This window comes from Penicillium cataractarum, assembly GCF_028827025.1.
Source record: "Penicillium cataractarum strain IBT 29864 chromosome Unknown utg000001l, whole genome shotgun sequence".
Taxonomy (NCBI): Eukaryota; Fungi; Ascomycota; class Eurotiomycetes; order Eurotiales; family Aspergillaceae; genus Penicillium; species Penicillium cataractarum.
Window position 1 is genome coordinate 2,789,755 of NW_026622737.1, and position 1,080,071 is coordinate 3,869,825.

The 1,080,071-nt window shown below is 50.5% G+C and overlaps 361 protein-coding genes across 361 annotated transcripts; 188 read left to right on the forward strand and 173 right to left on the reverse strand.

Annotated features, from left to right (window-relative positions):
* Nucleotides 1–1,328: 1,328 nt before the first annotated feature.
* N7496_000961 (phosphatase PAP2 family protein) lies at nt 1,329–2,663 on the reverse strand (the record flags this gene model as incomplete). Its single annotated transcript, XM_056693892.1, has 3 exons — nt 1,329–1,950; nt 2,017–2,531; nt 2,598–2,663. 3 exons carry the CDS (start codon nt 2,661–2,663, stop codon nt 1,329–1,331), a joined length of 1,203 nt encoding a protein of 400 aa, XP_056560621.1.
* A 2,333-nt stretch (nt 2,664–4,996) lies between these two features.
* Nucleotides 4,997–6,236, reverse strand: N7496_000962 (protein MEMO1; the record flags this gene model as incomplete). The annotated part of the gene is made up of 3 exons (XM_056693893.1): nt 4,997–5,876; nt 5,946–6,014; nt 6,082–6,236. 3 exons carry the CDS (start codon nt 6,234–6,236, stop codon nt 4,997–4,999), a joined length of 1,104 nt encoding a protein of 367 aa, XP_056560622.1.
* Nucleotides 6,237–7,090: 854 nt separating this feature from the next.
* On the forward strand, nt 7,091–7,791 carry N7496_000963 (uncharacterized protein; the record flags this gene model as incomplete). Its single annotated transcript, XM_056693894.1, has 2 exons — nt 7,091–7,247; nt 7,364–7,791. The coding sequence occupies 2 exons, from the start codon at nt 7,091–7,093 to the stop codon at nt 7,789–7,791; spliced, it is 585 nt and encodes a 194-aa protein (XP_056560623.1).
* A 1,375-nt stretch (nt 7,792–9,166) lies between these two features.
* Nucleotides 9,167–9,598, forward strand: N7496_000964 (LSM domain-containing protein; the record flags this gene model as incomplete). The annotated part of the gene is made up of 2 exons (XM_056693895.1): nt 9,167–9,277; nt 9,398–9,598. The coding sequence occupies 2 exons, from the start codon at nt 9,167–9,169 to the stop codon at nt 9,596–9,598; spliced, it is 312 nt and encodes a 103-aa protein (XP_056560624.1).
* Nucleotides 9,599–11,874: 2,276 nt separating this feature from the next.
* Nucleotides 11,875–13,625, forward strand: phzA (putative serine/threonine protein phosphatase; the record flags this gene model as incomplete). The annotated part of the gene is made up of 3 exons (XM_056693896.1): nt 11,875–13,218; nt 13,293–13,445; nt 13,596–13,625. 3 exons carry the CDS (start codon nt 11,875–11,877, stop codon nt 13,623–13,625), a joined length of 1,527 nt encoding a protein of 508 aa, XP_056560625.1.
* Nucleotides 13,626–14,665: 1,040 nt separating this feature from the next.
* On the reverse strand, nt 14,666–16,198 carry N7496_000966 (uncharacterized protein; the record flags this gene model as incomplete). The annotated part of the gene is made up of 1 exon (XM_056693897.1): nt 14,666–16,198. The coding sequence occupies one exon, from the start codon at nt 16,196–16,198 to the stop codon at nt 14,666–14,668; it is 1,533 nt and encodes a 510-aa protein (XP_056560626.1).
* Nucleotides 16,199–16,438: 240 nt separating this feature from the next.
* On the forward strand, nt 16,439–18,953 carry N7496_000967 (GTPase-activating protein GYP6; the record flags this gene model as incomplete). The annotated part of the gene is made up of 6 exons (XM_056693898.1): nt 16,439–16,461; nt 16,540–16,657; nt 16,716–16,874; nt 16,965–17,473; nt 17,530–17,672; nt 17,740–18,953. The coding sequence occupies 6 exons, from the start codon at nt 16,439–16,441 to the stop codon at nt 18,951–18,953; spliced, it is 2,166 nt and encodes a 721-aa protein (XP_056560627.1).
* A 1,548-nt stretch (nt 18,954–20,501) lies between these two features.
* On the forward strand, nt 20,502–24,208 carry N7496_000968 (serine/threonine-protein kinase; the record flags this gene model as incomplete). The annotated part of the gene is made up of 2 exons (XM_056693899.1): nt 20,502–20,815; nt 20,866–24,208. 2 exons carry the CDS (start codon nt 20,502–20,504, stop codon nt 24,206–24,208), a joined length of 3,657 nt encoding a protein of 1,218 aa, XP_056560628.1.
* A 751-nt stretch (nt 24,209–24,959) lies between these two features.
* On the reverse strand, nt 24,960–26,682 carry N7496_000969 (uncharacterized protein; the record flags this gene model as incomplete). The annotated part of the gene is made up of 2 exons (XM_056693900.1): nt 24,960–26,100; nt 26,174–26,682. The coding sequence occupies 2 exons, from the start codon at nt 26,680–26,682 to the stop codon at nt 24,960–24,962; spliced, it is 1,650 nt and encodes a 549-aa protein (XP_056560629.1).
* A 2,268-nt stretch (nt 26,683–28,950) lies between these two features.
* Nucleotides 28,951–31,143, forward strand: N7496_000970 (F-box domain protein; the record flags this gene model as incomplete). Its single annotated transcript, XM_056693901.1, has 1 exon — nt 28,951–31,143. The coding sequence occupies one exon, from the start codon at nt 28,951–28,953 to the stop codon at nt 31,141–31,143; it is 2,193 nt and encodes a 730-aa protein (XP_056560630.1).
* A 1,079-nt stretch (nt 31,144–32,222) lies between these two features.
* N7496_000971 (uncharacterized protein) lies at nt 32,223–33,887 on the reverse strand (the record flags this gene model as incomplete). Its single annotated transcript, XM_056693902.1, has 1 exon — nt 32,223–33,887. One exon carries the CDS (start codon nt 33,885–33,887, stop codon nt 32,223–32,225), a length of 1,665 nt encoding a protein of 554 aa, XP_056560631.1.
* A 1,563-nt stretch (nt 33,888–35,450) lies between these two features.
* On the reverse strand, nt 35,451–36,480 carry N7496_000972 (Efg1 domain-containing protein; the record flags this gene model as incomplete). The annotated part of the gene is made up of 2 exons (XM_056693903.1): nt 35,451–36,025; nt 36,087–36,480. 2 exons carry the CDS (start codon nt 36,478–36,480, stop codon nt 35,451–35,453), a joined length of 969 nt encoding a protein of 322 aa, XP_056560632.1.
* Nucleotides 36,481–36,729: 249 nt separating this feature from the next.
* Nucleotides 36,730–39,823, forward strand: N7496_000973 (uncharacterized protein; the record flags this gene model as incomplete). The annotated part of the gene is made up of 2 exons (XM_056693904.1): nt 36,730–37,285; nt 37,347–39,823. 2 exons carry the CDS (start codon nt 36,730–36,732, stop codon nt 39,821–39,823), a joined length of 3,033 nt encoding a protein of 1,010 aa, XP_056560633.1.
* Nucleotides 39,824–40,358: 535 nt separating this feature from the next.
* On the forward strand, nt 40,359–41,496 carry N7496_000974 (tRNA 2'-phosphotransferase; the record flags this gene model as incomplete). The annotated part of the gene is made up of 2 exons (XM_056693905.1): nt 40,359–40,541; nt 40,618–41,496. The coding sequence occupies 2 exons, from the start codon at nt 40,359–40,361 to the stop codon at nt 41,494–41,496; spliced, it is 1,062 nt and encodes a 353-aa protein (XP_056560634.1).
* A 662-nt stretch (nt 41,497–42,158) lies between these two features.
* Nucleotides 42,159–43,216, forward strand: N7496_000975 (intradiol ring-cleavage dioxygenase; the record flags this gene model as incomplete). The annotated part of the gene is made up of 4 exons (XM_056693906.1): nt 42,159–42,406; nt 42,458–42,825; nt 42,897–42,964; nt 43,022–43,216. The coding sequence occupies 4 exons, from the start codon at nt 42,159–42,161 to the stop codon at nt 43,214–43,216; spliced, it is 879 nt and encodes a 292-aa protein (XP_056560635.1).
* A 252-nt stretch (nt 43,217–43,468) lies between these two features.
* On the reverse strand, nt 43,469–44,374 carry N7496_000976 (alpha/beta fold hydrolase; the record flags this gene model as incomplete). The annotated part of the gene is made up of 2 exons (XM_056693907.1): nt 43,469–43,836; nt 43,939–44,374. The coding sequence occupies 2 exons, from the start codon at nt 44,372–44,374 to the stop codon at nt 43,469–43,471; spliced, it is 804 nt and encodes a 267-aa protein (XP_056560636.1).
* A 514-nt stretch (nt 44,375–44,888) lies between these two features.
* N7496_000977 (uncharacterized protein) lies at nt 44,889–45,803 on the reverse strand (the record flags this gene model as incomplete). Its single annotated transcript, XM_056693908.1, has 1 exon — nt 44,889–45,803. The coding sequence occupies one exon, from the start codon at nt 45,801–45,803 to the stop codon at nt 44,889–44,891; it is 915 nt and encodes a 304-aa protein (XP_056560637.1).
* A 319-nt stretch (nt 45,804–46,122) lies between these two features.
* Nucleotides 46,123–46,705, reverse strand: N7496_000978 (aldo/keto reductase family protein; the record flags this gene model as incomplete). The annotated part of the gene is made up of 2 exons (XM_056693909.1): nt 46,123–46,221; nt 46,337–46,705. 2 exons carry the CDS (start codon nt 46,703–46,705, stop codon nt 46,123–46,125), a joined length of 468 nt encoding a protein of 155 aa, XP_056560638.1.
* A 39-nt stretch (nt 46,706–46,744) lies between these two features.
* On the reverse strand, nt 46,745–47,263 carry N7496_000979 (uncharacterized protein; the record flags this gene model as incomplete). Its single annotated transcript, XM_056693910.1, has 4 exons — nt 46,745–46,945; nt 47,005–47,062; nt 47,117–47,127; nt 47,192–47,263. 4 exons carry the CDS (start codon nt 47,261–47,263, stop codon nt 46,745–46,747), a joined length of 342 nt encoding a protein of 113 aa, XP_056560639.1.
* A 1,030-nt stretch (nt 47,264–48,293) lies between these two features.
* On the forward strand, nt 48,294–49,644 carry N7496_000980 (putative translation factor pelota; the record flags this gene model as incomplete). The annotated part of the gene is made up of 3 exons (XM_056693911.1): nt 48,294–48,371; nt 48,440–48,928; nt 48,985–49,644. The coding sequence occupies 3 exons, from the start codon at nt 48,294–48,296 to the stop codon at nt 49,642–49,644; spliced, it is 1,227 nt and encodes a 408-aa protein (XP_056560640.1).
* Nucleotides 49,645–50,899: 1,255 nt separating this feature from the next.
* N7496_000981 (uncharacterized protein) lies at nt 50,900–52,203 on the reverse strand (the record flags this gene model as incomplete). Its single annotated transcript, XM_056693912.1, has 4 exons — nt 50,900–51,091; nt 51,158–51,223; nt 51,313–52,002; nt 52,114–52,203. The coding sequence occupies 4 exons, from the start codon at nt 52,201–52,203 to the stop codon at nt 50,900–50,902; spliced, it is 1,038 nt and encodes a 345-aa protein (XP_056560641.1).
* Nucleotides 52,204–54,850: 2,647 nt separating this feature from the next.
* On the reverse strand, nt 54,851–62,260 carry N7496_000982 (type I polyketide synthase; the record flags this gene model as incomplete). Its single annotated transcript, XM_056693913.1, has 7 exons — nt 54,851–56,885; nt 56,936–57,696; nt 57,758–58,120; nt 58,169–61,018; nt 61,070–61,180; nt 61,247–62,079; nt 62,206–62,260. The coding sequence occupies 7 exons, from the start codon at nt 62,258–62,260 to the stop codon at nt 54,851–54,853; spliced, it is 7,008 nt and encodes a 2,335-aa protein (XP_056560642.1).
* A 767-nt stretch (nt 62,261–63,027) lies between these two features.
* On the forward strand, nt 63,028–63,825 carry N7496_000983 (uncharacterized protein; the record flags this gene model as incomplete). Its single annotated transcript, XM_056693914.1, has 2 exons — nt 63,028–63,088; nt 63,152–63,825. The coding sequence occupies 2 exons, from the start codon at nt 63,028–63,030 to the stop codon at nt 63,823–63,825; spliced, it is 735 nt and encodes a 244-aa protein (XP_056560643.1).
* A 659-nt stretch (nt 63,826–64,484) lies between these two features.
* Nucleotides 64,485–67,791, forward strand: N7496_000984 (uncharacterized protein; the record flags this gene model as incomplete). The annotated part of the gene is made up of 3 exons (XM_056693915.1): nt 64,485–64,733; nt 64,785–65,066; nt 65,311–67,791. The coding sequence occupies 3 exons, from the start codon at nt 64,485–64,487 to the stop codon at nt 67,789–67,791; spliced, it is 3,012 nt and encodes a 1,003-aa protein (XP_056560644.1).
* A 322-nt stretch (nt 67,792–68,113) lies between these two features.
* N7496_000985 (ER lumen protein-retaining receptor) lies at nt 68,114–69,288 on the reverse strand (the record flags this gene model as incomplete). Its single annotated transcript, XM_056693916.1, has 3 exons — nt 68,114–68,695; nt 68,790–69,097; nt 69,192–69,288. 3 exons carry the CDS (start codon nt 69,286–69,288, stop codon nt 68,114–68,116), a joined length of 987 nt encoding a protein of 328 aa, XP_056560645.1.
* A 3,491-nt stretch (nt 69,289–72,779) lies between these two features.
* On the forward strand, nt 72,780–73,941 carry N7496_000986 (SANT/Myb-like DNA-binding domain-containing protein; the record flags this gene model as incomplete). Its single annotated transcript, XM_056693917.1, has 6 exons — nt 72,780–72,784; nt 73,010–73,454; nt 73,520–73,567; nt 73,639–73,671; nt 73,743–73,826; nt 73,900–73,941. The coding sequence occupies 6 exons, from the start codon at nt 72,780–72,782 to the stop codon at nt 73,939–73,941; spliced, it is 657 nt and encodes a 218-aa protein (XP_056560646.1).
* Nucleotides 73,942–75,118: 1,177 nt separating this feature from the next.
* On the forward strand, nt 75,119–76,895 carry N7496_000987 (purine-cytosine permease family protein; the record flags this gene model as incomplete). The annotated part of the gene is made up of 4 exons (XM_056693918.1): nt 75,119–75,740; nt 75,808–75,880; nt 75,937–76,050; nt 76,109–76,895. The coding sequence occupies 4 exons, from the start codon at nt 75,119–75,121 to the stop codon at nt 76,893–76,895; spliced, it is 1,596 nt and encodes a 531-aa protein (XP_056560647.1).
* Nucleotides 76,896–77,662: 767 nt separating this feature from the next.
* cox5b (cytochrome c oxidase subunit IV) lies at nt 77,663–78,844 on the reverse strand (the record flags this gene model as incomplete). The annotated part of the gene is made up of 5 exons (XM_056693919.1): nt 77,663–77,839; nt 77,906–78,006; nt 78,130–78,288; nt 78,530–78,583; nt 78,748–78,844. 5 exons carry the CDS (start codon nt 78,842–78,844, stop codon nt 77,663–77,665), a joined length of 588 nt encoding a protein of 195 aa, XP_056560648.1.
* Nucleotides 78,845–79,548: 704 nt separating this feature from the next.
* Nucleotides 79,549–80,619, forward strand: N7496_000989 (uncharacterized protein; the record flags this gene model as incomplete). The annotated part of the gene is made up of 2 exons (XM_056693920.1): nt 79,549–79,995; nt 80,053–80,619. 2 exons carry the CDS (start codon nt 79,549–79,551, stop codon nt 80,617–80,619), a joined length of 1,014 nt encoding a protein of 337 aa, XP_056560649.1.
* A 479-nt stretch (nt 80,620–81,098) lies between these two features.
* N7496_000990 (T6SS phospholipase effector Tle1-like catalytic domain-containing protein) lies at nt 81,099–82,986 on the forward strand (the record flags this gene model as incomplete). The annotated part of the gene is made up of 6 exons (XM_056693921.1): nt 81,099–81,359; nt 81,418–81,522; nt 81,584–81,768; nt 81,827–81,972; nt 82,087–82,879; nt 82,929–82,986. The coding sequence occupies 6 exons, from the start codon at nt 81,099–81,101 to the stop codon at nt 82,984–82,986; spliced, it is 1,548 nt and encodes a 515-aa protein (XP_056560650.1).
* Nucleotides 82,987–83,221: 235 nt separating this feature from the next.
* On the reverse strand, nt 83,222–84,338 carry N7496_000991 (SANT/Myb-like DNA-binding domain-containing protein; the record flags this gene model as incomplete). Its single annotated transcript, XM_056693922.1, has 2 exons — nt 83,222–83,449; nt 83,511–84,338. The coding sequence occupies 2 exons, from the start codon at nt 84,336–84,338 to the stop codon at nt 83,222–83,224; spliced, it is 1,056 nt and encodes a 351-aa protein (XP_056560651.1).
* Nucleotides 84,339–87,596: 3,258 nt separating this feature from the next.
* prp8 (U4/U6-U5 snRNP complex subunit PRP8) lies at nt 87,597–94,730 on the reverse strand (the record flags this gene model as incomplete). The annotated part of the gene is made up of 2 exons (XM_056693923.1): nt 87,597–90,071; nt 90,147–94,730. 2 exons carry the CDS (start codon nt 94,728–94,730, stop codon nt 87,597–87,599), a joined length of 7,059 nt encoding a protein of 2,352 aa, XP_056560652.1.
* Nucleotides 94,731–95,141: 411 nt separating this feature from the next.
* N7496_000993 (60S ribosomal protein eL34) lies at nt 95,142–95,931 on the forward strand (the record flags this gene model as incomplete). Its single annotated transcript, XM_056693924.1, has 4 exons — nt 95,142–95,165; nt 95,233–95,246; nt 95,388–95,511; nt 95,740–95,931. The coding sequence occupies 4 exons, from the start codon at nt 95,142–95,144 to the stop codon at nt 95,929–95,931; spliced, it is 354 nt and encodes a 117-aa protein (XP_056560653.1).
* A 6,130-nt stretch (nt 95,932–102,061) lies between these two features.
* Nucleotides 102,062–103,692, reverse strand: N7496_000994 (uncharacterized protein; the record flags this gene model as incomplete). Its single annotated transcript, XM_056693925.1, has 2 exons — nt 102,062–102,715; nt 102,799–103,692. The coding sequence occupies 2 exons, from the start codon at nt 103,690–103,692 to the stop codon at nt 102,062–102,064; spliced, it is 1,548 nt and encodes a 515-aa protein (XP_056560654.1).
* Nucleotides 103,693–105,229: 1,537 nt separating this feature from the next.
* Nucleotides 105,230–107,168, reverse strand: N7496_000995 (splicing factor cactin; the record flags this gene model as incomplete). Its single annotated transcript, XM_056693926.1, has 5 exons — nt 105,230–105,247; nt 105,323–105,355; nt 105,422–106,051; nt 106,110–106,586; nt 106,653–107,168. 5 exons carry the CDS (start codon nt 107,166–107,168, stop codon nt 105,230–105,232), a joined length of 1,674 nt encoding a protein of 557 aa, XP_056560655.1.
* Nucleotides 107,169–107,425: 257 nt separating this feature from the next.
* Nucleotides 107,426–109,145, forward strand: N7496_000996 (uncharacterized protein; the record flags this gene model as incomplete). The annotated part of the gene is made up of 2 exons (XM_056693927.1): nt 107,426–108,340; nt 108,402–109,145. The coding sequence occupies 2 exons, from the start codon at nt 107,426–107,428 to the stop codon at nt 109,143–109,145; spliced, it is 1,659 nt and encodes a 552-aa protein (XP_056560656.1).
* A 226-nt stretch (nt 109,146–109,371) lies between these two features.
* Nucleotides 109,372–113,579, reverse strand: N7496_000997 (WD repeat protein; the record flags this gene model as incomplete). Its single annotated transcript, XM_056693928.1, has 2 exons — nt 109,372–113,179; nt 113,398–113,579. The coding sequence occupies 2 exons, from the start codon at nt 113,577–113,579 to the stop codon at nt 109,372–109,374; spliced, it is 3,990 nt and encodes a 1,329-aa protein (XP_056560657.1).
* Nucleotides 113,580–114,097: 518 nt separating this feature from the next.
* Nucleotides 114,098–114,376, reverse strand: N7496_000998 (uncharacterized protein; the record flags this gene model as incomplete). Its single annotated transcript, XM_056693929.1, has 1 exon — nt 114,098–114,376. The coding sequence occupies one exon, from the start codon at nt 114,374–114,376 to the stop codon at nt 114,098–114,100; it is 279 nt and encodes a 92-aa protein (XP_056560658.1).
* A 2,231-nt stretch (nt 114,377–116,607) lies between these two features.
* On the forward strand, nt 116,608–119,511 carry hmt1 (putative vacuolar ABC heavy metal transporter (Hmt1); the record flags this gene model as incomplete). The annotated part of the gene is made up of 3 exons (XM_056693930.1): nt 116,608–116,955; nt 117,046–118,190; nt 118,257–119,511. 3 exons carry the CDS (start codon nt 116,608–116,610, stop codon nt 119,509–119,511), a joined length of 2,748 nt encoding a protein of 915 aa, XP_056560659.1.
* An 896-nt stretch (nt 119,512–120,407) lies between these two features.
* Nucleotides 120,408–121,329, forward strand: N7496_001000 (Mth938-like domain-containing protein; the record flags this gene model as incomplete). The annotated part of the gene is made up of 2 exons (XM_056693931.1): nt 120,408–120,927; nt 121,130–121,329. 2 exons carry the CDS (start codon nt 120,408–120,410, stop codon nt 121,327–121,329), a joined length of 720 nt encoding a protein of 239 aa, XP_056560660.1.
* A 287-nt stretch (nt 121,330–121,616) lies between these two features.
* Nucleotides 121,617–123,505, forward strand: N7496_001001 (alkaline phosphatase; the record flags this gene model as incomplete). The annotated part of the gene is made up of 2 exons (XM_056693932.1): nt 121,617–123,138; nt 123,201–123,505. The coding sequence occupies 2 exons, from the start codon at nt 121,617–121,619 to the stop codon at nt 123,503–123,505; spliced, it is 1,827 nt and encodes a 608-aa protein (XP_056560661.1).
* Nucleotides 123,506–124,666: 1,161 nt separating this feature from the next.
* Nucleotides 124,667–124,954, reverse strand: N7496_001002 (uncharacterized protein; the record flags this gene model as incomplete). Its single annotated transcript, XM_056693933.1, has 1 exon — nt 124,667–124,954. The coding sequence occupies one exon, from the start codon at nt 124,952–124,954 to the stop codon at nt 124,667–124,669; it is 288 nt and encodes a 95-aa protein (XP_056560662.1).
* Nucleotides 124,955–125,025: 71 nt separating this feature from the next.
* N7496_001003 (uncharacterized protein) lies at nt 125,026–125,316 on the reverse strand (the record flags this gene model as incomplete). Its single annotated transcript, XM_056693934.1, has 1 exon — nt 125,026–125,316. One exon carries the CDS (start codon nt 125,314–125,316, stop codon nt 125,026–125,028), a length of 291 nt encoding a protein of 96 aa, XP_056560663.1.
* Nucleotides 125,317–126,547: 1,231 nt separating this feature from the next.
* On the reverse strand, nt 126,548–127,945 carry utr2 (putative cell wall glucanase (Utr2); the record flags this gene model as incomplete). The annotated part of the gene is made up of 2 exons (XM_056693935.1): nt 126,548–127,743; nt 127,825–127,945. The coding sequence occupies 2 exons, from the start codon at nt 127,943–127,945 to the stop codon at nt 126,548–126,550; spliced, it is 1,317 nt and encodes a 438-aa protein (XP_056560664.1).
* Nucleotides 127,946–131,409: 3,464 nt separating this feature from the next.
* On the reverse strand, nt 131,410–132,891 carry N7496_001005 (uncharacterized protein; the record flags this gene model as incomplete). The annotated part of the gene is made up of 1 exon (XM_056693936.1): nt 131,410–132,891. The coding sequence occupies one exon, from the start codon at nt 132,889–132,891 to the stop codon at nt 131,410–131,412; it is 1,482 nt and encodes a 493-aa protein (XP_056560665.1).
* An 827-nt stretch (nt 132,892–133,718) lies between these two features.
* N7496_001006 (acyltransferase family protein) lies at nt 133,719–135,023 on the reverse strand (the record flags this gene model as incomplete). Its single annotated transcript, XM_056693937.1, has 1 exon — nt 133,719–135,023. The coding sequence occupies one exon, from the start codon at nt 135,021–135,023 to the stop codon at nt 133,719–133,721; it is 1,305 nt and encodes a 434-aa protein (XP_056560666.1).
* A 455-nt stretch (nt 135,024–135,478) lies between these two features.
* N7496_001007 (uncharacterized protein) lies at nt 135,479–137,023 on the reverse strand (the record flags this gene model as incomplete). Its single annotated transcript, XM_056693938.1, has 2 exons — nt 135,479–135,853; nt 135,905–137,023. 2 exons carry the CDS (start codon nt 137,021–137,023, stop codon nt 135,479–135,481), a joined length of 1,494 nt encoding a protein of 497 aa, XP_056560667.1.
* Nucleotides 137,024–137,724: 701 nt separating this feature from the next.
* Nucleotides 137,725–139,547, forward strand: N7496_001008 (uncharacterized protein; the record flags this gene model as incomplete). Its single annotated transcript, XM_056693939.1, has 2 exons — nt 137,725–138,186; nt 138,237–139,547. 2 exons carry the CDS (start codon nt 137,725–137,727, stop codon nt 139,545–139,547), a joined length of 1,773 nt encoding a protein of 590 aa, XP_056560668.1.
* A 158-nt stretch (nt 139,548–139,705) lies between these two features.
* On the reverse strand, nt 139,706–141,274 carry N7496_001009 (uncharacterized protein; the record flags this gene model as incomplete). Its single annotated transcript, XM_056693940.1, has 1 exon — nt 139,706–141,274. One exon carries the CDS (start codon nt 141,272–141,274, stop codon nt 139,706–139,708), a length of 1,569 nt encoding a protein of 522 aa, XP_056560669.1.
* Nucleotides 141,275–141,900: 626 nt separating this feature from the next.
* On the reverse strand, nt 141,901–142,709 carry N7496_001010 (peptide-methionine-S-sulfoxide reductase; the record flags this gene model as incomplete). The annotated part of the gene is made up of 3 exons (XM_056693941.1): nt 141,901–141,934; nt 142,015–142,333; nt 142,427–142,709. 3 exons carry the CDS (start codon nt 142,707–142,709, stop codon nt 141,901–141,903), a joined length of 636 nt encoding a protein of 211 aa, XP_056560670.1.
* A 670-nt stretch (nt 142,710–143,379) lies between these two features.
* Nucleotides 143,380–146,476, reverse strand: N7496_001011 (kinesin family protein; the record flags this gene model as incomplete). The annotated part of the gene is made up of 2 exons (XM_056693942.1): nt 143,380–146,215; nt 146,277–146,476. The coding sequence occupies 2 exons, from the start codon at nt 146,474–146,476 to the stop codon at nt 143,380–143,382; spliced, it is 3,036 nt and encodes a 1,011-aa protein (XP_056560671.1).
* An 854-nt stretch (nt 146,477–147,330) lies between these two features.
* On the reverse strand, nt 147,331–147,856 carry N7496_001012 (uncharacterized protein; the record flags this gene model as incomplete). Its single annotated transcript, XM_056693943.1, has 2 exons — nt 147,331–147,792; nt 147,854–147,856. The coding sequence occupies 2 exons, from the start codon at nt 147,854–147,856 to the stop codon at nt 147,331–147,333; spliced, it is 465 nt and encodes a 154-aa protein (XP_056560672.1).
* A 186-nt stretch (nt 147,857–148,042) lies between these two features.
* Nucleotides 148,043–148,735, forward strand: N7496_001013 (uncharacterized protein; the record flags this gene model as incomplete). The annotated part of the gene is made up of 2 exons (XM_056693944.1): nt 148,043–148,499; nt 148,563–148,735. 2 exons carry the CDS (start codon nt 148,043–148,045, stop codon nt 148,733–148,735), a joined length of 630 nt encoding a protein of 209 aa, XP_056560673.1.
* Nucleotides 148,736–150,281: 1,546 nt separating this feature from the next.
* Nucleotides 150,282–153,108, forward strand: N7496_001014 (uncharacterized protein; the record flags this gene model as incomplete). Its single annotated transcript, XM_056693945.1, has 2 exons — nt 150,282–152,705; nt 152,764–153,108. The coding sequence occupies 2 exons, from the start codon at nt 150,282–150,284 to the stop codon at nt 153,106–153,108; spliced, it is 2,769 nt and encodes a 922-aa protein (XP_056560674.1).
* Nucleotides 153,109–154,554: 1,446 nt separating this feature from the next.
* N7496_001015 (putative C6 finger domain protein) lies at nt 154,555–155,542 on the forward strand (the record flags this gene model as incomplete). Its single annotated transcript, XM_056693946.1, has 2 exons — nt 154,555–155,037; nt 155,126–155,542. 2 exons carry the CDS (start codon nt 154,555–154,557, stop codon nt 155,540–155,542), a joined length of 900 nt encoding a protein of 299 aa, XP_056560675.1.
* A 1,011-nt stretch (nt 155,543–156,553) lies between these two features.
* Nucleotides 156,554–157,542, forward strand: N7496_001016 (uncharacterized protein; the record flags this gene model as incomplete). Its single annotated transcript, XM_056693947.1, has 4 exons — nt 156,554–156,934; nt 157,022–157,276; nt 157,322–157,444; nt 157,501–157,542. 4 exons carry the CDS (start codon nt 156,554–156,556, stop codon nt 157,540–157,542), a joined length of 801 nt encoding a protein of 266 aa, XP_056560676.1.
* Nucleotides 157,543–158,428: 886 nt separating this feature from the next.
* On the forward strand, nt 158,429–159,244 carry N7496_001017 (uncharacterized protein; the record flags this gene model as incomplete). The annotated part of the gene is made up of 2 exons (XM_056693948.1): nt 158,429–158,926; nt 159,032–159,244. 2 exons carry the CDS (start codon nt 158,429–158,431, stop codon nt 159,242–159,244), a joined length of 711 nt encoding a protein of 236 aa, XP_056560677.1.
* Nucleotides 159,245–161,211: 1,967 nt separating this feature from the next.
* slx4 lies at nt 161,212–163,791 on the reverse strand (the record flags this gene model as incomplete). Its single annotated transcript, XM_056693949.1, has 1 exon — nt 161,212–163,791. One exon carries the CDS (start codon nt 163,789–163,791, stop codon nt 161,212–161,214), a length of 2,580 nt encoding a protein of 859 aa, XP_056560678.1.
* An 882-nt stretch (nt 163,792–164,673) lies between these two features.
* Nucleotides 164,674–165,382, reverse strand: N7496_001019 (EKC/KEOPS complex subunit CGI121/TPRKB; the record flags this gene model as incomplete). The annotated part of the gene is made up of 3 exons (XM_056693950.1): nt 164,674–164,985; nt 165,038–165,160; nt 165,224–165,382. The coding sequence occupies 3 exons, from the start codon at nt 165,380–165,382 to the stop codon at nt 164,674–164,676; spliced, it is 594 nt and encodes a 197-aa protein (XP_056560679.1).
* Nucleotides 165,383–165,608: 226 nt separating this feature from the next.
* Nucleotides 165,609–166,690, forward strand: N7496_001020 (Bax Inhibitor family protein; the record flags this gene model as incomplete). The annotated part of the gene is made up of 2 exons (XM_056693951.1): nt 165,609–166,135; nt 166,207–166,690. 2 exons carry the CDS (start codon nt 165,609–165,611, stop codon nt 166,688–166,690), a joined length of 1,011 nt encoding a protein of 336 aa, XP_056560680.1.
* A 939-nt stretch (nt 166,691–167,629) lies between these two features.
* On the forward strand, nt 167,630–168,230 carry N7496_001021 (RBM8 family RNA-binding protein; the record flags this gene model as incomplete). The annotated part of the gene is made up of 2 exons (XM_056693952.1): nt 167,630–167,875; nt 168,000–168,230. The coding sequence occupies 2 exons, from the start codon at nt 167,630–167,632 to the stop codon at nt 168,228–168,230; spliced, it is 477 nt and encodes a 158-aa protein (XP_056560681.1).
* Nucleotides 168,231–169,406: 1,176 nt separating this feature from the next.
* N7496_001022 (uncharacterized protein) lies at nt 169,407–169,994 on the reverse strand (the record flags this gene model as incomplete). Its single annotated transcript, XM_056693953.1, has 4 exons — nt 169,407–169,446; nt 169,516–169,581; nt 169,641–169,706; nt 169,861–169,994. 4 exons carry the CDS (start codon nt 169,992–169,994, stop codon nt 169,407–169,409), a joined length of 306 nt encoding a protein of 101 aa, XP_056560682.1.
* Nucleotides 169,995–171,685: 1,691 nt separating this feature from the next.
* Nucleotides 171,686–172,725, forward strand: artA (14-3-3 adaptor artA; the record flags this gene model as incomplete). The annotated part of the gene is made up of 4 exons (XM_056693954.1): nt 171,686–171,768; nt 171,870–172,418; nt 172,494–172,564; nt 172,627–172,725. Exons 1-4 carry the CDS (start codon nt 171,708–171,710, stop codon nt 172,723–172,725), a joined length of 780 nt encoding a protein of 259 aa, XP_056560683.1. The 5' UTR covers nt 171,686–171,707.
* Nucleotides 172,726–177,159: 4,434 nt separating this feature from the next.
* Nucleotides 177,160–177,753, reverse strand: N7496_001024 (short coiled-coil protein; the record flags this gene model as incomplete). The annotated part of the gene is made up of 2 exons (XM_056693955.1): nt 177,160–177,343; nt 177,434–177,753. The coding sequence occupies 2 exons, from the start codon at nt 177,751–177,753 to the stop codon at nt 177,160–177,162; spliced, it is 504 nt and encodes a 167-aa protein (XP_056560684.1).
* A 7,595-nt stretch (nt 177,754–185,348) lies between these two features.
* Nucleotides 185,349–185,668, reverse strand: N7496_001025 (uncharacterized protein; the record flags this gene model as incomplete). Its single annotated transcript, XM_056693956.1, has 2 exons — nt 185,349–185,609; nt 185,630–185,668. The coding sequence occupies 2 exons, from the start codon at nt 185,666–185,668 to the stop codon at nt 185,349–185,351; spliced, it is 300 nt and encodes a 99-aa protein (XP_056560685.1).
* Nucleotides 185,669–186,243: 575 nt separating this feature from the next.
* Nucleotides 186,244–187,998, reverse strand: N7496_001026 (putative glycosyl hydrolase; the record flags this gene model as incomplete). The annotated part of the gene is made up of 1 exon (XM_056693957.1): nt 186,244–187,998. One exon carries the CDS (start codon nt 187,996–187,998, stop codon nt 186,244–186,246), a length of 1,755 nt encoding a protein of 584 aa, XP_056560686.1.
* A 2,955-nt stretch (nt 187,999–190,953) lies between these two features.
* N7496_001027 (putative nucleoporin Nsp1) lies at nt 190,954–193,125 on the reverse strand (the record flags this gene model as incomplete). Its single annotated transcript, XM_056693958.1, has 3 exons — nt 190,954–191,163; nt 191,220–191,343; nt 191,408–193,125. 3 exons carry the CDS (start codon nt 193,123–193,125, stop codon nt 190,954–190,956), a joined length of 2,052 nt encoding a protein of 683 aa, XP_056560687.1.
* A 477-nt stretch (nt 193,126–193,602) lies between these two features.
* Nucleotides 193,603–195,354, forward strand: N7496_001028 (DUF5102 domain-containing protein; the record flags this gene model as incomplete). Its single annotated transcript, XM_056693959.1, has 3 exons — nt 193,603–193,648; nt 193,765–194,609; nt 194,668–195,354. 3 exons carry the CDS (start codon nt 193,603–193,605, stop codon nt 195,352–195,354), a joined length of 1,578 nt encoding a protein of 525 aa, XP_056560688.1.
* A 740-nt stretch (nt 195,355–196,094) lies between these two features.
* On the reverse strand, nt 196,095–199,541 carry N7496_001029 (MIZ zinc finger domain protein; the record flags this gene model as incomplete). Its single annotated transcript, XM_056693960.1, has 1 exon — nt 196,095–199,541. One exon carries the CDS (start codon nt 199,539–199,541, stop codon nt 196,095–196,097), a length of 3,447 nt encoding a protein of 1,148 aa, XP_056560689.1.
* A 2,149-nt stretch (nt 199,542–201,690) lies between these two features.
* Nucleotides 201,691–204,943, forward strand: N7496_001030 (putative polarized growth protein (Boi2); the record flags this gene model as incomplete). The annotated part of the gene is made up of 3 exons (XM_056693961.1): nt 201,691–201,763; nt 201,868–202,011; nt 202,101–204,943. The coding sequence occupies 3 exons, from the start codon at nt 201,691–201,693 to the stop codon at nt 204,941–204,943; spliced, it is 3,060 nt and encodes a 1,019-aa protein (XP_056560690.1).
* A 1,117-nt stretch (nt 204,944–206,060) lies between these two features.
* N7496_001031 (uncharacterized protein) lies at nt 206,061–207,905 on the forward strand (the record flags this gene model as incomplete). Its single annotated transcript, XM_056693962.1, has 1 exon — nt 206,061–207,905. One exon carries the CDS (start codon nt 206,061–206,063, stop codon nt 207,903–207,905), a length of 1,845 nt encoding a protein of 614 aa, XP_056560691.1.
* A 668-nt stretch (nt 207,906–208,573) lies between these two features.
* On the reverse strand, nt 208,574–209,678 carry N7496_001032 (60S ribosomal protein uL14; the record flags this gene model as incomplete). The annotated part of the gene is made up of 4 exons (XM_056693963.1): nt 208,574–208,684; nt 208,870–209,116; nt 209,414–209,464; nt 209,665–209,678. The coding sequence occupies 4 exons, from the start codon at nt 209,676–209,678 to the stop codon at nt 208,574–208,576; spliced, it is 423 nt and encodes a 140-aa protein (XP_056560692.1).
* Nucleotides 209,679–210,464: 786 nt separating this feature from the next.
* rpdA (histone deacetylase RPD3) lies at nt 210,465–212,589 on the reverse strand (the record flags this gene model as incomplete). Its single annotated transcript, XM_056693964.1, has 4 exons — nt 210,465–211,370; nt 211,433–211,974; nt 212,038–212,338; nt 212,410–212,589. 4 exons carry the CDS (start codon nt 212,587–212,589, stop codon nt 210,465–210,467), a joined length of 1,929 nt encoding a protein of 642 aa, XP_056560693.1.
* A 575-nt stretch (nt 212,590–213,164) lies between these two features.
* N7496_001034 (proteasome regulatory particle lid subunit RPN11) lies at nt 213,165–214,444 on the forward strand (the record flags this gene model as incomplete). Its single annotated transcript, XM_056693965.1, has 4 exons — nt 213,165–213,233; nt 213,368–213,621; nt 213,689–214,224; nt 214,296–214,444. The coding sequence occupies 4 exons, from the start codon at nt 213,165–213,167 to the stop codon at nt 214,442–214,444; spliced, it is 1,008 nt and encodes a 335-aa protein (XP_056560694.1).
* A 362-nt stretch (nt 214,445–214,806) lies between these two features.
* On the reverse strand, nt 214,807–215,691 carry N7496_001035 (uncharacterized protein; the record flags this gene model as incomplete). Its single annotated transcript, XM_056693966.1, has 1 exon — nt 214,807–215,691. One exon carries the CDS (start codon nt 215,689–215,691, stop codon nt 214,807–214,809), a length of 885 nt encoding a protein of 294 aa, XP_056560695.1.
* Nucleotides 215,692–216,310: 619 nt separating this feature from the next.
* Nucleotides 216,311–218,012, forward strand: N7496_001036 (protein translocase subunit TIM50; the record flags this gene model as incomplete). Its single annotated transcript, XM_056693967.1, has 3 exons — nt 216,311–216,571; nt 216,646–217,359; nt 217,422–218,012. 3 exons carry the CDS (start codon nt 216,311–216,313, stop codon nt 218,010–218,012), a joined length of 1,566 nt encoding a protein of 521 aa, XP_056560696.1.
* Nucleotides 218,013–218,506: 494 nt separating this feature from the next.
* On the reverse strand, nt 218,507–220,819 carry N7496_001037 (putative C6 transcription factor; the record flags this gene model as incomplete). The annotated part of the gene is made up of 5 exons (XM_056693968.1): nt 218,507–218,934; nt 218,992–219,127; nt 219,186–219,567; nt 219,626–220,063; nt 220,128–220,819. 5 exons carry the CDS (start codon nt 220,817–220,819, stop codon nt 218,507–218,509), a joined length of 2,076 nt encoding a protein of 691 aa, XP_056560697.1.
* A 543-nt stretch (nt 220,820–221,362) lies between these two features.
* N7496_001038 (F-box domain protein) lies at nt 221,363–224,267 on the forward strand (the record flags this gene model as incomplete). The annotated part of the gene is made up of 2 exons (XM_056693969.1): nt 221,363–221,433; nt 221,531–224,267. The coding sequence occupies 2 exons, from the start codon at nt 221,363–221,365 to the stop codon at nt 224,265–224,267; spliced, it is 2,808 nt and encodes a 935-aa protein (XP_056560698.1).
* Nucleotides 224,268–225,050: 783 nt separating this feature from the next.
* Nucleotides 225,051–227,435, reverse strand: N7496_001039 (uncharacterized protein; the record flags this gene model as incomplete). The annotated part of the gene is made up of 1 exon (XM_056693970.1): nt 225,051–227,435. The coding sequence occupies one exon, from the start codon at nt 227,433–227,435 to the stop codon at nt 225,051–225,053; it is 2,385 nt and encodes a 794-aa protein (XP_056560699.1).
* Nucleotides 227,436–228,796: 1,361 nt separating this feature from the next.
* On the forward strand, nt 228,797–229,159 carry N7496_001040 (uncharacterized protein; the record flags this gene model as incomplete). The annotated part of the gene is made up of 1 exon (XM_056693971.1): nt 228,797–229,159. The coding sequence occupies one exon, from the start codon at nt 228,797–228,799 to the stop codon at nt 229,157–229,159; it is 363 nt and encodes a 120-aa protein (XP_056560700.1).
* Nucleotides 229,160–231,106: 1,947 nt separating this feature from the next.
* N7496_001041 (putative C6 transcription factor (Leu3)) lies at nt 231,107–233,618 on the forward strand (the record flags this gene model as incomplete). Its single annotated transcript, XM_056693972.1, has 6 exons — nt 231,107–231,295; nt 231,402–231,844; nt 231,903–232,340; nt 232,402–232,667; nt 232,721–233,251; nt 233,305–233,618. 6 exons carry the CDS (start codon nt 231,107–231,109, stop codon nt 233,616–233,618), a joined length of 2,181 nt encoding a protein of 726 aa, XP_056560701.1.
* A 935-nt stretch (nt 233,619–234,553) lies between these two features.
* Nucleotides 234,554–236,715, forward strand: N7496_001042 (cytochrome P450; the record flags this gene model as incomplete). The annotated part of the gene is made up of 9 exons (XM_056693973.1): nt 234,554–234,799; nt 234,866–235,046; nt 235,121–235,298; nt 235,361–235,538; nt 235,604–235,720; nt 235,801–235,975; nt 236,040–236,084; nt 236,174–236,366; nt 236,511–236,715. 9 exons carry the CDS (start codon nt 234,554–234,556, stop codon nt 236,713–236,715), a joined length of 1,518 nt encoding a protein of 505 aa, XP_056560702.1.
* Nucleotides 236,716–236,914: 199 nt separating this feature from the next.
* On the forward strand, nt 236,915–237,433 carry N7496_001043 (uncharacterized protein; the record flags this gene model as incomplete). The annotated part of the gene is made up of 1 exon (XM_056693974.1): nt 236,915–237,433. One exon carries the CDS (start codon nt 236,915–236,917, stop codon nt 237,431–237,433), a length of 519 nt encoding a protein of 172 aa, XP_056560703.1.
* A 549-nt stretch (nt 237,434–237,982) lies between these two features.
* N7496_001044 (uncharacterized protein) lies at nt 237,983–240,619 on the reverse strand (the record flags this gene model as incomplete). The annotated part of the gene is made up of 1 exon (XM_056693975.1): nt 237,983–240,619. One exon carries the CDS (start codon nt 240,617–240,619, stop codon nt 237,983–237,985), a length of 2,637 nt encoding a protein of 878 aa, XP_056560704.1.
* A 2,832-nt stretch (nt 240,620–243,451) lies between these two features.
* Nucleotides 243,452–245,749, forward strand: N7496_001045 (serine/threonine-protein kinase; the record flags this gene model as incomplete). The annotated part of the gene is made up of 4 exons (XM_056693976.1): nt 243,452–243,883; nt 244,055–244,102; nt 244,267–244,511; nt 244,570–245,749. 4 exons carry the CDS (start codon nt 243,452–243,454, stop codon nt 245,747–245,749), a joined length of 1,905 nt encoding a protein of 634 aa, XP_056560705.1.
* A 1,200-nt stretch (nt 245,750–246,949) lies between these two features.
* On the reverse strand, nt 246,950–248,961 carry N7496_001046 (MFS transporter; the record flags this gene model as incomplete). The annotated part of the gene is made up of 5 exons (XM_056693977.1): nt 246,950–248,063; nt 248,120–248,337; nt 248,393–248,405; nt 248,479–248,578; nt 248,706–248,961. 5 exons carry the CDS (start codon nt 248,959–248,961, stop codon nt 246,950–246,952), a joined length of 1,701 nt encoding a protein of 566 aa, XP_056560706.1.
* Nucleotides 248,962–250,606: 1,645 nt separating this feature from the next.
* N7496_001047 (uncharacterized protein) lies at nt 250,607–250,918 on the reverse strand (the record flags this gene model as incomplete). Its single annotated transcript, XM_056693978.1, has 1 exon — nt 250,607–250,918. One exon carries the CDS (start codon nt 250,916–250,918, stop codon nt 250,607–250,609), a length of 312 nt encoding a protein of 103 aa, XP_056560707.1.
* A 1,419-nt stretch (nt 250,919–252,337) lies between these two features.
* On the reverse strand, nt 252,338–254,016 carry sxa2 (putative pheromone processing carboxypeptidase (Sxa2); the record flags this gene model as incomplete). Its single annotated transcript, XM_056693979.1, has 2 exons — nt 252,338–253,457; nt 253,535–254,016. The coding sequence occupies 2 exons, from the start codon at nt 254,014–254,016 to the stop codon at nt 252,338–252,340; spliced, it is 1,602 nt and encodes a 533-aa protein (XP_056560708.1).
* A 2,893-nt stretch (nt 254,017–256,909) lies between these two features.
* Nucleotides 256,910–258,547, forward strand: N7496_001049 (MCT family MFS transporter; the record flags this gene model as incomplete). The annotated part of the gene is made up of 2 exons (XM_056693980.1): nt 256,910–258,312; nt 258,382–258,547. The coding sequence occupies 2 exons, from the start codon at nt 256,910–256,912 to the stop codon at nt 258,545–258,547; spliced, it is 1,569 nt and encodes a 522-aa protein (XP_056560709.1).
* A 1,074-nt stretch (nt 258,548–259,621) lies between these two features.
* N7496_001050 (uncharacterized protein) lies at nt 259,622–260,710 on the forward strand (the record flags this gene model as incomplete). Its single annotated transcript, XM_056693981.1, has 1 exon — nt 259,622–260,710. The coding sequence occupies one exon, from the start codon at nt 259,622–259,624 to the stop codon at nt 260,708–260,710; it is 1,089 nt and encodes a 362-aa protein (XP_056560710.1).
* Nucleotides 260,711–262,296: 1,586 nt separating this feature from the next.
* Nucleotides 262,297–263,363, forward strand: N7496_001051 (sulfotransferase family protein; the record flags this gene model as incomplete). The annotated part of the gene is made up of 4 exons (XM_056693982.1): nt 262,297–262,373; nt 262,443–262,638; nt 262,701–263,002; nt 263,066–263,363. 4 exons carry the CDS (start codon nt 262,297–262,299, stop codon nt 263,361–263,363), a joined length of 873 nt encoding a protein of 290 aa, XP_056560711.1.
* A 152-nt stretch (nt 263,364–263,515) lies between these two features.
* N7496_001052 (kinesin family protein) lies at nt 263,516–264,865 on the reverse strand (the record flags this gene model as incomplete). The annotated part of the gene is made up of 1 exon (XM_056693983.1): nt 263,516–264,865. One exon carries the CDS (start codon nt 264,863–264,865, stop codon nt 263,516–263,518), a length of 1,350 nt encoding a protein of 449 aa, XP_056560712.1.
* Nucleotides 264,866–265,901: 1,036 nt separating this feature from the next.
* On the reverse strand, nt 265,902–270,101 carry tcsC (putative two-component osmosensing histidine kinase (Bos1); the record flags this gene model as incomplete). Its single annotated transcript, XM_056693984.1, has 2 exons — nt 265,902–265,928; nt 266,004–270,101. The coding sequence occupies 2 exons, from the start codon at nt 270,099–270,101 to the stop codon at nt 265,902–265,904; spliced, it is 4,125 nt and encodes a 1,374-aa protein (XP_056560713.1).
* Nucleotides 270,102–272,893: 2,792 nt separating this feature from the next.
* On the forward strand, nt 272,894–274,509 carry N7496_001054 (phenylalanine--tRNA ligase subunit alpha; the record flags this gene model as incomplete). Its single annotated transcript, XM_056693985.1, has 2 exons — nt 272,894–274,359; nt 274,416–274,509. The coding sequence occupies 2 exons, from the start codon at nt 272,894–272,896 to the stop codon at nt 274,507–274,509; spliced, it is 1,560 nt and encodes a 519-aa protein (XP_056560714.1).
* Nucleotides 274,510–275,691: 1,182 nt separating this feature from the next.
* On the reverse strand, nt 275,692–276,250 carry rps21 (40S ribosomal protein eS21; the record flags this gene model as incomplete). Its single annotated transcript, XM_056693986.1, has 2 exons — nt 275,692–275,926; nt 276,219–276,250. 2 exons carry the CDS (start codon nt 276,248–276,250, stop codon nt 275,692–275,694), a joined length of 267 nt encoding a protein of 88 aa, XP_056560715.1.
* Nucleotides 276,251–276,560: 310 nt separating this feature from the next.
* Nucleotides 276,561–277,761, reverse strand: N7496_001056 (uncharacterized protein; the record flags this gene model as incomplete). Its single annotated transcript, XM_056693987.1, has 3 exons — nt 276,561–277,162; nt 277,218–277,570; nt 277,697–277,761. The coding sequence occupies 3 exons, from the start codon at nt 277,759–277,761 to the stop codon at nt 276,561–276,563; spliced, it is 1,020 nt and encodes a 339-aa protein (XP_056560716.1).
* Nucleotides 277,762–278,357: 596 nt separating this feature from the next.
* On the reverse strand, nt 278,358–280,279 carry N7496_001057 (putative IMP dehydrogenase; the record flags this gene model as incomplete). Its single annotated transcript, XM_056693988.1, has 3 exons — nt 278,358–279,508; nt 279,721–280,029; nt 280,090–280,279. The coding sequence occupies 3 exons, from the start codon at nt 280,277–280,279 to the stop codon at nt 278,358–278,360; spliced, it is 1,650 nt and encodes a 549-aa protein (XP_056560717.1).
* A 785-nt stretch (nt 280,280–281,064) lies between these two features.
* Nucleotides 281,065–282,349, forward strand: N7496_001058 (oxidoreductase, short-chain dehydrogenase/reductase family; the record flags this gene model as incomplete). The annotated part of the gene is made up of 7 exons (XM_056693989.1): nt 281,065–281,135; nt 281,192–281,311; nt 281,373–281,573; nt 281,636–281,800; nt 281,856–281,999; nt 282,060–282,214; nt 282,312–282,349. 7 exons carry the CDS (start codon nt 281,065–281,067, stop codon nt 282,347–282,349), a joined length of 894 nt encoding a protein of 297 aa, XP_056560718.1.
* A 143-nt stretch (nt 282,350–282,492) lies between these two features.
* Nucleotides 282,493–282,969, reverse strand: N7496_001059 (DUF952 domain-containing protein; the record flags this gene model as incomplete). The annotated part of the gene is made up of 2 exons (XM_056693990.1): nt 282,493–282,584; nt 282,678–282,969. 2 exons carry the CDS (start codon nt 282,967–282,969, stop codon nt 282,493–282,495), a joined length of 384 nt encoding a protein of 127 aa, XP_056560719.1.
* Nucleotides 282,970–284,203: 1,234 nt separating this feature from the next.
* Nucleotides 284,204–289,554, forward strand: N7496_001060 (putative Ras GTPase activating protein; the record flags this gene model as incomplete). The annotated part of the gene is made up of 3 exons (XM_056693991.1): nt 284,204–288,263; nt 288,322–288,600; nt 288,665–289,554. 3 exons carry the CDS (start codon nt 284,204–284,206, stop codon nt 289,552–289,554), a joined length of 5,229 nt encoding a protein of 1,742 aa, XP_056560720.1.
* A 526-nt stretch (nt 289,555–290,080) lies between these two features.
* N7496_001061 (ENTH domain-containing protein) lies at nt 290,081–292,023 on the forward strand (the record flags this gene model as incomplete). Its single annotated transcript, XM_056693992.1, has 5 exons — nt 290,081–290,187; nt 290,285–290,316; nt 290,430–290,509; nt 290,574–290,655; nt 290,725–292,023. Exons 1-5 carry the CDS (start codon nt 290,106–290,108, stop codon nt 292,021–292,023), a joined length of 1,575 nt encoding a protein of 524 aa, XP_056560721.1. The 5' UTR covers nt 290,081–290,105.
* Nucleotides 292,024–293,564: 1,541 nt separating this feature from the next.
* N7496_001062 (adaptor protein NBP2) lies at nt 293,565–294,803 on the reverse strand (the record flags this gene model as incomplete). Its single annotated transcript, XM_056693993.1, has 1 exon — nt 293,565–294,803. The coding sequence occupies one exon, from the start codon at nt 294,801–294,803 to the stop codon at nt 293,565–293,567; it is 1,239 nt and encodes a 412-aa protein (XP_056560722.1).
* A 1,391-nt stretch (nt 294,804–296,194) lies between these two features.
* On the reverse strand, nt 296,195–297,316 carry N7496_001063 (uncharacterized protein; the record flags this gene model as incomplete). Its single annotated transcript, XM_056693994.1, has 1 exon — nt 296,195–297,316. The coding sequence occupies one exon, from the start codon at nt 297,314–297,316 to the stop codon at nt 296,195–296,197; it is 1,122 nt and encodes a 373-aa protein (XP_056560723.1).
* Nucleotides 297,317–300,615: 3,299 nt separating this feature from the next.
* On the forward strand, nt 300,616–304,158 carry hmg1 (HMG-CoA reductase; the record flags this gene model as incomplete). The annotated part of the gene is made up of 2 exons (XM_056693995.1): nt 300,616–303,749; nt 303,822–304,158. 2 exons carry the CDS (start codon nt 300,616–300,618, stop codon nt 304,156–304,158), a joined length of 3,471 nt encoding a protein of 1,156 aa, XP_056560724.1.
* A 1,805-nt stretch (nt 304,159–305,963) lies between these two features.
* N7496_001065 (putative cell polarity protein) lies at nt 305,964–308,642 on the forward strand (the record flags this gene model as incomplete). Its single annotated transcript, XM_056693996.1, has 2 exons — nt 305,964–308,177; nt 308,241–308,642. 2 exons carry the CDS (start codon nt 305,964–305,966, stop codon nt 308,640–308,642), a joined length of 2,616 nt encoding a protein of 871 aa, XP_056560725.1.
* An 836-nt stretch (nt 308,643–309,478) lies between these two features.
* N7496_001066 (glycosyltransferase family 8 protein) lies at nt 309,479–310,554 on the reverse strand (the record flags this gene model as incomplete). Its single annotated transcript, XM_056693997.1, has 3 exons — nt 309,479–309,962; nt 310,028–310,463; nt 310,518–310,554. The coding sequence occupies 3 exons, from the start codon at nt 310,552–310,554 to the stop codon at nt 309,479–309,481; spliced, it is 957 nt and encodes a 318-aa protein (XP_056560726.1).
* Nucleotides 310,555–312,022: 1,468 nt separating this feature from the next.
* Nucleotides 312,023–312,936, forward strand: cyp4 (peptidyl-prolyl cis-trans isomerase; the record flags this gene model as incomplete). Its single annotated transcript, XM_056693998.1, has 4 exons — nt 312,023–312,083; nt 312,276–312,445; nt 312,552–312,658; nt 312,750–312,936. The coding sequence occupies 4 exons, from the start codon at nt 312,023–312,025 to the stop codon at nt 312,934–312,936; spliced, it is 525 nt and encodes a 174-aa protein (XP_056560727.1).
* Nucleotides 312,937–314,317: 1,381 nt separating this feature from the next.
* N7496_001068 (fungal specific transcription factor domain-containing protein) lies at nt 314,318–316,394 on the forward strand (the record flags this gene model as incomplete). The annotated part of the gene is made up of 3 exons (XM_056693999.1): nt 314,318–314,483; nt 314,541–315,343; nt 315,417–316,394. Coding segments are annotated over 3 exons (1,947 nt in total), but the record flags the coding sequence as incomplete, so codon positions are not given.
* Nucleotides 316,395–316,533: 139 nt separating this feature from the next.
* Nucleotides 316,534–317,580, reverse strand: N7496_001069 (high-affinity Cu transporter CTR3; the record flags this gene model as incomplete). The annotated part of the gene is made up of 3 exons (XM_056694000.1): nt 316,534–316,570; nt 316,658–317,246; nt 317,442–317,580. 3 exons carry the CDS (start codon nt 317,578–317,580, stop codon nt 316,534–316,536), a joined length of 765 nt encoding a protein of 254 aa, XP_056560729.1.
* A 407-nt stretch (nt 317,581–317,987) lies between these two features.
* Nucleotides 317,988–318,890, reverse strand: N7496_001070 (exosome non-catalytic core subunit SKI6; the record flags this gene model as incomplete). Its single annotated transcript, XM_056694001.1, has 2 exons — nt 317,988–318,495; nt 318,595–318,890. 2 exons carry the CDS (start codon nt 318,888–318,890, stop codon nt 317,988–317,990), a joined length of 804 nt encoding a protein of 267 aa, XP_056560730.1.
* Nucleotides 318,891–319,193: 303 nt separating this feature from the next.
* On the forward strand, nt 319,194–322,423 carry N7496_001071 (putative DNA excision repair protein (Rad26L); the record flags this gene model as incomplete). Its single annotated transcript, XM_056694002.1, has 2 exons — nt 319,194–319,383; nt 319,512–322,423. 2 exons carry the CDS (start codon nt 319,194–319,196, stop codon nt 322,421–322,423), a joined length of 3,102 nt encoding a protein of 1,033 aa, XP_056560731.1.
* Nucleotides 322,424–322,783: 360 nt separating this feature from the next.
* ssuA (RNA polymerase II subunit A C-terminal domain phosphatase) lies at nt 322,784–323,676 on the reverse strand (the record flags this gene model as incomplete). Its single annotated transcript, XM_056694003.1, has 2 exons — nt 322,784–323,097; nt 323,157–323,676. The coding sequence occupies 2 exons, from the start codon at nt 323,674–323,676 to the stop codon at nt 322,784–322,786; spliced, it is 834 nt and encodes a 277-aa protein (XP_056560732.1).
* Nucleotides 323,677–324,293: 617 nt separating this feature from the next.
* Nucleotides 324,294–325,124, forward strand: N7496_001073 (nicotinamidase; the record flags this gene model as incomplete). Its single annotated transcript, XM_056694004.1, has 2 exons — nt 324,294–324,374; nt 324,465–325,124. The coding sequence occupies 2 exons, from the start codon at nt 324,294–324,296 to the stop codon at nt 325,122–325,124; spliced, it is 741 nt and encodes a 246-aa protein (XP_056560733.1).
* Nucleotides 325,125–325,494: 370 nt separating this feature from the next.
* Nucleotides 325,495–326,473, forward strand: N7496_001074 (GIG1 family protein; the record flags this gene model as incomplete). Its single annotated transcript, XM_056694005.1, has 3 exons — nt 325,495–325,774; nt 325,885–326,067; nt 326,154–326,473. 3 exons carry the CDS (start codon nt 325,495–325,497, stop codon nt 326,471–326,473), a joined length of 783 nt encoding a protein of 260 aa, XP_056560734.1.
* A 920-nt stretch (nt 326,474–327,393) lies between these two features.
* On the forward strand, nt 327,394–329,345 carry N7496_001075 (OSBP family protein; the record flags this gene model as incomplete). Its single annotated transcript, XM_056694006.1, has 8 exons — nt 327,394–327,430; nt 327,496–327,564; nt 327,647–327,752; nt 327,819–327,929; nt 328,025–328,303; nt 328,386–328,635; nt 328,693–329,006; nt 329,069–329,345. The coding sequence occupies 8 exons, from the start codon at nt 327,394–327,396 to the stop codon at nt 329,343–329,345; spliced, it is 1,443 nt and encodes a 480-aa protein (XP_056560735.1).
* An 899-nt stretch (nt 329,346–330,244) lies between these two features.
* On the reverse strand, nt 330,245–331,750 carry hosA (histone deacetylase HOS2; the record flags this gene model as incomplete). Its single annotated transcript, XM_056694007.1, has 1 exon — nt 330,245–331,750. One exon carries the CDS (start codon nt 331,748–331,750, stop codon nt 330,245–330,247), a length of 1,506 nt encoding a protein of 501 aa, XP_056560736.1.
* A 347-nt stretch (nt 331,751–332,097) lies between these two features.
* N7496_001077 (Zn(II)2Cys6 transcription factor) lies at nt 332,098–334,155 on the forward strand (the record flags this gene model as incomplete). The annotated part of the gene is made up of 3 exons (XM_056694008.1): nt 332,098–332,463; nt 332,513–333,645; nt 333,720–334,155. 3 exons carry the CDS (start codon nt 332,098–332,100, stop codon nt 334,153–334,155), a joined length of 1,935 nt encoding a protein of 644 aa, XP_056560737.1.
* A 1,343-nt stretch (nt 334,156–335,498) lies between these two features.
* On the forward strand, nt 335,499–337,577 carry N7496_001078 (Zn(II)2Cys6 transcription factor domain-containing protein; the record flags this gene model as incomplete). The annotated part of the gene is made up of 4 exons (XM_056694009.1): nt 335,499–335,558; nt 335,623–336,228; nt 336,294–336,434; nt 336,489–337,577. 4 exons carry the CDS (start codon nt 335,499–335,501, stop codon nt 337,575–337,577), a joined length of 1,896 nt encoding a protein of 631 aa, XP_056560738.1.
* Nucleotides 337,578–337,731: 154 nt separating this feature from the next.
* On the reverse strand, nt 337,732–338,822 carry N7496_001079 (Short-chain dehydrogenase/reductase SDR; the record flags this gene model as incomplete). Its single annotated transcript, XM_056694010.1, has 2 exons — nt 337,732–337,843; nt 337,945–338,822. The coding sequence occupies 2 exons, from the start codon at nt 338,820–338,822 to the stop codon at nt 337,732–337,734; spliced, it is 990 nt and encodes a 329-aa protein (XP_056560739.1).
* Nucleotides 338,823–339,788: 966 nt separating this feature from the next.
* N7496_001080 (isocitrate lyase/PEP mutase family protein) lies at nt 339,789–340,768 on the forward strand (the record flags this gene model as incomplete). Its single annotated transcript, XM_056694011.1, has 2 exons — nt 339,789–339,923; nt 339,986–340,768. 2 exons carry the CDS (start codon nt 339,789–339,791, stop codon nt 340,766–340,768), a joined length of 918 nt encoding a protein of 305 aa, XP_056560740.1.
* A 2,460-nt stretch (nt 340,769–343,228) lies between these two features.
* aspf4 (allergen Asp F4) lies at nt 343,229–344,212 on the forward strand (the record flags this gene model as incomplete). Its single annotated transcript, XM_056694012.1, has 1 exon — nt 343,229–344,212. One exon carries the CDS (start codon nt 343,229–343,231, stop codon nt 344,210–344,212), a length of 984 nt encoding a protein of 327 aa, XP_056560741.1.
* Nucleotides 344,213–345,846: 1,634 nt separating this feature from the next.
* N7496_001082 (DUF3433 domain-containing protein) lies at nt 345,847–350,236 on the forward strand (the record flags this gene model as incomplete). Its single annotated transcript, XM_056694013.1, has 3 exons — nt 345,847–348,193; nt 348,246–349,308; nt 349,378–350,236. The coding sequence occupies 3 exons, from the start codon at nt 345,847–345,849 to the stop codon at nt 350,234–350,236; spliced, it is 4,269 nt and encodes a 1,422-aa protein (XP_056560742.1).
* Nucleotides 350,237–350,463: 227 nt separating this feature from the next.
* N7496_001083 (glutathione S-transferase family protein) lies at nt 350,464–352,006 on the reverse strand (the record flags this gene model as incomplete). The annotated part of the gene is made up of 3 exons (XM_056694014.1): nt 350,464–351,514; nt 351,613–351,751; nt 351,856–352,006. The coding sequence occupies 3 exons, from the start codon at nt 352,004–352,006 to the stop codon at nt 350,464–350,466; spliced, it is 1,341 nt and encodes a 446-aa protein (XP_056560743.1).
* A 364-nt stretch (nt 352,007–352,370) lies between these two features.
* N7496_001084 (SGNH/GDSL hydrolase family protein) lies at nt 352,371–353,324 on the reverse strand (the record flags this gene model as incomplete). The annotated part of the gene is made up of 2 exons (XM_056694015.1): nt 352,371–353,157; nt 353,218–353,324. 2 exons carry the CDS (start codon nt 353,322–353,324, stop codon nt 352,371–352,373), a joined length of 894 nt encoding a protein of 297 aa, XP_056560744.1.
* A 1,144-nt stretch (nt 353,325–354,468) lies between these two features.
* N7496_001085 (SGNH/GDSL hydrolase family protein) lies at nt 354,469–355,631 on the reverse strand (the record flags this gene model as incomplete). Its single annotated transcript, XM_056694016.1, has 3 exons — nt 354,469–354,705; nt 354,762–355,385; nt 355,449–355,631. 3 exons carry the CDS (start codon nt 355,629–355,631, stop codon nt 354,469–354,471), a joined length of 1,044 nt encoding a protein of 347 aa, XP_056560745.1.
* A 563-nt stretch (nt 355,632–356,194) lies between these two features.
* On the reverse strand, nt 356,195–357,781 carry N7496_001086 (Pyridoxal phosphate-dependent transferase major region subdomain 2; the record flags this gene model as incomplete). The annotated part of the gene is made up of 7 exons (XM_056694017.1): nt 356,195–356,607; nt 356,676–356,715; nt 356,766–356,983; nt 357,034–357,172; nt 357,229–357,252; nt 357,560–357,601; nt 357,650–357,781. 7 exons carry the CDS (start codon nt 357,779–357,781, stop codon nt 356,195–356,197), a joined length of 1,008 nt encoding a protein of 335 aa, XP_056560746.1.
* A 281-nt stretch (nt 357,782–358,062) lies between these two features.
* Nucleotides 358,063–359,277, forward strand: N7496_001087 (Major facilitator superfamily domain general substrate transporter; the record flags this gene model as incomplete). Its single annotated transcript, XM_056694018.1, has 1 exon — nt 358,063–359,277. The coding sequence occupies one exon, from the start codon at nt 358,063–358,065 to the stop codon at nt 359,275–359,277; it is 1,215 nt and encodes a 404-aa protein (XP_056560747.1).
* A 10,123-nt stretch (nt 359,278–369,400) lies between these two features.
* N7496_001088 (uncharacterized protein) lies at nt 369,401–370,190 on the reverse strand (the record flags this gene model as incomplete). Its single annotated transcript, XM_056694019.1, has 2 exons — nt 369,401–369,900; nt 369,962–370,190. 2 exons carry the CDS (start codon nt 370,188–370,190, stop codon nt 369,401–369,403), a joined length of 729 nt encoding a protein of 242 aa, XP_056560748.1.
* Nucleotides 370,191–371,378: 1,188 nt separating this feature from the next.
* Nucleotides 371,379–372,452, forward strand: zrfB (low-affinity Zn(2+) transporter ZRT2; the record flags this gene model as incomplete). Its single annotated transcript, XM_056694020.1, has 1 exon — nt 371,379–372,452. The coding sequence occupies one exon, from the start codon at nt 371,379–371,381 to the stop codon at nt 372,450–372,452; it is 1,074 nt and encodes a 357-aa protein (XP_056560749.1).
* A 778-nt stretch (nt 372,453–373,230) lies between these two features.
* N7496_001090 (Glycerophosphoinositol permease 1) lies at nt 373,231–375,051 on the forward strand (the record flags this gene model as incomplete). Its single annotated transcript, XM_056694021.1, has 6 exons — nt 373,231–373,371; nt 373,443–373,492; nt 373,551–373,667; nt 373,730–373,881; nt 373,939–374,307; nt 374,372–375,051. The coding sequence occupies 6 exons, from the start codon at nt 373,231–373,233 to the stop codon at nt 375,049–375,051; spliced, it is 1,509 nt and encodes a 502-aa protein (XP_056560750.1).
* Nucleotides 375,052–375,467: 416 nt separating this feature from the next.
* Nucleotides 375,468–376,082, forward strand: fkbp3 (peptidylprolyl isomerase family protein FPR2; the record flags this gene model as incomplete). The annotated part of the gene is made up of 2 exons (XM_056694022.1): nt 375,468–375,694; nt 375,914–376,082. The coding sequence occupies 2 exons, from the start codon at nt 375,468–375,470 to the stop codon at nt 376,080–376,082; spliced, it is 396 nt and encodes a 131-aa protein (XP_056560751.1).
* A 300-nt stretch (nt 376,083–376,382) lies between these two features.
* Nucleotides 376,383–377,471, reverse strand: N7496_001092 (cytochrome b5-like heme/steroid binding domain-containing protein; the record flags this gene model as incomplete). Its single annotated transcript, XM_056694023.1, has 1 exon — nt 376,383–377,471. One exon carries the CDS (start codon nt 377,469–377,471, stop codon nt 376,383–376,385), a length of 1,089 nt encoding a protein of 362 aa, XP_056560752.1.
* A 564-nt stretch (nt 377,472–378,035) lies between these two features.
* N7496_001093 (PP2C family serine/threonine-protein phosphatase) lies at nt 378,036–379,296 on the forward strand (the record flags this gene model as incomplete). Its single annotated transcript, XM_056694024.1, has 5 exons — nt 378,036–378,101; nt 378,157–378,266; nt 378,319–378,613; nt 378,674–378,776; nt 378,917–379,296. 5 exons carry the CDS (start codon nt 378,036–378,038, stop codon nt 379,294–379,296), a joined length of 954 nt encoding a protein of 317 aa, XP_056560753.1.
* A 1,720-nt stretch (nt 379,297–381,016) lies between these two features.
* On the forward strand, nt 381,017–381,976 carry N7496_001094 (acetamidase/formamidase family protein; the record flags this gene model as incomplete). Its single annotated transcript, XM_056694025.1, has 1 exon — nt 381,017–381,976. The coding sequence occupies one exon, from the start codon at nt 381,017–381,019 to the stop codon at nt 381,974–381,976; it is 960 nt and encodes a 319-aa protein (XP_056560754.1).
* Nucleotides 381,977–384,489: 2,513 nt separating this feature from the next.
* N7496_001095 (ATP-dependent helicase) lies at nt 384,490–387,560 on the forward strand (the record flags this gene model as incomplete). Its single annotated transcript, XM_056694026.1, has 2 exons — nt 384,490–384,858; nt 384,915–387,560. 2 exons carry the CDS (start codon nt 384,490–384,492, stop codon nt 387,558–387,560), a joined length of 3,015 nt encoding a protein of 1,004 aa, XP_056560755.1.
* Nucleotides 387,561–389,185: 1,625 nt separating this feature from the next.
* On the forward strand, nt 389,186–389,469 carry N7496_001096 (uncharacterized protein; the record flags this gene model as incomplete). The annotated part of the gene is made up of 2 exons (XM_056694027.1): nt 389,186–389,273; nt 389,366–389,469. 2 exons carry the CDS (start codon nt 389,186–389,188, stop codon nt 389,467–389,469), a joined length of 192 nt encoding a protein of 63 aa, XP_056560756.1.
* A 3,223-nt stretch (nt 389,470–392,692) lies between these two features.
* On the reverse strand, nt 392,693–394,061 carry N7496_001097 (uncharacterized protein; the record flags this gene model as incomplete). The annotated part of the gene is made up of 2 exons (XM_056694028.1): nt 392,693–393,784; nt 393,852–394,061. 2 exons carry the CDS (start codon nt 394,059–394,061, stop codon nt 392,693–392,695), a joined length of 1,302 nt encoding a protein of 433 aa, XP_056560757.1.
* A 12,681-nt stretch (nt 394,062–406,742) lies between these two features.
* Nucleotides 406,743–409,740, forward strand: ura7 (small subunit rRNA maturation protein UTP4; the record flags this gene model as incomplete). The annotated part of the gene is made up of 3 exons (XM_056694029.1): nt 406,743–407,799; nt 407,865–408,097; nt 408,169–409,740. 3 exons carry the CDS (start codon nt 406,743–406,745, stop codon nt 409,738–409,740), a joined length of 2,862 nt encoding a protein of 953 aa, XP_056560758.1.
* A 939-nt stretch (nt 409,741–410,679) lies between these two features.
* On the forward strand, nt 410,680–411,105 carry N7496_001099 (putative Yippee zinc-binding protein Moh1; the record flags this gene model as incomplete). Its single annotated transcript, XM_056694030.1, has 2 exons — nt 410,680–410,778; nt 410,872–411,105. The coding sequence occupies 2 exons, from the start codon at nt 410,680–410,682 to the stop codon at nt 411,103–411,105; spliced, it is 333 nt and encodes a 110-aa protein (XP_056560759.1).
* Nucleotides 411,106–412,079: 974 nt separating this feature from the next.
* On the forward strand, nt 412,080–413,487 carry N7496_001100 (alcohol dehydrogenase family protein; the record flags this gene model as incomplete). Its single annotated transcript, XM_056694031.1, has 6 exons — nt 412,080–412,216; nt 412,274–412,420; nt 412,494–412,590; nt 412,649–413,113; nt 413,187–413,308; nt 413,385–413,487. 6 exons carry the CDS (start codon nt 412,080–412,082, stop codon nt 413,485–413,487), a joined length of 1,071 nt encoding a protein of 356 aa, XP_056560760.1.
* Nucleotides 413,488–414,370: 883 nt separating this feature from the next.
* Nucleotides 414,371–415,638, forward strand: N7496_001101 (KH domain-containing protein; the record flags this gene model as incomplete). The annotated part of the gene is made up of 2 exons (XM_056694032.1): nt 414,371–414,767; nt 414,923–415,638. 2 exons carry the CDS (start codon nt 414,371–414,373, stop codon nt 415,636–415,638), a joined length of 1,113 nt encoding a protein of 370 aa, XP_056560761.1.
* A 1,074-nt stretch (nt 415,639–416,712) lies between these two features.
* N7496_001102 (fungal specific transcription factor domain-containing protein) lies at nt 416,713–419,270 on the reverse strand (the record flags this gene model as incomplete). Its single annotated transcript, XM_056694033.1, has 9 exons — nt 416,713–417,301; nt 417,370–417,842; nt 417,892–418,077; nt 418,129–418,143; nt 418,210–418,475; nt 418,543–418,783; nt 418,841–419,001; nt 419,061–419,127; nt 419,187–419,270. 9 exons carry the CDS (start codon nt 419,268–419,270, stop codon nt 416,713–416,715), a joined length of 2,082 nt encoding a protein of 693 aa, XP_056560762.1.
* Nucleotides 419,271–419,818: 548 nt separating this feature from the next.
* On the forward strand, nt 419,819–424,874 carry N7496_001103 (uncharacterized protein; the record flags this gene model as incomplete). The annotated part of the gene is made up of 9 exons (XM_056694034.1): nt 419,819–420,381; nt 420,444–421,035; nt 421,093–421,436; nt 421,485–421,728; nt 421,788–422,383; nt 422,443–422,815; nt 422,872–423,804; nt 423,873–424,336; nt 424,397–424,874. The coding sequence occupies 9 exons, from the start codon at nt 419,819–419,821 to the stop codon at nt 424,872–424,874; spliced, it is 4,587 nt and encodes a 1,528-aa protein (XP_056560763.1).
* Nucleotides 424,875–426,032: 1,158 nt separating this feature from the next.
* Nucleotides 426,033–428,742, forward strand: N7496_001104 (ankyrin repeat domain-containing protein; the record flags this gene model as incomplete). Its single annotated transcript, XM_056694035.1, has 7 exons — nt 426,033–426,159; nt 426,235–426,570; nt 426,623–426,721; nt 426,773–426,927; nt 426,992–427,110; nt 427,725–428,323; nt 428,381–428,742. 7 exons carry the CDS (start codon nt 426,033–426,035, stop codon nt 428,740–428,742), a joined length of 1,797 nt encoding a protein of 598 aa, XP_056560764.1.
* Nucleotides 428,743–429,288: 546 nt separating this feature from the next.
* Nucleotides 429,289–432,419, forward strand: N7496_001105 (2-oxoglutarate dehydrogenase family protein; the record flags this gene model as incomplete). The annotated part of the gene is made up of 3 exons (XM_056694036.1): nt 429,289–429,405; nt 429,460–431,842; nt 431,902–432,419. 3 exons carry the CDS (start codon nt 429,289–429,291, stop codon nt 432,417–432,419), a joined length of 3,018 nt encoding a protein of 1,005 aa, XP_056560765.1.
* A 591-nt stretch (nt 432,420–433,010) lies between these two features.
* N7496_001106 (Zn(II)2Cys6 transcription factor) lies at nt 433,011–435,050 on the forward strand (the record flags this gene model as incomplete). The annotated part of the gene is made up of 3 exons (XM_056694037.1): nt 433,011–433,056; nt 433,115–433,698; nt 434,004–435,050. The coding sequence occupies 3 exons, from the start codon at nt 433,011–433,013 to the stop codon at nt 435,048–435,050; spliced, it is 1,677 nt and encodes a 558-aa protein (XP_056560766.1).
* Nucleotides 435,051–435,323: 273 nt separating this feature from the next.
* On the forward strand, nt 435,324–435,741 carry N7496_001107 (uncharacterized protein; the record flags this gene model as incomplete). Its single annotated transcript, XM_056694038.1, has 2 exons — nt 435,324–435,399; nt 435,464–435,741. 2 exons carry the CDS (start codon nt 435,324–435,326, stop codon nt 435,739–435,741), a joined length of 354 nt encoding a protein of 117 aa, XP_056560767.1.
* Nucleotides 435,742–436,590: 849 nt separating this feature from the next.
* Nucleotides 436,591–439,215, reverse strand: N7496_001108 (putative LPXTG-motif cell wall anchor domain protein; the record flags this gene model as incomplete). The annotated part of the gene is made up of 1 exon (XM_056694039.1): nt 436,591–439,215. The coding sequence occupies one exon, from the start codon at nt 439,213–439,215 to the stop codon at nt 436,591–436,593; it is 2,625 nt and encodes an 874-aa protein (XP_056560768.1).
* Nucleotides 439,216–444,954: 5,739 nt separating this feature from the next.
* Nucleotides 444,955–447,078, forward strand: dspD (putative protein-tyrosine phosphatase; the record flags this gene model as incomplete). The annotated part of the gene is made up of 1 exon (XM_056694040.1): nt 444,955–447,078. One exon carries the CDS (start codon nt 444,955–444,957, stop codon nt 447,076–447,078), a length of 2,124 nt encoding a protein of 707 aa, XP_056560769.1.
* A 939-nt stretch (nt 447,079–448,017) lies between these two features.
* Nucleotides 448,018–449,582, forward strand: N7496_001110 (putative S-adenosylmethionine-dependent methyltransferase; the record flags this gene model as incomplete). Its single annotated transcript, XM_056694041.1, has 3 exons — nt 448,018–448,076; nt 448,337–449,219; nt 449,547–449,582. 3 exons carry the CDS (start codon nt 448,018–448,020, stop codon nt 449,580–449,582), a joined length of 978 nt encoding a protein of 325 aa, XP_056560770.1.
* Nucleotides 449,583–452,817: 3,235 nt separating this feature from the next.
* On the forward strand, nt 452,818–454,519 carry N7496_001111 (putative C2H2 finger domain protein; the record flags this gene model as incomplete). The annotated part of the gene is made up of 3 exons (XM_056694042.1): nt 452,818–452,832; nt 452,968–453,461; nt 453,673–454,519. 3 exons carry the CDS (start codon nt 452,818–452,820, stop codon nt 454,517–454,519), a joined length of 1,356 nt encoding a protein of 451 aa, XP_056560771.1.
* A 2,133-nt stretch (nt 454,520–456,652) lies between these two features.
* On the reverse strand, nt 456,653–456,994 carry N7496_001112 (uncharacterized protein; the record flags this gene model as incomplete). Its single annotated transcript, XM_056694043.1, has 1 exon — nt 456,653–456,994. The coding sequence occupies one exon, from the start codon at nt 456,992–456,994 to the stop codon at nt 456,653–456,655; it is 342 nt and encodes a 113-aa protein (XP_056560772.1).
* A 1,530-nt stretch (nt 456,995–458,524) lies between these two features.
* On the forward strand, nt 458,525–460,054 carry N7496_001113 (cytochrome and DOMON domain-containing protein; the record flags this gene model as incomplete). The annotated part of the gene is made up of 4 exons (XM_056694044.1): nt 458,525–458,576; nt 458,682–458,924; nt 458,999–459,271; nt 459,342–460,054. 4 exons carry the CDS (start codon nt 458,525–458,527, stop codon nt 460,052–460,054), a joined length of 1,281 nt encoding a protein of 426 aa, XP_056560773.1.
* A 466-nt stretch (nt 460,055–460,520) lies between these two features.
* N7496_001114 (Ribosome biogenesis protein RLP24) lies at nt 460,521–461,180 on the reverse strand (the record flags this gene model as incomplete). The annotated part of the gene is made up of 2 exons (XM_056694045.1): nt 461,156–461,180; nt 460,521–461,091 (listed from the first exon to the last, which is right to left on the reverse strand). Exons 1-2 carry the CDS (start codon nt 461,158–461,160, stop codon nt 460,521–460,523), a joined length of 576 nt encoding a protein of 191 aa, XP_056560774.1. The 5' UTR covers nt 461,161–461,180.
* Nucleotides 461,181–461,365: 185 nt separating this feature from the next.
* Nucleotides 461,366–461,857, forward strand: pam18 (putative mitochondrial DnaJ chaperone (Tim14); the record flags this gene model as incomplete). The annotated part of the gene is made up of 4 exons (XM_056694046.1): nt 461,366–461,416; nt 461,475–461,548; nt 461,601–461,654; nt 461,719–461,857. The coding sequence occupies 4 exons, from the start codon at nt 461,366–461,368 to the stop codon at nt 461,855–461,857; spliced, it is 318 nt and encodes a 105-aa protein (XP_056560775.1).
* A 1,183-nt stretch (nt 461,858–463,040) lies between these two features.
* atrR (transcription factor atrR) lies at nt 463,041–466,037 on the forward strand (the record flags this gene model as incomplete). The annotated part of the gene is made up of 7 exons (XM_056694047.1): nt 463,041–463,247; nt 463,310–463,437; nt 463,496–463,860; nt 463,920–464,416; nt 464,472–464,647; nt 464,704–465,267; nt 465,323–466,037. 7 exons carry the CDS (start codon nt 463,041–463,043, stop codon nt 466,035–466,037), a joined length of 2,652 nt encoding a protein of 883 aa, XP_056560776.1.
* A 608-nt stretch (nt 466,038–466,645) lies between these two features.
* N7496_001117 (ATP-dependent metallopeptidase FtsH/Yme1/Tma family protein) lies at nt 466,646–469,352 on the forward strand (the record flags this gene model as incomplete). The annotated part of the gene is made up of 2 exons (XM_056694048.1): nt 466,646–468,506; nt 468,559–469,352. 2 exons carry the CDS (start codon nt 466,646–466,648, stop codon nt 469,350–469,352), a joined length of 2,655 nt encoding a protein of 884 aa, XP_056560777.1.
* Nucleotides 469,353–470,677: 1,325 nt separating this feature from the next.
* On the reverse strand, nt 470,678–471,852 carry N7496_001118 (DUF1295 domain protein; the record flags this gene model as incomplete). Its single annotated transcript, XM_056694049.1, has 2 exons — nt 470,678–471,418; nt 471,484–471,852. 2 exons carry the CDS (start codon nt 471,850–471,852, stop codon nt 470,678–470,680), a joined length of 1,110 nt encoding a protein of 369 aa, XP_056560778.1.
* A 516-nt stretch (nt 471,853–472,368) lies between these two features.
* N7496_001119 (DNA topoisomerase 3) lies at nt 472,369–474,304 on the forward strand (the record flags this gene model as incomplete). The annotated part of the gene is made up of 5 exons (XM_056694050.1): nt 472,369–472,485; nt 472,538–472,695; nt 472,781–472,950; nt 473,000–473,459; nt 473,515–474,304. The coding sequence occupies 5 exons, from the start codon at nt 472,369–472,371 to the stop codon at nt 474,302–474,304; spliced, it is 1,695 nt and encodes a 564-aa protein (XP_056560779.1).
* Nucleotides 474,305–474,706: 402 nt separating this feature from the next.
* On the reverse strand, nt 474,707–475,594 carry N7496_001120 (uncharacterized protein; the record flags this gene model as incomplete). Its single annotated transcript, XM_056694051.1, has 1 exon — nt 474,707–475,594. One exon carries the CDS (start codon nt 475,592–475,594, stop codon nt 474,707–474,709), a length of 888 nt encoding a protein of 295 aa, XP_056560780.1.
* Nucleotides 475,595–480,371: 4,777 nt separating this feature from the next.
* N7496_001121 (uncharacterized protein) lies at nt 480,372–483,311 on the forward strand (the record flags this gene model as incomplete). The annotated part of the gene is made up of 4 exons (XM_056694052.1): nt 480,372–480,691; nt 480,819–481,795; nt 481,997–483,197; nt 483,260–483,311. 4 exons carry the CDS (start codon nt 480,372–480,374, stop codon nt 483,309–483,311), a joined length of 2,550 nt encoding a protein of 849 aa, XP_056560781.1.
* A 301-nt stretch (nt 483,312–483,612) lies between these two features.
* N7496_001122 (ATP-dependent DNA helicase 2 subunit KU80) lies at nt 483,613–486,284 on the reverse strand (the record flags this gene model as incomplete). Its single annotated transcript, XM_056694053.1, has 11 exons — nt 483,613–483,630; nt 483,686–484,155; nt 484,223–484,419; nt 484,471–484,847; nt 484,903–485,418; nt 485,473–485,533; nt 485,587–485,755; nt 485,810–485,877; nt 485,927–485,993; nt 486,045–486,099; nt 486,156–486,284. The coding sequence occupies 11 exons, from the start codon at nt 486,282–486,284 to the stop codon at nt 483,613–483,615; spliced, it is 2,127 nt and encodes a 708-aa protein (XP_056560782.1).
* A 330-nt stretch (nt 486,285–486,614) lies between these two features.
* N7496_001123 (DUF4149 domain-containing protein) lies at nt 486,615–487,335 on the forward strand (the record flags this gene model as incomplete). The annotated part of the gene is made up of 4 exons (XM_056694054.1): nt 486,615–486,646; nt 486,727–486,760; nt 486,822–487,110; nt 487,169–487,335. 4 exons carry the CDS (start codon nt 486,615–486,617, stop codon nt 487,333–487,335), a joined length of 522 nt encoding a protein of 173 aa, XP_056560783.1.
* Nucleotides 487,336–487,580: 245 nt separating this feature from the next.
* On the reverse strand, nt 487,581–489,316 carry dps1 (putative aspartyl-tRNA synthetase Dps1; the record flags this gene model as incomplete). Its single annotated transcript, XM_056694055.1, has 2 exons — nt 487,581–488,258; nt 488,315–489,316. 2 exons carry the CDS (start codon nt 489,314–489,316, stop codon nt 487,581–487,583), a joined length of 1,680 nt encoding a protein of 559 aa, XP_056560784.1.
* Nucleotides 489,317–489,719: 403 nt separating this feature from the next.
* Nucleotides 489,720–491,047, reverse strand: N7496_001125 (putative HAD superfamily hydrolase; the record flags this gene model as incomplete). Its single annotated transcript, XM_056694056.1, has 3 exons — nt 489,720–490,491; nt 490,551–490,853; nt 490,920–491,047. The coding sequence occupies 3 exons, from the start codon at nt 491,045–491,047 to the stop codon at nt 489,720–489,722; spliced, it is 1,203 nt and encodes a 400-aa protein (XP_056560785.1).
* Nucleotides 491,048–491,389: 342 nt separating this feature from the next.
* N7496_001126 (F-box domain protein) lies at nt 491,390–492,635 on the forward strand (the record flags this gene model as incomplete). The annotated part of the gene is made up of 2 exons (XM_056694057.1): nt 491,390–491,790; nt 491,846–492,635. 2 exons carry the CDS (start codon nt 491,390–491,392, stop codon nt 492,633–492,635), a joined length of 1,191 nt encoding a protein of 396 aa, XP_056560786.1.
* A 371-nt stretch (nt 492,636–493,006) lies between these two features.
* N7496_001127 (uncharacterized protein) lies at nt 493,007–493,240 on the reverse strand (the record flags this gene model as incomplete). The annotated part of the gene is made up of 1 exon (XM_056694058.1): nt 493,007–493,240. The coding sequence occupies one exon, from the start codon at nt 493,238–493,240 to the stop codon at nt 493,007–493,009; it is 234 nt and encodes a 77-aa protein (XP_056560787.1).
* Nucleotides 493,241–494,720: 1,480 nt separating this feature from the next.
* Nucleotides 494,721–497,669, reverse strand: N7496_001128 (coatomer subunit gamma; the record flags this gene model as incomplete). The annotated part of the gene is made up of 4 exons (XM_056694059.1): nt 494,721–494,953; nt 495,016–495,831; nt 495,883–497,508; nt 497,594–497,669. The coding sequence occupies 4 exons, from the start codon at nt 497,667–497,669 to the stop codon at nt 494,721–494,723; spliced, it is 2,751 nt and encodes a 916-aa protein (XP_056560788.1).
* A 435-nt stretch (nt 497,670–498,104) lies between these two features.
* N7496_001129 (phosducin family protein) lies at nt 498,105–498,983 on the forward strand (the record flags this gene model as incomplete). The annotated part of the gene is made up of 3 exons (XM_056694060.1): nt 498,105–498,142; nt 498,248–498,430; nt 498,491–498,983. The coding sequence occupies 3 exons, from the start codon at nt 498,105–498,107 to the stop codon at nt 498,981–498,983; spliced, it is 714 nt and encodes a 237-aa protein (XP_056560789.1).
* Nucleotides 498,984–499,645: 662 nt separating this feature from the next.
* rsmA (putative bZIP transcription factor (Fcr3)) lies at nt 499,646–500,758 on the reverse strand (the record flags this gene model as incomplete). Its single annotated transcript, XM_056694061.1, has 3 exons — nt 499,646–500,183; nt 500,300–500,571; nt 500,636–500,758. 3 exons carry the CDS (start codon nt 500,756–500,758, stop codon nt 499,646–499,648), a joined length of 933 nt encoding a protein of 310 aa, XP_056560790.1.
* Nucleotides 500,759–502,469: 1,711 nt separating this feature from the next.
* N7496_001131 (casein kinase 1 family protein) lies at nt 502,470–504,065 on the reverse strand. The gene is made up of 4 exons (XM_056694062.1): nt 504,012–504,065; nt 503,782–503,854; nt 502,712–503,726; nt 502,470–502,571 (listed from the first exon to the last, which is right to left on the reverse strand). The coding sequence occupies exons 1-4, from the start codon at nt 504,021–504,023 to the stop codon at nt 502,478–502,480; spliced, it is 1,194 nt and encodes a 397-aa protein (XP_056560791.1). The 5' UTR covers nt 504,024–504,065; the 3' UTR covers nt 502,470–502,477.
* A 2,067-nt stretch (nt 504,066–506,132) lies between these two features.
* N7496_001132 (putative cell polarity protein (Tea1)) lies at nt 506,133–510,784 on the reverse strand (the record flags this gene model as incomplete). The annotated part of the gene is made up of 4 exons (XM_056694063.1): nt 506,133–509,649; nt 509,711–509,993; nt 510,052–510,448; nt 510,527–510,784. 4 exons carry the CDS (start codon nt 510,782–510,784, stop codon nt 506,133–506,135), a joined length of 4,455 nt encoding a protein of 1,484 aa, XP_056560792.1.
* A 2,888-nt stretch (nt 510,785–513,672) lies between these two features.
* Nucleotides 513,673–518,303, forward strand: N7496_001133 (ubiquitin-binding TORC1 subunit KOG1; the record flags this gene model as incomplete). Its single annotated transcript, XM_056694064.1, has 5 exons — nt 513,673–514,131; nt 514,199–517,257; nt 517,321–517,654; nt 517,717–518,054; nt 518,114–518,303. 5 exons carry the CDS (start codon nt 513,673–513,675, stop codon nt 518,301–518,303), a joined length of 4,380 nt encoding a protein of 1,459 aa, XP_056560793.1.
* A 1,158-nt stretch (nt 518,304–519,461) lies between these two features.
* Nucleotides 519,462–523,176, reverse strand: N7496_001134 (uncharacterized protein; the record flags this gene model as incomplete). Its single annotated transcript, XM_056694065.1, has 2 exons — nt 519,462–522,947; nt 523,135–523,176. 2 exons carry the CDS (start codon nt 523,174–523,176, stop codon nt 519,462–519,464), a joined length of 3,528 nt encoding a protein of 1,175 aa, XP_056560794.1.
* A 1,468-nt stretch (nt 523,177–524,644) lies between these two features.
* N7496_001135 (Short-chain dehydrogenase/reductase SDR) lies at nt 524,645–525,596 on the forward strand (the record flags this gene model as incomplete). Its single annotated transcript, XM_056694066.1, has 2 exons — nt 524,645–525,146; nt 525,208–525,596. 2 exons carry the CDS (start codon nt 524,645–524,647, stop codon nt 525,594–525,596), a joined length of 891 nt encoding a protein of 296 aa, XP_056560795.1.
* Nucleotides 525,597–526,108: 512 nt separating this feature from the next.
* Nucleotides 526,109–528,819, reverse strand: N7496_001136 (PA and RING finger domain protein; the record flags this gene model as incomplete). Its single annotated transcript, XM_056694067.1, has 2 exons — nt 526,109–526,436; nt 526,496–528,819. The coding sequence occupies 2 exons, from the start codon at nt 528,817–528,819 to the stop codon at nt 526,109–526,111; spliced, it is 2,652 nt and encodes an 883-aa protein (XP_056560796.1).
* Nucleotides 528,820–531,036: 2,217 nt separating this feature from the next.
* Nucleotides 531,037–532,006, forward strand: N7496_001137 (uncharacterized protein; the record flags this gene model as incomplete). Its single annotated transcript, XM_056694068.1, has 4 exons — nt 531,037–531,055; nt 531,110–531,286; nt 531,333–531,614; nt 531,672–532,006. The coding sequence occupies 4 exons, from the start codon at nt 531,037–531,039 to the stop codon at nt 532,004–532,006; spliced, it is 813 nt and encodes a 270-aa protein (XP_056560797.1).
* Nucleotides 532,007–532,372: 366 nt separating this feature from the next.
* Nucleotides 532,373–532,993, reverse strand: N7496_001138 (MARVEL domain-containing protein; the record flags this gene model as incomplete). Its single annotated transcript, XM_056694069.1, has 3 exons — nt 532,373–532,612; nt 532,669–532,890; nt 532,958–532,993. The coding sequence occupies 3 exons, from the start codon at nt 532,991–532,993 to the stop codon at nt 532,373–532,375; spliced, it is 498 nt and encodes a 165-aa protein (XP_056560798.1).
* A 1,672-nt stretch (nt 532,994–534,665) lies between these two features.
* Nucleotides 534,666–537,009, reverse strand: N7496_001139 (uncharacterized protein; the record flags this gene model as incomplete). Its single annotated transcript, XM_056694070.1, has 2 exons — nt 534,666–535,823; nt 535,882–537,009. The coding sequence occupies 2 exons, from the start codon at nt 537,007–537,009 to the stop codon at nt 534,666–534,668; spliced, it is 2,286 nt and encodes a 761-aa protein (XP_056560799.1).
* An 856-nt stretch (nt 537,010–537,865) lies between these two features.
* On the forward strand, nt 537,866–538,495 carry N7496_001140 (MGR2/ROMO1 family protein; the record flags this gene model as incomplete). The annotated part of the gene is made up of 5 exons (XM_056694071.1): nt 537,866–537,926; nt 538,003–538,029; nt 538,111–538,140; nt 538,205–538,295; nt 538,372–538,495. 5 exons carry the CDS (start codon nt 537,866–537,868, stop codon nt 538,493–538,495), a joined length of 333 nt encoding a protein of 110 aa, XP_056560800.1.
* A 4,390-nt stretch (nt 538,496–542,885) lies between these two features.
* On the forward strand, nt 542,886–543,206 carry N7496_001141 (uncharacterized protein; the record flags this gene model as incomplete). The annotated part of the gene is made up of 1 exon (XM_056694072.1): nt 542,886–543,206. One exon carries the CDS (start codon nt 542,886–542,888, stop codon nt 543,204–543,206), a length of 321 nt encoding a protein of 106 aa, XP_056560801.1.
* Nucleotides 543,207–544,228: 1,022 nt separating this feature from the next.
* Nucleotides 544,229–545,872, forward strand: N7496_001142 (leucine-rich repeat domain-containing protein; the record flags this gene model as incomplete). The annotated part of the gene is made up of 3 exons (XM_056694073.1): nt 544,229–544,275; nt 544,328–544,831; nt 544,900–545,872. 3 exons carry the CDS (start codon nt 544,229–544,231, stop codon nt 545,870–545,872), a joined length of 1,524 nt encoding a protein of 507 aa, XP_056560802.1.
* A 557-nt stretch (nt 545,873–546,429) lies between these two features.
* N7496_001143 (ribonuclease P subunit p20 family protein) lies at nt 546,430–547,216 on the reverse strand (the record flags this gene model as incomplete). Its single annotated transcript, XM_056694074.1, has 2 exons — nt 546,430–547,049; nt 547,144–547,216. The coding sequence occupies 2 exons, from the start codon at nt 547,214–547,216 to the stop codon at nt 546,430–546,432; spliced, it is 693 nt and encodes a 230-aa protein (XP_056560803.1).
* A 724-nt stretch (nt 547,217–547,940) lies between these two features.
* Nucleotides 547,941–549,428, reverse strand: N7496_001144 (uncharacterized protein; the record flags this gene model as incomplete). Its single annotated transcript, XM_056694075.1, has 3 exons — nt 547,941–548,840; nt 548,899–549,039; nt 549,099–549,428. The coding sequence occupies 3 exons, from the start codon at nt 549,426–549,428 to the stop codon at nt 547,941–547,943; spliced, it is 1,371 nt and encodes a 456-aa protein (XP_056560804.1).
* A 1,642-nt stretch (nt 549,429–551,070) lies between these two features.
* N7496_001145 (MFS general substrate transporter) lies at nt 551,071–553,179 on the forward strand (the record flags this gene model as incomplete). The annotated part of the gene is made up of 7 exons (XM_056694076.1): nt 551,071–551,213; nt 551,277–551,410; nt 551,497–551,620; nt 551,681–551,887; nt 551,959–552,327; nt 552,425–552,792; nt 552,872–553,179. 7 exons carry the CDS (start codon nt 551,071–551,073, stop codon nt 553,177–553,179), a joined length of 1,653 nt encoding a protein of 550 aa, XP_056560805.1.
* A 3,155-nt stretch (nt 553,180–556,334) lies between these two features.
* On the forward strand, nt 556,335–557,381 carry N7496_001146 (fungal specific transcription factor domain-containing protein; the record flags this gene model as incomplete). Its single annotated transcript, XM_056694077.1, has 1 exon — nt 556,335–557,381. One exon carries the CDS (start codon nt 556,335–556,337, stop codon nt 557,379–557,381), a length of 1,047 nt encoding a protein of 348 aa, XP_056560806.1.
* A 25-nt stretch (nt 557,382–557,406) lies between these two features.
* Nucleotides 557,407–559,302, reverse strand: N7496_001147 (sugar porter family MFS transporter; the record flags this gene model as incomplete). The annotated part of the gene is made up of 5 exons (XM_056694078.1): nt 557,407–557,830; nt 557,883–558,277; nt 558,330–558,820; nt 558,884–558,964; nt 559,020–559,302. 5 exons carry the CDS (start codon nt 559,300–559,302, stop codon nt 557,407–557,409), a joined length of 1,674 nt encoding a protein of 557 aa, XP_056560807.1.
* Nucleotides 559,303–559,870: 568 nt separating this feature from the next.
* Nucleotides 559,871–561,627, forward strand: N7496_001148 (putative beta-galactosidase; the record flags this gene model as incomplete). The annotated part of the gene is made up of 2 exons (XM_056694079.1): nt 559,871–560,183; nt 560,243–561,627. 2 exons carry the CDS (start codon nt 559,871–559,873, stop codon nt 561,625–561,627), a joined length of 1,698 nt encoding a protein of 565 aa, XP_056560808.1.
* Nucleotides 561,628–561,781: 154 nt separating this feature from the next.
* N7496_001149 (NACHT domain protein) lies at nt 561,782–566,119 on the reverse strand (the record flags this gene model as incomplete). Its single annotated transcript, XM_056694080.1, has 1 exon — nt 561,782–566,119. The coding sequence occupies one exon, from the start codon at nt 566,117–566,119 to the stop codon at nt 561,782–561,784; it is 4,338 nt and encodes a 1,445-aa protein (XP_056560809.1).
* A 2,304-nt stretch (nt 566,120–568,423) lies between these two features.
* Nucleotides 568,424–568,780, reverse strand: N7496_001150 (uncharacterized protein; the record flags this gene model as incomplete). Its single annotated transcript, XM_056694081.1, has 1 exon — nt 568,424–568,780. The coding sequence occupies one exon, from the start codon at nt 568,778–568,780 to the stop codon at nt 568,424–568,426; it is 357 nt and encodes a 118-aa protein (XP_056560810.1).
* Nucleotides 568,781–570,342: 1,562 nt separating this feature from the next.
* On the reverse strand, nt 570,343–572,171 carry N7496_001151 (uncharacterized protein; the record flags this gene model as incomplete). Its single annotated transcript, XM_056694082.1, has 4 exons — nt 570,343–570,907; nt 570,961–571,674; nt 571,752–571,854; nt 571,919–572,171. The coding sequence occupies 4 exons, from the start codon at nt 572,169–572,171 to the stop codon at nt 570,343–570,345; spliced, it is 1,635 nt and encodes a 544-aa protein (XP_056560811.1).
* A 287-nt stretch (nt 572,172–572,458) lies between these two features.
* On the forward strand, nt 572,459–573,130 carry N7496_001152 (uncharacterized protein; the record flags this gene model as incomplete). The annotated part of the gene is made up of 1 exon (XM_056694083.1): nt 572,459–573,130. One exon carries the CDS (start codon nt 572,459–572,461, stop codon nt 573,128–573,130), a length of 672 nt encoding a protein of 223 aa, XP_056560812.1.
* A 1,622-nt stretch (nt 573,131–574,752) lies between these two features.
* Nucleotides 574,753–576,486, forward strand: N7496_001153 (uncharacterized protein; the record flags this gene model as incomplete). Its single annotated transcript, XM_056694084.1, has 1 exon — nt 574,753–576,486. The coding sequence occupies one exon, from the start codon at nt 574,753–574,755 to the stop codon at nt 576,484–576,486; it is 1,734 nt and encodes a 577-aa protein (XP_056560813.1).
* A 2,283-nt stretch (nt 576,487–578,769) lies between these two features.
* Nucleotides 578,770–580,890, reverse strand: N7496_001154 (FAD binding domain-containing protein; the record flags this gene model as incomplete). Its single annotated transcript, XM_056694085.1, has 8 exons — nt 578,770–579,587; nt 579,626–579,630; nt 579,696–579,853; nt 579,906–580,060; nt 580,117–580,261; nt 580,314–580,424; nt 580,479–580,720; nt 580,779–580,890. 8 exons carry the CDS (start codon nt 580,888–580,890, stop codon nt 578,770–578,772), a joined length of 1,746 nt encoding a protein of 581 aa, XP_056560814.1.
* Nucleotides 580,891–581,427: 537 nt separating this feature from the next.
* On the forward strand, nt 581,428–581,800 carry N7496_001155 (uncharacterized protein; the record flags this gene model as incomplete). The annotated part of the gene is made up of 2 exons (XM_056694086.1): nt 581,428–581,451; nt 581,528–581,800. The coding sequence occupies 2 exons, from the start codon at nt 581,428–581,430 to the stop codon at nt 581,798–581,800; spliced, it is 297 nt and encodes a 98-aa protein (XP_056560815.1).
* Nucleotides 581,801–585,406: 3,606 nt separating this feature from the next.
* On the forward strand, nt 585,407–586,768 carry N7496_001156 (uncharacterized protein; the record flags this gene model as incomplete). Its single annotated transcript, XM_056694087.1, has 1 exon — nt 585,407–586,768. One exon carries the CDS (start codon nt 585,407–585,409, stop codon nt 586,766–586,768), a length of 1,362 nt encoding a protein of 453 aa, XP_056560816.1.
* Nucleotides 586,769–587,782: 1,014 nt separating this feature from the next.
* N7496_001157 (putative UDP-glucose:glycoprotein glucosyltransferase) lies at nt 587,783–592,453 on the forward strand (the record flags this gene model as incomplete). Its single annotated transcript, XM_056694088.1, has 4 exons — nt 587,783–587,931; nt 588,008–588,361; nt 588,418–589,255; nt 589,307–592,453. The coding sequence occupies 4 exons, from the start codon at nt 587,783–587,785 to the stop codon at nt 592,451–592,453; spliced, it is 4,488 nt and encodes a 1,495-aa protein (XP_056560817.1).
* Nucleotides 592,454–592,705: 252 nt separating this feature from the next.
* On the reverse strand, nt 592,706–594,584 carry N7496_001158 (MYB DNA-binding domain protein; the record flags this gene model as incomplete). The annotated part of the gene is made up of 2 exons (XM_056694089.1): nt 592,706–594,501; nt 594,563–594,584. The coding sequence occupies 2 exons, from the start codon at nt 594,582–594,584 to the stop codon at nt 592,706–592,708; spliced, it is 1,818 nt and encodes a 605-aa protein (XP_056560818.1).
* A 441-nt stretch (nt 594,585–595,025) lies between these two features.
* On the reverse strand, nt 595,026–595,853 carry N7496_001159 (exosome non-catalytic core subunit RRP40; the record flags this gene model as incomplete). The annotated part of the gene is made up of 1 exon (XM_056694090.1): nt 595,026–595,853. One exon carries the CDS (start codon nt 595,851–595,853, stop codon nt 595,026–595,028), a length of 828 nt encoding a protein of 275 aa, XP_056560819.1.
* A 557-nt stretch (nt 595,854–596,410) lies between these two features.
* Nucleotides 596,411–598,293, forward strand: N7496_001160 (ribosome-associated complex protein SSZ1; the record flags this gene model as incomplete). The annotated part of the gene is made up of 4 exons (XM_056694091.1): nt 596,411–596,506; nt 596,566–596,602; nt 596,668–597,566; nt 597,634–598,293. 4 exons carry the CDS (start codon nt 596,411–596,413, stop codon nt 598,291–598,293), a joined length of 1,692 nt encoding a protein of 563 aa, XP_056560820.1.
* An 856-nt stretch (nt 598,294–599,149) lies between these two features.
* N7496_001161 (SUR7/PalI family protein) lies at nt 599,150–600,091 on the reverse strand (the record flags this gene model as incomplete). Its single annotated transcript, XM_056694092.1, has 4 exons — nt 599,150–599,405; nt 599,469–599,651; nt 599,718–600,015; nt 600,079–600,091. 4 exons carry the CDS (start codon nt 600,089–600,091, stop codon nt 599,150–599,152), a joined length of 750 nt encoding a protein of 249 aa, XP_056560821.1.
* A 677-nt stretch (nt 600,092–600,768) lies between these two features.
* N7496_001162 (uncharacterized protein) lies at nt 600,769–601,991 on the forward strand (the record flags this gene model as incomplete). Its single annotated transcript, XM_056694093.1, has 4 exons — nt 600,769–600,834; nt 600,968–601,153; nt 601,251–601,553; nt 601,614–601,991. 4 exons carry the CDS (start codon nt 600,769–600,771, stop codon nt 601,989–601,991), a joined length of 933 nt encoding a protein of 310 aa, XP_056560822.1.
* A 450-nt stretch (nt 601,992–602,441) lies between these two features.
* Nucleotides 602,442–604,955, forward strand: N7496_001163 (tRNA methyltransferase RSM22; the record flags this gene model as incomplete). Its single annotated transcript, XM_056694094.1, has 1 exon — nt 602,442–604,955. The coding sequence occupies one exon, from the start codon at nt 602,442–602,444 to the stop codon at nt 604,953–604,955; it is 2,514 nt and encodes an 837-aa protein (XP_056560823.1).
* A 686-nt stretch (nt 604,956–605,641) lies between these two features.
* Nucleotides 605,642–606,240, reverse strand: N7496_001164 (DASH complex subunit SPC19; the record flags this gene model as incomplete). Its single annotated transcript, XM_056694095.1, has 2 exons — nt 605,642–606,049; nt 606,109–606,240. 2 exons carry the CDS (start codon nt 606,238–606,240, stop codon nt 605,642–605,644), a joined length of 540 nt encoding a protein of 179 aa, XP_056560824.1.
* A 244-nt stretch (nt 606,241–606,484) lies between these two features.
* N7496_001165 (F1F0 ATP synthase subunit i) lies at nt 606,485–607,021 on the forward strand (the record flags this gene model as incomplete). Its single annotated transcript, XM_056694096.1, has 3 exons — nt 606,485–606,521; nt 606,765–606,815; nt 606,843–607,021. The coding sequence occupies 3 exons, from the start codon at nt 606,485–606,487 to the stop codon at nt 607,019–607,021; spliced, it is 267 nt and encodes an 88-aa protein (XP_056560825.1).
* Nucleotides 607,022–607,725: 704 nt separating this feature from the next.
* N7496_001166 (mitochondrial 37S ribosomal protein uS14m) lies at nt 607,726–608,263 on the forward strand (the record flags this gene model as incomplete). The annotated part of the gene is made up of 3 exons (XM_056694097.1): nt 607,726–607,844; nt 607,947–608,118; nt 608,201–608,263. 3 exons carry the CDS (start codon nt 607,726–607,728, stop codon nt 608,261–608,263), a joined length of 354 nt encoding a protein of 117 aa, XP_056560826.1.
* Nucleotides 608,264–608,660: 397 nt separating this feature from the next.
* On the forward strand, nt 608,661–610,068 carry N7496_001167 (uncharacterized protein; the record flags this gene model as incomplete). Its single annotated transcript, XM_056694098.1, has 4 exons — nt 608,661–608,728; nt 608,791–608,906; nt 608,966–609,541; nt 609,605–610,068. 4 exons carry the CDS (start codon nt 608,661–608,663, stop codon nt 610,066–610,068), a joined length of 1,224 nt encoding a protein of 407 aa, XP_056560827.1.
* Nucleotides 610,069–610,613: 545 nt separating this feature from the next.
* N7496_001168 (NAD(P)/FAD-dependent oxidoreductase) lies at nt 610,614–612,096 on the reverse strand (the record flags this gene model as incomplete). The annotated part of the gene is made up of 2 exons (XM_056694099.1): nt 610,614–611,462; nt 611,521–612,096. The coding sequence occupies 2 exons, from the start codon at nt 612,094–612,096 to the stop codon at nt 610,614–610,616; spliced, it is 1,425 nt and encodes a 474-aa protein (XP_056560828.1).
* Nucleotides 612,097–612,650: 554 nt separating this feature from the next.
* N7496_001169 (aromatic amino acid and leucine permease) lies at nt 612,651–614,315 on the forward strand (the record flags this gene model as incomplete). Its single annotated transcript, XM_056694100.1, has 1 exon — nt 612,651–614,315. One exon carries the CDS (start codon nt 612,651–612,653, stop codon nt 614,313–614,315), a length of 1,665 nt encoding a protein of 554 aa, XP_056560829.1.
* Nucleotides 614,316–615,096: 781 nt separating this feature from the next.
* On the forward strand, nt 615,097–615,819 carry N7496_001170 (putative 2-haloalkanoic acid dehalogenase; the record flags this gene model as incomplete). Its single annotated transcript, XM_056694101.1, has 1 exon — nt 615,097–615,819. One exon carries the CDS (start codon nt 615,097–615,099, stop codon nt 615,817–615,819), a length of 723 nt encoding a protein of 240 aa, XP_056560830.1.
* Nucleotides 615,820–615,905: 86 nt separating this feature from the next.
* On the reverse strand, nt 615,906–618,533 carry N7496_001171 (transcription factor domain-containing protein; the record flags this gene model as incomplete). Its single annotated transcript, XM_056694102.1, has 7 exons — nt 615,906–616,950; nt 616,999–617,169; nt 617,219–617,835; nt 617,896–617,978; nt 618,030–618,271; nt 618,322–618,453; nt 618,505–618,533. The coding sequence occupies 7 exons, from the start codon at nt 618,531–618,533 to the stop codon at nt 615,906–615,908; spliced, it is 2,319 nt and encodes a 772-aa protein (XP_056560831.1).
* Nucleotides 618,534–619,431: 898 nt separating this feature from the next.
* Nucleotides 619,432–621,321, reverse strand: N7496_001172 (uncharacterized protein; the record flags this gene model as incomplete). The annotated part of the gene is made up of 7 exons (XM_056694103.1): nt 619,432–619,528; nt 619,581–619,652; nt 619,708–620,352; nt 620,403–620,580; nt 620,630–620,745; nt 620,795–621,195; nt 621,265–621,321. 7 exons carry the CDS (start codon nt 621,319–621,321, stop codon nt 619,432–619,434), a joined length of 1,566 nt encoding a protein of 521 aa, XP_056560832.1.
* A 1,050-nt stretch (nt 621,322–622,371) lies between these two features.
* On the forward strand, nt 622,372–625,713 carry N7496_001173 (Sec23/Sec24 family protein; the record flags this gene model as incomplete). The annotated part of the gene is made up of 6 exons (XM_056694104.1): nt 622,372–623,715; nt 623,770–623,867; nt 623,926–624,269; nt 624,329–624,766; nt 624,829–625,020; nt 625,079–625,713. The coding sequence occupies 6 exons, from the start codon at nt 622,372–622,374 to the stop codon at nt 625,711–625,713; spliced, it is 3,051 nt and encodes a 1,016-aa protein (XP_056560833.1).
* Nucleotides 625,714–628,487: 2,774 nt separating this feature from the next.
* Nucleotides 628,488–629,033, forward strand: N7496_001174 (putative extracellular thaumatin domain protein; the record flags this gene model as incomplete). Its single annotated transcript, XM_056694105.1, has 1 exon — nt 628,488–629,033. One exon carries the CDS (start codon nt 628,488–628,490, stop codon nt 629,031–629,033), a length of 546 nt encoding a protein of 181 aa, XP_056560834.1.
* Nucleotides 629,034–631,287: 2,254 nt separating this feature from the next.
* Nucleotides 631,288–635,255, reverse strand: N7496_001175 (putative ABC efflux transporter; the record flags this gene model as incomplete). Its single annotated transcript, XM_056694106.1, has 2 exons — nt 631,288–631,961; nt 632,018–635,255. The coding sequence occupies 2 exons, from the start codon at nt 635,253–635,255 to the stop codon at nt 631,288–631,290; spliced, it is 3,912 nt and encodes a 1,303-aa protein (XP_056560835.1).
* Nucleotides 635,256–636,808: 1,553 nt separating this feature from the next.
* Nucleotides 636,809–637,342, reverse strand: N7496_001176 (uncharacterized protein; the record flags this gene model as incomplete). The annotated part of the gene is made up of 1 exon (XM_056694107.1): nt 636,809–637,342. One exon carries the CDS (start codon nt 637,340–637,342, stop codon nt 636,809–636,811), a length of 534 nt encoding a protein of 177 aa, XP_056560836.1.
* A 595-nt stretch (nt 637,343–637,937) lies between these two features.
* On the forward strand, nt 637,938–639,294 carry N7496_001177 (glucan 1-3-beta-glucosidase; the record flags this gene model as incomplete). The annotated part of the gene is made up of 7 exons (XM_056694108.1): nt 637,938–638,093; nt 638,148–638,169; nt 638,216–638,336; nt 638,406–638,533; nt 638,601–638,626; nt 638,694–638,769; nt 638,960–639,294. 7 exons carry the CDS (start codon nt 637,938–637,940, stop codon nt 639,292–639,294), a joined length of 864 nt encoding a protein of 287 aa, XP_056560837.1.
* Nucleotides 639,295–639,967: 673 nt separating this feature from the next.
* On the reverse strand, nt 639,968–640,879 carry N7496_001178 (uncharacterized protein; the record flags this gene model as incomplete). The annotated part of the gene is made up of 2 exons (XM_056694109.1): nt 639,968–640,613; nt 640,668–640,879. The coding sequence occupies 2 exons, from the start codon at nt 640,877–640,879 to the stop codon at nt 639,968–639,970; spliced, it is 858 nt and encodes a 285-aa protein (XP_056560838.1).
* A 665-nt stretch (nt 640,880–641,544) lies between these two features.
* Nucleotides 641,545–642,676, reverse strand: N7496_001179 (HpcH/HpaI aldolase family protein; the record flags this gene model as incomplete). Its single annotated transcript, XM_056694110.1, has 5 exons — nt 641,545–641,699; nt 641,768–642,110; nt 642,184–642,312; nt 642,373–642,493; nt 642,609–642,676. The coding sequence occupies 5 exons, from the start codon at nt 642,674–642,676 to the stop codon at nt 641,545–641,547; spliced, it is 816 nt and encodes a 271-aa protein (XP_056560839.1).
* A 419-nt stretch (nt 642,677–643,095) lies between these two features.
* Nucleotides 643,096–644,975, reverse strand: N7496_001180 (uncharacterized protein; the record flags this gene model as incomplete). Its single annotated transcript, XM_056694111.1, has 3 exons — nt 643,096–643,967; nt 644,041–644,453; nt 644,530–644,975. The coding sequence occupies 3 exons, from the start codon at nt 644,973–644,975 to the stop codon at nt 643,096–643,098; spliced, it is 1,731 nt and encodes a 576-aa protein (XP_056560840.1).
* A 1,682-nt stretch (nt 644,976–646,657) lies between these two features.
* N7496_001181 (uncharacterized protein) lies at nt 646,658–647,354 on the reverse strand (the record flags this gene model as incomplete). The annotated part of the gene is made up of 2 exons (XM_056694112.1): nt 646,658–647,163; nt 647,231–647,354. 2 exons carry the CDS (start codon nt 647,352–647,354, stop codon nt 646,658–646,660), a joined length of 630 nt encoding a protein of 209 aa, XP_056560841.1.
* Nucleotides 647,355–649,120: 1,766 nt separating this feature from the next.
* On the reverse strand, nt 649,121–651,211 carry N7496_001182 (Zn(II)2Cys6 transcription factor; the record flags this gene model as incomplete). The annotated part of the gene is made up of 3 exons (XM_056694113.1): nt 649,121–650,349; nt 650,460–650,548; nt 650,628–651,211. 3 exons carry the CDS (start codon nt 651,209–651,211, stop codon nt 649,121–649,123), a joined length of 1,902 nt encoding a protein of 633 aa, XP_056560842.1.
* A 7,582-nt stretch (nt 651,212–658,793) lies between these two features.
* On the reverse strand, nt 658,794–659,844 carry N7496_001183 (uncharacterized protein; the record flags this gene model as incomplete). The annotated part of the gene is made up of 2 exons (XM_056694114.1): nt 658,794–659,166; nt 659,222–659,844. 2 exons carry the CDS (start codon nt 659,842–659,844, stop codon nt 658,794–658,796), a joined length of 996 nt encoding a protein of 331 aa, XP_056560843.1.
* A 320-nt stretch (nt 659,845–660,164) lies between these two features.
* Nucleotides 660,165–661,262, forward strand: N7496_001184 (uncharacterized protein; the record flags this gene model as incomplete). The annotated part of the gene is made up of 1 exon (XM_056694115.1): nt 660,165–661,262. One exon carries the CDS (start codon nt 660,165–660,167, stop codon nt 661,260–661,262), a length of 1,098 nt encoding a protein of 365 aa, XP_056560844.1.
* A 72-nt stretch (nt 661,263–661,334) lies between these two features.
* N7496_001185 (ankyrin repeat domain-containing protein) lies at nt 661,335–663,002 on the forward strand (the record flags this gene model as incomplete). Its single annotated transcript, XM_056694116.1, has 1 exon — nt 661,335–663,002. The coding sequence occupies one exon, from the start codon at nt 661,335–661,337 to the stop codon at nt 663,000–663,002; it is 1,668 nt and encodes a 555-aa protein (XP_056560845.1).
* A 717-nt stretch (nt 663,003–663,719) lies between these two features.
* On the reverse strand, nt 663,720–665,096 carry N7496_001186 (camp independent regulatory protein; the record flags this gene model as incomplete). The annotated part of the gene is made up of 1 exon (XM_056694117.1): nt 663,720–665,096. One exon carries the CDS (start codon nt 665,094–665,096, stop codon nt 663,720–663,722), a length of 1,377 nt encoding a protein of 458 aa, XP_056560846.1.
* Nucleotides 665,097–674,957: 9,861 nt separating this feature from the next.
* On the reverse strand, nt 674,958–676,711 carry N7496_001187 (asparagine--tRNA ligase SLM5; the record flags this gene model as incomplete). Its single annotated transcript, XM_056694118.1, has 2 exons — nt 674,958–676,365; nt 676,443–676,711. The coding sequence occupies 2 exons, from the start codon at nt 676,709–676,711 to the stop codon at nt 674,958–674,960; spliced, it is 1,677 nt and encodes a 558-aa protein (XP_056560847.1).
* Nucleotides 676,712–677,220: 509 nt separating this feature from the next.
* Nucleotides 677,221–680,125, reverse strand: N7496_001188 (uncharacterized protein; the record flags this gene model as incomplete). Its single annotated transcript, XM_056694119.1, has 3 exons — nt 677,221–678,860; nt 678,883–679,876; nt 679,937–680,125. 3 exons carry the CDS (start codon nt 680,123–680,125, stop codon nt 677,221–677,223), a joined length of 2,823 nt encoding a protein of 940 aa, XP_056560848.1.
* A 607-nt stretch (nt 680,126–680,732) lies between these two features.
* N7496_001189 (putative histone acetyltransferase (MysT1)) lies at nt 680,733–681,800 on the forward strand (the record flags this gene model as incomplete). Its single annotated transcript, XM_056694120.1, has 1 exon — nt 680,733–681,800. One exon carries the CDS (start codon nt 680,733–680,735, stop codon nt 681,798–681,800), a length of 1,068 nt encoding a protein of 355 aa, XP_056560849.1.
* A 383-nt stretch (nt 681,801–682,183) lies between these two features.
* Nucleotides 682,184–684,161, reverse strand: N7496_001190 (chaperonin-containing T-complex subunit CCT6; the record flags this gene model as incomplete). Its single annotated transcript, XM_056694121.1, has 7 exons — nt 682,184–683,410; nt 683,465–683,638; nt 683,694–683,714; nt 683,776–683,817; nt 683,889–683,910; nt 683,966–684,060; nt 684,120–684,161. The coding sequence occupies 7 exons, from the start codon at nt 684,159–684,161 to the stop codon at nt 682,184–682,186; spliced, it is 1,623 nt and encodes a 540-aa protein (XP_056560850.1).
* Nucleotides 684,162–684,506: 345 nt separating this feature from the next.
* sik1 (snoRNP complex protein NOP56) lies at nt 684,507–686,180 on the forward strand (the record flags this gene model as incomplete). Its single annotated transcript, XM_056694122.1, has 3 exons — nt 684,507–684,670; nt 684,743–685,862; nt 685,923–686,180. The coding sequence occupies 3 exons, from the start codon at nt 684,507–684,509 to the stop codon at nt 686,178–686,180; spliced, it is 1,542 nt and encodes a 513-aa protein (XP_056560851.1).
* Nucleotides 686,181–686,851: 671 nt separating this feature from the next.
* On the forward strand, nt 686,852–687,739 carry N7496_001192 (uncharacterized protein; the record flags this gene model as incomplete). The annotated part of the gene is made up of 1 exon (XM_056694123.1): nt 686,852–687,739. One exon carries the CDS (start codon nt 686,852–686,854, stop codon nt 687,737–687,739), a length of 888 nt encoding a protein of 295 aa, XP_056560852.1.
* Nucleotides 687,740–687,975: 236 nt separating this feature from the next.
* On the reverse strand, nt 687,976–688,635 carry N7496_001193 (COX20 family protein; the record flags this gene model as incomplete). Its single annotated transcript, XM_056694124.1, has 2 exons — nt 687,976–688,232; nt 688,287–688,635. 2 exons carry the CDS (start codon nt 688,633–688,635, stop codon nt 687,976–687,978), a joined length of 606 nt encoding a protein of 201 aa, XP_056560853.1.
* A 410-nt stretch (nt 688,636–689,045) lies between these two features.
* Nucleotides 689,046–695,858, forward strand: N7496_001194 (DNA polymerase epsilon catalytic subunit POL2; the record flags this gene model as incomplete). Its single annotated transcript, XM_056694125.1, has 3 exons — nt 689,046–689,653; nt 689,710–689,849; nt 689,911–695,858. The coding sequence occupies 3 exons, from the start codon at nt 689,046–689,048 to the stop codon at nt 695,856–695,858; spliced, it is 6,696 nt and encodes a 2,231-aa protein (XP_056560854.1).
* A 595-nt stretch (nt 695,859–696,453) lies between these two features.
* On the forward strand, nt 696,454–697,865 carry N7496_001195 (serine/threonine-protein kinase; the record flags this gene model as incomplete). The annotated part of the gene is made up of 4 exons (XM_056694126.1): nt 696,454–696,621; nt 696,694–696,784; nt 696,865–697,195; nt 697,256–697,865. The coding sequence occupies 4 exons, from the start codon at nt 696,454–696,456 to the stop codon at nt 697,863–697,865; spliced, it is 1,200 nt and encodes a 399-aa protein (XP_056560855.1).
* A 415-nt stretch (nt 697,866–698,280) lies between these two features.
* N7496_001196 (AMMECR1 domain-containing protein) lies at nt 698,281–699,395 on the reverse strand (the record flags this gene model as incomplete). Its single annotated transcript, XM_056694127.1, has 2 exons — nt 698,281–698,737; nt 698,827–699,395. 2 exons carry the CDS (start codon nt 699,393–699,395, stop codon nt 698,281–698,283), a joined length of 1,026 nt encoding a protein of 341 aa, XP_056560856.1.
* Nucleotides 699,396–700,541: 1,146 nt separating this feature from the next.
* On the reverse strand, nt 700,542–702,183 carry N7496_001197 (glycine hydroxymethyltransferase SHM2; the record flags this gene model as incomplete). The annotated part of the gene is made up of 4 exons (XM_056694128.1): nt 700,542–701,502; nt 701,568–701,932; nt 702,033–702,083; nt 702,148–702,183. 4 exons carry the CDS (start codon nt 702,181–702,183, stop codon nt 700,542–700,544), a joined length of 1,413 nt encoding a protein of 470 aa, XP_056560857.1.
* A 546-nt stretch (nt 702,184–702,729) lies between these two features.
* Nucleotides 702,730–703,311, reverse strand: N7496_001198 (mediator of RNA polymerase II transcription subunit 9; the record flags this gene model as incomplete). The annotated part of the gene is made up of 1 exon (XM_056694129.1): nt 702,730–703,311. The coding sequence occupies one exon, from the start codon at nt 703,309–703,311 to the stop codon at nt 702,730–702,732; it is 582 nt and encodes a 193-aa protein (XP_056560858.1).
* A 314-nt stretch (nt 703,312–703,625) lies between these two features.
* Nucleotides 703,626–705,371, forward strand: N7496_001199 (phosphoglycerate mutase, 2,3-bisphosphoglycerate-independent; the record flags this gene model as incomplete). The annotated part of the gene is made up of 4 exons (XM_056694130.1): nt 703,626–703,656; nt 703,716–704,453; nt 704,518–705,100; nt 705,161–705,371. 4 exons carry the CDS (start codon nt 703,626–703,628, stop codon nt 705,369–705,371), a joined length of 1,563 nt encoding a protein of 520 aa, XP_056560859.1.
* A 464-nt stretch (nt 705,372–705,835) lies between these two features.
* On the reverse strand, nt 705,836–706,388 carry N7496_001200 (tubulin-binding prefolding complex subunit YKE2; the record flags this gene model as incomplete). The annotated part of the gene is made up of 4 exons (XM_056694131.1): nt 705,836–705,889; nt 705,953–706,013; nt 706,069–706,264; nt 706,331–706,388. The coding sequence occupies 4 exons, from the start codon at nt 706,386–706,388 to the stop codon at nt 705,836–705,838; spliced, it is 369 nt and encodes a 122-aa protein (XP_056560860.1).
* Nucleotides 706,389–706,717: 329 nt separating this feature from the next.
* N7496_001201 (AAA family ATPase VPS4) lies at nt 706,718–708,278 on the forward strand (the record flags this gene model as incomplete). Its single annotated transcript, XM_056694132.1, has 4 exons — nt 706,718–707,016; nt 707,097–707,483; nt 707,546–707,996; nt 708,057–708,278. 4 exons carry the CDS (start codon nt 706,718–706,720, stop codon nt 708,276–708,278), a joined length of 1,359 nt encoding a protein of 452 aa, XP_056560861.1.
* Nucleotides 708,279–709,059: 781 nt separating this feature from the next.
* Nucleotides 709,060–712,870, reverse strand: N7496_001202 (putative spindle-pole body protein (Pcp1); the record flags this gene model as incomplete). Its single annotated transcript, XM_056694133.1, has 3 exons — nt 709,060–709,300; nt 709,371–712,216; nt 712,271–712,870. The coding sequence occupies 3 exons, from the start codon at nt 712,868–712,870 to the stop codon at nt 709,060–709,062; spliced, it is 3,687 nt and encodes a 1,228-aa protein (XP_056560862.1).
* A 272-nt stretch (nt 712,871–713,142) lies between these two features.
* Nucleotides 713,143–715,101, forward strand: N7496_001203 (putative regulatory factor Sgt1; the record flags this gene model as incomplete). Its single annotated transcript, XM_056694134.1, has 3 exons — nt 713,143–713,398; nt 713,462–713,661; nt 713,734–715,101. 3 exons carry the CDS (start codon nt 713,143–713,145, stop codon nt 715,099–715,101), a joined length of 1,824 nt encoding a protein of 607 aa, XP_056560863.1.
* Nucleotides 715,102–716,041: 940 nt separating this feature from the next.
* N7496_001204 (uncharacterized protein) lies at nt 716,042–722,272 on the forward strand (the record flags this gene model as incomplete). The annotated part of the gene is made up of 3 exons (XM_056694135.1): nt 716,042–716,064; nt 716,151–716,433; nt 716,519–722,272. The coding sequence occupies 3 exons, from the start codon at nt 716,042–716,044 to the stop codon at nt 722,270–722,272; spliced, it is 6,060 nt and encodes a 2,019-aa protein (XP_056560864.1).
* Nucleotides 722,273–729,152: 6,880 nt separating this feature from the next.
* Nucleotides 729,153–730,514, forward strand: N7496_001205 (folliculin domain-containing protein; the record flags this gene model as incomplete). The annotated part of the gene is made up of 1 exon (XM_056694136.1): nt 729,153–730,514. One exon carries the CDS (start codon nt 729,153–729,155, stop codon nt 730,512–730,514), a length of 1,362 nt encoding a protein of 453 aa, XP_056560865.1.
* Nucleotides 730,515–731,741: 1,227 nt separating this feature from the next.
* N7496_001206 (CSN8/PSMD8/EIF3K family protein) lies at nt 731,742–732,766 on the forward strand (the record flags this gene model as incomplete). The annotated part of the gene is made up of 2 exons (XM_056694137.1): nt 731,742–731,908; nt 732,196–732,766. 2 exons carry the CDS (start codon nt 731,742–731,744, stop codon nt 732,764–732,766), a joined length of 738 nt encoding a protein of 245 aa, XP_056560866.1.
* Nucleotides 732,767–733,837: 1,071 nt separating this feature from the next.
* On the forward strand, nt 733,838–735,454 carry N7496_001207 (fungal specific transcription factor domain-containing protein; the record flags this gene model as incomplete). Its single annotated transcript, XM_056694138.1, has 3 exons — nt 733,838–733,935; nt 733,997–735,032; nt 735,095–735,454. 3 exons carry the CDS (start codon nt 733,838–733,840, stop codon nt 735,452–735,454), a joined length of 1,494 nt encoding a protein of 497 aa, XP_056560867.1.
* Nucleotides 735,455–735,537: 83 nt separating this feature from the next.
* Nucleotides 735,538–737,267, reverse strand: N7496_001208 (hexose carrier protein; the record flags this gene model as incomplete). The annotated part of the gene is made up of 5 exons (XM_056694139.1): nt 735,538–736,415; nt 736,481–736,807; nt 736,911–736,985; nt 737,055–737,135; nt 737,195–737,267. 5 exons carry the CDS (start codon nt 737,265–737,267, stop codon nt 735,538–735,540), a joined length of 1,434 nt encoding a protein of 477 aa, XP_056560868.1.
* Nucleotides 737,268–737,802: 535 nt separating this feature from the next.
* N7496_001209 (glycoside hydrolase family 78 protein) lies at nt 737,803–740,553 on the forward strand (the record flags this gene model as incomplete). The annotated part of the gene is made up of 1 exon (XM_056694140.1): nt 737,803–740,553. The coding sequence occupies one exon, from the start codon at nt 737,803–737,805 to the stop codon at nt 740,551–740,553; it is 2,751 nt and encodes a 916-aa protein (XP_056560869.1).
* Nucleotides 740,554–741,497: 944 nt separating this feature from the next.
* N7496_001210 (uncharacterized protein) lies at nt 741,498–743,273 on the reverse strand (the record flags this gene model as incomplete). Its single annotated transcript, XM_056694141.1, has 4 exons — nt 741,498–741,904; nt 742,392–742,488; nt 742,550–742,872; nt 743,042–743,273. The coding sequence occupies 4 exons, from the start codon at nt 743,271–743,273 to the stop codon at nt 741,498–741,500; spliced, it is 1,059 nt and encodes a 352-aa protein (XP_056560870.1).
* A 1,809-nt stretch (nt 743,274–745,082) lies between these two features.
* Nucleotides 745,083–746,004, forward strand: N7496_001211 (VIT1/CCC1 transporter family protein; the record flags this gene model as incomplete). Its single annotated transcript, XM_056694142.1, has 3 exons — nt 745,083–745,508; nt 745,568–745,658; nt 745,733–746,004. 3 exons carry the CDS (start codon nt 745,083–745,085, stop codon nt 746,002–746,004), a joined length of 789 nt encoding a protein of 262 aa, XP_056560871.1.
* Nucleotides 746,005–749,389: 3,385 nt separating this feature from the next.
* N7496_001212 (Hsp20/alpha crystallin family protein) lies at nt 749,390–749,824 on the forward strand (the record flags this gene model as incomplete). Its single annotated transcript, XM_056694143.1, has 1 exon — nt 749,390–749,824. The coding sequence occupies one exon, from the start codon at nt 749,390–749,392 to the stop codon at nt 749,822–749,824; it is 435 nt and encodes a 144-aa protein (XP_056560872.1).
* A 4,451-nt stretch (nt 749,825–754,275) lies between these two features.
* On the forward strand, nt 754,276–754,989 carry N7496_001213 (uncharacterized protein; the record flags this gene model as incomplete). The annotated part of the gene is made up of 1 exon (XM_056694144.1): nt 754,276–754,989. One exon carries the CDS (start codon nt 754,276–754,278, stop codon nt 754,987–754,989), a length of 714 nt encoding a protein of 237 aa, XP_056560873.1.
* Nucleotides 754,990–758,391: 3,402 nt separating this feature from the next.
* N7496_001214 (Benzoate 4-monooxygenase) lies at nt 758,392–760,170 on the forward strand (the record flags this gene model as incomplete). The annotated part of the gene is given in 5 exon segments (XM_056694145.1): nt 758,392–758,790; nt 758,861–759,399; nt 759,459–759,747; nt 759,814–759,990; nt 760,003–760,170. 5 exon segments carry the CDS (start codon nt 758,392–758,394, stop codon nt 760,168–760,170), a joined length of 1,572 nt encoding a protein of 523 aa, XP_056560874.1.
* Nucleotides 760,171–761,097: 927 nt separating this feature from the next.
* N7496_001215 (uncharacterized protein) lies at nt 761,098–762,995 on the forward strand (the record flags this gene model as incomplete). Its single annotated transcript, XM_056694146.1, has 3 exons — nt 761,098–762,139; nt 762,220–762,545; nt 762,606–762,995. 3 exons carry the CDS (start codon nt 761,098–761,100, stop codon nt 762,993–762,995), a joined length of 1,758 nt encoding a protein of 585 aa, XP_056560875.1.
* A 761-nt stretch (nt 762,996–763,756) lies between these two features.
* Nucleotides 763,757–764,378, forward strand: N7496_001216 (oligoribonuclease; the record flags this gene model as incomplete). The annotated part of the gene is made up of 2 exons (XM_056694147.1): nt 763,757–763,804; nt 763,863–764,378. The coding sequence occupies 2 exons, from the start codon at nt 763,757–763,759 to the stop codon at nt 764,376–764,378; spliced, it is 564 nt and encodes a 187-aa protein (XP_056560876.1).
* Nucleotides 764,379–764,843: 465 nt separating this feature from the next.
* On the forward strand, nt 764,844–766,661 carry pgmA (phosphoglucomutase PGM2; the record flags this gene model as incomplete). The annotated part of the gene is made up of 3 exons (XM_056694148.1): nt 764,844–764,896; nt 764,964–765,265; nt 765,352–766,661. The coding sequence occupies 3 exons, from the start codon at nt 764,844–764,846 to the stop codon at nt 766,659–766,661; spliced, it is 1,665 nt and encodes a 554-aa protein (XP_056560877.1).
* Nucleotides 766,662–767,622: 961 nt separating this feature from the next.
* On the reverse strand, nt 767,623–769,272 carry N7496_001218 (Gfo/Idh/MocA family protein; the record flags this gene model as incomplete). Its single annotated transcript, XM_056694149.1, has 1 exon — nt 767,623–769,272. One exon carries the CDS (start codon nt 769,270–769,272, stop codon nt 767,623–767,625), a length of 1,650 nt encoding a protein of 549 aa, XP_056560878.1.
* Nucleotides 769,273–770,037: 765 nt separating this feature from the next.
* Nucleotides 770,038–770,855, forward strand: N7496_001219 (peroxiredoxin-like family protein; the record flags this gene model as incomplete). The annotated part of the gene is made up of 2 exons (XM_056694150.1): nt 770,038–770,200; nt 770,257–770,855. The coding sequence occupies 2 exons, from the start codon at nt 770,038–770,040 to the stop codon at nt 770,853–770,855; spliced, it is 762 nt and encodes a 253-aa protein (XP_056560879.1).
* A 175-nt stretch (nt 770,856–771,030) lies between these two features.
* N7496_001220 (uncharacterized protein) lies at nt 771,031–772,642 on the reverse strand (the record flags this gene model as incomplete). The annotated part of the gene is made up of 3 exons (XM_056694151.1): nt 771,031–771,638; nt 771,690–772,397; nt 772,453–772,642. 3 exons carry the CDS (start codon nt 772,640–772,642, stop codon nt 771,031–771,033), a joined length of 1,506 nt encoding a protein of 501 aa, XP_056560880.1.
* Nucleotides 772,643–773,109: 467 nt separating this feature from the next.
* N7496_001221 (FAD binding domain protein) lies at nt 773,110–775,071 on the reverse strand (the record flags this gene model as incomplete). Its single annotated transcript, XM_056694152.1, has 4 exons — nt 773,110–773,657; nt 773,731–773,817; nt 773,882–774,396; nt 774,479–775,071. 4 exons carry the CDS (start codon nt 775,069–775,071, stop codon nt 773,110–773,112), a joined length of 1,743 nt encoding a protein of 580 aa, XP_056560881.1.
* A 759-nt stretch (nt 775,072–775,830) lies between these two features.
* On the reverse strand, nt 775,831–777,786 carry N7496_001222 (uncharacterized protein; the record flags this gene model as incomplete). Its single annotated transcript, XM_056694153.1, has 1 exon — nt 775,831–777,786. One exon carries the CDS (start codon nt 777,784–777,786, stop codon nt 775,831–775,833), a length of 1,956 nt encoding a protein of 651 aa, XP_056560882.1.
* Nucleotides 777,787–779,282: 1,496 nt separating this feature from the next.
* Nucleotides 779,283–780,808, reverse strand: erg13 (hydroxymethylglutaryl-CoA synthase; the record flags this gene model as incomplete). Its single annotated transcript, XM_056694154.1, has 3 exons — nt 779,283–780,496; nt 780,575–780,677; nt 780,749–780,808. The coding sequence occupies 3 exons, from the start codon at nt 780,806–780,808 to the stop codon at nt 779,283–779,285; spliced, it is 1,377 nt and encodes a 458-aa protein (XP_056560883.1).
* Nucleotides 780,809–782,845: 2,037 nt separating this feature from the next.
* Nucleotides 782,846–785,494, forward strand: N7496_001224 (M28 family metallopeptidase; the record flags this gene model as incomplete). The annotated part of the gene is made up of 2 exons (XM_056694155.1): nt 782,846–785,242; nt 785,312–785,494. 2 exons carry the CDS (start codon nt 782,846–782,848, stop codon nt 785,492–785,494), a joined length of 2,580 nt encoding a protein of 859 aa, XP_056560884.1.
* Nucleotides 785,495–786,921: 1,427 nt separating this feature from the next.
* On the forward strand, nt 786,922–788,103 carry N7496_001225 (carbohydrate esterase family 5 protein; the record flags this gene model as incomplete). The annotated part of the gene is made up of 2 exons (XM_056694156.1): nt 786,922–787,635; nt 787,741–788,103. 2 exons carry the CDS (start codon nt 786,922–786,924, stop codon nt 788,101–788,103), a joined length of 1,077 nt encoding a protein of 358 aa, XP_056560885.1.
* A 916-nt stretch (nt 788,104–789,019) lies between these two features.
* Nucleotides 789,020–790,826, forward strand: N7496_001226 (MFS transporter; the record flags this gene model as incomplete). The annotated part of the gene is made up of 2 exons (XM_056694157.1): nt 789,020–789,845; nt 789,907–790,826. The coding sequence occupies 2 exons, from the start codon at nt 789,020–789,022 to the stop codon at nt 790,824–790,826; spliced, it is 1,746 nt and encodes a 581-aa protein (XP_056560886.1).
* Nucleotides 790,827–791,357: 531 nt separating this feature from the next.
* N7496_001227 (GFA family protein) lies at nt 791,358–791,837 on the forward strand (the record flags this gene model as incomplete). The annotated part of the gene is made up of 2 exons (XM_056694158.1): nt 791,358–791,602; nt 791,654–791,837. The coding sequence occupies 2 exons, from the start codon at nt 791,358–791,360 to the stop codon at nt 791,835–791,837; spliced, it is 429 nt and encodes a 142-aa protein (XP_056560887.1).
* A 296-nt stretch (nt 791,838–792,133) lies between these two features.
* N7496_001228 (zinc-binding alcohol dehydrogenase family protein) lies at nt 792,134–793,225 on the reverse strand (the record flags this gene model as incomplete). Its single annotated transcript, XM_056694159.1, has 2 exons — nt 792,134–793,022; nt 793,080–793,225. 2 exons carry the CDS (start codon nt 793,223–793,225, stop codon nt 792,134–792,136), a joined length of 1,035 nt encoding a protein of 344 aa, XP_056560888.1.
* A 664-nt stretch (nt 793,226–793,889) lies between these two features.
* N7496_001229 (uncharacterized protein) lies at nt 793,890–794,903 on the reverse strand (the record flags this gene model as incomplete). Its single annotated transcript, XM_056694160.1, has 2 exons — nt 793,890–794,620; nt 794,675–794,903. The coding sequence occupies 2 exons, from the start codon at nt 794,901–794,903 to the stop codon at nt 793,890–793,892; spliced, it is 960 nt and encodes a 319-aa protein (XP_056560889.1).
* A 1,638-nt stretch (nt 794,904–796,541) lies between these two features.
* On the reverse strand, nt 796,542–798,771 carry N7496_001230 (uncharacterized protein; the record flags this gene model as incomplete). The annotated part of the gene is made up of 5 exons (XM_056694161.1): nt 796,542–796,925; nt 796,988–797,276; nt 797,354–797,738; nt 797,799–798,514; nt 798,620–798,771. 5 exons carry the CDS (start codon nt 798,769–798,771, stop codon nt 796,542–796,544), a joined length of 1,926 nt encoding a protein of 641 aa, XP_056560890.1.
* A 249-nt stretch (nt 798,772–799,020) lies between these two features.
* N7496_001231 (alpha-keto acid decarboxylase family protein) lies at nt 799,021–800,742 on the forward strand (the record flags this gene model as incomplete). The annotated part of the gene is made up of 1 exon (XM_056694162.1): nt 799,021–800,742. The coding sequence occupies one exon, from the start codon at nt 799,021–799,023 to the stop codon at nt 800,740–800,742; it is 1,722 nt and encodes a 573-aa protein (XP_056560891.1).
* Nucleotides 800,743–801,393: 651 nt separating this feature from the next.
* On the reverse strand, nt 801,394–804,914 carry N7496_001232 (DUF1765 domain-containing protein; the record flags this gene model as incomplete). Its single annotated transcript, XM_056694163.1, has 3 exons — nt 801,394–802,357; nt 802,415–803,992; nt 804,055–804,914. The coding sequence occupies 3 exons, from the start codon at nt 804,912–804,914 to the stop codon at nt 801,394–801,396; spliced, it is 3,402 nt and encodes a 1,133-aa protein (XP_056560892.1).
* Nucleotides 804,915–808,512: 3,598 nt separating this feature from the next.
* Nucleotides 808,513–809,565, reverse strand: N7496_001233 (transcription factor SUA7; the record flags this gene model as incomplete). The annotated part of the gene is made up of 1 exon (XM_056694164.1): nt 808,513–809,565. One exon carries the CDS (start codon nt 809,563–809,565, stop codon nt 808,513–808,515), a length of 1,053 nt encoding a protein of 350 aa, XP_056560893.1.
* Nucleotides 809,566–810,509: 944 nt separating this feature from the next.
* Nucleotides 810,510–811,039, forward strand: N7496_001234 (ATP synthase subunit H; the record flags this gene model as incomplete). The annotated part of the gene is made up of 3 exons (XM_056694165.1): nt 810,510–810,536; nt 810,596–810,677; nt 810,774–811,039. The coding sequence occupies 3 exons, from the start codon at nt 810,510–810,512 to the stop codon at nt 811,037–811,039; spliced, it is 375 nt and encodes a 124-aa protein (XP_056560894.1).
* Nucleotides 811,040–812,201: 1,162 nt separating this feature from the next.
* Nucleotides 812,202–815,095, reverse strand: N7496_001235 (Aim21 family protein; the record flags this gene model as incomplete). The annotated part of the gene is given in 3 exon segments (XM_056694166.1): nt 812,202–812,608; nt 812,628–814,109; nt 814,171–815,095. 3 exon segments carry the CDS (start codon nt 815,093–815,095, stop codon nt 812,202–812,204), a joined length of 2,814 nt encoding a protein of 937 aa, XP_056560895.1.
* A 3,163-nt stretch (nt 815,096–818,258) lies between these two features.
* Nucleotides 818,259–819,035, reverse strand: N7496_001236 (Tvp18 family protein; the record flags this gene model as incomplete). Its single annotated transcript, XM_056694167.1, has 4 exons — nt 818,259–818,559; nt 818,613–818,705; nt 818,790–818,847; nt 818,999–819,035. 4 exons carry the CDS (start codon nt 819,033–819,035, stop codon nt 818,259–818,261), a joined length of 489 nt encoding a protein of 162 aa, XP_056560896.1.
* Nucleotides 819,036–820,153: 1,118 nt separating this feature from the next.
* N7496_001237 (GNAT family N-acetyltransferase) lies at nt 820,154–821,021 on the forward strand (the record flags this gene model as incomplete). The annotated part of the gene is made up of 2 exons (XM_056694168.1): nt 820,154–820,691; nt 820,753–821,021. 2 exons carry the CDS (start codon nt 820,154–820,156, stop codon nt 821,019–821,021), a joined length of 807 nt encoding a protein of 268 aa, XP_056560897.1.
* A 109-nt stretch (nt 821,022–821,130) lies between these two features.
* On the reverse strand, nt 821,131–822,747 carry N7496_001238 (uncharacterized protein; the record flags this gene model as incomplete). Its single annotated transcript, XM_056694169.1, has 4 exons — nt 821,131–821,627; nt 821,699–821,715; nt 821,778–822,225; nt 822,279–822,747. 4 exons carry the CDS (start codon nt 822,745–822,747, stop codon nt 821,131–821,133), a joined length of 1,431 nt encoding a protein of 476 aa, XP_056560898.1.
* A 3,586-nt stretch (nt 822,748–826,333) lies between these two features.
* Nucleotides 826,334–827,857, forward strand: atfA (bZIP transcription factor atfA; the record flags this gene model as incomplete). The annotated part of the gene is made up of 3 exons (XM_056694170.1): nt 826,334–826,361; nt 826,430–827,483; nt 827,548–827,857. The coding sequence occupies 3 exons, from the start codon at nt 826,334–826,336 to the stop codon at nt 827,855–827,857; spliced, it is 1,392 nt and encodes a 463-aa protein (XP_056560899.1).
* Nucleotides 827,858–829,193: 1,336 nt separating this feature from the next.
* N7496_001240 (uncharacterized protein) lies at nt 829,194–830,988 on the forward strand (the record flags this gene model as incomplete). The annotated part of the gene is made up of 4 exons (XM_056694171.1): nt 829,194–829,587; nt 829,655–829,740; nt 830,034–830,149; nt 830,214–830,988. 4 exons carry the CDS (start codon nt 829,194–829,196, stop codon nt 830,986–830,988), a joined length of 1,371 nt encoding a protein of 456 aa, XP_056560900.1.
* An 854-nt stretch (nt 830,989–831,842) lies between these two features.
* N7496_001241 (tubulin gamma complex associated family protein) lies at nt 831,843–834,954 on the forward strand (the record flags this gene model as incomplete). The annotated part of the gene is made up of 2 exons (XM_056694172.1): nt 831,843–833,037; nt 833,102–834,954. 2 exons carry the CDS (start codon nt 831,843–831,845, stop codon nt 834,952–834,954), a joined length of 3,048 nt encoding a protein of 1,015 aa, XP_056560901.1.
* Nucleotides 834,955–835,320: 366 nt separating this feature from the next.
* On the forward strand, nt 835,321–836,664 carry N7496_001242 (WKF domain-containing protein; the record flags this gene model as incomplete). The annotated part of the gene is made up of 1 exon (XM_056694173.1): nt 835,321–836,664. The coding sequence occupies one exon, from the start codon at nt 835,321–835,323 to the stop codon at nt 836,662–836,664; it is 1,344 nt and encodes a 447-aa protein (XP_056560902.1).
* A 669-nt stretch (nt 836,665–837,333) lies between these two features.
* prs2 (proteasome core particle subunit alpha 1) lies at nt 837,334–838,470 on the forward strand (the record flags this gene model as incomplete). Its single annotated transcript, XM_056694174.1, has 5 exons — nt 837,334–837,340; nt 837,432–837,494; nt 837,589–837,683; nt 837,760–837,972; nt 838,084–838,470. The coding sequence occupies 5 exons, from the start codon at nt 837,334–837,336 to the stop codon at nt 838,468–838,470; spliced, it is 765 nt and encodes a 254-aa protein (XP_056560903.1).
* Nucleotides 838,471–840,576: 2,106 nt separating this feature from the next.
* On the forward strand, nt 840,577–841,285 carry N7496_001244 (uncharacterized protein; the record flags this gene model as incomplete). Its single annotated transcript, XM_056694175.1, has 3 exons — nt 840,577–840,589; nt 840,671–840,902; nt 840,994–841,285. 3 exons carry the CDS (start codon nt 840,577–840,579, stop codon nt 841,283–841,285), a joined length of 537 nt encoding a protein of 178 aa, XP_056560904.1.
* A 3,183-nt stretch (nt 841,286–844,468) lies between these two features.
* On the forward strand, nt 844,469–846,160 carry N7496_001245 (glycoside hydrolase family 18 protein; the record flags this gene model as incomplete). The annotated part of the gene is made up of 7 exons (XM_056694176.1): nt 844,469–844,510; nt 844,638–844,738; nt 844,798–845,051; nt 845,103–845,132; nt 845,315–845,364; nt 845,434–845,984; nt 846,040–846,160. The coding sequence occupies 7 exons, from the start codon at nt 844,469–844,471 to the stop codon at nt 846,158–846,160; spliced, it is 1,149 nt and encodes a 382-aa protein (XP_056560905.1).
* Nucleotides 846,161–848,339: 2,179 nt separating this feature from the next.
* On the forward strand, nt 848,340–850,507 carry ace2 (putative C2H2 transcription factor (Swi5); the record flags this gene model as incomplete). Its single annotated transcript, XM_056694177.1, has 2 exons — nt 848,340–848,973; nt 849,030–850,507. 2 exons carry the CDS (start codon nt 848,340–848,342, stop codon nt 850,505–850,507), a joined length of 2,112 nt encoding a protein of 703 aa, XP_056560906.1.
* A 910-nt stretch (nt 850,508–851,417) lies between these two features.
* Nucleotides 851,418–852,308, reverse strand: N7496_001247 (DUF1115 domain protein; the record flags this gene model as incomplete). The annotated part of the gene is made up of 1 exon (XM_056694178.1): nt 851,418–852,308. One exon carries the CDS (start codon nt 852,306–852,308, stop codon nt 851,418–851,420), a length of 891 nt encoding a protein of 296 aa, XP_056560907.1.
* Nucleotides 852,309–853,097: 789 nt separating this feature from the next.
* Nucleotides 853,098–854,377, forward strand: N7496_001248 (Gfo/Idh/MocA family protein; the record flags this gene model as incomplete). Its single annotated transcript, XM_056694179.1, has 5 exons — nt 853,098–853,154; nt 853,209–853,384; nt 853,428–853,723; nt 853,783–854,234; nt 854,300–854,377. The coding sequence occupies 5 exons, from the start codon at nt 853,098–853,100 to the stop codon at nt 854,375–854,377; spliced, it is 1,059 nt and encodes a 352-aa protein (XP_056560908.1).
* A 379-nt stretch (nt 854,378–854,756) lies between these two features.
* Nucleotides 854,757–856,303, reverse strand: N7496_001249 (T2 family ribonuclease; the record flags this gene model as incomplete). Its single annotated transcript, XM_056694180.1, has 6 exons — nt 854,757–854,906; nt 854,971–855,068; nt 855,140–855,253; nt 855,427–855,619; nt 855,671–855,965; nt 856,026–856,303. The coding sequence occupies 6 exons, from the start codon at nt 856,301–856,303 to the stop codon at nt 854,757–854,759; spliced, it is 1,128 nt and encodes a 375-aa protein (XP_056560909.1).
* A 284-nt stretch (nt 856,304–856,587) lies between these two features.
* On the reverse strand, nt 856,588–858,044 carry N7496_001250 (RMD1 family protein; the record flags this gene model as incomplete). The annotated part of the gene is made up of 2 exons (XM_056694181.1): nt 856,588–857,568; nt 857,631–858,044. The coding sequence occupies 2 exons, from the start codon at nt 858,042–858,044 to the stop codon at nt 856,588–856,590; spliced, it is 1,395 nt and encodes a 464-aa protein (XP_056560910.1).
* Nucleotides 858,045–858,162: 118 nt separating this feature from the next.
* Nucleotides 858,163–862,277, forward strand: N7496_001251 (uncharacterized protein; the record flags this gene model as incomplete). Its single annotated transcript, XM_056694182.1, has 5 exons — nt 858,163–858,480; nt 858,533–858,559; nt 858,619–859,583; nt 859,640–861,918; nt 861,991–862,277. The coding sequence occupies 5 exons, from the start codon at nt 858,163–858,165 to the stop codon at nt 862,275–862,277; spliced, it is 3,876 nt and encodes a 1,291-aa protein (XP_056560911.1).
* An 868-nt stretch (nt 862,278–863,145) lies between these two features.
* On the forward strand, nt 863,146–866,802 carry N7496_001252 (uncharacterized protein; the record flags this gene model as incomplete). Its single annotated transcript, XM_056694183.1, has 1 exon — nt 863,146–866,802. The coding sequence occupies one exon, from the start codon at nt 863,146–863,148 to the stop codon at nt 866,800–866,802; it is 3,657 nt and encodes a 1,218-aa protein (XP_056560912.1).
* Nucleotides 866,803–867,654: 852 nt separating this feature from the next.
* N7496_001253 (uncharacterized protein) lies at nt 867,655–868,848 on the reverse strand (the record flags this gene model as incomplete). Its single annotated transcript, XM_056694184.1, has 4 exons — nt 867,655–868,472; nt 868,537–868,587; nt 868,661–868,714; nt 868,773–868,848. The coding sequence occupies 4 exons, from the start codon at nt 868,846–868,848 to the stop codon at nt 867,655–867,657; spliced, it is 999 nt and encodes a 332-aa protein (XP_056560913.1).
* A 4,259-nt stretch (nt 868,849–873,107) lies between these two features.
* On the reverse strand, nt 873,108–875,584 carry N7496_001254 (grainyhead-like protein; the record flags this gene model as incomplete). The annotated part of the gene is made up of 4 exons (XM_056694185.1): nt 873,108–873,421; nt 873,475–874,679; nt 874,742–875,482; nt 875,571–875,584. 4 exons carry the CDS (start codon nt 875,582–875,584, stop codon nt 873,108–873,110), a joined length of 2,274 nt encoding a protein of 757 aa, XP_056560914.1.
* Nucleotides 875,585–882,256: 6,672 nt separating this feature from the next.
* N7496_001255 (zinc metalloproteinase family protein) lies at nt 882,257–884,881 on the reverse strand (the record flags this gene model as incomplete). The annotated part of the gene is made up of 5 exons (XM_056694186.1): nt 882,257–882,353; nt 882,434–882,560; nt 882,610–884,350; nt 884,411–884,506; nt 884,588–884,881. 5 exons carry the CDS (start codon nt 884,879–884,881, stop codon nt 882,257–882,259), a joined length of 2,355 nt encoding a protein of 784 aa, XP_056560915.1.
* Nucleotides 884,882–887,300: 2,419 nt separating this feature from the next.
* On the forward strand, nt 887,301–888,555 carry N7496_001256 (uncharacterized protein; the record flags this gene model as incomplete). The annotated part of the gene is made up of 2 exons (XM_056694187.1): nt 887,301–887,363; nt 887,590–888,555. The coding sequence occupies 2 exons, from the start codon at nt 887,301–887,303 to the stop codon at nt 888,553–888,555; spliced, it is 1,029 nt and encodes a 342-aa protein (XP_056560916.1).
* Nucleotides 888,556–889,559: 1,004 nt separating this feature from the next.
* On the reverse strand, nt 889,560–891,176 carry N7496_001257 (F-box domain protein; the record flags this gene model as incomplete). Its single annotated transcript, XM_056694188.1, has 2 exons — nt 889,560–889,994; nt 890,058–891,176. The coding sequence occupies 2 exons, from the start codon at nt 891,174–891,176 to the stop codon at nt 889,560–889,562; spliced, it is 1,554 nt and encodes a 517-aa protein (XP_056560917.1).
* Nucleotides 891,177–891,654: 478 nt separating this feature from the next.
* N7496_001258 (putative DNA ligase I) lies at nt 891,655–894,198 on the reverse strand (the record flags this gene model as incomplete). Its single annotated transcript, XM_056694189.1, has 1 exon — nt 891,655–894,198. The coding sequence occupies one exon, from the start codon at nt 894,196–894,198 to the stop codon at nt 891,655–891,657; it is 2,544 nt and encodes an 847-aa protein (XP_056560918.1).
* Nucleotides 894,199–894,351: 153 nt separating this feature from the next.
* On the forward strand, nt 894,352–897,061 carry N7496_001259 (RINT-1 family protein; the record flags this gene model as incomplete). Its single annotated transcript, XM_056694190.1, has 5 exons — nt 894,352–894,498; nt 894,575–894,822; nt 894,882–895,187; nt 895,251–895,395; nt 895,451–897,061. The coding sequence occupies 5 exons, from the start codon at nt 894,352–894,354 to the stop codon at nt 897,059–897,061; spliced, it is 2,457 nt and encodes an 818-aa protein (XP_056560919.1).
* A 211-nt stretch (nt 897,062–897,272) lies between these two features.
* Nucleotides 897,273–899,025, reverse strand: N7496_001260 (pyridoxal phosphate-dependent decarboxylase family protein; the record flags this gene model as incomplete). Its single annotated transcript, XM_056694191.1, has 2 exons — nt 897,273–898,913; nt 898,981–899,025. The coding sequence occupies 2 exons, from the start codon at nt 899,023–899,025 to the stop codon at nt 897,273–897,275; spliced, it is 1,686 nt and encodes a 561-aa protein (XP_056560920.1).
* Nucleotides 899,026–900,463: 1,438 nt separating this feature from the next.
* On the reverse strand, nt 900,464–901,666 carry N7496_001261 (general substrate transporter; the record flags this gene model as incomplete). The annotated part of the gene is made up of 2 exons (XM_056694192.1): nt 900,464–901,285; nt 901,505–901,666. 2 exons carry the CDS (start codon nt 901,664–901,666, stop codon nt 900,464–900,466), a joined length of 984 nt encoding a protein of 327 aa, XP_056560921.1.
* Nucleotides 901,667–903,374: 1,708 nt separating this feature from the next.
* On the forward strand, nt 903,375–904,505 carry N7496_001262 (alpha-galactosidase; the record flags this gene model as incomplete). The annotated part of the gene is made up of 1 exon (XM_056694193.1): nt 903,375–904,505. One exon carries the CDS (start codon nt 903,375–903,377, stop codon nt 904,503–904,505), a length of 1,131 nt encoding a protein of 376 aa, XP_056560922.1.
* Nucleotides 904,506–904,593: 88 nt separating this feature from the next.
* On the reverse strand, nt 904,594–906,735 carry nop9 (RNA-binding RNA processing protein NOP9; the record flags this gene model as incomplete). The annotated part of the gene is made up of 1 exon (XM_056694194.1): nt 904,594–906,735. One exon carries the CDS (start codon nt 906,733–906,735, stop codon nt 904,594–904,596), a length of 2,142 nt encoding a protein of 713 aa, XP_056560923.1.
* Nucleotides 906,736–907,029: 294 nt separating this feature from the next.
* N7496_001264 (uncharacterized protein) lies at nt 907,030–908,520 on the reverse strand (the record flags this gene model as incomplete). The annotated part of the gene is made up of 1 exon (XM_056694195.1): nt 907,030–908,520. One exon carries the CDS (start codon nt 908,518–908,520, stop codon nt 907,030–907,032), a length of 1,491 nt encoding a protein of 496 aa, XP_056560924.1.
* A 728-nt stretch (nt 908,521–909,248) lies between these two features.
* On the reverse strand, nt 909,249–910,375 carry N7496_001265 (uncharacterized protein; the record flags this gene model as incomplete). The annotated part of the gene is made up of 2 exons (XM_056694196.1): nt 909,249–909,851; nt 909,923–910,375. 2 exons carry the CDS (start codon nt 910,373–910,375, stop codon nt 909,249–909,251), a joined length of 1,056 nt encoding a protein of 351 aa, XP_056560925.1.
* Nucleotides 910,376–910,665: 290 nt separating this feature from the next.
* N7496_001266 (RCC1 domain-containing protein) lies at nt 910,666–912,402 on the reverse strand (the record flags this gene model as incomplete). The annotated part of the gene is made up of 1 exon (XM_056694197.1): nt 910,666–912,402. The coding sequence occupies one exon, from the start codon at nt 912,400–912,402 to the stop codon at nt 910,666–910,668; it is 1,737 nt and encodes a 578-aa protein (XP_056560926.1).
* A 246-nt stretch (nt 912,403–912,648) lies between these two features.
* On the forward strand, nt 912,649–915,200 carry N7496_001267 (Golgi transport complex subunit COG3; the record flags this gene model as incomplete). The annotated part of the gene is made up of 4 exons (XM_056694198.1): nt 912,649–912,869; nt 912,937–913,276; nt 913,332–914,354; nt 914,409–915,200. The coding sequence occupies 4 exons, from the start codon at nt 912,649–912,651 to the stop codon at nt 915,198–915,200; spliced, it is 2,376 nt and encodes a 791-aa protein (XP_056560927.1).
* Nucleotides 915,201–915,936: 736 nt separating this feature from the next.
* N7496_001268 (uncharacterized protein) lies at nt 915,937–917,736 on the forward strand (the record flags this gene model as incomplete). The annotated part of the gene is made up of 3 exons (XM_056694199.1): nt 915,937–916,116; nt 916,176–917,098; nt 917,157–917,736. 3 exons carry the CDS (start codon nt 915,937–915,939, stop codon nt 917,734–917,736), a joined length of 1,683 nt encoding a protein of 560 aa, XP_056560928.1.
* Nucleotides 917,737–918,003: 267 nt separating this feature from the next.
* Nucleotides 918,004–922,935, reverse strand: bck1 (uncharacterized protein; the record flags this gene model as incomplete). The annotated part of the gene is made up of 2 exons (XM_056694200.1): nt 918,004–918,124; nt 918,185–922,935. 2 exons carry the CDS (start codon nt 922,933–922,935, stop codon nt 918,004–918,006), a joined length of 4,872 nt encoding a protein of 1,623 aa, XP_056560929.1.
* A 109-nt stretch (nt 922,936–923,044) lies between these two features.
* Nucleotides 923,045–923,356, reverse strand: N7496_001270 (uncharacterized protein; the record flags this gene model as incomplete). The annotated part of the gene is made up of 1 exon (XM_056694201.1): nt 923,045–923,356. The coding sequence occupies one exon, from the start codon at nt 923,354–923,356 to the stop codon at nt 923,045–923,047; it is 312 nt and encodes a 103-aa protein (XP_056560930.1).
* A 958-nt stretch (nt 923,357–924,314) lies between these two features.
* On the reverse strand, nt 924,315–926,236 carry N7496_001271 (alpha-keto acid decarboxylase family protein; the record flags this gene model as incomplete). The annotated part of the gene is made up of 4 exons (XM_056694202.1): nt 924,315–924,398; nt 924,467–924,674; nt 924,751–925,975; nt 926,044–926,236. The coding sequence occupies 4 exons, from the start codon at nt 926,234–926,236 to the stop codon at nt 924,315–924,317; spliced, it is 1,710 nt and encodes a 569-aa protein (XP_056560931.1).
* A 631-nt stretch (nt 926,237–926,867) lies between these two features.
* Nucleotides 926,868–928,214, forward strand: N7496_001272 (THUMP domain-containing protein; the record flags this gene model as incomplete). The annotated part of the gene is made up of 7 exons (XM_056694203.1): nt 926,868–926,927; nt 927,011–927,142; nt 927,217–927,409; nt 927,495–927,709; nt 927,778–927,819; nt 927,885–928,025; nt 928,089–928,214. The coding sequence occupies 7 exons, from the start codon at nt 926,868–926,870 to the stop codon at nt 928,212–928,214; spliced, it is 909 nt and encodes a 302-aa protein (XP_056560932.1).
* Nucleotides 928,215–930,081: 1,867 nt separating this feature from the next.
* Nucleotides 930,082–930,987, forward strand: N7496_001273 (phosphotransferase family protein; the record flags this gene model as incomplete). The annotated part of the gene is made up of 1 exon (XM_056694204.1): nt 930,082–930,987. One exon carries the CDS (start codon nt 930,082–930,084, stop codon nt 930,985–930,987), a length of 906 nt encoding a protein of 301 aa, XP_056560933.1.
* A 734-nt stretch (nt 930,988–931,721) lies between these two features.
* Nucleotides 931,722–935,109, forward strand: N7496_001274 (uncharacterized protein; the record flags this gene model as incomplete). The annotated part of the gene is made up of 6 exons (XM_056694205.1): nt 931,722–932,220; nt 932,277–933,854; nt 933,920–934,475; nt 934,528–934,649; nt 934,721–935,002; nt 935,084–935,109. 6 exons carry the CDS (start codon nt 931,722–931,724, stop codon nt 935,107–935,109), a joined length of 3,063 nt encoding a protein of 1,020 aa, XP_056560934.1.
* Nucleotides 935,110–935,813: 704 nt separating this feature from the next.
* On the reverse strand, nt 935,814–936,844 carry asf1 (nucleosome assembly factor ASF1; the record flags this gene model as incomplete). Its single annotated transcript, XM_056694206.1, has 4 exons — nt 935,814–936,192; nt 936,266–936,574; nt 936,634–936,673; nt 936,736–936,844. The coding sequence occupies 4 exons, from the start codon at nt 936,842–936,844 to the stop codon at nt 935,814–935,816; spliced, it is 837 nt and encodes a 278-aa protein (XP_056560935.1).
* Nucleotides 936,845–937,377: 533 nt separating this feature from the next.
* Nucleotides 937,378–940,727, forward strand: rna14 (cleavage polyadenylation factor subunit RNA14; the record flags this gene model as incomplete). Its single annotated transcript, XM_056694207.1, has 5 exons — nt 937,378–938,319; nt 938,373–938,804; nt 938,864–939,866; nt 939,923–940,636; nt 940,714–940,727. 5 exons carry the CDS (start codon nt 937,378–937,380, stop codon nt 940,725–940,727), a joined length of 3,105 nt encoding a protein of 1,034 aa, XP_056560936.1.
* Nucleotides 940,728–942,075: 1,348 nt separating this feature from the next.
* On the forward strand, nt 942,076–945,245 carry N7496_001277 (putative eukaryotic translation initiation factor eIF-2C4; the record flags this gene model as incomplete). The annotated part of the gene is made up of 6 exons (XM_056694208.1): nt 942,076–942,357; nt 942,420–942,568; nt 942,619–942,866; nt 942,927–943,114; nt 943,177–944,838; nt 944,892–945,245. 6 exons carry the CDS (start codon nt 942,076–942,078, stop codon nt 945,243–945,245), a joined length of 2,883 nt encoding a protein of 960 aa, XP_056560937.1.
* Nucleotides 945,246–946,204: 959 nt separating this feature from the next.
* N7496_001278 (uncharacterized protein) lies at nt 946,205–947,964 on the reverse strand (the record flags this gene model as incomplete). The annotated part of the gene is made up of 2 exons (XM_056694209.1): nt 946,205–947,359; nt 947,443–947,964. 2 exons carry the CDS (start codon nt 947,962–947,964, stop codon nt 946,205–946,207), a joined length of 1,677 nt encoding a protein of 558 aa, XP_056560938.1.
* A 1,145-nt stretch (nt 947,965–949,109) lies between these two features.
* ptpB (tyrosine protein phosphatase PTP1) lies at nt 949,110–950,617 on the forward strand (the record flags this gene model as incomplete). The annotated part of the gene is made up of 3 exons (XM_056694210.1): nt 949,110–949,272; nt 949,406–949,671; nt 949,769–950,617. The coding sequence occupies 3 exons, from the start codon at nt 949,110–949,112 to the stop codon at nt 950,615–950,617; spliced, it is 1,278 nt and encodes a 425-aa protein (XP_056560939.1).
* Nucleotides 950,618–951,654: 1,037 nt separating this feature from the next.
* Nucleotides 951,655–952,375, reverse strand: N7496_001280 (VanZ family protein; the record flags this gene model as incomplete). The annotated part of the gene is made up of 2 exons (XM_056694211.1): nt 951,655–952,277; nt 952,351–952,375. The coding sequence occupies 2 exons, from the start codon at nt 952,373–952,375 to the stop codon at nt 951,655–951,657; spliced, it is 648 nt and encodes a 215-aa protein (XP_056560940.1).
* A 616-nt stretch (nt 952,376–952,991) lies between these two features.
* On the forward strand, nt 952,992–956,548 carry N7496_001281 (SAGA histone acetyltransferase complex subunit SPT7; the record flags this gene model as incomplete). Its single annotated transcript, XM_056694212.1, has 3 exons — nt 952,992–954,075; nt 954,133–955,280; nt 955,346–956,548. The coding sequence occupies 3 exons, from the start codon at nt 952,992–952,994 to the stop codon at nt 956,546–956,548; spliced, it is 3,435 nt and encodes a 1,144-aa protein (XP_056560941.1).
* Nucleotides 956,549–957,262: 714 nt separating this feature from the next.
* On the reverse strand, nt 957,263–958,888 carry N7496_001282 (putative serine--tRNA ligase DIA4; the record flags this gene model as incomplete). Its single annotated transcript, XM_056694213.1, has 1 exon — nt 957,263–958,888. The coding sequence occupies one exon, from the start codon at nt 958,886–958,888 to the stop codon at nt 957,263–957,265; it is 1,626 nt and encodes a 541-aa protein (XP_056560942.1).
* Nucleotides 958,889–959,177: 289 nt separating this feature from the next.
* On the reverse strand, nt 959,178–960,105 carry N7496_001283 (cytochrome b561 domain-containing protein; the record flags this gene model as incomplete). Its single annotated transcript, XM_056694214.1, has 4 exons — nt 959,178–959,681; nt 959,752–959,814; nt 959,899–959,933; nt 960,000–960,105. 4 exons carry the CDS (start codon nt 960,103–960,105, stop codon nt 959,178–959,180), a joined length of 708 nt encoding a protein of 235 aa, XP_056560943.1.
* A 944-nt stretch (nt 960,106–961,049) lies between these two features.
* N7496_001284 (uncharacterized protein) lies at nt 961,050–961,277 on the forward strand (the record flags this gene model as incomplete). The annotated part of the gene is made up of 1 exon (XM_056694215.1): nt 961,050–961,277. The coding sequence occupies one exon, from the start codon at nt 961,050–961,052 to the stop codon at nt 961,275–961,277; it is 228 nt and encodes a 75-aa protein (XP_056560944.1).
* Nucleotides 961,278–961,839: 562 nt separating this feature from the next.
* Nucleotides 961,840–968,553, reverse strand: N7496_001285 (uncharacterized protein; the record flags this gene model as incomplete). The annotated part of the gene is made up of 5 exons (XM_056694216.1): nt 961,840–962,472; nt 962,538–962,942; nt 967,008–967,029; nt 967,052–967,154; nt 967,221–968,553. The coding sequence occupies 5 exons, from the start codon at nt 968,551–968,553 to the stop codon at nt 961,840–961,842; spliced, it is 2,496 nt and encodes an 831-aa protein (XP_056560945.1).
* Nucleotides 968,554–969,417: 864 nt separating this feature from the next.
* N7496_001286 (glycoside hydrolase family 95 protein) lies at nt 969,418–971,655 on the reverse strand (the record flags this gene model as incomplete). Its single annotated transcript, XM_056694217.1, has 1 exon — nt 969,418–971,655. The coding sequence occupies one exon, from the start codon at nt 971,653–971,655 to the stop codon at nt 969,418–969,420; it is 2,238 nt and encodes a 745-aa protein (XP_056560946.1).
* A 901-nt stretch (nt 971,656–972,556) lies between these two features.
* N7496_001287 (putative MFS sugar transporter protein) lies at nt 972,557–974,243 on the forward strand (the record flags this gene model as incomplete). The annotated part of the gene is made up of 2 exons (XM_056694218.1): nt 972,557–973,537; nt 973,605–974,243. The coding sequence occupies 2 exons, from the start codon at nt 972,557–972,559 to the stop codon at nt 974,241–974,243; spliced, it is 1,620 nt and encodes a 539-aa protein (XP_056560947.1).
* A 2,508-nt stretch (nt 974,244–976,751) lies between these two features.
* On the forward strand, nt 976,752–977,093 carry N7496_001288 (uncharacterized protein; the record flags this gene model as incomplete). The annotated part of the gene is made up of 1 exon (XM_056694219.1): nt 976,752–977,093. The coding sequence occupies one exon, from the start codon at nt 976,752–976,754 to the stop codon at nt 977,091–977,093; it is 342 nt and encodes a 113-aa protein (XP_056560948.1).
* Nucleotides 977,094–978,375: 1,282 nt separating this feature from the next.
* On the reverse strand, nt 978,376–985,534 carry N7496_001289 (putative sensor histidine kinase/response regulator; the record flags this gene model as incomplete). The annotated part of the gene is made up of 2 exons (XM_056694220.1): nt 978,376–982,447; nt 982,509–985,534. The coding sequence occupies 2 exons, from the start codon at nt 985,532–985,534 to the stop codon at nt 978,376–978,378; spliced, it is 7,098 nt and encodes a 2,365-aa protein (XP_056560949.1).
* A 4,958-nt stretch (nt 985,535–990,492) lies between these two features.
* Nucleotides 990,493–996,286, forward strand: pkhB (putative sensor histidine kinase/response regulator; the record flags this gene model as incomplete). Its single annotated transcript, XM_056694221.1, has 3 exons — nt 990,493–995,760; nt 995,817–995,930; nt 995,993–996,286. The coding sequence occupies 3 exons, from the start codon at nt 990,493–990,495 to the stop codon at nt 996,284–996,286; spliced, it is 5,676 nt and encodes a 1,891-aa protein (XP_056560950.1).
* Nucleotides 996,287–1,000,794: 4,508 nt separating this feature from the next.
* On the forward strand, nt 1,000,795–1,001,693 carry N7496_001291 (KxDL motif-containing protein; the record flags this gene model as incomplete). Its single annotated transcript, XM_056694222.1, has 3 exons — nt 1,000,795–1,001,108; nt 1,001,255–1,001,407; nt 1,001,612–1,001,693. The coding sequence occupies 3 exons, from the start codon at nt 1,000,795–1,000,797 to the stop codon at nt 1,001,691–1,001,693; spliced, it is 549 nt and encodes a 182-aa protein (XP_056560951.1).
* A 957-nt stretch (nt 1,001,694–1,002,650) lies between these two features.
* On the reverse strand, nt 1,002,651–1,005,301 carry N7496_001292 (AAA family ATPase SEC18; the record flags this gene model as incomplete). The annotated part of the gene is made up of 3 exons (XM_056694223.1): nt 1,002,651–1,004,522; nt 1,004,575–1,004,890; nt 1,004,940–1,005,301. The coding sequence occupies 3 exons, from the start codon at nt 1,005,299–1,005,301 to the stop codon at nt 1,002,651–1,002,653; spliced, it is 2,550 nt and encodes an 849-aa protein (XP_056560952.1).
* Nucleotides 1,005,302–1,005,481: 180 nt separating this feature from the next.
* On the reverse strand, nt 1,005,482–1,005,813 carry N7496_001293 (uncharacterized protein; the record flags this gene model as incomplete). Its single annotated transcript, XM_056694224.1, has 2 exons — nt 1,005,482–1,005,499; nt 1,005,619–1,005,813. 2 exons carry the CDS (start codon nt 1,005,811–1,005,813, stop codon nt 1,005,482–1,005,484), a joined length of 213 nt encoding a protein of 70 aa, XP_056560953.1.
* Nucleotides 1,005,814–1,005,894: 81 nt separating this feature from the next.
* N7496_001294 (uncharacterized protein) lies at nt 1,005,895–1,006,742 on the reverse strand (the record flags this gene model as incomplete). Its single annotated transcript, XM_056694225.1, has 2 exons — nt 1,005,895–1,006,684; nt 1,006,735–1,006,742. The coding sequence occupies 2 exons, from the start codon at nt 1,006,740–1,006,742 to the stop codon at nt 1,005,895–1,005,897; spliced, it is 798 nt and encodes a 265-aa protein (XP_056560954.1).
* A 359-nt stretch (nt 1,006,743–1,007,101) lies between these two features.
* On the reverse strand, nt 1,007,102–1,008,998 carry N7496_001295 (protein arginine methyltransferase RmtB; the record flags this gene model as incomplete). Its single annotated transcript, XM_056694226.1, has 4 exons — nt 1,007,102–1,007,852; nt 1,007,911–1,008,148; nt 1,008,216–1,008,626; nt 1,008,755–1,008,998. 4 exons carry the CDS (start codon nt 1,008,996–1,008,998, stop codon nt 1,007,102–1,007,104), a joined length of 1,644 nt encoding a protein of 547 aa, XP_056560955.1.
* Nucleotides 1,008,999–1,009,243: 245 nt separating this feature from the next.
* On the forward strand, nt 1,009,244–1,010,685 carry N7496_001296 (Mo25 family protein; the record flags this gene model as incomplete). The annotated part of the gene is made up of 5 exons (XM_056694227.1): nt 1,009,244–1,009,348; nt 1,009,399–1,009,459; nt 1,009,564–1,010,042; nt 1,010,100–1,010,372; nt 1,010,455–1,010,685. 5 exons carry the CDS (start codon nt 1,009,244–1,009,246, stop codon nt 1,010,683–1,010,685), a joined length of 1,149 nt encoding a protein of 382 aa, XP_056560956.1.
* A 1,027-nt stretch (nt 1,010,686–1,011,712) lies between these two features.
* Nucleotides 1,011,713–1,014,326, forward strand: N7496_001297 (putative TBC domain protein; the record flags this gene model as incomplete). Its single annotated transcript, XM_056694228.1, has 2 exons — nt 1,011,713–1,013,869; nt 1,013,928–1,014,326. 2 exons carry the CDS (start codon nt 1,011,713–1,011,715, stop codon nt 1,014,324–1,014,326), a joined length of 2,556 nt encoding a protein of 851 aa, XP_056560957.1.
* Nucleotides 1,014,327–1,015,099: 773 nt separating this feature from the next.
* Nucleotides 1,015,100–1,015,960, reverse strand: N7496_001298 (3-hydroxyacyl-CoA dehydrogenase family protein; the record flags this gene model as incomplete). The annotated part of the gene is made up of 1 exon (XM_056694229.1): nt 1,015,100–1,015,960. The coding sequence occupies one exon, from the start codon at nt 1,015,958–1,015,960 to the stop codon at nt 1,015,100–1,015,102; it is 861 nt and encodes a 286-aa protein (XP_056560958.1).
* A 1,196-nt stretch (nt 1,015,961–1,017,156) lies between these two features.
* Nucleotides 1,017,157–1,019,100, forward strand: N7496_001299 (allantoate permease family MFS transporter; the record flags this gene model as incomplete). The annotated part of the gene is made up of 8 exons (XM_056694230.1): nt 1,017,157–1,017,454; nt 1,017,520–1,017,635; nt 1,017,700–1,017,766; nt 1,017,825–1,017,964; nt 1,018,020–1,018,296; nt 1,018,355–1,018,455; nt 1,018,515–1,018,704; nt 1,018,766–1,019,100. 8 exons carry the CDS (start codon nt 1,017,157–1,017,159, stop codon nt 1,019,098–1,019,100), a joined length of 1,524 nt encoding a protein of 507 aa, XP_056560959.1.
* Nucleotides 1,019,101–1,019,629: 529 nt separating this feature from the next.
* N7496_001300 (uncharacterized protein) lies at nt 1,019,630–1,020,931 on the reverse strand (the record flags this gene model as incomplete). The annotated part of the gene is made up of 1 exon (XM_056694231.1): nt 1,019,630–1,020,931. One exon carries the CDS (start codon nt 1,020,929–1,020,931, stop codon nt 1,019,630–1,019,632), a length of 1,302 nt encoding a protein of 433 aa, XP_056560960.1.
* Nucleotides 1,020,932–1,021,450: 519 nt separating this feature from the next.
* N7496_001301 (uncharacterized protein) lies at nt 1,021,451–1,021,645 on the forward strand (the record flags this gene model as incomplete). The annotated part of the gene is made up of 1 exon (XM_056694232.1): nt 1,021,451–1,021,645. The coding sequence occupies one exon, from the start codon at nt 1,021,451–1,021,453 to the stop codon at nt 1,021,643–1,021,645; it is 195 nt and encodes a 64-aa protein (XP_056560961.1).
* Nucleotides 1,021,646–1,021,832: 187 nt separating this feature from the next.
* N7496_001302 (uncharacterized protein) lies at nt 1,021,833–1,022,363 on the reverse strand (the record flags this gene model as incomplete). The annotated part of the gene is made up of 1 exon (XM_056694233.1): nt 1,021,833–1,022,363. One exon carries the CDS (start codon nt 1,022,361–1,022,363, stop codon nt 1,021,833–1,021,835), a length of 531 nt encoding a protein of 176 aa, XP_056560962.1.
* Nucleotides 1,022,364–1,025,056: 2,693 nt separating this feature from the next.
* On the forward strand, nt 1,025,057–1,025,527 carry N7496_001303 (uncharacterized protein; the record flags this gene model as incomplete). Its single annotated transcript, XM_056694234.1, has 1 exon — nt 1,025,057–1,025,527. The coding sequence occupies one exon, from the start codon at nt 1,025,057–1,025,059 to the stop codon at nt 1,025,525–1,025,527; it is 471 nt and encodes a 156-aa protein (XP_056560963.1).
* Nucleotides 1,025,528–1,026,389: 862 nt separating this feature from the next.
* Nucleotides 1,026,390–1,029,198, reverse strand: N7496_001304 (uncharacterized protein; the record flags this gene model as incomplete). Its single annotated transcript, XM_056694235.1, has 4 exons — nt 1,026,390–1,027,937; nt 1,027,999–1,028,403; nt 1,028,498–1,028,883; nt 1,029,024–1,029,198. 4 exons carry the CDS (start codon nt 1,029,196–1,029,198, stop codon nt 1,026,390–1,026,392), a joined length of 2,514 nt encoding a protein of 837 aa, XP_056560964.1.
* Nucleotides 1,029,199–1,029,885: 687 nt separating this feature from the next.
* On the reverse strand, nt 1,029,886–1,035,036 carry N7496_001305 (mitotic regulator LTE1; the record flags this gene model as incomplete). Its single annotated transcript, XM_056694236.1, has 3 exons — nt 1,029,886–1,030,133; nt 1,030,208–1,034,550; nt 1,034,645–1,035,036. The coding sequence occupies 3 exons, from the start codon at nt 1,035,034–1,035,036 to the stop codon at nt 1,029,886–1,029,888; spliced, it is 4,983 nt and encodes a 1,660-aa protein (XP_056560965.1).
* Nucleotides 1,035,037–1,036,714: 1,678 nt separating this feature from the next.
* N7496_001306 (M13 family metallopeptidase) lies at nt 1,036,715–1,039,357 on the reverse strand (the record flags this gene model as incomplete). Its single annotated transcript, XM_056694237.1, has 6 exons — nt 1,036,715–1,036,792; nt 1,036,853–1,037,253; nt 1,037,320–1,038,412; nt 1,038,480–1,038,997; nt 1,039,059–1,039,282; nt 1,039,338–1,039,357. The coding sequence occupies 6 exons, from the start codon at nt 1,039,355–1,039,357 to the stop codon at nt 1,036,715–1,036,717; spliced, it is 2,334 nt and encodes a 777-aa protein (XP_056560966.1).
* Nucleotides 1,039,358–1,046,150: 6,793 nt separating this feature from the next.
* N7496_001307 (guanine nucleotide-binding protein subunit alpha) lies at nt 1,046,151–1,047,483 on the forward strand (the record flags this gene model as incomplete). Its single annotated transcript, XM_056694238.1, has 5 exons — nt 1,046,151–1,046,277; nt 1,046,340–1,046,524; nt 1,046,588–1,046,751; nt 1,046,812–1,047,070; nt 1,047,142–1,047,483. The coding sequence occupies 5 exons, from the start codon at nt 1,046,151–1,046,153 to the stop codon at nt 1,047,481–1,047,483; spliced, it is 1,077 nt and encodes a 358-aa protein (XP_056560967.1).
* A 796-nt stretch (nt 1,047,484–1,048,279) lies between these two features.
* On the forward strand, nt 1,048,280–1,049,424 carry N7496_001308 (mitochondrial 37S ribosomal protein mS38; the record flags this gene model as incomplete). The annotated part of the gene is made up of 2 exons (XM_056694239.1): nt 1,048,280–1,048,657; nt 1,048,736–1,049,424. The coding sequence occupies exons 1-2, from the start codon at nt 1,048,312–1,048,314 to the stop codon at nt 1,049,422–1,049,424; spliced, it is 1,035 nt and encodes a 344-aa protein (XP_056560968.1). The 5' UTR covers nt 1,048,280–1,048,311.
* Nucleotides 1,049,425–1,050,515: 1,091 nt separating this feature from the next.
* N7496_001309 (H(+)-transporting V0 sector ATPase subunit c) lies at nt 1,050,516–1,051,490 on the reverse strand (the record flags this gene model as incomplete). The annotated part of the gene is made up of 6 exons (XM_056694240.1): nt 1,050,516–1,050,574; nt 1,050,640–1,050,743; nt 1,050,821–1,050,977; nt 1,051,058–1,051,187; nt 1,051,334–1,051,346; nt 1,051,474–1,051,490. The coding sequence occupies 6 exons, from the start codon at nt 1,051,488–1,051,490 to the stop codon at nt 1,050,516–1,050,518; spliced, it is 480 nt and encodes a 159-aa protein (XP_056560969.1).
* Nucleotides 1,051,491–1,051,804: 314 nt separating this feature from the next.
* On the reverse strand, nt 1,051,805–1,053,043 carry N7496_001310 (uncharacterized protein; the record flags this gene model as incomplete). Its single annotated transcript, XM_056694241.1, has 1 exon — nt 1,051,805–1,053,043. The coding sequence occupies one exon, from the start codon at nt 1,053,041–1,053,043 to the stop codon at nt 1,051,805–1,051,807; it is 1,239 nt and encodes a 412-aa protein (XP_056560970.1).
* Nucleotides 1,053,044–1,053,842: 799 nt separating this feature from the next.
* Nucleotides 1,053,843–1,056,070, forward strand: N7496_001311 (uncharacterized protein; the record flags this gene model as incomplete). Its single annotated transcript, XM_056694242.1, has 4 exons — nt 1,053,843–1,054,111; nt 1,054,164–1,054,281; nt 1,054,339–1,054,985; nt 1,055,038–1,056,070. The coding sequence occupies 4 exons, from the start codon at nt 1,053,843–1,053,845 to the stop codon at nt 1,056,068–1,056,070; spliced, it is 2,067 nt and encodes a 688-aa protein (XP_056560971.1).
* A 1,408-nt stretch (nt 1,056,071–1,057,478) lies between these two features.
* On the forward strand, nt 1,057,479–1,058,075 carry N7496_001312 (YqaE/Pmp3 family membrane protein; the record flags this gene model as incomplete). The annotated part of the gene is made up of 3 exons (XM_056694243.1): nt 1,057,479–1,057,521; nt 1,057,692–1,057,810; nt 1,057,927–1,058,075. Exons 1-3 carry the CDS (start codon nt 1,057,505–1,057,507, stop codon nt 1,058,073–1,058,075), a joined length of 285 nt encoding a protein of 94 aa, XP_056560972.1. The 5' UTR covers nt 1,057,479–1,057,504.
* A 1,332-nt stretch (nt 1,058,076–1,059,407) lies between these two features.
* On the forward strand, nt 1,059,408–1,061,399 carry N7496_001313 (uncharacterized protein; the record flags this gene model as incomplete). Its single annotated transcript, XM_056694244.1, has 1 exon — nt 1,059,408–1,061,399. One exon carries the CDS (start codon nt 1,059,408–1,059,410, stop codon nt 1,061,397–1,061,399), a length of 1,992 nt encoding a protein of 663 aa, XP_056560973.1.
* Nucleotides 1,061,400–1,062,066: 667 nt separating this feature from the next.
* On the reverse strand, nt 1,062,067–1,062,423 carry N7496_001314 (uncharacterized protein; the record flags this gene model as incomplete). The annotated part of the gene is made up of 1 exon (XM_056694245.1): nt 1,062,067–1,062,423. One exon carries the CDS (start codon nt 1,062,421–1,062,423, stop codon nt 1,062,067–1,062,069), a length of 357 nt encoding a protein of 118 aa, XP_056560974.1.
* A 2,042-nt stretch (nt 1,062,424–1,064,465) lies between these two features.
* Nucleotides 1,064,466–1,064,978, forward strand: N7496_001315 (uncharacterized protein; the record flags this gene model as incomplete). Its single annotated transcript, XM_056694246.1, has 3 exons — nt 1,064,466–1,064,627; nt 1,064,693–1,064,845; nt 1,064,904–1,064,978. 3 exons carry the CDS (start codon nt 1,064,466–1,064,468, stop codon nt 1,064,976–1,064,978), a joined length of 390 nt encoding a protein of 129 aa, XP_056560975.1.
* A 2,103-nt stretch (nt 1,064,979–1,067,081) lies between these two features.
* On the forward strand, nt 1,067,082–1,068,673 carry N7496_001316 (uncharacterized protein; the record flags this gene model as incomplete). Its single annotated transcript, XM_056694247.1, has 2 exons — nt 1,067,082–1,067,141; nt 1,067,459–1,068,673. The coding sequence occupies 2 exons, from the start codon at nt 1,067,082–1,067,084 to the stop codon at nt 1,068,671–1,068,673; spliced, it is 1,275 nt and encodes a 424-aa protein (XP_056560976.1).
* A 1,998-nt stretch (nt 1,068,674–1,070,671) lies between these two features.
* Nucleotides 1,070,672–1,072,056, forward strand: N7496_001317 (phosphatidyl synthase; the record flags this gene model as incomplete). The annotated part of the gene is made up of 2 exons (XM_056694248.1): nt 1,070,672–1,071,042; nt 1,071,102–1,072,056. The coding sequence occupies 2 exons, from the start codon at nt 1,070,672–1,070,674 to the stop codon at nt 1,072,054–1,072,056; spliced, it is 1,326 nt and encodes a 441-aa protein (XP_056560977.1).
* A 1,344-nt stretch (nt 1,072,057–1,073,400) lies between these two features.
* Nucleotides 1,073,401–1,074,227, forward strand: N7496_001318 (uncharacterized protein; the record flags this gene model as incomplete). The annotated part of the gene is made up of 2 exons (XM_056694249.1): nt 1,073,401–1,073,403; nt 1,073,457–1,074,227. 2 exons carry the CDS (start codon nt 1,073,401–1,073,403, stop codon nt 1,074,225–1,074,227), a joined length of 774 nt encoding a protein of 257 aa, XP_056560978.1.
* Nucleotides 1,074,228–1,074,418: 191 nt separating this feature from the next.
* N7496_001319 (lipase ROG1 family protein) lies at nt 1,074,419–1,075,858 on the reverse strand (the record flags this gene model as incomplete). The annotated part of the gene is made up of 2 exons (XM_056694250.1): nt 1,074,419–1,075,736; nt 1,075,809–1,075,858. The coding sequence occupies 2 exons, from the start codon at nt 1,075,856–1,075,858 to the stop codon at nt 1,074,419–1,074,421; spliced, it is 1,368 nt and encodes a 455-aa protein (XP_056560979.1).
* A 640-nt stretch (nt 1,075,859–1,076,498) lies between these two features.
* Nucleotides 1,076,499–1,078,538, forward strand: rex3 (putative RNA exonuclease Rex3; the record flags this gene model as incomplete). Its single annotated transcript, XM_056694251.1, has 1 exon — nt 1,076,499–1,078,538. One exon carries the CDS (start codon nt 1,076,499–1,076,501, stop codon nt 1,078,536–1,078,538), a length of 2,040 nt encoding a protein of 679 aa, XP_056560980.1.
* Nucleotides 1,078,539–1,079,065: 527 nt separating this feature from the next.
* Nucleotides 1,079,066–1,079,813, reverse strand: N7496_001321 (60S ribosomal protein eL22; the record flags this gene model as incomplete). Its single annotated transcript, XM_056694252.1, has 4 exons — nt 1,079,066–1,079,192; nt 1,079,274–1,079,470; nt 1,079,546–1,079,581; nt 1,079,799–1,079,813. The coding sequence occupies 4 exons, from the start codon at nt 1,079,811–1,079,813 to the stop codon at nt 1,079,066–1,079,068; spliced, it is 375 nt and encodes a 124-aa protein (XP_056560981.1).
* Between the last annotated feature and the right edge of the window lie 258 nt (nt 1,079,814–1,080,071).

Genomic DNA, 1,080,071 nt, shown 5'->3' on the forward strand with positions numbered 1-1,080,071 from the left:
CGACGTATGATCGATGCCGATTCGACGTCTATCTCGGTGGCTGTCACAAGTTCTCGGTTGTTGCGACAAAGCCTTAGGCCCCTGGATCAGGGTTCGATAAGGCTTAAGGGGTCCAGGGGTAGACAAAGAATCTACCAATCGTGATACGATGATTGGGCTGTCTAGGACGAGGGGCTCAGTACTCAATATTGTACATTCTACCAATTTTTTTCTTTTTCTTTTTTTTAATTTCCCTAATCTTTTTGAGCTGTCTACTGCGCTTATATCACCTCGTCATCGGGCATCGGACTGGAACCCTGCATGGACGGGACGATAGGATCAAAGTTTGGGTGTACAAAACGACACAGAGTACAACCTTGAGAGTTAATGAATAGGTGAAACCGGCACTGACAAGGAAGGGAACACCCGAGGATGGGCTGGTCTAAACTTTATTGTCCATTCGTCACCATATGTCTGCCCTTCTTGATTCCTTTCTTGCTTTGGCCAGGGTCAATCTCGACAAACCAATCCCGTCTATCTCGGAGGCATAAACTATAAGCATGAAGAAGGAATAATCCCCTAAATGTGTCAGGTGCATGCTGCCTCCATTTCCCCGGTTTGTATAAAAGATAATTGGATGCTGATCTTGTGATGGAGGGATACCGTTGGAATAGCAGCGGCCGAAGGGATACTACTTTGATATGCGGGTTGACATATTGGCTGGAAGCACATGTCAAAACCCCATGGCCCAGCAGAGTTTACACCAGACAAAAGAAAATACGGATAGGATCGACTAGATGATCATTTGCAAAGTGGAGATCCGGGGAAATATGACTGCTGACCCACAACTACTGAAGGAACAAGGTTGACGCGTAGATCATCACAAGTTCAGGTTGTCTCGTTCCACAGAATGGCACTTAATGCGCCATTTTTCAATTCAAAGGGCCGTCCCCAGGTATGAAAGTATCCCGGTTCAAGTCCATGACCTTGCTATATCGGTATGCAACACTAGATCACATCAGAGAATAACCTCCCAAATACGCTGCAAGAAGATGATCATCACACATCATTGGGGTATCAGTTTCAAGTCTACCGAAAAAAAAGTTTCTTTTCGGATCCCATCCGAACCGAGATTGAGCTTCACGCTAAAATGTAGATCACGAGGTATGAAAATGGTGGCGTGCGGGGCAGGGGCCAAAAGTGTCTCCCAACGAGGGTCAATAAGCACATTGGCTTTTTATATAGTTGAATTAAAACAAAAACGATGCAAAATGCAAATTGTCGTATGCAAATGTATGGTGAGAAAACGGGTAGAAGCGCCATGGAGAAATATTAAGAGTTTATATAGATCACACGACATCGTAGCCCGGCACAGACCGGTATCTGGGTGATTCGGTACCGCTCTGGGCGTCCGACTTGTTCCCGCCGACGTGGGGAGGTGGCTTGGCCAGTCGCAGGATCCAGCAGAGGCAGTACTCGACTGGCAACAGTAGCAAGAATACGCGGTTAATCATGAAGCACACGGTGACCGAGATCATGGCCATGACAGCGTCCAGCCAATAGTGGTTTGCAGTCGCGACGATAACGCTGAGAACCAGCAGCGAGTATGCGAATGCGAGAACCGTGTAGATGATTTGAGTGATGGTGGACTTGCGGACGGGCTTGCCGCGAAGTCGGCGGAAGATTTCAGAGTGATAGAGGAATGTGCTGCTGATCACGAAGGCGTAGGTAAAGTGTAGACTGGGCATGGCGGCGAATTGGTTCACGGATTTGCTGTCGACCCAGACACTCTCGGCATGCTCTTGACGGACGGTGTCGAAGAAGTGGTAGGACTCGGGGAGGAGACGGGGTGGCATGCATGGGTATACGCAAAAGGTTGCAAAAGCGAAGAAGTTGCCGAGGGTCATGGTGCGGCGGACGAGGGCGAAAGTGTTTGCATTGGGGGCTTCGTGGTAGTACCAGGAGATGAAGCTTGAAAGGAAGTTAGTTTTGCTTTCTTTTTTGACTTATGAATGTACTTAAGGAATGATCACTCACAGTACGGTTCCTGGGATATGCACGAGCGAGTAAATCCGGTTGAAAAAGGTCATGATGCCCGGGTGACTACCCAGGAAATAACCTTGAAAGTCCGATTCCAAAATCGGGAACAACCATCTGAAGATCGACTCATGCTCGAACCAAAGGATATCCTCGCCATGTCGCTGAGCGACTTCAACCACACCCACCTGAGCGGGAGCCAACCATTGTGCCGTCGCCTTGGTGACGGAGTAGAACAGATAGTTGACAGCCCAATAGAACATCTCGACCAAGAAGGGGAATTTGTACAAGATGCGGCTGTGGATATGGTTGGACCAACGCGATGAGTCTGGTGTGCTGATAGGAATGCCACAAACGCGCTCTGCTTTGTTCGGGTTGGGCGACTGTCCGCGGTCATCTTCTACAGAGTCAAAATACCCGCGGGGATTGCGCTCGTCAGTGGTTCTGCTGCCGAATATGCTGTAGTTTTTGCGCCGATTAAGCACGAGAGAGCCAATCATGATGCTAACGACCACCTATCATTCACCATGTTTATTAGGAATTGTCCAACGAGAATGGTCTGACCGAGGAAAGCAACTTACCAGTGGTTCCAGCCATGAGTGTGAGGAGAACTGGGGTTTCCCCATGTCCGGCGTGGTCGCCGACATTTTGAGAAAGATGAGGCCGAAAACAGACTCTCCAGTGAATATATTATGTTGACTTTGAACAGAAATCCCAGAACAAGGGTGGTTCAAACAATAATAACAAAAAAATAAGACAGCGAGAGAGCAAGGGATGGGGAAAGGGAAAAGGACCAAGAGAGGGAGCGGAAAGCGGAGGGCGGAAATCGACCACCACGAGCGAGAGTTAAAAGAGGATTATGATTATATAAACGAGATCGACAAAAGTAGGGAGCCCCCTTAGGGATTTGGGGGGAAGGAAAAACAGGGTTAAGATCTGGAAGGAACCCTTTCAGCTCTAAACGATGGGGACGTTGGACAGAATAGTCGGACGCGTGTCTTGGCCCAGGGGTGGCTTAACGAAGTACATGACTACATGTAACTAATCTGATGTGCGCCCCCTCCTCCTCCTCGGGGGAACCCAATCGCCGGTCTATAATCATCATAGAAGGCCGAAATGTGGTTATGCATGGAGAGAGAGGGGGGCGGTCTCATAATTGACCGATCCGGCTTTGGGTCGTGTGCTCGATGCGATTGGGCATTCCTTGGCATCGACTCCATAGTTGGACGGGGAAACACTGAAACTACTAGGGAATATGGAGTCCTGCGGCATAGTTTTTGGTTAGTACCGTTGATAAGGGGGATAAAAGAGTCCCCTAGGAGAATTATCTTTTCATCCGAAACTGATGGGACCAAAAAGGGAGATTATGGAGGCAATTACGTATACGGCTGGCTCGGAGAATGGAAGGCGCTTACTTCCGCGTACTCTCGTTCGGATGTTCGCCCACCCGTATTCGTATCTGGCCTTATGTGTACGGAGTAGAACTAGCTCGTGAATTACCTGACAAGGCTATGTCGATCGATCACTGACCGGAGATACGCTGACCTTTTGCTACGGCCGTACGAAGGAGATAGCATAGCATATAGATTCAAAGCATAGGGACTCCGTAGTAGAAACCCAGTTGATGACGAGTATCCTCCTATGGAACCATCCGTCCTGCACGAATGACCAGATTCCGAATTTGATTTGATTCAAAATCCTTGCAATTTTTTGCCAGCGCCCCACATCGTCACCTTCCCCTGATCAATTTATTGGTCTCCAGGTCGGACAACTTCCCCCCTCTTGGCGCAGTGATCTCCCCATTTGGACCGGGCCCAGAGAGAAACAAGAAAAACCCAGCGCCTCGATGTGCGATACATCATGCATCTAATACGGAGTACGAAGTACGAAGTACCACTGTCCACTGTCCTGCCCCTAAAATAATAATATCCTGCATAGCCACAAGAGACAAGCCACGGCGCTGCCATCAACGCCATTCATTGAACCACCACGTCAGCCCTCGCAATCTGATCCGAACACCAAGCAACGAAGACCTGACCGAATCTGGGCCGTGGCGGGTGAGGCGTCCAGGCTGGCGTTGACTGAGGCTCAGCCCTCATGTCCTGTTTCCCGTTTCTACACTGTACCGTTGGGCATCCACTCATTCCTCTTTTTCTCCGCTTACATGATTCCCAAGAAAAAAAAATTCCTTATTTAAGAAAAAGACCCAGGCGAGTCTGCGACGAATGGGCGTATTGTGAGAAATGCATAATACTCGCGAATAACTCCCCAATAGTGCACCGAAGATTCTCCCGAGCTCCACTCTTCTTCTGCTCCACTGGGAAAAATCGGTATTCGGTGCTTGGCGCCGGCCGGACTCCGAACCCATCGTACAGATTCCCCGTTCTGCGAGATAGAAAAGTATGCTTAAACATGTCAAATACCGAGGCACGAGAAAAGGTTGGTTTATTCATCATGCTCGCAATTCGCAAGGTTTGATGAAAACTTGCTATCGCCGTAATTAAAGTTCTAAGTTTCTAATTTTGACTATCCGCGCGCATCCGGCGGAGATCTAGTGGTTTTATGTCGAATTTATGAACGCCCTAAACCTTGACACTCGCCGTTTAAGTATGTACAATGCTGGACAAGTCGACGTAGACTATGCCGGTTCTCCCTATTCACTCCCGTTTATTGGTCTATCATCAGAGATAGAGTTATTCAGAGTTATAAATACATACCCACTTTGGTCCGGTCAAACCCTTCGTGCCTCACATGTAAGGACCCTGTTGCCCCATCACCTCTGGGCCGGGTCGGCCGACGCTGTCATAAGCCCGGCCAATCAATGAAGTGAACTGGTGGAAATCATGTGCAACTTCTTATGTAGACAAGTACCTCCCTGTTCTAGCCTATTATACGAGTCGCCTACAGTTTCTGAACAGTCATTGAATTGGTCATCGTTCATTCCATCATAAGAAAGAAGTCAAAAAAAAACCCTACGGGTTTAGAGAACCGCCACAGCAGAAACGTAGCTAACAGAACTGTCGGCCACATCCACTACATCCGAGCTGCGCTCATAGCGGAGGAAATGGAAAAGACCCTTCTTGCTCTCCGGTTGAGTCTCCATCACAACCTCGAGCGCAGCCATGATAACTCCAATCGGATGCCGGCCACAGACCGTATTCCCAGTGCGGTCAATAGTATCGAGGAACGTGGCGGCAGATCCAGTCGTAATGGCCGTCATCGTCGCAATATCAAATGCGGAGATACTCTCGTGAATAGTAGGCGCCGTCCTCGGGACCCTATCACGTTGCCGCAAGGCATGTCCCGCGCAGACCGAGTTGATGCTCTCCAGGACATCATCGGGATCCTGTCCTGGCTGGGGGAGCTCTTCACCCGATAATGGGAGTACCGGACCTGGCATCGGAGCGTCCGGCACGTAGTACGTGTAGCGGAAGCGGAGACCCCAGTGACAAAAGTCCGAGCTGATCACAAAAGCATTGGATGGATCTGCCAGATACGGAGCCAACAAGGCTCCGAATGCCTGCTCTGTCGCGGCAGAGGTACTTCCCACCATAATGGGAACGAGCGGTGGGTACTCTGCCGTCGGGGTGTTTGGGAACTGTAGCTGCAGTAGGCGATGGATGTATGGGAGGTGCATCTCGATGCTATGCTCATCCTCGTCGACAGACTGGCTCATGGTTGTGAATCGCATCTTGGATCCATTTGGCTTGGTTGCCTGGGTCGTTAGTAGCTTACTGATAAGCTCTGTGTCGAGTGGCAGAGGGTCGCTGGACAGCGGGGTCTCGTACGAGGTGACTTGGGGTAGAGCCAGTGTTGAGAGTGCATAGTGGTGCGATGGACCCAGGATAAAGATGCGCTTTCTAGAATTTCAAGCTCTGTATGAGACACATCGGGCTCTGGTATAGTATAAAGCGGGGTGGTAAACTCACGCCTTTGATAGATCAAGGGCCTTGTATGCAAAGGCTGCGCAGGGTCCTGAGTAGGAATACCCCGCATGTCTGTTTCATTAGTCCTTCTAGTCTTTTTAAAAGAGGCTTGGTGGGCTTGGCTGGTCAATATACATACGGGGCAATGATAACTCGAGCTCCAGGCACAGGCAGCGGTCCAACCTTATCTAAGGACTCCGGCACTTGGGCCAGCCAGTCGTCCAGCTGGCGAGTCAGGGTTCCAGTACTACCAGAGTACCAAGATCCGGCGTGAGAGGCTTGTCTGGTTGACATGATGACAGGGATCGTTGTTTTGGATGGGGTTCCGAGTGAGGTTCAAGAGTCGAATGTTTTAGGTTGGGGGAAGCTCCGACTGAGGAGAAGCGGGGGAGGAAACCGTCATCAAGTGGAGCACAATGCGGGATGCCGAATGCTCTGGACTACGGTATCCCGGATTATTTAGAGTAATAATAGGTGTTTTGGCTTTGAGCGATCCGTTTAGACGTATTTCAGACCTTGTATATGTTTACTGGTGTGAAATCAACTAATAAATTGGTTAACTCTGACTGTCCAATCATCAACATATAATGACGTCGTCACGGGATGGGAAGTATACCGTTTTCAGCCAACCTACCATTCGAGTAGGGATTCGTAGCGCCAAATGGGTTTAAATTCTCGAAGTATGCGCGTGAACATGTCTGCCCGTTGCTGATAGTTACTAGTTAATGTCATCCTATCTTTAAAGTGATTAATCAATCTCGAGCATTCCACTAATTAGTCCCTGCACGATCGGACGGTACAATTCCCGACCAGCCAACCACGAGTATTTCTTGGTAGTAGCAAGAGAGTTAATTCCTCATATATACTCAGACAGTCGATTTCTACCCACTATAGCCCCATATCAGCACCTCAGCATCCACACTCGCAGCGTTGTGTGCAATGTTGCCCATTCCGGACTAGCGTGTCCCGGTCAACGCGAATCCGCCGAACCAAAGACGCGCCCAGCCAATTAGCATGCGCGCTCCGCTCCAGCCTTTTCCTCTCGTCCAGATGCAACTCTGCTTCTTACACTGCCGGCCTGGGCTTTAAACCTGCAATTGCCCCCTCAGAGTTTCTCTGGAACATCTTATAATCATATTACCACCGCAATGTCCCTCAAGCGCAAAGCCTCCTTCTCTGGCCTCCCGTCGAGCATGGCGATGCCCATGCCTAGCGGATGGGGCGTGTCCGATAGCTCCAAGGACCTTCCCAGCCGGACCCGAAAGCGCTTCCGGAACGGCCGTCCAGATGACGACGTGGTATATGGTACGTGACACTCCTCTATATGGAGATATCTCCAATGGAGAACAGTGCTCCACGCATATCACCCCAATCCTACCCTGTACAGACAGCAGAGCAGCTTGCTGACGGCTCACGAGCAGAGAAAACCCTACGCTGGATCTTCTCTGCACAACAGCAACAGCAACAACAGCCCATTACTCCCATGGACACCGCAGACGACGCCATGATGGACGCCGAGACCAGTATCCCTTCTCCCGAAACCGTCGACCCGCGCCAACAGACCTTGCTACGATTCTTCCAGCCCCGTGCAGAGGCATTGTCGCCCTTCCGACCCTCCCGCGAAGCCCTTGCAGCTCGTGCCAATGAAACGGCTATGGACCAGGAAGAGATTATGCGCCGCCAGGCCTTTTCGCAGATGAATATGGCCGGAAGCACGAGCGGAAGCGAGATCACGAGCCCGGGTTTTTTCCAGACCGAGACGGATGTTGATATGGATATGGATGGCGGGGAGAGTAGCGATAGCTCGAATCCCGTTTCTAAGTGGGGATTCTGGAATGGAGGTGTTTAGTTGATTGTGGACAGGGCAGCGGTGGAGCTGTCAAGGTTCTCCGTTGAATCGCGCGCTGGTCGCTCGATGGGGAGAGGATGTCCGTTCATCTCGTGATATCCTTCGCATTTTTGGGGGATTTTGGGAAGGTGTTTGAGTTTCTGGTCGCTTTTATCTTGTTTACGCATTGGTTCTCGGGGAGGACTAGGCGTTATATGGACTCGGTGTTGGTGTGTCTGTTTTGGCTGAGTTCCTAGAAGGACGTAATAGGGTACCTATCAAAGGTATAATTTTGAATGAACATATTCAGCTTCTGAAGTCTTATGGCTTTGGTAAAAGTGTAGAATGCCTAGATGTGGTCAGAGGCAATTTTTAGAAATGACCTTGATATATCAGTTCTTGGACAAACGAATGAGATTTAGCCTACACTGTAGAAACAGCAACATTGGCCTCACTGTCTCGAGAGATATTCGTATGGTTAATAAGATTCGTATGGTTGATAAGAGAGAATGCGAGAAATGAAAAAAGAATAAGAGTTGAGGCAAGTTTCAAGTTCTGGGGACTTGATACCCAATGAGCCTTTTAGGCACACGAGCTTAGGTATCGCTTGCTAGCCCAGTCACATCCCAAGGCGGAGCTATATTATGCTAGTTAGTACATACAACTCTCTACTCAGGAGGAAGGAGATTGAACCCGAGGCTGAGATGAAATTAAGCTAAACAAATCACTAGTCCCGGGCTTTCTGAGTATGCTTGGCCCTTTGAATCATTATTTGATCAAATCCACGGTTCTCCTTGGGGGTCTTTCCCACGACTCAGTTGTCATGCGAAGAAAGAGGGCAAATATATTAGAGCCTAAGCAGTATTAACTATAGACATATTATCTAAGTCTTCTCCTATGAATCGTCACTTTATACTCGTTGCGTGAAAGCTCACTGAATCAGATAGAGCAGGCAGTGTGTACGTGGTGAATGGAGAAGGCAAAGCAACTTGCATTCTTCAAATAGGCGAGAAATAGACGCCTAGTAGATCAATTTAGCTCTTCTTCTTTGCTTTAGACTGCCCGCGCAGTCCTTCTCTTCGAATATAGATCGTTTCAGCGAGGTGGGCCCATTGATGGCCTCAGGCACCAAGAAGCTGGTTCCCGAGGTGTTTGCTGTCAGGCAATGACGACCATCCCCTCCAAAACACCCGCGAGCGATTAGTGACGAGACTGCAGTTGCTCGACTTTTGACAATCACAAACCTTGACACCTACATCTGCTGCCTCTCTGTCCCGGCCTGCCATTTGAGTCACCAGTGAGGCTTGCAAATCGTCGACTACCCCCGCTCTCGATCTTGCTTGCGCCGACCCCTCGGACCCTCACATTAATTGAGACGCCATTCTCTACAGCGACAATGGAGAGTGAAAAGGCAGTCGAGTACCTGAATGGCCTGCTAGGCCGAACCCTGCGTATTCATGCTACTGATGGCCGCATGTTTGTTGGCCTCTTCAAGTGCACTGATGCGGTAAGCAACCTCCGTGTGATCGTTGATCGCAGTCGAAGAGCGAGAATACAGTTGGAAGATTACGCTTTGTGATACCTATTCTTTCGGGCAGTGCTAATGTTAATTATTCTCGTATTCTAGGAGCGCAACATTATTCTTGCCAATTCTTTCGAGTACCGCTTGCCTACTGCCTCCGCCATCCAAGAAGCCGCTGCAAAGGAGACCGAGTCGTGGGACAAGACCGAACCCAAAGCCGCCACCGTTAAAGTCAATATGAGTAGTCGACTCATTGGACTCATCGTGATCCCCGGCCGGCATATTACGAAGATTGAGCTGGAGTAATCGGTTGAACTCGGGCAGCGCCTATGATCACGAGACGTTTCAGCTTGTTGCTTTTCCCATGAGACGCACCTTGGAAACCGGGGAACCCAGGATTATGAGCGCTTCCGCGGAGCCAAGCCTGTGGGATTAAAGCCAATCCAAATCCCGAATCGGACATGTTCACCCGGTATCTGCCCCTTACACTACCTCTACAATCTCAGCACACCACCTGGGTTGCCTCTCCGCAGGCACGAGGGTTGAAGGTGGGGCTGCCAAGAACCCGTTGTCCTGGCGGATGTGATGCTTGCTACTGCTCAATCAACGTGGTCCGGGGGACACAGCAGGATTCTCGCAGAATCATGGAGGCTTGGCCAGCATGTCCGCTGCCACGAGGTCTTCGTTTTGGGGAATTCCTTTTGCTGGTCTGGCTGGGGAGTGGACGATGTGATGGAGGGGGGAGAAATGGCGGTGTCTCCGCCACTGGGATACCTTGGCACTCATGCAGTGGCTGTTGTGCAGGACTAAGACGCCCTGCGGCTCTCGATCCACTCAAGTCGCAATCTTTTGCCAGGTCAAGCCACCCCTCGAATGGAGCTGAAGTTTACCTATTGTTTCTCGGAAACCGTGGTGCTGGCTAGTGGTTCATGGCACCGAGATCTCGAACCTTCTTACCGCTGCAGACACCACGTGAGGACTCTAAAGCCCCCTTCAACTGTATTTCTCGATGTAATTTGTGGATGATCGATTATGGTCTGGTAGAGGGGTACATCAGGCCGTCTCCCCCGCTGTTCGTGATAGGAGAGTTGGGCGGAGGCCTAAGCTCCATGATCACTTAGCTGTTACTGGCTAAGAGGCTCGGAAAAGTCAGTCGGAACAGACTATATCTGCAATATTGTTTCGCACTGTCCTTTTCTATCAGACCGAATTCAAATCGAGGGAGCATCTTCACGAGATCAGATAGATTTCGCTTATCAAAGAGAAATAGCCAGGGCCTAGAAGGATGCAGTAGCGGACAGACCCGCATTTTCTTGTTATCATGATGATGCTACAATGTAGATGGATTCTTTTTTTCTCCTACATTTCTATTTTGGGGCCTAGAGGTTCTGTTTTGCTTAAATACATCAGTAGACTTTGGTTTGTAGAAGCTAGTTATCAAAGTCATGAACGCATCAAAGACCCAAGGACTATAAATACTTACAGCGGGCCCAGACTCTCCACGGGCCGGCGATGATCCGGCGGCAACGCTTACGTAAGTTGAGTGGCCAGAACCGGACTTCAGCTGATCCTCCAAAAGTACGGCAAAAGTAGTCCAAGTCCGCCTTCTCCGGTAACTGCGAGGTACCTTCTCATAGCATAGCGGTGGCGGAGTACCTCCTCCCTACATCTAGCCCTTCCCTTCCCCTCCTTCCTTTCCACTTCCCTTTTACGATAATCAATTCAATCTCCAATCTTCAAGACACATACCCACCCCCCTCCCTACCCATCGTGAGTTTCTCTTGTCTCTTTTCTGTTCCCCTCCTCCGACTCTCCACTTCAGGTGGGATACCATCACCCTGGCCCACGATCCCCATACATAATGACGCATTCCTCTCTACCCGCTCATCCTCCACAACCCACACCACTTCCAACTTCCTTCAACCCTCCCTTGCTTTTTCTCTCCAACCTCCACATACCCCGTTGAAGCTCCAGCTTTGGTGGAGTTCAGCCCTGTCGATTCAACTCCCTTCGGCGCCTGACTGGATCACCCCCGTTAGGCAGAGACTAATCCCGCGTGCAGGAGCTTCCTGTCCGTGCAGCCTCGGAGCTACGCCTCTCATCTCTTCCTTCCTCTCGGACCGAGCTACATCCAGCTTTTTCGTCCAGCTTACTCCGGACTTCCCCTTCGGACCATCGTAGTCTCTCGCTTCGACTGAACACCCGCCCTACTCATCTCTCTGCTTGACACTGCCAGGTCGCTTCATCGCCTTGCCTACCGTTGCCCCCAGCTCATCCTTTTAACTTTTTTTCCCTCACCTGCGTGGCTGTTCTTGGCTAGATTTCACGTTCCAAAACACCGCATCCTGTGGTGAACAATCGCAGAAAACCCTCGCATTCGCATTGCCCACGCCGTGTCGGGTATCTGCAAGGTTAATATACTGGTGATTGGAAACATTGCACCCTCCCCGGCGCAAGGAAGCCAAGACATTCCAACGCCCAGGGGAACCTTTCTCGGCGTCGCTCTTGGAACCTTCGTTGTTCGTGCGATCACTCTGCGCGCCCCTCGTTCCTAGCTTGGCAGTTATCCTAGCCTTGCAGTGATGGGTCAATCGCATTCCAAGGGCAACGCCAGCTCGGGCGACCCGTTGCAGTCGTACCCGTCCTTTTCGAAATCCGACACCAAAGAATCCATCCGCTCGTTCCGCGGCTCTATTCGCTCAAAAATCCGCAGCACCGACAGCCCTCGTGCCTCGACAACCGCCCTCTCCCAGACCGAAAGCCAGGGTGACAAGTCCGATGCAGGCTCAGTCAGATCCAGTCGCCCGGGCTCCGTCGCCGGCCTCTCAGCCCCAGGATCTGAGAATGTCTCACGCACAGGCACACCGGAGCCCCCACCATCGCCCTCGCTGTCCTCCAGTCTCAAGCGCGGCCATAAGGATGTGAATGCGATGCAGCAGAGTGGCGAGGTGGACCTTGTGTCCGATGGCCCTCCATCTGGCGGTCCACCTGCCGGAACTGCTTTGAAGGCTGGCGAATCGATCTTGATCAAGCGTGAAAATCAGCTGAACCCTATCTTGGATTTCATTCTCAACGCCCCGCTCGAAACCTCCGGGTCTCCCGGAATGGGTATGGGTGCTCTGAAGTCGATCGACTTGGACGACATGATCTCGAGACTGTTGGATGCTGGTTATTCCACCAAGGTCACCAAGACCGTTTGTCTCAAGAATGCCGAGATCACCGCTATCTGTTCGGCCGCTCGGGAGCTCTTCCTTTCCCAGCCAGCCCTCTTGGAGCTGTCTGCTCCGGTCAAGATCGTTGGTGACGTCCACGGTCAGTATACCGATCTGATTCGCCTCTTCGAGATGTGCGGTTTCCCGCCCGCATCGAACTACCTCTTCCTGGGTGATTACGTCGATCGAGGCAAGCAGAGCCTGGAGACGATTCTCCTGCTGATGTGCTATAAGCTCAAATATCCGGAGAACTTCTTCCTGCTCCGTGGTAATCACGAGTGTGCTAACGTCACACGGGTATATGGTTTCTATGACGAGTGTAAGCGACGTTGCAACATCAAGATCTGGAAGGGCTTCATCGATACCTTCAACTGCCTTCCTATTGCCTCCATCGTGGCCGGCAAGATTTTCTGTGTGCACGGTGGATTGTCGCCCAGTCTGTCGCATATGGACGATATTAGGGGTATCGCCCGCCCAACCGACGTTCCCGACTATGGTCTACTGAATGATCTCTTGTGGAGTGATCCGGCAGACATGGAGGAGGATTGGGAGCCGAATGAACGTGGTGTTAGTTATTGCTTCGGCAAGAAGGTGATCATGAACTTTTTGCAACGTCATGACTTTGATTTGGTGTGCCGTGCGCACATGGTAGTCGAGGATGGATATGAGTTCTACCAGGACCGGATTCTGGTGACCGTCTTCTCAGCACCTAACGTAAGTTTTGTTGACCTTTTTCTTGGAGTTTGTAAGAGTATTTCTGGAATGATTGCTGATGTTTTTGTTTCCAGTACTGTGGCGAGTTCGACAACTGGGGTGCTATCATGTCAGTCTCTGGGGAGCTCCTCTGTAGCTTCGAGCTCTTGAAGCCTCTGGATTCGACCGCCCTTAAGAATCACATCAAGAAGGGCCGTAACAAGAGGAACAGCATGCTGAGCAGTCCTGTAAGACGCCCAAACCCAAAGCCCCCTTGCTTTTTCTCGCTTTTCCGTGCCAAGCGAGTCCCATGGAGTCGAAGAAGGATGCCAAGGATCCCATTTTCGTTTGCGATGGTGCTACGTTCAATAACTAACGCGTTACGCTCCTTATTTTAGCCGGCACTGCCCTCCGCTCAGAGTTTCTAGTTTGCATGATCGACAATCTACGAGTCCCGATTTCGGGATCCGGTATACGCTTCCCTCGCCCTTGGCGCAGATCCTTCTGCAGAACCCGACAGAAATTGAAATCCGATCTTCACCTCCCCCTCACCAGCCGTATGGTTGCAGCTTCGTTGCTGCAGTGTGGTTGAAGAATGAAATTAACTCCCCTGGGATCTGCCACAACTCAGTCCACCGAGGGTCTTTTCAGACTCTTATGTTTTTTCTGACCGACCAGATTAGTCGCGTCAATGCCCGTGGTGCCAAGCCAAACCATTCAATCTGGTTCGATTCAAGCCGAAAGCTCCAGACTCTATTCCACGCGCGGGCGGATCCCACTTATGACCAGAAACACAGAGGAAGGTAGGCTTGGGGTCGCCATTCGTGGATAATCCCTTGCCCGCGCCCCGGCTTTTAGGCTCGTGCCTTTGGGCATGCATGCTGATCATATCCAGACAGGCCCGGGCCCCCGATGCCGCCGGACAGCTCTCTTCTCTTGCCTTTGGCTCATTTTCTCTGCCCTCTGTGTATCTATCTACTCTCTTCTCTCTATCTCTAGAAATTGGCGTTTGGAGGGGTCGTTCATCCTTATCCAATTCAAGTTACTACCCGGTGATGGTAGTTTTACACTGATCATTGATCTTCTTTCCTTGTACGTTTAGAGTGTTTTAAGACACTCTCTATGTAGACAGTAGACCGCTAGGGTAGATTGGTTGATAGGCTGAACCTATTGACTAACTAGCATCATTTACTTGGCATGGTGCCAAGTACCACAACTCTTGCTAGACTCGAGATAACCTACTCAATCTGATCAATAAACCGTCTAACAGCTATCTATACACACTCAGAACATCCCGCTAGTAATCAAATCAACCAGGAATTCACTCTCCATCATCGCTGCATCAATAACCCCCGATTCTCCTCCCAAAACACCTTACACCCAGTATGCCCCCAATGCTCCGTCCACCACTCCCCAAAACTATCCTGCACATCATCCTCATCAACCCTAACAACCCTCTCATCCCTCCTCAACGCACAAAGCGCACAAGCATGACCAGCCTTAATCCCCCCTGCTCCGCCTTAACAGTAACAACCCTCAACGCCGCCGGGCCGGCCACAACAGGAATAGGTTTCTTCCCCACAGCCTGAACGATAGAGTTAAACAGCGACGCGCGCTCGCGCCATAGCGCTAGCACGTCGACGGCGTCTTGCGCTTCTTTCACGTCTTCGTGTTTATTCACCGCGCTGAGTTTCATGCCGCCCGTTTTGCCGGCGCGGGCGGGTCCTATGCGCATGCTTTGGGCGAGGAGGGTGTCGCGTTTCCAGCGGTGGGTGCGGCCGGCGATTATGCGGGCTGTTGTGTGTAGGGTGTTTTGGATTTTTGTGGCTGTTGGGAGCTTTTGATCGGTGGGTAGGGGTTGGGCTGTTTGGGCGGTTTTTTGGAGGGTTGTTAGTTGGGTTAGGAGGTGTTCGAGGAGGATGGAGGGGGGTGGGATGTTGGTTGGTCGGACTGTTGGAGGTGTGGTTGGTGTGTTTGTGGTGAAACTTTGTGGGGAGGGGGTTGTTTTTGTTGTGGATGGTGATGGGGTTGGTCGTGTTGATAAGGTTGGCTGGGGGTTTGAAGGTGCTGGGCCATCGTCGAAGTCGCCCCAGTTTTCGAAGGTGTCGTCTTCCCAGGTTGGTTGTTGAGGTTTGGATTTGGCGAGAGGCTTGGTTTGAGTAGGGGCTTTTGGTTTTATAGTGGATGTAGCCTTGGTTGATATACTGGCCTTGGCGGGGACGGCGGATGTCTGCTTCTTGGCAGAGGAGGCCTTTGGTGGTAGGTTGGTGGATGGCCCATCTGTAAAGTCGCCCCAGTCTCCAAAGGAATCATCCTCGAGCAATGAGTTTCCTGGTGTGTTTCTTTGGATTGGCTGCCGGAGAGGCTTTGGTGGAAGTGGTTTTGCGGATTGAGCTTCAGTGAACTCACCCCAGTCTCCGAACGAGTCGTCATCCCATCCTGGTTGAGACGGAGGATTCCCAGTTGGATGTTGAGATTGTTGGTGGGGAACTGAGGTATTTTCATCCATTGAAAGTCCTCCAAGCAAGTCGACCGTTTGATTGAGTCCGATATCTCGGGAAGCTTGGGCCGGTGGTGCTGGCGCCGATGTGCGCGCATATGATGCCATGGCCGTTGATTGCTGGGACTGACTCTGTTGAGAGGCTTCCGGTCCTTCAAATTCACCCCAGTCATCATCATCACCCTCGCTGGTTGGCGTGTCCTCTGTGGCGTCGAAGAGCACATCACTGTGATGCGGCCGGGGTAGATCAAATGCCTGATAGGCAGCAGGTTGGCGGGGAGCTGCGGCCGTAGGCGCATATTGACTTTGTTGTGAGTTTATCTGAGGACCTTGCTGATACCTTTGCGAGGTCTTGGAGGCATCGCCAAAGAATATATCATCTGATTGGTTGAATCCGTCGATCAGGGAGTTTGTAGGTGGTTGTGCTGTCCGAATTGGGTGTTCGGAGCTTTGGGCAGAACCAGAACCCTGGCCGAACTCTGCTAATAAGTCTGCGGACATTGGGAATCCACGGTCAAGAACCGATGTAAAAGGGCATGAGGTCGTGGCAAGGGCACTATCGTCGCACAAAATTATGTACCTCGTTCCTCGTGTATCACTGGAATCCTGGGGTCGGGGGATGTTGCAATGCTCCGGGCGAGTGACAACAGGGCGATAAGAGCTCGTGCGGCGGGATTACATTATCGCCGCCCTCACCTTACCTCCCCCTCCACCTTTTCCCTCCAACTACCAACAGGTGAAATGAGAACCATTGAGGAGACAAGGTATTTATCCATACAGGATGAGCGAGATGAAGGTGTAAAATTTGACAGAAGCTAACATGTCCCGTCTTACCTCTACAGAAAGAGATGGGAGACACTCTTCCTTGGCCATGACACCCCCTCCGACCTGCGGGCGGCATTGCGTGCGGAGCAAGGAACAAAGCTGTGCACCGACGGACTGAGATCGATCTGCTGGAAGGTCTGTGGATGCAACTAAACCAGCTTGGATATAATTTCAACACTCATCCCGCCTGCAGGTGTTCCTGCTATTTGACAGTGCCGAGCGCGAACAATGGTCTCAGAAACTTGCCGAGTCGCGAGATGCGTACAGCGCCTTGCGTGCCCATTTTCTGAAATATATCGAGCACCCCGATGACCTGGAGTCGACAGTCGATCCGCTGGCGGACGATGAGGAGGTATGCCAGTATTCCTTTTGACGTTGACACTGGGCGAGAAAGAGACTCGAGGAATGATCGGTCTGACCAAGCTTTTTACCCAATCACTAGTCTCCCTGGCAAACGCTCCGTAACGATGAAAAACTACGGGCCGAAATTGTACAAGATGTCGACCGTTGCCTACAAGAGAATTTCTTCTTCCAAGAGCCCTCAACGAAACAGAAGTTGACCGATGTCTTGTTTGTTTACTCGAAACTCAATCCGGATGTCGGCTATAGACAAGGGATGCACGAACTACTGGCCCCCATTCTATGGGTTATTGATCGGGACTCGGTCGAGCGTCCAGCTCAGGGTGCACCTGTGAAAGAGGACAGCCTTATGCTGGATCTTCTCGATACTAGATTTGTGGAGCATGACTCCTTTACCCTATTTCTGTCTGTCATGCAGACAGCTCGCATATATTATGAACATGGCGAGACCAAATCAGCAAATGGAACGGTGGATGTCATTCCGATTGTAAACAGGTGCCAATATCTTCACCAAGAGGCTCTGACAATCATCGATCACGAATTGGCAGATCACCTCCATGCGGTGGAGGTGCTACCACAGATTTTCCTGACGTGAGTTGATCCATGACATCGGCTTATCAGATAAACTTTGCTAAATGCATGCGCAGTCGTTGGATGCGCCTGCTGTTTGGACGAGAATTCCCTTTCGATGATGTCCTTGAGATGTGGGATCTACTGTTTGCACATGGGCTACGATCTGATCTTGTTGATTTCACGTGCATTGCAATGCTGCTCCGCATCCGCTGGCAATGTAGGTGTCTACACAGATGAAGGAAACAGTTGGTTTCGAACGAGCTCGGCTAATCATCTGCATATAGTACTCGAAGCAGATTACTCTGGCGCACTGTCAATGTTACTACGCTATCCGCCTTCCGAACCCCATTCACCTCAAGCTTTCGTGCATGATGCGCTATATCTCGAACAGAATCCCACAGCGGAGCGGGGCACTTGCCTCATTTCTAAGTATTCGGGCAGAGCTCCAGAATCATCCAAGCCTCGCAGCCGCTCCGGAATTCGGCCTGCCATGAAGGCCCAGCTGTGGGAGGACTTCAAGGGTCGCAGCGAAAGCAGCTCCCCAGGTTCTTCGCCCGCAAGGAATAGTTCCAAGAGTTTGGAGGCACTCTTTCAAGACGTTTCCCAAGGCATCCAACGCCGTACCGAATCTTGGGGTGTGGCTAAAGCAGTCCGAGGGGCGGTGACTGAAGCTCGCAAGAATATGCAGACCATGCATTATGAACCAGGTCTTCGATCTGCTGCCACGCGTCCAAAGCCCGTCTCTACCATGGCCTTCAGAGGTGCACCACCGCACAGGCCAACGCCCACCGAGCTTGGGTTACAGACAAAGATCGATCGGCTGGAAGAAAGGAACCAACAACTAGCGACTACCTTGAGCGAGGCTTTGAAGGATCTCCGTACGCAGCTAGACACGGTGAAGGATATGGACCCAGCTACCAACGATACGGTCAAACACGCTCTCGATCGAGTGCAGTCCGTGCAGAACTGCCTCGAGGACTCCATGCTCGCTCCTCCAGTAGGGGCTACCTTGCATTCCGCTACTGTGGATGAGGTAACATCTCAATCGGAACCATCGGTCTCCAAACCAGTCAACAATCTCGAACCCCCAGAAGTGGCTGAGAAGCCGGAGCAGCAAGGCGCACGACCGCCCTCTCCCGCGGAAACTCCCAGCCCAAGCATAAAAAGTGGGACTACAAAGGCTGCCAGCATCGCCACAACGAGTGCGACGACCACCGACGGGCACGCCGATGCTGGGCGGGGAGGCCCACGGGCAACAGTACGACCATCCCTATCTGATGCTGGGTTCTCATGGATGTTGGGAGGCAACCGGAATCTTTCGACTTTTGTCAGTCCGGCCTCGGTTCCTCCGGAGCAGACTCGACATCAGGACCAACCTCGCAGCAAAGGCAGCAGTCCTATTTTCGGCAGTCATGGAGATGACCATCCCAGGACGGATAAAGCCGAGCACGATGAACTGGCGCTACACAGTCTGTCCGGTGCTCGAGGCCCGCTGTAAGGGGGATGGAGGGGGGAAATAATAATCCTGGTCCAGATCGCATTATGCAGGCAGAGATAGGCACACTGCAAGATGCAGGATTTTGACTGATTCCCATTTGCCCTTGTTGGAACCACCATTCAGTGCTGGCCATGGTCAGTGTGATAGTGGTGGGGGTGAGCAGAAAGCGAGGTCCACCGGAGCGAACACCTTCGGATCTATCGGCGCAGAGCAGCGAGCCACCAAAGCCGCTTTGTAGGTGGCTGAACTATAGAAAAGAATGGTCTTTGTTGGACAAAGAAATTCCCGAAAGCCTTATAGTTGAAGCATTTCCCTCCGAACAGTGGCAGACCAGCAAAAGTGGACGAGGTGGGGAAGAGGAATGTGCACTGCACCAGTGCGTTGTATGGTTGCTTTAGTCCGAAGAATTAATTGAGCTGCCCAAATTGGGCCCTGACTGGTTCTCTCGCATCTAATTAGTTGGAATACTCCATAGTTCCCCCCTCTTTGAAAACCTTGGAAGGAGATGTCGATATTAGTAGTAGTATCTATCAGTGGTAGTGGTTTAGGATACTTGTCCTGCCCTATACTCCCTTAATAGGTACGGAGGAATAACTCAGGCGCAACAAGGAAAAAAACCACAAAGCATATTCCACATGGTGGCCCAACTACCGTGCCGATCGGTCGATCAGAATTCCCGTCATTCTTCTTATTCCTACCACAAAAGTCCAGAGTAGTGACCTGATAGGGAGCACGGAAGACGGGGAGAAAGGAAGTATCAAATGTGAACAGAAACTAACTTCTCACCTCCATCCTTCAACCACCAACCAACGATACCAATAGACCACGCCCATTACATCACCCGCGCCCCCCCTTTCAGACTAAGAGACTACGCTCCCTCCCCACCAAACCCCGCTGGGCCTCGTTTTTCTCTTCTCTTCCTCTTCTTCCTCTTCCTCCCTCTGACAACTTCAACATCCGCGTGCTTTGCCCGCGACGCCACATATGCCGGGCGCGTTACGAGGCAGCTGCCCTCTCCTCTCCCCGGTCGCTGCCCGCTGACTCGAGCGAATGACCGTTCCGCCTTTCATTCATTCCATGTCGCATTCGACTCGACACTCCCTTTAAGCCTCGTTCTTTTTTTTTTGCTTCCTAAACCTCCCGGTCACTAGTCCTGAGGACTAGGGAGGACAGAGAAAGAGAGTGAATTACACCCCCCGCACAGAAGAATGGGGTCAGCACACCACCCCGATGGTAAGTCATACGCACATGCTTTTTTTCCCCCAACCTCATCCGTGTTCTGGTTTCACATGCCACGGGCCACAACCTTCCAAAAAAGTGATGGTAAGTTGGCTGGAGGAGTACGAGAAAAGGGAAAATACAGATGCGCCTGGCCCTTCCCGGTGTCGGCCAGCCCCAAATCAGAATCGACAATCGGGGTTATGACGGCAGAGCAAACGTCCCCCGGGCATCCGAAGACTGGACCTCGTCGACCCATGATAGCTTCACGAGTCTACCAAGTACCCCAGCAGCGCAACGAGCAACTTAGAGCACGCTTTTTTCTGCAGCATGCGTCTGACGAAGATCAACGGCCCCTCCTCTCCCTTCCCACCATCACTTGAGGAGATCACATTTCCCAAAGGGCCCGTGGAATGGAAATCCAGACACGCGCCGATTGAATTGAAAAGAAATGAACAAACGGTGCAGACCGCTGATCTCAATCCACCTTTAGGCGAACCGAGTCCTCTGTCGTCTCCCTTGGGGCCCCTCTCCGAATCGCCCGAGTCCGAGACGTCGGGCTTTCGAAAGCTTTCCTTGCAGACCGATCAACCCTTGCGAGGTTCGGTAGACAGTCTCTCCTCGGGATATGACCCTCTTCCAAGGTCCGTAGTCACTTCTCTTTTCTTTCACTCCCCACATGGCTTAGCTTTAGTCAAGAAGCTGACGATTTCACCCCATTTCCCAGTAGATCCCCGCTATTCGAGAATGATCATGGACTCGGTCCGTCCGGGCTGGATCGCATACGCCAGCAACCATCACGCGTTCTGACCCTTCCAAACCTGTCGTCCTCCTCTCTTGCTCCCATGGCCACCACATCCACCCGTCCTACTCCGTCGAGTCGCTCGAGCTCTTCGTCCCGAGCGCATACCGGTCACATGTCGATGAGCCAGAACTTCGGTGAGCTGGAGGACTTGCATCGATTCCCGTTGGAATCACTGCACTCCTTTTCTTTCGCACAACAATCGGAGGAGCTGCTGCACAGTCGACAAAATATCTTGAAAAGATCGATCGACTTTATGCGTGACCGCATGGGGTGGGCGGCCAGCAACAACGCCATCGCGAGTGCACAGGCCAACATGAGTGGGGATGCGGATATCCAGGGTATGATGGATCTCTTGACTCGGGCCCATGTTCTGGATGAGGATAACGGTGCGCACCCGCGGGGACCCACGACGGGACCTGCAGATGTCAATGGAGACAACATCTTCGACAGGGCATTTTCAGATCGTGGTCCGTCCCCCATTAGTACCCGCGATGCATCCCAGGAATTTTCCGTCCCTCCAGGTTCCCAGGCAACCTCCGAAGGCGTCCAACTCTTGAGTCCGGTGCCTAGTGAACGTATCCCTCAATCCCGGAAGGATCTCTATTCGGCACCGACATCCCGGCGCGTAAGCTTAAAACGTACATACACGGACCTCACCTATGCATCACTCAAAAGCAAGCTGATGGACACTCTAGCGCAACCATACGCCTCTACGGATCCCTTCGCCTCCATGGCGTCCTCTACAGCTGGATTGGGATTCCCCTTCCCTTCGGCCTTGCACACCCATAGCAGCAAATGGACCCCCGTCTCGCAGGCCGTCTTCCGAACTGAAGCCAAAGCACCATGGACAATCCTCGCGGCCAACGATCTCTCATGTCTTATTTTTGGAGTCACCCAAGCCGAGGTCCGGCGGCTCAGTATTCTAGAGGTCGTACAAACGGAGCATAGGCAGTGGCTGGAGGCCAAGCTTCGGGACCCTAGTACCGATGCCGCCGCCCGCACGCCACTTCAGCCGGAGAGGCCCAATATCCGTGCAGTGAACCCCAAGTTCCGCGGACTGGGGAATGGGGTGACGGCCCAGCTGCTCAGTAAACCATCCTCGCGCGAAAAGTCGCGGAGGGCACAGACCGATGATGGGTACGGCTCGAGCACGCGAAACAATCGCAACCCTAACCATCCGGCAAACAAGTCTCGGGGCGTTCTCCTGTGTGGTGATGTTGTGCCAATTCAGAAGCGGAATGGTGCCAAAGGTTCTGCAAGCATCTGGGTGATGGAGAAGCGCGGTGGTCTGATCTGGGTGTTAGAAGAAATCACGGAGAATATCGCCTCTGTTCGCTGTGATGACGCTTGGAACGTGGTTGAGGCAAAGGGTGACCTTGACAAGATCTGGGGTTCACATGTAGTTCGCACGGGTCAGCCGATAACCGAACTTTTACCTCGTTTGCCGTCCGAGTCGCTCGAGACTTCCCCCGAGAAGGGACTAGACAGGATTGTCGCGTTGAAGCATTTTGCGGCCCGCACCGCAGCTGGGGTGTGCATTCCGGTGACTATCGGAAGGGTGGACGAAGGTCGAACCTTGCAAGTGTCAAGTTTCCCCCACGTTGCAGGCATGATGGTGCTGTCTTCCTCTACGCTGAAGGTGATCAGCTCAAACTCTGTATTTTCTTCAGCCCTGTTCGGCCAAGAACGGCCTGAAGGCTGCCACATCACGAAACTGGTGCCTGGATTCGACGAGATCTTGGATGTGTTGACCGAGGAGGACAATGTACCGCTGGTGGATGGTATTGTAATTCCTGAACACAGTTTCCGCCGCGCTCGAACACTCTCCATTCTTCGTGACGGCAAAGCAAACGCAGCATCTGTTTTCACCGAACCCAGTGGTTTGCTTGCCAAACATCGGGACGGCTCCACTATTGTTGTTGACGTGCAGTTGCGCGTGGTGAAGAGTGGCACCTTTTTCTCCAAAGAACAAGTGGAGAGGCTTGAGGAGCGCTCAAGTGACTCGGAAGATAGCGAAGACACAATCGCTGTGACTGAACTTGTTTACGCGTTGTGGATCACCTACTCGCGACAAATCCACGCTGCCGGACCTGCAGCCCATCTCTCACCTTCAATGTTGCCCACCTCCAACCCCACCTCCCCCTCATCCGGAGCAACTCCCAGCTCCGAAAATCCCTCTACCGCTGCCACCAGCAGGGAAACTCCCGATGTCAGCAAGAGTTCCGTGGAAATTCAAAAGCCGAGCTCCACACTGAGCCAACAGCTCAGTGAGGCCGCCTCAGAGCCCTTGACCGATCGACCTGTGCAGCCGGTTGCCGAAGTGAAGGCGGCTGGCACCAAGGAAATGCCACAGAAACGGACGATTAACGACTACGTGATCCTAGAAGAGATGGGACAGGGTGCTTACGGACAGGTCAAGCTGGCACGGCTGAAGAAGCAGCCGACCAAGAAGATGGTTCTGAAGTACGTCACCAAGAAGCGAATCCTAGTGGATACGTGGACTCGCGATCGACGACTTGGCACTGTGCCCCTGGAGATTCACGTTTTGGACTTCCTGCGCCGCGATGGATACAAGCATCCCAACATTGTTGAGATGGAAGGTTTCTTTGAAGATGACATCAACTACTACATCGAGATGATCCCTCACGGGCTTCCTGGCATGGACCTGTTCGACTACATCGAACTCAAGGCCAACATGGACGAGTCGGAGTGTCGGAATATCTTCAAGCAGGTTGTCAGTGCTATCCATCATCTGCACACCAAGGCACTGGTCGTGCATCGTGATATCAAGGACGAGAATGTAGTGCTGGACGGGGAAGGCCGGATCAAGCTGATCGACTTTGGTAGTGCGGCCTACATCAAGAATGGGCCGTTTGATGTCTTTGTTGGAACTATTGGTAAGACTTTCTCAGGATTCTTGGGGATGGTTTGGATGCTGACCGCGATCGTGCTATCTCTAGATTACGCTGCCCCCGAAGTCCTCCAGGGCAAGTCCTACCGCGGCAAGGAGCAGGACATCTGGGCCCTGGGCATCCTCCTTTACACCATTGTCTACAAGGAGAACCCGTTCTACAACGTCGACGAAATCCTCGACCACCCCCTTCGCATCCCCTTCCTTCCCTTCTCGGAAGCCTGTATCGATCTGGTCCGCAAGATGCTGGATCGTGATGTCGACAACCGTTTGACTATCACTGAAGTCCTCGAACACCCCTGGATGACCGAGAGTGACTGAGACACATAGAAACTACACCGCCATCTCCCCGAAATGAAACCTCTTCCTACATGCCCGTGACATCCCACATCATACACGTTCCCCCCTCTACGCCCCCTTCTTGATGACCGAAAAAAGAAAAACACGATACCCCACGACGTTTTGATTGTCTTTGCTTGATGACGATGATGTGCTGCAGAATTTGGGAAGGTTTCTTCCGGGGATCATGGTTTTTGCTTTCCGTTTCCTTTCTTTTTTGTTATTAACTTAGTATTTTTCAGACCCTTCAGAGAGGGTGAGAAATGACAATGGGGTCTGTTTTTTTTTAATTTCTTTTGGTACAAAAATCATCATTCATATCATAGGTGTCATACTCATATTGTGTTTTTCTTTACGCATATCCATGGACTCGTTTATCTATTATGGCTATCAATTTGCTCTTTGTTCATGGCTGTCGTTTTTTTATTGCAATTCGCTCGGGGATACCTCTCTGCATCACACATATATCTGCTTCTCCTAACTTTTTGTGTCCTTGCTGCCCTCGGTGGATGATGACGATGTACTTAGAAACAAGATATGTATGACATATGGAGATCTACACATGCTCTTGTGACTATACTATACTTGCCCTATAACCTAGAACAGTCTTGACCCATTACGATGTTGTATCTACGTCGTACTAATACCTGGTATTATATGTAGTATGAATACAAGGCCTTAAAGCCAGAACGCACTGTTTTATGTAAGTTTAACCCCTTCTATGAATATCTTATTAGTAGTCAGAAAATCCTACCTCCTCCAAAGACCACAATAAATGGTCATTTTCATCCGGATTTTCAATATGGTAACCATTCGGAATAATCTCATTTACCCCCTTGATCTCCTTCAACCGTAAAGAACCCGAGTCAAATTGGGCCATTAACGCAGCCACTTCCTTATCGTGTGCTTCGTTTGCTCCCCTTTTATAGCCTCGAATAGACAGATACTCCAGGCTATCTGGCAGAGAGTCCACTAGTCTGACACTTCCTCTTTTCGCATCATCGATCTCAACGCCCTGGGCGAAGTAAATCAAAAATCCAATGCCAATGCGCAGTTCTTCCAGTGCCACAAAGTCTTTCAATGACGCATCGCGGTCCCAAATCGATGTCAAGTATCGGTGCATCTTGAGATCGGGGTCATCTTCACCGAGTTCATCGGGGTCGTATGCGTCAAACTCGAATTCACCGGGGCCTCCATATTTTTCCCAGTCCGTGGAATAGGAGTGTTGCGACGTCACTGCATCAGGGTATTTCCAAGGGAAGTCTTCGGTATCGATGTCGAGAACTTGTAGCGTTTTTTTGTGTGCTGATAGCCCTTTGATAAAGGCTTTGGGATTGAACATATGATATCCCCCATCAAGACTTGCCCTTCCTCCGAGGGTATATTGGAGTTCGGTTAGGGTTTTGCTTGAAGCCATCACGCACAAGAGATAGCTCGAGGGTAGAGAGGAGTGGTTGATTTTGATTTTGCTGATATTCGAGCTTGCCTGCTCGCATGTCTGTTTTCCGTTGTTCTCGTCTGGCTCAAACACATCGATACCGAATGACTCGATGGATGGGAGTTTGTTGAAGAGCTCGAGGCAAGCAATCAGATCTGCCTGCATATAGAATCGGCTATCACTAGTATAACAGTCTCCTCGATTGATCAAGTAGACCTCGCGTAGTTTCTGAAGAAAGCGAGTTCCCTCTGGGCGGGAATTGGCAGATCGGAAAACTTGAACGAGCGGCAATTCTCTAGCCCACTCTCCCTCTTCCTCGAGTTCGCTGTAGTGATAGAAAGGCTGTGTCATTGCCATAGTCTCAATATTTGGTGACATGGACACGATAAGGGCGACAATAGCTTGTGTGATGTAGGTGGGTGTAATGCCAAATCTCCTAGATGCTGGAGGTCAGATTTCTGTGCTGAAAATCACCCGATGGCAATGCCCAAGAAAGGCCTCTCTCTTACCAGACTCTACAACCATCAGGGTTATTGTAGCCCAAGTCATGGTCTAATTTGGTTTGCATAAGCATATTGATGATTCTCTCTTCCTTGTTACCCAGAAAGCCCGCATTTTGCACCGCACGTCTGAGAAGGTGCATATCGTCCGCGCTTAGATTGCGTTGATATGGTAATTCAGGGTAGTCACCACCATCGCTAGGCGTGAGCACATACTCAATCCGCTCCACGAAGTGGCCAAGGCAGGGTCGCTTAACAATATCCATGAGTAGCTGAAATGTATGCTCGAGATTGTGTTGATCGTCATTGATAAAGATTTTCCGGTATGCTTCACGATCGGCCTTTTCACACGAGCGGCCAAAACTAGGACCGGATAGTTCGGACGCATGGCAATCGGACAAGGAGCGTAACACAGAATTGGATAGTAGATTGGGAAACCTTTGATAGAGCCCGGGTGTTCGACAGCGTACGGATTTCATGACAGAACCTAGTGGTGGGGGGCGAAAGGTGAACAGCATGGCGACAACGGCAACAAGCACGGAGAGTATGAATTTTATGTGACGAGACATTGATGTTTTCCATATAGAAAGGTTGTCAAAGTTCGCATGTTCAAGAAGATCCTCCCCCTTTAAGGCCTCTCTCATATTGATCTAGCCGGAGAGGGACTAGAACAAGATCAATATTTAGGCGGAAAAATTGGCCCGAGGTAGCACTAAACCTGAAAGGGGTAGGGTGGGAAGCGGCCCAAGTTTAATACTAGATAACGATAGTAGTATATTCAACTAATCCTCTAGGAAGATAGATATCTCTTCGATATATAGGGTAGGATGTTCGCGGAGGTAGTTATGGAGGGCGTCGAGTATAATAGGGGCGATATTTGGTTATCGACTGACCGAGACGGAGGAGATCTAACGCTACCGAGTAATCGCAAGTTCTTTCGTATATTAGTGATCGAGCGCTCACTATACTACGTTACCTTCGGTATTTACGTTAGAGTAAGTCTGTTCTTGCTATATATATATATATAAAGAATCATCTTACGCTACTTTTTGTAAGTTGCTTAGGTAACTTTAGCGTATCCCGTGACTGGATCTCTATGTTTCTGGATATAGAAGGCAATTACGGTCGGCACTGTATTACTTCCCGAGGATGGTAATCATACCTTGAGATCTCAAATCTACAAATCACTTTATTTCTCCGCATTCTCTGTCAAATTAACCGAATTAAGTGGGCGGAACACTAGACACTAGACACTAAACACTAGACTAGCGGCTCCGTCCTTGGCGAAACCGGTCTAGCCTCAACGGGCGTTGGATTTTAGATCTTGCGGTAGTCCTCCCGGACCGACGGGAAGGACGAATTAGAATCTGCGGTGAATACTGGGGTTTAGGATTACTCCCGGAGTAGTGCCGCTTTGGAAGAGTTAGCGGGTTCTGGGGTTTAGTGGTGATGGCCGATAGAGGGTTACATACTTGAGGGTTTGGCGGTGGGGTAATGGAGAAGAGAGAGGATGGAAACCCGGGTACATACTGTTTGTACAGTATGTACAGTAGGTTTATGTGGTTGTGTGTGTGTGGATTAGAGTTTCTCGTGGTGGCGAGGAATAGAGGCTGTTACCTTGAAAAGGACTCGTGTCTGTTAGGGTCTAGGTAAGTATTGTACACACTAATTAAGTATTATAGGTGATTATATTCTATGATTCTATGATTCTATGATTCTAGTACTCTTTCCAACTCCATTAAAGTCCGATTACGAAGATATTCGATGTACATTTTCACGAGTGCGCGGGGTTAAACCCACGGATCCACTAGCCCCGCTCGGAGAGACAGAGAGCCCAAGTATTATCATTGGTATTGTCGAGATAGTCAGGAACCAGTTCCTGGATATAGGGATCCACCAGAGGAAGAAATTGATCGTCTATACGATGTATTCTCCTTGACTACTAGGTGGTCGTGATCGTGATAATTCGGGCGTCGTCAGCCGATGAGTCGCGTGGGGACGGGTCTGTGTGTCTGTGCCCCGGGCTGATAAGCTGAGGAAGTTCGAAAGAAGGAGTGGAACTGTAGTCAAGTAAGGTTGTCGTAACGAATAGCAAAAGAGCACAGATGCAATCCTCCAGAAATGGGCGGGGTACTTGCCAGGTACTTGACTGGAAACTATTCACGATACCGATTGCCAAGTCTCTCCAGAGTATCTCCATCACGCATTCCACTTGTCTCGCCATCCAACGCATTCCGCTCTTATCGGACGGTTCCCCTCGACCGTTCTTGTGATCTTTTGATCATTTACTCTTCCCCCTCATTCTCATCCTCATCTTCTTACTCTACTCTCCTCCCACTTCCTTCAACAACTCCATCTCATTCCCTCGGTTCCTCGCACGTCACCCAACTTTCGTCCGGTCCAACTCGGCGAGTGCCACGGTTCGCTCGCCGTGGGCCCCGAAAAATAAACGAATCCAACGGCCAACGACAAACAAGTTCTCCAGACCTCACTCCCCCACCACCGGTCTCGGGCCTCTTCTTTACACCTCACCCTCTTCCTCTTCCTGGTCGAAGTCCGAGGGCGAACACACAGTCTCACCCGCCCAATTTCAGGTCTCGTGAATCAGGCAATCCATCATGCTCTTTATGCTCTTCTAGGGTGCGCAGGATCGTCCTCCTCTCTCGTTCTTCTCTTTCTCGCCGGGTTCGACAAGATCCCGAACTTTTTTTATACACTTCCACCGATTATCCCGATTTCCCGTTCCGACCGATCGATCACCTTCATACTTCTCCCCCGCTTTCACCATGGCTACCTCTGTCCCCGACGAGATTCTCCCCTCGCCCGAGGCCTCGCCGGCGAGTCCGACGTCCTCGACGGGTCAAATTCCGCTCGAACAACCTCCTAAAATCAAGGGTCGTCAGAAGTTGTTGCAGAACCTCCAGCGCATGTCGTCTAGTCCGACGCTAACCCGCCGCGGGCGATCGGCATCGACTGGTTATCGGCGGGACCACAAGGCTTCCTTATCGTGTGTCTCGTTATCGTCCGCCGCATACTCACCGTGTCTGGGTAATGGGAGTACCTCACAACTTTATGGAGGCCTGAATCCCCGACCGGCTACCCCGGGGCCATCCGGACCGCTGGATGATTTGGAGGATAACAATGCTCGCATTCGCCTCGTGGGAACGGAGACCCCCAATGCATCGCGAACAGTTCCATTACCTTTTGACTTGAGGCCGGTCTCTCCACGAAGCGGGACTCCCTTTGAGGGCGATGTGCTGCCCGCAGAATTGATTCTGCCTGAGGCAAAACCAGCCCGCACAATTGACTTTTGGGCCGACATGCCACGGGAGTTGCAGGTGGAGATCTTCCGGTACCTGACGCCTCGCGAGATCGTGCGCTGCTCGGCAGTGTCGAAGATGTGGCATGACATGTGCTACGACGGACAATTGTGGTGCAGATTGGACGCTGCGGAATACTACTCGAAGATTCCGAGCGACGTTCTGATCAAACTCATTACATCCGGTGGACCGTTCGTTCGCGATTTGAACTTGCGAGGCTGTATCCAGCTAAAGAACAAGTGGTCCTCTGATGGAGAGCGGATTTCGGACATGTGCCGGAACTTGGTTAATCTTTCGCTGGAAGGATGCATTATCGACAAGTCTTCTATGCACTACTTCCTGATGCGCAACCCCCGGTTGGAGTATATCAACATCTCCGGTCTCAAGAGCGTGACCAACTCCGCCATGAAGACTATCGCTCAATCATGCCCACTGTTGGAGACTCTGAACGTCTCCTGGTGCAACAATGTCAACACGAATGGACTCCTTCGTGTCATCGAGTCTTGTGAGCGTCTGAAGGATCTTCGCGCTAGCGAGATTCATGGTTTCGACAACGAAGACTTTGCTCAGGCTTTGTTTGAACGTAATACTCTGGAGCGGCTGCTCATAAGTCGTACCGATCTGACCGACCGCAGCCTGAAAGTTTTGATGCACGGTGTCGACCCTACCATCGACCTCCTCACTGATCGCCCCGTTGTCCCGCCTCGATGCTTCAAACACTTGGATTTACACCATTGCTCAGACATTACCGACGCTGGTCTGAAGAGCCTGGCTTTCAATGTGCCTGATTTGGAGGGCCTGCAAGTCTCGCAATGCTCGGAATTGACTGATGATGCGGTTATCGACGTTATTCGTACCACACCCAAGCTCTCCCACTTGGAATTGGAGGACCTGGAGAATATAACGAACAACGTTCTTGTCGAGCTTGCCCGATCCCCCTGTGCTCAGTACCTCGAGCACCTAAACATCAGCTACTGCGAGAACCTTGGCGATACGGGTATGCTGCAAATCATGAAGCACTGCCCGAAGATGCGCTCCGTCGAAATGGACAATACCCGCGTCTCCGACTTGACCCTGATGGAAGCTAGCTTCCGGGTTCGCAAGCGAGGTTATGGCGAGGACATTCCTAAGATTGGTTTGCGCCTAGTTGTCTTTGACTGTGCCAACGTCACCTGGGCTGGTATCAAGGAAGTCCTATCGAGCAATGCCTACATTCCACGCGCACGCAAGCCCGGCGCCTCGGTCAATGCTATTGTGACGGTCGCCCAAACGAGCTCAGACAGCGACTCGATGACGACTACCACCTTTGTCACGCCAAATTCGTCCCCATCACCGTCGCCCACTTTCCCCGCTGAGATTATCCAGCTCAAGTGTTTCTACGGCTGGCAAATGACCGTTGATGAACACACGAAGCGCGTTCTGCGCGGTGACCTCAACGCTGCGAGTCGTCTTGATCGTAAGTGGGCGGACTATATGATGGCTACTGAAGAAGCCGGTGCCGCCGGGGCTGGTGCGCGACGTCGACGTCGTCGTGCCCGCGAGGCGGAGAGACTCTACAATGCTGATGAGGACGAGGATGATAGTTACGGCGTAGGTGGAGTCTCTGCACTCGGTGGTCGGCGTCGTCGTGCTCAAAGTGGCGGCTGCACTGTGATGTGAGGGTTCTTTGATAGAACCTCGTCAAGCGCTGCGAGCTAGGCTTCGCGCGTTTTGTTTCTTTTCCTTCTATCTTCTTCCTCATCGTGTTCTGGAAACACCCGTCAGCGCTGGATCGCTGACACGCAATCGACTTGCCTCCCAATTTTCAACTTGCTACGTGATATACACGACCACCATCTCCAGAGAAAATCAAGAGAATCCTTGACTCTGTTCAGAACAGGCCTAGGGCTTGTTGTTCACTCCTCTACGACTCACGCGCCCGCCCCCTCTCCTTTCTTCCTACCTCTCCAACCAAGCAAACGCATTCCTTCAATCTTCTTTTCCATGTTTTCGTTAAACACCCATCTTCGGCGCCAAGACCGTCAAGACCTGCATTCCAATGGATGCGATTTGACTTTCGTCTTTGCCCTTTTCTTTTCTTTTCTTCTCTTATCTGCCAACTTATCCTGCTCATCAGCCTTACCTAGCATATGTAGAACGGGGGTATTCTGGAGTTGAATCTGTCTTTGTCTTTTTTCCTTTGACAACCTTGCTCTTGCTTAACTGGCTATCTATCTCCGCATCGGCCTGAGATTTAGGCCATGGCCGATTTTGACTAGGCTGTGGCTAGGCCCTTTTGGATTTTCCTTTCCTCCTCACTTCTTCTGGTTTCCTATCACCTATTTCCTTACACAGGTTGAGTTTATCTCTTTGTTAGGTTGAATCAGAATCAGAACCAAGGAATGCGAACTAAATCAAACATCATATTTTTTGGAGTATTTTTTTCGAATATCTGATTAAAGATAGCATAAAAGATCAAAAACGCCACTGCAAGGTCAAAACACTCAGGTATGTAAATGCCCATGACAGCCCGACAAGACTTTGGAACTTGACACGAGTTGATAGGGCCATCAAAAGACATCCACAAGCAAATAAAGATACATGTGCACGGGGGGAAATACAAACAGAGGCAGGTGCTAGGAATGTGCAGATAGAACGAGGAAAATAAAAATAGAAAGCAAACTGCAAAAGGACACGAGGAAGACCAGATGCACCGACCACCCGGCGTACCGTATCCGCGCCAGCATCCTATCAACCGTTCAGTCTTCCAGTATGTCCGTGTCCGCGTGCTGGGGGACTTCCCTGAGAGATGGGTCGATGTTGGAATCGTCGGTCTGGGTGTTGTAAGCGCTGAGGAGTGGGTCTCGGTTCTCTTTGTCCTCGTCCTCGTCGAAGGTATTGATGCGGTGGAGAACATTTTCGGTGTGGTGGGTTGCGCGCTCGTTGACATTGGTGAGGTCCCCGTTGCCATGGACAGTGTCGCGGACTAGAGTGATGTTGATATCGCCCGTGCTGCTGAAATGCTCGATGACAGTGCCTGGCACGATGGGCGTGGTCTGGATGGCTTGGTCTCTGTAGGCAGGGCCGGCGGTTACGCTTTCAGGGCTGCTGTTGGTATCGGTGGCGGAGCGAGGATTGATGATCGTTGTAGCTTCGCTGTGGCACTCGACGGCGAGGGAGTCACCTTGAGACTCGGAATGCTGGTAGCTCTCATCACTAATGGAAGCCATGAGCGCATCGAGATTCTGCACGGCTCCGGCAGCACTGAAGTCATTGGAGGAGTGCGCGGTCTGCTCGTATGCCGGGGGCTGCATCTCAGTCTGGGTAGAGGCAGTGACATCCTTCTTGAGCTTCTTCTTTGGAGGCTCCTCGACGATATCGCCAGCCTCGGAACTCTCCTCTGAAGAGAGGACAAACGAGGCATTGTCACGACCGTCTTCACCATCGCCCTCTTCCATGCCGCTCATCGCCTCTGTATCGTCCGAGTCTTCCTCTTCCTCGGTGTCATCACTGGTATCCGAGTGCATAGCCGCGGGGTTCTCCTCGTTGACATAGGGTTTCTTCAGCGAGGCATCGTAGTCGAAATCCTTCACTCCGTGATTCGACAAAGTACGCCGTCCAATTTCCAGACCTTTCCCACCGTGAATACTCTTCGGTCCACAGCGCACATGGTACCCATCAACATGATAGATAGGAGCGAGAATGAATCCCTTCGACGGAGTCTTGGGCACGACAGACAACATATGATGAGCCGTCGAGACAACGTCACGGGCAGTATCAATCTTCTCCCACTTCTTCTCCACCTCCTTCGCACTCTTGGGCACATGCAGCTGCATCTGGCGGTTCACAGTGCGAGGCAGATTCACAGCCGAACCAGGCGCCACGACTGGCCCAATCGTCCACATGGGGTACACAACCGTAGTCCGGTGCTCCTTCTTATTCAGAAGCCATCCGATCCAGCGTGCATTCTCACGTCCACAGAGAATGTAATAGCCCTTGAAAACAGGGAAGAAGGGCAACCCGTGAGCCCATGCAATCGGCGAGACACCGGAAGGAACACGCTCCTCGCGGATATCACCGCGTTCATTGAAATCATACGGATAGTTGGCTGCTCGCTCGCTGACCTTCAAGAACTTGGTTGCCAGGTAGACGAGTTCGTCACCCAGGCGCGTGAATTTCGGGGGCCAGACGAGTTTGCCGTTCTCGTAGGTCACGGTCATGACGAGCTTGAATTTGGCCTTGTCTCCCGCAGAGAAGGGCTCGTGACCTTCTCCGTCTTTGGGCTCCCAGATCACGTCTGGAGTTCGCTGGTTGTGTTCGGTGAGGAGGTTGGCACATGCGTTCTTGCGCTGGATGAGCTCGGCTTTGAATCTGCCCTCGTTTGCTCTGGCGCAGGCCATTGGTCCTTCTTTGAGGATGGCCATGTTGATTGGGTTTGGTTTGTGTCGGTGAAGATATGTATGTGACTGTGATGGAAATGGAGGAAATGGGCAAGAGAGGTTATGTGTGAGGTTGATATGCGGGAAGTCAGAGAAGGGAGGTGCCAGAGGTATGATGAGAAGGTTATGAATGGGTGGAAGGTGGGTGATATTGAGTGACGAGGGAGAGAGAAGAGGGTGGGAGAGGGAGAGATGTGAGAAATAAGCAGATATCCCGTGGGTTCGCAGATATTGACGACTGCAAACCCAAGAGTAAATGTTGGGGATCGAGGGAAGAGTGTCAGTCAGCATGAACTTGAGGCAGTTCTCGGGCGTAGAAATATCTTTGAGGGCCTTGGAGAGACTGTGAGATATGAGTTAGTTGATGAAAAATAGGAGACACGTGAAGCTGGAGGATGATGTTGATAGAAATGGGGGAAGGGACGTGGATGGGAAGGGCAAAGGACACGCACGAGGCGTGTCAAAACACGCACCTTGGGATATCGAAGCTAGAACCGCGAGTGTGAGTAACGTGGAAAAGCGAAGAGAGTGAGAGAAGAATAAATTCTTCGAAAGGAAAACAGAGGGAGGATTGAGGAACTTACGCCAAAGGTGTTGTCAGATGTTGGACGGTGTGTATCCTCGAGGAAGAGATGCAGAAGAGTGATGGGAAGGAAAATGAGAAAATAGCACCCAAAGATCTTCCACTGTTGTAGATTCTTGAGAAAAAGTTTGGCCTTCAAATCTTAGTATACAGCGATGTGCATCGTAGAACCTTGCAACAGCACGAGGGCATCATACCTCCTATCAATCCTAGATAGCATTGATATCAACATTAGCTAAGTGCTAACATTTCCATATTGTCTGTTCATCGGGGAGACAGCAGGTCTCCATTGATATTGAACTCTCGATGTTAGCGCTCTGTCTAAGCATGTTCATCGCACTGTTTCCCCATCAACATTTCTGTGTATATGCTTTCTTTCCTCACTACCATCTCGGTCTAAATAACATCAAGCCCTCAGCCTATGACTAACATACTGCACAATCAAGGCCCAAAATCACGCCCTCTATAATTTTCAGTATCGGTGAATACCATCTGAATCTCTCGAAGTGGATATCAAGCATAATGTTGGATCTACGGTAGTTGGTCTATATGCAGCTGATACCTAACGAGACTATGCAATGATTTCAAGTCCCTATTGATAGATGATCATGTATTAGTATTACGAGGTGTCTACAAAAGGCATGCAAATGTACCTCGGTAACTTATTCGAAACGCCATGTGTACATAATATTCGAATCACTGGACTGGAGGTTTAGGTTGATAGATTGCCCTTATTTGCTTGGGAGATGCCCCCGAGGCAAACGTTATACAGACAAAATTACCATTCTGCAACCTAATATTGCCTCACCTGCGTGTATGTTGAGAGATGCATGGCATTTGCAGCATATAATCATCTTTGATGGCAAAAGTTGTCACATAATGCATATTGGATATCAGCTAGAGATACAAGAAGAGAAAAAGAAGACACCAAACACCAGGTTTTCCATGCCCTTGTATGCATATGTTTACATTTCAAAGAATCCACCATCGCTGTCACCTTCAGCAGCCTGTTGGGCAGCCAATTCGCGGGCCTTTTGCTGCTCCTTGCGGCGCTCTCTCCGGTTGAGCCGGTCCAAAGCACTTTCTTGGGCAAGCTTTTCCTTCTTTGCAGCTTCCTTGGACTCCTTGTGTGTCTTTTCCTTGGCCTTCTTCTCGCTTTCACGGGCAATAGGCTTCTTAGTAGGTGCTGAGGTCTGCTGTCCATCAGGGCCAATGTTCAACTTGCCCTCTCGTAGATCATCAAGAGTGCCTTCTTCCATGGATTTCTCAATGAAGGACCACATAGGCGGCTTGGATGCTTCAGCCGTCTTATTGTTCTCTTTGGACTCAGCCCCGGGTCCAGATTTCTCATCGGGGTTGCTGTCAGACTTGGGGTAGAGAGAGATGTACTTTTCGGTGAGAGGGTAGTAGATTGTATAGTTGAGGTTGACACGGGCATCGTGAATCTTCTGGGAGAGCTCAGACTTCTGCTCAGTCGTGAGGTCTTTCTCCTTTTCACGGCGTTGGAGGCGGTTCAGTTGCTTAGTAGCCGTCTTGCGGTCTAATTGAGACGTGGATTAGCCTTTGATAGAACCCAGTCGTGGAATTTGCCCATCTCTTACCCAAAAACCGAACGAAGTGATACTTCTTGATCATATTTGAACGCTCTCGGCGGGCTGTTTCCTCCACAAGGTCCTGCTCGTAGCCTGCGAGCGCACGCTCTTGCACGATTCGCGCATCTGCGGGCAAATCTTTGTTGAGGAGGCGCTTTACACCACGAATGCGACTCTTCAGCTCATTGATTGACGGGTATTCCTTCTCATTCCGGGGCGCCGACTTGTTCTTCGAGCCTCTCACTGCCTTCGACGAGACCTGGTCCCCATCGCTGCCATTATCTTCGGATTCACTGTTGTTCTGGCGGGCCACAACCTGTCGGTGCTGTTTTTTCCGAGGAAGCACATCCTCCGAGCCATCTCGGGCTCTTCGCTTTGAGCTGCGTTCACGAGTGTCTGCCATTGTGGTGCTGAAGACAAAATGTTGGAGGTTGCGCGCAAGAAAAAAGAAAAGTGGTCGGGGCATCATCGGGCCGACCCCAGATCGGCGGAGCCAATAAGCGGCCAGCCGATCGCATTGTCGATACCGCGTTCCTCCTCGTGCCCACCGTCCCTCCTAAACCAGCAGCTTAATTATCTGTCCATATCTCCTGATAAGAGGCTGCGGCCTCGAAAACAGCTCAGACCCCTCCTCGAGGAGGGAATCAGCAACATGGAGTCCGCCATTCGTTGGTCTCCAAGCTCCACTACTACCGAGCAGCGCTTCCTCTCCGTCGACGTCACAGGCAAGGCATTTCGTCTATGCAAGGTGACAGGGTATAACGCTTCCGATAAGACCCTCCGACACGAAGTACTGTCTACCCTTGTCGATGTCCCCTCCTTTCGCGCATTTGACTGGTCTACATCCAACGAGAATCTCATCGCCGTGGGGCAGTCATCCGGCGAAGCCACGATCCTGCGACTCGATGCCAGTGTGAAGGAGTCGCTCTCCTTCCCCGTTCGAAACCAGCGATACTGTAATGCAGTAGCGTTCAGCACACACGGGCTCGTGGCTTCAGGTCTTGATCGCGTGCGAAACGACTTTTGCTTGAATATCTGGGATGTCAACCAGCGACTCAGCCCCGCAGGTGGGAGCAAAGGGTTTCCAGAACCCTTGCGAAAGCTAGCGAGTTCGGAGCCGATCACGAGTATCAAGTTCTTTAGGGATCAGCCAGATACCTTGGTAACGGGTGTCAAGGGCCAATTCGTCCGCATTTACGATCTTCGAGGTATGTTTCTCCCGCTTATCTCTGCAATTTACGTTTCACTAATGGTCATATTTCACTGCAGAGGGCCCAGGCAATCCTTCCTTGCAATTCCAAACCCGTTGTGTCCACAACCTAGCCATCGACTGGCTCGACGAGAATTACATCGCGTCTTGTCAGCCCACTAACGAAAGCACCGTTTGCGTCTGGGATCGTCGCGTAGGCGCTCGACTCGTATCGCCATCGGTTGGTTCTTCAGCAAGCAGTCCAGACTCTAATCAATCCATCGCCGCACTTCAGTTCAAGAGTGTGTTCGACTCCAAGTCCTCGATCTGGAGCTTGCGCTTCTCCAAGACCACCCGAGGTTATCTGGGAGCACTTTCCAGCACTGGCCATTTCAAAGCCTTTGAGATCGCTAAAGACTACCAGTCTGAGGAATATCGAGCTTCAATCGACGAAACCTTTGGACAAGGCTCTTTCAAGAATTATCCAGAGCCGGTCTACGCGAGACATATCCGGGATGTGTGTCTTCCTTTCGACCATCCAACTCGTGGGTGTGAGGAGAAAGACCGTGTGGTGACATTCGACTTCTTGAACTTGAATATGTCACCCCAGCCTAGTGCTATCGCTCTCGATGGCCACGGACAACCGCGGATCGTTACCGCGCGGCCACCTTGTGCGCCCGTTAGCCTGTCGTCGCGAGGAGGGCTGGCGTTTGGCATCGCGTCCGGTGACTCGGACATCAGGACTATCCATCCTCTATCCGAACTAATCTCCCCGATTTCCGGGCTGGTCGAGAATATCAGAGCACGTGTGCTGTCAAGCTCAAAGTATCCGTCACCGGATGCAGACAAAAAGTCGGCCGAGTCCGGAGGACTGAATACAGACCCCATTTCAAGCCGAGAAATGCGGGAACGTGCGATGTCACTCGGAACTTTGGGTGTACTTCTCACTGCTAAAGAGGCGTTGACCCTGTCTACTCTTGCCCAGTCACGGTGCAGAGAGGGCTACCTCTTCAATGAGGCTCGAAACCGGTCAATTGTCAAGGACGATCCTGCTCTCCAGGACTTATGGACCTGGATTCAACGTAAGTCTGAAGGCTATGAATTCCTGGATTCAATCAGCGCTAATAACTCTTCAGGTGCCCGATCCGATTCTTCGGGAACGACAATGGTTGTGAACGGCCTGGATATGAATTACATTGGCGTTAGCAATGTCTGGACTAACGATATGGGTTTGTTCTCCCTGGCATATACTTTGAAACAATTTCGACTGACTGTCATCATAGGTCATGACTTTGAACAACGCCGCATCAGCACGAAGGCTGACGACCCGAAGAGCGTTGCTGAAGCGATCGCCCACCTCGTTGAGCAGTTGAACCTGCCCGAAACCAAAGGCTGTGAAACAGCTTACCCCGAGCATCGACGTCTCTGTCTTCACATATGTGGGGCGACATCATCATACAAAGAGCTTGTGGAGACAGTGAAGACCCTCTCTTCTGAGAACCAGCATACCAAGGCGGCCGCATTGGCGGTCTTCCAGGACGAGGCCAAATTGGCATATCTCGCACTTCGGAGTAACGAACCTGCTCAAGCACATAAACTACTTGCGATGGCCATCGCTGGCGCCGCAAAGGGCGATAACAACTCTGACTGGGAAGAGACCTGCGCCGAGATCTCCAAAGAACTGACAGACCCCTATGCACGAGCAATCCTAGCCCTCGTGAGCAAAGGTGACTGGCACGCTGTCATTCAAGAGACCACACTCCCGTTGAAGTATCGCGTGGAGGTCGCACTACGATGGCTCCCCGATGACGAGTTAACTGACTATTTGGAAGACGCCACTTCCGAGGCCATACGTGAAGGAGACATCGAGGGTGTGGTACTCACAGGCTTAGGCCATCTCGCCATGGGCCTGTTCCGCTCATACATCGAGAAGTTCAACGACGTCCAGACCCCGGTTCTGGCCATGAGCCACACTGTCCCGCGCATTATCAGCCATCCACCCTTCGTCACCCAATTCAATGCCTGGCGTGAGACTTATCGCCAGCAGATGAATTCCTGGAAGATGCAGCTTGACCGTGCTCGGTTTGATGTCGAGTCTCGTCGCTTCGCTGTGACCGTGGATGGACGCAAGCTTATTCCTCCACCACCACAACAAGTCAGCCTGACTTGCAACTATTGTACGCGCCCGCTTACCCAGCACGACGCCTCTTCTCAAGTCTCTCCCTCTGCCACCGTCGAAACAGTGCACCCGACAATGGGTAATCCGCTGGGATCTGCGACCATGTCGGGGACCGTGTGCCCGCGATGCGGTCGCCATATGCCTCGCTGTGGCGTCTGCACCATGTGGCTAGGAACCCCTGATCCAATGTCGAAGGGAATGACGGCCGCCGATGCGGAAGCCGATCCACGCAAGGCCACCGAAGACGAAGTCATGAAGCGATTCGTGGTCTTCTGTATCAATTGCAACCATGGACATCATGCGCACCATGCTCGAGATTGGTTTGCGCGACACAAAGTCTGCCCAGTCGCCGAGTGTAATTGCATCTGCGATCGGTGAAAGAAAATACTTTCCGGTCGTTTCTTGGTAGTTCTGTTACTGCCTACATAGCATAGCCCAGGTACATTCTAGGGGGCGACCTTTTCTGTTTTATTGTTGATTGTTGTTTTGTACTCTATACCCATCGGTCCATAGGTCATGAAATGTATTTGTTTCGGAGAACTGAAAGAGTTCTAAGTACTTTCATAAGCGATGATGTCAACTCTTTCAACTAACTAGCTAAATAAATCCCCCACTTCTTATCGTGGTTATCGCTGAATTTCTGCAAACCTCAATTTTCCCCTTCGTACTGCTCCTTTCTTCCTCTAGCAAGAAGTGTTATCAATTAGTGTCCTCGTACTCCTGTCTCGCTTTCTGTGAGTCACTCTGACTCGCTCACTAGGCCACTTTCTCAATACGGACCCCGATTCTGACGCACAACTGCCCCGCCCGAACATTTTAAAGTTCCGCGGACTTTTTGACGATCCCCCACTTTACGCGCCGCAAAGTGCAGCTCCTCTACAGCACATCAACTACACTTCCACGAATTTCTACCATGGGGCAACAGGGAAAAGAGGGAAAGGATAGACGTGGCGGTGGACGCGGCGGTGGTGGTCGCGGCCAAGGACAGTCTCGAGATGTGCAAGTCTCTAAAGCTCTGAGCTTGCTTTTGCGCCACGCTGCCGAAAAGGAAGGGGTGAAGATGAACGCCCAAGGTTACGCGAATGTTGCAGACGTGGTATGCCTCTACTAGCTCCAGGACCTCCATAAGGAGACTCTGAAGTGATGACCACTGACAATTGATCGACCCGCAGCTGGCCTGGCGAAAGCTCAAGTCCATCAAAGCCACCTTTGATGAAATCAAGCACGCCGTCGAGTCTTCCGACAAGAAGCGCTTCGCTCTCCTCCACATTCCCTCCGCACAGCCGACCGAATCTACAACAAGGGCTACTCTGACACCCACAACCGTTCCCGGGTCTGAGGAACATCCAGACGGAGAGGTCGCAGCGGGCGGCGACCAGCCAGCTACGTCGGTGGTCGAGGCGCCGTCCAGCAATGAAGAACAAGCAAATGCGACACAGACAGCTCTGGCTTCAAAAGATTCCGAGCCGTCAAATTACATGATTCGAGCTACACAGGGCCATACCATTCAAAGTGTGGATGCGGCATCCTTCCTTGAACCACTCACACTAGAAGACGAATCAAAGCTCCCCAAGACCGTTGTCCACGGCACGTTCCACGGCGCATGGCCTCTGATTCTACAGTCCGGTGGACTGCGGGCGATGGGTCGACACCACGTCCACTTTGCGACGGGCCCTTCTCGCGAAGCTACACTAGCCGCCGGAAGCACGACATCTCAAGACAAAGGAAAAGAATCCAAGCAGGAAAACCAGGTCATCTCCGGTATGCGGCGGGATGCTCAGATTCTGATTTATCTGGATATCAAAAAGGCACTGGCGGCTGGGTGTCCATTCTGGCGCAGCGAGAATGGGGTTATTCTCAGCGAGGGATTGCCTGTGCCCAATGGCAAGACTGATGCAGAGGGGAATCCGGAGAAGGTTGTTTCGATAGACTTTTTTGAGTTTGTGTTTGAGCGCAAGCTTGGTCTTGGTCAGCTTTGGCCGAAGGGTGAAGGGGTGAAGGAGCTTCCGGAGAGTGCGACCAAAAAGGGAACGCCTAAGAATCGGCGGTGATGGACCATGAGCTCTCTATGTAAATGAGGATATCAAATGTTACCGGCAGTGAATCAATAAATGAGGCCAGTCAAACCTGATATGCAACCGAAATTCTTTTAGAAAGCATAGGGGCTATAGTATCTAGAGGTTCCTTAATAGCAGATTGACGATGCTATCCGATGGACCAGAACAAGAAGCCCGACTCTGGCCGCCCCAGGTATAGTTCAATGCATAGAACAAGGATCGAATCAACTAAAGCCTTAGTAATAAATCCCACCGACATCCGAACCAGTTGCGGGGAAATCGGAAGCGACCCCAACCAACCGATCCGACTCGAGCCAAAAGGTGCACTTCCGACAAGCTGCACCCGAACCCAATCAGCCCACCAAACGGCACGCCTTTTTGCGGGGTTGTCCTCGAATAAGCATCGACGCGTTGGTCAACTCGCTGGCTCAATGAATAACGTGGCAAGGATCCGCTGATTGCCGCTCGAGCAATAAAAAAAGTCCCGTCGGAACTGAGTAAGATATATAACCATTGGGGGAGCTATCTTGGTCTTGTCGCATAGTTCCAGTTCTTCCCCGCGTCTTGACCTTGTCATACTCGATTCTCCTTTACTCTTTAAATTTCCTCTCTACCATCCTCCAAAGCTTGTCATCCACCCTCGCATATACTTCAAAATGGCAACTCACAGATTCGACCCCAAATTCACCGACAATGTCATCAACGCGATGGGCCCCAAGACCTCGCCGCGCATGCGCCAGCTCATGGCCGGTCTGATTCGCCATGTGCACGACTTTGCGCGCGAGAACGAGCTCACGGTCGACGAGTGGATGGCCGGAGTGAAGATGCTCAACTGGGCCGGCCAGATGAGCGACGATAAGCGGAACGAGGGCCAACTGGTGTGCGATGTGATTGGCCTGGAGTCGTAAGTAATAACTATACATCACGAATCAATGAACTAACTCACAATCCACAGCCTGGTCGACGAAATCACCTTCACTCTCGCCGAAGAAGCCAAGGACGCACCCACCGCCACCGCCATCCTGGGCCCATTCTTCCGCGCCGACACACCCTACCGTGAGAACGGCGCCGACATCGTCGTTACTAAGCCCAAGGAGGGTGGTGAAATGGCCTTTATGCACGGCCGGGTTGTTGACTTTGAGACCAAGAAGCCCCTCGTCGGCGCAGATGTTGAGGTCTGGCAGGCTTCTACGAATGGCCTGTATGAGCAGCAGGATCCGGAGCAGGTTGAGTTTAATCTGCGTGGAAAGTTTAAGACGGATGATGAGGGACGTTATTACTTTTACTGCCTGCGGCCGACGCCGTATCCCGTTCCGGATGATGGTAAGAACGAACCTTTCGACTATGTGATGATATTCGTTGAAGAAGGATACTAATTCTTGGATTTGGTATAGGTCCCGCTGGCATGTTGCTGAACCTTATGGATCGCCACCCCTTCCGTCCTGCTCACATTCACATTATTGTAAGCTCTCATCTCTGGTTGTCTTGAATCGTTTCTCAAGCTAACAAATTCACACAGGCTACCAAGGAAGGCTACCGCCCTCTGACTACCCAGATCTTCGACCGCGAGGACAAGTACCTGGACAACGACTCCGTCTTCGCCGTCAAGGACTCCCTGGTTGTGGACTTTGTTCCCCGAAAGGACGACCCCCAGGCTGCTCTTGAGTTGGAGTACGACGTTAAGCTGGTTGCTGACACCAAGGCGAGCGCATAGAGCGCCGTCGAAGCGGTAGCATGCCATTCTTTGCATATAGTTCTGGGCTCGGATATGTTTCTTGTCACGATAGCGTTTTTTTCTTTTCATATGTTTATAACCAACTTGGGACTGCGGAATATCCAAATTCATTTCTTCAAAATACTTCTTCAAACCAGTCATCCATCCATACAACTCTACACTCCAGAGATTAACCTTAATCATATCATAATGCAAGTATTTTATTCCATTCCGCAAACTAAACCAATGGAGCTAAGCGCTAATCCCCTCAGCAAACCGCGCAATCAACCTCCCAACCTCATCAGGAGCCTCAATACAATGCCAATGCCCAACCCCCTCCAAAACTTCCATAGCCTTGCTCTGACTCGACACATGCTCAAAAATAAACTTACACCCCTCCATAGACGCGGACTTATCCTCTTCACCCGCAATAAGCAAGAATGGCGCACGAACCGCAGCGTAATCCGGAGCCTGCGCACTCGCAATAGCACGACAGAGAGCCGCATAGCCCTTGGGGTTCTGGCCCAGAAGCAATTCGCGGATAAAGGCGCGCTGTAGAGGGGTACTCCGGGAGCCGACGGCGGCGGAGGGGATGGTGTTGGCCATCGGTTCCATTCCAGCTATAGCAGAGGATGGATGGTTAGCATTTTGTTTACACAATTAACACACCCTCCTTGAAGAAAGTGTTTTGAATACAGTTCTGTAGAAAATGGTAAGCATACCTTCCAGCACCGTCTCGGCCCTCTTCCCCATAACCGACACCAACATTTCCGACGGATGGGTCGGCCCAATGGGTACAACGCCCAGCACGCGGTCCGGATACCTGGCGCCCAGCTCGATAACGACTAACCCGCCCATCGAGTGGCCGACTGCCACGGCCTTGGCTACGTTCAGCGCGTCCAACACGCCAACGACATCGTCTGCGATACTAGGGATCGTGACCGTGTCGCCGGTGTACGGGGAGCGCGCGGCGCCGTAGGTATCGATGGTGATGCAGCGGTGATTCGGGGTGAGGTGTGGGATGACGGGGAAATAGTAGTTTTGCGAGGAGCCTAGGCCATGGACGAAAATGAATGTTAGGCCGGAAGGTGTTGGTGCACCGGTTGGGTGGGAGTCTGTGTAGTGTAGGCTATGGGAGCCTGCTTGTACGAATGGCATAACGAGAATGTGCTGAGAATGACAATGACACGGGGAAAAGAGGGTATGTCAAGAATTGAATTGGATATGGGGTCCTAGCAGTGAAAGGATCTATGTAAAGTGTGCCGTCGGCCGAGTTGGAACTATATGTCCAGGTGTGACCCGCCCGCGCGTGTCGTCATTCCCGATAAGAAATCAGCGCCAGTCAATTTGTGCTTCATGCTTGTGCCCCCTGCAGAAAGAAGAGGATCCCCCGCTATTTCATCCGTCGGAATTAACGAATTCTGCTAAGTGCGTTGACCCCGATGGATCTGCCCAGAATCCGAATGAGGGGCATAGGCCCTGCGGCATCCGAAGCCTGCGCGGATGTGCCCTTGCCGACCGTCGGACCGCAGCCGATCAGTCTGAAGTGCCAAGCCTTGCATACTGGATCTCCAATTTCATCCAATAAAGTGTGGGTTCATGTCCAGTACTCGTTCAATTATGCTCGTTGCTTTCGTTCAATCGTGGATTATGTAAAATGAGCTGAATAACTTCAGTCTATTCGTGTGCCCGAGCCCAGCTGGACTAACTCGCCAAATGAGTCGCCACAACCGCGCGAAAAGACGTCTTCAAGATAGTCGGCCGTTTCGTCGCGAAAAGAGTCTCCAAGTGAGGGTATCGAAGTGGTCATGGATTTGGGGTGCCCACTCGATGGCGGTGGGCCCATTGTAGATGCTAGAGGAGCGTGAGATGGGGTAGGAAGAGGAATTGGGTTATGTGGTTGAGATGGTCGCGACGCTGCAATAGCATCTGCTTCTTTCAGAATTTCGGCGTCGTCAAATACTGAACAATCAGAGAACTCGTCATCGTCGTTGTCATCTTTCAGAGAGCATAGTGACTCCGCGCTGATATCGTTGCCAACACCGGGATTCTCGGGGAAATCAGGGGCATCAGGGATCTCAGAGTCCTCTGGGATGCCTCTGTCTTGAAGACGTGAAAACTCTTGCTCGATTATCTCCTCGTCCAAGTCGTCAAATATATCCGAGTCTGCCTCGGTGTCTCCCCCCGCACTATCCACTTCCGTATCCCCTCCTTCATCATTATCCGTAGTTGTAGGATCGATGGTTGTATCGACAGGCTGCTCTTCGACTGGTTGCTTGTGCTTCGCACCCATAAACACGGAGAGCAACTGTTGACTGGCGGGGATCTTGGGCGCATTGGGATCCGGCAATCCGAGCCTCTTTCGCTCCTCACGGTCCTTCGCCTCCTTCTCAGCCTTTTTCTTCTTGTTGGCTCGTCTCTTCTCCTCCTTTTCTTTGATAGCTTTCGCCCGACGCTCGAGCTCTTCCTCGCGTTCAATCCGTCGTAACTGCGAGGCGGTGAATTTGAATCGCTTGTTGCTACGCTGGTACCGGCGTCGGACCGTGCTGGATTTTTCGATGATGATGCGCCGCGGCTCGTCTGGCATGGTGTAGGCCGTCACGGCGACTGCCTGCCGAACGGGAGCTCATGGATCAAGGGACCTTGTGGAGGGTCATGGGGGGTTTGAGATGACCGGGGTCGAGATGGAGTCTTTGGGTTGATGTTACTCCCGGCTCTCGTTGACGGCGATACGTTGTGCCGACCGTCAACAAACTGCCTGATTGGGTGGCGAAGGGACTTCCTCCTCCTTCAACAATAATCCCTTATTCCTGCTTGTTCTTTCTCTGTTACATGCATTCCATTTTGTAACTGCTTAATTTTACATCCTCTGCTCTTTCCTACTTTCTTCAAAGCCCCTCATCTACTTAGATCTTGCAGTCCCGAACCGGGTCCCAGCACACGGGCGCATACTCATTCAGCTTCAGTGTGGCCATATCCTCCTCCGACAAGCTAAAGTCGAAGACCTGGGAGTTATCCAGGATACGCGATTCGGTCACTGACTTGGGCAGGGGCACATAACCCTGCGAAAATAATAATAAGCGTCATTCGATCAAAACCACAACCGAGAAAACCACATACCTTCTGCAAGCTCCAGCGGATCAGGATCTGAGCGGGGGTCTTGCCGTGCTTCTGAGCCAGCTTCTCCAGAACGGGCTCCTTCATGCGAGTGGCCTGCACGAGGGGCGAGTACGCTTCAACAATGACATTGTGCTTCTTGAGCCACTCGGCGATATCCTCGCGCGGGCACCAGGGGTGAATCTCGTACTGGCCAACGGTGATCTGACCGCCGGCTCCGCTCTTGATGTACTCGTCCAGCTCCTCCAAGTGCTGAATACCAAAGTTGGACACACCCAGGGAGCGGACCTTGCCCTCTTTTTGCGCCTCCACCAGGGCGCGCCAGGTGCCCAGGCGGGCCTCCTTGCCGCCGTAGGGGGCGTGAATTAGCATACTGGTAGAAGTGTGAGTGCTATGCAATTTCGACCCTGATCAAGAGGAGATTGCGTACAGGTCAATGTATCCAATGTTGGCAGCAGCAATACTCTCCTCGATGGCCTGCTTGGCCTTCTCGTAGCCCATGCATGACCGTGGGACCTTGCTGGTGTAGAAAATCTGCGACCGATCAAGGCCAGAGTTGCGGATCGCCGTGGCGCTCTCCTTCTCATTCTGGTAGACTTTGGCACAGTCAACCTGGAGGAGTATGGTTAATATTTGGCCATGAGTATCTTGGTTCTCTGGCCGTGGCTTACATGGCGGTATCCTAGTTCCAGAGCCTTCAAAGTGACTTTTTCAGTGACATCGGCAGGTCTAAAGGGCAATGGTCAATTTATTCCTGCGGAAAGCATGACGATTCCAACTCACGTCTGGTAAACCTAAAGGGACAAGGGAATGTTAGCTCGTGAAATGCCGTTCTCACATTTCAAGTGCTAGACTTACACCAAAACCAACAACTGGAATCTCAAACCCAGACACCAACTTATAAGTTGACTGGAGCGTGAGTCCGGCCATTTCTGCGATTGTGGCAAGTGCGGTTTCGAAATCCGAAGGTTAAAAGCGGGGAGTTGAAGCGAAGAACAGACGGAAGATGTTGGGGAATTGGAGAAATCCCTCTGTCCATGTAGTCATCTCCCAGTAGAAAAACCGGGCCCACTTCCCTTCAGAGCTTGATTGATAATAAATTCACAGACCACCCCGGGCCCGTGGTTTCCTTTCTTTCCCTCGCCGTCGGAGTCCTCGTTTGGTCAAATTGACGCCATTCAGTGGGGTATCAGAGCGGCCTGGGCCGGGTTGACTGGTTGATCAATTGATACGACGTGGGGCGTGTTCCCCTTATACGGAAGGTCGAATCCATAGCTTGTAATGGGACTTTCAAAGCTAGGAGTCTTCATGGAAGCTGTGATATCTTATTGAACAGACTGGAGAAGACTGTTTAAAATTTCCTCTGGGAGCTCAAGCTCTCCTTTATCGATAAGGGCGGGGTAGCAGGGTGCTACGTACCGGGTGCATTTGAAGGACATCTTTGATGATTGTAATTTTTTTTTTCGCTTGGTTACAATTTCTGCTAGGGGAATTGAAGCAGAAGTAAGGAATATATGAGCTCGAAAGCCCCATATCTCTCTTTCTAACAAAATCGTGTCCCATTCGGAAAGACCCTCTATGAAGACCTTCAATCCATAGATCCATATAATTCGAAAGCGAAGAATTAGAACAATAGCAGTGCTCAAGATACACGGAACAGTCAATTTAATTGCTATCACACTATAATAGAAGGGTGCTATAAAGCTGCAAGGTACTTTGTACCACTCTGCAGACAAAGGCGGTCCCTGGTGGCAGTATAGTGCGGGGCGTCAGGACGCGGCGGGCAGGGCAGGACTCGATCAAGTCACTTTTTACTCCTATCAGTCAGTATCAGAGACTGCCGTGGCCGTGGTCTCGTCCTGATCACATACGAAGTCTGACGGAGCTGTAACCTTATTTTCGAAACCTACCTTACCCTCACTCCCAGCGTCTTGGTCTCGACGAACTCACAGCTCCCACAATGCGCCTGATCAAGAACAAGATTGAGCACAATGGCTCGGGGACAGTCACTCTATGTCCCGAGGAGCCTGAGGATATGGTATCAACCGCATTTCTCACCTTGCCATACAACATTCCTCTCCAATCTAACACAATGTCTTCATCCAGTGGCACGCATACAACCTGATCCGTCCAGGCGATCTCCTCCGCGCCAGCGCAATCCGACGCGTAACAACAGTCCAAGATACAGGCTCCACATCCTCCGCCCGAGTCCATCTGACTCTGTTGATTAAAGTGAAGAGTCTCGACTTCGACCCGCAAAGCTCGCAGCTGCACGTATCCGGTCAGATTATGAACGAGACGGCGCACACCAAAATTGGACAATTCCATACGCTCGATCTGGAGTTGAACCGGAACTTTACTCTAGAGAAGGAGGTGGGCGCTGATGGGGAGGGTGTTGGATGGGATAGTGTCGCGGTGGAACAGTTGAAGGATGCAGTGGATGAGGGTGGCAACCGGCGTGCGGAGGCTGTGGCTGTTGTGATGCAAGAGGGACTGGCACATATCTGCTTTATCGGCCAGTTCCAGACGATATTGAAGCAAAAGGTAGAGATGTCGGTGCCGAGGAAGAGGCAAGGTGGCGGAGATCATGATAAGGTGAGTTACCCCGAGTTGATACGAGACATGGGATGAAAACTAATTAATTGATGAAGGGTATGGGCAAGTTCTTCCGTGTGACGCTGGAGACACTTCTGCGTCAAATGGACTTCAACACCAGCCTTACGTCCGGAGCCAATAACGAAGCTGTGCGCCCTGTTCTACTCGCCTCCCCGGGTTTCGTTGCAGCGGGTTTCCACAAGTTCATTCAGTCCGAAGCATCTACGACAACACCTGGTCTAAAGCGATTACTCCCCAGCATCATGGTCGTGCACTCAGCCTCCGGCTATCTCAACTCATTATCAGAGGTCCTCCAATCGCCTGCCGTCAAAACTCTCCTAGCCGATACCAAGTACGCCCGGGAGACGAAACTGATGGACGACTTCCTGGACCAGCTACGCAAAGAGACGAATAAGGCTACATACGGTCCTCGCGAGGTAGAATCGGCAGTCGACCAAGGAGCCGTCGGCCGCGGTGGTGGTGTATTGATCATGTCGAACAGACTGTTCCGGTCGCAAGACGTCGCCGAGCGTAAGCGGTGGGTTTCTTTGGTAGACCGCGTTCGGGACGTCGAAGGCGGCGAGGTACGAGTTCTCAGCTCGGACCATGAAAGTGGAAAGCGTCTGGAGGGGCTTGGAGGCATCGCGGCGCTTCTGACATTCCCCGTTGTTGAGGAAGACCTGGATTCGGAAGATGACGCCGCCGATACTCATTGAATAGATATTGGCGCTTCATAATGAGACATACGATGCATGAATAGAAGTGAATTGTTTAAAGAGACTTTGTATTTCATTCTATTTTCTCTCATCAGGACTACTTCAGCTGCTTGCGTACTTACACCTTCATGTACAAGATACATAGCAGGGAGCCCTACCCATCATGGAACCGGTGTTTCCGATTCCTTGAAGTAGATAATACAATCTACGATCTATGATCGTTCATCCCATTCACCTACCTACCCAGATCGGATAGTCCTAACTCCGAGTCCAATTTAGCAACATTGAATATCAGCGTGATATCCAAGGCGACCTGCGCTATAAACCTACCTCCTCAAAATCAGCCCTGCCGGACGTTTCATAAAGTCCCCAATTTAGATTCCTACAACGAACAACCTCGCTCAACCCATCTAGATCTGCATGACGGGATCCACTCATACATTTTTAGCGTTGATTCTAGTCAAAACATGACCACTACGAAAACACCTCGATGAAACAAATCTTGGATCGGGGGCCGAATGTAGGCGAACCTGCGGGTGGCGCAGAACTGCTTAAATTAAACAATGGCCTTTGGAGTCCATGTGGGGAGGAGATGTTGCACGGGTAGGGCCCGAAGTTCCCGAGGCTGCGGACTCTGTCAATGGGGCTGTGGTCGGCGTGCGATGCAGGTCGTTGTGGCGCTTTGGGGGCAGGATTACATTTGGCCCGCAGATGCTATTTTCGGGTTTCCTTAGATTAGTTACTGATCGGGGCTGTGTGTTTGACAGATGCTAGAGAGCTAGAGTATAGCGTAATGTTTATTTCGAGTACGTTTGTGCTTGGTGTTTTACCTTGTTTGTGGTAGACTTGTCGCGGATTATATGCAGGTCCTTCTTAGCTTGTATTGGAGACTATTTGGGGGTCGTGTGACAGTCTTAGATTCTACATGCTTACTGTTCCTACTACATGCAATCTTATCTACAATTTCAATACGTTTCGCGCTTGAGTTGTTTACTTGATGTCTCTGCGAATGTAGTGCGATGCTAGTTTTGTGATTCTATGTCTCATTTAAATTTTGAAGCTATGATTTCAAACGCGGTCCTAAGAAGAAAACAATGCAAATAGTCAAGAAACAAAAAAAACTCCATCCAACGCCAAAGCTATTCATGAAGGATCGTAAAATGTGCAAATGCAAGTATTTGCCATGGAAAGCGCCCGCCAAAGAAGAAGTGTAGATGCAAACAATACAGTCGAAATTCTCCACTTCGGGTTGGATTCAATCTTCCAATTCCTGACGGGCTCGCTTTCGTGATGTTGGTGGGTGATTAATGGGTGATTCCTCTGCGTCGGATATTACTGAAGGAGATATGCTACCGGGGTGTGCTTGACGTTGTTTGATTTCGAGATATCGTAGTTGAGCCCTGCATTGATCGGGCGTATACTCTTTCGTGGAGCCCAATTCTTTCATCTATAGAGAGTCAATCATTGTAAATTCATATAAACGGGTTAATCTCCACGAGATCGCTGAGCTCACCTTATTAGCGATGAATTGGTACCTCTCGATCTCCCACATATCGGAAGCGGAGAGGAGCAGCTGAACCTGAAGCAAATCAATGATCCGTTAGCCTCTAAATTTCGAAGCAATCCAATTACTCAACCTCACAACAAATAACGAGGCCACATACTCACATCATGCTCTTCCCAGCGCGCAACTCGTTCCTTGCGCCGACGAGTCAACCGCATTTGCAATCGAGCCTCGGTGACATCCTTGTTGAATCGCTCACAGAACATTTCACGTACTCTCTTCCACGCCAGATTCTGCTCACGCAAGTCTTCAACAAAAGCATCTTCCTCCTCTGCTTTGGGGTCTCGGCGACCACGGCCTGGTGCACGAGGCTTTGGCAGCATTGGTGTTGGAGCTGGCGTACTTTGGCTACGCTCGCGCTCCAGACGTTCGACGCCTTCCGGGTCGGGCAGAATGCTGAGAGGAGTGCGGGTGTCGCGGGATGGAGTCCTCATATCCGAGGAAGTTCGCTTCATCCGCTTAGGTGCCGGAGCTGCAGGCGACATGTTAGGCGTATAGCCCATAGCATATGGGGGTTCATTTGGAGCGTAGGCATAGCTAGCGAGTGGGGCTGACGTCCGTGGATATTCACTGGGGAATTGTGCGGTGATACCCAGACCCTGTGCTTGGACTGGGTTTATGTTGTAACTATAATCTTGAGCTGGATACTCTTGGGAGTGGCGGCTGAGTGCTGGGCTCGGATGGAATGAACTATCTGGCAGGGAGATGGGCGTAAGGATGGCAGGATGCGGGACCATAGGCTCTGTGCAATAAGGAGATGGTGTTACCCCCATGAAAGAGGCTTGGAATGCAGGCTGTAGAACATTAAAAAAAAATAGCAACTATAATTAGCCCATCTGAAAATTGACGTTGTTCGTCGGCACCCTCGGGGGCCAACGAGGCTAGGGCTGGATAGCGGGCCTTACTGTTTCCACACCCGTCCAGTTGGGGTCAACGGACTCATAGTAGCCCTGCAATTCTTCTCTCGAGTGAGAGTTCCCTGGACAGCGCGACATGATCTTCACTAGGTATGTAGATAAAAATATCTAGCACGTAGTAGCGATCGTGGTCCAGCGAGCACTTGATTGGAACAAGCGCTAAAGGTGGCAGAAGATGAAACACGGTCAGACAGTTCCGTGCAGGAGCAGGAGTAAGAGGCGGCGGTTGGGAGAGGAAAATGGTTTGCCGAGCACGGCGTTAAACAAGTACAGCGAGTAATGTATCGTTCAAGAATTATGAAAAAGGCCAAACCGTCAAGAAGAATAATAATTAGGGTCAAGGAGCTTTTGATCGTGTAGAAAGAAGCACGGAATCCGGCAAGGTGAACATCCAGATTCTTATAGATGAACCCAGCCCCAGAGGAGAGAGGGGTCAAAAGCAACAAGATATAGCAGACAATGCCCGCAGCACATTCTCTAGACTCAATTTGAGAGATATCACAGCCCACGGCCGGAATGCCTCGCGAGGCAGGGACGAACAAGCAGCGTCGGTTCGTCAACTATAGGCTCAGAGTGCACTAGAATCGAAGGATAGTACCGCCGATGACCGCCGTGCTGCATTGGAGCGCTCAAAGACAGAAGTGTAGACTCGATGAGAGCCTATATTTAAGCGCCAGCAGATTCAATAGTGCGGATTGTGGTCTTGATATCCTAGCGGTTCCCGGCCCCCATGTTCTACCCCCAACAAGGTTATGGGGGGTGTGGATAGTGTCGGCGGGCACAGACTTTCTTTGCATCTCAATAAGAAAAAAAAATGCAAGGAAACCGAATATGGGTGAGAAAAATTTAAGGAGGGCCTTTTGATTTTTGGATTTGAAATTAAATTATTCGGTGGGGGACAACTAATGTTATTTTTTTTTTTAATTTTTTCTTCTGTCGCTCTTCTCGGGCATGGCCATTCCCGTTCTAGAAAACCGGGTCTCGAACTGGATGGCAGTGTGGGGTGGGAGAAAGTGGTACTGGATTGAATTATGATTTAAGAAATAGAGGGGTTGTAAATGGGTCAAGAGGGCCAAAATGACCAGAATGACAGCTTCTGATTAGCGCTGATGGGGAATAAATGGTGTGGCATCCATGCTAGTTGCTAGCCAAGCAGGCAGTGCACAGTCATAATCGGATCGTCCAACGGGATGATCTAGTTCTCCTATCGTCATTTTGCATCGATTGTAAGTCTTGCATAGATATCCTGCGGATTGTCGAGAACGATCCTCTATCTAGATAATAAATTGATGAGATGATAGACTGGATTCCGTACGATTCCTACTTGTCACATATAGCTCATGTGCCGAACTATCCAATCTCTGTGCTCCCTTGGTCTACGTTAGCTATGGGGGCGGCCTCTATGCCAAAACCAAAAACAAACCAAATCAGATGAAAAAGAATGAGGGTGGGCTAGCCGGGGGGTAAGCCTGTCCTACCTTCCGACCTTCCCACCTGCAGGAAAAATTGACGGGCGGCGGCTCTTGACTGGACCAGAGGCCCCCAGCGAGGCCGGCAAGGGACCGGTGGGGGCTGCTGAGGCTGCTGAGGCTGAAAGGCTACCCGCGCGCCGCTCGTGGCTTTTTTGCTCCGGAGAATTCACAGCCGGTAGTTAAGCGCCGAGGGTGAACGGGGCCCCCGCCCAGGCCCCCTAGGATCATTCCTGGCACTTTTGGGAACAAAGGAAAGAAAAAGCAGATAGATTCGATCATTCTCGATGCTTGTGTTCTTCTTCTGCTGCTTCCATATAGGTATCGACTCTCTGCCCTGCCATTAACCAGCGAAGCATGAGGGAAGCCGTGGGGTGCCTCGCCCAGGAATGGAAGGTGGAAAGTAGTCTTGATATGTAGGTAGACGGGGGGCCAAGGCCACCTCATCTGGCAGACACTTTGTCTGGCCCGTTTTCCATAAAGTCGAAGTCTCCTCTTCGTATACCCCCCCACCTTCGACCGACTACATATGATCCCACTCTCTGACTACGTGGAAGCCTCCCATAGACTACTCACAAGTCTGCATTTTAAGCGCCCCCTAAATCCCCTAAACCGGTCGTAGTGCACACATCCCGGATACCACCTGCCTATCCCTCGTGAGCCTTACTGAATACGTACAACGGCATATCTTATCCGTAGTCCAGACTGGTCACATACTGCAGCCGCTAGTTCCCGCTATATTGTGAGCAGTCGTTTATGTTCATTTAGTCTCAGTATGTGGTCATGCATCCGAGAAATTTAAGAATGGGAGTGAACCATGGGAGCGGTGTACCCAGTACCTCGGTCACTCTCCGTACCATATTCCTTCTGCTGGGTATCAGCACAATCACGTGACAAATGCTCACCGTCACACAGAGGCCTGGTCACCCCTTGTCTTTCCTCCATCTCCCTCCCTCGAACGCATCACTCATGACACAGTTCTTCATGATACTGTACTACGTACAATGGATCCCTCAAATATCAGAGTTATTTGCTCAGCAGTAACTGAAATATACGGATTGAATTTGGTACCGAGTCATGCTCATCAACCGAATTTCTACAGAATTGCAGCCAAAAGGTTATCTCATTTCGTTCGTGTCGTTCATGTCAAGATTAGTCCCTTAATTTCCATCCAGTCCAATGACATCATCTTTCTGTTCCAAAGTTCTTTCCTTTTCCTCCAATCCTCTCCAGACGTCAATCTGAAGGAAACGCTTCTATAAATCACTGGGAACAGCCTTAGAAATACCAGCAATGCGACCTGCGGGAGCTTGAATACTGCCACCACCCAAAACATCAAACAGACCTAGTTCTGCTTGCAAATTCACCAAGATCCATGTACGAATCTCCACAGCGAGCAAGGAGTCAATACCGTAGCTGTGCAAGGGCTGGCTGGCATCAATGTTCTCAACTGGAGTCTGCAACTCCCGAGCAAGTCGCTGTTTCAAGCATTCAACAATGAGATCAGCGGCCTCGCGTTTTGATTGCACTTTATCCAGCTGTGACACCAATGCCACTATGGTACTACCTTTTTGTCCACCGGTCACCGTCATTGCTCTTGTCTGGTCGAGGTCTTTCTTCTTCAAGTACGCAAATCGCGGGTCGTCGAAATAGAACGGCCGTTCCAGACCCTCGGATTCGAGAATACCTCCCGTGGGGAGACCTGAAATGACCTGCGTAGGCACCGTTGAGCCACTCCATGTCCCCGTCATCGCCGCTGTCAGCAGAGCGTGAAACTCCGCCTCGCGAATTCCCACTGCCTCCCATTTCTTCAAGTTCGTTGCGCCACCGCGTTCAGCGATGAGACCGATACCCAACATCAAGCCGAGGTCGATACTAACGGCCGGAAGACCCTGGCTGCGTCGGTAGTGAGCGAGTGCATCCTGGAAAGTATTGCCCGCTGCATAATTGGCTTGGCTCCGGTTACCAACCACACCAGCGATCGAGCTGAGCATGACGAAGAATTGCAGCTCGCACTGCAGCAACAGCCGATGCAGAATCATCGAGCCGTGCATCTTAGGCCGAGTGGCAGTCCGCCATTGCGCATGTGTCATGTTATGGTAGATCGAGTCTTCGAGGACGGCGGCACATTGCAGAACGCCGCGGATGGGTGGCATTTCGCTGGCACATTGTCCTAACACATGTTGCATGGCTGCCTCGTCCGATATATCTGCTGCGTAGAATCGGACCTGCACGCCCATCGACGTCAAATCACGAGTGACTGAGATGGCACTTGCGGCGGATGAGCCAGATCGAGATACGATGGCAAGATTTTTGGCACCCTTGCGGGCGAGGAATTTCGCTAAGTTCGCCCCTAGCCCTCCTGTGCCACCTGCCAGGAGGTACGTAGCATCTCCGTTGAGGATCAGTGGGTTTGCAAGTTCTGGTGTGACGGGGATGTGGCCATCCAAGTCAAACGTGATAATTGCGCTGCCTTCACGGGCAGGTGTTTGTGCACATTGAATGGCTTCGATGGACTTTGATGAAGGCCACACACGTCTGGACGGTGGTAGCCGGAAGCTTAGATTGTGCTGAACCCTAGACACCTGCTTCAGGATTTCCAAAGCACGAGCTGGATCATCGCGAAGCAGCTTTCCAGCGTTGTAGGAAGTGTATGTAGCTCCTCGACGGAACGGGGCAATAGATAGCATTGGTCCATTGTCCGCGTGGCCATTCACAGTCACGCTCTCGGCATCAAGGTCCACGAGGACACCTCCAGCGGCCATACAGCGCCAAATGAGCGGAAGTAATGTACGCTCTGCGGCCTGGTGTAATACCATGTTCAACCCGGTTCCGTTGCACAGGTGAGAAATGGCTAGCTCAAGATCTGGATCGCTTTCCTCAACAATATGCTTCGAGTCGATCCCCAGAGCTTCCATCTGAAGGCGCTCCTCCTCGCTGCGGACAGTCACGATGAAGATTTCCGGTGTCAGACGCTGGGCGATTTGAATCGCGAATTGACCCACAGAACTTGCTCCGGCTTGAATGAGAATTGCTTTACCGGCTTGCAGCTGCGCGATTTCAATCAAGGCCGTATACGCAGTACCAAATGAGATCGCCCAGACGGCTGCTTCTTCAAAGGATGTACTTTCAGGAATGACTTGACACCAGGACTCTTGAACCCGGATTTGTGTCTGTGGAGATGTTAGAGGGACATAGGTCCAGACATGGTCACCGGGTTTCCGGCGTGAGCAGCTGTTGCCAACTTCAGTGACCACACCACTAAATCCGATTGCGGCTACTCCAGCATGACTACCGAGCGTTAGTTCTCAGAGGCATGGAAAGAATCGGAGATAACGTACTGTATATCCATGGCCATCACCTGGACATTGACTTCGTCGTCAGCTAAACAATCTCCAATGCGATCCTTAACGGCTGAGTAGATAGAACCCTCGAGCCGCAGCGGGACCCTCGCATCGCCCACGCGTATCAAGTCTGACATAGAAGAGGTGCCATCTGCCGCCATGATGCTAGAAAGATCATCTTCATCTACCCATCGGTTGATTTGGATACATCCCTCGAGCTCCATATACTCTCGGTCAGTCGTTGGCGAGCTGGCCATTGCTGCCACAGTCTGCGCAATATTTTCTGGAGAACGAGCCGCGTCTCCTTCATTGTTCAGCAATAGGTATCTTAGATCGAGATCCACGTTTTCGTTCTGGAGGACCCTTAGGTAGCCCACTGCTGCTTGCATTGCTGGATCCTTTCCCATAGCCACCCAAAGCACGCGCTTGCTATGAAGCATGAGTGTTTGAAGAGCTGCAAAGTCATCAGCACAGAGGTCTTGCAGGAATGGAGAATCTAGTTCCATCAAGGATATCAGCATCGCTCCTCGGAGGTCAGCGAGATCCGTAGACCAGCGGGCGGTTTCTGGGCGTAGTCCATGGGCAGTGAGTTGAAGCGAAAGTTGAGCAGATATCTCCATCAATCGTGATGAAGCATGTGCCGGCTCGATCAGAACGACTGTCTGATTTTCCCAAGAGACTGAAGTTGGTGCTTTTCCATCGATATACCAGGCCGAATTTGGCGAGATATTGAACCCAGTGTTCAATATGGAGTCTCCCTGGTCATTGAGTCTGATATTTAGGTCAGTCTTTAATTCACAAGGTAATCGGCAGGGGTACTTGCTCTGGATCGATCTGCAAGATTGAATGCCCTCCAGGGCGGACACAATCCTGTACGCGTTGGACTTGCTCGCTGGTGATTGCATCACTGCACACAATGGCCACATCTACGGATTTCTCCGTCCAATCTGCAGTATCCCAATCGAGGCTGCCGAATGAGACGGTATCTGCCCATTTTTGGAACAGATCTTTGCCCATCATGACTTTCTCGGGATCTACGTCGAGAACTGTATAGCTGGAGCAGCGTGTTGTTTTGCCAGGACTGGTTCCCAACGCAGAGAGCAACGACTCGATGAGCGTGTCTGAATAACCGACTTGCATGATAGTGAGATCCGGATTCTTGTGAGCTGCAAGATCGACAATCTACTTCAGTCAGTGAGAGGTACATAGAAGGACTGCCTAACTACTCACTTTCCCGATTTCAGTTCCATTTTTGCTGTGGCCGGCCACATATCTCTGCATCTGTGTTTCATCCAGCCACGCAAGATCAGGCTTCCACAACAGTGTTCCTATAGGTGCCTTGACTGGTGCGGACGAGGAGCTTGCGGCTCCATTGATACCCGTAAGCTCTCGACACCGCAAGTTATTGATGATAACCTTGGGCTCATCATGCTCGTCTGTGACCCAAATATCTGCCACAAGGTCTCGCTCTCCCTCGCGCCGGGCACGACAACGTGTTTTGACAGTCGAACCCGCCGCAGAAGACAGATTCGGATAGATGATGAGACCGTCAAGTGCAATGGGTACAGCCGCGCTCGACATGTCTAGATGGTTACCACCCAAGGCCGCGAACATGGAATGGAATATCACGTCTAACGTGGTAGGATGAACCAGGTGCGGACTCTGGGCACCAGCAGGCATTGACGCCTGTGTGTCGGGAACTTGAACCACACTGGTGCAGCAGTCTACCCCGGCTGTGATCTCTTTGAGCCCCTGGAACAGAGGACCATATTGGAGACCAGCTGTGTGAGTGGCTTTGTAGAATGTGACTGGCTCTATAGTTCTCGTGCATTGCTCGGCAATGTCAGCAGAGTCCTCTCGGACAGTCTGCCATAGCAGCTGCTTTCCAGTTGTTCTATTGGTAAAACCGTCTCTTGTCTCTGTATTATATCGCACTCGCACACGACCTGAGCTGTTCTGCTCTAATGAAAGGCCATCCGAACAGCTCATCACGTCGAATTGCCAACAATCTTCTTGAAGCTGGGAACCAGAGGTTTCCATTTGACTATTGCGAATAAGTTGAAGCACTACTTCAATTCCAGTTGCATCGTCTGGAACAACGATAGCTTTGGTAATCCGCGTTTGCTCGATATGTATACTTGCCACATCCTGATCTGCGGTCATAAGCTGAAGAATAGCCTCGATAACCATTGCAAAGATACCCGCAGCGGGATATAGGATTAGCCCATCTACAACGTGATCTCGTAGCCAAGGTTGCTCTTGAACACGCAGAATATTCCGCCAGCGTGGCTGTGTCGAGCTGGCATCCGCAGCTGGTGCTCCGAGCAGATCATGGCGGCCAAATTGCCGCAGTCTGTAGTTGCGACTTAGACGAGACTCGGCCCAGTACCGACGTGAATGATCCCATGGATACGAGGGCCAGTTGATCAGCGGTGTTAAGGAGGATGCCTGCCGGTTCACAGCGTGAACGCAAACGGCCACTCCGTGAATGTACAACTCGCCAGCGGCTAAGATAGCAGACCGGATTGCATCCTCGCCCCGTTTCAAGACAGAGGCATAGGAAACCCGAGAGAGATCGTGGTGCTGCAAGATTTGACGCAGCGGACCCCGCAGAGCAGCGTGTGGTCCAATTTCGAGCATCATATCCACCGCTGACTCGCCATGACGAGGGCGCCGGCGCCGTCGAGATGGATCATTTTGTAATAGTGTCGATACGGCATCGAGGAAGAGTACTGGTGACACCAAATTCTGGATCCAGTAGGCCGGGCCAAGCTGATCTGAACTGATCTGCTTTCCAGCCACACTTGAGAACATTTGGACAGAACTGGTGGTAGCAACGGGGCTTATGTCTGCAATGTGCTTCACATAGAGCTCAGCCACGCGCTGCATATGATGCGAGTGGTAGGCCAAATCCACTTTCAGCCGGCGACAAAATACCCCGGTAGAACTCAAGATGTGCTGCAGCTCATCGATGCCGGCAGCATCACCAGATATGGTGACCGAGGCCGGTGAGTTAATGCAGGCAACAACGATGGTGCCGTTCTGGACACTGCGTATATGCTCCTGCACAGTCTCTACAGAGAGACCAACGGCCATCATAGCTCCTGCACCTGGGCCCAAATCACACATCAATGAGGCACAGACCTGTCCGCGATAGTAAGCAACTCTCCAAGCGTCTTCTCGAGTGAGAGCGCCGTAGCAATACGCAGCCGCGATCTCGCCACTGGAATGGCCCACCACCGAATCGGGAGTTACCTCCCATGAGCGCAGGAGGTCGATCAAAGCAATCTGGAGCACGGTGCAGAGCGGCTGGCTGAGATGGGCTTGGTTGATCTGCGAAGCTGTTTCATTCGCCGTCAACTCTGCCACTACAGACCACCCACTTCCCAGTTCGGTCCCAAGATACAGGTCTGCTGCCTCAATACTCGCGCGGAAGACCGGGTATTTCCAAAGTTCAATGCCCATTTGAGCGTACTGAGCACCCTGTCCCGTAAAGACGAACGTTAGGCGAGCGCGCTGTGGCGCGTGGACAGGTTGCTGCTGCTGCTTCTGCTGAACAGCTGGAGACAGACTTTCTGCGAGCTCATTGGTGCTACTAGCAACTGAAAAGGCTTTCCACTGAAATTTGGACCGGCGATCACTTAATGTGAATGCTAGCTGGTCGAAGGGGATCGGCATATTCTGAGCAAGCTTTGTCCGAATGAAGTTCCCGCTACGGTCCATCATCCGGTACAACGCCGATTCAGCTGGGGCACTGAGGACAAAAAGCTTAGGGTTCACATCCTGGCCTTCGTTGACTTTCAGTGGACCTAGCCCTCTGGCAGCCATCCACTCTTCGGGATGATCGAGGATGACATGGGCGTTAGTCCCACCATAGCCAAATGAGTTGATGCTCACCCGCTTAGGCTGATGACGTGGCCAAGGTGTGAGTTCAGTTGGCACAGCAATATGCCAGTCAGCGAATGGGATGCGCTTGTTTGGCTCCTCAAAATGGATGTTAGGGGCGATAGCACCATGTTCCATCATCAGGATGCACTTGATCATCCCTGCAAGTCCGGCGGCGCCCTCTAGGTGGCCGATCTACATAATCAGCCGGTCTGTTCGGTTTTGGTTCAGACATGATTAACTCACATTGGACTTCACCGACCCAACATATAGTGGGCTTCCCGCGGTCCGTTTGATACTTATAGCCTGTGCCACAGCTCCCAACTCGAGTGGGTCGCCTACTGCTGTACCTGTACCCTGTTCGGTTGTTAGTCATTCTGCTTCCATACTGAAAGTATAGAACCAAAGGGACTGATCTCTTACATGTGCCTCAAAGTATGCAGTCTGGCCAACATCCAGGCCCGCAGAAAGGTAGGTAGAGCGAATCAGGTCAGCCTGGGCCTCACGACTTGGAACAGTAATTCCCGTGGTATGACCATCCTGGTTTGCACCTGTGCCACGGATGATGGCTCTGATCGGATCCCCGTCTCGGAGGGCATCTCTTGCCGGCTTCAGTATAAGTGTTGCAATGCCCTCCCCGCGGCCATAGCCCGTGACCCCCTCGGCAAAGGAACGTGAGAGGCCATCGGTTGATGTCATACGCAGATTCGCCAGCCACATGGCTAGATCCGGGCTGAGAATCAAGTTGGAGCCGCACACTATGGCCGTGGTAGCTTCACCGTTTCGTAAGCCTTGACAGGCAAAATGCAAACCAACCAAGCTAGATGAGCAAGCTGTATCGAGTGTCATACTCGCGCCGCGCAAGTCATAAAACCAAGAAATACGGTTTGCCAGCAACGAAAACCCCGTTCCCGTGCCAGCATACATCGGGGCTGTCTCCGCATCACGCATCAACATTTCATGATAGTCACGTGTAAAACAACCTACATGGCAGCTGGTCTGACTTCCTACAAGGCTCTCCATAGGAAGCCCAGCAGCTTCCATCGCCTCGTAAGTCACCTCTAGAAGGAGGCGAGCGGTAGGATCCATCGCGGTGGCTTCTTGCGCTGTGATACTGAAAAACGGCGCATCAAACGCCGCGACATCTTCGTCGAGGAAATGTCCATTGCGCGTGCTGAGTGTGTTGAGCTTCTCGCTTGCTGGATGATGGAACGCGTCTACGTTGTAGCGATCTTGGGGGACAGTCCTCGCAGCCGCTATGAGGAATTAGCAATGACCACACCTTCTAAGGAAACTGAGGCTCATCCTATATCGTTTGTTTGATAGTAGCTCCCAAAACCTTTGTGGGTCTGAGGCACCACCAGGAAATCGACAGGCCAAACCAATGATGGCGACATCGCCAACCCCGTCCACAGGGTCATAGTTAAAGTCGCCCATCTTCGAGTGTAGAGAGCAATTAGTGATTCTTTTTTTTCAGTCCATAGTCAGATGGTATATTTTCTTTTCTTTTGAGACTGACAAACTTTGCCAGCAATCGACTGTTTCGGGCAGTCCGATGCTAACCCGCACTGCGTCCATGTTGTCTGGGGACAACGCAGACTCAATTCTTCCACAGAACCCATCTGCTAGTCACGATTGGTACATATCTCTAGCGCAGTTTGTGGCAGACTAAGTGAAGAGAGGGGTGGTAGCGAATATCAAGTTACAGAGGGTATTTGCTCCAGCCAGCCACCATACTTAAAAAGTGGCACTGGACCATTCAGAAAAGTGCTGCAGACAGTTATTCTCCCAATCACCCACGATCATTCGCCCGATTTAGCGCCGAGTGGTTCGTACAAATGGCATGGCAGTGGAGAGTTGGCATCGTTCCCTGTCAGATTTTAGGCCATCCGTAGCGACGGATACTGACAGTGCTAAATGCGGGGGCGACTAGTAATGTCAATACGGAGCTCCTTCTAAAGAAACCGCTTAAAATCGCAGGATTACGTATTGAGCATGCTTTTAGTTTGCATGTATCTGCGCCTGTCCAATTCAGCTTCAAGTGTGGCCCACCGTTCATCGGAACGATGTACTATAAAGAACTAATTTAATTTATCAACGGCCGGGAACCACCGTTGGGCGCACCAACTACCGACGATAAGCCACACTTAAAGGGCAAGAAGAGCTGAACGAGCGCTCAGATCAGAAAACTTTTCGTTCCCACTATGCGATTCTTATGTTTACACGGACGAGGGACCAACTCGGATATACTCGAGGCTCAACTCGGTATGAGAGACTTACACTCTCAGAGCATCCATCCTCTTTTAGACAGAACAGCTAACTCTTTAGCACCACTACGTCGTCGCCTGGCACAGCATACGCTGGAATTTTTTGACGCCCAAAGTGCATGTGCCCCGGCCCCGGAGATATCGGATCTATATCCGCCGCCATATCTGTGCTGGTACGAACACGGCCGCCCCGACGAGGTCTCGATCGCACTAGACGAGCTGTGTGCTGTGCTCGATGAAGATGGACCATACGATGGCCTGATTGGGTTCTCAGAGGGCGCGGCGCTGATAGCCAGTCTTTTGTTATTCGATGAACTGGCCGGGCGCCGTCCTCGTATCCAATTGGCTGTACTATTCAACAGCGTAGTGCCGCTCACTGCCCACCCCGCAGGCGTGCAGCACACATCCTCCTTACTTAGCGAGCTCGTGCATGGGCATCACGATCACTATCTGGCTCTTCTCAAGACAGATGAACAGGTGGATGATCCTTTGGCTCAAGCATGGGGTTTCAGCCCAGCCGGGCCTCTCCGCATTGCCGTCTCAACCGTCCATATCATTGGTGATCAGGATCCGTTTGCCCCCTCGTCACAGCTGGTAGTCAAGATGTGCCAACCTGAACGGGCACAGGTGCTTCGACATGGGGGTAGTCATGCATTACCGCAAGCTGGAGACGTGCTTGACCAATGTGCAGAGCTTATTGAGACCAGTATTATGCTTTCTTCATTGAAAATCTAAGTCTGAAGTATGTCTACAAAGACCTTATCCTGTGATACAGTATCCGTTCCACTAGAGGAGTTTTGAAGGAGCAACAGTTGTTGTCTGAATAACATTTGCAAACAATAAAGATTTATCGGGTTATCAGCAGCAATTGAAGTGTATATAGCGTCCCACATGGAGCCTCTCCACAAGACTTCCGTTCATAACTCCACCCATCCAGCCAAGGGGAGAAAGTTCAGGTCAGCAACTTAGTGGGTTCGCGATAACTGCCCCAATACCTAGAATGCTAGGTTTAAAATACGTGTGCATGACATGACTCGGGTAGCTCGAGTCAGCCAGCCACAGACTAAAACAAAGCAGGTCAACGGCTGACGAATTCAATCATCTCCCGAGAAAGAAGTCCGCAACCAGCTGCAGATGGTTCTCGCAATTCAATTACTCTAACCCATACCTAGACCAGTATTTTCCACCGCATACTTTGTTCCTAGACATGCCTTTTTCGGGTACGAGTCTTTCTGTATATGAACTTTTTATTTCCTTCGCAATAGTTCTGCACCACAATCGTCCATATTTACCACTATCTCAACAATACTGCGCGAGCTCCAAGTATATTTCTACTACTCTTGTTATTTCTCAGCTAGTACTTCAAAATGTCTGAGCTACTTCCAATACCCACAATGCTTGACTGCCGAGCAGAAGCCGGCCCAAACCGCGTATGGGCCAAATATCCAGTCTCGGCCACTTCATATACGGAAGGCTTCCAAGCGGCGACTTACAGCGAGATGCGTACTGCTGTTAATCGCGCTGCCCACCTTTTGTGCGATGCGCTTGGTGAGAGCGAGACATTCGAAACCTTGGCCTATCTCGGCCCCAATGATCTGCGCTACCACATTTTTCTCGTGGCTGCTATCAAAACGGGATATAAGGTCCGGAAATGCATGCTTGGAGTTTTACAATCCAACTAATCTCTGTGGTAGATGTTCTTTCCTTCACCTCGTAATAGTATTGTAGCTCAAAAGGAGCTTCTAGCACGCACCGAATGCAAAACTCTCTTAACGCCCGACCCGGAACCACCGATGGTGACCAGTCTCTTACGTGAGAGTCCCATGAATACGATACGAATTCCGTCACTCGAAGAGTTATTCATGAATGATGCCTCACTCGTCCCCTATCCCTATATTCACGGGCAGAAATCCCTCGACGTGGTTCGAGATCAGCCCGTCCTCGTCCTGCATACTTCAGGGTCCACAGGTCAGCGAGTTAGGTTGGGTTCATAAATTGGTATATTCTAACACTCAAAGCAGGAATTCCAAAGCCAATCATCTATACACATGACTTCTTTTGGCGCATCGTCAGAGCCAATACTCTACCCACTCCTGAAGGAATAGCTCGAATTGATGATCTCTTCTTGCACGGAGAGTTTTTTCTTTCCTCCCAGCGTTCCATGTTAGTCAACCAAGCTATAATCCGCTTTCTTGTTTCAACTATTAATTTGCGCAATAGATTGCCGGCATCGGATGGGGCTTTGTTCTCCCCTTGTTCAAAGACAGCATCCCGGTACTCCCTCTGCCTGGTCGACCACCATCGACTGATGGTTTCTTGGAAGCTGTACGATACGGCCACTTTGCATGGGCTTTCGTCTTACCCATCATCATTGATGAGCTCACCAGTAGTCCGGAGGCGCGGGTTCTGGTCTCAGAAAAATTGAAGTACCTCTTCTACACTGGTGGTGCTCTGCCCCCAAGCGCCGGAGAGCGTGCTGTCGCTGCAGGAATCCAAGTCTATTCAGGCTTGGGGTCAAGTGAGTGTGGAGCTTTGCCTCAAGTCCGGAGCGTTGACGACCATCTCCATCCGCCATCCGAAACATGGCGGTATCTGCATTTCAATCCAGCGATGCTAGCAGAATTTCGGCATCGTATGGATGACTTGCATGAGCTGGTAGTACGTCGATCCTCCACGCATGCTGATGCCCAACCGGTGTTTGCCCTCTTTCCAGATCTTGAAGAATTTGAGACGCACGACTTGTTCAGTCCACATCCAGACTTACCAGACCTGTGGATGCATCGTGGTCGTCGAGACGACCTTATTGTCCTGCTCAATGGCGAGAAGACGAACCCCATTTCCTTCGAGGCTGAGATCACTGCCCATCCCGACGTGCGTGGTGCGCTAGTAGCTGGCAATAAGCGTATTGAGGCTTGTCTCATCGTGGAGCCGGTTCCAGAAGCACTGCAACAGGCGACAGATGATACTCCAGCCAAGGACTATTTTATTAATAAGATCTGGCCTACCGTTGAGGAATCGAATCACCATTGCCCAGCGCATGCTCGGATCGCCCGATCCATGATCCTTATACTTGATCCAGACATGCCCATGTTGCGAGCTGGAAAAGGCACTATACAACGCGCCGGGACTCTACAATTATACGCAGAGCATATTGAGGCGCTCTATATAGAGAAGGAATTACCAACTCCGCCTGCTATACCACTTAGTCGTGAATCCGTTACTTCCACCCTGCGATCAATAGTGGCCGACATCACAGGATGGTCTGAACTCCAGGACGACGTCGACTTTTTCGATCAAGGTATGGACTCGCTTCAGCTGTTGCGACTAAGTCCCGCTATTCGCTCACGTCTCGGTGTTTCCATCTCTCCTTCCGTCATTTATAGCAACCCTTCAGTTGCTCTCTTGATCACGAAGATCTGCCAGGATACTATGGCAGATACCGAACAAGATCAAACAATCCTAATCCAAGAGATACTGCAGCAATATAAGCAGCAGATTGATCATCTTGCGTCAGAGCCTACAAAGGCATCACCTGAGCCTAATCGTCCAGCCACAAAGACTGTCATTCTCACTGGCTCTACCGGCACAGTGGGGTCCTTTGTGCTAGGGCAGCTGTTGAATGATCCTGAAGTCGCGCATATATACTGCCTCAACCGATCAACCGATTCCGAATCATTGCAGATAACCAGAAATCTCAAGCGAGGAATTCATACCCCTCTCGACGCAGACCGGGTGACTTTCCTCACAGTCGATCTTACAGGTTCATCCTATGGTCTGGACACCTCCGCACTCGAAACCTTGGTGGGCGAAACAACACAAATTATCCACAGCGCCTGGCCAGTCGACTTCAACCAACCACTATCCTTCTTCCAGCCTAGTCTTCAAGCCCTAGTAAACCTCATCACATTCGCCAGCCAGGCAAAACACAACCCACCGCTCCTCTTTCTCTCATCAATCAGCGCCGTCAGCTCTGCTACCGGTCTGATCCCAGAAGAGACTCTTCCAGATCTGACCTCTCCCGCTCCAATGGGCTATGGCCAAAGCAAGTACCTCGCAGAACGGATTCTTGCCCACGCAGCAACAGCCTTGCCACACCTACGTCTAGGTGTAGCGCGCATCGGCCAAGTCTCAGGTCGAGCTCGCGGCCCAGAAGGAGCCTGGGCACGAACTGACTGGTTGCCCAGTTTGGTCGTTAGCTCACGATATCTGGGCGCTCTGCCGGATTCACTGGGTGGTGGCCGGATGGAAGCAATTGACTGGGTTCCTGTTGATGACCTTGCTGTGATTCTGGTCGAGCTCTCCGAAGCTTTGAGCACAGGATCGGGTGCGTTGTCCGTCTTTCATTGTGTCAACCCGGAGGCCATTACCTGGCAAGATTTAGTCCCGGCTACTGTTGAGGAATTATCGACCCCGGAGAAGAACCTGGTGACTGTCACCTTTGAGGAGTGGTTGGAGCGACTGCAAAATAGCGCCGCTGAGCTTGATCGGGACGAAGTGAAGTTAGACGAGTTCTTTGCTCATAATCCTGCGGTGAAGTTACTAGATTTTTATCAGCAGCTTCTTGTCGACAGTGGGGATAAAGGAAATGGTGGCAGATTGGCACTTGATAAATCTGTGTGCGTGAGCCAAGCTCTGTCTGGTCTGCGTCCTGTCCAGCCGGAGTGGATGCACAGGTGGATTGGCGAATGGGTCGACAATTGAGATAACTCGGAGATTGATATAGCCACTGCATCAGACGATATACTCCTGCCTGTTCCATTAGGCACCTCTCTATACAAAGTCTACTTTAAACTCTAGAAGCATGAACACTCGATTCATAAACATCCATTGCTTGCTCCATAAATGCAACCACGATGGTATCAACACCAGGTACATTGTACCCGGAAGAAAAGGAAAGGTGATGCCCGAATCAAACAGCTAAATATATCGAAAAACTAGCCCGACTCCACCCTCCAAGCAGCCCCACTCCGCTCCGCTCCGCCGCCACTCCAGCCATAATCCCATCATTGGTCCAGCCGACAGATCAACCAGTCGTGCGAGTGCGCGGTGCGTGTTCACGATCATCCAGATAATCATCGGCCAACACACCCTCGGTACCATCCTCATCGTCATCATGATCACCATGGCGACCCTGATTCTCCAACGTATCATCCGCCGCAATCGAGATCCCCCGCGCACCCCACCGGTTGTTGCTAACCCGACCATCGCCACGCTCCTCGTCCTCACGCAGATGCTGCTCCTCATCCGTCGATGCACGGCCCGCGCGGAAATTCACCACACGGTTAACCAACCAGCTCTTGTTGAAGTCGTCCGAGTCCACGACGCCGCCGTTGCGCAGCTTCACCCGCTGTCGCGAGTAGTACACCCATGCGAAATCGACGTAGAAGGCTGTTTGCACGATGCCGAAGACGAAGGCGATCGGGTCCCAGTAGTGCTCCTTTCCAAAGCCGCGCACAAGCCAGTTGATGATGTAGAAGGCACGGTATGAGCCCAGTGCGGCGAGGTAGTAGGAGTCAATTACGGTGGGGACGGTGGTTTGTCGGAGGAGTAGGAGCTGCGGGAGGACGCAGACGGACTCGAGAACGATGGAGAAGGCCCAGAAGAGCTAGTGATCAAAGGTCTCTTGTTAGCAATCTCCTTTTCCGTAAAAACCAGAGCAGTTCGTAGTGAACAGCAGTAGGGAACTGCCTATTACTTACCTCCAGGAACCAGTGAGATGGGAATCCCTTTTCCAAAATGACGATGGACAGCGGCGACAACACGATGGAGGCAAGCACGGAGTAAATCCCGAGTTTCCAAGCGCGCTCACGCTCCCTCGTGCGCGGGAAGACCTTCATCATGATGAAGATGGTATAAAAGGCCGAGGAAATGAAGAACAGCTTGAACGAGATATTCCAGATGACCGCTCCGCCGTACGTTCGTACCGACCACGTATCCGGATTCAATAGATCGAGATATCGCGTCACAAATACTACTGCATAGAGAAGCTGTGTGAGGAGCGAGACGCCTGTACCGTAAAGAAGAGTATTGGTTTCAGTCTGGATCTCCATTTGCTATGTTTGGTCCAATCTCTGTGGATCCATCGCGGAAAGACAGCTTACCCTCGGCGCTCTTGTTCTTATGAATCGCCCAGATCAGTAGACAGATCGAGGCAAGATGGGATAAATCCGCCAATACTCGAAACACGTTCCACCCCATCGTGGGCAGTGGGAATGGGGGGTTGGGAGGGTGTGTTGTGTTGGCTTTGTTACGGGGTGAGTGAATGGCGAGATAGCTATTTAGTTGGATGTAGGTGTGGTCTGGTCAATCAATAGAAAACCCCAGTTATATGTCGTTCCAATCTTTTCAGCAAGTTGAGTTCGTAAGTCGTGGTGAGTGAGGGCGTTGGTCTTGAATCGTGTCCGTTGCCTGGCGTTAGAGCCTCGAAGGGGAGCTCTCCCCGGCCTCTCGTTATCTGCAATCTGAGCTTGGACCACTCCTCACGTGAGCGATGACGTTAGCCTTTGGAATCCACACGTACTTCCGGTCGCATTACGATCATTGTCTCTTTTGTGTGCCTCGTTTGGGGGTAGATAGCTTCTCTATGGAGCCCTTACTTCCTTAAAATGGGCTGTTTCAAATTTGATACTCTGTTTCGAGTCCTGGTTTCAAGCTTACGGTCATAATGTATCTTGTGGGGCTATGATGTGAACGGAATGATTCATGCCCTGGGCCATTGTACGTAGATGAGAGATACCTCACTAAAGCTAGAGGCTTCTTCTGAGCAAGAAGTTCTGACTTAAAACTGACGGTCTAAGGCTATCCTTCAAAGTTGAGCCTAAAGTATCTATAAAAAACGATCTGGCTCTTAGTATATTTCTAATATGGTTGAGCCGAGTGGAGCTGTCGAGTATCTCCTCACGATTTTCATCCTAAATAGACTTTCATTCGTTGTTGAACCGGGTTCCCGTCGATACCTATGTATCCTACTTGATACGGCTACCGGACATGAGGATAATGAAAGTTGTTTCTGGTGACATCGAGGGACCAAAAGATAAAGTGCGGAAACTCACACTGGAAACGAATATATATGGCATTTCTTTGCTTACCCATCTCAGATTTAGCATCCCGTCTGTCAAAGACACAGACTGATTGGCTGATAAATAAGACAAGCTCATTCTGCTCAGGTTCCATTGTACTTTGCTGAACAGCACCAAGAATGAGTTCCTTACTTAAAGTCCTGTTCTTACCCCGGGCAGAGGCTCAAGACATCCATGTCCTTCAAGATCAATGGCCCAAGGCTCACACATAGCTAACGCAGATATTTTCTAAACGCTATGTTCGCTTCTGCTCCCAGTTAAACTGGTATGAAGACAGACATTGCAAAACGGTCCTGATCCCACGGACCGATCTGAATCATTCGAGAGAGAGAGATACCACCAAAACGCTATTTCTCTCCTAATTACAAAACAGGCCTCGGCCATATGAGAATCCATTCCCATTGCGTTGCCAACCCTGACAACCTGCAAGAAATCCTCGAAAATATGCCCCACGGCGTCGATAACTGTTCAAAAATACACACGGACCCTGGACCCCCTCAATGGAGCTGCAGATGGCAGCCACATTGTTTCGAGAGGATGCAATGCACGATCCCTGCGGGTGCCATCCCCAATGAATGCAGGATGGCGCTGGCCATGCGCGGTTCTCATTGGGGCGTTGATGATGAATCGCTGGCTTGAGCCCCGCGTCTTCTTTCCTTGATTAGGGCTCTCTGGGCTGACCTGAGTGCTTTGCAGGAGACAAGACTTGATTCGGGGATGGGTAGAGAATTAGAAAGGAACGGGGTATTGTTGCCTGTTTCCCCATGAATTATATTAGCCCACGAATCCTAGAATTCGAAGGGGAATGTCTGACTACGGCTGGTCTTAGGTTTTGGTCCCGTTTCTTAGAAGATCATACCCTATTGGTATGGCCGATAGAGAGAAGAGGAGGGGTATCGTGGCTGGATGCGCAACTGTCGTGTGGCTTGACCTAGCCAAGCCCAGTCGTGGTATTAACAGGAGCAGCGTGCTGCTACTACTACCACTAATACCGAGGACGACTGCTCCAGAAGCGTATCTCTCCAGCTGAGGAGTCCATTAGAACAAAGTATGGACATAATAGGCGCAGGACATACGGGACGATATGTACGCAATGCGGCTCGAGCAGATAGGCCGACCGGCAGGGGGGTTTTACTGCTGGACCGGTAACCATAAAAGGCCTGGGGGAAGACAAGAGTGCTTCATGGGTAGCTCTGGACTGGGTCAACGTCCCTTCCCTCGTTGCTGTTCGTCGTTGTTATCCTCGCACTGTGAGAGCTCGCCGGGTCACCGAATTATAGAGCAGTCCACTCGCGGGCGGTTTTTGGTCCAAATATTTCATGGAAAAGGTCGGACGTGGCCCATCCTGCTTCTGCAGCGACATTGCGGTCGGTCGAATTGGAGTGCAGCACGAGCCATTTGTGACAGGGCCCCCGGCCATCGGGTTCCTAGGACGAACGGTGGGGAGTGGAATGCACCGGAGAGGACGAGAGAGGGAAGTCTTAGGAACAAGGAGGTGCGAAAATAGTAATTGGGATAGGAGGATTGGGGGACATTGGAAGATCAGGCCATTGGGGCGTTAGAATAGTCAAGCTTGAGAAAAGGTGGCAAGGGAAGGTTTAGAGCTAGGATCATAATCATGGCGGGTTGTATTATTTTGTGTTTTTGTGTATAGCTTCGGTGGAGACTTGCCGTCGCAAAGGGCCTAGAACCCGCCTTTAACCCCTCCACGCGCTCTCTTAGCATTTTCGAGGGAAATGTCCAAGTAAATAATCATCATCGTGAATGGAAATCTAGACTCCATAGAAGAATATCTATCGCATCTTAAGTTGAATCGCGCGACTCTACTGGGACGCCCGACGCTCCTTATTACCAGCGTGATATGAGGTGACTCCCCGCTTCTCCCGCCTCTCCTCCTTCTCCTCTTCCCTTCTCCCCTTCTTCCGTCCGCGATCCTCTTGACTCGATTCCCTGTTCCTTCTCTTGAATCCCTCCTCATCCGTTTCATCCCTTCTCACTCTTTGTTCCTATCCTCTCTCTTCAACTCTTCAACTTTCCCCCCTTCTCCCCTCCTCCTTCCCTTTTAACCCCCCCCCCCCCTCTCTTACTACCTTAACACCTCCTAACCAACCACTATCTCCTCTTCCAGCCTCATGTTCTCCCCGTACTCGGAAGAATTTGAGGTGCCCGATTCGACTCTCCGACCATGCGATTTTGATCTGTGAGCTAAATTCCTTCTCTTCCTCTATTATCTCTCCTCCTTGGCCCCGCCGCCAGCTCTCTTTTTGGCCGAAAACAAACGGAGAAAGCTGAGCGCGCATCCACCCCGGTCGGGTTCACTGGACTGCCCCCAACCCCTGCGACTCCTCTGGACTCTCAATTCCCGACCATCTGCTATCTTGCTATCGTTCTATTATTGTACAATTCTGCCACCTCGCCCTTTTGTTATCGCGTTGGCTTCCCCCTCTCCGATCGGGTTCTGCCTGGGATGCGCCTGTGTCATCGTCGTTAGTGTAACGAAGCCCACTTTCCTAGAAGTTGACTCAAGGCGCCCCTGTAGCAGTTCTGCTAACCCCCTACGCGCGTTATCGCGTGTACAGATGAATCGACGTGTGATTGAAATCTTTCACCATGTCGTAAGTCCCTCGTCTATGATCTCCGTTCGGCTCCTGTGCTGCGGGAGGGAGACTACTTGCGAAGACAAGCTGCCAGATCAGGCATCCTATACTTGAGAGAGAACATGAGATAGCCCGTGATTCGCGTTCCACCTTTTCGTCCGATGTTTACTTCACCATTTATATTGCGCATTTACTACTATTCGTCTGGCCTCGGAGCTACTTTGCTAACGCGACACGAATCAGGTCACCTCCGAATTCCAAGCGGATCAAGACTTCGGCCACAACTAGCGCCCCGCCGCATCTTCTCGCTCAACAGCAGATCCATCCTTTCCATCGGGTCCCGACCTTCGACGGCATTCCTATTCCTACGGCCCCAATCCCCCATCCACAACAGCAGCAACCGCCGCAGCAACACCAGCAGCAGGTGCAGCAACAACATCAACAATCCCAACAGCAAGCCCAGTCTCGCAAGCGTCCCCAATCTCCCACAGTGGGATCCTCCACGATGATGGCTGCACAGATGAGCTCGACGGGTGGGCCAGTCGAGGGTGACCCAACCGCTCTGCCACCTGCCCCGGAGCCTGCTCCCAAGAAGAAGGGTCGCACCAACACCCCGTGGACCGCCGAGGAGGAACAACGGCTCAAGACTATGCGCGACGCCGGACGTAGTTGGAGCGAAATCGCAAAGGTGCGCCCTTCAAAATCAGGCCTTCCAATTGACTTCATAATGCTTGATAATCTAATGCGACGTAGACATTCCCTACACGAACTGAGGGCAGTGTGAAGAAGCACTGGTATAAGGTATGGAATAGACGATGTTCCCCAAGATCGGATTTCCGCTATAGTATGGTCACCTGATATGTTTTGTCTAGGATATGCATTACGCTGAATTCGCCGAAGATGAGGTATGATTTTCTGATGGTCAAATCGAAGAGGTTTCGCGCCTCCCTCGAGTTCCTCTCCTAACTTTTTACAGTCTATAAAACTCCGTGACGCAATCAAGGAGTACGAGGCAAACAAGTGGAAGGTTATCGGACAGAAAGTCGGCAAGCCTGCTAAGGTAGGTTGTACCCGTATCCCATTTGGTCCCATCAAGGTTGGATTTTCGTCTGATGTTTTCGCGCTATCTACAGGCTTGCGAGCAATATGCCAAGGAACATTTCAAGAATCTTTGAGCTCTTATACTTGATGACCCTCTCTCCCCCGACCCCACTCATGAAGTGACGATTTAACTTGTTTTATTTCTTTTTCTGGATTTTCTTTATGCATCTAACGAATTTGGCATTTCCCATCCCCCCGGATTCTGCAATTCCATAGCGATGCAATTGTCATAATGGCTGACGGGGGCCACTGATAATACAAGGCTGATGGAGTTGGTGATCTGATCTCTTTTTCTCTTCTTATTTTTTTTCCCTTTTCGATCTTACTACCATGTGATGCTTTTATCTATGTCTCTGATGTTGCCTGGAATATCTGATATTGATCTTTATAACTGCTCTGGCGTTTGCCCTCTCTGGCGCCATACGGGCTGTCTTTTGTGATGTCTTTTTTTTTCCCCTTATATTTCCTTCTATCTATGCTTTTCTCTGATTTCTTGGCCAATACTATGTGGATGATTCCTCCAATCAATTTAGTAGCTGCACTAATTAGCTTCGGCGCAAATAAGCCCCAGAGTCGGCGGGCCTGTCCATTCGGCGTACATCTCGTACTCCCGCTGCGGAAGCGGAAAACCGCCGATAAGCGCGGGCGATCTAGATTTTTCTTCCCCGCGGCGACCTTTTCCCTTCCCCCCACACATTACTCCCTTGACTCTTGAAACTGTTGACCTCATTGTCACTTTTTCCCTTCAGTTGTGGCCTCGAGTCCCGTCTATATTGGCGAATCTTCCTGCCTGGTAAATACGCTCCAACCTGCTAAGAATGCTGAGCCTTTCCCCACCAGCCATCCTCCCACTAACCCTCGATTGCTTCATAGTGACTCATCCACATTGAAAAGTGACAAACTGCGCTCTGTTCTCCCAAAACAGTTGCAAGTCTCGAGTACAGATCCCGACTCCTACATTGGCTCTATCCTGGAGACGGCTATCATGAAGACGAGTAGTTTGGGATTGTCTAGTGATCAAGGATTCAAGGTACCCTTTCTAGAACCTGCGTGAAGACCGGTGTTCGGTTCGCGGGCAAAGGAACCTGACATTTATTTTTATCTGATCGGCCCTTTGCCCGCAACCGTTCTGAGATCATACGGTTGAACTTGATCTGGATAATTCCAGCGAAAGGACTCATGCGCTTTTCTGCTCCTCCCGGTTTCACCTGTTTGGAAAAGTGCGCGTATACTGACAAGTTGGTTTCCAGCATGGCCCCGGAACATGAAATCGCCACCGTAGCGGTGCGCAATGAACGAGACGATGATATCAAGACTGTTCGTTCGACTGAACAACCGATCGATTACGAGAATAAGAAGGATGCGACATATCCTCCCGAGAATACTAGTCGGGCTAACCCCTCTGGCTCGCGCATCGGCTCCCTGCTGAGAGCATTCGAGCAGCAGCTTGTCGAGTATAACCTGGAGGCGCGAGGAATTGAGCGAGTTGCTCCTGATGAGCGCATGAAGCGCTTGTCGTGGGTATCCTACCTGCAGACATTGCTGCTGTGGGTGTCGATCAACCTGGCTGCGAACAATATTACCCTGGGTATGCTGGGCCCGGCTGTGTATGGACTGAGCTTCAAAGACTCGGCGCTATGTGCGGTTTTCGGTGCAATCGCCGGCTCGCTGGTTTCCTCCTGGGTGGCTACTTGGGGCCCTGTGTCGGGTATCCGGACTATGGCGTTTGGCCGGTACTCGATGGGTTGGTGGCCGAGCAAAATTATTGTTCTGCTGAACTTGATCCAAATGATCGGATACTGCCTGATTGACTGTGTCGTGGGAGGGCAGATTTTGTCTGCTGTCTCGCCGGGAGGCTTGTCGGTTGCTGTGGGTATGTAATATCTGGTGTACAAGCTCATGATAGTTATTTGGACTTTGCCTAACTTCGCTTGAATTAGGTATTGTCATTATTGCAATCATCAGTTGGGTTGTTGCTACATTTGGCATTCAGGTCTTCCACTACTATGAACGGTCAGTCATCTCATCTCCTCTCCTGTCTATACTCGCCGCTGACCATTGAGGATCAGATTTGCGTTCTTGCCTCAGCTCATTGTTGTTTGCATTCTCTTCGGCGTCTCATCTGCCAAGTTCGATCTGTCTACAGTGTCTCAAGGCGATGCCCGAACGGTAGCCGGTAACAGGTCAGTTTAGAACCGATCTCGCACCATACTCCGAGTTCCCAACTAATTCCAATATCAGGCTATCATTCTTTTCCATCTGCCTCAGTGCAGCAATCACCTACGCCCCTCTAGCCGCAGACTTCTTCGTCTACTACCCCGAGCACACCTCCCGCCTCACAATCTTCTCCCTGACCCTAACCGGCCTTGTCTTCTCATTCACCATGGCACTAGTCTGCGGCATCGGTCTCGCCTCCGGAATCAGCACCTACCCTGAATACGCCGCGGCTTATGATCTCGGCCAAGGCGCCCTAATCGTAGAAGGCCTGGGACCCCTCCACGGCTTCGGCAAATTCTGCTCCGTGATCATCGCCCTAGGACTCATCGCCAACACCGTCGCCCCAACCTACTCCGCGGGCGTCGACTTCCAAATCCTCGGCCGGTACGCCGAAAAAGTGCCCCGCGTGATCTGGAACACTGTCGGTGTGATCATCTTCACCGTCTGCGCATTGGCTGGTCGCAGCAATCTCTCGGAGATTTTCACCAATTTCCTCGCTCTCATGGGTTACTGGGTTGCCATCTGGTTTGCCATTCTAATCGAGGAGTTTATCTTCCGCTGGCGCACGGGATATAACTGGGCTGCGTGGCGCGATCCGTCAAAGTTGCCCATCGGTATTGCAGCCTTTACCGCTTTCGTCATTGGCTGGGTCGGTGCTATCCTGTGCATGGCGCAGGTGTGGTATATCGGCCCCTTGGCGAAACTCGTCGGCGAGTACGGCGCCGATATGGGTAATTATGTCGGTTTCTCGTGGGCTGCGCTTGTGTACCCGCCTCTCCGGCTGCTGGAGCTACACTTTGTTGGACGCTAGGTGTTTTACGTTAATGGTAATGGCATAGCGCTTAATACTGGAGCGTGTGGAGAAGGGTCGACCCTTCTGAGATCAGTTCAACCTTGTTCGCCTTTTGGCGGTTTGCTTTGGGGTTAGTTTGGTGTGATGGTGGTACGATGTCGTTCAACACATTACCCTCGCACACAGGGATAATACGCAGATTTTTTGCTCTGGATCTGGATAGTATCGGGAGAGCGATATCAAAAGTGATTTACACGGTGTACATTTGTATGTCGTACGTTGTACGCGTACATTTTTAATAAAATGCTTCGAGCAAATTCCCCTTCTAGATCTCGAAGAAGATGATGTTTGCCCTTGTTATGAACCATATCGTACCACCTCCAGAAGTATTCCCCCAGAATGGTACTAACTAGCCCAGAAAAAAGCACTAGTCTCTCCTAGAACTCGATAGCCGAACCATGATGGTTGCCAAAGCTCAGAAGTTTCCAGGAAGGAGTAAAATAGAACCATAACGACATCTCGAAGACAGCAAAAGAGGAAAAAAATATTAATCAAAAGTACATCCCCTGGACAACTCTCATTTTCATCCACTAAGAGAACTATTCTACAAAAGAGATCGATGAACGGCAAGCCAAAGCCACGCAGACAGGAACAGATACAGGAATAGACAGACAGAATTGCATGATGGCTCTCTCCCACGGACAAAAGGAGGGGCCGCCATTCACACTGTATCAGTATCAAAGGGTTTTCAAAACGCTAGGGTACGCAGGATCGAGTCCCCGGATTTACCGGTACCAGTAGTCGGGCTTAACGTAGTCGGCAAAGGTCTTGGGCTCCTCGGGGGCGGGGTGGCCGTGGCCGTGGTCGTGGTGGGCGTGGGGGTCCTCCTCGGGTCCGATGTAGTTCAACTTGACGACGTTGCCGCACTCGTTGCAGCGCTCGATGGGGCGCTCACGGGAGACCTGCAAGGAAAGAGTTAGGTTTCATATATTCTATAGTTGGCGGATGAGTCCTTGGGTCCGACGTACGGTCAGCCAGTTGACCTGGTGGGAGTCGGCGGGGAAGCCAGTGCAACCGGCGTACTGCTCATCACCGGCACCGTTGACGATGATGGGGTTCTCAAGTGTTCCTGCTCGCGCACAGAGCTCCGGTTAGCTAGCTTTATCCTCGCGTGCTGTGCATAAACAAGCCGATTATCGCGAACGAAGTGACGCGCGATATCATGCAAGTAGCAGGGAAATTGTACACATACCCTTGCGGGAGGCATCCAGAGGACGCATGTCGAAGATGTCGATGCCCTGCATCTTACCGATGAGCTCGAGACGCTCAAGACCGGTAGCCTGGAGGTAGTCGGTAGGGATGGTACCGGGCTTGGCACCGGGGGGGATCAGGTCATCCTCAGACTTGATCTCTATAGTCGTCAAAGAAGACCGTATTAGTGCATTATTCTCATGACAAGGTTTGCGAGCAAGTTGCGTCCGATATATGACCCGGTCTCGGAGGGATCCTCGGCCCACGTTTCGGCTTCTCGCGCAGCGAAAGTAGCTCAATTGCTTCGCCAAAACAGACAACATGGCTGAATTGAACCCCTCATCGATGTCGGATGCATTGTCGGAGCAATTGGTCGCCGCATAGTCGGGTAGGGTACTAACCGTCGAAGGAAAGGATCTTGCCCTCCTTCTCAACAGCCCACTTCTTCTCGTTGCCTATCGAGAGACAATTCGCGTTAGCCGACAGTTCATCCATATTGATTTCCAATTGTCGTTTCATGCATTGGTCCTGCCGTGACCCAATTGACTTGGAGGGGGAAGGAAAACGGCGAAGGTCGGGGGAGGTCGGATCAGGCCACTGGGGGTTGAGGATCACGTACGACGGACGATCGAGGAAGAGAACGGGCGCTGAGCAAGAGTGAAAGCACGGGCGGGCGAGCGCCTGGCGATGGCGGAGGCGGTGCGTTGGAGGAACATCGCGGTCGCTGGATGGATGGGGGTGGAGGAGGGGAGTTTGGGGGATGAGCGAGAGTTTGGAGTGCTGAGGTTTGGGCGAGGTTTGAAGCCGCTTCGACCCGTCATCGCCTCTGATTGGCTGCATTCTGTGTGCCAATGGGCCGCGGGTAATGCCGATGACTCAGCGTCCGATTGGCTGATATCACGGGATGCGACAAAGACCAAAAGCGTACAGGCCGGATTTGGAAGGTTAGGGCTTAGGGCTGAGCGAAGTATACAAAGAAGTCCATCTTCATCCTGATAACAAGTGACTGTAAATGCACTGGCTTATTTGGAAAATGTGTCATGAGACGAGACCTCCATGCACGCTATATGAAACATTTTGATCGCTGGCGACGAAGAACAATCTTACCAGGAATGATTGTCGATGCAGTTCCCTCGTCGGCCTTTGTGCTCTTTGTTGACTGACTTGGTGTCTATAGCCAATCATTTGTGACGTGCTTTCAGTATATCATATGAATCTAGAGTTTCAGAGTCATGCTGATAATGAAATGCAGGTTATTAATATTCTACCAAGTTCCAAACTAGGCCTCGAGTGTACCAATGAAACTGATACATGAATCAGTCGATGACAAGCATGTGCTTGAATAAGAAAGGTATATATAGATGAAGGAGATGTATCATTCAAGAGCCATAGACATTTGCAATCTGCAGACAATATCAAAATGGCAATCTTCCGTCAGAGCAAATACAGTCTTCTGGCCTTATGCGGGCTGTTCTTGATCACCACTACAGCTGCCGTCATCGAGCCCGACCAGCCTCAATCTCGGATTGTCGGGCGTGGAGCTGTTCTTGATCATGATGAAACACCTCTAATTGGGAGAGGCACTGCTGCCTGCAAGACATACGTCACCCAGGCCCTGGATACCTGCAAGACTATCACGAAGGCTCATGATATCACCATGGCGCAGCTCCAAATGTACAACTCTTACACGTGGAGATTTGACTGCCAGAACATGCCGCAGGGTTCAATAATTTGCATTGGTCCTGGATCACCTCCAATGCCAACAGCTCGTTCTAACGCGACTTGTGGCCCTTTGGTCCCGGGAACTCCCAGACCGGCCAATTGGTCTGACCTTGCTTCCTTGAACCCGTGTCCTTCGAACGAATGCGTAAGTTTCTCTCACTTATCAAATTCCGGATTCTCTTTGTAGCTAACAAATGTCTAGTGTACCGGAGATGGCATGTGTAAAGCTTTTGGAGATTACTGGTGCTCTCCACGAGACGACACATGTATGTCAAATTGCAAGTCTACCACGACCACGGTAAAGGCTGCAACGAAGACAACCACTACCACCAAAGCGAAGACAACTTCGACAACTACAAAAGCGAAAACGACGGCAACAACCACAAGTCAAGGTCCCGCATGGACGCTCGTCGCCTATACGGGCACAACCTGCAATGAAGATTACTATCTGCTGAAAGCGCATAAAGACCAGGACTCAAAATGCATTGATTTGCCTGGGGATTATAAAGCTGGATTAGACGATCAGACAGGTGTCTACTGTAGGTATTTCACCGACGGTGGGTTCAGCTCAAGTTCTTGTGCTTCTGCTCCCGTGGAGAAATTGCTCTCATGGTCATTGACTAGGGGTGTCTGTACGGCGTATGACAAGCCTTGCAGTGACTCTGGGGGCCAGGCTATCAGTATTGATTCCGATAGTGGCTGTCAGGCTGATATTATGGGTAAACATGTTGAGAGGAAATGGCGCTCTGTTCGATGTATGGTACATTGATTTGATAAGGGTTGTTTCTGGTGGTTTTTTAGTATAGCAAGGAAGGGCAGGCTAAATTGATATCTCGTGTTTGTTGTTTCATATATCTTTCATATAGACGCATTCATATTATTGTAATATATGGATATAGTGATATCAATATCTAAAGCAAGTAAGAAAGCTTACGAAAGACAATCGTCACGGGGTCTTTCATCACGAGGAAGTCACGGGTTGAGGTGAGGCTGAGGCGGGGTAAGTTTAAGTCCGCGTAAGGCCCGATGGTTTAATATCCACATCCTTGGAAATGAACGATCGGTCCTGCATCTGTAGTTCATTCTAGACTCGTTTCATATTAGCCCGCAACATCACTTGTTTGGTTACACAACAAATCCTTGCCACCTCATTCCCCGATCATCTGCACTCCCCGTGCGCGGACCCGACGCAGGTACCGTGATTGGCCCCGCTGGATCGGGTTTGAAAACCAGTTCGAGTTGCACATCATGCCGCCCCAGGGGAAACGCCTCGTGGTATGTCTCGATGGCACATGGGTCAACAGCGATCAGGGTTATAATCGCCCCACCGTTCATGACCCAAATTACACTCTCCAAGTACCTTCCAACGTGACTCGGCTCTATCGCGCACTGCGAAAGAAGGGTCTAGATGGAATGAGCCAAGTTGTATACTATCACCCCGGCGTCGGTTCCTCTGGGTCTCTCTCGGATGAAATTGCGGGAGGAGTCTTTGGTGCTGGGGTTGGCGAGGTGGGTGCAAGACTTGCTTTCACATCTATTTAGAGTATTATCTGATGATCAGTGGCAGAATATTAGAGAAGCTTACAGCTTCATCGCAACAAATTATGAGCCTGGCGATGAGATCATGCTCATCGGATTCTCCCGGGGTGCATTTACTGCTCGTAGCGTGGCTGTAAGCTTACTTTAGGAATCAGATCCGAGGACTGTTGTGCCGTCGCTGATGATCAATCTAGGGACTAATCACTGAGATCGGTCTACTCACATCCAGAGGAATGGAATATCTTTATCCTATATTCAAGGATACAGAAAACTTCAGGAACCTTGACTACAAGGACAAGTTTCCCACAATACCATTCCCTAACAAGCCCCTTGACCAAAGAGAATACAAGTTGCGCCTTGAGGATGTTTGTGTCCCTCTGTCTATACTCATCCCTCTGTCTAGATTTATTGCTCCGTATTCGCTAACATGGTGATAGGAGGGACTCACCCGCCTTTATGATCCTGATGGTCACCGCATCAAGGTCCGCTGCGTCGCAGTCTTTGAAACAGTTGGAAGTCTGGGCATTCCAGATACAAATCTATCCAATTCGCTCAAAATTCCTCGCTCCACCAAAGAATAAGTGTACCTCTTGGCCAACTCATCCGCAAACAAAAAGCTGACTATTCAATACATGCAAGTGGTACGACACGGCTCTTTCCAACACGATCGAGCACGCCTTCCAAGCACTTGCTCTAGATGAAGTTCGCACATCATTCGCCCCGGCCGTTTGGGAACGACCGCGCGGTGTCCATACCGATCTTCGACAAGTCTGGTTTTGCGGCGCCCACTCCAATGTCGGTGGTGGTCTGCCAGATCAAGAGCTCGCCAACGTCTCCATGGCCTGGATGATGGACCAACTGGCTGACCTTGGCGTATCCTTTGAGGAGGATACAATCGATAGGATTTTCCGAGAGAGCGTCTTATACTATTACGACCAAGATCAAGACGGAAGACAGACCAATGACAGTCCCAAACACGATCGGTGGAAACAATGGGCAGTTGATTCCATCTACGAGGAGCATAGACCCGTACGGCCGTGGGGTCTGGGTGAGATGATTCAACCTGATATCGGATTCTACAAGCTGGCCGGCAAAACAACGCGCACGCCAGGCATGTATCGTCGTACAGATCCGGATACTGCACTTCCAACGAGAGAATATTTGGAACATACGAATGAGCGCATCCATCGATCTGTACGGATTCGACTCGCCCTCGAGGGATTAAACTACGATGACGTCGGGTTGTACAAATGCCGTGCCCTCCTGAGGAAAGGACCGTGGCTACTTCAGAAAGCGCGGGTTCGGACTCGCAGAGAGATACGTGATCGAGACTCTTATGGGGACGAAGAGGACGATATTCAATTTAAGGAGGAATATCGGTGGGAATGGGTGTATGATGGACCTCCAGAGGAGACGCCTGCAAGTGTGATCATGCCGGAAGAGGCATTGGGTCCATATGAGAAGAAGCTTCTTGGCATGAACAAGGGTACGTCTTCGCTTTTTGCGTGTTGAATTCCGAAAAGATTGAACTAATTATAGATCGCTGTCTGTAGGTCGGCCATTCTACAGAGCAATCTTGAGAGAAAACAGACGGTGAATGTGAACGAGAACGACGCATGCAGTTATACCGGAGCTAATCATATTCAATACTCTCCAACCCGATGAAATCGTCGTTGGTTTATCCCCTGACACGTACTCGTTTATTTCATGTCAAGACTAGATAAAGTAGATTCACTGTACTCCTGTCCAACTCTGCCCGCTACCCAAGGCGTATTGACGATATAGGCAAAGGGAAAAAAAAACTATACATCACATCTTATTCCAAACCGTAGTCATAGAGCATCTCCACTAGTAATCGAACCCGGGGCGTCAACATCCTGAGAATCCTGTACCCTTTGAAGTTCTTGACCCTGTTGCAATCCCTCGACAGTCTCATACGGCTGAAAATGAGCAGCTCGCTCACGACACGCGGCTGGCGTAAACCCATTCCCGACTTTCCCAGCAATGATTCGCCACTTGTCATGCTCATAGTCACTCAGTGCGCGTTGAAGTCTCGATAGCTGGCGGAATTAGCTGATTTAACTCCCTTTGAGTCTCTAGTGAAAATGGGGATGCGCTTACCATCTCATCTGTCCAGACCACGTCCTTTGCCTTCAATTTCGTGCAGTACCTCACCTGCAACGTCCCACTAGTTCGACCAGGAAAGAAGTCCGCGATTTGCTTCCATGTCAGATTCTTTTCCTCTTTCAAGTCCACCAGTAGCGCATCCTCCTCGGGCGTAAACTTGAGCTTGGGGCCTCGGGGTCGAGGTGCTGGGTCTGGCATCCCCGGCTGGCCCACCACGCTCGGAGGGCCACCGGAGGTTGTTGGCGACGTTTCATGAGCACCTAGGAGCTGAGCGGGAAGACGGTGGTGATGGTGCTGTTGTGGAACTGGGAGTGAAATTGGAGATGGGTACGCATTTACCGAGGGCGGGAGCGTCGTAGAATGGTCAGTGTGGCTAGCAAACAACGTGCTATCTGACTGTTCAGTAACAGTCGTGCTATCGATTGACAGCGCTGGTAAAGGCTCTCGAGGTCCGAAGGTGTGGGCCATATGACGATCATCCTCTCCTTCGCCGTCGGATCCAGAGCGTTTCCGCTTCCCAGTATCATGGGGCGGCGTGAGCTCGTAGCCATAGTGCGGTAGAGGTGGGAGCATTTGGTGCGTGGGGAGATAGGTCGACTGCGGGTCATGATAGCCGTTGGTCTGAGGCGCGGGATGAGGCAGCAGGGGTGCTGCCGCATGATGGTGTGGGTCATACGGAGGATGGGAGCTGTCGGATTGGAAGGGAAGCCCGCTCAACTTATTCCTAGCATCGTAGGCAATCAAATCATTATCATCTGGCTTGTCTGCGTGCGAAAAGTTGATCGCGAAGCCTCGATACGGGTCCGCTAGTGATACGGACATGCATCGACCTTGCCAGGGGAAACCCCGGCTGGTGGCTCTTCTTGTTCGAGGTAATAGCCCAGAACCAACAAATTGTCGCTCCCGAAGAGGGACGAGGGACGGCTAAGCGTCCCAGGTTTTCACATAAGAAGCGAGTTATAGATAAGATAGGGGGGAGAAGAGAAGAGCAGTATAATCAGTTCTCAGCGTCCAGATAGGAAAAGATCCTATTGAAAAGGGGGCGTGGGCTAGGTAATATCCAATTTCAACGGAAAAGAGGGACTCGACGCCCAATGGACTGAATAAGCATAGTTGGGGTATACGAAGAGGCAAGCTGGCGACATCTGGAGCAGGGGAGGAATGGGAGATGCAACCTGCGGATGAAGTCGCATATATAATGTCTTCACCGAGGACGCGTCTGGCTTCGGAGAAGTTTGCATGGCGGGCTGGGTGAGAATATCCAGCTCAAGCAAAGTTCATCAGCAGGGTCGTGCGTGACCAGGGTTGAATTGGCCGGTCTTCCAATTGAAAGGAATGTAAAAGAAGGTGTATGTCGCCAAAAGGGACGACTTGATTCGAATCAATATCAAAAATGGTTCAAAGCGCGCGGCTTTTTTGCTTCTACCAATAATTGTAATCCCTTCTTATCCAGGACCCCCCTCAAAACCGTTATATTATCGAGAAGGATCTTCCTAGCTTGTCACGACCACTGAACCCCCACGACAACCCGCAAGACGAGAACTGGACGGGTTGTCGGCCTGGCGGGAAAGCGGAGGGACTGATGGGGACCTCTGCACCAGGATGAAAATTGTCATGGTAAGTCTCAGAATCGAGGTCTCTCACGGATTACCAAGAGTCCGACAAGAGCCGAAAGTTGAGAGGAAACGCCCGTCAGATTGACTTCGGGGGGCAAGCGGACCGTCCCCGACAGGGGTCCCATTCGCCGGGTGATACACCCCTGCTAGTTCTCCGTGTTGAGGAGGGTGTAGCAGGAGTAGGATTTGACAAGGCTCGGCCAATAGCTACCGCCTGGGATTAGCCAAAGAAGCAAGCTGGCGGGCTTTACGCCCTTGAGCGGGCCTGTCCAGGAGCGCCAAGGGGGATGCGAGGGTCAATCACAACCGACCCATAGGAAGCCGAAAAGGGCCGGACAGGGGATGAAACAATGAATTTGGGCGACCCTTCAGATAGGGGGACAGTCTTGTCTTTGTGTTGATTTCTTGTCGCGAGTTTGGACAGCAATGTTCGTTAGGAGCGGGGCAGAGACCTGAAGAGTCCTTATCCGAAACACGAAACACCCAACAGCAATAATGGTGGTAATGCCGGGCCGTCAGTTGTCATGTCGATTCAGGGACAATGGCGGCCTGAGTCATGGCCATGCTTGATTGGCAATGACTGTCGTCATGGATTGGTTATCGAATAGCATTTTCGCCTGAAATCGGTGGAGAGGCCCACTAGAAGAGGAAAGATCCGGGTGGGTGGCCGATTTGCGCTGGGAAGTGCAACTGGTATGCGACCCATATCTCATCCCTCGTCTCTTGTTCCTCGTAGTGTAAGAGCTTGGGGCATGGCGTTGGCTTGCCTGTGCCATGCACCTCCACGGGCCACTCGGGCAGATCCCTGTTCAATAGTCTCGTTGGCCCCGTTAGCCTCGCGGAGCATGGGGGTGACAATGCATTGACGTGCTGTGGATTTCCTTCTTGCATGAGGAGGAACGCCCTCCTGGGTCTGCCGGGATATCACCTTTTTCTGTGATTGTCGACGCCAGCTCACGCATGAAGGACAGGGTTGGGCAGCTGGCCGAGGATGCTGGGTGGCGTAAGACCCGATGACCCGCTTTCTTTGCGGTCTTAAGCGCGCAATCACTTCACAGTCTGGTCTTCGGAGGTCATGGAACCTTCCTTCTCTTTGGCGTTGAGTGGTGGTGCGATGGAAGGGAGAGGATCCGCGCTGTCGGGTACTCTCTGATCAAATCTCGCATTGCAATTTCAATTTCAACTGTCTTTGCCCAGCCTCATACCCACCCCTCGTATAAGTCGTCCATCAATCACCTAATTTTTATTATCAAAATGAAAGAATGCCTAGAAATTGCAACTAATACGGTCTAAAGCGCTTCTCTTGCCGGAATGAGTTGGACTCGTCACGCCGTATGCGGTCCTGTATGCAAAGGGAAAATGCAACCGGAACGTCGTGCTTGGACGCCTTATTATCAAGCTCATGTTTGCGAGGAACCATATTTGCAAGCCTTTTCTTAATTCTATAGGTTCTTGAGCTCTTGTTCTTCAAGTGGCCCTGTCTAAGCCTAGCACACGCACATAGTTTATGAGCTGCAGCAACGGTTCCAAAGACTCCCAAAACCCGAGACACCATCCAATCAGATATGCATTAAGCTCAACTCCTTTTGGAAAGTCTTTCAAAATGTATTTTAAAATCACCTTTTCTTGTTCATGACACATGCATCGTCGCTTGGTCTATCATTCAACTCGTGATAAATATGATAATTTTGAACCTTTGTCAGGGTTTCGCATGGAATGTGACCAATTTGAACAACGTGTAAATTGTCTGCCATGGAAAGCATGATTATTACTCGGGCCTCCTATATCAAACTAACTAAGGCAAGGGCTACTCATGTGTAGGGCGTGTGGAAGATTACCTTCCAGCTCAGTACCTATACGGAAGGCTGTCGAGTGATCAATGTATACAAGATGGACATATGCCTGGAAAGGATCCACCATAGCTCGATACCTAGAGTAATATTGGTTGCCTCCAGGGGTTTCTCCGGAAGATCTAATCCCCCATCCACGAAATGGATGTTGAAAAAGAAAAATGGAGAAACCGGCTGTGCCTTTGAGACCCCCCGGACGTACCACTTGGGAGTATCCATGTCCAACCCTCTTTCCAGTCCTTGATCCTACGATTTGGCAAACCAGGATTTCAAGCCTATTCTCCACATGTTTAAACGCTCCGTCAGGGATCTATGGGATCTATGTTTACCGGGGCAGCTCCCATACTTGCAATACGCATATCAAACAATCCATGTCCTTACCCAAGTCTCTACCGACCCTTCAGAACGAATCGATTTTAATACAGAGGTATTCATTGCTTGTTGAGCTAAAAATTCGCTTAATACATAAATTATGATTGTCATCATACACAAAAAGGGTGCGCAAGATACATAAATAATACAAAGAGACGGACGCCCCGGAAACTTGAAAGTAAAGCATGGCTTTTTAAACGCCCACCGAGACCCATGAAAACCATGATGGATGAGAACATCTCTTACTCAAAGTTGTCCGTCCGATCAACCCAGATATCCTCCAACTCAGCGAAGTTCTGGAAGTGCAGAGGGCGGTGCTGGTCATCGTAGAAGCGCAGCGGGGTGTCGATCTTGACATAGATAGGTCGCTTCTCGACGCTACCGAAGGAACTTCCCATGAAGCTGTAATTCCACAAGTTGTCCTCGGGAACCAGGAAGTAACCACGGATACGGTCACTGAGCAACAGCTGGCACTTTTCACCCATGCTGGTGGAGAAGCCCTGCGGCTGGTCGGAACTCATATCCTTGTTCTCAGCACCCCACTTGTAGCCATCGGGAGTCAGACCCCAGGCAGCAAGTGACACGGAGCCGGGCGTGAAAGACACGGTCATAGTCACAGTCTTCTTGTCCCACGAGGGGTGAGCGTTCATCAGACGAGCATGCTGCGTCACATCCGCCGCCGACATGTAGGATGGCTCATTGCCGGAGACAGTGTGAATGACACCCAACGGCTCCAGACCATTCAGGTAGTCATGCTGAGGCAACTCGTGTGGCAGTTGAACATCCCGGGTGTTACCGACCTGAGGAACCATGACAATCGTACGGACCTCCTTGACTTGATCGTTGTCGGGGGGTGAGCTACCGTAGATGTAGCCGGTGACCTGGACACGAAGATCAGCGATGGTGATGAATCGCTTGAGAATGTTCTTCGGCATGATGTAGGTGTAGCCATCATCGCGGATGTCATCCGAAGAAACATAGATGTTGTTTGACCTGGTCCGCAAGTTCGAAGTCGCGATGGCACGAGTGCGCCATTCGGTCTTGGAGGCAAAGGACTGCTGTTCGTACTGCGAAGTTGTCGTGACGATGATATCCTCGCCGCGCACATTCTGAGTCTTGGTCGTGACGGCAGTCAATTGCTTGGCCTCTTCCTGCTGCTTCTCAATCTCGGCTGCCTGCTGGCGCTGCAGCGAAGGTGCACTGATCTCCATACCCAGGATAATATCCCGAACTTCAGAGCTAGTGAGACTCTGCACGTTGACGTTGTTCTTCTTGCCATAGTCGTTCAAGATAAGATCACGAAGCTGGACTTCGACCTTGATCCAGTCCTCGTCAGAGAGCGAGGGCCAGATGTGGTGTTCTTGAGTGATCACACTCTTGTCGGGGCGAAGAATGATCTTGGCCTTGTCGATGTTGACATGGAGGGCACGAAGGATCAGGATCAAACGAGAGAAGGCAGTGTAAGGAGAGATGGACTTGAGCCATTCATCGTAGAGGTTGAACAGAACCATCTGAGGCTCAGTAGCCCGAAGAATCATATCGGCAAGCTTCTCAACCTTCATAGCAGCCTGGAAGGGCAGCTGAAGCTCAGAGGCACGGATAGAGATGTTGGGGAAGTCGAGCAGATGAACCTCGAGGGGATCCAAGAGACCCTTGCGAGTGACGATAAGCTGCTTCGGTTGTTCTTCCACGGGGAGAGATCGGATGAGGGCGGCAACTTCTTCGGCTGTCTTCCACTTCGCGAGCTGACCCAAACGCTTCTGGCCAGCCCAGACACTGGTGTGGATGATCTTCAAGAACAGTTGCCCAGTGCGAGGATTGAAAATAAAGATGGCACCGTTGATGGGCTTGGTGGTCAAGTTACCCTCAAAGGTCTTGTGAATGGTGACACGGTAGACATTAGTGTCATCAATGAACAGCTGAATCTGGGGACTGAAAAGCTCGGAATAGTTCTGGGAGTTGAGGAACTCCTGGTTGCTCTCCGAGGCGTACAGCTGGAGACCCTTGCGGATACGCTCACGGAGAACGTATAGGGCAGGATTGGCCTTCATGATCTTGGCCATAGCTTGCTGGATCAGAGTCTTCAGACCAGGGAAGTACTGACCGTAAGCAGAGTACAGGTTGTAGGCAAGGTCAATGCCGATCATCAGACCAGTAGCCGACGGGTAGATACTCATACTGTCGGTGGTGTAGTCGAGATACTTGGCACGAACATAACGCTCAATGTCGTGGGAGTCATAGTCACCGTATCTCAATTGCACATCGAGCCAGAACTTGTTCGTCGTTGTGGGCTCATAGACATCCTTGGTGTCGAAGCACAGAGAAGGTCTAGTGACGTTCCACTTGTTTGTCGCGAAGAGCAGGATATCGGCGCAGGAGCTGTTCATCTTGTAAGACTTACGAGGATGGATGGTCTCCTTCTGAACAGCCTCAATGCCAAGCTGCTCCAACTCCTGATCGAACACTTGACACAAATCCATGACCACGGACTCGTGAATCTTCTGCCACAAATGGGCACGGAAGATCTGGATCAAAGAAATCTTCAGAGTGGGAATTTTGCCGTGCAAGAAAATACCAGTCAAGTCAAGCTGAACTTGGAAACCAACGTAGACATTAGCACGATTGATAGTGGGGGACCACCACAAGGTGAAACGACGGTTAGGAATCTGGTTCAAACCAGACCTCTGGGCGTTGGTGAGTTTCTTGAATTTCATGCTCTGCGGTTAACAAAAGTTAGCATATGTGAACGAAAATGGGGAAATTGAAGTAATAATAGTAAAAAAATTGCATACTTCTTCGAATCCAGATGCCCTCTCCCAAAACAAGCCCTCCCAGGATGGGAATGCCGTTGCCTTGAAGAGTGTGTGCTCAAGAATAGTTTCGACACCACCCAGGGCTTGGATGACATCGGTTCGGTAGGCGTTCAGGTTCCAGAGTTTACCGTCATGTCGCTGACTAGTCCACCAGAAAGGATTGCTCTTCATCAACTGGTACTGCTTGAACTCGGCACGGAGACGGAAACCCTTGTCGAAGCTGAGGGTGCTGCGGTCCTTCTGGAACAGGGTGTTGATACGGGGAAGACCACGGTCCCAGCTGTCCTCAAGATCCTCAAGCGTCAAACGGCGGTTCTGCTGCTGAGCCTCCATGCGCTTCTGCGAGTACTCCATCCACACACGCTGGGAATCGATGAACTCGGCCTCCCAGGGAATGATGTATCGGAAGATGTTGGGGATCAACGTTTCCTCGTCATGTGACATACCCGCACGGAAGTGAGTAATGCCGGTGTCGGTCTGCTTGGACCAGCGCTTGTCGCTGGTGGGGATGAGGATGTGGGAACCAGAGATCATACCCAGACCTCCCAATTCCTTAGGCGTGTAGAAGACAGCCGGAGGGAAACGGGAAGGCATCTTGGAGTTCAGACCGATCTTGACACGGGTCTGAATCTTGGTCTCACACTTGACAATGGTGTCGAGGAGGTTGACAGTCGACACGGCAGCCTCACGGTAGTAAGTGAAGAGGGCAATCAGTGCCGTGTTCCACTTGTTGGCAATCTTGGTGAAGGTTGTCGATCCAGAGGACATGAGAATTTGACGAATGCGGTTATTGAACTTCTGAATGTCCTCCTCCGTAACCTGCAGGAATGCATGGGCAGTTCGTTCCTTGGTGGAGCCGTCGACCAAAGACCAGACACTGTCCTTGACCGAGAACTCTTCATTCTGGTTACGGATCTTGGGGAGAATGCGAACTTCGAATCCACTCATGGAGAACAGCAGGTTGGGGTTGTCCTTGCTGTAGACGCTCGCGAAGGTATCATCCCACTCAATGGTGGTGATGGACCGGGGAAGACGGTTCTTCATGTCCCAGAAGACAGCACGACCCAGGTTAACATCGTGACGCATCAAGCGCATACGACAATCGCGAGGCCAGCACTTCTTGTTCTTGTATCCGATGACGTTCTCGAAGTTAGGATCGGGATTTTCGGTCAAGAATCGCTGAATCAGGTCACGAGACTCATCGGCTTGGAACCGGAAGAAGACCCAAATCTTGTCGACGTAACGAGTGTAGAGACGGATAGGGTGGCGAGTCTCGGTGGCCTTGTCACGGAATTGCAAGAAGTCATTGGGGCTCTGGGGAGGGCCAGCCATCTCACTGGCTCGCTGCAAGCCGAGGAGCAAAAGGTCAATCATCAGACCATAGTACTGGAACACGAAGCCAGAGAACTGCAGACCGCGGATTAGACCATAGCTGTTGGTGTGGTTCATGTCCTTGTAGCTGAGCTGGACGTTGTTCTTAGAGGTGATATAGTCCGCCAAGTTGTGGTCCATGATGAGGCGGAGCATGCGGTTCAACAGAGTAAGATCAATCTTCTCGTAAACCTTGGAAAGCTCGGTCTCAATCATGACGTTAGTCTCGCCATCAGCGGTCTCCCAGACATTCGACAAGTTGTTGATACCCTGGGTCCACTTGTAGGTCAAAAGCGGAGGCACCTCAGAGTCGGAGGGCTTAATCCAAGCGGGGAAGAGGTGGCGTTGCTCAGCCTGGTACCATAGGTATTGATCCAGATAAGCATCGGTAATCTTCTCAATGGGCTCGATGTCGTAGACAGGGTTGATGTTGTTGTAGTTGTCATTCATGTCAATTCCGACTTCCTTAAAAGCACGCTGAGTGAGGAGGAAGCGCTTGATTCTAGCAAGGGTTGTACCAGGGGAATCATAGGCCTGCTCGATCAAGGCAAGTTCCTCACGTTGACTCTGGTTGAGACGACCCTTCACAGAGTAGGACTCACGAAGGCGCTCAAGGGCCAGAATGAGAATCTTAGTGTCATGCTTGTATGAGACACTGGGGAAGGGAATGGGCGAGAACTTGCGAGATTCGAGCCAGTGGACCATCGTGGTATAGATAGCCACAGCTTCCTCGGATGACACGTAGGGACCGTCCTTGAGATAGTTGTGCTGACGCTCTTGCTCGGACTTGAGCCAGAGTCGAGTGAGACGACCCAGGTTCTTCTTAGCCACTGTCTTATCAACGGTCGCACCGCGGCGAATTCGCTCACGGTTGTAGTGAGCGACGGAAATCCACCAGTCAGCCTTGCTCTTCACATATCGAAGAATGATATTCTCAATAGGTGCAGGCAGGCCGGGGACCTTCCAAGGAATGTTACTCTTCCAGCATCTCCAAGCTTCGGAGAGATGCTGCAACACAACATTGACCTTGTTCTGCTTGATACCCTCGGGCATCATGTCCATCAGATCAGCCATGACGGAAGCACGCAGCTCAAGATCAAAGTGAGACTCCACACGCTGCTTGGTAACAGTCTTGGCAACACCCTTGCTGTGACGGCCCTCGAACTGACGAGAGAGCAAGTTTCCAAGCCATCTCTCAAGCAGAGGAATGATACCGCGCATGAAGAACAGCCAGACACGCCAGGCGGGGGCCCAGAAACCGCAACCAGGACCCTTACCGACAGGACCAGAGTTGAAGCGGTAGTAGATCAAATGCTTCAAGTCCTTGCAGGAACGGATCTGGTGCATCAGCTTGTACTTGTAACGGTACATACCGGTGAGCTGACCGACGTGATTGAAAGCATACAAGATACCATCAGCCAGCTGAAAGGCATCAATGTTGCCGAGGCGGTACTGAACCTGAGCATCAACGATCAACTTGGTCAGGCGGAGAATTTCACGCATGAGATGGAAAGCATTTCCGAAGCGAGACTTCTTGCGCTCCTTGGTTGTCAATGTCTTGACAGGCTTCAAGTTGAAGTTGTAATCAAGGTGCAGGTAGGTCAAGTTCTTCCGGTGAATCAACAAGTTCAGCATGTTGAAGCCTTGACGGCAGACTTGCAAACCAGCCTCAACCCAGTCAATAGTAGTCTGCTGGAAGAACTTGGTTGTCTTCAAAGTCTTCAACAGATTCTGCTTGCTCTGGGCCTTCGGCTTGCTCTTGTGCAGCTCATTAAGCACGTAGGTCTTGAGCAGCTTCTGATATGAGACGCGAACCTTGACGGGCTGACCCTGAGGGCAGTGCTCCAGGTACCACTGTTTGACAAGCGGCACATCCTGAGCACGAACCATCTTTCCGGACCGCTTATCGAAGGGATGAGGGGCCCACCACAAAGCAATCGCAGAGGCAGTATCAGGTGTGTAGAGCTCCTCATCGTCAAAGAACGGCTCGACCTCTCCGGGAAGTTCGAACTCATCTTCGTCGTTGCCCGGGCCAAAGATTTCATCCTCGTGACTAACAGTGATGTTCTTCGGAGCGACGGAGCGGGAGGAAATAGGATTAATGACAGGGTCGAAATAGAATGCGGGGAGGTTGTGATCTTCGGTGCGGACATAGACCACCTGGGGGTGAGAGTACCAGGCAACCTTGACGCTGCGGGGAAGGGTATTATACAGGAAAGGGAAGGTCACGCGATATTCGGTTCGGATCGGGGCGCGGAAAATGATGCGATCGATTGCGTTGAACTCGCTGAAATCCTCGTCGTTCGGATCAATGTCCTTGTACAAGGGCTCGAATCGGGGACCACCAGGGATGGCAACGTTCAGGGCCTTTGCTGTGAAGAAGCTGTTGAGATCAAACATGTGGAAGTAATTCTCGTCCACGACGTCACTAAGCAGCTGGTGACTCAGACGATGAAGAGTAGCCATCTGCGGCAACGACAGATTCCATGTCTTGTAGCTAGGACCGTTGACGTGGGGGGTATCAAGAAGGGGTCGGTGGTCGTAGAACCATTCGTAGACAGCTCCATCTTCGTCCTCATCAAGCTCCATTTGAATGGGTTCCAAAGGCTCAACATCTTCGATATTTTCTGACCAAGAAAGGGGAGGCTCTTCGTCGTCGAACGGAGGGAAGCGCATTCGCTTGAAGTGTCGTCGATCACTCTTCTCGCGACGCATGGACATCCACATAGTGGCCCACTGAGCATGGAAGACGGGTTCGATGACGCGCGGGGTCTCGTTCACGATGGTCAAGCAACCGTTGACATGGTAGAGCACCTTGACTTCGCGAGCTGACTCCCAGGGCATCGGCATGTTCTCCAGGAGCTTCAGAACAGCATGGGGCATGAACTTCAACGCGCCGAGGTAGCTGCGCTTCTCGTTGGTGAACTTCCGTTGCGAAACATCGCCAATATCCTTGACAATCTTCCGCAAATGCTCAGGAGGCATGTCTGCCTTCTGTGTCTCGACAAATCCAGCCTTTCGTTTCTCGCCGAAGCGGCTTCGTTGCGTTCGCAACCATTCATGCTTCTTCTGCGCAAATTTTGCGACGTTCGGGTCGGCCGGCGGCTGATAGCCAGGAGGCGGCGGTGCCATCGTGATGGACGGAGGAGCTGCACCCCATCCCGGAGGAGGGGGAGGAGGCAAAGATGCCATGGTGGTGGTTGTTGATGGGGGCAGTACACCCACCCTCCCTTAGACGTGAGTTGGGCTCAGAGTCGCGTCCACGTCACGTCCAAAATCATCGACTCGGGGCGCGATTGTTGGTGAATGGGGTAAAGGACGCTTATCGCAGGCGCGTAGAATAGCTGAGATCAAGCAGATCGATGGAAAAGAGCACCAACAACCGGTGATCCCTCTGCTAGATGAAACTTGCTCCTTTCGCTCGAAGTTTGAGGTGGCGGCTGTCCGGATGGCGCTAGTCCTGATTGGGGTTAGCGTGGACTCGCCAAAAGTGCGCTAGAGCGAAACCCACACAAATCCGTCCGCTCTGGACATTTTACCGTCTACAACCCGACGAACGACAACCGCCGCTCTTGACCATAGCAGAGGTTCAAGCACGCCAAAATGCCTAACAACAGACTGCAATACGTGAGTTGCCTCGACTGCGATGAAACGAACTCAATCGAAAATACTGACCGTGATTTCCATCCTGCAGCGCCGCCGGAACCCGTACGTTCGATAAAAAAATTCCCTTCTCCCGCACAATGCCTCCTCTACGCTTGAATCGATATTCGCTACGATCAGGATCGACGAGTTGCATGACTAAATGATTTTTCGAACGACATATTGACGGATTCCCTCGTTTTCTAGGTACAACACGCGGTCCAACAAGGTTCGCATCATCAAGACTCCTGGTGGTGAGCTCCGGTACCTTCACCTGAAGAAGAAGGGTACCGCTCCCAAGTGCGGTGACTGTGGCATCAAGCTCCCCGGTGTGAGTGCTTCCTGAACGATTTTTTATCGTCGAGTGTGTGGTTTTGTGTGGGGTTGTGCGTGGAGGGCGACCATCGAGGAACCGAGTGAAGGGCACTTGAAAAATTCTCTTCCCCGATACACTGGCGGGATTCTCGATTTTGACCAAGCCACCACAACTCCTCCCAATGCCGCATTCCGCCTTCGTTCTCGCACAGAACTGTATGAATTGACCATTCTGGCCCTCTAGGTCCCCGCTCTCCGCCCCCGCGAGTATGCTCAGATCTCCCGCCCCAAGAAGAACGTCAGCCGTGCCTACGGTGGTTCCCGCTGCGCTGGCTGCGTCAAGGACCGCATCGTCCGCGCCTTCCTGATTGAGGAGCAGAAGATCGTCAAGAAGGTCCTCAAGGAGTCCCAGGAGAAGGCTGCTGGCAAGCGCTAAGCAACGTTTGTTTTCGTCGGTGTTGGTCTTTTGGGGAGCGAACGTTATGGAAAAACGGGAACGGTTCTCTTAGAATCTAAAAAAGGATGAACAGGAACCGCTAGCACGCGAGCCCACCCTTATATGGGCCGTGGCTAAGCAAATGAAACCCAACCTTATTACCTTCATGAGATTTCCACGAAATGTGTTCAACATGATTCCGTTGTCGGTGTATTCTGGCACTGCAATTGTTTCTAGTCCTACGAAGGATGTCTTCCGAGAGTACTGCTTCCCCGGTTTCTCACCCATTGACTACTCCCTTCATACCTATAGAATGTAGATGAAGCCCTCCAATCGAGGCATCTTGAGCGACCTGCATCTACACCCATTCCACACTTTCTAATTGTCAATGCCCTTGCGTCCTTTTCTTAATTACTCTGCCTATGGGTGTGCATTGAGTCCAAGTACTCAACCTCCAGGTCCCGATACGCATGCTCTCACTGCACCTCTTCGAGATTTGCATATGTCTCCTCGCACGCCGGCCTAACATTCTAGGCATGATTCTAGCGGTCTACACTATCAACCACGTCAACCAGAGGACAATTCCTCGCCTCACAAGGCACAATGGTGCCTGGTGACTATCGCCATCACACCGCAACACGTAACGTATAATTGATACCCTTGTCTACGCAGTTGGTCGACAACCAGCCAGCACAGCAGCAAGGTCAAATTCAACCCAGGCTGGAACCCTAGCCGCATGATATCTGAAAGGTACGGATAACATCATCAGGCTGGAAAAGGCGGAGCGAGCAAAGGGAGGGTATATCAAGTTCAAGTTATAGACTAGGGCCGGACTCTGGCTGTCAGGGCTATGGATTGATCCAATCTATCGAGTAGGTACTGGTTTCCGACGTCGGCCGTGATTTTGAATCCGGCCGAGTGAGTGCAGCGAGCCATTCCCGGATGGCGGACTTTGTGAAAATCTTTTCTAAGATCGATCGATCGATCATGTACCCCTGGTGACCGCTTCATCGGTCTAGTCTTACTTTTCATCGTAGATAGTCGATTCTTCAAGGGTCATCCGGGGTGATCCACTATAGTAGCGCCGGATGTAGGTACGTGCTAGGATGGACGTGTTCAAGGTGTGCCTGACGTGGTTTTGCAGCTGTCATATTGTCAGACTCAAATGTCCACTTGAATGGCATGTGAATGGATACTCGAGGCCAACATATTCTACAATCAAAGGTCCTGTCATGGCTGGAGGCAGGTAAAATTTCTTCTGCGGGCACGAGAGCGCTGGGGGCCTGAAATTCCTGCCATCCACCATCCACCATCCACCATGTGTGCCCGTATACCCTGGCAGGCACGCTTGTCATGACTCGCGAAATCAAATCTAGCAACCTTACTATGGTTCTCAACTGGTCTAGATTAGTGCCACTCGATAGTTCATGGCTAGCTTTGATCCATCCATCTCGTGCTACTAGATCTCCAGTGTACTTTTGAAAAGGACCTGTCTTTGGTGATGTAGGAAGTTGTCCGTGGATATATATTGGCAGATGGACGGGGAAAGTGGATCGAAACTCCCCGATTCAACCGCAGATCAAATTTCTATTTTCTAATTCCTATGGACTATGATTATGACCATGTTCTATGCAGTGCCATTCACACGCCTGATAGCAGCTGGTCCTATTAGCTTCCTGATCCGAATCCCCCGAGTGCTAGTTTGGGTAGGAGTTCCACCCCGAGGGTCATAGTACTCGGTACTTTTGTCTTGCGAAGGCTGCAGATAACCATTCAGTAGAGTTTGAAGGCGCTTGCAGAATACGAAGGGAAAAAGAAACAGAAGATATGGACAGATTTAACAAAGGGCAAAAAAGGGTACCTTTCGTTCACGGAGGCTGGCTGTTTAAGGATGCGATTATGTAACTATCATAGTTAAATTTCCTTTTTAAGGTTAGACGGCCGGAAGCATCAAGCACGGGATCTTCGAACTCAAAAAAACGCTTATCTATAGAGTAGAGAAAGCCATGCACAAAGATATAGGTTACAGCAGCAAAAGAGAGAAAAAAAATGAGCATTGTATATGTATGACATAAATGATTAAAGCCGACCGTTTCCCGTGTCACCCATAATATTGAATCTCCGTGCTTGTCAAGGACAAGGAAAAAATCCCTTGCACCGGGTACCAATGGACAGCGATCCCTTCACTTCCATCCTCCGCAGCTAATGCAAGTACACATTTCCCCTACGTGGCAGCCGATAACCTTCGTATCCATCTCCAAACCCCTGGACCCTCGATGACTGGCCAATTAATCAATGCGATGTAATTACCGACCTGGATCGGCAAAGCCTTCCTCGTTAACCTGGTTCTTGGCTTTCCCATTCTCCCTCCATACTCCATTTCAAGCTGTCATCTCGACGCCAACGTTGACAAATTTATGCACGACATTCAGACGAACCATACCGAGGAGCGGTCAGCCAGGTACCTTCTATTGTACTATTCCTGGGTCCCGGGGCTACGGCACATCGTTCCAGCTACCTGGCTAGACTCGGTGGCTCCAGAATGAAATTTTAGCGTCTATGCCTCTGTGGAAAGTGTGGGATGTCGAGGCTGGGACAAAAATTCCGCCAGCGACGTTATAGTCCTCTTGACAACCACAATATTGGGTCCGTTCCACCCCGCAAGCGCTTAACGGACGGGGCTCGTGCCACGCAATGGGCTAATCGAGAAACGAAACGAAGTAAATATGTCCCACTTTATCCAGAGAGAAAAGAGGGGAAGTCTCGTCTCTGATTCTGTGCAGGCATTCTCCGCACAGAAGAAGCCCAAAGTGAGTCTGGAGCTCTGCGTCTGCGAATTCTTGCATAGCATCTAGTCGCACAGTCCATCAGCCCAAAAAGTGAAATTATCGCCGCTAGCCACTTGACAGCTTAGGAGATGCTGAGAGGAACCACCTTCATCGATCCGCATAGGATTGGAGAACGGGAGATCTTGAGGTGTTCCCATTGATTCCACTTTCTATATGATTTACCTCTATCGAACGGCGTGGCATTGGATCTGTCACATCGTCCTTAATTTAGGAATGGAATTGACCCGGTTCGGGGATTGGATGCTCTTCCGCCAACTCCACTGTGATCATTTCGATCGTTAGGCTATTGATTCTGCCTTCCAGTCCTGCATATGTAAATACCCGAACGATATCGAGCTTGCATGAAAGAGAACAGAAAAAAAAGAAATGATGAAGCATGGCAGCTGAAGATGATCATGAAATAAGTACGGAGTATAGCATGCGAGTCGGTACAAAAGGAGAAATAGAAAAAAAAGCAACCTCTATTCCAACGTGCCTGTTAGCCCCAAATCTCTTGCGAGGGCATGGTCCAAAATGGGGAGGGACGATGGTCTGCCCTAGCCATGGCTGTCTTGATCCTGGTCATTTGCTCATCCTATTCCTTAATAAAGATCCATCATTGGTCCTTGATTAGACCCGGCAATTGGGAGCCGAATTTGGGGGTTGGGACGATCCCACACGCAAGGAGAAGCCATGACACTAGGTATAATTCTATTGATGATAGATTCCAAAGAAAACAAGGTCATATATCCCCGGCAAAGTTTCCCAGTCTCTAGACGCCAGAATCAACCGCGATGCACTACGGATGTACATCTGTGGAGCCGCCGCACGTCTTTGGCGATCACTCAAATGGAGCATGTGCACAATAGAGAGTCGACCCCTCAAAAGTACGACGTACCAAACCCCGAACATTATACGAAGTTGTAAGCCAATGGATAAGTTTCTGTCGGTAGCGGAGCCTCATAAGTACGAGTACCGTACACAATAGAGAGACAGACCGCCTCAGCCTTTAACAAGATGCATAATCTGCGACGAGCGATAATTGTACTAACTTGTAAGATGTCACAAGAAAAGAGGAATTAAAAAGAGGGTTTGTATTTAAGAATAACGACCTGCAAGTGCCCTTGAAGGTTCTTTGCTTGACAGGCTCTAAGCTCCAAGGAACGGCACGACCCGTCACAGGTAGAAAACGGGAATGTACCAGAATGCCGGCCTCGGGTCATTAAGGGAGCGACGTGCAGTTGTCACCGGAGTATAGATGGTGGCACAGATACTCCCCGTTCCCCCACGCCGTAAAAACAGCACATTCCTAGGTAGGTTTATGGAGGTATGAATGAATAGATGTACCTGTCAAATAGACAGACCTATAGTCCAAAAATTCAATAATGAGTGAGAAAAAACATCGACAAAATCTCTGTAAACAGCTAATTAGCCGGCAGCCAATTATAAAAGCTCCTGGGCCACCATTTCATCCAATCCCTGCACCTCCACCTCTGCTTCTTAGCACCCCGGAGCCCCTGCTAGCGACTCTTGATCTGCCTCAGGTCATGAACACCTCGTATTTTAGATATAGTAGTGAATAAATGCCATCCCCTCTAGCCGCCAGTGCCACCGCCGATCTGATCACACGAGCCATCCGTGACGCTCAACGGTAGGACGATGAGCTCGAACCTGCGTCGTTATTGGGGGTGGGGGGTGTAGATCGCCATTGACAGATCGAAAGTACTTTGACAGCGATCACCATCCGTTTCCATGGTCTTTATTCTGCTCCACTATTATACAGCGGCCGGCGTCTAGCATTATCAAGTCGTGGAATGATATGGCTTATCAAGATTTCCCACTACCCAGGTCTAGATCTAGTCCCACTAGATCTGTAAAGATCTCATCGCTGATGAGCCAGGGTATCGAGCGGGGAAATTTGCTCAGAACAGAAAGAGTCAGACGCTTGCAATTGAGCAATATCGCACTAATCATGTTATCTGGAAAACCTGGGTAGTGCTAAGACACTGTCCGCGTCACCCGATGAAGGCAAGCTGCAGGCTTGTCATTAAGACCGAGCTTAAGAACGAGGGAGAGCCGGAGAGGAGAGGAGGTGTATCTGTGGTGGTCAGTCATTGGAGGAGCGCCTTAACGGAGGTGGGGGTGGGAGGCCCCAAACGCCTCTGTCAATAGCTAAGGCACTTGCACGTACCTCTAGCGGGAAAATGTACCATTCATTGGATTGGGGGGAAAAGACGTTGAGGACTTGTAAGTTTGGAAATGGCGGCTTGACGACTTTCTTACCCTGTATTTGGTTGGTCACTATGTCCGTAAGTAGGCAATAGGTTGCAACTGCGGATAATGTAGCTGGGTCCTGACACGCTCCAGGCAAAGTACGGAAAATTAGAAAGCGAGTGAGGGAAATCAGGACTCTCGAAGGATCGAGCATGTATTAATTCACCTTGTTGCTTGTAGAGATGGTTTCAAATTGAGAATATAGAACCCATCAAGTATCAACGGATAGTCGGGGAGGATTCCGACCTCACGAAGTATACTTGTCATCTTCATCATGCTTAACGACCCCAGTGGAACTGTGGAACCGAGGCTTTGCGGCGGGCCGCCCCGTTGAAACTACTGTATGGGAACTATGGCTCGTTGTCATGTCATGTTTTTTATACCTGGAAATTCTCAGCTGAGGGAACGAATAGACAAGTCTCGGTTTTCAAGCCTAAATTTTCCACTCTGCGTATGCCACTAAGAGGGCCCCGAGACCTGACGAGCTAGTAGCTTATGGTACATTTCAACCTCCCCGATCCAATCCAATGAAAAAAAGGGGGAAAGGCAAATAAATCTCAGTAAAGTAAATCAGAAGTCTGCAACTTAATACCGCTCCTTCTGAACACCCAGAGCTTCCAAAATATCCCCAAAATCCCGACTAGCAATGCATGAGTGATGCAACGACTTCCTCTAATTGGAATCAGCGCCAAAGGGCCAGATCGGCCCCCAAAGAAGAGACCCAAAGAAAAAGAGGGGGAGAAACGCGAAAAATAATTCACAAGGAAAGAAGAGAAGGCAAATCATTAAAGAGAGAAAGAAAAAACAATTATGCAGTCAGCGGGAGGCCGGCGCGCCCACAAGTCCGCCACTAACTCGAAGTATGGCCCATTATCCCACACCATTCCAGTGACTCCACCCCTTTTTGTTATTCGATCCTGCGAGATTGGGATCTATTCCCCACCTTTTTGTAATGGGAACAACCCCCGACAGGGTACTTGCACCTCAAGCTGAAGATGATCTGATGCAATTTTGGGAGATGCCTGTCATCAGTCCATGATGATTGGACCCTGGGCCTGAGGCATTCCAACCCAGGGCCCCACGAATGCAGCGCAGTCGGGGGCCACTTCCGCTGTATCGCAGAACACCATGTTGTTGGCTGGCGGCTGGTTGGTGGTGCCAATCACGCTGCTTAGGTCGAACTGCTGCCAGTTTTCGCGAGGCACTTGAGGCAGGCCGTTTAGCCCGTGTAGTCCCGCGTACTGCGGCAATTCAACGGACGGTGTAGTCAAGTATGTGTGGTTGTAGTGTTGGAAATGGTGAATATCGGCATCAGTTGACGCCGGAGGCTGAAGTTGAGGTTGAGGTTGAGGTTGATGTTGAGGCTGAGAGTGAGAGTGAGACTGGGAATAGAATGGAGGAGATCGGTTCTGTCGGACATTTCGATAATGTAACGTTGATCCTGGGCGAGATTCCTCGTCTTCAGTAGCATGGCGCTTGAGCCCGGCACTCTTCTTTCCACCTTTGGACCCTGGTCGCTGGTGACGAGGATCGGGGGGATCCGAGCTCATGGCCTTCTTAGCGGTTAATTTGCGATAGCGGGTTGTTGATTGAACCCCGCCATTTCGAATAGCCTCTTCGGTCAAGCGCCAGTAGTTTACAGCCTTTTTGCCAGGGGCCTCGACCTTGATAGCTTCGAATCCCTGAGCAATAGAAGTTGATTAGTTAACAAAGATACTCTCAATCAGAAACCAAAGACTGTAGGTAGAGTGAGGAGCGCACGTACTGCATTCATTGAAAGATTATGCCGAATGCTGTTTTGCCAGCCCTTTGATTCCTCATTCTTTCCCTTGGTTGTGTTCTTCTCAAACCATTGGTAGATGCCTTGAAGCGGAAGCATCTTGTCATCAGTGGACATGAGGGCTTCCCAAATCAGGCGGGAGTATGGGGGTTCTCCAGTCTGCTCTTGATCACTGGAATCTGCGAGACTGACGCGTGGGGAGGGGCTATCAACCGCAGTCATAGTCAAGGCAGGACTCATACTGTCATGAAGGTGACGTGGGCCACTAGACTGGGGTCTGGAGTGATCTGAGGAGATGGAAATGGGTGGTGATGGAGGTGTTTCGCGCATCACACGTTCAAAACTTTGAGGAGTGCTCGAGTGTTGAGGAGAGTGATTCAAGTGTTCCTGACTTAAGAAAGCAGTGACTGGTGCTGTTTGCCGGTTGATTAAATCATTGTTGTCACCGCGTCTCGGCGCGTGAGTGTTTGGTTGGTGCATGTTGGTGGTAGACGAGGCGAACGTGGAAGGCACGTTGGCAGTATGAGGGGTAGCGTAAAGTGATGCGAGATAAGTGTCGTCAGGCATCTGGGCCCGAGTGAGAGAAGAAGAAGTACCAAAATCGTATGGCTCCAGCGTGGCGCCCCACGGGTTACTAAACCCAGTATGATGAAGGGACATCAGAGCTTGCGGTATCAGGTTAGATCTGAATGCCGGCCAGTTTTCGACTGGGGGACCGGGGTGGTAAGACTGGGGGCTAGTATCGCTGGTAGTCGTCACCTGGAAGAGACCATCGGCACCGGCAGGTCCCGTTTGTACCAAGACACGATGTTGCTCGTGCTCTCGCTGGTCAGTTGGCATCTGAGCCAGAGGCTGGTGATATGGGAACGAGTGGTCCATGGCGTCGGGGATTGGGGAAGGTGGCCCTGAAACTGGGGCAGGATAAGGTGCTGAGGGTGTGCTCTGGAGGGGAAGTGAGAAGCTTGAAACATGCACTTGTATAGAAAGAGAAACGAGGAGAGTTGGGGGGGGGGGGTTGGAGGTGTTCGCGAGTTCGATCTCAAGGTGGAGAATGATAGAGGAAGCGCCAGCATACAAGTAACCAGGGTGACTGTCATGCCCCCATCACCAAAGACATGCAAAAATTGGAGCTGTAAGCTTCAATGATCTTGGGTCGCCAGAATTATTTTTTTGGCCAGCACACATGGCACAAGCCTCTTCTCCCTGTACATAGCCAGATCTTCTTGCAGAGCAAACAAGAGATCGTTGAAGCCCAAGGACTTTGTTTTTTCTCTCCCCTATGGATTTTTAAGGAAGCAATTTAAGAAGTGCTAGGAGTAGGAGTGGTAACTAGGATGACGGGACTAATGACTAGAAGAAAACCAAAAAAAAGAGCGGGAACGAGAGAAGACGGCAATAGTAGAAAGGGCTACAGATGACTAGCATCAATCTACTGCATTTCCTGCATTCCAGCACTCGTTTTGCATGACGAGAAATCGCCTCCTTCCAGATGGCTAGGCTGTGGAACGGGCTTTTCATAGTACAGAGGTTGGCCAATGATCTCATAGAGGGTCAAGGCGGGTCCAGTGTGACAGCGGGATGTACAAGTAGGCATTGAATGGATGCAAGATAGCCTTGAGGGACCTCAACTGGGCTTAAGGGGCCGACGGGAAGCAGAGAGAAGAGGGGGAGATGGTCTGCTGGTGACGGAGAGCTGCAGAACTTATCGCCATTCAGAGGCCTGGTAGTCTGAGGCCCGGGCGCTGGTCTTCTGGAAGTTGAAACCCGGACTAGAGGCCATTCTGGAAGATGAAGGCTGTCCAAGTAAAAAAAAGACACAAATATAATATAGATATCTGGACAAAAGCACCGCCTCGCTGGAATTGTCGTTCCGTCCAGCATTGCGGGTGTTTCTTTCTGGTTCGCCTGCTTCTAGCCATCCGGAAGTCACCAATGGACCTGCAAGCTGCAGGCCAGTAAGGTGTCACCACAGTTTTCAACGTCCGCCGTTCCGCAAAAATAAGAACAGTGCTGATCCCTCCTCACTAGGAGTACATTGAGGGGAGGCGAAGTAGTGGTTGTATGGGGGTTCTGAATACTCCCCTGTCCTCGGGGAGAGAGAACAAAGTCCCCAAGGTTGTGGAAACGGGGGCCTCGGAATGGTAATAAGTGGTCGTATTAAGCATTTTTTTGATATAGGGATCCACACGTGGACAGTGCGGACAGATCACGAGCTTATTGAATGTGAGATCTTTTGAGAAAAGAGAGAGGAAAAGGTTAAGGTTTCCGGCCCAATCAATCGTGGAGGAACTGGATTCACAGGCAGTCGGCGCTCTGGAAAATACACCCCGAATCCTCATCCTGCATACACCACAACAACCCAATATCCACTTGCCCTCCCGATATCAATGCCCATGTGGACATGATTCATCCCACGCTACTTCCGGTAATAGATCTAAGACAATGTCAGCGATGTTCTTGCGGTAGGAGAATTCTTCCAGCCTCTGAAATGCCTTTGAGATCGACTTACCCTCTTGAACTGGAAGTGGAGTTGGAGAATACCCTGTATGACACAGACAAGTCAGGATATTGTCGAGACTAAGTAGACAGTGGAACGCAGAAGACTTACCTTGTCAAAGGTGCTCTTGAACCCTCGTTCGCGCTTCGCACTATAGTCCCATTCCTTGTCGACAATGCGGAAGGCGATATCTTCGTAAGGGGCTCCAGCCACAAATCGAATCAAGCAAGTATCCTCTTCTCCGGCTTCTGCATTAGACTGTCCTCGCTTCCGACCATCCTCTCGCTCAATGCGATACGTCGGGGCCTTGGTTTTATCAATAAGGTCCGGGTAGAAGATGTTGAACTTGTAGCCCTGCACAACCTTTGGTGGCGGGTTGTCATGGTCATAATGGGTCTGATTGTACTTGTTCCACTCGTAGCCCATTTGAACACGGTTGAAGTATCGGGGCTTTCGGGGTCGGTGCTTGCCCGCCCATTGTGATTGGGAAGCAGTAGTCACTGCCTCTTCGCTAGTAAAGATCTCCTCATTCTCACTAATACCCTTGGCCAGCTCTCTTTCGTACAAGGCCTTGGTAGCTTGCGAGAAATCGTCATTGGGGATCGCAGAGAACCGACCGGGCACCCCTGATGTGGCCGTGCTAGTGGACACCGCACTAGTGGTAACCGCACTGGGCCTCTCGGCACCTCGTTGTCGAAGAGGAACATATCCCATGCGAAGAATCTTTTGACGCTCTCGAGCCTACATACCGAGTTAATAATAGGAATCCCGCCAGTGTTACCAAAAAAGAGGGACTCACCACTTGACGAAGAAATACGGCCTCGTCCATAATCTCCAGACCTTTGTCTTCCTGGCGCACATGCAGTAACGGATCGGGATCCAAGCCCTTGAATTCGGCAGAATCCACCGATGCTTGGGACTGGTCGCCTCCAGACACAATGGGTGCAAGAGGAGCAAGCTTCTCCCGGATAGATTCCGCCTCCGCTTTCTGTTGTTTCCTTAGATCGCGAACGCGTTCGTCAATCACATCTTGATATACATTTCGCAGTCTTGCCCGGGCCTTCCACACTGTCAAGCTGCGTAGAAGCTCTTCCCAGTAGTCTGTATCGATGGGTTCGTTGGAATTCAATTTCCTCTTGACTTGGACCTCTAGCGTTTGAAGTTGTTCGTAAGTTTTCGGGCTAAGTAGTCGGTTGATATCGGCGGCCACTGAGCTGAGAGCTCGTCCTTGAGGTGCAGAGGTCTTCTGGCGATCACGGCAGATGATCTTCATTGTCTGTAGAAAGGGAATCCTTGTCAGTAGAGTGTCACATTCGGATTTTAGACTAAAGGAAGCACGTACCTGCCAAAAGTCCCGGTTCTGCGGGTTTGACTCCAACTTCAGGAAGGTATCAATATCATGCTCCAAATCTTCCAACTGTGACTGCGACAGTCCCTCGAAGACACCATCAGGGTCCACCACATCGAGCTCGGAATCCGCAATCTCATCGTCCAAGGGGTCGCGGGTGGGATCAATAACACGCAGTGTGACCGTCAGCCAGTCGATAGGCTTTGCGCGCCCTTCCTTGACTCGAATCTCTGCCTTTTTCTTGGCCTGCTTAAGCACAAAGATGTCCTCCTGCGCGACCCACTCACGAGCTTGTTCGTCCTCTTGAAGCTGGTTGAGGCGAACTTGGTCACGCATATCCCGCGATGGACCCGGGCCGCGCGAATTTCCATTATCCCACCTCCGATTTGAATCTTGTCGGTCGCGATAGTCTCGTTCATTGCGGGGGCGATTCTGGGGTTGACGCCAGGACGACGGGGATCGCGACCGGTTGCGCCGCGGACCTGAGCGGTCCGGGATTCGCGAGGACATCCTATCGGGCTTTTGAATAGCAACCGTTCAGATAATAGAAGAATTCACGGTAGCTGTAGCGTGTCGAACAAGGCGGTGGTTGGGTTGACGTCGCGTGGAAAAGTGATTCGGGAGATCGGCGGAAAGTCAAGCGTGCGGCTAACTTGCCTCTGCGGCTCCAAACCAGGCAGCTCTCCGCATCCGCAAGAGCTCCTCCTCATAACAACACGGGGTAATCTCGAAGTGAGCTCGAACAGAGGAGATAAACTCTTCAAGCCATGTCCTCAGAATGGCGTAGACTACGTCTATCGCAAGAATCTCTGCCCCCGCTGCTCTGTCAGTACACATGGACCCGCCAAGGCTATGAGCTGTACGTGACAGACCTGACCTCCATCTGGTCTGAACGACTATCTCGTAAAGAGATTTTGAAACGAGCGGATGATTGCGCCACTACGATCGATCCTAGCGAGGATTTGGACCAGCTTGATCTTCTACTCACCAAGATCGGAGAAGCTCTCCGTGGCGACGGGGGCACTACTACAACGATAAACACTAGTACTACTTCGGATTCTCTCGAACTCAACACGAGCACCAAATTGCCCGCTCCTTTAAGACCGCTCAAATGGACTCTTTATCTGTCCAAAGAGCCTGCTTCCTCTACGACGTCTCATTTGGTTCTGCCGCTGTTACGAGGGGAGGCGTCCTGGGAATCCCGTCAGCGATCCTTATTGGATCAGCTCAAGCAGAAGGACTGGGTGCTAGGGAAGCTGTTTGACAGATTCGAAGCTCTAGGAGCAGATCTTGGAACTGTTTTCCCCGGTGCAGCTGGTCTGCGCACCACTCGAAAGGGCAGCTCGAGACCCGAGGCTGCCAAGTTCATCAAAGGTGTTGCGCCGTTTAATGAGCAAAGCTGGCTCGCCGAATCTGTAGGCTCTTCCTCCAGCTCCAAGGTAGCTTTCAACCTAGTCCATGAGCTCGCAGGATCTGGCACTAGTCTCGATATTGAGAGACTCCGCCCGTCGCAAGACAAGTGGTGGAGCAGTCTGCAAAGGCACCCTGAGACCCTTTCTTTCCAAGAGGAGGAAACGAAGAAGCCTTCTACATCCCAGAGCAGAGCCAAGCCTATTGAATCACAGGGCGATGTAGATCTGGATGAGGAGACGGCATCGGAAAGTGACCTTGATGAGTTTGAGGTTCGTTGAAAACTACCCTCCCGTCTCTAGCATAGAGTGCCTATTCTCACCGAATCTCCAGCAACAAGAAGTCGTTCCTCGACATAGGGCACAAGACACTAAACCCGCGATATCTCCCCCAAAGCCAAAGGCTAAAAAGAAGAGTCTATCGCCATCGCCCCAAACAGCGCATACAAACGATGGGACGGCAACCGAATCCGAGCATGAACTTGAACCCGAGCTTTTGCCTCCACCTCGACGAAGACGTACACCTACACCGACAGCTTCACCTCCCCCAAAACCCACCGTGCCAGATACACCACCGAAAGAGCCTATCAAGAAGCCCAAAAAGGGCCTCGGCGTGATCGGAGGCAAGAAGAAAATACCAGAACCAGAGCCCCAACCAGAGCGTGTACCTTCACCACCGCCCAAAGAACCTTCCATGCAACCCGAGGATCATGCACCAGCCATCGCATCACCGCCCAAAACTAAAAAGCCCACAAGGCTGGGCATGATAGGCGGCAAGACGAAAACGAAAGCAGCGCCTCCCACGGAGACACACCCCGCTCAACAGGAGTCTCCAGCTCTGGTCCCTTCACCTGAGCGAAAGCCTCGTGGACAATCTCCAGCGCCCATGCAACCAGTCACAGACAGTGTGTCGCCGGAGATGGAATCTCGGGAGCCTTCACTGCCAGTCAAAGCCCCAAGTGCAGCACCGGCTCCGGAAGAAACTGAGGCGCAAAGAGCTGATCGTAAGCGGGAAGAGTTAAAGCGACAGTTGGAAGCGAAGAGTAAGGTGCCTGCGAAGAAGAAGCGGAGGTTTTGAGGGATCTACCTTGCAGATACCTTTTCCTGGATATATGGTTGTCTAGATAAACTATAACGAGCTACGAAATTTGACTCAGGGATGGATTTAACTTTAACATTGGGGAATCATATTTGGGTACCAAAACACCCGCTAAACAGCACATAGATGACACCGAGTGCCATTCAATAAAAATAAGAAAGAGTTGTACAAGATTGAACGAGCAAGACGTCATGCAGGCCTTCATCTACTCTGGCGCAGTACCAGACCGACTAGCCGCACCCTTTCGCCGACCCTGCTCAACAGGGGTAACAAGCCGCACTTTCTTCGGCGACACCGCCCCAGATGCTTGACCAGCGCCAGCGCCTCCACCGCCAGTCGCGGCCGCAACGCCCGCAGCGCCTAGCATTCCGCGCACCTTCTGCACGGCCTTGCTCTCGCCCTTGGTCCACGGATCGTGCTTCACGACGCCGACGCCTGCAGAGCGACTGACCGAGTCGCGGCGTTTGGTCTCGACCATGAGCATCTGCCGGTTGAGTTCGCGGCGCGGGCCGGGGCCGCAGTCGTGTGAGCAGCCTGGAGTAGCGCAGCCGCCTTCGCTCATGGACAAGTCGCCCAGCCATGTTGACATGCAGGCCACATGGCCGCCGTGACCGCAGCCTTGGCACCAGCTCCATAGCGAGGCACCTTTAGGTCTGGGTGTTGTGAAGCAGTCGAGCTCAGATGTTGGAACGGGCTCTGTTGCTGCGGATTGGTCTGAAAGGCGGGATACTGTTTCAGCGTCCAAGTCCGGGCTTGTGTGGCTAGGAGAAGAGGGCGTGTCACGCTGTGCGGCGACCCATTCTGGGGGTGGATCGAGGCTCATACATATCGAGCAGGGTGCTTGAGGTGTGTTGCAGCGGTGGCAGCGGGTGTTGTCGCGGCGAGGGTTTTCAAAGGGTCGTTGGCATGTGTAGCAAAAGACATTGATAAAGGTATCTGCTTGGGCGTAGTCGTAGACGCCGGGATAGTTCGGCACGCAAGATAGACGGAGCTCTGCAGCTTCCAAGTCCATCGAGTGTCTAATAAGTTGTTCGTTGTAGGCTTTGAGAACTAGTTCACACTCCTCGTATGGGAGGATATCCTCGCAATCCTGGAAGAGGACATGCAGTTTCTGAAGTAGGTGTGCGGCTGTTTGAATATCGACAGAGCTGCTGGTACTGTGATAGTATCGAACTGCTTCTTTCATGAGAGCCTCTATGCTCCATGGCGTGAGATCTGTTGCGTCCGGAATAAGAGGGATCTTGACCTGAGATAGGTCTTCGTAGATGCCTGCTATCCCCGGGTAGGCTGACAAACGGGCAACCTCATTGGCAGAAGAGGGGTTCAACCCATTCTCCGAGCCTGGCTGCTCAAGCGGAGTTGATTCTTTAAGCAATGGAGGTGGGGTCGAGGGTCGTTCGAGATGGACTTCTTGATCAGATTCAAGAATCGACTCTTCAAGATCCAAATCATCCTCTGGTTCCTCTAGGGAGGGTTCCAGATTGGATTCTCGCCGTGCAGCCGTAGCAAGTCGACCCGTAGTATATGAGCCAGCCTGGCCACCATCCGACATGCGAGCATCTGAAAGCCGCCTATTCGACGAGTATGACGCTGCGACTGACTTGGAAGGATGAGAACTGTCTGTGGACGCAGAGAACATGGGGAAACTTTCGGTAGAATCGTGCCGATTGTAGCGGTCAATAGGAGGACGATGAGACTCCATTGGAGACTCCAGCGTCAAGACCTTCTTCGGGGTCTGTTTGTAATTACTAATGGCAGCCCGCTTATCTTCCAGCTTTTGGTCGTAATCATCCTCAGAAGCCCCTGGAGGAAAGTCTGGGTGACTGCGAGTGCGCCAGTCAGATCGGCCAGCAATCGCCCGAGGTGCTGATCTCTGCTCATCATCGAGATCCAGCTGCAATGGATCCCGCAATCGCTGAGGCAGAGCAGCCGTGGACATATGGGTATCATTGCTCGATGCTGATTGCTCCTGGGTCAAGCGCAAGGGATGGTGAATAGAACGAACTTCGGATACATCTGACGACATACTCCAGCCATTTTGCGAGCTCAGAACCGAGGGTGGAAGGGGATCAAGATCGATCGCATTCTCGTTGACCGAGGGAATCTGCGAGTCTGTGCTACTTCCCCAAGACTCCTGCGGGGAATCAGGCAAGGGCTGCGCAAGTGGCGTGGTCATGTTCGACGTGCTCTCGGCTTCGTGGATAAGCCCTCTTGGACCCTCGGTCTCCATGACTCCCTTAAACAACCTGCTCTTCACCTTGCCCGAGCGACCCTCCTCCGCGACACGCAGTTTATCTGACAACAAGCCATCCTTGGAAGCTTTGCCTTTGGGCCCTTCCTTGCCAGTTACATTCTCCCTTGACCTTCGTTGGAGTTCTTGGAGGATGGCAAATTTCACAATCCGCCACGTCTGTGCCAGCTTTGTCAGGGACAAGTTGTCTGCACATTCAGCGTTCTGGTCGAGGGAATCCATCAATGAACCTAGAACTTCGGCGTAACTTCGCGTTTGAGCATTTTCATCCATCAACGGTGAGTAATGGCTTGCCAAGAACCGGAACACAGACGCATCGTTGGTAGCACCGGGTATAGCCCCGGTTGCTCCCAACTGACTAGAAGTAGGGAGAGCAATCTTGGCCAGGGCTTCATCCAGTGGTAAAACCGGAATGATATCAATTCCACCAGGCGGGGTGCTACCCAAGGATTTTGATGGTCGGATAGTCGTCGACTTGGTCTGTCGCGGCCGGAACGACGAAGCTAGGACCACTTCATCGAGGATATCGTCGGCTGGGCTTTGGCTAAGGGACTTATCACCAGTACTACTCCGGTCTTCGTCCACCCGGAGGAACTCTGAGGCATTTGGCCCCAAAGCACGTCGTCTGGGTCGTGGCTGGGCGAATGCTACGAATTCTCCATTGGGACTCCAGGCAACGGCGCACATGGGCCGGCGGTTAATCACAGCTGGAGCATAGCGGACATCGGTCTGAGTGAATGCCCCGGCCTCGCCAACCGTCCAGAGTAGATCCTTAGAATGCCAGAGCAGATCGCTTGCCGGCACATCGTACCGATCAAACTCACGAAAGGGGATATGGGGTCGTCTAAGATCCCAGAGATGAATCCGAGGATCCTCTTTATCATAGGTGGTGACGACCTGGGATGACTGCCACTGACCCGAACTGGGGGAGTCACCCACCCATGACGGCGGCCGCCACCGAACATTGGTGATGGCCTGGGGAGTTCGGAACACGAACGCAGGTTTCTGCCGTCGCTCTGCAGAAGGCGAAAAATCCCAGACCTTGACCAGCCGGTCTGTGCCTCCGCTCACGATGTGTTTCCCGTCCGGGTGCCAGTCAACGGCGAAACAAGGCCGCTCATGAGCCGCAAGACGTAACAGGGGGGCGTTGGTTTTACGCGAATCCCACATCTGGATGGCGCCGCTGTCCGAGGCGGTCGCAAACACGACACCGTCAGTGGGAGACCACCGGACGTCCCGGATCGCATCACTGTTGCCCTGATATACATGCTTGCTGCCGCACGTGGAAGGGCTCCGATTCGCGGAAGCGGAACGCAGATCCCACATTCGAATCGAGCCATCTTGACTGCCGGACAACAACCACGATGCGAGATGAGGGTTAAAGGCAAGTTTGTGAACCTGGCGATTGTGGCCCTGGAAGCGACATAATTGGAGGCCGGGCCGCTGCAGGTCGTAGACGACAATCCGACCATTGGCGACCGCCGTTGCGATTATCCGGTCGTAATTGCCATGTGACCACTTGACATCCCTCACGTTCAACTGGTCCTTGTGCGGCATCGATGCGCCGGACTCGTGATGAGTGGACGCATAGCTGATGACCGCATTGCGAATATTGAATTCCTCCGAGGAATGATCTGGTGAAACTCGGATGGTTTTGAGTATCTCCTTGCCTCCGATGACCGCGTGCGTTCTCTGGGGCGAGATATCTAGAGCAGTAATAGGGATGCCGGTCCGGTGGGTGACGGTCTGCGGTTCACCAGGCCTGGTGACGTTAGAAGGAGGTGTGTCATTGGGGGCCCGATCTGGGATTATCGACCGATCTGGGGTAATGGACAGGGAGGGGGATGAATTAAGGTGGAGGGGGTGAAAGGGCAGTATGTAGTAACCATGAAGAATATTCCAAATGGCCTTACTTTGCTTCCTTGATATCTTTTGACTATTTCAAAGTTGAAGCGGTGTGAGAGGATATGCAGTACATACAGTGATTTGGACCTGATCGGCCGGGGGCCATCGACCCGGCTATTTTGCGGACTGGGGGGTCTCGACCCGGAGAAGAAGGGCTGGGCGAAGCGGGCGAACGCGTTGGCAGCCCGATGTGAGTACTTGGTGGGTGGTGGGGGGGGAGGAGGGATGGGAGAGCGTGACCCAGATAGGTCCGACATGGTTTCTCACTCCATTGCGAGCACACGACCAGTTGACCGAATAGTGTAAAGGTGGTGGGGGGTGGAGAGTTTGCTCGTGTCGTGGGGGGGGGGGGCTGCTGTGGGTTGGGCTTTGTGAGGTGCTTCTCCGGAGTAAAGGTTGTTTGGGTGGTTACGCAAGCGGTGAAGACGGGTTGGGTTCCTGAGGCAGCCACTACATCTGATATACGAAGGAGTATGCATAGATGAGCAAGGAGTGGTCCAAAGTAGATAGAGTATAGGAAATATAGACATGGTGATAGTAACTGTAGCTCAGATGGCAATCAGGTACATAAAGAGAAGTTTGCTAGGTAACTGATGAGCCAGTCCAGTCCATCATGGTCTTGCGGATTCAAGTCCCTCTTCCGAGGACATATACTCCGGACAAGACAACGGACGAGGCTATCGGACATACTAAGGACTGATCGGATAACCTTATAGGGTTCGGACAAATGCAAGGCCTAACCTTAGTACTGTACGTGAATCTAGGTTCACTCTTCTTACCCCCGATCGACATCGACACCTCCACCGCCCATGTACTCCGTACTTTGTTCCGGAGGACCTGTCTCCTCCATCTTCAACTCTTCAAAGAACCCGACTTGTCCACATGTCAAGAGCGGTCTGGACGCCAACACACCATGAGAGATCAGATTTTGAAATTGCACAGTCCACTGCAGATTGGGCTTTCCGGCACTCCGAATGGGAATCATCCTATCCTCACCGGTCGCTGGGAGGTTCGAGAAAGCAAGCAACGCAAAGTAGATTTCCTGGTGAGGCATAAAAATGAAGAAAGTATAGGCCCACCCCTCCACAAGAAGAAACCAAAAAAAAGAAAGCCATGTCTCACGTTTAGCCGGAAAGACGGGAGTCCAATCGAATTGTTATGACCCTGCCCACAGTTGACTACCAAATAGAGAACTAAAACTTGACCTACAAGTCGCGAGGCCTCGAATGGGGGGAGGCGACCTGAACTTGAAAGCTCGAAAAGGTCTCGACTCGAACTCAGACGGCCCAAGCGATGCGCTGAGTCGTCCCTGAGACTCATCAGCGTCGAAGCTAAAAGACCAGGTTTTTAGGGGGGGGGGGGTTCGGGCGCAGCTAATTAGGTTATCAAGTAAGCTAATCGCAGCTCTGGGGTGGTCGCTAAAAGAAGGAGGTGGAGGGGAGGGTCGCACATCCTAGACGTCTTAGCGTGTAGAGAGGACAATCTAAAAGCAATCGAAGACAATCTAGATCGTTGACCGAGGGGGTCCGCGCCCCCATCCATGGAAAAGAAATCCATCTGATCCTCGACCGTGCGTTAGAAATATGAGATCAAAGAGAATCCGTCGGTCGGTGCACTAGACCATCGTCCGTTATACATATATATCTGGTAAAATTATGATAGTCATTAGATAATTTTCCAGAATCTGACTGTACCGTGGTTAAGTGATCGGTCTTCTCGTGTCTCGAATGGGCCGGGATGACGATGACAATCTTTATGTGATGCACTCTAGTACAAGATGGAATATGATTTACATACAATAAGTGATACCTACCCTATCACCTTCTGTAGATTGATACAACAAATTGGATTGTAATTATATTTATAGAGTAATATACCATCATTCTATTCGCAAACACTCGATATTATTCGTCTATTGCATGGGAGTTCTATATATATGATCAACTAAGTGCCCCTCCCCCCCCACACCTCTTGTGAAGATTGACGGCCATACCTGTCATTTTATTAGCTTCTGGACCATAGGTACAGTACTTTTTTTGTTTTCCCTTTTCGATCTGTCATGTAGTCATTTCTAATCGAGGTTGGCCTTGGCTGAAGCATGGCCATGCGTGTGGGACCAGCCTAACAGGGTATACATACTTTTCCTATACGGATAGGTCTGTGACTATCGATCTCTCATGTCCTTACCAACGTTTATATAACTGGAAGCTGCCCAAGAGGAAGTGAGGTCAACTGGATGCATTTCAATTCCAAACTCTCGTCCTAGGCCTGATCCCTGTTGCTTTGGCCCCTTTCCAATCTACGCACCCTGGTCGGGCACGAACCACTCTTTATTTCGGGACTTCCAGATACTCTGCACCGCCAGTTTGCCAGGCAAACATCACGATTCGATCGGCATATTAAGCTTGAGATCAGCTAGATATCCAAATATTGAGATAGCTGCCGGGCCTGGTTTGTGTCTAGGGGAGAACGAGCCTCGATATAAGACTCACCAGTTTTCCTACTCCTCCTCCATCCACCCTGCACTAATCGACTAGTCTGCTTTGAAGATCCGTACGGTTCTCGCAAACTCCGAAGCAGTGGATCCCGTTTTAGCTGCAGCACTGTGCATCCACCACACCGTCATTCTATCATCCCATTTCCAGCTTTTTCTCATCTCCGATCTCCGTTCTTACCCATTGCCTACTCCCGAGGCAGCTGAAATTCTTCGGAGTACCCGAAATCTTGTTCGTAGGTCATGCCCTATCCTCATGTCTTTTTTAGGCGCATGATTTGCCACTGGGAGGGTCAGTTGGGGCTGTGAACTTCCCCAAAAACCTTCTCCGCTGCGCGTTTTTGCCTCCCCTCCGGTCTCGATTGTCTCTATTGCCGCTCGATCGGAGCACTCCAGAAAACCCCTCCCCTCTGATCAGTGGGCAACAACAAAAAGCAATTTATTCTTGGTGTTGATTTGTCAAAGCTTAGATCTCCTATGATCCCCTAGAGCAGGATATTCTAAAGCTCCGATCCTCGTGGACAGACCGTACATCCCCCCCGCGTCCGGCCGCTTGATCATTCCTCAACGTCGATCACTACTGGGCCACACCCGTTCAACTGTCGTTTCCGCACTTCCCTCCAGTTCTCGCTCAATCTCTCTCTCCACCTCCTCTCCCTCCGCCTCTGCCACCTCTCTCACCCTCGCTTTCTTCCCTCCTCTTGCGGTTCGTCGGGGACACACCGCCGTGTCATGGAAATTGATTGATTCCTCCTCTTGGCCGGATATTCGTGGGAGGACCCTGGTTCATCATGGATCCCCACGCAGCTCGCGAGCTGCTGGAGTACCTGCGCACATGCTACCCGATCTTCCTGCTATGCCTCTTTGCCGTGGCCTTCGTAGTCAATACGATGATCACTGCGAGTAGGTCGAGCAACAATGAATCCGTTCGCATGGGTCCTGGGGGACGACCACTCCCCAAGCGATGCCGCAGTGCAGCTCCCGCTCGGAAGCCCAAGGAGTTTTCTCCCACCGTCAAACGCTTCTTCAATTGGTTTTCGGTGGCCGTACTCGTCACCTACCTGATTGATGCGACGATCTACATTCTCCATGTCATGCTGGCCCGATCCGAGCATTGGTGGCGAGGTCAGTCTGCAGTTGTACGTATTTCCTAGGAAAATGGTGGAGTTGGATCGTCAAGTGGTGGCCATTGCAAGGCTCGTAGTAGCTAATTAGCGGGGGGACTCTAGATCTATATCGTCGCTTCATTCTTCTTCTACGCCGTCTTATTGATGACACTGCTCGACACCAGCCCGTCTCCGACAGCCGCTCAATTCGTGTGTTGGCTCGCCGCCATTCCTCTCGAACTCGTTATTCTTAGCACCTCTCTCTCCCTTTACACTTCGCCTCACCATGAGCCCGTCGTTGGTGATCCCGAAGGCGGCAAGCTTCGCAAAACTATTACTCCCTGGGAATACTCTGAAGTGGCGTCGAACAGCCTCCGCGTGATGATTCTGCTGGCTCTCGTTGTTCTGTACGCCAGCAAGTCAATCACGTGGAAGAGCCAGGACTCGAAGGACGGGCACCGTGCAAACGGCGGCGTCAGCGAGTCCACTGGACTCCTGGATGCCGCAGCTGCAGAGAACGGCAACGGAAATGCCAATGGCCATGCCTATGGCGCGACCAATGGTTCGTCGGGCGAAAGGACCAAGCCACAACCAGATCCTTGGGTTCGCCCGACGACCATGCCTTCCACGAGCTGGTGGGAGTATCTGAGCGGCTACTCGCTCTTTTTCCCCTACTTGTGGCCATCCAAGTCCCGCCGCCTGCAAATTGTTGTGGTCTTTTGCTTCATTTTGCTCATTCTCCAGCGAATTGTGAACGTAATGGTGCCCAACAAGGTGGGAGACATCATCACTATTTTGGCCAACGAGGAAGGGAAGGATTTCCGTGTCCCTTGGCTCGAAATTCTGATGTATGTGATTCTCCGGTGGCTGCAGGGTGGCCAGGGCTTGCTCAGTTCGATGCGCTCTAGCCTGTGGATTCCGGTCAGTCAGTATTCTTACATGGAGCTGTCTAATGCCGCCTTTGAGCATGTGCACGGCCTCAGCTTGGATTTCCACCTCGGAAAGAAGACTGGTGAAGTGCTTTCTGCTCTAAGCAAAGGTAGCTCTATCAATACATTCCTGGAGCAGGTAACTTTCCAGGTGGTTCCGATGTTAATCGATCTGGTCATTGCATTTGGATACTTCGTTATTGCATTCGATGCATACTACGCACTCGTTGTTGGTATCTCGACTTTCGGCTATCTTTACGTTACTATTCGAATGGCTCAGTGGAGAGCTGAGATCAGAAGACAGATGGTGAATGCATCGCGCCAAGAAGACGCGGTCAAGTAAGTGGCTCAAAAAGTGATGCTGAAGGCTATGACCAATATAACTAATCGGTATTTTTTTTCTAGGAACGACTCGATGGTCTCATATGAGACGGTCAAATATTTCAATGCCGAACAATACGAGTTCCAACGCTACCGCGATGCCGTGGGCGAGTTCCAAAAGGCCGAGTACCATGTTCTCTTCTCTTTGACGCTTCTCAACACCTGTCAGAATACAGTATTTATGATGGGCCTGCTACTCACCTGTTTCATTGCCGCGTACCAAGTTTCCACCGGCCAGCGCCAAGTCGGTCAATTTGTTACTTTGTTGACTTACATGGCCCAGCTTCAGGGCCCGTTGAACTTCTTCGGCACCTTCTACCGTTCGATTCAATCTGCACTGATCAATGCCGAGCGTATGCTCGAATTGTTCCGGGAGCAGCCTACGGTGGTTGACAGCCCTTACGCCACTCCTCTGACCACGTGCAAGGGCGACATCAAGTTCCAGGGCGTGGATTTCTCGTATGATAAGCGCAAACCAGCCCTGAACGGGCTTACTTTCCGCTGTGAACCCGGTACCACGACTGCCTTGGTTGGCGAATCAGGTGGTGGCAAATCAACAGTCTTCCGGCTGCTCTTCCGATTCTATAATGCCGAGAAGGGATGTCTCACCGTTGATGGCCGTGACGTTCAAGATATCACAATTGACTCTCTGCGGAGGCACATTGGTGTGGTTCCTCAAGATACCGTACTCTTCAACGAGACATTAATGTACAACTTGAAGTACGCGAACCAGTCAGCCACGGATGAGGATGTCTACGAGGCCTGCCGGGCTGCCAGTATCCACGACAAGATTCTGGCGTTCCCTGACGGGTACAACACGAAGGTTGGTGAGCGCGGGTTACGTTTGAGTGGTGGCGAGAAACAGCGTGTCGCAATTGCACGCACCATCCTGAAGAACCCTCGAATTATACTTCTTGACGAGGCCACCGCCGCTCTGGATACTGACACGGAAGAGCACATTCAGGGGGCTCTCTCGACCCTCTCGCACGGCCGTACTATGCTCGTGATTGCCCATCGCCTCAGTACCATCACAACTGCTGACCGAATCCTGGTTTTGGCTGACGGTCAGGTGGCCGAGAGCGGCACCCACGAGGAACTACTGCTTCTCAAGGGCCGCTATGCCAGCATGTGGCGCAAGCAGATCCGAGCCCAGAAGGCTGCTGCTGAAGCTCAAGTTTTGCAAGACCGCGCCGAGCGTATCCGCAACGCCACCCACAGCGATGACAGCTCTAGTCAATCCGACGAGGACGGCAAACGCACTCGTCGTGCCGCTCACTAAACCCTCTTCAGTCTTGGACGCCCTGTACAGGCAAACTCTAATTCCCGCCAGCAAGCATGGTTCTCTCCCAATTTTTCATCTCCCGACGTGTGCATAAGCTCTCTCATATCTTTCTATTCTTCAACACCGACGCCAAAAGCAAGTGGGGGGTTTAATGTGAAATGGAGGACAGCAGGGACGGCAAGAGATGTGGATTTTTCATTTTTGCCTTTGCGTTCTTTTCTTTTTCCCTCTTGTCTCCCCTCTCGTTTATATTTTCGGGTCCCTTCTGCTTCTTCTTTTCCTCCTTACTGGGGCAGGGTCTGCTTTCTCCCCCACATTTCCTCCTTTCCAGCATTCGTTTTTCTGTCGCATTGTTTTCATTGCGTTTATAGGCGTTTGGGGCTTTACGATGCGTACGAGTGAAGTTCATTTTTGCCTTGTCCTTGTTTCATAAGGAACCCGAGGTGCACTTGGTCGCGGTTTGGGTTTTCCGGAAATAAAACACTAGATTAATCACTAGGGCCGCCGACACGGATTATATTTAATACAAAAGGACTTTTTTGAACAGAGCAGTGTGTGCATCGTCGAAGAGGTTGTTTAGGTGCTTAGACTTGTCCAGAATGGATGTGATTGAATGTGTCTTCGACATGAACTTAGTAGAATATGCTTGCTCTTGGACCAATAGTACCGAGCACATGGATCTGTTAAAGCTGTAATAGACTAAACTGTGCCTGATCTTCAGAGTCGGGCGATAATTGTACTTCGGAGAGTATGTACAATGATGTAGCTCGACATGCCAAGACCGCGGCAAGCTTATCGATTATCACCGACATCTTCACTCGAATCCTTCTTTCATCGCCTACTTGAACGCGCCAACTCACCACCCTTCACATCAGACATCCTCTCTCCCTACAATGCATTCACCATCACCTCAACTTCTCCGCGCCATGCGCTCCTCTCTCCTGAGCGCCCCGGCTCCCCGCGCTCTGCGCAGCGCCACCCGCTTCCCGCGCGCCCTCACAGCTCTCAACACCCTATCAACACAGCGCAGCTACAGCACCCCAATTCGCCCGACTCGCATGATCCCTCGCTCCCATACACACAAGCCTACCAGCCATGACCGAGGCCCCGAGTCAAAGGAAGACACCCAGACAGACTTTGGCGCACTGGACGTCCTCGGTAACACACCCGTACCGAGCACGGCCATCGACGCCTGCCTGGACTCGGGGTTCCACCTGAACAGCGGTGTTAAAATTACCGGTGGCGATGCACTATTGCTCGTCGGTGGAGAGGCGTTCTCCTGGCGGCCTTGGAAGGCCTTTGAGGGTGCAGAGGATGACCGCCCGGCCAAGGCGTCTATGATTAACGCCAAGGGCCAATTTGAGCTGGATGAGCAGGCTTGGGGATTGTTGAGCATGGTGTGGCCCCGTCCTGGTACGTAATCTGTTTCTCCTTTCCCCTCCCTCTTTTTGCTTGTTCTTGTTTTTTTTGCCCTTTCCTTTTTTGTGCCGTGGTCATGAGTCCTCGTGGAATGGGGTAATGGGTCATATGGTCGTTGCACTACACTAGAAACTACTTGTTTTGGGAGGCAAATTTTGGGGTCGGTTCAGCTTGCTAATGAATTTGTCTCGGGTAGACATGCTCATTCTCGGTCTGGGTGGCGGCATGTATCCCCTCTCACCAGCGACCAAGCGCCATATCAACTCGCTAGGCATCCGCGTGGAGATTCAGGATACTCGGAATGCGGCGGCGCAGTTTAACCTGTTGGCCACAGAGCGCGGAGTCTCCGAGATTGCGGCAGCGCTAATTCCTATCGGGTGGAAAGGTCGGTCGTAATTTCGGGCAGTGCTACTAGTTGCACAACTAGGACGATGCAAAGAAATGAAGAGTTGAGGCTCTTTTAGTGTACATTATCATATACTCTACATTCTTATTATCTCACTCAAAATGTACGATTACTACTTTTGGACATCTCAGGGTCCTGGTCATGTGAACTCCCTATCTTATCTTACCTCAGCTCAGCCCCGTCCCCTCTTCCGGTTCCGACTCCACCAACCACTCGGGGAAGCTCAGTTACGTACGTACCTGAGCTCATCTCGATTCGATTCACATCAATACAAACCATGGCGGGAAATGAGCAACTTCTGGCTCCACGCCCTTCCTCCGACCGCTCCTCTATTCGAAACGCCGAAGAAGAAGATGCCCTCCTGACCGGCGAGCGGACGACTCGCCGTGATGAACCACGCCGGGGATTGGGCTTCTGGGGACAGGTCGGGACATTTGCTTGGGCGGTTATCGCAACCATCTTGGTAATCGTCCTCGCCGTGGTGTATCAGCATGAGGCCGCCAAGAATCAACGTGTTCCTCACAAGGGTGTCTGGGGCCCTGACGGGAAGCCGACTGGCAAGCGCAATCTGATCTTCATGGTGTCTGATGGTATGGGGCCGACCAGTTTGTCGATGACGAGAAGCTTCCGGCAATTGACAGAGGGTCTACCGATCGATGATGTCTTGGTATTGGATAAGCACCACATTGGCCAGTCCCGGACACGGTCAAGCAACAGCCTGGTGACGGACTCGGCGGCCGGTGCAACGGCGTTCTCCTGCGCGCACAAGAGCTACAATGGAGCCATTTCCGTGCTCCCAGACCACTCCCCCTGCGGCACTGTTCTCGAGGCCGCTAAATTGGCTGGGTATCATACTGGACTGGTCGTCACGACTCGCATCACGGATGCAACTCCGGCGTGCTTTGCTTCGCATGCCAATCTGCGTCAGTACGAGGATAGCATTGCGGAGCAAGAGGCTGGTGAGCACCCCCTGGGTCGGGTTGTTGACCTGATCCTGGGTGGTGGACGATGCCATTTCCTGCCCAATTCTACAGAGGGTAGCTGCCGTGCCGATGACCGCGATATTGTTGAACTTGCGTCAGAGAATGGATTCAATTACTTGCAGGACCGAGCTGCCTTTGATGCCCTGAACGGCGGTACCGCGGCCAAGCTCCCTCTGATGGGTCTTTTCGCCGAAAAGGATATTCCTTTTGAGATTGACCGTCGCTCGCAGAACGACGTTTATCCTTCTTTGGAGGAGATGGCTCGTACTGCTTTGACTACCCTTAGCGAGGCTACTCGGGACAGCGAGCAGGGCTTCTTCCTCATGATCGAAGGTTCCCGCATTGACCATGCTGGTCATGGAAATGACCCTGCCGCGCAGGTTCACGAAGTCATTGCCTTTGACAAGGCCTTTGCCGCCGTTCTTGAGTTCCTTGAGAACGACGAGACGCCGGGTGTGCTTGTCAGTACATCTGACCATGAGACCGGCGGTCTGGCCGCTGCTCGCCAGCTCCATACTTCCTACCCCGAGTATCTCTGGCTGCCCCGTGTCCTGGCCAATGCCGAGCACTCTAGCGAGTATGTCGCCGCCAAGCTGAGCAATCATCTTGCGGAAGCTGGCAAGCACGATGATGACTCGAAGAAGAAGGCGTACATTCGCAAGACCCTGCTGGAGAAGGATCTTGGTATCAGTGATGCCACGGACGAGGAGGTCAATGCCTTGCTCCACCCCGAGGCCGGCGTGGCTCCTCAGTATGTCTTTGCAGACATGATCAGCCGCCGTGCACAGATTGGCTGGTCCACTCACGGACATTCCGGTTAGTCAATCCCTCTCCACCATACTGCATAATGTGAAGTCATATTAACAATGTTCATGTAGCTGCCGATGTCAACATCTACGCATCATCCAGCAAGGATGCCTGGCCCTTGGTCGGAAATAACGAGAACACAGACGTAGGTGCCTTCCTGGCCAACTACCTGGATCTCGACGTCGATGCTGTCACCAAGCGCCTGCAGTCCGCCGCCTACTGGACTGTATCCGGCGAGGAGTCCGCCATCCAGGAGAAGTACAGCTGGATGGGTGATCCTCTCGGCGCCTCCGTGCGGGTCGAGGGCCTTGACGCCTACCATGGTGATTTCAAGAAGCGATCCCTCGATGACTGCGGCTGTGGTGCAGCCCACTAATCCATTTGGGTTATCTTGCATATCCTGCATGTTCTTTATACCCTGATTTTGGGGTCATTATCTCTCGGGTTACCCTCTATGTTGTATCACATTGGCGTTGTGGCTGATTTGGCGCTATCACATACTCACTTTACATACTCATATCATATTGTTTTGATCTTGTTAAGACTGTGGCATTCTGTACTGATGGTCTATAGTCTATGGGAAACCAATCAATCTATATCTTCTGAACTCCCGAATCTCTTGGAAGTTCCATCGTCATGCTAAATAGACCAGAGTCTACCAAAAAGCCAAAGTCTGCAAAACGACCAAAGTGCGGAAAATAACTAAAGACTGCCAAAAGACCATTTTATCCTCAACCACCAAAGCACGTCCAAAACCAAAAACTTCGAAAATAAACCAAATAACACTTCAACAGCGAAACACGCGGAAAAAAAACCATTTTGTACAAAAACCGACGCATTGTAAAACAAAAGCTCATCCGCATGTAAGTTTGCATGTCCAGTCTATTTCACAAGAATAACGGCCTGGAGCGATTGGAAGAAGGGATTCGGAATGACACCGGCGAATGTAAATATCTGGCTGCTTTCGAGATTTCGAGAATGGAGAAATGGGTAGCTTCAAAGTGGTCCCGAAGCCGATTTTCAGCTCTAGCCATTCGTCATGGCTGATGATTCCATCGAGCATCCAAGTCACGACGGAATTGATGACCCATTTTTGGGCGATGTCATGTCCTTCAGTCGGCATTTTGAGACTCAATCTTTGAGCTTGAGAGTCCCAGAGTTCCCTATAAAGATCAGCCTCTAGTCTTCGAAGAGTCAAATCTGGGGTCAAAGAGGTCAACTCGCTGTACCTGGAATTCCTTGTCGAGTGCCTGAAAAAGAGCGTCTAACATTCACGACGTATGTCCGTGAATCCAGACTCGACCGCGAGGGGGGAGCATAAGATGAGGGACATTGGAAAAGGCACCGGGCTGCTTTCGAGAGCTTAAAGACTTCCCAAAGCCCAAAGCATGTTGCAAAACCGAACCCTACCCGAAACAGCAGAGCACCAGAAACCCCAATCCTCCCGGCAGCATAACAATCTATCTTCTCCCCACACGCCTCTTCAGTCCCCCCTCACGCCCTATTTCCCCAAGTTCCCATTCTCCCCCTGCTCCTCCTAGGCCCTGACGTCCTCACATCCGGGACACTGCTCCGAAAGATTGAACACCCACCACAACACATTCCCCGAACCAGGCCCGTATCTTGTCTCGGGGCGGCCGTTCTCGTCAAAGAGAGCGTACGGCTCGCACTGGGCCTGGTCGGGGTCGAAGGGCAGGGCATGTTGCTCCTGCTCTTCGGGTTCGTTGATGCGTTGTAGTTGGGTGAGCATCTGTTGGCAGAAGCAGTGTAGTTGGAAGCGGACGTGGCCGCATTCCACGTATGAGATGCCGACGTATTGGCACATTGTGGGCTGGATGGATGGGTTGATAGGTGGATGGATGAGGGAGGGCCTGTTGCTGTGGTGTGCATGGAAGGTTACTTGATAGACATGGTGAAGGTGAGGGGGATGAGGTTGATAGAGGGCAGAGAGGACAGAGGGCGTACCGTATGAGTTGCGTCTTGCGTCGAATGAATAGAGTCGATGACTCGCGATGGTGGTCTGCAGAAGATTTGAATATCTGCGAGGAAGGTGTGGATGTTGACGTTGAGGTGGAAGGAAATGTTGTGAAGAGTGAAGAGTGGTGAGATATCAGAGTGACGTGAAGCTCTGGCAAGTTCCTTTCCTGGACATTTGCCTGGAGAATTCCAGGCTATCGATACTGCCATTTCTACTCCGGAAGACTCTCACATGATCCATGATCTATGATCCTGGTGAGCTCCCTATATGCCGCCTTCTCAGACTATAGCGATCTCGGAATTATGAGGTTATACAGAAGCTATACGAGTACCCTTCACCACATACCTTTCATGAGCCTACAAACCAAGAACACAAAACTTGAATATTCCAATCTACATCTAAACAATCTTGCCCCTCTAAAAAGCACAATATCAAATCCATACCCTTGGATAGATCTATACATACCACGGCGGTGGCGTCTAGATCTAGAACACGCCCTGTCCGAGCCATCCCCCATTCCCAACATAACCTCCACCGATCTAATTCTACACCAAAGTACTTCCCACATTCTAAAGCCCCTCCCCCTATTCAATCCACGTGGAAAGAATGAAAACCCAGTGAAACTGTAAGCAATAGTGGAGACTATAAGGTAGGTAGGGTTCCTGCAGGGGGTTTTAGATTTCATGCCGAACCCGTGACGGGCCGTCCGTTGCAGAATCCACCAACCGAATGAACCAACGGAAACCCCTGCATGAATACGAGAGCTTGAGTAGACGTCTTGCCAAGAGGATTAGTATGGAATGGGAGGGGGGAAATCTAGATCTACATCTACCCGAAGTTATAGAAATATTGTTGTGTACACTTCCGAACTAAGAAACCAGGTCTTGAGAATAAGAGATAAATTATGAGAGACTATGAGCGGTGACCCATTATCACACCTAGAGTAGAGCTAGATATTTCCAAACATGTGCAGGGAAGAGCGTTGCATCGCAGTGACAAACGGGGCATACAAAGACGAACATGAAGACAGCTGGACCGCGAAAAAAATGGCGAAAGATAAGCGTAATCATCCATTAGGTGAAGAAAGAAAACGCCGAGCATGAAGTAGACGCAGGGTAGTTCGGACATGTGGACGGCGTTAAAGGGAATCGATAGATCCAAAAGGATGTAGAACATAACAGAGCAATGGAACGAGAAACAGTACACAAGATACAAAGATGTGTTTTCTTCATTGTGAGGGATCAAGGAGTCAGTCAGAGACAGTCGAGAAGCGAAAATAGGATCAAACATCCAAAATGGGGGGTTTTACTCATGAAAGAGCAGTAGAAAGTTTGGCGGGAAAAATAAGAAATCTTAAAAGATAAGATATTCTTGTATGGCAAAAGTATTCTGAAACACAAATAGACACAAAAAAACACAAAGTCCCATATGAGGGTACATTTACAGCGTCACCAGAACAACCACAGCCACAAGGACTGCGAAGAGCGAGCCACGGAGGACACGCTCACCCTGAGCAGGGGCGCCGTTGCCCTTGGTAGTGGTCTCAGTGCCCTGGCTGAAGCCAGTGCTGGAAGCAGAAGAGGAGCTGGTGCTGCCGCTGCCGCTGCTAGAGTCAGAGCCAGAGCTGGTAGTGCTGTTGCTGGCCATACCACCGGAACCACCGTGGCTGGTGGGAACGCTGTCGCTGCCGGTGGAGGTGGCACTGCTGCTGTTGGCGCCGAGGGTCATGTCCAGACCGGTAGCACCGAGGGAGCCGAGAACGGTAGAGTTATTAGTGATGGCGACGTTGGCCTCCATGGCAGCCTCGGAGGTGTAGATGTAAGAGTTGTTGCCGGTCTGCTCAGTGCCAGAGGGGGGACTGTAGCAAGTGACATCGACCTGACCAATGGTAGCGTAGTAGTAACCCTTCTCCTTGATGTCCGTGCTGTCCCAGTCAATCTCACCACCGGCCCAGTCGATGGTACCCTGGGCGTTGCTGGCCTGGCCGGCGGGCCACAGCGACATCTGCAGGCGAGAGGGGGTCTGCGGGTACTGGTAGCGGTTGGCAGTGGAGTTCCAGGTGTCGGACTTCTTCAGGGTGCGCATGACGGTGCCGTCGATGATCCACTGGGTTTGGTCGGGCTGCCAGTCAATCTCGTAGGTGTGCCAGTTGTCAAAGGTATCCTGGTCGCTGACCGAGGCGTTGGCGCTGTTGTGCCAGTCGAGAACACCCTGCCAGTAGTAGTTGGTCTGAACCGCAGTCAAGTCGGCACCGACCCACTCGTAATCGATCTCATCCTTGACGTCGGAGAGCAGGATGAAAGCAGTGACGACACCCTTGCCGCGGGAAGACTTGATCTTGCCGCTGATCTTGCCGTACCAGATGTAGTGGTTGTTGGCGAAAAGAGTACCGACGGAGTTCTTGGGCATGGTCATGAGCAGGTTGCCATCCTCGGTCTTGGGGTAACCGCTGTAGGTCCAGTCGGCGGCGCTGGCATTGCCCAGGTACTTGGTGTTCAGGGCGGTGTTGTCGAGGTTATCCCAAGTGTAGCTCTTGTTCTCACAGATGGGCATAGGGGCGCAAGAGCCGATGGAGAAGGAGGATTGGGGGTCGCAACCACCGAGACAGTATGCGCCGGTACCACACTCGCCATACTCTGTAACGCGAGACGAAAAAGGTTAGCCATTGACTCGGTCGCGTGGGTCAGAGACTCCACGAAAAGTAGAATTGAACATACGAGAGCAGCAAGGCTTGTCCTCGGGGCACTGGCTGCTGGTGCTGCAAGTAGTGGTGGTGGCCGCAAGTGCGGTGGCCGAGAGGGCCGACAGGGCCAGGAGCGGAGTCACGAAACGGACCATTGTGTGAGATTATGTACGGGGGTGGAGGGTGGGTATGTGCGAAATCAGAATATACAAGAAAAAAAGTAAAAGGATAGAGAGAAGACCACAGACAAACGAGCGAACTGTGGGAAAAGATTAGAAAAATAGAGTAGGGGGGAGGAGGAACGAGAGGCAGCAAGTGAAGGTGTAAAGAGCAACCAAGTTCACTGCTTTTGGATGTTGAGGAGAGAGAAGGAGAAAGAGGAGGAGGAGGGGGGGGGATGTATGGAGTATTTCACGGGTCTTACGAACAGAAGACCAGAGCAGCATCAGTCAATTGAACCCTCGATCAATGACAGGCCTAGGGGTATGGTATCTCAAGGGTCTCCAAGGGTGTAATGCCGCGTCATAAAGAACGGCTAGAGGTAAACAACCAGGGAATACAGTTCAATACTAACCCTTTTAGGAGTGGCCACGCTTCTGACCGGCCCAAATAGATTACAGCCCAGAGCCATGGCTCGGTATGGTGTAATACAGTGATCGTTCGGGGACTTAAGGGACCAAGGGACTTGGAGATGCTCTCCATCAAGTGGAGTCGTCCCTGGAAAAAAGGCGGAGTCGTCTGTGCACGTTTTTTTTTTCGCCGTGCAAACTGGTATTTTTGACCCTAAGGGGGTTGTTGACTGACTACACGATGCTCAATGCAAGTAACAAATTTCATGCTTAACTATTAGTTACCGTAAGTAGTTGATCAATTGCTATACATTTGAATTGTAAACGATATTCGAGGTATAGAGAAACTGGCCGGTCCAACCCGGAACACTATACAGACAGTACTGCAATCTCGTGCACTACAAATGAGACATCTACCTTGGTGCATTTCCAGGCCTCGTCATGGGGTCTCATTTGCTAGAGATTAGAAGTTCATTTGACTGGGTGAAGGGGATTAATTGGGTGGACTCTGGGGGCCAGTAACCAGTTAGCCGTTGGGCCACCTGAGACATTTTTTTCTGCCCCAGGCGTTTGTCTTTGATAAGGAGTGTAATCACAATACAATATATTATACTCCGTACTGTATTTGATTGGAGATTTATTCCTCTACACAGATTCGAACTCGATTTCATCTGCTGTTCCCCACGTCTAAACTCCCTTGTATGTCGCTTCATGCGCCTATAGTGGCATCTCTACATAATTCCCCCGTTGCTCATCTTACTCGTCCTCTCGTGCCACGTATTTGGACTGTATGTCCAACCTCGCCACCACCAATAACAGTACTTAGCTAACCCTGTCTGGATCAGGAGTGCACAACCGGTCAACCCCGACCAGGCTGCAGAAAAAAAAGAACCACCTTCCTTTAGAAAACCCGTGGGACGTACCCAAGCCCAATAGTTAGTCTCGGCGCCAAACTCAACCCCCCCCCCGATTTGCCCAGTCTACAGAAACCGGTTAAAAGTGGCCCCCAACTTGTTGCCAAAGTTGCCCAAAAACTAGGTACTCGGCACCAAGAATCCCCCAAGAATCTTCCAGGATGCCCAGCGGTGCCTGCCAAGTAACTGCCCAGAAGCACATACGTACAGTGACTACGCAAAAGTATTTGGACCCCCGCCCCACACCCCTATATTACATAATATATTGCCGGTCGCAAAACCTCCGTCAAAACTCCATGAATTGCATATTAACTACTAAATACACATAGAAGTCTACCTAGTAAGGCGTATACCATCCTTCTGATTCCATGATTGCCAGTACCCTATCAGGCATAGATTGAGCGTGTTCTCTTACTAAGCGTTTCTAGTAGGCGGTAGGAAATTAGCATGGGCGGTCAGCAAAGTGGGGCCCGGGGGGTCCAAATACTTTTGCGTAGTCACTGTACATACCGACATGACATACTGTTACCTGTACTCCGTACCTGGCATGGATAGACAGGGGGAGAATACTCGAAGTTTATACATCATACCGTCCTGCACATAATTGCATGCACATCAACGTGCTTATCTTCCCGGTCAGGAATACTGTCACGTCGCTCAGGAACGAACATCCGTCCAGTACAACCGGAAACCTTGACCAATTAACCCGCCGTACTCCGTACACTCCTAACCACTCGGCGCCCGCTGCAAGAGGGGGGGCATCCACTTTGAAGCTAAGGGGAGCTAAGGGAGCTAATGAGCGAACGAATGAGCTACCGTGGAGTAACTTTTTTTGCTGATCGCCTGAGCACGCAGTGGCAGGGCAGTCAGGGGCGTGTGTTTACTTTAGGAACATCCAGTCCAACTTCACCATTCTTCTGTATCTACGTCGATATCCAGTTTTAATGATAAACAACCAGTACTTTGGACCAGCAACCACTGCTATGCTTTCCAGAAGGAATGTCGGGGGAGTTAGGTTGAAATCGTCTATTTACCTCTTTAGGGGTGGCTTGATTCCAACTGTTCAAGCCCAGGAATGTGTCATCCCCCTCGAGGTAAGGGGTTGCAAAACATCTTGCTCCCAAGTCTCATAGCTCACTACAATTGATACGATAAGATCAAATCAATTCACACTCCCCGAACAAAACAAATGTGACCTCGCTACACAATCCATATCCTGCTCAACCCGGTATTCTAAAAAGCCTTGCTTCTCCGTATTCCTTTGCCAAATCGCGCCCAACCCCAGCGTGGCGTCCCACGCGCGCATACTGTGCCCTTGACGGCGTCGAGCCGTCGACGCCCGTATCACGTATTGTGTATGGTACACAAGTGCATAGAACATCGCATGGTTTCCCCGTCCTTTGCCCGTTTACTCCGTTGGGCTGTGCCCCGATTCCCGCTTGTAGACTAGTGCTGGGCCCGTTGACAACGAAATAAGCCCGCCACCACGCGGGTTGGCGTGTCAGTCGGGAGATTACTTTACGCGAGGGGACGAGAGTTGCCATTTTTGGGATTACAGGCAGAGAGAGAACTTGCTATTCACTACGCTACCCTTCACTAACAAAATCCTAATTTCTCCGCTTAATGCTTAGCTGGCCAGGTGACTCGTCTAGCCTCCTAGGGTTGTATGCACGGGCAGTGAGCTTGGATCTGGATTTCGTGAGCACATACGCTATTTTTACTACACAGACCAGCGTCGATGGCAAGTTATCCCTTATCTCAAGCCCCGAACTCCGTGAATGAGGCTCCGGGTGGGGTGTTTTTTTCATTTCGCGAATGCCCGATCAAGGTTGGGCGGAGGCTGGGGTTGGATTGATCCCGTTAATTATGTGATACCTCTCGGGAGAGAGCCCTTGGATCCGGCTTTGTTTGAGATCACTCCTATCGAGGGAGCCCCGAGTGACGACGGAAAAAAAGACAGGAAATCAATCTAGTGGTGTTGAGATTGGTTCAATGTAAAGATGGAACACGGATCGCGAATCATTGGGCATGCACGTGTATGTATATGTACAAATCTCTCATGCAGTAGATGCTTCAGTCTCGGTCATGACAGCCAACAGGTAATTTCAACATATGGTAGTTGACAAGACACTATAATCAATATTTGAGATCCATGGGGATGTATTCACGAACCATCCGCCAGCTATCACTGCCTTCATCGCGCTCGTTTCGCCAGAATCCCAGAAACGTCCGATCAGGACGGAGGTTCCATTTTGCCATGATTTCTTCTGTGATGTCAGGAGGAAGTCCTCTCTCTGGTTGGAAGACATCAAAATGTCCGATACGCGCTTCTTCCGGGATAGGATGTATTAACGGTGTACCTGCATCAGAGCCTGTAGACTCGGGAGACAGGCTCGAGCTGGACCCCGGGCTGTATTGATATCCGACAAGCGATTCTGTGGTCGAGAAATGCGGCGTGTCTGGATTGGTACTCATCACCTCCCCATTCATTTCTTCAAGCAGCATGATCCTTTCGCCAAATGTGACGGCAGACATACAGCTGTAGAATCCCTGTACTCGCGAAGACCGGAGCATGAGGGCAAGTGCCTCGCGTCGAATTGTAGGATCTCGACATCTCAGGCAGGTGAACCATAGTGCAACTCCCGGGTTGATATCGAATGTGAACGGTGGTTGTGTGCCATCTGATCGCATTGACGCGTCTAGGGAGATTCGAGACTGCTCCACGATTCTTTGGAAATTTGGTAGAAACGCGTCAGTGATGACCTCTGATGAAGATGCGGATACCTCTAGCATGATGAAGAGCGCTTCGTAAATTGCAGAGAAAAGGGCGATAGTGCCAATGTCCTCCGTCGTCAAGGATGTAGTATGTAATGATTCCACCAGGTTCACAAAGGCAGTGTGCCAGTCTCTCAACTGGACTGACAGATCTGCTTGTAGATCCAGCAGATCCTGGGGTATGCGAGAGTCATCGGGACTCAAGAGATGCTCTCCACAGGCGTGTTGGAAAAACTGAATCTCTGCGCCTAGGCGGGTAATTTCTTCTCGAGCAGCCCTCAAAGAAATGAATATTTGCGTCGGTCTGTGTTTGATACCCCGCAAGAGAAGCCCAATCTGTGGTCGAGAAAAGGTGAATCCAATCAGACCCAACCGAATGAATATGGGAACAATCGTGTCCTCCAACGAGGCAGCCTTGGCCGCCGGAACCAGCCCGCTGGCTATTTGAGTGCGCAAAGCAAGAATCAAATGCACACCCTGGCAATAAAGTTGGATAGCTTCGTCCACGCCGCCTTGAAGTGCCTCAATGCAGATAAAAAGCACACAACTAATCAATCCAACAAAGGTATCCACACTGCCACGCTCAATTTGCTGACGAACAGCGGAGACCGAGCGCGAGTACCAGCCTAGCGCGTCCCGGTGATTTTGAATGCGATCTGGATCTGAAATCGGCTCGGGGCTTTCAAATAAAGCACTGACGGAGATGATGGCATCCCAAACAGCAGGTTCACTCCGGCATACTTGTGGGACAATCGTGCGCCAGAAGTCAACATCCAACCCACCGCCAACAGCTGATGCGGCGTTCTGGAAGTAGTAGGCGAAAGCGCGCCGTTCTCGCCACATCGTATTTGGCGACATTGACAATGAGTTTGCGAGTATGGGTTGCGTCGAGGCTGTGACGGAGAATTTAATAGACTTTCTATCATCATAGTCGCACTTGCGGCCTGTACTGGTGCATCGCACACAGTGAGGCTTTTCTTCGCCGCATTTGACCCTTCGAATTCTAGAAGGAAATTAGTATAACTGAATTTTAGGAGATAGAGGGGTGTGACTTACTTGCATGTTTTACATCCTGACTTGGATCGCAAGAGCCCAAGTGTAGTGCCCTTGAGATTAGCTGATGAGCGGCCCGGCATTTTGGCAAGTTCTATGCTAGTGGGGCTTCAGGATGCCGTTGCGGCCATGAAGCCGTATGAAAAGATCAGTGGCCTGGAACGAGCCCCGGTGCGAGCAAATAACAGGCCGGTGTGCCAGGTAGGGGGGAAATTTGCATGTTCTATGGGAGATGCAGAGGGAAATAGTGCTGATAGGGGATGAAGTGGTTTTATCTTAGGTTGATCTTGGGGGCGACGCTAGCGATTACGCATCGAAGATCGTGTGATGATTGGCTGAAACTCGTTCCATCTAGCCCTCGCACGTGACACATGGAGTATACAAGCCATGAAATGTCGACCATAAGAGACATAAGAGATAGCAAGAGACTTCAGGATGAGTCATATCTAAAGCTGCTTTTTATTGGGGGCAGTTGACATACCTGAGAGTATATGCCTCCAAGCCCGCGCGAATGCTACTTGGGAAAGCGGTGGTGCAAAAGATGCAGGAGGAGAGGAATCAATATAAAGTCGAGATAAAACGCCATATTATTGATACTTATACATGTATACAAATGATCATTTTCTAGTAAGCCACCTGTCGATCCTTTTCGCCATATCTACACAGCGTTCGTCCACATGCCTCGTATACAGGTGTGCCGCGTATAGATTGAACACAGCCATGACCGCATACCCCACCAACCATGTAAATGCAAAAGGTATCGTGAATTGATTGGCATTCTCCGTACCAGGGTACGGCTCCCTGGTTGCAATGTACCACAAAAAGTTCCTCACGGGGTCACGGACAAGGTGATAAACAGACTGGTGTACGAGGTAGAGCGAGAATGATATCTTGCCCAGATACTGCATCGGTCTTGAAGTTAGAGGCCATTGTAGACGTGGCAATTGGCTGATGGCGTAGACCACAAGAACAGACCCTGCCGTCTTCCAGCATTTGCTGAGTACTGCCCAGTCATTCTCCCAGCGTGATGACTCGACCAGTTTGAGAAATAGGTAGCCGGGTGGCAATTCACCATCGTCGCTTAGACAGAGAAGGTAGATTCCGAAAATGAAGCAGAAATAACTCCAGATTGCTGAGAAATTGATGGACTTTATGTTTGATGTCCATCTTCCCAAAGAGTGATAAGGCAGTTTTAGCTCCTCGTCTGCTGTTGACCCCGAGAGAAGTCGCATCTCAGCCAAGTACAGACCAGCTAGGAAGCCAAAGACATCCCAAAGACCAAAGTAGAACCAATAGCTCATCAGACACCCTAGCGCTATGCGTCGAAGCTGAGGCCGCCAGAATGCCAGTCCCAATACCACAGTGTAGACGATGCATGAGCCCCGGAACTCCATAGGCATCGTCCAAAGTTGGCCATTCAAGCCAGGATTGCCCTGGAAATTGATAATATTCGTGATGTCGAGCATATAGCGAAAGACATAGGTAATGTGCAACCATGGTGCAGTCCAAGGCTTCCTGCCCCAGACAACCTCATCGCCAAAGTTCCATTGGTAAATATTACAAAAATAAAGAAGCTGTGAGATAATGGCGATAACAAAGACCGGTAAATAGATGCGGAAAATTCGCCTGCTAACTGCAGAAGACAGACGACGCACGAAATCGCCGTCGTCGCCGTTTCTTAGCCGTAGAAGGTTGATCGAAATCGCATAGCCCGAGATCACGAGGAATAACGGGACCATAGCATGTGCGGCGAAAAGGAGGCGAATCGGAGGCAGTTGGATAAGCCTCCGATTTTCTTCGGGTGGATCAGCCCAGAACGAGAGGAAGGCATTGTCCAGAACGCCGCCCATGAAATAGTGATCCGTCGCGACGATGGCCGCCGCGATGCCTCGAAGGCCGTCGAGCCAGGTGGTGCGGTCCATGGTCCTTGGTAAAAGGGATGAAGAAGGGGCATTTCAATCCATTATTTGATGGATGCATTTTAGCAGCAGATTTGAATGTAACAATATCCTCTGGTCCACAATGATTATTTTTGGGGGCCGTCAATTAATGTGTTAGCGTTGTCTTAGCGGGCCCAATTTTTCTTAAACAGGGTCCCTATTTCCGTACAAATTCAACAGGATCGACCCACTAACTACGCAGATCCTTGAGTCATGGAACCGTGGCATAGAGTAACGTAGTACAACGCGTTAGGCATCCGAACACAGTTTTTTTTTCTTCAAAGACAAGCCTCGGGAGTGGGATGGTCACCACGATTTAACCTCTAAGACATGGTGAGGGGCTCACGGGATTGTGGCTTGCGGCTGCTTATTATTTATGATGATCGTCTTATTTCTATGTACAGTACAACTCCATCTTGATTTCTTGGTCTCTTGGATTATTCTTGGCAAGTCCAGTTTTCAATCCGACGTGGCAGCCATCCGCTGACCCAAGGGAGGCTAGTCTGTCGCCTGGAGTCACCTTCCGGAATACCGTTGCCCAATAAAACCATGCTGTCCATCTTACAGCGGTCTTCGTAGAATGACCACTGCACGCAGTCAGCCCAAGATATGCAGGCCGCCTCACAGGCCTCCACCGACTTCCAGGCGCTGCGCCATGTCTCAGTAGACTTGACCTTGCTTGGTGGCTCGGCACTTGCAGCCATGCTGGATTTGATCTCATACTTGCCAGACCAATTATCCCACCACTCTGCACGAGGTCGCAGATACGGGGCGACCAGCGCCTCGTAGATGTCGCGATATCTCAGAGGGCCCTATTTAGAATTAGCTTTGTGATGAATCCACTAGGGCGCAATAGTGCTGACCTTCTCAAAGTCCCAGGACTGCTCGAGCTTGTAGAATCGGGCTACGTCTTTTCCATGTGTGTGATGCCAGCTATACACCGGCTTGCACCAGTTAGCAGGCTCATACCACGTCGACCAGTGAGATTCGGGGTTGAATCCATAACGGAATCGATTATCATCCGTGGTTTCGCCGAATTGTACACCGTATTCATGTAGTACATGGCCCAGGATGTGATCTCCGCAACCATGCTCTTCGGTAAATTCTTCAAACTTCTCCACGATACGCGGGTCTTTTCCGAAACTCTTTTCCCAAGCCCCCCGAGATAGCGCAAAGCCGGAGCCACCGTGAGCAAAGTAGTCTCCATGGATCCAGGCCAGACTGCCCAGGTACCATGGGTCTTTATGGTCGAATTTCTCCAAATGGCGGAGGAGATTAGGAAGGAAGATGTAGGAGTCGTCTTCCATGAAGATATACCATTTCGTATTGGGCTTGTTCAGGCCTGCATGCTGTATGATAGGCAAGAATTTGTATTTATCGAGCTTCCATCCTCCGGGAGGCCCAGCAGCATCGCCGGGCATGTTTGACATCTCAGCATAGTTCTGGCGCGATTCGTAGTCCTCCTGCTGGAGATATGGCTTGAAGGTCTCCGATTTGCGCACTTTATCAGTGGTGTTTGAAAGAACATCGATGATCTCCCATTGTCCTATGCTCTCGGGATAATCGGAGTAAATGATGATGTTCTCGGTACTGATGCGTTGGGGTGAGAATGTAGTCGCCATGTGGATGGGCACACGCTTCCATAGAACGGTAGCTCCGGTTTTGAACATAAGAATCACGTCGTCGGTACTTAGGCCTTTCGGCTGGTGGAGCGAATGAGTTGAAGAGCTTGGTGGTTTAGCGGAAGGAATTGGGGAGGGAATGGCATGGTGAACGGGCTGGTCAACAGCTTCATCCACAAAGTTGGTGGTAGCTTTCGGATTTGAATTTGACGATTCAACAACGGATGTATTTGGAACGACTGTCGCGGGGATCTCGCCCAATGGGCCCTGACGATCCAATTCAAAATGATAGACAAAGATAAAAAATGTCAACAACATAATCCCCAAGGGGACTATGCGGTTGTCCTTGTAGAATGGCATCGTTGTAGATGAAGAAGACGCTCCGCCATCACAGTCGCATTTACACTTGATCGGAATGTCGGCATCTCTCCTTTTTAACACCAAAAAACCACAGCAACTAAAATCCGCAAATCTTCGACAAACTCTCGAACTAAACCAGATAGTCATCCTGCCTAAGCCCCGCCGGGCTTCTCTGCAGGATCCATGTGATGGAACTCCACTACTAAGCCCACCATTTGACTCTCTGCTGTCTTGGAGTTGTTTCTCAATTAGCTTGGCTTCTAAACCTCTTTGGGGATAGCGCTGACCTATTACCGAGTATGCGGCTCAGAAGAACGGGCTTTCTATTCGTTGTCGCCAACCTATACGAGAACGGTCTCAAATACACGTCGGCATGGTCGGTGTATGACCGGAGGATGCCCCTGAGTGAGTGCGAGCAGTCATTCGAAGTTTTGCACTAGCACGCTGAGTATGACTCGAATCAGGCTCCAAGGTCATGGACACATGGAGCCTCAATATGCGGTGTTATTTTTGGACTGTGAAAAAAAAGTGGAAAGCGGGTTGTTGGACGCCTCCAAAAAAAATTAACTTATTCACACTCGTTCTTATTTATCTGATTCTCTTTCTGAAGATCTCTTCCCCAGGTCCCTCGTTATTATCCCTAATAGTTCATATTTTTCATTCGTCACTCGTTACTATTCGCCTGAGTGAGTACCATTAAAATGGACTCATTCAATGAAAAAAACCTGTATACTGGGTTCTCCATGTTCCAACAAAGGGGTCCCGATGTCTCTCGCTTGCGCCAATTTCTTAATCTCTTGGGATGCATTATTGTCATTCCTATTTACTCTTTCATCACCGGCTATACACGGCACCCGTTGACACTAGATATCTTGCTGACGATCTTCTCGGCGGAATATAATCGCTTTGCAAATGAGCGCAGACGGCGACGGCTGAACGCCCCATCGCAGGGTGGTCAAGATTTGGAGAAAGCTAGCTATCTGCTCACGGGCACGAAAAGGGCCACAGAATGCATGGCTGCCATTGTTGGATACCGTGAAGACCCGGAGCTTTTTGCTCGCGCTCTAGACAGCTACAAAACTGCGGCGGAATGCCGCTTCGTCCTGGTGGGCGTTGATGGTGATGACACTCCAGACAAGGAGATGGTTCGAGTTTTCCAAGAAGTAAGTAGCTTCAAACGGGTCTGTTAAAACTTGCCTAACGTGATATCCAGGTTTTTCCTGAAAAGTCAGCCGTTATTCATATTGATGAGCCGCTGGGTGAAGTTGCTATGAAGACCTTCGAGAAGCTCTCCAAGCTCGATGGTAACACCCAGGCTCCCCAGGTCTATATGGAAGCTACCATTGCCCACTGCTGCCAGCTCGCACGCGAGATTCTCTCTGAACATGACCTTGATCTTGGCGAGGCTGGTGGTATCACAAGACTGTGTCTCTTCCAGCCCCATCTGCACAAGAAGGGAATCATGTTTTCGGCTTTCATTTTCTCTATTGTGATCTCCGAGATGCTCGGTATTGAGTACCTGTGGTCCTCCGACTCTGATACCATCATCATGCCTGACTCATTGCGGAGTACCATTGAAACTATTGCTGGTGACCCTCATGTTGGTGGTGGTAGCTCAGGCTTGATTGTGCACAATGAAAATGACACTATCACGACCAAACTCGGCAGTGTGGTCTATTGGTCTGAGCTTTATATGACCCGGTCAACCTCAACTGCTTCTGGAACCAGTGACTGCCAATCAGGCCCCAGTACAGCATTCCGAGTCTGCTCGCTCCCAGCCGTCTTGTATCCCTGGTATACACAGACCGTGCTTGGACATCGAATGGTCGTCAACGAGGATCGCCATCTTACTACCAATCTACTCATGCGCGGGTGGACCGTCACATATGTGTCTGACACTTTGACTGCGACTGACACACCGACAACTCTGAGCCGCTGGATCATGCAACAAGTTCGCTGGAGCCGAGCTGGTCACATCGAGTCCTTCCAACAGCCTCAAATCTACGTCCTCAACAACCCGCTCTTCTTCTGGGCTGCCATCAAGCGAGAGGCCGGACCCCTGCTTGGATTTGGTTACATCCTCTACTATCTCATCACTGGTCGCTGCTTTGCTTATTTCAACTGGTACGACGTCGGCATTCGTATTGCTTACACATTGCTCTACAACTTCTTCCGAAACCCTGACAGAGGCCCAACGAACTATTGGCTCTGGATTGGACCGGGTCTTTTGTTCTACAATATTCCTCTTCCCATGATCCATCTTTGGAGCTTGATCACAGTGTTCCAGGATGGATGGGGCACGTCTATGCGATCAACTAGTGAACTATCTAAGAGAGGCCAGGCATGGAAACGCTGGAATGATTTGGGATTCTTTGTTGTGTGGATGGGTATTGTTGGCGGCACTTTGGCAAGGATGTTCGCCAACATGGCTGGTTGGAATGGTACTAGTGTGTTCCAAGCCATCGTGCTGGGAATGATTGTCCCTTCCGCGGTGTCGTTCTATGGCCTGGTGATCCGTGAATGATTTAGAAGGACGAAACTTAGACTTATACACATCCCTCTGCTAAGACTATATAATTTCAATACCTTCGTGTTCAAAGAAAACCTCGAGTACTGGTGCAAAATGGTGAATGATTACTCTGCGCTGCGTATATCGTACCCTGTTTATTTCCATTACCCACTTCACCATCCAGGGGGAATCCAATAATCCTTCCAATAACCGTAGTCCGCTTCTTGAAACCGGTCAATACCACCCTTGACACCATTCTTCCCAACTTTCCAAACGCCACTCTCCACCAATTCCCGCCACCGATCCAACAACCTCTCGAATCTCTGAGCCCGCCATTCACCCCCAAATGGGAAATAGCCATGCTGGAAGAGCTCAGACACCGAACCCCTAGGCACCAAACTTCCATCGCTCTTTTTAGCACTGTTTTCATCCCAAAGCTCCACGCGGAATTCGAATGGCAGCAACAGACGGAATCCTTCCTCTGCAAGATCGGACTCCCCTCGACGTGCAAACTCGGAGTATAGTCCCACGGGAATAAGATCACGATCATCATATGGAATTGGGTCGTGAGGGTCGAAGAATAAGTACCTTATCTCCTTATTGAAGTTGATCGTACGTTTTTGGTTTGCGAAAATTAACACTGGTGGTATAACCGTGGGTGATTCAGGGTGGCGAGTCAGACCGGTAAACTTCTGACGTGCTGCAAACGCCGCAGCATCGTGCGGTACTTCCAGACCCGGTGCGATGTATTTGAAGCGGGGAGTTTTCACTTTGGATAGAACCGAGCGAATGAAACAATTCTCCGGAACGGACGCTGCATCTAGCTCGGAATCGGTCAAAAGAGGGGATTCTCGAGAGACCGACAGATGGGATTTGGAAGGCATCCTAGCTTCAATGGCAGCCGAGAGTCGATTCATGGCATCCACGGCGCTGTCCACTTGAGCAGGACTATAAGGTTGCCATACCCACGACCCTAGCCGGGCAACGCGAGGTGGATACTCCTCCTCTTCTGGTGGACTAGCAGTCACTTTGCCAATGCGAAGCATGTGAATCCAGTTGGTCAGCATCGTCTCGAGTGGGAACCACATATCCAAATGGTCCTTGACGGGACTAATGCTGTCAAGATTCTCTATCACGAGGGGTATCGCTACACGATTCCGCTTCTGATCAAATAAGAGGCCGATATTATGAGAGCCAAGGTCAACCCAGGAGACATGAAGGTTGACGAAGCGCTCGCGGTTGCGCAGCTTGTTCTCCTGATCAAAGAAGTAAAGATCAGCAGGGAGTACGCCCATGCTGTCCACCCAGTAAAATAATCCTTCACGATCACCTGGCAGAATGATAGACTGCAGGAATGAAACCATCTCTGGATTGAGACGGTGCATAGGAACCCCCAAGTCGTAGCCCTCAAGTTCAAAAAAGGAGGGCCGGCTCAGCAATTCTTGGAGGTCGTCCACTTCTCGCTCGTGATGCGCCATCCATCCATACGCAACGAGGTAATTGTGCAGTCTTGCACAGCGTTCATAATCAAAGGTGCCATCTTCTCGTGCTGGATTGGATTCTGATACAAGGGCGTCATCGATGTCTAGAAGCGTCTGCGGAGTGCTTGTCAAGAGGAGAGAGCTTCTGTTATTGGCCAGAATGAATTCGCCGGGATTGTCATTTTCTCGACGGATAAGAATCAAGCCCAGCCAGGCTATGAGGATGGGTACCAACCACACCGTTGCCCGTGAAGGCGACATACTCGCGGTTGTCTGTCACACGTCGAGGGTTGGTGTAGGTTAGTTGAAGGTGCGATAGGAAGCTAACCACAAGTAGTTAGCCCCATTTGTATGACATGGATTGCAAGTCGTCAGCAAATATGAAGCTGAAAATCAGAGATATATTTCGATTAGATGGAGGTGTCTGTCAGAGGTGCAATCACAGAGTCAGTGGGGAGGTTATGAGAGGATGAATGTGATGTGGGAGGTTGACGCTGCGCGGCTCTCCAGGTATAACCCCGGATTCAAGCAACAGTAGTCTAAATTTCAGCGTGATCAGTTTCCTTCGGGAGAGGCTGCAGGAGGTGGCTTATGGCAAAAATGTCGAGTATGGCAGGTCTTAATTTTACCATCACACCCCAATTCTAGTTCACTTCTTCGTGTATCATCTGCCTACCAAGGTTTCAGGCTACCGACCTAAGACGAAGGAGCCTCATTTCACAATAAAATTTGGGTTCGAGAACGTAATTATGTATAACGAAAGAAAATTGACCCCTTTTTTCACACCCCGGGCCTACATATGTCATTTCACATACCATGTTATATATGTCATGGTGTTCAATTATTCCCTAAAGGAATAGCCCCTACCCTCAGATTTTGGATCCGAGTCACTCCGAAAGAGGGGGGAAGGTTCGCACGAAACTAAGGGAATGAACAGTTATTAGTTCTTCGAGGTTTGATAAAATGAAAGAGCCCTCCAAGGACAAACAAGGTTCACATACTGAGCAGGGCACTCGTATCCAGCGGGGTTCTTGTTCAGGTACAGCTGGTGGTACTCCTCGGCATCCCACCACTGACCAGCAGGCAGGACCTGGGTCGACACAGGCTGCTTGAACCACTCCTTGCTGACCTTATCCGTAACCTCCTCCGCAACCTTCTGCTGTTCCTCGCCGTGCGTGAAGATCGCGCTGCGGTACTGGGTGCCGACGTCAGGGCCCTGACGGTTCATCGTCGTCGCATCGTGCATACGATAGAAGAACTCGAGGAGCTGGCGGTACGTCACGACGGAGGGATCAAAGGAGATCTGGAGAGCTTCGGCATCTGCGGGGCCACACAAGAGAAAGTTAGCAACGTATTCGCGCGTGGCTTGGGAGCTCCTCGTCGAAGATCGGAAAGCTTCGGAATATCACTTACGGCCAGTGTCACCGCTGCACACGGCGCGGTAGGATGGCGAAGAGGTCTGGCCACCACAGTAACCGACCTTTGCATCGAGAAGACCCTTGCCGTTGCCAAAGTGCTTGCGGAACAGGTGCTCGACGCCCCAGAAGCAGCCCGCGGCGACGGTGGCCTTCTCAGTGGTGGTGGACATATTCCGCGCTTGCGACTCAGGGGTCACGGAGAGGATTGGCGAGCTGGTTGAGAAGGGACGGAAGAGGCGAGAGAAGAGGGTTGAGGCAATCGGCGCGGCAAAAGACATCTGCCAGAATAATTTCTGGGTTCGAGTGGGGACGTTGAAGTGGGGGAGAACGGGATACGCTGACGCGATCGATTCTTCTGCACGAGCGGATTGCGAGATCGAGTATTAGAATGCAATTCCAAAGAAATATCGCGAGCTTTCTGGACCGGAGATGGTGGAAGAAAGTAGGAGAATAGTCAGTCCCGATCTGGAAGCTGTCGACCTCGCAGAGTGGCGTCATCCAAGTTTCTGACAAATCGAAGCTCCCCGCATTCTCCAAGCCAAGCCCTAACGCTAACTACGGTTGAGGTAGTTCTTCAGCCCTGAAGAGTCCCTCGATCGCCGATATCTGCTTACAGAGGCACACAATTATAAAGACAACAATGCGTTGGAATGAACCAGATCAATGTCATTAATGTACAAATCAAGAAAAGAATATGTCGAGCGAAAAGAGAAGATACACAAATGAAACATCGACACAAGACCGTAGTAAGTCCCTGGACCCGAATAATGTAGACAACGACAAGAGAGAAATGATCAAGGAGACAAAAACACCGTAGAATCCCCGGAAGGCAAAACAAAAGAGAACAAAAAAAGAAAGGGTGGTATCTAGTACGCCAATGCCAACGCCAGATGCCGAGTTCCGATAGTCCATACAAAGCACAATAGTAACATTAAATCAGATGGTCATTCACCGGAGTCCACTGGATGTGAAATCGGGTGTGTGGTTAACGGTGGGTGCCGCGATAGTGCTGAGGCGCAGTGCGTCCCTGCTAGACAGGCTAGCATGCCGAGGTCGGATTTCACCTCCCAGAGTGGTTCGCCGCCCAGTGTGCTTCATCACCGGAAGAGTGTGGGGGCTGAGGACATTAGGCTTCGCCTCGCCTTCGCGCTCGCTCTTGACCATGCGTCGGGCTTGTGATGCGGTGAACATGGTACCATCGCTGGGAGAACTGCTGTATGTTGCAGAGCTTGGGCTGCGACGGCGATGGATCCGCAGCGAGTTGCTACCGGAGATGCTACCAACGTGACTGCTGGAGATGCGACGCATTGCGGAATTGATCTTCATAGCCTCGTCTTTGTCAGTCTTCCAGTTGTCCTTGCTATCGGACACCGGGCTGCTCGAGAAGTTCCCACTGGGAGAGCGGACGGCAATCCGGGACGGCTTCTCTGACGAAGCACGATTCAAGAAACTGCTTCCCTCAATATCACGTAGGGGAGATTTCTCATTGTCGGAGATAGGAAGGGTAGTAGACGGAGGTGGGCCGAGAGGAGAGCTGCCGGATTTCTTGGACAGGAACCCGGCCTTGAATCGGCTGCCGTTCTTCTGAACGTTCAGGGTTGGTTCAGCCGGCCCTGGAACAGGGGAGATTGAATAGGCTGGGCTGACTTTTCGGGGAATGTTTCGTGGAATGGGTGATACACCCCTGGGGAGAGGCGGTTCAGAGGGTTCTGTCTCAGAGCTGGTATCGTCCGAGGACTCGACAGGAGCTTTCTGAGGAGTCTTCTGGAACTCGGTGAGGGGACCATCCTCCTCGTCATCCTTCCAGCGGACGGATCGCTTGGAAGCCTTGGCCTGCGTCTTCTTGGGTGTAAAGCTGACAGTCTTACGGCCAGCAGCAACCTTGCGACGGCGAGGGGAGCTCTTTGTTGGGGAAGCAGGGGCCACCGGGGCGAGCTGAACGGAAGGAGTAATCGAAAGTCGTGGTGCCGGCATGCCGACCAAGCTGAATCTCTTTCTCGGCTTTGGTGGGCTGGCAGATTTGGCAGGACTCTGCAGATTGAAGCTTGGGACAGTAGGCAGATTGCCGTCGGGCTTGACAAGGTTGGTAACGGCGTCGGTGCAGCCTTCCAACATCTTCATTAGAATGAGACGCCCCTTCTGAATAGCTTCGGTAGCATTGAGTTGCATGATTTCCTCAATGGAGGTCATCGTTTCGAACTGGGCTTGGAGCAGCAATTGCACCGCTGCGGCCTCGCCAGCCTTGTCCTGATCAACCACCGCAGACAATGCCTCACATTCGGCATTGGAGCGCAGAAGCTCGGCTTCTCTGTCTAGGTTTGCGTAGTCGCTGGCGTCGCTGATCTCAAACTCCTGCAGCTGCTTGGTCGCGTTCTCGACTGCAGAGATCATGGCCCGATCCCATGTATTCTTCGACAAGCGTTGGTTGTAATGGTGTCGACTACCCTCGAGCTCGAGAAGAATACCTTGGGCGGTTTTCCGGACGGCATGGAGGTTGGATAAGCCCTCTTGATTCTCATGCGACTCGCAGACACTGTCAAATGCAGCAATCCATGATGAAAGGATACCGATGCGGCGGCTAATTTGTCTTAGCTTGAGCATGTTGTTCGCCTTCTCCTGTCGTTCAGGAAGACTGTGTTCATAGGCACTGCGAATTCGAGCAACACCTTCGCGGACAACAAGGTCCTTCTTTTCAGTTTGCTTCTTGAATTTAGCAAAGGCGACGTTCTCCGAATCCTTTGCTTGTGCCTTGAGCTCGTTGATCAAGTTCATCTGCTCATCGATCTTGACCAGGAAGTCCTTGACGTGGCGGTTGACATTAAACACGTTCCTGGTAACCTTAGTCTGGATGTTCTTGGCTCGGTTGGCATATCGTAGAGTGTTCTGCGTCTCGTCAAAGTGTTGGCTCGAGGGACTGACACAGACGATCATGACAGTCTTGCAGTTTCCGCCTAGGGCAAACTTCAGAAGTCGAGTGAGTTTAGAGTTTCGGTAGGGGATGTGGTTGCGCTTTCGGGGGTCGCAGAGGGCATTGATGCAGCTTCCAAGGGCCAGCAAGGACTTGTTGATGTTGGCACCCTCAAAAAGTCTTTCGCCACGGTTTTTGGTAGCACTAGCTCGCTCACTTCCAGCCAAGTCAATGATACTGAGGGTCGCCATGGTGTGAGGTTCGTTTTGTCCGGCATTTCGATCCTTTTGTGCGATGTTGATTTGGAGGACGGCGTGCGATCGAGACGAAGTGGCATTGGCTTCGGTTGGTGACATAGTGCGGCACTCATTACCTCGAACAATCATATCCATAACCTGTTCCACATTCTGGGGATGGTGACTTGACAGACCTGCCACCGAAACAGACTGGTTGACATCCTCTCGGAGCATGAGACCGCCCTTGGGGTTGCCTGGGACAAGCAAGTCGCGAATGGTTTCGTTATAGATCTCGAGGTAAGAGAGTGAGATCTCCGTTGATTTCTCCCCCGATCTCTCGTCAATCCTCTCGAAGAGCTCCTGCATTGTCATGAAAATGATGCCTGGTTGTTGCGCTGTTCCCGTGATGGTGTGTGTCTTTCCGCAGCCTGTGGCACCGTAGGCGAAAACCGTTGCGTTGTAACCGTCGAGGACACTATCGAGAAGACCACGAGTGGTGGATTCGTAAACCTCTCCCTGAGAGGCATTCTGGTCGAAGATACGATCGAAGGCGAATGTTTGGTCCTTGACGCGTTTGCCATTGGGGACGACGCTTCGGGAGAACTTCTGGACTGGGTTGTCCTCGGGAGGATCAAACACACTGGAGCTAGTTAGTATATCTTGATCTTGATGATGATCCAATGTAGCTTGTTTGTACTCACAGGCACCGGTCGTCAATAACCTTGACAATGGACCGAATTCCCTTCTGGTTCAGCTTGGGGGTTGGGACGCCAGCCAGGGACCCATCACCGAGGAACAGAGGACCATCATCGGTTCTAGAGATTTGGGCCGCCTCACGGATAGTAAAGGGCCTCACGCGGACCGTGACTGTGATCGAAGAGGCGCCTTCGGAGGAGGCCATGATGGAATTCGGGGCGTGTTTATTCCCGCCAAGTCTCGATAATGCGGGGCCGTGGTCGAGGCAGTTGGCGACACCCTGCGGTCGGCAAGGGCAGGTGCTGATGGGCGTCTTTGTCGAATATGTTGAAAGTAACGATGGAAGATGAAGAATGTGTGGAGCTAAAGGTGTATGGGGTACGGGATGCAGTATTCTCCGAGAGTCTCCTGAATGTGATTTGATTTGTTGATGGGGGTGCGTGTTGTCCACTCCTGGTTGCTCCGAGCAACGGTTACAGAGTGGCGATTAGCCTGGAGAGGCCGTGGCAGTTGTTGAGCCGCCACACCTCCACCACCAATCTGACGCCATTGAAGCATGTTTCACCTGTCTGCCACGCCCACTAGTATAATACTACGCACCACCGTGTCTCATCTGTGTGCCAGCTGTGGGGACTCTTTCAGATGATCATTCGAATGACGGCTATGGACGATATGACAGAAGGAGCTTGCCTTATGATATCATCTGGGAGACCCTAGGGCAATCTAGTTGTCTGGGGTATCACTTAATTAGTAGTAGTTTGTAGCCTCCCAGAGAGCAAGCTAGTATGATATCAAAACTCGTTAATGTCGGGTAATTTTCTCAGCAACTGCATAAGATTGCGATACAATTGTATTGTACAATGTATGATGGATGGATTGTAGAGGTCGACATTCCCTTCCTTTTGTTGTTCGTGCTTAATTCATAACCGCCAGTAAACTCCGTGAGAAAGACATGAAGCAAGAAGCCACCCTTGTCCACATGCGCCGGGACCCTCGCAATCCCCAAACGTTCTCAGTAGTATGCAATCCATCATTCGTAAAGTTCGACGCCGACGCAAGTTATTCCTCCTCATCTTCGAAGCTGGGAATAACCACATCCCAGCCAGGATCGTTCAAGTCAACATCTGCATCGACCTCGTCGCTTCCTTGAACATCACCCGGGCTGCGGAAACGGAATGCAACTAGATGGCCATTGTCGAGACCTGCAGCTAGCAAAGTGCCGGAAGAGGCTCTCTTTCCCGCAGTTGTCTTCGTTGCATCTTCTCCATCCGTCGGTAGGAGTCTCCATCCTTTCTCAAGATCACTTCGGTCCACGGGTACGCCAAACTCGATGAGTGCCGAGTCAGAAGGAACAGGCTCTCCGTTTATTTCAGTCATGTTGCGCGATCGGAAAGCTTCGAGTAGCTTCTCTTTAACGGCCGTGAGGGGTTCATGTGGTTGGAGGGAGAGGAGGACGGTGCTCTTATGCTTCTTGAAGAGGAGGGTCGTTGCCCGCGAGTCGGGCTTTGCTTGTTTGGGGGGCTGAACACCAAAAGTCAATAAGAAAGGAGGCAATCCAAACAATTCAAACGTTTTCACATACCATTTTGCAGGGTTGTGGATAGGACTTGGTGAAGTTGCTTGTCAGGGCGAAGGTCGCTCTGATAGAGGTGAGCAAGGCGGAGAGTCGGGGCGGGACCAGGCCGCGCTCCGATTTTCTGGCGCGGCGTTCACCTCCATTGACACCGGCCGATGCTCAAAGTGCTTCCACTCTGGCACACATCCCTCCAGAATGGATAACCAACAATCAAAGAATGACTCCGCCAGGGAGTCTTCGCTCCTGTTGAAGCTTCTCTATTGGCACAAGCTCTTCGAATCGGATACTCCTCCTCGGCTCGGCATCGATGTCGACCGACGCATACCCTACGCTTTCATGTCCGCATTCACAACTGGAATGGCCCTGGGATACTATCACGGAAGCAAGAAAGCTGGCCTCGTGTTCCGCGCCGAAAATGCCCATCGGTTCCCAACGACTTCGTCCGGATGGTTCCAATACCACAAGACCAAGAACTACATCTCAGTGGTGGGCGGAGTGAAGGATGGGTTTAAGATGGGATCGAAGCTAGGAGCTGGTGCACTTGCATTCTGCTTCTTTGAAGAGACGGTGGACTATGCTCGACATGACGAGCGGGACTTTTTGTCAACCGTCACGGCCGGATTGTCCTGCTCGGGAATCTACAGTCTGCTAGGTAAGGCCTGTCCCGATCCTCCGTTTCTGGACTAAATAACTAATATGATCCTCTTCTCACCAGCCCGCCACGATGTCTACACAGCTGCGCGAACTGCCAAGCTTGGCTTGAAGATGAGCTTAGTCTACGGGCTGTTGCAAGACACCTTGGAAACCATGAAGGGCAATCGCCCGGCCTATATCGGTTTCATCACGGGAAATCGACGATCCAAGCATGCCAACGAGGGCTCGATCTGATATGAACTCGTTCATGCTTGCATTCATTTGCTTCCTCCATTCGGGCTGTGACTGGTCAGCCTAGTCAATTATGAGTCCGAGGGCCTTAATGGCCTCAAGAGTCTGCCACATTTGGAGGTATCCCACCATTCCTCGGAATCGAGTTGAATTGTAGCGGCCTACAATCCAGAGCAAGCAGATATCTATCGCATGAGCGGTGTACACATGTCCACTTTCGGGGTTCCCCCCGAGGGCCCAGACTGCCGAACTGGGCCATGACATCCCCAACCAAGTTTCACCTGAGGTCTGCTGGTCAATTGGCGCCGCCGGATGGCACGGATGAACGAATTGGACATAGGAGCTCCGGAAAGTAGCCGATAAAGCTCTTGATCTCTCTGTTTCTGGCTCCTGTTCTGGGAGATGTGATGTGGGCGCCAGTTCATACACCTCAGGCTGCACACTGTACTATTTGATGTTATATCCGCATTTTTGATACCCCGCTGTACCATTATATATGAAAGCCTCTACTCGCTCCTTTCCACCACAATACCACACCATCTGGCCATCCTTCAATTGGCCATGGCTTCTCAGGCTGACCGCGCGACCTATTGTAGTCTCTTCGGGCACGTGATGATATACGCCCAGGAATCCAGCGGCCACAAAGGAAATGGCGATACTAGATGAGTAAGTACAGTAGTATTTCAAGTCCATCTACTACCAAAACTATGGCGCAGAAGATCGCGACCGTTAAATAATTGCTACGGTCTACAGGGGAGTGTGGACTGGAGAGAGTCCGTGGGTTGACACGGTCACAGCGCCCTCGCCCGCATTGGGATCGGCGTATGAGTGCGAATTCCCTGGGCTCTTGGGCCTGCTGTCCGGGCAAAAGTAGTTACATCTCATGTCAAACTCTTCAGAGCTCGTGACCAGTTACTCATTTCATAGTCATAATCATCCGTACTCTCGTAAAAAATTATTCTCTTTGAGAACCGACTCTCGGACCAATAAATCGGCTTCTGCAGCCACAAAAAAAGAAAGAAAAAAAAATGCGACGATCCGATTGATGATTGACCGCTTTGTGCCGCCCCCACCAGCAATGCGAACATCCAGACGAAGGGGATGGAGGAACAGTGGAATGTCCTGATGAGAGAAATTGAAGCTTTGGCGAAATAGCAGAAGTGGAGCTCAGGCAGAGGAGCTTTGGCGGGTTCTCTCATAGAGTTTCCGAAGGTTGCCAGAAGATCGGTGGAGCTCAACCGCATTTGACGTCGCTGAGTCGACTCCTTCCACCCCACCTTCACACCTGAAGGGACTCTCTTCCCGTGAGCTTTGACATCCTCACTTCCTTTGACCCCTCCAGCTCCTCCCCCCATCTTCGTCCCCTGCAGATGTTGCTCTGCTAGCGTCGCGAATCTACCCATTGGGTGTGGAAGAATGCCCACGGGAAGCTCGACTTTGGTGCTGCTTTCGTCGACGTCATCGTTCTATTGATGCTCCCACGCCTTTATACCTGCGATCTTGCCGACAAATCTTTCTATCCCGATCCTCCTCCGTTCTGCTTGAGATCATGCGTCGCCATGGCAGGGCCAGCGGAGGCCCGACCAAGGCCGTCTCGCCCTTGTCTGATACAGTGTCGCTCATCCATTCCTTCGATTCCGTCCTCAACCCCAACCGACCCGCACGACCCTCGCCATTAGCCTCCTCCCATATAAAAGCATTGCCGCTCGAACTCATCGACCGTCTGCGCTCATTTCCCCTGTTCCAGGCCACGCCCGAATCCTTCTTGATCGAGGTCGGCCAGCACCTGCGACCGCAGCTTCATGCCCCCAACGACTATATCCTGACAGAAGGCGACGATGCCAAGGCAATATATTGGTTGGTGCGGGGCGCCGTCTCGGTCACATCACGCGATGGCGAGAGTATATATGCTGAACTCAACCCTGGGGCGTTCTTCGGAGAAATCGGCGTGCTGATGGATCGGCCACGCACAGCGACGATCATCGCTCGTACGAGATGCATGCTGGTCGTGCTCACAAAAGAAGATTTTCGAAATATCTTGCCACGTTTCCCAGAAGTGGAGCGGGCAATCAGAGAAGAAGCGCAAGAGCGTTTAATGATCTTGGAGAAGAAGAAAAAAGAAACTTCGGCTCCTGTCGTGGATGAGCCCAGCCCCAGTCCGGTGCGAAGGGGTTCCAAGCGCTTGAGAGAGAGCTTTTCCAAAGACTTGGCTGTGGCCGAGGAGGACTTCACTGTCAACTCGATCCACAAGAAACGAAAGTCCCCGAGCCCAGGGCGTCGAGACCCTTCGAGCGCGCTGGCCAATGGTTTGGTGAATGTTCGTCTGTTGCTCAAAGAGCTTCCGCTGTTCAATGGATTGCCAGCCGACATCCTCCACTTCCTGGGACTCAACGCTCAGCCAAGCTCCTTCCCACCATTCACCGATATTATCAAGCAAGATTCTCAAGGCCGAGAACTGTATTTTATTGTACGTGGTGAGGTTGAAGTTGTCACTGAAAGAAATGGACACAGTCGTGCGCACCACGGCCAACAAAATGGCATTGATCGCGCCGAGGTCGAGATCAAGGCTCGACTGAGGCAAGGCCAATATTTCGGAGAAGTGGTTAGTCTGTCACTGGCGCCGCGTAGGACCGCTACTGTTCGATCCGTTACGTCGGTCGAGTGCCTCATGCTGAGCGGGGAGGTGCTTTCAAAATTCTGGGAAATGTGCCCCCATGATATTCGCGAGCAAGTTGAGCGTACTGCACAAGAGAGACTCCAAGCTGCCGCAGACGGCGATGTGATCATGTCGGACGCAACGGACGAACAGTCTCCCCTAGGTGACCTTGATATGGATGAACGTGTCAGCATAAGGGCTGCTCGGAGACGCTCAATGCCATTGTTGACATTGACTGAGACCGAGCTGGACGGGCCACATCAATCCTCACCCGTCAAGGACCAGGAAGAAGCTGTCCTGAGACCTTCAGACCCTGACCCCTACCTCAGCCTGGGATTGGACAAGGTTCGGCTTCGAAGCCGGCGCGGCTCGTTGGCGCCATTGACTCCGGAAGAACTTACTGGAGAGCAACAGCGTCCATCCCCCACCGAATCTCGTTCTGTAGGCTCCTCGTCTGATCTTGCTCTTCCTGAGACCGTTGGTCTCTCAAAACCCCACCAGAAACCACGTCCACTTGGTGATGCTCAACACGGTATCTTCCCTGACAGCGTACTGTTGAACATCTTCCAATTCATGGAGCTTCACGAACTTATTCGGCTCCGTGGTGTCTCCTCTCATTGGTCTGAGATCTTGAACACATCAAACGAGATTGTCCGTGACTTGGACCTCAGCATATACAATCGCTGCGTGACGGACGACGTGCTTTTGAAGGTCATCTGCCCATTCGTCGGTAATAGACCTCGGTCTGTCAACATCAACAACTGCTTCCATATCACCGATGAGGGTTTCAATGCGCTAGTAAAAACTTGCGCACCCACGTCGACCACGTGGAGAATGAAGAGTGTCTGGGATGTTACCGCATCTGCGATCCTCGAGATGTCTAGCAAAGCTGTTAGTCTCGAAGAAGTGGAGCTTAGCAATTGCCGCAAAGTGGGAGACACACTCATGGCGCGGATCCTTGGATGGGTCGTTCACGGGAATCAGAAGCCTGAGGGGAAAACATCCTCTATCAAGCCGACTCTCCAAACAGCTGACGGCACGGTATATGGCTGTCCCAAGCTGAAAAAGCTCACCCTTTCCTACTGCAAACACGTCACGGATCGGTCAATGCACCACATTGCCTCTCATGCTGCTAGCCGCATCGAAGAGATGGACTTGACACGTTGCACTACCATCACAGACCAAGGGTTCCAGTATTGGGGCAATGCACGATTCACCAATTTGCGCAGACTCTGTTTGGCGGACTGCACATACCTGACTGACAATGCTATTGTTCATCTGACAAATGCTGCCAAGCAGCTGCAAAAGTTGGATCTGGTAAGCTCATCAACTTTCAAGCTTACTATACCCATTTCCACTAATCATTACTCCATAGTCCTTCTGCTGCGCTCTCTCCGATACGGCCACCGAAGTCCTTGCTCTCCAATGTTCCCAACTACAATACCTCAACATGTCATTCTGTGGCTCGGCTATTTCTGATCCGTCTCTGCGAAGCATTGGTCTTCACCTCCTGTCCCTCAAACACCTGTCAGTGCGTGGTTGTGTCCGTGTTACTGGAGTTGGTGTCGAGGCTGTCGCAGAGGGCTGCCATCAACTACAATCCTTTGACGTGAGCCAGTGCAAAAACCTGATGCCATGGTTTGAAGATAACGGGCCCATGCGGTACCAACCACGGATCGAGTTTGAGACTGTGGCTTCCAATGGGCGGAACTTTAGGTGACCCGAGCACTTGCCGTTGCTGAGTGTCTTTGGTCTCAATCAGCGCCCATATCACGGGTCCCTATGGCCCAAGCTCTCAACCTTGATATAACACGCCTACGGCAGTGCATACTTTTCTCGTTCCTACCCTCCCCGCCGCTATTCAAACTGTTATAGCCGACTACATTCTGTATGCACTTTTTTTCGCTACTTTCAAGTTCTGTTCCCAAGTCTACCCGTATCATCATTCAGTTCATCTGTTTTTACCACCGTCGAACAAGCAACAACTGCTTCTCATACCGTGGGAGTTCGGGGGCTTTTAGGGTTACTTTCATTCTTTTGTTGTCTTTGCCCCGTATAGATTGGGCTTCTGACGCGTTTCTGGAATTGGGATTTGGGGGTCACAGATTTCTCTGGTTCTAGGGGCTGGTCGAGCATGGCAGGAGTTCTAAGACTGACAGCATCCTTTCGCGTGGTGAGGTTTGATATTGATTAATTTTTGATGGTCTGCGCCTGCAATTTCGTCTTACTCTGTTACCATCTACTTACGAGATAATGTTTTGCCCTCGTTCATCGTTTTGTTTGGTCTCTGTGGTCTTTTTTGGTTGGGTTCGTGGTGTCACTGTACTCTAATTATCTTGGTACTGTTTACTCAAATTTCCATGTCTTTAAATACTGTGCAGTCATCTTTCTGTGGTTTATTGTTGCCCGTTAGCTTTATATGAATAGCCTGTCAACTGGTTGTTCTTCCTTTGGATTTTCCATTGCATCCTTTATACAATCTTTGAACAAGGCATTCTCTAACAACGCCTGGATCGTTGAAAGGGCTGAAAGGCTTTGTATATAAGACCGTGACAAAACATCTGCCCATATAGGTATTCTCTAGGCCTCAATATCAAGGGCTTGAGCGATGTGAGAGCCTCTCTAAGCTCCGGACTCTGGATGGTATGCCCGTTAAAGATGTCCGGGGCCTATAATGCCATTGTGGCGTATTCCTACAAAAAGGCAGTATGCCAGTTGGAAAGCATAGGTAACAAAAGAGCTCAAAAAGTGTCTGTCTGGTATGCACTATTATATTAAGGGGGGCTATGGGTGAGTCGGCATACAACGAATGTTCTTGAATGGACACGTACTAGCAACATATGGGAACGACTGCCCTTCTTCATCAAGTCTTGTTTGCTTGCTTGGAAGCTATAACTTCCCTCTTCTCCCCTTCTCAACTCTCACCCTTAACCTCTCGGCCTTCATCAAACACTTCCATCTTCCCGGGAAAGTTCCGCCTCCCACTCAGTTGTCAACAACATAGTACGTCAAGGTGAGTACACTTCATCCCGTATCTGATATCTCAACGGGCCTACGTCGAGGTATTCAAAGGGTATCCTTACCATTTCACTCCTCCAATACCTGCAAGTTAACATCGGCTTCTCACACACCTACTGTTCATCCAGCTTCTCCGTATCTACGAACAATGAGTGATCGAAATCCATTCCATGGGGGCGGCAATGAAGCCATGCCCTGGGCATTGGGCTTCGGCCTCGACAGCTCCCAACACAACGACTGCCCAGACATGAATACCGACTTCTTCTCGGATCTGATCAACCCCGACGGACTGGCGAACACTCATCATACCCATTTACCTATCGACCCATCTGCGGAACCATCGTCCTATGTCTCGCCGAACCGCGACCCAGAGGCATCCACAACTACCACGACTCCGAACAGCATCCAGGATACCGAACACGCGCTTCCAAGCGGTGTTTTTGAGCCGGAGCGTGATGAGATCAAGCATACTCCGGCCACAGAGAGCACCAATGGGGATGTGGGTGAGCAAAAGCCCCGCGAGAAGAAGCGCCGTCGAAGTCGGAACTCGCCAGAACCCGATTACTCCCAGATAATCCTGGAACTCAACAAGAAGCGGAAACGCACTGGACAGGCCTGTGATCGGTGCAGGGTATGTTGATATATTAATACCTTGTTTATGGCGTGTCGTACTCACTACAGTGCCTCGCGGATACGCTAACTACTCTGTTTTCCTGTAGGTGCGCCGATACAGGTGCGACCCAAGCCGCAATGGATGTGTCAATTGCCGAGTCGCTGGCCGGATGTGTGAAGTGACCGACTGCGTCACTGGAGAGACCTATGTCCGCGGTGCTGCTGGCCGAATGGCGGCCGAGGTTGACAGACTGAAGGCCCGCATTGCTGAATTGGAGCGCGAGAACGATGATCTCCAACGCAACACCAAGCCCTACTATGGCTACAGACCTCCCAATGCTCTCCCGGGCACTACATTTGCATCTGCCGCCATTCTGCACCGACAGCAACAGCAGCGGCAATATCAAGGCAACTTGCAAGAGCAGCAAATCAACCGTCATCGGATTGAGAATACTAAGCTGCTGAAACGGGTTGCTATCCTCAAGGGAAACCCCGAGACTCTCCAGAAGCAAATTAAAGAATAGGAGGAACTTCTCGGACCGACAGAGGTATGTCCCAGAAGTCTCTTATCTGGCCACGGAAGTTGTACTAAGAAAAAACCAGAGGACATGACCCCTTTACAACAAGAAGTTCACCCACGCCCGTTAGGTTCGTCCAGCACGCTGAGCCATTGGCCCAATCTGGTTTGTATTTCTTTCATCACTGTTAGAACATATATCATCTGTCTAATCACTGTCCTTTTGGACATTCTTCAATAGGTCTTTACCTTCCGGTCATCTATGTCTCTTCTTCAAATTTAGCCGATCCAGTTCTTCATCAAGTTGCGTGCCCGATGTCTGCAGGTGATACCATTCGCCAGTCCCACGCCATTTCCTCTTCTCTGCCTACTCCCCCGAGTGGGCCAGCCCACTGATTCATTCCGGTTCCATTGGTCAACCCAGGCTCTCTTCAGTGTTTTCTTCGTTCTTGAAAATCATTGAACTATCTAGTGGCACCGTAACCCATGGTTCTCCAGAAGGAGACAACAGAGGTGGAAATTGAGCCAGACAGCTTACCAGATGATGTTACTTAAATAATCGAAATTTTTGACACTCTCGCCGTCGCGCCTATCCTAGTGGTAACCCTGTATTATATAACTTGTATCAACACTCTCTTCCTTGTTCAGTTCGCAATCCACATACGTGCAAATAAATGGGGTTCAAAATAAGCACATCCATCCATGATGTTTGATTTATCTTAGCTACTCGTGGGACTGACAACGTAGGATACCTCTTATGACCTCTTCTCAACTCCCATCCTCTCCCCATCTCCTTTTCACGAACTCTCTGTCTTGCGGAAAATCCCCTTTCACTCGCCTAGACACCCCTACAGCATATCTATCAGTAAGTTTGAGTTCATGCTCCACTACTAAATCCACAAATATCAGAGATAGCTGAGAGATCCTCTTCCTACGTCTCTCATTAAGTTCCTCTGAGCTGACATTGACCTTCCTCTGGTCTAGCCGTCAATCTCCCGCCTCATACCGCAAAGAAAAGATGGGGGACCTTGACCCATTCGAGGGAGATGTGAGCATGTTCGCCGATCTCATCGCCTTCAATGGAGTTCAGGACGCCCATCAAGGCAGTTCACTGTTCGACCCTGCCACTACCTTGCCGACAGAAACCTCCTCCAATCCATATCAGGTCGCCGCGAAGGACTCAAATGACGGCCAGCTTGCAACAGCCCCCAACCCCACATCCTTGCCCGCCGATAACATCCAGTCCAACCCGGCACCAGAGAGTACAGCTGGCGATGATGGTGGTCAATCGAAGAAAAGGCGCCGGAGCCGAAATTCGCCTGAGCCAGATTACTCAGAAATGATCGTCCAGATCAACAAGAAGCGCAAGCGAACCGGACAGGCCTGTGACCGGTGTAAGGTATGTTATTTACTGCACTGATGCTTCAGGCCTCTATCTTGATATATCGTACCTAGCAGATGCGCTAACGATCTAAATGCAATGCAGATCCGGCAGTTCAAGTGTGACCCAGGCCGTGCCGGCTGTGGAAGCTGTCTTAACGCCGGGCTCGATTGTAAGTTGACGGATTCTGTTACGGGAGAAACTTACGTTCGTGGTGCTTCCGGTCGAATGACCGCTGAGATTGAGGGGCTGAGGGGCCATTTTGCGGCTCTACAACAGGAAAACAACGATCTCAAGCGAGCGAATGAGCCACGACTGGACCTACGCGCCACGAATCATCTCCCTACTCCCGACTTCCTAGTAGCCATGACCAGCATGCAGAATCAGCATCTGGTGTAGCAACAGCAAATTGTTGCTCTGCAACAAGCTAACGACAAGCTGCGACAGAAGAATCGAATGCTCCGCGAGGATATACGTGCGCTTAACACACTGGTCGAGGAACAGGAAGAGTTGCTCCGTCTGACGGAAGTAGGTACCTTGTACATTCTGCTTCCCTGGAAGTGCTCGCTAACAAGTTTGAAAAGGACGTGCTATTGGTCGACAAGAAGGTTAATCAGATGCTCTAGTCTGCGCAGACCTCCCTACCCTCGACCAAGCTAGGTCTTGACCACGGTCTACGATCGATGTTCCTATGTTATGAGGTGCTTGAATTGTTTCTATCGGCGCGAATACCCGGTCTCAGTGCTATTCTCAATTGTCTCTCCTTGCGTGCTTCTCTGGTTGAGCAAGTTGTTTCTTCACACGGCTTCATTCACAGGCATAGATCTCCTTGTGCATACTCTTAGTAATTCGACGCCAATTGAGCCTTTGTACCACACATTGTTTCATAAAACGTCAGTAGAAGATATTGGACACGGATATCTTGTAAGGTACTGTGTCCCTCCTTTTGCTGTACCCTAGGTCTACACCCACCTCTGATGATTTGTATAAAAGCTAGCTCTGTGCGATGGCCCTATTCATGTAGCAGCTTAGCCATTTGAAAACGGAGAAGACATAGAATAAGTGGCTTCATGCTGAGTGAGTGCCCGGAATTCATTTTCTCTAGCCTCACGGAAGAACCGTAAGGAAAGCAAGTGCCTCTATCGTCTGTTCGAATGATCCCCGATCGCCAACAATATATGAGAGCTCTTCTCCTTGGTTTACACTTACCTCGTCGTCTTCCCTGACGCCTTCAACCATTCGAAGGGTTTCTTTTGCTTCCCACCTCTCTCTTCATCTTCCTGTTGCATCCATCCTGATTTCTTTAACAAGCTTCATCTGGATTTACGTTCCACATCCCTGAATATTCGAGAACAACCTCGATCCTGTGGGTGCCTCTCATGTCTGTTCCTACCATCAGTGTTATCAAAGTGCTTGAACCTTCACGCCTCTAGGTTGATGTCTCTTAAATACTTCTGAGATTAACGTATCTTCTGACTTCACTCTAGATCTTCACCCCCACACTCCGTCGTCATGGAAGATAAAAACAACTTCCGTGGTAATAAGGGCATCAGGCCTGGGACACAGCCCTCCTCTACCCCTATGCCTTTCCCACCATCTTCCATGGGAAGCTTTGCTGGATGGTACCACGCTTCGAGTCATTCTATTACCTATTTCGATCCTTACAACACCCCTAGCCAATTTTCAACACAATCTACCTCGCCCTTCTCCCCCGTCTGTCCCTCATGTTCTGCTACTGGTCTCCTCGATGCTAGCCCGGATTCAGGTGATCAAGTTGTTCCAAACAAAACACTGAAGAGTCACAGCGCCGCTCTATCCCCTTCGACTATCAGCAATATGTCGCCCACTACAAAGGTGGAGGGTCCCAGCTCGCCGGGAGAGGGTGATGCTCTAGCTAGCGGAAACGCAAAGCGTCGACGCCGCTGGTCTCCAGAACCCGATTACTCGGAGCAAATTCGAGAGCGGAATAAGAAGCGTAAGAGAACAGGCCAAGCCTGTGACCGCTGCCGAGTACGTATCTTCATTTATTCTATCACTCTTATCATAATCTCCTTCCCTTGCTTCTTACCTCGCTCTCACATACAACTAACAACTTTTTGCGTTTGCATAATACAGATCCGCCGGTCTGCATGCGATCCGAACCCTAAGGGGTGCGGTAACTGCTCGGACGCGGGCTTGGAATGCAAAGTGACTGATAGCGTCACTGGAGAGACTATCGTTCGAGGGGCTACTGGGAGAATGATTGCAGAGATTGAAACTCTGAAGGCGCGAGTCGCAGCCTTAGAGAATGAGAATGCGCAGCTCCGCACCATTCATTTCTTGTCTTGAGTTGGCTACCGCCAAAATTTCTACTGAGCCCAGAGAAACAAGCATATATCTGTTTTTAACAAAGCACTGAGCTAGTGCAGTCTCGCATAAGTAATCCACGTTCTTAAGGCTGATGGGAAACTCACGAGTAGACCTCATCTCGTGCATCACACTAGTCATATTCAAGTCATGTCGCTTTCTATGGCTTGACTCTGATCTCTTGGTCATGAATGATATGCACTGCCGAGCAATGAAAACTACAGTACACTTCATGTTCCTTATGGTTATTGTCTTCACTAGAACCCCCCTAGATTCCTAGGTGGCTGCTTTATCGTTTCCGGTCTTGGAGATGACGCCGCGCAAGTTCATAGCTCACTTTATCTCATTAAGCCATATTGACTATTTGTCTACATCCCTTTCATGATAACCTGAATCTTCCGTGGTTCTTTCCCGTGCAAATGGGAATTTCCGGCATAAATACTCATATCTGTTATGAATGAAACACATTTTCCAAAAATATGAACTTCTCCAGCCCATGATCATCATACGATTCCAGGCCAACTTTCGGGGTATACATTACTATTATTTTAGAGGTGTCAGCTTATACCACTACTTCTTGATATTTATAATCTTTGAGCTGCTCTATATTCTCTCGCTTCCTCAGCATCAGATGCGCTCACTATCTTAAGCACACATAACTCTTCAACTGGCCTTTTGATCTGCTAGATCCTCGATAAGTGATTACGGCCTGGAAAACGATAGTCGAGTCATGGTCACAAGAAGAGGCTAACTCTGGTGTGTCACCGAAGGACAAAATATTGTCTACTCCGCTTACCGACCTTCTCTAGGCCTTCGTGTTTCGGGGTTCTAAGGTTGTTCCTAGACCAAATTATCAGCGTGCAGCTAGAGGACACTAAACTGCGTTAACAAGCTACTATCTTCTGAGGGAACAACCAGATCTCACGAAGGGGGGTCAAATCTCAAAATTCCACCCACACTCACAGATTCCTGTACCATGATATGCCTCTTTTAACGCCGAGTACTATTGAGCGGTCTCTGTAGGTGCGCCACCACCCCAGGCTAACCCAGCCCCGGCCCAGCTGGGATAAGTCTACAATCTGTAGGCTTGCCTCCCCTCCGCAACATTTGGATCTTATACTTTGGGTCTTCTTCTAACTAGTACGACTTTTGCAACTTCTAGGCAGCTCCATACTTGTGGCAAATTGAGGCATGTTGTCAACGGTGATCTCTTCTACCCAGTTCGAGACGACGATGAGTGATCATAATCCGGGAATTTGAGGTAGAGGCGAACGTATGCACCCGGCTCATTACGTTTGATGGGCTGCAAACCACGTATAGAGGATGTCTCTCGTTCATCTCTGCAGGTGCCTCACCCATCGATCCTCTGGCGATCGATCCTGTTGAAGTCAACGTACACCACAGAGACTCGGCCACACTGGGTCTACTCGGGCCGGAAGGTTTCAACGGAGATTGCATCGCCCCTTCGCTGCATGGGAAGAAGCTTTGTCGATGGCATATCTCGCCTGAGCCAGATTACTCCTAGATAATCGTGGGAACTAAACAAGAAGCGTCATACACAAACTCATTAGGTCGCTCATACTTTTTGAATGGATAGATCTTTTGTCTACGTTATCTCAATCAAGATAACATATCATAGGTCCTTTGGCGCGACTCTAAAGCGAACTTGGGTTGGCTCGCTAACTTATTTTGTAGCTTCTTCATCACTGTTTCGCAGAACTACATATTGATCTGTGCTTATTATACGGATGTGCCCAGTTTTTCAGTGCCTTCTCTGTACACTATTTCACTGCTCAAAGGACAACGAGTGAAAACTTTACTCCCACAACTTAGTTCAGTTGTCTTCATAGAATAAAATCGTTTATTTCGTAAACCCCGGGTATCTCCAACTAATACAATTCCACCATCTAAGCCCGGAAGTAGTATTAACAGAATAATATGACTTTACATTACCAGCTTGCATTCTTCTTCCAGCAGCAACAGATCCCCTTGCCCTCGCACCAGTCTCTCACAACCGCAGTGCCAACCTCACGATCCTCACCAATGAGACCGAGCCCTTCGACATTCAACCAAGACGTGAAGTCTTCAAGGACGATGGGGTCGTACATGAGAATCTTCTCATGCCAGGTTGGCCGACTTCGGCTGCTGGGGGCCAAGAGCTGGGGCTGAGCGCGAACCGCCTTGGTGATCTGGATGGATATGTCCAGCAAGCTAGTGCACTCGGGGGTTGACAATTCATCTTTCTTGGAGGCTGCGCCAGATGACGATGGTTTTTTACTGCGTGAAGTCTTCGAGGCAGTTGCTTTGCGTTTGGTGGGGGTTTGCGGCCGGTCTTTGGTCATGATTTCCAACGAGGGGACTTGACCTGAAGTAGTGGCGTTGGAGAAGATTTCGGTATAGTGATTTTGTACCTGGCTCGGGGATAGAAAAACCTCATCCTCCGAGTCTTGTATTTCTTCAATATCTATGTATGAAGAGGGTGGGGGGCGTCCAACTTTTGGCGAGGATTGCTGGTTCCTTTTTGGGCTGGTTATCATGATAGTCTCCCTTCGTGTGACAGCATCCGTTGAGGTGGATGTGGACATGGACGCAGCCTTTTTAGGTTTCGTCTTTCCCTTGGACTTGGCCTTGGGATTCGTTGTGGTTTTAGAAGGCGCAACGGTTGCAATCTCAGCATGTGATACTAATTGGGGTTGAGAAGAGACATCCACAGTTTGGCTAGCCTTGCCATGCTTGGACTCCCAGCACTTCTGAAGCAGGTCGATCATCTTCTTCCGTCCTTTTACAGACTTGAAACCGTATGCAGCAACCTGCCTTGAAAGCTCGGCATCTGTGAATCCACTATACTGTGGCATAGAGGCCGGTTGCGAAGCATCCGTCGCTTGCTGACTTTTAGCTGCTGTCAGCTGGACATCTTGCACAGGTGATGCAAGCACGGCAGTGGTTGGAGAATTGGAGTCGGCTGGTGGCTCCAAGGGTTTCGTTGATGACGAAAGTTTGCCTCGTGAAGTATCAGCCTTCTCATTGTCAAGTTCCAACCACTCATCATCGGAGAGGTCTAGTCTTGAGGTTGTTTTAGGCGCATCCTTCTTCTTGTAGACATGGGATGGCTCTGTCAGATCAATGTTGTCCACAGTTTCGGCCTGAACCAAGGACCCTGCTGCGTCTCGGCCAGCAACGCTCCATAAGTTTCTGTCGCCAGTAAATCGAGACATGGAACTTGATGTGGATTGGCTTCTTGCAGTTTGCTCAAGGACTGACGAAGAGCTGAGACCTCGTTCCCCAAAGGCCAAGTTTTCCGATGCCCGGATAGCCCGCTGTATTTCTCGTAACGTCTCCGGTGAATCGTCTCTTTCAAGCTGGCTACAAGTACCGAAGACAACATCCTGCTGGTCCAAAGCCTTAAAAGCTGCATCTGGAGAAAGCACAATCAATTCCGGGTCATTGCCGGTTGTTTTGGTTTTGCTCACTCGGGGCTTTGATTTAGTGATGTATTGCGTGATGTCGTCTGCCGAAAGATCTTCCTCTACATCGTTCGATGTATACTGAGCAGTCATCCGAGCTGTCAGGGTCGTGAACCGCTTCTGGGTTTTTGGTTTCCGTTTTGGCTGTCGTCCAGATGATGATGACGTATCTCCTTGGTCAAGGGTGTCCTCTTTTGAATTGCGGTTGTGCAGGGGTTGACATTGAGGGTCCACGAGCTCGATTCTCCTTCGTTTTGTTGGACCTCCTTCATTTGCACTGACTTCTCGGGCATCCGAGCCGGATGTGGAGTAGTTGTAATCTGTGAGGATACTCCCAAATCCACCTTTCGCGCTGAATTCGCGGCTCTCCTTAGGACTCGTCCCGTTATCCATCGTGTCGACTGGCTGCGGAGACGTCTCTCTGGGTGGTGTCCAGTCCCGACGTCTTGTCATAGCTTCGTCCAGATGCAAAACCTCATCTTTGCCCAGCGAATTAGACGGTTTCTTTGGTTCAGATGTGTCTGTTAGATCGACAGGAGTATTTTGCACCGTCGCCGTCTTCTGACCAGTCTTCGTTTGAGGATCGTTACTCTTGCTCGCCTTGGTAACCTTGCCAGCCAGTTTCAAATTTCCCGTCTCTTTCTTGGCTCTCGGCTTTGCGCGACCTTTCTGAGACACCGCGGTCTTCTTCGCAACGGTTTTGTCGGAATCAAGGGATTGGGGCTCTAAGTCTTCCACAACGTCGTGCGTCGGCTCATTGGTAACCTTCCTCGCCTTCTGTCGCGTTTTTTTCGGAATATCCTTCTCTTTGGACTCCGAAGGAGCGGTCGTTTTCGTTGCGGGGCGTTTCTTCTTGGACGCGTCGTCCTTCCTTGTGGGTACGTCGAAGAACCGAGAGCGCGATGGGGGTAGGAACGGCTCCGATGGAGATGGGGTAGAAGGTGTCTTCGTGGCTTCTGGTAGTATCCTAGACTCTCTCACGGTGTTGCTGGCGAGTCTTGTCGGAATACACGGCGAAGTACTCGGAGACGAGGACAAGATAATCACGTCCGCAAAGCTCGTCATTGTGGCGAGCGGCGCGTTTTGCTGCCGAGTGGTTGTGTTTGTGGCGTTGCAGGCTAGATCTCCTCATAGCCAGTCGTCTTCAATGAATCCAATCACTTCTGATTGGAATTTGACGGCTGGAAGCCCGCGCCGTGGGCGTTGCTTAGTTCTGGAAGGTCGCGACAAGGTCTACTTGGAGGGATGACGATCGGGTCTTGGCAAAGTTGCAGGATTGCCCTTTTGGGCCGAGGAAAACAGTCTGGCCCAGCAACGCATACCACATGTAGATTTTCAGACCACTACAATTGAAATAAGGGGAAGCATATAGATTGACTAAAAAATATCAACAGCAATTAGATATTGAGAAACCGTGGTCAGGATTGACGTGGCTGGCTCAATCTTTTGAATGCATGTGATTGTCTCGGTTCCACCTAGTATGTTAGGTAGACAGGTCTATTTTTGAATAAGGTCACTACTCTCTGAGGGAAAATATGCATTCTCGTTCTAACGTGAACTTCATAATGTCATTATTTTTGCGATTTAGCTATCATAGAGCATGATCCATTTTGCAAGACCAAGCTCCTTTGAGGGCAGTCCATCCTTTGTTCTTCCCAGATTATTGTCTGGTCACATGGAATCCTCAGGTCACTGTACGATGTGCTCCCACGAGTGATATTGCTGTATATGGAGGCCATCCATAATCCACAATATGTGACGGTATCAACAGACATTGTGCCCAAATAATACGTCACTCGTGGGCAAGGGATCGATAGACGGCGAGATTCATAGCCATACGAAAGGCAAAGGATGGACGACAAGTCATGACCACCGCTGATACCTTTATCTCACACCTTGTTGGCCAATTTCAAGGTGAGACCGGTCGATTGGTCTCCATCAATCCTATCATGATCCCCGGAGAGCAATGGCTCCCAGCATTGAAAGCTCCAATCGTCTTTTGGCGTCGTCAGGTTGACTAGCATCTGGCTTGGCCGCTGGAGAAGGCAAGGCACCGAGCTTGTAAAGCTTTTTAATCTTGCTGATGTCGGAGATCTCAGACAATGTCAGGTCGTCGAAAGGTACGGATGTTCCTTCGACGGAACTTTCTAGATGTGCGGCAACGGAGTCATGTGTTATCTCCGGGGTCACGGAGACTTTAACAATCAACAAGTCCTTGGTGGAGTCGGCAATGCCGAGCTTGCGGAAGGACTCAGCAATCTAAGCTAGTTAGCTTTGGTCAATTGTGGCGCAGTTTTAAGAGTCACCATACATTGTTGGTCGGGTTGAAGGAGAACACAATCTCCGAGTGCACATTGTGGGATCTGAGTCGATTATTCATGTAGTCATTCATTGCACGAAAGATGGCTGCTAATGCGTGCGCTCTGGAAAGCACCTATACTACTTAGTTAGCTTTCTCATATCCCTTCACGTAAGATACAAGTTTATATGTTCTCACCAAGCTTGCATCGATCAACGCATATTCAAACTCTGCATTGCCGGCTAGCAGCTGCTGCCGCAGAAAGGCCGAGTTCTGGACATTGCGATACAGCGCAACATGGACTGGCAGCGAACCTGGCAGGTGGGGAATATTGACCGTCTCTAGCTTCAACGCCATTGTTAAAAATAAGAACAGGACCTCGATCAGAGCATGACGTATCTCGAAAGTGCTCGTCCCCTCGTCGGTGCTTCTTCACCCCGCCAGTCACGTGTTGTTCTGGAACATTCGGACTTAAGAGCTGCCGACTTCCGTCGTGAGTAAGCGCCCTGATATCACCGGTCCAGCCGCCCGCATATAAACGTTTCATCGCCATCTCTTTCCTTCCCTCGACATCATTGTCGTCATGGCTTTCTTCCTTCGGCGCCCGTTCGCCGTATCATCGGCCCTCACTCAAGCTCCAAAGCTTTCGAATACTGCCCGCTTCATCCACAACTCTCCATTCAAGCCTTCTCAGGCTGCTAAGCCGTTCGGTGCCCAGCCCTCGTTCTTCACCAAGTCTCACCAGACCTTCCACAATGCCTTCCGCCGCAGCTATATGCAGCAGACCTACAACACACAGGGTGGCAACTTCACCCAGAAGCTGCTATACGGCGGTGCCATCGTCGGTGGTACCATTTTGGCCACCAACTTCATCTTCAACCGTGAGACCCGTGAGGATGGCGGCATGCCCGCTTACGAGCGGAGCTTCCTGAACGAGACTTTCATGCACACTGGACTTGGTATTGGTATTATCGCTATTGCTGCCCGCGCTCTGCACACCAGCGGCTGGTCTTACCGTCTTATGGCCATGAACCCGTGGTTGGTTATGGGTGTTGGTCTCGTTGGCAGCATTGGCTCGATGTACGCCACCTTTGCTACTTCCCCGGATAAGTAAGTATTTCAATCAACCTCTTGCGCTTTTTACCCCAATCAAAACTGGCAATACTAACAGTTTTCAATAGCTACGTCTTGAAGTATGGCTGCTGGACTTTGTTCAACCTGACCCAGGCTGCGCTCCTCTCCCCCTTGATGTTCATGCACCCTGCTATTCTCGCTCGCGCTGGTCTCTACACTGTCGGTATGATGGGCTCCATTGCCTTCGTTGGTGCTACCGCCAAGCAAGAGAAGTACCTTTACCTCGGTGGTCCCCTCCTTGCTGGTGTTGCCATTGTCGCTCTCTCTGGTCTTGCCCCTATGGTTCTTCCCGCCACTGCTGCCCGCACCCTGATGTGGTCTGAGCGCATCTGGCTGTATGGTGGCCTGGCTGTCTTTGGTGGCTTCACCCTATACGATGTGCAGAAGATCCTGCACCACGCCCGCCTTGCTGAGCGTGGTTACATGAAGCGTGACGTTGTCAACGAGAGTGTCAGTCTCGAACTTGACTTCATCAACATCTTCATCCGCATGGTCCAGATCCTCGGCATGCGGAGCAACAACCGGAAGTAAAGTCTTCCCTACCTATGGAGGTGATCTCATTTGATCTCCTTCCCTCGATTCATCACAAATCCTGTATTCTTAACGACCTGTCCTACCTTGTTTCCCCTTATTCCAAATCCTCATGCTTCTGAACACGAGGTGGCAATTCGCATAGTTTTGTCTCTCACATACAATATCCGGGGATTAAATCTCCACTCCATAGTCCTTTGTTCGTAATTAGAGCAATATGCAATCTGCCATTTGCCATCTCTTTCGAATATGAATAATGTCATTCAAATCTCACCTGATTTTCAAATGATATGTCTCACTTGTTTCCAGGCATTCGCGCTCCTTCCATGAGCCTTCAAAACAAAAGGCTACTTCCACCTCAGAGCATCGGTCCACTCGGGTCGTCCAGCTCTAAGCGACCTTCAAATCCCGCATTGATGCTTCTAGGCGGCGGACCACAGAAGATCGCACAGCAGGCTCGTTGTTGTGTATGATAGCTACGGCCAATATTCCCTTGAATGGTTCGGTCGCAGAACTTCCTTAGTAGATATATTTTTCATGTAATTTAATTTCGACTACGCTAAGAACCATGATACTTCTGGAATAAGCTGATAGAAATGGTAGTCTGTTGGTTATGATGGTTTTGCAACAACCCTATCCCCGAGAAAATATACAGTCCTATTCCCAATTTTACAGCATGATATTTTAACAAAGAATGCTTGAAAAGATCCCAATGAATCAATCATGAAATACCTAAAGCCCGCCTTGATATAGTTCGTGTCGGCCCAGCAAAAGGCGGAGCCATGCTAACCGAAAGGGGCTCTCCACGGCCAAAGCTTTTCCCAATCCGCGCTCACCTGCACAGACGTCAGTCCGCACTCTCCTCCATTCCTCCCCACCAACGAGCCAATTCGCCTCAAGAATTCAGCGAACTCCTCCATCTATCCATACCCAGCCAAAATGTCCAACGAAATGGAAGTCGACCCGCCCATCGCCCAAGATGATGGCGCCGAGGAGTCTGGCCGCGGAGTTGAGCCTCGAACTCAGACTGGCGCTGTCGCGGTGCGCAGTATTGAAGGATGGATTGTGATGGTCTCCAATATCCATGAGGAAGCCTCAGAGGAGGATATCACCGATATCTTTGCGGAGTATGGCGAAATTAAGAACTTCAGTCTCAACCTGGACCGGCGGACGGGTTATGTCAAGGTGTGTCGTGGCTCTCGTGACCTCACAGGCATTTTCAGCAGCAGACTTTCAATCTATATTACTGGATTGAGCTGCTGGGCCAACTGTGGTATAGGAGCTTTTTGTTAACAACTTTAAACGCTAGGGATACGCCTTGATCGAGTACTCGACCCTTCCCGAAGCCTCCGAGGCAATCAAGAACCTGAACGGCAGCAAGCTCCTTGAACAGACTCTCAGTGTCGACTACGCTTTCGTCCGCCCTCCCCCGTCGAGCAAGGGCAAGGGGCCAGCCCAGAAGAATATTCGTGGCGCCGCTGCCCGGGGCCGCAGCCGCAGTCCTAATCGCAGTCGCAGCCCTGGAGGTGACCGAGACTAAAGCCGTCGACTCTTTCCTGCACAAACCACGTTCTTGACAAGGTGTCCGACCTGTGCCTTTTTCTATTGATACCTGAACTTGTTGATTTTGGCCATCTTGGTCCGCGGCGTACCCGATTTCTATCGCCGATTCTCCTCCTACCGCCGAATTTCTCTTAGCGAATTACCGAATACCACGGATGTTCTCTCTCTCGCCGGCTGTATCTTTCCCTTGATGCCGTTCATAAACCAAGGCTTCTAAGAATGCGAATTCCAGCACATTCGTGGGAAGATATGCGCCGGCGCCATAATACATTGTTCTCTTGGGTATGATGGCTCGTCTCATTAGCTTGTGTCTAGCATACGCTGACTGGATCTTTAGAACTTAAGAATGCTTATAACACTTTATCTCGACCCCAAGAAAGCTATGAAACCCTCTTCTTTGACATGGGGATTTGTCTGCTCTGTACGTAGAGATCTATAATTGCAATTTTGGAACAGCCCCTAGCGTCTGAATGCTGAAATGACTTTTTTCCCCCTACCTACTGGTTCTCGGCGATGGGCTTCATAGGACTTGACTGCGCAAGGAATACGCACTGGATTGTTTCAGGTCATGGCAAGCTAGTAGTGAGAGGGGCTCCTTTAGCTAGGTTGTTTCGAGTAAGAACTGCAATGCCGCGTGATATTATCAATGCGCGGTCTAGACCTTTCGAGATAGCCATGGCTACTGTAGTGCTCTATATTTCCAGTAAACGATTCAAGCAACTGTAACTCGGACATATCTATCGACTTCCCTAACGCAACCCCTCCCATGCTTCATACAAGTCCTTCCTGTCGACCGTATGTTTTCTTCGAGAATGCATATTATCACTGCCAAGACAGATGGAAGGCCAGTTTACGACAGCAAATTCAACTCTGGCGTGACGCCACAGTGTCATAGCTTTCTATAGTACTATAAATGCCGCAAGACGTTGGAACATATTGAATCGAGAAACTCCAGGTATGTATGCTATGGCTGTCTGTCTTATCTAACAACATGCCGGTTGCACCGCCCACAGACAAATCCCGAGCCTCGAATCAAAGATCATTGGGCGTATCAATAAGAGGGGAGATCATAATGGTACGGTACACAGCAATTAGAGGAGCGCGCTCTTCGCTGGAAATGAACAAGGGCCGAGGCAATTGGCATGCGGTATATTTAGTTCTTGCCTCCGGAGTGGTCCTTGGTCAACTTGTTGCTAGAGGAAAGTTAGCGTTGGAGTTCCTGGAGAGTACGAGTCGCGAGACAAAGAAGTAATGAGACGTACATGTGACCCTCAAGCTCGTCGAGGTGTGCGCGCTGGTCGTTGATCTTCTTGCGGAGCTGGGCAAGCCTGGTTCGAACTATGGTTAGTAATGGCCTCAAGGAAGGGAAGTAGACATGTAAACGTACTTCTCAAGCTCCTTCTCGCGGATGTAGAGAGCCTCCTGGGCAGCCTCGCGCTTGGTGAACGAGTCACTATTCGAACCGTGTCAGCAATTGATGATGTCATACAGCTACAACAAGGCAGACACGCTGTGCACAGCTGCCATGCAAGCCTCCAGGGCACAGACACGCTGATTGTAGCATGGTACACGATGCAGGGGAGGGGTAATGAAGAGGGATTACGAACCCAGCAGCAGCGCCTCCAGAGCGAGGGGCGCCAGTGTCTCCTTCGCCCATTCGGGGCGCAGCAATGGAGAAGGACCGGGTCAGCAGAGCCCGGTTGGCCGTGACGGCAGGTCGGATGATGGTGTTACGAAGCATTTTGAGTAGGTATGTGAAGAGATGACTGGAAGAGTGGGAGAAAAGCAAGTTTAAAGCTTACGAGGCAGAAGGACCAAAGGAAGCTGAGGGAAGCTGCCGGGGGTATGGCATGACGACAGGGTGCCAAGACCACATCATGTGATTTTGCGTCGGGTCCGGGGAATACCTCCAGGGCGATCAGCTCAAGGTCACGGGCCTGATTATCTAAGTGGCTTATCTAAGTGGCTTATGTCAGCTCGTGGAAATCTCGGCTGCGATAAGTCGATGCGTTCTCATTCGACCTGGACGGAGATCATGAGGGAGGGGCCACCTCTGATCATAGGGTGCAGAATACTGTAGAGTGATTAGTTCTTGGAGTTGGCTACGAAGATTGGCTTGTCTGTGCTCGCACAGCCTTTTTCGTCATCATGGGATATCAGCCTCGTACACTCCTACATATAAACAGTACTGTAAGTACTACTGTAGTATAGATATGTAGCCCTATTAGTTCTAGCGGTCTAGACTAACAAAGGAGGGGTTAACCAGCGAAAGAATATCCGTGGGAAATGTTATGGATGTGTTTCAAAGAAATGGGCCAGATGGGCAGTAGTCTGCCTTGGAACGAGTACAACAAGCGCTTTTCCAGCATGAGGCGCAAAGAAGGGGAAACGTTCCAGGGCGATTGGTGGGCGCGGGATGGGGGATGACGCTGGGCAGGCCCACCGAACCACACAGAAAGACCGAGTTGAACACACGAGAGGGAGGGGAAGGGGGATAAGACGAAGAGAGGGTATATACTCACAGAGTAGCCAAAAAAAGGACCACATGGGAAGGGAAATGATACTCATTTCAAGTCTAGTCCAATAGTAGTTCGGTAGTCATCCTTTTTGTCGTCCACTATTATGATTCTTGTAGATCACCTGCTGGCCCCCCGAGTTGCCAGTTTGTGAGTTGCCCGTCTGCTCCGTAAATCCCAACAACACCGCCTTCTCTCCCTCCTTTCCCCCTCCTTCTCCTCTCCTCCTTCAACTTCAACCTTTCCCCCCCCTTCTCTTTCCACTCTCCATCCACTTGATTCCCCCCTTTTCGGCTCTCTTTTCCCTCCTCTCCAATTTACAGGTGAGTTCGCTTCGTTTCATCCTTTCCCTTGGCCTTCCCTGTTCGCGCCCTCCTGTCATCACCCACACACACACACACATTCAACCTATATACGGTTCGACCGGGGATCATTGAACATGGGGGAAATTTGGAGGTCATTTCAGCCTCCTCTCCCTTCCCAAAAACTTATCACGTTGCTTCTCGTATCGCCCACCCATCGAGATCGCACATCTGCCATCGTGAAACTCCATCATCATCTCGCTGCCTTGTTTACTGGCGGGGCCGTTGCCGCGACCGCTTCGCTGTGATCGACCCCCCTCAAAACACGCTCGGCCGGGAGGGTCGACAACTCGGCGCCGTCAATCATCAACGATCGGCATTCGTCTCCACGTCTAGGCGATGTGGCTGTTGAAAGAAAAAAAAATTCCAATATTCGTGATGTCGGATGGAATGCTTGTCATTTCAAGGACTGGGCTACACTTTCGCTGCGCCCCTACCCCTCCCGGTCGCTGGCGATGATGTCGATGGCGTGATTCCCACTCGCATTCTCCATATTCCATGGCCATCCACATACGATTTGATGCGTGACATGAGACTAATCTGCAATTTTATTGATTTCTGTAGAACATTTTCACAATGGGTCACGAAGACGCTGTTTACCTCGCCAAGCTCGCTGAGCAGGCCGAGCGCTATGAAGGTTCGCTTTCCTCCCTCAGAACCACTCTCACTCCCGTCCCCCCCCAAAAACGGATTGAGATGCCTCGATCGCGAGTTTCGAATATTAACATGCGCCCACAGAGATGGTCGAGAACATGAAGGTCGTTGCCTCGGCCGACGTTGAGCTCACCGTTGAGGAGCGGAATCTCCTGTCCGTCGCCTACAAGAACGTCATTGGTGCCCGCCGTGCCTCTTGGCGCATTGTTACCTCTATCGAGCAGAAGGAGGAGTCCAAGGGCAACGAGGGCCAGGTTACTCTGATCAAGGAGTATCGCCAGAAGATCGAGGCCGAGCTTGCCAAGATCTGCGACGACATCCTCGAGGTTCTCGACAACCACCTCATCAAGTCTGCTCAGTCCGGCGAGTCCAAGGTCTTCTACCACAAGATGAAGGGTGACTACCACCGTTACCTTGCTGAGTTCGCCATTGGCGACCGCCGCAAGGGTGCTGCCGACAACTCCCTGGAGGCTTACAAGGCCGCCACCGAGATCGCCCAGACTGACCTCGCCCCCACCCACCCCATCCGCCTCGGCCTGGCCCTCAACTTCTCGGTCTTCTACTACGAAATCCTGAACTCCCCCGACCAGGCCTGCCACCTCGCCAAGCTGGCCTTTGACGACGCCATTGCTGGTTAGTTTCTTTTTGCGCTCTGCCTACTGGCTTGACCGTAAAGTTAAAGGTGTCCGTTGCTAACATCGCTTGCAGAGCTCGACACCCTCAGCGAGGAGAGCTACAAGGACTCCACCCTCATCATGCAGCTCCTCCGTGACAACCTGGTACGTTTTGGAGATTTACTGTGCTATAAGCTCGCGCATTCTAATTCCTTTTTTTTCAACAGACCCTCTGGACTTCCTCCGAGGCTGAGACCTCCGCTGAGGCCGCCCCGGCTGAGAAGAAGGAGGAGGCTCCGGCTGCTGAGGAGAAGCAGGCCGAGTAAAGAATGAAATTTAAAAAGATCTTGATGATGGACTCACGTCCTCGGGAGACGGATGGGATAATCGAGGGAGATTTGCACGACTGGTCTTCCCTAGAGCAAATGGGAGGTCTAGGCGAGGGGATCGCTGAAGGATACGAGTAAGACCTGCGAGATGCGTTATGTCGATGTGAGCAAGATTTCTTTCGGTTCCACTATCTGGGGGCCTCGCGGCCTAAGGGTAGCAAAGGAACCGCAGCTTTTTCTCTGTGATTTCGATGTTCCCATTCTTGGAGAGAACCTCTTTTTGCCTTGAGCCATCCCCTGCTGTCCTCATGCTTCGCCTACAGCTCTGGGATTGGACTGGTCCGGTCATATCTCCTCTCTTTGTTTTTCTCTTTCATTCTCCTTGTTATTTTGTCTACTTGCCTCTTAACTACCCTTTTAAAGAGTCCCCTTTGCGCGCACTCTCCAAATCCCCCCAACCCACAACACATACACACGGACAGAGAATCTTCTTTTTTTAAATCAGTTTTCTTATCAGGAACTTCAATGAGGGCCTCGTACTGATCCCCGATCTGGCTTTTTCTTCTTTTTGGGCCTTATCTTCCCCGATTCCTGATATTTCTTGTCTTTCCTCTTTATGACCTCTATATCTCTCCACCTCCGTATGTGTCCCGTGTGGCCTTTTATCCTCGCTAGATGTTGTTTTCTTATAAAGATCAACTGCCCTTAGTATATCTTTCTGCTGGTAAAAAGGTATGGTATTTGTTTCTCCCTGCGAAGCAGTCATTGGCGATAGCTCTAGCCCATTCATACGATACAGCTCGGATCTATCTTTTGTAGTTTCACTACTCGATTGAGATCCAGGCTTGGTATCTATATGGCTCTATAGTCCTTAGTCTGGCTATGGCCAAGTCCATGGATTGTAATTCAATGTACTACCTTCTTGCATCCATGCTCTCGAGGTCAATCCCTTTGACAGTTCCCAGAGCAATCGCCAAAAAAAATGGTCAGCTAGCGCACCTTTCCTTTTGAATGGTTTACGATTCTCGTTCACTTGCTAATCCCCCCATGACCTCTAGTATGAGACACATAGCAGATACAAGGTAGTGCTCACAGGTATGAGCCATTGCCCTTGGGAGATAGTCTTTCTATCCCAGTTATCATATGTCAAGTTCAATTATAGAGTGCAATGTGCACATGGTCAATGTTGATAATGGGAGACAACAAGAAGGTATCCAAAATGGCTAGTCGAAATCTGATTAATGTCAAAATGTGACTGGCTTTTTGGACTGTGTCTAGAGCTCTAAGTTCTGTGAAGCTGAAATTATGGATAGAGAATTATAGGTACAAATATTATCGTCAAGTTATCCGATTGGGCAATGCTTATCCCTAGTCCTTCCTTTACTAATAGAAGATGAAGGTCGAAGTCTTAGGTTTTTATGTGGCAGGCTGAAGCTTCCTCTCTTTTGCTGCGTAGACTTGAGATATCACCATACTTAGCTTACTTCGATCATCAACCCATAAATGGCTTTCAATGCTCTAAGGGAGACTTGTATGCCATAACACTCTTCATACAGCATTTTAATATGCTTTCTCACTGAAACAGCCATCTATTCTTGTTGACACGAAAATAGGACTACAATTTCTAGGGGGTGAATTGTGGGTTATTCTTCTTCCATCTTGTATAGTCTACTATAGGAAAGAATTGAAGGAGATAACCTTATATATTCCGGAAACCGTTGTTCCTACATTGTAAGTAGAAAGAGCGGAGCACCAATGACCTGGGAAATTCATTACCTGAAAGAGAGATATTGACCGAGCATTGAAATTGAAGCCTCTCATCTGCCTAACGGCCCATATCAATTCGGATTGTTTCCTTGTGTAATCCATACCTAGGCTGATTCACGTGGGTATGTGGACAAATTAAACTTGAGCTTCACTGCCCGTGGAATCTTTCTTGTACTCAGCTAGATCATTTATTCAAGCAAATACGTCATGTGTAATGCTGTTTGTGTGAGACTCGTCATTGTACGCTAGTATAGAAATACAGATACAATTTATATCTATTAAGCCCCATCCATAGTCATACTTCAGTCTATATTTTCAGAAACCTCCAAAAGTCCTATTGAAACCTTATGACACAGTCAATACCAACCACGCAAGTGGCAAAAGACAAACTACTGAACAAACACAAAGATAAGAAAGACGATTGCCGAGAGACGATCCAAGGTTCCACATGACGCTGCTGACACAGATAGCAATCAAGCCAACCCTATGATCCCCTACTAATACTATACTATCCACATGGTAAGGGTGGTGCTACATACATTCTTTGACGAATTCTTTGTCCAACGTTACCTTATTTAAAGGTCCTACATCACTTTAGGTAAACAGCCGCTGACGAACGGGGCGTGTCGGATTCGTCAACAATGTACTGTACCCGATTCCCGATGGCCTATAGGAGAATAAGACATACGTGCCCCACGGGGACCCCTTTGAAGGGACTTGTTTGCTGTCTAATATCCTGTGTTACAATGCAAATCCCTACGTTTACGAGGAGAGAAGAGGAGTCATTCATTTGAATTGATATTCCATTGCTATGGAGTACTTTGAATCAAAACCACCATATGACCAGCCATGCAAGAGCAGACAAGAATGTGTGGGTATGATATGAGGTACATCGGATAGAAAAAAAAAGGTGGAAAAGAAAAGAGAAAAACATAGAGATAGGGACTTGAGACATGCGCAGGGTTCCTGGGTATGGCATGGCAAAAGCAGTAACCGAGCCGCACTGATACAAAAAAGACAAAAATAGATGGCGTAACAAAGCAGGCTGATAAAGACTGAGTGTCCTTGAAGCCATAAGAATAAAGGGGGATATGCAAATGGAAGACGCGCAAACAGATCATTTGGCTTGGCTTTTTTGGTATGACATGTTTCTCTGGGGAAAGTCAGTCCATTGCTTAATAGAAGAATGCAAGTTGCGATACAAGAAACTTGGCTGGAAGATGTACATGGGTTTACGAATCCTCCCTTCTCTCGAACGGTTGCGTATGTTGTGCTCCCTTTCGGGAACAAACATAACACGAGGTTTCAAGATTAGAGAGAAAGCGCAAACATGATCAAAAGAAAGGGAAAGAATAAAAGGAACAAAGTTCTGAAATCAAGAAAGAATAAACAATGGACTGCTCCGAAAAGAGAACCTCCCTCCCAGGTAAAGATGCTTTCCACTTTCCGCGCCATCCTGCTGTTGACCATGCAATGCCATGCCATATGACGACGAAAACATAATCCAGGTGCAGGCTCCGGTAAGAGTCATTCAATCAAATCGAGTCTAGTCCCAGTCCCCGAAACGCCGAAGGTGCTATGCATCCGATGATAAAAAAAAGTACAGGTGAAACCAGTGTTCACAAAGAGCCGCCGTGAGAGTCAGATGAAGGAAAATTTGAGAATGGAAAATGAGAAAGCAACGCCGAATGATATCACGCGTAGAGGGAGAAAAAGAAGGAGGTCGAGTAAGGTCACAATGGATGGGGGATGTTGTGGAGAGAAGGGATAGGTGGGAACGAAAAAAAGGGGGGTCCATGTGGAACAGGTATCGACAATGGTAAGATGGAGGAGGACCGATCTGCCAGCTGAAATGAAGATCACATCGTATCAGGGTGAGATTCGCGTCGCACAAACGACCGAAGGCTGACCCCATGTTTTGGTGGAAGATCCTTGAACGACAAGGTTGCCAAGACCGCGAGTGGCGGACCACTTGACGAACCCCAAGTATGCGATGATGTCACCGAACATCCACTGCCCCCTTGAGTAAATAAGCACTTGCGCTGGCGACGTGACAGGTTTCAACGGTGGTTTCCGCGTCAAAAGGGCAGTGGAGAATCGGTGACGAACTTCTGTGGCAAATATGGTTGTGAGAACGGTATGTGGGGGAAAGGTGAAGATGTTGTGTAGGTGGCCAGTCGATCCAGTCGGGTGGCCGAAAGTCATCATCGGGAGAATAGGTAGAAAGAGTGGCGACAACCATCGGGGGAAAAATGTACACAACCCCCTGGTACCATACAGCTGCCTAGTAAGACGGTAACCGGGGAATACGAGGGGGAGAGCCTCGTAAGCCCTGTCATCCACGTGGGGGCGCGTAGGCGAGACTGCTATGCAGATCGGAGTCCGATGACCAGGGTAAATCGATTCGACATCATAAGATCGGTCGCGTAACAAATCGAGGGGGGTTGATAGTTGTCGTGTATGTGAAGAGGGTAGAGGTAGGCGGAAAGGTAATCAAGCAGTAATCGGCATGGGAGTTCGCTATGGCGGCTCCCATGAACAGTCCCGCGTCACAGAGCGGGCAAAGGACGCAGTTCTTCAAACCCGAGTCGTAGGATCGTAATGAGCATTCCAGATCATCCTGCGACTCCTCCAACCACTGCGACCCTTGTCGGTCAGATGGAGCTATTTCTGGGCTTTGCGAGTCTTTGTACTGCGCGTCATCTCGCCCTTGGTCATGTTGCGGGTAAGACCACCGATGTAGTCCTGGAGGATCTTGTTCTCGTTTTCCAACTTGTCGTGGTCAGACTTGACCGCATCAATGCGCTCGGCAAGAGCCTGAAGGGAGGACTGGAGAGCCTTGGCTTGCCTGTATCAATCACACAAAAGTTAGTTTGGGTTCAATTAAGACGGGTGCGGAAAGTAGTCCAATTCTCAACAGAAGCCAAAGGTCACTCACTCTTGAAGCGTCTGGCGGGCCTCCTTGCCCAATCTCTCCAGATCGGCGGAATTGCGGCGGGGACTCATAGCGCGAGCGTCGTCAGGAGGAAATTCTTCCTCTTCAATCTCAATTTCGGGGTGGTCTCGGGGAACCAGAATGGAAGCAGAAGGTTTGCGACTCGCCATGCGCGGACGTTCAGAGCGGCCCCGGCGGTCAGTTTCGGCGTCAGATATGGATGAAGATGAGGACAGGGATGACATATGCATACGGCCACCGTCGTGGGGATGCGGCAGAGTAGGCACGGGTGAGGCGTCATGCATATCTATGTCAGAGGCCATAGGGGTGGTTGCTCGCAACAGACACAGTCGAACAGGATGGAGTTGGCGAGGTCCAGCGTGGCGACTTTGATCTTTTGAGAACCTCGGGGGTTAGGTGCGAGAGTTGGGGGTGGGAGAGAAGATCGAGCGATCGTTGGTAAGTGAGAGATAGGGAGTGAAGGAGAAGAGGAGTTGACGAGAGTCCTGAATCTCTTTCTTCTTCTGGGGGTTGTTTTCACGGGTCGGAGTGAACAGTGAACGACCACGGTCTACCCCTAGCGATGTACCCCAGACGAGAAATCTGTGTTACGCTTGAGGTAGCTACCGGGGTCGGTGGGGGGATCGGAACGAGGGAGGATGGGCGTGAGGATGGAACCACGAGCCAGTTGAACGGGTGGTTGTTTGGGCGCGCAGAAGTTTTTGGGGGGACAAGTCAAGATGGGAACCGTTCTCAGCGTTTGTTGCAAAAGTTGACTGGGGGGTGAAGATTTATGGTGGAGGTGGAATGTTTGAGGGGTCGTTTGGTGGAGATGGTTGCAACGTTTGCGGTGTATCGGGATTTTTTAGCGTTGATGATGGGAACAGGTAGTGGAAGTCGGTTGGAAAGGGACAATTCCAGGGTGGTCGAGGGGGGAGAGAGTCGAGAGAGATCGCAAGGGAAGGAATAGGAAATCGAGGATGGCGATTAAGGCGGTTTGGGGGAAGGAGGAGAGAAGAAAGAAGAAGGGGAGGAAAAAGAGCAGAGTGAAGAGAAGGACTGAGGAGTGAGTTTGGGGAGGTGGTAATGGCCTTACCAATACCCGTGACGGGTGACTTGCGAAGGTTGGGAGGGCGGCTACCGAACTGTGGATAATCACTAAAGGGGGGAGGTAATCTGGTGACACGGCATACGGGAGCCACTTATTACTATTATACCCAGTACTGTCATTGTAGCCAGTAACTTGGTCTGTCTGTATTATTATTTTGATCATCGAGTACAGAGTACTCCATAATGTTCATTGCTGTACTGAAGGTATAGTATAGTACCTCAGTCTTCTAACCCTGCAGTCGTGCATCCTGGCTGGGACCAAAAGTACGAGACTCCACCTCCTTCACTGCCATTTGGAGCCCTGTTACGGAGTCCTGTATGGTGACCTGCACCTGTGAATGATTGGCGCAGTCAAGGACTATCTTAGCACCTTTTCAGTAGGTGGAGGGGGGGGGGGGAAAGGTCCCTTTAGCTGATCGTCCCCCCTCCCCTCCGAAATGAACCCGTGAGGCGCGTGGCAGCCACACACACACCCTCTCTCCCTATAGTTTGGTACGGTCATATTAATGCGATGGGGCATAGGATTTTAATTACGGAGTGCCGGAGCCATACCTGGAGTAGGGGGAGGGCATCAATTGGGAATTGTCTAATAATACGGGAGATACTTTGATCGGTCGGATGGGGGTATACTTCCTGATGATGAAAGTAATGCTAATAATACAAAACATAAACAATGCTCAATTATCATCAATCTGGGAATAGTTACGGAGATGTCCTAAGCAGTCAGTCATCCTCCGTCACTAATGAATTCGATAGTGTACCTACAATATCGTCCACTATGGAGAACTAAGTAAACGACGAACCCGCTTACATGGTGGCTAAGGGGCAAAGAAAGGAAGAGAACCAGCACTCGGGAAAAGGGCACTAAGGAGATCCACTCGAGTGGAGAGGGACTCCATAGAAAAGGCACCAAACAATCACCTTAGCACCATATTGGGGCTAGTCGAAGAACCTACGAGTTCCATGGAAGCGACACCGAAAGAGGGTCGAACCGGTGCTGAGCGGGGAAACGTATCCGCGGGTCTACCTATAAGCAGCCAGGAACCTTTTTGAACTAACCAACGAACAGGTTTAGCCCCGAGTTTTTAGCCAAAGGAGCAGTTATGGATATAACTGGTTAGGGACAACCTTCTGTGGTACAGTGGGCACGGAGGAGACGGAGTAGCGGTGGTGGGTTTATTGAACTCGTGAACGTTAGCAAGGTTAGCGACCCTCGTTACGGGAGTTTACCATGTGTACGGAGTATAGAAAAGGAATAATAATGATGATAGTCCAATAGTAACTACTGTAACTCTGTTCTCAATATACACTTCGAGGTCACGGGTATATCCTTCCGAGGCACATTCACCGCTGCTCTGCTGCTCTCTCTTTCTCCTCCACCGGTTACCCTGCAGGGTTTTGGTTGGAAATCCATCAACATCCGTAACTGACTGCTCCTGCTGGCTGCCAGGAACTGACTGTTCATCCATTACTCGAAATGGGTCTCCCCCCCCCCTTCTTCCCTCCCCTGTACAACGGCTACCAACCAACCAGACTGATCGCACAACTCCACCGCCATAGTGGCAGAAATTGGGTACAACAGTAGCGTGAGTTTTTACCGAACCTTGATGAACACGTATTCCTTTCTGATCCACCCCCCTTTCCCAGCCTGGCAGGTCTGATCCGGCTAGTTGGGGACTAAAGCTAACAAACTCGAAGCTGTTAGACTAGTACATACTACTACCGGGCATAATCCAGTCCCTACGGAGGCGTTATTCTAACTCCGTTAGCCACCTAAACCTCAGAAGATAACCGCCTCCTTAAATAGGTGATTAATCAATATTTGCCTCCAGGCAGAATGACCTTCTTATCCTTAGCTCTCGGAAGAGCCGCGTATCTCAGCCGCCTTGTGTCTCGCTTGCCTCCGTCGTGGATCTGGGGATTTTCGTGCCGACCGTCCTCACGACTCCATTCCGGGATACGGACCAAACCGGTAACTCTCCGTACGCTATGATTGACCTTTATCAATAATACAGTTGAATAATATCGCCTGACTCGGGACTCCTATAATCTACGGAGAGACTGGATATACTCTATAGCTTATTATTATTTGGACATACCAACCCTCCCCTTTTGCCTCCCCTTCCCCCAAAAAACTAAAACCAGGAACGGCTCTGACGCGCTGGAGGGCATCGGGGGCCACGGAAACTGGGGAAAAGAAACAAAAGGTACTTTTGACAACTGTGTCCTGAAACACAAGTGAGGCATCATAATTGGTAGCTCTCTTGCAGAGAGAAAGAGAGAGAGAGAGAGAACAAGCCATCGTGTGCACGGAGTACCCATACTGTACATATGGGGGACGGGCGAATAAGAGCTTGTATCCTCGGAGCAGCGCTGGGCAGTGACAGCATCATCATCATCATCATCATCATCATCATCATAGGCAACTCTCCACCTCTCACGAAAGAGGGGGGGGGGCGCTATGCAATGTCGATCGAGCCGCAATGAGTGGGCATGACGCCATTTGACTGGCTCCGATCATCTCGGGAGTTTATACGGAGACAACCAGCCCCCCTGGCTTGGTTACCGCTCTCTACCGCGCCACACACGGGAAGAAACGTCGCTTGATGACATCGCTTCTGGCGGTGGTGGCAATCCCAGATCAGGAGATTACATATCATACTGTACTATACGAAAGATTCATTTGGAGAAGAGGAGTCGTCCAAAATGATGTATCCTCCGTAGATCTTCTAGAAAAGAAAACTTGGGGCAAGGGATACGCGGAATCAGGAGCCAATGGTGAAATTTTTTTTCTCGTTGCCTTCCTCGGAAAAGATGGACATCTGAAAGATCAGAATATTATTTGATGTTGATTATTACAGTACTGTTTTTCCTAGACCCCTTTGGTCTTTCAGTATTTGCGGTGAACCGAGTCATTCACCTTTTCTTTGGTTCGCTCCCAGGACCCAATTTCGACGGAGGACGATCCTGACGCCCCGTGGACCCCAGGAACCCATCTCCGGGATCACATTCTGCTCTGTCGGATACCGTAATAAATAAACAACATAAAAGCAAATATATGTGCATACATGTTGGACGGAGTACATGAGATCGGGCTGGGGACGGAGACATACTCCGTTGGGGATCCTCGATCCTGCCGACCAAGTACATACTCGATGGTTTCGAGAGTACATACTCTGTAGATGTTGATCTGATTGATAGGGTGATGACGAAGTCTACAACAGTACATAAGGCATTTAACTTAATACGCCACAAATTAGACAAGGCTGCTCTGACTATGAAGTCCTGCGCACCCCGGTACCATATTTCCGTCCTTCCTCCGTCATTCTCCAGTCCAAACAATACTTAACAATCTACACAATCTCAGCTGAACCCCCAACGAGTAACGAATCAACCCTGCCGTGCGATAGACTCATATCCCGCGTCCAGTGACCCCCAGCGGAGTAGTTCGCACCAATAACGCGCCCGACAAGCCCAGCAAGCGAACGGCAGAGCCTACGCTTGGGCAAAGGGTCAGGACGATCCATTCCCGTAGGTTCGACCATGGGGGGAAGACATCCAATGCCAACTCTGATGGAGATGGAGTTATGATGATTATCATTTAATCATTTTAAAATACGTGGATATTATTTGACGGATCGGTGGCCGAGTTACCGGAAATGGAGTTGGAACCAAGTGTAGGGTCATCTTTTATGCCGATCCCCAGAGTTTCTTCATCGCTCCACTATGGAGGAGTCACTAAAGGGCTAAGCTGGGTTGAAGAAAGGTGCCCCCAACGGCTGGCTGATGGTGTCCCACTTTGAGGGGAGTGTGGAAAGTAGGAGGGCACTTGTCTTGATCGCGATCGATAGAATGAGTTGGGAATAGCGTAGACCAATAGCTATATACAGTACAGCTGGATCGAGGATATACTTCCTATATCTAATTAAAGAGTATAGATCACACCGATGGGGCTGCATGGTATGAAGAGTATAAACGTATCTCTTTCGATGGGAAACTGGTCACGGGGTCATTCCGTTCCAGCTTCACCTCGTCTCCGTCCCATCGGCAGTTAGCGAGAGAAAGAAGGAAACCCACTAAAAACTCGACACTCGTCGGCCTCATTCTATATCTGACCGTTTGGGCACCCAAACATTTCCCTTTCGTTCCCTCCAGTTTAAAACACGAATTTGATGACTTGATGAAATTGTTTCTCCCTCAAGCTACACAGTCCACCGTCCACACTCATGGGTCCCAATCGCCGGCAGTGGCTTGTCGGTGGCTGCAGCATTTCGAATCAAAACTGCCGACACCACTCCATCAGTCTGCGCACGAGTTTCGTATTAGTTTTTCCGGGGAGACCGTTCCGCCGCACGAGGACAAGCCATGAGAAAATTAAGGAGGGAAAAAGAAACGAAACGAAACGAACAAGCGCGATGGCCCTGAACTATGACGGCATACACCCTACTAGTAGTATAGTTAGTTACTTACAGTAGCAGTAGTAGCTAATTAGCATAGCCCCCCCTGATCTAGTAGGCACGACGGCAAGTGTTATGAAGTGCTTGCTTTTCCCGCTAAACTTCTTTGCTTCGTTCGGTGTCTAACCCTTTCAGAGCTTATCACGAGAAAAAAGTCATCGTCATCGTCAAGCGCCTCTCGATGGAGCAAATGGTAACGAGTGGGACGATAAGTAATTAATTGTGACCGATCGGAAAATTCCCACTCCAACCAGAATTCAACCCCAAGCGCTCGACCAGACTCTTAGCTGTACACTACTAACACCCGGCCAGGGGAAGAAAAAGACGAGGACCCATAAGGGTAAACGGTCGATGAAGAACCGTAGCTTGGGTCATCATTTAGAGAATTGCTGGATATACTTGACTGGTTCTACCGGTGGGTTATCATTACTATTATACTATTATTAACGACTATTCTACCTTTTTACATTTCTGACAGACTCTACCTCTACCAGGCAATAAATCAATACGATGACTACAACTAACTATCGACACAGCTGTTAAGAATCTTGTCCACTTCATTGCCCCTCCTTGCCCAAGTCTACCCCTCCTCAGAACTGCCGTAGCTCAACGCCCCAAAGCAGCCAGTGGTAGTCGTTCCTGAATCCCCGCCCCCTCGAGTCAGATGGTCTAACTTCTAACAGCTGGTCCTGTAAGCTGTTCAAACTACTTCGAGGAGGGGGGCCCAACGCTCAGGCCCGTACAGTATTCGAAGGAGGGGGGGCGTGTGACTGCGTTGGTGCGGTTGTGGTGGTTCCACCAAACGAGGACCAACGATGCGCGTTGCTTCACCTCTCCATCGTGAGATGGAGTATTCATCCGTGCGGGAAGGGACTGTGCTGAATCGTTGATGAAGCTAAATAAGCCAAGCCAAGTGTGGGCATTGGTGTCTAGTGTCCGGCGTCCAGTGCACCGGGCTCGAGGGCATGCACTTATTGCGTATCTTTGTAAAAAAAAAAAAGTGTATATACTCTTGTAGTCTGTACTGTACAGCATTTGATAGTTTGCCATCGGTCGGCTAAGATGCTTGCGAGTCGTTGACCCGTTCAGAATTTAGTGTTCGGGGCAACTGAAACCGCATCGTGAGGCGCTTGCTTATTGACGATGAGACATCCACGTAACGCGTCAACGGCTGTCACTGTCGCTAGCTTCGTAGAACAGTAGGGCAGTCTATCAGTCCTATCCCTCCAACACAAGATACTCCGTCCTTGTCCTATCGCTCTCCTTCACTATCAAAATCTCTCCCTTATTATCCCTCTTGCTGGACATCGAATTCAATACAGTAATAACCCAACCCTGCCGATCTGCATGTCGCCCACCACCAGTGATTCGCTTCTTGGCCCCACCCTAGACAAATCATCGCACCTCGATGGAGCAACGAGAAAGGTGCAAATCCACAAGCCCAGCAGGGCAGGGCAAAAAAGAAGAGGGCCTTAAAGGTCACGCTAAGCCCGGATGGCGCGCGATGAAAGAGTGGCGGTGGGTTTATTTCCTCTCGTTGGCGCCATCTCACTGGTTGACCTTTTTTTCGCGTTTCCGCGGGATATTTTGCTCTACTTCCTAACCAATGAGATCGCTGGGAATTGGCCTTGCTCTGGTCCTCCAAGGTGGGACGATTTAGTGTATTGGAGGACTGCGGGTTTTTTTTCTTTGGATCATGGATGCTGTGTGGACGTTGTCCGAGAATCCAGTTTAGACTACAGTATGAATGTATTTGATAAACTAGCTCGTAAGTTAGTTACCTTAGTGATTATTTGGACGTTGATTTTTTCTTGACTGGGATGTGTGCCTGAAAGTGGGGGCGTACTTTTTTTCTTTCCGGTTTTATTTCGTGGGTATCTTGTTTTCGTCAGTATGCAGTATCAAATTATCAATAAAATTATACTACAGAATATTATCTTCTGTAGATTGTAAAGACAGTCCTCAGAATTGCAAGATTTGGAATGCTCTCTTGATGTCGGAGAACCTAGCAGCTGCAGGTCCCCCTGTGGATGGAATCTCTGCCGCTTGCAGAACTTGATGCGCATGGAACAGCCCTCTGGAATGCTATCCAGTTCCTGTTTCCCATCGACGATCCCCTTTCTACTGTAACTACATGTATTTCAGCCAACCAATCCTCGAATATCATTGCATCACAATTAGTATCATCAAGTGGGTGGATCTTTAAATATCAATAATGTTTCCATCATGCTCTAAACATCATCCCCACAAATCACTATGTAACTCACTCGACATCAACGACCATTCCCAGCCAAAATCACTGTCACTCTAGTCCTATGACGCATAGATACCCAGTCATCACTCGTAGACACTCAAGATCCAAATAATAATTCAAGCAACCCGGTCAACCACGCCTTCTTGCTATCCTTGCTATCCTTGCTATCCTTGCTATCCTTGCTATCCTTGCTATCCTTGCTATCCTTGCTATCCTTGCTATCCTTGCTATCCTTGCTATCCTCGAATACATACCATACCAAACCTCCAGTAATCAAGAGGCTCAAGACGTCACCCAGAATGCGCAAAACAGGCGGAGATCTCCGTCCCACAACTGCAGATCCACCGATCAAACAATCCTGTTTTCAGATCTAAATACTTGTTTTTGATCTAGTGAGGGCGGGTGGTTATGTTCCATAGCTTCTGTGGAGCAGGAGTTCGGGGGGCATGCGTGGAATGTGGGAGCTTGGCTCCGCTGCGGTCGATCTATTGGAAGGGTTTTTGATTTTAGATGGACATTGTGGTTTTCACCTAGAGCCGATTAAGGTAAGTGATTGTTGGGATGATGGAGACGTATTCCGAATATAGGGCGATTGTGAGTGGATGGCAGAGATTTGATATGCCTTCAAATGGGGTTGGCGCTTTATGATTGCTTGTGCCTTGGCTTTTGCTGGGGTTGATTGGATCGTATGTGGAGAATGTCGTGAGAATTAGCTAGCTTGTGGCTGCCAGGACATTTATGCATGCAGATATAGTTCTGTCGACTCAACCATAATGTAGGTGTACCTGTATTGATCGCGTTGCGGGTTGTTGTAGTGTAAATTGAGTGCGATATAGCTAGGCAGAGACCCGAGGATTGGATCATGATGAAAGAATATCCATGATGAACACTATGAATGAATGTATAAATACAAAACGCCAACAACGCCCAAAATCCGCAGTGAGAAGGATATGCAATCGCCAAACCCCCAAACCCCCCAAAGGTCATGGTAATCATAAAAGGGCATCAGTGGTCTGCCACTGCAGTAAGGCTCGCAGGACAGCGACACCACCAGCTTGCGTCTCAACAGTGCGACCACGGCCCCGGTCGTTAAAGTCTCGAGGAACAACGTCAGTCGCAGCATCCGCGTCGAACCCGTCGTTGCGGTAGTCCACCGCACCGGGAGGGAGAGTACTACTATTCACGATATCACTCGAGACCATGAACTCTCGGAATGGAAGACCCCACCACTGGCCGAACTTGCCGTCATCGTCGCGAGTCACGAGCGCAGCTCGCGCGTTATGCTCTACCCAGGGACCATAGGCACGACAACGCCGTAGATGCCTGTCAAACACCTCATCCCAGTCATCTTCGGCTACCGGCTGCCGTGTCTCGTTCTCCAAGAACCCAACCTCATGTTGCCGCAGGGGCCGGCAAAACTCTGCCAGATGGTGGAAGAAGATGCTCTTGAAGGTCTGCCCGTTCTGCGAGCAACTTGCATGCGAGTCACACGCTTCTTCCAACACGCCGCCACGTCCAAGACCCGCCCATTTCGTGGAAGATGTCTGCGGCCATCCTGTGGCGCGCAGAGCCTTGTGGACCAGCTCGTGGCCATCTCGTAGGTAGTCCTGGTCGCCGGTGGCAAGCCATAGTCCTCTAAGTCCGCTGAGAACAACGCCTTGGTTGTATGTGTACACCATCGTGTTGAGGACGTCGCATTTGCGGGATCCCGGCTCCTCCGAGCTACGCCAGCCGCTAATGTGGAAGCCATCAGCGTAGAGACCCCAGATCCCGGTCATGTTGGAGTTCTTGAGCCATGCATATGCATCGATTGCAGCGTTAAGATGAGTCGGATTGTGCGGGTATCGCTGCGAGGGTCCTTTGCTCTGCGAGTTGGCGAGGAAGGGCGCATCGATGGGGTCACCGGGGAAATAGAGATACATCGCAATGCTGGCGGAGATATAAAGCTCATTTGTAATGGCATTCTTGTACGGGATCAACCTGGGATTCCAATTCATCCCACCGTTACATAGGGTCTTGTCCCACCCAGCCGAGGCAAGCTCGTAAAAGATCCGCGCTCGGTGTGCTGCGGCGTCACGGAATTGCGTGCCATACCAGCCCTGCGAAGAGGCATTGACCGAAGAAGAATTCGAACCGGAATAGTAAAGGTTCGAGTGTAGGTCCTGGAATTTGATATTCTCCAGCCAGTCCAGCACGACCCAAAGCATGTCGTCGTAGGCCTGGTTGCGCAGACTGAAAGCATTCTCGCCAAAGTAGAATGTACTGGTTTGACTGAAGAAGTAATTGACGGTGTTTTCAAAGGTAGAAAAGGAGGACTCGTGCGATTTGTCGTCTTCAATGATGTCAAGCCCGCTGGATGAGAAAGACGACAGTGTCGCGGCGACATGTGTCCCCAAAACGGCGGCAGTCCAATCGATGCTAGATGGCCACGTGCCTAGCCATAGTACAAAGTATTCATCTTGCATGACATTCAACGCATCGAGGAGATCCTGCAACGTCTCAGCAGGACGTGCTAGGCTCAACGGTACCGTCACATCGCCATCTCCGAGATCGGTCTCGGTGGACAAATCGTCAAGCGTGGCAGAAGAACCTTCCGATGGAATCCCTGTCTCAGCGAGAGGTTTCTGTGGCTCATACGCCAGCGCATTGGCCACAGTCACAACGGAGAAAAGGAACAGTGACACAATGATATAAAGCGAAGACCACGACGGCCCGACTCGGGCGTGGAACGCGGACGAGGGGACCATCTTGTCTGTCGAGAAAAAGAATTGGCTTGCCACACAACTCAGCGCACACCCCTCCTCTATAAAAATATGCGAACACCACAGCAAGCACACCGTAAGGAGCGATAGAACGGGCACAGGGCAGTTTCGATGCGGGGAAAATGGGGTCGACGGTTGCGCCTTGGACATCCTGGCAGGGCTTAGTCACCTTGGAGGGGCCCACCCCCAGCCCAGTGGAAATGCAAGATTGGACCTCATACTTCCTTAGAGGTGCGCTCCATTGGTCCGAAAACGAACCCCGTAAGCCCCAGAGAGGAAGAGGGCTTATTTAACATAGCTTCAAACGGCGTCACGAGTCGTCGCGAGTTGGCCAGTGTGCGCCACATGGTCGTCGCGTGATGCGGACTGCAAGGGATTTTTGCTCAAAAGACAAAGCGCCTGCAAATACTCCACTTAAGACTATGATAGTCGAAGGCACTCGCAGCTTAGTGGATAGATTCTCGGTGTTGAACACCAACAAGCACAGACTAATACTCGCACGATGGTCAAACTACTCAGCACGGGAAATAGAGTGGCAGATCTGGCAACTTTTTATTCATGAGTAATGCTGGGTACTGGATTGATAGAGCAGATGAAGCTAAACTGTTTTCTTTGTATTGTGAGGTCAGGAGGGCGAATTTTGTGGTTTTGCTTGTCCGTTGATAAGGACTGATGGCGTTCAACGTCAAAGAATGGCGAACCATGATCCGAAGAATCACTAGTGGCAAGGAGGCAGATCAGCAATGAGACGGTTGTCCCAGGAGGTAAAGAAGGGTGAGATATTGTTGATGCGTTGGATGTTTCGTTTGATCTGTGAAGTTAGTATCTCCCAGCAGAGTCAACGTGAGGAGGCTGAGATGTGTGGCAGTGGAGACTTAGGAAGAGTCAACCATGCCCTACACAGGCTCGAACAGCAAGGTCATTGCTGCCGAGGTTCACTCAAGAACGTCAGTGTAGGCTCCTAAATTGAAGATTGTTAGCGATACGACGAGTCAATGGGGATGATCTGAGTAAGGCCCTTACCTGTTTTGTTTGACTCGAGGCTATTTAGACTTGTCATGAAGGCGTCGACATCGTGAAGGTGTGTATGTATCATGAAGGTATGGGCATGAATCCCATGAAGGTGTGGTGTGTCATGAAGATGTTGACACATGTTGATGTGGACGTGCTATAGTGTATTAACATGTGATGGACGTGTCATGAAGGTGTGGCTTGAAGGTGTATGTGAATCCTGAAAATGTTGATATGTTGAAGATGTGGATGTGCCACGAAGGGGTTGACATACCATGAAGGTTTTGACATGTCTTGGAGGTGTGTTGAGAAGCTGAAATGTGTGCGATTGATCTGTTAAGTTAGTATCTCCTGGTAGATAGTCAAAGGGAGGAGGCTGAGATGTGTGGCAGTGGAGACTATGTGTAAACCACGCCCTACACAGGCTCGAACAACAAGGTCATTGCTGTCGAGGTTCACTCAAGAACTTTAGTGTAGGCTCCTAGTTCGAAGATTGTTGGAAATCTCATAAGTTGTGGGCAGGGATGATTTAAGTAGGGTCCTTACCTGCTATGTTTGACTCTTCAAGCCGTCAGATGATGGTGGCCTAAAAGGGTGTGAGGCCGTTGGACATGTGAAAGCGTTGACATGTTGTGAAGGTGTTGATATGTTGTGAAGGTGTGGACGTGCCGTAGACGTGTGAGGCCATGTGGACGTGTCAGTGTGGATGTGTCGTGAAGACGCCCATGAAAAACAAATGGAAGGGCAGCATCCAGGAAGGTTGGGTCAACATGTTGACGCGCCAGGTTGACGGGAACAAGGGCCAGATAGATGGCAGGCCTTATTCAATGACAAGAGAAGGAGACATGTCAAGTGGAAGTCCAAGTAAGGTTGAGTGCCAGGTGGGCCAAGTGTGGAGGTAGGGGGGCCAAGACCTGGAGGAGGAGGGGGAGGAAGAAATCTTGGGAGGCCCTGGGTGGGGAGGAGATATTTATACCTCTAGGGTTTGGGGATAATCAACCCTAACGTTCTGATTCCCAAACGGGGTGTTTGCTAGTCGTTGATGGAAGCAGCGACTATCGTGCCTTCCTAAACGGGAGATGGGTTTGCCCTCACTGTCAGTGACCAGCATGTGACTGCATCCGGCCTCGGACAACACTCCAACGCCTTGCCAATGGGGAGATTGGGAATTACAGCAAATGGTACTAGGGGGTTCATGCAATTGGGACATTATAGGGCATACTCTTATCTCCTGAATCAAGGATGTTTCTAACGGCGGCCTATCTGGGATATGCAGAACTTAGGAATGATATCTTCACACTGGGACTAGCCGCCCCTTATACTCGTTACCGTGCATTTTGGAATGGAATAGTAGTGCCTTGATAACGATGTAAACATCGCAGCAACTATAGTATATTCTACCGACCCGCACAGCCCAGCCAAGCTGGACAGACTGTATCTCCTAATAGCTCATCCACTTGGTGTTGTCTTCATGGTATCATGCAGCCACTTACTCAAGGCTACTAGATTATAGATATCAAAGTCTACAGAATCATACAGTAACCGCAGTACAGCTGGATGCTCGACGGTTTCCCAGATCATCGGGCATATCTCAGTACAGGAACTTTGGGTTACAATACAGAGACTACATTCGTCTTGAACGAGAAATCACAACTCAAGAAGAAAGACCGGCACTGACCATAGAGCATCCCGGATATTTTGAATTACGCCCCTTAACTTCCTTGACTAGAAACCAAAGGACCAACCCCGGTCCAGAGATATACAATAAACACAGAGCATCACCTAGGATACCATTTAAGCCTCGGAAATCCCCAGGCAAAGTACATGATCAAAGAAATCTACCTCGATAACAGACCTTTCCCATCGAAAACCCTGTCAATTGGCACCCTGCAACTAAAGAATCATTAAGACACCCATGAAATCATCCCTCTACCGTCTGCCCATGTAGGAGCGGTAGAAATCATCGGCAGCATTGCCACCGCCCATACCAGGGCTGGAATAGCCGTAACCAAGGCGCGAGGAGATTGACTGTCCTGCCTTCTGGGCAGCCGCAACCTTGGCTTGGAGCTCTGAGGTTCCCTGGTCGATGACCTGCAGCTGGGAAAGATGCGAGTTGAGGATGCGGACGATTTGAGAGATCTATTGCAATCGTCAGCATGGTATATAACGCCATGGTTCAAAAAGAGACAACTTACAGGTTCGTCGGCCCGGTTTGTCTTGCTAATGGTTGCAGAGGCCCCGTTGACTTCCTCGATCATGCTGGTGAGATCCTTGCCCATCTCATCCAAACGCTCAGAGAGCTTCTCCGCCAGTTTGTATCTGCGTGTAGATATGGTTAGCTGGTCCGTTCGAGAGAACAATCCCATAGAAATCTAGCACTCACGTTTTCTCCCGCTCTTGATCAGGTCCCTGCTCGCCAGGGGTGACCTGCTTGGAAACCATCTCATCGACTTCGCGTTCGTATCGATCAAGCCATGAGCTCAGCTCTTCTTGCTGGCCCTCTACGGATGCCAATTGACGCTCAACCTCCTGGGTAGCGCGCTCAGCATCGACTGTGTTTCCATACAGCTTCTGAACCTTGGTACCATTCTCCACCAGCATACGGTCCCATTCAGCGACCTTCTCAGCTTGTTCACGGAAGTCCTTCTGGTATTTCGTAAGGTCCGTCGCCCATCGAGTGATGATCTCATCCATGGTCTTGTTCTTCAGACGAGACTGCGCTGGGGGAGCAGGGCCAGTGGTCGACTGGCCGAGAGCAGCCGCGCCAGTGCCGGCTGTAGTAGTAGTAGTAGTAGTAGTAGTAGCAGCAGCAGCAGTTGCACCCAGGGCTGGCGTGGCCGTCGAGGCAGTGGTAGTAGCGGGTTGGGTGGAAGGCTTATCACCTCCAAGCTTAGGGAATAGGCTGGGTGCAGCCGCAGGCGTAGTAGTAGCGGCAGGGGCAGTGGCCGTAGTTCCGGGTGTAGCAGCGGCAGCCGTAGATTTAGCACCGCCCAAGGTAGGGAATAGTGAGCCTCCAGCAGGCGCGGCTGCTGTAGACGACGGAGCGGCCGAGGATGTGGCTCCTCCCAGACTGGGGAAGAGGGACTTTTGTGGAGTAGCAGTGGATGCGGCCGTAGTGGACGGCGCTGCAGTGGGAGTTCCACCGAGGGAGAATGTGGGCTTAGGAGCGGCGCCGGTGGCAGCCGAAGGTCCACCGAGACTGAATGCAGACTTGGGAGCTGCATCGCCGCTAGCAGCGGGAGTTGCGCCGAGGGAGAACGCAGACTTGGGAGCTCCACCGGTGGCAGCGGGTGTTCCACCTAGAGAGAACGTAGGCTTGGGGGTTGTGTCTCCGCCAGTGGAGGGAGCTGTGGCTCCAAGTCCAAATAGTGGCTTGGAAGCAGGCGCCGCGGTGGCACTCGGAGTGCTGGACTCGGCTGGCTTAGCGACATTGCCAAACAAATTACCACCAGCCGGAGCCGGGGCAAAGCCCAGAGGCTTTGAGGCAGCGGGGGTAGCTCCGGCCCCGAAGAGGCCGCCGGATGACTGTGGTTGCGAAGTAGTGGGTGTGGTAGAGGAGATAGCGGTAGTAGACGACGGGGTAGTAGAAGCGCCGGCATTCAGTCCTCCAAACATCGGAGTTGTCTTGGATCCTGGCGGAGGACCAGCGGGGGTAGTTGAGGTGTTTCCGAACAAAGATGCGCCGGCTGGCGCTGGGGTAGCTGAGGAGGCACCACCGAACAGGCCACCTGAGGGCTTTGCAGCTCCGGTGCCGCCGAACAGTCCACTGGTAGCTGTCTGTCCGGGGGTGGTCGAGCCAGTCGTCTGCTTGGAGCCGAAAGAGAAGCCCGAAGATGCTCCAGGAGTCCCTGTAGTAGCACCGCCAGCGCTTCCAAAAATTGATGGACTCTGTGCACCCGAAGCAGCTGCACCAAACATCGAAGGAGAAGCGTTCCCACTGGTGGCAGAGGCTCCTACATTTCCGAAAAGACCACTACTGCCAGCACCTGATCCAGCGTTCGAGCTAGTCTGATTGTTGGAACCGAAGGTGTTACCAGCGGTACCGAAAAGATTGGTGCTGGGAGCTCCAGAGGAGCCTCCACCGCCGAAGTTGAATGACATTGTGATGTGTTGTTGCGATCAGAGCGAACCGGCAAGCTTGGGCTTGGGTGAAAAAGCAACAGAGGAAACGGGCCGTCGACCAGCGCAGGGAGGCAGGAAGGTCCTGCAAAAGAGGTCACAGGTCCAAGAAGTGCGATGCGATTCTCTCACTTAGAGGAATGAATTGGAACCCAAAGAGTGGGTGGTGACGGTGGGTTTGGAGCAGGACAGATGTAGGGCAATAATAAATCGGCAGGAGTTTGAAGCAGGTGAGTTACGCGCTTGTTGGTGCCTTACTTTATAGGCATCAAAATAGCCTCCATCCATGTGTGCCTGAGGCTTGCGTGTTCTGGACTCTAGTCGATCGCAGGGTACCAACGTCGTCACTCTCGCGCTACACACTACACACACTACTTGCTTCTTGCATGTTATTATCCCATTCTCCGTCTCCTCTTTGCCTTCGTCTCATGTTCCAGCCATAAATCCCGCCCTGCAATCATGTCGGATGCGCTGCCCGATTCCTCAACCCACCTTGAACCACCAAGTAAGACCATTGAGAGGGAGGACCCCGGAGCTGGTGACAATAGTATGTTATTTTCGCCAGAACTCCCCCTACGTCACTTTACTGGGAGGGAAGCTAACGCGGATTTTGATTTATAGCAGCTTCAGACAGCGACGAGGAACACTTTTCAGATGCCAGCGAAGGCCACTCGAATCTGCAAACAAAAAGCCCACAGTCTGGTCGTGCTTCCCCTGTCCCACGAACTCGAGTAGAGCGGGTCGACGACAGCGCCCAACACGGCGAAGTGCCCGGCACAGAAGCATACGAGAAACGGGGACAAGATGCAGTTCCCGACGAAATTGAAGTGGTCCCAGAAGGTTCACACAGCAGGGATCCTTCCCCAGCGGGGTCGCAGGACCGACCCTTCACCCCAGGCGGCTCGCCAATCCCGCGAACGGTGGTTGAAAAAGTAGATCTAGAATCGCCTAGCTATGGCGAGGTCCCTGGTACCGAAGCATATGAAAAGCGCCAGGCAGATGCCGCGCCTGATGTCGTGACCACGGCCCCCGCCGACTTGGACAGCGTTCTCCCACCACCAGCGGTAGATCGGGAATCCCCAGACTCCATAACGTCCAATGCCTCCAATCAATCCATTCCTGAGACGCGACTTTCTCGAGTGGACACTATACCTCCTGAAGATGAGCTGCCATCACGACCACGTGCTCATCAAAGATCGCCGAGCGATGCAATGCCCGATACGGTGGAAACCATAATTGATAGTCCTCCACCGGATCACGCTGGGGAAGACCAGACGTTTGAAGAGGCAAATGACGACGACGACTTTGGAGACGACTTTGACGAATTTGTGGAGGAGCAGGGTGGCATGGGTGATGATGAGTTTGGCGACTTTGACGACTTTGAGGATGGCTTTCAAGAACCCGAGGTTGTTGAGGACACCGCTGGCAGCACCATCCCTCAACAACCTCAAGTATCTATATCAGTCGTAAGTCGCGGAACTGACCCCATTTGGAGACTGGCCACTAACTGTACAACTCCATCAGCCTCCTCTCATCGACTTTGACAACTTCAAATCCACCTCCGAACTTCTCGCAGCCCTCCAAGGCACTCTCGACGACCTTCTCCCCGCTGCCCAAGACCTCAGCTCCCTCCCACCCGTCGAACCCATCCCCGACTCCTCAGCCATTTTCAGCACAGAGCGCAGTCTCTCCCTATGGTCACAGCTCGTAGCGCCGCCACCCCTCCAACCCCAAAATTGGGTCAAATCCCGCATCCGCCGACTCTTCCTCGTCTCCCTGGGTGTCCCCGTCGACCTAGACGAGATCCTACCAGCATCCAAACAGAAGAAACTCATTCTCCCCTCCATCGACCTCGACAACTCGGGAACCACCACCCCATCCCACAACCAAGCCCGCAAAGAGGGCGACGACACAGCCGCGACAGGGCAGGCCCCTACTCGCTCGAAAACTGCCCGTCGCGGCGCAGCCCCGCCCCCCGAATTAGATCTCTCTGCAGTCCGTCGGCTGTGCGCGACCACGGACGCCGCGCTCAGCGGTCTGACGGATACAGAGTTGGCACAGCACGTCTCCGAGTTGGAGAAGGTCACCTTGCGCGCCAGTGCGTTATTGGAGTACTGGTTGAAGCGCCGGCATGGCCTGGTTAGTGAGAAAGAGGCGTTCGAGGGGGTCATTGAGAACCTTGTCAGTCATGTTCGGCGAGTCAGGAAGTGAAGCATGTTTTTTGGGATGTTTCCTTTTTCTGATGAGCGGCATGATTTGAATATTTCCATATACCTATATCTCTGTATAATCTACCATAATGTTGAAGGTGGGAAAAGAACATCCACTGAATGAGCATGATCTGCGTTTGGGACGTTCAGTTCCCGTTTTGCTAGTCTACGACTATATAGAAATTCTCATATTGAGCGTTGCTCTTTCTGGACTGGAATATTCGCAATGTTTTTGATGGATGTAACAATTGTAATCTTTTGGATCTCAAGCAGTATGCCGAATATGAAGAGTCAAACAAGCCCGATCTCTAAGAGTCACGCCCGCTAACTCATCGAACGCCGATCAAATGGGAGAACGTCGTAGTAAGAAATCCGATTCTCATCAAGAAATCCAGCAAGTATTATATTCACACGCAATCTTTCCGTAGAAGAATAAGGAAACAGAAGATCGATAATCCGGAAATTCGACACAAGGAAAATAAGACATGAATTCAAATCAACGCCAGCAGAGTCCATACCAGTCATGACAATCTGCTTTTCGAAATGGGAACGGAGGGGGTATAAATCTTTGTGTAATGCACGCAATGGTAGCCAAAGGCCAACAAAAGAAGAAGAAAAAAACATGTTGGAAGATAAACAGAGAGGGAAAGGAAATATGGGAGCTGAGCACTGTTGACAGATGTCCAACTTTTCCCGCCCGGGGGAAGTGGATGCGATAAGATCGACGATTTGTGAGCATCACTAATCGATTTCGATGACCACGGGATCCTGGGCTGGGGCAGTGGGGGTGCTCTCATGTTTAGTGCGAGCATTCTGCTCCACTGCACCAGTCATACTATCCGCCTTGCGCTTGCCAGAGGAAGGAGGTTGAGAGAGTCGACTTCTAGTTGGGCTGGAGGGAGAAGCATCGTCGCTGACGGCTTTCACTGTCCACGACCCGTCGGCTCGGATTTGAATCGACTGGGCGGTATCTAGAACGCCCCGCTTGACGATCGCGTCGCGGACTTCAACGAAGAAATGATCCACGACCAGGAACTGCGGCCGAGCATCTGCCTTGCAGATGGGGCAAAACCAGTTGTCGATCATTGGGGAGGTGCCTGACTGGGACTTCCGGGTCGTTATGAAGGTGTCCAGGTCGAAACATTCGATATGGTTGCATTTGGAGGAACGAGCGGGAGTGTTGAAGATCTGTGCCATGAAGGGGTCGATGAGTGGGACGGTTAGGCTGTCAGTGACGACGGCCAGCTCGTCGTCATCGGTGTTGGGTTTCAGTCGTTTCTTGATGTTGGCACGGGTCTCGCTCGCCGGGACATGATGCGTCAAGGCGAGAACTTCGTTGTACTCAGAGATATCCATAGTTTCGACACCCGCCACGTAGTGGAAATTCTTACACTCGTTAGTGGCTAGAAGGAAATGAACGTTGACCTCGTTTTCGCCTTCGTGGAGGTGTCTGGTTATATCCAAAGGTAGGTCCTTTCCGTTGTGTACTTTCCGCCGTACGTACATTTCATTGTTATTAACAAAGATGTAGAGTACACTAGGCCAGGTAGTGTTTGCAGTTGGCCAGAATGTTTGCACCTCTTCCTTTTTTGAGTCAGGCAGGGCAGTAATGCGCAGACGGTACGTCCGACAACCTGGTTGGTATGTCCGAACCAATCGTTGACCTTGTCCTCTGTCAGCGTAGCGGGGGAAGCGCTGGTAGTCATCAGGCGATATCGAGAATTTCCAGCGATAACCGAAGACGTCCGGATCAATCTGTGTTGGGTCCAGCATGAAGCCATTGAGGTATTGGTACAGGGCAGTTTCTTCCAGACCATTCGGCGTCCGCCGTACTAATTGCTTGACCGGGTCGCGAAGGTCAGCCTGGTGCAGACCCAGTCGCATTGGGTTCGGTTGCACTGTTTGGGGCGCCCTGTAGCCTTCAGGCGGGAGCAGTGGCGACATAGCAGGCACACGAGGTCGGCTAGCCTGGGTTTGAGGAACCTGCACCGTTGGTGACGAAGCGGGGACGGGCCTTATTGACGGAGGCTGCCGCGCTCTTGAGTGACTAGTCCGGCTTGTAACCGTCGTCTCAATAGCATGGGATGCAGCAGAGAATTGAGTGGTCGTGTCGCCAGTAGACATGTGCCGTGTCGGCGGCTGCTGAGGTTGTTGTTGTTGTTGTTGCTGAACCACCTGACTAGGCCAGCCAAGTACAGAGGGCTGAGACGGCGAGGGCGACGGGTCGGCCTGAGAGGGAACAGTAGACACCGGTATGAGGACTTGAGGTGCCTGATTCGCAACGACCATGTAAACCGGTCCCCTCTGAGCATTTTGTCCCTGCCCTTGGGCTGGGTTAACTGGCTGTAGTAGTACTGGCTGTGCCTGATGGTCCTGAGCCTGTCCCTGCGCCAAATGTGCCATTCGAGACATTTGCCACACTTGCTGGGCCGAAATAGGATGACCGTGCTGGTCAATATACTGCGCATGCTGGAGATTCTGGGGGATTATTGACGAAATTGGGGATTGGATATGCAGCGAAGGATAAGCGGGATGATTCTGTCCATTCGCTTGTAATGCGGGACTCACGATGGCGGGTGAGTCGATCACGGGGGACGGAGCAGAATAACCAGCAGGCGCTGCGGGTCGAGGCTGGGGTGGGTGCTGACTCTGATGAACTGGCATCGGGGGTCTGGGAGGAGCTGCAGAGGGCCTCCCTCTCATCGGGATCCTTCGATAGTCTTCAATCAGGGCCAAATGGGCATCTGGACCCGCGTTCTTCGAAACAAGGAACAAGTCCTTTTTGAAGTGGCGCTGTAAAAGATCGATTCTTTTCGTATCGTAGACATGCCGACATATCGACATAAAGATCACACCCAATAGAACCGGTGACGTCACGCCATACTCCTGTCTCAGCTCTTTTACCAGTGGTGGATAGCAGCGTTCATATATTCTGCGATGGGTCTCGGTTTTTAAGAATGAAAACTGAGTCACAAGGCACGAGAGACAGCCTACTACCTGATCGAGAATCCCTTGGTACCATGGAGCGTTGATGAATTGCTCCAGGGGCAGCGGAAATACGCAGAATGCTTCCAGCAAGGATGGGGGCAGCTTCGAATTGTCCTCCAGTAGTTCTGCAAGTTTGGTTATACCAATTTGACAACGTTCATCGCGAAGGACCGGAAGTCTTGCGAGGAGCACATTAGCATCCCTGGACATCTCGCAAAAGATCTGATGCAGCACCAAGTAGAAGAGATCTTTATCATAGTCACTGCAGGCGTTCAGCAAGAGCAGAGCTCTGGGCCCACCAACGTCCAGCGAGGATTCTCTCGCCTCGGTCAGCAGGGAGTTCGCACATTCTCTCCAGAGGATCCACTCGTATGAGGACGGCTGGTTCAACGCTTTCTGTAATGGTGATCCTATTGCATGACTACCCGGCGTATCTACACGAGCATTGACTCCCATCGACGGGCTCTGGTTCGGGCCCATTGGATTCTGTACGGACTGGGCTTGAATGCCATTGGTGATCCCATGTAGCGGACGTGAGCCAGGATCGGCGGGGTGCGGCACAGTAGCACTCGACGGTACAATCTCAGATGGCTCTGATGCTGCCGACACGCTCGGTCTCGGAGTTGGATTCTGTACTGAAGGAGGGGATGGTTGATTCGAGGCCGGTTGGCGGGGACTCGCGCTTTCGTCGCGTCGCGGCTGAGGGTTCACCGTTGCCACCGCCGGCGGCTTGTCAGACGCTGGTGGAACCGCCAGGGCAGCGACGGAAGGATCATTCGAAGGGATCGTGGGAGGTGGAGAGAGAATCGGGCTCGGATGAGAGCCAGGGCTTGGGACGGGCGAGGGAAGAGGGTTCTTCGGCGGGTCGGGTTTGCTGGTAGTCGGGGGATGGGCCTGTAACGACGAGGCGGACTCGGACTGTTGTAGATTTGCACCTGGTGTCACGGGTGACATCAAGGCTAGCTCTGCAGGTCCAGGGTGATGGATCCCTCGGGATACCTTGGACGGAGCAGCTACCGGAGGGGAATTTGGAGATTTCGGATGAGACATAGCGGCCAGTCTCGCCTCGCGTGGGTGGGAGGCCCCCGCCGAAGCCATCCAATCCCTCCGCACTCCACCCAGGAACAAGCTCGCGGTGGAGTTAGACTCTTCAAGGTGATCGGCAGGACGTCGTGATCGCTGGATCCTGGGGGAGACCATGGTGAGTGAAAGGTCATCCTTAGGGCTTAGGGATGAAAAGTGGTTTTGATTCTTAAGAAGAGTGTTTGCTCTGGACGAATGAACAAAGAACAGAACAAAAGGCCCAATCATTATGGATCTCCCTGTTGGCTAACTGTTTTAACAAGGAAAGGTCTGGTTTCCCCACACTTGGTTAGTGCTATTTAGCTATATATTAATAGAGAGGTCTAAATGTACTACTTGTTACTGTTTTGCTTTGTCTTATATTTTCGTCGTGATGTTTAGGGGCATTGGGGAATGATAAGGTCTAATGATGTTCAGCTAAGCAGTAGAACCCCGACAAACCTTGTAAGGAAATCACAAAAATAGTCAAGATGAGATGACTTATGATGGATTTAGAGACAATAAAACTAATGTCCAGAGCGACAGAATTGGTAAAGAGGGTCTCCCTATCTCCATAGATAGCTGGTGAGTTAAAGCGTCGCTCTGGGAGTAGTGACTGGTTGTTCAGAAGATGACGGGAAGCACCAGAAAATATTGGCCACGGATGCTTCGTATATCGTGAGGGATACCTATTTCTATGTACCCTCGACTAATGCAGCGAGATGCTTGGATCGACCGCGCAGGTCGAACTCACAGGACTACTTCAAACTGTAAGTTTGACTTTACTTGGCGGAATCGAGAAATGAAGTTGTGCAATGAGAATCATAATTCCAAGTCCAGTATATCTCTCGACAGGTATAGATTATGACAATCAAGATGATAATCGGAATCATCTTATCAATACGATCAATCACAGTCGGGGCTCCGGACTCGTCGATAGATCAATTGGATCATCAGTGCTTTCCAGGGACACGGATTGTACGGAGTAAACAGAATGTCCAGTCCTACCTACTGCCTAATAATAGTACTTTATGAATATCTACTATAGCAGTTACTACACTGATGATGTTGGGCTGCAAGGATGACCACATTCCTCTGGATGCATCGACTGTAACCGGAGAACGGTCGATCTATCCAGTTCTATGGACCAGTCAATATTCGCTAGTAGCTACTAACCATCAGCCATCGATTATTGACTACCAATCTTCTTCTCCTACGTCTTCCTTCTCCTTCAAGACCAATCTTAAGAGTCGGCTCTTCTCCATTGCCCCCTCAGCCAACTGCCGTGCAACCCACTCAGCCGCTCGCCTTTACAATCCACCTTGCCCACCGGCCCTGGGCATATACTGCTGGTCTAACAGGACTACTACAGTACGACAGTCCAATAACTGTCTGTGCTGAAGGAGTACCTACAGTACCTACTCTACTATCTACAGTAGTAGAGTACAAACTGCGGGTCCCATCAACCGTGGAATTGTGGATTGACCAGCGTCCAGAACCCTCGGAAACCCTTGACGGCCGCACACGTCACTCGGGCCCCGTTTGGGTCATTCGAATCGTCCGGTCGAAATAACCATTTGGTGGCTCTTCTGGTTCTTTGGGTTCTCGTTTTTTTTTTTCATGGTCGCTTCGCTAGCACACGCCTCTTTTTTTTTCTCGCTTGCCTCCCCTGGTGACGATATCGCCTCTGGTGGGTTTTGTGGTGGAACCACCACACAACTCGGCTTTTGACGACTTTACTCTAGTCCTCGTTCGAACTTTCGTTCCTCTCAACGGTCTCAACATCCCGTCTCATTCTTCAGATCCCAAGAATCTGCGCCAGGATCCATCCGTCCGTCCCACTGGATTGGTAGATCGAACCTGCCACGCCTTGGAGATCCCCGCCTTCAACCCGCTCAACGGCCGTTTCATCTGTGCTCGCACTTGAACCCTGCGCGCGCGCTTCGAGAGCGAAGCTTCCGGTCCACTTTTGAGGTTAGTCTATCCTCCCGAACCCCGCGAGCTAATGACCTAAAGCCCTGACCGTGTGCTCTCGCCTTTCACGCGCTAGATTCCTGCCCTTCTACATTCCCTCCCCTTTTGCCCGAGTTCACATATCTCAACCACCACAAGATTCCCCGGCCCCCCGTTGGCTATTGCTTGTTTGTATTCTTCTCCCCCCGAAAGGGCTACGGGCCCCCCATGTCCTGCGCTTGACTTATCCATCCCGAATCATTCGCTTTTCGGCCTCGGCTCCTATCCGTGAACTTCGGACGGAAACGAGATCTTGCGATCAATCCTCGACAAAATGGCCGCCAATGCGCAGGCGACCCCGGCGCCGCCTTTGAATGTCCAGCGCGGCAATTATCTCTGGGTTCTTCGTAAGTACTACCCAGCGACTATCAATCTGCGCGCGCCTTATCCTTTGCGCACCCCCCTCTGCCCGATCGCCTCTCCCAGATCAATGCGCCTAACGGATTCACAGATGAGCACACCCCGCGCGGAGATGATGAGTTGCGAATGAAGCGCGGCGATGTGATTTTGTTAGAGGAGATGGATGAAGAATTTCAGGATGGTTGGTGGCTGGGTGAACACCCCGGAACCGGCCAAAAGGGCCTCTTTCCAGCAGGTATGCGCCTCCAATGCCAACACATGGGCTTCTAGAACAGCAAAGAACTAGGGAGGTAAAAGCAAGCCACCACTAACATCCTAATGTAGGTTTTACCAGAAAGGCGCATGCCCACGAGGTTCCTACGAGCTATAGACTCCCCAGCTCGCTAGAGCACATCCAGACCGACCCCGCACCTCAAGGGGTAATTGCATCCGAAAATACCGAATCCCCCACACAAATGGAACCATCAACTCCTATCGAGACATCTTTCAATTCTATTGGAAGCGAGCAGACAACTCCACAGGCGTCGCGACATGCCAGCACCTCGGAGGTGCTGGGTTCTCCCCAGCAACAACGCTCCGCTTCGTCTCCGCTTCCACGCCCTAGCCTGGCTGCGAACATTCAAGATGCGTTCCGTCGGTCCATTGATAGCCATGCGAATGGCGAGGATAGTCCGGTGATGAATGAGACGTTGAGTGTCATCGATGAGCATATTACGGACATGAACACTCCTCGTCATAGTGTGTCAACGCAAGAGGCAAAGACAATCAACGACTCGGCAAGTGAATACAGCAGTCATCTGAGCCATCGTATTTCCTACATCAATGGCAACGAGACGGATGAAGAAGAGAATACGCACCCGACAGTAGAGGAGGTCCGCCGATGGAATCCCTCCGAGACGGCCAAACATCTGCGTGAACTCGGAGTAGATCCCAGCCATTGCGATATCTTTGAGAGGGAGGAAATCACCGGCGATGTTCTTCTTGAGATGGATCAGGATACCATTTTCATGAAACACTTTGATCTTGGCGTCATGGGTAAGCGACTGAAGACTTGGCACAAGATTAAGGCATTCCAAGAGGAAGTGAAGGGCATCAAGCCACAAATACAACCTACGAGGGGCTCAATCTCTAGCTATGCGGGTCCTTCGGTGCCTGAGGAGCGGTCACTATCTCGCGCGGGCCATACTGGTCCATTCCTCCCGCGGATCCCAACGGTTTCTGAAAGGACTGGCTCGGCGTATGTGCCTCGGATTTCTACCGTCCCCGGGCAGCAGCACATTCCCGGACAGCACCCAAGGCTGGCCAGCAACGGCAGTTCTCCGATGACCCCGATGACACCCCAATTCGGCAATGACTCTCCAAGAAGAGTCTCCGCGGCTTCGATCCGTGACTACAATCGACGCCACTCTTCGATTGACGCCACCAATCGCGGTATGCCTGATTTTGGTATGAATGGCAGCCATCAGAAAAAGCCCTCCTTCGATAGGGGGTGGACTCTCAACGGCGGCCCTCAACCGTTGCCAGCCCGCCCAGGAACGTCCATCGGTACTACCACAGCTTATCGTGGACCACAAATCACCGGATCGGAACCCAATACACCAGAGCAGTACGAGGATCTCGAACGAGGGTACTTTTCTGGAACAGAAGTGGAATCCCGCCGATCTCGACGCCTTCTGCAAAAGCGCACATCCACTGGTGGTAGCATTAGCCACTCTCGAAAGTCGAGCTACGCAGAAGACCCTTATCGAGTCAGAAGTGCCGGTCAGCGCCAATCTCGCATTGGTAGTATCGATTCTATTCGCGACGCGGCCGCGCACGTCTCGCCTGCAGCCCAGGCCTACCACGGAACGCCACCCAAGAGTCGATTCAGGAGCATGAGTACGCGAGCCTCGAACTCGCAATCTTCTAATACTGAAGGCAAGACTGGATTCTTCTCAAGCTTCGGACCTTTGATTAGAAACAAGAACGAATCCAGGGGTGAGAACAAGAGCGAGGTGAAGGATGTCAAGGCAGACAGCAAAGCAGAGGCTAATGTTCGCTCCTCGACCATGCCCTTCCAGCTGCCAAAGTTCCGCCGGGCGGTTGGCCTGCGCACCATCTCTGATGTCGCTGGCAAAGGTGGTAGCGACAATTCCGCTCCTGTTTCGCCTCGCGACTACGACCCTATGACTGGTCGCACTGGTTCAACCACTCCATCTGCTACGTCCAAGAGCTCGGAACGCCATAGTACTGATGAGTCTGGCAAGGCCGCAGACGGCCCCGGGTTTGTCGTTCGACCACGGACTGTCAAGTCGAAGAAGGACACCAGCGCCTACACTCGTGGCTTGGAGAAGAAGTCGCCCAGAGAGCAGATGGACGGCTGTGACTACAGTGGCTGGATGAAGAAACGGTCGTCCAATCTGATGACCACATGGAAGCCCCGGTTGTTCGTCCTACGTGGCCGCCGCCTGTCATATTACTACTCTGAAGATGACACGGAAGAGAGAGGCCTGATCGATATTACCGCTCATCGTGTGCTGCGGGCTGACAATGACCCTATCATCGCCTTGCACGCGACAGTCACTGGTGCTACAGCATTGCCGGCCAACGCGAGTTCTACCGAGAATGCGGGAGGCATGAAGGTTACGAGTCCCGCTGTCATCGCTTCGCTTACGGCCAAGGACAACAGTGGGCCATTCTTCTTCAAGCTGGTACCTCCAAAGTCGAACAACTCGCGTACTGTGCAGTTCACCAAGCCGACCACCCACTACTTCCAGGTCGACAGTGTCCAGGAAGGTCGTCTATGGATGGCCGCTCTCATGAAAGCGACTATCGAGCGTGACTTGTCTGGAAAGGTGGAAACTAGCAACAAGCAAAAGACCATCAGTCTTAAACAAGCTCGCCTGATGCAAGCACGTCCACCGGCGCTGATGAACCTTCCCACCGGCTCGGAGCAGCCGAGTCAATTGCTCGAGGAAGATGAAGAGGACAAAGGGCTTCGAATTGAGGGTCTGAACCTGGCCAAATCGCCCTCGTCGGACGGCAACTCCTACACCGAAACGGGGAACGAGGCACCGGAGAACGAACCCGAGGGCGCTCATGGTCCACAGTCAAATCCACTCGGTGAGATCGAGGTTGGAAACTCGCCTCTCCTCCCTGAATCGCTGGCCAAAACTGAATCGAAGTAAATCCTCTCTTGCCGAAGATCCTTGCTCTATTTCCGGCACGGGGTACCTAGCCCATCTCAACCAGTTGCTATCTACTGTTGCCATCCACCCCCGATTTCCCTGAACCTCCCACTTTTTATGTTCCATTCTCTCTGTTCACTATATTAACCCCTTATCTTTCTTATTCTTTTTCCTTTTGCTATCTTCCCACTACACCTCCCCTTTACACCCCCCTTACCCGTTTGGCGTTTGATGTGATATACCCCCTCGATCTCCGACTCGACTTTCCGTTCCATTCTTTGTTGGCCACGGCTAACTTTTTCCTTCTCTTTTTTTCCCTTTTCTTTCTTCAACGACGTGGATGCCGTGGATATGAAGGGGTTGATGCGGACAGTCTTGTCTGTATGATGATCTTGGTTTGAATGATTTTGGCTTATGTGGAGGATGATTGATATGGTGGAATGATTTGTGAGATGTGGATCTTCGTGGCTCTATCTTGGACTATCTTTCTCCTATATACGATTACTCGTGGGTTTGTAGATAATCCTAAGTTTTTGGCTCTACTTTATGTTGGGTGTCACTGGGTGTGTAGATTTGCGCCATCTTTGTAGAAACTGTGGTTTTTTCAAGAAATTTTTGATGTACAGTGGTGGAGGTATAGTAGTGAATAACACACGTTTTTCTTCGGCACGATCCATCCATCTATGGCATGGGTCTCGATGATTTTCGAAGGTATTCTGAACTATATATTCTACAGAGCGGGGAGTCCTGTCTGTAGTTATGTAGAATTTACACTATCCTAGATAATTAACAACTACCAAACACTTAACCTGGAAAAAAAAAGTACTTGCACAATCCACTACTACGGAGAAATTCAAACGTGTTTTCAAGTAAATATTCCATGTCCATGTGTGATGCTTTCAACTCCAGGGTAAGCCAAGCAGTACTCTGGCCGGAGCCCATACCTGGGGCGGAGCGGCTACAGTTCGGGGGAGCATCCGCAATTTATCACCCTTGATCGTCCTCCACCTGCGCCAATCTGTGCCCCTTTCGCAGCCACCCTCCTTCGACCTTATATTCATTATGCTGTATATTATTCATTCATAAGAATTTTTAATCCACTCGACCCACGACCCTCATGTTCCTCCGCGCGCTCCTTAGCCGCGTGTTTACGCTCCTCCTCCCACTCACCCTCGCAGCCTCCGTCTACCTCTACCTCTACCCCGTATTCAACGGCTGCGGCTTTCCCCTGCCTCGAGTCCAATCGGAAAGCGCCGATAGCCCCTCGATCTTCTCCAGATTGCAACAGAATGTCGTCGTCAATACCTTCCTCCAACACCTCCGCACCCCGGACGCGGCGGCGGACAATCAACCCGCCATTTTCAGACTGCTAGTTCTCGCAGACCCGCAGCTTGAAGGCGACTCGTCGCTGCCGCTACCTGACTGGAAGCTTATTCCGCGCATGCGCACGCATTGGCGCGCTGTCCGGGAAGCAGTGGCCGAAGCCTCAACGACGACGCCCCTCCCCCAGGTACTCCTGGACCAGAACGTCCTCGATAATATTAAGACTGGGTTGAAGACGTTCGCTACCGAGGATGTACCCCGTTCTTTTCGTGCAACAGTCAAGCAGGTAGACCTGTTCGGTAACGACTACTATCTCGCGCATATATATCGCACGCTGTTCTGGTGGACTCGACCAACGCATACGACGGTGCTGGGTGATCTTCTGGGCAGCCAATGGATTGACGATGAGGAGTTTTCGTGGCGCAGTACGCGGTTCTGGACACGGGTCTTCCGTGGCGCAGAGCGCGTGAATGATAATATTACTTGGACTGGGGCTGTGGGCAGCACCCAAGGCCATGCTAAGCAGCAATTGGAGCCTCTGGGTTCAGAGGCAAACCCTGCCTGGCCGAGGCGCATCATCAACGTCGCCGGGAACCATGATATCGGATACGCGGGCGACGTGAGCAAGGCGCGGATGGAGCGTTTCGAACGCGAGTTTGGCCGCGCTGATTGGGACATTCGCTTCCAGCATCCTCCAGTTTCGAGCGGAGGTAATGCCTCTGATGGGCCGGCTATTACGCCGACATTGCACCTCATCAATTTGAATACCCTTCTTTTTGATACGCCTGCGCTGTCTGAGGAACTTCAGACTCGCAGTTACTCGTACTTGAACGACTTGATCAGCGAACGTCTTTACCCAGTCGAGGACCGCTCAACTTTCACCTTGCTCCTTACACACTTGCCCATGCACAAGGAAGATGGGATCTGTACCGATGGGCCGTACTTCACGTTCCAGGATGAGGAAGACAGCGATGGACTGGATGGCGTCCCGCGGTGGAAGGCCGGTGGTCTGAGAGAACAGAACCACCTTAGCGATCATATCAGTGCTAGCGGTATCTTGCAAGGTATCTTCGGTTTGAGTGGCGATGAGACTGCCGCTCATGGTGGCTATGGCCGGAACGGACTTATCCTCACGGGCCATGACCACACCGGTTGCGATGTCATCCACTATATCAACCGGACTGCCGATGCACAAGGCGAGGTAAGCGGTGAACTGGAGGACACTTCTCAAAGCCAGGGGTGGAAGTGGGCTGCCAAACGGTTCAACAAGTACAGACCGGAAAAGCCAACTACCCCCTCAATCCGTGAGGTGACACTGCGCGCTATGATGGGCGAGTTTGGAGGAAACGCCGGTCTTCTGTCCGCATGGTTTGATGCCAATATCGGCGAATGGAATTACGAAATTACGATGTGCCCGGCTGGTGTACAGCATTTCTGGTGGGCAGTACATGTGCTCATCTTGGTGACCGTGATTGTTGGACTACTTGTATTGATTAGTCGGGCATTGGAGAGCGATGGAATTGAGACGAGCAAGACGACGTGGTTGGATGCGTCGAAAGCGAATGGCAAGGAGCCCGTTGAGGAGGTCTCTAGGGGACGCACGCCGGGTAAGGCTCGTGGTCGTGATGATTTGAAGTGATGATAGATTGATTGATTGGCTGTGATGATATGTATATTTGTATTTAGTGTACAGTATTATAAAGATGATTTCAGGATGTCATACTAGACGAAGAACTCCGTCCAAGACTACCGGGCCTATAAGCAGACTATAGTCATTAAGAGTCAGCCCGTACGAGACCTCTGACAGTGCTCGACATGCCGGATATAGAAATGGCAGACCGGGATAGTCTGCCCCGACACTTCCTATATCTCTCTACATGGAACTACAACTACGTCCGACAAGGATGAAACTCAAGCCATAAGCCATGAGAATTCATAAATCAACCCAAGACCATGAGGGTACATGCACGAGGACAAGCATGACACCCCGAGCAAGAGCACATTCATACAAGAACACCCGAAGTTGTCATGAAAAAGGTAGTATTTTTTCAGTATACTCCCTCGAGTCGCCAGTGTTCAAAGAGAAAAAAACACGAATGGGGGAGGATAAAAAAGACGGGCTCGAAATAACATAGGTGGAATTCGTCACGTTAGATGGACCTTTCCCCCATTCCTCCTCTGCCTTTTTTTGGCCTCTCCGTCTCTCCACAATAATGCCATGAATGCACCCCGTTATTCCCAGGTCCCAAGGAGTCAGGTTTTGGTATCGTTGAAATTTTGTTGTTTTATTCGGTTTCACTGCTCTCTTTACATGACGACACCGGAGTTGGAGGCAATACGGGGCCAAAGCTCAGCAGCCTCCTTACCGACAGGACCGGTGATGGCAGATCCCTTCATCTCACCCTTGGCGTTGACGATCTGTAGAATAAGAATGAGTATGCTGACGTAGAGAAATAAAATGGAGAGAAGGAGACGGATGTAGAGGGTATGCGACGAGAGACAATTCCAATCGATCTTGAAGAATCATCTTGGATCATGCACTCGTCACGCACACTTCCACACTCCCTCAACCTCCGAGTGGAAAGACATGATCGTCCACTTACAACACCAGCGTTGTCCTCGAAGTACAGGTAGATACCGTCAGCCCGGCGCCAGGGCTTGGACTGGCGGACGACAACGGCGGGCATGACCTTCTTGCGGAGCTCGGGCTTTCCCTTCTTGACGGTGGCCATGACCATGTCACCGACACCGGCAGCGGGGAGACGGTTCAGGCGGGCACCAATACCGCAGACGGCAATGATGTACAGGTTGCGAGCACCGGAGTTGTCGCAGCAGTTCATCACGGCGCCGCTATTCGAGAGAAACGAGACCGTTAGTTTTCCATTGCGTTGCTGAATTCGGAGCAGTGATTCTTTTCCCATGTCGTGTTATCCTCGTCTAATGATTTCGACGATTTTCCCCGCCAATGCCGATTCGTCATGGTTTGGTCTTGTTCGTAAAATTTCAATGTCGGGAGTTTGAGCGTGGTGTGTATAGGCGAGCTGGCGTGGAATCGGTTCGACCATGGCGACTGGCAATTGACGGGGTTGTCGAAGCTTCACTGGACGAGGGAACACGGCGTGGGAAAATCTTCAAGGTGAAACGTACACAGGCAGACCGAGGGTCATCTTCAGCTTGTTGCCGGCGGCACCGCCACGACTATTCAATTCAGTCAGTCATTCCGTTCATTCTTTCCGTTTTGTTGCATCCGAGTCGCGGCGTCCAAAGATTTCCCCTCCCAGGCTGAGATATTCGATGTTGAAGATGTTGCGTATTCGGTCGTCGAGATCCTCCGCGAAAACTCTCCCAGGTGGTTTTTTTTGGTGCTTTTGATTCGAATGCAGGGCAGTCAGACTTACCCTCTCTTAGACATGATGGCTGAGTATCGGGGTTGTCGGGATAGGCGAAAAGGGTTGGCGACGGAAGGTCAGGTCGGGAGTCGAAGAAACGTCCACAGTGCTTTCTCGTCTCGCTTAGTGCGCTGGTGGGTGAGGAAAATCTTGGCGCCGCCCCGATTGGTGGGCTGGGGTTGCCCTAGCGCTAGGCCGCTTTAGGAAAGGCACCAGGCCGATTAGGTCATCGGGAGCTTTAAAGGTCACGTGGTGGTATCTGCTAACTATGGAGTACAGACTCGAAAGAGGGCGAGATTACTGTAGCTATGAATGTGCCAAGTGAAACTTGATTTAAAAGCTATTTTGTGATTTACTGTAAACAGTTCTACGGTCTGCTTGGTCCCCCTGAACATGATGGATAAGCGAACGAATAGACCAGGCTCGTCCCATGTACTCTGAAATAGATCAAAAGCTTTCATTCATGCGCTTGTACAGATGGAATCATAAAACAGTATCAATTAGAAAAAGGAAAAGAAAAGCAGACGCGATTGAAGGGACCAAACCGATTCCTTTCCAGCCATTGAGAACGACGTACTCCAGGAGAATATCGGATATGAGCCTCATAAATCTGTCTGATCACATTCGACCAAAGAGACGGACTCTCGACATTCGAATTAACGCTTTTTGCAATTCATGTATGACGAGAGAACTTGACGATGCCTCCATGGCCGAACACGATACGTGAATGCTGACAAACCGATAACACCTCTCTGCCCATTGTCCGTTGCGCCTAGACCCGATATTGATGTCTTTGTATCACAGAATGTTTACTCCTCCTTCTTGGTCGGCTCATCAGTAGCCACTTCCGAGGCTGGCTTCGCCGTCTCGGATTCGCCGACGGGCGCAGACTCTGGCGCAGAAGTATCGGCGGCGGGGACGGAAGACTCCTTCGACACCGGCTGTGCCCCTGAGGGTGACGGGGGTGCGTTGGTTGTCTCCTCAGCGGCAGATGTCACCTCGGGCTTCTTTTCCTCCTGTGTATCGAGAGATTCTGGAAGCTCAGTCTCTTCGGCAACTGCACTGACATCCTCCATGGTGGTGTCTTCATCGTGCGTGGGAGGGGAGGGTTGCTGAGACACGGCAGCCGAGGTGCCCTTATCATCGCCTTCGACAGCCATCCGTTCAGAGTCTGCCATGGGAGTATCCTGGCCTTCGGCAGCGGTAACGGCGCCAGACTCGGTCATTGGAACGTCCGTCATCTTTGTGTCTAGAGCGGCATCAATCTCGTTGTCGGCGATTGAGGATGCGTCCAACGGAGTAGCCATGCCGCTGTCGAGGCCAGAGTCGGCGGCGTCAATGTTCCTGTAGTTGGCTTGGTTTCGGCGGCGAATAGCACCGGGCTGACGGCGAACACCGTTGGCGGCATTCTCCTCCTCATCCTCGCTGTCGCTGAGTTCCCCGGGCTTCTCCACATACTGGTCGAACCGGCGCTGGGTGAATCGCTTGTCCTTGTTCTCGTCTTCGTCCAGATCGTCGAGGACATCGTCAGCCTCGTCATCCATACCATCAAGGATCGGGTTGCGAGGGACATCCGTCATCTGAACAGACGGGGCGAAAGCTGTGCGCTTGAGATTCTCCACAACCTGATTGCGAATCTTGTCCAGATAATCCTTGGTGTTGGCATTATCCATGTTCGAGGGACGGACATCAAGCTCGTAATCGGGGGCGAAGTACTGGTGAGAATTATTAGTATGCTGAGTTTTAGCCGATCAGTCATTAGCTTAGAAAGGCTCACCTCATAGTAGTCATTGTAGGGCAACTCGGAGTCAAGGTTATCTCCAACCAGGATACCAGTTTCGTAGGCCCAAGTGCGTGCGACGTTGCGCATGGTGTAACCACCACCTCCGAGAATCAGAGTCGGCAAGTCGAAACTCTTGATGAAGTTGACGCAGTTGGCATGCCCACGCATACTGAGGTTGAAGCAACCAAGACGGTCGCCCGACAGACTGTCACCACCACACTGGAGGACAACCGCCTCCGGACGGTACCACTCCATGACGCTCTTGATCACGGGCTCGAAGATGCTCTTGTAGGAGGCATCGTTGATACCGTCGCGGAGGGGGAAGTTGACGGCATAGTACTTGCCCGAGCCGACACCGATATCACGAAGTTCACCAGTGCCGGGGAAGTACTCGCCGTACTTGTGGAAAGAGACAGTCATGACGCGATCCGTGGTATAGAAGGCTTCTTCGACACCGTCACCATGGTGAACGTCGATGTCGACGTAGAGAACACGCTGCTTGAATCGCAGCAGCTCCAGGATACCGAGGACGATGTCTGACAAGACTAAAGGTTAACTGGCGCCCAAGTGAATTAAGATGAAAGTGGATCATCTCTTACCATTGACATAGCAGAAACCACTGGCTTCACTCTTCTTGGCGTGATGAAGGCCGCCAGCCCAGTTGACGGCAACATCGCACTTCCCGCGGTTCAACCGGGCGGCGCCCTCCATAGAACCACCAGCACTGATACCGCAGAATTCGAAGAGACCGTCGAATACCGGGCAGTCGTCACCGACGTTGTAACGACTTTGTTCCTTTGAGAACTGATCCATGTTGTCTGGAGTCACTTTCGACAGGAAATCGATGTATTCGTCGGTGTGGAACTGGGTCATCTCGTACTTCGAAGCCGGCTTCGCACGCTATAAATGTTTGCGCGTCAGTAATCGGAAGTTATATTCACTCATCTGGTATAGAGGAAGGTAAATCATACGTAGATCTCCATCTTCTTGTACAGGCCGTAGTTCATGACCAAGCTGTGGGTCATGCGAATGCGATGAGGCTTCATCGGGTGGCCAGAAACATAGGCGTAATTGCCCACATCAGAGTCGTAGAAGTAAGCAACCTTCTTGTTGTTGGCCCCAGAGCCATTGGCAACGGGCTCGGCCGCCATCTTGCGCGTTGGTTGACGAGAGATTGGGCGAAAGTAGTGGGAGGTGTGGGAGTATCTCAATCAAGAAGACGGTAGGAGAGAGGAAGTATGCGGAGTAAAGCAATGAGGGAGTGGCTTTATAGCCGAGGGCACGGGGGGTAGGCAGACAACCCGGAGTACCAGAAACTACCTAAATATATAGGCAACGAAGCTAGGCACAGCAGCAGGCAAGAATTGTCATGCTCATGGCGCTGAAGGCAGAGACGGGAGGCTTGAGAGAGAATCAATCGCGGCGTGGGAAGGCACCATAGCCGGCAGAAGCCCAGACCGCCTTCGTCAGTTAAGCTCCGGGAGCCGCCTGGGATCACCAACCAAACACCACGCGAACACTTCCCTGCTCACTCGAACGGTTGCTTAGGCCATTTTCATCTTCTTATATCATTGCTCTCGATTATTGCTTTGCAAACTTTTCCTAGACGGTTTCGATTCCTCCAAGCCCTTTGAGCCTTCCGACCTCCCAGAAGCTTCCACTCGGGAAGCTATCAATCACTCACGTCTCTCTCTCCTTGCACCTCACTTAGTTGCTTTCAGCCATCATGGATCGCATCAACCGAATGCTACAGGCCGCCCAAGGCATTGGGATGGGAGGTGGTGCTCCCGGTGGTGTAAGTCATGATGGTGGCGGTCTCGTTGTCGCCATGTGTCCCTCTCCATTCGAGCTTCTGCGCCTGCATTTATAAGCTACCTTTCGTGGATGATGCTAGCTCCGATACCAATATCTAACAATATCACGATATAGGACACTCCCAACCTGATCGATAACTCCGAAACCGTCCATATTTCCTCCCTTGCACTCTTGAAGATGTTGCGACACGGCCGTGCTGGTGTGCCGATGGAAGTCATGGGTCTGATGCTGGGAGAGTTTGTCGATGAATATACAGTTCGGGTGGTGGACGTATTTGCTATGCCTCAGAGTGGTACCGGTGTCAGTGTCGAGGCTGTAGACCCTGTGTTCCAGACCAAGATGATGGAGATGCTCCGACAAACCGGACGGTACGCTTATCACCATACCTGCTGCCCGAATATCAAAGAGCTGCACTAACATGTCCTCCTCGAGCAGACCAGAGACTGTCGTTGGCTGGTATCACTCTCACCCCGGTTTCGGCTGCTGGCTTTCCTCCGTCGATATCAACACCCAACAGTCCTTTGAGCAGCTCACTCCCCGTGCCGTCGCCGTTGTCGTGGATCCCATCCAGTCGGTGAAGGGCAAGGTCGTCATTGATGCTTTCCGTCTTATCCAACCCCAGACTGTCGTCATGGGCCAGGAGCCCCGTCAAACAACGTCAAACTTGGGTCACTTGAACAAGCCCTCGATTCAGGCCCTCATTCACGGTCTTAACCGCCACTACTACAGCATTGCCATCAACTACCGGAAGACAGGCCTGGAGGAGAACATGCTGATGAACTTGCACAAGCATGTGTGGACCGAGGCTTTGCAGATGAACGACTTCCATGAGGAGGGCAAGCACAACGTGGAGCAGATGAAGCAGCTCGTTAGCCTTGCAGAGGGCTATGAGAAGCGGGTTAAGGAGGAGACCGAGCTCACTAAGGAACAACTGAAGACGAGATATGTGGGCAAGGTTGATCCTAAGAAGCGTATGTTGAATCTGAGATTCGCCGCGAAACACCGCTACTATGTAGTACTAAATACTAATTCCCCCTCGCAGACATCGAAGACGTTAGCCAGCAATTGATCGAGGATAACATCGTTGCTGTGTCGAGGCAGATGATTGACAAGGAAGCATCCGTTGCTCGGCAGTCGACAAGCAAGGATGGTGGTAACGGTGCCTCCATGGAGGTGGATGAGGAACTCTAGAGGGTTAGACGGCGCATGAAACCTACGAAAACACTCTAATTATGAATCATTGTTTTTTTGTCCTCGTTTCGTCCTATCACACCGCATCTCTAGTAGTACGTACGCGTCGTGAATAGTTATCAGGCAACTCTAGAGTCCCATTTCGGCTTTTCTGTCTAAAGTTGGACAACGAGACTGCTAAGGCAGATGCCCAGGCAGCCTGGAGTAATAGGCAGGAAAATAGCGGTTCCTACGAGTGATGACCTTGAGGTAAAATCGAAGCATGTGAGTTCTATGTGTAATCTAAACACGAAAGCAAGTCTATAACGCCGCGCGATGTACTGTATCCCAAATCATGATCACGTCTATCACATCAGTGTAGTCTAAGCAGCAACTGTCTCCGTTCCCAAGCTCACGAGCTGCAGTGATTCGGCTAGAACATCGACACCAGGATGAGAGGCACGAAGGCCATCAATGGCCGCGTCTGCCGGGTCCTCTGCCGGGTCGTCATAGTCATCTTCCCCATCTACCCAGCCTCTCTCCGGGCCCCAGAGAACTCTCTTCTGGAAATCTCGAGTCTCCTGCAATAACCGGGTCATCAAAGACCCGTTCTTGTGGACCGACGGGTAAGCGTCGAACTCGACTTGGACCAGGCCCGGCAGTCGCTCCAGAACCTGTCGCATAAGCCGCCCCGCGAATTCGGTGTAGTACTCCTTGGAGACGCGGAAGCCCTCAAAGATCGGTTGCGAGGGATCGCATTCGATAAACACCTTCAGCGTGCGCGTGAGGACCATATCGTGCAGACCCAAGCCCTGATTGACCGTCCAGGTTTTCGGCGGCGCAGTCCAGCTATTCCCCAGAATCAACTCAATTGTAGTCACGGAGGAGCGGTGGCGACGGGGTAGTTGACGGACGGTCGGCATGCGCGCAAAGTCCTGGACGGGGAAGAGCCGGAAAATTTGCGTCGAGTAAAAGTAATAGCTGGCCTCATCGTGAATGCGGCGCGAGGTCAGGAATAAGGCGATGCGCTGTGCCGTTGGGGAGAACGCTTTGCTTTTCTTTGCGGAAGCGCCCACGGTGCCATTCTTCTTCAGGGCGCTCTTTCGCGCGGGAGTAAATAGGGCGAAATGGTAGATGCGCTCTCGAATCTCGGACGGTAAATCCAGGAGTCGGAATGGTTTTGATGGAAGTCGCGCTGGGACGGGCTTTGCGGGGACGATATCGTCGTCCTCGAAGAACTCGGCCCTTTGTGATTTTTTGAGCCGCATGGTGAAGGGAAGGGAAGGTTCCAAGGTTGAGGTGGCGAGGGAGAAAGTCTATAAGTAACAAGGTACACGGAACGGAACTAGGGATTGGACTCGGTTTTCATAGTTTCTCATAGACTCATAGATTGGATCTTCGGCATTAACTGAAGGTTTGCACTGTAATTTGGCCTTTGGTCTTTGATAAGGGACTAGAGACGAAGAATAGCCTCTTGGTAGAACAAAATCAAGACAAAAAAAAGGAATGTCACCCACGTACGGAGCTACAGCATCAGAGGATGCCTTCGCTGCGGCTCTTGGAAGTGGGATTCAGAAGAGAAACTTCCTTGGTCTCCCCAGCTAATACAACCCGACATGCGTAAAGAAGCGCGTGCAGGGTCAAATTAATGTCTGGGTACAACTTTCATGGAGAAGAAAAGAAGAAAAGTTGCCAGGGTGAGACTCGGGCGAATTAAAAAGGAACTGCGCGGTTGGTTTCTATGCGCCACCCGATTCACACCGCGCGCCGACTTTTCTACGGGAAACTCGTCCCGAAGCCGAGGACGTGATTCCCCCAAGCTAAGTGCAAGGGCATGAGTGCACTGTTTCTTGTCTATCTTTAACTTCATAATTACTACCCTCCGTCATGCTGAGCCGTGCTGTGCTGCCTCTTGCTAGGCGTAACGTCCTCGCGTCGACCGTCCGGGTGTCCGCTCTGTCCGCTCAGCGACCCCGGTGGTACGCAAAGGGCAAGGACAGCACTCCGTATACCCTCCCGGAGTCGCTGCAGGCTAATGAGCCTCAGTCAAAGAAGCCCAAGGCTGCGAAGAAACAGGCCGCTGCAGAGCAACCAGAGTCTGAATCACAGGCCAAGCCTGAGACCGAAGCGGCCGAGTCTCCCATCGCTGTAAGCTATCCATCTTGAATCGTTTACCATGAAGTGGAGGATCTCTATCTTTACTGATCAATTATTTCATGTAGCCTGAAGCGGAACAGTTCCCCCAGAAGCCCCTCCCCGACCTGACCCAGGGTATCCCGTCGACGTTGGCCGCAGAGCTCGAAGCACGCCAGAGGAAGGGACCTCTGAACATCACAGAGGATCACACCCGAACAGAAGATTACAGCGAGGATGGCAGTGGCCGTAGTGGCGGCGATATTCCCAAGAGTGGATACGAGACCTCGCTCGACCGCCGCAAGGCCCGCATGGCCAACATCATGTACGCTGTGATGCTGGCTGCTGGTATTGCTGGCATGGGTTACCTGGGCCGCAACTGGGAGACCGAGGAGGAAGAGCGTGCTCACACAGCGACACCATCCGGCTGGAGCCCCGGCCTTTGGTGGGGTCGTATCAAGGCCCGTACGGGTGACCTCACCAGCTACTACAAGGATCCTGCGTTCCCCAAGTTGCTCCCCGATGAGGACCCCAACATGCGCCAGCCTTACACCCTGGTTCTGTCTTTGGAAGATCTCCTCGTTCACAGCGAGTGGAGCCGCGAGCACGGATGGCGTGTTGCAAAGCGTCCTGGTGTCGACTACTTCCTCCGCTACCTCAACCAGTACTACGAGCTCGTCCTGTTCACCAGTGTCCCCAGTATGATGGCCGATCAGGTTCTCCGGAAACTCGACCCTTACCGCATCATCCGCTGGCCCCTCTTCCGTGAGGCTACCCGCTACAAGGACGGCGAGTACATCAAGGTATGATAATCTACCCGCATGATTTTATCAATTGCTTTCGTCTGACCTGTATCTCCAATTAGGATCTGTCTTATCTGAACCGTGACCTGTCCAAGGTCATTCTGATCGACACCAAGGAGGAGCACGCCCGCCTGCAGCCCGAGAACGCCATCGTTTTGGACAAGTGGACCGGTGATGCCCAGGACAAGACCCTTGTTGCCCTCATCCCCTTCTTGGAGTACCTTGCCGGTATGGGTGTGGAAGATGTTCGCCCCGTCCTCAAGTCGTTCGAGGGTACCAGCATCCCCGTGGAGTTCTCCAAGCGTGAGAAGGCCATGCGTGAGCGCTTCGAGAAGGAGCTCGCCGAAGAGCAGAAGAAGAAGCCCTCCATTGGTATGGGCAGCCTTGCCTCTGCTCTCGGCCTGAAGTCCAGCCGTACTATGGATGGCGAGCAGTCGCCCTCCGAGGGTCTCGCCCAAGGCAAGATGCTGTGGGATCAGATCCGCGAGCGCGGCCAGAAGAACTACGAAATGATCGACCGTGAGATCCGCGAGAACGGCGAGAAGTGGCTGGCCGAGATGGCCGCCGAAGAGGAGAAGGCTCGCCAGGAGCAGATGAACAGCATGAAGGGCTCTGTCACCGGTATGTTTGGTATGGGTTCTAGCAAGGAGTAAATCTCTCGCTCCCTTCAACCCCCTGCGGCAGACTTCTTATCACTCTCGAATCTTCCGCCCCTTTTTATTTCCCTCCCAACTCATCATCTCTGGGGTTTGTTTTTGTCATTTGCGGGCAAGGGGCAGGTCATTTAGATGGTTTTCTTGGGGTTCGTTCTGAGCATTCCTTCATCTTTGGAACGATTGTAAAATAGCGTTTTGGGGAGTCTGATTTTTTTCCTCTTGTTTCTTGATTCTCCATGTACAAAATTTGGTTCAAATGCTTTAATATGAAAAAAGAAACTTGAGACTCTGATAGACTTGATATTATTCCTTTATTTGCACGGTCCAAGTTGAATGTGGACCTTTTGGGTATATACACTGCGAGAAAATGGGCTAATCTAAAGTACACGCCCCCCTGCCTGCCCTTGTAAACCAAAAAAACTATAAACAGACCAAGGCCTATGAACGGGCCAGCAGGAACCAAAAAAAGCCAACGTTAAGTACATGTTTTCTCATCCCTCGTGCAGATTGACATCCTGGAATACGGAAACGTCCCAGATACCCGTCATATCGAAGGGGAATCCGTCCATCGTGCCGAAAGTATTCGAAATAGACATCATGTCATCCACAATATCATTATTGGTTTGCGTCTCGGGCAGTGAAATCGCAGCTGGGTTGACCAGCCCGTTATCAGTCATAGCCGCCGCAGTCAGCGGCTGATCGATGGTAGCGCCTGTACCGGGGAGTCGGTGCATGATTCGTTCGCAGTGATCCAGACACATGTCAGCCACATCCCAGTCTTCCTCTTCGCGAACGCGTCGTAGCACGTTGCGCAGGGTTTCCACGTTGGCAAGACAGGACCGGGCTACTTCGGTGTCGTTTGTTTCGAGGGCGCAGCGGACCAAGAGGGTGGCCGTGGACGTTAAGTGGAAAGCGCTGTCTTTGGAAATTGTCAGTTTGTTACACAGCGTGAGATGAGAGATTCAAGGAGACGTACATGGCAGCCAAAATTCTTTGAAATTATCCTTTCGCAAGGAGGTAATGAAGCGCACTATCTCTTCTGCGGATCTGCGGCATTCGGTTTGGAAATAGCGACGAGCTTCGGGGTTGTCGGTATCAGCGTTGTTGACCTCCTGTATTCAACGAGTGAGTAAAATGTCTCATGGCCCATCTGTAGAAGGCAGATCTTACATTCAATTCCACTCGGCTGACAAGCATCTTGACTGCCAAGAAAGCGAGTTGTAAGCTGCTGGAAGCAGACAGTTGTTCCCCACGGTTATTGACTGGTGATCGCAACCAGTCAGGAAGAGAGTCCTCCCACATATCTAGATCGGTCCGGATTTGTCGGATCTTCTTGGAGCTTTCTCGTGCCGGTTTGGCCTGCAAGCCGTAGACCAAAGGCAATAGTTCGCCGAGGATCTCGGTCAACTTGCACAAGAAGATATGGCAGTGGGCGGCTCTCACGCGCTCGGTCGTACGAAGATTTGGAGGAACGAGGCTGTCAACTGTAGGCAAGGGTACGTCGTATTGGGTTTTGGCGATCTGTGGCGGTACACCGTGACCAAAGCTTCCCCTGTGAAACATGTTAAAGGATGATCATTGGCGCTACATGGTTGCGCAGAGTGACCTACCATCGATCATGAATTACTACACCCCACCAAAGACGTACTCGCTGATCTTTTTCTTGTTGCGAGAGTTTCCAATGACTTGGATCGCGGTTCAACCCGAGACAGTTGGCCAGAGACAACATACGTCCACAGCTGATTGCGTTTCCAGTCATGGAGAAGATGGGTCTTCCCGTCAAGTCAATCAATGCCGCGCTGATCGTGGACAGTCCAGGCGCAGAGAACTCTTCGTGCAAAGCAGCCACCGTCATGTTGACCGCGTATCGAACGTCGGGCTTTGGATGGCATGCGAGCTTCTGGGTATGTTTCCAATACACGAGTGACATTGAATATACTTGGCAGATCAGCGACGCTGGGGGATCTTCGAGTCCTTCTGTGATATAAGACTCCCAGAACTGTTCACCGTCAAAAATTGGGAATGCGACATTGAACCGGTCGATGAAGCTATGAAGAGAAACGCGATTAGTACACCGGGAAACATCAACGCGTCTGACATGATAATTCTTACAGTCTGACAAGGTCGTGTTTGAAAGGACCTAGAATTTGCTCCAAGATCTCTCTCTGGTTTTCACCAGGCGGAACTCCCCGGCGCATACCCTTCCTCCGCCGTGAGATTGTGGTATAGAGCACAGGCTTCCGTGGATCGCTCGAGTAGATGTTGTATGGGTGGCTATTAGGTTCTTCGGATAGACTCGATCGCTCGGGGGGCATATGTTGCTCAATAACCTGCGCATCCTCTGCAACCATAGGGCCGACAATGAGGACTGACTCATTGTGCGGGTCGTCATCTTTGCGCCGTGCATCACTGCCACGGCGACCAGAGGAAGTTGTCCCTTGCGGACTAGGTCCATTGGTTGACTGACGCGAGAGAGGAAGTCTCTCAGGAAGTCTCTCGGGGCTGCGCTTGCGCTTCTGTCCCGATATGGGTTCAACCGGCGGCGCTCCCGACCACGGCTTGGTTTCCGTTGTGCTCAAGACTGAGGAGTCCGGATTGGGCTCCTCTTGGTAGTGGCAGTCTGCCCCCTGCACGCGACATAGGAGGCAGGATTGGCCCGGGATATCGACCGTGCATCGGGACTTGCGCTTGCGACACAGGTCGCAGGCGCGGACCTTGTGAGATCGGTAGGGTCGCGCACCGGCGTTGAACCCGGGCGACGGCAGCTTCGAACTAGGATTGACTTGAAGGGTTGCAGGCGACATGATGCGCAAGCCCGAGAACGAGGTACCGACAGGAAGGTGGAATTGAGTGGGTGTGGGAAACAGTCTGGGGAAAAGATCCCGGGGACTTTTCGGAGTCGGCCGATCTCAGTTGCGTAAAATGAGGGGTACAACCCGGCCGAATGCGATGAGCATGGAGCACGATCAAGCGACGTTAACACTACCGTGGGTCAGGGCGCATTATACTTCATGGTGCACTTTGTAGAGTCCACATTTTGACGCGACCAGAGTGGTAATTGAGTGTCTGGGGAAAATAGGAAGATGGTTCCAATCTAAGTGAACTCGCCTCCAAACTGGGTTGCCGCAGTTCGGAGAGTCGGAGAAGCGAAAAAAACCAGACTAAACTGAATGCGGGGAACGCTGAGTCAGCTCCACGTGCCTGCTATTTATGGAAGATCGACGGGCGTCAAGAAGAAGGAAGGAGGAGGTTGGGGCTGAGCACAGCCACTCTCCAAGTCCAAGGAGGAAAGCATCTCCAACTTGGCCGACAGCGCCAATTCCGCATGTCGGGAACCGTTGGTGATCATGGAGGAGGAGGTCTCGATCCCTCAAGAGACTGGCGCCTTTGATCGGCTGCCTCCAAATATAATTGAGCAGTAAGTGGGCTTGTCCTTGGTCGGATTGCATTTCCCCCACCCCGAAATTCCCCCAAGGCCATGTGGCATTGAACGCGCCTAACACGGCCCCGCGTAGCATTCTTTATGCCGTCGATGCCAACGTCTTTGCATCTTTGACTCTACTGAACCGACAATGGAGACGGATATCAGAGTCGCCGTCGCTGTATGCTTACCATCTATCGCAATGTTCGTCTTTCACTTGGACAAGAGGGGCAACCCCCGCGCCGAGCGAGACCGACAGTCTGGCCGGCCTCAAACGCCAATTCCTAGAAGAAATTAGACGCAATGCCTTTGATGTCTTCCTGCGACCTCGTCGCACCCTGGTTCGATTAATATCCAGTTCTATGAGCTCGTCCACCCCGTTTCCCCAGGGCGAGGTGTTTCGCTTTTCCTTCTCGGCCTACGGTCAAATGGTGCTCTGCATTAGCTCGTCTCGAATTGTCGTGCTAGATGTGACCAAAGAACCGGTTGCTGTAAAATACGAACTGCAGACTCGCCGGCGGCCTCTAGGTGCAACAATCCAAGATGATGGTTCCCTACTTGCCGTTCTATCTTCCACGCATAAGGTCAATATTTATCGACTGCTGAACGATGAAGTCAAGCATTTTCAAACGATTACCTTGAATGATGCCCCCAGAGACTTGACGTTTTCGCCCTTGGGAAGCGTTCTGGCTTTGTCCTTTGAAGACTGCATTGAGGTGTATGCCGTAGGGGAAGAGGTTCTGTCGACAGAACGCCGAGCCGCGCGTTGTCCCCGTGTCGATGCACTCTCTTTCTCCCGAGATGGTACCATGTTACTCGGATCGCCCGTTGATAATGACCAAGGTGGCATCGTCACCATTACAGCCCCCTTTTACACGGACATAGGAATAGATGCATCGCCACAGGAGCTCCAAATGCGCATGTGGACAACACAGATTCTTTTCCCAGAGACTACTCCCGAGTTTACTCACGCTTGTCTAATAAACGGCCACGAGGAAGCGGACGACAGCTGGATACTTGGTTATGACAGCGCCCTGGCAGCTTTCCGAGCAATCAAAGTCAACAACGTCAATAGCGGAGGTGTATATTTTGCTAGCCCCTTCTTGGCCGATGAGTTGCGAGAAATGCTGCCCATTATGCAACCGTCTACGGATAATGCGGGAGAACTCGCTGCTCTAGGGTTTCAAGACTCTGAAATATGGATATATGGAGTGCCTGCGTGCCTTGACGTGACTCCACCGATCCCGGAGGGACAAGATGCCAATGACCCCCATTTCTGTGGGAATCATCATAGTGAGGGACAATTGGTGCCTCGCGATAACCGGGCTCAGCTGGAGAAGATCATCCAGCAACCCAAGAAGGCTCTTATTCGTGGCCGGCGGATCACTGATATGCATGGAGTCACGTCTGCTCGCTGGGTACGATGTACTGCTTCAAGCCAGCCACGACATCGGCTCGTTGCCGTGGCACCTGGTGGTGTACGGCCACAAGTGCTCGGTGAAGAAGATATCCCCGTGGACGGTGGGAGGATACTTATTTTGGATTTTGAGAGATCAACTACCAACGGCGAGGAGACCGAGTTGGATATCGAAGTAGGCGAGACCGCCCCTGCGATGCTCACGGAGCCAGACTCTTCACTGGACACTGAAGTAGAATTGGAAAGGCGACGAACTCGTTTGCACCGTGGAGATACCGATCCGACGACCTTGACGGGCCTCGTCCACCGGCCATCGCGGGCAATCGCTCGGGAAGCTCGTCGGACTGCAAGTCAACACGCGTTCTCACATCTTCATCGAAGCAGTTCTGCCCTTGCAACATCTCCAGACGGGCAAACTCGTGGTGACGTGGTTGATATCCCGTATGATAATACACAGCCTCGTTCGCAAGACACACTTCACCGGGCTGCTACAGCTGCGGCATCTACGCGGGGACGTTATGATCCGCGATATCGGAATACTTCCGGTCGTCGTCAAATTCCACACGAGAGCGATGCAGATAACTGGGTGCCACCGCCACCGCCTTACACTCGCGAAGCTGATCAACCTCTGCCAGAAGATCTTCAGATAACACTTCTTCCAAGCAGGTCTTCAAATGCTCAGAATCAAACAAACGGCACTGCTCAGCCTGTTCAGCCTGTTCAGCCTGTTCAGCGAGCACAGACCGCCCGTGTGGCCCGACAAACCCCGTCGGATCGTCCTCGTCCGCAATCTGCTTTCCTTCAACGTCTTGGCTCAATTACTAGCAATAGACGTACCAGTAGAGGTAGAAGGGATTCCTCTTCTGCTGCCGGAGAAACCCCTGGCCTGGAGCGAGCCTATCCAGAAATACCGCAAGTGCCGCACATACCAGATCAACATCTCGCCAACCACGCAACAACGACACAGAACTATCATGCCTGGCCCGCGCGCTCCGACATGAGAAGTGCATCCATACCCAATCTCCCAGTCGCTACCAACCACCTGCGCTCTCTCCAACCCCTCCCAACACTAAGCCTCCACCCAGCCGAACAACCAGCCCAGCAAGGGCAAGCCACCCTAGGAGCAACACTAGGAGCAACCCTCCTCGGTGAAGACTACCTTTCCTACTCCGTATCTTCTCCGAATCTGCTGCACATCCCCCAGCCGTCCGGCAACGCCTTAGATCTCACTGAAGAAGACGAAGAGGCACAGATCCCCGCCAGACAGAGATCGTTCCGCCGGCGGGTATCGACGGAGCCGAATAGCTTGCCGCCGCCTGCGAATGAGGAGTGGCGGAGGCGTATTGAGGATTGGAACGAACATACTATCCGGGAAAGGAGCCGGAAGCGTCGAAATAAGTGTATTGTCATGTAGTTTTGTTTTGCATGTGTCTGACTTTGAAGACCGTGATACCCTCGTTAGATACCTAGATATATGAATATCATTCGGCATACATTGAAGATCATGGAATAAAAGAGTAAGGCTGCTGCCACCCCCTGGGTTTCCCACGCGCACCCCTTGAGGCCTTAGATCCCTGCTAGGCATAATAATACATAGTATTCTATATAGTAGTCTTCTATATAGTGGAGTTTTATATTAAGTTCAAAATCGTATTTTTAGTCGTATCTTGAAAGATAATCACCTACTCAGGTCGAGAGATATCATTTTGGCCATCCGAAAAGATATCTCAAAAGACCTTCCAAAAAGATATCTCAAAAGACCATCCGAAAAGATATCTCAAAAGACCTTCCAAAAGATACTTATACCTACTGTACCCATGACGGGCTTAGCAATATTTAGCCCGTCGAGCAGAGATCTAAGGCCCCAGAGGATGCACACGGGAAATCTAGGGGGCGGCAGCAGTCTCGCCGTTTTCAAAAGGTTGCATTGCTATATTTTCCTCGGACAGGCTATAGTAAATAAACCCGTTTAAGTTCTGATTGAATATTTAAAAAAACATTATAGGCCATCTTGTATTATGGAAATTCATTAACATCAAGTACAGTAGCACAACTATACACAGCCAAGGTAAGTAAAGCAAGTAGCAGAGTAGATAGCAAACAGGCTAAAAATCAACAAAACAAGAAGCAAAGAGGAGCGATTAAGGGTATTCGGTCATAAAAAGCATCCATCATAGAGAGTGTCAAGCATAGCAACTTAACCACCACCGCCGCCACCACAACCGCCTCCTCCTCCTCCTCCGCATCCTCCTCCTCCTCCTCCTCCGCAGGCAGATCCACCTCCTCCACAGGCAGCTCCAGATCCACCAGCACAGCCAAATCCACCGGCACCACCGCAAGCACCAGCTGCCACGCCACCGCCGCATGTTCCAGAGCAGCAGTTGCCCACAGCACCGGCGTTGACATTCATACAGCTCGGGTTGCAAGCATAAGAGTCCGAACTGATACCCGGATCACACATGTATGGACCATAGTAAGGTACCACGATTGGGTAGCCCCAGACATAGGGGGCATAGTAGTACGGCTCGTAACCGCCGTCCTTGCTCCTCTGCGCATCAGACCGGACACGGCCGCGCTTCTCGGCACGTCGAACGGCTTTCTCATAGTTCTGATGCAGACGGATGCGCTGGAGCTGGCTGACACGGGGATCCAGGGATGCGAGGCTCGATGGTCGCACAGCGTTGTGTGCGGAGATATGTGGGTTCTTGTCCGGGTCAGACGATATATCTGCGCGGTCGTGGAGGGTATCTGCGTTATCACGAGCTCGCGAGGCAGAGCCCATGTTGAAGAGGCGATCGTATAGATCCGGTGCGCGGGTAGCCTCGCAGTACCAGCAGGTGCACTCGCTGTAGATAGCGCCGTCCGTGGCACGGCGGTACATTTTGCTTGTCCACTCGAAGGATTCGGAGAGTTTATTCTCGTCGACTTTGTCGTCGTGATCGAAGAAAATGCGGAGTCCCGAGGATTTTATGCGCGTGCTGTATTTGTAGTATCGTCTTGGTTGGAGCTGGTGCGTGTGCCAGGCGAGATCGACGTCCAACGTTGGAACGGCCATTTTCGATGGATTGTCGTACATAATCTGGAAGAAGACGTTGTACTTCTTGATTAGACGATCCGCAGTTTCCATGACTGTGGGCGAGTGCAACCAGTCAATGTTGTCCATCTTCTGGACAAAGGTTCCCTGACGGATCACCGCGCCGACGAGATCAAGCGCGAAGGGGCTGAAATTCTCCCAGTAGTGCGACATCATGCGGCGGAAGTGCACCTTCTCGCCGGGCCGGACGATAGAGCTATTCCGCAAGACACCTTGGTGCGCTTTGCTTACCACCTTTCGGTCGCGCAGCTTCATTTCAAGCTCCTTGCGAAGGCCATCGATGTCCCTGCACCGATCCAGTCGAGGGTCGGTGAAAGCGAGCAAGTCTCTCCCGATAACCTCCATCAGTAGCGATGGGAAAAGCATATATTGGTGGAGGAGCAGACCTTTCCCTCTAGAAAGGCCTTCGGGAACGCCGTTGAGATTGTAGATGGACCCTGGCATCGGCAGCTTATCATTAAGTAGTTCGATCAGGTCGCTGCGGAATTTTGCGACTCTAAGGCGGTCATGGTTGATGAGGCATCTGCAGTGCTTGCAGGTAGTTGCGAATGACCGATCGGCGAACCCGGTGCTATCCTTGAAGGCTTCCTTCGCCGACTCTCCGATGCCCCCTTCGGTCCAGAGGACAGTGTTGATTCGGGTGCAGCGGGGACATTCGAGATCCTTGCCGGGTGGATCATGGAAGTTGTCCCAGCTTAATTTGAGCCGCTCCTGGAATAGCAGTCTCGTTTTCTCGGGCACGGTGTACTCCAAGGTTCGGTCATTGATGCAATCATTCACGGCGGCAAAGGGGAAGCCCGTTCTCCAAGTGCTCATCTTGCCAGACCGGATGCAATCTTCGAGGAAGTCTCTCGGATTGAGCATATGGGAGTGCCATACCATCAAGATATCTAGGCACAAGTTGTTAGTTATGCTGAGGATGGGGAGACCCTTAATTAAACACTCACCAATTGGGGGCATGTTATCTACACTCCACAGAACCTTGGTGTCGCAATTCACGATCGTTTCATAAGTAGCCGAGCTCAAGTCTTGCATCCTTACAACCGATCGGGACATTGGGAGGCAAGCCGACCACCATTTCTGATATCGATCAACGGCGCGAGCCGTATACACAGCCCAGCGCTTCTCGCGTATACGAACACGAGCTTCGTTGACCGAGTCGGGGTACTTGTCGGCGGCAGAGTCAAATAGACCAAAGAGACCGTCACTGTTGGAGACAAAGTCCCGCAGGTCTCCCAGAACGGCAAGGAACTTCAGATGCGCGACGACCTGGTCGCGACTGACGGTCTGAGTTGTCTCACTGACTGGCACATCTTTGTCTGTGAGCTTGAGCTGAGGCAATTGGACCACGACATCTGGCTCGTCTGGCTGATTGTATGAAGGTGGGCGCTCCGGACTCTCCTTGGAGGCCTTTGCGGAGCCCTCGCCACCATTAGTGGCATCGTTGAGGGGCGCGCTCTTGGACTTTTCGTCCGCGATTGACCCCATGGTTGCGGTTCACGGAAGATCAAAAGAGACTATTTAGATGAAGATGTTGTAGTGTATTTATTCGCTGTGGATTATGATCAAGTTAGATGATCCTGGGGTAGTCCTGGGGCCCCGGAGGGAGCTTTATAGTTAAATGTCCGAGGGGCTGCTGACGTCGGACTCGGATCGGTGATATACAGAAATGGCCCCGACGCCCGGATGAGATCAAGGACCCTGGCTATGCGAGATCAGCAGATGATCGAACCAGTGGGCCTGAATTCGGAGAGAATAAGACAGCATGGCAGCAACGCCCTGACGGAGTTGGCCTGGGGCCAATAACTATCCACAATGCCACCTCAGGCAGTGCAGCAGCCAGCAGAAGAGTGACGCTAGAAGGCGACTAGAAATCCGCCTAGCTAAGCCTTGCGGAAGAACAAAGTCAAGCTTCGCGAGAACGAATGGTAATCGCATTGGCCATTTGCTACTGGCGGGGGGCAAGACTGCCCGGTTGCCCGAAGGGACCCCGCAGTAGACGACAAACCACGGGTCCAACCACGAGGAGGCTGGTCATCTGAAAGAGGAATCACGTAGCGGCCGTGGATTCCGGTTCGAATCAAGACCTATCAAACTAAATGAGGTCTTGACTGGAATGGACACGGTATCAAAACGCCGGGCGCAACGTGGCCCGCACGGTTGTATTTGTTTGGCTGTTTTGCCCGTTTGGCGCCAGCACTGCCTCGGTTTGAGCGGCTTAGCGATCCTCTGTATAGCCCCGATTGGGAGATCTCTACATAATTGGTCAGATAGTCAAGATGACCTCATAAGTTAGCATTGGCGTGATGGTTGTACGACTATCGGTTACTATAGTTGGCAACTGAATAATGCAGGATACTTCAATGATATGCGAAACTAATCTTTGCTTCTGGGTCAGGGGAGACCTCTATAGGAATATCGAAAAAAGCATGAATAGGAGTCTTTGTTGCAGACATGTTGTATCATTGTTCCTGATAAATATAGTCTTTGTTTGTGAATGTAAACAAGACATCGAGAATAAAGCCGTTATCGATTTCGATCGAATACGACTCTTTGTTGGATCGAGCTTTTGTACAAACAACTTCCTTGTGTTCTTTACTGTTTCAAGCTGTAAAATAGTTTCTGTTTTGTGATGGGTTTTACATACGAAAGCATCAATAGAACATGAAAGGCGAGTTCGAGGTGATGAGGCATATTGTCTCTCTCGGAGGAGACAATCCCTAGGGGAATAAATAGTCGTTGATTTCCTCCGTAGACACAGATAAATCACATAACTTGATCAATCAGGCTACCTCAAACTGAAACTCCCACTAACATTTACCAACTCTCGTCTCTCATCATTGCTTAATATGTCGTCGAAGGAGCTAGACTCTATTAAGACCGATCTCCAGAAGCATCATTCCTGGGAGAGAATCGGTGCGAGCACAAACCAGGAGAAGAATGCGGTTCTGACCATCATTTACGAGGTCTTCACCTTGGTTGTGCGCAATATTCACCTCCTTGGAATTACCCAAGACACGAGCGTCGACGGCGCAGTGCGCATCATATTGAAATCCAAGACTCAGCGCAACAGTTTGCGCGCTGCTTTTGTTGCAACCCGATTCCTCACTCGCTTGCCTGCAAACGTGAAGGGCACCAGGAAACTCGCTCTCAAACAGGAGATGTATCGGCTCCTAGAACGATACATGGATCTCATGAAAAATACCTACTAGCAATACGGCATTAGTCAACCTCATTCAACTTCGAATGGTGGTTTCGACTACCAAAGAGCCACGGTTGTTCCAAACGCTGATGTATTAGTAGTTCGAGCAGATCTCACCAAGCCGCCGATTCCAATTCGATTGAATGACCTTCTACCCTATCCAACGAAGAATCTGGATCGATCACCCGAAGGAGATTGGATCAACGGCGCATCCATCTCACCAGCGCAATTTGACCTTTTACAGAAAACCCTCATCGACCAGGGTTACTTTGATGATGGAGATACTCTCTGGTGGTGTCCCTTGCCATTGGATAAAATAAACGATGCAAAGCTTGAGAGCCCCCAGCGTGACGAGTCTCGCATTTCAGGTTTCAATATCGCTTCCACTGTCGACCGAACCATATTCAAGCACTTCCCTCATCTTAAGTGTACCTCTCCAGAATTCTTGAAGGGTGAATCACCGCTGACACGACCTTGTTTCACAATCATCATCCGACCAGATGGTGGCACTGATAAGAAAAGGCAACCCTTCGACAGTGAGTTAGATCTACTACACCCCGGGGCTCCTGTCTATTTTCCTGGCCATGGTTCCGAAACTTGACGAGAACAGGACCTACCTACCGATTTGTTAGACGTGGGAGTAAAGTCGTCTGGGAAACCCGGCAAGGAAGTATATCTACTGACGACACAAGCGGAAAGGCCAACAGGCGTCGCTTGTCTGGAAACTTGGCTCCTGGAGAGAGTGAAGTTACTGAACAATTAGGTCATCCTGGACCTCAACGAGCAGCCCGTACCAATATTCGTTATCGTCCATATGGGCTTCCCACTTCCCGCACTCGTGATTATACCCCATTTTTCCCACCAGGTCACAGATCGAAGAGACAAAAGCTTGCAATAGAAACCCCCTCGACGATTGCCCAGTCCGAGTCCGACATTAGCCTGCACGACACCAGTATGGGAGAGGCCTGGTACTTCGGTCGCTAATCGTACATTTTAACCACGGAATTGCAGGGAATACCATTAGCACTTTCTCACGGCTAGACTTTCTTTCTTTACTCGCAATGGCTTTGTTCAATTGAAGACACGCTCTGTTTTTGATTCTTAATTTCTATAACGTAGATCTTGACATGAATCAGGTAGTTCGGACCTATCATTTAGAAGGATTTTGTACGACACAGTTGACAATAATACTGTAGTCACAAACTTTTTTCTTTTTCTTAGTCCCACTTTTCAATCACGTCATCTCATACAAATCGGCATTTAAGCGAGGAAGAAGTCTCGAAGCTCGAGAGCGATTCGATCTCGCGCTAGTAAACAGCAACGGCCGCCCACCTTCCATTGTGGATCACCGGTGGTGTTCTGGCTTCTGGATGTGCAACTACGCATAGCGATTGTCGTTTGTAGCAGTGCCATGGCCAAACACAAAAGGTGGAATAATTACCAATAAAGGTATATGTAGAGACGGCTAGAGACACAATTTCCTAGCGAAATTAGCTTTCGTTAAAGCGGCACTAAGGAGAAATTCCCAAATGAAGTTTGGTCGGTCGGGGAGCTGGAGCACAAGTCCGGCCATATTGATGCCTGGTTCTGCCTGAACATTACATCAGAGTCTCGTCCAACCTGGGGCCAAGTCACGTGAGAACCCCCGCGCTGAGTCATTCTCACTGGTGCAACTGAAGTCTGCATCCCACGGCCTGTGCGGAGAACGAAAAGATTATCTCGGGCTGAAAAAAAGTCATTGCGCAATAGAATCGCTGCCGGAACTTCCTCTCCGCGCTGTCTGCATATCTTTAGACTAGCAATTCTCCCCGCAGCCCCTCGGGATCTTGGTCCCGCTTGCAGCAACGTCATCAGCCTGGCGTCTTTTGGGCGATCGAGCGGAATCGAAGGGTCGCAGACCCAGGCTCCGGATTCCATTGCGCAAATTGATAATGATTCAGCAGCCACCAGTCCCGTAATGGCGGGTGTCAATCATACTGCTGCCTCTATGGCTGCTGCCGATAACGTGCCTGGTCGCAAGCGCAATGTCACTCTTGCGGGGATGGATAGTTCACCGGGCAGTATCGACGACGCCGATGATAACGACCGTGATGACAAGAGGCGACAGCCTGTAAAGCGCGCCTGTAACGAATGTCGTCAACAAAAGGTACGTTCAGTTGCTATGTTCAATGCGACGCAGCCGGGTGGCGGCGTCTATTGAAACCAAGTCGCGCAAACGACGCATATTTGCTAACTTGGATGATTTCGTATAGCTTCGATGCGATGTCATTCAAGACCCTTGGACCGATTGTTCCAGATGTCGTCGACTAAAACTCGACTGCAAGATCGAGTCTAACTTCAAGCGGGTTGGAAAGCGCAGTCGCAACGCGGAAATGGAACGAGAGATCATCGAGCTCAGGAAGCAAATTGCTACCGCAAATTCTGGCCCAGGCACCTACCCACAACAACCACCACTAGCCGCAGGTCAAGTGACGCCTAAGCAAGAATCGAATCAAGTCAGCCCCGCCGGTGTTTACCAGACGCCCTCAGCCATGTCGGCGGATCAGTACATGGGCTCTCAAGAAGCGGTCGCGTCGCTGCTTGATTTGCGTTCGGGATTCGATGGCTCCAACTACATGCGGAACGGCAATCATCAATTCAAACGGATTGAAGATGTAATGGTTGTTCCGGAGAAAGCGACGGAACTTTTCAATCTGTAGGTTCTAGCATCAAGATTTCATGGGAAGTAGGGCGATTGAGACTAACAGCGGCAGGTTCTTTACGTATTACCATCCGTTTCTTCCTTTCCTCAACCGGGCACAGACCCCCGATGACTACTATACCGCCTCACCTCTACTTTTCTGGACAATCATCAGCGTTGGAGCTAGACGGTACCAAAGTGATTCGGGCCTGTTGACTTCCCTCGCTGGGCCTGTCACCCGTCTCGTGTGGAGTACATTGGCAGATATCCCCCAAAGCTACCATGTCGTGAAGGCGCTCTGCCTGCTCTGCTCATGGCCCTTCCCAACAAGCAGTACTTCTACGGACCCGACATTTATGCTTTGTGGAATGATGATTCAGGTCGCCATGCAGCTTGGTCTTCATCGCCCGTCGCACAGTCAAGACTTTAGCAAATTCCGCGTGGAGCTTATCGAGGAGGAATTGAGGGATAAGGTGCAAACCTGGGCTATTTGCAACATTGTTGCGCAACGGTATGATTTACCCATGGTCTATGCACGCTCCAGCGCCAAGCTAATCTTTGATTATTATCAGTGTATCAACTGGTTACGGCCAACCTCCTTCAACGCTTTACGATTGGACGTTGTCGAGTGACTCATTGGACCCTAACTTCAAGTTGCCTGCAGATATCAGGCCTAGATTGGAGGTTGAGAAGTTCTGCGACAAAATCACCAGAGCCTTGTACAGCAACCGGCGAGACCCCGTCGGTCTGACTACGGATCAGGAAAGACACACAATGATTTCTTTCCTTTCGCGTGACTTTGATGAGCTCGAGGAGCAAATGAAAGCGCAAAATGATTGTAATGTCATCTTCCTCTCCGCAGCTTTGGTCCCATACTAACCGTGAATTCAGCCATAACCAATCTGTATTTGCGTGCCTCGAACCTGCACTTACACCTATCCGCATTTTTCGATGAGCCTTCAGCGAAAGACTACCGCGAGCGTCTGCTCTCCCTATACGTTGCAACCACATCATTCCTCGAAGTTGTCATGAACCTTGAAACGGACGTCGGACCGGTTCTCAGCTATACCCCCTATTACATTTACCAGATGATGGTTGCAGCCGGCTGCACTCTTCTCAAGTTGAGTAAGAGCTTTTTCTCATCCCATATTGATATGGAATACACGAAAAATCTGTTCAATCGTACTATCTGGGCCATTCGCGGCGTGTCTGTTTCCAGCAATGATTTGCCTGAACGTCTAGCCGAGGTGCTCGCCCAGATGTGGAGGCTTGGAGGCGGAACACAGCGATCGACTGGAAATACTACCGATGTGGATGATTCGTTGAGATTGAAGGTTCGCTGCCGGATGAGCATGTCTCTGCTTTTCGACTCGGTATGGCGATGGCGAGAGGACACGCGGACTAAAGGCCGGAACATTGAAGGTAAGGCAAATCTTTTTTGTCGCAAAAAATGACATGTACTAAACTCTCTTTAGCATATCTCAAGAACCCAACGAACCCAGATTCCGCGGCGGATTCCTCGGCCGCATCTTCCGTTGGCCTACCACGAACCCAGTCATCCACGCCTGGAATTTCCGGTGGTGACCCAAGCCTTGCACCTGCACCAATGCTAACGCAGCCAAGCCTTGGAGTCCAAGCACCAGGTAGTAGCGTTGCTGGACTTCCGAGCGGGTTCATGGAGCCGAACTACGAGGTATTCGACCCGCTGAACTGGCTGCTCGATGGTTTGGTAGATTTGCCGTACTCATACTCCACGATGGGCGGCATCGAGCCGCAAAGCATTGCATAGACTTATATGCCCTGCAATTTCTGCCTGCCCTCTTTCTGTTGGCGTTTTCTATTGGTTCTCTGCGGGCGTATATTGTTGACGCTTCTGTTTGTATCATTATACCACACGGATTCAATCGTTGATACCTTTTTGGGAGTTTCTTTTTTTCAATCTCGTTGTCACTTATCTTGATCTACTTGGGCCCCGCCCATATCGTTTCTCCGCCTCTACGAGTTTCTTTGTACGACTGTTATCTCATGTGTGGTGGGTGCTCAAATTTGAGCCTTTTCTCTTTCTTTGTTGTGCTCGGGCTGCGGTGTGGTAGTTCCGTGCTCGAAAACGGGCCGTTTTTTTCTGTTTCTTTGTTCCGGTCCACTTAGTATAGGAGCCACATGCAACATGGGTCATCGATCTGATTCATGTATGCACTCAATATCAAATTTCCTAGATCATTTGCAGTCCGATTGGTTACCAGTTAAAAATTAGTGCTGTGCATCTACCTCCGCCTCATGGCAGGGCGTCAACATACCTTGCCTACGTACTTTTTTGTAGTATGAGCCCAACATCAACAACTTTCCCTCGACCGACTCGAACTAGATGGCCTGTCGAGGCGTACATATATGCATTTAAAAATCGCCAAAACTTGGAGTAATTTCTTTGATCTCCTTTCAACCCAAGGAGTCCCCGTATTGTCTTGTCCTGAATTTCCAGCAAAATGACCAACATGCACATCGATTGGCCGACTGGCCTCGATATCAAGCTGACAGCTATTTCAATTTTCCTGATTCTACCTGTCACTCTTGTTCTAGTGACTACGCTTGCGCTGTTTGCTAGGTCGAGATACCTTGCAAATGTTAGTTTTCTTGAGCCCTTTTATCCAATGACGAGGTTGTTAGATGGGTTTTGTATCGACTGGCGCATATGTCCATCTCGTTCGATGATGAAGTACTAACTCTATGTCACAGGGCCGCATTCCGATGCTATCTGGGAAAAGCCCGCTATCCATCCTATACCAGCACTATCGATTCGTAGTCAACGGCCCAGCTCTTATTAAAGACGGTTACGCTCGGTTCTCCAATGGTCTCTTCGAGATCCCACGCACCTTCCGCTTTGGCCAGGTAATCCTGTGTAAGCCAGAGCTAATCGAAGAGCTCAAGAATACCCGAAGTGCGGTAGCATCGCCCGAACCATGGATTGACCAGGTAGGAGCGATCCCCATTCGACTAGCTCCGCCTTCTAGGAACTAAACTCACTACAAAAATCAATAGCTACTGCAGATCTCTCATGTCATGCCGGGGTACTTTCCCAAGGAGAAAGGATGGCCAGCAATTGCAAAGACCACCCCAGGTCTTATTCGGAGCACGGCACATAAGCAGTTGGACCGGTATATCCCGCACATGAATGAAGCCATATCTTCGCAGCTGGGGGCACTTAAGTTTATGGATGGAGGTTTGTGTCCAAATACTTCTGTCTTGAGCTACAAGTCGAGCCTATGAGATCCTTGCTGATGGCAGTTCCCCTAGAATGCGCCGTGGGCTGTTTCGACTTTGCCTACTCCATCGTCGCACGCAGTGGCAGTTTTGCCATGGTGGGATCACGATTGTCTCAAAACGAGGAGTATATTCAGGCCGTTAAGGATCATATCCTGGGCATGATCGTGACCACCCGAGTCCAATTTCTAGTTCCCGATGGCTTAAAGAGGTTAGACGCTGGAATTCTTACTTTTATGTTAACATGCAACTCACGGTGCCTCGACGAAATAGGTATTTTGGTGGCTTCATCGGCCGACTGGCCACTCTCGGCACTCGATGGGATATGCATGCATCTCGTAAGACCTTGCTGAAGCACTTCGATGCACGGGCGGCCGAATATCAGAATGAAATGGCTAGTGGCGACCTTGCCGAGGATCGCAAGACCAACCCTGAGCAAAAGGAAAATCCGGTTGGTCTTGTTCTCGATTTTCGCTTAGTTGTCTTTTGTAATGCTTACATTGAGTCTTCGTCCAGGTCGAGATATTCCGCTGGCTATACGAAAACTCCATCGTGAATCAGAAATGGAGCTACTCCGAGGTCATTGGCGAGATGTTGCTCTTGCAGTTTGCATTCATATATACAACTGCCTATGTACGTTTAACCTACTCTACAAGTCACAGAAGACGTTGAAGCGTGGATTTAACGCGATACTTCGGTGTCAATCTATACAGGCACTCTACGGAGCTTTGTCCGAGCTCACACAGCGCCCAGAGTATATTGACCCTCTGCGCGAGGAAGCCGAGGCCATTCTAGCAAATCGAGAGCCCACAGTTGCAAGCTGTGATCAAATGATTCTGATGGACAGTTTCTTGAAGGAGTGCCAGCGACTGCATCCTCCTGCAGCCAGTATGTTCATCTGGCCAGTGCCTCGGGATTCATCTGCAATAACAGTTAACTAATTGACCTGCAGTATCTGCTCACCGAGTCTGCGTGACTGAATTGCAACTTTCAAATGGTTAGTGTCGTCACGAGTGGTTCGCCAATAAGCCTTTGAGCACAACCTGAAGAAGTCGGCGATATTGACCCTAAAACCAATCATCGCAGGTATCACTCTCAAGCCCGGAACCCACGTCGGCGTCCCAAGCGGCATCATCCAACATTCAAGCACCGTCTACACCGACCCGGAAACCTTCGACGGGTTTCGCTTCGCAAAGCGCGCCGCCACCGGAGCCAGCAACACCAAACTCGTCGATCTGAGCCCGGAATATCTCGTTTTCGGAATGGGCGTACATGCCTGGTAAGTCATTTTGCAATTCATCGGATTCTACATTTTCCCGTCTGCCCACTGCTCTTCCTATTCCTTTTCGTTTGGCCTTTTAATTCCAACTGCCGTCCCGAGCTTTTATCGGCTGACAATGCTCTGTTCTTGTTTGAATTGCAGTCCCGGCCGCTGGATGGCAAGTGCGCTTATGAAACTGGTTTTGGGGCATCTGCTGATCCATTTTGATGTCTTGCCTGGCTTGAAGCAGGGCGGAGGGCGAAGGGAGTCGTTGTATGGGTCGTTGTCGTTTGAGGAGTTTCATGTGCCCAACTTTGGATTGGAGATTCGCCTGCGCCGGAGGGAAGGGATGGAATCGAGTAACTGATTAAGATACTAGTCATGAAATTGCAATTTAGTCTCTTTCTTATTAACGTGCTTTGTAGAGAGAAGGTGCGCGAGGCCATTGATGTAGTGCACAGCTGCTGATAAGCGATAAGAGCCTTGGGGTAACCTCCACTTCCACATCGACGCGACATGATCATCACCTACCTTCTTATTGATCTCACACATCTACCACTCACAAGATGACATCAAAACGCCCACTGTTCATCCCACATAAGCGCCCCTTACTTCCACCAATAACACACACAACCTCCAACTCTAAACAAGTATACAAAGTGCTAAACCCCAGCACAATACCAGCAACGACACACATGAAACCACCTCTCGACGACAACCAAGACGAAGAAACATATGACTCCACCATGAACAAACCCGCCCGAATTGAATTCTCATTCGCCTCGTCTCCCCAGCCCTTCCTAGACCCGCCGACCTGGGAAGCGATGCTAAAGCGAGCCCAGGCTACTGCTGCGTCCGTGTCGGCGGGTGAGAATGAAAGTGAGCGTGCATCAAATAGTACCCGTCGAAGAGGCGAGAACTTGTCAGAGTCTTCGGGGTCGGCTGAAACGCCGGATCAGCAGCGGATTAGGAGGGAGAGGGAGGCTGAGTATGGGTCGATGGCTATTCGGGGGAGGTCGAGTGTTAGTGGGAGGGGGAAGCGGACCAGGGCGAGTGGGAGGGGATACTGGGGTGGTCGATATTGAATATTGATTCGATCATGGTGTCTCGGCGTTATGGATGTGTCCTAGTATACCAATATGCAACTACGAATTGAACGATCTACAATGCATTTATCTCACAGACGAAATCAAAACGAAAAGCCAACTATCAATTCAATCCGGGCTCAAAGGCAAAGTGTATATCCACCGCAACGCAGAGAGGCTTATCTTATGGTACATCTTGACATCATGGCCACCGAAAGATGGCCGCAGGTACATAGTGCTGATTGGGGCATAAGCATGAGCATAAGCATAAGTCATCGAGTCATCATCGTGCTTCGTATCGTTTCGTGAATCTCGTATCAAAGGGAAACCAAAAAAGATCATAAGAGAAAATCAACCCAGGAACATAAAGCAGAAAAAAAAAACCAGGTGAAAATCAAAAACTGAGAAATCTCATCTCAAGACGAGGGGGAAATGGCAATTGCAACTCCCACATGCATCGTAATCTTCATCAGCTGAAACACATCCACTAAACAGGCCTGGGGCGGGGTCATGAGAGCGTGAAAGAAAAACAAAAACAAAAGTCGAATCTCACCGCACGACCCCATTGGTCGCGCTAGACACCACATACACGGGGCCGCCGATACTCTGCTTCAGCGTTTCCCGACGTGCAGCTCGTTTCCGCTCGTCACGACGCTGACGGACTCTTCGAATCCGAGCGCGCACGTTACGAAGCGACAATGATCGCCAGCGCATGCCCCAACGAGACAAGGCGCGGTAACGATTCTGATATAGCGGCGATCCAGTACGCAAAATACCACCGTTGTCGACGAGACTGCCACGGCTGGCGTGGTACCGTGTGGAGGAAGAGAGTCCACTGAAGAAGCTCCTCATTTCGGGGCTGCGGCGATTCAGGGCAGGAGGACCCTCGAAGATGAGCCGTTGTTGTGGGAGGCCCAGTGAGTTGCTGACGAAGCCTGGCTCTGCGGTAGTTTGAATGGCGGATTTCTCTTTCTTGGGGGATCCGGGGACGTCGTCCCAGAATCCTCGTGGGCGCCAGAAGGGGTGCAGACGACTGTCCATTTCTATTCCTGCTTTGCGGTTCTTGGCCGATCGCATGGAGAGAGATCGAGTGATGGTATTGAATGAATCCGACCGAGGGCGTGTACTCAATGTGCGTCGAACAGAACTCCACCGACGAACAAGGCCTCCGGGGCCGTCTTTGGTATCATCCGCCGTCATGTCATGTGTCGGGAGCGGTGGGAGAGGTTTGGAGACCGGGGGTTCGGGTGGTGGACGAGGGTTCTTCAATGGGGATTCCACGAATATCTCTCTTGTTGGAATAGGGTTGTCTGGGGTCTGAGGGTTGGGCTCACGAGAGGGCAACCCTCGGTCCAACATTGCAAACCCGCGTTGGTCTTGCGGCACCCGTTGATCAACTAACAGCAGTGACCGATTGTTGTGCGCGAAAAGGCTAACCGCGGTGGCTTCTCGGATTTCAATGGGACCCGGCGAAGATGATGGAATCGACCATTGTGTGTACGGTAACGACGGCGGTCGTAGGGTGGCCATATCGTCCGTTGAGCTAACCATGATTCCTGGTAGATTGGGAGGCTCCAACAAACTCTTGCCATAGCCATTGGGGCCCAGAATATTATGGCGGGGCGGCGAAACGGGCTGCTGATCACGGCGCTTTTGCATCTCTAAATCCATGGCCAAAGTATGACTCCGCAGGCTTTCCGAAGTGAGCGACGTGGCGCGAGAGTTGTTACGACTTGTCGGCGCCGAGAGCGAAGAGCTCCGCGGGGGGATGACGGGTCGACCAACGATACGTCCTCTCGAGTCCATGTCTCGGGACTTTGCAGATACGGAATCAGACATGGTCCGCGGCCGCTGTCGCGGGACATTCACCGAGCCATCTGATGATACCGGTGGAGGTCGTTGACTGGATCGCTGGGAGCCAGGTTTAGACGAAACGTGGCTGTTGGGTCCAGACTTGAGCGAAGAGCGTCTCTCGGGGATGACCACTACGGGAATGATATCAGCTGGGATAGGAGGTGCACTGGTGGTCGTCTTGGTGGAGAATGAGACGTCGGATGAAATGCTCCGGCGATCCTGCTCCGAGATGCGGGCGGCCTTGTGAACAAGACGATGTTGCGAATCGGGATTTGAGACTGTGGATGCACGCTCTGATCTAGTGATAGGAGAACTTGCAGAACGGAGAGAGCTTCTCTTCTCGGTGTGTCGCAACGATCGGTGGGCTCTTTTCGGAGAATCGATGATCATCGCCTCGACTGTGGACGTGGAAGAAACTCCCGATAAACGGCGCGACTCCGTTTCTTCAACATGGGAGGGTTCATCATAAGAGGGCCAACCAATATCTTCGCGGAATCGTTCCATCGACGGACTCTCAGCCACTTGATGCGTTTTCTGAACCCTGTCGCGCAGATTCTTTTCCCTCATTAAAGACTCATCGAGATGCAGCACGTCCAGCGTGTCTGTATCGGCCTTTGTGGGTTTGTGGTTTGATACACTCCGGGACTTTGAAGGCTTGCGTTTATCGACCACCAGTGGTGTTGGAGACGTATCGGCCTTGTTGGACGTCCACTCTCCGTCGAACGACTCAAACCCAGTTTCATATTCCGTCTCGCTAAGCGGCTGCGAAGCAGAGGGTGGCGTCACTTTGGTATACGTCAGTTTTGCACTGACACCATTCCGCGCATTCTGTCTGTTGGTCGAAGGCACTCCTTTCTTGGCCTTCTGCGACGCAGACTGGGATCTGGATCGAACAGGCGTTTCCATATCTCCATCGGACGAGATGCTCTCGCAGGCAGTCTGGAAGGATTCGGCGCGCGACGATGACGACAAGTGCACGCTATGATTGAGGTTCGGTCGCTTGATAGAAGTTGTACGCGGCGGTGTCACGTCGGGGGTAGGAGGCTTGGAGGGCCGGCGCGGCGTGAGGATGCCTGTGGACTGGTTCTCAGAATGCGATGAGTTGATCTTCCGTGGCGTCTGTTCCTCTCCCATGCTCTCTTCCTGGTTTGCGCCGGGCGGAGTCAACGGAGGAACCGGCGCCGCAGTGACTGTGCCATTTGACTCTGGGGAGGCCGGTTGGGCCAGGTCGATCTGAGGAACCACGATGCCCCTCCGCGGGAGCGCCTTGTGGGACCTGAGAAGCGGTCGCTCTGGGACGTCCACCGATGCGCCCATCACTCCCACGGGCATCTTGCTGGGCCCGGAAACACACCAAATCAAGCCCCCTGCGATCGTTGGGCGAATACGACTGTTGGGGGACCGAGTGAGTCAAGGTGGATAGAGAATTATAATAGCATGGCAGGATTATTTAGAGAATTAGGGGCGAGGGTTGCGAGGGTCGCATCGCGGCAGACGCCGACCGAGACTCGGGGGTGTGATCTGGCTGGATAGATAAGAATGAGAGAGCAGACGAGTCGAGACGGATGGGACTTTTTCGATGCAAGGGAGTCGATCACCCGGTTCGAGGGGGGCAGTTTCGAGTCAACGAGGGCCCAGAGTTGCAGTCGGTCCACTGGGAGTGAGGTTGAGGCGGCACGTCTGTATGGACCGTAGGTGGTGACGCACAGTAAGGGTGATTCGTCTTGGGGTTGGATAATTTGGTAGGATTGGGTGGACTGGAGTTTTGGTGGCTGGGAGGGGGGAAAAAGACTCGGCAGGCAACTGGACTCGGCGTTCCGGACGGAGAACGGAGAGTTGTCACGTTAGGATTTTATGCACCGTACCTGTGAGCGCCCGGGGATAGGTCCACGATCGGAGAGATCGAGGGTGAAGTTATATAGGCGGTATAAAGAGGTGGAAGTGAGAGCAGAAGAAGAGCAGTCGAGGATTCTCGAAGGCAGGAAAGAATGAATAGAATCACTAAGAATAGGATCAATGGCACACGTAACCCTATTGAAAGGATCGGGGGCCAGCGTTTCAACTCTTCTCGAATGAGGTGTACAGAGGTCCGTATTGGTGTCCCGTCTGGATAAAAGGAAGAAGCAAATGACCGTTGGCCAAATGCGCCTCTTGACCCCTGCAGCTCGCTTTGGATTTCCCAGTTTTGTACTCTGTATACTTCCACAGAACACTACCAGTTGCTACGAGTGGATATGGACAGCCATTCGAACAAATATCATGGCAGCGAGATACCGAATTATCAATCTATTGGGCTACAACTATGAGACTGAACACTGTTTGTCTAGAAAGAAGCAGTATGCAAGCAAGCCATCAGTACTAAGAAGATCGAGTGCTACTGTACATGCTGGTATACTACATCCAAGTACTACTCCAGGTACTCCGTATGTCCTCTGGGCCATGTGGGGATCGAGGATTGAAAGGGCACGCGTTCCTGGATCCTCGAACTCTTTTTTCTCTTAATTCCTGGGTGTGGCCCCCAAGTATGCCCAGATCAGTGCGATGCGTGGGATATGTGGGCGCAGCGTGTTTCAGAGCTCCTGGGATCTTTTATGTCCGACACTCCTTGCATCAAACATGTTTGATGCTTTGGTCCTTATCTACAGAGTATGTAATGGCAAATAATGCAGGCCTACAATGTATCCAATGCGGAAGCCACACGGCTCGCACATTCCAGTCCTGCACGGTCTCGGAGCTGCTTGGCCCAGGGACGAGCTGCGTGAATGAGCAGGACGTAGGCCTAGGCCTCGAACTATTGCTGGTGAGGTAATAGGTAAATAGATTAAATATATTAAATTGCGACTACAAGAACCCACCTTTAAGAATGACAAGGATTGAGCAAGCACAATAATATCAGAGATGATACTGGTATCCGGGCTAAGGGTTGGGGTGGCGAAGATGACGATATAACCTCCACCAGTTTGGTTGGCCAAGGTCGGCAGCTTGATATCATATCCCCCAGGAACATGGGAAGACTGGTTTTCTGAAAACAGGTCTGTGTGACCCAAGGAAACGGGGGCAATGACCAGGCCCTAATCTTGAGATTATAAGCTGGAGGAGGAGTAGTAGTTTGATATCAAATAGTGAAATCGAGAAGAGGCTATGATAGGCGAGGCTAGAAGGGCTGAGAAGCCGATGGGCAAGTGGTTTTGGCGGGGCAAGAGCCGTCATGTTGGTCATCGTTGGCGATCAAGGATACGCGCCGGCGCGCGCCGGCCAAGGAAACAGGAAGTTATGGAGACGAAGAAGACGTCGTTGAGATATCATCTTGCACCTTCGACAGGTTAGAGCGGGGATCCTAGCACAACTATAATGGCAGAGACTATAGGACTATTCTCAGACAATCAATTCATCATATCATCCAGGGGTCCATTATCAAACAAATCCATTAATATCACCGTCAGTGGCGGCGATGACGACAGTTGGCCAGTATTCGAACGGAAGGGCTTCTAGAGTAAACTGGCTTAGTAGTCTATAGCTGAGGGACCGTAGAGTCTTCCATATAGACCTAGCCAAAGGATGGATTCCAAGTTCAGGATAGATAATAGTTCAAGATCATTACGCAAGTGACCAAGGGAAACCCTAAATATTAATAATTCAAGAGGTGTGGTCATAAGAATCAAATAATAAGTTAACTAAGCTTACTTGAGATAGGAGTCATCATAGTAATCCGAGCTGCCCAGGTGGGAAATGGCCATCCCGCAACCAAACCCAACCAAAAAAACCGATGACATCGCCCGAAGATCGCACGTCGTCATAGGCGTTTTTTCCTCTTCCACTTCCCCCGTTTCCCCCATTTTCCCCCCCCAATTCTCATCCCCCTGCTACTACTTCGACCAGCAAATCTTGGGAACTCTGACCTCATCCGTGTTTCCTTTTTCCTTTTCCACATCTTCTTCCCCCCTTTTTTCCCTGGACCTCCGTCCTTTCCCTTCCCTCAGAGCCTCCTTTCTCTTACACCTCCTAACCTTATCTGTGGCGGGGCACAACTTGGTTTCCTCTCTCCGCTGACTGCCTACCCAACCCCACGTCCGACGCCCTGCCCATTTTTTCTCACCTTCCCTCTGCCATTCACCCGTCCACGACTCATAGATTCCTTCCTCATTCACCTTGATCCTTCCCACCATGAGCACGATACAAAATATCAAGAATTTCATCCGGCATGGGAAACAAGCTCGCCTCGTAACGCCCCATTCCGAACCCACCACCGACGTGTCCACCGTCCACGCCGAACAGCAACCACAACCACAAGGCCAATTCTCTCCAGCTCTTGGAGCCTTTGATAAGGGCGATGCGCGAGGTAATGGTCAAGCTACCCAGCAAAAAACCGACGCTCAGGTGAAGCGCGATCGGTCCGTGGAAATCGAACGCCTCGTTCAGGAAGAGAGATCAAGCCGCTCAAAGATGCCTCAATATCCCGGCCTCGAGCGCTGGATTCTGGTGGAGAAGATGGGCGATGGTGCATTCAGCAATGTCTACCGTGCAAAGGATTCAACCGGAGAATTGGGCGAGGTGGCTATCAAGGTCGTGCGCAAATTCGAAATGAACAGCAATCAGGTAGGGACGACCAAAGTGTCTTGCTTTCCTATTTCCTTGGCTATGCTCGTATCTTTTCTTTCCTGTTTCTTTCTTGTTTAGTGTTTCTGGTGTGTGTGTCTGGTTGCATGGCTCGAGTGATGCTTTCCACGTCCAGGGAGAAAACATTGCCAATATCTTTCTTTCTTGTAGTCCGATCACCTTCATTCCAGCGTCAAAAAGGTCCCGCGGACTGCGGAGGTGCGCATTCTATCTCCCATACCATGCCTCATTTCCACCGATAGTGGCGACTCCTCGGCCATTGTTTTTCTTTACCCCAGTTTTTCTGTGTTCTTGCGTGCCACTGCCGTTTCGATTGTCGCATGAGTTGAGACTTGTCGCTAATACATTCCTGGTTTTTATAGCGAGCGAATATCCTCAAGGAAGTCCAAATTATGCGCAACCTCGATCACCCCAATATCGTCAAGTTGGTTGACTTTTCCGAATCGCGGCAATATTACTACATCATTCTCGAGCTCTGCCCTGGCGGAGAGTTGTTCCACCAAATCGTGCGATTGACATACTTTAGCGAAGATTTGAGCCGCCACGTGATTCTTCAAGTCGCCAAGGCCATTGAATACTTGCATGAAACATCCGGCGTTGTTCATCGGTGCGTTGTGACTACGGTCCACTCTGAATCGACTACATAATACTAATTTGAAATACAGTGATATTAAGCCAGAGAATCTGCTCTTTTACCCTACTCCCTTCGTTCCAAGCAAACATCCGAAGCCTAAGCAACCGGGCGATGAAGACAAGGAGGATGAAGGAGAGTTCGTCCCGGGTGTCGGTGCTGGTGGTATCGGTACGATCAAGATTGCCGATTTCGGTCTGTCCAAGGTGATCTGGGATAGTCAAACAATGACTCCCTGCGGAACGGTCGGTTACACAGCACCAGAGATTGTGAAGGACGAGCGGTACTCGAAGAGTGTAGATATGTGGGCCATGGGCTGCGTACTCTACACTCTGCTGTGTGGTTTCCCTCCATTCTACGACGAGAGCATCCAAGTGCTTACGGAGAAGGTGGCTCGCGGTCAATACACTTTCCTCTCGCCCTGGTGGGACGACATTTCCAAATCTGCACAAGATTTGATCTCGCATCTCTTGACTGTCGACCCAGAGAAGCGCTACACCATCAAGGAATTCCTCGCACACCCATGGATCCGTCAAACTGACGAGGAAACCACCGCGGCCGCTGACGCACCGCCCCTGGCCACACCCTTGGGCCAGGTTCGCCAAGATGGCCCTCTCCAACTCGACCCTGCCGGTGCTGATCAAGCCCCGTACCAACCCGCCAGTTCCCGAATCCTGGATGCGCCATCTGTAGCCTCGGAGCGCCGGATGGACTTCCGCTCGCCGGGAGCCTTCAACTTGCGCGAAGTTTTTGATGTCGGTTACGCAGTTCACAGGCAGGAAGAGGAAGGCAAGCGCCGGCGGAACCGTCAGCAGGCTGCCCGAAGTGGCCACCCGCTAGCCGGCTTCCAATCCGCGTTGGGAGCTCTTAACGAAGACTATGACGACGAGCCCGAATACCGCCCCCACGTTGAAGAGAATACCGAGCAGCCTCCCCTTAAGGTTGCCAAGTCCAATACCCATGCTGGTGACGTTGCTGGGATGGAAGCAAAACTGCGCTCCACGAATCTCGGCGCCCAAAGCAGCGCAGCTCAAGCCCGACAGGCCCATCGCCAACCCAGGCAGCAGGGCTATGGACAGCATGATGCTAAAGTTGCCGCGGCGGCCAGAAGCGCCATCGGTCGTAGGCCGCATGAACCTTTCGAGCTCAGTCTGAGTGGTGCGACTCTCCTAGAGAAGCGTGGGCGTCGCAACAACGAACAGCCGGTTGCTTAAATCAGAACTTACACACGGACAAAAGGCTCGATTTTACTTGGTTTTTTTCTTCTTCTTTGGTGATCTATTTTCCAAACTATGTGCATTGACGAATGATATGGTGCATGATACACACCTCAAATTTTCTCCATCTCTACCGGTCTTTATTTTACACAACTCCGCCTCGGCTCATCATGATCAATACCTTTTACCATTATTCTCTATCATCTACCTTCATCTCCATCGTTCTTCTATCTGTCTACACACGTCATTGGAACCCCCTAGTGAAGAAGAGCATACATATCTCAAGATTTTTTGACTGCGAGCGGAAGAGGATGGGTACGACCGGTCTAATGCCGCCCCTTGCTCTTTATCTTCCGCTTCTTCCTCATTTGTGTTTACTGCGTCGCTCACGGAGCTGCTGGCTTGACTTGGGATGGAGTTCGTCCTTGTTTTCATAGGGATCTCACGCTTGGCTTCGGTTTCTTTTTTTCGTCTTATGTCTCTATGTATGGGTTTCTTTCCATTTTGATCATTCTCATCTCTTTTTGTGATGTCATCGAAGATCTCCCGAATTGCATTTCTGGCTACTCCCATGTTGTCCGTATGGCAACTGGGTTGATTTTTTGGATTCCTCCTCCTTGCACTATGTGGTTTTAGGTTTTAGTTTTGTGTCCGGTGCTTTCGTAGATCAATTGGTAGAGTGTTCATTTGCATTCCAGGGCTCTTGCTTTTTCGGGCTTGCTCCTACATTGGGACTGGTAATGAACTCTTTATCGGTAGAGATTGTAGAATTGAATCCATACCTCGCTATTCTGATCCGATACTGTCTAGTTTCCAAACTGTGAGAGGATGGGCTTTGTTTAGTTACAATCATTTTATCCACGTTCAATATCATCCATCCACTCCCTACTTCAGAGGAAGTAGATAGAATGTGTAATTCTGGCCCTGAATTACAAGCTTGTCATGTCACATGTACTTTTACATGGCGTGGTCAGAGAAAAGTACGCACAGTACCATGAGGAAATGCACATGTATGCGTAGAATTGAAAATGCTTTTGGTCAAATTTGAAACTTGTCATGGTATCTAGCACGCGAAAATATCCAAAGTAGAGAAAAGTCTACATCGCTCCACGAAAGGAGAGATCAGAATCCAAAATAAAAAAAAAAGCCGAACGTTATATACTGCCTCCATCCCCTGTATGCACAATACTCTATGCTTTATAAAATCTGCTTACCCCGTGTCTCAATGGGGAGCAAAGTCATCGCAATAAAGGCAGCAAGAATCAAGCCACCAGAAGCGTAAATCGGCGCATCGGGGCTACTACCACCAGCGTAGATAGCCACGAGCGGGGCACAAAGACCAGCAATACGATTCAGACAACTGCAGATACCAGTCGCGGTACCACGAACGGGAGCAGGGAACACCTCGGGGGTATAAGCATACAGAACACCGTACATGATATTCTGGAAGAAAGCCTCCAGACAACTGCAAGCAAGCTGAACGTTGGAGTTGGCGGATGCAGTGAAGCAGAACAACAAGATACCGGTGATCATAGTGGCGATGGCCATTGTGCCCTTGCGGCCGATGTACTTGATTTCAACGGTGTAGCAGGCCAGAACGGAGCCGGGGACGCCGACGATGGAAGTAATAGCGTAGTTGCGGTAGGTGGTGTAGTTTGAGTTGGTGGTACCACCGGACTTGGAAAGGTACTGGGGCAGGAAGGCGTTGAACAGGGGGTATCCCATGCCGATAGTAGCCCAGCAGAACCAGAGAAGGACGGTGCTGATGGCCAGACGCTTGGTGGCGAAGAGGGGACGAATTCGGTCCATCGAGAACTTGGAGAAGAAGCGCATCACGATTTGGCTGTAGGTGAGCTTCTCTTCCTCCTTGGTCTCGGCATAGCCACCGATCTCGTTGAGGATCTCGTTGGTCAACCAAGTCTTGGTCTTGTTCTTGTAGGCAATTCCATGGACCGAAGCAACGGCCTCCTCCTGGCGGCCGCGAGATAGCAGGAACTTAGGTGACTCGTACAGATGGAAGAAGAAGAACCGCGCGACGAACATGCAGAATGTGATAGCACCCAGAGTGAGGACTAGATAGCGCCAGCCCCAATTCTGACCCTTGGTACAGCCTTCCATAGAAGAGCAGCTGAAAGTGGGAATGTACGCCCAGGCAAAGAGACTGCCAATCAATTGACCGACTGGCCACCAAATACTCAACATGGTTAACATGTTGCCGGAGGCGAAAGGAAGGAACTCCAAGAAGAGACTTCCATCGACAGGGAGGTTTCCACCAACACCGAGACCAAGGCAAGAGTACAAAGCACAGACACTATCCAGACCGTTAGCCATATTCGAACCACAATATACAAAGGTTCATTCACATACCCGATCCAGGTGGGACCGCCACCCGCAGCAAGACCAAAGGCACCAGCAAGGAACAGGGTCGTGTTGAATGCCCAGCGACGACCGATGATATCGGATGCAATACCCCAGAACGAGGCACCAATGCAAAGACCCAAGAACAGAGCGCAAGTCGTAAACCGAACATGCGACTCGGAAATACCAAACTCGTATGATAGAGGTGTCAAAGTTAGGGCAACTCCCTGCACATGATTAGCTTTCATCCACGTGACCAAATCTATATCCAACGATTCTCACCTGAAGCCAAAGACTAGATGAAAGAGGAATGTTAGCATGTTGAAAACTAGAAAGAAAAATACCAGTTGTCAAGTGGCTAGACTTACTTGTCAGCGGTCCAGCCGAAGCCGCACAGGAAGAATAGTTCCCACTGGTATCGGCCCATACCGATGTCCTGGAGAGCGCGGTTGATCACCTTTGCTTTGCCTACAAGAATACGAAGATTAGCATCGACCAGAAAAAGGGACTACTTTTGTGCACTGGTGCAAGGGAAACGCAGTAGACACTTGGGGGAGGCAGGTTTCAAGACGAACGGAAAGGGACTAGCACATACGATCATATACTGAATCATGGCCCGACGTGGACATATCAGACTCCACCTCTGCTCGGAGAGCTTCAAGAGTCAAGTGAGTAGCCTCACGTAGGGATCCAGCCGAGCCATTCTCGGAGGAAGGCGCACGATCCAAAGACTTGTCGGCCTTTTCATCCGCATTTGCGGGGGTGTGAGCAGGAGCATCAGCCAGCGGGATGACGACACCCGGGAAATTCTGGCGATCCTTTTTGAAAGGGGTCCAATTTGAAATACCCATATTGACGGTTAATAGGTAAGGCGCTTTGGAAAAAAAAATTGGGGCTTTTGCGGGATATTGTTGCTCGGGGTGGGAAAAGTCGCTGCTATTTTTTCAAGAAACTCGTTGAAATCGTTTGCAATGCAAGTTATCGTAAGCTTTCCGTTGGTGGGCAAGACTACAAATTGGCGCTGTGGAAACAGAAATGCAGTCGAGTCCTATATCGTGAATGGGGTGGGGAAGGGTCGTGAAGTCGTGGGCAAGTTCGCACTGGGGAGTTGGAAGATGCCGCAATGGAAAACCCCGATATTCTTGTCGATTGGGGGAACAAAATCGAAGCCGGTATCGCTGAGGTGCTACTTGAGAGCAGTCGTCTGTTCAGAAGAGCCTTTTTGATAAAGAGGTCTTTGAGACCAATTCTTTCTGTTGTTTTTGCTTCTTTGGATTTTGACAAGATCAGAAGGAATCAGCCGAGAATAGGCTCAACCTATACTGTATTTTCCAGGGACAAAATGTTCTTGGAAAAGAGAGTGGGTGAGGAAAGCTATGTGAAGCTATACCCCAGACCCGGAGGAGGAATGTGGAGAATGGGGGGAGAAGTGAAGGCGAGGAACTTTGGACGGACAGAAAAAGAAGAAGAAAAAAGAGGGAATAGGTGGGATAAATGAAGCACTATATAGAATCCACGGTATCACAGAGTGCAGCATCCCTCCTTCCCTTTCCTATCTTTTTTTCCCATCGAAATATTAAATTACGGGTTGGCCGTCCTGCGGTACAAAATGCGGCAAGGCCAGTATTGGCTAAATGGTCGAGAAAGCGGGCCCGTTAAAAGTCTAGCGCAAAGGGCGTATGGCGCTAACTCTCTTTGGGGATGGGCCCTGACGAGGCTTTTCAAAAGGGTATAGATACAGAGTGGTTGCTGTATTGTGAATACGTATCATATTGGGAGAGACAGTGTGTGGCGGATCCAAGTCTTCAAGGCTAGCGAACAAGATCAAGATATTCAGAGGCAAAAGAATCAGGCCATCCAAGCGGAAGTTCTTGGCGATCGGGTTTGCCCGACTTTGAAAGAAGCAAAGAGACGAAAATTTTTTCCAGGTGTAGAGATGTCGTTTGCCAATGAGCATGAAATGCTGCCGCTATGGGCAAGCGGGACCCAATTGTAGTTCGGCCGGAGGAGGCGACAGGCGACTGGGGGACTGTCGGGGCCGTTTTGACCCGTATATGTAGTAAATAGTAAGTTAGTAGTAGCACGTTCCGAGCTAGATGGAGGAATAATAGCCAGTTATGGCATATATAGCTGCTTGTTTGCCCATTTCATCGGATAGCGAGATCTTGTGTTCTCTACAGTGATACCACTCGAAACCAGGATGAATAATGTCATCGACAATCTCAACGTACATACAGTAGTACGAGCTATGCACAAAGTCCAAGTTCTACAATGTCTTTCAGTCTTTCGATGTCGGGTAATACGTAAACCGGACAAAACACGGACCGCAAGCAGTTCTCATCTCCACGTTGTGCGGCACCGACGTCATCCCGATCCACACCCTCGACCTTGTCATCCCTCGTGTTTCTTTTCCCTTTCCAAATTCTACTTTGCCAACAGGAAGTCTATCGTTCGCCTCGCATATGGCTCTCATGCATGATGACTACATTCAGACAGTCACTCGTGACCTGTGACACCTAATTGACCCTCAAAACTACCTTCAGCATTGCTCATCTCCAACATCTTGGCAGAGGCGCGAATCTTGCCGCTTCCGGGGAGTCCATAGTAGCCATAACTTGGTTTACCCCCGGCCAATGAGAACCCCTGAAAATTAGTGGGAATTAGGCCGTTCGTTGGCTCGTAAATTACCGCGTCGCGTCCGAGGGTCACTTTGTACCGATGGCGCTGGGAGGCGCCGCCCGCCGCAACGCCCGCACCACTGCTTGTCGTAACTCCTCTCGTTGAGTTACAGGCCACAGTAGGGTCCATTTTTTTCTTGGCTTTTCCAGCCTCGAAGTGGAACTTGTTTCATACTTGATTCGCTTACGGAGAGGAGGCAGAACAGAGAATCCCTCGGCAACGGCAGGTGGGCAAAATGCGGGATGGCCCCCTCATTCTGTTCTTGGTGGACTCGGGACGGCTCCAACCGTCTGGAGACTGCGGACCTGGGAGATGATCATTGTGCCAGAACGAGAGACTACAGTAGGATTACACTACTATATAATGCTCAGTGGCATTGCAAGGAAACAGCCTATCTGGGAATACTACTCACTCCCACTGAGCGATATGAATTTTTTCACACATCCTTGTAGCCCCTGCAACGATCTTAAGGGGACCTAGAGATCCCATTCGCTACACAACTAGTCTTAGGCCCTTGGCGCGGACTGGATGTGGCGCTAGGGGAATCCGATTCATCCATCACCTGCACTGTGTCCAGGCAATAGTCATTGCTGCCTCGCGTACTAAGGATTATCACAACACAGTAGCAGTAACAGCTGGAGTCCATCTTCTATTACAGAAAGCTCGTATGACCAGACGTGAGAGAGATGACACCCCCCTCATCTTGAGAACTGCTTGCGTGGTTTCAACAAGAGCACCTGCTCTCGGTATACCTTCTGGGGACGGTAAGTAAAACAAAAAGGCTGGCCCATATTCGGTAAAGATTGTCACCGCACTAAACCCGATTTCGAAGCGCTAGTCCATACGGAGTACAGTACTCGGACTGGACTCGGGCTAATGTCCTTAGAAATCATCGATGTTTCTTTCCATCTACCACCCGGTCAACATCCCTGATAGAGTATATCAACTCCGCCATCCGTATCTAATGCATCTACTCCTGACCAGGGTGGCGGCTGACATTAAGTACTAAAAGCACTGATGCTGTCCCGTTTTTTTTGATAAGCCGCCTTCAACTCAAGCTTGGCGAAGAAAATATATACTCAAATGGGCAGGCCAGTCCCGGCAATTGTCATCACAGGCTAAACACATAATTGAGTTTTCCGCGGAAAACTCAGTTTCATGCTTGGTAGCCTCTACTCATGCATATCCAAGACCATCAATTCGGGATCTATATACCACAAGTGGCCGTAAGACGGTAGCACACGGCCCGGTTTCATAGTTTCCGGGGTATGTAAGCTCGGCATCGAAATACACATACCCTGTGTTTATGGACGGACTGTACTTCATATACGCTATTCTGGTTAAAGTTGTGGCCAACACGCAATTAACAGGGCTCATCAGTCATACTTTCAGCGTGACCGAATACGATATACTCGAGAGTTTCTTGCTGAACAGTACATATTATTATGGGCTTGGTCACTACATACAAAACTAAGCATCCATCTCCACGGCTAGTCGGATGCTAGCCATTCCAATGCAATGACTTGTTGAATAGATTTATTCACACATTCAAAGCTCATCAGTACGCTTCAGCAACCATTCCAGGTGGCGGTAAGCAACACGAGGCTGGTACTGCGGCTGCATGTGTCCCGACTGGTAGGTCTCCGCCCACATCAGACCACGCTCATAGTGCTGAATACCCATGATACCCTGGGCACCATCCAGAGAGGAGGCACCGTTCTCCTTAAAGACGTCCTTGTACAGGAGATCGGGGATCTTGATGTCAATGGGGGTCGAGGGCTTCTCCTGGAAACCGAGGTGGCCGTTCCAGGTCATGTTCTGGATGGCCAGCAGGGTGCCGTTGGTGATGATCACCATATCGTAGTCACCATTGCTGATGAGAACACGGTTAGTGGCCTCGATAACCTGCGGTAGGACGTGCTCGATGGGGTTGGCAGAGGTGTCGCCCTCTTGCTCGGGACCAGAGTCACCGCCGACGAAGACCGGGCCGTTTGAGCATTCGGACCAGGTCACGTTGGGTGCGTGCAAGGCCTTCTTAACGTCCGCTCGATCGAAGTACACCGTCGCGCCCTCGGGCTGGTATAAAAGGGAGGTGGGGAATGCCAGGACATCCCACTGCAGTGGGCACATCAGGTTCACCTCGTACAGATCGAAGCACGGGTTGCTATTGAAGACCTCCTCGTACACCATATCGAAGACATCGCAGCTCGCCATACTGGTATAGTTGAAGAAGAGAGGCGGCTGCTCCTTTGGTGGGGGGAAGGTCAGGTACTTGTCGATGAGGTCAGAATAGCCACAAGACTTGTGGAGGTGCTCCAGCTCGGCCATGAAGGTCTCGTTGAAGTTGAACAGGTTGGCATTCTCCTTGACGAAAGGCACAACGGGGGTTTCCTGCTGGATGTAGTCGAATTGACCAATGCAAGGGTCATAGGCCAATGCACCGTGCAAGTCAAAGTACTCCTTGTCCTTCTCATCGAGCATAGCAGCCGAAATGTATGGGACGTAGCGGCCAGCATAGCTCTCACCCGTCACATATATCTTGAAGTTCTTGATGCCGTAGGTCTGCTGGAAGTTCTTGAAGAACTTGACGAAATCCTGTGCGGTCTCCTCCTGGCTGGTGGCAGTAGGCGTGCCGATAGAGTATCCGGTTCCGACTGGTTGGTCGACCCTGTAAAACAAGTCAAGTCAGTACAAATATTTCTTGGAAGCTTCCCCTCTGTTCCCATCATTCTGCTAAGTACATACCAAAGCACGTTGGTCAGGTTTACCCAGGAGTAGGGGTTCTCCACGGGTGCATAAGTACCTGGCTGCCAAAGGAAGCGACCAGTCTCCTGGAGGAAGCTTTCCATGGAACTGCAGCCAGGTCCGCCATTCATCCAGATAGTGACTTCGTCAACGGGGTCGCCGATAGTAGGCTGGAAAATATAGAACAGCGCCCGCGACTCATTGTGCATGTCAATGGGCATCAGGCCCGAGTACATTTCGCCAATGTCGTAAGGAACGTCAGGTAGATGACTGACGAGATTCTTTTTGGTTTTCGCGTTCAAAAAGCGGTAGTCCTTTGTAGAGCGAACTGGCTTAGCATGGCCATTGTCGACGGCCCGCTTAGCTCTCTCCAAAGGATCACGAGCAAGCTGTCCAAGGCGACCATGCTTAGACGCAGCAACAGTGTCCACGCCTAGGGAAAGAGCCAGCACAGCCGATGTCAGAGCCGATTTAAACAACATCCTGTGAGGAGGAAGGGATCCGAAGAACCCAGGATTGAGATGAATGGAAAAGGGAATCCCCTGCACACCAATCTTCCCAGGTATGAAGTGGAACGATAGAGCCTATTTAAATGGTACGGGGAATCATGCTGCCAACAAAGATAAACAGGTAAATCCAGTTATCTCTCCGTCCCATCGACACAATGATTGGGGGTACTTTAGGTCCAGCATGGTCTGCCGTTAGCCCACCGAGCCACTTAGTATCCGGCTAGGCTAATGCTTCTTCTACACCTCGAGTGCAACCCCGGTTCCTGCCCATAAGCCACTGATATCAACCAGAGGCACTGCGCAGGCGGGGTAGACCGTCCCGCCTAGCCTGAAACGGCAGGTCATCAGGACCTCTACGGCTTCTTTATTCTCGTGATCGGCGTGCTCTTTCTTTCATCGTGTCGTGGTTTATTTGGGTCTGACTGCAGCTCCAGTATGAGTCTCTGTTGCTTCTAGGATTCCCCAAAATGAAAGTATGATTAAGAGTTCTGGCTCTCTGGCGCTTCGGCGCGGAATACAGTAAATTAGGGCTTGTCGGGCCAGCGTCGGATTCCGGAAAATGGATCTATCTTCTTCCAAACGATAGTGAAGCTCGTATAGGGGGCAAAAAGGAACGTCATTCGATTGGCTTTGGTTATCTGCTTCCCCTCTTCTGCATAGAATATGGTCGTTTATCTACCGTGCTCTGCAGCATTCCCCGCTCGGTTAAATCGCGCACGATGGTGGCGTGAAGACTAACTATCAGCAGAAGGCATCATCATAGCATAGCATATAGAGATTTGGTCGGCGGGCATTTACTCTAGCAGTCCAGAAGATGCGGCCTCCGCGATAGAGCACTGAACTGGTCGAAATTGCCTCATGGGTACTACGTAATTAGCCCCTGACAATCGTACCCACCAAAAAGAAAGCTTGTTAGCGTTATGCGGGGAGGCGTTCCCACAAGTCGATGGCTGCAATGGTACCTGATCTTAGAACATTCAAGGGATTATTCTAGCTTTTGAGACAGTCCCTATCTCCTGGTGAATATAATGCTAAGCTTTTTGATCTCTAATTTGGAGGCCGATTGTTGCTCTGGGCCTGCGTGCTGGAAGCTCGCGTTTGGCAGAGCCTCGGCTTTGCCGCTGATCAAGGTGGCTGATCTACCAAATTGCAAGCGACAAGAGCCCTCGTGCCGTCTTTCTTATCAGTTGGACCGTGCTCCTATTTGCTACAGACGAGCTAACCGGCGTAAGCCGACAGTAACGATTATGATTCTACTGATAAGGAGAAAGGCTAATCCAAATCTTGAATTGGCACATACTAACAAGGCCATACCGTTTCATCCATTAAGCGAGATGATCAAGAAAGCCTTCCGAAATCCAAGCATTCAAATTCAGATTGTGAGCGTGCTCGGTTTATAGAGGTAACCAACCACAACCGACCATTGGTATTCGATAATGTCCAACCACTCAACTTTTGAGATACTTCTAGACAGGAAGGGGCTATCATGGTGGTGTAGAAGGGATTCAACGTTAGGAGATCAAGCAACCATTGAGCAGTTCACCCACCAATGAGAATATAGTATAGCAATCTCCTATTTAGGCAAAAATATTGTGAGGCTCACTCAATAATGAGACCTAGCGAGATGCAAAAAGTAATGGACTCGCGGGGAATCGAACCCCGGACCACTCCCATGCTAAGGGAGTATTATACCACTAAACCACAAGCCCAAGAAAGAAGCAGTGGACTCGCGGGGAATCGAACCCCGGACCACTCCCATGCTAAGGGAGTATTATACCACTAAACCACAAGCCCGCTTGTTATTGTTGGTGGGCAAAGTTTGACTACATGAAGGAAAATGTATCAAGTCTCATTCGTATGAGGAAATGTTGATTTGTTACGGACGGAATCATAAAACAAATTCCGACTTCACTTTTGAGCGGGCAAAGACAACAGCTCTATTTTTGCCGCAGTATGAGGACCAGCTTCCTACTTTATCTAGACGGCCAGTAAACTATTATAGTAGGTTAGGAATAGAAAGACTCTCGTTAGGAACTCTTTTGCGCATTCAACGTCTGGAGAATACAAACATATATTTAACTTTACTGAACCCTTTATACACGGTATCTAATAATAGTGGTGCTAGTTTAATGCCATCTGTGTACGTATGGTAACATTGATGTTATAGGCTTTAATGGTGATGCTCCTGTGCCCTTGTGGTGCAATTGCTAGGTAGACTGAATGTCGTTGATGATATGATAGCGTAACTCGCCGAAATATATTTGTCGGGACCTCCCGCCCAATAGTGTTCGGAAATTTAGCGGTGTGATGATGTGATTTGCTCATTTCTCCGAGGGTTTGCATGATGCACTTCGGATAGTTTGCCCTATACAGCAACATGCCTCTACAAGGAACCAAGAGAAGATGTAGTCACAAACCAGATTAGTACTGAGATACTACTTGACAATCTACAACAATACGAACCGGCTATGGTGTTTCCCATAACGGAGCAGTAGTGCGGCAGTGGAGGCAACTCGCCCGCTCCACCAAGGCCCCACCTACCAATAGCCATCCAGATCTTGTTGTCAAAAATTTTCGCTCGATCTGAAAGAGGCATAGAACCCCCTCTAAAAACACGTCTAAGGCCAATAGGGAGTATTCCGCCCTATGCACTACTTTCTGGTTACCCGGGGTCTGGATCATGACTCCGACTTTTTGATTGCTAATGGCCACCCCTCTCTCTCATGCACTTTCCTTTCAAACCCATTCAACCTCCCAAGCTTTATCACCATATCCAAAGAGAACTGAGCAAAGGCTTCATACTTAATAAAATCTCATAACCACGGCATACATCATTGCGGAGATCTAGCGGCAGACTCCGCGTAGAATGTCCATCGAGGCTCGGCACACCGGCAGCATATTCGATGCAGCTGGAGACAATGACCATGGCCTCTCACACAGCAACCATGCCGGCGAGAGCATCGTAGCGACAACTAGCGAGATCCAGACTACCTCCAACAACCATGAAAAGACCACGCAAGTGGCGTCGGAAAAGACCATGACGGAAGTGACCGACTTTGAGAAGCAGGTTCCGACAGATTCAACGCACCAGGTGCCCGAACATCAAACTACCTCGAAGGAGGAAGAAGCCTTCCATCGGACGGCGTCTACCATAGCTCCATCGCTTAGATCTGTTCATAGAGATCCCATGAGTCGAGTGACTACAGACGCAGAAGGAAACACCTACCCGGAAGGAGGACGGGAAGCATGGCTTGTGGTGTTTGGCAGCTTCATGGGTCTCCTTGGATCGTTAGGGCTTGTCAACACCATTGGTACATTCCAGGCATACATCGAGAGCCACCAGTTGAAAGACTACGGCTCCGGTAGCATCGGATGGATCTTCGGTATGTACGCCTTCCTGACCTTCTTCTGCGGTGTGCAGATTGGTCCTATCTTCGATGCACGAGGACCGCGCCTTCTTGTCTTCGCTGGAACGATTTGTGAAATGGCCATGATCGTTCTCCTTGGGTTTTGCACCAAGTATTGGCACTTTATGCTAGTGGTGGGTGTCCTTGGTGGAGTCGGTGCATCCCTGATCTTTACTCCCGCCATTTCTGCCATCGGCCATTACTTCTATGCCAGGCGAGGAGTTGCAACCGGAGTCGCAGCTACTGGTGGCTCCATTGGGGGAATTGCATTCCCATTGATATTGGAAGCGCTGTTCCCGAAAATTGGTTGGGGCTGGGCTACTCGAGTGGTAGCATTGATCTGTTTAATCGCCTTTGGGTTTGCGAACCTCCTCATCAGATCCCGATTACCCCAGAAGCCATTCTCCAAGGAGAACGTTTTGCCTGATTTCCGCATCTTCCGTGACATGCGATTCACTTTGACTACCGCGAGCGTCTTCTTCATCGAATGGGGCCTTTTCATCCCGATCAGTTACATCTCCTCATATGCTTTGGACCACGGATTTTCCACCAAGTTTTCTTATCAAATCCTGGCCATTCTGAACGTGGGTTCGTTCTTCGGCCGATGGCTCCCTGGATTCTTTGCAGACTTCCTAGGCCGTTTCAATGCCCTGATCGCCACTGTGGCTCTGTGCTTGCTTTGCAATGCGTGCCTTTGGCTTCCTGCCGGTGATAGCTTGGCCTTGTTGGTCATTTATGCATTGCTTTTTGGTTTCTCTAGCGGCAGCAATATCAGCTTGACGCCCGTCTGTGTTGGACAGTTGTGCAAGACTGAGAACTACGGTCGGTATTACGCAACTGCCTACACCATCGTGAGCTTTGGGTGAGTCTTCTTTTGCTCCCTGTTATATCATTTGCGCTTCGGACTAACGTACCGTTTCCCCTCGACCAGCACTCTCACAGGCATACCGATCGCTGGTGAAATTCTGACTCGCTGCAACGGAGAGTACTGGGGCCTCATTGCTTTCACAACCGTCTGCTACGCCATGGGTCTGGTATGCTGCACCGCTGTCAAGGTCATCGAGGTCGGCTGGCGTCGCCCCTTGGCCATCTACTAGATTCCTCACCACCTTTATTGAACAGGTGGCTGACGAAATTCCGGCAATATAATTCCTTACCATCACACGACTTTACGATCCATAAATTAAAAGTGATTAGACAACTAAACTCATTTTTCTTCTATTGCTTAATTCTTACTGTGAAATTTCGTTCTTCAGATTGAGCCCCCTCTCATGTTTTGTTTACCCCAAGTGATCACCGAGTGCATCGAACTGACAATAGGATATATGCATCCAACCACAGCATTCCATTTCGGTATATAGTCTTTACTAATGTTCTTTCGTTGTCTCGAAATATTATTAAAATTATTAACCCAAAATATTTGAAGTCCCTCTGCAGCGGTATAACGAGACCATTTGGTTTGCTCGGACAAACTCTAGAGCCTTCTTGTCTTGATAAAAGTTGGAGTTGGCTCCGAGAGAGTATCGTATCCCCGGATGGAAGGAAAATCATAAAATGAGACCATCCCATTTTTAGCATCCGCGTAGGTTAACTGAATTAGAGTACCTCGCATGAGATTTCCGCCAGGTACCTCGTCCTTATCGCAATCTATGTAACCGGAAAGTCACCATGAGAGTAGCCGGGAGACTTAACCGTGGCATCAACCTTCCGAAGATTTCCAATAGGACAAACCAAACCTCGTCAGCACCACCCCACTCTAAACATAGGTCCAAACTTAGGGCTAGACAAGCTGCGAAACTCAGATTTCCAATGTTTTCACTAAGTTCCGGCTCCCAAAGGATATTTTCATGACATCGAGTACGTATCACTATGAGGAGGAGAGTCCGGTGCGCTACATATGATGAGGTTATTGCTACGGTCCAGACTACACCTCCTCCCAACCATTATTGACGCTTCTACACTGCATTACCCTTGCAGCTTGCTTGCTTTTGCTCTCGCTCTTGCTTCTATTGCTTTTGATACTTCCTTTCCCACAAAAACACCTGGCTCTTGCTTCGTCAAGCTCTGTTGATCAGCAATTGGGTTGGACGTCATATGCGAACCTGCAATTCGATCCACGATCCGTCTTATATTCTTTTCTCTGCAGCTCTCAGATCTGGCTGGCTTTGATTATGTTTCCCAGGAACACTTGGACCTTGCTGGTCGTTTCCTGCGTCTTATTTGCGAGTTATCCGGTTCGCGGCGAGGAGATTGTCATTGCCGAACGCGATGCAAATGCTGGACCGGGACAAGGAGTCAGCCCTGATCTGACGGGTGCCATGCTCATGGCTCGGGAATTCGACGACACCGGCTTGAATGGCGATAAATCAACTCATGGCCCTCCGAAAACTACTGTCCATCCTCCAATCACTACTGTGCTTCCTCCGACCACTACTCTCCCTCCAGGTGCCACGCTCATGGCTCGGGAATTCGACGACGATGGCTCCAATCATGATGATAGCCCTTGCGATAGTGACGGCCATACATCAACTCGTGGCCCCCTGACCACTACTGTTACAGCGAGTACCTGTCCAACTTCCACACAAACGCTCTCGACTGCCATCTGTTCAATTGCGACTGCTCTCTGTGCAGCCTGTCCTCCCATTGTTGTTACCGTCACAAACACGGCGACTATCACAATCGGCAGCTGTCCCCTGGCAACAATCACAAGAACCGTCACCGAATGCCCTGGTCCTGGCCCTACTACTACCAGTATATCTACTTCTATCTCTACCTCCTCGTCCCAACCATTCTCGAGTTCAGCCACTCCGACTCCAAGCTCCAGCATTCGACCTAGTAGTTCCTCAATCATACCATCCTCGAGCTCGGTCATTCCTTCGAGTTCTAGCGGTCGACCAACCACCGCCGCCACCACCACAACTACGCGCAGCTCGACTCCCATGGGCCCCAATTTCAGCAGCACCATCCCTCCTCGCACGACGACCAGCAGCACTCTATCGACCCATCCCACGTCGACGGAGCCTGTCCGAACGATCAGCCCGCGTGGTGAAGGCACCACGACCACCACACGGCGCACTCCTCCCGGTATAGTCCGACGCGAGATGATCGGAAACATCACCGCAATAGTCACTAACACGACTAGAACTTTCACGAATGCGACGACGAGTGGTCCACTTAATTTAACCGGCATTCGGACGGAAACGAGCACGACAACCACCGGGGTCTTCCCGCGATTCCAACGCGCCAGGTATCGGTACTAGGTCAAAATACCCCTCGGCAACCTCGGGGCTTTATGGACATCAACTTGTACTCTTGATCGGTGGTAGTCTGGAGGTTGGAATTGAGGGGTTTGCTTTCTTCCATACTTTCATTTCTTTCTCTTGCTTCTTTTTATATCATAATAATATTTGCTGGAAAGCTATAAAGCGGATAGACAATAAAATTTGCTCGCTCTCATTTTACCAAAATCATGTACCACCTCGTACTCTGTTCTGTCATCAGCGACGAGAGGTTTGACACGTCGATGGGAATGACAGGGTTGAAGGAGGGAGGTCAATACGACATAATTGTACTATATGAGGTAAACAACTACATGAGGTAAACAATGATCGTGCAAAAGTAGTTACTGGAATTGCAACAAGATAAAATAATTTTAGAGCCTCGTGGCAAATAAGCTTAAATTGATGCAGGGAAATGAGCTTGTCTTGGGTGGCTCCATGCCGGGGGCAGATGGCGTGATCCGATCTATATCTTATCTCGAAAACAACGTCCATAATTTCAAACAGAGCTTACTTAAAGCTTAGGAAGCGCTTAAATTCCTAGAAAAAAAGAGAAAAAAAAGCAAAAAAAATTGTTGAGTGATTCGCGACCCGATGCTGACCAAAGCAGATTGACTGTCCCGCGCTCAGTCCGCCTCGTCACACAGAGTAAGTACCAGGTGCAGATGAAATCGAGGACGTACACGAGAAATAGATCTATTTACTTTGCCTCGAAAAGGATGATAGGATGAGCACTCACCAGATCAGATTCACAGACCGCTAGAAACTCGATGATCTGTGTCCAATGCATTTACCTTTTCTGAACTAGTGCTCTCCCCCAAGGAAAGATCATGACCCCTGTCTCACTCGTTGAACCAGAGACAAACGAAAGAATAAAAACTCTATCACGTCAGCTCGTCCTCAGGTTGAATTGGCTCTGCCCTATCAAGGCATGTGAACGGTTCCTAAGCTCCCCCATTATTGCTCCACTCCAAGGCTGGAGTCCGCTAGTACCCGACAGCCCAGTGTTCAGCTGCTTGCTGACTGTGGGTCCCTGCTCCATCCTTTTTGGGGAAGTTGGTGCGATTTGGGAAATGGTAACCATTATTCCAAGAATCAGGGCCCAGTTCCTCCCAAATTTACTGATAGATCGAAAAATCTCACACTGCCTTTTACTGTCGTGGCCGGCGTCATTTATGTGGTTGTGCCTCTCTCGCACTCACGGCCTGGCCGTATGAGTGGCGCTCAGCCTTGCCACGGAACCTGGTAGTCCACGTAGGTCATCGATAATCAATACAACTCTTGCGTTAAAAAATTACTCACAAACATGCTTTTAAGCCCAAGTTGGGCGCGGGGCCTATCTAAATTAGGAAGACAGTTCGGAAAATGGGAGTTAGTCGTGGAGGCTGAGCGGCTGTTATTAGGCCCCCTAAGTAGCTTCGACCCTGTTTGAGCTGGCAGTCCAGCCCAAAATCAATAAATAATTAGTTACGGCCCCCACCTCAGTCTATTTTCTAAGGTTCATAAAAGCAAAGCTATTTTCCCCAGTGTTGACTGTCCCTCGATCAACAATTGCATTCTGGAACAAGATGTCACGACACATTGATCAATGCCCAGCTCCGGCCAAGGCCCGACCCGTCAAGGTTGTCGTGGCCAGCCCTAGCCGGTAAGATAGAGGAATACCTACGACTGACCTTGAAAAGAATTATCATACTGATTGAGCTTGCATATATAGCTCGGGAACTTTGAGCATGTTCAACGCGATGAACATCCTGGGCTTCAAGACTTACCATTTCGCCGAGTGCGTTCTCAACAGAGGTCTGCCTCATCTACAATTCTTCAACGAGGCACTCATCGCGCAGTACAATCGCTTGTCCGGAGTTAAGCGATACAACAAGGCTGATTTTGAAAAGTGGATGGCCGAGTATGACGTGAGTAAACCCTCCCTCTTATCGAGATTTGTACAAGTGGTCTTATAATTGAATACGTCTAGTGCCTGGTTGAAATCCCCAGCTACATGGGCAGGGATCTCCTCGGAGTGTACGCAGAAGACCCAGACGTGAAGTTCATCCTGACCGAGCGTTCGCCGGTGAAATGGGCAAAATCGGTCAACAACTCAGCTGGTGGCGTGGTCAAAATGGCAGAGAGCTTCCCCATGAATATCCTGAAGAACTTCGATCCCACCCTCGGAGAGTTCATGAAATCCAATGTCCTCATTTACGACGCTCTCGCCCGAGGCACAAGACCCGGTCACCCAGAGAATGAGGAGGAGCTCTGCAAATCTTACAATGACTAGTATGTGATCCCCCAATCCAACGAACAAGACGAGAACATAACCGGACTAATAATTCCTCACAGCATCAAAATGGCTAAGGAGGTCATCCCAGCGGATCGTCTACACATTATCACGCTCGAGAATGGCGTGGATTGGGAGGACATTTGCCCCTTCCTGGGCTTGCCAGTTCCAGACGAGCCGTACCCGATGCCTAATGACCCTGCGAACTTTAAGAACCTGGTGGACGGGTTCCTGAAGCCCAGAATGAGGGCCGCAATCATCAGGCTGTGTGTCGTTGCTCTGCCTACTCTCGGAGCTGTCGGCTGGGCGTCCTTCAAGTACGGGCCAACGCTGCTGGCTTCATTGAAGAGAATGATTTAGAGGCTCCAAGGAGAACAACTTTGCATTCATAGGGATATGGAACGGAGCATACACCTAAGCAGGATGATATGGAGGGAATCTGGCTTTGGTTCTTAATGTAATTTATCGGAGTACACGGGTTCTATATACTTCATCGCACAAAGACTTGCAGTCTATTTCTTATCACCCGCAACTCCCACCAGACTTCCATACTTTAATGTGTTCATTGTAGCAGCGAATTCCTTAGCCGAGGGCGAGATGGTCAAAATCATTGCAGAGTCTGTATCAGAAGACGCCTGGAAATGCTGGCGCAAGACCATCGTGAGAGGCGATGATCGAAAGGGGACTCGAGCTAGATTCTGTGCCCGAGCACGAATCACCTCTTTTAGAGCCAGGAGATCAGTATTTATCTGCCTCCCCTCCTGCTTCTCTTGAGGTGTCTGGTTTGGCCTCGATCCGTTCTTTGCGTCGTAGTACTCGGAGCCAGCTAGATCCACAAAAACAAGCTTTCCTCCCAAACAAGCATGGCGACGCGATATACTCTGGAACAAACCCGACTCATGCTCCTCAGCGGATTTCACTCTCGCTTCAAACTCAGCTTTCCTAGCCTCTGCAGCATCAATGTGTTCCTGATCAACCTGATATTCCGGATTCGGCACGTATTTCCCCTGCTCATCTAGCACAACAGCCCGAATCTGCTCTTCCAAATAGACATCCGTCGCATATTTACCCACCGGCACAAGCTCAGACTGTCGTTCAACAATCGCATCCCGCGCCTCAAGTAGCTCCTTAGTAACAATCTCCAGCTCAATAACCGCATGAGTCCGTGAACTCTGGTCATGGACCGTCGACGTCCCCGTCGCGCGGAGCTGAAGTCCAATTTGCAGTTCGCGAGAGAGATCCTCAAAGTTCCAGCATGCCTTTGTCACAATCGGTCGCACTCTGACTTTACCATCCTCGAGCATCTCCGTCTTTCCTCGGATATAGACCTGCCCGTCTGAGCCCTCGCGGACAAAGCATTCACAGCGATCATTCAGGAGATCAAAGGCGCTATTCTTTCTGAGCTCGTACATGCGGATTCCGATACCTAATTGGTCGCTTGTATCATTTCCGTTCAGGCGAGCAAGTTCTTGCATTAAGTGGCGGGCAGAAGCTAGACAGAGGCCCAGCTTTTCGGTATTCTCATAGTCATATCCGATGATAGTGTGAGTCTTGCCGCTTCCTGAATGGCCGTAGGCGAAGAAATTGCTTGATTTGCCCTGTAGGACCCTTGGGAGAATGGGAGCCACTACTGCATTGAAGACGGTTTCGTTGTTGTCGTTGACTTCAAATATTCCTGTCATGGATGGCTGACTCTTCCATGATTGATCCCGATTTGAAAGGGACTTGGATTGGGAGGGCGTCGCGATGGACATGGATGAAAGCGTTGAATTGTTTGGCGTAATTTCGTGCTGGATCTCTCCGTGATCGGTTTCATCTGCGCTCAGATTTCTCCATCGAGCGAATACCCTGAATGGTTGCATTTCGGCAGTAGACTATGAGCTGTTGTTGGATGATGGCTTCATGTATGGCAAGGCTGGATCCTTGTAAACAGATATCTGACCTAACCGGACTCCAGTGCATGTTTATGCACGTGATGATTGTCCGTTCCCAGGGTTGCAATCTTGGGTTCTCTACGGGCATCAAACCAGCCAGTAAAAAGGTCAGCGTGGGGCGTTGAGGATGAGCCATATCCACAGTAAGACAGCACAATACGAGATCCCAAAACCAACGTTTTGAGTGAGAACACTGACAGTACAAATCATTTCATCAGAGCTTGTATGTATGAAGGTGGTTAAAAGAAGTCTTTGAATTCGTTCCTCAAACGAGCCATGCGCGATCCACTCGCCATGATCAAAAGCTAAAGACGATCAAACTACCCCTAGGGATAATGGAAGATCAAACATAAAGGATAAAATGGTAAGAATAACCTCGGAGCCGTAATCATGTTGTCTAATCCTAGCCTAGCAGGATGGATCAGAAAGTGAGAAGCAACTAGATACAATACAGATAAAGGAAAATCAAAGGGGAAAAGAAACAGGCTCCGAGCAAACGAGAGAATAGATGGCAAGCATGGCGGCAATGAAAATGAATCCTTGGGGGGCGACGTGTAGAAATAAAATAGAAGCGAAGCCATACCCCCTCTTGATTGCAAACTCCCCCCTTTCAGTCACCCACTTGACTGCCGAACCGACCCAGGTTCCTATCGATAGACGCCAGACACCACCTAACAAAAATAATCAAACGAATGCGATGATTGAGGATGATGGTGGTACCGCGGTACCACCACAAAGACAACGGAGGAAGGATAAGAATGAAGTACGCGGGTATGAGCAGATAACGGGAAGTGGGAATAAAGCAGAAAATCCGTGAGAGTTCTGATTCGCCACCATGAATAAGAAATGAAATGATAAAAGAAGCAGTTGAAAGATTCATATGGACAGGGTATCAACAGGCCACACCGCAAACATCTGGCCAATTTGCAGGGCAGGGAAATGTTCAGTGTATGCAAACGACAGCTCAGGTACTGTTGGATCGCAGCAATGTCTGTTTGTGAAAGAAGAAACGGTTAGCCGGGGATTGGTCCGGAACCAAGTCTTTCAAGCAGACATGCTAACGTACCCGATCGTCGATCATCTCCTCATCCTTATCTTCAGGCTCCGCAACACTGCCGCGGCCAATAGGACCGGTGGTGGAGATTGCCCGGGCCTCCATAGCAGGCCGCGGTGGTGAAGGCAACGCTTGTTGCTTCTGGGACCGCTGTTGTTGTTGTTGCTGCTGCTGCTGGTTTTGATTGTCAGGAACGGATGAGTGGATGGGATGCATTTCACCACTGCTCGAAATTCGAGACTCCTTGCTCTTCTCCAGCAGCGAGCCACCAAGGGTTGCACACTTGAGAATGGTCTGCATCATCTGGTTCTGCTTGAGCGGCTTGGACAAGTACTCATCCATTTGAGCCTGGATACACTTCTCGCGATCACCCAACATGGCGTGTGCAGTAAGCGCGATAATCGGAGTTCGCTGAAGGCCGCTCTCACGTTCATATTCTCGAATCTTGCCAGTGGCCTCGAAACCGCCCATGACAGGCATCTGAACATCCATCAGAATCACATCATATCGGCGCTTCTTGACAGCCTCCACAGCCTCCAGGCCGTTACCAACGACAAAGACATTGTGGTTGTGTCGTTGGAGTATCTTCATGGCGAGCTGCTGGTTGACATCATTGTCCTCAGCCAGAAGGATGTCGAATGAACGGGAGTTATCGGTGGTGATCGGGGTCGACCGACCCTCCAACGCAGGGAGCATGCCATTACCCATATCGATAGGCTGGCAAGGCGTTGTCATGTAAGAGCTGATACCAAGATCCAAGGCGGACTTCAAGCTGACGCAGACCAAAGGACAGACAAGAACAATGGGGATGTACTTGAACTCGTCGAATGTGCGCAAGATGCGAGCAGTGTCCACAGAGTCTACGATGATGACATCGTATGCATGTCCAGACTCCTTTCCGGAGGGATCTTGGATCTCGGGCGGCGGAACATGCTCTTCGTTGCGCACCACCAAAGGCTCCAGTTCGATCTGCTTGAGCATCTTCATGACATTCGTGGCCTGGGCACCGTTCTGACCCTTGTCGATGAAGAGCACCCGATGGTTCCGGTATGGCAGAAGCTGAGAAGCAATGACGTTCAGGGACTGGTCGGCAAGCTTCACCACGCAAGTGAAGTGGAAGGTACTACCATGTCCATACTCGGAGGTAACCCAGACGTCACCACCCATGAGATTCACCAGGCGTTTAGAGATCGACAGACCGAGACCGGTACCACCGAACCTACGGGTGGTTGAACCATCTGCTTGTTGGAAAGTGTCAAAGATCAAGTCCAACTTATCCTCCTCAATACCAATACCGGTGTCGGAGACGGAGAACTCAAAGGCGTATTCGTCGGTGGTGCATTGCTCACGATCAGACTTGCGGATGGTGAGTTTCACTTCACCATGCTCAGTGAACTTGATCGCGTTACCAACCAAGTTGAGAATGATTTGGCGCAGACGGAAGGGATCACCAATGACATAATCGGGAACCGTGTTATCGACCTGGTAAGTGAGGCTCAAGAACTTCTCATTCGCCTTCACAGCCAGAGTCTTCAGTGCGTTGAACACAGTACCGCGAACAGTGAATGGAATGCTCTCGATGACCATCCGGTTGGCTTCAATCTTTGAGATATCAAGAATATCATCAATGATTGTGAGCAAACTGTTTGCCAGGTTGTGAACCACGTTCAGCATCTCCCGCGTGTACGGCTTCAGATCGTCGGTATCCAGCGTAAGCTGGGTCATACCAATGATACCGTTCATTGGAGTTCGGATCTCGTGAGACATGTTGGCCAGGAACTCGGATTTGGTGCGATTGGCAAGCTCGGCAGCCTCCCTGGCGGCGGTGTTCCTTTGAATACTGTCTCGTAGGTTGGAAACCATCTTATTGATCTTTCGCTTCAGTTCGTCCATTTCACCCGAAGCGTTGACAGTGATGAGCTTGGTGAAATCACCATCCGTGGCGGCATCAGTAATCTCACCAAACGCACGAACTTGAGACGTGAGGTTTTCGGCCATGGTATTCACGTCCTCGGTGATTTCCTTCCAGGTTCCTGCGATGCCCTCCACGTTTGCTTGACCACCCATCTTTCCATCGACACCCACATCGCGAGCGACCTTCTTCAGTTCTGTTGCGAACTTGGCCAAACGACCCACCATGTGATTGATGGTTACCTTGAGGGTCAAAATCTCTCCCTGAGCGTGCACCTCGATCTTCTTGCTAAGGTCACCCTTGGCAATAGCTTGCGTCACGTCCGAGATACTTCGCACCTGGGACGTCAAATTCTGTGCCATGGTGTTCACATTATCGGTGAGATCCTTCCACTTTCCTTCTACATTGTCCACCTTGGCCTGACCTCCAAGGGTACCATCGGTGCCGACCTCACGTGCGACCTTGCTGACCTCGAAAGCGAACGTGTTCAGACGATCCACCATACCGTTGATGGTACTCTTGAGATCTAGTATCTCACCCTGCACGTTGGCAGTGACCTTTTTGGTCAAATCGCCCTTTGCGACGGCCGTGGTGACATCGGCAATCTCACGCACCTGAGTGGTCAGGTTGTTGGCCATGCGGTTGACATTCTCGGTGAGATCCTTCCAGGTGCCTTCCACATCATTCACGGTGGCTTGGCCACCAAGGACACCATCGGTACCGACTTCCTTGGCGATCTTGGTGACTTCCTGCGCGAACTGTCGGAGTTGATCCACCATGGAGTTGATAATGTTTTTCAGTTCAGCGATTTCTCCACGGCAGTTAGCTTGCACCTTCTGCGTCAGGTCACCCTTGGCGACGGCCTTGGTGACAGTGGCGATATCACGCACTTGTGTGGTAAGATTATTGGCCATGGCGTTGACATTGACTGTGAGTTCGTTCCACATTCCTTGAACACCTTCGATTTGAGCCTGACCTCCTAGTACACCTTCCGTACCGACATCGCGTGCGACTCGAGTGACTTCCGTGGCAAAGGTCCGAAGTTGATCCACCATGGTGTTGATCGTTTGTTGCAGTTCCAAGATTTCACCCTGAGCACGACTCTCGATCTTCTGACTCAGATCACCGTGGGCGACGGCTGTGGTGACGGCCGCGATTTCTCGCACCTGATCGGTCAAATTCTTGGCCATGATGTTGACGTTCTCCGTGAGCTCCTTCCAGATACCGTGGACACCGGTGATTTGAGCTTGACCACCGAGAATACCCTCCGTTCCGACTTCGCGGGCGACTCGAGACACTTCGCTACCAAAGACTTGCAGCTGGTCCATCATGGTGTTGATGGTGCGTTTGAATGTGGCGATTTCGGGGTCCATCTCCAAGGGGTGGATCTGAACCTTCATCGAGAGATCACCATTGGCAACTTGCGTGATGATGCCACCGATCTCTCGTAAGGCCTTTTGGAAGGCTTCGTTAGCCTGCTGGTGCTTCCTAAGCTCCCGTTCGAGCAAGACGACGTCTTCGTTTTCGACCTTGGTGAGCGCACGGCGGGTGTGCTCTTCCTGCTTCTGCAACTCGTCGCGAACCTGTGCTATGATATCCTTCTGGAAGCTAATCTCCTCAGCTTGCTTTTGCACATGATTACGAAGGATGCTGATGTCCTCCTCGCGCACCACACGTGTGGCACCGGTCTCATCCTCCTCGTCGGTATCGTCTTCATCAAGGTCTCCTGTCGGGGCGGGTTGTTGGGGTGGACGAGGGGATTTTTCTTCGGGGCCCGATGGGGTCCGCTGTCGCCGATCGGGTTGATTCAGTTTTTGCTGCTGTGTGAGGCAATAAGAAGAGTCAGAACCTTGACCGGACGACAAGCGATCGAGCCCGAAGGTCCACAGAAAATCAGGGTCCTTCTCGTTGGATCCGATGGCAGACGCGGTGGTCTGCTGGGGATTGTCGGGGAGTTTGTGATGACTGACAGCTTGGAATTCCAGGTGGTGCACGCGGCGCACCAAGGCCTCCAACTCGGCTTCGAAGGCGACCTTTGCTGGGCTGGGGTCCCCGGGCAGTTTGGAGGATTTCGCACCGTTGGACGAGGGAAATTCGAAATCAAAGGGAGGGGATGCAGAGCCGGTGGTGGGCTCGTCTCTCGCGAGAGACTGCAGCACCGCCGTCGCGGCCACAAGAGTCTCGTCCGCACCAGTCATTGTGCCCTAAGACCTGGTTAGTCGATCATCCAGGGCCGTGATGATATACAGAAGCCAGAACTCCAAGTTCTCGCGTCGTCTGTCCGGGAGACTCTGCAAACCAAGAGCTCTCTCCTTTGACACCATGAGGTGTTGTTGGGCTAGGATGGGGAACCATCCTGCCCAAAAAAAAAGGGAGTTCGGGACGGTCGAACGCCGAAGCGGAGTCCAAGACGAGCAACAAACTTACTGGGACGGGTTCCTGACACGACAGATCCAACGAGCTGGTTAGAGCAACATGAGGCGATTCCAGATGTTCCAGGGTATTCTTTGGCGGGACGACGATGAGGGACTTGTCCAGGGACGTCCCGAGTGACTCGGGGGAAATCGAAGATGTCGAAAGGGAACCCTGAGAGAGAGAAGGAGTTCAGGACGTTCAGGACGAAGGGGGAGGGGAGAACGGACGCCCGGGCGGTTATGTAAGCGACGCGTTCTTTGCGGGGGAAGTGGAAGGCCAGGGAAATAAGGTATGGGAAGAAAAGAAAAAGGCAGAGGGAATCTGAGGATCCGGCAGATTACAATTCCCAGGGGAGGGGAAGGACGAAACGATCCCAAAGTGGAGGGAGAGCCGATCAGAATCACTTGGAGGGGGGAGAAGAATATTTCAAAAGGGGCGGCGATGCCGATGGGCTGCTTAGATTTTTTAGGATTTTTTGGGAAACGGTGGAGAGAGAAAGAGAGGAGAGGGTCTTTAGTTCTTTCTAGTAGTGCTATAACATAACTACTAGTTAGCTAACTACTACTACTATAGTTACTTAATATCACTCTTTTAATCGTGAGTCTTCGATTATTATTAGGTTCGGATTCAAACGTGTTTACCCAATCTTAGGGGAACACTTCGTCCACCATTTATTCACATCCACATTTACCGCAGAAAAAACCAATGCTCTCTCTGTATAACGGCGTTTGCATGAGCCTGTCCAAGTGACTCCGACTCCGACTTGCAAGTGATGCCAACGCACGGACAGAAATGCACGACGATAGAGTTCACCCGCAGAACCAGGGTATTTATCAGACGACTTCAATAGGTAACCCGTTATATAACTATGGTCGGCCAATCTTCCAGTGATATCGACTCCGAGTATTCCAACCCGTCTACACACTCCCATACACCAGACCTCCTGGATACGACACACCCCTAAAGAGCCTCTGCCGTCCTCCCTTGGGCCCGCTCTGCAAATGACCGGGCTGAAAAGCGTGAGGATCATCGCTGAAACTATGTTCGCCTAGTGGCGATCGCAGGGCTTCAAAATCTTGACCCCGGGCTTCAATGATCTATCAACCCCCTTCCTTCTGACCCTCTTGAATACTTGATTATATTGTCTACCACCGTGGCTCTTTAGGAGAAACTCCTTGGCAAGCCAGTTAGCCAGAGAATGTGCGGCGCTCAAGAGACACACACACCCTGACAGAGCAGTCCGATAGGAGAAAGAGTCAACGCCCAATGGTCCTCTGGGTAAACCAAGTGGGGAAGATCCAGTCGACGAACCTTAGTGCGAGCCAGTGAAAAGTGGACTCGGGAGGTTCGTTGTCTCGGGGAGGTTGTGCCACAGCCCCATACTGGAATTGAACAGATTGAAAACTGACTGATTGACCGCTGCTGACTGAACAAGGTTGATCCCACCTCGGTAACGAGCCTGTGGCTGAGCCGTTTTCTGAGCCTCTACGGTCGCAAGCGATTGGTGGTGCCAGACTCCCCCGTTTTATGGATCATAATTTTGTATTTCGGCCTGGAGTAAGGTTCCAACGGTACTCGTACCTGAGAGAATCCCCCGTCTCTCTTGTGAAGCCCTTGCGCTTGGGGAATCCTTGACCGCCGGAGATCCGAGAGGGCTGTTCCCCGGTCACTGGATTCATAAAAATGGCCGATCTTGCTCTCAGGATCAAGTATTAAGGAGAATAGATGATCTCATCCTGGAGTCATGGTGCATATACTGCTGACCGACGTTGGGAGAGTACTTTTGCAACGACGACGTGACAGCGCAGCGCCCTGACGAATGGGCAACGAACAAATGTTGAGGGCAAACACACTGACCGCAGGGATTAACTCGGAGATAAATGAAGACTATGCATCCAGCGGTCAATCCTCAGCCAGTTGAATAACTTAGCGTCTAACACGGTGTATGTCAGAGAAAATCAGGGAGAAATAGGCGATGATAAGGCCGGGGCGGAGGTACTCAGTCACTATCTGTCCGATCGATAGATCGCCCGAATCTTACTGTCGGGATCTGGAGAGGACTTACAGCCTTACACAGGCATCTAGTGACTATTAGTATGTACTCGAGATGGGCGGCATTGGGAAACGACAAATCAATAAAATGCAGGTAACTAGCTGAGGATTAGTACCTCGAAAACCTAGACACCTAACTCTTTTAGGTGTCTAGGTAGACAATTGTATGACGAGACCTTAGACTAGGATAGGATGGTGATTCAAGTTTACTCCTACTGATGGACAGTATGTGCAGAATTTATTATACTGTACTTCATGACTGAAGGCATTCTGAAACTTCTTAGCCTCAGGACGGTAAACGATCACTTCGACTATGCTGCTACCATATACTCCGGCCAGAAAGTGTGGACTGAGGCACCCGATGGCGGGGTGAAACGGCAGAAGTGGTCGCTGTGCCTCGCCGGAATCCGATACTGGGAAAAGAGTCATCGTGATTTTTGGCCGGCACCGCAAAAGACCGATTCCCCTCCTCTCCAAACCGCTTTTCGCCAAAAATATCCCTCTGCAGGATACGGCTGCAGTCATGGCGTCCGACCTCACAAAGCCCGTCCTGGACGCCCTGTCCGTGTCCGATGCGCCCATCTTTTCCAACGAAGCCTTCCCCTCCCACCCCTCATCGAATGTCAAAAGTGCGCTGGACCGCCTGGGGTCGCGACAGATGATTGAATATGAGACTCTGGAGAAGGAAGTCATTGTGCTCACCTCCGAGGGTGAAGAGATTGCCGCCAATGGCAGTCACGAGGCCAAGGTCTTTGCCGCTGTCGTCGCCGCTCTCGACGGCCTGAAGATTAGCGACTTGCCGGGCCTGGTGGGGAAGGACAATGCCAAGGTTGGCCAGGGCAATGCCTTCAAGCGCGGTTGGATTAAGAAGGACAATGATAAGCTGCGTGCTGTCAAGGAGACTATCGTCGACGAGACCCGTGAGCAACTGCTCGCCGTGCAAAAGACCAAGACCGTAAGCGATGCGAAGGCCCTCGCCGACCTCAAGCGGAGGAAATTGGTCTCCGCCTCCAAGGACATCGCCTACAAGATCTCCAAGGGTCCCAAGTATGCCCGAGAGTTCGTCAAGGAGGAGACCGACCTCACCCCCGAGATGCTCGCCGACGGCTCCTGGAAGACTGCCCAGCTGAAGCCCTACAACTTCAACGCCAAGGGTGCCATCACTCCTGCCGGTACGCTGCACCCGCTGAACAAGGTGCGCGCGGAGTTCCGCAACATCTTCTTCGAGATGGGTTTCGAGGAGATGCCGACCAACCGCTACGTCGAGACCGGCTTCTGGAACTTCGACGCCCTCTTCGTGCCCCAGCAACACCCTGCTCGTGACCTTCAAGATACCTTCTATATCGCCGACCCTCTCAAGGCCGACCCCCCTCGCGAGGATCCCCTCAACGACCCGCACCGCCCCAAGGCCGCCCAGCCTGCCTCGCAAGCAACCAAGGACACGCCCGCCGTGGACTACCAGCAGTACTGGGATAACGTGCACGAGGTCCACGAGCACGGCAAGTTCGGCTCTATCGGCTACCGCTACCCCTGGAACGCCGATGAGTCTCTCCGTCTCGTGCTCCGCACCCACACCACCTCCATCTCGGCGTACGTGCTGCACAAGCTCGCCGCCAACCCGCGGCCGGCCCGCTTCTTCAGTATCGATCGTGTCTTCCGAAACGAGGCCGTCGATGCCACTCACTTGGCAGAGTTCCACCAGATTGAGGGTGTCATTGCCGACTTTGGCCTCACTCTGGGTGGTCTGATTGGCTTCATGGAGGTCTTCTTCGCCAAGATGGGCATTCACCAGCTCCGCTTCAAGCCTGCTTACAACCCTTACACCGAGCCTAGTATGGAGATCTTCGGTTACCACGAGGGTCTGGGTAAGTGGGTGGAGATTGGTAACAGTGGTATGTTCCGGCCTGAGATGCTGGAGTCCATGGGTATCCCCAAGGATATGAGAGTTTACGGTTGGGGATTGAGTCTGGAGCGTCCTACCATGATTAAGTAAGTCCCTCACGGCGTTCATTTCTAAGTGACAAGTATTCTAACCTCTTCTTCAGGTACGGTGTCAGCAACATTCGTGAGCTGCTTGGCCACAAGGTCGATCTGAACTTCATCGAGACCAACCCGGCTGTGCGTCTGGAGAAGGAGTAAAAAGAAGCTCAGACCTAACGAGACCTGGGTGATTTGCTTGTTCATAGATTAAAAACCTTGTTTTTTTCTTTATCAATTGTGTCTTGGTCTGTGGAAGCCTTGGGATTATGAATCCCAGGGAGTCTACTTAAATCACGAGTTCATGTGGACGACAACGTATTGCATGTCATGATGGATGAGGAGAAATGAATTAAAACCCCTAACAGAGCATCGTGGAACACAGTAGATACGTCTTAGATAACGACTAGGATGTATGGAAGGAAGACACTGGAAGTGCAAGCTCAGATATTGCCATAATCCTGACTACCTGTATTGAGTTCCTAAGAAACTTTACTGAGAACAAGCGTATGATACCGGAAAGCTTCATCATAATTGCATGATTACCTACCTACTATGAGAGAAATAGAAAGACGACAAGCCAATCACTCGAACAACTCAAACTACACGAGTTATCTACAAAAGGGATGTCCCACCCGTATCTGTGCCCCAGTACATGGATCTCTGCAACGGTGGCTCTTCAGAAGGCGGGTTTTGGATATAATATTCGGCTGGATGTGCTATTTCTACTTCCTCGCCCATGGCAAGCAGACATCAGAATCACAGATCGCGTGAGCAACCCGGTTTCCGAGTCCACAGGGGTGAGGAAGCCTTGATGTGCCGGTGTATGCAAGTCAAGAAGTAAAATAGGAAAGGGCTGTGGTCTTTTTTTAGGCTTTTTTGAATTCATTTTTTGTTAACTTTCGTTTTTTCCCCCTCCCTTTTGGCTGGGTGCTGGCGGATTGAAGACTCGAGAAGGATGTCGCTTCCCGAGTCATATCTATCGGAAAGAGCAAAGCAAGGGCGAAGGGAAGATTGAACGGGTGGCAATCGTTAAAAGAAAACCGGACCCATGAAGTCGTCGATTCCATTTTTCATTTCGATAGATAGGACAGTAGGAAAACAGGGCTCCCTCCCGAAGGAAAGAAAAAATTCAAAACCGAAGGAGACATCATTAGTACTCCTCCTCCCCTTTTTTCTCATAACCGATCCTTCAAACTGGACCGATCTAAGTCACAGTTCGTTCTATTGCACAATGGTCAGCACCCCGTATAGACAGACAGACATGCGTATATCGAGTAAATCACTCACATCATATCAACCCGTCAACACCCTCCAATGCAAACCACACCTCAGCGGGCAAATTTAGCGCTGGCGGGAGGCGGTCCACACGTTCTTGAGGTAACCGTCACGCTGGGCGAGGCGGTTGAGGGAGTCGTCGCTCTCACCGCGGGCACGGATGAAACCGCACATGGCGTAGGTCTGGTTCTCGCCGGTGTAGCGGCCGTTCTCGTCAACCTTGCCGACGGAGATCTGGACAGAGGCGTGGTCGTTGGCCTTGATGATGCGGTTGGTGGCGCTGCACTTGCGGGGCACGTAGCTGTTGAGAAGAGAAGAAGAAGACGTTAGTTTCTTGCATGTTCAACATATTCGATATCGAATAATTGTTCCCTCCATGATCCAATGGGTGTCCTGGTCCTGGTTGCTCGCACTGAAGTCGCAGAATTTTCGCCAGGGTGTTTGGTTTTTCCAGTTCGTTTCGAACAGTCCCCGATTATTCCATCGCTTTGCGCAGCGAAATCGGAGCCGCGAGGTTTCGTAGATGCAGACAACCAGACACAGGACACCGAGTAGATGATGACGAAAGCGAATTCGAGGATAAAGGCACGTACAGATCGACGATCTCTCCCTTCTCGTTCTCCATTTTGGCTGATTGTGTATGGGGGGTTTCGACGGGCGACGGTGAGGTTGGAGGTGGTGGGTTTTTCGGTGGCCCATAAAATCAAAGACTCAAATGATTTGTGTGGGTCATGTGACCATTTGTCGAGGGCTGGCGTGGCCGGAAGGCGGTGGGCGTAGATTTACCACTATACCCTTATCTACGGCCGTGGCAATATTGTGGACCCATACTTTCGGATTCGCCTGATCAGGACATGTACAAGTACAGTAGTATTCTTCTAATCTATACTATGTAGATAGAATTTATGGGAGCAGAGACTGGACGGATGTATAGTCTAAAGATTACTCCGCTCTTCTTTGAAGATATCCTTCCTCCAGGCCACGGTCACCTCCCTCGCAGTTCCCTTGGTAAACCGCACAAGAACGACATACTCCGACTCGCCTCGTCGGTTAGACCCCTTCAACTCAAGACCCGGATCATGTAGCGCTAGAACTGCACGTCCATCCTCCATGACTTTCATCATCTTGGGTGAAATGCACTTGTGTGTCCAAGCGGGTGAGCCCGAGTGCACGAACTCGACCAGGCCTGCTCGGCGTTTTTCCATTTCCTCCACAGAAATACCCGATCGAGGGTCCTTGTCAAGGAAGCCAGACACCAAGTGCAGTAGGAGGAATTGAGGTGGGAAGAGGATGATCTCTGCACTTTGTGCGCGACGCAGCCACTCCGCCGCTGGGAGGAACTGTGCTTCTGTGACCTCAATTCCACCATCGCTGGAGGGGACTTGGATTTCTTCACGCTCGCCTTCCTTTGGCAGCTCGTCCAGTAATTTCTTATCCGCATTCACGGGAAGTGGCATAAAGTAGATATACATTTGAGTTGTATAGCGCCTGGGGTTCGTAGTTGGAGTAACCCAGCGGCTGAAGGGGATCAATTGGTCTTTCACATGTTAGCTAGGGGCCGAGTAACCGGGGTGTTAAGAATAACCACTAACCTGTATCAGGCTCAGCATTGGGATGTTGCTGCTTCAGCCACTCGTCGAATGTGACTTTATTCTGATGAATGAGTTTTCGACCTTGCTCACGTGTTGCTTCATCAACAACAAGCATCTTGCCCGAGCTCCCATCTTTGGCAAGGAGAATTCCACTCTCCTCAAACAGCTCTCGAATTGCTGCCCGTCGGTAATGAGGGCCATCTTCATGCCTAGAGAGGTCTTCTACAGGCGGGCATGGACCATCTTGGCTAGACAGGTTTCCACCAGGGAAGACATGGGCAGACGCGAACGAAGTCGATGTCTTAACCCGATGAAGAAGCAGGATCTCGTTCTTGGGCGAGACCAGAATCACACTAATACATTGTTAGTACAAAGTTCTTCGCTTCTCAAAAACGCGGTCTTTTGAGGGTGACCTTCTGTTCCGCTTAACCGGGACATGAACTGCGCGATGCGAGCATAGCCGCCAGGTAATGGCTTACCTAGAGCTGGGCCGAGCCAATGCAGGCTGTTTCTTCCCCTCGCTATCGCCTTTCGCGCGCGGCATTTTGTGAACTTGAGGTGAAGATGTGGCTGGGATTGAACTTGTTGAGTAACCTCTAGCAGAAGAATCTCGTCGGCTTCCGTTCGGTAATACTAGCCAAGGCCGAGGGATGGAGGATGGTAACCGGGATTGTCGAATCCTGAGTGGCTGTGCAAAGACAGATGCTAACCAGCGGCTGCAGAGGGACTTGGGAAGTATGATAGACATCTCCCAGCGCCGGTATAGCTTTGCCCTTGGGGGTGTTTATAGTCAAATGATCATTGACCCGAGAGCCTAGGCTTATCCCTGTACCCCGCGCCCGCCTTGACCACATCGGTGCTAGCCGACATGCCTCGCCATGTGCTTCGGCTTCGGTTACTTCTCAAGCATACTACAGTGCAACAGCTACGAATGTGGATGAAGTTTGCATAGAATAAACGAGTAACTCGTTGGAACAATATATGCTCATTAAATAAAAAGCGTAACTCCTCGAATCTAACTCCAGCCCTTATCATACCCCATTTTTGTTATTTTCGAACCCGTAGCATCATGCGGAAATTCCCTCTCAAGTCATATTCACAGCGGGGAAAAACCATCCATCATTCAAAAAAATTTTGCATTTACGCGTAAAGCTTCTTGTCGTAGCTGTGCAGGCCGTGGACGTTACCCTCGACCTGGGCGCTAGCGCTACGCATCTCGAAGCGAACAAGACCCTTGTTGACACCGTCGTGCAGCTCATCAAGAGACTTGACACCCATATCCTGCAGGGAGTGCTGGACACCGGTAACGAGGTAGGGGATGAACTTGTTGACGGAGCCGCGGTCCAGGACGGAGCCAGCGACACCCTGGGCGACCAGGACGCGGGAGTTCTCAGAGAAGTAGCGAGCGGTACCAGCGTTGCTGGCCTTGTTGGCCTTGTTGTCCTTGCTGTTACCACCGGCCTTGCGGTCCTCCATGGCGGCAATACTGCCCATACCACGGTAAGACTTGACGAGCTGACCCTCGTTGCTGACGAAGTACTCGCCGGGGGATTCGGTGGTACCGGCCAGAAGACCACCCATCATGACGGTGCTAGCGCCAAGGGCCAGACCCTTGACGATGTGACCGATGTTCTGGACACCACCATCGGCAATGCAGGGAACGCCGAAGCGAGCAGCGAAAGCGGACACGCTGCGGACGGCGGCAGCCTGGGGACGACCGACGGCCATAACCTCCTGGGTAATGCAAGCACTACCGGCACCCATGCCAATTCTCAGGCCATCGGCACCGGCGGCAATAAGCATAGCAGCCTGCTCCTTGGTAACAACGTTACCAGCGATGACATCAATCTGGGGGAACTCCTTCTTGACATACTTGAGCATGTCAATCTGGTACATGCTGCTGCCGTTGCTAGAGTCCAGGATAAGAATGTCCAGACCGGCCTCGACAAGCAGCTTGAGGCGGTACTTGTCCTCCTCACGAGTACCAATGGCAGCAGCACAGATGAGCTGCTTGGAGTCGGGGAGCTTAGAGGCAAGGGGGTAGTGGAGGTTCTTCATCAGATCGGAGCGGGAAAGGAGAGAGACGAGGTTGCCAGAGGCATCAACGATGGGCAGCTTGCCCTTCTTGGACTGACGGAGGACCTCGTTGGCCTCGGCAAGAGTGGTACCGGCAGGGGCAGTGACCAGATCAGTGGCCATGATGGCAGTGACGGGCTCATCAAGGTCCTTGTGGAACTGGATGTCACGGGAAGTGACCATACCAATCAGCTTGGAGCGAAGGGTACCGTTCTCTGTCACAGAGTCATCGTTAGCATTCAGGCCAAGTGAACATTGTGAGTGAAACACATTGAGTTTGTTGGGGACAAGATCAGATAAAAAGTTTCTCTACAGTGCAACTCTCGTTGCTGCCAGTGGAACGAAAGTTATAATGAAAAGGTTTGTTCATCATGCAAAAGGTGGGGCAATGTTGGGTGAAGCGGAAAATTTTTTTCAGTCAACTTACCAGTGACGGGGAAGCCACCGAAACCCCACTGGGCCTTCAGGTCCTTGGCCTCTCCAACGGTAGCCTTGGGGGAGAGAACAACGGGGTCCAGGATGAAACCGTTCTCGTATCTCTTCACCTTGCGGACCATCTCGGCCTGGTCCTCAGGAGCGCAGTTGTGGTGGATGACACCAAGACCACCGAGCAGGGCCATGTGGATAGCCATGTTGTGCTCGGTGACGGTGTCCATGGGAGAGGACACAAGAGGAGCCTTCAGGGTGATGCGCTTGGTAATTGGGGTATCCAGGCTAACATCGGAGGCAGGGAAGCCTATTAATCGGCATCATTAACACATAGGCCTCGCCAAATCCTCGAATCTGTCCAGCTTACCGATATAACCAGGCAGGAGCAGGAAGTCATTGTAGGTCAGAGCTCCGTGCTTGTCCGAGTCCAGCAGGGTGTCCACATCGAGACCATCCTGGTTGGTGTAGGTCTTCACGACCTCGAGGGCCTTGGTGTAGTCCTCGATCTCGGCCTTCATGGCAGCACCAGGCGTGGCGTCCTTGTTGGTAATGGGCATATTTGAAAAGAATGAGACTCTGAAATCAGAGAATATGGGGTATCCAAGAAAAAAAAAGAGAAGATTGATCAACAGAAGACAAACAATCTGTTGATGGAGAGAGACCAGCTTTCCCAAAGAAAAGAAAGAAGAAGAAAAAGTTCGAGCGGGCAGTCTCTTCCTTTTCTTTTTTTCTGCGACCAGCGGCCCTTTCCCACTTTGGGACTAGCGCTCAAGCTTTTTTCACCCCTCACGACGGCCATTGGCTGGTTACCGAGTTTCCGTCGGGCGGTGAGGACTGGCTGCTTAGGAATGATGACGATGACCGAGTAAGAGGAGAGGAAGAGTAGGTAGTTAGCTAACCACGGGTTCTATAGATTGGAAATAGGACTGTTCAGCTAGATAACCCATATAAAGTGCAACTAGGCTAGAGTTTATAGCTCAAAATTTATACTCCCAGGCAAACATGTCCACATCAAGAAGAAACCCAAATACCCCATGATATAGGCCAGGCACAAGTACTAACAGACTCGTTGACCGAAGTAGAAACTGCCCGCATTAAGTTCCTTATACCTGATCCATGGGTAAACAACAAATAAGGTGGTATAAAATTGGCAAATAGGTCATTTGCTCCCAGGTCCGGGTTCCTACAACACAATGACGACATCCTGGTAGAGAGTAATATAGTCGTCTTTCTCTGGGAATTCTTTTCGAATGGACAATTTACTCCTTTCACAATCACTCAACCTCATTTTGCTTTTATTCTACACTAATTGTGGGGAAAGTCACAATATTATCGCCGCAAGATGTCATCTCCAATGGGTGAGCATGGTGCGTTCAAGGCGTCACCAGTAGCACAAAGTCAATCGAAGCCTGGGTAAGACCTATGAGCATATGTTCCATCTGTGTATCACTTGAGCTGAATCAATCCAGTCTGGAGAGTAAATTAGCATTCCCGAGCGAGTCGAGCAAATTGGAAGGACCAGGGGACTTTGTTGAGTATGCCGGTTCGGGGAAACTCAAAGGGAAGAAGGCTCTCATCACTGGAGGGGAGTATGATAGCCCTTGAATATTATAAGCTATTTCATTTCCACAATATCTAATCTCGGCTTAGCTCTGAAATTGGCCGCTCGGTTGCCATTCTAATGGCAAGAGAGGGAGCTGATATCAGCATTGTATTTCTCCCGGCAGAGCAAGTGGATGCAGAGACCACCAAAGACCTGGTGGAGAAGGAGGGTGTCCATTGCCTTCTTATCTGCGGAGACTTGAGAGACCTGGATTTTTGCCGTGAGGCCGTGGAGAAGCATGTAGCAAAGTATGAGAACAATGCTTCTTCTCCCCTGTGATAACGACATGCTGACTCTTGGGCTCATATAGGTTCGGCAAAGTCAACGTACTCATCAATAATGCGTCGAAACAATACATTTGCAAGGATTTCTCTGAGATTGATCTCGAGAAAACACAGGATATTTTTAAAACCAACATCATCCAGATGATTGCCATGGCGAAGTTCGCTCTCCCTCATATGTGTCGAGGCGATTCGTACGTCCGATCCTTTCAGCCCTTGGGTTTGCAAGACGCTCACATATTCAATCAGTATCATCAATACTTCCTCTGTCGTAACATTCCGAGGATCAGGTACAATGGTCGACTACGCTGCAACCAAAGGCGCCATCATCGGCTTCACTAAATCGCTAGGGGCGCATTTGATCCCGAAAGGCATTCGTGTCAATGCCGTTGCGTAAGCAATGCTATCTTTATTTACGATCAAGTTCGAGGGCTAAACTCAAGATTGGTCCAGACCAGGCGCAATCTACACACCTATCCAAGTTGACACCCGTGAGGCTGAACAAATGGAGGGTTGGGGTTCAAAAGCAGGTCTAGGTCGACCCGGCCAGCCCAGTGAGGTTGCAACCAGCTTCGTATTCCTGGCGAGTGCGGATGCTTCACTGTATTGTAAGTACATTTCCAAACTGAACGAAGATTCCTCGTCTCTGTCGTTAGGATGTCTGCATTGTCGCGGCATGAAGCTAATCTGAATTTTGATATGTAGACGGGCAGGTTCTGCACTGTTATCCACTCGGGGACTAGATGCCTCACTGGCGCGCTTGGTATTCTACCCGATAGTAGTAATGTATTGAGACTCATTGAGTGGTTGAAGACTAGATTTCACTCGTCGCCTCTTTCCTGAAGCTATTGTCATTGTAATCAACCAAAATATCATGGAATTTTTATCAGTACACGAGCCAAGGCTTTGCGCCATCCAGGGCCTTATCCCATCCTCCATCATTCTGCCAAATCGCGATGCTCTCCACTTCATCCTTGCCTAGTTTGAGTCCATTATACAAGTGCTATAATTTCAACTCCGAGTTAGTAAACTATTATGTTAAACGGAAAGCCAACGAATATTCCGGCTTACCGGGAATAGTCCCTCTCCCCGGCCGAGGACCGCACACTTTTCCGTCTGGCGACTCCCAACGAATATCCTGGATCACGTCCGCATAGTTAATGCGTAGGATATACACGAGTGGCTCCTCGCTAAAGAAGAACTTCAGGGTATTAGGCACCTGCGATGCCATTGAGAGGTGGACAAATCCGGAGTTCTGATCCAATTCGCTGACTGGCAGTCGATCGGGAAGTGGCTCGCGGACTGGGGCCGTGGAGGGGACGATCTTGTAAATATATCTGGGCTGGGTTTCGAGTGTCGCCATGATTGTTATTTGACAGTGCAGCTGCTGAAGGCTGGTGGACCTATGGGTAGTGGACTAAGAGAGAATTGAGAGGAAAGGTTGGTTACAGCGGGAAGTTTTTGCGGTTGGGCCCATGTCATGATTCTTGCGTTATCCCCCAGGTTGGTGGGGTTAGCGGTTCGACTGACAAGACACTTAAAATCATGCAGCTATAAGCCATGAACGATCGAGTAGTAAAATGGATGGAGGTTGTGATATTTGCGGAGATTTTCTAATTACTTGGTTTCAAGATCCAGGTGGGAACTATGAGCTAATACTGATGGGTTTGAATCTGGGTTTCTATAGGTTTGCTATGTTATATCGAACTTTCGGCGGCCCCGGATATATATACGTAGTGCTTCACGATCACAATTAGAGATCGAATGGTCTACTAGAGATCTGTAAGCTACAACTAAGAGCATACTTGATATATAGATTCAAATATAATAAGGAATAGAGTGGATTATAGACCAAATCAAACCGAGTTTGACCGATCGGGTATCATGTTAGTGGGAGGGGCAGGGTGGACTGCGGGCAGAAGGCGATGGTCGCACGGGACTACGAGACCCTCTCAAACTGGTCAAATCGATCTCGGCCAACGCCAAGACTGCAACTATCCTGCCCTGGTTTGACACGTCCGACACGGGATAGACACGGAAAGAGAAATCTGATGGCCATAACATAGCCGAAAGCTTTCGCCAACCTCTTCATTAAGCATCAGTCGGACCAGCCAGGTTCCGATAGTCCAGAAGAGACGGAAAGAGAAAGCAAAGAGTGGCTGAGGATCGACGGCGATCACCTGATCGACGCTAGACCTGACTGGGAGATTTGTTTTGGGACTGTCCCGTTTGGGCTTGGGGAATCCCGGTCGCACCTGCCCAGTTTACCCCCCACCGTCCGACTACCGTCAACAAGAATTCCATCATCGGAGTTGCCTCATCAATTCCTGCCCGTGTCTTATTCGGGTTCTCACCATTTCTTCGACTACCCCTCCCCTGTCTCGAAACTACTCTCTCCCCTAGTCACCAAACGGATGCGACTACGTGCTTGAGCTCACATTCCGAGGATTCACTATCAACAAAGACATCGGGCTACGAGAGCCTGGATTGGACTAAACAACGCCCCCCGCTTCTGCTTTAGGAGCAGGGATGCGGTCAATCGAGAACGATAACTTCTTTGCACCGCGTTTTGCATTCCTGTCGCAACGGTAATAGCGATGTCGAGCCAATTTCCATCGCTCAAGCGCGCCCAGACGGATTTTCCAGGGCAGTCAACTAGTCCTCTGCGACACGGATCAACCGCGTCAACCAACTCGTCGGCCTACTCAGTCGCCTCCAGCTCCTTTGCTCCCAGCCGGACAAGCACAGTTTCCTCAAATGCCTCCATCCAGAGCAGCCTAGGCCACCATCGAGGAAAGAGTGAGACGGGCCCAGCGACAATGGATTCCAGTGGAGGTGGAAGCTGGTCAAATGCCGGGACGACATATGAGAACATCCGACGGTCCCTACGACCTCTCCAACAGGCTCCCAACATCATACCCTCAGCAGCCAAGCCGCTCCCATATCGACACTCTCGTAGCAATACTATCGACGAGTCACGAATCGGAAAGGAGCACCGGCCTAGTACTCCAGAGTCGCCTCGTGTGCATTTCAAGGAGAACGAATCACCTCGACACAGAGCAGCTGCATTCGAGTCGCAAACGCCGCCAAGGGGTACAACGCCTCAACATCTGTCTCCCACCCCTACGCCGGGGTCATCGCGACCCTCGTCACCTCAGAAAACGCTATCAAATAGCCCTCACCCTCCACAGCTTACTACCGCCTTGTCGGCACCAGAACTCGAGACCTTCCAAAAGTCATCGACGCGTCATCTCAGAACCCTGTCCAAGATTGCACAGTCCGGCGACAATGATGATTTCCAGTTCGGTGCGGCAACACAATCCGTGGTGGGAATGCAAGGGCGACGACGATTGAAGCGTGCGGATTCTGTCGCGGGCGGACGAACCGGCGCGGTGTCCCCAGAGAAGCCCAAGGTGTCGTCCTGGGCTGCTGGAAACTGGATGGATCAACAGCGACAATTCCTACAGGCCTACGAATATCTTTGTCACATTGGAGAAGCCAAAGAATGGATTGAAAGTGTGATTCAGAAAGAGATTCCACCCATTGTTGGTCTGGAGGAGGCTCTGCGAGATGGTGTGACGCTCGCCGAGGTGGTGCAGGCCATGTATCCGGATCGAGTCTTGCGTATCTTCCGACATGCCAAGCTACAATATCGCCATTCCGATAACATCGCCTTGTTCTTCCGATTCCTTGATGACGTGGAGCTGCCCGAATTGTTCCGTTTTGAGCTCATTGACCTTTACGAGAAGAAGAATATCCCAAAGGTCATCCATTGCATTCATGCATTGTCCTGGTTACTTTTTAAGAATGGTATGTTGGACTTCCGCATGGGCAATTTGGTTGGTCAGCTTGAATTCGAGCACCACGAGCTTGAACAGACTCAAAAGGGCCTGGATAAGGCGGGTGTCAGCATGCCTAGCTTTGCAGGCATGGCCGCGAATTTCGGTGCGGAGCCTGAACCTGAACTGGAGCCCGTCGAGTCAGAGGAGGAGCGGATTGACCGCGAGCTACACGAAAGTGAACAGTCGATTGTAGACTTCCAGGCCCAGATCAAGGGTGCCATGCTGCGGTTGAAGCTCGGCACCATGATGAATGACCTTTGGGATTTCGAGCCTTTGTTGATCGATTTGCAAGCACGCCTACGTGGGGACTGGGCCCGACAAATCAGTCAGTATCGGCTGAGTATGCGTCAATTTGCCGTCCAGCTGCAAGCCATTAGCCGTGGGTTCATTGTGCGCCGACGACAAAATGGTGAGAAGCAATGGCGGGAGGCGCAGGAGACCGATGTTCTTCAACTCCAAAGCCTGATTCGTGCTTCGAAAGCGCGGGCAGAAACTCAACTCTTGCAGACACGCGCTCGCCGGGAGGAGAATGGGATCAAGCAATTCCAAGCTGCCATTCGAGGTGCTCTGCAACGCAAAATTGTCTCCGACCAATATGAAGGAACGCGCTATGCTGAAAACGATGTTACGGCGCTTCAAGCGTTAATCCGTGGTGCTTTGCAACGCAAAATTGTCTCCGACCAATATGAAGAAACGCGTTATGCTGAAAACGATGTTACGACTCTTCAAGCGGTAATCCGTGGTGCTTTGCAACGAAAACAAAGGAGCGTCCAGTCTCGGGAAGTTGAACAAGCTAGCAGCCCGGTCAGATCACTGCAGGCAGTGATTAGAGGAAATCTCGCTCGTCAGCACATGTCTCAAGTGAAGACGTCTCTTCAACACGAAACCGATACCATCACCTTCCTTCAATCCACTATCCGCTCCCTGGCATCTAAGAAACGCCACGTGCAGCTGTTGGAGGCTCTGTCGAAGACTGAACACCAATGTACCGCGCTACAGGCAATGGTACGGGGTGCTGCTGTTCGACAGAGCAATTCAATTCTTCGCTCAGAGTTGGCCGAGCATCAATCTGCTGTCACTCTTCTTCAAGGTATTCTTAGGGGCAGGGCGACCAGAAAATTCCTGGAAGACCAGCAGGCTTCGTTGAGACAGGAAGAGAGTGTCATCCTGGACTTGCAAGGGAAGATCAGAGGTGTCCTGCAACGAAACCACCTAGCAGCAGAGCGAAGAGAACTTGAGAAGCACGAGCAGTTGGTTGTGAGCCTCCAGTCACTTGCACGTGCCGCATTGCTTCGCATTGAGGTTGGAGGACTTCTGGCACGACTTGAAGATAGTGAAGAGGAGGTCGTTGAACTTCAAGCATTGTCGAGGGCTATGCTCTTACGGGTGCAAGTTGGCCAGGCATTGGCTGATCTGGAAGACGAGGAAGAATTTATCATCGATCTCCAGGCCCATATCAGGGGTAGCCTGATCCGCAATCGCTTTGAGGAGCGACGCCGACACTATAATGAAAACATGGAGAAGGTCATCAAGGCCCAAAGTGTCATCAGAGGCCGCATTCAAGGCCAGGCATACAAGAGTTTGACAAGTGGCAAGAACCCACCTGTCGGTACCGTGAAGGGCTTCGTCCACCTTCTGAATGACAGCGACTTTGATTTCGATGAGGAGATCGAATTTGAGCGGTTGCGGAAGGTGGTCGTCCAGCAGGTTCGCCAAAACGAACTTGCAGAACAGTACATCAGCCAGCTCGACATCAAGATTGCCTTGCTTGTCAAGAACAAGATCACCCTGGATGAAGTTGTCAAGCACCAAAAACACTTTGGTGGCCACATCGGCAATCTTCTGTCCAACACCGACATTTCTTCCAAAGATCCCTACGACCTCAAGGCTTTGAACAAGACATCGAGAAAGAAGTTAGACCAGTACCAAGTGTTCTTCTTCCTCCTACAGACTCAGTCCCAATACCTCGCCAGACTGTTCCGTCGCCTTCGTGAGCTCAACACTTCGGACAAGGAGTATGAGCGCATCAGACATTTGATGATGGGTCTCTTTGGTTACTCGCAAAAGAGGCGCGAAGAATACTACCTTGTCAAGCTTCTTACTCGCTCCGTCAAGGAAGACATTGAAACGTTCACCGCACTTCCCGAATACTTGCGCTCTCACGCGTTCTGGAACAAGCTCTTTGGCTCATATGCCAAATCACCTCGGGACCGGAAGTTCATGCGTGATGTTCTGGGCACAGTGGTGAAGGAGTCCGTCATCGATAACCCTGACCTTGACCTTGAGAGTGATCCGATTCAAATTTACCGCTCTTCCATCAACAATGAGGAGCTTCGCACGGGTCAACGCAGCCGTCGGCGACCGGATCTCCCACGAGAAGAAGCCATCAGAGATCCAGAGACTCGAGAGACGTTCATTCAGCACTTGCAAGATTTGCGTGACATTGCTGATCAATTTTTTGCTGCTTTCGAAGAGTTCTTGTACCGCATGCCATTTGGTACCAGATATCTTGCGCAACAAATGTATGAGAATCTCCTCGTGCGCTTCCCCAACGAGGATCCTGGGTTTGTCCTACAAACTGTTGGCCATTGGGTGTGGAAGAATTATTTCCAACCTGCACTACTCGAGCCAGAGAAGTACGGTGTTGTGGATCGGGGCCTGACCCAGGAACAAAAGAGAAACCTCGGCGAGATCGCCAAGGTCGTAGCTCAGGTGGCTTCTGGCAGACTCTTTGGAGCCGAAAACGTCTACCTTCAGCCTCTTAACTCTTATATTGGCGAGTCAATACAGAGGCTCGGCCAGATTTGGGGGTCAAGTAAGTTGACATCATCCATTCCTTTCACTTTTACCTTCAACGATCTAACCTCAAACAGTGATCTCGGTGCAAGATGCTGAAGCGTACTTTGACATTGATGAGTTCAACGATCTCTACGCCAAGGCCAAGCCCACTCTTTACATCAAGATGTCCGACATCTTCTCTATTCACCAACTTGTAGCTTCTCAGATCGAGTTCATTTGTCCGCACCCGGATGACTTCCTCAAACAGCTCGTACGGGATCTTGGAAACGTGAAGAACAACGAGAACGAGTTGATGGGTGTCAGTTCCACGGAAATCAATTTGACCCTGAACCCAAAACTTGCCCAAACCGAAGGTATGTACCCGTGTAGATGATGAACCGTTACAACAAACCAGCTGACCATTATCTTTTCCCCCAGACCCTGAAGCCGATATCAAGACACTATTCATGGAGACCAAGCGATGCATCCTCTATATCATTCGCGTCCAGAGTGGAGCAAACTTGATGGATATCATGCTTAAGCCCCCGAGTGACGAAGATCAACAACGGTGGCACACTCTGGTACGGGAGGAGTTGAGCACAAACAACTCTCGTCGGGGTGCCTACTCGGAGGCCAGCACATTAATTGACATCGGGTCTATGGACTACGCAGAGCTCAAGGGTATTGCTCTGGAGAATATTCTTCGCCTTGAGCAGGCCGGCAAGATCAGTCGGCATAATCATTACCAGGACCTCCTGAACGCCATCGCAAGTGACATCCGGACCAAGCATCGTCGCCGAATCCAGCGAGAGCGTGAGCTAGAGGGCGCACGAATGACTTCGGCTCGCCTCAATGATCAAGCCCTCTACCTGGATCAACAGCTCAAGACCTACAATGACTACATTGAGCAGGCCATGATCACGCTGCAGAACAAAAAGGGCAAGAAGCGATTCCTCATGCCGTTTACCAAGCAGTGGGATCACCAGCGCGAGCTCCAAAAGTCGGGCAAGGTGTTTAAGTTTGGTTCATACAAGTATTCCGCTCGCACATTGTCCGATCGAGGTGTACTTGTCGCGTGGAAAGGGTATAGCGAGCGACAATACGATCGAGTGGATCTTACCATCTCCAGTAACGAAGTTGGAGTTTTCACCATTGACGGGAGCAGCGGCAACATGATGATCCCTGGAGCCAATGCTCAAGTACCACTTGACGACCTGCTGCAAGCTCAGTTCAACAACACACAATTTATGGACTTCTTCGACGGGCAGATGCGAGTTAACGTCAACCTCTTCCTGCACTTGATCATGAAGAAATTCTACAACGAGTAAAACTTATGTTGATGGACATGACGAGGGATGATTGATTCGGATGGAGCATTCTTATTGATATTTTTTTTTTTTTTTTTACGTTTTCATATTTTCCTTCTCTGTTTAGATACCTAGGGTATTTTCCTTTCGTTTTGGACTTTGATAGCGATAGCGCCTCAGTTTATACGGGCACCCGAATGACATGTACACAATTGCATAATAACTTGAGGACCTTGACCAGTCATCTAGCAGTTCATACCACTGATCCGTAGACAATCTCGGTAAGCCGGGCAGAATCGTCACTTTTACAGTTCAGGACTTGTACAAGGTTGCTGCCCAGCCGGGGTCAGGGGCCGCCACGTGACTGCGTGGCGCATCCAAGTGGAATCGGCCAGCTGGAAACCAGCCGACTCCCCCACCGACTGTCTCCCCTTACACCTCATTGCCGGCGGGCTTGAATCGTTTCCTTCTCTTCTAACACCAATCACTTGACTGGTTTAGCTGGCCTTGCTTGCCGACATTCATTTTCTCCTCCTGCGCCCGATTCACATTGACAACAGTCACCCCTCGCCATGGACTTCTCAAACCTCCAAGACAAGGTCAGCAACCTGACGTTGTATGACCTCAAGGCTGGTGTCCGCAAAGTACAGAATGGTAAGTCACATCAGTTTGGAATTGTTTTCGCTGTGCATGAAAGCGCCTGAGCATTGTCTCGCAATTCCGGGATACCGGGCTGACCGCTTCGTCATAGCCGTCATGAACTATACCGAGATGGAGTCCAAGGTCCGTATACCAGCCAGCCGCCCGTTGCGCAACGATCTTCCGAGCTGCACGATTCGAGAACAACGGGATTGCGCGATACGTCATGGAGACAGCCAAGCTTACTTCTGGACTAGGTCCGGGAAGCCACAAACAATGAGCCCTGGGGTGCTTCGACTACATTGATGCAGGAGATTGCCAATGGAACACACAGCTAGTCAGTGGTACCCTCGATTACTGAAGCGAAGCCAAGTGAACTATATGCTTATCCTATGATGCAGCCAATTGCTTAACGAGATTATGCCCTTGATTTACAAGCGATTCACCGATAAGAGCGCCGAGGAATGGAGACAGATCTACAAGGTGCGCAGCATCGCGACTTGGTTTCATGATGTGCTATATACTGACGTCGTTTTCCCTTGTGAAATATAGAGTCTTCAACTTCTCGAATTCCTTGTTAAGAATGGTTCAGAGCGGGTGGTTGACGATGCACGATCTCACATGTCGCTCTTGCGGATGTTGCGGCAATTCCACTTTATCGACGCGAACGGAAAGGATCAGGGTATCAACGTGCGCAATCGGTCCTCAGAATTGGTCAAATTGCTGGGCGATGTGGACCAGATTCGCTCCGAGCGCAAGAAGGCCCGTACCAACCGCAACAAGTTTGGTGGCTTCGAAGGTGGCATGAACGCTGGTGGCATGTCCTCTGGCTCTAGTCGCTATGGTGGCTTCGGCAGTGAGAGCATGGGATACGGTGGATACAGCGGCGGTGTTTATGGTGATGGCGGAGGCTTCGGCGGGGCCTCGAGTGATTTCCAGGATACCAGTCGCGATACCAGCCGTCGCGGTAACCGGTTCGAGGAATATGACGAGTACGATGAGGGAGAGACTAGCGCCCCACGGCGTGAGTCTGCTGCTGCACCGCCCAAGGCCAAGGCAGAGCCCAAGAAGCCAGCGCCTGCACCCGTGGCAGACCTCTTTGATTTCGGTGATGACGAGCCTGTCACCACCACAACGGCACCTTCTACCGCTGCAGGCAAGCAGCCCGCTAGCAGCGCGTTGAACATGCTGGACACGGCAGATGATGATGACTTTGACGACTTCCAGTCTGCTACTCCGGCGGTCCAGCCCTCAGCGCCAGCTACCGCCAACTACTCCATTCAACCTCCTGCCTCCACTCACAGCACCACCTCGAGCACCCAATTTGCCGCGCCAGTACCCGTCTCGGCTTCGCAGGGCACCAACCTCAATGGCATTGTTGGCTTCACATCGGCCACGCCAACTCCGTCAACTAGCTCGCTTACCTCCCCGGTGTCCCAGACCGCCCCTATCCAGCAGCAGCCTATGGCTCCAAAGCCATCCGGCTACCAGGCCGCTACACCAAACTACTTCACCTCCGTTTCAACCGGCGCCGCACAGCCATTCTCCTCTCACGCCGCCAAGCCCTCCATCTCTTCCCCGGCTGCCTCTACTACTGCGAGCAAGCCCGCCGCCAAGCCTGCAACCAAGTCCTCCGGCGATGCCTTTGGCTCTCTCTGGTCTACTGCCAGTGCTAGCGCCGGTATCTCCAAGTCAAACGCTAACGCCAACAAGGGTCCCAACTTGGCCAGCATGGCTAAGGAGAAGGCCAGTGCCGGTATCTGGGGTGCCCCGGCTGCCTCAGCCTCGTCCGCTCAGTCCAAGCCCCAACAGCAGCAAGGCGGCTCCGCATTCGATGACATGCTGGGTTAATTTAGTCTTTTCCCAACAATGAAGACATAGTCCACATCGGATTAGTCCCCGTTTTTGTTCACGGCCGAGGACAAGCAATGTCGCAGAATTTCGCATCCAGTTCCATAATGTCAAACTTTGATTTGATCCTTCAACTTTTGTTTACACCCACAATCTCCCCCCTTTTTATCCTTGCTTTTCGTCGTCGGTTTGTTGGGATTATCACGCTTTAGCAAAGCAGTTCTGAAAATTTCCTTTTTCTTTTAAGTTTTATGAGATCCATACACGTAAAATGCCCTTGCACCTTCTTTGTCTATATATACTTTTCTCAAGATTTCAAGGATTCGAAAAGCTCATCATAGTTCTTGCCCATGATCTGGCTACATTGTCAAGTGCTACCTAACGTGGACATTGAGATTGCTATGGCGTACAGAATGAACACACTCTATACAATAAGCGAATACAGCCTGATCAAAGATGTACCAAAGAGAATATCATATTAAAGGTTTGCTATGTACCTAATCGAATCCTCGTCCGGCACTGTTTCCTCTTGTGCGCTAGTTGAGGAGTAAACATGGCCGGTTACGATTTCACGACCAACCTGACGAATATGAACGATGCGCGATACACTGGAACCTGTTAGGATGCCGTCGGTTATGGATGTGCTTTCCAATTTTGCCCGTTTGCTTCTATATTTTCCTTTTTTCCTGCGTCGACATGATTGATAACCCCACTGGACAGGTTTCAGTGGTGAATTAGATTCGAGTATTCTTTTTTACAAACATATACAGTTCCCCGAGGAAACACAGGTCAAATGAAAGATGAATAGGCATTACGCTGATGCTAATTGATGCTAGGACAACGCCCGCGCTGAAGGAAGCTAGATACAAGTGCGAGAAGGGGGAGATAAGGGTGAACAGGAGACGGGGTGACGAGGAAGAGAAAATCATAGGTAATATGTAGGTGAGGTTGACAGAACACAGAACAAGGGGGGATATGAAGAACAGTTGCGCGCGCATATAGAGAAGATGGATGGGGAACTATTTGCGTTCCATCTAGATTCTCCTTGTTTCTCTTAATGGCCTTGGATGTTTCATGGCATGTTGAGAGAGATGCTGGCGGCATTTGCGGGAGCTGGGATATCGGGGGTAGGTAAATGAAGTGCAGAGATGGGAGATGATTCATGGGCTGTTGTTGTAGCGGAAGAGAAGTGTTAAAGGTTCCGAACCAGCTTTGTTGTGTGGGGGTTTGGCATGTTGATTGGCCAGTGTGCGCGAGGCTTGTGTGCTTGAATCTCTTCTGGATGTACTTGGCCGCCGATGCCAGCCTAGATGGAATCTCAAGTGTCCATCAAGGTAAACGGCCGTGGCAACTGTGTGGTATGAGGAGCGCGAGCTCGAGGCCCTCTATGATAAAAGGGCGAGAAGAAGCTCGCTAATTGGCTTAGACAGTCCAAAAATGATTCGGCACTGGGGGAGCTCCCATGAAAGGGGGGCTTGCGTCTGCCGACTTGTGGCCTTTGTTGAGTGAAGCCGCTTATGTATAAGGGTGTGCAGCGGCCATCAAGTCCTTGTCATCAAGCTAGATCGATTGCCAGCAGGGCCTCCAACCGTCTTTCCCGTCTCTGATGTAGATTTGGATTGCTCTGCGTTTTCAACAGGTATAGACGGGGTATCACCATTTGTGCCTCTGTGGTTGTCCTGAGTAGGAGTTGACATATGTTCATCCTCGGTGGTATCCATGCTGGCTGATAAACTGCCTTCAGTGGCATCCGGATTGGGCTCCCCGTTCAACGAGGTCAATCCACCTTCAATGTCTCGGAGAAGCCGAACAAACTGCTCTGGCACGAGACCATTTTCTCCCGTCTTCGGGTCCTCGGCGACCAACCAACCTTCGCCATGCCGGTATGAGACATAGATCACCTGGCCCTCGGTGAGGGGAAGCTCATTCTCGTGCTCGCGCACAAAGTCAAAGAGTGCGACGGCCTTTCCGTGCATCTCCTCGTCCGGGCATCCCACAGCAAATTGATAATCGTTCGAATATCGATCTCCACGTGTATAGTCATCCTCTGATTCGAAGCCAGGTTCCTGCGCATAGCCTGGCTGGCCGCCATATGCTACCGAGTACCGTCCTTCATTTGCTGGGTATGTCACATATTCTCCACCGGGGCCGTCTCCCATTCCATCCCCGCCATTAACATAGTAGGTCTCGCTTCCATCGGGATTGAGACCGACAAATGTACCACGGTCTGCATTTCCAGCGACCAGCATGCCGTGCTCATCCACCATGCCGTTCAGACCGCTTACAGTGGACCTCTTGCGCTGGCGCGACGAGGTCACTACCGGACTGTGCAGGTCTTCATCTTCACTATATGGAGGTCCATCACCGAACGACATGGCAGGCAATTGTTGGTGGCCCTGGTTGCTTTCCGTGTTCCAACCGCCTGTCGCCCACGGGCCCTTCGCGGTGTCCCAAGAAGTCGGCGGATCGGACAAGCGACGGTATTCGCTAGCGGGGGTCGACACACCCGAGGCGTGTGGTGGAGGGGGACCATAGTGCAACGGATGGATTGACGGGTAGGCAAAGTCTCGAACCAAGGCGTAGGGGAGGCTGGAGTGGAAAATGGGGAACACGTGGGAGCCAGGCCGTGACCGATTCTGGGAGACGAACGAGATATTTGAGTATGTGGAGAGGCGATCCCTTGCGCTCGGAGATGGCTTGACTGTGTTGTCGGTCAAAATAGGAGGGAGAACCTGCAGGTTGCTCGCCGAGAGGGTGTTTGGCGATGCTGGGGAGGTCATCTTGAGGCAGGTCGGAGAAAGCGCAGACGAGGGGGGAGGGGCTTTTTGACGGGTAAAAGAGAGAAGAGATTAGGCGGTGCTCAGGTATCGGCAAGAGAATTGGGGAAGGGTATTCGTCAATCGCGATCCTCGGAATCTAATTTTGCATGGTGATGGATACGCGCGCCAACGAGATCCCACTTGCGATTGACTGTCGCGAGTCCGTCGAATGGATTGGATGAGAGGGCGGGTGGGGGGAGTTTCGTGCACACAACCAGGGGGGCAGCGATGCCAAATCGCTTTTTTTCCCAATCGCAATCCAAAAAGAGCCTAGAATTGTCTGTATCACCCAGGACCAACCCGTGGTGGACGAGAAAAACCTCCGACGTGGAGAGATCGGGAATCGGCAAAAGCGAGGAGGGGAAGGACAGTGCGCCTTTGGAGAGAGGGCCGGCCTACGGATGCCGAGTCGTGCACGGGTCCAGGGGGGGAGGAGGAAAAAAGTAACAAAGGGACCCCACGAAGAGGGTCAATCGAGGGGATGAGAAAGTGACGGGAGGGTTCGTCAAGCGCGGAAGGAGTGTGTCAAGTTGCAGGGCGCTTTTTGGAAGGGGGGGGAGGAGAGTGTTCCAGACGTTGTCCCGCAGTGGACGACGGGCAAAATGCTAAATATAGCAGAACCTGCACGGCAAGTGTCAGATATAAATGCAACCGGAGCCCAGCGCTTATGCGATAGAAGTTCTCGACAAGGCAGTTGCAGTCGCGGGATATATCTGGGATATCGGAGCCAGGGGGCTTCGATCTTTGCTGCGGTGGGAAAATGGAGAGGGCCGGGCATTTGGGGCATACCTTTCGTTTGGTACAGAAGTTGTACACTCGGAGGCTTGATAATCAGCAGCCGAATGAGGTGTTTTTTCAACGGCAGCAACGGTAATAGTAGGAAAAGTAGCAATTCAGCCACAACAAGAACCACCAAGCCAGCAGACGAGTTCCTGAAGCAGAACAGAGCCAGGACCAGAGAGACTCTTACTCTCGCATTCGCTGAACGAGGGAATTGAAGCTTCGAAGGGGCTTAGGTCAGCGTCACGTGCTAGCGTGTTTCAGATCGCGGGCTTGGCCGTTTTGGGCGTTGGTGGCTGGACTACTTTAATTACGGATGCCCATGTTATGCATTGACAGGAGATCTTGATGCATGATGGTTGCATCTTTCTAGATTCAGTAAGATGGGTTGAACTATGCATATCTGAGATTCATGGGTTGGTGATTGAATGCTTGGATTCAAGTACGTAGTATATAGTTCAGTCACGGTTGTCTCATAGGACCAATGGAATTGCCATTTGGGTATCAAAGTAGATCTCTAAGTAAGTATACATCAAAACTGCGCCCAAGTGCTTGTTTCTATCTTCCTGCTTTTATGCCCTCCAATCCCTTCTCTTCAACCGTGTGCTATCTCCTGTACTCGGAGTCCCCGTGGGAGTTGCCTCGCAGCCCCCCACAGTAACGGTCTTCTCCGTTGTTTTCCAAGCAGTCACGGTAATAACCCGAACCACCTCTGTCGATGTGAGGTACAAAGTGGATGTCGATTGGGGCACATATGGAATCGACGAAGACGGAGTAGAAGATGTACGAGCCGTCGTGGTTTCAGCTGCCTCCGAAACGTCGTCAAGATCGGCAAACTCCGATGGGATAGCAGCCTTGTTGAGATCCTGACCAGTGGCATACTCATCTTGAATGTTTCCCTTTTGCTGTGATGTAGAGGCCACGACATTCACATCCATGCAGGTGGTGTAAATCTCCGTTTTACCGTGTGGGTATGTTGGATCGACTCCCGGGAGGGTGGGCCAGTCCCACACCCAGTAGAGGGTGTACAACTTGCCCGTTGGGGCCGTAGAGGGCAGTTTGATATCCTGCTGACACCACATATCCGCACCCATGAGTTGATTAGCTTGATGGGGGTATTCCTGTTGACGTGCTTGCGAGATATTGCCACTGTTGATCTGGTAGCAGCGGCCGTCGTCGAAGTTTTGTTTGGATAGTAGCACGCCTCGTCCATCTCCCCCGGTGCCGTCGCTGGTCCAGGCTCCGTGGACATCGAGGATTTTCTCACCCACTTTGGGCTCTGTCGTTCCGTAGACGTAGACGGTTCCTCGGTTTGCGGGCTTCCCGGGTTGATTCCAGGGGAGTGTGACGTGACCGTTCTCTTGATAGCGAAGTGCAACTGCATCGCCCGCGCTGGCCTGCAGTCGCGCGCTTCCGGCAGTCTGGATTTGTTCTTGTTGAGTGTCCTTGCATAGTTTGTCGGAGGGTAGGACGAGGGTCACATTCGCACGACTAGATGGAGGGATCAGGTAGGTCATTGTGGTATCGCTGAAGTCGGAGGCTGTGCGAAGGACGTTTCCTCTCGGATATCCTGGGGTACCCACGAACGTCCCATTTGAGGCGATGACGGACAGTTGTTCTACCCAGCTATGGGCGTGGACATTCTTTGCTGATGAGAGGAGAAAGATGAACGCTTGAAGTGGTCTTGATCGCATGTTGGCAAAAATTCTCAAGGTATGAATCGTTTGCTAAAGAGGGTGGATTTCCGGGGATGATGCTCTTTGAGGAAGAGTGTGTTCTCAGAGAACAAAGTCACAGTGTTGAGTATCAAAGGAAGATGGCAGATATATTGCGATAGTGTGCTCAGACGTTGTCTTGGATCGGAGAATCGGACTGGTACTTTGTGTCTTGGAGAGAGAGGATTGAATGCTCTTATAGAGCAGGGGGTTGGTGAAATGGGAGAAGAATAGAGTATGATGAAAGGGAAACTCTAGGCATTCACACCAACCCATGCTGGACTTGGGCAACAAGGGAAGACAATGGAAGAAGAGAGATCAAAGGACCCGTTCCAAGGTCTTCTCGTCTCAAGGCACCAGGCCAGGCAGGGTAAAACACAAAGAAGGCGACAATGGCAGCCCGACTTGACCAGCCAGCGGACGAGGCCCAGATATAACAGGGACGGTCATTGCGACAAATATAGGAGGACCGGACTTGGTGAGAGCCATTGTCGCGCCTAATTGGGGGAGACAAACAAAGCAGACTCAACCCTGAAGCAGGGCCCCGACGTCGCAGTTGAAACGATCGATCTTTAGCCACGGGCTGTCATGCGAGCCTAATTTTGCTCAACTGCCAAAGAATGAGAGGCTGGAAGGTGAATGATTGGATGAGAAGGTTGCAAAAGCGACGGAGTCTGCCTCAAGATGGGGAAGTAGCGGAGATATTCTTCAACCCCTGAGACGATCTTGGAACCTCCTGGCGCTAGAGAGAGTGTTTGGCTGTATTGTCATCCTTAGCTGTAATGGGAGCATGGGTAGATCGCGACGAGGATAATCTGCAGGTGTTGCAAGTGTGCAGGGAATCGAGCGCGGCGGCTACTTTCATTGGGCGAGTGAGGAGGCTCTCTTAGCGCCTCGCCCTCTAAGGGCGGCGGGATCTTGCTGATTCTGCAACGGTGGATGTCCTGCATTGGAGGTAAATTTAGGCGTGAAAATGTCAGAGGAATAGGCTTTGTCTGCTTTGGAGGTCTAAGCGGTGCTTTGATCCGAAATACCCAGTTCTGCAGCCCTGCTTTAGTTTTCTGCAGGCCCTTACTTGGTATAGTTATGGTCCAAGTATATTTGTAGGCGCGGGGCCTAGCAGGTATGGCCGTAAGAGAGTATAGGGTCATTCATGAGTATATTTATGGATAGACCGGTGTATTAGGTAGCTTGTCTCTATAACTATAACTACTACCTAGGTGCCTACGAGTCTAGTATTTTGCATCAGCCACTATGACCTCACCTGCGACAAACCCAGGCTTCACAGACCGTTGTCTGAACCGAGAACAATGGATGCCCAACAGAATATCCCACTTCTGTAGCCCTACCCATGATGGATCATGCTGGGTCGTTTCCAAGCCCAGTGGATACGAGCGGAACAATGCGCAACGTGCTCATTGACAGACAGACCGTGCTCGTCACTCGGATGTCTCCGTAGTCGGATATCCATCTTATCTCGGATTTTTCATCTGTCTAGTCGCTTGGCAAGCTCGGTAACCGAGTCTCACTGTGGGTAGGCCGCGGGCCCGCCGGTGACGAGACGAAGAATGATTTGACTTGAGTTATCTGATTTTTATCTGATTTTTATCAGATTTCTCCGTCAGCTCCACCGAGTGGGTTTCCCTTCAGACTTGGCCAACGAGAAGAGAGAATGTCGACTGCCACGTCCGCCGGTCGTCGGAACGGGTCTTCGGAGATTTTGATGAGGGTTTTTATCTTTCGGAGGGGAGAACGAGTTGGGAATGGGGGTCTCGCTGACGTGGACTGATCGTGAAGCGATTCCCGTGAACGCTTTAATTGCAGGGGGACTCAGGAAACCCTGGAAGGCCACAGGGCCAAAAGTGGAGTCCTACGCTGATCGACCATCGAAACCCGAGTCGCTCCCACAAAAATCTTGGATTTCGGTAATATTGTGAGCCCGCCAGAGAGGCTGGCACGGAAACGAAGAGCTGCTGGTGAGATTGACGCTTGTGTAAACGATACCTTTCAACCCCGAAATCCGCATAGGCAACCGTAATAAGCGGGCTTCGGGGAAGAGAGAATTGGGGGGGGAGACGGTGGCTGAGTAGTTGTAGGCAGCCACAGTACAGTAGGATTGGGGAACTGTAGCCACTTCGTTAGTGCATTTATTAGGTGGTTGGCCAGGGCCCAAGGGGCTGGCTGGAGGGCTCACTAAGTACCAGTTTGGGCTCAACCGATCCGCCCAAAGCTAAGTATCGTCGGTGTCTGTGCAGCAGCAGCTAGGGCCCAGCAGCCCCAGCCATTGGTGAGTGGTTGGGCAGATCGCTGCCAGTTGCACGATGGATGGTGCAAGTTCCAAGTTGCCAGCTGCTGGTTAACCTGATTTCAGCCCTGGTCACGTTGCCACCGCTTTCTTTTCTATGCAAACTCCTGCGATAAAATAGAATCATTTAAGAACCTTAATTCTACCAAGACGGATGCTAGATATTCAGTACAGTTATCTGATGAGCTCATAACCTAGTAATAAGAATACGGTACCCCTATACCTCGTCGAGTTCTCTACTACTCCTTTTTCCCCAGGTTTAGGTTTAATTACCTCGATCGGGAAGTATTGTGTTTGATTGTTCTAATTGATTGTTCTCGATTTCTTTGCTGGACTTGGGACTAAAATACCAGCGAGACCCCCCTCTTCTCTTCAAAGAAGTACTACACTGTTATAGTGCTCGTTCTTCTTTTCCTCCTGTTCCACTCTGTTTGGGTTTTCGTCGCCTCCCTAACTTTTCTTTTCTTTTTTTTTTCTTTATTCCCCACTATACTACTGGCGTGGCTTGGCAAGACCCGTTGTCGGCGATACTTAATTCCATCGGCGCGGGCCCGGAGCTCGAGTATTTTGCAGCCTTCAGGGGGTCCCCGTACTCTTCCTACCCACCGCGACAATCCCAATTGCCCGGACGGATTGTGCTCGTCCTCTTGCTCTCTCGTTTCTCTGGTACATGCTGTTTTCCTTTCTACCGACCCCATGTGGTTTTGCTGACTTTGAGGGTTTAAAAAATAGTTCCCGTAGGAACTATCTCTGTTTGAAGAACACCGCCTCGTGAGCCACATGCGGCCGTCGATCTAGGACTTCAACCCTTTTTGAGATCCTTGAACCTCTCCGTCGCCTCGATTTTGGTCGAAACGAAGAGCTCTACGGCGGTAATCCTCGCAGGCTTTGGCCCCTGCGGACCGTCTCAACCACCCTCTCAACGCCTTCAACAGGACGTCTTACACCGCTCCCCCGACTCTCCCCTGTCATAATGGCTACCTCGTTTATTTCCAAGAGATTGCGGTCCACGGAAGCCGACCAGGATGCGGAACCAAGCTGGATTCGCCGCCAGGTCACTTCTGGCCTTCAATGCATCTCTCGCCGTGCCTGTGTGCACCCCATCCACACCATTGTGGTGATTGCCCTGCTCGCCAGCACAACCTACGTCGGCTTGCTCGAAGGGAGCCTGCTGGACACTGCGCGTAACCCTCGCAATGTGGCAGGCCAAGTGGATGTCGATACTCTTCTCCAGGGTAGTCGTAATCTGCGCCTGGGCGAATCAACTGCGTGGAAGTGGCAGGCCGAGGATTCCTGGGTTGACTCGACTGTAAGCACACATCCACCGCCCCCTCACCACCCCCCTCCCAATAATTTCCATTCTGACCAATTCTTCCCAAATCAGCAGATCGAGCAGCCTGCAGCTCACCACATCGCGCTGACCACCTTCATTTTCCCTGATTCCAACTCCAAGTCAGCGTCGACCGCCCCTGCGGCCGATGATGTCCCGATCCCTGCCAATGTCTCCGCCCACCCTGTGCCGCATACCCCGAACTTGTTCTCGCCCTTCTCTCACGACTCTTCCCTGGTGTACTCTGTGCCTTTTGAACAGGTTCCCGACCTTTTGAGAGCCGTGCAGGAGATTCCTAACCCATCCGCCGAGGAGGAGGAAGAGGAGGAGTCGAAGAAATGGATTATGAAGGCCGCTCGCGGTGCCACTGGCTCCCGAACTGCCCTCAAGCTCTGGCTTACGGATGCGTGGAGCTCCTTTGTGGATCTCATTAAGCACGCTGAGACTATTGACATTGTCATCATGGCTCTCGGTTACATCTCTATGCACCTGAGCTTCGTGTCGCTGTTCTTCTCTATGCGCCGTCTGGGCTCCAACTTCTGGTTGGCCGCTACCGTTCTCTTCTCTGGTTCCTTTGCTTTCCTGTTCGGTCTCTTGGTTACCACAAAGCTTGGCGTGCCGATCAACCTGCTTCTTCTTTCCGAGGGTCTCCCATTCTTGGTTGTGACCATTGGCTTCGAGAAGCCCATTATGTTCACTCGGGCTGTTCTGAACGCTTCTGTGGACAACCGCCGTCCCCGCCCTGGTGCTGCTCCCCGTCCCCTGACCTCGAGCACCCCCGGTTCGATTCAGGACTCGATTGCCACGGCTATCAAGGCCCAGGGCTTTGAGATTGTCCAGCATTACTGCATTGAAATCGGTCTGTTGGCTATGGGTGCTGCCTCTGGTGTCCAGGGTGGTCTCCAGCAGTTCTGCTTCCTCGCTGCCTGGATCTTGTTCTTTGACTGTGTTCTTCTCTTCACTTTCTACACTACTATCCTGTGCATCAAGCTCGAGATCACTCGGATCAAGCGCCACGTTGCCCTGCGCAAGGCCCTTGAGGAGGATGGAATTACCCACAGTGTCGCTGAGAATGTCGCCTCGAGCAACGACTGGCCCAGCGCCGGCTCGGATGGCAGCGAGGGCGACACTAGCATCTTTGGTCGTAAGATCAAGTCCAGCAGTGTGCGCCGATTCAAGATCCTCATGGTCGGTGGTCTGATTCTGATCAATGTCGTCAACTTGTCCGCCATTCCCTTCCGGAACACCGGAAATGGCGCCCTGATCTCCCGCTTGTCCAACGTTATGGCCCCCGCTCCCATTGATCCCTTCAAGGTCGCTGAGAACGGTCTGGATGCTGTCTACGTGGCCGCCAAGAGCCAGAAGCAGGAGACCATGGTCACCATCATTCCTCCCGTCAAGTACAAGCTGGAATACCCGTCTATCCACTACGCGGCTAACGAGGACACTGGTTCGTTCGACATTGAGTACTCCGATCAGTTCCTGGATGCCGTTGGTGGCAAGGTTCTGGAGAGCCTTCTCAAGAGCGTGGAGGATCCTATCATCAGCAAGTGGATTATCGCTGCCCTGACTCTCAGCATCATTCTCAACGGTTACCTCTTCAATGCCGCTCGCTGGAGCATCAAGGAGCCCGAGCCTGTCATCGCTGCCCCCAAGGAGCCTGTGGCGCCCAAGGTCTACCCCAAGTTCGAGCCTAATGAGGAAGAATCCACTCGGTCTATGGAGGAATGCGAGCTTATGCTTAAGCAGAAGCGTGCTCCCTTCTTGAAGGATGAGGAACTGATCGCTCTGTCTCTCAAGGGAAAGCTTCCTGGTTATGCTTTGGAAAAGACTATGGAGAACGAGGAGTTGATGAGCCGTGTGGACGCCTTCACTCGTGCCGTCAAGATTCGCCGTTCTGTGGTTGCCCGTACCCCCGCCACCTCTGCTACTACCAGCTCTCTGGAGGCCTCCAAGCTCCCCTACGAGCACTACAACTACGGTCTGGTCCACGGTGCTTGCTGTGAGAATGTTATTGGTTATTTGCCTCTCCCTCTTGGTGTTGCCGGTCCCATCAACATTGATGGTCAAAACTACTTCATCCCCATGGCTACTACCGAGGGTGTCCTGGTCGCCAGTACCAGCCGTGGCTCCAAGGCTATCAACGCCGGTGGTGGAGCTGTCACTGTTCTGACTGGTGATGGTATGACTCGTGGTCCTTGTGTTACCTTCCCTACCCTGGCTCGGGCTGCCGCTGCCAAGGTCTGGATTGACTCCGAAGAGGGTAAGAGTATCATCACTGCTGCCTTCAACTCTACTAGTCGCTTTGCCCGTCTCCAGAGTCTGAAGACCGCTCTTGCTGGTACCTACCTCTACATCCGCTTCAAGACCACCACCGGTGACGCTATGGGTATGAACATGATCTCCAAGGGCTGTGAGAAGGCCCTTGATGTCATGTCCAAGGAGTGTGGTTTCGATGACATGTCTATCATCTCGCTTTCTGGTAACTTCTGTACCGACAAGAAGTCCGCTGCTATCAACTGGACTGATGGCCGAGGTAAGTCCGTCGTTGCCGAGGCTATTATTCCCGGCGACGTTGTCAAGAGTGTCCTCAAGAGTGATGTCGAGGCCCTGGTGGAGCTGAACATCAGCAAGAACCTGATCGGTTCCGCCATGGCTGGTAGCTTGGGTGGTTTCAACGCTCACGCTTCCAACATCGTGTCTGCCATCTTCTTGGCCACTGGTCAAGATCCTGCCCAGAACGTCGAGAGCAGCAGCTGTATCACGACTATGAAGAAGTAAGTTTTCTGCCATTGATATCCTTACCCTTGAAGCCTTTTTTTCACCGGTGATTCTAACAACCACAACAGCCGCAATGGTGATCTCCAGATCTCCGTCTCTATGCCCTCCATTGAGGTCGGCACCATTGGTGGCGGTACCATCCTTGAGGCGCAATCAGCCATGCTGGAGATGCTGGGTGTGCGTGGTTCTCACCCCACCACCCCCGGTGAGAACGCTCGCCAGCTGTCCCGCATCATTGCGGCCTCCGTCCTGGCCGGTGAGCTCAGCCTGTGCGCTGCGCTCGCTGCTGGCCATCTTGTCAAGGCCCACATGGCCCACAACCGCAGCGCGGCCCCTACCCGGTCCTCGACCCCCGTGTCCGCTGCCGTGGGCGCTGCTCGTGGCCTGTCCATGACCTCTAAATAAAGAGATTGCGACCACCTTGACCTGGCCTGCGGCAACGAGTCTCTGTATATCGTTCCGCGACCCATGACACCCTCATGACACCATCCCGATGCAGACTACCGGGCAAACACATTGACTTGCCCTTCTTTCTTTTTCTCTCTCACATCTTTAAAGCTGCATCTCATTCCTCATTTCCTGATGACTGGTCCTTTCTGGACCTATTATACAAGGAATAATAGAGGATCTCTACCTGTGATGGTACTCTGCCTGCGGATCAATCGATCCTCGGCTCCTTCTCACGGGGCCTCCCTTTGGGGGATACCCTAAAACCGCGCCCAGCGGATATGAGCTACGCTCCTGTTCTACATTTTGTACTTAGTGTTTCCGGATAGATATGTCGGCCGATCATGGCCTATGAAACGTGTATTTTGGGTTTTCTAAATCAATATTCTTTTTAATGTATCTCGGTGATCTCCAGAGTAGACGCGGGAGGGTAGACATACATCAAGTCTAGGGTGCACTGATAGGCCGAGGACCTTGGAGAACATCCGGTAGTTAGGTAGTCTTCAACAATCAACTCTGACAGAGACTTGACAGTTCTTATTGGCCCTTCTTCACGGATGTTGACTTTGAGTGTCTCGGTGTCTTAGATTTGATCGGCTCATCGCCTAGACAGTCAGCACAGTGACTGATGGGGAATAGTGTGAACAATACGGGTACGACTATAAGATTCCGGTGTGATACGCCGGCAATACCATACACCGGCGTTAGTCTGGTTCGAGGGCCGAAAGGTCTAGACTGTCGAACTCCTGAACGGCCTTTAGGGCTTTCCCCTAGCCTGGAAGCCTTATCAATGACGGTCGGTTTCTGGTGGAATGATAGTAGATGTAAGAAACATGGGAAACATGGTCGAAGAAGAATCTCGTATTCTCGGAGTAATTATCGACAGGCTGAAAGGACGGTGCAGGAACTCGTTGATTGTGATTTGATTTCAGCCCCCCTGTGTGGCTGAGTCCCTTGACGCTGATCTTGGCAGGAGTACTGTACGGCGTAAGGTAACTTTTCTTTTTCTTCCATTTGGTTCCCTTGTTCTTTTGATTTTTTGTGACGGATCAATAGTCCATCGTCCAACAATGCGAAACGGCACGAGCGGGAAGAAAGTTTATAGATCTATCGAATATTCGAAGCTAGAGAGGGCCTGAAGTATGGAAAAATTTGATACAGTATCATGCTAGTGATGTGATATCAGGAATGGTTCGTTCCAGTAGTTCCAATGGTTCCTGACAACGCCATGTGCTAGCAGTATTGTCATAGTATCAACCACCGGCTGCACGCTGTACGGAGTAAGGAAGTCAAGCCCGTAAGGGGAGCTAATTTGATTAGTTGAGGAACCTCCGGAGTCAACGGACATGAACTAACCACACTTTTGCACCCTTTCCTCCTGAACTATCCTTGTCTCCTTGATTCTTTTTTTTGCCCCCTTCCGTCCAGTCCTTCACTCCTTCGGACCAGGCCACTCTCTCTCGACGGGATCGAGTCTCTATTCTTTTTCTTTCCTTTGATCTTCTTCCTCGGGTTCTCGCCCTCCCCACCCCCCCTTCTCGGCGGCTCCTCAGGTTTCAGATCGCGGTGTGGAGGAGTGACACTACTGTGGACCGAGACCTGTGCAAGTGACGACGAGACGTCCAACGACTCTGTGTGACCAACCTCTTCTTGATACCCTGGAAGAAGAAGAAAAAAAAAGAGACCAGCATTCTCCTTTGCGATCAATCGAATAATCATCGCCTCGGCCGGAGGAGCCAACTTGCATTTCCTGTCGCCTTGATATGAATGGCCATTCGGGAGCCATGTCGCCTGTCTCCGTGGATGGCAGCGACTGGTCCGGCCTCAACCAGTATCAAAAGTCGGACCCGCCCTTCTCGCCGACTGTCTCTTCGCGAGGCAACCTAGCCACTCCTCCGACCTCCGGCGTCCCTAGCGCTCCCTTGAGTCCCAACAGCATTGGAGCACCACCCGGCAGCGGCAATCCCTCTCCACCCAGCTCGGTAGCAGCACGATCAAGCGTCGGTACACTCGGCGGCGATGGCCAGCGTGATGGTGGCCGACGAGGCCGACAGATGGAGGAGATCCTACACCAACACTACGTGTCTCTGAGACGATTTCTGGATGCCTCGATGCGCGAGGACCGGCTGAACGGTCGATCAAATAAAGCCCGTGACAAGCTCCTCCGACTCTCGCCCACCCAGTTCCACGAACTGAGTACCGACGTCTACGATGAATTGGTTCGTCGCCAGCAGGCCATGCCTCCGCCCGGTCGACCCCCTCGTCCCGACGTGCCTCCCTTCCTCCCTCCCCGCAAAGACTTCCACGAGAAGCGCAATCACGCCCGTCAAAAGCTCGCCTCGCTTCCACCCCAGCGTTTCCGAGATCTAGCGACCGATGTGTTCTACGAGTTGGAGCGTCGGTTCCCGCACTTCACTGGCCGCGGGCGGCCACCCCCTCCTGGCGCCAGACGGTCCCAGTCGCGAGGTCCTCCTCAGATGGGCCGGGGTTATCCGTCTGGTGGTCCTCCCGGTAGCCCGTTCCCGCCGCGGCAGGGTTCGCTCGGAGGTCCACCGCAAGGGATGAATGGAGATGGACCGTTCCCGCGGGCTTTCCAGAGTAACACAATGGTCCCGAATAAGAGTACAATGGTGGAGGATAGTGATGATATGGGAGGGGACGATGACGATGATGCTCGGAGTGATGCGTTTGCATTGGACGCTGTCCTGAGCAGACGGGGTACGACGACAACTCTCGGAGACAGTGAGCGGAGACTACTACTGGAGAGCCAGACGCAAGTTTCGACACTGCAAGAAAAGGTTGAAAAATTGGAAGAACAGCTTCGCATGAAAGATGAGGAGATCGCTCGGTCGTCCGATGCTGACCAGTCAGGCATTAGCCACAGCGAACGGCAAGAGTGGGATGACTTGCGACAGGATCTGGAGAGCAAGGTTTCCAAAGCGGAGGATCTCAACAGCTCGCTTCAGCTCGAGCTTGAGAAGGTGCGGGCGGACCACGACAATATGGAACGCGAGCTACGCAATCAGCTTGAAGAGGCCAGCCAGAGTGCAGGAGATCCTGCTCTTGAGGCTCGCTTTTCCGAATTGGAAGTCAAGCACCAAAGCCTGCAAGTGGAGCTGCAACAGCAGCAGCAGGTCACAGCAGAGGTTCGACGTGAGGCTTCGGAGTTCCTCATGGAGATGAAGACCCTCACAGCCCAGAGTCACTCGAATTGGGAGCGCGAAGAGCAATTGTCCACCGACGTTAGCAGGCTCGAAGCCGAGCTGAACGAATGGAAGCACCGCTATGCCAAGGCGAAATCGCAGTTGCGTCACCTTCGCACATCATCCGGTGGCTTCGCTGACCACAGACCTGATGCGAGAAACGTCATGGCGCAGGAGCATGAGCTGGTACAGGCTGATGGCGTGGTCAAGGATATCCATGTTACCAAGTTCCAAATGTCGATTGACGAGCTACTCCGTATCGCTCGCTTCGAGGATCCTCAGCAAGTGTCGCACCAGATCAAGCCTGTCATTGTGGCCGTTCGCCATATGATTCAAGATGTGGACCAGACCCCTCCTCCAGTCGATGGTACGGCTACTCTGCGCATCAAGGCCAAGGGCCGCGTCTCAGCCACTGCCAACAACATGATTACTGCAGCCCGTAACTTTGCTAGCTCCAGTGGTCTGTCACCAGTTTCCTTGTTGGATGCGGCTGCCTCCCATCTTTGCACTGCTGTTGTTGAATTGATTCGCGCGGTCAAGATCCAGCCATCACCTGCTGATGGTCTGGAGGAGGATGAGGAGGATCTATCGCAGGAGAAGTTCCCAGACTACTTCAGCACCACGGCTAGTCAGAGGCGACTCAGCAATCGCTCTGAGTATAGCGTCTTGAGTCCTCCGGATCAATCGCACCCTGCGATGCAGAATGGCTTGACTAATGGCGATGGATATGGCTACGGGGCTCCTCAAGGGGACCACGAGCTCCAGGAGCTAAAGGTAAAAGCCCACTCACTAAAAACACACTTGCCTGAATAATTACTGATTCGTTTAATTCTATAGCTCTATGTCGAGGACCAGACAGATAGCATGGTCCAATCCATCCAAGCCCTGGTAGCCAGCATTCGCGCCGAGCATGGCATGGACACCGTCCAGACATACGTTTCTGCCATCGGCGACATCGTCGCACATGTGTGCTCTTCTACAGAGAACATGATCCACGACCGTAGCGGCGATGTTGCCCTGCGCGAGCGAACCGAGTCAGTGATCCAGAATCTGGATCAATGCCGCGACCGGTTGATGAAAACCGCCGCCGAGGGACACGACGTTACCAGCCCCGAGCATCTGCGCGAGATCACCAACCAGCTCCCACCTATCGCATTCGAAACAGCCCGTCACGCCAAGGATCTTGTACAGCGCCTTGAGTCACTAGCCCAAGCCGACGACGACGACGATTTCCGGTGATGATTCACTTCCTTGAAAATTCTTCATCTTCTCTCATTTTTGCCAACTCTTATAAACGAGCACCGTGCTAATCGCACTGCTTTCCTGCATCATTCTTCCTGCCCTTCTCTCTTCCACAACCACCCCCACTTTGTTACACTTTATTCAACTACCTTCTTCACCTCTTTTTATATTCTGTCTCTTGCTTTTAAGCGACTATCATCTGTGGCAACGAGCCGACAATGTCGAAATGATGTCCTGATACGTTTGACATAGTCGTCAACCTGGATTTGCGGCGGTTATATGAATCTTTTCTTTTCTTCGTCTATATTTCCTGGCCTTTTTCACTTCTTGGGAGATAGTACTGTAATCTTATCATGATTTATATTATCTTTTGTTTCTTTGGTGTTGATAATGGCCTGTTATTTCTGGAGTAGACTGTCCTCTTTTTGACCTCTGGGGAAATGTGATATGACCAGCATTAGCACACCTTCTTGGCTTAAATCATTTTCTCAATTCAGATCATATCAACGACTGGGGCGAATGGTCCAAGTGTATCACGATACAAAGCATTCCTGAAAACATACAGACGGGATGCCGTCTGCAAAGTCATAAAACTGCTACCGCGGTCGCTTAAGAAGATATGGATCAAGCACCTGACCATAAGGGGTGTAACGCCGTGTTCACTGGCAGTACCCATAACGTTCCGAGGAACACGGACTGCACAATGGACAAACGGAAGCATTGACGCTTCCAAGAGAATAATTACATTCGAATTAACAATACAACAAAGCCTGTCAAGTCTAAAATGCCAACCCGGTCACAACCATCTATCCCAAGCCCTCAACACCTTCATTTCAAAACTGATCCTTCAAACCTTTGACCTCTTCCTCCTTCAACCGCTCCTCATTCAAAGATAACCACCACGCATGAGACGGGTCCTGACTCTGCTGAGAATCCTCCTGACCCTTCTGCTTAGCCGCCCATTCATCCCACGGCTTTGGACTCAGAATGTAATGCACGTTCTTAACATTCTCATCCCGCCAAATCGCATCGTGAACACCCTTCCACCGCAGAGTCTTGAGCGCATTGTAAATGTACGGGATAGCAACCCATCGACCGTAAAAGACATCGCCGAGAAGAGACTGATCGGCAAAGTCATAGCTCGACGCCGTAGAAGAGGCAAGCTGCGCACTAATCTTGTCGTATGTTCCCTGAGATGGATTCACCACTTGAAGACCACCATTGGGAATGCCCAGACCCGCAGTGGACGGAGCACCGACCGTTTGCGCGGTAACAGGGTCATCATGCTGGCTAGTAAAAGCACAATTGGCCGGGATCCTATCAAAAAAAACAATCAGCATGAAAACATCCTATACCACGCAGCATACGGTGTCATATCATACCAATCCTTCGGATAATGAGCCTTCTGCAACGGATTACAAACACAAGCATGACTAGCAGCAAAAACCCTCTGCCCGGCCCCGCCTAATTCCGGCGCATCGAGTTCAATATCCATCAACTCATCCATATTCTGGAGCGCGACCATGTCGCTATCCAGCTGGACGACGCGGTCATACTCGACAAGCGAGAAGGGGGTCAATTTGCTCCAGCAATCGTAGAAACGCACGTCATTGGTGTAATCCTTCGATACGCAGGGAAGGAGATACGGGACGTGTCGTTTTAGGATTCCCCGCGCGTCGAGCGCGGCGTGGCCCTCGGCGGGGAAGGTGTCCGTGTAGAGGACTACTAGGGGATACTTGGAGTGGACTTTCTTGAGAGAATAGTCTAGGGTTAGGAGGCCTGATAGGTAATCCGTGTTTGTGATTAGGGTGGTCCAGACTGGGGAGGTATATTAGTATTTTGAGTACTTGATTTTTGTTGAGGAGTTGATACCTTTGGGACCACCGAGTGGTTGCGCTTGGTCGGCCATGATGACTGTCGTGGTATGTCGTTGTTGATGGTGAGTTTGTTACGCCAATTGGTCTGTCGCCAAAGAGTCGGCGTTTTGGAGGAGAAGAGATTCGACGTGTCTACTCCAAGATTGGACCTGGAATAAAATGTCAGATTGTAAGGTAAGAGGGGCAGGCCTCCGGAACCTTCGCCCTGGCGCCCGCAATCGGGATCGGGATCGGATCAGTGGGAAGGCGGTAGAACGTGTTGGCGCAAGTGGGGGAGCGAGTGTCATCATACTGGAGTTTGAGTTGATTATTCTAAAATAGTCAAAGGATATATACGTTTTCTATTCTAGTATTTATTGGGCATTTTATAACTTGCAGCGCAACTGTATCTCAGCTTGATTTCTAGTTGTTGTTGTAGTGGGATTCCCTAGTTTGGCTTGGCCAGTTCGCGATTGATGGTTCTGTATAACAACCACGTTTACCCTACCAGATGAAGGAGCTTTATACTGGGGGTATCCAAGAGATCGAGTGCTATTCTTTTCAGGTCTGTCTCCGAGTAGTCCTATTTCCTTCGTTCCTCTTCTGACCAAACTTGTAGGCAGATTACATAGTCACTAGTGGTCCCCATTGCTATGTCGTAACCGGTAGAGATGTCCTTGATATTGCTGTTACGACAGCAGCATAGATCTGAAGATTCATCAGAAAGAACATGATGTTTCTTCCTTAATTGCACTTGATTCCAAACAATTCTACGGGTTGTCCAGGATTCTTCTATATACACAATGCACAACCCCAGGTGACTACCTAAAAGTCCTGATCATGTCTAAGAGGTACTTCAAGTGGAACATAGAAGCCAGACACTCCCTTTAATCAATTCTAATAATGTTTCGAGTGGAGATTCAATAGTGTAAACGGAGCCCTCCGCAAAGACCATCTCCATTCTCGGCCGGGGCGGAAGGGGGTTCCCGGGATTACATAAGCGTGAAGCTTTCCAGAAGCTTTTTCACGACGAGCTTCCAAATTTTCCCCCTAGAGCTTCCATTCACCGCAACATTCATCATCTGTACTTTTAATTGGTAAGTGGGTCTCTTTTTTGGAGTTGGTAGAGTCCATTGAGATCCTCTATGGCTCTCTCCGGGTCCTCTATCTAGGGGGTCGCCCTCCCGCAAGACCCTGGACAGTATGCTGGTCCTCCCTGGAGATGACTTCAGGGATGGTGTACCTCAGGCTGCAAGGCTGCAAGGCTGTCAGGCTAGCAGGCCACCAGGCCACACGGCAGACCTTTTCCCGCTTATTCGTCGATTATGGCAAACCTGCACATTTGGTCTTTGTGGTTCCCCGCAGCAGCTAACCCGCATGCAGCCCGGCACCCGAGTTGACCCGCTCCGCCCTCTGCCCCTCACCATGTTTTGCCGCCTCAAGTCAACCCCACCCTCCCTCTTTTCTTCTTCTTGCTCCTTCCATCCTTTTGCCTATCGATCATTCACATCATCCGCAACCATGTCCGCAAACACCAAGGCTTTCTTCGAGGTCGAGTACAGCCCCGTGGGCAGCTCCACGCGTAAGTTTCCTCCCCTGTTCGCAATGCAATCCAACCCGTTCTCTCGCTCTTGAAGGGGAGAATGGAGGGGTGCTACTCTTTGACCCCCTTCAGCCTTCAATTGAGGCCATCCATCCCCTCCCATCTCCACGAGAACAAATGCTTCATTTATCATCCTTGCAATTGAACCCGGACGCTAATTTTTCTCTCTAGCCAAGATTGGCCGCATCAACTTCAACCTCTACGAGGCTGATGTCCCCAAGACCGCCAAGAACTTCCGTGAGCTCTGCAAGCTCCCCCAGGGTCAGGGCTACAAGGGCTCCGGCTTCCACCGTATCATCCCCCAGTTCATGCTCCAGGGTGGTGACTTCACCCGCCACAACGTGAGTTTTTCTCCCCGTTGGATGACTACCTCGTCGGCCCTTTCTCATCTACTGGGAACGGCCATCTGCGTGGAACCCCTTGCTAACTACCTTTCTTCCGGAATAGGGCACCGGTGGTCGCTCCATCTACGGCGAGAAGTTCCCCGATGAGAACTTCAAGTACAAGCACAGCCGCCCCGGTCTGCTCTCCATGGCCAACGCTGGCCCCAACACGTAAGTCTCTATCCGGCCTTGAGGGCTCTCTCAACGCACTCCAACCTGAATAGTTTAACTAACGTTCGGTTCTTTTCGCCCCGCTTTCTAGCAACGGCTCCCAGTTCTTCATCACCACCGTTGTCACCTCTTGGCTCGATGGCAAGCACGTCGTCTTCGGCGAGGTTGCTGACGACGAGTCCATGAAGGTCGTGAAGGAGCTTGAGGCCCTTGGCTCCTCTTCCGGCTCCGTCCGCTCCGCTGTCAAGCCCACCATCGTTAACTGCGGTGAGGCTTAAACTACTCGATCGATCATGATTGAGAGTTGAGTTTGGCGCGGCTAAGTTCCTCTTTGAAGCGTGGGGTTTCCCTCCGCGAAAAAATAGTGGGGGGCGGATTGGCCCTTCTTGGTGGCTTTCCCTTTTTGCGTGGTGTAATCTAGACAGTCTACCAAGCTAGTCATGCATGCTCCCTAGTGCGGGGAATCCCAACATATTTTTTAAACATTCTGTAGAGTAATGAGTTCTGTTGGTTTCGTCCTGTCCTGTCTTTTGCAACGACGAGGAGGGGTAGGAGGGGGTAAACTCGGGTTCGACTGTGGCCAAAAAAAGTGGGGGTGGCACGGTGGATAACTACTCCGTTAGTTTCCGGTGACGGTGAAGTACATATTCTTCATCAAGAGCCCTCTCTGTTTAAACTGTTCGATTCTTTGCGATCTGTAGATTAGCTCGCTACTAATTAGATGATCAAGTCGTTTTATGGTCCGAGCGATGTGACATTTTACTGTTCCACTTATTATGTGTAGAATATTCACTCGACACTGATCCTTGAAGAAACATGACTTTGACTCCTAGGGTATTTTCCTCTACCTGATTGATAACTTTTCTGCCCTGAATGCTGACATAGTTCTCTCAGGATAGAATGAAGGATTCGTATTCATGGATTACCAAGTGCTAGTTTTGAATAAGTAGGTCGTCATCATGGAGGATAGCTGACAGTAATGACGACACTAGATGAATAGAGCCTAAAGATGTGGGGATTCCAACTTTTATTCGACCTATAAATACGTATAATGATGAAGATTAAGTGTTCTTAAACCACTGATAGACTACCACTAGAAAACATAGTACGATGATAGAAAGGATTCCCTATCATTCGCCGTGATAGAACAGGAAGAATAACTGGTGAAATAGGCAGGTCTCTCCGACGGCAACACTGATGGCTGTCAAGTACAGCACTTAATAATTTCTCGAGTTCCCATCTGGAGTACAGCAGTCTCCTCTCTTTAATTTCATGTCCTTTGCGTAATGTAGTTTGATGCCTTTCTCGACAATTGTGGCTACGAGAATGTCAGTTTTGAACCTGCATTCGAGTTCCTTTATTACAACCATTCTTTGACTTACATAACCCATACAAAGAGATTGTCAAGTATCTTATGGTCAGATTTGTGCGTGTCTAAGTTAAATAAATAGGTGGGCTGAAATTTGCTGTTATCAATGAACTACTCGGAATCGCATCCCTCTTTGGGAGGCATGGCCAAGGACCCCCTCATCAAGAGAATAGCGCTTGATCTTCAATTTCCTGGAGACTAGTTAGTCCCATACGATGCAAGAGACTAGATATATGTGCATTGATAATCATTTTGATCTCCCTGCTATGTCTTCACGGTACATCTTACAGGATAGCTCGACAGGAATAGTTCCACCAGAGCATCTACCGAACGGGGTGGATACAGGCACAGAGTGCCTAGGACAGAAATTCACATTGACTTTTATTGACAGTAACCAAGGGGTTCGCAGACTAAGTGCCGAAAACGCAGCAAAGCACCGACAGGCGATCTTCACAGGTACACATCCTCCTCAAGCTCCTTAAATCGCACGGACTCTGATGCGAATCTATACAGAGACGGAACGCCAGTGCATGACCAAAGAAATTGTCAAATCAGTGCCCGATCACAATCCCACACGGGCGTTACTCGATCTTGAAAGATTCGACCAGTATTCGGATGTGACAACGCCGTTCTCGTTTTTCCATGGTCCTTTCGGGGTCTCGAGGTTATCTCAGGTCGTTGAAACGGATGTTCCAGATCTGGAAATTCAAGACAGCCCCCCGTCACCTAGAGACTGGCTAGCCGAGCTCGATGAGATCATTGGACAAGAAGAGGAGACCGATATCTTCTCTAGTCTTCTTGATGTCTCAAACGATATATCATTAGCCGACGAATCATGGCTACTCGAAATGATTCCACCACCAATGGAATCAATCGAGCTTATATCCGACAGTCCCCAGCCACAAATTACCACACCACCTTCTCTATTCAATGATAACCACGAAGCATGGACGATCCTATCACATTACAAAGAGCGAATAGTGCATTTGATCTCGCCCCTGGGCCATGGTCAAGAATCGGCTTGGCTAAACCTGGTCATGCCGTATGCAGTCAATACACTTGGCGAGCTTACAATGAGTGGAAGCGCGAACCACGCTCGACTGGCCTTACTGAATGCACTACTCAGTACGAGTGCTTTTCATCTAGGCCAGCATTCCGTTCTGAGAATCGATCATTGGATCACAGTGGGGAACTCATATTTGCGGAAAGCCGAGAGTCACTTTATACAATGCGTGGAAGAAAATCGCATGTCGGGCAGCAAGAAAAATAAGTACAAGGAGATTCTCATGGCGATATTGAGTCTTTCTACCGCCTATGTATGTGTCTATATCATCTTCGATTGAAACACCGTGGGAAATTCGAAACTAACAAATGAATCTTCCAACGCAGATGGTAAAAGGCGATTCAGACAAACGTCGATCATGCCTCGTGCAAGCAGAAAAGTTCATCTCTATCAACGGATTCGGAAAGTCAACAATCTCACAAAAGCGTCGGTCTCTTCATCATTGCTACGCATACATGCGCATTATGGCCGAGACTACATGCATTGCCGACGGCTTAAGTGAGAGACTAGCCAACACCAGTCTATCCCCAGACGAGGACATACCCAGCACAGAATTCCGAATAAGCTCTGACATTACATTCTCAGAGAATATTTTGGCCCAGGAGAAAGATCCCAATGTTGCGCAGCGTGATCTTCACCTCGCTATTCCGGGCCGTTGGAGCTTAACGCTGTTCCCGGAGATGTATGGCGTTGCAGAGAGTTTTCTCATGCTTCTGTCACAGGTAATCCGGTTAGCCAATGAGCGTGATTTTTCCATGCTATATCAAACTGCTAGCGGAGGCTTGAACCTCAGGGACTTTTGGTTACGCGCAAAGGCACTAGAGAAGGGGATCAATATCCTTCTGAGATCGTGCACGACGGAGTCTGCTCCTAATTACGGGTATGAGAGTGAAGTGCAAGCTGATAATCCAAGAGCACAAGCCATGTACACGGCTCTGCTTATCTTCTTCCACCGCCGAATATACGACCTTGATGCTACGATGCTTCAGAAAGAGGTTACCTCTGTGTGCTCTCTTCTCATGCATATTCAGCAAGATGAAGCTGGCCGGAGCAGTCACAGTATGGCTACGTTAATATGGCCAGCATTTATCGCTGCGTGTGAAGCAGTGGATCCACATTCTCAGACATTCTTCTCGCAGTGGTTCGATACTTGTTTTACAACAACTGGGCTCGTGAATGCGTCTGTGGCAAAATCCATTTTTGAGATGATATGGGCTAAGAGCCAGGAGATTGGGCTTAATAAGGACATGTGTACTTGGCCAGAAGTGCTGAGAGCGAAGAAGATAAGGTTGATGTGTACCTAAATCATGTCGAAAGAGGATCGAATATCGCGTAATTCCATATCTCGAGGTCTTTCTCCCTTCCGAGTCCCTTGTATTGCCATTTCGGTAAGACGTCTTTTGGTCTGCATCCCGTGATGATGACCAAGATGTGGTCTTCGGTCTAACCACAGCACTTGGTGACTTGTGTGGCATCATTCCTGTGACAGCACAATGAATTGATCAGTAAATATCCATGGGGAAGCATTTGATGATGAAGATGCACAGCGTGAGAGGGAAAAACGTACTCCTTCGACAGAGACAGAGGCTCCCACGAAAAGATGAGAGAACCCAAGAACGCTCCGATGAAGATACAGATGATGATATAGCCATTGTAGTACATCGCCAAAAGCATGATGAAGTATGCCACAGCAAACTGGACCGTGTGAAACAGCGCACGAATCACTTGCTCCGTCGGAGAGGGACGATACGGCGCGAGGACATCAGAGCTCTTGCGGTCAGCCGCGCCACCGTCAAGCGAATGCACACCTTCTGTAGCAACGGGCGTAACACCATTCGAACCTGCAAGCTTTGCATTCGAGGACTCGCGGCCAGGGATAGTAGTGATTTCGTCATCATCCCGTGGACAATCGCAAGGGCAATTTGGGTCAGTGCCTCTGGAAGCCTTTCTCTTTTTTCCACTTCGCTTGACCGGAATCACGGAAGCAGAGCCAGGGAGGTATGCCTGTCTCAGACTAGCTCGATGCAGAATGAAGGCATCGTACTCGCGGCCCATACGACGCAAGAACTCCAAGCAAAGGACGAGGCAGATGGTACCGATGCAGGAGCCAGCGAACATGCCACGGGAACGGATATGCCAAGAGCTGGACAGGAAACCTATACATCCAAGACGAGTCAATATCATCGGCGAGAAATGAGAAGCATGAAGGGAAAGCAATAAACGTACAGGAATCAATGGTGTACCAGTTCCAGAGCATCTAACCACATCATATTAGTTCGAGTCCAGAAAGAGAGTTCATGAATGGCATAGTGTGAGTATACGAACCGAGATTCGACAGCTCATGTCCATACCATCCATGCTCGGCATGGTTGGCATTGCTGCCGCGTTTGACGCGTTGGAAGGCATATTCGGCATAGTCATGGAGCTGGTGTTCATGGCCGCCAAAGCAGTAGAGACCGCAGTCATCGTCATGGACTCCATCGAGTCCATTACGAGAGGTCCGATCAAGCAAAGGTTGGAAGAGCGTGCAGCGAAGGACGTGTATCAAGTTTTTGTTGGTGATGTCGAGGTTGTACAGAGAAGGAGAGAGAAGAAGATGGAGAGGTAGGACAAGAAGAGGCTATGAGAAATAGAATACGCGCTTTCCTTCAAGAGCTCGACTGCCCTTTTTGGGAATAATGAGCACATTTTGAACCTTCCGATGGAAACCGCCGAAGGATTGGGAAACGAGCACGATTGAGCAAATTCCTATTCCGATTCGGACCCAAAACAAACTCCGATTTTATTCTGCAAATATATCCAATATTCAGTATTCAACAAGCGGTAGCATTGGAAAATGTCCTGAACACCAAAAAGAACGCCGCCAAAAGTGCATGGGTATCAGCTTCTCGTCACATTCAGGCCCGGCTCGACCCTTTAATCACTCCCTCCAACAGTTCGCGAATCTGGTTACACCCATCAATTCCCACGGCCAACATCGTCTCCATATAAGAATAGTGCAGCTTCGAGTCCATTGTCAACACGGCCACCTTCATATCGCCCTCCTCCTCGTCCATGTTGTTTTCTCCCACGGGTACCGATGTGGTAGTGCCGACAGTCAACACGGGCAGCTCTTGCTCTTCAGGAAGTGACAAATCCAGCAGCGGATCGAGCTCATCATTTCGAGGATCCCGCGGTGTGGAGGCGCTGCCACTCATACCAGCCGTGCAGCTGGTGAGCAGACCGGGCATGGGAATACCGGCGTCCACCAGGGCTAAGGTGCAGGCATTGATCGCAGCAGCAAGTAGAGACCCATCGGCAGAGAGAACGGAGACATGGATACTAATGGTGCTGTGCGGGTAGAGGTAGGTGTGGAGGTGCGATTGGAAGGCCGAGCGTAGGGTTGTTGCGATCCGCGAAGATTGTCTGTTCACCAGAAAGTTAGCATTTCGTAGTTCCAATATCCATGGCCAGTATAATGCAAGTCAAAGGCTTCAACTATTGGAAACTGATCCAGCCACTTACTTGTCACTTCCTCCCGCCCTCCGCTTGCGATCCACGCCAGAAAACCCAGCAACGTTCACGTCCACCTCGACGATGGCACCTGCGCTGCCTCCGGAACCGCTGGCCTCACCACGACGGCCTTCAGCAGGGCCATGGACGGAACACATGATCGCAGTATTGCCCATAGACAAGTATGAAGAGCCGGAGCTGGCGGGGTTGGTCGAGATCTGCGCTTGAATTAGACGCAGCTCATTCCAGCGGCGACCGTCAAGGCGCAGTTTGGTCAAAGGATACGTTGTGGAGGTATCGAGCGGCATTCTGGCGGATTGAATTCGGTAGGGATGTGAGAGGTATTAGAAAGTGAGGGCAGGCCTCAGAAAGCAAGCTCGTCTGGCGCTCTATTCGCAGGTCTAAGTGGTGGGATGCAGATTAGTTCACAATGGTCAAGTCCAGGATCCGGGGCCAGAGTTTTAGGGAGCTTACGTCGCGTAGATCACCCAAGCAGATCAAGAGTAAGATGAAACCCAATTGAAAGCGGGCTGAGAATGTGTAAAGGTATCGAGTAGTGGTGGCCTGCGGAGAGGAGTTGGTCGGTCAGCTTTTTTTCTCGGCGATCGGGAATGACATACTTTCTCCGCCTTTGTCGCCGGCACTTGCACACTGCGCGCATTCACCCCTCAGCGATACCGACACCGATCGGCTATGCAGTGGATATGGGTGATCTCACTGCTGAGGTCGAGGTCATCGAAATCGAATCAGATGATGATGACCTGGAAATGACAGGTTATGTGGGTGCAGGCACCAACTACAGTACGTACTATCTAAATCTTGGGATGCGCGCGACATAAAGCCTAACTATGGTATCTCAGATAGAACACCAGCCACATTAAAACGCGAAGAGCCTACAAATACTCCTAGCCGTATGCTCGCTCACTCAGCCCCTAAACCTGAAGCTTTCGACACGCCGTCTCGCATTTTATCGAGCACACCGGTCAAGGTCCAAGACGAGAGCGACGATGACTTCAACGATGGCGAGGCAGCATATAAAAAGTTCAAAGAGCGCAAGTCTGTCAAGCGTAGACAGAGTGCGGCTGCAACTAGGAGGGCAAAGGCTCCCAAGAAAGAACACCGAGATCAAAAAATGGTCGGTCTCGTCAAGCCGGAACGTGCACCAACGAGGCCCAGGAGGCCGTTGAGGGAATATGGCGAGGTTTCATCAGAGGATGAGCTGATGGAGTACACTCTTCCAGACTATCTGAAGAAGCGAAGGGCTCACTTTGATCTGGATCATCAAAATCTCAATGAGCACGGTCTAAAGCTGCCTCCTTCCTACGACGAGGTTGACTTTTCCGATGATGAGCGCCTCGAACATCTGCAAGAGAAGCCATCATTCCCCGACAGAACACCCGTCAGGGAATACAAGGATATCACGCTGCAATATTCTCTGGGTCTAATTCCCGCGCCTATTGCACAATGGCTGCGCTCGTATCAAGTTGAAGGGGTCGCCTTCATGCACGAATTGTTCGTCTATCAGAAGGGCGGTATCCTCGGCGATGACATGGGTCTGGGAAAGACTATTCAAGTGATTGCATTCCTCACAGCCGCCTACGGCAAGACTGGGGACGAGCGTGATTCTAAACGAATGCGCAAAATGAGAAGGTCGGGTGACAGCATATGGTATCCGCGTACGCTTATCATCTGCCCTGGAACTCTGATCTCAAATTGGATATCTGAGCTTCAGCGGTGGGGGTGGTGGCATGTCGATGTCTATCATGGCAGCAACAAGGACATTGCCCTTCACGCTGCAAAATCGGGTCGTGTCGAGATCTTGATTACGACCTACACCACTTACGTGAATAACAAGGATTCCGTGAATATGGTGGAATGGGACTGTGTAATTGCAGATGAGTGCCACAAGATTAAGGAGCGAAAGTCCGAAACGACACAAGGGATGAACGAGATCAATTCACTCTGCCGAATTGGCCTAACCGGCACGGCTATTCAGAATCGGTATGAAGAGCTTTGGACTCTCTTAAACTGGACGAATCCGGGCGTTGTTGGGCCGGTGACAACCTGGAAGGCGCAAATCGCCGAGCCATTGAAGATTGGACAATCACACGATGCCACATTGAATCAACTTAGCAAGGCTCGAAGAACGGCAAAAAAGCTTGTCGAAAACCTGCTTCCACAGTTCTTCCTCCGCCGTATGAAGACTTTGATTGCGGACCAGCTACCCAAAAAGAGTGATAGGGTGGTCTTTTGTCCTCTAACCTGGACACAGGCAGAAGCCTACGAGAATTTCTTGGACAGCGATATCGTGACTACAATCAGATATTCCACTGACAATTGTGATTGTGGGTCAGGGAAGAAGAGAGGATGGTGCTGTCATAAATTTGTTCCTGGCACGGACAAGACATGGCAGTCTTACGTCTTTCCTGCTATTGCGGTCCTCCAGAAGCTCAGCAACCATCTAGCTATTCTGATCCCGCAAGGAAACGACGCTAATGAGAAACAAGAGAAGGAGAAAGAAATGCTGCAAATAGCATTGCCTGATCAATGGGAAGACCTGTACCGTTCCCGAGACTCGATTGTCAACTACGCAAACCCCGAGTTCTGTGGGAAGTGGAAAGTCCTGCGCAAGCTGCTTAGGTGGTGGCATGCGAACGGCGACAAGGTCCTCGTATTCTCGCATAGTGTACGCCTGCTGAAAATGCTGCAAATGCTGTTCAATCACACTAGCTACAACGTGAGCTACCTGGATGGATCCATGAAATATGAAGACCGTGCGAAGGCCGTGGATGAGTTCAACTCTGATCCAAACCAATTTGTCTTTCTCATCTCCACTAAAGCCGGTGGTGTTGGATTGAACATCACATCGGCGAACAAGGTCGTCGTGGTTGATCCGAACTGGAATCCAGCCTATGATCTTCAGGCACAGGACCGAGCCTACCGTATCGGACAGGTTCGCGATGTAGAAGTCTTCCGACTTGTTTCAGTAGGCACCATTGAAGAGATCGTCTACGCGCGACAGATTTACAAGCAGCAACAAGCCGAGATCGGCTACACGGCCAGCTCCGAACGACGCTACTTTAAAGGGGTCCAAGAAAAGTCCGATCAAAAGGGCGAGATCTTCGGTATGCAGAATCTCTTCGCCTACCAACATGATAATGTCGTTCTCCGTGACATTGTCAACAAAACCAACGTCGCTGAAAGCCGGGCCGGCGTTCAAGTCATGGACTTTGAGGTCAAAGAAGACGACGAAAATGACTTCACCGGCGAGAGGAGCGTCAAGGCCGAGGACGAAGCAATGAGCCAGATAGCCGCTATGGTCCGCGGCGAGACTGATGCCGATGGACCGAAGACTGAGACTGAGACTACACGCAGCCATGACCCGATCCAGGCCATTCTCGCCGGGGCAGGTGTTGAATACACTCATCTCAACAATGAAGTCATCGGCTCATCCCGCGTTGAAGAACGACTCAGCCGACGCGCAGAGCAAGTCATCAATGACCCTAATGCAGATATTCAGATCTTCGAACCCTCTCAGAATGCTGATAGTGCCGACGACCCTTTCGCAGAGCCACTCCATCAACATCCGCCACCATCTGTATTCCGGGACGCCAAAGGGCAGATCGTTCGATTCAAGTATAACCCGCCTGAGGATGTGAAGCACCGGCAGTTCTGCAGTATGGCCCGACGGTTTGGGTATGCCGATGCGACGGAGTTTGCGCTTGTTGTGGAGAATATGACGCAGGCGCAACGGAGGGAGTGTCTGGATAAGTGGTATCAGGAGCGAAGGAATGTGGTGCTTTCTCAGGATGAGAAGGTAGAAGTTAAGGGCGAGCAATGAGATTGCTTGGAGGCTTGCTCTTTTGTGCTGTTGTTTTTTTATCTCACTTGCTTCCTCGATGGAACGCTGGAGGGCTGGCGTTGTACGGATGATACCCATATCGGTTTGCTTTATAATTCTACTTGAAATACCTCGTTCACCAAGATATTCAACCTATTATTAATGGACCTGAGGAGGGTGTCTAGGACTAAAAGTATAAGAGCATTGCGTAGCACAGTTGTTCGATTCGTAGTCAATAACCGATGTAGCATAATTCAGATCGAACAGGCATTGCTCAATCCCAGAACACAAAACCCAAGCATCTGCAAACAGTGAAAGGGGGGTATCAGAAAAACAGGACAGTGAGGTTTCTCGAAACCTCTACAGCCAGGCCAGAGTCCACAAGGCCGGCAGATTAGGATGCTTCTCCTGCCACTCAGCCAGAATCTCCGGAACACTCTCATCAAAGCTCAAGCGAGCCGCACCAGACCCATTCTCCCACCCGGCAGAACCATGCAATTTGCGCTGCGCGAGGGCAGACTCATTCAGACGGTTCGCCAAATCCAGAATGGCATTTCCACCGACCAGGGCTTCCTCGTGGTTATCCTTGATGTCGACATTGAACACATGCACGGGACGATTCAAGGTATTACCCTTATTCATCAAATCGTCGACGACAGCATCCCAGCATCGCTCTTCACAAGTGATAATGACATCGACAACGCCCCCTCCGTCCCCAACGAGCCCTTATCACCCTTGGAAATATGCTCGAGACGCGGCTGCCCGGGCACCCAATCCTGGAACCGCTCCGGACCCCATTTCAAATTGCGGTTGCGGTCCAGCATGTTCAGGATGCCGTTGTGGCGGTATAGTCGGGGGTCTTTTTCTTCCAGTTCCTCATACATCTGGTTGTACGAGGTGACGTTGAAGCTGTACACGTTTGGTTGCGTGATTGAGGGACCTGGGAGACGGACGAGCGAGCCCGTGCCGAAGGATATCACGGGGAACGCGGTTGGTGCGGTGGACAGCCGGAGGTGAGCCTCCATGGAGCGGTTATTGTTGGATGCACAGACTGTGCAGAACTTTAGCTTCCATGAGTCGGTGGGTTGCTCGGGGGTGCTTGAAGTGACGGTGTTGGGTGTAGCCGTGTCCACGGCCTCGTCGGTGGTGGAAGGCATTTCTGAGAGTGCGGACTCGGGTGGTGGGGGAGGAGGGGGAGGAGGATTTTGAGGAGTGGTGCTTCCGAGGTTTACACGAGGGTCGTAGGCCGCCATTGTGGGCGGGGAGGATTATATGGAGGGATGGGGGGTTGTAGATGAAGATGTAGAAATGGTAAAGTAGTACTAAGAAGGATAGGAAGGGGAGAGAGCCGGGCAGCTAGCAGCTGACAAGCGAATGGGAGAGATTAGGGAGGCTTGAAGATGGGTTTACGATCTCCTGGTATTGACTAGTTGGGCATTAGCATTAGCATTGGACCCAGATATTGAATGAAATCAAACAATGTGAGAAGAAATGAGGTTCAGAGAAAAAAAGCGTATAATGAGTTTGTCCGCATAGCCAAAGCTCAGACAGCTCCAATAATAAACTCATCATGTAAAAGGGGCAGAAGGGTAAAAGCAATTCGGATGCTGGCATCCTTTTTTTACGTACCTTGCAACTACCGTTCATTATCCAGAGTTCAGTTGATTCATTGGGGCCGTAGCCCTTGGAAGGAGGAAAAGAAAGAAATCCAAGTTTCTGCGGTTCGGCCACTTCCCTTTTTTAGCGTGATTGCTGACTCAGCGGGCCTTAGCTCGGCCAGCTTTAAATCGCCTCTTGGCGCCCTCAAGCTCTCCAACATTACAACACTGACTTGACACCATCCAAGCTTTTCTCAGATCTACCTTTCGCCATGGAATTCAAAGGCAGCGATAGGGGCCCCTTTGTGCCCGCTCTGATCATCGTGGATATGCAGGAAGACTTCTGTCCACCCGTGAGTCCACGGATATAGCTGACTATATAGCTCGAGAAGCTCGGACATGCTGATGTGCACCTGGCAACGATGCTTTCGCGGGACAAATAGAATGGATCTCTCGCCGTTCAAGATGGCCGAACAATTACTCCACTGATCAACGATCTCCTCTCCCAGCCTGGATTCGTGACGCGCATCGCAACTCAAGACTATCACCCCGCAGACCACATTTCCTTCGCCAGCAACCATCCCCCACCCAACAACCGACCGTTCGAATCTTTCGTCGAGATGAAGAACCCCGCACCGGATAAGAAGACTGAAACCAAACCGCAGCAGCTCTGGCCGGTTCATTGCGTGGCTGGTACCCCCGGAGCGGAGATGATACCCGAGATTGACGCCGGTCGCATTGATCTGTTCGTTCAGAAGGGCAAGCACTCGCAGGTCGAGATGTATTCTGCCTTTGCGGATGCCTTTGGAAATCTAGACCCTGCCGTGACGGCGCAATCTGTCAATGTGGATATCGCATCGGTGCTCGAGAAGAAAGGGGTTACGGATGTATTCGTCGTCGGGCTAGCGGGGGACTATTGCGTGAAATGCACTGCTATCGATGCCGTCAAGGCTGGATTCCGCAGCTGGCTTATCGAAGAGGGTACAAAGTGCGTGGTGCCTGCTAGTTGGGACAAGGTCAAAGAGGAGCTTCGAGTTGCGGGAGTGTCGGTCATCCACGCTGGTGATGCGATTGTGAAGAAGCTGGCCGTAGCAGTGGCATAGATTGCAACGATAGTCTTGTTGTTCTTCTTAGTAGATTCTGACAATTGATTCCCCCCTTTTGTGTTTGCTATCTCCGGGTCTTGAGTATTGGAATGATGGTTCCATTCCTGTCCGAAGTACATACTCCGCATGGATTCGCGTCCTTGCCACCGGGTGGATTCCGGTAGATGAAATGCCCCCGAATGATCGACATTGAAATAAACGGCCCGTGGGGGTGCTTACTTCAGGAACGTTTCCCCCTTTGTGCCTTTCGATTCTCTCTAGCACTACTGCAGAGTGACGTCGCTCTTGAAAGGGGGCCTGTACAAGTTCCGTCGTACAAGAGCATAAGCAACCCAATCCAAACCCGGCCTCCCAGATACGGTCTACAATGCCACATTCAACAAACGTGTCCACGCCTACGAGGACTATTACCTCGCCGGACGAGAAATTGGTCGATGCGGACATCAACACGCCAGCGCGCTTCCTCCAAGACCGGGGTATCACTTTGGAAACTCTCCCTTTCTGGCTGGTAAATGTACCCCGGTCGCAATGGACGACCGAATGCCCTGCCTTTCTACGAGATCAACCACCAAAGAACGTACAATGCCTGGCTACACCCGATAGCCACTATCAGCGACAGAGCTGGGAGGAAGTACAGGAGATCACCAGTTGAGTGGAGCTCGTTTCATCTGTCATGCATATCGGCGCTGGGACCAGGTGTCGGTCAGAGGTTAAAAGGGTTACCAGGCTGACAGGCGTTCTGCATTGAATTCCGCAGGAACGAACCGGATCGATCGATTCCAACGTGTCCCGAGCGAACTGCGCAAGTATCTGGAATACATGTCCCAGATCAAAGCCGAGTATGGATCGGTGATGCGGTTCGTTGTTACGGAGAGACTATGCTGGGGCGATGGGAGTGCCGAGAACCTTCGGCCTCGTGGTGGCTTGTTCGAGTTCTCCGGTAAGGAAAGCACCCTTTTTTTTAGGCCCCAAGATTCAAAAGAGTATACTGGCTAATGTGGTATACGAGGGATACGACGTATACAGAGGATATTCGGATCTTATACAATGACTGGCCGTACGGGATAGATACGGATATCATCCACCTGGTAGTCTGGACCAAATTTGAGCTTCCCGATGACCCTGCCACGGGTGATCTGACAGCAGAGGCGCGAGAGGCGATCGAGCGATACGTCCGGGAGACTTTTTGTTCGCTGGCGCCTGAACAGGTCGTCTGGTTCAGGAACTGGAAGTCACTCAAGTCCGTCCACGCCATCGAACACTTCCACGTCATGCTCCATCGCCCGGATATGGCATTCGTGCAGGATATCACCCATGGAGATGTACCGCTGATTGAACGGGTATGAGAGGAGACTGTCCAGTCTAGATACTGGATACTGGATACATACTCGGTGCCTTGGCGAGAGTGGCTACGACTACAATCCTCTGATCATCCTGGATCGACCTAAGCAGAACAAGCTTGGACAAGTCTTGGACCAAACTCGACCAAGTGGACCAGCCTGCAGGCGACTGCCTGCAGCGATATCCCCCGACCTGCGTGTTGTCGATACATCGAGTCTCCCCCCACTCTGCCAAGGCCGTGCCCCCGACGATCGAGAAAAGAAGAGGGGAAGCACTGGAAGGTTTGTCTTGGTATAGAAGGGATTTCCACAGGGAAGCTCCAAGATTTTTAACAAGGAGTCCAATAGAGTGAATAGACAATTAGACGGAGGCCAAGATGGGACCAAACCCTAGAAATACTAGCTCTGTTGGGCCAATCTATTCACAGCCTATCCCAAGCGTGGATTTGGAGCCAAAGTGGAGGCGTGAGGCTCGACGTCACTGCCCGACTGACCCAAGTCTAAGAAGAATTTGGTAATTTTTTGGGTACTGTTGACTGCAGTCTTCCAACAGTACCTATAATGTAGCCTGTACTGGTACTATACTATAGTATAGTATGATGTATGGTTGTATATATCCTGTACCCGTCCCACCTGTTTAGTTCCCAGTATTCGTATTCGACTTCCGATGACGAGCTAAGCCTGCGTGCCCGTATACTACTCAAACCATCTTTTTTTTGGGCCTTGAGACATACTCCACAGCCTCTTTTAAATCCTTCAAGGCTTTTCTTTTTCTTCCCTTTTTTTCCACTCCCCTCGGGACCCTTAATTTCCTCTGATCTTCAGAAACTACTCCATACTACAATCCCCGCTAGATGCCGTTGCGCTGAACCCTTTTCCCCCCACACAACAACATCCTACTGCTTCTGTCTTTTCCGCTTGCAGTCATGCCGGTCCCGCACCTCCGCCGCGCTTCCTTAACCAGTGGGTTTCTCTTCTCTCCTCGCAAACTCACCACTCAACCATGTCGGATACTCACGCAACACTAGGCCGGTCATCCGTGGACGACTCTCCCGGTAGTGGGGAGGATGAGACCGTCGAGCCCGATCAGGGAAATGGTATGAGTGCCCGCGCCGTTGGAAAAAAGACCCCCAACGAATTCCCCCCGCGAACAACCCCCCGCTGACGAGCAAAATATAGTCCTCTCGCATATCATTTCGCAGCTCCGACCGGGCGCCGACCTGAGTCGGGTCGTCCTGCCCACCTTTATCCTGGAGCCGAGGTCGATGCTCGAGCGCATTACCAAGTATGTGCGATCTGGATCATGGTGAACGATCAGTTAGGATGGAACTAACAAGATTCTCTCCTATAGCTTCATGGCACACCCCGAAACCCTCCTCCCCATGCCCACGATCGACGATCCCGTTGACCGCTTCGTCTCAGTCATCAAGTTCTATTTGAGTGGATGGCACATCAAGCCCCCGTACGTCTTTTCCCGCCCTAAGCGCTGTTGTTGTTCCTTTTTCCTTGCTTCCCGCGGTGACGACATACTGATTTTCTCCCCGCTCGTGCTTGCAGAGGCGTCAAGAAGCCCTTGAACCCCATTCTCGGAGAGACTTTTACTTGTTACTGGGACTATCCTGATGGAACGCGTGGATATTATGTCTCGGAGCAGACCTCCCACCATCCGCCCAAGTCGAGCTACTTCTTTATGGCTCCCGAGCACCATATTCGAATCGACGGCACGCTCAAGCCCCGCAGCAAGTTTTTGGGCAACTCTGCAGCGAGTATGATGGAGGGTATTGCGATTTTGCGACTGTTGAACTGCGGCCAGGATAAGGAGAAGGGCGAGCGATAGTACGTCTTTTTGACTTGTTCCCTTGCATCATACGGTTTTCTTGCTGGTTGCGCCAGAGTATGTACTAACCAATTCTCTTAGCATCTTGACACAGCCCAACATGTACGCGCGCGGCATTCTATTCGGAAAGATGAAGTATGAGCTAGGCGACCACAGTTATGTGCGGTGCCCGGAGAACAACCTCGTGGCCGATATCGAATTCAAGACCAAGGGTTATTTCTCGGGTACATATAATGCAATCGGAGGCACGATCAAGAACGAGAAGACTGGTGAAGTGTTATATGAATTGTCAGGATTGTGGAATGGCGAGATGCACATCAAGAATGTCCATGTTCGTTCAGTGTCGTTCTCCCTTCTGTCTGCGTTAGGTGCTAATAAAACTGTACAGACTCACCAGAAGGAGGTTTTGTTCGATGCCACACACGCCAAGCACTCGAAGCCTTCCGCACGCCCGATCGATGAGCAAGCAGAGCGCGAATCGCAACGGTTGTGGGAACCCACGGTCAAGGCGATCCTCGCGCAAAACCATGTAGCTGCGACGGACGAGAAGACCAAGATTGAAGATCGCCAACGAGACGAGGCTGCCAAGCGCGTTGACGAAGGTGTCGAGTGGCGACCACGACTGTTCCGGGCTGTACACGGTGGCCCTGGCGGTCAAGACGAAGGCGAGGAAGACCTGGACTGGATCATCAATGCCGAAGTGTACGTTCTGCAGGACATGTCCAAGCAGAATCAAGTCTTGACTAACGTTTCAAAAACCACAGCGACTCGCACGACCCTCAGATCGCAACCAAGCAAATCCTAGCCATCGCGCCCATCCTCGCAGGTCAGAAAGACTCAAGCCAATTCCAGATTCCGCCGCATGCTTCCAAGCCGTCCACCTCTGCGACACCGGCGCTCCCCGAGCAGGACACGACAGCTAATACCACGAGCGCAGCCTCATCCACAGGAAACAACACAGCCGCCCCAAGCGTCGTCGAACGGAAAGATACCGAAACGCAAGAGGTGGATGAATTCGTGGACGCAGAGGAAAAGCAGTAATTCGGGAGAAATAAAAACGACAACCACGACATAAACTACACTCCGGGCCCAATTCACCACCAAACCCGCGCCGAGGTCCTTTCCAGCTTCCAGCCTCGCATAGAGTCCATCACTGCTAGTCCGCCAAGCGAAAGCAATCAATCTGCAAAAGCTATGCGGTCAGCAGTAACTCTCGCGACTGGAAAACGACGACCATACACATCCCTTCTACTTCCCACCACTATCATGTTCAACACAAGCGTTTTTCCCCGGTCTAAAATGCCGTACCACATTTGCTGGATACCCGATTTGATTCTGGATTTTTGCCATCCCGAGAAAGAAAAAAAAAGGAAAAGAAATACTAAAAACTCAAACTCGATAATTCTCGTCGAAAATCGATTTGAAATAAACAAAACAATTGGAAATACATATATGCTTCACATACGTCTTCGCATCGGGTTGTGCTGTTTCTGGGACTGATATTGGTTGGAGGGAGGTATGATGTACGTCGTAATGTTTAATTTGGGGGTTGTCGTAGAAGGGAAGAATGTTTCTCAATCGGCGAGTCATGGTCTTTCGTCGAAGATGCAAGTTTCAAGCTTGATTTGATCGGATTTCCTTGGTGCGGGGGGTGTTCACTGGAATGGAGTGATGATAGACTTCTTCGATATATGAGCACAGAAGTATACAAACAGGGAGGCAATGATCTCAAGGCTACAAACTTTCATCCAATGTATTGATTTTATGAATTTATTTCTTAATTGGCTTTTTATTACTGTACAGGTCTCTTTCTCTGTCCGGGGATATCTCAAGAACTGAAAGATCAAAACACCTTAGACACCGTTGACATAAAAACAGAAGAAACCAACCCTAGACGCCGGAACCCCTAGCCCTAAACACCGTACGATTTGAGCAATCCATCATGAATATAGTTCACCCTTATACCCAGCGCCGCGCTCTAGCTCGCGCCGGCGATTCCCGCGAGGAATAGCACCGACTGAGCCAGGCACGTCTGTATAGGATGCAGCGGCTGCAGCGGCTGCAGAGCCACCGCCAAAATGTTCCTCGCGTTCTTCCTCGAGCATGGCGGTTTCCTCCTCGATTTCCTTTTCCGTTTCCTCACGCAGACCAAGGATATCCGGTGGGATGAAGCTCATTTGCACACTTGGGGCACCCTTGATATACCGCAACTGCTCATGTACCGATTCGACCAGGCCGGCGAGGTAAGACCGGGGATTCTTATTCTCCAATTTACGGATCTCCGACAACGGCGGGAACAGTGAGTAATCAGGACCAAAGTGTGTGCGGAAGGCGACCGAGTCCGGGATCGTAGGGTCGATTATTTGATCGGCTTCGAGGAGGATGGATGTTTCGTGTGCCCAGGCGCGGGACACATTGCGGGGGGTATACCCGCCACCGCCGACGACGAGGAGGGGTAGGCCGAAGGTCTTGGTGAAAGCGACACAGGCGCCGTGCGCGCGCACGTTCAGGTTGAAGCATCCTAGTCGGTCGCAGCCCAGACTGTCTGCTCCGCATTGTAGGACAATTGCGCCGGGGCGGTAGGTCTCGACACAGGCGCCGATTACGTCGTGGTAGAGCTGGATGTAGGATTCGTCGTCAATGCCGTCGTTGAGCGGGACGTTGATGGAGTGGTGTGCGCCGGGGTTGAGGGGATGTGTGGGACCCGTGTCGTCGAGAGCTCCGGTTCCGGGGAAGAAGTTGTCTTTATCGTATTTGTGGAATGAGACGGTGAGCACACGATCTGTGGACCAGAATGCTTGCTCGACACCGTCACCGTGGTGCACGTCGATGTCGATGTACATGACTCGAGGATGGTGGCGCAATAGCTGTAGGATACCGAGGACGATATCATTGACGTAGCAGAATCCGCTTGCCTCGGCCTTTTTTGCGTGATGCAGACCGCCAGACCAGTTGATCGCGATCTCAGCCTGGTCATTGCACAGCTTGCGCGCTGCGTCAACCGTGCCGCCCGCGTACAGCGAGCAGTAATTGTACAGCCCGTCGAAGATGGGACAATCGTCGCCAAAGTTGAACCGCACCACGTTATCACTTTGCTCTGCGCGGTCCATGTCACCCGGCATCACCTGCCGCAGGAAATCAAGGTAATCTGCTTCGTGAAACTCGGCCATTTCTTCGTACGTCGCCGCCCGCGCGAGGTACAGGTCCATAGCGTGGTGCATCCCGTATGCCATGACGAGCTGCTTGGTCAAGGTGAGTCGCCATGGCTTCATGGGATGTGATTGGCCGAAATGGTGCGCCTCAACGGCCGGATTGGCGTGCCATGAGACGCGGTAGCCCTTTGGGCGAGCGACTTGGTAGGTCTGGCGCTCGTGGGTCACTTTCTGGTCCAGGCTCAGGGTTGTGGACGGCGCGTCATACTCTTGGACGACGGAGGAGCGCGCCATCGGTGGGGATGTGGAGGGATGGGATGGTCGGGTGTAGAGGAGGGCGCACTATCCAAGAGGTGTCGTTCTCATTTCAAGGTGAATGGATTAAAGAGAGAGTGTGAGAAGGTTGAGTTCCACTGGGACGGTTCCAGAAACTCCATGACGATGACTAAGGCGATCTTACGCCTGCCAGGGCTCCAGTTGGTGCTTCCCGTGGATGGATCCAGCCACTCGTGCGGGTCGATTTCACATACCTCCGATTGATACTGTCCATGTCAGCCTTTCCAAGCTTTCCCTTTCAGATATTCGGCACTGCATCGTTCACTCACGGATTCGTTCTCACCCCTCGGAGCATGGTTGACTAAATGTCCTCTCACGCAGTCAAAAGGCCTCGTTTGGCCTTGAGCTGTGTGGTATGCCGTCGCCGCAAAGTGAAATGTGGGAAAGAGAAACCCCAATGTCACAATTGTGAGCGACTTGGAGAGATCTGTTCGTACGACACTGGCGTTCGTGATACAGAAACGGGTCGCGTCCTGCGAGCTGCAGAGTTTGAAGAGAACGGTCCCCGTCCAGCTGAACTAACTTCCCATGACCAAGAGAGGGTCTTCAATGAGCAGGTTACTTCCAGTGATGGAAATCAGATCCCTCTGGCCTCTGATCATTTGAGTCTTCAAAGAGGCGCTCGAGTTCGGCACATTGGCAGGACTTTCTGGGGGTTCGTGAATGGTCGGGTGAGTCAACACAGACTCGGTTTCTAATCCCACGCTAACCTTGTTGAAGGAAGCATTGAGTGATGGATTATTCTATGACGAGAAAACCACTCCATCCGATCTACCTCCATCACATATTTCAGCTGTTTCACTGGCAAAGGTTCTGTTTGTCCTACCCACGAGACCAGCAGCTGATGCACTCGTTCGATCATTCTTTGTATCTGTTTACCCTATCCATCCTGTGGTCGATACTTTGACCTTTCAATCAGATTATGAGGCCTTCTGGGAATGGGCTCGTTCGGGGGATCTTTACCCGCCTCCCAAATTGGTTGAAGATCCCACATTTACTTGCCTCCTTTTCGCCGTACTTTATGCTGGCGCTTCAGGGATATCATTATCGAGATGGACGGATGGCCCACCTACCTTGAGATGCCTTAATCGCGAGACAACTATTTCCCAGCTCGAAAATGCCTGTGCTGATAGTCTGTCTGCGTGCAGACATTCTGAGCACCCAACGCTCAACACCTTGGTTGGATCGATTTTATTCCATGTATTCGCCAAAATCCAATCATCAACTGACGATGCGCTTTTTATCGCAAAGTCCATCCGCCTGGCTCAGAGTATGGGGCTTCATCAAGAAAATAACATTCCAGATCTCGATTCTACAAGAGAACATCGACGTCAGATATGGTGGCACCTAGTCTGGCTGGATATACAATCTAGCCTTGCTAGCAGCTTACCAACATGTCTTGATAACAGTGCTCTAGGTGGAGTGCAAATGATTTCCGCGCCAGAGAACTCTGCTGTCAAGCTCCTTGCCATCGGTCGGTACGAAGCAGCACGGCTACAAAACCAGATTATGCATCAATTCCAGAATGTCGCTTCCCGAAACAAAGGCGAAATATCTCAGGAAACGGTAAAAGAGCTTTTGGAAGCAGCCAGATCTCTTGGCCGTCTGATCGACAATCTCATTGCCAAAATACCGGATTTTAAAGACCCCAAGGACATATTTCCTGACGATTTGACGGAAGCCTCCCCAGAATCACATTTCGCTCTCTACCAAGACGAAGGTAAAGCGCCTACTTTGATTGGTGCGTTGGCACGAACAAGCTTGTTTCTGGTCAAATTAGAGGTGGCCACCATGCTGAAGAAATCGCTGCTTGGGCCTCCGGATTCGATATCCTCTGAAAGGCCTTGGAATCGGTACGTTTCATTTCAAATCTGATTGTTCACATTTTAGGGATTGCGGAGATTTTGTCTAACAACGCTACGGACAGCATCTACCACCTCTCACTGGTCTACATCCGGAAATACTTACGTCTTTGTAGAGCTCCAGCATTTGAACCCTATCTTTGGTTTCTCGCCGAGTACTATGGCCCCCAGCAGAGTTCTCTATTGATATTGGTCTACCTGATTCATCATCGAGGAGCCGAAGATGAGAAAATAGCTCGCTACTACGTGGATGGATGCCTGCAATTCATGACCGGATCCGCATTCAAGAAGCCGCAAACTAAGATGGCCATCAGCGTTATTCTTGGTCTCTGCGGGGAAGCTGGGCCACAAATGCACTACTTCCATCGTGAAGAAAGCCCTACTGAATCCGAACACGGGCCTAACTTCCGTGACTTGCAAGACACAGACTTGTGGGACTCAGTCATCGACGAGTCGGGATTTGGCTTGCGTGGCGCTACTCTGGACTTGTGCCGCATCTGACCATACCAAACCCGGCTGTTCTATACATCGGGTCAAGATATGAACGGCAGGTCAAAGCGATACTCGCGGCTGAGACATATGTCAAGCGATCCTGTTCAGGGGGTATCGCCCCTGCCCTGACACTTCCACCCGAGGGTCTCACCTCTCGAGCTTACATCAAGTTGCCCTCAACCTAAATCATCAATTCCAATGCGGCCAAGGTCTAGCATTAATAGGATTCAACGGGATAGGGAGGCTTTGTGCCCATTGGCCCAAAGATGTTCAACATCAAGGTCTGTGCGACGATTCTTCTCTCCTGTCAGAAGGAGGACGAATGCAATTTGGAGGGAACTCATGTGCCTTCTGTTTACCCTATTCCTACGCGCTTTCAGATCAAGAGACTAGTGTTTCATTAATGCCCTACTACGTATACCTACTTTACTATCAACAAACACAATCTACTTATAACGGTTCGTACTAGACCGAATCTAGAGGGGTTTGGCGCCTCCTTCGCGCGTTTCTCTCCATCAGAGTAGACTAGGAACGTCGAAAGTCCCACAAACCCAAGAGACATTTGAATCTAAGCTGCCATATTGGTGAACGTACGAGAAAGGATTCACGAGTGGGGGCCATAGCTCCAGCTCCTTGGGCCCACTTCGCAACTTCTTTCCTTTTAGGTAGGCTCACGGCCCGACCCTCAAAGACTATTCTCAACCAGATAAAGGCCAGCGGTTGTCCCCTGGAGATTTTCTTTCCTCCATTGTATTTTTCTCGAGCATTATGAGCAGACTTTAGAGTGATCTGTCGGTCACCCTACTGCGACCCTCTACATGAGTTTCACTCATGCATAAGACCACAGAGTGGTCCGCCCGCTCAGCAACGCTAACTGGGGCCATTGAAACAGCGGGAATCCCCATTGGATTCTCTCTTCATCACACAAGAGAGTTCACCAGCAATCTCCTACTTCTCAACGTGGATCGGTCTTCGATGTTATGGACCTATATATTTCCCACTTCTTTACTGACTGAACAGACGTTTGAAATCAAAGATGGGCTGGTCTTACCAGAGAAACCAACTCCCCCAATCACCAAGATGTGACCTGCGGGGGGCTGTCACAGGTACTAACCTCAAAGGGAGTAGACCATGTTACATGACCACGCAACATTGGGGGCCGGAATTCCGCAGCCCCTCAACCTCCAGGCAAAGCGTCTCTGCCGTAAGGCTGCCTTGGGCCAATTCCTGCAAACACATCCAAGCCACCAACATCCAGTCTCCATCCTACCGTATTGGTAGGATTATATGACTCTCTACTCGATACTGAAAGCCTGACGTGGACTTGAGACAAGCAAGTCAGCACAGACAAAATGGGCGGTATCCCCTGGCACTCGAAAGGGTGCATGATGTGCCGGAAACGCAAAGTCAAAGTCTGTCCTACCTTCTGAGCCCCTGGCGATGAGCGTGAATCCTAACAGGACGGGGGGGGAACAGTGCGACGAACAAGAGCCGGAATGCGCCCGATGCATCAAACGCGGTGTCAAATGTCCTGGTTACGAAAAGACTCGCATCTTCATCCATCATCCCTTGGCGAGACGGGAGAAAGCTCCGGCCTCGGTCCCAATCACTGAATCGCAGTATCAGATCGAGTATCAAAGTCCATATCAGGCCCAGATCCAGAATCAATATCAAGTTCAGAATCAAGATCCGGCTCAGAATCAATACCCAGTCCAATACCAAGACCCCGTTCGAGCCTTGGTGATGCCGAGCAACGTGACCTCTGGACCAGTAGCGCGCGAACAGGTTTTTTCGTCTTTCACCAATGTCTTCTTCAGTCATACCGAGGAGGTTTCCTCGTTGAACCTTTGGCAGTACCTGATTTACAATTTTGCGACCCTTCCTAACAAGACGAATATGCTTGAGAGAGCGATCTCTGCGGTGTCATGTCTTTACATGGGCAAGATGAACAACGATGATCATATGTACAACTATGGTCTGGACCTGTATGGAACTGCGATTCGGAGTGTGAAGAACAACATTTATCGGAATGCTTGGAACGCGGAAATTGTGTATACTGCCGTTATTTTCCAGGAGTTGGAGGTAAGGAGAGACAGAACAACATTCGGAGTGATTAAAAACCTAATCTGACGTGGTATTTGGATTAGGGATACTGCTGTGCATTTGATCTCCGAGCATGGCTGGCCCATACTCAGGGAACGAGTACACTGCTGCGTTACTATCGTGATATTCTGCCTCGGAACCCCCTTCTTGACGCCATTTACAACCAACATCAGAAGATGCGACTGGTATGTGATTTTGATTTCTAATAAATATCATGGTCCCGTGCTAATTCTCTCCAGATCATTGCGACCGCGGGAGTCAACATCACAGAAGACGAATACCAATATCTGAAACGTTCAAGCGACGGCATTTCAACCCCACTATCCGAATTGCTCGCAGTCTACGCAGAATTTGGACCTCTCTCGACCGTCCTGAATTCAATTTCCCCCAGTGATCACGAGGGATGCGAGACTCTACTACAAAATTGTATCAAACAAAAGAACAGAATCACCGCGTGGTATGCTCAGTATGGCTACGCGAGAGGCCTCTTCGTGTGCGCTCCAGATGAATGCAGAACCGACGAGCTGCCTCCAACAGAGGAATTGTTCGGTGCCGGGTATCGGTTCTCCTCGCTCGATAATGCTAGAATGCATCATTGGTACTGGAATGCGCTGGCGACTATTCAGCCTATGATTTACAAAGCCAAATCCCTCGTTCGATCTTATCCGCTCACCCCCGAGAGCGGCTCTGACAAGCTGCCAGTCGACGACGAGGATCATCGGATGTCAGAGTTTTACGCCGATGAGATCTGTCGCACTATCCCGTACTATGCGAATGATACAAAGACACTTTCCGGAATTCGCATGTTGATGTTCCCCATGAGTGGAGCTATCAAGGTCTACATCGGCCTAGGGAATCGGGAGAAGTTCCTGTGGTGCCAACATGCTCTTCGTCTGATTTCGAACCGTGGTCTTAGCTCTTCTCGTCGCCTCAGTGAGCTGTTTTGGAACAACTGGAATACCAGAATTGACGATTTGTGCCCTGTTCCTTGTCGATCTCTGCGTGATGAAATGTTGTCCTTCGAACTTTCTACGGAGCATCAAGAGAAGGTGTTTGACGTTGGTCAAATGCTTGAAGAGTCCAAGTCCAATGAGACGCTAAAGTCGAACGTGGTTCCCAAATCGGCTGAGGTGACGAAATCACCAGAAACTCCTACGGTGGACAAGGCACCGAAGTCCATGCCAAAGTCCATGCCAAAGTCCAATCCAAAGTCCAATCCAAAGTCCAATCCAAAGCCAAAGCCAAAGCCCAGCGAGGAGCCAAAGGTCAGGGAGGAGCCACGGGTTCAAGGCGAAATTCAATTTATCCAAGAGGTTATCAAGGTTTAAGGGTGTCTAAGGTTAAGGCGTTCAGGGCATAATTACTTGCACAAACAGACGAGAAATGATAAACTGTGTTGAGCAACCAAACAAAGGAAAAATTAAAACCAAACTCCATACAGTCTCCCCTCTCTCCATCTTGATACAGCACCTTCCCCCATACTCATATAAACTCCCGCGGCAAAGTAGTAAACTTCTTCAACTCATCCAAAGTCTCCTCCCACAACTTCTCCTGCACCTTCCTCCCATCCTCAGACTGAATATACTTGGAAACCCTAATCCAAAATAGCACAGTCAGCCATAAAACATCCCATGTATATTCCATCCCCTTCCCACAGAACAATCCACCATCTAATAACCAGGGATGAAAACTCACTCAAGAACCTCCTTATCCCCCAAAAGCCTCCCATACGACTCCACCCCAGCCACAACAGCAGCATTAACAACCAACCACCCCCCAACCTCCACACTCCTCGCCCTCAACGCCTTAACAAGATCAACAACAACCCTCCAATAAATCGGCAAAAAATCACTAATCCCCGTATCCACCATCCCGGGACAAACCATATTCAGCAGAACCTTGCTGGAATCCAACCTCGGCGCAAGACTGTACATGAACATCGCGCAGAGCACCTTACTATCCGCGTACCGCGAGTACGGCGAGATAGTACCCTCAGCATCGACGTACTCCAGAACGGAGGTATAGGGACCAGCTAGGGGAGACTTTTTCGGAAAACTAGTCATAAGCTCGTGCATACGACTACCCAGCCAGGTAACCCGGGTTGGGGAACCGGTTTTCTCAGCGCTGGCGTTTAGATACGGGAGTAGAGTTGCTAGCAGGAGTGCGTTGGAGAGGTAATTGACTTGCACGGTTTCCTCGTGGCCCGTCGGACTGGGGGTGTGTTTGAAGCGGCTTATTCCTGCGTTTAGGATGAGAATGTTGAGGGTTGGGAGGGTTTGGGGCAGGGTTTTGGCGAAGGATGTTATGCTGTTGTTGTCGTTGACGTCGAGGGGCAGGAGTTTGATGATTGGGTTCTTGGATTTGATGGTTGGGTCAGATAGGAGGGTTTCGATACAGGCTGCGCCTTTGGTTTCGTTGCGGACGGCAAGGATGAGGGTGGTCAGGTTTAGGGATAGGAGTTGCCGGGCTGTTTCGAGGCCGAGGCCTGCGCTGGCGCCGGTTATCACGGCGGATTTGCCGTGCAGGTCAATGCCGGAGGGTAGGGGGGTGACTTTTGGTTGGAAGAATGGCATTTTGGAGGGTGTTTTTTGGATTTGATATGAAGCTTGGTTGGGAGGGTTGGTGAAACGTGGATTTGAACACGGTTACTTGAGCAAGTTATATAGATGATGTGAATCAGTGTAACGTTCTCTTCTGGTCTATAGCTATCTGTCTTTCATTATTAATTCGGCTCTATCTTTTCTTTGTCCGAGGAGTATTTTGTCATCTTGTTCCTTCTGTAGAATGAAGTATACAAATTGACATCAGCATTCGGCCGACGAGGTGGGGCTACCATCCACCAATCACAGGTCAGAATAGAGCTTGGGTGTTTGGTCTGATATCGACAGGATAAGATAATCTGACATTGATAAACTGAATCATGTAGTGGATGCATATCTGCAGTCGCCCTTAGATCACTGAATCATGTTCATTTCAACCTGCTATTCTACTTCTGTTACTGCGACTTGATTACCCCACTTCCACTGCCGCGGAAGCCACACAACCCCGAGGTTTACCCTACGCCTGCATCCCTGCAGGATAACTCGGCACTTCACAACTAGCTACCGAAGGCCGGTGTCGGCGGTCATAAACCACGGCTTCATGCATGAAACCAGACACTACATAAAAAATCCAGCACATCGCCACGCAGGTCAGAGATTGTTCGGCGACAGCGAGTTATCACCGAGCGAAGAGCGATGACATAATCGACTCCCGGTATCGGCATCGGCACGGCAGGTGGAGAGAGTGCGTATCACTACTGATGGGAGGGTTCATTGGTGGGGTTGTGCAGAAAAAAATGTGGTGGTTTACTGGGTAACACACGTGGAAGCTGGTAGACGGGGTATATAATGGGTTGATGGTAGCCTGTCATCGGGTTATTTCAAAGCTCTGAGAGAATCAGACAGACCTTCTCGTTATACGTTCCGCATTGACTCTGCATTCGAGTCCTTGATTAGTTCTTCTATCTTCTTGTCAGTCCGGTATTCAACGACGTCATCATGTCTTTGAGCTCAGGTGCAACCAATCTGCGCAAGACCCTCGCAGACCCCAATGGCTTCGTGTGTGCCCCGGGTGTATACGATGGTCTATCTGCGCGAATGGCCCTCGCAGCTGGCTTTGACGCCCTATACATGGTTAGTAGCAGAGAGAAACCCAAGCCGTCGCTGTTCCAAGCTAACAGCATTCCCCCACGCAGACCGGCGCAGGAACCGCCGCCTCAGTCCACGGCCAAGCAGACCTAGGCATCTGCACACTCAACGATATGCGCGCCAACGCCGAAATGATCGCCAACCTCTCCCCCAGCACCCCACTCATCGCCGACGCAGACACCGGCTACGGCGGACCGATCATGGTCTCCCGCACGACGGAGCAATACGCCCGCTCCGGCGTCGCAGCCTTCCACATCGAAGACCAAGTCCAAACGAAACGATGCGGCCATCTGGGTGGTAAACAACTCGTCGACACGACGACCTACACAACACGGATCCGCGCCGCGGTGCAAGCACGACACCGACTCGGCAGCGACATCGTGATAATCGCCCGCACAGACGCGCTCCAATCCTTCGGATACGACGAGAGTCTAACTCGACTCCGCGCTGCGCGGGACGCAGGCGCAGACGTGGGCTTCCTCGAGGGGATTTCCTCGCGGGAGATGGCTGCGCAGGCGGTGCGTGATCTTGCGCCGTGGCCGTTGGTGTTGAATATGGTTGAGCATGGGTCTACGCCGGCGATTTCGGCGCAGGAGGCCAAAGAGATTGGATTCAAGATGATTATCTTTCCGTTTGCGACGATTGGGCCGGCGTTGACGGCTATGCGGGAGGGGTTGGAGAAGTTGAAGAGGTTGGGGTTGCCTGGGCTGGATGAGGAGTTGACGCCGCAGATGTTGTTTAGGGTTTGTGGGTTGGATGAGAGTGTGAGGTTGGATGCGGAGGCTGGGGGTGCGGCGTTTGAGGGGGGTGTGGATTTGGAGAAGAAGTGATTTCTTCGTTCACTTCGAGAGGGTTCTCTCTGGGATCATGGAAGAGGGTGACCAGAGGAAGAGTCGGCTTGCGAGCTCTGAGGGCTGGACTTGTCCCTTGAGGTATGGTGGTCTGTTCGAGTGGGAGCCTGGCTGGTGTCGATGTTGATCGGCCGAAGCCATGACGCTGTAAATAGTAACGTCCCCACAGTTAATGAATGACGTTCTATTCTTATTGCAATATATTGCACTTTGCCGCTCTGGTCATGGTCTGATTCTTAGTCGCCCGTGTGGCTTTGATCTTCAACGATCACGTCTAACTCGGTTGTATAAAAATAAACAAAAAAGCAGAGACTCTCTTAGTCCAGGCACGGGCAAGACAGAAAATCCCCGATCGTTTCAGAGTCCCGCCGATCGCAGGGTCAACCAAGGCTCGTCTCCCGTGCAGGTTACCATCAACCTTGGATCTCGACCGACTCGAGAGGTATTATGTATCCGGATGTAATTGTAGAAGAATGTCATTGTGTTAGTGGTGAGAGTGAGGTTCACTCGACGTGAGGAGAACCCTATGGACCCTTGCACCAAGCTGCAAATTAGAAAGTACCATGCAGCAGAAGATTGGACTGAGGGTACTTACTAATTAACTGCAGAAGTTCTTGTCGAAGAACCGAAGAATCAGAATACTCAGTTCCATTGATCTATCTTTGGTGGTCGTAAGAGCACCAACTGAATCCTAGCAGTTCTTCAATTCTTCTGTATACTACGTACTTTGTAAGCCACCACGATAGATCAGCGGCTACAACCTCACCTTGTTAGACGCTTCCAGACCCCAGCACTGACCCAGTCACACAAGGGATTTTCCACAAGAAAATCGCCATTCTGGAGCCCTTGATGGATCCCATTTCACCGGTCCACCCGACGTACCCGGTGGAGTCCGGAAGATTCTCAAATTGTCTCCCAGACTGGCGGAGAACACGATAGACGACACACCGTTGTTCTGCCAACAAGGTAAGAGGCAAAAAGACGGAGCCTGCTGAACCTGGTGGCTGTACCTGTCCATTATGGATCCCATTCCCAGCCAGACCCTGCAAGACCCTTCCAGGGCAAAGGGACTGGACCCATTTGCCGAGTCAGGGATGGAGCCACCGACACACACATCGCTGCCGTTGGGCGATCGTTTAGTGGATCAGACGGCCAGACCGGGATCAGTGGAATATCGTAATAACACACAGAGTACACTTCGTACTTACAATGGATGGTAGACATTTGAAGAATGACTGGTCGGGCAGGTTTCTGGTCGGGCGCGTAGAAAGAGTTGATGAGTTGTCGAGGGCGGGTGGGATAGGTCTATTTTGGTGATGAAACGTGTCGAGCTTTGATCTTGTACACATTTCATATCATCACCGCAAGAAGGAACGAGGTTCTGTGCATACAGTAGAATACACATACAAGTAATTATACGGACAGGAGAATGTCTCGACCGCCACGTCAGCTCGAGATGGGCTCCAGACCTGGAAGACTACACCGATTGGCCTGTGTGGGGAAAGGGCCAAGGTGGTGGTCTTGGAGGTCTTGGAAAAGCAGAGAGGAACTGGTCATACTGAAGTACGAACATAGTAAAATAGTAGTAGTATCGTATAGTATAGCATTCCAGACGGGGATTCCGATGGAAACACGTGTTTGACACGAAGAATGTCGATAGCGTGTGCCGAGTATAGAAGTACGACGAGTCTACGGTCGGAAGATTATCACCAGTTTCCTCTCAGTGATTGTTCTGCAGGTACCAAATGGATCAGCAAGTCATTTTGTGTCCGTATTGTCCCCAAAGATACCAAATATACGCGGTAAGGCAAGAAAGGGGCCGGCACTGGGTGAGATTATGAGAAGGGAAGATCAAGGGTGTATCATATACTTCCCTTGAATACGGACTCCCCATAATCAGCCCAAGTATGAATTACCCACCGTCTCGACCCTTTTTTCCCCTTGTTTTTTTTTTTTCTCTTTTCGAGGGTCTCGGCCCAGTCTAGCGTCACCCAATTAGAATCTCTCGTGGCTGCCATCAGGCCCCAGGAACCACCAGGCACCGACCAATCACCACTCAATAGCCCCTGATGCCCGATTTTTACAGTTTCTTGCCCGGCGGATTTCTGGCGGTCTTAGCGTGGCGGATGGAGTTCAACCTGCTAGTCCGTGGAGGGCAGAACAAGCCACCAGGGCCCTTCCAGTGGAAGTTCTGGTCCCCTAAACTGCAGGGTCTACCATACACCCCCCGTACCACTCTGTACCACACAACCATCTCCCTCCCCCATCTTATTACCCATCTCACGCCCCCATCTTCCTTCCCCCTTCCTCTCCTTCCACACCCACATTCATTTTTTTTGCTCTCTCCGGTTTCGAGCGTCTCGCTCTGTCACTCTTTCAAAGCCCTTCTTTTTTCGCTCTCCAATCCTTTAGAATCCATCCATCCCTCCTACCTCCAAAATGCTCGTCAAGAACTCCCTCTTCCTGGCTACGGCTCTGACCGCTGGCTCTGCTGTCGCCCGTCTTCACGGTCATGACCGCCGTCACGCTCACCCCAAGGTTGATATCGAGGCTGTTGAGAAGCGCGCCGAGGTCGTGACTGCCACCATCGACGGTGTTCTCGAGACCTGGATCAACAACTGGTTTGGTGATGTCGCCGAGGCTACCACCACCTCCTCTTCCACCTCCACTATTCAGGTTCCCACCACCACCGCCGCTGCCGCCGTGACTCAGGCCCCCAGCGCTATCGAGTCCGTGGTCCCCGCTCACACTGCTGCTCCTGGCTCCAGCGGCTCTTGGTCCGACCTCCCCGCCAATGGCCAATACTCCCGCGACGGCTTCGGTGGTAGCAACTACAAGATCGAGGTTCTCGGCATTGAGTGGACCGGTAACACTGGTCTCCCTTGGGGTAGCAACATCATTGAGGTCGAGGAGGGCGTCGCCAACCAGTACCGTCACGTCGTCCGCTTCGAGGGCAGCCAGACTGATGACTGGACCGTCATTGTCTGGAACAAGAAGGGCCCCAACGGCCTGATGGACGGTTTCTTCCACCCCAACAAGGCTCTCTCTTTCACCCTTGCCAAGGGCGAGGTCAAGTACGTTGCCATTGACACCGAGTCCACCGGTGGCTGGGCTGCCTGGAAGGGTGACGATACCCCTCTCAGCCAGTACGGTAGCTACGCCGCCACCTGGGGTGAGTTCACCATGCGCGAGGCCCCCAACTTCACCTCTTGGGACGTCTCCTGCATCCAGGCCCAGAACGCCGGCAAGGAAATCCAGGGTATGCAGATCTGCCAGCACGACGGCTCTAGCTGCTCTTCCATCACCAATGGCATGGGTACTGTCAAGAATGCCTACACCTCTGCCGAGACCGACATCAACGGCATTGGTGGCAACGTCATGGTCGAGGCCATCCGTCTTGTCGTCAACCTCGACTTCGCTTAAATGCTCAACCCTACTCTTCCGATGTCAGCGTGATCTTCAATTCATTACCCTTCTCGCGCAAATGATTCTTATTCCTCATACCAGGCAAAGGGTGTGGTGAATGCTCTGGCCAACGCGCACCTTTTGTCCTTTGGTTCCGCTTCCATGGTGGTAACTGGCCGCTTATCCTCTCTTCTTTTTTTCCGTGCCTGGTCCCGGGAAGCGCCATACATATCCTTTGTGACCCATGATCTATGCTGGTTCTCCCTCCCATTTTTATGATTCTCTGTACATATACCACACCAGTTATTAGTTGATATTGACCTTTTTTTTCCTTCAAGACTTTGGGAGAATGGTGTTGTCTTTGTAAACCAGTTCGGGGTTCTCTGATCATTGACCCTGTACCCTTATCAGTAAAACACATTTGTCAATTGCCTTACCTCTCATGCTATATGCTAGCTTGTATTTGTCGTAAGCCTAGACTTGTTCGGAACTTGGTGTGATGCAGATTATCATATCATCCCAAGTTGTGGGTAGATAATCTCCAAAGGTCTGTGCATAGTGGATGACGACGTAAGGATTATACCGTACACCAACAAGCATAAATATCTGAAACATGGACCTAGTAGACCCGAAGCAAGGCTTGTATTACCTTGCATGCCAGGTAGGATAAATGGTAGTCATACAACATTCGGGTAAGTCGAGGACACTGTGGAACGCGTGGGGGGTTGGGGGGTTGGCATATCAAATCAGATGAAATAGAAACAAATGGACAACTGCCAATAGCTAATAGCGAACAATAATAACAGGAAGAGGGGCAATCAAAATTAGAATTAAAGGCTTGAGAAATGTATCTCCAGAGTGTGACTTCCAGTCCCTCTTATACAAGAATTCAAAGCGCCGGCCCCCGGGGCCGGACTCAACGGTTTCGCCCCCGACGCATCCAGATTCTAAACCCTGGTCATATTAAGCGCTTATTCGAGACACTGGTCGTTTATACTAGCTGCACGCTTCTGCGCAATATCTGCAAGCTTTTTGTAAGCAGTCACAAAGAATCCTAGCGATCCAAGCTTGGGCGCTAAGGTACCGTCCCTGAGAGGTCTAGTATCCGCCCCTTTGGCCTCGCCTGGCAGCGGGTCTAGCTAAGCATCGATCAACACAGAGCTGCAAATTTGCGCTCCACGACTGTAACCTTACCTGCAGTAGCAGTGGATATTGCTCATTTCCATAATGATATAGGAGGGAAAGAGGTGCAGAAGATTGATGGGGGCGATATGCTTGACGACGAATGGCAACCAAGTTGGCCCTGGACTATGGGGGCCAGAATGCAGCCCGTCGCCGCCGATCCTGCGGCCAACGCTAATCTGCAGGCAAGACTGCGTCTAAAGACCGCCTATCATTGGCTATCATGGTATCGCTCGCTATGGTGGGACAGCGGAGGGTGTCACTGCCCCTCCCGCTGCAGTTCATCCCTGATCGCTTTTGCGTGACTCATGTAGGGTTCTAGGACCCCCGCAGACCCTGCGGCTTATTATAAACATAAGGGGACTTGGGCCCTTATTATGAGTTTGAATATATTTTGCGGCCTTATACAGGGCATACGTTGAGGCTCGAGGCCATTCGGGGCATATACTGTGTCCGTTGCTGGTCTAATTATGGCAGCGAGGCAGTATAGTCCGAACGAAGATCGGAAATTACTGGGCAACACAAAGTCTTATTTCTCTCATCTTGTGCGCCCGAGTCGCTCCTCTCTACGGGATGGAAGTAATCAAGGAGATACTTCTAGCCAGAATACCACGGGTGGAAATGCACGCCAATCTGTACAAGCGAAGGTCCCTGAGAAGAAGACAAGAGAGACGCTGGTAGCGGGCTGGATCCCTTACACGTTTCGACATTACTTCATGGGCGTGCTGAGTATCGTGACCTTTGGTTTGGTGCTAGTAACGTTCCTACTTTGGTGGAAATCTTCGACAAATTATGGACTAGGGCCTGATGATGGCTCCTCTGCTTTGCTTTTCGGCTGGCGGTACAGTCCGACCGCGATCACCGTGTTATGGATTCAATTGACTGCCATGTTATTCGACGATGTTAAGCGTACCGAGCCCTATGCCCGCTTAGCCCGACCTGAGGGTGCGAAGGCGTCGACGAGCATTCTGGAAACACCGAGCCCCTGGTGGATTACGTTATACCGAGGATTCGCGAAGAAGAAGTATGGCCGGCGAAGCTGGATATTGATCTGCGCATCGTTGATCAACATTGTTGGATTTCTGGCAATTTCTCCGCTGTCTTCTGCCTATCTATACTCGGAAGAGATAATCGTCCCTCATACGGCTGACTTCTTGCGTTACTCCCCCGTGTCCAATTCGCCCCTTCCTATCGATATGGATCAGACGACGCACTTTCGTACCATCGCAAATCTTCTTCAAAATGTCTCAACTTCACCCTGGATTACGGATAATTATACAATTCTACCCTTTTGGCCCACTAGTCTCAAAGATGGAGCAATCGGCTCCTTACCGACGAGCTCTCAGCAGACATGGAAGGCGGAGACCACGATGTTCAAGAGCGAGCTGAGCTGCACTGAAATGAACAGTGTTTCCGAGAACGCAAACTCGGAAAACGTCTCCATCATCTGGTCTTCTGCTGATGGGTGCAAGTATGGACTTTCGGCAACGCAAGATCTTTTCACAACTGGTGGCGCCAGTTGGTCCAATACTTCGACCTTCTTCTACGCTGATGAAACCCTTTTCGTGAGCGAAAAATTCTCCTCGTCAAATCGCACAGTTGAATGTAATGGACGTGAGATCATCATTGCAACTGAGCCATGGCCGTCGGTAACAAACCCCAGCAGATATGTCGCTCAACTTTGCAGTACCAAGTATTATATGGCCAATATCTTGGTCACGGTTGCATTGGCAGGGGACGAGCCGGAGATTTCTTTCAACGAAACCGATTTCATTCAGAATAAAGTCTTAATCCCGGAAACGCTTATCAACACCACCTTGTTCCAGGATATGACCTTGACCTCGGAATGGAACAGCTATATGATCTCGTCTCCTTCGATGATGGGAGGAGCATCCGTTATCCTTGGCGCCCTGTACGACTACAATATGACCAAGCTTGTCAATGACCCAGACATAGTGTCCTCTGCAGCGAGAGCAAAGCAGCGCTACTTCGGGGAAGTCATCCAGTCAGCTCTAAGCCAGTATAATGCCGCCAAGAAAGTCCCGATGCAGGCTCAGATCCGTGCGGTCGAAACCCGAGTCGTGGTTCAATCTGGTCCTGCAGTTGCCTTGGGAACTCTCTTTAGTCTCTGTTTCTTGCTGTTGCTCGTCGTGTGGTGCGCCTCGCGATTGAATCACAGGCCACTAAACTTGACCAAAGATCCCGCAACGACTGCCGGAGTCGCGTACTTGGTCACGCAGAATTCAAGAGCAAGGTCTGGTTTCCAGTCTCTAAGGCAGCCGTCAAGCAATGATCTCCAGAAGAGACTGGGCGGCGAATGGTTCTACACAGACTCCCAAGGATTGTCTAGAAACCACCCCGATCAAGCGAGAACCGAGGAAATTGCCCAGTCCAAAAATGGAACACCTGGACTACTCCGTTTACCGGCACTCATTGGCATGGTTGTTGTTCTGGTGGCTATGGTTGTTGCCGTTTGCGTACTTTACCATTACGCCGAAGGATCCGACTTGTATCAAAAAGCCTTTGTTTATCAGTTCAATGTTTCCTTATTCAGCGGTAGCATGTCCTCAATTGCCCCCTTCTCGATGATTCCAACTATTCTTGCGGTTGGAATTGGTCTATGGTGGAGTGCAATGGATGAGAACTTTCGTCGCTTGCAGCCATATCTCTCCATGGCAAAACACGATCCGCCATATAAACAAGGTGTTGATCTCTCATACCAAACATCATATTGGTTTTGGGCTGCTGGCAAGGCGGCGTTTAACAAACAGTGGCTGCTTTTCTTGGTCACTTTGGGATCTACTCTATCCCCGATTTGTACGTTTGTTTACACCATCTTCTTTATTTGCAACTTCCTGACTCCTTATAGATACAACTGCCATGTCTGCACTTTTCGATCGCGGAACTGGTGTCATCACTAATCCTATGACACTGCAGCGCAATCTCGAGCTCCGTGAGATTCCTTTCATCTATGAGACACAGCAATCGATGTACCCCGGCGCTTCCATGAACTATCCCACCGCCGTGCTCGAAACTCTCTACCAGAACCTCTCTTCTTACTACATGTACACTGCTATCGTTCAGCTAGCTCTCAACGGCTCAGAGCCAGCATGGAGCAAGGATGGCTGGAGCTTTGTCCCTCTTGATATGAGCAGTATCTCAAGCTCAGAGTCTCTTGCCAAGCTCGGTGCCAGTCAAGCTGACAGTTTAGGCCCCGCGTCGCAAACTAACGTCACGTTCAACACGCCTGCCATCAGGGGGCGGATTGAATGCAGCCCGCCTCCTATACAAGTCCTTACAAATCTTTCTTCATGGACAACAGCCACAGACCTTTCTAATCATACCGTCTGGAATAAAAGCACAATCCCAGACGGCGTGAACGGCGGTTATCAGCTAGGTAACACATATAAGAGCAGGCAGTTCCCGAGCAGTATAACACCTCTCTTGCCAGGGCAGAACCAATCAGAATGTCTTGGCTGCACTACTGCATTTGTCAATCCAGCTATGCTTACTTGCTGCGGCAATGGGAGCGCCGATTCTCGCATGGGCAGCGTGGCAATTGGATATTGGTCTCCCAACGACGCCCTTGACTATTTCTCGCCAACCTCTTGGCAGAAGAATTTCACGGCTAAGTGGTTCTATGGTGATGCAATCACGGGAATCAAGGTGAACAACAATAGTGTGACGAGCCAGGTGGATGCAGGGCCGTTGTTCCCTTCGCCACCGTCGATCTCCTTGTTCAGCTGCGAGCCTATCATCGAGACTGCAGATGCCAGTGTCACCGTCGATCCGTCAAGCGGCGAGATTCAATCGTTCAACATCACAAGTTCACCAAAGGTCGCGACGGGGGCCTTTACAGATAACTTTGTCGCCCACAATGGCTCCCTCACTGACTTGCGTGCTGGTTATAGCGAATTCAACGTGACAATCAGGTAAGCCTCGCCTATCCCCACAGTTCCATACAAAGTTACCCTAAATTGGATCCTAACCATCATATTCAGCTACGGTCACATCTTCATGAGCACCCTCTTAACCGCAGCCGATCTCCAACGCATCTCCGGCGTCTCCCACACCCTCGGTTACACAGTCGAAAGCCTCGACGACAACACCTTCAATATCCGCGACGAAATGGAGGGCCTAAACATGGATTTCATGACATATGCGATGTATTCAATGGCCAAAAAGAACCCTCACGCCCTCCTAGATGCGGACACATTCGTCACGCTCGCGCAAAAGACATTCACGACTTTCTTCCAGCATTTCGTCGGTAGTAACATCTCCATGAATACCGGTGGCTGGGCATATCAGACAATTAACGCCAGTCTCCCGGCTGATCTTGCCCCCGCCGTCGAGTATGTTAATGGTTATATGAGCGGTTCCAAGGCGACGGCATACCAGGATACCATCCATCCGATCTCGCACACAAATAGGACAGTGGCGGCGCAGGTCTCCCAACGCGTCGAACTACTCCAAATGAACGCCGTCGCAGTCTGGCTAAGCGTCGGAATAATGGCATGGCTCATCCTCACGACCTTCATCGTCGCCATCCTGCAGAAACGCTACTTTGGCCGACTAGTCCGCAACGTCGAGTGTCTGGGTGACGTGCTGGTTCTCATCGCTGGTAGTGCGAACTTGCTTCAAGTCGTACGCGAGATCCAGGCTGGACGGCTTGCGCCGGAAGATTATGAGCATTTGCGGACGCGTTTGGGTTGGTTTGTGGATGAGGATGGGGCGTTGAGGTGGGGTGTTGAGATGGAGGAGGCGTTTAGGGATGGACCGGGTGTGCAGTGGGTTGCTGCGCCGTGTTTTTCGAAGAAAGGGACTAATACGTGGAGTCTTTCGGATGAGAATAGACAGTAGTAGAGAAGAGGGGAGTGATTGGGAGGATTTTCGCTTTGGGTGTCTTGGATGTGGGTTGTAAATATTCTTGGAAACGTACATATTGCTCGATGTAAATGGTAGTCTATTGTACAGTACATTGTTGATCCTCTCGCTCTTCGCTGGAAATAGTAAAACAAGAATCCGGTTGTCCACTCCTGCGGCCAAGGGATGAGAATGGCACCATACAGAGGTGCTTTTTGTTCGCTTTATGATGAGCCTGGAATTCTCAAGTCGCCAATGTTGCCCATATTGAGGAAGTCCGTCGCGGAACCTGCGTCCATGAACTCCTCGGTACCTTCTTCCTCTTCTTCCTCCTCCTCGTACTCTTCTTGGCCACTTACTAAGGGAGTGATCATGCCAATGTGGAACATGTAACCCACCAACACGGCAACTCCGCCCACGACTGTCGCAACGGACGCGTAGAGGTCATTTTTACCAGCATCGGCGGCCTGAGACACGACCGTCCGTTCTAGTCCCGACAGACCAGCATCTGGGGACTGGGCACCCGCCTTCAATCCGTTAAATCTGCGCAGATTCCGGAGGAGTGGGGTTGAATCAGCCAGCGTATCGAGGAGTGTGCTACCGACAGCCGCGACGGAGATACGGCTCGGGGTCCTCCATGGCAGCGGCGATGAAGGCGCAGACTGCGGCGAAAAGGCATGCGCAACCTCCACAGGCGCCTGTCCGAAACATCGTCGCCGCACTCGTTCCGTATAGGCCGCAAGCTGCGGACTCTTAGTCCGCATAGCATCTCGCAGCCATGGGAAGGTAAGCTCGGGTACTAGCGCGAGCGAAAGATATCCCAGCGCAATGCAGTCCAGGCTGGATAGAGGGTCATCCTCGTTTTTGGCCAAAAGGTACGCCTTCTTGCCTAGCATAGCCTCCAGTGGCTCGAAGAACTCGCCCGTCAGCGCCTCCAAGCGGAAATGGTTCTGCTGCGCCGTCCGGCCGAGCAATTTTGACACCGTGTCGCGTGGGCGTGCGATCAGGTTCTTGGGGACTCGGCCGGCTGCGACTGCGGCTGAGTGTTCACGTTGGCGCTGCTCTTCCATCGCTTGTAGGTCCAGCGACGAGAGACCTAGGTGTTCGGTGCGGGCTTTTGCGGCGCCGTGCAGCTTCGGCGGGAGGATCCATTGGTTCGGCCATTGGAGGAGATTTCCGTACGCGGGTGATGTGTTACCATAGTAGTTCTGGCTGCTCACGTACAGGGAGAGATCGATGAGGACTTGGCCACGGGATTCGATGAAGGAGGAGAAGCTGGAACGCAGCGCGAGCGGGCGCAGATGTTAGCTAATTTCTTTCTGCTCCCTTGAGCGCTTGGTAATCCAAAGGTTGAAGCTGGCGGTTTCACGTACGCGATGCTATCCGCACGAGCTGTTTCGTCAAGGTCGCAGTCCAGATCCCATGCTCCGTTGGAGTATTGGCGTAGGTAATCCACGATATTGCGGAAGCGGCTCACCCACGTCGAGCCATCTTGCAATGCGGGCAGCTCACCTAGACAATAAAAAAAAGCAATTCAGTCAGCTCATTGCGTTGCGATTCCGATGTTCCTGTTTGCTCCGGTCGGGAAAGCCGAGCAGAGACATCACGTCACTCACCAGTAGGAGACACCGAGGGGTCGCTGGTCGCCACCAGCTCCCAGGAGCCCTTGGGGAGGGCTAATGAGCAGTAAGCAATAGCTGCGAGGCATTGCGCCTCAATTGAGGGCAGAGTAAAGGCCGGCCCCCATACATGCAGTTGCAACACCATTGTGAATTTAGCTGGACTGTAGAGAGAAGGGCGGCCCGCGGACTGGCCTCGAGTGGGTTGCGGGCGAATCACGTGTGTTTACCTCAGAAATCATCGTCCTTCATACTTGTCACGCCAATTGTCAATAACTCGACTCTTTTAATTTGCATTGCTGGTTTTTCGAGGGCTATAATAACCAACCAAATCAATTAATTCTTGTTATTCATTATTCTATCTATCCTTACAATATCCGAGGTAGATATGAGCATTGAACAAGTCTCACCATAACTAACGGACCATATAACGGGACTCGGACGATATATAATGTCTCTCCTTCAATATTTCTGCAATTATCACTCCCAGGTGTTCTACTTTTCCCCTCACATTATATCGCATGTACCCTACTCTTGATCAATCTCGAGATACTCTCGGCGACAAGTTTTTGAATGGCCTGACCAGGGTGGTAATTATTCCACCAGAGGCAACTAACTCCATTGGAATTGTAGCAGGCCGCATCTGGAGCCCCATACGCAGTCGGATTGTCGAGGGCCTTGTCGAAGACACTGGTAGTGTTGAGAATCCACACCGTGGCTTCTCTATTGTGGTGCGCAAACTCTCTAATTCCCTTGCGAATTGCTTTGTTGAATCTGTCAACGTCAAAAATCGTGGCATTCAGCACCGCTGCCGATCCCTGGCTTATCAGAGGCGTGCGCTGGAGGGGCGGGACCTCTAGGAAGACAAAATACCGGGAGCCAGCATCATAGAGGTCCTGAGCTTGGGTGAGATATTGCTGGATAGTTTCTCGAAAGATCGTTGTCCAGTCGGTCAGGTTTTCGCCTCTCGGGATGTCATTCATCCCAAACCACGCCGTGAAGAGCGAATTTTGCGGGTCCCAGGTACCGGAGGTATTCGAGTAGTGATCTTTGAAGATTTCCACTTGTTGGACAAAGGACTTCACGGCGGGTTGGTAGGGCGGGATGAGATCCCCGTCTACCGTAGCTCCCGCTATCGCGAAGTCGTATGCAAGGACAAGTGATGTGTTGTACTCGGTAACCAGGTTGTCGACCCAGTTATACCCGCCGGAGGTTGTCTTTCCAGGTAAAGCGGGGTTCCCGATGGGATTCGAGGCATTTGGCTGTGAACCACTGTACTGGAAACCGACTGTCGTGTAGCTGTCACCACTAGAATAATCTGTGAGATAGTTGTAGAACCTCTAGAACCAGGCCACTTACAAGGCAAATATATTTGTGAACTCAGGTACCTTGGACCAAGGTCCGGATTCCTGAATTGGCATGGCATTTGCAATTATGCCACAAAGTAGAAGAACGTTGAAAATCATATTGACTGTCCAAGGGCCGCGCGAAGGAGAACTTGGCATTTGTCTTCACCGAACCAGATACATTGTCAATTCTAAGCCGATGAGCACCATTTAATCCTCTCACCGAAAAGGCTTTTACTCCGCTCGTGCTATGATTGACTAATATTCGTCTCTTCATTTCGTATTTCTCTCGAAGAGGATCGTTAAAAGTGGAAAGATATTGTCCACCAATAACCACTTCTGATATGTTCCATTCGGCCGCGAGGGGATTTTCAAAAAGATGAACCTTGAGCTATTTCGAGATATAACCTAGTACACTCTAAGCTAGAGAGAAATGGTTCCATACGCATTGGTGGAAGCTCCAATCTCTCACGCTACAAAATCACACGGACATGAATACCGAGAATGCAAATATAAATGTACATTGTGTTTGAAAATTCCCAAATATAACATCGCTATAACTCTGCTTTCCGACACGAATCGAGAATGTTTAGGTCTGTCTTAGCAGATCCGGATGTCCGGTGAGCTACCGAATAAAAACACATCTACGCCTCCACAACGCCCTAGGCTCAATGGGCATCAACGGGACTAGAGACGCAGAGAAACCAAACCTCCGCCTTAATCTAATTGCGTTTATGCACTCGAACTTGGTATTGATCTGCAATAGCACCGGCTAACCAAAAAGTCGATCATTATTAGGATACATACTGTTCAGTTTCACACAAAGTCCGATTTCGCCTCCCGTGTTACCCGCCTGCAGAGCCTTCGAGGGAGAGGGGCAAGCTAACAGGGACCTACTAGTCATATTTAGGGAAGTACTATATTGGATAGCATAATTTAGCGGGGTAGTTTGCGGGGATGGAAACGGGGATCGGGCTATTGTTACCCGACGGGGGTTTTCTAAACCCATATTTGACAATCATAGATTCGATTGTCTTTACTATGGCTACTGTAAACGCTTGTCTGTTTATGATCCTCTTTTTAACCCTTTTCGTACGCTCTTAGAATGAGGTCTATCGTTGTGTGTTTGATATATTTTATTCATTCTAGATCCGAATGGTAAACAGCCAGACAAACAAATGGTAAGCTAAACAAGGCTTTACAATAAAATTGAACTCTCTGATTGATCGAGGTCAACTTGAAGTAGAAACTCGTAAAGTTGCACCTAGGAGTCTTGCCAATACGTAGCCCACTTACTCTTTCCCTTAAGGACTTCCACAAACTCCCTTGCGATAACACGATCAGTTTGTTCGGAAGGATGTAGCTCATCGTACCACATATAACTATCCCAGCTTGACTTCGAAGTACAAACAGATGTTGGACAGCCAGCAGCATACCCAGTAACATTCAGCGGCACTGTCCCATTGAGATAGACGGACGGACGATTCCAGATATCAGACATCTAAGATGTAGTTAGAGGAGAATTGATCGCTGTTGTTTGAAGTAGTATAGCCTTACCAGAGAATGGACGTCAAAAAGAGCGAATTGGCTTTTCGCATACCTATTCGCGATCTTGAGCTCATATGGGATCTGGTAATTGTATATCGCGTTGACTAATATGCTATATTCCCGCATGGTCTCACTGATTTGTGTTAGATTCGAATTGAACTGGCTCTTATCTGTCCAGTATCTCGAACTGGCGACTCCGTCATTTTCTGGAAGAGCGTATTGGGGGGTAAGATCCAAGGGGGCGATGTTCATAACGAGGAATCTTCGTGCGCCAATATCATATAAACGATCAAGCTGCTCGAAGACGCAATCGGTGTAGTTCGTTAAGGGCATTCCCTTTGGCTGACTATCTGTGAAAAAGACACCGTTTCCAAGGTCATTTGTGCCTATCCAAATTGCATAGACAGTCTCAGCACTGGGGTTGTCAAGCACCCCCTGACCTGTGCTGCTGTTGACATATTCATTATCTGCGAGGAAGGACGGAATCTGATCTTGTTTCACTCCTTTCCGCGACTTTGGAGAGAAGGTGGAGTCGCAGACTGCTCCAGATCGTGCGTAGTCGTAGATATTCACGCCGGAATATTGATTCACATACTCAGGCCAAACGCGACCCCCGGTTGACAAGACCGTGCCCTAAGTTTCCAATGTTGGCCATTATTAGTCAACTTAGGAAGAGCGAAGATAAGGGTCACATACCGGTTCTCCAACATCCCCGTTTGAATCAGGCCTATACTGGGTCAAGCCGTCGTCGGTATAACTGTCCCCGAATATCACCACAGAGGAAACTTGTTTGGATTTGGACGTGGTATCAGCTAGTGTCGGGTAAGCCCTGGCGATAGCACAAGCCAAGGCCAAAAGGGCGGGGAAACGGCCCTTCATGTTGAACAGAAGACTTGAAGTTTTGTCTGTGGTAGCAAAACTAGAGCAGCTCTTAGACCTTCCTTCGAGAAGAGATTGGAGAGGTTCAGAGCTGTTATTAAATATGTAAATATATACGGCGGTGTCGGGGTAGAAATCAACCGATTTGAATTGCCCATATATGTATGAAAAATCTTAATTGGAGGGAAATCAATCCCCTTTTTAATGCAGTAGACAGATCGTGTTTAGCTTGTTACATTGGGTATATTCCTTGTCGAAAAAGGTACGACTAAATCCTATGACTTTGCCTGACATAGTTCCGGTCGTCCGGTCTAAAGTCCATGTAATATTTTCCGATCCGTTCGTTCTTCTATATTGATACTGATCTATCGGTGGGACACTGATCAATGGAAAATAGTCTCAAGACGTCGCCACATTTTCATTCTATCGAAGTGGGCAATGCCGCCATATCGCAAAAATAGAAGCATTCTAGTGTCTTGATTCACCACCGTTACATGTATATTTACATGGATGAGACCTAATACACAAAACAATATCGACCGAATTAAATCAATTGAGAAATTTTATTGAATAGACTTAATTATCCGCTTCAGTCCCTCTTCCAAAACGTTCAGCGGGTGCGAAAAAACCAGCCGAAACCATCCTGTTTCTTCCGCCGCATAATGTTCCCCAGCCGCAATGTAGATTCTCTCTTTTCGGAGCCTTACAAGAATATCGTCGGCTGTGGCATCCTTTACCACGGCGCCTAAGTTAATCCAAATGAAGAAAGCAGCGTTGCACTCAAAATAAGGAATTCCATGGGACCGTAGCAACTTTGTCGCAAAATGATAGCTGTTAGCCAAGCGTGTCCTATTGATCGCGATATACTTTGTCATGAAGCTGTCATCTAGCAAGAGCGATGTAGTAACCTGATCTGCTAGACTGGATGGAATATTGTAGAGGCTAATTGGTGAACGTTGGTTAGTGTCTTCTCCCCCTATAAGTAGGTCAGGTAATCTCACGAAATGCCCTCGGCAGCCTCTAAGAGTAGTTTATTCGACTGACTAACCAAGCATCCAATCCTCAGTCCGGTTGCACCGAAATCCTACTCAAATTTGTCAGTTCCGCTTAGGGTGAAGGGGAGGAATGCGATACCTTACTTAAGCCCCATAGAGTATGTACGAGGCTTGGATCAATGATTCCCTCCAGGTTTATAGACAAAATCGACTTAAAACCTGGCGCATCGGGAAGACGAGGGTTATCCCAGACAGATAGTGCGTAGATCTCGTCGGAAATAAGGTGAAGTTCATTCCTCGAGCAGAACTTCAAGTATTCTTTCAAAACATCTTCAGGGTAGCAACGTCCTAGGCTTCCTATCAGTAAAGACAGATCGACTTTTCTCAAGTATGTCGAGAAGACAAACCAAGGGGATTATGTGGTGAGCACAATACAAGAGCGTTAATCCGTAAGCCTCTGTTTTTCGCTTCAGTAAGTGCTCTTTCGTACTGTTGGATTGCGGCCATGCTGAATGGATCTATTTCTCCAAACTCGACTTCAAGAAGCTGGACTCTGAAATCATAAGCTCGGTCCTACCAGAAAATGTAGAGATATTCCTTACCCTGGCCGGGTTCCAAAAGTCCCCCTAAATGCATTAAAATACGGCCGTCCGACCATAACAAAATCCCCGGGATCCGCTAAAGCCCAGGCGCAACATTCGAGTGCATTACTGACGCCAGATGTAACGACAAGATGGGAGGGGCAGAGTGCAGAGTGAGGAGAAAATTGAGTATTCATAAAACGACAAAGGCTTTGTTTGAGCTTGTGGGAGCCGCTGAATCCATCTCCGTAGGTCAATGCATGTGAGTTGGGTTGTAGCTATATGGCCTTGATTAGTACAAAAGCGAGAGTCCACAGACGACGTATTGACCTAGAAAGAGCTGAAATCTTACATGGGAATTGATGTACTCTACCATCTCCGTATGCATGAGTGTCTAGAACGTTATTATCCTATGTTCAGTAGGGACTGGATGTTTTCTCACATTCTCGGCAAGGCCTAGATTCACGATCCCGTTAGGGTTCGATGACGGAGACCATTGGTCACTCAATACAGCGAGGAAAGATGGTCTCTGCGTGGCAAGGCCTCTACCTCGATCAGAAACCTTGCTCTGCATTGTGAATAGTGAATTTGGAATTCAGCCGGCATTGCTATATACCGGCGCAGGGTCTTGATGATGGAATTAAGTACAGTTTATGAGAGTAAATGTTCCCAGAAGGCGCAAGTCTACCGCGGCACAAACGGGTAAAGCGGCTGGAGCGGATAATAATCTACAGAGGCTTGATGAATATCGTTCCGCTGATATTCTTTTGTGCCGTTCCTTACCTCGCTTCTTTTCCTTACTCCACGGGTTAACAGGTATCAGAATCTGTGCTATATTTCTTCTTGACCATTATCATGATACACGAGAACTCGGATTCGACATCTGTCGACCCTAATCTGGCACCGTTCATGGTCGCTGTAGCTAGCTTCGCAAACATGTTCTGCATTGGTACAATCTATGCTCTAAGCATGCTCCAGGCACAGCTACCTCGTCTATTTGGAATATCCGATGCATGGAGCTTTGCGCCATTTGGTTTAGCATCCCTAGGTATTTCAATGGGCGTTCTAACTAGCGCCTCGATGATCATTCAAAACGGGCCTCATGTCACAGTGGCCAGAGGGACGATTCTCTGGGGAATTGCAGTCATCAGTGCCGGCCTCTCCCTCAAAAGCCTCAAATTTGGACTCATGCTTACATGCTTTCTGTTTGGCGGACTGGGCATTGGATGGACATACCTCGCTGTGGTCGCGTTGATCGGCCAGGGGCTTCCGGGGCATGTACTTGCTCGGAGTGCTATTGGGCCTCTGGGGTTTTCAACTGCTGCAGCGGCGTGTTTTCTCTTATCGTCTGTTTTCAGAGTGGATGCGGTTGATGCAGAGACCCTGGGTGGGATGCTTGTGTTTCTGGGAGTGACGTTCGCTGCTGTTGGGGCATCCACCCAGCTGTCATTATCTGATTTCCATAAGGAGTCAGAGGTCGGCTCCCCTTCGAAGACTTTATCAAGAGATTGCGGACCTTTCTTTTCGATTCTGCTCTTCTTCAACGCCTTGCCTGGAATGACGGTTTTCACTGGCCTGCTGCCCCTTGTCTTCCATTATGCAAACGGAACTGACTATAATACAATGTGGATCTTGTCATATTGCATGATCGCTCTCGCACTTGGGGGTGTTCTGGCACCCAGCATCAATGCATACCTTGGGGCCAGACTGACATTTGTCGGTATTTTTTGCTTGCGGGGGATGCTTCTTATCTTACTTTCACAATTTGAAGGTTCGTCGCAGGCAATGTGTGCTATGCTGGCAACCCTTTTCGCCCACGGTACCGGATTTAGCATTCTTCCAGTGTTGGTCAAGAGACAAACCACCAATCGGGAGCGCTTCTATCTCAAGTACAGTAGAGTGTTGGTTTCGTGGGGCATGTCAGGAACTGTCGGCTGTATAATGAACTCGATCATGCTGTCTCCAGACAGTACGGTACCGACAGGAGCCCTCATTGTTGGCTTGTTAACATTATCGTTCGGTACTATTCTACACCTTGTGCCGGCCCTTGGAGGCGAATTTCTTGTCTAATATCCGTTGATGAGGTGGTTCCTAGGAGGTCCCGCCGTTTGCTATCTACTCCCGAGCCTTAGGCGTTAGTGGCCTATAAGAGAGTTGCCTTGGTTCGTACTGCTTTTTACTCGTGCTCCTTCTTTCTTCTAGATTTGCAGAAATTCTGAGATTGCCAGAGAGATTGCTTGAGTAGATTCGTGTTTCCCTAGACCTCTCGCCTCGAAGCCAATCCAGAACAGGTATGCCGCTACTAGCCATAGATTTAGGCCGTTATGTATATCATGAATGCTGGTTATCTACATGTCAGTCTTTCGGGTGCAAATGTTTTTTTCTCTGTATTAAGATTCAACGGCTCAGAATCCACCGGTTCGAGATTCAAAGAACTGAACTTTGATATTACGGCCTAGAAACCTCTCTTGCAGTAATTCCGCTAAGTCTGGCCCTACACAGTGCTTTTTCAATACCAAGGGAAGCTCCAGTGCAGTAGAGCGGCCAGTGGTTGTGACCGCATTCGCATCGAGGATATCCATCTTGAGAATATTACAGTGGATCTGCCGGTTGATGCAACCAAATACTCCTGTTCTAATGTTAATGATCCTATTGGATTCAGCTGCTAGTTGAGCTTTTTTTGCTTTTTATCGAGATGTAGCGAAATAATGAAAGGGAGAGGAATCTTCGTCTCGCAAGTAACGTGCTACTATCTACATCTCTAGCCCTTTAAACCAGACCACACATGGTTCTTCCTATTTCTCCTTCAGCTGCTTCGTTAGCGCCGAGCAGCCCTTTCGATTTGATAGGGAGAGCTGGATCAAATCAATTACTGCTGCAAAGTAGCCTTTAGCCTCCGAAGCCTTACCATGCCTCGAATCTCTCGTAATCACCATCTCTATACTCGGGCGCGTTACATTGAAATCGACGGTATATCTGCCGGTAATTCCGTCAACCACAGCGACAATTACCCAGTGATTTCTAAACATTGAAGCAAGACTAGTCTTATGCGCGTATTCAGCCGCAAACTTAATCTTAGCTGGTCATGTGCCAGTAGATACCATTCGGGATAAACTCGGGCATCTAAAAAAAGTCATGATCAAGTCCCATCCTTTTCCCACTACCGTTTTTTGCTCTGAACGAGGTCGAAGGGCAATTATAAACCTTATAGTGAGGGGTAATTTACGTTGAGAGTAATAGGTGCTGGTTTGAAATAGGCAAAACTGGTTGAAAAGGTAATTCCAGGTCCGCCACAAAATCTATACAAAGAATGGGACGAATATTAACTTTTACGCAGGGACATCAATCAACCCCCAGGAACGACAATCTGGTTCGTGGATAGTTTCTCGGAGAGTCTATCCGGCTATTTGTCCCTGATTCAAGTAGCTCAGGCACTTTCTTTGATTCTTGGGTTTTAAGATTCAAGTGGCGTGGGAGCACGGTTGATTGAGACTGTACTATCGATCCCTCGGAGTACCCCATACGGACAGTGCCGAAAGTTGCGATGCTGGCGATTTTACCCGACCAATTGAATTCAACGTTTGGATCAAAAGTTGACTTCAGACCTGTGAAAATGATTTGTGAGGAGAATATTCCCGCAGAATCATGCAATACCTTGATGGCTATGCTTCAGAAGTATGTACCTCAGCACTCTCGTATTCTATCTGAGACAGATAGTTACAGCGCACCACGATACCTCGTAAGTCCATTCTATCCCCATCATCTTCCGTTCCACACAAGGCAGGAGGTTAAGATGTCCTGCCAAGTAGTCTTCCAAGCATACATTGTATTTCTCTCGTATCTGGAATAATCCCTGCTCTTTCCGTGACTTGTTTCCATGTCAGCATCCCTGCGTCTCACAGCAGGCGCTCTTATCGCGGCTCGCTATGACCTCACAACAACACGTGGTTGCGCCACAGCCCGGAGATATGTTTAGAACATTGACAATTGGGCCTTGAAAAAGAGGAGTACAGTAAGACGATAGAAATGTCAAAGCACGGGAAGTTGTAAAACGGCCCCACGGCCAGAGCCCTGTCTCTACTTCTTGCGGGGAAGGAAGAGGGGCCAGGGGCTCAACCACCAAACCCATGAAAGCCAGCGGGTCAATATTATCGTTCAAAGCTCATTTCAAAGCCCATATTCCTAAAGCGGGGAGTGCCTCGGGTCCACGGGCATGAATAGCCTCAGCAATCGGTCAGCCTGGGCGATCTCCGGCTTCCTTTCGCTTGTTGATGACGACGTTGAAGTGCGAACGGACCAACAGCTGTGCGGGACTCCCGCACGAGCCCGCCGCCAATCCCAAGAATCACCGATCATCGAGTCATCAAAGCTCGTAACTATAGTAGTCCAAGACTCTAATGTTTCTTGGAATATCCACCTCAGCCCCATGGCCCATGGGCCCCAAGGCATCCCATTTTCCCAAGAGCCCAGGCACCCGGCACCATCACTATTGGCAGGGAACTCTTCCAATCGCAGGGCATACCAGTTACCTGGATACGCATCCTGGATTTCAACGGCCTTAGGTCTATCCGGCCGACGCGGACACACTCGCATTTCTTTCCTAATTTCTATATTTCAAGGCCGCTATCGTGCTTTTCACGTGGGGCTGGCGACATAATCGTATGAGTTGGCCATGCACGTAGATAGAAGGGGAATGAAACCGGCAAGAGCAGGAGAGTAGTTATGAGGAAGAGGGGCTAGATACGCTGTAAACTACAGTACCTCTGCTTTGTCTATGGCTATGGCATGCCTTGTCTGTATCTTGTATCCTGTAGCCTGGCGTCATACCCATTACTGCAGCGCAACATGCGTCGGACTAAAATAACGCCATGCATGTTCATATCGCGCATGGCCATCACTCTCGATAAGAGTCGCGCCAGATCGGTGGCACATCCGATCGGCCGGCGGGTAGCATAGTAGGTGTGGACCTTGTCCATGCAAGAGAGATATTTGATTTGCATATACTTCAGAAAAATATAGCTAACTACACAGTATATGCTAACTAGAAAGACAACAAGATCATCCTGTACTCCATGCTCCATATAGCTCAGCTACTGCGGAGAAAAAGACAAGGACCCCCTCGTGTCCCGTGCTGCGTCAGTCGTCTGACGACCGCCGCATTGCACATTGCGCCTTGCGCCTCGCTTGTTATTATCCCTGCTACGCCGGGCGCATAGACTTGGATCGCGACCGGGAGGTGGTGAAACGAGCGGGGCAATGGTGTTTCATGCTGCTGCGACAGCGGATATGATTCACATATACATTATTCTGATTACATGCATCACGTTACTCCTCATCCAGTTATTGTTCATTCCTGTTTCGGGGTTTAATATAGTTTCTACAGTTAGGAAGATGAGAAGATTATGCATGACATCGTGTGATGATCAATTTGATGATAAGAACAAAAAAATGCTTCTGCGGGGGTATATTAAAAAATAAAAAGTCTATGATACATGCCGTTGATTCAGAATCGGCCCAACAATGCAAGCGGCTAAAACGACAAACGAAAAATAGGAAAAGCCGGTAGAAGAAGAAAATCAAAGAAAGGAAAGAAAAGAGGATTACAAAAAATGGTGAGAGTCGAAATGACCTGTCAGTTCGACCTGCGAATAATCAGGCGGAAAGGAAAAAGAGAAGAGAAATGCCCCGAGGGATGTCCCGGCCAACGTCAAATTGACGAAAGGCCGATCGCAGCGTGCAGGTGATCTGAGATGATCTGAGCGTTGTCAACAGGGCACAGGAACAGCGCGAAGCAGTGCCAGCCAATTGTTGGAGCCGCGGCTGGTGAGGAGACCATGTCGATCTCCGCATCTACGCGTCAGAGATGTAATCGACCAAGATTCGGTAGATTGCAACCCCCCGCACGCCCGGATGGATATGGATGCTGAGTTATCCAAATCCCGAATAGCGGGTCGAAAGATAAAAAAAATGTAAATAAAAATGTTGTATCGAGATGGCTGATAAATGCAGAAAGTCGAAAGCCGAGCCGGGGGGCCCTTTGTAGCGCCGGCGCTGGGTCCCCGCTCATTGGAACGGGTGAGATTGAATGGTAAGAAGATAATGTAAGGAAAAGCAGGAATTGTATGCTTTTCGCTTTGTTTTCCGTGCCCTCCGTCAGACCGAAGGTGAAACGAGCGGGTCGTTTACCCCTCCTCTTCTGCACGAGCGCATAGCCAGAGCTGCAGTAGGTTGAATGGAGAATATGCAGCGGCCGAGAGGATGCACGGCGAGGGAGGTTTCCCGCGTGTTATGTCTTGTCGCGTAAGAGCGGGCGACGGGGGAAACGGGAGAGGCGGATTGGTCGAAGAGTAGGAGTATTAGAATGGTCGATATTTTTGACAAGAGGCCGAATCCAGAGGGAATTTCATCAGGTAGCTGGGAACCAAGATCGATTGCGAGAGGTCATTTCATATCCATGCCGAAGGGGAACAGCCCTTCCCAGGTCGTGGGTGCAGTCCCGGCTAGGCCGGGATATGCACCAGGGTCGTCACGGTCATTGGGAATGGGCGGATTTATTTGGGCAAAGGAGGCAGAGGGCCCTTGGGGGGAGGTCCTGGGCAGGGAGGGAAGCTGGAGTTTCCGATGGAAGGCATCTTGAGTATGGTGGTGTGGTGTGGTTGGGTGGAGAGAATATCGTAGGTTGCTAGTAGTAGCAGGAGTAGATAGCAGATAGTAGCAGTTAATAACTTCGAGATGGAGTTCACGTAAGTCACGGATGATGGAGAGGGAGAAAAGAGAAAAAAAGTTACGGCCGAGGAGCACGAGCGTTCTTATAGCCAGAAGCGATCCACGACGGGAATACCATCATTATTACGGCGTACGGAGTAAACTACAAGTAGGACTAAATTACATTAGTGCAGCCTGCCTAACTTTCCCCATCGAACATCCCTGCCATGAACAGGAGGCTGAGTATCCACCTGATCTGACGTAGGAATTATTACGATTGACTTACTTAGCGTGACCCGATGAATAATGCAGCCCCAAGGGGAAATCCAATGGAAATTCCTTTAGTTTTTCTAGAAGCTCTCCACTTCCATATTCCCGCGTGGCGTTTTCTGTCTCTGGTGAACCACTAGTGGGTAGGGACGGGAAAGGGGGAAGAAGCAGAAAAAAGAAATAATATTAACTATGTATCATGTATAGACGTAGGGTATATTGGATCACTACTGGGTCATAATTTTAATGATTGATTCTTAATTAGAACGTGCAATTACAATCCCTAGAATAATCCAGAAATAATTTGGCCTGAGACACCCCTCGAAACCACATAATCTTTCCATCGTCTCTTTATAAATACCTAAATTACTACATTCTGTACACCCTACACGATCTACTTATCTCAGTTTACCAACGATTCTCCTCTACAGTAACACGAAGGAGTTCACCAGCCAAATTATCATGAAACCACGCGAGGTGACAACTGGGAATGGGCAATCTCCCGTGGCCCCACCAAGTCTCCATCAAGACGGTTCCTTATGCGGTGAGCGGAGGAACCAAGTCTGATTTTTTTTTTCGTCATTGGTTTTTTTTATGGCCTGTCAAGCTAAGCCATGCACACCCTAGTCAAAGAGATATTTGAATAAATACGTTGTGCGTAGGAGTCTAAGCACAGGTCTAAGCGTTATATCCACAAAGTATACGAAGCAAGTACTTTGTACATAAACTTCCCTTTGTCCCCAATAAAATATCCATGACTCAACGACAACCATCGAGGGGGGCCGAAGAGGCAAAAAAAATAAAAAAGATAGGGTCCAGCCAGTCAGGATAAGCGACACGTGCTAGCGTGTCGATCGCAGGGGGAAAAAAAGAAGCAAAGAAATAATCCAAGCGCCAGAGAAATAATTTTGAATTATTTGTTACTACAGTCCTACTACTGTTACCGTTATTGGAAAATCCCTACGGAGTAAAAATGTCGAGTTAGACCCGGGTTTTCACCGATTCGTATTGCCTATACTACCGGATTTCCTCCCATGCCAAGGTTCAGGCATCCAACATCGATGAGGATCAGGATAAAGCTCTCTGTGGCGCAGGGACTCGGCTTCCAACGATGATTCGTCTGTACAGGTTGACTCTCGGACCGATGGGTGAACCAAAGGGGACAAGGAAAAAGGAAATTCATGGTGTTTATCCTTGATTATTTGACACGTCAACAATGCTGATTTGCAAATCGTGTCTCTTTCGTTTATTTTAACCCTTTTTATTTTTTTTTCTTGGTCGTCGTGGCTCAGATAACGGTCTACGTCCGGGGGTAGGTGGGGGATGGGGATTACTGTACGGAGTACTTACAGGTACAGGTAGCAGGTTACGGCCGACTGTTGTCTCAGGGGGAGGCGAATTTTCTTGTTCTCCTTACAACTTGAAAAGAAACACCACTCCAATGAAAGAGGCTAAAAAAAATCTAATCAAGCCCAGGGTTGACAGTCTCACCGTCGACGCCGGACCCATCACCGACCGTGGTTAATACCCGTGGTGTTGATTCAAAATAACCAGCAAATAGAATGCGGACGATTATCTAGTCAAAGAACGGCCAAGATCTAGTGGTGAAGCTATTCTTGAGTCCGGTCGAAGCGAAGGGCTGTCGCTCCCGTCTCTCCCGTGGAATTTCGCAATGCTTATCGGTAGGGTTACGAATAGAAAGGAGGGAAGATATCTCGTACAGTAAGGGAATCGGAATTTGAATAGTAATCATAAATGATTACATGTTGTTTTGTCGTGCTTTAGTACCGCCGTAGTGCAGGATTAGAAAAGCCCTAGCCATTGAGCCAATGCGGAACCCAATTTTAAGTCGTCGCCCGCTAACGGAGAACACAGCCGATTCACCTCCGGAGCTTGGCCAAGGCTGTCGCTGATGATGCCACGGTTTCTAAGCTGACGGTCATCCCATACCTACACTTATCAACATGATACTAATAGGAAACATCCATCAGTCCGGTAATCTCATGGCTTACATTGCTCCGTAATCATCTATCTTCTTTCTCTTGTAGACATCCGTCGCTAATGTACCTGTCCGAACAAGCGTAAGGACGGATAAACTACTCCGTCCACTGCATATCCTCAATTAAACATACAGCGGGTAGGACAGGCCAAGCGTGCATGGTGCATAGATTGCCCTTGCCCCTCTTCTTCATCAAATGGACATGCAGCATGCATCATGCAGGTGTACAGACATGCAATGCCACTCGTTCATCGCGCAGCCGAAACCCCCCTGCTCCCCAGGGTTGATCCCGCACATCACTGGGCCAGGGTTGTTTCAAAGAGAAGATCTACCAAAACTACGCCATACATCCTACACTACTATCCCGAGGCGACGCTGCGCTGCCCGTGTGGCGTTGATTGCGTGCTCGGCATCCGATCGCTGATTGAAGCGATTCAAGTAATGGATATCGACTCCGTAGTACTATCTTCAATAGCATCGCGGTACAAACGGAGATGATGCGTATGCATTCTTGCTAAGTGTACTCCGTCCTGTATAGTCGGAGTGTAAACTCCGTAGTAGCAGACACTACTGCAGCAATCTCCAAATTGGAGAGCCCATCTCTCCAACTGACAGTAGTGTGTACAATAATCAATTCTCCGGCATGCCCCGGAAGTTGGATCTCCGCAACTCCGAAATTAAGCATACGTTGTAACGTCTTGCCCTGTTTTTTGGACCAAATTCAAGTTACTTAGTCTGCTCCATCCTTGGATATCTTCTCCAGGTTTACGGAGTACTACTACCCTATGCCGCTCTTCCTGCTACAATTCCACGTAATCCTGACCAAAGCAAGGCAAAAAGGCAAATAACCCAGCCAAGTGGTTGACGGGACCAAATCGCAAATGTGTGCGAATGACCACAGCCCTATACGGCAAGATGGTGGGCACAATGGACATCGGTCTTGTCCGTGCGACCGGGATTTGAGAAAATCAAAAAGAGCAGATCAGAGTGGTAGGATTCGTCAAAGGATGCCAAGTATACTCCATAGCTTCTCCATCTTCTCCATACAGTCCGTTTGTGCCTATTCCTGTTCCTGTTCCTGGTGGAGATGCCTCGGTGCCTGGTGTGCCTGTACCTGGCAGCCGGATAAAGTTCGCGGCTCTAGCGGTTCCCACAATCCAAAAGTTACTGTAGTCAGTGTACTGCTACTGGACTGGAGCCAGGAGTTGTGGAGTTCAAAGAGGCCCAGGAAACAAACCAGTGGCGAATGTACTCCATCAATGTGGGACAAATTAGACGCAAAAGGGGGAAAAGAGAAACAATGAATAAGAATGGGTTTTTCCTCCCCGAAATTTGAAAGGTCAGTGGGATTCCTGCTACGCTAAGAGGTCAGAAACTTCAATAAACGAGAGTCCGATGGGGAATAGGGCGGTGCAAGACTCCACTGAAGAATAATGGGGGTGCACCGGCCGCCGTTCCGCGCCGTTGGAAATGGGAGTGGAGGCCTCGGGAAAAAGGAGAGTGTGCGATTACGGAAGTTCAAAGGTTTTTCAGCGAGGTGTAGTGATTGGTCTCTGTATTATGTATCTAGTTCGCTACTACTGTACTGCTGAGTATCGTGAAGTAGTTCTAGGTTGTATTCTACTCTGGTGCGCATAACCGATAACTCTCTGAGGATTACTGTATTTGGATTTTTTAGCGATTCAGGAACGAGGATCAACGGCGAATTGCCTGTTTGGGTTCGGCCCCGCCAGCACGTGGCAAAAGGGGTTGACTTTTGCTTGATTGGGAGGTTCGTTGAGCTGGTTCCAAGGTTCGTGGTTACCCTTCAATTCATGATTCTCCTAGATAAATATAGGAGTTTGCAAATGCGGTTTGACATTCGTTTGATAGTTTAATTGGTGATTCAGGTAGACAGGTAGCTGGGTTTACAGTAGTACCGTCGAATCCGAGTAGTCTACATAGTATATCGTCGTATATTTTATACAAAGACCCTACATGACACGACTCCTTCCTCTGTAGGACAGTATTGAATATTCAAGCCTGGATAGATAATTACGCAATTCCTAAAAGATAGTCTATTCGCTAGCTCACGTTACCATCTTAATCTCTATCCGACTGGCTAGGATGCTTTCCCGGTTTCCCAGCAGACTGGGTCGGCAAGTACGGAGACGGGAGTACGGAGAAAATCAAGCCAATAAGTAAGCTAATCTCAAGACAACCTAATCAGTTCCCTAACTGAGTATGTAACTAGATCAACCAAAAGAAAAATTCAGTCTTGCACGGGATTCGGGAAGGTGTTGACCGCCAATGGGGTTATGGGGAAGGTCACGGGAGGTGGTGGAGGAGACGGGCTGTTTCACGGCGTGGGTCCGCGTTCGACGTGGTTTTCTGGAAACAAACGGCGAACCGAGGCCCCGCCAGAGCAAAGCCACATGAAGCTCCGCCAGAGTCCTGCTGTGCGCTGAAGAGTTGAGGCTGGGTGGGACTGTGATGCCTTGGAGATGATCAGGAGAGTAATCGCCATGGTGCACGAAGCCGAGAGCTCTCTGATATCCATCTTCTTCCACTCTGCAAGAGTAATTTTGTCTATCATGAACTCAACCGAGACATGGAACGATCGGGCTCAATTCGGAAATGGCGTCTCCCGATAGCCATGCACCTTGAGATCAGCCACGGCGTAGGCAACTCAAATATCTAGCCGTCCCCTGCCAAAATTCTAATCCTAGCGGTTCTAGGAAGCTGGCGGTACGAGACCAGGCCAGACTCCAACTGGAGTGACCGCCACCTGCGTAACGAATACCAGGGGTCCTAATCATTGCATCCGTGGCCATCCGTTCTTCTCATAGATGCGCATATCTTGAAGGTACACTGCACGCTGCAGCAGCCGATTCGGGAATAGGCAACATGGCTCTTGTATGCAGGGCGGAGATATCCTCGTGACAGGTGTCCAGTGACGAAGGCAGCCATAAGAAACTGTCTCTGTACGAGTACTTGTCATATCCAGGAAGCCCGGCATGTCTGCAGTTCTGCAACTCTGCAATTTAGGTATGTATCACAGGGAACACCTTGCGACAGGTCACGCCACTACGGCTACCCGCCTTCCAAGGCGGAGACGAGGCTTGAACCTTGCAGCTTATCTTCAGCCACACGAGAGGGGTAGCATCAGGTTGTACTGTAGCATGAGTGTTTCAGGTCTGCTGTCAGGCAACAAGACTGGCAGGGCCGTTGCTCTACCCTTCAGTCCTCGCCCAGACCTGTCTGGGCCTGGGTGGAAATCCATTCCTCCATAAGAGGCTGTTTCGGTTCTGATGTAGCTGTGCGACCCTGAGCCCGGTCCCCTTTGCGAGTGATGAGCAAGCAAAGCACCCATCCTGTAATGTTGAAGCTTTCGTAATGGGTGCTGAAGCGCATCTTCTTCTCATCTCCTGCAGCCTCCTCTCCGGTTTGAGCCTCTGCCCCAATTTCCGATAATGTGACAGTTTCTGGATCATTGTCCTCTCCTGTTGTTTCGGGAATATTGCGCAAATCGACCTCAGCCTCGCTGTCGTCACTATCGAGAATAACCTCTGCCCTGACAGACTGGGCTGGGCCCGCTGAGTCTTCCGTCAAATCTTCCCCGGACTCTGCTTTCAACTTTTGGTTCTTCTTGCTATCCAGCTCGTGGAAAGTCTTGTTGCGGGTCAACAAAGCATGACGGGTTCGCGACTCGCGGAGGAAGATGGCTACTTCGAATTCATCTGCGGGAGTAAGATGACATTAGTCGCAGCTTGAGAATACCAGTGACAGGAGCTTCATTACCTTCAGCAATAACATCCTTCACGGGCTTGCCCTTCTTGCGCGACCATAGCCTTTCATTCTCCTCCCGCAACTTGGGCAGGACTAACGGTCGAATCGCAGCGAAGACGCGTTGGAGAACCGGATCGCGTGGATTCAAGAGCCATCGCGAGTCGGATGGATTGTCCAGGTAAATGCGGCACTCCAGCACCGAGTATTTGCTTATACGCAAGTAACGACGGATAGGGGCCATGCTGTATGTGTTGAATGTATGTGTGAGATGCACTCCAAGAGATCGGTAGCAAGCTGGAAGCTCATCAAGTCAGTGCCTGACTGCCTGGAAGCTCCCCGCCCGGCAGATCCTGTGATTGGCGAAAGGTCACGCCTCTGTCATCACCATCCCTGTACTCAAAGAATTCTGCTGGAACAACTTTGTTTCTTTCTCGTCCATGTTAGCGTTCATCGTCAATGACCATTTGATGCTCTTCCAAGTGTACCTCTAGTCATTCCGTCATGGCCTTGGCTAGTAAGTGCTCGATTGTATTCCACGTGACCGGGGGCCAACCACCGCGATCGGAAAAGACTGACCGTCCCCAAGGTCCTCACTTGGTAGAAGGCTGGAACACACCGGAAGTACCCGGTACCTCTAGTTGCACTATGACTAATATGTGATCAGAAGTACCGGGTACTCCGTGCAAAGTTCTATCTTTTGACGTCTTCGAGGCCAACAAGGTCCTCATGGATCCCCCCCCGCCGCTGGGAACTCCGGCTACGATTTCCGCAGAGTTTGATGGGGGGTCAGTACTGGTTTCAAACCCTCCTTCTGTCAATCGTGAGACTCGAGATCAGTATACCTCTTTTTGTCTTTCTAGAGGGCGGTGGATTGGTGATTCCATACCTTCTTTCCCTGGTACTACCGCATCTTGGTACTAGACGCTTTCGGGAAACCACCCTATCCTCCATCCCGCCTCTCCGACGCAGATAACGGACAAGTCTCTGCTACATTCTGAGCCGTGCGGTGTGCATTGCCAAGGGACCTTCAATCGCATTATTTCGTGCGTATCGCGCCTAATTGACGGAGGCAGTAGCGCTGCGTTAGGGTTTGATCTTGACAGGCCAACCTGGTTGTCTCGCCGCTAGCCATTGGACCGTTTCGCCAACATCGAGGACCTTGGGGGTGTCGGCCATTACTGCGAAGCACCCACACAAGATTGGTAGTCTGTCTTGGAAAACCCCCTCCACGGTCAACCTGTCAAATCTTCTCCTCATCTCTCCTATTCACCACAAGTGTTTACAACTCTCCCTCAACCTGATCTGATCATTTGCCGCCCGGCATTCGAAAGTGCGATTGCCGTTGACCTTCAGATCGGTCTATCCACTGCAAAGCCACTTCACCTTTTCGATTCTTTGATACACAGAGAACCCGGTACTCACATTCACCATGGAGATGGACCCCGTGAATGCGCTCCTGAAGCGCGCCGCCGACCCTTGTGATCCCGGTAATGAGTTTGATGGCCGCATCGGTCTCCGCATTTCCTCCATCTTCGTCATTATGGTTGGATCCATGTTCGGTGCTATTTTCCCCGTCTTTGCTCGGCAGTTTGGTGGGAAAGGTGGAGTGCCTGGATGGGCATTCTTCATCGCAAAGTACTTTGGATCAGGTGTCATCATCGCAACTGCTTTCATCCACCTTCTTGCTCCCGCGGAGGAGGCCCTCACCAACTCTTGTTTGACTGGCCCCATCACCGAATACAGCTGGGTTGAGGGTATCATCCTGATGACCATCATCGTTCTGTTCTTTGTCGAGCTGATGGTCATGCGATTCTCCCACTTTGGCTCTGGTCACGGCCACTCCCACGACGAGGAAGGACAGGCCCACTCTCACATCGGCACCGCCGAGCCCATGGTCGAGGAACTGCATCCCAGCAAGAGTCACCACATGCCCGGTGAAGACCACCTGGGCCACTCCCGCGAGCACCATGATTCTGACGACTCTGAGAAAGATGCCGGCGTGAGTGAGGACTATGCGGCCCAGTTGACCTCCATCTTCATTCTGGAGTTTGGCATCATCTTCCATTCCGTTTTCATCGGTCTCACCCTGGCTGTGTCCGGTGCCGAGTTTACCACTCTGTACATCGTCCTGGTCTTCCATCAGACCTTCGAAGGCCTGGGTCTAGGCTCCCGACTGGCTCTCATTCCTTGGCCCAAATCCAAGCGTCTCACACCTTACTTCCTGGGACTGGCCTTTGGTATCTCGACCCCAATTGCCATTGCTATCGGTCTAGGTGTCCGCAACAGCTACCCGCCGACGGGACGAACCACGCTCATTGTCAACGGCGTGTTCGACTCCATCTCTGCCGGCATTCTCATCTACACCGCACTAGTCGAGCTGATGGCGCACGAGTTCATGTTCAGCAGCTCCATGCGCAAAGCTCCTATCCGCCAGGTGCTGGCCGCGTTCACCCTGCTGTGTATGGGCGCTGCCTTGATGGCTCTGCTGGGCAAATGGGCCTAACTTTACGACAACCTCCTCTTCTTGTTACGACCTCGGTTGATTTCCGATGACCTCTTTCTCATTTCGCTGTTTCCATTTTTTACAAGTCCAAAAGTGCGGGATTCTCTACTTCTACTGTCTGAAGTGATCCCTGGTCATCTGTACATGCATTTGATACCCACGGGGCAAACCTTGCTTCCAGCGTGCAGCTTTCACTAGCGCAGGCGCACACATACTCGGCGTTAGTTTTGGTTCTGGAAGGAGTTACTGGTGTTATGTCTTCTGCTTTTATTGTCGGGGTTTCAAACCCGAGCTTCATGTCCTGGATTGATGTAATTAGCTTCCAATCAAATCTAAACACCATTCTCGAAGGATCAAATCGTGCTCACGTGCTCATCGATTCCATTGAAATCCTCACAACTGCCTGGTCTGAACTACTCGGTGGATCCTTCTCATCCACCACATTCCCCACACAACGCCAATCAATTCGGACATATCAACCATGTGGTGGACCATGTGGTTGACACTGGAATGCGAAGCCAAAAAAAAATTGGCGAATCGGTTTGTTCTACGGGATGACGGGAAAGCCAAGTTTGGGGGCGAACGCCATGGCGGCGCTTAACCAAATTCCGTCTGTAGGGCTGGTCCCTGAGACCCTGGCAGAGTCCCGTGCGCACGGGTGCTTCCCTCCTCAGTACGAGCACGAGGGTTTGTTGTTTTACTCTGCTTTCTCTTAAACTCTCTCTTGTTTTCTCTCGGTCGAGGCCTTTCCAGTGAACAGCGCACTTTCGAGTTCGACATGGCCATTGAAAACGCCCCAGCCGTCCCCGAAGAGGCTGATGCCTCCACGGCCGAGGTTCACGATAGCGTCGATGTTGTGGACGACCCCTCACGCGAGGTCTCGAAGAAGCGGCAGAGTCTGTCGGATCTGTTTACGATCGTGAGTGACCGTGAAGACTAGCCTTGAAGAATATCTCTGTTAACCAAGAGCTTACCGAGGGAAATGTATAGTTCGCCAGTGGCTTCGCTCTTATCAGTGATGGATACCAAAACAACCTCATGTGAGTGTGGCCCCCTCTTTTTGCTACGATGACCCCGCTCATGGGCTGGCCACTACAGGACTATGACCAACGTCCTTCTCAAGAAGGAATACCCCAAAGAGTATACCACGACTGTCAGTACGCGCGTATCCAATGCGCTGCTCGTGGGCGAAGTTATCGGTCAGGTCGTTGTTGGGTAAGCTTTTAAATCACTTGAAAATCTCTAGCAGTCGGCCTTCGCTCATGGTTTGAATTTAGTCTGACCTGCGACTACCTTGGCCGAAAAATTGCCATCGTTTTCACCACCCTCATGATCGTCATTGGAGGTATCTTGGCCACCGCATCGCACGGTGTCACCATTGACGGCATGTTCTGGATGATGACCGTCGCTCGTGGGATTGTCGGGTTTGGTATGACTATGCTCATCATTCTATTCCTAGTGTTCCAAATATTGACTTCATTTGAAGGCGCTGGCGGCGAGTATCCTGCATCGTCGACATCTGCCTCCGAGTCTGCCAACGACCTAACGCCCAAGCATCGAGGTCCAGCTTTCATCATGGTGACCAACTTCCCTCTGTCTTTTGGTGGACCATTCGCAGTGTCCATCTTTTTGATCGTGCTTTCGGCTTGTCAGCAGTCGCACTACAGCACCGTATGGCGAGTGTGCTTCGGAATTGGATGTATTTGGCCGCTTTCCGTGTTCTACTTTCGAATCCGCATGCTCAATTCCACCCTGTACCGCCGTGGTGCAATCAAACGACATGTTCCGTACAAGCTTGTCATTCGGTATTACTGGAAGACGTTGATTGGAACATGTGGTGCTTGGTTCCTCTACGGTAAGTTTCTATGTACACGGATACTGTGTTGGCATTCGACTCATCACTGATTATGGATCTATAGACTTTGTCACCTTCCCCAACGGCGTCTTCTCGGGCACAATCATCTCGAATGTAGTTCACAATGGCACTATTCTCCAGACCGGTGAATGGCAACTCCTTCTCGGAGCAATTGCCCTCCCAGGTGTCTTCCTCGGCGCATTCCTTTGCGACCGCGTCGGTCGTAAGAACATCATGATGATTGGTTTCAGCGGATACCTCATCTTCGGCCTCATCATCGGATGCGCCTTTGACCGCATTACCAAGATCATCCCGCTCTTCATCGTCTTCTACGGCCTCATGCAGAGCTCCGGCAACTTTGGTCCGGGTAATATGCTCGGCCTACTGTCCTCAGAATCCTATGCCACCGGCGTGCGTGGAACATGCTACGGTCTTTCGGCTGCAGTTGGAAAAGCCGGGGCAGCGATTGGAACCCAAGCGTTTCAGCCAATTTCCAATAATCTTGGGAAGAACTGGACTTTTATCATTGCTGCGATCTGTGGAGTGGTCGGCGTTCTGGTGACTTGGTTCTTTGTGCCGGATCTTTCTGGAGAGGATCTGCGTCTGCGCGATGAGAAGTTCCGGGCTTATCTTGTGGCGCATGGATGGGATGGAGCTATGGGAGAGGATGACCTCAAGGCTCAGGCGGACGAAGGAATTCCCACGGATACTATGATTGAGGCCACCGCTGCGAAGGGAGCTTGAGTCTGGCGAAGGCGATGGCATTGAAGATGATGGAAGATGGAGACTTGACCTCGGTACCTTACATTGACTGACTGGGAGTCAATAATCGCTAATTCTAATTCTCCGATAGCAACTTAGTTTGAGATCAAGGAAAGAGACCAGGTAATACAAGCCACGTTGCAAACAAAATAGAAACTAGTCCTCCATCTGCACACCCATTCCGGAAGTCTCCAAGTACAGAATGTACAGTAAGACCCACACCAGCGGAACCCCCAGAGCCAAACGCCTCCGCACTCCACCACGTTGCCCTCTTCTCCCCTCTTCCTTCTGCTCAACCTGTCCTCATCACCTCCATCCACCACCTCAATTAATCCTCCACAACCAATTCTTCTGCCTAACCCTCTATCCGCGCAACAACCACAACTGCAACCACCACAATGCGTCTCACCACCCTCTTCCTCTCCCTCGCCTCCCTCGCCTGCGCCGCCGAGCTGGGCATCGAAGTCACCCACAAGGTCGAGTGCACGCGCAAGACCCAGAACGGCGATAACGTCTCCATGCACTACCGCGGTACCCTCCAGTCCGACGGCAAGGAGTTCGACTCTAGCTTTAAGCGCAATGTCCCGCTGAACTTTAAGTTGGGAACTGGTCGGGTTATTAAGGGGTGAGTTTGGCTCTTTTTGCAGTGGAAACTGGGAGATGAGAAGGTGAAGGGTGAAGGGGGATTGAGAATGGCTACAAGTGTCGCGAAGTATCGCTGGTGCATTGTATCCATTTACCTTCCTTCCCGTCCCTCTGTTTCTGTTTCTGTCTCCGCTTGTGGTTGCGAGGCTTGCTTTCGGGCTACTCTGGGTCAATTGGCTAATTCTCTTTTTCGCTGTAGATGGGACCAGGGTCTCCTCGACATGTGCATTGGCGAGAAGCGCACGCTGACTATTCCCCCCGAGTACGGATACGGTGACCGCGGCGTTGGTCCCATTCCCGGTGGCGCAACTCTGATCTTCGAGACTGAGCTCGTTGCTATCGAGGGCGTTGACAAGGATGAGCTGTAGAGTTGATGTGTATACTGCGTTATGATGTATTGGTTATCACCTATTTTCAAATGATATACCCCGAAATCATTGGAATGATGCAATTCGCAACTGTCTTGGAATTCACGGCGCATAGTAAAGATGCGCCAATCTATTACAATGGGGTATCTCTCGTCTAGTATGTGTAGAAATGTATCTTACAACCACCCCCTCCACCTCGCTCGTCATGTACACAGGACCCAATGCCCACGAGCCTCAGATGTGAAGCCAGTTATGTTCTGGCAACCCAAACCCACGTCGCATCACACCTACAAACAACTCTCAATCCATCGCATCCAACCCATTCTCCGCCTGAATATCATTCTCCGAAACCAAAATCCCCACCAAACACTCCCCCAAAATCCCATCCCAATTCACCCACGGATGAATCTCCGCAAACAACTGCGCCGAATCCTTCCCCGCACCCCGCAGCAACTCCCCCTTCCCACCGGGATGATACGGCGCATACGGCGAGATATTATAAACCTTGCCCTGATACGACGTCCAAGCATCTCGGCCCTTGCGCCCATTCTGCGTCTTCAGCATGGACGGGGTTACCCGCAGCAGTCCCGGGGGTAGACCCGCGCCGCGGAGTTGGTTGTTTGGGTTTGCGGCGCGCGCGGCCCAGTCTAGGGGTGAGTAGCCTGGTTCAAGGACTACTTTGCGGGATGCTTGTTTCTTGACTGCGGTTGGGGCGAGGGTGCTGTTGCTGAGACCGCTGCCGCTGCTGCTGCTGCTGCTGCTGGAGGTGGGGGGCACGCGGAGACCGGCGGCGGATGGGGGTGTGTGGAGGGAACTGGCGCTTGATCGGGGTGGTTGGAGGGTTGGAGGGGCTCTGTTTGGTTGTGGGGTTTGTCGGGGGCGTGGGATTGGGGGTGGAGGCATGAGGGATGGTGTGGTTGTGTTGGTTGTGTTGGTAGGCTGTTGCGGCGACGTCGCCACGAGAGATGGGGGTTGCATCCTTGTCTTAGTAGGCGCATCGTTGGGTGTTGTCTGCGGTGTCTTTGAGCCGTTCACGCTCGTCTGGCCTGACGAGCCTCTCGCGACGCCGGTAGCATTGTCGTTGTCGCTTGAGTCATCATTCAGGCTCAACGTGGGGACGGCAAGGACTGGTGGTGGCGCACTTGATGCCGACGCCTTGGGTGTATTCTGAGAGCCATCCTCTTCATCAACTAGGGGCGGAGATGTCGAGACGTCAGCGTCATGGCTCTCCGGAGTATGTTCATCGGCGGCAGGAGAAGGCGGCTCGGATCTGGAGTCCGGCGGGGTGGGGGAGGTTGGATCCGGGGACTTCTTGTCAGTGTTAGGTTGGCTGCGAGAGAAGAAATATCCCGCAGTGGCAGCGAGACTCCCCACGCCTGGCCAGCCCATGTCGTAGGAACGTCGAGATGTTGAAGCGGCGGGGATAGAGAGCGGCGAAAGCGAGTTAACTGTGCCTCGACTTACAAATTCGCCCGAGGCTGGACGGGTGGTCCGTGCGGGTTTGGGATCGAGATCTATACATTTGAGTTAATCAAGCATGCAGCTGGGCCTAAATTAGGAGAGTGTTTTGGTGTATTTGGAAACTTTGAATACATTCAGCAGACAGATATATTTGAAGCATTTAGGATTTGATCTCTCCTGGTAATCAATCCACTACATATGACTTTGCCTGTATGCTAGCGCCTCATATATTTCTAAGTATGCGAAATCAACGCTCTCCCGCGATTTTAAGATTCGTAAGGCCAGTAAGAATGCGCAAGAAACTTTCACATAGGCGAATTCTATCAAGCATAAGTGTCTCATAGCTACGGGAATATCGAATGATGTCAGGACCCCATCACCAGCACGCGACGTCAGAATCTGGGGCAAATATGTGGACAGCTGGGACTGAACTCAAAAGCTGCTTGATTATGCTCCAACATGGTCCTCGCACACAGAGCTCTGAGAGACCAGATGCTCCGCAATATGCTCATGTCTACATCGGACGCGCTTGTTATCTTCGACGTTGGAGCAGGTCAAGTAGCAACCCCCCTATTAATCCTCTGCGAAGTGGCAGGCTGACCATGAGGTACAGGCTCAAGGAAGTAGAAAATTCCAAGAGGACCGGTACAAGATAGTCCTGCCGGAACACTTCCCCGCAAAAACGGATGACAATATTGCATTCTTTGCAATATACGATGGACAGTAAGCGGTTTTCTTCAACGAAAGCCACAAGGAGACATGCTGACTTAAACAGTGGCTCCGGCGTCGTTGCAGATCACGCCTGTAAGAACCTCCATAATATACTTGCCCAACGACCCGAGCTCCAACAAGGCGACTATGCTGCCGCGATGAAGGCCGCACTGGCCGAGGAGGATGGCCTGCTGCTGGATAATTTCATGCGCGAGTCCGTCGAGCCCGCGGTATCCGGATCAACAGTGGCGGTGTGTTTGATCAACTTAACCACGGGGGAGCTGGTAGTCTCTAATCTAGGCGACTCGCATGTCATCTTGGCCGAGCGGGATCCCAAAACGGAATATCCCTATCACATTGTATGGTTTTGTCACGCACAACCGAGGAAACCAGAACGGTCATTAATCGGCAAACTTTAGCGTCGACTTACAGAAGCACATAAGCCCGAAGTGCCTAGCGAGCGAGCTCGCATCAAAGAGGCTGGAGGTACCGTGGAAAAACGGAACGGAATCAGTCGGCTCGGTGAGTTGCAGATTGGCCCTTGCTAGACCAGCCCCCAAAGGGGAGGGCCCGAGAGCCCGTGAAGGAGGGGGCCAGCGGCTTCCCCGGTGAACAAACATCCCTATGGTAGTGAAATGATACTCACGGGGGATATGGAACAGGATCCCTGAACATGTCCCGCGCGCTGGGCGACCTGCAGTACAAGAACCCGGTCAACACCGTGGAGGATGAAAGCACGATGCCTCGAGAACGGCGCGCCTCGTCGTCATCGGCGTCGGTTCGTGGTGATTTCTTATCCAACGATCCCTACACCTCACGGCGCACACTGCAGCCAACCTGTCGGTACCTACTCGTTATCGTATCGGATGGGGTGAGCGACCGTACCGACGACACGGCCTTGATTCAGCACGTGATGAAGCTGTCGATGCGGGGGATGCGAGCCAATGATATTGCACAAGAGGTGACTAGTAGTATTGCTAGTCGTCCCAAGAGTGATAATGCCTCGTGTGTTGTTGTGATGTTGGATGGGCAGCATTCGTGATGTTACGATGGATGCTGGGAGAGTGGAGAGAAGAAGAGTCTGGGATGACCGGGGGGGGAGGGAACCCGTGATGTGATTGGGAACTGTAAGAGGTGGAAGCGATATGGTATGTACTAACTAGGCGATGATCATATAGCTAGACTAGAAGATGGAGGTAGAAGGCTGAATTAAAAAGACGGGAATATTATTGAACTTTATTTGGGAAGGACTACATTTTTTTCGCTAGACATGGTCAGTTAATTTGGTACGACTAATACCAAGAGCGGAAGCCTTGCCTGGCACTCATTGTTATAGACAGGGATAAAGTAAAGTCACTTACAAGTGTACTGCTTTGCCTTTATTGAGATGTATCGGAGTCGATCCAGTAGATATACTTATTACTACTAAAACATATATTATTGAAGCAGCTCGTCTACTAGTAAACACTAAGTCCAGCCTTTCCGAAAGCCTATCGGCCCACTACTGCGGTTGTGTTTTGCATAATCGGGCCAAGTCCACCCAGTCCCACTGCAAGGGTCTCTGCCTTACCCCGAACAAGAAGGTGGTTGTGTGCAATTGCGAGGGCGGAGTCTTCACATTTTCCAGTATTTTTAGCAAACATGTTTTCATGCGGATCTAAAGGGAGTGTAATTGTATCAACAAACTTCCATCTTCTTTTGTCTATAGTTAGTTTGGTTAACTATTTAGGTAACCACCTAAAGGTCTACCAAATGCAAACTATATTTAAAAACAGAAATCGATTAGGTCATGCAACTAATGCAACTAATGCAAAAAGAAAGAAGAAAAAAGGTTTGCAAACTCGGCGTTCAACCCCACCAGAGCGGACCCAAAAAGGCCAAACGGCCTGCCTTTCTCAGGACTGCTCCGGTGGCGTTGCGTTTCGTATCACAACCTTGGATCTTCTCATGCACCCTATAAGGTTGCCTTTTTTTTAATTCGTTCAGGCCCTCTCGACAAAACCAGGCTTCGGCTTTTCCATCTTCTCGGTCTGATCCTCTAACACCTTCCTAGTCTTACACTAGATATATACAAAAGAAACTACTTCGTTTTACTTGTACTCCTCCTGCCCTCTCAGTGGTAAACGTTCTCCCGTACCAAAAAAGTAAAAGTATATCCCGTAATTCCCAAAAAATTCCCAAGTCCGCCCGGTTCGCCCCTCATTCTTCTTTCGGGAACTCTCTTTCCTCCCCGCTCGACAAGGTTATCTCCACGGTGACACAATGACGATGTTCCCATCCGAACCTCAACCAATGTAGCAGGCGGATAAGAAAGGTCGCTTCGTTCCGCCGGAGTGGACCGCCCCTCCAACCTGCGCCTGCAGAACCTCTCTACATTCCCTCGCTAGATGAACCCCAGAGGCTCCAACGAAAGCTCTTGATGGCCCAGTCCCTTGGAATTCTGTCAAACCCTTTTAGGCAGGCGACGAAATCGGCTCCCGGGGTGGAGATCCCTTCAAGAACAAGCATTATTCAACCTGGAAGATCCGACTCTATCCACCTTCCCTAACGGTCAACCTCCAAGAGGATCTCGTCTCGTCTCGTGGTGCTTGGGTCAGGCCTCCGCTTCGCTATTGCTGTTCCATTTTCTTTAAATACGCCCTTCCGTCACTTTGCTCCTCTTCTCGCGTCCGATATCGCTTTCCAACAATTCGAGAGTCATCAACCTGCCGTCGCTCCCGATGACTGCTACACTGACTCATACTAAATCAACCACGACCAGTATGGCATCCGGAAGTTGGAACAACTTCCACGTCGGACGAGACTGCGGCCATGTGAAATGGTCTCGAAAGATTGCACCCAAATTGACCGTCTCCTCCGGTCAGACGGTCTCTTTTGATGCCATCGACAGCAGCAACGGCCAGCTCAACACCGCATCGGACGCATCGGCTATCACGACGCTGGATCTCGGCATCGCCAATCCTGTTTTCGGTCCGATCTATGTGCAAGATGCACAGCCTGGCGACGTTCTCAAGGTCGAGGTTCTAGCCCTCGAAGTCGCAGACTGGGGATGGTCCGCCATCATCCCCGGCTTCGGTCTGCTGGCAGAGGATTTCACTGAGCCCGAGATCAAGATCTGGTCTCTCGACCGTGAGAAGGGTTACGCTCAGTTCAAGGATATGCGTATTCCGCTCCGACCATTCCTAGGCTGCATGGGCCTCGCGCCGGCCACCGACGAAGAACTTTCTACCGTACCACCAACCCACGCCGGTGGTAACATGGACTGCCGCGAGCTCAGCGTTGGCTCAACCGTCTACCTTCCCGTCCAGACTGTCGGTGCCCTCTTCAGCTGTGGTGACGGTCACGCCGCCCAGGGCCAGGGCGAAGTCTGCGGCACCGCCATCGAAACCCCCATCAAAGCAACCCTCCGCTTCGAGCTCATCAAGAACCAGCCCTGGGTCACCGCTCCCCAGTATCAGACCCCGCCGCGCGCTCAAATACCCAACCCCCTCCCGGACCTTGGAACCTATGGTGCTCTCGGCGTCGGTCCAGACCTCTTCGAGGCCGCGAAGAGTGCTACCCGCAGCCTCATCCAATGGCTCGTTCACACAAAGGGCCTTTCCAAGAGCGAGGCGTATATCTTGGCTAGCGTTGCCGGAGACTTGCACATTACTGAGATTGTTAATGTGCCTAACTACGAGGTGTCCATGAATATTCCCTTGGGCATCTTCACTTCCGATTGATCCTTTCATGATCACGATCCTTGGAAGGTGTGTTCTAAGTTACTCTAGTTGCGGACATTTGCGGGGTGCTTTGCGTGATGTGATACCCAGGGGTGTTGGATGATAGTGCTCTGTTTTTTTTTTAATTTTTGTATTGTACATACATGGATGCGACTTAGCCTTGTGTTTTTCTTTTCTTTTCTTTTTTTACCCTGCATAGCAGCCACACATTTATTTTGGACATACCCCGAGCGGCGAGCGAATATTAATGAGCACAAGAACGTGTTCACCGTTATCCTCTTAACATCATGTGCGTGATTTTATCTATACCGTAAAAGGCAGGTCCGTGGGCCCCAATGGCCTGGATTCACGATAGACGGAGTATCTGACCCATGAATGACTGGATTAATGCTCAGTCATATTTGGTTTTTTGAGCCGTTGATTAAGTCTGAGGGCATCGTAACAGAATTCATCGCAAAGGTTCTGTCTCATAACTAAACCACATCAGCATATTACATATCTCGCGCCATTCTGCCGATGACGCAAGATATTGACCATTCTCAAGAGCCGCGTGTGTTTCGAGTCGCAGCTGATGGACGATACCCGCGGGGTATAACTTACGTTCGGATATTCTACTACATCGAGCAAATGTGATCCGTTATGGAGTCGTATGTAGTGAGTCTAGTGACGAAGACTTTCTCTGGCCATGACAGGCAATCGCGGACGTCCGCGGAGAAGGCATAATGAAGTCGAAATAATTAACCGCTATCTGCGCCCCAAGTTCCATTCAATACGTATGTTACAAGTATCTTCCAACCATCTTTCCAGATGTCTTTCCGGAAAGCTCCCTATATGCTACCTCTTTAGGTACTTCAATGCGATCCATCGATTTTATCCCCAACAAGTTACATTTCCTTTCGAAGCCGGAAAAATAAGCAATAAAGTACTAGAAGACTGACTGCTTGGTATTTGTTTCTTGATTTCTTGCCATCAAAATCGTGTTATAAGGTCCGTGTTCTCTCGGTGTCCGATATCGGCCGCCATACCTGGCAAACCAACCCCGGAAAGTCGGGAATTGGGCTCTTCGATTCTCCTAAGCGATAAGCCATGGATTTTAATTAGAAGGCAATGTTACTTGGGATGCCTAATGGCTTAGCCTTGTCACTAATGGTTGTTGTGACTTGGTACAGTCCAGGTACGAAGAATAGGGCGATGAGGGCAAAAGAGTACGGAGGATGGGTATGAAGGAATCAAGTGTATCAGAATAGAGAGAGACATGGAGATTATGTTCTACCTGGCAGATCTAACATTCCCATATGCCCATCAATCATATGACCTCACTCAGCCGCATATTTCTTTACATGATCTCACGAACAGACAGTTCCTTATCAAGCACATGTCCACGAAGCGGGCATCTTTCCCTTCGTATAGAGAAAAAGAAACTACGCCTAACCCTTCAATTATTATCCCTGGTTTTTTAGACATTGAATACAGTACACCTCGCCAATCGCCTAGAGTGGCGACGTTTGCTCCGGACTTAACCCATATATCCCCGGCCAGGCTAGCTTAAGAAGGAGACTAGGCTAGTAGGCTATCTTGTCGAGAGTCGATGGCGTGATTGACAGCCTAGACGTTCATTCGCCAGGTAATCACATACTTAGGAGCTAAAATCTATTTTCATTCCCTGGACACAAGGCAGTCGACGGTGGTATCCTTCCAAATCTGTCATGGATATTCGATTCCCCCAATAAGAGCGTCGCCATTGACTCATGACCTGCAGCACACGCCATGTGAGAGGGGTATCTGATCTAAGAAATTGTACTCCTTGTGATTCGTTGCGGGGTCGATAATAGCTTACAGATTGTCGTAGTGTCCTTCCTCTATTGGGTGGACGGTAAAGTAAATGGGAACTAGGGCTTGACGAGTTTTTATCCTGTATATGATTTAGGAATAGCCCGACCGAATTATCTGGCCAATTAATGTGCCATGTGCTAGTGGACTGTGGTCTATCCTACTTCGATGATTAGATTTAGCCCCATACGTCGAGAGCAACTCGGCCATCTCCGTGTCGGTATCTATGATTGCAATATGCACAAAGGTCGGGTATAGAGATATTGCTTGGATTAAATGTCAATCCACTTCTAGTGTACTCTCTGGAGCGATGCTTTTAATTTTCCAAGCTCTATACACTCTCTAGCTCAAACATCGTGCATAGTTACAGTACTTGTCTACAAGGTACCTCAACCCCACTACGGGACTAGCTACAATTCCTCTCAGCGACCCATTAGTCTGAATGGAGTAATTTTGTCTATACGACTTACTATCTGAATTGCATCAATTTATCCCATACATCCCTCGCAGATAACTCTAGTATCCTATTTACCCACCAAGCATACCTCGAGGGCCCTCGCAGGTGATGTCACATGACACCGCGTTCACAGCGCGTCTCACCTGCCGCTCTGGGTTCTCCAACCACCGGTCCGAATTGAGCGATCCCCTCCGAGGTTTCGATCCCTCAAAACAAACGGCATGTCATGGATCCCATCCTTGATGGTCTGAATCACGCTCAACGTGAAGCGGTTACCTCCTCCGCCCCGATCCTCCAGGTACTTGCGCCTCCGGGTTCGGGCAAAACTAAAACGCTCACTGCACGCGTCGCGTACTTGCTTTCTCACCATGGCTATCAACCGCAAGATGTCATATGCTGCACTTTCACTATCAAAGCTAGTCGGGAGATGCGTGAGCGTTTGGGAAAGCTTATTGGGGAGAAATTGCAGTCTCGGTTGATTCTAGGTACCTTCCATTCAATTTGTCGGCGGTATCTGGTCAAGTATGGATATTTGATTGGGCTGCGCAAAGGATTTGGGATTGCGGATTCGGATGATACTCGGGCTATTATTCGGGTGAGTTTGTCTTTTTTTCAGCTTTGACTATTGGGAAATCGCTAATTTTCGATCAGAGAATCATCAAGCGTCTGAATTCCAGCATGGATATCAGAGCGGCTCAAGGGCGGATCTCCAAACACAAGGCTCATGGCCTCTCTCCGAGCGCATTGGCTGAGCGTGCCAAAGCAGAGGAGCTGGAACTCGTTGACATTTATCGCGCCTACGATGAGGCGCTTGCGGCCGCGAATCTGCTTGACTATGACGACCTGCTTCTGCGCTGTGGCGATCTTCTCAGAGAGCATCCAGAGTGTGTTTCGAATGTGCAAACAGTGCTTGTGGATGAGTTTCAAGACACCAACATCATCCAATATGATCTGATGAATCTGTTTGCCTCTAAGAATCGGCGCATCACCATCGTCGGTGACCCCGATCAAAGTATCTATGGGTTTCGGTCAGCAGAAATCCAGAACTTGAGGCGGATGCAAAAACGGTACTCCAACACCTCGGTCGTTCTGCTAGAATCAAACTATCGTTCCTCGGGGTCAATCTTGAATTCTGCGCAAGATGTGATCGAACAAGACATTACGCGACCGGCGAAGAAACTCGAGGCTACTCATACCTTTGGAACCCTTCCTGTGCTGAGGAAACTGCCCAATCCTAATGCAGAAGCTCTTTGGATGGTGCTTGAGATCAAACGAAGCGTGGCGATGACGGGTGGTTTGTTGCGCATGTCTGATTTTGCGATTCTCCTTCGGTCTGCTTCGCTGTCAACCCGTATCGAGACAGCGTTCGGCCGAGCAGGAATTCCCTACAAGATGGTAGGAGGACGCAAGTTCTTCGATCGAACGGAGGTGAAGACTCTCCTCAACTATCTTCGGGTTGTGAGCCATACAGACCATTCGGATGCCCTGCTGAGTATCATTAACGTTCCCCCACGGCGAATCGGTGACGAGACTATCAAGCAGTTGACCAGTGGTGCAGAAAAGGCTCAAGTTACTCTATGGGCCTTCATCAAAGACGTGATCCAAGGTCGTCGATCAACTGAGAAAAAATTACAAAAAGCCGCAGAACTAGGACTTTGCTCTTTAGTCAAGTTGATCGAGGCATCCAAGCAAAAATTGCAGGATTGTCAAGATGCAACCGCCCCTTGTGTACTTCTGGAGTACATCACCGACAGCCTCTCATTCCAAGAGTATCTGCTCAAGACCTACCCGCTGGACGAAGACGGTCGCTGGGCGAATGTCAAAGAGCTGATGGGCCAAGCTAACGATGCTGCAGCCTCCGAGAATGAGGCAAATCTCGAGGAAGACCTACCCGAAATCGAAGGCGTTGAGCAGCAACAATCCAATCCGGGGGAAGAGGCCCTGTCACGGTTTTTGGCCAATGTCGCCTTGGCCACGGAGGCGCAAACACAGGATGAGGGTGAGGAAGGCTCGGGGTATGTCACGATATCGACGATTCATGCCGCCAAGGGCTTAGAATGGCCTGTTGTTTTCATTCCTGCCGTTTATAACGGCAGTATTCCACACTCGCGAGCTGAAGTGGTCGATGAAGAAAGACGTTTGTTATACGTTGCAATGACTCGAGCACAAGCGCTTCTATACTTGAGTCTCCCGTTGAAACAACCTCGAATGGGCGAAGGGGAAGATGGATCTACGACTTTGACGCCATTCCTACCGCCCAATCTGGTCAAGACACGCTTTCGACTGAAAGGCCCTCAATTCCATGAGAAGGTTGTATATGGAATGTCTGATATTCTGCACCGGCCACGACCGTCGCCCGAGGACATGTGTAAGGATCTCGCGTCTCTGCCTTCTTTATTGGATGACAAGTGGACTAGCGAAGGCGAGGAAGTGCGCGACGAGAACATCGAGTGGAATGGCAAGCAAGGCCCAAATGACCCAATACAAGAGCCATATCCAAAACGAAGGCGACCCAACAGCAATGGGCCGACGACGGCGGGCAATCATACCATGGGCAATTCATCCAACTTTCTGGTTGCTACAACAATGTCTTCAGGGGGTTTTACGTCGGCTCGAAACTACATTGCCGTGAACCCGGCTGCCAACCAGGATATAACGACGTCGTCCACGACATCCTCGATTACGACTGGAGCCGGCCCAACAGGCAAAGCAAAGACGCCTGGTGACGTCAACCGTAAAGACGGCCTCACCCAAGCCAGCATCTCAAACTTCTTTGGCGGGCCAGGGTCCTCTGCCCAAAAGTCAGAGCCTGTCCCAGCCACCCGTCCGCCAGCTCAGTCGGCCACGAGAAACCAGCTGACTCCCCAGAACAACTCTCGGTCAGGTGTCAACTTTGTGCCACCCTCGCTCTCTTCCCACCGTCTCCAGCCACGGCCACTTCATCCCTCTCGGCCGGTTCTTGAACCTACCGAGCCCAGCAATTACACGTGGATGGCGGCTCCGTCCCGACCTGACGCCATGAAACCTGCCCGAACGCTGACATCACAACCAGCGCAAGGGAATGTCAATAGCACAGCAGGTGCGGAGACCGGAACCGGGACAAGCGAAGTGAAACAGGAGAGGTCCACCAGCGGTGTCCGATCCGTGACGTTTTACACCACTACGATGGATAAGGTCCGCCAACAAGCCCCGCCGGCGACAGGGCGCCGGACGCTAGGTATTCGACGTAGTATGAATGGATGGGAGGAACGGATGAAGCGGGAGAGAAGCGGCGGTAGTGGCGATCAGATGCGCTGAGAGGACGAGGGAAGCGGACACGGGGTCTAGAATTCTGGAAGTGGCCTGTGAAGCATATCATATGATACACGTCTCGCGGCCTCATTGTGCTCATTCTGGCTGCTCCTTGATTGAAGGAGAAGTGAGTGTCCTACTTGGGTGGACCAGTGGGGAAGGAAAGGGAATGGAAGGGGACTGCAATTGCTTCATCCACCAACAGATGATAAGTCCACGCAATAGTCCAATGGCCCCATGGCCCAATGACTTTACAGGAGATTCGACTCCGCAGGGGGATCTTTGGTCTGGGGGAGTGACGTACATCCGTCTCTCCTGGCGCTATGCGTTCTGAATGCACGATCACCGATATAGTTAGCAACCCAACAAAAAAGCAACCCAGCAACGGAGTCCTCGCTTTGCAGGAGTCAGCTGATCTTGTGCCACCCCAACTTCCATTTCGCCAGACGCCAGTGTCTTAGAGAAATCCTAATGCCCGGAACTAAACGATCGGCGATCTTCCGGGGGGGGCATGGCGGCTGCGATTGGCGCGAATTCGCGCTCTAATCGCAATGATCACCAATAACGGGGGCCATGAATGGCCTTCGGGCCAGGACACTGGGACAGAGGGCTTCTGGACCAGAGTGGACCAGGGGAGCATTGTGGAGGGTCAGAGGGCGTCAGTCGGTGAAGCTTTCCCCCTGGCCCCTGGATCATAATTGACATCACCTTTTATGCCGTTTACGCCAGTCAGGCATCCCTGCTATGAAAGAGCTAGGAGATTGGTGATTGGTGGGACGGGGGCAGCGGTGAGGCTGAGGAATCCTCGATCCTCTTGCTGCTGCTAGCGAAGTCGCCAGGCTCCCAATGGTCGAATGGGGCAGCCTTTGACAATTTGCACTTGATTGCACCAGCAGCCAGCCAGCCAACAGCAACGAACAGCAGCAAAAGGCGGCAGCAGCTCGGGAGCAGCTCGGCCAACTGCTAACTATTCTTGGAGGAATGGCTGACTCATCATTATTGGGCCCACTACGTACGATGAGCCCACTTCGTATCGCTTCATCGCTTCGGACTGGCTGCCCTGCTTTGGACCTGGTATCATGGCCAATCAATTGGCGATACTGCCAGTATTACCAGGCACCAGATACCATCCACGTACCCTAATTACACTTCATTACCATCGATACTCTTGATACGTCAGGGGGCTGATCCATTCCCATTCCCTTTTCGAACGCCGCAGAGCTCCCTGGCGACGATACGGTTCACGGTTCCCCGGAGTTGTAGATCAGATGCAGCGCTCAATTGGGAATGGCCTGGGGTATACAAAAAGAAGCCCTGCTGCTGTGTCTCTTCTTTTCAGCTTCACTATACTTGTACTATCTTATAACCTCTATTCATCTATTCATCAATACTCTATATAATTACCCTCCCTACAACTTCGTCGTCCTTTTAACTTCGTTTCTACATCTCATCTTTATACATCTCATTAGCGCACAGTTCAACACTGCCTGCCCTTCGAGATTGCATCAGCCCATACACCCATCCAATCTCGCGGCCGGCCTCGTCAATTGTCCACTCCCAACTCCTCTCCAATTCGGACCCTCTGGACTCTCTCTTTCCCTTTTACTCTTCGTCAATCCATTCATACCACCATGCCACACAAAGTCACCAACGACTCCAATTCTACCTTGGCCAGCGCTAGTAGCACCAGCGACCAAGTCATTGCCACAGAAGTCCGAGGTATGTTGTCGATCCAGCATCAGCTTAATCCGTCCAGTCCCAGTCCGATCTCTAGATCCAGCCCGGCTAACTCAGACGCGTACCCCGGTCAGCCGCCAATCCCGTTCGCAAACCTCCCGTCATTGTCCATAATAAAGGCGGCCAGATCTACGACGAGACCAGGCCGTCTGACTGGGACAAACAACGCTGGAAGTAACATCCCGGCGGCCTCAAATCTGGGGGGATGGTAGCGTGATGGAGATCTGACAGGCAGAGCACCAAGGGAAAGAAGCAAGCAAGCAAGTTGGGGAAAGACTCCAGCCCAGCCAACCCCGATTTATCCGCGCGGCTTTACGGCGTACTTCGTCCTTGACCGTACGACGTGTGCAGGACATCCGAATGACAGCTACGATGAAAGAGGAACTATGGAAGCGGCCAACTAGGACTTGCCGGAAACAAGCCACTGGCAAGCCGGCATGGCGGTGGAACTGCATTCATTTACTGGCGAATGGCAAATCAGCCAGAGGCCTTGGTCCCGGACAACTTTCCCCCCTTTTTTTCTTTCTGGTCGGTTTACTTGGGGACACTGGGAGGGTCTATCTAGTGTCCAAAGTATCCGCCCCGAAAAGAAGGGATGAGTGGGCGCCAGCCGTGCCTATCGTCACCGCTATGCTCGCTATGCCGCTATGCCCGTCTCGCCATACCGCTTTACCCGCGATCATCTTTCCCCCCTGACCGACCCTCCGATGGTCTGGGCCCCCCGTGCCTTTCCTTCTGGCTTGGGTCTGCCCAGTTACCCATTGCCAACTGGCCTGCTTGCTACGATTATTGGGGAGGATTCCTGTCCTTCCTTCTCGTGTCCCTTTGCTCTTTTTGCCTATTCTGCCCCGGATTTATTTCACGCCGGGGAAGATGTGGATCCCCCTTCCTTCCCTATCCCCCCTACATGGTGTCTCCCATTTCCCCTTGTATCATTATCTGGAGTTCTTGGGCTTTTTGGCGTCTCTCCAGGCAATCTTTTGCTTTCTTTTTTCGTTGGCGTCTTTGCTTGCAACCTACACTCTCGACTCTGTATTTGTTCGGTGCTTTTGTTTGATTCATTTTCCACTCTCTACACCTCCTCTCTCCCAACTCTATCACTCTTTTCACACCGATCACTCTTCCCTCCCCCTGTCTCCTACTTCTTCGATTCACTTATCATCCTCATGCACCCAAGTGGTTCGACCTTATCGACCTCCGGGAGCGTTACACGTGTCATATTATGTTTACGCACATACCTTGCAGTAACCCTGCAGGTGTCCAGCGCTGGATGGAAACATCCCCCAGTTCTGTCTGTTTTTTTTTCTAACCTACCCTGCCGAGGTGTAGTGTGTTATTTTATCTTGTTGCTTTGGTTGCGATGCATAGCGTGGAGAAATTGGGTTTGGGCTACTTTACTGGGGGGGTTTTTTTTCTTTTGCGAATGAGCGGAATTTGTCTTTGGAACTTTTTATCTGTGCTACTGGACACAAATTTGGAATACTACTACTGATTATCTTGTCTCGAATATTGAGACCATTGAATTCAATACGGTCGGAGATAGGACCCTCTTTACTATTTGGCTTATTGGGACTGTTGTCTCCTCTTTCTATAGACTCGATGGTACGTTGTGATCCACGGTTACTCCTGTTAGGTCCTGGAGTTTCTGGGAGATACGGCGTTTTGATTGGTGGCTGATTGGGCAATCCCATGGTTGAGAGCTCTCAGACCCACATAGATTGTTTACCTATTTCCGAAATATGGGGAAGCTCTAGGTTGGTCTGTCCCAGGCATTGAGCCAAGTCGGGTTAATTGTAGATGGTATGATAAAGGTAGATTAGGTACTGGAACCCAATGGTTAGTCCCACCAGACTTAGTTTTTGCAAATTTTAGATAGGTAGTGGGAGGGGTGTCGGTGTTTACGGAAATTGGCGCACCCACTTAACAGACGGATCGGCGGGCGAGAATATATTCTCTCGGGCCGTCTAACCATGACTGGTTATACCTACATGTAGCCATGATCGAGAGTCAGCAATAACTCACCTATAACAGCAATGAAATAAAAACCCAATTAAAGAATGTGTTGAATATTCCCACTGGTTGTTTTTCCAAGTCCACCGGTATAGGTACGGTCTTCCTACTTGTATAGAAAATCCAGGGTAGGTTCAAGCTAAAGGAGCATCCACTTCCTACAACCACCAACACTCACACATGAGTGCACTGGAACCTTGGCCAAACCAAAGTGTTATGTCTATTCCAAGTTATTACAAGGAGGATTATCCGAGTACTCGTCTACATCCTTCTCAAGAATAATACGGCCAAAATAAAAAATAACCACAGAAATGTATTTCATTCGTGGGCCATGTGGCAATCTCGAATCCACACAGAAAATCAACAAAAAGCTTCCTCACTCTCCACGATGTAGTGGACAAGATCAGGGCCATGTTTAAAAGCTAGGTACATAAAGATAAAAGGGGGTGTTGGTGAGGCAAACAGGGGAGTAAGGATATGGAGCGGGGGGATAAGTATCAATCTTGGGTCTCCGTTGCCCATGGTGAATATTCCCCAGGAGACATCAACAGTTCTTTTTGTCGGTTTTGGTGCTTTTTTTGCTTTTTTTGTGTGCGGCCTTCCCATTTACCAACCTTTGTGGGTTCAAGTAAAGGGTCGATCCAGACACATTAAAGACCTTTTCTGGGAGGGGAAGAGGGGAGGGGGGGGGGTTTGTATTTGGGGGCAAACAGTTTGTGCTGTGTAACGATCGTCAGGAGTTGGAGATATGCAAAGGCGCAGCGCTCGCGGGCGCGCAGCAGGATAAGAATATTGAGAGGGACTGGAAAGTCCCTACTCGATATGAGATGCGAAGTGAAGTTGTGATATGGATAGGGGGGATTGGGGGAAGTGGTAAGGATGCAATGGGAAAATATCAAATAAAACACAATATGGCTCGCTCTTGCAATGCTATGTGGAATGAGAATGAATGCAAATGGTGACCCAGGAAAGATGGGGGGATAAAGATAAAAGAGAGATGTGGGTATGCAATTTTTGGAACAAGAATGTGAAGATCGAATCGAAAGGCTGGTCTTCGACTCCGGTTCTGCAGACCGAAGCCGTATGCAAAGCGTTGTGAGAAAAAAGGTGGATAGATGGCGCAGATAGATGAATATAGGTTCGAGGTGATGATGGCACAGTATCGACAAACACGAGATGGCGGCGATAGAATCGTGATTATTAGGATTGATGATGTTATTAACGTTGAAATCAAACAACGCAAAAAGCATGACGCTCCTTTTTGATTAGTGTTCTATGCGGTCGAGATCGAGAAAACGGAGGTGGGACTTTGAATATGTGCATGACACCAATACTTTTCGTTGGAAAGATGGCGACAGCTTTCTTCTGTCGTCCTGACTTTTAGTCTTCCCTTACATCACAGCCGAATAGTTTGGGTCACATGCCATCTGAGAATGAGGTGGAAACGGCGGGAGTTGCTGCGACTGCTGAGCGAGGTACATAGCTTCCTGTTGTTGGTAGGCGTCGGTGTGCATGTACTGCATCTCAGCTTCGGGCGCGGGCGACGGGGAGCAACCGTGAGAGGTTGGTGCACCTCGAACCATCTCCTGGTTTGCCGCCATCTGGGCCTGTGCGGCGAATGGCCCGTTCTCGGGAGTGATGGGTGGCGTCATGTACCCATGGGGAACAGCCGTCAGCTGCTGGGACTTCTGAGGCGTAGCCAGCCCCATCTCCCCAACATACGGCTTCGACTCTACGGGAGTCTCGACCGGAGGGGTGCAACGGGCATGGCTAGCCAGAGAAGCCTGGCGGCTGAGGAAGTTCTCCAGGATCTTGGAAACCCGAGAGTAGTGGGACGAAGCATACTTCCGAGCAACCACGGTCGACGGCTGGTGAAGCTGCTGAGAGAGACCGACGAGAGTCATCGAGTCATACTGGGCAGCCCAGTCCGTGTGGCGAGGTTGGGTTCGGTTCAGGATGCAACGAGCGAGAGCCAAGGCAGCACGAGCGAGCTCAGACGACGGAGTGGACACAAAGTCACGGTGGAACAGGGCAATCTCCAGAATGTAGAGAGCCATGTGCTCAGCCTCGGCGTCAGGAGGCCCGTCCATGATGGCAATTGACAGGAACTCATCCACAGTCGGGTGGCCAACGGACCAGCCAAGAGTTTGCAGAACGTGCCATTCCATCTGAATGAACATGTCATCATCGTAGAGAGAGCAGCACATCGACTTCAACTCCTTCACGGTGGGGACACGATCCTTCTTGTCATTGTACTTGGCGGCGATGAGGAGAGCGGCGCAGCCCACCAGCTGGTAGTGGCGCTTGTAGACCACACGCTTGGAGCAGTAGCGGTCCAACAAGTTGATCGCCAAGAACAGAGTCGAAGGCAGGAGCTGGAAGGCAGTGTGGGCCTCAATCAGGAAGTCAAGGAGGTAAGGACGCATGAACCACTGGATTTCGGTCTGAATATCGATCGACTCCACGTCAGGCAGAGTTTGGCCCTAAACAAACGAGACAGTACGTCAGAAAAAATCGTAATATGGATACGATAACGTCAGAACGACTCACATCCATCTCCAGCATTTGCTGCAGGATATCGTCACGAAACTCCGCACTGGTGATTCGAGATAGCTGGTCGGCGATAGCATATTGCCGCTCACGAGCAACGAACTTATCGTGCTCCTGTTTGGCCTGCTTCTCAGCCTGCATCCGATAGTCATCTTCAATAAAGAAGGTGTCACACGGCTGGTAGCCAGAACGAGGACGAATGTAATCCATGACGGAGGTCGAAGATAGGGAGAGAACGGGAATAGGCGGGAGTTGATTAGCTTTGCAAAGAAGTCCGGGAAGAAACCTGAAAGACGAGGAGTCGAACAGGTCACGACGGAGGTAAGAGAGTGACAGTCGTCGAGATTAAGTGATTAAGAGCGAAGGAACGGAAATAAGTTGGAATCTGATGAAGGAGCGTGGTCCAGCGTGAAGACGAAATGCCTGGTAGCTGGGGAAGGGCGAGCAACGAAAACAAGACAAGGCCGGACGCGCAGTGGAGGAAGTCTTCCAAGGTCGAAAGCTGTGGGAGATTAAGAGAGGAATTAGTGATCGATAGCCCAAGGCGGTGATTAGAAATTAGATTAAGCCAGCAATATCAGGCTGGTAGGCAATGAGTGTAGGTAACGGGGCAATCCCGATAAAAGTGCGTGCGAATATCAAGAACTGAAGAAGGCAAGAACGAAGAAGAGGCAAGAAGAAGAGGAAAGAGGGGAGAGATGGACTTTGATATCTGATATCAACTACTCAGCGTCCCTTTTTGGGATGCCGACAGAAAAGCCACGAAGGAATACTAACCCAGCGAGCCGTCAGGCACAGGGCACAATGCAACCCTTACCGTGATGGCGAGTCTGGCATCTAGGCTAGGCCAAGCAACACAGGAATGATCCGTTGAATTAGGATTCTGCAGGATGCCAGTCCAAGAGATGGAGCACGAGTATACGTCTTCACCCCTAGGCCGGGTAGTTTGCTTTGCGGAATGTGGAGTAGGCACAGGACAACCCTATGTAGGGGGGAAAAGACCACGATCGTCAGGGGAGGGGAAGAACGTGCAATAGGAATGTTGATACATACACTTCACGAGTTAACGTGTTCCGAAAGAACCTCCAGGGAGACTGGAAAGAGGCTGAATGATGGCAAGATGGATCGGTCTATGACTGAGGGTACATCCACACAAAGGAGTGGACGACAACCAAAGTCACGGATTAAGACCAAAAATGTCTGTAAGAAGCAAAGAAGATAGGTCAGTCGATGAGGTCAATGATAAGGCAAAGCAATTGTGGCAGGTTATCAACAAGGTATGCGTTGCCTTGGTGTTGATCGTCGTTGAAGCCCCCCGGTATGTTGAACTGGTGAACGTCCAATGTCCAACCCTGGTATAAGGTTTTCAAGGCCCCCTTAATTCCAAGGCTGACAACAAGAGAGGGAGATTGCATTGAAAAACAAGGCAGCGCCCTGAAGGACTCATACTCCTGGCACCCTGGCCAGGAACAATCTGCCTGTGATCCATATGCATATAACCCAGGGCCCCCTTATGCCGTCCAAATGGCTTCTTCAGGAGGACCGATCCCATTCAAGTGTGGAAATTCGCACCAATATCTGGTTTGGCAGTGTTGGATTCATTCAATGGAGGCAACGAACAAAGTGACAGTGGCTGGGTGTGCAGTGTGATCGTGGGCGTTTATGGTATCGGGATATCAAGTCCAATTCCAACCGACCACCATCGACCAGCATGACTCCTTTTCAATTTTGCACAGTGTACACCTCCAACACAGTTGACCAGAAATTGTCCACAGCCCCAACAAAGGTTCTTCCATTTTGTCTCACACTCGAGAGAAGTATATGATATCGACGGTACCGGGGGTTCTTGGGCAAGGTTCGATATACGCAAGCAATCCTAACGAAACGCAACAGTTTTTTTCCTGTTCTGTACTCACCCAAAGCAAACAGGCTTCAAATCAATCAAAAACCTGAAAACAAGCAGTTTTCAGATCATCCGAAGAGGGTTCTTCAAGATGATATTCCCCACAATATCGCTCGTCTAACCGGCAGGAGCGGGATCAGGGAGTTCGTCGAGGGGGAAGTCCGAGGGATCAAGATGGCACCGGCGGACAAGGACGAAGGGGTGGGTTTCGCCGTTTGAGCTAACAAACGTCGAGAATTGGAGGATCGTCAAGATCGAGGAGGGGATTCGACTCGACAGGAGGTCCAGTTGGAGCAGACTGAGGAACTGGAAAGCGGGCACGCTCGGGGTTTCTCAGCCAGTCGACTAGACTCCGGGCTCTCCACAAATTGGCAAGGGGAGGGGGAGGAAGAAAGGAAGAAAAAGGTATAGAAGAAGAGAAGGGGAGAGAGGAAGAGGAGGGGAGGGGGGAGGGAGAGGTACAAGGAGGAGGAATTTAGAATCTCTCTCTCCAGGCGGATGGTGGGAAAGAAAAGAAGAGAGAGCTGAGACAAAAGACACGGAGATAGACTGGGCCCAGCTTTAGCTGTGCGGTACCGTCATAACGAGTGTTTTCCGGGTGGAGGCTGAAGTGGTGCTGTATGCCGTACAGATACCAAAAGTACCATACAGGAGGGTATAGTCTCGTATTGAATTTCTTGGGATTCGGTGGGTTTTGGGTGGACTTGGGGCTGGTGTAAATACCGAATTTCCGTGGTTTCACGTATTCACCTTGTAAGGAGGCGGGGGCCAGTCTCCAGTGCCCTTTACCCTCCTTCTGCAAGGACAATGCAGGCTGGATATACTCTAGGAGTCTTCTAGAGGTTGGAAATCATCTTGAATCATAGCCAACCCTTTTCTAGATCCTCTGGTCTTGCCATTTGACCATCCTATGGGCTAAATAGCTGGTCGTCAACAAGCTACCAACTCCGTATTGCGGAGCACTCGTTAACCTGCCCGGGCAGTGTAAATCCTTGGTATCGAACGACGGTTTACACCGACCTCCACTTCCAACCTTGCCATGGCTGGAGCATTTAAATCCGATACTCGCGTGAGTACGGAGTACTGGATAATTAATTGTTTAAAAGACCACGAACCATTCATTAATGTTCCCCTCCAAATTACAACTAGATAGGCAATTCATCATCATACTTCCCAAGTTCAATGACACCTACACTTTTTTCTCTCGGTCCCCTTTCCGACTACTCCAAAGGACAAGGAATCCCCTTCTCAGGAGTTGAGGTCTGAGCCCTGAGTGGCCCTTGCTCGCGTGGGAAAACGGGTCCATTACGCTCCTCCTTCAACTGGGCGAGATGTGTCGACCACTTTGGGTAAAACAGGAGCCTCCTATCGGCTTCAAGGAGTAACTACCTAGCAGCCACCTCGTCGGATGTACATAGAATCTAAGGTCAGCCCTTTTTTTGTGTGTGTGTTGATAAGGGTTCACAGCATAGGAATTCCAATCAATCAAAGACTGAGTAGTTCGGCCCAGACAGGGTGTAATCGCGTTTTCAACTGTAAGCCGCGACCCAGTCATTTTGCTCCGCATACATTAGGTTGATACAAAAACTACAATAGTTTTAAGTATTTCGATCATCCGGAGCCACTCAAAAGCAGGCGGAAACGTTCTCGAAAATCGCCCAATACAGGCACTTGCTCCTTGGCTGGGGCTTGGTGGAGAGATCTCCGTCGCGACCGGCGAGACAGTTCAGCCCGTCTGTTCCAGGAGGCATTTTGGGCCAGCCCTCGCTCTTCCCCTTGAAGAACATGCAAGAAGTGTAAGAAAGCACTTGCGTTTGAGAGATGTGTAAAATGAACCAATGTTTCGCATCGAAGTCAAACTACAAAGTACCCGCAAGGTAAAACCTGCAAAGACGAGCATCGCCATCTTACTACCTTAATTTCCACCGGTACTGTCCCTTCTGCTGACCGTAGACTCATAAACCGTATTTAGAAATAGGAGCTGAAGCTGCTAATAAGCAGTAATGAATCCTACCCTAATGTATACCGAGTAATCATTACCCCGTACAAAAAGAACCATTTAAATCAAGTTACCCAAGACGCGCTCTTCCGGCCCCAAAGATCGCCTCGTAACCGTGTATCATCGGCCATGCCAATCCTCTTCCGCTGTTGGCTCGTCAGAGATGCCTATCCCCTGGCCCAGCTAGCGCCTGCACTGGCGTGAATGGTTCAACCCTCTAGCCTTCCGATACGGTCGCGTTCCAGGGTCTCCTGCAGCCTACGCTTCCTGACTGGCCCAACGCCCAGGATTGCCCTGGCATTGACTTCATTGCGACTCCTTCCTCCACCCGCCCATTCGCGTCCCTCTCAGCTGGGATGTGGATGTGGATATACGCCTTGGCTGCAACTCCTTTTAACTACCCTGCTAGTTCAACTAGACAAACTAATAATAATAATTTCCCCATAGTGGCCAAACTCGCCGCTCTCATGCCCCCTTTCCCTTTCTCCCTCAGACCCGAGCCTCCTTTTGTCTTGCAGGGATCTCATCTCGCCTGCGTCTCCATGTGGGGGAGGATTCGGTCGCAAAAGCAGGTTCTCTAACTCAACTATGTACTTCGTCCGCGCGCCTCCCAAGAAATCTACAGGCCCACGTTCCCCGATCGTTTTCCATGGAACTTGTTTTAACTGGAGACGGTCCTTCTTCGTCCAGCGCGTCAGTCCGTTGATCCTGTCTTACAGGAACCCTCTTAACTCTTTTGATTGCGTGAGTTGAGCTTCCGGCATCGACCTTATCCTTGTTCTCCGTCGTCAAGTCGTACATGCAACGACTTTCTTTTCCCAGGCTTCCCTGCTGCTGCTCGGATTTTAGGCACTATTGGCACTTGTCTGCCACCTGTGAGACCTAGGCGATGATGGTGATTTGTCCCCCGGCTTTGGTAACCCAAGATAAGGTTTGCACAGGGTAGATGTGTCTACCGACTCTCCCTTTTCCTGCTTTCCAAGAAAAAAAATGATCCCATAGTACTCCGTAAATACTGAATACTGTACAAATAATGCATGTCAAGTGTACATATCTCACTCACCCCAATACCCCACCCTCCACAAAAGTATACCATGTCAACATCATCCACTTCAGCCATAGGCGCATGCGACACTCCTAAATTCTCCATCGTCAGCGAAATAGACTCTATCAATCGAGTTACCCAACCAATGGATTCATAAACGCGCCTCCACTCTATCCAGAGTATGGTGCAACTCGGAGTTTACACGGAGTCTCCTTGCTTTGGTCCCTTACCAGACGCGCTGTAAGGTTGCCAGAGAGGTTTAACTTCAGCCACTCGTACAATAGCTAGATCTCCACATATGAGGAAATATTAGTGCGCGTTTATGCGACTCGGCCGTTTTGAAATGATAAATGTGGTTGTTGCCACTCTGGCCAGGCACGATGGATCGACTGATCATGAAGTGGATGTGATCTACAAAATTTGCCGTGGACAAAAGATTGATGAGCCATGCCATGTAGCTCGTTTCCCAAAGCCGTAAACCCGTCTTAAGAATGTGCACCCCCTCGTTAATCGCATCTGTCTCTCCTATTAAAGTATGGAACAGTTATCCCGTAGACCGAGAAACAAAACTAAGCGACCGGTGATCATCGACAGGGTGTTTGCTGCCCTCGTGGGCAACTGGGCCGAAAGAAGAAACGAGACATCCAGCGGCATCTCAAGAGTTGCGGCATCAGGTCTGTACGACGGAACCCACGTAAGGGAGTTCCCAATAGGGCAATTTAATGATAGACACGGCTAATTTACAGTAGTAGATCGCACTCATACCTTGCCATCAAGTTTAAGCCACGCTATCACGGCGTTCAATGGTCGGAATTTGCACCAACTTGCACCCTAGGCATGCCAGGGACTTTTGCTTTTCATACCCGCGAGATTAATCGCGCTTGCTTCGCAACTGATCCATCAAACCATATGTTTTGGATGTAGTCGGAATACCTCGATATCCTGTAGGAATGCGCCTTCGCGTAAGTGTGCATAGTACGGAGTACATACTACAGTACATAGTAGCTGCTCTCAAACGCGGCCATGCATGAGCCTCGGACGGACTGGTATCCATACATCACGTCGCCGATCATGGGTAGCAATACGTGTTCCTACTATAGCGCCTCCTTTCGGGTATGGCAATGGGGCTAGACGTTTCATTCGACTAACGGAAAGGCAATAATATTGCCTGTCTAAGTGTTGCATAATTGTTCAAGTTATTGATGCCGATGGCTACCTAGCAACGAACAGTGGGGCTGTTGATTAACCAAATTAGAGCCGGAGAATCCAAAAGTGTCGCCAACACGGGGTTGACGCAAGACTTGAAACCCATGCGCAAAAATGAAGTCTGGCACGGCCTTGATTTGGCCACTCATTTTAATATCAAGGAACTTCTATCCGGATGCTGTGCTACACCCAGTCTGGAACAGAGTCCGCATCGTTGTAGTCAGTGGCTTCGGATATCTAGATCAATTCCAAAGCACACTTCCTATCTTGCACCATGAGACTATTAGTGCATAGTCAGGGACTACTGGACCAGAGCACATCTTCGTCAACCAATATCAGGCTCTGGAAAAGGGGCGACCCGAACAGATTATGTGATACATGGGCGCTGACGATGGGGTCCATCGTAATGCAGAAATGCACTATCCTCATGGAGTTCTTCGGATCAAGAAAGCCCCCCGGAAGTACGGAGTACCCATGGCGACCTGCCTGGGTGGCTTGGAAACTAGTAGTACGCTGACACATGTGTCCGATCCATGCGCCGCCCAAGTATAGTAGCAAAGCTCTTTAATTTCACATATACAAACCGTCTGCAGGCCCCGAACTCCGTTCCGAGTTGGTCTCGCAGAATAATTGCGTCGCGTAGCGGCTTAATCTTATTCATTAAACGACCACCACTAAAACCCCCCGATCATGCTGGTCGCTTTGCTTTCGCTTAGTAGTGGAAGTCGTTAAAGTAGGAGGGGTAGTAGTAGTAGGTAACCAATCTGCCAACCAATCTAGGAACTCTTCCATTGTGCCTTAATCTGAGTGAACGAGTTAAATTGCTCGATCCACATGTCGGGCTTGGGTACAGGGTGGTTGGCCCGCGATCTTGTTGGATCTGGCCCCCTCCTCCCCCGCTTCGAACAACCGGATTTCCTCGAACTAGCGAGTGAACTGGTTAACTCGTTGATCGATTCGCAGACAAGCCCCCAAATCAACTCTGGTACACTTTTAGTGCACCTTGTTATCGGGGGATGGTGCAGGGAAGAGGATTGCACCATTTGGAATTCCGATCGTCGAGTTTGTCGCCATGCAGCGCGTCGTCTTCGTCTGATCGCCTGCTTTTTCTGGTTCGGAGCTGGGAAGCCGCCGGGCTCAGACGCGATTTAGTGAACTCTGAAGCCAGCCGCGATCCCGGCTAGACTCTGCCATCCCGCGCCTTGATACCTTTGGCTCTAGCCGGAAGGAGATAAAGTACGAGAGACGGGAAGGCTGTGGCCTGTGAAGCCAGGATATCCCCAACGCGAACCAAAGGGCTTAGGGACGCTGATTAGCTCGTCAATATCGGAGAAAACAATGGGCTTCCGGATCGGCAGTCAAGATTTGAGATGCAAATGACAATCGGACGCGCAACGACCGAATCAACGTGTCGGGGCACGAGAGGTGAATCTGACTGAGATTCGCGCCAAGATGGAAAACAGCTTCTTAGTTCCCAAGCTCCCCGTATACGGATGCTGGCCGAGCCGCTGTATGCATGTGGTTGTCCGGGACTTGAGGCAATAGTCAGCGAAATTGCCCTCTTTAGTTCTATGCATCGAGTGCATCTCGGTCTTGTATCGATGCCATTTGTGGGGTTTCTTCGAAGCCTAAAGCGCTGCCTGTAGTTAATTCCTCGAAGAGCTCTGTAAATAGCTTCCACGGCGACGCCCACGTAAAGCAAGCCGAAGTGTGGGACGCGAGCCTAGTGATGACGGCATAGCCTCGATCGTAGCCGAGGCCAATACAGTACGCCTAAGCCGTCCAACGAATGGGGCGTCAAGACCCAGATTGGTATCCTTGCACCTGCAGGGGAGTTGCCAGTTCGGTTAAGGTTTGCATGGGTTTGTTGGCTGGAGGACTCGCGAACGTGTTCAGCACGCCACGAAGATGACAGACTACTTTGAACGCGAAGCCAATTTATCCCTTTTGGGAGCTGAGGGCTTCAGCAGTGTATGTAATCGTGGACTCGTACGGCGTACCCATACAGAAAGCTCCGAGGTGGAGCTCTTTCTGTTCGTTACACGACGGGTATTCTCCACCTGTTTTGTACTCTAAACTATCTCAGGCTTAGCGGCGTATCGAATCGCCTGACTGCTCCGATCGACCCTTCATCTTCCATTGACAGAGATCCTGCTGGGAAGTAGGGAGAAAGGGAGATGACCAGTCTCGGGAGTGCAGTATCTAGACTATCAATGATTTGTGAGTATCTATACAAGCAAAATGGTTCAAAAAAAGCCTAGGTTGCCTCTCAACAGGAAGCAAATCTCAAGATGAAAAGGGGCGGGGAAAGGGGAGGTAAAAACCACCCAGAAACCATGGTTGAGCCTCCGCGGGCCCCAGTCTCGCTTTACCGAAATAGGCCATATTGTCTTGTCCATTGGATACGCGTTGCTAATTAGCACCACTTTAATTCGTTGTGGGGGCCACGCGAAGATTTTTGCTCATTGAAAATCGCTGGAGGAAAATTGAGGCCATCATCAGCATGAGGGTTTTTGAATTGAAGAAATCCATCCTCAATTTCATTCGTAGTAGATCTGATCCAGCACAGCTGTGATAGTAGTTTCTGCTTCAGGCTCGAAGAACCCTTCTCCAAGACGCGGCAAACAACCGGAGCTAATTCGAAAACTGATGCAAGCTTGACGCACCTTGTCCACGACCCAAGAATGTTCGCTGACTTAAGGAACTATCGGGAAGGAAATATCTGACATTGTGGAGTTAAAGCCCACTCCGACGCTGCAGAAGAAAAAAACTTCACGATAATATACAGTAGACTTCTCCGCAGAGGGGCAATAGAACAGGAAATTTTCTTTCCAGTTTTCACCGGTCAAGTACGCTGTATGTTAATTCCGTTCTGTACTCGGATCCGAACAGACGTCTAGAGGATTCGAACTACAGTAGATCTTTCATGTGTAGTACAAAGTATGTGGTTGAGCAGGATCTGAAGTCAATCTTTAAAGATTGATTCATTGTGTGAGAATTCAAACACCTACGGTAGGTTTTCTCAAAATATACACCTGGCAATTGTACAGCCAATCTAAGCGCCCACCCTATCTTATGTAACCCCAAATATTACCGTCTGGGGACTTTGTAGAACTCTGCTTCCTCTAGTTTCAAGTCCGAAGGCACTTGATGCCGTTGAAATTCCATCTGCCGCCGAACATCCTTTTGTGCGTACGGTATCCGCTGCATCCGACCATCGCCACTGTGACCACCTCTGTTTTTCGCGTCAAAACCACAGTGGACCGAAAATATGTCAATGAGCGGGGCGAGAGCCACCGCACAGTGTTGGGGAAAGGCACAATTAGGTCAGGATTTGAGTCTGCCCGCTTCTTACCATGGTTTCTCAAGGCCGGAACGGCCCTGCTTGAAAACCGTTGTTGATAGTGTGGAGTCTTGATTATTGATTACACATGTAATCGGGGGAAAGACTAACACGCTTTCCATGGTTGAGGCGTTCCGACGAGTCACGGATAGAATAAATAAAGATAGGGTGGAACGGAACGTATGTATTCGGTTTCGAACGAGAAAATAGTCTTTCCTTCAGCACGATACTTTGGGTATACTCGCGTTTACTATATTTTTTGGTGGATTGTGGCGTATAGATTTTGATCTTCCCTTCCGCATGTATATTTTACTGCAAGTCTCGGAGACCGTTTGTAAACGGATTGCCTGAATGTTCAAATACAGTACAAACAGCCGAAACCGTGATAAACATTCACTTCTGTGCAAGTAATTGTTTGGTGACGTCTTTCATTTGCAAACCCGCGTTATCTCTGGGTGTCGAGTCTCGGTTAAGGTGAGTCAAATTGTTGGTGGCATCTCATTGACAGCTCAGATTTGAACTACTGTACCAGATTGAAGTGGACGCGCCGTAGATCAGACCGGCTCGGAAGTTTTGGCATTGGCGAAGACAGGGCCGTCCTGTAACTCAGTAAAACTCGTCAAATTGCGGACACTTGGATCTTGTATCCCCTTGCGATGGGAGATTAGGAAACACTGTAGAAACGCCGACCTTGCAGGTCAAGTTGGCAACGTGGGAGGATCTACCTACAACGTCCTGACGATTCGATGTCTTGACCCGCCACAGCGCAAGGAGTGCTTAAATCTATGACATCGTCTTATACTGGGGATGTGATTGTGCAGAAATCGGAAATTCGAAAGGACATGCGAATCAACCGTCTTGATGGGAGATTAAGGTCATTGGCCCTGATAAGATACATCTTGAACATTGAAGACCTGCATTCCTGGGCTTGCTTCAGTATAATTGAGTTGTATCACATGTTCTGTGCCGATTTGGACACCAGCCTTGAGAAGATTGGCCATGTCCCACACCCATTCTGGTGGCTGCCGTAGTTTTGGCAAAGGAGAGAAAGCGCTTAAAGATGCCAAGCAGGAATGGCACTATTGAAGAAATCATCCGAGTTAAGTCCCCCTGCAAGCTTGTCACGACTTAACTCTTGTAGTCACCTATAGTCAGCCTGACAGGTGCAACTGGAAAAAGAACCCGGGCGCCGAACGGGGTGGTCCAGAACCCGACAGCCACTGAATACCGCCCAGCATCGCATGCGCGCGCCTTAAGCCGAACCTCCTAGCATATGTACGTACTCCAAAACCAACTTTGTCGGCAGTTGAAACCCGTGCTAAACAAGATGATCAGGTCTAAAAAAAGAGCAAATGCGACCGATCTAATACCTCTAATCAGTAGGTTCTATTGTTGCGGAGCGAAACGGAGCAAGATATTGTCAAACTTGACGCTTGGTTCGAGATGATTGGTCGGTTCCGTTTTAGCAAGGTGACCTGACGTGATCCATATGGTATTTTTGAGAATTTTCATTTTAGGTATTGTTTAGATATCCCTACCCCTACTCGCCCTACTGCCCCTACTATCTCTACTAGCTCCATAGTGAGTAAATTGGTTAGTAGATTGGTTACCTGAATTGAGTTTGAGTGCTACGTGCCGCGCGACCGTGAGCCATTCAGCATATCAACCATGAAATAAAGAAACGATCGCGCCATGTTCAGAGGCGAGCAGAGCACTGCCATCGAATCCTAGTGCTTATCTCTGTCCATCAGCGGCTGGAAATAAACTGTCGAATCGGCGTGCCCGAGTTCGTGGGCGCTGCTGACGGGGGGCCAAGCGAGCCACACCTTGTGCACCGAAGCAACTTCGCTTTTCCAGTCCCATTGGCCTTGCTGAACCGATCGCAGTGCTGTCCGGCAATTCGATTGCTTTGGCATATCTTTTGAATACAGCACAAGCATGAGTGGACCAGGATATCGCGAGTTCGTCTTTCCTCCGCCCGCCACTGACAGCTCTGCCGTGGAAACTGGCCAATGAAACACTGATCAAGTGTCCCGCATTCCCCTCATCCAGCTTGATGCTGGCTCTTACTTTACCTACCTGCTGATTGTGGACAGCCTAACGATCAGATTGGCAAGTCAAGCAGGACGTTGCCCTATCAGGAGTGTCCCTTCAGTCGGGTTTTCTGGAATCTGATACATAAGAACTGCATGATTCAGGGAGAAGAACGTCCAGGGGTCCGCCGCAGCCACTCATCTTGAGAGGGAATGGCGTTGTTTCTGACGTGGCAGCCCTTTGCTGGCCTGGGCCTGCATGAAATGGAAGCAACCCTAATATGGAATCTTCAAGCCGGTCGTCGCTAGTGTGCTGCATTCTGGCAGACGACCACTCTATCATGGGTGTCCATTCAGCTGAGCCTGTCATGAAAACCCGTATAGATGCTTGATGCCATTTGCATTGCTTGACGCTCGCCGTGCGATCCCTTACTTTTGGCATGATAGCCCAATACCATAGCTTTGTGGCTTCACGAGTAGTACAGGTAGGACCTTTATACTTTGATGCTTGTTTCCCAACTTGGACGCTTGAGACGCCTGACAGCGCTCAGGTACAGGAATATGGATGTTGCCGCCCTTCCCTTTCAGTTTCTATCTCATGCTGTCTAGTTCATGACTGAGATCAGCGGCTGGCTGGTAACTAGAGAATGTTGACCGCTTGTTGGCCAGTTGATGACTTCGAGAGGCTGTATTTGCGACTAGCCGTAGATCTAAAAGAGCCATTTTTGTCCCTTTGCATGAACGCCATAGTTCGTATGATCTCATATACTTTGAATACACAGAAGCTGTGGCTGTCTCCGAGTCGTCTTGAAATCGATTGTTTCCAGGTCTCATTGTAAATTAATCGGTATTGATCAATTGTTTGGTCAAACCATGCTTTGTTCTCGTGAGCATACACTTCTGCACATCTACGAAATTCATTCGAAGTCTTATGTTGACCTCATTTTGATCCTCGTATCCGCTCCCTGTCATATACCATTCAACTTCTATCAGAGAACCTTCAAGCCTGAGAAACATGGATCTACCTACAATCGCTGCTCTGCTTCTCTTTCTGCCTGATATTACAGGCGCACACGATGGTATCTCGACACGTGACCCACCGCCTTCCGCCAAGATAATCCGGCCCGCTAAAATTTATCTACAGAAAAAAAAGAGACCGCGCAACGGCTAGACAGCTACGACGCCGCATTCATTCCCTATTTTCCGACTACGAGATGAGTGCGTAAGGGCTTGCATCGCAGCCCATATTGGTTTCCGTCAGAATTGATTTTTTTTGCGCCTCAACCCCCGAACTTTGCATCCGAACATCTGTATCATACCGAGAGAGCGCATCCGCTTCAGAGAAGGCCCAATACCGCAGCCATGGATATTCACCGCTGTCGATTCGTTTCCTACAATCCGCAGGCGATCAACTCGCTTGCATTCTCGCATCCCCCTTCCGCAGATCTTGCCGGACGAGGTGTCCCTACCCTTCGACTCGCGATCGGTCGTGCGAACGGCGACATCGAAATATGGAACCCGTTGCGCGGAGCCTGGTTCCAGGAGACCGTGCTGCGTGGAGGAAAAGACCGAAGCATTGAAGGCTTGACTTGGACTCAAGATCCTCATGAGGACGGACCCTCGGGTTCCAAGCTGCCTGGCAAGTTGCGCCTGTTCAGCATTGGCTACTCTACGGCCGTTACAGAGTGGGATCTCGAGCAGGGACGTCCTCTGCGTCACTCGAGTGGAAACTACGGTGAAATTTGGTGCCTTGCTGCGCAGCCTCATTGGCAACCTACCAAGCGAGGTGCAAATGGAAAATTCCTTCCTCCCGCCGAGGGCGAATTCCTTGGCCAGCACCTGGCAGCCGGTTGTGCAGATGGATCAATTGTGATCCTGTCAACGGCAGATAATGACCTGAGATTCCTCCGTCTCATGCGCCCTTCCACGAAGAGGGCCCGAGTTCTCAGCATCACCTTCCAGAACCGGAACACCATCGTCGCGGGCTATGCTGATAGCTCTATTCGTATCTTCGATATTCGCAATGGTCAACAACTGCGGACAATTTCGCTTGGAAAGGGACCTGCGGGTGGCCCGAAGGAGTTACTGGTTTGGTCTGTCAAGTGCCTGCCAGACGGCACGATCGTCTCTGGTGATTCTGCGGGCGAGATCCGGTTCTGGGATGCCAAGAACTACTCTCTTATCCAGCGGATACAGGGCCATCTCGCTGATGTTCTTGACGTGGCCGTGAGCGCGAACGGCGATACCGTCATTAGTGGTGGCGCGGATCAGAGAACAGTGGTTTACCGCAAGAAGGACGTTGAGACGGGTGATAAGAAGAGCCGTTGGGCGGAGGTCATGCATCGTCGATACCATACTCACGATGTCAAGACATTTGCCGTCTACGAGACGAAAGAGATCAGCATTGCTGTGTCTGGAGGTATGTGACAACAGCCCTGCTCCGCTTTCCAGCTTGTTATAGAGTGCTAACTAAATTGCTTGTAGGTCCCGATGCGACGCCGGTTGTCCTCCCCCTCCGTGAATTCGGCAAAGAGCACCACCGTAAACTCTCCAGCCTGCCGCAAATTCCTCAGCTTACTTCCGCATCATCCTCTCGCCTAGTGATGAGCTTCTGGGATCGAGAGGTCAGTCTCTGGCGGGTCTCTCGAGGCCCTGCTTCTGTGAACGAGCATATCGATGGCCAGAGGCATAGGCTTGTTGCGAAGGTGATGATTCAGGTAAGAATTTCATTACGTCGACTGTCGTTTCTCTAGAGGAACGCTAACAAGTTCCTTTCTACGCTCTACAGGGCGAAGAAAATATTACTTCCGCTATGCTATCACCAGACGGCAAGCTCCTTGTCGTTGCTACAATTTCCGACGTTAAGCTGTTCACTGTTCGCCGACGCAAGGGTGATGAGAAGGGCGCCCTGCGCATTCAGAAGATTGATATTCCCAAATCTCTATCTGGAGACGGCGCTCGTCTGGTGACTCTCTCCCCCGATAGCCGGTGGATCTGCATCGTCCGTCCCAACAGTGGTGTTTATGTGGCTCGCGTTCAATCAGCCTCTTCGACTACCGACAAGCCCGAAATTACGCCGCAGCTTGCACTTCTTAAGCGTGTCAAGCGTCATACACGACACGAGAAGGCCTCTCATGGTACTCTCGGTGACTACGAAAGGGTGGTCCGCTCCGCTGTATTCTCGGAAGACAGCAAGATCTTGGCCACCGCTGACCTTTCAGGATGTGTTGATACTTGGGTCCTGAACCCGGTAGCGGATTCGGGCGCCAACGGTCACTCTAAGTCCAACGGCGTCTCTAAGACGGATGGTGATTCATCCGACGACGAGGATGACGAGGAGGATGTTGTCTTCGAGGGTGAACGTTGGCATACCGCAGCTTCCGAGTCCCCAATTCCCCGAATGAAGGCAGGCATCACCTTGCTGTCCTTCCGTCCTCAACAGTCCTCATCAAAGGTCTTGACCAACGGCAACAGTTCCTCGACCGGAGAGGATCGCCTGATGGTCGTGACCAGCGAGCACCAGCTGATTGAATTTGAGGCTCGCAGCGGCAAGCTGTCAGACTGGTCTCGACGCAACCCCAAGGCTTACCTCCCAGCTGAGTTCCGGGGCGTTAAGGACCGTGCGATGGGCTGCTTGTGGGATCTCTCCGAGGGCCGTGAGCGCGTCTGGCTTTATGGAACTTCCTGGCTGTGGATGTTCGACATGCTGCAAGATTTCCCCTCCCCCGAGGAATTCAAGGAGGAGGACGATGAAGCCTCCCAGCAGCTCGTCAAGGCCTCCAAGCGCAAGCGTGATCCGTTCGAGGATGATGAGAAGGACCGCAAGAAGCCCAACAGCGGTGCTGGTGATAAGATCTCCCGTGCTCAGATGGATATCCACCTTGGAACCAAGGTGCGCAAGATCGTCGGCCACGATGAGTCGCAGGGCGAGTGGATCTCGCTCGATCAAGAACGCTCCCGCAACCCCGAGGATGACGAGGCTTACGAGTATGACGAAAGCTTTGCTGCAACCAATCAAACCGCCCTGGCCCGTCTCCGACGCGAGGACGGCACCGCCGTGGAACTTGGAACTCCCCAGAAGAGCTCCAAGGGTAAATTGATCGCCGGCATCAATGGGGCTGCAGACACCCCGAAGAAGCAGCTAGTGGCAGCCAATGGCACCGCCTCTCAGCCTCCACGCCGCTGGTGGCACACATATAAGTACCGTGATATTCTTGGAATTGTCCCCCTGGGTGGCGTGTCGGGCGATGACTTGGAGGAGGAGGACCAGAGCCCGTCCGGGACCCTGGAGGTGGCCGTGGTGGAGCGGCCGATGTGGGATGTCGAGCTACCCGGTCGGTACTTGAGGGACTATGAGTAGTCCTGTTCAGCTTGTAGGACTGTTTTCTTCATGGTGATTGAGGCAGTGCAGCCGTGTCTAGACCGTTGTGTAATATGGGCATCAAGCATGCAGGAGCACATTTTACTGGCGCTTTGTACAGGGATATAATTGAATTTACGCAAAATAGACACACCACTTGATGTTCTCCATGCATATTGCCTCGTATATTCCCTGTTGATTGGCATTGTCTCTTGACTTCAAAAAGAGCCGCATAGATCTTTAGCTGACGCATCTTCTACCAGCTGATCACGCTTAATGCGGGGCGTCGCGCCTGAGGCATCCAAGACGGGGGGTTTAAGTCCCCCTCTCACACCTTGAACTCTTCCTTCAACCTTACCCAACTGAACTCTTGTCCTCGCTGACTCGTTCTATAAAACTCCCTGGCGCAGACCCACAGACTCCTCCCGGGACGAGACCAAGGGGGCTGCTGGCTGCTGCCCCTTTCCTCCGTGAATCCCGACTGTCCCGACTTCTTATCGTGCGGAGATCTTATCGTCAGTCACTCGTCAGGCTTCCCCAACCTCAAGTCGCTCGATCCTCCCAGACTTCCTGGAAGCTTCCAACGCCCCGGTCGGTGTTGAGACGGGTCCCTTTCATATCCAAGACAAAGCATAGCTGAATCCGAGCTAGGCTGGATTCTCGAAAGGCACTACCAGTGCACAGGCACTCTGGTTGAGTCTATACCCCCGATCGAAGACCCAGACACCTGACTTTGAGGAGTCTTAAAGGAGAGCTTCGCATCCCATAACTATTTAGGCGCTGGTTTCGCTTATTTAAAATTCTGTTTTGCACCTGCCTCCTCCTTCTGCCTTTGCTTCTATTCCATCCTCCTAGACCTACACCCCTGCTGCTTACCCCACACCGGAGAGCTCCAGTACTCATCTGTTCACCAACAAACACCACCCCCAATCAGTCACCATGGGTCTTTCGTACAATGTCTATCTGACTTCCAACAAGATATTTGGCTGCAAGCAGTGCAAGACACACCTTGCCGACTACAATGATATCATCAGTCGAGTGAGCATTCTTTAATCAAGTCATCAAAGCACCTTGCCATCGTCCCTCTACTTTTACCTCGAACCTACTGACACGATATCTGCTTGCTGTTAGAACTTCCGTGGTCAACATGGCAAGGCCTACCTCTTCAACACCGTCGTGAACATCACCCAGTCCGATGCCGTCGAGCGCAGTATGACGACCGGTCGCCACATCGTCCGCGACATCTCCTGCCGACAGTGCAAAGAGACCGTGGGTTGGAAGTACGACAAGGCCTACGAGAGCAGCGAGAAATATAAGGAGGGGAAGTTCATTCTGGAGGAAGAACTGCTCTGCATCGTGTGCTAAGTGTTTCTCTTTGAAGCATTGCACACATCCCAATCTCCACTTTCAACTGTTGCGCTTTATGATCATGTCCTACAGCGACAATGTCCCTTTCTTCCTTTGCCGTGTGCATTTATTGCGTCCAGATTGATTGCCCCAGACGTTATTCTAGCTATCGTTGTTATCAGCTTTAGTGTTTTTGATAGGCGTTAGGCAACGGCCCCATTGATTTCTTTCTGCTCTGGTTTACTTTGAAGATTTTGTTTGATTAAATGACGAGTAGCCATTTTTATGATATAGCTCTTGGTACCATGAGAGGCTCTGATTCCAGAATCCTTGTTTTGGTTTCATTTTTCTCAACCTGGAGCCTCGAGTATGCTTCACTGTCTTCTTGATTTTGAGAATGTTCTTTTACTTGCACGTAGGAGCAAGATCAGGTACGAGCGTAGATACTTCTGGACTGCTTAGGATAGTTCATACCTGTCGCTCATTGTTCATCTTTCAAGTCTATGCGATGGCGCTGGTCATACTAGGTGACTTTGCGAGGAGGTTATACTTCAACTCCCCTCCTTCGCATACACTCTCCCATATCCCCCATACGTCTCATGGCCGTAGATTATCACGTTTCACACTATTCTCAATGTCCGTTATAGAAATAAATAATCCATAAATCTACACCTGGAACAACCAAGCAACCATTCTCTCGTAGAGACCCGGTTAAACCGCACCCGTACGCTATCAGACCCACCACACAGACTCCAATGCCGGGACCCGCAAATTCCTCAATTGAATCCTTTTCCAAGGCCACTCGGCACCGGCAAAGCTCCGGGTCGTTCGATTCCTCGAACATTCGGCGGAGTTTGACTTTTCGCTAGGCTCGGTTGGATCCGGTCGTACCCCTCCAGTCCTTTTCTAGTCCCGCATTCTGCAAGTACGACGCCTCGATTCAGTGCTAAGACATTGCCCCGCGGAACCAACTAAGAATCAAGAAACAAAAAATGGCGAGTACTGGTACTATGCAGGCAGTTGTTTTCAAGGAGCCGTTCAAGGTGGCGGTTGAGCAGCGTCCTATCCCCACTGTGCAGGATCCTGAGGATATCGTTGTCAAGGTGGGATACACGGCACTTTGTGGAAGGTGAGTATTTCGTATAGATCCTTGTGACCAGGGCCCTTTACTCATGTATGAGAATAGTGACTTGCACGTCTATCGTGGTATTGAGCCTAGTCCCGCCGGACCTATTATGGGCCATGAGTTCATGGGTGAAATTGTTGAGGTTGGTTCTGCTGTGACGACTCTGCAGAAGGGCGACCGTGTGGTCAGCGCCTTTACTACTTCCTGGTATGTATCTGTTGGAATGCAGTGGGATTTCAATCTCTTTTTGATAGTTGGCAAGGTTCTAACACATTCGCAGTGGCAAGTGCTTCTACTGCAAGCAAGGGTTCTCGTCACGCTGCGAGAAGAACACTCTCTTCGGATGCGAGCGTCTGGACGGTGGCCAGGCTCAATATGTGCGTCGATCTCAACTCTCAAAGGTTCAATAATATAGATTGACTAATGAGCATTCAGGTCCGTGTCCCCAATGCCGAGGGCACCGTTATGAAAGCCCCCGAGGGCGTTGAGGACAAGTACCTCGTCCTAATGGGTGATATCTTCCCTACAGGATACTTTGCTGCCTACAATGCTTTCAAGAACTCCACCCCAGAGCAAATCGCTGAGCAGACCGTCGTCCTGATCGGTTGTGGCCCCGTCGGTCTCTGTGCGCTGATCAATGCGCTGGAGTACAAGCCCAAGCATCTTCTGGCTGTCGACTCTGTTCCCTCGAGACTGGAGCTGGCCAAGTCTCTTGGTGCCGAGCCATGGAACTTTATGACTGACCGTGCTGGTCTGGACAAGCGTGTTCTGGAGCTGACTGAGGGCCGGGGCGCTGATGCCGTGATTGAGGTTGTGGGATTGAGTCCTGCGCTGCGCACAGGCTATGAGTTGCTGCGGCCGTGGGGAACTATTAGCAGTGTTGGAGTGCACAATGCTGAGGTGAGTTTTAAGTCATTATTCGGGCAAGCTAGGTTTACGAGTGAAGTTACTTATCATCGGGGAAACGCGATAGATCCCTTGGGATGGCAACGATGCCTACAACAAGAACCTCACCGTCCAGATGGGCCGTTGCCCTGTCCGGTCGGTTTCTGACAAGGCCCTGGAGGTCCTGAAGAAGAACCAGCACAAGCTTGGGTGAGTTTTCTATTAAGATTATCATTTTAGGCTGGTTACACTGTCATTGCTAACCAAGTCTTGCTTGTAATTCCAGATTCATGACCGAGAAGATTATGCCTCTCTCCCAGGCGGTCGAGGCTTATGAATTGTTCAATGCCATGAAGGTGCAAAAGGTAGTATTTGTGGCGGATCAGTAGATCAATCCATGCCATCTGATTATAGAACCATCGCTTGCAGCGAACTAGCAGGGTTCAAGTCCCAACCCTGCTAGTTAAGCCAAACCCCCCGACGAAATCATCGTGGACGGCAGGATATGGATGCTTGGCAGAATGACTAAGAACTTTCTGTACGCCCACATGCACTCAAGCATTGAAGGACATCTTGATCCTGACATATCGGAAAATCGAAGTGTAAATCAGAAGCATCTAAGATCTATAGTTCACGATAAAAAGAAACTTTCATGTCAGTTGTTTGAGGGTATCTCGAGTATAGACTAGTTAGCAAAACTAGGTAGCAAAGTCGACGTCAGGACTGTGCAGGGCGGGCGGGTCAACTGGCGTCTCTCCGCTTAACTCACAACATTCCCTCTTCCAACTCTTTCACGACGTCCCTCTCCATCACCTTCACCATCTCACTCCCCCCTCCCTCGCCTCCTCATCCTTCTCACTTCCCCGTCTCTTTTCCGTCATCTCCTCCCTCCTCCTCCTTCTTCTCTCTTCCCCCCCCCTCTTCCTCGACCTCCTTCTTCCTGCACCCCCTCGTCACTTTCCCCTCTTCTCCCACCCACGATTTCTCCACTTCTGTCGGACCCTCTTCGGTAGGTCACCACCCATCCACGTCCTGTCGCTAGGGCTTTCTGCGAAAGCCTGGTGGATGTATCTTTTACGATCGCAAAGTCTACTCAGGCGCAGCGCTTCCTTTACTTTCTTTGCCGAAACTGATTCTGATTCCACCTAGTGAACCTCCCCGCTATCCACTCCGCCGCGACCGTGTGACTTCCGACGAGCGCTCCCCTCCCTTCTCAAAATCCCTTCCACAACCCCGAACCGTTTCCCTCAGATTTTCGTTCAACCAAAAAAGATGGAGGCTACCGATGTTCACCAAACTCCCGTTTCGGCCGATGAGCCCATGACCGATGCCTACGTCGACACCATCGGCGAGCAAGAGCCCATGGACGCCACTCCCAAGACAGAGGAAGAGTACGCGCAGTCGATGCTGACTCTGCGTGCTATTGTCTCATCCAAGGAAGCTGGTGTTATCATTGGCAAGGCTGGCAAGAACGTCGCAGACCTGCGCGACGAGACTGGCGTCAAGGCTGGTGTTAGCAAGGTCGTCCCCGGTGTCCACGACCGAGTCCTGACCGTGACCGGCCCTCTCCAAGGCACTGCTCGCGCCTACGCGATCGTTGCGAAGGGCCTCCTGGAGGGTGCTCCGCAGATGGGTATGGGTGGCGTCGTCTCCAACAATGGGACCCACCGTAAGTCGTTCAATGGCCCCTCTACTCTCCCCCAGGAATCCAGCACATCTCCCCCCAGATGGCTGCATCGGCATGTGTGAACCCACAATCACATCAGTCAAGCCGCAATCCCACAGCCCGCATGAGACCCATATCACGTGCTAACTTTCCTAAAGCCGTCCGACTCCTCATCTCCCACAACCAGATGGGAACCATTATCGGCCGCCAGGGCCTGAAGATTAAGCATATTCAGGATGCGTCCGGTGTCCGCATGGTCGCCCAGAAGGAAATGCTTCCTCAGTCCACCGAGCGAATTGTTGAGGTGCAGGGCACCCCCGAGGGTATTGAGAAGGCGGTTTGGGAGATTGGCAAGTGCCTGATCGATGACTGGCAGCGTGGCACCGGCACTGTTCTCTACAACCCCGCCGTTCGCGCATCTCTGGGCGGTTCTCAGCCCGTTCAGCAGCAGAACAACAACTCCGCCGGCACTGGCAATGGTTACACCAGCCGTCAGTACAACCGCACTGGTAACGGAGCTGACTTCAGTGACAATGGTGGCTACAGCCGCCGTTCCAACTCCGACGCTGGTACCGGTGGTGGTTCTCGTGGCTACCCCCTGGTTACTGAAGACGGCGATGAAATTCAGACTCAAAACATCAGCATTCCCGCCGACATGGTTGGTTGCATCATTGGCCGCGCTGGCAGCAAGATCACTGAGATCCGCCGGAGCTCTGGAGCCCGCATCTCGATCGCCAAGGCCCCTCACGATGAGACTGGCGAGCGCATGTTCACCATCATGGGTAGTGCCTCCGCCAACGAGAAGGCCCTGTACCTTCTCTATGAGAACCTCGAAGCCGAGAAGACTCGCCGCAGCCAGCTGCCCCAGGAGTAAATCGGTCCTTTTTTTCTTTCGGATGTTGGCAGGGAGTCGGATCGGGACCGCTTGCACGGTTTCTTTTGTGTTTTTCCTTGAACCTTACGACTTCAGACTGTCGGTGATGATCTGCGGCGGTCATGTGCAAGCGAGCTTCCCTTTATTTTAGTTTTTTTTTTCTTCTTCTTCTCTATCTTTTGTGTTTTCCATCTTCTTTCTTATTCCCTGTTTCCCCCCATTCCCCCACATCTCCACCTCTATCTTCCCCTTTGATGTACTCTCTTTCCCCGATGCGTTACTTCAAATCTCCCAGGAGGCAAACTTTCACTGCAATGGACGGGTCCATGCGACCAAGATATCAGGTCAGGCGTCGTTCCATCGATCTGGTATGCGTGGAACCGAATCGCAACTTGGAAAATTGACCTAATGGCTCGATCTGTGGTCGTTTCTTCATGCTCTTCCCCTAACGAGTCATCACCCTCCTCTGTCTCTACCTTGTTCTCCACCTTCTCCTTACAAAACCCTCCAGTCTCCCTTTCGCCGCCAACGATCCGTCTCCAGGACCAGTTCACGCTGTTCTTGATACTCGCTTCTCCAGCTTCACCTTTTCTTTTGCCATGCTCTAATTGCGATGTCCCCAACCTTTACCCTTTTACCCTGATCTTTACCCCTCGATTGTACCCTTCAAACCTCGAAAAAAAATCCGTCTTTTATCTTCTCTGCTCTCCTAATTCTCGTCTTCAACCCGCCTTTTCTATCTTATCTCCGTGCGCCATCCCTTTGTTTTCCAGACGGATATCTTAGTTATCTCGATGTCCCTGACATCTTCACGGAATTTTCTGAGTACACTAAATACCAAAAAGAAGATTCCTATCTACAGCGGATAGGTTATGGTATGACTTGCGATTGTCTTGTAATCTATGTAGTGGTAGCTCAAATCAGCGAGGCTGTGTCCTGTGTATTCTTGCAAGCGTTCAGACGCGTGAATAACTATTGACCGCGTGCTAAGCTATAAAATTAGAAAAGCCCTTCATTTCACACGGGATTCCCTCGCGAGGGTTGGTTGCAAAATAGATGCAGATCTCGGACATTTCATGTCCCGCGGTTCCATCCCAACATTGCATAGGGATAGTCGAACAAATCCTTCAAGTCAATTCCCAGCAGCTCCAGGTCCCCAAGATGGTAGTTGGGGTCATCAATCATAGGGATGAATAACTGCTCGCCCCCATTCAGCGGGGTTGGAGTCCAAAGCGATGGGACGACTGGATCAAGTACAGGAAGCTCTTGGGACTGGACGGGCAGTAGGTCGACAACTTGATGCGACCTCGTCCTCGATAGATCAGCCCCAGGCAACTCTATACTAGACTGCTGCTCTTGCATCCTAATTTCTCCTTGAGAGGTATCCAGGGGCTCCTCACACCTTGAGTCTCCGATATTGAGTTCGTTGGTTTTGTTCTTCTGGCAGTGTCGTTTCTCGGAAACGTATTGGCGCGCAATATGCGCAAACTGTGCAATTACGGACCCGGGAAGAGTGCCCTTGCTGGCGAATTCTAAGCGGCTGAAGTGACCACCCGCGATATCGAGGAGTGCAAGGCTGAGGCTGGTTTCCGGATGCTCGGGGTTATGAACCACCAGATCGAATAAAATCATTAGAGAAGATAGTGGCATCACAGCAAGGATCCTGGTGCTCAATTGATCAGCGAGTGATTACATTTAGATTGGACATTTTACGAAAGCTTGATCACTTACCAGATTGGCGTGGATGGTGCGACATCAACGAATTTAGTCAATTCTAAAACAGACCGTGCGGTACGCATCAGTTCACGCTTCATCTGAAGCTGTTGTGTTGTTCCCAGTTTGACAGCACCGAAATGTAGAAGAGTCCAGGAAAGAGTAAGTAGCGCATTCAGATAGAGATACTGTGTCATCAGCGCCACTGTTTGGGCAAGTGGTTCGCGCAGAAGACGTGGCTTCAGTGGCTCTCCGGCGCGAAAGCGCTCAGGTGCAGAGAGCCGCCAAGCTTCTAACTCGGATAGAAGATTCTGTACAGTTTCGTTGAATAAGGCTGTGGGTTGGTTTGCAGAGCTAACCGTAAATAGGCCGTCGTACATTTTGGACACCAGTCGTGCGTAGCGCAGGAAGCTGAAAAACCAATCGTAGTCATCAAAAGTCGAGTCTTTGAAGTCGGGAATGGCGCAGCTGATGTTCGAGTCTTGGAAGACCTAGATGCTTTCGATTAGCAAAGAAGTAATGATAGATCGTGATACATACCGAAATCTTTCCTGTTATGAAGCAGGAGACCTTCTCCATGAAGTATAACACCCAGAATGTTCGTCTATGTGCGCTTTCGTGCAGACCGTTACCCCGATTATAACCAAGCCCTTGCGCCATGATTGCGGCTTCTGACAGCATAAGGGGCTCGAATTGGAAGGCCGATGCAGTTGAAGAGAATATCGCCTGAATAATGAGGTTAGTTGGTTTTCCGTTCGAGAAGGCAGTTGGACAAACCATTGCCATGAGTGCCTATCATCGTCCAGTAAATAAACAAGTCAGTCCTTGAAAAAGAAATCAAATCGCTGACCAACAAACCTGTACTGCGGTGAGGGAACCACGAAAGAAGAGCAAGTCCTGAAAGCATTCTAGTGATCGTTCAAAATATGACCACGCCTCGCCAACACCCGCTTCGAAGCTGCCACCTTCATTATTCTGACAGCCGATAGCGACAACGGCATAGTAAAGTGCAGCCCAGGCTTTGTCTGTGGCGAGGGTATGCGCTAGATTTGGTGCTGCGACCCGGCGGTTGAAAGTTTCGGGACAGAGAAAAGGATATATAGGATGGACAGCATCGAAATATACTGCGAGATAACAGCATAAGTAAAGCCAAAAGAATCAAGAGGACAAGACCGCTGTGAAAAGTCTTACAGATTATATGTGACTTTAAAGACTCATGGTGAGGAACTAGGCGTGGATTGTCTGGCAGATGTCCCTGGAACAGCTTGGGCCGAGGGATTGAGCTGGTTGCCTTGACCTTTGCGGCAACAATGACTCTAATCTCCTCGAGCAGTTGCTCAAGTCGACCATGACCAAGTCTCTCGCTAATCAAGCGGACTCTCTTGGCTGGGAAGAAGGAAATGTTCGGGTTCGGGCCAAGAATAGCAGTCAACTAAGAATGTCGACACGGTCAGTTTGATAAGTCAAAGTTTGAAGTGAACTCCCATACTTGGTCTGGATGCTTGGCACTCCGTCGAATGCGCGAGGCTTCTCGATCAGCCAGCAGAGAGTCTATATACAACACCAAAGGCGCCTTGATTTCGTCCCGGGAAGGTAGATCAGCCAAGATAGCAGCTCCTGGTGTAGAACCGGAGCTCACGGACACGTCATCTATGCATTCAGCTTTAGCAGCAGATATAAATCGCCCATCTTAGGTACTCGTTACTTACCTAAATGATTCTGCTTTCGCTTCCGAGGCTTTTTAATGTAGCTAAAGGCGCATCGGATATTTCGGGACTGTACATACAAACGGTCATTCCCGGTATCATTGCCCCTGAAGCAACAGTGAGACTTACCAGACAGAATTCACACGTATCGGCCGTGCCAGCCTGCTCTGTCGCCGGCATCAGCAGGGGGTGGGCCAGACATGTCGCACCCATAGAAGTGGGACTTACTACATCGAGACTTCCGAGCCCTGCACGCATCACACGCTTTGTGCTGCGCTCGAGACATAGCTAGTGATCATAAAATCGGAGGAAAATGTAATGAGAGAGGAGCGTCGGAGGCGATGTTTAAAAGGCCTCCTGGTGAGCAACGGCGCCGAAGCGTAGCCGTCCAATCCAATTGGCTCGAATCTGTTTTGTGGCCTAGTGGCTCCACCAGCTTCGGCGCCGATGTATATTAATCTGCTCAAGACCCACTCATATACCATTTGGTGGTCAGTAGATCTTGCAAGAGAGGATGATGCACACTGGACGCCGCTCGCTAGATTGCATGTGAAATAATTTTCCTTTGAAAAGACTGGTAAAATAATGTGGCTTAGATATGAGCCTTATTCCCGGCGTTGTGCTGCTGCTGAAAAGCAAGAAGTATAAAGAGGCTCCGGCGCCACCAGATCTGTTGGTTTCATCCCAGTCTCCTTAGTGTTTGGCAGTTATTTTCATTAGCTCATTCATGGAACTCGTCGTCTGCATCTACTTAATTCCCAATGTCCTCCACTATCGCTACATCTAGGTCCGAAGCCTCGAGCATCGCCTGGGAACGAAATCAAGCATCATTCCCGGGCTTCGCAATATCATCCGATGAGCCACAACCAGCCATGAATGATACAACGGGAATTTCCGCATCTATTGCACCAAAGAACATACAGAGAATTACAAGGCTTGCTCGACAGTTGACTAACACCTCGAGAAACGCCGCATCTGATAGAGCAATCACCAACCCTTTCAAAAGCAATGACGATCCTACCCTCGATCCCAGCTCGGCCGAGTTTGACCCCAAACGCTGGGCTGAGACGGTCATTCAATTGATGTCAAATGATTCTCAACAATATCTTCCACGAAAGGCCGGTGTATCCTTCCGCAACCTCAGTGTATCTGGATTTGGAAGCCCGACCGGGTACCAGAAGGACTTCATAAATGTTGTGTTGCAGGTCACAGACCTTGTCGCGGGCCTGATAAATCGCAAAGATGAGAAGATTCAAATATTACGGAACCACAATGGTCTATTGAGAAGCGGGGAGATGCTACTCGTACTGGGCCGGCCAGGCAGGTAAGAGGCGCCCATGAGTTGTGACGATGTTTGTGGAGATGACTAAATTCAGTTACCTATAGTGGCGTTTCCACCTTCCTGAAGACAATTGCAGGACAGACGGAAGGGCTCCGGATTGATCCGTCGGCAGACTTCAACTACGAAGGTCCCTTGGCCACATTTCTTCAATGCTCTGGTACCATGAACTTACAAGATTTCTTAGGCATTCAACGCGAGGCAATGCGCAAACAATTTCGTGGAGATGTGATATACCAGGCTGAAACAGATGTCCATTTCCCACACCTCACTGTCGGCCAGACACTCCTGTACGCGGCACTTGCCAAAACCCCAAACAATCGACTTCCTGGCGTCTCTCGTGAAGAATATGCAACACACGTTCGCGATGTCATCATGGCCGTATTCGGCCTCTCGCATACACTCAACACCAAAGTGGGCAATGAATTTGTTCAGGGTGTCAGTGGCGGAGAGCGCAAAAGAGTGAGTATTGCCGAGATTGTGCTCACGCAAAGCCCGATTCAATGCTGGGACAATAGCACAAGGGGACTTGACAGCTCTACGGCACTTAAGTTTGTGCAAACTTTGCGCCTAGCAGTGGACATCAAAAGTACGACAACCATTGTGGCTTTGTATCAAGCCTCTCAGATGGTTTATGAGGTACAGACGCTCCCTCTTATCAATCTAGCATGATTCAGAGCTGACCCATAGGGGTAGACTTTCGACAAAGTTACCGTACTGTACGAAGGTCGACAGATATACTTTGGCTCGATCCACACAGCCAAAGAATATTTCACAGATTTAGGATATCATTGTCCAGACCGACAGACTACTGCAGACTTTCTCACATCCTTGACAAACCCCGTTGAAAGGATTGTGCGGCCTGGCTTCGAGGCGCGAGTGCCACGATCTCCCGATGAGTTTGCACTATCATGGAAGGAGAGTGCACAGAATAAAATGATGATGCAAGAAATTGCAGATTTCGAAAAGGCAAACCCGGTGGGAGGAGCTAGAGTCCGTCAGTTTGAAGATTCTCGAAATGCCGAGAAAGCTTCATGGATGTGAGTGGCTTTCTTTGCGGCAATGAATATTCTGCTTATTTTATCCAGGACGCCAAAATCGCCATACACCATTTCCGTCCCGCTGCAAGTCCTGCTATGTGTTCGCCGAGGATTCCGGCGAATTCGCGGTGATATGACTTTCTTCACCATCACAGTCGGTGGCAATTTCGTCATGTCTCTTATTCTGGGAAGTGTCTTCTACCAGCTGTCCGATGATAGCTCCAGTCTCACCAACCGATGCATTTTGTTATTCTTTGCCCTGCTCTTCAATGCCCTCAACAGTTCATTAGAGGTATTTTGATCAAATAAGTTGCAGAAGTGGTATTTGGAAGTCGCTAACAAAGGATGCAGATTTTGTCTCTTTACGCCCAGCGGCAAATTGTTGAGAAGCATGCAACTTACGCCTTCTATCATCCACTGTCGGAAGCTCTTGCTTCCATGATCTGCGATCTTCCTTCGAAACTTCTTTCGACTGTATCGTTCAATATTCCCCTCTATTACATGTCCAATCTACGACGCGAATCCGGACATGTAGCTATCTACTTGCTCTTCGCTTTAGCTTCGACCATGACCATGTCCATGATATTTCGCACCATAGGTCAGCTCACAAGAACAATCGCAGAGGCATTGACACCAGCTGCCCTGTTTGTCATCGGTCTTGTGGTATATACGGGCTTTGTGATCCCAATTCGTAACATGCAGGGCTGGCTGCGCTGGATCAACTATATCAATCCTCTAGCATACTCATACGAGTCGATCATTGCCAACGAGTTTCACCACCGCAGCTTTGAATGTGCAAGTTTTGTGCCATCAGGACCTGGATACCAAAATGTCACTGAAGGTCACCAAACATGCTCAGTAGCAGGGGCCGTTTCTGGGTCTTCTCGAGTCACTGGGGATATTTACGTCGAGGAGAGTTATGGATACTACTATTCACATATCTGGCGGTATGATAAAGGACCCATTATTCTTAAAATGACGCCCTTGCTAACAAATTCTCATTCAGCAACTTTGGGATCCTGGTTGGCTACATCATTTTCTTTATGATTGTGTACTTGCTGGCGGCCGAGTATATCACTGCCGATAGCCACAGGGGCGAGACTCTCCTCTTTCGGCGTAAGCATAAACACTCCGTTCGTGCCGAGCAACCGAAAGAAGACGAAGAAGCCGGCCCACGGAATCACCTCTCGTCGGCTTTTGCGGCTACAAAAGAGGAGCAGCATAGTGAGGCGGATGAAAAGACCATCAATACCCCAGAGCAAGGAAACGTTACGCACTGGAGGGACCTTTGCTATGACATTCCGGTCAAAGGTGGAGTGCGCAGAATAACTGATCATGTTGATGGCTGGGTCAAGCCGGGTATGCTAACGGCCTTGATGGTAAGAAATGTTGCCCGTTTTGGATAACGATTCATCATGCTAACGAGTACTGTTAGGGTGCCTCGGGCGCGGGAAAAACCACTCTGCTGAATGTTTTAGCCAATCGAGTCAACATCGGCGTCGTGAGCGGCAATGTTATGACAAATGGCCTCCCACGAGATAAATCTTTCCAACGTCGGATAGGGTATGTCCAGCAACAGGATCTTCATCTGGAAACCACCACAGTCAGAGAGGCGCTCAAGTTTAGCGCCTTTCTTCGACAGCCTGAGGCTGTTAGCGAGGAGGAGAAACTTCAAAGTGTGGAGGATATTATTAGCCTTCTTGACATGAGCCCATACGCAGATGCCGTCGTTGGGGTTCCTGGTGAAGGTCTAAACGTCGAGCAGCGAAAACGACTGAGCATCGGAGTAGAACTGGCTGCAAAACCTGATCTACTTTTCTTTTTGGACGAACCAACGTCAGGCCTCGATAGCCAGAGTGCTTGGTCAATCTTGTTACTGCTACGGAAGCTCACCAATCACGGTCAGGCCATTCTCTGTACCATCCATCAGCCTTCCGCAATACTCTTCCAGCAGTTCGATCGTTTGTTGTTATTGGCAAGTGGTGGTCGCACCGTCTACTTCGGAGACATCGGCAAAAACTCGCAGACCTTGATTGAGTATTTTGAACGTCATGGAGCTAGTCACTGTACTGAAGATGAGAATCCCGCCGAGTGGATGCTTGATGTTATCGGTGCTGCCCCGGGTAGCAATGAGGCCCGTAATTGGGCTGACACTTGGCGCTCAAGCACTGAGTATACCAAAATTCAGCAGGAATTGGATGCCTTGGAGAAAAATCCAATGCCCAAGACTAGCCATGATGAAACCTCGGCTCGGCAATATTCGAGTCCTTTTCATATGCAGTTCTGGTTCTGCACGAAGCGAGTCTTTGAGCAGTACTGGCGGACACCCTCTTACCTGTACTCCAAATTGGCTATGTGCCTCGTCGCTGTGAGTATAAAGCAGTATTTTCATCGAGTTGATGTGCCAATGCTGACTTATCTGCCCTCTTACTCTAGTCTTTGTTCATCGGGCTGTCTTTCCTTCAGACCAAAATCACAGAGCTCGGCTTGCAGCACCAAATGTTTGCAATTTTCATGCTACTCGTCATATTTCCTTTCCTTGCCTACCAGACCATGCCATATTACATCCTCCAGCGCGATCTCTACGAAATTCGCGAACGACCATCCAAAGTGTACTCTTGGGTGACATTTATATTGGCTCAGATCACAGTGGAGCTTCCATGGAATTCCCTGGCTGCCGTGATAACATTTCTCCCGTTTTACTATTTGATTGGGATGAACCATAATGCTGCCTCAACCAATTCAGTGACTGAAAGAAGTGGCCTGATGTTCATGTATATTTGGTCCTTCCTGATGCACTGCAGCACCTTCACTATGATGGTTGTCGCGAGTGCTGCAACCGCCGAGATAGGTGCCATTTTAGCCTTGCTGCTATTTGCGTTCTCATTGATCTTCTGCGGGTAATATACCTTTTACAATCCTCACATGAGTGAAACTCTGATACTAACTATACCTTTTAGCGTTATGGCAGCTCCGGCAAGCCTTCCAGGCTTCTGGATCTTCATGTATCGGGTTTCTCCGCTCACATACCTCATCAGCGGCATGCTTTCCACCGGCCTGGCGAATGTTGATGTTCACTGCTCTAGCTTGGAGACGGTCATCGTTCAGCCCCCTAGCGGCGAAACATGTGCAGAATATTTGACAACATTCTTGCTGACAGCAGGTGGCGCGGTGTATAACCCTGAAGCCACGTCCAACTGTGAATATTGCGCGATTGCCCAGTCGAATGTCTATCTGGCGTCTGTATCTTCATACTATGATGAGCGCTGGCGGAATTTGGGTCTGATCTGGGCTTACATCGCCTTCAATGTGTTTGCGTCGCTTTTCTTGTACTGGTACGTGCGAGTTCGGGGCAGCCCTGGTATGTCACATCTGGGTCGTTGGGGCAGTTTGGCATTGAATGCTTTGTGGCGGAAGAAGAGTGCCGGAGAGAACTAATATAGCGTGGTGATTTGCGTTGTGGGTGTCGGGCGATACGATAGGATTAGTGAAATTTTTGCTAGATTGTTCATAGATCAAAGGGGCGTGGATAGAAGACTATGTTTAGTTAGATCCAGACCGTATCTCCTTACAATTGATTTTGTTGAAGTTCCAGCTTCATGCTACAGACTCACATCTAAGACGAAATAAATTGTCCAACTAAACAATGTTCACTACGTACATTCCGCCTGCACAGAGAAAGATCGCCATATCAGTGGCAAATATATGACACTAACTCTTTATGTTCACTAAAAGGAAAAAGTTGTACGAGACACCTCTTTGGCCCCCGAGCCCCCCCCAACAAGTGCTTACGTTGGTCCTTAATGAGGAACATTGCTAATATGGGGCCATTTTCAGAAAGAGAGGCTAGCGAGGTTAATATAATGCTAAAGTTGAACTTTCTTAAAAATTATTGGATTATTCCGGTGTTCCTTCAAAAAAAGAGGATCTTGTTGCTTACCAAAAAAGAAATAACAATACGGCCCGACGAGCTAAACATATCGTTCCTTCTGTCAGAAGTATCTCACGACCAGAGAAGAGGTCTAGCCGAATACGCTTTAAATAACACTCCTTTAAAAGAGCTTTCTAAAGGTCTTTTAAACTATCCCCTTATATAGCTTTAGGATCATCTCTCAGGATATCTTCTATGTTATGATCAGCAAAGTTATTTTGGAATCTAGTCAAGAAATAATACAGAAAGTAGAGCAGGAGCAATCCCAATTAGACATATTTTGGAGCACGAGTTAATATTTTTGAATATTAATAACAAGATACAAAAGATATAAACTAGAATCAATATTTGACAAGACTTGAGGGGGCCATAAAATGTCACTTGAAACGAGGTTAATGGGGCGAGATGCCACTTAATTCGGGCATAATCTCGGGCGGAAATAATGTTTAGCAGAAAGTTCTTCAAGAAGGATTCGGACTTCTCAGCTTAGTATGTAGAGATGAACTAAGTATAACGTGCCCTGTAGTCCCAAGCTTTCGGTACTGCTTATTCTTGCCCAATAGTACGGCCCACATGGCGGTATTTATTGTAGAGGCTGCTCCCACGAAGTAAGAATCTTTGCCAATTCGATGTCATTCATCACTTAATCCGCATCAGAAGACAAGATGCTTTTCTCTTTGAGCAAAGCGCTCTCTGCGGTTGTTATCTCTTTTTGTCTACAGGCCACTGTCATCTGTGCAATTCCTCATGGCTCTCATGTGAATGCTTTGCTGCCTCGAACGGATGATTATAGTAAGAGGAAAATTCCCAACCTTTGCTACTGGTAGGATCAAAACCCTGGCTGACTTGATTTCGTTCATGTCATAGATAATGGACAAGTTGCGTGGACAGATATGACCTCTGGCGATGGCCAGAAGGACGGCAAAGACACAAACGGTGTTCCATACATCAAGTATCTTATCGATTACTATGTCAACAAGGTCAAAACTGAGGATCGTGTTGGTGTCTTTTGGACTGGAGGAACTATGACGGAGGACGACTACGACAATATCTACGAGTTCATCGAATCAGAGACTCGGCTGAATAATCACGGCAAGATCTTCAAAGACGTCTTTGATAACGACTTCCTCAAGAACGAGATGGGTATTGATACTAGCAATCAAAATAACCTCTACTGGCGAGGAATTTATCGAGCTAGCAAAGGTTCGGCAATTAAGTCTACCAATGTTGATGTCAATCTAATCTTTTCTCTTAGCCTTGGCTGCTGGCGCTACCAATGGCAAGGCTTATGTCTACCTCAATCCTGCTGGTTGCCGAACTATTTTCTCTCCTGCCTCGCAGACACCCCTGGATGGTTAGTTGTACATACATCTCAATTCCTCATCTTTAAAGCTGATCTTTCAAGATGACCCCGCTCATGATGGAGAAGCTACTGTCGGCGAAGTCTGGGCCTACGTAGAACTCCCGATGCTCATGCGAAACACAAACGTGAACCAGATTATCAGTTTCTACAAGCAAGGCAGGAAATTCGTCACTAACATCGAATGGGACGTGAATACCGTAAGTTTACTGACAAGGTTGTAAAGCATGTGTTGCCCGGCTTTTCTGACTGGTTTATATTTAGGATACTCAATATCCTCGGAATTATCTTTCTGATCTTGCCATGGATGCTGTGCCCATTACGCTTCCAGCTAGTGCTAACCGGTCTCCCATGAAACGGTCTGGCATGGTTGATGGGGGCTGGTAAACAGAAAATAAGCTTTGCATATAATAAGGGTGTGGGAGATTACAATTTATCATCCCTACAGGGGATAGTAATGTATAGGGGGCCGGACGCAACTACTGTAAATGGTCCTCAAGATTTCAAGCAATCTGTCATATAACTCTATGGAGCTGTATAATATGTCAGCGAGTACTTTTTACGCACTCGTTAGTTAGCTTAATTTTCTGAAGTAAGCAAATTGACGAGAAGCAATAACCAATAAGTCTTGAGTGTCATGGTCCATGGTGAGACGCCGTCCCATTCAGGGGAGAGACCCACATCTGACTTGATGTCGAGCTTACGGGCCAAAAACATGTCCAGGAGTTGTAGTAAGCAGACCCATGTGTTAACTTTCGTTGCCAAGTGTTGCCACTTGACTGCAAGTGACATTGTCAGAGACCGGTTGAAGTAATACTGCTTCACCACCGCTGTTGGGCAGTCAAGGTGGCGTATCTTCCTAGCTTGTCTGCCCCTCTTCCGTTTCTCTCTAAAACATAATTGGCATCACCACGCGCAAAATTGAGGTTATGTTCTTCAATGCTTCAGTCTGGTGCTGATACAATCGAATTTGGTTTGGACAGGTGTGCCAGTCTAGTCTCGGACCCAGCTTCAAGTCAACAACCAGCGATTCTAAGGCGAACAGAAAGGCTCGCTTCCCCAGCCTCCTCGCGATGTCGGAGCTGGCAACCCTCACATCATGGTGCTCTCAAGGAAACCTCCAGGATATCGAGGAATTCTTTACCAAAGGTCTCCCTGAAGTCTTGAAAGACGGACAGGTTCAACTTCATACTGCTGATTCAGGGACACAGCAAGCCATCCCTTACATCCTTCTCCTTAATCGTTTGCTGAACGCCGCCTCAGAGGCTGGACAAGTCGAGGTGTTCGAGTATCTGTGGGATGAATTTATGAAGCAGCAAAACGTTCAGATTCCATGGGATACACTGAAATCAGCAGCTCGAGAAGGCTCTCTGGGACTAGCAGAGGCAATTCGTCAACGGGAACCGGGATTTTTCGCCAGAGGAGAACCAAATGGCCGTCGAGGCAGTCAGCTGGGTAATACGCAGATTAAAGTCGCACTTCTGCGCGGAAATCTTCATTACATTGATTATCTGCTTGGCCTCGGGGCAGACATCAATGAAAACTTCCCAGAGCAAAGCCCTTTACGAGCGACGGTCCGCGCTGATATTGACGATGGTATGTCATCTGTGCTCGATCATTCGACTATATTATTTAAACTTACATGAAGGCTAGACATTGCTATGCAGCGCATTCGTTTTCTAGTAGAAAGGGGGGCCTTAGTCAAGGGCTCTGGGGCTTTGAGAGAATCAGCTCGTACGGAAAGATATGATGCGGTCCAGTTTCTGCACAAGCATGGTGCAGACATTGATGACATCGGGGATGACTCGATAAACTTGAATCTTTCCCGGCAATCGGCTCTGATTATAGCTGCAACAAGTGGAAATGAGCAGATTACTCGCTACCTCCTTCAACATGGAGCAAATATCGATTACCAAGATCAGTCGGGCCAGACTGCTCAAGTGGCCGCTGAGAGAAATGGTCATCTCAAAATTGCAGAGCTTATCTCATCAAGTTATTTAAAAGAAAGTGTCTGATTCTCCCAGCAACCTCGCATTGACTAGTGACCCGTGCGATTATGGTCATATGAAGATCTCGGAGACGAATCCGATTTTTGTACAACGGCCGGCATCTTGTCAGGATGCCGAAGTGCGGATGGTGACGCCGACCACCCCTCAAATGATCTATCTACTCTATATACAAGAAATCTCAACCTTTCTGACTCAAAAGCTACCAGCCGTTTAGCTGTTCTTTATGAACTTGGCCATCCTATTCTCTTTAAGCGACTATACCTTTCACAAAAGAATTCATTCTTTGCGGTGCTTATTGTGAGTGTCGTCGGAAGGGCAACCCGACCCCCTCACACATCGGGTACTCCACGGTTATATGGCATTATTGAGTGACACCGACCGATTCATTAGTCCATTGAACTCTTGCGTGTCTGGCGAATTGGGCCCAGTTTCTGGAGCCGGCCACCTTTAGCCGCGGTGTAGCAATACCAATAACCGCCCGTCCGCATATATCTGGAACCAGAAGACGGGCAGACCAACTTAGAGAGTACAGGCTTCTACACCGTCTGAAACATGCTTTCCTCCAAGGCCTATACCCTGCGACGGGCAGGTGGTCTCGCCGGAAATCTCGCAAAACGATATGCCCGTCCCAACTTGACAGCATTGGCTCGACAGCCTCGACATGAACGAGTAAGAGCAGTACAGCACATTGTCATGTCGATATGAAACTAATATAGTAGTTAGCTCTATGCTGCCGGTTCATTCGCAACTTCGTCAGACTATCTCGACCACCTGTATACTGCATGGCGTCAAGACCCGACCTCAGTTCATAGCTCGTGGCAAGAATATTTTCACGCGATCGAGCGTGGTTTGCCCACAAAAGAACCTGTCATTCTACACAATCAAGTGCCTTTCTCATCGGATATCTCACTGTCTTCAAGCTCGACACAGTCAAAAGTGCCATCCCAGGCAGCAGTTCAATTCAAGGCTGAGCGCTTGGTGCTAGCATATCAGGAGCTTGGGCACAAGAAGGCGAAGACCAACCCTCTCGATCTCCCGAGCGAGCAAGACTTACGCCTTGATGAGCTTAACCCTGATTTTTACGGTTTGACGGAAGCCGACATGGATACGGAGATCAGTCTTGGTCCAGAGCTATTTCCGCATTTCATCTCGAAGAATGTATCTACAATGACTCTCCGTGAAGTTATCACGGCCTGCGAGAGGCTCTGCTGCGGATCCATCGGGGCTGAATACCTTCATGTGGCTACTCGCGAGGAACGCGAATGGATTCGAGAACGTCTAGAATTGCCTGTTCCGTTTCAATTTGACCCAGAAGAAAAGAAGCGGATTCTTGACCGACTTATATGGACCACTACTTTCGAAAAATTCATGTCCGCGAAATTTCCCAACGCCAAACGTTTCAGCATCGAGGGAGTTGAGAGTCAAATTCCAGCCTTGAAAGCCATTATTGATGCAAGTGCAGAGAATGGGGTCAGAGAAATTATCTTCCCTTCCTGCCACCGTGGAAAGCTCAATGTACTCAGCAATGTCACACGGAAGCCAAACGAATTGATCTTCAGCGAATTTTCTGCAGACTCGAAATCTCGTCATCAAATCTCCGGCGATGTCAAGTACCACCTGGGAATGAACTATGAGCGCGAAACGCCATCCGGGAAGAAAGTACATGTTTCCATTTTGCCCAATCCATCTCACTTAGAGTCTCAGAATACACTCGGCCAGGGTATGGCCCGAGCTGTGCAGCATCAGAATGGGGGTGACCGGAGATCTACCATGGTCTTGAATAGTCACACGGACGCTTCATTCTCGGGGCAAGGTGTGATATATGAGACCATGGGCCTTTCAGGGCTGAAGGCGTACGAGACCGGTGGAACTGTCCATTTGATAATCAATAATCAGGTCGGATTCACTACCAATCCAGAATCAGCTCGAGCATCTCCATATGCCTCGGACATTGCAAAGACTATCAATGCCCCAATTTTCCATGTCAATGCGGATGACGTTGAAGCAGTGGTATTCCTCGGTAAGCTAGCTGCTGATTATCGTGCCAAGTTTGGCAAGGACTGCTGGGTGGATATGATATGCTACCGAAAGCATGGTCATAACGAAATGGATCAGCCTTTCTTCACCCAGCCAAAGATGTATGAGCAAATTGAGAAGAAAGTCCCTCAATTAGAGCTCTATGTCAATAAGCTGCTTCAAGAAGGCGTTGTGACTCGTGAAGAGGTCGATGAGATGGAAACAAGGGTATGGGGAGAGATGTCCAAGAGCCTGAAAAACAGCAAGAATCCACAGGCACTGGACCGCGAGTATCTCACCACGCCATGGAATGGTATGAAAACACCGGCTGAAGTGGCTCAGGAAATTATTCCTGCAAAGACAACAGCGATTACTCGGGATGTTGTCAATATCTTGGCTAGAAAACTGGGCGTTCCCGAGGAGCCTTTCCAAGTGCATAAGAGCCTGAAACGGATCCTTCAAAGGCGTCAACAAAGCCTGCTTGAAGGCCATGATATTGACTGGGCCACAGCCGAAGCGTTGGCGATGGGAAGCCTGTGCTTAGAAGGACATCATGTTCGCGTTTCTGGTCAGGATGTGGAACGAGGAACTTTCTCCCAGCGTCATGCCAACCTGCATGACCAACGCACCGGCGCAACTTACATGCCATTAAATGATCTTAGTCCTGAGCAAGCTGAGTTCACGATCGGCAATTCATCATTGAGCGAATATGGTGTCATGGGATTTGACTACGGTTACTCGTGCATGTACCCGAACGCCTTGGTGATGTGGGAGGCGCAATTTGGAGATTTCGCTAACAACGCCCAATGTATCATCGACCAATTTATCTCGTCTGCTGAGAACAAGTGGCTCATGAGATCTGGCCTTGTGTTGTCGTTGCCTCATGGATTTGATGGACAAGGTCCCGAACATTCCTCTGCGCGGATGGAACGCTTCTTGCAACTGTGTGGCGAGGATGGCCGGTTCTTCCCGACAGCACAGCAGCTTGAGAGACAGCATCAAGATGCTAATATGCAGGTGGTTTACATGACCACCCCCGCGAATCTGTTCCATGTGCTACGCCGGCAGATACACCGAGACTTCCGCAAACGTAAGTCCTGTCTTTGAGGCTACTCGTACCCCCAAACTAACAACAATATGTTGATATAGCATTAATTCTATTGTTCTCGAAATCACTTCTGCGTCATCCCTCAGTCGAATCAAACATTGGGGATTTCATAGGAGAATCCCGCTTCCAGCCTCTCCTTGCGGATCCAGCTCACGGTACTTCGATTGCGGAGCCTTCCGAGATCAAGCGAGTTATCTATTGCTCGGGGCAAGTATACTTTGCACTGGACAAGTATCGCGAGACACATGGTATTACAGACACTGCCATCACCCGAGTTGAGCAGCTGCATCCTTTTCCTTGGGGACAAGCCAGGGACAACCTTAAGCAGTATCCGAATGCCTCAGACGTTGTTTGGTGTCAGGAGGAATCGTTGAATGATGGACCGTGGTCATTTGCCAAAACTCGTATGGAGACTATCTTCGACACAATGGATCAGCACAAGGGCCGTCGGTTGCGATTCGCTGGTCGTGAAGCAACCCCAAGTGTTGCAACTGGTTTTGCCAAAGAGCATCGCGCACAGGAGGAGGCATTGCTGCGAGAGGCATTTGAACATTCGTGAGAGGTGGATGGAATCTAGATCTTGGGGGAAATAATCTAATAGCACATATATCGCTCGGGTTTTGCCTAGATTTCGTAATATTCTACTACTCTTTCAAACCTACTAAGGTGAAAAGCAACTCAGCTGGGAGATTCTAGGAAGCGACACTGTCTACACTGAGCGTTGTTTGCAAAGACATCCGGAAGGGCTTTTGAACCCGTCCACGTTCTATAGACGTGATTTTCAGTCTGTGTGCATCATGAGGGGCTTCCAAGTACGTAGAATTTCAGTCTTGGTTATCAGGGACGTCCTCAGTGTTTACTATGGTTCGCTCTCCGGGCTAAGCCGACTTCGGTCAAAAAGTGCGGCGCGATGCGATTGGATTGGCATTCACCTTTCCATTGCCGACCACCAGAGCACATTGTAGTAAAGATTGGCTCGTCAGTCTTTCTATCACCCCTGGCATTGAGAACTTTGGCATTTCTCTTCGTACATTTCTTCAGTCACTCCAGTGATCCAGATTGACAGGCTTGTTCGAACCCCGCAATTTCTGGAATTGCGGGGAACCACCGGCTTTCTCCAAATACGCTTTGCTGCGCGACCGATCTGAAAATGTCCGAAGCTCGGCAGATACCTCGAAACCGACGAAAGACACGCAGTATGATTCGAATTCCATATCACAGATCGGACGATAAGGCTAACTCTCTTTTACTTAGGTGGCTGTCTCCGTTGCAAGCAGAGAAAGATCAAGTGTGATGAGGCTTTGCCACATTGTAACCAATGCACGCGCAGGGCACTCGACTGCCCCGGATACGAGCGACCACTTAAGTGGTCATCTAAATATGAGACGTGGAACAGCGCTGATGCTACCAAGGAGAGCTCGGCGAACGTCATTAGCAGCGAGCGCGACCTCACAAATAACGCAAAAGAACCCGAGAACAATCTATCAAAAACTTCGACAAAGCTCAGCTGTATTAGGAGCCCATCCTTATCACAGAGAGGGCATGTCTCTGAATCAAACTATCAAAGACATACTACCGGGGGTGTTCCCATGGAGGATGACTTCACTCTGGACCCAGATAAGCTTCTGGGGCCCCTGATTTTCTCAAGGCCTAGCATCGACGAGTTCTTTTACGATACCATCTCACAGAGCCAAGCCCTAGATACGACCCTTTGGGATGATTTGCTGATTCCGTCACCACAAATCGCTGAAGACCAGAGTACACGGCTCTCCCGTCACTACTTTTCGAGTATCTGCCGCATCAATTGTTGTTTCGACTCATCCAAAAATCCCTTTCGGGTATGGGTCGCTGAATCGATGCACTCTTGTCCGCCATTGTATCATTGCATACTGTCCATGTCGGCTTCGCACTTAGTTGCCAAGCAACAAAGCGATTTGCTACCCATTGCTTTAGAGCATAGGGCAAAGGCTGCATCAAAGCTAGGTACTGAAATACTCAGTGTTGGCGTACATTCCAGCTTGAAGTCCTATTCTTCTTTTGAAGGTATCTCTCGAGCGCTCCTAGCGTGCATATTATTGGGCATGACTGATGTATGATTCCGATTGGAAGGTCTTAAATGACATTTTAACTAACAGAGGATTAGGGCTGGCACAATCCATCCGTTCTGGGTATCACACATCTTCACGGGGCACGAGGACTTTACAAGAAATGGCTCATTAGAGCGAACAACTCGGTTGACACAGCTGCGGACCAACACAAACTATCCCACGTCAAAACTTTCCTGAATGGCACTATGGCATATTGGGAGGCGATGGCATCGTTTGTAATGGATCAACCTGTACAATCTATTTCTTACCTGACGCCAATCTGTGATCAGACTGGGGCAAAGAAAATCCAGTCCAATCCTTGGACAGGCATATCGACACCTGTTTTCGTCTATCTCGCTCAAGCAGGAGCACTTGGCAGACAGCGGTCTATCATCAGAAAATTGAGCGTCTCAAATTCCACCACCGGGGTTCATGAAAAACTTCATGAGGACCTCCTGGCCCAAGCATGTGACGTTGAGACTGCCCTTCTGGGTTACAAGACCCCTTCAATCGACAGGATAGAAGACACGGGGGATGCTCTTACTCCTGTGAGCCATTTGCAGAAAATGGCGCAAGTATACAGGTTGACAGCTTTACTCGAAATTTACCGAGTCTTCCCAGAGCTTTTGCAGAAGCCATCTTCAGATGAGGCTAACGTCTTCGACTCGATCTCATTCCAATCGAGGACCATCGCTCTCGCAATTGGTATTCTTACTATCATATCAACTATCCCCGAGACCTCAGGAGTGAACGCCTTGCTATGTCTTCCCATGATTACTGCTGGCAGTGCATTGCAACCCACGGAGGCAGATCGACCAGAGCTCTCTCACGGGTCAACCCGGGGTAGTCTCTGCAGTGAGCTAATGTCGATATTCATTCAGAACGATGCTCACGCGCGCTGGCGGGAATTTGTACGAGAGAGAATGAATATCATTCACAATTATGTTGGCTTGGGTGGTGTTGCTCGAGCATTGGAGGTTATTGAGAAGACTTGGTTTAGGGCTGATGTTCAAGTCTTTGCGAATGAGCCAGACTCGGTAGGGGAATTTGTTCATTGGACAGATGTGATGGCTGATGAACGGTTGGAGACTATTTTTGGGTGATGTTCAGCCAGGGAGATTATGAGAGTCTTTAGTTATTATATGACCTTTGTTCCTTACTAGGGTTGCCGTTGCGTAGTTAGCTTTCTATCTGATGAGGTCAACAAACATTTCCCTTTTCGGAAAAGTAGTGCGAAGCAGGAATGCGATTGGCTCAGATTCCAGTCTTGTCTATAGCCCTACATACAAATACCACCAGTCCCATATATGAGAACAGTAAAAGCACAAGATTTCCCGGGGATCTATACACATACGGATCAACCTCCAAAATCCAAGATGGTCTTCCAAATCAAAGACAAAGCAGAACTATTCAAAATCCCCAACTTCGGCGGCATACCCAACATTTACTTCGGTAAGACCACGCACCCCAACCTTGACGCTCCAGAAAGCAGCATTCTAACCAAAAGACCCTTCAGCGGACTACCTAGGCACACAAAACAACACTTCAAATCCCATCACCGGCTCATGGTTCCGCATCGAAAAAGGCCCCGAGTCTACGCCCCCGAAATACGACTATGACGAGGTTGGAGTTGTTATTGAGGGCGAGATGACATTCAGAGATAAGAGTGGGCAGACAGCCACTGTGAAGGCAGGGGATACATTCTTCTTTCCCCGCGGGAGTACAATTACCTTCTCGACGGAATCGCATGGGGTTGCGTGGAAGTGCGGAGCCAGGCTTCCGAGCAAACTGTGAGGTCATCTACGACAAGGATGATTTACAGGATTTAAACTAGGGATTAGAAGAATAAGGAGGGCAAGTTAAATGTGAAAGTAAAAGTCTCGTTCAATTCGTAAATCAAAATCCGTTCCATATAAGCGTGAAGAAACAAGCCCGCGCGGGGTCAAAGTCAAGAAGCACGAGGGACACGAAAAAAAAAATGGCGTGGCTTCGCAGCGCAATGGGAATGTAAGAACAAGTAGTCCAGGGCAACATGTACAGAGAAGTTGAAAGGGGACTGAAACACCGACGCCGGTTATGATGGTTGATGGTTATGATGGTTGTTTTGTACAATCAATGGACGTGGTAGGCCAGATTCTGAAGTGCCCAGTCCCAGGCCCGGTGGTCGAATAGTTTCGGAAATGACAGATGGTGAAGGGAAAAAATTGGATGTGATAGAAACAAAACATTTGTTTTGCCCAGAATGTCCCTGACTCTCCGAGTAGGGGCTTCGGATAAAACGCAGAAAGAACAAGAGTTTGACAGTGCATCGAGGTCGAAGGCGTCGAGGTGCCACGTATTCGTTGAGGATGGTGAAGGGATGAAACTGAGCTGGGCTGGACAATGCGACAAACAGACGAGGACTCCAGACTCAGTCAGGATGCATGCACAAGCGTCTAAAGGACGCGATAGAGGAACGCCGAGAAGAAGACAAATCTCCATAAATAAGATCAATGCGAGGACGCTGCGTGAACATATGATATCAAGGAGGCGTGACCGAATTCCTAACAATAGTAGGTATGCATGATGTCGTTTCAACACAATGCAGAGCAGGAAAAAAAATGACATGACACAATATGCGGCAAAAAGAGGTGATGAACTCGCTTAGTCGATACTGTCATCCAAGTTGAAGGTGTCGTCGGGGGTGGCAGCAGAGCGGCGTCTAAGGCCGAATTTCCGTGTGCCTAAGCTGTTGGTACGGAGGCGAGGTTGCTGAATGGGGGTATAGCTGGTAGCGGATTTTCCCGAAGGCACGCTGATGCGGGTTTGGGGCGGGCCTAGCTGAGAGGATCGAGGGCTCTCTTCGGCGACAGGGCCTGGTGTGGTGCTGGAGAAGCTGGGCGAGAGGCCATACCGGCGGGATCCAGCCTGAATGTTGGAGCGGGATGTCGCAGGGGAGTATACAGCCGGTGCCATATAACTGCGGCGGAACGGGATACTTGATTGAGATAAGGTAGTCGGGGTTCGAGGTTGAGCTTGGGGTGTTTGAGAGGGGGCAGGGTTTTGCTGGTACTGCGAGGTGCGAGGCGAGACACCCAATCCCTGATCATGCTGTTCTTGCTGCTGAACATTCGGGATTGAGCGAGATATCGAGCCGCTATGAGACAAACGCTGTCGTGGGGATACACTCTGCGCGGGGCTCGGTGTCGCCACCTCTGTCATGGCCCTAGAAAGAGACCGATTGAATGGAGTCGCTGTCTCCGGAGTCTCTTCATCGGTTGGTGGCCTGCGACTGCGAAGAGAGGCCGACATGCGATGGAGACGACTTGGTGGAGGAGCAACGCTTGGCGACTGGGGTAACTTGTTATCTGCAGCAGTTGCCGTAACGGGGTTAATCAAAGACAGTCTGCGTGCTTCTAAGCGACTGGACATGCGGCTGCTCGTGCTTGGACGCCGCTCAAGACCCTCCGGTTCATGGCTGGAAGCCCGTTGATAGGATGGTCCCGGCCCCAAGGATTCACTCTCGCCGCCATTCGTCCGCTGAGGTTGCGTTCCCGGAACGTGGCTTGTCGAACGCGATCGATTCCTTTGCAACTGCTTGTCCGTCAGAGCCAGACACAGCTCGGTCAGGCTGCGGCACACGCTGTCCGCTTTGCGGCGGGCGTGCCTCTCGGACGAACTGTACCCTCCATTCACGACGGAGACCGTGCCCGACGGAGCTGTATTGACGCCCAACATGGTGGACAGGGTCAAGGCATCTTTGATCGTCGCTTCCAGCGCCGTGTACACGTCACTAGTCAGTACATCTTTGGCTTTTGCCAGTGCCGACTGCAACAGTGGGTGAACTTGGCTCTGTGCCGCATAGTCAGCGTCTGCCGAGGGCACGCTGACTTTGCGGTGGTGCTTTGGTGAAGTCGACAATGCAGTCACGGTAGTTGCTGCAGTTCGCGGCCGTTCCTGAGCGGCGCCAGAGATCGCTTCCTGTGAGGATGGAGGTAATTTGCCGGTGAGCTCCAGCTTGCGGATTCGAGACTTGAGATCGTCTAGTTCGTCCCAGACAGTAGAAGGGGCGTTAGTCGACAGAGTAGATTCGGTCCCGTCGCGGGCCTTGTCGGTTTCTCCCCGTGCACGCTCCGTGGCCTCGGAAGTGGATGGTTGGCGGCTACTTCGAATTGTAGATAGGGTAGAATGCCGTAGGCGCGGTTCGTGGATGGATGGCCGTCGCTCACCGTTGACCGGTGGTGAACGTGGGGACGTCTCTGGGCTCGTTCGACTAAGTCTGCTGCGCGGAGCGCCAATAACTGATCGTGAGCCGGTGGTCAGGCTCGAGTAGCGGAAGCGGGCTGGGTCGTCGAGAGGGTGGGCAGAAGCGGATGGGGAGTGGTTGACCGAGCCCAGGGGGACTGTGGGCGAACCCTTTTGCGAAAGCAAGGGGCTGTCGGCATTGCTAAACCGCTGGTCGGGGGAAGGGGTTTGTTCAGGCTCGGCTCGCGTAGTTGGCGACCGAAGGCTTTGAGTAGAATATCCTAGTCGCGACTGTTTACTCTCATCCCCTCTTCCGTCAGTCATCTTCCTAGTCGCGGGAGAAAGGGTCGGGACGGTGCGATGGTTCACGACACGCGAAGCACGACCTCCTCTGAGTCTAGCAAGGCCACTCACTCGTCTAAAATCCGACCGACCAAGGGAGTCGCGACGACCTGAATCAGTTCTTGCGATGTTCAGAAAGACATCTTCGTTTTTGGGGCGGCTGTCATCGATCTCCGAGGCGTTGTTGTTGATCTTGTCGGGCTCTAATCGATAAGCACCGTTTAAGGCGCGACTATGACCGCTCGCCAGGGTCCTCGTTTCGGAATATGCCACGCTCGATGGCATGGTGCGCTTCACATCAGGGCGAAGCACGGGGGAGAGGGAGTCTTGCTGAGGTCGCCCGGCATTAGGACCCGATAAGACGTTGGGCGAGAATGTCACCACGGGAGCGGAATTGCGGTTAGATGATGATTTGGAGGAAGTTGACGATAACGCCAAAGCCGAAGCGGAAGCTGAAGCTGTGAGAGTGGTAGTCTGGAGGCTGGGAAGGTGAAAGCTTGGAACGGATCGTCGGGACTGGTGCGACCGGTGCAATAAGGAGGAGCGCTTGGGGGTCAGAGAGTCGAGGGAGTCGGGAACTGGCGTTTCACCAGTGGTAGTGGCCGTCATGCCAGTGGGGCCCGCCCAAGGTTCGAAGCTGGTGTGATGAAGCGACGGGCCGTTGGTGCTGGTGCTGGTGCTGGTCCAAGTCAGTGCCATCATTGGAGGCCTCCAAGATGAACTTGGACAATCCTTATTTGGGAAAGGATCAGTCTGCAAGGTGCAACTGTGCTGAGGGGGGAAAATATGACGCGGGTCACCGCTGCTTTTCACGAAAGTATGAGATGGTCTGGGGAAAAGCTACTGGGGAGTATGCATCGTGGATCACCCGGCACTGGATCACTGCAGCTGCAAACAAGGAATCCTGCGCGGGTGACACAAATCTGTCAAAGTGCACGCGTGTGATAAAGGATGAAGTTCTGAACTTCTGATGTGTCCAACTTGAAGGTTCTGGAAGATTTTTTTCTTTTTGTTTACCGAGCAATGAGATCCATGTGGCTGGGAAATTAGGATGTGGACGAGGCCCGCTATTACGGCGCTGTTGTGGGAGATGGCTTGGGCTTGATACTAACAACTTGATCATACTACAATAGTACTGGCCATTGTTTAGCACATTAAATAGGTCTAGCTAGATAGATTTGTGTGTTTTCTTTTGGAAGAGTTTTCTAACCGAGTTCTTGATTATCTGTCTTGAATACTACAAAGTGCTCGATATCTTTCTAGATAGCCCATATACCTTTCATAGTAGTTACCCGTCTTCATTATCAACTTATGTAAGAGAATGTCATTCCAAACCCTTAACTAGGGTTTGCTTTAAGCAGTCTTCTCAAGCCAAGCACTAGGGAAAATAGAGCTCCTTATGCTGAAACTCTCGGTCCAATGAGAAGCATATCCTGCTCCCATCAGGGCCCAAGTAAACAGTACACTAACACCGTTGAGGCCACAGCTACTTTTCAACCGGCAGTCTTCCATCCACCTCCACGGAGTTAAGACCATTAAAATCTTGAAGAAAAAAATTTCCTCAACAAAAATCAACACTGTAGAGAAGACTGTTTCATAGTCGTGTCCACCAGTCCAGTCTCGCAGCAACAAACAAAAAGACACTAACCATGGTTCGCCTCTAAGAGGAGCCACGGACTCGGGCCCGAAATCCACATGGCAGGATCTCCCGTGATTCTGAAGTACAGTGGATATTGGTTATGAAATCGACAATAATATTTGATCACTATGTACAAGTGCTCCGTATTGGGTAGTAATTATGATTCTCTTTAATTTATTTGAGTGGTCTTCCAAGGTTGTGGATATAATTTCCACGTGGTTCACGTCAAGTTGAGACAGCTCTCAGGCCCATAGTATGGAGTCAAATATGGAGACTGGAGATGGAGAGACAATCTAGGCATGAAGGGATCACCTGTCACGCGACAGTTTAATTGTGCTCATTGGCTAGATGTTCACATGGTCAATCAGTTTGGAGTCTAGTATCCCTCTGGTCAGGAAGATACTAACATAGTCGCCATCCGTGATCTCGTCGTAGCTCATCTCCCGAGTGGATGTGTACAATATGTTTACGGACGGAAGTGATGCACAAGTCCATTTCGACTCTGATGATGTTACATCTCTCGTGTCCAAATAAGACAACATAAATTCCTTTTTTTAGCATTTAGAAACGCTCGTCGAATCATCGGAGTTGTACAAGATCATCTATCCTGTCGCAAACCACCGGTTCAGCAATATACTTCTGTCAGTAGCGGTTTTCAGCCAGCGAAAAGCCTGATATCAACGATGAGGTAAGCACTCTGCAACCGTTTCTCATCGGTTATGCACAGCACTGTAGCTGAAGCACTCAGCTATGGTGTTAGGTAAACGAGCTGTCCCTCTCGTATCCAACACGAAGTCCGATGGACCTCTGGTCGAGACCACAATGCGACATGCACCGTCGAAAGACAAGATCAGGAAACATGCATTACCTATTTTGGCCCCCATACCACAGCCAGTAGTAATTTAGCGTAGTTGAAGAATATATCTGATACAGCAACGATCCATTGGCTCAAGCACTGCCCCCAGGATTAATATCGGCATTGGCCATAGCTATGGTTGGCCGGTGAACCACTCTCTGCAACTATATATTCAACCTGGGACGGGCATCAACTGGATAACCGAGTCGTTCCATCAATCCACAAACCCACCAATCAGCATGGCAAGGGGGATACTCCGGAATGAAACTCGATGCTAAACAGGCGCCTGCAACCTCCTGTGCGTAATAAATGTATGTCCTACTCGGCAACCGAAACGCCTCCCAGGAGTCAAGTGGCAAACGAGCCCGAAACACAGGCGAAACACGAACCAACGTAAGCTGGGTCTTGCGCTGAGGGTACTGTCATGGTTCAGGGGAGGAGAGGGGGAGAATGGGGATTGGGGTTGATATTTTTAGAATGATTGGGTTCATCGTGAAACGATTCGCGTTCACGAAGGATCCGCGGCTAGGAACTGCAATCTATTTGGGACGCGTTGCCTGGAGACGATCCGGACTGGGAAGTATAGCAGGTGACTGGTACTGTATTTACTACTAAGTGATCCTTCTGGAAGAGGAGATGACATGGATGTAACAAGGTCTTGCGATGGATGTCGATCATCGACTGCTTCGAGAAGGTTGGCATTGTCAGCTATGTAGGAGCAGCTCAACCTTGGAAGTTATAAGGAATTGCCCCTGCGGTGAGATGTATACAATACCTCGATGGCGTTTGGGAGGACTCGCTAAGACTGCTGGAGATTACTGCCTACAGAGCCCAGTACGAGAACGGAGTAGTCTATCGAGGGCTGTGAACGCCACGCCCACCATCTCTCTCCACTGGGACAGGAATGGATCAAGTTGAACGGACCAAGTTTCAGGACTTCCACGTGGAAGGGGCGATCATTCCTGGCTCAGTCCCACAGACTGCAAAGTATTGGGGTTTTAATATTCGTCTAGCCATGTCGTTGTTGAAGAGATCGAGTATACATAACGTGGCTATCATCTGCCGAAGTATCTCAAATGCAAAGAGAGGTTAACTAGGAGATAAGGCGGTAGGATGACTTCATTCTTGGCGATTTACCCTCTAAACACATCAATCAGCATCCAGCTCTCCATGCACAAAACCAAGTTCAAGACGATCGCCCAAATCAGCAAGTATCGACTGACGGCAGCCAGCGCAGGGTGATAATCAATGGCGATAGGCTGCATGCTGCCTCCGCCAAGGGCCACTAGTGTCGACTAGCGCGAGTCTGGCGTGTTTCAGAACCGCCTCCTCAGATCCATCGGCCTCCGGGGTTTCAGATGTTGGGCCCCAGGGCGACCGTGTTTTTGCCTCTCTAGGAAAAAAAACTCTTGTGTATCGAATACGTATTAGTCTAAATGGTGCTAAGGGACCATGACATTTGGCGACTAGACTGTAGTTATATGAGCAGTACACACGGGTATCCTCGTAGTTTAGTAGGTATAATACTAATAGTTACTAGCGGGTCGGAGACTTTTTCTTCTCCCTTTCATTTCGACAATTTGCTGGTCCAGCGGACCATCCCAGCGCCTTTTCCATGGATCAACCCGCCCACCGTTCACCCGACGAGCCGTGTGTGCCGTACAGCAGCAGTACGGAATATTTTCATACGGAGTACGAAGACAGAGTACAGATAATTTTTTTAATTACAATCTTATGCTCCATAAGACAGAGAACTGTAGGTGCAGGGGCAGCCGTGTGCCCTAAGCTCCTCGTCGATACTATTGAAACATCCCTGCCGCAGGTTCACTCCAGCCCGTGAACAGGGAACCGTGCACGACTTGGGACGGGTCGGATTGGACCGAATTTGGAATTCTCGAATCAGGCTCGCGATATGTCCGGGCTTTCTGAGCTTTCTGGGTATTCTCAGCGCGGATCTTTCGAAAAGACTTGCCATTGTTCTTGATGTTGTATTTACGAAGTATAATGTGTTCTAATATGGCTTGACAAGACTGAGGATGTCCTCCTCCAGAATAAATCCAGTAAATAATAATGGGAGTGCTCTATGTCACACAGAAGGATAGTCAGTAGCTTCTTAGGAGTATGGACCATAGGTACAGTACTACTATGTACGGTGATGTCCCGCCAGTCAATAATTCTCCCCTCTCAGCATCATCCCCCAAGGCGCAGCTGTCGGTGGGACCTCCAGGCTCACGGTGGATCCTAGGGTTTTTGGGGAGAGACATCCGGGCCATTTCGCACGCCATCAAGGATGGTATGTGACTCTCTCCGAAATAACGATGGTAGATGGTGTTCCAAAAGAAAGTCTAGAAGATGCCTTAATAGAAGCCTATGAACGTTTAGAATCATCCACTTGAACTCTGTCTGGATAGTGGTGACGGGTGTGAAAGGGAGGGTTCACCCAGCACTGGCCTCTCATCAGCGTGCGTTTGGCGCCGAGTCTCCTCACGACGCCCCCGGCGGCTAAAATTAGAGCTACAAGGGAAGCCACCCCGTCCGCCTCGACGAGGTCAAACGGCTGTCTGACAGTGGTACTGGATACTTAATAGGGGATGGGGATACACAGCCTTGTCGGTGGTACTGGGTACATGGAGGTCCTGTGCAATATACTTCGATCGATCCTCCTTGTAGTAGTACTGTATACCTCGTACTGACCAGAAACACTCCCGAAACACACGATTTTCCAAATTACAGTGGGCCTGAAATCGGAGATCTCTAACTCGGATGGAGACGAGGAGTATTCTTTCATCCCTCTGAACTATAAAACAGCGTACTCCCGTACAGTATTATGGTACGGAATACAGCCAGCATGTATGTTGTTTACAGATCACCATCACTTTATCTTCAGAATTACCATGATCAGGAAATAATCATAATAAAAGTGTTGCTTCTGGTTGACTTACTCTCCACTATTCCTCGCTAGGAACTAGAACTGGAGCAGGAGGAGATCGAATAATCATTGGGGACAGAGTAAGTCTGGGATGTAGTATGTCAGTATGGAAATAATAATAATAATCCGCAAAAATAATAATAATAATAATAATAAAACCAGTAAGGGTCCATTATTTCGCGGCTTTCACACGCCTCACCCTCATCTCTCATCTTCAGCCTTTATTCTCTGTTTCTCCTCCTCCCCCTCCCTTTCTCTTTCTTGACCTCCCTTTTCAATCTTCCTCCCCTCCTCTTCGGTACCCGGGGGACTTCTTCACAGTTCCAGTTTCTCTTCCATTATACTCTCCTTTACATTCCCGTCATTCCCCGGAGGAACGACGTCCCCTCAACTATTCCCTGGCCTCTCTTCTCTCCCCGCCTACCACCAAAAGCCCATTCTTCTCGAGATTTGAATCATCGCCTTTGTTTCTTTATTTCTCCGACTTTCCTTGTCGCTCCTTGACTCTTTCAACCTTCAAGCCTCTTCCAACTTCATTCTCACTTCAACCTAAACGATTCACCTCGACCGATCGGCTGTGGCTTGAGATTCTGGTATGTGAGCCACTTGAAGCCCGAATCTACCATCGCCTTTTCCATTTTTCCACAGTGTATCTTTTCCTGTCCTTCTGGACAATAGGACTCGTGCCTGCGGATGTTTCTTTTTCTCCCTATCTTTCTTGTTTCGCATGCGTGCAGATCATTAGTTTTAGCCCTTGCAGCTTGCGCCCGCTCGCCCTCAATTCCCGAACTATCTTCAAGCCTCAAACTGACGTGACACCCTTTCGCAAAGAACGAACAATCCACTCCCTCCTTAATTGCGCAGGCAGCAAAAACCTATCCTGTCTTCGATCTGAATGCTGCTTTACTTTGGTGGACACGACTCTTGAACCTGCCTTTCCCTCCCTCTCCTCCCTCGAGCGCCGGTGGAAAGGAACGCTAGCCTTTCCCACACGCCTCTCGCGAACTGGCCCAAATCATGCCGGTACAAACAAGTCCACCGTCCTTTCCGGACTCGTTCCCATCGTTTATGTCGGTATATGGTGGATTCCCTTCGCGTTATAAAGAGGACGAGCATACAATCCACCCACTCCAAGTTCCAGCCCATGTTCCAGTGAATACGAATTCGTCGCGACGTTTCTTCCCTTCCGTGCATCGCGAAAGTATCTCGTCAATGACCTCGGGCTCGACAGAGTCCTCACCCACGACTACAATCCCGCCGTTCGACTCTCCTTCCACGGGCGACGTTTCCCCAAGCTCTTCTCCAGAAACCCCTTCGGCAATGCCACTATCCTATCCTAAATTCACACCACACATCCGCCCGGTGGAGGTGGGCCCACTGTCCACCATGACTGCCGACAGCTCCAGGTTATTGCCAGCGCCAAACCCTGCGCGCCCGGACTCGCCCGGACGACGAGCACGCAACTTGAAGAATCTTTCATTACGTATGCCCCTGCCTTCGCAGTCCCGACCTCCCATTGCGACTGCATCGATGCTCGAGACCTCATCAAAGCACCACCTCTCTGCCCCACCTTCTCCCATTCAGATTCCCCCGAAGAGCGGCCGACGCCGCCCTGCAAACCTCACCATCCGCACTCCGGGCTTCGATAAATCCTTCACTAATGTTCCCGATTTGGTTCCCCCGACACCTCTGGGACGTCAGTCCTTGCGACATGCCGAATCATCACCCTCGCTCGCATCGATCACGTCTCCTGGCTTTGCCCCGCGGGGTGGTATGCAGCTTCCCCAGCCAATGTCACATCAGGGCACCCGGCGTCTATCGGCCACATCATCTGACGATGCAGTCTCTCCGTTGACATCCATGCCCGACGACGGTTCTACCTTCTCCCAACGCGCGATTCCTGAACTGGCGGAAGAGGATGAGCCCATGGCTTCCCGAGAGTCTACTCGTGGTACCGACCGCGGCTATCCCAATGGACCTATTCGGATTTACGACACCGGGGTGTTCCTATACTTGGAACCTACCGCGGAAGAAGCGGCGCAATTCGACGTGGTAATTAATGTCGCTAAGGAAGTCAAGAATCCCTTCAATGCGGAAAATCAAGGGCGGAATGATACGGTCATGAGTACGTGGCGCAACGCCTCGATGGCCTCGAAGCGGTTTTCTGGCGGTGATCCCCAGACTGCTATTTCCGAAATCTCCTTCAAGTCGGCATTTGAATTCCAGCCTTCTGAATCTGGATCCGCAACCCCGACTACCCCCAAGCCTAAATCTACCACCCCCGAATACATCCACGTTGGCTGGGATCACAACTCGGAGATCCTTGACGATCTTCTTCCCTTGTGTGAACTGATCGACGACCGGATAGCTCAGGGTAAAAAGGTCCTGATTCATTGCCAGCTGGGTGCCAGCCGCTCGGCGTCTTTGGTGATCGCGTATGGCTTGTACAAGAATCGAAATTTGGATTTCAATGCGATGTATGAACTGGTCAAGGGACGCAGCCAATGGGTAGGACCGAACATGAGTCTCATCTACCAACTCACCGACTACCGCTCTCGCTTACTGCGGGGATCTCCTTCCTCGCGACCGGCCCCTCGCGAGTGGTTTGTTCAAACTGGTCGCAGAAGCTCCGAGCCTCAGGTCACCCGCGCTGAGCGAGAGGAGGCTCAGCAACAAGCGGCCCAAGGTCTCTCACCGGCACCATTAATGGGACTTCTCGCTGCTCCGCCGACCAGATCCTTGCGCCCACAGACTAGTGGTAATGGGAATAGATCTCCCAAGCGCAGTTTGTCTCCTCGTCCACTGCCCTTCCGACAGAAGTTCCAGTCCGTGGAGCCTGCATTCGGTCGCCCGCGCGGCATCCCACGCAGTGTCAGCAGCTGTGACCCACTGGTCCAAACTCACGTATATCTTCGTGATGCTCCAGGATCCCCCGATCCAGGAGCTGGCTTCTTCTCCCCAAGAACATCCGGCTTCTTGGCCCCACCTCTACCTATACCATCATTATCTGCTCGCGGAGTTGATAGTACGATCGCTGAAAACTCCAGCTCGATACAATATGCCAAGGACACTGCTGATCCACGTTCTCCTCCCGCAGGAGGAGAGCGCATGATCCTGAGGAACATTGATGAGTTCCTATAATTCTCTCGCCTGTGCGCAACGAGCCAGGTTTTTGAAATGATATCCACGACCCCGACATTTTGCATGTCTTGAACCTCGACGCGAGGATCGCATTTTCACTTCATTTCCGGCCTGTTTTTCTTCGTTTTTCATTCTCTCTCGGCCACTATAAGCTTTTACCCTTGTGTTCTCCAGTCATATACCCCTATTCTGACCGGATTGATGATTTTCATGACCAAAGCGGGCTTTGCTGTCGTTCATCAACTTTTTCGATTTGCATGTGGTACCACACCGAAATGCATCATCATCACCCAAAAACTGCTGCCGTCATTTCGATTTTCCTTCTCACCATCGTCGACTTATTTCTGGCGTCACTGGCATGAACTTTGATCTCATGCCGTGGGGTTTGTGGAAGACGTTCGTTGTCTTCCGCGATCCTGGTAACTGTAATATTATTTACGGGGAAGATGACTGAACCCCATTTCTTATGCATTGATTGGACACTTATCATCCTTCACAACCATCGCTTTCCACATTTCACTTTTTCTATTTCATCTCTTATCTGATCATCCTGCCTGGTATGGCAAGGCCTTCGTTTTCAACCTTTTCAATTTTTCTCTTTGTTTGATTTCCTGTGCTTTTTTATTCCTTCGATCCCTCTTCCAGAAACCATTGAGCCGTATAGGTATCCTGGAGGGAGTGGGATCGAGGGAAAGGAATGACAAATACCCCCTGTGCGCAGCCCAACAATAGAAATGAAACAGCTTCGAGCTTGAATACTCTCTCCATGATAATCTTTTGTAGAATAGTCAGTAGACGTAAGTTAACCAACCGTTACTATTCTCTTGGCGGGGTCTTCATCTCAACCTGGGGCTGAGATAGATAGCCGATAAGGAAACATCCTCCGCACTCTCACCCAAAATTTTCCCTCGCGACAAACATCACCGATCAAACACCATCATGGCAGAAGAGACACACCCAGCATATCTCTCACCTAGTGAGCTGGGCACAAAAGACTAGTAAGTATTATCAGCCCCATTGAATCCACGCGAACTTCCGATAGAGTCGCAAAAGCTCGACTCGGATGCCCCGCGTTCCCGCCCCTCCTCCCCTCCATGAGACAATGAAGATCTTCAGCAACGAACGTCGCAATCAAAGGAGACTCAATTACACAGAGCCCCTGCTTTCCAAATCCTCCCCATAATATCAGAAATACTACTCTTGTTACCTTCCACCCCTCAAAGTACCCCAGCTAAAACATCCCTACCCCACCAAATAGCTGGGAAACCTACTACGCTCGCACCCTCGCCCACATCTCCCACACGGACGCCGACCAATCCACAAAACAAGAGGCCGATGCCTCCGCAGACTCGGACGCAGACTCAGACGTCAACGACGAAGATGACCCAGGCACATCATGGTTCTCCGAGCACAGCGCCCCCGAAAAAGTCCTCCGCTTCCTAACGCGGCAATCCTTCCCACTCGCACCGCGGAATACACGCGCTCAGTCGGCGCAACCGTCTATCCTAGATCTCGGCACAGGCAATGGGAGTATGCTTGCGCTGTTGCGGAAGAAAGGACGGTTTACGGGGGCTATGGTGGGGGTGGATTACTCGGCGAGGAGTGTGGAGTTGGCGCGCGAGTTGCAGCGGTCTAGGGGGCATTCTGCGTATAGGACTGATGATGAGTCTGACGAGGATGAGTCCGGAGAGGAGGGGGATGAACAGCGAGACGCAGATATACCCGAGCCGGCACCTATCCAATTCGAGGAATGGGATATCCTAGGTTCAAAGGCTGTTCTCTCCGAGTCTGGCGTGAAATCCTCCCCCACACCCGAAGACGAAACGCTCTCCTGGTTCCCCTACCAGACAGGCGGTTTCGATATCGTTTTGGACAAGGGGACGTTCGATGCGATCTCGTTGGCGGATGATGCTAAGGCGACCCGTGTGTGTGAGCGGTATCCTGATATTGCGAGGCGGTTGGTGCGTAGGGGTGGATTTTTGATCGTGACGAGTTGTAACTGGACTGAGGAGGAGCTTGTGAAGTGGTTTGTGGCGGAGAAGAAGGAGGAGGAGGAGGAGGGGGAAGTGATCGGTTGGTTGTTTGGGGTCGTGTTGAGTATCCGCGGTTTAGGTTTGGTGGGCAGGAAGGGCAGGGGGTGTGTACGGTGTGTTTTCAGAGGGTTGGGGAGGTTTGATTGAGGGGATATTGGGTGTTGATGTTGTTAAATTTGAGGATATACATAGATTTGGTAGGTTTGATATTCAAGGACTGCCGTCGTTAGTTCTCGTGATAATGCCTAAGGCTACGCTGAAAACATTCTGTACCGTTGTAATGAATGACTTATGGATCTACAATATGATCGATGATGAAATGAGTTTCATCTTGGACCTTTATCTTTCATTTTCAGCATTTTCTCCAGAATCGAGGGAAGAAGTCAGTCAGCGCCCTTCATAGGGCTGAACGCAGACAGCGAGCTCGTTATACAGGCAAACGAGGCATTGTCCAAGCCTCTGTCTTTATGACCGAGTCATTCTCCCAGATATTAGAGTACGTGTTGTTATGGAAAATGTACAGACGGTTCTCTCCATCCCCTTCTTGTACGGTCTCTAACTGCTCAGTCTGGACAGCCTAGGACGAGGACTCGATGTTCAGCTCGCCAGAGCACGAGAATAATCGAAGGAGCTGCTGGCCAGTGTTATTTTGGAATGAAGACGTATCGTTTAAATGCGATGAGAAAGCCTTCGAGCACTCTTCTATGTTAGTGGCCTCTTCTGAATTTTCAAGTCCGGTATAAGGGCAATAGGCGTAGTAATTGCTGGTAATGGAATTGAGGCGAGAAGCTAGTCATAGGGATGAATACCGCATGGATGAATACCCTCGCTCAAAAAGACTATTCTTGATTATCTTTGAACTTATAGTTCGGGTAAAAAGGCACGGAGCGTGTCGATAGCACGGGATCGGGTTTAGGGCTGGCTAGAAGGCGTTGTATCGCAGTCGATGGCGCAATTGATCGATAACAAAACTGCGATTATTATATTGTAGATAGAGGAATGATAAGGGAACGATATTGAATAATAGTTAATGGAGTTTGGTAGTGTAGGAAGATAGAAAAAATCAATTTAACTATGAATAATTGGCTGATTAATTGGAAGCAGCCCTTGCCCTGGAGACGTTTAGGTGATTGGTGTACTTATGAGAGGGTATCAGTTAGCTACATACTGTACTTCGTACAAACCACTCGGGAAAGCCCACTCTATTTACGCTACACAACACCTCTCTCGTACCCCGTGCCTTGTCTTCGTACATACCATTCATCAATCGTCATAGTGGAGATACCCGTGGAAAGTGCGGGATTGGGGGAAAATCATAAGCTGCGAGACATTTTTTTTTTGGGCATTGAGATAATTGCTTTTTTTAGGACGTTCAGCTGCCATTTGTCAGGGACTCAGGGTATGTACTGTACTTGTGTACCTTTTCTCTGTACATCGGAATGATTGGCTTATCAATGAGATTGCTCTGGAGAATTACCCTACGAATAGGATTGTTTTGTTTAGGGGGCTCGTTGGAGGTCTGATTTGCTGAGAGCTGAAGCATGATCTGCATAGCTACTGACCCCGTCAGCCGCAGGAACCCATGTTTCTGCGAAGAATGTGTTGACCATTGTACCGGAGATAGGCACCGCGGAATGTGCCAGGCTGACTTGTTTCTTGGGAGAGATATGGATGATCGTTAGGCATTATCGTTACCATTACCTACGGCCTTGTGATTGCTTATCTCAGGACATGGCCCCATATGACTAAGGCCGGTAGTACCTTGGAGTAATGCTTTAGGGTAATGTTTTACCTCCGTACAAGGGACGGAGTACACAGAACGGAGTACAGGTCACTCCTCCAGGGCGTGGTGGTACCTGGGTGCTTCAAGCTAGCTATTTCCTCCGTAGGTACTGCCGGTAGCGCTGGAACGTGGACTGGAACGTCGGTCCAAGAGCAGGTCCAGGAGCACCTGAGGGGGCTTAGACTACGCGGAGTAATGATCCTCTCCGACTAGCGTTAGCGCGCGGGCTGGCGCGACCAGAGGAGATCTGATCGTCAGACTAGGTGCTCCGAGCTAGGGGATTATTTAAGGACAGGTTGGATAAGCAGGAATTTGGTTGAGGTGAAATTGGTGCCTACACTGGTTTAATCTAGAGAATTTGTTTAGTTAACTATTCACGGTGGCAAGTGCTTTATTAATCTATAGTCTATACAGTAACGATTCTCGGAGTACCAACGGAAGTAACGTGACGTGGAACCCCGGTCAGAGCGTGAGTCACCTGATCCCGTGACTTCTCCTATCGCCTTCCACTTCCGACTCCACTTTTCACACTGAATGCCCACTGGATGTTCTATTGGATCCTCAAATGGGACGTCTGCCCGGTTGTTGGCCGGTTGGCCCATGACATCACTGGATCCACCGGGGCGAGGTCTAAGACCGGTCGAATCCCATGCAGGTGATCGGGACACGAGCACCTCTTTTTCTTACAGGATATCGCCGGTGGTGCACGACTGGTGGCTACTTTTGCCCCCCTCCCTCTAAGAGGGTACCTGAGCGGCCTGCTGCGTTCTCCCTGGTTAGGAAACTATTTCCCCCCTCGGCATTAGGAGAGAACAACTGACAGACTTAACTTCTAGACCTGATTTACCGATTACCCAGAATATACAAACTCCCCTTGTGATCCTGGCGGGTGATCGTCAGGCAACAGACGTTCCGAGTCAACACTTCTCCGAGAATATCTGTCCTTCCCAAACTTTACAGTTTAAAGGTCACTGACAATTGAAGACAAGAAATCATTGACCGATGCAGCAGTCGCATGCCTTCTTTCCCAGATCCATTGGTGCCTGGCCAACGTTTCAATATCCGGGAGACCCTGAAACTCTGCCCTGCGCAGAAACGCCATGTCCGAGGATTGGAGTGCGAAGCATCCCCATCACTCCTAAGGCCATCACCCTTCTTTGGGGCTTCGAATCCCCTTCGATGCATGGGGGGCGACCCTATATTTCAGTCCGACGATGTCAGTTCCAAGAGAGGGGGGTTAAACTCACCAGGTTTCCCAGTTCTTGACTGTCCCGGAATACCAGAAGCGAAGTGGAGCCATGGTTATCGCATCATCCAGCCTCTGGCCTTGCGAGACGCACACACACACAAATAGCCCCCGACGGCGACGAGAAGACATTTCGTAGTGACTCCCTAACGTTATCAAAAAGAATCACTTTGAATTTCAAGGGCATAGTTATAGAAACAAATTCTAGCATTTCTTTCGTACTACAAAAAATAAAAAAGAATACTAAGAATACCCATGATTACGGAGATCCCCCCCCCGCATGCTCAAAGGGAAAAGCCCCCGCAAAGACAATGAGCGATTTCTGGTGGGCCACCACCATACCGGATGGCTTGTACTCTGTACCCAGCTCCTCCTTCTTTCTCCTCTTTCTCCTCCTCCCCTGCTTTTTTTTGGTTCCTAAACTTTTTTTTTCTCCTCCTCCTCCTCCTTCTCTAGTCCCTTTATTCTTCACTTCTTGCTTTCGTTCCTCCCGCTCTCTCCCTCCTCTTCCTCTCTCTCCTCCCAACACTTCCATACGCTCGATTCGCTCGGTATCCCGCCAACTAGCCGCCCGAACCCTCCGATCCTCCGTATACTTCCACCAGCTTCCACCCGGAATTGAGTGTGTCTCGTTACTCTAAGGGCTTTCGAAAAATCGTGCCAGAAAGTCCTTCACCATGGCTTCGTTCAAGGTAAGTGACATCAATGCCGACTCCCAATTTCTTGGCTTTGGCCCTGAGTCGTCCTTCTCTCCCTCCCCCTCCTCCGACGTTCGGTCGCCGTTCCTAAACATTAGTACTGACGATGTGGCCCGCGCCCGCTTTTAGGAATTGTCTCTCTCGCGTCCTCTCCCCAACACCACCCCGCGACAACATGCTCACTCTATATCGCTGGGAGCCGTCAATGCCAACCACCGTATAACTCGCCGCAAGAGTGTGACCACCGCCGCAGCCAATGCCGCGGCCGCAGTCGCCGCTTCGATGAAGGAAGGTGGAGAGGCCGCCTCCCTCCCTATGGGTGCCGCGCATCGTCGGAGCCTGGGGGCTCGCAAGGGACTGGAATCCACTTCGGTCGGCGGTGCCTCTGGGTTTAGTTCGTATCTCTCTCGAAGCATGAACAGTCCCAGCCAGGAACCCCCAGTCGCTCGCAAGCCCTCTCCCAGCAACTCCGACGAGGATGGCAAGTCTATTCCTAAGGGTCGCAACCGCCGGGCTAGTGAAGGTGCCCACATGAAGACCGATGGGAAGCGTGCCCCGGCAGACCTCCGCTGCGACCGTTGCGGGAAAGGATATAAGCATGGCAGCTGCTTGTCCAAGCATATGTGTGTATTCCCCATGTCGCCCGGCCGTCTTCTTCTCGTTCGATCGGGAGCATGCGCCACGTCGGCTCTGTGCAGGTCGCCCTCGTGGTCATACAACTCCCCTCCCGTCATTATTCCCTGACTCTTCCCCCACTACTGCTTCACCCGTTTATCCTCCCTTAATTTCGCTGGTGGCATCCGGTTGACGTGTAATTTTCTCGTGGCAAATTAGGTGGGAACATGACCCGGCATGGTCGATTACCTCGAAACTCCTCATCTCCAAGCACCAGCAGGTGCAACTGCTTGAGGCTGCTACGGTGCTGGTCAACATGAACATGGACGACGACACCCCCGAGCAGTCCCCCGATGCAGAGTCGGAACTCTCCTCCGCCTCCCCGGATGCCTCTTCGGTCGTGCGTGATGGCATCAGCTCCGCCGAGACTACGCCACCCCCGATGGACGAGGAGGAAGACGACGACTTTGAGATGTCCGGCATGCCCGCCAACTGGACCAAGCGCCCTAGCATCAGCAACGCCTTCTCTCGCTCCTACCAGTCGATCCCCTCCAGCTCGTACAACGGCAGCGCCCCACTGCACTCCCCTGCCTTCTCCCACTTCCGCAAGTCGAGCATCGACACCCGTCCTTCCACGGCAGACACTCGACTTCACGAGGATGACGAGGCGGATCTGGCTGCCGCAATCGGCTTGTGCAACTTCGGCACTCCCCGCACGGGACCCGTGGCCATGACTCCGGATGTGCCTCCCGTTCCTCCCTTGCCAGCTCGTTATCTCGATTCGGGCAGCCACCCTGGCAACCTCAGCCCTGGCCTTGGACACTCCGGCCCCGGTCCGATGAACGAGGCCTATCGTCGCAACTCCAATGCCGATGCCTTCCTTTCCGCCTCTCTCAACCCATCGCTTTCTTACAAGGTGTCGGACGAGCGTGGTGCACGACACGGCAGTGGCGAGACTACCGCTCAGGAGTCCCGTCAACGGCGCAACGCAGATGTAGACTTTGGCAGCCGCCGAGCCCCTGCAGATGACGATGACGACGGTGTCTTTGGTCGTATGGAGGAGTAGAGCGCTATCTACTCTCCATTTTTATCTGCTTCGAGCCAGACAGCGGGCCGCCGCCGTGGCCCTTAATTGTGCCGAGCGACGAACCCTTTTTCACGACGAAATGTACGAGCTTGAGCGTTTTTTTTTGTTCACATGAGAAATTCTTCTTGTTTACATGTTTTTGACATGCACTTTTTCATAATGAAGGAATACTACTCTGGGTCCTCGATCGGTCGGTGACTCCCATCCGTGATGGGATAAGCCGTTCGTCTCGGGGAACAGGACAGAGTTGGTCTCTTCTTCGCACACAGCATGTCTAAGATTTCGGGAACCCTTTTTGAACGATGGGAGTCCCATGTATCATGTCTCTTTGGCCCGATTGTTTTTCTGTCCGTCTCTCTTTAAAGTTTTTTTGCCTCTGCTTCTGTTATTCGATTGTTCTTTTGCCTCCTTTTTTCTGGAAACCTCATAAATGGCCTTTCTTTGCAATGGCCGGCGCATATTCATCATCATCAATATCCCCAAACCACACAATACCTACGAGCTTGTCATGTTGCCTTTATTCCTTTTTTGTCGTCTCCTCTTCCTGGGCCTTTCCGCTCGTCATTCTCCAGCTCGCACATATACACCTCGTGTTTTCTTTTTTTGTCCACTGCATTGAAACCAATACTCACATGCCACGCGTGATCTCGTCCTCTCTCTTCCTCTCCGTCCTTTCCCTTACTCTCCTCCTCGACTACATATCCTGCACGCACTCTCTCTTCTCTCCCTCCCATATGTACTCAATGAAACCCTCGGGCGGGGTTCGCAATGAATATAACTCATGAAACAACAATTCTTCTACCTAGTTGTAATTTCCATCATGTACTATTCGCTATTGAGTGTATCACCCCCATGATAAGAACTAGTAATACTAAATTCCTTCCCCGGCGAAGCAAGGACCCGCCAAACAGCGAACCAGGGACCAATCGGGTCCAGACAACGCACAAAGGAAAGGTCCAGCCTTGCAGCTGTTTCATGATACGTGCTGAAATTCAATTCATCTGACCGGCATCAGCTATCAGGCCATTGGATTTCCAGCCAGGTAGCTCTTGAATTTCGGCACGCAGTATCCGAGCTTTCTTTGTTCGTGTGTTGGCGGTGTCTGGTCAATCCGGTGACTTGGTACCAAGGCTGTCTGGATTTCCTTTTTTGTCTGGTTGCTTGGCCTATTGAGTTTATTTGCTGGAGAATGGTGTGTGGAATGCGGGGTGGAAGCGAAGGTGTCGGAAGTTGGGCATCGATGTTCTAGGCCTGAATCGCGGGGCTGTTGGGTGTTTAGGGTTCTTCGAGGGAGTTAACATCGAGAGAATCATGAGCTATTCTATAGCTATGGCAAAGGCAGGCTTGTATCTTCTGATTCAGGGTCTTGACTGGCCCTGTCATCCCTACTCATGGGAAGATCAACCCCATAGACACGTACTCCTACCTAGTACCAAGTTTACTTGGTCGTGTGCACAACCTGACAAATTTAAACTCTCGATCCCTTGATCTTGTCTAATTACTATTCGTACGTCACTGGAGTAGAATTTTGATCTGCTAAGGGTGATCTTCACAGGGTGAGTCGCTAAACCAATCATCTATCGAGTAGTTGCGTCCAAGTCCCGGGCTAGGATCGCGCTAGAGATTAAGGTGTTGGGAGTATATCGATCGTCCGATCCCTGACTAGGAAGGGGTAGAAATTTAGTTCTGTGCTTTCAAGATCGAGGGATCTGTGATGGAGATTGTGAGAGCGTCATGAAACCTTTTGTGCGTTGTTAGGTTTGACTTATCTCCGGGCTGTCAGCAGGGTTTCAGTTTTACCTGTCATCAGGCTGATGATGTTCCTCTTGGGGTTTTGTAGGATTATGGTAGTCGTGGTCTTTAGAGCGAGAATACAAGGATAAACGTGTCTAGGTATCTCAATACCAAGGAATAAATAATGATATTACACTATTAGGATTATCGCAAATCGCAAAGCACAAATCCAGTTATGCCCACTCCCCAACTCCCTACAATGTATCATCATGTGATCAGCAAGAAAACGCCATCCTAATGCATGGCCACGCAAGCACCCTCTTCAAGCAAAGCATTGTAAAAAGAAAAAAGGCCGTACAAAAAAGCCACCACGTGCGCCTAACTCTCCGAGATGCTTCTCACATCGACCGAGATATCTCCGAGAACACCTTCCTCCGGAGGAACCGAAGCAGTCACAGTGAAATGCTCATGATCCGTACTCGAGACGTGGAATTGATTATCAACTCGATCCTCGGGCCCGTTCCAATAGAGCGAGGTAATCCGGTTCTCATCACTAGAGTGTAGATCAAGCATGCCCTCGATTCCGAGCGCCAATGTCGCGCTTCCGCAGAAGCCTATCAATTTGCTTTCGCCAGGTTGAATTCTGATGTTTTCTACGTCTTCCGTGGATAGAAGGCGTAGGCTTTTGCCTTTTTCATATGGTTGGCCGCTAGTAGTCATCGTTAGACAAAAGTACGATTGTCATTATCGGGGGATGAGTGTACCTGATACTTATCAAATTCTTGAAAGTGATAACGCCTTCGTGAAGGCTGTTATGTATCGTGAGACATAAACGCTGCGTAGCCTGATCGCACATGTCTAGATGTCAATTGATATTTGGTCGTGGGTGAAACCTGTTTTTGTATTTGTGTAGAAGAGGGGAAAGCGAGAAACAAAGGGACTTGATCCCTTAAAGTACTTTACAATCAGACCGATGAATCACGGCGAATCGCCCGATCTACCCGATCTTTAGCCTTTATTACGCGGCCGAAAGAACCCCAAGGTAAGATCTAAACCTAGGAGTTGGGGGTGGCCAGTCAGTGGACAAAGCCCGGATTCTGCGCCACCCGGGCGATTCCACAACCAAAACGGGGCAAGAATTCGTGCCTCTTTGGACCAGACTCGGACCTCACAAGTCGTTGTATTTGATGTTTAATGCCAGAGGTATTCTCATACTATAGTATTTATAGCATCAGGCAGATACAATAGAACCAGCAAAATAAGTAATTACGCAGGCAACTAGTTCAAGATCCTTCGAGATTTTCCAGTTCATAGGGGGGAACTACGTAGAAATCATTTTCATTTTCCATCAACTTTCGACCCCTTATAAACTGGTAGTAGCTCAGAGAGGTAGAAATTAATGAATGCATTATCCATTTACTGTTCTTACCTGGTTTTTTATTCGATTTATAGATATCCTTCTTACAATCCAGTATCGAGGGTGAATTACTCTTACTGAGGATAGAGAAAGGCCTGCCTGTTTTAATACCTTTTATTATTTCCTCTATATAAGCATCACAGAAAGAAGAAATCGGTTAAATCTGCTCAGGTATTGCGCATTGCTTATATGTATAAACAAAGCGATATATATCCGTTTGAGTAGATTTTGAGGATATTTCAACGAGGTTAGCTAAAATCTTTTCTTAGCCCAGAATTCTTCTTATGTAAAAGGGCTTTTCTACCCCCTCTAGACTTTTACTATGTAGCTCAGAGGGGGTATAAAATAGCGCTAATTTTCTACTCCCTCGAAGATAAGTCAATCCCCTCTGTACTGTGCCCGTTCAAAATCAAGCAAATTAAAGGCTAACTTGATAAAGGCTTATCAGTAGTCGTCATCACACATGAATCATGTTAAGCATATAGCAGTATCGGCGTCTACTAATCAGAGGAGGCAGTGCTAGGTAGCCATGTATTTTTTCTATCTCGATAATGCAGGAGTGGAAGAAAGAAGGAAAGTGTCGAGTTTCTATAACGAGCGAAACGAGCGAGTTTAAGGTTAAAGGGTCCTCGGCCACCAATCACCGGCCCGAAGGATGTCACCCTCCCTTGAGCTTGTTAGGAATGCAAACGTCCAATTAGGTCGGTGGTGGGGTGGGCAAAATGAATAAAGTCAGGGGCTTCGATAATTGAAGAGAGGGTAGGGTCTGGAGGACTGGGATTTGTTTTCTGTTTGCTCTAGTACGATACTTTTGACCAGACTGCCGATTCAGCATGGTGTCCTTCAGGTCTTCGGCAAGTGGAGTCGTGCCTTTCGTTTTGGCAGGTCAGTTAATGCCCTTTCTGATTCTTGGCTAACTTGGCATTGGTATTTTGATTACGATCCCTGTCATTGAAGTCCTCGTATATTGATCTCGTTGCTTCTGTGCAGGTCTCTTGTCTTATTTCACATCTTCCGTTGATGCCGCGTCTACTTCTAATGCGGCCAGTATTTACAACTTGCCGCTCGGGTCGAATTCGAATTACACCTTTGCGTTAAATATTCCAGATGACTCTACGGATTTGTATTTCTATTTGTCTGGTCCGGCTAGTTATAGCTGGTTGGCGGTTGGAACGGGGAGGGAGATGAAGGATTCATTGATGATCATTCTCTACTCTAATGCTAATGGAAAGAGTTTGTCTTCCTTGTGTTTTCCTTGGTGACTGTACAGGGTAATTATGTGTACTAAAATGAAATCTCTAATTTAGATGTCACCGTCAGCCCTCGACTTTCGTCTGGTGAACAGGAACCAGAGTATGATTCATCGATTGCAGTTACACTCCTCGAAGGCACAGGTATTGCCAATAATACGATGACGGTGAATGGACGATGCTCGAACTGTACAAGCTGGAAGTCTGGATCATTGGATCTAAAATCCACGTCTCAGCCATGGATCTTTGGACTGGGTCCGACTGGTGGTAGTGCTAGAATGCTGCGCAGTGATTCCAAAACTGCTAGTATTGAGAGACATTCGAAATACGGTATGTGGATTACTTCTCGGACGGCTATCCACAATGATCATCGTGTTCTAACATTGCTTCTGTGCTCTAGGGGTCTTCGGCATCGATATGATTCATGCTACTGGTGGATCAGGCGGACTGCCTACATCATATACCACGTCTCAAGGCTCCTCATCAGAAGGCGAAGAAATCCAGAACGACAGCAACTGGCCCAGCATCATCCACGCTCTCTGCCTCTGCGGCGCGCTGATCCTCCTCTTCCCATTTGGAGCAATCCTCCTTCGCGTCTATCCCAAGAGTGTACGCTGGCACTGGGTTAATCAGACCATTTCATCCTGCATCGCCTTTATCGGCATGGTGATCGGATTCTATCTCAGCACCATGTTCACCAAGTCCCAGTCATACGGCTCCACGCATCAGATTCTCGGAATCGTCATCCTGCTGGCCATCATTGCCCAGTGGGGAATGGGTTTCTGGCACCACCGTCGGTATAAGAAGACGCAGTCCGCGTCTATGTTTGGTTTTGTGCACCGCTACTTTGGGTTCATCGTGATTCTACTCGCTATTGTCAATAGTGGTATTGGCCTCAGTTGGTCGTACGCGTCTAATGGGGTGCTCGTTGGATACTCCATTGGTGTGGTTATTGTCAGCGTTGCAATCATCGATCTTCTAGGTTGGGCACGGTTCAAGTCGAATCGTGGTGGAAAGGGTTTCGTTCGGCATCCTCAGGAGTTGGATGATTTCCAGAACGGCGATCAGTCGGATGGTTACTTCGATCGTGATTCGGGCAGGCAGCATGGTTAAAATCGTTATTGATTTAGGTTGCTTTCTTATTAGACCATTTTTTCTGTATATTAGAAGGCATGATACACGATTTAGTCTAGTGAAGCCGGGTTATGTGAGGGCGTTATCAATGACTTATAAGGCTCTGTGATTACAGAGCCTTCAGGTCACGGTTCGTTTTAAATTCTTCTAGAAGGAATGCCTGATCGAATGGCTGGAGTGAACCGAGTACCGTGATTTCCACTCGAGACTACGGGCCAAAGAAATGAGAAACTCATTAGAAGCGGTATTTTCAGCGTGACTTTCACTGGTCCTCACATTCTATAGGTGAGATGATATCGATAGCTTTTGAAGAAAAAAACACCGTGAGAAACACAATGATAATGCAAACCCAACTCCAGGAATCGTATCGTAGCGGTCCAACCACAAAATGGGTAAAAGAAAAAGAGAGAGAAAAAAAAATCCAAAGCCCGAGGATATGGATTCCTTAATCCATGTCCATCGCCTCCTCCTCGACACCACCATCGACCAACACCTTGGCCTTCTTCTTCTGCTTGAACAGATCTCCACCGTGAACCCGGTTGGCAACCTTGCTCTGCTCGGCCACCATGGGACGGCCCTCCTCCCGCTCGCGCAGCTCCTTGCGGATAAGGTGCTCGCCCTCGGCGACGACCTTGCGGTCGGCCTCGCGCTGGCGGTCGCGAGCCAACTTGCCGGCCAGACGGCGCTTGGTGAAGACACGCTCGCGGCGCTGGCGAATCTCCTCGACACGCTGCATGGCGTTGACGGTGGCGGCGACCAGGTTGCGGTCGTACTTGACGGGGACGTTGCGCTTCTTGGCGAACTGGGACAGAACCAGCGACGAGTCCACGATCATCTCCTTGCCTCGGGCGGCACGGTGACTCTTGGTCCACTTCAGCTTGCGGGGCTGACGCTTCATCTTGAAGTTCTTGTGGCACTTGGAGCGGCAGAAACGGAATTGTCGGGCGTCATTGCGGACGAATGTGATGCCCTTCCCGGGGAAGGCCGGGCGGGAACAGAAGTGACAGGTCTCCACACTATTGAATAAAAGGAAGAGGTTAGTCGGGGGGTCATTATGGATGTTGAGTTGAAGGGGCTTACCGCATGGTTGCTGGTGTGGGATGGATCTGGCCTTCGTTGTTATCTCGCAAACTTTTTTTTTGAGAAGAGATGGTCGGCGTGGAGGAGGTCGGCGCTAAACCCGATCGGGCCTCGCGCGCTGACTTTTATCCCGCGAATCCTCCAGACTGGCAATCAACCGCATTCTCTCCGATTTTTTGGCCACCCGATTTCTCTCCCCCATCTAACGATATGGCTTCGACTCTTGCTATCGGTCTTGGTGTTGGTGTGGCTGCCTTTTTGGTATGTGATGGGATTTCTGACTTGGGCTAGCACGATTGAGTTAACTGTTATTCTCCAGGGTCGTGCTGGTCTGGTCGCCTACCGCCGGTCTCAGGGCGGCGTGAACGCTGCTGGAAAGGCTTTCTACAAGGGGTTCGTCAAATCTTACATGATGAAATAGTAATGATCGCTAACAGTATGACAGAGGATTTGAACCGCGTATGACCCGCCGTGAAGCCTCCCTGATTCTTGAGCTCCCGTATGTCAACCTGGAACGAACCTCGGCGTATTCATAACAATACTAACCCGGAGTTTTTCTACAGTGAGCGCAAATTGAACAAGGACAAGGTCCGCCAGAAGCACCGTCAGCTCATGCTGCTCAACCACCCCGATCGTGGTGGTAGCCCGTACCTGGCCACCAAGATCAACGAGGCCAAAGAATTCCTCGACAAACACACTTGAGATATCGAACTAGGATTGCATGGCTCTCGAAGATAACCTCTTGGAATCGTTCGAGAAGCCAAAATCTCTGCTCGGTACTTTTCTCCGACGACCACTGAAGAACCCTGGGGGATCCTCCAGGGTCCACACTGGTTATACTGTACTTTGGGTGCATAGCGTGGCGTTGTTTGCTTGTCATTTACAAGATCGAGATATATCGAGTCGTTCAATCACTCGACACTTTCCTCGATCTTCATGTACTTTATGCGCTCTTCTTCTTTGTCATATATATCCTCCCGAGATCGCCACTCATCGAATTGTACTACTATGATCATGTTATACAAACCCGAGCTTTCCCCTAATCCAGTAATTGAAAGAACCTGGACTAAGTTACTAACAGTAAATCCCGGCTGTACCCGATACTACCTGGTTGCACCCAAAGACTCATTAGACTGCCGATCTCTGCTCGTTGCAGACGAAGCACGCGGTCACGGAGAGTGCAACACAAGGTTTAAAGCCATAGTTCTGTACCACTGCATCATCGGAGGGGTACTGTACTCTTATGATGATCGACCTTCATCCGATACTAGTCTCATTATATTAAAGTCTTCACGGTAAACGGAAGACGGAGTTCTTTGATTCGGCGCCGACGGACGAAATAGTCGGAGGACCCGTTCCAGCCGTGCAGGTTCTTGGAGAGGAAGTCTTGGCTCGGGATCGGGGTTAAGCACCTCCGTTCCTCCAGACTTTTGCTCCCAAGGCAGCAGCACCGTATTTCGTATTTGGACCTCTTCATATCAGATCTGTGCTAAGGTTGTTCTCCAAAGCATTCTTCCCTGCTGATGTCAATTGCGTTGACTCAGCGGAAATTGAATCCTCGCGATACTCCTTCCCCCCCACCCTCCCTTCCTCTTTCTCCCCCGTAGCGCTGGCTCCGATCTACGGTTCAAGCCTCGATCTGGCTTTTCTTCCTTCCTCGCCTCCTCTCCATTCAATCCCACCTTGAATGTGTCATCCACTGCTCGATCCACCGTGTCCGCACTCTCTGATCTTCAACTTCAGGGGGTGAAAAAGCTTCGGGGAAAGCACCTCTCCGACTCGCATGATAGTTAGCCCCGCAGTTTTTACTTAACACCGCCCTCCCTCCTCGTGCTCCACTTCCGCGGAGTTTCCACGCGCCACCTTAAAAAAAAAGACCACCACTATGGACGGCCTCGGGGATGATGGCTTGGGTTTCGACATGAACCATATGATGATGAACCAGCAGCAACAGCAGCAGCAGCAGCTCTTTGGGAGCTACTCGCAGGATGGCTCCCAGATGGCTGGTCTCGTGGGGTCGATGTATGCCGATGATTCAGCATTGGCCGCGGGGGATGACGCCAACGACGCAAAGCGACGGAGGATTGCAAGAGTGCGCGCTGCTGGCCGACAATCGAGTTATGAGCATTGGCTGACTGGAGATTTTGACTATAGGCGTGCGATATGTGCCGGAAGAAAAAGATCAAGTGCGACGGCAAGATGCCCAAGTGCTCGCACTGTATCAACTATAAGACGGACTGTGTCTTTACCCAGGTTGAGAAGAAACGAAATCCTCCGAAAGGGTATGTTGTTGTCAGTAGGGCTCGTATACTGGATTCCGATCTGACCTGGACAATGCAGGGCGAAATACATCGAGGGTTTGGAAAACCGCCTGGGTCGCATGGAATCTCTCCTCCGATTGTCTGGTCTCCTCTCCGAAGACGATAATGGAAAGACGGATTTAGGGACGCTGGAAAAACGACTCGCCGATCGAACGAATGCTCTCAACGCGGCGAGAAATGCGAACAAGTTTAACATCCCGAGTGCAACCCAGCAACAATCCTCGACCTCTCACAGTACCACACCCCGCGTGGACTCCCAATCCAGTCCGCATACCGCCGCGACGTCCCCCGATTCACAAAAAGAGTCTGAAACTGAGGTCGAAGCATTGTCAGATATGATGTGCTCGCTGGTGACCAATAATTGCGGCGAGACCCGGTACATCGGTAGGGTTATCATCTCTGGCGTTGAGAAGAGTCTCGAGTTATTGACCATTTTGTTACAGGCTCCTCGTCCGGTTTTTCTATATTTTCTCCCAAGGGTATCCAATGGGTCAACGAAAAAACGGGCGACACATCCTTCCAAGATATGATTGCCTCAGCATATGTCGATGACAATAAGTGGATGTACTGGAAACCGGAGATTTTCAGCGACATCTTTGCGCGGCGCGTATTCAAGCCGCTTCCTCCCAAAGAAGAGGCTCTCTCCCTATTCAAGGACTTCTTTGAGAACTTCAACTGCATGTTCCCACTTTTCCACGAAGCGACCTTTATGCATCTGGTGGAGCGACAGTACTCCCGGGATCCGTATGAGGGCTCGGGTTGGTGGGCAAGTATCAACGTTGTTTTGGCAATTGCCCACCGCTTGCGCGTGATGAGCAACTTGGTGCCACACGAAGAAGATAAGAAGGCATGGCTGTATCTGAAAAATGCTATGGGTGTCTTGACTGAATTGACAATGCGCAACACTGATCTCCTCAGTGTTCAAGCATTGCTTGGAATGGTAAGTACTTGGATTCAAAGCTCGGAAATCCAGTACCTCTAACATAAGCTTGCAGTCTCTCTTCCTACAGGGTACTCCCAACCCCCAGCCGGCTTTCTTCTTGGTTGCCGCGGCTATCCGCCTCTCCCATAGCATTGGCTTGCACAAGCGAGGGTCTGGCTTTGGTCTGAATCCGGTGGAGGTCGAACAGCGGAAGCGAGTCTTCTGGGTTGCCTATTGCCTTGACAAAGAGTTCGTCCCTTTTATCTCCCCTACTCTCGGGATATTCTGCTGACTGTTCCACACAGCATTTGTCTACGTTCCGGAAGACCACCGGTCCAGGACGATGATGACATGAATGTCGAACTCCCAAGCGAAGATCCCCCAGATAACGTTGGACATGTACCCCTCGCCGACGGCACTGGCAAATTCAACCTCTTCAGATCTCTCTGCGAATTCGCGACTATCGAGAGCAAAGTTTACAAGAAACTATATTCTGCAAAGGCTTCTAAACAGTCCGACGGCGAATTGCTCAACACCATTGGCGAGTTAGACAAGGAGTTGGAGGACTGGAAGGACAATATTCCCATCGACTACCGCCCCGAATACGAGATCCAAGCTACGCATGGACCCCTCCTCATCCACGTCGTTGTTCTTCACTTCGCCTACTACAACTGCTTGACTACCATCCACCGCATGTCCGTGCACCACGGTTATTGGACCAGCCGCCTTTCCAACTACGCTATTCAAGGTCTCAATGCCCGGCCATTGAACCCCAGAGTCTTCTTGTCCGCTGTCTTGTGTGTCACTGCTGCACGGGCCTCGATCAACCTTATCAAGTATATTCCACAGGGAGATTTCGCTTGCGTCTGGTAAGAACCATTGCTCGATGCATTGTTACATGAAAATGCTAATATGACTCTTCAGGTTGATTCTTTACTATCCAGTGTCCGCTCTTGTCACACTATTTGCTAATATTTTACAAAATCCGAACGATGCTCGCGCTCGATCAGATGTTAAATTGATGAATGTGGTGGTCAACTTCCTCTCCACATTGGTTTCTGACGAATCAAATGGCAGCATCAAGCGCATGCTTGGGCTGTGTGGTGAATTCGAGAGAATTGCCAAGGTCGTTCTCGATAAAGCTGAAAAAGAGTCTCATGCTCGAAAAAAGCGAAAGGCCGCGCCAGATGACTCTGCGGCGCAAGAGTCAAATGAACAAAAACCCCAAACGTCTCCCTCGGCCAAGCCCGCAAAAGTTCCCCATAAAACCCCCTTCTCACCATCAATGTTCGCCAATCCCTCTGCTGGAGCGTCTTCGCCCATGGACCAGAAGGCCTTCGGCACTGATCCTTCTATGCCCCCAGGATCCGGTATCTCCAATGACTTTGCGAGCAACGTTCATGCCATGTCTGGTTTAGGACAAGATTTCCAAGACATACTGAGCCCTGAACAGCTGACCGGCGTTGGATTCCCCGACCAAGCCTTCAGGTCTGCCAGTCCCATGGGACCTTTCCAGCAGCCGTTCGTTCCACAAGATCTTTGGCAGATGCCGATGACCATCGAATGGGACTGGGCAGACATGTCGACTAATTTCCCCGTTTTTGAAGGGGCCGGTGCCAATGGCCAGCCCCCACAGTGAAAGATTGACTCGGAGACGAGACTGATAAAACATATGGATTATTGTATAGTTCACTATTTAGAGTTATGGCGCTTGGTTGCGGATACATAGGTTGGGTCATTATCTGGGTTGTTTTCTGTTGGATTGAGCGTTGCTTCTCCCCTCTCTTACTGTCCCATCTCTTCTTCTCCCCCTTTTCATGTACATTGAAGAGCTCCTCTACTCTGGATCGTATAACGATGGGTGCTATGGAGTGAATAATCCAAAATTCCCACTCTCCAACAATACCCCTAATCGCAAGGAATAAATACAAAATTACGCGACGTAAGACAATGAAATAGGAGAAAAACTGAAATACCCGTCTCTTCTCATCATATAATAAAAGATTATAAAACGGAATGTTAACCCCGACTAAGTCCATGTCCTTCGAACCGATTCCGATTCCGATGACTCAGCGAGAGCCGGAATTCAGAAAAACCCGGCGCCGAAACTGGCCGCAGCTTGAGAGCTTCCCACCGCAACCTCAATTCCCTCTATGGATTGCGCGGAGTTGTCCAACGCCCTCGAATCCGATTGATCACCCCTTTTCCTCGCCCTGTCAGCCCTTTGGGCTTCTCTTCCCCTCGACCATGGCTTCCCTCCTCCGGCGGCCAGGCAATATTGCCCGATTCTCGAGGAGAGCCACAGAGTGCCTCGGCCGCGCTGGAACAACCTCTCTGCGAACGCACCCGTCACGACTATCCTCCCTAATTACATCCTCCCGCGTCCGGACCTACGCTACGAATGGCCCGACACCTCCGAACAACGACTCCGGGAACTCCCAGCCGAAGGGGAGCGAGCCGGAGAAGGGCCGCAAAGATGAAGAGTTGGAGACGGTCCTGAGTACGGAGGACCAGACGAAATTGGATGCATTCACCAAGCACCTGAAGACACGCATGCCCGACTCGCAGCATGAGGCGATTGATACATTGCGGAAGCATTTGATGAAGAATGGCATGCCGGACGAAGTTAGGCAGTTTATCGAGAAGCACGCAAATGCGTCTTTGATGGATCACATTCGGATGATGCGTTGGTTATTCAAGTATACCAGCGAGCAGGCCAAGGAAGATGTGGAGGAATTCCAGAAGAAGCAAGACGGGGAGAATGATCAGGTGAAGAAGAACACCGAGAAGGAGAAGGAGGGACAGGAAGAGTCCGAGCAGAAGAGCAAGGAGAAGGACGGAAAGGAAAAGGACCAGGAGAACAAGGATCAGAAGAAGAAGAAACAGGATCAGGGAACTCCCCGAGTGTTTGAATTCCGATTCGATCCCGCCTCTTTCCTGGTCACCGCATTCGTCACATACTACGTCTACCGCAGCTTCTTCCCCGGCGAGAGCGCTGGCCGCGAGATCACCTGGCAGGAGTTCCGCTCGAACTACCTCGACAAGGGTCTCGTGGAGAAGTTGACCGTTGCCAACGGTCACCGCGTCCGTGTCGATCTTAACCGCGAGGTTGTGAACCAGGCTTATCCCGATTCTGCCGGGCAGCCGGTGACCCACGTCTACTTCAGCATTGGATCTGTTGACAGCTTCGAGAGGAAGCTGGAGCAGGCTCAATATGAATTGGGTATTCCCAACCACGAGCGTATCCCGGTCGCTTATGTCGACGAAGTTCCTTGGGGCAGTGCCCTTTTGTCCTTCGCTCCGACTCTGCTGTTGATCGGTGGTATCTACTGGTTCTCTCGTCGTGGTGGTGCTGGTGGTGGTCAGAGCGGTATCTTTGGCATTGGCAAGAGCCGTGCCAAGCGCTTCAACCACGAGACCGATATTAAGATCAAATTTTCCGATGTCGCCGGTATGGACGAGGCTAAGGTTGAGATTATGGAATTTGTCAGCTTCCTCCAGCAGCCCGAGCGCTTCCAAAGACTTGGTGCGAAGATCCCTCGTGGTGCTATTCTCTCTGGTCCCCCCGGTACTGGTAAGACCCTGCTTGCCAAGGCCACTGCCGGTGAATCCGGTGTGCCCTTCTTCAGCGTCAGTGGTTCCGAGTTCGTGGAGATGTTCGTCGGTGTCGGTCCATCCCGTGTCCGTGATCTGTTCGCAAACGCCCGCAAGAACACCCCCTGCATTATTTTCATCGATGAAATCGACGCTATCGGCAAGTCCCGTTCCAAGTCGAACTTTGGCGGTGGCAATGACGAGCGTGAGAGTACTCTCAACCAGATCCTGACGGAGATGGACGGTTTCAACACTTCTGAGCAGGTTGTCGTTCTGGCCGGTACCAACCGACCTGATGTCCTTGACAAGGCTCTCATGCGTCCCGGTCGTTTCGATCGTCACATCACCATCGACCGTCCTACCATGGATGGCCGTAAGCAGATCTTCCGTGTTCACCTGAAGAAGATCGTTACCGATGAGAACATGGAATTCCTGGAGGGCCGCCTTGCTGCTCTGACTCCTGGATTCGCTGGTGCTGATATCGCCAACTGTGTCAACGAGGCCGCTCTTGTTGGTAAGTTTATACATCCGATCTTCTCCCTTAGATTTTGCTAACGTATCTATAGCTGCTCGTGAAAATGCCGACAAGGTCGTTATGCGTCACTTCGAGCAGGCCATTGAGCGTGTTATCGGTGGTCTGGAGAAGAAGTCTCTCGTTCTTTCGCCCGAGGAGAAGCGCACCGTCGCCTACCACGAGGCTGGCCACGCTATCTGCGGCTGGTACTTCCGGTGGGCCGACCCGCTGCTCAAGGTGTCTATCATCCCCCGTGGCCAGGGTGCTCTGGGTTACGCCCAGTACCTCCCCGCTGGTGGTGACACCTACCTGATGAACGTCAACCAGCTCATGGACCGTATGGCCATGACCCTGGGTGGCCGCGTCAGTGAGGAGCTGTACTTCGACACCGTGACCAGCGGTGCCAGCGACGACTTCAACAAGGTCACCCGCATGGCCACTGCCATGGTTACCAAGTTCGGTATGTCCAAGAAACTCGGCTACATCCACTACGAGGACGACTCTGGCCAGCAGTTCCAGAAGCCTTTCTCCGAGGATACTGCCCGTACGATCGACGCCGAGGTGCGCCGCATCGTCGAGGAGGCCTACAAGCAGTGCCACGACCTGCTCAGCTCCCGGAAGAAGGAGATCGGCATCGTCGCTGAGGAGCTCCTCTCCAAGGAGGTCCTCGGCCGTGATGATCTGGTCCGTCTCCTCGGTCCTCGCGAGTGGCCCGAGAACGCCGAGTTCGCCAAGTACTTCGATGGCAAGGGTGGAGAGACCATTGCTCCTCCCGAGCCAAAGGTAGACCCAGAGGAGACGACCGGCAAGGATGGCCGTGACGAGACTCCCCTTCCTCCCTCATAGACGGCCAGAAATCGATGAGTTTGTTTTTGTCTACGCAATTTGGATCTGCATTTGTTTTGGCTGTTTAAAGCAGGGAGTGTGTGATATCACCGTGTTTTTGTCTCTGGGTTTATTCCACTTTTTTTTTCTCTTCTGTACTTATGGACCTGCATTTTACCTCTTTTTTTCTTTCCCCCCTCTCTCCCCTTTCGTCTGTTTTGTCTACTCCCCTCTCTAAACCCCCCCCCCTCTTCTACTCGTCACCTCATAAAACTCCTTCTGATCTTGTCGCGATTAAATATGAAGATCTTTTTCTACTCATCTTGTTTGTGTTTTGCTCCACCTTCGTTTTGAAGGCTCATGTACTCTGAGTGTGGAGTGTGTATTATATGGATTCGTGACTTCTCATCTCTTCTTGATTAAGCTCTTCTGCATTGTACGGATAATCGACTACTTAGAGGTCTCTATATCTACAAGCGCGATATGAGTTTGATCGTAATTGTAGCTCACTTGGGACGAGTCGGCAACACAAATGATGGCCAATATTCTCTATTTCTAGGTGAATGATGCGTCACAGCAGGGGACATGACTACTTCCGTGAATCTTGACGCTACACACCTTCTCTCGAAAAGCGAAAAGCTACTAGAGCACAGGCTGACTGGTCCTCAGAAATAGCCCTTCTGGGCCAAGCAGATACAAGTCATCCTCACTCAGTCCCCTTTTATGGCCTCTTGTGAAACATCCCTCGATGTTTGGACCCCCTATGCGCATAGGACATGAAGAGTTCAATGGGACCAGCTCAATCAGCAACGTGTCTATGCAGATACGGCTTGATATCTGTGACCTACACAGCCCCGTTCGTCTCCTATTGGCGTAGAACGTGGTTTCGCCTTGGACAGACATGGAAGGCGTGGGAGTACGATTCAAGTATCCGGGTAGGCGATACGCGATCTCACACTCAGGCTTGAAGCTGGTGCCCGGAGGGTTTTTCGAGTTGCTTGGTTACATGATCTCTAGGAGATTGCATCTTGGAGGCCCCAGAGAATAGCACCGCGGGGGAGGAATTCCCAGAACGAGCTTCTGGAGGCACAGTCTTGATGGTTGGATTCATGTTCCAGGGGAGTTTGACCAGGTTATGAATAACTGCCGAAAATCTTGGTCTTCGATTTAGTTTCAATAGCCATGGAAGATTGAAAATTAAATTGCGATATGACAAAACCAAAATGACAGGAAGATGAACACGTCTCTCCTATATAGCAGACTGCGCAAAATGCCACAATTTCCAAAACCAGCCCTTAAATACTCCTTCGAAAGATCAACCCCGTAAATGGTACTCCATGTTCAACTTATTTGCTCTTCTTGGCCTCGATCTCCTCAGTAGCCTCAGCTCCCTCGATCTTGGCAGCAGCCTTCTTTCTAGCGGGCTTGGACTTCTTGGCCTCCACGGACAGACGGGGGATGAATCTGCCCACGCGAGCCTGGTACTCGCTGTACTCGGAGTACTTCTCCGCGCTAATCGCTTCAGTCAAGCGTACGCTACCCTGGAAGATGAGCAGGTAGCCCACGACGCCAAGGCCAATCCATGAGACGTAGGTCTCCGTGCGGTAGGCAGCCCAGGCGTACATGGTAAGCCACACAGCCTGCTCGGCAACGAAGTTGGGGTGGCGCGACCATGACCAGAGACCGCTGACCACAAAGCCACGCTCAAGGTCCTCGGGGGTGTACTGGTCCTTGTAGGGCTCAGGAATGCGCGCGGTCTTCTGGTACTCATGCTTCGCGGTCTGGAAGTTCCACTGCTGCTGATCGGCAAAGTACTCGATGATGATCAAGAAGAGCGCACCGCGAGAGAAGGCGAGGTCGGGAAGACCGAAGGCTTCGGTGCCCTGGTTGTATGCGGCGATCACGAAAGTATAGGTTGGGGCCGTGATGAGCAGGAGCAGGAGTGATTGGGTCGCGGCAATGAAAGTGAAGTTGAAGATGGTGAAAAGGAAAGTGTTGTTCACCTTCGACCGCACAATCGCCCAGCGGTAGTCCTCCGAGCCAATTGTGTAGCCACCCTTCCGCCAATAGTTGAAGGTCAAGCGAATCTATCCGCAGCAATCTCAGGTTAGTAAGTTAGACCATCGTATCGGGCCGGAGAAAGCAAGCTTACACTCCAAATTACGCTGATAACAGCAATAGTATCCAAAGTCTGGGTGCGGATACCAGCCAAACGCGCCCAAGCGGCGAAATGCACATTATAAACAGCGGGCAGGATGCTCCAAAAGCGATCCACTTGCGAAAAATTGCGGTTGATTTCCGCGGCTAAAAAGAAAAGTCCGGCCAAGACTGAGCACAGTGCGAGTGCGGAGACCATGGGGTTGGTGGCCAGGTAAATTTCCTTCAAGCTATCAACATTCCGGCCAGCTTCGCGCAAGCTTGCGGGGAGCCATTGCAGCTGGGCCAAGTAGGGCAGAACCGTAAGCTTGAAGGAGGTGTAGTCCACCAAGGACTCAACACGAGGGAGTGGAAGGGATGCCATGATTCCCAAACCTCAAGATAAAGAGCGGGGGTATATAAGCGAGCAAGGAGTGGGAGCTGCAGAGTTGTGCTGGCCAGAGTTGATTCGAGTTGCCGGGGACATGTTTGTATTACCTCATCGGGTAAGGCGCTCACGATCTGTGTGCCTCAGGCAACATAGCGCGTCATTCTCAGGCAGACCTGGTACCTCAGGCATCAACTCGCGTCCCAAAGTATTTCACTATTTCCCCGTTTGGGAAGAGTATCTCCCCTTCGCCGCAGGGACCCCGTCTGACCGCAGTACGGTGGGATCACCATGACTCGCAAGATTCTCTGCGTGGCAGAGAAACCTGCAATCGCTAGGGCAGTGGCCACGCATATGTCGGGCGGCTCTTTTCAGACTGTAAGTGGCTGAGACATCTCTCATAGAAATATTAGCTGAACAAGGGCATAGCACGCAATCAGAGGAAATCAATATGTCAAGAACTATGAGTTTGACTTTAATTTCGGTGCTCCTTGGGGGAACTGCTCAGTCACGATGACTAGCGTGCTCGGTCATCTAACTGGCCTGGAATTTGATCGTCAGTACAAGGGTTGGATGTCCTGTCCACCCGGAGCTTTGTTCGAAGCTCCAGTTCAGGAAGATGTTGATAAGGTGTGTATTTACTCCCGTACATCTTTTTTGGTACCTTACTAACTCAAAACAGGACAAAAAGCCTATTGCGGACAACATTCGGAATCAGGCTAAGTACAGTAAAGCACTGTTCATCTGGACTGATTGTGATCGTGAAGGCGAGCATATCGGGGCCGAGGTTCGCAATCAGGCAAAAGCTGGCAATGCTCGAATCGAGGTTAAGCGAGCCAGGTTCAGTAACACAGAAAGAGCGTAGGTCTCATTCAACAAGCAATAGTGTAGCAGATCACTAACTGTATTTCTTTCTAATTGCCAGCCATGTTCTTCAAGCGGCTCGAGAGCCTGTTGAACTTGATGAGTTCCAGGCAAATGCAGTTGCCGCTCGGATTGAGCTTGATTTGCGAATCGGCGCTGCCTTTACTCGTTTGCAGACTCTCCAGCTTCAGGCCGTGTCAGCCGTCCTGAAGGAAAAGGTCATCAGCTACGGTACGTGAGCTCGGACTTCCCGAAAAGGACGTGTCTAATGTTTCTATAGGATCATGTCAGTTCCCCACGTTGGGATTCGTGGTCGATCGATACCTCCGAGTCCAGAACTTCAAAGCCGAGACTTTCTGGAGCATCAAGGTCATGCTTTCGCGAGAAGGCAAAAAGGTCAATTTCCTCTGGAAACGTGTTCATCTCTTTGATCGTGCAGCCGTCACAATGATGCTGGAACGGTGCCTCATGGCAAAGCAGGCGAGAGTTACGAAAGTTAACCAGAAACCGAAGAGTAAATGGCGACCTCTTCCTTTGACAACGGTGGACCTTCAAATGATGGGCAGTCGTTTCCTTCGCCTAGACAGTCAAACCATCATGAAGGTCGCCGAGGCACTTTACACGAAGGGATACATCAGCTATCCCCGTACCGAGACGGACCAATTCGACAAGGCCATTGATCTGAAGAAGCTTGTCGAGAAACAATTTCCGGATAATCAATGGGGTCAATATGCCAAAGAGTAAGTCATTAAATCTGAAGTACATACGTGTAACCATTGCTGATCCGCGGCCCAGCCTTATTGATGGCAAATTTCGGACCCCTCGATCTGGCCGTAACAACGATAAGGCCCACCCTCCCATTCATCCAGTCTGCTGGGTATCACCTAGCCAACTGAACGCCAACGAGAAAAAGGTCTACGAATTCGTGGTCCGGCGTTTCCTAGCTTGTTGCTCGGATGACGCCAAAGGCCAAGGAACTGATATTGAAATCCAATACGGAGAGGAATTCTTCCACGCCAGTGGCCTGATCGTTTTGGAGAGGAACTACCTCGATGTCTATGTCTACGACAAATGGGAAAGCAGCCAGCAACTTCCCAATTTCGAGAGAGGAGAAATGTTCGAACCCACCGAGGCAAATATCTCCGAGGGTAAAACAACGGCGCCGAATTACTTGACCGAGCCCGAGCTTATCGGTCTTATGGATGCCAATGGCATTGGTACCGATGCGACAATGGCTGAACATATCGCCAAAATCAAGGAACGAGAATACGTCGTGGTGCACCCCCGTGGCAGCGGCAGAAGCAAAGTTGAAGAGCTCATTCCCACGAGGTTAGGCGTTGCACTTGTGGAGGGATATGATAATGTGGTAGCAGGCCTTCCCAACAGCATCTCGCTCAGCAAGCCCTTCCTTCGTAAAGAAATGGAACTGCGAATGCTCGAGATTTGTGCAGGGTCTAAGTCTCGGCAGGAGGTAGTACAGCAGAGTCTGGATATGTACCGGGAAGTCTTTATTCATACTCAACGGCGGATCGAGATGCTCAAAGCAGCGTGCCGGAAGTACCTTAACGAGCAACCAGCGTCATGATTCTTGGTCATTTAGCTTATGATACCCAATTTACTACAGTTCTCTCTTCTCGTTCATTTTGGGGATAGGAAATGATGGTATGATTTGTCTAACCCCAAACTCCTCACTCTGCGAAAAACAAAACAAGAAGCAGAACAAAACGTAAGCGAAACGAAAAGAAACGAAAAACGACAAGCAAAAAGAGCAAAACCAGTAAAACCAGCAAAACGAAAAGCAAAAAGAACAGAACGAAAAGCAAAACGACAAGCGAAATCTCGGACCAGCCGCTCGCTCCAGGCGAGTCTCCTCATCTCAACTCGCGCACCGAACACGAAAGAAAAAACACCAGCGAAAAGCCACCAGCAAAAAACACCAACCACCGAGGAACCGAACATCGAAATCGAACACCGCACAACATCTGGTTCACCCATCTTGGGCCAACCCTCCCGACGAGGCTCCAATCGGGTCGTCGCCGCTGGTCTCAGTTGGCTGGGTGTCTTGCGAACCCGATTGGAAGACCTCCAACCGCTCAGAGAGCCCTTCCCACACGCCCGTACTCCGGTAGATGGTTTGGCGCAGCGTATCGAGGCTGGCCAGCACATCCTGCAAGCTCTGGATGACGACGGCAGAGCTTGCGTCGGAGGAAGTGGCGCTGCCTTCAGCATCCACCACTTCCTCAACCGGCCGGTTATAAACCGGGGCAGTTCGCAGGTCGTTGGCAACCGACACCAAGTATGTGAGGGTGTCGTGGTTTTCAACGAGCCCGTTCCAGGCGGCTTCTTGGTACTTCTGTACCTTACCGATCTCTTCGAGGGCGCTTGTCAGCTGTCTGGTGTGGTCATTTTGCTTGAGCACAATCCAGATGGCCAGGGCGAAGATCACGGTCACCAGGACCTGGGCGAATGCGTCGACGGGGGTGGGTTGGGGCGCGGACGTCTCTGTCTCTGTCTCGCGCAAGTCGAAGGGCGTCTCTGTTGACGAGGGGAGCGGAGGGAACAAGCCGTCAGTAACGGTCAACGGAGCAGTCAATGGTCGGTGACCAGCACTGAGCGTCATTGCTGACTCCGTTTCGGACACCAGGGTGGCATTCCAGCCACCTAGATAGCCTTGGATGAGCTGGTGTGTGATGGCTTGTTCGTCGAGGAGGCGAGGGAGCTGGTCCAGGGTGTAGACGGTGCTGGCCAGTTGAACTCCCCCGATGGCACGGTTCCAGATGGAACGGGCAGGGTCGATGTTGGTGAATGGGATGCTGCTGTACAGCCCCCAGATGTTGGCGGTGACGAAAACGATGACGGGGATGAGGAAGTGCATCGTGGTGAGTGGTGGTTGGTGGTTGGTGTTGGTGGAGGAGAGGTTGTTGATGGAGAAAATTGTTGGTGGAGGAGGTGGTCGATGGAGAGATTTGGAGAGGGCAGAATTCGAATTGTTAGAGAGATTTATATACCTTTTGGTCCCCCTCCATCAGTCCAGTAGGCTCTAGTCAGCGAGGTAGGAATCAGTCAACGATGGCAGCCTCAGGGCTGTCTGCCTTGGATCTACAATCAAGATGGTGAAGATTTCATTGATCAGATGCATCGATTGCCCGTCGGTGCTGACTTGGGAAGGCTGCCTGCAGAGTCCAGGCAAACTTGGTGTAGCCTTGGTCAGAAATAGGCTTTGGAGTTGATTTGGAGGCATCAGTATAGGCATGACTTTAGGTAAACAGTTGATGCCTCCCTGTTCAGAGGCAATCTAGTCTGTAGGTTGGCAGTTGTCAGGCCTCAGTATCAGACTGATCGGTGCCTTACAGTTTTAAACACTGCCTACTTTCCATTCATGCATTTGATGGTACCTGATTAGAGAAATCCACTAAAGTCACCAATGTCTGATCAATGTATCTGTCATGCCAAACATTAATCTCAGGTTTTAGTGAAGCATGCTTATACCACATTTTGGTCCATGAGTGGGAACCTTGTATAATGCTATTAAAAACATCCGAGTAGCTCAATTCGGAGATCAATCTCTACTTAGTGATAGTTCTACAATTCTGGCAATCCAATGCCTCAAGGGCAATAACATGTACCATAGTAGAACTATGCAAGGCATTGCGATGAAAATGGTGAAACCGGCCGCCCACGAGAATCATACATGACAGTGAGCATGTTGTGGCAGGCATGATCATGCATGTGTCTTGGGGATGGATTACAAAGGAAAAGTCAGGAGTGCAGAAGACACTGCATTTAGGAAAAGACCCAGCTATATTCAAACCAATCATTGGCAGCTCGCAGCCCCAGTCTGATGCCGCATAGGTACCACCATGTTTGCTGTGCAGGGAAGTCTAATTAAGGTTGGGTTGAAAAATCCCGTAAGCCACTAGTGCCTGTCAAAGCTTGAATAGATAGTAGCTCTTTATGGCATACATCCATCTCCCACTAGTGGACCTTTACCGGCTATCGGCTATTCAGCCAATGGCACAGCTGCCCTGGACAAAGAAACCTAGAACATGCGGGGGCCAGTTGCAACCACAATATGTCTCAGATTGCTACCTACCCATGGCCATTTGTACCATTGCGGCATAGTACACTCTCTTATCGAAGCCGTGACGTAATTGAGGATCGCAACTTTTTATGCCCCAGCGATGACCTCTTCTGTTATTGATTCCCTTTGCCTCGAGTTATTAGCGCAGCCGCCCAGAATCACGGAGTCTCTCATGGATACTATAAGCAAGCCGATGCAGAATGCACGAAAGGTCGACTAGTGTGACCCTCAACATAACAGGCGTCCATTCGCGTGGTGATCCACCTCTGCAGGATCCATCAGTCCATATCCACATTCGACTTCACATTCTCCGCAATCAGATGGGCCAGATGATGATGATTCTTCGCTGGTAGAGTCCCTTAGGTGGGAAGCATCTCATTTGGCATCCTGACTCGCTATGCCCTTTCTACAGCTCTGCTGCTATGGCCTCTCTGTTGGTTGAATAGCTCGGTGAGTAGGCTGGCCATGCCCATTGGTGGCCCTTGGCTCCCTGGCGCAGGCAAGGCCTGGTGAGGGAATAAAGTTTCAATGTTTCGAGGTCAAGTCTGACATGGCCGTACAATGATTCAACTCATTATCAGATTGAACCTGTGGGCTGAAAGGAGAAGATAGCGACGTGGTGGTTGTAGCACGGGAGAATGAGTAGGGGAGGGCTAACAACTCTCGAAACATGACCGATGCCCACCATCCCAGCCTCAAGTTCCTCTCGTCCCCTTGTGAAAGGAACAGTTTCTAATTATATTACCACAACATATGACGTCTATCGTCTGCTATGAACAAGGATGGTTTCCTAGTTCGTTGGCCTGGATCCCTCGAAATCAATTGTTGAAATATCTCCAAGGCTTTTACATTCTATTTACCTTGATGGTTGACTTGGGAAATTTATAGGGGAGTCTTATCCCAGGGGTCCAAGGTTAAGTAATTGTTATCCACCGCCTCTTGATACATGAACGCTGATCAAAGTTACTTTTCAGCTCCCACTCTAGATCGGTTACATCAAGTTTGCTGGGTGCCGACCAGAATAATGCCTTTTACGAGATAAAGAATGCTATCTGGCACTTCTGGACCTGGGTTTCACTCGGAAATTGGGATCTCTGCTAGGTTTCTTGCAGGGGTGTCAGGCACGTTGCTGAGGTGGTTGACACAACATCGAGGTAATGAAGTTTTCCTCTTTGGTTTGAGACTTCCATTTCACTCTTGAATATTCTTGACAGTTTTGGCTCTATGTACGAGTGACTTTAAGTTGGCGCTCGTTCGCGGTAACACCACTCCAGGCCTTGGTGGTCGCGTTCGAAGACCCCTCGTTTCGACGAAGGCCAATTGAGTATTCCCATTGAAGAAAATCCCCCAAAAAATATGATTCTTTCTACTCACTAAAGATCTCGGGCATGTATACAGAAAATTTATATTTCCAATCATATTCGTGGATATTTGGTCCAGCATAGGCAGGGTCTATCCCGTCGGCAGACACGCCGATTCCAACTCTCCAAGTCGGCATCGCAGTTAGCGTGCCTAAATTCGGAATTTGCTTCAAATCGTTTAAAACGGGCCTTGATCTGTATAGAATTGATGTTTGTTTATAATCTGTTACTTTGAAGACCCACCCTTTTCTGTGGAGGCCTTGGTGGCCTATAATGCTCATTTTTCCGACCTCGTCAATCGAATGTGAAATCTAAGCCAGCACCACAATTCAATGCTTACACTCCACAATCAATTTAAAGAAGCATTAATAACGCCATTTGCAAGCTCAAGGCTTGGAATACCTCATTTTATTTTTGTTAAATCCTCCGATTTCATTTGAGGCTGCGGTGAGTCCTCTCTCAGCTGCGCTTGGAGCCCGATCTATGTCAACATTTAAGCTGTCCCAATTGGAGGCTTCAATGGCCTTTAAATCCTTAGAATTTTTGTAAAAAGACAGTCTGTATCACCAGACAACACTCTCATACCTTGGAATAATTTTCCCCCATCTGGTGTTGCTGCTTTTGACGTGAATGTTGTTTGTTTACTTTTTGCCACCTCAAAATCATACCCAAGTCGACTTGGGGATAGGCGCACCAGACAACAAGAACTCGGTTTGAAAGTTCAAAAAGCTTTCTGTAGATGTAACATCGGCTTGACTACTTGATATCTGATTTTTATCTTTCTTGATCTGTGTGTTGGGTGGTAATGGCTCTAAATGTGTGTCGCATGCAAGAAACTCTTTCAATCCTTTGCCTTGATTGTCCTTCAATGAGCTCCACAGGGCTTGAAGGGAGATGAAAATTAGTATGAGATTAGATCTGATATTTCTGCAGAATCTGGATTCTTCAGAATCTTTTTCCCCCACTTGTGGGGGCTTCTGTACCCGTAAACGTCTTTTCGGCTGCCGGTGACTGGACCTCGTCGACGACAAGAGCCTCAACTTCAAACAGCTACAATTGCCCTTTGCAGTGAGTCAATCCTCTTTTAAACTATCAATTCTAAAAATAGAATAGCCCAGCTACTCACTCCACAACTCTAAACAAATTTCCCCAAAAAATTCACCCTCATATCCCCATCCGGGGGAGCAGGCTATAAAACCCATATGCGAAATGCAGGAGTTTTCAGCCGTAAACGGCCTCGAGACCAGGGAGTGCCCCCTATGGAAGAATCGAACGCGGACTCGCTTTAATGCAGCAATGGTAAGGCACTTTACCACTACGCCACTCACCCGTTGGTTACTCTTTTTCCCATTTACTCGTTCCAAATCGAACGAGTATGCTTGTTTTTAGTATGTAGAGCGGGTAGATCATCCGGCCTGACTAACGGGCGCCTCAGTGGGCCCTCATTGGGCGGCCTCCCGCCCTGACAGCTGAGGAGTGGGCCACCTGCAGGGCTCGTCCCACTTACTCCACTGGCAAGCTCAACTACACAGCAACTGCGTCCTGAAGGTATTCCCATTCCCTTCCACCCGCTATTTTGTGAAAATTGGTGATGCAATAGGGTGGTGAGGTTTTTATTGTCATCCGCATCATGTTCTAAATAGTGCAAAAAATTGCAATTAATTTGGTGGTTGTTTGGCAACATTAATGTCAATATATATTCTTTTATAGTTCGGAACAACATCAGAGAATTTGTACATTTAAACAATAATGTAAAAATCTACAGCACACTAATTAATTATCAATACCTTTCTCTCTTCAAATCTATTGGACCTTTTTTCTCAATAATGAAGCTGAGTCTTACTTTGAAGCTATGCTCAGTATCATGGGGTGCATGTAGCCACCTGCTGCACCTCAACTTTACATGCCCGTAGAGCTTATTTCTGTTCAAATGACTTTCGAGCATCTGCTAATTATTTGAGTTAATTTCGAACTCCATTCTAACTGTATAAAATGTGTCTCTGATCTCAATTGTTCTAATTCGAATGGACTCTAAGGGGGCTGAGGATTGGGCTCCTTCCAGACTTGGGGGGTTCAACCTCAGTTGAACCCCCAGAATACGCTGAAACACGGCCAAATTGTTTTCCAGCCATGGAGAACCCTAAACTCCTCATTATTTCCCCCCAATTCCTACCTCTACCGTGACTATTTTTCGGGCGGACTTTCGCAAGATGGAATGTACTGATAAGCCTCTTATCGCCGATCTTGTTGATCGGAGCCTCGGGCCCGAGCTCTCCCCGACTTTTCCTCCTCCAACGCCGCCGATGATGCCCGACAAGCGCAAAGCATCCATGTCTGAACCATCTGCTAAACGATTGCGCATCTCCAATGAAGATGCAAGTGATACCGCTTCCTCTGCAGCATCTCAGGAGCGGCCTCGCAACAACCCCATCTATGGGCAGAAAAGCGCATTCCCGGGGCTGGACGACGGCGGCGATGAGCTCTTCTACGGGTCCGCAGACGATGGAATGGAGTATCTGCGCATGGTCCGGTGAGTCTCCCTTATTCTGGCCGATGTCTATCATCTGCTAAATATCCCTGCTTGCCGCCCTAGCCCCTCTCCCCAACTCCTCGTGTTGCGCTGTCAGATCTGACCTTTATCATGCTTGACACTCTAGATCTGAAGCCAATTCTTTACCCTCACTCTTCATTGCGCCGGTCGCGATAAGAGACGTTGAAAAACCCGAATCCAACATACGGACAGAAGTAGATGCGCCGGGGCTACACAAGTTCCCAGCTGGGTTCTTCGAAGACGAAGCCTACATCGCACCCGTCGATGCTGATAAGCAGCCAGTCCCCGGCCCCGATGAACGATTCCCCGATGCACAAAGATCATACTACAATCTCCTTCGACACCGGTTTCTCCTCCTCCGATCAACCCTACGCTGCACACCTCCAGCGACGGCTATCGCTGCCCTGGATGACGCCCATCCCATCAGTCTCCCCGATCGAAACACAGCCGCACGGAAAGAATGGCGGCGCCTGTTACTCACAGTTGACCCACAGATGGTACAACTGGCCTGCTTGGACTCGGAAAGCGTGCTAAGGGTGCTGAGCATCCTGGCTAGAGGATTGGGCGAGAACGTACGGGGCGGGGACTCGGATCTTGTTCGACGGGTTGGCGCATGGGCATGGGGGCTATTGGGAAGATGCCGCGAAGTCGGAGAGTTGGCTACGGATCAAGTGGGAGAGCTACGCGATCTCGGTAAACGCGCTGCGAAGATTCTGCATAGGATGCAGGAGACGGAGTTCAAGCGATCTGCCGAGGATAGCGACGCCTCTGATTCAGATACAGGGGATGCAGAGGAACCGCCGCAAGAAGAGGTCGTCCAAGCAAAAGAGCAGGGGGAAGGCTCCCTGGGGGTATCTGTGGATGAACAGGACACCGAAATGGCCGATGTTGATATGTCTGCGGCGCTGGAGGCCGCCAAGTTACGATTACAGGCCAAGCTGCAGAGTGACACCGATTTAGAAGCGACCGATGAGCAATATCCCTCGGAGCTCTGTGACTCGGTGCAACAAGCACGGGTTCTACTCGATATGATCATCACAATTGTGGGCGAGTTCTTTGGACAGCGAGATCTGCTTGATGCACGTGAGGTCTGGACACGAGATGAAGCTTTGGCTGATATGTAAACAATTAGAAGATACCCTGACGGTTAACTGTCCAATTCAAATTTCTTCTTGATGTGCCATTAAGAGACGATTGAACTATATAAAGGTCTTTCTTTCATAAAAAGGAAATGTATAGCGTGCTCATCTCAGCTGATGATGGGTGCCTGACAGTTCGGGCTAGACTACTTCGGGACTGTTGCGTCATGGGCTCAGCTTCAACGCCAACAACTGATCTTCTCTTATCTTCTCCAATTATTCCACCACACGACCGATGCCACTGCTGCCAGACTAGCCATGGCGCCGACCATCGAGATTTCTATCCCAACAACCACCCTTTCGCATACCTCCCCACCACACACTCTCTACCATATCACCCTCCGCCTCCCACTCCGCTCCTTTACCGTATCCAAGCGCTACTCCGACTTTGCAGCTTTCCATAGCGATCTGATTAGCCAGACCGATATCCAACCACCCGTACCTCTCCCCTCGAAATCATGGTTCTCCAACACGGTCTCCAACGAACGCTTCCGTGAAGACCGCCGTCGCGGCCTGGAGGCATATCTCCGCGCGATCAACGAAGCGCCCGATGGTCGATGGCGCACTTCGTCCGCATGGCGAGCTTTCCTGAACCTGCCGACCGCCGCAGCGATCTCTACCTCGAATGGAACGTCGAATACATCTGCCCGACTCCATGCCGCGATCACAGACCCCGGTTCAGCGGCTAACACTGCGATTACCGACCCGACGCTGTGGCTTGATTACTACCGTGACATGAAATCCCATCTCCACGACGCGCGACTCCAGCTCTCCCGTCGTGACCAGGAGACTACCCCCCAAAAACAACACGAAAGCTCTGCGCAAGCAAAGACTAGTCTTATCCGGGCAGCATCGATGATCACCACTTTGGAGGAAGGCTTGAAGAATCTCGGTGGTCGGGGGACCCAAGAATCATCCAAATCGTCCAGCCTGGGAGACGGCGAGCTTCGCCGCCGCAAGGACCTACTCATCAACGCACGCAAGGAAAAGGATGGATTGGAAGACTTGTTACACGCCATGGCAGCAAAGAGCCGGCTCGACCATGCCATGGCCTCGGTCCAGGATAAAGAGGCGCTACTCAAGGCTAGCGGTGCGGATTCACCCAACGGGGGGCGTCGGACTCCTGCAAGATCTGGACGGGTTCTCGGTAAAGAGACTGAGCGTACACGAGAGCTGGATAATGAAGGTGTGCTGCAGTTGCAGCAGCAGACGATTCGAGATCAGGATCAGAGTGTGGAGGAGTTGATGAAGGTTATTATACGGCAGAGGGAGCTTGGAACTGCTATTCATGAAGAATTGGAGATTCAGAATGAGCTGCTGAAGTTGGCGGATGAGGATACCGATCGGTTCGTCTTAAATCCGGATGCCTTGGTTCCTTGGAGAGCTTTTACTGACTGCGAGGTTATAGGTTGAACGCCAAGATTGACGTCGGCAAAAAGCGAATCGGCAAGATCTCCTAGATCGTGGGCGTGGAGTTGCATTTCTTCATTTTTCTTTCTGCTGAGCATGCTATACAGCGGGCCATACTGTACTGGTTCCATCTCGGCGTTTTCTTGGATACTTTTTTGATTCCCAGCATGGGCGAATATTAGAACATTTGATCATTTGGACTGTTTTGACAATCAATACACCGATAAGAGCATCGTCTACAACTTTATTAAGCATAATCATGTCGTAAAATGGGTCATTCTCATCTGATGATAGTTCTAGCTAGAAATACGGCAAGTTTGAAGTCGAAAGCTATGAATCACACCCAGTATCTCAGGTGGCGGAGAAAAACTACACACGAAGTCAGCTGTCGATCTCAATACCCATCGCTTTCTTCTGAACTTACCTCTTTGGCCTCATCCTCAGTGACCTTGGACACCTCCGAGGTAGTCTGATCAATAAGCCCCAGCTTACTCTTCCTGACCAGCCACCACAGCTCTGTCCGATCACCACCCAGCTCCTCACCAAGGATCTTCCCCTTTAACGAGGTCAAAAAGTCATTGTAAAGCGTCGGCTCTTCATAGTCCACCAACTCCTCACGCATAGTTCCCAATCCCTCCACGACGCGATCATAATTGGCGTCACCGAGGCTGTGCTTGATCTGCGTCTCGATAATGCTGGCCATTTGCTTGACAGCTTCACGAATGATGTCGAGGCTGTCGGCGCGCGAGAGCATCTGCTTAAACTCAGGGATAGCATTTTCGGCAGATATTTTGGTGCGTTTGGGTTCTTGCTTGAGGAGGGCATCGATGTCAAGGCCGGAAAGGGGTTTCTCGGTCTCGCGGAGGCGCTTACGACCTTTAGTTTTGGGTGGGACTAAAGAAAGAAGTTGAATTAGCGGCTGTTGTTGGTTTTGATGAGGTCTGCGGGTGACTAGACTTACCTTTCTTGACATTTGCTGCAGACATTAGGTTTTCTAGAGAGCCTTTCGCTTTTCTGACCAGTTGCTTGTCCGGGTGCGCAAATTTGGTAAGCTGTTCCGATGGTTCGAGAATGGGATCATTAGGATGCACTGCGCGGTACCGCACTGCAGACTCAATGCGGTGCAGGAGTGGAGAGTAAGAGTCATCAATGGGTAGTCTGGAAAAAATGGTTAGAGATAGTACATAGACGTAAGATAGGGCGACGTACTCTTCTTCATCCAATTCCATTTTGTCAACATAGTCACTCATGGCCTGTTGCAAGTCCTCATTTGGTAGATTGCGGTGCTCAGTGACAATCTTCCCCGAGACAGTCACGACCTTATCCAAAGGTGGGAATCTGTATGAGCGGACATCTTCGGCAAATGGAAGGGTAACTTCGATGAGACACTCGTAATCCGCCTCAATCGATGGAGCGAGGAGCACGATTGTTGGAGGTTTGGCCTCTTTGGCTACCAGCCGGGCAACAGCGTAGGAATCTTGCTCATAGATGCCGTGAATCAGAGATGATAATGCTAGGGATGCTTTATCATTGGCTCGCTGTGGGATGATGACATTGGTATTGGCCATGTGTAGGTATCGATCATACTACGTAGCAATATTAGTATCATCTCGAACACATATTGGAATAAGCTGAACATACCTTGCTCATATGAACGAATCCAATGATTTCCAGGCCCGCAAAAGTCTCTAAGGTGGTAATATTCTCATCCGTTTGACTGATGTGTACAGCTGTTCGTCCATACTCGTATCCCTTTGCAAGATCATCGCGCTCAACGTCGACTTTGCCACCGGGCGCAGACTCATCGTTGATCTGATATGTCCGTGACATCCGGACAGTAGTCAGAGCTTCACCACCGCTTGTTGATTGACCCGCGCCGGCCTCAGCTTCTTCCTGGCCCTGCCCGCCGGAACGTAAGGCAAAAGAGCTTGCCGAAGGAGGTTTCGCAACGTAGGTACGGAAGTAACGCTCAACAGGAATGCGTAGCGCGGTTTCATACTTGGATGAATCCCCGAGAGAGAGGAATCCCTTGAAGGAAGGCATGCTCTTGGTGACTTTGATGCGAGGAACTTCCAACTCGGAGACGGCTTGCTCGAGTGTACCGAAGACACCTCCACAACCTTCAGCAAAAACACGTAGTAGCGTCTCATTTTCAGCCTAGCAATCATTATCAGCACGAGAAATTGTAGAATTTCATCGATTTAGAGCCACCTTGTGCATGTCCTTATCCTCTTCCTTCACGCCGAACTCCGCATCATCGAAATCAGCCCCACTAGAACGAGTTAGCGAGGCGATAGCAGGGTTAAAGCTCCAGATAGAACATACAGGACAACAAGTTCAATGCCGTCGTCTTCGATCTTCTTTTGGATCTCTTCAAGCTGCTCGTTGTTCATGGGTCCGGTGCCATTTGTGACCAGGACAATCTTCCGCTTGTACTTGAGCTTCTTGGTATAGGTGTTGATCATTTGGATGGCAATGATAACGGATGAGATAGCTGAAATAATGTCAGTCTATATGCAGTTAACAAGCGAAGTAAATGGACACCTACCATCTCCTCTGTTCGTCTGGCTTGGCTTGATTGCGTCTCGCAGCCGTCGAATGTCAGGCATCAGTACCCTAGGCCATTAGTACTGGAGTTCAAGAACTTCGAGAATCGACAACATACTGCCCAAGATTTTGAAGCACAGAGATTTTTGAGAAGCTGGTATCCTCTTGAAGATCATTCGAGGTTTCTAGAATCCCGATTAATTAGACGGGCCTAGAAATTGGAGCAGACTGCATACCGTCTGACCGCAATGCGACCACTCCGACCGTAGCAGTTTTACGGCCAGTTGCAACCTAGTAAGATTCTCAGTTCCAGTTCTTGAGGCATCAAGAAATCTCGAATTGCATACCGTAGTCGTGATTCTGTCCCAAACGTACTGCATGGCCCACTCAAGGTCCGTGACGGAACGACCATGTCGACGCTCCCCCATGGACTTGCCGACATCGACAATGTAGACCGTAGCCTCTTTTTCTGCCATGACTGAAATTTTTTTGGACCCTGATAAATGAAAATTGGGGGAAGTCAAGAAGTTGGGGTTTCAAAGAGCCGCGAAGTAGGCAGACGCGTGATATTTCCTTTTTGGTTTAGCTCCAGACGCGCGCACATGACATCACTTGATTGGCGTGGTCTTAAGATAAGTGCGTGGATAAAGCTATTCCCAAACAAATATGCAGTGGTCATAACTGGTTTACGGCACACGAGGCCGTGCCTATCGATAGCTCAACACCACCTCTTGCCACAAGCTTCCCCACGCTCAACTCGGATCAAACGGACCTTTCTACCATCAAGCATCAATAATATCGCAATCATGACTGACCCTCGCCCTTACCATATTCTGAGGTATGTACAGTCCGGGCTATACGGAATGGCCCATTCCTAATCTAAGGTCCAAATCAAAACATCGCCTAACATCCTCTTAGCTACGGCACCCTTCTGGGATCGCAGGTCTTCCAGGTAAACTGAGAAACCCCCATCATTCAGAATCTCACAAGCAGTCCTTCTGACTTATGAATAGTCCTTCGTGGGCGGTATTGTCGCATTCCGCGCTCTGCCGCGGCCGCAGTTTGCTACCTTGCAAACTGCCATCTTCCCAGTCTACTTCTCGATGCAGACTGCCCTGCCGGTAGTTGTCGCCCTGACTGCTAGCAGGGGTGGGCAAGCCCTCGGCCTCTCGGGCCTGATCGCCCCCGAGAACCGCTATAACACCCTGCTACCCATGGCCACCGTCGCAATCACAGGGCTGATCAACCTGTTCGTCCTACGTCCGTTGACGGTGAAGACTATGCGCGAGCGCAAGCATCAAGGCGAGTTGAAGATACTCGATATCTAAGTTTACAGCTTTGAACTAACATTTCTGTATAGAAACCCGGGATGGGAAGAAGAGCTATGATGCCCCACCTCACTCCAAGGAGATGGTCGCCCTGAACAAGAAGTTTGGCCGCATCCATGGCCTCTCTAGCTTGGTCAACTTGGTTAGCTTGATCGCGACCGTCTGGTACGGTGCTGTCATGAGTAAGAAGCTGGAGTAAGGCGTGAGGCCTTGGAATATTGTTATGGACAATGTCTTCCATGTACTGCATTTAATTGCATTTATAAAACAATGAATATCCCCTTCTCTTCAAGCTGTCCGAAGAGAGTGAACTCATAGGCAACTATCTTCATCAGAGAGCCGCAAAGCAAGTATTCGGGGTTGATAAAGCGGACGCAATATGAAGCCCTCAAGGCCATCCAATCAATGTATTCTTTTTTTATAGCTATCTACACAATGAGCCGATCATGGCCGCAGGCGCTGCGGGTCACGAGGGAACAGCGAGGCCAGACGGACGTTAGGCAAGCCCAGGAAGAACATCACAATACGGTTCATACCCAGACCACCACCGGCGTGAGGGGGACAGCCCTGGCGGAAAGCGTTCATGTAGTCCTCGAAGCCCTCCTGGGTCGGGTCCATGCCCTTGGCGCGCATAGAGGCCTCCAGCTCCTTGATGTCGTTGATACGCTGAGCACCGGACATGATCTCCTCACCACGCATGAAGAAGTCGTAAGAGTTGGAGAAACGGCTGTCCTTGGGGTCGGCCTTGGTGTAGAAGGGACGCACCGCCATGGGGAACTTGTCAAGCACGTAGAAGTCAGTATCGTACTTGTCGCGGATGATCTGGCCAAGCTGCTTCTCCATTGCGGTGGTGAAGTCGTTCTCAAAGCGCTCCTGCTCGGACATGTCGACGCCAGCCTCCTTCAGAAGGGCAACACCGTCCATGTAGTTCAGGCGCAGGGCCTTGCCATCCTTGGGGAGCTTGAAGTCACCCGCCCTGGGATATGACTTTTGGATGATAGCGATCTGAGAAGCATAGCGCTCCTTAAGTTGGGTAAGGATGAAGACCAGGAGGTCCTCGGCGAAATCCAGAACCTCGTGGTAGTGGCTCTGGAAAGTCTTTTCGAAATCGAGACCGGCGAACTATAAATTGGGTTAGATCGGGCCTCTCATCTCGTATTTTAGCTTGATAACCATACCTCAGTCAAGTGGCGGTGGGTGTTGCTATCCTCCGCACGGAAAACGGGAGCAATCTCAAAGACGTTCTCCATGTCACCAGCAATACACATCTGCTTGTACAGCTGGGGGCTCTGGGCGAGGTAAGCGTTGCGCTTGAAGTACTTGACCTCGAAAACGTTGCTACCACCCTCGGTGGCGGCACCAACCAGCTTGGGGGTGAAGATCCATCGAGAACCGCTCTTGATCATGTATTCGGAGAACAACTGAGCGACACCGCTAGAGATCCAGGTGATAGCCTGGCTGGTTTCCGTCTGCAGATCCAGGACACGGTTGTCAAGACGGGTCTTGAGGGTAACGATAGGGGCACCCTCGGCGTCAACTTGAGACTGTCCCTCCTCGGCCTCTGTGGGGGGAGGACGCTCGGCATCCTTGACCTGCATGGGCAGCATCTGCGCGGCCTCGGAGATCATGTACACCTTGCGAATGTGAAGCTCAAGGTGGCTGATGGAGGCGGAAGAGATAGGGATCTCAGGCTTCTTCACGATACCGGTAACCTGCACAATAGAGTTGACGTTCAATCCACCGGTGAACTTGATCATCTGGCGGGAGATGGGCTCGGCGGCAGCAATGACGGCCTGAACCTTCTGTCCCTGCTGGCGCAGCATGAGGAAGGCCAGCTTGGCACTCTGCACACGAGCATTATCGACACGAGCAATCACGGTAACCTCCTTCTCGTAGTACTCCTCGGAGAGCTCGCTGAAACGGGTGGTAGGGATGACGTCCTCGGTCTCGGGGATCGGGCCGTAGAGGCCCTTGGCGGTATCATTGGCCTCGGCGGCGGCAGCTTGAGCCTTCTCCTGAGCTGCACGGGCAGCAGCCTTCTCAGCCTTCGCCTTCTCCTTGGCCGCCTTCTTCAGCGCATTCTTGCTGGCGTTCTTAGAGTCGCCGGCTTCCGCAGGCGCGGGCGCGGCCTCTTTGGTCTCCTCGGGCTTGGGACGGGTGGGCAATTCGGAGTCCGCCATGATTCTATTGAGAAGATGATTAGACACGAGTTTCAGCCAACAACTAGAGCGAAGGTATCTTACTTCAATGCTGAGGTCTGGAATAGGAAGCTCGACGTTTGATAACTTTGTCTTGAGTCACCCCGCCGCAAATCTGCCCTAAGCCCTAAAGAGGGGGAACAAGTCATGTGACACTGCCTTATCTTAAGATCGGTGCCTGAGTTCTCGGGCGGGATCGAAGTATACAGGACAACAGAAATGTACAAAGTAGATTGACAATGCTAATAAATTCGCTTCAACAATAATGACTGCCCCGGATCAGGCTACAACACCTATATACACAGCACCAGCGTCGTATGCATATCATGACTCTACGGGACGCATGAATACGTACCTGGAAGCGCGGCTCACGATAATCTATGAATCAAGTCCACTTGGAAGCCTTCAATCCCCATTGCACTGCCTTATGAACATCGTCCGTAATGACCCGTGGAGTCCAGGCGGGCTCGCCGCCACTATAGACACCAGTTCGCACCAAGATCGACTGCCAGCTGCTGCCAACTTCACTGCGGTAGGAGTTCGCACCCCGAATATCTGACTCGGGATTGTCCCCAACCATGTAGACTCGCCGCAAAGGCGGAAGGTCTGTTGCGCCCTCAAAAGCTTTCGCACGGTTCCGAAGTAGCTGTCGCTCGGCAAACTCATAGGTCGGTTGGTGAGGCTTGCCGATCACAGTCTTCTTCAGCTCAATACCTTTGCTAGGGCCACCTGTCGTCGCAGCCCAGACACCTTCAAGAGCCTCTCGGAAGCCTCCTTGGCCGAGACGAGGCAGGTGATAGGCAGCGGCCCACCAAAGATCAGGATTGGAAAAGTAGAGGTGTGGTTGTCCATCCTGTTGATAACCGTGGTTGGGAAGATCGGACCGGCCGTTCTTCTCCGACAATGTACCCATGATTCCGTTCGAGGAAAGCAAAAGATCCATAATCACCTGAGTGTCAAGAGCCCAGTCCCGAGGATCGTTGTACACAAAGATAGCGTCAATCTTGAGGCCTTTCGTCGGATCATTTGGGTCCAGCGACTTGGGAAGAGGCCTCGCGAAGGTCTTGTAATAGTCTGTGAAGTTCTTCGAAAAGGGCCAAATGGATGGATTGGCCATGAAGATGTCTGCTGGAGTCACGACATTCTTGAAGCCGTATCTAAGAACACACATCAATAAATAATGAACCTGTGTGGATTAGAATAGCGTCCGACATACTGTTCCGCAACGCGCCGACAACGGTCGCCATCACCACCCGCGACCAACACACATTTATGTTCCAACGCACTCGCCTCGTCCACGCCTTTTACGAGCTCTGCAAAAGGCGAGTGACTCTGGACGATGTCTGTCGGGTCCAGTGGTACGTTTAACTTCTCGCTGATCTCTGCGACGCGTTCCGTCTCGTGTTTACCGCCGCCGTTGGTGAGGAGGATAAATGGAATGCCCTGTTCTTTCAAGAGTCTCAATGATTCGGCAGCGCCGGGAATTGGCTTCGATGCTCGGAGAAGGACGCCATCAATACTAAGTGTACTGCGTTAGACATGGAACTCAAGGGACTGGGCGTGAGCATACATTGCCGTCACTCACTCAAAAGCAAAAGCGAAGTTCGGGATGCGGGGGTTGTTTGCAGTCTGAATAGCTCTGCGACTCGAGTTGCACCTGGTGGGTGCTCTCTGTAGGAGTCTCAGTGATCGCCACACTGGAGTTGATCGCATTCTGACTCGTCGCGGGAGAATGGAAGAGTTGGTAGTGTCTGAAAGGGGGCACGATGGTAGAAGGTGATATCATCTCCGACTCACTTCCGCTGCCCGCCCCACTTTCCTCCTCACTTTCTCCGATTTGCCGTGATTCAACGTCCACAATCCACCCCACGCTTATCCTGCTCTTCGAGGAAAGATTCAAGATCAGAAAGTGACAATGTCGTACTTCAAAGGTACTTCAATTATTTCACTGTGAATCTCTCTCTCTTTTTTTCCTCGTCCATCTCCCAGAGAACGCGCCTTGAAAGTACAAGCACAGCAGCAACATGAAGTGAACCAGCCTCGGACCCGACTATCATGCAGACAACGCAAAGTGCTCATCTCCCTACGGAGATCCTCCTTGTCATTGCTGAAATGCTTTGGCATGATGAGATGTTTGATCGTGGTGGTATGATATTGATGGATAGGCAAAGGAGCTTCCACAGTTTTTGCCTGGTCTCCCGCCAGTGGTACTCGGTTGGGATATCCTATCTCTACGACTGCCCTCAACTCTGGAAAGGCAACAAATTCGCCCAATTCACCAACACTGTGAGCCCGCCTCTTGGTGTCAAGAAAAGCAAAGTCGACCTCGGATCGCTAGTCAAAGTCTTGCATCTGGGTTCTCTAGTTCATCAGAGTTCGAACAGCCAAACGTCACGGCTACTGGGTCGTGTCAAGAAAGGCTTGACCGTATTTGTGGCTCCGCAAACTGGAATTGGGTAAGTGATTCTTATGAATGCTTAGTCTCAAGGCCTCGACTCACACATTAAAAAGTGTCAACAGCCTTGCATCAATCTCAAAGTGTCAAAACCTGGTGCATCTTGATTTGACGCTAGCTCGAGGTGGCGCAATCGAATTCTCACGCCTAAAAAAGACTGTCAGCAATCTTCCAGACCTTCAAACTCTTCAATTGCCGTCTAGCATGGTGATCACCCACACCAATCACTCAGCAGGAGCTTGGCCACCAAAGCTCTATTCCATGACAATCGGAGGATCCCTTAATCCTCACGTCATGGATGCGTTTGACTGGCCCTCCAATCTCCGCCAACTAATATTGAAACGCACCAAGAATTTGGACATCCCAGATTTTGAGAGCTTACTTTTCAACGATCAGCTACTTGAAAAGCTCGAAAGTCTTACTCTAGACAACGAGAACACAAACATGTTCTCAAGTTTAGATTTGGAATCGACCGTTCTATACCTCCTTCGGAATCTGACTTATCTCAAAATGCCCTTGGACTTTGCGGAATGGCTATGCATACTTCCCATTCCCAACGGCCTGTCACCACTGTCTCTCCGAGTATTGGAGCTGACGCATCCATACTTTGACAATCAAGTTCGTGTCGACTTTTCAAGAGAGCTTAAAACGGCTTTAAATGAAAATCTCCGCAATATATGGGCTTTGGGGGTTGGGGAAACCTGCCTGAAGTACATCAAAGATGCCTACAAGAAGATCGATAACGAGATCTGGAAACATGTGGAGGAGAGCTCGGATGACGAACTTGACAAGCTGGCTATCGAAGACTTGGGAATTTACACCATCGATGATGATCCCATAGTTTAGTATATCCGAGCCGATTCCTGAGTGGTGGTTTTGTATCAAATTCCATATTCATATACCCCCTTGCAGCGTTGATTCAGCCAGCTTTTCAAATGCACCAAAAATTGTTCTTGATGTTGGAGCTATTTTTCATTACCAAACCAAATTATAGACTCTTCAAGATACCTATCAGAATCGTTACCGCAAAAGGTATTCTGGGCATCGCTCAAGTTGGTAGGGTAGACTCCTGGCTCGTAAAATTCATCCACGTACGTGATATCGTCGATTAGGGCAGCATTCCGTCCGATTTCATGCACATGTAGAGCGAGAAGGACTTCGATATTTTGTTCTTGTCCCTACGCCCAGTGCGAGGCGCATCTGGAAATACCAAGACTCTAGAGACCAGTGAGATCTCCGGACTCCAGTTCACTCATGAAGCTGTCTAGGAATTGTTCGTCAACATCGTCGACACGGGGATCGTCGAGCTCCAGTACCTGCAGACATATGGGGCCTCCCAACGGGGCAGGCGCTGTAAAGGATTCAAGTGTTGGCAACTTCCGCACAATATTTGCTATTTGGGTACCCGATCTTTGCAGAGTCAAGCCGCTGAGGTTAAGCTGTTTGATCATGGATGCAAAGCTCGGCACATCACCGGCATGACAGACCGTGTTGACGAGTCGGCCAAATTGCGAGTTTCTGTAAATATGTGGGTTGCTATACAGGATTGCTATCCCAACCGAGTACCATAGGCGTGATAGAAGGCAGAAATTGTAAATATCTCGTTGAAGAGACGTAGATCGTAAAGTCTCAGAATCAATGGTCTGTCCGTCAATAAGGAAGTGTATTATGAGGTCCACAATATCTACAGGCAGAAAGCGCCTGGTTTAGACAGCATGATGGGTAAGATCTCTTTCGTTGGTAAGGGGAGATCTGTAGAAGGTTGAGAAGGAGGTAAGGTGAGCAGCGGAAGAGTAGTGGTTATGGGTGACGAGAGGGTATCAAGGAAAGAGACTGGATCGTGACGATATCTTGAGAGCTGATGAGTCGTCAAGCGGTCTGTCTTGAAATATCGTTTACTACCTGCAATCGGCCTTAATTATACCACACATAAACAGCCTCCTAGATATCCGTTAAGAGAATAGTAATATCCGGGCCGGTATCATGACCATAACCTCACTGGGTATATTATTTACAAGTCGAGGAGAATATCTGTAGGAGGAAGGAGGGACGCTTAAATAAGCTACTCATGCTGTGTCAAACGAGAACAATGGGGGATCAATGTTCAACGAGATGGTAATTTCCATAGTTCTAGATAAAAATGTGAACCCACGGGCTATATCGACAAGGTTACAGTGATCAGGGGAAGGTCTGCAGGCCCACAATGAGTAATATTCTAAGATTCATACGAACAAGAAGAGATGGAGTAAGGTAAAATACATTCTTAGGTATATCTAATTCCAGGCATTCACTCGACTGGCATGGAACAGAAACTGTACATCGGTGAAAACCAAGCTATTGAACTAAATCTAACTAACAGTCAGTTGCAAGGTATTTGTTGTCAAAGGGGCTACGGTAATTGCCTTTGATTGTCTAGCTGGCAATATAACCAAGCTAAATCATCTCGTGGCCAGAACAGACAGATATCTCATCCATTCCGGGTCCTCATGCCAAAGTATTCAGAGGTTCCATCACCCAAATGTTAATGTTACCAGTTACAAGTATCTCAAGATGATAGCAGCATTATCGAGAATATGACCATAGTGCTTGGCTTTTCCACACCGATCGAATCTATTTCACACCTAAAACACAACAAAAAAGAAGGGTAAAAGAGACGAAACTGGCTCGACAACAGACAGACCAAGTCCTCCAAGTTTTGTAGCAGTCATCATGGGACTCGTCAACCAGCAAAGAATAACAGAAAAAAAGGAGATCGCCCTGGAAAGCTTAAGAAACAGCAGGCACCAGTGAAACATCGACAGGGTGGGGGAGAGTGGAAGGCTTGTGTGCGGGAGAGTAGGACCAAAAGTAAAATGCTCATGTCTACTACAATTTGATATAAAAAGCGGGGGGAAGGTAAAACAGGAAGGGAAATAGGTTTAAAAGAAGACATTAAGTGACAGATGCAATCACCGCAGCAGCAACGCCCTCCTCTTCTGCCCGCACAGTGATCTTGGTCGTGACGCCGCTCTTGCTTGAGTAGGCCATCTTGATAAGAGAGGCAACACGGCCACCGGACACAGTCTTGCCGAAGAGCTTGAGTGTGTGGGTGCTGTTGTTGAGGGCGACGTCGGTGCCCTCCAGTGGTTGAAGGGACAGAGCTGAGATGAGTTGCTCGGTGGCATCTGAGAGTCATTAGTATTGGAATCAAGTACCGCTTTTGCAGTAAAAGGATGGGAAAACATACCGGCAATGCCCTTCATGTTGCTTAGTTGCAGAGTCTCGCTCTCTTCCTCGCCGTTCGCACCGGTCTGCTCCCACACGTGGTCGAAGCTACCAGCGAAAGTGGGAATAACGTAGTCGCTGCCGCTAAGCTCGAGATCCTCAACCTGGTACTCGTCATCATATCCACTCTCTTCTGGCTCGCCAGTCGTAGGGTCGATCTCTTTGCTGGTGAACTTGAGGATATTGGTAAATGAGGTAATAGGGACGCTGTGCTCGCCACCCAGTTTCTTGAAAGCGACGTAGACAACGCCGGGCTCGTTTGGAGAAAGTTTGGGGGCTGGGATAATGAAATCGTCCTCCAGCACCTCGTCCTCTGATGGCGAAGCGATCACAGTGACATTCTCGAGGACAGTATCGGGCAGGGTGTTCTTGATGTCGTATTGCACAACAATGTTCTCCTTGAAAACGTGCTTGACAGCAGTAACGACGTACTCGGTCTCGCTCTCAGTAAGCTCAACAGGCACGGAGGACTTGAGCAAAGCACCGTATTCCTTGATATCGGGGTGTTGCATGAGCTGCTCGGCGTACTTCTGGGTAGCGGCAGCAGTAGCAGCCTCGGCGACACCGTTGGCCTTGCCCTTAGGAGGGCCGGCGGAGGGGGCCTTGAGGGTAGGTGTGGCGGTGGTGAGCTTCTTGGTGCGCTCCTCAGCCAATGCTTGCTCATGGGAGACAACGGGGACAGTCGAAACATCGAAGGCAGCGGCAAAAGTCTGCTTGTCGTTCGAGGTAACGTACATAACGAGCTGGTGCTCGAAAGTGGAGAGGGAGTACATCGAGTCTAGGATTGTTAGTAACACTGTACGTATATATGCATTGGATTAAAACTCACCATTCTTGATGAATGCGGAGGCAGTTTCATCCTCGGCGCTCATCAGACGCAAGTTCAGGGCAGCACGATCGCGAACCTCGTCATCAGTGTCATCGACGCAGCGAGTGAGCAGAACCTGGACACTAGACTTGACTTCGGGGTCCTTCTGGCCAACGCCAAACTTGGCCAAGGCAGTGACGGCAGCAGCACGGACAATGGCGTTCTCCAGAACGACACGGTTGTAGATATACCGGATGTACTTGGTGGGGTGCGAGGTCTTGGGGCCCTCAACACCGAGCAGGTGCAGGACGCGGACGGAGAGCTTGGTAAACTCGCAGTCCTCAATGAACTCACAGAGGTGGGCGAGTGCATCCTCCTTGCTCTCGGGAACGAACTTGATCAGGTCGAACATGCTCTCAACAACTGTGCGCTTGAACTCGTAACCACCCTCGTCGCGCAAGATACCGCTCAGGAAAGTAAGCATACCAGCCTGCTTGCTGGGGAACTTCAGGCACAACGTGCGAATAGCCTCGACAATTGTGATCTTGAACTCGTCGGTGATATCGGCCATGAAACCGGAGATCTGCTTCATCAGGCGGTCGACACTAGCCTCGTTTCCAGTCTTCAGCAACGTAGTGATAGCGAATGTCGCAATAGAACGGTTGGAGTTGGAGATGAGCGACTCGATATCGGGGTTGCACACGTTAACGACATGGGGCTTGAAGGAAGCGAAGTTGTGGAGAATGCGAATAGCGGCGAACTTGGTGATGGACCGGGGAGAGGACAAGAACAGCTGGAGGACGTGAACTGCTTGCGAGGCCTCGGCATCGGTGACATCCCGCATATCGCAAATTGCCTTGGCAGCCTCAAAGTTGACCATTTCGTGCTTGTGACGGAGCCAGCCATCCAGCATCTGCATCATGGGTTTCCGGAGACCAGGGTCTTCCTCTGCCAACTTGGCCGCCAAGCGAACTAACAGCAACAAAGCGGCGGGGCTCTTCACCACACCGGCAGCACCGTATTGTTGCACCATCTTGACCAGGGCCATGCGGTCATGCGAACGCATCTGGTACAGGAGACCAATTGCATGGTACTGATTCATGAAGTTCGACTGGGAGATATTGTGAGACTGGGAGCTAGACGCGAAGCCCAAGAAACCGGAGGATTGCTTTGATGATGAGGCCGCCTCCTGGGTTTCGCTCTGCCACCTCCGAACCACGTCGCGCGCGATAGGGAAAAGGTGGTAAGAAGAGACCAAAGCAGCGGAAGAAACCGAGGGAGTCTTGTCGACAATGGCAGTCTTTATCAATCGCTCGATACCCTGGACCGTCGAGGCATCAATGATGCGGCACAGGGCACGAATAGCATTCGCCCGGTAAAGAACGTCGCTGCCGACCGCAGTGTCCTTCATGATGATACTAGTCGACATAATCACATCTTCCGCGGTATTGGCCAGTTCCTTCAGGATGAGATACACCATCTGTCGCAATGAGGGATCCTTATTCTGGAACAGCTTCGAGATGCCGAAGAAGAGGGTGGTGGCTTCGTTCGTGGGAAACTGCTCTCCGGTGAACATGAGGACCGCAATCTTGGTCAGGAGGGTACGGCATGTCCGCGGGGAGATCGGGGAGGAATTGAATAGTCGAGCTGAACAAATTGTCTTGTTAGTAGCGTGCAATGGACGGTTGCGCGAATAAGCCGCATGGCCAGGGGGGCATTGCGGGCAACCTACCATCTTGGAAAACGGAGGTCCGGTCAAGCTTGATCATGACCTGATCCGCATCTTCGTCTTTCTTCATGTAACTCATTTTGCCCAGGTGCTGGGGTTGCACCAGCGGATTGTGCTCGCGATCTCCTTAAGTTCGTCGGAGTTGGGGTGTTGTAATTGGGGTGGTGGAGAGGGAGGGAGGACACAGTAGCAGCAGGGGAGGGCGGTGTAGGCAGCTACTGCATTCGCATAGTCAAACCCCCAAACAAAAACAGGGAGAGAAAGTCGAGGAGTAGAAAGAACTCGAGAAGAGGTTGGTGATGAATCTCGACCTCGAGCTCTACGGCACTGTTTATGGAGTTAAGTTGAAGGTGGCCTTCCGTGTGTTTGGCAGCCACTTGTGGCGCCTGGAACCAAACACTGCAAACAGGTGGCATCATGCATTGCGGCGCTGCCTTGTCTCCCCTCTCTCGTTAAACACCCTTTCACTATTCAAGTGTTGAGGATTTTTTGAATTGATTACCTTTAAGACACAATGGAGGTCGAAGTCAACCCCAACGAAGATACTGAGTGGTATGTCCATGGCTGCTCGTTGTAGCGCACATATATATTCTGGCTTCCCCGCTCACTTGGAGCTACATCACAAGCACCTTCTTGCTGATACACAAAATGGTATAGGAACGATATCCTTCGCCAACATGGAATCATTCCAGAGAAACCGAAAGACCCCGAACCCTTGATCCAGGAGGCCCTGATCGCAGCCGAGCGCAGAGCATACGAGAACCGACTGGAGGACAAAGATCTGGATGAGCTGGATGCGCTCGAGGATGAAGAAGACGAAGACTTCATCCAGCAATACCGGTGAGCCTAGTACCTCAATGCTTTAAAGGAGAAACCAAAGCTAAACCTTATACCCAACAGCCAAAAGCGCCTTGCCGAGCTCTCCACCCTCCAACAAACCAGCCTCTTCAACCAAGTCTACCCACTCCAAAAAGTCGACTACGCCCGCGAAGTGACCGAAGCTTCCAACAATGCCTACGTCCTCGTCAACCTGACTTCCCAGGGCGGCAACGTCGAATCCCGAGTGCTGACCGAGCTCTGGCGCCAATTGGCCGCCAAGTTCGGCGATATCAAGTTCTGCGAGATCCGTGCCGATATGTGCATTGAGGGATACCCGGAGAGAAACACGCCGACTATCCTTGTGTATAAGGATACCGAAATTAAGAGACAGCTCGTTACGTTGCGAGAACTTAATGGTCCCCGGACCAAGGTTGAAGACCTGGAGCGACTGCTTGTTGATCTCGGAGCGGTGAAGGAGAGTGATGTTCGTCTCAAGAAGCGCTCTGATTCGGACGATGACCGCGGCAAGGATGATGAGCTCAATGTTGAAGATTATGATGACGACTGGGATTGATTATGAACGCACTATTGAATGACTACGACTGAAAATTCTCTGTTAATTTCAGCGAGCTGTGTATATTATGATTTGCGCATATGATATTCCACTGGAAATGGAAAAGGAGGAGGCAAAAACGAAAAACACGAAATGATGTGGATTGTTTTCTGGGACCTTGTTTCAGAACGACATCACAGCTAGTGTCTGAGATGTTACTATGTTCTTCCGCGGTTGATCCTGACAGGAACATTGACCAGGCATACTGAAGCATATATATGCAAGTGATTGCTCGTATAGTAAATTTCATGATGTTTATGAACCAGTCTACTCCATCCTCAAGAACCTTAAAGCCAGAAAAGTGTATATTTATGTCGAGTAGCTTGACATATGCGAAATATCCAATTTTAGACTCAGGAACAGTCGGGCAACCGTATTCAAGCATTCCTACATAAACCGAAAAGTAGATATGTCCAGGTATAGACCATATATTTGAGGGTCCAACCATTTGCCCTTCCACTATTCCCATCTCCAGCGCCAAAGTACTCCAAAACGGCCATCATAACTGACTCCCACGACAAAGGAGTAACCAATAAGAATAGACAACCGAAACGAAAAAGGTATAAGATAACGAAGCATTGAATCATCAAAATCGGAGAGCCATGAAAGGGTTGTTAATCGGATCAGATCAACTCATCACGATCATCCACACTCTCCTCAATAGCTTTCAAAATCTGACCTTCCTTAAAAGCCGGACCCTGTCCATTACACTGAGCCATCCCCTTCAGCCGCTCAGCTACATCACCGATATTGACCTGTCCACGCTTGAACAGCTCATGGCTCTGAATAAGATCCCAAGTAGCACTAGCATCGAGGAGCCTTTCACCGGTAATTGCGCAAACCGTGACACGATGTTGACCCTGGGGAGTTGGGCCCGTGGGACCGGCAGCTTCGGGCATCAAGGTTGAGTAGAAGTCTGTTGGGGAGTATGTCATTGGGCCTGTGACTGTTGGTGCAGGGTGTTCTTTTGCACCGGCATTGCCCCCGTTTAGGGAGTGTGAGGTTGCGCGGAGAATCTCGTTCTCGGTTGCGTATTTGGCGAGTTCGCGCTTTAGACGCTCGTTGTCGGCTTGCAGGGTTGATGATGATTGTTCGAGATTGGTCACTTTGTCTTCGAGATCTTTGACATGGCGCTCCTTTCGCTCGCGGAACGCTCGTTGGCTATATGTGTACCCGTATTAGCATTTCCTCACTGCAAGTAGTACAAGACAATCTTTGCTAGCAATTGCCAGATAGAAAGAGCCGTATATAATCACGGGAGACGGATAATCACGTACGCTGCCCGATTTTGAGCCTTGCGCTTACTTTGCGCTGGTGTCGCCGAGTCCTTCTCCTCACTGCTACTCCGCCCGGTCGGATCGCGGTATTGACCATCGTCGCCGTCAATTGACGTGGGCTCTAGCTTGGTGCTATTGTGCACGTCATTGCTCGACACGGAGTGCTTCGTGAACGAGTCCGGGGGCGAATGCGGTGGCGGACCGAAAGACGAGGAGGGGTCGAGGCGGAAAGAGGGGTCGAACCCCGGATAATACTGGTTATATGCGCCGTTCTAAAATTGTTCGTTAGAGAGATTTCGAGAATTTCCATTGGAGATCAGGGAGAGAGGGCCGTACCAGGGCAAATGGGTCGTGGAGGGCATCTTCGGAGGGAGCCTGTGGCTGTTGGTCGGGAGTGGGCAGCCCGTATAGCGTTGAGTAGGGCTGGGATGAATGAGGGGCGTAGTTGGAGTAGTCCATTGCGCTGAACAGCGACTCAGAAGTACTGAGATTGTCGTGAGGTTTGGATAGACAGAGGAGAGAGGTCTGGATGACTCGGCGGAAGACTCCTTGACCGTCTTTGAGGGCCGGTTCCCCAAAGTTCTTTTTGACGGAGGGTTTTGACCGATCTCCCGTGACTGCTGACCAGACCAAAATTGAGGTGACCCTTACAGCGCTAAAAATAACATCCTATTCTACATTATTATTCTTGTTGATACATAGGATTTACTCTACCCCGCTCTGTTCGTTCTTTTCCAGACGGCTACATTATCCCCCTATAGTCGTTCCCGTTCAGGATAATCTGATGTGTAATCTGACAGAGTGGAGATCGACCCGAACATCCCAAAGGGCCAGAACGTGTGGCAATGGCACTCGATGATCTCACCAAATAAATCTGGCTAGGACATACACTAGGAAGGCTACAAAGTATGATATAGAGTACTAGGACTAAAAATGGTGGGACGAAGAATTCGTATTAGATGTTGAAATCGACAGTGTGTCCGTCAGGGTCTGGGTGGGGGAACTGCCGGATAATAGTGAAAATTAAGAGAGATCCGGTCGTGTCTCCCTCCCGAGGCCTCTCGACAGACACCTGCGACTAGGGGAAAAGACAAATTCAAGAGACGGGTTAAACATGCAGTTGGGAAGAGCAATAGGCTAGCAAATATGAGAGAAAAAACATGCAAATCGACGCAATACCACCCCGGAAGCGACCCTAGCCATTTCCGTCGCCAATCACCAGTCGAGAACCAGCTCTCTCCGAGCGGGTAAAACATCCATTCATAGGCCAGATTCATGCAAGAAGAGCAGGGCAAGAACCAGTAGCCTAGAAACAAAGACCCGAAAGAAAGCCATCCCCGAAGAACGATCTCCACAACCTCAAAATCCGATCGGCAAAAGCCGGTCGTCCCCTCGTCCCCATACGGCGTCGATATGCAGCAAACACAAAAGAAAAAGCAAAAGGGGGTAAAACAAGTCATGGGCAAAAAAAGGGGGAAACAGTGATGGGAATCACGCATGCGATCATGCGATCTCCAGGAAGTCCAGTACCAGCAATCAGAGAGATAAGGAGACGTAGTGTTCAAGTATCCAGATTGCCGTCATTTGCATCTCTCCTTTAGTCTTGCCTTTTCCAGTCGCACGATTCGGGTGAGTTGACAGGGATACCGGAATCGCGAAGCGTCGAAAAGGTCAAGACATAAGAATAGCCACCATATCAAAAAGCGTTTCGAAACTGAGTAATCGGTCGTATCCCGTGAAAAGACGAGCACGAATATCCGAAATAGGGAAAAGAAAACAGTAGTCAAAGGTCATCGGCTGCTCGGCACAAAAACGTGGATCACAGATCGTAGATCCAGACTTTGCGGAGTTGAAAAAGGGCGAGCAAAACGAAAAACGGTTGACAGATCGAAACGGTCAAGGTCGAAAATTGGGATCGAGGACAAGGTGGAAGGACTGTCAGAGATGATTGCAGAATGAACGGGGGGGGATCCAAGGAGAAAAATTGAAATCCGAGATAAAACGTCGTGTGTGCAGCATGGGTCGTGTCCACAGCGATGGTGACAATTGGGAAATCTCGGAGTTTCATGATGGTCGAGAAAGAAGGACGTGGAGCAAGCAGGAGACAAGCAGAGGGGGAAAAGAAATCAAGCAAAATCAAATCCACCTATCCAGGTCTCGCTGCAAGTCACTACGGGATTAGTACCATTGAGCCCCTGATCCATCGTCCCGCTTCGAACGGCCACCAGAAGGTCCATAACCTAAAGCAGCACCTTTCGAGGCAGAACGCAGCCTAACGCCGAAGACTATGCGATTAGTCAGATTCAGAACTGAAGGGTCCTCCACGCCAGCGTCACAGAAAAACACCAAACGCAGAAGATTGAAAAGAGAAAAGGGGTTCCCTACTCGGAACCAGGTTTCAAAAGTACTCACATCCTGTCACTTCCTCCCACGGCACGGTTGGTGTCCGGAGTGTTGTCGAGGGCTCCACGGTCAATGACCTTGCGACGCTGGCCCGAGATGGCACCGGGCTTGGCGGCCGCAGCGCTGGCACCCATGGGGACAGCGGCCTGGCGGCGGGCCGCCTCTTCATCCTTGTCCTTCTTGGTGGCGTCCACGATCATGGCAGCGTTCTTCTGGTACTTGTAGACGGTCCAGTCGAACACGTAGTCGTACTGGAAGGACTCACGGACGAAGAGGTCACGGAAAATCTTGCGCAGGTACGAGTAGTCGGGCTTGTCATCGAAGCGGAGCGAGCGGGTGTAGTTCAAGTAGATGGCAAACTCGTTGGGGAAGCCACGGCAGAGAACCTCAGTGGGGGTGGTCATCTTCTTCTCCATGATACGGTCGTACTTCTGCTTCTTGGTAGCAGCCTTCAGGCCCTGCCAGGGGAGGGAGCCACGGCAGAAGTAGAGCATCACGTAGCCCAGGGACTCCATATCATCGCGGCGAGACTGCTCGACACCCAAGTGAGTGTTGATACTGGCGTAACGGGCAGTACCCGTGAGGTTCTTGTTCTCGCGGTAAGGAATGTGGAAGTGGGTCTTGGGGTCGCGGTACTTCTTGGCCAAACCGAAATCGATCACGTTGACCTGGTTGCCCCGCTTGCCGATACCCATCAGGAAGTTGTCGGGCTTGATATCACGGTGGATGAACGACTTGGCGTGGATGTATTCAATGCGGGAGATGAGCTGATCGGCGAGCAGAAGAACGGTCTTCAGAGAGAACTTGCGGTTGCAGAAGTTGAACAGGTCCTCGAGACTGGGACCCAGGAGGTCAATGACCATGGCGTTGTAGTCGCACTCAGTACCGAACCAGCGGACGAAGGGGATACCGACACCACCGGCGAGAGACTTGTAGACGCGGGCCTCATACTCGAGCTGAGGGTGCTTGGCCTTGACGCTCTCAAGCTTGATGGCGATCTCCTCACCGGAGATGATGTTGGTGCCTGTAACTTTGTCAGCTCTAGAAACAAAGACGATGCAAAATGTCGATTCACTTACCGAGGTAGATATCACCGAAAGAACCGCTTCCGATCTTACGGCCGATGCGGTACTTGTTACCGACACGCAAATCCTGTATATGATGTCAGCAAATCATGAATTTCGGATACACGAGGGGCGACCCAAAGCACGATCCCCCAACCCAAATTGTGTCCACGTCACGACGAGACATCGGGAATCAGGGGGATCGGGAGGTCGACAGAGGGAGTGAAGGGAGAGTCGGGACTGACCATGGTAGTCATGTTGACTGGATGATGGGGGCACAGCAGCTAGCCGTGCAAATGACTAAAGCACTTCAACGAAGAGTCAGAAAGGTCGATCGAGAAGATGAGGTGAAAGAGGTAGGATGTGGAGAAGATGGAGAATCCAAAAAATAGCCAGTGAAAGGGTTGTAACGAGCAGAAGTAACGAAGGGTTGAAGGAGGGGGTGTGACAGCTGAGCCTCAGGCCATGGGTGAGGCTGGGAGTCCAGGCCATTACCTATCACATTTGGCCACCCGCAGTTGCCTCCTTAGACAATATGGAAAGAGCCAGATGTCGGGATAAACAAAACAAGTAGAAAGGTGTAGCAAGTAACAGAAACAGCCAAACCCAAAAGGGAAGACACGACAAACGAGACGAGGTCGACACATACCAGGAGAGTAGACGATAAAGGGTGGAGGAGGGACGGATATGTCCAATGCCGACCGTAGCGTGGCCCGGACAATTCGAGGGATGAAAGTTGGAAGGAAGCAGAAGGTCGGACAGGGCCGAAAGTGGTGGTCACAGAAGAGAAAATGTGAAGGATCAGGAAAACCGAAGAAATACCAAGGACAAAGCCTTGATAACCGGGGCCTGAGGGGGTGAGAGGGATGGGAGAGGAGAAAGGAGAGGGGGGCGGAGAAGTCGGTGAGGTGTAATTTTTATTAGCGAAGGAGTGGCTGGCCACCCCCGGTACTGCCGTACTGCCGTGACCGCCATACCCGTCCTTACAGCTTCCTGGGAGGAAACCTGGTGGCACGCTCGAGCCACTTTTTGCGCGAATTTGGGCTGTGTATGGTAACGCCAATACACAGTCCCTTCTCTACTGTAAATGTTGGGCTGCAACGAGATTAGTTGGCAGGTTTTGGTCTTTTTCCTTACATGAAAACCTATTTAAACATAATTGTAAAATGGAATATATATACTAATATTCTATACTAGATTGATTGATGCCTTGCTGGTTTCCTATCCTATGCCTATCCTATAATCAATACTATAACCCCGTCGTAGTCAATGATGCTATCAGCGCCTAACAGAAAATAACATGGGCCCGCCTCTGAAAAGGGTTCGGAAATCCCGCTGGGCGCCGCCCGAATGAATTTGATTGATTGTCACAGGGCGCGTCTGGGCGGATCCCAAAATAACTCATCTCCATAGCCGCGGTGGAAACCCGGACCCTTGACTACTACAGTACATACTAACTACAGGACTGTAGAACCATCTTTGTAAAAATCACCTAGGAATTGAATGCTCTCTAATCATTACCCCAAATCAATGATCCGAAATACCATATTCGAAAAATCATTACAGGGCTGCCCGGGAGATGCCCGAACTGGCAATGTCTCATCTGCCTGAGACGGAGCTGAAATACCTATCATGCAGTGCCATGTTTGCCCACTTACCCTGGCTGTCCAACACCCGTGGCACCCTACGCCCGCATATCTGCCCTGGCAGTGCTCAGTCCCTATCGTGGGGACTGGGGCAATCAAAGGCAACATGCATCTGCATGCAAGAAAAGTACCGATGATAACGCCGTGCCCAAATCACTTTCAATATGAGCTTACTTCTACAGAAACCTACAGAATTCTACATGGGGAGGGCCTGCAGTGTAGGCAGTAAATGGTCCTTTTCGGAGAGGCAACGATAGTGATTTCTCTGACTATAAAAGTAAGACGGCAGGGTTCGTGTAGAGTGTGCTAGTGGTACAGCCAGGGTCCAATAAACATCGGAAAACCGGGGTATAAGAAAAGGAAAGAAAAGGGGAGGGAAAAAAAAGAAAAGAGACAATAGGGGGAGGATAGAGAGTGATCGAGAAAATTAAACAAACAATCAGCAGAGGGTAACAGTAACGAAGGGAATCCCGTCCCTCGAAGCGGTGATCAAGACGGAAACCAAAATGGCACAACAGGACCTTCCATCATATAAATGATCATGCATCGCGCAATACAAAACGATAGAAAGGGAGGAGAAATTGAAAGGAAAAAAAAGGAAACAAAGGAACGCAAAATGAAGTACACATGGAAAGGCGCTCAAAAAGAAGAGGAGTTGCGAATCGACATATCTCAGTGCACATGGTCATAGAATGGGGAAGAGATGCGCGAATGCAGGGCTTAGATCACGTTGGAAGCAATCTCGGGCTTGCCCTTGTTACCTCCAGCCCGTTCTTCCTCATCTAGTCGCCTCCGCCACTCCGCCAAGCTATCACTCATCAAAGCAGGGCCATCGCTGTTCTCCTTGGTCGGAGTCCGCTCCAGATCCAGCTGGCTGCTCAAGCGATAGTTGCGGTTGGTGCTTTCCCAGTGGGTACGTAGGGCCTCCAACTCATTGGCAAGCGAGTCCAAGGCCATAGAACCACGGTTGTCTGGGAAGGTGGTCGAGTCTTGGGAGACACTGCTGTCGGCACGGGGTCGCCCACTGATGGTGTTGCTGGACGCGTTGCTGTGAGAGCGAGAGATGCCGTTGGGTCCCTGGCCGCCGTGCTGAGACTGACGGCGGTAGTGGCCGACGGAAGTCTCAACCTGCACCAAGAGCATGTTGACCTTCTGTTCCGCATCCGTGGCACGAGTCTCAAGGTGGAGGTTCTCCTTCTTGAGCTGCTCCAATTCGGCACGGCTACGGTCAGCAGCTGCAAGGAGCTCTCGCTGGGAGCGCTCATGCTCAGCCTGCGCCTTTTCTTTCTCAACTTCGGCTGCGGCGAGCTGCTCCTTCATTTCCGAGATCTGGGCCTCTAGGCTCTCGAGGGACGAAGAGGTATGAGATTCCAATTCAGAGATGGATTTTTGGAGTCGAGCACGCTCGTTCTCCCAGTCAGCAGCAGCCGCCTCCGACTGGTTGCCTCCACTCTCTAGACTTCTCTGAGAAGTCTCAAGTTCAGACTGCAATTTGGCGTTTTGGGTCTTATACCGGCCGAGCTCATCCTTCATGCGCTTCAGCATCTTTTCAGTACCCTTCACGTAGTGTACCGCTGACTGGTAATCATTCTCTAGCTGTTCCAGCTTCTCCCGGAACGCGCGATCGGCTTCCTGCTCCCGGACTTCAAAGGAGTTCTTGAGGTCATCGTGAGCCTTCAAGCTGGTTGATAGCTGCTGCTCAAGCTCGCGAAGCCGGCTCTGCTCCGGGGTACCGAAGCGAGAGCCTGGTGACTCAAGACGAGGGGACCGCCGACTATCAGCGCTCACGCCACGTTCGCCGAGGAGATCCTTCAGGGCAGCGTGCTGAATGTTCAAAGCATTCGCATCCCGCTGATGGGTCTCAAGCTGAGACTTCAAGTCCCGGCTTTCCACGGTGGCCGCCTGACTCTCCTTCATAGCAGTCTGAAGCTGTCTCCGAAGCTGCAGTCCCTCGCGGCTGGCCTGCTCCTGATAGGCCTCCAGTCCAGCGATTCTCTCTTCGGCCCGACGCAACTTTTCGGCGGCAGCATCGGCAGCAGCCTGATTAGCCTTGGCCAGGGTGGTTGATCGTTCAACCTGGGCCTCCAGAGCTGCAACGCGTTGGTCAGCACGAGATTTGATCGAGGTCTCCAAGTCAACCGATGAGGCACGCTCGAGGCCAGAAACGAAAGCCAGCTTATGCGTCTCGGCCTCCTTGGCATGAATCTCAGCCAATTCCTCAGCATCCCGTAGGCGCCGAGTAGTGTTGTCCAACTCGGTGGTTCGCTCTTCATGTTCGGAGCGAAGCTGGAGGAGTTTACGCTCCAGACCTTCACGGCGTTCTCGCTCTTCATGCAGCTGCTTCTCAACAATGGCAGTCTTTGCAGCAGAAGCCGCAACGGCCTCCCGCAAGCCATCAAAGTTACTATTGAAGTCCTTGAGACGTCCAGAAGAGTCTTCTGCATGTTTTAGAAGCTCCTCCTTGTCGATGATAAGCTGTTTCAAGGAAGCCTCGGCTTCCGAGCGCAGCAGGGCTTCTTCTCTGGCGGTAGCTTCGGCTTTGTGCAGCTCGGCCCGCAGATTCTCGGCCTCTAGTGCGCTGTTCGACATCTCCAGCTCTGCAAGACGCTTGCGAGTGGCCTCAATGGTGTCCTCCGCAAGCTCCTTGGCTTGCTTTTCTTGCTGAAGGTCGGTGGTCATCGCTTCCAGCTTAGCCTTCAGCTCCGACTGAGAGGCCAAGGCTAATGCGAGTCGGCGACCCATGTCGGTTGGGCGCTCATCCTCTCCATCGCGTGGACCTTCGGGTTGAGGAGTGCCTCGCTGACTACCACCGTGGGCAGCAAGTCTGGTTCTCGAGTAGGCCGCCTCACTGACCGCGACGTCGCGTTGATGTTCGACTTCCGCGATCCGCTTGGAGGCGATGGCAGCTTGGCGGTCCACAGTAGCCTGCATCTTCGCCAGTTCGGCCCTCATGGCAAGGAATGCTTCCACGAGAGGACGATCCTCATCATTGAGGGACTCATTAATGCGATCGTCGATAGCAGGGCTGCTAGCCGCATTGGGGACGTAGCCAGCCTTTCTCGCCAAGGAAAGCTCAGATGCGTACCACGCATTGCGAGCCTTGGCTGCCTCCAGCTCCTTGATCAAAGCCTCCTGGTGAGGAGTCAGCCTGGGCGACCGGGGCTCATCACCAAGGGTCTTAGAGTTGCGGAAGCTACGAGACTCAATAGAACCATCAATGCTGGCAGCTTGTCGGCCGAGCACAGACTCCTCCGCGCTATCCATTGAGCCCCGCTGCCGGTGTTGACGCAATGACCGTTGACGAGCAGGTGTCATCATCGGAGCGGCCTCTCCAGCCTCCATTGCCTTCGCGGTAATCTTTTGTGGCTGCTGGGTTGGGGTCCGTTGACCGGAAGAGCCCGAGCTCTCGTGCATATCTTTGGCCACGGGAGACTCAACATTCCGATCGGCATTCGCTGCGCGGACATCTACGGTTGGCGTAAACCCACGATCATTCTTGGTGGGGGTCTTGCTGCGAGGGTTGATTGCGGGTTGTTGGGGTCCATTAGTCCGGGGACCCGGAGATGGGGCTTGACCAGGGGGTGGTGGCCCAGAGGGCGCCTGTGCAATAGAAGCTCTTGGTAGTCGGGATCCGGGGCCGAGGTTGGGGTTTGACCCGAGCTCTCCAGGCTTCGCACCCGCGGCTTGAATGATGCTCTCACGAGAGGGTGTCGGTCCCCGACGCAGTTGGTCCGGAGTTGCGTTTTGAGCCTCGCGGGATGTACGTCCGGACGATGGGCCTTGCTTGTCGCTGCTTATCTTTCTGCCGGCCGGGACTACGGCGCGGTCACTCGACTGCGAATCATTAGGGTATCGGATCTTGCCTGTGTCGAGAATATACGCCATGCTAAGTTCTGCGGGATCTCTCGGGGCCGAACTTGGCTCTCCGGCCATCACAATGATCTGCTTGCCAAAAGCAGTCATACTGTGTCCAGATCGAGGAGACGGCGCAGGTCCCATGTTCTGGAACGAGTACCAGCGGCGAGTGGTGATGCGGAATGCAGATAGATCTCCAAGATCCATTCCCTCGTCGGTACGTCCACCAAATACATACATCACATCGTTGACGAGGGCGGCGGCATGACCCTCTCTGGGAGTCGGAATGAAACCAACGCAGTCTAGCTCGGTCCAGGAATTGTTACGAGGGTCAAAGGTCCAAACGTCGTTGAACCACTTGACACCATTTGTTCCTCCGAACCTGTTTCGAGTCAGCCCGGATGCGCTTTTTCTCCTCTCTTTCAAAACAGTGTTCAACTCACAAGTATAGTTTGTCATTGTGGCTGACAAGGGTGTGATTGGTTCTAGCGGGGGGAATTTCACCCTCTGGGGGTCCACCTTCGTGGCTGTTCTGAACAAGCAGCTCCCACTTGTTTGTGGGGTTCTGCAGTTGGTTCAGGTCGAATGCCACCAAGTCATTAAAGAAGAAGCCCTCCACTTGACCACCGAAAACGTAGAGCTTAGAGCCAAGAATGTTGAGTGTATGGCCATATCGGCCAGACGGACGGGGACCGGGAGGAATCGCACGAGACCATTGTCGAGAAGCTACCGGAATTCCATGTTAGAGACAAAAGACACGGAGAAGGCGGGTTGAGCAACATACAAGTGTTCAAAAGATAAAGTGTGTCATCCAAAGCATCCGTCTCGTTGATCTTGGTATCACCACCAAACACAATGAACGCATTGCCTACTAATAAACTAGCATGGCCAACTCGCGGCCCTGGGCCCTCTGAAACCGTCGCAATTTGGAAACAGGATAGACTGCCACCGCTGCTTTCAATCATCCACAAATCACCCTTGACCGTCGAACCGTCGATCAGACCGCCCATCATGTAGATGTCGCCTTCTTTCGATGCTACGGCATTGATTGCGGCTCCGTATCGGGGGAAAGGGTTCATTTGCGGAGAGGAAAAGTTGAGGCGTCGTTGCGACCATGGGTAGAGGGAGGAGTTCGGACTCGTCGGAGATACGCCATTAGAAGGCTGCTGGGGTCGCTGGACCTAAAGGGACGACACAAAACACCGGGGTCAGGGATGCACGGTTCGACAATTGCGAACGGGGGCTAACAATCGACTTACCTGGGATTCCGATTCAGCCCGTTGTCGCATTCTGACGGGATCCGGACTAGTTGGACTAGCGGCCGAATTGAGCGAGTTGTTGTAGCTACTACTCGGTGTAGGTGTCTGCTGCGCAAAGGCATTGCCTTCTTTGATTCCGTTGGTCATTGGAGGAGGACCACCAGCGGATGGGGCGCCTTCGGATGTATGGAGGTTCCTTGTCGCGGGAGGGAGCGTAGTCCCTGGTTGATTTTTCTTGGATTTAAACAAAAAAGCCATCGTGAAGGTGTCGTAATCAGTCGTTCAACGGCGCAATGGGGGAGAAATCAACGCCCACCGGTCGGATTGCGCAGACGGCGGGTGCGATTGTCCCAATTCTGGTAAATCCGGTCCTCCAGCAGTATCAAAAGACGAGCGGTTCGGGGGAGGAAAGTTGGAGGAGAGTGGTTTGTAGAAATGGCACTGCGACCGGAGCGGAACCAGGGGAAAGTTGCGGTGGTGTATTTTCAGTTGGATGTGGAGTCGGGAACCAGGTACCGCGCTGGGAACCGTTGAAAGAGTCCCATTCACAGGCCGCTCAGCGTTCCAAAAAAAAATTATGTGGCCAGGGGGTCGTGTGGTGGTGGATGGTGGAGTTGGAAGTGGACTGAACACCCCAGCGATCGCAGCCCTCAGGGCATAGAAAGGAAAGTAGTAGTCAAAATAGATGCCCACAGGGCTGGGAAGAGGTGAAAACAGAGGGGGAGGGGGGGGCGGAAACAAGAAGGGGAGAAGAAAGAGATGAAGTGCTGATCGTAGGAGAGAAGCGAAGGTGGTTTCAATTTCTCGGAGGTTGGTCTAGTCCAACTAGTGCCTAGTGGCCCAGCAGCCAGCGGCATCCACTTGAGGGGACTTGGTATGGGGAGGGAAAAGCCAAAGAGGCTTGCATACTCAGGGGCTCTCTAACGGCCACCGCTTTAACTATGTTACTATGCGCCCTCATTCTTGGGCTCTGCTTTTCTGGTCTCCCAGCCTACAACTGTTATGGTGCTATTGAATCTATCCGATTTACCGTGTCTGGAGGATTCCCCATTCCTGCGATCAGACCATTGTCCATGATTGAATACTATTACCTCATGCCTGATTAATTCTATACGAAGCAGCCACCTCGGGGAAGACTGCACGTCCATTGGATCTCATCATACTCGTGCGCATAGATCTTGCTCATGCCAGACAATTGAATAACCTCATCTTACTTGGGCTATCGTTATCTCTTAAACAAGGATGTGGTACTCTGTAGTCAATCATCACCAAGAAAATGTAAATGTTGGAAACGGTGTGCCCCCTGTCTGAGATCATAATCTCTTTCGCTCTTTGGCCCCTCCAACGGTTCGATCCAAGAACACATTGATACTGTCCCCTACTGCCGTACTATGGACCCTTTAGAAACCTCGTATGGAACCCTTGATATGTCCATTCTAATGCCTAGATAATGCTTTCTCTACTTCCTCTTCACCTGCACCCTCTACCAATTCTAATTATAATTGCATCACGGCCATTATAGGGCCAGTCGCGGGGCTGTCCCAAGCCAGCGTAAGAACAAGCCACCCAATGACCATCCAGGATGCCCCGATTCCACACGACGATCCACTCTCCACAACGTGCAGGGAACCTATCGCCTTCGAACTGTTCCCACGCTGCAGTTTGGAGAAAGAATAATCAGGGGTGGCTGCCGACGTCGCTCGTCAGCGGCACTTCTTCCCTCGAGGAGTGGAGATGTGCCTACAGATGCCAGCTGCATACTTCGGGTACATAGCAAAAATGCGATCGCATATGGGTCCATCTGTCAATATTACAGTCCACCAGCCTCCGGAGGGCAGCGTGATCATAAAGGATTCCACATGAATCCATTTAAAAAAGGGGCCGCTGGGGGGCATTGGGCATAGGGTTTTCCTGCCTATCAGAGGAATTCGAGATTGTGATGATCACTACTGCACTTCCTTGTACTTCCCGCAAGTCCCTGAGCGCCCGCCTTCCCGGTTCTCGGTGACCCTTGGCTGGCTAGAGATGGCTGTCATCATATCTAAGTAATTACTCGTTACTCTCTACCCACGTGAGATAGCTAATTCGGTCCGATGGATCTCATGGCGATCTCGATCAAGGAAATCCGTGATATATGTAGCCCTTTCATGCAGCACAGGAGCGTCTATGAAACATACGTCCACAACATTGATATTCGCTAGAAATACGATACATAGATAGGTCAATGTCAGTAGGTATCCCATGCTGATCAGATGATATCCAATTTCTCTACAGATCTTGGATACATTAGCGGCTCGCAGTGAGACCCTAGATGTACGAGGGGTTCAGCTTGATCTTCTGCTGTGCCGTTGTCTTAGACAATGTGTTCATTGCCAACGACATTGACGGGTTGCTAGGGACAAAAAGAAGAATAAGATTTGAGCTCACATAAACTATTCAGGGGTGCATGAAGGGTCTTTTGTATAATCATGGTCCAGTACCACATTATCAGCACCCTGAGCTTGGACAGCTACTGTGAACTGGGAACCATCAACCTTCCCTGCCAAGACTGGACCCCCAGAAACAAGGATTATCTACCTATCACTCACCGCCTTCCGAGACTCTATGGATGTGTGAAGGCAATGAAAAGAATTTATAGGCTCATAGAGCTGTAAAGCTTAGATTTTAAGAAAGAGAGAGGATTTATCATGTGAAATTATATCAACGACTCTATAGGTACCCGACTTCAAGAGTTACTTCCTGGTTGGCTAAGGCACCGAAGGGTACTTCTATTGGTTGGAAGCTGCCTGATTACTCAGCCACAGGGCGCGGGGGATTAATAGTCCGGGCGCGCTCAGCATCGGAGCCTCACCGTTGCGTCGCTTGCGGTTCCAGACCTTCAGGCTGTTCTGGGCTGCTCTTGACAACCCGCCAGTGTCTTCGTTCAATCAGTTTCGAAACTCAACCTTCGTTTCTTCTGCCCAACTCATACCCGAACAACACCCATCCCTGTACCTCTACTGCAAGTGACACTTGTGCTCAGTCAACCCCAATCATTCCCCGGCGAGATAGACGTTGGAGGTGCTCACACTTTTGAGCTGCCTACTGCCAACCCCGCGGCTTCCAAAGCCCCGCCTTTCGAGTAACACCATGACCGAACATACAACATGAGGGACCCAACCGCAGATATGGAAGAGACCCCCCAGCAACCGGCGACCAACGGGGCGACCGAACCCCGCCGCCCTACCAAGTCAGTTCGAGTCGCGTTTGGACCCGAGCTAGAAACAACCATTCCCACCCGCGAACGCTCTCCTGCTCCATTGAGCAGTCACCATCGCTCCTTCACAACCGTTGAACAGATGTCCTCCTCGTTGGCCCCGCCTGCTCGCCCCACGAGCTCTGGCGGCGAGAATGCCGTGGTTTCCCTAGACGAGCCACCTCGACGACCCTCCCCTCGCAGATCGGAGAGCAGCCGACCCGCCATGCTGAAGCGAGCACGGAGTGATTATGGTCCTAGTCGTGTCACATTCGACAAATCGCCGGGAGAAGATGAGGAAGACTTCGCTATGCGCCATGGATGGCAGGAGGAATACACCTCCAGCGAATATCTCAAGATTTTGCACTCGGTAAGCATATTGTGGTGATTGACGAGTGGTTAAAGCCCCAAAGCTGATGGTAAATGTCATCCCCAAGAATTTCTACATGTATTTCACGGAGAAACGTCACGAGACCAACGGCATCCCGCGCGACCCGGACGGAAGCTGGCCAGCTCAGGAGTGGCGCATGAAGGATAGGCTCAAGACCGTCTCTGCAGCTCTCGCGATTTGTCTGAACATCGGCGTCGATCCTCCAGATGTGGTCAAGACGAATCCCACCTCGAAGCTCGAATGTTGGGTCGATCCCACCTCGACCACGGGTGGCGGCCAGAACAAGATCATGGAACAGATTGGCAAGAAGTTGCAGGAACAGTATGAGACGTTGAGTCTTCGCACCAGATACAAGCAATATCTGGACCCATCGGTCGACGAGACCAAGAAGTTCTGTATGTCTTTGCGAAGGAATGCCAAGGACGAGCGAGTACTTCTACATTACAATGGCCACGGAGTGCCCTTGCCCACCCAATCCGGTGAAATCTGGGTGTTCAACAAGAACTACACCCAATATATCCCTGTGCCACTTTATGACCTCCAGTCGTGGCTCGCTGGCCCCAGTCTCTTCGTTTTTGACGTATCACATGCGGGGAACATTGTCCAGAACTTCCATACCTTCGTGGAGAAGCACGAGAAAGAAAATGCGGAGGCTAAGAAGCGTGACCCCAATGCCATTGTGCAAAACTACAGCGATTGCATTCTTCTTGCAGCCTGCCAAAAGAACGAGTCCCTTCCAACGAACCCCGACCTACCCGCCGATCTCTTTACTTGTTGTCTCACCACCCCGATTGAAATCGCGCTGCGATTCTTCGTTTTGCAGAACCCGCTGCGGACTGATCTCTCCATCGACGATTTCCGTGTCCCAGGTCGCCTCCAGGATCGTCGCAGTCCGCTCGGAGAGCTCAACTGGATCTTCACGGCGATCACCGATACGATTGCTTGGAATACGCTGCCGCGGGCTCTTTTCAAGAAGCTTTTCCGACAGGATCTGATGGTTGCTGCACTCTTCCGCAATTTCCTCCTTAGTGAGCGTATCATGCGCACCTACAAATGTCATCCCATCTCCTCGCCGGAACTCCCTGGAACTCACCAGCACGCGCTCTGGAAGAGCTGGGATCTTGCCGTGGAGATGGTACTTTCGCAGTTGCCTGCTCTGATCGATCACGAGGAGGGTCGCCGACAGTATGAGTACCAGCATTCTACGTTCTTCGCTGAGCAACTCACCGCATTCGAGGTTTATCTTTCGTCTGGTCCCACGGAGAAGAACCCACCGGATCAGCTACCTATTGTCTTGCAAGTCCTTCTCAGTCAGGCTCACCGACTACGCGCATTGATATTGCTGAGCAAGTTCCTGGATCTGGGCCCATGGGCTGTCCACCTGGCTCTCAGCATTGGTATTTTCCCCTATGTCGTGAAGCTGTTGCAGTCAGCTGCTCAAGAATTGAAACCCGTCATGGTTTTCATTTGGGCTCGCATCATGGCCGTGGACAATGGAGTTCAGGTTGATCTTCTCAAGGACAATGGTATTCACTACTTCATCTCCATTCTCAACCCGTCTTCGCCCATCCCCGTTGGAAACGCTAGCGAGCACCGCGCCATGTGTGCCTTTATTGTCTCCATCTTTTGCAGGAACTATCCTCAAGGTCAGAACGTGTGTCTGTCCGGTGATCTGTTCGACTCGTGCTTAAGGCATCTTGGCGACGTTGAGAACCCCCTGCTTCGTCAGTGGTCATGCCTCTGTTTGAGTATGCTCTGGCGTGATTTCCCGGAAGCCAAGTGGATGGGAATTCGATGTGCAGCTCCGACCAGACTTTGTGAATTGAACTTTGACCCAGTACCGGAAGTTCGCGCTGCTATGCTTCATGCAGTCACGACATTCCTTGGAATTCCCGATCTGACCGACCAAGTGGCCCAGATTGAGGAGTCCTTAGCTTTGTCGGTCTTGCCCATGTCGGCTGATGGAAGTGTGCTTGTCCGCAAAGAGCTTGCTGTCTTTTTCTCGACCTTTGTCAAGCGCCACCAGAATAAGTTTGTGGTGGCTGCTTATGAAGAGCTGCAGGATGAGAAACGATCCCTGATGCACCGTCTGCAAAACGAAAACTCGCACACTAGCCGCATCGAAGGCCAGAATGGTGATATTATTAGCGAGCCCAAGCAAACCCAATTGTCTCGGAACACCACGTTCGGTACAATCTGGAAACAGGTTCTTATCCTTTCCGTCGACCCGCACCCTGACATCGCCCAGGATGCTGGTATTATTGTTGACTACATTCACCTTGCCCTTCTGGAGTCACCCATGTCGACTCTTGCTGACAGAATCAGAATCGAAATTCTGGATCTCACAAGCCGTATGTCACAACGGTATCAGGTACAGGAACGACCGGAGACGAAGAAGTCAGCACCGCCCTCAACACCCCCATCGTCAACAACAGCACCCGCCAAACAAGAAGGCTACCTTTCGCTAGGCTTCAGACGCACTGCCAGTGTTGCCGCCTCTCTAAAGAACCTTGCCTTCGGCGGCTCTGCGACCGATTCTTCCGAAAATTCGACCCCTCCATCGCCAACCTCGAAAAGTCGGATGCCCATGACCCCCCGCGGTCGTGCTCCCCCCGAATGGACGCGCCCTCCAGAAGTAAACGACCATGTCGCTCCAGCAACAGCTTATCACCAAGCTCCTACTCCCACGTCTCGAGGCTTCGAACCTAGGAACCCAGAGGTCGCACCCGTTATCCCGCTGAAGAGCCATTTCCTAGCCTGGTCCACAGAGGTAATTCCATCATTTGTTTACCGCCCCGTTACCCGAGAGGAGGTCTTGGAGATTGCTGGAAATCCCGTACTTACGCTCGAAAAGTATTTCCGCGAGCCCCAGATGAAACCGAATGAACCCGACGAACCCGGTAGTTCCGATTACAACGAGCGACTTTGGCGACGCGGCCGCAACGAGAAGATTATTTCAGAGACGCAACCCCTCAAGGGTAAGGCCGGCACAAGCCGGTGGGACAATTCGGTTACTCTACTCTCGAACAGCAGCCAGCCGTTGAAGATGTGCTTCCACCAATTCGAGGATCATCTCGCCGTTGCGGATGATCGGGATACTATTGCGTAAGTTCAGCAAGAGGGCACCAATGTTATGGCTTTCCTATTGACTCTGACTCTCTCGCACAGGATCTGGGACTGGCAGAACCACAAGCGCCTCAACCAGTTCTCGAATGGGAACCCCGTGGGGTCGAAGATCAACGAAGTCCGCTACATCAATGAGGATGATCAAGCCCTTCTCTTGACTGGTTCTTCCGATGGTGTACTCAAGCTTTTCCGTCACTACGAGTCGGCAAGGAACATTGAGGTCGTGACAGCTTTCCGGGCCTTGCCTGAACTAATTCCAAGCAACCGCAACGCGGGTCTCGTGCTTGACTGGCAGCAGGGACAAGGAAAGGCTCTCGTTGCAGGAGATGTGAAGGTGATCCGGGTGTGGAACGCAGCTACCGAAGTGTGCACTAATGTAAGTGTTGGACGATCTGCAAGCTTCGGAGCCCTTCATTAACCCCAACTCTTTCATCATAGGATATTCCCGCACGCTCCGGTTCCTGCATCACGTCTCTGACTTCGGATCAAGTTGCTGGCAACATTTTCGTTGCGGGCTTCGGTGACGGTGCTGTCCGTGTCTTCGATCAACGTCTCAAACCCACTACATCGATGATCAAGGTCTGGCGTGAGCATAAGCAGTGGATCACTAATGTCCACATGCAACGGGGTGGCTTGCGAGAGCTCATCTCCGGCAGCCGCAATGGCGAGATCCGCCTATGGGATCTTCGCATGAATGGCGCCCTCTCCACTATCTCCGCCACCAAGGATACTCTTCGCACTCTGAGTGTCCACGAACATGCCCCTGTCTTCAGCATGTACGTATCCACCTACCCAAGACGTTTCTAGCATGCAATGACTAACCTTTTCTCGATAGGGGCACAAACCGCCACGAAGTCAAAACCTACAACGTCGATGGCACATACCTCTCCACCTTCGAGCCGTACTCGAGCTTCCTCCACCACAACCGCTCCTCTCCCATCGCTGGTACGGCCTTCCACCCGCACCGAACCATGCTCGCGTGCGCGGCACTAAACGACCACCACATCAATCTCGTTTCTTGCTAGACCGAGCGCGACATCTTCCCCTTTTCTTCGCTGTATGATTTTTTTTCTTTTACCTGTTTTTCTTTTTCTCGAGCCTTTCGCTCTTGTAATATGGCTCTGAGCAACATATCCCGCACAATATACACGGCGTCTTGGCGAGTTTTCGGTTCTGTGATTTTTTTTTTCATTCTTAATTCCCATCGCGAACTGTGCTTTGTCTGGCTTTTGTTTCTTCTTTCTTTGAGATATTCCCATTTTGATTTTTTTTCCTTTCGAGAACACCTGTCTTTCTTCGAGATGAAGCCCTCGGCTTCTAAGTTTACATTCTTATTTTTCCTTCTAATACTCCTTTCTATTCGGACTCTAGATATTCCGGTCGTATTTAACACTTAGAATGACTTTTTAGGCGAAAGGAAGAATTTGAGACAGTCATTGCGTTGTAATAGTTGCACTTGGCTGAACGTAAATGGGCCTTCCCAATGATCGCCGTGTTCTTGAATGACGATTTCTTTTCTTTCATGTAACCATCAAGTGCCATGATAAGTGTCTCTTTAAACTATCATCTATAAGAGCTATGCTCACCTCGGATTACTCGATCTCTTCTCGCAAAATTTCGCGTGTGTGCCTCTATCAGTGCCTTTAATGCCCGTGGTAACTGCTTGACGAGTGGGAAATCAGGGCAACCTACGTCACGTGATGCAACTGTGACATGCTAATCCGACGTCAAGTATCTAAGGGGGTCAGCAATCATTCACCCTGCATAGTACTGAAATGCTAAAACGATGCAAATAGCAATAGGAATAAAGATACGAAGGAAATACGAGAGAATATATGGCAAGATAAATCGAAACCCGGCACTGAGCAAAATTGATTTGTGTGTGGTCCGAGAGACCAGCGCAGGTGCAGTCACAAGGCGAGGACGAATCCCCCCTTGCAAACGCTCCAACACCAATCTCAACGTGAACAAACACAGAGAAGAGACAAAACTAACAACGAAAAATCAAATAATGGCTCATGGGTAGATCTGTGGGAGATCAGAGCAAAGAAAAAGATCACAGAACAACCAGGTCACCGGTGTTCCCTTTTTCCTCGCCCAGATCTCCCACAGATCTACTCCAACAAGACATTAATCAAACAAAAGCTGGCAAGCCAGCTTTGGGAAAAGACTGGTATACAGTCTTACTGGGGGCCGCTCTCGCGAGACGGACCCCCAGGGGAAGCCTCCCCGCGCTCGAGGCGCTCGTGGAAGGCGTCAGCCTCCTCCGGGTCGGCACGTAGGCCAAGGCCCTCGCGGCGCTCCAACCAGCGAGGGGGACTACGCTGCCGCCAGGTGACGGCTGGGCCGAGGGGTGCGGCCGGGCGAATGCCGCCAAAATCATCGAATGGGTCGAACGTGCCCCCCAGCACGTTGCGCCCACCGACGGTGTTGGCAGCATGGGGTACTCCCTGGTAATTGGAGTACCCCTCGGCGTAGCTCGCCAGGTTCTGGAAAACCTGGTCGAATGCCGAAACCAGCTGCTGACTTGCCAGGCCGGCAGCTGGGGTTTGCCCGCGGGCAGGACTGGGGCTGGCCGGGCCAGGGCCAGGGCGAGACTGAGCACGAGGGTCGTAACCCGCCAGGGCTTCGAGTCTATTGGCCTGGGAATTGGCCATAGACAGCCCAAACCGGGCAGGGTCCTCGATGATGGCCCTCAGTGTGTCAGCCTGAGAACCCGGCATTCGAGAGGCGTGAGCCTCAGACTGCCCCATTTCCGCCCGGTGCTGTTCTGCCCAGCGCTGCTCCTCCCGAGCCCTCATCTGAGTGAGGAACTCGGCGACCTCATAGTGAGGGTGACGCTGAGGGCTTGATTGGCCCCAGGGGGTTGAGGGTGGCCCGCTGGCCGTGGGAGAGGACGAACTCTCGGACGGGTCCTCGGGGTCCTCAATCTGATCCGGGGGGGTGAAGGGTTCACTAAGTCCATCACCCGACTCCTGCTCAGTTGGAGTCGCAGAACGGCTGGGAGCTTCCTCTGCACTTGCCGTCTGTCGTCGCGCAAAGCCCGATGCTGGCCCATTTGGGTCCACCACCCATGGGCCGAACGGACGCTCCGGCAGAACTTGCGAGCCAAAAAGACTCCGTGCAGAAGCGGCGCCCACCCACTCCGCTGGTCGTAGCCGATTTTGCTGAGGCTGACTAGGCCCCATCGACGGGTTCTCCCCTTGCGGTCGCTGAGAGACCGTGCTCTCAGTGTTTCGGGCAGTTTGCCCTTCGTTGACCGGCACGCCACGAGCCAACTCCGGGCGGAACTCCGGAACCGTGGGGATGAGGGGACGAGACCCTCGGCTCCCAGTATCGGCGGGAACACCGACAGCAGCACGAACTCCAGGCACCCCGGGTGCCTGAGAACGTTGGCCAGTACCGGGCTGGGCCAACTCTCGCGGCATGCTGAGAGTTGGCCCAAGCGCGATATGACCTGGCGGAGCCTCAAACTGGCGAGGCCCGGCGGCGAAGGGGTCTCCCTGCAGCCGTCTGCCGTTGTTCGGCATGGCGGCAAGCGGGAAAAATGGCAGGGCAGCTCCGAAACCTGCGGCAGGGTACGAGGCAGTAATTGGATCAAAATATCCAATTACTGCCGGGTACTGGACTGGGTGCCCATAAGGGCCAGGGAGGACGATGGTGTGGAGGTTGGGGTAGTAATCCCCCGTGACCAGAGCCCCAGTGCAAGGGTCTTGCACTGTGGTCTGGTAAGACGTCCTCGTCGGATCGAACCCAGGAGGACCGGGATGAGGGGGAGCTGGGGGGAAAGCTCCAAGAGGGGCCTGGTGAGAAGGCCCAGCAGGAACTTGGTGAGTAGGCCCAGCAGGAGGACGCTGAACAGGTCCAGCAGGGGCGCGATAAGGAGGGCCAGTCAGGGTGTGGCTAGTCGGCACAGCAGGAGCAAGGTGAGCAGGTCCAGCCAGGCTATGGTGAATCGGCACCTGAGGAGCATGCTGAGCAGGCGCAGTAGGACCATGATGAACACGCCCAGCATGGGCAAGGTGAGCAAGCGCAGCATGGACGTGGTTAGTATGCCCCAAAGGACCACGCTGAACAGGCGGAGCAGGACCATGATGGATAGGCCCAGCATGAACGTGATTAGTCTGCCCAGGAGGAGCACGCTGAGCAGGTCCAGCTGGGGCATAGTCAGTCGTCACAGAATGAACCGGGTGAGAGGGTCCAGCATGAACGTGGTTGGTTTGCTCAGCAGGAGCACGCTGAGCGGGTGCAGTTGGTCCATGGTGAATCGGCCGAGCCTGGGCAGGGTGAGCAGACCGGGCAGCTAGGTCACGGTAAGTCAGCCCATCATGAACATGCTGAGGGGGTCCAGCATAGGCGCGGTGAGGCTGCACAGGAGGAGCACGCTGAGCAGGTGCAGTAGGTCCATGATGGCCATGCCCAGCATGAACGTGGTTAGTCTGTGCAGGAGGGGCACGCTGAGTAGGCGGAGCAGGAACGTGTTGACCAGGCCCAGCAGGAGCAAGCTGAGGAGGTCCAGCTAGGGTGTACTGAGCAGGTCCCAGGTGAAGCTGAAGAGGTCCAGCTGGGGCATAGTCAGCCGTCACAGAATTAACCAGGTGACGAGGTCCAGCATGTTCGCGGTGAGTCTGCTCAGGAGGAGCACGCTGAGCAGGCGGAGCAGGAACATGATGAGTAGGCCCAGCCTGAGGACGGTGAGCAGGTCCAGCATGGCCGTGGTGAAGATTCCCAGCAGGGGCGTGTTGAGTAGGCTCAGGAGGAGCGTGGGGAGGGAGGTAGTGATGAGCCCGGCCATAGCCTCGACGAAAACCTCGGCCCTGGCCCTGGTGATAGGCGGGGTGGGATGGTCTGTTGTGAGACATGGCGATCTGATCTGGAGATTCTGGATCTTCCCAAATGATCAGAGGACTTCTCGAAGGAGGCGTACGTGCCCTACACTCAGAAAGAGTGGAGAAGCTAAGCCTACGACGGCGGGGTTGATTGCGTGCAGGTAGAGGAGTGGGCGAAGGCCTCTCGACGGGATGAGAAGCAGAGAAGTTGAGGAGATGAGAAGAGGGGGACTCAGAAAAAGTCTGAGAGCGTGAAGGACTCCAGTTCAGAGATGAAGGCAGCAAGTGGTCCCAAGTGTTCCCAGTTAACGGGGAACGAGGGTCTCCAGATGGCTGCCAAGTAGCTGGCGCTCCAAACAGAGGGTTCAAAGACGGAGGTGGAGAGATGGGGGTCGAGAGAGGATTTGGGAAGTCGGGGCAAGAAGGGGAAGGACGGCGATGTTGAGGAGGTTGGGGAGGAGAAAGAGAAGCTCGAGGTGGTTGAGGACGAGCAGGAAGAGGATGAGATCTCCGAGAGGAGCGAGCAGACGAGACGGGAGGGTTGGAAGAACCACCAGCAGTGACGGATGGTATAAATGAGGGCGCCGAGGGATTGAATCTCGCTGAAGGTATGAACGAGGGCGCGTCTGGTCGAAATTGTCGACGTTTTCTACGCGCTTCGTCAACAATAGCTTCAGGCGATTCTTGTTCGGGACCAGGAGATCGCGAGGCATCCTCCTCATTTGGCAGGGGCGTCTGCTGGTGGTCTTCCCCCAGTGTTGCCTGCGCCTGTGCAGGCTCGTTGGTCGGACTCGATACTGCTTCAGCAGGCACAGTATCCTCGCCTTGCTCAACCTGTTGCTAGGTATTGGCATCAGCACATCTTATCACAACATCATCATGGTCAACATAGGGCTTTCGAGCCCTATCAAGTCTGCAGCCTGGTATAACAGCAAAGGAGCAACGACAGACCGGATCAATGGTCTATACAAAGTGCAATTAGTCTTCATGTATGTCCAATCCGAATATAGGGGCATTTTATACTAACCTGAACTTCAGACCCTTCGGCATCTGGCTGAGAACCCATCATGCCCTCTTCCTAAAAGCTTTTGGTCAGCGCCAGTCTACCCAAGCAATCCACACGTGGGGGAGTAGTTCCATCAGATGAGACTACCATGTCAAGCCAAGCTTGGATGGAGTCCAAACGATCAAGTGCTCAGATAGCCATGAGCGAAGATCGTGGGATGAGTAACATCTCATCGTGATCAACAATCACTTCCTCATGAGCAAGCCGCGTGATGCAAGGTACTTCTTGATGAATCAAGCAAAGATATTAAAGAAGATAATGTTGTTCTACATACCTCTGGCGGACCCTGATCATCACCGCCACCGCTCGATTCCAGCAAGGCCTGGGCCTTGGCCAGTCTCTTTATCTTGCGCCCTGTCAACGAAGTCAGCCACATCCACGTACCCAGAAGCATGCCACATCAGACAAAAGCACAGTCTGTGGACAGTGGAGACAGGGTAGAGTTAGTCTGTTACTTACTGTCCGGATGATTTTTGTGTACGCGACGCCGCCGGCCGGCGGCGTCGCTTGGTGGGTTGTTGGGCAAGTCCGACATCTTCAGGGGGCTTGCAGAGAGGTTGAGAAAGGAGAGATCGAGAGAAGAAGAAGAATTCACGACCTGAATGAGTATCAAAGATACGGACCCGCCCTGTCGCGACGACTGTTTTAAACGACAAATTTCTATACACATTACGGCCTCGCGACGAACTGTCGTATTGATGGCAAAATCAACGACAAACAAGTTTAATTACTGAAGCATGGCCTATCCTAATAGCCCCCAAAGCTCGGGAATACTCCATTGCCAAAGATTACGGGGCCCGGATGATCAAAGAAGCTGCATCACGACCTTGCAATGGGCGATTGATAGCTGGGCTACATACGTTATTGATGATATTGCAATGTGAAAGGATTCTGCGTCCATTGACAAGACAGAAAAGATTCGAGGAACTACTTGTTTATTACTTGAATTCGAGTAAATGATTTTTCCCGGTACCAGTTAGCTCATTAGCTATCAATCAACGTGGCTGTCCCATGATATTTTATTAAGCTTTTGGACATCACGCTACTGTTGTTCAAACGCTTCCACTGACGGCGGAACTCAGCTAGGATAGACATGGATGTTGTGGTTGTATATCTCAAAGATCATTGGACAAGCCATTCATATGCATTTATGGTGGAGAAATGTCAGATTACGGAGATAGTTAACGGGATATCCTTGCATATATCTCCGGGCATGACCAGACGTTGGAGTAAAGTTCGATATACTCCAATTGAGGTGTCGGCCCCACAGTTAACTCCGCAATGGAACCCTAACGCCAGGGTAACCCCAACGGCCCGCGGGAGGGGTCCAGAGACCAAATCTGCGGTATAAAAGGCGCTTAGTTGCCCGGCGTTGAAGAGATAGAATGTTGGATAAGTATCACAGGAGCTTCTTTGTTGCTTAAAACGATATATATTCTCTACTATTTACAAGAGACCCGAAAATTCCATCATGTCCAGTCCGATCTTCACCAAGCCAGCTCGCCCGCTTACATGGCTCATAACCGGCTGCTCGTCCGGTCTCGGTCTGGCACTGACCCGTGAAGCCCAGCGACATGGGCATACTGTTATTGCGACATCTAGACAGCCGTCTCGCACCCCAGATCTTGTGGCGGAAGTTGAGGCGAAGGGCGGTGAATGGCATGTGCTCGACGTGGATGATTTGTCCGCAGCAGGAGTTCTTGTGGAGAAGCTGGAAGCATCGGGACGCAAGATAGACGTCCTGGTCAATAATGCTGGATACGTTCTGTTCGGCGCCGTGGAGCAACTCTCGGACGAAGAGCGCCGCCGACAGATGGAAACTATGTACTTTGGGCCAAGCCGTCTGATCCAAGCCTTAGTCCCTCGCATGCGGGAGCGACGCTTTGGAATCATTGTGAACATTAGTTCTGGTGCTGCATTGGATGGCCGTGATAGTATGGGAGGATATGCGGCGGCAAAAGCTGCGCTAGATGGTACGTGACGTCAGTATCACACAGAATTAGACGCAGGTACTAACTAGGATGATTTGTATAGCTTCGACACGTGTTCTTGCTAAAGAGGTATCTCCATTCAACATTCGTCTATTGACGGTGTGGCTGGGAACCTTCAATACCAACATTGGCAATTCCTCTCCGATGGCTGAAGCCCCCTTGCCGGATGATTATAAGGGATCGGTGGCAGAGAAGATGATGGACGCTTTCAAGAACGGAACATTTGTGGGAGATGGTGACGCCGATAAGGCTGCTAAAGCAATCTTTGAAGTGGCGGTCGGGGAGGGTGCTGGAGCTGGTCATGAAGCAGAGCGCTTCCTGCCGATGGGTCGAGACATGATTCCGCGGGTTGGCCTCGTTCGTGATCAGTGTGCGCATGCATTGGATGTCTTTGAGGATATCGCTGGCAATGTTTATGCCGAGAAAGAGTAGAGCGTTGCGAGTAATTGGGATTGCACCTCCGTTGTTGGGATGGCAACTCAGTACGTTACACGGCATGAGTTAGGCCCAGAATCAAGATTTTATCCACGTTTACTATTCATTTTAGGAAAATAGATTGCTAGCAAATACGGGCTTAAAAGACAGGTATCATTACATAGGATGTCGCCATGGCGATCTACACTTAGCCGTGGGTGGCAGAAAATACAAAGCGGCTAGTAGAACAGCAATGGTATCAATTCGAAGGCTCTCTAGTAACCAAAGGAAATGGGGTTTGAAACGATAGACCTGCGGTATGTCCCAGCCGCTTCAACAATGCTCGCAAGTGCTTGGCAACTGTCCAGCACTCGGAGATGTACACACTAAACGCCCCGCAAGTTCAAATCATAAGGGAATCAAACGATCGCTAATACAGCTTGCGCCAGAAGATCAAAGCGATGCCCAGTTGGCGGCTGGACAAGAAAAATAAAGGATAGCGGAAAGGATAAAGTAAATCAGAAATGTTGTTAGCGGTTCCGGTCCGCATGGGCTTGATGCCAGATTGTGTCGCCACTAAGAGCGGAGAAGCTAAGGGAGGCGAGGTTTCGCCAACTGGACTGTGGAGCGGAACTCGAGTGGCCAGAAAGAAGACCCACATTCTGTTCATCATCGGAGATATCATCGTCGTCAACCCCGGCAATGAGAACGGGTGCAGCAGTTGGATCAGCTCGGTGGTCTGCATCCTCGGCGGAAGACTCGTTCTGCGTGTCGCCAGGTTGAGAATGAGACATCGAGCGAACAACGTCGCCCTTGCAGATCGGACAGGTTCGTCGTCGGGTGGTAAGCCACGGGGTACTATATCAAGGTCAGTATATGAAACAGTCATGAGACAAAAGACAGAGTATGGTACTTACATGCACTCCGCATGGAATTCATGACCACACGGCAAACTCATAACCCGGCTTTGTCCATCCACGTATTCCTCGAGGCAGACCACGCATTCCACTTGTCTTCCAGTGTATTTGCGTCTCCATAGTATTGATCCAGACTGCACACTCGCCGATTTCTCTTCCTTGGGCAACGAAGACGAGTCCGTCAAAACACCTGCAACAGTTTGTGAGCGCGATCGGGTCGGCCGAGACTGAGTGGAGCGGCTTTCGTGACCAAGAAGCGGGGATGTTGGCGAAACACCTCCGGGGCTGGATGGTCGTGGAGAGCTGGAGCTTGATGAAGAAGAAGATGTGTGGGCAATTGTGTGGTAAGTTCGGACAGGAAGACGTTCAACGACCGACTTGGGTGCGCGCCACCGGCGACGTCGAATCCGAGATCGAAGCAACAGCAATGCATAGACCACGGTCAATGTCAATAATGGACTAATAACCAAAACCAAAAGGGTGTCGAAGAAGGGGCTGGTCGACATGCTGGTTGGGGTTAGGGTAACCCAAAGACCCTCGTGTTCTGAGAACATGATGGTTGGGACGCTTGACGAAGAAACCGGATTTTGGCTCTTTTGATTCATTGTTGCAGCGCTCTGGGTCGCGGCTGAAGAAGGCTGGGCAGGCTGCTTCAGTTCATCACCCCACCCAAAGTGGCTTGAGAACCAGCCCTTGCTCGGGGAACCGGATTCTGTGTCTGCAGTATTGAAGTCCTTCTCGGCATTCTTCGCACTCGCGTCACGAACATAACCAGTCGACTTGTCGATGCTTTGATATTCACCGCTTCCCGGAGTTATGCTGCCACCGCGAAGCAAACTGGACGGTGACGCTGTATCTGCGTCCGGCGCAGATGTCTTTGCACTGTCTTTGCCACTCACTGAGGTGCTGGGTGTGGGCGGCGTGCTGCTCTTGGGCAACATCAAGTCAGGATCTCTCCAATCCTGAACCCCAATGACAAAATCATCGTCACTAATATCATCCTCGGGTGACAGCTCAAGTTTCTTGTAACTCGTGTTATCATCAACTTTGCCACGGCTGCGACGGTTCGAATTCATTGAATTCTTGGAGGAGCCCGATAGAGGTTCAGACTTATCCCACGAACCCGGCGTGAGCCAATCAATGTTTCCGCTGCTGGGTGGGCGGCGGCTATCCTCCTGATGCCCTGAGCCTCCGTGTTTGCTACAGAGGCCAAAGAACGAGCCAATAGTACGGAAGAATCCACCATTGGAATGCGAAACAACGGCAGCTTGATCCTTGGAAACGGTGGTAGAAGTTGACGAGGGAACAGTCGTGGCCTTGGTAGTTGTGGCTGCTGCTGGGCCTTGCGCATCCGCATTAGCCTGACCGGCAATCTTGGCATGTAACGATTTCGACGCTTCGCCTAAGCCGGTGGTTCCACCCGAATGCGCGGGAATCAGCGACGATAGAAGGTGCGCAGTGGTGTAGGAAGTAAATAGGGCTGGGATGGTAACATTCGAAGTATCACCCCGAGCATACATGGTAACCAGATTACCGCCTCGAGTATCATCGCCAACAATCACTGCAACCGCACCGCGACGTTGGGCCCACTTGACCTTTTCAAGGAAGCCACAGCCACCACGGCTGAGTAACACAACATTGCCCTGAATCTCGGCAGTCTCCTGTAACGACTGGATATCGGCGTGTGTAGACTTCTTGGCTTGGACGTAGTCTCCGTACTTCTGAGTTGCCCCTGCATCCGAAGCACCATCCGTCTGCAAATGATCGTCGGTCCCGTCGTTCAACGAGGGAGGAGCCGCAACGTCGCCTCGGTCGTTCTGTCTGGCGGCTTCGGCCTGAGCTGGCAGCCGGGCGCGGTTCTGCGAGGAAGGCGTATCATTCATGGCACCACTTCCAGATTTCCCAGGTTTCTGTTCGCTGCCCCTGGCAGCCGAGTCTGGGTTCTTGGCACCATTACCTTCGCCCCAGCCGGGAATATCAGAGCAGCCCAACTCCCCTTCTACCCCGGCGGTTAAGCCACCTTCACCAAAGCCACTTCCAACCCAAAGCTGGCCACTCAGGCCTTTACCGGGGAGAAGCGGGCCAAATGCCGCAGGGCGGGCCAGGAAAAAGGTCGAGTTGTCATCGGTGAGGCTGATAATGGCCGACGGAGGAAAGAGCGACGATGGAATGTTGAATGAGAATAGGGCATGCAGCCCGGACGTCCGACCAGCGAGCGTATTAGGGGTCGCAACAGTAGGCGAAGAAAGCGCGGAAAAGAGGGTGAGGAAGATCGGGAAGAAGATTAGGCAGAAGAGTATCAGGAGGAGACGTGGAGGTCGCATTTTGGGCAGACAAGGCGTAAGTATAGGCACGGAATAGATGAATAGACAAAAGGAAGAATGGACCGGAGAATAACAGAAGCTCGAGTGGCACGATTGAGGATGCCTAGATATCCGTTGTATGACAACGCTGACACGCCCAGATCTTTAGGTACCAATCCCTCGGTTGGCGGCAAAGGAACGGGGGGCCACTCATCGGGGGAAATGAGCAGCACCGCTGGTCAAAACAAAGCGACACACAGGTGGTAAAATGCACGCAGATGCCAAAAGACGGGGGAAATATAGGGGAACGATGGCAGGGGATGGTGAAGTCAGTCGGGAGTGGAGAAGGAGAGCCCACCACGCAGGTGAACTGATGGATTATGTAACCCTGTGACGGCATTGCGCTCTGATCATGTGTCTGTTGCCTTAGGCAATGACGCACACTTGCTCGCATTACTAGTATCTCTATACTATATACTACTGTAAAACACTTCTTAGTCCTGTATAGAGTACTCGAAAGATGGTTGATAATCATTGAGTATTTGATATTTTCCGATTCTCTTCAGCATAGCATGTGATTAAGTTAGGCGATCGGGATTTAATTAATTAACACAGTAATAAAGCCCCTCCAGTACCAAGTTTTAGGTCACGGCCCCATCTGCTCGCAGGTCTCCCGCCCACCTAATGTCGGTGCCCGCTTCCTCCGCTGATCGTCTCCTCATCATGCTTATAGGATCCAAAATGGTAGTAGCAAAAGTAGCAACCCTTTTCTATCCAGTTTAAAAAAAAGGGCTGGACCATGTGAATTGTGTAAATATATGGGGTTCAGCCACTTGTAACCATTCTCCTTGTAAGGATCTTCCATCGCAACCTTTTCCGGAGCTTGATTGTACGCTATAGTCGAAATGACTATTCGAAGAGTCCTATCTAATGGGGGCACTACTGTCGGATATCCTCATAATTGATGTTGATACATAGGTCGCGGCTGTTGACTTGGTTAGCGTAACTTAAATCCAGAGGGGTGAATGCATTGTCCTTTTTTCTTTAATTAGAGAAAGACTAGGATTTATAGAGTGTAGCAAGATCAAGCTCAGTAGTACGTGGAATATATCTTCCCTTTAACACGGAAGCGGGCCATATAGGTATCTGTTCTTGAAGATTACAGGGCACAGATTTTTGACTCTGTGCGCGAATGATAACGATAACGGTAATTATCCCTACACGCTCGAACTATCCACGAGTTGGAGATATTTCTTATGTTGAGGCCCATAGTCTAGGCCTGCGGATCCACTTTCCCCAGACGAGCTATGGTGTATGGTATTTACGTAAAGCTCACAGGACTTCATTCCGAGTTGATGGACACACCAGTCAACTATAGTATCATAGCCCGCAGAAAGCAAGATCTTAAATATTGGGAAACTAAATTAGCAAAGTCTTCAGCCAAGACTTGTGTTCAAATCGAGGCATTAAGTGCCTGGTACTCACCATGCAATTATACCAAGAGTAATCGTACCGTATGATCAAAATTACCGCACTCGTCAGCAAAACCAAGTGTTACCCATGGGAGCAAACTGAAACCAGTCCCCGGTTGATGGCCAAACTCTTCTATTATTTCGTACTACTAATTGACTTCCTGGAGGCGGATATATATTAAACGACTGATTCTAGTGGCCAACATGAGCTTGGTCAGTCCGCAATAGGACGACCCATGACACGGATGGCTTACCACGTCCCGCGATCGATGCATATCCCACGTTTCTAAAAGTTCTAGTAGCACGTCATGACAATCGATCCGACTTTTGCAGTAATTTTGTTGTCTCTATTCGCTTTCCCTCCCCGCGTTATGTCGTCACAGAGCTCCGATAGCTGTGAGGTATCGGTCGGGTGAAGGAGGGATGCCAACCTTATAAACCACGAATCCCATCCTGTATGCTATTTCCAAACGACACATCTACGGAGCCAAAAACACAACATCGAATTTCGATCCATTGCCATCTATTCTCTTATTATCAGTATCAAAACTTCGCGGTGTTTTTCCACCATGTCGAACTTCCTACATAAAGTCAAAGACGCTGTCACCGGCCGCCTGCACCTAGAGAACAAGGGGTCTCACCATGATTCGTCTAAGATGGAGAACCCGGTCAGCGGTCAGCTTATCTATTCTTGATCATCAACTTGAACGAATGCTCATGTTCAATGTGACTCGTAGATACCAGTGACGCTAATCGCCCTTCCACTATGGGTGACAAGATGGAAGGTTAGAGCGTGGACAGCTTCCACATACTTGTTGTCAAAACTAATCTATGACTAGGCCCTGGCAACACCTATGGCACAACCACTACCGGTGCAAGCAACTCTGGCTCGGCCGCTCGTGACTCCAACATGGGAGATGCGATGAAGACGAATGACAACTACGGCTCCACTACCGCAGGCCTCGGCAGCTCGGGCGGAAACCTCGACTCCTCCAAAATGGCCAGCGGAATGAATGGTATATATATGCTCTGAGACTGGCAGCCTTATCTAACTTTTATTAGACACCGCCGGCGCTGGTATGGATAACCTTAACTCCGGCGCTTACACTGACTCCAAGATGGGCCAGAATGTTGAATCAGGCGGTTATGGTGCCACCCAACAGAATCCATCCACCATGGACTACGGTGCACCAGGAATGCAGAACCGTGCCGGAGACCTCAGTACAGATCCCGGGACCTACAGCTCTACCGGGGGCTATGGATCCGGAAACATGAATACCGCCTCTGGTCTCAACGATTCCAGGATGGCCAACGAGATGAATACCGCTGCCGACACCAGCCTCGGTACGATATAAACTTTTGATCGCCCTTTTTAGATTAGACTGACATGCCACTTTTTAGGTAACCGCGGGACCGACACTATGGCCTCCACGGTCGACCGTGCTGGACAATCTAGTGGCAACGCCATGGAGAGCGGAGCCAACACCATGAACACCGGTTCATCCAACATGGCCAACCAAATGGAGACCCGAGCTAAGCAAGAGATGGAGAACCTGTCGGGTCAGCAGGGCTTTGGTGGTGCTGCGGCCGGTGGCAGTAGCTATAACGCGCCGACGCCCACCACCAAGAGAAGAAGCTCTGGCCCGCACAGCTCCAACTGGCTCAACAAGCTGGATCCTCGCGTACACAGCTCTGACTATGAGGCTAATGCTGCTAGTAACCAACGCGGAAACTAAACCCTCAGCCATACCCTGAATTACGCGATGGATTTGATGCTCTGATGTATTTTTTACTATCGATTTTAGTTTTAATTTGTGGACATGAAATTGAAAACCATGGTCGTTTGATTTATATTTGATAATACAACATCACCGCCAGCATGATTATCATATACTGTAAGCTATGGAACCTGGGTATAAAACAAGAGAATATCGAAACATCAAACGATCGTGAAAAAATCTCACCCCTTGAACGGGGAGTCAATTTTGGCTCAGCATTCTGCCAAGCTGTTATGTCCATGAGGTTTTAGGATTGTCCAAAAGCCGCGTCAATTGGCAAGTACATATAGCCAATAACCATATCAATGCCCAGAGCGAGTCCCTTTAGTTTCGACGGGTCAGGAAAGAAACGACAAGTACACCGATACAAGCAAGGAAGGCAAGGAACATAAACGCAGCATCAGCCTCGGCCCTAACGCAACGGCTATGCACTTTGTGCTTGTCAGCGCACCACTTGGTATCCCCGTCTTTATAGCAGCCCCCGCTGATGATGGGGTTATCCCAAGTGGGCCCATCGGTCGACGTATTGTTGCAGTCAACACCCTTGAGGGCAACCGAGAAAGCCTAAAGTACTGTAAGAATGTGTACTGCAAAGTCAAGAGCTGTGCAGGTGAACTTACCACGCCCGCGGCTAAGAGGGCAATACAGGTAACACCATCAAGAACCCAGGTAAGGACTCCTCTTAAACGGTCGACGAAGAGAGAGACAATACCAATGACCGAGGCAATGATACCGAGTGCCCCAGTAAAAGCAGCGTAGCTTGTCTGAGATGGGACCTTTCCATACTTTTGATGTCTTGCCAGGCTGATAGAGAGCCCCAGAACAACGACGCTGAAGAGGATCTATCAAGTGTCTGATTAGCTTCGTGCCACATCTGTTGAAAAGAGCCATTCTAGAGAGACTACTCACCTGTAAAAAGCGAGTAATGCTAGAGAGGATTTGCATGTTGGGATTGTTGAGGCAGAAATTTAACTTCTTTGTTGTCAGAAGTACACGTGAAATTATTTCAAGGAAGATAAAACATGAAGGAGAGAAGAGAACTAAGGAGTATTTTATTCCTAATCCATGGCCAAGAAATATGCCAGGTCCGGAGAAATATCAAGCTTGCAGGCACAGCCCTAATATTAGCAGCCCCAGTCTGTCATGGCTGGGGCCAAATGAGCCGGGGGCCGTTAGTTGCATGGAGCGGGTTTCGGATCGCCTGAGAGGGCAGTGCCATCTGTTGATCTTTCTGGGCGCAAAGAACGATAACCAATGGCTACGATGATCAATCCATGGTTTTTTTTCCAGCTTGATACATAGCCAATTGGTCATATGGAGAGATATCAGTGCGCCAGTGTTGTTGAGCCGCAAGGTCAAGGGAATGAAAAATGTGGTTTCGAAATTTCACTCACGATATCACCAACAACCGAAGGTGAAATTTGAAGAATACAGCTGGATAACTTTCCTAGACAAATGATCTATATCTTGCTGCCTTACAAGACAGGTATATCCTCTGCTCAAGGTCCTGAAAAGATACAGCCATGTTGTTTGATGCCCGGCACAGCCCTCGGCCCCGCAGCCCAAAACTGCCTTGCCCTTAAATCCGCCCCCAACATGAGCCGCACTTAAGTGGGTTATCCATCCACTGAGTCAAAATTAGTGACTAACAAGGTGACTAGGGGAGTCTAGGTTAATGGGTTGATGACTCAATTTGTTTCTCCATCTCCATCGCCTCGAGTGGGGACTTGATAGATTTTATGCTATGCCTAGAGCTCACTACAGTTTACAATCAACGAGGAACTTCTACAGCGCATCAAGATGAATCACAACCATATGATTTTGTACGGATGCAGGCATTGTGCCCTGCTGTGCTACTGCAGCTCCTTTTGCAAGAAAAAAGATACTTCAAAAGCGATCGGCAATCTCACCGACCACATGAATCATTAAACCGTTAAAAAAAACAAACATCGAAAAACAAATCCCTTGAATACATCCAGAAAGAACGCGCTGGTATGACATGAAAACAGGAGTAGTGCAAAGGAAGAACCCTAGTCAAAGGGCTATCAACGAAGGGCCTCGAGCCATGAACACAGCCTTGCTAATTTCCATCATGTACAGGGAAAGAGATAGATGCCAATGTAGAGAGCACAAAGGCTAGTAATGACAAGAAAAAAAAGGTAGAGGAGGTAAGAGACTGTGTAGGCTTAGCTGATGGGACATTGGATATGGTGACAGGGGGCGTGGGAAAACAGAAAGCGATGAGAGATAACCGGGGATGTAAGGATCAGGACATTCGGCGCCAAGATCATGACTGGTGCGAATTAGGGATGAGAACATGAATTGAGGCAAAAGACAAGAGAGAAAGTCAGAGTATGCAAGGTATGCAGTAGATGTGACGGCTTTGAACCCAACGCCAGGAAACACAGGTAAATCACAGCGGTAGGCGCGCCTCGAATGGCTGGCGAGGTCCAGAGTACAAGGAAGGAATCAAATCGTCAGGGGAGGAAAGAAGAATCATCGGGAATGGGGGAAAATTTCATGCTGAACTACCTTGTCCAAGGCGCCAACTTTTGGAGAGAAGAAGAGTCGTTAAGCAGGGGTACAAGAAGAGCGCAAACATGTTACCAGGACACATTCACTTGTCCATCTTCTGCCAGCCGTTGAGATAGGCCATCAAACCAACTCCGAGGAGAACCACTCCAAGCATGGATGCATAAGGGCTGGCCTCTTCTAGGTAGTGGCGTCGCTGCCAGTGTGCAATCGCCGTGCTTGCACCATCCATCTCCACGTTCTTGGAGACTGGTTCAAAGCATTCCACTGAAGAGTCGCCCGCCTTGGGCTCCACTGCACCATCCTCAGCAGAGCCTGCATGACCGGAGATGATCTTGCTTGAATCATGGCCCTGGGTGTGGAATTTGCTGTCCTTGATAGCGGTTGAAGCGTTCTCGGCGCGCTCCTTGCGAATGGTTTCGATCATCTCCGCCAACGACTTCCGTAGTTCAACATTATCATTATCGGCCTTTTCTGCGCGCTCCTTGAAAGATGCCACCTGCTTGCTCATCTCATCCATCTGCTGCATCACTGATTCGAGGCGACGCTGGAGTTGTGCCTCGGTAGAAAGCTCTGCCTTCTCAGGATCAGAGGCCACGGGAGCCTCCGATGATGGAACGGATCCGTTGGTCTCCACATTTGCCTCAAGCCCGTCATGCTCTTGGTCGACAGGCAATTCGTGACTCAAAGCGGCATCCACGTCACGCTCGGCTGGAACATCCACAGCGTCCAACGTCTCTGACAGAGAGTTCATTTCCAGTTTCTTGACCTTCTCTTCTGCAGACTCACGAGCGGCCTTTTCCTGGCGAAGAAGATCTTCAAGCTCTTTGATCCGAGTTCCTTGCGTCTCAAGTTCCCGCTTGGTTGTGGACAGACTCTCAAGGAGGGCAAGAATCTGGCTAGAGTCCCGAGAAACGGGAGAGCTCGTTGACGCCGATTTCGGCTTGTCCGTATCGCTGCGCTTCAAGGGCGAGAAGGCATCCGGTCCACCGCGTGGAGGCGCATCCGGCTTCTCTGGAAGAGGTTGCTGGGGAGGGGGAGCAGGAGGCTCGGAGAATCGGGAGAAGGAGTCAACGCGTGGCATTTTCGGGCGACCGTTCAACTGGCGAGGGCCACTGCTCTCGAGAGGAGAAGGCTTGTTGGCCTTTTCCTTCTCAGCGTAGCCGGGTTTCATGATGGCAGTCAAGAATTCATCAGTTTGGCGAAGGTCTTGAGATTGTTGCTTGGCTTGTTTCAGCTCGCTCTGCGGGGTGTGGATTAGCAATAATAATGGATTTAAGGGTGTGAACAGTGCAACTCACAGTGAGTCGTTTGACGACCTGCTCAACGGAGATGGGAGAGTTCCAGTAGTTCATCTGGCGCTGTTGGTGCATGGCGTTGATGTGATTGGTAGCGTTGCTTTGAACACTGCGATTGCTCGCATTACTACCAGAGCGTCCTCGTAGGTGAGAGAGCGGTTGGCTTAGAGGTGAAGGCAGTAGCCCCCCGCCTGAGGCAGGATCCAAGTCTCCAAAGTTAAGGTCCAGGATATTGGGCGTTGTTCCATAAAGACCCGCATGCTCGACCTTTGCAGAAACCTTATGGTGAACAATGGTGTTTTGATCTTCACTAACAATATCAATTCCCAGTTCCAAGGTATCATTCTCCCGTAGCTCGTGAGGCTCAGACTCGCGGTTCTCAAGCGATAACCGGTGGCCGTTCACAAATGTGCCGTTTGAGGACTTGACATCACGAATCCAAATCTTACCGGCCTTATCGGCCCAGATCTCAGCGTGCTGGCGAGAGAGAACTTTGGAATCAAAGAACCCATTGACTGGAGTGGGTACAGTCTTCGCATTGGTTTGACGACCAATCCGCAGCACTTCCGGGTAGAATGGCACATTGATTTGTTTCTTTTCAAAAGTACCGTTCATAGGAGTAAGGGCTAAAATTGCAGGAGGTTCTGCAGACTGCCCGTTCGTTTGTCTTACGCCATTTTGTTGAGGAGATTGCAGCATGTGCTGCGAGGGAACAATATTCGAAGGCTGATGCATGGCGGACATAGTCGACGAGGCGGTCGGTCCAGATGAAAAAGCAGGAACAGCCTGGGAGCGTGTATTCGTCACTCCCGCGATAGGTTCGGCCTTTGAGGTTGGCCAAGGATTCCTACTAGGCTTCTTCTTTGATGACCAAGTACCCGTTTCAGAGTTAGAGCTCTGTGCAGTGTGCGTATCTCGAGAGCCGTTCGTCTCTATCACCGTGGTGGTCGACGAGTTTGAGTTTAACGAGGACGAAGAGTTGGACCGCTGAACGTGTTTCCGAGGCATGAACATCCGTGACACTTCTTCCGCATTCACTGATGAGAGGGCTCCTTGTCCTCCGTTGCCAGTGCTATACCATCCCAAGCGAGACCCCGATTGCACACTAGGCGGAGATGCCACAGCAGTCATGGAGAAGGTTGCCTGGAATTGATAGAACACAAGGGGATATCTGGGCGGTGATCAACGGTCACGAATTAGGAGAGCCTGGATAATAGGCTCTCCTGGAAAGCGGAGAGGAAATTGGACGCAGTTTGTTCGTCGATATTTGCCTATGATTATGGACAAGAAGGCTTGCGATGCGCGTAGGAGGGCTGTTGTTTTTGGTGGACGGCCGGCTAATTCAGAACGGTCGCGTTAGCGCTATTCGGTCGGCAGCCAAACAAGTTATCGAGGACTCAGGCCTGAGGGCCTGAATTCGAGCCATCAGACTGTGAGAATGATGTCGGCAGGTGTCAAACTTACCCGTAAGTCGTAGTTTCAAGGAGATCTAATCGCAGTATGGGGCAGAAAGTCAGTGCTCCAGACCAGGGAGGCGTGTGAGGTCTTGCCGAAACGTGAGCAGCGACCGATGTCTCACACCGTCCCAGGGCAATGAAAGAAGCACGAGACGGACTACCGCCTTGGCATAGGCTCAAGGCCACCCTAAAAGCGATATAACGAGGGTATAATCAAAGGTCCAGGATGGTCGGCCATAGAGGAAATCGCCCAAGGAGAGGAGAGTGGTCTGGTCCCTGCTCCCTTGACGCCTCCAGTCAATCATGGTCACGTGCATTATCAGCACGTGCGGCTGTGCGCCGTTGTGGTCACGTGCAAAGGCGGTGAAGTTCGAAGCGGAGATGGAGGTTCCGTGATGCGCTTCGAGCAAAAAGCACCTGTTCTTGTTCGAGAGTATCGGAAGTGCACCAGTGAGTTATGTCCCATTGTGAGCTGCGGCAGAAGCTCTAACTTTGTGGTTTCAATCTAGAGCTTCAATTATCTATTCACCATGCCCGTTGTTGCAGCTCCTCCCGCAGGGGGCCCTGTTGGTCCCTCGACCTTCGACAAGAGTATGTTATCTGCTGGACTCACCTAGAGCGGCTCAACTTTAGATTTGAGAGATCAAATGTGCTAACAAGAGGTTAGTGAAAATGGGTGCTATGATGGGATCCAGTATGTGACCGAAGGATGGCCTGGACCAACTTCCAGCTTCCAACTCCAGGAGCTCATACTAATGCGACACTCACCAAATAGCTGTCGGTGGAATCATGGGCTTCATCATTGGTATGTGAAGTACAAGCCAGACACCTGTGAAGTCTTTTGAATCATGCCAGCTAATGTATGATAGGAACGGTGACCATCTTCCAGTACGGCGCAGGCCCCAACGGTGTTATGCGTACTCTGGGCAAGTACATGCTGGGCTCTGGCGCCACTTTCGGGTATTTACATCGTTTCCCCTCTTTATTACCTATGATTCAAGTATGGCAAGCTAATCAGAGCTTTTTTAACGTCCAGCCTCTTCATGTCCATCGGCAGCGTTATCCGTACCGAAGGACCCCACAACGATGCCTGGCTCCGTGCTCGTGGCCCCCCTATGATGCTCCCTCGCCAGAGCCCTCTGCGCCAGATGCGCCAATAAACTCGTCACTCTCCGATATCTCTGAAGGGTTGTCTGAGAAGATATGCGACATGACCACATCGAAGGGGACAGTTTTTGTACGATAGTCATTTCTCTTTGAGCGTTCTCGACAGACTTGGGGCCGAGGATTTCCATGGTTGCAAGGCTACAAGGAGGTGGTTGGTGCAAGCGGGATGGAGAGTTGAAAGACTATCCGGTCCTCCAATGTACATATGCCAGTCACCTCTGGGGTTTCAAGGTGGCGCTTCCTCCTAGGGTGACACTTGTGCCCCAGGTGCTGTCGACAGTACACTTGCATCTGTTCATCATCGATATCCTGGTACCCAGGTTATTTTCATTCCGCTCAACAGTAGAAGTGAAGTGGCTCAATTGGCCAAACGCACATGAGATGTGTTGAATCTTGGTTTGGGCATGTATAACTAGAAGCGAAACAATATTGCCGACAATTTGCTAATTAAGTAATATCCCCGTGTATAAGTCGTCGGTTTTGATCGACAAGATGATCTAATCCCTATTCCATGTGGGAGTGACGTAAGGCTAAATATGGTGCAGGGCTGCGAGCATATAGTACCCCATCTTGAGCTGTGTCTGATTGAATTCCACAGTTTAGGATATCATATAGTCGCCAGCCAGTGACCTCCCGATCTCCGTCTTCTAACTTGATGAACATAAAAGCCACCATCGTTGGCCCATGAGGCCTTTACATCGTTCCAGATAACATTTCCAGGGCCGAGCCCCGATGCTTCCCAAAAGCCTGAGTTGCTGGAGCGATGAGAGCCAGGAGGGTTCGAATCCTGTCATTCTCTCGAATTGTCAGAATGGGCTCACAATATGAGATGGAACAGGTATAAATGCTCTGTTATGGTAGTTTCTAGTGATCTAAGTATCTCAAGCAGTATCGGGGGAGTCCTGCATTCAAATGGATGCGCCGATCTCGAGAAGGGACACGAGGGAATATCCTCCCCGAAGACGTTGATTTAGAGGAATCATCTCCGTGAAAGTATTCGATTGGTTGCCGCAACCGAAGAGCAAAAACACCATGATTCCATCAGTGTCATAAAAGATAATGTGTAGAGCTCGTCTGAGTATTATCCTTCGGAAGGTCTCGATGTTGCTTACCATTTATGCGAGGCTCAGATGAGGCATAAGCTGCACCGAAGTAAGAAACTTTTTAAGCAAGGCTCGCACAACAACCAGAGCACATCTTCTGGATGTTCAAGTTGAGTCAATAGAGTGGGAGTGACTGTATACATGGCTGAAGACAGCGGCATAGCGAAAGAGATGTATCAAAGCACTGATGATAATTGCCTCCCGTCGATTTCCAGATGGTCTTCGATGTCATTTATCTGTGTGCTCCCTACGTTAGTAGATTGGGTATATAATTCGTGTACACGGGAGTTGAACTGTTCGTAGGTCATTAGGTAAAACCCAGTATTGTTTTAATAGGCGTTGGTCCGGTGTTTCATCTATGTATCCTGTAAAAACAACATTCCCGTTTCTTCATGCTAAATACCATACAAAGGATTAGCAGCAATGGTGAAACATGCTTCGAGATCTAGATCTGCTCTAGGGCTCAGATAGATTTGGCACCGGGAGTCAGATATATGACCTCGGGATCTTGTTCATTTAGTCTTCATGAAACCTAGGCGAGGAATGTTGGACCGGGCGTCATCATAGCTTGTTTCAGTGGACTCGGAAACTCTGTAGTTCGGTATGGCAACCATTGCCGGCTAGATCGTATCAATGCTTCGTCCGAAGAGAAATATTGAATAACACAATCTCATTCAAAGAGGTATTTACGGATAACACGTAGTGCGTTCCAGCTTGAGTTATATTCTAACACACCAACGGCTATATTTGCTCATATGCAACCTGGTCGCCTTACAAGTAGTGCATAGAGAATGGACATCTTAGCTGCTCATTAATCTTCGGACCATAAGGCGCCGACCTCGGCTCGTCTCGGGGCCCTGCTTTGGCCCCATCGTATTGCTGTCGTTGCTCTACCCTATGGATTCCTGGTACCTGCTTGTGTAACCCGCAGATGGTTTTTTCTATGCATCGTAGATTCAACCATCTTGGGACCGATTCAGCTGGAGACTCTTCTACGTGTCTAACAGAATCGCATAAGAAAGAAGCGGTGACTGGCGTGATGTGACACTAATCAACCGGCGATCGTCCCTAACTGGACATTTCGCCCCATTGGACCTCAGTGCCAGAATAATGATGGATCATGACGGGGACTCGCTGCTTCCAAATGGATCTTTAAGTTTTGAAATTTGATAGTTTGCATGGTTGCTGGCAGCCCATTCCAAAGATGCAGACTGGCCTTTACGTTGAAAACTCTACGCGGTCGGACAAGTCCTCCGATGATCTTCGCGTCCATTTCGCGTTGCTCCCATACCGTTGAAGTTTCTGCAGGGAGAACCATAGGACTCGGATGATCAATCGAGTTCTCGAACGCTTCAGACACACAAGAAAGAGCGCTAAGAATCCGCAACGAGAAGGCCAGAGGGTCGATCTCCAAGTGTGGTGGATCGGCTTTTGGGAGTGTTCCCATGGGTCTTGTCAGGCACAGGCACAGGAGTCGCTCGAACTCATTCGGGTGGGTTTTCCGCCAAGCCGAGGGGGATTCTGGACAGTCGAAGAAATTCCGCCATGCCCTCTCGGGCCCTCGTGCAAATTCTCGTGTCTGGTGGGCACTACATACTGGGTGAGTTGCCAGAGTGGACTGGCGAACCTGTCGGGCAGCAGCCGAATGAGGTAAAAAGAGAACCGAAATTTCGATCCAATTTCGGTTACTTCACCCCGCTAGCCAATCCGATCGCCCCCGGGCCCAGTTCTTAGTGACGAGAGTGGCTAAATCCCTCCAGCGAAATCGCCAACGCTGCTTACACCACTCAAGGGCGAATCATAACTAGCCAGCCCTGAGAGATCCGTGCTGTCCGTTCCTGCATCCATGACGCCAGGGGTCACACAGGTATGGACTGGAAAACAAAATGACACTGGAACATCAACACCCAAAAGCTGTCATAATCATAACGCTGCCCTGGAGACGGCCCTGCGCATCTGCTGCTCTGCGAGCATCGTCATTAAAGAGAAACCGTGAGCGCGTATGGAAACACCACCCGATACCTGGATGGTTTCAGCGGGGGCCAGGCTAGGTGGCTGTCTCGTTCAACCGTTGGATTCAACTCGCCCCCCTATACAGGCCTCTCTAGTCCACTTTAGGTAGGTAGGGTTTGTTGGCGACGACCCCCAAATAGCCCCGGTGGCATCCTCCAGGGGTGGCGAAAGAATCTCGTATTGCGCCTGGAACAACGAAGCGCTGTCACAAATAATGGCTGCCCAGCGAGCTGTCCGACTACTCGCGGGATCTTCGTGTCCAAGTACTCCGTCCGATACGGTCTGCAGGCCTAGGGTCGTCTCCAATCGCCGAGTGATAGCCGTCATACAACATCGAGATTCTACCGTGGTGCAGCGCCGATTGACGTACCTGGACCGGAAGTCCCTTCCGCTCCCCTCGCATAACGAGGTATGAGTTCTCCGGGGAGAAACGAACAGGAGGAAGTCTGTGCGGGCCAGCCAGGTCCCGGCCTGTACGGAGGACAGTCTTTCGCAAGATTCTTGGCAAACAGTGATTGACTCCATCGTTAGGGTTGTGATTGCAAAAAGTCTCCATAGTTCGATTTTGGACCGGCCCTATTTCGGATAGTCCCAGGAACGGGCGTGTCCATCGGTCCAATAGGAGCCCCATCGGGGCCCCCATCTCGACTAGCGGCAATAATTTTAATAAAAAGCCAAAAATCAATAAAGGCAAAAATGAACGAGAAAAACGAATTTCCCAGTCGGCTAGCCTGCGAAGGCTCAATTGCGGACCCTGAATGGCCGGATGACCCTTTCCCCAGGTTGGCGGCCAATCTCGCGTGCTTTGGGAATTATTTAGACTGGGCGCATACCACGCCCTGTCATACTCTTTCTTCTTCTCCCCTGTTAGGCGTTACGAGAAAACTCTTCTTCACCCCCAGTCACTCTTTCGTACTTCGTACTTATTGTACTTGTACCCTGTCACTCGTTTATACCTCTTCCACCCTCCCTCAATTTCGAGCCTACACTCCTTCCAACACCTACGCTCTCTACCCTCTTAGCCTTGGTCTTTGAGTCCCACTCCTTTGTACTCAAAGCCTAGACCTACTCTCTCTATTCTACTCTACTACGTCGATTGCATCGCGTCTCCCATTCTACGCCTTTCTCTCGCAGTGACTCGGTTCATTGCCTGACTTTCGTGATCTATCTTCGATACTTCGGGATATCCTTTCACCAACCCACCTTTGTCACCGCACGATCTTTGATCTCATTGCTATCAATCAATTGAACCTGATAAAACGACAAAATGAAGTTTAGCGCCATTGTCTCTCTTCTCTGCATCGCCGCCGCCCCGGTCATGGCGTCGGAAGATGTCACTTCCTATTCGACCGTGACCATCACCAAGACATTGATCCGCGTCAACTCGGTCACTGCGACTCCCAGCTCCAGCGCGACCCTGGTGAGCGCCTCGGCCAGTTCTACTCCCATGGTCACTTCCACCTCTGCCTCCTCAACCCAGGCTGCTGCCTCCGCCACCAAGACCGGCGGTGCCGTTGCTCTTGGCGCTGGCATGCCGGCGGCTCTCGTCGCAGGATCCTTCGCGCTGATTATGGGCGCGGCCCTGTAATCGCGGACGCAATCAATTGAGGCAGCCATTTGAGACCGGGCAGATCCTTTATCAGTCACGGGTAGACTGCTGCCTTGCATATACCGCAGCTCGTCAACGCTGTCTGTATCTGCCTGGACCTCTCAAGGCTCCCTTCAGTTCCCGCCGTTCATCTCCAGCAGAGCCGGGGTTACCGTTTTTATTCTGAACTGATAATTTCTCTTCTTCTTTCCATTTTTTATGATTCCTCGTGGTTAGCTGGAGAACCCTTTTTTTCGGAGAGGATGACGGCCCTTTTTTAACGCATTTCACACTTCCAAATACCCCCTTTACGATTTCTGTGGACACGAGTTGATGTTGAATTACTTTCTTCTTCTATAACCCCCCATTTTATCTACTTCACTTCTTCTGTTCATATAGTGTTAGGTGGATCTTTTTTTTCTTCTCGGGAATCTACAGCAAACGAGGACTGGCCGTACCTACTACTGTCTGGGTTGGCGTAGTCCGGATGCGAATATCAAATTTGAATCCATTTGCTGAAGAGCTACTCTCGACTATCCACCGGGCATCAATTGACACCTCTATATTTCGGTTCGGCCTATTATCGTTCCAAATAGTCAAGAATGTAGATTTAAAACATTGTGGAGATCACGTCGATCGGACATTCCAGTGGATCGATAACCGTGCGCCCACGCGTCTGGCCACTTCGGGTAGTCTGTCGTTTGATCTGATCTTATCTCTTGGTATCTTTATATCTGAACCCTCAGCTTTTCCTTCTTTTTTATTCCTTCTTTTTTTACGCGCTGCCTGGAGGGACTCAATTGTTCCAATTGATACCCCTGAGGTCTATTTCCTCCCTCCAGAGCGCCCACGTCGCGTGTCGTGTTACTGTGTTTTGACACTATTCCCCCCGTGGGCTCCACAACGCGTCGCGACCCCCTCAGGTCCGAAGCCAAACACCTCAATCGCCCCTCCGGATGACCTTGAAGGGAGAGACGAGAAGAACATAACTCGCTCGTCCTTGCGACACCACTGATCGCAAAATGGACAACGAGGTCCCCCTCTCCCCCACCACGGCGGATTCGGCACCGTTCGCCATCCCGCCTCTCACCTGCGGGTTCGGTCGCATCGTCCTTCCGCAGGTCGCGCCGGCTGTCGCGCTTCGACGACCGCTCCAGCCAGCCCTCGAGTGACCCGGCGCTGTTCTCGAGCGATGACATCCCTGCGTCTGGTCTCGAGAATTACCATGCGCCGGTGGCGGGCGCTGGGCGCAAGCGGCGATACCGCGGGACCTGGTGGGGAGAGCAGGTTGCGGATCCTAAGCGGAAGAGGGCTGATTTTAAGGAGAAGCGTAATGTCGATAGTGGTGTTTGGATGGGTAGCGATGAATCTATCGCTGAGTCTTCTTTGCCGTCGGAAGATGCGTCGAATTGGGGGGAGGACCTCCTGAAGACGGTGCTTGATCCTCGGGCGCCGAGCAAAGTCTCCAATGCGCCTTCGCTGTTCAAGGCGTCTGATACGGTGGCAACGACGGTGCAGCCTCGACCGGTTATTTTTCAAGGTCCCGTCGAGTCGGAGGAGCATAAATATGCGAAAGCTGTGATCAATGATTGTCTTGAGAAGGGCGATGATAGCGTTGATCTTGGGTAAGAGCTTCTCCATCGTGGACAGAATGATACCCAGAGATGTTGATTCTAATCGTCTCAACCAACAGGAGCATTAATCTGAGGTATATTCCTCCAGGCCTATTGCGACCTCTACAGCATCTTACAAAGCTGCCCTCTTTGCATGAGGCACCCATTTCTGAAAACGCCTATTTCTCGCTTCAGCCATTTCTCCGAATCTATCTCTCCAACAACTCCCTTACTTCCCTATACACTAGCGAGATTTTCGACCTGAAAGATCTCAAGGTTCTCAGCTTGCGTAACAACAAGCTCATGCGGATCCCAGAGGCGATTCGCAAGTTGACCGCTTTGCAAGTCCTCAACGTTTCCATGAACCGGCTCGATGAACTCCCGTGGGATCTTCTATGGTTGTTGCAGCAGGGAGAATTGAAGCATTTCACCGCGCATCCAAACCCATTCCCATCAATTGACGAGTCCGGGACGGCCGAGTGGCACTGTCAATTTGACAAGACCGATGATGAAAATAAAGATGAGGACGAAGACGAACTAGACATTCCGGAAGCCTCCCCCATCCCCAAGTTCCGCGACTATGAAGGCGTGCCTCCCGATGATGCATGGACACCTATCCACGTCGCAACGGGACCAGTGACCCGCCTGGACATGGAAGGTCGAATCCTCGACGATAGTCCATCATTCAACGCACCCGCCACCTCCCTCCCCGCCTCCAGAGCTCCATCACTCCGCGAGGTCTCTCTCCGCGCGATATCCAAACTCCCAGGGATCGACCAACTCACCGATTCCGAACTTCTCGAGTTCCCCGCCCTCGTCATCCCCCTGATCTCCCTCGCCCGACAGACCAGGCAGGAAGGAGCACAGCGTTGCTCAATCTGTCAGCGGGAATTCATCGTTTCCCGCGCTATGTGGACGGAGTGGTGGGACTGCACTCCTCATGAGAACGGTATGAAGAGGCCTCGGGTTTCGGGGGAGCTGTTGAGACCGCTGCCTTTTAAGCGGGTTAGCTGCAGCTGGGCCTGTGTGCCGGGTGTGCAGGCTGTAGAATAGTTTCTTTTTTCTGCTCGGTTTGATATGTTCCGAGGTATGGGCCTTGTATATGGTTTTATTTGTATGTATTGATTTCGGTGTTATTATAGCTTACTACCGCTATGGATATATGATTTCTGGATTGTTATTTGTGTTCGATTCTCGAAGCTTAACTTGAGTTTGTATCGAGGGGGTGACTAGCTTTGGTATCCAGGATATCGTCAAAAAGGGTTGACCTCGTAACTAGTCCCTATGGTGGGACTGGCCGGTTCTCTGTTCAGAGATGTCGCGGAGCTGACGACGATGATAGGTCGTCTCAGGGACACTAGAGCATCGAATGGATGGTACACATGCACCCTACAGTGCATCCAGAACGTCGAGGGGAGCCCTGGGGCCTCCAGTGGAAATGCTTTCTGCTGGCGTGAACGCGGTTTTGGTGCCGTCTGTACCCTGAGCCGATAATACTGGTATTGTGGTGGCATATCGTATGGGAAGATTGGTATCGATGAGGGCTCGCAATGACAGCAATGGTGGATGGCCACTATGGTGTAATGTCTTCTTGCAGTCCACAAAGGGTTTCACTTGAGGCTAACAGCCACCTCGACCATCTTGACCCATCGTGTTCGGGTCTCAGGAAGCTCGGTGTCTTCGGATATGGCAGAAGCCGGACGCTTCGTCTTTTTCTTCGCGGCATTCCTTGATGCAACTTTTTGCGGATCGGGGATCCCTTCAGAGCTCTTTTGGCTATCTCGCTGCCCGTCTTGTTGCACTCCCGCCTGGCGCTGTTGTTTCTGTAGCTCCCGCTCCTTCTTCTCTTCATCCTCGACGACATCATCGACAACAATTACACTGCCGGTTTTCACCCGGACAGTGTACTCGGCTTCTTTCTCCTCGAACCACTTTCCTACGTTCAGTGCCTTCTCGATCGCACGTCCGGTAGCCTTCACAAACACCTCTTCCCGCTTCTCAGCGACCTTGGCAAGCTCCGCAAGTTTCTGTTGTTCCGTCTTTCGGCTATCCTCAAGGCTGATATTAGCCGTAGCGCGCTTCTCGGCCTGGCGGAGTAATTTCTGGACGCGCTTTACGGCACTCATGAACGGCGTGCCGCTGGATACGTAGACGACCTTGGGCACCGAGGCACCAGCGTATGGGGAGGCAACTGGTGCATGAGGAATAGGCCGCTTCTCGACCTTGGCGTCTGTAGATATCTATTGTTAGACTTTTTGCGCGAGATCATCTTCGCGCAGTTTGGCGAAGACCCGGTAGGAGGGGAATCGGGGCGTGAAGCGTACATTTTGGGAGCTTGACGAGATTCTGGTTCTTCTTCTCAAATTGGAGCTGTCGCTCCAAAGGTCCGTTCCCCATGGCCAGGTCGCGTTTGTTTCTTGCTTGGTTTCTTTCGAGCTGTCGCTGGGGAAGTCGCGAAGATCGCTTATCGTCGTATCTTTTTCTGCCGGGCGGTGTAACTCTATGAGATGAGGTCAGGTTGCCTGGAATAACTCACATTGAGCCCTTACAAAATTATCGATTTAGTGTGTATAATCCAGGCTATCTTATACCCTATGAAAAATGTCTGGGCTTTCATGTGATCCTGATCATAGTTATTCATTGACTAATCGCATTGATGGACTGGAGGCATCTATTCGCACCCAAGCTACCTCCTGCCCATGACAAAAATAGTATCAATTATCCACCAGGCTGATTAATTTTCTACGAGGTTCTTGATGGCCCTTGATTTCCGCGGGGTCGGCATTTCATCATATCTAAATATCCTTGATGTGTTATTAGCTCCAGAATATGGCACACACATACCCTCTAATCCATCTCAATTATATCATTCGTCTGAGCCACCAAAATATAAATAATCCTGATATCTCCCATTTTATCTTCTTCAAACCCAAGAATTCCTTTCTATAATATTCATTCTTCACTACGAGATTTGTCTTGAGACTATGATTCCAGAGTCACCGGGACTCGATTGAAGCATGCATCCGATTCTGAAAAGGCAAATTTCCGCTGCTGGAGAAGACGATCTTGTCAAAGACACCACGATGACACAGTTTTCAAATGTATTGGTCAAGAGGGGAACTCAGTCAAGTGTAGTCTGCCTGCCGAGCACCAGTTCATCAGCATAGTGAATGGATGCATATTCATCACGACTCTCCGTTGTTTTTGATACAGCTACCGGATTCGAACTACAGACAAGACTGTTCGTCTGCCGTAGAGATATACAAGTGAGCGGATCTGCCCCGACCCATCGGCGCACCCATTGATAGCCGGTTAGTTTGTAAAGATGAGAGGCAACATCAAACCCGCAAGCTGCTATATGCCGAATCACTTCCCGGCACCACTCATGTTTCTCGCGATTGCCGCTGTCAACGTAGTTGAGTGAAACCATACACATAGCGAATAACGCAATTTTGCAACATGATAATCCCATGCTCCCCTGAAAGCAGTAGGGCATCGCGCGAGCTATTCTGTCTGCGTGTGCTTCTAGAATAACAGACTCCAGATCTTCATTTTGCGATGGAGGGTTTCCAATCAGCGAGCTTGTGTGAAACTGGACCAGACGGGATGCACGAGAAATCAATGGCTGAAGCATAGCTAGATGAGTCCATAACATGATATAGAGAATCGCATCGTTTGGCGATGAAAAATCATATGCGTGGCCAAACAACAACTCTGGGGGAGGAACGCCTGTATTTTCAATGTGTTGGGATGTGTTTCCAGCATAGTCGAGCGCTGACGGCTCGTTGCTAAGTTGGCCACCTGTATATAATCCTATGAGGTGATCCTGTACCTCGTAGCATCGTTGTAGTAGATTTTGACATGCCCTTAGGTCAGCATGCTTGACTGAATCGATTTTCGATTTCAAAATCCCGATAGCGACAGTGGTCTGGAGAGTCTCAAGCAATGGATCACCATTTGTGGGCTCCATAATGAGATCGTATTCTGATTTTGAGATATTCATCCCCGTTGATGTGTAAATCTTGGCAAAGGAGTTAGATAATTTAGACAAATGCGCAAGAAAAGGTGCAGATACGTACAATATTGAACTTTTGTTGGTAGTGATGAATCGCATCAATTATGGGATCACTCTGTTCCTTCGCCCTGAAGTATTCTAAGAGGGTGTTCATCCCTGCCACATGGGTACCCAAAGCACCTAGACCGTTCGGAGCATACAGTGCCTGGGGAAATTATAGCGCGTTAGCCTTAAGTTCTGAAGAGGAATACCAAGCATCCGTACATTGATCTCCTGGAATATAGCAACGGCGTATAAGGTCTCATTAGTTAAACTACCTCGACGTATCATATTAGACACTTGTCGCATCGCACCGTTGAATAGCTGCACTCCGTGCTGGAAGATCGGAGCATCGCGATTAGTCTTCCCCAAGAAGAGACAGGAAATTGCGGAAACGGCTCTATCAACCATCCCACCCTTTTGGGGTAGACATCCGATGTTGCAGACTAAAAACTCCTCGGCGCGAAGGGTCGACGGGGAATTTTGAGTGGGAAAATAACGCTGGATGAAGGATGCGAAAACCTGATCACGCATGGCCGGTCCCGGATGCACCATTACAGGAAGTACCGGGTATTGGGCTGGACTTGTAGGCTTGGCCGCAGTCGTGAGACTCTTTTGCCTTTTAGCTTCCAAAATGGAGGGCGCTCCAACAAAGTTGGAGTGGCCGTTCCATCCTTGGCATTTGATCCCCCGCTTTACACACCTTTCACACTCGGGTCTTCTTTCATCGCACTGGCTAGGAGTTTAGAAATCACCACCTCATGGTTCTGGGAAGACAAAATACCTTGATCTTTCGCCTTCTACAATCAATACAGCCCTTTGATTGCCATGGAATTCCACCCATTTCCAAAACGTTAGCCTTAGTGTGTTGTTGACCGTGCGGGGGAATGAAAATAAACATACGTGTCTCATCGTAAATTGATTTCGGAATAACAATAATCCTTCAGGCCTAGTCCGGGGCTGAAATCACGACTCGTTTCCTACTATGGTTTAGCGCTGTTTTCGTCAAACATGATGCTTTTGCCGCCTAGTAAATGCATTCGCAACTTCAAATCTAGGCGGTGAGTGCGGTGAGCTATTGGCATGCACTCTACTTTCGCACCTAACGCGACTGACTAGGGAGTTTCTGGAGCTCGTTTATCAATCCTTCCATAATCAGTTCTTTAGTGAGGCAACCATCAAGCGATACTGATGGGCTTGACTAACTGTACCGGTCGACTTTTCTTACTTTCCTACTAGGATCCACTGTGTTGTTGTCACTACTGTACAGCTTTCGGGGCTCGCTTACCTTATTAACGTTTAGTTTTAATGTTTTAGCATGCAATTTAGTAGTCAGAATATTACTGGTTCTGTAAATATATTTAGCTACTTAAGGAAGTTTTTACTCCATCTATGAAGTATGCGATAATTTAACCGCCATCGACGTAAATAGCAGTGAGGAATACTCGAACATTGTTACAGGCATCTAGATCGGTTGGGGCTCGTATAAGTGCTGTAATACAAAGAGGTTAGTTAACATGTCGGAATGAAAAGAGATATGCTATTGGCAGAATAATTGAGATATGGGGGCACGATTCATACGATCGATCTCTCAGTCCAATTTTACGAAATCGCGCTAACCCTAAAGCAGCAAAGTGGGTATGAAGGCGTTAAGGGGCGTGGTTCTAACACCTGATGTCGCGCTCAATACTCCCTATTTCGGCATCTTAATGGGTGATCTCTGTATGGGTAAAGGCTTGAATATACAGTAGTACACAATTTGACCCATGCGCTTCATTAGGCCCCCCAAACTGCCCTGCATATACAGTACTAGCCAAACAAGCCCCCAAAATTTATGCACAGGCCAGATTCAGCGACTTCGCACCTCAGCCTTGCGGGCCGGACCCACTTATCGACGTCTGATTTGCTGTATCCTAGCGCTTGGCGAATGGACTAAGTGCAATCAAGGACCAAGTGCGAGGCCGAGTAAGTACGAGGCCATCTAGATGCAATCAAGAAGTGAGTGCGAGACTATCTAAAAGGACATACCGTCTTGCTCGCCTGGTGTTGTTGCTCTATAGATAGATAGATATGTGTATATATATTACTCTTTCTCGTTCAAAACACAAAGTGACTAGTCCGAGGGTCTTTCTCTTCATCAATTAGCCTCTTCTCAAACTTTCAAATCTCGTGGACCCCGAGCGCCTTCATAGTGACAATGAAAGAACAACCAGGGCAGCTGAGCGATACCCAATATGCTGGCAGTCATGAATTGCCAGATGGCCAGGTTGCAAGCGAGGTAGCCGACAGCCCAGCTACACAATACCTTGGAGGGGCTCGACTACATCTGCTTACTGCTACGTACGTGCTATTCCCATTCCCTTTGTCGGAGGATAACAATTCATGGTCTAACAACATTCAAAGACTCTGCTTGTGTCTGTTCTTAACAAATCTAGAGATACCTATCGTTTCGACATCGCTTATCAGCATCGCGGGTGACCTTGGTGGGCTGGAAAAGCTATATTGGATTACCACAGCATACATGCTTGGATATGCAGGTACGTCGTGAATCCACAGAGTTTTCAAGCTACGTATGTAGATACATATGTGCATGGAATACTCACCGGGTATGATCCCCTTGTAGGAATCTTGGTTCTGTCCGCGAAGTTCAGTGATATATTAGGTCGCAAGACATGTCTTCTTGTGGCTGTCATTTTATTCGTGGTCTTTTCAGCGGCTTGCGGTGCCGCCCAGACAATGAATCAGCTGTGAGGTCACTTATCACCATATCTTCGTCCCACGAGCTAACTGTAATGCTTCTTGACTAGGATCATCTTCCGTGCACTACAGGGCCTCGGAGGGGCTGGCAATTACGCCATTTCCACAATCATCGTACTCGAGATGATACCCCCCGAAAAGTTTGCAAAATACACTGGCCTTGTATCTGCAGCTTTCGTATTTTCCCTTCTCTTCGGTCCCATATTTGGGGGTGCAATCACTCAACACTCCACTTGGAGATGGATTTTCCTTCTTAAGTAAGTAGTATCTCCTCCATATCCTTAATTAGAGCCCTACTCCCGTTCTTCATGCTAAGCGATATCGATAGCGTTCCAGCCGGTGTAGCCGCAACTATAGCTTTGATCTTTCTGCTGCCTAATGGATTCCCTTATCATTCTAAGGCACGCGAAGATAGAGGCTCTCTTCGTGAATCCATCGAGAAGGCGTTTCGTCGTATCGACATTGTGGGGGCGTTTTTGCTTGTTGCGGCAACGGTGCTGCTAGTGACAGGTCTCGATGAAGCAGATGAGCAATTCGCTTGGCGCTCTGCATTTACTATTGCAGTATTGGTTATCTCGGGTGTTTTATGGATCCTATTCGCGATTTGGGAACGCCGAGTGACCCTCAATGCAAGCACCACAGAGCCTGTGTTTCCGTGGCGGTTCTTCCAGAACAGAGTCTGGATTTCGATGCTGCTGTAAGTCCTACCCTCCTCTATAACCATCGCTTCTTCACTCGTCATTGAGCGACAAAGGTTGCTATAAAACTTTTATTCTAAAATGAATAACCAATAGAAATGCGATATTCCTTGGGATGAATTGGTTCGTAACCATATTCATTCTGCCGCAGCGCTTCGAAATTGTCAATCAGCTCACACCTTTCCATGCCGCCATCCGATTTATCCCATTCACGGTATCCTCTCCGGTCGGGTCGATGTTGGCACCGACCATTGCCAAAGCCTTTCGGATCCCCCTGATGTATCTTCTTATAATTGGTTCCGCTATCCAGGTTGTCGCCTTCGCCCTCCTGGGAACTATGCCCAGTCAGCATGCAATCCCGGCTCGACAGTATGGCTACGAGTTCCTAGGCGGCTTCGGATGTGGAATCAGCATTCCAATCCTCACTCTGATGACACCCTTTTCCACGGAGAAGAGAGACCATGGTGAGTCCAGACTTACGCGCTTCCTCCCGTGAAACGTGCATATGAAGAACGCCTGTACTGATGTATTGTTTGGCATTAGCTGTTGCTATGGGAGCGATCGCCCAATTTCGAGTTATGGGGGGGTCTATAGGTCTGGCTATTGCCACCGCCATTCAACATAGCTACATACGCTCCCATCTGCGGCAATTTCTGGCAGGCAATGTAGTGGAGGCTCTGCTGCAGTCAGCCTCGGCTATCTCCACACTTCCCACTGGTACGCAAGATTTGGTCCGTGGGACCTACGCTGTCAGTTATAACATGCAGATGAAGTTCCTGGCTTGTACAGCAGGGGCTCAGCTGTTGACATCACTGATGATGTGGCAACAAAATCCCATCGTGGCATCGTAGTCCAGGATAGGGAGAATGTATATTTCTCATACCGGTGAACCACATACAAATAATTGCCAGCCAAAAGCACAAGAGTCAAAATTTGGCTTTCCTGTTCTAGTCTTGACTAGATTTGTTTGTAGAAACTAGGGTATCAGTGCAAAGCACCTAGTGTTAATTCTCCCCGACTCAAGTCCAAGCATTGGAGGTAGAAAGCAATTTTGGCATCCCTCAAAGGCAATATTTCCGGAGTTTGTCACCCAGCTAAACGCAGGTTCTGCAGCTCAGTATCCAAACCAGCGTTTGAGCTGCACCGGCAAAAACAATAGGGATCTGTGATATTGCTTCTTTGCGCAACCGTGATAGCTCATTTTGACTGATGCCTGACAGATACTTCACTGGAACGCATAGTATATCAAGCCAGAATAACGTCGATACATGGCTAGGGAGCCCCAGGCAAAATTTCAATCGCTGAAGATCAAGGCTGAATAATGTCGAATAGTCAGTGATGGTTCCCTCACCATAAACAGGGAGATCTGCGACGTAGTGTTGAATCTGCTTTAATTGGCATGCATATACACTATTTTCGGTTGCATTCCCAAGGCCGTCCGACCACACATGTGAAAGGGCAATGTACCGACTGCGGGTTGTGGCAGCCTCAAGGTTCAGGGTGATTTGGTCTCCCTCGCAGTTGAGACGAACGAGAGGAATCTTGCCCTGGCGAAGAATGTGCAAAAGTTGTTCGATTGGCACACATTGTAGCTGGCATGTGCATCTTGGCCATCTGTGTTTAGGAACATCCGCCTTATTATCTGGTGTCAAATCTGCAGTGCATATGGCATCTCGACAACTTTGATGACTCAATCCCCGCGGACGACGACGCTGGATGTGTGACATGTAGTAAAGTGGCATATAGCCAAGATTTGGGAAGGAGACCTCGACTTGTGTAGGGCACCATCCGTTGGACGATAAGCGATTGATCATGAGGCGGAGAGACGGTGGAACATTCTGAATGGCAATTTTTCGCGTAGGTAGTTTCATTCTTACCCCCGCAGTGTTGAAATGGGATTTGAAAGGGCCTTCATCATCACTTAATGAAGCTCTCAATGAAACCAGGATTTCAATCAGGATATGAACAGATAGAGCTATGGCGGGGACTGGAGGCGTGTTGGCACTTGGCAGCTGTTCTATATTGACCAGCTGATTATGGGCAAATTTGCTCATTTGGAAGCATCATAACCGCACACTCGTTTCTTTGAATCATCGTCTAAAAGGCAGTCCGCGATGGTTCTGAGCGATAAGCAAGTAACAGGCTTGCCATCGACCAGCCGATTTTGGGTAATATCAGCGAGTTTGGGCATATATCCCAAATGCTCGTTAAGAAGGCAGAAAAATAGCCAAGACTGAACTATAGCAGCCAGATATTGGTGTGTAATTTGTTCGTTGAATGGGATTCGAACGCCATGTCGCTCTGCAAAAGTGAAAAAATCTTGAGGTTCCTCATTTGGGATAATATCCAGTAATGGAACCTCTATGTCCGGTGTGGCGGATCCCAAGGGTTTTGGGAGCAAATCCATTGTCTAGAGGAGATCAATCGGATGCTTTGGAAGGCTGGAGAAGTTATGTTGTTCTTTGGCTTCCCGCCCTACTCTTTATTAGCAGGTTCATGGCACTGCCCTCCTGAATGCCCTGCCCCACTGAAGTGCCGTTTCTCTTGTTGCCCCATTCGCGGTATCGTCCCGGGTTCCCGTTCGCTCCTGGGGCCAAAACTGATCTTGGTCGAAGCTTAGTACGAGAAAATGGTGCCTGAATACTCCACCCAGGCAGAGAGTATACCAAAGGAGATGTCGTGGGGAAAACCAAATTGCCATGTATATTCTGTATGTAAAAGTGGGTGACAGCGCGACTTCGGTACAGTACTCTGAATACTGGGTTACATCACTACAAGACGGTTCAACCCGACCCCTTTCTTTCTTACTTAGATACCTTCTCGCTGTCGACTTGCAAGTGCCACTCACTTACAAATAAGCCACTAAAAGGATGAACAATTACACGGTCATTAACGATCTTTGGACTGTAATTAAGAGGTGGATGGCAATTTGCAGATGCCAAGCCACTTAGCGTTTCAGGGAAGTCACCAATGTGGCCGGGACCGACATTAAAATCAGCTGCCAAAGCGAGCTGAGTCGGTATAGGCTACAGTAGTATGCATGTGGACGAATGAGAACTACCGGAATCATCAGACGAACGATTGATTGAAGAAAAGAAGTACTCAAAACAAATGAGGAAAAGGGGCAGGTTGAGCTGTCCCACGGCGGTGTAACTAAGTATTCAAGTGACAATACCAATGTTCCTCTGTTACCAAATACCTAACCAGCACCCTACCCCTTTCGGTTTAGGGTGGTTAATGCCACGGTTGGGTGATCAAGTCACCTTAAGCTGCTCAACCGAAGTAACAACCCGAGGATCTGTCCAACCCCAAGCATACCGACAATAACAACGACATGAAGATTTCCAAGTCTTGCACACAATGCAGAATTGGCAAGCGTAAATGTATGACAGAGAAGGCGGGGCTATCATGCCAACAATGCACCAAACACGGGAAACAGTGCTCCTTCGTCAACACCCAAAACTTCCCGAGAAGGAGCATTCAACCAAAACGACAAGTAAATACAGTCCAGGCGTCATCCACAAATGATATCACACAAGATGTGACAGTCGATACTCGAGACCATCTGGTGGGGCTGTACCTACGCCATATTCATGACAAGCCACACACTTTGTTTCACCCTGGCCTGCTGAGAGAGCAAGTGAGAAATGGCACATTCCCCAAGGCAGTGTTATATGGAATCATGGCACTAGCGGCCCGGTAAGCTTTGGAGCAAGCGAAGAACGTGGAATTTCTGAAAACATTACTCATTAATTCTCCAAAGCTTCTCTGACGACGAGGAGATTCGTCAAAAGACAAAATATTTCTTCTCTACGGCTAAAAGAACGTTGAAGATGGATGTGGATAACGTGTGTCTCAACAATATCCACGCCAGCATCCTGATCGGTAATATGTGCGGAGCAGAGGGGGAATCTTTATCGGAAGGTCTATTCTTTGGTAAATGATCCTCTGCAAAAGATATCCTTGAGAACAATCTGGCTGACCCACCGGAGGTATTGCGTTCCGAATGGCAAACATCCTCCATTTACCGTTATCAGAGGCCGCAGAAGACTCTATCACCCAGGAGATCAAGGTGAGAACTTGGTGGTCTCTTTACATGATCGACCAGTGGTCTTCTGCAGGCCTGGACTTGAACAAACAAATGCACGATGACAACCATCGCTTGCCAATACAAGAAACTACATTCTGGTCTCTAAAACGAGGGGAATCAATGGGTCAGGATGATCAGCCCAGTTTAGGTCTCTGGGGGTATATGGTCATACTGGCCCGGATATTCGGTAAAATCCAAGATCTCCACCAGCAGCTCTCCAATGGAGTGCTTAATGAGCACCACGCGGAAATGATCACGCAAGAGCTCGCACAAGAGTTTGAGAATTTTGAGCAAGAACTTCCAACAGATCTTCATTTCACCGTCCACAACCTGGAACAGCATTCCGTAGTGGGCTTGGGACAGGCCTTTGTGGCACTTCATCTAGGGTATCATCACTACGCCACCTTATTATACTTTCCCTTCTTTGATATTCAACTCTCTCAGACCCGCAGTCGAGCCCTATTTGCCTCTCGCTGCAAACACCACGCCACAATGTTTAGTGATCTACTGAGGACCTCCCACGAGACCCCGGATTGCGAAGCGGTATACCTCATTGTGGCACACATGACTGTAGTGTCATCGGCTGCCCTATTACATACCCTGCTATTTGGGAATCATGATGAGATTTTTGACGCGAGGAATCGGCTTTGTTCAAACTTTGAAATACTCCTCAAACTCAAACCGTACTGGCCGGGAGTCGACCTCATGGTAGGCCGGAAGATCTGTAAGGCTGATTCGAAGTTCAGAGCTAATATATCTCAGATGGAGCGGCTATTTACATTTCAAAAAGTTTGCATGCGCTCAATGGACAAAACATATACCGTGGATAGATGGATAGTCAATTTTCTTCTGCAGCATGCATTACCTATCGATGGAGAAACGGAGGCACCAGCTACCTCTGACCTTGCAGAACGTGGGAAGTTTGCAAATGATGCACTGTCGATCTTGCGCCCAGAAATGTAACACAAAGGATAAAACAAAATTGAAATCACGCCTCTGCAGATTTGGCTTCTTGATGAACTGACAACCGTTCGTTTCCTGCAATATTAGCTTGTTCGCCATCGAAAAGTGCGGCAATTTCCTCGAGCGTCGGACCTTTCGTTTCCACGAAAAGGAACCAGATACAGACACACTCGATCACGAGGATGGCAATATAAACAAAGTAAAATCTCCACTGCAGAGCTTCCAGACCAATCGGATTGACATACTGGTTGAAGACTGACGACAGCGCAGTCATTGCCATCGTAACGGCAAGACCTTTGGCTCGGATACCGAACGGGAGAATCTCGGCACAATATGCGACAGTGAGACCTGGCCATGCAAAGCCAGCCACTCCATAAAAGAGGAAGATCATGGCAATGACTGCGCTCCCAGCACCCTTGTTACCGGACTGAGCATAGGCTGCAGAGCATCTATGATTGGGTCAGCTTTGATGCCCAAGCGCGAACAATGGGGGACTCATACCCAGTCCAGATACTGAAGCTGATCAACATGCCTACACCCGCAATCATGAACAGCTTTCGTCGACCTAGAACATCTACTAGGAAAGATGAACAGCAAATAGCGACCAAGAAAGACCAGATGGTCAGTGCCCCATTGATCATAGACTGGTCGTACGATGCCTCGATGCCGACCGAATTCAGAATGTCGTGGAGATAGTATGACACGAGGCCATTGCCTGAGCATTGCGAGAAGAAAGAGACGAGGATGATGAGAAGGAGTCGCTTGCGATTACCTGGGGTCTGAACCAAGACGGGCCACCCATTGTTCGAATTCTGCTTTTCCATTCGGATTGTTTGCTGAATCTCACGGAACTCGAAGGCGCAGAAAGGATCATCTCTGTCTCCATTTGCATGGTACTATAGTGGTTCAGAACAGGCTTTGGCATTTAGAAATGCCCGCTGAACTCACCTTCACAAGAACTGCCAGGGCTTCCTCCGAGCGTTCCTTTGCACAGAGCCAGCGGGGGCTCTCGGGAAGAAACCAGATGCCAATAAACTGAATCACTGGCATGGCTGCTTGCATGCCGACTGGGATCCTCCATGATGCCTCCGAGGTATACTTGATTGTACCAAACACAGTCCAAGCTGCGATGATTGCTCCAACAAACCACAATGTATTGTACATGGTAGTAAGCTTACCACGATGTTGAGGATGAGCAAGCTCGGTAATCAACAGAGGTGCAGAGCCTTGGCTTATGTTGGATCTGGCAAGGTCAGTCATCTTCATCTTTTCAAGTCGGACAAACGGATGAGTATACCCAAGACCGACCAAGAATCTGCCCGCAAGAAACATGTTCGAATTGACCGATGGTACAACCTGAATGATAGTACCCACGAAGAGCACCACCAATCCAATGGCCACACCTTTCTTCCGTCCAAAGATGTCGGCGACGTATGAAGCTGTCATGCAAAATGGGATGTTAGCCTATCAGCCCTATCTTTATGGGCCCGAGAGACTCTCACCAAAGAACAAAGCACAAACTCCACCGATATTCTGGATTGCAGTGAAGAGGCCCAACGTTGATCCACTGGGATTGCCAAAGTCTGGTCGATCATTTAGTTTCTCGCACGATGACACTCCAGCTCTGTATATACTTACATTCCTGCCAGGGGGTCATTGTCTGCAATCCGTTCAATAAAGAGCCATCGTATCCGTTTGTCGAAGCCCCTAGCCATGTTAGCCATTGAACACGACCACTCTTCAGATCTGCGGGGAACATACCGAGGAACAGAATTGGCATCATGAAGTATAGCTTCCGCAAGCCAGGGTGTCTCCACCAAGTGACCTCAGGGAACTGCACAGCGACATTGTCGATAGGTGGGGAGAACTCTGCATGTGTCACTTTACTCTCCACCATGTCAATGTCCTTCTTATCCCCCATTGTAGAGACAAAGATAATTTGCAGTACAGGATGTCGCTATATAACACGATGAGAAGTCTACCAAGAGAACATCCATCCATCCCTGACTTGGTGTCCTCTATTTATACTCCTGCCAAACTATCCAACCCTAGGTCTTCCCATCCGGCTCAAGGATATCCACGAGGCCACTATTACCCCGGGTTTCTTCCCGATCCGGCAAAGCGATTTGCGGAGGCGCGTGGGTTGGTTGGATGCGGGTTATCAGCCAATGGCGGGCGTTCATTCCCACTCGTCTTCTTTTGATTCTCCGCGCGGGGGTCGACCCGATTGAACAACCTTTTGCGGGTTATCTGCCAATCAATCGTGGATATTCCCGCGAGACATTCCATTTGTATACAGTATTGGGCACCCCGCTTGTGATTTCTTTACTGTATGGTACCACCTTTTGCACCGTCATGGTGGGGGTTCGTGAGGGGTCGGCAAGGCAGCTCGGGAGTATAAGAGATTACCGTTCGACTACTGTACATTAAGAACCACTGTAACTCTCTTTTCATCCCTTGTCATTCCTGACCTGGATTTTATTTCAGCAATGACTGTCTCTCCGAAAATACCACATCTGCGGAATGTGGGCACGACGCAGCAGCTCGTCGTCAATGGCCGGCCGTTCCTTGCACTCGCGGCAGAGTTGCAGAACTCTTCGATGACTTCTGCAGAGTTTATGGAACCTGCCTGGCAGAAGCTGGTCGATACTAACATCAACACTGTTTTGGGCTGTGTTACTTGGGAGGACATTGAGCCTGTTGAGGATCAGTTCAATTTTGCCGAATTGGACAAGGTCATCCTGGGGGCGAGAAAACATGGGCTGCACCTAGTTCTACTGTGGTTTGGGTCTTTCAAGAATGGTATGCTTATCATCTTCTTTAGCCTAAAGCGTGACTGGCAATTACTAATACTCCTCAAGGCATATCTACCTATGTCCCACCATGGGTCAAGACAGATACACGACGATTCCCTCGTGCCAAGCTGCGAAAAGCTGGCGGTGTCCTCCAGACCGGGGATGTGCTGTCTATATTCCATGAAGAAGGATGCAAGGCTGATGTAAAGGCATTCTCTCGTCTACTTCAGCACGTCAAGGATGTCGACGGCGAGCATTCGACTGTAGTGATGGTGCAAGTCGAGAACGAGACCGGGCTACTAGGCGACTCGCGGGATGCCTCTGCTGCGGCTGAGAAGCGGTTCAGCGAACCCGTCCCTGAGGATCTGGTACAGTTCTTGTCACAAGATTGGGACTCCCTCCACGCAGATATCAAGGTTAACTTGAAGCACTTCAAAGCTCAGACCAGTCCCCAAGGTACATGGGAAGAAGTCTTCAGCAAGGGTCCCCACACAGACGAACTGTTTATGGCATACCACTATGCCAAATATCTCAACAGAGTTGCAACTGCCGGAAAGCAAGAATACCCAATCCCCCTTTACACCAACGTCTGGCAAAACTACGTGGGTGATGATGGCGACAATGATTTCCCCATCGTTGCCGGTGGCGGCGGCTACCCAGGCGACTACCCGTCAGGAGGTGGCACAAGCACCGTCCTCGACGTGTGGCAGAAGTTTGCTCCCTCGCTGGATTTCATTGCGCCCGATATCTACTTGAATGATTATACGAGTTCCTGCCGAAAGTATCGCCACCGCAACCAGCCACTTTTCATCCCCGAGCAGCGGCGTGATGAGTACGGTGTGAGGCGCATATGGACGGCTTATGGCTCGTTCCAGGCCATCGGGGTATCGCCCTTTGGCATTGATACCCTGGAACCAGCGACGAATCCCTTTACCAAGCACTATGGGCTGCTCAAGTCAGTTGCCCCGATTATCCTTGATGCCCAGACGCGTCCCGACAGCTCGATTGGATTCTACTTTGACGAGCTCGCTGCCGACGGCACCGATCCATCTAAGCCGGTCATCAAGCACTGGGCCGGATACGAAATCACCATCGAGAGGTGTTTCGTCTTTGGTAAGGCCGGGCCTGGTGCGGGTATTGTCATCCACTTGGGTGGGCCCAGGTTCCTCCTGATCGGATGGGGATTCCAAGTGCGCGCCCGGTCTCTCTCACCGACCAGTACGTTCACTGGATTCCTGCGATTCCAGGAGAAACAGGTCGTGGACTCCGAGACGGGAGAGCTGCGGACTCTGCGGGTTCTGAATGGGGACGAGACTCGGAGTGGTAGCTTTGCTATGATGCCGAATGAGGATCCAGATTATGGGGGTTTCCCGATCTGCGTGACCATTCCTGCGAATACGATGATTGCGGAGTTGGAGGTTTACTCGATTGAGGAGGCAGATGATGTGTGAGGTGTGTTCTGTAGCTTGTGACGACAATACTAGTCGTTTGACGCTCCTTTGATATTGATGAGAGCGGGGGCTTTTTGGTCTTCACAGAGCATTGGCGTTTGATCGAAGACCTCAAAAATGAAACCTCTCCTTTGAGACATTCTACTCTAATAACTCAAACTTTGAACATTTTAGCCCAACGTGTCCTCTGTGGCTCCGGCAAAACACGCATGCACCAAGCTGACAACCCCCCGTCGAAGGTGAAATCCGTAGTCTCCCACTTTTCCACAAGCCCATCCTTCCAGTCCTCAATCCAAATGGCATTCATATCCCCATCTGAAGATACCGCCGGGACCATGCCTTCCGGAACACGCTCTGCCGTTCGAATAGGCCCACCGGTATAGAAGAAATCATGTTCATCATCGCAAATACCAGGAAATTTGGATAGACCAGAGCTGTCGGTAACCCCCCGATATTTGCCGGAGCACTCTCCGCAGCAGGTCTTATACGAGCAAGAGCGACAATAGTACCAGCCATGGATACTTGTTATCTCCCGCGCGCATATCGAGCACCTTGTCAACGGATCGCATGTGAACCAGATGTCCAAGGCATGAAGACTGTCGGTGGAATTCATGTCTTCGCCGTCGTCTATTAAGTTCGTTTTGCCCAGCGAGTCCAATAGCCCCGCCTCGTCTTTCGATTCCCCTGCATCATGCTCGCCGTAATAGTATCCCTCAATTAACCGCTCGTTGTCTTGCCTGATCCAATATAAAGCTGCACCAAGATCTTCCTCGCTACCGGGATCGACCAGAAACGTCTTGAAAAGAGCCAGGAAGGCGTTCTCGTCGTTGGTAGCATCATCGTCTGATAATAAGGCAACGCATGCTTTAACGCGACCGCGTAGAGAATGTCTGGCATTGTTGAGATCCCCGTGGTTCCGAAGCCAGCTTGATATAACCAAGCAGGCATCGCCCGACTCAGCCGAAGCCTCCAACATGATCGGGAAACTCTCACAGAAAGGGATATCAGCGTCGCTCAGGCACAATTCCACCAGGTGGGCCAGTGAGCGCCCGCGATCGTTTTCGGCATCCCAAGTGGTGCTAGCAGGACGATAGGCGTTGGTGAGAACCTGACACCAGCCTTGAACCCCCAGACCTAACTGTCCTTTGTCGAATAGCACAGTTGCAATTAGATATTTCAGGTTAGCGATGTTACGATCCTCTTTAGGTACGGTATCGATTCTCTTCATAACCGTTTCAAGATGAGCCAGGCGATCCTCATCGTCCTCTTTCAAAACAATCTGAAACACCCTGTACATGGTGTGCGGTTGTCGGGTGAAGCTTTCAAAAATGTAGTCTGCGAAATTCATGTTCCTCGGTCTTTCCGAATTGGTCTCTTCAAACAGCTCGGCGGCATAGTCTAAAACGGACCCAAGACGATGTAGCTGCTGCAGCTCTAGGAAAATATCGAAGAACGAAAGAATGTCTGGATACCGCCATTCATCCTTCGTTCTCGACAGCTCCTCTTGCCAAGCTTCATTTGCAGTGGAGATCGCACTGTCTCTTTGCTTTGCACGATACTTCATTTGCGCCAAGTTCAGCAATCGACCCACTCGATACTCGTCCGAACGATCATAGTCTCTCGACAGCCTTGTTAATTCAGCGAGTTCTATATGGTTCAATGCCTCCTCGTGTCTCCCTATCTCAGTACATGCGCGAGCCAAGTCCCTATGCACGACAGAGAGGGCTTGCTTGGCAAGGGTATCAGACATTCTAGTATCGTCAAGTATGACGTGAAATTGATCACGCGCTTCTCGATGGTGGTATTCCATGAGTAACGCCTGAGCGACTCGGGCATGCCACATCGCTGTGTGCTCAAACTTATGTAACTCAGCGGCGTCCATGATTACGGACACGTCAGTGTTGCCCCAGGTCATTCCTAGGAGTTTTTTGATTTCGTCGTTTTCGTCCGATCCCTTATCCACGGCCGCCATTGCTGCATATAATTTCAACAGACGTGGGAGGGCAGCAGGCCAGCCGTCTCCCTCTTTGAGTTCATCTGGGGCTAGCCAAAGACGGAACCAGCTCCTCACCATGAAGGAGAAGAGCACCGTAAACGGGCATATGTCGCTTGCCTCTTCCGACGAACGAGCATTGTCTTTGAATCGTTGTTTCGTCTCTGGAAGAAGCCAGTTCAGGACCAACTCTGCTCTCCTATTTGCAGTGATCCGATCTTCGGCATACAGCCAGAACTCCCCGGTGTCCGATACACGAGACGAAGGATAGAAGCAGTACTTGGCATAGTTCCTTATTTGTTCGACCTCAACTAACCAGGTCATATATTCTTCTTCGATGAACAAATTTTCAAAGAGTGTTGAAATATCTTCACGTCGCTTCCCTGCCGCTTCAGGATTGGCGCGCATCAAATGCCAGGGTAGGAATTTATCAGCATAAGGTCTGAGCAGGTACATGTCTTCGATGGCTCTGTCCCACTTTGGCTTGTGGATCTCTCGGAATGTGTGAAGGATAACGTATAGGAAGTTGGCTTCAGTTTGTTCCAGATTGACATGGATCGGCCCGGGGTTCCGCAATGTCCTGAAATACTCGTAAAATGAGCTATGGCGTAGGATCACAACATTCTCCTCGGAGTTATATTCGTTGACGGTATGTCGGATTTGAAAGAGTGATGAGTATGAGCTGCGGATATCATCCTCCAGGTTCAAAACTTCTTCTTTGAAGATGATCTGCAGGATTATATCGAGCTGCTGCACTTTCAACGGCTTTTGTGCGAGCGTCACGAAAGAGAGAAGGACATTCAATTGGTCAATCTGCGTCGCAGTTTCCTCGCTGGAGTATTCACCATAGGACGCTTCGTCTGACAGTGACAGCTCTCTGCTCAAGCGCTGTAGCTCTTGGCTTAACATTGCGCTGATTCCCCGCGGGGTAGTCTTGATCACTTTGTGAATCTGCTCCTTGGTCCGACAGCGCAGGACAGCTTTAATGACCAGATTGGCCCATTCCCAGAGACCTTCAGCTTCCCGGCTGATCTCCTGGACAATCTCCTCTCGTAGGTCAGGTGCCGAGCAAAACAATCTAGTCGTCCGTAGTTTTTCAGAGACATATTCGTGAAGATCATCCTTGTTCTCATTATTGCCGACTTCAATATCGGGAATCCAGTCCAGTGAATGTCCTTCGAGCACGGGGCGCACCGAGTCCCTGCTCAGCAGTACAATTCGTAAGGTTGGCCTTGTCTCCGGGTCACCTTCTGAGAAAGTTTTCCCCAGTAGGCTAAGAAGGACATCCAGTTCCTCCGGCTCTGCCTCATCGAGACCATCGATGACGAAGCACGTCTCTGCTGATGGCATCTCAGCGAGGTGTTCGAGCAGCAGCTTTCTCCACAAGATATAGGTATTTTCAGTGTCTTCTTTCAAACAGAACTCCTCCACCTGAGTTGCGAAGCTTGGGCTCTGCGTGGCAACCTGCCATGCCAAAGTGCGCAAAGCCTTGTTGATAGAGCGTAGATCAACGTCGTTGTTCCTGCAGAAGAAAGACGCCACCAGAGGGGCAGGGCCAGAGAACTCTCCACTTGCAAGGCCCGTGATAATTTTGGATGCGAGATGTGACTTGCCCACTCCAGGACCTCCATGAAGCCAAAGAAGAGGCCGAGTTCCTTGCCACCATGTTCGAAGCATGTCCTCTATCCAGCTCCCTGACCCAGGTATACGATTCTCGTTGATGAACGAGAAAACCTGGCTCGACGCGGATACTGGTTGTAGGGCAGCCTTTACCTTCTCTAATTTCTCCTGATCGCGCCTGCGATCATCTCTCTCGAGTAACTCTTCCGTATTCCTGAGCGCCTGATGGGTGATCTTCAGCCCATGCGCCGAAACCATCATATGCTCTTGGCTCGTCAGCTCCTCCAGCTCGCCTAGGAGCGAACTAACCTCCGTATCCTCCATGATCGCATTCTTCACCCACTTTGACAGTCTAGTTTTCAGAGACCCTTTGCGCAACAGTTTTTGTGACATGGCACAGACACGCAGGAAGTTCACCAAGACCTTGACAATAATCACCTTCATCCCCTCACTCAGGGGCACGCCCTTGTACGAGTCCAACCGCAGTGCAAAATGGCCTAGCTTGCGAAACAAATCCATAATCATATCAAACGCCTCGCTTACTCTTCTTGCCCCACGGACAAGCAGCAACATCGCCCCCATGATCGAAGACGCCGGTGGGAATGCCGCAGCCGCAGCGCCCGCGATAAGATCGCCCCAACTCTCAAAGGGGGCGAGCACAGTCTGCATCGCATGAAGGAGTGGGCGTCGCTTCACGCGAAAGTCCTCGAAATTGTTCTTTTCATTGTCTAGCTGCCGCGAGAGGTCTTCGGGGCCACGGAGGCTGCGCAGTTCCTCATCGCCGAGCATAGTCCCGGTTTCATTGGCGTAGTCAGTGCATGCGGCGTGCCAAAGGGAGGAGAGTTTGTCGTCTATCTGATTTGTGGGCGGAATGGCCATGGTGGGAGCCCCTGTTCGTAGACGTGGAATGGAAGATGTTGTGATGTTGTGAAATACCCCACGGCGACCCCTCAGCTTTGATTATGTTTGGCTCAGCGGGGCCCGGCCCGAGCCACGTTGGGCCTTTTTTCGACCTCTCATCAAACTTAGATAATTCGTTTAGTAGTCTCCATCATGGTATCCAGCTAATGCCTAGCTTCAAACCCCATCACTATTATCGCTTCGCAGATTCTAGGTATGGCAAGTAGAATTCGTAATAATCTGCGAATTCTGCTAAGTCTGAGTTGTGTGTCACAGCTTGGTTACGGAGAGACAGACATCAACCAACGTAGTAGCATTCCGACGAAACAACCGAGCATGAGCAAGGAAAGAAGAAGAGATTGCGAGAGGAGGTCATGGATGATTGGTTATTTAATTAAAAGTTAGATGCCTGTAGCACCGGGCGGGTTATAGTAGGTAGAGGGGGTACCCGGTTAATTAGGTGGAAATGAATGAATCAATCATGTATTTTATTCTATTTTATGCAGTTTTCTATTCGATTGATATACATCCTTCTTATATACTAGTATCGAGGGCAAAGTGCCCTTACTGAGGATCTTACTTTTGATATAGAGAAAGATCTACCTCCTTTGACACCCCTTTTAATACCCCTTATTAATCGATTTAGGTAAAAATTAAGGAAAGAAGAAATCAGTCAAATCCGCCCACGTTTATGCTTTAATTGTCATTGTACGAATTCATTTATACTGGCATTGGTCAATTCATTTCTGCCTGACCCCATCTTTGCTGCAATTACCAATCCTTTTGTTCTCGTTGTTTTGATGTCCTTTTGTGGAGTCATGGTTCCTTAAGCCCAAATCCAAGAATTCTGGCGCTACTTGATATACTACCTCAACCCTTTCACGTACCTCATAGGGTCTATCATGACTTTCAACATTTGGGATGCTACGGTTGACTGCACTGAAAGCGAGTTCGCTACCTTCGATACCCCAGGAAATCAAACGTGCGCTAAGTACCTGAAGTCTTACTTGGAGGTAACCTCATGCGGCAAATTAGCCAACCTGACGAACCCAGATGCCAACTTTAACTCGAAGGTGTGTGAGTACAAATCAGGGGCCGATTACCTGTCCAGGGTTAATTTGAACTCACAGTCTGATGGCTGGAGGAATGTGGGCCTCGATTTCTTGTTTGTTTGTAGCTCTTATCGTATGGTATATCTGTTGATGAAGTTGAGGACCAAGAAGAGCAAGAAAGCGGGTTGATGGCAAGATGTACAGGGATAAAAATGTGACGGGATTATGACAGAGCAACGCGATGAGGTGTGGGTGCAAGGTGCTATGCTTTCTGTTTCGTTCTTTTTTTTCTTGTTCCTCGAAAATGCACATCTGTTTTTTTTTGAATTTGATCGTTTTGAACGTGGTCCATCTGCAACAGCAAATAATATTAGGTATGACACATAAGATCATGAGTTTGCTACCCAGGGTTAGGAAATTTTGAAATCCAGTCCGGGGCACAATTTTATTTTCCATTCCTCAGATATCGTCAACTCATCCATGCTGAAAGAAAGAAAGCTGTTTACAGGAGAGGTCACAATCTCGCATTCCAGCTTTATCGAGGGTCTTCAAACTGCGCATTAGATGCGGCCACCTTTGGAAACGTCAACTTTGAGATGGTGAAGGCCGCAGCAGGAGAAGGGTGTATAAATTTCAATCGGTCCAGCCAACCACTATCTCGATTTACCAATCTCTTTTCTTGCAAAGCCAATCAGGTTCCCTGTCATTCCATCACCTCCGAACTTCCGGAGAATCTATCTTGTTCTCACTTCTTCAAGACACTATGAGCACAGGCACAGGGAGTATTTCACAGAGCATGCAACTATTTATTACAATTTGCACCTTACTTTAATGGGAAACATTTGCTTCGCTTCTTCTACATTTTAGGACCCCCTCATGGGCACGTACATGACTAATTTCTCATATAGTAACCGTGGGTATGAGTCGCGAACAATGGGGAATATCCAGTTTTCGTGACATCGAGATTTAGTGAAGTATCCAGTCTAACGTGATGTTGCCTTCTAGGCAATCTCAAAGGCAGCAGACGGCTAATTCTTGGTATAGGGTTCGAAATTGAAAATACAGCATGATTTATGCCACCTTGTGCGGTCGTAAATCTTTCTGGAACAGGCATGATTGAATTACCGACAAGATTTATTTCCCTCCGTTCTATGTCTATGTAGTCTATTTCCCATTCTCCTTGTAACCAGTGCGATCTAAAGCTCACAAGCCACATTTATTCAGGTCCTTCTCACCAACCACGGGTGTAGTTGAAAACACCGTCATCGACATATTCCGCACAAATTGTCGGTCCGTTAAGATCCATTACATCTCCGACAGTCACGTTGGCTCGGAGATCGTGCGTATAAAGCACATCGTTCAATGTTGTTTGGTTGCCTCCATCGTCACCATTATAATTGGTTGTGTAGATGTTGGGCTGCGACAGGCCAAGTGCTGAAACTAGCACGTCTCTTTCCATGTTAGATCCTCCCATTTGATACAAGCGATTCTTTTTGTCTTGCAGCTGCCATTTCCACCAGGCTCGATCCAGCCAAGCGTGATGGAGGAAGAAAAGAGGGTCACCAGTCGAAGTGACCGCATTTGCCATCTTTTTGTGATGTCAGTATTGACGTAGAGCCCAGGGGTTCGCAATCGAGAAAATGCTGATGGGCTGGGTTTAATATAGAATGAAACTTACAAGGCCGTAGGTTCCTCCAACACCGATATGGCCCAGTCCATGTAAATCGTCACAGTTGCATTCCCAGTAACTCGTATAGTTCCCGAGGAACTGACATTGTGTCCATTCTGAGGAACCTGTTATCACTCCTGTTAGTTAACGCTCTCAAGCTAGTCATCGATTCTCAATTGATTTGGCAGGGCTTACCTTGATCAAAGCGAGTCTGGTTAAGACGTTTTATTGTCTGGTGAGTGGGCGAATAACATCATTCGAATGCTTATGAAATTGAATAGCCCGTTGGAATTGTGTATGGGTGCTGTCACTGTAATTAAATAAGAAATATGTAAGCGGGATGGCGGTTTTGGTAGTTGAGTGTCCGATGCCAAGTTTTGTAGCTGATGGTTGCTGGGTCTTTCTCTTGGCTAGTCGCATATTAGCCAAGGAGGTCGCCACGCGGCTTTTGGAGGCGTAGATATCGTTCCGGAGTCTTTAACATAGCTTTCGGACACCTAGTTTACAATAATTACGAAAGGGAGAAGTGTCGCAGTGTTCGACTAGTGAACTCTCGTACTTCTAGAAGCCACTAGATTACGCGGATCGCGAGCGACCCGGATAGTCAAATAAGCTAATCTGGTCTCAGCCCAACCGTTTGCATGAACGGCCGTGGGAAAACTCTTGAAGACTTTCGAGCTTTTTCAGTAGCCTCTAATCTCTTTATCGAACTTGAAAGGCATCCCACATTACCCTCTTAACGGTTTCTTAAAACCCTGGTTGCTACATGTCAGTACCGTGCCGGATCCCGTGTCTTTCATCCATTCGCTACGTTATAGCTTCTTGTAAGAGTGTATTCGATAGAGACCTATATCATATATGGAATAGGCACTTTTCTTAGTCTTATACCTCATTATGGGGTACTCTGAGTGCCTAGAGGGTAACCCCAATAATAAAAAATGAAGGCTCTTCCATTCACCAGGTTGCCGGGTGGAAAATCCTGAAATAGACTAGTTGCTATAAAGCCCGGCTATAGGCGATGCTCCTAGCAGGCTCCGAAGGCTTGGCAGATAATGTTTGTAAAATGTAGGTATGAGGAATGCATCCGACCTACTCGATCAGAGTTGCGTGGATGGCAGCTTACATTCCATATCAACTAGCTCTCCCAACCATATGGAACATCCGAATTAGTTCATATCCTTCATTCAAACTGTCACGAGATTTCGACTCTTCGGGGCTCCTATATCTGGAAGCATTATTTCTTTTGCCACTTGATCGTCCCACACGATTGTGTGGCATCTGGCTTATCTGTGTGAAAACACCCCCACCAAAGATCATGTAGCCAAGAAGATTTTGGGCTGAGGATTTAGATTAAATGACCATTCGCCAACTAAGATAAGTAATCACGTATCTGGTAATTACCCCAAGCCTGAAGGTGGGTATCAGGCTCGAGGAAGGCTTGTTTGAATTTTCCTTGGCGTCAAGCGTCACAAAAGCTGGCTCTACTTCTCAATAGAAGTACGTAAGAAATCCTTCTTCTGCAAATAGATGCGAATCTTCTTCCCGTAAAAGTGAAAGATAAATGCCAGCATATAGATACCCACATTGATAGCCGCGAGGGTCATAAACACCGTTAAAAGACCGGCACTTGAAACCCAGTTGTTGATACACCATGTCCATATCCAGGCAACACCTGACTTGAGACAGGATATAGTCACCATGATTTCTGCGGAAAATTCCTTATGGCAATCCAAGCTGTAGGAAATGGCGAGGGTGGCACCCATCTGAGCACCAGCAGATAACACTCCGAACCCCACAATCGGGCCGGCCCAGTGAGTTTTATAGTGGTAGGTTAGGCCAGAGAGAAGAGCCCCTAGGAATGTGAGAATGGCCGCAATGATGCAAGTAGGGAGGCGCATTTCGGGTTCACGGACTCCTTTATTACGGATTGTGAACCACGTAGCCGTCCGATCAGCGAGAGGACCACAGAGATATGTCCCGACGAGAGATCCAAGAAGCGGTGAAACAAAAGTGAGTCCCTGCGCACCGGAGTCAAAATTGTAGGGTCTACAGAGAGAATTTGTTAGCAGTGTTTCGACGTGGAGAAAGCCCAAACTTACTGCACTGAAAACAGCTGAGCGACGAGGCACCCTAGAATGACATTCCAGCTCAGACTCATGCCATACGCGAGACTCGACCAGAGAACAGTCGGATAAATCATCAATATAAATGGCCGCTGGAAGATGGCCCACAGAGAGACTTCATGATTGATGCTAATTCGGAAGAGTTCCGACACGTATGGTCGCCTCTCAATAGCTGGAAATTGCGATTCCAGTTGCGCTGCGGGGACAGAGGACACTCCTTCAAGATGTTCGTAAGACAGTTTGCCTTCACGGTTATTGATCATGTCGGTTTCTTCGGCAATAATAGGGACGATCTTGGGACGAGACCCATTGAATGCTGTTTCTGGCATGAGAAAAAACATCGCTATCAGACTGGCACCGATAAACATCGCAACGATGTAAAACGCCCACCGCATGCTCAACCCCTGGATGATGTACGCGGATGCCAGTGGGCCAAGCTCGTTACCGCCAAGCACCGATAGTCCATAGACAGCTATCTTCTCCCCGCGTTCATGGAGGTGGAAAATATCGGCCACTGTGCTGGGAACTATCGCTTCAATAGGCGCTTCGAAGAGCCCGAGGAAAGCTCGAGCAACCACAAAATTTGTAAAGCGTTCCTGGGACGCAATCGCCAACCAGACACAGGCGACACCCATAAGAAGATTCGATGTGAGATAAACTGGACGGCGGCCGATTTTGACTGCTATAGGTCTTTCACATCAAGTAATTGTCAGTGTATATTCAGATGAATCCTTTGCCTATGTTAATAGGCAATCAGAGATGCTTACAACCAAAATAGCGTGCCGAAGCCTTGACAAATCAACGTAGCTCCATTACTGTAGGCAATATCGGAGAAGGGTCGTTTGAAGAAAGTTGCGAGCTGGATCATTCCTATGCAATAGATTAGGGGGCTTGGTTTAAAGTAATGAAGGAAGAATGGGACCTGGTTGCATACCTCCAGCCATCATAGGCCCGGTGACAGACCCAAGGAAGGCGTAAAGAAGGCCATTGCTGAATGTAAGCCACTTTTTCCATCGTGGCCATAGCAAAGGGTCGTTCTGGTCATCGATGGATGGCTGTGGGACAAGCAATACGCGCTCCTGGCCGCGGGTGACGTATTTGTATTGAGAAAGGGCTAAGTGATCTTGAAGGATCAAAAGCTCCGTGCCTGGAGCTTCGGGCTGCTGTTGCTCGATTTTGTCACACATGCTTATAATGTCTTTCTGGACAAGAAAACAGAATTAGAACTAATTGTCCTTGTTGTGGCAATGTATTTATTAATGAGGGATTCCCTCGGTGCCATGAGAGTCACCCTGGAGGCTTCCCCACGTTTCCCCATCGGATCCCCCGGAATTTCCCCACAATCTTCGGGCTCACTCTCTGGTGGGCGTTCGGATTGGAATTATTTAAGAACACCTTTTCCTAGTATTTTGTTTCTACTATCGCGTCGAATCTTCACCCTACTATATCCCGCAAACCTCTTTTACTCCACGTCATGACGACCCCGCTCTCACCAGGGCTCGCCCTTTCCGATGCTAGGCTCCTTCTGGAGCATCCTTACCTCCCAATGGAGGCTGGTGTTGCGGCCACCAATGATGGCATGTATCACATTGCAGCTTCAACCTACATGAAGGGCTCAACTGGTGCTATGATAGACTGGTGGTTCGGCTGGATCCATACCACCGACCAGTACAAACTTTGGCATCCTCGCGACCATGTCTTCTCGGATTGGCAAGGCCCACGCAACAACGACAGTACTTATATCGGTGGACATCACCTCGTTCACGAATTTTTCGGCGGTGAACTCGCCAAGCTCAAGATTTCCTTCCGTGACCCCGCTGAATATTTTGGTCCGACCTGGAAGGAAGACTTTCAACGCGCTGGCTACTCCACCGCGATATGTGGGAGAACCGGTAACTGGAACGATCAGACCGGCGAGGTCAACTACATGGGTCATCTGATACACTTGATCAAAGATGAGCCGGATGGTGTTCGAATGCGATCGCGATTCTGGCTCGGGGATATTCCAGGAGTCTCGCCAGAGGCGAGAAGGGCTATGGTTCCTGAAAAGTTACCTATGGCATTGCTGCAACATGCCACCGAAGAGATGGCGATCTTGGCTACTGTTCTACCTGGTTTACACGAGCAGCACGCTAGGAAAGAGTAGGGGTTAGAAATCATAGGAATCCATGTATATAAAATGCAGGCTAGTTACGTAGCTAATCTAAATTGGAATAATCCCCTACATATCCCATATACACACACGCCTTAAGTTTTTCTCCTCCCGCCCCACGGGTGCTATCCCAGGCAAGTCACAATCAATGATTTGCTAGTTGTAAATTATTCGAATTTGTAGGGTGCACGTTCCCGCTTGTACTTGGTACTATGCCTATCAAAGGCTCGACTGCCATTTTGTGATCCCTACTACGTTATTCCCACTTCGCCGCATCATCTCAATCCTTGTCCCACTTTCCCACTTTCCCACCTTCGGTTTGCCGAGGGTCAACCAACCAACTTAAAATCAAATGTAGATGGATTTGAAAATATTAATTTTCTGCCAAGCATGCTGTGCAGGTCTGCCTTCCTAAGAAATTTTCATATTCCTAACTCTGTGTGATTACAAGAAAACTTTTACCCCATTCATTGAAGGAAAACAAGAAATCAATATCTTATATCCCAAGTTGATTTGCAATGATTAGTACCCACTCAAAAATAATCACGCTGTATAGTATATATATATATAGTAGTATAATCCCATTTTTGGCGTAGGTTCAGTCAAGTTGATCAGTAAGCCCGATGGCTCCTATGTCCGTATAGTCTTGTAAAGAGTAGTCGTCATCGTAGTTGGTAGTGGTAGAAGACTGTCATAATTTTGGGGATTTTACGCGATTAATATCCAGACTAATCTCAACGCAGATTTCGAGTAAAGATATATATCATCGGACATAGGTATGTGACTATGATTGTATCAGATTGTTTGCCTGAGGCCACATAAATAACAGCCCCCGCCTTTCTGCCGGTTGCAAACTGAGGGTTATGGTTAAGTGGTCCCTATAGTCTGCCCTAGGGATCTTATTTCCCACCCAAGCCTTCCCCTCTCAACCCACCTTAATTGTTCTTCTCTCCCACTTCCCCATACGCCAATCCCACTTACTCTTTGCTTTGTACATCCCCGCTAGTACATGTTGGCCATGAACATGGTATCTTCTCCGGTCACAAGCGGATCCAACTCGGCCGGTAATTCCAGAAATTTTCGCTGTAGCGTGTGCGATAAGGCCTACACCAAGTTAGAACATCTTACGGTACGTTGTAATCCTCATGCGTGCCGTTATACCTCAACGCTAAAACAACTCTAGAGACATAAGAGAACACGTGAGTAGTGATCATAATCACTAGTACACTAATGGAAACTAGTCCCCATGTCGAAGAAAAGGAAACAGCTGACAGGAATTAGATACAAATTTGAAACCATTTCCCTGCCCGCAATGTAATAAATCCTTTGGCAGGCAGGATGTGCTGAATCGGCACATGAAGCTGCATACGAATAGGCGCGCCCAAATTTCCGATGCCAATATAGCGCTTCAGCAGCCGCAAGCTATGATCAGCAATGCAGTCCTTCCCGAAACACCGGCGTCCCCTTTAAATTCCCTAGTGCCCACGAATTACGACTTGGAGCAACCTAGGCTTTTCGACCAATCTCTCCTCGCTAGCCCCTATACTCATGAATCGGAAAATCTGCTTGACTGGCTGATGCCGGATTTTCAGAATAGTTCTTCGCTGCTATTACCCATGGCAGATATCTCCGATAATTCTTATTCGTTGATCTCAGCTCTAAGCTGTCTGCGCTCGGTACCCCCAGCTGATAGCCAGGGGAGTCCCGGCCAGCATGCGGTGGACGAACTTCATAAGCTCGTCGATGACCTATCTAAGAGACTCAACAATAACCTGCGAAACACGGGAGTTACCCCTCCGTTCGTGGATGCGTGTTTAAGAGAATTCTTTGGCCGGGTATCTCCCTCTTTTCCGATCATCCACGAGCCTACATTCTCCGTGCGGGACTGTATATCCCCTCTGTTGCTGAATATGGTTGCTCTGGGTTCTCTATTTGTATGTGTCCCCGATGCTGTGGAGCAAGGAGAGATACTGTGGAAACTGGGGCATACCGCGGTTGCAGCCTCGTGGCAGAGTCTGATTAAACTACGAGGGCCGCATGACCAGTGTGATGGTATCCAGTTGGTTCTAACGGCTCTTCTGGGGCAAACATACGCATTGCTTTCTCGCAATACCAGCGTTCGGACAACCGCGTTTGTCTTCCATGGATTAGGCTTCTATTGGGCAAGGACATCTGGTATGTACTCAGTGGACGATCTTCAACTAGGAGCTATACCCGACGTGGAAGCAGAGCCAGAAGTCAAGGAGACCGCCTGGCGCATTTGGGTAGCCGCAGAAGTTCAGCGGCGAGCAACACTCGGACACTATATATTGGACGGGCTCATCTCACAGGCGTCAGGCTCCGCCGCTAGTGCTCGTCATCTCACAAACAAAATCAGCGCCGCATGTTCCGATGCTGCATTTGCTGCCGAGACTGCCGACGAATGGATTGTTCAAATGGCGCAGTTGGGCCATGAGCGGATTCCATTTTCAGAGCTGTTCATCAGAGTATGCGCGAGGGATTATACCAAGGCGCCATTAGAGCTCTCGCAACTTTCCATCTCGGTCTTGCTCGAAGGCCTGCAATCATTAATCGCTGAGCTACATGACGTCGATAGCGCGGCTTTGGGAACTATTCCACGCTCACAGATCATTCAAGGTCTTCTCAACATTTACGAAGGCAATCTCTGTACCTCCCGCAGTATCGACTCCCTCCAGACTCTCATCTGCTGGCATGCCGTGTGTATTGAGCTTTCCACCCCCACCATATCCCTCTACCGCCGCATCTGCGACGAGTACAAATTACCGTTAGTCCTCAGCGGTATTCCCGTCAAAGGTTGGGCGCGCCCTTTCAACCTCGCCAATTGGGCTCAAAGCGTCGAAGCATTTCGCGCCGTTCTCCATGCGGTTTCCATCATACGTCTTCTTAACGAAATCCCCAGCGGTCATGCCCATGCAATTCACATCCCCGGCTGCCTCTTCGCCTCAGCCATGATACTAGTGGCAACTCACCTCTGGAACAAGAACAAGGTCAAGATTCCCAAAAATTGGCGATGGCACGACGTGTGGGTCGGTGTCATCGCCGAGAACGATCAGACCGATGAAACCCAAGGAAGCGAGAACATGGATACTTTGTCTTCTCCGGCTTCCGCTTTGGATCCTGCATCTCCCGATGCTCTTGACTTCAGCGGGGCTAAGAAACTAATCAACTCGTTGAATCCAACCGGCGCGAACGATGCAATGACTTCGGTGAACTTACTGCATGAGGTGAATACATTACAGATCAGTCTCAAGACAGTTGCTTCCAGATGGTTGATATCGACCGAGATGGAAGAGATTATTGGGCGTTTGGCGAGACTCCCTAGGCAATAGTTCTCAATATGAATGTTGAGTTGACCTTCATTTTAGTGTGCTGTGTTTTAAACTGTGTAGTGTAATAACATTCGATAAGATTAAAATTTCATTTCAGGAGCTAGCCATTATTGATCAACTTCACTTTTGCAAAGTAGGTAGCAAATTCCATCGGTTGATCATGCCTACCGAGGCTGCAAATCTTGAAAGCACCTAGTTTGAAGGCATCGGAATAGATATCTGCCCCGGAACAAGAGTCATCCCAAGTTTGAACAGCCAACAATATAGATTTTTGATGCGGAAAGCGTCCTGACCATCTGCCATATGTAGCTTCCCCCGTGCCCGGGCGCAATGTAGAGTGAAAAGCACAATATCGCAATCCCTTAGATATGTAGAGGTAGCGTACGCTACCTGGCTCCTATGGATTTCCCCATGTATCTCTACTCCATCTTGATACTTTTTAAGCCAAGGATATCGTTTCAGATCGTTATCAGTATGAATTTCTCCATACCAGATTATTCCTTCCTCTGATAGAGGGTGAATATGGCGATCAGGTAGCGTGCAGGGATACACTATATTTCCAATTCGTAAATTATCCCCTTGCACATTAAGCTTCACTTCTGTGTATGCGGGGCCATTCACTTCCCCTCCGTCTTTCTCCACTAGGCCGATACAAGATCGAGGAGGTTGCTGAAAGGGCATTCGTACCCAACTACTTCCTTTCGGCGAAAGCGAATATCATTCCGAGAATCAATTGAAGGTGTCTTTGCCCCTCCTTCGACTGGTGGTGCTCCGTAAAGTTGCGCCTTAGTTGAGCAAAACCACGGCCACAGATATTTATCTATTAATGGATTTCGAATGCCTGGTGTCCCGTGCGGTAGGGTGTATCTTACGGGCTTGAAAAAAAGGGGCGGCTTGTAGATCGGTCGAGTCTTGAATTAGATAATGCCATTGATGACATACTCTTTGAGCTGGTGTGAGTAAAGTCTGCATATTGGTCTGTATCAAAATTATTTCCAGGATCTCGGGGATCAGAAAAATCTCGTGCGGCTCTGTTGTTAAAGCCATGATCTCACGGGCAGGTGAAATTTGAGTATGGGGGGATTAGAGGATGAAGGAAAAAGTCCGCACCTAGTTTGTATTCTTTTGTAGTATCGGATGCGTTGGTTATCAAGTCAGACAGACGTCGACTTCGTGTATAGTACTCCCATAATAGGAAAGTTCTTCCTTGAATGATAATGAGTTGCCCGGACTGGGCCGCGGCCTGTTCCAAGTACAGTAACATTTATCCTATTCCCCCTTATGCTAGCAGATCCGAGAATAATAAGGAGTCCTGATTCTGCTAACGGATGGTTATTTTATTGCTGCCTGAAGAGTATGATATTATGGGAGTTATGATATCAAACTAAATTAGTCTGGTCTTTCCTCTCATCTTTCCTCTCGTCTTTCCTCTCGTCTTGCTTTTCTTCTCATCTTTTATGTGCTTAAACTTAATAGTCCGGCGACCTCTCCTTCCTCGTGATTGCTACTTCCTTCTACGAGCTTGCTACCTACCTCCCGTCTCCGCCTTCCTCTCCATGTGGGCGAAGCTGCTGTGGGGATCCCTATGGAAGGCCGCCCATGAGGGAGAGAAGCCTAAGGGCAAACATCTCCCAGTGTTCTTCGCCTAGAAAGCGGTGCGTGAGCTAATGGCAAGAAGCCATTTCTTCATGTCGGGCAAGCGCAAAGAAGAACGTGTCTGCGATAAGCTCGCAAACGTGTAGTCTGCCTTCATTTTCTGCCTAGGCGAGATTCAGACTGAGCGATGTGGCTCCTGCGAGAAGAAGCACGGCCCCCTGGGTATGCTACTCCTTTCCTGCATTTTGATGGTCTTTTGCGAATATCCGATGCTAATCAATATTTAGGCCAAGTGCGTCATAATCCCATGGGGCACAGAGTCGGGAAGATCAAGCGTATGTCGGTCTCCAGGCTGGCCCTACTTCCCTGCTGTTGCCGGGCCCCGCCTACTGCCCGCACAGCTGCTAATAAATAGCCTTAGCTACACACTAAGGGATTCCCATCTGCATATGAACGTAACCATAGTTCAAGTTCGAGTCTACTAGAAAGTTAGAAATGAAGAGGTTAGCTTAACGAGATCTTGTCTTGGTATCTATCTATCACATAACCGGGTAAACTATATATTTACTTCCTCATTGCTCCATCGCTTTGGCCCCAGAGCATTTAGAAATTGGAGCCTTTGGGTAACAGGAGATCTTCCTAGAAGCTCTCTACTAGTGGCTGTTCACCCCTGACTCTGTCACTCGCCTACCAGCCCAAATGACTCCCCAAAGCCTCTAGAATTTGAGCTGCGCTAGTGTTCCGGTCCAACACGGCTAGAATGTGTTGGTCTGGACGCACCAATACCGCCTGACCTTCCTTCAACGGCACCACATCATCCCACTTTTCCTGACCAGGCTGCAGCAAGAAGTCCACACCTTTGACAGCCACTTGCAGTGATAATTTAGAGGCCACTTTTGCAGGAAGCTGCTTGAGCGCCTGTTGAACGGCGGATTCGAAGTTCGAGGAGGAACTCTTGTCGACCAAGATAGTGAAGGAGTCAAAGCGGCACAGATCTAGTGTAGAGTAGGTCATTTCCCCTACCTTCTGGGAATCGACGCCAACGTATGTTGAGTCAATCGCAGGAAGCTGCACCTTCTCAGAATCAACGAGTTTGATCCAAGCATGGGGCAGACGAGCTCCCGGCACGCAGACGGGCTCGTACACGGATGCATTGTCGGGGATGCGCTTGTCGCCGTACACGTAACCGATGTGTAGGCCGAGGTTATCAAAATGCTCACGCTGGCCCTCGATGCCCTCGTTGATATCGACCATAGCCTTTTCATCATGGATCGTTTGGTATAGATTGTGACGGGCAACGTCGACATCAGGATCAGTAGTGCCGAGAGTCTTCAGCAAACCAAAAATCTTCTTTCCGTTCTTCACACTCTGTTGTGAGTTTACCAGGGCAACCTGACGGCGCTCGGCATCGTATGTATCCAAAGTAGCGTCCTTTGCAGAGCCATGGTGCACGGCGGCTAGCTTATAAGCCAAGTTGTGGACGTCGCCGAGCCCGGAGTTCAGGCCTAGGCCGCCAGTAGGGGGAAGGAATGAGCGGCATCACCAGCACTAGGCATAGGTGCGTTAGTCGACAAAATTACGGCAAATTGAGAAAGCAAGAGAGGTATACTAACAGGAAAACTCGTCCGTCGCTGTAGGACTTGGCGACCTTTCGGCTCAGGATCCAGGGACGGAAACTGAGAACATCATACTTGGCCTTCGCACCGATGGCAGCGTCGACGACCTTGCGGCAGTGCTCTTCATTCCATGATTCTACTGGCCATTTTTTGGACTATATAAAATGTCAGTATCAATGTGCAGCCGCGATTAAACACTGAACTCACGTCGAAATTGCAAATCAGAACTTGATTTCCGGACAAGTCATAGGCGATTATAAAACCAGATACCAAAGGATCCATAACCCAATGGAGCATACCGACCTGCTCCTTAACGATGGGACGTAGATCCGCATTGACGTGGATGGTCATCATTGTTTCGTCTGAATGTGTCGTTAATGTCTTGGATATTAGAGTCCGAAAAGGAGTTTATACTTACAAGAATCCTCGCCCTCGCTTTCAATGCCCAGGAAGCTGCGCACGGCACTCTTTGCGCCGTCACAGGCAACTACATGCTTCGAGCGGACTTTGTATGGTTCTTTTGAATCGCGGTTCATGATTGTTGTGATGACATGGCCGTCAAACTAATTTAATCAGTAGGTGTTACAGGAAAGAAGAAAAGGTGCAGGTTCTTACCTGTTTCAAGTCGACAAAGGCGTGGTTCTTGCGAATCTCGACCAGGCTGCTCTTAGATAGCCTCTTGGCAATCAGCTCTTCAAAAGCAGGCTGTGGGATATTGTGAATCATCTAAAGACCATTTTAGCGTTCGTAATTCCTGGGTATGGCTTAGTGAAAACCAACAGTGGGGGTACTGTTAAGGACTTCAGCGTCCATGCGCTCATAGGGTAATTTGCCCACATGCTCGCCAGCCAAGCTCGTAATAAAGTTAACCCAATAGGCATCGCTGCGAGAGGTTCCGACCTTGCGAATCTCGTTCACATCTAGTCTGAACTGACGGCACATCTCGAGTGACCGAGGGCTTAGGGCGTGAGCCTTGGGGGCAGCCAATCTGGTCGCATATTTCTCAGCAATTAGTGATCGGACTAGAATACTATCAGTATACATGTCAATGATATCTTAGTAGAGAGAAGGAATACAGACCGCCAAGTTGCTCCAACATGAAGGCCAAAAATAGACCGGACGGGCCCCCACCAATGATTAGGACCGGGACTTCCTCATCGAAGGTCTCGTCGTGAAGCACTGAAGGTGACATTGTGTGGTATAGTGTTTGTGTCAAACCCCGCCTCTTATCAAGTATCCCCCAATAATTTGATTCAAGTTGGTTGGTACCTGTTGATTTGGTCTTGTGTAATTAAAGTGAAGAAATCAAGTTAGAAAACATTCAACAATTTAAATTGGAGTAAAGATGTCACGCATCTCTTCCCCACCTGTAGTCAAGGATGGGAATACTCTATGTGGGGAATGGGGAATCGTGGGGAAGTAGCATGAGTGGGGGAGTCCGGTGGCACCCACGGCAGCGAGGATCATCGAAGTTGTGGACAACGGACTTTAACGTTGGCATTTTTACTCAGGGCTGCTTTTTTTAATTTCAATCTCCATGGAGAGTTGAGAACCAAGGCCGGCCTGGAAGGCAGGGAACACGACTCGGCAATCTGGTACGTAAAGGTGGAGGAGACATGATAGTTTCCAAGGTTTCTCTATGTGTATTTAGGTACGATCTCATTTAAACGACTCGAGATTAAAAGGTTTGGTCCAGCTTTACTTGGTTTCCAGGTTGCCACCACGTATAATGACGATTGAAAGTCGTTCCATGGTGAGATCCGAGTACGGTGCATCTATTCCGATCGAACAAAATTCCAGTAGTAATGCTCGACAAGCCAGCCTAATAGTATAGTGACAAACTTCCGGATCAGATCGTAAACGTCGGCGAACTCGGTGCTGATTCCGAGGTCGCGGTTAGGGGGAATGAATATACTGCCTCGTCTACAAAGAAGGCGTTGTGGACGACGACGGGCCGTTACGCCTCTGCAGTTCTGGTCGAGGATTGGGAATCTGAATGGGCTCTGCTCTGCTTCACTGAGAAAATCCTGAACGATGCCGGTTTAAGGACGCCGGTGACTTGCTCACAAGGATTTCCCTGTGTTCAATACGGGCCTGGGTAAATACAATGTTGGGATTGGTGTTCCCCAAGTCTAGCCATCGCATCATGCACGTTTTGGAAAGCAATGCGTTCGATTGGGAGATGCCGGGATTCGGGGACATCCTCGTATTGCTTTATCCACGAATTGAGTCTGGAATGTGCTAGTAAACACTTGTTCCCACGATAAAAAAGTTGCAGTTGTACCGAGAGATTCTACCAGAGATTGTCCAACATAGAACCTATCTATCAAGGGTCGGCGTAGACTGAAAATCCGGGCAAGGCTCCTTTGTTTAGAATAAACATCTCAACACGACAGGCCCCCTCCTCCAGAATCAAACATCCCAAAAATCAAGCAATCAGTCACACCAATCCCGCGACATCGAACACGTCCAATTTAAAACTAGTGTCAAAGTACGGGGTCTGTCATACTTGGTACTTTTATACGGAGCACAGCATATACGTCAAAGATAACCTTCCCGTCCTCGACTCCTCTTCCCTATCGCCAAAAGCCACATGATCATCGTCGCTCCCGGGGAAGCGGTTAGTTCGCATTGGAAAAAGCACTATGCAGACTAGAAACAAAGACAAAACACGGAGTACACGGACCTCGATCGCGACTGGGTGATTTCCCCTGAGCCGCAGTGTGCGATCTTTTGGTTTTGATGGCTGGCTCAAATTCTGGGTACAGTACATGGGATGCGGTTATGGCGCTCGAGGAGCAAATTTCATTCGGGGGGACTTGATTGATCGCAGTAATCAATCGGACACCATAGATTAATTCCTTTGAAAGAAGGACTGTGTGCGAACCTAGAGAAAAGTTTGTGTGGACGGAGTAGCTACGGTACTTTTGCCGATCGAGTAGCTGTTGGGCAATTCAACATGAACTGGCAAACTAAGTATGTGGGCTCGGGAGAAAGATATCATCATTTACATGTTCCGAATCTTCTCCGGAGACTTGTGAAATTGCGAATTGGGATATCCTCCGTGACTACATAATAATCTGGCCAGGCACGGTCGCACACGGTTGCACGAAGTGTATATGGACCAGGCAGAGCCGACAAACATGGCTGGGATCGCCGACGCCTCGAGGCATTGTTAATCAACGACCATGATGCCATGATCGCCGTCTAGCCTGCGCCGCGGAAACCGTCGTGAAAAGTGCCGGAGATTGGCAATTTGACAGCCAGGGTCTGAGTCTGACGTATCCGACCGTTAGTAGTGAAGGGACTCACGGAAGACATTTAATGAAAGAAATGCCGATCGTATTGTCTGGAACTTTTGTGCGCGGCCTGAGGCCCCACGGCAAGTCCGATCTCGCCCGGTTTGGGAAGGTCGACTTTTTGGTGACCCGCAAAAAGGGCTGCCTGGTTTGTGTGGGTTCAAGGGTTGGGCACTGCAGGGACGATGATCGGGCTGTGATTTTCCTTCGTTGTGACTCGCGAGGGACTCGGGAATAGCAAGGAATAGGTATACAAAATTGAGCACAAGTTGAAGTTTGATTGAACAGTGCCGACGAGGGTATGACCTTGGAGATTTCTAACGGAAGAAAAAGAAAAGTGATAGATCGTGTGTAGCCTGGAATCTGAAACGATGCAGGTACAGGCCTCGGCTGTGCCTGAAAGTACTGAAAGTGCAGTACTCAAAGTACCTGAAAAGGCACGGTTTTCGTGGGTCGCGGGCGGGGTTGACACGGCGAGAACCATGGGCGATAGCACCGATTGTGGTTGTTTATTGATCGACGTCAGAAGTGCTGTACACAAAAGTCCAGAGAATACCTGTCATCGTTCGATAATCAAGAAAGAAAAAACCAGGACCTCTCATTTCTCGAGATCAATTTGACTGCTCCAACGTTGGTTTTTTTCCCCTTTGTGTGGCGGAATGAACGAGGGCTCCGGGTAATGCGGGCAGGGGTCCGTCAACTGCAAAGATTGCGTGGTTCACCCCCACAGCGATCGAGGGAGGCACGGTTTTGTGGAGGCAAAACCGGGTGACGAATGCACCCAAAAAAAGACCGTTGCGCAGCAGAGTGTGGCCCAGATATGACTGGTGTGTGTTTTTCTTGAGTGGCAATCTAAATTTATCACTTGTCAATTCAAGAGCAGAACGAAGAGGGAAAAAAAGGTCTTGAATCAAAAGCCTAACACTTATCAACTCAGCCAGGGTAACTCGCACCGCGTCTTGCACTGACAAGCTGGGCAGTGGATCCCCGGGCGATTCATTGAGATTGGAGTCCCCATGGAGGATTGATCAGCCCGGGCCTCCGAGTAGTCCTGTAGGCTCAAAATTCTGACACGACCATCGAGGTGCATCAAACTGAGCGAAATTCCCCAGGACGCGGACAGGGATGCGCTAGCGTGTCCCATGGCGTCTTCAACCACAGCCCCGGGCCCGGATGCAGCGCGAGACACCGCGCGCTGCGGTAGACGAGGATCGGTTAGCGTGTTGATTGTAGAGACTAAGTGGACCGGAATCGCGGAAGACGCAACGGCTGTCATTTCCCGGTGTTGGTGGCCTCTAGGGCGGCTCAGTGCAGGAAACTAGTAGTGGAACCCTCAAAGACACAACGGGTATGGATCCAGTCATGGCTGGGAAATCGAATGAGGAGATCGAGATGAGGTCTTATTCTTTCAAAGTGGAGGAGGACAGTGGAGAAGTTGGTGTTTTGTGAACGAGGATAACGAATCGATGAGGAAGAAACGGGTGGAATAACAAAAGTGGAAAAGTGGAAAAAGACAAAAAAAAAGCGGATCCACCGGCGGTCCAGACTTTTGGACTTTTCGGGTTCCTCAAGTCCGCTTTGCCTTCTCCTCCTCCTCCACTTCCTCCGCTTCCTTATGAGCAATCCTCCTTCCCACTTCCTCTTCTCCAGTTCTGCTTTTCTCTGTTTTTTCCTCTCCACGTCTCTTTCTCCTCCTTCAACTCCTCTCCTTCCACCCACTCCTCTTCTCAACCCCCCACATCCCCTCGTTCAATCTCCTATCAACAAACACTCCCTTCAATCTACGTGAGACGTGTCTTGCAATCCATCTTCTCTGTTTATCCTTTTTTCACGATCCTTGAGAGCCAGTCTCCAATCAAAAGTCCAACCCAAACTTTGTTGCCCTCGTCTTTTGCCTTTCGCTTAGATCCGATCTTGCAGCCGCGAGGTCCGACCAGCCAACGAGAGCACCGAACGCCCTGCAGCCCCTCGCGTCAACATCTGAAACATTTCAACTACTTCAAGACACTCGCCGAACTACCAGCTCCCCCTTCTCTTCTTTCAGCCACACACGCGCTTGCCACCTCACTGCGTCTTTCGTAGCATGGCCAGTGTTGCGTGCATCTGATCCGCTTTGATCTCTACACTTATCCCCCCGCCTTATCTTTGGTGGTTTACCTTTACTTCGCTATTTTAACACGCTCTCTCCTTTTGCCAATACGTTTCACACGCTTTCATCCCTTCGGCGTGTTTGGAAATTGTCCCAGCCCTCGGAAGCTTGTCCGGCATTGTTTATTTGGGCAATCTTGGTCTTTCGAACGCGTTGTCAATTCTTTTCCTCGTCTTTAAAAAGTCCTTGGACATTCCTCCTTCAGCACAAAAGCTGTTCTACTCCACCCTGCACAGACCACAATCCCGCTCTTTTGCATCATGTCTGCGCGCCCCGATTCGCCCAAGATGGCCAAGATCCCTGATGGTTCCTCTTTCACTTGGATCTTTGACCATATTGCCCGCTACCCTGCTACCTACGAAATTCCCCTTCGCGACATGTACGCCCTCAATTGCCAACCGAGCAGGTCTTTCGTGGCCGGCAGCACCTCGCCGGAAACCGCGTTTAGCCCTCGGAACTCGACCTCGACTCAGGCCTCGAACTCCTCGCAGGAAAGCTCCGTGGATGCTGCCGCCGACTTCCGCTCCCAATTGATCCACCAGATCGCTCGGATGCCCTCTCAGCCTTGCTCGCTCCCGCCCAGCTTTTTGACCTCCTTCCTCCGCCGTTGCTTCCCCCAGGACCTGGAGCAGGTGGACTTCCCCCAAAGCTTGACTGCTTTGGACTACGCCAAGGACTTGCAGAACCGCTGGAAGAAAGAAATGTCTCTTGCCCTGCAGCGATTGAACATTAGCCGTAGTGAAGCCGATAACATCAAGAATTCGGATCTGGCCGCCAATTATCCCGGAGTCGTGTCTTGGCTCGAGACGATCAATGCCAAGGGCCGGATTCTCGAGGCATTGTACACCCAGATCTATGTGGGCCTGCGTCGCTGGATGATTATGAATGAGGTTCTCCTGGAGCCGCACAACAAGCATAACCACATCGCTCTGCTCAACACCCTCTATCCTCCCATCTCGCCCTCGACCGTGACTCCTACTCCTCAGTTGACCTACCAAATTCTCAAGATGCACCGCGACGCGTTTTTCAAGACTATCAACAAGGTCAGCACTCGCGGCACGGGTCCTGTGTACCAGATGATTCACCAGGGAGAGGGTGAAGAGGGTGAGGGTTCGTGGCCCGCCGTCCACAAGACTCTTGAAAAGTTCCTCGATCTGGTCAACGAAATGATCGATGAGTGTGTTTTGGTCAATGAGCCTAGTCACTTTGTCAGGTCCAACAGCTCCTCCCGTAGCAAGACTCGCAAGTTTGACTCCGGCTGCAGCTTTGGCACCACGGGAACTACCGAGTCTGATATGAGCATCGCCGAGGGTGTTATCGACAAACCCCTCCCACACTTCCCCGTCCCCATGGACGAGAACGAGACCAATACTTCGAACAAAGGCTCAGTCTTGGAGCGCCTTGCCCGCGAGCTCCGCTCTCTGGGCCCTGCTGCCAAGCTTCGTAACCTCCGGAAGATGAAGTCCACCACTGCTCTTACTCGGCCTGGCAGCCAGCACAGCAGCACCTACAATTTCTCCCTCTTCGAAGTCTCTGAGGAGAAGCGCGAGCGCCTGATTCGCGATGCGTACACTCGCAAGAACTCTCAATCTCAGGTGTCGACCACCACTGACAACCAGTAAAGCAATTTCTGGTTTCTCCCAACCTTACCATTCTTACCGTTGAGCCTGGTCTCAACTTGACACATTCTACACAAACTCTTTTCACATTCCACCTTTCCCTCGGCGTCTATTACACTGGAGAACAAACAAAAAAGACATCGGAGGTTGCATATATGGGAACGTTCTGGCTATCTGTTTCCATATTGATCTTTCTCGGAGCTTTCGGCGCACTCGGATACTACATGCATTATTATGGGAGTCAAAATTCTGGCGCTGGTATCAACTGTTTTAACGAAATCATGTGTTTACGATATTCATACTCGACGGACTAGGTTCCTTTTTCAAATGAAAACATTCAAGAATTACTTTTTTCATACGTTGTAGCTCCTACCAGTGTAGAAAAACGTGAACGTCGGAGTAAGGACAGTCATGCAGTCGCCAGGGCAACTGAAAGCTCTACGGCCACTCCGAGGCTGTTTGTATACGAAGAAAATGTGCTTTACCAGCCCAAGGCCGTGGATATATTGGGATCTTCATCAATTGATCTTGCTTGACCTAACCTACCTATAGTCACAATATGACATGTCACCACTAGTAGTCATCTTGTCAGATATGGTCATATTAAAATTATGAACTTATCAACCAGACATTTTAGATCATTCATTCAAGTCGAAACTCTCGGATTAAAGCAGCTATTGCCTTTTGACTTGGGACGAATACAGCTCCACGTGACCGGTACGCCACTGACAGCCGCGACTTGCACAAGTTGCCGCTTCGCCCGCCGTACAAGCTGCGATAAGCGCGATAGGAGAATGATCAAAGTGTCCAGATCCGCAGGCCTACTCCGCGTTTGTTTGTGAGAGCGCTGGCTCATTTGGCCCGCGATGCTTGTCAATGCTCTGAACTCGTACTCGAATTAATTACAAACACCGTCAAAATCTCGAAGACGACGGCTAAGCCTCTGGCTCCGGGCATCCGTCCCTTATAAACACTATTTACCCTTCGATTCCATTGATCCCGTCCATATCAGCCAGGATGAGGGCCCCCACGAGACCCCGAGCCTCATGGCATTGGTATGCTGCGCTGGGAGCTCTACTACCAGCCTGTTTGGCCAATGCGAGTCCGGCAGTCAACGTAGCACTGCAGGCTTCCTTCGATTCGTCCCCGTACTTGGTTGAGCTGCTGTATGTGAACACTGTCCTTGCTTATATACCCGTGATTTGGAGTACTTGGGCCAGCGATACTTATAATGGTGCTTAGTGAAACCGCCGCCGACGAAAACGCAACCTCTTATTTCCCATTACTCGACCGCATCGCCGACGGTGCCTTCGAGGAAGCTATCTCGGAGAAGGAGCTGTATGACCGCTTCTTACAGGTCGTTCACGAAGATGGACATCTACGCACCCCCGAAAGTCTATCGTCGTTCAAACTATCGCTGTCAACACGGTCATTGGCGCCTCGAATCCAGGCTCATTATCAGTACTACAATACCTCGGTGCAGCAATCGATGATGGGGGCGCAAGATGCGGCTTGTCCCGTCTGGGTTCATTTCGAAGGGAAGCAGTATTGCTCCTCGCTGATGGAGCGTGCTCAGCAGGATATTGATGGAGAGTTGTAAGTTCAGCTTCTTCAATGCTATTGCTCTCAGCTTGCTGACTTGAAGGTTGTAGAGATCCCAGGGAACTGCCATTCGACCGTGTTCACGGCGATATCTCGCTTCCCCCCGCTGTTCTCTACGCAGATGTATCGGCCCCGGCGTTCAAGGAATTCCATGATAAATTGAGCGAGATGGAGAAGCAAGGCGAAATCTCGTACCGTGTGCGCTATCGACCACCCCAGCACTGGACCTCGCAACCCCTGTTCGTCTCCGGATACGGCGTGGAACTAGCGTTGAAGCGTACGGATTATATTGTGATTGATGACCGTGATGCAGAGCAACGGGATGACAGCAGCAAAGAGGGCGCTCCAACTGGATCCGAGGAATTGAAGGAGGATGCCCCAGATGATTTGCGGCCTCTATCTGCTTCGGAGGTGTCTAGACTTGGCGTGAACTCTGCGAGCTACGTGATGGACAGCGAAGACCCGCTGAAAACACTGGTCAAGCTGTCACAAAACTTCCCCAAGTACTCGACTACCATCGCTGCTCATAATGCTACCGCAGAACTGCTACAGGAAATTCGTGAAAACCGGGCGCGGATGATCCCAGCTGGCTACAATGTTATGTGGATCAACGGCATGCAAATTGATACCCGACAAATTGATGCATTCTCTCTGCTCGATATCCTCCGTCGAGAGAGGAGGCTCATTGATAAGTTCCGCGATCTAGGTCTGTCTGCACAGGAGGCTGTGAAGCTCCTATCGCACCCAACTCTGGCAGAGTCCCAGGCGGACGATGACTCTCAGCGTTACGACTATCGTGATACTCTAGAAGGTGGTCAGGTCATTATTTGGATGAATGATCTAGAGAAAGACTCGCGCTATGAGTCTTGGCCAACTGATCTCCAAACAGTATGCTCATGCCCCATGCTATCCGTCTTAAAATAATACTGACAAGTACAGTACATCACCAACACTTACCCGGGGCAATTGCCCCAAGTCCGTCGTGACTTGCACAATGTCGTCATGCCCGTTGATCTATCTAGCCCAGAACACGTCATGTTGGTTGTCAACCAGGTCCAGACCTTTATTAAACGTCTGATCCCTATTCGCTTCGGTCTGGTGCCAATTGCGCCTTCTCCAGATGCCCTTCCCCAACTGAAGCTGGCACACTACCTTCAAGAGACTTACGGGCTCTCGTCACTGCTCCACTATCTGGAAGAGTCCGCCTCTAAGGGCAAGGCTGGAGAAACTGACAAGGTGTCGTTTGAGGCAGCGACCAAGGAGCGAACGCCACGCGCAGACAAGGAAGCTCTATCTTTCGACCAGGTGTTGAAGAGTGAGCACTACGATGCTGTGGCCACACGCAGTGCTGACTACCAGCGTCGCCTCGGCCTTCAGGGTGCAGCTCCTAATTTCTTGGTCAACGGTATCCCGGTCTCTCGCGAGAGCAACTGGATGCAGGAGTTGAGCATGCTGATTAGCAGGGATCTGAAGCTGATCCAGCAGGGTTTCGTTGAAGGCGTTTTTGAAGAAGACGCTGTGCTGCCCGAGTTCTTCTTGGCCGGTGCCTTTGAGAGACGCAACACGTTCATCATGCCCGAGGACCCTAAGAGCGTGCGCATCGTGGACCTTGCCACCATCTTCGGGCCTGATTCAAAGATTCTGGACCAAATTCCCCAGATTGAACCTGAAAGTGGCGTTTTGGGCGGCATTCACATCATCGTCGTGTGCGACTTTGAGTCGGAGGCTGGATTGAAGCTTCTCACCGATGCGTTGAAGTTCCGGAAGGAGAATGGCGAGATGGAACTTCTCTTGGTGCACAACGGTGCTACCGAGTCTGAAGGAAGTATTTTACGCCTGAACGCGATTCAACACGCCCTTGCCAAGGGAGGAGAGATCGACAGCATATTGGATGCCGTTGCCTCTTCTGAACCCCTAGAGTCATCTGAATCTAGCCAGGAGGCCATCCATGTCCACCGACGTCTTGCCGAGACCCTCGGATTTGACGCCGGCACGGAAGGTCTCGTTGTCAACGGCCGTGCAGTTGGGCCTATTCCCAAGGAATACTCTTGGAGCGTGGAAGAAATCGGCCAGCTCGTTGCCTACGAGCGATCCAAGCGGATTGAACCCGTTGCGAAAGCCTCCCTGTCCCTCCGGTTGAACAAGAAGCTCACCAAGCCCCTTGACCTCGCCAAATTGACTTCGATGGTTACTCTTTCTACAATCTCGGACGTACCCGAGGGCATATTCGAGTCGATGCCGGACTTCCGAATGGATGTGTCGGATAAGTGGAAGACCGAGCACTCGGTCATCGCTGTTTCCAACTCTGAGGATCCCGCGATCAATGTCGCAGTTGTGCTTGATCCGGCATCCGAAACGGCCCAGAGATGGTTGCCGATTATCAAGGTCCTCTCTGAGCTAGCGGGTGTTCAACTGAAGATCTTCTTGAACCCCAAGGATGAGCTCAAAGAGCTTCCTGTCAAGCGCTTCTATCGCTACGTACTGGAGTCAGAGCCATCGTTCACTGCTGATGGCTCTCTATCTCGCCCTGGAGCTTCGTTCACTGGCGTGCCCGTCGAGGCATTGCTCACCCTGGGCATGGATGTCCCCACGTCTTGGCTCGTGGCGCCCAAGGACTCTGTCTATGACCCGGATAACATCAAGCTGAGTGCTCTGAAGGCCGGAGCCAATGTCGACGCCATCTATGCTTTGGAGCACATTCTGATCGAAGGCCACTCTCGTGATGTTACCACCGGCTCCCCACCCCGGGGAGTGCAGCTCGTTTTGGGCACAGAGGATAATCCTCATTTCGCGGACACTATCATCATGGCCAACCTGGGCTACTTCCAATTCAAAGCGCAGCCTGGCGTGTGGCAGATCAACCTCAAGCCTGGTCGAAGTGAGAAGCTTTTCAACATCGACAGTGTCGGTGGCCTTGGATATCGGCCCCAGCCTGGCGATGAGAGCACCGAAGTCACCCTTCTGTCCTTCCAAGGCCGCACCCTCTTCCCTCGCCTCTCCCGCAAACCCGGTCACGAGAACGACGACGTCCTCGAAACGGGACCCCAGCCTGGCTCGGCGCGAGACTACCTTTCCAAGGGCTTCAGTTTCGCCTCCGGGGTGCTCTCTAGCGTTGGCGTGGGCGCCAAGTCTGAGGAGCAACAGGCCGATATCAACATTTTCTCCGTCGCCAGTGGCCACTTGTACGAGCGCATGCTCAACATCATGATGGTTTCCGTCATGCGGCACACGAAACACACCGTCAAGTTCTGGTTCATTGAACAATTCCTCTCACCCTCCTTCCGCGCATTCCTGCCCCATCTCGCCGAAGAATGCGGCTTCTCGTACGAGATGGTCACGTACAAGTGGCCTCACTGGCTGCGTCCACAAAAGGAGAAGCAGCGCGAGATCTGGGGATACAAGATGCTCTTCCTAGACGTATTGTTCCCCTTGTCTCTGGACAAAGTAATCTTCGTCGACGCGGACCAAATCGTGCGAACTGATATGTACGACCTCGTCACGCACGACTTGGAAGGCGCACCCTACGGTTTCACACCGATGGGCGACTCACGCACGGAGATGGAGGGCTTCCGCTTCTGGAAACAGGGCTACTGGAGCACGTTCCTGCGCGGCAAGCCGTACCACATCTCGGCGCTGTACGTAGTCGACCTGAACCGGTTCCGCGCTATCGCCGCCGGCGACCGTCTCCGTGGACAGTACCAGATGCTTTCGGCTGATCCTAATAGTCTGAGTAACTTGGACCAGGACCTGCCGAATCACATGCAGCACCATATTCCGATTCACAGTCTGCCCCAGGAGTGGTTGTGGTGTGAGACGTGGTGCTCGGATGAAGACCTCGCGTCTGCGAGGACTATTGATCTTTGCAATAACCCGCAGACTAAGGAGCCTAAGTTGGCGAGAGCCAGGAGACAGGTGCCCGAGTGGACTGTGTATGATGATGAGATTGCGGCGCTGGCGAAGCGTGTTTCGGCTGAGCAGGTTGGGTTTGTGCAGACTGGGGAGGATGGTGCGCAGAAGGAGGTGTCTGTTGATGATGAGATTGTCGAGGAGGAAGAGGAGGATGTTGACCGCAAGGATGAACTATAGATGGGTAGACTCTTGATGTTTTGTTGTTCTTTTCTGTGGTTGATTACCTTGTATAAGCGCATCTGATAAGTTTTCCCTTTGTGGATAATTTTGACATTTCCATTCGTCCAGTATTAAAGATACAAACTCGCTAGCTAAAGAAAATTTTCAGTTCAAACAGGACATGGCTTCGGTTGGCTCTCCTGCTTCGAGCTTGATGTTCGCTCTAGCAGAACATCATCTCGCGAGCCATCGACGTAGTGATTTACACATCTAGACAACCATAGAGCTCTCAATGTCACTCGTGTAATCAACACCTGCACCTTCTTCCTGCGCGGCCTTCCTGAGCTTCTTTTTCTCCTTCTTGCTCTTCTTCTTTGAGGATTCGGTCGGCTCGGCTTCGTTCCCCTCATTGCCATTGGCCTCGGACTTGCGGTGCTTCTTGTGCTTCTTCTCCTTCGGCGTGATGGGAACCTCCCCTTCAAGTCCTTCGGCGGCGGCGGCTTCAGCAGCCTCTCGCCTCTTCCGCACCTTCTTCTCTTGCTTCCTACGCTTTCTCTCTTGCTTGTCCTCTCGTGATTTCTTGACTTCACTATGGGAGTTCTCCGAGATTGGCGAAGAAGGCGCCGCGTCATCGTCATCCTCATCGTCATCGGATACCTCGGCGTCGGTGTGCTTGCGCTTTTTCGTCTTCTCGACGCTGTATGACCCATCGACCTGGATATCTCCCCGGGAGGGCGACGATTCAACCGAATATTCTCTCGCAACTCGGGCTAGATCCACAGCCTGTTGCTCGGCTGCGAATTCGAGCTTGGGGATGATGGCAGGTGTGGTGCTGGGAATCCGTGTTTCCTCATCGTCATCGTCATCGTCATCTTCGACATACACGTTGCTCTTGTCGCTCTCAGCAACTCCGTTCCAGCGGTGGTGCTTCTTCGCTGCTTCGACAGGATCAAAGACGGCGTTGGGATCAACAGTCTGGCGACGAGTCATGATGTTCTTTGAGATCTTTCGCCATTTGTCTGCGCACTGCTGGCGAGTTCGGGAGTTTTCCATTCCGTTGCTGATTGAGCCCCACGAAATAGATTTGAGTTCCATCTCCCAGATGTCTTTGCCCGCCTTTTCGGGTTCCGCCGAGGATGTAATCAGGAGGTTTCGGTATTCCTCTAAGGATGTCATAAATGCGCGCAGCTCAGTTTCGCTCCATCCACCAGTTCTCTTCGTATTCCGATGCTGTAGGCGGTTCTTCCAACGCTGGGTAACGTCGTCATCACTGCGGCCGAGAAGTTTGGCGATATGCGCGTACTTGGGCCCATGCTGAGCGTGCAACCTGATGAGCTCCTCGTCCTGCTCTGGGGTCCAATCGTGAGCCTTTTGTGTCGTATCCTGGAAGTGTCGCCGCATGAACCGATATACGGAACGGCGGTCTCGGTCGGGGATCAATGCATAGATATCGTTCCAGAAATCGGCCTTGGTGCAGATATGGGTCCCTACGGGCCATTCATCGCCGCCACGCTCAGAATGCTGGATCATTGCGTCGAAGGTACGGCCTTCAACGCCATGGATGTTGCAGAACTGGACCTTGAAGTTCTCCAGCGCTTTGACTTCCTCCTCGATGAAGAACCCGACTTTCTGCTGGTTCTTGCCACCGATGCGGTAGCCTCGCACTTTTTTCAGCAGGCTGTCGGGTGTGGCGTCAGATGTAGGTTCTGGAGAGCCTTGAAGCAGAGAGGCCTCTCCTGTTCCATTCTGCTCCGTTTCTCGAGTCTCTTTCGAAGGTGACTGGTCCTCTTCTTCATCAGACATCTGATTCGTGTCTTGGAGAGTGGATTCTTCATTTGCGTCGACCTCTCCTTCGCGGCGCTTCTTATTATTTTTCTTCTTATGCGACTCGGAGTCTCGCTTGCGTTTCGAGGGCCGTGACTCGTCATCTTCAGGAGAAGGCGAGGACTCGAGTCCATTGGTCGAAGTAGTCGAAGGGAGTTCGTTGGTGTGTTTAGCCTTGTGCAACTTCTTTTTCTTCATTCTAACGCTTTCTGTAGTCGAAGGTGGATTCGCAAACCCAATGACTGCGAGATGTCAGACTTTGGTACTCGAGGGCATTGACAGCACCAGAATTTGCAAGCATACCTGGGCTTTCGGGAACCTCCATATTGTAGGCCGAGACGGGGCGTGCCCAACGGGCGTTATTGCAATTGGAGGTGGTTCGTGGGGAAGTGAAGCTCCCAAAATTTATGGCCGCCAAGTGAAGATACACGGCAGATATTGTGACCGCCTTTGATACCGCCCGCCAGACCCATCCGTACTGCAGCTGCACCTGCAGACAGCCAGAGAATCACGTTTCCTTTTGTTTTCGGACAGATCGTAAGGTACAATTTACGAAGACCTGATGAAGGGATATTATGCAGGTCAATTGAACCCATAATTTCACTTGATACTCTACTAGTGATAGAAGTACGCGATCATCATTGCAACAAATGATAGTGGCACATTGGCAAAGATAACTACAATTGCGGATGGTATATGTACAGAAAAATCAAAATGCCCGAATACCCATACTCCTGGAATTAAAATGCAGATAATGAACTTCTGATCATGACGCCAGGTTCATCTCACGCAAAATTCTCGTGACTAGCTTCTTCTGATCCGCAGGGTTCAAGCTCTTCTCATCCGTAGTCTGCAGGCAGCGCCCAATTGCAATTGTGGCTTTAATCGCACTGTCGCCAGCATTAGAGCAATCGACCCAGACCTTGCCATTGCGACCGACGGCAAGCTCGAATCCTCCCAGACTCTCGAGTTTCTTTCCAAGCTCGGAAAGGACCGCAAGTCCATCGATGGTATCGCTTTGCTCAGATGAAGAGGAGCTAGCGCGAAGCAACCGAGCTGCCATACCAGTGGACACGTCGAATACCATGCCTCCAACGAGAGGCCCCAGTCCACCGGGGTCTGACTTTCCAGTGGCCGGGTTCACACAAGTAAGCTCGACCTCTGCGCCTGCGCCGACGCCGATGGACAGAACGCGCGCATAGACTAGTTCACCCTGCTTGAGCATCGGCCGTGTTTTCTTTGTAGCACCCTCAAAAGACAATTGGCCTAGAAGGGCGTGTGCTGTGTGCGGCGTCACCATGCAGTGGAAGTAGTCGACGCTCGAGTGGTGGATTTGAGCAATAACGAGGTCGTTGACAGTGGGGATGTATCGGCGATTGGAAAACGAGAGGAGGGAGACTGTGTTTCGCTTGGCATCGGTCGTCACGAGGCCAGCCTGAGTCGCTGTCAGGACATGGGTTGTGGATTTAGACTTGGATGACGGCTGCGACAGAAGGCGAAGGCCTGGGCCTAATTTGAGAGGATTCGAGTTGTTGGATGGCAGAACATCACTGGGCACCTCATCACCCGGGAGCAGGATGAGGGGTGCGGACATGGTGCAGAGTGAAAATTTCAACCACTTTTCTGGTGTCTATTTTTTTCGACAGAGACAAATCCGGAGCGAGTTGAGCGATCGATTCGTGGTATAAAGAGTGGGATGCGCCGTAAATGCTTTGGCAGAAGAAAACGTCGGCTGCTCTTATCTATACTATCACCACGTGATTGGGAAGGTCAGTGGCGGTGCAAAAGCTCAAGGAAGATATGATTGAGTGTATGCAAGGATATGGAGAGAGTTTGGATATCGGGATGTTGACAATTATGAAAAGAAAACTATTTAAATTCTCAGGATATCGACAGATCATAAGACTAAGTCGCTTGTCGGCTTGAAAGCGCAAATGATAGTTTGGGTGGAGGACAAAGACTGCGCCACATCTCTATCGATAAGCACGAGCCACGTTCCGGCCGAAAATCTTCAAATTTTTCGATTTGGCTTCCCCCTCCATCGAGAACATTGCCCCTTCATCGGTCACCCCCCGACTTTGTTCTGCACACATCGTGACGCGGAGCGCTTTTCTTTTCTTTTGATACATAATTTCCACATTCACATTCAAAATGGGTGACGCAGTCAACGGTGCCTCCGAGACGGAGCGCTTCGCTATCGGTATCTCCTTTGGCAACTCTTCCAGCTCAATTGCCCGCATCTCGCCCGTACGTTCAGCAAAGATACAGAAGAGGATTCGGAATCATGAAACTAATACATATTATAGGAGGGCAAGGCTGAGGTTATTGCCAACGAGGAGGGAGGTATGTTTTATTCAAGAGAACCCCGCCTTTTCCTCAACTCGAGTTAATTGAATCTTTCTGTATAGACCGTCAAATTCCCAGCATCCTCTCCTACATTGACGGCGAGGAGTACCACGGTACCCAGGCCAAGGCCCAGCTCATCCGTAACTCCAGCAACACTGTCGCATACTTCCGGGACTACCTGGGCAAGGACTTCAAGTCCATCGACGCTACCCCCTGCCACCAATCCGCCCACCCCCAGCAGAAGGACTCGACCGTTGCTTTCACGATCCGTGACACCGAGAGCGAGACCCGCAACACTGTTACCGTTTCGGAGATCACCACCCGTCACCTCCGCCGCCTGAAGCAGTCCGCTACCGACTTCCTTGGTAAGGAGGTTAACGCTGCCGTTATCACCGTTCCCACCAACTTCACCGATGCCCAACGCGAGGCCCTCATCGCCGCTGCCAAGGCCGCCGGCATTGAGGTTCTCCAGCTGATTGCTGAGCCCGTTGCTGCCGTCATGGCCTACGATGCCCGCCCCGAGGCTACCGTGACCGACAAGCTGGTCGTTGTGGCCGACTTCGGTGGCACCCGCTCCGATGTGGCCGTCATTGCTTGCCGCGGTGGTATGTACACCATCCTGGCTACCGCCCACGACTACGAGCTTGGCGGTGCCTCCTTGGACCAGGTCATCATCGACCACTTCGCCAAGGAGTTCATCAAGAAGCACAAGACCGACCCCCGCGAGGATGCCCGTGGTCTGGCCAAGCTGAAGCTCGAGGGTGAGGGTACCCGCAAGGCTCTCAGCCTCAGCGCCAACGCTCAGCTCAGCATTGAGTCCCTGGTGGACGGCATTGACTACGGTTCCACCGTCAACCGCACCCGCTTCGAGCTGCTCTCCAACAAGGTCTTTGCTCAGTTCACTGGTCTGATCGAGCAGGTTGTCAAGAAGGCCGAGCTTGATGTTCTTGACATCGACGAGGTACGTCTTCTTGCTAATTTTTGCAAGTATTTTATTCCTCAGACTTGGTGCTGACTATTTATTCTAGGTCATCTTCTCCGGTGGTGCCTCCCACACCCCCAAGATTGCTCAGTTGGCTGCCAACATCTTCCCCGAGACCACCACCATCCTGGCCCCCTCGACCTCCACTTCCGCTATCAACCCCTCTGAGCTGTCTGCCCGTGGTGCCGCCTTCCAGGCCTCCCTCGTTCAGGAGTTCGATGCCGAGGATATCGAGCAGTCCATTCACCCCATGGTGACTGTGACCCCCCACCTGAGCAAGGCCATCGGTGTTGAGTTCACCTCCAACAACGAGACCAGCTTCCAGCCCCTCCTGAACGCCGACACTGCTCTTCCGGCTCGCCGAATCGCCCAGTACACTGCCCCCAAGGAGGGCGGCGATGTTCTGGTCCGCGTTTGCGAGGGTGCCCGTGAGATCAAGGTCACCAAGCCCGAGCCCAAGACCAAGGAGGAGAAGCCCGCTGATGATGAGGACTCGGATTTCGACTCCGATGAGGAGGAGGAGGACATCCGCGAGATTGTCTGGAAGACCGAGAACCCCGTTGCCGAGCTCGCCGTTAAGGGTGTCAAGGCCGGCTCCAAGGTCGAGGTTATGGTCCATGTCAACCCCGACCTGGGTCTGCAGATCGCCGTGCGCGAGGTCGGTGGCTCTACCGCCGTCCGTGGTGCCATCAACGGCTCCGCTTAGATTTGTCTCCCCAAAAAGCGATCTCCTTATGGCGTGATGATGCATGCATGATTGATAGAGGCTGTGCTTTTCCCTTGTATTCCCGTCATTATCTTTTTTAGAGTCAACCCCCCTTTTCTGTCCTCTCTCATGTTCCCCAAATCTATATAGACTCTCAATTGGAAATGGCAAATATTTACTTCCTTTCGCCCCAGACTCGTACATGAATATTCAAGTGTAATCCTGCCAGGTCGATGCTCAGAAGAAAGGATTCTCGAGTATCTTCGCGCGTTTCACCTCCTGGTCATTCTTTCCTAGCTTCTACGTAATATCAGATCTACTGACGAGGGCACCGAGCATGAGATCCACCAAATAGAATTATATTACAACTATTAATTAAGAAAACTGCGGACGAGAGACATCAGATAAGACCAAGCCGGAGAACCATTGCAGCGTGAAATCGTCAACAATTCGCGGACCTCGTGGCGGTAGAGGACAAAAACAAGATGATTTAGTGCCAGTGATGAAGTGATCCACGCCGTGTAGGCGCAAACCATCTCCCCGAGGCACGGATTGGGGGCATAATAACGATCGTGAAGTAGTTCGTGACAACATTAAGTGAGCGTGTAGGGTAGGCGTCAAGGATTTGAAATCGATCCAGGTATAAGCTGGGATTTAGCAAAGCGAGAGAAACTCTCAAAGAAGCGGGAACTCCTAACGAAGAAACCAACGCTGTGGAGGAAATCGTGTATGGGGGAGAACAGGACGTCAAAACCGCAAGGCTTTCGACGATTGCCTGAAGGTTTGCCTTTTTTTTCTGACAGGCATGAAACGCATACTTGGACTTTCTGCGCTACAAGTGCTGAGAAAGACCACTTTAGGCGTAGGAAGTCTCCTCCTTCTTCTGGCTCTTCACGCTGTTAGAGCGGGCAGAAGTGAAGAATCCACGGCGACGCTCCTTGCGCCCGCTGTATCCACCATCCTTACGACCGACTGCACCGCCAGCGCAGTAGAGCATGCAGGAGATGAACAGACAGGCGGTCGCGGTCCACATGAAAGCGTATGCCTTGACGCCCAGCTTGGAGCTCTGACCATTGCGGTTGAAGGCATCCCGACCCTGGACAAAGACGGCGCTGTCGAATAGTTAGCTAATTGATCTACAGGGAAAAAACCGACAAGGATCGATTCCCACTTACGTCATAAGGCAAGTAGTGATGGTCTGGAAGGTCAGTCCCAGCCACGCGAGGAAGCCAGACAGGTAGCTGCCAATGCGCGTGCACATGGCCAGCAAGCCAGTGAAGAGAGAGAGTACGGTGAAGAAGAGACCAATGATGATGAAGGGGAACATGAATCGGGACGTCAAGAAGTAATGGTTGGTCCTGTAGTTGGCCTATTAGCAATAGCTCTAACGGCGAGCAATTTTCATCTCGACCAATTCAACTTACCCGATAAACTCCTGGGGAACATTCTCGGTCGTGCCGAAGTTACGGCTGCTTGGGGGGTCGAAGGGGAAGTCGGGGTGCGAGCTACCGCAGTCATTTCGACCACTGGAGGTCACATTGCAGACGTTCCAGAAGGTCCAGCGCGCGGTTGTCGGGGCTCCTGGGATGTTGCCCGTGTCGGCCTGGAGGAAGTAAATCTCATTCAAGGGTGTGCTATTGCGCGATCCGGCCAAGAGTGTGAGGAAAATGAGCACTATGGCACCGGCCGTGAAGAAAAGGCCGAGGAAGCCCAGCGACACTCCTGTTACAAAATTCCCAGTTAGTCTTCGGCCATTTTTCTCCCGAGTGTATGGCATGATCTTACTGCTGAGAGGCATAGTGGCTGGTTACTGTATCGAGTTGCGGAGATGCGAAGTTGTTGGTTATAGAGGCAAAGAAAAGCTTGTTCGTCGGTGTGCACCCGCTGCAGGGTTGGGATTGCTGCCTATCGACTCGAAATCTGTTTGCTGCCCGAAGTCCCAATGGGTAGGTGCGATGAGGTTGAAGTTAAGGGAAGGAAAAGGTGAAAAGAGACTTTAGTCTTGATGAAAGACCTGAGAAAAGACTAATGCAACGTGCGCAGCAGCTTTATGAGCCGGGCCTATCCGGGCTCTCCTGATATAATTTCGCGGTGTGGGCATCATCGGCGTAACTCATAGATCGCGAGGATCATAACGTCATGCTTGCACCTGGTCGGCTAGCTGATTTGGGTTAGCGCACACTCAAAGTAGGCGCTAGTCCACTTTAGGTTTAGCCGCGGCGGTCCATGACGAAGTGACGAACAGCAACAACGTTGCAGCTCCTCGTTGGACTCCTCTCAGCGTCGGCGGTGACGTGGATCGACTACTTCGACCTCGAACCTGAATCCTTCTGCCTGAGTTCTCCTTGCCGAAAAAAAAAACCTACTGAACCTTAACCCAGTCCTGGTCGAGGGAACTCGAGTGCGTTGTCGTGCTACATTGCTGCACCTTCTCCCCCATCCACTAGACACACTAGCTATTAGCCATTAGCCAAAATGGCAACTTGGGCTTATCCCCCACTGCCCACTGAGCAGCTGAATCGTCGGGCCGATACCGCTTTGGTACGTTCGAACAAGTAGCCCGGAGTTCGGGCTATGATGCAGTTGGTGGACCTTCCGTGGTTGGCTACTGCAAAAACATCATCGCCTTCTGGGGTCATAGTGGATCTTGATTTTGCTCACACTCAATTTTTAGGCTCAGGAGCTGGAGTGGCTCTTGCAGTCGCTCCAAGAGTCACTAGTCTCCTTGAAGGAAGGCCTGCAAGAGTGCGCCGCCCTCTTGGCCCCCCAAGAACCAGGGTCGACTCTGGTTCTATCATCATTGCGATCAGAGAGTGTAAAGGGCTTCGTCACCCGAATTGGCACCAAAGTGGTCAAAGGAGTATGTTTCCAGCTCCGGAATACCCCCTTGTCCCCCAAGGGTTGAATCTCGAAGGGACCTGAATAACGGACCTAACACGTGCTTTCTGGAATTTCAGGATATCCAACTCCGTTTGGCCTCGCTGCCTGCTCCTCGAGGTGCTTCTAGCACTCGCCTAACCCTATCTCAGGTCCCCGATGCTCCAGACTTGGTCCTACAGCAGCTGGTCTCAGTCCGGAATCTCGTGAATCAAAGCCTTGATATTGTGGATGTGAGCACATACACGGGCGATCCCCTCAATGCGGGATTTATCTTCAGCCAGCTGCATCTCTTGAAAGAGACCATCAGCGAGGCCCGGCAGATGCTGAAGGGAGAGGGGAACGAGCGAGGTAACTGGTGGGAAACGAGCGCGTCAGACAATGTAAGCTTGACGCCTATCGTGCGAGTTTCCCATTGCATCCCCAATTAATGCGATCTTTAGATGTTTGATCCTGCCCCTCCGCCTTATCTCTCTTTCCATCTTTCCATTGCAGACTCTGCACTGGTGCTACTGATACGCACTCTAGAGAGCAACACGCCTGCCCAGGCGCCGACGGCATTTGCCTCGGACATCTCCCTGACCGGTTTCTCTCTAAGAGACCGGATCTTTGGAACCCGACAACGGGCACATGACGAGGTAGGTGATGTTTTCACCTGGCGTGGAGAAGAAGTTCACGTCAAGGAAAAGGTTCGGGTTGAGAGTCAGGACCCGAGCTTGATGGCCGTTATGGCCAAGCTGACGGCATTGGAGCACGAAGTCATGCGCTGGGTGATGGCGCTTCAAATTCTCATGGGAAATGAGGAGACGGAAAGCGAGTGAGAAAACTTGCATTCAATGACTTCAAGATACCAATACCTTTGTTCTCCAGTCTATATATCTGCAATCGAAATCTCTTGAAACCTAACACATCTCTATGTGTGCGAGCTGCTGGAATATATATAGTTTAGAAGTACGTCCATAGTCTAACATCAGCACTACCTAGTACTTGATTGCAAGTTTTGGTAAATATGCTCTAACTTTACGTGCTCATAGCAGCTGTACCTTAAAGACCCTTTTTCTCTTTACCTACCACATTGCTATACTGTCGCAGCTTTCATTACCAAATTGAATCCTCAGTTTACCAGGGCGATCCTCGGATTCTCGCCCAACCAATCAACGGGCCGCAGTTTGTGATGGGGCGGGCTTGGCAATAATTTTGCGGAGCTTCAGTCTTATCGGCTTTTCTCTTTTACCTCTTTTCACTTGACTCAAAGTGTGGGATTGGGCAAAATGCTCTCCGGGCCTTCTACTGCGAGGGCTAGTGGCCCTCATGCGCGGCATCTTCTGCGACCCTCAGTGTCTCGCGCTGGTGGCTTGCGACCAGCCTGCGGAGCTGCGGGCTCAATATCATCGCGACGGAATCGAAGCAATACGCCTCAACGGTCCATTTCAACAACCCCGATTCGTCCGAGATACAGTGCATCACTACCGAGTACTGTGACATCACAATGGATCCCCGGACAAAGACAATCGTCTACCACCGCAGCGCCGTCTAATTCGACTACAGACGCCGACCCTATCGATGCTATCAACGTCCTGATCGAACGCATCAACGAAAACGATGATGACATGGCAAAGCTGATGGAGGAACTGGAGTTGATAGAAGGCGACGAAGTTATGGAGGAACTCGTCGATCCTCTTGACGGCCAAGAATATACCCCAGAGGCGTGGGTGGAAATGGTGCGACAGCAGTTCGGAGACGCAATCCCTGACGGCGTCCTGAATGACGAGGAACTTCAACTTTTCACTCGACTCTACGGAGAACCGATCATTCAAGAGCTCGTTGACGAACTACCCGCTGAGGAAGACGGGAAGGAACCCGATCGCTTATTCCGAGAGGATAAACAGGGCCGGTGGGAGGAAATCGAATACGAGCAGAACGCGGAGGCGGAGGATGACATCCCGGTCGTCTACGACATGGAAGCAGGTACCGAGGAGGTCGAGACAATTGCGATGCGACGCACGCGTGAAGTTGCTGAGCAGTTGGGTGGCGAGATCATGCTGGAGCAATTTGAAAATGAAGCCGTCCCGGATTCTGCGCCGCGGGCTCATCCCCTGACCCGGGAGGGCAAATTCACAACGGACCCCAGTACTATTCATCTACCAAAGAATACTGTCACTGGGCCCATCTCCATTATCCTGTCCGAGTTCTCCAACAAGCATATCGCTGATACTGCTCGCCGGTTGTTCGGAGGGCCAGGATTGCCTCATTCTACAACGACACCGCCTCCACGGGCGCAGCTGCCACAGTTACCAATCCCTCTTCATGCATCGCAACACCATATGGGTGAGATGGAAGCCAATGCCTATATTGCGGCCCTTTACCCCGGAATTTACGCCTCCACGCTCAGCGTTCTGGTTGAGGTACGGAAACGCATGGGAACTGACTGGATCCGCCAGCTCATTTCCCAAGAAGGCGGTCCTAATGTTCTCGATGCAAGTGGTGGTGGTGCCGGTATTCTGGCCTGGAGAGACATTGTCCGTGCCGAATACGAACTCATGGTTCCCGACCACCCCGAGGGAGCTCCTATTCCATATGGACGATCGACAGTCTTGACGGGCTCGGAGACGCTACGACTGCGCGCAAGCGCCATGCTTGACAACACCACCTTCCTTCCCCGATTGCCAGACTACATTCACGCTCGTGAGAAGCCAACACTAGATGACACGCGTCCCCTACAGAAGCGTAAGCAGTACGATATCATCATCGCACCGCACACTCTTCTCGGATTCGAGGAGGAATATCAGCGAAAAGAGCATGTCCAGAATCTCTGGGCGCTTCTAAACCCCAATGGTGGTGTTCTTATCCTACTCGAAAAGGGCCGTCAAAAGGGCTTCGAAGCGATTGCTGGCGCCCGTGAAATGCTTCTTAAGCGCCATATTGCAAGCCCAGGCTCAACAGAGTATGACAACACCTTCGACTCTTCCAATGAATCTAAAACCATCCCCAAGGAGCCGGGTATGATCATCGCTCCCTGCACAAACCACTCCACCTGCCCGATGCACAACCCAGCAGGCCCGACCAAGGGCCGCAGAGACTACTGTCATTTCGAGCAGCGGTACATTCGTCCAGCCTTCTTGCAGCGCATCATGGGCGCCAAGGACCGCAACCACGAAGATGTCAAGTTCAGCTACCTCGCTGTGCAGCGGGGCGTGGACATGCGTCAGGTCCGGGGTATTCGCCAAGGGCCCGAAGCAACAGATGCCGCATTCGAAGGTTTCGAGCATCTTGACGAGTCCGACAGCTCAGCCCCCGATCCGCTCTCCCTCCCTCGTGCCGTCTACCCACCCATGAAGCGCCGTGGACATGTCATTTTCGACCTCTGCACCCCGGCTGGCAAGATTGAGCGTTGGACCGTCCCTCGTTCTTTTAGCCGACAGGCCTACCGTGATGCCCGCAAGTCCAACTGGGGCGACCTGTGGGCTCTGGGCGCGAAGACTCGGATTCCTCGCAAGCTGAACCTGGGTGATAAGCACGGCGAAGGCAAGAAAGAACGTCTTGCTCGTCGAGCAGCTGCCAAGGCGGAATCGCGCGAGGTTGACGAAGAGGCCGATTACGATGAACTTGACCCTGAGGAGGACGAGGCTGGTGATGAGATCATGGACGATGGAGATCGTTCGGGACTCCCTCGAACCCCTGCCCGCAAGAGGGGCCAGAACATCCCAAGCTGGAAGAAGCATGCCGATAAAAAGAAGCTTCGACAGGCTGTGAAGCGGCGAGATGCAGCAGAGGATGCTCTGTAAACTGGGACCATTGAGGACAATTGGTCTAAGCATTTTGCAAGGCGGCGTATATGATTGGGCTTTTGGATCTGTACTATTACCCGAGGCAGGTGCTCTTCTTGAAGGCTTTGAGTTGGGTCAGAGATTTTGTACTATAGGATACCATCTTCACACCAGGCTACGACTGTAATATATGTTCTTCACTCTGACTTTTATTTCATCATAAATCGTAGCGTAGCATTCATTGGGTATCTATCTTTCATCACTAGGTGGTTGTCCTTCCCGGCCATGCAGAAAACCCCAGATATCACTGAGGGTATCGACTAACCACAAATGGATAGGTGAATCTGTGCCAGTCACATCGCGGAAGTCCTTCTCATATTTCCATCTCAAAGACCTCAACGATGATTCGCTGGTACGGAATTGAGAGCTCGCCCGGCCATTGCCGGCGAATGAATCGAGAGAAGGGCTCCAGAGCGGGGGTAGCCCTAACGGAGCATGATAGACACTGAAACGGTCATTGAAGCAGGATTCACGCATGAGATGTGGGCGTGGCCAACTCCTGCTCCGTAGCTGAGACATGGCTGACTGCAGAAGGTTTGGAGAGTCAATCCCCCGACCAATCCGGTCGTACAGTAGCCTGGAATGGGAAGGCTGCTCGAGTTCGAAGCTGAGGCATATCAATTATGCCTTCCAACCGCACCTACTCACTGCGCAGCCATGCTCTTCCTCAACTGACGCTCCCGCTGGGTGCTCTGCAGCTCCAACCGATCCACAGCATACTTGAGACGCTCCTTCTTCTGCACAAGTCGCCGTAATTCAAGCGCCTTTGCAGCGGCGCTGCTAGACCCAGCACTGCTCGATCCCGCCAAACGACCCCGCAGCGCGGCGTTGCCCTGACCTTGAGCGCGAGATGCCGAAGATCTGCTCTCTGGGTTGGATGAGAGTCGACCCTCTTGGAGATCACATTTTGCCTTGAGGCTTTGTTCACGGCGTGCGAGTCTTTCCACGTGGTTGGAGGAGAGGGAGAGGAGGTGTGCGATGCTCGGGGTGATTTCATCGAGAAGGGATTCTTGTGCTTCGCGCAGAGTTGGCTCGGGCAGGAGTTCAAAGTGCTGTATTATATAGGTTAGAGTTGAATATTGTAGGGGTTCGCAAATTCAATGTGACGTACTCGCGTTGTTTGGAGGACTTTGCAAAGGCGGGGAAAATCGTTGACGCCAGAGTCTAGGGTGCTGATGGAGTTGTCGAGAAGCTGCAGAGAAGACTGCAGCGAGGTTACTGAGGAGGCCAAGGAGGAAGCCATGGTGTTGTGATCGTGTAATTAGTATGTTTTCGACGATGCGACCGTGGAGAGTAGTGATTGTTTACTTTGTAGCAGCACTTTACGGGCATCGGAACCGTCGGGCTAAAGCGGCCAGCAGCGCTTCCCAAAGCGGTATGGCGTCTCGGGCCGGGCAAACTCCAAACCTCACTTCTCCTCTTCCTCCTGCACCAACGACTCCCCCGCGAACACCGAATCCACCTCGCATTCGCACTACTCTATCACCATGTCTCTCCTCGGAAAGAAGTTCCCCGGCATGCTCGGTATGTTATTCTGGGATCGCAGACCGCCCTCCATCGCCCGCGAGGCGCGGCGCTCGAGTTCGATTGACTAACGCATTGGATCAACAGCTGGCCCCATGACCCCCTTCTTCGCTGCCGGTATGCATACTCGACTATCCCCCGTGCCGAGATGATTTCGAATGGAATCGAATGTCGACTTCGAATATCGTTGCCCGATTGAAACCCCGACCCGGAAACCCGCGCTCTAACCAGTCTCCCCTACAGGTGTCATTGTCCTCTACGGCGTCAACTCTCTGCAGAACGTTCTGTCCAACAGTGAGTGCTCCCCATGAAATATGCAAGCTCGACTCGGCCGGTTCTGGCATCGTTCGCGACTATTCGAGTTCATCACCATACTCCGATATCGCCCGACCGCACGCTCCTTGACCTCTGAATGGCATCGACTGACAATCGAATCTTTAGCTGCCGAGTTCAAGAACGACCCCCGCAACCCCAACGCCAAGGCCGGCAACTCTCACTAAATTTGAGCGACCATGATGGATTGTTGAGGTGCGTGCTACTTTAGGTGGCACGGGAGAGAAGCGGATCGAGTTGTTGCGACGGGGATATGAACGGAAAAGGCCCCGGCCCTTGGCTTTGATTTGCGGATCATGTGTGTTTAACGTTCGCGGGCAGTTTGCCCACTGTCCAAGCATATAGAAGATACCTTATAGGGTGACTTGGATCAATTCACAAGCTGTACCACTACTGAATCTCGACCCTCGGGTCCCTTTAGATCCTCTGCTACGGGGTATACCTTTTGACCATGGTAGAAGAGTGTTGCCACTGCATAGAAGCCCTATAGGAGCTATTCTAATGAGGCCTAGTTTGTCAAGTAACTGGAAACTTAGTAAATTGGCGAGTATCTTAGGCTGGCACTGTGAACAGCTCATGGTATATGATTTCTAGGGCAAATTTTAGTGACTCCTGCTCACCATTGGGATAAAAATGTCTGCTCCTAGTCCGAAAATATTGTTCTATCTCTATTTATCATGTAATTGATCCAATTGTTGAGGTTCTGATAGACCCTGTAGATGATCGATGGGCGGCCAAATCTTGACGGAAATGCGCTAAACCCAATTGGGTTCCGCATCTTTTCGCCTTTCGCCAACTCCGCCGAGTCCATCACGAATCCTCCATTACGTCCTCGAACACTCCCCATCTTTCCCCTCGAAACCCCGTCAACATGTCGAAGGTGGCGTCAATGTTTCACCCCAAGAGGCTTGACCTCTCTGGGTTTGTCAACACCCGTCTGATCCGCGATCACAACAAGCGCAATGCCTTTGCGCAGATGGAGCCCGAACGGTACGCCCTACCTACACTAGCAGGCCATCGAATTCACCGTCACTAGAGGACAGGCTTGGGAATTGGTCTTGAAATTGAGGTCTAACTCTTGTTCACGAATAGTCAAGCGCTCCGCTACATCATCCGCAACACCAGCCTTCCTCAACGTACCCGCGCCCAAGCCCAGCTTCAGCTGTCCCAGATGCACTGCTACACTCGCCCAACACAGATCAAGAACCGCTGTGTGGCCTCGGGTACTGCCCGTAGTGTGTTCCGGAATTTCAGACTCAACCGAGTGAGTGAATGCCCTTGGGAGGGAGACAAGTGTGGACTCCGCTATACCTTCAGTTACTAACGTGTCGCTTCTTCCTTTCTAGTTCCAATTCCGTATGCAGGCTCTCGCTGGTGAGCTTCCAGGTGTCAAGAAGGCAAGCTGGTAGACGACGATAGATTGTCTTTGGATCTGTGGGATTCATATAGGAAGGTTGCATTGACGGGATTTGCACCATGGGCGTTTTCTTTGCTTCTTTGTGAAGCGTGTACAGTATACAAATACCACGAACGGATTTTTCTTGTTTCTTCATATACCATCTCCAGCTCAAGTATCTGTCTTCGAAAGCGCTAGGGCAGTGGAGAGGATATTCTAGGCGGTTATCACAGAGCGCAACTGGAAGATACCCGATTGAGCCGAGCCTCTTATGGGGATTCCCTCATCTATTGATTTGAATCTCCCCTCCTTCTCTCTCTCGCTTCAACTCTCCTCCACTGTTCTTTCTCTCATCGCTGCAACCTTCTCCTTGATTTACACCCCAGCATTGCCTCAGGGCATACAGCAAGATGTATGTCTATCGCAACAGCGATCTCCCTCCGGACCCTCACTTCCCGGCAAACCTTGAAAAACTGGGGTAAGTCTCTCTGGGTGAATACAGTGGCTTTGTTTTCTTGAATTGCGACTCATCTAAGGCAGGTACACTATCACAGCAGACGACAAGATTCGCAGCAGCACCGACCTCACCGCGGAATTCAAATACAAGATCAACAGAAATGATCGGTACAATGTCAAAAACCGTGAAGCCATGGATGGTATGTGTGGTTTACAGCATTTACTTAACCTTTGACTGATTGATATTCTTACATCTTAGAATGCATCCGGCGAATTGTCATGAATCGTCTGCAGGAGGCTGGCCTTGAGATTTGGCGTCTTCCCTTTGCCAACGGCCCTCAAGAGTCGAAAGCACCCACCAACGAACCCCATGTGCCAATTCTAGTTTCTAAGAACCTGGTTAAGGCAGCCCGGGTCATCGTGGTTTTCGGTGAGCCGATCCAGGACCTGGGTATCTGGGCCTATCGCTCTATTGGCGCAGACGGAATCAACTTTGGCTCGGCTGTCAACTTCACCAAGAGTGTTCTTGGTGATGCTACCGAAAACACAGACACGGCCCTTGTAATTGCCAACACTGGTCAGTTGCTCTGGCACTGTGCCTCGTCTCGTGCTGTCACACAGCGGACCTGGGAGGCAGCAGACCGACCTGCTGGACCGTGGGGTCAAGCTACCAGGTCCTGGCGCAACAAGATCCCCGGGAACAAGGACTGGCCGGAGCATATCCAGTACGTCTTTGAACATGTCCTGTGGCCATGGCTGAACGAGAAGAGCCGGATCGACGTGATCGGTTTGTCCGAGGGTGGACAGAGCGCTCTCGAGTACCTGCAAAAGCGATGTAAGTGTTGATCAGTTGGAAAGACATGCAAATGAAAACCACTAGTCTAATATTATTCTCTAGGGGCCGTATGGAAGCCATACATCTCGGGTATCTGCCTCGGCAACCCGCTCCAGTCTACCGCAGTAGATCTGGACATGAGCACCCTGACCGACCCCCAGTCCTTCACTGCATTCCTCGCCTCTCGTGGCCGCGCATACGTCGTGTCTTCTGATGAGGTTGGCAAGTTTCAGTCCGGATACCGTGAACATGGATGCAACTGCTACGCTTCTGGGGAAGAGCTCAACGCTGAGTGTATCATGCCGCATGCCTGGCGGGATATGCTGGTCTGGCTTAACATGCTTTACCTGAATCCCGGTTATGCGGAGCAGGTCATGATTAGAGCCGAGGACATGGATGAGGAGACCCGCGAGGCACTTGAGAATATGACAGCCCCGGATGAGAAAGATGTGCAGGCTGAGGTTGTTACAAAGGACGAGGAAGTCAACCCAACTGAGACCAAACCAGCAGAGGCCCAGCAGGAGTAGAGACAGGAAGGCCGCGAGGACGGGAGGTCCCATGATCAAAACTTAGGCGATAAATTGGTTAATTGAGGGCGACTGATATTGTGCGGCCAGCAACGTGCTATTTTTTCGGCCCATTCAATTTCTGCAAGCCATCTTTTTCTGAAGCAGATATGGCTTGTGGATTCGGATTTTGCGAAATGAATAGGACCAGGGTATCTGTCTTCCCATAGTAACAACTGACACCTCAAATCTTCAGGTGCAGCAGAACGACTGTTAGGTCCTCAGGCTATAGCCCATACGCTTAAACCTTCACCCTCATACTTGGATACTTGTATTCTTTTACCATTTGTCTACGTATTTACCTAACGATAATAAGTAATATTACTGATCTATACGTAGCCGATCTAGCCATCAAAATACCGAGCTAGTTAGCTCCGATGAAAGATCAACCACTTCGGTTTAGATATCAAAGATCCAAGGAGGATTACGCTTAAGACTACTGATAGTTATTCGCCAAAGAATGCTCATCTTAAGTGATTAATTGTGCTATTTCAAGTGTTCCTATCTCAAGGCTTCGTGGCAGGGAATTTACCACTGCCCAGAATATCACCATCCTCGGTCTTCCCGTTCAAAGCCCGGTCGATGCGGAACTGGGAAGTCTGGAACAATCGAGGCATGCTAGTTTGCTCGAAAGGAATATCTTGAATAATCATCTTGGCCAACTCTTTCGAGGACAGCCAAATGACCGGCATGCCATGGCCATTGAAACCTGCAAGAATGTACTGATCGTTGCCGCCAGGCACGTTGCCGATGTGAGGGTTGGAGTCGTAAGAATAGCCCATAACACCGGACCAAATCTTGTCAATCTTGGCACCGGTATCTTCCCATCCACTGTAGGTTTTCTGCATGTAGTCGTTGTAATAGTCCTTTGCAGAATCGATGAGAATGCTGTCATCCACATTATCATACCACTGGTCCTCGTGTTTCCGGAACACGGCTGCGGCACCTCCCACGACGATACTGCCGTCGGCTCGAGGAATCAGATATGAAAGGACATTGTCTTCGGTTCGGTTGATATAAGAGTTGTTGAGAAGAGGTGCTGTCACTCCGTCTGGAACGGTGATCCGGCAACAGATGCCCTTGCAGGGAACAATGTTCTTCTTATATTGTGGGAGAACACCTGAGACGTAGGCGTTGTTTGCGTAGACGACTTTTCCCGCATGCATCTTGCCTCGAGGTGTCTCAACGATAAAGCCGCCTTCTGGGTCGGCAGTTACTGATGTGACCGGGGTATTTGTTTGCAAGTTGACGCCAGCATCAACAATCAGCTCTACTAGATGCATGATGAACTTGTATGGCCACATTGTCCCAGCAGTGAAGCTGGCGCAGGCCTTGGCACCTTTCACACCGCAGATCTGCAAATTTATGAGTTTTCTATTCTGTGCTGGGATTATGGATGAGTGATTCACTTACTCCTTCCACGTTGTCACCATTATAGAAAACAACATCATCCATGTACTCGAATCCTTCGGCAACCATTCGGTCGTATACACATTTGGCTTTCTCAGCGGCTTCTGCATTGCACCAAACATCGATCGATCGGGTTAGAGTGAAATCACAATCGATCTTCTCTTGCTCAATGATCTTTTTCAGGGCACGTAGATTGTTAATTTCGAACTCGGCAATCTCAGCTCCGGCTCGAGCTCCTGCACGGTCCACATAGGTTGGAATATGGCCATAAAAGTCTGGCCTTGCGTGACCTCCATTCCGGCCAGTTGCTCCCGAACAGGCACCTCGAGCCTCTAGAATGGCGATTGACTTGTTGACATCACCATGGTCCTTGACGAGATGGTAGGCAGTACTGACACCAGCATACCCAGCACCAACGATCACGATATCACTATGCTCTGGTAATTGCTCTGTTGATCGATGATCATGTAGCTTATGCTGCGTTGTTTGCCAAAAGGTCTCGCCAGGATTGTTGGCAGGGAAACATTGGGAGGATGAATCCCTAGTTCTAGTGGGCAAGTCGTGAGTTCTGGCAGGCATGATAAAAAGGATGATAACGAATGCAGATGGAAAGAAACAACAGAGAGCACACGGGTCAGAGCTTAATTAAGTTTCCGGTGATTTTGATAGAGTTGAGTGGCTTTATCGCTGATAGTCCGGAGACCGGAGAGGCTATCGGTAATTGGGAAGGGAGAACTGGCCAGTCAGGCCGAACGCGCTTGTCGACCGGGCCGGAATTTCCTGTTTGGGTCTCAACTCTAAAGCCTAATCTCGCCCCACGCAACCCCCCGCATGAAGCCCGCGACATGGGGGGACTTGGACATTGTCAGTGCTCAGCCTGCCTGTCTCAAAGATAGTCGAGGTCTGAGCTTCTTTCTTATCTTACCGGTAGGAATCCGGTCGCTTGAACCAACGACAAATCAGCGATTACCAATGGCTCCAAGATGAGCTGTGGCCATGCATCGTGATTGGTGCCCGACAGATTGCCAAAAGGAATATGCATGAAAGTGGAAAATAGTACAAATTTCCCACGCCGACTCCAATTATTCAATATTCTCCAAGAAAATTCTGTTTCGACTGCTTATTCTTCAAACATGTCCATTTCCGCCATGTCGGAGGACCACGATATTCACATTACCTCTTCCAAAGAGAAATACCCTAATTACAACGCCGAGATGACCAAAGAAGGAGATGTGGAGAATGCTGCTGGGCAGCTGGAGGAAATCCACAATTTCAAACAGGGACTCCACCAGCGACACATCCAGATGATCGCGCTGGCTGGCACTGTTGGAACGGGTCTGTTTCTCAGCTCAGGTCGTGCCATCGCCCATGCCGGCCCATTAGGAGCATTCCTGTCATATTCCATTATTGGTCTCGCTGTATCGAGTGTGGTCTTTGGTGTCGGAGAGATGGGCTCATTGGCGCCTCTGAACGGTGGTGTAATACGTTATGCGGAAATATTCTTCGATCCTGCCCTCGCATTTGCCAATGGATGGAATCAAGTGTACTCCTATATTGTATCCATCCCGGCCGAATTGGTCGCGTGTGCCGTCATTGTCGAGTTCTGGATCACCGTCAGCAGCGCCATATGGATCACCGTGTTTGGTCTCATTATGATAGTAACAGCTCTTCTCTTCGTGCGCATTTATGGTGAACTCGAATTCGGTTTTTCGATTCTCAAAATCATGTTGGTTATCGGTATCAACATCATGGCTCTGGTCATCACTTGCGGCGGAGCGCCAAACCACAAAACCACGGGGTTCGAATATTGGAAGGCTCCGTACGGCCCTTTCGTCCAATACCTTGGCATCAAGGGCTCACTAGGTCGATTCCTCGGATTTTGGACCACATTCAGCAACGCTCTATACGCTTATTCAGGCATTGAAAATATCACGGTTGCTGCTGCAGAGACCCGAAGCCCCCGCCAAGCTATTCCAATGGCCGCACGCCGCATCTTTGTCCGTATCCTACTATTCTACGTTATTACGATATTCATGGTCGGTTTGGTTGTATCCTCTGCCGACCCCAGTCTACTCCGAGACTCTGGAACAGCGGCCCAGTCTCCTTTCGTCATTGCCGCCAAGGATGCCGGTATCAAAGTGGTGCCATCGATCATCAATGCCGTTGTCCTTACCTCAGCTTGGTCATCGGGTAACTCTAACATGCTTGGTGGCTCTCGAATTCTATATGGTATGGCAATGCAGGGCCATGCTCCCGCTATCTTCAAGCGTCTTAACCGCTACTCAATCCCCTACGTCGCCGTCGCCCTTTACGGCATCTTTATGGCCCTTGGTTATATGAGTCTCTCTGACGGCGCATCCTTGGCTTTCACATGGCTTCAGGACCTAGTTTCTATTTCCACAATAGTCAACTGGATTACTATCCTGGTCGTTTACCTACGATTCCTATATGGATGCCAGAAGCAAGGGATCGACCGGAAGAGAGAATTGCCCTGGGCGGCTCCGTTCCAGCCTTATGGCACATGGTTTTCATTGGTCATTTTCGTTCTTCTCTTCCTCACTGGAGGATATTCTACGTTTATGAAGGGACATTGGAGTACGGAAACTTTTATTTCCTCTTACTTCAATTTGCCGTTTATTCTCATCGTGTACTTTGGCTACAAGCTCTGGATGAAGACGAAGATCATTCCGTTGGAGGATATTCCAATTCGGGCCTTCATTGAACATTACCAGCAGAACCCCGAGCCAGAGCCCGCGCCCAAACGGGGGATTCAGCGATTGAATATTCTATGGTCTTAATGCTGGGTAATAATTGGTTGAATATTTAGCAAATGCAATTTTTATTTCAGTATATAAATCGATCTCCATGACCTTCTCAGTCAATTCATTGTCTATCTTCCTAAGAGAGACACTGACTGACACTTGAACCATCACGTTTTTGGGAGAATCCACGGCCTCGATACAATTGTATGACACCTGCCTACCACTATCCCCCCACCATGTATTGCTGAGTTGTTACCAAGACTCGAGCCTCCTGTGCTCCTGCTATGTCGTTCCACAATGGATGGATTACTTGATCCGCTTACGGAACCGGCGAGATTGGCTTATCTCATTTCGGCCCACTCTGTGCAAAGTGCCTTTGAGCCTCAGATAAAACGATAAGCAGTGTTAAGAGGATATCTTACCTTATTTCCATGGTTTACTCATTCGATAGATAGGGGTTGGACGGTTGATGATACTCGCCGGTGTCCGCTAAGATAAACCGGACCGGACCTTCCCGATTGGGAATAGTTTAGACCGGAGCTCACGATAGTAATTGAGGAGCTTCGGGTGCGGGGAGAAACAGTACGCGTGACCATCGGTCTTTCTTTATTATTTTACGAAGCTTATCTTCCTATGTTGAGCCTGAACCTTGCAATTGGATCAGAATAAGCCAGCTAAACCATCTTACGAAGTCTCCGTGTCTCAATTGCTTTCCAACAACGCAAGCTACGTCCTCTTGCGGAACCCCGCACCACCACGATCACAATCGAAATCATCCTCATCAACGCCTAAACAACCCCATTTTCATTTCCTCACAATGACCGGTCAAAAACACGTCGTATTCGACGTGGTCGGTACATGCGTCTCATTCGACGCCTTCTACAATGGCATTGACAAAGTCATCGGCGAGCGCCTCCTAGCCCGAAACATCACAGCTCGCTCTTTCGGCTTCACCTGGATGACAGCAGCCGAATTGGAGTTTACCTTCCTCTCCATATCCGAACGCTACAAGCCATATAAAGAAGTCATGTCGGCCCTCTTCTTCCGCACACTATACATGATGGGTGTCGAGGACCCGCGTGCTTTCGCTACCGAAGCTGAGCGAGACCAGTGCGCACAGGGGTACTCCGAGCTGGAGCTGCGCCCAGGAACGAAAGACTGCTTTGCGAAGCTACGCGATGCAGGTTTCACGGTCTGGTGCCTGACGACCGGGGACACCAAGCGTGTACGTGGATACTTTGAGCGCGGTGGGGTTGATATGCCTCTTGAGAACTTTATTAGCTGTGATACGGCTGGTGTGGCGAAGCCGGCGCTGGCGGCGTATAGACCTGCTTTGGCCCAATTTAAGGAAGAGGATGCGAAGTGGTTTGCGGCGGCGCATATGTGGGATGTTACGGCTGCTGTGAAGGTGGGCTTCCGGGGTGCTTATTGCACTGTATATGAGAAGGAGTCTTGTGCCGAGATTTTTGATTCAGAGCTTGAGGTTGTTGAGGACACCCTGCCTGCGATGGCGGATAAGATCATTGCGGCCTCGCTCTGAGAGAGCTTATGTAATTTAGATTGATATCAGATGAGATGTATAGAATTGTACATGGGTTATAAATACATAGGTCCTCGGAGAGTACTTCAGTGTCTGTTAATGTCCATACTTTGAGCTGCACTGTATTCTGGACTCGTGAGGAACTGTTCCAGCATTTGTGTCTCAGTCCAGGTGGGCCACGCTGCGGAGGGCGATGTATTTTCAGCGCCGAAAAGCGGTATTTCAATGATGGGATCAAGGGCACCGAGCATCCCCATGTCTCGATCGGACACAGACATGGATGCCTGACTGTAGTCTATGTCAACGATGCGGTCATATGTATGTGTGTAAAGTCCGGAAGACTGGCCGGTTTGCGGTCCGATGTCCTCGGTTTGACTAGAAGGACCCGCATCAATGAGGGGTGGTTCAAGCGTGGCACCTTCTCTCAGTCTAGCGCCCCAATGCTTGAAAGCCTCGTAATCCGAGATGGGACGATTAGACAGTACCATATCACCATGCTGAGACTTCTGAACGCCGGCATGAAGCCGTGCGAGTGCCCGCTCAAGCGTTTCAATCAAAGATACCTCAGACTGAGCCGACTCGCCAGCCGCAGACATTTCTCGAATCATATCAAGCCCTTTATAGAGAAGGGTTCGAAATTGCTCAGAGAAATTTTGTATGGAGTAGGCAATCAACACAAGAAGTGACGCTCGACATGAGCTATATTCAATGTAAGAAGCTCGTGCCAGGCCTGATCCGCAATCGCGTAGTTTTTGCAAAATCCCCAGTGCTTCCGTCGCTGCCTCAATGCAGTCATCAATCAAGTCTTTGCGACTTAACGAGTACTTGAAGCCAGTACCATCTAAGGATGCGGCTTTGTCGGTGACACTGGGCTCCGAGTCTGCTGGTGAGTTGTTCATTGATTCCGAAATCTCTTTCTTCAGCAGGAATGGTCGCCCAATAAACATCCGAACTAAACAATATTCCAGTTGGAAATGCATGACTGAACGAAGTTGCGCCACCGGCTGCAAGTCGCTGTTCACAATCTCTTGGGGAAGGGCACTCCACCACTCTTTTAGTGCGGCTTTGCTGGCCAAGAGGTGAGATATAATCTTGGAAATCTGTTGTTTGTGGCAACTTCGAAGATTGCTCCTATGGGTATGTTAGTCTTGGCCATATATTGAGGCTATCAGAACATACACATCACAAAACAGGTCTTCTAAGAAGTGAATCAGTTGAATCGAAGCTTCAGCGCGTGCAACACTTGTGCGAGTGTCGTCTAATTCCATTTCAGGTCGATATATAGGGAAAGTAGCATCAATGTCGGCCTTGAGCACTGAAAGAGGCCTGCCGTGGAAGATGGAGATTTTTCTGGCCTATGTTAGCACATTTTCTCTCCCAAAGTGAAGCCTTCGCATACCTCTCAAGTAAGTATGCCGTCCACCACACACGATTGCGGGTCTCGATCATAGTCGTACTAAAAGCATCGTTCTTGCACCTTCTATGCATGCCGTTCTGCATTCCAAGCCGAATTGCAAGATTGATGTAAATATACCCCAGGCCCGACGTATCGACAGGTAGTGCATAGTAGCCAAAGAGAAGACAGGCTTGGACACTTTCAAGTGAGGATAGTTCGATGATCTCTGGTAGTAACCGAATCGCTTGCTGGTAGAATGTCGCGCCGATATCCTCCTCGGAGAAGTTTTGACTTGATGTCCCAGTCGAGCTGTGCTCTGAAGATTCAAGATGTGCATATTGGGACCCGATTGCAAATACAGTAAGCAAGATGCTGATGATCACCTCACCTCCCTTCTTGGCGAAGCTGCTAGGGTCGCCATAGAGAAGATTCATCCTCTGAAGAAACCAAGTTTTTTCAACAAAGAAGTAGTGGGTCTCAGCATATTTGAAGAAGTTTCTTGCCAGAAACTCGGCAATTGGACGAGGGGGACAGCATGATATTGCCGCGGAAAGGTGGTCACGCCCTGGTCGCAACTGATGAGCTCGTGGGAAGTCCCAACCCCGGCTAGAGTCATTTGTCTGATATGTTCTATGATTAGACCATTTTCTCGAGTTTGCAAGGAGGTGAGTAGAGCGTACCCGACTCTCTAATCCCCCCATTTGCTCGATATGTTGCTTCAATCGCATAGAGAAGTTCCAATATGAAAATTCTCCGGAGAAGTCTAAACAGAATCAGCAATTAGTGACACAGAAAGTGAACTGTAGAGACTGACGCGTAGTGTTATCCCCAACAGGATCCATTGTACACGCTTCATCATCCATCACTAATCCTTCCACTTCCTGGGCGTCCGACGCTACAACACACGCACTATCGCCGTCCGCATCAAGTGCATCTGCTAGTTTGGCAAGACTCTTTGTATCAAGTCGAATCCCTTCAATTGTCCGTTTCAATATACGTTCCATATATTTCGAGCGGTCAATCAATTCTTGAAAGTCAGATGTGGCCACTCGTTCTCTGCGTATATTAGCGCTTTTCTGCACCAAGAGTGCACCATGGATACATACGCTGGAATATATGCCCTGAATTCACGTGTCCTTGACACTGGCCCTTTCTCACACACGCGCTGGAAGTGGAGGCATCTCCTGCAAGGAGGTCCACCCTCACACTTCTCCTTCATGCGCCGACACTCGTCACATCTGGATGCAGTATGTTAGACACAGATTTCAAGCCTCATTTTTGATACTTACGCTCGAGTCGTGCGTTTCCGGTTATCCATGACTATGTACTTATTCGTACTAAGTAGTCAAATGACCGAAAGTGAAGTAGCTATTAACGGGAAAGCACGAACAAGATGGCCAGAGTGTGGGGTTGATCCCGTGATCTGTTCGGCGATAAGGAAACCACCAATCACGGAACTCGAACAATATAAGCTCCGAGGCTAGAAAACCATTGCGATAAGATCATCCTTGATAGGTAAGCAGGTAACCAAGATGACAATGCCATGTGAGCGAGATAATCGCAACCTATACTTGATTCGCGAGGTGCATAGTTGGTACTGTACATATGTACAGCATTTGCTTTTTTTGACGACAGTCTGGGGAAGGACCCACTAGTGAATATTGCCGCATCTAATTAGCTACGTCATCTTCTAGAAGCACTTCTAGTTTCACATTCTGCTGCGTGTCACTTGCCACATGCAATCCACGTTTCAAGGCGCTCAATAATAGAGCAGCTATTTCTGCTGGGGAGAATCATAGCTTTCAAAGTGGGAATGCCGCCACTTCCTGAACTTGTGGCTTTTGCCACCATCTATACCTAGCCTTAGCAGCATTTTATTAATCCCAATCTTCGGGGATGTTCAGACCAATATTCCCAGCCCGCGTTAAAAGACGATACCCGAGAGATCAATGAGGATAATCAGAACATCATTAAGCTTATAGTCTCAAGACAAGATGAAGGTAGTTTTTCTAACGTCTCTTGCTTCAAAGTTTCGGAATATTGTAGAAGTCAAAACGAATTTGTTAGTGTAATCCTCATGGAAATTCGTAACCCGAAAAGATTACTCTGAACTCCAATCTTCCTTCTCTAACCCCGTATCCGTCTATTCTATTTGCAGAAATCAATCAAAATGTAGATTATCAGAAAGCCTTGTCTGATGGATGATAAATGATAGCTTAAACAGAAAAGTCATCAGGCTCTTCACAGTCATCATCGTTGGCTTCGCTCGGAATTTCGTGAATAATATCGTTGGTCTGAGGACCGGTATATTTGCTAGGAATTGTGAGTACTATCCAGTTCATCCTGACGGGGAGTTGTGTCTTACCCTCTGGCTGCGACCCACCACCAAACCAGGGCGAATATCGCAATAAAAGCTGCCACGCAGATCGCATAATTCCTGGTAAAGCAATGTCAGTTTGCCGAAAATTTGATGACGGTGAGGAGGCTCATACATGTTGGCAGGGGTAACAGGTAGCTGCGATGGGAAGAAGAGGATGGTACTAATGAATAGCACCCAAACTACTGCAATGTAGTTGATAAGTGTACCCCATCTTCCTAGGGTAAACGGCCCCTCGATAAACTTGACCTTGTCCTTATAAATCTGATGGGCCAAGATGACAGATACATATGATATATCCAGTGCGGGAGCAGTGACGCTAAAGATCGCGAGGGCGGTCTCGGTTGAGCCGATGGCAATCAAGTTCAGAGAAATGCTGAAGAAAACCACGAACCAAACCGCGTTGACGGGGGTATGGGTATAAGGATTCACCTTGGATAGGAAGGGAGAGAAGGGAAGCGCGTTATCTCGAGCAAAGGCGTACGCCATTCGTGTATCTGCCAGCATGGCCGAGCAGCCGGTGAAAAATTGGACAAGAATGGCGAATGCCCACATCACTGTGCCGCCCGTCCTCCCACCCGCATTCAAGAATATCTGAGCAGCAGGTAAGCCTGTTGGAGAGTTCAGGATTCCCTCGAAATCAGTCAAGCAGAAGCACATGCTGACGGTTAGGAGCCATCCAAAGGCTCCGGATACTAGCACGGCGGTTTTGATCGCGACTGGTCCACGAACGGCAGCATCATGTGTTTCCTCGGACATGCTATGTAGACTATTAGAATTGTCAAGATACACTTAAACTGGTGGACTAACTGAGTTGTCCCATCGTAATCGGTCATTGTCCATGCAACGGACAAGAATCCTAGGAAGAATGAAAACACCTTGGATCCCCATCCGGACCCGTCGGTGAAGTGAGTAAACACCCAGGAGGCTGGCTGCTTATCTGGGGTAAGATATAAAAGGGCAGCACAAATGCAGATCGTAGCGATAACTTTTAAATGTGAGTAGATGAAATAAAAGATACATGGGATGAAACGTACTATTGATAGGAGCAAACCAAAGGATGATGCGATGCAAGGTCTTGGTGGTCAGCGAGCAGATGATGCCGAGGATAAGCAATATCCCAATAGACACTAGCACTGTCTGAAGAGCCGTTCTAAGACTTTGTTAGAATTTAATCAGTTACCCCGAAGGTATTCACATACGGTGAATATGAGTATTCGCCATTGATGAGATCCGAATTCATGCTGACGCAAGCAAGTAACATCTGAGAGACGGTATACGCGACCGACGACACACCAGCTGTCTGACCCAGCAGATTGCACCATCCTTGAGTCCAAGCAAAGAGAGGGACTTGGTCGGGGGGTACCACATGTTTTGTCACATAGTACATACCCCCTGCGGTTGGGTACGCAGACACTAATTCGGCCACGGAACTACCGATGGCCAGAGCCATACAAGAGCCGATTAGCCAACACCATACGGCCGTGGCCGGGCCACCAACTATAAGAGGTTGGCCTAGCGTTGCAGGCACACTTCCTAGGACTCCCAAAATACTAATGGCATAGGACACAGTGGACCATTTGGAGAATTCTCGTCGAAGCTCCTAGATACCGGGGAAATAAGGTTAGCGGCAGTACCCGCAGGATCCATGGGAAACTGCGGGCGCACGTACCTGTTTGTAGCCAATTCGGGCGAGCAAAAGCTCATCATCATCTTGTATCGTAGCCATTGGTGGAGATACTGGTGGGGGAGGGATCGTGAGCGAACTACCCTTTGATTTACGATCTGGGTCGAGGGTTTTAGCCGTCGAGTCCATCGTAATGAGTGGATGGCAAAGGAGGAGAAGAGATAAGGTTGAGGGGAAGGAAAAAGCAAAAAAAAAAATCAAAGATAGGAGCACGCAATAATTAATAGGGAGGCGACATACCATGCACGCTAGGATATATGCTAGGGACTGTACGGAAAATGTATCTTGGGTGTCCGGCAGTGACGCCAGATGGAGGGGCCAAGTTCCGATTTAGGAGCGAGCAGACGGTATGAATGGGAGACGAGAAAATATTCAGATGCCCTAACGGGGGCTAGAATATGCGAGTACTGTCGTGATGTGCGCAATCCGATAAGCGCGACTCCGTTGATTCGGTTATGAGCCAGTGAGTCAAGCGATAGGGGGTTCGTGAATAAACGACAGGGTATGGAGGAACTCAATGGGCCACTGAAAAAGTATGCGAGGATCAGGGATTAACATGCATCGGTATCGCAGGCTTATCGGAAGGTCCTCAAGTTCCCCAGTCGGACGGGGCTTCCGGCCTCTTAACTAGCCCAACTTAGCACGGAAGGAAGAAATTGATGCATTGGTGGGCTACAATGGTACTATTTACATGGCTGGTGTCTCCCCCGGTGGAATGGCGGTGGAGGGCAAATGGCGACAAAGTGATCAAGATGAGACCACTAAGTCATTATATGGGTGATCTTGGGTACAAGATTTTTTTTCCATGAAAGACAAAAGAAAGACTTGACCAAATGAGCAACTATTGAGAAAAGAATATCGAGTTGAAACCCAAGAATGTCGTGAATTCCAGTCAGGTACAGAGTATACTTTAACGGTTCCACACGTGAAGCCTCGGAGCCACTTATTTCCGCAGGCCCGCGTCGCGGGAAGTAAAGGTGGTCAGTCCGATCATCAACATCGTCAACATCGCGGGGTACAGCGCATTCTAAACCTCCTCCGTTATGCTTTGCTGATCACTAGGCTCCCTGTCCCTTTCGCCCAGGATCCACCATGGCTGACCCAATGTATCACGCAATGGGCCAGGCTGCCTATGACCCCTCCAACCCCCAAGCTCAACAACACCTTCCCCCTCAATCATCGCAGCCATACCCTGCCGCTGGTTACCCTCCGGGTGCTGCTCCTCCACAGCCAGGAGCCGGCCATGCCAACCCTCCGCCAAATCAGTGGCCTGCATACGGCTCTCCTCAGCAGCCCTACCAAGCCCAGAGCCCTGATGCCGCATACAATGCCGCCCAACAAGCACCAGCAGGTACCGCTGGAGATCCCAATATGACTGGACTGGCCTCGCAGATGAGTGGTTTGGGAATTGCAACCGATGCTGGAGCTAGGACACACCGAAAGAAGCACCGTCATGCCTACCATGACATTGGAACCGGCTCAGCTGCTGCCGCTACACCGGGCTTCAACAACGCAGCGCCCCCCGCGGGTGGCGTGCAACCAACCTCTCAATTCCTCAACACCGGTTTGAACCAAAGTCCGCCCACGGTGGCTCCTGGTGGAGTTCCCCAGCCCGCGCTCTCTGCGCCGGGAATCACTTCGCAACCTGGAATGCCCAGTGGCGCGGGCTCGGTAGCCACGCAAGGTCGGATTGACCCTGAACAGATCCCCAGCATCCCCCGATCTCGAGACCTACCTGCTCAGTACTATTTCAACCATGTCTACCCGACGATGGATCGACATCTACCTCCTCCTGCCTCGATTCCGTTCGTTGCTCATGATCAGGGCAACTCGTCGCCAAAGTACGCCCGCTTGACGCTCAACAACATTCCCTCGACGTCCGATTTCCTCTCCTCCACTGGTCTCCCTCTGGGTATGATCCTACAGCCGCTTGCACCACTGGACCCTGGCGAACAACCAATTCCCGTGCTGGACTTCGGGGATACCGGTCCCCCACGCTGCAGACGGTGCCGCACATACATCAACCCGTTCATGTCATTCCGGGCTGGTGGCAGCAAATTTGTCTGCAACATGTGTACATTCCCCAATGACACGCCCGCCGAATACTACGCGCCTGTGGATCCGAGTGGTGCGCGTGTGGATCGTATGCAACGACCGGAGTTGATGATGGGCACAGTCGAGTTCTTGGTGCCCAAGGAATACTGGAATAAGGAGCCCGTGGGTCTCCGCACTCTGTTCTTGATCGATGTCAGTCGCGAGTCGTCACATCGTGGCTACTTGAAGAGCGTCTGTGCTGGTATCGCGGAAGCTTTGTATGGCGAGGATGGGGAAGTAGATGGCTCCGAGGGCGATGAATCCAAGGCGCGCAAGCTGCCTGCTGGCGCAAAGGTTGGCATTGTTACTTACGACAAGGAAGTCCAATTCTACAACCTCACGGTAAATGAGCCCCGGCCAACCAAAACAATGCGCATTCAGCTAACGTGGAGTCAGGCAAACTTGAACCAAGCGCAGATGATGGTGATGACCGACCTCGAAGAACCGTTCGTGCCACTCAGTGAGGGTCTCTTCGTCGATCCATACGAATCCAAGTATGTTCTGGTCAAATCTATCGCTTTTCTGCTTGTCAAGGTACTAACGAGCAAAAAGATCCGTCATTTCATCTCTTCTAGCCCGGATACCCACCATTTTCTCTCACATCAAGAATACCGAGTCAGCATTGCTTCCTACTCTGAATGCTGCCCTCTCGGCGCTGCAGCCAACGGGAGGCAAAATTGTCTGCGCGCTGGCAAGCCTGCCGACGTTCGGCCCTGGAAAGCTGTCAGAGCAACGCGATGACCGGAGCCTTCATGGAACCGATGGCGAGCGCAAGTTGTATACCACTGAAGATGCGGCATGGAAGAAGACTGCGAGTAAAATGGCCGAAGCAGGCGTGGGCGTGGACTTCTTCATTGCGTCTCCCGGTGGCGCGTACACGGATGTGGCGACAATTGGTATGTTGAGACCGCTAAGGACGGCATTGAAGAACTTCAGAATCTAACTCTACGACCAGGTCATGTGGCAGCGCTTACTGGAGGCGAGACTTTCTTCTACTCCAACTTCCACTCGCCCCGCGATGCTCTCAAGGTGCGGAAGGAGTTGGTTCACGCTATCACCCGAGAGACCGGTTACCAGTGTTTGATGAAGGTCCGATGCTCCAACGGTCTTCAAGTTTCCTCTTACCATGGCAACTTTGTACAACACGCTCTGGGTGCCGATCTTGAGATTGGCGGCGTCGATGCGGAGAAGGCTATTGGTGTTCTCTTCAGCTACGATGGGAAACTGGATCCCAAATTGGATGCTCACTTCCAGGCCGCTTTGTTGTATACCTCTGCAGATGGCCAACGCCGAGTCCGGTGTATCAATGTGGTGGCTGCTGTTAATGAAGGTGGTATGGAGACGATGAAATTTGTCGATCAGGATGCTATTGTGGCAGTCATCGCCAAAGAGGGTCAGTCAAGTGTCGAACAAATGCTTAGTGATCTTCGTCTCATTGCTAACTTCCCACTACAGCCGCCTCCAAGACGCTCGACAAGAGCCTCAAGGACATTCGAGCCAGCATTTCAGAGAAGACAGTCGATATTTTCAGTGGATATCGCAAGATCTTCTCTGGGTCACACCCTCCTGGACAACTGGTTTTGCCTGAGAATTTGAAGGAGTTCTCAATGTATATGCTGAGCCTGGTAAAGTCCAGGGCATTCAAGGGTAAGTAGATTGGAAAGAGTTGTTTAAATGTGACATTCTGGCTAATCTCATTTTGCAGGTGGCAACGAAGCAATCGACCGCCGAGTCCACGATATGCGCATGATTCGGTCAATCGGCTGCACAGAAATGTCTCTATACCTGTATCCCCGTATCATTCCCATCCACAACATGCAACCGGAAGATGGCTTCCCCAACGAGTATGGTCAGCTCCAAGTCCCGCCAGCCGTACGGGCAAGCTTCTCCAAGGTCGAGGAGGGCGGTGTCTACGTTGTGGACAACGGTCAGGCCGTTCTCCTCTGGCTGCATGCACAGGTCTCGCCCAATCTGCTTGAGGATCTGTTCGGTCCCGGACACAACTCGCTCCAGGAGCTGAACCCCAACATGTCATCGTTGCCCGTGTTGGAGACACATCTCAACGCCCAAGTCCGGAACTTGTTGCAGTACTTCTCTACGGTGCGCGGATCCAAGGCCGTGACCATCCAATTGGCTCGACAAGGCCTCGACGGGGCAGAGTATGAATTCGCCCGGCTACTGCTAGAGGATCGGAACAACGAAGCCCAAAGCTACGTGGACTGGCTGGTGCATGTCCACCGGCAAATTAACTTGGAGTTGGCCGGTCACCGCAAGAAGGAAGAGTCAAGTGGCGAGAGTACATTGGCCAGTCTCTCGGCTATGCGATCACCAATGTGGTAACGTAGCGAGAGGACGGGAATTGTCCTGGCCTAGGCTTCCAGGTATAGTCTTTAGGCACCTTACCTCGGGGGTCAGCCAGGCGGGCTTCCTTTGGCCTTTCCCGGCATCCATTGCCTCCGCTCCAGGCCCATCCCTTAGGGCCTAATCGGACTGTATGGGACACACCAAATCCCTGTCTACGAAAATGGAACGGAGAGAATCAGCCCCGAAGCAGGAAGGTGACTGCAGTGGCTGTGTGATGGTGGAGTGGAGCCCCAGGCAGGCGGGGTGGAAGTGCCACAGAAGGGCGTGAAGTTGGAGAGGTCGTTCTGTACACAGTAGTATACCAAATAGTTTTTATCATGCCATCGTTCTCGATCCGCGATTTCTTTTTCCTAACAATGCGAATAAGGAGTATTGTGTTCATTTCGTGAAGAATTCGCCATCGACCCATCCCCGGCCCACCACGATGTTTGAGGCGATGATTTCAAAAAAAGATCATTCTCTATTCAAAATACGCTACTCAATTTCTAAGCAGCCAAGTCAATCGAGACTTTTGAGCAGTGGCACACCAAGCCCTTCCAGACCCAAGCCCAACAGGTGAAGAGTTTATCCCCCGTAAAGTTAGCGCACAACGCAGGTACTAAACAAGTCCGATAAACTCCCACAAGCCCAAAGAGTCGGTCTAGAATCCCCCCAAAGCAAATTCTGGAAGTGCCTAGCGTGGGCGAAAGTCGAAAAGTGGGCTCGGTGGGCAAAGAGAGAGGGGGAAACGATCGTCTAGCCTGAGCCTAGGCGGTTGGGCCGCCCGTTCAGGCCCCATTCAAGCCCTATTCCGAGTTCCTCCTCGGTGAATGGGTTGGAGGAACGGTGTTGTGCGATCTTAGTAACTATTAATCGCCTAGTTGGTCCACTTTTTGTCCGTTAAGGTGGCCATTGGCTGCGGAACGGACTCGGGCTAAGCCTGGGACTACTGTTAGTCTGTCGCGCGATCGGAGATAGGGCAGCATATGCAGGCTAGTAGAGGAGAAAGTATGATGGATTGACAGCTCGTACAATCGTACTAACTTGTGTAGTCAATGATCGCGTGGATTTGTAGATAGGTCGGGTTGTCAACAAGCTGGACCAGTGGTTCAGGGTCTTCAGCTTCGGGAAGCATGGACCATCTAAGAGCAAATCAGAAAAGACATGTCAATAATGGAATCATACATTCAGGATATCATAATATTAAACTAGAATAAAGCCACGGAGAAAATGCAAGGGCCAGAAAAAACCACGCATTGCCACCACAATCCTCCTAGTCCAGGCTCGATCGACAGGTACCCAAAAGCCCTGCAACGTCAGAGGTACTGGGGGTGGAGTAGAAGGGACCGTGTGGTGGGTAAAAAAAAGGGAAGAATAATAATGGGACAAAAAAAGCAGAAAATTTCTTCGAGTGGAATTGGGCCACGGTGATAGTCAGGAACGAGAGGATACATCATGCAAGAGTGTGGTGGGTTTGACATGTCGAGCTCATCTCATAGGCTCAGAAGCTCCGCGGGAGTTGGTGGACGGCGAATATCCGATTAATGCAGGTTCAAGGTACTACCAGTCAAATTGGAAATCTTGTTTGCAGTTAGTATGTCTGTCATGGCAAATGGCAAATGGTGGGCATGTCAGTTTTTGAGTACTATAGGGCCGAATATTGGTAGCTTTCCCAAGTCGAGTTGATTTGAATCCGTGGGAGGGGGAGCCTGGAAGGGCGAGTTTTCTAGAATGGGGAACTTTGAGGGTATCAATGGTTGAGATGGTCCGGGCAAGCATGTGTCAAAGCATGGATACTGCCGAGCAGAGTTGCCATGGGATGAGAGCCGAACCGTCAGACTTTTCTTTAGTCCTTTTTTCTCGTTCGCCGCTGGAGAGAAATCGTTTGGGAAGAACCGCGGATGAGGGCGGAAGGGATGACGTGGGGAGAGGAAAGAGGGAAGTGGCTATTGCCACGGCTGGGTTGGGTGGTGGCTCTGACAGAGTTCTATGGGTGTGGGCGTGCTGGCGGCAATTGTCACGCACTTTTTATTTGTCCACCCCCACCACTAAACAACACTATAGAAATGTCCAACAGACGAACAACTCCTTCAGTGACTCACGTACTTCTACTAACTAACTAGTAACTATGTTGTTGTCCGTCCATAGACCACCAGACACGTCAATTATTGATTCCGATCACACCGCACATTAAAATTAGGCAATAGGTGACTTGGTATACGAGGCTAACATCGTAGAATCTATCCCATTATTTGATTCTATATCTCCAATTTCTCCCATTTGCCAGGCATACCCTGGCCATGTCCATTGAAAACAAAAAGATCCCGTTAATGCGACGTTTAGACCAGGCCCTTGGTCCCAACTATGATTCGCCTTTAGTTCTACCCTGCCCCACTCCTTTCTTTTTTGCCTTGGGATCCACTTGTCCACTTGTTCCTCGATTCGATCCATGGATGCCCGTTGCATGGCTGACCCGCTCACGTTTTTTTTCTGTTCGGTACCTATCCGGGGCGACTGAATAGGACCCTGTCGAAACTTATAAAGAGGCCCTGTTCAGTCCCTCATCAGGGTCCCTCTTTTCTTCAAACAAGTCTCTCATTTCTCTCTTTTTGAAGACCACTCTCTTTCCATACCCTCCGGGTACCTGCCTTTCATTTTGAGATCGATTCTCGATTGCATTCCTTATAGATCTGTCGATCAGACCTACTCTCTCTACCAACAACCTCACAAAAAACCAACTACGGTCTTTTTATATCATCCACTCATTCAAAATGATGTTCACCAAGACTTTCGGTATCGCCGCTGCCTTTGCTACTCTGGCCTCTGCCCTCCCCTCCGGCATGAACAACATGGTTCGCCGCAACAACACCGCCCCTGCCAGTGGCTCCGTCCTGATCACCAACAACCTGAGCCATGACGTCTACGCCTGGTCCGTCACCGACACCGTCGGTCCCATGCTGACCCTCACTGCCAACGGCGGTACCTACAGCGAGGCCTGGAAGACCAACCCCAACGGTGGCGGTGTTTCTATCAAGTTGTCCACCGACCCCAACCAGAACGATGTCCTGCAGTTCGAGTACACCCAGGCCACCGACACTATCTTCTGGGATCTGTCTTGCATTGACATGGGCTCCGACTCGCAGTTCACCAAGTACGGTTTCGCTGTCCTGCCCACTGACTCGACCTCTACTTGCCCTTCTGCCGTCTGCAAGGCTGGTGATGATGCTTGCAATGCTGCCTACCTCATTCCTACTGATGACCACGCCACTCACGGCTGCCCCATCAACACCGGACTGGCCTTGACTATCGGCCAGTAAATGGTTGCAACCACATTCTTTTCTTGTTACCGTTTTTTTAAGCAACCCATTTCTTCGCCGGTTGACCCGAGCACTCCTTCAAGGGTCTTTTACTTCTTCTCTTCGTCTCGCCTAAAACCCCTTCCGGGCTGGTGATTCCCTTTTTGTATCTCGTTCCGAACTTATTTCCTTCTTCTTTCCGCCCAAGTCGGTGGCCTTGTTTTTCCAACATGTTCGGTTGATTCGACATGCCTATCTATCCCAATGGGCGGGTTGATTTCCCGCCGGGGCAGGACGTCGTCTACGAGCTATGATGAATCTTATTGTGATGCCCTTTTTCGTTGAATACCCCCGGATTAGGAATATGAGAAGGTTCAAGGATCTTCTCGGAGTTTTATATTGGGGATGATTTGAGATAGATTTATAGAGATTGAATGATGACATTCATGATTGACTTTGGACGTATCATTCCAACTTCGCATCTTAACAGTAATACCTCGAGATTTTCGACTACAACCCTCCACCTACCAACGATTCTTTGCACTCGAAGAGAACAAAGGTATACCCAAACTGTATCCACAAAACCCTGAACAAAGACCCAAAGCCGAAACAAAAACCCCTCACCACGAACAAAGACCAACATGACTCTACCAAACTCCCATTGGCCCTTGAATGTCTGTGGAACCGCGCGCGAAACAAAACCGACAAGAAAACTCAAGCACCCCAAAAAAACTCGAGAAATCAGCCATGCCCACTCGAGGCGATCACTCAATCTAGACCAACTGATAGACAGGCACCCCCGCCAGTCCACCAGAACAAAGCCCCGATTCGATCGCCAGCCTAACGGACCCCTTCTCCTCCCCTCCTTCGCCTCCGATTCGTGGATCCATCATTAGCGCCCTAAAAACTGGTGGGTCACACTCCGCCGCACCGTTTTGTGTGCAGCGCCATTCGCAGAGCCCCCCAGTCTACAGTGGTTTTCTATTGTACCCGCCAGTCGGATGGAAAGCCTGGTGTGTTGGTCATTGTTCAGGGCCTAAAGGGCCTGGAGGGCGACGTGTCGTGGACTCCACCGGCCAGGGTCGAGCGAATGATTGTCGATCCAGAGTCGCCGGGATCCTGACCTATTACAGCAGGGCATTATTGTTCGCACCTTTCGTGGGTGGGCTGCGGTGTTTGAGAGCGAGGGTTTTCCGTTGATTGGAACTTGGAACTACCACTTCAAGTGGACATCGTGCCTGATGCAGTAGGAGTATCCGCTGTACATCCCCGTACCTGAACTCGTTCTCTGGATGGGCCTCGCTGCCCCACCATCACAAGACGGGAGAAGGGAAATGGAAAAGGTACGCTCCATTCAGAAGCAAGGATGGCTCTTGTTCCTGGGAGTTCAAGTCTGGTTCCGCTTGACCACATTACACCGAGTGCTGGTTAGCCAAGTGAGGGGGATGCATTTTGGTGTGATAGTTTGGTTCCAATGGTGTTGAATGTTGGGCGAACCGTTCAACACAATACTTTTCTGACTGGCTCCGCCAATCAGACTGCATTTAGGTCATCGAAAGAATCAAAAAGAATTGATTAAATGGGTCAACCAGAATAGTCGGCATTTCTGGAAATTCAGCGATAGACTTCTGCCGGCCCTCTACATACAGTATGTAAATTCTTGTCGACAGTCTGCCCCTCCGCCAAGCACTCGCTAATTCTTGGGGCCAACACTAGAAGGGTCGAGAACACCGCTCCGGCAAAACTTTATCGACTCTATTTGCACTTGAAACTGGTGTTCAGATGGAGGACAAGGCGATTGTCGTACTAGCGTACCACTGTTTACGTTGTGGATAGGCTGGGCATCGTGAGATTTGCCGGTCGGAAAGCAGGTACACAATGCCAGAGTTAACTGCTGGATCTTGGCGAATTGAATCTTCAAAGTAAACATCACCCGGTCGCCGATGATTGGATATCTTGCTCACTTCGCATCAATAATATCCGACCGGAAGGTGGCGTTGTTATGTTGTGGTGGCCATCGGCTAAATGGCCTTTGTATACATCCCGGTGGCCTCCGACGAGGAGAAAGAAATCCAAAAAAAACGTAGACCGAAAGAGAAATCTCAGGTCTTGATGATTTCAAGATACTGCTCGTTCACGTGGCAAATATGCACACAGAAACAAAGACAATGAACAATGAACGAATATTTGGTAGAACTATTACCAAAATTTAGATTAGATGAAACACACTTCACTATGAGCAAGGGGTATAAACTAGGAAAATCAAAGAAAAGCACTAAGCTGATTGCCTCGACTGCCGCCACTCACGCCACCGCTCCATCATTCGATGCGACCGCATCGCCTTGAGAAATGCATACGCGACCAAGCGATAGATGATTGTGCACACCCCGAGCGCCATCACATTCATGGGTCCATTTTTATCCAGGTTATACAACGCGAGCACCTCCTCACCCGTATTGATAGGACAACTGCCATCCGCCAGCTGCTGTGAAGGGGTGCAATCGAATGTTTGTCCGTGCATCGAGTACGGCGCCAAGTTGGCAATGGCATACTTGATGGGCGAGAGGTGATTCAGACCCTGGAGAACATCGTTGACATTCAGACTCATTACGCCGCCAAGGATGGTCGAGATTGATAGTAGAATGGAGGTAACGTTGACTGCGAAACCGACGTGCGAGAACAGCGTGCAGAACATTATTCCCACGGACTCGCCACAGCTGATGATACAGAAGCAGTTGAAGGCGCTGATGAGGAACATTTGCGCGCTGCGTTGGAGGTTATCGGCGAATGCGGCTAATACGCCAAAGACAAGCGATGATATGACCTCGAAGGGGAACTCGATGGTCGTGTAGGCCAGAATGAATGTTTCAGCGGAGTAACAGTTGTCGGCTTCTTCGCGATAGAAGACGTCTCGCTCGTTTGGGTAGATTGCGATGTTTTGGAGCATGCCTATACCAATTATTAGTATCTAACATTATTGAAGGCAAGAAAAGAGTTCAACTCACCCACAAAGTATAAAGCGGCAAACTCCTGAATAAATCCCATACGAGATTGCACCGCTGCATAATCATTTTTCAATGGCGCAAAGAATAACGCCATGATAATCGCAATGCCGACGATCTGCATCGACCGGGCCATCACCAGTGGTGGCTGGCGCCAGAAATTGAGGAAGGATCGGTGTAGCACGAGCGGGAATGTCACACGGAAGGGCAACATCTGTCGTCGCAGACTACCCAACTCCGCCGGAGTCGCAATCTGAGACGACGTTCGCCCTAGTTGTGGTATTGCATCGGGCCAACGAGAAATGAGCTTCTGGACGCGCTTGCGGGTGATGGCCTCTCGATCCTCCTGTTGCAGATCGACTGTGATCAGGTCGAGCACAAAGTCTGCCGGGTTGGTCGTCTTTGGACAGTCGTGGCCTAGGTTCGCGAAATGGGGGAGCATCTGTTGTCCTTGGCCGGCGTATACGGGATAACCACCACGAGCCAGAAGTAGAACCTGGGAGAAGTGGCCGAACAGATCTGATCGTGACTGGTGAATGGTCATGATGAGCGTCCGGCCTTCGGCTGCAAGTCCCTGTAGCACTTCAATGATGGACATCGCGGTGAAAGCATCGAGACCAGACGTCGGCTCATCGAGCAGAAGCACCTTGGGGTCTGTGAGAATCTGAATCGCAATAGAGACTCGGCGTTTCTCGCCTCCACTGATACCCTTGATCAGCTCGCTACCGATTAGATTATCGGCACACTCCTTGAGACCCATCTTGGAAAGAATCTCCTCGGCTCGGCGGTTCTTCTCTTCACGCGTCATCCATGTTGGCAGCCGCAAGCCTGCTGCGAACCGCAGGCTCTCGCGAACGGTCAGCGAAGGCATGAGAGCATCGTCGTCCTGGGTTACAAACGAGGTAACCGAGCGAATCACATTTTCCGACGGCACGGCCCCGTTGTACAGCATCTGCCCGGTGACACGGTACTGTGTGCTAGCGGAGCCATGAAGCCTGCGGGCAATAGAGTTGAGTAATGATGTCTTGCCACTGCCAGATGGGCCCATGATAATGTTCAATTCTCCAGGTTGAAACTCGGCGGTGATCGGACGCAAGATTTGAAGTTTCTGCTTACTCTGCCACGGCAGTCGTCGCTTTCGAATTTCCAGAGCGTACTTGTCTAACGAGATGGCCACTCGGCGAGCCTCCTCTGCAGGACGAATCGCAATCTTGGCCTTTTTTGCTGATGGATCGCCCTCTGATTTTCGAGCCTGCGCAATGTCAATCGCAAAGCGATTGTACTGTAGCAGCAAACCCGCAAGCAGATAGTGGCCAAGAGTAAACGCGACCAGGATCACGATCGGTCGCCAAATCCAATTGGATGGCATGCCCAGACTGTTCATGATGTATTGCCCCGTATATTCTCTGCACGCTGGGTCAAGAGGGTCATCAGAATACGGACAGTCGTAAAAATGACCAATCTTTGAATCTCCAGTGCCCATGAACTCGTTCGCGCACAGCGCCCCGAAAATGTAGAAAGTGTAAGCGCACCATTTTAGCCACCTCACATACACGGGAATTTGCTGAGACTGAACAAAGTAGCCGCAAGCGAACGACTGCAGCGTGAAGCACATGTTGCCAACAAGGCTCGCACCCGGGAAACTTCTTGCCACGCCAATAGATACCGCCGCAAATGTCACCGCGATGTAATGCGTGAGCAATGTCAGCACGAAGAAGATGAAGAATTGACCCACGTCGAGCCGATAGCCCACCATGAAGTAGTATATGATGGAGAAAAGCAACGGCACGGGGAGATCTTCCAAGGGGAAACGAGCAACTCGTCTGCTCAACAGGAATGCTGGAACACCAACCACACCTTCATTGCGTTCTCGGTCAAAAAGACGAATGTCAATTGTTAGACGGTAAGTCTCGTATAGCAGAATCAGATATCCGTTCAGACTGCTAGCTGTGTATAGACTACCCTGTCGTGAACGGATGCCAGCTAGACTCTCGTCGAGCTGTAGGAAGATCCAGCCATTGATTACAGCCATGCCGACAGCTTCGAGAAGACTGCCAGCGACACCCATTGGGTCACGAATAGTTGTTGTGAAGGTTCGCGAGGTGAGGACTTGGAACTGGCGGCGAAATGAGACTTTCTTCATGGCACCGGTATCAACGCCTTCCAGGGCCGGCTTTATTGGTGACTTCTTCTCAGCGTTCTCTGTGTCTGGTTTGAGCCGAGATTGCCATGCCTGGCGGAGATTTCCAACGCGGACGTGAGATGCTGCTTCCAATTCCTCGGTCCGATTATCGATAGCAGCCAAGTCAATGAGAAACTCGGCTGGGTTGACAAAAGGAGGCAAAAAATGACCGCATTGCTCAAAGTGCCCCAGCGACTCGCTCACCGGGTCACTATACAGTGCGGAACCGCGAGCCAGAAGAATCACATTGTCAAAGAGACTCCAGATCTCAGATCGAGGAGCATGAATAGACACGACGACCGTCCGACCATCTTGGGCGAGTCGCTTCAACGTTCGGATGATCTGAAAAGCACTGGTTGCGTCGAGACCTGTTGTCGGCTCATCGCAAAAAAGCACTGATGGATTAGCGAGTAACTGCACACCAATACTTGTGCGTCGCTTCTCGCCTCCACTGCAGCCTTTATGCGCGGTCGTTCCAATGCGGGTATTGGCGCACTCTTTCAGCCCAAGTTCGAGAATAACCTGCTCCACTATGGCATGGCGCTCTTCCTGGGTTGTCGGTGGTGGGAGACGGAGATCAGCCGAGTATCGTAGGGTCTCACGAACAGTCAAGGTCGGGATAAGAACATCCTCTTGCATGACATAGGCACTGCGAACGCTGTCGATATCGGTATTTCCATTAAAAGTTGTACATCCAGCGACCGTCGCCCGCGAGAGGGACATACGACCAGCCATCATGTTGAGGAGAGATGTTTTGCCAGATCCACTGCTTCCAATGATGGCTGTTAAGCTGCCGCTTGGCATCGCCGCGTTGACACCATCCAGGACCTTTTTCGAAGTACCTTCTGGTTTCTGACCGTGCAGGCGACGCCAGAGTTGCGATGGCGATGTCTCCCACATTGAGGGAGCAGTGTTGATATCAAGAGATAGACCACACACATTGACGTCCACTGGATTGACCGCGCGCAGTGATAAGTTGTACACTGCATCGTGGAGGACCGCATCGAAGCCGGTATCCTTGTCAGTCGCAAGATCGGTGATTGTTTCGTCTTTCTCCATCGCAAAGGCCAGTGCTGATCCTTCAACCTCAGATGGCTCCTAAATCCGCTTCTCCTAAGACTGTAACGTCATTTCCAGACTTTTGCAAAGTTTAGAGCGAATTCTGGGTTGGCCTCAATTGAGCGAGCCGCGACGAAATGAAGTTGAATGAACGCAGATTAGAGAAGGCCTCCCAACGTAGGAAATAGTTGAGCATCGGGACTCTTGAGGGAAGGAAGTCCCCATCTCTCACTTCTGGCGCGAAGATGTTTTCACAGGCCGACAAGAAGCGAAGCCAAGTCTTGGGGGGAACCTCCCGTGCTTTCGGCCCACCATCGTCCCCGGACTGTAAACTGACCCGTCGCCCGGAGACATTCTGATTGGTCAAGTTCCTTTACAACCTTGCCTGACTCAGCACACGTGGCGCCTTGCTTCGATTCCTCCGAAGCGAGATACTCAAAGTGGCCAATCAGGTCTCGTGATCGGCAATGATGAGGTTGTGATGATGCTCATTTTGTACGACGGCGTTTGATGGTTCATTGGTGAAGGGGTATTGAAAGCAAAGCGGACATCACGATACTATATACTATGAAAGTCGAAAATCAAAAACCAGAGACACCATAGGGCGAATGAGAAATTCTCCATCTTACCTAAATAGGATGTTGTAGACTTTTAGGCGACCAATAGCGAGTGGGCTAGCGTCGATCTGGCATAAGGGCCAATCACGACATATGCTGGACATTGTAGGCCTCGACCCGACGTATCTTGATCGATTTATATATCCGATTGATATCTCTCCTAAAATGTGAAGCAATTATAGGGCACGCAGTACGGAGGGGGTTGAAGATATCACCTTTGTTCTGGCATAGTCATAGGCCAGAATGTCCGATGAGGGTATACTGCCGATTACGCAGCTAACCGCATCTTCTCTATATAACAAGGAGCTACTTGCTACTGAACCCTCGGAATCAGACGATTTAGGCGGCAGGCCGGAGGCCGAGCTACACTCGATAAATTCAATGCTTGCTTGCGTTAACTAATCCTTCGCAAAGAAGGGTTTCTAGCCGAGTAATAGTTGAGACAATGCCGGACTAATGATTTTGTTCGAGACTAACACTTTGCGTACGGCCGTATCAGTAAGTCATGATAGGGATTTGGACGGATTGCAGATCACAAATGGCTAAAGTCTACTCAACTACTAACATAGTTAACTAGTAAATAGATTCCTTACTAAATAAGGAACCTCGGGGGGTCCTATAGGCCGGTTCGTTCACCAGTGGCAGTTCCTTCTGCCACCGAGAATTAGCACCCGCCACCGTGGAAAGATATGAAAATACAACTTTCAATTGGGCTCTGTGACTTGTCCATAAGGATTTTACCATTTAGTTCTAACAGTCAGCAGATGGAGACTTTCCCACGACGAAACGAAAGGTTCCTATTTCTCGGAAGACAAGCCTAACCCGACTCCACAGCCCCTCAAGCGCATAAAGAATAGATTAGCCCCTCATATCATCTTGGATCAGCTGCCCTGAGCACACTGAGTTGGGTAAAGACATGTGGATCCCACGGATTTGTTAGTCTGTGGGCTCTCCTTTAGTCAAAAGCTCCACTTGATCCTTCAAAGACTGCACAGTGACGCTCGTCTCATTCCCCTTTTCCAACAGATACTTCGAATTGCCGGTCGAGTACTGAATGCTTCCAATCTGGGGGGAGATCGCAATGCGCCAAGCAAGCAGGTAACCTGCTACATTCCATGCGACCTCCTCCGAGGCACTGAGGAACATATTCGCCGTGTAATCTTTGGTGTCTTCGTATCTTGTTTTAAAGTAGCCGCTGTAGCAATCGACCCAGGCGTTATAATGCTCCAGATCAGACAGCGGAAATGGGGAGAGTACCTCAACTGATGTCGCATCCTCCAGCCCATTCGTGATCCTCAACGTGAAATCGAATGTCGTTTCAATGAAAGCGAATTTCCGATCAGACTCCGTGATAGGCTCCTCAGCAAGGGTGCGCCATGCATCACCTAGGTTTCTGATAGTTTTAATGTACCGTTGTGACTGAGATTGGCTGCAAAATACAGCCAAGGGCTTAAGGATGCCGGAAGCCATGTATATGGCATGAACAGTCCGGGGTAGTTGGAGATGCAGTGAGGTATGGACACTATTGAACCCGCCTAGGAAGACTGATAGGAGAGGGCCGAGCTTGTTAATTATGTAAGTATTTCATGGGCTGAGGTCCCAAATGACGCTTTAAATCAGCGTCAAAAGTAGCCGTTTTCGGTGTCGAATTTACCGTTACCTAGCGTTGTGTAAATTTCGAAATGCACTTCGTAACACGGTATAGCCGGCACCTAAGGATATTTCTCCGAATTCTCACACGATCAATCGTCAATCTTTCCAATTTGATGGGCCCAGTACTAGTCTGTATGAATGTCTCATGACTTGAAAGTCAACTACGGCCGTTAGGCATCTGGGTGTACGCAGGCTTGCTCGACATCCAACAAACATAAATAAATGGCTCTGCGTCTTCCGCCGCAGTGCCGATTAACTGACCTTATTCCTTATTCCTTATTCGAATCTTCCATTTCAACCAAGAGCGATGTTGCTGGGTATTTTCTGGCTTCTTTTGTGGACTAGCTGTGTCCAAGCCTTGGAATTGAACGCGAGAAATCAGGCTCTAAGGTCGTCGAACTTGCGTCCCGCTATGAGCACTGATAAAATTCACAAGTCATGCTCCGCAGACCAGGTGAAGAGAATAAATCGAGCACTGAATGATGTTGATGAGCTTATTGAAGCGACATTCCCTGTTACGGGAAGTAATGATGTATTCATCAAGTATTTTGGGACCGGCTGGACGGTGGTAAGTTATTTAAGAGGATATCAAAATTTGGACTTACTGATATTGTGACACTAGGGCGAACAATATGACATTTTGAGTACGTCACGCCTTAACCTAGCATAGCAGCGTTTGGGTTCTAACAGCATCATTCTACCTTCTAGATAACTACCAAGCAGCCAGAGACCTACTTCAAGGCAAAACCAGTGATCCTAAAGTATGGCTTACCTGTGAGGATGTTGAAGGAACGTGTAAAACTGCAGGAGTGTCAGTCATCAAAGATAAACTGAAAAACTAAAATGTTACTTTTAAAATTGCTAACTCGGATTTTGACAGTATGGCTTATGTCACACGACAACTCCCACTACAAATGGTCTTCTGTCCTGATTACTTCGGCTGGAAGCACCTAAAAGATGTCGCAAAAGGAAAGCCAACAACGGATCTTTGGGAATTGCGCACGTGCGGTAGGCCTTGAAAGACTCCCTTGGACTTATCAGATCTGTTCTCTGAATGACATGACTTGACCTATAGAGCATTTCCTCCTTCATGAAATGTTTGTGAGTTATATTTGCTATATGAAGGCTATAATTCAGATCCAAAACTGATATATGGTTATGTTTTTAGCATGTTTACCCTGCTACTTATTACACTGCATTCAACACTAGGGACTTTTTCCATGACAGACCGACCGATCATCATAGTAAGTCCTAAGAGAAACCCAGACGAGAATATCTTACTAACAAAAATTATGAAAGTCGGAGATATGTTCTTGACTGTTCCTGGGTTCAGTAGAACCTCAGTCTATGGATGGATAAAATGCTCCAAATACGCAGGGTCTAAAGTCCCACCAAAAATGATAACTGCCAATTCTGATAGCTACACGTGGCTAGCGACAGAAGCCTATTTCAAGCAAAAATGGAAAAACACATTTCCCCGTGATGAGCCTGAGCCTTCCGGGGACCCTGAAGATACTCCAGACAATGACGATGCGGTTACAACTCCTGACCAGGTGTGCGAGGCGCAAGGCGCCCCAATACAGGATGATTGCTCTGCTTTTTTGCTTGATATCCCTGACTCAGCGGATCCGATCGACCCGACCAAAGCTGGTGGATGCTACACCAGGGACGGAACCTCGTATAAGTGGTGTGATCTTTACACTGCGTACAGTTGTCAAGTATCTGTCGGGTGGGATACTTCGGAAAACGGTGGAACAAATCCTCTGTAAGTCCGCTCTTAGAGCAAAAGAGAAGACTTTACTGATTTTTCGAAACTGCAGCACTACCGGCAAAGTTCTTCGTTCCATGCTCCAGTCCACGCTTGACAAGGCTGGTGAAAACCCGTGTTCCAAAGGTAATACACTGCCAAGCGGGGGTGTTGTTTCAGGATATAGTGCATCATCAGGTACCCCATGGCAGTTCTGCCTGAAGCGTGTCGGAAATGACTGTATTTATCAGGGCTAGGTGGTTTGATTCATACTAGAGTGGAGATTGGCCTTTCTCTATATCAAAAGGAAGATCCTTGGTAGTAAGAATAATTCATTCTCGATATTAACATACAAGAAGAGTGTCTATAAATCAAATAGGAAAATGTATAGGAATAGTATAGAATAGTACGAATGAATAATCAATAAATCCTTCGAAGATTATTTAACTCCCTCTATACTGTTGGAACCTATGGCTACCAGCATGACTCGAAGGCCGGATCGCCTTAAGAAATGCATCTATGAACAAGCAATAGATGACCCATACCCTGAGAGTCATCAAATTTAAAGGGCCATTTTGTCGAGGTTATATAGAGCGAGCACCTCGTTTGTAATAGGACAACTGCCCTCCGGGTGTAGTTATATCTCCGTCCATGCATCGAGCACGGCGCCAAGTTAGCAATGGAATAACCACCCATCATGCTGGTATCAAGTTCATCGCATTGAATGAAAATGTAGCCTTGCGTCGAAGTAAGCCTATATCTAGGCGAAGAGCATCGAGAGGGTCTCGGCCAGGCGCTACTGCCGATGAAAATATATCCGTAAGACTCAGCTCAAGATACTGCGGCCGGGGCGGTTGAGGGGCGGGGAAGATCACTTCATGCTGGGTCATATAGGGTGTCTCGTACGGATCCAGTCTCCAAGCGCTAAGAGTCCCTCTAACTGTTCTAGAGCTAGAATCGATGCACCACTTGATGTTGACGACGACGCGGATTGCTGGGTTACTCTCTCGGAGTAGAAGTTCAGCGTCTGCATCGAGTTCGTTAGCATCGAGTCCGTCGGCAGTCTCTGACCAGCTAACTTCGAAGGCATTAGGTGGACGGAGGTCGTAGCCGTCTGGATATAGAGAGACATCAGGCTCCTTAAGACTGTTGGAGTACAAGGATCGCGAAAGCTCAAGCCTATTCCCAGCTACGACATTGAGAGAGGCTACCTCCTCTAGGTATAGATCCCCAGCGAACTGCCACGCTAGTAAGCAATGTGCGAGCCAGCTTTGGGCGCAATTATGGGTTGGACTTGGCATTCTAAACCGTAGAGTCTGGGCTACCGAATTCCTGGTTTTCCTGTCTAGGTTAGCCATGTTAGAGTCACCGGAGAGTCATGAAAGAGTTACATACCGTAGATTCCCGTATTCCCAGCGGTGCACAACCGCGAAAAACACCCTTTTCCCCCAACCTTGAGGTATATCAACAAAATAAATATCTGAGTCTAGAGACGCAGACGTAGGTTGATAACGCTCTTCCAAGGCCGTCAGCACAAAGGCTGTAAACTCGGACTTGGACTTAAAGCCCTTAGCGGAAAATAAAGTCTGAAGATTTTGGGGAGGCATCTTAGAATAGGTACCAGGACAGTTCATCATAAGGAATGGGTTATATAAGAGTAGAGGAAAAGGTAACTTAGAGGTTGAGAGGGAAGTATGGAATCGAGAAGTTAGCACTGGTGGTGGTCCAGAAGGGGACTAGCTCGTTAGCTTCCCGGTACAGTCTTCGCGTCATGTTGGGCGTCATGTTGGTGCTATAGGGTTCTTTGGAAAGAATTAAAAAGACGTTCCGAAAACGACCTAGAAATAGGAAAGGCTAAAACGTTTGTAGCTAGATCTTTCTTTACCCCTTATTGTAAATTTTCAGACTACCACTATACATCCATGAGGACAGATGTCGTCATGTTCCATTCGTAAGGTGTATATATCCCTTCAGGTTGGGATTAGGCCTAGCGTTGTAGTGTCACGAGAGTCTCTTGTAGTGCCATGAGTATAATCATAAAGTAATAGATGATGGAGAAAATCAACAGTGCGAGAAGATCTTCATCGGGCGACTCGTCTGCTCAGCAGGAACACCGGCACACCCCCTCCCCCTTCGTTGCGATCTCGGTCAGAAAGACGGATATCTATTGTGAGACAAAATTAAATTGGAAAATTGTTAGACCTTCGCTATTATTATAGTTCCCAGGTGCTTTTTCTATCTCATTCAATATATATGATAGATCTGGCATTATCTAGTAGCCCTGACGAGGACCTCCTTGCACTTCCTCTCCGTTAGCAGTCTTAAGCTCGTTCAGCATGCCAGCCCGGATAACACCAACGTCGGTGTTAACAGAGATCATATCGAAGCCCTGCTGGGCACGAGCGCGAGCATCATTGCCATCAGTGCCTAGAAATTAAATCCATTAGCTATGCCAGCTCTCAACGTGCATGAGTATGAGTCGGGTGACCACTTACAGAAAATAGCCGCCTTCTTGCCGGCGTTGTGAGCAGCGCTCAAAATGCGCCTAATAGCAGCCTCGTGCTCCTCACCACCGCGAGTGACGTGCATCTGCTTAGCGAGGTCGAAGGGTCCAATGAAAAGGACGTCGATGCCGTCCACGGCGGCAATCTTCTCCACATTCTCGACACCGGGGCGCGACTCGATTTGCACGCAAACGGTGATACTGGCGTTGGCTTGGTCGTCGTAGTCGGCACCGGGGTTCACGCCGGGGAGCGAGTGGGGAGCGAACATGGGGCCGTAGCCGCGGGTGCCTTGAGGCGGATACCGGGTGTACTTGACAATCTTGGCTGCGTCTTCCTGTGAGAAGTAGTAGATTTAATGTTAGCTTCTCCTCTCGAACTGACTAATTTGTAGTCGACCTTGAACTTACTGCGGAATGGCACATAGGAGTCATAATTCCATGGGCACCGGAATCGAGAGCACGCTTAATCATCCATTCCTCGCCCCAGGGCACACGGATGATGGGGCTGGCAGACTCGTGGCCGATAGCGTTATTCAGCTAAAAACCACACATTAGATCACTTTTGAACGTATAACAGCATGAAGGTTGATCACTCACATCATAATAGTGCTGGTCGGAGATCAATCCGTGCTCCGCATCAACCAGAACCCAGCTAAACCTCGTTGAAGACCCGGAGGCTCCGTGAAGAATAGTCTTAGCAAGGCCCGAGCTAGGAAGACTGTATATCGAAGTAATGTTAGCCACTAATTTCTTGCATACGTTCCCTCATTCCTCCGCAGTCTCTGGTGGGGTTTGCGTCCCCGGACTTCGATCCGAGTCAAGATGGAACGTACGTGAGCCAGAAGCCAAAGGCTGGGGTAGGGCCCTGAAGGCTTGAGCGGATGGAAGTAGAGAAGGACATTGTGTCGGAATTTTCTTTCTAAGATCAATTCTGAGATGAGGCAAAAACTTGTAAAAATGTGGGCGAAATGATCAATAAGAGGGGGAATCCACCCAAACGTGGGGTGGCAGCTCGGGATAACAGAAGCCGACCTCGGGAAATCAGACTGACGGGCGGCGGGACCAACTCGGGGTAACTCCGCGCTACTGCGAAGCCGACGCGAAGCGATTCCACGGAACGAGGCAAGTGGACGGTATAGCTTCATAAATCATTATCTGGGGAAGACACAATTTACCCATCTGTTCCCAATTTTGAAATGATCCATTAGGTTGAATTCCAATATGATCTTATCATTACATTAGTGTGTTGGCTAACCCTACTTATATATTGCCCCTCTGGCTCAAAAATTGTGGCTTTTCTGTCAAGCCTCGCCTCTCTTCTTAACAGTAGGTTACATTCGTGGCAGCACGAGTGATCACACCAGCATCGATCAATCGCTCATACGACCAATAGTCCCGCTGGGTACCCTGACCATCCACGACGGCACTGCTGTTGTGCTTCGCATTCCAGAAGGTACCACCCTGGACATAGTAGCTCCAGGCGTAGCGCTGAGTGTCAAACAGCGTCTTGCGGTTCGAAAAGGTGTTGCTGTACAATGTCTGCAGAGCCCACTCACCCACGAAGACGGGGAACTTGCCGTCGCCACCAAGCACGGAGGCTTGACCGCAGATCGCGCCGCTGGCCCACTGCGAGTAGACACCGGAGGCAGCAAAGTAGTACACATGAGTATCGATCACCAGGTTGGTGCCGTTGGCGAAGTAGGGAGACCAGTGCTCCTCGCCGAGGAAGCAATCCTGGAGCATCACTGGGATACGCTTGTCCACGCGAGCAATACGGGACAGGGCACCCTGGACATAGCGAACCACCCAGGCAGTACCGTTGGTAGTCATGGTCTCGGTCGAAGCGAACTTGGTCGGGTTATCCGAAGCTTCGTTTATAGGAGCCAGAGTAAAAGCCCAGGGGTACTCGGTCTCAACGAAGAAGCTCAGGACCTCGTCCACAGCCTGAAGGGAGTATGCCATGTTGGTGCTGTTGAAGAACCACGAGTCGTGGCCAATTGCCTCGCCAATATCCAAAGAGTTGACACCACCGGGCAGAGAGTGCAGACCAACAATGACGCGCATGTTGTACTTCTCAATGGCGTAGACGGCAATCTTCTTCAAGTACTCCTTTTGGTTTCCGTGGTACAGCTCAGAGCCGGGGACCTTGATCCAAGCAGCGTAGGTAGTCGGAATACGGAGAATGTTAACTCCTGTTTTTCATCCTTTGTCAGTAACCGCAAGCCTTATTTCTCATGGAGAGAAGTAGTATTTAAAGAAACTTACCAGTCTTTGCCATTTTGTCAATATCTTGAGTCGTGATATAAGAGGCGTAGTGGTGTTCCATGACAGAGCCACAACGAGAACCCAAAGATTTGCAGAAGGTCCACTCGTCATCGGCATCTGGGGCATACTGATCCCACCAATACTGGTTGAAGACCTTCTCCAGCTCCAGCCAACCTCCCAGGTTGACGCCGTTAGCCTTGAACTTGGTCCAATCCGTCCATTCACCGGCAGCAAGGGTTGCAATGGTGGAGGCAGCAGTGATAGTATAGGTCTTGGTAGCAGTGGTGCCGTGGTGGACCGTGGTCTTAACGACTGTGTGGACAGCGGTGTTGGAAGTCGAGGCAGTATAGAGGGCAGTGTTGACACCGGATCCGACGGCAGAGCCACCGGCCACAGGTGCAATGGCGTCAGTTCTTCAATTTGTTAGCTATAGTTGTCTCGCAAAATTGAGCCCATTTGGCATCTGATAGGAACAGAGGGCACACATACGGCTTGGAGTGTCCCTGGGTGCTAACATCAGTCAAAACAGTACGAGTGCTTGCATCCGAGGCGGAAGTCTCCTTTGATCCAATTTGGGTCAAAACGGTACGAGTGGCCTCATTCGAAGCAGTGGCTACTTGCTGAGCAGTAATAGTAGCAGTCGAGATGGTCTTTGTCACAGTAGCCGTCTCAGTTGCGTAAACTGTTGTGTGCAGATGGGTTGGGGCATTAGTGCATTCGATGAGAATAGTATTGTCAATGGTGACGACAGCATTTTCCTTTAGTTCAACATCAACGATCACGGGATACTCGATGATGTTTAGAGAGAGATGCAGAATTTCGCCTGTAAAGATAGAGTTGGAGCAAGTGTTTTCGGAGGGCTGAGAAGAACGAATGGCTGCGGCAGCAGCAATTCCAACAGAGGAGGCTGCTGCGGCTACTTGAAGCAGACGCATGCTTATAGATCAAACGAATGACACTGGCAGATGCCGGAAAGAGTGACAATGGTCAAGATGAGACGTGAAAAAAACGAAAGAAAGTCTGACAGACGCTCAAAACGAGCGGAAAAGCCTGAGGACTTTATATACACACTACAGTACTCCGTATGTTCCTCTCGGTAATTCTAGTGACGGGCTAGCTGGATCAACCAGTGGAGTCAAGGGCCCGCTAGAAAATAGGCTGCTGTTTACGGCCAAATAGATTCAAGGAAGTAGATACGAGAAAAATCTCGCAATCCGAACGCCACCCTTAGCTGGTTAAAGATATTGGCCTTAGAAACCTACGACCAATTAGGAGACTCGTGTGAGAGGAAGTAATGAGTGTAAGCTAGCCAAGTTACCAATAGCAACCGTGAGAAAATCTTTCAGTATTTAAGACGGCTTTTCATTATTAATTGTCGTATCTAGGTCAAGGGTCTCATATTGTCCGTGGAAAACCAGGGAACAAGCTCGCCGGCAATAACCACGTGGGGTTCTGCTCGGAAAATCCGAGTGAACATTCCAAGTCGCTACCGGGCTCCCACGGGAAGAGTGGGACACGATTGGTAAGAATATCGCTTCGGCATGGATAATCAAAGACGAACCGATCCCGGGTAGCCGACTGTGGTCCCGCTTGAGATCGGCCAGATTGGCGCTCGATAGGGGAATTGCCCAAGATCAGCCATTAAGCAATTCTGTTCGAGAGGCAGACCACTCGAGGCGAGCTTGGATGATCCTATCGAAAAGGTCATTTGTACCTAGTTTACTATTCTTCCTTTATTCTCGGTGTATACTGTCATGTTTAAAGTGAAGTCACAATATTCTCGGCAAAAGATCCCTAGCTCCGTTCCATGTGGATACCCGATTCGATAGCGCGAACCATTTTCTTCTTCGCAAAACCAAAGATAGCCATCGAGGGACTCTCAGTTCGGCTCTGCCTGGTATTTTATCGGGATTTGAATTCTACAAGCTCGTCGGAAAATCCATGAATGCCAAAAGCGTATCTTTGTTGCCGTTGTCCGATCATATCGCGCCGTTCCAACTTCGAACTATGGATCCGCTAGTGGTCCCTGGTTAGTTGCTACATTAATAAGTCTTGTAAGACCCTTCGAGCTACTGGGATTGAATATGTTGTCTTCGATCAACTTGAGATATGGGTTAGGGCTAGTGTCGCAACCTTAGTAAAGTAGAGCAATATCAAGCCTTTCGGGGCGTCGATATCATACTCGAGGTAGCGATCTCATAGTCAAATCATTCGCTATTATTAAGAAAGACTCGGAGGAAGAACCCCAGAATGAGAATACCCTTCTTGCACTAAGAAACTCTAGCTTGAGAAGCGGTTTATGGCGTAGAGGCAATCTATTTGTTGACGTCCCATCCCAACTTCACAGACAGCCACAATACAGAGTCTCGAGCTCAACGATAATCAAGCATTCTTCGCAAGTGATGCCTTACAAAACTCAGTGCTTCAATAGCGTACTGCGCTCTGATTTGACGAGCTTGATTCGCGGGTTAAGCTCTACGGCTTAAATTCCTCATAGCCAGCCGACACAAGACATCCGCGGCATAGAAGAGATCTCAGAGCGATCATGGAAAGACAGCAAATGAAGTTATTAATCCTAGACCACAAAACTCCAACAATAAACCCATCCCCATCCAACCTAACACCGATACCCAACCATCAACCCCCCAATACTCGGCGGCGTCCCATCCTCCCAAGACCGCAGCATATCCTCCCTCCCCCCAAAAAATACGATCAAACACTCACACTGAAAAACCTGAACGCCCACCCCCCGGGGAAAAACCGCCTTAATCTTTCCCAAATCCTCCTGTGACAACGGCTCATGAACATCAATATCCCGCTGAATCGGATCCTCCTTCGTCATCGCGTATTCCATCCCGTGCTCGGTGGGCGTCTCAAAGTAGGGCTGGGTGTGTACTGCTCGGCCACCGACGTGCGTGAAGGGTCCGCTGTCGCCTTTGCGGGGGAATACGAGCCAGACTTGATTGTTGTTGCTTCTTTTTGTGAGAGCAAAGACTTCGGGTTCGGAGCGGAGGGCTGGGTGGAAGGTGCGGAACATGTCTTCGTTCTGGGCTGTTATTCTTGGTTCAACGGAGGCGCGGCGGTTGGCGAAGACGGGTGGGCCCCATGCTTCTGAGGTTGTTTCTGGATGAGGATGGTAAGATAAAGTGATGATTTCTTGGGGTATGTGGTGAGGAGGTCCAGTACGTACTGTCGATTCGACGCATTTGTCGTCCACCGTTGACGACTGGCGGGCAGGATTGCTGGTCCCCTCTCAGAGGAGCGATCTTGAGCTTCAGATCCCGAGGGATCGGGTCAGCGTAAACCAGCTCCATGAGTGTGATGGAGACTGGCCGTGTAGAAATTTGGAGTTGCTGTTGTTTTGGGGGAGTGGGAGAAAAACGAGGGTCTTGGGGTCAAATATCAATGTCGTCGTAGGTGTGACACTGTTATCAAATTTAGGCGACTTCAAAAGATTGGCCCACATCCTAATCAGTGTGTCCGTTCCATGGATGAAAGGTCTGATATACGCGAATAGTTGTTGGCCAGAGACCCATGGCTTGTGTCCGCGTCCTAATGAGGTAACTTGTCATCGCCACTACCATATATCTCTCGGTGCATAACCTTGGATGTGAGCTTCGGAGCAATGGAACTACCCTTTATATGCAGTGGAATAGGGACAACACAAGGTGTAATTGATTTTTCTATGACGACTGCAAATTTCAAGCAGATATATAGTATCTTCTAATCAATAGACTCGTTATATAGCGAGCTTTCTACCTTCCAGCTATCAAGTAGCTCGTCAGCATTGCGTCTTCAAGCCCTTACTGACTCAGATAAATTTATACCTTCAACAAATCGAGAAGATTGAACATGGTTATCCGATCCCAAGCTTGATATAAGGGGAAGTGGCTGAATTCTACACTCCCGGACTCGAGCTGCTAAAGCCGGTGGACGAGCATCATTGTCCTTAGGGTTCTATCAAAACATCGACAGCCTGAGAAGGCACTATTGAGAGCACAAAACACTTCGCTGAGTGAATATATCGTCTGACCAGACCCTGAACTAGCCTTATCAGGCCCACCCCATTGAACGGCGAAGGAAAGGAGACTTTCCTAACCCAAAAGGTAGAGCTCAAACTCAAACTCTAACTCAACGACAACACCCCCTCAATCCCAACATCAAAAACATAATCATAATTTTTTTGCATTCAGCATAGTATACAGACATTCACAACTTCCCATTGCGAGCAATACATACACAACAGAAGATCAGGGATATATACAACACAGATCCGTGAAAATAAACGCATATTCAAGAAACCTCAACCCCATCAACCGTCCAATCCAGGGAGAACAAGAAAAAAAAACGCCTCCCCGTGGTTATGACGAGATGATAGCGTCTGACGCTATAAATCTCAAGAATACCAAAAATTTTCACCCTCTCCAAGACTAGAAACACCATAGTGCTTTTTTTTGCGGGCTTTTGCTTTTGACTTTGTGTTTGTTCCCACCCCTGAAAACAGCCAGCGGGGGAAATGTACAAAAAAAACTCAATGTACACGTTTCTCTCCACAAAAAAGGAGCGGAGATGAGAAGGGGAAAAAAAGGGAAAGTCCAGATCAAGCGGTCAAGACTGCTTGACAGGTTTACCCTTTTTTTTTCTCTGCGTGCATCTCTCGCTCGTATCATGCACTCCCTCCACATTTGCCCCCCTTACTGCGGGGTCAATGGGTTGCAATTCGCCAGTCATTCAGAAATGAAGAACAAGTGCAAAAAAGTCAAAAACTCAAAACAGTCGGGCCCTCCGCCTTTCCCAAATGCAGATGCATGGTTCATAGAGAACAGAAACAAGAGATATCACGGGAACAGAAAAGAAAAACGCCACGCAATCATAGTACAACCTCCAGAAAAAACCGTTATGCTTAAGAGTCCAAAAATTCACATAGTCCGACCAGGACATAAAGTCCAAATGTGATGATTATGAACAAAAAGGAAAAAGAAAGCGTAACCAAGAAAAACGTGAGTAGAGGGTATCAACATCAAGGGCATAGAGGTAAGGTGGGTATTAGGTTGGAGGCGAGGGGACCTCGAGAAAGATCCTAAGTGATCAAGAAATCCATGTTCATGTCACTAATGATCTTCTCCCAGTCCCAACTGTCCTCGATTTTGGTATCCATAATCTCCCACACTCGTGAAACAACCTTGAAGGCAGGTTCGATGTTGCGGAGGTTGGAATAGGATTTGAGGGTTTCGAAGCCACGTTGAATCCGCTCGCGCTGGTGCGGCACAAAGGCTGAACATCCCAGCAAGAAGAGCGGCATCAAGACGATGCTATAGGCTCCCGCGTCTTGCGGTAGCTGATCCAGGTAGCCTAGACCGTCGTCGACAACTTGGGAAATCTTATCGCTCGGTCGCGAGGGTCGGATCGTTCGGTAGAGGTATACCCATGTCGATTGACGATATAGTTGAGCCAGGTACCAGTTTGGAGATTCCTCCTCATGTGAGGTCTTCCATGACCGAATCGCCGTGTCGATCTGAACGGCTTCGCTGAGGGTTTGATAATCCACGGCAGGCTCGTAGCCCTCGTTGAACCGCTGACGGATCCGGTCTCGCAGTTGAGTAACCTCGGAAATATAGTTGAAGAGACCGTCAAACACCCCAAGGAAGTTGCCGGCCTGGGCACCGGGTACAAAGTCGGGTAGACGCAGACCACCCTGCATAAGCGAGGGACGGCGGTCCAGAGAGGTGAGCGCATTCGAAATGTCGTGATACTGGAAAAATTCGACGATGAATTGGCGGAACTTCTCATTGCGCGGTTGCTGCGAGAGTAGCAGGTATCGAGCGGCATCCATGTGAGGGCGATACTCGCCATTTGTCTCGCCTTCGCAGATCGTATTCAAACTGAGGGCGATAGTCGATGCGATGATCGGGTCTTCGACAAGTAGTTGCTGATCCTGATCCGTGCCCGTGTCCGTGCTAGTGCTAGTGCTTGCGGTCTGTGATGACGTCGCGGTGATATTGTCCTTGAGATCCTGAATCGCGCGATGGAAGTGGAAGTATTTGCGCTCCTTCAACTTGGGCTCTGGATCGAGACCCGACAAATGTGACCCCGACAAGCACATGAGCGAGTGCATCAGCCCCCGATGTTGCGTCGCCATCGGCAGAAGGATCTCCTTGAAGGGATTCGAGTCATCGTTGATGAGGGTCAAGACCCGGCTGAATCCGTATACGAAGTGATCGAGGAAACGGCGATCGATATCGGTTTCGATTCCATCGATGAGGAGAGGCAGGTTGCGAGGGACGGCTGTAAGGGACTGGGTGCGAACCGCTAGAGGGGGAGGTGTCAGATTTGAGATGCACCGACCAAGTCGAGATTGAAATGAGGGGGGGAAAACTAAGATTTTAATTTTAGAATTCCGAATGCCAGAGATCACATACCATCAGCCATCTTCTGGCGACCACTCTTCCAAATCTCCTTTGGGGGATATCCCTCGCAGACGACCGCATTCTTTTGACAGTTGAGACATCTGCGACCAGGTCAGACCCGTAACATCCATACCTGCGCATCGGTGATTCCGAACGACAGGGGCTAAGTCCTCCACTTACGCTGGCTTGGTTTCATCGCACTTCTTCTTTCTGCGACGGCAGGTTATACAACCGGTCTTGGATCGACCCTTGGTGACTTTGACCTGCCCACCCGGTGCAGGAAGCGGGTGTTTGCGTGGTCGTCCACGTTTCCGTGGAACGGCGACGGGCGCTGCCGAGTCGTTTGGCCCCTCTGTCCCCACATCGGATGGTTTGATGCTGGAGATGTCGTCGTCCAACTCCTCCACTTTGGGTAGGTTGTCCATGTCAAACTGTGGCGGCGCGTCGAGGAAGGCCGAGGAGGAGGAGTCTGGCCGATGCGACAGGTAATAATTGTTGGAGGAGCCATCTAAATCGGCAAGCGACCGATCGGCCGCGTCGCCAGGCCAGTCCGGGGAATCCGTCGAGGTATCATCGGGGCTAGCGCCAGTGCTGGTGCTGGAAGTGCTGGCTCGAAGAGTGTTGCGATGGTCGGATGTGTTTGCGTTGGTGATGTCGGCAAGAGTGGGGATGGAAATGCCCGAGGGGTTGTTACCGGAGCAGGACTCGTCCTGTAAAGCCGACCCGTTGAAATCTGGGCGCGCAAAATACAGAGAGTTCTGCATGGACAACATTGAACATGGACCCAAACCGGGGGCGGGTTGATGGGCACCAGTAATCCAGGCGCGTTGGGGGAATGCTGACGGAGGGAGAGGAAAGAGAGGGTTGGGTTGGGAATATAACCAGTGGCGGGGAGGGGGGGGAACTAGTATATAACCCAGTTATAGGCCCCGAAAGAGGGAGGGGGCGGATACTAGTATACTAATCAATACTAGTCCACGGAAAAGCGATGGTTATGGGTTTACGGCGTAGCGCAGTACTTTGTTTCTGTGTTAGCGGGCGGACTGGTGACCGATCAGGTGGCAGATCGGAAGAGGGAAATGTAGAGAAAGGAAGAGGGGGCCAAAGAGGAGAGAGAGTCCGAGAGAGAGGGCCCGAGAGGAAGAATAATCAGCCAGAGGAGGAAAGTAGTAACAGGTCAGACGAGGAACAGAGCAAGAGTCGAAGAAGACCTAGAAGAACCAGAGAAAGTGTGGGGGAGGCGGCTCCCATAAGAATGTTTAATCCGACGAGAAAGACATTTGCACCACAGAATGAAATGTGTAATGGAAAAGGCCTGAGGTCATACGAATTAGGGCGAACCTCGTTATAGAAATGGGTTTAAACTTTGCATGCGGGGGAGGCTGCCAAGCATGCTGGATCTGACGCCCTGATTTGCAGTGAAGAAGAGGGAAATAAATAGGAGAGAAAATAAAATATTATTATTATTAAATACTCGACAAAATTAAATTGGGGGGGGAAAAAGAAATCAGAAAAAATTCTGAGAAAAGCAATGTGATGGTTCAACATTTACCTCGTCGACCCTCTCGAATTGTATGAAAACCGATCGTTTTCTTTTTTTTTTCTTTTCAATTGTTATTAGTTCCCCTACTATTCTTTCTCTTGTTTTTCCCTTGAAAAAACTTTCATCCTTTTCCATTAGTCAAGGATGCCTGGACCATGAGCCCATACCGAAAAAATTGGGTAAACACGACGGGCACTATAATTATTATGGATCCCCTCTTCTGCGACGATCCACCTCCATCGGCCCATGCTCTGCTCTCTCTCTAGTCCCTTGGAGACATCTGTATAGACAAGGGCTCAGTCATAGTATGACGGAGAGTCATGCAACCCCCCCTCCCAGCAGAAAACGGCTAGAACAGGAAATGTCAAACTCCGCTTGGAATTCGTGGGGTTGGCATTCAACATGCAGTTTCATGAAAAATGCACGTCGTATACAGTGCATCCAGGATTCCCCCAGATTCTATTCCATTATTATATCAATTAATCTCTCTCTCCCTTCCCCCATGACTACTCCTTCATAAACTCAACAGTCAGAAATATTAATAGCCCCAGCCAGGCCCAAGGCCCAAAAGGCCGAGCCCCCTCCGGAAAGGACCAGGGCCTTGCGAGCCCCCAGAACCTCATCCCAATCCCTACTCTTCTTATAATAATTATTATGAGCCTTTAAGAATATACTTGTCGAACTGGCGCCTCACATCCCCAACCTACTTGCAGGGACGAATCGTATAGCTGGAAATCCGAAAGCCACCAATATTTCCCCCACAGTCTCGCTCGGTTGGGCAAGTATCGACAGCTAGGTATTTCCTCAAAGGGCCGCCTGGAGTTATACAAAGTGTTGGTTAGGTAAACATCCAAACTATTCAGGCCTCTCTCTCTATTAGAGCTTGTCTAGGCGGCACTAGGATCGACTAAGACTAGGGTAGCCTCTTTGCTCTTGTTCTTTCCTAATATCATCTTTTTTTTTGGTCGGGGAAAGCGCGGCAGGTTTCACGGGCGCTGAAAAAAAAATAAAATACCAGACTAAAAACACCCTGGCTGTCTCTCCGACTAGTCCACTCAACCTTTTCCAGCCTATAACGGACGTTGCATTAGGGGAAGCCCTTCTGACTGTCCCTTCGCTTCTGGTCCGCCGGTTCCCTTCTCTCGGGAACGGCAGAGGGTCAAATCGTCGCCCCCTCTCCTCTTTCCAGTCCTTTCAATGGATGAAGAGGCACAGAGAGAGAGGAGTAGTAAACATTCAGACATCCACTTCTCTCCCACACGGGACATAGGGTCTAAGCGCAATCCCTCCACAGTTGTTTCCTGGAGAACAGGATGATCCGTCGAGATTGAAATGTTGTTACGCAACTTTTCCCCTTTGTACGACGCCGACAATCTGGGGTAAGTGGGCCAGATCGTCTCCAGCGACCAAGCACGGACATCCGCTGCAGGGAATAATCGACAAGGTTCGGAGTGTACGTATTCCTGCTGGGTTCCACCTCTTGGGGACACGATGATGCAGTTGTGTTCGTTCTCGCCCTTTTACGGAGACCGGTCTCAATTACCCAGATCAGCAGGCTGTCACTCGACCCCGGGGTAAAACAAGAAGCTGGGAGAGGCTTCACGTCGACAGTTCCGAATGTAATGACGGGCTGAACGCTCGCTTCCTTCCCCCGAGTGCTTGGGCCGTGGGGGTCGTATGGGGGAAGAGCTTGTGACCTCTCCTACGGGGGGTGGTATGTGGCGAGACGTTTTCTTTGCTGCGAGGACGGAGTATTGCGGATGGTGAAGTACAGTTTCTAGGTAAGTGACCTCTCCCGAATGTATATTATATGTGATCCTTCTTAGGAAAGATACATGGCAATGAGGAGACCAAAAAGAACAGCGCCTTGTCCATCTTCTCCTTCTCTCTTCTTGCTTCAAGCCTTCGAACCCCAGGATCTGCCGGGCGACGAACCGGGAAATCTTCCTCGTCAGAGTCTAATGTCTGAAGTAAAGATGGCCTCTATTTACACGGTCACAACTCTGCACATCCCGACCGCTTGACTTTATTCTTCCGCCCTGTGCGAACATGAGGAAAACCTTGTCGTCTCTCGTATGACTGTTCCGAATAGCGGGCTACGACAAAAAGAGGGAGGGGGAAACCTCCCACAAAACCCAGCCGTTTATCCCATTTTGACTCTGGGGCGGCGCATCAGCTGAGACCGGATGCCCCAGAGTGGAAACCCGGGAGAGTTTCAGCAGCGATCTTTGCTAGTTGCCTTCTAGTCCTGACTTAGAAAGCCCAGGTACCGGAATAATGAAAAGAAACCCCTTCTTACAAGTTACAGTACGCTCGGAGCCCTCGCCAGTCGGCCCAAGTGGTTTAGCTACAGGACATCATAGCTAGCTCCAACCCTTTGGGCAACCAAAGTTGTGGCCGCCAAACAGCCACCGCCGGATTGGCCGGGTTTAGGACGCCCCAGTGGTCATGATGGTCAAACGAGTTAATGCAATCCGATGGGGCCAGACCCAGTCCGGTCAGAATTAAGGAAATTAAGGCAAGTTCTGTTCCGAGGAGATCGCCCTGCACTGTGATCTGACACTAGAGGATTTAGTGGACTGGGACTATGGGGTACAAGGCCGAGAAAAAGGATGTCACCAAAGGACTAGAACCAGAATGTGGCCAGAGCATATGAGCCAATCATTGTCCCCTGGAATGAGTCGCAGATTTTGGCGCTCAAAGGAGCGAAACAGCAAGAGACACACGGCCTACAGAAAAATAGCCCTCGCGTCAAACGGCATGAAAAGGATTCGATTCCCGGGGTAGGCTGCGAGGGCGGAGTTACATATCCACGTATCGTGTCCCCGATCACGGAGTACACACGTCCATTTAATAATATATCCCAGTGATTGTAATTCATTGTTGTCTGTCGAGTTCGTATACATTCCAAGAGTTGTTGAATCAATGGCACCAGGCGGGTCCCGACCAGGGATGGGACCCCAATTGAAGGTTCTTCCCGCGTCATCCCGTTTGGAAGTGGAGATGAACCATCGGTTGGTGCCGAATCGACCAGGTATGTCCGTCGCGAGTCTACTGTAGGTGAGGAGTCCTCCTGCAGGACGGTCTTTCACCGGTCGCACATCGTGGTTGTCTAGTGCGCGCGTTCCTGAACAAAGGGGGCTACTGAGGGAAAATCATGGGGAAGAGGCTATGTTGAGAGGGGGAAATAAGCAAAGAATAATAGAAAATAATCAGTTTAAAGAAAAGAAAATAATAAAAAAACAAGTAGCCATGAGCTCACGAGGAACATCCGAGCCCTAACTTGGCCTACGGAGTATACATTCCTGATCCCTCCATACAGGTGTCACTAATATGTCACTCCAAGTAACACTTTCCCAAAGTACAATGGGCGGAGAAAACAGACTTACAGTAGTTTGCAGGACCTGCCATGAAACGACATGGTTTAATCCTGATTTCTTAACCAACCAGCTTCTTAGACCGCAAGGATTTCGTGCCTGGCGCTTCGTGCGCGTTCCTCTTTGAGCTAAACGGGCTAAATAGACGATCCACATGACCTCGTGTTCTAGGAAAAGCAGGTTTTCCGAGGTGTCGGCTGAATTCCGTTGGTTTTGTACACTGAACTTCGGAATAGTATGACTCTTATGGTTTGTTGAAGGGATTCTCCATTGGTCTGCATTGACTTCCTTTTTTACGCCCTGATGACTCCCTTTCGATTGCATCGCCGAGAGATCGGAGTCCACCTACGTATTTAGTATATCGTCCTTTCCTTCTTCTCCCCGCCGTCAGCTCTTCTACCACCTTCCACGGGGAGGACAAGGCATAGTGGGGGGGGCTGGGAGAAAGTGGAGGTGGAGAAAACCGATGCGGGCCAGAACGGCGCCCCCCCCTGGCTGATCCCACGTATTTCCAGTTCTAGTCGGGCGCAACGCGGGAACGAGGAGGCTTGACGCCCAACAGTCTCGACCAGCATGAACCAGGTCCAGGTCCCAAGACTAAAAGCTAGGACCAGCGTTACTGAAACCGACGGTAGGCAGACGACGCAGTAGACTACATACTTCCATACTTGAATGGCCCACTCACCATAGAGTACAGTCTCACGCTGACATGAATAATTCAATGGTCATTGTATAAACTTAGCATCAAGCCGGAACCTTCGGGTCCATCCCAGCATCATTCAGCCAGCCTCTGGTTGGTTCGTGGACTCGGGCTTTAAGAAACTAAGGCTCACGATGAAGATCAAACTCCTTAATATCGTATGACCGAACTATCGTCGATCAACGACGAACGAGACGGGCTCAAAGCGCACCAGAGGCGTTGAATTTGGTAGAAAAAGCCTTCATTTCCCATCAACGGGGCAACAAAGGAGTCATTCATACCTCTCCACTTTGTCTCCATCCTACTCGGGCTCAACAAGTCTAATCCACAGCATTATTGCCGACTGCCAATTAAAATACGGGCGATGGTCACTACACAACCAGATCACAAGAGAGGACACGGCAGAGAGAGTCGAGGACAGTTCTTTGTAACTACAGAAATTAACTAACACTACCTCACGCTAACAGAGAAACTCCATCTCATTCTCCATATTTCTCCAGGAGCCCGGACGCCAAGAGCCCGGCGATCATTACGATCTACCCTAAAGCGTACATCCCTCGTTAGATTTTGCTCTTGTCGTCTAAGATCCAACCTGCCTAGTCTCCACACACACTCCATCTATCCCCACCCCACTAGACATGACGGCGATGGTCGGCTCTGGTCATCGTGAACTCGTCCCACAATCCAACTCAGACCCTTCATACGGCCCCCAAAAAAGAAGAGAACTAGAAAAAATGAGAATGAACGAAATGAGGAAAATAAACATGGCTCACGATGTCGGAGGTCGTGCGACATGGCCACCTGCAACCCCGCTCGAGGCCTTCGACGATCCTCTCCGATTTCCGGAGCTTTTTTGATGATGGGTCAATTTGTTATTTGGGGATAGGTGCTGGAGTGGATGCGACGGAACCGTTCGTGGCTGTGAGGTCAGCCTGGAAGAGAATTAGGAGAGGGGTCATCCAGCCGGAGGATTTGTTCTGTGGGTGGCGGCTGGGTGGTTGGTTGTTGGAACCTGTGTGTCCTGGTCCTGGTCATCTGCCTTGCTGCGCAGCTTTGGCCGTTGTTGGAAAGTAAGAAAGATCCGTGGATCGTTCTTCCGCGGACATACGGTGATTGTTGTAGTCCCGGTATATTGGTTTTGTCGAGTCGACGTTCGACGGATTACTCGATTCGGAGGGCCTTACATGGCTAGTTGAGAGCTATACATTTGGGGGCATTGCATGCATGAAACTAGATAAGCCTAGACGCGGTTTCAAGATCCCAGTGCTTGTTGTCAATATTTGTTACATTTACTGGTGTTCTATATATCACCCCTGATGGTCGGAGGTGGCCGACTTTGCCTGAAATGTCAGAGTCGTCCATGGCAATGCTGTGCTCTTCTGCTGCCTGCTTCCTTCGTGACGCAGTTGATTGTGGCTTATATGTGACCCTCGTTCGGGGAGGTCATCCCACTCTTTACCACACCACAATCGTGAACATTCCCAAATCGAGTCGTCAACTCGCCGATTTTTGTCGTGTGTGCCATCAGTCAAACTTGGCCCTCGTATTGGGATCATGGACTACTGGATTGGGACCAATAGCATGATGCAAACCATCATCTCAATGGCAAGAATCGCGACGCTAAACACTAGTTCCTGGAACCAGGCCCTTGGATCAATAGATGCTGCGAGCAAGATTTAAAGAGTCCCATTGTTTTGGCCATCCGGATTTGGCTCTAGGGGCTTCTCTAACTCACAAGGATCGGCGAAGGGTGCATTGATTATCGACCTTAACGATCATTTTAGTTCTATCTTAGGTAAATAGTGAGCTTAGGGTTGGCAGGCGCGTTCCGATGTGTGGAAGGTAGGTGATCCTCGTCGTGCACGCCACCATTGACTAACGGTAGCGCAGAAAAGTAACCACTTGAATCATCCAGCTCCAACTCGTTTCCCGACAATGTGCTGTTATGTGCCACTGCCCGACCCGACAGTTCGGGCCGGTTTGCTTTTTGTCCAGTAAATGGCGCATTCCGGGCGTTGCAGTGACGGATGATTTTCCGAGGGATGAGGTCTATTGGTGATCTATAGTTGCCTCCTAAAAATGATCGACGGGTCGATCGAGGATCGATGGAGGCAAAAAAATATCTATACATGGATTTCGTGTCCTTCGGCCTGACCCGGCGCTTTGGAACCGACGAGGAATGTGCAGACAACTAGCGGCTAGGAGGGAAGGGGGATTGTTGACTAGTTGATTGTTCTTGGGATGGAAAAAGAAAAGAAACGAAGATGGCACGACCATCTCCTCGGAATTGCTGCAGGTGCAACTCGGCGGGGCCGTCAGGGGAGAGTGACCGATTGCCTTATCGAGACCCGAAAATCGGGTTTGATAAGACGTGATTCTGCGGTTCAACGTCGTCATTCGCTGGATTATCTTCAAGCTCGAAGAGCTGGATTTCTTGACTGACTACAGAATGAGATTCAGGGGGCGAGAAGAGAGTTTATCGACGGGTTCCTCCCGTTCGTCCTGAGGCCAGTGGGGTTGTTTGCCCGAGAAAGATGGGATGGAGCTACAGAGCTCTCCTTGAATCTCAAACGAAGCTCAATCTGTCGAGTGGACAGCTGTTTAAGCTAGCACGAGACTAACAGAAAAAGGTGTTATAGATATCTTCAAATTCTACAGAGTTCACAAAATGAAGTCCAGTCAATGGGCCAACGAGGTATGAAATCACCAGACACATTCTCTTCCTATCAATTGATGTGCATGGCCTGAATGATTCCCGTCACCGACTGAATTAACCCAAATACTAACGCCAGAAACAGGGCAATCACAGCAATCCAGAACGTATACCGCTGGTTCGGCTTCCTCTTGTCCAAGATCCATTGCCGCATAGTCGTCGGTTCTGTCCGCTCATATTCGTCTCGTAGCTCCATGAGCTGTCGACCCCAGTACGGAAAATCGGCAAGATCGCGTGACGTGGGAGGCAGATACGCTGCTTCCAAATCGATTTCATCCTGTCTACGAGCCTTCCGGATCCATCGTTGACATTTTAAATTGGATGACGGGATCAAGAGTGACAGGGTACGGGCAGTTTCTTCGAGGAACCCCGGTGGGAAGATAGGCCTGAGAAGGGTCAGTGGATGAAAGAGATATGACAGAGGAGAAGGTAGGTTCATACCGGTCTTTGCTCTTTCCGTATGCGTGGAGAAATGACGCAACGTGGAAGATTCTGAGTTCCTTCTCCGTGTCGTCGATGTTCAGGGAAAGATGATCTTGAAGGCTCTCCGTCCAGACAATCTTGAATCCACCAATCTGCTTAAGGTTCAAGACATTGAAATTCAGAGCAAACGTTGGGCTATCTGGCAAGGAACTCGATCTGGGGAACATGGAGTGAATGTATTGCTCGAGTGTCTGTCTGCTTCCCCAGTCCTCCAAAGGTAGGAATAACCAAATCCGGAGTGCAAACTCAATGGCTGGGATGGGTGGACCAAGATCAATATGGCTGTCTTCGAGGCGAGCAATCAGTTCTGGCTTAGTGAGATGCGCCAGTGTCTTAATGAAGTTTATCAGATCAATGAGGTCCTGATGACTCTTCAAGTTCAATCCATAAGCCTCGACTCCAACGAGTTGGCTCCGATAATAGTCCAAGAATTCATTTGAGGATTCTTGGGCATTTTCTAGGGACACATTCCATAGACTCCGTGGCAATGCAGCTTTCAGTACATTTTCCACGTCCTCTGTCTCTTGGTCGAGCTTGATAGAAGACAAATTAGATGGAGAGGAAGGTGGTAGCCTAACCATGTCTCCTTGTTGGCGTGAGAGTGTTCAATAAGCCAATGGCTAGCAATAGCAGTAACAGGGCGCTGTTATATCAACGCAGAACCCCCGACGTCTGAACTACCCCGGTAAAAATGTGACCCCGCCTGCATGATCGTCCTGATTCAATTCGTCGGTCGGGGAACAGGTTGCCCGCCGAGGCTGAGCAGCGAGATGAGTTGTCAAGCGGCTGAGTCAACCCCACCGCAAGAGCAGCACTCGGAAAGACGACCTCTCACTCTTGTTGCTTGTCAGTGAGATCTCGATCACAGTCCATAGTCAGAGGTTATACTCTGTATATGAATATGACGACACGAACCCAACTACAAACCCATTTCGGCCGACTCAGGGACCTCGCGTCCCAACCTTCTCAGCCTCTCAAGCCTAGCTTTTGGGACAACCTCAATGTCGACAGCAGGAAAGCATCTGTCAACCTAGAGCGATCATGGGAATTTAATAATGAATCTGCCTGGGACCCAATCGGCTCTGTAAAAGACGAATGGAACGATTATATCTATCCGAGAACAATCAAGCCTCTCCTCCAACACAACACGAACAAAATATACCATGGTGTCAAAAAGCAGACTCCTTACAGTGTGTGTTGCTGGATGATTGGCAAAGAGTGGGATTCGTCGCATCCAGCCGCGATCATCATCTGCGGAAATAAGAAAGTCACAAAGAATGCTGTGAAATTGATTGAACGGCACGGCGAGCTCATCCGCACTTGGGGCTTCCAGGTTTATGGTTACGAGAGCAAGATTTCATTGACTATGGGCGCCTCTTCAAGCGAGCTTGATGAGGGGTCTACTCTCTGCGCTATCAGTGGGACGCGGTTTGCTGTTGGAGGCGGCGATGGGATATCGACTCGGACGGCAACTCTTGGAGGGAGTATCATGATCAATGGAGAATTCTTCGGCCTGACAGTTGCTCATCCCTTCATGAACATCTCCCAAGATGAATCATCAGATGACGATGAGAGTGATATGAGCGACGATGAAAGCGATTTTTCAGACAATATCGGTTACGCCGATACCACCGAACTGGCCACTGTCGAATCGGTTATGCTTAAATCCAACGTAGCCGTGGTGGAAGATCCAATATCTCACCAACGAACGATCCTAGGATCAATTCCGGATCAATCTTACTTCTCACATACCGCAGACTGGGCTCTTCTCAAACTTGAGCCAGCTGCTCTTGCGATCAATCTCCTGGCCTTAGGTGACAAGCTTGCGATTCCATGGTGGGTACAACCTCATCCGCCAAACGGAGAGCTTTGGGTGGGAGTGAACCCATTGGAGTCAGTACAAACTAAGGCTTCGCCATCAATATGCGGCTTATTTGTTCCATCCTCTGGGATGCAAGACGTTTGGGCCATGAGTTTGAAGCCAAGTATGTCCAGTTAATCAATGAAGGTCCAGGTACTAGTCGCTAACATCGGCACAAAAACAGCACCCGGATATTGTGGATCATGGGTTATGGATGCCACCACAGAAGGCATATTTGGCATCATTGTGGCCGGGTCTGAAGCAAATGATGTTTCTTACGGTCTACCTGCTTGTAATATCTTTGATCAAATTCGCGCACGCTTTCCGTCGATGAAGCTTCAATCCTTGTCAGACATGGCGACACTGCCTGTACAGCACTTTGTTCATTTCATTCGCCAGGCAAAAGAGCTTGGCCTTGCCCAGTTTGCGAGGAAGGTGGTGTCGATGCCGTCCCAGCTCGACAAACAGGACTCAAGCGGGTATAACGCTCTATGCTGGGCGATACGAGAGGGAGATGAGACGGCAGTTGCTTCACTCCTCGAGGTAGGAGTCAATCCAGATGGGATTGGCGCACGCTTCGAAATGAGGCCTCTAGCATTGGCTGTACAGAAAGGGCACGTGGCTATGGTAAAACTCATCCTCGCTTCCGGTGCAGATCCTAACCCACTGTCCGGCGATTATCGAACACCCTTGTTGGCCTTTGCAGCAGAACCAGGCCACCGAGAACTCACTCGCATCCTGATAGCGAGGGGTTCCAAAGTAAATACCCGCAACGGCGTTTCTGGCAGGAGCCCTTTGGCAGTAGCGGCACAATATGGGGACGAAGAAGTCATACGAATCCTGATTTCTAGTGGTGCTACAGTCGACGCCAAAGATATCAGAGGCCGAACCCCATTAATGGATGCGGTTATATCACACAAAGAAAAAGCTACTAGGGTACTACTCCAGAATGGTGCCAATGTTAACTGCATCGATAATGATGGCAGGACGCCATTATTCTTTGCAGCAGGACAAGGCCACCGAGAACTCACTCGCCTCCTGATAGCGAGAAATTCCGATGTCGATATCTGCGACACTATGGGCAGAAGCCCTTTGGCAGTAGCGGCACAATATGGGGACGAAGGAGTCATACGAATCCTGATTTCTAGTGGTGCTCCAGTCAATGCCAAAGATCTCAGCGGCCGAACCCCATTAATGGATGCGGTTATATCACACAAAGAAAAAGCTACTAGGGTACTACTCCAGAATGGTGCCAATTTTAACTGCATCGATAATGATGGCAGGACGCCATTATTCTTTGCAGCTAAAATTGACGATCCAACATTCGCTAGACTTCTGCTTGAATGGGGTGCCACCCAGGTTGGCAGACCGCAGAATGGCGACACCCCGTTGATAATCGCAGCAATGAATGGTCATGATCAAGTGGTCGAAGCTTTGCTTGAGCAGCAGGAATACCCTGACGTTTCGAACAATGAAGGTGACACACCGTTGATGATAGCCGTCACTCAGGGCCATAATTCTACTGTTGAGATTCTTCTTCGCCACGGAGCAAATATATACATGGTCAACAAATCCGGTGATACACCATGGACTTTGGCACGGAAAGACAAGCATATGACTCATTTTCTCCTTGAATACCATTCGAGCAGTCAAAACTACAAGGGTAAGAGCCGACCCTTGACGGATCACCTTGAACCACGATCCGATATCTCCCCGACAAATCAACCATCGGAAATACCAAATCTCAGCGAATCGGATCTCAGCGAATCGGCGCAAGAGAAGAAGCAGAAAGAGAAGAAGAGATTTGAGGAAAGCATGAGAAATATGGATGAGTTTATGGCCGAGCCTGACACTGAATCACATCGTGAACGACAGTAGACAGGACAGCAGGTGTGAGGGCTTTTTGTAATTTGTCTGTTTCTCCCCTTCCCTTTGTTTATCTCCCATGTCGCTTGTAACTATGTCATTCCGTTGAGTCGAGAGTGGAAATAACTTGATCACTCCCCACTAACATAAAGATTGAATTAGCACCAGTAAGCCTGCCAATCCTGCCTATTCCTCGTAACTATATCTACAACAAGAAATTTACAAATGAAATGGATATAGAAAGCAAGTCCATTGGATAGACTAGATAAGAACCCGAAGCCCAAAACCACGTCCCATCCGTGTAGACCGATCCGATCCCAATGCATAACAATATGTAAGACAAGGGCCATAAACCGCATGAGCCATGACCAGATCATAACACGACAAGGATAAAAAGATATAATTCACAAGAATATAGAAAAAGATGCAGATAAGCCACCCCCCGACCCATGCAGGAGAGAAAGAATGCTAAGAATGACCAGCATGATAAATGAAAACCCAGCAAAAAAAAATAGGTGGATATCACATGAAATAAGAACGCCTGGCTCCGTAAAGATATAGACTAAACCAGTCTAGTGTGCGGAGAATCAATTTGGGAAATCGCGGAGGTTGAAGAAGGGTCGAGGATAATCGGATAAAGGCAAAGAGGCGGAGACGTGTATAGCTCCTTTTTGGGGGTGGAAGTGGTGTGCCATTTTCGAGGCAGTTTGGTTTATTTGAGAGCCTGTTTTAGATGAACACCCGGTCTAGCTGGCGCAGGGCTCGCACGTCCTCTCCTCCGAACCCGATCTTGTCGTTGGGGATATCACGGGGGCCGTCGCCGGTGATTGGAGGACGAGCACCAGGCGGGCTTCCAGGGCCACCAGCAGGAGACCCAGCCGACGTGATCGGGGCAAGAGATGTGCCGCTCATGAGCGAACTGATACCAGGCACGGTGCCTGGTTCTTGTTTAGGGGGAGTGCCAATAGGCCCAAGCTGTCGAACTGCAGTGGGTGGGGTCTGCTTCGGCAACTGTGGGCTGTGCATGGCTCCGTTAGGCTGCAAGATAGATCCCGGAGGATTCCTAGGTGAGGCCATGCGCGGATCTGAGATTGGTTGACCGTACGTCCGAGGACTCCTCTGCTCAGGTGGTGGCTGGTGCAGGGATCGAGGTGAACGTCCCGGGTAGGGAGCTGCAGCTGATGGGGGACCCGCTGGGGGTAGTGCAGCCTCGTGATGGCCCGGTCGGTCGAATGGGATTGCCATACCATGAGGGGGAGGTGGTAGACCATGGGCAGAGGGCGGGAGGTGAGGTGGAGGTTGGTGCTGAGGGGGCCCATATGGGGACCCGTTAGCTGCAGCAACAGGTGGTAGGTAGGCAGCACCGGGGTATGGCACTGCAACAGTCGGTGGAGTAGCCAACGGGGTAGGAGGCCAAGGGTGATGTAGTTGGGTATAAGGCTGACCGTGGCCGGGATTCGTGCGAGGGAAGCCACCCATAGGGTGAGGTGTGATAGGGTAGGCGGCAGCGCCAGGCATCGGTCCTCGAGTCACCACCGGGAGGTTCTGCTGATCGTTGACCGTTGACTCCGGGTACAGACCTTTTTGAGGCCGAACATGTCGAAGAGCTGGATCGGTGGTTGGTTGTTGAAGGTTGGCAGCGGACGGATGAGAGCGAGAGTAGTAGCTGATCAGGTGAAGGTGTTGGCCAGTGGAAGTGGTGATACTGAAGGATTGCTTCATGAGACCATCGGGCTTATACCGATATCCATCCGGGCCTTCATCGGTTCCGTCACCTCGATCGTCGTCGCTACCTCTGCTCTCCGGCGTCTTCCCTGGTCGTGATACTGAACTCTGGGGCACTGCACCTCCACCACGCTTGCCTTCCATCTCACGATACGTCAAGAAGCTGCCAGAGACCCGACTCGCACTCCATGATTTGCCGTCGGTCCATCGTCGCATGCCTGCTTCCCGCTCATCCCAGACGAATACTGAACCCGATCGAATTGACTGTCGCTCCTTCTCTGATAGTCGACGCTGTACTCGCGGCAACAGACCAATGCGACAGGCCTCGAAGAGAATGATGGCGTCCGCTGGGGTGCGGACGTGTCCGTAATATGTCTCCATCTATTCTCACAAGTCACCGATAACCCAGGTAGGGAGCTTTGAATATAAGGCGGAAAATTCGACGACTTCAGCTCAAGAGGTTGGTCGACTCCTGTCAGAGTAGTAGGTTGTGTTGATTGGAGATTGAGGATGGCCGACGCTGGAGAGATCTGAAGAAGCGAGATAAAATCTGCAGCGGACGGTTAATCTTGGAATATCTCCGATAGATGATGACAAGGCTGAGTGAGAGTAGTGAAGGGGTGTTGGAGATTGGAAGGAGGGAGAGAAAGGAAGTATAAAAAGGTAAAACGAGATAAGGTGGAGAGACCCAAGCATATAAAGAAGATGCGGATGATCCAGGGAAAAAGAAAGGTATGGGGTAGGATAATAAAGGCCGAGCCTTTTTTACGTCACCCAGACTTGGTAAGGTAAGACGTAATTTTGGGTTTTTTGGGAATCTTTTTTTTAATTATTTATCCTTTTTCCCCCCCTTTGGTGTTTGGAAAATGGGGATAGGGAAAGAAAAAAGGCTGAGCGCCTGCAGAGATTTGTTGTGGGGCGACAGAGTGGGTTGGAGGCTTGGAGCGGGCGTAAAGAATGCCGACGAGAACACAAGAAGGGAAAGAACAGAGACAGACTCACTCTTTGGACTTTGGACCCCACAAGGTTGGATGTGGGTTTCGGCCCTGTCTCGGTGGATCTGGGTAGATACGAGATCCGAAGGAGTTGAGACTAGTTTCTTGATGAAGCACTTGGAAGGGAGGACTCCGGTAGAATAAGAAGCGGAGAGGAGGGAAAGAAAGGAATCTTCTTTTTTGAAACCGCCTCGCGCGGGAGTTGGGGGTTGGAACCTTATAAAGAGGAACAGACCCATGAAGAATCATTAAAAGAAGGTTAAATAAGGGAGGCAGTCGCAGGGACCGAGCCAAGATCGGACGGAGGTTGCTAAACGCCGAGATTCCAAGAATGGGCGACCGAATGAGAATGGACTTGACTAACGAAAGACTAATTCATCATAAGCATAATCCTAATCGAGTGTAGTTAGTTAGCTACAGTATGTAACTAACTAGAGTAGCAGTTACAGTCATCGTCAGGCTTCCAGGGTTATGGAAAAAAAAATAATCTTTAAATAGGAAGCTTAAATTCAATCAATTTGAATTTTCATCGTATGGGGGGCCTCGTATGAAAAAGGAAAATGTAGAACAAAAAAAGAAAACCACTCGTAATACAATAGCCTCTTCGGAAACAAGGTTGGGTGGGGACACGCAACTAAGGTTGAATCATGGAGCGAATGACGATCCAAGATGTGATCAAGCGAGCACAAAACTGGGAACCAAGAGGACCCAAAATGGGAAAGAAAAATAAAATAAATAAAAGTATTAATCCTCAGAAATCCCGAACAATGCACATGGGGAAACTGGTTGATTTGAAATCCATAAGGTTAATCTCCTATTTTATGCATGAGAACCTTGGATCATCAAAGGTCTGGTTGGATTTGAGTGTTGGCCATTTTATGGTTGTGGCAAAGTCAGTGTGGCAGTGGCACCGATTATTGGGTCTCTTTGTATCATGATAAAGAACGAACTCCGACGAGTACGGAGTAGTACGGAGTAGAGTATAATGGAACACTCCATACGAAGCAGATATAACTACTAGGTTCGCAATAGATAACTACTGGATCATGTTCCACCTTTCTACAAATAGATAAAACTGTAAATTGAGCCTAGCTGTATAATTACCAGAGTTATGATCGACTGGACGACTGATTATTAACTAAGCATCCATGTCTCATTCTATTTAAACATAGATAAGGTAGGAAGATGTCATGCCCAAGACAGAGCCTTGATGCGATCAGTTCCATTCGCAAGCACGACATCCTGTCCTGTTCAGGCCGAGGCCCGTAGCCCAAAAGCGAAAGCGAAAGGGTTGCCAACCTAGGAGTAGTCTTGGAAGTTCTTGGAAAGGCCTTGGCTAAGCTTACGGTGGCTTGACCAAGGATGAAGTGGGGCCTAGGAAGGTGGAGAGGGGGAAAGGGCAGGGTAAAATGGAAGGGTAAAGCGCAGTAAGGTTATTCATGAGTCTTGGCTTACCCCCTTCGCAAGGCATCCCCATTCCTGACATGACGTGCGAAGGGCCAGATCAGAAGGAAAGTAAACACGAATCATTTCAATTTTGAGATGTCCGAAACGAGAGAATGTGACTGGTTAGCCTCCGATAGGTGTACATCACTACATGGGAATACGCTGTGGTACGACCCCCGTAAAAGTGATCTGTGTCGGATGTATTCTGAAGGGTGGCGCTCTGATCGCAGGAGATAAAAAAATAAATAATAATCAAATAAATGTAATAAAAAAAGAAAAAAGAAAATAAATGGTGGTTAGTGCGCGGTCTCCGAAGCTTAAGCTTAATCCGACACGAGGAGACCGGCGCTGAACTTTATGCTCGCTTAGAGAGGCCGCGCCCACCCCAGTCCATTTTCAGCTGGCCGATTGATTGCAAGCTGATGCTTGGCATCTGGACTAGACCGTGAGAGGCAACACTTGATTTCTTATAGATTTATTATTTAATTTAATCGTGGGAGTCATTCGTTTAGAATTGTTACTCTTTCTCATCAGCCTTGCGCCTGTCGCGCGGATTGTGCCTAATCAGGCACTGTATCATTGTTAATTTTTATTGCTACCACACGGACTTTGGATTTTTCTTGTAATTTTAACCTTCTAGTCTTGACCATGGTTCAGAGAGAGAGCAACTCTGGTTTTTTGATCCTGGGGATAAACTTATCTACGGTCGGGAATGACCCTTATCATCACGAACCTACAGAAGAAGAAATTATAGTCGAGCAGCCACTAAAGGGAAAAAGAAGAAAGTGGCAGGTCATATTGTGTGAAAACCTACTTGGCTACTGTACACATACAAGCATGTACCAGTATCGGGATTTGACGACCACGGAATCCGATCGACCCCCACCTGCCCACCGATTATGCCTGGATTATTAATTACTCATAACGGGAGTCCTTGCGAGGGGATTCCCCCCCCTCTACGGCCGTATTGAACTCCGTTTCCCCCGACTCTCAGCAGCAACCGGAATGAGCGGCTCCGTCGGCATGAGCCTCCCAGAAAACACAACGGTGGTTCTAGCCAAGAAGCCACCTCGGAAATAACTTTCTTTAGTGTCGTGTGTTTATCGGGGGATCGGGGAGGGGGGAAGAAGCCACAGTGGCCATTTTGCACTCGTGACTCGTACTCGTATCTACTAGTGACGCGGCCAAGGTTTAGATTTGAACTGTCGCTGACCGTAAAGCTTGACAAGAGAACTTAAAATTCTAAATTGAGAAAATATGATGAGCCAAACAAGAGGGGGCTCATGCTAAATTCAAATTAAAACTAGTGCCTTGGTTATTTATTTATTTTGACAGGCTGCGAGGAATTATAATTCCTGTGCATCATGTGCATACTTGCCATGTCCCGACTCCTTCCGTTCATTAAAAATTCAAGTCGGGTCTCCCCTGTCTTAGGCAGATCAGCCATGTCCGCGACATATTTACCTGGGATACTCAACCGAGAGCTTATATGCCACGTAATATGAATGGGATTTTCGTACCTAGAGCCATGTACTCCGCACATTATTTATGTACGCACTATGTACGGAGGACTAGGGTCTTGGGCTAATCGTTTACATGGCTAAACGGATCATCAATAGATACAGAACATAACTTGTTGCCTTGACTACTCCTTGACTCCTTCACCCATAGCTTAGGTTTGACTAAAGGGGGGCAGCGCTGTTCGAGGATTATAAGTAAACTCAGAGCTCCATCCGCACCATCCGCAGTACATAGCCCCCTTCCATATTCATTCTCTTCCATTCTCATTTGTTCATTCTGGCTTTGTCGTGTATTTTTGTATCATAGGCTGAAACCGTAACCGCTGGCATTCTTTGACTTGGCGATAAGGTTAACAAATGGACAATTTTCCCGCTGCCAGTCCTGCGGGCACTATAGACCACCTGCAAGGTGGTCTGCACTGTAATACGATATGTGGATGCTGCCGAGCTTGACAAAGAAAATTCCAAGACGTGAGCGACCAATCGAGGAACCGCTTAGCCGAAGATCCAGTACACTTACGTCGGAGGGCGCTGGGCTGTCAGCGAAAGTCAAAAAAATCTTGGCTGGAAATGAGTGGCTTCCGGAATACATATTCAACCTTCTCTCGAAGCTCGTCAATTCAAGGATGAGCTTGCGCACGGACCGGCCCTTTAAAAGGCCCAAGGAAAGCGTATCGCCAACAAAGTCCGGTTGCACAAGGAAACAATATAATAGGGTTCAAGGGCTGCTCTTTTCTGGCAGCTGATCCTGGCTTGGCTGGTCGGGTTACGTATATAAGATTTAGGCAGAGCATAACGGTCGGTTTATCGTTGAAGCCTGGTTGAGCATCTGCTATATATATTGCCATCTGTCTTGGCCATGGTTGGCTTGGCCCCGGGTTAATACCAGAAACATGAGAGCCTAATATGGGTCACCACTACACTGATCAGTTACTCAACCGCTATGTAGGTTCGGCCATGGCCTGCATCAGATGTCTCACATGGTGCCGACTGGTGTAACCTGACATCATTGTCGTCGTGACTGGAACTTCCATCGACCTGGTAGATGGAGTAGACGGTGTTGCACGACTTCCTTGACCCGGGTATAAGCAAACCCCAACTGCAAACCATGTCAAGCAGGAGCAGCAGGTGGTATAGGTGGTATACGGATAGGTCTTCTGTGCGAAGTATATGCGGTCTCAAAGTTGATATTAGATGGATCCCCCATGAGTTCGGTACATGCTACTATAAACTAGATGCTGAAACGGGAAATGGACTGATCAAGAAGCAGCATAATAACTAGCCTCCTATGTCCTGTACGGCCATGGATTATTGTTTCAGATGCAAATGATTACCCATACATATTGAATTAGGCCGTCCAGGGTCCAAGGCCGATCGAATCCCGCAGGCAGATCATAACGCAAAATAGCAACAACCAATACAACCCCGTTTAAGATTCCCCCAAAAATAACCGCACAGAGAGTCCTGGCGAGTCATGGACAAGCTGTCAAGTGGGTTATTTATTTGTCTTTTTTTCTTTCAGCAATTACATAATTCCAATACGATCAATCAGCATATTGCCTAAAATCACCACATGTCACTCACTCCCTTACATGATGTACCATGTGCGAGATCTGTCGAGTTACTCGATTTATTTCTCTCATTATTCCTAACCCCCCGGGGTCGCCTCTTCAGTTGGCTTGCTCAGATTTATCCTGGCGAGAGGCGGAGATCACCCTTCAAACCCACTTGTCGACAGGACTCCCGTCCCTCCCGCGCTCGTTTCCTTATTAGGATAAACCCAGCAGAGGCTTATTCTTGGTATGTCTGGGCTTTGACCCATGACTAGTGCCGATTGGCTCGAAAATCAATTAGGTGACCAGGGGGCCGCGAGGCCAGCCAGCCTCGTCCTAGTCAGGACTTTGAAAAATCACGGTTGACTTTACTCTTTACCTTCGCGTTTTATGTTAGTCCGTTTGTATCTCCGTTAATATCGCTTGGATGGCTCCGGGCATGCCGTCAAGTTGTATCCGATCATCCGAACCTGAGTCCTTTTCATCCTACCAAGTGGGCCAATTTAAACATCGGGGCTCCACTGCTCGCTAAGCATATCACTTGGACCGCTGATAGAGTAGGCCCTTGCGGGTCAAGCCGACACCTGGCTTGCCGACCGTGGTTCGTGAGGATTTTGCAACTGGCATGTTTTCTGATTTCTGACAAAGTGGGGGTTTGACTCTCGCTCTCATTGTCTCTTTTATTATTTGACTTTTCTTTTCTTTCTCGAGTTTGACAATCAACACGATTGCGTTGGAAACTACTCCACATAAGTCCGGCATTAATATACCCTGTCTTAAGTCCGAGACGACAAGGGCCGGTGCGTTAATAATAATAATAATAATAACAGAGCCGGCTATTATTGTGTTTCTGAGGCGCCTTCGATACGCCGCCGGATAGGACGGCTTCTTTATGAACGAAGCGTTTATCCAATGATATACCATTTTACAACTGCATACGAATCCCCAGCCATAGAATCATTTATGCTTTCAGATTCGTAGCACATGGCAATAAGCGTGCCGTTTAGGCGCCGACTGGAAGATAATTGTCGACGTTGCTCATGTGCCAACATCGCCATAATTTATTCATAAGTATTATAATGGTACGCCAGTTGGGATATTTCATGTTTCGCTGCATTACTATTCTGATCGAAAATAAATCCCGACTCGTGGGTGATCGCCCTAGCGTGGCTCCCATCTCTGGGGAACGTTGCAACGACTGCCCAAATTGGATATTGTAGTCTCTGCCGCTCGAGCTGATCCCTTCCGCTGCAATCAAGTCTTTAACTCTATCCCAGGGTCAGATCCCGATGATCATTTAGTACATCTTGATCCACGCACTTCTCTCCTGCTTAACAGAATCAAACCTTTCATTCTAATCCTCTCGAATAATAGTCAACCCACTGCTAGTAAGTAGTCCTTCGGTGGGGGTCGATGACGTGCTCTTCAATACAATAGGCCTGGCACACCCAGCCGCTCATCCATTACAGTATTAGTTTTGTATGGAGAACCCACACGATCAACTCTACTTCAGATTTAGTTGCGACCACGTCTCGTATTGTCACACGTTCCATTGTAACCCTGAAAATATCAGCCAAATCAGAATTAAAGATTGCCAAGAGCTGCTTCTGTGAAACGTCGCACGAGCTTATCTCCACTAACATAATTAAGGTGTCCCTTGTCATCCGGTCGCTTAGATGAATAGGCAATAATGATTATGAACTAGGGTGGGTTCGACAGTAGAATTTCGACTCTAATTAGTTGCTTATATCTGGCCCTAGCACCACTATTGATGATTCACCTCCGCTGGATAAGTTTCAACGCGTATGCTTTTGCAGGAGACTTTATCCGATGACTGCCGTAGTAATAATCCTCGCGCAAAGTCTGATCCATTATCATTCGTGCGAAAGTAGCGCCAAGTGCAATATGACTAGGCTGTGTCGTTTTTCTCCCACCAATAGCCCGTCTGAGTCAAAATCATTGACTGTGTATACCAGCCACTCTAGGAGGAATCATCTGTACGACAATTTATGCTGTTGCCTCCAGACTAACGCAATGCCAACATCTCCTCTCCAGAGCCAAGAGGTGCTCTATGAATTATGAATGGTGCCTGTCCCTTTGCCAAGATGATCGGTCCTTAGCAGTGGCACCCCCCTTCTCTGGGCAGCCCCAGTTCGGGTTGGGCGGTTACTTGGAATGGTGGCAACTGTCATCGGCAAGCCTAAAAGCCAGTTTGGCCTTTATGAACCATGGTCACTAGGGCGCCTTGCCCAGACCTAAAGGAGGGTTAGCCTCGCGAGTTTATGTCCACCACGACTCCATTATTGGTCTCAAAATGGCTCGATGACCCGACTGGTGTGTCTCACTTTGTCCAGTCGTAAAACATGAATCAGCGCATAAACCATGTGGCGCACGGTATTTTTTGAGTTTATGCGTTCGGGGACTTTACTCATCCGAATACGAAAACGCCGTGAAATGGAGCCGTGGAAATTTGTTTTTACAATGTATGTAACCTACTGGAGATTGATCATTTGCCAAGTTGCTAAGAGACCATTGTTTAATTTGATTTTCCCTTATAGCTGGCATGGCATGCATGTTTGGATGTCTACATGTTGTATTATGTACTATTACTATGTAAGGTCGGGGGCTAGCGGAAGGAAGTCCATTGATTAAATAGGTCATCGATGCGACGGAGTTCTCCGTAGCTTAAATAATGAGAAAGACCAATCATAACGATAGAACATGACCAGGTCGTATAGCTAACCAACTAACGGTGGCCAGGATGATAATCCGTTTTGATCGAGTCCTTATTATTATGCATAATAGGTGCCTTTTCTATTCGATGTGATACGTCAGGCAGGGATGGCCCCCGACCAGGACATGACTCGTCCTCCCTCAGGCGGACACTGACCGAACATCGTCGTGCTTATGCTTAACCCCGGTAAGGTTGGATCCCCTTGACCCGCCGATCCTGGCCGCCTGATTGGCATGCACCGGGCAACTCGCTCTTGTAAAGTCTATTAGATTGAGAATTTCCCAGTTTTCCAGAGGTTCTAATGCTGTGCGCGGACCTCTTTCTTCCCCTCCTTCATGCTCCATGGCATTCCGATCCTTTTGAGGCTGTGGAATCGATCAATTCTGCTGATAATCGCTGCCTAAATAACCTACCTGCTGCGAGGCGTGTGGTTTACTTTGCCTTGGTACATATACCTACTAGCGACCCCCGTGAAGTATGGCTTGATTATCTTCAAATCTATGATCACTCATATACAGGTCACCTGAAACTACTCCATAAATATGTACATATTATTTGAGCCACCAAAATTCAATAATCCGCTTACTACTCTGACCGAACTCCACCTTTCTCACCAAGAACCAAATAATTGCCCAGAAACGACGGGTGCTCGGCACTCTTAAGCGAGCTCCGCAACTCCGAGTTAAAGAAGTAATAATACACCCAAGGACTACCCTGTAAGACTTCCAAAAGAAGTTCAATATGGCAATGTAAAGTCCGGAGACCCACGGACCACGTTTCCTGCTGACGGAAGCCTCCGCTCTGTTATTCTCACGATTTGCCTTTTCCGGACGGTTCATTGTAAGTTGTAACGAGTATGTACTACGATGTACGGAGTAACTAACTACTATCGTACACTTCGTTTACCCAAGTTTGCGCGTTTCGGTCGCTAGAAGGATTAATAATGCGCGCGCCCTTCGGGGAGGCCCCAATTTTTTGCGTTTGGCTGCGGGCGCCTCCAACCACGCTAGAGTGCTTGGCCTTGCTTGGACCGGTGCGAGAGCCGGTGCATAACGGAATTCGATTGCCCCGGCTATAATCAGATGGAAATATGTACATTATTTATTTTCCATATTTGCCAAGGGGGGAGTCAAGTGGAGTGTTCGACGTAGGGGGTATTCCCGGATATAAATGGGGCTTGCTGTAGCCCTATGCTAATAGTGGGAGAAATACTAGAAACGTACAGTACAGTTTGCTTTTTTTTTGCTGGATATTCAACAAGGATATTGAATCCGATGGTAGCTAAAGATCTTTAAAACTCAAATACATCTGTAGTCTATGCACCAAGAACGCAGCTAACAGGCCAGACTCGTGGCTACTGCAAGGCTGGATCTTGCTTTTCATTCCTTCCGCCTCCTGCGGTGTTAATTGGTCGCGTCGTCTGCCCAGAATGGAATGCACTTCCTAGCAGCATCTTAATGCATGGCCTAGGGCTTAGGCGTTTGAGATCGCTCCGTTTAGCCCCCATTCAACCTCGCATTACGGCGACAATACTAATCAAGGCCGAATCATTTTACTCCTTTTGGCTCTCGGCGATACTCCCCGCCCCCGGGGCGATGCACTTCTTGATGCACTGCCAACCGCCCCGCCCCAATCACTAATTCCTTCGTGCAAAATGGCGTGGCCTGAACATCTAATGAGGCTGATAATGCTAGGAAGCGGACTCGAGCTGGGGGCGTCGGGTCGGTGTAAAGAGGGAGGCGAATGGCTGTGCTTTGCCAGGAACCTTACTTTTGTTTCAGCATTGGGCGCCTAATAAAGACGGCGCGAGCAATCACCTAATTCATATTTAAGTCTCCTCCAGTAAGCTTATCAAGCTGACAGCTTGACGCATGCATACAAGTTTCATAATTATAGTAATATAGTGTGTTAAGATGAATAATACTATACGGTCATTTGATCTATAATACATTTCTGGTACATTTCTAGATATCATACTGTCCAGCAGTGCGTTCTTAGCAATCAGCCCGACCAAAGTAGCGCGGGAACGACACGACATCGCGGACGCTGGAAACTCCGGACAGATAGCCCAGGAACCGGTCAAACCCAAGTCCAAACCCTCCATGGGGAGCAGAGCCCCAGCGTCGAAGGTCGGCATACCACTGAAGATGTCCAAGATCCTCCTCTGCAGTGAGATGGGGATAGGATGGGTCGTTTGATACCGGTGCATCGGAATCGGTGGCCACTCGAGACTTGATAAGACCATAGTCCCGCATGTTCTGGATGATATTGGGCAAACGGTGTTCACGCAAGGAGCCGCCAGCAACTTCACTGACTTCGGGAAGAAGCAGATCGAAACAGGCAACCGTCTCGCCTGGCACGCTACCTTCGTTACCCTGCGAAGGAGCCATATAGAACGGTTTGATGGTCTTGGGATAATCCGTGACAAACACCGGATTGCCCTCGTGCAAAACCTCGACAATGTACTTTTCATGCTCGGTCTGTAAGCCACCATCCCACGTAGGAGGATGCTCAAATGAAGCGCCGTTCTCTGCGACTGCTCGTTGGAGCATCTCCACGGCCTCAGTATACGTAATGCGGTGCCATCTGGGTCCATCCATCAGGGCCGTCCACCTCCCCAGTAGATCCAATTTCGACTCCTCGGCGTTGCCTTCTTGTCCAGACTCCCCAGTTCGCTTTGCTGATAAGATTTCCTGACCAACGGGGGTATTATACAATCGGCGAGTCAGGTCGCGAAGGAGATCCTCTACCAAGTTCGTGAGTGAATCCAAATCGTACATGAAGTTGGCCTCGGCCTCAAGCATGTAGAACTCGCTGAGATGACGAGGAGTATCACTCTTCTCCGCCCGGAATACGGGCGTCAAGGTCCAGACATTGCCCAGTTCAGCCGCGTAGGCCTCGAGGTGTAATTGCGACGAAACGGTCAGGTACTTTGGTGCTCGGAAGAAATGATCGGTCTCGGTACTCGACGGCGCAGCGGCGCCACGAGGAAGCAAAGTGAATGTTTCACCTGCTCCCTCACAATCTGAGGATGTGATGATCGGAGGTTGGACTTGCGTGAAAGAACCTTCGGGTCGGGAGTGGAAGACGTTGCCCAGTTGGAACAGGCATTCGGATCGAAAGCGCGCGAGGAGGGACTGGAAGGGCGTTCGAATACGGAGATGGGGGATCTGGCGCAAGAAATCTGGGCTATGGTATTTCTTTTGTATCGGGTATGTCTGCGAACATGATGCGACGGTCAGCTCAGCCCATTTGCGCTTGTGATCGTCGTCAACAAATACCTCTGGATCCGTCGCTCCAACCACGGTCACTTCGGTTGTCTGGAGCTCATGAGTCTGCTCCTTTCCAGCTGGGCAAGCTTTCCACACGCCGGATATCTCAACGGCAGTGCCTGTAGATAGACTGTGTAGGGAAGCGACCGCATTAGATCTCCATGCTAACACAAGACGTTTGGAGTCATAGCTCCGCGGTGGACATACTCAGCTGCCTGTGCAGGCTTCAGGATCGCCTGCAATGGCTCGACAGTAGAGCCATCTGAGATCTCCGCAAAAGCAAACCGCTTTTGCTTGCGAACCGACCGAATGAACCCATTGACCTTGATCTCTTTGTCTTCCAAGGTGCAAGGCCCATCCGCTTTGCTAGCCTGGAGGATCTGCGCACATCGCAGAGCAGCAATTCGGGACTGCGGTATGGGGCTAGAGCCGAGTCTGGCGACAGACGTGGCGAAGGTCCGCCGCCATGTGTGCATGGCTGAATCGAACGCGTTGCGCTGGTAAATTGTATGATGGTCGGAGGTCAAGCTGGCGGACAGGGAAAACCTCGGAGCATGGACCCCCGCGGATCCGACCTCATCACCGCTCTCGTACAACGAGACTTACTGGGCATTCACGGCACTGCACGTCTTCCAATAGTGGCGGTAATTATGATTAAGTATATCTGCCTCTTTTAAACCAATCGAAGTGCTCATTCATTGTACAATGGTTAGGTCCTGTGCTTTCAATCCTACCTATTGGTGTCCACTCTGAATCATCACCTGCTTTGTCCAACCATTCTACAAGGTACCAATATATATCGGGGTCAATAACACATAACGGTTGAATTGAGACTGATCCAATTTGGCAAATTATCGCTTATAAAGCAAAAATTATTCATAACACGTAGAAAAGACCAGTGAATCTGACCGAAATTCCTTCAAAAGAGCGACTGTGGCCTGTCAAGCCCGAATCGAATAAATCCTACATCCCAACCTAGTCCATCTCATTCCCGGCCCTGGCGGGCATACGCCTTTCTTTCCTCTTCAATCATTTCGATCGCGTCAAAGAGATTACCATTGGAAGCTGCAGCATAGACTGCCATTCGAGACTGGCCGCCATCTTCAGGGCTTCCATAGCCCATGTCGACAAGAGAGGACACGCACTTGTCAATGTCAGTCTCCCGAGTTTCGGCGCTGATGTCGATTGGGGCAGATGCCGCAGGCTGTGATACCTCTTCCATAGGGAAGCTGCCAGGAATGCTCTGATAAGACGAGGGTCTGGAGCGGCGGCGCTCCCTTCTGTCCAATCGTGCCCAGGTGTCCATCTCGCTAGGATCGTGGATATCACGTCGCAAGGAATGGCGTTCACTAGCACGTCGCCTCAATGAGTTCCTATCGGAGAGGTTGCCCTGAATATCTGAATTTGGGAAATCAGACAATTCTCCTCCTCGGCGCGCAAATGTCATGGTATTTGACCGACGGAGACCTGGGCCCCTAAGTCCGGACTTCTTTCGACGGCCGCCGCCACCCAAGGGAGATGGTTCTTCCCCGTGAGCCTCGTGTACAGGCACAGCCTCGTGATAGCTCTTTGGCCGATCATAGTCACGGGACGGAGTTGATTCATTCGCCGCCCGGTGAGCTGTCGCATCAGCGGTGGCCTCAAGTGCACGGCTCTGTTGTTGATTGGCAAAAAGCTGAGCTTCTAGCTGGGACACAGGCGGGAACCGACTCATCTCCGGTAGTTGGTCCTGCACATCATTCGACTTGACAGTGTCATCGGTAGTTAAATCAATCAGCGAATCAATCAGCGGAGGCGATTGAAGCCGGGCTGGGACGTCTTTGTTCTGAACATCCAGGGAAGACATATCAGGTTCCTGGAACGTCACGGATTTTCTGCGGCTAACTCGACGAGGGCGCGCTCGCTGGTGAGCCGAGACACCGGAGTCTCCAGACTCGAGATGGTTTTGGCGGGCGAAAGCCTCGTAAAGAGTCCTCGGCTCGGTATAACTAGGTCGCTGTGGTGGGTGCACAGAGTCGATGACGGCATCATCAGTGAACTCGAGATTGATTGCGTGTCCATCAATGTGTACACCCTGCAAAGCATCCATTGCCGCCATAGCGGGGTGAATGGAGGGGAAATCGATGTAGCCGAAGCCAGCATGTTGACCAGTATCCGAGTCTTGAGGAAGCCGCACGGAAACAATGAATCCCTTCGAAGCAAAGACATCCTGGATCATCCTTTCGGTCACGTTGAAACCAACATTGCCGATGAACAAAACCTTCTTTTCGGGAATCTCTGATGGCTCAGTTGAACCTCGGGGGGTCTCCTTTGGAGGAGGTGCAGGCGGTGCGCTATGAGGACCGACGGGAGAGAACCAGCTATTTGGAGGAAGCCATGGTGGAGCTGGAAATATGCCCGAGGCGAGCGGAGGCTGAGGCAGAGGGGGTGGTGGGTGGTGCCGAATAGGATGAACAGGATCCCACGGCATCTGCCAGGGAGGATGGTTGGGAGGAGGAGGAGGAGGAGGAGGCCAATGTCTTGGAGGCATAGGCGGAACAGGATGATGAGGGGGTCGAGGGGGGGAATGGAGGGGGGTGATGAGGAGGGCCTGGAGGATAAAAGTGATTCCCATGTCCTTCTTCTCTAATAGTATCCCAGCCCGGACTCTTGAAGTCGGACGGCAAAGTATGTGGGTTGACATCGGGGCTTGCTGCTTCCTTTTCGGCACCTGAATCTGTGGGATTGGGATTTGTGTCCCGAGCCGCCAGGTCTGGTACAGTCACATCAGCGGTAGCACTAGGGAATGGACCGGGCGCTGCGTGTGGTCCTTCGGAAGTAGCATTTGAGCCATTCGAGGCAAAACGACCAAACTCATTCTCAAAGGCCGCAAACAACGTTCGACTGGCCTCATTGAGCTCCGAGGCCATCATCCGGAAACCGTCCGCAGCATGCTCAGCAACGGGACGCCCGGCATTGATGGCATCTTCCGCAAATTGCCTTCCGTTATCAGGCAAGTTCTGGAAGGCAGTCCGCATGTGAGCTTCGATCGTGGCGAGCAGGCTCTGAAGCGACGTTCGTACGTTCTCTGGGACTGTTCTCTGAGCATTTCGGAGCTGCTCTTGCAACTCTGGCAGCCTACTTCTCAATTCAGACTGTACTGAGTTGGCACCATTGACCAAATGGTACAGGAATGTGGCCGCAACAACTTCCAATGGATGATGTGCTCTCTGTGAGCTAGTGCCCGATGATGAGGGTTCGGCTGCAGTTGATGCTTCTGGTTGCGTAGCCCTTTGACCAGGATTCTCGGCAGAATTGAGGAGACTGGCCAACTCGGCTTCAAATGCTGCCATAAACGGTTGGTTTTCAGTCTCAGGGGCAGACGTAGTAGTACCATCATGTGAAGTTGGTTCTTCTTTATGCTCATGTTCATCGGGTGCAGCTTCTGTCTCAACAGCAGCTTCGGTGATAATCTGCTGAGATCGGATGGCATCAGTGTCCCTCTCAAACTGTTTCCATAACTCGGTCACCGAGTTGGATCGACGAATATCGAATATGTGCATGGGGACCATTTCGTCTTGAGAAAGCTGGACGTTGTCAAGCCGCGTGTCGATGTCCAGAGGCTCATCTAAGCGTTGAGATAGCTCGAGAGAAGAGCCGACCTACATTAAGGAGTTAGCTGCTTTGTGATTACTTGGAAACTCTTTTGAGGTGGGCCTTACTGTAATCTGATCCCCATCGTCTTCATCCAAGTAGGTGAGTCTTGCTCGAGGGTGGTTCAAGGCAATATCGTCGTAATCGGCGGCCGAGACACGCACAACCCCATGAGGACCGGAGGGTCGACGTGAAACATCCTCGAGATCTCCAGATGAGGATTCACGAAGATTTCTGATTTGGAAAGGCTTCAACATCTTGAAAAGTGGATGCTGGGATCCCTTGAGCTTAGGACCAGCGAGCGGGTGGGGGCTTTGCACGGGTAAACTAATGTACTGTAGACGCGAGAAGCGTGAGGTCAGATGGCTTCAGGGCGATCTTAAACCCCACAAGATAGGAGAGGTGTGCTAAATATCATGAGAAACGTATGGCTGTTGCCTGCAAATATCTAGGATCCCTTTTGTAAGGGCTCTTCGAATGCAAGGAAATGAGTTGGGGGATGATCTCACTGTGAATCTTCCAGGCAACAGTGGATAAGATAGAGAGCTCTCCCCGCCCGGATCACCTGATAGCTGCGGCTGAGTCAGGACGTTTTTGGCAGATCGTCGTGAAGGGGGGCTTTTGGAGCACATTTATTGCCGCAACTGCCTCGATTTCCGGATAGTTCACCGACCAATTATTTACCCTTCATGTAGGACCGACCAACCAACCCTCAGTCCTTTCATCAGAACACCTCGACCGGTTTTTCCTTCCCTCGCGGCAATGTCAATGGCTGGTCCAGTGCGTATCGCATTCAACACGACAACTCTTGACACCTAAGCGACCGAAACGACCAGCGAACTCTTGAATATTGAAAGAGCATCAATGGCCGCTGGAAAATCTTCCTCAAGCCTGCAAAGTCCGGGCGATCGCAACGTGAAAAATGTCGTGCTTGGAGACTTGCTATTCAAGCCGTGGTACCAGTCGATTTACCCCGAGGATCTGGTCGCCAAAGATGCCGAATACCTCTACGTCTGTCGCTGGTGCTTCCGATACTCCTGCGACAAAGTTGCATTTGCGGAGCACACTCGGGCCTGCGTCCATCGCGCAACGCCGCCTGGCACCAAGGTATACGAACATGGCGGGTACGCGGTATGGGAGGTAGACGGCGAGGACCACAAGCTCTTTGGACAAAACCTGTCTCTTTTCGCCAAACTCTTTCTTGATCATAAAACGGTTTTCTTCGATGTTGCTACCTTCCTCTACTACATACTCACCTTTACCGACCCGGACAACTCCAACAACTACCATGTCCTGGGCTTTTTCTCGAAAGAAAAGCTTTCCTGGGACTCGAACAATCTCGCATGCATCTGTGTCTTCCCGCCATATCAGCATAGGCAACTTGGAAAGCTCCTGATGGGCGTGAGCTATAAGCTCAGCGGATGGGAATATGCTGGTGGATACATAGGAGGGCCAGAGAAACCTCTCAGTGATCTGGGCCAAAAAAGCTACAATCGCTTCTGGGCTGAGCGGATTGCGCGATACATGCTGTGTGGCAAGCGAGGGGATGGCAAATCCGAGGCTGGGCATCAGAAACCCGCAAAAGCGTCTCCCTCGAAAGCCTCCCGGAAAAAGCCCCCTCGGGAGTACATGACTGTCGAGGAGATTGGCCAAGCCACAGGAATGCTGACTGAAGACGTGATCACGGCCGTGAAAAGCATGGGCGTGATTCGACCTGATATAACCCCTAAAAAGCGCAAACTGAGTCGTTTGATGGGCGATGATGAACCAAAGGAGAGCCCGAAGATTGTCATACAGAAGGCCGATATCTGGGAATGGGCAAAGACTCATCACCTTTCGCTCGAAGATCCGGTCAGAGATGACGGATTCGTCGCAGGGTATCCTTCTGTGGCTGTTTCTGAAGGAAGCGATAATGCCTCGGAGGAGGATTAATTCCGTCTCACTTGGCCATTCAGGAGACTATGTACGATAGTGAATTTTCTTTACCGAGTTACGACAGTAATGATAGCATAATGTATAAAGAGCTAAAGGTCCTGTGCGATTCCAGTTGCCGGTGCAAATGCCTGCGTTCCTAAGACTAAATACCCGTCGAAAGTCGACAAGAAGACCTTCCACCACTCTCGGCCGACCCTTACTTTTGGATGTATACGTCTCTAAATCATAACTATCTGCTTACTCGGTCATTGATAATTGTTGTGCAATTAATGTGTGCATTTCTTTTTGAGAGGACTGGACCCTTAAAAGGCATCAAAAGTATCCGGTACCAAGATCATCTAATTGTTTACATGAAACCGCCATCGTCAAAAAAAGGCGCATTACTCTTCCATACCACCGGGACCACTCGACTTGCTCATCTGCCGAGCCTTCAGGAGCTCGTCGCAGAGGAGAAGGTTAGATGCGATACCAGTGCTGGAGGCAACGCAGTTCCGCAGAACACGGTAAGAGTCGAAGACACCGGCTTGGACGGGGTCCATCGGAAGACCAGTGTTCAGGTCCAATCCGACGACAACACCATCCTTACCCTCATCCTGCATCGCGGCCAGGGAATCCTGGACATCGTGGCCAGAGTTGGCGGCGAGGGTCTTGGGAATAATCAAAAGAGCATCGGCGAAAGCCTCAACACCCCACTTGGCCTTGCCCTTCACGGTCTTGGTGAAGCTGTCGGATTTCAAGTGTTGGGCGCAGGCGACCTGGAAAGCACCAGCTCCGGGAATCACGCAGCCGTCGACGATCGTGTTGTAAACGGACCGGAGACCGTCACGGACGGCGTCCTTGACCTGAGCAATAGTGTGGGCGTTGGGGCCCTTGATAAGGATGGTCACGGACTTGGGGTCCTTGACCTCCTCGACGAAGGTGTACTTCTCCTCACCGAGCTGGTGCTCGTAGACCAGGCCGGCCCATCCGAGGACATCGGGCGTCATATCCTCAACACTGTTCTGGGCGACACCACCGCAAACCAGCTGCAGACGCTCCATGTTTCTCCGCTTAGCTCTCCGCAGAGCCATGATGCCGTTCTTGACGAGGATATCCAGGCTCAGGGGATCGATACCCTTCTGGTTGATCACAACGAAACCCTTCTTGGGGTCGTTGCCGCAAACTTGCTTCTTGAGATCCACAATCTTCTGCAGCTTCGCATCAACGAACTTGCGCTCGCTCTCCACCAACTTGTCTCTCTGCTCAGCGCTAGAGTAATAGAAGCCAGAGTTAATCTCGGACTTCTCGTACTCCAGACTGACATTGAGCGTCAAGATGAAGGCGTTCTCCACACGCTTCGGCATATCGGGGTGACGAGCACCGTGGTCCAGAGCCAGACCACGGATCAGCTGGGTATCGGATGATGTGCGGTGCTGCATGGTCATAATCTCAATCATGTGCAAGTCGGGCTTCTCGGGGGCACGGTGGATAGCAAGGACGGCATCGACAATATCGGGGGTGAGCTTCTCGGCGAGGGCATTGTTCAACTTGGTGGAAAGAGATGTGCGAGCGACGGAGAGGAGGAGCTCGCGGTCAATGGTTCGCTCAAGCTTGAAGTTGTCGAGGAACTGCAGATATTGTCAGACTAGCCACCGGCAAGCAATCTTGTATTCATTCCATACCTTCAAAGCCTCAGTCTTCGCAATCTCGTAGCCGTCGGTGATCACACGGGGGTGAAGACCCTCGGAGATGTGGCGGTCTGCCTGCTTCAGGAGCTCTCCAACCGAGAGAACGACCGATGTCGTACCATCACCCGTGATGTCGTCCTGGGCAGTTGCCGCACGAGCAATCATAACCTTTCATTATTATCAGCGAGGAACCGAGTCGATGCCAGTTGGAGTCTTGTCTTACGGCCGTGGGGTTTTGAATTTGCTGTTGAATTGTTAGCACTTGGCTTTTGGTTCAATGAGACCGTTCGGGCTTCAAGACTGACCATTTCACGCAACAAAACATTTCCGTCCTTGGTCAATTTGATCTGTTATAGCAACACCGAATTAAATGGCCTGCTCTGGAGCATTTCAAGGGTAAAGGGGGCATATTGCATACTCCGCCGGCACCATCCACCAGCCTGGGGGTTTTGTTAGCTATGCCACAACCATCCATGGGTAGATTTCGGGACTCACATCTTCAGGGTTCCCGAGGGACCCAAGTTCGACTTGAGGACATCCTGGAGACCCTCTCCAGCGCTGATGTTGACCTTCAACGCCTCTCCACGTCGCTAAATGAAATGTTAGTGCGGGCCACGGAGGGGTCGTACAGGGGAGTGGCATTCCATACCCGGGACTCGGCCTTGGGGTTAAGCAGCTGGGTCGCAGACATATCTGCGGTGAAAATGAATGACCGGGAGCTTAGCCCAAGAGAAAAATCGTAATGGGATAGGTAAGGCAGCTAGCAACGAGCAACACACAGGAGTTTGGATGCCCGCGATGGATGGCAAAGGCGGTGAGATGATTTTGGGCAAAAAGCCCACATTCACGGATTCGCACTAGCGGCGAAAAAAAAGAGCTTTCTCGATTTCTTCAACTTTTGCCCGTCTCCCGCCCTTTTGAACGTCCGCCATCAGCAACCCGCCGACTCATTCGTTGTGTGTTGTTTTCGGGTTTCTGCCGTAACAATTCTATTTTGGCCACCTCTGCGATTTGATTTGGCTCCCAGATCAGCGCCATGGCCGATTATCTGCTCTTCGAGAGCCCTATGGGCTACTCGCTTTTCAAGGTCGCTCTCCAGGGTGACGCCGTTGGCAACCGCCTGAAGGAAGTCCAGGCCGGTGTTAACGACCTCGCCAAGTTCGGCAAGATGGTTAACCTTGCCAGTTTCCTGCCCTTTGAGTATGTCTTTAATATTCAGATATGAAGTTTTCATGGGTCTTCATCATAGGAGTCCTCGCTAATGTTCCCTAGAAACAACAAGCAGGCTCTCGGTGAAATCAACGACGTTTCCGAAGGTGTCGCCTCCGAGACCCTCGTTTCATTCCTTGATCTCAATCTCCCCAAGCCGAGCAAGAAGAAGAAGGTCGTCCTCGGTCTGCTCGACAAGGGTCTCGCTGGTAGCATCAAGTCCGCCTTCGATTTTGTCGACTGCGAGACCGGCGACACTAGCGAGGTTGTTCAGGACCTCCTCCGTGGTATTCGCCTGCACTTCGCCAAGCTGCTGAGCCAGCTCCGCGAGGGTGATATGGACACCGCTCAGCTCGGTCTCGGTCACGCCTACTCTCGTGCCAAGGTCAAGTTCTCCGTCCAGCGTGACGACAACCACATCATCCAGGCCATTGCTATCCTGGATCAGCTTGACAAGGCTATCAACACTTTCTCCATGCGTGTTCGCGAATGGTACTCCTGGCACTTCCCCGAGCTGGTCAAGATCGTCTCCGACAACCAGCGCTATGCGCAGATTGCTCTCTTCGTCAAGGATAAGAAGAGCCTGAATGATGACAGCCTGCATGATCTGGCCGCCCTCGTGGAGGATGACAAGGGTGTTGCCCAAAGCATCATTGATGCTGCCAAGCGCAGTATGGGTCAGGATATCTCCGATTCTGACATGGAGAACGTTATTGCCTTCGCCGAGCGGGTTGTTAGCATCGCCAAGTACCGCAAGTCTCTTTACCAGTACCTGGTCTCCAAGATGAGCGTTGTTGCTCCTAACCTTGCCGCGCTGATCGGTGAGATCGTTGGCGCTCGCCTGATTTCCCACGCCGGCAGCTTGACCAACCTGTCCAAGTACCCTGCCTCTACCGTCCAGATTCTCGGTGCCGAGAAGGCTCTGTTCCGTGCCTTGAAGACCAAGGGTAACACCCCCAAGTATGGTCTGCTGTACCACTCTTCCTTCATTGGCCGTGCTGGACCCAAGAACAAGGGTCGCATTTCCCGCTTCCTTGCCAACAAGTGCTCGATCGCTTCTCGTATCGATAACTTCTCCGAGGCCCCCACCACCAAGTTCGGTGAGGTTCTGAAGCAGCAGGTTGAGGAGCGCCTGGAGTTCTACTCAACTGGTGCTGCCCCCACCAAGAACGAGGTTGCCATGGTATGTCAACAATAAGTCTCTTACCTCACAATCAACATCTTACTGACGTGAACTTAATAGAAATCCGCTATGGATGCCGTGCTGGCTGGCATCGACGTTGACGTTGATGACAGCGATGCCGAGATGGAGGACGCCGACGTCAAGGAGAAGAAGGAGAAGAAAGACAAGAAGGAGAAGAAGGAAAAGAAGGACAAGAGCGAGAAGAGCGACAAGAAGAAGAAGCGCAAGTCCGACGTTGGCGAGGGCGAGTCCGAGAAGAAGAAGAAGCGCAAGCACGACACCGATGCTGAGCCTTCGAAGAAGAAGCAAAAGGCATAAAAGCGCTTTGTTTTGGTACTGGGAGTCTTTGTCATGGCGTTGGGTTCTTCTTTTCATTTCATGTTTCTCAATCTTGTTCACGACTCGATGGGCTCGGGGATATGTAAATTATTCGATTTCGGCCCTTTGCGGCAATAAGATTTTGCTCTATCTCGTGTTACCATGTTTTCAGCTTTCCAACTCCAATCAACAATCTATATGATAGAGCCCTAGTCCTACGTAGCTACCTATTGTAGGTGTTCGGTATGGATATTGCCCTCATTTGTCCTACAAGGGGCTAGAACTAGTACAGCATTATCCGCATAGCCACAATGGACGGTCTCCCTCCAAGACTAAAACTGGGAATTTTCGCTATCAGATCGTGATTATTACGATAGCTAGACAAGACCAGACCTAATCAGCTGCTTAGGTAGAGTGACTTTGACCGCTATCTCCCAATCGAGGCTCCTAATAGGCCGGGTCGTTTCTGTCGGGGCCGTGAACGAAGGGGGTTGCCCAATATGAAGGCACCGATGGGCCCCCCGGAAAATCAACTCTCACCCGAACGTCCAGTGACCTGCCCCTCACTTTGATCTCCGCACCTACGGGGATTGCTGCACCATGCCCCCCGTCCTTGCTGAATGGTGACCGGGGTTCGCACTACACCATACTTTCTGAATGCGATCTTTAGGATGATCGGCTTCGGCGCCCTAACACCTACCCAGCTCAGCCCCACGATGATGACGACGGACCCCCCGAGATATTTCTCGCCTAAGCGCAAACGAGAACCTTCCGAGTCGGATTACTATAGCCCGTCTGCGTCGCCAACATCCACGGTATCTGTTGCCAGTCTACAAGAAATTCGTATCCGTGAGGAGAGCGAGCCGGGGAGACATAGCCCTCGCGCAGCTGTCGCGGGACGCTTCAAGGAATTGGCCATTCATGGGGACCGATTCCCAGAACGTAGAGCGTCAAATCGCGACATCCAGCGGCCATACACACTACAGCCGGAGAAGACAGCATGTATCTCCAACAGCCACGATCAGGGCTCTCTGAGCATGGCTGAACCCTCGGAAGCTCTTACCGGCGAGCCGAGCAATGCTCAAAGCCAGCATACGGGTTCCCATTCGGCAACAGTTCACAGTCCAGACAATGTCCTTGTCACACCTATTTCGACACCCTCAAAAAAGAGATCGAATCCCTCGCCACAGAGGAAAAGTGATCTCGCATCACCATCCAAAGGCAGCAAGCAGCGATTATCTCCTCCACCCTCTGACGTCCCTCTGGATGATCCGTTCACATGGCATGACCACGAGATTACGGGACATAACCCGACTGATCCAACCGACGATGGCTATGGGATCAATGGCGTGGGGTTCAAACCAACAGCGGCCATGGCGTGGGCACGTTCTCAGAAACGACAACGGCAAGTTGCCGAATGGAAGTCCCGCGAGGCACGTGAAGCTCGTGAGAAGCGACGAGAAAGAAGGAATGAAAGCTCCGGAAAGGACAGACTCCACAGCATACACGAAGGGGCTATCCAGAAGCGAGTCAAGTTCGATGTCCAAGACAGACGCTGAACAACTACTGCCCGCTACTATTCAGGATTCATTTGGCATTTTCAAGGAGCATTTGCGTGTAGGTGTACCGGAGCAAGATGGGGATTCATTTGAATAATAACATGAAACATTTGGGCGCTATGATACACAGATATGACTTATGACATGACGCCAATCACCATAGCATATGATTTTGGAATATACAGCTTGGGATATATCGTACAAACACCGGGACTCCGACTCTTGAAAGAGCAACACTACCAGAACTTGTAGTTGGAGAGGTTTGTCCAACTCTTTTTCTGCCTTTCCTCCTCTGCCCTCCGGGCCGCCTCTGCAGCGGCTCGTTCCTTGTCCCGTTGTTTCTTCTCCTTCAGTTCCTTCATAAGTTCGACGGCTTCTTTCATGCCGTGCAGTTCTTGGATCCGGCGTCGTCGGCAGAACTCGTATGCTCCTAGAGAGGTGACTGCGAACACTCCAACCGCCCAATTTCCGGCGGACCATAATGAACGCATTCCTATGGAGGTTAGCTATACAATTCACTTTCGAGTGCTTGAAAGAATGGACATACCTCCAAAGACAGCTCGTACACCACCGATTCCAAATCCAGCACCAATTCCAGTCAAAAGAGATTCACGTGCGCATGGTGCTTTGTAGAATGATGAGATTTCGGACATGGATACTGTGCCGACAACATCGGAGTATGAGACATCCTTCGGGTCTTTACCCCGGGGCTTGTACGATGCATTGGCGAGGGCGTTCACGGGTTCTTCGGGGTTGCCAAAGGCATCCCATAACTTTCCAACTTGCGATTGCGGGAAGTCATGCTTTGGCTTTTTCGGGTCGGTATTCGGGATGCTGGCGGGGAGATGGCTGCCAGGCTCCTGTGAGGAACTGGGCTCTCGAGAGTCCTCAACCATATTTGTGAAACTTGGCGACTTGCGCTCTCTTCGATCGGCGAGCAGCTCGGCGGGCCAAAATGCTGATAACCAGAGCAATACAGACGGATCATCATATGTTCCGCCAAATCCCGGTATAGATAGTTATTCCGGACGAGGGGCTGACTAACCCTTACGCGTGCCGGGGACGTGCAGATACGCGGTCGCGTCGAGAAAAGCGATTGCGATCAACTGGATTGAGGCAGATTGCAGGTCATTACTACGCCCTTGGACAGGCATTGGCCTTAACATTTCACCACCTCTACATCATCCCGCGTCTTTCTCACAACCAGTTTCTGCCAATTCCCACCATCTCGCCAATTTCATGTTCTGAACAGCACCCTCTGTCGCCAACCCTACTTTGAAAAGCCCGGCTGGGCGCCAGTGTCGCAATGCCTTCGCGCAAACCCAGCAAGTTTGGGAACAAGTTCCGATCCAGCGCGGCATCTTCAAATCCTCGACGAACGAAAACGGTCGAATTCGGATCCCTCCGCTCCAGCGAAGCAACCTCTCAAGATGAGAAATTCGAGGCCATTCGGTTGGCCAACAGCATCGATGAATCCCTGGGTTTTCCGCGGTTCGAGTCCGGCGAGACGAGAGCCGGTTGGCTCATCAACATGCACAGCACCACGATACAAGATCCAAATGTAGCGGGCGGTCGTGCAGGTGTCGACTACTATTTCCTCCAAGACGACGGCGGGAGTTTCAAGGCTACGGTGGAATATGATCCCTACTTCCTGATTGCGGTTAAGAAAGGCCATGAGATGGAAGTGGAAGAGTGGTGTCGGAGAGCCTTCGAGGGCTTGATCAAGAGTTTCAAACGCCTGGAAAAAGAAGACCTGAACCTTCCGAACCACTTGCTTGGACACCGGAGGACATTCATCAGATTGAACTTTGCCAATGTGCCCAATCTGCTCGAGGTCCGCCGTACTCTGCTTCCTTTGGCAGAGAAGAACAAGAAAAATGCAAATGTGATGGATGCATACGTCGAAATGACCAGGTTGGTTTCTACCATGACTTTGTGTGTTGCGACTGTGCTGACGGTATCCTCAATAGTGCCACAACTGGCTTCGACCTTTTTGACGACGAAATAATTAATGAGCAACGACCTAATGGCAATGTGCAAGCGAGTGATTTTATTGTTGATATTCGAGAGTACGACGTTCCGTACCATGTCCGAGTCTCGATTGACAAGGGTATGTGATTGTATTTTGGTCTTTCACGATGTGCGACCCCTGCTGACATCTCATCTTTTAGATATCCGAATTGGAAAATGGTATGATGTGGAGGCTAAACACGGCGTGATATCTTTGAAATGTCTGGAAGAACGACTCCAGCGTGCCGATCCTGTTGTCCTGGCCTTCGATATTGAGACGACGAAACTTCCTCTCAAGTTCCCCGACGCGGTGATTGATCAGATCATGATGATTTCGTACATGATTGACGGGCAAGGATTCCTGATCACCAACCGAGAGATTGTGTCTGAGGACATCAACGACTTCGAGTACACCCCAAAGCCGGAGTATAATGGACCTTTCATCATTTTCAACGAGCCCAACGAGAGAGCTGTCATCGAGCGATTCTTCGAGCATATCAAGATCGCCAAGCCAACAGTCATTGCCACGTACAACGGTGACTTCTTCGATTGGCCATTCGTGGAAGCGAGAGCAAGCGTCCAGGGAATTGATATGTACATGGAGATTGGCTTCCGCAAGAACAGCGAGGACATCTACCAAAGCGACAACTGTGTCCACATGGACTGTTTCGCATGGGTCAGCCGTGACAGTTACCTCCCTCAAGGAAGTCGTGGTCTAAAAGCCGTGACCGTCGCTAAGCTTGGCTATGACCCCGACGAGCTTGATCCTGAACTGATGACGCCTTATGCGAGTGAACGCCCCCAAACTTTGGCCGAGTACTCCGTTTCCGATGCCGTTGCCACGTACTATCTGTACATGAAATATGTGCATCCCTTCATCTTCTCTCTGTGCACCATTATTCCGCTCAGCCCCGACGATACCCTGCGCAAGGGAACTGGAACTCTGTGCGAGATGCTGCTCATGGTCGAAGCCTACAAGGGTGAGATTGTCCTGCCCAACAAACACAAGGATCCACCAGAGGCTTTCTACGAAGGCCATTTGCTCGAGTCGCAGACCTACGTTGGTGGCCACGTCGAAAGTATCGAAGCTGGTGTCTTCCGCAGTGACATTCCCACAGGATTCAATGTTGACCCCAAGGCAATCGACGAGCTCCTTCGCGATTTGGACCATGCTCTCAAGTTCAGTATCGAAGTTGAAGAGAAAAAGTCCCTGGACGACGTTGTCAATTTTGACGAAGTGAAGGCTCAGATTGCCGAGAAACTGCTTAACCTGAAAAACAACCCGAGCCGCAACGAGGTTCCCTTCATCTACCACTTGGATGTTGCCTCTATGTACCCGAACATCATGATCACCAATCGTCTACAGCCCGACTCCATGATTGATGAATCAGACTGTGCTGCTTGCGACTTCAATCGCCCCGGAAAGACTTGCGACAGACGTATGCCTTGGGCTTGGCGTGGTGAATTCTTGCCCGCAAAGCGTGATGAGTACAACATGATTCGACGGGCGACCACTAATGAACGATTCCCCAGCCAGAGAAAGAATGGGCTGTTGCGATCATTCGCTGATCTCAGCATCGAGGAACAAGCCGGTGTTGTGAAGAAACGCCTCCAAGACTACAGCAAGAAGATCTACCACAAGATCCATGACAGCAAGACCATCGTCCGAGAGGCAATTATTTGCCAGAGAGAAAACCCATTCTATGTCGATACCGTGCGAAGCTTCCGTGACCGACGATACGACTTCAAGGGCAAGCAGAAGGTCTGGAAGAACAAGACCGAGTCACTGCAATCATCCGGTGCTTCTGCAGCTGAGATCGACGAGGCGAAGAAGATGATCGTTCTCTTTGATTCGCTGCAACTTGCCCACAAAGTCATTCTGAACAGTTTCTACGGCTATGTCATGCGAAAGGGTTCTCGATGGTATTCCATGGAAATGGCTGGCGTCACTTGTCTGACGGGTGCCCACATCATTCAGATGGCGCGAGAGCTCGTCGAACGCATCGGTCGTCCGCTGGAGTTGGATACTGATGGTATCTGGTGTATGTTGCCTGGCACCTTCCCAGAGAACTTTACCTTCACTCTGAAGAACGGCAAGAAACTGGGTATCTCATATCCTTGTGTCATGCTTAACCATCTCGTTCATGCTCGATACACGAACCATCAGTACCAGGCTCTTGTCGATCCATCCACTTACAAGTACGACACCTACAGCGAGAACTCCATTTTCTTCGAGGTCGATGGACCTTATCGGGCAATGATCCTGCCAACGTCGAAAGAGGAAGACAAGAACTTGAAGAAACGATACGCCGTATTCAACCACGACGGGTCTTTGGCCGAGTTGAAGGGTTTCGAGGTCAAGCGAAGAGGAGAGCTGAAGTTGATCAAGATCTTCCAAACTCAAATCTTCAAGTTCTTCCTGGAAGGAAGCAACCTCGCGGAGACGTATGCTGCAGTAGCCCGAGTTGCCGACCGATGGTTGGATGTGCTTTATGAGCATGGAGCCACATTAGCGGATGAAGAGCTGATCGACCTAATTTCAGAGAATCGCAGCATGACAAAGACCCTCGAGGAGTATGGTAACCAAAAGTCCACGTCCATTACCACTGCGAGACGTCTGGCAGAGTTCTTAGGCGAGCAGATGGTCAAGGACAAAGGCCTGAACTGCAAGTACATTATCTCTTCGAGGCCAAGAAACACACCCGTTACCGAGAGAGCGATTCCCGTCACTATCTTCTCCGCCGAAGAGAGTGTCAAGCGCTTCTTCCTGCGCAAATGGCTGAAGGACGACCCCGGTGATATGGACCCTCGGTCTATCATTGACTGGGACTACTACCTGGAGCGTCTTGGATCCGTCGTTCAGAAGCTCATCACCATTCCAGCCGCTCTTCAGAAGCTGAGGAATCCTGTGCCTCGTGTCGCTCACCCGGATTGGTTGCAGCGTCGAATCAACCAGAAGGATGACAAGTTCAAACAGAAGAAGATGACTGATCTATTCGAGAAGTCTGAAAAGGCTCCGCTTTCCACGATATCCACAAACATCCTGGACCATCGTGTTCAACATGCGGGTGACATGGACGAAGTCATTGCGCATTCGACACAAAAACTCAAGTCCTCTCCCGACGGCAAGGTGGCTCAGAAACGAAAGCACCCAGAGGGTATCACCAAGACAGCCCTTGATCCGTTTGCTAGTCTACCGGCAGTGATGCCTTCGATTACAGAAGACTACCAAGGCTTCATCAAGTACCAGAAACAGAAGTGGAAGATTCAGAAACAAGCTCGTATTCGTCGCCGCCAACTGTTCGGCGAGCGTACCAATGTTGCAACAGATGGCTTGAGCGGTTTCTTCCGAAACCAGGCTCAGATGCTCTACATCAGTACTTGGCAGGTCCTTCAACTATGCGAGACAGGCCGACCGGGCATTGTACGAGCCTTTGTGCTTATTGACCAGAAGATCCACGCTCTCAACGTCAAGGTTCCCCGACAGTTCTTCGTGAACTTGCAGCGCGATTCCTTGCCGGACATTGAGGTGCCAGATTGCGAGGTCGAGAAGGTGAACCACACCCTGCCCAATGGACATCCGTCGGTCCATCTCTTCAAGCTGTCATTGTCAGAGGATAAATTCCTCGATGAATCAGACAAAATGGATGCTCTGTTCCAGCACCCAAGTATTGAAGGTGTCTACGAGCGGAACATCACCCCCAGTCTTCGAGCAGTGCTCAAGTTGGGAAGCCACTGTACCTTTGATGAAGAACAGCGTGGTGTCCTTGGTGATGGGCTGGAGAAAGGATTTGATCTCGCCACGCTGCTCCACACCACTTCAGACCAGCCGTATCTCATGGATTCTCCTCTAGCGTACCATTACCTCTATCACGTCGCTTCTGGTGATCGACAAATCTTTGCTCTTTTTTCGACAACCAAGAAAGAGGCGCATATTGTCATTCTCAACCGTACGAGAGATGTGCAGGGTTTGCCGAATGTTGACAAAATCTACTCGGAGTTGCTGTCGCGGAAATTGCAGGATGCTTCAAGTGATGAATCGCAGAATGCATTCGAGTACCAGGACAAGATTCATTTCAAGACTATCCAGGTGATGACTCGACGAAAGGCTCACCTCGAAGTTGGCGATTTGGTCCGTAAGCTTCGTAGCGACGAGGCCCAACCTGCCATTTTGGTCATTCAGTCTCAACAAAAGGATCGCTTATGCCATGACATCCCGATTTTGAAGGAGTATCCGACTTTGTCTGTGAAGCCCGAAGTTTCAGATATGGATCTCCCACCACTTGGGTGGCAGGCGTTCATCGCCCGGCGTATTGTGACACACTATCTGTACCTGGCAGCCTGGGTTCAGCACTTGACCCTGCTCGCACGATACGGTGACGTTCCACTTTGTAACCTGGAGACCGATGATCCTCGGTTCCTCATTGATGTTGCATATGCCCGACGCCTCCAGCAGAGTAACGTTGTCCTCTGGTGGTCGAACGGACCCCGGCCAGACCATGCTGGCTTTGAAAAGGATGACATCGTCGGCCCACTGGAGAAAGTCACCATGCCTTCCGTGAATACACCGAGTGCTTACTCAACGGTGTGTATCGAACTGGATGTGCGCAACCTCGCTATCAACACCATTCTTACTTCTTCCATCGTCAATGAGATGGAAGGAAACGATTCATTGCTAGCACCTTCTGGGAATGGAGGGGACGACTCTGGCGTTTTGTACTCTGAGAAGGCGTTTGCGTCTGCTGGCGCTTTGGTGCTGCGCGAGATGGTCAAGAACTGGTGGACTGAAGCTTGTGCGGGCAACAGCATGGCCGACATTATGGTCCAACATTTGATTCGATGGGTAGAGAGCCCTGTTTCCTGCCTCTACGATCGGTCTTTGCACAACTATGTCCGGCTGCTCTCGCGCAAATCGTTCCAGCGATTGATGGCCGAGTTCAGACGAGTTGGCTCCAATGTCATCTTCGCCAGCCCGACTCGTCTTCTACTCCAGACAACCAAGACGGAGGTGGGCAATGCCTACGCCTACAGTCAATACGTCTTGAAGTCCATCCGAGCCAATCCCTCGTTCCACTTCATCGATCTGGATATCAAGGAGTACTGGGATTACCTTGTCTGGTACGATGAGTACAATTACGGTGGTAAAGGGTGCCGAGAGGTGGTCGAAGCCGAAAAGCAAGAGCTGGAGACAGTGATGCACTGGCAGCTCAGTCGATTTTTGCCGACGCCTATGCAGACCATCTTCCATGACTGGGTGGTCGAGTACATCGAGCTGATGCATTCAGCTAAGCATCCGGATCTCCAGGAGAATGAAATATCCTCCACGCCTCGCCTGACCCAGATCCCCATTGGGAAACCCAATGATGTTGATGACGAAGGCCTCACTGCCATTCTCGCGGAGCGATTCTCAAAGCCTTTGAAGAAACAAATCTCCGGTCTTATCCGTCGTCAACGTGATGAGCTGCTCCATCCCGAGCTCGCCTCCGACTATGCCTTCCCCGTCCTTCCCGGTGTGCTCGTCGATCCCAAGGGAGACAAGCGTAACCCAGCTCTGGAGCTTGTCAAGCTGCTCATGCAGGTGCTGAGTCTATCCAAGACCACCACACTTGAGTCTCGGCTGCTGCGCCGCGAGCTGCTGGCTCTCTTCGAAGTTCGCGAATTCAGTAAAGAGGGTCGCTTTGAGAACCCTAGTGCGAACCTGAAACTGCCCGAGCTTACCTGCAACGCTTGCTGTCTCATCCGTGATCTAGACCTGTGCCGCGACGAAGACGTCCTTCCCGACCCGGGCACGGACAACAGCAAAGGTCCCAAGCCGTGGCGCTGTCCCTTCTGCCAGACGGAATATGATCGACTGGCGCAGGAAGAAATCCTCATTGGCCAGGTGCATGGCCTGGTTGTCGAATGGCAGACGCAGGACCTGAAGTGCTCCAAATGCAGCACGCTCAAGGTCAGCGAGTTTATGGAGCACTGTTCCTGCAGTGGCAAATGGGCTACGACGGTTGATCTCAAGGAGACCGAGAAGAAACTCCGCGTGTTGCAGAGTGCTGCCAAATTCCACAGCTTGCAACTGTTGGAGGGTGTGGTGGAGGAGGTGCTGGCTCGCCTGTAGGAAGATTAATGGGTGGCTGACTTTTTATCTTTTAAGCCTTATTATTTTGCATGTCTTTTGATCTCCATGGAGGTGTATTCTGGGCGTTTTGACATGGTTTTTTGCATGGACTTGTCGGAGTTGGGCCAAAGTTGTAAATAATCGGAGCCGTTGGCGATCCTCGTCGATCCCCGCGATCAATCCAACTCTCTTTCTTCCAATCCTCTCCTTCTCCTTTCCTCCCTTTCCTCCCTTAACCACACCCACCTTCTTCAGCTTTGAAATTCCCTGGTGGAGCATCATCGTACCCACTCAATATCTGCGACCGCGGAGTGTATAATTGAGGACTGTCTAGAGCTGTGGGTTAATGATCCCTGTCCACACCCTTAGCGGGGCAGAACCGCTTGGCTGGTTGGCACCTCGACGTGAGACATGAGGCTGACTTTACCATGACTCGCAGGTACATAATAACACCCTCTCTCCTCCAGCCTTGCTCTTGACAATTCTTCTCGCCTCGTATTCACCCCCCTCATCCTGATCGCCCCGTGTCTCGCGTGCGCCCCTACAATTCCCCCTCCGCATCCTTGTCCGCGGACCCTCTCCACCTCGACTTCCAATGGCGCAACCCCAGAGACCCCAGGTCCAGCCATGTCGCTACAAGACCGGCAAGACTCTCGGCGCGGGCTCATACTCGGTCGTTAAGGAATGCGTGCACATCGACACCGGTCGCTACTATGCGGCAAAGGTGATCAACAAGCGCTTGATGGCGGGGCGCGAACACATGGTAGGAGGACCTGTATCTGCTTTGGCGGCATTGCGCGCAAAACTGACGGTCGCTTTCTGGGGTACTGAATAGGTTCGGAATGAGATCGCCGTGCTGAAGAAGGTGTCCATGGGTCACCAGAATATCCTTACGCTGGTGGACTACTTTGAGACTATGAATAACTGTTCGTGGCACGAGACCTTGCGCACTCCTGCTTAGGAGATACTAGGGTTACCGAGATCTGACTGATGTTTCTTTGTTTAGTATATCTGGTTACCGATCTTGCCCTTGGCGGCGAGCTGTTTGATCGCATCTGTCGCAAGGGCAGCTACTACGAGTCCGACGCCGCAGACCTCATTCGCGCCGTCCTCTCGGCCGTGGCTTATCTTCATGACCACGGGATCGTTCACCGTGATCTAAAGCCTGAGAACTTGCTGTTCCGCACCCCGGAGGACAATGCGGACCTTTTGATTGCCGACTTCGGGCTGTCCCGTATCATGGACGAGGAACAGTTCCACGTGTTGACCACCACATGCGGTACGCCTGGATACATGGCCCCGGAGATCTTCAAGAAGAGCGGCCACGGCAAGCCAGTGTGAGTTCTGGACACACATTTCCCATCTACCGGAAACCCCCTCCTAACTAATATCTCCAGCGATATCTGGGCAATCGGCGTGATCACCTACTTCCTCCTGTGCGGCTACACCCCCTTCGACCGGGACTCGAACCTGGAAGAAATGCAAGCCATCCTCGCAGCCGACTACTCCTTCACCCCCATCGAGTACTGGCGCGGCGTCTCCCAAGAAGCCCGCAACTTCATCAGCCGCTGCCTAACCATCGACCCACAAAAGCGAATGACCGCCCACGAAGCCCTGCAACACAGCTGGGTCAACCCGCCCCACGACCTGGCCCAGATCGGCTCCGGCGAGGATCTGCTGCCGACCGTCAAGAAGAACTTCAACGCCCGGCGTACCCTGCACCGCGCTATCGATACCGTGCGCGCTATTAACAAGTTGCGCGAGGGTGGCGGGTTTATGATGGACGGGGTGATGAGTATTGATCCCAAGCCGGAGCGCGTGAATGGGCACGAGGTTGTTGATGAGAGTCGTCATGCTACGGCTACTGGGAATATTGGGGGCGGTAGTCCCATGCAGATTGATAGTCGCGGAAATGCTCGCGGGCAGACTGAGGAGCAGATTCGGGAACAGGAGCGGAGAGTCAAGGATATGGTTGCTGGACTGTGGAGCCGTGGACATGGGAAATGAAGTGGGGGGATAGCGCCTTGATATCTTTTCTTTTGGTACAATTTTGCTGCCTTTGCTCTGGGTAGTCTTGTCTTCCTGATCATTGTTTTCAGGGGTGTTCATTGAGGGATTTCTATATATCACGACCCAAATGCAATGACTGATGAATTCTGGCTTACGAGAGCGCTCTTGACGGAGTCTTTAGCACTACATCCAGGATTGTCGTTCATTAATGAAGTAGTTGGTGTGTATCATTGGAATCGGCCAGTTGTTGGAGCACCGTTAATGTAGTTCATGAGATAGCCCGCTTTGGCTACCAGCCCAGCAACACTTGAAGAGTAAAACGTAAGGAAAAGGGTCATTATGGTCATCAATCCCGCACTCTATAAAACACGGGATATGGAGGTAGTAAAGAAGTGCTGGCGGACCAGGAAACTCAAACCGATACCAGAATCTCCCGCCCGTCATCTAGCGAAAGCACCCACGTCCGCCACTCCTGCCACTCCTCATAACTTGCACTAGCCTTGAGGCCCTGATACCTAACTGTGCGGAAATCAGAGACTTGATCCCAAGGCTTGGTGCCGCTAGAGTTTGTCCCAGTGCGCAGAAATCGCCGAGCGACACCACCCGCACCGCCGTCCCAGCCTGCTTTGCGCATCAGACTCTCGACAGTCTCCTCTTTCGTCCATTCTTGTTCCACGGCAACGTCGGGTAGGTACGTGGCACCGTACCGACGGCCACGATGGATGAAAGATATTCGGATGCCGTGGGTACCGAGGGTCCAGTCCATAGCGTTGGTACATGGCTCGAATGAACCCAGGAGGGTCAGGGAGCATGAAAGTGAGGGTAGGAGAGACTGAGGAATCGGAGAGAAGCGAGTATCATCAAAAGCCCTATGAAGTCCGAAAATATTAGTCTTGGCTCGGAGTTATGGGATATCGTAGACGGGAGGTTAGAAAGTGTAAATGGTGGTACCACATACGAAGTCAACGCATAGGAGTTCAGTCCCGCTGCGAGGTCCTGTGCTTCGAATGTTCCTATGCACCCTCGTAGAGACTTGTGTCCACGAGAGACGGTATTCCATGTCACAAACAGCGGATATCGCTGCTCAGCAGATTTGGCCCTTGAGCTTGTTCCCTCTGATTGTGCACTTGGAGTCGTTACAGTCGTGCTACCAGACAGAGTCGAGTTCGAAGAAGTGTTGGATGCACAAGAAGGAGTCGTGGCTGTGCTGGACGAGTCAGACGACACCTGACTCTGTAGCCGGTTAATGCTTGGTAGTTTCAGGCCATGTGGCCGATTAGTAGTCCTGGAGGACTGTATGGCGTCGGCATCAGCGTCAAGGTCATCTACAGCCTTAGCTAGCCCCGCGTCAACATCTGCGTCCTCTCCCTCCTCCTCCAAATCTTGATCTCCGAGGCGCGAGAGCTTCTTGGATTGCTCATGCTGCTCCCAGAGGGTTTCTATAGCAGTCAAGGAAGGAGGCTCGCGGTCTTCAAAAGAGGCCAAAAGGCTTTCAAAGCAATAAAAGCACTGGGCAGTGTTCGCCATGTCTGTAAGAGCTTGAGTGGATGATGTGATCGCTTCCCACAAAACTGAGAAGGTCAAGACAAGGAAAAGACGGGCAGACTGCAGTGCTGGATCAGATTCCCCGCGAACGACCACTGGCCTCTTGAATCAGACCTCCGCAATGGCCCGGCCAGATAAGACACAGAGCGGGGGTCTTATCGCGAAAGAGGTGGGGCTGCGTGCTGCCCGAAACAAGCTCGAAGCAGGATCGAGGTGATCTGAACGGAGGTGAAACAAGCAGCGGCGCAAGGAACAGGAAACGAGGTATGAGTGTGGGCAAAACGAACGCAGCGAAGAGAATGTCTGGAGTGGATGGAATTGTCGAGAGTTGGCCCAAAAAGCTGGCAAAGGGAGGGAAGCTACACGTGACGGTCCTTGCCTGACTAAACCATGGAAGTGGCCCATCTAGACCTCCGTATCAACACACCAACGAGGTAATAATTAGTCCATCATGAGCATCAGTATATCTTTGGGAATGTCTTTTGAGATATCTTTCCGGATAGCCCATATATTATCCCTCGATCTAGGTAGGTAGTGAACTAACTTTCTTTCAAAAGAATCACTAGTTATCAAGATCATTCTGGAGCTTAGTCAAGATTCCGAACTTACCATAAAACTCCAGTATATAGTAGGGTGTAAGTTAGAGACGGCAGGGAATAAAATACTTCATGGATACCCTGGAAAAGAGGGCAAAAATTGTAGATCAACCGTATATGGTTGTATTTGATTTCAAGAGTGGTGATGTACAGCAATAGTACAGCAAAATCAAGAGGCCCCACGCGCCAGATTCATGTTGAACTTTTGTCTCTCTCCTGAAAACCATTTTCCTCTCGCTGTTGAAGAAGCGCAGAGGTTTGAAGAAATTGCTCGTTTCGCATGCTCATCATTAAACAAAATCAAACAGAAAAATTACCAAAATCCCAGATGTCCCTAAGGTTGAAAAAGCAGACCTGTATATAAAAACCCCATGTAACGCACCGTTGCGGTATTCACATCTCCCGACGCTTCGTAGATGATGTTGAACTCGCGAGAATCTCAAGTTGATTAGAGATCTCTCTTCGTAACTTTCATATTCATTTATCCAAACAATCCATTCCCCTCCCGGCTAGTCAAAGGCAAATGACTAACTTAGACGGGGAGGGGGAAGGTGCTGGCCCAGGCGGCGATCTCCTTGCGGAGCTCCAGGATCTCGGGAACGGTCTCGGAGGCAACCTTGGCCTTGAAGTCCTTGAGCTTGTTGGCCTCCTTGGGCAGCTCGCTCTGGACCTTCTTGCAGATGTTGATGGACTGGTCAATGTAGCCAGCAATGCGCTTGAAGTCCTCCTCACCCATGCCACGGGAGGTCATGGCGGGGGCACCGATACGGATACCGCAGGGGGTCAGAGCAGACTTGTCACCGGGGATGGAGTTCTTGTTGCAGGCAATGTTAATCTGCTCGAGAACAGCCTCAACACGGGCACCGTCCAGGCTCTTGGGGCGCAGGTCAACGAGGACCATGTGGCTGTCAGTGCCATCAGACACGAGCTTGTGGCCGAGAGCCTTGAACTCGTTCTCAAGGGCCTTGGCGTTCTTGATGACGAGCTCCTGGTACTGCTTGAACTCGGGGGTATCAACCTGCTTGAGGGCAACAGCCAGAGCAGTGATGGTGTGGTTGTGGGGACCACCCTGGTGGCCGGGGAAGACAGAGAAGTTGATGGGGCCCTCAAGGTCGTACATGATCTCCTTGCCGGTCTTGTCGGTGCTGCGGACACCCTTGCGGAAGAAGATCATGGCACCACGGGGACCACGGAGGGACTTGTGAGTGGTGGTGGTGACAACGTCGGCGTACTCGAAGGGAGAGGGGATGACGCCAGCGGCAATCAGACCGGAGATGTGGGCCATGTCGACGACGAGGTAGGCACCGACCTTGTCAGCGATCTGGCGCATGCGCTTGTAGTCGATCAGACGGCAGTAGGCAGAGGTACCGGCAACCAGGATCTTGGGGCGGTACATCTCGGCGTTGGCCTCGAGGGTGTCATAGTCGATGATACCGGTCTCCAGGTTGACACGGTAGGGGAAGGTCTCGAAGTAAGTGGAGACAGCGGAGATCCTGATAGCATTGGTTAGATTGTTGACTCTAGGAAAACTTTTCCTCATCATCGATATGTGACTCACTTGCGGGAGGGGGTCTGGTAACCGTGAGACAAGTGACCACCGTGGGGGAGATCAAGACCCATCAGACGGTCGTGGGGACGCATCAGAGCCTGGTAGACCTGCAGGTTGGCAGGGCTGCCGCTAAGGCACTGGACGTTGACACCCCACTTGGCGGGGTCCAGGTTGAAGGCCTTGAGAGCACGCTGCTGGCAGGTGATCTCAATGGCATCAATGTGCTGGTTACCACCGTAGTAACGAGCACCGGGGTAACCCTCGGAGTACTTGTTGCACATGGGCGAGCCAAGAGCATCGAAGACGGCACGGGAGGTGAAGTTCTCCGAGGCAATCAGGACAACGGACTCACGCTGACGCTGAATCTCGTTGGCCTACAGGACAAGACATGCGTCAGTAAGAACTCGTGGATGGAATATCGTTTATCTAATAGCATTGACCGGCGTGGGTTAACACAATTGGAGTATTACATACCATGATCTGGGCGACCTCCGGGTCAGACTCCTTGAGGGAGTTGTGCATTTGCTGTTTTGCGGGATGAGTCAATGATGTGATCTAGAGCTCGATGGGAGCTTAAGGAAGTACTCACGTCCTTGTGGGACTGGGAAAGGGCGTAGGTCGACATTATGAGTGATGTGAATATCCTTGTGAGGACTGGATAGGAAGAAGGAGAGAGGGATGAAGGGAGAGATATAAGAGGTTGGGGGAAGAGGAAAGAAAAAAAGCTGGATGGTGGGGGGAGGGGCGGAGGGATCGTCCGGGTGCCTCAGGCCACGAGAAAAAGCACGAAAGTTGGACGATATCGGAGACTTTGGCCGGATTGGGTTTGGGGGTCCTGATCGGGTAAGCAATTGGACTCTAATTTCATCTCGTAAAACGGTTGACTAGGTGGCTGTTTTTCTACGTCTTGAGCAGTATATCACACCGATTCTTTTTCTTGGGTTTCCGAACCACGATATCTGCCTGCTGTTGCAGACACCCATGGAGACGGAGATGCCGTAAATTGATGCATTGCTAAAGTCATTTTGGGTATTCCTTTCCTTAACGCCAAAAAAAAGAAAACAAGAAATAAAGGGACCCAAACTAGCTGTTGCCATCATGCAACCTGGTTGTTTAATGACCGGCCATGAGTCCTTCTTTCAGAGCCTCTTCCCCTGGAGCTTTAGCTCGCTCAGCTCGCTGTGATCTCGAGACGACCCTCGTGAGGCTTCCTAGCTCGGCCTCCAAAGTCTGCAATCACGGAACGCAGGCGAGAGATGCGATCTTCAAGCTCTGTCATTTCTTCCTGTTGCTCTTCGACGGAGCGGTCCACGTCTGGAAGAGCTTCCACTACCGCCCGCGCTTTTTGTATCCGAATTCTGACCGAGCTGGTTGCAGTGGGGAGGTCTTTAACGTCGAGCGGTGGAACGCCATTGGAATCGTGTAGAGTGACTTCCGGTATAGCTTGCGAAGTTGCCGGATTGTTGTTATCAGCACCCGGGATGCTCGAAGGCGCTTGCTGATGTTGTCCCTGTGCATCTACCGAAGCCCCAGGAGCTCCTGCGGTCTCTCCAGAGACACCGGTTGGTGCAGCCTGAGCGGGCTTGGGAGATAGCAAGCGAAGTAGGATGCCGTGCAAGGGAGGGATGATCTCAAAGGTCTGGGGTGGAGGAAAGGGCACCGTGTCTGGGGTATCGGACGCGTCTTTCGGGCTCTCGGGCGCAGCCGACGACTTGGGCAGCGGCGTTGCTGCTGTTGGGGATCTGGAAGCCATTGTAGATCTGCAAGCAGGTTGGCGGCAAGGACGTGAGGAAACGATTGGAAGCCGGCTGGGGTAAAATGTTTAGGGAAGAGTCGGAACGGGAGTGACGTCGGGGCCAGACAACCAAAAGCGTCACCGGGAATCTGCCCCTCCTTCACCGGACAGCCAATTTTCGTTCTCGTAGACTTCTCCTTTCACCCTTTCTTTCCTCTCCTTATCGTTTTAGAGGTAAGCAAAAAAAAAAGACCCGATCTCAATTGTTTCCCTGCTTGAGTTCGGTAATTGATTCGCGTTCTAGGTGTAATTACGACACATACACCCCCACCATGGCTGCGGTCGACCACAAAGTCGCTTTGAGTATGACCGGCTCGTCCCCCAGGTCCCCAGATTCACCCCGGGCTAATGCGACCTTGCAGTTGTTATCGATGGCTGGGGCATTGCCGGACCCCAGTCCCCTCCCGAGGGTGATGCCATCGCTGCCGCCGAGACCCCATACATGTCCGGTTTCGCCGAAGCCAACTCCAAGACTGCCCAGGGATACACCGCGCTTGATGCGTCGTCGCTCGCCGTCGGTCTTCCCGAGGGCCTCATGGGCAACAGTGAGGTCGGCCACTTGAACATTGGTGCTGGTCGTGTCGTCTGGCAGGACAGCGTTCGCATCGACCAGACCCTCAAGAACGGCGAGCTGAACAAGATTGACAACATTGTCAAGGCCTTCACCCGCGCCAAGGAAGGCAATGGCCGTCTGCACCTGTGTGGTCTGGTCTCCGACGGTGGTGTTCACTCTAACATCACCCACTTGTTCGGCCTGCTCGAGGTCGCCAAGGAGATGAAGATCCCCAAGGTCTTCATCCACTTCTACGGCGATGGCCGTGACACTGACCCCAAGAGCGCTGGCATCTACATGGAGCAGCTGCTGAACAAGACTAAGGAGCTCGGAGTTGGTGAGATTGCCACCGTCGTGGGCCGCTACTACATCATGGACCGTGACAAGCGCTGGGAGCGTGTCGAGGTTGGCATGAAGGGTATGATCACTGGCGAGGGCGAGGACAGCTCGGACCCGCTCCAGACCATCAAGGAGCGCTACGAGAAGGGAGAGACCGATGAGTTCTTCCAGCCCATCATTGTCGGTGGTCAGGAGCGCCGTGTGCAGGGTAGGATTTTCCAAGTCAACAAGATAGTATCACTTTACGAACCTCGGACTGACTTTGACAACAGATGACGATACCCTCTTCTTCTTCAACTACCGTTCGGACCGTGTTCGTGAGATTACCCAGCTCCTGGGTGACTACGACCGCTCCCCTCGTCCGGACTTCCCCTACCCCAAGAACATCTCCCTTACCACCATGACCCAATACAAGACCGACTACACCTTCCCCGTTGCCTTCCCTCCTCAGCACATGGGCAACGTCCTTGCTGAGTGGCTCGGCAAGAAGAACCTCCAGCAGTGCCACATTGCTGAGACCGAGAAGTACGCCCACGTTACTTTCTTCTTCAACGGCGGTATCGAGAAGCAGTTCCCCGGTGAGGTCCGCGATATGATTCCCTCGCCCAAGGTTGCTACCTACGATCTTGACCCCAAGATGAGCGCCGCTGCCGTCGGCACCAAGATGGCCGAGCGCATTGGCGAGAACAAGTTCGACTTTGTCATGAACAACTTTGCCCCTCCCGACATGGTTGGCCACACTGGTGTGTACGAGGCTGCCATTCAGGGTGTTGCGGCTACCGACAAGGCCATCGGTGAGATCTACGAGGCTTGCGTGAAGCACAACTACATTCTTATGATCACTGCCGATCACGGGTAAGTTTGCTATGCTTGGGTTCGTTGTTTGAAGTCCTCCTTGCTAATGAAACTTTCTAGTAACGCCGAGGAGATGCTCAACGAGAAGGGCACCCCCAAGACCTCCCACACCACCAACTTCGTTCCTTTCGTCATGGCTAATGCCCCCGAGGGCTGGAGTCTCGCCAAGGATGGTGGTGTGCTGGGTGATGTTGCGCCTACCGTCCTTGCTGCCATGGGCATTGAGCAGCCCGCTGAGATGACCGGCAAGAGCCTGCTCGTCAAGGCTTAGATCGGGAGCCTTTGATATATGAGTTTGGCTACGAAAATGAATCAATGAATGGATATATCGAAATGTTGATACACTGGATGCAGGAAATAGATGGCCTTGATTTCAGGGTTTAGCTAGCTTTCAATAGGATTGAGCATAGGATTCAATTGTTTTGGATTGTTTGGAGATCAACTTCTAGTTTTCGTTGTCAAAGCTCCATGGGTATATCTCTTCAGGCAAATTCGGCCGCTCTCATCTAGTGTGAAGGGACTCCGACTCACGCAAACCTCCATATATTTCATCTGATGCCAGTTTATCCCGGCATCTTGATCCCATCCTATGCGTTCCTTGGTCTTTTGCCAGTCTTGTCAATAGGATCGAACTTGTTTCCAGCTTATCCGTTGTATGCGGTTGATATGGTTGGCTGGTTCGCTCAAAATCCACCCCAAGTTCAAATATCTGATGGTATCTCATCGACCTCAAGCCTAAGCAGAGGCTTGCGCAGCTTGCTGTTGTACCTGGCTTTGGAATTGCACAATCTAGACATGGGACATTCATCAGCATATAGCTCTACTGGGGAGCTGTGAAGGGCTAGATAGTACCTCTGCGCGCTTCTTTTCGCTGATTTCCTGCTTCTCTTCAATCTCCTTTTCGATGCGCTTGCTATAATGACGAGTCAGCAAAGAGTAGCCCCGCGAAAGAAGACCGAGACACGCACATCTCCTTCTCGATGAATTCCAATCGACCACTGACGGCCATGACGGCCTCCGTCTTATCCTGCTTCAACAGCACAGGGCCGATAAGCTTGTAGATGTTGGACTCGTCATCGAGCTGGGCGAATTCACTCTGCACACCCTGGTTCTCCTGCTGCTGTGACTCCAGCTTCTGGCGGGCATCGACCAGACCCTCGAGCTCTGAATGTGCCGAGAAGATTAGCTATCGATAATTGCCAAAGAAAATACTTTATCACGGTAGCGTACCGGTCTGCAGCTGCTGGAACTCGTCCGAAAGTGCCTGAAGCTGTTTCTGAGCGTCCATGGCGTCGGTTGGCGGGGAGGTGGGAGAAGGGAAAACCGATTGCCTGCTGCCCGCCCGTCAACACCGATCACTCTCTCTCTCCTCTTCACAACACCCCTCCGATCCCATCATCCACGTCCACCTCTGCAAACACAGCTGTATTTACTCATTGCTAGACTCTCCAATCTACCATTCGCCTTCCATACACCGCGATCCACCGTTTGAACCGCTGCCTAGACAACCCCCGAACACCCCTGCGTCCTCCCCTCTTCTCCCCGCTTTACCAACTCCGCGGTTGACTTGCCACTCCACTGAGACGTGACGAACCAGGCAGAACCCCGCCGACCAGCATGAGTAACACGGACTTCTTGGGTCGGGCGATTGACACGGTCAAGAAGGCCATTGAGAATGACAATGAGGGCGAATATGAGAAGGCTTATCAGCTCTACTACTCCGCATTGGAGTTGTTCATGCTCGCGCTCAAGTGGGAGAAAAACCCCAAGTCCAAGGAGATGATTCGCGCCAAAACTGGAGAATACATGGACCGCGCCGAGAAGCTGAAGAACCATCTGGCTTCAGCAGATAAGAAGAAACCGAGCGCCGTGGGGGCGAATGGAAAGGTCGCGGCGCCAGGAAGCGGGAAAGGAGGGTAGGATCTGCCTCTAATGGCCTGTATTCGGCCAGTTCTTGGTGGCTCGGTTGATATGACACGTCTATGAGTGTCGCCAGTGACGAGAGCTTCCTACGATTGTTCTGCGCTGACCTGTATTCTCGAACTAGGAGCCAAGAGGATGACAATGGCGAGGACGCGGAGGCCAAAAAGCTCCGGTCGGCTCTCCAGGGTGCTATCCTGTCAGATAAGCCGAACGTCAAGTGGGAGGATGTCGCCGGTTTGGAGAGCGCGAAGGAAGCCTTGAAAGAGGCGGTCATTCTTCCCATAAAGTTCCCGCACCTGTTTACTGGCAAGCGGCAACCCTGGAAAGGTATCTTGCTCTACGGTCCCCCGGGTACCGGAAAGTCCTATCTTGCAAAGGCTGTTGCGACCGAGGCGAACAGCACTTTCTTCAGCGTCAGTAGTAGTGACCTGGTATCGAAGTGGATGGGCGAGAGTGAAAGGTAGGGAAACAGTTCACAATTGTCCGCCCGTTATGACGCATGAGGCTTACAGATCCTGGCAGACTCGTTAAGCAACTGTTTAATATGGCTCGCGAGAACAAGCCAGCTATTATTTTTATTGATGAAGTCGATGCGCTGTGTGGTCCTCGTGGAGAGGGCGAGTCTGAGGCATCTCGACGTATCAAAACGGAATTGCTCGTTCAAATGGACGGTGTTGGCAAGGACTCTAGGGGTGTTTTGATCCTGGGCGCTACCAACATTCCCTGGCAGCTGGATGCTGCCATCAGGCGACGTTTCCAACGCCGAGTCCACATCAGTCTTCCGGATATCAATGCGCGGATGAAGATGTTCATGCTGGCCGTGGGCTCGACACCGTGCCACATGACCCAGGCGGATTACCGGACATTGGCCGAAATGAGCGAAGGCTACTCTGGTAGTGATATCAGTATTGCTGTGCAAGATGCACTGATGCAGCCTATTCGCAAGATTCAAACGGCCACGCATTATAAGAAGGTTTGTTGTCACTATACTCCCACCATTTTGGATTTCGCTGCTCACACTGCATTCTTATAGGTTGTTGTCGAGGGTGTCGAGAAGCTTACTCCCTGCTCGCCAGGCGATGCCGGCGCAGTTGAGATGACTTGGCTCAGCGTCGAAGCTGAGCAGCTTTTGGAACCCCCACTCGTTCTGAAGGACTTCATCAAGGCGGTTAAGAACTCCCGGCCTACGGTCAGTCAGGAGGATCTTACAAGGAACTCGGAGTGGACCAAGGAGTTTGGTAGCGAAGGCGCATGATCCATCTTTTCCATCGATTCTGTCGCTCGCATCTCTATCTCGGTCACTCGGGTCGGCTTTCTGCCCAGCGTCGCCGTTCATAGTTAAGACTTTTGGGGTTTGTCTGCATTCGTCTCGAAAGGAGGACACAACATGGAATAGACCATGTCTTGGCCCGCAGTTCCATTTTCCTTGGACCCTGTCTTGCTTGGATAAATACCATTGCTTGTTGTGAATCGGGGGGTTTTTGAAGAGTTTGGTGTTCAGAAGCGGTTTCATTTGTTCTTGTTTCAAGTATTTTGGCAATGGCGAGGCGTTTCTTTGAGCAAATATTCATGTGTCTATTCTGGCGGGCTTCATGAGAAAACGGCAAATCAAGGCACACATACTATACTACTTTCACATTGTAAATCGCCTAATTTACAGAATCACTTATAGGATATAAACCCGGGTGCGCGAAAAGGCCATTCCACTCCATTTATCTTAATGGTAGAGATGAAAATTCAATTTCTAACGACAGCTTCATGACATTCGGATCACCCGGTTCATACCAGAGTGACTATGCTCGACATCAAAACCATGACAAGTCCTCGTATCTGCAAAAATAAAACCCCAAACACCATGAACGAACGCACCAAACCAAGTCCTGGGAAGACAAAGAACAACATTTATAGGAAAAAGGACATGTCGGGGAATCTCGTGGCAGTAGGGTAAGAAGAAGACGCTGGAAAATGAGACACAAACAGCGGAATCAGGAAAACAACAACACGTAACAAAGCAACAAAATTACAACTTATGCCAGCTATTGGCCAAGCAGACTCTTGTTGGAGCTCTCGCGGCGCTTGAGCATTTCACTCTTGGCTCGTTTTAAGCCCTCGCCGAGCTTCTTGGTTTGTCTCCATTCTCGGCCCATCCGTTGCATACGGACGGTGGCCATGACTAGTGAGATGGCAGACTTGAGCTTGTGGCGTGGTGACCGGGTAGGATTGCGGTCACGGGCTTGGACACCCATCTCAGAGATCATGCGGAGGTCGGCCTCGTTACTGTGTGAGGTTGAGCCAGGTTAGTCGGATGTTCATTATACGTAGTGGGGAATAGAAAAGCGCTACTAACCAAGCAACGCGGACGCGTTCACCAAGCTCCATCAGACCCTTACTCCATGCCAAGTCACGGCGGAACTTCTCCTCTCGCCGCAAGCGGGCACGAAGCCAGATGATCTCCTTGCCTAGGCCACGCATCTCTTTCTCGTGCTGACCCTTGGTCGAAGCCTTTGAATTGGACACCTTCTTGAGAGCCTCATCATATCGATGCTGGAGTGCATCCAACTCTTTCGAAGCAGTCTCGGCTTTGCGAGCACAGAAGGCTCGCTCTTCACGAATCCGGTGAACCTGATTCTTGAGCTCATTCAAACGAGAGTCTCGTTCGGAGACCTTGAGGGCCAAGGCTTCCGCTTCGATAGTTGACGACTTGAGAAGCTCATGGAGATCTCTTTGGTCCTCCTCTTTCATCGCCGCACGCTCCAAATCCCGGTTCTTGGCTTTGACCTCCTTCAGAGACCGGTGGGCATCTGAAAGCTGTTTTCGGAGATTCCGCAGCTCCTCATGTAGTTTGTTGGATGGCGAGTCTCGTGGCGAGTGAGAATCAAACTTGTTCATCAATGCCTCATGAAGGTCTCGCTCTAAATCAGCAACCCGCGATTTCAGCGTACGCGAGGAAGCTTTTTGTTCAGCTTCACGTTGTAGAAGAATCTTCTCGCGTTTACGAGCCTCGTCAAGACTGTGCCGGATTAGAGACGAATCCCCATGAGTGGCGGACTGCTCATTCTCCACGGTGGGCTGCTGGTGCTGAAGAATGGCCTCTAGCTCTTGAATGCGTCGCTCGAGACGTTGAATCTTGGTCTTGGCGGTGGTCAGTTCGCGATCTCGGTTGCCCGAGCCTGCAAGGAGCTTGTCTTGAAGACGATCGATTTCGGCAGACAGTCGGCCCTCTTCCGCGGTAGCCCGCTCGATTTCAGACCCGAGTTGCTGTTCGAGAGTTTCTTTAGCTTCCAATAAGGAAGCCCTGTCATCTCGCAAACGCTTCGCTTCATTTTCAAGTCGAGTTGCTGTCCTGCGAAGTTCAAGTTTTTCACGGTCGAAGCGAGTGTTATCATCCGCATTTTCAGGACGACTCAGCTGAGCTTGGAGGTCGTCACGTTCGGCTTCAATCTCACCAACCGAAGTTCGCAAGTCATGTAGCTCGACGTGCGCGTTGGCGAGCTGGTCACGAAGGGTTTGTCTGTCGGCAATGGCTTTTTGTAGTTGCACCTCGACTTCAGACGAACTCTTTTGCAGGCGACCCTTGGCGAATTCCTGTTCATCCGCCAAACTTGACTGCAGAACAATCACCTCGTCCTCGAGAGCCTGCACTTTCTCCTTTAGTGACTGCTCTTCACGTCGAGAGACACGCAGCTCCTCTCTGACAGCAAGCAGGTCGTTGCGCTGTTCATCTAGGATGTGTCTTTTCTGAGAAAGCTCATCACCGAGGTCTTTGAGTTGGCGGTTGAGCACAGCTTCTTCCTGGAGATGGCGTTGCTTCTCACTGTCGATGGCTCCCTGCAATTTGAACTCCTTTCCGGAAAGAGTGTGCTCTGCCTCCTGGAGTTTTTCAATGGTTCGCTTAAAGCCAGTCGCTTGCTCTTCGGCACGCTCTTTCTGAGCCTGCAAGGTTCGCTTGGCGCTCTCCCATCGGTCCTGTTCCAGGGCAAAATGGCCTTCCTTGTCTTCTATCTCGTGTTGAAGAGCCTCAATTTCATCTTGAAGTCGATCAACCTCCGTCTTGTGTTGCCAGCGAAGGTTTTGACTGTCCTGGGCACGGTTTGTGGCCTCCTCGACTCCCTGTTGGAGTTCGCGTATCCGGGATTGTGCTCGGGTCAGCTCGGCTTGCAAGCCACCAGACTCGTCGGTCAGTGCATGGTGCCGGGTTTGAAGGAGTTCTTTTTCTTCAGTCCGGCGCTGGACGTTGTCGAGAGCTTCTTGCAACTGAGCAGACGTTCGCTGAAGCTCATCACGGACCACGTCTCGCTCGCGCCTGGCAGATTCAAGGTCTTCGCCTAGCTTCCCAGCGTCGCTCCTGAGGTCTTGTTGAACGGTTTGATAACGCTCCTCAAGGCGTGTCACGGTTTCCGTTTTCCTTTCGACTTCTGCTTGGAGGGTATCGTTTGCGTGCCGTAGCTCTTGCACTTCCTCCTCGAGCTTATCGGCTCTTTCCTCGAGCTGGCGACTGAGGCCCCTCGTCGTGAAGGACTTATCTGCCATCTCATCCTGGAGCTCGCGAAGGTCGTCTTCAGCGCGGGTTTTCTCATCCATGGCGTTCTTGGCGGCAGAATCCGCCTCTTGAGCCTCCGATATGGCCTGTTCGAGCCGATCCTGTAGTTCTTGGATCTGTTCCTTGGCACGATCAAGTTCGAGTTCAAGCTCCGCTCCTGCGTCGTTCTCTCGGCGATTTTCTCGTAGCTCCTCAAGTTCTTCGTCGCGTTCGTCAATCGCTCGGTCCTTTTCTCGTACGCTAGCCTCGAGGTCTTCGATGTCGTCCCGCAGTTTTTCGATCTCGCGAGACTGATTGTCTTTGGCTATCCTCAACTCTTCCCGGAGTTCCCGGAGCTCGTTGTCCCTCGACTCGACCTCCTCCCGCATGAGATCCATTTCGCGCTGAACCTCCTCATCCGTTTGTCTCTGCCGGGCCTTGTCTCTCATTTCCACGAGTTGTTGTTGATAGTCCTCCAAATCGCGCTCCGCTTGTTGCAAGCTTTTCTTGTATCGAGAAATGTCGCGTTGCATTGTCAATCTCAAGACTTTGAGCTCGGTATTCTCTTTGAGGGCTGCACTGTTGTATTCGGGTCCTGCTTTCTCGAGTTGTTCCTCTAGGTAGTGGATCTTGAGTTTGAGGTTCCAATTGTCTTTGTCGAGCCGGTCAATGATCTGTGAAAATTAGTGCACGTCTATTAAGTGTCTCGAATCCTCTTTAGAACATACTCGCTCCTGCTCCTTCAAGGTCATGTTCTGTCCATCACCCAACACACCTCTCCCATCGCGCCCTAAAAGAGATGGGATTGGTGTACTTTGAGCACTGCTGCTAGCAGCCTGTGGAAGGGGTGTAGGCTCATCAGCAGTCGCGTCTTCTTCGTAAATATCCGACATGTCGATGGCAGGTAGACCGGGGGTATACGCAGCACCTCGGCTGCTTTCGCGCAGGTATGCCGGGGTCTTCGGGTCGTCGGTTCCTCGGTTCATAGACGCGTTTCTCAAGAAATTGTTTTTCGTCGCGCTTCGCATAAGCGGCGTGAACTCGCCTCTAGCAGGTCCAGCGGTTGGGAGTTGTCTCAACGCGCTCCTCGTAGACTTTGTCGCGGCACTGGCGCGTGGTGTGCCCATGTTGGAGGCTCCCGAAACGCGCTTGCGTCCTTCTCCAAACCCCTTGATCACATCATTATCCTTAGATGGCGTAGCAAACGAGTTTTCAACTGAATCGAGCGCTGAGAGATGTGTTCGCCCCGCGCTGCGGAAGCCGTTGGTGAGGTAGGTCGCGTTTCCGTCGACTTCGGTGCGCGGCGTGTCAATATATGGGAACGCCATTGTACCAAAACCATGTGGCGGATATCCAAAACCATTCAACGCGCGACCATCACCGTCAAAGCAAGAGAAATTGGTGGGAAGTGCCTAAACTGACCGTGTTGTGTCGAGACCCAACGAGCAGAGCGTCGGAGACTGTTGATGTCTAACCTGATTAGGACTAGTTCACGAGTCACGAGTGGGTCGCGACTCTCGCCGCTTTTTTTCTTTTCTGCGGAATGATATGAGGTCATGGTCGCTGGTGTGTAATTCAAGCACCCTCTATCGCAAACATCATGGCGACCGAGGAAGATATCGCGTGGTTCCAATCAACCTTTCGTCCGATTCCAAAGCCCGAGCTTCCGGATGATTCAGTTGAATATTTCATTTATCACCTACCCTCCCCCGCCCCCGCCGTTATCGACAAAGCCGCGGAGGCTCGAGCCCGATTGCTGGAAGTGCAACGCACCGCGGCTGAATTGACGAAGGAGCTTCTGAAAGACTACATCTGGCAGCGCGAAAGCTTTCGTTTAGAGATCAACAAAGAAAACGGTACGTCGAGCCCCAGTTCTTTGCTTTCCCATTCCCCACAATGGCTGCTGATTGCAGGATTAGGCATTTCCTCCCTCCACGGACGTACAAACTTCGGCGACTCTATTGAGGATGAATGGGTGATTGTTTATCTTCTTCGTGAGTTAACAAACCGGCATAAGGATATTTGGGTCCGGGTTGTGGATAGTGATGGCGAGTTCTTGCTTGTCGAGGCCGCTGGCACTCTTCCTGCGTGGCTGGAGCCCGAGGTTGCAGATAATAGGGTGAGTTATTAACATGGTGTACATTTCTACCAGGCTCTCGGATATAATATTAACTAACATGGCGTTGATAAGGTCTGGATTCATCAAGGACAGCTCCGGATTATCAAACCAAAGCAAGACAAGGGTCGAAAAGTCACCGAAAGACTTACCCTCGCCGACGCACACAAGATTATTCAGAATGAACCCGATCGCTTCATAAAGTCTACAATAATTCAAGAGGAGGCGTTTTACCGGCTGCGCAATTACCCCAAGCAGATTACCGAAAACCTTCACTCCGCTATCCTCACAATCCCACGAAAGGTCGCCTTCCTCCTACATCAAAAGCCAGCATACATATCTCCTGCGGTGGAGGCCTTTTATATCCGAGACCCGATCGCCCTCCGGCCGCTTCGAACAAAGGATGCTTCTGATCTTACCTTCAGTCCCGATGACTTGGTCACCGTGAGCGTTAGGTTCACACGAGTTGGATATGCTCAGTTAAAGAGCCAAGAATTTCCCGTTCCAAGCAGCTGGGCGCCCAAATTGCCTCCGATGGACGATCAAAAGCCATACGCTCGCACTGAAGCGGGAATGAAGCTTGCCTGTGGCTTCGAGATGCTGCTTCACGATCCTCACCACCAAGACAAAGCCTCTGTCCGCGAAATGAAGCTTCTTCTTGAGGATATTGAAACTGGAGATGAACTTCTCCCTACAGATGAAGAGATTGAAAACACATGGGATAAGCGAGAAGATGATGAGGCTTGGATGGACATCAACTTTGAGGATTTGGACAGAGAGCTCAAAGGAAAGGGGAAATCCAACGAGAAGACTGGAGGTGATTTTGGCGACGCAAGCGCGCAAGAAAATCTGCAGCGGATCGTGGCTCGTTTTGAAGAATTCTTGAACGACAACTCCGCAGGCTTTGAGGGAGCAGACTTTATTGATGATTTCGATTCTGACTCGGATGTCGACGAAGAAGATGAGGACGATGAGCTCAGCAGCGATGGGGAAGACAAGGATGCCTCCTTTGACGAAGAGGAGTTCGCTCGGATGATGAAAGAAATGATGGGCATGCCGTCCGGGTCTGGCCAAGGTCCAGATATCTCTACACCTCTACGTAACCGGATCAAAGAGCTGGACGATGCTGAAGAAGCAGAACAAGACGATACTGAACAGATTCAAGAGTTATCTCGGCAGATGGAAGCTGAACTCAAAGGAACGGGCGTGCTTGATCTGAACAAGCACCAACACAAACTGGCCACTGGGGCGAGCTCTTCTAAGGGCAAGACTCCGATTTCATCAAAAGCCGATTTTGATGTGGATGACGAGGATGACGACGTTAATATTAACCTCGCGAAGAACTTACTCGAAGCCCTCCAGGGCCAGGCCGGTACTGCTGGCCCGGCTGGGAATATGTTGTCCATGTTGAACCTCCGCATGCCTAAAGATGATCGTCGTTGAATCCATCTCATCATTGCTTGAGAAAATCCAACCACCATGCACTCCAGTCCTGCACCGAAGCCATTGTGCTTGACGATATATCATACACAGTCAATAATTGGCAAGATGACAGCTTCGCATCTCTGAGGACAATGGGGTCATCCTGGAATAGCAACCTATAGATCCTCCGTGGACCTACCAAATACCAACGGTATCGGGAAACGACTGCCACTGCCGCATTTGTTCCGTAGCTGTTAGCCAAAGAAGCGCTTCCAAACCAGGCTACTCCCAACAAGATGCCCCCGACTCTTATACCCGCATCGGACGAATACGAGGCTCGGGTGTTTGTCTCTGAAACTGTCAGTTACAGGCACGTGTTTTTTGCCCTGTATGGGAAAAGTAGCTAGTCCGACATAGAATACCGCACACTACCGAAAGAAGAAACCCAATTCCATTCGGTCACTGAGATTAATCTTGATTCCCTGGTCTCCTTTCTCTCCAGGCGGTAAATCATCTGGGAAGTTGTCAGTCTGGCCGTTTTTGCCTTGCCCCCCTTTTGGTGGGTCCCTTCTCCCACGGCGCAATATATATCTTGCTAACTATGCAGACTGTGTGCATGCTCTACCGAGGAGAGTGTGAAACCAATCGAAAATCAACTCGCCAGCTACCAATCCAGTCGATGATCCAATACCTAGAGTTGAAGGTAGCCCACAAATAGCTATAGTAGAGATAGGTGGGAAGGTCGACTTAAACCCTTAGGCTCGGTTGTTGTGACTCGTGAGGCTGTCCGCATGGTCCGTGCATATTGAGTACGAGCTGAAGCCCCTCTTGAACCACGGTTTCAAGCTCGACTCGTCTATATGTATGGGCAATCGACCTATTACAACAGATCAGACCGTATAGAGGATACCGTTGAAAGTTTATCCACAGGTATTCGTCAGACTCACATGGTGCTTGCATCATGCCGCATATCCCATCTACCGGGTACATTAACTCCCTCTCAAAGTCCTGCACCACTTCAACATATATCCATGGGAAGAAGAACTAATTATTTATTGGTTCTGTTACAGCTCAAGTCTCGAGGATGAATGCCATGATGCGATCCGCAAATTCTTTGATGACCTCGAGGCCGACGAAAGTGCCTTGTTCGAGGCTACAACAAAATCGCAGCAGTTGATAGACGACCTCCGAGATGTCGACAATAAGCACAAGGCGTCTATTTCAAGAAAAATTGCGCCGAAGCTTAAAGTCTTTGTTGCCGGTGTCGAACAGTTTGGATCGGCCTTGGATATAGTCGCAGGTTCCATTTCGCTAATGAGCCCTATTTGGGCTTCAGTACGCATTGTTCTCAAGGTTAGCATTGCCCACCCCATTCAATTATACGAGCATCGAAGAGAACAATTTCTAAGCTGAGAGACTATTCTTCGTTGTAATACAGCTCGCAGGTGACTATAGCGAGTATTTCGACAAGATCTCAGACATGTTCGAGGAGATTGGCTATATTCTTTCCTGCCTTCGACGATATCCGCGCCTATACCCCGACAACCAAATTCTACGCGAGTCAATGGTAGAAATCTTCCAATCAATCATGCAATTCTGTACCAGAGCTCGAGATGTTTTCCACCAGGGCAAAAAGCACCAGAGCGGCATCAGAGCGTTGAATCCAGTCGGCCTTCACGCCGCGTGGAAACTAATCTGGAAGCCCTTCAAGCTTCAGTTTGGTGACATAATGGACCAAATCAGATCCTCCTTAACCAGGATTGACCATGAAGTTGACATTGCGGAGAAGGAGTTGGCCAACAAGGAGAGGTCCAAGGCAGAGCAAGAACGCCAGCTGCAGACATCTCGTTGGGACGCGCTTGAGTCGCACCAAAAGACCGTCACCGAATTTATTGACCAGCAACGGATCGATTATGTGAATCAGTGGCTCTCACCCGTAAATGCCGCTTCGAACCATACCTCGGCTACAAAGCTGCGCTACCAAGGAACGGGCAGTTGGTTCATAGATGGACAAGAATTTCAGCAGTGGCTTTCAACTGCAAACTCCTTCCTATGGCTGCACGCCATACCCGGAGGAGGCAAAACTATCCTGGCCTCGAATGTCATTGACTGGTTGCGCAATTACAAGAAGAGCAGTGAGATGGGACTGGCGTACTTCTACTGTGATTACAAGGACAAGCAAAAACAATCCCCTACCAAGATCGTCAGCACATTGTTGTGGATGCTTGCATCTCAAAACAACGATGTCTTCGGTAGGATCCAGGCTTTCTTCGAAAGACAATGCAAAGAGAATCCGGCTTATACTCCAGAGTTTGACGAACTCTTGAACAATTTTAGCCATTTCGTGGCGAACAGTTTTGAGACCATTTTCGTTGTCGTTGATGCTTTGGATGAAAGTGAAGACAGGGAGTGTGTGGCGTATGCCCTGAAAAGAATATTCGAGACCTGCAAGTGCGCCAAGGTCTTTGTTATCAGTCGTCATGAGATTGACATCGCTCGAGCCCTCGATGAATTGCCCAGTACCACCATTGAAGCGACCGATGTCGCGGGGGACATTGAGTTGTACGTGAAAGCGGAGGTGGCCATCAAGGTCAAAACACGGAAGCTGAAGTTGAGAGACTCGAATCTTGAAAATATTATCTGCGACACTTTGATTGAAGGGGCACATGGCATGTTTCAATGGGTGAAGTGCCAGCTTGACCAGCTGTGCAAGCTTCGTAACGACAAAGCCGTGCGGGGTGCTCTAAATGACCTCCCCAAAACATTACATGATACCTACATTCGGATTCTCCAGAAGGTGGAGACTGAGAATGCCGATGATGTGGAGATTGTGCATAGACTACTAAAGTGGTTGGTCCGAGGTGTGCGAAATCTCACACTGGGCGAGTTGGCGGAGTGTGTGAGTATCGATCTCAGCAATCCAGATGAGTCGTTTGACTTTGATGCTGTTTTCACGGACGCAGAAGATGTTGTCGAGCTTTGTGGAAGTTTGATCACTGTCTCGTCTGATGGTCATGTTGCTTTGGCCCACTACACGGTCAAGGAGTTTCTGGTGTCTGAGCATATCAAGAATGCCATGCCCCAATTTTGGATTGGATGTGATGATGTTCATGCAGAGCTAGCCAGCATCTGCCTTACGTATTTGACATATGACGACTTTTCTGGAAGCGACGATACATCCGGGGAAGTTTTGTTGCAAAACTTCAATGAGTACAAGTTTCTCCCATACGCTGTGCAAGCATGGGGCTCTCACGCACATCTTGGCGACATGAATAAGACTCATGATGCCGTCTTCGACCTGACTATGAGATTGTTTGAATCCGGCATTGAAGCTGGTAGAAACTACGACACCTGGTACAAGATCTATTTCCATCAACAGAAAGTGACAGGGCAGCGACTTAAGGCTTCCAACAAAGATCCTGTTTATTTTGCATCATTGTTTGGCTTGCATCGAGCCGTCTCAGAGTTATTGGACCAAAGCCCAGACACTTACATTGAAGAGCCGATGAAGGCGAGCGCGAGTGCTGGCCACGACGCAGTACTTGAAGTTTTTCTCCGTCAATGTGAATCTGTCAGTGCAAATGTGCTGGAGCAATGCCTTTATCTTGCTTCCAGCCAAGGACATGATCGTGCGGTACAGCTTCTACTTGCACATGGGACGAATGTGAATGTTCGCGCAGGAAGACATGGGACACCACTTCAGGTCGCTTCTCTCGATGGCCGGCATCAAGTGGTCTCGACTTTGCTTGCCCACGGTGCAGACATCAACGTAAAATGTCAGAGGTATGGTGTACCTCTCGCTGCTGCCGCTGAGAAAGGACACTTGCACACGTTTCAAATCCTCCTTGACCATGGTGCCAACGTGAACAGCCGAGGTGGTTGGTACGCCTATCCCCTGGTGTCTGCGATTGTCGGTCAGAACATGCATATGGTCGATACTCTGATTCAACGTGGTGCCAATGTCAACGCTCTGGGTGGCCGGCATGGAAGCGCCTTGATGGCCGCATCATCAATGGGGATGCTCGATCTGATTCGCTCGCTGGTCTCCCATGGGGCACGGGTCAATGATGAAAATGATAAAGGCACCGACAGTTTGTATGCGGCATGCATGGCAGGAAATTTGGAGCCCGTCAAACTTCTACTGGAACTGGGTGCTGATGTCAATGCACGAGGAGGAAAGCATCGAAACGCACTCAATGCAGCAAGTGCAGGAAATCATATCGAAATCGTGCAGTATCTTCTGGACGCTGGAGCAGACGTGGGCTTTTTTGACGAACACTATGGAAACAGTGTTCAAACTGCTGCTTCTGCGGGACATAACGACATTATCCGCATCCTGGCAGAGGCAGGAGTGGATGTCAACGCTCCTAGCAGTGATCGGGGGACAGCGCTCATTGGAGCCGCGCAAAATGGCCATACTGAAACGCTTGAGCTTCTCTTCGAACTGGGGGTTCCTTCTGGAGATACCTATGAGATGAGCAATGCCATTATGGTGGCTGCGAACAGGGGACACGTGGGTGCTATCAAAGTCTTGGTTGAGATGGGGGCGGCCATGGACGATTGCAGCACACTTTCTACATATCCCTGTTGCACTCCTCTTGAAGCGGCTGCCGTGAAGGGGGATCCGGAGACGGTAGATCTATTGCTTGATCTGGGCGCGGATGTGAATTTCGTGAACGAGGGAAAGTATGGGACTGCCCTCATCGCCGCCTGTCTTGGAGAGAAATCTGACATTGCCGTGGCGGTGCGACTGCTTGATGCTGGAGCAGACGTCAATGCTACTGCGGATACGGAATTGATATGCTGTGCGCTTGTCGGTGCCTTGTCTCGTGAGAATTATGAACTTTGTGTGACTCTCCTGGACCGTGGTGCTGACGTGAATTTGGCATATACGTCCTATTTCACGCCGCTGATGATGGCCGTGAAATCGGCGGACAAGAAATTCCTGAACCTGTTGATTGATCACGGCGCGGATGTCAACCTTGCGATTGAGCCCCCAGAAGACGATGCCACTTGCAACGAAGACGGATGTGTGACGCCACTCCAAGCAGCGGTATACTATGGATCCGATGAGACAGTTCGAAAGTTGATCGAAAATGGAGCTCAACTTTCCGTGGACCTGGAAGATGTACGATTCGCCTCGGCACTGCAAGCCGCCTGTCATCGAGGCGATGTGGACAAAATTCACTTGTTGATCGATTCAGGGAGCGAGGTCGACCAAGTCGGTGGTGTGTATGGCACGGCCCTCCAAACTGCTGCCTATATGGGCCACCTTGAAGCAACGCGAGCGATGATCGATGCCGGTGCCGATGTTAATGCCTGTGGTGGAGGTGATAGCAGTGCCCTGATGGATGCGACTGAGGAGAGCAGGCTAGAGGTCGTTCAGCTACTAGTGGAACGGGGAGCAGATGTCAACCTCTCTGTGGGGGACAAACATTCATATGCTTATCCGCTCACAGCAGCTGCTTTCAATGGGGATGAATCAACCATTCAAGTCTTACTTGAAGCAGGAGCAGATGTGAACAACCGAGGAGGTACCTGGGCTACTGCCCTCCAAGCTGCCGCTTCTGAAGGCCAGGAAGAAGCTTGTGTTCTATTGCTCCAGCATGGGGCAGATCCCAACATTGTGGGTGGCAGATACGGGACAGCACTCCAGGCGGCATATACGCATGGATATTATATTACTATACGAGATCTCTTCCGCCACGGTGCATCAACAAGTCTGCAGGGTGGACAATACGGAACAGCTCTGGGTGCGGCTCTAGCAGGCTCCTGTCAAACGTTGGTTTCTGCTCTCCTCCGACATCATCATGCTGATCCAAATACTCCAATCCGGAAGTGGGGAACTCCCCTAATCCAGGCTTGCTCTGACTGGCGTGAAGATGATGTATACCACATCTTACTTGACGTGGGAGCAGACGTCAATGCCCGAGGTGGCTTGTATGGGGCCCCTCTTATCTGTGCAGCGGTCCATGGAGAAGAGGACCGAGTTATAGCGTTGTTGGAAGCCGGTGCCAACGTCAACATCGAAGGGAACCAGAATTATCCGACTGCCGTCCACGGGGCAATCAAAGCCGGAAATCTTTCAATTCTCCGACTTTTGGTCGAGAAAGGTGCCGATATTGGTATTTCCAATGGCGTACATGGCTCTCCCGTGGAATATGCTTCAAGGCAGGGCAACTTCTCGATTCTGCGCTATTTACTCAAACAAGGCGCTGATATCAAACCAACGGGGAAAGGAAAGTACCACAACGCTTTACAGGCTGCTAGTGTGAGTGGTAATAGAGGAATTGTCAAGGCTCTGCTTCGGCACGGCTTCGACATCAACATCACTGGGGGCAAATTCGGCACGGCATTGACAGCTGCCGTGTTACGTGATGATATCGAACTCGCAGAATACCTTTTGAAGAAAGGCATCAACCCCAACGGCCCAGGCGGCGTGTATTCCGGTGCATTACAAGCTGCAGCTGCCACAGGATCTATGCCCAGCACTCTCCTATTGCTCCGATATGGTGCCAACGTCAACAAGACCGGCGGGAAATTCTATACGCCTTTGCAGGCGGCTACCGGGAGTGGAAATTATGACCTGGTTCAACTTCTTCTTGACCGAGGTGCTGAAGTGAATACTTTTGGCGGCCTTTATTATTCAGCTCTTCACGCGGCTGCATTGACAGGCTCAGAGGATGTCTGTGAGCTGCTCATGAAGAATGGAGCTCAGTGGAGCTTGCCTGATGCCAAGTTCAATCATCTAGCTTCGTGGCAGATCGAAAATGCGACTGAGATTCTCCAGGAATGTCGAGATCGAGAAGATCGCGGATGGCCCGAGGATTCAGAGGATGAGTGGTCAGATGAAGAAGATGGTGATGATGACGAAGATGAAGAGGAGACTGAAGATGAAGATGAGACAGAAGAGGAGGATGAGGAAGAAGATGAAGACGATGAAGACGACGAAGATACTATCCTGAAGCTGAACGTCGAAGCTATTCCACTCTTCGACCTACCTTACCATCCCTCGAAGCCTTCCATTGCGACAAACGACACTGAAAGCTCGGACACGGAAAATCCCAACTCGAACAACGATGCGGTTGAAATTGATGAGGTGAAATTCTCTCTGAACAGGACCAACACCGCCGGTTGGTCTTCGTTGGAATGGGTGAAGATTGAATGTGGACCAGATGGGGATCTTGGTTGATGGACATTGGATTCGAATGCTCTGTATAGCCCGGGAAATGTACAGTGGATGTTGAAGCGTCTCTGGATAGGCCTTTTCTTCCGCTCCTTCTTTCAAAAATTTGAACTACGACTGTACATATCGACAACATGTATACAGTGCGCTTGAGACTCGACCATGGCCTGTATCTACTTTGTGGCATTCGGAATTTCCGACTTTGATAAATGCTTCTTAGCTAGCGCTAGCGATCTTATCTGCTATCAGCGACCTCATTGACAAGAACGGCAATAGGAGACAGATCCACCTTCGAGGCTACGGGATACGCTAGAAGAACTACAGTAATACATAGTTCAGAAGTCTGAATCTAGAGACTGAATTAAAGGCCCGGACCGATATGCTTCGGCTTTTGCTGTTTGCAAAGGTCTGTTCAAAGTCAAACATGTTTTGAATCATCTCCCTCGGTAACCGAGGCATTGCTTCCGAGATATTCCTTAATCATACGAAGGGAACTACAAGCTTGAAATGTTTCATGGCTTTGAACTTACGCAACGCCACGATGAAGGATTTCTAGATCGAGGTGGTCGCTTCGCCAAACGGGTCATTCCCGAAATTAGCCATAGACCAAACCTTCCGACCAAAGTATGTATTTTCGCTTGGCAGGAATAGCACTTCCGGAAGCACAACTGACATTCCCGTAGATCCATTTCAAACGCCCTCCCCACCGAAGTGTGCAGTAGCTTCGCAATTGCCGACCTCATCCGAAACGTACTCGACCGCGGATCGAACTCGTACCTCGGAAAGCGGGCGGCGGATAGACCAACCCGCCGGACGATCAATCGATCATCACACTCTGCTTACCGCGGAAGGTGACTTTAACGAGTTGCCCCTGGGGCCCTGCTTATAACCGATCTGCTTGAATGGATTTCGCGCATCTGTGGGACGAAGCAGTGGAGCATGCATTGGGGAAATGTTTTCCTGGAGTTGCCTCTGGGCGTGGATCCACCGAGGATGGACAACACAGGTAGACTACGGTAGTTGTATCCGCTCTATAACTGCATGTACTAATTTGGATGAGACTGGCGGGAAGTGATATGGAGGAAGTTACCGAGATTTGATGGAGAGCATGGAGAGCACTGGAAAAGACATGATGAGGCGTAGTATAAGCCGGGGCATCACTCGATGTGGAAACTATGAGACCGCATTGAGAGTAGAGTCCGGAACACGTCGTGAATTCTATGTTATGACATTCTACATGACACGATGACAACGACGGGATACTGTATCCTAATAGCGTACTCTGTAGTGTATACACGAGAAGATGTACATAGTACAATATGTACCTATTCATGTTCAACCTACCTGTAGTAAATAGTGATCGCCCTGTAAACAACTCTCATCTAATTCTCTCACATACAAAGTTAACCCAGGATCCACGAACAACAACCCACCCTCCACTCGGTGTGCCACAAAAGAGCAGGTCAGTCGAAGACTTGCCTCATAGAGTTTCGCCGGGCTCCACCAGCGTCCACGATAATCGCGCAGACGCGCAGGGCAAAGGGCTCCACGCGAAAATTTTATTCGGGACTGGCTGTGATCAGCAAAGTGATCAGCAGGTACGGGCGCAGCCAATATTAGATTTTGCAGACTGGCCAATCGAATGAGTGATGCATGCAACAGGCTAAATTTGTACATATCTGTTCTGTTTCGTTGGAAAGGTGTCGGTGTCATTGATGGGGGATGTTGTACTCCGTCCTGTACGCGCTTACCCCCCGAACATGGGCTTTTCGCCAATGGGATCGCTCCGTTACTGGATTTGGTGGATCGAGGGTAAGACAGTGACAAAGATTCCACGTGGAAAATCGAGGCTTGGCGATCATGGACGGGTTTAGGGTCGAGGACGAGGGTAGATGGCGTGGTTGTTTCTATTCGGGGTTATTACCGTGTAGCCTATGGTTCATTATGGAGTAGCAGGGACTAAGTCACGAGAGACTGGAGTATAAGTCTCTCTATAGTAGTAAGTAGTTAACTATTCTGTATGATATGCCGTACTTGGTAGGTTGCCGAGCCTCAGCCGAGGTAATTATTTCCGCACATCCTTAGTCACTGAACACAACCTTATTAACTAAACGGTAGGATTACTCCTACCTACTTAGGCAGCATTATTTCTCGAGTAGACTCAGTAGACTCAGTAGTTGTATGCAGGTCAATATAGCACCTGCGGCTCCTTCAGTCCAGCACGGAGCGAACTGTATCGACCTTCCTAATTGAAAGCAATCGAGACATAGTAAGTCCACATCCGTGCATTGAGCCTGCAGAGGATCTCGGATTAATAATATCGGCACGTCCGGCCCATCAAGACCCCATCGTGAATCCCTCGAACCGTTAAGCTGTCGTGTGCCAATGCTTTTCGTCAGCGGCCCACTAGTCAAGTACTTGCTGTACGGAGGACGGGAGGACTAAAGTGGTCAAAACGGAAGACTCCAGTCCTGTCGAAGGATGGAGTTTCTCCATCGAGAGTGGAACTCGCACGAGAAGAGAACAAGAGGCCAGCCCCGTCCAACCGACGAACCAACGAGATCCGCCCAGCCGAGCCCAGGGCGTTTCCGACCCGCGCTTCTTCTGCACGATGGCTGGGTCCAAAGGATGTGGCGTTACTGAGTGTACCACTTTTTGACTCTCGACCGTTTGGTTGATTTCTGGTCGTCAGCAATTCCATTTATTTCCTCTAGATGCTGATTAGTTTCTGGCATGTAAATCCCTCATTTTAGTGCGCTTCGGTAAAGTAGCTACAGTAGTGTGGTGTGTATGATTTAGATAAAAAAGGATGGAGAGCGGAAGGAGGAGGAGTAAGAGGATTGGTGGCTGGTGGGATGTCAATTTCATGAATAATAAGGATTATTCTTTTGAGTAAGAGCGACTTCGGATCCCAGTGTCTCTACCAATGGAACCATGAAAGTTACGGATTGACCTTCCGGCAGAGCGTTGTTCCCCCCTCGAGACGAGTTTCGTTGATTTGATGGGAAAGAGATCAATAGAAGAAAATACCGGTCAATAAGCATAGTTCAGGGTATTATGATTATCGATGATGACAACACTTAGTAGTAACTCCGGAGGGGTCACTCCAAGATTATGCGAAGGAGGGGAAGTTGACAGGGATCGGGGTTTAGTTAGCCCCATTATTCTGAGGCTCGGTATATACGATAGGTCGGTGGAAATAAGAAACCACATGGCCGTGCGAGTAATCTATGGAGATGATCTGGATGGCAAATTATCATATCTCATCATTATTTATAGATGAACCACAATATGATTCATGGTACATACATTATTACTCGTCTTATTATATTCCCTTCCATAATCAAATCTCCAATAGATCTCTTTACCCATTCACACAGTCTCCCTAAGACCAGGAGCTACTCATAACGCGGAAGAACGGGAAACGAATTCAGAAACTAGCCGACCGGACATCATGATTCAATGGCTGTTAACTCCGGGCCGAAACGACGGCACACTGACTGAATCGACTAGCAGCCAATAATCTAACTCGAGTAGGAAGAGCAGATCTGCGAGGGAAAAAAAAAGTGATGACGCTGAGAGAAATCCGACCGCATGGCTCAACGGCGATTTAATCCCCTTGTTGCTGCAGCCTCGGCGGCACAGTGGATGCCCAAATCTACACAAGACGATAGACAATACGAGGAGCACTCCGAGAAAGAAGCAAAGTCAAGGTTTATTCCAGTAACGATCCCTGCAAGCGTGGTCCCAAGTATCGGAATGAAAAAAAAGCCACGCAACTACCCGAACATAGGAACGATGTCCTTTGAGTTCGCAATCCGTCGATTTTACTGTAGTTACCGGTTACCACTCACCAACAGCGCCAGTTACTAAGGCGTAGACCAAATCGGTAGTTATGCTCCTGCACTCCGCGGTGGTATCTAACTCCTTGTAGCTACCTTCTCCGTAATGAAGGAAGCTCCGGAGATCCCTGCAGGACTTGGGGTAGTCCGGAGAATGATTATTATGACGACCATATTGAAAATAAGTCCTGAATAGAGTCCACGGATTATTTGAGGAGACGGAGGAAACGGAGGCCGGAAGCCCTCCAGGAATTAGGCCGCGAATGATTTGCTTCTGGAAGATTGGAAGTAAATGGGGGCGGGTTTCAAACAAGGGATCGTCCCCTCCGATCGTCCGTGACCGAAGAGCGGCTAGTTAGTAACAGCTGTGGTAGTACAATGTTATAGACTCCATTCAGGTAATCATGAATATGGTTATTCGTTGCGAACCGCTAAACATAAAGTAAATTACGAAGAGTATATGATTATCTCAAGAACAATGTAAACTAGCTCATTGTCTAAAATGCATGCGGCGTGCATCTATGATACGCAGTATGCAGTCTCCCCAACTTAAAGGCTCCCGATCTATGAAGAACTTAGAAAGCATTCCTTTTCCATTCTTCACTTGCACCCGAACTGACCTGATGGTACGAATCGGTGGACTCGAAACGGGTCTGCTTTTACCTTTGAGTTTGAAAGTGCAGATTGATGATGGCTCCGTAAAAGACAACCGGGCGTGTGCAACAAATCGGAGGCGTAGGAATCAGCCTTGTTCTTCGCCCACTCGGAGTGTGGGACCTCCCAGAATTTAATTGAGAGTTGAGTTATGGAGTGATATTATTATCCTTAATATTGTTTTTGCCCTTTTCCCGATCCTGTTGGATTGTTGTGGCTTTCTACGCGAGTAGTGTTGGTGAGGAAGGATTTTACCGAGTCCGCCGACTAAGGTTGAAACGTTTCAACATCATAGTTGCGGTGTGATGAGTTTTTTGGGGGGGGGGGGGGGGGGGGGGGGGGGGGGGGGCTTTTCAGAGAAATCCAGAGGAAGAAAAAAGAAAGATGGTAAAAACAATATTGAGGAGTTATCATAACATCATCGAAATGAAGTATTCGGGCTGAGAAAGGACTAGAAAAAAAACCAAATACGGTCTACTTTACCCAGCACAAAGGAATCAGGGGAAAAAAGAAATATGAGTGTCAAACCACCCCCCTGGTCGATAGGTCCAGGTGATAGATCATGTCCCAGTCGCAATATCAAGCCCAACTTGAGTAGTACAAGTACGAAGTGGGCTGTTCCTTTTTGTTTTTGGATACTCCATACATCACTATCTGAGATGTATACAGTAGATACAACCGTAGGGAGTCGAGCCCCACGAGAGTGTAGGATTGACTTGCATCCACCTGGTTGCGGGCCCTATCCGGAACATTAGAAACGTTACGATATTTGATCATCATCTCATCAGGAACCATCAGCATCCTCGTCAGGTTCGACGAAACTTGTTAGTTTTTAGGCTATTCACCTCGAAACGAGGAAGATCCCTAATAATGAGCATCTCATAAATAGCCTGCATCCTTTAGCGGGCATCGGAAGATGACAGAGTCCCGGTAGCTTACCCGGCATTCTCTCCCACAGTGACGGAGTAGCGTCTCTCCTGGTTGCAGTCCCCACCGAAGGACGAGAGCGGTCCCTCGGCTCAGAACGGACTAGTGAATTAGCGGAACAGACATTCGTTGGGCCAGCAATTCATCAGGACGGGCCGATGAAACTAGGACGCCAATTCACATGCCAAAGTACGGAGTAGTGCCCGTCAAAAGAAAAGAAACGGAATAATGGGCAGGGGGGAGGGAAAGAAAAAAAGGAATGGTCAGGTGGTTTGAGGCTGGACGATTCAGTACGAAATGAGTTGCATACATGCGGACAGAGGAGTAAGTCAAAAAAGGAGGAAAGGGAGTCTCGACTGTAAGGGGAGCGCCTATTCGTCCCAAGAATGTGAGTTGCCGCCCAATACCCGGTTCTTGGGATTGGACCTATAGAGAGGGACTCGATCCGAAGCATGATAGAGGCTATTTTCCTTCATGGTGATTGACTGATGGACTAGACAGAAGTACCATAGTCCCGTACTACCGTTCGGCGATGACAATTGAAGCATGTTCAGATCCCTTTGCTCCCCCCCCCTGCGAGATCGCCCTGCATCCGTCCAGTGGCTGGTCCAGTAAGAAATGGATGAAATTGGGGATTACTACAGTACTTCGGGGGAGTACTACTACCAATTCTAAGAGAACCGTAATTCCGTAGGATTTCACAGAATCCTCCGTACAAAGTAAAGATGTACCTCGAGTTCGACGAGTTGGGGCAGGCAGACGTAATCGGAAAAGCTTCGGTGGGCAAGTGGAGCAGGGATTGTTCCATCGGGCTTCCATTCGTTCCATCTGAGAAGGGGAGGCTGTCGCGCGAGGGGAAGAGGATTTACTAGTAAAATAGGAATAATAAATTAGGATTGGAATATTCGATTTTTCCCTGATGAGGAGGGCGAACTGGAACCCGATCCACTCGGGCTTCGACCGAGCCAAATAGCCATTAGGCTGTTAATAATAATGAGAATAATAAGAATAAATAATAATAATAAGAATAATCATAATTCTAGTCACATTAAATCAGAAATTCTAGCCAAAAAGGTCATGTAACTTAGGGTCGTGGCAAAAGAAGTCCCCCCTTCCATTCTATCCCTACGGCCCTGCCTCTACAGTCCAACTTCCCCCTCTCGCTGGCGCAACTTTCTTTATATCCAACTCTCCTCCTCTCTCCGATCTTCGACTACTACTACTCCTACTCCTACTCTTCCTCCCTTCTTATCTTCCCTCCCCTTCCTCCCCGGGAACCTGGTCTGTGGATCCGGCGCATACCAGTCCATGTCATTCCCACTGCCACTGCCACTGCCACTCCCACTATGCTCCGCCGCAATGGCCTAAACTACCTGCTGGATTCCGCGTGATCAGGTCCAGACCATGGATTTTATCGTGAGTTGCGCTTGGTCTAACGGCGATACAACGCCCCTCCCATCGAAATGCCTCTAACGAAAGACCTCGCGTTCTCCCCGATACAGCTCTCTCTCACGCACTTCTGCGAAGTGCATGGCCCTACCTCCATTATCTGCTCGCAGGTTCTCCCCTTCGCCTGCACCCAATGTCACCCCGATGCCGACGCCTCGCCCAATACCACATCCCATTCCCCGGGAGAGCCCAGGTCGCCCAAATCACCCGGCACCACATTTGAACCCTCGGCGTCGCGATCACCCAAGATCGAAGATCACCCTTACTTCCTACGCTCCCAACAGTCCGCATCTCCCGAAGAACGCACGAACCGACTCAGCGCCACGGACGGCGACACATGCGCCAGCTGTAGCTTGTCCCTCCCCGAAGGCGTGAGCAAGCAGCTACCTTCGGGCGCACCCGGCAGTCGTGACGCCAATGGCAGCAGTAACGGCAGCCCAGTCCTACGATCGCGCGAAGTCGTCTACTCATGCGGCAACAGCCACTCCGACATGGACGATGACTCCCCAGACTCTCATACCCACGCCTCTCCACCCGAATCTCTACGTTCCGCCTCCGTCGCATCCGACTCGTCATGTCACACGCATATCTTGACCTATCTCTCACTCCGCGGCCCTCCCAACCCGGCTGACTACGCCCTTCTCCGCCGCTCTTCCATCCGCACCCTTAGCTGTGAGCTACTTCCCCGCGGCCTGTCCTCCGGTCCTATCTGCTTTGGCGACTCCGTGGCTGGCTACACGATCGCCTACATTTTCCGCCTCCCCGACCCCATGGCACGCGGCAAGCGACGCAGTTACGCATTAGTGGCCCTCGCCGGAAAGGATGCCGGAAGAGCATTCCGAGCCTGTCCCGTTATCTGGCGCGCATTCGGGCGCATTGCCTCTGGCATTGTTAGCGCTGCTGAGCGGTTCCAGGAAGAAGAGAAGAAGCGCGAGGAACAAAATAATGCTGCCGCTCCACCCGGTGACCGTCAGTACACACCCGTCTCCTCCTTCTTGACAGGCCGGGCTAGGGACCCGGCTGGGCAATCGCGTCGCCTTGGCCAGATTCGGGCGCGCAATTTGGCGGAGATCGTGGGCAACGAGTACATTTTCACCGAACTCCATGCGCACTTTGTCGCACTGCTTCAGCAGCTGGGCACCATGTTCGGCGGTGTCCCTATCTCCGAAGACCGATTTGTCTGCAGTACCGTCAGTGACGAGGAGGACGCTACGACGACTCAGCCCGTTCTTGTGTCCCATGGCAGTGAGCGTTCCAAGAAACGCCAGTCCGTCTCCAAATATGACGGTAATGACCTTGACATGTCCAAACTCGAAATTGCCTCCGGGCCCCAGCCTATCCCCATCACCACTACCCGTCGGTCAGTCGTGGCCTAACTGCACTTTTCTCCACCTTTTACATCCATACATCCGTTTGAGATACCCACCGGCACTGTTTTTTCTCCCAGCCGGGCACGCTTGACCTTGATCTTTTCGCGCAACCATTTCGTCTCTCCTGTCATGTTCATTTCATGCCATTTGCTTTTTCTAGCGATAGTGCCACTGCCGTGGATCAGCTGTTTTTCTTTTCGTTTTGCATCCTCGCCCTCGGGCATGTTTTTTTTCTGGGTTTCTTGTTTTCCATGATGTTTCTTGCGCAAGATGGGATACTGGGCATAGACTATGGCGTCTTACAGATGCGGATCGGAGTTTTCATTTTCAAGGATACTTTTGTTTTCGCCGCATTTCGATTGTCGTTTTTTCTCTCTTCTTCTTCTGGACAGCCCAATCTTCTCATCAAGGCCTGTCGTTTTTTTCCATCAGCGATGACTTTTGTTCCAACCCCCTCCCACCATTTCGGCTGGCCTTTGCACACTCATATTCATGATTGGGGATTTTGATGACAATGATCGCGATGAGGCTTGACATGTACCATAACACTATGTATTTTTGGATAAACACGAACGATGATAGCCTGAATAGGCCTGGGTTTTTTTGGTAGATTTGTTCTTATCCGCATTCTGGTTGATGATGTTAATACTGTCAAGATCGGGTCGGTCCTGCTATGGACCATTCCCTTTGCCTCGAGCACATTGAGGGATAATCTGGGCATGAAGGTCCTTGCAATGGGCGTTACGGATTATGATGAAAGCATGTATTTCACAGATTTGATACCACAGAATCAGTGACACGATCTCAAATACCTCTCGATCTGTATGGATACTACCCTAATATAGCCAGCCGCTCCTCCCTTGATTGAGCAGGGATGATCGGTTTGTGATGAAAACGTTAACTCTCAGGTTAAAGTTCAATCTTCACGTAATTACATACCTAAGAACTCCAAGCTATGGTACCCAAAAGCACTATTTAAAGACAATAAGCTAGACTGATCAAACATTCAACCCAAAAAAGCAAAGAAAAGCCTCCTAAGATCAATCGTCAAACTAGTTCAGCCTTGAGATATACTTCGGGATCATTGGGGGGCGGGGGGGAGGCGGATAAACTGCCTCGATTAGGTTCTTCCGAACACATCCGGGCCACAATCAAAAATCCCACCAAAAAGCACGACCTCCAGGAACAAAGCCAGACCCGCACATCACCAACCCTCACATACCTCCCGCCAAGATGGTCGCCTTCGACAAGTGTGAAACCCGGCCGGCTCATATCGATGCCATCCTCAATGGCCTCGATCGGTACAACCCCGAGACCACCACCGTCTTCCAGGACTACGTCGCCCAGCAGTGCGAGGACCGGTCATTCGATCTCTATGCCAACCTGGCTCTGCTGAAGCTGTGAGTTGGACCTCTCTTTTTCTTTACTCGAGGAGTGGTGGTACATGCATGCGAAATATATGGCCTTGTTTTCTGTGATGAATGATTTTAATCTTTATCCACGTTTCCTATTACCTGACAACCTGTCGCGTATGGGGTTGTTGAGAATTTCAATCTTTCTGAAATAGCCAGCAATGTGTGGACGATATCTGGATCGTAACGATCAGTTCTCTTGCGCCTATTTTTTACATACGAGATCTGCATTGCGAGCTCTGTACTAATCCCCGCACTTTTCTCGTCCAAAACAGTTACCAGTTCAACCCTCACCTCCTCCAGCCCGACACCGTCACCAACGTCCTGGTCAAGGCCCTGACTGTGTTCCCTTCCCCCGCCTTCTCGCTCTGCCTCGCTCTGCTTCCCGCCCACACTCAGCCCTTCCCTACCACCTCCGAGGCCCAGGCTGCCTCGCAGACCTCCGACTTTGTCGAGTCCGTCCAGAAGCTCTCCCGCCTTTCTACCCTCCTCGAGTCCGCTCAGTACACCCAGTTCTGGTCCACCCTGAACTCGGATGACCTGTACGCTGATCTGACCGCCGATATCGCCGGTTTCGAGGAGCTCATCCGCATCCGCATTGCCGTCGAGGTTGGCAAGGCCTTCCGCTCCATCACCGCCGAGTCCCTCGAGCAGTGGCTCGACCTGCGCAGCCGCGACGCCCTAGCCAAGTTTGTTGCCGACGTCTGCAGCTGGAAGGTCGAGGGCGATGTCGTCCGCGTCCCTACCAACAAGGAGAACGAGGCCCGCAGCGAGGTGAAGAGCGAGCGTGTCGGTGTCGACATGTTCGGCCGCGTTATCCGCCGTGGCTTCGAGCAGCCCGCATGAACGATCACAGTCGTGCCCTAAATATCCTTCCTTTTTATTCTCCGATTCCTTACGTTTTACCACCCCAAATTCTTCATTCTCCGTCCCGTTTCTCTCCATGTGGGAGGGAAGTGCTTTTTTTCTTTTCTTTAAAAAAAAAAGAGACATGAGTTCATGAATCCCCGATCCGTGACGACGGTGATAGATTTTTTTTTTCGCATGGAGGAGACCCCGTGGAGATGAGTCGGGATCTGGCGCAATCCGGCGTTTCTTTTCTCGATTGATTGCCCTCCAATGATGTTTTTTTTGTATCGGACCCCCTGTGTGTTTGACTCCTCTGAAATAATGAGCGGTTGATGAGGGTTGCGAGAGAGATTTCATGTTCATACCTACGTAATGAATTTCTCCAGACGATTTTGGTTTCTTTTCCGTATACGAGCTCATCCCTCTCCGAGTAGATCTGAGCGAGTCCTTAGGCGTAGTGATCGGGTCACTGAACTTTCCATGCACTATGCTTATGCTCACAAAGCCTGCGCTATTGTGACTCGGTCCCATTATCCTATCTCAAAGTGAAATGTCCTTGGGTATCCTATATGACCCTTTAGATGCACAATTCATAGTATTGATATGGATAAATAGGGTACGTTGGAAGTTGTCAGCCGTGTTGTTCAATGTCATCTGCCCAGACCTGAGAGGTGAATTAGCGATGTTCCATGTAGACTGCCGCTCACCCCGCAATTTCTCCCCGTCCTCCACTCTCCATGAAGATGAATGGCGCTTCTAAGCGATTACGGGCCAGCGCCTGTAAAAACTGCCGGTAGGATAACTTCGACTTGATATAGAAACTGCAGCTGACATTGCAGCCTGCGAAAACGACGGTGCATCCCAAGTCCACCATTCGCGACGTGTCAATTGTGCCAATCACTAGGGATCTCCTGTAGCCTCGATCCTTCTGCAGCTCGTCCGGTGATCTCCCAATCAAATCATATCTCAACTGGACAAGATACAGGTTCAAACTTCGTGGATGGAAGACTCCATCCCATTGTGTGTGCGGAACTAGCGGTGCTGTATTTTCGCTTCATCCATAATGTGATGAATACCATTTTCCATTCGGCCACCTTCATGCAACGACTCAGTGAGGGATCTGCGTCAAAGATTATCGTCTATGCAATCTGCGCCCTCTCTGCACGGTGAGTTTCTTGCTGATCCCGATGAGCTCTGTGATGATGGGTGCGGTGCTCATCCGCACAGGTACTCGCACCACGAAACCCTTCAAGCCACTCTACCCTCGGGGCGAGGGAAGATATATGCGGACGAAGCCTTCCGCCTTCTACATCCCAAGCTTGTCACTCCTAGTCTGGAAACAGTCCAGGCGTATCTCCTTTTGGGCCAGTTCTTGGGAGGCGAAGGAGAGTACCGGACCAAACATATCTATGTGGGCATTGCCCGTCTTCACGCCGAAGTCATCCGACTGTGGGAAATCCCGGACGACCTCGCTGTCGTGGACCGCGAAGAGCGCCGTCGCGCCTGGCTTACAGTCCGCATATCCTACCAGTGGAGTGCGACGGACATGGGCACGGAGTCGATCGCCGTGCCCTGCAGCCAGCTCAATCTACCCTGCGTTGACGACCTTTCTTTCCATACGGGCCCCGCGGCTAGCCTGCAAGAAGGCAGTGGTCCCGCCGAACCACAATACGGATTGTGGTACCAAATGGCTGGTACGCTGGAGATATTCGACAAGATCACCTGCCTTCTTCGACAACTCAGCCAGAGCGATGGTATTTCATTTACCACCTACTGCACTGAAGCTCCGCTCTTAGCCCAGAAGCTCAGGCAGTGGGCCAATAACCTCCCAGAGACTCTGCAGTACTCCATATCCAATTTACAGATCCTCTCGGAACTAGGCCTGGGAAGGACATTCTTAGCCATGCACATCGGATACCACCATTTCTATCAGATGTTACACTTCCCATTCTTAAATGTTTCCTTGGCCCCAGGCTCGACACAGTTTTCTCAGGGGACCAGCTTCTTCCGCGATGGTGCTCTGAAGTGCAAAAATAGTGCCAATGTCGTGTCAGAAATTGTCCAGACTGCGTCCACTAAGAAGGACTGCGAGCTACTTTGCCATCTCTATGCCCACGTTACCGTGGTTAGCTCCTGCGTCCATCTGCATACGCTCCTTCTCGGTGAAGATGCGCAAGAACTGACAGCGGCTCGAGAGCGTCTGCTCTTGAACTTCCGCTATCTGATGATTCTAAAAGCTTACTGGCCAGCTGTGGACCGTTCTGTGAGCACTATGACCTGTTTTCTATCTCTGCTCTTCTGTGCTAATATACATTCCCAACCAAGGCCCACCGGTTACTGGTCTTCCAAGACCTTTGCCGGGATTCCATCTCCAATTCATTTACTTTGGATAATTGGATGGCACGGTTTCTGACAGAGCCAACCTCTATAATCGCCGAGCGAGAGGACACGCAGCTCGCGAATCCGTTCACAGGCCAGCCGGAGATTTCTACCCTCTTACAGGCTACCCAAGATGCAAGTGGGCTAGCCATAACCACCGACACTGCGGACATCCCAGGCGAATGGTCTTTGAGCACGGTACCGGGGTTCGATCCCCACTCGAGCATGTTTTCCTCGCTACTCAACGACCGCGACTTAACTACTGAAGACCTGGTGAAGAATTCTCTTGAATGGTTACTAGAATAAAGGACAAATCTGGAATACAGAGTTTCTAGACCGCCAATAGTTGTCACGAGAACCCAGCTTACAGCCTTGTACAACACTGTTACTCACACCACTTTTTCCACATGGACTGGCTGCACAGATTTCTCATCCCCCTCCATCTGGTCGAGGTGCGCAGTGGCCAAAGTATCGCCAAACAGCTCCGCAATTTCCTCGAGAGATTTTCCACCGGTTTCGGGCAAGAAGAAGTAGTACACAAACGCTGCGACAAAATTGGTCGCAATGAAAAGCGCGTAGTACTTCCATCCGACATTTTCGAGGGCTACGGGGGTGATCTGGGACAAGATGATGGCCGACACTGACTTGCTGAAGACGCCCAGGCCCATTCCCGCCGACCGGAGGATAAACGGGAACAGTTCGGAAGGGATTACCCAAACCATGGCATTGAAGAAAACGGCATAGCCTGCGGAGTATATGAATATCATGGCGATGGCGCCACGCGCGCCGTTCACGTTGGTCGAACCAGATCCATAAATGGCCGACAACGCCATGCAGATGGCGACCATGGCGCTCAGGAAAATAGATCCTACCCATAGCGTGCGGGTTCGAGGCCACCTGTCGGCAGCGATGAAGAGGTAGATCATCTGGCCTATCACGCCCATGATGCCGTACACACCACTGATAAGCAGGGATGTTTTGCCGGTGAAGCCGACGGCCTTGTAAAATATGCTTTGGTAGTTCTGGATGACGGAGGAGCCGCTGAACTGGCCCATTATGAGTATGAAGCAGGCTAAAGAGGTGCGGTGGATATAGCGTCGTGAAAGCAGCTGTCGCAGGGCGGAGTAGAAGCTTGTGCCTGCCAATGCTTCCAGTTGGATTTGTTCTCGTATCTGGAATAACTCCTGTGCGACAAGAATTTCGTTGTTTTTGCCATGTAAGGCGATCAGGACCGCGCGAGCTTCCTCATGCCGTTCTTGTTGGACCACTGTTGTCCTAAATTAGCTCTCTTCAAGGGAACGCAATATCGGGCAACGGAGAGAAGGCACGTACACCATCGAGGACTATAGGGAATGAAGCAACACCCAATCACCAGCAGAAGAGGACCTGGAATTTGCATTGCTAGCGGGATACGCCACTGGGCATTGCCATTTGCGTATGCACCGCCATATCCAATCCAGTTGGCAGCGAAAAATCCGATAGCAATCATCATCCCCTGCAGACCAACGACCATACCGCGGTTTTGTGGAGGTGACGCCTCGGCGATATAGATTGGAACGACGGTCAGGAGCATTCCACAGGCAGCACCAGCGAAGAAGCGTCCGGCAATCATCATGCCAGCATTGATTGATGCGCTTTGTAGCGCCGCGCCGAATATCGCTACCCAGATGTTAGGATCGGATCCATGTATGTCGTCGTGCTGGACGCATGAACGGGGGAACCTCACCTATTACAGCACTACCACAGATTGTCCATCGCCTACTAAATTTGTTGGCCGAGTACCCTGCTGCAAAGGTGCCAATAGCCTGGCCGACGTTGTACAAGGATACGATAGCGCCTGGTCCAACGTATCTTGATTAGTCTATTGGAACACATATTCTAGGCAAGGCCGATATCTTCAACATACCAGTCAGCGGAGCATTAACGCCCGTGGGACCAAGCATGTAGTATTTGAAGCTGTCATGGCCAAGTGTGGTAGCGATAATTCCTGGTCCATCGTAAGCCGGAGTGAAGCGTGTTGAAAGGTATATCCTGCGAGTCACTCACCCGAATCCACTCCATACACGAACCCACCAAGAGCCACCACCAGCGAAATAAAAACCAAATAAAATGAGATCATTGGGGCTATAAAGGATGAAGCTGTCAAGAAAAGAATCCGTTGAGCCTTTCCATACTGTGTGAAGACGGGCAAAGAATGATCCTTCATATATTGATGCACTAACCCCAGAGAAAACCCAACCCGGATGATCATCCCCCCGAGAGCCCCCACGCATTCACCACTCAATCTCTGGAGAGAAAGGAGGCAAACTAGAAGAAGCCGGGGCCGGAAGCCAGCCGTCGGTACGATCGCCCGACGTGATGGAAACGCGGGGTTAAGCTTGATCCACCCAGGCGGCAGCGCACCAATCAGAGGTCAGGAACTCCGCCGCTAGCGGCGCCCACCCATCCAGCGAGATCAGGGAATGTTACACATACAAGCTGCTGGAGACGAAGACGATGCGTTTTCGCACTGGTTATTGTTCTCGGGACTCGTGGTAATATCTCGCGAAGATGCTGTTGGGCCCCCACGGCTCTAGGCTGGCTGGTTCGTATTTAAGTGCCCCCGTCATGGCGGAGAATGAGGTTGTGAAAATGTTACAAAAGACTTTGTCGCTATGACCGACCTTTTGAGACTAAGCCCTCCCTCTTTTGAGCACCATCCTACCGGACTGGGACTCGCGGTTGCCACTCCCCGTGTGTCGTGGCGCTTCGTGTGCACCGACGGCGGTCCGATAGGATGGGAGCAGGAGATCTATGAGATTGAGATCGCTCGATCACCTGAGATCACAGGCGAAACATACCGTGTGTCCAGCAATGACTCGGTTCTTGTGCCCTGGCCAAGTGCCCCGCTGCGATCTCGCGAACAGAGGACTGTCCGCGTGCGAGTCTATGGCTCCCTGGAAGGACAGTCGAGCAACGTCCCCAGTGCATGGTCACCCTGGGCCACAGTTGAATGCGCTTTTCTCGAACGCAGTGACTGGCAGGCGTGTGCGATTGGCAACACAATCAAGCCCTCGACAGAAAGTCCGTTGCGGCCGACCCGCTTTAGACGCACATTCTCCCTACCATTCGACCCAACTTCTGGCGGACGGGCCAGGCTGTACATCACCAGCCTGGGTGTGTACCGTGCCTTTATCAACGGTCAACAGGTGGGCGACCATTGCATGGCACCCGGCTGGACAAGCTACAAGCACCACCTGAACTACCAGATTTTCGACATCGCATCCTTTCTGAAGCCCGCCGGCGATAATGTCATATCCGTCGAGGTGGGAGAAGGCTGGTATGCCACATTGCTGGGATTCCGGCCTGGGAAACGTTGTCTGTACGGCGATGAGCTGGGTATCGTGGCTCAATTAGAGGCAGAGTCCAGCAAGGGGGAGGTATTCCGTCTGAACTCAGACTCTACTTGGTCTTGTCAGCCTAGTGCGATCTTGCGAAGCGAAATATACAATGGAGAACTATATGATGCCCGAGAAGACACGCTGGGGTGGAACGGCTCCGCAGATGTCGACCCTTCCGCTTGGAACCCCGTTCGGGAGCTGCCTTTCCCTGGAGCCGAGCTGATTGCTACCGACGCACCCCCTGTCCGTGTCACGGAGGAGGTCACCCCTATCGATATTATCACCACGCCGTCTGGGAAGACGGTGGTCGATTTTGGGCAAAACCTCGTGGGAAAGCTGCGTGTCCACAGTCTTAACAAGCCTTCAGGCCACCGCGTGACTTTCACCCATGCCGAAGTCTTGGAGAATGGAGAGCTCGGCACACGACCTCTAAGAACGGCCAAGTGCGCCGACGAGATTGTGTCAGCAGGCAGTGAGCTTAGCAACTGGTCTCCGCAGTTCACTTTCCATGGCTTCCGCTACGTCCAGGTCGATGGCTGGACGCCCGCTGATGAAGATCCGCTTTCGCTGAACCAGCTGACGGCCTTGGTTCTGCATACTGATATGGCTCGCACTGGATGGTTTTCCTGCTCCCACCCGATGATTAATCAACTTCATGAGAACGCGTTGTGGAGTACTCGTGGAAACTTCGTATCAATCCCGACCGACTGTCCACAGAGAAATGAGCGTCTTGGCTGGACTGGGGACATTCAAATATATTGTCCGTCCGCTAGCTTTCTATACCATACGTCGGGTATGCTAAGTGGATGGCTGAAGGATGTGGCAGCTGAGCAACTCATAGATGCCAACGATGGCATACCCCCATTTGTTGTGCCTGATGTCCTACAGGATGTCTGGCCCCATGCGCCTCAGGCTGTCTGGGACGATGTGACCGTGCTGACACCCTGGTCGCTCTACTGCTCGTACGGCGACGCCAACATCCTCCGGAGACAGTATCCTAGCATGATTGCATGGCTGGACCGAGGTATTCGACGTGGTTCCGATGGTCTATGGGAACCGCAGCTCTGGCAGCTTGGCGACTGGCTTGACCCTACGGCGCCCCCGGTAGAGCCGGGAGATGCACGCACTCATGGAGTGTTGGTTGCCGATGCATATCTCGTCCATGTCACCACCGTGATGTCACGTATCAGCAAGATCCTTGGCATGACCTCGGATGCTCGACGCTTTTGTGCTGACGCATTGCGATTAAAGGCAGCCTTCCAGCACAAGTACATTGCACCGTCTGGGCTACTTGTGGGCGACTCTCAGACGGCTCTGAGCTTGGCAATACAGTTTGATTTGTTCTCCACCTCTGAGCAACGTGTCACTGCTTCCGAGCGTTTAGCACACCTAGTGAGGTTGGCGAAATTCCGTGTTGCAACCGGTTTCGCTGGTACGCCCATCATAACCCACGCTCTGACAAAAGCCGGCCATCATCAAATCGCCTATCGCATGCTCCAGGAGAAGGGTTGTCCCTCCTGGATGTATCCCATTACCATGGGGGCGACGACCATCTGGGAGCGGTGGGATAGTATGTTGCCCGACGGCACTATCAATCCAGGCGAAATGACCAGCTTCAACCATTACGCCCTTGGTTCAATCATAAACTGGCTACACACTACCGTGGCAGGAGTCAGCCCCATAGAACCAGGTTGGAAGACATTCCGTGTCGCCCCTCTACCCGGAGGTACCGTCACCTCTGCGGAAGCGCAATACGAGACGCCATACGGTCGACTCGAGTGCCATTGGGCCATCAAGGATGGTGACCATTTCAACCTGAAACTGCTAGTCCCTGCCAACAGCAAGGCATTTGTCATTCTGCCAGATAATCGGAAAGGAAGTGTCGACGCCAGCGACGAGGAGCGAGGGGAATGGGTCGGCTCGGGGTTTCATCAGTTCTCCTCTCGTTGGGATAATTTGGCTCATTGGCCGCCCGATTCAATCATTCCTATTATGCGAAGAAGGCAACCGGAGGAGATTGCGTGAACAGATCACCTTGGGTAAATTATCACCTCGGGTAACTTATCACCTCGCTAGTCAATGAATACGCATGCCCTTCAAGGAACAGCTTTCGTAATCAAATAAAACAGTTAATATATCTACAAATTCGGATGATTCCCTTGCTAATGTAGTAAAAATCATCAGATTCTTCGAAATCAAACATCCCTATGAAACAAACCAATACACCAGGACTAGACATAGAAGGGTATAGTTAGATTCGACCAGGTTTTTAATAAGAATTGGATGTATCCCAGGTTTCCATGTTCTGGAGGCAAAATTCATGAAGTCTTGTCTTTCCCTATAGATTCACAACTTGATCGTCCTGAGATGGATAAGTAGAGGACGTTGAAAGTTGTCAGCCAGGTTTAATGCCATCTGACCTTGTAGGCGAATTAGCTATTTCCCCGCAGGAACAGATCGCTCTAGTTCACTTCTAATGGATTTTCCCTCTTAGGCCCTAATTGACCATATGACTACTATAGTAATTATTCGTTCTTTGAAGGTCACTGGGTAGTAGAAAGAAAATCACGTAGAAAGGACGCGTTTCCTCGCTCGGCTAGTCTCTAGAAAGAGAGAAGAAATGTAAGACTTTATACCAGCTATTAAAAAGAGAATTGAATTTGATACGGTGCTAAAACGAAACAAATAACTCTAGAGAGAAGAAGAAGAAGAAGAAGAAGAAGAAAAGGGAAACGCTTTTTATAGCCTTCTACGTTCCGACCCGGAAACTTCCTAAAAAACAAACCCACTTTCGCCAGTCACCAACTTTCCCTTGTCTATTTCGTAACCCTTTACATGATATTTTAGGACTGATGAATGAATTAAGAGGGCCACCCGGACGAGTGGTAAGAGTAGAGGAAGAGGCCCAGGCGGTATCAGCCAGCTCATCTCATCAAATGAGAATCGCAAGATGGCGAGACTTGCTAGTATCATTCTCCATAGCATAGCCCGTGGCCAAACCGGAACAAAGGATCCTTGGTGTCGTACGACATATCCGATTGAGACTGGTATACTGCTATCGTCGAAGAAGGCAGATCAAATGACAACCTACCCTCGGGTCGATAGACTCCAAATATAAAGTCGAGGAAGGCATCCGCAGTGCTACCGTAGCTGAACAAGAGGGCAGATGCTCTTTGCACAACTTCTGGAATAACAGGAGGCCGATCAACGTACATATCCACGATCACAGTGGGAACGGTTTCAAATATATCAGCTCGGCGACCCTTTTCTTCTTCGGTATATTCCAAAGAGCCGGCATGAAATAGAGATTCAAAAGCACCGGTGCGTGGCGTGAACGGTGCCTTCAAGCGTAGCAGAGCGACATCAGAAGCGTGGGCTGGGTTGGTCACCACGTTTAATCCGCGTGCTTGAGCAATCCCAAGGGGAATTCACTCGAGATAGAATTGCCCTCGATATCTACCAGAGGGAGGAGATTTTGGTGGTTTGTGAGAAGAGTGTAGCTGCTCCTTTGGGTCTGATCGGCTAACGTGACCTGCCCACGATTTTCTCCGCGGCATCTTCGTCAACGAACGGCGAGTCGAATAATCCCAGAATAAATTTTTCACGAAGAAGTCGTCGCACCGATTGATCACGACAGAGACTTTCCATCGGCGATAAGATTCATGAGGAGCTCGGGGCAAGATTCTCCCCCAAGTTGATCGCATCCAGCATCAAGAACTCCTTTTAGACGCTCCTCGGGCGAAGTATCCTCCAGGCCCCATGCACGTCCAGGCATGGGCTCTCCAAAGAAAGACTTTTCAGTCGACAGTCTCCAATCTGAGCAGACGATGCCTTTGAAGCCAAGTGCTTCGCGAAGACCGGACCGGTAATGACTGCCTTATTGAATGCAAAGCCTACTTCCTCGTACTTGGTGCCCACTGGCATCCCGTACGAGTGCATAATTTGGGCAGCGCCTGCATCCTGCATTCACAGCTGCACGAAAGGGTTGTAAATGATACTCCGAATTATTCCCAGGGTATACCTGCTCCTGACCATAGGCGAAGTGAGGGTCCTCACCATCTTTTTGTGGACCGCCCCCGGGAAAATGCTTGGTCATGGTTGATACTGAGTTAGGGCCAAGAGTCGCACCTTGGAACCCACGAATATATGCAGCGACCAGTTTCGACATCAATTCAGAGTCTTCGCCAAACGTAGCTCCAATACGAGACCAGCGCGGCTCCGTCGCCAGGTCGACCTGCGGATGTAAGGCAAGACGTAGACCAATGGCTAGGTATTCCTGGCGAGTAACGTTTGCAAACTTTTCCACGAGCGCTGTCGAGCGGAGTGCTGCAAGTCCCAAAGCCTCTGGTCACTGGGAGAAAATACCAGCTTCAAATCCTGTACCCACGTTATCAGTGAAGTGGTTACGCGGATCCGTAGACAGGGTGACAGGGATGCCCTAGCCTTGTTCTTCACGCGGCCCGCTGGAGATTGTTGTACCATTTCGCAGCCGCTCGTGCGTTGTTCACGGGACCCAAGAAATTGAAATGGTTCATTCCTTTCTGATGCACCATGTCCTCGTTGCTGAGCATGCCAAAATGGGGTTGGGCTGGAGCGAGAGCGCCATCTATTCTCATTACAATCATGTCTTGGAACATCATTTCACACTTCTCCTCGAGTTTCATGCGCTGGATCAAGTCCTCTACCCGTTGATCCATGGATAGTATCTTATCCCAGTATGGGAAGCTATCTCTCTGTTCGTTCATCTTGCCAGGGTCTCCAGTGACGGTAAACTTGTATTGCAATATATCGTGGCTAAGAAACGTGAATAGAATAGCCTGAGAGAAGAGGTTATGATGGGACGATTGGCTGGGATGTTCGTTGAAATGAAACTGAAACTATTAAATCCCTGTAAAAGAAACAATTCCGACACATTTTTGAGATATCTCCACAGCTCTAGTGAGTAAAGGAGACCTACTTTGAGTTATGCTTTTCGGCACCCCGCAAAGTTATCCTTCCTCAATGTGATAGGTTAAACCTCCGAAGTATGATACTAGCTAGAGCTCCGCCATTTATAATGCTGTGAACAATTCATAACTAGCCACCTGACTTATGAGGAATTGCATAAAGGCTATAATCCCGTAGGAGTCTCATAATGCCATTTCACATTAAAATTTATACCCAACCAGCCTTGAAGTGGTAGGTGTGGACTATAAGCAAGCTTAGCTGCTATTTCTGGCATCCTTCGTGAGTCTCACGCTCAATAGTTCAAATCTTACTAGCCATTCGAATATGTGGAATATAAACATATGTGCCTAGTGCGTTAAAACATGGTATTAAGGTATCGTGGGTAGGTATCAACCTTGGCGCCACGAAATTAATGCGTCTCTCTCGAGAGAGGTTAGAACCGGTGGGCAGCTGATGGGGAGCCGGCACTAACGGGCATCAGCAGACGAAGCGAGAGAAGTTAGACGTCAACTGATAGGACGTACATAGATGAGTGGAACCACAGAATGGACGCCACTACTTTGACCAGCTGCCACAAGGTTAAATTAGCCGAAGCTTCCAAGGCAGCAGGGGAGTGAATGTGGGGGTGGGGGCTAGATGGATGTACCCCAGGTTTCCATGTTCCGAAGGCAAAATTTATGGAGTTTTGTCTTTCTATTCAAAGATAAGTTTAGCGTCAGAAATTGTTGCGTTTTACTCATTTACTCACCAGGATAAATTCAACTTGGACGGTTGACTCTCATCTGCCGTGGGGTACCGGCAGTCGGAGGGTAAGCCAAGAACCAGTCTAGATGTCTATATTGGATCAAAACGCCTCGCTTTAGCTGATTTACTAAGAGTTCCCTTCAGGAGTTTGGTCACACCCGGTTTAGAAGAATACTTAGTGCGATTTTCAATAATATTTAATCCTGGTATCTCCCTGGTATAAGTTGTAATTATCCTGATAAATTCACTATTATTGTGCTCACTCCTGGCAATTCGAAATGGAGACGGACCATAAGATATCAGGACACTAGTGCTTGTAATTGGTCCCTGTGATTGGTTGGCGGGCCCGAGGGATGCTAATATGATTCTGCCTTCGCATGTCCCCTCCCGTATCCTCGAACCCTTCCGCATGAGGATACATACAGGCCGTTTTGGGACGATCGCGGATCGATGGATTCAGTGGCGTGTCCGTCATCACGTCATCACGCCCATAATAGCCTTGAGGATCCCAGGTTAGCTGACTCGTCTCCTCGTGCCTAGTGGACGCACGACTCCAATCCTCATGATACTGGTGGGCCGAGACCAGAGAGACTGTCATTTCGCCCCAGCTTCTTTTTTCTCAACTTCTCGACGCAGGGCCAGTCTCAGTGAGTCATATGTGGACTATTTTTTGGCTGAAAGTCGTACTATCAAGGAAATGCAAAGTCAAACCGCCACATGAACTGTCTCAGGAAACTTGATCTCGATTGCGCAAATCGATCTTATCTATCAGGATGCCTGTTAATAAAACTAGGCTGTTTGGTAGATGAAACTAATTAAATTTCGGTCTCCTTTCGGGAACGAGCTAGATTTCTTTTGACGAGATGCCCTCCTCATTAGCAGAGCCCGTGAGCGAAACTCCTATTCCAACACATGCGGCTTCTGAACGCCACTTTGATTATGGTGCAGTCATTCGAGATATAACCATCGGCTTTGCGGATGGTATGACCGTTCCGTTTGCCCTGACAGCCGGTTTATCAAGTCTTGGATCCTCCAAAATTGTGATTGTCGGTGGTCTTGCGGAATTGTTTAGCGGAGCTATATCGATGGGACTTGGTGCATATCTTGCAGCTATTACCGATCGAGACCACTACAAGAGCGAAGAGGCGCGTGAGCGTGAAGAAGTTCTCACCAAGCCTGTGGCAGAAAAGGAGGAGTGTTATGAGATTCTCGATAGTTATGGCATCTCTAGAGAAGCAAGTAAGTCTGCGATTGAGTGCCTTACTCAGGATACCGAGCAGTGGATTCGGGTATGTCTTTGAACCGAATTCTTGAATAGGGATGTATAGCCACTGACACCAGAGCCCAGTTTATGATGGACTTTGAATTGAAACTTGAAAAGCCAGATGTCTCCCGAGCATGGATTTCGGCAGCTACAATGGGCATGTCATACTTCATCGGTATTTCCAGTCCTGTCCACTTCTCCTGCTGACTTGATGAATCTCTATCACTAAAACTCCCTATGTCTGAACAGGTGGCCTCCTCCCTCTGACCCCATACTTCGCTATAAAAAATACAACCCACGCCTTGTTCATCTCCATTAGCATCACCGTCGTTGTCTGCCTCACGTTTGGCTTCTTCAAATACTACGCCATCCTCAAGACTAAGCGTGCGGGGTTCTATGGAGCTTTACAAACACTGTTGGCAGGCGCGCTTGCGGCAGGTGCAAGTTATGGCATTGTCTACGAGGTGGATCATAGCAATATTGATTCATTGAATTATGGAAATGTATCAGGCGATTTATGAGGCCTGGGTATCTCACTTATTCCTTCATGAAACTGTCAGGTCTTTTTGTACCTCTCGTTCTCACATTAAATTTAACTCTACCGCCAAGGAAAGTAAACTAATTACCAACGTCACTTCTCGGAGGGTCTAAGGTCGTATATTTGCGATATAAGATCTCAACTCCCTCGCAGCTTGACTTGTATAGGCTTAATATATTTTAGTCGTTCGCGACTTTGCACGCGCCCCATCATAGTAATCGTTCTGCTAGGCATACCACCCTTTGGCGATCTGAAAGTAGTAAGAATAACCTAAAAGGAATATTCAAATAGCCACACGACTCAATGCCGATTTAAAGAATTTATGAGATACCTCTTTCGACTATTTCATAATTCGAACTCAAATTGAAAGAATCTAACCTTATATAGATCGATGCGCAGCATGCCGTAAGTGGAACGTGCTAAAGGCGAATCGAATTCTCCCCTAAAGCCTTACCATGAATTAAAATCCAATTGCTAACAATTAGTGTTGAGATGGCCTCGATTAAAGGGATAAGCGGAAGTGACGGACGAGGTGCTGTCACCGAAGGCAGAAGGAGGCATTCCTACCGAATTTCAAATACGTGTAGGTAAGGGAGGCCAACGACATCCATAAAGCCTACGATATGAAAGTTGAAACAGAAATAGAATGGCGGGAATTAGGAACAAATATCTTCGATGTAATGACAGCGGTTTATGGGAGTGGGAAGGATTTCGGGGATCGAGATGGACCTAAAATTATCACTGCGAACGTAGGTTTCATAGTACTTCATGCCTAAAGTAAGTAGTGGATATCTTCAAGAAGTAAAATTGCTATTTAGCGTAGAAAAGCATTGTGATGTTTGAATTCAGGCTAAGATAATTACCATGATCAGATAAATAAGAGGCTACAAAACACTATCTGGCGCATTTCCGAACGCTGAAGGAATACCTTAAACTTGCATAAACTCTTAACTAAGTTGCCTCACTAAGGGGTTCGATATTCAACCCATTATAATACCGTAGCATTAATATTCATGGACGATGTAGGGTTAGATGGCAGGTATCTGGGAAAGCAGCCTTGCGCAAGGTTTGGAGATTTCCCTCTAGAAGGCTCACCCGCTCTCGAAGATTTAGTATTTCATCGTAGGCAACTTCGAGAATCGTCGCACGGGAGGACTTCATCTGTTTACCTCGTGACGGTAAGCATGGGCTTCCTTGATCTTGGCGATTTGGTAGAACACTCTTCAGCAGTTGGAAATTTTTGTTCAAGTTATGTCGGTACCTCTTCTCGATTGCGTTATGAGCCTTTTTTTGGGTTGATTTTGTATCGAGTAGCTTCTCGTCCCACGAAATCTTATCACTCCAGTCATTAGGCTCACTTTCATCCTTGAAGATTCCAATTTCCCGTAAGGCACATGAAGTCGGCTTCAAATTTTGGAATTCAGTGTTCCCTAATCCCATTGAAAGTGTTTGACTTTCATCGATATCGATCGCTTCGGTAGGTTTATTGTGGAGTGGTGTCAATGGACCCTTACTCCAAAAGCCACTTTCCCAAGCAAAACTGTCTGAAAAGGAAGAGAAGCCTGAAAGTACTGAGAAATATCCATCGTAGAAGACATCGCTTGTAAAAGGTTGCGGGCGGAATGGCGAGTGGCAAAACTCCGGGTTCGGGTTCTCTAACATAGAGCTATCATTGCGCTCCATGTTAAATCATGTTTGTTAACCCACACGTTAGGCATTATGGATGGTTTAATCAACTGACAAAGGGTGTTCCATCGCAACAGCACTTTTGTTCCCAGACGAGGCGTTTCGACGGCATAACTCAGGATCTCAAGGTCGCTGTACGATAGAGAATTGTGAGGAAGCTCTTTCATGTATATGTAGATTTTCTCCCGGCCGAAGAAGGAGGGGGGCTGGAATGTAAAAACGGACCCGGACCCTTTCCAAGGTCGATACAAGAGTCTGAACTCCATTCCATGGTTGCTGTATTGAGAGCTTGGCAGTTTCGCCATATGTGCTCTACAAACATATTGACCACAGCGCAAGATTTACTCCGTACATGGATGACTTTGTGTGTGGCGCCATATATCATGTGCAAGTCTGTTTCGTGGATCGTGAGCTTGGAATCTCAGCCTTAGGCTGGCCACCCCGCATGAGGTCATTGCTAATTTGCTACTTGGGCTGTACAGCAAATGAACCGACGGGATGGTGATGTAGATGAAATTATCATGAGGTCCTTGAACGCCCAATACTCGGAACTTTCATCCGTGGGGCTAAGCTCTATCCGTCACATACTAAGAGCTAGATCCGCCGATATGGCCCAAGCTCCAAGGCTTAATAATACACAGATGATAAGTTAACTAGTTAACTAACTAACTAGTTAAGTTAACTAAGTTAACTAACTAGACCCAAAGCCAGGAAATCATGGACACCAAAATTGCGGGCTAAATGCGGCTAACTCAACCACCGAATAACGTATTAACAGATGGCTTCCTGCAAGACGATATGTGACCAAAATTATAGGGTACATAGGCCAAGATTCCGGCGCCGAATTCAAACCCCAGGAACAGTATTCTGTTTTAGCAGCTATAAAGGGCGCCTGGCAACGGGTCTGAGGAAATCCAGGTCGTCGAGAATCGATATTCCCTAAGCGCTAGAAGAGAACTGCAAGAATTATATCAATCATGATTGAAACTTCCTCCCACTCCCTTGAGACTCAAACGCAATAAAGTCTATTACGAACAACAACAAGCAATAGAGAGAGACAGGCAGGGAGAGTAGCTAAGGTCTCAGACCTATGAAATGCCTTTGTCGAGTCGCAGGAGCTTTGCTGTTCCGGGCTTAGCTTCAAGGCCTTATTGATGAAAATTAGGTTTCACTCAATAAACTACACCATATGACCAAATTAGTACATTCATAAATGTGATCAATACATCTCAGGTCGATAATGGTGTACTTTCCACATTTTGTGCGGAGATACACAGTCATTCCTTTTGCTCCTTGGCACATTCCCAGAGGCTAAGAGAATCATTTAATTTATTTGGCAAAAATAGCCGTTATAGACGGTTCGAATATGGTGTATCGGATTAGAATATTGAAAATGTTCGCGTACCGTCTTGGCTAGATGAAGCCCAGACCGGCCTGGATTGGGGTAATCATGAGATCTAACTTAGTGGCAAATACCGTAGTTAAAGTGCGTGCAGAACGGTTGCCACTAGCAGAATATATATATACTGCCAGCGACTCGACTGAATATCATGTTAGCCATGTTTCAATTTCGAAACCTGATCGCCCATTCACCTCGCTCAATCACCAAAACGATTCTGCGCCTAGGAGGACACCCAACAAAGCTATTCAAAACCTATCCCCAGATCTTTCAGCCCAGACGAATGATGTCGTTGATTCCACAGTTTCACCGTGGTGGTCTCTCGGCGATTAGTCGTATACTTGATAACTATGAGAATATGTTCTCCAACCTAGAGGGCCATCAAGCATACGCACCGTCTTTTGACGTTCGCGAGACCGAAAAGGCCTATTACCTCGATGGTGACCTACCTGGCGTTCAACAGAAAGATCTAAAAATTGAATTTGAAAATGAGCATTGCCTGAATATCAAGGCCCACAGTGAGCGGGAATCTACTTCTGAAAATGGGTCATGGTGGGTATCGGAAAGGTCTGTGGGAGATTTCCGACGGACATTTAACTTCCCAGCCACCATCGACCAAGACCATACTCAAGCTCACCTGAAAAATGGGGTTCTGTCTTTGGAGGTCCCTAAAATAGCTGAGACCCACAATAGGAAGAAAGTCGACATTCTCGATTAATTTATGGGCTATGGACGTCAAGTTCTTTGCTGTCTTAAATCTTCGAAAATAAGCCGTGGCTTTTGAATGTATCTAAATTGAGAAGAATTTTCGTTGATTCCTACACAAAACTTAGGGTGTTCTAATATAAGGTTGATGGCTATAACTATAACATGGGAGTGAAAATGGAATTTTCCTAATGGCACAAACGTCATCAGTTGATGTAATTTCTTATGAGTTAATATAAAGAAGGCAACCTGAGTATTTAACGGAATGAGGGATAATCAGCTAGAAGAGGAAAAGAAGTACAAGAGGACCGCGGTAGAGTCCAGAACGCACAGCAAAACCCCCATAAGTACATATTTCCCCTTCAGCCCGTCACATGACATTCTTCTATTTCTTCAATTAATCAGCCTTTGCATCCAAGCTTGGTTCCGCTTGGCCCCTATCCTCTATCTCATCCGCCTACTAGGATTACTAGCATATGCTGTCTCAACTTTCTCCGACTCAATGATAGCTTCTACTGACGATATAGACTACATTGAACCTAACATGTACTAGACCAAATTACATTTCTGGGGCCCCGCGCCTTGAGGATGCAGCATCCCTTAGTCCCCGGTGGCGTTTCTTACGTGTTCAACTTCTGCATAATGTGAGGTTTGCCGAGTAGCTTTGCCAACCAACCACCTCCACCTCAAGTCCTACTTTCCCCCTTAGGTCAGGGCGAGGTGCATTATTCATTTCGGTACGTTAAGATGGAATGTAATCACTGTCAAGAGAAATTCAATCGTCGTGAACATCTTGAACGTCATCTTCGCCGTCATTCAGGGGCCCGCCCGTTCGTTTGCCCCTTATGTTCGCGCTCCTTCTCACGACAGTGAGTTTTCACCATTAATCATGGGCTTTATCACGTAAAATATATGCTAATTGAATCTTATTGAAGAGATACTCTCTCTTTCGACATGTTACCACACATAGCGATGAGGCTCGAGGTATTCTTGCCCGTACAAGAGGAAGTAGTGCTTACCAAGGTTGCTCCAAAGACAAAGTGAAATGTAGTGGCGGGAACCCTTGCCTCCGGCGTCAGCACAGAGGCCGCAACTGCGTCGAACAAAACCGTAATCGAGCCTCTAATCGCCGATATTCGCTTTCTGGAAATTGGCAAAACCAATCTCGTGACTCAGATTCCGATGTAACAACCGCCCTCGTCGATGATGCTGTCCACGTCTCATCGCCAGTCACACAATTACCATCTGATCCACCCAACTTCCAATTGAGCACGAAGAGCCCTTCCAACTCACAGGTCGACCGTGCTGCTTTTACAGCTATCAATAATGTCTCATTGGCAGGCCTGAACATGTGTGCTGCCTTCCCCTGGATGCCCGACCATGCCTATGTCGTTCCCGAAGGCTATCTAGGCATTGGCCATTCTTGGTCTGAATCGACGGCCCAGTTGGATTATTTTCCTTTCTAGCTTGTCTCAAGTGCACTTATCACCCAAAATTCCGCTCTTGCTACGTCAAAATCCCATACTCTGCGGGCATTCAAGAACTTTCGACCCTAGGCAGGGGATTTTCCATACACAGTCAACAGCGAGAGCAGCGCCAAGATCAGACGGAGACATCAAATCCCGTTAATCTACTCGTTGTCCAATCTACAGATGATGATATCACCGTGGCAGAGAACTTTTGGCATGTCAGAACGCAACTGGGTCATGCATATCAAGCCATACTTGCCTTCTATGCCCAACAGACCGATCCTCGCTTCAAAACTCTTCCATTCCCGCAACATTCAGTTTTCAACTCGTTTACTCAACTCTATTATGAGTATTTTGATAATCAGTTGCCATTCATTCACCCGTCCTTGTTGGAGCAGAATGATACGCCCTGGATCCTCGCGCTGGCTGTGACGTCTGTTGGGTGTCAATATACCAAGCTTTCCAAGCGATGCCACTGTGCTTCGACGCTTACGGAGTTGCTGAGACTATCCCTTCCCATTGATGTATGTAATACCTACTTGTTCATTTCTTTTTTATCCACATGTGAAATAAACTGATCAACCTACAGGCCCTGCAATCTCGGGGGTATGACACAATGATACTGGCACAGTGTACCTTGCTGTTGGTGATAAACCTGATGTTTACGGGTTTCAAGGATAATGTTGTCAATTTGCAGGCACATCATGCTTGGCTAGCTACACTGATGCGGCGATTTGTCATATCGTCTACGAATAAAGATTCTCTCTTATCCACAGAGATGAACAGTCTTCAATCTAAGAGTCAATGGCAATCTTGGATCCGTTGCGAATCCGGAAGAAGACTTGCGTACTGCTTTGCTGGTAAGTGAATTCGTGATTGGCGCTGACTTGACCGGCTCACGATCTGCTGGACATTGGTTTCACAGAAATTGACCGTACTTTTCCCAGTGATGGATTGCTTTTTCTTTATCTTCTTGGTTGTAGAACCGTATTTTACGGCCAGAGATTACGAGCAAAAACTTCCCTCGTCCGAGATTTTATGGAAGGCGCGCAACGAAGATCAATGGGGAGGTTCTTTAGAATTATTGAATGGTCAATATCCATTTGCCAGTCTCGAGTTCTTCATGGCTAATAATATCTTCCAGGTCGATCAGAGCCAATGAGCTTAGATCAGGTTTTCTCTATGAACTGGGCGTCGAGTGACGTCTTACAGCAATTATCAGAGTTCAAGAAGCTGATTCTCCTTGTCGTGCTGTTTGTGGAAGAAAGTCGAGCCATAAACGCATCCCAGTCTTGCGCTCTTTTCAACTTCAACCTCGAGGATCAAGGGACATCCCCGAGTATGCCACCATCATCAGTGGTGTCTTACAGAAGACTCGATTGGAAGTATAAACTTCTAGCCCCGAAATTATTCTCGCTATCCGCATCCACTGGCAATCCAGATGCCAGAAACACCTTTCACCATTTGCTTGGGATTCTCAGACATGTCCCACGTAAACAACTTTATGTGTACTCCGGATGGTATGCATCGGAGGAAGACATGTCAGCCGCAGAAGTTTGCCTCTTCGATTGGATACGCGAGAATCCGGCGCTCTCACGAGAATGTGTTGCACATGCAGGGGCTTTGATCGGTGAAATTCGATCCACTGCCACCACTGACTGCTATCATTACTTCTGTCTCCTGATAGTTACTTCATATCTATGGGCCTTTACGCGCTTCCAATATGGGGGATTTGAAGCCCATGAAGAAACCTCTCAACTCCAACCTCCTGCCACACTCCTCAAGATTGACCAGTATCATGACCCAACCCTCCGAGAGCGCTGGGTTCAAGCCGGATCGGGTATACTTGTTCATGTCACAGGTGTTGGGCTGCTATCAAACCCGGGTAGTGCAGAGCGTTTGTGGAAGGAGTTCCTACAGATAGTTGGTTCTCGAACGGGGTGGCCTACTCTTCGCGAAGGTATCATGAGATGCACATGTGCAGTTCTTAATTATTCCTCTCCTACGAAGGGAGTCAGATATTCAAACTCGGAAGCAACTCAATGAAGAATGGAAGATTTCTCTTCCACCTTAGCCACAGGCTTTACTATGTTCCTGCTTATTCGGATACATGTTGTACCAGATAATGTCCGGCAACTCTTGGCGCTCCGCTTGGGCTCCCTTCTAGTGCTTACCCCCGCCCTTATCGCTTTTACTAAGTAGAATTGAGTACGCCTCTAAGCGACCTGACCTACCGCCGACGTACAGTATTTCCAAGGCGGAGCCCTGGTAGCCGGATAACCTAGGCAATTCGCCCTACGTATGCGATTTTACCGCAGGTGCTTCTGCTAGTATATTCAGCTCCGTAATAGGCCGTAGGACCTCTTTCACCATCGAATCCTCTTCGCAAGATATCTGCCTTTTGATGGGTTGCGCTTCGTCGTACTTCTCTCGTTTACAGCGCGGAGATGTGTGACTTCGTACGCTAGTAGCGCCCTGTTCCAACGGTCCTAGAGAGATCCCGAGAGATTTACGGGTCTGCGCCGCATCTGAACACACTTAAGCAATTGCAGCGCTTTTTTCAATATTTATCAGAACTGGGCACGAATCTGCCTTTCGACACCAAAATAGTCTCAGCACTGAAGCAAGACGCGATTCTCTTCCAGTGCGAATATGAAGCCTTCGCTCCGTAATGAACCGACAAGCCCACTGCGCACTGCTTCCTAATAGGCTAAAAATCGATTAGCTGCCCAAGCGAGAATGCTTAGCCTCTGCGCAGAGCTCACGGACCCTTTGAGGTGGGGGCCCTAGCATCAGTCAATTTCTTTCTTATGAGGCTCCGTTCCCAGTGCGTGCTAGTCACTTGTTGTTAGGCGGCCCAAATGATATTTACATAAGGGAGGGTTAGCCCCTTGAAATATGAGCCTCATTAGCCCATCTTCCTTGGCACTATTCATTATCACGATCGTTCTTCAGGCTCAAGCATACCAAGTAGGGGTTTCTGAATATCTTCAAGATGTATTTCATGCCCCTCGCTCTTTATTTCGCCGCGATCGCCCGGGCTGTGCCCGCTGATACAACAAATTTGGGTACACCCGAGGTGAAAACGGTAACCTCTGAGGTGACTGTAACCGGTTCTACAGTGACTGCAGTTGAAACACAAACCTCATCCTCCGATGCAGAGGCTTTGTCTCCTATTCGGCCTAACGCTGACAAGTTTACAACAATGACTGTGTCTTCCAATGAAGAAGCCTTGTCTATCATCGTCTCTGAAGAGGAGGCTCTCATGCCGACTTATCCGAGCTGGGTCAAATCAGTCCTCGCAACCGCTATACCGACTACTTGGGAGGAGGCAATGGAGACCAACGTAGCATTCATGAATTCCGAGTTGGACAGGGAGAAATCTGGTATCTTGCCGGACTGGTATTCAAGTCTGCCCAGTGATGTCAAGTACATTGTCACCAGTGATGAAGCTGTATATGCCTCTGAGCTGTCCACGTTCAAGTGGCCTGCCTTCGTTATAAGTACGCCCACTGCTACCGCTGGTTCTTCTGTTACCTCGTTATCATCATCGACGACCATGAGTACCAGTGGATCGGGACCTACTGCCTCCCAATTGAACACCGCGACGACTTCTACGTCTTCTGGTAGCGCGCCTGTCACTACCGGAGGATTTGCCATGGGTATTGTGGGTGGTGCTGGTATTCTTGGCCTGGCTCTCGTTCTATAAAAGGCATGATCCTCGGGGCGCGATGAGGTGATGGACTCGGGATGTATCTTTTGAATCAAAATACTGAGGCGGTTGCCACATTCTGTGAAGACCAGCTCTCTACGACTTCTATGCATTCATGGTGTTGAATGAGGCAGTCATCGAGAGTCCTCATGATTCGGTCAATAACCTTGGAGGGTCATGTGTGCAAACAATACCAAAATACACTCAAACTTGACTGATTGACATAGTCCTTGCTTTTCTTGATCTCCTCGCGATGCTTGGCGTCCCAGATATCAGCCTAGACAGGAAAACCCCGCCCGGCGGACAAAATCCTGCGTATATAGGCGCATATATCTCAGGAAGCTATTAGTCTTAAACCCCCAAATCACCTAGCCCATATAAGAAAACAATCAGGATACAGACGACTAAGAGGTAGATCATGACATACCACTGCCGCTTAATTTGTAGGTAGTTGATACTCATAAACCGGAACTAAGGGATAGCTATGAAGTGCCTAACTTTACATTGATACTGTTGGAATCAGGATACGACTTGCGTAACCACCTCCAAAGGGAGGATACATGAAAGATGCGGCGGACGCTCGGCTGCAATAAACCACTGCGAAGTGGCTAACCACGAGTTCCCTATCAAAGCAGCGTGCCCGTTACTCCATTCAAATTTGCTTAGGAACTCGATTGCATCGTAACCATCAAGGCCCTCGGCCTTTCCATGCCATCTGTTTTTTATAAGTATTAAATTCCACATGTAAGCATGTTATAGCGTCAACATACATGTGATGACCTTGGGACTTAAAACACCCCCTTGCATCGACGTGAACGACCGCATATTGATGTAAATTCCATTCTGTTGGATCCGGGCCTTCAAAACACTCATATCCACTGAGCTTTTCCACTGGAACACCATTACGTCCCTGGATAAGTTCCATAGAAAACATTCCTTGTGACTTGTTAGAATCAAGACAGATATACCCTACAAAATTGGCCAAGAACGCTACTCACCAGTTCCTGTCTTTCCATACGGTGTCCAGACAAGAAGAATAGGTATTTTCTCAGTTGTATGTTGGGGACGGAATATATCAGCCCGAAGCTAGGTTCCATCCCTGAGAGGCACCATAATGTCTCTCTCCCATATAGTACCCACTTGCAAGGGCCGAGAGCCCTTGATCTTTTGAAATCCCTTTCTGAGAATAACTAAGCCAGGGTGTAGCCCATCGTAGCGAGGCTGAGGAAGACTCAGGGAGGAGATATCCTTGAGGATACTGGGGATACTTCCGGCGGAATTCTCCATGGTGGGACAGATGTGCAGGAAGTGCTTGGATTCTGAGAACGAAGGAATAAACGAAACCGGGTTTAAATTTAGTTGAGACGGAATTAAACCGAAGCTAAAATCTTTTAAATGCGGTTTGTGGGGCAACGTTGGGACTAAGAATCTGAAGTTGAAGGAGAATTGCGGGGACCCCGATATATCCACGTTTCGATGTGTCTTTCTCCGCAACGCCACATTGAGAGGAGGAGGGATATCAATCTATACCTGTGGGTTGGCATCAGATTATTCGGGCGAGAGAATTTCACAGGTAATCGAACATTCTTTAATTACTCCTCCCCTTGAAGGTCGGGTTGAGACTTGTGATGTTGACTAGGAATCACGCACTACCATCCTTGTGAAGTTTTTCTCGTCATTGTCTATCCCCTTCGCTTTTTTTTCTTTTCAATTTACCCAAAAAAGATCTGCAGCAACGGTCTCAACTATGAGCAATTCGAAGTTCACATCGAGTAATCCACAGATTCTCCGCTTTTTGGTCGATGTTGTGTTGTATATACTTCTATTATCCATCATTTACCTCCTTGGAGACTATATTCGAATCCTGAGGCTACGCCAAAAGCTCTCGCCAGGCCCTTTCCCCTGGCCAGTTGTCGGAAATCACTTTCAAGTGAAGCTTCCACGTCCATGGCTCTGGATGGATGAGCAATCCAGGAAATACAATCGCTCTCCCATCACGATCTGGCGCGGTCATAGACCAATGATCTTCTTTCATGATGCCTGGTCTATCTCAGAGCTTCTTGATAAAAGGTCAAACATATACTCCTCTCGACTGCAAATGACAATGATCGGTGATTCCCGTGATGCAACGCAGTATGAAATCATTGTGGAAAGGGTATTTTGATCCGGCACTAATATAGACTGTGTAGGGCAGCGAGGAAAAATTGGACATATTCAACTTCATCGAGTCGGAAAATATGAGACCGGAGCCATTTAATTTTCGTTTCATTCCTCGTAATGAAGAACGAGCAGAGATCATTCTTCGCGAGGCTATGGCTGCCAGGGAGAATTTACAGGCTCTCAATAAACCGTCAAGCATTGCGAAACCACATTTTGTATAGGTATCATCAAGTCCTGCAAGGCTATTACTATGGCCATCAAAAGACGTGGTGCCTAGACATTGCCATCTTGCGGAAGTGCTATCTTTCGTTCTATGGAAGGCATCGTTTTGAAATCCTTTTCTTTAAAAGATCTTGAGCAGTATCCTGTTTTTAGAAGAAATGGATCGTTATTAAAGGTTTCTTGCTCCAATTTGTCTTAAATATTCTGAACCAAGAACACAATCCAAGAACTCTGGTCTACGAAGGCAAGGCAGCCTTTTAGCCTTCGGTGCGCTCTGCTAAACACATGTTCCCCAATTCCCATGTAGTGATAGCTCACTTTTAGTAACGCCCTAGCATCCTTGGACTGCACACGATGTCAATTTCGTATCAGAGTAGGAGAATTAAATCTGTACAATTCAAGCGTCTAGACAAATGGATACGGCAATCTCTCAAAGGACCTTTTCAGCTACCAATTTAGCAACTCCTAAATTACCTATTTCATAGGCCGTGACATAAGGCCATAGACTTCGATATGATTTAGAATGGCAAAATTGTCTATAACCACCTCACTAAAATTGTTCAAAACAGACGAGAATTTTCGCATGACGCGCGGTCTAAGCTGAATGACAACAAGGCTTCGATTCTAAAACCTACCTTCCCCGCGTTTCCTCCGGGCTTATTTCCTCTATTCCAGTGTCCGCAAGTTTGGGGAATTTGCGGGGTTACCGAGGAAAAGAAATTCGAATGACGCTGGTTTTGTCAAAAGGTACTTCGCGGCTGTCTCGGCATGACCAAGCCAAGAGCAATTAGTTAGAAGTCGGGTGTAGATCTCGGGAAACCCCACCCCCATATCCGCCGAACGGTGAAGGGGAATTCTCCCGAATTTGTGAGAGGTTTACTCCAAATGACAGAAGTGAAGAGAAAATAGAATACTTCTTATAAGCTAAAAAAGGGTTACCGTGTTCTATTAGTCTATCAAAAAACATTATTCTTTCCCCCTTCTGATCAATTTATACGGATTATAACTTTAATCCTCATGGCAGCGTCTCTGAATCTCAAAGATCTCCTTCTCCCAGTATCTCTCGGGCCCGCTGTGAAGATAGCTTCATTTATAGTTCTTGCATTGACTATATACATCTTCTACCAACACTTTTGGCACCCCCTCGCCCGTTACCCCGGGCCTTTTCTCGCCTCTTTGACCGACATCTGGCAAGTGCAAGAATGGCTGAGCGGAAAACAACCATACCACTTGACGGAGCTCCATGCAAAATATGGACCCATTGTTAGATACGGGCCAGATAAGCTGAGTGTGACATGCAAAGATGCGGTACAAACTGTATATGTTCGCGGGCATAAGACAATGCCGAAGACGGAATATTATGAAGCCTTCGGGCAACCGCATGAACCGAATCTTTTCAATCATCGAAATCAAGCTGTAAGTTTTTCAACCCAAAATCTATGCATTTTCATGTGCGAGAACTTTTTTGATTCTGAGTACTACCTAGGATCACGCCGTACGTCGCCGTATACTCCTTAAGGCATTTTCCCCACAGGCTGTCGAGACCTATGAGCCGATCTTGAATTTTCACTGTCATCGCCTGATTGGGAAAATCGAGGGATATTGCCAATATGGAAAATCCTTTGATTTGAGAAAGACAATCTATCATTTCGTGTGTGATGCAATGGCTGATCTCATGTATGGTGAAGATCCGGGTATCCAAAAAGGAAACCCGGTAGAAGCCTTGCCTGATAACCATCACATTTCTCTGTGGGGTGCCGGAATTGGTTCATGGCCATTATTACAACCTATACTATCCATCTTCTTGCTCCTTGTTCCGCACCCCCGAGCTTGGAAGTCATTCCGCAATCTGCTCGGTTATTTCCAGCAAGCAAAAGGAATCGTGAGAAAGCGACTGTTGGCGATGTCAGATGAGAAATGGCCAGACCGAAAGGATATACTTTCACGTATTATCAACTTGAAAGACGCGGATCATGAAAACAAACTCCCAGAGGCTAACTTGGTTGCAGAAACGTTTGGTTTTATGTGAGTTCCCCATTAAACTGACCACATTTAATGTTTAAATGCCATTAACCTGAAAGCAGCATCGCTGGAATTCACCCACCAAGTGCCACTACTACCCTCCTATTCTATAATTTGCTTCATAATAAGGATGCTATTAATAGGGCCGTTGCCGAAATTGACTCACACTTACCACCTATGGCGCCAGGGACAGATGCTTACTCGAGATCAGCGGTCGAGATAAACCTCCCGTATTTCCAAAAATGCGTCAAGGAAAGCTTTCGCCTCACACCAGCCTTCACGATGCCCCTGGCTAGAAGGGTGACAGATAGTGAAGGGCTTATCTTGGATGGGAATGTGTTGCCAGTGGGGGTAAGCCAAAAAAAGTCCTTATATTACCATATTCGATGCGGTCCTCATAAAAGTGTATCAAATTAGACCTCTGTTGCGATGTGCAACCACGCGTTCCACCATAACCCTGAAATTTGGAGAGATGATCATAACTGTTTCCGGCCTTCTAGGTGGGAAGATGAGACAAATAATGAGTTGGGGAAGCTACTGATGCACTTCGGAGCTGGTGGGCGGCAATGTATTGGCAAATCGCTTGCAATGACGGTGATTTAAAAGACGACCGCCACTCTTCTAGCGAAATTTTGGTTCCAATTGGCTGATGCAAAAGAGGAGCAAGATGTTGAGAATGGGATTTTCTATGGCAAGCTCCCTGAGCAGATTAGCGTGGGTATCAGTGATCTTAAGGGACCGTTGATGGTTAAAGCGAGCGTAAGGGTATTATGAGGAGGAGCTACCATAGATTAGTTGTCTTAAGTTGTTTTTTTTATTCTCACTATCACTTCTGGTCTCCCAACATCGGCATTTTGCAAGAGAGAAGTCTTTGAGAATCTATTATTCAGGCGTGTTAGAATAATTACGGCATCTTCAATAATTTCAGTGGGAATAGGGCGGATTAAGATTCCATTCTGACAATAAACAATGTCGTTCCTGATAAGGCCAGGTCGGCAAGCTAACTATTCAAGATACTAAGAAATGCGAATAACTTTGAAGGATAGATGCCGGTCAGCTGGCGTGTCCGGATTAAAGTACATCACGTGGCCAGGAGTTCGGACGAAGCGGGCAAGTTGAATGTTTTGGCTGGTCCACTTTCTCAGGTTCCCGCCCCTCCTCACGGCCCAAAGAGTTCCAACTTAACCCACCATCACCATCGGCCCTGATCTCCATGGATGTGTGCTGGTACACCTGACTTCGGTGTAAAATCCCAAGCTTCTGTCGAGATCACGAACGCCCGGTCCCTCGATCGGCTTTCTTTATTCCCCCACTCCCCTGTGCGCCCCCGAAAAGCTTCACCAGCCTCCGTATCTCCATACCAGCAACAATAACAGTGGGGTTCCCGGTTGGTTGCTAGGTGCTCCAAAGTCCAACCCAGTCTAAATCCACGCTACTTTGACCGCCTCTCACCCTGTAGCTAAGACGCACTTCGAAGGAGAACCTCAGAGCAGAAAAAAAAAATAGGGACCAAGCACTGTTCACCTGTTCCCCCCCACCTGTCAGATCTCATTCTCCTATTCTCCTTCTCTACCTGGGGGAAATCAAATACACGTCGAGAGCGTGGGGCTATCCCCCCCTTTCCTTTTTTCCTTGGGTACCTGGGCTTGTTAATATCAACACACCTTTCCCCGCTCGATCCTTTTTAACGAGGCCGCCGCCATGCCCTGCTTCAAAGGCTTGGCCGTGAGCATCCATACTCTGGATGGCCCAATCTCCGAATACTCGATCCAGCGACAGTCGCGAGCATCGCGCATAGCTTGCTTCATCCCGGTCCCTCCTCCGAAAGTCCCGGATTCCTCGTCCAAGGGTAAACCCGAACAATCGACCTTTGCAATCTCCATTACCCTCCTGAACCCCGGTCAGGATGTCCCGTATTCGACCCCGAAGCCGACATCCGATTGCCCCTCCCCCAAACCCAAGGTCGTCGGAGGCTTACCGGGCCAGACCGGCGAGCGCGGTCAATACTCCGGGTCGGTCGCACCATACCAGGCATTGACGAACTCTCCGAACGAAACCGTGGCGGCCTATATTTACTTTGATGGTAGACAAAAGGAAGAGGTGGCTACACTACTACGGAGAGGGGAAGAGACCTGGGTGAACTCGCGATGGGTCAGCGTGCCGGATTCCGAAGGTGGAGGTATCGCAGAGCGCGAGTTCCTATTCCGCGAGGTTGGTCTGGAACGCTGGCTAAATGGATTGGACCTGGAGGGCAAGGACGCTGCAGCCAAGATTGAACGACGGCGGCAGAAGATGGAGAAACGTCGTGCAAAGCGCGAGGCGGATAATGCGAATGGCATGGAGACGGAAGCAAGCAGCTCCAAGCCGAAGGATATTATGCGCTATGGCAATGACGAGAAGGCACCATTGGAAAATGTCTCTGATGATGATTTCTCCTCTGATTCCGACGATGACGACCCTATCCCCGAGACCACTGGCCAGATCAAGGTTGCTTTGTTCCGCGTGCTGGCTTCCGGCGAGATCAAGCGGGGCGAATACTCTCCGCAGTTCGATGCTCACGATGACGACGAGGAAGGTGGTCAAGGGAATAATGGCAGCAACGGAGATGCCGATGTCGACCATACTACTAGTTTTGCAAAGCCCAAGACATTGGATCCAAAGTCCATCAGCACCCAGACGGTCACCGGGATTGATCCTACGGATAAACCATATGCTATTTTCACGTTCATGTATCGAGGCGAGCGTAAGTACTTTCTTCTCGAACGGGTGATGCTGTTTTTGGTATGAGCTGTGTGCAAATGCTAACGTTGATGGGATTTGCAGGACAACTGCAGAAGATGGGGATATTGAAAGATCCCAAGGTGCAGGATACCCCCGCAGCCAAGCGGAAATCTATACAGGCAGACTTTTCGAATCTGGGCCCCCTCAAGTCTGAAGGAACTGTCGGGTTCCTCAACTTCCGCGATCATGACAGTGGCCGGAAGGGCAAGAAAGCCAACGATGATGAGATGGACAGTGATGATGATGATACCGACAACCCCATCCTAGGCAAGGCAGATGATGAAGAGGCAAAGGATGATGAACGATTCCTTTCCCCTGATGACATCAAGCGCCAGGGTGAACTGGCAGAGGGTGTCGAAAGGATTCGCGTAAGTCTTGGAATTGGAGGAGCACCTAATTGTATTTCAGACGTGCTAACCATGTTACAGCTCAAGCGTCAACACTCCGCCGAGCCCCTCTCTAGTGGCGGTGCTACCTCCAACGATACCCCTGCTTCGGGCACTACGCCTCCTGCAAGCATTGCACGGTCTACTACGCCGCCCAAGACCACACCCGCGAAACCCGCGGAGCCCGTCCAACCAACCGGAGATGTCACGGAAGCTTTCTTGGGCAGCCCTTTGAAGAAACAACGGGCCAGTGTGTCGGGTGCGGACGAGAATGCGCTGCGCCGTCGGATTGCCGAGTCATCTGGTCGCATCAACGAAGTGTTGGGCGACAGCAACGACAACAAGACGGCCAGCACGGGGTCATTCGGCGACAAGATTGACTCGCAGCCACTACCAGCCCCCATCCCGCAGAACGAGGATGAAGAACTGTGACGTTATCTCGGGGTTTCTCATAGCTTCTCTCTCTTTTTTCAAAAACCCAACCCTGGAAGGACTTTTGGATTGATAGACCAGACCGTCTCCCCTCTTCATGTGCAATGAGGAAAGATGGTTTTCTTCTAAGCGCTGTCGTCCATGCAACATTAGCATTGCCTTTTTTTCGTGTCTTTGTTGTATGTGTTCCGGGAGCGAATTGGAACTCTCGCCTTATTTTTTGTTCAACTTTTCCGTTCTCTTTTGGATTCCTCTCTCTCTCTACCGTGACGCCGTTATGTCCCCCCTACCTACACTACAGGAAGCATCCTTGGATTTGGAAGGAAAATACATTAGCTTGGGTCGCCCCATAGGCGGCATGATTATGAAAATGATAACGAGGTTTTGTGTAAGACTACAGAGTATAAGTAGATATCGAGTGCTTTGGTAGAGTTTATTGGCTAAGGCGTGGTAGACATGGTCAATTCTACAGTAGACTACTTAGAGGCAGGGGTGAGTGAACTTGGCTTCTGACAGGTTTCATCACCTTTCCCACCAATTGAGCATCATGATAACAATGTTTCTCCGATGTCTTCGACTGTCTCATTCATTCTTCGCCTCGTCGCGACTCCCGCTGGGCCAGCGCGGCAGTCTTCTCCACCAGGTGAATTCCCGCCCACATCCAAACTTGCCCGAGACTTTTCTCCGTTCGTACGACGACCCTCAGAGCATCATTGACAACCTATTTCTAGCCATTTCGTACTCTACGCACCAAATCCACCATGCCACTCGCCCGCTCCAATGATCCTCTGGTCTGGATCGACTGCGAGGTACATTTTTTTTCACTCCCCCACCTAAAAACCCCTTCCCATCTCACAAACCTTCTAGATGACGGGTCTCGACCCGGAAACCGACACGATCCTCCAAATCTGCTGCATCATCACGGACGCACAACTCCAAGTCCTAGAACCCCAAGGCTTCGACGCCGTCATCCACCACCCAGACTCAGTCCTGAACAACATGTCGGCCTGGTGCATCGACACGCACGGCCACACGGGCCTGACCGCCGCCGTGCGGGCCTCAACGACGACCGCCGCCGACGCCGCCGCCTCGCTGCTGGAGTACATCCAGCGCCACGTCCCCGCCCCGCGCACCGCCTTGTTGGCCGGGAACAGCGTCCATGCCGATAAGGCCTTTTTAGCCCGTGGGCCGTATGCGAAGGTGCTGGAGTATTTGCATTATCGCATTCTGGATGTGAGTAGTATTAAGGAGGCGGCGAGGCGGTGGGGGAGTGAGGAGCTTTTGGCGGAGGTGCCGGGGAAGAAGGAGGTGCATTTGGCGAGAGATGATATTTTGGAGAGTATTGAGGAGATGAGGTATTATCGGGGGAAGTTGTTTGGGTAGTGGATGATTATTACTAGTTGATTCGTTATGTTTTTGATACCAATTGAGTTTCTGGGTTCTGTTGGGGAGCTCTCTGCTCCGTGGGGGCAGTTGGTTTTTTGGAAGCTTCAAGGGACAAAATGCTATTGTTCTTGGTATTGCCAGGGGAAGAACATTCTATTTCTACTTCTACCTCTGTGTATGTGTTACACATCCTAGAAATAACCAGCTATCGTACAAAAATAGTCAAGGAGGAATTGAAAGCTGTGGATTGAACAAAAATCTTGCTCGGGCCCAGGCCCATGCACAAGCTGTCTCAGTTGGTCAAAGTATTTTAGTCTGTTGGTAGCTAAAGTGGGCTGGTTAGTGCCACCAAGTGGGATGATCAACACATGACGCCAGCCCCTCCCTCTCCTTCTGTCGGTGAACTTCCTCCTCCTCTTTCCTCCTCCTCACCTTTCCTCTCTCTCTCCAAAGTCTCTCATAATGTCGGTCCAAACCGTCTCTATCCAGCCCTTTGCTGACCAGAAGCCGGGCACGTACGTTGCTTATCTCCTTTCTCCACCCCTCCCTTGTGTAAACGACTAATTGACAACCCCCGTGCAGTTCTGGTCTCCGCAAGAAGGTCAAGGTCTTCCAGCAGCCCAACTACTCCGAATCCTTCATTACGAGCATTCTCCTGTCTATTCCCGAGGGTGTTGAGAACTCCTTCCTCGTCATTGGTGGTGATGGCCGTTACTACAACGATGAGGTGATCAACAAGATCGCTAAGATCTCCGCTGCCTACGGTGTCAAGAAGCTGCTGGTCGGCCAGAATGGTATCATGAGTACCCCCGCGGCCAGCAACCTGATCCGCGTGCGCAAGGCGACCGGTGGTATTCTGCTGACCGCCAGTCACAACCCCGGTGGTAAGTAAACAGAGCGTTAGCTTCCTCTTGGCTACTCAATTGAGCGCATTCCTTTCCAGATCACTAACCCTGTGATCATTGTTTAGGTCCGGAAAACGACTTTGGCATCAAGTACAACTTGGCCAACGGTGCCCCCGCCCCCGAGGGTGTGACCAACAAGATCTTCGAGACCTCCAAGACCCTCACCTCATACAAGTACGCCGACATCCCCGATGTCGACATCTCCACCATCGGTACCAAGACCTACGGTCCCCTCGAGGTGGAGGTGGTTCACTCTACCGCCGACTACGTGACCATGATGAAGGAGATCTTCGACTTTGACCTAATCAAGGAGTTCTTGAGCTCCCACAAGGACTTCAAGGTGCTCTTCGACGGTATGCACGGTGTCACCGGTCCCTACGGTGTCGACATCTTCGTCAAGGAGCTCGGGTTGCCCGCCAGCAGCACCATGAACTGCGTGCCCAAGCCGGACTTTGGCGGCGGTCACCCCGACCCTAACCTCGTGTACGCCCACGAGCTCGTCGAGGCCGTTGACAAGAACGGTGTGCACTTTGGTGCCGCCAGTGACGGTGATGGTGACCGTAACATGATCTACGGTGCCAAGACCTTCGTGTCTCCCGGTGACAGCTTGGCCATTATCGCACACCACGCCAAGCTGATCCCCTGGTTCCAGAAGCAGGGTGTCTACGGTCTTGCCCGTTCGATGCCCACCTCCGGTGCCGTCGACCGCGTCGCTCAGGCCCAGGGTCTGCAGAGCTACGAGGTGCCCACCGGCTGGAAGTTCTTCTGCAACCTGTTCGACGACAAGAAGATCTCCATCTGTGGTGAGGAGAGCTTCGGTACTGGTAGCAACCACATCCGTGAGAAGGATGGTGTGTGGGCGGTCGTCGCCTGGTTGAACATCATCGCCGGTGTCGCCAAGCAGAAGCCCGAGGAGACCCCCAGCATTGCCTCCATCCAGAACGAGTTCTGGAAGACCTACGGCCGTACCTTCTTCACCCGCTACGACTACGAGAACGTTGACAGCGACGGTGCCAACAAGGTTGTCGGCACCCTGGCCGATCTCGTTGCCAGTGACTCCTTCGTTGGCTCCAGCGTTGGCTCCCGTAAGGTTGTCGATGCCGGCAACTTCTCCTACACCGATCTCGACGGCAGCGTCTCCAAGAACCAGGGCCTGTACGCCAAGTTCGACGATGGCAGCCGCATCGTCGTTCGTCTGTCCGGTACCGGCAGCAGCGGTGCCACTATCCGTCTGTACATTGAGCGCTACGAGAGCGATGCATCCAAGTTTGGCCTCAGTGCTCAGGAGTACCTGGCCGACAACATTGCCTCCGCTCTGAGCCTGCTCAAGTTCAAGGAGTATGTTGGCCGTGAGGAGCCCGATGTTAAGACCTAAGCTGGAGGACTTTGTGTTTCTTGAATGTCTTGCGTGATCCACTGGATGGGGATCGCGAGGTTAATATTCTTTCCTGTTTGATATTGTTATTGGCACATGCTTGGAATGAGCTTATAACTATGATGATGAATGAAGAAATGGATGACGCGGTAGCGCGATGTATTGGATAGAACGAGGTCTTTTTATTCGAGTAATATGAATACGATGTTCGTTCCTCGGCATAACGTGTGTAGCTTTCAAAAGGTCAATAATACCAGCTTAATGGAAGCAATAGTCAAAATCAATATTATCGGCCGGTCATACTGATTTCCAACCGTCAACAAGGGTTATCACCAACTTCCAAGTCTTCCAGGTAATCTCCCCCCTCATATGGCCTAGTTGGTCAGCCAGGTTGGTCGCCACCTGGTTGGCCAGTGGGTGTGCCCATGTGGAGGAAAATGAGGGGAAAATATGGTTGACTGGTATCCGATGTCGAGCACAGCTCCACGGATGACCGGGCACACCCTAGGGGGGAGAGTGGGCGAGCGGGCTAACCCCCACCCCCCCCCCCGGCTCGCCGATTTCTTCTTTTTATTTTATTTAATAGATTAATCTCTCTTAGATCTTCTGTATTTAAAATATAATATTTTAAATGTATTATGGCGTTGTGGAGGGAGATTGTTTAGTGGGTGCAGCCCCAAGGAGTATGGACTTCGGCATCGTGGGATGGCGATGGAGCATTTTGATGGAGTATATAGGGAACTTGAAGGCTGAGGGTTCGATCCGGGGAGGGGAGGGATTCTTTTATCTGAGATCTCCTGTGCGGGCTGTTTGATATTCCTCGATTATCTAGAGAAATTATATCAAACTCCCGTCGAAAGCAGTCTTCGCAATAACAACAACAGAAGGATCCATTCAAAGCATCTCATTAATCATAAGTCATAAAATCATGGTATGGAATTTGCTTGAACCCCATCCCCCATCACGCAACAGATCCCTTCAACTTTTCCTCCCACCAAGTCTTCCACTTAACAACACGTTCCTCCCTCCTCGCCTCCTCCGCCGCAAAAACCACCGCATGACTCTGCACCGCTTCCTCAAGGGTACACCCGATAAACCTTGCCTGGGCAGTCTCAACATCCAGCCCCTTATTCATCACGGCATTGACAGCATTTACAAACTGTCCCGCAAGACCGTAATCACCACCACCATGCGACTCGGCCCTCTCCGGCGGCGGGCGGGGTACGTCGATAACCCTCGTCTTCGCAGACGCGAAATCATAAATGGAGATTGTATTGCTGTCGTACTCGATTTCCCCGGTTGTCCCGTATACACGACCCCGTCGCTCGCATTGTTTCTCCGTTGGCGCGATCATATGGAAGGTAGCCGTTTTGGCTAGTCGTTTCGGTTCGACTCCCTCGTCGTCCCAGGATAGCGTCACGACTTGGTCGTCGCAGACGTTGTTGTCTGCTTCGTAGACGCACCGTCCGTACCACGGTCTCGCGGCGATATCAGCGTCTGACTGAACGCGGACGTCGTAGTTTTCGCGTAGTCGTGAGAGTAGATGTTCTTTCGCGGCGGCGGCTCCTTCGCCTCGGTATACGTCTTCGATATCCGGACAGACAATGTCAACCGGCCACGTGCGATGGCCCTTTGCGAGGTGTCGGTCCTTATAGATTCGAACCGCGCTGTAGTTGCATTCCCGTTCGATGGGGCAAGAGATGCAAGACGTTGCGTCCCCGGCTGCGGCAGGTTTTCTGGCACGTCGGAACTGCGTCAATGATCCCGCTGACGAGATGGATCTTGGGAAATGTGGCTGTTGCGTGCTCTCGAGGGAAGTCGGCGAGCAGAGGAGCCATAGAATGAAGTCGATGTCGTGGCAGGATTTGGTGAGGAGGGAGCCGTCGCCGTTGGCTGTGGCGCGGCGCCAGTTTCCTCGGACATAGCTGTGCGAGAAGTGCCACCAGCCGACTGGCTCGGTGTGTTCGAGGGAGACGATGTCTCCAATGACACGGTCTGTGAGGAGCAGTTTGCGGAGGAGTGTGTTGTGTGGACTGTAGCGGAGGACGTGACCGATGGAAAAGATTGTTCTCGGCGACTGGGGTTCTTGGTTGGCGGATTGCGGGTTAGGTGGTTGGAGAGTTCGATAGACGGTTAGACAATCATCCAGGGAGAGAGCGAGGGGTTTCTCGCAGAGAATATGGAGGTTGAGCGGGGCGATAGCTTTGATAACTTCAACATGGGTCTCGTCCAGTGTGCAAATAAAGACTCCATCTACTCCGAGCGGGGGCGCATCTTGCTCAGCACCGGAGCTGTCGCTGGAGGCAGCCTTTTTGCGTCGCTCAATTTCCCATTGTACCCATTCCCTCCAGTCGGAAAATTCTTGTCCTTCGACTGGAGATCCTTCTGCCCCCCAAATATAGTTTCGTCCGAATTCGCGCCGCTTGAAATCGTGTGGCTCGGCAACGGCGTGGATGACACCGGGGGTGGTCGTTTTCACAGCGCGGGCGTAGGCATTTCCCCGAGAGCCGGCGCCAATGACGATGAAGCGAGGGGCTCTTGGCTCGGTATATGTAGAGGGATTGCCAGTGCTAACTGGGATGTCTGATGGAGGGGGTTGAGGCTCTTTCATATTGCTGGACGTTGTCAAAACGGACTCGGTGCGGGGATAGGTTGGACGTTCTAGCTCCAATTTGGTTCTTTTCAGCTCCTGAGAGTGTCCCTTCCTTAAATACCGCTTAGCAGTGGCAGGGTTGATGCTATTGGAGGCGTTTGATCGCTTTAAATAGAGAGTTGAGAGAGGACGAGGTTGCACTGGCGCGTTGTGTTGCATGCGGGGTATCAGCAACATCGGAGCCGCTCCTATTGGCCGTTGATCAAGTATATCATCTTTGGGCGTCAATGCTCCAAGTTCCGCTGGGATTTTTGTATATTGTTCAAGTAGTATGCGATAGAAACTGGTCTGTTAGTCTTATATTGAAGCTGTAATGAGAAGACTCGAAGGAACCAGTGTATCTGGACGCCCCTCTCAAGCAGGGGACAGTCTCCACTCCATTCAAACTAACCACGAAACTTACTACGAGTACCATCAACGGGATATGCAAGTTCTGCTCACGAGGTGTGTCTAAAAAGCTTGTTCACACGAACCAAAGAAGGTTAGTTATTATTCAGGGAAGTCTCTCTCATTGGGAATCCGTGGTTCGCCAGAAATTCCATTGTCCGCATGTCATGATGTCATGAGCAGCTTCTGGACCTCCTTCCCACGGGATCTTTATAGTATTTTCAAGGTTATAGATAGCGACCAGGGCCCAGAGCCAGTGAATGGGAATATCTGTACGGATATTTAAATCTTCTCTCTCGCCTCCGAAAAATATCCAAGCCTCTATCCCGGCACGCCATGTCTACTCGCATTGTTTCGGGTGACTGCTCCACCTTTTTAAGCGACGAGACTCTCCAAGAAGCCTATGAGCTTAATATCCAGACAAAAAATGGCAACATTGTCAGATTTGGCGAGCTTGTAGCGGGAAAAGGAGACTCGGTAACCACGATTGTTATCTTCGGTGTGTGATTTCGCGACTATCGAGTTAAAAATGCAGTCCTAACCTTGAAGATTTAGTGCGCCATTTCTTCTGTCTATATGATCAAGGCTATGTCAAAACACTATCCCAGCAGCTCACTCAGACCCTCCTCGATACCATCCCAGCCAGTGCCAAACCAGCCCAGGTGATCATCATCGGCTGCGGCGACCATTCCCTTATCGTGCCCTACATGGAAGAAACATCCGATGCCTTCCCCATTTACACTGATCCGACGGGGAAAATATACGAAACCCTACACATGAAACGGACAATGGAAGGATTTACTAGTCCCCCGCCCTATACACCGGAATCATTTCCTAGTGCTTTGGGTAAATGTCTGAAGCAAATATGGAAACGCGGGTGGGCAGGACTGAGAGGTGGCAATTGGAACCAGCAGGGTGGTGAATGGATCTTTCAACGGGGCAGACTCCGATACGCACACCGGATGGAAGGGGTGAACGATCACCTCACGGCGGATGACCTGTTTCATGTTTTGAAGACAAACCAGGGACAGGATAGACTATCGTTATCTTCAAGTTTGGATAAACCGAGCGGTGGAAAGGGAGAGATGGCCGAAGGAGGGAAAGAGTTTAATGGCAGTAGCGTTGGAAATGGAGGACCCTTGGTGACATCATAACTAAATCGATATACACGAGTACAGCAATACCTCGTCAGGCTCTTAATTCTCATATAGATGCAAGAAATCAAAATGTAAAAACAATATAAACTTCCAACAATTTTCCCATATGAGCAGAACGCACTCATGTACTTTTCAGGCGCCTCAAAATTGACAATGACAGCTCTTTCTTCACCTATTCTTCCACTTTTGTGTCACTAGAATCCTCGCTTCGAATCTCCTTGCGATCAAAGATCCGGGAAACCTCCTCCAGAGATCTTCCCTTTGTCTCCGGGAAGAGGAAATAGATAGTCACCAAGAACCAGGTCAAGCATCCCACATAGACAAGATAGTACTTCCACTGTATGGCCGTGAACGCGACAGGGTTGACGTATTGATTGAAGAAGCAAGCGACTGCATCCGTTGACAGTGTGATGGCCATACCCTTTGCCCGAAGTGGGAATGGCAGAATCTCGGCAGGATAGGCGATAAATAGCGGCGAGTATGCGAGATTGAACCCGGAGAAGAAGAGGAAGATCATAGGCACAACGGCTAAGCCGGCAGCTGCGATATGCATTTCCTGGAAGACCCCGGCCACGATAGTCATCAGGGAAAGGAAGAAGAGCATAATCATTGTTCCGAGAAGCCAAAGAATGCGCCGGCCATATCGCTCGGAGGCCACAGCGCCCCCTGCAGAGAGGAAGAGGTTCCAAACTTGCAGGCCCACATTGACTGCTGCTTGGTCTGCAGCACGGGTGACACCGACAGAGGCCAGAATTGGTGCGAGATAGTAGGAGATGATTCCTGGGTCATGTCAGTTGGATCGTTTTAAACTTCAACCATAATAAATCTTACCATTTCCAGCCCATTCCTGCATCAGACCAACCATGACACAAATAACCAGACGGTGTATATCGCCCTTGGACGAGAAGAACGAGCCCCAGCTTCTTGGCTCCAGTGCCTCGATACTGATAGTATTGCAGATCTGATGGAACTCATGCTGAACCAGCTCATCGTACTTGTCACCATTTGCGTGATATTTTGCCAGAATCTCCAGAGCCTCGTCATTCTTTCCCTTTGAGATCAACCAGCGAGGACTTTCAGGAACAATCAACAGACCCACCAGTTGGGCTATCGGGAAACAAGCTTGAAGCAGGCAGGCAGTACGCCATGACCAGCTAGTCGTCATAGACAATGTCCCAAAGCATACAGCCGCCGATGCAATCGATCCAATGCACCAACACGCGTTGTATAAAGCTGTTGCTGTCTGTCGCTGGCGTGGATGGGCAATCTCCGTGGCCAGTAGTGGAGCAGCAGTTTGGGCAGTTCCCACACCGGCACCAGCGAGTACTCGACAACCGAAAAAGGCCCAGTGACTCTGAACGAAGACCTGCAAGACTGACGATACGATAACCAAGCAGCATCCAACGCCAACACACCACTTTCTTCCCAGGGTATCCGCAATATAAGAAGCCGGAGTAAAGGCGAAGAATGCCCCCAAAGAGGTGGCAGCGATAAGGAGACCGAGGATGGTAGATTTCAAGCCGCCGATGATCATGGCAACTATATGAGAGATGTTCAGCATAAAGTTATTCTTGCCCAAGAGGTCAAAACGTACATTCAGGCAACACAAGCAATCCATTCATCAGACTCCCGTTATACCCCGTACCAGCAGACGACGCGAACATGAATGCAATCCCCAGATTCAACTTCCGTAGACCACGATCTTTGAGCCAGTTCTGATTCGTTTTGTTCGGAAGGATCTTCAACGCCTCCACTGGGGCATTCGGATTCATTGATGGCGCCATATTGTACTGCTAAGTGAGTAACCTCACCCTCACAGACCTGTTGCTCAGCACGAGGAATTAAATAAAGAAACTCATACTACCTCGAGCTAGCTTCTAATAAGCTTTATAATGCATGAAGCTCTCTAGTAAAAAAATTCTGCGGAACAAGGGATTTATCCACATTCCTCCCATATATTCCCGTGAAGCTTCCCTCTCAAGTGGAGTGTGGTCAAGCGATGATCTACTTAAAAGCGCGGGGAATGAAGGGAGGAATGGATAACCAACTCCGAAAGCACTGGGATAAACGCCGAGCTCCAATAGTCCAACAGACCTTGACGCCATATCAGTAAAGTACAAAAGATAAAGTCCTCACATGACGCATGTCTTAGTTAAAAACCCGGAAAAAAAGATCTGCTGGACTTGAAGGGAAAAAAATCATATCAGACAAATGTAAGAGATATGCAGCCCTAGCTAGCTAGCTATACCTCCTAGCTATCGTCCTCCCCATCCCCAACAAGTGAGGCATACCGGTTTCCCAGTCCACAGAACCCCTCGCACTGATCTCCAATGCCCCGATCTTTCTCAAGGATCTCCTCCAAGCTCCAGGCGATCCTCTCCGCGCCAAGCCTGGCTCCTTCAAGATTTGGAGCTCCAGGACCTAGTCGTAAACCCCCTAGTCGCCCTGTAATGTAGAGGGGTACATCTTCCCGCCACATGAGATCATCCGTGAGACAGGGAAGACCTTCTATGACTTCAATAGGGTACTGATCATTGATATTACTTAAGAGTGGCATTTCGCGGACATCGGAGCGTGCCCCCGTCGCAAAATAGATGTAGTCGATTGGTGGTAGGTTAGGGATCGGCGGATCGGTAGTCAGAGTCCATGTCTGTGTTTCGGGATCGTAATCGTGGGAAGTAATTTCCGTGCGTGTGTGAATGGATGCCCGATGGTGGGCAACATGCTGTTTGACTATTCTTGTGTAGCGAGGGGTGATGCTACCACCGTTGCGAGCAGACTTGATCATTTCGAGGCGTTCTGTTAAGAAAGGGAGCGATGAGACGTTAGTCATAGAAAATCCATCTTTAGTTCCAAACTGCATGTTGCTCACCTTCATCAGTGTCTGCTGACCAAAAAGCTGCCTTTTCCCAATTTTTATACTTTCCCATCCAGGGCAAGCTAAGATCAAAGTGTTTGACTACTCGCTCGTTAGTGATTCATTCCAAAGTAAAATTTGGAAGCATGTTATAGGTACCACCAACCTTTATATTCAGATCTCATCAGGAACCAAACTTTAGTAACCCCTTTTCGCACAGCCATGTCAACAATCTGAGCTGATGAAAGTCCGCCTCCCACGACGACCACGTTAGTCTCTCGTCTTTGCTGGATCTTGCTTCGCACGTTGGGACTCGGGAAGGTCTTGATTTCCATGCTGTGGCAGCAAGCCTCAGCCCCTTCCGTTGCGTTTGAAGGCTTCCAGGGGAAGATCTTTTGTATTCCAGCTCCACCGGCACCCATCGCAAGCACAACAGCCCGGCTATAGAATTTCTGCCCAGTCGATGTAGTCAGAGTGAATACCTTGGAATTGGGCGCCGCAACGTCGAGATTGTCCGGTAAGTATCCATGAGTGATGTCCGTAACCTCTTGTTTGAGGATCTGGCCGGGCTCGTTTAGGTCATACCGGTCGATGATGGAAGCGCAGTAGTCGGCGAAAAGATCAGTCGAGGGCGAGAAGTAGTCTTTGCGATCACGCTCGTCAATCTCGACTCCCAACGTCCTGTAGAAGTGCAACTATTAGTCTTGAATTCTGATAATTGTAAATGTAAAAGAATCCCCAAGAGCCAGCAAGAATCACATACTGAGGTTTTCCACTCTGCCGTCTCTTCTTCTTCTTATGCTTGCTCATTTCCTTCCCAACACACCCCGAAATCTCCCACAGATCCTCCTCTCTCCCAACTTCCTGCGTATAGGCCAACATCCCATCTCGATCCCCGGGATCAACATGGAAGAACATCGGACTCCGCAACTGCTTAATCTCCAACGTGCGAAAAGCGTTATTCCATCTCTGCATCCACTGATCACCCGTCCCATCCAAAACCAATGTCGATATCGACGTATTAGACGACGTCGACGAGTCAGATGCTAGCGAAGGCACGGATGATGTTGAATCGGTAGACCCGCGGCGGCTTGACTCTGGACTCGTCTCGTCTTTGCAGGGACAGGTTCTTTGTCCGCGGTTCCATTTCTCGGCTCGCACGCCGTTTTTCTTGGTGCGCCCTGCTTGGACGAGATTCATCTTGCCAGTGTGTTTTTTGATCCAGTGGTATCGCTGGTGTTCCTCGTCTGTGAAGACCGCCGAGGGAGTGTTTTCTCGAATACGGGAGGCGACGGCGAGGCCGCAGGGTCCGGCGCCGACGATGATCACGTCGTGGATTTCACTTGTGGAATTCATTGTAGTATGCTTGGTGTGGCTGGAACGAGAATCGTATCTTGACGAAGACGGTTTGTACGTAGAATTTCCGGTCTACGAACTTTCTAGAGGGGTGCTTGTCATTTATAGGGATGCAGTAGTCAAGTCTTCTGCAATGTCCTCACTATACGCCTGTCTATCGAGGTACTCTTTCCCCAAGGTCCTTTTAGTTAGTGATACGATCAATGCCGCAAGAGGAAAAGCGTATTACCCCACAGAACTAAATATTGATTGGGAACTGTCAACATCATGAGGACCTTGCGGGTGAATAATTCTGTTCATGAGTCTCCTCAGCAGATCTTGGTAGTACAAAGTTACAAAACCTTTATAATTCACACAGCAGCTTTCAAATTAACAATTCCCCTTCCTGGGAGGGGAAGGGCTAAAAGTAGAGGCTAGCCCTGAAAGTGTAACAGCCTAGCTTGAGTACTCCTATTATGCATAGTTCATGAGAAGGAAGGAAGAATATAGAACAAAAGACTATATTAACAGCAAAGCAAAATTCCATCCAGCGAAAAGGGGAATCCCAAATAAACCAACAATAGCCGCCAAAAAGCCGCAAAGCTCAAACCCAAACCCAAGTATACGCCAACCAAGCTCGAGATACCCACCAACACCGTACCAAGGAAACAAGAACAACAAAAATAATAACCAATGCCATCTCCAAGAAAAGCCAAACTCCATAAAATCCCAACATGCCATATCCAACGCCTATCCATGCCATGAAAATCACGATAACTCTCATTTATGCCATTTCTTCGTCTTCCCATCCCCAGCCCTCGTCCTCGCCGCACCACCCCCCTCCCGACGATGCCACGCATCCCCCGGCCAGACCCAACCACGCACACGCTTCGCATCCCGCTTCTCGCCAATCTGCGGTTCAGGAATCCATTGATCTTTCGGCTCAGCTAGGATCCGCTGTCTCGTGAGCGCACCCGGTCCGCCGACGTTGAGGTGGGCGGATGGTTGGTAAGGCAAGGGTACAGATTTAGAGAGCATCAGAAGGAAGTACAGCGCCATACTTGCTGTCATGGGCGCCGTGAAACCGTCTTCGGTGTCTTCCGGGCCTGGCGAGTCCTGATGCGAGTGTGATGAAGATGCGTGTGATGAGGATGAGAATGAGCGCGCGCTGATCGGGGTTGCGAGGGGCGGGGCGTCGTGGAGATTTGAGTGTTGTTGGACTACGGCCGTTTTGAGGGGAATTGGTGTTGCAATTTCTAGGAAGCCGAAGTATGGGACGTCGTCGCCCGCGTCGCAGCCGGCTCGTACGCAGACGAGTTCGATTTCGGTGATGATGAAGCCGTAGCGGCAGGAGTGTTCGCGCATGCAGCGCTGCAGGTGTGCTAGTCCATTGAGGTATTCTACGCGTCTATGGGGGGCTTCGTTGCGCATGCCGGAGTTCCAGCGGTCGAAGCTCTTGACGATGCCGACGAGGCGGCCGCGTGGGAGTCCGGCGCTTGTGCGCTCCGAGTCTGTGGCGTAGTTGGCGAGAAAGTGTGGGTGGCCGTGGTTTTTGTGGCCGGTGTGTATAATGTCTGGTGCGGCGTAGAGCTGGAGGTGCTCTGACCCCTGAGAGACGGCTAGCGCGGCGTTTACGCGTGGAGCATAGAGATCTCTGATGAGGCTGACTAGGGCAGGCTCGGATTCGGGTGCGAGACGGCCAGTGATCACGCTGACCGGGGGAACGAGAGAACTTGAGATCTCTGTCTTGAGGAGCTGCGTGAGTCCGTGGATGGAGTCAAAGGTTGGAATTGAGAAGGAGGTCCAACTGCGCAGGTTGCGAATGTCCCACCAGAAGTAGTCGTGCATGCCCCGAGTCGGGACTACACTCACGTTGCGAACCAGATTGATGGCTTGCGTGGGGGAAGTCAGGTAGGAGATTAGACTAGTAGAAGGGGGCGTCAAATCTTCCTGGGGACTTAGTAGAGCAACCGGTGATTGCTGGGCCTCGGATGACTGGTTGTAATCATACTGGGGTGATCGAACCGTCAACGGGTGTGGAGGTCGTACAGGTGATAGTTGCGGGACTTTTGCTGTCTGCCGTTGGGAATAGGACGGATGAACAACAATATTCGGGGTGATTGGGGTCACTGGCGTCGCCGGCGTGTTTGGCATTGTCTGTGCCTGCATTGCCGGCATGTACTTAGGAAGATGTCTGTAGGTAGGATATCCATACCGGCTGAGTGTAGCTTCGTCAATACCAGAAGTCGATACTGACCGGGAGTGGCCTCCACCAGGTTTGCGTCTGTGGGAGGGATTCACTGTCACTGGAGAAGACAAGGCCGAGTAGCTACCATGACCCGTAGTGACGATAGGTGAAATTGGAGATGCTAGGGCGAGCCGCTCTGATGCATCTTCCCTGTTACGCTGCAGAGGTGGCCGGCTGGGATAAGGCACGAATCCCGGTGGGTTGCGAGTGTTTGACAAGACACGTCGATGCCGCAATGGCCCACCTACAGATACGGGCTCAATGACAATATCTTGAGGGCGAATCTTAGGGAGAAGAGCTGGGCCATGATGGTGTCGAGTAGGCGACGTAGTAGGGCTGGTGCTGCCCGTCATTGTTGACCATGGAGATGAATCGTTGGAGTAAACGGATGAATTGGAGGCGTTACGACTGTGGGCTGATCCAATATGCACCTGGAGAGGAATTCCCGGGGGAGTCGTCGGCTGATACTGATTGTATTTCCCAGGCATGGCGCTGGTGGTAACCGTAATGGTGATGGTGGTGATAATAGTGGTGATTCTGGAAAAGAGCAGCCAGGCCGTGTTTGAACGAGTAGAACCCTATACTAAGATAGGAAGGGCCAGCTTCACGACGTTGGACGTCGTGAAGAAGGATATCAACGAATGTGTATCAAGGTCAAAGTCAAAGACCAAAAGGAGGACAGTCTAGATCAAAGCCTCTTGTTCAAGAAGACACAAGAACATGATCCAGAAAGAGAGAATGTGAGGATGTTAAAAGCTGCTTGTCGACAAGGCAGGTTTCAGAACAAACAAGAAGTCCAGAGGCCTATATAAACAAACAGCAGGAAGCAGGCCCACTGACGAACCCAAGCCGATCTGGATAACCTGAAACATGGAGAAGCACTCCATCGCAACGCCAACGGAGGCTCCTATTCTTTTTTTGGGATCCTGGCTCCGATCTAGACAGCTTCCCACGCGATGAAACGCGAAACTACCGACCATGCCTGAGGTCGCGCGACAGGGGGGGTACAGCAATCAGGGCCTGAAACTCCGACTAGGGGCTTTTCCCCTAGGCATAGTGCCGTTTCAGCGGACAGTCGCGCGTTAAAGTGTTTCTATATTTTGCATCAGGTTCGACGGTATTCTTCAGATGCCGAGTTGGGATTAGCGGGGCTGCAGCATGAGCAAACGCTTCTAAATTCAGCAACAATTAGGTCACATTTTCTGGGAAATTAGCGGACTCGCCGGTCAGCGAGGTGGTTTCCTGGTGGGAGCGCCATGCCTCAGGAATCGCCTAGTGGGCGGTTAGAGTCAAAGGGCAGGGAGAGAGGAGGGAGGATAAAAATAGCCCGGCGTGTGCTGTGACAGTGCATAGAATTTCAGGTCAGTGGGCTCAAAGAGGTAGGAAAGAAGAGAAGGGGAGCATAAAGTGTTGATCCGAGGCGTTCATGGTGGAATGTGGAGGTGTGATATGCAGAGCTCGGCGGCTACAGATGTACTCTGTACAGCCAGTCTCGAAATACGCGCCGGGGGGATCGTCACCCACTGCATATTATTGGAGGATAATGTCTCTTATGTCCCATAATTAGCAGACATATTGTTCACGTTTCAAGTAATTTAGGACAAATTATTTCAATCGGAAATCTTTAGTGGGAAAAACTGGAGAGTAATTTGGTTCGTATCATGTCCATTTAAATTGTGTAGTTCGTCCTGCCTCAATCTGATTGGGCCAGGATCTCTGCTTATCTCATCACGTTCATCGTCGCCAAGAGGCGAGAAAAATAGCTCAAGCCATTAAAAATCTCAGTAAGAAAAAAAAAGGGTGACAAAAAAAAAAAAAAAGAACAAAATTAGCAATGGTCAAACACATTGCATGATCTATACCGAAGTAGAAAAGCAACAAAAAAACGCTTGGGGGAATCTTTTCTGAAACCGTCTAAACAAGGGTCATATCCAACGGTAGAAGAAATGGGACGGAATAGGCACGGTCATTTTTGTTTAAACCTTTACTCCTTGATGGCGTACTGGCGGCGGAACATGTCATCAACCTCGGTGAGGTAGTAGACACCCTTCTGGAGAGTCTCGACGTTGCCGGAAGGCTTGAAGTTCTTCTTCAGGTGGGCGTGCTCACGCAGCTGGCACATGTCATCGTAGGCCTGGGGAGCCAGGACGGTGCGGGACTCGAGACGGTTCTTAAGATCCAGCTTCTCAACCATCTCGGAGACATCACCAACGATCTTGGCACTGAACATGGAGGAAGCCAGACCACTGCCGTAGGAGAAGAGAGCGATGCGCTTGGGCTCGCTAGGGGAGAAAGTGACGTGGCTCAACAGACTGGCCAGGCCGGCGTAGACGGTAGCAGTGTACATGTTACCGCACAGGGTGGCAACCTGGAGACCGGGCTGCACACGCTCGGCGAAACGCTTCTTGGTGAGACCCATGAAGGTCTTCTCAACGGCCTTGTCGGTGAGGGAGGCGGCGTAGTCGAGATCGCGCAGCTCGGGGGCAACCTCGGCGAAGGCGGGGTGGGAGGGGTTTGCCAGGAAGTCGTTGTAGAGCATACGGCCGTAGGACTTCTGGACGAGCTTGCAGGTAGGGGCGTGGTAGAGGATGTAGTCGAAGTGGTCCAGAGCGGTCTGAGACTCGTCGGCAACACCGTTGGTGCCGTTCTGGTTGGCCTTGAGTACCTTCTCACGGGCGTGGTAGGCCTTGTAGCAAGCATCAACAGCCTCGGTGTAGCAGCGGAGAGAGTGCTGACCATCGACAACGGGGTACTCGCTGGTGAGGTCGGGCTTGTAGAAGTCATAAGCGTGGGTGAGGTAGGAGCCACGGAGACCAGGCTCGAAGACGATAGGGGCGTCGGGGCCAATCAGCATGGCAACGCAACCAGCACCACCGGTGGGACGGGCAGCACCCTTGGCGTACAGAGCAATATCACCGCAGACAACGATGGCGTTACGGCCGTCCCAGGCGGAGGACTCGAGCCAGTTGATGCTGTTGAAGACAGCGTTGGTACCGCCGTAGCAGGCGTTGACGGTGTCAATACCCTCGATGTTGGTGTTGCCGGAGGGAGTGAAGAGCTGCATCAGGACGGACTTGACGGACTTTGACTTGTCCAGGAGGGTCTCGGTGCCGACCTCGAGGCGGCCGATGGACTTGGGGTCGATGTTGTACTTCTTCATGAGGGAGGAGAGGGTGGTGAGAGCCATGGAGTAGATGTCTGTATAAGGAGCAGAATGTTAGTATATCCGTGTCTGTATGTTCTCTTCTCATCGGGTTCGCCATTGGCAGTACATACCCTCGCGGTCGTCGCAGAAGCTCATCTTGGTCTGGCCGAGGCCAATAGTGTACTTGCCAGCACTGACGCCATCGTACTGCTCGAGCTCGGCCTGGTCGACACACTGGAAAGGGGGAAAGAGAAAGTTAGTATTTGACGGATTCAGGGGGGGGCAATTGACTTCAAGAAACTTACCTGAGTAGGGAAGTAGACCTCAATGGCCTTGATGCCGATGTTCTGGGGGCGGGCAGACATGGTGGGGGAGGGGTTGTGTATGTTTTGGAGGGGTTGAAGGAAGAGGAACGACACAACACGGGCAGAAGGGCAATTGAAGGAGTGTGAAAGAAAGGAGGATAGGAGGTGAGAAAGAAGGAAATCTTTATACAAAGACGAAGTATTGCCGGGGAAATAAAGCCAGGCCACAAGGAAAAGGAGGTTGTTGTGTACTCGGATCTACAGTGTACGTTCAGTCACCGTCACTTATTTTTTTTTTTCGGCGGTGGAGCAACGAGAGACGCTTCCCTTGAGCCGAACTATGATTTCTTCCGTTGGAACTGGATTTACGGGGCTAGTTTTAGATTAGATCAAGGAATGGTTAATCTGGTTAGTTTAATTAACTCATGCTTGACTTTGTTAGGATCTCGCTAGAAGAAGAATGCAGACTTGAGGGTACAAGTTGTATGGTCTCGTGCTTCCCCCCATATACTATCAAGCACTAACATTAAGTCTAAAATGTACATTGTACTTGTAGTACCTACGGAGCCTGCAGTATTACGTAGTAAAGTACAGTAGTTTATAGCTCAGGAATATTTATTCAATAATTGTACCAGTTGCCCAAGACCCCCCGCCACTGCCGTCCGCCGCTGGGGGTATATCTCCTCCCGAGTCCAACGAGCCTCTGGTGATTCCGATCTGTGATTGGTTGGCTCTTAAATATTCCGTGCAGTCCTACTTCCATCAACTATTAGGCTGCGAGTAGCTATAAGTATTTTCATGTTCACCGCTTCCCCCGAGTCCCCTCGTGCATCTACCGGGTCTACTCCGGACTCCATACATTCTTCGCGATAAAACACCAAATCCACTTTAGAGGGGTCGCGGGTCCGGAGTTTACCCCTTTTAAGCCTGTTCTCGGGTTTACACCTGAAGTATAGTTAACGAGACTATGCCGATCTTGCTGCCTTACCGTAGGGTTTCTATGTATCTGCCACGTATGAACTACTAAATTTCCATTTCTCTCTATTTCGTTGGAGGCCACTGCTCGAACCCTCGATATGCATATATATGTCTATGCATGTGATAGGTAGTGCTAACTATGAGTACCCCTTATAGTAGTATTTGATGTACACTCTTTCTAGATTACCACGCCGTCTACAGAGTAACTCTTGCAATCAGTTTATGATGCCCGAGACATCTACATGAAGCCACTTTGCTGTTCGGGTTATCACAGTCCGCTCCAGATGGCTCCCGCGTAGAACTCGGCCATCTTATCTCGGATCTGGTGTGTATCCACTCTGTCCGAGGGGCTGTTTTTCTCTCTTCTTTACTTAGGAAACGAATCAATCTTCACCGAAGAGGTGGATCACTCGATCCGATTGCCTCCGTGCCACTATAATGATTACTCCATGAGTGGCATCACTTCGGATGCGTGAGACCCTTGCCAAGTAGGATTCAGTGTGGTGGTAGGTGGTAGAAACTTCCTTTTTAACGACTCCAAACCTATGACAGTATGAAATTGAGCGAGTTCGCTCCGAGTCGATTGGTACAACCGAAGGCGTCAAATAATGTACCTGACATTAAAGCGTCGTACCTGTCAAGGAGTGGACCACCCCGTACTTTAGCCCCCTAGGGAATGATCGCCTAGGAGAAGTGTCGGGATGCATCAGCCACCTACTATTTACTCAAGTGTGATTTCCTGGTGTTTCAAACCGTTAAACAATTAGCATAGGTATGGCGATATTTCTAGTGCCAATGTTGCCAATGCTACCATTCAGGTGTCCCACGACGCGCGTTGGCCAGAAGGCCTCTCGGCGTGGGTCACTGCGCCACGAGAGAGAAGTCGGGGGGGGAACCTCAAAGGCAGCCAAACTCTCTCCTCCCCCGTCTTTTGCGATCTGCAATCTCTCAACCTTCGACCACCACCCGCCACAACTAATCCCCATCTTCCCACGACAGAGTGGGGGATGATGCTGGTCATTCGTTTCCCTTCCTAGACAAAGCAGATCATGATCTTCCAGATCGCAGTATCCGCGTCTTCCGCTTGCCCCGGCTCCCCCGAGCTGACCCCGTGCCACCATGGGCGACGATAAGTTCGAGTACAAATCCCTCCCTATCCCAACATACGAGGAAGCCACTGCCCAACCTTCCTCCTCCCGGTCCGACCTGGGCGACGGCACCGATGCCGAACGACAAGGTCTCCTAGGTCGCGAGGCCTCCAACTATCAACCCCCGACGGTAGAATCCGAGCGCGGTAGTCTCGATGACCTCGCTTCTTCCGCATCGGGCTCGACCCGGGGGTCGACCGATGAACTACGGAGGGAACTGGATCAGATGGACGTCGATGACTCCGGACAGGGGTCCTCCAGTGGTAGTCGTCCCCGGTTACGACATCACTTCTCCAAACGGTTCTCCAGTCTCACCCGCACGCTATCCGCGATTCAACGACCCCTGCAACGATACCTCCCGAGCATGCCCAGCTTCCGTTTCACGATAAATCTAAGTGATACCCGGGCGCGCCTGAAGGACCATGGCTGTATTATGCTATTGCGGCTATTTGCATTGCTGCTGGTTGTTTCCTTGGTTTATGTCTTCTTTATCGGAGATATCTTCAATCTGAACAACCGCATGGTTATGGGCCAGTCCTACAGTTCGTCGTCGGTGGAGAACTTTATTCAGGGGCATATCAACGAAACCAACATCGCCGAGAACTTGAAGCTGGTCGCTGGTAATACTCGTGTCGCAGGAACCGAAGGAAGCTTTGTGCTGGCAGAATGGATCGAGCATGAGTTCTACAAGGCTGGTTTCGATGAGGTGAAGCGTGAAGAGTTCCAGGTCTACTTGAACTATCCTCGCGACGACGGTCGCAAGGTGGCAATCGTGGATCCGCCTCATCTAGTTTGGGAGGCCACTCTCGAAGAGAACGGCGCCCAGTACCCCGTGTTCCATGGACATTCCAAGTCTGGAAATGTGACGGGACCTCTAGTGTATGCCAACTTTGGATCGCGCGAAGATTTCAAGCTTCTAGCCGATAAAGGTATCTCCGTTAACGGCTCGATTGCTTTGGTACGATACTACGGAACTGAAGGTGATCGGGCACTGAAGATCAAGGCTGCCGAACTGGCTGGAGCGGTGGGTTGTATTATCTATTCCGATCCAGCTCAAGACGGCTTTGTGCAAGGTCCTGCATACCCGAAGGGCCGTTTTATGCCGTCGGATGGTGTACAGCGAGGTGGTGTCAGCCTCATGTCCCATATTGTTGGCGACGTTCTCAGCCCGGGTTTTGCGTCTACCCCGGACGAGAAGAAACGATTGTCCCCAGAAGACAGTCCTGCCTTGGTTAAGATCCCAAGTTTGCCCATCGCCTGGCGCGATGCGCAGCGACTCTTGCAGGCGATCGAAGGTCATGGGTCCAAGGTACCGAAGGAATGGGTCGGCGGAGTGCCCAAAGTCCAAGAATGGTGGACGGGCGATAAAAGTTCGCCCACGGTGCACTTGATGAACCTACAGGATGAGGTCGAGCGACGACCTATTTACAACGTTCATGGAACGATCATTGGATTGGAGGAGCGCGACAAGAAAATCATTGTCGGTAACCACCGAGACGCGTGGTGCTTAGGCAGTGTCGATCCCGGCAGTGGTACTGCCGTCTTCTTGGAAATCGTGCGAGCCTTTGGCGAGCTGCTCACATACGGGTGGCGCCCACTTCGGACGATTGAGTTTGTGAGTTGGGATGGAGAAGAGTATAACTTGATTGGTTCAACCGAGCACGTCGAAAAGGATATTGATAATCTCCGAGCCAACGGATACGCCTACCTGAATGTCGACGTGGGTGTGTCAGGCTCCAAATTCCGTGCAGCAGGGTCGCCAGTCTTTGAGCGCTCAGTACATCAGATCTTGGGCCGTCTCTCCGACCCTTTCGCCAACAAGACGCTAAAGGAACTGTGGGATGAAGGAGGCCAGCGACTCGAGCCCCTCGGTGCCGGCAGTGACTATGTCGCGTTTCAGGACATTGCCGGCACTTCAAGCATTGATTTCGGCTTTGAAGGCGAGGCATACCCTTACCACAGCTGCTACGAATCATACGACTGGATGGAGAAGTTTGGCGATCCCGGCTTCGTGTACCACAAGCTTCTCGCCCAGTTCTGGTCGCTTCTCTTGTTGGATGTTTCAGAGAACCCAATGTTGCCGTTCGACATGGAAGCCTACGGCAAATCTGTGACCGGATGGGTGAAAGACTTGGATGAATTTGCCAAGAGCAAGAACGCCGAGGTCGACTTGCAACTCATGTATAATGCTGCTGCGGAGCTCGAGGCAAACACGGCTCGGTTTCAGGCCTGGAATGATGTTTGGCACGATAGTGTCTGGGGCTCTGGTGGATACGAGAGCAACGTCATGGCGATCCAGCGGGTCAATCACAACGTTCGAATGGCCCAATTTGACACTCATCTCTTGGATCTAGAAGCGGACGGCGGTGTAAGTGGTCCCCTTTTCCCTTATTAATCTGGTTGTTTATCTCCGACTGACGGTATTGCTTGTCTCTAGATCCCCAACCGAACCCAATTCCGCCATGTCGTCTTCGGTCCAGAACTTTGGTCGGGCTACGATGCTTCCATCTTCCCTGCGATTCGCGACAGTATCAATGCCGGGAACTGGACACTCACCCAACACTGGATTGACCGGGTCGCCAACACCATTCACTTTGCCAGCAACAAGCTCCTGAATTAAATGTAATCTACCTCCTGCAGCACACTCTCACTGCCACCTATCCCCTAATCTCTCACCTCACGTTCCCTCCATCCTCTCTATCTCTCCTCGGCCAACCTTCCACCATCATGCATACCCCATACGCCTTTCTTGTCTCTTTTCTCGGCATCTCGTCGTCTCGTTTTCTTCAGGATCCTATCCGAGCGTTGTACAGCCTAGCCCCGATTGGATCCCGCTCTTGTTACCCGCACTCTGGATTCTGGATCTCCGTCCTTGCATATCTGGAAGATCCATCAGCCGGTTTCTTTCGCGTATCATATACCAGCGGAGCTATATTTGCCCTCTGTTTTTGTTTACTTTCATAGCGGAATGCTCTAGAAATATGGAACTGGGTACTTACTTCAATTGATCATAGTACATATGCTTATGGAAAATTGATCTATAGACTTGTTTCTTGCTATATGTAGAACAACGCCCTCGTAACTTGCCAAGGTACTTTAATTCTTCGGGCTGCACCGGAAACACTGAATCATGTGGCTATATGCATCCATGTGCTAAACATGTCGATATATCACACCCGACCAAATCCCAAATTTGGGGTGGTCGGCCGCATTGCCCCATTCGGCACGAAAGACTCAATTTTGGGGCGATCCAAGGTAAACCCTCAATCTACAGGAAACACTTTCCTGCGTCGCAGGGTCTCGCTCTCACTGTTTTATGATCTATACTCTATGCAAATGCCGAATACCGCGGTTCGGTACTTCTGCGATTGAAATTAATTAAGATCGGAGGGTTTTGATTTTTTGGATGTCCCATACTCAGTGATCATGCCCGTCTTTTGAAACAGCCTTCGCCAGACCGGCTAATCATCGGAGATCAACGGCACGTACAGAGTCCAATTAACTTATAGTGGTAAGAACTAATGTTCACACGAGTCAACTCTTAAAAAGAAGGATGGAGTCTGGAATTTAGGGCTTCGATGATAAATTAACGATAACCAAGGATCTACCGGGGAAGGATCGCAGGGACCACAAACTAATCTACAAGGTTCGCCCGTTTGCCCGTTTGCCCGTTTGCCCGTTTGCCCTGTTGCACGGTGAAACATCGGGCTGTGAAACAGGGTCCACCGTTTCAGTAGCCTTGTCAATTGCCCGATTGGTCGACGTCAAGTATACAACTGTCGACCGAACTTGGGTCGACCTACATCTGGACATCCAGAAGAGGAAATGGGAAAATTTGATCATCCTCGGTTGGGATAGTCGGGATGTTTCAAAATCGAGGGAAGAAAGGATATAAAAACAGTCCATCTGGCCTTCGCCAGGAATGTCTTTCAAGTTGCCCTTCATCCAGTCGTTCGATTCCTTCGTAATCAATTTGCATATCCCTCTTGAAGAGCTGGTCTCTTTGCTTTTCTCTACTTTATTCTCTCGTTATCATTTATCTTCGCCATGAAGACTGTCGTCGCTCTTTCTTTGGTTGTTGTTGCTCTTGGGGCGCCCACCAAAACTATTGAGAACCGCCAGTTCGGCAGTCTCGGTAGTGGCCTGGGTGCTCTGTCCTCCCTCATTCCTAGCTCCGGCAGCGGTCTTAGTGGTCTTAGTGGTCTCGGCTCTCTGGGAGGATCTAGCAGCGAGAGCGGTCTCGGCGCCCTGGCTTCTCTCATCCCCAGCTCCTCGAGCAGTGGCCTCAGCGGTCTCAGTGGTCTTAACAGTCTCAGCGGCCTCGAGTCTCTGGGAGGTTCCAGCAGCGACAGTGGTTTGGGAGCCTTGGCCTCTCTTCTGCCCAGCTCGGGCAGTGGCCTCAGTGGACTCGGCGACCTTAGCAGTCTCGGTTCCCTAGGTGGATCAAGCAGCGACAGCGGCCTCAGTGCGCTGGCCTCTCTTATTCCCAGCCTGGGTTCAGGTCTGGGTGATTCCTCTTCCAGCTCCGGTATCAGCAGCCTGCTAGGAGGCCTTTCTAAGCGGCAGCTCACAAGCTCGATTACTGCCAACGACGTCACCGACAAGGCTAGCTGCAAGGAGCTGACTTTTATCTTCGCTCGCGGTAGTGATGAGTTGGGCAACATGGGCTCCGTGGTTGGCCCACCCGTTGCTACTCAGTTGAAGTCCTTGACTGGCAACAAAGTTAATGTTCAGGGTGTGACCTATGCAGCGACTGCTGAGGTAAGTGCATCCATCATTTCCCGTTTGAGTGTGATACCGAGTCACACTTGCATACTTGCATACTTGGTGGGTCATAATCAACTGACGGGTTGAATTAAAATCCAGAGCAACGTGGCCCTCGGTGCTAATGGCGGTCCTATCATGGCCAATCTGGTCGAGACTGCTCTCAAGCAGTGCCCCGATACCAAGGTCGTGCTGGGTGGTTACTCGCAGGGTTCGATGGTCGTCCACAACGCCGCAAGCCGCCTGACGGCCGACCAGGTCGCCGGTGCCGTGCTCTTCGGCGACCCATTCAAGACTCAGGCCGTCGGCAAGCTGGATAGTAGCAAGGTCAAGGAGTACTGTGCTAGCGGTGACCCCGTCTGCGAGAACGGATTTAACGTGATGGCGCACTTGACTTATGGCAGCGATGCTAAGGAGGCCGCGCAATTCCTCATCCAAGCTGCCGGACTTTCGACTTCCTCCTGAGTCATTCGGGATGCCTGAAGAGGTATACGGTTGGACGCAGTGGGGAATCCGCAAGGGGGGTGGGGGTGGAGTGTCATGGTGTGGTGGATATGAGCTAGGATCTGTATGTTAGATGAGTCAATTGAGCCTCTCGGCCAGGCTTCACGAAGAAGAACCGGGCTTAGGCCATAAGGCTATGCCCGAACGGCGATAAACCGTCGAAGACACGTGCGAATGAATCAATCACCGTTATGGATGCCATCATGCCAAGAGCCCCGTCATATTACCAAAGCCAGATCCAGATCTTGAATTGTAAGCAAACGCAGCCTCGTGTTCGGCAGGCCGAGTTTTCGTCCTTGGGTATTGACGAACCGGAGACTTTTCGTAATTAAGCGGAGGGCGCCACGGAGATAAGAATGCGTCAAAGTTCGGAGCTCGGGGCAATTACGACATGCAAGAATATCGACATAGTGGAGCCCTCAGGACAGCCATGTTCAACGACCGGGATGGTGATTGGATGGAAATCTGGATTTCTAAGGAGATGAATAATATTCATTGGGCCATCCATGGGTTGGGAACCAGATTTGGCCCTGATTTATAATTTGTCGATTATAATCTCTGCTTATGTGCTGCATTACCACACCTTAACGTTAGGATCGCGTTATGGTTGACGGTTTTCGAAAGGATTCGAATCGGCGTTAAGGCGTGCCGAGCTTTTCAATGTTCTGTTAATTTGACATTTGACAGGTTATATAAATCTTCTGTTAACCTAGCTCTGTAGATTCTTTTCTATCAATCCATCATTAACCATTTACCTGGCATTCCCTCTGGTACTCTTTCATCCAGAGACTGGAAAATCTTCCGCTTTGTCAGCTTAAGGTTGTACTTTTTCCAGCCAATCAGCCCTGAGGATCCACCCGATTGCCTTTCCATAGCAATGGCATCTGTCATTCGAGAGGCCCCCTTTGGGCAAATAGTTCGATATCTGACCAACAACAAATATTTCCAATATCCCGAAGAAAAGCCCGACTTCAAACTTCCCGACACATGGCTTCAATTATTGAACGAATCGGACGCCACAACGATACCGGATCCCGAGAAATCAGAGCCGCAGGAAGATCCACGAGGCTACGAAGCAACCAGCGAAGCTATTAGTCGCGCATCAACCCAAAATTCCTTGCCCTTCACAGAAGCTCGCCTCGAAGCGGATGAGCAGCATGAAATTGAAAAGATCAAGTCCATTCCTATTCAGCCCAAAAAGACTAAGGATGGTGCGATCTTGGTCGACTGGTACTATACCGATGATGCGGAGAACCCACACAACTGGTCGAATAAAAAGCGAGCACTTCTGACGACGCTCATTTGTCTGTATACCTTTGTGGTATACACGACCTCCGCAATTTATACATCCTCTGTGTCTGGGATCATGGAGGAGTTTGGCGTCAGTGACTTGGTTGCCACGCTAGGACTGTCATTGTATGTCCTTGGCTATGGAACTGGACCCCTGGTCTTCTCGCCTCTCAGCGAGATCCCCGTGATTGGTCGAAACCCGGTCTATATTGTGACCATGTTCCTCTTTGTTATCCTCTCGATCCCCACTGCCTTTGTGGGTAATTTCGCTGGCCTCATGGTGCTTCGATTCCTGCAAGGATTCTTCGGCTCACCGTGTCTCGCTTCTGGAGGTGCTTCGATTGGAGACATGTATAGTCTCATGTCTCTTCCTTATGCTATGATGAGCTGGGTGTCTGCTGCTTACTGTGGTCGTAAGTTGAATCCACTACTTCTATAGCCTATCACATTGTGAATTGTAACATAGTCATATAGCTGCTCTTGGTCCCCTCATCAGTGGCTTCGCAGTTCCCGCCGAGACTTGGCGCTGGTCCCTGTTTGAATCCATTTGGATGTCTGCTCCCGTCCTCATCCTGATGTTCTTCTTCCTCCCCGAGACTAGCAGTGCAACCATCCTGCTCCGTCGTGCCGCTCGTCTCCGCAAGATCCACAACAATGAGCGCTTCATGGCTCAGTCCGAGATTGACCAGCGTAACATGAAGGTCTCCGCCGTTGCCATCGACGCCCTCGTCAAGCCTTTGGAGATTACCATCAAGGACCCCGCAGTGCTCTTCGTCCAGATCTACACTGCCATCATTTACGGCATCTACTACTCCTTCTTCGAGGTCTTCCCCCTGGTCTACCCCGTCGATTATGGCATGAACCTCGGTCAGGTCGGCCTGGTCTTTTTGTGTATCCTGGTGTCTTGCATCATCGGCATTGCAATTTACTTCTCCTACCTTTACTTCTGGATGAACCCTCGCATTGAACGCTTCGGGTTCCCAGCCCAGGAGTCTCGTCTTATCCCCGCGCTGCCAGCTTCTATTGGACCCACCATTGGCTTGTTCCTCTTTGCCTGGACAGCCCGTGCCTCGATCCATTGGATCGCTCCCACAATCGGCATTACCATCTACGGTGCAACTGTCTTCATCGTGATGCAGTGCTTGTTTGTCTACATCCCTCTGAGTTATCCGATGTACGCTGCTAGCCTGTTCGCTGCGAACGATTTTTTCCGCAGTGCCCTGGCTTGCGGTAGTGTCTTGTTTGCTCACCCATTGTTTAACAACCTCGGTGTCGCTCGGGGTACCAGTCTCCTCGGTGGTCTGAGTGTGATTGGTATTGTCGGAATCTGGCTGCTTTACTACTATGGTGCCCGACTTCGCTCTCTGAGCAAGTTTGCCCTCTCTGATGATTGAACGTCTGGTCTATATGCCTTGTTGATATTGAAGGCTTGAAATATCTTGCATGTGGAATGTGTGGAGAAAGATGTGTAGATGATGTGAAAGAGAGAGCTGTGAATTACTAAATTAGGACCTATTATATTAGATAATGCACTTTAATCGCTAATTAACAAGACTGAGTTTGAATAATATTCTGATCCGAGACTAAATATGGTATGTAATTAGTGAAATTGCCCAACTTTGATATTGACGGTCGCATGACGAATTGCTTCCTTCTGGATTATTCACTCTTCACCTCTTCTCTTCGTGACACATTGGTCTGTGTAAGAACTAGATGTTTTTATACGGAAAAATAGTTGCCTTAAGAAACAGGAAGAATCATAGAAGGACAGCTGGAGGGCGGGGTAGCCCTTATATAAGCTGATTCTAATTTACCAACTACCTGTTATCTAACGTACCCAACTCTCTCTCTATAATGAGAACTAGCTGACATTCACACACTGCAAGACTCCGTGACATACTCTGGCTTGAATAACACAAGACAACATGGCGGCGACAGACACCTCGATCCGCTCCAGCTGCCACTGCGGGGCCATCGCAATCACAGTTCCCCGACTGCCCGAGTACATCAACGTATGCCAATGCACGATTTGTAGACGCTACGGCGCCGCTTGGGGCTACTACCATCCCGATGAAGTAAAGATCGAAACGAAGCCGAACGCAGTGACCAAGCAGTATATCTGGGGCGATCGAGACCTGTCTTTCAACTTCTGCGATAACTGCGGTTGCGTGTAAGTCAAGCAATTTCTGCTCAATTTTATCCAAGACTCATGTTATGTAAGATGCTATTGGTGGCCCATCCAAGCTCCTCGTACCGACGGAGGAGAGTATAAAATGGGGCTCAATACAAACAATGTCAATCCCGAGCTCCTGAAATTCGTCGATCGAAAGTTTGGGTATTCGGTTTTGACGAGCCCCCTACGGTCGAAGGACACGGCGCATCCTGATGATCTGGCCGAGTATTGAACACCGCCTCGAACAGTGCAATACGTAGATGCCTTACGGATTGATCTACCAAACTTGTCAGCGGGAGCCTGCTTATCGACTTGTGTATCTAAGTGAGATATCCGGTCTTACTATATCATCACCTTGGCTCTCTCTTTGAGCGCTAGAACATACAAAAAAATTGACTTCAAGCATGGCAAATGCCATTGAAATTATATTACCATCAGGCCCCAAACTCGCCGTAATAACCTCCCGCTTGGACTTCTTAAAGCAAGTAAAATACAAGGAGGTTCATGGAGGTTCATGCCGACACAAAGCTAATCTTGCGGATTCAAGAAGATCTTTTTTCCACTGACCTTGCCGTCATACAGCAAATCCAACGCTTCTTGGGTGGAGTTTAACCCTCCTTTGAGCCACAACGCAGGGTTAGGCCATACCGAGCGATTCTTCAGGGCTTCTGGTAAATAACGTTCCAGATACCACGCACGTAATTCCCGGTTTGCTTCTTGGGAGGCAAGGGTCTCGGAATATCCGGCCCACTTCTTCTGAACGTTGTTTGGAATCTGGCCATCCCCAGGAGAAGGACTGGTTGAGAAAAATTGGCCGCCCGTTTCGCGAAGCAATTCAACCACGAGTTGTGTGGTCGTCTGCGAGCCAATGGCCTCAAAGATCCCTTCGTAGGGGCCATGGCCTCGTAGTTCCCGAAGGAGATCTTCTTTCGGCTGGCAATGATCGATTATATGGGCCGCGTTGCGCTCCTCAACAAGCTTCTTATTCGCCGTAGACGAGGTGGTTACGACCTCATACCCAGCATCGGAAGCATACTTTACGGCCAGTCCTCCCACTGCCGATGATCCACCATAAACAAGTACGCGCTTTCCGTTTGGTAGTGCTTTTCCAGTAATCGGAGGCAAAGATAGGCCCATGTAGATATTGAGAGCAGAAACCACGGTCGCCAAGTTGGCGATAACCCCCGAGGCATCTTCAAAGCTGATCTCTGGCTCAAGTTTCAATGTATTCTCCTCCAGAGCCAGTGCATATTTCTGAAGCGCTCCGAACTTGTTATCACTTCCAGTCTGGCCCCATCGGGCCACCACTACTCGATCGCCGGGCTTGACCGATATGACATCAGGTCCAGTAGAGGTAACCGTGCCCGCAAATGTGAATCCAACAATGATCGGAAATTGGGGTTGGAATATATTAGACCTTGATGTAATTCAAGATCAGTAAGATGTTCTAAGACGCCGTTATCCGTACACGTACCTTTGAAGTTTTGCGTCAATAGGGTTAAAGTTAACAGCTTCGACCTGAACTAAAAGTTCACCGCCGCCTGGAACCCATTTCTCAACTGTCTCTACCTCAACCAAGCTACCGGGTCCCTTAATCCACGCTGCTTTGTTCGACGTCATCATGGAAATCGGAAGTGAAACAGCAAAATGCGATGAGAACCTGAAATCGATAGGACATGATTTTTAACCAAGTTCAGATATCTACAGCTAATTGTTTTTCCCTTAGCCAATTACCTACCTCTAACTGCCGTTAACTTAGCGGGGAGAGTTGGATTTGTCATCGGGAAGAAAGATTGCTAAGCGGTGGGGCTGAACATATCAGATCTTGAGGCTGATTATCTCAAGGAGGCTAGCATACGGAAATTGTGGGCGGCAGTGAGAGCCCGATGACTAAGATTCAGGACGCTTCAGGTTCCAACCTTAGAATGGCATCAAGAGTAGCCACTAGTACTGTGGTATAATTGATATTATATACAAGGAGCGAACATCCTTTCCCTTCATTGGGCTCGTTCACTGATAAATTACATGAGCTTTCGGGAATTGGATCAAATCAAAAAATTGAGAAATTGACCAAAGGTGCAGTGGAACATGATCAAAGTAAGCATATCGAAATTATTGCACCGTGACTTGAAACGTTTTGTATGAGATGAGAAGTATCAAATGCATAATCACTGGTATTCTTTTCATAGTACATCAAGTTCTTTAGCAAACTGTGATGAACAGGCCGATACTATGATAATGTCAGCAAAAGTTCTAGCAAAAACACAGCCGAATACGGTGGCACTCACGGAGAGGGGTTAAAGTCCTCGAAGAACTCAAGATTAGTGCTTCCAGCATTCTTCATCTCATAAGCGACAGTCTGGCCAGCAGGGCAAGAGAATGTAGAGACAACGTATGAGTTGCCTGGCGAGACGGTAATTGTGCCGAGATCTTGGGAGACCGAGGGAGCATTGTTGAAGGTAGTAGAACTAGTGGCAGCGCTGGACAGCGCAGCAAAATCGATCTTACCATCGCCGCTGAAGGTAAAGGACGAGGTCTGAAGGTCTGCCTGATTCGGGAACAGGAAGACCAAGCTGCAAGTCTTGCCGGAGTCTGACTGAGGGATGTCGAAGTTGAAGATGCTCGAAACGGTCGATGTCACTTTGCCATTGAACTGGGTACCAGCGGCAGTATCAGGAGAAGACGAGTCAATGGGGATGATCAAGTGAGGGAATTCGAAGTTGTTCGAAGTCAAAGTAGTGCCACATCCGTTGTTAGTGGCCGAAGTGGTCGCGGCTGGCGGTTGAGTGGTCGTAGTCTGAGCTGGGGGTGCACAGGAGTCGGCTGTCAATTGAATGGACTTGCACTGGCTGAGATCAGAGCTTTCGGTAGTATAAATGTTTAGGCCGCCGTTCTGGCCAGTCTCGCAGGCAACAAAATTGGTGCTACCCTGGAACTCCAGCATGCCCTGGGAGTTAATAGAGAAGCCTGGAGTAGGAGTGGCACCCTCGTCGCACTGGAACTGGGTAGTAGGTGCTGATAGGCTCATTAACCGGTATGATCTCCATATCAATAGTATGCATCACTTACGTGTTAATATGCAGCCACGGCCATTGCCATCAGTGATAGAACCAGAGTCGATACAGAACTCTGCAGGAGACAGACTGTTGTCGCCGATACGGTTCTGCCCATCACTAAGCTGACCCACAGAGCCAGATGAACCACCAGAAGCAGTTAAATGGAAGCAGCAGCTACCGCCACGAGTGACAAGAGCTTGGGTACCGGCAGCAAAGGCCGCAATTTCGAAGAAGCTCTTCATGATTTGTTTATGTATAGAATTCAGATGATAGCGACAGTGTTCAGATGATTACCCGTCTGATGAACGATAGAAGTTTAATTTGCCGAAAGTAATAAGTGCAATTTATTACGGCGGAATTTGCAGTAAATTTATACCTGAGAAGGGGCGAAGTAAGAGAATTCGTCTCTAGGCAAAAAGAATGACAGGCCTTGGTCAGACGGGCAGAACTATAGAAGCGATAGTAGACGTCATTCATATTCCCGGATCCCATGGAATGATTAATGATCTGCTTCTGCTGAGTCCCAGTCGCAACTTGGATAATAACAGCTTCCTACATTAACTAGAATCGTACAATTGTTAGCGCAGTGCAGGTGGCGACCTCGCCTACCACGGCTCGCAACTCAAATGCTGCATATATTGGCGGATAATCATTGGTTAGATCGAGTATTTAGCGGATGTAAGCGGCAGATATCCATGGAATTTTATCGGAATGTCTCTAATCCTTGTTGACAGTGTTTCCTGTTGAGTTTACTTGTAGTGAAGACCCCACAATAGCTAGGTGTAAATATGGAAGGCCCTTATTCCCCCGCTATTTCCGAGTGCTTGACTTCGGACACCACAAATCAGCGAATTCGTGGCTGCGGTCTCCGGACTGCAGTTTGAGCAAGGAATCATGAGATCGATTCAATGGATTCTTACATGTGCCGTTGAGTTCCGGTAATTCTCTGAGTCCAAGCTTCATCATTACCTGCAAGAATAATTGGCTCAGGGGAACAGACCTCTTCGGACCTATTCGGATACACTCTCGAGTTCGAGACCTATAGAATGAATCAAAACCTGTTATGGACAAAAACAAACAAAGCAATTGTATCCGGTCATGAGGGGTTTTATGATGAAGTGCAAATGTAATCGGTGGATCCGGGATCGGAACTCGGGCCAACGACGAGCATTCTATTTTTGCACGTTTGGTTCGAACCATGAGTGCACATTATTTGGGTACGAATCGTAACCATTTCTCTCCAGGCTTGTTTTGCCTGGGTACTTGGAAGCGAATCATGGGAAGATTTTGAGACTAGAAGCAAAAGTCAAAAGGCACGGATGACTATGTTGATCTTTCTACGTCACTATTTACTACTTTGTGTTATAGGGTCCAACAACACCATGAACTAAATGCGGGGCGTTACATGATCGACATAAGGAAGTTATACATGCAATCAGAAGATTAATAGCTATTACCTGTTCGATTCCTCACTCCACTTCAGTCTCGAGTGGTCATCGAGGCTATGTAGGTGCTTTGGGGTCTGCCTCGCTCATGGTTCCTAAAGTGGAGTATTTACTTCGCTAGAAAAGCATTCGACATGAGTGGTTGGACCCCGCCCTATTCGCAACTACTGCAGAACTTCTGTACAATGCGACATACTAAAAGGGACTATCCACAATCGTAACTCGTAGTTTGAGATGTCGTCGATTGGGTTTAATAACGCGTCTTTCATTTCCACTCCTTCATTCTCAAGGCCTATATGGCTCTCATCGCAGGACTCAAGATGAAGCTCTCTGCGACGATTGTAGAATATAAGAGGTCCTTGAAGCCGATTATCTAAATACCAGAAACAAGGCATTCACCCATTGATGATTTCGGTCTATTAAACTATCAAACTATCACACACCAGGCAAAGGAGGATCCAGCACCAAAAGCGACGGATGATCAGCCAAACTCTGCCAAAACCCAGCCTCGAAATCCCACAAATCCTGACTTAACAAAGCTGCCCAATCTTCATTCGCATCATCAGTCCCGGCATCATGAGGCTGCCCAGCATCTGAATTGAACGAGTCCAGGAACCGCTGAATCGTTTGCGTGGCTTTTGATAGCAACGCATAATTCGGATCCCCGGTTTTCACTATCGTTCCGATTTGGACCTCTGCGACGAAGACGCTCAGATCTCGGAGGATTTTCGTTCGCGATATTCCCGGTGCGGAGTGGGAGTGTTGTTTTAGTAATGCTAGGAGGATTATTCCTGCTGCTGGGAGGCCGTAGTATGCGACCTAGTGCGGTTAGCTTGGACTCTGTACGATCTGACTTGTAGTATCGGTGGAAGGACGCATACCTTCCAGATGAGACCGGTCCCTGAATTGGTCAATTGGTCTCGTAGCAGGATGAGTTCCACCACGAGAGCTAGCATTTGTCCCGCTGTCTCGATAATAGGGATATCAGGCTCAGTGAGCGTGTTTAGAAGCAGAAGCCGCAGCAAAAATAGGACATGTAGGTGGTTAAGTCGAACGTGTGCTAAGAAGTCTCGATCAAAGGGGCTCTGCGCACACTGCTTCAGGCTGCTCTCCAGACGGAACTGTGGTGGGAGAGCCTCCCACTGTTCTTCGGCTCTTCGCTGAATGAGGCTATCGTCTATCAGCTTCTTTGTTCTCCGTCTCCCAATAACATTGTTGGAGATAAAGGAGCCAAGAGTCAGACTTACCTTGCCCTCCGCACACAATCAGCATCCTGCTTATCTTGCAGCAATTCCCAGACCTCCTCTTTCAAGGAAGCACAAAGAGCAGACCAGCACGTGTCTGCTCTATAACCAGCCCTTGCGTCCTGGCTCCAGGTGAAGCGAGTTCCCAGTGAGCGTACTATCGTTCCGTCAGATGGAATCTGGAAGTGACAAAAGCGTTTATTCATTCGTGGTGGGCGGCCAAGGAAAATGGCGATGTTCTTATCTGCAGAGTAGATCCTAGCAAATGCTGTCTTGCGCAGTTCCATAAGAAACAATGGGATTCCAGGCTTTGCTTCGAGGTTCTCATGGTATCCCAGGGCGAAGGTTGAGGAAATCACGTCTCCAAGCTTGCGCCAAGTGTGATAGCCTGGACTGGGTTAGTCGATAGATTGACATAGGATAATTTTTATCGAGTTCTTGAACTCACTCTGATCACCATCCACGTAAGAATGTACAATAAAATTCTCGTACTGTACCATCAGCTGCAAGTCATTAAGACAATCCAGCGACAAGGAGATCTCCAATGAAAAATCACTCAGTTTAGTGGCAAGGCGTCTCAACGTATACTGCTGCTCCTCAGAATTGTATAGCACCGGAAAGAATGGGATATCAATCGTTGCTCGGCTCACAGCCGCAAAGAAAATCCCCAACGTTTCCCACCTGGCATTATGGTCTAGAAACTGCGTTGAAAAGCTCTCGAGATCCGATGCTGAATCAAACTGCAGTGGCCGTGCGGAATTCCGTAGTAAACGCTGTGCATATACCAAATGCCACTGTTCATCATGCGATGCAAATAATTGACTGACACTCTCGGCGCATTGTGCAACGAATGGTTCTGCGAGGGCTAAATTTGCACCCTTGGCTAGCCAGAACAAGACGAGGTCTTTCATCGCCGATAAGGAGTAAGTAGTTAATAGATGTCGCAGGACATCTGCACCCTGCAGTAGCAGGTGATTGTCACCGATCCATTGCGAGCTCACGTTATCGGAGCCCAGTAGTTGGTTACTCGTGCTTTGCTCACCGTCCGTAGATGGGGTGATATGCTTGAAAATGGCAGCATGACTCGATGAGCCTAAGTATCCAGGATTCGGATATAGATTGCGCCGGGGCTCGAATGAAGGCGATGGATCAGGCGATCGCACGCTAAGCAAACCCGGATGTTAGTTAAACATCTATCTTCAGGGCGTGTGGGGAATGGATAAGGAGTGCCGCGATACGCCCTACGGCGCCCTACAATTGCGATCCTACCTCGGTTTCTCGACCCGCCGCCGCTTGAATGGGGCCGTGCGGTAGATACACACGCCACGACTCTTCTGGCATCGCGAACACACGGGCTGTTGATGATCGCAGGCTAGCTTAGCCTTGCGACAGGATTCGCATGCCGCGAGTCTCGATGCCATGTAGCATACGTGAATTGAATCGGCGTGGGAGGAAGAATCTGAAGAAGTAATCACTCGGTTACCAGCGGGGAACCGGCCAGTCGGCGATAAGAAAGTCGGTCAAGTGGGGCAAAAATGCGGGTCTTCTTGTTGGAGTTTGGGTGCGGAGTTGGGGTTTTGGTATAAAGACAAGGGACAGCTTCTCTCCTCTTTGACTTTCTCCTCTTCTTCTACATCGAGACTATAACACTCCACCAATATAAACTCATCATGTCTTCGCCAGACTCGATCCAGCTTGGCGACTATCTCTTCACCCGTCTACTCCAACTCGGCGTAAGCTCCGTCTTTGGCGTCCCGGGCGACTATAACCTGCGCCTGCTAGACCATGTCGAGCCCTCGGGTCTGCACTGGGTGGGCAACTGCAATGAGCTGAACGCTGCATATGCTGCCGATGGCTATGCCCGTATTAACGGTCTGTCCGCGCTGGTGACCACCTTTGGTGTCGGCGAGCTGTCTGCAGCCAACGGCATTGCTGGCGCATACGCCGAGAGATCTGCCGTGGTTCACATTGTCGGCACACCCCCTCGGCCACTGCAGAACTCGCGCGCTTTAATGCACCATACGTTCTCCGATGGCGAGTACCGCCGCTTTGCAGCAATGTCCACGCATATCACGGCAGCCCAGACGAATGTGATTGACTCGGTGACGGCGCCGGATAAGATCGATTGGATCTTGCAGCAGGCGCTTATCCACAGCCGGCCCGTGTATCTAGAGATTCCGGATGATATGAGCGAGACTCTCGTCTCTTCAGAGAACTTAAAGACCCCCATCCGTGTCCCAGTGACCCCCAGTCCCTCCTACGAATCGAAAGTGATCGCCCGGATTCTGGAGCGACTTTATAGTGCCAAGAAGCCGGTTATCTTTGTCGATGGTGAGAGCCGGGCTCTCGGTATCCTGGACCAACTCGATTCCCTCATTAAGACTACCAACTGGCCCACATGGACGACCGTCTATGGCAAGGGTCTCGTAAACGAGCAGCACCCCAATGTCTACGGGCTATACGCCGCAGCATTCGGCGACAAGCCCGCACAAGAATACTTCGAATCCGCAGACCTAATCTTGACATTTGGTCCACACTACAGCGACACAAACACCTATTTCTACACAACAGTGCCCAAATCCACCGTCGCAATCCAATTCAAAGACAGCACCATCCAAGTCGAAGACGATATCTACCGAGACATCTCCTCCAGCACCGTCCTCACCCACCTCCTCCAATCCCTCGACCCAACCCGCCTCGTACAAGCCACCGGCCCCTCCAAACTCGAAATAACCACGTCCGACATCAAAGACGAAGACATCATCGCCCAAAACAACTTCTACCGCCTCGTAAACCCGCTCTTCAACGAAGGCGACATCATCCTCACCGAAACAGGCACCGCCTCCTACGGCGGCCGCAAATTCAAACTGCCCCCTAAATCCCGCCTCTTCGGCGCCGTCACCTGGCTCTCCATCGGATTCATGCTCCCCGCCACCCTCGGCGCCGCCCTCGCAAAAAGGGAACTCAATAAACCCACCGAGGCCAAGAACCAGACCGTCCTGATCATCGGTGATGGCAGTTTACAAATGACCGCGCAGGAGATTAGCGTGATGATCAAGGAGAAGTTGGATATTCTCATTTTCATCATTAATAATGAGGGGTATACCATTGAGCGGGTGATTCATGGCCGGAAGCAGGGATACAACGATGTGCCGTTTTGGAGACATACGCAGGCGTTGACTTATTTCGGTGCTGATGAGGAGCATGTTAAGAATAGTACTTTCCAGGCTTGGACGTGTGGTGAGTTGAAGGAGGTTTTGAAGAATGAACGCGTGCATAGTGGAAGTGGTGTGCGTATTGTCGAGGTCTTTATGGAAAGGGAGGATGTCCAGGGCCCGCTGCTGTATCTGCTCAATAAGCAGATTGCAGAGGAGAAGCAGCAGGCGCAGTAGGGGCAATGAAGGGCAGAGGATATAGTCTTTGAATAACGTAACTACCATAAGATCAAGATGGTAATTCCATATCAGACAAGACAATTTTTCGGATACTACTTGGTCTACAAGAAAAGCCATAAACTTGCATCAGACACGGTTCAAACCCCAGATTCCAGTACTTGGAATATCCCATTGATTTGTGATCTCACTATGATTACCACGGGCCAAAGTGTATCTCGCTCCACAACAAAAGAAAAGTAGAAAAGAGAAGAAAGGACGAAGCAGATGGTTCAGCAGCAAAAGAGGAAAACGAAAAGAGAAGATCCGCCCAACCAAGCCCATGAAAAGAAGGAAAGAAATCAGGCTCGAAAAAAACGCCAGTGTCCTATGCCCCCAGGCCCTGCAATGCACACGGTGCAGTATCGAAGTAGAATGACAGAATAGAGAGTAGGAAAAGAAGTGTGAAAGGAAGGAGAAAAGAAAAGCTCAACAAGAGTATTAAAATGGCTTCTTCCAACCGAAGAGCCACGAGACGTCTATATTCGCTTCAAAAGGGAAAAAAAAAGGGTAGGAGAGGTGGGTTTTTGTTAGGGAATGGAGGTGGTAGGTAAATGTTTCGATTTCGCAGTGAAACCGAATCGGAAGTGGGTGGTGAGTAGACAAGTCTTTCTATTTCCGAAAGCTCTCTACGCCCAAGCTAGGCGTTTCGACCATGCGATCAGTTGGGACGCCCTCATCACGTCGGCGGGCAAAGAAACTGTCACATTCGGAGACAATGTGTGCCCATTCTGCCAAAGCGCGGCCAGCGTACTTGCTAGTCACAGTATGCTCCTTTTTAGGCTGAGACGGGAGCTCGGGCAGCGGAGAGTTCTTCGTGGTAGGTGTTCTTGCCTGGTTGTCTACAACTATTTGCGAGGAGGGTGTTGTGTTTGTTTCATGCTCCTCTGTTGACTGCTCGTCGACTGTGTTTTCGGAAGTAGACAATGTTTCTGACACGGTATCAAAGTCGGTAGACTTGGAATCAGACAGAGATCGGCGGTGCTGCACATGGAGTTGTGAAGCCACCGGGAGGCAGGGCGTGAAAAGACGCTTGTTCTTGGTGGGCCAATTCGGCCGGTCCATCCATTCCAGGGAGAATTTGAAGAAATACGGCTGATGCGGGGTCTTGGGTCGAATGAGCTCATCCGAGCTTTGGTTCGGGGTTTTCTCATGCCCATCCATGCACCGGTTGTCCGGGGTTACCGTCGGATCCGTGGTACCACTGTCAGACTCGTCCGAGCTACTGCCGCCTGCAGTATCAGGTTTGGCCGAACTGCCGAACATGGAGCGAAGCAAGCCCCATCGCTTCTTCGGTGGCTGGCCGTCTGAGCCAGTCGAGTCGACAGAACTGGATCGCCGGTGCGAGGTGACCTTCTCGGGGGGAACGGGCGGGACCACTCGATCGAACGAAACAAAGAGATTGACTGGAGACAGCTGATTATCACACCTAATAATGATGATTCGCCGCCCCGGAGCCGGGGTACAAGGAGCAGAAGACAGCGGCGCAATGAGCCCCTCTTCTGCCTTGGATTGGAATCCAATATAATACTCCCAAACTCGTAGCAACCTGTCAGATAGCGTCTCATATATAGTTCTGAGGAGAAAAAGTTAGCAAAGGTGTTTAGGACGAAAAGAGTTAGTTCATGCTTACGAGTCAAGCGGGGATGGGTCTCCACTGAAACGACCGATCCTCCAGCACAGCAAACGATGATAATAGGCGCGCACCATCGGACTCCAATGATTAAAGTAATGGTAGAGTATCGGCTCATGTAACAAAAACTCCAAGCAGAGGCTTGCTTTGCGCTCCTCTGTGGCAGCCCAAGTGCCCCAGATGCCGTAGATGAAGGAGAACACGCGCACCTCGGTCAGCGAGTTATGACTTTGCATCATCTGCCGACAGACCTCCTGCCAGAAACTCCAATCAAACAATTCAGTCTCGATGGACTGTGCATATCGTGTGATGATCGGGATAATTTCTTCCAGGAAGTCGCACAATAGGAAGCATGCATTATGATCAAATAGGGAGATTCGTTGAGCAGCGACCTTGAGCAGTCCACAGAAAGTCTCCGCATAGAGCAGACGTGCGCGATTGGGCTCGGATGAGGATTCTGAGAGCAAGTCCCGGAGAAGAATGATCAGACGGTTCTCCGCCATGGATCGGTGGCTGTTCCTACCTCCTATGAGGGAGTGAGGTGAGGCAGAGGCATCGGGCGATTCGATGAAATCGTCGAAAGTAATCGCAGCCGCAGCATGAGTGCTTTCCTGTTGGTGCAGGGACTGCTTGTAAATAGTGTCCTCAATGGCAATCAGAAGTTGAGCATGAACTAGAAGCAACCCAGGAGCCAAGATTCTCTTCGCCTTCTCCGTCTCCGGTGGCATGTACTCTGCGTATAGAATGTGGATGTACTTCACAAAGACGAAGAACAGATCCGTGTCGCGTCCGCACCAGCGCGCAATCCAAGGGCCATGCCAAGGTATATTGGTAGTATTCAGGGGTGGCTCGGGCTTGTGTCTCATATACCGTAGTAGAGGTGCATGCGAATGGAACGCCAATGGTCGCAGAGCCGTGGGAAAGCTCAAAGCTAGCTCCTGGGTAAACGCACGGAGGTTCCCAGGTCGAGACTGAGAGTTTTCGGCCAGGATGCGGCGGAAGACAGTCGGAGACGTGTTCCACAGGCGCACCATGATGTCTGCGACCCCCGGGCAGAAAAAGAAGGCATATGAACACGCCTTTCCACAGAAAGCCACCAGACTGGCGGGTGCGTGTCTCATCGACATGCGCTCCACCACGAATGCCATTTGTGACAACAGATTCTGGACAAAGATATTGCGAATGTTGTGATGGATGGACTCGACCAGGAAATCCGATCCAGATGAACCCGACCCGTCAGAAGTTTCAGATACTGAAGTCGATGCGTATTTCAGCGAATCCGTAGGTCCATCATTCTGCTGAGCAGTAGGGAATGGTATCCGCCATTCTGGTCGGCTCATAATGCCCACCACGGCCTCGAGGAACACCGGGCGGTCAGTACCAGATATCGATTGATTGTTCTTGCCATTGAGCATCTCCAACATGCCAATCCACCACTTGTTGAGGATATTGACTCGACGATCCAGATCTTCGGGTCTGAGATTCTTACAAGAGGCGTGCAGGTGATGGCGCGCAAGGAAAGGGAGCAACGAGGAGCGAATGACGTTGGCTTTCAGTGAGCTGGATTTAGATTGAAACCTACAGGCAAATCAGAATGAGCAATCGGGCAAGCATTACTGGGATATCTCTTTTATACTCACTTCTGGAAGTCTGCTTCAAGGCCACGGAACATGCCCCACAACTCATCTTTTTTGCGCGAATGCTCACTTGTACTGCTATTGTTTGTGTAGGATGCCACGGTTGCCGCGGCCCCCTTGGGCATAGGAGGGAGGATCGGAGTCGTCACAGAGAGAGATGCTGTGAATTTCTCGAAAGAGGTCCGGTTTCGTAATGAATTCGACGGGCTGTTGGGTGAATCTGGCGAGTCCGAGTTTCCTTTCGTTACCACCGCTACCATTGGCCGTCTGGGCCGTTTGTATAGCACCGTTCGCCTGCGTGAGGGCATTGCCCCATCCCCATCGGTAGACTCCGTCTTGCGTCCACTCAGCCGGGTAGGAGATTGCTCGTTAAGTCTTTGTTTGTTTCTCTTCGCTGACGGAGAAGGTGATCGAGACGAGGATCCCCATGGCTTCCGCGCCAAGTTGACAATCCGTCCAGACATGGAACGAGCCTTCAATGGCCGAGCGACAGGTTCGGGCGCCCTCGTTTCCGGCATCTTCGTCTGGGTCACATCTTGAATGTCCGGGTCCTTCAGATCTTCCGACGAAGACAGTGTAAAGTGCGAAACGGCGGCGGGCGACTTTTCGGGTTTCTTTTTCGAGCGAAGGGATGTCCGACGCAAGATGTCCTTGCCTGCAGCCACAGTCTCCTTGGTCGGCGACTCGGATAAGGTGGGCACTGCATAATCGGAGAAGGTTCGTCTCAAGCCCGGAGGACCGGATTCCGGGGATTTGCTCGGGAGGTCGGTATAGCTAGCGGCACGCGAAAGCAAGGCATTATTGTCGTCGTTTGGGTAAACGCTGCTCGTCGTGGTCGATATCTTGAGAGAGGGCGAAGACATTGTCTAGAAAAGCAAGGGTGGGGGAGGAGAGGGGTGGAAACGAAGGTCAGGGAAAAGTAGCTATCGACGAATGCACATTTCCCTCGGGGGCACCGCAGACAGACGCGAGAATGGTGTCGAAGAAGACCAGCTCCTCCATACACACCGAATTTGAGTTCTGTCGTTTTGGTGGTGGTGGTGGTGAGGAGATCCCGGTTCTGCTTAGACGCGCAGCATTGCTAGAGGGGACAGATACACAAGGACTTGCAACACCCGCGCGAGCGCTAGAAAAGCAAGGCTCGATCAGTTCGACTCGAGGATAGTGACCAGTCACACGGGCCCGAGCTAGCAACGAATGGGTTGGTGAGCTAGTAGGCGCGCATCCAGCAAAAGAAGTCGGTCTAGGGAACGATAGATCGATCGTCTATGCAGCTTAGGAAGGGCGCCACCGATACCAAAGCAGCAACTGATCGACAGGGTAGGGAGAACTTTGTCAAGTCGGGGGAGTTCGCTGAACACGGAGAGCTTTGGGTTTTGTCGTAGGAGTTGGGTGGTGATGCAAGTTTGGGAGGGCGGGGAAGGCGGGAATGGAAGCAGGAACACGGGTTGGAAGCGAGGGCGTGGATCAATCGGGGTGGAAATAATTGAGGCGTGGAGGGAAGGGGGAAGATCTCTCGGGGAGGGGACCCAGTTTGAGCGAAAGGTTTAGGTCCGGAGAGAGAGAGAGAAAAGAGAGTGGGGATCAATAATGACTTTCAAGGAAGAAAAAGAAAAAGAAGAAAGATAAAGATGAGATGAAAGGATGACAGGGGTGGGAAAACACTATTACTATGACTATTATTAAAACTGATTATTATTTTCTCGTGTTCTGCTACAAAGTTACCATTTCTTGGCCTAGGGTCTTTCGTAATTCAATTTTACTACTTTAACTCGGGACAGAACTATTTATTTCCCTCCCCAAACTCCGTCATCTGAAAATGAATTTGATCCTAGGAAATGACATGGAATAATATGAAATCTGATTCACCCCCCTTCCCACTGATCCCACTCCACATCTGAGACATCCTGTCCACTTTGTCCCATCCACCTTATCCACTCCGCTATTCCTACTCGGAACTCGGCCTGTTGACGTCCTAGTACTTCTAGAAGTCCAAGTCTTTGCGACAGGCCACATTGCACTTCTACTATTTAGATCTTCTCCAAGACTGTTCAGCCCATGGATCCATGGGCAATAGCCGTCATTCTCTCGTAATCCGAGGAAGGCTGAGTGTATCTGTACCACCCCCTTCGCCCGCTCTCTGCCCTGCATGAACGGCTTTGATTCGCACTGCCCTCTCTCAACACTCTCAGCCCCAATGTTAAGCCTTACCACCAATCGTATCCACTCCGGAAGATTTTACAATGGTGAGTAATTGTACGAGTAGCCTCGCTTAGTATGTATGGTATACAGTCCATACCCCTCCATATGAACACATCTATTCAAAAGATACCCGATATAGATCATGTACGGTACTATTTACACCCCCCATCTATTGACCAATTATCCGATCCGCCACTTCCGCTGACATCCAAGCGCCTTGTTGACCCGTGGATATGCCCGCCCATTCTTGACAGCCCAGGTACCCCGATAGCTCTCCAAACGCATACCATGGATCTCCCCCATCATGGATTATGATTTGCCCCTCGCCCTCCCAAAAACAGGCACTAAGAAGCAGCATTCCGGATTGCCTTTCTGCTCGAGAATGTCGCTTTGGGTCCAAGCGGATGACACCATCCATCATCAGCCCTAACAGCAGCCGCTAGTCATGGGCACTAACCCACTTCCAGTAGTCCCTGTATAGCAGCATAGCATAGCACAGCATAGCATAGAATCGATAGCTTGCATTCAGCAAAAAAAAAAAAAAGATAAATAGTCCCACTGACAGGAGATCATGATGATAAATCCTAACATTTCAGGCCGTGATGTGTCGACCCCCGCATTCCTCATAGAGGCAATAAACAATCCAATCTGCGAACAGATAGGGAAACCACTTAGCAGGCTCGCAAATGGTTCGTACTTGTATGACGACTACATACTACTGTGTGCTCGGGCTTCCATTCTCCACTTGGACGATTGGGACCAGACAAGTCTAACGACGGGACTCGATCCAAGCAGTGCAACACTGATCGCCAGTAACTGCTTCAGTCGCCCATGGACCAGGCCCAAAAGGCTAAAAAGGCCAGTGTCTGACTTGGGTCTCTATCGGGTCGGTATATCTAGCTTCCCCCCAGCGCCCAACACCGGCAGTCTAGACGCCCCCCGAACGCCTAGCGTCTTGCGCAAGCCCATCCAGTTCCACCGCACGAACTCTCCGACCTCCTTCAAGACCAGCCCACCAACCGCTCAACAATGACTCAATTGACACTGATTCATTCTCACGCTGCCAGTGCCCATTAGCCCCGCAGCTGCCACGTCGGCGATGCATGGAACACCAATTGCCCACTGGCACTAGTACTACGAGAGCAGCATCGGCGCGAATGTCAATAGCTCGGCTGCGAGACGGGACAAGATTACCCGTCTCGGCTGCGAACGCAATAAGCAAAAAAAAAAAATCCAATATCTGCCTGACGGGACCTGGACCTGGACCTGGGTGGCATTCAACGAGAGGCACCAGATGGGGGAAACCAAGAAATAAGCTTGCACGAATGCTCCACCGGAAGGGCACCACGTCGCCGCGCAAAATGCATGGTGTTCAGCCCGGATCCACCTTTACGACGCCCGCATCGGCCTTCCCGTCGACGAATGAGGGAATCACTAACGAGGAGCCTCATCGGTGGGATCTCCGTTAGGTTGGAAACTAGGTTATATTGTCAAAGCAGAACCCAATATACATCAAAGTTGGTAAGATGGCCGAGTTGGTCTAAGGCGTCAGGTTAAGGTCCACCTTAACATAAAATCCTGATCTCGTTTACGGGGCGTGAGTTCGAATCTCACTCTTATCACTCATTCATTTCTTTTTGTCTTTTTGTTAAAGCGAACTTTTGCATATGCAGGATTTCATTTTAGACTGCAAAATGTAGCACTTTTGCGTTCTTATCAATCTACATTCCATGCATATTTCAATCTACCCTCGAGACAGTTATGCAGACCCAGAATTTGTATTTTAGTATGATCAATCTTATCTGAAGGAATTCCACCTAGCATAGACAGGCTTGAAAACTCATCACAACTAAGCAAATGAAAAGTCTCATGACGACAATTTAGATATGAGAAATGACAATGTACAAAGAGCTATCTGAGCTATCTGAGCAGTACTAAAGCATGAAATAGAGGGTTTTGGTTAACATCTAACGGGGGAATAAAACCTTGTGAAGAAAAAAAAATCTGTTGGGAAAACTGCAAGACCTGTGTGATAACTGTGCATAAGCATATCCTATCAAGCCGGTTCCTCCGGCGATATCCAAGTGGTATTGAAAAACAAAAACAAAAACAATCAGCAAGGGTCAGCTCCTATCATTGATATCATTGAGGTCCATTTTGGCCTTGAGAACAGGGAGTAAAAAAAAAAAAAAAAAAAAAAAAAAAAAAAAAAAGCAGCACAGGTCAGTTCTACCTTCGATCTTCCTCGCACCAGCCACCTTAGGCTACGGGCAGCTTGCTCATGTCACCCTTGTCCTTCTCGATCCAGGACGGGTCGATCAGGCGCTCCCGTGCCGCATACAAGTGCTTGTAGGCGCCGCGGATTGTCCCGTCGCTCACGTGGACAATCTGGGAGATCTCCTTAGGGCTCTTGCCCTGTCCCATCAAGTGGGAAGCCATGTAGATACAGGCTGCCACAATGGACAGCGGCGAGCGACCAGCCAAAATCCCAGAGGCAGTGACTCGATCCGATAACTGCACGGAAACGCGGGGGAGGGGGTACTCGAGACGGAGCAGGTTGCAGAACCGGTTGCACATGTCACTGGGCTTGGTCGAGGTGGTCGTCTCGTAGACCGCGTTGTCGGGGGTACCACCACTCGCCACCACAGCAGCCTTGCGGGCCTCGTCATTCTGGGTGAAGAACTTCTCCAGGGACTTGTAAATCCGGCCAATCTCCTTTCGGCTGACCTTGGTGACGGCGAAGATCTCAGAGAACGAACGAGGGACCTTGCACTTGCGGCAGGCGATGAAAATGCAACCAGCGATGAGGACATCCTGGGACTTGCCCTTAAAGGCCTTGGCATCGTCAACCGTCTTGAAAAGGTACTTGGCGGTGTCGGCCACGTTCTTCTGGATATTGAATCCCTCGCACATGGCGCCAATCTCCTTGTAAGCCTGCATCAAAGCCTTGTTCTGCTTGTCGCTAGACTGCTTGTTCTGGGCGCGATAAAGGTCGCGGGATCGGCCGGTGGCGCCGCTGGCGATCGTGGTCTCCAGCTGGTCACCGTTCAGCAGCGGGTTGTTGGCATCTCCGACACGAGAAGGATCATCCGAGTTCTGGTCGTCATTCGAGAAGGTACGCCATTCAGAGCCCATGTCGATTCCGCGATCTCCAAGGACCAGGCCGCAACTGCCACAGGTTGTCTGGTGCGAGTCGAACTCCAGGTTCGGTGGCACTTCCTTGCATTCACTGCAGATGACATGCGCGGAGAGGTTCTTCCTAAACGGAACTGCGGCCACCTCCGCTTTCACTGCCGGGGACATAGTCGCCATCTTTGTGACTTTGCCAAATTGTTGGATGCGTACCTGCCGTCGCTGTTTGATGTTCTTGTGGGAGACCGGAATGCAATATTTGCGTGTATAATAGCGAAGGAACAGAGGCGAATACGTTTTGGCGGTTGCGACAGATAATCGCAAGAGCGATGAGGGGCGCCCTGACTGGGCAGGGAGATGGACTGCGGGGTCAAGGAACGGCACGAGGCTATCTCTTTAATCGCGGGCCACTACTTGCGCAGTCGTGGTTAGCTCAGCTCCGTTTGATTCCCCAGATGTTAAAGGGTAACAGACAATCACACAGGATACTTCCACCGAGGGCGCCGTTTCCTGGGTGAAATAATCATCCGCGACGCCACCGGCTTTAGTAAGCTCTGAAGTGAAGCTGGCATTACCTTTTTTGTCAGAACAGGACCAGTCGGAGCTCGAGAGATCACCCCCCTCTTGAAGACGTGAAAGAACTGTCACCGGGGTGTCTGCGCTTTCTCGGGTGAAAAGAGAGATTTCTTCAAACCTCGGCTTTGTCTGACCACGATGAACCAGTCAAGGTCTCCGTAAGAGAGGTATCTCACGAAAAAGGGTCGTAGAACCTGACGGATCGCTGCAAATGCTGTGGGGGCACGGAGCAACAAGAAGTCGAAGTTCTAGGGAGACAGGCTGAGGAAGAAAAAAGAGGGTGGGATCGAGACGGAGGAGGTAAAGGAAGGAGGGAGAGAGAGAGAGAGGTGATCAGGCTAAGGCAACGATTGAGGCAACAGGAAGAAGTGAGGCAGATGAGTTGGGGTCACGTGGGGAAGGCGGGTCTGATGACTCAGCGCCAAGCCGAGATTCCGAAGAGAAGTCGTTTCCAACCTCGACTTGCACGGAGAACGGATCAGATCCATCCTGTTGAGACCACCAACCCCTCCCTCATCCCCCCTCATCTTCAACACCCACCTGTCAAGATGATGTCCCAGTCTCTCCGGGCCTCGGTGAGTGACACTGACTATCGATTGCGCCCTTCGCGCCCGGGCTAACGCAGAATACCTAGCGCTCCCTCTTCACCCGTGCCTCTCGGCAACAGGTCCCTGTCGCTGCTCGCCGCACCTTCCTGACCTCCGCCGTCCGCCGGGGTATGTCACTACTTCCAAGATCCTTCTAGCCCGTTCCAGCGGCTTCTACATCAATCTACAATCGACCCGTCACTAACTCGCACATCCCTACTCTAGCCGACCAGGTCCAGGACCTCTACCTCCGTGAGCTCAAGGCCTACAAGCCCACCCCCGTCAAGCCCAGCGACGCCGAGGGCAACGTCCACACTTTCAACCTCCCCAAGGCTCCCCCCTCCCCCGAGGAGGCCAACCTCGCCAGTGAGCTGTCCGCCTACGAGGCCCAGCAGGTTGAGGTCGAGGGCCAGGCTGCCGCCGGCGAGGCCACCCCCGCCGAGGAGAGCTGGTTCGAGGAGGAGGAGGAAGAGGCTGCTGCTGCCCACTAAATGCTCTCTCTCTCTCTCTCTCCTTTCTTTTAGCAAGGTCTGGGGAAATATGAGGGGACGGTTGTGTATGCATCCGGCACCACTAGTTTGGCCGCCTCCTCAGGTCCTGAAGCTTGTAAATTAGACCACCTTTGAAATGTTGAATTTCTTTCCCTTTGTTCTTGAGCCAACCTTTCTTTCCTCATGCGACGCAACTACATCAAACGTGGCGCTGCCAAGGACACGGTCTCAAATTCGGAAACAACTTTTTGACCTGCAATGCACACAAAGCCCTTGAAGAGTAGAAGATCGAGAAACCAGCGTGACCACCTGGCCTATTTGTAGTTCTAACTGTTTCAATTGTCCGATGCCATATTTTGATTCATATAGACTGGAGAAACTATCATCCTCCGTTGCCGGAGTTATGTTTATCAGCGAAGGAAGAATATGCAATGCATGATCTTTCTGCAAAATGGATTATGACAGCTTATAGGCCTATCTACTCTCTGCATATGCAATGATAATGTCTCTAGTACTTGGGAGGGATCCAGTAGAATAAGACCGCCGAGCCTCCGCAAGTAAACACGCCACATATCTTACGATATCGAATCCCAGCATAATGTCCACAAGAGCGTATCACAGCACCCATAAGATCCTACTTTGATAATGCACAGTGGAATCAATACAGTACAAAAGCACCCAAAACGTCAATGAGCTCAAAGAAGACATACTTGGAAGAATAAGCACTTCATTGCGCAGTATGTGGCTGATATCTACAGCCCTTGCCACCAACGGCATGGCGAGGGGCATTTGCTGCAACCAAGGCAAGCAGAAATATTCGCCGAGGCAATGAATACCCCAGTATATTCGCACTTCTTCCAAATTTATTACTTGATTAGCACGTCTACGGAACCCAAGTATCGGGCGAAATGAGAAAGAAGAAAAAAGCACGCAGAATTGGGTCTTGAGCATCTTAACCAGATGCCACAACGAAAATAGATTCAAGGTCCGAAAGACCAACACTCATTAAAAACACACTGCAACTAAAGATGGTAGTCGAGTTTGGCAAGGTCTGCTATAGGTGAGACACATGCAACCAATTCTTGCGGGGCATGGAGCTTCGTCAAGAACAAACGAGTGAAGAAGACACATATTATGAAACGAAAAAGAACAGAAAGCTTATTTAAGAAGACTCTGCGGGGTGAATTTCACCATCAGAGGACTTCTTGCCGTCGGCTGATGCGGCCATGTCCTCGAGAGCTCCATCCACCTTGGTCGAGGTTGAGACATGGTCAGCGAGGGGCTGAGCTCCTGCTGCAACGGACTCGGGCTCTTCTTGCTGAGAAGTGAGCTCAGTAGCCGCTGCAGAAGTTTCGATCGCAGCCGGGACTTCTGTGGAAACTTCGGGTTTGGCTACTTCAGCTTCTGGAGCTGCAGCGGTGCTGGGAGAGACCACCTCTGCCGCAGGTTTAGTTTGCGGAGTGGGATCAACCGATTCGCCAGCTGTATTCTTTGCCAGCTCAGGCGCCATTGGGGGGCTCGGCCGGGATGGAAGACTCAGTGGCGGGGACAGAAGGCTTGATGTCCTCGCTACCCACGGTCAAGTTACCGTCCTCGCCAACCGACCACACATTCCAAGTCTCAGTGATCTTGATCTCTGGGATTGTGGGTAGTCTAGCGTTGGCGTTCTCAGCGGCAGGCTTTCGCCGGGCCGGACCGCGGGCTCTTCCCTTACGAGCATCACTAAGAGGTTGTTTCTCTGCCGGTGGTTCAGGCTCCTTCTCCTGGGGCTTAGGTTGTTGTGGACCCAGCTGGAGACGTGAGTTCAGATCTGTGAGGAATCCGGCTTTGAGAGCCGCAATCTTACTACCACCGGGGCGAGCGGGAATCGCAGGCTTTGCTTTGGGGGCAGGAGCACCCTCGGCTGAGGCCTGAGAGCCAGGCTTAGCGGGTCGAGCTGGAATCTGGGGCTTCGGACGGTCCGGGATGACAGGTGCTTGACGCTTGTCGGTGGGCGACGTTGCCTGCGCTTGCCTTTGCGGACGCGGAGGAATTGAGGGCTTCGAGGGTACTTCGGGGCTCTTAACTTCATCCGCAGCTGGCTCGACCGTCGTTACTAGTTGCTGACTATCAGGAGCATCCTCCCAGATATCACGGCTGGGGAACCGTTGCTTGATGGTTTCGGGTCGAGCAGGCAGCTTAACCTTATCACGTGCACCCTCCCCTTGGAGGATGTGACTCGCGACCTGATGGGAATCAACCTTGGATGTCTGGTTTTTCCGAGCAGCCTCTTGCTCCGCGGTCTCAAAGATTTCCGAAGAGTCTCGCTTGGGGAGATCGGGGGTTGTCACTGTAGCGTGAAGCTGCAGACTGTTTGGGGTATCCTCCCAGATATCTTGACTTGGGAATCTGTGCTTGAGCATATCCGGACGCTTCTTGAACCGCTCGGTAGCCGAAAGAGAGCGCGGCTTCTTGGAATCACCCTCCTCGGGGAAGAGAGGCTCATATTCCTCCACGTCCTCTAGGGGAGTGGACATGTCCTCATGCAGCTCACGAGAATCATAGCGAGTGAGCATGGGAGCACCTTGAGCGCTTGCAGATCGACTGTTAGAGCGACTATGCGAGACACTTGGGGGACGGCTGCGCTCCTCGTCAAAGCTTCCTCGGTGCTCAAATGTGGGTGAAACTGCAGGGTGCAGATAGGCGGACTCGGGGCGGACTTCGTCAGCAGCCAGAATAGGCTCCTCATATTCGAGCGGTTGCTGTGCATCAGGCGTGGACTCATAGGGCACCGGGGTTGGAGCAAATCCATCTGGGTGGTGAAGAGGATGCATTGGGTCATCGACGTGAATCACGTCGCCCTCCGCACGGTGTCCATGAGAGCTACTCCGTTTATGGCGCAATGGAGAGGCTGGCGCCTTGGGCTCAATCTCGGATGCCGGGAAACTCATCTGTCGAAGCGGCGATTCCGCAACTGGCTGGGACTCATGGCGGGCATCGGGTGGCGGAGAGGCCATACGGTGCAAGTATTCATCCGAAGCGAGGTATCCCACTTCTTCCTCTGGGGTGCCTGTGACAGCACGAGATGTACCTAGGGGAAACGAAAAGTAAGTGCCCATGTCATGACGGTGGACTGCAGCTAATCTTCTTACCAATTCCTGAGCCACTACGGCTGGGACTATGAACGATCTTGTTCAGGTCATCGCTACTGAGAGCCCAATCCGGTCGAGGAGTACCCACACCAGGGCCATACTGACCCTCCTCCTTGGCGAATTCATCTGGGTGCTTTTCATACCAGGCCTTCTCAAACTTATCGGAGTGCTGAACACCGTGTCCATGAAGACCATAACTGCCCGGGGGCAAGGAGGAATCCCGAGCACTACGGCTGCGATGATGGTTGCGGCCTTGACGCTGGGAGCCCTGCTCGAGATAAGGGCTTGGAGAAGGTGCCTGAACATCACCGGCATTCGGGTACATGGGGACTCGGAAGCCATGCTCTTCTCCGAGATGTGCAGAGAGTCGGCGGTCAGATGAGGCATTGGACTCGGCCCGCGAGCCACTCGCCCGGGAGTTTGACAAGCGGCGAGTACGATCTTGCTCATCTAGAGCTGGAGAGTTGGAGCTTTCACGGCCTAGTCCCGCGGCCGCAGCCTGCCGGGAATCCGTGCGAGTGACCGCCTGCACTTTCGCCTTAGCACTTGAAGTAGGCAAAGAAGGGCGCGGTGCATGGATTTTGAGGTCAGTGTTAACGTTGCGCATCTCTGCTGGTGCCTGGTGACGGCTGTCTGCCATGCTTCCGACGTCCAGATCGGCATACTCAATGCCCTCTTCGCCTAGGGACGGTATCGTGACGCTCGGCGGGCGCGGAGGGAGATCATTCGACGTGGTACGGACCATGCTTGGTCCACTCCACTCATTGAATGGAGATGGCGCATAGCTGTCTCGCATTGGGGAGACGGAGCGGTCCAGGCGGCGGTTGGACGGGCGTGGGGGGATCTTCGGCATGTCTATTGAGGCGGGTGGTTGCGGAGATCGGGCCGGTCGAGGTGGGATGACCGGAACTGTTTGAGTAGACATGATGGAGAAGGTTCTGAAGCTGCCGGGTATGATGAGTATTAGCTAAATGGCTAGCAGTTTCAGCCCAACAGTCACAGGCTGATGGGACAGCTTAGGCGATTCCTTTCTTTTTTTTCCCTGCTGACCGCTGGGGCCAAGTAGCACCAGGCTAATTCCCCAGCGGAGAATTCTGGGGTTGACCATTCAAGGACCTGCATCGATGCAAGGACGATTGGGCCCCATAACTGGGCTATAGCCAAGGAGGAGGGGAAAGAGGGCTGCAGCTGATAAGCGGATGCAGGATGATTTGCTTACCCAGATTGATATGCCTGATATCGAGGTGTGGGAAATTCCCAATTGGGTCAGAATTCAAAGGTCAAGGTAGTGATCAATGAGTCGGGAGAATACAAGGAAGTAAAAACTGGCAGAGACTGAAGCAATCCGGCGAACGAAGAGGATGATGTATGTCTCTTTCTGCCACGACCCACCGGGCGCGTGACGTGCTCTGACCGCATCCAGTCCAGCCAAAGCCCAGTTTACCGTCAGATTACTGTACGGTTACTCTCGGCCTACTATTACCATGTACTACAGTAGGTACTACGGTAGAGTATATTTAACCAGTTTTTGAATACTTGTCGAGATCCTCGGTAATACCCCCTTCTTATCTTTTCCAAAGAGCTATAAAACGTTCGGATCATCGACTGAATTATGGTTCTCGAGGGAATTGTTCCCAGTCCTGAAATATGAGCCAGTGCATTGCTTTTGCGGCATTTTTCAAGCAAATACCTCATATCTGGTCGCCAAGTGGAGTGGTCGAGAGTGCTCAGCTTGGGGGGGGCAAATCATGCCTCGTACAGTTTATCCAACCACCGCTTTCTGGGCATCGCGTGCAGGCATAGGCGTCTCCTCGTTTCGTATGAGGACATTAGACCGATAATCCCTGGTGGCTAGACCGTGGGTCCAAAGTATATTAATAGCGCTGGTAATACCGTCTCTCGAGTGGCTGTGCTATCAAGAGATATAGGGGGATAAGAGTCATGATGCTATTCCTGGTGTATTACACGTTCTTCGATAGAATGCATTAAAGTGTTCCAGGAGTTCAACTACTGTATCTTTGTCTCATGCCTCGAGTGATAAGGCAAGACTTGTATCGGCCGTCCCAGATTATTTCTTTGTCTTGGGATTGGCCACGATGACCGAGGCGGTGAGCGAAGAAAAGAAGGATTCTCCGCATCCCATGGGATTGCATCATCTAGCGTCCACCCCGATAAACCCATCCTGAACCTTCCGTCTGGAGAATAGAGTATCGATCATTGGTAGTTGATGGTTATCTCTGTCCAGACAGAGCTCCTTCTTATCTATTCAGAAGCTCCCTCAAAATCAATGACAGTGTGAGAACTTTACATAGAAATCAAGGCGTGCAGCTACAGTAGATCCCCACCTACCCGATCCTCGCCCTTATACAAAAAGCCCTGTGGAAATTACCGCCACCAGACCTGGTGTATGACGCGCGGGGATCAAGATGTAGATAACCGGATGTTCTGACGTGGTTCCTGAACCTACACTAATGCTCTGGAATGGCTAAACTGTAAATGATAAAAGGGGTTAGGAGGGGAAGGAGGTCATGTGGATTGCTGAGATTTTCTAGCCGATGGAGTTCTCCCGTTTTACCTGAATGGTTCCTGGGATTGCGGGGTGACGATCATACTAAGACCTGTAAAGCCAGGTCAGATGGGAAGAAACAGTCATCCGATGAGGAGCTCGGATCATCCCACTGTAGCTGGAATCAATGGGCTGTGAGGGGAATAGGTAGGAATTAATCATTATTGACCGAGATCACGAAGGTGTAGGACTCCCTTTATTACCAATCACCATTGCCTGCTTTTTTCTTTGTGCTTGGTAGTGACTGTGCGTATACATACAGAAATTGCATTGAATTTATGTGTGGTACAATGCTAGTTGTATCTATAAGCTCGTGGAATTGGCAAGTGTCTCCAGCAATAACTTATTATCGAGGTCGCTTGGTACCGACCACGGTATGTTATCTTTCAGTGTTCTGTGACAGAATACAGTGTAAATCGGTGGGTTCTCGCTTGGCGTCCTATTATCGATGATCAATGAGTAGGCGAAAGGAACAATAAAAAAAGAATAGATGAAGGCAAGCAGGATTGATGAGCGCAGCAAGAACAAGACAAAAAGACAAAAATAAATGAATGAGTGATAAGAGTGAGATTCGAACTCACGCCCCGTAAACGAGATCAGGATTTTATGTTAAGGTGGACCTTAACCTGACGCCTTAGACCAACTCGGCCATCTTACCAACTTCGATGTATGAGAGCTCCAGTTTTGACAATATAAGGGTACAAACATAGACGCCCGCTCAATGTGGAGGGTTGTAATTCTCAATCTTCGAAGGTCGTATTCGTTGTCTTAAATATCCATTTTGGTCATATTTCTTATCTGTATGGGTTATTTTTGAATAGTCCTTACTTTAATAATTTTTCCATGCTCCCTCCTTGTTTCTATGATATGGGCTGTCTACCTATGCTTATGAGGTTGCTCTTGCGGTCTACATATATATATCTTCGATCGTTGGATCCCAGTCAATATCTGTATTGCGCGGAATCCCAGCCAAAGCTAATCAACCACCCCGGGAAGTCCAGCCACAACTGCCAATCTTAGAATCCGACCGTTGCGAAATCGAATGGACAATCCGGTAGTTATACATGCGCATGTACACACTAGTCACTGACACACAATGAGGACCCATCTACGTATCTCCAGCAGCAACAACAATCGTCGAATCTGCCCATGACCAAAGGTGGATCTCAAATTAAGCATAACCATGAATTGACATTGGACCTAGTTTCGCTCTAAGAACTGCAGCAGGATAACGCAGACCTGAACCACAGAAGAGAATATCCACCATGTTCGCGGCAAAGGGGGTGCCTGGCAGGCCGTCCCCAAAGCAATAAGAGACATACAAGTACAAGATGACAAAAGCAGCAACAAGTAGGGTCGTGGCGCATTCCAATATGTTTTGACCCGAGAGTCATTATCCAGAATTTCGCATCGAGCATTCCATCATTCCACCCAGACATTGGACCAGCCAGGGGACAGGCTTCCCCGCATATAAAACCCGATGCGAGAGAAAACAAGAGACCTGTCTGGAGGCAAGGGGTATTTAAACGATCATCTGCGCAACACCCTGACCGCCGAGGGTCTTGCTGCCGACAAACTCCTGGCTCTTCAGACCGGCCAGCGCGTAGAAGATAGCAGCTATGCTGAGCACGACAGCCGCAGCAATCAGACTCGAGGCACCGGTGCAGAGACTGGCCCACTGGATACCGCACATCACAGCATACATGGCGGCGCGCATCCAGTTAGTGGTGAAGCGGCGAATGAAGGCATCGAACTTGGCGGACGTAGGGCAAATGCGGAGTAGGAAGGGTACCTCAATGAAGAGGATGATGAATGAGCAAGCACTATGAAGGTCAGAATGGTGTATCGTCATCGCGGGAAGACTGGCCGAACTCACAGGCAAATAACGGAGAAGATGATGCGGAGGACGGGGGAAAAGATGTTTGCAATGCCGAGGGCAAAGCACAGAACCATGCACAGCACACCGGTCCTACAAGGAAAGCTGTTAGAAACGTGACCCAAGCAACTAAAAGAGAATCAGAGATGTCCGAGGCGTCCCATGAAGAACAGGCACCCATCCGACATCTCGCCATTGCCTCTCCACTGCAGCGCTGCTCGAAGCTCGGAAGGCACTCGGTGGAAACATTTAACAGAAGCAAAAGTAACATCATTCAAGACACTGACCATTGACCGTAGATGCCTAAGAGAGTGCGATGTTAGCCAAGCTGTTAATCAATGGGACTGATCGACGTTTGCCGCCGCATCAGCACGAGGGGTACGTACTGAAATTTCTGGATCGAAACTCCTCAGCAAGAGTCATGATGGGCACGAAGATGATAGAATAGTAATAGCGACCAAGAACGGACTTAACCTGGAATCACTGGTGACGTGGGAGGCCGAAAGTCTGGAGGTGAAGTGGTCAAAAGAGAAAGTTGTACACGCGGCTGATTAGCCAGGATGCCGGGCGGTCAATAAATGTTGAAACGCAACCAAAACAAAGCGGAAGCCACCCGGAACTGCGACTTTGTCGATCAGGTACGATGGGGACTGGCGGAAACTGGGGTTGAGAAAGGCTGTTACAAAATTATGGTGTTATGTTCAGGAGGTCCCTAGGGCCAGGATGAGCCCGTTTTAAACGATCAACTTTATCCATTTGTTCCCAGGCAGACACTAAATTGGCATTGCTTCCTGCGCCGCCCAAGCTAGAAGGCTCCAACATTTCAAGTCGGACAACCCGTCATGATCCAATAATGCTAGTTACAGAATAGCGCTGGAGTATAAATTAATACCAACAGGGTTATCTAGTGGGATTCATACAGAAGAAACCTAGGAAATGAATTCCCACACGAATAAGATGAGCAGTTTCCAGCATAGCAATAGTAAATGGATCTGTTATAGCCGTACAATCATATAGTCTACACCAAACAAGAAAGACAAGAAAATAAACAACAAATAAAGCGAGAAGAACTTAATCCAGCTCAAAAAGAGAAAAGACAAAAAGATAATGCTTTGACAAGAGTGGGATTCGAACCCACGCCCCTTTCGGGACACGGAATTGTGGATCAGGTAAACCTGAACCGTGCGCCATAGACCAACTCGGCCATCTTGCCTTACTTGATGGAAGGTTGCTCGAACTTTGGGTCTACGATTCTATACTCCAATGGATGAGGCAAAACAAGCCAAGTTGGAAGGTCTTTCTATCTTAAGTCAACTGCCAAACTGTTGACCACATTGGCTGCCTCTCCATTAAATGCGAGGCAAAGGAATCATAATAGCTATCAGAACTGTTTCCCAATAGGCCTCTCAGACATTGAAAATTAGCGCTGCTGTTGCTCTTGAAGGTATGACTCACTTAGGGTGTTCCTTATATACCAGATTGAGCAGTGAGAGAAAATTAAGTCGCGTTTCACAGTTCACTGAGCAACTGACGACAACAAAATGGTTATTCATTATAACTCCAATACCAAGGAACCTTACCTGAGGCTCCCAGAGCCACACGCAAACATTATTCTCACACCGCACCGGCCTAACAGCCTTAATGAGACCTCTTCAGCACTGGTAGAGATCCTCAATGACCCACGAGTTGCTCTTCGTCTACAACGTACCCCATACCCATATTTGAGCTCTGACGGCGAACAATGGGCCAAAGCGAACTGTAAAGATCAGGAAGGGATCCTATCCGCCTTGCGGGAGGAGCTTGAAGAACCGGGAAACACAGCAGTCCAAAAGGATACCGGCAACGTTCCGCACCATGGAAGGCCGTTTGTTGACATTTCCCCGTTCACTTGCATCCGGGAAGTGCTCAAGATAGACCCTGGGACTGGGACTCCCGTCGAAGACATTCTCATTGGCGATATCCGGTTGGCTCGCTCAAGTTTCGACGAATACCCCGAAGGAAGCGAGGAAAGATCACTAGCTCAGAAAGGAAATGACGAGTTACTTGCTGGAGACGAAAATATTGTCTGGAGCTTGGCCGGTATGATGAAATTTGAACAAAGATGCCCCGTTGAAACATACTAACAGAAACCCAATGGTAGACTTTCTGGCTCCGAGTCACCATGGTAGGGGAATCATGACCCTAGCCGTGAGAACTATCATTCATGATTGGGCGATTCCTCGAATGAATGTCCGACGATTGAAAAGCTGGGCGTTCGAAGATAATGAAGGCAGCCTTAGAGTCTTTGAAAAGAACAATTTTATTCGCGGGCATACGTTGAAAGACTGGGCACTAGTGACTGAAAGCAGGGGTGGTGGTAAGAAGTCTATCGTGTTGATGGAATGGACAGGAGAAGATGATGATGAATAGAAAATACTGCCATTTCTGTATCGCAATGGCTTAGCCATACTATGATATGTAGTATCCATCAACTGCATAACGGCCGCTCATTCACAGCCATGAGCATTAAATCACCTAACTAACTACCGTACACCCTAGCAGTGGCTGGCGTAGCACCTGGGAAGAAAGTGTTCGGAACGGTTGGGATTGGAATCGACGTGCTAAGTCCGAATCCAGCGGTAAGCTGATTAGGCATCGTCGTCGCCGAGTATCCCGATGGTGCAGCTGTCAACGTCGAGGTGACTGTACCGTACGCGGTATGTGCAGATCCTCCCTCTAGACAGTAACCCGAGCCCCAAGCATCCGCGCACTTGTAGTACTCTGTGCTTCCAGACTCTGTCCACATGGCGAAGTCTTCAATGATAATGTTTGTGCACGGCTGAGTTGATGGACACAAGACGTATAGTGGGGCGCGAGTAGCGCCATTCGCGCAGGTTCCCTTCCAGTTGCTGAATGTGATGGAATTGTACAGGACTCCGTCTCCTGCAGCTGCGCTTATGGATGACCAGTATGCGTCTATGTAGAGGGAGTAGGCATTCTCATGGCCGATGAAGTTCTGCAGAGTTACTTCGGTCACTATTGATGGTAGCGTTAGTCAATTTCACTTATTGATGATAATCCAAGAAGAAGAAAGCACTTGCCTGTACCGTTGCCTCCATTGCTCCTACAAAACGAAGTTAGATTAGTCCACAAGAATTAGCACTCAGGGTTAAGGAAACAGCCTACTTGAACATGAACATTTGGTTCGAGTTCACGGTGTAGATGTTGTTGTAAACAACCTTCGATATATCTAAACCCTCAAAGTTAGCTTCTTTGTCTCTACTTGATAGGTTCTCCAACTGCTCTGTCCTGAATAAAAAGTTAATGGAAAACCGAAACCCACCTGTGTCAATTCCCAGAGAGCCCATCGCACAGCCACCAGACCAGTTGCAGTAGATATTCTCGACAAGGATATGGTTTGCCGGACTCTTGACGGTGACGCATTCGTCTTTGTTGGTGACTTCGACATCATGAACCCAGAGGTCAAAGCCCCAAAGGTCAATACCGTCAAGGCCTCCTTCATTCCCACCTCGGATGATCATATTGTATACCTCGCCCTGGTTGCAAGTATCGAGGGTCAGATGGAAAGCCGGGGAGTCGACGAGAGCAATGTCGTGAATAGCAAAGTTTGTCACTTTACATAGTTAGTACGGGTATCTGGCCTCCAGAGGAGATTGCAGTACTCACCGTCGTAAAGGCGCAGGAGACGGGGACCATATTCTCCTTCAGCATGGAACACATAGCCATAGCCTTGCATCGCACCTTCACCATTGGAAGAGTACAGCTCAAAGTCGGTACTATGCTCAATGTAGATCATATTACCACCATCCGTTCCAGTGCGAACGATGGTTCCCTCGAGATTGATAGCCCACGCACTTCCTCCACTGAGTGTGACCCATGTTTCCAGAGCAAATGTTCCTGACGGAATATTCACAACTCCGCCCGAAGCACATGCATCAAAGGCAGCCAGGATAGCGGGCCCGGAATCTGTTGCCCCGTCCGCTACAGCGCCGTACTTGGTGATGTCGCAAACCTTCGTGGCCCATTTAGTATCTGACGAAGTTAACGGTCCAATTGGGTAGTCGGTGGTATCCGCAAGCTGTGCCCAGGCGACGGAGGCGCAGCCAAGGCCGAGTAGAAGTGTCTTGGCATGCATTGTGCCTATAATCTTGGCAAGTGCTTGAATCAACAGGAGTGATGATCAACTTGGCAATCTGTGGGCTAGAGAACGAAAGACCAGCGTCTGCAAATATCTTTCTTTTTATATTAATCGGGGGAAAATGTTCCCTTGCCCTGCCGTGTCGGATATACATCAAGGGTGGGACTAGCAAATAAGCACTAAATTGTTGCATAGCCATTAGTTTTTCCTATAATGAAAGTGTGGTGCTTGAGAGTGCCGGCTGACGAAAACGTGTCAAAGCCCCAACCTTCCATTACATTGGCTTTCTATTCAGGGGAAAATTAAAGGGTGCGTTTCATGTGATGTGTTCTCCGTACCGTTCTTAGCCAAGTGCCGCGGAAGATCGGCATATTGGCAACGGAGCCCCGCAAAGCTTGAGAAGAATCGGGGAATATAAATGCACCAATTGTTTATTTATTGTGACTGGGGTTTTATGGCAATACTGATGAGGAGGGTGTTGCACGCATTTTTTTTTTCAGAGTGATTTCTACACAAGGGTGAGTTATTCGGCGACGGGATACCGATATGGAGGACCCATAGTGGCATCTCAAGAGTCTGAACTACGTAGCAAAATCCTGTTGAAACATTCTCCACTTTTCTATCAGAACAATGTCCAGAGTAAGTAGCCCAGATATCGCCAGGTGGAGTGAAATTTAGAATGATAATGCCGGGCGGAGCATCAACAACCTTTCTCATGCCCGGCATCAATTTGTTGTTGACTTGCTAGTGTTTCAATACTAGTCTATATTAGGAGGTACTTTCCGAGCTTTATTACTGAAGAAAATGCAGACATTATTATTGATACCATCACGGAGAAGCCTCGAACCCGTTTGTGGGTTTCGGACGACCGGTTTCGGAATTGTATGTGCTCTTAATGCCCGAGAATTGTCAATTGCTAGCAATGTCCTCTGGAGTCATGCCAGAAAGGCGAGATCTTGGTTGGCGCAGGGCCATCTTGATAGACTAAGCTCAGCGCAACCCTTTCCAAAACACACTTGCCACACAGTGAGACTTCCTCGTGGGCATATTGATCTCATAGCTTGGGTAGGTTGTCGGAGTCAATTTTGATGATGAGATTCGGCTCTTAGCAGCTGAGAGGGTACTCTTACATAGCGGGAAGGAGTGGACCTCTGTATAGATTGGGCGAGGACATTCATCACCGAACCGCCCTTTGGGAGTTGGCCCTTTGGGAGTTGGCCCTTTGGGAGCTGGCCCGAGAGAAATCTCGATCACGTATAGCACTATTGAGGAGGCGTATCTTTTACTCATTTGGTATTGACAGGGCCAAGAGTGCAGGGGAACGATAGCTCCACATCCCATTCCGATACTTTTGTGCAGAATATGGAGTAGCAGAACCGCCGATCTAGCGGAGCCGTAAAGACTAGACAGCGTTGTATCATCTACTGCTTTTTAGGTCATCCAGTAATAGTGGTAAGTAGAGTGATTCTCAGTAATATAAGCAGCAGAGGCAGATAGAGGAGTTGGTTGATGTACTCATTATTCTATCGTGTCGGTGCTATATGAAGATACAGTTCTAGGGCTGAAGCCGATCGCTGGTACGAGATGGATAGGCCTAAAGTGTGGAGAACTCCGTATCTCAGATTTCTACCGGGATAATCCTCTAAGTAGCCTATTCCAATCCAACAATGTATACTTTGCAAGTTACATAGTGGTTCATGTACTCCGCACTTACTACAATGTGCTTACCGCATTCGGCCCATTCCCAGGGCCACGCACGTCATTAAGGCCCTGGAGGTAGATCCTGTCCCTGATCAGTCAGCAACGCTGTCTCACGTGGATTGCGTCATGGCCCCAACCTCTTCCATTTTCCCTTCCCACACCGCATCCAGTCAACTGCTTCAGTCAAGCTCCATCTGGGATCCACAATGGTCGTGCAGACGAATCACGTTGACTTTGGACTTTCCCTCTGTACATTCCGTCCACTTATCTGCAACATGAGTGGTTGACATCCCCTGTCGCGTACCCCACCCATACTGGACCGACAGCCGGGACGCATTCCTGTCGTCGTCATCGTGAAATCATTCATCGCCCAGGACATGGCAGGTCGCGTTATACTCGATACGTCCTATGAATACTCCGAACTGTCGGTACGCAGTGTAGCTATTCATCCTTTGCTGCTTATTGTCAGCCTCCTTGAGCAATTGTTTTTCTTTCTTGGAGACCCCTTTCAAGGATCATACTGCTCTTTCCGATTGACCAAAAGGACCGGATTATTACGCAATTTTTTTTTCCCTAGGGGGGCGAGTGGCCAATCCGTCCGAGTAGTGTCGAGTCCCCGCTTCTTTCATATATCACCATGATTGGTCCAGAGTCGATACCGAGGGCCCACTAGCGCTCTCCAGGTTCGACATCGACATGCGAGGGTCCCCCCATCCTACTGAAGGTTTTTTTTTTCTCGAGATCGTGAGAGAAGGATTGTTATATCGCTATAGTTTGTGATATAGTCTAGATAGGCAGAGCGTACACTCCTTTAAGCTTAAGCCTGGAAAACTGCGTGGCAGTTAGAACAAAAGAAACGGGCCAGAGGGGAACGTACAAAAGTCTCGAAAAGTCTGCCCTGATAGAGAGACTCGAACAGGATCTAGGCCGACCTTCGCGTAGACGAGGCCAGAGCCAACCACGATGGCTGGCCACCCCCCATATAATATTTTTTTTTCCTTTGCCCGTTCCCTGATTCGAGCTGGATCAACGGTTTTGGACCCAGTTACATTTGCTATCTCCCGAAAGAATTGATCAGTAACGGCTGGTGTAGTAGTGTTGTACCGTAGGAGTGTCGCGTGGGTCAGGTTGTATTGGAATCGTAAGCGGTTCCCTCCCCGGCTGGCAAACATACGAGAGTCGTGTGTACCGATACACTGAAACAATACCGAAGAATCGAATCATCCGAGGCCACCTTACTTAATGTTTTTCCTTCCCCTAAAATAATTGTCGTCATCTTCCTTTTCCTCTACGTCACTTTTCTTCCTTCCCATCTCTTCTTCTCCTTCTGCTGCAAGCCACGTTGTGCGCTCGCCACTCTTTTGAACCCTTTTGCGACTGGTGATGTCTGCCGCAGTCGCTCCCAGTGTGTCGACTCTTTCGAACACTCTGACCTCCATGGACTCCAAGAAGATTGCCAAAGAAGGTTCGTAAAAAAAATCGCGTGATGCCATTCGAGTCTATCTGCCCTTTTACCCTACCAAACTGTCCACTACATACCAAAGCACTACTATTACCAACCTTCATCTGGCTTGTTATTCTTTTTTTTTCCCCCTTCCCTTTCCTACTCTCTTCTCCTCCCCCCTTTCGTCGCGGTCGCATTATGACCCTCGAAGAAAAGAAACTTGTACTCTCTTTCGCCGCCAGAAAATTCAGTGGTGTTTGATAATACAATCTACTTTTTTTTCCCGTTCACACCCCCATTCGGCTTGGTAATACGCCACTTGGGGGGTTGCCCATACTTTAAAGCCCCTCTGCCGTTGGGATGATCTCACAACTGGCGTCATCGATCTTCCACCACTCCTCCCTCCACCACCACTTCCCCATACCCTCCATCTCCACAATGAAGGGTCCTCGATCTCGTCCTGCCGGTACCTTTACACGCTGTCGCATCTCATCACCCAACACCTCGTAAATGCTAATTCAATTCCTTCGACAGACTCGCAGGCCGTGTCTTCAGACACCAAGGATCAAAGATCGGACGTAGAGGCGTCTACTTCGTTGGCACCACCTCCACGCCCTGCTGCGACTGCTGCTAGCGATACTCCCGACTACTTCAATTCCGTTCATAATCCTTTCTCGCTCGAGCCCAACCCTTTCGAGCAGTCCTTCGGCACTGGCAACTCGGGCGAAACCCCCGGAAAGTCGCTGCTGCCTCCCGTCGCGGCCCTCACCTCTCCTGCCCTGCCTGGCGCATCCGCCAGCGGTGGCTACAACTGGTCCAACTCCCTGCGCTCAGGGCCCCTTAGCCCGGCAATGCTCCCTGGCCCAACCGGTTCTAATGACTACTTTGACAGTATTGGAAGAGGCTTCCCGACTCCTAACGAGTCATCGCTCCGGACAGGCTTGACCCCCGGCGGTGGTGGCTCCATGTTCCCCGCCCCAAGCCCTAACTCCCAGGCTTTGCTGCAACAACTTCAAAGCGGCGGGGCCACTCCGTCCACCATCGAATTCCACCGCACCGCGCTGGCCGCCAAGAAGAATACCGGGAGCGGTCCCACCTCCAATGCGAACGATCCAGAACCAACCTCCAACCCGACCATGGACCAGAAACCTCAACCCACCGCCACGGACTTTACCCAACACGATGCGGCCGATGCGGCTAACGGCCTTTTCATGCTTGCCAAGGGTGGTCAGGCGAACAACATGCAAATGAACCAAGGCCCCATGATGCAAAACGAGACGCGTTCGGCCGCCCGACGCGTGTCGCAAAATAACGGTCCCAGTGCTCGCGAGATGAGTGGCGACGTATCGGACCAGGAGCTTTCCAAGCCCACTGCCAAGGGTAAGGGCAAGAAAAATGCCCCCAAGGCAAACGCCGCCAACAATCGTCGTAAGGCGGATGAGGCTGCTGCCAAGGGCCCCAACAAGAAGGCGAAGATGACCGAGTCACCCTCGGACGATTCGGAGGATGAGGAGATGAAGAACTCCAACATGGACCCGAAGAAGATGACCGACGAGGAGAAGCGGCGAAACTTCCTGGAACGGAACCGGTATATTATTCAAAACACTTACTACGAACATCCTCAATGATCCACTCAGCTAACCTGATCATAGTGTCGCGGCCCTCAAGTGTCGTCAAAGGAAGAAGCAGTGGCTCGCCAATCTCCAAGCCAAGGTTGAGCTCTTTACGACAGAGAACGATGCTCTTACCGCCACGGTGACCCAGCTTCGCGAGGAGATCGTGAACCTCAAGACTCTCCTGCTGGCCCACAAAGACTGCCCCGTCTCTCAAGCCCAAGGTTTGGGCCCTCTGATGATGAACGGGATGTCGACTGGATTTGACCCGCACGCCTACGGTATGCCCGCCCAAATGGGTATGCCACCGGGTCCACCGATCCCAGCCCAGGGTATGCGCCGAGCATGAATGTGAGCATAAAAAGGAAGTTAGCATCCCAAAAGTCGCTTTTCATCCTGCTTCTGGTGATACAAAGTCTTTTTTCCTTGCTCTCACCGCATAGCAACGGGGTTCTCGCGATCCCTCGATGCTTAGACTCGGCAGTCAAATTTTCACTTCTTTGGGGCCGGGGCATTGATTCCCCCTTTTTCTTTATACCCCCCCAAAACATTTCTTCTTTTGTTTCGGCTAAGGCTACGGCCTTTTTGTCGAACCTCTGGCATGGTCAGGTGTTTACGATCCACACGACTCAAAAATTCCCGACGAGATGATTCCAGTGGTCTGGAAACGGATGAATTTCGTTAAAGTCTTTGGAGGGCGCGTCAATTTCGGCGTCTTTGAGAGTATTATTACTGGCTTTTTTTTCAGGTTGTTTCTGCTTTGCCATGGCTCATGTTGATTTTATTGCTCCCCCCCCCCCTACTTTCCCCACGTTGTATTTTCTACGCTCCTCCCTCCACCCATTCTTCCATCTTCTAATTTCCCCCTCTCTCTGTTCATGGCCTCGAGAGATTGAATTTTCTCTGTTTCTTTTCTCTTTCGCTTGTTTAATACTTGGAGGACCCACGGGTGCATGTTCTTCTTTCTGATCCGGGTTGCTTTCGTGTTTTGAGATACATGATTTCAAGGCGGCGTTACGGGTGGGTTTGTGCTTTCGTTTTATGTCTGACTAGTTTCCTTGAACAGGATGCTTGAGCAAATGATCAGAAATGTTGCTCCAAAATTGATATTCCGTAACTTGTAGTAGTAGCCAGTCCGGTAATTTGCTGTACTCTGTACTAATTATGTATGCACGTAGATCGAATTAGTCAACGCCGTGTCATCATCTTGTCATGAACTCAATCGTGACACGACCCTGAGAGATCGAAAACTCTATTATTTAAAAGGGTTCTTTCCCCCCAAATTGGTTGTCAATTTTCAAATCTGATCTACAGGAACATCGCTGCCATCGTCACCCGAGAAGGACGAGAGCGGTGCACCCCCCGCCCTTCCCAGGAAGGGCGAGTATGGCGCACGTTCCCTGGAACGTACATGATGATATTTATTCCAGCATGGTGAGATCGGCTGTCTTCCAAGAGTGGATTTTGACCCTTTTATCGGCTACGATCAACCACCTACAAAGATGACCTTGCCTATCATGTTGGATGACCGCAGTGGGGCGGGCTCATCTAACTAAGGGCAGTTTCAGCAAATTAGGGCACAGGTTCTCGGGTCCCCGATCGGACTCATTTGGCAAGAAATCCCCCGGGCCTCTATCCCATTGTGCGGGTCTTTCTCCAAGGGTTCCCCAGCGGACAATCGCGCCATGGCAGAGTTTCTGTTCATCGACTACCAAGATGATCAGTTGCAGAATCTCTCACTCCAAAGGAGGAAACGGGAATTCACGCAAAAGGCTCGATATCGCAAAGAGCGACTCGCGGCGATGGGGAGGCTGAAATCCTCGACACTAGTCCTTCGCCATCGCCTTCCATTAGCATACGTCCCCTTGGGGCTAGACGGGGCCGAACTGGGTCCAACTACGAAGAGCAGACCAGATGGAGGTCCCAGTGGCACCGATACCCCAGAGCCAGAAGCCCCGCAGATCATCCCGGTAGTAAACTTTGGGTCCCCTCGAAGGCTCTCTGGGGACGGCTTCGTGGATCCGTTTGCCACAACAGCATTTCCAATGACGGGATCTATGAATTCCTTCTTCCATCAATGTGCGTGCACGGCTTGAATCTGGCAAGACCAGTTACCCGCTATCAGATTTGATCTGACCCAAGGTAGTGCGACACTTTACCATCCCCGGTGCATATCCCGTGGAACAGTCTCGTATGACTGTGTGGTGGTGGCAGCAGGGAACTTCCCAGCCAGTAATCCAATTAGCCTTACTCGTCTCGGCTGCAAGCCACCAGATCGCAATGAACACTTTGCATAACCGTCCTTCCAGACATTTACAACAATCAGTGAAAGAGTATCTCCGTCTCCGAGGAAATATGATACGGATATTGAATGGCCTATTAGGGGACCCTGTCGCGGCTAAATCGGCGGTCCTGGTTGTGGCATCGCTTAGGACTATTGAGGTATCATCTACGTGGATATGTTCCGGCATCTTTTCTTTCGCTCTGATATACCTCCTCCCTGATTCATTCTAAAACCTCTCTAGGCAATTGCAGGCAATGTCGAAGCAGCAACAGCACATACTAAGGGCGTCGAAGCTTTAATCGAGCTTAATGGTGGCGTCGAAGCGCTAGACCATATGGCGCAGTCTGAAATCTACCAGTACGCCGCGTTTATCATGGATACCGGATGATCGTCTATCCTAACAAGTCTCTTTCAACTCCAGTGGTGATATGCTAAACGCCATTTTAACAAATACGCGTCCGACCCTGTCCCCGACAGCAACATGGCGCAGCAAGATACTTCAAGAAGAGAAGATCTTTCACTCGACCAGCAACTTCATCACGGGCTTCGCCAATCAATTCAAGAAGGATCTCTCACAATTGTCTTGTCTTGGTACTTCATTCTTTGCAGCACCCTGGTATAGCGGCCTCGAGGACAGCATGAAGGATTTACTTCAATGGTCTCAACGACTCATCCAATACTACGAGATTGCACGTCTGCAGACCTCAATCACCACGCAATCCGATAATGATCTATTCTTGGTCCTCGAGCACCAGCTTATGTTAATACGCTATACGCCAAAGCTTTCAGCTTCATATACCATCTCCGACCTCCTGAACGAACCCCTTCGTGTCACTCTACTCATCTACCTGAACGCGTGCGTTTGGCATTTTCGAGTCTTCCCAATCATGCGGTATATGGTATCGCCGTTGCAGCAGATCCTACTCTCCAATACTACCGGGGCAAATTCAATCCTGCATTGCATTAAACGGAACGCTCCTGATTTACTCTTTTGGATCTTATTCATTGGTGGAGTAGCATCACGGGGCCACCATGAGCACTTATGGTTTGTTGCACAGTTGGTGGAATTAACCTCTTATTTGGGGATCAGCGATTGGGATGCTGCGCAGGTAATTTTGCGTGGATTTTTCCACATGGATCATCCTGGCCAACCAGGAGGCAAGGAGCTGTGGGAAGAAGTGAGTGCTTCGTCCTGAACTATCAGGACTAGTCGCTTTGGGTGGTGCTTCGCACTCTCGCCAGCAAAACACAACCTCAAAACGCTGCATTCTTCGTATAATGTGGAGCGGACCTATTTCTGGAATGGTACACGCTCGTATATCTCCAGCGCCCTGTGTGCACTACAGCTCAACTGAGATTTGTCTGCCAGTTGTTCAATTTTCAAAGTCCCGGAGCGAAATACCCCCTTCTAATTTTAAACTAAGTGAGGTCGTTACTGCAGACTTGAAACGGGAGATACTGTCTGTGAAGTAAAGAGGGATAATTAATGAAATTCTGTAATTAGGTCGTTTCGAAGCTCTTGGAACTCTCGTTTTAACCGATTAAGCTCCTAGTCGTTTTCGAGGGACCTCTTTTACGGCTATACAGGACCCTAGGGTATAGATATGTACGTGAAATCCAGGAAGTTGCCGTAAGTCTAATTTGGCTACCATCATGATCATGATTTACTCCGTGGTGGTTATACTACGCAGTGGAGATGATAAGCTTGATAAGAGCCTCGACGCGTCCTTTGCCAAACAACCCAAACATCGCAAACACGAACCCACCTGCATGAACTCCATCTGAAGCATGGCCGATAATCACTCAAAGAAATTCCCAATAACATGATCGAACCCTTACACCGGCGTATAATTGGAATCGAGTAGGTTGTCATTAACTGAAAAAGCATCCCCCCCCGCGCCTAACCCGCGAATCTCGTCGCCCAATCCTTCTACGGAACGCAACCCACCACCACCTTCTCCGCAACCAATTGAACTCCAAACCCTCAAAGAACGCACGCCCTCCAAAACATTCCTCGGCATTGCCCAACCGGCGGGGGAAGGGCAGGATCATGTCGACTTCAACCCGCCCGACCACACGCCCGCGCCGGATCGACGACGCCCTCTCCCAACTAGTCGACTCTCTCCTCCCCGAGATTCCGCTCTCCGCGCTTCCCCAAGACCACGATTTCTCCGATGACGAGCAAGCCATCGCCGCCGCCGAGGAGCACCGCCACCATGCACAACTCGAGCGCGCCTGGCGCACCCTCGAAACGCACCCCGGTAGCGGCGCTGACCCGGGCTCCCCAGCCGGCCGGCGCGGCAGTTTCGTCGGCGAAGACGTCAATCACGCCCCGGATCTGATCAAGCGCAAATTGCGGCGCGAGAATGCTAGCCCGGAGAAGATCGTGCGCTTCTCGAATCTATACACGCGTCTTCTCACGCAGCCTGTGCTTTCGCAGAAATGGGGTATCTTGTATCTGCTGTATAAGCTGGGTGAGACGGACGAGGAACAGCCCGTTGAGCGCAGTCGTAGTCCGTTGATGGACGAGGGTAATTTGCAGCATATGCTTGGTCGAGGTGCGGGGCGTCCGCGGCGTGGAACGGTTGTTGAGTCGGAGGATGATGAAGGTCCCGCTGTGAGCTCGTCTGCGTCGCAGCCGCCGCGCGTAACTCGGGAGTCTAGGCCGCAACGCCCGAGTTCATTGCGCAAGGACTGGGAGGAGTCTACGGAGCGAGCGAGCGCGAGTCGTGCTAGTCACTACGAGACTGGGGATGAGCGGGATGATATGGCATCACCGACGCAGACGCCGGCTAGTCATGCTCGCTCGGCGGAGTCGGTAGAGAATGGGCTTTTACGAGATCTCCCGTTCAATCTGCAGGGTTTGTCTTCGACGAATCTACAGTTCCAGTCGTTGTCCGTGTTGAAATTACCCTCGAATCTACCAGCTCCGATTGTATCGCTATTGAATGCATTGGCTGAGCCGTGTCTGCTTTATAAGGAGTTGGCTGGGTTTGTGGAGAGTGCGGAGGGGGGACTCGTGAATCAGAGCTTGAGGGCTGCTGTCTCGAATGAGTTGCGCTCGTACTTGGGCTTGGTTGCGACGCTAGAAGCGGAGATTCGGCAGGCTTTGGCTGCAATCGGGGATGGGAGTACGATGCAGGGGGTAAGGAAGGGTGGTGTTACATTGAAGAGGTGTATGGTGTGGACGAGAGATGCGACGATGGCGCTGAGGCTGATGAGTTTGATTGTGGAGGAAGCGAGAGGTAAGGGTTGAGAATCTTGCTTTGAACTGCGTTGCAGGTACTGATATACTGATATCGGATGCAGATAAAAAAGGTGGTCAATTGATTTCCTTGATACACGGCTTCTCGTCGTCTCATGGAGACCCGTTCGTCTGCGCCTTTGCAGAGAAACTCCTGGCTCATGTCACTTGTCCGTTCTACGACATGCTCCGGCTGTGGATCTACGATGGCGAGCTGTCTGATCCATACAAGGAGTTCTTCGTTGCAGAATCCGATCTCCGGACTACCACAGACCCTAGGCGTACTGCATCCAGTGTCTGGGAAGATAAGTATAAGCTTGACGATGATATGGTTCCGTCTATTATCACCCAGGACTTTGCCAAAAAGGTATTCCTGATCGGAAAGTCTCTTAACTTCATCCGATATGGCTGCGGTGATTCCGGGTGGGTGGAGGCTTATTCCAAAGAAGCTTCGAAAGAGCTGCGATACGGTGACACGGCCACGCTAGAGACCTCCATTGATGAGGCCTACAAGACGACCATGGCGCGGTTGATCTACCTTATGGACGACAAGTTTAAGCTTTTCGATCACCTACGGGCGTTGAAGAAGTATCTCTTGTTGGGACAGGGCGACTTTATCGCTCTCCTTATGGAGTCACTGGCCTCCAACCTGGACCGCCCTGCAAACTCGCAGTATCGCCACACCCTCACTGCGCAACTGGAACATGCTATCCGTGCTTCTAATGCGCAGTATGATTCCCCCGATGTGCTCCGCCGGCTGGATGCACGCATGCTCGAGCTAAGTCACGGCGAGATCGGTTGGGACTGCTTCACTCTAGAGTACAAGATTGACGCCCCCGTTGACGTGGTCATCACACCATGGGGTTCAACCCAGTATCTGAAAGTATTCAACTTCCTCTGGCGTGTAAAGCGCGTCGAGTTTGCCCTCAGCAGCACCTGGCGCCGCTGCATGACCGGTGCACGAGGTGTCCTGGGCAGTGTGGACGACAAGGTCGGACCGGACTGGAAACGCGCGCGCTGCGTTATCGCCGAGATGATCCATTTTGTCTGTCAGCTGCAATACTACATCCTCTTCGAAGTGATTGAATCCAGCTGGGATCAGTTGCAGGCTGAAGTCTCAAAGCCGGGCTGCACACTCGACGACCTCATTGAAGCACACACCAAATACCTCAACTCTATCACGCACAAGGGCTTACTGGGCTCGGCCACTACATCTCGATATGGCGCCTCTACCTCTGCCTCCGCCAAACAGCCCGAGGAAAGTTTCCTCAGCCAGCTCCACCACATTCTCAAGATCATGCTCTCATACAAGGATGCCGTAGATGGCCTATACTCCTTCTCCGTCGCCGAATTCACCCGTCGCCAGGAACTGAGTGCAAAGATTGAAACCCGCACAGCGCAGGGCCGCTGGGGCGTCACGGATCGCGATATGCTACCACGCCGTACAAATAGCCGCGGTGGCGCCTCCATGGCATCAACACCAGACATTCGGCCCGCAAGTGCCGGACCCGATGGCATTGACACGCCCTTCTCACTCTCAGCACAGGACCTGGCTGCAGACGACAACATGCTCGCCTCGCTACGAGTCCGACTACGTGATCTCTCTGCAGATTTCAAATCACGTCTGACTATCTTGCTGAGCGATCTATCCTACCAGCCTGATGTAGACATGCGCTTCCTCGCCGTCGTGATGAACTTTAACGATGTCTATAAACCGAGGAGGCGGCCCAAGCCGACTTCCGGCGGGCGCGATAGAGATAGAGAGAGGGAGCGCGCGAAGCGCAAGGCAGCAGCTAGTGCTGGGACGGCGAATGCTGGTACAGGCTCGGGCACGGAATCATCAAGAGAGATGCGCCGAGAGCGGAGTGCTGGTGGTCCTGAGTCTGGGAATGGAATTGGGAGTGGCGTTGCAGCATAGTTTGTGTCTTTGTCGATCTACGATAAGGGGCTGGTTGATACCGTATGGATGCAGCCATAATGTGAGATGAATCCACGATTGCACTTGTTGTGTACTTTGTAGGAAAAATAGCTGGATTTAGGTCTATAAAACCAGATACTCCATCCGGACTCTATAAACGGTCCAAGCTTATCGCGGACCCGCCCTCACGTGGATCCGGCAGAAAAAAAATAATTGACTCCGCCCTTGACAAGCCTAGCAACGACAGTCGGCCTGGTGGATTCTGCTAGGATACGAAGACAGGACTCTTTTCGCAATTGAGTCCTTGTATCGTGAAGAATTCATATCTTTGCTGCAGTACCATTCAAATCATACACAGCAGCAACAATGGCCAAAGACACATCGAAAGTCGGCGTCAAGTCGAAACACGCCAAAGAGGATGCCGATGTCGAGATGCAACAAGCTACCTCTCCGGAAAAGACGCACAAGTCCGAGTCCAAAGACAAGAAGAAGCGCAAGAAGTCATCTAGCGAGACCGACGGCGACGTGACGAGCAAGAAGAAGCGGCGGCACAACACAGACGACAAGCAAGATAAAGAGGACGACAAGCCGAAGAAAAAGAAGAAGCGAGTCTCCTTCGGACCAGGCACGAAGACCAAGGACGCAGACAGCGATAGCGACAGTCCCGCAGACGACGAACACGATGACGACGACAATGACAACGATACCTCCGAGACCGTGAAGGACGCCGAAGTCGAAGCCAAGGAAGCCGAGGAGAAGCTGATTGAGGAGATGAAGAAGCGCAAGCGCGAGAACAAAAAGGCCCGCAAGGCCGGTGCTACGTCTACAGCTTCGTCTACCTCTACCGAAAAGATTCACGAGACTCCCATCCTCGGCTATCTGAGCTGGTACTACCGTGATCGCGCGTCATGGAAGTTCCAAAAGAATCGCGAAACGAACCTTTTCAAACACCTTTACTCGATCGAGCATGTTCCTGTGCAATACAATGTTCCTCTTTTGACCTACCTGCAAGGTCTGAAGGGCGACGCCGCTAAGACACGACTGAGCGAGGGTGCGGTGGCTGTTCTCAAGGGTGACAACGCCGAATCCCCCGCCGAGTACCAAGAAGCCGTGAATTCGTTCCGGTCATTGTTGTCCGGCAGTGGAGAAGAGTTGAACGCCGCGGACTCGGTGGACGGGCTGGACGTGGAAACGACGAAGCGTCTCCGGAAGAGACAACGGGCAGAGCTGGTCTTCTTCTCTGTCACCGGCGAGCTATTCGATCGGGAGGAGGTTGTGCGCAAGCAAAAGGAAGCTGCGAAGGCGGAAGCGCAGAAGCTGAAGAAGAGGAAGAATCGTACTGTCATTGTGGATATCTCCAGCAGCGAGAGCGATAGTGACGAGGACAAGCCTGCTAAGGCGAAGAAGCCCGCTGCCAAGGTGGAAAGCAGCGACGATTATACCAGCAGCAGTGGCACCGACAGTGATGATAGCACCAGCAGCAGCGGTAGCGATTCATCAAGCAGCGACAGCGAGAAAGAAGCACCCCCCGCGAAGAAACCTGCACCGACCAAGTCCGCCCTAAAGAAGAAGACTTTCCCCAAACCTGTTGCTCCCGTGATGGAAGAACCTGCTCCGCCAGCGCCGAGCAAGAACAAGAAGAAGCAAAAGCGCAAGTTGCGTACTACGCATATTGAGATCTCGAGTAGCAGCGAGAGCGATAGTGATTGAGGATTTGTTGTTGACGTTTGACTTGGGAGTGTGGATTGCATGGGTGTTCTTTTACTTTGGGTGTTTTCGTTTTGCATATTTCCAAGCTTATACCATGATGATGTATCATACTCTAGTATCTATATGAGAATTGGCATATGATGATAGTCCTATCAGTGTGTCTACATCTACTTGTAGTTGGAAGTGGTCTTCCAGGCTTTGGGCGCAGATCCACGCTACTTGGCGGATATCTAGTCAGTTGTAGTAGAAACAGTGAAAGCTCCTCCGCTTCGACATTGAGGCTCTATAAGGCTAGAGTTGGTTTGGGAACCGAGATATATGTATGGTACATGGTAGCTTGTCAAATGCATCATGAACCGGCGGGAAATTCTCACTGAAAAGAAAAAACCAAATAAATATGATAATCTGACTCAGATAGACATTATTATTAAGTTAATTTACCTCCATTTTCTGATTTAAACTCTCTAGTCAACCCTAGTGAGTACTCAGCGGGCTGATAATGGACAAAGGCGGTGAAGAGCGCTGAAGCTCAAGCTCGAGCTTCGGCTTAGGCACCGCTGGCACGCGTCACTGGCATTTGCACCTCTCATCATCCTCCCAAACTCCGCCATTCCCCTCAATCCTGACATCTCACTTATCTCCCTATAGAAGAATTCAGATACCGCCATAATGTCCGGTATGTGCAGTCACCGCAATCTCGATGTTGGCCCTGTCGGCCAACCCCCATGACCTCAACCCCGACTAACCTCCCATCTTCTCCGCACTAGGAAGCGCAGGCTACGACAGACATATCACTATCTTCTCCGACCAAGGTCGTTTGTACCAAGTTGGTACGTAATATGAGCTCTCCCCTTCGCATTCCCGGCCGTCGTCCTACTCGACGTTCCCATCATCATAACCGCTGACCAACCTGTCTCACACCAGAATATGCTTTCAAGGCTATCACCTCTGCGAACATCACCTCCATCGGTGTGAGGGGGAAGGACTGTGCTATTGTCGTCTCCCAGAAGAAAGTGGCTGTAAGAATGATACCCGGAATCGAGATGATGGCCCCCCTTCGGTCACTCCCAAAGACTAACACCACTGGGCTCAAAGGACAAACTCATCGACCCTTCCTCCGTCTCACATGTCTTCAAGATCTCGCCCTCCGTTGGCTGCGTGATGACCGGCTCGATAGCAGATGCCCGTGCCTCCGTCGACCGGGCCCGTGGAGAGGCTGCTGAGTTCCGCTACAAGTTCGGTTATGAGATGCCCTGCGATGTGCTGGCGAAGCGATTGGCAAATATCAACCAGGTCTACACACAACGAGTAAGTATCCCAAGACATCATCCACGCGATGGAATTCAGGACACGACATTCTTTCTCTTGGGACTGGACTCCTCGGTGAACTCCGTTGGCTTACACCCTCTCTCTTGCTAGGCCTACATGCGACCACTCGGCGTGGCCATGACCCTGATCTCGGTTGATGATGAGAACGGTCCCCAGCTCTACAAGTGCGACCCGGCTGGTTACTTTGTTGGATACAAGGCGACTTCCTCTGGCCCCAAGCAGCAGGAGGCGCAGAACTATCTGGAGAAGAAGCTGAAGAACAAGGATGCGGCGCCCGGCAGCTGGGAGGAAGTTGTGGAGCTGGGTATCACGGCGTTGAGCAACGTGCTGAGTGTTGACTTTAAGAAACACGAGCTGGAGGTTGGCATTGTTGGCGGCCCCCGGACGGATGGCAAGGAGGGCACTACTACAGAGTTCCGGGCCCTGACGGAGGAGGAGATTGACGAACGGCTGCAGGCCATAGCGGAGAAGGACTGAGCGGACCTTATCCTGTAGCATGGGACGGACTGGTTGATGGGGAGGCGACATACAGATGGGGTCGAGACATTGGCCGAATAAGTCCGGCAGGGGTAAAGGAGCTGCTTCAGTAACGATGATGGTGACGTTCTATTTTTTCCCACCTTTTTTCTACTTGTTCTAGAGAAAGATCCAATGAATCATCTGTGAATGACAAAGCTCCAATGGCCCCGAATTTGCCTCTTTCCTTTCCCTTGTAGAATCTCGAGGTTTGGTCGTGTTTCATATGCAACATGTTTCCAGAGTCGGCCAGCGATGCTGTCGTACTACTGTTATGCTGCATAGCTACATTGAAAATGGCAAACGCTAGGACACTAACTCGGTATATGCTTGGCGCTTTCCATGTCCAGGAGGGAACTCTCTGTAAATCGCCCGGCTGGGGATCACTTCAGCTTTCAGCAAGCCAAGTGGGGCACGAATTCTCGCCACCGGTGTGGAGAGAGAGAGGGCATGATGGATCACACATCTCCACGTTTATCGGATCTATACAGAAATTTCATCTGTTCAACCAGTCGGTAAGGAGAGACGTACGCTTCAGCTGTGTTGTGTAAGCGCCACGGGACGCCATATGTGGCTCAGCACGGCCCGTGGCTTGGGGGCAGGGTCCGAACTATTAATCTATTAATCTATTAATCTTGATAGTTGAGTTGGGTTCGCATTCGAGCTGAGGCATCGAACTAGTAGCAATTCGGAATTTAAACGAACCTATTGCATTTTTCCCACCAAACCCGCTAAGCCTGGAAAACCCTCGGCTTTGGTCGGTTCATCTGGTTTATTTTTACTTTTCCACATCCGCTCGGGGGATCCGATCATGCAGGTCCGTCCTTTTGATTCTGGTCGGTTATAGGTCCAGGTCAACTACCGGCCCAGAATTCACTATAGCTGACAGGGGTCCCACGAGCCATGAGGTCTATGGCACATCCGCTTTTCCCTGTCAAAGTTTCAAAGTTCTCTCGTCTCCACTGGGTGTTCGCCCTGTGCGCACCAATCAGTCCATAGAACGAGGTCTTTCTTTCTTTGTTCGAATTTTATGAAATGTGAAATATGCTGGATACATAGTAAATAGTCAATTGTTGATGACGACGAAATCCATCGGTTTAGGAACTTAATCTCTGGTCTATTACTTGGTCCCACACTCGTCATGGTGCCCCTCTTTTTCGATTTCCATTTTGTATCTATCCAAGCTACCTAGTACCTACTGATTAGAATGTACGAACTCAGTGATTAAACTAAAACCCATGATTGCATCGAGCTAGTTGTGTACGAGTATGATCCTTGTGGACAACTAAATCAATTCAAGTAAAAACTACTGTACCCATACAGTAGCGTGTACTCTATACTCCACAGTCCTACCCTCCCTTTGGGACCAAGCACAGCGTACAGTAGTCTAGTCGTATCTCTGCCGTTGGGACGGTTCCTCGGGAGCTAGGCCCGATCCACCCTCGAGGTTCTAGCTGGCTGCTGGACAGACGTTTCTAAATCCCTGGGTTTTATTTTCTATTGGTGCTTTCGCTCATGCATGGCCGATGATCCTCCTGACGTTCATTCTACGCTGTCACGGGCGAACAAGCCTCTTTTGGATCTATTTATTTCTTTTTATTTTACTAATGCCTGCTCTTTAGATTTTTACTATTATTTTTTTTTACTAGAGTAGTAAATTCTAAGTGCTGACGCTGATTGGTTTTTTATCGTGATAATCGATTTTTTATTTCTTTTTCTTTTTACAGGCCCTCGCGCTTGCTTGACTCGGGCTTCTTCCTATTCCAGAAATGGTACGCTGTCATGTATGGGGTAGTGAGGAGACTTGAAGCTCTCTTCTTCTCTTTCTCCTCTCTGTTTTCTAGATTATAAAGATCGCTTCATTTCTTCCTTTCCCCCCACAGCCGTTACAGCACGTTGAGCGTCTCTCTTAGCCCTTTCCTTGGGTTCTAACGTTCATTCATCTAATTGGTCTTCTTTGATATCATTTCAACGGGCTTTACTTTACGCCTTGCACTCTCTTTCGTCGCTCTATACTCTCCTTCTAATAACGAACTACAACACCCTCAACAACCAACTCCCTACTCAATGGCAGACGGACGTAAGTAGTGATTGATCTCGCACAGTCTCCAATTGATTCAATGCCACGGCCTCGGATGCTGATTATGCAATTGGAATACAGTCAACCAGGCTCGCGCAGTGCGAGTGGCCGAACTGATCAACGACTATCGCACATTGCTGTTGCACATCTCTCAGCAGCAAGTCGACGCTTCTGCCGAGGAATACTACGAAGAAGGATTCACCGTCCTCCGAGAATGTCACGCTGCCGCTCAACGTCTGGTCAGCGCCAACTATCAGCCATGCCCGATGACGGGGAGAGGTAACGCGGATACGGAGAAAGCAGAGCTTCAAAGGTACACATACACCTTTCCCACAGTGCAATTGAGTCAATTGCAGCCAATCCCTTGTTCTACAACCCGAATACTCATACAATTCCTGGCTTAGGGTTATCACCGATAGCAGCGCTCGCCGATTCCAAGCACATAAGATTTACCTTCGAGCTGCGGCAGCACGACGATGGACCATGACTCGAGCGAACATTCTCCGCGGCCAGCGACCAACATCCGCACATGCGCCAGCCCTGAAAGCCGCACACGTTACGCTACAACAGGAATTGGGTCGCGTCACTGACCAGCATGTTGTCTCTGATCTTCGAGCTGCCGACCTGCGGGCAGGCCATTGGCTTGATGATGATCCGTCCTTGGATACGATTCTGCGCTGGATTGCGGGTCGGTAGGGACATGGGACCGACATTCCATTAAGTTCCTCATAATTTACTCTCTAGCGGTCAGGTGTCTGGGACAATTGTACGATTCTCTCTGTGGTGAAGGGGCATGTGAGGCATTTTTTTTTCTTCGGGTTTACATTACTTTGGCGGGCATGGCGCAGGTCGCAAGCCTGGCCAGAGAAGAATTGAAAAAAACGCAAGTCTGGGTTTTTGTTGAACTTGTTGAGCATGGCGACGATATACCCTGATGTCTTGTTTATTAGCATATTTTGATTTTCTTGTCTATGATGTTCTATGCTTTTACTCTGTTTTATTAGAGTCCTTTTTACGTCTTATACATTTGCTTGGGCGTTCGGGCTATTGAGTATGCATTTTGAATATTATTGTACGGTAAAGGACAGATCTTTTGCTTCATCCATCCCTTGTGGTAATTCGAATGCATAACCGGTTGTCACATCCTGAAACGGACTCAATGCAGGTATGGGGTCACTAAGCCTCTTCACTACCCACTACAATGCCTTAAGGCCCAGCGTGGGGGTATATTCGCCTCCGAAGACGGGAACAAATTCTAGAATGGCAGGAACGAGCTACAACCCTAACAGGCTCCACCATGACATTACCAAGCTCAACTACAATAGTACTCGATACATACTGGGGAACGGAAACAGAAGCCGAGATCAAGGCGCTAGCAACCCAAAGACGGTTGGAAAAAGTCAGAGCCCTTGCATCCAGCTGCTTCGAACGACGATTGGACAATTCGCGCAGACCGAGATCCAGACACCTGGGTCCCGAGGCAGACATGCCAGCTGAGAGGGAGGAGCCAAGAGGAGCCAGCGGAGAGGACTAGGGACCACAATGATGTCTGTGCAGGTAAACGTGCAGTTGACACGGCAGTTGTGTCCCTCCATGCAAGTATGGAGTACAGTCCAGCCACTAACTACATACTATGGTCTCCAGAAGTCCAACGTGCCCGAGATACCCAGTTAGATTGACCCATGGGTTTAGCGACGGACCGATAAGTCCCAGACTATGACGATATTACCGGTTACGGCTTACTGCATTGAGCCTGTCTAGTAGGTTCGTCGGTCCCGAAGATAGCATAGGTTGCATGGGACTAGCGTGGAGGTGGATTCTAACGGGAAATTGGGTTCTGCACAAGATCTAGGAGACCAACACTCCAGAGTGGCGAATATCTCAAACAAACCGTTTTTGGTGTGGGTGAAATTTTGACAACGAAGCGTAACCGGGGAATTGGGAAAAGAGTGAATAGAACCAGAACCACAGAGGGGCCGATGCATTTGTGGGAAACCCGACGGGGGTTGGGTTGGATCTGGGTGGAAGATTTCCGGGGAGGCTAAGATGTTAGTCTGCCGGGCGCTATGCCAATGAGTGTTGAGATCGGGCGTTTGTCGGCTCAGGTTCAGCTGGTGTTGGTCGCTTGTCTGCACCTTTTTATTAATTCCCTTTTTTTATTCTTTTGGGGTTCCTGATTTTCAAGGAATGAGAAATTTTCCCCCTTCTATCCCCGTTTAACCTTATAACGACTTTGTGGAGACTCATCATAGGGATTCGGATTGATTCCTGGCCTGTCAAGCCTTTCTCTTCGCTGGTCGATGGGTCCGTTTCAGCTGGGATGTGTTGCCTGAGGTTATTAGATAGTCTCAACGGTGTGTAGTGTGTACTAGGTCTATTGGTAAGCGGGTCCTGTTTAATTTGTTGATTTTTATGATTCTTTTCGTTTTAGGTAGTGACTATTGTATGATTAAATCGTTCCTGCTACTATCGAGTCCGAATGTGCTCCACCACGAGTGGTATCGTCTTTTGGCATTTCCTACTTGGTCCTGAAGAAAGGTTCTAGTCCTTGGTCCAATGGTGAGTGGGCTTGATTGACTCGTCTACTGTATCTTTCTCTTTCTATCAACAGTGTATACATGATTCATGATAACTGAGTGCCGATTGCCGGGTCTCGCTGGTGTGGCTTTTTGCAGGTCGCTAGTTTACGGCTGAGAGCACAGTTCGACATGTGGCCGTCCGTCCTCAACTAAAGGTAATTAACAATATCGGTGCTCTTTGTATCTGTCAAATTTGATGGACTCCGGTAGCCTTCATTTAGTCATTTGTGCTTCTCTCCGCACGCCCACCTCCAAGATGTCACCCAAGAGGTAGAATCCCGACATGCGAAAATATTCCAACACGTTGCCCAAACAGTCAGTTGCTAAGTGTAGTTATTGTCGCCTGATTAGCTGCCAGGTGGTGTTGAGGTACACTGTAAATGATAATTCTTTAGACTGCGAGCTTACGCTGATCCTCCTCTATCTCAAACGGAAACCTTGATCAGAGCATTCTACTCGGGAATAAAAAAAAGGTCTTTAATTGAGGTAATACATTTCGTGCCCTCGTGGTGATTCCAAATTAGTCAGACTATAGAGCTAAAGGCTCAAGAATGATAGCTCTCGTGACCTTAAATTCCATGCTCAATGCAAAACAAGTTGATCGAAACACACTCTCGGCATTATATGCCGAGCTATCACAGGTGATAGCATCTCCTCAACTGCCCTTTCTAGAAATTAGAGGGACATTGTTCTACCAAAGAGAGTGCCGGCTCGAGGATATCCTGAAAGATCTGCGGCCAGCATGACTGATCTCTCATGTCGTACAGAGACCCTGCGCAGGTGGAGATGTCACGCTGCACAGTTCCATGAGTTTGTGTGATTGCCTATAAGAATGGGCAATCTGGGGGCCATAGTATGATTGAATCTTGTCGCAAGCTGTCTGAGATCCTAGCCAGTCTACAGTACATTGTCGACATTTGTTTTTGTTGATCTCTAAATTTATACATTCTCTTCAGCCACAAGTACGGAAGCCCCGAGCCCTTAGCCCTTAGCCACATTTAGCAACACAGCCACTACGCTCTGACCAATGACGTCGTCGGGGTCTGTTATTTTTAAACTGCCAGGGTACAAAGTCCCGCTAACAGTTAGGCTGCGACATTAGGTACCCCTCCATTTTATCATTCATCAGATCCAGGGTCTGCCTCGGATTTAACAACCCTTCGGAACTTGATTACTGCAGCTATCTTTGATTGTGGCTTTCCAACTCCGGCCCATTGTATTGCTCACTGCTTTTGTGGTGTTTGTGGCTGTCCTGGTGCAATATTTATCTTTCCCTTGTACAACCACTCCGGAACCAACCATGTCGGCTGGATTGAAATCTATTGCTTACTTTGTCAACTGGGTATGTTTCTCTATGACTGGTCTGATTATTCTTATTTTCTCGACATATTACCTCACTACCTTCATGCTACGCCCGAATGCCTCCGTCGCCACGCTGATAGAGGATCCGTGCTAACCCCACGTTGCAGGCCATCTATGGGCGCAATTACAACCCACAAGATCTGCCCGCCGAGAAGCTGACGCATGTGCTCTACGCATTTGCCAATATCAACGCGGAGACTGGTGAAGTGTATGTTGGCAGTTCACATATTCCGTATCAAAATTAGAGAACTGATGACGTGTTTGCAGTTATTTGACCGACAGCTGGTCTGATGTCGAGAAGCACTACCCTAGTGATTCGTGGAATGATACCGGCAACAATGTCTACGGTTGCATCAAGCAACTGTTCCTGCTGAAGAAACAACATCGCAAGCTGAAGGTCCTGATTTCCATTGGTGGCTGGACGTACTCTCCCAACTTTGCTGTCCCTGCGAGTACTCCAGAAGGTCGGGCAAAGTTTGCCGAGTCAGCTACCCAACTTGTTCTTGATCTTGGACTTGATGGTATGTTAGATGTATGCTTGGAATGTGAATGGGACTGACTGATATATGCAGGCATTGATATTGATTGGGAGTATCCTCAAAGTAAGTATCCTTTTCAAAGGAAACAAAACACTCCTCCCAATGGAAATACCTCCCAATGGAAATACCTCCCAATGGAAATACCTCCCAATGGAAATACCTCCCAATGGAAATACCTCCCAATGGAAATACCACCCAATGAAAATACCACCCAATGAAAATACCAATCTGACACAATACTCTAGACGAAAGCCAAGCCCAGAACCTGGTCGACCTGTTGCGGGCATGCCGCGAGGTATGATTATTATGCTTGTCCATTTAACCTGCAATTTTAACAAGCTCAATGACTGATTTGAAACAACAGAGCCTCGATAGAGCCGCCGGCCCACACCGCAAGTTCTACCTTTCCATTGCTTGCCCTGCAGGGCCAAGCAACTTCTCCAAGCTCAAGCTGCGCGACATGACGCCCCTGCTGGACTTCTACAACCTCATGGCATACGACTATGCCGGCAGCTGGGACCGAAACGCCGGCCACCAGGCCAATCTTTTCCCATCAAAGTCGAACCCAACCTCGACGCCGTTCTCGACCATTGCCGCGCTCGAGCATTACATGAATGCGGAGGGTGTGCCGCCAAAGAAGATGATTCTAGGCATGCCGCTGTACGGACGTGCATTTGAGAATACCGACGGCCCCGGTGCTCCATACAATGGCGTGGGCCAGGGTAGCTGGGAGAACGGGGTCTGGGATTACAAGGCCCTGCCACGTCCCGGCGCTACCGAGCATAATGATACGGAGGCGGATGCATCCTGGAGCTACGATCATAACTCGCGCACCATGGTCACGTACGACAATGTCGAGATGAGCCAGAGAAAGGCTGCATTTGTCAAGTACCGGCAGCTTGGTGGAGGTATGTGGTGGGAGAGTAGCGGTGACAAGGGGAGGCAAGGAGGGCAATCCTGCACAGGGCAGTTTGATCGGCACCTTTGTGGACAGCATCGGTGGCGTCGGTGCATTGGAGCATACAGAAAATGCTCTCGATTATCCCGAGAGTAAGTATGATAATTTGCGGGCTGGGTTTCCCGGCCAGTGAGTAGATGGAACCTCATCGGGTTATCGATGTATGACGGCGAGGAGTTATGCATGAAAGCGGTCCGGACCGTGGAGGAGTCGTCCGTGGTGTCCATAGTCTTTCGTTTCCTTACACAACAGCATAGTGCATGCAGTCTATCGTTTACAGATTACAGTAGAACAATCGAAATTGGCGGAAGCCAGGTTTTGGTGTGATTTTTTTTGTATTCACAGTAGTCAAGGTTCCCAAGGTAGGTGCCCATCAACCGTATCATCTATCGTGAGATCTCCATAACTCGTATCATGCCTAGAAATCCATGCCCGAACTCGATAACAGAAACCTCCCGATTAGACGAAGTCCATTTACTTGGACTCGTCGAAGACGTAGGTGAGGTGGCACTTGCCGCAGTACTGACGGTTGTGCATGGCAGCCATGAAGACACCGGCACCGCACTATAAAACTCATTAGTCACTGCTTATCTTCCAGAATTCTCCCGTTGGACTATCACATACCTCGGGGGCGGGGCACTCGCGGCGCAGACGCTCGATCTTGCCATCGCCGTCAACCTTGTAGTACTTCAGGATGGCGAGCTTGGTCTTCTTGTGCTTGTGCTTGATCTTCTTGGGGGTGGTGTAGACCTTCTTCTTGCGCTTCTTGCCACCACCACGCAGGCGGAGCACGAGGTGAAGGGTGGACTCCTTCTGGATGTTGTAGTCCGAAAGAGTGCGGCCATCCTCGAGCTGCTTGCCAGCGAAGATCAGACGCTGTTGGTCAGGGGGATACCCTCCTTGTCTGTGCGGGGGAAATCATCGTTAGTCTCGATATTCGAGTTTCTGGCATTGGAGAGGAATTTGTTCTTACCCTGGATCTTGGACTTGACGTTGTCGATGGTGTCCGAGGACTCCACCTCAAGGGTGATAGTCTTACCCGTAAGGGTCTTGACGAAGATCTGCATCTTGATGAAGGCCTGGCGGTGGGATGTTAGCGACTGGATTTTGAAATTTCGGTGCGCGCGAGCAAAAGAGAACGTCTGGCGGAGCGAGCGCATGACAATGGCATCTTCCTTTCGACATCTCTAGCGCTGAAACGCATGGGTGTTGGGGCGTCCAACTCACCTCGACAAGTTGTCTTCCTTAACCTTGCAAGAGAGAAGAAATTCAGTGTGGGTGGAACTCGGTTGACGGTTAAAATCGTTGTGCGGTCACGTGCGGTGAAATATAACTACATACGGACTAGCGCAGTAGATGGGGATTAAAGATAGCCCGAGTTCCGATGAAGCAGAAATCCAGTCACATGATCTACCGCTCATGTCGGAACAAGAAACAGCCCGTATGACTAAGAATGTTGCCCATGAGCATTTTTGGTCTAGCGGTATTATGCCCCATCTGTGTTCGACAGCTCATTAAAGCCTTGTTGCCTTGCAGCCTTACAGCCTCAGGCCATGTATGACATCGACCCGCATCACGGCAACAAGAAATCAGCGCCTAAAAAGCCCGCGAAGCTAAATTTCAGCTGAGATCGGTTATTTACTATTGGCTAAGAAGGGATATCTCCATGGCGACTATACTAGGAGACCTCATCCCTACCCAGGTACGAGGCGTTGACCGCTCTCCTCACAGCACCATCGGGAGCCCTTGCAGAGTAGGCGAGTAGGGAGATGATGGGAAGCCAGGGACGCCCTCGAACAACAAGTGTATATGCGAGGCCTGGATCTGAGATACGAAAGATATTGATGGATCGTTCAAGTGGGCAGAAGTGGGCCCGCCCTTCGTCACATTTAGTCCTGCGGCTGGTTTCCCAGACTCCCATCACAGAGCGTTGCCATGCCAACACGCGGCTTGTTGATGGAACCGTGGGTGTACTTGATAGATCGCCAATGCGCTCACTGGCCCGCTTCAAGGTCCGGACCTTTACACTTATTGAGTTTCATCTCTACTCTTCTCTTCAATCCTTCAAGTTTAGAAACCTTGGACCTTGAAAAGACTGCCATTACCTCCATAACAGGGCTTTGGTCATACTCTTCAAAACCCTACACAACCCGATAACAAAAACATATCTCTATTGACGGCTGAAGTTCTCTGCTTGAGGCTCTAGCGACGCTTTCCTTTTCGTTTTCTTTGTTTTAGTTGCTGCGTTGGTTAAGTCGTGTTCACAGACTAACACCGTGACAGGGCCGTGATCACCGAGAGGCTGGATAGCCATGATTTCCACCAACTCAACGTCGCTGCGACCCGGTCACCACCGCCGTCAACTCTCGACTCCAGCACCCTTCGACGCTGCAATTATACCGCAACCCATGTCTGCAATCCCAGCGCGCCGCACGCATCGCCGGGGACAGACAATGGATTATGGTTCGTACGGTCAACAGATTCCCGCAGTTGACCGACGACATGCCTCGAAGACAGTCCCGGAGCTTCGAGACTTCTTTAACGCAAAATCAGCAGGTCTTCCTCAACAGGCACGGAATGCGCAACAGTTCCCTGCCTACATCCAACGGTCAGAGCAGTCCTTTATTCACAATGGACTCCCTGTGCCCCAACAACACTATCAATATCAGTCATCACCAATGTGGAGCCAAGAGGAATTGCAGGGACTATACTCGGCATCCGCTGCCTCGAATTCCCCAGCAACATCACTTGCCCCCGCTCTTTCGAGATCCGCTAGTGAAAGCTCCGACAAGAATGCTTCGTTGCAGAGCGCCCTCCATCGCATGCGCCAGGAGCGCAATCTTTCAATGATGCAAAGAGAGCAGACCACCGGACACCCTCGAGTGATGCAGCCACTCTCTGTTCAACCAGAGGGTATCTCACCCAAGATGAACCCTTATCTTTCTTGTAAGATCGTTACTGTTTCAACGCATGAAGAATCACCAACTAATATCGTTCGACAGACACTTCCCCCCTCACCCCGGAGTCTACCCCGATGAAGGGATCCTTTGATTTTACCATGTACAGCAATGACCAAACCCCCACCAAGTCCCAGAGCTTTTCAATCCCCCGTACCCCTGTCAGCTCCGAAATGCAGAGAGCCCAGTCCTATCAGGGCGTATCTCTGGCTAGTCCCGTGCAGCTCAAGCATCATATCCCTTCCCCCGCCGAATCGCCTTCTGTCGCCTTCGCCGAATTGGCCGCAATGCCTTCCCCAGGCTCTTGTGGCCTTTCTGATGTCGGCGAGACCCCTTCTCTGGGTGGCCGCCAAGGGCGTGCCGACTCGATCGAGTCCTCGCTCATGCCATCTGGGTCCGACATGGAGGCCGAGCCCATTGATGACTTCGACCTCGATGCTCGTGTCAAGGCGTCCGTTCGAGAGACGGGCGTCTCCAACGACGAAATCAACAAGTACATCTCCGGTCCCGATCCTAAGGACGGAAAGTGGGTGTGCTTGTGGCACGATTGCGAGAACTGCCGTTTCGGTCGCAAGGAGAACATCAAGTCCCATGTGCAGACCCATCTCGATGACCGACCCTACAAGTGCGATGTTTGCGATAAGAAGTTTGTCCGAGGCCACGATCTCAAGCGCCACCTGAAGACCCACACTGGCAAAAAGCCGTTCGCCTGCCGATGTGGTGCTAGTTTCGCTCGTCAAGATGCTCTGACCCGTCACCGCCAGCGCGACATGTGCGTTGGAGGCTACAATGGCCATACCTTGAAGACCACGAGACGTGGTCGCCCGCCCAAGAAGAACCGCCCCGATATCGAAACCCGCCAGACCAAGTCCACCCGTACCCGCCAACGCGTTGCCGAAAAGACCGAGTCTTTCACACCAATCAAGACCGAGGGTGCCCTTCTTCAGGAGGCCCCCGTTTTTGCATCGCCCAACTATGCTCCATCCAACAGCATGTCCTCATTCACGCCACCTACCTCCCCCGGCGCTAGTCTCAATGACGTCCCATCGCCACTGCCAGCTGGAAACTCGTTCTCGTCCCAATTCGAAGATGATCTGCTTCCGCCTCTGTCGCCCCCACAAATGGCCCACACTCGATATGAGCAAGCCATTGCCCAGTTCAACCCAAACATGGTTGGAGCGCCCTCTTCTCAGGAGTATCTTTACAGTGACCCTGCCCTCTCCCCTCACGATATGTCCTCGCCGCACACCGCCCCTACACTGGCCGAGTCCTCCGTGGGCTCGGAGATTGATTTCTTCATGACTCAAGATCCATCGGAGGAAGTGCAGGAAGAGTTCGGCAACATAACCACCCAGACACTGTCCAGTTTCTCAAACACCTACTCTTATGTCGATTCGTCCGATTTCCCCACCTCGTCGTTCTACACCGACATGCCCGAGAAGACTTTCTCTGGCCTCAACCCTCTAGACGATCCCTATTCGGAAATCGACTCGCTCTCCAATGAGTTCCTGGTTGATCCTTGAGTGTGGCTTACACGAATTCACGGCGACATTATATTTTTTTTCGACCAAAAGCATGACTTAGACGATGCGACTACCTTTCTTTCCTCTTTCTGGCGCGGCGCAATTTTGCGATGACACGATACGAGCTTGTACAATCTCACGATGCACGACTGAACACGCGACTCTTTCTTTTCGATACGCCCAATGACGCCGCTTTCTTCGCCGCTTGTCTTGGGTTTTGATGTTCTTCTTCTGCACATTCGGACTTTAGCGCACATGATAACGTCCCTTCTGACCAAGGGGTTCGGGAATCTTTCTGGTGTTACTTGGGCCCTGGGAGTACTGTCTATTGCTTTTCTTCCCCCCCCAATCTGTTTGCCCATTTACCCACCTGAATTTTTGTATTTCCTCTTCTGTTTCACATTTCTATTTTCCGAACATGGTGTTTTCTTTTCTTCTCCCCGGTGGCTGTTCTGCTACTTTTGGGACTGCTGGGATTGCTAGATTGCCTTATGGCGTGCTTTTTTTGTTTCTCTTTCCCTTAATGTCCTCCCCCTCCTTACCATTCGATTTGTATTTCATGGGTTCTGAATGGAATTTTCTGTAGCTAGCTATATGCGGGCAGAATTTCCTGGCGTATTCTCCATTTGCTGTAGCAAATCGTGCGTGATATTGTTAGCTTGTATTTTAGACTTTTTATCTTTCCTGTTGGCGAATGTGTCGCCAATTGCAATATACTTCTGTTACTCATTATCCATGTTAGTATCCTCGTAGACAGCCGTAAAGTCTAGTAGTCTTCACCCCTTGCGATTCAACGTAACATGAAGCAAATAAAGGCATCTAGCCACCACATCAGAGAAATCGGTATGAAATAATCAACAAGGGTGTAGAGACTCGTGTTGATTCATAACTCTACAATATACTAAGTTATCTAGAATATGACCTTTTCAAATGCCTCCTGCAACCCTTTACTCCCCAGCCAGGCCTCCAATGCTTGCATATCACCCCGATTTGCCCGCTGCCCTCCTCGCTCCCCCAACGAGTCCGTAATCTCCTCCATTCCCGAGAATACCCTTTGAACCCCCTCCGTCTCCCGAAACCGTTCACTGACTTTTTTCTGATGACTGGGGATATCACCCCAGGAATGCGTCTTGATGAAACTCATATAAGCATCGATATCCGGTGACAGACCCTCGAGACATAGTACCCCCGGTTTGCCCGCAAGCACGAAGCCCGTCAGAGAATACCCGGGTGCGAGATTCACCATGTCGTCTCTCTTTTTCCGAGTTGATAGAGAAGGGAAGTAAAACCACACTCTTACGAGTGGGCCGCTGGAGCGCGTATCTGTGTTCGTTCCTTCTGATGCTAGAGCTTGACTTTGCTTGGTCTCGAGGAAGCGGACGCATTCTGATTGGATGTATTCGAACGCTTCTAATGCATCATCTTTCGGCATTGATGAGGCGAGTTCTGCCACTTCGGCTTTGGACATCCAGTCCGGTTGTCGGAGGGAATATCCCAATGGCGGGGGCTGGTCGATTGGCTGTTGACTCTCGGATTGAAGTGGGACTGAGATGTTGACTTGTATCGTCTTGTCTCCATCTGCGATTGGTAGACAGACGGTGAGAGATATGCTTGCAGGGATCTTAGATGGCGTAGATGTTGGGTCTTGGCACCAGTCGCGAAGCTTTTCGATGCACTCTGTTGTGGATTCAGGGATTTCCAGCTCTCCGGGAGATGGGTACATCGCCGATATGAGGTCAATCGTGGCCAATTGAGACTCTATGATGTCTGCTGGTAGGAGCGATGAATTGGTTGCAGCCATTGTGGAGATCAATATGTAGGTGCTTTTGATATTGAGGAATTGGCATGAATTTGACTCTGCTTTTGAGCAGTGCGCTTAGATAGTGCAGCGGGGGGACTTCAGACGTAAAGACCAGGATCCTGGAAGTTCCAATGATGCGCAATAATTGGTGTGTGATATCTGCGCAATTGGAGTGCCTGGTGTGAGCTGTATGATTCTTTAGGTGTGGCCGACTCCGGAGTACAGTGAGTTCAGTTGGTGAATTGTAAGTCCCCACTTCGGGTAGCGATCGGCTCTGGACTTGGACTCGCCAGTTGGTTATTCTGCCAAAGTATTGCAGGTCCATATTGTAGAACCCTTTGATGATCCTGTCTTTGGTTCTTGATAGAGTAGTATCATCTAAACCATAGGTATTCAAACCATTCCTTTTCTCACCCATCAGATCCTTTGCGTCGGACATCGAACAGGAGCTAGAGCATGAGCTTCTGAGCAGCCTAAATGACGTGCCCGGCTCTGGTAATTTGCAAAATAAAGTTTAGCTACAGAGCTCTGGCCAGTCTTGATATCTAAGCATTGCAACTCAGACGGTGAGCGCTTTAGGCTAACAAATTTTGGCTTAATCGATCTTCCGTGTCGAAAGAGTTCGCCGATGGTTGCCGCCGGATCATCTCCGACTTTTGGCTGTACTCCCTTCCCCGCACTCAATACGAGTTTATTTACCGCGCAAGATCCCACTTGAGAGTTCCTGACATCTCTCAAAGGTAAACAAGACCTGCTAATTGACTCGGTAACTACCTTCAGACTAAAAAAATGGCAATTGGAGTGGCGTTGATCGGAGGAGGAATCTGGGCGAGGGAAGAGCACTTGGTATGTTGGTCCAGAAATCATTGTGGAAGACGGTGACTCATTCGCCTTTCATAGCCAGCGATACTCGCCTCGGAGCACCTGGAACTAAAGGCTATTTATTCTCGGTCGCTGAAATCTGCAGAAGATACTGCCAAGGCCTCGGGGAAGCAGGTTGAGCTGTATTCCGAGGACTCGAAGCAAGGATACAACGAGGTGCTGGGCCGGGAGGATGTCGACGCAGTAATCATAGCGTGAGTTCCCATTCAGCCAACATATTTTGGTCTAAGCTCACAGAGTCCTCAGACTTCCCATCGTTTCTCAGGGCGGTTATGTCAGCGCAGCCCTTAAGGCAGGAAAACATGTTCTGTCCGAGAAGCCCGTGGCCGAGAGCGTTGCAGAGGCGGAGTCATTGGTCAAGTGGTATCGTGAAGACATTGAGCCTCAAAAGAAGGCTACATGGAGTGTGGCAGAGAATTTCCGCTACCTCAATAGCTTCAGCTACGCTCGGGAGAAGGTTCAGGGCCTGGGGAAGATTATTGGATTCCGCGTCAAGGTCTACGGAAATATCCAGCAGGACGGAAAGTTCTTTAGTAAGACTGACTGGTACTCCCGTCTTTGCACACCTAAAAGCTAACATTCATCGATCTAGACACCGATTGGAGAAAGGTTCCTACACACCAGGGTGGCTTCCTGCTCGACGGTGGAGTGCACTATACTGCCGGACTACGCTACCTGCTCGGACCTGACACCTTCATCACTCGATTGTCCGCCTTCACAACTCTGCTCAAGGAGCATCTGCCTCCTGTTGACACAGTTGATGCAATTCTAAAAGCCAACACTGGTATTCAGGGCACTTTCCAGTTGTCGAACGGAACTACCCTAGTCGGCCCCGAATGGACCATTGGATGTGAAAACGGCAGTGTCAGTGTTGAGAATTCCAAGATCACCGTGCGAACCTTGGACGGCAAGGAAGATGTTCAAATTATCGAGGATGAGCGGACAGGCGTTCCACCCGAAGTTCGACAATGGGGAGAGGCTCTTGCAGCGGGCAAGGTAAACCCTAAACAGAGCCCCAGCCAGGCTTTGGCAGACCTTGAATTGGTGAGTTTTTATCTTGGTATCTTGTATTTTGGAATCATCACTAATATTGGAAATGCTTGCAATAGCTCGAACTGATGCTTCGTAGCGGAGCAAAGGATGGGCAGCCGCAGACTTGCCACTGCCAACAACCTGCAAACATCTAATTCAATTCCTGATTCGAGAAGGGAAGAAGAGCGAGGCAGGAGGTGCTCCGAACGGACGTGCTATATAGCCGTTGATCCGAATCAGTAACCAATTTGAAGCTATTCCTGTCCACTACGTACTGGTCCAACATCTACACGGGATCAATTCTTGGCGTGATAAGTAGGATCGCGACCTGTGTTGTGTATCACCTGAAAATACTATATAACTAAATTCTAATCAAGAGATTGTTGGTCTTCTTCATAGAATATTGTCTGCATATAGCTATACATAAGACATGAAACTCTGCTCTAAGCTATTGAATCTAATAATGTCACAAAACAGTTGGGATGATGCTATCAATAGGTGAGCAATTGGCAGAATTAGCCGCAGAAGATGCGATCAGAATCCAGCCTTCGACTTCCAGCTAATTTCAATTTCAATCAGATGCTCTGCCTCAGAAGCGAAGACGGTGCTCTGGACATGACCTTTAGGCGCATTGTCCGCGTAAAAAGTCGTGTTACCCAGGTATGCGAGTTTGTCATCTTTGACCTGTTGAAATACTAGGTTAGTATTCAATGGGACCTAAAGAGCAGAATCTTGGGATTAAACATACCGTAAACTCGCTTGGCTTGCTGACCTGGCTACCGCATTTCAAAGCATCATCTTCAAATGCGCAAAGGCCCTTGCTAGACTTTAGAGTAAAGGAATCCTCTGTGAAGTCCGAGTTAGCATGCAAAGACGAAATGAGTATTACCGCACAAAAGAAGACAAAAGATACGAACCTGACGCCTTATACACCCGGAAAGTAGCGCATGTGCCAGACGCATACCATCTTCCATAGCTGATGATACAGCCTCGTCTCTGGTTGATGGTGGATACCATCAGGTTCCCCTTTCCTGAAAAGGGAACCCCTGTCTGCGTAGGTTCCGACCCGCGCGTAGTGGTCTTTGTCGGCTCGGGCGCTGATCGCTTGGGCGGATAACGGATGCCTCGCCTGGGGCAGTTGGAAGTTTGTCCGTCTTAGATAATGTTAGCGCTTTGCTGCAACAGGAGTAATGATCCATCGAACCTGGAGGCGCGGAAACAAATCTGCCAGTTTGGAGGCTTCCTGCAATATTGAAATGGTACCAGATCTCGCTGAGGGCTCCTTGCCGACAATGCACTGTGACGGGGGCACCGTGGGCTTGCTCCAGCGCATCTTCGACATCTGCAAGTGCGTAGGTTTGGCTGTGGGATGGAACAATACCAGCCGCTGCAAGGAACTGCACAAGTGTTAAGCAATGACTATGTGATAGACTGAAAGATTAACAAACCTCGTATGAAGGGACCTGCTTAAAGATCTCGACCGACTTGTCGAAATAGTCTACTACTTCCTGCTGGGGAATGTAGTCCTCGTAGCAGTGTGTCTCCAGGGTGCTGACACAGGTGCCGTGCTTTTCCCATTCATGTTGCCATAAATGAGCATCATCGCCGCGGTAGTCCTTCCAGTACTCGGTCATATACTCGAGCAAATCTCCACGGCCAGAGTCGACCAGAATCAGCGAAATGTTGCTATATTTCCGCTTGGAATCACAGAATTGATCAAAGCCACCATTGCAATGATCAGGCCTGCCGCATGTTAGAACTGATTTGAAGCTAGTTCGATTCTAGTGCGGGGTGATGGCTTACCACAAGCCGTGGATAGTCCAGGAGTCATCGGGACCAACCGCGGGGTCCGCATCCCAGAACTGCGTCTGCAGCATCTGGCCACCGGGATAATTGAAACAGCATGTGTCCTGACCATGATATTTCGTTTGACAGCTGACCTCAGACAGGGGGCAAGATGTTGAAGCTCCGAAGGTCGGCTTCTTATCATCTGTAGCCGACGAGATCCACCAGGTACCCAACGTCTTGAGGATCTTCTGGGGTCCTGGAATCCCCAGGACCTGCTGGGCTGGGTTCCACATAGCAGGAGCTGGGTTAGTTCTTGGAGTATTCAATCAGCAATATCGAAGCAATTGTAGGTAGAGTTTATTGTGTTTATTACAAGAGAAAGTCGAGTAGAATGGAGGTTGAGGTTGTTATCGCCCCCATGGGTCAAGCTTCGATGACTAAGGCGATCATCGGCCGCAACCCCGTGATCTGGTCACGATCCATGGGAAGCTCCGCAGTGGAGACGAACGGACAAAGAGTGAAGGGGTATCTTATTTTCTATGCTACTATACAGTATGACCGGAGTTTATGTGAAACATTACACATTCTCGGCTTCAGATGATCGCTTGCGCGCTTTTTCTTCCTCCTCGTGAGCCCTCTCCTTCCACAACCGTAGCACCTCGAAGCCAACCTCGACAGCAATGAGCAGAATAATGATCCATTCAAGCCGAAGTCCATGGGTTTCACTGAGACGCTCTCGGAGTACACTTGCGATCTCCTGGGCGTAATCCATCTTTTCATTCAGAAGCTTGATGCGGATTCCCACGTCGAGAGCTCGGCCCACTTGCTCATAGTATCCCTCCAAGCCAAGCTCATGCCGACTGTCCCAAAAGAGGTCTGGGAGGGAGTCGGTAAGCTCCGAGTAAAGGTTGAGCTGTGCGCGGACGCTCAGCAGCTGGCCCGTCTTGCGAAGGACAAAGTCTCGAGTAAAGGGTAGGCGTGAGCCTTGTGAAAGAAGAGTGGGAATAGTGCGGGTTGATTCGAAATAGTTCGATAGAAGACTCTCCAGCACTGCGAGCTTGGTGCTTCGTGCCAGGCCGGACGAGAATGCGACTTTGGTCAGAACCGTGTCAACTGATTGTTGATTTGCACGCGGTGTCTCTGGTCCTTGATCGCCCGACCTAGTGCCTAGAATGATGGTGTCGCCCTTGATGCTGCTGTTTTCTCGCTGGGGATCCTCGACGAACTCGAGATCTTCCGTTTCCAAACTGTCAACATGAGCGCCTTCAGCGGCTGGAAGTAAAGTTCTTGTCGCCAAGAACGAGGTGAACCCATCCGGGAGTGCCCATGCCACTACTGTTCCAGACGGAAAAACAAAGATATCACCAACCTCATCCGATGATAGATCGGTAGTTGAAGGGTTTCCTACCCGCCGGATGGAATCGATGGGTATCTGGACGTGAACCACTTGCGGATAGAGGCCGGTGGCTAGCGGATCAGGCTCATAGCCCTTTTCTTGTAGGATTTCTCGTACTTTGCGTATGTTGAATTGTTCGGCTACGGCGTAGGCAGTGACTGTCTATAAGGAGACAAAGTTAAAAGTCAGTTCAAGTAATTATGGATCTCCCAGGGCGGGTTTACCTTGGATTGGTCAATGCCCTGCTCCTTGAGTTGGGCTTTCGACAGAAACCCATCTTTCGATCTTTGTGCCTCTACTGCAACTCGGCGCAGTGATGTTGGAGCAGCAGGTATCCTCCCGCTGTGCCGTCGCTGCTTCTGGGAATCTGGATTGTCCAATGGCCCGTCATTCTTTTTTAGCTGGTTCTGCGCCAAGAAAGAGCTGGAGGAGAAGAAGTCCTTGCGGCGTGGGAGACCTAATGCCGGTGATACATGTAGGTATTGAGTCTGTGGATACCGCAGAAGACGGCCGGTCACCGGTCGCTTGCAAGCTGAGCAGAGGGATGATTTCGCAAACATGGCGGGCGCAATGTCGAGCGAAGGAATTACGACGATGTCATCGCCTGCAGGGGCCGAGGATCCCACCCGCTTAGTCATCTCTGCTCCACCCCGAACCCCAGCTCCCAGCAGCAATCCAGGTCCCGCCAGCTGCTCTATGCTCGTCGCACCTCCATTCTAACCCGCCTGGAGCTCCCAGGCGCTACGAGGACTCGCCATGGATGCGCCTGGCGTGAAAACGGTGAACCAGGGGGCTACGAAGCGTGCTCCGAAGCTTGATGCGTCCTCTGCACGGAGCCGATCCTCTTCGGGCGCCAACCCTGACGAACACGAGAAGGACTACCGAGATGACGACCAAGATACTGCAGCGAGTGATGACCTCGACAAAGAGGAAGAGGAAGATGAAGAAGAGGAGGATTCTGACGAGGATGACGAGGAGCCACGACTCAAATACGCTTACCTCACCAAGCACCTGGGATCGGTATATCGCAACGGGGATGCGACCAGCACATTCCTAGTCGCAGGAGATAAGATGGTCAGTCGGTCTTTGGGAACTCCGAGGAAACTTAACTAACAATTATTGCTAGATCGTTGGGACTCATAATGGCGTTATTGTAAGTGGTTCATTCCCAATCGCACCCATCTAAAGCATGCGCTCATACATCGTGTCTAGCATGTCCTCTCTTTGCCTCTTCTCCAGCCCCTCCGCGTATACCATGCACATTCAGCAAGTGTCACGTCCATATCTATATCGCCATTCCCCCCTCCTCTACCGAAGGTCAAGGTCGATGCCTCCAATAGAACGGTTGCAGAAGGTGTACGACCCCCGACGCGGACATCGACAAGTTCGGGAAGTATTCGTGGGAATCCCAAGTCGGGCCAGCAGGTACCCATACCAGCAACGCCATCGAACTCAATACACATTGCATCTTCCTCAATTGACGGCAATGTATGCATTGCCTCGCTTGTCGACCCCAAAGATATCCTCAAGCGGAACTTTGGCCGACCGGTCCAAGCGGTTGCGCTTTCTCCGGACTACACGAATGATCGGTCGTTCATTTCCGGTGGTCGAGCTGGTGAATTGATTCTTACTACAGGCGGCCGTATTGGTGTGAGCTCCAACGCGACCACTATGGGAGGCGCAACAGCTGCAGCTTCCAGCTGGCTGGGATCCATGGGCCTGGGTACAAGCAGTGGGAAAGATACCATCTTACACAGCGGAGAAGGCGCCATTAGTACGGTTCGATGGTCTCTGTCCGGAAAGTACGTTACTTGGGTGAATGAAGAAGGCATCAAGATCATGCGATCCAATCTGCATCTCGACTTGTCCGAAGCGGAATTTGCGTGGAAGCGGATCAGTCATATCGATCGTCCAAACGGGCCTGGATGGGAAGAAATGGCTAGTGTTTGGAAAGCACGGGCAGAATGGATCGATGAATCCGCTTTGGATGATGATACCCAGTTAGATCCCGGCAGCCCAACCGAGGGCAAACGGACAGCCTCAACAGAGCCAGCAGAAAAGTCAGAAAAGCTCGTTATCGGCTGGGGAGGTACTGTGTGGGTCATTGACGTCTTTCCTGATCGGGCATGCAAGTCCTCGAAAGGCCAACGATACGGTTCTGCAGAAGTCTCCACGATGTAAGTTGCGCGCTCGACCAGTTATTGGAGTCCAGCTCTAAGCTTATCAAATCCAGATTACGAACGGACTGTGTAATTTCTGGCATCTCCTTGTACAGCCCTCGCCTTCTTGTTGTACTTGCACATATTGAAGCTGAAGGTGATTCTCCAGAGAGTACCGGCAAGACTCCCGGGAGACGTCACCGACAGAGAAGCCTAGAACCCGAACTTCGGATCATCGATATTGAGACAAAGGAAGAGCTTAGTGCAGACACACTGTCCGTCGGCCGGTTCGAAGGCCTTACATCCTCAGACTATCATTTGAGTGTCTTACCGCCCTGGAAAACGCCCGAAGGACAAGTGGTTCAGCGTGGTGCATTGGGTACTATTGGGCATGGTCTTCTCGATGCTACCATGTATTCTGCTAGGCTCTTCAGTTCTGGTGCTAGCATTCGCAGTACAGCTAGTAGCGGGGACAGAGTTTCAGCCAGAGTCCCCCCGTCATTCATTTCAAGACAACTCTCAATCGATGAGCCACCTTCTAAGGAAGTGCAAGATGTTTCAGGAGCACCGGGTGCGAAGATATTCGTCCACAGCCCGTATGATTGTGTTGTTGCGATGAAGAGGGATCTTTCAGACCGACTTGCCTGGTTAAATTCCCGTGGCCAGTACGACCAAGCATGGAATCTCATTGATGAACACCCCGAAGTCGCAGAATCAGTTCCAGACTTAGCCGACATACCTGCTGGTCTGAGATCGCAAACTAGTCTGGGAGACTTTTTTGCTGATGATCGATCGTCTATCATCACTGCTGGACGGGCGAAAGCTTCCGCTTCTGATCAGGAAAAGGCTCAAATCGGTGAACGTTGGATTGAGCAACTTGTCGACCAAGAGAAGTGGTTAGAAGGTGCTGAAGTCTGTGGGAAAGTCCTACGCAATGCACCTCGTTGGGAACACTGGGCGTGGGTATTCGTTAAGAAAGACAAGGTGGATGAGATAACCCCGCATATACCCACCGACCTACACCCTTCCTTACCTGCGGAGATATATGAGTTCATCCTCAACCACTATGTCTCTCGGGATCTTGGCCGATTCAAAGATCTAGTTGATTCCTGGCCTTCGGATCTGTTCGAACCCGACAACGTGATTCTATCTATCGAGGATCAACTCAAGTCGAATTCAATTCTGGCCCAGTCAGAAGAATGGCTCATCCTCACCGATTGTCTTGCCAAGCTGTATCTTATGGGGGGTCATTACCGCGAGGCTTTGCACTGCTACATTCGACTTCAAGATGCGGAAGCAGCCATGGCTTTGATAAAGGAGCACCACCTGGTGGACGCAGTGTCGGATGATATCCCTGCTTTCATCATGATTCGGGTGACCAAGGAGCAGATGAAGTCAGCTCCAAAGTCTGAACTGGAGGAGCTGGCCGCAGAGCCAATACAGCTCTTGGTCAGTGAAGCCTACACGGGCATTGTCCGACCTGAGACGGTTGTATCCCAGCTCAGGGCTGCAAACCGGATCTTGTTCCTCTACTTCTACCTTCGTGCTCTCTGGCGCGGTGAAGCGTTACCGCATGACGCTTCAAAACCTCGACGAGGCCGCGGAGCTCATGCTCGTGATGCAGCAAGCAAACTCGCTGCCGACGAAGGGAAAGCTCTCATTGATGCTTTTGCCGACACTGCTGTGGAAGTCTTTGCTGACTATGACCGGCCCCTGTTGATGGAATTTTTGCAAACTAGCATCTCATACTCGTTTGAGACAGCCACCCATATCTGTGAACAGCGTCGCTTTACTCAAGAGTTGATTTACCTGCTGTCAAAGATGGGCCAAACAAAGCGGGCTTTGAACCTGATCTTATCGGATTTGAAGGATGTCTCTCAGGCCATTTCATTCGCCAAGTCACAAGATGACCCAGATCTCTGGGAAGATCTTCTTGATTATTCCATGGATAAACCAAAGTTCATCCACGGGCTGCTTGTCGAGGCTGGAACGTCAATTGATCCCATCAAACTAGTCCGTCGAATTCCAAGTGGATTAGAGATCGAGGGCCTGCGAGATGGCCTGACCCGATTGATTCGTGAGCATGATCTACAGACCAGTATCAGTCAGGGCGCCGCTCGAGTCATGCAGAGCGAGGTTGCCCTGGGAATGGATACACTGCGCAAAGGACAAAGACGTGGAATCAAATTCAATATCAGTCACGATGAGGCTGTCAATGGGGCGAATCTCCCGAATATCACCCAGCCCAACGGCCAAGGCCATGATGACATGTCAGTATCCAGTGGCTCAACCCGGCGTGCGGGTCCTGGCCAAGGGCGTTGCGGTGGCTGCAACGCCCCCTTCCAAGCAAACGGTATGTCTTCAGACCCAGCTATTTAACGTGCTTTTTGAATTTATTGTGACTGACGGATCCTTTCCTTCATAGAACGCGAAATTCTCATTGGATTTGGCTGTGGGCATGTTTTCCACCTCTCGCACTTGCACTCGGAAAGATCACAACAGCAATCCAGTATTGGTACCCCAGACAGGTCTGCAGACCGCACACCGCGTCCATCATCTCCTTCCGAGGATCCCACCACGTCAACTGCCTCTCGTACGGTAGGCCCGAAGGTCACCACGGCACGTCTTTTGAGAGACAAGATTGGTGACGGGTGTCGAATCTGTGCTCTGACAAGGAAAATTGAGACCCTTGGCAGCGAAGGCGAAGTCTAGTTGAAAGATCTCTTCATATACCCATTTCTGCATGTAAATGCTATTGCATCCCCTTTGTTTCTTTTGAGATACCCTGTGAATTTACTCGGGCTACCTGTCGATGCTGTGTCAAGGGCAATCCTCGGTACTTTCCAAGCCATCAACAATTTCAAGTTGTGTGCAAATACTTTGGAAGCCCGCGTCTTGGATTTTTCGAACCTGATTTGTCCTTAACAACTAGTTATTGTGTACATATACTTGGATGTTCATGACTGGATAGAATCAATGTACCTGCGTAACGAATCGACAGGATTAGGTTAAAAATTTGAAGTGATAGCCACATGGAGCCGAGATAGCCAGTACAGGTTTCCATGCCCGAGAGGGTTGTTACAATAACAAGGCATATTATAGTTACATAATAGAGCACAGCCACAGCTTAGCTGTCTTGCAGATAGCTTTCTGACCTGTCTCCTGAAACAAACTAACATAGCCTTCGCGGGAAGAGGCTGTGCCGGCAGGCGTTCCCGGAGGCAGAACCACGAGGCCTCTCGAGACTGCATGAGGAGGCTCAATCTCGTGTCGGTGACCTTGAGTTATTCGTTTGGATTGGCTGACTGATCGGATCTTCTGGCTGACTTCCATTTAGACCTTTGAAGGCGTCGTGTCTGGTGGGCCTCATTGGGCCTTCATCGGCAGCTAATGTACCCCAGTCACACGATGGACCAATACCAGCAGTCCTACGAAGGGCTGACAGCACCCGGGTAATCCAGAAAATCCCCACCGATGAGCAATTTAAAAAGGTGGAGCGATCCCTGTTTGAATCATTTGAAATGGACCGGACTCTATCGTGTTCAAATTTCCTGCATAACGTTATTCAGTTCGCCCCAATATGGACGACGACACAGACTGGACCTTCTGGGACGGGACTGGGCCCACTGAAGATGTCAAAATGGAGGATGACCAGACTGATGTCGCTTGGAACGAGAACCCATTCACGATGCCCGAATTCCCGGCACCACCCACCATATACCCACCACCCACCGTATACCCAATACCTAGCTGGGCTGCTTCAACAATCAGTACGAACAGCAACCCATCCGTATTTTCAGGAAGCACCAGGTCCAGTGGCAGTTCAAACAGCAGGCTCTCTCGGAGATATCGCCCGAGTCCCATGAGCAGCGGGCCAGCCAGTCTCGTATTTGATGCTTCTCATGATAATAAACGTCGAGTTCTGCCCCAACAGCCGGGAGTTCCAGAAAGAGAATCCCAGCACGCCGCAAATCGGGCTCGTATATTGAGAGATCTGGCCTTACATCTTGAGTCTGTGGGCACGGACTTGCAAAACGGCCAAACTGTGCTTCCAAATCAACTTTTCATCCTACGAAATCGGCTGAAGGATGCGATGAGCCATGTTGAAGATCTCATTAGCCAAACGAGCAATCCCCAAAGCCTCGTTCAACCCACGCCTGAAGCCGCGCCTGAAGCCGCGCATGAAGCCTTTGCAGACACTTTACCCACCTTCAATCAATCTGAAGAATACTGGTGCTGCTTTTGCGAGAAAAATGGCCTCACGGCCGCCCGGTTCAAACGCCGCCAACTCTTCAAAAGACATCTAATACGCTGTCACTTTCCCTCCCACGAGTATCACTGCCCCGAGATAGGGTGTGGGAGAATTTATCGAAGGCGGCATGAACTAGTAGGCCATTTCCGCGTTGAGCACAATCGATCCCTGCAACAAGAGGAGCTGGACAAGGTGACATTTCCGTTGATATGTCCACCTCTGTGCGGTATCTGTTTCACCATGGTTCGCGGCTGGGAGAGGCTCTATCAGTGTGTCACGAATCACTGCTTAGTATCGCCTAGCAACACTGGACACGATTCTTCTCAAATGACTTCGCTCAAAGAAGATAAGAACGAGCCACCGCCGGAGACAAGTGAACGACATGGCACAGATATAAACCCCTCTGGGGCGATGGAACCCATATCTGAATGGCTCGCAGACGACGAGTTTTATTCCTGGCTCCCCCTGCCAAGTCCCCCGGACGATGGAGAAGCGCAAGAACCCCTGCCCTTCTCCCTGGCCTTCCTTGGAGCGGGGGCCCATATTAACCAAACGGAGATTCAACAGAGCCTTCCAGAGAACCTCATGGAAGATACACAACGGGACCTGAGCACAACTCCACCCGTCCCTCTCAGGAAGGACTCTAGCAGTCAACCACCAAAGCAATATGTCCCAAAGCCTCCAGAGCATGAGTCACAGGTTTCAACACCGGTAGACAAGAGCGGAAAATTCAACTTTACCTCACTGCCCAAAACTACGCCTACGCCTGCTTCCCAACCTGGTCCAGATCTTGCGCAACGAATGCAAGTACACGAGCCAGCACCTCGTGTGCTAGTTGGCTCGAATACAAGCAAATCGTCCCAAACATCTGATGATGAAGAGTCCCATTCAATGCAAACAAACATTACCAGACCTGATCAGGAAGACGTGTTTGACCTCGACACTGGTATCGCAGATAACGAGGACATGGAACACATCCTCAATCCTGGTGCCTATTACAGAAAACTCGATCTTCTCGAACGAAGGACAGCAGAGATCTGTGGTATTAAAAGGCCTGAAGTACAGCCAAAATCCCAACTCAAATGCAGGGATTCCCTGAAGAAGAGCAGAGATGCACTTCGAAACCTGATGGAAGAGGGCTTTTGTAATAACGCAATGTCTATTCTGGTTAAAGACCAATCTCGACCTAATGTTGCAAGAGCAGTTCGAGTATCCCTCGATGACATCAATGATGTTCTTGAGGGGAAACGGATATTTTATTCACTGGATGAATCTGGTAAAATCATTACACTTCGTGAATGGCCAAAACTTCAGCAACTCCTGGGCAATCTGCCTCTTGGTCGCCCTCCTTCCGAATCGACCTGGGCCTACCTCAACTATTTGCAATTTTTAGCCGACGCTTTGTCAATTGGCCTTGTCTCTTTCTCCGGCTCTCATGTCTGCCGATTTGATGAGAACCTGTGGGGGAAGGAAAAGAGTGAAATATCCATTGGGAATGGATATTCCTTCGCCTTGCGAGACTTGGCCTGTCTGAAAGACTTTCTTGGTGGACCAGCATGGGTCCTTGGGAAGGAGCAAACGGATGTTCCAACAACCGGCCTGAAAGTGTCTCTCACGGTCGAAGACCTCCAACAATTATGGGGTCCTGTTTGGTTCATGGGAGGTTTGGGAGACGAAGGCGTCTTCATCCGGACAGAAGCAGGATACATTATCCCTCTTCCACGCCACATGCAAACCGATCAGTCTCTAGAAGAGATTGAGTGTCATTGGACAAGTTCATACACAGGGTATGAAACTGAAAGCCCGATTCTGTTGCGCAGTTCTTCTCGAATCCTGATTGGCACAGAACCATGCACCGCAACCGGGCTAAATATCAACGAAGGATGTCCCGCACCATTCAATTTCCTGCAAGCACGCATTCTACCTCAACTCCAGCCCTCGGGAGCCCATAATGCATATCACACTCTTGATGGATGGGATCTCACCATGCAAGCCACCCTGGGAAGTTACGTCCAGGCCGGTGGTGCGTTAAAATGGAAACGCAATCCAGCACGCAAATGGAAAACATCCATCATTGAAAAATGTAAATACGGAAAACCCAATTTACGATCCCTTCTCTCCAGTCACATTGGCTTGGAAGTCAGTGCTTGCACGGGCAATGCCCATCGAGTCACACTCTGGGATGCTCTTCGTCTTTCACAGACAATAGCAAAACGAGATCAAGAAGAATCTCCACAACATGAAGACCCACCACCCTGTCTACACCGGATCGCCGATCCTGACTGTATAAAATCCTGCTGGACTCGGCTCTTCTCCACAGATGACATCGACTCGTCGGTCAATATCCCACCAGAAGGTGACCCGAAAAGAAAAGAATACCTTCGACGCATAATCATGAACGCCATAATCGCTCTCGAAGACACCGGCGTCGACCACGACAGTAACCTACAGGCATACTGGCCCTTCACTGAAAATGCCCGCACCCATCGTATCGAGCTCTCCCCATCCTCCGGAGAAATCAACAACTGGATCCGAGTCATCAAAGACTCTCGAGACGTTGCAACGTTTGCTGTTGCTAGTCAACGATGCATGGAAGTACACCATGGACAGAAACGAACGTGTACAATGCCGTGTCAAGTAGGGAATTTCACTCGTCCAAAGACAACGTTGTATACTCGGATCCTGCTCAATCCTCCGTTTCAGTCGACTTGTATGGAAAACCATGATTGCCATATGAAGGATTCGTCCATGGGGAATGGGGTTGACAAGTTGGTTCCCAATGAGCATTTCGTCCTGGGGGAAGCTGCTCTTACCGTGCAGAGCATTTTCTCGGGCACCGAGAATGTGATTATTGCTACTGCTAGCGGGAGTGCTGTCAAGAATGGATGGATGAAGTTGGTCAAGCTCAATAGACGGAAGATGTTCCAAGAGGATTTGGACCTGGATCTCTCGACAGGATATTATTCCCCTCTTCTAATTCATTGACGCCAGAAGATCAACGCATCGAATTTCACATCATTGACTGCGGAGCACAGCGCTACATCATATACGCTAGATGGGCTAAGACTAAATTAATATGGCTATCTGGATGGTGGATATAATAACCGTCTATCGTCTAACAAAGAGATGATAAGCCCTCCTAACCCCTGGCCCCTACGGGCCTACCTTGCCCCCTGCCAGGCAAAAGATCTACGTTTCCTCGCCGCTATTGCAGGATTGTGTAACCAATTTAAATAGTCCATGTGTGACAAGTCCCAAAGCACTAGCAAAAGCTGGTCCCCTCAGTGGGGGTCCCACGGGGACTTCCATGAGTCTTGCTGAGCCTATATTTTTGCATAAACTTTTAATTCTTGTTATAATGGATAAAATGATAATTTATCCGACGTCTTCACCATTACCAAATAGTAAGATTCACCGTCTAAGTCTGCCACTAATTAGCCAATTAGCATCGTCAATTTTGTGCAACTCAGCACTACTACCACCACCATTTCCTCCTCTTCCTCAGCTTAGCACGCAATAAGCTTCGCTACACTCGGCCATGATAAAATTACGATTGTTTATATTAACGATATATACAAGCGATGGAAATTACGAGGAGCTTTTGTGAACCTTGGATTTCAGGTGTTGATTGACTAAATGGTGCAGACTAAGCTCGCACTATGGCAATAAAACGTAACCAAGGAAATAACATCATATCAAGGGAGCAGATATTGCATCCCAAGCACATTCAGAAAAGAAAAGGACTCCGTATGGTCTGTCTAGTAAGCGCTAAACGATCTGTGGAAACCACGCTAAGTAGCTCTGGTGCAGAAGCCGAATGGGCACGCTGCTGGAAGCTCACAGGACGAGCTTGATGACAAGCAGGAGCAGACCACTGGCAGTCAGCTTATTGAAGGTCTCCGGCTTGTGGGCACCGTTGAAGGTGATGGTAGCAGTCGAAGTACCTAGTGCGCTGGTAAAAGTCTTGTGAGGGGTGGTCTCAACGGAGCTATTGGTGCTTGTGGCCTTGACGCCGGGAGTGGAAGAAGGCTTGACAGTCAGGGTGCTTCCAGAGGTCACAGGAGTTCCCGAAGAAGTGCTGGTGATAGTGCTGGTCAGGGAAATGGTGAACCCAAATCCAGTCGAAGTGGTCTTCGAGGTGTGGCAAGGGGACGAGGAGTGAGAGCAGGTCACAGTCTCAGTCTCGGTCTCGGTCTCGGTGGCAGTGCTGGTAGGGTTGACGGTGAAAGTCAACTTGGTACTGGTCTCCGTGGCGGTAGTCGAGGCAGGAACGGTGCTGGTAGGAGAAATGTCGAAGGTCATGGTAGTCTCCTCACCGCCGCAACCCTCAGTCTCAGTCTCGGTGGTGGTAACCTCGGAAGTTCCAGTGGGTTTGATCGAGATAGTGACACGGGTCACCTCGGTGGAAGTGGAAGAGACCTTGGAGGTTCCAGTAGGCTCAATCGAGAAGGTCACACGGGTCACATCGCCAGAAGTAGAGGAGGCCTCCGAGGTGCTGGTGGGCTCAATCGAGATGGTAACGCGAGTGACGTCGCCAGAGGTAGTGGTGGGCTCGACCGAGAAGGTAACGCGAGTCACATCAGTGTTGCTGGTAGAGGTCTCAGAAGTCTTGCCATCGCCAACTGTGAAGGTCACGCCGGTGATCTCGGCCACAGCTATCAAAGTATCAGAAGACGCGTTCCGTAAGGGTATTTTCCTTGAGGGAAAGAAAAGACTTACCACGAACAGCGTGAACAAAGCGATCAGCAGCCATAGCGGGGTAGCGATCAACTGTATCAACAAAGTCAGCTTGACTGGGCCTGGGACTCGAGTTGTAGGGGTGAGGAGTGAGGGTGAGACTTACCAGCGAGAGCGTCACGACCAACGACATCGCGGAGGTCCTCGAAGGCGTCCACGTCTGTCAAAACATGTGAGCAAAAGATGCCCAAGGCAGAGCCGTCAACCGGTGAACTTACTGAGGGCGAGACCCTTGCCTGCCATGAGAATGACAGGCAAGAGCATCCAAACGCGGAAACTGGCGAGGAAAGCCATTTCGACGTGATAGCAGAGGTTTGAACGAGTGTAGACGATGAAAACGAATGTGGTTTTGATGAAAAACGTTGGGAACGGAGATGGTGAGAGAGGTGGATGGGAAAAAGAAGAAGAGGGGTTTAGGAGGCCCGAAGGAAACAGAAAAGTACGGGGGTCACGAGCCGGTCGTTGCACCGAAAAAGAGGAAGGAGCGAACCCGGTTGTTGTTGTTGTTGTTGACGGGCTTGCCTCATACCGAAGTCTTTAACGGTGATACCCGGAAAAATCGGCTTACAGCGTTAGGCAGAGAGAGTAGACGTGTATCCATGATGATTACTACGATGGCTAAGGTTACCTGTACGACATATTCAGGAGCACCGCGTAGGAGTAAAGTCACCGAGAAAGTCTATGTAATCTTAGAGCAACGAATGAGACTCTTGAGATACACGTTCAGGATACTACCTTACTTGAACCACCAGGGGATCAATCTGTGCTATAAGGTATAGTGACTTTGCAGTCGATGCTATGGCAGCAGTGCGTATTCTAATCCGAGCTAAAATTTCAGACAAGTAGCAGGGAAGTGATGTCCCGATACACAAGAATAGTAAAGAAGTATATGGAAGTTATAGAGTATACACATTTAGGAGGTCAATCGACACCTGGGGGTGTGCTCTTGGAAATGAAGCATCTAGAAAACGACGTATAGATCATATCCATGGAGAAAGAGGTACTATCAAACCATTCGGATTGGCTGTAAGAACCCTAGGATAGGACAAACGCTACATGATAATTTGAGATGCTCCATTATCCTCCTAAACAACCCATTTAGAACAACATTCCTATGAAAAACACCCATGATCAAGTAAACCCCTAAGAAATGCCCTTCAATGAAGCACAAATAACGTACTGGGTCTAAACATCAGATATAGTCCCGATGCTATGGTTTACCCGCACTAAACTAAAAAACTACCCAGCCACACATGTCATTTTCCCCAGCTCTACATATAAGCCAGCACCAGCGCCATGGTCATGCTATCAGGGGAATCCCCACTACTTTAATGCTGAAATAATTTACAAGATACAGTCACTAGTAAATCTCAAGCCCGGATAGAGCCATCCTAAGGTCGAAGGTAACCAGCCACAGTGTTTCATCAAACGCTAATTCTTCATAATCGCAAACTAAGGGAGACAGAGTAAGGAAAATGCAAACGAGCCCGCTAGGCTGAATACAGCAAACGCCCGGTACGCCTCGTTAGACCACTATCAGCGCCTCTCTGGGCCGTGGCTACCACCACCTGTACCGCAGGACCTAGATGACATCTCACCGCCGTTCTCGCTATAGCGCAAACACCAGAATACAGATCTCCCAATCAGAATCTAAATAACAGTCTGGAAATACATATCACACCCGTTAAGCGAGAGTGGCTTCTCGGCCGGCCCAGAACGCACCGGTACACACGGGAACAGACAAGAGAGGAGGGGGAAAGGAAAGCCGACAATCTCTTAGCGGGGCCTGTACGTATAACGTGGTACAAAAACGCCAAAACTTTGGGTTAGCTAAACGGCGAGAGAAAGCCACGATCCGTACAGCGCGTAGAGCACGACGACGGTATTTCCATACAAACGGCGCCATCGAGCTGAAAAACCGGATACCGTGGCCCTCACGGTCATGATCCGAAATACCGTACAAAGACGTGCATGACGAATCCGTATAGTGATTGGACTAAATCTTGTAACGGGTCGTCCCGCGTGGAAAAGATTTAGCGGGGTGGATTCTAATATTCTGGCAGGTTGGCAAAACGTGTATAGACTTTATGGAGATTCCGTATGGGATACGGTAGGGAGGGCGTACTGTACGGAGTTACGGTTGTAACTAAAATGCCCCACTACCAAGGAAACTACAAAATGATGTCATAAGAAGGGCTTAAGGGAGGAATAGGCGGTGATGGGATTTGCTGGGAAGTCTCCCGAAGAGATTTGTGGCTCTCGTAGGGCCAGCTAGCCGTTGTAATCTGCGCTAATGGTATGCATGAGATGTGTATGGGTATTTGAATCGGAGGTCCACTGAGCTAGAGGGAAGGGGAGTGTGATTGTGCAGGGGGGTTGGATCGGCAGGTACCGGGAGAATGTTCTAGAGTGAGCTGTTTGCGATTCAGCATGGATGTCTGCTGGGGGTGTTACTATGCTGGGTAATGACTCGGGAGAGAAATATGGTATGTCTGACGTCATATACATTCTAGACGGAGGAGTGGAGGGAAATCGTTGAAGTCGAAAATGTGGGTATAGAGCTGTTTTTTGAGAGGGGGTCAAAGGTCATGCTGAAACATGCCAGTCTGTTAGCATGGAGATTTGTAGAAGATCCGGACTCGAGAGGACAAACTGATCTGCTTGGTTAATCTTAAGGAAATGAGGCCATCAAAGATAACAGCCAATAAGCTCCTTTAACAATCATATAGACTATACTCGTGGTCATCAAAACGTTTGCCCGTTGAAAGAACACTAATCTAGCCATGGAACAGCAAGTCTCGCAATAACAGCGAACTAGTTCGACCGAATCACAGTCCTCCATAGCCAGTCAAAAACCTCTTTCCAAAACAACCACGGCGAATAAGAAGAAAAATCAACGCTAGAAGATAATATGTACAGCATCATCATCGATCGATCGATCTATAACCATCAACATATGACATATCCTCTCTCAAAAACGAGCACCAAAATCCCAAGCTGACATCCACTTTCGGCAACCAAAAACATCAAATCCAACCTACACAACCAAAAACGGTCCACGAGCCCAACCAATTAAACCCGTCGGACTTCCGAGTGTATACCACCGTTTCAGGCAAGACGCTAAGGCACCCTCGACCCATGGGCCACAAGCAGAGATCACCCTCGAACATAATGGAAAAAATAATTATGGTTCTGGTTCTAACCGCGGCCCAGCTTGTGGACAGCGGCATGCGTACAGTACTTACCTGGTTACTGGGCCCGGCTCTGGGGGTGGGGCTGCCAAAATCTTCTTCACTTTTCTCTTTTAGCCCTTTTCGGTCTTTGAGGGAGATACTTTGGGGCTATTAAAGCCAGTGGCTGTGGTATCCTTGGGCGGATTTGGAGTTCCGGGTGTTTGTTGCTTTTAATCTATCTAGTAGTCACGGGTTGGACATCTACTTGTAGAAGGAGGTAAGATTTATGCTTTTTGCCGTGGGCTGGCTTTTGGGAGAGGGGAATTGTCAGCTTTTGAGCTTGGGTCCCAAAGTCCGAAATTCTAAATTCAATCCACTTGCCTCGCGTCTCTCCCATTAACACCGAATGCTAAGCAAATGAAAGATTTTTAAATTTAGGGCTTGAAAGTTTCTACATGGCTCTCATATTTGGAAGGTGGAAGTAGTGGCTTTGATGAATCAGTAGGTTGTCGTATTTTGCACCTAATGCATCGAATATGTTGATTTATAAACCCCGTCCCCTAGTGACTATCTTGTATCGAAAAGATCCAAAGTCCGTGTATATGCGCCCCGGCAAAAACAACACACCAATGAAAAGAGGAGAAGAGAATAAGCGTCACAGAGATAAGAAAAATCAAACGCTGAACGAGATAAAGGGAAAAATGCTGTGACCACGGAACAGACAAGATCAAGATCAAAGGAGCTTCAGAACTTTGAAACGGGGTATCCACAATCGTGTGCGTCAAGCCGAGACCAGATGAACGAAACATAATCAGAAAACAAGATCGAATGAGAGAAGCGGATCGTGGCGGTATCCACAAAGAAACAAAGCGCAGTATGTGTATATCGGCGACTTCGCACCGTCGCCCATCGACAAGAGATAGCGTCGGCGAGGGAATGAAATAGATAACAACGCCGTGAGTGAAATCAATAGCGGTAAACCGTAAACCGGATCATCAGAATAATAAATCAAAAAACATAACATATGGCGACAGGGTATCATTGTTCGGAGACTCGTGTATTACCTCCGTACCCAACTCCCCTGTAAATGATGAATGACCGCCGACCCAATGATGAGAAACAATAGGAAAAAGAAACAAGAGACAAAAAGAATTAAGAAATTGGAAGACCTCAAAGTGGATATCCAAAGAAGAGCAATTACACACCAGGTGCAAATCGATGCCAAGAAAGGTAAAGAACAAGGCCGATTAGAGAGGAAGACAATATGATCGGGAGTTGTAACAAGGGCACGAGTATAGCCATATGGCATAGATACGTGCGTGCTGAGGTGGATCAGGGCAGCGTGACCGCACTTTCGTGGCAACGAGAGGTGAAGGCGGATCAGTATGTCAATTTGATTTCGACCGGGGCGCCGGGCGACCAATCATCGCCTTCGTTGGTATTAGCCGGAGACTCGTAGATATCGACAATCATGTCCTGTCCCTCCGGGAGCTCGCGGACCACATCGTCATCAACCATTATTCGAAGACCATTCTGGTTGACATGCAAGATACGCACGATGCGGGAGGGGTCCAGGTGGTTTTTCTCGGAAATTTTCTTCATCAAATCTCGTACAGTGCGCTCAGTAAGATAGATGGCACGGTAGTAATCGGGCTGCTGGTCAGTCCCGGCAAATCGGACGTAGAAGCATGCAACTGTGAAATGGTTAGTAAAGATAGAATAAAACTACTCGAGGATTGATACATACTTGGCTTTGGTGGACGCTCCGCTGGCGGGCGATAAGTCGGGTCAATATCAACAGCCTCGATGAATCCAGTTGAGATGGAATCACCAGTTGCGATCCGCGGAACAGCGGTTGGATTCTTCGCGCCCTTCAAGGCGGCCAATTTGCTCTCGTTTACTCGGGGTGAGTTCAAGGAGACATTGCTGCTTGTGGGAGACAGAATCAGAGACTCCATCGATTGCGAGGCGCCCGTGTTCTGCCGACTGAGAGGTTCCAGCTTGATGGTTTCGCCTTCAGCCGGTAGCCGAACTGGGAACAAGTCCGGGTCATCTTCCTCGTCACCGCGCAAGGCAAGAATACTCATGGTGCGAGTGGATGAGAACATATCCTGCATCATGACCAGCTTGGCTTGCAGATCATCTTCGAGGGACAACTTCTCGGGTTGCCCGTCCTGCGAGCCCATGGACCATGTGCGCTTGTGTTTCGGGTTCTTGGACCGGTCCGCCGTCTTCATGTTCGCCGTAGCGTTGCTGCCACGCTTGCGCTTGCCGAACCCACCGCCCATCTCTGCCTGGGCAATCTGCTGCTTCAACTTCTCAATCGTTTTCTTGACATGCGCGATATCGTTGGAAAGCTTGCGCTCGGCACCATGGTCACGGAAAAGCTTAACTTTACAGTAGCACACTTCCGCCTCGCCAGAGCTATCCGACTCATCACTGGGCGTCAAGAGCTCCGTCTTTGCACACAATCGCACCGGAATACCCTTCACACCCTTGGAATGACTGAAATCGGTAGACAGGAAATTGAATCGAACGGGAATCGAACAGTCGGGTGTGCCGGTCGTAGGGTTCGCAGTCCAAGTAACGCAGAATCCATCGAAAGACATGTGCTCAACCTGAATTTGACGGTGCTTGTGGTCCTCGCCACCTTGGTGCGGGTCCACGTATTCCACCGCCAGAAGCTTGCCTCCCCGTTGGTGCGACTCGCTCATACCACGGCCCTCCTTCCATAATTGCCAGCACGCTGCCGGCTTCGAACGCTGTTCCTCTTCTTCAAAGGAAACTCGCACGTATGTTCGGTATCGTAGCGGCTCGGAGCCGACCATCGGCGGGTTAGAGTCCATGACTGTGAGGTTGTACGCTTGACCCTTGTTGAGGTAGGAGATGGGAACTTCTCGTGGATGCTTTACCATTGCCGTCGGAGCTCGCAAAGAAACATTATAGCGGAAACTGGGGGCGAAATTCACCGTTAGCAGAGCGACAGACGTGTTGATGGAAAGGAAATGACGTACCTTTCACCTTCGGCATAGCTCACGGGGAGTGCACCCGAATATTCCGTGGAGGCGGAAATGTTGGATGCCTGATCAACCAGGAGACTATGGATTGACGTGTTGTCCACAGACTCATCCATAGCTTCGAACGAGTCTCGGTGCATGAATGCACTAGGCGCGTACGTTTGTTGTTGGACATAGGGATTCATATCGGGCATGTTTTGGGCGAGGTATTGCGGATTGAAGTGGTTTATCGTAGGCTGGGCATTATGTTGGCCAATCGGGATCGAGTTGGAGAGGGAGAGCGGCGTAATCATGTTTAAACCAGCGGTAGGCGTGTGTAGGTCGCCTGCTTGATTGTGGAAAATAGCACCCATTCCTCCCGAGTTTGGCGTGTAGAATCCCGGGTGCTGCCCGGCAAGAGACATCATCGTCATTGATTGCGGATCGATCCATGAGGGGGTGAAATTGAGGTCGTGGAGATTCCGGGGAGTCCGTTCGCTGGGGAATTTCAGATCATGCTCGTCCATCTTCATCTCGTGGTGTTCCATTGGTCTAAACTCGTGATTTGCCAAATCAGCCTCCAGTCCCGGACTGGCATAGCTTTGAGCTGCGTACCTGTCCGAAACCATAGAATCTCCCGTCCCGGCGGGAAATGTGTTGTTCGAGGCATTTGCATGACTGGCTCGTCGGGGAACGATATCTGCGAATGTACTTTGGAAGTGACTGATGAACTCATCGTCAGGCTTCTGGGTATTGTTGCTAAATATGAGGGGAAACGAGTAAGTAACTATTTCTTCTTTTGAATGGAGGCCCAGGTCTTTCCTGACAAAATATAGAGGGCACGCACCGATTGCGAAACATTGAGAATAACTCTACGAGTAGGGTGCGCCGAGGGATGCGCCGGAGTTTGCAGAAGTGTCGGATAGAAGGGAATAAGTAGACTGCAGTCTTTGTTGCAACATCGAAGTGAGCTGATTTTGAGAGACCACGAGCACCGTGTCGGCGTGGTCCGAGTAGGGTCGGAGGAGAATGTCCGTTATGTCTCTCTCTCCCCCGGGGTTCCGAGGTTGGGGCGATCGACCAAATGAGCTTCAAGTGAGCAATCGAGATCGAGATTTAAGCTGATCAGAGGAGCAGAAAGGAGCAAGGGCAGGTCGATCGAATATCGGATGAGACGGGTTTACAATAAGGACAGTCGGGAGGGGACGCGCAATATTGTTAGGGTCGGGGGGGCATGCGAGCCTCAAAAAAAAAAGAGAAGGCGTAGATGCCACGGTCAGAAAGGGTAGCTCCCGGAACGTCTCCAGATCACGGTATATAAGGGGAATGTACAACGGTTGATATTGGACGTAGTCGAGACAAGCAGAGCCTAAATCCAAAGTTGGGTGAAATAGTGAACAGGGCGCCCCCTTTTTTTTATTTGAAGATGAGAAATGTTGAAGAGGCGAGGGGTGGTGGAAGGAGGGGCGGAGACGTATGACGGACTAAGAAAGAGAGAAGGAAAAAATAGTAAAGACGGTACGGTCCATAGAGCCCTCCAATGATGATCTATCGGAAGGGGCCTGAGGAACCAACTGACATCAACTGAGCCACAGAAGTTGAAGATGTGGTAGGGGAAGGGAGAGTAGTAGAGAGGGGGTAAGGTGTAGTTCGGGGGGGAAAGAAGGTTAGTGGAGGGTTGTGGTTGGGTAAGAATGGATACGGATGGAGTCTAGCAAAAAAAAAAAAGGATGTGTAAATTAGAAAATATAATAGGGAAAAAAAAGGTGGTAAGGATTGTGTATGGGAGAGTACGGAGAATGGAGTATGGAGAATGGTCAGAAGAGCGAGGTTGAGAATCCGGAAAGGGGAGACCAGAGAGTCCATAACCTCCTGTATTGTAAATACAACGATTGACTATATAATTGCCACTTTGGAGCCTATCGATAAGAGCTAAAACACCGAGATATTTTATTTCCTTTTTCTTCTTTGGTTGTTTCTATCTATATTTTTTTTCTCCATTTCCTTTTCCGTTGAATAGAAATGATTGGTACCAGGGGTGGATGATGAACGACGGGAAGAGGGAACGATGAATAAGAAGAGAATGATGGCAGGAATAATGGATCTCTATGGATCGGGGTTATTCAGGAAGGCTCATTGGCCAGGAACTAGGAGCCAGACCCAAGGATTCGGTGGGGGGGGGGGGGGGAAATGGAATACCAAAAAAAAGATGAATTAAATTAGGATAAACGCAAATGCAAGAGCTGAACATTGGAAAATGAAAAGTCGCATTCAAAGAGACGAGACCGAGTGTAACTTACGGGTGTATTGTCGGGGTATTTCCCCCGACCTCGAGACTCCATACGAACGGTCGTTTAGTTAAAGAAGAAAGAACATAAGGAAAGGGAACAGCGATTTGTTTGATGAAATCATAGAATCATTGTTTGTCTGACTACCAGCCGCTCAAATGATATCAGACCTCAATTGACACATATCTTATTTTCTTTCTCTTTTTGGGTTTTCGGGGGTTTGTTTTCTTGGACCCGAAGATCATAGGGACACTTTGGACCAGCCGGATGCACTCCGTCTATCGATTGTCAAAGGGAGTACCAGTCTGCTGGGTTCGAGCTCGCTCTCCACTTCCGCCACACCTTACCAACGGCCGTGCCTTAGGGCTTGACAGGTCAGACCGATAGAGGATATACACTGGAAGGTGTTAATATACTGTATATTTGATATAGATATATCCCTAGGAAGAAAATAAAACTTCTAACGAAAATGTGTCGCCCTAAACTTTCTCATACAGCGCACCATCACTCCTCAATAAACCAGGGGTCATTGGTGGCTGTTTAGTGGCTGTCGGTGGCTGATGGGGCACGCACCTCGTTCCTACACAAATAAGAGTGATGATGGAAATGCATTCCCTGTATCCTGACCACATGATAAAAACAAAAATCAATAGGGCGGTATGAACCGGGGAGGCAACGAAAGTGTTCGGACGGCAACGTCAAGGGACAGGATGAGTTTAGGCAGGTGTTAGAGAGTGTGGCTGCAATGTCCATGGAACGAGTGCTCCTGTGGCCGTGCTCGAGGAAATTGGTTTGATAGGCGGTTACTGGGGCCGAGGGAGTAGCTCTTCAAAACGTGATCATTATGATCATTGACTACCCTATCCATTCTGTTTCGGAAGTAGCACAATTTGCAACCTTGGTTTGCAATAGGTATTCACGATATCTAACTTTCCACTCCGGCATTCGGCATGTCAAGCTTCGAAGATTCGAAGAAGAAAACAAAGATAAATGAAATGTACGCCACACTGTCATTTTGTGGCGGTGGTCCCCAGAAGCCCCATGGACGATTCCAACATGGCTTGATGGACGATCGGCAGAGGATTCCATGGATCGCCCTGGCGCCATTGACTGCTCGATCAGTTATTTTTGACCTGCCAGGGTCCAGGACCATTGGGCCGGGTCCTTTGCAGGTGGGCATTCCCAGCAAAGAGGTTCAATCAAAGTGTCTCTGCCCTATCGTCGGGTCTAAATGCATATATCAAAGGCAAAATAATATGACCTACATCGTAGGGCGTTCTCGAGGCCGTATCGTTTTCACCCCAAATACCGTAATACATACTCGTCCATTACGGTATGCATCTCCCATCCAGCCTGGGCTGTTCATTGCTGGGATGGGAACCCGCCAATCAAAAGGCTGGCACCGTCGCTCGGACGGCTCGGCGCACGTGCCGAAAACGGTACGGTACCAAATGACTTACCAAGTGGATACCAGACGCGCACGGAACCTAGGAAAGCCCCGCGATGGCCTCGCGTCTAAGATGATGAAGAGTGGACGAAAATGGTACAGAACGCCGTGAGTGCCCTGGATCCCTCGGTTACGGCATTTGCTGATGGAGTAAAATAGTGCGAACTGTCGTAATCTATTTTCCTACGAAAACCGCGTTGTAATGACGAAATGGATCTGAGAAGTTCGAAACTGCCGAAAGGAGATCGTCACAAATCTTACCATTGTAATTGAATCCGGTCTCTGATTGGTCGGCCGAACGCGCCGGGCTCTGTGAAGAAGAAAATACATAATCTCAGTACAGATCAACGGTAAGGGGACTAGTCCCAATGCGGAAGGGATACTCCCCACCATGACAAGAGGAGCAAAACCTGAGATATCCTACAGTACAGCCTACACTAGCACACTCCTGCATGTCGAATAATCGCCGACTGTCGTAATTTTCAAAATTGCATGGCTTCCCAGGGCTTAACTCAATTAATTGGGTTTTCATATTCCATACGAACGCCATTCTTGTACTAGGACATGAACAACTGTCATATATTCGAAGCTCTTCCTAATTAAACTTAAAACTGCCAGAGAGAAAGTTGATACATATATTCTCCTCCATACTGACACTCTAGGAAGGTCATGGAGACCTTCAGCACGGGCGTTCAAGCGGAAGGCCCGAGAGGAATAGCAATTTAAGCTACGAGCTACACTACCGAGTACTCCACATGCGATGGTAACCATGTAAAGTCACGAGCAAGTTAGGCAATATGTACAGCTAATCATGGTATTCAGTATGAGAACACTATAATTGCACAATTGTTGATGTTGTATATACTTATTGGCTCTACTTTAGTACCTTGCCAGGCCCTAGTTAACGGGAGAATTTTCCACTCGTCACCGACGCGTAAGCATTGGCTACACGACAAACGGGACAATCGAATATCAATTTACGCTTTCCACCTACCTCCCTTCGGACAAGGACAAGGACAAAAGATCCCTTCTTTCATAATTGGTACGGCCTGAGAAATAGCCTGCCCTACCGAGTTCCCCGATTAGGGACCATTCCCCACATATCGTCCAACGGTCGCCGAACTTGCGAACAAAGCGAAACAAACCATCGACCACCAGTCCCCTGACGTCAGAACCATTTTTCGGTGATACTCAGAATAGTCAACGCCGAGAGTGCAATTGGAGATTGAACCAGAGTTAGGGTAAAGAACCACAAATCCAGAGTACGGAGTACTCCGGGCAAATAGAAGCCATCACGTCATGGGCGTTCGACCGTGGGGCAAGGGGCAGACGCCACCGGGGGGAAATTGGAGCATGGCGGACCGCATACTGACCCGTGCCTACTATCAAGAAACACAGAATATAGCTATTCCGGTGGAGCAAAAAGACAAGTGAAGTAAATCCAAGGTCGATGCCGGTAGTTAGGCAGCGGCGTTTAGCTTATGAACTCATCGTTTGTTCTAATGCACAAAGCACAAACGGAGCACGGGGCAACGATATCGAGAGCGCGGCCATGACTCGGACATCGCTGATTGGTCGATCGGGCTTCTGACAAGGGGCGATAGCTGGGAGGAGGGGCGATCGACCCATTAGGGTGCATATCAGCCACGATGCGCGCCCTCCTGGCTGGACGGCTTGAAGAAGCGGATGGGGACGGGCAATATCGCCGGGCCAAGTATCAGACAAATGAGCATGACTTGCGAAACATATCGCACCTTGTCCGTGGTCCGATGCGGATCACGGGCCCTCGTTTATCATCGGTGTATCTCTGTAGTATACTCCCGCAAAACAAAAAACAACGAAACTTAGCAGAGACGCATCCAGTCACAGCCAGTGCGGGCGCTGCTGATCCCTCGCGCCATCAACGCCAGCAACGGCGCCCGCGACATGGATATATTAGGTACAACAGAAATGAACGGGATTTGGTCACAAACTCGACAATCTTGACAATACACGGAGTGGCTGCCTTTTCCGCTTCGGTTCGACACGGCGCTTGCGATAGGTAGTGCGTATCCCGGGACGAGCTGCAGCCTGCGTACTTGAGTATGTGCGACCAGGGGCCTTGAGGGTGTATAGCCAGTCATGATATATAACGGCCTCGCCACATCGGATTGTGGCATCCGACTTAGTAGTACGTTGTTAGCTGTACCAAAAAAGTTGTCCTCCACCGCCACAAATGATGATGCTTTGGCCATGTCCTCGTCCACCCTGATTGGATGCTGAGGTACGGAAAATAGTACCTGGAACGTCATTCCTCGTCGGGGAGGAAAAGTGTCAGCCACAAAACATAACATTGCGGGGACTAACCTTGGAGTTTCTTGACGTTTTCTTTGGAGGATAGAAGCTGAACGGAACGGACGGAATGAGAGAAATCGCCAATGAGAATGTGCAGGAGGGTCGCGGAAGAAGGTGTGGCAAAAATCAAAATGGGGTCCTGCATATCCGATATCATTTATTCATTGTAGTCTCAAAGTCAAAAGCTCAAAGCTGAACCTCGAGGAGAAAAACAAAAGTTCTGGGGTTGCCTAATGGAGAGAGAAAAAGCAAAACATCTTATTATTCATGATGAATCATCTGCCCAAAAACAGAGAGCCTTACATTTTGGATATTGAATCGCAACCACCGTGCATAATCCCAGTCCACTCCCCTCCACTATAGGAACCACACACTACACAAGTACATCACAAGTACAAGGCTACAAACAAAACCCTCAGAGCTGAGGTACAAATACTAAAGTACAAACTAAAACACAACCTCCCGCGGAGACGATAGCCCTCTGTCGATCCTCATCCCGAAACCCCACAATTCCATCCCAACAGCTCGATCTAATTGATTGGCCCCCAGTGCTTTGACCAACACTCAACAAATCACCATTGAGACAACCCCTCTTGCACCTGCAGCCTTGGCCGGAAGCTTTGATACTTGTACATCCCTACATTTTCATTGATCCTTCTGCCCCAGCCAAGCACTAGTGGCGAATCTCGAGCGGATACCTTTTGCTGTTTTGCCGTGGCGCCTAAATGGGGGAAATACTATTGTAGGTTGGTTACTATGTCACTATAATTGAGTCATTTGAAGGATCAATCAATGATCCATGGGTGTGGCTGTGTCGGTTGATGTGTAAGATGACCTCAATGCTTAATATACTTCGTACTCTACCGTCTTCTTTTATGCCAGCAATGAAGGGCGATGACATTGAGATTACGTGGAGCGGCTCGTATTGTATGTGAGATGCTCGAGCCGGAGGTGGCGAGGGCAAACAGCCGTATGGTGGTATGGCTTACTATACATGCTCGACGAGCCAGGGTATCTTTGACAAGAACTGAGCGCAATGCCCGTTCTCTGTTGATATTAACTATGTATAACCGGTCTAGCCAAATTATATGAATGTCCCTTATACAAAATGCTCCCAATACAGTCAACATGGCCCTTGCCACGAATCAATCATCCGTACACTCGATGACCATGTAGGAGTGTCCTCGAATGCGCGTTGAACCCACCGAGAATGAGAAAGGAAATAGTACAACAAATAACTGCCATCAAACACCGTCCTCCACAACGCCTGTCAGAAAAGAAAAGAAGCATATAAACAAAGGCACCTGGAGCCTCACAGAACCGCGTGTATATGCGCTGGCCAACCCTGAGCCAGCCTTGTTTTAGAAAATGTCGATCCTATCAGGGGAGACGAACGGAAAAAGGGGGAAGAAAGAGGATATGTGTCTCCGAGTCACGCTTAGGATATCAATAGATAGATCCCGTTCAGTGTTGAATGATGAGCGAGAACCCATCGATCCAGGGTCCACTAGAGCCTGCGACTCCAGCAATCTTATAACCAAGAGGTGGAATCAAGGTGTGACTGTAGAAGTTGGCGTTGGTTAGCATCCGCATGTGGTATTGATTCTGATCGATGTCTCCATAGAAAGGGGATTGTCTTACCCTGATCCGCCATTGGCATTACCATAGATCCCAGATTTTCTCCCTAGGCTGGTGAGAATCTCAATTCCATCAATCCAGAGTCCAGCTCGGACGTAGAAACCAAGCAAAATCTCGCCACGGCGGGTATCTAGTCAAGTTAGGAATTGGTTTCTCAAACAGGCTCTGGAAATGCTTACCGAGTACAAACTCATCTCCCCCGGGCTTCCCACCACGCTTGCCAAATAGTTGGCTGGTCATGTCTTCGTAGCAGAACTCAATGCCATCCACCGCAGATCCATGATATACTTTAATAGACGTCAAAAGCTTCGTCTTGATAAAGGCACATTCCAAGAGTAATTGCTCGGGCTCACTGCCCTCCATTGAAGAGCGCCCAAGCTGGCCACTCTTGTAGCCAGACTGGTTCTTGGGAAGCTTGACCAGTGAGTTCTTGGACTTGAGAGCGCTGACATCCTCCACAGTGTAGCTTCCCAGATTACCGGAGAAGACCACCATTCGGATCTTCTTTTTCTTCTCCTTCTCCGTGCCAAACACTTGTTGCCTCAACTCGGTCTCGGTGATGGCGACTTGCTTGGGCAAACCGTTGCCGCTGGACTCGCTGTTGATGTATTCAATGAAATGGTGGCAGACATTATCATCCTCGGCGTACAGCTCCACAAATGCAATGCCAGAGGAGGCCGTAAACAGAATCTTCCCATTCTCCACAGGCCACACCTGGACACTCTCATCGTTGCTCACCGAAGTATCGCTGGGAAGTCGGAAGCAAGGGTGGAAGCGGAAACGAAGCGCATCCAAGCGATGCCACCCACACTCGTCGTTTGGTAAACAGACCTTCATGCCTTGTGTCTTGGTGCGAGTGCAGAACGGCTCTTTAATCAAGAAAGAACGATTCAGACGCACGTAGTCGCGAAGCATGACGCCAGATTCTTGGTGCGGGCACCCAAAGAGATGTCCTACTTCGTGCAAGTGTGCTCCAATTCCAAGGTTTGCAGACTCCCAGTTAGATCCAGCATCGCCGCAGTCGTTAGCCACGTAGTTGGTGTCCGTCCGAGTGCAGTCTGAGAATGCATCGACTACCTCCTCAAGGCAAGAGGGGTAGCTCTGAAGGCAGTGGGACCCGAATATCGCCATCTTGATATCATCATCTCCTGATCCTAGAGCAGCGTGACCGGTAATGGTCTGAGCTTGTGTGTCCCAATGAGAATCCAGCAACAAGACAGAAACGTATTGTTTTTGACCGGGTTGTGGGTTGAAATGCTTGCGCACAGCGTCCTTGGCGATATTGAACAACTCGTCCTTCTTCTTCGCCGCATCATACTGCTGCGCGATGTTGAGATCCCGTAACTCTGCTACCGTTTTCTCGGTACGGATGACGTGAATCTTAGCCTCGTTGCGCATCTGTTGAACGGCCGAATCTCGTCGACTGAGAGTGCCCGACTGCCATTCCTCCTCAAAGCGGAAGCAACGCCGGCCCAGATTGTTGCGGAACATTTGCTCTCCCGTGAATGCTTGCCATAGATACGCCGCCGTTCGATACTTTCGCAGTGCCGTTTCCAGACCATTTCCTTCGCGCTCCACTCGCTCGGGCACTGCGTCATATGTTCCGTCCGAATCCTTGCCGAGTAGTACGACCAGATGCAATGGCGGGGAATTGACCAGGGGGAGATAGTTGATGCAAATCCAGGTCGAGTGGATTACCGGTTGAGTGCTTCCAGAAGACAGCTTCGGCGACACGAAATCGAAACGTAGGCGATTGGGACCGGGGGCAAGGTGAACGAGGGTCTTGAAATGGGATGCCGTGACGGGCCAGCCGATCGACGGGAAGTTATCTTGGTGATGGTAGACGGTGATACTTCCGTCCAATGGATGCTGTCGCGGATCTCCAATCTGGCCATAGATCAGTAGGACTTTTTGGTGGACCTATAGGACAAGATTGTGAGCTTTCGCGATACTCTATGAGGTCATTCCGAAGTTACTGACCCACGAGTTATCGGCGATCGAAATTATTCTTGGCGCATAAGGCGAGCTTGGGGTCGGTGACCGGTATACCCCATTGATCGACGAAGATGAGCTTCCCTGTATGAATAGAGCTCTGGCATTAGCTTTCGGGGCTTTCCAAGCCTTCTCCAAGAAGCTTCAACGGGGAGCGGTGCATACCACGACGCTGTTCCGCTGTGAATTGGTCACGAAAGGCCCCGGTCGTTGCGGAGGGGAAGCCAGCGGGGTGCTAATGGAGCTGCCGTCATTGGACTCGACCAAAGAGGGGAGATTGGGAGAGGAGAGGGTCGGTTTGATCGATGAGGGCGGAGTAATAGAGGCATGAGACGAGGTGTCAATCGTTGAAGAGGATTTTCCGGATACCACTTCCACCTGATGCGAGGGAGTTTTCGACTCGGCCGCAGTATGGAAGCTAGCTTTAGAGCGTCGGCGTAGCTGCTTCAAGAACGACATGATGGGCGGAGGACGAGTGTCCGTATGGTACCAGGAGTGATGTGAAGGCTAGGAACTTCTCACCAGGAGAAGAACCAGCAAATCTTGGGGTAGCTTCCGTAATTGGAGGCCAACTGGTGTGGAGGGGGAGGAGGAAGTTTGGGAGGGCGTCAGGAACAGGAGAGCGCGACCGTTTGCGGCGGGTGACGACGCCGCTGGAGATTTCGCCCCGTAAGAACCGGAGATGAGCAATTGGGGGAGATTATTAGGAGAGGAGGAAGGAGGATAGAAAAAAAAAGGAGACAATAGAAAAAGGGAGAGAGACTTTGAAGATGTCAAATCCAACGATTGGAGAGAGAAGAAAAAAAAGCCACCAAAAATAATAGTAGAAGCGGAGCAAGAACAAGCTTGGTCGTGGAAGTTAGTAGTTTTAGCTTGCCTTCAAATTAATTTGAAGAGTCCTGTAGTACGAAGAGACAGAGACTGCTTTGAACAGTCTTCAACTCGAAACTACTAAACAGGCTCGAACCAAAACTCACCAGCTCGACAAGGAAATCTCAGGCAAGCTAAAGCTATACTTAGCACGCGCCCCCAAAAGGCCCTAAGGTGGGCTCCTATCAGCCATTACGTACCTCTCCCCCCTCTCAGCCGTTCAAACTCAGACACGACAGGCCTATCGCTCTGTTACCATTAGGAGTCGCAATGTTTCACCGGTGGATCGTGGATGATCGCCCTAACGCTCCTAGTTCGGACGCTAGATCTGGGCTAACCATCGCATACCAAGGCATGGACCAAGGCCCCGTGGACGGACTCCTTGTTTTTGTGGCACGTTGGTTGCTTTTTGTACTATTAATGCGTGGCCGTTCGAGGTCTTATCCTTTATCATTCTCATATCAGACTGGTCCACTGACTTCCTGCAGAGAAATCCAAAACCGCCCGGCTCCTGCGCCATTGCCGCTGTCGTGATACTTTCCTACAGAGCTCTTTAGTTCCCAACCGATAACCCCAAAAACCTGCTTGACTGGCCAGCTATGCTGCATTTTCAGATCTTCAAAGCTGCTTGGCCCAGAGTTTACCTCTTCTCTTAGCGTACAACTTTCTCCGTCTCAGCCTTGATTTCTTCCAAATCCATCTCCCAGCCATTTTGGTCAGACTTGGTCGGGCGGGTCCTGGAAATCAAAGCCAAGTGGCCATCTACTCGTATTAGTTTGCCGCAAGACACGCGATCTGTGCATATCTACCAGGTTGGGGGCAAGTATTCTTGTCCTCCGTACATATACACTCGGGACAACAAAGGACATGGCCATGGATGATGCCCATCAGGACGACCCGACTAGACTGAAAATGCCGACCCCGCTATTCCGAGCCGCAATGGCAGGGGTTTGCTTTGCTTCTAACAATTATTCACAGGCAATTTTTTTTCTCTCCGATTACCCCCCTATCCTATCTTCTCGTTGCTCAGTGACATTTCACAGCAAAAACAAAACACTACGAATCCAATTTTGAGCCAGGAACCAGATGGTTTCCAATACCTTTCCGGCGACTTCAACGTCACCAAGATCCCCAGCATACCAGACTGAGGACGCATCTATGTGGAGGACAGAATTCCATCTCCTTTTTTTTCACTAGGAGATCTCTGAGTGATGACATCGTGCAAAGGTGCCCGAGTGTTAGGTCCAATCACGATAGGTTACCAAGTACGGATATATTAAGTGGAGTGGAATCTTGGTCGGCATGCCAGTCCCACATGTAAAAAGGAACTGAGGCAACGAGGTTGGCCCAGGAATCCGCCATGGAAAACTCATTTCCATATCATATCGGAGCTTGAGGAGCTCGGAATTGGTGGATGTGGGGCAACTAAAAGAACGAGGCTGGCGAGCGCCGCTAGTCCCGCTAGAGAACGAGATTGATTTTTCTTTCGAATTCGACGTGTCAGAGTCAAAAGGCCAGATCAAAATGAGAAGACAATTATCTAGGGTAGCTATCTAACAAGGAAGTGGCAGTCAACATTGACTAGAGCACTGTAGTTGGGGGAGTATACTCCGTAGAGGAGATGTTGATGTAGGAAGCCCTAGGAAGAGAGTTCCACGGGAAAACACGATCGCGTGCAAAACTGCGCGGCACGCGTTTTGCCCGTCACTTTTCAGCTCTTCACCTCTTCCCCTCCCCCCACGCGCTACCACCACGATCTCGCTGTCTTTCCCCAGATCCTTGTGTAAACCTGCAAGATCTGTATCCTCTCCTCCCTTCTTTATCTCTCCCCCCCCCAATTTGTCCCGTCAATTCTCGGCCAAAGTGGCCCCGTTTTTATTCTCGCCAATTGGGTCTCGCCCTGCCTTCTCACCCGCCCTTGCAGCGACACTACCCAAGCCTAACTCTCAGCAAAGACCATCTCTTTCCCTGCCTTCGACTTTCTTTCTTTTAACCCCCATTGCCCACCATGACCCTGCCGTCGCAGCCTGGCTCGGCAGAGAAGGCTATTCGAAAACTTGATATTGCCCAGGTAAGAATGCTTTTGCTGGAGAAAAAAAATATCTACCTGGAAAAACACATCAAAAACCCAGAGAGCATCCAAGTGGATCATCTCTGTCTGGGGTGCAGATTGCATCCAGACTGTCAGACCCCAAGCAATGGCTCGGCAGGGGCAAACATCTAAATCACTGCTCAAAGATGCTCCGTCTGAGCTACGAATCAATCCAAGCTAACCCAGATGGCCCTCTCTCTCATAGGTTTCTCTGAGTCTACAGGACCGATTGGGCCTGGCCAAGCTCAAGTACCAACATGGCCGGATTCATGGTTTGATGCCGCCGATGGACAGCAGTGACAAGCCCTCCGACTCCTCATCCGACTTCTCTCGCAGTCGGTGCGAGACTCCCATGACCTCCCCTCCCCTCCGAGCCGCAACCTATTCCAAAGAGCTGCCTCGATCAGCCCGCAATAAGCATGCCGTCACCTTCAATTCCCGTGTGATGCAGCCCATGCTCTCGGCCAGCCGCAAGCGTGTCCGTTCCGATTCTGATACCGAGCGTCCAGCCAAGGCACCTCGAGTGTCGTGGAAGAGCTCCCACCAACTCCCTGCGTCGTCTCCGGGTCTCAATCGCCATATGCCATCCCGTCGAAACCCTGCCCCTTTCATGTCCGAGGCAACTATTCCGGAGTTGTCTTCTCCTGCATATCATGCCCCCTCCGATGAGGAAAACGACCCCGACCTGCCTATCCACAGCTTCCAGCATGTGGGCTCCATGGTGGGCTCCTCGCCGCCTCGGACTCCGCCTCCTAAGCATGCCCGTCTCTCCCGGACTGACCGTCCCTCTCAGCATGAGGATGGAGCAGATCTGCTTCTATACCTCGCCAATTCACCTACTCCGGCCCGCGTGGCAGCAGGCTCGCACCATGCATTCCCACCGTCCACTCCTCCCAGTCAGCATGCAGTTCTTCCGACGCTGACTCCCAACCTGGGAACCCCCGGTCAGCAGTTCAACTTTGCCGATTTTGTCAATGTGACCCCCAGTCCTGCTCAGCCTGCTTGGGGTGGCCGTACTCCGGGCAATCCAGGTCGCACACCTCTTTCTACCAAGGATGCTCGCAAGCGATTGAACTTTGATGCTCTCGTTCCACCCAGTACCTCGAGTCCCCGCATTCAAGGCAAGGGGACCGGACTGGCTCTGCAGCTTGGCGGCGAGCTACGGCCTTAGATTAGACCGCTCGTCTCGCTAGTCCTTCCATTCTCCGCCTATGCCCATCGGCTTCTTTTCCTTCACCACCTCCCCTTTATGACGGCTTCACGATTCTGTTATGTTCCACTCCACATTTGCGGTGTTCAGTCTCCTTTGTAATTCTCTTCTGTCAGGACCGAGGACCTCATCCATCTTCCCATTGAGACAACCCTCGAATTAGCCTCCCTTCCACAGCACCTTCTGTCATCCTGCATCCATGGCGTTTTCCTATTTCTAATGTCTTTTTTTCTCTGCACGGCCCCTAGCCACCTATTCTTATTTTCACCTCCACGAATGATACGTCTTCGAATCCTTTGCCCTCGCACTTGTTTCGTGTGTTTTCTTGGCGTCTCTTCTGCCAGCATTGCATCCGTGCTTCTCTTTGCATCCAACATGCCTTGTGATGATACTCTGCACCCTCTATTATTATCCGCTGCCTCTCATGACCAGGCTTCCTAATCTAGTCCAGCCCTGTGGTTGGGCCAAATTCGAGAATGATGCCGAGTTCGAGTAATGTAGAATAGCACCGTGTGTATAGTGTCGATAATGGGCACAGTGTCAAATATTCTTTGAGTTCCTTGTAAACGATTCGTATAGATTGGCCTATCGTATAATGCAATATACAACCCCCGGCTCGCATGTATTATTGATCTTTGTCACGGTAGTTCCTTTCCCGCTATAGTTTATGCTTGAAGATCCTAAGCGTAATTTGAAAAGCGCACAAGTATCAAGTAGATAGACTGCTCTCTATGCCACTCTGCTCACATAATGGAAGACTATAGTGTTAGGATTCTACGGGAGGCGGAATACGATGAAAGTAGCAGTTGCGGGTAGATTCTTAAGTTTCTACTGATAGAAATTGATGGTAATTGTATGGATAGTAACTACACAATAACAAATTGCAACTGATCATTTTTGCACTTGATGGCCGCCATCCCTGGGAATCTTTGAAAAGCCATTGAACAAGCAAGTGTGCACTCTCATCACGAGTCGGCTTCACTGGAATCCTCATCCTCATCCTCCTGCTCTTGCTCCTCCTCCTCCTCGTCATCATCATCATCATCATCATCATCATCATCATCATCATCATCATCATCATCATCATCATCATCATCATCATCATCATCATCATCATCATCATCATCATCATCATCATCATCATCATCATCATCATCATCATCATCATCATCATCATCATCATCATAATCCTCGTCATCTGAAAAAGGAGACATCCTATGGTCCTCCTCCTCCACAAATAACACGCCCGCCCGACTGATCTTGGAGGACACTTTGGCAAAGATTTTCTCATATAGCCTGGTCGCCTCCGCAGTCAACGTCAGATGAATCTCCTGGAGGCAAGGCGCCAGATGCTTTAAGGTTGTAAAATGCCGAAACATGACCGCGAGAGCATCCGCTTCCTAGTCCGTGCCGTAGGCGTCGAATGCAAGGTGTGTGAGCGAGGCTGGTATGAAGTCCCGAACGAGGGATCGGGGGTTTCTCGGCAAACCAGCTTCAAGATTGCATAACACAGTCTCCAGGGGCAGTTCAAGCCTTTTCAGCTTCTTGAAGCCACGCATTGACGCTTGTCCAGGTGCGATGGAAGTGCCAACTGCATCGCTAAGGGTGATGCAAAGGTTCACGAGGTGATTCCCAACGATTTGCTCGATTGTCATAACGAATTTGCAGAGATCCCAGTCCCTCCACGAATCCTCTTCTATGAAAGGCGTGAACCTGAGGGTTTTGAGGCGTGGAGTTCTTCGGAGGAAGTTCGACAGCTCAACTTCACTCATAGAAGCGTTGTACAGCCAAACCGTTTCCAGATTCGTGTATTTCAACGCGGCCTCTGAGTAGGTACCACCTTCGGAACACATGCCTGTAAACCATTGGACGTGCGGCAAGGCCAGGAAACAATGCATTGAGTCTAGATCGAATCTGTGTTCTGCACCGCCACTCATTACAACTTGAATCACTTTAGCAAGACTGGTGCTGCCGTCGGGGTTATGTCGAGCGTTCGAAATAACAGTCTTGATGAGTTTGTCAGTTGTAGCTTCTGGTTTCCACCGCTCAGGTAACCAGAGAACCTCCGCATTTGGAATAAGTGTCAACAAAAAAGCGGCAGCGTGCTGCGAATATCTCGCCGCATTGAAATCTTTCTCAATGACAGCATAGTATTTCTTCCAGTCGAGGCCTGCCTGTTTCAAGACCGCGGAATCGGCAAGAAGTCGTCTCACAGCTTTGTCCCGAGACTGATCCGTTACCAAACTCTGGTTTTCACCCTCCAATAGTTGATTGTCCCAGCGAAAGTCCGCCATGTGAATGTATTGTGCCACGATAGGCTCCACGGCGATTATTGCGATCAGGTTGAACGCCGAGCTGATTGTGTTGGGAAGTGGGTGGCGTACCGTTCTACCCATGTGCTGTTTTGTTCTGTTGTACATGAAATCCTGAAATTTCTGACGCAACGTATTGTGGTGCTCCACAAATGGGGCACATAAAGATTGAAAGTGCTTGCAGGTTAATGCCAGATTGTCGAAGCCCTCTGGTAAGGAATATGTCACGATGAACACGAGAAGCTCGTTCGGTAGATCCAGGAGCTCCATCTTGCTCAGTTAAACAGTCACAAGGCGGAGCAGTGTGAAATAATTGTCTCGACTGTCAAAATCGTTGCTGTTTGACCGAGGCAGGTTGATGTGAGAGGGTTGATGGTTGCTCTGCTTTTAAGATAAGTCACTATCACTGTAAGAATAAATACCTGGCGACACGACTCACTATCACGAAATGAAAGGGATTGCGAGGTCAGAATGAGCAGGGATTGGAAATGATGGACGGGGTTGACGGTGAAGAGAGAGATGGAAGAGAGAGAGAAAGAGGGAGGGAGGAAGGATGAGAGATTTATTGACCGATTGATCGTTTGTTAAGAGTCCAGATTCAAACAATGCCTGAGTGCTCCTTTCTTGTTCATGAAAGGATCAACCCACCCGCGAAACATTGTCCAGTTAGTGGACACCTTAAGTAAATAAGCCTTCAGATAGGTATATTTTCAATTGGATTGTTCCGTGTATGTAGGTCTATTCTTCATCATTCTTCCTGCCATCCTAGTTGCTCTTCTCCACCATCCCCATCCCCTTGAGCCTTCGCTTTCTCCCCCTGCTTCCTCCATAACAACGCCAAATAGTCCGACGTAGTAGCCTCATCAATCGACTTATCCTCCCGGACCTTCAAAAATCGAGGAAACCGTAAACTCAACCCTCGCTCTTCACTCACCAGCCCAATCGCCGCCGGATACGTTGGACTAAGCGTGATATCTGCAAACGCCATCTCCCATACCTCCTGCGGCTCGAACCATACGTCCGGTTCGCCGTGGTAATCCACATAACTGGGCCGGGAGATGACGTTGTGACTCCCCGGCGCATACTTGTCTTTGTTTGCCTGATAGAATTTGTCCGTGAATCCGGACATGCATTTGGTTACTGCTTCGAGGATGCCGGTTTCCGGGTTGCGAACGGCGAGGAGGATCGGGGACCACCATTTGGCTTTGCGGCCGTTGCCGTGCCAGCCTGCGATGGGGATAAGGTCGAGGGTTTCCGAGGAGGCGCTATAGTCTTTCTTGACTTTGAGCCAGGATTCGAGGCGTTTGTCTGGTTCGTAGGAAGAAAGGAGAGCTTTACGTCGAGTTCCTTTTTCTTTTGGGGGTTTGGTGCCGTTGTTGACTTCTGGTGGTTCGGGTGGATTGCCGTCAATATCGGCTGCAGCTGTCACATCGGCGTTTTGAATGGTGTCATCGGCCCTGGTGGTGTTGTCTAGGACTTTGACCATAATTCCCTCGCATTTGGCATCGGTAGCGCCTTTGAAGAACTCCAGAACAGTGTCGGAATCTGCAGACGTTGCATCCAGACTTTTCACCCAAGTGAACCTGTTTGGTATCTCGACGAACAGACTCCGGAGTAGCTCGCGACGTTCTCGGAATGGTCGATTCAACAACGGTTCCCCATTGAGATACATGAGATCGAATGAGAAAAGGCACACGTTGACGGTGATGGCTCCGATTTCCACATTCTTCTTTGCGCGATTCGTGAGTGTTTGGAACGTCTTCAAATCTCCGGTTTCGCTATCCACGGCAACCACTTCACCCTCGAGAATGAAGCTGGACACACTTTCTCCACGGATTTGTGGCACTAGAGATACCAGGTCTGGGTATTTCTCGGTCATGAGCTCGAGGTGTCGAGAAAAGATCGAGACCTTGCCCGTTTCGTCACAATGCACTTGAGCGCGTTGCCCATCATATTTGTATTCGCAGCTGAAATCTCTCCCTTGTAGCTTCGTCAACATATCCGCGAGGTCGCGTGTGATGCTTCCCAGCATCGGCCTCAGTGGAATATGCAGTACCAAGCCGCAGCGAACGAGAAGCTCTTCGGTCACGCCGGCGTCTAAAAGACATGGTACGAGGTCATTGTAGTCTGGATGCCTTGCATAGGATGCTTTGACAAGTTCTTCCGCGTTGTTGTAAATCTCGGCGAGCTCGTCTTTCTTCAGCCGAGCCAACTCATCTCGCGGCCGAATCGAATATTCAGCACCCTCGGGTTTTGAGTAAAGGAATGCGCGGGCAAGGGCAATCAGCATGGTAGTTTTGACGGCTCCGATTCGCAGGTTCTGAACCAAAGTTCTCACAATGTATCGGCTCTCCTCGGCGCCTCGCGTATCCTGCAGTAGTTTCTCAACGATCCGCTGCTTGGCCTCTTGACTACCAGATCCTTTACTAGTAGCTATCTTCAGTAGTGACTGGTACACGCCTTTGATTTTGAGCGGCTTCGGCTTGGCCAATGTAAATGCCTGCCGTTTCTTTGCTTCAAATGCGACATCACCTGCATCACCATGTTTATTATAGAGAGTTTTGAGGCCTTGGTTGTCAAGGCCGTATATTTTCTTGAGAGCTTTGGAGATGGAAGAGCCTCCAAGTCCTAGCTCTTTTTCATCATATGGCGGTGTAATCGAGTTGGTTGCTAGCCAAACCGCAGGAAGCAGGCTGGACGGGTCTCCCTCGATCAATACTCGAAGGAAATTGACCAATGTATCAACAATCTTGATCCTGCTGGTGGTCGCATTGGCAAGCACGAATGCCCTTGTTAGCAACGCGTACGAGGCGTTGCCACCCTCAGCAGCCCAGTGCGACCGTAGTTCGGCCGCGTATTTGCTCGCGTCGAAGATTTGCGGGCTTTGATCAAACGGAATAGCTAGTGATACTGTGTCTTCCGAGCCCGCAGATGATTGCAGAGATAGCGTATTCTTCCTTGGTGTCGATGGAGCTGCTGGAGTTGCATCTACCGGTATCGTAGGCGCTGATGGCAATGTTTTTGGCTCAGAGTCTTTATCAATGTGATGATTCGCGTATGTATTAGAAGCTGCACTTTCTTCTTCGTTCCATTGTGCTTGGAGTTGTCGCGCCAAAGCTTCATCAGATAAGGTCTGTTCTGTCACCTCTGGCTCTAGCTCTGGTGCTGGCTCTGGCTCCGCCTGCTTCGCTTTCTTGGTCGCTTGCCCTTTAAAAAAAGACTCAATACTGCGCGTCTTCTGGGACGAGGATTCTGCGCCATTCCTCTTGCGCTTTTTAGCCGGACTGGACATGATTCATGGCGTGGACGTGTGCAGCGAAAGGAGCATGAAGTATGTTGCCTCTGGAGCTGCGGCGCGGAACCCCAGACGTACGTCAGTCCGCAAAGGCGGAGATCGATCAATCGCGACACCGTTGCGCTTCCGCCATTATTTTCCTCCACAACCATGGCGCCCCCCACGTCCCTGTCCTCGCACGAGCGGACAAGGGTGGAGGACTACTTGAATGATAAGATCCAGGTCTCGGCCGATCTTGAGAGCCTCGACTCGCTGCTCTCCAGCCTCCGCGCTCAACAGGAGCTTCAACGGAAGCAGGTACCTTGCCTGACCCCCCTCCGTCTCGAACGGCGGCTCTCCACTACCATAGGCGACTAACAAACCGGGCAATCAGCTAGCAGAGGCGCACGAAGCACTCTCGAATGCGACAAAAGCTTCCAACGACCATGCTGAGGCCACCCGCAAACGTGGCGAGGCATTTGCGGCAGAACAGGCGGACATCGATCGCCGACTAAAGGCCATTACACAATCGGAGACGAGTGATGAGGCAGTGCATCGGCTCGAGAAGAGCATGGAGAGGCTTCAGCGTCTGGAGATCTCCAAGGGATATGTGCAGCTGCTGAAGGAGGCCGAGGAATTGAGGTATGATTCGCAGATGGGATGACAATGGTAATGGACGGTCACTGAAGACTACTATACAGCAAGGAAGCTCTTGCCAGCATATCCTCCGACCCCCGTGCCGCGTTAAAGCCGTATGCCCGACTGCGCAGTATCGTCTTGTCTCTGAAGGAAGCTCAGCCTGCCGCCGAGGGAGCTGCCCCACATCTCATCAATTACACGGAGAAGTTGGCGTGCGCCTTGCGACAGCAACTAAGGAAATTCTTCGGCGATCGACTGCAAAAGACATTGGAGGCTTTGAAGTGGCCGACGCGAGAGTTGAATATTACCGATAAGCTGCTCGCTCAATGGAAAGACGACGTTGAGCTCTTGATCGATTTACAAATGCCGTATGTGGATTGGCATGGCGTCGCTTTACCTACACTTGGGATTTTCTCTAATAATGCCGCTAGGGAACTACAAGCTCGCGATGTTTTGGATACTGGTCACAGCCTTGAGCCGCCGGTCCTCTTCCCATTGGAAGTGATGGTACATCCTCTAGACCTGCGGTTCAAGTATCACTTTAGCGGTGACAAGCCTACAAATAGACTTGACAAGGTGACTACATTTGCCCCCTTTACGCTCCACAGCTTCTAACTCTACACTTGTTCAGCCCGAGTATTTCCTTGCGCACATCATGGACCTAATCAGCCAATTCGGCGGATTCTTTACATCCTATTTGCAACCAATCCTCGACGAAAAGGCTCAATCTGGCGGCCCAGATTTGGAATGGAACTTCTATAATGCTCTGCATGCGTTTATCACGGCTCTGCTTCCAATGCTGAGACACAAGATCGAAAGCTTCATGCCTCAAATCGCAAATCACCCCCAATTGCTTAGCCATTTCGTTCACGAGCTAATGAACTTTGACAACGACCTGCGAGAAACGTGGAATTATCTACCGGATCCTTATGCCGAAGACAACTGGAAAGGGATGACGTGGGAAGTTCTCACCAAGCAAGGGTGGTATGATCGCTGGCTTCAGGTGGAGAAAGACTTCGCTTTGGCTCGATACCGAGATATTATCGACACGCCGGACAGTGGTGAAATTGACTATGACGGTGTTGAGCTTACTGCAACCAAACCTACTAAGGCCGCAATTCGGGTGAACGACCTCCTCGAAACCATCACCGAGAGATATCAGCCATTGTCTTCCTTCAGTCAAAAGTTACGATTCCTCATCGACATCCAGATTACCATCTTCGATCAGTTCCACGAGCGCCTCCGTGAGGCTTTGGATGCCTACCGGACCATGACATCCGCTCTTGGCCGTACAGTCCAGGGAGCTGACGGGCAGGCTAGCGTTGAAGGCGTTGCGGGCCTTGAGAGGCTCTGCCGGGTGTTCGGTAGTGCCGAATACCTCGAGAAGAAGATGGAGGATTGGAGCAATGACGTTTTCTTCGTGGAACTCTGGTCCGAGCTCCAAGATCGAGTGAAACTGAACCGCGATGGTGGCCGTAATGTGGCAGGTACCATGTCTGTCGCGGAAGTTGCCTCACGCACGTCACCAGCCGTTGCAAATCACGATCCCACCAGTGCCCAGACGTCAGAGGGAGCTCTGTTCGACGAGACTGCCTCCGCATACCGTCGTCTCCGGTTGCAATCCGAATCAATCATTACATCGACACTGGCCTCGAATATTACTACAGCCTTGAAGCCTTACTCCCGTTTGGCGACGTGGGCAACACTCTCCACCCCCTCAGCTGGCGCAACGGCCTCTTCTCTGTCTCTTTCATCCGACCTGGCACATGCCATGCGCACTCTGTCGACTCAGCTCAATTTCCTCGCTCGAGCACTAGGAGTTGCACCTCTTCGGCGCGTCTCCCGCCAGCTTCTTCTCTCCGTCCAGACCTACATTTGGGACAACGTGTTGATGAGGAATAATTTCTCCGAAACAGGTGCTGCACAGCTGGCTAGCGATATCGATCACCTTTGTAGTGTGGTTGATAATGCTCTGGGTGTGGCGGGCCATGTTGGAGGTTCGACGCGGATTGTTAAGAAGCTCAGTGAGGGTCTACGTATCTTGAACCTAAGTGCAGCTGCAGATCCAAGTGCAGAGGATGCGGAAAAGGATGGCATTGCATTGGGACTGTGGGATGTGGAGAAGAGGCTATTTAAGGACAATGAGAGTGCCCGTGCTGTGCTTGCTGAACTGGAGATTGACGGTCTGGCCGAAGCTGAGGCAAGATCTGTCTTGGAGAAGAGGGTGGAGATTGGGAATTAAGAAGGCTGTGTCACGACTTACTTTGGGAGACCCGGGGTTTACACAACTGTTTGGATATATCCTAGTGGCTCTGAATATACCTGAAGGCAACATCAAATTCACAACAAGAATGTAGAACATCTCCGGTTCAGGCTGGTATATATGATGATGTTCTAACACCTCTATAGTGCAATACATAAATCTATCTAAAGGATTTCTATTCAAGACGCAATCAACGGGGATGAACAACGGGACCGTGTCCATGCTCGCCAGGTCGCTTGAGAGGAACGACCGGAGTAGCTGCCGTCAAAGACTCCACAATTGCAGGACCAACCTCCTCAATAGCACGCACAAGATTCTCGACCGTCTCCTTGCTAGTCAATACATTGACCACACAGCGGAAGAACTTGCCATTTCCAACTTCATCGTCATCGCCACTAGGAGGAGCAAAGTCGACCATGAAGCCCTTTCGCACAATCGCATGCGTAATCTGCTCAGTAACCTTGCTATTATTCTTTGCCCGCTGCGTCTCATTCGAGACGACACCTCGCGGGTACACCATTCCCTTGCCCGGTGCGTAGTAGAAGCAAACCTGCAGACAGGGGGGCGGGTTCTCGCTAACGAGGGTGAAGTTGGGGTTTTGCGAGACGAGCGTAGCTAGGTGTGCGGCAACTTCACATGCGTTATCGATCTGTTTCTCATACCCCTCAGTTCCGTAGTATGTCCATCCCAGGAAGAGTTTTAGCGAGTCTGCGCGACGACCACATTGGAGGGTTAGGTCTGCGAGATCCCACACCTCGGGCGAGTCGATCTCTAGTTCGGACTCGTGCGAGTCACCGTTCTGAGTTGGCTCGGTATCCTCGTTGTGGAAGAGATAGCCTGCAGGGAGAGTGTTGGCCCGGTGAAATTGGCGAATGTCCGCAGCTAGCAGATACGAGCATGTCACCGGTACGCCGAGCATCTTGTGTGGGTTGATCGCAATGCTGTTTGCCTTCTCTGAACCTGCCAGCTTATTTCTCTGCTTGCGGGAGAAAATGAACGAACCGCCCCAGGATCCATCGATATGGAACCACAGGTTATATTTCTGGCAGATGACGGCGATTTCGTTGAAAGGGTCGAACGAGCCCATGACCGTTGTACCGGCCGTGGCGTTGACGTAGAACGGTGTTCGGCCTTCACTTTGCGCCTTCTGCACCAGTTTCTCCAACTCAGCTGGGATCATGCGACCCTGCTTGTCGATTGGTACGGGCCAGACGGCCTTGCTACCGAATCCCAGCATCTGAGCAGCCTTCTCAACGCTGTAGTGGCCATGGGCGCTGGTGAAGAGAACAAATTTGTACCCGCCGTTTCCATCCGTCTTAGTTTCCGGGTAGAGGTTGTTGCGAGCAATGACAATGGACGTAGTGTTCGAGGCCGAGCCACCCTGGACTGAAATACCTCCCGCGCGAGGACCGTTCAATCCGAAGAGGTTTGCGAGTCGCTGACCGGTGAACTTCTCAATGACCGTGAGGGCAGGCGAGACTTGATAGACGTGTACGTTGGTGTTCAAGGTTGCAAGGATCAGCTCGGCTGCGACACCGGGGGCGTTTGTTGACGCATACAACTTGTCCAGGAAGCCCTGGTGCCAAGTGTTGACCGAGTACTTCAGGACCTTTTGCAAAACTTCGATCAAGCCCTCCTGCTTGCGGCCTTGCTCGGGGATTTCTAATTGGAGAATATCCCTCAGGTCTTCTGGCTTTCTGTAGTTGACTAGTGATGTTCCTTCCGAGGCCGGATGTCCATTGGTGCCGTTCTGGGTCTTGTTCGCGGGGATCGAGGGTTCGTCTGCGGATCGGATGAAGGGAATGAGAAGGTCCTCGACGGCTTTCAAGAGCTAAGTTGTTCATAGAGCGTTAGCGATGTATCAATGACAGAGCAGGGGGAAGATGTTGAGGACTTACCGTCTGCACCTCGTCGGCGCGACTAGACGGAGAGATTTCGGACATTTTGCTAAACGCAGATCGCAATCTATGAAATGTGTGTGGAAAAGTGACTCGATGAAACCAATTATATATGCGCAAATATGAAAAGATCAAAAATGAATGTAGAAAATAGGAATTGGAGTGTCGCGCATCCACCGTGAAAACCGCCGAAAAAAAGTTTCTCGAAGATCCGATCTCGCCGGAGATGGCGACACTCGCCGAATGCCTGACATCATCGGAGGAGGACCTCGGGAGAATGGAATATACCACGTAAATTGTATACTGTAGGGTGATAGAAAATTTGACATCTACATATCTGCTTATCTCCATTTAATCGATTTGCTGCACAGATTACATGCATGTCAAGCAGCCCTGCCATACTTTGATTTGCTTTTCCTTAATCGCCCCTCCTCCTGTCAAATAATCGAGTGCCCCGCAGTGGGCAATCTTATCGTAAGTCTACTCATTATTGAGGTTAAGCCAGGTTCGGATGAACGTTGTAGCAAGAAGGCAAAAGGTAGATGAAAAATATCTAAAGAAAGGCCTGTATGCAGAAGGCCGGCTAATAGAATAGCAAACGCAATTGACTCGAGGTATAGGATGATAAGGAGGTATGTTATGGCTAATATGAAGCTCCTAAAGGCCTGGGTAGTATTTATACTCAGCTACAATCATTTGATTCCAAGTGATTTGAAATGAAAGTGAATTATTCAATTATACAGTATACTTGATTCCCCAAATTAAAATATGTCTTCACTCCTATGAGATAAATCCTGGTGGGTTTCTGCCTAAAGAGGTGCTGTTTAACTCTGGTCTCCGTTGACCATGACCATGAAGACTTATGGCGTTGAATGGCAGGCAGGATAAAGAGGGGAGAGCAATGCTAGGTACAGATAATATCTCTGCCCACATCATTAGGTCCCCGAATCCTCCAGCAGAGCCAGTTGGCCTTCAGCATTGGAGTGGAACATATTACACCTTCGTCTCCACTGCAGTCGGTATCTTTTTCTCTGTCGCATAGGCTTCAGCGGCACGCTGTTCAGCAACCGTGGTATAGTTCTTGAACTGCCGCGTGGGCACTCGGTTCATGAACAGCTCATCCAGCTCTTCATACGAACGTAGGCGCGTCTCGGGTACGAAAAAGTATGCACCCGCAATGAAGAAGAGCATGAACCCGCCAAATACGAAGCCGATCTTGGCTTTGAGGTTTCCATATCCGGGGTTGAACATGTACGGTGCAACAAATGACCACATGGTGTTGACGGCGTTGGAGACGATGAGGGAAATGGCGAGTGTTTTCGTGCGCAGGACAGAAGTCGAGATTTCACCAGCGATGGCGTAGACGTTGGATCCCACGCCAATGTTGAATACGAAATTATACATGGTATAGAAGCCCACGGCAGCGGTGACTCCTATTATCGTGTTAGCCATATCCCGGGAGATTATCCTCTTTCTAGAGCTATTATAATATGGTCATCATACCGGCAGTAGTATCCACAGAGCCTGCAATACCCATACAGAGCAGTAGGGTGGTCAGAGCAATGCATCCCCCAAGGAACATAGGTCGTCGACCATAGAAGTCTCCAATCAAGAATGACAATGTAGCACCCGACATGGATAGGATTTGAGCTCCAATCTGGATCAAGAACGATTGTCGATCACCAATGCCCAAGTATTGGTACATCAAGGACCCGTAGTTTGACACAAATCCTAGACCCGACATAGGTTCGGCGAGGAAAACGAGGACCGCGATCATAGTTCTGCGGAGGTTGGTGCCACGGAAGCACTCAGCGTATGTCGACTTCCTCTGTGTCTCGGCCTCCTCAAGAGTGATCTTGATACGTTCGAGATGACCATCTGCGTCTGCAGACTTCGAGTAAAGGCGATTGAGCACCCCGCGGGCATCTTCGATTCTATTCATGCGAATGAGATATACCGGTGACTCGGGCATGAAAAGTTGTCCGATAAATCCAATGACGGCAAACCCCCATTGTGCGCAGACGAGGGCCTTCCATGACCAGTCGTTGTCCCACTGCGAGGTATAGTAAGACATGATAGCCGAGATAAAAGGTCCGATGCACTGTGATAGATTGCAGAAGCCGATGACCGAAGCACGAATTGCCAGTGGAGAGATATCGGAGACGTAGGCCGTGCAAAGATTGAGGAAGACCCCAATAGCCACAAAGTTCATCATCTTGCCGCCGAAAAACATCCCGATCGAGGTAGTCGCAAACTCCACTCCAACGGATGCGAGATTGATCACACAGGCAGAAAGTAGGACCGGCTTGGTACCGAAGATATCCGCTAAATAAGAGGAACCCCAGGCACCAAGGATGGCTGCTGCATTTGCTCCGCCGCTAAGGGCTGACTGCCACGAGGTAGCGATGAAATAGCTTCCGTCAGAGCTTTTTTCTCCAAACCGGCGCTTGAATTCGGTGATACTGATCACGGAGCCCGAAGACTGATTTTCGAATCCACGAACGATCAGGGTCCATAGCATTACCCCGATCCAAAAAAGCAGCCAAGGATCGTGGTTGAGGGTCTGCCAGTAACTTCGGTTGCGTTCCTGCTGTTGTGTGGCACGACCGTGGACTTCGCCAGGGTCAACGACATTTGTGGTTGTCCGATATTCCTGGTGTTCATTTTCCTCATTCTTTTCTGCCATAGTGAGAGTTTTATTTTAATGTTGGGGCTTGATGCGAGTAGTTCAAGAGTGAAAAGTTACTTTAGGTGTTGAAAACCTTGAAATTAGGAAGGGGGTGGAGCGAGGGGTCGATGGGCAGGGGGTTTCCTGTTTATTTATTCCCCCTTCAAGCCGGTCGGTATTTATACTCAAAGGATATGCTTTCCCCAGATTTGCATGAAGGCCTGGAATGCGGGACTGCGGGGTCGGTTGTCGTCCTAATGATGGGCCGAATTAGACCTCACGGTCTCGGGATTCGGATTGTTGTCTGACCATGGCTCTAGATCCGAAAGGGCGATGAAGGCGTTTCGTGTATGAGAATCACAACGGAGAATCTTGAGGCGATTGGCTTCCGCCTGGCAGCCCCGTCTAGGTGGGAGTCTTCGCTGAATGTTACTCGGGATATCCTTTCCCGATACTGTCTCAAGTGGCCAGGAAGTAATAGTAATGCTTTGATGGGATGAATAAAGATTCCTGGGGCGTTTTTGAGTTTTTTGCTTGATTCATGATCGTTTTGGTAAACCATACGGAGAACAATATGTCTATTTGATACACTGTATTACATGCCAGAACTGTAGGCTGATGGCGCTCTTCCCTAATTGGATGCAAGCTCCGAGAATCAAGCCACCGCTCAGGCGCTTTTTCTATTGGGGAGTTGCGGGGCCCCATAATAGTGCTTTAAACAGTGCTACCAGTGGCTCTAACTTTGATTCATTGAAAAGCTAATACGGAGCTGCAGGAGTGCGGCGAAATCACACGGTCATTGGCTAGTTTGTAGCCGAGATAAACCTAGTCAGCGGGGACTGTGTACGTCACCCCCAGTTTTTCATGAGATAAACCGAACGACACACTTTGATCATCCGATGGCAGCGTGAGAAGTTTGAAGCGATCAATATTGTGGAAGAAATCTAATCTGAAGCATACCCCCTAGTCAGAGAGCGCTTCGCTTCGGCACTTCTTAGGCCGAAAGGGAGATGAGTCGAGCTGAATGCCCCTAGAAGTGGAAGATCGTCCGACCTGCAGCACGTGGTATCCGGAACAACTACTCTCTGGGGAATCTGGGGTAAGGATTCCCCACTACCCCGCAAATTATAATCCTCAGGCTTTGCCAAAGTCTACGACTAGATTCGGGATGAGGGCTGAGGGCTGGAGAATCATAGGTTTATTTTCACCGGCAGTGAATGTTCGCTATGTAATGAGCTCCGTCTCGGAGGGTCTTGACTCGTAGATGCTGAGAATGGTAACTAATGTTAAATATATAAACAATCGTTTTTGCAGACACTCCTAATCGATGGGAGATTTCCGAAATCAACACACTAGAGTATGTTTTTCTCAAAATGCATCATGAGCAACTTACTGTATCTCTCGTTATCTTTCATTTTCACTGGTCTCTCAACTGCCGCAAGCGATTGCTATCCTCTTGCTGCAAATAGTACTGGCGATACACTCAGTATCATCAAAACCACCAACACGCCCAATGGTTTCGCTAGTGCCGCCAAAGGATGGAACTCTTGGGGAGTACAGGCGTCTCCAGATACGACGCCCAGCTATCCGTCATCTCTATATCCCTACGTGAATCAGAGTTTCATCATCGAGCAATGCACAGTCCTTGCAGATGCGGATATCTTGGCTGCAGGCTGGACGCTATGCAGTATCGATGGTGGTTGGTATAGCGACATCACGGACGACTATGGCCGGATGGTGTATAAAACCACTCTATGACATTCCAACATTGGCCGACTATCTTCATGGCTTGGGGCTCCAGCTAGGTCTTTATAATCAGCCCGGTATACCATGCGAAGCCACCAATAAGACTATTTATGGCACCGATATCACCGTTGGCTCTACCTTCAGCGGTGTTGAGGATGTCAACGGCTATTGCTACTTTGACTACGATAATGCCAACACTCAACTCTATCACAACACGTTGATAGATCTCTGGGCATCCTGGGGCGTTGATATGATCAAACTTGACTACATTACGCCTGGATCTTCCACGGGAAATCAAGGATATCCTAGCAACACCAGCGCCTCAGCTATCGCGTACCACCAGGCCATCGCTAACAACGGTCGGGCAATCCGACTTGACCTCTCCTCCAATGTTTGTCGCCACGAGCCCTATCTTGGGATTTGGACGGCCAACGCAGAGAGTATTCGGTTAGCCGTTGATATCAATAGCTATGTGGCATCCGTGTTCGTGGGAATGTGGAGGATCCAGCAAACGATCGAGGAGTACCGCCAGTACATCAACTACCAAGTTGCTGCGGGGAAACGTATGAGCCTTCGTCCAGATCTGGATGACTTGTTCGTAGCCAACCCGGCTTCTGTGAGCGGGGTTACAGATGGCCAGCGGATCACTCTCATGAGTTTCTGGCTTGGGGCTTCTTCGAATTTGCTCCTGGGCTCTGACATGACTAATATCGACGACCTCGGCAGGAAACTGATCACGTCTAAGGCAGGTATGACTGCCGCAAAATTCTGCAACAGCTATCCTCTACAGCCACGTAACCCAGGAACGGGTAGCAACCAGGCCCTGCAACTACAGGCTTGGCTTTCTGGCCCTAGCGGTTCCGGGGAAGCATATGTTCTATTGACGAACTTGGGCGAAAACCTTGGCCATGGTGACTATACTACTGTTACCACTGGGTCTGGAAATGTCTCCGTATCTCTGACAGAGCTTGGCCTGGCGGGCTCGCAGTATACAGTAGAGGACGTTTGGCTTGGAAACAAGAGCAGTGTGGCGACTGGAGGTAGTCTATCAGCGACTCTAGGTGATGGAGAAGCTCAGTTCCTTGTACCTGCAGCCATCTTTAGACCTTGATTCTACCAGACTAGGTGATTTTCAGAATTTTGATATAATGTGGTTCAAACAGGGTCATCAAATTGTATTATATACATCGCCAATCTTTTCAAGCCTTCGCAGCGGCAGCGGCGGCCTCTTTAGCAGCATATCGCTCGCGGGCCAACTCCAACTTCGACTTGGGCCGTTCTCCACTGGCCTCAGAGCTCGCGGGCTCTCGCTCAATTCCCTTGGCACGAGCAGACCACTCGCCCCGGCGGCGCTTGTAGAGATCCATCGACCAATTCCGCCATACAGCACGGCCCAAGAAAGAATCGCGAAGAGTCATTTCGTTTTGTGCGAGCTCTTGGGCCATGCGCTCCTTAACGAAGAACACATCCTTGGATGCGGGCCAAAGGGCGTCCACAACGTGAGATCCGCTGTTGTGTTGGGCTAGTTCGACGAGATGGCCCTGGAAGCGGGGGATGAACTGTCGTCGGAACTGGGCGGTAGAGGTGGGCAAAGTCAAAGCTTGTTGCAGGACGCGAGAAGACGTGGCTTCCTTTGCAAGCTGAACGATTGTCTCGGATGACTGCGCAAGAAGACTGGAGTACACCAGCTCGCTCAAAGGGCCCGGAACGGTGAGCATTGCTTGGGCCAAGAGAGAGCCGTGCAGCTTCTCTGCCGCAGAAGTGGATGAGCCACTAGCCGGTGCCTTGGCCTTGCGTCGCTTGTTATCCCACTCGTCTGCATCTTCCATATCCTCATCCCCCGATTCCTGCGCAGCTTGGTCTGTGGATTCGTCAAGTCGAAGCATCTGGCGGAGGCGGACCGTGGGATCCGCATCGTACGCCTCCTGGAGCGCCTTGGCGAAAGGCTTTGTGTCGACGCTCCGGATCACGCAACGCTCGATCAACACCTTGGGGACAACAAGACGGGATCGCTCGATTAGGCCCGGTACTTCAGGGATAATGAGATCCATCGCGCTTTGCAAGTCATCCTTTCCAAGTCTTTCCAATGTTCTCAAAACAACGTAACCGGCGGTACTGTTTCGAGCCAGAGATCCGATTCGATCGCGAATGTTGTTCTTGTAGAGGTTTTTAAACACCTTGCCGGGCATGTATCGTACCATCGTCTCCACTAGGCGCGAACCAACGGGATCGTATAGCAGGCCACGGATGAAAGTTGCACTGTCAGTGCCCTCCTCGAACGACTCATCGGGTACGAGTCGACGAAGAATAGATTTGGGATCTTTGGCGCTAGACTTGCCAAAGTGAGAGAGCTCCAAGAAGAGCATCACCTGGAGAACGGGGTTTCCAATGGGCTGTGTAGCCAGAGCCCGAAGATATGTGTCGTCCAGCCCAGAAACCATGTCACTCATAATCTTCTTCAGCGCAGGCTCGAAAGACTCCGGTACGCTTCGCTTTTGTGTAGGATCATTATCTTCTTGCGCGCCGGCAGCTGGGAGACCCAATCTTTCCTTCTTGCGACTCGCGACCACCGAATCCTTCGATGTCACATCCACAGGCTCTCCGGCAAGAACCAGCAACAGAACTCGGATTGTGTGCGAGGCAAATCGCTCGGTCAAGAGATAACCCCAATTGTCCTTCAACTCCTCAATAACGCTCATGAACATGTCGGCAAGCGACAGATCTGACTCGTCTTCACCATCCTCTGATTTTTTGGTGTGCGCCTTCGGGGTCGTTTGCATAACGGCCGGCGCGGCGTGGATGAACAGCGTTTCGCAACAGTGACTCGCAAATCGGTGCTGCACAAGGTGAAGGAAGTGACCGATAAATTTGCCAAAGATTCGACGAATCTGCTTAACATCTGACATGGAGATCAACTTTTCCATGAGTCGCGAACAGCCCTGACTGCAAGCAATCTTCAACTCCTTTCCATTGGCCTCCTGGTATACACTCTCGATAAACAGGTTTCGCTCTTCGGCGTCGTGGAATTGGTTTGCTTCGAGCATCTCGTTGGCGCGCGAAAAGTATTCTTGCTCGTCGGTATCGAGCAATCCGTAGAAAGGAGTATCGCCATTAGCCGCATCGCCAGTCTCTTCCACATTCTGCTGCTCATCTCCAACGTCGAGGGAAATGTAGTCTGCACCCTCTGCAAATGAAGGTTCGGCGGTCTCGTCGGCGTCATTGGAAGGCTTCATGCGCTTCGCAGAGGGTGCCTCGATGGCATCATCGTACTCACGCTTTGACTCCTCCTTTTGAGCCTTTTGCTCGGCCCGACGGCCTCTCTTTTGCTTTTCACGGGGCATGGCGATGGTGATTGAGTAGGGAAAGCCTGGAGGCTGCTCTGGGAAATTTTTTGGATAAGCAGTGGTCCAAGCGTCTCCGCGGCGATTGTTTGTCTGGTTTGCAACCGCCTTATCGTCTATCAACCAACTACAGTAATCGAACAGTCCAACTTCTAGCTGGTCGAAGTTATTCGATCTTGTCACTATTGATGCAGTAGTCTAGTTTATTCTACCTGGCTAATGCGGAAGCAAAGGTCAAATATAGTTTTCGAGTTCGATCGATTTAGTGGACAATTCTTTGATATCTACAATCCACTAGATGATGGCATCCATCCGCATTTTGACTAGCTCTAGAACCGAATCGACAAAATCATCTTTCAAGGCACCTTCTTCATGGCAGACATGAATAGTTGTTGGGCCATCTTGAACTCCTGCCACGTTGAACACCAGATTGGTCGCAAATCCAGTTTGGAGAGCCCCAGCAGAGAACTCCATATTGGTAATGGTCCAATCTTCGCTGCTCCCGTCTTCGCCGACTGATTGATTTGGGCGGAAAGCACCCAAATTAGAGACGGAGAAAGAATTACGCTGAACAAGCTTCAGCCCGGGTATAAAGCCGGTAATATAATCTTCTCCATCTTCCCCGATGAGGTCGACCGCCTGCCAAGCGCTCAAGCAAGACTTTTTGTGATTCATGTCATTGAGGATATGCGCCCGATGCTTGCGTGCTAGCTCCCATAGTAGATCCGCATTAAATTTGGTGTTCTCTTTAGAGGCTGTCTGCTCTCCTGCTTGGCGAAACTTGGATAGCCAGTCGAAGCTCGATACCATGGAAGCCGCATTCTCCACGGTCTGCTCCCTGTCGTGCGGTTTCAGGAACTGTCGGATATCAACGACTGTCATAGAATGATTGAACTTGGCATTTGGGTAGAAGTCCGCTGCCAATGTCACTTTAATGAGGGTGTGCAGAAGACTCGTGAACGAAGTTTGATGGGACCGGCAGGCCTGAATGCATTTTTGCATTGTAGAGGCATCGAGGCGAAGAGTGTGAAGTCTTGTTTTGACGAGATTGTCCTCTCTCTGAGGGTTGTGGAAGTCCAGAGGACGATCATTATGGATGACATCATGAAAAAAGAGGTCCTTTTTTCTGTATAGCAGCGAGAGGATCACAAAACGAAGATAATTTAAGATAGCAGTAAAGAGAGAAAGTGGTGCCGGGGCCCGTTTGATAGGATCAATCTCGGGAAACCCCTTGATGTCGGTTGTCAACTTGACGAATGGAAGGGTGAAGATGCTTTGTTTGGGAGAGTTATTGAGATCCTGCTCGGGAGAGTTGAGGGCTTCCAAGATACTCTCTAGTATGTATGTACCACCGCGTCCATCAGTGAGGTAGTGATCATACACGAACAGCATATGTTTCCCATTGACAACCACCAGCTGCCATGGTGGTCTTTCTGCTGGGTCAAAATAAAGGTCGTGGTACCTCTCAAGAGTTGCCGTCAGTCCCGTTGCTTCCTCCTCTGCTGGAATATCAATGAACTTCACATGTTCATCAAGATTGATAAGCTGCCGGAAAGCCGACCAGCACCGGTGTTGCCCAGATTTCTTTTTTGAATCGCGGTAGTAATAAGTTATCCCAAGCTCGGGATATTTTACAGCAGTTTGCTTCAGGGCGGCATATAAGAGGTCTTTGGAAAGCACGATGTTTCCATCCTTTGTATTGGTATAGGTGGCAGCGATAATGATATTCGCTTGTATGCCAAAATGATTGAACAGGGAATATTCCCCCTGGTATCTGTCTGTCATGTTCTCAGTCAGCGTAGCAGGTGGATCAGGGATTAGTTGTTAGCCTTACAAGCGGGACGTTCTAACAAGAACAGATTTTTAGCCATCATGAGCCAAGACGAATGAACAGGCCTAATGTGGGTATGGAGGGATTCAAGATGGATTCAAGATGGATTCGAGATGCTTGGAAGGTGGAAAAAGTCATGGTTTTCCGCTGCTCGTTAGTTATAAAGGGCTGATCAGCTCATGTCAGCTCCTTGCTAGTGCTGACGGAAACCGCCCGGGCACCAGCCTTGCGAGACCCAACTTCCAGACTGCGCCTTCGGTGCAATTTGATTGGCCTTTCCCACCCAATCGAAGCCCAATCACTCTATCCGTACGGCCTAGCTCCGGGCTCTGCTGTGGGCTCTGCTGTGGGCCTTGATTGGATCCCCTATTCCTCCCTGTCTTGATGCACCAAACATACATCCTAACAGAGATTGAGCCGCCAAGCACGGTCTTCGATCTCCTTTCCCCGATTACAAGACGCAATTGCGATTATCGGACTTATTAAAGTCTACATTCGCTCCTCATTTTCTGGGAGCCCATTCACCAACTATGCTGAAGACGGGGAAGCATTGTAGCTTTTACACAACGTGAATGATCACGGTGAAAATTTCGATTGCCTCGCACACAATCTGGATTTGCGATAAGAATATTAGGACTCGGTTAAATCACTGCAACATTTACAGGGTATACTATGTATGTTGCTAAAGACCGAGGATCGCGAGAAGCCCCTTTTCTTGAAGATGAAGCTCCTCGTCTAGTTTGGTCCACAGTCTGGATCGAGCCTCCGGATCGTTGCAATGGAATTTGGGCGGCGCTTCCCAAATGCGATTGATATATTTACCTCCACCCCGTCCATTTGGATGACCGACACCTTGCTTCTGGGGATCTGGTCCGAACTCCGGACAGGTGGCTGCATGGGTGATGGCCAAGCTCCCTTGCTGCGGTGTAATCGCGACGAATCGCAAGAGGAGATTTAGAATCCTGGTAGGAATATTCTCGGTGGCTATTAGGGGCTTCCAGATCCCTGACGCAACAAATCCGGGGTTGACACCATTGACTGTGATGTGGAGATACTCTGGATGTTTGAGAAATCGAGATTGCAGCTCTGTAACCCACGTCTGGTAGTAGAGTTTGTTGTTCTTATAATCGTTGCCTTTCATATTCGGCCCACCATTGAAATGGTCAATGTCAAAGAGTCCGAGATGGTGGATGCATGAAGTTGTACAGATAATTCGAGGCTCTGCACTACGAGCCAAGGATGGAAGTAGACGAAGCGTCAACAGAACGTGGGATAGAAAATTGACCTGCAGAATCAGTCAGTTGCTATAAAGAAGACAGATTGTAGCTCCTAGCTCTCAAAATGTTGGAAACAGACTTGATGGACCAACTGAAAGCCGTCCTTCGTCATGCTGCTCTGCGATTCAGAGACAAGTCCAGCATTGTTGCAAAGTATATCCAAGGCGCGGTCGCATTCTATCCACCTTCGACTCAAAGCCTCGACACTGTCGAGATCTGCCATGTCAACTTCCCACCATTCAATAGTTGACGAATGGCCCTGCGCCTCGGAGAGAGCCTGGCATTGTTTCACAGCCGTGGTCGGATGAAGTTCCCACGCTGGGGGCTCACGACAGGCCAGAATCATATTTGCGCCCATTGCTGCAAGAGATTTCGCCGCTTCAAAGCCGACGCCATGATTAGAACCTGATATGATGATCCATTTGCCTGTGAGATCGGCACCAGGAACATGCTGTTCCGTGAGAAAGGTGCTGTTAACTCCTCGTAGTCCCTGGATGTAATCGTAGGGGCTAGGGAACGATTGCGCGGCCATTTTGAATGTAAAAAGCCGAGGGTTTGAAATATCAATATTTATTCCCCCTGCAGCATAGTTGGTGGGAGTTGTTTGGTTTGATTATAGGGGGTGATTGAGAACAAGCCAACCTCAAGGCTGACGCGAATGCAGATGATACACTTAGCTTGGCGTGACTCCACATGGCGCCAAGCCCGAAATGGAAGTGGCATGGTATGTTTATCACAGTTGAGGAATTGGGAGGGTCATTAATTTGCACTAATTTAATATAAATACATGGATAATGTACAGTGCTTTTATGTGGTCGCGTCTTAGACTGTCGACGAGTAGATCGCAGAAACATGGCGTCCGCATTCGACTCGCTGCTCCATCTTCACCGAGCGCTTGCCAACCTTGCCCTTGTGCTGAGGCATGATTTGCAACCGTGCTTCTGGCTCATCCTTCTTTGTAGACTCGGAGGCCGCCTTGATATAGCTTGGTCGGGGCAAATTGGTTCGCTTTCCAGTGCCCAGCTGGAAATGCTCGTTGCCTCCCCAGAAGAGCACGTCAAGGCCAAAGTCGCGTGACTTATCCAGAGAATCTGTAGGTTTCGAACTGACAGTAGTTTTGTTGTCCATCACTGCAGCAACGTGGGTTGTGCCGACTGACATATTGCGAATGCGGATTGGCGATGTTTTGTTCTTAGTTTCATCATACTCGGCCAGTCCACTCAAGTCCTTCACCTTGATAGGCGAATCCTGTAAGTGAACCCACCTGCCCGTGCCCAATGTGCCCCAGATACCCCTACCGCAAGACCAAGTATCGGCAGTCACATTGCCCAAGTCACGAACAGCCTTGGGTTCCTCATCGGGGCCCAGAGTTCGTTTTGCATCAACCATGAAGAAGCTCCCCGCACCACCAGCTGCGATTTTGGTGGCTTGTACTGTGTACAAACCTCGACGATAGAGCTTTTGCAAAGGAAGGGCTAAGGGTGTGTCTTTGTAGGGCAGTTCGGGCTCATAGTCCACACCCAATTGACCAAAGGAGTTATCACCCCATGCAAACACGCGGCCGTCCTTGGTCAACGCAAGCGAGTGATAGTCACCTGTGCTAATCTGAGTGACTTTAGAGCCGATGGATGTCGTTACTTCATGGCATATATCGACGGGACCTTTAGGACGGGTAGACCAAGTCAATCCGGGTACACCGAGCTGGCCAAGTGATGGATAGTGCTCGGTGGATGCGGCAGCCGTAAAGACACGGCCAGAGCTGGTCAGAAGCACAACATGCTCCTGGCCGGCCGAAATGGAGGTAACCCTTTCACCAAGTCCCAAAGCTGGGTTCAGGATACGATAGCTCAGTCCAGACTGGCTACCCCAGAAGGGCACCCAAGAGCTCTCCCGCGGCTTGGGACCAGTTTTCTGCTCATCCTTTGAGATGGGAAGAGAGTAGACGCTACCGTCTGAGGATAGCGCGATGATGCGGTTTTCCGAAAGAGCGAGCGATTTCAGATTCTTCCCAGTCAGAGTCTTGCTTGGTTTGTACTCTGTCTCCGAGAATCCTTTGCCCCACTGGATGAGATCGCCATCTTCGGTGATCGCAGCACCGCACTTTTCGTCCACTTTGAAATCCCGCAGAACCTGGCCGTTGAAGTATTTGAAACGCCGAGGAGTCTTGATATCGGTGTCCTTCGATCCTGGATCCACAACCTTGTAGATATTTGAGCCCCAGGTGTAAACAGCCGGGCTCTTTAAGCTTCGTTTTTCCTGGATAAACTCGGCCCGGAGGTCGTTGACATTGATGACCTGCTTCTCTGGTGCGGTTTGACTCTCGATCCACGCGCCCTTAAAGTCGCCATTCACGTAGGAGTAGCCAAGGTATGCCGCAGTACCAGCGACTGCCACCCCAAGGGAGTTGACAATCCAGTTGGGAGAGGTACCAGACTTCCGCGAGTTATTGCTTGCTAGTCTGCGCCATGGTGTCTGAAGGCGCAAGCGAGTTGGGACGGCAGTAGGGCGGAGAAGGAGGCGCGCAGATGAGGACGCAGAGCCCCGCACTCGCGATGCCATTATGGTAGATGAAATTTCCAAAGATTTCGTCAGTGCATGTGAGCTTTTGAGAGGAGGTCGGGGAAGCTCCAGTTCAATACGTCAGTATCGGGCGGGATTGTGCGGCAGAATAAGCCACGGCAGTTAACACATCGCGCTTTTGGCCTCAAGTTCACACCAAACTCCTGCTCGCCTCGTCCCCTTCTCTTTGTGCGAGTCATGAGAAAGAAACTGGCAACACAGTACTACACAGGTCTCTAATTGAACATGGCGTCCATCAAGCAACAGCGAGCACGCCGCCAGACCGCACCATCTGGTCCTCCGCGGAAGCCAACCGCCAATGAAACCCGGCCGAGCCTCGAACCACCAGTGGAACATCCAGATACGCTTCAGTCCAGCATTCCTAAATGCGGCAATGAGCTCGAATTATCCGAGTGGCTCAATAGCATGAAGGATGACCTGATTGAGGAAAGCTATGACCAATACCAGTATGTCCGATCAACGCGGGGTGGCATGTTGGGTGTATAGCTAATGTGATCCGTAAATCTGTTCTAGAAACTGCTTGGATGATCTGCGACAATCACGCGAGCACATCGATGACATCTTGACGAACACCTTGACCCTCCTCGACTCTCTTTCACATCTGGCCAAAGAGTTCAATTCCGTCGAGTCGCAAACATCCAATTTCGAGAAACAATGCGAGGGTCTCCTGGCTGCCCAGGAGCGGGATACGAAGCTTGCAAATGGTATTCAGACAAATCTGCACTATTATGAGTTCTTAGATCCTGCCTCACGGCGGCTCAATGCCCCTGGTGCCGGAAATACGGTGCGCGACGAGGAATTCTCGGACATGCTTCGCCGCCTCGACGTTTGTTTGGACTACATGGAAACGCACGTGAGTTTTGTCGGACTTCTACAATTATATTCCACCTTATTAACGCCATTCATAGCCCGAGCAAAAGGAGGCGGAGGTTTATCGGTCCAGATACCGGTTGCTATTAACCCGCGCTCTCACGCTTATCCGAGGCAATTTCGTATCGTCCCTTCGGGAGATCTACCAAAGTGTTTCGAAAAAGATATCAGATCAATCACTGAACGACACAGCTTTGTCAGCCCTTCTCTATGCCAAGTTCAGAGTTGGCGCCCCAGAGCTGAAACAAATCGGAGTGGAAATCCAAAAGAGAGCCGTCCCACCGTTGAATCCAGACCAGAACAACGAAGCAGAATACCAGAGCTTGATGAACGAATTGCACAGCAATTATGCCGCGACTCGCGTGCGACTCATTGTACCGCTAGCTCGCAAGAAACTCAACGAAATCACGCAAACACCCAGTTCATCAAAGGATCTAGTCGCATTTGCTCGAGCGAGTATCAGCTACATCCGTGGGCTGTGCTTGGACGAATGTGACTTGTGGGGTGAATGGTTCCATGGCCAAGTAGGGTTATACGATTTCCTCGAGACCATTTGCGAGCCACTCTACGATCATCTCCGCCCTCGAATCATCCACGAGACCGATATTCGCAATCTCTGTCAACTCTGCACACTCCTACAGACACGTTACTTCCTGGACCCCGAAGAAGAACCCGAGCAGACCGATGCGAACCAACTCGACTTTTCCATTCTGATCCAGCCTGCTTTGCAAGATGTTCAGACCCGGCTGGTCTTCCGCGCCCAGGCGGTGCTTCGTGACGAAATCGAAAGATATAAACCCCGCCCAGATGACGTTGACTATCCCATGCACAGCAAACAAGTATCACTGACTGTGACGGATACTCAAATCTCTGGGAAGAAAGACACCTCCGCGGAAACGATGATTGAAATGACCAAGACTGCCCAAGGGGGCGATGAAACCACTGCTGCATCAGAGCAGGATGGCAAATGGGACTTTGAGACTCAGACTGCACTTAAGGGATGGTATCCGACATTGCGAAAGGCGATCTGGCTTCTCAGTCGGATCTACCGTCTTGTAAATGTAAGCTTTGTATCTGAATCTTGATTTTGTGCCCTCACTGACCCACCATTCTAGTCCACTGTCTTTGATGACCTTGCCCACCAAATCGTCCATCAGACCACCCTGTCTCTTCATAACGCCAGCACTATAATATCCGGCAAATCTACTTCTGCAGATGGCCAACTTTTCCTAATGAGCCATCTTCTCATCCTGAAGCAGCAGATCGTTGCCTTTGACATCGAATATGTGGCGCCTGAAGTTTCATTTGATTTCTCAGGTGTGACAAGCACATTCTGGGAACTCCGTGAGCGAGGGGGTCTCTTCAACCCGCGCAACCTGATGCGCCTTGTTGGTCACGGACTTCTTCCACGCGTGGTAGAAAACATGCTTGACGCCAAAGTCGAACTAGACGGCCGTCTCAGAACCGTCATCAACGACTTTATCAATGCTTTCGCCTCTCGCATGACAGCTTCGCTTCCCACGAAGTTTATCGATACCCGTAACCTACAGTACGGGGAACTCGTTCATCCCTCCTGTCGCACTATCGAGAAGGAAGTACCTGCGCTACGCAAGATCCTCAATGAGTACATTGACGACACACGAATGAAGGAAACTCTCGTTGGTGCAGTACAAGATCGCACAATCCAGATATACGAGGACTTCTTCGATAAATACACCTCATCCGAGAAAGGAAAGGGCAATGCCATCAATAAACTTGGCAAGGGTCGGGATGATGCTGTTTGGGATGTGGAAACCTTTGCCGTGTGGTGCGAGGGTATTTTCCGAGTCGGCGTCGCGGGTCTGCGATCTGAGCAGGTAGACGACCTCGCCGAGGATGACGACGATCTACTGAGCGACCGCTCCTAGATGTCATGTTTTCCTCTTGTCCTTATTTGAAGTTTGCATCTTGAGCCCAGATACCATGTGGAATAGTGCTATTTTGTATATATGTGAATCAAACATGATCTGATCCGAACTTGGATTCGTCACAGCTGGGGGACTTTCTTTGTAGTAAATTGTGTAAAAGATCCGAACCCATGTGAAGGATGCGATGTCATGTCCTTTATGAAACTGTTTCGCCTAACTAACACGTTAGTATAACACCATAAATCGATCTTAGCCCCAGTAGCTCTAAGCAGGCGAGCAGATTCGTCGACGAGGCGTCAGCGGGCTACTTACCATATTCAGTATCGTTCTTGAGGGGTGATTAGGAGAATGCAGGAAGCAGAATGCCAGATACAAGGGGTAATTATCATTTTATCTGCCTACATAGGCAGCTTCACGTAGTGTGGAGGAAAGATGACGTCGATCAACACAATCACCAAGGATGATGTTTCCGAGAACGAAGGCGATCATCCTTTCTACTCAAAGCAGGGAAAATCAGAGCCTTAGTATTGCATGGAAGATTGATTGTCTTGGGGCTCATGTTATGGCTTCGTGGTGGCTGTGTCAGGCAGTGATTGACAGGTTGGAATGCTGTCCTCGATCTGCGATTTTCCGCTTTCGTACGGTGCATCATCAATATAATTACCCATCTTTTCTATAGATCCTAGTATTAACCAGACTAATTTTTAATTTTGCACTATAACAAATCTATCTTACCATGACCATTGCCACCATATCGCTACCTTTGGGGAAGGCCATTCCCGAAAAGCCTCACGCGATATCAGTGCAAATACCAACATGGAGTGACATGTGCGGTATGGGACGAGGAGACATCCAAATCATGGAAGCCCTTCGAAATGGATATCCGCGCACTTTTATTCACAAAGATGTTCAAGAGGTACTCTACGGGCGACTTTTTATTTACAATGAGGGTGACCAGTACTGACTAGTATCTAGCTATCTCGAGCATGCCAGAGCCGGTTCCTTTCCTCTCCTGGAAAGATTCTTCTATTTCCCGACCCAAAAAGCGCACAGGCATGCAAAAGTTACATCATTTCATCCGATATTCATAAAAATGAAGCCATCTCATCAAAGTCGGTATCAATCTTCGCTATAGAGACCGGCGAGTCTCAACCAACCATCATGCATGCTGGCAAACCTCCAGGCCCAACAACTATCTGGGCCATCGCATTTCCAGAAGAATCAGCCAAAGTGGGGGCTCAATTTTGGCGACTCACAGGCACGGGCATATCTTCTCGTCTCGCCGAGAATTGTCTTCGAGATGTCGAGTCCATGCAACGAGTTGATCGACCCGTGAAACGATTCTACTCTGCAATGTCCGCCGTTCATCCGGTATACCAAACTATATGCGCTCGTATCGCATACCTAATGGAACGAGCCTCGACTGGAACGCCTCGAAGTCTAGCTGTGAGGCCATCGGACGTCTTTCTTTATCCATCAGGGATGTCAGCAATCTACCATGTGCAACAGATGCTTCTCAAATGGAGAGGTCTTGAGACCGTTGTCATCGGATTCCCTTATGAACTTACCATTAAGATGGTGGAGACATATGGCCCGTCTTTCAAGTTTTACAGCCTGGGTACTGATGAGCAGATCGACGAGTTTGAGATATACCTCGATACCAAGGCCCGCTCTGGCTCTATGATCCAAGCAGTCTGGTGTGAATGTCCTTCAAACCCATTACTATACACAGTTGACCTGGAGAGAATCCGAAAGCTCGCAGACAAATATGGGTTTGTCCTCGTCGTTGACGAAACCATCGGCAGCTTTGCCAATGTTGATGTGTTGGGCGTGGCGGATATTGTGGTCACCTCGTTGAGCAAGTCATTTAATGGCTATGCCGATTTATTGGCTGGAAGGTACGAGCCCCCATGAACATTGCAGATGCTGTGACTCGAACTAACACGATGAAAACAGCGTCACCTTAAACCCCAATTATTGCTACTACGGTGCCCTAAAAACCTGTCTGAAGGAAGACTACACCAACAACCTCTACATCGACGACGCAATCCAACTCGAGCGCAACAGCCGTAACTTTCTAGAACGTGCAGCAAAGATGAACGATACTGCCGAATGCATCGTTGACTACTTATCTCCATTTGCCTCCGATCCGTCCAGTGTAGTCAACGCAGTTCATTACCCCAAAACAGGCCAGTCGACGCAGCGCTACAGATCTCGCATGCGTCAGGCAACCGACGAATTCACGCCGGGGTACGGGTGCCTCTTCACAGTCGACTTTGATACGATTGACGCATCCAGGGCATTTTTCGATAGCCTGGACGTACGGAAGGGCCCATCGCTAGGTGCAAATATCACATTGGCCCAGCCATATGTGCAGATGGTTCTGCAGAAAGAAAAGAAATGGGCAGCCAGCCATGGCTTGAGGGAGACGATTGTGCGGGTTTCCGTTGGACTTGAGGATAAGCATGTCGTTCTACAAAGTGTGAAGAATGCGCATATGATGGCGGAGAAGACGAAAGGGACACATGCTTTGTAATTTCCTTCCTATAAAACAACGCAATGCATAGTCATTAGGTAGGTATCTGCGGGAATGATGATATGTACCAGAATAAACCGGCTCACAAACACCGAGTAAACCCAGTTTAGCTTGACGAATTCTCGCTTGAACGATAACAGAAACTTGGAAAATGGTATGTGTATACGATGCCTGAACAAGAAAGAACAGCATGCTGATAAACTCCACAGGCCTAAAAAAATATGCGCAGCATTATGTTCACAAGCCTGTTGGGAGACTAGAACCCTCTCACAAAACATGACGGATCTTGGCATATAGCTCCGTATCCAGGAAATTGTACTTGGGGTCTGGCTCGCAGAAGGGGTGGCGGGTAAGTAGAGTGCCAGCAGTGGGACGTTCAGATGAATCCCTGTTTGAGAGGTTAGTAACTGTACCGACACTTTGAGTTCCAGAGAGTAGCTGAACTTACACAGTAAAGCAGTCGTACATAAAAGCAAGCGCTGCAGGACTGATGTTCATGGACACATCGTCGGGAATGGGCGGGGCCTGATTGAGACTGCCCAGCTTGAAGATAGCACCAATAGCCTCTTCCTTGCTCCACGGTCGACGACCTGCAAACATCTCCAATACCACGCAGCCAAGTGACCAAATGTCAACCTTGGCACTATATCCCTGGCCCTGCGACTGAATGACCTCCGGTGCCATCCAGAAGACTGAGCCCTGCATGGAATTGGTCGAGTCGTTGCCGTAGATGTCGTCGGTCTTCTTCGAGATACCAAAGTCGGAGATCTTGCAAGTACCATCAAGGTCAAGCAAGATGTTATCCGCCTTGAGATCACGGTGAAGAATACCCATATCATGCAAATAGGCAAGACCATCGAGCGTTTGCCGTGTCAAAGATCTCACAACACTCTCTTCAAATTTGCCATGCTTCCGAAGACAACTTCCAACGGAACCACCAGAAATATACTCCAGGTAGATGGAGATTGACAATTCGCCTCGTTCACAACCCAGGTATTGTACGATATTGGGGTGCTCGAGATGCTGCATCGTGTCAATCTCCTGATCCAAAGCAGCCACCATCTCCTTGATACGATCTCGGTCGGTTCCTGCGAGCCTGGCATTGATCTCAACTTGTTTCACAGCCAAGACCTCACCATTGTCTGCGTTCATGCCCAGATACACACGACCGTAGGTTCCCTTTCCAATAAGTTGACCACGGATGATGCGGAACGTGGGCTGGCGTTGTGGGACAGACCCGCTCGGTCCTGGAGCCGGGGCGTTTTGAGGGATAGGATCAAGTTGGCTGAGTCTAGTGCCGGGCTTGGGGCTGATTTGCATGATCTTGGCACCGAACATCTTCGTACTCTTCCGGCGAAGCAGGTTGCTCGACTGTTGAGGCCCGGCGGACCCAATACTCTTAGTTCTGTGTGCAGCACCTCTTGCCACTTCACGAATTGACTTCTTCCGTGACAAGCCACCACTGCGGTCCACGTTACGTCTGGCAACGATCGATGCACCTTGTGGGGGCGGCGGGGGACGCATTGTCGATATGTCTGGATTGAAAGTGCTTAAATCGACAACGGGCTGCAGCGCAGGCGAAGCTTCCTGCTTGCCTCTGATGGTTGCTCCGCCATCAATGTCAGTTTTGCTGTGACTCGGGGATGGAGGCTCCTCTAGGTAAGGAGCATCGAGGTCGACATCCGGGAAGAAGCTATCGAGGTTATCGATAACGCCCTCCACAGCAGGTCTGCTAGCCCAGACGTCTCCATTGGCAAACGAATCTCTCCGCGGGGGCTGTTCGTCATCTGAGGAGTCCGCTCCATAGAAGGTGCCCGAGAACTTCTCTGGCGACTCGGAAGTGTCACCACCAGAAGTATCTCCTGCCGGAGTAGCAAAGCTCTTCCCAGAAGTAGTATTGGGGGAGATGAAGCTAACAACCCGACGGGGCTTGGCATTGTCTGTATCTAGGCTGAGAGACGGCTTGCGTCTCTTTTCGGGCTCTGGCTCAGACTTCTGGGGCTCATTTCTTGAAGGTCGAATTGCGAAGAGTCCATCGTCAGAAGAATCATCATCGTCGTCATCAGGTTGTCCCGTCGACTGTTCCGGGCTTCGTAAGAAGGACACTTGGGACTCTTCAAAGTCAAACTCGGGACCGAATGACTTGCGAGACTGCAACGTCGGCTTCTGTGAGATTGAGCTTTGAGGAGAAGATGTATTTGTGGCAGAGCGAGAAGCGAACGAGGAGGGGGACCGTTGAACTTGCTCCGAGGCAAAGCTGGGGGCAGTCTTCCCGGAATCTAGATTGGCCAGCACGTCAGCACTGATGGTCTCAAATAGTGAAGCTTTTTGAACTTCGTCGCGATAATGTGCCTTACCTAGGGTCGTTCGGCTTGAGGCGGTTGCCACAGAATCCATCGTATTCGGCCGGTCTGAGTCAGAACCGGCACTGCCTGGATTGTTGGATGAAGGTGTCGAAGGAACCGGGACTGAAGGAGATGGAGTGCCAATGGCACTGGTCATTCGACCAACGCTTGCCAACACAGCTCCAAGACCGTGAGTCTGCCCTGCAGACTGTGGCTGGGGTCGGTGACGATCCGCTCGCTCACCAGGAGCCTTTCTCAGCGAGTTGACCTTGGTAAGAGTGTTGGATTCAATCGGCGCGACTGGTGGTTTTCGTAGAGGCACCAGGGTGTCAGCCTTTTCAGATTTCTTCTCTTCGTACGGCGAGATGCGCGGCGAATCGAAATCAATCACACCTTCACGCCTGTACCCAGTTTCTCCGTATGTATCCTTCCGCGGCTGCTGCGTCATGGGCGGCGGGACTCGAGAAATACGATGTTCCTTTTGCTTACGCTCAACCTCGCGCATGTGTGCCTCATGGCGTGCAAGCAGATCCGACTTTTCAGCATCCAGTGTCTGGCTTGGGTCTGGGGAACCATCTGGCAACGTCTTTCCCGTTGAGGCCTTCAGTGTATTCTGTCGGGACCCTAGAATGTCGGGGTTGGGCTTAGTCTGAGCTTGCGGTGACAGTCTATTTAAAGCTCCTTCCTCAAGCGGTTTCCGATGGATGGGAGCATGAGCCGCCGTGGGAGATTGAGCTGCTTTATCAGTGGGGATGGAAACCCCAAGACCGTCGAACCGGGGAAGATGGTTCACTGGGACATGAGTAGGGGCGCCCTTCACAAACACCTTCAGAGAGCCATACGGGTCGGATTTGGTTCTGCGGCTAACTGCTAAGATGGAATCACTCATGGGATCCTCGTGCTCACTCTGTCCGGGCTGTGTGAGGAAAATCTGGGCACTGCTCCAATCGGAGATCCCCAAGTTCTGGCAGATCCCAGCGCGCAGGGCCTCCACAGAGTCCCAATCAGAAACATCAATCAAGCGATAGTTGACACCATCCATGGTCGCAAAGATCCACTTCTTTGTCTTGACCGTGGTAGCCGAGGATGGACGCTCGCCCAAGGACATGTCACTTGAATTGAAGGCAGGCTGATACGGGAGATAGCCGTTCGCGCGAGCCTCGGGACTTGGAGGAGACTCCAGATCGTCTGGGGACGGATGACTTGAAATGTCAGTCTTGTGGCCCTTTTTCCTTGTGAACAGATTCAAAATGCTTTTGCCATGGTCTCTAGAATAAGATGACGACGTTTCTCCACCAAATGGCTTGCTTGCATCCTGGGGCGATGGACGAGTAATGTCTTGGCCTTGTCTGCGGCTGTCGTAGTACCGGCCCATCGTGGCAGAGCCCCTTCCGGCACCCGGGATGGACTCTGTGCTATTTACCCGAGAATGCTCATACTTCAACGTCAAATCTCCGGTCGACGAAGATGTTAACCCTGCGTATGAAGGAGTCACATATTGGGTAGCCGGACTGCCACTCTTTGGGCTATCCTGAGCACGTAATGATGGCGGTAGAGCACCGTTCTCGCTGGAAACAGAGGGGCTTTGTCGTCTATGGTCATTGGCTGTCGCAAGGGCGCTTCTGGAATAATCAGAGCGTAGCCAAGAGGGAGATTCACGCGAGGGAGATTCATACATTGGCGAATCATGACCCGAGGGAATTGGCAAGGTAACAGAGCGCATTTGCGGCGGCTTTTGGGCATTAGCCGCAGTTTGAGAGCTTGCTAGTTGTTCTGGGGTGATATCATTGACACCGGGCGTCGGACCAGCCGAACGAGGCTCAGTCAATTGACCTGAATGGAATCCAGTTCCACTTTCAGCCGATGTACTAGCCCAAGCCGGTGGCTCTGCGCGCATCGGTGTTGAAATTGAGGAATCCGATTCGTTATCATGAATCTGGCGGATCAGCTTGCGCATGCGCAGGCCCTCCTCTCGCTCCCTGGTCGAATCCCATCCGGTGCCGCTTCGAGCACATTCCTTAGCCAACTGGGGATACACAACTTTGTGGATTTTTCCAAGATTTCCACGTCCACCAGATGCCAAGCCAAGCTCAAGGAAGTCAGCCCCCTGTAGCTCTAAAGACTTGAAAGTTTCTTGCCAATCTTTGGAAAATCCGTTTCTCGCAAGCCAAAGAAGAACTCGATCGAGCGGCCATTGAACGGCAGCCTCGCTAGGGGACATTCCACCTAATGATGCACCGCTAATCTGATGCCGATGGCTCGGCGATTTGGTGAGATCCATGTTTTGAGGAATTGAGTTTTGCGACGGATTGTCGTTGGTCACCAACTCATGGACATTGTTGTGTAGGGCGAACGGAGGAGTGACCCGTGTCCCTGGAGTCTGCGGGTTATAGGTCCCATCAGTGCCAGGATGATATGTCTGGCTACTTGCCTGCCGTTGTTGAGTGTAGGGATCATACGGTTGCCCATTAGTCTCGAACAAGGGCGGGATGCCGACACCAATGGTGTCGTTTCCGGGTATATAGGTTGCCGAAGTGAGCGGCTGCTTGTCATGCGGGGGCACGATCGAGAGCGGAGCAGGTGGACGGTATGCTGCGATATGTTGATTCTGTGGCAGCGGCGGAGGGGGTGGAGGGGGAAAGCCAGCAGGCAGGGCCTGCCTACCCCAGCTTTGTTGCCATCCGGTGGGTGCTCCGTACCCTGTCCCTGGAGGGGGCCCAGGGGGTGGTGGCGGTACCCCGGTTTGAAGCTGAACTGGCTGGTGTTGGTGGGGGTGTCGTGGAGGAGGCGGAGGTAGGTTAATGGGATGCTGCGTGGGTGGTGGTCCCGGGATGTATTGTCGTTGACCGTCCATGGTGAACTATGTCCACCGAGCGCGTGATCTTGATCAGCGAGCGCTAGGCCACCGTTGAAGAATAGGAGTCTCAGGGAATTGTCGCCAGTGTCTCCGCATCACATTGGTTTTAAGGTATCAGGTCGCGAGGCCTTTCGTCGACATGATCGGTATCGGCGTCTCCGAAGCTATCGGCGAAGCCCTGGCTGTTATTAAACGCCAGGACTCGAGTCGCGAGGTCAAAGGATATGCCGAGGGTGCGCGACCGAAGTAAAGCCCAGCTAGAAGAGTGCTGGGTTCCGGTGCTGCTCGAAAAGGCCTTATCGTCAGCAAATCTGAAGACAAGAAACGGCGAGGGCGATCCCCTCCGATCGTAAACTCGGAGCAAGTTAAGCGATGGCAGCGCATTCCAACCACGAGCTCCTTGCGTCGGAGAACTCATCCCGAAGGAATGGACGCATACACGCACGCATACATGTCACTTACCAAAGCAAAAATCCAAGGAGAGAAAGATATTGTTTGGGAGACAAAGGGACTCGAGAAGAGCTATGATGCCTCAAGATTGGGACGCCTGGGATCGTCACGTGGGGCCCGCAGTTGAAGGGTGGAGTCGCGGGTTTTTTGGTATTTTGGATTAAGTCCAAAGTACACAGCGACCAAGGAGTCAAGAGCGAGCTGGTTATGGTCTAGCCTGGGAGAAGCTACACATAAAACCGATGTGGTTGACAATCAATCCGCAGGAGTGTTTACGAGGCTATCATGTTTCCCCCTGGCTGTCTACTAGGCGCCAGCTAGGGATTCGACCCCCTGCTCGATACCTGGTTAGCTCCAGCCGAGGTCATATTCGCACTGGTAGCCCTGGCCCCGTTTTTGCTTAGTATGAAACCGCCAACAATCGACCAGTCTCCGTGTGGCGGCGATTACACTGCCAAAGTGGCCAAGAAGCGTCTAGCGGTCAGAACGCCAATATGACCGGAACCGCTCCGTGCACTGTACGAAGTATTGATGGGTCGTGGTACTCTATACTGCGCTAGCTGATCAACTGATTCACTTTGTATCCTCGGTCTAGTGCCCAATACCACCTCGAGCTCCACCAGTGTTCTTACGGGAAATACAACGATCTAGACTCGGAGAATACTGTGCGACTGGCTTTTCGATGGAATGGAGATGAGAATATTGGATTAAAATGACTACGGGGACGTAAATCATGATCCCAACCGCAAGGAGAGTTGTACGCATGCATGCACAGACCCGTTTGAAGCAAATTCCTGAGGAGATAACAGTGCAGCTGGGTGATATGCAATGCCGGGACAATACATCAAACGACATAGGAGAGAATTCATCATAACTCAGTAGCGACTCGCTTCATCGACAGATGCTACTTCGTAACACTAGGTCGCTTATTTGTTGCGCGCGGCCGCGGCCTCGGCGGTCAGCTTCAAGGCAGCGGGAGCATCGTCGCGAGGCATGTACAACTCAACCAGCTATTCAAACGGTTAGCCTTTCTCGGGCTTTCGTCGGTGAAACAATTCGACCCGCAAATACAACTTACCTGAAGACTGCTTGGGTTGCTGAACCCTTTATCGGCGAACAAGTTCTTCAACTCGTCTCTGGTCTTGATGCGGTAGCTCTTGTACCCATCCTGGGCTCCGAAAACCTTGGGAATGTCGGCATAATCCCAGGGCTGGATGTCGTTGTAGCGCTCCTCCCATCCATGGATGTATCGCTCAATAGTGTAACCTTCGTTGCAAATGACGAATCTGGACAAGGCTTGTCATCAGTATTTGCGGAAGGCGATCGCGCGACCTCGAGTTTGTTTCATAGACTTGCACTTACACGATAGGATTTAGCTTATTCCGAAGCATCGTGCTGAGTTCCTGAACCGTCAATTGGGTGCTTCCATCTCCGATGAACAGGATGGTACGGCGGTTGTTCTGTTCCTTCGCGGCCAGCGCGGCGCCCTGGCAAGCACCCATTGAATATCCAATACTTCCCCAAAGCACCTGACTAATTGCCGTGACATGGGCGGGGAACCGAGTGTCCCAGATGCCAAAGTTGGCAGTACCTGTCTCCGTGATGACAATATCCTTCTCCTTGAGCCACTGGCCAACGGTTGGCCACAGCCAGGCATGGTTGATGGTCTGGCTTGAATTCTGCTCGCTCACGGGAACCTTGTTGTGGATTTGTGGAATAGGAGAGAGGTTCAGCTTGCCCATGCGCTCAACGACCTTGCGAAGAACGCCTTTCATATTGACATCCGGGTACTCGGAATACCGCACGCGCACATAGTTGCTGTGGAAGTCGATCGTGTTCAACTGGCCAATGCGATAGGTGAATCCCGTTGTGTTAAAGTCGGACTTGATGGCGCCAATGCTCAAAATGAGGTCTGAAGACTCGACCACCTCCCTGACGCCGGGGTTAGAGCCATTTCCAGCATAGACGCCGCCGAAATTCTTGAGGGACTCATTGACTGCACCCTTGCCCATGGGTGCGACAAAAGTAGGAAGGCCAGAAGCCTCAACCAGCTGCTGTACCTCTTCCAGGGCACGGTGACGGATAGTACAAGCATCAACCAAGATAACCGGGTTCTTAGCCGCGTGGAGAGACTTAAGGACCACGTCGACTACATAATCCTCCTTCTCGGGGTCGTTCTTGGGCAGAGACAGGTCAATGGATTTCTTCAGGCGATCTCCGTTGACCTTGGCGGCAATCATATCGGTGGGGAGAGTCACGTAGACTGGGCGACTACGGATCCAGCACTCGCGGATTGCACTATCGACCAGAGTCGCTGCATCACGAGGGTCATTGAGGTGGGCAACATAGCAAGAGATTGCCGCGCTCATCTTGTTGAAGACGTTGAAATCGCCGTTTCCGAGTGTGTGATGAAGCAGCATCCCATCCTTTTGCGATCGGGTGGTTGGCTGACCCACGATGTGGATGACTGGAACGAACTCGGAGTATGCGCCTGCGATGGCGTTTAGAGCCGACAGTTCTCCGACACCAAAGGTGGTGATCAGAGCACTGATGCCCTTCACACGTGCGTAGCCATCAGCCGCGTAGCCTAAAGACCGAAGGCCATGTTAGAATTGAGTACATGACTTCCTCGGCAGCTTCCGGTCGTTTCCATACCAGCATTGAGCTCGTTGCAGTTTCCAACCCAGTCGAGGCCGCACTTAGGGAGGTAATCGAGTGCCGAGAGATTGTAGTCACCGGGAACACCGTGGACCGCGCGAATACCGACCTCGTGCAAACGCCGAAACAGGTATTCAGTGAGGTCGATAGGGTTCTCCAGCTCCCTCGTAGCAATATCGTTTGACGCCATGATGCACTGGGTAATGGTGAGAGGAAGGATTGGGGAGTTAAGGGAAGGAGGGAAGAAGGGAAGAGGAGAAAGGTGGACGATCAGCTTAAACCCAGACGGAGTGAGCAGCGTACCTTTTACATCAAGGTGATACGGAGCAATCGGAACACTTGCAACAGGAAAACAAGGCACACAGCTTGCCGGATCATTCTGAGAATGGGCCTCTGGGCTTCTGATAAGCTTGAACGATGCTGAGAACAACGAGGACTACGTCATGATTGGACCGTTGATGTCATGCCACACTACCACCGCATTGTATGACCGTTACCGTCCCACGAGGTTGGTGGACCGTGATGAATGTGTTGTTGGATTGGATGGTCTGATTGTATATTCAGTTTAATAAGAATGAACATTCTGATAACTATACATTTAAGTTAGCCCTCGTGAAACAGAATGTAATAAGCTTTCCCCAAAGACCAGCACGAGTCGATCCGCACGCTAAACCCGATTGATCCACGAACAGGGGACCACACAAAAGCAACTTCGGGGACTCTTCCACCCCACTCCTCCGCCTATCAGTTTATCGCGGAAAATTAGCCTGCTGCATCTTTGGGAGAGAAAACTACCCTTCGAGACTCTTCATTCCAACCTCATGGCTGGAGAGAAGCGAAGTATGCCAGGTAACGCCAATCAGTCGGCCAAGCGCCAGAAGGTACGTTCCCACCCAGTGCCTGCTTCTACCCACTGCTGGAGATGGCAGTAGAAGATCAACCAAGACGCTGAATGATCGCATAGGGCGGGAAGCCAGCATGGCAGGCCTCCTCACGCAAAGTCAACATTGACACTGGCGATGTGGGTGTAATTGTGACTTGCGACATGGGCAGAGAAGGAAAGTGTATCGCAGAGACAATGGACATATTCTCCCAGGTTAGTCCATCCTAGATTGCGCGTCCTGCATGGCATAATAGTGCTCGATCGGACATCTACCGTCAGCTAAGCAGCCACTGATTCACATTCTTTCCATGCTCCAGGCCCTAGAGTCTTCGGGGCAGCTCAAAGGGGATGATGTCGATGACGACGAGGATAAGGATGAGGGCGATATCGAGGCCCAGATTCAAAAGGAGCTGGCAGGCTTGAAGCCCAACAAGGACAAAAAGCGCCCCTTCCAAGCAATTCGCTTAGAAATGCCCTGTGGTGCGTTCAATTGGCGCCCTTCGTGTACCGGCGCTCGGTTCACGAAGCAACCTACGTTGACCCCCCTGCTAATCCCTGAAAAAAGTGATATTTGTGCGACTTGAAAAGACCGTCGATCCTGTGGAGCTGGTCCACCGTCTATGTGCTGAAGCACAGGCCAATCCGGAGACGAAAAAGAGTCGATACGTTAAGCGCATGACCCCGGTCACTGAGGTCCGAAAGACTCTTAGTGTGGATCTAGAAGGCTTTGCTCGTGAGATTCTCAAGCCACACTTCCACTCCGGAGGGCCACCGAAGAAGGTAAGTGATGATTACTCTTAGTTCCCTTCTAGTCCCCTAGTCCTGCGTCGGACTAGGTACCGTTGTAGGCATATCTCCCGAACCTACATCTTAATGGGGTTATGAGGGGGGTAAGATTGGAAACATGTCGAGAAACCGTTGCTGATGTCACCTTGGGGTGGGTTTTGGTTCACAGTACGCTATTCGGCCTTCAGTACGGGGAAACAATAAGTTCAATCGAGACACGATTATCAAGACCGTCGCCGATATCGTGGGTAAAGAGCATCCCGTGAATTTGAAAAACTACGACAAGATGATTCTGGTTGATGTCTGCCAGGTGGGTTCATTTAGTTCCGACACTCTAGCGAGTCATTGCAATGGAACGCTGACAATGCAGTAGAACATTATTGGAATGAGCGTTGTGGATAGCGATTATGATCAGCTTAAACGGTTTAATCTGGCCGAGATCTATGATCCAGCTCCGAAGCCAGAAGCCAAGGAAGGGGCTGCAGAGACCAAGTCATAGGCAGGTCGTGGCCTATCTATACGAGGCCAATCACCACCGAGGGTGGTCGCTTCGACGCAGGATCTCTCAAGACCGGGATGAGAAAGAAAATAAATACTCCGTACTTACGAACCGAGATGATATCTACTTGCGGTAGCCTTGCATAATGATTGTGCGGGTCGAGCCGCTGCCTCAATCTATCAACTTTCCCAAGACTCGACGAGTTTCATGCAGCCACAATCCCTCTCCCGTTCGGAAACCAGTGTTTGTTCATATCTACTACGATAACATCATAACCTGTACCAAAACAAGATCTCCTCTCCCATCCCCCTAGATGAAGGAATCCGAGGTGGCTTTCACCGCAATACGGCAAAGATTTGTCAAAAGAGTTTCAGGGTCCTCACGAACACGAACTGAGGCGGGCCTCATCTCGCTTGTCGATCAATAATGGAGTCGGTTCAGAGCCTTCGGAGGACACGGGATCGATCCCGGGGATGAAGAGCCCTTGAAAGACCTGGACAATGGATAGGCATCCGCGGGTAGAAATACAGCACATGAACAAAAGATGCCAATTGTCAACGCATATTAATATGGTCTCTCGCTTGTTGTACTCCACTCGTAAAGCCCGTGCCAGGCTTGCATTACCATTTCTCGGGACCGTCAAGGGTTCATTGGCTTTGTGGGGATGATTTGGCTGACGCCTTCCATGGATTTCCAGCAATCGGAAGCGAAAACTAATCTTGGATGATGCCATGCAGGCCGGAAAATAGGGTGATGACAATTGATGTATAATGGATACGGTGGAACACTGGGACCACGCATGGAACATCTGGAACACCCGGGAACCATGCCCAGGGCTTGCAGGTGTTTTCCAGCTCTCGGTTAGTGTCCGCATTTTGCCCAACACTGGCGTTGTTTAACTATTTCCCAATCCAGTGTTTGAAGTAGGGAAGTGGAAAAGCAGATCCACCGGGAGGAGAAGAGATTCGGCAAGGGTTACTTTTGATTGGCTCGCGGGCGGGGGCTCGGATGCCCGCGTTGTCTTCAAGCGGGATCCTTAGGCGAGAGCGGCATCGCTGACCCTGACATTCATTCTTCCTCCTTGGGCTTGAGTTCTTCTCCATTGGTGGTTCATATCTTCTGTCATACTTTCTTACACTTCTAGCTCCCGAGGTTCGAGGTTCTAGCGCCTGTTACAGACTTTCTTACTCATGCGGTTTACGTTATCTTCGGCTAATACGACGATCATACACTGGTGCCTACCAATGACACGATCATTGTGACCACGTCGCGAGTCAAATTCCCGTCTGGACCAATGTCCAGGTTTGGCGATGAATCTAAAAGGGCCCCAGAGACCATGAAGCCATAAAAAGCTAGGACCCAGTGGCCCACTACACAAACCACGATCTCTCTCAGGGACAAGCTCGGGTCATGCCTCCACCGGTCCCCGTATCTCGCGTAGCAAAACCTACTGTAGTCTGTAGGTCCATGTCATGGCGCGCCTTGGGGCCCGTGGCCACTTTCCTTGCTGGATCTTTTTGAGGGTTACGTGGGCATGCAACGATGGCGGTCTAGTGGCCCCCCAGTCGTTGGATGCGAGGGCACTTCCTCTCTTGGATACTACCGTGGAGTCTTTTTTAGTAGAATTTGATTTGATTTCCTTTTTTTCGTACCTGCCAGCCTCGCCGAATCGCCTAGTGCCAAACAAGCCCCGAGATCGATGTGTTGCGTGTCTTGTAACAATAATCTCCTCGGAGGAAGGGGGGGCTAGGCCGGCATTCGTTGATTCCTGATTACGATGAATAGTTTCCCTGAACTTGATTCTAGTTCTATTTATCATCCTCTTCCCGTCGAACGGGCTTCCCACCAAACCCTATACAATATCAGGATGCATCATTCCGATGTGACAACTCGCTCTGCCTGTCTGTCCCTAAAGGGATCTAATATGCCCCCTCTCTATCATGATGCCCCGGCTGCCGAATACCGACGATTAGACGCCGTGCTATCATTATTGTTCCCTTCTACCGTTTGGGTGCAACGATCGCAGAATATCACCGGTCATGTCCATTCTTTACGCCGTCTCACACTCTCCAATGGACTCTGTCTATTATTGAAAAGCTCCCCTTATCCCGGTACCCCACTGCTACGGCAAGAGCGCTTCTATCTTGAAACGGAAGCCCGAGTTCTAGCTCTTCTGGGCCAAAGTGCAAACCCTTGCATTCCTCAACTCTATCACTATGATCCACGCGGGAGCTTCTTCGGATCGGCCTTTCTACTACGGCAGTATGTGAAGGGGTCCAGCCTCGCCGATATGGAAAACCGACTGACCGTTCGAGAACGCAACGATATTGACCGTCATCTCGGATTTCTGGCTACCACTATTGGCCAAAATGTGGCTCCCGGGTTTGGCTCGTTGCAACAAGTAGCCATCGGAGCTGGCAAACGATCTTGGCGAGAGGCCTTTTGTGCGTTATTTGAAAGCGTGCTCCGGGATGCTGAAGATATGTTTATTCATCTACCCTACGCAGAGCTTCGCCATGAGCTAGTCCGCTTAGCTGCCGCACTCGACGAGGTTACTTTGCCCCGTCTAACCGTCGTTGGATTCGGTCGGTCGACACATGTCCTACTGGATGAGGAATCGAAACAACTATCCGGCGTGGTGGACTTTAGCAGCGCCTTTTGGGGTGACATGCTGATGGCAGAGATATTTGAGAGTCCATCGCTTGCCGTGGTAGAAGGTGCAGGATTGCCCTTGATCAGAACGAAGAGAGAGAATATTCGAGTCTTGATGTAGGTGTTGGTCTAATTACTTCGTTGGCCCGGTACATGAAACCATTATCTTACTGACATGCTGCACCTGGCCAGGTACTCATGCTACCGATTGGTTTGCCAAATCACCATACAATACTATCGAAACCGTGATGAACCGAAGGAGTTTGATGCTCGCAGGCGACTGACTGTCGCCGTTACCAACATGGCCGCTATCGAATCTGTATGAGGGTCATTAGAAGAACGTCGTTTGCATGTGTGAGACGAGAAGTTCATATGAGAAAATGATACCCTTGAATATCGGATCTATAGATTAGCCCGATTTGCATGAATTGTTGAGTGTTGAGGACCGAAATTGTTCAGACGAGGCCATTCTGGTGTGGAGCCCTGTATAGTTCGGCATGTGATTCTGGGGGGGGATTCTCTGCCTATATATACCACCATCATTAGATTGTGAAGCAACTACAGGGTGTGGTTTTGTCATAGGCCAAAGAAGTATATAGATAATTTATCAATCAACATACTACAGCCTTTCTCAATATTCAGCCCCTGGCCTCTCCATCAGAAAATGGCCTAGTGCATCTGATTTGGTTGCATGGGCTTGCCGGGGAGAGGGCCGGTAGGGCGGGAGCGGGGCAGATCCATTTAGACTCTCCGCCATGTCGTCAGCTTTGAACATTCCGCCAGACAGCTCCACCACTTTTTCCCCTTTCACCTCTTCCTTCTTACGATACCTACCACCACTCACTTGCCTTGGAAATGGCTCATTTACTAAGAGGCAAGCAAGCTGGTATTCAGAAAGACCTGTCCGAGGGCCTGTCCCCGGACTTGTTCGGTATCGACGACGTATGTTTCTTGGCGCTCCAGGCATCCTCTTTTGCGATCGTTGAAACACTGACAGAGCAATTCTTCTCGCAGTTTGCACGATGCGGAGTGAACTCACAGATCAGTGCGATCGCATACGACCCCGTCCAATCCCTTCTCGCCGTCGGCACCAGTGATACTTCGTTTGGAAGTGGGCAGATCTATGTCTTTGGGCAACGGCGCGTCTTGGTCGTCTTTGACTTCCCGCGCAAGGCCTCGGCAAAGTATCTCCAATTCTGCGCCGACAAGCTCATCAGTGTGGACTCCAGGAATGAGATTTGTATATTCTCGCTAGAGACCAAGAGTCTGGTGACGTCCTATGCGCCGCCGGGTCAACCCACTGCGCTCGCTACTGATCCAAGCCTGGAATACGCCTTCATTGGCTTATCGAATGGTTAGTTGGGTTTCGGCACTTATATCATCATGGACTAGCCATTGACAGCAAATTAGGTGAAACTATTGCATACGATCTTGACCGACAGACCTTGACACCATTCAAAATTCCGAACTTGTGGTTGGAACGCAACCCCCGATCACGGCTAAACCCGGTCATTTCATTAGCATTCTCCACTCGCGACATCGGCAAGATCCTTATCGGATATCCAGAGGGCGCTGTCACATTTTCCTTCAAGCAAAATATTGCGCAAAAGTTCTTTATCTATGAGGTTCCAGTTGGGGCCCCGGGTGGAGATACCGAGTTGTCAGCTGCTGGCGTGCGCCGACCTAGACTAACCAGTGCGATTTGGCATCCGAACGGTATCTTTGTTCTGACGGTTCACGAAGATACAAGTCTTGTTCTTTGGGATTCCAAGGACGGGCGGAAGCTTCATGCCAGGACTGTTCAGTCCGCCAATATTGATCAGCCAGGGTCTTCGGGCAGGCCTGGCTCAGCGGGTGGGCCTACTGGGCCCAAGGAGCCCATCACGAAGGTTGCGTGGTGCGCCAAAGATAACCCCGATGATACTGGTCTTTTAGTGGCCGGCGGAAAACCAGCAGGCGATCCAAACAAGGGCCTCACTTTCTTGGATATGGGCCCAACTCCCAACTATGCGACATCATCCTGGCAGGTCCTGTCAGGGTACTTTGAAAGAACTCGTCGCAATATCAACCTTCCTATTCCGCCGGCTGCCCATGCCATTGACTTTTGCCTCGTTCCTCGCACCACGCCCTATTTCGCCGGTGCTCATGACCCGATTGCAATTATCGTTGTGCTTTCCTCGGGCGAGTTGGTCACAATGAGCTTCCCAAGTGGCCACGCCATTACGCCGACCAACATGATACACCCATACTTGTCTTTTGTCCACCCATTCGTGAACAAGGTTACACTCACTCCAGTTGATCGAAGTGCCTGGTTAGGCCTGAAAGAGCGCCGCGCCCAAGGACCTAAATTTGTACTTGGGGGCGCAGAAGCGAAGAACCCGCTCAAGCGTTTTGAGAACCGGAACATTCTTTCTACTGCGCATGCCGATGGTACCATCCGTCTCTGGGATGCTGGTCATGACGATGAGATTGAGAATGGTGAGGTAGTTCAGGTAGACCTGGCGCGGGCCGTCGGGCGGGTTGGTAATGTGGAGGTGACTGAGATGTCCCTTGCTAGCACGACTGGCGAGCTATCAGTTGGCCTCCGCAGTGGTGAGGTCGTTGTCTTCAGATGGGGTAACAACACATCATACGGCAACGAACAAGCCCCTGGTACCAACCAGGGTCCCGGTACTCTGACTCCAATTAACACCCGGGCGGATCCTGGCTTGAAGACGGGTATGCTTCCGTTGACTCTTTTGAACATGCAGCAAGGCCCGGTGACGGCTTTGAAGCACAGTCAGGTTGGCTTTGTTGCAGCTGGATTCGAGGGTGGTAGCTTGGTCATTATTGACCTGCGCGGTCCTGCAATCATTCACACTGCGCATCTGTCCGAATTTATCAAGGCTTCGAAGCGGAGCAGCTTCCGCAAGACGCGTGGTTCAGAGGAAGTTCCTGCAGAGTGGCCAACTAGCATCGAGTTTGGCGTGATGACTCTGGAAGGAGAAGGTATGGGCTTGTCATTTCGGATAGTTGAGCGTCCCCCGCTAATTCTGTTCTTTTTTTGACTACAGACTACTCGAGCATTTGCTGCTTTGTTGGTACCAACCGCGGCAACGTAGCTACTTTCAAGATCCTCCCAGCATCCAATGGCACTTATTCTGCCGCTTTTGCTGGTTTTTCAGCTGTTGAAGACAAGGTCATCAATCTTATTCCCATTGATGCGGACTCTGGTGGCCAGGCTCTCGCTACTCCCAACGCTGTCGGCGGTTTGAGAACTGGCGCGAAGACCAACGGTGTCGTTATTGCAGTCACCCCCTCAAGCTGCCGCATCTTCAAGCCTCCGACCTCCAAAGGTGCCTACAAAACCTGGGACGACTATCTTTGTGATTCAGCCGCTGTTGTCAAGGTTGAAGGCCGCGGCTACAGCTTGGTCGGGCTGTTCGGAGATGGAAACGCTCGGGCTTTCTCGATTCCTGCGCTCAGGGAAATTGGTTGTTCAAGAATTGACTACATCGCGGATCTGCGACGGCTCTCGGAGGCATATATCACACCCAGTGGTAATGTTATGACGTGGGTTGGTCCTTCCGAGGTCGGAATGTTCAATGTGTGGGGATCTGGACATAAACTGTACGTTTCCCACTTAGTTTACAAGACAGGGCAACACTAACGATCCTCACAGGAACCCCTCGCAAGATCGTCTCTACGATCCCGAAAAGGTGGTTCCTGCGCGTCCTACCATTACTAACATCCAGTGGATCTCTGGCACTCAATATGTCTCACCAGCAGACATGGATTTGCTCAGTACGTGAACCCTTCCCGATTCCCATGTATCTCACTATATCCAAATCACCCCGTCTAACAACAAACAACAGTCGGCGGCCCCGATCGCCCACCCTCAAAGCGAATGATCGAACAAATGAGACTCGACGAGCAAGAACGCCGTCAAGCACTCCGAGAAGGTCGTGCACCACCCTCAGAACCCCAAGGTGGTCAAGAGGGCTACCTAGCATATATGTCCCGCCAAGTCCAGGAACGAACCGAGCGTCTCGGGATTGTCGGCGACTCGATGGACCGGTTAGAGGAGAATAGCAGTAACTTTGCGACCGACGTGGGTAAATACATCCAGAATCAGAAGCGGAAAGCTGTCTTTGGCGGTAAGTCGATCTCAGTGACACCCTTGTCAGGATTATCCCTTGCGTCGTTAGGTACATGAGACTGACCGACCCTTTTAAAAGCCCTTGGGTCCAAGTTTGGGTTCTAGGTTCTCGCTTAAGTGGACTATTTATCTGCACGGAAAGGTGTAGAATTACTCAAAATGAAGCTGTGTTTACTCTGGGGTGTTTTGTTTTTGTTTAGAGATTGCCCCCTGTGGTCGGTCTTTTGTCTTGATGTAGAATATGCACACCCTTCACGATGATATATATCTCTGAATAACCTCACTACCTCAATCCATGCCTCGAGTTTCAAGCTCACCACTTTTGAGGATAAGCAATGTAGATAGATATATTTTACTACCAGACCTATCAAGCGGGCTACAGGCACCTATAGACCAGTGCCCGACACAGACACTCCACTTCCAATTCAGTAGGTGTTGATCGTTTCCCTAGCCGTGAAGACACAGATCTAGGCCATGACCTCCGAAAATAACCATGGCAACGACCTCGAGCTAAATGGAAGCCCTCCTACATGCCTATCGGAACATCTTCAATGCTAGTGGCTACGAGCGAAATCGGGTGCGCACGCGAATCTCGTTAGAAAGCACGATAAGTTCTATTTCGTAGACCCCGTTCAACGCCAACGTTGAATCAAGAGTATGGTGAGATAATAAATGAGAGCATAAGAGTAAAGAAGAGTTGGTCAAGGTGTCATAAACATAGCATACTGACGGTCATCAAAGAGCATGGAGAGAGAAGAGGAAGGGAAGGGGGAAGAGGAACGTGTCAAATGCACGGTGACAGCAAGCTTTTAGTGCACCATGACCTCAGGCTGGGGCTGGTGGGCGGGCTTGCCAGACTCGTCCTTCTGCTCAGAGTCGTCACCCATCTCAACGTCCTCATCGCCGTCACCGGCCTCATCCTCGTCCAAGTCATCATCATCATCTTCACTCTCCTCCTCGAGGTCCTCACTGCCAGCATCTGAGACGTCGTCATCGTCGTTACCGGCAGTGGCCTCACCACCGTCCATCTCCTGATCTTCGCCCTGCTTGTTGGCTTCCTCGAGCTCCTTAACAAGGGCAGCCTCAAGCTCGGCCTCCTCTGCACCGTAGGCGTTGCTGTCATCGTCCAGTCGATCGGCCTCGGGCTGGTCAGGTGGGTACTCTGCGGGCGCAGACTCCTCGGAATCCCTTGAATCAACCTATTGTCAGCCATGTGTGGTTGCGGGGGCAACTCATTAGAGAAATCATAAGAAAAACATACCACTTGATGGCGAAGCGAGTCACACGGGGCTTCTCGGCGAGGACATTGCGGCGAATGCGCTCAATGATAGGCTTGGATGGGGGCTCTGCCGCCAGCTCCTCCGAGTCGTACTCGTTGTTGACATAGTAGCCAACACGGACGAACTCACGGCCATCGTAGCTGCAGGTCAAGAGGATGACAGTGACACCGAGGATCTCAGAGGAAGGGATGCGCTGCAAATCGGGCGCATCGGCCTCAAAGATGAACTTGTTGACACCGACGGGGATCGGGCCAACCAGGAGGGAATCGAGTTCCTGGTCATATTCGGAGCTGTTCAAGATGTGTTGGTTAGTGAGGGGCAAACGGACGCGGTGAGCGGGTGGATTTACGAAGTGGCGGAACCGACATAGGTCAGTTTCCACTCAAGATCTAAGAAAGAGACTTGTTAGAAGATCTGAACAGGACTGAATATTTTGATTAGAACTGCTCACCTTTCTGCAACTGCTCCAAGCACTCAAAGGTAATCTCAAATTGGTAGGAAGCCGTGAAAGGGGCCGGGTTGTTGAGGATTTTAACCCCAAGTAGCGAAACGACGGACATGGTGGAGTGTGAAGAGAGTGAGATGCAATTATGTACGGAAGTGGGACTTGAGGGGGGATGTGAGGAAAGGGACCCGAATTTATGGAAGGAACAAGTTTTATAAGGGGGATATTGGGTGGAAAAGGGGAAACAAACAGGTTCACCGCAAGGAATGCAAAAGGGAAGTCTGCGAGACCGCAACGAGGGCAACGAGTGGCATATGCGAGGAGCCCATCGACGCGCCTTCGCGTCCCTTGCGCGCTGACCGCCCACGTGATGGCCCAGCTTGGCTGCAGTCTCGGCGGGATGGATTCACGGATTCAGTAATGAGCTTCCCCCAATCTCCACCATCACTATCACCCCGTTCCATCTACTCGCTTTGACCTGACTTTGGGCGCCTGAGCTGATTCCCTCAGTGGCATCCTTTGTTCATTCACCTCTCTTTCTCTAACCTTATCACTCCCACAGTTTCGTGTCGCAATTCATCGACAAAGCTCCGTTCGCAGGTTCTCACATTCCATCCGCAGAGATCAGTATCATTGTTCTCGCCCGTCATGGCGGACAATGAAGCTGAGGAAGCCTTCTTCAAGGCACAGGCCATGGGATCAGATCCTGCAGTGGCCGCTGATACCGAAGAATCAGCTGTGGATAAGTTCGACGAGGAAGAAGAATACGACCCCTCCAGAACCTTTGATGACCAATATCAAAGCTCCGACCAAGGCCTTCAGCAGACCGAAGACACTCTAGAAGATGAAAACCAGCAACAGCAACAACAGCAAGACGAAGAAGACAATGATCAAGAACCAGAATCAGAAGTGACAGCCCCCAACCCCACTGCCTCGTCAGACATGGACACTGGCATTGCTAGTGATGCGCCCGATCCTGCTCAGAATCCCTCTCGTGACGAGTCTCAGAAATCCACATCGGTCCCACCTACGGGTGTGTCGGCACAGCCCCAGACCAGAACGATCGGGGGATTTGAAGTTGAGGACGATGAGGACGAGGGCGAGGATGACAATGAGGAGGCGGACTATGAGCCGCCGGCGGTACTGGGGGTGGATGACTCGAATGCCATGCCTATGACCATGCCTATGACCATGTCTGAAGACCCAAGTTCAGGAAATCAAAATCATACCGCTTCCCCTGATGTATCATCGCACCTGGTGCATCCCTCTGCCTCCGTGCTAGATGTTGCCATTAGCTCTTATTCTCCTGCTCCTGTTTCCAATATCGATCCTTCTGTTTCTGGTTCCCTTCAGTGGGCGCATGACCCGAGCATGCAGAACAGTACCGTTCCTACCCCTGTACCTGACTCCCCTTCTTCGAAAGGCCGCATGGCGCATGACCGCGTGGGCATCCTGCAGGACAGGGTTGATGAGGATCCTCGCGGGGATCTCTCGGCTTGGTTGGAGTTGATTGCAGAGCACAGGGCTCGTAACCGGTTGGACAGTGCGCGTGAAGTTTACGAACGGTTCCTCAAGGAATTCCCCATGGCGGTAAGTCTGAAGCTTGCAATTCGAAGTTGGAAAACACTGACATTGACCGACAGGCCGATCAATGGGTGGCGTATGCCACTATGGAGTCAGAACTGAATGAACTCTTCCGTTTGGAACAGATTTTCAACAGAACCCTCCTTACTATTCCTAGTGTTCAGCTTTGGTCTGTCTACCTGGATTATGTCCGTCGTCGGAACCCTTTGACCACGGATACCACTGGTCAGGCAAGACGGACAATCTCGTCAGCTTATGATCTCGCAATTCAATATGTGGGGATGGACAAGGACTGTGGTAATATCTGGACCGACTACGTGGAGTTCATTCGCTCTGGGCCTGGTACCGTCGGGGGTGCAGGCTGGCAAGACCAGCAGAAGATGGACTTGCTTCGAAAGGCCTACCAGAAAGCCATCTGCGTACCCACACAGGCAGTCAATGCCCTGTGGAAGGAATACGATCAGTTCGAGATGGGCCTCAACAAGCTTACGGTAGAGATCCTTCAAGTCCTTGTTACCGTGCGTTCAAATTTGCTAACTCCCATGTCTAGGGCCGGAAGTTCTTGCAAGAGCAGTCGCCGTCATACATGACCGCTCGTAGCTCCTACACTGAACTCCAAAACATCACCCGCGATCTTGTTCGCACATCGCTGCCTCGACTACCTCCAGTTCCTGGCTCCGAGGGTGATGTTGAGTTTGCTCATCAAGTAGGCGTCTGGAAGAGCTGGATCGCATGGGAGAAGGAAGACCCGCTAGTCCTGAAAGAGGATGATGCTGCTGCATTCAAGGCTCGTGTCCTCTATGTTTACAAACAGGCACTCATGGCTCTGAGATTCGTACCAGAGATCTGGTTTGAGGCTGCCGAGTTCTGCTTCCTGAACGACATGGAAACCGAGGGTAGCGACATGTTGAAGCAGGGTATCGAGGCCAACCCGCAAAGCTGCCTGCTTTCCTTCAAGCTGGCTGATCGACTCGAAGTCGCCTCAGACTCTGAGCAGGATTCCTCCAAGCGGGCTGGCAAAGTCAGGGAACCCTACGATAAGCTGCTCGATGCCCTCTACGAGCTGATCAACAAGGCCCGAAACCAAGAGTCTCAGGACGTGACCCGGATTGAGGAGGCCTTTGCCCAACCGAACCCGGATGCTCAGGCCATCCAGGACGAGGATGATGACGGACTCCCCAGTGAGGCAAAGGAGAAAGAGGCCGCAAAACAGGCACAGATTGATGCCGTTCGAAAAGCCCACTCTATTCAGATCAACATCCTGTCCAAGACGATCTCCTTCGCTTGGATTGCGCTGATGCGTGCGATGCGCCGGCTTCAGGGCAAGGGCAAGCCGGGAGAACTAGCCGGTTCTCGCCAGGTCTTTGCCGAAGCTCGCAAGCGGGGCCGTATCACCAGTGATGTCTACATTGCCAGTGCCCTCATGGAGTACCATTGCTACAAGGATCCTGCCGCAACCAAGATCTTTGAGCGAGGCGCGAAGCTTTTCCCGGAAGATGAGAACTTCGCCCTGGAGTATTTGAAGCATTTGATTGACATCAATGATATCATCAGTAAGTTGAAGATCATCTACACAAGGTACATCATGGGTTACTAACTTCTATCACAGACGCCCGGGCCGTCTTCGAGACGACTGTACGCAGATTGGCAACCAGTCCCGAGAATGCTCACAAAGCGAAGCCTATCTTTGCTTTCCTCCATGAATACGAGTCGCGCTACGGTGACTTGGTCCAAGTGATCAACCTTGAGAACCGGATGCGCGAGCTCTACCCCGAAGATCCCTCATTGAAGCAGTTCTCGCACCGTTACGCCACACCGACTTTTGATCCAATGACTGTTCAACTTATCCTGTCGCCTTCGCAGACCCAGCCTAAGACACTGCATCATGCCGTTGTACCAGAAACTCGGGTCTCTCCAGCACCATACCAAGATACATCTCTGAACTCACCTAAGCGAGCTTATCCTACGGATGACTATGACTATGATTCCGACCGCCCGCGCAAGTTTGCCCGTGCGGAATCTCCGCTAAAGGGCGCACAGGGCCGCCGTCTTGATGTGCAGAAGAGAGTCACCCAGTTGAATGGTCAGACTACGTCTTCATACAAGCCTCAAGGATCCCCGGCCCCCCTTCCCCGGGACGTTGTTCATTTGCTCAGTATCATGCCTCCTGCATCTTCCTACCACATTGCGCGTCTGTTGCCGGAGAAGATGGTCGACCTACTCCGCCACATCGAAATCCCTGCCAGTACCGATCAAATTCCACTCCCGGCCAATGTGCGAGGGCTTGGGGCTGCTCAGAGCTCTGGTTCGAACCAGTATGGTGGTAAGTTGTCATCGAGATATCTTTTCCCTGTCCATCGGTATCCTGTCTTCAGTTGACTAACATCAAAACTCTAACAGGATCATATCGCTGAGCTGTTCTATTATCACCCAGCTGACAGTCGCTGGGACTCATTTGTCCATAATTTCGCCACTCCCCACAAAACTAATCTTCATAATCTGCGAGGCGTGCTCCCCAGCCTGATGACATTCCATTCGCGTTTGATTGAAGCGGAAGCTCCATCATTCCCCAAGAATGTGGCGGGGTATCTTTTCGATCGTCTCAGAATCCGTTGCATCTGCCGGCGTCGGTCTGGTTGGCTTTGTCTCTTTCTTTTCTCTTGGGCATCGGTCGCCGTGTGATGAGCATCTTTTTCGACGGCGGCGTTTCTGCTTGATACCGCATCTGTACATTCGAAGCCCATAGTGCAGATATCCTGATCATATTGCATTCTCCGGATTTTCAATTTTTCATTACCCGACGTAGAGACCGACGTAGAGGTAGAACGAGCGGTAGTCCTGGTTTGTCCGTAATATTTTCAATCTCGTGCATTGTCTAGACTTTCCGACTCGTTAGGAGGTCTGAAATGTAGAGCTTTGCATTCTTACGAGCTACAAGGATTGTATCAGTATGGATGCCCTCGACAAATTATCTCATTGTATGTCCTTAACTATCTCTAGAAATGTGTAGACATACTATTCCTCACGTTTGTAGAATTTACTAGCCAATAGTAGAGTAGATACTCGAGGACTAGAATTAGAGACTTTCAACTCCTCGAAACCGACTGTATCTAGTGGACTACACGGGAGTTTCTAATTGAATTCCCTCGATTAATTCGTTCAAGCCACGACCAGGAAAAAGCGTATGGAATACCAATGTTTGATGGGAGCTTCCACCATACTGATTATGGTTGTTTCCATCATTTTCGCGCTTTGCTGTTTAGGAACTCTCCTCTTTGGAGATATACAAACTCCCTCATCCCCAACTTCCATCAATATCTTCCCTTCCTTCATCCATCCTCCTCTTGTCTTCTTTCATACTTTCATCTTCACACACACTCAAATGGTAGCTAATATCTGACATTTCTAGTCCTTTTTCTTGTTAAGACCCTTCTGGGTACTGGTGAGGATCAGGTTCTACAAGTTCATCATCCACTTTTTAATTTTCCTTTCCACTCTCTTGAATTTTTGATTCTCTTCTCCCACATTACTGTAAGACTCAGTCTCTCTAAGTCGGTAAGTGCTATTTCAAAAATCTCTTTTGCAGACAATGCAATCCCGAGGAAGGCCATTTGACTATGGGCTGTCTACTGAAATGAACCCGATTTCATTCCTGTTGCCTCCATACCTATGAAGTAACTCTGTTTCTTCAATATCACTGACTGAAATTCACTGCTCACGTTGCTATTGTCTAGATACTCAGAACACTTACAAGTGTCCACGATGAGCAGCTCAGAAACGCCTAGCCCGACAAGCTCGGGCAGTGAGCCCAAGCCAGACCGTGTCGAAGAAGCCCGTCGTGTGGTGGATGAGGCCACATTCATCGACGACAGGGGATGTCGTCGAATGAAGCCAAAAGAATGGATGGACTGTGTCGTTGTTCCCCTACCCGAAGCTTGCAATCAGAAGTCAAGTGAACTCAGCACTTCCGGCAGGGAGATCGATGTTCTTGTGAATGGCTTTCCAATCACAAAGTATCCCAAGAAGCCTGTCTACATGTATGAGGTGAGTAGGAATGAATCATTTGAAGTCCTTACGAGGGACCTTCCTAGCTAAAATATTTATAGCTCCAAGTGATTGCCGAAATTCAGGCTCGAGAGGATAAGAGGCTTCTTCCAACCCTGGACCAACGGCTCATGCGAACCTGCTTTGAGAAGAGCAAGGAGCGAATGAGACTGCTCCCTGATGCTATCCATGACGGAGCTCACATTGTCTGGTAGGTAAAACCCTGACTACTGGTCCTTGAACCCGGTCTAAAGAAAATAGGTCTTTGCATGCGCTGGATCGAGGAGGTATCAGAGAGAAAATTACCTTCGACTCCCCATACAGGCACTATGAAGGCCCCAAGAGAATCGGCGGACTCGAGGCGAAGAACCCAAAATCTCGAGAATTCCTCACTCTGCTATCGGAGGTTCAGTTCCGTGTTATTCCAAAGCACAAACTTATGGTCAAAGTCATCCAAGACTGGCTCCAAAAGAAGCGAAAGTTTGACGAGCAGGTGATTCAGTCATTCAGTAAGTGCCTCATGAGGAATTTTCTGTTTGTGACTCGATGGATACTAACATCATATACAGTGTTCCTTGACCACCTTATTCGACACCAGCCTCGATCCAGGTTCTTTGAACACAAGCGTTCATATTTCTTTGAAGAGATTCACAAGCTGGGTGAAGATTTTGCTGAAATGGCACACAACTTCCATTTCCAGCTGGGGTACGGCGCAACTGTTTACCGAGGAGCATTCCAGACAATCAGAGCTTTCCCGGTAAGGACTTTATGCCCCGTTTCTTGAGAGTCTACATCTTGGACTAACCGAGTTATCATCAGCGTGGTTTGATGCTCAATGTCGATACTGCATATGGTGTCTTCTTCTCCCGCATCGGGCTTATGGGAGTTATGGCGGGGCTCCTGGGAGATATACATCAAGACGACGTTCCCAAGCTTTGCATGCCTGTTCACAAACCACATATCAAACCCGACTGGGTGGAGTGGTCCAAGTCCCATGTCGAACTCGACAAGATGCTCCAGGGTCTGCTGGTCAGTCCCGAGTTCAAAGGGTGTCCCAACCCGAACAGAACGTTCAAGATCCGAAAGCTTGTACCCGCCAGCGCAAGTGAATACATGCTTGACATCAAGGACCATGCCACAGGTGCCGTCAAGAAGCAATCTGTTCAAGAATACTTCAGGATCAAGTACAAAATTGAGCTCGAGTACCCTACCATGCGCCTTGTGGAGATGCAAGAACGCGACGTGGTTTATCCCGCCGAGCTTTTGGCTCTCAAGGGCCTTCAGCGATACAACAGGAAGCTTAGCGTTAAGATGACGTCCAAAATGATCAAGTACACCGCGCAAAAGCCACACGATCGAAAGGAGCACATCAACTGCTGCAAGAGACTCTTTGCACATGACAATGACCCCAATCTGGCGCTCTATGGCATGGAGATCTCGCAGAAGATGTACAAAACCAAAGCCCGGCTACTTGCTAATCCAGAAATCCAATTTGGGAACTCAAAGGTGAATCCGGGCACGACTGGCCGTTGGGATCTTCGAGGAAAGAAGTTTTACAAACCACACTCCGAGCCTCTGGCTTGCTGGGCAATTGGTTACTATAACCATGAACGGAATAGCCTCAATCAGCAGTTGATCGACGAATGGCGGACTAACTTTGTCAGGGCATTCAAGCAGCATGGTGGCATTGTCAAGAGCAACCCCGTATCGTTGTTGATGACCGAGGACATCGGGACCTCTGTGACCAAACTTCATGATACTGCTAAGAAGGCCTACGGTGAACCTCCTCAGCTGATCATCATGATCACATCCAACCAGGATGTTGGCCAGTACGCCCGCCTCAAGAAGTCCTGCGATTGCCGATATGGAGTTCCTTCACAGGTTCTTCAGCACGGCCGGTGCGAGGGTGGAGGAAAGCCTCAGCTTCATTCCAACGTGGCCATGAAAATCAACGCCAAGCTTGGAGGTGTTACGGCTCGGGCTGTTCCTACCTCCGCTGGCACAGGCCTTGGGCCTTCGTCGATAATCATTGGCGCTGATGTCACCCACCCTATGATGGGTGTTTGGACTCCCTCACTGGCTGCAATGTCCGTTTCAAATGACCTCCAGGGAATCAGCTACTGGGGCGGCCGTGAAGTGAACGGTGCCCGCAAGGAGATCATCTCTGAGACCAACATCAGGGATATTTTGAAACCCTTCTTCATCGAGTGGATCAAGACGGTTGGCAAGAAGAGTCCTCCCGCCGTTATCTACTACTTCCGCGATGGCGTCTCGGAAACCGAGTACGAGGAGGTCCTCAACAAGGAAGTGAAGACCATTCGCGAAACCATGTCCAAGGCTGCAGGAGCAGAATGGAAAGGAAAGATGTGCGTCGTCATAGCCAACAAGAGACACCACATTCGGGCTTTCCCAGACTCCAAGGTTCACAACGACCGTGACAAGAACGGCAATCCTCTCCCCGGCACTCTGGTTGACCGAGACGTTACCCGTCCTCTGGCTGGGACTTTTTCCTGTACTCACACATTGCTCTTCAGGGCACCGCCCGCCCAGTCCACTACACCGTCTTGCTGGACGAAGTCAGGCACAAGCCGGAGCATTTGATCAACATGATCTACGAGCAGTGTTACCAGTATGTTCGCTCTACGACTTCTGTCTCGGTCCACCCGGCCATCTACTATGCTCACTTGATCTCCGTTCGTGCCCGTCACCATGAGAACGTCATGCTCAAGGGCAAGCCCGCTCAATATGGACGGGGCGTCAAGGTTAGCCGTGGAATGTCTCACGCTATGCAGGCGAATCCCAAGGAGTCTGATCGCGCCGATATTCCTTTGCTGCCCATTGATGACAGCAACGACAATCATCTGCCATTGCGGATGTGGTATGTCTAATGGGTCATGTTTCGACTACTGGAAAGGCTTGCAGCCATATTGCCTGATGATGGTTTCCCTCGGTATCTGCTTTGAAGTCATAACCGCCGAGACGATGTTGAGTTTCACACTGTCTGAAACCCCCTGTCAATTTCTTGTTGAGCTTGATCTGTCTGCATGTTTTGTTTTGTTGTCTTCCCCGCCGGTACATTAGCCTTGATATTCACCATTCCAAGAATTGGCCAGGCCACAGAAGATGGAAATGGATTGAGAACTTGGAAAGTTGGCCCAGCGACCAACATGGATGGTTTTATTGCAGTAATGTCATGTCTCCCAAGTACCAGCTATTGATGTTCCCCCGGAAAAATAGAAAAAGAAAATAGAAGATAATTTCTTCGACGTTGATTCACTGCGTAGCTGTAGTACTTTACACGTCCTCTATAGTAATCCACGTTGTGAACCTCAGTAGAGCACCAATCCTCGAAACTGTCATGAATGCAGTATCTATGGAGTGGGAAAGAACCCCCTGATTTTCGATGTCAACTCTACTTACTACTTAGAAGGAACAGTAAGTGAAATGATGGGCAGAGTTCTACCTTCCTCATACACGCCCGTCTTTAATCATTTACTCTGACACCGAAAGGAACAAGTAATGTAAAAGTCATTCATGATATCGTAGACACATTAACTAGTAAAACGGGTAAAATAACGCAGCCATCAATCAAATACACATCACATCATCGCAACAGAAGATATGTAGGAGTACAGCCACCCAATTCTCAACCCCCCACTCCCCAGAACAAACCAGCAGTTCGAGGGGAAAATAGGCAGGGAGAATGAAATCTTCAAAAGACGCCAGGGGTAGTACCTTACCAATGGTAGTAGCAAATGCAAAGCAGATCAAGCAAGATATATGGCCAAACAATCATATCATGTACGCCACGTTTTCAAGACGCCACATTGTCAAAGTAAATCAAATGTCAAATGTCCCAAGGTAGATCAGCCTCTTCTACGCGGGTGCAGGTTAAATATGGGAGTCCAGAAGATGGACTGCTGTCGTGAGAGCCAGCGGTGCTGCTGGCCTGCTCAGCGCTGCCCTTCAGCTCGAGCTCGAGGAAGTTGCGCATCAGTGGCTTGACGATCTCGCGGGCCAGCCGCTTGATCTCGTCCATCTTGCGCTCGAAGCGTTTCAGGGTGTCGCGCGTGTACAGCGCGTCGGAGGAAGGTGTTGGATGGAGTTTGAGAAAGCGTTTGACTTCGTCGTGGGCGAGGTATGCCTGTGATGATGGGGATCCAATCAATCGGTATACGCGGGCGGTTGGGTCAGGCGGCGCGGTAGGTTTGGTGGAAGTTGTTTGAGAGCCTGCAATGGCGGGCGGTGGGGGAGCGGTACTGGTGGCATTAGATGGGTTCTTGAGAATTGGTGCTGGCGGGGGAGTGGTGTTTTCGATAAGCCACTGGCGGAAGAGGGAGACGGCGAGCCAGTCTAGGTATGCGTTTGACGGCCCGACGCGTTCACCGCGGGAGGTCGTGAGGGAAAGACGGAAGAGCTTGGATTCGACACGGGCTTTGAGGTCCTCTAGATCCTCGTATTTGTCCTCTATTAGATCGAGAACGGAATTGGGTAATGGGGCGTAGGAGCCGTTGCGCAGGTTTGGCAGGGCCGCCGGCCATTGTCCCACGACGTGGATCAACGCCTCCGAGAAAATGACACGGCTACGTGCCAGATATCCTAGCTTGAGGTAGCTGGGTGGGTATTTGGCAATTTGCTTGAATAAGCGGGAGCCGAACCCTAGTAAATGGTGGTCGACTCGCGGGCCAGTGACGGGGAGCGCGTCGTACATGTCTGCCAAGGCTAGGAGAGATTTGCACTCTGTGTAAGCCGAGGCAATATTGACACTGTTCAGCGCTGGTGGGTGATTGTAGAACAAGCGGAAGAGGTTGTCGTAGTCGCGTATTAATGGATCCACGGAGCTGTGGTCACCATTGGCTGTCTGTGGTAGATGCACTACCGATTGCATTCCGGCCAGGTTCGCCATAGACCGGAAGTAGCCTGCCTGTGCGCTCGACGGTTTTGTTGCTGTCGGGGAAAATGCGGGTTGATCGCCGCTAAACATTGGAGCGTAGGAGGGTTCCTGTGCAAGTATGGATGTTAGCCTCCTAGGCCATACACGTCGATGGCTATTCACCGGAGAGCGCATGGCATTGTCTACCATACCTTTTGAACCAGAATTGGCTCCTCGTCCTCCCCACGGGTCTCCCAATCAAGCTCAAATCTCCACCTCCGCTTGTCTCCCCCGCGCGCCGTGACTTTACTGTGATCCCCTTGGACCAAGGTCGACCCATTCGACAAGGAATCCTCGCTCACGCGCGATAGCGAGCCCTCTCCCTTTGCTGGGACTTGCGCGAGGCCAGTCTGACCCGACCAGACCTCGGCAGTGCTTGCCTCGAAGAAGCCCGAACATTGTGCCAGAATCAGACGGTGGAGAAGATAGCGACGTTCCTGCGCGCCGGCGCGAATCACGACCTCGGTGTCGCCGGTATAGGTGAAGATGGGGAAATCGTTTGAGGAGGACTGCATGGAACCTCCATGATGCGAGCGCCCCGAGCGATGATGTCTGCGCGTAGATTGCGAGGGTCGCGACACGACGGAGGGGGCGCTTTGGAGGGGCATGCGATCGAGGAGTTGCGCGGACGAGACCATTTCATGAAGGCGCGCACGCTCGGTAGTAGTGGTCATCGGTCCATGTAACGAGGATAGAGAGACGCGGCGATCAACACCTTCCAGCGCTCACGTCGAGCGACATGCGCGAGGGCAGTCCGAGAGTTCTCAGGATCTCAGGACTCCGGTGTGTGACGTGCGGGATGTTTCAGGGTTGTCGAAGATGCGGGATGTTTTGGTTTTACCGGGGAGGGTTGAGGAAAGTAAACCGGGAGAGTAGAGTACTGTAGTTCCCTACTGTAGTTTCGTCGATAACAACCCCAGCCCGGAAGTTACAAAGTAGTTTCAGAAGCGAATCGCGCTCTCTGGGTTCCTGGAAATCTCCGGTATCCAGTTTCTCTTGGACTGGCTCTCTCTCATCTTTGATCTGCCGCGGTCGCGAGTGGATCGCCGCAAGCAGCTGAGTGCAAGTGGCAACACGCTGACTGTGGCCAATTACAGTTGGACTACCCTGGATCTATATTTATCGGAGTAGAACTTGTTGGAAAGGCACATGATAGACTGATTTTCTAGGTCCACTAGTAGGTGACCCCTAGCCTATCTTTATACTTCTATTCTTCTATAATATCACTTTCTTATACTTCTTCGGCGGAGACCTCGGGTCGTTCTCCAGTTCCCTCATTTTATTACGCCCCTCCTTTCCACCCCTGATCCTCTTCGTCGTCTTCGTTTCGCCGTCGTGAAATCTTTCTTCCAGAATCTCTAATCCCTGCAAGGAAGAAATTCCCGGAAAATCACCGCACGTTCTGACTTCGGCGGGCTCCTGCTGCTGTGTCGCGTTTCGGCCTTATACGAGGGTCACACGATTGGCCCAGTTCATTGCGACAAGGCCTTCAGCTCCCCCCCCTCCTTCGACGCCCAAGCAAGGCCCCCGCGCGATCTTTCCCAAAAAAAATCTGGCCCTGGACACACCTTCCCGGGACAGCTTCTATAGCTGTCCCGATCTGTCCTCGTTGCAGATATCTCAGGTCTCGGCTGCCGCATACGGTCTCGATCAACTCGAAGTCAGCACCGACCCCGAAGCCTCGCGCTCTCCCTCCCCCGAACCCTCCTCCACTGCCCCGCGCAGCACCAAAAAACGTTCCAAAAGTCAGGCCGTCTCCCGAAAAGCCCGCGGCGTGATCGGCAAGGTTCGCGCATTCCAGAAGATCGCTGCCGCCAAGATGGCGCATCCTTCCATCAAGATCGATACCAACGTCCAGACGGGGAAGCGCGGCCTCCCTCCCGACGGCGATGGTCTCGATGTGCCTGGTGAACAGGGGAATCCCCGGTTGGATGCTGGCAATACGGACGATGTCCCGCCGTTTTTGTGCCAATCAGTCTCGGGTAAGTGAGCAAGCGGGGGTGCATGCGCCCTATCGGAGAATAGAGTGAAGGAAGGGGTAGAAGATATCGAGAAATGCGCCTCGCACACGTGGGGAGAGCCAGTGGACTGACCGCTTTGAATATATATCTATAGAGATTCACGACAAGTTTGAAGACCTCGAATGGATGCAGAGGACACGACTGGCCGATGCCATGTTGTCCAACGATCCTGCCCACCGTTTTGCCCTCGAGGGCGACCCCCAAGTCAAGGCTCGGAATCGATATGTCAACGTGCAAGCATGGGCCAACTGCCGCATCCATCTGCGGGTGCCCGAGGGCGAGTGTGATTTTATCAACGCCTCGCCGATCATACTGAAGGATTCGGTCACGGAGGAGGAGAGGACCTACATTGCGACCCAGGTATGTTGGCCAATCCCTTGGCATGCTCCCCCTCCCCTGTCCTAGACTATCGTTGGCAAGTCTTGACTAACGATGAGCTTTTTGTCTCGGTCGACAGGGACCCAAGCTCGGTCATCTCTCACACTTTTGGCATATGGTCTTCCATGAAAGCAAGGATGTAGCTGTGATTGTCATGTTGACCCAGACCTTTGAGGCCGGCCGGGAGAAATGTGCACAATACTTCCCATTGGATTCGGACCAGGCTTCGATGATTCTCTCGGAAGAGGAGTCGGATCCCTCCGTGACCGATGAGAGTAGCCAGGAGGAAACCCCCGAAACCATTGGCAAGGTCACCTTGTTAGAGTCGACGGTCGATGCCAAGTCACGCTCGGAGGTTCGCAAGCTCGAGCTGACCATCGGCTCGGAGTCGAAGATTGTGTGGCATTTCCTCTTTGCAGGCTGGGCGGATTATTCCAAGCCCGAAGGCAGTGACCGTGAGGCCCTCCTGGAACTGATCAAATTATCGGCTTCCAAAGCTGGAGGGCCTGAAAATCCACGTGTGGTCCATTGCAGTGCAGGCGTTGGCCGCACGGGAACTTTCATCGCCCTGGACCATCTCCTCCAGGAGCTCGAATCGGGCCAGCTGCTGCAGGTAGCCGACCCCGAGACCGACCCCGTGTTTGAGACGGTCAACCAGATGCGCGAACAACGCATGATGATGGTTTACAACGAGATGCAAATGCAGTTCATCTACGAGGTGCTTCGAGAACAAGCCGATATCAAATTGGGCAAGATACCAGGACAGAACGAGTCTCCTGCGAGCCAAATGGATGAGCCACGGTCTGCCAAGCTCGCCAAACTGAGCGACGAGGCTGATTATCTGCCTGCCTCAAAGCCTGAATTAGAGGCTGTCCCGGACCAAGTTGCAACTCCGACTGAAACGCCCGAGTCCTCTCACCATGAGTAATGCGTGCCCACATTGACTATCACCTTACTTCATCCGACCTCTTTAGGTATCATCACTCGGGAGCTCGATTCCTATCTGCTGCGAAATTTGGTCGGCTTCGTATCCCACCCTTTGTGTCTACTCGTCACGATTGATCATGAGCCCCTGAACGTCCGATTTCATTTGTCCTCTTGCATCATATCATGGCATCCGGTGTTTGTGTATTTGCTGCTTTATTGTCTCATGGCCCCTTTGCCTTACATTCTTCTGTACTTGTCTTGTTTACCTTTCTTGTCTTCCTATTGCTTTTTCCCCCGCATTTTGCCCAAAGCACCCTCCCTGTATCTTCTTGCCTTTTTTCTGAATACCCCCAGTCTACATTGCCACTTGTTTATGAATTTCCTTGCACTCTTCTGTAGTTCTATGCCCGGTGACTGAAGTCCTAGTCTTTGCATTAGAGTTGCTGTATATTAGCGGTTTGTCGAGTTGTGTCTACTATCCCCGTGTTGACTTCAGCCAAAATCTCGCAGCCGGCTTGATCTGTCAGTGTTGTAGATCTTTGCAAGGTAGCTCGTACCACTGATATGGCATTTTTCACTCTGTACTCGGCTCAAACTTCCGCTTCCGGATGTCTATTCTAGTCTATATGCTCTAGAAAGGGTCTCCCACTACTCAAAGGTGACAGCCACATAAGCCATAAGCCAAAGGAAGTACCCTTATTTGAGAAGAACCTCAGTTGTACAGTTATCATTAGGGGACAATCCTCGGGAGGCATCCATAAGTATTGCAGTACAAAGCAAGATCATACAGAACCTTCCTTTTCCATCCAATAGGTCCCATGCAAGCCGATAACCAGCTCCAAAACAGAGCAAAAAAAGACAAGAAAAGGGAACATAATCGCTGCGAAAAATACATCAGAACTAAATGACTGGTATCATGCCAACATGAGATCGATCAATGCATCGGTCCATAATCATCATCAAACGGGAAATGCGCCAGCCAGTATCAGCATTGGCTATGCGTCAATCTGTCACTTGGAAAGTTTCACTCGAGCTCTATCAATCGCTGCGTTTCGTAGTGCCCTCTCCAGCTGGCTGGCTTTCATGGTAACTTGGAGGCGCAGCTTGATGCTCAGTCGGCTCCGGACCATCCTCGGTATCCCAATTATCGACAGCATTCTCATCCCAGTTATCCACCTCCTGCTCCAAGTTCATCACACCAGACTCTTGCGGTCCTAGTCCCTCCTCCTCCTCCTCCCGGGAGCCACCAACTCCAACACCAAGCTCGACATCCTCCTCTCCACCGTCCACAATGCCAAAGCGGCTCTTGCGGCGGCGCTCCAGCATGCGACGGTGATACCAGCCGCACAGACCGACTGCGCCGAGGCTGCCGACGACATTGGCAACGACATCGAATGGGTCGAAGGCTCGGTCAATTGGAAGGAGGCCTTGGACAATCTCCGAGCCGATTCCCATGCCGAGTGTGCAGAAGAGTAGGGTTATATGTAGAGTGCGCCGCCTCGTGGTGTCCAAGATCCAGTAGAAGGTGACGGTCAAGAGGAAGAAGGTGACGAGGTGCAGGAATTTGTCATTTGGTTGGAGATTCGTAGGAATTGATGAGGAGGTGCTATGGGAGAGCAGGCCCATGTATCCGGACAGGACTAGGAGGAAAGCGAAAGCTCCTGCGTTTGCTTGTTAGCTGGAGGGAACTGGTGGACGGTGGTTATACTAGCTTGGCTACAAATCGACACGTACCTGCGAAAGGGTAGCGGATCCGCATAGTGATAGATTTTTGACAAGAGCACTTTTCGAATACTTGTCTCTAGCCACAGCCTCTCCAATCAGTTGTATCTGAGTGCAGGTCTTAGCTACACAGCGCAAGACGGGTTAGTGTTCAACGGCTGACGACGATCGGTTGGCCCGGGTTGAGCCAGTGCGTCATATGTGGATTTGGATGGTGAGTTTGAAGGGCTTGATATGAAGATCCCGAGAATTTTAATGCATCCCACAGATCGTATGGACAGTAAGAACCAGTCAATCGCTCAAGCAATAGCTCCAGAGATAATGGTGGAGAGAGATACTACTGTCAAGGCTCCCATGATGTGCCGTTTCTGCGATCTGCCGCGTCTCGCCGCCTTTGCGGCTTGCGGCTGGCATCGTCCATCCCCATCCAGAAGATCTTCCTTACTGAAGCCGTCACCTTCTTCATCAAACCTCTCCACTGTGCCATCGCTATCAGAATTTCTGACATTGCCTGGTGCTTTGGCTATCTCTGGCTTACAATCCCATACCTTTTTCATTTCATTTAACCCCCTCGTTGCGATTTCTCGGCTTGCCATCCGAAGCGTGGAGAATCGAGTCTCGCCCGCCCCCAGAGCCGGGGTTTTGGAGCGAGCATGTCGCTCGGTCACCACGCCTGGCCCCCAGGCAATATTCGCCCTCCGGATGAGCACCAGGACTCCCCGCGGCCTGTCAATGGCTTGGTCAAAACTCTATCTGGCTCGCGAACCCCTCAAACACGCGGCTCTATCAGCGCCGACGGTCCAAACCCTGGTAGTATGACATCGGACCCTGATATCGCGGCCGAGGAGGACCCGCGCGTTGCCCAATTTCGCGAGTTGTACCGCATCAGCGAAGCGAAAATTAGCGCGCTCTTCTCAGAGGGCCATGCCGAGGAAGATGTGGCCGGCGCCGCCATCGCGGACTCCGACCAGCCTGGGAGTCAACCTGAACGCGTCGATGCGCCGGCACCCCCTTCGAAGGCACCCACCAAGCCTGCCCGCAAACTCGACGACGACTACGATGACTACGACGATGACGATGAAGACGCGGATATGCCTGATTCGACGGAGTCCCCTCTAAAAGCAAAGTCCATCCCACCGTCGCAAGATACCACCGTCGCCGCGCTTTCGTCGCAACGTCCTGGCACCGCTGCTTCTACCAATGTTGACGGGACAAAAGAACAGAAGAAAGAGACGGCGGAGGATATTCGCAAGAAGCTTGAAGAGGATAAAAAAGCTACCGAGGAAGCTGTCAAGCATAGCTTCCATACCATGTTCTACACTCTTGAGGATGACCGCTACGCGATGTTGGACCAACAGCGGCTCGAGGAGTCTGAACGCCAGGTTGAAGCCGAGATCGCTGGTCAAAATAGTGGTGCGAACAATACCTCTGGCGGTTCCAGTGGTCATGGTACACTCAGCCAGACGAACCTTGGCGCCTCTAGCCTGACATTGAAGAATCTACTCGCTCGGATCGATCAGAAGCGCGACATGGTGGAGGCATCAGATGCCGAGCTTCGCAACCTGATTCGTGAGGTCCGCAAAAACCGCAGCAAGTGGTATAATGAGGAACGAATCGGCCAGGAGGAGCTTTATGATGCCGCGGAGAAGGTTCTTAACGAACTCAAGGCCATGACCGAGAACTCGGGACCATTTTTGAATAAAGTTAACAAGCGCGATGTGCCTGATTATCACCTGAGTAAGTGTTGTTGCTCTCATGCCTACTATATCTGATGCTGACCCTCCCTTGCTATAGTTATTCGGCACCCAATGGACCTTGGAACGATGACCAAGAAGCTCAAGGCCTTTAGCTACCGGTCGAAGCAAGATTTTGTGGATGACATCAATCTAATTTGGGCGAACTGTCTCAAGTACAACACTGATCCAAATCATCCCTTGCGCAGAAAGGCCGTTATTATGCGCAAAGAAACAGACAAGCTTGTGCCTTTGATTCCGGACATCGTTGTTAGGGACCGAGCCGAAGTCGAAGCTGAAGAACGTCGTCAGCAACTTGCTGACCTCGAGGATGGAGGCGAGGAAAGCGATGACGAACCCATCATGTCTTCTCGAGGACGAAAGGCTCCCGGCAAAACCTCCCAGAAGGGCACGGCTCCTTCTCGTAGCACCCCTAGTGGCTCTGAAGGCCCCGCCGGTGCATCTTCCAGTCAGCCGCCAGGTGCCGTCCGGGCCGATTCAAATACTGCTATGGAAGCGAGCCAGAACGGCTTCTCAACTCCTCCTCCCGGCTCTAATACACCCTCTGATCCAACTGGCGCTGGCGCAGGTGGTGCAGCTAGCCAGTTGGGTGACGCAATGGAAATTGATGGCCCGACAACCGACATAACCGCTCTAAGTGCCCTGTCGGCGCCCGGTCTTGAAGTCGAAGACCCCGAGTACAAAGTTTGGAAGCAGGTCACCAAGAAAGATCGAGCTCTGATCGCCGCTGAGAGACATCGCCTCTTCAAGGGCGACAAGCTCAATGCTGATGAGCCAGCTTTGCTTCGAACCAAGGCTGGCATGCGCCGTTGGCTTCGCCACGAGAAGCAAGCTGCTAATGAGGGCGAGAAGACTCAGGACGCTGGTTCCCAGGCGATGGAGCCTGAAGCTGCTGGTGCATCGCTTGCAGAGGGCATCGAGGTTGAGGAAGATAAGATGATTCCTTATTACTACGACGTCATGCACGGCGTTCCGGATCTCCCATCTCGCCTTGCCTGGAAGGAAGATGCCGAGGGAAACATTGTGGACACTTCTGAGGAGTTCCTCCGGGTTCTTCGTGCGGGAAGTTTCACGCAGCCCGATAGCAAACTGTCACGCAAGATGGATTCCAACATGCGGCAGATGCAGGATACGCGCAAGATTTGTTCGAAGATTGGAATCGTGAAGCAGATGCAGCTTCAAGCTCAGGTATGTACTTGGAAATGCAACATTTCCTAGATTGAAGTTGCAATATGAGCTAACAGAAACCGTAGATGTACGCGAACCAATTCCAAAAGTACAATCCTGAGCCCTTTGTCGAACAGGACATCCCATCTCACGTCATGAACGACAACGGCCCTGTCATGACGACAGGAGTATGCCGTGCCGCGCTGCAGCGATCGGTCGCCAAGATTTTTTATCATGCTGGCTTCGAGGAGTACCAGCCCTCGGCCATCGACGTCGCAACTGATATGGCCGCTGACTACTTCCACAAGATTGGACAGACCATCAAGTCCTATATGGAGACTCCAAAGGTCCCCGTCACCGAGACGGAGGATGCATCGTCGTCTTCCGAGTGGAAGTCTGCATACAGTGAACCCGAAGTCGTCCTTCACACTCTTTCTGCCGTGGGTATGGATATCGAGGAGCTGGAGCTTTATATCAAGGATGACGTTGAACGACTGGGAACTAAGCTCACGTCTGCTCATGATCGCCTGAAGTATCTCTTCACTGAGCTTCTGCGCCCGGCTCTCACGGATGTTGGCGAGGACGGTTCCAAGGCCTTTGCCGATGGTAGCGACCAGTTTGTTACCGGAACCTTTGCGGATGACATCAATGACGATTTCCTTGGTTTCAAGGAACTCGGTCTGGATGTCGAGTTTGGTATTGCCTTCAACAGCGTGCCGCTACACTTGCTGCCGAGCCGCATGTTCAACGCAGCACAAGCGCAGAACACCACGGCGATTCAGACTGAGGACTCCTTCCCACCGCCCCCTCCCTACGCTCGAATCACCACTGAGAACGTCGCGAACCAGATCGGGCTGGTCCAGCAATTCCTCAAGGGCAAGCTGGATGCCAACAGCGACGAGCCGCTTGTGGAAGACCTGGAGCTGCCTCTGAAGCAGCGACCCATGCCTGCGAAGACCCGTCTGCCCGCATCTGGCAAGATCCCTCCCCCGGCTGGTGTCTCTGGAAGCAACTCTAGCCCGCAGAAACGCCCTGCACCCCCCAACGCCGCCATCGCCAAGGCCGGCCCGTCCGAGCCGAGCAAGAAAAAGGCGAAGAAGAACAGTGGCGTGGCGCTCGAGATGCCGAGCTTCAACGAAGGCGACGCGGACCAGATGGATGCTGGCGATTCGAAAGATCTTATTTCGGATCTGAAGGCCATGGACGACGCCAACTTGGCCGACGGTGAAGCCAGCGCCACCCAGCAAGATCAAGCGAGTGTTCCCATGACCAATGGAACTACTGCTTGACCGTAGGTAGACCTTTACGTTAGGTAGAACCTGATTTCGACAAACGTGTCGTTCTTCCTTCCTTCCCTTCCCTCTCTCTTTCCCCCCTGTTCTTCGTCATAGCTCTAATGACTACGTTCACGCCTATTTCATGTATAGTGGGCTTATCGCTCACATTCTAATGATATCAAGGGGCTTTCTTTCTTTACTTTCAATCGGCGATGATACCCATGGCCAAAACGATAGCCACGGTAGCGGGACACTACCAATAGGATTTCTATGGATACCTTTTACCTGTTCTCCACTGTATTATTTTCTTTTCTTTTACTTTTTTTCTTTTCTTTTTCTCCTCTGCGCTTGGGGTTGGTTGAGATGCTCTCCTCATACCCACCTCGTCTGTATTCAATTCGATTCTCATTACTCTTGTGTACAATAACAATACCAAATGGGAGGTGGATACTTGGTTTTCTGTCTTTAGCCTCCAATTCAATTGAGATACCTATTTATCTGGGATTTTCTACCTACTTTGTCCTGGCGAGGAGCCCTAGATCAAGAATCTGATCTTTCGTTGAAGCTATACCGGAGAAGCCCTTACCATCAGGAAGTCAATGCCATCATTCCGACTGCCTTGATATAGATTGCCCATCATCTGAGCCAACATACCAGATCACGAATGTAAACTACACTAATATACAAATAGAATGGAGAATCTTCAACTCCAGACAATCAACCATTCTACTCCCGCCGACCAATCGTCTCCATCCCATCCATCCACTGCCTCAACACCTCCGGCACAACGACAACACCTCGCTCTTCATCCCACCCATTCTCCAAAATAGCAGCCAACACCCGCGGAACGGCCATCGCAGTTCCGTTCACGGTATGCGGGAACCGGGACTCCTTAGGCGCACCGCCACGTACACGCGTCGCCAGCCGACGGCTCTGGTAATCAGTGCAAATAGAAGCAGAAGTGACCTCGCCCCATGCAGACTCGAGTTGCGAGACGGACGGGTCCACGGGACTCGTCGAGTCTGGTGTAGGGCGGAAGCGGGAGGGGAAGAGGGCCTCGATGTCGCGTTTGCGGGTTGCGCTGGCGCCCAGGTCGCCAGTGGGCATTTCGAGGACGCGGCAGGGCAGGTGGAGGGATGTTAGGATCTCGGTTTGGATGTCTAGTAGTTCGGCGAAGAGGGTGTCTGAGGTAGGCTTTTCCGCTGCTGATTCGGGGGCGAGGTTATCGGTCCACCCGAATAGCTCAACCTTGGTAAACTCGTGTACACGGTAGAGACCCTTCGTGTCGACGCCACGGGAGCCTGCTTCGGCACGGTAACATCGGCTCGCGCCTACGAGCTTGATGGGGAGTTCGGAAGCGTTGATGTCGCGACCTGCGTACATTGCTGCGAGTGGGATTTCCGCGGTTCCAGTCAGCGAGCGTTGGGGTTTAGTGTCGTGGTCGCGCTCGTTCTGCTCAATTGACCAGATTTGCTGCTCGTTGTGCTGGTCACGCGGTTGGAAGCCGCATGCCTCGGCGATGTAGGAATAGACGATTGACGGCGGGGAGACTGTTTTCCAGCCGCGGCGGCGTGCGACGCTCAAGGCATATTGGACGAGCGCTTGCTCAAGCATGGCGCCCTCGTTGACGAGGAAATACCAGCCCCATCCCGTTGTGGTGGCCGAGCTTGTAAAGTCGAGGAGACCGAGTTCGGTGCCGATGGTGACGTGCGACCGAGCTTGGAACTCTGCGGGGGACTGGCGTGTCCAGGCGGGTGGTGCTTGGGGATCGAAATTGAGGTAGTGAACGAGACGGGGGTCGTCGCCGATGGGAGTTTCGGAGGACGAGAGGTTCGGGAGGGATAGGGCGAGACGGTTGATTTCATCGGTGCAGTCAGACTTGCGGACTGTCATGGCATGCGAGTCGTCCTTTAAGCGCTGCGCTTCTGATTTCAGATCCTCCAATTCTTTATTCGTAGCTGACCCTTGCTCACTGGCCTCTGCGCCGTTGGCCGAAGCTTGTCGCGCCGCAATGGACAGCTTCGCAATAGTCTTTTCCAACTGCTTAATCTGCGAACGCGGCGACTTGAGGTCGTAATCGAGTTGTCTGGCTTCCTCAGATAGAGCCTGAATTTTCGAAGGGTACTCTGCATGACCGGCATAATTCCTGTCTATACAATTCTGTGCGTAGAGCTCGGCATTCTGGCGGATGTGCTTCACGTCCGGCGTGGGCTTGGGTGCTGTCGCGGGACGCAGGATCTGCTGGTGACGGCGGGTCGTTGAGAATGAGCGGTATGGCTGGAGTCGAGACAATGCATTTCGAGGTGCCAATCTGCAATTGAGGCAGATATAGGGGGAGGGGGAGGGCGCCATTGGCGAGGCGGTTGGGAGAGGAAGCAGTTGGAGAAAGCGAAGAAGTGGAGATCGTCGGGCGGGTTTGCTGGGTGGAGCCATCAATGTTTAACCTGAACTTAGCATTTCTTGTGATAATGAAAGAGTCAATACATCTTGAATATTTGTATACTGGTAATGTGTAGTTTATTGAAAACATGTAGAGACAATCATAGCTCGTTAAATCTCGTGTATTCATTGCGGAGGTAAATAGCATCGCTAGTAGATCACACTGTAGAATCCCCCAAAGTCATCATCTCAGTCTCCCGATTTACGCATCCTTCAGTCCCAATTTCCCTTTCTTGATCCTAGCACCAACTCCCAGTAAAATCAGAATAACCGCGATGAGGACACCCCATGTAGGAATGTGGATGGCATTCAGGTTGTAGGGTGTCTTGGTCGCCGCCAGGACAGTCGAAACCTCCAGCAGTAGCAGAACATATCCAGCCCAGCGATGATATTTGTAGACTCGCTTGCCAGCGTCGACACTGCCGAGAACCGCGACGGGGAAGAAGAACTGGATTACTCCGACGGAGGCTTGGAGGACCACGAGGATGATAGTGATCAAACCGAAGATACCGTGGGGGGAGACGAAATGAGGGTGGTCGCCTTTGTTGAGTTCGATGACGATGAAGGCAGTCAGGAAGCAGAGGATGCTGATTAGTTGGATAGTGTAGTGGATGCGGGTGCCCAGCAGTTTTTGGTCGGGAGTGGCGGTTGGTTGGAGGATTAGAGCTGCCTGGACTTGGAGCAGGAGGGCCGTGCTGGCTAGTAGCTGGAGGTGGATTGGTTAGAAGACAAGAATATGCAAGAATGACAAAATGTCAACATGTCAAATCACTTACGGGGTGTCCCGTGAAGAGCGCAAAGGGTAAAGCTAAGACTTTGGACCAGACAAGAGCAGCCAGCTGTTTACTGGTTAGTTTTCGAGGGTTGGAGCATTAGAGTTGGCAGGATTGATCGAGTTGAAGTATTTCTTGTAGAGTACTTACAATCCAGATCCCCGCCTGTGCAACACTGGCAGTACCTGGTATTGGACCATCCACGTCAGTAACCAAGAGCCAACGGATAACCCCATGTGGTCAAGACAGACCAGTAATCAGATTGCGGGCAATGTGAGCCTCCTGCTTCTGCGTGGTAAAGCTAGGCGAGCCCAAGAGGGGCTCCTGTTCTCGAGACTCATCCGCGACCGAAGCCATCTTTGAGGTAGACTTATCCTGGTCGGCTATTGCAGAAGAGATAAGGATGGAGTCATTCCAGGAACTTCTCCGGAAGGGAACCCGCTGCTGTTTAAATGGTCGAATCGATCGATCTTGATTAAGAATCAAATCGGCTAGTACCCTAGGTGGAATACTTGATGATCACAAATATGCATGTATGGTGATCACTCTGGTGCACGACAGAATGCATAAGACAGAGTAATTAAGCATGATCACCAATCAGACACAACCATAACCATGGTCATCTTCAATTCTTCATCCGCTCGTGCGGAACCATCGACCGAGGTGCCTTGATTTGGCGTGATCGCCGGCTTGAATGACGACCTCGCATGCAATCAATCGGCAAATGGAGGCTGCTGACCACGATTCAATTCCCGTGGATTGCTAATGGTCAATCGACATCGAATGATAAACAAAAGCAATGCCATGTCTGTAAGGAGCAGACTAAATCTGTTAGTAAACCTGATACTCAAACTTGATTATGCCTGGGACAGCAGCTTACCATCAACGTGGTATAATGACTTCCTTCTAGTATTTCAAAATATGAAAGCTTATATTTCTACTACTCTGGCCACTGGGGAATATTCATCCTTGATAAGATTAGTGGTCGACTGTAATTTCCATCAAGTTTTCTTGTATGTTGTCTATTTGGCATTTTGGCTAGAAAGTAGCTCCATACTGTTAAGGCCTTGGAGCCTCAGGTTTCATTCTTGTACTACATTTTAGACTTGCTCCTTCTCTCTCTTTCTCACTCTCACTCGCAATCCCTTTTTATAAACAATGTATACATATACAATCCAAAAACCACCCCTGACTACAATCTGGAAGCACTGCGGTAGACCTATCTCATTCACCGTCTTGGGTTTACCGGCGCTCGTGAGGACGCTTTCGATGGATACCTAGAAGTCCTTGAAAACATCCGCATGAACCTAGAGGTCGACTGCCCAAAGAATTCATACATTGCAGAGGGCGGCTTAATGGGAGCAGCCGGCTTCGGTGCTGAAGAAGTCTTCCAGAAGATGATTAGAAGTTACAACTGGTTTGAATATTTCTACGAACACGGATGGGGCATGGCCATCGGCAACGCCGTGGGTCAACTGAACACAGGAACAGTTGGATATTTCCTCAATCATGGCTTTTATCACGATTAGATAAGTTTTCAAAAAGGAACTCGAGCTAGTTGCGGTCATAGTTCGAAAAGAGTTGTCTATTTCCGGTTTCTCTATTTCTGTGAACTCTGCTCTCCGGCCTAGCTCTATATAGAAACGTTTTGAACCTATGAATTATTACTGACAGGAGACATGTACGATAGGATTTGCGTGCTGTAATCTGAAATATTCAAATGGGTCAGCATGTGGCTGATCCTTGCCCTCGAGCTGTCACTCTACATGGACCCACCAAGGCTAGACTAGTACTGGCGCTGTTTGGGTTTCTGTGTTTGGCGTATGTTCCCCTGCCTTTTAGTGGCCCAAATGGTACTCCGCATGGACTTTCTGTGTTTGTTTTAGACTTTTGGTTTGGCAATGGATGTCGATTTGACCATCTCTCTCCATTCAAGAGGTATCCAAGGTAGTTTGACCACCTTCTACCACGCTAGAATTTGGGATCAATATCAGTGATGAATCTAAGTTCCAGTATCTACTCTTAGGTATAAGTTGAGACCTTTCTCAAAAATAAGAATAATTGTTAATGGTTATTCTACCAATTAAAATTTCACCAAGGCATTTTAAGGACAGGTCCCTCTTCCCCAGAGCCAGGGCGACCCCAGACTACCTCGGCACCTAGATTCCGTGGGTCCAAATTCATGATGATGTTGAATAACGAACTGCTACGCGTTGAGACATCGCGAGATTCGTCTTCCTGACAGGCAATTGCCTGCGGGGCATTATAAGTATCCGAGAAGATCTGTTCTCGCAACAAAGCAGGAGAAACGGCATCACCATGCACGCCGCTAGAGATAAGTTCTGTCGTCAGATCGTCCAGCCGCTTGAGTCGAATGGGCGAGCCGGACAACCATGGGGGCTCCTCCACATATCGATTCTCGATGAAATGGTTGGTATGGCCAATCAGCCCGGACGCGTCCTCTGGGATATACTTGTTGCCAACGGGCGATAGCTCGAGCCCTAGGGCTGTTGTGCTGTCTGCGACCAAGATGTGCTGAGCAGAGGCAACGCCGCCAAGTTTCTCAAGAGTTTCAACAGCCTCGGTAACAGAGGTACTCTCCAGGCATAGTCTAAGTGCGACATGGATTGGCAGCTTGCTGCTAATCATGGGTTTAGCACGAATGGCATTGAGACATGTCCCCACTGCAGCGGAATTGAAACCAATCTTGCCGACGATTCCAGCCTAAATAAGTTTGGAAACACATTAGGTATCACAAATAGAACTTTCGGGAGATGATAATGTCTTACCTCAGTGACCATGTATATGGTAGGCTTTCCAAGCTGCTCAATAGAGACCATGGCCAAATTCTTCTTAACAGTTGCAGTCCAGTCCCAATTCTGCGATAGTACACGAACATCGTCGTTCTTCTTCCAGCAAAGCGTGGTACAGCCATCGGAGAACTTGCCCAGGGCGATTTCGCTTCGACAGTTCAGAGCCACAATATCGAGTATGTCGACCTCAGCCCCCTCCGCAATGCCTTCCATCTCAGCAAATATATGGGGAGTCAGGCTTTGAAGCGTAGGTACAAATTCTTTGGCGACTTCTCGAACTTCTTGCCAAGATAGCTTCGAGGTGTATTCGAACATGCTTTCGTAGATACGCATTTGACTGCGGATCTGGTCTTTCAATGACTGACCATGTTCGACACCGATCTGGATACAAGATAAAGAGATGTTAGCAATCACGAACATCCCACCAGAAACCAGCTAGCCTTTTGTTGATGCAAAACAATGCTCCATACCTCCTGAGGGCTACCCCTCAATGTAAGTTTCATTGGCCCTCCGGCAGACATTTTCACCACAGCTGTGCTGTTCCGTTCTTGACTTGGAGATCTCAGCGTAGAGCGGCTTTGAGGAAGATAATTTCTTCTCTTCGAGGAATTGTCCATTTATCATCGGTTACACGGCTTATTTGACAGCCGAGCCGAGCTTCTCATCGTTGGAGTCGTGCGGGGGCGAGCCGATAAGCCCATCGCAACGACCTACCCCAACGAGCTGTTCCCGTAAATGAAGCCTCGGAAGAGACCCCAACTCCATATCGCAGCGCCAGTACTGGCTGATGATTGGCTCGCTGAGTTGGTTCAACTAGATATGATTTAACTTCCTGTCTTGAAAGTTGTTGTCGACCGAGCGTTGATGACTATTTGGTGTCTCAGTCTCTGATATTGGTTCAGTGTTCCTGCCACGTTGGAACAATAATAATGGCCGAATATCGGAGTGGCTAGACCAATGGCAGGACTCCGCTTCCGACCCAAGGTATCGCGATTTGAGCTATGAATCGGGAGGCCTTCGTTTTGTTAAATAAAGAGTAGACTCTGAAGGGAGCATGGCGAACCGTTTGCTGTCTCGGACATTCGTTTACCGTATTCCCATGAACTTGAAAAAGGGCAATTCCATAATATGTATCGCGTCTCCGGCGGCTGCATCGAGGGTATTGACGTGGGATTGCTGGCAATCACGAGGAGGATCTCTATAATTGAAGCAAAAGTTAGTCAGTTGTAGCCACGAGTTTGATCATCCTTTCTAGCCCCTTTTTGTTTATTAGATGCGTACCACTTCGTATCATAACGAAATCATGCTGTAGATGTTCGGTGATTTCCGGGCGAACGAGTAAGCACTTGTGGGAGAACCAGCTTGACGTCTTTGTGGACCAGATCTCATACATGTAGCTCATACATGTAGGAGCGTGTAATGTCACCAGTGCGATCATTGGTGGTTTGGTGGAACGTCATTAGTAGTGTAGAGAGCAAAGGCTCGTCGAAACCGTGGCTCGGTCCACGAGGTCGTCCATGTTGTATGCCGGCACCTCGAGGTTACAAACAGACGGCAAAGAAAAGACGGCCGGAGTCGACCAGACGCGTCAATAAATCACACTCTGGGGTACCTGGTGGTTGTATGAAGGATTGAGATCTGTGAAGAAAGTGTGGTGGTGGTAGTATATAGGACTGGATATGGACAGGGCCCTCTAATTCTCAGTGCCTGAAAGGTCATCACTAACTTCCAGTTCTTCCAGGTACTCTCCCCCCTCATATGGCCTAGTTGGTAACCAATCCGGTGGTGACCAATGGGTGTGCCCCGCGAAGGAAAATTGAGGGGAAAATATGTTGACAGGTATCCGATGTCGAGCACCGCTCCACGGATGACCGGGCACATCCTTAGGCGGGGAGAGTGGCGAGCAGGCTAAACCCCCCTGCTCGCTGATTTCTTCTTTTGTGTTTTTATTCTTTTTATTTAATAGATATATATCTCTTTATACCTTCTACTCTCGATCTAAAATAAGATATTTTAAAGGTATTATGGCAGTGTAGAGCGATTATTTGGTGGGTGTAGTCCCGGAGGAGTATATACCTCAGCATCGTGGGAGAGCGATGGAGCATTTTGGTCAAACATATAGGGAAAGTGAAGGTCGAGGGCTTGATTCATGGCGGAGGAATGTTCTTTTTCTGGGAATTATGGGATTTTGTCTATGTCCACGAACAACACCTGGAAGGACCCCTGATATCCAGAACAACCCACGAGATATTGCTACCCCCTTAAGCCTAGATAACATAGACCACGTCCCTGTCATTTTCTTAGCTGGTTTGTTGTTTGGTACGGCCTGGCGACGTATTTCGCTATAATGGGTATTCCAAGTTTCTTCGAAATAATTACTATTAAGAGATCCCCTAAGATATGTTGACATTTTTCAAAGAGGCTGAAAAAGAGACCTAGAAAAATGACCTGCTGATGACACTGAATAGTAATGTCAGTGAGAGAATCTAGAAGGGAGCTTTGACAGCATAAAACGAAGGATTCAGCCAGGCATCGGGTTGATGTTTGCCTGGTCGTTGCAAGACACACTTTCTCCCACCCATCAAACAGCATCAACAATATCGGTCCTGCCTGTTTTTGTTGGGCTAGATCTCCCGATGTCTCTGCCTCCTTTTCTCAACCTTCGTCGACCCCAAAACAAAAGCGTGTGGAGAAATTTATTTCGTTTCCGTGAGTCTCGGCTCTATTTACCAACCTATTCTACCTTGCAGCATGGGCTAACACGGGCATCCTTCGTCATTATCGCAAGTCTCAAACTATCCCCTTCAACCTTCATTGACCGCAACACATAGGGCGCTTGGAGGGTCACCATATCCTCCTTATACCCCAATCTTCTCTCTCTCTCTCTCTCTCTCTCTCTCTCTCTCTCTCTCTCTCTCTCTCTCTCTCTCTCTCTCTCTCTACCAGCCTTCCTTAACCTCGAAACACGACTTGAAAAGAATCCCAAAATTCACTCACGTCTTCCACCGACCATCCATATGGAGGATGACAACCATAATGAGTCATCAGGTCGGTTATCTTTTATCAAAGGCAAAAGGCTGGGCGCGAATCTAGGGCTGACTAGGTCCCAGCGATGCTAAGTCCCGAGATACAACCTGAACAGGAGGTAGGAGAAGAGGATAGCTCCGTGACGGAGGATCTACAGGCCCCCATGTTCAGCCAAGATGGAAAAGATCAAAAACCTGGATTTTGGGCACAGAGGGTCAAAGACCATGTGTGGACTCGCCGTGAAAAAGAATATCTTACCCCGGAAACTCTCCTATTCGAGCTCGATGCCCTTGAAATGAAAAGAGAGCTGACACTGAGAACAAGCAAGCTACCCTTGAGCGGTGGGAATTTTGACAGACTTCTCGGGAAGCTGAGGCAAAATGTCGAAGCCCTACATGCTCAGATTGTGGGCGTCTCCCTACCCAAGGAGCAGATGTGCCTGCACTGTAAGCAAGGCAATGGACTTTATGATGCTTGCGTCATCGTGCCTGAGGTAAATGACATTATGCCCCAGTGTGCCAACTGCCATCACAGCGGCCGGTCTACACGTTGTTCGTTCGTGAAGAAGGCAGCAATCCAAAACATGCGAGCCGAAAGCTCGGATGCGCTACGTTCTCGCGAGGCCTCTGAACATCCTGCAGCTCCCACAGAGAATGATAATAGCCAGATTCCGTCTGCTGGAGCGAGAATCTGGCACAAGGGGTCCACAAAACGAGGTCGTGATGAAGTGAAGACATTGCTAAAGCTGCCGGGCGTCAACAGCGGCGGAGTGTGACTACAGGCGTCGATTGGAGACAATCCCAGGATCCTAGCACTCCTCAGCTTGAAGAGGAGACGTTTGACTTCAACACCACGATTGACGCATATATTTTGAAGAAGGAGGAGGAGCTCATGCGCCTCAAGCGGGCTAAAGCTGCTTACAATGCGTCGTAACTCGAGGTAGACGCGATAGCATGTCAAGATCGGGAAGGATAAATGTGCGAAGTACCAACACAACAAAAAATGATTACATATCAATTATTCATTGATGCAGCAGGCGATCGAAATCTCTGTTTTATCTTTTGCAGTCAGAGTAGTACTTGATCAGCTCTTGCCGATATCATGCCCAGCTGTTCACATGTATCCAAATTTGATGTCTGGTGGTGTGGCTCTCAAAATCAATTTCCCATGTGTCTCTTCCTTGCTATTATTTTCTGCACTTCCCAGGCACTACTGTTTCTCTTGCAACGGACGTTCGTGGAGTGTTGATATACCTCCAAAAAGGGTCTAGTACTTTACATTATGATGTCATATGAAGGTCGCCTGAGTCTCTGTCGAGTGAGTTTAACTCTTTCTAAAACTCAATTTCTGTACTAGTATATCAATCTTCTACTATGAACGAATATCAAGTACCTTGCCAATTCAAGCAAGGGAAAACACCTGAACTAAGCCTCTATGCCTCCTGAATCAAATGCTTGAACAACTTGTCCAGATAGTAAGCGGACTGTTTAGGGTAGCGTTTCTTCTCCGACGACTCGTAGTCAATAAATGTACACCCGAAACGATCTGAATATCCAGCAGCCCATTCTATCACAAAAGTCAGTAAGATGATCCAGGCTTTACCTGTGACAGTAGTAGAGGATAAGCACTTACCCCAGTTATCTGTGAAGGTCCACGCGAAATAAGACCGAATGTCCACCCCGTCCTCTTTAACAGCTCGAGCCAATGCATTACCAACATAACCCTCGAAGAACTTGATGCGGAACGTGTCGTTGAGAACCTCCGGTGTGGGCGCTACCTCTCCTTTAGCGGTCGTGCCGTTTTCTGTGACATAGATCGGCATCTGGTATCGCTTGTAGATCCAGTTCAACAGTTTTCTGAATCCATCAGGCGCAGCGCGAAGCCAAGGTGTGTCACTTTCCTCGCCACGCGAGACACCGTGTTTATTCTCATCATGGCTTTCCACGTTGCCCTTGTGATCATTGATATCAGCTGGCGTGGTCTTGTGTTTCACGAAAAATGTCGTATAGCTGTTCATGCCATAGAACTCCGAGCTGCCGAGAACAAGTTTGGATTCCTCGGCCGTAAAACGTGGCAACCGATCACCCAGTTGCGCACGCATCGATGCGGGATAATCGCCCGTCTTATACAAAGGGTCGGCAAACCAAGAGATTTCGAACTCGCGAGCGCGCTCGGCGGCGGCTTGATCCAAGGGATCTTCCTCGTCCCATGGCTCAGACCAGTTGCCATGAAGAGTAATACCAATTGTGCCCTTTTGGTGTGGCTGGAATTCTTCACGATACATCCGAGAGACGTGGCCATGGGAGACAAGCTCCGTGTGAGCGACAGTAAAAGGCTCTGTTGACGAGTCACCTTCGGCATTGCGATCGCGGAATGAAGACCGAGCCGGGGCATGTACGCCAGCGGCATAACCAGCCAGTGTATAAACACCAGGCTCATTGTAAGTAATCCAGTGTTTAACACGATCGCCCAATCGCTCGAAGCAGACTCGTGCGTAGCGCACGAAATCGGGGGTGTACGCTTCCTGGTTCAACATCCCTCCATATCGATCTTCCAAAGCTTGGGGAGTATCCCAGTGGAAAAGAGTAACAAAGGGAGTGATCCCATTTCGGATCAGCTCGTCGATAAGATCAGAGTAGTATTGGATTCCTTGTTCATTCACGGGATCGTCACGACTACCTAACGGGATGATGCGCGACCAGGACAGAGAGAACCGGTAGGCGTTTACACCATAGGACTTCATCAGCGCCACATCTTCACGGTAAAAGTCGTATGCTCGCACGGCGTCGTCGGCCGTGCTCCCGTCCGAGACTTTGCCGGGGGTATGGCCGAAAGTATCCCAGATTGAAACTCCCTTGCCATCCTTGTCCCAAGCGCCTTCAATCTGTGCCGCAGCAGTGGCATAACCATGAAAGAAGTCAGGCCGTAGAACGTCTTTGAGATCCTCAACTGATTTCAAGTCCATGTTTGTCGTTTCACTTCTTTGTGCTTAGTATAGTAGGCTAGGTCGTGATCTAAGGTGTTGTTACGGATGCTATTGACACTTTTAAAGATCTTATGAGTGTGAAACAATGCAAAATGTTAGCTATCATACGGCTAATATTACAGATTTCACGAATCCACTTCCCTTTTACCCAGGACTTGCAGCAAACGGAGAGTTTCTCCGTGGCAGATCGGGAAAGGCCGAGCGAGCAGGGATTATTAGGTGGGGCAGAGGGATTGATGCGGGGGTCTCTCAATTGAAAGTTGAGGTGCTTCGATAGATATTGTTGAGAACTTGAAAGAAGCCTGCGATGATTGTATTTAATACAGCGGCTCACTTTCAATAGTTGTTACAGAGTCGATATTCAAATACATCGAAAGGTGGCCAGACAAGTCCGGGTAGACTTAATGAGGCCCGGTGTCCGGGTACCAGAGTCTCGACGGACTCCACTATAGGATGCCGCGATCACATGGGTGGTGCAGAAAATATTGAAGTAACTGGAGTGAACTCAGAGTTCAGGTGGACGGCAGTAGGAAGCCCAAGATCAATATTCTATCACGATGGCAGCACTACAGATGAGGGTAGGTATGTATTTGTATATAGTTACTGTGTTCAAGAAAATGATATAGTAATGGAGCCGTAAGATGACCAAATTAGATACATAGACTTAGCACCTCTTCCCCATGCACATCTCACGGAGACAAAGTCTATCATTTCTCGAGTTGTTGTGTACCTTGCTTTAAGGTGCCATCCTAGAATATCTTTAGGGCAAAAGACGAAACTAAAATGCAAAACCCGCGCAAAACTCGATCTACCATCTATTTTCTATCTTCAAGATATATGAATCTATGCTTCAATAATAACGTGAAGACCAGGGCCTTCCACTTCTCGCACCCGAGTCTCATTGCCATTAGGCAAACAAATGGAAACCTTCCCACCCGATTCAGGCAATATAGCAGTCAGTGAGAGAATAGTCATATTATCCCAGCTGAAAGCCAATTCCACCCCTCCACGAGCCCGAACTCCCCGGATAGACCCTTTCCAATCCTTAGGACAAGCTGGAAGTAGTCGAATCAACCCCGGCTCATGAGACTGGACCAGCATTTCTATGATGCCAGCACCCCCACCAAAGTTGCCATCGATTTGGAATGGCGGGTGACTGTCCAGCAAATTGGGCAAAGTAGAATGGGACAACAGCAGATCCAAATGTCTACTACACTCCTCTGCATCGAATAGACGAGCATGTAAATTAATGAGCCAAGCCCGGCTCCAGCCTGTATGGCCACCACCATTCTCAGCGCGCCGACGAAGGACCGCTTTACAGGCTTGGGCTAGGTCGGGCTGATTTGCTGCATTTATAGCGTTGCCGGGATACAATGCCCATAAGTGTGAGGTGTGTCGATGGCCCGGTTCAACCTCGGCGTAGTCAATAGCCCATTCCTGTAGAAGCCCAGAATCGCTTATCTTCATCGGTGGTAGTCGGGCTCGTGCTTCGCGGGCAGTTGATAGGAGCGAATTTGAAACACCGAGCTGGTCTGCGCAGGACTCGAAAGCACTTATTATAGCCTGAATGATTTGAATGTCGACGGTAGAACCCTCGCACAGTACTCCTTTCTGGCCCTTTAGGTCGTAAAATGAGTTCTCGGGCGAGACTGAAGGGTTTGTGATGAGGTATCTGCCAGAGGCATCTTCAATCAAAAAGTCGACCAGGAATTCCACACATCCCTGCAAAATAGGGAACATCCTGAGAAGAAATCCATGGTCTTGAGTGAATTGGAAGTGCTCCCAGATGTGGTAGCATAGCCAGGCCCCTCCGAGAGGCCAGATCGTCGCCGGCATCCACCGGTCAACAGGATCAGTATCAGCCCAAAGATCTGTACATGAATGGGCAGCCCAGCCTCGGCATCCATACATGACTTGAGCGGTCTTCTTTCCAGATTTTGCCATCCGCTCAAGGAGGTCGAACAGCGGCATCTCGCACTCTGAAAGGTTGCACACGTTGGCTGGCCAGTAGTTCATTTGTAGATTGACATTAATGGTGAATTTGGCGCCCCATGCAGGGTGGAAAGAAGGATTCCAGATTCCTTGTAAATTTGCAGGCAGAGGCTTGTTGCCATTGCGACTGGAAGAGATCATCAAATATCGATTGTAGTTGTGATATGTTGCAATCAATTCGGGATCCCGGGAGGTCAGTAACCTCTTGTCTGTGGGAATGTTTGGTGCATCCGACCATAATTGCAAATGCATGCGGTTGTACAGTGACTGGTAGTCCTTGATGTGCCTATCCCATAGCTGTCCCGCGTTGAAGCCAAGTGCCTTTGCGAGATCTTCATATGCTCCCTGGTCGAGGTCTTCGCAACGAAAGGTTGTCTGAGTAGTAATCCGAATGAGAGATTCCGAGGCCTTGACTACCAGGTTGTCACCGATTCTGGTGATTGAGCCCTCCTGGCAGCATTGAACGTGGAGAATGCAGCAAGCGTGGTTGCTACCCCGGCCTCCCGGCGTAACATGCATCGTAATGGAATCATTGGAAGCGACAACATCATCCAGGTACTCGTTTGTCTCGAATTCCAGCTCACTCAGTCGGGTTAATCGTACCACGTACTCGGTCTCAGGCGGACCGCGAACTCGAACTGCTAGAACATCGTCGGGATAGCTTGCTATAACTTCTCTTCCATATTCGGCTCCGCGGTAATTGTACTTCACATTCACTGTGGCAGTTTCGAGATCGAGTTCGCGGTGATAATTCGTTATGTGATCGGATGTGTGGCCAAAATCCATAAAAACTGTCCCAAGGGGCTCATAGTGTCGTTGGCTGATTGGGTTGGCGAAGAATGCAACTTTTGCCAATCTTTCTGCTTCGGTATGGTTTTCTGATCGGATTGCTTCTCTCAATTGTGGAAGATAATTGAAAGCATCTCGAGGAGTCCTGTCTTGAGGGCCACCATACCATACCGAGTCCTCATTCAAAGCAAGAAGTTCCTGGTCGGTGCGGCCATACACCATCGCTCCGAGTCGCCCATTTCCCACTGGTAGCGCCTCATTCCAGTCGCTTGCAGGCTGCGTGTACCAAAGCTTGCTCATCGTATGACCCTTGTGGATTTTGAGGCTTTCTAACACAACGTTCCAGCGACATGATCTAAATCATGTAGTACATTACCCGGCACGCACATGCGTTAACTTTTTAGGCGAGTGAGACCCGCCTGACACATTGCAAGGCGCAATATAGGCGAGCTAGGGGAGTGCTCTAGGGTAATAGGAAAAATAAATCAGCACTTTATTATGCCTAAATTCAACTTGAGCCAATTGAGCGCGTCTCGGATAGATATCGGCTAAATTCTTGCCAGCCCCCCGGATCTTCCGAATCGCATATTGGCCTGGAGACTAGCGTGACGAGCAAAATATCAGCCACGATAATCAATCTACACAATACTCCGCATTTATCCCGGTCTGGCCACCCCCGAATTTGCTAGGTTCCCCGCACTTGCTTTCAAGTGGTGGAGAATCTTTCGCTTGTTGGCCACTAACAACCCAAGGACCAATCGGGCCGTTTCTGGCACCCAAAGCTTTGCGCCGCCAGCAAGACTGGAAAGGCCAATCAATACGAGCACTGAACGAAATCCACATCGGAAGAAGACCAGCGTGACTCGTGCCAGGATTCCACGGCAATTGAACGCCAGCGGATATTTGTTCTTGCTAGGTCGCGCAATAGCGAGTCGACCGAACCAGATCATTAAGCTCACGCGCTTCCTTTTCTGGCTCGGCTTATGTGCATATCCGTGGCCGAATTGGCTGGGGTGATCATGAGGCTGGGCCGTTTCAATATCTTCCTCGGTTTGGTCAGGCTACAAATGGCTGCTGGTGCAGAAATACCATGAGGTGCCCCTCCACCCCTTGATTCTCACTCAGGCCCGACAGAGAGGATATCTTCTTGGCCCACCGCCCTCAACCTACTTCTCCTTTATTTGGCTCACGCCTCGACACAATGGCGAAGACGCATACCCTAGGCATCAGCGAGGCCGAGGTGCTCAAGGAGAAGGGACAAGAGCACGTTGAAGAAGTGGTGCTGGCACGCTTGACCGACGAGGATCTATGGAAGCTATCTCAAGAATCATTGACCGTTTGGTCGTGGACTGGAGTCCGTCTGGGCCTCATTATGTTTGTGCATGGCTGCAATCAAGCCGGCTTCGGCATCGATTGGGGTGTTATCAGCGGTATCAACTCCCTTCCCGCTTGGCACGCATACTTTGGCTTCGGCACTAGCGGTGGTACATATGGTCTGATTAATGCGCTGATGAGTATCGGCACGGTCTGTGGTGCTCCGTTCATGGGTTTCGCCGATATCATCGGGCGTCGTGGAATCAACTTCGCGGGAAATGCAATCGTCATTTTCGCCGCTGTGCTTCAAGGATGTGCGCCAAATCTCAAGGCCTTCATGGCTGGTCGATTCTTCATGGGATTCGGTACTGCTCTCATGTCCAGCTCTCAATACATTGGTGAAATCTCCCCTATCCACCTCCGTGGCCGTATGGTCGGCTTCTTCGGCGCCTGCTTCCAGGTTGGCAGTCTCACAATGTTGGGGGCCATGATTGGTCTATCAAATCTCCCCGGAAACAATTGTTGGAGAATCCCTCTTATTCTCGAAGCTATTTTCCCAGCGATTGTCTGCGTGACCATCTACTTCTTGACCCCCGAGTCACCTCGTTACTATGTCATGAGAGGCAACCGGCAGAAGGCCAAGGAGATTGTGGCCAAGTATCATACGACCAGTGGAGATATCAACCAGCCTGTGGTTGAGATTGTGGTATCTCAGATGGAGGAATCCCTCGAGAACGACCGCACTGGATTCAGGGCATTCTGGGATTACCGAGTGTTCTTCACAAAGTTGGCTCGGTATCGTCTCCTAGTCTTAACATTGTACTCGTTTTTCCAACAGTGGAATGGCGGGTCAATTCTTACGTATTATGTGCGTTTCTAGCTGTTTCCCATTCTCATTCAGGTCTTTGGAAATGCTAATACAAGTTCTTCAACAGATGGCCGATGCGCTGAAGACTGTCGGAATCACAGGTACCAAGCAACAATTGGGTATCAACATCGGCACGACAGCAACCTACTTCGTTTTTACCGCCTTCGGTTCCCTCCTCGTCGATAAATTCAGGAGACGAACTCTCATCTTTGTGGGATTGATCAGCATGGTCGTCTTCCAGACGGCAACCACTATCACATCTTGGCAATACAGCCTAAATGCGACCCACACCGCTGCCGCACTTACACTGCTCTGGATATTCATGTACCAGGCGTTTTCCGCTACATTCGTTGCAACTATGCATAATCTGTATCCTGTCGAGATCCTGTCTCTGGCTCTTCGAGCGAAAGGTATGGGTCTGTACAGTTTGATCCAGGGTGGCGCCAGTGCAGTCCAAACATATGGCATCAGCGTGGGCATTGCTAAAGTTGGGTACAAAATCTGGGTGGTTTACATCGTTTACAACACCGTCCAACTCATTTTGTCATACTTCATCTTCCCGGAGACAGGTGGCTTGAGTTTGGAGGAGATTGACACTGTGTTTGAAACACCTGGGGTTGCACCTGTCAAGATGTCGCTAGATATTCAAAAGGCCAAGAAGGAGAGACTCGCGGCAACAAGGGATGAGGAGACCAGGTCTAGGTAGTGATGCTGATCTTCTTCGTGGATCATTCGTTGCACGTGGATATCAGAGTGGTCACGTGAATAGTCAAAGCATATACTTTGCTGTCATGTCTCGTCTTCTTCCTCGGTTGGCTTTCTCGTTTCTTTAAGATAGCTCAATTGATTGAATCTCCTCTATTATCTTTTAACTTTACTCTCAATTTCTGCTCTTTAGTGCCGGGCTTCACGCATGCCGTCAAATGTCCACCCATACCATTGCGCACTGCTGTGTTGCAATCTAACGATCTGCATCTACCCGGACGACGACTTCCCATAGTGCAGTTATCCGACTTATGGAGCATTTTCCCGATGGAATCTATGCTCCTTCTGCATTATCTTTGTCAACCTAATTCTAAGATCGTCCTGCTTCTTCTTCAATACCACACATCTTCGGAGGTCAAACGACCAGGTGCAATGGATGAAACAAAATTGAATCCGACGCAGCTGCATTTATCCGTCGGGAGGAGTGCATGTTCTGTGGTACGGTTTCCGCCTTCCATTGCTCCTACTAGTTAGACTGGGAGAGAGACAGGATCAACCGAGTCTCTATCACCAACAATGGTTCAATGGCCCTTCTCTCCCAGTCATTTCTTGAGTACGAATACAGATTCCTGGTATCATCACGAACCCAGCATTTTTACGTACAAAAATTATCTAGATGGGTCTTTTTTTTCTCCGAAGATCGTTGTGACTGGTCCAAATTCGAATAGAATGCTTAGAGGTCCCCTAACATGTCGGCAGACCGCGTCACACAAATCAGGTACCGAGTTAGGACATCATTCCCCCTCTTGGTTAACTCCTTCATCTTATCACGTTATGCCAGACGCTATCATCATCTTTAGAGCCAACAACTCTCGTTTTCCATATAAAAATCTTTCTGAAAATCCCCTTGAATACTATATTATATACGATTGGCAAAGCATTGAGCTCAAACGGACCACTGGCGATGCGAGGGTGCCTCAAAAAGCCCGCGCAACAAAACCATGATAAATGCTGCTTAGAAGGAAGGGCTTTGGGGGTAGGAAGGCTCTTGCCATTTTCAAATTTCCGTATATCTGTATATTCTCTCTGCTACCCCAACCCTTCTTGAAATTCTAAGGGGAAAAAGGCTCTCAAAACTCGTGTAGTCTACCTACCTCTCTTTGGGGCAACACAGCATTAGATTGCATCCGTGGCGTTGTAGAAAATCCCACACCGGAACATTAGCAAGTCTTCGGTATTGCTCCTTCCATTTCACACTTCTATGCATCCATCGAAGCTTCTTGACATGATGGTAGGTAGTAGGCCATTTTGCAACTTCTTTTATTCTATCGGTAAAAAGGAGAGGGGGCGGCACTTTGGCCTAATAACTGGAAGGCTACATCAACTCTATCCTCGATAAATTCATTGGGTCACCCTTAAGACTTTTATAATTCGAGTAGCAACATTTTTGCGGTTTTTTATCTTCCTCGTGGCAATGACGAGTCGGATTAACCTAGGGCCTTGCTGTTTCAGGTGCCATTCTATCTCTTTCGAAAGTATGATCTAGGCGGGAGTCATGCGGATGCCCCTTCTACTGTCCGAGACAAGTTGCTCAAAATTGCAGAAGACTCTTTATACTTAGTGACTTTAACCCCGCCACACACGGACCTTGATATGCGCGCACGGCCTTAATGGACTGGGACAGGATTGCTGCATCGCTCACGCCTCTACTTCTAACAGATTCTTTTTTGCGGTGCATGTCCGGTTGGGCGGAGGGTGGAGGAAAATTGTGTCACCCTCGAACTGCCAATAAACAGCCGAGAGGGGATCGTAACGGTGTCAATTGGTTCAATGATCGTCATTACGAGACAAGTTCTGGCTCTTCAATTCTCTGAAGAGGCAAACAGGACCCCACCATTCCTAACGCGCTGTAGGTGCCTCGAGTCCCGAACAAAACAAAGGGCTAGGAAGGGTCAATCTGATGAACAAACCTCATAGATTTAATGCCCTTGACCTCTGTCTAATTAATGCTCTAGGACATCTTGGTTCTGTCCATAGCCGTAATGGGTTGATTGTGTGGCCGTCTTCTCCTACCCCTTGGTATCACCCTACTGAGGGGCTTGTTGGGCACTAGAGGGCCAGCTCTTTCGAGAAGAGCAATGAAGGTTAACTTGTTACTGATTGTGATATAATAAGAGAGTATGGAGCGCCTTCTCATTCATACTCTTTACTATAACCTCCTCATTTTCTGTTTTTTTCCATTGCATCCTTGAGGTTGTTCTCCCTAGACCACGGTCTTAAATGTTTGCACCAAGAAAGTCATCGCTCGCGTGAATCAGTCTTTTCATCGCATTTTCTCGGGAGTTTATAAATACATTTTTGTGAGATTTGATAGAGCATATCGCCCGTTCTCGGTCCTATTATACTTGCCACGTCCACGAAGCCCAAATCCCCCACAACCAAGATTCGGTGCAGGGTGTCTGGAGAAAACCATTATCTTCCAATTCTTTGAATTCTCAATAAATCCACGATGCTTCCCAAGGCAGCTCAAGATAAGACATCACAAGATACCTCTGCGGTGCCGGAGGCACAAGGCCTCAAGTATGACGAATCCGAAATGGCACTCTTCCACGCCAAGCTGTCATACCACTCCACCATTGACGAGCGCATGGCTTCCAAGGATAGCAATCTGGCATCTATCTCAGAAGCCCAGGCCAAATTACTCAAAAGATGGGAGATGCTTAAACAACTTGAGAAGGAGCTCGCAGAAAAGGGAAAGAGCCTTTCCCCGACCGACAAAAGGCAATTGGCACAGTACGAGTGGCGGTATAAGCACCTGGAGAAAACCGCGACCAAGACTACTTCTGGGTAGAAGATTAAGAAAAATGCTTTCTTCTCGTTCTCTATTCACATTACATGGCCATTGTATGAGACGAAGGCATTAATGGCGTTTATTTAGATCCGGAAATTTCCGACCAAAGGTCAATGACGGGGCATTCTTCTTGTGATTCTTGTTTCATTCATGAGTTGATTTTAATACCATGTGCCTATCTCCTCTTATTCTTTCATAGTCTTGTTTCATGGCCTTGTTCTTTCACGCAATAGACTTGCCCCGACATAAGGAAATTCCAAATGAAAGCAAGGACAAACCCTTTCTAGGATGTTCTGCAAACCTACAACCCCTGGCCGATAGGGAAAACCTCGTACAGATGATCAATTAGCAGTGGCAACGGCCATAGCAAGCTTGACTCGAGAGGCATCCCGTTAAATGTTACACAAGCAGCCTAGCAATTCGGTAAATATTGTAAAATTAACAAACTGACACTCCATACTTTATCTCAGTCGTCGAGCATAAAACAAATGGGGACATCCATGGTATTCCATCAGAAACTGCCCAATTCAGCTTCCACTTCGCAATGAATCTCTAGCTGGATGCCTAGATGCTGGCCACTGAATGATACCCTCTGGAGGAATTGACTGAAATGCGCCACCCTGTACCACCCAAGGGGGATGAAGTAGTCACGATGGAGCATATCGCTATCTGCCAGCTGGCATGAAACGGTGGTCTTCTTTCCTGCAATACCGATCGAACTGCCGTTGTAGTCTAGTTGGCATTGGGCAGCAAAGCTATTGTCCCTCCTTGAATTGTAGCCGCCCAGCCCATCTTTTTTGAACTTTCTTTCCTGCCATGAGTTGAAGTCTAGTGGACCGCAATTGTGATGTTGGAGTAATTCCTAGCTGCAGGGCTCCACGGCCTCCGATGCGTTCGCGACACCTCGTGGAAGACTCCAAGTTAAATCCGGGGGCCATGTACACAGAAAGCCCATACCAAGTCATAGAAAGAAGATGATAATCCAAATATACATTCAATCCTAGAAAAAGACCGCACTTCCCATAACACAACACATGAGACAGATACAGTCAAATCATAAAGCGGCAGAAAGTCACCCAAAGATAATATCAAAAACCATCAAATACCACAAGTCAAACAGCACACTTGATGCCCACGAACTCGAAGATCGTAAACCAAACTGACCAAAAAAAACCAGTAGAAAAACAAACAAAAAAAACGAAACATGAAGGACAATTGCTAGACGCCTCATCACCTCTATCGTGGTGCAACTATGCAGGGTATCATTTGAAAGTGCGTGAAATCATTTTTGCTCCAGCGTGGGGGGTAGCGAATGCTTCTGAGCTTCATCCGATCCCGACGAGGAGAAACTGGTAGGTGTGCCCGCATCAAAGGTAATGCTGCCTCTGGAGCTCTTTTCGCGGATCGCCAAGCGAGTGCGCGGGTGTGATGGGACCGGTGCGAGGTAGTTGTCGAGCAATTCGCTCAGGATTGGGGATCGCACGGGTTTGGGAAGGTAGTTGTTCATGCCAGCTTCGAGGCACTTTTCTCGATCGCCCTCAATGGCGCTGGCAGTCATGGCGATGACGAGCACTTCGTTGACGTTAGGATCTGGATCTCGCCGCAGTTCGCGCGTGGCGTTGTAACCATCGAGAGTGGGCATCATTACATCCATTAGGACCACGTGGAACGGGTTGCCTTCTTTGGATTTTGCACGCAAAGCATCCACGGCTTGCTTTCCGTCACTATATGCCTCACATTGAAGACCAAGGCTAGTGACAAACTTGACTGCGATCTTCTGATTGATAGGATTGTCTTCAGCAATACACACTCGGATCTGGTCGCGTGGAATGTGAGAAAGATCGCGTGCTTTGGCTCGGGGAGGTTCCTTGGTAGCTGCATTGCTGAGGTCCTGAGACCACGGTGCCTTCACAGCCGTCTTCTTTGGTGCCTTGTTGAAGACCAGGTGGAATGTCACGGTCGTTCCAACTCCCAACGTTGAATCTAACCAGATGGCGCCGCCAAGAACATCCTCGATAATAGCCTTGCAAATGCTCAGACCAAGTCCACTGCCGCCGTATGATCGTTCGGTGGATGGATCGGCTTGGGAGAAAGGCCGGAAAAGTCGCGCCTTTTGCTCATCTGGAATACCAATTCCAGTATCGGACACGGAGCATTCCAAGCGTACACGGCCTTTACCTTCTCTGGCAACCTTGGCTTTGACCGTAATAGAACCTTTGGGAGTGAACTTGTAGCTGTTGCTTAACAAATTCATGAAAATCTGGTGGAGACGGACTGGATCGCCAAGAACGACTAATTCCGGGGGCACACGCTCCAGATCTTCAATTGTTTGTAGGCCTCGCTCACGATGAGTGTAACGTAGAGCGCGAATCACCTCTGAAATGGTCTCCTTCAGGTTGAGCGGGACCGTCGATATCTTCATCTTGCCGGCTTCCAACTTGGAGAAATCAAGTATGTCGTTAATCAGCGTAAGTAGTGTGTCAGCGCAGACACGAATGGATTCAACATATTCGTCCTGCTCTTTGTCGAGAGTAGTACCCTTGAGCAACTCCGAGAGACCAATCACGCCATTCATTGGAGTACGCAAGTCGTGGGAGATATTCGCCAAGAAAATGGACTTGGCTCGAGCAGCATCATCCTTCAGCTTGACGTTGTGTTTGGCTTCGGCCTCTGCCACCTTTGCTTTCTGCTCCGCATCGCGTGCTTGTGCGAGGGCCCGCTTCTGAGATTCGATCATTGAAGCATTCTTGGCACTGACCTTGCGGATTTCGCGGAAGAGCAACGCGTTTGACAAGGAAATTCCGATCTGATTGCAGAGAAGATGCAGCACCACAACATTCCGCTGAGTGAACCAATTGGGCTTTCCTTCAAGGTGAATAACTCCAAGAAGTTGATCCGCCTGAACGATGGGCAAGGCGATGACGGATCGACCCAGCGGGAAATTGGCTTGATAGCTCTCGCTAACGTTGGAAAAGCGCTCGTCTTCCAGAACATTGTGAACGAGAACCTCTTCCTTCGTGCGCATGACATAATATGTGATCTCTTGAGCCATTCGTCCCTCCAGCTCTGAGAGTGGAAGACCCTCTGGGAAAGACTTCTGGCCTCTATCAGCATCCGCTGCCGCAGCAATCGCAAATCCCTGCTCATCAAAGTCGGTAGCAATGACAGCGAAATCAGAGCCGTTGCATGAGTCCAAGATGATCTCCAGCATTTTGGTAAACAGCTTCTCAATCTGGAGCTCGGATGACATGACCTGGCTAGACTCGAGTATACTGGAAAGATCAATGATGTCGAGACCAACACTCGAAATGTCCAGGGATCTCTCGCCGGTGGTGACACCATTTTGTTCAATCCAGCGATGCCGCCTATCCTCTTCTTCGATCTGTGAAGGGATGACAATTTCTTCTTGAACAGCATCTCGGGTAATCTCGAGGAGCGAGTCAACGGTCTGGCATCCAATGTCTATGGTTCTGGCGGAAGTTGCCGTCTTGAGCAACCACTCATGTTTCTCTGCGACCATAGCAGCTTTTCCACTGGCACTTATGGCGCTCCATGCGGAAATAGCCTCTTGCATCACGGCGCGTGCAGCTCTCTTAGCTCCACGTCGGACAAGGAATTCTCCTTGCAGTTCGAGAGCAAGCGCCTCCTCCAAAGGCCATCCATGAACCTGACAGTGGTCGATCGCAGCTTCATAAGACTGGATGGCAATGCTATAGTCATTCCGTACTTCGGAAATGAGGGCTTCCAACAGCAACGCCCACATGCCATAATTAGCATCAGAGCAGCTTCGGGCAAAATCGATCTCGGCCTTGTACCGGAGAACGGTGTCCATTTTGCCGTCAAGGTAGCCCTGTGCAGGGTAGTCATTGTGCAGAGTCAGGAGTGAAAGAGACAGATAGAAGTACACTACGTACGAGACGCGTGCGGACCAGAGTCGGTTTGTTGTCTCAAGTAACTGGGTGCCCACCTGGATCGCTTTGGTGTGGTGGCCAAACAAGAACAAAGGCATCATGGCGAGACCAAAGTAGATGTCACGGGGTCTATCAACGTTGCTAGCGTTGGCCTCTAGGTAGGACATGTATTCGCTCGTCCTGTGTTCATCATCTGACAAAACATCATCCGCGGTCCGGTACTCGGTCTTGCCTTGAAGGGCGCGAGCGACTTGCCGGACTGCGAGGATACTGGCACCCCCGCGAGTGTCTTTGGCCCAGTTCGGGATTTCTTCAGGGGCGTCTAGGCAGAATGTTTCGAGTTGAGCCATGTCTTGGCCCAGATGAAGCCTGGCCATTGCCATTGAGGAAACACTAATCAGCGTCATGTACGGATCGCCAATTGTGAAAGAGGCCTCCAATGATGCTTCCAGTGCCGGCAGTGCCGATGCCATAGGAACGCGTAGGTGGCTGACGTATAGATTGTGAACTATGGACCCTCTGTTTTGGGTCCACAGTTCCGGGCAGCGCTCTAGGAGGGAGAGCGACAAGTCGCTGAGCCTGAACCCAAAGACATCGTCTTTGAACCGACTAAGTGCAATCATCGCAAGATGCGAACATCCAATAGATATCTGAGTGAAACCACCTCGTAGGATGTGGATATTCATCATTTCAATAGCCATGCGATAAAATGTCAAGGCATCATCCCAGTAGGTAACGGCCATCGCCTCGGCCATGACAGCACCTATGGTCACCAAAATGGGATCTTTGCTGATGGGTTTATGGGCAATAGCTTCCAAGTCGGCAGATTCAAGATGCTCCTTGAGTTTCAGGTAGGCAGTATCGCAATCTTCATAAGTTGTGGGCGTGCGGAGATGAACGCCAAGTTCATCAAGGCAGGTGAGTAGTGATTCCATCGACCGATGGTGGTCACCAACTTGCGCATAAATCTTGGCTCTTATGATCCAACCCCTCGACTTGCTCATGGCGTCCTTGCCATGAGCAAACACTGCTTCGATCAGATCGAGGGCTTCTTCATTCTGACCCTGGGACCAGGACATTTCGGCGGTTGCAATGAAAAGGCGCATAGTCTCGTCATAGTGGACGTCAACTTGGCGGTCATCCCAAGGATCATCTTGAAGAAGCGCGATGCAGTGGCGGAAGTACCAAAGAGCACTGGGTCGAGCACCCGATTGGGCAGCAGTTTGACCAGCCTCCCACAGAATCCGGCGGTAATCAATGCGCTGAGGGACGCGAGATTTGAGGATACGTGACGAGAGAGCCACGTGATGAGCCATCGAGTAACGACTGCGATGGTCGTGATAATATTTCATCAAAGCCTGTGAAACGATGAAGTGCATTTTCTCCACATTACGGCTCTCGCTCAAGGAAAGCGCTGCCTGCGCAAGCCGGTCATTTCCGAATCTGCAAGGAGAGTTAGCCGGAAGCCAAAAAAAAAAGTGATAATCCTCTATATAGCACTTACTTGAACTCGTCATCGGTTTTTCCTGGGTTAAGAAGGTTTGACTGAACCAAGTACTGTAGCCCAACGACAATGTCATCTTCCGATTGTCTGAGCAGGGTAACATTCTGAGGACATGTGCAATCGAATCCCTCGTCTCCATCAGCGCCAGGTTTATCGTCTTCGCAGGAAAATAAGAATTCACTGGTAAGAAGCTTTTGAACAAGCGAGAAAGAGAACGGGCTACCCAGAAGAGCGCCCCATACCAGGATAGACCGAGCACCGGCTGGGATCTCTTGGAGTCGCTTCTTGAGGAAGCCAAGTCCAAGGCCTTCGCCATACACGGGAGCCACGAATTCTGTGAAAATACGGTCAAGGTCAAAGAGCCATTTAGAGTCCTTCCAGGAATACCAAACGCAATTCTTCCTGTAGCACGTCTCGAGCATGACTCTCACGTAGAAAGGGTTTCCTTGGCTCTTCTCTTGAACAACGGCCGACAGAGGAGTCAACCTTGGATTGGGCGCTTGATGCATTGCCGCAGCCACAAACTCCATGATCTCTGCTTCGCTCAGCGGCTTAAGTTCGAGCTGCGTGATGTTCGAATTCTCGGCTTCAAAGAGCGATCTGACATTGTCTGGTGCAATCTCATCCTTGCGACTCGTGAGAATAAGCACGCAGGGCAGCTTCGCGCGGATGATGTTCAAGACTAGTTCCAAGGTCTCATCGTCTGCATATTCAAGATCATCCAAGCAAACTACCATCAATTTGAACTGGCAGAGTGTTCTCAGAATTTCGAGAAATATGTCCATCAGCCGCATATTGTTCGAGGCAGCATTTGACAAGAAGAATTCAACGGACGTTTGGCCATTGTTAATGCCAGGGATTTGGATACGTTTAGCCCGCTCACCCCTAGCACGATCAGACTTGGCAATGGTTTGAGCAATCGAGGGTTTCGGTGAACTTGAGCTGTACTTTGACCCAGGAGACATTAACTGCTCTGGAAGGTCGAGAACTTTGTGAAGAGTCGGCCACAGCGGTCGCAAGGCCATGCGGACGCTGTCATGGTAACTTGTGGTCACGTCACGCTCGGAGAAGATTTGGCGTAGGAGACTGGCGAGGATCTTGGCAAACGGTTCAAAAGGTACTCGCTTGGCTCGATCCAGGCGCGTAATGGCAATATAGCCAGACTTGCGGATTACTGGTTGTACTCGATTCAAAAGATCTGTTTTGCCAATTCCTGCAGACCCACTTATCGTAATGACTTCACATCGCCCGCTTCGACGATACTTTGCGCCAGCCTTTGATTTTGAAAGTGAACCCATGGACTCAGACTGGCTGAAAGTATGAGTAGATGGCTGGCTGTTGGTATTCGTGCCAGTGGATGCGTCTCTCTCTCGATCCGTGTTGTAGGAGGACCGGGAATGGGAGGGGCTTTTCATTCTGCTTGAAAATGCTGGGGCTGATGTCTGAGATGACATGTCCTGGCTAGTTGGCGTTTGTACCTGCTTCGAGGTTTGGAACGTCACGTCACTGTTTGCTCCAGAATCATGAGTGCTGACTTGAGACAGCTGATGACTGGTAGCATTAGAATTTGTCCTTGGGGGCAAATGGAAAGATCCAGAGTCGCTGGAGACGGATGCGAGCTCAAAGCTATCCACGCGGCCTTCCGAGATCGAAGAGTTGGAGGCGAGAGCATGCGCAGTTCCAGGGCTTTGGGTGAATGCTTTGGCAAAGGCGGATGCTTGGCGCTTATTCACTTTTTGGATCACGTTCAAGATTGTGTCATACTCTTTCTGGCGCCCAAACATTTGAGATGGTAGAGTGAAAAAGGATGACACGTCGCCTTGCGCGACTTGGAAATTATTCAAGGCTTCGCTTTCACCGTCACCCAACAATTGCGCTATCTGCATCAAGTCTCTCTTGACCGAAGAGATCGTGTGGTATCGCTCATGAACCCCCTTCTGCGTCATTTTCTGGACCACGGCGGAGAGACCATCGGGAACATCTAGTCGCTTCGCCGAGACAGGAGTCAACCTCTTGCCCAACACATTCTGAACAACTTCGACGGGGTCGGCGCCTGCAAAGGGCAACTTCCCGACCAACATTGACCAAAACAGAAGCCCGAGTGCGTAGATATCGGTGCGACTGTCCGGTTCTGTGGGCATTCTGCCGGTCTGTTCTGGGGCGATGAACTGAAGCTTGTACTTGGCGCCGAGTTCGCGAGATACAGAGGACCAGCCCTCACTGAGGACGTTGTCAAAGGATCGCGCGCCATTGCCAACATTGGCGAGTTTGACAGCCCCAGTCTCGGCGCTGAAATGGAACGCGTCTCCCCGAATCTCCCCATGTACCGTTTTTACCCCATAGTGCAGAATTTCCAAGCAGTCACAAGCACCTATCGCGAAATCCAAGAAGGCAGGTAGGGGTATTTGTTCGCTAGGAGTGACATTGTTATCGCCCTTGGCGCCGGCGACAAACGAGGCAGGACCAAAAGTGACCAGGTCTCGTAACCTGTCGTGACCAGGAGACTCGAATATCGCGACTAAAAGTGTACCCACGTCACCTGGATCGGGAGGCAGTCGTATCAAGTCAATGGGCCTTATGGTATGGTTACAATCTGGGTCGGAAGATTGCACAATGGACCTAATCATGTGAAACTCCCGCTCCAGCCTAATGACATTCGTAGAGACACGTGCGATGACGGGGACCCATATCTGTTCCTGTTCACCTCGAGAGAGCGAAAGTTCACTGCTAGTTTCGCTGACGCTAGCTCTTCGGGGTATGCGCGAGGATGGACGAAGCTCGGTTCGTGGTGAATAGCGAGTAAGGCTGGATGGCCCTGAGGAAATCGGGTTGGAGGAGGTTGCGACGGGGGTCGAGATGTCGGATTCGATCGCATGACGAAACCCATATATATGCCAGTGACTGTAGGTCGAGTGAAATGGCTCAACGGACTGATCCCAGGTATATCCGGGCAGATGGCCGAGGCGTTCGAAAAGTCGAGCGGGTGGAAGCGGCAAATCGTCGCCGATCAAATGGCTTTCCTCCATCTCCAAATTATGTGCGGATTGTCCAAGGCCGCTATGGCCTTCTACCTTTCCTCCCTCCAAGCTTTCTAAAAGAGTCGACGATGTGGGAAGAGGTCAAGGAAGGTGAGATAGCGGCGGGACGGACATGGATGGTGGACGGAAGCGGCGTGGGCGTTATCGAAAGTGGAGAGGTACCGGCCCCTAAACGGCGTCGCGGCAGTAGTTTGAGTGGTTTGACGAGGTTAAGCCAACTCGGTTGACAAGCCGTGACCCCTGCAGAGCCGATCACGAGCGAGAAAGAAAACCGTGAGATAATCGTGAGAGTATTTGCTGCGGGCAATCCGAAACGTTGTAGGGTGGGACGGCACTGGTCAAATCGGAAAATCTGTTTTTACGAAGGGGCCTGGCCGTTTCGACGGGACCTGTGGGGACTAGGAAAAGAGAAATGCGACTGGAAGATTAGATCTTCGATCCCGGCTTCATTAACTAATATTCCAGGTCAACCAGTTATTACATAAGGCTGCTGTAATCCATATGTAAGAAGCACTAGTCTATACTCATAATTCCGGTAGGCCTCTGCAATGTCAGGTCCAGTTTACTATCGATACTATGGATCAGGTGACGTCCTCGGGGAAAATATACATTGCTGGGTATGCAGAATATATATACTACAAGTGTGTCATAACTACTTGAGATGGTGGCCTAAATAGCGGGTACCTAGGTACCTAGTAGGCCAGGACCTTGAAGGAGTTCCATCCACTATTAGACGCTCATATTGTCCCTGCCTTGTACTATAATTCTGGCTCAGAGCAAGCTAGGATGGTGTATCCAAAACAGTCATTGATAAGCAGGCCAAGAAGATCAAAACGCCCACAGAGATAAGACCTTAAGGTTATTTTAGTTTAACTTCACCTTTTATTTCCTTTTTTTTTGATTTCCGAGAAAAGAAACAAAAATAGGCCGACACTCGGTCAATAAGCTCTATTAAATCCTTTATATGCACGAATCAATTCGCGCAGATCTCACAGTCAGGGCTCGGGCGCGAACGTGTTGCCAAGGCTGTCTGACTGGTCAGCCTTCCAAAGTGGAAGCATGACGTACTGTACACAGAAGGATGAAACCTCCTCTTTCTGTTCTGTCGTTTGACTCCTCAAAAATCCAGAATTTGAAATTCGCTTCTACCGTATCGACAAGATTGGCCCAATCTGCCGAATGACGGCGAGGAGCCTCAGCTGCAATCCGCGGAGATCGGATGACTTAAAAAGCCATGTTAGTGGTCATGGAAAAGGGGAACGCCTCGTCTCAAAAACGCGGCTTACCCCATAGTCAGAAGCCCGCATGATAACAAGGGAAATAACACCCTTGACCTGGACCCGACTCTAGTCCCAATGGTTGCTGAATGGACGGGAAATCGAGGCGCACTGGGGCCGGAGCGGCTTGGTGGGCGCCACCGCAAATCGATCGCTTCGTTTTCCCAGGGGATTTGCCTCGGTGCAGCCACCTCCAGACCGAGAGGCTTGCTCGAAGAAACTCGCTAACTAAAACGTGCATCTGGTACCGATCTACTTGATCACCATGGAACGGTGCCTATTCCCTCCAGGTCTAGACCATCTCGCCAGATTCCCTGTCAACCCTCTGCGACCTTGCTTCAGGCAGGACGTCGATCGTGACGAAGGGCGTTTCCAACTTGCAGACAGAGAAATACAAGGGAATTCTTTGGATATACCTGATTGGTATACCTATCACGTACCATACTAGTTACTCCCTGTAGTTTAGGTTGGTCAGCGAAGACTATACTTAACGTAATTCCCGGTCGAGTCGGTCACCCGGTCGAGCCGGTCACCCTCTCCAAAATCGCGTCCTCCTACTAACCTACCTAATTCAACCACCTACCATGCCACCAATTCGGGCTGAATCTTCGCAGAAATCTGCGAATCAAGAGGGCAAGATCCTACTGGCCCTTTCCGATTTAAAAAATGGCCGTGTTAAATCTATTCGCGCTGCGGCTATCCTATACGAAGTCCCTAGGTCAACACTTACTGACCGCGCCAGAGGAGTGGTTTGCCGCGTCGATTCTCGCGCAAATGGCCATAAATTGACCCAATTAGAAGAGGATTCGCTTACTGAATGGATACTCTCTATGGATACGCGTGGAGCAGCCCCTAGACCGGCTACTGTGGGAGAAATGGCTAATATCCTACTGGCCGCGCGCGGTAGCTACCCTTTACCTACCGTGGGTAAGAATTGGCCCTCATCGTTCATTCATCGCCGCCCAGAGCTTCAATCTCGCTTCTCGAGACGCTACGACTACCAGCGCGCATTAAACGAAGACCCGAAGACCCTCCGAGCTTGGTTCGCGACCGTACAAAGCGTTATTGACGAGAACGGTATACAATCAGAGGATATCTACAACTTTGATGAGACAGGCTTTGCAATGGGCCTTATATCTTCGCAGAAAGTAGTCACAAGGGCTGAATACTACGGTCGGAGATCTCTTCTACAACCAGGAAATCGCGAATGGGTTACTGCGATCGAAGCAATCTGCGCAGACGGCTATTCACTACCGCCATGTATAGTCTTCAAAGGCAAAGTGGCTATTGCAGGATGGTTTAACGAAAACCTACCGAAAGACTGGCGAATCGAGGTCTCAAAGAATGGCTGGACTACCGATGAGATTGGCCTACGCTGGTTACAAAAGCACTTTATCCCACACACGAATTCGCGCGTACGAGGTCGGTTTCGGCTATTAATTCTTAACGGTCATGGTAGCCACCTTACGCCCCAATTCGATCGGATCTGCAAAGAAAACGATATTATACCTCTTTGTATGCCTGCGCATTCATCGCATCTACTACAACCACTAGATGTTGGGTGTTTTGCAGTGGTTAAGCGCGCGTACGGTCGCTTCGTTAGCGATCTTGCGCGTAGAGGATATAACCATATCGACAAGCACGATTTCTTAGTGGATTACCAGCGCGCGCGGCTCGAAGCGTTCCAATCAACCAATCCCACTATCAAAAACAGCTTCGCAGCTAGTGGTCTAGTACCATTAGACCCCGAGAGAGTGCTTAACAAGCTTAATATCTCTCTACGTACTCCGTCACCACCTAGCAGCCGGCCAAACAGCAGATCTAGCGAATTCACACCCCAAACGCCTAGAACCGCCGCTCAGCTATTCAAGCAAGCTTCTATGTTAAAAGATCTACTAAAACGGCGGTCAAATAGCCCTCCGAGCCCATCAAAAGAGATCTTAGACCAGATGATCAAGGGATTCCAGCTAGCGCTACACAGCGGTGCTTTACTAGCAGAGGATAATGCGAATCTACGTATAGCGAGTGAGAAGATAATCAAAAAGCGCAATCGGTCAACTAGGAGGATACCCTGCGCAGAGGGTTTAACCATTGAGGAGGCTATACAGCTAGCTGAGCAGCTAAACCAGCCAGAGGAAGATAATGAGGTAGATTCGCATGCAGAGATTGAATTGCCTAGTCAGCCAATTATGCCAGCAAAGAGGGCACCACCTAGGTGTAGTGGGTGCAGGGAGATTGGCCATAGGATTAATGTATGTAAAAATCGCTATATCTAGTTAAATTAATCGGTGTTGGTTGAGATAATCGATTTTGAATTGCTCTTCTATGGGAAAGTGACCGGCTCGACCGGGTGACCGACTCGACCGGGAATTACGTTAGTTACCAGTCTTGTGGTAGTTAGCACTAGTCCGCGCGAGCTGATCCGCATGAACCATCACTGGAGACGGAAGCATGGATGATCATTGGACCCTAGGCTCAAGGCCTATCAAGTAATAATCGGTCAAGAGAGTCAATAATAGGTCCAGTTCCGCCTGGATAGTCACCGGAGCAAAGACAGGATTGTCATTTGGACTGGGGAGAAGGGAGAGGGGACTCGAGGCTCTTAGCTCATTTTCTCTCTCTCTCTCGTTCTAGTTGGAAGCAAACGGTGAATTTCGTACACTTAGAGGAGTGTGCTTTAGGATGGAGGACGATGTGATATTTTATGGATAGTAAAATTAGGGTAGCTATACTACAGAAGAGGACTAAACTGTAGGACGTAGTTAATCCATGGAATGCCTCGTGGGACGTTGAACGGTAACAGGCACTCCGTCATCTTAATCAGCTGATCATCTGACCCGGCCCTCACCGCACGAATTTACTGTAGGTGTTGAGTATACGAATACGTCGATAATACTCTCATCAGGATTGATATCTTCAATTTTATAGTTATAGCCATAAAAGATGAGTCTAAAGTAGTCTATCGATTAAACCTATCCCTGTTATTTCAGCAAGCGGAGCCCGTCCACAGCAGGGCGTAAAGGGTTTTTTTTTTCCTTTTTTAAATTTAAATTTCCAGGGCACGCTACGTCATAGCCTTCCCCCGGAGACGGACCATCAGCGAAAGAGAGTCCACTTTTTCCTCCCTCCTTCCATCCACTGGGCGATCCCACGCAGTTCGGTCGGCGGGTACTGACGCCAGTTTCCAGACTTTCCAGACTTTCCCAGAGTAGTCACGACCTCTTTGCTTGTTCCCTCGATCCCGACACACCCAACCAACCACCCCCCCAGAACCACACACAATCACTCCACGCCGCTTCGATTGTTGACTCCCTCTCCATTCACCACCTCCCCATCTCATCTCATCTCCTCCTGACAATACACCGCTTGAAACCTTATTGTCTCGTCTCGAAATCCCCCCCCCCCCCCCCCCCCCCCCCCCGGATTCTAAATCGACCCAACTCGCCGCCTCTTCGCACCCGGTAACCATCGACTTCCCGCCTTTTGCTTTTCGATATCGGCTGCCGCCTGCCTATTTCACTCGCCTTTCTCCCCCTCCTCCTACGCCCACGAGGCTTCCCTAGACGGATCGCTTTGGCTAAGACATGATCGCCCGACTTGACTCCTGCGCTGTCAGTATTGCCCAGGAGTATTGAATCGTTTTTTGGACGGATCGGTGGAGGCGCGAGAATGGGAGACGTGCATAGTAGGAGAAGCCCTCCATTGCCATCGCCAACGGAAACCGTGTCGCCCGTCGCCGTGCCTCAATCTCCCCACTTGCAGCCAGCCCGGTCGCTGCCGAGCTATCAAATTGCCGATCATGACCATGCGAGCAAGTTATCGATGGATAGTATCGTGGAAAGTGGGGACGGCACATTGAAAGCACCTCGCATGCGGTTTTCACGGGGAGACTCGGCGGATCAGCTACATGGCCTGACACCGATTACCGAAGACACACGACCGGAAAGTGAACGACAGGAAGAACAGGGACGGAGTTCGCAAACATTAAAGGAACTGCGCCGGCAGATGGAGGAGCTCTTGGTTTATCAGCAAATGCAGCAACACCAAGGTCATACCTCGGCCCCGAATCAAATTGCTTCTGACCATGCAAATGAAACGCCGAAGAAACGTCGACTATCTAGCGCCACCACAGAGATCCCACCAACAATTATCCAGACATCATCGGGCTCGGTCGGATCTGGAGGAACGATCAAGGCGGGCGATCACTATGGCACAATCTCTACGGACCATACGGTTTCCCAAACTCCCTCCTATCCGTTTCCAAGGGTCCAGAACCAGACTACGCAATCCGAACTTGAACAAATAGGCCGTCAGGGTCAATTTCGGTTGAAGTTGCCTTCGGAGCGGCTTCGATCATCGACACCAGGATCGCAAACTTCCGAGGACCAGCAGCCTGCTCCGAAGACCCATAACGTACAGCCTGTATTTCTTCCGCCCCAAAGCAGTCAACCCGCCGATGATTCAGAATTCCCGACCCCCAGCTTATACGACTTATCTCTCAAATTGAATGCGGATCCCGGACTGGAAGCTTGGTGGTCTAACCTGGTTGAAATTCTACAAGCTCACTATGGCGCAGAGCGCCTGTCACTGGCTGTTCCAGGTGATCTGACTGACCTTGAGAATGTCCCCTGGGGCCAGAAAGCAATCTTCAACCAGAACGTGACATCCATGCCCGAGGATGCGCAGGCATCTACGGTTCCCGGCAGCACGTTATCGGAATCGACTATGGACACTCGACCATATCATGATGAAATCTCTCACGATCAAGCTCCACCATTGGCTCCCAAGTTGAAGAATCCTATATCCACCCGCCCACCGTTAGAATATCGCCACTCGTTTGCTGGGTTTGGATTCGGCAAAAGACCGACTCAAACTTCAGAATTGGACCGCCATCAGCAGACTCCAAAGGCTTCTGTCAAGTCGGAGAAAAAGCACGCTCGTATCGCCGGAACGTCTAGCTTGGCGGAGACGACGGTGGCTTCAAGCAGCCAAAGACAACCGACTCAGCCTGAACTGAATAAGCCCCCAAATACAGCGGTCTCCCCATTGCGACAAGCCGTATTTCCGATTCCGAGGCCACTGGAGGTGGAGTCGGATCCTTTGGTCAAGAGGGCTGGGGTAGTCAAGCTATTCGGACGGACCACCCCTGTTGTGCTTACCCGTGAGTACTCCACAGACGCAACTGACAACCAAGTGGGTGGGAACACTATACCCCGGAGTCCGAACGAGACCGTTCAGATGACCCCAAATGCCGATGGTCCCGAACAACACACGACTTCTGTTCATGGGCAAAGTGCACCTCCGATCAGCCTTGGCGCAGCTGGACTGCGACAGTATGACGAATATGAGCAGGTTCCGCAGTCTCCCTGGTCGCAGTCCCCGGCTCCCTCACCGGCTCCTCGAACACACGCGGACCAAAACCCTTTCTTTACGTGTCACACGGTCGACGAAGGTGCGTTCTCGAAGAACCCGCCTCACCATGACTACTCCAACTCGCAACCCTTGGAGGCCATTGGGATCGATTATTCGAAGACGGTTGTCCACATACCTTTGATACATGGTGGCCATGTGAATCGAGGCTCTCACTCAACGTTGAGGTTTCCGGTCGCTATCATCTCCATGCTCTCTACAATTGTGCCATACCCACCGAATCTCCGCCGATCCCTTGCGCACCTTATGCCGCACCTCACAACATCCTTTTGCCTTGCACAACAATATAGTCAGCTGGAGCGACAATTGACATCCAAAGTGGATACTCCTCGGTATGGACACCTTCTTGGACTCGGTGGCACATTCTCGGACGCGAGCAGTGAATTGGAGCTGGTGGCGGGTCTTAGTGGCCATGTGAGCTACTCAGTTGGCGATGACAACTCGATGTCTGCGCAGGCTAGTATTGCTAGCCCTAGTGATCGATCGTCGAACAAATACAGTCCCACCATATCTAGTCTTGGAACGCCTGGGTTTGACCTTGGTCAGATGGGGTTGAATTCGGCAACTCAATCTCCAGCCTTGATCTCTCGTTCTGGAGATACCACGGACAGTTATTTCAATGTCCAACATACGAAGGTGGCTCGTGATAACCTTCCAAACCAGCGATCCCGTCTTTCAAAATCAAAGTCAAGTCTGGCGTCCTCAACCCCGACCTCCCCGGGCAGGCTGACAGGCAAAGCTTGTGCGGTAGAAGAGGGCAACAATGGTCAAGACCCAGCTTCAATCGTCGCATCCCCATTGCAAGATATGCGACCGCCCACAGTCTTGTCTCCAACTCAGCAGTCGTCACGGCAAGGGTCAACGAATTCCTTCTATGCCCAATTTCAACGCGAGATACCCCGTCCTTTCTCGGACACAATTGCGCAGTTGATGCTTAATTCCGTTCCTCTTCATCTCTTTCTGGCGAAGCCTCAGAGCGGCGAAGTCATCTGGACCAATACCAAGTTTGATGCTTATCGGAGGAGTAAACCGCAGGAGCAGCGATTGCGGGATCCTTGGCAGAACATCCACAGCAGTGAAAGAGATCACGTGTCTAGCGAGTGGTCCAATGCCCTACGTACGGGTTCTCAGTTCACTGAACGGGTTCGCGTACGACGGTTCAACGACGAGACTGCGTATCGCTGGTTCATATTTCGAGCGAATCCTTTGTTGTCGTCCACGGGTGAGGTTCTGTACTGGATCGGCTCCTTCCTTGATATCCACGAACAGCACATTGCTGAGTTGAAAGCGACTCAAGAGAGGGAAAAGTTTGCGACGGATGCGAAGTACCGGGCATTCTCCAATTCAATCCCACAAGTCGTTTTCGAAGCCACAGAGAACCGGGGATTGATCTTTGTCAACGAGCAGTGGAACTTGTACACAGGTCAAAGCCTCGAGGAGGCCCTGAATCTCGGCTTCGCGAAGCATGTTCATCCCAATGATCTCGAGAAATGTGGTGGGCTTGCCACGCAAACGAAGCAAGCGACCCCAGGCGATGAAGCTACATCAACGACAGATGGCGGACAGGGACGGTCGCCTTCAGAAAGCCATGGCGTTTCCTCTGCACTTGATGAACTTGTGAGACGCGGCGTCGCTTCCCTGCAAAAGGATGAGAATGGACGTGTGTTCTACTCTACTGAGATTCGCCTACGGTCTAGAGGCGGTGACTTCCGATGGCATCTCGTGCGCCTTGTCCGAGTCGAGACGGGCAGTTTCGGTAGCGAGGAAGCCTCATGGTATGGCACATGCACTGACATCAACGACCGGAAGAACCTCGAGCGGGAGCTCAATAAGGCAATGACTCAGCTCAATAATCAGATGGAGTCCAAGACAAAGTTCTTCAGCAATATGTCTCACGAAATTCGAACGCCTCTCAACGGTATCCTCGGCACCATTCCATTCATATTGGACACGCAGCTTGACACCGATCAACGACGAATGCTTGATACCATTCAAAACAGCTCCACCAACCTCCGGGAATTGGTTGACAATATTTTGGATGTTTCGCGCGTTGAAGCTGGCAAGATGTCGATGGTCAATTCCTGGTTCCACGTTCGGTCGATGATTGAGGATGTGATTGATACTGTCGCCTCGCGAGCAATCGACAAGGGCTTGGAGATCAACTACTTGATGGAGGCTGACGTCCCGTCCATGGTGATTGGCGATCGCTTCCGGATCCGTCAAGTTCTGATCAACCTAGTGGGCAACGCCGTCAAATTCACCGCACATGGTGAGGTCTACATCTGTTGCAATCTCTTCCGTGAAACTTCGGGCAAACTCAACAACACCGAAGCGTTTTTGAATTTCGACGTCGTGGATACCGGTAAAGGGTTTAGCTCACAGGATGCTGAGCGTCTCATGCAACGATTCAGTCAATTAGGCGAAAATGGCTCTCAGCAACATGCTGGTAGCGGCTTGGGCTTGTTCCTGTCGAGGCAGCTTGTCGAGATGCATGGTGGCAAGCTCACACCGAGTAGCAAAGAAGGCCAAGGGGCCCAGTTTTCCTTCAATGTCAAGGTTGATGCTCCACCGCCTCCATCGCCATCCGAACGGCCTTCGCTATTGCGTCAGGCCTCCACTGTCTCGAGACGACCGACAACTTCTAGGACAACATCATATGAGCAGAGCAGTTCATTGGCACCGAATCCAGTTCTGAATTTTGCGACTCTTTCACCCGGACTCGAGTCTCCGGAATTCGATCTTGGGCCAAAAAGCTTGTTCCCACACTCTGCGGTGTCATCTGCTTTGCCAACGCCGGACATTTCTACAGCACAGTTGCAGCCTGTTGGTGTGTCAAGTGTCCAGCCTCAAATCGATTCCAATGAAGGAACACCAAGTGCGCCCGTTCGTCTGGTTCCGCCACCTCGTCAGGGCTCTTCGTCTCCAAGTAGACTTTCGATTGGGTCGCCATCTATGTCTCCGCAGGGTCCTTTCTCCATCATCATTCTATGTCCCTTAGACAATACTCGCAAAGCCACCAAGCAGCACATTGAACAAGTCGTCCCATATGAGATCCCATTCACGATCACGGCCTTACCGGACATTGACGAATGGAAGGACATGATGCAGCCTGGTTCTAGGACTCCCTGCACCCACTTGGTTCTCAACCTGCCCGCGACAGATGACATCTTGGAGGTGATCCAGCACGTGTCTGAATGTGAGCCGGACACTGCTCCTGTTGTTGTGATTATCTCGGACTTGTATCAGAAACGCCAGATCAGCACCCGCGTCAAAGAGTTGGCTGCAACGGGAAAGCAAGTCTTCATCGTGCCGAAACCTGTCAAACCCTCCGCCTTCTCCACTATCTTTGACCCAGATAGCAAACGTGAACTGAGCAAAGACCGCAATCAGGACATGGCCCGAGAAATCAATAACAACTTCAAAACCGTGTCCAAGATGGTCAAGGAGGTGCTCGGCAATAAGGGCTACCGAATTTTACTTGTGGAGGATGACGAAACTAACCGTGGCGTGAGTCCACTTCTCCATATGTTGACAAATTTTCCGAGGTGCTAATGAATATCTAGGTCATGCTAAAATACTTGGACAAGATCAAGCTCATGTCCGAGACTGCTTCGAACGGGCAGGAGTGTACTGACATGGTACTTTCCAAAGAACCGGGATACTATTCTCTCATCATTGTAAGTCAAGTCCTTCCTTGTCCTATTATAAAGTTCATCAACTAACCCTTGGTAATTTCCAGTGCGATATCCAAATGCCTATCAAGAATGGTTACGATACGTGTCGAGAGATTCGTGCTTGGGAACAGAAGAATCATTATCCTCAGATTCCGATCATGGCTCTGTCGGCCAATGCGATGACAGATCAGATTGAGAATGCTGCCCGTGCTGGTTTCAATGACTATGTCACGAAGCCCATCAAGCATAACGAACTGGGCAAGATGATGATGGGCCTTCTGGACCCTAGCCGCCCTCTCCAGCTCCTTCGGGATCGCCTTAGCGGAGGAGTTGAACCTTCTCCCTCGATCCGTCGCTAAGACTTACCTCCTTCTTTGCACAACCACCGCCCTCCGTCGAATCATCACCACCAATCCCTTACTTTGTGCACTGGTGATACCCTTCAATTTTCCCCCTCCTCCATCTTCTCTCAGCATTTGAACAGTTTTTTCCTCTCTTCCCGATTCAGTACACGATTGAGTGATTGGGATTTTGGGTTTTTGTTTGTTATTCTTTTATGATCAACGGTGCAACTACATGGGGATACGGAACGGTAAAGGTGGCATTTGGACTTCTGGAAGACGAGGGCATACACAACACCAGCGCGAGCCCACCTTTATGCTTGCCTACGATCTTTTTTTTCTCATCGCATCCCCCCGCCTGCCGGGCCTTGAACATCCCACGCGCTATCTGCATCTGCATTGGGCATTGGATCGCCGGTGCACTTTTAAAGCATCTGTTTACGTTGGTCGAGGGACAAGGGTTATTCTTTCTTGTATTATCGATTTTTCTTTATCACCGTGCCCTTGCGGTGACCTTGTTTGACCTCGAGCGCATGGCGTCAGTGCCCGGATCTGGTTGCTGTGCTTATATTCTTTTTTCCCCTTCTCTTCTCTTTCTGAGCCTCGCTTTGTTTCCCTGCTTCTCTTGTGATACCAGATTACGAGCGTATAACGACATTGATCTTACTTGTGGATCTGTATTTGTCAATAATCCAACTTTAACCGTTTTATCTACTCTCTTCTTTGGTTGCGTTACGAGTCTAGAGGAAGTTGATGTAACAAAGATAGCAGACAGTCTAGGTTCAAGACTTTTGGTATAGATCAACTAGGCTTATTCCCTGATGATAAAAATCACCAGAAACTGCATTTTCGCAATGGTTTAATCATAATCTTCTATAGGTCAGTCGTATTACCAATGCTATGAGATATGAATCAAGGCGGTTAGAATGGTCTAAATGTGCTATCTGATGAAAACCGAGGATAAGTACGACAGAGTTTTTATTAGCCTTTCATCATGATTTTAGACTTCTAGACTGAGAAAACTATCAACGGAGAAGACAAGATGAATCATCTGGATCCGGGGGGCCAATCGGAAAGAACAGAGTTTACTAGGAGCCGATACATAAAGGGAAAGATAAGAAGAGAGAGAATAATACAAGGCTTAAGATACAGAGTACTGTACCCGAGATACAACTAATTACTCCTGCTATACCCTTTGCTAACGTTAATATCCAAGGGACAAGTTAATAATTGCATCCAAACACTGCGAGTATCCGCTCTATAGCGGTTCCCACCTCACATGGGAGTCTCGTGGCATACGGCCGATCTCAGTACCACTATGAGTCTATAATACTAAAGGTCCGACTGGCCGTAGATTTGACCAGCGCCAAAAGCGAACCACTCCCAAAGAGGAAAGGGAGGTGAGTTGGCCAGAGCAAACCGTCCAGTCATGATGTTGCATGTGGCGGTGAAGGAAACAGAGAGAAAAAATAATCCCCGCCCTCAACCCCACTTGATGCGAATTTTATTCGGTGACTGGGGGGTCCATGATGATTTCCTGCTTGAGAGTTTAGTGAGAATCCCAGGGCATTTTATTGTTGGGTTATGATCTTCTTGAGACCGAATCTCGTGGTTCGCCTGTTTTGGGACTATAATACGGGTCCCCCTCCCCCCGGGTGAACAGCTTAGCATCCGGGTCCATGATTATGCTTGTCAAGCGGAATGACTCAACCCTCCAGGGATTGTCATTTCTGGATCATCTCGGATTACGATACCAGAAGAGCGGGCTCGTGTAACGCATGCAACTCTGTTGGCCTCGTTGTTGACAGGGTGCAGTGCAGATGTATGTGCGGTGCATGTATACTCCGGGCGAACACCGAATGCTTTGCGATGGCCTCGTTAAGAAGCATGAGGGGGGCAAATGGAGAAAAAAGAAAGGCAAAACTTCCAGACCATGTCTCTCGTCTAGTGTCGAGGGTAACTTCTTTGGCCGGAGATGGCGATAGCGAGGCTCGACGAGGGGGCGAATAAGAGATCGGTGGGATGGAAGAGACCGTTCCGAGTAGCCTATGATACTGCGCAGCGCTGGACGGGTAGAGATTTTCCTATTCGCAGACCCAGGTCTTGTCGTATCTTGCGCGTCATTGATGTGCTGCCCGATTGCCCTGAATTTGGGAAAGAAGAGTAATGGGGGGAGAAACGCAATAGCAGAGGGCGTTCTTGGAGTTGCATCTCTGTGGGCTTTGGGAGATGATTGGGGGTGAATTTAGTATTTCATGGAGGAGGGTGGTGGCACGGTGTAATTCGGTGGTTGTATGCGAGTCAACGGGGCATATTGTCCTTCGTCAGGCTGCAAGGCATGCAGAATGGCCACGGGTAGGGCGCGGTGCAATGAGACAATGAGGAGAGAAGGGCAGTTTATTACCACAACTATCCCCAAAACCCTCGGGACACTTGGGTACCCAGTCGCCGAGTCGACAAGGTACATAGGGTAGCCAAAAAAGGGTACGTAACGAGCCGGCCAGCGCAGCCCAGCGTAAGGCAGTGCATGATTGTCAAATCAGATTGGTGCTGCCGATTTGCTTTTCTTCTTTTCTCCTTCGCAACCTTGGAGCTTGGGTAGTCCTGTCAGCAGCCAACCTGGGGGCCAATGATGACGAGATGGGCCACTCAACCCATCTTCTCCGGGCCTCCTGCATTTTACCCACGGGGCCCTGCAGAGAGCGCCCTTCTTGTCGATGGTCCGGTCCACGTCGAGAAGCAAGTCATTGCTCTTGTGCATGGCGTGTGGGGTGGCATGCTGCTCTTTGCCATGCCGTGACGGGCGTTTAGAGCGCTTGTCTGTGCTGCACTGTTCTCCTTCCCTGCTCTTCTAGCCGATTGTGGGCTGGTGCGAGGCGTTCTGGTCCTCCGGACGTAGCAATAGCCGCATGGAAAAAGGGCGGGCAAACGGAGGCCACAGGGATCTTCATGGCAAGGCACCTTTTCTTTTTCCCTCATCCTTTTCCACTTCCTTGTTTGGTCGGATGCCGTCAGGCTTCGGTCACGCAAGATCTTTCTCCGTCCCTGGGTGCCTTGGGTAGCCAGGTCTCCCCTGTGAGCTAACATGGTGCCGCTGACTGATTCTCGGCTGGAGCCTTTTGGGCGGCTTCGAAGCATTGCCGGGTTTTCCACGGTTCGTTGGGCCATGCACTGATGTCCAACACTGGGATCTTCAGGCCGTGTGACCAAATGAATTCCATTTTGCTGCCTTGCTGCCGTCTTCTTTCTGAATTTTCCTTTTGTTGAATGATTGAATTCTCGATGATGTCAGGCCGCAAGACATTTTCTTTTCTTTCTGATCACTACCACTGGTGAAAGAAAAAGACTCGGAAGGATTGCCGTTCCTGTGGGCTTCAAGGCTGACTTGACCCACTGGGCACGCACATCAATACCCAACGGATGATTTTCAGTCGGCCACTTGAGGGTCTGCAGAAACATTCGGAGGCAAGTATGAGAACCTATGGTATTGTTAATATTCAATTTTGGCAATCATGGAGCATGGGGTGTGATTGAAGGCACACGGTTTGTATGTGATACCAGTTCCTGTAGAGTTCGCAACTCGTCTCGGCGCTTCGTACCACGAGCGAATCAACCTCGATGCTCGACTCGACATCCGTCTTCCCAGCCCCCCAATTTTTGGAAAACGGGATGTCGAACCGAGGAGGGGGTGATAAGGAAGTATGGGAAAATTCGGAAAGAAAGAGATCCAGAAGTGTAAAGGTGAAATTCAGGATCCGGGGAGGGTGGGATGGGCATTTTATATACTTCCTTTCCCTGCCCAACTCCACCTCCATCCATGGACCATGACCACCCACTTTTGCCCCTCCATTGCAACAATTCGGATACTTTCAGGCTCCGCTCGGGCCTAGCACAGAATTTGGGAAACAGAAGAGGGGCCGCGTAGACCAAGACTGAAGATCCCAGGGAGGAATAGCCACCGGAGAGCGGAACCCCTAGTGGACTGGCCCAGACACACCTCGTTTCCCACTCGGAGCGGGGTCCGCGAGGTCCAAGAGACGAATCGGCGGGCAGGAACGGAGGAGGAGATGCAGCCGAAGCTCGGGGATTGGGGAGATTGGCAAGGTTGGAGGTTACAAGAGGGAGGGGTGCAATCCCAAGTGCCTCTGGTGGTCCAATGGCTCTTGTCCCAGTCCGTCCACCCTTGCCCTCCCACCCACGCCTCCTCATCATCAACTGTGATGGAAAGTCTGATCATGGCCCCGCCGGAGGGAAGACTCTCCGCTGATGCCTATAAATTCTCTCGTTTGATCCGGTGGACCCAATTCTCCTCCTTCTTCCCTATTCATCCCTCCCAGCTGGCTTCGTTTGCATCCCGGTCCGAGACCCAACACTTTTGGTCTTTACCTTCATATATTGCTGCTCCTACCTTGAGATAGGGCCTGCTCATACCTCTTTTGATCATCGTTAGATCTTGTCGAGATATACTCGTCCTCATATCAACCCTGTCATCCGATCATTGATATCTATATCAACATCACACCATCATGGCCACTCAACGTCACTACTACCAGCTTTCCACTTACCCCATGAACATGCCATCCAAGGCACCGATGCCGGCTAGCATGTACCCCATCTCGCGGGTGCCAGGCTCACCACCAGATTATTCTGATGCAAGCACCACTGCTGGCAGCCGCACCTCTGGCGGTTTCACTTTCAGCTCCCCTGGCGGGAGCGCAGACTACGAGTCGAGCTCTGCCTCGTACTCCGGAGTCGATGTCGTGGATGTCTTGAGCGACCGCATGCAAGATGCGTTCGATCCAACTCCACTGGACAAGGGTCTGGCCAAACAGGCGCAAACGTGAGTGCTCTGCAATTCTAAAATCCCTCCCCGGTAAACGGCGATTCGCTGTCCTCGCGACGCGAAACTGCCAATGGTTTGCTGCAAGCACGCAGCTATATGTGCAATTTGGAATCTTCAAGCTGACAGCCTGCGCGTTTCTCCAGCTCCGGACACTTGAACGCAAAGCAGCGCGAGCTGCTAGAACTGCAAGCCCTAGCTCAGCGCCGCCTAAAGGGCGTTCGCGCGAACTTCGCAGAAGGAGTGAAGGTTGCACGAGAGACGAAGCGAGATCTGGAATGGACCCAGAAGCGTGTCAGGTAAGAATGCGAAGATTCCACAAAGATCACCCTTACCCCTTAGAATGGACGTTGCAAGTTCCGCCCCGCTCCGCGCAGGGGGGTGATGTCTACCTCCGCTCCGCCGGGGCAGCGCTTGGCACGTGCGTCTGGGGAAGATCGACGCACCAAATTAGCGCCGCATACGTCTTCTAGAAGAAAGGCTGACCGGCTTCGTACCAATAGCGCGCTGAAGAGCAAGGCCGAGAAGGCCCACCCGGAGGAATACCGCCGGGCCGCGAAGAAGTACACCTACGACGAGTACTGATTCAGCTCGTGGGAGCTTGATGCGATTATGCTTATCTGTTTGCTTATTTTGACGACTGTGATGACTGGATTCGGACAAAATCGGGATATTTGGAACTGCTGGGATGGGCTAGTTTGCTTTTCTGGGACGGCTTTGGCGTGTTTTGACTTGGTTTTATGTGTATATCTCTCTCCCCCTGTGACGTGTGGGTATTGTGCGACTTGTGGCTCTATACTTGGAGTGGATACCGTGAATCGTACTTGTTTTACTCGTGTTACTGTAATGATGGGGTCTTGTAGCCATTCAGGAGCCATCGTAGCCTGACTCTTTGGTATTGAGCCGAGTATCGTACGTCGTGAAGCCCTAGGTAGGGTTATTAGTTGGAATGAAGGCTGGTCATAGGCTGTCCCTTGGATTGTAACCCACTTGCCAGGGTAATTTGGTCATTAGATGTCTAAAAATAGGGCTATGGCTTTGATTGAATGCCCATTGGCCAGGTTCGTTATGGTGGATATGCATGGTTGCTCTATCATGTCTCTTGCAGTTCTTCGAGACTACCCAGGGGAGATATGGATCAACTTGTTATGGTCTTTTGAGCTTGGTATTAAAAGAGAACATTGGGTAAATATTGTGGAGGTATTCTATACCTAATTGTCTCTCCAAGGGTGGTTTACACAGCTAGTTGGTACCAGCCATCAAACACCCCAACGCCGTTGCTCGGGCAGGCAGGAGAAAGGAGACGCATGGGATCCCGCCTAGACAAAAGAAAAGATATGGGACAGCCGGTTCTCATTTCGTGGGCATTGTCTACACTTTTTCATAACGCCAAACACCTATCTGGCCAAAGCATACCGCTTGCGTCCAGAGGAAATGAGAATAAATCATACGAAGGAACACGAAAGACAATTCCAAGATATATGGTGTGTTATACTCATAATAGCAGAAAGTACAAACAGATGAATTCTATATATGTACGCTCTAAGCAAACGTCTGCTCTTCCTCAATAGCCCGATTAATCACACGGACAAAACGGCCCACCTTGTCCACATCTTGCTTGGCAGTCTCGATACCAAGAAGAACCTTCTTGATACCCACACTGAGACGGCCGTCATCCGCCAGACCGCCGACTCCCTCGAGGGCCTGAGCAATCTCTTGGGCATCGAAAGCACCGGACTTTTCCATGACAAACCGCAGCTCACCAAACGATAGCACGTTAGGAACCAGAATATCCGAGTTGAACGAGTTATAAATGTCCAATTGTTTCATCAGAGCACGTTCGGTGGTCGTGGCCAAGATCAGCAGGCGACGGCCTTGAGTTGGTGGCTTCCGGAGGAACACCATGAGGGCCTGTAGCACGTTATTGCTGAAGCGGGGGCCGATGGGAACCCAGTCAATTATGCGCTCGATATTGTCAACGACGACAATACTGGTGCGACTTTTATAGGCACTGTCAAAGATGCGGCTGATGTGTGAAATCTTAGCAGCCTCGTTGAAGCCAACCATATCCTCGGGGCTGATCAACTTGATGAAGGGGAAGCCAGAGTCAATGGCCATGCGAGCTGCCAAGGCTGTCTTGCCACTTCCAGGAGGACCGTGGAGCAGGACAGAGAACAGGGGTGTAGACTCTGCCTGACCAACCTGCTTCACAAACAATTCACCTTCCCGCAAGATCTCGTTGATGGTGTTCGAGTAGTGAATCACGCCGTATTGGATGCGGCTGGACAGTTCCTCTTCGGAGACACCAAAGGCTGGCTTCACTTCGTCAAGAGCGTGATGGAAATCAGATCGATTGACCTTCATGTTCACCACATCTTCGTTGATGCTGGCCATCGTTCCAACCTTGACATGGCGCGAGAAGGCGAACGAGGAGGCTGACTTGACCAAACCAGCAATCTCGGCACCCGAAAAGTTCTTGGTCATGTGAGCAAGCTCTTCCAGGTCAACATCAGTGTCCATGACATTGTTAGTTCGCATCTTTTCCGTGTGGATCTTGAGAATCTGACTGCGGCCCTTCTCATCGGGCAGCGAGATTTCCATGTGCACCTCCAGACGACCAGGACGAAGCAACGCCTCATCAATCATGTCCTTGCGGTTGGTCATACCAATAAGCAGAATGTTGTTGAGTTGATCGACACCATCCAGCTTCGACAAAAGCTGGTTAACAACACTGTCGCCCACGCCAGTACTACCACCTCCGCCACTTCCACGCTGCTTACAAACAGCGTCCAGCTCGTCAAAGATGATGATGTGCAGACCACTTTCATCACCCTTCTCCTTATATTCCTTCTCGGCATCGGCGAACATCTTTCGAATGTTTTCTTCTGACTGACCGACGTACTTGTTCAGAACTTCTGGACCGTTGATAATCTTTGGTTCCCTTGCGTTGAGCATTTTTCCAATTTGGCGGGCAATCAAGGTTTTACCAGTACCCGGAGGTCCATAAAGCAGAAGGCCCTTGACGTGCTGGATACCCAATTTCTCGACAAGGCCGGGAGGGAAGATACGGGAAGCAAAAGCACGACGGAAGATGGTGCTAAACTCAGAATCCAGACCACCAATACCCATGTCCTCGAATTTGAAACCGGGCTGGATGATCGAGTTTGCAGCTGGGCGGCGATTGGATGGCTTCACATTGATTCCAGTTTGGGCGTCCTTGAAGAAGTTGAGCTGGGTGTGCCGAGTAATGATTCCTCGAGCTGTCGCATGGGTCTCAATCTCCCCCGAGCTCAGATCGACCTTCTCCGAGGTTAAATCAACTCGTTGAACAGTCTTCACCAGCAACAAGAGCGGGATGCTCTTGTGGTCCATAAGGATCCTTTGTCCGGGAGCGAACAATTGATTTTCGAAGTTCTGAGTATGTCAGTATCCCAGCTATCCGTATTGACCTTGAATATCGACTCACCCTGATCACGGCGTTTGTGAGATCTTCCTGATCATACGGCGCTTCCGTTCGCTTCTTCGTAGACGCAAAGCTGACTTCAATGTCCGCTGATCCCAGGTAAGCTTGGCCTCCCTGGCTGAATGGGTCATAAAGCTGCACTTTGACAGCATCGCGCATTCCGACACTAGCCCATGTGCGTTGAGGGTCCGACATGCTAATATATCCGGGAGGGAAGCCCTCGAGAGGGCGGCCGGAGAGAACGTAGAGGTCATTGATCAGGAGGAGGACGTCGGCGCCGTCTCGGGAAGGCGGAATGTCCTGTGGTGATACGGCGACGCTGCCGGAGTCAGTACCGAGGTGAAGATTGAGATCGAGTAAATACTTACAGATTGCCGAATGTGAAGTTGTCGTTCGGGCTTTTGCTGGGATGAAGTGTCCAGGTCTGTCCTCCCGCTACGCCGCCACCTGGCCGTCCGCCGACTGGGGGCCGTGCTGGCATCTGCTGAGACGGCCTTCCTGCCGCGGGTGGTTGACCTCCATATCCCCTTGGATCATTATATGCATCAGTCATAGGTACATCGTCGTCGCGGGCTCGCCCTGCGCTTTGTCTTGGGGCAAGGCCGTGGCCATAATCATACCGTGGCGGTGCTTGATTGGGGTTCGAATATCCCTGGGGTGAGGGGCGTCCACTGTCGGATCTGTTCCCAAAGGGACTCGGTACAGAGGGGAGGTTGCTCCGATTGAACATTTCGAATGGTGTTAAAGACAAATAGTTGAAGAGGAGAGCTTTGGAGGCGGCCTGGGAGCTTCGTCACTCCGGGAACAGTGTGGGCGGTGGGGCGTTATCGATAACGCCAGAAAGCCACTCCCAAGAATAGTTCCCGTCAACTGGCAGATGTCATGAAACTGGGCCTTGTTATGCTGGTGCCTACCATTCTAAAGGGCTCTGGAAGGTATGATAAGGTGAAGTAGCATTTTGATGATTGGGTAATCTTTAGCTTCGAATGAAACAAGGAAAATGATATTATAGCATTCGTAATCGTTCAGTGCATTAATGCTTCTCACCAGTCGAGCTCTTCTCTGATTGCTGCAGGCGTCTATCATCTCCATGAGTTCTATCACGAGGTCGATGCGAGCGTTCTGAGCGGTGGGATGATCGTCGATGTGATCGATCTCGACTTCTATCCTCGCGATGGTGTCGGTGATGGCGCCTGGAGCCACTATGCTCCTTCTGATCGCGAGGTTTGACCGCAGGCGCATCGAGGCTGAAGCCCTCCAGGCTATCCGCTGACCGCGATCGCCTCCTGTGACGATGCCGTGATCGGTGCCGTTCTTCAGATTTCAATGCTTCAAGCTCCTTTCTTTTTCCTCATTCCATCGTTTTCGCTCTTGCTCCGTGGCTCTTAACTGCCGAACACCGCGTTTCATCGCTGCGAGGGGATCATTGGAGTCCAGGCGCGCTTTCTCTCTTTCTTTGCGCTGCGGGTCTTCATTGCCCCAGACATCTTTTTCGGGCATGGAGTCTGGCGCTGCCAGATCCTGTCCAGAACAGGAATACCATGGCTGGCGACCGATTTTCTCCTTGAAGCCTGCGGCGTTGGAGAACCGCATCGTATATTGATCTTCGTAGCTCTGCTTGTTTTTCGCAGCCTCGGCTTCGGCTTCGGCGTTCTTCTCTGCCTTCTTGTTGCCACTTTCGGCTGGGAAGAGGTTGATGTGACCAGCACTATCCACCAGCGGTACCTGTGCATCTTTACCATCTCGACTAGAGGTAAGAGCGAGTCTATCTCTCGCAGCGCTGGCCTGTGTCGCATCCTCCCGGGCTAGTCTGATATCCCTATCGGTGTCATCTTCCCCTGCGAGGCGTCGGCGCTTCCTGTACTGCCCTGCGCCATCGGCGTATTTCCTCTCTGATCTGTGATGTGACTCCGAGGGAGAGTGTGAGGGCGGTGGCGGAGGGGGCGTAGACGGGTGCTCTCCACGCAATATCTGGATCCGACGCTCGGCATCGATTTCTTGCATGCGACGTTCATCCTCCTCTTCGCGGGCTTTGGCCTGGGCCTCGTCGCGCTTGACGCGCTCGATGTTCTCGGGGTTGTAGACGTTCCATGACTTTTTCCCGAGGAGGTGACTGCTAAGATGTCAGTTGTAGCCATCATACAAAGAGAGATAGACACTCACAGCGGCATCGTGGCGGGTAGGTTGAGGGAAGAAGCAGTAGCTTGGTCGGAGCTGGCTTATCGATAACGCCCCATGGATACGGCGGCCGATGAAGGCGGTGATAGTCCAAATTGTAAACCAACAAGCCTTCTTGCATATTTGAAGGTAATCATCCTAGTAACAAGTGTATAATACTAATTGCCTGAGACATCTAATCAGGATTTGGAGGCACCAAGTACGTCGTCCAGTAAAAGCTCAGTTCGAATCTATGTTCTATGCCAAAGACATTCAGTTCATATGAATGTTCTCTTTTGCATCAAAGATATCTAGAGCGTTGTCTATACATAAAGATCATAACGCATCAATCAACTTTTGGGCAATACGCCTCTCACTGAAGAGACCAGCGCTGCTCACCCTTGGTGTTCTCGTCTACTTCCCATTGGATGCTAAGATCCAGCAGACGAGAGCCCTGCTCCTTCTTCTGGTAGCCAATCTTACCAGTAAGAACCTGGCCCTTCTTCAAAGCCTTGGGCTCCTGTTTTCCATGGTCGATGAGACAGATGGTCTGCTGCCAGTGGGTCTCAGTTCCATAGGGGCCAGTGGTGAACCCAACGAAGCCCTTCTTCTTCATATCAGCGGGAACGGCATTCTCAGGCACGGTAGAATCCGCAGAGGGCATAAAGAAGATGTCAAACCAGATGGCCCAGCCATCAAGAGCATCAATGTCCTCGTTAAGGGTGACCTTGAAGTCCTTCAAGAAGGTCAGCTCATCAACAGTGATGGTGTGGAGGGGCAATGGCAGGAAGACGGCCGACTCGGCAGGGATAGAGGTAGTCGGGACATGGCGAACAAGGGCTTCATCGTGGATGTTCAACTGCATGCTGTTCATCTTGAAGCCGTAGACATTGTTCCAGAAGGAGATGTGCGACGCAATGAAATCCGGGTCAGCGTAGGGTGCGACGCGGAGGGTGGCGTGAGATGGGACCATCAGACCACCAGGGGCAAGGTAGCGGTCGCGAGCGTAGATGACAGAATCAAACATGGCCTCGAAAAGCAAGGCGTAGCCCATCCACTCGGAAATGATGATATCGACCTGATCAACGGGAAGAGTGACCTCTTCAATCTTACCGCGGACGCATCTGTAGAGATAGTTAGCGGCTAATCTTGTCAACAAGTATATGAAGTAGATATACATACGTGATCACGTCGCCCAGGTCGTTGTCGTAAACGATTTCTCGGGCCCGGTCGATGATATTAGAGTTGTCGACCGAGATGACCTTCTTGGCTCCAGCCTTGGCACAGAACATGGACAGAATACCAGTTCCACAACCCACATCCAGGACGACCTTGTCCTTGAAGAGGTGCTTGTTCTCGTAGACAAAGTCACGGTAGGCATCGGTGCGGATGGCGTCCTTCAGCATGGACTCGTGAATGGCTATTTGAAGCAATATTTATTAGTTTGAGAGGGTCATAGAACGAGCTTTCAACGCTGATGAACATACTGTTGTAAGAATAAGAAGTGAAGTAGTCGGCATCGGCATCCTCGAGGCGATCCTTGACTGGCCTCTTTGCATTTTCGCCAGGCTCGAGCTTCTCGTCTTCCTTGTTCAACTGGTCGTCCAACGACTGTTGCACCGCGAGTCTGTACTCAGAAAACTGGGTCTGCAGGCGCTCCAATTGCTCCTGGAGTTCGAGAACCTTGCGCTCAGCCTCGGTGCCGGGGGCGGGCTCTTCGCTCTGATCCTCATTGATGTCGTCCAGACTGTACAAAACAGCGTCATCCTCCAGAACAGGCTTCAGGTAGACGTCGTCGGCAAACTTTGCCTTGGAGGAAACATCGGGGGACTGGTTTCCTGCCTTCACCTCGGTTCGCACGTAGTTGACCAATTTGATGGTATCGAGGAAATCCAGATCTGCGGAAGAAAGTCAATGTTAGCCATGGGGCTTTGCTTCTGGACATTGAAGTAGATTTATACGATCTATTCCCAAGTGGAACACTCGAGCAATAGACTTTGAAGAAATCCAGAACAGGAAGACATACCAAGATCCTTCTGAATCTTCACCAGGTCAAAGTTGTTCTTCTCCTTGCACTCCTTCAGCATTGAGCGCACATCAGGGAAAACAACGTCCGAGAACAATCCCACAACTGGTTGAGAATCATCCTCGGGCTCGACATCTTCCCATCCTTCTTCGTTGCTAGAGTCTGATTCATCATCCGATACCGAGCGAGCATCGGCAGGGACCTCGTTGACAGGAGGCTCAGCAACACGGCTAGAAGACGCCATGATAAATCGAATACAATTGACAAGAAATAAAAAGCAGGACAATTGCTGTAAAGGGAGAGTGGAATGGAGGGGCAGAAAATTGACTGATAAAAAAAAAATCCGTTATCAGTTGTGGCCTCAGGCGAACGGTTGCCCCGCCCCCGTTTGTTTATTGCTTTACTCAGCCCGTACCAACCGGCGAATCAACCCTTCCCCGGCGCATCATCGGATCCCTCATTTCTCCAACACTTACAAACCCCGGAACTATGGCGTTCTTCTTCAATCGTGGCCGGTCGCGTCAACCAGCAGATGTGGTCCGCTCCACAAAGGAATTGTTGCTCAGGGTCCAAGAATCTCCCAGCAACCCCAAGGTCCGGAAACCCCGAGCTCCAAGCTGGCGCCCACCTGCTAACCCTAGTAGGCCGATGAGGAGCTGGCCAAGCAACTCAGTCAGATGAAAGTTATTGTACAAGGAACACAAGGTCAGTTTTTTGCTTCTGCTTTATGGATTACTTCATTGATCCACCGCCCCGTCCGGGGCTGGATCAGAATGGAATGCATGACTGATGCTGCTTTGCCCCGGTAGAAATCAACACATCACCCGATCAGGTCCACGCTTTAGTCCAAGCGACTTTACAAGAAGATCTACTCTACGATTTATCACGGACTATTCACCTTCTCCCCTTCGAAGCCCGAAAAGATACGCAGACCATCTTCTCCCATGTCCTACGTTTCCGCCCCGCCTCGTATGCGACCGATAAAGACCCTCCAGTTATTTCATACATTGTTCACAATCGACCAGAGATCCTCGTTGAGTTATGTCGGGGATACATGCAAAGCCAAAGTGCCATGCCATGCGGTGTTATTCTACGAGAGGCCCTGAAGTTTGACGTGGTCACAGCGGTGATACTATATGACCAGTCACACGAAGGAGAACCTGCGGTCCGGCTCTCGGAATTGAAGCCCAACCTTCAACAGAACGGTGAGGGTGTGTTCTGGAACTTCTTTGAGTGGATTGATAAAAGCAACTTTGAAGTCAGCGCCGATGCATTTACAACATTCCGGGTATGTCATCCATTTAATAAGGGTGCGCGTCATTAGGACTGACAGATTTACTTGCAGGAGATCTTGACACGCCATAAGAGCTTGGTGACTGCGTATCTTGCGACCAACTTTGAGCTATTCTTTGGGCGATTCAATAATATCCTTATCCAGTCTGACTCCTATGTCACCAAACGACAAAGCATCAAGTTGCTGGGTGAGATCCTGTTGGACCGTGCCAACTACAATGTGATGATGGCCTATGTGGAGAGTGGGGACAACCTCAAACTATGTATGAAGCTGCTGCGCGATGATCGCAAGATGGTGCAGTACGAAGGGTTCCACGTTTTTAAGGTATGTCAGGCTTGCCGATCCACCATCATCTGACGATCTGCGATCCACGATCCAAGGGGGAGAATGCACTGACCGAAACCAGGTATTTGTCGCCAACCCGAACAAATCGGTAGCAGTACAGCGAATTCTCATCAACAATCGCGACCGACTATTGAGATTCTTGCCTAAGTTTTTGGAAGACCGGACGGACGACGACCAATTTACGGACGAGAAGAGCTTCTTGGTGCGCCAGATTGAACTCCTTCCCAAGGAGCCCGTCGACCGGGGCAGGCTACAATCCCAGTCCGGGGCCAACACCGCCGCAGTGGCCTAAAACGACATGGATCTAATGCTGGGCCGTTGGATTGTAATGACCATTCTATGCTATTTCTCACGTCTCCTTATTTGGGGTTTACCTTTCTTTCATTCCACGCTTTGAAGATATATTGTTGGTCTAGGTTGTTTGCGCCCCTTTGCATTTGGCAGCCGATGGCCTACTGGATTTACAGCCTCGGCTATGGGAGTTTCACGCGTTTCTTTTTTTTTGATGTACAGTGTAGTGTTGTTCACAGGGGGTCTCTACTAGGTTGTGCCAAAATTGAATAGTTTTTTGAGGGATTACGATAATCGTATACTTCATTCTTCGTAATCCGTGCCTCGTAGTCCACTCCGTATTATTATGGATCTCTACATTCGATAGTTTAATCTGCAGGGACTCGCCCAGGTCAGTCCTGTATTGTTAGTACCTCCTGCCGTATTCTTCCAAAGTATATCGTAACGAATCCTTCATGCCCAAGCATGTACCCGACCGTTCTTATTCTTCTTCAATGCCTTCTAAAAGCATAGTCTTCCATCTTCCCCCTCATGACACCATGGTTATGTTCTAATCTAAGCACCATTAGTGTGCTCCACTTAGCCTCCTTGTCTGGCCTCGTCGCGGTCCACTGCTGCGCGGCCCCGAAAAGCCTGGTGGGACAGCCCTTCCCCTAAAAATATCACCCCCTCTCAAAGCTCGACCTCGAGGACTCGAAACTTTCCCTTTGCTTCATTAAAGAGCAGTTCCCACCGTGTTCATCTCAGATTCTCACCTGCGCAGTGGCATTTTAACGGCGCATTGTGTCCTTTCCTTTGTTGGATGGAATGAAAGTGTGGCCCGCGCCAAGACTCCACATCTCCGGACCATCGCCAGGAGTCGAATTTATTTAATTTCCAGACCCTGACGAAACGGTGATGCGCGTCTTTGACCTTCCCCTCCTTTTGATCGCCATTTCAATTTCGTCGCTGCATTGTTGAATTGCTCAATCGCTCACCTTCCACTCCTTACTGCCCTCTCGCGCATTCCTGCAAGTCATGCCGGGATAATGGAGGCTTCTGCATCGTTATCGCCAGTGGGTTCGGAGTTGCGCCCGGCGACCCAAGCTGTACCCTTTGATGAGACTGTCGCAGCCCAGCGGCCCCTTGCCATTCGTTCAGTCTCACTGCCCACGCCGTCCGATGCGCCACACGAACCTAATGGCCGGTCCTTCAGCACCAGCGTCGCCTCTCCTGAATCCGACCATCGTCCCGCGACAGCTCGCTCGGTTCGCAATACTCAAGGGAATGGAGGACTGACGCCACCAACACCATCGGGCGAGGAATTTGGGACACCTAGGTCGGAGGATGATCAATCGGTAGCACCTTCGTTGCGGAGCGTGCCTAGTATCGTCATTCATGACAGCTCTCGTCCGAGCTCACGTCCCGGGTCTCGGCCAGGTTCTCGATGGTCGGAACGCAAATGGGGTGGACTGCGAAAGAGATCGGCAGAGTTGGAACGCAAAATGAGTACGGAGGAGCTTCCTCCTGTGCCTCAGATCGAGCCAGAGTTCAGTGGAATCAGCTTGGACATACCGACGGCATCCCTAGGCGGGCTGGGCCAGGGTATGAAATTTTCGACCCGTGGCAGTCTCATCAGAGACCGATCCAAACGTCCATATCCTGCGCTGCCGAAAGACAAGCACTTGGAGGGATTGTCTGAACAGGGCTCCGCACCGATCTCAGAGGAGCCATCTGTTCAACCAGTGACGGAGACAGACGCGGTACCAGAGCCCGCACCTTCGACGCCAAGTGTCAAGGACGAGTCGAACGATGAAAACCATAATGCGGCGAATGGTGACAAGAAAGATGCGACAAACGGTGCTCCCAAGGCAGTGCCCCGTGCCAGGCCACAAAGTAGCCTCCGCCCAAGGCAAACGAGCCTCCAGAGTAGAGCTATCTCTGCAGATGAGGATATGCTATCCCGACGCGTTCGGCTGATGTATGAGAAGGGCCATGACAATGTCACTGATGCTGAAATCGCCAAGGCAATGGCGTCTGAGAATGGCGTTCTCTGGGAAGAGCCCACTACCCCCGACATTGAGACTGCTTCCACACCCGCCCCAGAGATGAAGGTGACTGACCACAAGGGTCGAGCTTCTGAAGAAGTTGAGCGCATCAGGATGAAGAGAGAGACACGAGAATTGGCAGGAGGCATCGAGTATTGGCAAGATGTGGGGGCAGGACAAGTTGATCGTTATGGATTCATTCACGCGCCGGCCGATGAGCCTCATCCTATCCAAAGGGTGACCACGAGCCTTCTCCTTGCCTCGGAGACCCCTCGGCGGAAGCGTTCAATTCGACCAACCACTGCTCGTGCAAGCACTCGCTCCTTCAGCGCTAGATCCCCCACACGCAACCCCTCTCAGAGCTCTGCGACTGGTCGTCCAACCTCATCAGCAAGCACACACAGTATGCCTGTCCGGCGTTCCACATCGCGTCTTCGGTCCGCGACCAACCATCTCCCACACAACAGAGATCGAAAGACCAAGGACGAGGCCGGTGACATGTTGACTTTGCCTGGGGATGTCCTGGGCGAAGGCCAAGACGCTGCTGCTGCACGTGCAATGCGGAGGAAGGAGTGGGAGCGCGAGGACAAGTGGACCAAAATGGCGAAGCCAGTCAAGAAAACCCGTGATGGTGGCGGCATGAAATTCGAATTTGACACGCACAGCAGCAAACTGATTGAGCGAACGTGGAAGGGTATCCCCGACCGGTGGCGCTCAACAGCTTGGTACTCGTTCCTTGAAAGTAGTGCAAAGCGTCATGAAAACAGTCCCCCCGAAGACGAACTCATTGCAGCCTTCCACGACTACCAGTACATCTCCTCGCCGGACGATGTCCAAATTGATATTGACGTGCCCCGCACGATCACCAGTCACATTATGTTCCGTCGGCGGTATCGTGGTGGACAAAGGCTGCTGTTCCGAGTGCTTCATGCCATGTCATTGTACTTCCCTGACACTGGATACGTGCAAGGTATGGCGGCGCTAGCGGCAACGTTGCTGGCATATTATGATGAGGAGCATGCCTTCGTTATGCTTGCGCGACTTTGGCAGCTACGTGGCCTCGAGGAGCTGTACAGGTCGGGATTTGCTGGTCTTATGGAGGCCCTGGATGACTTTGAGCGAGAGTGGCTCGCTGGTGGTGAAGTGGCTTCGAAACTGGTAAGCAAGTATTCACCCACAACCTTGCAAGGCAAATACTCACACGTCGACCGTATAGAACGAAGTCGGAATTCCTCCCACTGCGTACGGCACGCGGTGGTATCTCACCCTTTTCAATTATTCCATTCCTTTCCCTGCCCAACTCCGAGTGTGGGACGTGTTCATGCTCCTTGGGGATGCGGACGACTTCACTGCATCTGCCCGGCCAAACACCTCGTCCGGCAAGGCCAAGAAGGACTTGCCTGCCCCCCACTCGAGCACTTTCGGCCAAGGTCTTGACGTCCTTCATGCCACCTCCGCGGCCCTCATTGACGGCATGCGCGACATAATTCTCGAATCTGATTTCGAAAACGGCATGAAAGTCCTCACCAGCTGGATCCCAATCAAGGACATTGAAATCTTCATGCGCGTTGCCAAAGCAGAGTGGAAGGTCCACCGTCGCAAGAAGGCGACATAATCATCTGGTCGAATCGACATTACCGTCCATTCTTCTCACTAATCATTTCTCTCACGGTCGTTTGATACCCTAATGATCCGGGTGCATACCGAGAACCCCCTTTTTGATGTCTAATTCCTTATACCCATCCACCCATCTCGGTTGCCCATAATTTGGAAACCCCAGTCTCGTGTGGACTGTCTTTTTAATTTCTTAATACCCTTTTTACCCATTTTTGACTTCCGTCACGTTCCCTATGTACCTGATTCCCTTTTCCATTTTACATCTAATTTCTGCTCACGACTGCCCTCTGGTTTCGGTGGTTTCCTTTGATGATATCTACCAATCCCTCCACGTTCTTTCGATCTTTTCTATTTCTTATTTCTTCCCCCGCGTCATGCGTTTCCACACAACATCATTGTACATCCCCTTCTCATTACTTCTGGCTTGAGCAAGTTTTGATGTGCGAACTACTGGTTGGACCTCATGCCTTACCAAAGTGTACATCATCGATGTGAAGTCGAGTCTGCCGTGTCTGATTAATTGCTTGCTTGTGACACTTAATCTGGCTTGGACCCGTGTCTTGCTATGAAATAATACTACATAGAACGCTCGAAAGGCGCCGATACAGCTGATCCTCCGAGGTCAGATGGTATCTCATCAATTGATCGTAAATTGCTATCAGCGTTTTATTTTTGGCATAAATCTATAGATCTAATACTCCGCCACCAACATTCTTTTGTGTGCCTCTGTGAGGTACGGCACTGTCTATGGGGCAGACATCTAATCTTAATCTATCCCAATAACCCCTTTCCAGTTTTCGCGCCCAGGTTACCCTTATCCACATACGAAGTCTTCAGCCAATCCTTCGCACGTGGATTCGTGTGAAGCTCCCTGGAATATACAACCTCAATATTGTACACCGTATCCAAACCAACCGTATCCATCATCTGGCAAGGACCCTTGGTCGCCAAGAACCACGACTTGAACATCTCATCGATTGTCGGACCGTCGGTAACACCATCCGCCAACGCGAGCAAACACTCGCGCTTGATGCCGGCCCAAATCCGATTAAAGACCAAACCGGTAGACTCCTTCTGCGCATGCACGGGCTTGAAACCCGCAGTAGCAGCCTTCTCCATCAGGAACGGGAAAATATCCGGATCAGTATGCCCGCACGACATGACCTCAAAGTAGATTTGCTCCGGCGGCATGTAATAGTGGCCATTGCAGATACGGTAGTTCTTCTTCGTATTGGCGAGCATCTGGCTCGAGCGCAACGAAGACGAATTCGTCGACACGATACAATCCGGCGGTGCGAGCTCATCCACTTGGCCCAGGATATCGATTTTCAGCTCCAACACCTCGGGGACACACTCGATTACCATCCATGTCCTTTCAACGGCTTCCTTCATCGAGGTGGTGAATTTGGCGGTGCCGGGCTTGGTGCCCATCTTGGCGGCTTGTTTGGGGACGTTGGTGTTGATGTACTCGAGTGCCGGGTCGTGGTTGCTTGTTTGTTTTTCGCAGAGGATCACGTTGGATCCGGCGGCTACCCACATCATAGCAATCCGTCGGCCCATCACGCCGGCGCCGATTATCGCGATCGGGCGAGTGGTGGTGTCGGGCTTGGTCCACGGGGTTGTCGAAGGCATGGTAGGTGGTTATTGGCGGGGGGTCGCTTGAACGGGGTGGTTGAAATGATGGTGGAATTGGAATTTGCCTGTGGGATTGATAGTTTTGAAGGGATTGAGGCCATTGTGGTTAGAGAGATGGGTTATGGCGAGAATGATGCTGTGATGACACTCGATGACTGAATTGGGCACGGAGCCACAGTTTGTCCATCATGATATAACTCTGAGGGCAGCTGTGGCTAGTGGCAATGGTTAGTTGGACAGACATTCTGATTATATTTGATTTCTTTCTCTCTCTCAGCAGTAGGCGCGATTGTAATGTCCAAGGTCAATCCTAGAGATTGTGAGCTGGTGAATCATCGTCGCTCGGAAGACCGAGTTCTTCAGCGGTGAAGGAAGCAAGTGGGATTCCTTGCTTCGTGCGACGATGCTCCATAGCTGTAGGGGGTGTCAAGAATAGTGATTAATGGTTATAGACAGAGAATATGAAATAAATGGGCTGAGAATAGCGGAGCATGAACATTCAGAGGCCTCGACATTCCTTATTCCCCGTCCGACGGGGTATAGAGGTATAGTAGTATCGTGGACGAGATGGTGGCGTTTCTAAGCGGTTCAGAACCGAAAGTTTCGGATCAGAGCCGATTGATAGCCTCGGAACCGAGACGCAAAGGCCGCCAGATTCATTACGAATCCAGTTGAGTTCACGCCAGAGCATCCAGCTGACAGATTAGTCGAGCTGTCTCTTTGTGGGGGTCTCGATCTCGGATCCTACCTATCCTTTTGGTCCGGTAAGAAAGATAGCAATCTGGACTGGAGTATACTCGAAGACGAGAGTAGTTTGGATATTGTAGATTCCATGGCAACTAAGGCCGAGCCACTGACACCCAAAAAAAGCCAAAATGCCCGGAAAATGCCTCCCGGCCACTTCGAGGGACGCATGAAGCTGGCATGACCCCTCATCCCTACTCGTTGCCAAGGATCAGAAACGACAGAAACGAAGATCTAACCCAAATCTGGTTTCCAGAAATTCCACAATTTACACAATTTCCAACAGTTCCACAATTCTCGGGAGGAGACCGTGGGGTAGCTTCCCCCGCAGGGTCTAACAGGATTTAAGCAAATATAAATACCCCAGATCCAAGCTCCGCATTTTCAACTAGAGGAAGAGAGAGAGAGCCGGTACGAGTCGCGCCCATTGAATCTGTCTCCCGATCGTCATGCCCGACTCCACCGATACCTCCTTGGGAGGCAAACCCACCGAATACCAATTCGAGGATGCGCGCAACGCCCACTATGACGAGAAGCATCCCGACCGGGAATCGGCTGCTGCTAGCCCTCCCTCCTTTGACGGCGTCGATGAAGCGGCCGTACTGCGCAAGATGGATCTTCGCCTGATTCCCATGCTCAGTATACTCTACCTGTTGGCCTTTTTGGACCGAGGCAATATTGGTAATGCCAAGATTGAGGGTCTGCTGGACGATCTACACATGACGGGGCCGCAGTATAACTGGACATGTATGTGATGAAGAGGGAAATAGAAGAAGGGAGATTTGCTGTACTAACACGGTCTCAACGAATAGTGACGGTTTTCTTCTTTACCTACTGCGTTTTCGAGTTGCCCAGTAACCTTCTGTTGAAGAAGTTGAGACCGTCTCGATGGCTGCCATTGATCATGGTCGCTTGGGGTGTTGTGATGGTGAGCGATCGAGCGATCAATTCGTTGATAATTGTCTATGGACTAACGTGACCTTCATGTCTAGACCCTCATGGGTATCGTTCAAAACTATGGCGGACTCCTTGCAACTCGTCTCTGTCTGGGCGTTGCTGGTAAGGATGGCATGGAAGACATCCCGGAGAGAAACATCATACTAACCTTTCATTACAGAGGCTGGTCTATACCCCGGCGTTGCCTATTACATTACTCTGTGGTACCCTCGCCACCGCGCTCAATTCCGTCAAGCCCTTTTCTTCAGCGCCGCCAGTATCGCCGGTGCATTCTCCGGACTACTCGCCTATGGTATCGCTGTAAGTGCCATATCGTCTAATCTCCGTTTGTTCAAGTGTCTAACACTATAGATAGAAAATGGACGGAGTGGGTGGCCTCGCTGGCTGGCGCTGGATCTTCATCTTGGAGGGTATCCTCACCGTCGTCGTGGCTTTCATTGCCCCATTCGCGATTCATGATTCCCCCGAAACAGCCAAATTCCTCACGGAGCAAGAACGCGCATTCGTGATCCACGCTTTGCGAGTCCAGAACTCGGCAGACTCGCGTGAGATGGTTCAGGACGAGTCCAAATTCCAGATGAAATACGTGATTGACGCTTTCAAGGATTGGCAGATTTGGTTGGGACTGTTGAGTGAGTTACTCTCCGAAAGAGCAAGTCTTTCGGTTTTACTGACTCGATGATCGCAAAGTGTACTGGGGTATCACCTGCCCTCTCTACGGTATCTCTTTCTTCCTGCCTTCCATCATCAAGGACCTGGGATACAAGTCTTCGACCGCACAACTACTCACTGTGAGTGCAATCCTCTCATCTTGAATCGCACAGACCTATTCCTGACAAATCCTTTGCAGGTCCCTATCTACATCACTGCTGCCATTGTCGCCGTTGGTGCAGCCTGGTACTCCGACCGCCGCAAGCAGCGCTCTCCCTTCATCCTGTTCTTCATGTCTCTGATCGCCATTGGCTTCATCATTGTGATCGCATCCACTGGACGCGGTGTTCCTGGTGTAGTATACTTCGGAGTATTCATTGCAGTCATCGGTAAGTCCTGGATCAAATCACCTTCTCTAGCAAATTTACAAAGCTAATCTGGGAATCTCAGGCATCTACCCTGCTTTCCCGGGTAACGTCACCTGGTTGAGTGTCAATCTTGCCGGTGATTATAAGCGCGCAGCTGGAATGGCTATCCACATTGGAATAGGTAATCTTGCTGGAGCCATGTCTTCCAACTTCTATCGCTCCAAGGACGCTCCGAACTATATCCTCGGCCACGCTCTCGAACTCGGCTTCGTGGTCATGGGCATGATTGCAGTTGTCATCCTGCGACTCTCGTACCAGCGCATCAACAACAAGCGCGATCAAATCGATCCTTCGGAGTATCCGAGTGACCCAGATTCGCTCGGCGATAGGTCCCCTCTGTTCAGGTATATGTTGTAAAGCAAGAATGTGGAGTGAAATGATGAACCGAGATACAGTCTTCCAATGCTCTTGAATTAGGTAATATAGTCACGAATGTACAAATCGTTTTTGCTTCCTTTCCCGTAAGCATACTTGAATGCGGCTCGCTAAATCCACTCGAGGATACGCCTTGAAGATACCTCGATTAGAGTTAAGATAACAAGATTAACGACTGCAACTCTTTGACACAAGTCGCCCAGCGTCCGAAATTACACAAAAAGTGAGCAACAGTATGTATTGCTCGTGCAAGCCCAGCATGCAGTCTTATTGACACCTCGATCATGCAACAGACCTCATGTAAAGTCAACCACCAACGCCAAGAAAAATGATTATTCCGGTCCAGTCTCGCGTAGTGCATTGAACGCAATGCAGTTAAATCTTGGCACCAAAACAGAGGATGCCCGAGTATAAAGTCCCTCTCCATCAATCGACAATCAATGTAGTATCCGAAACAGGAAAACGGAGAAATCTGAAACAGTGGGCGCTTGAACAGGGCCAAGAACTATAATTATTCCCTGTCGGCCCAACCGGTCATTGTACTAGATCCGGTGCCGTTCCCCGTGTTCAGTGAGGGATCGGACTTGTCTTCAGCATCTAGCACCGGTCCACGGGAGGAGGACTGCCTTCGATATTCTCGATCACGCCCTTGGTGATCGTCTTCGGTTGTGGTATTTTCACCAGTAGATCGCCTCCTATGTCCGTGAGAGCCATGGTCAGTGGTAACCAATGAGTTCGAATGAGTTCGGGGCCGGTTCGCATCCCGAAGGTGGTCGGGGTGGTCTTTTTCTGCAACTGGAGTGTCCCGAGAACTAGATACATCACTATGCCGTCGGGAATCCCCTTGTAGGCTAATTTGGCCGGACTGACTGCCAGCGGGACTTTGTCGGCCATACCGAGAGCTTGGTTCTGGCGCACCAGAGGATCGAGAGGAGGGTGGAGGCAATTGATGATGGATAGACAGTGACTTCCTCTTGCGAGCTGGAGATCCTGGTATCTCGGAGCGCATCTGTGCTGACCCATTGGATGGTAGCACATGATCCTCCTGTATTCTATTTGATGGGGCTGGTGGCTGTGATTGACCGGGGGGAATCCAGTGGTGGAAGGCGATAGATGGAGAGGCACGGCGAGGTCGTGGTTCGTGTTGACCGCGAGGAGGAGGGTTCGACGGTGGCTGAGGTGCACCAAGGGAATGCACAGAGTGGAATACGGCTGTTGATCGGCTTTGCCCGGTCATTTCCATCGGACGTGGAAGGTTGCCAGCTGGTGTATTATTTGAAGCAATGACGGTCGAAACATACGGGCCACGACCGCCACCCCCTCCAGTTGGCTGTTGAGATGAACTGTTTCTAATGGCCGGTGATTGGTTTTGCGCAGGCGATGCATATGCATTGGAAGGCACGGTGCGGATCTCCCGTAGATCCCCTGCCGGTGGTGTACTGAACTGTTGACTGAGTGAAGGAAGCGTCGCAGGTTGAGGTGGGCCGGGGGGTGCCTGCGGCTGATGTGTCGGTATCGTGGTCTGTCGAGTCATATCTGCCATATATTGTAGCATCTCAGGTGTAGCAATCTTTCCATCGACGGGTCCATCGACACCCCCAAAGACCAATGGAGCTAGGTGCGGTGGCACACCGGCACGTATTGCATCCACGAGAATCGCGTGGTCAACCTTGCGCCGCTCCAGCTTCATTGTTTCCTGGCGAGTCTTCTCCTCCTCTTGGCAGCGACGGTCCTCCTCGACCTTCGCTTGTAGCCAACGCTGCATGGTCTCGGCACCTGCCCAGGGGCCAGGCGCTGGGGGAAGGGTATGCATCTCTGGGTCGTCGGTAAGACAATTCTCACGGGAAGTGTGGAAAGGTTCCTATGGGAGGATTATACGACAGGCAAGTCGAATCTCGGTCAATATTCAAACCACAACGAAGAGCGCGAGAGCGCTTTCTTTCGACCAGCGAATGTGTAATCATTGAATTCACTGTTGCTCAGAAGTTTAAGAGTAAGCAACATGATGACAGACCGGCAATCCAGAGATTAGAATGGCCGCGGAGGGGGTGTGGGGAGTGGAGAAGCGTAGTGGCAGCGCTGAAGCGACCGCTCGCGAGGTGCATGCCCCATCAGCCCGATGAGGCAGCTCTTAATTTACCCAAAGAGGAAAACACCTACCCTCTAAGGTTGCGTCCACAATGGGGCTGAGTCAGCTTCAAAGCCTGTGGGGGCTTAAGCCTGCGTAATCGACCGTGAGGAGATGCTATTATCAGTCCTTTTTCAGGGGTGAACCGAAAGGCGACGTAGAAATGGATTGCTAGCTCTCAGGAAAGCCCAGAATAGTTCAAACATGGAACGTCTAGAAGGCGGGGCAGACGAGATCCGAAGCAAGCTGAAACGAAGCCATAGGCTCCTCGGAGGCAAAGCACGGGCCGATCCGATGGAATGTGTCGAAGTTTCCTCTCGAATTGAGGATTGGAGTCCTAGCCTCAGCGAGATGGGGTCAGCACAGAGGAAAGAGGAACCAGGAGGGTGGGAGAAATAGAGGGGGGGGAGAAAGAGTTCAGGACCGTACATAACGATGATTCCAGACGAACGGTCGAACCTTAGCGGGCAAAAGATCGCCTTACGAGGACGATGACACAGCTTTTGGACAAGTAACTGGGCGAGACCGATTGTGCTGCGCAAGAGCAGCGTTGCCATTGTTGTTAGCCTCAACAAGGAGCCGCCTCCTACGGGCACTTGGTTAACCCAAGCACCAATCGCGATGCCCAGCAATGCTGTGGAAGCGGGCGGGTTCCAGATTCCGCGCAAGCGCTGGGGTCCACTTCGCCATGGCGTCGATCCGGATGTTTTAGGGGGCTGCGCGGTTCGGCAATGGTGCCAATCGTATCCCGGTTGGGAATAGGCGGGAGCTTGACGAGATCGAGTGCTTGGGAAGGGTTCAAGTGGTTGAATTGTTGTTGAGGGGTCGAGGAGTCGTAGGGTACGAGTGTTTGAGGTTGAGTACACCCAATGCAACCAGGGCGACGGATCGGATGGAAGCGAGGTACGACATCCGTAGCGACTCGAAAGTTGACCAGCTTGAGAAGACCGACAACACTAACGAAAGGGGCAACCGTAGCAGGTTGCTGAGACACGAGAACTCTCAACGCGGGCTGGCGTTGCTCCAAGTGGAAACTCTGTGCGCCGGCCGCCCCCGAGGAGATGGACGTGCGTTCGTGATCGATCCAGTGCGGTGGGCTCTTCTGGGACTCAGACATCCAATGATTGAGCACTGAAGAGAACCCAGCAGTCCAACACGAGATCGAGAAGGCATTCAGGGTCTTGTATCACCAGTCACAGTCACGGAGAGGCTAGTTCAATGGGTTCGAACTGCTTGTCACATAAAGGCAGGAGGTTAGCTTCAGTCTCTGCTGCTGCCACTTTCAGTACCACTTGATGATACAGTAATTTCAATTTTCGAGTGGTCCCGAGGGACTGAACTCTAGATAATTGACACTGTAGCCAGTTACAAGGCCCGTGGGACAGCCACCAAAGTTGTTTTGCCCAGCATCCCGTGACTTGGGTTTAACCTTATATTATGCATCTTCGGCACTCCTGCTTTGGGCTGAGATCGGCGAAGACTCTGCTGTACTCTGCATTGTACATTCGACATATCGAAGATCATCCAGGGGAAGTTATTTCCTGATTGTAGACGACGATCACTACAATCATAGCCCAACGCAATATTACCATAACTAGGGATCGAGCACGGACATTGATGTGGGACCGCGATCGGGTCCAACCTCGACGACCCGACATCCAAGATCTATATATACGTCATAACATACTCGTTTGTACATCGCTCTAACGTTGTAGGTTATAATTGAATGGAAAAAAATAACAGAAACATTCATCGTGTTCTTCATTTTTAGTCACAGATCAATAGGACTATGTCTTCTTGCAGACAATGTTTGTTTTGGTGGGCAACGACCAAAAGCCTCAATCAACAGCGTCAAGGGCCCTTCCAGCATCGCTCAACGCCACTTCACACCCCTTCTCAGACACATATCTCCATCAAAACGCCTGATATCGCCAAGATGTAGGGTTCTTTGGAAACTTCCGGTCTCTAGCTCTCTTCTGATACCTTTTGAGCCAATTTGAAGCAACTTTTGTCACAAACTTCCGTTTTGCTCGCATAAAATCGCCAATAACTACCCAAGAACATCAAGAACACCCAGGCATAACCTACATAACTTTAACCGTCAGATCAAGACGCTTCGAATGATTCCCTCCAAGGCTCTAGAATTCAATTGTTGGGGGTGACATTGTGAGCCCAGCACTGAGGGCTTCATGGATTTCCCGATTGGGTTAGCTTGTGAGGTCTGAATTCCTTTATAAACATCCACTTCTCTTGTTTGCTTCTTCTTTTTCCTCTCTCCTCCCCACCTCCATTTGCCTTTGGAGTCCTTGCCTTACACCAGGCTCGGCAGCAGGTAGTGAGTTCTTACCTTTGGCTCTGCGCGTTTTTAAGCATCCATTGGGCGGTCCTTAGGTCTGAATGGGGGATGAGTCGTATGGAGAACTGGGATGGTGGACGACTTACTTCCTCGACAGCATTCACGACATGCTTCTTTCGATCATATCCTCTGCACATCCCATTTCCTGTGCGCATCCCGTTGCTACCCGCACTGGACGACTCGACTTTCACTTCGACGACTTGGTTGGGCGGAGTGGGTTAGACTTGACGACTACGACCTCGACTCTGACGACTTCGACTTCGACAACCCGGCTTAGACCCTTTCGGCTGGGAGCACTTCGACGACTTCGATAACTCGACTTCGATAACCCGGCTTAGACCCTTTCGGCTGGGATTACTTCGACTTCGACGACTCAACTTCGATAACTCGACTTCCACCCTTTCGGCTGGGATCACTTCGACTTCGACGACACTTCCGGCTTCGACGATACTTTCGACTACACAGCAACTCCGAAACGAAACCCCCAAGGTCTCTGTGGGCACTGAGGGAATTTGTGGGCATCGCGGGAATTCGTGGGCATGTGGGATGTTGTGATCACTGTGGGATTTGTACCATTCGGCCAATGGACAGAAATACCCGATGATGAAAAGCCCCTACCGGAAGGGGCCTGAGGGTATATTCAATCTGTCTTATCTTCGGCCTTTGTTATGCACCGCATGTATTATACTGTGTCAAGGAGTAGTGGCATTTGTGGGTTGTTAGGCTAGATACATCTAAGTATCGAAATAATCTGATACAATAGACTCATTAATCACCGCTTTCCATGGGCTCCTTCAAGTTGCATTTCGGAATGGCCAAGCCTGGGTATGTTTATTTTCTGCACTGGGTACCGGCCCCCACGTGGCGCGTCACGAGCCACCACGGTACTAGATTAAGCTTAAATCCTTAAATTGAGAACATTGTTTCTGCCTACTGAGCTCTGGTAATATCCATGGCCTAGATTCATTCCTAAATTCATTCCTAAATTCACATTCCCAGATCTCCCGAAACCAAAACATTAGTTTCGTCAGTTATATCCCAGCGCACGGAAGAATTCGTCGACACAAGTCCGATCAATACCGTCGCAGCCAAGTGGCTGGATAACAGGGAGAGAAAGGAGGGAAAAATTCGTGGTTGAGGGCCGGGGCATAACCGGGCACTGGATACTGCGTAGCGGTGAGAGGTTGATAACCGTAATAGTCCTTGGGATCGTCTCGGTTTCTGTAACGTCTTCCGGCATCACGATAGCCAGGCGAACGGCTTCGCTCACGATCTCAATCTCGGGATGGGTAGCGGAGTGAAGGGGTGGGGAATCGACGATTATCAGTATCGTCGTCGAAGTGAGATTCGTTTGTTGAGCCTCGGCCCCGGGGCGGAGCGGTTGCTGCTGTTGATAGCGAAGACTCGGATACTACCGAAGGAGAAGTGGCAGTAGTTTGCTGGTCGTTCGAGTCATGGACCTGGGTCTCAAGCTTGACAAGCATTTCCTGCCATCGAGGCACGAGATTATCGCATTGGGCTCGGGTTTTGGAAAGGCCGTCGTTTCGAGCCTCGACTTTGGAGAGAAGGTCATCATTTCGAGCCTCAATTTTGGCGAGGAGCTCATCATACTTGGCCTGGACTTTCGCTTCCAGCCGAGCAAGCTTCGCATCATAGTCCTCGTGTTGGAGATTGATCGACTTCAGCATCATGTTGAGGTACTTATTTGGGGCGCTCTCGGCGATGAGTTTCTTGAGATCCAGAGCGACTTCAATACCGGGTGGACCACCAATTCGAAGCACGCTCTGGTAACCATACTCCGTAACAGCTTCGTACAAGCTAATCCGGGCATTGGCCGCCTCTCGGATGGGGTCATATGGTTTTTCGTATTGTCCCGCCATGGTGAAGTCTGGAGATGGTCAGTAAACGCAGCGAACATAAGTTGATGTGGAGGAAATTGCGAGCGCCAGGGGGGTTCTGCTCACACCGTGGTTGTTTGGGGTACACGTCAAGTGAAGATCAGAGTGCGGTGAAGGGAACAAGTTCGAGAACTGAGTAAAGGAGACTTTCTGTGTTGTGAGAAGCTTGAGATAAGAGCAGAGTGGAAGGGGAGAGTAGAGTGGAAAGGGAGGAGAGTCGTGGAGAATGTTTCTGATGAAGTATTTAAGTGATGAGCTGCCTACCTGAAGAGCAGGTAGCAGTAGGCAGGAGGTAGGAAGGTAGGAAGGCAGGAGGTAGTAGGCCGTAGGCAGTAGTGGCTCGATAATTCGATGGGTAAATCTTCACATGGGAAAGAGGAAGATTTAAAGCCTCTTGGGTCAAAAGACCAGCCTGGCGTATCCTGTCATGCTCAACAAACATTTCTTTCCGTATTGCAAGTCTCTTGAAGCTGTTTCCTTGACTAACCTGGCTGGTCTAGGTATACTTTGATAGATTTGGCGACCAGGAGCTCGACCAACGTATTCCGGGATCTCGAAGGACATATCTCTGCCAACAGATGTCTTCTACATTTGCGCGCATCTACAATCACAGACGGTGCAGAAACCATTGTACGGTATTAACGAAATATCCATTAGGACATATATACACTCGGCTTGATGTTCACGTGCGCCTATATCTAGACAAAGTAAACGGAATAAAAGCGAGAATCCCGAAGGGTATCACCTTATCAATGCCTTTGTCCAAGCTCCACCCAGAAAAATCCCATAACAGGCGACCAGAAGGCCAAGATTAGAGCCAGAGCAAAGATATCACAATGCCATATAAGTGGAGGAAGTTCGTAATGAAAAAGAGTTTTCAGGTTTGTATCTATACCTCGGCGCCACGGTCCAATCGAGTGAGCACCTCCGGAGGAACGGTGGGGATGTACTTGCGTGCACGCTCGCGGTTGGTTCCGCCTAGCCCGGCGCCGTAACTGATGAGCATGTCTGTGCTTGTTGGAAGGGAGAATGGGAGGAAGAAAGTGGGATCGAGGAACACATTGTCCCTTCCAGGGCGCTCGTCGCTTCGTGATGGACCAGACATACTATTCGGTCGTGAGGATGCAGCGACTGAACCTGGGGAGGCTAGGCCGGGGTCTGGAGTTCCAGGGGCCTGTGGTGCGGCGTCTGCCGTAGGCTTTTCCTTCGTAGGTGTTTTCGGGCGGGTTTCGATTGTCGAGGGAGCGATAGGACCGGCATCTGCCCTTGCCTTTTCTTCCTGAATCCTGAATTGTTCCCGGTACATCAGTTCGGGATCGCGCTGTACATCCAGAAGGAACCTCATCGCTTGCTTTGTGAGGCCCTTTTCGCCAACTTCAGGCCGGTAGGACTTGACAGCATGCAAGAGCTGAGTCGGTGTGAGCTGTTGGAGCTGCAGAAGAGTTGTCACGAGAGACTCGTGGTCCTCACCAAGCGAGGAGAAACATTGCAGCCATTGAAGAAGCTGGATGACGGGGGCTAGGTGTCTGCGAGCAGCGTCCACCGTGGTCTCTCCGGTAGTCGTCAAGGAACCGTTCTCATAATGTTCAGGTTGACGGTTGTTGGTGCGGGCCCAATCCTCCAAAGTGGAAACGTTCATGCGAATCTGCATTGCCTTTGTCCGAGCCAGGTATCGTTTCGTGCTCATAATGCGGTTGAAGATCTCCGCGCTGAGCCAGTACAAGAGTTGGGAGATGATCTGTGTCGTGATCACGGAGTGGACGTCGTAGAGGTCAAGGACGAAAAGAGTCGACGAGAGGAGCGATGTGATGTTACGAGGCGAAATTTGCGCGCGTCGACGAGGGGATGGCGGTCGGAAGCGCTTCTCTGCAGGCTCGGGAGCCTCAGACTTCTTCTTCCGGAACAGCTTCCACTCATTTTGGAAAGCGATATCTTCAAGTCCAGGGATGGTTTCATGGTCCAGCATTGCCGCATCTAGGACTTTGTTCATCCGTCGCTCGGCATCGCGGATGATGAGCACGAAGATCTCATTAATGAGCTCAGCCAAGTGAAGCTGGAACTGTACCGTAGCTTCCACCAGTCCAGCGTCCTTTTTGAGATAATGAAGCAGTAATGTGGCATTGGACAGCCAGAACGCTTGCATGGTCATATCCCACTGGTAACGCTCCACAACGTCATTAATCTTGTCCGTCGCAGAATGAAGGAGGATCGCAAGAAGCTCAGGGCTGGCATGATAGTGCGCATAGCGCGCACTGAGGAAAAGTAGATTGGCAGGAACGGGCTTTTGAGATGGAGACCGCTGAGGAGTCATGTTGGTGATGATCATATCCAGAATACGCTCCAGTTCGTGATCTTGGAACACAAACATCTGATCGTTGAGACATCTATCCCAGACAAATTCTTGTTGTTCCTCGTCCAAGTCTTCATCATCCGATGGCTAAGACGTGCTTGCGTTAACATCATCGTCCATACTATAGCAAGATGCGAACGGAACTCACCTCGAATTTCTCATCCAGGCCAAGACTCGACAGATCTACCTCCAGGTTAATAGCGCTTTCCTCCATCATCATACGGCGCTTCATCTCGTTCTCCGCGAGCTCCTCCTCGAAACGGCCATGCGCAAGTCCGGCATCATAGAAATCATGCTCAACTCCAGCGGCCCCGAAGCTATAACCGTTCTCATGTAAATACTCCGAGATCTCGCTGCCCGGCTGCGCAAAGTCGAATGCCGTTCCACCAGAGGAGGACTTTATATCCGGCGAAGCGCCATGGTCCAGAAGAATCTTTGCGATCGTCTTGTGTCGATTGGTCATGGCCCACATCAGTGCGCTCCATTGATTTCGATCCTGCTGGTCGACAAAAGCCCCAGCATCGAGCAGTGCGGAAACCACCTCTTGGTGACCCTACAAACATCATTCATTAGCATATATCCCCTATCTCCATGCGCCCGACGGAAACACGTTCATATCCCAGAGCGCAGAGGCAAGGATCACCCACAAAGCAACTGGCGTAGATCAAGGGTACCGCGCCCTCCTCATCCGGCATATTCACATCAACGTAGCTCTTCGCCGGTCCATCCACCAGCTTCTGCACACGGTCGACATCACCATTGCTAGCAGCCATATTGAGACTCTTCTGCAGGATATCCCGTTTCTCGGCAACAGTCAATTTCTCATCCGCCGCGATATTTTCTTCATCTGCGCCGAGAGAGTCCACTTCGCGATGCGCGGCCTGCGCTGCAAGCATCTCCATCAATCGGGCATCGCTGTCCTCCAGGTCACGAGCTCGCAGATCGGTCTCGGAATCGTGCATGTGGTCGTCGAGCGCGAGACTGAAAGTCAGGGGTTTCGCGGCGACCGGGGTCGTGAGGAATTGGGATTGTCCTAGTAAAGCCGGATCCTGATTTAGTCCTTGTCTATGCGAATTCTGGCCGGTATGCCACAAGTACACGTATCTCCGAGACGACCGCAAGACGCCCGCGAAAGCCACGGCCTTTCAGGATCTGGGGGAAATGGGTACTTACCCTGCCACGCATCGTACATCTCGGTCTCATGGAAGACCGGCACCGACCGGCGATCGTCCAGCGACTTGGGTAGGTCATCGGGGAGTTCTTGCTTGTGCTCTGAGGACGCGGGGCTGTGGGTAGGGTCGCGATCAACCTCCTCTGAAGCCCCGCGCCGTGGCTCGGTCATGTCCATCGTGGCGGGCCTGCAGTAGCTGAGACCGAAGGCGGGACATCAAAGGTTGGAGAAGTCGAGTCCTGAGGTTGCGAAACGGCGAGATGGAGGAGACCTCCACGGTCGGAGCTGGGGAGGGTTTCGGGCTGCGGGTGATGATGGGGTCGGCGCTGGAAAAGGTGGTCGGGTCCGTAGATCACTCACTCTGCCCGTGACGCCGCGTTTTTATGACGCACGTTGGAGACCACTTAATTTGAAACCGCAATTCAACGATACCACCACGACTTGATAAAGAAAGATTACAAAATTATTGCAGGAGGATCTACCAGATATTATAGTGAAACAATAAACTCGCTCAATTCAATCGACACGTTGCAATGCAAGCAACCGGGGTATTCGGATATACCGTAGCGTATGTAACCAAGGTAGAAAAGCAAACCAACTGTGACTACCATTCAACCGTGATATTTCCAAATTTCCCAAAATCGTATGCAGATGCTCGCTTCAAACGCAAACAGAATAACCAACGGCCAAAAATCCCAAAAAAAAAGAAGAAGAATCAACTGATGCAAATATAGATACAGGATATATGGCAAGCAGCCCAAAAACCTCTGCAGCAAAAGGGGGTATGAAGAGTTCAATCATCAGGGGAAAAAAATCAAAAACAAAAAGACGTAAAATCCCATAGAAGAGATATTATATATAGGCTTATTCAAGCCTCTTGCTTCGGAGTTGGATCTCCTCCTCGGAGAGAGATGCAATCCACAAGCACCGCTCAATGATACCTTGAGCGGGCTCAAAGCGGTATTTCGTGCTAGCGTCGATGAGGCGAAGAAGGCTCTTGACAATACGAGCTGCTGTGCGATACCGTTCGAAGTTGACCAGTAGTCCTCCACCATAACTGTTGATCTGGGCTGGCTTTTGCGCATTGTAGGTCAGGTCGTGTACGTAAAGACCTATTGTTCGACAGTTAGTTCTCAAATGGAAGTCGAGGAGGGAATTGAAAGTTATGATAAAAGACCAAACTCACCAATGAATGGAATGCAACCTTCTTGAAGATTGGCTGTCTCCATTTCCACACGAAGATCATGGAAGTTGCGAACGGGTTGAATCAAACATTCCATATCCTTGAACAACCGCTTGTCTTCTGCCGGAACTAGCTGCCACGTATTCTGCAGCCGAGTACAATCTGACGAAGACAAAGCGATCGCGATCTGAAGCATCGTCGCATAGTTGCAGATGCGACGTGCATGGGCAGCGGTATGGATGAATTTGACAACGGTGCGGGCTCGCTCATGAATGTCCCGGGTGAGGACAATCTCGGACACGACCCATTTCACCATCAGGTTGAAGCGACCAACGACCAGATCAATGCCTTTACGCTGCTCCGAAGAAAGGAATTGCACCCAGCTGGTGATAGCCGGAGAAGCACTGCTCCACTTCATCTCGACCAAGTCCCGCCAATCAACCTCACTCAAGGCAGCCATTTCGACCAGAGTTAACTGTTGAGCAAGCATTTGAGACTCGCAAGCGAGGATGAAAGGCACGTGGTCGGGCCCAGCCTCGTTGAGGGTCAGTTGAACCGGGCGATTCTTCTCCGAATTGGAGAGAACATCGGTCGAAAACTGGGGGACATTTCTAGATCTGATATTGGCTGTATCCACCTCCCGATGCCTGGGAGATGTGTCAGGTGTGAGAGGCTGTGGTTGGAACAACACCTTGTCCAATGGCGACACGGAGGAACCGAATGAGCCGGGATGTTGAATGGTCATCGGAGGAGATGGTGGGTGTGCTAGAGGATGAGGTGGGATATCAACAGTCGAAGCGGTAAGGCTGCGAGTATCAGTAGACAGTCGGCCACCCATGACCTCTCGCGAATCGATCATGTCAACAGACAACTCCGAGGACAAAGCAGATAGGCGCTTGGGAGTATTCTGCCCAGTCGACCCGGGAACTAATTCAGGAACCGTCGATCCACGGGGGATGCGTTGGATGCTTTCCGTCTTTTGAATAATCTGAATCGAGGGATGCGACGATGCAAGCTCAGAAGTATCCCGACTAGAAATAAGACTGAGTGGAGCACCATGAACATCGACTCGACTCGTGGGCGGCCGCTTCATTGACTCGTCCGTCAGTCCTCGCTCGAGAAGAGGAATCGAGTTGTAAGACTCTTCAGACTCGGCCACGGAATCTGAGTAGGGCCGAGGAGGTGCAAGTCTCCCTCCAACGGTAGAGTAGGCCGATTTGTCTGTCTGCCGACGTCGAGAAAGAACTTCCCAGTCAGGCTTACCATGCCCCGCGATATCGACACGAGAGCTCTCGTCACGTCCACTGGCTTGTTGAACGCCGCCAGGGCCTCTCCACTTGCCCTCGAGCTTGAGCAGAGTTGATTCGATACCACCATCGTCGTCATCGGGAATCTGTGCAAATTGAGCAATAGCTGCTTCGAAAGAGCGCCGCAGGTTGCGGTTAGAACCACCTTCGATCAAGGAGAATCGAGGGTTTGGAGGGATCAAGGCTGAGGGTGGGCGTTCGACATGATCATTGGCTGTGGAGGTAGTCTCCACCAAAGAGTCACCATAAGAGCCAGTGGACATGAAGGATTCACGACCAGAGCCTGGCTCCAGCTCATCCACAAACTGCATCTGACGCAAGTTGCCGCCAGGCCGTCGACGAAGTGATGGGCCCATCGGCTTATCCATGAGATCTTGCGTGGTGAACGAGCCAGCGATGGACTTGCTAGTGTCACTATTCATCGACAGACGATGCTTGGAAATTCCGCTCTGGAAAGAAGCGTACTTTCGAAGGCGAAGGGAGAGCGACATTCGCTTGGTGGGCGTAGCTTGGCGTTCGGTAGAAAAGGACCGCCGTTGTGCAAGAGAACCAGGACGGTTCGAAGGGGCTGGGCGCAAGTCATTGGCCTCTGATACATCGCCATTGTAGTAGACTGGAAGCAAATATTCTCCCTCACCTGGCACTGATGTTTGTGACTGGACATTTGACATGACCGACATCACTTTGCTGTCCGAATTAGATCGAACATGATTGTCAGAGACAGCTGGCTCAAAACCCTGCACAGCTCCTGACATGACAGGAAACTCGAATCCAGTGTCATCTACAATAACGATGGATCCACTGCCAGTAGTTAGTCCACTCTTGATCTTGGAGCCGTCCGCTCTAGGAGTTTCGAGAGGCGACAGACGATGGGGCTCTACGGAAGGATCGGGCAAGGCATTTTGAAAACCAGGGGCAGCGTCCAGATGCTGAGTCGTCTCTCGCTGAGCCTCATGCGTGCCCATGACCTGACGGTATTGTTTCAGAGATTCATCACAGAGCAAGTCAATCCGAGCTGGTCGCTTAGGCTCCGCAGCAATCTTTCTCTCGCGATAGAATTCAGATCCCAAAGCAATATGGTTAGGCATGGCGGATGTCTTCCCACGAGAGGGTAGCGAAATAGCTTCGGAAGCATTCGCAATCCTAGCAGAGACACTTTGGCCGCCATTTCTGGTATGAAGCACTCGCTTGATCGACCCAATAATAGTTCTCACGCCCGAATTCGACGGTCCCGTTTTAGGCCCGCCATCGGGGATGCTGCGTCGATCCGGATTAGATGAGTTTGAGGGAGGAGCCAACGGAGGAGAGTCCGGTGCCATCATTGTCATGTACGACTCCGCCGGGGGATACAGAGCCCCGCGGATGAAGCTGACGGGGTCCAGGATCTCTTGCGGTGGAGGTACGGCCGAGCCGGGTTCTACGCCAAACATAGGCAGTCGATCATCTCGCACGGAATCAGAGAAGCTACCACTTCTCTTGTGTGTATGTCCATGGAAGGGGTACCGTGACAGCTTTGGTGACGAAGGAGGTGGTTCGTGGGGAGACGTGCTTTTGGTAAGGCCCAAGGGTACCGGATGCGGTGCCTTTCCTTTTGAATAAGGGATGGACAAGCGCTTCAGAGATTTGGGGGGCAGCGAACACGACAGTGCTACTATACTCTGCTCACTCTTGGTGGAGAAAGGTATGCTTTGCGCAGTGGCAGCAGAGTCATTCCGGTCATGCTGGAAGGACACAGGCAGACTGTCACGGGACCTCGTATCTGTCTGAGGAGCACTTCCCTCGGAGGGAGCGTTCTGGTGAAGCACCTCGACAGGAGGCAAGTCAATATGAAGGCTGCCGGGGGCGATTGGAGTATCGGGGTCATTGTAGGCACGCGAGAATTCAGTTGCAGTCCAATAGACGGAGCACTTTCCATTCCAACAACGCTTCAAGTCGATAAGAATCTTCAAATCACTCATACCGCCGGTCTCTCGTGACTTCACATCAGCGTACAGCATGTTGATAGTGTCGCAAAAGTGGGTTCGAAGATCATAGTGTGCAACGAAGTCATCGACAAAATAATTCAAGATCCAATGGCGAAGTGCTGCAAAGGTCCGAATGCGAATAATGCGACCATCCTCCTGAAGGCGGTTGATAGCCCATTGCAGACGCGCAAGAAGTAGAGCAAGCAAGTGGCTTGGGGAAAGATATGAGCGGAACGTGAGGAAGAAGTCCGAGACCAGCTCATAGTCCATGAACGACTCGGAAGAGATCTGTGCAACGATGCGGGCGGGTGTAGCTGCGCTTATATCTTTGGTGCCAGGGATATACCGTACAACCGATTCCCCATCCATATCCGAGACCAAGGCTTCATAGATCGAAGGCTCCACGGGTCCCTTCAACTCGTAGACCACCGAGTTCCTCGGGATGGGGGAAGCTCGGCTGAGATCTATAGCCCCGGTCCCAGAAAATAAAGAGACTGCAAAAGAGGGGCGATTTCGAGAAAAGGAATCTCTGCTGTACGCACTTTGAAGATGAGTTGGCAAAGGATCCGCCATGCCACCCAGCAGGGTCGAGTTTCGAAAGTTGTCGGACATTGAGGTCCGCGTGTAGACGGAACTATGCAGGATTGCACTACCTTCAGTGTTGAAACGTGGGGAACCGAGCCGGTAATGGGGGATCGGGACTTCTAGAGCTGAGTTGCCAGTCTTCTCGCCCGCTGACTTGGGTCGATCCTCCGATCGGTCAATCACAATGCGCAACTCTCCACGCTTTCCAGAACCCGATACAGACTGCTGCTCTGAAATTGTAGAAAAGGAATTGGATCGTTGGCGATGGTAGAGGTTGGATTCGGGCCGGGGTGTTTCGGAAAAGACAGAGTCATTATCATCGGCGAGGTTTCCTCGTGGGCGAAGTTCAGACAGCTGCGAACTCGACCACCGTGACGGGTCATCTCGAACTGGCGCGTGTCTTTGCGGCTGAAGACGGTCACTCGCTACTTGATCGATAGAGGAGAATGGAACTATTGAAGGGGCTTTCTGCGGCGAATTTGCAATCGGCCTGGCCATGGACGGAGGGGTTATTGTCAGCTCTACAGAAATGACGGTGTGCGACACGGAATCCTCGTCGCCGAGATTGTCGATTGCGATCGTACCTGAGAAAGATCTTGCCATTTTGGCCGACACTTCCAACCGTAAAATGACCTGCTTTGCGTCCCGCTGGACGGGCTTCGAGCGGAGGCCGGTGTATCTGCGTCTTAGATCGTTGTAATGGGGCATTTCGTAACATTTCATGGCTATCTTTAGCACGTATCCCAGTCGTCATGCCGGTCTTCTCTCGTGTAGCCTTGAGTTCTAGGTTCCTCTTAATGAGGTTCCCACTCTGTGCCACCGTGTTGGCGCGGCGTAAAGGAGATGTCGCATTGTTGGGAAGACCTCCATGACGGGTTCGGTTCACGGCCGGCAGCTCATCGATGCGAATTTGGGACTCTGCCGACTTGTTTCTAGAATGGGTCGGGGAGTCGAAGGCTGAAGGGAGGGGCTCCATGGCGGGCGATTCGCGAGAGCTACCAAACAACAGCTCTGCGGCGAACCGCTCCGTCGCGTCGCGAAGCAGCTCCGAGGGTCCAGAAAAGTCCAGGCCTTGCTTCGTAGCTTGATAGGGAGAGGATTTAAGAACGCATCAGCAGCCCAGGTCGGGATCGGAGATGACGCTTGCACGACATGACCTTGGGAGGGAGAGAAGTATGGGAAGGCTTCAAGCAGGAATTCGAGATTCAAAGGGAAGAAAGGATGAGTGACAGCTCTGTTTTTGCTCGGAGAGTCAAGTGGAGTTGGGGAAGTTGACCCGGCGCGGCGGAACTGGGCGAACGCTGGGTAACTGGTTTACTGGTAAACCCGTTCTTGCCACGGCCCCTGAGGGTCCAACCTCCTTTTACTTTCTTCCTACGCTTTCATCGACTTCTCAAGCTCAACATTGATCTATACAGTACCATGTATACAATATACGGAGTACAATATACAAACGCCCCTCCCCCCCCTCCACACTTCCCACCACCATCCAGATGTGAAGAGATGAACAAGCCCACAAAGGGAACTCGACAGTGATCCGGAATGGCACCACAGTCGAATTGATAGGTCATCGCCCCATTTGACCAGACTCTCCTATTCGCCCTAATGAAGCGAACCTCTATGGACTCCATTAGGCTGTCCAGGGCGCCCGCTGGTTGGCCGCTGCTGCCGCCGTTATGCCATCTCCACTTAGTCGGCTCAGGGTGACGCGACTCTGGATCCCGCCAAAGAAAGATGATAGATGGAGCTCAGCTCTGCACGCCTCTTGGACCTGTCCCATTGCGATGACTACTTGCAGTGATGTCTCATGCAGGCAGTCCACCGGAAGGGAGGACTGTCGATAAACTTGATCCTGTATGCCACTCAACCCATCGTCCCGGGAACTCTGCTTGATGCTGATCTGTGTCTCTCGATTATTTAGCCCCCCGGTTCCACCAGCCGCCAATGCCAAGCCCCTGCACTGGTGCTTTTTGGTACTTTTGGGATGTCTCTTTAATTTAGCCCTGGTCAGCTGGTTGGGTATGCAACCCGCAATTTCGAGTTTAAGGGCCTTTCACATGATTCTCCCCCCCCCCCCCCCCCCCCCCCGAGATCGTCGGCTTTTGTTACTGACTTCTCGCAAGGCAATTATTGCCAATTGTGGAATACATATATTAACCATGAAACGACCGGGGTCCGGAGCAAGGGCGGAAGTCCCCCATCTTTCGTCGGACAGTCCAATTTGAACGAGCTGATCTCCCTGCCTCAAGGCTCAAGCTGACTGCCCCTCATGATCTGCGAGGTTCGCTTGGGGAGACGGGATCTTTGTGCTTGCCTTGACTAGGCTAACTCAAAAAAGCAATCGCAGGGATCGTAGGGATCGCCGCGGGAGGGGAAGCTGCACGATAAGCTTGCGGAGAAGGTGCTTTTTTGGTAAATCTTACACTTGATGCTTCTCGTATCGGTGAGAAAAGAAGGACCAAAGGATATGAATGATGCTTATGATATAGCTATGGACGCCTACAGGTTGGCTCTCCTCAAGTGAGGAGAGTCAATTCCCCCTCGTGGGAGGACAGAATGCATACAAAAGTGATGATGTGTAAACTCAACAAGAAATACAAACTCTCCCGAACAATCAAAGCACAGCTCTATCTTAACAGTAGAGCCTGTGTCACCTACCAAAGCTTGCAGACAGGCTTCTTCTCTGGGCAGCTGAATGCATCCTTGAACTCTCTCGAGTTTGCCATGGTTTCCTGCGACCGTTACATTAGCCCTATGGTTCTTCAACAATGTAGTGACGAGTCCAAACTCACAATGATCCGTGCCGACTTGGGCGCATGCGGGTCGTTGTAGATCGCCTGCTCGGCAGCCTCCTTGGTGGTCTTGCCACACCACCAGTTTCCATACGAGATGAAGAACAGCTGCTCTTTGCTAAAGTCCTCCAATCCTGGCAGGTGAAGATCGGGAGACTTATCATCGTGCTTCTTCCATGCGTGGAATGAGGCCGTGAGGCCACCCGCGTCGGCAATGTTCTCGCCCAAGGTCAACCGGCCATTGACATGAAGAAGCTTGTCGCCAGGCCCTTCGACGGTGAAAGCCGAATACTGGTCCACAAAACACTGGGCTCGCTCCTCAAAGGCCTTGACGGTGTCGTCGTCCCACCAGTTCGTGTAGTTGCCGGTCTCGTCGTAGTGCCGACCGGTGGAATCAAATGCTACAAATGGTTAGTTCTGCTAAATCAGGGAGGATAAGTTCTTCGGCTTGACATGTTCTTACGTACCATGGGAGAGCTCATGACCACTGACGGCACCGAATGCACCATAGGCCAGGTACAGCGGAGCAGCAGGGCCGTAGAACGCTGGTGGCTGCATAATACCCGCTGGGAAGACAATTTCATTCCCTGGAGGGTTGTAGTAGGCATTGACAGTTGGTGCAGTCATGTCCCATTCATCACGGTTTGTTGGCTTCCCCAATTTCGACCACTCATTCTGAAGATCAAATTTAGCCACGGCAAGCTCATTCTCAAAGAACTTGTCCTTGGAAATATCCAAGCCGTGGTAATACTTCTCCACATCGTGCGCATCCATCACATTGGGACTCTTGGTTGGGAATCCAATCTTCTGCACAATGTTCTCCACCTTCTTGATACCCAGCTTTCGCACGTCTGGTGACATCCAAGGCGTCTGAGTCAGAGTGAACACGAATCGCTCCTTGATATCCGATACAACTTGGTCGCCCAGCTTCTTCGACTCTTCTGAGAATGAGTCAAGAATGTAGAATCGACTCAAGCTCCATCCGAGGCCTCCATCCAGACGTCTGAGACACTTGCGCCATCTCTCTTCGGTCGCCTGTGGATCCTTGCCTTGGAGCTTGTTATCAAATTGACGGAGAGGGGTAATCGTCTCGTCTTCAATGATGCTTGAGTAGGCCTGGATGAGCTTCCACTGCAAGAAGAATGACACCGTCTCGCGCGAAGCGTCATTCAGGATCTTCGACAGAGCCTTCATATAAGATGGCGATCCCACAATCAAGCGGTCGCTCTTGTAATCCTGTGGTGCGAGCTCCGTAATAACGTCTGTGAAGGAGATCTCAGGAACCAGGGATTCGGTTTCCTTGATACTAAGCGGGTTGTAGTACTTGGTAACATCCTCCTGAGTTGCGGTATCCGGGGTCACATCTGCGAGCTTTGTCTCAAAGGCAACAATATTTTCGGCGATCTTGTCGTTTCCGCCGAATCCTCCGAGAACTTTCTTCAAGACCTGCGTGTAATCGGCAACCGTTTGGGTATTGTTATAGTACTCTCGTGCAGGAAGACCGATCTCTCGAGGCGGTGACGTAAAGATCACCACATTATCAGGATCCCGATCATCAGGCTAAATTCATCAGTCCATGTTTTATGAAGGCCAATGGTGAAGAGTCAATGTAATAAGGAAGACTTACGGAAACATTCGTAGAGACCAAAGCCTCGACGCCCGACTTCATAAGGAACAAGAGCGCTTCAGTCAGCTGGTCCTTTGTTCCAGTGGCAAGCCCACCATTCGTAGGGTAGACGTTTTGTAGCTCCGTCAGGAGGTCTGCTAGAGGCTTTGTACCACGCTCTCTGACACCGGATTCGTCCAAGCAGGCATCATAACCAGCCTTGAGCTTCTGGAAGTTGTCTGTGTCAACCTTCTCGGGGGGCTCTGAACGCTCAAGTATATGGCGCAGTCGGGTCTGAGAGTTCTCCGCCATGATGGTTCCAGCGAAGATTGAGCCCTGGTCAGCCCGCATGTCATGGCGCTCCCGCCATCCACCACAAACGAACTGGTCAAAGTTGGTGCAAGGATCGACTTTCGCATGGTTGGGATCCAAGTTGTAAAGTATCTCCGACGCTGCGTGAATGCATTCTGGTGTCTGGCAGATGGCTGGTCGTGACTGCTGCTGCGGGGAAGATGGCTCGGTAGGCTCAGCTGGAGTAGCTAATAAGGGCCATTGGGTCAGTAATCATCTTGAAATAATAGGGTTACTGTGGATATGTACCATAGAAGCCTCGAAGGAGGCCATAAAGAAGAAGGCCCATACAACCAATGGTCACAACTCTCTTGGCCGTGCGGAGACGAGTTCTTTGTTTACAGCAGCGCCGAGGCGTTGGCGTGCTTTGCACAAAGACATTATTCTCAAATCCATCATCATCGCTCAGAAGGCCTTCTGCTTCTTCAATCTCCACACTGCTGAGATATATCGCCCCCTTCTTAATGTCGTCACTGGATTGGAGTCAGTTAGGCTCCTCAGCGGAGTTTATAGATAGGGGGCACGAACCCGTGGAATGGCTGGACCATCCTTGTGAATAGATGCCTGGCCAGCAGCCTAGGCAGAAAGCTTATAAATTGAGAATAGAATCACTGATTGTTGACTGATTGAGAGCTGGTTCAGAGGATAGCTGCCTTCTCCGCACGGCTGGGGTTCTTGAGGGGATGTCGTCACATGCCCCTTGGATGAGTCAGCCCGCTGCAGCATTGCCTGTTTGGGAAGGCCCGCATGTGTTGTTACACAACTTCTATAGATCGCGAGGTCCAGGAATAAATTGGACTTAAATTCCAATAATGACTTATACTTCTATATAATCGACATGCAATATATAGCCGAAAAGTAATGAGCTTCGACACTTCTCATTAGATAACTTCATGTTTCCAATTCATCCCCGGGCTTGCATTGTAGAGGTTTTCTAGAGCTGGTTGGAGCGAAATCTCTGGAGGATATGTGGGCCCCGCACAATTGGATTTGACTATGGCTCTAACAGAAAGATAGTTCTGATTAGGTATGTCTATTCTGGAGTCTCTGTCCATGTCCTGTAAATTGGTCGACCACCATATGGATCATCATCGAAGATATATATACCTTGCCGTCACATGCTTTGAGGAATCGGTACAAGCAGGTTCGAACCTGAGATCCACCCAGCCTTTTTTCGTGTTGCAGTACCTGAGAAGGAAATGTAATTTGCAGCTGGACGAGACGTCGAAGGTCCGAAAATAAAAGTCATTAAGGTTGTTTCTTCGGTTTCCTATCAACCTCAAGTACGCAACCAATTTCCTCAGATATGACTGTCCTTTCTCGACGTCAAGGGTAGTACATATCACCGTTTCAAATATGTAGCTAGTACACCCTCCATGAAAAGGATGCAAAGGAAGTACTTAACCATGGCGAATCAAAGAAATATTCAGATTGAATATAGACATAGTAGTCTATCCCTCAAGCCGCCTAGACTCATAACAAAACCGCGGTGGTTATCATCATAACGTCCAGATGAAACAGAGAGTCAAGAATAGTAATGTCATTAAGTTGTTACACCTCATATATACAGCACCAAGCCTAATTTGCCGCAGCTCTAATGAAGCTAGAGAAAGGAAGATGTTTGTATAGTAATATTCGCAACGATTAGCCGACCTTGCCGTCGTCACACTAGCTTGATATCAATGGCTTACTCTCGACTTGACATGGAAAATCCTCGAAGGAACGCAGCATCTTGTGCCCCGTCAGGACATACGCCATTTTAGAGATATATAGAATAGCTGCATGGAAGAGGACCACGGGTTTACTAATGCATGCAAATGGATGTCGGGGAAGGTCTGACAATTGAAGATGAAATCTTTCTATATCCTCTCCAGATAGGTGTAGTGGTCGGTAATTCACAACATTCTGACCAATACTGATCTTTCTCTTGGGTAAATACATGTTGAATACATCTCAAGAGCAAGACTGGCGTGGGAGGCATTTAATGACCACAAATACAAGAGCCAGAACCCTGTAGAAAGCTAAACAAGGTACATTACATAGTAAGAAAGCGTACGAGAAAGCTCCACGAAGCCGAAGGGGACCCGTGAACGATAATTCTGTATCGAATGACAATCACTGCAGATCAAAGAAGTTCTCGCCTCGTTCCGAGCGGCTTGACAGGGATATCAAATTCAAGGACAAAAGGACGACACTACATTCCTGTGCATAGACACCCCACGTACTGTACTTCGTACAATCCTCACAGGGGTTCGATGGATAAACAAACGCAATTACCCTTGACACGAGCACAGGAAGAATGTGACATATGAATCGAATTTAACCAGTACTCGATACTGTGTGACGAGTCGACAATTCCAACATCAAGAACTGCCTATCTCAGCACCCAAGCTACGTATTAAAACCCCAGTAAGCTCAGCGACTCGGGAGGCTTCCATCCCCAACCACTGCAGTCTAAAGATAGAAACAAAAGGCCACGAGTCGTGTTAAGGCTTTCAAAAACAATCATTCGCGAAACGACCATCTTTCACAAAAATGACAGCTTGGCAGGGATGGTTCCAAGTTGGGCGTCTCCCACCGGAGCAAATCCCGAGAACCCGGCGGCCAGGGCACATCTCCCCCTGAAGACTAGGGATCAGGCTTGCTGTCAAATGCTGATCGACAACGTTTAATTTGCTAGGTTCCACCGGACAACGGTTCTGGGATGTTTGCCCGTTGGGATCTTCTCTTTAACGGGAATGTGTACTCTTTCCCCTCAAGTAGTCAGGGCTCAGGAGATGCCTACAGCACAGTATAACGTATGATAATTGCGATTTGTCGATGGTCTGGACCTAGACTCTTCATTTCGGTCTAATTTTACATACTAATAATGAAAGCGCCAGACCGTCTAGCCTCCGCCGAGCAGGTGGTATCTAAACTTTAAAGTGTGCCAAAGTTTATTATGTTTTCGTTGTGCATCGTCGTGACGAATTTGGAGGGGGAAGTAGGTCCGAAATCAAAACTTGGTGATCGCCGTTGAATGGAAATTACCCATGTGGAAAATGCTTTTTTTCTGGATCCATCTTCGGCGCAAACATGGTGAGCGAATTAAATGCGAGACCTTTGTTTTGGCAGAGTTCCGTTAGGAGCTTAAACCATCTTTTCGGCGGGCGCTAGAGATGAATTAAGTAGGACTCGTCAGTTCAGGGAACGGAACCTGCGGAGAACGGCGAAGCTAATGTTAAGGTGTCCATAGAAAGACTCCATTTTCTTGATTTGTATATCTGCCCCGATTTCGGTTTGTTTATCTTTTCACATGGTCCTTGCTTCCGGACATATGACGGCTTTATCCACAGTAGGGAGTACACAACTCAGGAGTCTTATCTGTGATCATAAGTGTCCGCTGTACGAACAATGTTAATGGCAGGTAAGATGAATTGAGAACATACTCCACGTTTGATAGTTGGATTACATGTCTACGGTTATGTACTTTGTTCTTCGATACATCTGCTGTGAATCTGTCAAGTCTGTCAGATGTATGTATGTTTTTCTGCCGGAAATAAGAATGGGTGAGACAGCTGCACCCCCTAGATTTCCCGTGCGCACCCCCTGCCTTAGACCTTTGCTATGCCCGTCATGAGTACCGTAGAAGTTAGATCTTTCGGAAAGTCTTCTGAGATATTTTTCCGGATATCCCACATAATATCCCTCGATCTAAGTAGGTAACTGGTATTTATCTAGCTATCTTTCAAAGCATGACTAAGATGATTTTGATGTTTGGTCAAGATTCTGAGCTTACCATAAAACTCCACTATATAGAATACTATGTATTATTATGCCAGCTAGAAATACAAAAGGCCCCAGGAAGTGCGCGCAGGAAATCTAGGGGGTGGCAGCAGCCTTAACCATAAGAATTTGTACTCTGTCAAGTGGATCAACGCATGGGAACTCCATTTCCTTGATCATGTACGGAGTACGTGCAGTCGGAGATAAATCACTCTCAGATCGGGATGCTGGGCAGTCGATCGCACTCGCGTGGCTCTCATGATAGGGGAATAATCTCTCCTGACACCCTAGCCTTTATCAAGACTGACCCCTGCGTTAGTTTCATTCCCGCGTGCACGGCGGATGGACCGCAAACCATAAAACCGGAAATGTTGAACCGAAGGGGAACCAGTCCTCTTTGGTGCACGTTTTCGATGGGTCGCGAGCGTGGAGAACAGAAACGAGCGGACGGACCATATGATCAACATTCATGAGTAAACATTTGGTTAAGAAGCCTTGTGTGGGGTTTGTAAGAGAAACAGGCACTGTAGACCCGAAAGTGCCGTATTTTGTGATCAGGGGGAAAGCCCTTTCCTGATAGCATAGATCGAGTCTTGCAGTACGTATAAACCGCCTATATGAATGAGTCCCAGTCAAGACTTGCTCGTTGTTGGTACGTTTGTACACAAAGTGGTTTGTGATCCCAAGCCTTGTTCCATGGGAGCACGGGCTTAAAAGACCCAGGGGGCGGTTTTGGTTTTTCTTGTGGAGTTTTGACTGCCCATGACAAGCTCCACCATGGTATTGTTATTGCCGAACTGTTGTTGTTTTATCCAGCCTGACGGGTCAATTTTCCCATGGTTTCTCGGACGGTTTTTGACATGTCCGCCACTAAGCGAAAGGACGCCATGTTCGTGAAATAAGACACCCCTGATTGGTAGTAATCGGGGGGAGTGATAGATCTTTGCACCACGCGCTGGCTAGCCCACGAGGAAGTGGCCTCTGGGAGAGAAAATAAGAAAGACAAAGGCGGGACCATGATGAGGCTGCAGCCAAAGCGTGGACCTCGGTAAAGAAATGAGCCTGGCGTCATGAAAAGGATGCGGGGCGATTAGTTCATCCGTTGACAAAACCAGTGCACTCGAACTAAGCAGTAAGGAAGAGAAGCACCGGTGGTCGCCGGAGCAAATTCCTCTTGTGGGGGACTAGTTGGAGTCGTAAGGAGCCGGACGTAACGATTCGGAGTGCACGGGTGGTCTACTGGGCTGAGTACTGTAGCAGTACAGCTCGTCAGGCGAAGGGTCATCCTCGCCGGGGCCAGGATTCCGCCAACGTTTCAGAACTTTCCTTGCGTTAACTAACGTGAGTTAGTGCCCTTGAGTCCCAGCTGAATGTATCCCGCCAACGCGGTTTCAGCAATTTCGTGCCGATCGCTAGCATGTAGACCGCATGGTGGCTTGGCGTACAGTCGAAGAACCATCGAAAACCACGAGCGGCGCCACAGTTATATCCACCTTGCCCGCCCCTGGGGTCACCGCGGCTGATCAGGGCTACGGTCACCGAACACGATGGAGTCAGTGGAACTTCACATGGGTTTGTTGGCTCCAAGGAATATGATCATAGTAGGTAATAGTAATCTGTGTATAGAATACCATCGAGTAAACTACTGGGGCACTGTACGAAGGGAAGAGCCAAAAAATGCAAGGGAGGAGACAACCTTATGCAAAAGAAGAATCCCTATGATTCGAGAAATTCGAGAACCTCACTTTGCTTCTGATTGGTGGCGAGACTCAAGGGGTGAGCGTCAATAGTCTGCCACGCCATTACGATAGATCGGTCGGACGCATTCCCCACGATGTTGACGGTCGCATATGAGGGGAAAATAGACCTGTCAATCTGTGAGTGTATATAATGTATATAATGAAGAAATGATCAATCGACCCGAGGAGAACGTGAAACCTGGAGACGCCTGACGGGAGGCAGGCCTGCCATTTCGGGGTTTAATATACATGTCCAAGCCTATGATATACTGGTTTGGTGATTTTATGTACACGAGATTTAAGAGTATGCTCCTGTGAATAAGTACAGGCATAATAGGAATGAAACTCCTTGATAATAATACTAGATAATATCATCTATGATTAGCTCGTACCTGCACGAAAGTACGGAGTAACTCTCCGTACTTATGCAGGATTCCCGATAGTCCAGTAATCTGCGTATCTGATCATGGTTTCATGGTATTATTGGAGCAAATCAGACAAGGGGGGGGGGGACATGGTCCCATTCTCCTAGTGGATCTTCTTAGTGCCCTGATCCTCTCTGCTGGTTTTGCCTGTACAAATGCCACACTAGTATACTGTACTCTCCGTACACTGTACGGAGAACGGAGACGGAGACGGAGTACGGTACGACGGAGCATCTGGTACGACAAGACCCGAGTCCAATTGTTTAGAAGTATTATGTAGGCTCTAGATCGTATTTAGTGAGCTCAGAATTTACACAGAAACTAAAAGCAAAAAAAAGCAAAAAAGTAAAAAAAAAAGAACCTCGCCTTTTCCCCAGTTGATTATTACGAGCGGGTCTATATTCCGTATTGTACATCAAATACGCATTCCTCAACCTCCGCAGTCGAGCCGCTCGACGATAAACCATCGAGACACTAGACGGTCTGGCCGTCTTCACTCTCTTCCGGACTTCTCGTGGGACGGCAAAGATGTGCTACTGCTGAATTATTATGCGCTCCGCTTGACTCTCTCCTTCTACCGATTCATCTCTTCCCTTCTCCATTTCCCTTTCTTCCCCTCCCTCACTCTCCCCCCCCCTCCCCTCCCTATCGGGTTCACGATTCCCCTTCGTGACATCCATCAACCCCCCTGGACTTGAATCCCCCCTTGCCCTGTTGGACTCGGGCAGCCTTTTTGGAGGAGACGCCGGTTTCTGGAAATCCTGGCGCCAATCGGACCGAATCAGCTATAGATCCTCACCTCGGGAGCTCAAACTCTGGAAAACTCCGCGCATCGACATCACTACGCGACTTCGGCACCATTACGCCCCTCTCAATCCCGCAATCCCTCGTCCCTTCCGCGCCCTAAATCGTCCTGCGAATCGACGTCGCCCTTACCACGTTACGGACTCGGCACTCTGGACTCGGAGGATAATCTAGCCCAATTGGAAACTGGGCGGCGCAGAATCCCTTTACGGAACGTGGCAGGTTCTGGGTGTGGGGAACGAACCGACTAGAGCTTGCACCGGTAGGCCATTGGATAAGGCCACTTGCATTTGTCGCGTGGGTCATTCAAACGGTGGACAAGCTTCTTTGGATATTAGGTATGCGCATCTCCTTTCAAAGTGGACTTTGAGGCTTCGAAAGACACCGAGCGGCCGGCCCGCTCGTACTCTCGAGTCTGTCAAGGTCTCGGGTGTTTCAGCATCTCGTCCAGTGTGGCGCGGGACTATCGCATCCCTGATTCAGATGTGACCAGTGTACCGTTGATGCGCCGATTCTCAAAGTCGCGACAAGTTCTCTTGAACTATTTGCTAACGACAATCAATCCAGGGCATTTGAATCTCGTCCGTCATATCCCTCAACCGTGAATCATGGGCTGCATCAATTCCAAACCCGCCGAGGCGGACAAGGAAGCTCTGTCGCGTAATGCTCGGATCGAACGAACCATCAAGAACGACAAGAAGACAATGGATCGGACGATCAAGATTCTGCTGCTAGGTGCGTGGGAATACTTTATTTGAAGACTGTGGCGATCCGGATGTGTGCTAACTTGTCGGCAGGTGCGGGAGAGTCCGGGAAGTCAACCATTATCAAGCAAATGCGAATCATTCACAGCGGAGGTTTCCCCGAGGAAGAGCGTCACCAAACGCGAGCGGTCATCTACTCAAACGTTGTCATTGCCTTCAAGGTTCTATTGGATATCATGAACTCTGAAAGCATAAATTTTGAGCATGAGGCTACAAAGGTACGCTTGCACTCTCGACGCTCAGTTATATCGGATGATGGGCTGATCAATTCATTCGTATAGAAATCGGCGGACCTGCTAGAAGGTACAGAACCGGACGTAGGATCCGACGAGGCCTTCTCCGATCTCACAGTCCGCGATGCGATGAGGGAAATGTGGGAAGACGCTGGTGTTCAAAAGGCCGTTGCTCGAGGACACGAATTCGCCCTTCATGATAATCTGTATTAGTAAGTCTGACCCTCTCCCTCTGCCCGCCGGGGTTTCATGCTGACGTCCGTTTTGTCTAGCTTTTATGACTCCCTGGATCGCATTTTCACGCCCAACTGGCTCCCCGATAATCAAGACATGCTTCAAGCTCGACTTCGGACAACGGGTATCACGGAAACATTATTCGAATTGGGTCAGATGAATTTCCGTATGATGGATGTTGGAGGTCAGCGCTCAGAACGGAAGAAGTGGATTCATTGCTTCGAGGGAGTGCAATGTTTGCTGTTCATGGTCGCCTTGTCTGGATACGATCAGTGCCTGGTCGAAGACCAGAACGCGGTAAGTCCGCCCTTGGCATTTGGAATTGTCTAGCTGGCGGAACATTTTACTCATTTCTTTTTCTCGCACAGAACCAAATGCACGAAGCGATGATGCTGTTTGAGTCACTCGTCAATGGCGAGTGGTTCAAGCGCAAGCCCATCATTCTCTTCTTGAACAAGATGGATCTGTTCAAGGGCAAACTCGAGATTTCCAACATTTCGAAACACTTCCCCGACTACACTGGTTCTAACACCGACTTTGACGCTGCTGTACGATACTTTTCCGACCGATTCCGCGGTATCAACCGCATTCCTGATCGCGAGATCTATATCCACCGAACCAATGCCACCGACACTACCCTGCTGAAGGCCACCATGGATTCAGTACAAGACATGATTATTCAGAAGAACCTGCATACCTTAATACTATAAGGCAGCGGCATTTTTTTTTTAAAAGAAAAGAGTACTGGTGGCCTTTGTTATGAACGTCATTGTTGCCACGAAGTTGATTTCGTTTCTTGTCGAGCTCTCTAGCCCTACCTTTTTTCACCTTTGTTGCATACCTCGGCGGCTCCATTTCTTTCTGTCATCTACAACGTGACATACCTTCCCTCCTTGTTTTATTTTTCCTCTTCTACTCCTTTCCCTCCTATTTCCTTTTCCTTTCACCTTCTTTCTACTCCTATCCTTCACGAGGCGTCATTTAGAGGACTCGTCGGCTCTCTGCCACAATCCTTGGGTCGGTTACGTTGCATACAAAAAAGCCCGGTCGACTTCGCTACCTACTGCTATGCTTCGGTTTCAGCGACGGTGTCTTTTCTTCATTTCATTTCAATTTCTACTTCATATCTGTCATTTCTCTCCTATTTTTTTTCTGTTGATCATGCAGGATGATACCACTTGTTTTGTCCCTGCAGCTGTGTTACACTGACGTCTGTGCCTCTGTATCATAACAATTTCCTTGATTCATATTTTCATCCCGAATGAAGTCAGACTATTACTCTTCTCGAAGCTACTGCTGTATTTCAGCCACCTAATCCAAGTATACGTACAAAACGAAAAGCAAATTTCATTGATAGTTTTTATTTAGCCGCTGGACGTTGATCCGCATGATCTACTTCCGGGATGTCAAGACACCTGAGGCATAAAAATTACATAAGCGCCGCATGATCAGAGGCTCCGGGTTCCGACCCGACGATTTCGCCTCCGATTCAGACTCATCTTCACCGTCTTCCCCAGTTGCTGGGTCCCACGCCAACCATGTTGTCAACGTCCTTACGCCGGGCTGCATGGGCGCCTCTGTCCGGCATCTCTCGTTCCACCCAGAATGTCCCTTCCTCCGTGCTCGGCGCAACCCGACATGTGCACCAGCGTCAGTACTCCTCTTCCTCCTCAAAACCGCCGGTCCCGCCCAGCGATGGCTCTCGCCGAATGGATACCTCGACCCCGGCGAAGGGTGTGAACTCGTCTGGCGAGAAGGGCAAGTCTGCCCGCCGACGTGGGAAGGAGAATGGTGCTCGGAACGGTTCTTCGAAAGCTAGTCAGCAGCATGCGGCGTTTTCGAAGCTTCCGAGTGTCCCCTCGACCCAGCACCGCCAGCCGCATGGTTAGTTCCTTGGAGCTTTACTATATTCTTTCTTTCTCTCGCTCCGCTCTGTTGATCATAGCTAACGGGTTCTGACAGACGTCCACGTCGCCTCTTTCTTCTCCATCCATCGCCCCATCTCCGTGACCACCACCGTCCCTCCCATCTCGACTCCCGAAGCCTTCGATGCGATCTTCTCAAAGAAGTTCCTGAAGAACGAGGCTGACGATGTCATCTTCACCCTTTCCTCGACTGTCCAGACCATGGAAAACCCGGCACCCGTCATGGCCGAGTCCGAGGACCAGTTCAACCAGCTTCACCAGAGCTTCACAACCGATGCGAACGGGGATCTGCGCATGCTCGATGGTCCCGAGGCCGGAATGACCGTGGAGGAATACACCCGTCGTCTCCGTCCCTTCCACCCTCCCCCTCCTCCCGTCCCTATGGACATGCAGTCCTCGGCCGATGCCCTGACTGAGCAGGAAACTTCGACCTACTCCACTGTCCTGACGATCCGGGAGCAGCGCCATGCTGACGGTCGCAAGACCTACGAGGCCTCCACCGGCCCCTTCGTTCGCAGTGATATGGAGGATCCCGAGCATGGATTCACCATCGATGCTCCTACCGGGTCCACCTCTGGCATGACATACATTGAGCGTGTGCGCCACAACCGGACCATGCATGCGATCAGCACCAAGAGACGGCGCAAGATCAAGATGAAGAAGCACAAGTTCAAGAAGCTGATGCGGAGGACACGCACCCTTAGACGGAAACTCGACAAGGCTTAGACTTTTTTCAGCCTTGTTTTCCTCTCCTCGTTTCCTTTATTTTCCTTCTCCTTTTGATCGGTTCTTCATCGGATGCATCTTTTGGCCTGCGTCTTGCATCGTCTTGGGTTAAGGGTTAGTCTTGTCTGAGTTTTGCTGGGCATATATCTCCCTTTTTTACTGGCTCTCGTACATTGCGTGAAATTTTTTTCTCTTTTCTCTTGTCCGCTCCTATACTCTATCAAATATCCAATCATCACCATTTCTCCTTCCCTCTCCTCGAACCGATTGCTGGCTGGTATCCTCCTATGGCCAACGGCTGTTGACTTTTTTCTCCTTTGTGGCGTTGTGGCCCTCATGCATTGCGGACTCCACAATAGACTTGTTCTTTGATATCTGTCTTGCTGCTGCTACTGTGTTTGACTTCCTGATGTTCTTACTTGGTCCCGCTAGAGACAACAACAAAGGATTTGATTCAGTAATAACACCAGACGTCTCGTAATCTCTAGCCATTATTCTACAGTCGAATGGCGCATAAGCAAGGTAATGCACAAATCGGGATTGCTATATCATACCAAATACAAAAGCCCCGACAGACCAGACGTAAAGGAGAAAGAAAGGACACGAAAGAGCCAAACCGAGAGAAATAAAAAGATTGAGAGAGGGTTTGTCCACAGGAGGGCATCCGGGCCGACGAGGAACTTGTCGAGCCCTTCTACCACTGCAGATGAAAAGGGAGGGGATCCAGTCCCAAATCGAGACGAGACCCGTATAAAGTACAGTAATCCAGCGCGCGTTCATGCAATGTTAAAAAAAAAAGAAGCCAATATCTACCCACAACCAGTTCCACCAGTTCAGGATTGAATGCTCGAGAGCTATTCCCCGATCCTACATACCACGATCATCACAAATCCCTTCACCGAGTCAAATAAGTTTATCATAGCCGAAATCTTTTCCCATTCTTGCATCGCGTTCGTCCTCGGTCCTACGGCACACCGATGTCCGGGCTGAGGGTCTTGAGCAAGAGCATATCGGAAGCGAAGCATCGCCCATCTTGCAAAGGGTCGATAGGTCCAAGATTCGGTTTCCGCGTGCGACGAGATGTGTCTCGTTTAGCACTCAGCTCTAGAGCGGGAGTTCATGAGAAGAGCGACGATAAGACCGTACAGACCTACAATGTAACAAGCAGTTAGAGCGATCCACTTAGGGACTGACAAGAGGTCAAGAAGTGCTTACCCAAGACTTCAGCGAAAATGAGAATCAGAATCATTCCGACGTAGAGACGAGGTTGCTGAGCAGTTCCGCGGACACCAGCATCACCGACAATACCAATAGCAAAACTACAGCACAAGGTAAAGGTTAGACATGAAACAGCCAAGTGGGTCGACCGTTCAGGAGAGGAGTTGAGCAGACATACCCGGCAGCAAGACCAGCCAGACCGACAGCCAGACCGGCACCGAGCTGGATGAAACCAGTGTACAGGGGGAGCTTCTGGGTCAGGTCGTTGGCGACCAGGACCGACACGACCAGACCGTAGATACCAATAATACCAGCCATGACAATGGGGACAATGTCTACAAGTCACAATCGTTAGCAAATCGTAGTCGGAGAATAGCGATAGCTCGAGCTTATCGAGATATTGAGCTTGACGTACTCTTAACGATCAGGTCGGGGCGGAGGACACCCATGCTGCAAACACCGACACCAGCCTTGGCGGTACCATAGGCAGCGCCGAAGCAGGTGAAGACGATGGCGGACGTGCAGCCCAGCGCACCGAAGAAGGGCTGAAGATAAGAGTCAGTAATGCCGTTGAGCCTTTCTGGATGTATATGTTCATTGACGTGGAGGGGGAGCTATTCGGGGCACGGAGGGCAACGGATCGGACTCGAGCGCTGCGGGATCGAGGAAGCTAAGCTGGAGCTGGACTCACCGCGTAAACGGGGCTAAAGCGACAGATGTTAGCAGATATTCATCAATTCTAGCAGAGCCTGAGGTGCAAGACAGCAAGACTGAAGCTCGATAGCTGTCAAGCACCCAGGGGGGGCTGAAGGCGGCTTGATGACGACGTACCAAAGTTCTGTGGCCATTTTGATGGTATAAGGGACTCAGGCGGAGTCTCAAGGGGGATTCAGAGCTTTTAATTGATGGTGGGAGACTCGAGATGTGCTGACTCAAGCCGTTGGACGTGGGTGGTTGCTGTGATCGGAGAGGTTGGAGAGTGCTACGAGGTCAGAGGCCACCACGCTGGTGCTTTGGTCACGTGGTATTGGCGCTAAGTCTCCACCGTGTTGTATACGTCAACTTGCCAGCATTTCATTTTTTACATAATTCCTGCTTTTTCTCGTCTGGAGGAATAGATATCTTCTAATGTTACATACAGTCCTTCCTAGAAGGTCCACTATTATACAGATTTCACAACAACCTGGCATCCGGGGATATCGAGCTTAGTACTGGATCCCGGAGTTTCTCCACCTTGCGCCATGGGTTGAGTGTATGAAATCGACTTCTCAGACAGTGCTCCGAACGAGTTCGGCACCACAGTGATGTTATCGTTTCCATCCATCATGTCCGATGGAGATCTTTCTTCAGCTTTTGAGACCATTCCAAAGCGGTATGTGATGTTACCGTCTGAACGGCCAGCATTACTTGGAACAGCGTCCTGAATGGATGCCGGGTCCACCGACACGAAGAATTGGATAAAATCACCAGCTGTTGCGACCTGCGACAGCAGGGAAAGGTCTTCTCCAACTAGGCCTTTCGCAAGGAATGGTGGTAGATCCATCTCGGCATCTGCGCTGGGATTGAAAAGTTGGTCTAGGCCAACCAGCGCATGCCGCTGGGCAGAGCCTGAGAAGCTGATCTCAGGGTCCAAGGAAAGAAGGCCTTGCTTCTTGCCCCATCCTCCACCTCCACTCACGACCCGGTGCAGTTTACCACCCTGAGATAATGATTGGATTAGGTAGTCCCGTGTTGGCAAGCTGGGATCTCCGACTTTGATATCCGGTTTCTCAACCAGAGCCCAAACGGAAACCCTTTGATCGGTTATATTGTGTTCTTTAATATACCGAGGGAGATCCTTCTCCAGTTCGGAGGATGCAGGAATGGGCTCCTGCGAGTTGGGGTCTGATGATTTCGAAATCTGCCGTAGGATGTTCCCCATGCTGGCGATCACCGTTCTCCTGTCACCAATAGGATAGAGAGGGAGTTTGAGATGAGGGCTGGTACTAGCGGACGATGTAGATTTGACAGCACAACTCGTCATATTTATCGTACTGTCCAGGGTATATGCATTCGTGGTATTATCACGAGTCCACTGCATGCCAAGAAGAGTTGATTCCTTGCCGTTGACGAACACGGTATTCGCTAGGCGCAGGCCGATTTCATGAGTGACGCCAGTAGGGCTTTGGCTCTTTTGTTCGTTGTGGATCGAGACCAGAATGTCAGATTCCTCATTTGCAGGTTCTCCAAAGCGACGAGGAGGTGCAGCCTTTCCATGTACGTTCTCCTTGTCAATAGCCAAAAGAGACAAGCCTTCAGACTCTAGATTGCTTAGAGCGGAGCTCTCGGGAATCTTATCGATTACAGCGGCGACGGCATAGAGTGTGTTTGTGTTTGAATCGTTGCCATAAAGCTGGCGCATCAATTTGGGGAGGAATTCATCGGAGGGTTCAAGCCAATGCGCGAAGCTCGGGGTGACAAGCAGTAATGGGACCGAGTCTTGGGCGAGTAGTGGAGTTGGGGAGGATGGAAGGGACGATAAGACATCTCGTGTGGTCTTGAGACAGTTGTCAGTATGGGTTAGGGATATCTCAGGTAGCGAGGTAACTTACTATAGCTTCCGGCGATTTTGTGAGCCAGGTGAATGCAAATGGAGGGTAACTGCTGCTGGCATAGCCTCTGATGGAGTAGGCGAAGCTCGGTATCGCTCGAGGTAAGCTGCGCGCGACGCGCAGGGCGCCCCGGCTAGGGCCAAGCCTGATTGACATTAATCAGAACAGACTCGGGAAGGGAGAGACCCAGCAATTAACTTGATAGAGAGATGGCGGACAAGCAAAGCACACTGGGCGCGGGGAATGAAGCTCCTCCGAATCCGAGATTCCAGAGCGAAGATTGGGCCGTAATGCGAAGGTATTCGTAATAAAGTCTCCTGGTTGGATATTGATTCTACCCGTCACAGATTACATACGACGCTAACCGCTTTGGGTGATCAGCCCGCGGACTCCCGCGGACTCGCCAGTCATCTAGGGTCACCGTAACGCCGTCAAACACTCGTCAACATAGATCTTTCTTATTGGATTCCACCAGATAAACTATTTCTTTGTACTTGGGGCCGCTATATCTCATATAAGAATTATCTGTCCGCGGACATCCGCGGACCACCCGACCGACATACGTCTAGCATAACAAGACGCCAATTTAGGGACCAGTTATAGGACAGCATGAAACGGAAGAACAGGGGTAATCCCATCGCAACGATCCACAGGTGGAATAAGCCACCCTTATCATGTCGCGAGTGTCGCGAGAAGAAACGACGTTGTGATCGTGCACAACCCTGCTCGAACTGTGTAATCAGGAAGATCTCATGCGAATACCCCGGCCAGAGCCCCGAAGATGTGCCTGTCACAGAAGCATTGATGGAATCCACTTCGTTTCATTCCAATAAGAATGCTGCAGATCGAGATTCTGCTCACACAGAGCTAGCTGCAAAGTAAGTTAGCGCAGTTTTGGTCTAATGTACCCAGCGCTAACCGTCCCCAAAGTAACACCGATGAGCTTCTGTTTCGAATACGCAGGTTGGAAGAAGCATTGGCTAAAAGGTCAAATACATCTCCAGAGCCAGCTGGGAAGCGTCAATGCGTCTATCCACCAAAAGATTTAGTATGTTGAATAAACCTTCTATGGATTACACAAATTTCATACCCTAACAAGCGACAGGCTTCTAATAGCCCTTATGTCACCCCATTCAGTTGCCACCTTTTGGCTGCCCTGGACAAATATGAAGAAGGGCCTACGATATTCGATTATGCGAGGAAACTTCCTCCTTTACGACAGGCTCGAGAGCTGTTTAACCACTTTGCAACTACACTGCAACCCACGTTTGGGGTTCTCCACATCCCTTCAACAAAAGAATTACTCCAAACGACTTACGATGGCTTGCTGGAAGATGAGGAGCCTTCTGCGGCGAACTTGATGTTGCTTTTTAGCATATTTGCTGGAGCCTCTCTGGTCTGGACACCCCGGCTTCTTGGGACCTTACAATCTACTCGTGAAGAAGCCAAGGCGGCTTTCAAGACGTATTCTCGCTTTGCCATGGAGATTCTGGAACATCCGCGTCTCCACATCCAAGCATCGACTACAGCCCTTGTGGCTATTGGTACTATGGCTCACATATTGATGAACACCGATGGGTTTCCACTCAAAGTACATCTTCTTCGGCATCGTTGTCTATTGATGGCACGAGAGATGCAAGTACACCGCTTAGATACCGCCAAAAGCCGCGAGGAGCGGCGGTTGAAGGGATGTAACATGATTGATATCGAAGTTCAGAGACGAGTATGGTGGAATATGGTAGCCTCTGACTGGTACGTGTTGCCGCTGTGCATAGATTCACCGATTCGGTGCTAACTATTACAGGCTACTTGCTTTTCATGGCAGTCCACATGAAGGAGCATACATCTTCCACCCAAAACACATGAATGTCAACTTGCCTAGCAATACTGATGATGAATTCATCACGCAAACTGGCATTCAGCAGGAATTCCCCCTGTCCGTTCCTACCTCCATGTCCGCCTTTCTCATGCGAGTGAAATCCGCCTCACTGTCTCGGGAAGTTATCGACGCCCTGCCATCTATACTACTTGGATCCACTGAGCCAGATTACGACACCATTCTTGAACTGGATGCCAAATTCCAGAATCTCCTCAACGAACTCCCCGTGCACTTCAAAACGGACCCCGCCAGTATCGAGCAAAGCCGGGAGATATGTAAGAAACGACCCACCATTGCCTGGCAGCGGATCAGCGTCCATTTTAGCATCCACACCCGGCTGTGCCGACTCCACCGACCATATCATCTGGAAGGTATCACGAATCCTAGATACGCATACTCCCACAAAGTGTGCATCCAATCTGCCCAGAGCGTGCTGGAGCTGCGACGCTCAATGGATGCGATTGGGATCGAGGTTGGATTGAAAGCAGGGCAGTTCTTGACAGTGATGCATCACGTCTTCTTCGCGGCTCTGATTCTGGCTATGGACGTCTCGTTCAACCCTTCTGCGCCGGACGCGGAGGATCGCAAGGCTAAGGTTCTGGTCGCGTACCAGGCACTGGAGAAGTCGAAGCAGGAATCGAACTACCTGCTAGAAGGAATTCAAAAGAATCTTCAGACTCTGATGTCCACGCTCCAGAAAGATGTTCGGACTACCGAGGATGACCAAGACTCTGTACTACCACCCACGGGTCTCGGCCCCTCAGCCAGGGTACAGCCTTCTTCTACGGAGATAATGGACGGGTCTGTAGATGGAGGTACCCTGATCAACGATCTCAACGGAGAGGGCTGGGAACAGTTGTGGTCCGAGTTTGTGGCCGTAGCGCCCGAGTTGGACGCGCCGCAGTGGAGTTCGCTGTTGGAAGATGTCGATTTTAACCCGCAGCTGGATATTTTTTAGGCGATTGGGTGATTAAAATAGAAGCGCTACCGACCAGTCACAAAGAGAGCCTTTACTCAAATGTATTTTTGTCTGGGGTACTCTTCTTTTTCTTTGCTTATTCTCCACACGGGTAGGTACATAGTGAGCTGCCAGGCCAGACTTGGGAACGCTATAACGAGATCCCTAGATTACCTTATTGCCACAGGATCTTGCTTGCGTCAGGAAGAACGGTCCTTGTACAGTACAGAGTAGGCCATAAACTTTGTATTTCTCTTCTTCTTCCAGCCACCGTCGCAATCTGCATGAACCTGCTTATTCACTTGGTGTGAAGTCACCAGCAGCCAATGGACCCCTCGAAGGGCCTTGGCAGGTGGGGACAAAGGGGACTCGTTCGTTGTAGGGCTGGGCCGTTAGCATTGGCATTGGCATTGGCAGAGTCGCGCCACAGGTGACGATGTAAGTCCTGCGGTGCGGCCAAGGATCGGCGTTATCATGAGACCGACAGTCACACTACTTTAGCAACGCGTACTTGAGGGCAGAAAACTGGGGATCTTCCGTAATCTACCGTAATCTACCGTGATTATGGGGGAGGCTTGGGCGATAGATTACCGTCAATTTTTCATGCTAATTATATAATTAACAGTAATTTTTATATAATTAGTTTCAGTTTTCTATCTTTCATGTTCTTGTTATTTTTTACCAGTGTATGACTTGAGCCACAGCCCAGGGTGCCAAGACTGGCTTGCCAGGCAACGAGCAAACGGAGGGCGCGGATAGGACCGTTTAGAAATGGAGTCGGACCGGTTTCCATTCTTACTCTTGTACGATGTACAGTACAAAAGTATACGGGGGCCTAGGGCTGCAGCCCAGCAGAACGTGCAGTAGATCCTGCACGCCTTGCTGTCGAGTCAAGTACTGTCATGAGCCAGAACAAGGCTGAGAGACTATCGTAATTTCGTTTCGTGGATTTCCAGGCTTAAGTATTAGCGTAGGACTAGCTACGTGAAAAAAAAAGACGGTAGTGGGGAATCAGGAATAAGGAATAGTCCATAATACTACACATCGTCATACTACAGTATGATATATGAAGTTATCATGAGATTACCCATGTTCCAGACTATGACGAACATTAAGCTACGATTCTGGAAATGCCTGCTTATTTCATGAGCATAAGCCACAGGCAGCCGCTTTTAACCAGTAAGAATAGCCAATCATTCTTCATTATCGACGATCATACACTAGACCGAGCCACAACGTGGCGGGCCATGACGCAATAGAAAAAGAGCTTCCGCTGAGAAAAGCCACCAGTTTTCTGGTTGAGCTATTCCCCTGCTTTTTGGCTTTCCTTTTAAAAAGAGCCCACTCTCCGCATTCCCGCCTTTTCTTCTTTCTCCAATCCCTCCTCTTACCGTCTTCTCTCCATTCCCGGAAGTCCCAGTACTCACCGTCACCATGCCTTTCACTGCCTCGTAAGTGTTTCCTGAGTGTCCCGAGTGCCGTCTCTGTCGTCATTTCCTCCCGATGCCGACAAGACCGGTCGACTACCCTGAGCTGCCAAAAGCGGCGCAGTCGGATTGTCGCACTCGAAATCCGATCATGCGAAAGTCCTCAAAGAGGTGCGATTAACTCGATTCCACAGTGATATCTGCAAGATCATCTTCGCCATCATCCTGCCTCCTCTGGGTGTCTTCCTGGAGCGCGGATGTGGTGCTGACCTCCTGATCAACATCTGTCTGACCATCCTGGGTTGGATTCCCGGTATTATCCACGCCTTGTACGTGATGGGTCCTTGCAGCGTTCCCTTTTACTGTCCTATTTCCCAAGAAATCCCCACTAACTAACCCGCTCGCAGCTACATTATCTTCAAATACTAGAATCGCCTACACAACTCGCCGACCGCCGCTTCTCCGCTACTTTGGCCGATCATGCTCTGAAAGATCATTCCGCGATGCGACGTGCGTTCCATGCCTCGCTTCTTTCATGCCATCACGTCGAGAGTCGTGGATACACCGAATGTCCCTAGAGCCCCGGAGTCAGCGTGGTTCCGCGGCGGTCCGACCAGCCTCCTGCAGCTTCCCCCTCCCCTTCTTGGCATCGCTGCACTCCCCATAATTCCCTAATTTCGGCTTCTGTCATACACACTTTGGCCGATTATTATTCCCCCATTTCCTTTGTCACGATCTTGCCGGGTTGCCTCTTTACGTTCTTGTGTCCCTTCTTTTTGCTTTTCAAATGATACCACCTCATATTGTATGACCTGTGCGGGCTTGCGCTTCTTCGCCCGGGGGTCGGTTAGCTTTTACGATTGACGGAATGGCAATTATTTGAAACCCTTCAATTGAAGATTGCATTTAATTATTGTGTAGAGATCGTCTTGAATATATGCGATCACCTAGTTATCCACTTCACCCCTGAAATGATTCCCCAGGATCACCTGGGTGGGACCACCGTGTTCAAGATCGGCATAGGCGGTTGATCCAGGAACTGGCTGTACAGAACAACGTACAGGATGTTTGGAATCAGGAATAGTGGCGGTAAGCCTATCACTCCAGCATGGATAGCACAATAATGTGCATAAGGGGAAAAAAACCGATGTGCTAACTATACAACCCCTCCGGATGTAAGCATAACTCCCGAACGTCGATCATCTGTTCAATCCATCACGATCATTCACCTAGATGAGTAACAGTTCGCTCGCAAAATTATCCAGCCCCAAACCCCTCTCAACTGATCAAAGAGAATTGACTGATCGGCAATTAATATTTACGATCTGAAACATGACCTAGGGCAAGAGCTGACTCGGGCTGCACTGTAAGCGCCCACCCTTTCGCCCCGGCGCGTATCGCAGGCGCCAACGCCTCAGCCACTCAACCAGCGCCAAAATAGAGACTGCGAGACCCAGATCAAGAATAATTTGCTGGGATTATTGTACCATTTAGAGCCCCCACTATGTCATCTAGTTTCATGCCGGCGCCTACTCGAGGACCGCCGCAACGATTATGTTTCAGCTCCAGCCTACAACTGCCCCGCTGGGCAGATGGTCATAGATCATGGAATTACCCTCGCGCGTAGGGTTGCGCCTCACAGGGGCCCTGATCTTTAATTAGGGGACTCTTGGCCTCTCTTGGGATGTGTTTCTCTTTCCATTTCTTTTCGCCTTTGGGTTCTCGATCTACTCATACTGCGTTGGTTTTTGCCGCTGCTTTGCTTGTGAAGTCGATGATGGTAACCTCAAAGATCGTATGGCTTCAAGGGTAGTCATTCCCACACAAGGTTAATTCTAGGTTGGTCCGGCCTATCCAGGAATACGAGAGAGATTGTTTAAGTTGACACCGAGGTGTGTAGTCGCTGCAGAATGCTCCTCCATCCTGCCTACAGGATACTCGCTGCGGTTCTTCCGTTAGTCGCCCTATCTTCGGCAAGCGGTTCAAATGATACTTCGAATGCTGCTCTCTGGAACATCATACCAGACTGCGCCAAGACATGCGTGGAGAATTTTATCCAGGGCCAATACACGTCGAATGAATGCTCGTCTGCAGAGGATATCAAGTGCCTGTGCCGAACCAAAACAGCTATTGGGCTTACGTTGGGAGAGGCTGCTCTGAGCTGTCTGTATGCTCTGTGTTCAGAGAAGGATATTTCCAGCAAGGGGAATAGTGTATACCATGTCTGCGATTCGGTGTCTGGTGCTATACGTGAAACGCACGCTACAATTACGGCGACGACGTTCGACCCGCCTAGCTCGACAACCACGAGCGCCGATGTAACAACAAGTGTTAGTACAACATCGGGCAATACCTCGCAGACTAGAGTTGGCTCCTCTACGTCTAGTTTACCGACATCTACGACATCTGTCACAACTTCAAGTGATTCGGGTATTGTCTTTCAAACGACATCATCAGCCTCCGGGGTAGTCTCAGCCACGACCAGCGCTGAAAGCATCTCAACGACTCCGAGTGATACTGCTACTTCGTCTCCATCCAATGATGGAAGTTCAAATCATGTTAGTTCTGGCACCGTCATTGGTGTCTCCGTTGCATCAGGAGTAGCCGGTTCTTTCATCATTGGCGTGGCCGTCTTCTTCTGCTGCAAGCGATGGAAGCAAAGGAACCGCACAATCAGGTCTAATTCAGATCATGACTTTTTCGAAATTGGAGGTGCAATGTCTCAGCCTCCAGGGTTTTCACGACCATCCTCGCGTCATTCCTCACCCTCCCCAGAGCCAAACCCCACGGGACCATCTTCATTCGGCCACACAGTAGGCCATCAAGAAGTTTCAGAGCTGCCCTGTACTCGCACGCCAACAGCGCAGAATCTACCCGCCACCGCTACGGTGATGTTGGTTCCGAACACGGAGAAGCCGAGAGAGAAGGAGCCCATTGGAGTGGCTGTCAGCTCTGGGGACGAATGGGAGTCTTCTCCGCGGACATTGTCTTCGCAACATACACTCGCCGAACCAATCGCCCCCCAAACGACAGGGTTATATCCCAAACCACTCAAATGGAGTCATCGTCCCGTCAGTGGGGAAACGCTCTTTGAAGAAGATGAATTCCAACAGTCCCGACAAAGTGGCTCGCAAACATCCGAATCTCAACACGTAATGACAGGGCTGCCGGCCAACCCTCGTGCTCTCAAAAATGGCTTCCCAGCTCAAAAATACCTTCGCCCTCCGCCACAGCGGTTATACCCAGGCCAAACATCGTCAACATCCTCAGCACAAGCGGTTCCCAGTGAAAGAGCACTCGTTCCAGCTTTCTCTACTACCGCCCCCCGTGGCTCGCCGCCGTCCAACCCCAGCAGCACTCCCCATAATAGTTCCGGCTCCTCCCACCGCAACTCCGCAAATACCCTCCTTACCCCCTTCAGTACAGGACAAGGCCGCATTTTAAGCGGGATGTCCACTAGCAGACCCAATCCAGCTCAGACACCAAGTCCGCGTCAACTTACGACTATGGCTGGCAGGCCATGTCCAGGCCCAGCAACACCAGTCCCGCCCTCCAACGGCCTGGGCCTCACTCCAACCACAGAAATTGTATCACGACCACGTATCGTCCGTCGAGATGATATCAAACGCGTGCAAATCCGCAGCAGCCCACGGCCACCCAGCGAGGTCGTCGTCCCATATTGTCCGGAGGACTTCTGGATCGAGAGGGGCCGCAGCAGAGCCCCATCATCTACTGCTTCCACCGGTCTCCCGTATCCATCAGAAGCGTTTCCAGGCGCTGTGTTGTATCCACGAAGTCCTCAGAGGAGGCCACAGGATGTTAATGAGCAGAGGTTGTCAGCGACTGGGCGGAGCTTAACGCCTTCCAGGAGGGGGCAGGATTTGATTCTGAGGGTGGATTAGAGGGGTTGTTCGTATTCTCTCGTTTTTTCTATCCTTCCCTTCTTTTTAAATATTTTTGTTGTCTTTTGTGCTGGATTGGACGGGACTTTGTCTGGTTTATTTTCTTTCCTTGTACATTAACTAGGACTTGTTCTTTTATATATAGGCCTTTTTGGCGGCTATATTGCTTGATGCGTGATGACAGACGCTCTTGTATAGATATTATGATGAATCACAGAGCATGATGGCTTTCTGTTGGAATATGCCGGTTTTCTCTCTGTCTAGGAGTTTCAATCAAAAATTCTAGCTAGATCTGCTTTGACTGCCGTTCTTTTGAAAGGTCTTTCGAAACGTCTCCCGAGCTATCTTCTGGGTCATCGTGCACAAAATTCTGCTAAAGTTCGTTTGGAAGTAGATTACTATACAGGTGTCCAAGGGTGGATATTACAGAGATTAGAGCAGGGGTATACTAGTGAGGTCTATTTGATGGTGAGGGTAACAAGAACAGATGAATCGACAAATATATATTGGGAAGAAGACTTCATTCTGGTTAGTACACCGTTGCCAGTCAATATTCCTTTCAGAGCAGGCAGCAAGACCCAAGCCACAGGGCGGGGATAATGGGCATCCTTGCTATTCTCAACAGAATTAAAGACACCCACAAAATTAGCATCGACACACAATGCCACTAGGATACTGGTGTGTCCTCAATGTCGAATCTCATATGGGGCCAAGGCGAGTCTCCAGTTCGGTAAGTTATAATGCGTGCGATTCTCCGCTTCCCACGCTCGTATGAGCCCAGAACAAGATATGCCACTAGCTTACCCAAACGAGTTCCCAGAAGTGCCTGGTATTCAGGAGTGTTCCACTCCCAGGAATCCCGTTGTCCATACTTCCCTGGCCATGGAATACTTCTCTCCGATGTATAGAGAAGATCTTTGATCAATTTGCCGGTCTGCTCATTCATAACGTTCTTGATGATGACGTATCGAAGACCACTGATATCAAATGTTCTCTCGTATACAGCCTTTGTCACTTCTGACATTGGGGGAGACGGAGAATGCGGTTTCCTTGTGATGTTAGAGATAATTATGACACCTGGACCAGTGAAGCCGTCCCAATCAGCACCTTTCACTCCCCATGTCTCGCCTGCATACCTATAAACGTCAAAATTTCTGGTAAATTGTCAGAATCACAGGGGAGGCCCAGAGCTTGTAACTCATCAAAATCAAGCCAGTCCACAGCTTCTGGGGCCCGTTTACTGATGTACCAACCCTGATCATGGAGGTTTTGCATCATAAGATGGGAGTGTTGGATTTTACATGGCGTGCCGGGATTATCAATCCATAGTTGCCGCCGTGCCCCCGGAACTATAAAGTCTTCCCAAATTTTTGGTTCCTGTTCAGAGGAATGGATATCTCGCCCGTGACCAATGGGTGGCTGTGACGACATACCGTTGCTAGAAGATATGTCTGAGAAGTTTGGCAAGATTGACTTGAATGGAAGTAATCAAGATGATGGGCTTTCAGAATCCTTTGCTTGCCATGTGAGGCTGTGAGAATGGTTCATTGGAATCTAGCGATGGCATAAGGAGATTATATACCCGAAATCTACATTGCCTTAAGATAAAATAGACATGGTGATTGTCGCCTTGAAACAATGAACAAAGGGAAGTCAGAGAGGACAGATACTAACAAGAAGCTCTTAGTAAACGATGTAAACAATGCAGAAACTAACATGGGCTAACCACGATAGATTTTCTCCATATTCAGTGTTCCATAATGCTCTAGATCTTGACTGCTGTGGACACGCTAGTCCAGCGTTTGTTCGCGGTTCGGCATTGTAACTGAGCAAGCCTGATACTGATGGGTCGATTGTTGGGGTTCGGGGTTGCTTCGGTGAAAACAAGATCCTTTGAAGTCTTCGAAAGAGGGGATTTGAAGAAAAACATTGTTAAGATGAAGGGAAAGCTACTATGCAGAGCTCACATAAGAATTAGAACGTTACTAGCCTCGGATACTTGGGAACGTTGGCTTTTACCCGCCGTGCCGCGGCCCACTTGTATAATCCCATTGTATCTATTGGCTCGGTAGCTCCTTCCACATGGTAAAACTTACCAATCGTGATCGTATGTTCTAGTTAGGATTTTCTCCTGCCAGATATCAAACCATGAGATCATAGTATTTAGACCGCCCTGTGTTTGCTATTCGCACTATCCTCTCTCGAGTAAGATTTGGCGTGTAATCAGTATTGTATGCGAATTTTGCCCCATGTTGGCATTGGTGCACAAAGCTACCTACTCCCTTACGTAAAAATGTTCAGACGTGAAAAATATTCATACTATCTTTCTATAAGTAGGATGTAACCAAAGATTTAATGACTTATCAATATTTGGTAATAGGTGCTTATGTCCAAAAGAAGGAAGACAAGTATTTACTAAATACCCGGCCTCTTTGTACACCCCCTTCAGGTAACCGTCCGCATATAAATTTGATAGTCTCTTATACCTTCCCCCTCTAGCCAAGGGTCACTGGTTTGCTCTAAAGTTTTCAGTCGTGCTTTTTGGCGTCGAGAAATTTCTTTGTCGCATTCAACGTCCTTTCCTTAACCTTAAGGATATAATAACTAATACCGAATATAGAAGACGGATAAGTAGCCTCTAGGGAGATATAGAGGATAATAGTTCAGACATTGTATAGGTTGTCAACTGCTAAAAGCTTATTAGAGGTAACTCTGCAAAAACAGAAAAAAATAATGAAAAAATGCGCTTTTTTTCCATAAGGAACTATCCTAGGACACTCCGAAATTCTAATTAACACAAAGTATTAGAAAAATGCAATTCCCTACATACATAAATGTAGTATGGATCCGCCGCTTATCAGCCTAGGGTTATCACTCTAGCCGCTCGCTTTCACTTGCCTAAATAACAACCTTTTTCGCCTGAGGGAAAATAAGAACCTGATTGGACACTTTTTGGAAGATATTATTCAAAGCAAGACTACTAGCTGTCGTATAAAGAGCCTGATATATATCGTGAATACCCTCTACGAGCTAGATCTTATATTCGCAATACCATCGTTTCCAAATATGTCGCCTGACAAAACTGCCATTCTGAGCCAATATGCTCCCGCACCGAGTCCGCTTATGTCGCAGGGCATAATCAGCAATGGCATGATCTATTGTTCTGGAAGTCTAGGCATTGATCCAAGAACGGGAAAGTTTGTGGAGGGCACTACGACCGACAGAACTGTAAGTAAAATCCCCGTCTTTAAGGCCGGCAACAGGGATACCATAAACCTAACACAAAATTGAAGATCCAAGCTCTTCGCAATCTCGAGCAAGTCCTCAAGGCAGGTGGTAGTGACTTAGGGAAAGTTGTCAAAGTGACCATCTTTCTCTCAAGCATGGATCACTATACGGCTGTAAATGAGGGGTACGCCAAAGTATTCACAGAGGATCCTAAGCCGGTTAGACCTATGAACCATCACAAATTTCTTCTCAAGTAAACTAACAATTTTTCGTCAGTGTCGAACCTGTGTTGGCGTCGCTCAGCTGCCTATGAATGCCGAGTTGGAAATTGAACTTATTGCTGCAATTTAGATTCGATGTATTCTTTACGAATGGAAAATGGCTATTAAACTTTGAATCTTTACCTGCAGTTTCAAGATATCAATGATCAAAGTTTATTATGAATATACCAAACCGTTTAGTGAGAATTCTAGCTCTTTCACTAGCTAGCAGAAGCAAGGAAAGTAACAGCCATGGCAATATCTGTTCCGTCACCCATCTTGCCGGTTGGAACCGCGTCGTGTCACTTTTGAATAAAACCGTCAAGATCACCGTTAGCATACTTGTCCGCTAGGACAGTAACGAGTGGAGTATGCATGAGGCCTGGAACAACAACATTGAGGCGAACTCCCTTTTGAGCATAGATGACCACAGTCGCCTTGGTAAATTGGATAACACCGGTCTTGGTTGCGGAGTAGGCCATTTGTGGTTTTCCAAGGTATCTTAGACCCGCAATAGATGAGATGTTCACACAGCTCCAGATCCCTGGTTTTCTATGATAGGCAGGATGTGATGACAGGTAGATCGATTTGAGATTAATGTTTGTTTGGTCATATCAAACCTCCTCAGTCAACTCAGGTGGGTCACCACGCTCTGAACGTCTAACGTTACTTTAAGGCAGTTAGAATTCCCGATTAGGCTATCGTCTTCGACGGCCTTGGGTTGGGGGAAGGCCCTGTCACTTACTTGATAAGAACATCAATACGGCCGTATTCCTTCATACACTCGTCTACTGTCCGCTTGACATCATCATTAAGAGTTAACTACGTTTGCCTGAGTCACCGTAATTTCAGCTCCGCGAAGACTCTTTTGTGTTCTTAGGGCGGCTTCCAGGTTCAAGTCGCAGCCAAATACCTTGGCTTCCTGATGGACCATAACACGTGCCATAGAGACACCATTGCCCCATATCTTCAAGCTAGGATCCCCGCTTTGGCCAACGCCAGTCACTTAGATATTTCATTGTCAGCTTTGTACACAAGAGCAAGACCGCCATTTTCATTGGATTTGCAAGCTTACAGAAAACGACTTTCTCCTTCAAGTCGGGATAAGTCGCAAAGACAACGTCATCCACTTTGTTAGCCATTGAAATATTTCCGATAGTTGATTGTGGTTTGTTGAAGTTTGATGGCCACCTAAGTATTGAATCGTGGTTACCGGGTTTTCTATAAGGGTGAAGGAGTTCAAGCCAGGTTGCGTAAATTGTGATTTGAAATTACAAGAGTTAGCAATTAGGTCGGATTTCTGTTAATTTGCGGATAAAGAAAAAAATTCCAAGAAGCATTGGATGACTTGGATCATTTAGTCACTTCGAATATACTGTACGGGCTTCGCTCTTGGATACCTCGTACGGGATGTGGGTCTTATCTTCCTTCGGAGTCCGTTTCCTTCCCATGCACGGACCTTTCGAGCTCAAGGTACTGAAGAGGGGCGGCATATGACGAATGCATTCTCCTCTTTGCCTAGGGTCAGATAAATATAGTAGCCCAATAGTATCCCTTAGAATGCGGAGCACTTTAGTAGAGTTGAATTTGGTGTTTACCAATGGGGGAAAAAGCGACACCCTTCATACACTAGAATTTCTTTCACAATACTGTTAAGAGTCTTCTTTGGGGGCAATGCGCAGAAACTATTTTGTAATTTTTTCAATTCAGCCCGCCACGGACAGATATGGCCAACTTGGTGCCAAGGTTTGCATATGGGTGACCATACAACCTGAGAAGTTTATAAATACCGCCTGTTATTCCAGCTCCCCGTTGTGCTAAGTCGTTGCCTGACTTTGTGACGCGGGAGAACTTCTCTCAATCCATGGAAGCATCAAATGCTATCCCGCTAGCGCACCCATGAGATGTGCTCCTTTCTTGAGTTTATATGAGCACTTCTCGGTACTGACTAGAACCGTATACACCATGATCATTCACCAGCAACCACAACATGTGAGCTAGCCATCCTTTCTGGGAACTAGTATTGTAACTAATATCTAGCAGAATGTCTCAGACCGAGCCCCTGAGCGTTTGATTTTCCCTATGCGAGTTACGAAAGCTTTCCAGGATATGTACCCTCTCTTCAAATATACGAACATGTCAGCGATGAAGAATGATGAGTACTGTATGTACACTTGTGGCTATGGTAATCCCCATGCAAATCAATGGATTTCTGTGGTCTGCTCAACAAATGATCTGCACTAAGGCCTTAGCGGTGAGGCTGAGAAAGAGAGTCTCTCTCTGCATCCATAGGTTAGGTAGGTAGGCGCTAACCTTACATAAGGTTCTGGGGCCTGCCTGCGGGGTTGACCACTCTCCAAGATACTCAACGCTGGGCCAGCTCAGGCTCACAACACCCGGATGCATGGCTTAGTCCTCTTCCCACTCGAAACCAGAAGCTCACGGACGTCGTTAAATCATGGTTTGTTTAAGGAGGTTCTGAGCTCGAGTCGATTCTAACTGATTTATTCGCAGGCTAAACCCATACTCGAAGGCTTGCCAACTGAGCTGCTGATAATCATTTTCTCTCAGGTCTCAGACCTCGATACACTCAGGTCCATCGTACTTTCGTCACCAATATGCCACAAAGCATATCTCATGGTTCGAGAGGAACTTCTTCACACTATCCTCAAGGCTAGTTACGGAGAATTCCTGGACCTGTCCGAGGCAATTATCGCGGTTAGGTCGAAAGACCTCTGGCTTGAGCACCACGAGGAACAAGCTATTGCCTTATTAGATCGATGGCGTCGCAGAGAGGAAATTAAGCAATTCTTCCCAACGTTAGCAGCTCAACTATATCAGCCTGGCGACCTGGAGGAAACCATCAAGCTACTAAGATTCCACACAATTCTACAATTCTTCTTCGAGGACTACACGATGAATTTACCGCGACCCTCGTGGATCGAACCTGCTCGGTGGAAACAAGAACTGCCTATCAAAATGTCCAAGAACGAGAAATGTCGCTTCATGAGAGCATTATGTCGGCTACAAATTTATGGGAATATTTTTGGCCCTCCAGAAGATCGCAAACATTTGTGTCTTCCAGCCGGCGATCTTTCCAGCGATGAAAAGTTGTTTCGGCTTTTCCTCGGGGCGATGCCCCCTTGGGAATATCACGAGATGGGGTGTGTAGGGTCTTACCTCCAGACTAAATACGATCCAGTCTTCGAGAAGGTCTCCACCGGATTGCGCGACGCCATGAAAAATGACCAAGGTCGATTTTTTTGGGATGTTCTATCCGACGATGAATGCCCACCCCCTGCGGTAATTGACAGGGTTGAGGATCTCCCACAGATTCCTACGTATGCGGCAGCATTAACTTTCATGGGACCGGATTTTCTATACCGTGCTTTACACTCGACACCCATACCACAGCGCAACCTGGTTATTGGAAACCTCAATAGGTCTTTTTTCCCTGTCTTTGATGGCAATTTTCCAATTTGGTATGAGCGAATTCCATTCACAGATCCGGCAGATCGACATTATGTTCGACACTTTGAGCAATTCTGGTCCACCCTGCCACCTCTTGAGCAACCTAATCTGAGCTGGAGGAAACTCGGTTTAGTTCCGCACACGCCTGAACAAACCTTAGAGAATGCGCTGGATATGGATAATGATCAAAATCTTGAGAATGAATGGCCGTGGGGGTTTGCTCTGTGGGATGATGCAAGATTGAAAAAGTGGGATGCACCTTTGTTGATAGAAGGAAGAGGGGATGCTCCTCTTTTACTCCTCACAGCACCCTGAGGATCTCCCTTTTCTTTAGCAGAAATTGAGTCACTTTCTGCCCTTCTCTATGAGTGTACTGGCCTGGAAAGCCGCACTGGATTGTTTGCCAGCGCATTCAATTACCCATCATACTTAGGAATAGTAAAATCTTCAAAAGACTCAGCTGTATCCTAATTTCACATGCATCTGACATTTCCTGGAGGTTCACCGTGCGCAGGGTACGTTTGGACCAGGGGTATACATAGCAGATAAACCCCCTAGTTCATTATCCAGGCTCTCAGTGGCAGGGTAGGTGTTGTCACTCTCCTGATTTCTACCGAATCATGAGGACCATTGCGGCTAAGATCATGGCCTTAAAACGGACGAACTATCCTACAGCAAGATCAGGTCATGGCTGCTCTATGCACAGCGACACCATTACAGGCCAACCGCTCTGACGTGATAAGAAAGACGTGTAGTTCTTAGACCGCTGAGATTGAATCCCCCTTACCTAGAATGTAGGATTAATTGAATCCATACATGCCCGGTCTTTCGAGTGCCGTAGCAGCTACATTTTGGTTCTAATTCTGAATTCATAAGTGCAATTAAAGTACAGGGTCGCCCCGGCAGAGCGACAGTCTCCCGTGTTTTCCTGGGTAGGCATGCTGCAGCGGTGGCTTGCTCATCCTCGACACTAAGGCCGAATGGGCGTTGGGCTGATGTAGCATCCAACGCCAACCTGGCGGCGCCACATACCGCACCTCGCCTTAGCGTTTCAATTCCCATTACCACTACCGCCGCAAGAAGGCGAGAGCGGGTACAGCATATCCCGATAAGTGAGAGTCTTTATCTGCAAATGGACGCATTGATCCATTGATCCATTACTAAGTAAGTTTGGTTAATAATCCCCATTTCCAGCTTTTGATTGATGTTTCGGTTCCTGAGGCTGGTTGAGCCATCCGGCTCATGACGTCATGTCCCGATCTGTCCCGCTGGTGATGCGCGTTGATCCACGTTGATTCGACCACCGTCTGGCCAACAACGCACTTCAATGATTGTCCACTCGGGATACTCTGAACAGAAGCGGCGGGAATAACAGGGGGCCATGGACTGGCTGATCGAATCGGGAATACGGAAATTGTCTCGAACTCCCATGGCGAATAGAGGAGAAGGCTCCTGCCTACTTGACTTCCTCGTCTGCCGAGTCAACGCCACACCGAGAATGCTTTCACCGAGAATAGGTTTCCAAGAAGATCAATCGGTTCGGAAATGAACACACATGGCTCTCCGTCTGTATCTTGTTCAGCCAGAATGATAACAGTGATCGCCATGTCATCATCGGGATTCTCATCCTGGCAAGACTCCAGCCCTCCCCTGCGACGTCAACAGTCCATTCACACAAGGTAAAGATGGGCCGGCCGACTCCACTCCGTAAACTTGGGACACTTTGCGTCTTTTCTCCATTCGTACGGATCAATCAGCACCGGCGAACAAGCTCGTGGGTATGGGTTACTGCGCCCAGGGCACGTCGTTGTGGATCCATCCCGATACACTTCGTTTTCGAGACGCCTGAAGAGGGTCGATCGAGCGTCACCCGTGGGAAACAGGCAGACAGCCAGGATGATGACGAAGGCTGTGTCCGAGCATGAGATAGTGGGTCTGTCCTGTTGTATTACAACAGAACAAGCAGAGGGACATTGAAGCGAGCGTGTAGATAGACCTTCAGGATGTTATATTAATGGCCCTTGTCCCCCCCACATTCTCCATAGTCCTAACTTGCTTTCGATACGATTTGCATGACTCTCTGCTTCTTCCTGCAGCTTGCACGTCGTTCTCGATAACTGTATTATCGTGAGACATTATCAGTCCTCTTCAAACCCGTTTTCTGCGTTCATAGAGGACGTGTGCTTTTCGTGATTTCCCGTGTCTAGTGAAACGGTCTACTGTGTCGCAATATTCAAGAGAGAACGATCAATTTCCCTTGAAAGCTTGCATCAGATCCGCCCCTAGACCCACCTAACTTGTTTGTCACTCACAATGGCAACTACCGATAGATTCGGATCTCAAAAGGTCCGCCGACTTTCCAGTCTTGATGCCGATCGGGCCGACCTCTACGGTGGCCCCAACGTCGTCATACCTCCAAAGTACTTGATGGCCTCTACCCGTGATCGTGACCTGAATCCGGACATTGAAATGGACAAAAATCACTCTGACGAAGAGGCCATTTCCTCAGAGGAAGAGTCTTCTTCAGTGACCACCCCTTTGACAATCCCGCCAATGACTGTTAGCGATGACTTTGCTCTGGCCTTCGATATCGATGGCGTTCTTATCAGAGGTGGCCAGGCCATTCCCGAGGCTATCGAGGCTATGAAATACATCAATGGCGAGAACCCTTATGGAGTCAAAGTGTAAGTTTTGTACGATTATCCTCCTGTGTGAAAGGTTGACTAACATGAGAGCTGAGCAGACCGTACATTTTCCTCACCAATGGAGGTGGCAAGACCGAAAAGGAACGGTGCCAGGATCTGAGTCGCCAACTCGATTATGAAGTCTGCCCTGGACAATTCATCTGCGGACATACTCCCATGCGTGAAATGGCCGAACGATACGACACCGTTCTGGTTGTCGGCGGCGAAGGCGAGAAGTGTCGCATCGTCGCTGAAGAGTATGGATTCAGGAATGTCATCACGCCCGGCGACATTATCAAGACGCGCCACGACACCACGCCTTTCCGCAAATTAACGGACGAGGAATACAAGAACTCGCGTGTACTTGATCTTGACTCCGTCCAGATCGAGGCAATCTTCGTTTTTGCTGATAGTCGCGACTGGGCCGGTGATCAGCAAATCATTCTGGACTGCTTAATGTCCGTGAATGGCAAGCTTGGCACACGGTCTGAAACCTTTGATGAAGGTCCGCCAATCTACTTCTCCCACAACGACGTGGTTTGGTCAACCTCGCATGAACACTCGCGCATTGGCATGGGTGCTCTCCGCGCGTCGCTCGAGGCTCTCTACAAGGCCGTCACCGGCAAAGAGTTGAAGACCGTTGCCTTTGGCAAGCCGCAGATGGGCACATTCCAATTTGCGACCAGGCTTCTGTCAAAATGGCGCAGGGATTCTCATGGTATCGGCCATGCACCTTCCACTGTCTACTTTGTTGGCGACACGCCCGAGTCTGACATTCGTGGAACGAACGAGTTCAATGAGATCTCTGAGAATGAGTGGTACTCCGTCCTTGTCAAAACTGGTGTTTGGCAAGAAGGCACCATCCCACGCTATCCCCCCAAGAAGATCGTGAACAACATCTACGATGCAGTCAAGTTCGCGGTTGAGCGGGAGCAGCAGAAGATCTATTCCAACAGAGGCCATGTTAGAGATGGTCTGCAAGATTCTCTCACAGAGAATAGCTTGAAGAACTGAGTTTCTTTCTTTGATTACGCTGGGTGCTGATCTTTCTACTCCCACTTTGCCGGTTGACTTCCTCCTTATCCGAAGACCTTGTCTCTCAACTGAATCCCTCTGCAGGATCATGCAATCTACCCAATCTTGATGTCCCCCTCACGGCCTGTTAACAATTATTCCCAACTCACCAGATCCTAGTTGATCTGTATGTTTTGTCCTTTTTTCTTTTTTTTCCTGCTACAATTTGAGGCCTGGGTGTCTTGGGGGCTTTCAATTCGCATATTTGGACTTAGGCTACAATTTGATGAATAAATGACATGAACATAGAATTCTTGAGTTTTTCTCTCCTGCTTCTGGATGGGTAATTTCATAGTAGCTCTCGTATGCCCTCCCTGCTCATATACTCAGGTATTCTCGAACTAGCTGTCCCCGGGTTTTCAGTTTCGCCTACCATGCCCTCCAGTGTGATAAATTTCAAACTAAACATCACTCCTCCTCGTACGGCGCTAGTAAATCACCTAGAAACAAATCCCATATCCCCAGAAAGATAATCCTACCCCAGATTTTCGCGAAGCGTTCTACCCACTCGAAATACCTCAGCTCGCATTGACATGATGTACAGCCCCGCACATCTGAGAAGTCCGGTCTTCAATGATAGGATCGCTTTCTCCCGGATGTTTCCACCCAAGTTTAGAAATGGCTCCCCTGGACACTACCCCTGTTCGTTAACAGCAAATCGGAAGCGTGCGAGCACGGGAGAACGGAAGAGCCTGAATAGGAAACCCGAGATCATTTGGCTATACGGTTTTAGGCCTCGGTTGGACTCGGTGGTTCAAAGGAGGGGGCGTGCATGGCGGGGGCAAATCCGGGGTGGAGGGGTGGAGGGGTGGTCGATTTAAGGTTAGCTTTGGGGGAGGTTGTGCCACATATGTCATTTTTTTCTATATTGGAAGGTGAAGCGTGCTTAAACAGTCGATAGGCAAAGTTCATTTTGATTGTAGTCTGTGAAGATTTCCCTAGACGATCTCGATCGACGTTTAGATGTTGTAATACTGAGAAGATTGCCTTGCCGAATGGCGACACGGGATCATCTAAGGGCTGGGTAGCCTTTACATCTATCTTGATTGTCTCGGCGGATCATTTGGTGAATCATTTCATAGAGAACATACACAAATCAACTCATCAATCTTTGATCAATAGTAATGGCATTGTAGCCTGAGAATCCGGGCATCCACTTCCGCCCTGAGCATGACCCACCTGGCGGGGGAAATCGAGTCATAATGATCTGAACCAATATTCGAGGCCAAGAAGAGAGCATTCATACCGACGGGCTTCCGCGATTGCATGTAGTCTTTAGAATCAATGGTACGAGGAATACCCCCTTAGCTGTTGACAGCGATGCTGATTGTTCAAACAAGGCTCCCTGCACAGAAGCCGTGTATCTGCACGACGCTTCGCTAAGAACCCTGACGACGGAGATCATCTCCCACCAACCAGTCTCATCACTTCCGGAAAATGAAAAAAGCTTGATCAAGAACGCCGACCCAGAGGTCTCGGCGATTACTACGCGCCAGACTATCCTCTACCCGCAGGGAGGCGGACAGCCTAGCGACACGGGTTCCATCGCCCTAGCAGACCAGGAGCCCACTTTCACAGTCTCCCTGGTGCGAAAAACCGAGGATGGACGAATCCTGCATTTTGGCAAGTCTGCAGACCCAGAGACGCTCTTTGTTGAAGGCCAGAGTGTTATTCAGCGAGTTGATGGTGCCAAACGAGACTACCACTCTCGACTGCATACGGGAGGACACATCGTCGGTCTCGCGATGGAGCTTCTCTTTCCCGAAATGAGGAAAGTCAAAGCCAATCATTTCCCCAAGGAAGCATGCATGGAATATGAGGGTCTGCTATATAATGAGCAGAAGCCATTGATCCAGGCCAAGGTGGATGAATTGGTCCAGCAGGATTTACCCATTTTGATCACGTGGGTGGAAGACGGTTCAGATCTAGAGGGCCGTGGAGCATTGAGAGATGGTCCTGTCCGTGTTGCAAGTATCGGTGGTCTTGATCAAAATCCCTGTGGTGGAACTCATGTCCCGACAACTAAGCTGGTAGGCCCGATCACGATACGCAAGATTAGCCGGCAGAAGGGGATCAGTCGGGTTTCTTATGAAGTGCCCTTGGAAGTATAAAGCGAGGTATGTGCGTAGTGTCGTGTATGTATTGTATTAGTGTATACCTTTATCTATTATATCTCGTTGAAAATGAAACATGTGAACGCTCGCTCTCAAGAAATCCACGAACCCAGCATCCCAACCTCAGTATCCAATAATGATAGACGCCGAAAAATGCATGCCAAAACACAAGGGGAAAAAATTAATAATCAGACCGCAAACTCATTGTCTAGCCAATGCTTCATAACAATTTTGCCTTCATTAAATCCATCCTTGCGCGATCTGACAATAATTGCTGCGTGGCTGTGTCGGTGCTTGTGAATATAGACCGGATATTTCCGGATTCCCACCGCATTAAGGGAGTCAATGATGGCAAATTGATCATCCGTCAGTGCAAGCTTGTGGTGATGGCTGACGAGGTGTCCCCGCTCATCATAACGAGTCTTGGAGGGCCTGTCTAGACCGGGGCTAGACGATGCGCTGTCAAGATTCTGCAATTTGGCTTTGACCTTTTCACTCGCTGAATCAGAAAGCTCATCCTCGGTGCTTGAAAGATATGAAGGCTCTTGCCGAGCATTGACATTCTCAAAGACCTCCTCCATCACATGCTGGACATCCTGCACGAGCAAAGGCACCTTGTATCTTCCAAAGCGCAAGCCATTTTTACCTTCCGAGTGAAGTCGTATCCGCTGGCGACTGCGACATGTCTGTACAGCGGCATTCGCAAGGAAGACTGTGATGGCAGGCGGCACCACCAGGATGATAAGTGCCCAGAAGGGCAGTCCATACACGACTTTTTTGAACTGCTTCCACCAGCGAGACGGTGGGGTCTCTGGTTCCTCCGGTGCGGTCGGCAGTAGATGATTGTCAGGGTCGACGATGACTTCGTCATAGCCCTTGACGTAATTGATATTGATGTTATCCAAGTCGTGGAAAGGATCTGTTTTAGAGAGCGCCGAGGTGTAGAACACAACGGTGCGATCATTGACAACGTTGGCGTAAACAGAGCGGTTACGGAACTTTTTCAGCCCCTGAATAAAGATGCTTTCCGGGTCGGCGAGAACGCTGAGCAGGGGTCGACCGGTGTTTCGGAAAGAGTCAACCATGAATAGTTGCTGGCCAGACATAGAGACGGTTCTCGGTCCCAGACCGTTCCATATTTGACCTCGAATTCCCTTGAGCGGTGTTCGTACCCCAACATGGGGCGTAGCGAATGTAGTGAAATTGACGGGCTCCACCTTATCAAGCCACCCTTGCGCATGCAACAAGCCGATCGCATATCGAGACACAAGCCCACCGAGGGAATATCCAATGATGCTCAGCTTCTTGATCTGCTGCCCTTTCTTGGCCAACGCCTCCAGTGTCTCCTCGATTTCGTGGGCCAGTCGCTCGCCGCCCAGCTCAATTCCATCATACGTCCAGTTTCCGCTGTTGTTTTTGGCGCAGAGAATGTAAACACTGTCCTCATCATGGCGTTCCCTTAGGGCAGAGGCCACATAATCGAGGTGAGATGGGTTTCCCCAAAGTCTATCCACAGAAATGGTTAGTTTGGCTCCGGCCCCTGTCGTCATCGGCAGCAACTGGGGATGAGATACTCACCCATGCACGAGGACACAAAGGTGGTCTGCTTTAGTACTGTTTTCAGGCATCTTGTATTCAAATATTAACTTCTTGAGAGGAAAGAAAAAAAATTCCCTGCCTGGAGGGCGCCGAGTGTTTAAAGGCACTGCCATCCGGAGTTAAGCTTGAAACCGGGTTGATTGATGCCCCGGCTGCCGATAAGCCCGGCGATAAGGTTTCCGGTGTTCCTTGTTCCCGCCTTGTACTTTAGGCGTAGAGTTTGTCTGGTTTGCATCTGGGATGTTCTCCACCCGAGGCCCGCTTTCCATCGAATTACAACCTTCAACGCATACAACAGGCTACGACCTGCTTTGGCTTGACTTTCGGACCTAAATCATCGAATACAAGGACAATCCCACACAATAGTTACGAAGATTGAACCAGAAATCTTCACAAGGGAATCACTGCGGCCAAAAAATAGACAGCTATGATTCTGCTCAGGCCCAGAGGCAACCATTCAACCTGAGCTTCGAGCCGCAGGCTAGGATGATGAGCTAGCGATCTTTCAGGAGAACTCTCTCAATCTCCAACGCTCTTTCTTCCTCCACCTTTGTCCGCTCACCATAGAGTGAAATTGGCAAAGCTCCGAACTCGAAATTTATTTCCTTCAGAGCCTCGGCGGCAGTTTGAACCAAATCTCTTTGTTCTGAATCCCTTCGGTATTCCATGATGTTCACGACGCTTGGCCTATTTGCAGGGGTGGCTTGTCCACAAGGAGAGCACTGCACTCTTTTGACTTGCATGTTCTTCCACACTCGCAGTGCCCCTAGTGTCAGCAAGCCCGCTTCTGGCATCGAGACAACAACAGAAATCGTCCACGCCCCTCAGAAGAAGCTCAAAACTCAAGAGAGCATCTCCTCGACGGTACCATCGATTTTGTCCGATAGTGTGCGTCTCAAGGAAGCAGCAAATGCCTCAGCCTCGACATCGTCACCAAGCCAGCGACTACTGCAGCGAACCTCGGATCAAAGTGGCAGCCAAACTCCTGCTCCTCCTCAGGGGGCATCAACTTCGCCATCACGCGCAACCCCTACCCCTCAAAAGCGAGAACCGTCAAGTATTTCAGCCACTCCTCAACCCACATCATCCCAGCTTCCCCCTCGCAAGGTGCGAAAGGAAAGTCTCAATCCTCGCATGATGACGAAGGCTCCCGCTCCTCATGCAACTCGGACTGCAATTCTTACCAAACTGCATTCCGTCATGGTCTCGAAGAATGAGAAGCTAGCCAAGAGCAATGATAGCTTAAACAAGTGCTTCGTCTTGACGAGCGATGAGTTGGTGACGATGGCATTGGATGCGGAGGAAGAAGTCGCAAAAGGCACCCCGGGCGTCTACTCCAATGTGATCAAGCTTCGGATTGTGAAACTGACGAAAATGAGCTCGGAGGAATGGGGGAAGGAGGTCATGGAGCATCTCAATACTAGGTACTACAAAGTACCTACAGTCGCCCCAACACCGGAGGCTCCAAACCGGATCGAGACGGGTCTCACTCCCAAGCAAGAGATCGCTCTGGTTCAAAGACTGATCACTCCCTTGAATGGTCTCGAGGAATTTGGTTATGTCACAAAAGCGCCTACCGTGACAGATATTGAGATGGCCAATCAGGGCGCCATTGATTCAAAGGGCTGGGAGAAGTGTGAGCGCTGTGAAAGTCGCTTTCAGGTTTTCCCCGGTCGTCGTGAGGACGGTGCGTTGACGACGGGTGGTCAATGTACTTATCATCCCAATCGACCTCTCGTTCCGCCTCGCAAGAAGACGGACAATTACACGGGTTCTTCAGATCCCTATTTCCCTTGTTGCGGTGAATCTATCGGGGCATCAGTTGGCTGCACTAAAGGTGCACACCACGTGTTCAAAATCTCAGAGCCCAAACGCCTTGCCTCTATTCTTCAGTTTGAAATGACCCCTCGACAATCGGACAAAGGCGTCCTGGAGCCAGTATCCTTCGACTGCGAGATGGGCTACACAACACAGGGTCTGGAGTTGATTCGTCTCACTGCTGTCAGCTGGCCTGAAGGCCGTGAGCTTCTCGATATTCTCGTCAAGCCGATTGGCGAGGTTTTGGATCTCAACTCGCGATTCTCGGGTGTATACCCCGAGCACTTTGCTAACGCCGTACCTTACGGCACCCTTGATTCCATCTCGAAGTCTGCTCCTCAATCGGGTCAAGGAGAACAACAAAAGAAGCCGATGCAGGTAGTCGAGTCGCCCGCCGCAGCTCGGGAACTACTCTTCCAGTTCCTTCAGCCTGAAACCCCCTTAATCGGTCATGCTATCGACAACGACCTCAATGTCTGTCGAATCATTCATCCAACCATCATCGACACGGTCATCTTGTATCCGGCACCAAGGGGCGGTCTACCCAATCGCATGAGCCTCAAGACCCTCTCTCGCAAATTCCTATCGCGTGAAATTCAGACCGGTGGCGCCAAGGGCCATGATTCCAAAGAGGACTCCATTGCGACAGGCGACCTGGTGCGTGCCCAGGTCCGCGACTCGTGGAAGAATTACAAACACCATGGTTGGCGTTTTGAGGGGGATGAGATGGTGTCGCCACCCAATCAGGAGAATTACTACGTCAACAGGCAGGGACTATACGTCCCCGGAGAGGGACCGCACGGTCCTATCCGTCCCATGGGACGGCACATTGAATCTGGAGGCGCTGGGCAGAAGAGGAAGCAACCGGCTCCAGCTGATAGCGCTGCATAGGGTCATCACTGGCCGATGAGATATCATGGACCCAATACCCCTTGGTATCTTCACGAGCTATTGTTCGAAATGACGGTGCAAATCAAAGTGCTGTGCGAGGAAGGGTGCACGTCTCTAGAAAGCGCACAAGGATAAGAGTGGATAGTTACAAGCAACTATCAATGTCATGACAACTTCGATATGCTAGTGGCCCCCGGAGGCCTGGCTGCACCCGTAATCTTCACATCTATGTAGACTTGTCTCTGGCAAATACATGTCCAGACCATCTATATGATCACGGCAATCTACAGTAAGGGGGGACTCGGAAGAATCGATCTCCGCTACGAAATGAACAATATCAGAGGGTATAAACTTTTTTTATTCGTAACCTACAGTTAAGTAGGCTAGTCTATTCCCACATATCATAAAACGACGGAACCCCGTAACCCTCACCAATTGATCCGGCGGTGATCCAACCAAGTCAACGTGTGACAATCACAGACCCATCCCATCGATCGACAAGTAGGTCAAAAGCCGAAGGAGTGCATTTACTCCTCATCCTCCTCAGCCTCGTCGTTGACGACGTTGTAGAAGCGGAGCTCGTAGACACCCTTGGAGGTGGAGACGACGCGGATCCAGTCACGGAGCTGCTGCTTCTTGAGGTACTTCTTGGTCCTGTGGAGGTAGAGAAAAAGTATGGTTAGCGGGCCGAGTCCAGATGCCATGAATCCTGGTATAGAGTCGGATGAAACGTACAGGTACTTGAGGTAGCGACCGGAGAAGGGGATGTGAGCAACGACCTCGATCTTGGTCTCGCCAGCGGAGGAGATGACGACGTTGTCACCGAGGTTGCCGGCACGGCCCTCGACCTTGATGCGGTCGTGGAGGAACTTCTCGAAGGCGGAGACATCGAAGATCTTGTCAGAGGCGGGCTGAGTAGCATCGATGATGTACTGTACAAAGCAAGAGTCGTTAGTTAGTAAAGCCCAACGGTGACTGGTAGCGGGAGACAATTCGTTGCAACATACCTTCTTGGTAACCTTCTGAGCCTTGCGGCCACGAGCCTATTGCCAAGGGAAAAGAAACTGATTAGCCTACTGCTCCATGATATTGGAACCCCCAGTGGCAGTCTCGCTGGACATGGTGTTTTCTCGCGCATGAGGTCTACCGGATAGATTTTTCAATATCCAACAGGCCGCATGCTCGAGTGCATCCAAGTCCGTCGAGACTGTCCATTGGGGGGAACAGCAAAGCGGTTCGTGGGGTAGTCTTTCAACGTACAGCAGCGGGAGCCATTGTAAATGATTTTGGGGGGGGGTGGAGAGATTGGGGTTGAAGTTGGTCGCAAAGAGGTGATTATCCTGCGCCGGCGAGAGGGATGGTCGGAAGAAGATCGCTTTTCGCTGTGGTGGAGCCCGTTTTGCGCTCCAAAATTCGCCAGTGCCCGCCTGCGGGTGTGTGGGCTAAACCTGTTTAGGAGGGGGCGTAGGGCATGGGGCTGACGGGGTCAGGTGATATCATGTGATGATGAAGGAGCTGGGTGTCACATGACCC

What these genes read in the sequence shown, in the direction of transcription:
- N7496_001131 (XM_056694062.1), bottom strand. An exon ending in TTTCGGTGATATCTACCTCG is followed by an intron (nt 503,727 to 503,781) that starts GTAAGTGAATCG and finishes ACAAAGTTACAG; the next exon opens with GCACCAACATCATCTCCGGT. An exon ending in GTGGGAGGAAGTGACAGGAT is followed by an intron (nt 502,572 to 502,711) that starts GTGAGTACTTTT and finishes CTTCGGCGTTAG; the next exon opens with GCTGCGTTCTGCCTCGAAAG.